This window comes from Homo sapiens, chromosome 9 (assembly GCF_000001405.40).
Source record: "Homo sapiens chromosome 9, GRCh38.p14 Primary Assembly".
NCBI lineage: Eukaryota > Metazoa > Chordata > Mammalia > Primates > Hominidae > Homo > Homo sapiens.
Window position 1 is genome coordinate 125145372 of NC_000009.12, and position 1149258 is coordinate 126294629.

The 1149258-nt window shown below is 43.5% G+C and overlaps 6 protein-coding genes, 12 long non-coding RNA genes and 9 pseudogenes across 106 annotated transcripts, besides 88 other annotated features; 12 read left to right on the plus strand and 15 right to left on the minus strand.

The window, feature by feature from the left end:
* PPP6C (protein phosphatase 6 catalytic subunit) lies at positions 1202 to 44432 on the minus strand. Of its 7 annotated transcripts, none has more exons than NM_001123355.2 (8): positions 44191 to 44432; positions 43548 to 43576; positions 25714 to 25809; positions 15470 to 15535; positions 12870 to 13011; positions 8535 to 8614; positions 8162 to 8371; positions 1202 to 4550 (listed from the first exon to the last, which is right to left on the minus strand). In NM_001123355.2, the coding sequence occupies exons 1-8, from the start codon at positions 44345 to 44347 to the stop codon at positions 4302 to 4304; spliced, it is 1029 nt and encodes a 342-aa protein (NP_001116827.1). In that variant the 5' UTR covers positions 44348 to 44432; the 3' UTR covers positions 1202 to 4301. The 7 variants fall into 7 exon arrangements, with proteins under 7 accessions (NP_001116827.1, XP_011517149.1, NP_002712.1 ...); XM_011518847.4 differs by lacking the exons at positions 43548 to 43576; positions 44191 to 44432 and adding exons at positions 26538 to 26630; positions 29416 to 29823; NM_002721.5 differs by lacking the exon at positions 43548 to 43576 and having other exon boundaries at positions 44273 to 44432.
* PRPS1P2 (phosphoribosyl pyrophosphate synthetase 1 pseudogene 2) lies at positions 5160 to 6416 on the plus strand (annotated as a pseudogene).
* NDUFB3P2 (NADH:ubiquinone oxidoreductase subunit B3 pseudogene 2) lies at positions 33109 to 33445 on the minus strand (annotated as a pseudogene).
* Positions 43754 to 44540: an enhancer, noted in NCBI's record as "H3K27ac hESC enhancer chr9:127951404-127952190 (GRCh37/hg19 assembly coordinates)". NCBI's record gives its function as "activates a minimal SCP1, AML or CMV promoter by ChIP-STARR-seq in primed H9 embryonic stem cells {active_cell/tissue: H9 hESC(primed)}" and the evidence as "EXISTENCE:reporter gene assay evidence [ECO:0000049][PMID:30033119]".
* Positions 44541 to 45327: an enhancer, noted in NCBI's record as "H3K27ac hESC enhancer chr9:127952191-127952977 (GRCh37/hg19 assembly coordinates)". NCBI's record gives its function as "activates a minimal SCP1, AML or CMV promoter by ChIP-STARR-seq in naive H9 embryonic stem cells {active_cell/tissue: H9 hESC(naive)}" and the evidence as "EXISTENCE:reporter gene assay evidence [ECO:0000049][PMID:30033119]".
* Positions 44630 to 44709: an enhancer, noted in NCBI's record as "active region_28999". NCBI's record gives its function as "activates an Ori minimal core promoter by ATAC-STARR-seq in GM12878 lymphoblastoid cells {active_cell/tissue: GM12878}" and the evidence as "EXISTENCE:reporter gene assay evidence [ECO:0000049][PMID:35858748]".
* RPSAP76 (ribosomal protein SA pseudogene 76) lies at positions 49226 to 50522 on the minus strand (annotated as a pseudogene).
* Positions 50523 to 54161: 3639 nt separating this feature from the next.
* Positions 54162 to 55025, minus strand: LOC105376271 (uncharacterized). Its single transcript, NR_135145.1, has 2 exons — positions 54855 to 55025; positions 54162 to 54284 (listed from the first exon to the last, which is right to left on the minus strand). It is a non-coding gene; the product is annotated as an uncharacterized LOC105376271 (long non-coding RNA).
* Positions 55049 to 55098: a silencer, noted in NCBI's record as "silent region_20275". NCBI's record gives its function as "represses an Ori minimal core promoter by ATAC-STARR-seq in GM12878 lymphoblastoid cells {active_cell/tissue: GM12878}" and the evidence as "EXISTENCE:reporter gene assay evidence [ECO:0000049][PMID:35858748]".
* On the plus strand, positions 55171 to 88790 carry RABEPK (Rab9 effector protein with kelch motifs). 9 transcript variants are annotated; one of them, XM_017014177.2, is made up of 9 exons: positions 55171 to 55229; positions 55409 to 55535; positions 57637 to 57695; positions 62193 to 62350; positions 67999 to 68151; positions 75168 to 75329; positions 82539 to 82688; positions 87225 to 87374; positions 88317 to 88790. In XM_017014177.2, exons 3-9 carry the CDS (start codon positions 57643 to 57645, stop codon positions 88607 to 88609), a joined length of 1119 nt encoding a protein of 372 aa, XP_016869666.1. In that variant the 5' UTR covers positions 55171 to 55229; positions 55409 to 55535; positions 57637 to 57642; the 3' UTR covers positions 88610 to 88790. The 9 variants fall into 9 exon arrangements, with proteins under 9 accessions (XP_016869666.1, NP_001167623.1, NP_005824.2 ...); NM_001174152.2 differs by having other exon boundaries at positions 55171 to 55206; NM_005833.4 differs by having other exon boundaries at positions 55171 to 55535.
* Positions 89482 to 95972, minus strand: HSPA5 (heat shock protein family A (Hsp70) member 5). The gene is made up of 8 exons (NM_005347.5): positions 95634 to 95972; positions 95305 to 95536; positions 94801 to 94938; positions 94050 to 94162; positions 93570 to 93960; positions 93219 to 93456; positions 92770 to 92937; positions 89482 to 91783 (listed from the first exon to the last, which is right to left on the minus strand). The coding sequence occupies exons 1-8, from the start codon at positions 95753 to 95755 to the stop codon at positions 91221 to 91223; spliced, it is 1965 nt and encodes a 654-aa protein (NP_005338.1). The 5' UTR covers positions 95756 to 95972; the 3' UTR covers positions 89482 to 91220.
* Positions 95381 to 95460: an enhancer, noted in NCBI's record as "active region_29000". NCBI's record gives its function as "activates an Ori minimal core promoter by ATAC-STARR-seq in GM12878 lymphoblastoid cells {active_cell/tissue: GM12878}" and the evidence as "EXISTENCE:reporter gene assay evidence [ECO:0000049][PMID:35858748]".
* Positions 95602 to 96106: an enhancer, noted in NCBI's record as "NANOG-H3K27ac-H3K4me1 hESC enhancer chr9:128003252-128003756 (GRCh37/hg19 assembly coordinates)". NCBI's record gives its function as "activates a minimal SCP1, AML or CMV promoter by ChIP-STARR-seq in naive H9 embryonic stem cells {active_cell/tissue: H9 hESC(naive)}" and the evidence as "EXISTENCE:reporter gene assay evidence [ECO:0000049][PMID:30033119]".
* Positions 95602 to 96611: a biological region, named in NCBI's record as "NANOG-H3K27ac-H3K4me1 hESC enhancers GRCh37_chr9:128003252-128003756 and GRCh37_chr9:128003757-128004261".
* Positions 95999 to 96293: an enhancer, noted in NCBI's record as "tiled region #7891; HepG2 Activating non-DNase unmatched - State 1:Tss, and K562 Activating DNase unmatched - State 1:Tss". NCBI's record gives its function as "activates a minimal TATA promoter and a strong SV40 promoter by Sharpr-MPRA in HepG2 and K562 cells {active_cell/tissue: HepG2 | K562}" and the evidence as "EXISTENCE:reporter gene assay evidence [ECO:0000049][PMID:27701403]".
* Positions 96107 to 96611: an enhancer, noted in NCBI's record as "NANOG-H3K27ac-H3K4me1 hESC enhancer chr9:128003757-128004261 (GRCh37/hg19 assembly coordinates)". NCBI's record gives its function as "activates a minimal SCP1, AML or CMV promoter by ChIP-STARR-seq in naive and primed H9 embryonic stem cells {active_cell/tissue: H9 hESC(naive and primed)}" and the evidence as "EXISTENCE:reporter gene assay evidence [ECO:0000049][PMID:30033119]".
* Positions 96261 to 96570: an enhancer, noted in NCBI's record as "active region_29001". NCBI's record gives its function as "activates an Ori minimal core promoter by ATAC-STARR-seq in GM12878 lymphoblastoid cells {active_cell/tissue: GM12878}" and the evidence as "EXISTENCE:reporter gene assay evidence [ECO:0000049][PMID:35858748]".
* HSPA5-DT (HSPA5 divergent transcript) lies at positions 96285 to 111700 on the plus strand. Its single transcript, NR_186826.1, has 3 exons — positions 96285 to 96692; positions 109207 to 109300; positions 111593 to 111700. It is a non-coding gene; the product is annotated as an HSPA5 divergent transcript (long non-coding RNA).
* Positions 101079 to 101373: an enhancer, noted in NCBI's record as "tiled region #12295; K562 Activating DNase matched - State 5:Enh". NCBI's record gives its function as "activates a minimal TATA promoter and a strong SV40 promoter by Sharpr-MPRA in K562 cells {active_cell/tissue: K562}" and the evidence as "EXISTENCE:reporter gene assay evidence [ECO:0000049][PMID:27701403]".
* Positions 112770 to 113028: a silencer, noted in NCBI's record as "fragment chr9:128020420-128020678 (GRCh37/hg19 assembly coordinates)". NCBI's record gives its function as "represses an EF-1alpha promoter that drives an FKBP-Casp9 reporter gene in an ReSE screen in HepG2 liver carcinoma cells {active_cell/tissue: HepG2}" and the evidence as "EXISTENCE:reporter gene assay evidence [ECO:0000049][PMID:32094911]".
* Positions 116352 to 116533: a silencer, noted in NCBI's record as "fragment chr9:128024002-128024183 (GRCh37/hg19 assembly coordinates)". NCBI's record gives its function as "represses an EF-1alpha promoter that drives an FKBP-Casp9 reporter gene in an ReSE screen in K562 erythroleukemia cells {active_cell/tissue: K562}" and the evidence as "EXISTENCE:reporter gene assay evidence [ECO:0000049][PMID:32094911]".
* Positions 116352 to 116601: a biological region, named in NCBI's record as "ReSE screen-validated silencer GRCh37_chr9:128024002-128024183".
* Positions 116455 to 221836, plus strand: GAPVD1 (GTPase activating protein and VPS9 domains 1). Of its 57 annotated transcripts, none has more exons than XM_047423182.1 (30): positions 116455 to 116588; positions 118180 to 118329; positions 123565 to 123613; positions 142391 to 142512; positions 153519 to 153735; positions 156612 to 157455; positions 159692 to 159778; positions 162042 to 162176; positions 162320 to 162509; positions 167081 to 167241; positions 176062 to 176191; positions 178427 to 178552; positions 181045 to 181218; positions 184707 to 184847; positions 186555 to 186689; positions 187139 to 187258; positions 189801 to 189881; positions 191647 to 191724; positions 191850 to 192220; positions 195806 to 195893; positions 196848 to 196928; positions 201448 to 201570; positions 204019 to 204148; positions 204924 to 205033; positions 205342 to 205501; positions 209283 to 209470; positions 210273 to 210486; positions 214049 to 214121; positions 215157 to 215354; positions 217235 to 221836. In XM_047423182.1, exons 5-30 carry the CDS (start codon positions 153551 to 153553, stop codon positions 217373 to 217375), a joined length of 4464 nt encoding a protein of 1487 aa, XP_047279138.1. In that variant the 5' UTR covers positions 116455 to 116588; positions 118180 to 118329; positions 123565 to 123613; positions 142391 to 142512; positions 153519 to 153550; the 3' UTR covers positions 217376 to 221836. The 57 variants fall into 57 exon arrangements, 55 of the variants coding, with proteins under 55 accessions (XP_047279138.1, XP_047279136.1, XP_047279149.1 ...); XM_047423180.1 differs by lacking the exon at positions 142391 to 142512 and adding an exon at positions 150087 to 150203; XM_047423193.1 differs by lacking the exon at positions 189801 to 189881.
* Positions 116472 to 116601: a silencer, noted in NCBI's record as "silent region_20276". NCBI's record gives its function as "represses an Ori minimal core promoter by ATAC-STARR-seq in GM12878 lymphoblastoid cells {active_cell/tissue: GM12878}" and the evidence as "EXISTENCE:reporter gene assay evidence [ECO:0000049][PMID:35858748]".
* Positions 118165 to 118730, minus strand: RPS10P17 (ribosomal protein S10 pseudogene 17; annotated as a pseudogene).
* Positions 122331 to 122831: an enhancer, noted in NCBI's record as "H3K27ac hESC enhancer chr9:128029981-128030481 (GRCh37/hg19 assembly coordinates)". NCBI's record gives its function as "activates a minimal SCP1, AML or CMV promoter by ChIP-STARR-seq in naive H9 embryonic stem cells {active_cell/tissue: H9 hESC(naive)}" and the evidence as "EXISTENCE:reporter gene assay evidence [ECO:0000049][PMID:30033119]".
* Positions 158549 to 158655, minus strand: RNU6-1020P (RNA, U6 small nuclear 1020, pseudogene; annotated as a pseudogene).
* Positions 207476 to 207649: a silencer, noted in NCBI's record as "fragment chr9:128115126-128115299 (GRCh37/hg19 assembly coordinates)". NCBI's record gives its function as "represses an EF-1alpha promoter that drives an FKBP-Casp9 reporter gene in an ReSE screen in phorbol 12-myristate 13-acetate-treated (for megakaryocytic differentiation) K562 erythroleukemia cells {active_cell/tissue: K562(+PMA)}" and the evidence as "EXISTENCE:reporter gene assay evidence [ECO:0000049][PMID:32094911]".
* Positions 216479 to 216773: an enhancer, noted in NCBI's record as "tiled region #13338; K562 Activating DNase matched - State 12:CtcfO". NCBI's record gives its function as "activates a minimal TATA promoter and a strong SV40 promoter by Sharpr-MPRA in K562 cells {active_cell/tissue: K562}" and the evidence as "EXISTENCE:reporter gene assay evidence [ECO:0000049][PMID:27701403]".
* Positions 225707 to 226207: an enhancer, noted in NCBI's record as "H3K4me1 hESC enhancer chr9:128133357-128133857 (GRCh37/hg19 assembly coordinates)". NCBI's record gives its function as "activates a minimal SCP1, AML or CMV promoter by ChIP-STARR-seq in primed H9 embryonic stem cells {active_cell/tissue: H9 hESC(primed)}" and the evidence as "EXISTENCE:reporter gene assay evidence [ECO:0000049][PMID:30033119]".
* Positions 244643 to 245382: an enhancer, noted in NCBI's record as "OCT4-NANOG hESC enhancer chr9:128152293-128153032 (GRCh37/hg19 assembly coordinates)". NCBI's record gives its function as "activates a minimal SCP1, AML or CMV promoter by ChIP-STARR-seq in naive H9 embryonic stem cells {active_cell/tissue: H9 hESC(naive)}" and the evidence as "EXISTENCE:reporter gene assay evidence [ECO:0000049][PMID:30033119]".
* Positions 262324 to 262918: an enhancer, noted in NCBI's record as "H3K27ac-H3K4me1 hESC enhancer chr9:128169974-128170568 (GRCh37/hg19 assembly coordinates)". NCBI's record gives its function as "activates a minimal SCP1, AML or CMV promoter by ChIP-STARR-seq in primed H9 embryonic stem cells {active_cell/tissue: H9 hESC(primed)}" and the evidence as "EXISTENCE:reporter gene assay evidence [ECO:0000049][PMID:30033119]".
* Positions 262324 to 263080: a biological region, named in NCBI's record as "H3K27ac-H3K4me1 hESC enhancer GRCh37_chr9:128169974-128170568".
* Positions 262771 to 263080: a silencer, noted in NCBI's record as "silent region_20277". NCBI's record gives its function as "represses an Ori minimal core promoter by ATAC-STARR-seq in GM12878 lymphoblastoid cells {active_cell/tissue: GM12878}" and the evidence as "EXISTENCE:reporter gene assay evidence [ECO:0000049][PMID:35858748]".
* Positions 264121 to 264170: an enhancer, noted in NCBI's record as "active region_29002". NCBI's record gives its function as "activates an Ori minimal core promoter by ATAC-STARR-seq in GM12878 lymphoblastoid cells {active_cell/tissue: GM12878}" and the evidence as "EXISTENCE:reporter gene assay evidence [ECO:0000049][PMID:35858748]".
* On the plus strand, positions 265090 to 267407 carry LOC101929014 (uncharacterized). Of its 2 annotated transcripts, XR_007061776.1 has the most exons (5): positions 265090 to 265212; positions 265590 to 265675; positions 266036 to 266145; positions 266695 to 266863; positions 267043 to 267407. It is a non-coding gene; the product is annotated as an uncharacterized LOC101929014 (long non-coding RNA). The 2 variants fall into 2 exon arrangements; XR_007061775.1 differs by lacking the exon at positions 266036 to 266145.
* Positions 267408 to 275962: 8555 nt separating this feature from the next.
* LOC112268055 (uncharacterized) lies at positions 275963 to 291476 on the plus strand. The gene is made up of 3 exons (XR_002956935.2): positions 275963 to 276385; positions 279503 to 280858; positions 291059 to 291476. It is a non-coding gene; the product is annotated as an uncharacterized LOC112268055 (long non-coding RNA).
* Positions 278468 to 278968: an enhancer, noted in NCBI's record as "H3K4me1 hESC enhancer chr9:128186118-128186618 (GRCh37/hg19 assembly coordinates)". NCBI's record gives its function as "activates a minimal SCP1, AML or CMV promoter by ChIP-STARR-seq in naive H9 embryonic stem cells {active_cell/tissue: H9 hESC(naive)}" and the evidence as "EXISTENCE:reporter gene assay evidence [ECO:0000049][PMID:30033119]".
* Positions 280418 to 280505, plus strand: RNU5B-5P (RNA, U5B small nuclear 5, pseudogene; annotated as a pseudogene).
* Positions 286567 to 287141: an enhancer, noted in NCBI's record as "H3K4me1 hESC enhancer chr9:128194217-128194791 (GRCh37/hg19 assembly coordinates)". NCBI's record gives its function as "activates a minimal SCP1, AML or CMV promoter by ChIP-STARR-seq in naive H9 embryonic stem cells {active_cell/tissue: H9 hESC(naive)}" and the evidence as "EXISTENCE:reporter gene assay evidence [ECO:0000049][PMID:30033119]".
* A 546-nt stretch (positions 291477 to 292022) lies between the features above and the next one.
* On the minus strand, positions 292023 to 561837 carry MAPKAP1 (MAPK associated protein 1). 6 transcript variants are annotated; one of them, NM_001006617.3, is made up of 12 exons: positions 561600 to 561837; positions 526945 to 527272; positions 524447 to 524536; positions 512280 to 512428; positions 440184 to 440356; positions 414262 to 414438; positions 397688 to 397797; positions 360939 to 361046; positions 339072 to 339212; positions 322601 to 322738; positions 299130 to 299227; positions 292023 to 293641 (listed from the first exon to the last, which is right to left on the minus strand). In NM_001006617.3, the coding sequence occupies exons 2-12, from the start codon at positions 527201 to 527203 to the stop codon at positions 293516 to 293518; spliced, it is 1569 nt and encodes a 522-aa protein (NP_001006618.1). In that variant the 5' UTR covers positions 527204 to 527272; positions 561600 to 561837; the 3' UTR covers positions 292023 to 293515. The 6 variants fall into 6 exon arrangements, with proteins under 6 accessions (NP_001006618.1, NP_001006621.1, NP_077022.1 ...); NM_001006620.2 differs by lacking the exon at positions 526945 to 527272; NM_024117.4 differs by lacking the exon at positions 360939 to 361046.
* Positions 299459 to 299960: an enhancer, noted in NCBI's record as "H3K4me1 hESC enhancer chr9:128207109-128207610 (GRCh37/hg19 assembly coordinates)". NCBI's record gives its function as "activates a minimal SCP1, AML or CMV promoter by ChIP-STARR-seq in naive H9 embryonic stem cells {active_cell/tissue: H9 hESC(naive)}" and the evidence as "EXISTENCE:reporter gene assay evidence [ECO:0000049][PMID:30033119]".
* Positions 299961 to 300460: an enhancer, noted in NCBI's record as "H3K4me1 hESC enhancer chr9:128207611-128208110 (GRCh37/hg19 assembly coordinates)". NCBI's record gives its function as "activates a minimal SCP1, AML or CMV promoter by ChIP-STARR-seq in naive H9 embryonic stem cells {active_cell/tissue: H9 hESC(naive)}" and the evidence as "EXISTENCE:reporter gene assay evidence [ECO:0000049][PMID:30033119]".
* Positions 300956 to 301485: an enhancer, noted in NCBI's record as "NANOG hESC enhancer chr9:128208606-128209135 (GRCh37/hg19 assembly coordinates)". NCBI's record gives its function as "activates a minimal SCP1, AML or CMV promoter by ChIP-STARR-seq in naive H9 embryonic stem cells {active_cell/tissue: H9 hESC(naive)}" and the evidence as "EXISTENCE:reporter gene assay evidence [ECO:0000049][PMID:30033119]".
* Positions 301588 to 301797: an enhancer, noted in NCBI's record as "active region_29003". NCBI's record gives its function as "activates an Ori minimal core promoter by ATAC-STARR-seq in GM12878 lymphoblastoid cells {active_cell/tissue: GM12878}" and the evidence as "EXISTENCE:reporter gene assay evidence [ECO:0000049][PMID:35858748]".
* Positions 301588 to 302222: a biological region, named in NCBI's record as "H3K4me1 hESC enhancer GRCh37_chr9:128209344-128209872".
* Positions 301694 to 302222: an enhancer, noted in NCBI's record as "H3K4me1 hESC enhancer chr9:128209344-128209872 (GRCh37/hg19 assembly coordinates)". NCBI's record gives its function as "activates a minimal SCP1, AML or CMV promoter by ChIP-STARR-seq in naive H9 embryonic stem cells {active_cell/tissue: H9 hESC(naive)}" and the evidence as "EXISTENCE:reporter gene assay evidence [ECO:0000049][PMID:30033119]".
* Positions 334925 to 335426: an enhancer, noted in NCBI's record as "H3K4me1 hESC enhancer chr9:128242575-128243076 (GRCh37/hg19 assembly coordinates)". NCBI's record gives its function as "activates a minimal SCP1, AML or CMV promoter by ChIP-STARR-seq in naive and primed H9 embryonic stem cells {active_cell/tissue: H9 hESC(naive and primed)}" and the evidence as "EXISTENCE:reporter gene assay evidence [ECO:0000049][PMID:30033119]".
* Positions 335427 to 335926: an enhancer, noted in NCBI's record as "H3K4me1 hESC enhancer chr9:128243077-128243576 (GRCh37/hg19 assembly coordinates)". NCBI's record gives its function as "activates a minimal SCP1, AML or CMV promoter by ChIP-STARR-seq in naive H9 embryonic stem cells {active_cell/tissue: H9 hESC(naive)}" and the evidence as "EXISTENCE:reporter gene assay evidence [ECO:0000049][PMID:30033119]".
* Positions 336082 to 336262: a silencer, noted in NCBI's record as "fragment chr9:128243732-128243912 (GRCh37/hg19 assembly coordinates)". NCBI's record gives its function as "represses an EF-1alpha promoter that drives an FKBP-Casp9 reporter gene in an ReSE screen in phorbol 12-myristate 13-acetate-treated (for megakaryocytic differentiation) K562 erythroleukemia cells {active_cell/tissue: K562(+PMA)}" and the evidence as "EXISTENCE:reporter gene assay evidence [ECO:0000049][PMID:32094911]".
* Positions 339050 to 339216: a silencer, noted in NCBI's record as "fragment chr9:128246700-128246866 (GRCh37/hg19 assembly coordinates)". NCBI's record gives its function as "represses an EF-1alpha promoter that drives an FKBP-Casp9 reporter gene in an ReSE screen in phorbol 12-myristate 13-acetate-treated (for megakaryocytic differentiation) K562 erythroleukemia cells {active_cell/tissue: K562(+PMA)}" and the evidence as "EXISTENCE:reporter gene assay evidence [ECO:0000049][PMID:32094911]".
* Positions 349641 to 350428: an enhancer, noted in NCBI's record as "H3K27ac-H3K4me1 hESC enhancer chr9:128257291-128258078 (GRCh37/hg19 assembly coordinates)". NCBI's record gives its function as "activates a minimal SCP1, AML or CMV promoter by ChIP-STARR-seq in primed H9 embryonic stem cells {active_cell/tissue: H9 hESC(primed)}" and the evidence as "EXISTENCE:reporter gene assay evidence [ECO:0000049][PMID:30033119]".
* Positions 359344 to 359403: an enhancer, noted in NCBI's record as "active region_29004". NCBI's record gives its function as "activates an Ori minimal core promoter by ATAC-STARR-seq in GM12878 lymphoblastoid cells {active_cell/tissue: GM12878}" and the evidence as "EXISTENCE:reporter gene assay evidence [ECO:0000049][PMID:35858748]".
* Positions 359444 to 359503: an enhancer, noted in NCBI's record as "active region_29005". NCBI's record gives its function as "activates an Ori minimal core promoter by ATAC-STARR-seq in GM12878 lymphoblastoid cells {active_cell/tissue: GM12878}" and the evidence as "EXISTENCE:reporter gene assay evidence [ECO:0000049][PMID:35858748]".
* Positions 360879 to 361173: a silencer, noted in NCBI's record as "tiled region #1305; K562 Repressive non-DNase unmatched - State 23:Low". NCBI's record gives its function as "represses a minimal TATA promoter and a strong SV40 promoter by Sharpr-MPRA in K562 cells {active_cell/tissue: K562}" and the evidence as "EXISTENCE:reporter gene assay evidence [ECO:0000049][PMID:27701403]".
* On the minus strand, positions 367531 to 367836 carry RN7SL30P (RNA, 7SL, cytoplasmic 30, pseudogene; annotated as a pseudogene).
* Positions 382427 to 382486: an enhancer, noted in NCBI's record as "active region_29006". NCBI's record gives its function as "activates an Ori minimal core promoter by ATAC-STARR-seq in GM12878 lymphoblastoid cells {active_cell/tissue: GM12878}" and the evidence as "EXISTENCE:reporter gene assay evidence [ECO:0000049][PMID:35858748]".
* Positions 382537 to 382586: an enhancer, noted in NCBI's record as "active region_29007". NCBI's record gives its function as "activates an Ori minimal core promoter by ATAC-STARR-seq in GM12878 lymphoblastoid cells {active_cell/tissue: GM12878}" and the evidence as "EXISTENCE:reporter gene assay evidence [ECO:0000049][PMID:35858748]".
* Positions 384860 to 385019: an enhancer, noted in NCBI's record as "active region_29008". NCBI's record gives its function as "activates an Ori minimal core promoter by ATAC-STARR-seq in GM12878 lymphoblastoid cells {active_cell/tissue: GM12878}" and the evidence as "EXISTENCE:reporter gene assay evidence [ECO:0000049][PMID:35858748]".
* Positions 392912 to 397067, plus strand: LOC124902270 (uncharacterized). The gene is made up of 2 exons (XR_007061774.1): positions 392912 to 392993; positions 395764 to 397067. It is a non-coding gene; the product is annotated as an uncharacterized LOC124902270 (long non-coding RNA).
* LOC105376272 (uncharacterized) lies at positions 418364 to 432242 on the plus strand. Of its 2 annotated transcripts, XR_007061777.1 has the most exons (4): positions 418364 to 422622; positions 423390 to 423478; positions 426210 to 426350; positions 427524 to 432242. It is a non-coding gene; the product is annotated as an uncharacterized LOC105376272 (long non-coding RNA). The 2 variants fall into 2 exon arrangements; XR_930349.4 differs by lacking the exon at positions 426210 to 426350 and having other exon boundaries at positions 427524 to 431966.
* Positions 441779 to 442278: an enhancer, noted in NCBI's record as "H3K4me1 hESC enhancer chr9:128349429-128349928 (GRCh37/hg19 assembly coordinates)". NCBI's record gives its function as "activates a minimal SCP1, AML or CMV promoter by ChIP-STARR-seq in primed H9 embryonic stem cells {active_cell/tissue: H9 hESC(primed)}" and the evidence as "EXISTENCE:reporter gene assay evidence [ECO:0000049][PMID:30033119]".
* HNRNPA1P15 (heterogeneous nuclear ribonucleoprotein A1 pseudogene 15) lies at positions 450222 to 451454 on the plus strand (annotated as a pseudogene).
* Positions 491253 to 491402: an enhancer, noted in NCBI's record as "active region_29009". NCBI's record gives its function as "activates an Ori minimal core promoter by ATAC-STARR-seq in GM12878 lymphoblastoid cells {active_cell/tissue: GM12878}" and the evidence as "EXISTENCE:reporter gene assay evidence [ECO:0000049][PMID:35858748]".
* Positions 500118 to 500711: an enhancer, noted in NCBI's record as "H3K27ac-H3K4me1 hESC enhancer chr9:128407768-128408361 (GRCh37/hg19 assembly coordinates)". NCBI's record gives its function as "activates a minimal SCP1, AML or CMV promoter by ChIP-STARR-seq in primed H9 embryonic stem cells {active_cell/tissue: H9 hESC(primed)}" and the evidence as "EXISTENCE:reporter gene assay evidence [ECO:0000049][PMID:30033119]".
* Positions 503894 to 505093: an enhancer, noted in NCBI's record as "P300/CBP strongly-dependent group 1 enhancer chr9:128411544-128412743 (GRCh37/hg19 assembly coordinates)". NCBI's record gives its function as "activates an origin of replication core promoter dependent on BRD2, BRD4, P300/CBP, MED14 and CDK7 cofactors, with strong dependence on P300/CBP, by STARR-seq in HCT116 cells {active_cell/tissue: HCT116}" and the evidence as "EXISTENCE:reporter gene assay evidence [ECO:0000049][PMID:35650434]".
* Positions 504729 to 504778: an enhancer, noted in NCBI's record as "active region_29010". NCBI's record gives its function as "activates an Ori minimal core promoter by ATAC-STARR-seq in GM12878 lymphoblastoid cells {active_cell/tissue: GM12878}" and the evidence as "EXISTENCE:reporter gene assay evidence [ECO:0000049][PMID:35858748]".
* Positions 504789 to 505058: an enhancer, noted in NCBI's record as "active region_29011". NCBI's record gives its function as "activates an Ori minimal core promoter by ATAC-STARR-seq in GM12878 lymphoblastoid cells {active_cell/tissue: GM12878}" and the evidence as "EXISTENCE:reporter gene assay evidence [ECO:0000049][PMID:35858748]".
* Positions 505119 to 505168: an enhancer, noted in NCBI's record as "active region_29012". NCBI's record gives its function as "activates an Ori minimal core promoter by ATAC-STARR-seq in GM12878 lymphoblastoid cells {active_cell/tissue: GM12878}" and the evidence as "EXISTENCE:reporter gene assay evidence [ECO:0000049][PMID:35858748]".
* Positions 505209 to 505418: an enhancer, noted in NCBI's record as "active region_29013". NCBI's record gives its function as "activates an Ori minimal core promoter by ATAC-STARR-seq in GM12878 lymphoblastoid cells {active_cell/tissue: GM12878}" and the evidence as "EXISTENCE:reporter gene assay evidence [ECO:0000049][PMID:35858748]".
* Positions 508551 to 509449: an enhancer, noted in NCBI's record as "OCT4-NANOG-H3K27ac hESC enhancer chr9:128416201-128417099 (GRCh37/hg19 assembly coordinates)". NCBI's record gives its function as "activates a minimal SCP1, AML or CMV promoter by ChIP-STARR-seq in naive and primed H9 embryonic stem cells {active_cell/tissue: H9 hESC(naive and primed)}" and the evidence as "EXISTENCE:reporter gene assay evidence [ECO:0000049][PMID:30033119]".
* Positions 529783 to 529926, minus strand: LOC124902358 (uncharacterized; annotated as a pseudogene).
* Positions 550733 to 551472: an enhancer, noted in NCBI's record as "H3K27ac-H3K4me1 hESC enhancer chr9:128458383-128459122 (GRCh37/hg19 assembly coordinates)". NCBI's record gives its function as "activates a minimal SCP1, AML or CMV promoter by ChIP-STARR-seq in primed H9 embryonic stem cells {active_cell/tissue: H9 hESC(primed)}" and the evidence as "EXISTENCE:reporter gene assay evidence [ECO:0000049][PMID:30033119]".
* Positions 561541 to 561770: a silencer, noted in NCBI's record as "silent region_20278". NCBI's record gives its function as "represses an Ori minimal core promoter by ATAC-STARR-seq in GM12878 lymphoblastoid cells {active_cell/tissue: GM12878}" and the evidence as "EXISTENCE:reporter gene assay evidence [ECO:0000049][PMID:35858748]".
* Positions 561759 to 562053: an enhancer, noted in NCBI's record as "tiled region #13831; HepG2 Activating DNase unmatched - State 1:Tss, and K562 Activating DNase unmatched - State 1:Tss". NCBI's record gives its function as "activates a minimal TATA promoter and a strong SV40 promoter by Sharpr-MPRA in HepG2 and K562 cells {active_cell/tissue: HepG2 | K562}" and the evidence as "EXISTENCE:reporter gene assay evidence [ECO:0000049][PMID:27701403]".
* Positions 561881 to 562050: a silencer, noted in NCBI's record as "silent region_20279". NCBI's record gives its function as "represses an Ori minimal core promoter by ATAC-STARR-seq in GM12878 lymphoblastoid cells {active_cell/tissue: GM12878}" and the evidence as "EXISTENCE:reporter gene assay evidence [ECO:0000049][PMID:35858748]".
* Positions 562051 to 562210: an enhancer, noted in NCBI's record as "active region_29014". NCBI's record gives its function as "activates an Ori minimal core promoter by ATAC-STARR-seq in GM12878 lymphoblastoid cells {active_cell/tissue: GM12878}" and the evidence as "EXISTENCE:reporter gene assay evidence [ECO:0000049][PMID:35858748]".
* Positions 598383 to 600558, minus strand: PBX3-DT (PBX3 divergent transcript). The gene is made up of 2 exons (NR_122032.1): positions 600045 to 600558; positions 598383 to 598566 (listed from the first exon to the last, which is right to left on the minus strand). It is a non-coding gene; the product is annotated as a PBX3 divergent transcript (long non-coding RNA).
* Positions 601097 to 601526: a silencer, noted in NCBI's record as "silent region_20280". NCBI's record gives its function as "represses an Ori minimal core promoter by ATAC-STARR-seq in GM12878 lymphoblastoid cells {active_cell/tissue: GM12878}" and the evidence as "EXISTENCE:reporter gene assay evidence [ECO:0000049][PMID:35858748]".
* Positions 601777 to 601826: a silencer, noted in NCBI's record as "silent region_20281". NCBI's record gives its function as "represses an Ori minimal core promoter by ATAC-STARR-seq in GM12878 lymphoblastoid cells {active_cell/tissue: GM12878}" and the evidence as "EXISTENCE:reporter gene assay evidence [ECO:0000049][PMID:35858748]".
* Positions 601837 to 602366: a silencer, noted in NCBI's record as "silent region_20282". NCBI's record gives its function as "represses an Ori minimal core promoter by ATAC-STARR-seq in GM12878 lymphoblastoid cells {active_cell/tissue: GM12878}" and the evidence as "EXISTENCE:reporter gene assay evidence [ECO:0000049][PMID:35858748]".
* PBX3 (PBX homeobox 3) lies at positions 602002 to 822006 on the plus strand. 12 transcript variants are annotated; one of them, NM_001411009.1, is made up of 10 exons: positions 602002 to 602282; positions 603179 to 603252; positions 770315 to 770556; positions 784284 to 784474; positions 790101 to 790236; positions 804007 to 804069; positions 815313 to 815478; positions 816731 to 816843; positions 817641 to 817730; positions 820460 to 822006. In NM_001411009.1, the coding sequence occupies exons 1-10, from the start codon at positions 602083 to 602085 to the stop codon at positions 820550 to 820552; spliced, it is 1368 nt and encodes a 455-aa protein (NP_001397938.1). In that variant the 5' UTR covers positions 602002 to 602082; the 3' UTR covers positions 820553 to 822006. The 12 variants fall into 12 exon arrangements, 10 of the variants coding, with proteins under 10 accessions (NP_001397938.1, NP_006186.1, NP_001317711.1 ...); XM_011518755.3 differs by lacking the exon at positions 602002 to 602282 and adding an exon at positions 602812 to 603057; NM_006195.6 differs by lacking the exon at positions 804007 to 804069.
* Positions 602637 to 602976: a silencer, noted in NCBI's record as "silent region_20283". NCBI's record gives its function as "represses an Ori minimal core promoter by ATAC-STARR-seq in GM12878 lymphoblastoid cells {active_cell/tissue: GM12878}" and the evidence as "EXISTENCE:reporter gene assay evidence [ECO:0000049][PMID:35858748]".
* Positions 609284 to 610722: an enhancer, noted in NCBI's record as "VISTA enhancer hs1030". NCBI's record gives its function as "enhancer in: hindbrain (rhombencephalon)[6/7] | midbrain (mesencephalon)[6/7]" and the evidence as "EXISTENCE:transgenic organism evidence [ECO:0001131][PMID:17130149]".
* Positions 613342 to 615003: an enhancer, noted in NCBI's record as "VISTA enhancer hs818". NCBI's record gives its function as "enhancer in: forebrain[6/6]" and the evidence as "EXISTENCE:transgenic organism evidence [ECO:0001131][PMID:17130149]".
* Positions 615225 to 617792: an enhancer, noted in NCBI's record as "VISTA enhancer hs1102". NCBI's record gives its function as "enhancer in: branchial arch[3/7]" and the evidence as "EXISTENCE:transgenic organism evidence [ECO:0001131][PMID:17130149]".
* Positions 632542 to 633042: an enhancer, noted in NCBI's record as "H3K4me1 hESC enhancer chr9:128540192-128540692 (GRCh37/hg19 assembly coordinates)". NCBI's record gives its function as "activates a minimal SCP1, AML or CMV promoter by ChIP-STARR-seq in naive H9 embryonic stem cells {active_cell/tissue: H9 hESC(naive)}" and the evidence as "EXISTENCE:reporter gene assay evidence [ECO:0000049][PMID:30033119]".
* Positions 633819 to 634506: an enhancer, noted in NCBI's record as "NANOG-H3K27ac hESC enhancer chr9:128541469-128542156 (GRCh37/hg19 assembly coordinates)". NCBI's record gives its function as "activates a minimal SCP1, AML or CMV promoter by ChIP-STARR-seq in naive H9 embryonic stem cells {active_cell/tissue: H9 hESC(naive)}" and the evidence as "EXISTENCE:reporter gene assay evidence [ECO:0000049][PMID:30033119]".
* Positions 675793 to 675842: an enhancer, noted in NCBI's record as "active region_29015". NCBI's record gives its function as "activates an Ori minimal core promoter by ATAC-STARR-seq in GM12878 lymphoblastoid cells {active_cell/tissue: GM12878}" and the evidence as "EXISTENCE:reporter gene assay evidence [ECO:0000049][PMID:35858748]".
* Positions 691980 to 708363, plus strand: LOC124902271 (uncharacterized). The gene is made up of 2 exons (XR_007061778.1): positions 691980 to 706078; positions 707682 to 708363. It is a non-coding gene; the product is annotated as an uncharacterized LOC124902271 (long non-coding RNA).
* Positions 694259 to 694553: a silencer, noted in NCBI's record as "tiled region #15662; HepG2 Repressive non-DNase unmatched - State 24:Quies". NCBI's record gives its function as "represses a minimal TATA promoter and a strong SV40 promoter by Sharpr-MPRA in HepG2 cells {active_cell/tissue: HepG2}" and the evidence as "EXISTENCE:reporter gene assay evidence [ECO:0000049][PMID:27701403]".
* Positions 732944 to 733537: an enhancer, noted in NCBI's record as "OCT4-NANOG hESC enhancer chr9:128640594-128641187 (GRCh37/hg19 assembly coordinates)". NCBI's record gives its function as "activates a minimal SCP1, AML or CMV promoter by ChIP-STARR-seq in naive and primed H9 embryonic stem cells {active_cell/tissue: H9 hESC(naive and primed)}" and the evidence as "EXISTENCE:reporter gene assay evidence [ECO:0000049][PMID:30033119]".
* Positions 737812 to 739447: an enhancer, noted in NCBI's record as "VISTA enhancer hs1017". NCBI's record gives its function as "enhancer in: forebrain[7/9]" and the evidence as "EXISTENCE:transgenic organism evidence [ECO:0001131][PMID:17130149]".
* Positions 744361 to 744580: a silencer, noted in NCBI's record as "silent region_20284". NCBI's record gives its function as "represses an Ori minimal core promoter by ATAC-STARR-seq in GM12878 lymphoblastoid cells {active_cell/tissue: GM12878}" and the evidence as "EXISTENCE:reporter gene assay evidence [ECO:0000049][PMID:35858748]".
* Positions 805767 to 806282: an enhancer, noted in NCBI's record as "OCT4-NANOG-H3K27ac hESC enhancer chr9:128713417-128713932 (GRCh37/hg19 assembly coordinates)". NCBI's record gives its function as "activates a minimal SCP1, AML or CMV promoter by ChIP-STARR-seq in naive and primed H9 embryonic stem cells {active_cell/tissue: H9 hESC(naive and primed)}" and the evidence as "EXISTENCE:reporter gene assay evidence [ECO:0000049][PMID:30033119]".
* Positions 842739 to 843545: an enhancer, noted in NCBI's record as "H3K4me1 hESC enhancer chr9:128750389-128751195 (GRCh37/hg19 assembly coordinates)". NCBI's record gives its function as "activates a minimal SCP1, AML or CMV promoter by ChIP-STARR-seq in primed H9 embryonic stem cells {active_cell/tissue: H9 hESC(primed)}" and the evidence as "EXISTENCE:reporter gene assay evidence [ECO:0000049][PMID:30033119]".
* Positions 843546 to 844351: an enhancer, noted in NCBI's record as "H3K4me1 hESC enhancer chr9:128751196-128752001 (GRCh37/hg19 assembly coordinates)". NCBI's record gives its function as "activates a minimal SCP1, AML or CMV promoter by ChIP-STARR-seq in naive H9 embryonic stem cells {active_cell/tissue: H9 hESC(naive)}" and the evidence as "EXISTENCE:reporter gene assay evidence [ECO:0000049][PMID:30033119]".
* Positions 853362 to 853862: an enhancer, noted in NCBI's record as "H3K4me1 hESC enhancer chr9:128761012-128761512 (GRCh37/hg19 assembly coordinates)". NCBI's record gives its function as "activates a minimal SCP1, AML or CMV promoter by ChIP-STARR-seq in naive H9 embryonic stem cells {active_cell/tissue: H9 hESC(naive)}" and the evidence as "EXISTENCE:reporter gene assay evidence [ECO:0000049][PMID:30033119]".
* Positions 853863 to 854363: an enhancer, noted in NCBI's record as "H3K4me1 hESC enhancer chr9:128761513-128762013 (GRCh37/hg19 assembly coordinates)". NCBI's record gives its function as "activates a minimal SCP1, AML or CMV promoter by ChIP-STARR-seq in naive H9 embryonic stem cells {active_cell/tissue: H9 hESC(naive)}" and the evidence as "EXISTENCE:reporter gene assay evidence [ECO:0000049][PMID:30033119]".
* Positions 878721 to 879220: an enhancer, noted in NCBI's record as "H3K4me1 hESC enhancer chr9:128786371-128786870 (GRCh37/hg19 assembly coordinates)". NCBI's record gives its function as "activates a minimal SCP1, AML or CMV promoter by ChIP-STARR-seq in primed H9 embryonic stem cells {active_cell/tissue: H9 hESC(primed)}" and the evidence as "EXISTENCE:reporter gene assay evidence [ECO:0000049][PMID:30033119]".
* Positions 884974 to 885578: an enhancer, noted in NCBI's record as "H3K27ac-H3K4me1 hESC enhancer chr9:128792624-128793228 (GRCh37/hg19 assembly coordinates)". NCBI's record gives its function as "activates a minimal SCP1, AML or CMV promoter by ChIP-STARR-seq in primed H9 embryonic stem cells {active_cell/tissue: H9 hESC(primed)}" and the evidence as "EXISTENCE:reporter gene assay evidence [ECO:0000049][PMID:30033119]".
* Positions 885579 to 886183: an enhancer, noted in NCBI's record as "H3K27ac-H3K4me1 hESC enhancer chr9:128793229-128793833 (GRCh37/hg19 assembly coordinates)". NCBI's record gives its function as "activates a minimal SCP1, AML or CMV promoter by ChIP-STARR-seq in primed H9 embryonic stem cells {active_cell/tissue: H9 hESC(primed)}" and the evidence as "EXISTENCE:reporter gene assay evidence [ECO:0000049][PMID:30033119]".
* On the minus strand, positions 906617 to 907615 carry LOC105376273 (uncharacterized). The gene is made up of 3 exons (XR_930355.1): positions 907164 to 907615; positions 906864 to 906978; positions 906617 to 906724 (listed from the first exon to the last, which is right to left on the minus strand). It is a non-coding gene; the product is annotated as an uncharacterized LOC105376273 (long non-coding RNA).
* Positions 913967 to 914468: an enhancer, noted in NCBI's record as "H3K4me1 hESC enhancer chr9:128821617-128822118 (GRCh37/hg19 assembly coordinates)". NCBI's record gives its function as "activates a minimal SCP1, AML or CMV promoter by ChIP-STARR-seq in naive H9 embryonic stem cells {active_cell/tissue: H9 hESC(naive)}" and the evidence as "EXISTENCE:reporter gene assay evidence [ECO:0000049][PMID:30033119]".
* Positions 914469 to 914968: an enhancer, noted in NCBI's record as "H3K4me1 hESC enhancer chr9:128822119-128822618 (GRCh37/hg19 assembly coordinates)". NCBI's record gives its function as "activates a minimal SCP1, AML or CMV promoter by ChIP-STARR-seq in naive H9 embryonic stem cells {active_cell/tissue: H9 hESC(naive)}" and the evidence as "EXISTENCE:reporter gene assay evidence [ECO:0000049][PMID:30033119]".
* Positions 923086 to 923586: an enhancer, noted in NCBI's record as "H3K4me1 hESC enhancer chr9:128830736-128831236 (GRCh37/hg19 assembly coordinates)". NCBI's record gives its function as "activates a minimal SCP1, AML or CMV promoter by ChIP-STARR-seq in naive H9 embryonic stem cells {active_cell/tissue: H9 hESC(naive)}" and the evidence as "EXISTENCE:reporter gene assay evidence [ECO:0000049][PMID:30033119]".
* Positions 929163 to 929663: an enhancer, noted in NCBI's record as "OCT4-NANOG-H3K27ac hESC enhancer chr9:128836813-128837313 (GRCh37/hg19 assembly coordinates)". NCBI's record gives its function as "activates a minimal SCP1, AML or CMV promoter by ChIP-STARR-seq in naive and primed H9 embryonic stem cells {active_cell/tissue: H9 hESC(naive and primed)}" and the evidence as "EXISTENCE:reporter gene assay evidence [ECO:0000049][PMID:30033119]".
* Positions 961796 to 963284: an enhancer, noted in NCBI's record as "VISTA enhancer hs987". NCBI's record gives its function as "enhancer in: forebrain[4/5]" and the evidence as "EXISTENCE:transgenic organism evidence [ECO:0001131][PMID:17130149]".
* LOC105376274 (uncharacterized) lies at positions 978026 to 1001013 on the minus strand. Its single transcript, XR_001746581.2, has 3 exons — positions 1000877 to 1001013; positions 981790 to 981995; positions 978026 to 979601 (listed from the first exon to the last, which is right to left on the minus strand). It is a non-coding gene; the product is annotated as an uncharacterized LOC105376274 (long non-coding RNA).
* Positions 1000769 to 1001743: an enhancer, noted in NCBI's record as "H3K4me1 hESC enhancer chr9:128908419-128909393 (GRCh37/hg19 assembly coordinates)". NCBI's record gives its function as "activates a minimal SCP1, AML or CMV promoter by ChIP-STARR-seq in naive H9 embryonic stem cells {active_cell/tissue: H9 hESC(naive)}" and the evidence as "EXISTENCE:reporter gene assay evidence [ECO:0000049][PMID:30033119]".
* Positions 1012024 to 1012782: an enhancer, noted in NCBI's record as "VISTA enhancer hs1015". NCBI's record gives its function as "enhancer in: midbrain (mesencephalon)[4/7]" and the evidence as "EXISTENCE:transgenic organism evidence [ECO:0001131][PMID:17130149]".
* Positions 1017099 to 1017600: an enhancer, noted in NCBI's record as "H3K4me1 hESC enhancer chr9:128924749-128925250 (GRCh37/hg19 assembly coordinates)". NCBI's record gives its function as "activates a minimal SCP1, AML or CMV promoter by ChIP-STARR-seq in naive and primed H9 embryonic stem cells {active_cell/tissue: H9 hESC(naive and primed)}" and the evidence as "EXISTENCE:reporter gene assay evidence [ECO:0000049][PMID:30033119]".
* On the minus strand, positions 1080718 to 1090480 carry LOC105376275 (uncharacterized). The gene is made up of 3 exons (XR_930357.1): positions 1090346 to 1090480; positions 1081394 to 1081568; positions 1080718 to 1080862 (listed from the first exon to the last, which is right to left on the minus strand). It is a non-coding gene; the product is annotated as an uncharacterized LOC105376275 (long non-coding RNA).
* Positions 1083710 to 1083789: a silencer, noted in NCBI's record as "silent region_20285". NCBI's record gives its function as "represses an Ori minimal core promoter by ATAC-STARR-seq in GM12878 lymphoblastoid cells {active_cell/tissue: GM12878}" and the evidence as "EXISTENCE:reporter gene assay evidence [ECO:0000049][PMID:35858748]".
* A 34272-nt stretch (positions 1090481 to 1124752) lies between the features above and the next one.
* LOC101929116 (uncharacterized) lies at positions 1124753 to 1130544 on the minus strand. Its single transcript, NR_121584.1, has 3 exons — positions 1130476 to 1130544; positions 1126872 to 1127029; positions 1124753 to 1126621 (listed from the first exon to the last, which is right to left on the minus strand). It is a non-coding gene; the product is annotated as an uncharacterized LOC101929116 (long non-coding RNA).
* Positions 1130545 to 1149258: the final 18714 nt, after the last annotated feature.

Sequence of the window (1149258 nt, forward strand, 5' to 3'; positions counted from 1 at the left end):
AACTACAATGAATTTGAACAAATGGCCTATGAGTATGAGCCCTTAATAAAAGGCAGCTTTGGACCAGATACTGGGTGCTTTGTGTGTGCTATTTTTAATAGTGAGATTAACCCTGCCTGATATTCTCTTATTTTAGACACAGAAACTTAAGATTCAGAAAATTCAATCTGTTCAGGGTCACACAACTACAATAACCAATATTGCTTAAAATAGAGCGCTAAAGAAATACTCTGGTGTGCCCTCTAGGGATTCAAGTTCCAGCTCTCTTGTGCAACGTTAGACAAGTCACCTATCCTCTCTAAGCCTATTTCCTCATCTAGGGGGAGAAAAGTTCTAGAGAAGGATGAACAAGATTTATTAATTTTTTTGAAGTTTGGGCTGGGCACAGTAGCTTATGCTTGTAATCCCAGTGCTTTGGAAGGCCGAGATAGGAGGATCTCTTCAGCCGGGAGTTCAAGACTAGCCCGGGCAACATAGGGAGACCCCATCTCTACCAAGAAAAAAAAAAAATAAAAGGTAATATAGTCATAGACCCATACAGCAAGGGCATCACAAAATAGAGAACATAACAATTTAGCACATATGCTGTATACAGGTTAGTTGCTATTACTGCATGACAGAGCTGGGGTTTTCACCCAGATCTGATCCCAAAGCCTGTGCTATTCCATAATGCCTCCATGCAGTCTTTTATAACCCACCATTTATATACAAAAGCACAGTGCTGCTGAGCATAGTGGGTGCCTAGGGATTGAGTGGAATATACTTATGTAGTATTTTTGTTGACAACACAAATCTATAAATGTCATGCATTTTTGAATTAAGAAAACATTTGAATGATCTAAGCCAGCATAAGCCTACTCTCATGAGGGCACAAATTCACCAATAAATTGATACGGAAATAGAAAACAGGAGGGGAATGCAGAACCAACCTTCCCCAAGCATCTAGTGTGTCTGGCATCATGCTAGGGGACTTTCCAAATGTTTCTTTTTGGTTTACTACCGTGTATTTCGTCAGCATCACTACACACTGTAAATATACAATTTAAAGAGTTGTGATGATCTCATGAAGCATAGTTCTGGGCACTGGATCGAGGTTGTAACAATAAACATTGCCTTTAAAGAGTTGGAACACTTAGCTCAGAGTCAAATGCAAAACAAAAAAAAAAAGGTTTCACTTTTGTTCACCAGTCAAGCAACCAAGTGGAGGAATAAGCATTTTTTAATTTCTTATATAAAATGCTAACTTCTTGTCAGGACATACTACAGACTATGCATTGAATTTTTTGACAAACTTCCTGTAATCTTTTTATTAATTTACACTGAGGGAATATAGCACCTTTCATCCGAAGAACTGAAGGTGCTTTACAAACATTAGCATTTAAAAAACAATTACATTTAAAAATCTGGATTCTTGATGTCAAATCTCTTCGACTCCAGATACACAATTTCCTGGAAGCTGATGGAAAGTGATTCTATTTCTGACAATGAAAGAGGCTCAGAAAGAGTCCTAATTTGCTTTCACAGTACAGGCATTTTCCAAAACCTGGTTCTGGGCTTACAAAGCACACACACACAAATCTTAATGCAATGAACAATATTTCAAACCTTATTTCCCAAAGCAAAACCTAGGGCTTAAGACGTCAAAATCTTCCAACAGTTCTAGACATCCAGACAGAATAGGAGCTGATGCAGATTGCATATGAGATGTACTGTTGATCCAGGTGTTTTAGGATCACACTCAAATGAATATAAAGTAGTGAAACTTTTTGGGGAAACACATTAACTTATAAAAAGCTAGCCAAGAGCATATCGGCCAAAGGAGGAAAGGGAGTAAATGGCAATTCAAAGTAGACAGTTCTCACTAGAGCCTAGGGCACTTTATTAGAAACCAAGTATATCATAGGCAAATAAAAATAGTTTTTACCCCCATTGATACAACATAAGGGATTTTACATTCAGCCTAGATATAGGGAGTAACAAATCCTCCTGCCCATAAATCTATGACTTGCAAGTATCTTCCACCACATGATAACTCTATATAGTACATATAGTACATAGCCCTTATTTATTGGAGGGATCCAAAATATTCCTTGTAGGCTCACAAAGTCCAATACATTAGCTCTCTCTTCCCTTTACACGTCTAATAGTAAAAACTATTTTTTCCATGCAAAAAGCCATTATTCAGTTGAAGAGAAATCAGGCAAAACAGAGATGGCAGATAAGGAATGGAGAGAATATTATTGGCACGTGCCCAACTAGTGACAAACAAATGCAGTACACAATGACTTAAAAATAAAAGTCACATTATAGGGATAACAAAAACAACTACATCAATCTAAGCTAAGGAGTGTCAAACAGGGAGGGCTGGGAGTTACCGGTTCTATTAGTACAACTTAAGTGGAAAGCAAGCACTTAAATACAATTTATGGTAACAGGAAAAAAAAAAATACTGCAGAGAGCTGTTCAAAGACCACACCAAGTTGTCTGCATCATTAATTTCCAGTGTTTCACAATTAGTAAAATACATAGCTACATATCCCTGTGAGATAAAAATACCTTTCCACCTGAATTACACTGGGATCAGGGCAGTAACACGAAGCTACTGACCCAACATTAGTTCAAGTGTGTGCAGCAAATGTCTTAGCCACCTCTTTCATATAGCTATATAATTAAAAACTATGTAAGGAGCTGGGTGGTTTGAGGGAAAAAAATTAAATCAAAACAGTATTGTGCTCAATTAATAAAAGAAAACCCTGATGAAAAATTATATGCCAAGAAGCTTAGACTATAAAGATTTTTATTGCATTTTTAGGTAACCTGGAAGTTCTTATCCTGAAGGGGAAAAGTGGGTTTTCAAAACTACCTGAACAGATGCTAAAGTGCTTTATTAATTGGCTGGCTTCACAAGTATTTCCTGGAATAACAAAAATTAATCATAGTAAAGGGATACCAACTATTTCACAAAATGTACATTCCAACATCATTTATGACTACAGTCATAAGAGATACTGGAATACTTGTCCTTATTAAGTGGACAGTTGCATATTCAGAACTGATCATCACAACCCTTTGGATATTCAAATTACTTACACAAAGCTGAAATATGGTATCACAGACCTTTGCAAAAAAGAAGAACTTGTTTCTTTTTCTACACTTTAAATAATCTGCTTCAGATTACAGTTCACAAATACAAGAGTCCTAACTTTTCAACCTTTCCAGTTGCAGTTTAAAAATGAACACTTTCTAAAAGTTAAGGTCAAGTGTTACAGCAAGAGAAGAATGATTCCTATTGAAAAGCACATAGATTTTAGTTAATAATACTCATGATAGATTGTAAACTGGATTGATCACATTCTACTCAACTGGTATCAAATTAACACATCAGCATTACAAGTATTAAATGTTTTTCTATTACTATAGAGGATATAAACCAAAACATTAATATGGCAGTTATGTTCTTTAGGCACAGTTTAGTGATTTTTTTCAAAAATAAATACTATTGAATTTCAATTGAAGTTTTAAACTCAATAACCAAAGGGTCAAGAACTCTGATTAGGAAAAAAGAAAAGATAACTTTACGCTAACAATGTAAGCTGTTTAAAATTTCTAACACTTAACCTATCTGAGTTTTATTTAAGATTACTTTATTAAAAAATACAAGGAATCTGAAAAAAGATCAATACAATTATCTTAAAGTACAAAGTCATAAGCTGTAGCAGTTTTTAACTAAAATTTAAAAACACAACAAGGAGGGCAGCCCTTTAGACCAATTTATTTTATATCCATTTAAAATATCATCCAACAAAGGACAATGAAGTTTACATCTGGGACAGGTATACATAACTTGAGGCATTTGGAGTCCATCGTGCCCACTGAATAACAACTTTGCTGCTGAAATTTCTTAAAACTTACCAAACTAAAACAAAAGGCTGAATGATACAAAAGGAGGAGTATTTAGGTGTAATCTGTCAATTGGCTTTTAAAAAAAGGAAACACATCCTGTTTCCCAGACCAGTAAATAAGCAAGAGCTACATGCAGCAGTGTGAGTATTAAGACATTTCTCAAGTCTTCTCAAATGAGTCCAGGGTGGGGATGGGATGGGGGAAAATTGATAGAAAAACTTTGCTATAGACACCACAACAAACAATAAATTTAGATAATTTAAAATTTAAAAAAAAAAAGGCAAGAGGCAGCATTTCAGCAGCAAAGTGCTCAATAAAAAGTATATTGTAGAGGGTAATACAAGAAAATTGGGGTAAGAAGAGGGCAGAAAAATGGGTCAGCAGGATGGGCGAAGGCCTCAAAGGAAATATGGCGTTGTCGTTCTGGGAGGAATAACACGTTCTGAATCTGGAACTGCCCGGAATAACTTTGGTTCTCTTGTATTTACATCTTTGAAGACCATGATCGAAGCAATATTTCCACAACGATAGCAGTAATTAGGAGCAGACCATACTGTCACCAGCTTCTCATCAAACATAAATTTATAGCCTTCGTGCACTAGTTGATGTGCTCTGCAGATGAGTTTTAAGTTGTTGATATGAACAAACTGCAATTTAGAAAGGCACTGTAAGTACTTAGCACTTAAAAAACAATCGGCCTACATAATCATTTAAATAAAATACCAAATCCTATTACTACTAAAGGCATCAAGATTATAGAACGCACTCTATAATTATCTCCAACAATTTAATAAGTTTAGGCAAACAGCAATTTTGGCCTGAGTCAAGTGCACAACTATGGAAACTGTACAGCTACATAAACAGTTAGAAATTTCTGGAAGAAAAAGCATTCAATAGGTACTATGAAACAAAATTTTGTGTTTTCTGATTTAATAATAAAGATATTGCTATCAGTATCTACCATTTACTGAAGGTTTAGTATATGTAGATGTTGCAATAATTCTGAAAGAGATTATTCTTTTGCAACTTAAGGAAACAAAAGCTCAGACTAGATAAATAACTTATCTAAATTAAGATACACTGATGCAGGATCAGAATCTAGTTTTTTGACTTCATTATGATGCTGGAGCACTTCCCAATATAAGGGGTGTGTGTGTGTGTGTGTGTGTGTTTTAATTGAAAACAGTTGAAAGTTCAAAGTGTGTGTGTGTGTTTTAACTGAAAACAGTTGAAAGTTCAAAGTACTGCCTATCTTGAAGATGGCGGAGTAGCATCGCAAAGAGATTAGTATTGAGTCTCTGGGCCGACTTTGGTTGCAGTCTCTGCAGCAGCAGTGATCACTTAGTGAAGAGTGCTTAGGGTAGTTGGCCAGGATCCTGAATATCAAAATCTTCAGCGGCAGCTCCCACCAGGGCTTATCTCAGAAAACTGCCGATCGCCTGGGCCTGGAGCTCGGCAAGGCAGTGATTGAGAAATTCAGCAACTAGGAGACCTGTGTGGAAATTGGCAAAAGTGTACGTGGAAAGGATGTCTACATCATTCAGAGTGGTTGTGGCAAAATCAATGACAATTTAATGGTGCCTTTGATCATGACTAATACCTGCAAGACTGCTTCAGCGAGCCAGCTTACTGCAGTCATCCCATGCTTCCCTTATGCCCAGCAGGATAATAAAGAGTCAGGTGACAATCTCAGCCAAGCTTGTTGCAAACATGCTATCTGTGGCAGGCGCAGATCATATTATCACCATGGACCTACATGCTTCTCAAATTCAGGGCTTTTTTGATAACCCAGTGGACTATCTGTATGCAGAGCCAGGTGTCCTGAAGTGGATAAGGGAGAATATCTCTGAGCAGAAGAACTGCACTATTGTTTCATCTGATGCTGGTGGAGCTAAGAGAGTGACCTCCATTGCAGACAGGCTGAATGTGGACTTTGCCTTGATTCACAAAGAAGGCCAATGAAGTCGACCGCATGGTGCTTGTGGGAGATGTGAAGGATCTGGTGGCCATCCTTGCGGATGACATGGTTGACACTTGTGGCACAATCTGCCATGCAGCTGACAAACTTCTCTCAGCTGGAGTCACCAAAGTTTATGCTATCTTGACTCACAGAATCTTCTCTGGTCCAGCTATTTCTCACATCAACAACGCATGCTTTAAAGCAGTAGTAGTCACCAATAACATACCCCAGGAGGACAAGATGAAGCACCATTCCAAAATACAGGTGATCAACATCTCTATGAGCCTTGCAGAAGCCATCAGGAAAATTCACAATGAAGAATCCGTTTCTTACCTATTCAGTCATGTCCCTTTATAATACAGTAACTTCTGAGGCTTTTTAAGAATAAAATCCACCCCACCCCTTGTTTTCCCTTGGTATTTGATGACGAATTCAGCAGAAGACCCAGCTTGCTCCAGTGTAGCTTTCTATATCCCACATCAGGTATATCTGAGCTTATCCGAAATGAAGAAAGAAGGATTGAGATTAACTGCTGGGACTTCCTATCTGCATTGTCTCATTCTGGCTTCCTTGATGATTCTGTGAGCCTTGCAGCTTTAACTATAGCTCAGCTGTTACAAGATTTCAGACTTTTGAGGATGTTGTGTGGGGGTGTTTGACTGTGACTGGAGAAGCTCAGACTACTCTGCATGTGAATGCTTCAGGGTTTTCTTTGTTGAGAACAACCAGCAGCAAAGCCAACCCATGTGTGAGCAGTTCTCCCCAAGGTCTATGCTAAATTATGGCAAGAGCCCTGGGCAACCCCAAACCTAGTCCCGGTGGCTGAGCACCCTGTAAGGCAGGAGTAGGCAGTTGGGCTTGAGCAGCCATGGGGTAGGGGGTGGGGGGTGGTTGAGGGGGGAGGCAGCACAGCGCAGCAAATGTTTCTTGGGAGGAAGAAGCCTGATCCATCATCATCTGCTTGACTATGTAGCTTGGATTCTCTTTTGTACCTACTCCTTTGATTTGGCTTTACCTTCATCCATCTTGATCCTTTCCTGGCCAAAGATCCTCTTGGGCCCAAATGAACACTGTACCGTAGTCTTCTGGAAAGCAAATGTGCTTCCTGCTATGTAATCGCTAACATTCACATTACATGATTTGCTGTAGCTTGATCTTCCTTAGCCTACTACCACTGTGGCAGTAGGTTTTAGGTGGTATCATAGTGCCTTTTGATTAATTTAAGTATTTAATTTTCATCTTCTTTCTTTGGATCTATTTGGCTTTTCAAATGAACAGAGATTTCTGTTAAAAAGAAAAAAAAGATTTGACGTAGGCTGGGCGCGGTGGCTCACGCCTGTAATCCCAGCACCTTGGGAGACCAAGGTGGGCAGATGACCTGAGGTCAGGAGTTCAAGACCAGCCTCACCAACATGGTGAAACCCCGTCTCTACTAAAAATACAAAATTAGCCAGGCGTGGTGGTGTACACCTGTAATCCCAGCTACTCGGGAGGCTGAGACAGGAGAATCGCTTGAATCCAGGAGGCAGAGGTTGCAGTGAGCCGAGATTGCACCATTGTACTCCAGCCTGGGCAACATGAGCGAAACTCTTGTCTCAAAAAAAAAAAGATTCATGTTATTGTCTCTTGTAGAGGAAACTAATAAAGTGTCTGTATCTGTGTGATTTGAGGTCTTTGAGAAAAAAAAAAAAAAGTATTGCCTATCTTGGTCTTGCCATTTTGTTACTTAACTACAGTACTTGAAAGGAAAGGGGCTGGCCGGGTGCGGTGGCTCACACCTATAATCCCAGCACTTTGGGAGGCTGAGGCGGGTGGATCACCTGAGGTCAGGAGTTCAAGACCAGCCTAGCCAACACGGTGAAATCCCATCTCTACTAAGAATACAAAAATTAGCCAGGCATGGTGGCGCACACCTGTGGTCCCAGCTACTCAGGAGGCTGAGGCAGGAGAATGGCTTGAACCTGGGAGGCAGAGGTTGTTGCAGTGAGCCAAGATCACGCCACTGCACTCCAGCCTAGGCGACAGAGCAAGACTCCATCTCAAAAACAAAAAAAAAAGGAAAGAACATTTACTTTATACATTATTACCAAATGGATGCTGGAGTAGGTGCTTTCACTGTGTCATCTTATTTAACCATTAAAGAAAGACATACGTTAATAACTAAACTAGAAATTTAATATCCACAGCCACCATATTTTGAGTAAGCTAGACTACAAGTTTGTTATCTAGGGCCACCATAGTTCTCTATGCAGCCCATTAGCAATCCACAAATTACATTTCCAAAAATGTTGGCTTTACCTCATTTGTGACCTTTGCTCCAAAAAGCCAACCTGCTCCTCGGGGACTGATAGCCCAGGTATCCACATCTTCAGGATCTGACCAAACCAGATCACAAAATGCTCCTTTATGAGGAATTTCCTGATTCCGTTCGATGGTTCGAATTTGATCCAGTGTTTTGATATCAGGAGATAAACCACCATGGACACACAAAATCTGCTCATCTATTAACTAGCAAAAAAGGATAACAAAGAGTTGAACATATAACCTCAGGCATATCTAAACTCATCAGTGAATACTAAAGATATCAATATAATTGAGATGACAACTAGATAAAAATATGCAATGTGTTATTGGCAGGAACGTACATGAGACTTTAAAAATAGAAACTTACAGCTGCTACTGTGAGCATGTCAAAAACTTTGGTACAGTATCTCCAGGCATTAGCATTTCCATATTTGGTTTGGCACTCATCTGTGAAAGAAACAGAAGGGTTTTAATTAATGAATCTGCTAATAAAAATAAACAATATATCCAATACTAGAGCAGCCTTCAGTACAACAGAAATTCAGCTTAAACTAGGATAGCAAGATATGACACATATTTAGTCCTGCTAGGACCTCCACATAGAGCCAAAAGAACGCTAGTGACTAACTACATACAGTTGTATGTCCCTTAACCATGGGGATACATTCTAAAAAATGCATTGTTAGGTGATTTCATCGTTGTGTGAACATCATCGGATGTCCTTACATAAACCTAGATGGTCTAGCCTACTACACACCTAGGCAATATGATATAGCCTATTGCTCATAGGCTATAAATTTGTGCAGCATGTAACTGTACTAAATATCATAAGGAAATAGTAACACAATGGTAAGTATTTGTGCAATAGGAATTTTTCAGCTCCGTTTTATCTATGGGACCACTGTCATATATACAGTCCATCATCGACTGAAATGTCATTATGTGGCACATGACTGTATTTCCTAAGGATGTAGTACTGCTCTTCATTCCTGGAATGGACCTAAGAAGCAGCTGAAATTATTAGCCAAAATGCTATCATTAGAAGAGTTAAATACTAATTTCACACAACCTGAAGCAAATGTTTTAACAGTTATGTTAATATTAGGCAATTCTGGTAAGCAGATAAATTTATTTAAGGAGACAATTCTAGCAGGATAAACAGATCAAACAAATTAGAGGATCCTTAGTTATAGGAGCATGAGCAATTCCTAACTCTTCTCAGGGCTAAGTTGTCTCTTCTGAGATTTTCTGCAAATCGTGCGACTAAACACTTGAGCTTCAGTGGATCAAAACTGAGGACAGATTGCCAATCAGGTTCTTACAAATTCTCAGTTGAACACTCTTTCTGCTGCCTACGTAGTTTTTTGTTTTTGAGACAAGGTCTCACTCTATTGCCCAAGTTGGAATACAGTGGCACAATCAGCAGTGGCGCGATCACAGCTCACTGCAACCTCAACCACTTGGGTTCAAGCGATCCCACCACCTCAGCCTTCTGAACAGCTGGAACTACAGGCAAGTGCCACCACACCTGGCTAATTTTATTTCTGGTAGAGATGGGGATCTCCCTATGTTGTCCAGGCTGGTCTTGAACTCCTGAGCTCAAGCAATCCTCCTACCTCAGCCTCCCACAGTGCTGAGAATACAGATGTGAGCCACTGTACCCTGACTGTCTACATAGTTAATAGGGTACACACTTCTTTTGTTAACACCATGGAAGCTCTGTACTTTGGCTTCTTCCATAATTTTAGAAAAAAAAAAACCTGACATATCACTATTGCCTTAAGTGAAGCTGAAAATGATATAGGAAAGAAGTCTGCAGGTTATGACCAATCCCCAAGATTTTCTCAATTATATATCTACGTGAAGCAAGATTGTTATGTAAACTTGCCATAAGAGAGCCCTAACAATGAGCTCAGGTTGCAGGCAGGGATCTTGAACTTGGCTCAATAGTAACTGCCCAGTATGTGTTTATCAGTGTGAACTGAAGTCCCAGTGTAAAGTCATATAGGGATATTTTATTCCTTGAAAATCAATATAAGTCCTATAATAACTAAAATTATCTTATTCAAAACATATGTCATATGGCTGGACGCAGTGCCTCATGCCTGTAATCCCAGCACTTTGGGAGGCCGAGGCGGGCGGATCACAAGGTCAGGAGATTGAGACCATCCTGGCTAACACGGTGAAACCCTGTCTCTACTAAAAAATACAAAAAAATTAGCCGGGCATGGTGGCGGGCGCCTGTAGTCCCAGCTACTTGGGAGGCGGAGGCAGGAGAATGGCGTGAACCCAGTAGGCAGAGCTTGCAGTGAGCGAAGATCGCACCACTGCACTCCAGCCTGGGTGACAGAGCGAGACTCCGTCTCAAAAAAAAAAAAAAAAAAAAGTCATATATTAGCCATATATAACAATATGTATTTTATATATTATACATGTAGCATTAGTTACATATATATAGTAGGTGTGTGTGTTTTTATAACATTAGTTTTAGTACTGTTTTCACTGAGCTAATATCATAGTATGTTATCCAAAATATTGATTATTTTGCAAAAGAATCCAAAAGTTGTATTTCAATTGGTGTTTATTTTGTGAATGAAAATAAAAAGTCACCTGTAGAAAGGAGATAAATATTACCTAACTTTACACGTATTAAAAAAATTATATAAAAACAATAAATTCTCAAAATTTCTCTAATTGATAATGGCAGACAAACTGAAGAGTAAGAGAGTTCAGATTATCTTTGCTTTGTTTCGTTTTGAGACAGCCTCACTGTCATCCAGGCTGGAGTGCAATGGTGCAATCTCGGCTCACTGCAACCTCCACCTCCCGGGTTCAAGGGATTCTCCTGCCTCAGCCTCCCGAATAGCTGGGACTACAGGCAAGTGCCACCATGCCCAGCTAATTTTTGTATTTTAAGTAGAGACGGGGTTTCACCATGTTGGCCAAGATGGTCTCGATCTCCTGACCTTGTGATCTGCCTGCCTCAGCCTCCCAAAGTACTGGGATTACAGGCATGAGCCACCACACCTGGCCCAGCCTATCTTTATAATGAAAGAAGATAATTCAAAATATAAAATTTAAATCTAAAGGGTTCTGCAATTAATGTTTCCAAATCTCTCAATATCTGTCTTAATTGTGCTCAAGGAAAATCCAAATTCATAATCTTGACAGTTCTATTTCCCTGAAGGGGCTTCCTAATAAGCTCGCTCTCTCTCTCTCTCTCTCTCTCTCTCTCTCTTTCAACCAAATAAAAGTTTTAAAGAATTAGCTAGTTTGCTTTTTTTCCTTTCTTGAGACAGAGTCTGGCTCAGTTGCCCAGGCTGGAGTGGAATGGAGCGATCTTGGCTCACTGCAACCTCCACCTCCTGGGTTCAATCAATTCTCCCTGCCTCAGTCTCCTGAGTAGCTGGGATTACAGGCCCCCACCACCATGCCCGGCTAAATTTTTTTTATTATTAAACTTTAAGTTCTAGGGTACATGTGCACAACGTGTCGGTCTTTTACATATGTATACATGTGTCATGTTGGTGTGCTGCACCCATTAACTCGTCATTTACATTAGGTATGTCTCCTAACGCTATCCCTCCCCCCTCCCCCTACCAGTGCCCGGCTAATTTTTGTATTTTTAGTAGAGACAGGGTTTAGTTGGCCAGGCTGGTCTCGAACTCCTGACCTCAGGTGATCCGCCCGCCTCGGCCTCCCAAAGTGCTGGGATTACAGGGGTGAGCCACTGCGCCTGGCCTATTTTGCTGTTTATGACTAAGTTCTGCTTCTGATCCCTGAGGTCCTAGCATTCTCTGGAGTGAGCATACAGAGATATATGTAAAAGGATGTATAACAGCAGCTTAAAAACAACTCTAAAGTCCAACGATAGAGGAAAAACTGATACATCAATTATGCTACATCCATATGGTATATGAAGCAGCCATGAAAATAACATTAATAAAGTGAAAAAATCAGGTATGTCCCCATTTTAGTGTGCACGTGTTTGTACATATATAAACACACATAAACACACACACACACATACAAAATGGATGAGAATGGACTCTCAAATTTGTGCAGAACATTCACCTTCAGCAGATTCTAGATTCCCACTCCAAAATATTTTGATTAATAAATCTGTGGTGAGGCCCAGCATTCTCCTTTTTTTTTTGGTTTTTTTTTTTTTGAGACGGAGTCTCCCTATGTCGCCAGGCTGGAGTGCTGTGGCATGATCTCGGCTCACCACAAACTCTGACTCCTTGGTTCAAGCAATTCTCCTGCCTCAGCCTCCCGAGTAACTGGGATTACATGCACACACCACCACGCTCAGCTCATTTTTGTATTTTTAGAAGAGAAGGGGTTTCACCATATTGGTCAGGATGGTCTCGATCTCCTGATCTTGTGATCCGCCTGCCTCAGCCTCCCAAAGTGCTGAGATTACAGGTGTGAGCCACCCCACCCGGCCGGCAATCTACATTTTTAATGAGAACCCAGGTGATTCCAGCTACACTTTGAGGCACAGATCTAGAAAGATGCACACCAAAAAGTTAACAGTGGTCTTCTCTCGAGCATAAGATTTTCAATTGTTTGGGAGGAGTGAAGGAGTGAGGATGTGGGGAAAATAATATACATAAAGCATGTGTATGACTTGTGTAGCTTTGTTTTCCAAAGAGGAAAGTAAAATAATATTCAGAATCAGAGAAATAGGAATTCTTACCATAAAATCCATAGACCTGTGTTATCTGTCTACTCTCATGATTTCCTCGCAAAAGTGTAATACGATCAGGCCATTTAGCCTTTAATGCAAGAAGGTAAGTGAAGGTCTCCAAACTATAGTAACCTCTGTCTACAAAATCACCCTGTGAAGTAAAAGTTTACAGTTACAAACAATACAATAGCCACAATATTCTTTTCAAATTATATCAAACTGTACAAACATATAGTTTATAACTACAATAAAGAGTTACATACTGAATTATTTGGAAATTTGATTTTAACAAAAAAATAAAATACACGTAAACAAATTTTTTCTATTAAATGTTTATACAAACAAGATTTTTGATTCCAGGGAAATCTACAAGAATCTGCTGTGCCATTCTCTCAAAAACTTTCCCTGAAAAAAAAAACCACCATTTTTTTTTCTTTTTTTTCTTTTTTTGAGACAGTATCACTCTGTCACCCAGGCTGGAGTGCAGTGGCACAATCTCGGTTCACTGCAACCTCCGCCTCCCGGGTTCAAGCGATTCTCTTGCCTCAGACTCCTGAGTAGCTGGGATTACAGGTACAAGCCGCCACCACACCCGGCTGATTTTTGTATTTTTTGTAGAGACGGGGGTTTCACCAGGTTGGTCAGGCTGGTCTCAAACTCCTGACCTTGTGATCCACCCACGTTGGCCTCCCAAAGTGCTGGGATTATAGATGTGAGCCACCACACCTGGCAAAACCACCATTTTTTCAATCCTCTATTACCTACATTAGTTGATTTGGTCATCTGCTAACCAGTATTTTTTAAGTTTTTTTTTTTTTTTTTTTTAGATGGAGTTTCACTCTTGTTGCCCAGGCTGGAGTGCAATGGCGTGATCTTGGCTCACTGCAACCTCCCCTTCCTGGATTCAAGTGATTCTCCCACCTCAGCTTCCTGAGTAGCTGGGATTACAGGCATGCACCACCAAGCCCGGCTAATTTTGTATTTTTTTTTTTTTTTTAGTAGAGACGGGGTTTCTCCATGTTGGTCAGGCTGGTCTCAAACTCCTGACCTCAGGTGATCCACCTGCCTCGGCCTCCCAAAGTGCTGGGATTACAGGCGTGAGCCACTGCGCCCGGCCAAGTAATTTAATTTTTAAAAATTCAATTTTTTTTTTTTTTTAGAGATGGGGTCTCACTATGTTGCCCAGGTTGGTCTAGAACTCCTGAGCTTAAACAATCATCCCACCTCAGCCTCCCAAGTAGCTGGGACTACAGGCATGTACCACCATGCCCAGGTAAAATAATTTTTTATTTTAAGAATCATTTTAACTGTATTGGAAGAGTTGCCTACTTGAAGAAAAAAATTTTTTGTAAAAGCAAATACCATAATTATAACAGCGTTCTAGGCTCAGTTTTGCATTTAACAACCATATATGATAATATACTATTTACACTTCCCATTAATGTCTGACTTGGGCCAATATTACACCAATAGGAAAACAGCTGAAAGAATAGGAAAGTGGCCGGCGTGGTGGCTCACCCCTGTAATCCCAGCACTTTGGGAGGCCAAGGCAGGGGCCGAGGTGGGCGGATCACGAGTTCAAGAGATCCAGACCATCCTGGCCAACATAGTGAAATCCTGTCTCTACTAAAAATACAAAAATTAGCTGGGCGTGGTGGCGCACGCCTGTAATACCAGCTACTCGGGAGGCTGAGGCAAGAGAATCACTTGAACCCAAGAGGCAGAGGTTGCAGTAAGCCAATCGCACCACTGCACTCCAGCCTGGCAACAGAGAGAGACTCCGTCTCAAAAAAAAAAAATAAGAAAGTGACCCAGAAACTTTCAGAAGGAAAGAAAATGAGAGAAGGATCCAGAAAAAGTTCAACAGTAACATTACATTCCAAAAGAAAAGCAAACATCTATAGCAAATGTGTATGTGTGTATATTAATCCATCCATAGATTAACGAGAGATAAAAATGAATGCTCGAAAAGTCTGAATAAATAATAGTCAATTGAAGATTTTTGCCTTAAACCAGGGGTTCTGGGTTATTTTTTATGCCCAACCATTACTGACAGCTACAACCCAACCCTATCTACAGTGGCTTACTAAGGCAATTAATTAGAGGACATAGTTAAATGTAGAAAAGTATACAATCACCTTGATATGGTTTGGCTGTGTCCCCACCCAAATCTCATCTTGAATTCCCACATGTTGTGGGAGGGACTCGATGGAAAGTAATTGAATCATGGGGGCAAGTCTTTCCTGTGCTGTTCTCATGACAATAAGTCTCATGAGATCTGATGGTTTTAAAAACAAGAGATCCCTGCACAGTCTCTCTCTCTTTGCCTGCCGCCATCCACATAAGATGTGACTTGGTCCTCCTTGCCTTCTGCATGATTGTGAGGCCTCTCCAGCCATGTGAAACTGTTAAGTCCATTAAACCTCTTTTGTAAATTGCCCAGTCTCAGGTATGTCTTTATCAGCGGCGTGAAAACGGACTAATACACATCTTTTAATATACTGAAATAGGGACTGTCACATGGTAAAGAATTATTATGCAATTTACATTTAATAAGTCAGATCCTTTCCATTTTAAACAAGCACTTGATATCACTGGTGTTTACATACCATAAATATGTAGTTTGTGTCAGGAACCTGACCTCCAGTTCTGAACAGTTCACAAAGGTCATAAAACTATAAAAGAAATGCAATACATGCTGATTACAAATTCCTGTTAAGAAGCAAAGCAACAAAACTGAGAGTGAAATGTGTAAAGAAGCAGCTAAGAGGACTCCAAATATTTACATTTTTAAGAAATAAAGTGTAAGCCAAACTGCCAAGCACACAGTTCTCAAGACTAAAAAAAGCACTAAATAAAGCTCAGTTACCATAAAGTCACTCCTAGATTATTATCATAGGATTCCCTTTCTCATTTTCTTTCATACATCTCCCCATCTATCTCTTGAGAATTCTGACATCCTTTATCAATTGTCTAATTTCTCAGTAAGCTAATCTAACAGCCCACCCAAATTCTGTATCTATTTTAATGAGACAAAAGATTACAGAAACAAGTGGATACCTCTTTTTCTTCCAAACTGAACTTACATGACACTCCAGTGTTATACAGAGATCTTCCCACATTCTACAGTTAGAGTTATATACCCTCAGGCTCCACAGCCATGGAGTGTCTCCTCAATGATCAGTTAAAAAAAAATTATATATTTCATCATATTTTTTGTTTTTTGTTTTAAGACAGGGTTTGGCTCTGTTACCCAGGCCGGAATGCAGTGGTGCAATCATAACTCACTGCAGCCACAAATTCCTGGGCTCAAGTAACCCTCCTACCTTGCCCTCCTCAGTAGCTAGGACCACAGTTACACACCACCATGCCCAGCAAATTTTTATAGAGACAGGGTCTCGCTTTTTTGCCCAAGCTGGTCTCAAACTACTGGCTTCAGGCAATCCTCCCACCTCAGTCTCCCAAAGTGCTGGGATTACAAGTGTGATCCATGACACCCAAGGATATTTCATCATATTTCTATTTACTGAAATTTGGTAACTGGCAAATTGTGCATTTGTCAAATTTCAGTCCACTAGATTATTACCCTAGCCCTAATTTCCAAAGAAAGCATTACAGTTTTTCTGGAAGAAAAACGATTTTGGATTAAGGGAATTGACTACAATACATTGGACCAATTACAACTAACAACTTCTAACACATTCATCTTTTACACTTGAAATAAAATTATCATTTAAACTTTTAACACTTAATAGGAATGTTAGTCAAAGTGAAGAAAACTGAAAGTGAGATGTTAACTACTGAAAGAAATAAAGTAACACCTTTTATAACAATGTTCCATAAGTCTAAAAAGTCAGACAAAAAAAAAAAAACAACTTTAGGAAGCTTAATATAAAATGTATCTGAAAATTAGCTAACAGGCCAAGCTGCTCACACCTGTAATCCTGGAACTTTGGGAGCTCACGCCTGTAATCCCAGCACTTTGGGAGTCCCAGGCAGGCAGATCACTTGAGGTCAGGAGTTCAAGACCAGCTTAGCCAATGTGGTGAAACCCCATCTCTACTAAAAATACAAAAATTATCCAGGGGTGGTGGCCTGCACCTGTAATCCCAGCTACCTGGGAGGCTGAGGCACAAGAATTGCTTGAGCCCAGGAGGTAGAGGTTGCAGTGAGCCAAGATCATGCCACTGCACTCCAGCCTGGGCAACAGAGCAAGATTCTGTCTCAAAAAAAAAAAAAAAAAAAAAAAAAAGTGTTATGGTCCGGGCACAGTGGCTCACACTTGTAATCCCAGCATTGTGGGAGGCTGAGGCAGGTGGATCATGAGGTCAGGAGATCAAGACCAGACTGGCCAACATGGTGAAACCCTGTCTCTACTAAAAATACAAAAATTAGCTGGGCATCATGGTGGGCACCTGTAATCAATCCCTGCTACTCGGGAGGCTGAGGCAGGAGAATCACCTGAACCTGAGAGGTGGAGGATGCAGTAAGCCAAGATCACGCCACTGCACTCTAGCCTGGGTGACAGAGCAAGACTCCGTCTCAAAAAAAAAAAAAAAAAGTGGGCCAAGCACAGAGGCTCACGCCTGTAATCCCAGCACTTTGGGAGGCCGAGGCGGGTGGATCACCTGAGGTCAGGAGTTCGAGACCAGCCTGGCCAACATGGCGAAACCCAGTCTCTACTAAAAATACAAAAATTAGCCAGGCGTGGCGGCGGGCACCTGTAGTCCCAGCTACCTCAGGAGGCTGAGGCAGGAGAATCACTTGAACCTGGGAGACGGAGGTTACAGTGAGCCAGGATGGTGCCACTGCATTCCAGCCTGGATGACACAGCAAGACTCTGTCTCAAAAAAAAAAAAGTGTTATGACAACATTTAAAACATCAAAAGAAACAGCCTTCATGACTAACATAAGTGAATATCTTAAATTAAGATCTAGCAACTCAAGGACCTTATGAGGCCATGAATAAAAATTATGACGAAAACCATGTAGCAAAATGCAAAAATCATTAGGGAAAAGAATGGAATACAAAACTATACCTATAACTACACAATTCTATTATGTAAAAAATTGAGTAGTTATATACACAAAGTCAGGAAGTGAACATTAAAAAGTTTTGTAAGTCAGTTTTTTAATAAAAATATGGTAGAAGAGTGAGTATCCTTAAACTTTTCTATTGATGTTTACAGATATGTTTTTTTGTTTTGTTTTGTTTTTTTGAGACAGTCTCACTCTGTTGCCCAGGCTGCAATGCAATGGTGCGATCTCGGCTCACTGCATCCTCCGCCTCCCAGGTTCAAGTGATTCTCCTGCCTCAGCCTCCCGAGTAGCTGGGATTACAGGCGCGTGCCAACAGCCCCAGCTAATTTATGTATTTTTAACAGAGACGGGGTTTCACCATGTTGGTCAGGCTGGTCCTGAACTCCTGACCTTGTGATCCGCCCGCCTCGGCCTCTCAAAGTGCTGGGATTACAGGCGTGAGCCACTACGCCTGGCCAGATATCTGTTCTTAAACAAAAGCTTTTAAAGTTTGTATTTACCAGACACACAGGTAGACGATTAAATATTCTGCGTCAGTGATACATAGGTTCCCATTTCCCGAGAACTTGGGCAATTCTTTTTTTTTTTTTTTTGAGACGGAGTTTCGTTCTTGTTGTCCAGGCTGGAGTGCAATGGCACGATCTCAGCTCACTGCAACCTCCACCTCCTGGGTTCAAGTGATTTTCCTGCCTCAGCCTCCCGAGTAGCTTATCTGCCACCGCACCCCCGCTGATTTTTGTATTTTTATTAAAGACGGGGTTTCACCATGTTGGCCAGGCAGATCCTGAACTCCTGACCTCAGGTGATCCACCCGCTTCGGTTTCCCAAATGCTAGGATTACAGGCATGAGCCACAGCACACGGCCCTATTTTCATCCTACATTACTAGACACCTACCTCATCGTCAAATAATATCTACCATCTACTCTATGTCTCTCCCTCACTCTCTTTTTTTTTTTTTTTTTTTTTTTTTTGAGACGGAGTCTCAGTCTGTTACCCAGCCTGGAGTCCAGTGGTGCAATCTCAGCTCACTGCTGCCTCTGGCTCCTGGGTTCAAGCAATCCTCCTGCCTCAGCCTCCCAAGTAGCTGGGACTACAGGCACGTGCCACTACACCTGCCTAATTTTTGTACTTTTTTGTACAGAAAGGGTTTCGCCACATTGGCCAGGTTGGTCTTAAACCCCTCACCTCAGGTAATCTGCCCGCCTCAGCCTCCCAAAGTGCTAGGATTACAGGCGTGAGCCACTGCACCCAGCTACTCTGTTTTTCATATTTCAGATACTCTGCTCCCATTTTAAACCAAAAACAATCTTAAGAAGTAGATTTTTTTCTTTAATTATCATTATTTTTGAGATGGAGGCTCACTATATTGCCCAGGTTGGTCTCAAACTTTTGGGATCAAGCAATCCTCCCACCTCAGCCTCCTGAGTAGCTGGAACTACATATATGTACCACTTTACCCAGCCTGGGAAGTGGATTTTTTTTTGAGACGGAGTCTCGCTCTGTCACCCAGACTGGAGTGCAGTGGCATGATCTCGGCTCACTGCAACCTCCACCTCCCAGGTTCACGTCATTCTCCTGCCTCAGCCTCCCGAGTAGCTGGGACTACAGTCATGTGCCACCATGCCCAGCTAATTTTTGTATTTTTAGTAGAGACGGGGTTTCACCACATTGGCCAGGATGGTCTTGATCTCTTGACCTCGTGATCCGCCCGCCTCGGCCTCCCACAGTGCTGGGATTACAGGCGTGAGCCACCGCGCCCGGCTGGGAAGTGGAATTTTTTTTTTTATCAGAGGCAAGGAAACATCCAGTCTGCCCAGTAGTTCTCAAACTTTTTGGTTTCAGGATTCATTTGTGATCTTAAAAACCAGAGGTCCTGAAAATCTTTTATGTAAGTTTTACAAATCAATATTTACCATATTAGAGATTAAAACTCAGAAGTTTTAAATATTTAAATGAATTTTTAAAAATTAATAACATAGGCCAGGCACGGTGACTCACACCTGTAATCCCAGCTACTTGGGAGGCTGAGGCAGAAGAATCGCTTGAACCCGGGAGGCAGAGGTTGCAGTGAGCTGAGATCACACCATTGCACTGCAGTCTGGGTGACAAGAGTGAAATTCCATCTCAAAAAAACAAATCAATAACATACCCATCAAAAAGTATCACAAACACATTTTAATGAAAAATTAACTTTTCCAAAACAAAAAAATTGTTTAGTGAGAGGAGAATTCACATTGTTTTACATTTTCACAAATCTCTTCAATGTCTGGCTAAATAGAACATGGCTAGTCTTAGAACTTGCCTCTGCACTCAGTCTGTTGGGAATATACTAAGTAAAGCAGATGAAGAAAATCCAGCTTCACAAAGATATGCAGTTACAAAAGGAAGGAGTATTTTAATAACATTTTCAGGTAACTGTGCATACTCTTTAAATACTGTACCAAAATTTGACAAGTGGCAGTTTATGACACTTAAAAGTTAATCGCAATATGAAATCTGAAACCATAACAGTAATCTTTTGCTTTTTTTTTTTTTTTTTTGGAGACAGGATCTCTCCCTGTTGTCCAGGCTGGAGTACAGTGGCACATTCTCAGCTCAGTGCAACCTCCACCTCCCAGGTTCAAGCAATTCTCATGCCTCAGCCACCTAAGTAGCCGAGATTACAGGCACGTACCTCCACACCTGGCTAATTTTTGTATTTTTAGTAGAGACAGGGTTTCACCATGTTGCTCAGGCTGGTCTCAAACTCCTGGGCTCAAGCGATCCGCTTGCCACGGCCTCCCAAAGTGCTGGGATTGCAGGTGTGAGTCACCAGGCCTGGCCTATAATAGTCATCTTTCATACCCTGTTACATTTGTTATCTTACACTTTGAGTAAATGGTAAACTAGTAATTTGAAAAATGAAAATGACATTGCATTTTATATCATCAAAAAACCATATTTGTTAATATCACTGCTCATTTCATCTCAGGAAAGTCTTTTAAGTGTCGGAAACTGTTAGCCCCATAGTGGTGGACTCAGATTTTCCAAAATTCCAATTTTTCATTAGTAAATTCAAATTTTGTCATCGGCAACAAATACTGTCAATTGTTCTCCTTGAAGTGACTGGCCCACTTCCTTCACTTTTGCAAATATAGTTGCCAAATACCCAAGTCTAAATAATCACAGTTTGTCAGTCATTCTCAAGTAAAAATAGTGTTCCATAAAAAAGCAGTTATTTTAACTCATGACTCAAAGAATTTCACAAGTATTTTTCTTTTTCTTTTTTTTTTTTTTTTTAGCAGAGTCTCACTCTGTCACCCAGGCTGGAGTGCAATGGTGAGATCTCAGCTTACTGCAACATCCGCCTCCCAGGTTCAAGTAATTTTCCCTGCCTTAGTCCCTGAGTAGCTGGGATTACAGGCACCCACCACCACACCTGGCAATTTTTTATATTTTTTAGTAAAGATGGGGTTTTGCCATGTTGGCCAGGCTGATCTTGAACTCCCGACCTCAGGTGATCTGGTGCTGGGATTACAGGTGTGAGCCACCGTGCCCAACCCACAACTACTTTTCCTTGAGTAAACTATCTTTCTTCAGCATGCAGTAGATATGCTTTATGCATACTTCCCATTTCATCACACAGACTTTTTTCTTTTTCTTTTTAGATGGGGTCTCACTCTGCTGCCCAGGCTGGAGTGCAGTGGCACAATAATAGCTGACTATAGCCTCAAACTCCTGGGCTCAAGCAATGCTTCCACCTTAGCCTCTTGAGGAGCTAGGACTTACAGACTCACACCACCAAGCCTGGCTAATTTTTTTCTTTTTAATATTTTTAGAGATGGGGGCCAGGTGCAGCGGCTCACACCTGTAGTCCCAGCACTCTGGGAGGCTGAGGCAGGTGGATCACAAGAGGCCAGGAGTTCGAGACCAGCCTGGCCAACAGGGCAAAATCCCATCCCTACTAAAAATACAAAAATCAGCCAGGCGTGGTGGTGCGTGCCTGTAGTCCCAGCTACTCGGGATGCTGAGGCACAAGAATCACTTGAACCCGGGAGGCAGAGGCTGCAATGAACTGAGATCACACCACTGCACTCCAGCTTGGGTGACAGAGCGAGACCCTGTCCAAAAAAAAAAAAAAAAAAAAGAAATAAAAAAAAGGCCGGGCATGGTGACTCACGCCTGTAATCCCAGCACTTTGGGAGGCCGAGACAGGAGACAGGAGGATCACATGAGGTCAGGGGTTCAAGACCAGCCTCAGCAACATGGAAAAACCCCATCTCAACTAAAAATACAAAAAGTTAGTCAGGCGTGGTGGCACATGCCTGTAATCTCAGCTACTCAGGAGGCTGAGGCAGGAGAATCGCTTGAACCTGGGAGGCAGAGGTTGCAGTGAGCCAGGATCGTGCCATTGCACTCCAGCCTGGATAACAAGAGAGAAACTCTGTCTCAAAAAAAAAAAATTTTTTTTTTTTAGAGATGGGGAGTCTCAGGCCGGACGCAGTGGCTCACGCCTGTAATCCCAGCACTCTGGGAGGCCAAGGCAGGTGGATCACCTGAGGTCAGGAGTTTGAGATGGGGGGGGGGGGGGGGGGTATCATTTGGTTGCCCAGGCTGGTCTTGAACCCATGGCTTCAAGCGATCCTCCCACCTCAGCCTCCCAAAGTGCTGGGATTATAGGCATGAGCCATCATGCCCAGCCAGACTTTTCAAATAATGGATATTCTAAAGGATTGAGAGTTAAGTGAAACTGGCATTTTATTTTACTGTGCAGGCATGTTGGTGAAGAACTCAATGATAATCAGTATATTCTAGTGTCATTCCCTTGGTTCATGCTAAGGCACGAGCAGTTTTACCCTCCATTGCCTCTGTACCACCTTAGAGACCCAAGGGTCCACAGGCCACACTTAACGAATTTGTGAGCTAGCTGAAATGGCTTCTTAAACAACTAATATATAGCCAAGCCAGGATTTAAACCAAGTTGTATCTGACACTGAAATCTATAACTCCTCACTATATTACACAGCTTCAATACTTCTCAGCACAACATGCTTGCTAACATGTTTATTCATACTCATAACCCAATCCTGCAATTCCAGAACAGGCCCCAGAGGAAGATAAGTCCCAAAGGATACATTTTACATTGTATTTAATCAGTCAATAGCTATTTAGAGGCTCAAATCCCATGTTTCTGATTAGCAATCTTCTGTTTTTCATTTTTTTGAGACGGAGTTTCGCTCTTGTTGCCCAGGCTGGAGTGCAATGGCGCGATCTCGGCTCACCACAACCTCCGTCTCCCAGGTTCAAGCAATTCTCCTGCCTCAGCCTCCTAAGGAGCTGGGATTACAGGCGCCTGTCACCACACCTGGCTAATTTTTGTATTTTTAGTAGAGACGGGGTTTCACCATATTTGCCAGGATGGTCTCGATCTCTTGCCCTCGTGATCCACCCACCTCAGCCTCCCAAAGTGCTGGGATTACAGGCATGAGCCACCACACCCGGCTTATTTTTTATTTTTTATTTTTTCGAGACAGAGTCTCACTCTATTGCCCAGGCTGGGGTGCAATGCATGATCTCGGTTCACTGCAACCTCTGCCTCCCGGGTTCTAGCGATTCTCCTGCCTCAGCCTCCCAAGTAGCTGGGATTACAGGCACGCACCACCACACCTGGCTAATTTTTGTATTTTTCGTAGAGACAGGGTTTCACCATGTTGGCTAGGCTGGTCTTGAACTCCTGACCTTCTGATCTGCCTGCCTCAGCCTCCCAAAGTGCTGGGATTACAGGCGTGAGCCACTGCACCTGGAACAATTGTTTTTTAAGGAACACATACAACATAAACAATTGTTCACGGTTTGGTGGTGGTCTTAAAATAACATGTACAAAAGAAACCCAAATTAGTTTCAAATCTCAATCTGCCCTGTAGTAGCTGTGTGTGAGTTTGGGCTATTTCTCTTCAATCTTTCAGTCTCCCTTTCATTGTCTACAAAATAATCCTATCTCACAGGACTTTGGGAAAAAACTGACACAGAATATGTGAAAAAGTACTTTGTTAACCTCAAAACACAAGATATATGTTAGCAAGAACTGCACATTTGACTGAAGGTATATATAATACAAAAGTTCAATTTTATGCTTCCAATTTTAGTAGTTCGAGGTTGGTCTCTAACTTTCTGACCTTTGATCATGGCTGTACTTCACATCTTAAAAAGTCTACAACTGGGGGAAACACTACACTGGGGGAAAACATGACTTGGTTTATTCCAGTTTTCAGGAATGTGTTAAGACACTGCTTATATTAATATCCTTTATGTTAGCAAAATACAAATGTTTACTTTGAGAGAGAAGTTACATAGAAACTTCTACACTACACTGGGGGAAAACATGACTTGGTTTATTCCAGTTTTCAGGAATGTCTTAAGACACTGCTTATATTAATATCCTTTATGTTAGCAAAATACAAATGTTTGAGAGAGAAGTTACATGGAAATTTTAGGAAATCAATTCCTAAAGTCTACTCTAAAGAACTGTAATTTTAACAATCAAAGATGACATAATGGGACCTCCATCTAGGAGGTGATGACATGCAAGTGTCAGATTTTTTTATAATCTAAAAAATCCAGAAAACACCTTGAAAAACCAAAAGAAAATCAGCCTGTAAGTAAGTAGCCAAAACAAGACTTTACTCATGGAGCAGCCCCTAATCAGAGTCAATTTACACACATTTCTGCTCATTTACACAGTCATATTTAAAGCAGGGAAATTGCACAGGTGACAGTAAGTCCTGTTGGCATCCTTTAAAGACTACATTGTTTGCAATGTATTATTAAGTCTTATGGCCCCAACTACACTGTATGCATATAGCACTCTATGAGTAATCTGTTCAGCTTTCATTTCCCAGTGAAAAAATTCTACAAATATACATGAGACTAAACACTGACAACAGAATCTAAATATGAGGTATGCCCCTCCTGTTACTGCTTTGAAATTCTTTTTTTTTTTTTTAGACAGAGTCTTGCTCTGTTGCCCAGGCTGGAGTGCAGTGGTGCGGTCTCGGCTCACTGCAACCTTCACCTCCCGGGTTCAAGAGATTCTCCTGCCTCAGCCTCCTGAGTAGCTGGGATTACAGGCACGCACCACCATGCCCAGCTAATTTTTTTGTATTTTCAGTAGAGACGGGGTTTCACCATGTTGGTCAGGCTGGTCTCAAACTCCTGACCTCACGATCCACCCGCCTCAGCCACCCAAAGTGCTGGGACTACAGGTGTGAGCCACCACGCCCGGCACTGCTTTGAAATTCTTACAAACACCCAGCAGATGAAAAATTGAGCTAAATATTTTCTAGCTCATTCATCAGTGATTTGCTGTGACATCATGGACCAACAATTTTATTTTTCTGTACCTTTGCTATTCTCATTCCCACTAAAGAAATGATAAATTTTCAACAATATATGACAGGAGAACAGAAATGAACTGAATGAAAAAAGTGCCTAACACCAAAACATCTCCTGTTAATCATAGTTATTATGAGCAGTATGTGTTTGTACTTTATATCTTCTACCTACCCCCAACCCCACCATTCCACAGAAAACTAATGCTGCATTATTCACTTCACAAATGTAATTATCAACAAATTCCATCACTAATTTGACCACTGCTTTTATTCACCAAAAATGTAAACCAGGAATCATTTGTGTCACAGAGACTGAGGCAACCTAGCTTACCACCAGTTGTGTTTGTTGATGTTGTTGTTGTTTTAATTTTGCAGCACATGTGAAAACACACATGGATCATGGACAGTACAAAACTTAAAAATCTGCTCATGAAATTTTACCTGTCCATGGATATCTCCACACACTGTTACTGGTGTTGATACTGGCTGAACATTTGACTCTTCTAAGAGGAGGTCACAAACGTAGTCACATAGCCGCTATAAAAAGAGAAAATAAAAGGTAAACATTTACTACAACATTAAAACTAAAGATAAAATACCAAAAAAGAAAAATACCAGGTCTAATACTTACAAAACCCAAGTATACTTTTTGATAGGAAAGTACCCTGTGATAATTCGGGGGTTGGATTTCTGTCAGCTGTCACACAGAATTCTTAATGCAATGCAAACTACCTACAGAGACACTAAGGTTCTAGGAGACAGACAGCTTTACAAGAACTGTAAAATGATGTTTTTCACCAAACACACACACACATATACACACACACACACACACATATATATATATATATATATATATATATATATATATATGAAGAAATAATTTTAACAGTAAAAGGTTTTTGGGTTTTTTTGTTTTTTTTTTTTTTAAACGGAGTCTCACTCTGTCTCCCAGGCTGAAATGCAGTGACACGATCTCGGCTCACTTCTACCTCCATCTCCCAGATTCAAGCAATTTTCCTGCCTCAGCCTCCCAAGTAGCTGGGGTTACAGGCATGTGCCACCACACCCGGCTAATTTTTGTATTTTTAGTAGACACAGGGTTTTACCATGTTGGCCAGGCTGGTCTTGAACTCCTGACCTCAGGTGATCCACCCACCTCAGCCTCCCAAAGTGCTGGGATTACAGGCGTCAGCCACCGTGCCCAGCCAGTAAAAGATTTTTATCTGGTAATTTAAAAAATAAATTGCAAACCACACACTTACCATTTGACCCAGCAACTGTAGTCTTGGCAATAAAAACATGTTCAAAATCTGTATATAAATACTCGCAGAAGCCTAATGCATCATAGCCCAAAACTAAAAACAAATCAGATATCCTTCAATGAGTGAATGGTTAAACACATTTTGGTACATCCACACCATGTAATACTACTCAGCAATAAAAAGAAACGAATACTGCCACACAACAACCTGGATTCATCTCAAGGCATTTATGTTGAGTGAAAAAAATGAAACAACAGAAAACTGTCCCAAAAGGTTATATACTGTATAATTCCATTTATATAACCTTCTTTTTTTCCCTTTTTTTTTGAGACAGAGTCTTGGTCTGTTGCCCAGGCTGGAGTCCAGTAGCACAATTTCAGTTCACTGCAAACTGCCTCCCAGTTCAAGTGATTCCCTTGCCTCAGTCTCACAAGTACCTGGGATTACAGGCACACACCATCATGCCCAGCTAATTTTTGTATTCTTAGTAGTTTCACCATGTTGGTCAGGCTGGTCTCAAACTCCCAACCTCAGGTGATCTGCCCGCTTCGGCCTCCCAAAGTGGTGGGATTACAGGCATTGAGCCACTGCACTCGGCCGTGTTTACACATTCTTGAAATGACAAAATTAAAGAAATGGAGAACGGATTAGTTGTTGTCAGGGGTCCAGCAGTTGCAGGAAGGAAGTGGGTGTGGCTATAAAAGGGCAACATGAGGAATTCTTGTGATGATGGACCTGTTCTGTATTTTGACTATAGAGTTGGATACATGAGCCCTTACCCAATAAAACTGCAAAGAACTGAATACACACAAACACACACACACACACACACACACACACACAAACACACACACACACACACAAACACAAGTAAAACTGAAGAAATCTGAACATCATGAGGTGATGATCTTGGGTTGTACCTAAAGATCATGAGTTGTATCAGTGTCAATGTTGGCTGATGTTGTATTGGTTGTGGCATTACACTATAGTTCTACAAAATGTTACCACTGGGGAAAACTGGGTTATTTTGAAATAAAAAGGCTAACTATAATTAATTATAAAATTCAAATCTAAAACTGAGGAGCCAGCTGGGCACGGCGGCTCTCGCCTGTAATCCCAGCATTTTGGGAGGCCAAAGTGGGTGGATCATTTGAGGTCAGGAGTTCAAGACCAGCCTGACCAACATGGCAAAACCCCCTATCTCTACTAAATATAAAAATTAGGCTGGGCATGGTGAATCACGCCTGTAATCCCAGAACTTTGGGAGGCTGAGGTGGGTGGATCACAAGGTCAGGAGTTCAGGACCAGCCTGGCCAACGTAGTGAAACCCCGTCTCTATTAAAAATACAAAAATTAGCTGGGCGTGGTGGCAGGTGCCTGTAATCCTCAGCTGAGGCTGAGGCAGGAGAATCACTTGAATCTGGGAGGCAAAGGTTGCAGTGAGCCGAGATTGCACCCATTGCACTCCAGCCTGGGCAGCAGAGAGACTCCCTCTCAAAAAAAAAAAAAAAAAAAAAAAAAGTAGCCAGGCGTGGGGTGCACAGCTGTAATCCCAGCTACTCGGGAGGATGAGGCAAGAGAATCGCTTGAACCCAGGAGACAGAGGTTGCCGAAAACCGAGGTCGCGCCACTGCACTCCAGCTTGGGAAACAGGGTGAGACTCTTTCTCAAAACAAACAAACAACAACAACAACAAAAAAGATGAGCCTTTTTTAATTTTATTTTTTTGAGACAGAATCTCGCTCTGTTGCCAGGCTGGAGTGCAGTGGCGCAATCTCAGCTCACTGCAATCTCTGCCTCCCAGGTTCAAGCCATTCTCCTGCCTCAGCCTCCCGAGTAGCTGGGATTACAGGCATGAGTCATCATACCCAGCTCATTTTTGGATTTTTAGTAGAGACAAGGTTTCACCATGTTGGCCAGGATGGTCTCGCTCTCCTGACCTCATGATCCACCCGCCTCGGCCTCCCAAAGTGCTGGGATTACAGGCGTGAGCCACCGCACCCAGCCAAGCCATTCTTTTTGTTAAAGGAACTCTAAATGTTTGCACTTCAAAAATATTTGTCCACTGAAAGTAATCAAACCAAAAAATGTCATAGAAAGCATATGATTCTCACACCAACGTTCTGGAAAAGGAAGTATACATCCCTGCTATATACAGGGAACTGGAGGTCTCAGGTGGAACCTTCCTTCCTACCTGAGACCAGTTTGTACTATTGCCAAAGGCTTATTGGATTTTACGATAGGTCTGCCAAGAAAGGAGAAATTAAACTAACAAGCATAATGAAATCACTTAAACATTAATTAAGGAATCTAAATGCTATAATCTCATTAATATATGAGAAACACTTTAACAGTTACAGCTACAACAATAGCTACACAGTAGCAAGAACAGAACTCAATGGGAGTGGGAGGGGGGAAAAAAGGGCTCCCAAAAGACAATGAGGGGAAATAGAGTTGTTAATTTCCTAAACATTATACAAAAAATCAGAAAACTTCAAAATAAAATGATTTGCCTTCATTCCTAGGGTAAGTTCCTGATCTTAAAATAGCACCTCAAAGGCAAGATCTTCTTTTTGGCCTGGAATCCTTCTGGCCTTGAGTCCCTGGGTAGCTAGCTCCTGTTTGTGTTGAATTTTCCACACCTATATGCTTCAACAAATCAATCCATGGTCCTGCCATATAGTACATCCATCACTCATTAAAAAAAATAACAAAAACAGGCCAGCCGTGGTGGCTCACACCTATAATTCCAGCACTTTAGGAGGCTCAGGCAGGTGGATCATTTGAGGTCAGGAGTTCGAGACCAGCCTAGCCAACATAGCAAAACCCTGTCTATACTAAAAAATACAAAAATAAGCTGGTCAGTAGAGGCACGTACCTGTAATCTCAGCTACTTGGGAGGTTGAGACAGGAGAATCGCTTGAGCCTTGGAGGCAGAGGTTGCAGTGTGCCGAGATCGCGCCACTGCACTCCAGTCTGGGCGACAGAGTGAGAACCTATCTAAAAAAAAGAAAAACAGGCCAGGTGTGTGGCTCACATCTGTAATCCCAGCACTTTGGGAGGCCGAGGCAGGTGGATCACCTGAGGTCAGGAGTTCAAGATCAGCCTGGCCAACATGGTGAAACCTCATCTCTACTAAAAATACAAATACTTAGCTGGGCGTGGTGGCAGGGCGCTGGTAATCCTGTACTTGGGAGGCTGAGGCAGGAGAATTGCTTGAACCCAGGAGCAGAGTTTGCAGTGAGCCAAGATCACGCCATTGCACTCCAGCCTGGGTGACAGAGTGAGACTCTGTTTCAAAAAAAAACAAAAACAAAAGCAAAAAATAGATGCTGGTGAGTGAAACAATGTTTCTGAACTTTGAGCCTTAAACTTTATACTGAAAGATGTTCTCGAAGGTTCCATCAGAATTATAAAATTCTGGTTTGCATTAGAAATTACCTACGCCGGCCGGGCGCGGTGGCTCACGCCTGTAATCCCAGCACTTTGGGAGGCCGAGGCGGGTGGATCACGAGGTCAGGAGATCGAGACCATCCTGGCTAACACAGTGAAACCCCGTCTCTACTAAAAAAAAATACAAAAAAATTAGCGGGGCATGGTGGCAGGCGCCTGTAGTCCCAGCTACTAGGGAGGCTGAGGCAGGAGAATGGCATGAACCCGGGAGGCGGAGCTTGCAGTGAGCAGAGATCGCACCACTGCACTCCAGCCTGGTCGACACAGCGAGACTCCGTCTCAAAAAAAAAAAAAAAAAAAGAAATTACCTACACCAAATTTCTCACTTGACTTAGATAATAAAAGATGTTACTTAATCTTAGCAACAGATCTAGAATCCAAGTTTCCTACCACTTTCCACTACATTATATTGAATATTTAGTTGTTCAATGCAACAAATATTTATGGAGTGCCTGGTATGTTACCAGGTATTGTTCTAGATACAAAGTAAATAGCAACAACCAAAACAGACTAAAAGCTCTGCTCTCAAGGGGCTTACATTCTAATAGAATGAGACAGACAATAAATAAGTAAAATATATAACAGTAATTTGTCACATAGTAATATCAAGGAAGTATAGAGCAAACAGACACACTAGAAGAGGGATGGGGTGCTGGGGTGGAGAGTAGGTGCTGTTATTTTAAACAGGGAGAGTATGGAAGCCTTACTGATAAAGTGAATTTTGAGCAAAACTCTAAAGGAGGTAAGGCTATGGGGACACAATACTACAGGCAGAGAAATAAAGACCAAAAGTCCTGATGTGAAGCATGCTTGTGTCTAAGAAACATCATCAAGGCTGGTGTGTTTAGAGTAAACTGAATGAGAAGAAAAACAGGAGAGCATCACAGAATTATTTAGGTCACTGGTGGTGAAAATAAGGACCTGGGCTTCTACTGAGTGTAACGGGAAGCCATTAGAAGTTCTAGAGCAGAAGACTGACATGATATTAAGTCAGCTGTTTTGAAAACAAACTGGCCAGGCGTGGTGGCTCACACCTATCATCCCAGCACTTTGGGAGGCCGAGGTGAGCGTATCACTTGAGCTCAGGAGTTCGAGACCTGCCTGGGCAACAATGGCAAAACCCAGTCTCTACAAAAAATACAAAAACTAGCTGGGCGTGGTGGCATGTGCCTGAAGTCCCAGATACTTGGAAGGCTGAGGTGCAAGGATCGCTTGAGCCCGGGAGGTCAAAGCTGCAGTGAGGTGAGACTGTGCCACTGCACTCCAGCCTGGGTCACAGAGCGAGACCCTTTCTCAAAATAACAAGAAAAGAGAAAATGGATTGATGGTGGTGGAGGGGTGGCTGGGCTGGGGTTGGAATTGGGACAAAGGAGTAAGCAGGGAGATCAGTTAAGTGTCTTCTATAATAATCTAGGTAAAAGTTAACTGGCTTGGACAGGGTAGTAGAAGTAGAAAATAGGGAAAATAGATTCCAGATGTTATCTGAATGTAGCATCTGCTAGATTTATGACCAGCTGGATACAGGGTGTTAAGAGAAAGTAAAGAATCAAGGATGACGCGGGATTTCTGGCTTAAACAATTAGAAGGCTGGAAATAATCATTACTGAGACAGTTACAACTCCAGGGAAAGTAGATTTTTTTATTGTGTTTTTTTACCCCTGTAAATAGACTATTTTTTAGAGCAGTTTTAGCTTCACAGCAAAATTGAGCAGAAAAGTACAGAGAATTCCCGGCCGGGCGCGGTGGCTCACGCCTGTAATCCCAGCACTTTGGGGGGTCGAGGCAGGCGGATCACGAGGTCAGGAGAGTGAGACCATCCTGGCTAACACAATGAAACCCCATCTCTACTAAAAATACAAAAAATTAGCCGGGCGTGGTGGCGGGCGCCTGTAGTCTCAGCTACTTGAAAGGCTGAGGCAGGAGAATGGCGTGAACCCGGGAGGCCGAACTTGCAGTGAGCAGAGATGGCGCCACTGCACTCCAGCCTGGGGTGACAGCAAGACTCTGTCTCAAAACAAACAAACAAAAAAAATCTTAAAGTACAGAGTTCCCCTGCTGGGCACAGTGGCTCGCGCCTGTAATCCCACCACTTAGGGAGGCAAAGACAGGAGGATCCCTTGAGCCCAGGAGTTCAAGACCGCCCTCAGCAATATAGAGAGACTTCGTTCTCCATATAAAGGGAAAAAAAGAAAAAGAAAAAAAGAAAAAAGTGCAGAGTTCCCATATACCCCCTGCCCCTCCCCACAGCCTCCCCGCATCAACATCTCACACTTGAGTGGTACGTTTGTTACAGATGATGAGCATACACTGACATATCATTATCATCCAAAGGCCATAGTTTGTTTAAATTAGGGTCACTCCTACTGCACATTCTATAAGTTTTGACAATTGTATAATGACATGTACCTACCATTATAGTATCATACAGAATAGTTTCACCTATTCAAATTCACCTCCCTCCAACCTCTGAAAACCACTGATCTTTTTACTGTCTCTATAGTTTTGCCTTTCCCAAAATGTCATATAGTTGGAATCATATATATGTAGCCTTTTCAGGTTGGTTTCTTTCATTTAGTAATATGTATTTAAGGTTCTTCCATGTCTTTTTATGGCTTGATAGCTCATTTCTTCTTAGCACTGCATAATATTTCATTGTCTGGGTGTATTACAGTTTGTTTATCCATCCACCTAGTGAAGGACATCTTGGTTCCTTCCAAGTTTTGGCAATTATGAATAAAGTGGCTATAAAAATCTATGTACAGGTTTTTGTATGGACATAAGTTTACAACTCATTTGGGTAAATATCAAGGAGCAGGACTGCTGGATTATATGAAGAGTTTGTTTAGTTTTATAAGAAACTGCCAAACCGTCTTCCAAAGTGGCTGTACCATTTTGCATTCCCACCAGCAATGAATGAGAGTTCCTGTTGCTCCACATCTTCATCAGCATTTGGTACTGTTGGTGTTCTGGATTTTGGCCATTCTAATAGGTATATAGTGGTTATCTCATGGTTGTTTCACTTTGCATTTCCCTAATGACACGGAAGGTAGAGCATCTTTTCATACGCTTATTTGTCATCACTGTATCTTCTTTGATGAGGTGTCTTTTGTCCATTTTTTTGGCATATCTGTATTTACTTTATTATATCTTACTAATATTCTTTAAGGGACAAACCAGGCAAGTAGGCTACAGTGAGGAAATCTTAGTTAAGAAACCACTATGATACTTCCAGGTATTATCTTCAGTGATGTTTATCTTTATTCTGGGACTCCAAGTAATATTCAGCTCCTACAGCTACCACAAATGCAGCAAATCCCCATTTGAATCTTTGTAATAATGCACCAACAAAGGAAACATTTCTGCAAAGCCACCCACGTATCACCAAGCTTCACTGAGGCCCAATAAATCCCTTAGCCCTCCTGCAGCCAGCTTCTTCTAGACAGTTTCTACTGGTGGTGAAAGTGTAATTTAGCACAACCATTCTGAAAAACTGGCATGATCTGACAGCAACTTTTGTCCATTTTTTAATCAGATTGTTCATTTTCTTATTGAGTTTTAAGAGTTATCTGCAGGCCAGGCATGGTGGCTCACGTCTGTAATCCCAGCACTTTGGGAGGCCGAGGAGGTCAGATCACCTGAGGTCAGGAGTTCGAGACCAGCATGACCAACGCAGAGAAACCCCATCTCTACTAAAAAATACAAAATTAGCCGGGTGTGGTGGCGCATGCCTATAATCCCAGCTACTCGAAAGGCAGAGGCAGGAGAATTGCTTGAATGCGGGAGGCAGAGGTTGCGGTGAGCTGAGATCGCGCCACTGCACTCCAGCCTAAGCAACAAGAGCGAAACTCCATCTCAAAAAAAAAAGAATTATCTGCATATTTTGGATAACAATACTTTATCAGACACGTCTTTCACAAATATTTTCTCCCAGTACATGGATCATCATCTCATTCTCTTGATAGGGTCTTTCACAAAGCAAAAGCTTTTAATTTTAATGAAGTCTGGCTTATCAACTATTTCTTTCAAGAGCAGATTGTTTTGATTTGTTTAGGTTTGGTTTGGAGGGTGGGGAACTATGAATATAATTTTTTATTTTTATTTATTAGACAGAGTTTTGTTCTAACTCCTCTCCATGGAGGCTGCCCCACACACCAGCCTCACCAGGTCTGGGTGGCTACCTAGGCATGCTCCCTCCTCTGAGGCTTTGTACTTTCTGTTCACTCAGTCAAGAATGCTTTTCCCTAGACATGGGCTTGGCTATCTCTCTTCATCCAGCTTTCCTTTTCTCTCTCTCTTTTTTTTTTTTTTTTTGGAAACAAAGTCTTGCTTTGTCGTTCAGGCTGGAGTGCAATGGCGTGATATTGGCTCACTGCAACCTCCACCTCCCAGATTCAAGCGATTCTCCTGCCTCAGCCTCCCAAGTATCTGGGATTACAGGCACCTGCCACCACACCCAGCTAATTTTTATATTTTTAGTAGAGATGGGGTTTCACCACGTTGGCCAGGCTGGTCTCGAGCTCCTGACCTCAGGTGATCCACCCGCCTCAGCCTCCCAAAGTGCTAGGATTACAAGTGTGAGCATCACACCCAGCCCGAATATAATTTTTTAAAACAACTATTGCAACATAATTCACCTACATAAAATGCATCCCTTTGAAGGGTAAGAGTCAATGGTTTTCATTATATTCACAGTGGTGGCAACCATCACCATAATCAATTTTAGGACACTTTCATCACCCCAAAAAGAAACCATATACACATTAGCAGTCACTCCCCTCATCCCCATACCAACACCCCACAGCCCTATGTATTACCTCATAAATAATAATAATCACAACCTTGACCACAACCACTCAATCCAGTTAGTCCTTGTGGATAGACGGCTGTCTTTCCAGTCAATTTCAAAATATCAGTGTTGCACAGCATCCTACTTCTATTAATAATCCATTAGACCTATGATACATATTTATTTTTATAATAATTAGCATCCAAAGTTTGCAACCTATTTGCATTAAAGAACAAATATGCCAGGAACTGATGAATGATTCTAAGTTTGGCCTGTAATTTTTTCTTTTTTTGAGATGGAGTTTCGCTCTTGTCACCCAGGCTGCAGTGCAATGGCGTGATCTTGGCTCACTACACCCTCCGCCTCCCAGGTTCAAGCGATTCTCCTGCCTCAGCCCCCCAGTAGCTGGGATTACGGCACACGCCACCATGCCTGGTTAATTTTTGTATTTTTAGTAGAGACAGGGTTTCGCCATGTTGGCCAGGCTGGTCTCAAACTCCTGACCTCAGGTGATACACCCACCTTAGCCTCCCAAAGTGCTGGGGTTACAGGCGTGAGCCACTGTGTCTGGCCGGTTCCCATATTTCAATGTGCCAGAATTTTCGCTGACATGTAACTGGTTCTCCTAGTCCATAAGGCCTCCTAAACTTGAAGTCATCCCTGGTTATCACCCCATACACTATGTGCTAGCCTGAAAATAACAGTGGACTATAAACTGAAGAACATCGCTGTGAAACTCTGTCAATCTGAAAGATTGAGTGTCTGGAGAACACGTGTAAACTACCTAGCAGCAGCCTTCAACCAGGGCCCAGGCACACTAACTAGAGTAAAATTACAGCTGCGTCCTACGACTGCCACCTCTGCTGACCCCAACTGAGGATTTAGAGAGCTATGTCTCTAAGCCAAAGCTATTGCCTCTCATCTCTAGTTTGGCAGTAGCTTACAAATCGCTATCACGCGCACACAAAAATAAGAAGTCTATGCAATCTCACTATAAACGCTACGTGACTCAATCAACTACACTCACAGCGGCCTCAAAGAGCCCTGCCTTGTCATCATAGTAAAGACACATGCTCCTCTCCTCCCAAACCCTTTACAGCTTTATCCCAAATTTAGGGTAAACTATACCCCTTTCTCCTCATCGTGCCCAAATATTTTTTCTTTCTTTTTTTGTGTTCTGTTTTCTATTTATTTATTTTTTATTATACTTAAGTTCTGGGACACATGTGCAGAACGTGCAGGTTTGTTACTTAGGTATCCACGTGCCATGGTGGTTTCCTGCACCCATCAACCCATCATCTACAATCGGTATTTCTCCTAATGATATCCCTCCCTTTACCCCGGACCCCCTGACAGGCCCCAGCATGTGATGTTCCCCTCCCCTCTGCCCATATGTTCTCATTGTTCAACTCCCGCTTACGAGTGAGAACATGCGGTGTTTCGTTTTCTGTTCCTGTGTTAGTTTGCTGAGAATGATGGTTTCCAGCTTCATCCATGTCCCTGCAAAGTATTCCATGGTGTATATGTGCCACATTTTCTTTAACCAGTCTATCATCGATGGGCATTTGAGCTAGTTCCAAGTCTTTGCTATTGTGAATAGTGCTGCAGTAAACATGCAAGTGCATGCATCTTTATAGTAGAATGATTTATAATCCTTTGGGTATATACCCAGTAATGGGATTGCTGGGCCAAATGGCATTTCTAGTTCTAGATCCTTGAGGAATCGCTACACTGTCTTCCACAACAGTTGAACTAATTTGCACTCCCACCAACAGTGTAAAAGTGTTCCTATTTCTCCAAATCGTCTCCAGCACCTGTTGTTTCCTAACTTTTTAATGATTGCCATTCTAACTGGCGTGAGATGGTATCTCATTGCGGTTTTGATTTGCATTTCTTTAATGACCAGTGCTCTTTTTCATATGTTTGGTGCCCAACTACTTTCTAATCCTTGAACAGGAAGGGGTTCATAGCCATCATTCTTAGCAGACCTCTATGTCTCTTCTCTACCTTTTCCTCAAGACATTTGTTCACAGTTCCATTCTATTCTCTGTTCTGTCTCCCAGTTCCCTCTTGCCCTCACAAACACTGGGTTCTAAACTTTTAAAATTACTTGTTTAGTTGATCTTGTTATCTAAAACATACTACTTCCTTTATCTACTTTTACATACTGGTATTTATAAAACACTCTTAGCTTTAAAAAAAAAGATCTCACTGCCAGGTGTGGTGGCTCACACCTGTAAAATGAGCATTTTGGGAGGCCAAGGCAAGAAGATGGCTGGAGGCCCAGAGCTCAAGACTAGCTTGGGCAACATAGCAAAACCTCATCTCAACTAGCTAGCTAAGTAACTAACTAAATAAATATCTAGCTAACATTATATTTCACACAGTCTTTATATAAAGTCTCTACTATAATACAGATCACTGGGAATGAGAAGTTAGAAATCTGGAATGACCATGATATTCACACGCTTATGATCCAGAAGGTAGTATCTGTATCCTCAGGCCAGATCAGAGTTTCTCAACCATGGCACTACTAATTATTCATTGCAGGGGACTGCTTGCTGTCTTGTGGATGTTTAGCAAAATCTCCGACATCTACGCCTACTAGATACCCATAGTAACTTCCCACCCCTCCCCTGACCCAGCTGTGACAACCAAAAATGTCTCCAGACACTGCCAAAAATTCTTTGGGGGGCAAAATTGCCCCCAGTTGAGAACGACTGGTCTAGATCTTTCTCCTGCGTTTAATACTATTAGAACAGTGTTTAGAGCACATTTGGCAATCAACAAGTAGTTGTTATCTAAGTAACATAAGTATCCAAGAGTAATTCTGGACACCTCTATCTCAATGTCTTAGCTTGGCAGCATCTCAAACTCAATATGGCCCAAACCAAACTTCCCGTATTCCTTAATCTAGTTATAGTACTAAGTAATCCTTGCCAGAAACTAAAAAATTATGCTAAACTCTCTTCATCATAACCTAGACCAAATCTGTTAACAGGTGCCACTATACCTTCTTCATTTCCTTTCCAACACAACAATCACTTATCATTGCCTTATCTCAGACTCTCATATCACCGGGCCTACTGCTTCTATGACATTTTTCCTGCATTCCAATCCATGGTCCACAATGCTGCCAGAATAAACATTTCAAAAGCCTACTGTCATTCTCCTTCTTAAAAACTCCTCAAGCGTATTCCTCCATTTATGGCAGTGTTTCCCAAACACCAAATACCATTTTCATTATTTTGTCATATTCCTACCACATACAACAGTGTATCCCTGTAATAATTTTCTTTGAATCTACTTTTATTTTTAGTTAGCTACATTTTAAACAGTATCACGAATCACAGTATGATTTTTCCCTAAAATATAAAAACATTTCATAGTGTTCATGCACCACCTAAAAAATAACAATCTAAGTTTAACAGCCTACTCTTCTATGATTTGGCATCTTTCTTTCCAGTACCACCTCCAGCCATACCAAACCACTTCAAGTTCCCCGAACCAGCCATGTTCTTGCAAATTACATTATACTATTGCACATGGTGTTTATTCTGTTTGCATGTTCTTTCCTTCTCATTTTGTCTACCTGAACTCTGCCCCTCGTAACTGCTCCTTTATGAAATCATCTCTGACTCTAAAGTTACATACTGCTTCTTCTGTTTGCCAACACCCTGGTCAGCCTCTATTACAGTCTTTGTTTACCTCCTTACCTCCCTTACTATATTGAAAGCCCCTCAAAGGCAGACACAAGTATCCAATTCTGCCCCTGGCACCCACAGGGAACAGTACTCAACACAAGGAACCATGTAAATAAGTGTTTGTTGGCTGGGCACAGTGGCTCACACCTATAATCTCAGCATTTTGGGAGGCCAAGGCAGGAGAATCACCTGAAGCATTTGGGACCAGCCTGGACAGCATAGCAAGACGCTATCCCTTAAAAAAATTTTTTTTTTGCCAGGCGCGGTGGCTAACGCCTATAATCCCTGCACTTTGGGAGGCCAAGGCGGGTGGATCACGAGGTCAGGAGATTGAGACCATCCTGGCAAACACAGTGAAACCCCATCTTTACCAAAAATACCAAAAAACTAGCCAGGCATGGTGGCATGCATCTGTAGTCCCAGCTACTTGGGAGGCTGAGGCAGGAGAATTGTTTGAACCCAGGAGGCAGAGGTTGCAGTGAGCCGAGATCGCGCCATTACACTCCAGCCTGGTGACAGAGTGAGACTCCATCTCAAAAATAAAAATAATAATTAATCAGCTGGGCACACTATTGCACACCTGTACTCCCAGCTACTTTTGAGGCTGAGGCAGAAGGATCAATTGAGCCCAGGAGTTTGAGGTTGCAGCAAGCTACAACTGCACCACTGCACTCCACCCTGGGCAGCAGACTGAGACCCTACCTCAAAGAAAAAAAAAAAAAGAAGAAGAAGAAACAAGTATTTGTCATAAAGCAGTAAACAGTTTGAGTCAATAAACCTTTACTGATTATCACATACAGGGCAGTGTTCTAAAATTGTGGAAAACACAAATAAGGAATGGCCAAACACAGTGGCTCACATCTGTAATCCCAACACTTTGGGAGGCCGAGGTGGGCGGATCACCTGAGGCCAGAAGTTCGAGACCAGCCTGGCCAACATGGTGAAACCCCATCTCTACCAAAAAATATATATATACAAAAATTAGCTGGGTGTGGTAGTGCGCACCTGTAATCCCAGCTGAGGCAGAACTGCTTGAACCCAGGAGGTGGAGACTGCAGTGAGCTGAGATGGTACCACTGTACTCCAGCCTGGGCAATAGAGTTAGATTCAGTCTCAAAAAAAAAAAAAAAAAAAAAACCTCAGGTAAACATGTCACCCTTAAGAACTGTCCAAGAGATTAGACAACCTCCAAGTTATAGAACCCCTGCTCCCCAAAAATATTAATACTTAAATATAAGTATTCAGTAAACCTGCCTTTATCATTAATTCTTCCATTTAGCCAGGTATGGAATCTGTATCTTTTATTAATCTCTCTGAAATCTTTCTTGTGGATAAAATCACATGAGCTCTTTATAAGAAAGGTTACACTGTGGTCCATTTACTTTCACATATGTCATTTTTTTTTTTTTTTGAGACAGGGTCTCGCTCTGTTGGCCAGGCTGGAGTGCAGTGGCATGATCTCGGCTCACTGCAACCTCCATCTCCCAGGCTCAAGCAATTCTCCTGCCTCAGCCTCCCGGCCCACATATGTCATTCTTATTCCTTCAAAACTGTTATGTATGCCAGGCATGGTGGCTCACGCCTGTAATCCCAGCACTTTGGGAGGCTGAGAAGGGTGGATCACCTGAGGTCAGGAGTTTGAGACCAGCCTGGCCAACATGGTGAAACCCCATCTCTACTAAAAATACAAAAATTAGCCAGGAGTGGTGGTGGGTGCCTGTAATCCCAGCTACTCAGGAGGCTGAGGCAGGAGAATCGCTTGAATCCGGGAGGCGGAGGTTGCAGTGAGCTGAGAACGTGCACCTGCACTCTAGCCTGGGCAACAGAGCAAGACTCCGTCTCAAAAAAACAAACTAACAGGCCAGGCTCACACCTATAATCCCAGCACTTTGGGAGGCCGAGGTGGGTGCATCATCTGAGGTGAGGAGTTCGAGACCAGCCTGAACAACATGGGGAAACCTGGTCTCTACTAAAAATACAAAATTAACTGGGCGTGGTGGCACATGCCTGTAATCACAGCTACTCAGGAAGGCTGAGGCAGGAGAATCGCTTGAACCCGGGAGGCAGAGGTTGCAGTGAGCCAAGCTCACGCCATTGCACTCCACCCTGAGCAACAAGAGCGAACAAACAAACAAAAACAGTTATGTAGATTTGATCCAGTACTAGTGATGTGACCATTTCCAACTTAGCGAAACAGAAATTGTGATTAAATCTGGAACATCGTATGCATTTAGTATTTTATCTTCTAATCAATTTAAAACACAAGTAAATTTCTGTCTTCTTTTCTACAGAACAAATCTTTTCCATCTTGCTCATTAAGTGGCCTCAATGATTACTTTTCTTAATAGAATGTTTTATTTTGCCTTTACAGCCTCAGAAAAAGTACTCCTGGCATACTTTCTTGGCCTAATTTTAGGTTGCACTTCATGCCAAGAAACAGAAAAAAATTAAATTTCTTTAAATACACCAGAGATGAGCAACACAACAAATTAATCTGATAAAAGCATTTCCAAGACAGAAAAAAAAGTCTCTACCTATAAAGAAAAATTCAGAATACTTTTGTCTTGGTTGCCCAAAACATATATTTTTAAGTTTATTAAGAAATGGATACAGGCCAAGTATAGTGGCTCATGCCTGTTATCCCAGCATTTTGGGAAGCCAAGGTGGGAGGATCGCTTGAGCCCAGGAGTTCAAGACTGGCCTGGGTAACATAGCAAGACCCTGTCTCTACCAAAAAAATAAATAAAAATTAGCTGGTCATGGGGGCATGTGCCTGTGGTCCCAGCTTCTCAGGAGGCTAAGGTGGGAGGACTGCCTGAGCCCAGGAGGTCGAGGCTGCAATGAGCCATGATTGTGCCACCACACTACAGCATGGGTGAGAGTGAGACCATGTCCCCGCTCCCCCACCAAAAAAAAGATTAAAAATTTTTTTAAGAAAAAAAAAGAAACAAATACAAGTCAAGTACAATGCAGCTATGTTTCAACAAGAAATAAAATGGTCTAAAAATTGTACTTCCTTAAGGTAAGAAGGAAATCTAATGTTTATCAAACTAAGAGGTACAAAGAAGTCCAACAGATTTTTCTTTCTTTTTTTTTTTTTTTTTTTTTTTGGTGAGACGGAGTCTCCCTCTGTCACCCAGGCTGGACTGCAGTGGCGCAATCTTGGCTCACTGCAACCTCCGCCTCCCTGGTTCAAGCGATTCTCCTGCCTCAGCCTCCCAAGTAGCTGGGATTCCAAGCACCTGCCACCACCTCCAGTTTATTTTTGTATTTTTAGTACAGACGGGGTTTCACCATGTTGGCCAGGCTGGTCTCGAGCTCCTGACCTCAAGTGATCCACCTGCCTCAGCCACCCAAAGTGCTGGGATTACAGGCGTGAGCCACTGCACCTGGCCAGATTATCTTTCAAATCATTTCAGTGCCCAATTTCCTTTTCTTTTTTTTTGAGACAGAGTCTTGCTCTGTCTCCCAGGCTGGAGTACAGTGGTGTGATCCCGGCTCACTGCAAGCAATTCTCCCGGGTTCAAGCCATTCTCCCTGCCTCAGCCTCCCAAGTAAGTAAACTGGGATTACAGGCACCTACCACCATGCTCGGCTAATTTCTGTGTTTTTAGTAGAGAGGGGGTTTCACCAAGTCGGTCAGTCTGGTCTCAAACTCCTGATCTCAAATGATCTGCCCACCTCAGCCTCCCCAAGTACTGAGATTACGCCACTGTGCCCTAGACACATTTTCATAAAAAGCAACATTTTATTCATCATAAACACAAAGTTCAAAAAAGCTTTATGCATGATAAATAAGAAGAAAAAATTCCATGTCAATTCACTGACATGCAATAGTCAACCTCACCTATGGGATTAATAATGCTACTAAGAGGTCTGGTTAGTTTTCCATGAATTGGGTCCCAATGCTAGTTGTATTCTTATTCCCTTAAAAAAACCACATAGCAGAAAGAAGCCACAAAAGGAATGTCTGAAGGACTCAGATGAGCACAAATGCTACATTACTACTAACGAAGGCTGTCCTTATTTGAAATTATTCTATTAAAAACGGGAAAATGCACAAGAATGACTCCCCTATCATATGCCACATAAAATTAACAGGTAAGTACAATTCAGTCACATTCACAACAGCACGTGTGGCCTCAAATATTATGCATACTTGTTGACTGATGTTAAGTATCAACTTACTGTACAAAGAAGAAATAAAACAAAACCCACAGTAATATATTTCCTTAAGAATACACTGAGTCGGGGCTGGGCACGGTGGCTTACGCCTGTAATCCCAGCACTTTGGGAGGCCGAGGCGGGCGGATCACGAGTTCAGGAGATCGAGACCATCCTGGCTAACACGGTGAAACCCCGTCTCTACTAAAAATACAAAAAATTAGCCAGGCGTGGTGGCGGGCACCTGTAGTCCCAGCTACTCGGGAGACTGAGGCAGGAGAATGGCGTGAACCCGGGAGGCGGAGGTTGCAGTGAGCCGAGATGGTGCCACCGCACTCCGGCCTGGGCGACAGAGCGAGACTCCGTCTCAAAAAAAAAGAATACACTGAGTCGGTTAAATACTAGCACGAGCTGATAAGCACTGCTAGAAACCTAAGCTCTGATTTCAGCAAATGCATAGAAACACTTTTCAAAGAAGCAGTATACCTAGGCCGGCGCGGTGGCTCACGCCTGTAATACCAGCACTTTGGTAGGCCGAAGCGGGCGGATCACTTGAGGTCAGGAGTTCAAGACCAGCCTGGCCAACATGGCGAAACCCCGTCTCTACTAAAAATACAAAACAGCCGGGCGTCGTGACGGGCGCCTGTAATTCCACCTAGTCGGGAGGCTGAGGCAGGAGAATCGCTTGAACCCGGGAAGTGGAGGTTGCAGTGAGCCAAGATCGCACCGCTGCACTCCAGCCTGGGTGACAGAGTGAGACTCTATCTCAGTTAAAAACAATAATAATAATAATAATAATAATAATTAAAAAGTTTTAAAAAAGAAAAGCAGTATACCAAAGTCATTCCTTTACCCATACATACATTTACTCTTACTTGGACTCAGGAGTAACAAGGAACTCACCTCCTTTAGAAAACGAAGAAAATGAAATACTGAGTTAAGAAGGGGTTAAGGAGAAAGTATTTGTATTTATTGAGAACCAACTACTTTATCCACTTCAGTAAGCTCAACAACATACTCAGAAACGGGATTCACCTCTGAATTAGCAAAACCGACGATCCTAAAAAGCAATTTGGAGGAGTGGCAATGAAGAGGGACGACCTGACGTTCGCTCCCGCCAGTACCAAACCACTCGGGCCCACCGCCTTCCCCTTCCTCAGAGACCTAAACACACTGAGGCCGCGTTCCGGTAGCCGGTGGCATCTCCTGTCAGACGCCGGCCACTCCGCGCTCCTGTCACCTCCGGTGGAGGCGACCCCATCCCGAGGGCACTGCCGCGGGGGCTCGGCTCCGACTGCGGGAGACCCAGGGATGGGGTGGGGAGCCGAGCCTTCTAAATAAAGCTGTTACAGCTGCGGGTCCTGGGGCAGCCCGAAGGCCAGAAGGGGCGACCCTGGGACAGAGGCCGCGACATCCCTCGGGATCCCCACTGAGGCAACCGGGACAGCATTCGACGACTCGGCTCGCGAGACCCTCGGCGTGACGCCGGGTAGGACCGGGTCGACTGGCAATGGGGGAGGCCCTCCACCGCGACTGGACTGGATACCCGGCGGGGGTCCTGGAGAAAGGAAGGGCCGGCCGGCGGGCGCCCCACAGCCGGAAGGGGCGAGCCCGCAAATAGGGCTCACCTTCAGGTCGTTCTCTGGCAGGTACTTGCACAGCCGCGCTATTTCCACATACTTGTCCAGGTCTAGCGGCGCCATTTTAAGAATAACAAGCCGCGGCAACAGCGGCGGCGGCGGCTGTAGCAGCGGCGGCGGCAGCGGCGGAGGCCGAAGCCGGAACTTTCCCTGCGTCACGTCCGGCCCGTGAGTGGCGCCTGCGCAGCGCCGTTAAAGCGCGACCCGTTTCTCCCCGCTACGTCGGTACGCCCGGCGCCCCCTCTGGCTGAACCCCGACTGCAGGCCCCAAGAGAGCCCGCTTCGGTCCACCCCGCGAAACCTGCTGGGACCCGTAGTCGTCTGCCGCGGGGGTGCTGGGATGTGTAGTTTTCTGTTGTGGACAGCCACCCCTCTCTTTTCCTCCCGTTCCTCCAGACTTTCACCTCCCGGCAGCCGGCGAGGCTTTTCCGAGGCAAAACAGCGGAGTAGGTGGTCCTAGCCACTCACTGGTTTGTTTTTCCAACCCTTTTAAGCACTCTCCAGAATATCTTCACTTAACAATTGGGTAAGCCTGGCCGTAGTAACCGTTTGCACCTTTCCAAGTCCCTGTGAAAACCTCGCCTAAGCCTGTGGCAGAGATGTCAGGCCCCAGTCTTCCAGCCTGAAAGGAAGGGAAACGAATATTATTAAAGCATTTCTGATGCTAAATGCGATACAAATGATATTTTTCCTTTTAATCTTCGTAACGATTGATAGGAAAGTGAGGCTAGGAAACTGCAGTTCACCCCAAATCTCACAGGGAACAAAATGGTGGGGTCAAGATTGAAAAATGGCTTAAGCTTAAGCATGCTTCCAGTGAGAATCCCACGAGGGCAGGGAGTTTTTTGCTGTAACTCCAGCACCGAGAACAGTACCTGGTACTAGCATACCTTCAGCGTTCGTTTATCCAACCACTCTTTGCTGAGCAACAAAGATGTGCCAGGTACAGCTCAAGGCGCTTGCAGTACTTCGTGAACAAAATAGACAAAGATCTCTATTCTATCTGTAGCTACAAAAAGTACCAAAATTAGCCTGGCGCGGTAGTGCGTGCTTGTGGTCCCAGCTACTCTGGAGGCTGAGGCAGGAGAACCGCTTGAGTTGGGAGGCGGAGGTTGCAGTGAGCTGAGATCGCGGCACTGCACTCCAGCTTGGGCGACAGAGCGAGATCCTCCTCAAAAATAAATTAGTAAAAGGAGCTGCTGTATGGGACTAGGGGTGGGGGTGCAATGCCTATAGCTAAGAGACCAGTTAAGAGACTGTTATGTAATCCAATAGTAGCAGGCGCTCAATAAATATTTGTTGCTCAAGAGACCCTGGAATTAATCCTCTTGCTCTCTAAAGTATATTTTGTGGACAATTGGCTAACCCTGAATGAGATATCTGGGTGAACTTCTTTGTATTATTCTTGTAACTCCTCTGAAAGTATGAAATTGTTTCAAAGTAAAATTAATTTTTAGAAGTTTGTTGCAGAATGAATGATGCCCACAAGCATTCATTTCTTCATTCATTAAACTAATAGTTACATAGTGCCTATTGGCCAGGCCGCGGTGGCTAATGCCTGTAATCTCAGCACTTTGGGAGGCCAAGGCAGGCAGATCACCTGACGTCAGGAGTTCAAGACCAGCCTGGCCAACATGCCGAAACCCCATCTCTACTAAAAATACAAAATACTGGGGAGGCTGAGGCAGGAGGATCACTTGAATTGCTTGAGGCAGAGGTTGCAGTGAGCTGAGATGGCGCCACTGTACTCCAGCCTGGGCCACAGAGTGAAACTCCATCTCAAAGAGAAAAGAAACCAGAGGTTACACAGTGCTTATGATGTGAATAAAACAGATATGATCCCTGCCCTAATCAGGCTTACAATCTGCTGGGAAGAGACAAACAGTATTTATTTATTTATTTACATTTACTGGTTTATTATTAATATAAAGGATATTACAAAGGATACAAATGAAGAGATGCATAGGGTGAGGTAATTAAAATTTTTGTTTTTGTTGAGGCCGGGTGCAGTGGCTCAAACTTGTAATCCCAGTAGTGAAGCCAAGGTGAGCAGATATCTTGAGGCTAGGAATTCAAGACCATCCTGGCCAACATGGTGAAACCTGATCTCTACTAAAAATACAAAAATTAGCTGGGCATTGTAGCACATGCCTGTAATCCCAGCTACTCCGGAGTCTGAGGCATGAAAATTGCTTTGAGGTGGGGGTTACAGGGAGCTGAGGTCGTGCCACTGCACTCCAGCCTGGCCAACAGAAAAAAAAAAAAAATTGTTGAGGTGAGGTCTTGCTGAGGCTGGTTTTAAATTCCTGGCCTCAAGCTATTCCGCTGCTTTGGCCTCCCAAAGTGCTGGGATTATACGTGTAAGCCACCATACCTGGCAGTGAGCAAATATTTAATTGCAAATTGTGATTAGTACTCAAAAGGGAAAATAGGAGGTACTATAAGCAAGAAAAATGGAGTAGACGAGGTCTACCTTTGGCTGGGCACAGTGGCTCACGCCTGTAATCCCAGCATTTTGGGAGACCGAGGCGGGCAGGTCTTTTTGAGGTCAGGAGTTCCTGACCAGCTGAGATCCCACCACTGCACTCTAGCCTGGGAGAGAAAGTGAGACCCTGTCTAAAAAAAAAAAAAAAACAAAAAACTACATTTTCTTACCTGTACTTGTGTCCTTTGGGGGAAAAAAAAGGGCCCAGCATGGTGGCACACGCCTGTAATCCCAGCACTTTGGGAGGCCGAGGCGGACGGATCATGAGGTCAGGAGTTTGAGACCAGCCTGGTCAATATAGTGAAACCCTGTCTCTACTAAAAATACAAAAAATTAGCCGGGTATGGTGGTGTGTGCCTGTAATCTCAGCTACTTGGGAGGCTGAGGCAGGAGAATTGCGTGAACCTGGGAGATGGAGGTTGCGGTTGCAGTGAGCTGAGATAGCGTCATTGCACTCCAGCCCGGGTGACAATGCAAGGCTCCGTCTTAAAAAAAAGAAAAAGAAAAAAAGAAAGAAAGAAAAAGAAAAACTTAGCCTGGTGTGGTGGCACGTGCCTGTGATCCCAGCTACTCAGGAGACTGAAGCAGGAGAATCACTTGAACCTGGGAGGCAGAGGTTGCAGTGAGCCGAGATCGCACCACTGCACTCCAGCCTGGACAACAGAGCGAGACTCCGTCTCAAAAAAAAGAGGCCTACTTTAGGTTGATAACACAGAGGAGGTAAAGTACAGGATGTAGCTTCTAGCACCATGTGGGCAGAGTTCAAATACAGGCTCTACCACTTATTGTGTGATTTTGGTTTGGAGAAGTTATTTATCCTTTCTGTACTCCAGTTTTCTCAGCTCCAATATGGAGATAATAATAATGCTTACCTCCTCTGGAGATTGTAAGAATACTACTTACCTCATAGGCTTGTACAAAGGTTTAACAGAGTTGGTATATGAAAATGGCTTAAAACAATGTCTGGGCCGGGCACAGTGGCTCATACTTGTGATTCCAACACTTTGAGAGGCCAAGGCAGGAGGATCACTTGAGCCAAGGAGTTCAAGACCAGACTGGGCAACATAGTGAGACCTCATCTCTACCAAAAAAAAAAAAAAATTAAAATTAGCCAGGTTTGGTGCTGGCACATACCTGTAGACCCAGCTACTCTAAAGACTGATGTGGGAGGATCACTTGAGCCCAGGAGGCCAAGGCTGCAGTGAGCTGTGATTGTGTCACTGTACTACATCAGGGTGACAGTGAGACTCTGTCTCAAAACAAAAAACAAAGACAAAAAAACATTGTCTAGCACAGAGTGAGTGCAATATGAGTGTTAACTCTGAGTATTAGGTGGGCAGGAAAGGCATTTCTGAAGGTGTAACATGTAAGACTTCAGAAAAAAAAATGTAGGAGGCTGGGCATGGTGGCTCACGCCTGTAATCACAGCACTTTGGGAGGCCCAGGCGGGCAGATCACTTGAGGTCAGGAGTTCAAGACAGGCCTGGTCAACATGGTGAAACCCCGTCTCTACTAAAAATACAAAAATTAGCCAGGCATGGTGGTGCATGCCTGTAATCCCACCTACTGGGAAGGCTGAGGCAGGAGAATCGCTTGAACCCGGGAGGCAGAGGTTGCATTGAGCCGACATTGCGCCACTGCACTCCAGACTGGGTGACAAAGCGAGACTCCATCAAAAAGAAAGAAAGAGAGAAAGAGAGAGAGGGAGGGGAGGGGAGGAAAAAAAGGCAGGACAGGTGCAATGACTCATGCCTGTAATCCCAGCACTTTGGGAGGCTGAGGTGGGCAGATTGCTTGGGCCCAGGAGTTCGAGACCAGCCTGGGAAACATGGCAAAACCCCATCTCTACAAAAAATATAAAAATTAGCCGGGCATGCTGGCATGTGCCTGTAGTCCCAGCTACTCAAGAGGCTGAGGCGGGAGGATTGCTTGAGCCCCAGAGGCGGAGGTTGCAGTGAGCCAAAGTTGTGCCACTGCACTCCAGCCTAGGCAACAGAGTGAGACCCTGTCTCAAAAAAAAAAAAGGAAAAAAAGGTAAAGGGATAATCTGCTCAGAATTTCTTGGAGAAAAAAATTCAAATGGAAGAAGATGCTGTTCTTGTTTAGATATTTTTCTTTTTTTTTTTTTTTAGAAACTGATGTTTATGGCCAGGCACGGTGGCCATAAACACACACACCTGTAATCCCAACACTTTGGGAGGCCAAGGCGGGCGGATGACGAGGTCAGGAGATCGAGACCAACCTGGCCAATGTGACGAAACACCGTCTATACTAAAAATACAAAAATTAGCCTGCCTGTAATCCCAGCTACTCAGGAGGCTGAGGCAGGAGAATTGCTTGAAACAGGGAGTCAGAGGTTTCAGTGAGCCGAGATTGCGCCACTGCCCTCCAGCCTGGCGAAAGAGCGAGACTGTCTCAAACAAAAAAAAAAAAAAAGAAACTGATGCCTATTTTCCATCAACCTTATTTCCAAGTTGCTTAAGAGTCCCTGCAAGAACAATTTAAAACCATTCAGTGGTCTGAACAGTGGGAGCTGCAGACCAGTCTTCCGTGGCAGGCTGAGTGCTCCAGTCTTCAGTAGGGAACTGCTGAATAGGCACAGAGGATACCTGCACCCTTCAGACCAGTCTGCAACCTCAGGCTGAGTAACAGTGAACTCAGGAGCTGGAGCAGTCCATTCACCCTGAAATTCCTCCTTTGTCACAGCCTTTTCAGTAGCAGCTTGCTCTTCTTTTTCAATCTCTTCAGGATCTCTGTAGAAGTAGAGATTAGGCAGGCCGGGCGCAGTATCTCACGCCTGTAATCCCAGCACTTTGGGAGGCCAAGGCGGGCAGATCATGAGGTCAGGAGATTGAGACCATCCTGGCTAACACGGTGAAACCCCGTCTCTACTAAAAATACAAAAAAATTAGCCGGGCATGGTGGCAGGCGCCTGTAGTCCCAGCTACCTGGGAGGCTGAGGCAGGAGAATGGTGTGGACCCAGGAGGCAGAGGTTGCAGTGAGCCGAGATTGCGCCACTGCACTCCAGCCTGGGCGACAGAGCGAGACTGCGTCTCAAATAAAAAAAAAAAAAGAAGTAGAGATCAGGCATGAGCTCCCACAGGTGTTCACAGGAAATGGTGCCACCTTTGTGCAGAACTTCCTGAGCCAGCATCCACCACATCAAACCCACTGAGTGAGCTCCCTTGTTGTTGCATGGGATGGCAATGTCCACATACTGCAGAGGAGAATCTGTATTACACAGAGCAATGGTAGGTAGGTTAACATAAGATGCCTCTGTTTGAGGCTGGTGGTCAGCCCTGGGGTCAGTAACCACAAAAAGCTGTGGCTCCCGGAAGGAGCCTGGATCTGGTTAGTGAAGGTTCCAGGAGTGAAGTGGCCAGCAACTGGAGTGGCTCTGGTGGCAGCAGCAAACTTCAGCACAACCCTCTGGCCAGTATTCCTAGGGGATATAACACTGGCATCAGCAGGGTTTTCAATGGCAACAATGGCATGAGCTGCCAGCAGAAGCTTCTCCCAGGTCCTCTTCAGATTTATGATGTAGATGCCATCACTTTTCCTTTTATAGATGTACTGTTCCATCTAGAAGTCAAGATTGGTGCCACTAAGTGGGTTCCTACTGCAAGGAACTTAAGGACATCCTCCTCCTTCATTTGCAGGACAGCAAGGGCTCTGGACATTGTGAAAGTTTCCCTTTAAGTTATGATGGGAATCCATAACAACCCCATATGGACCCCTCTGTGGGTAGCATAGAAAACTGGCTGTTTTTCTTTCTTTCTTTCTTTCTTTTTTTTTTTTTTTTTTTTGAGACAGGCTGTCGCCTTTTTTTTTTTTTCTGTCACCTAGGCTGGAGTGCAGTGGCACAATCTCGGCTCACTGCAACCTCTGCCTCCTAGGCTCAAGCAGTCCTCCCACCTCAGCCTTCCAAGTAGCTGGGATTACAGGCATGCATCTCCACACCTGGGTAATTTTTGTATTTTTAGTAGAGACGGGGTTTCACCATGTTGGTCAGTCTGGTCTCAAACTCCTGACCTCAGTTGATTGGCCCACCTCGGCCTCCCAAAGTGTTGGGATTACAGGCATGAGCCACTGCGCCCAGCCACAATTCACTCTTAATCTCTGAACCTCAGTAATTGGGAATAAATCCTATTCAAGATACCTTCTCAGAAGTGGGAAGGAAGACAAATAGGGAGATGGATGTGAATGTTCTTCATAAACTGTAAAGTGCTTAAAAGGAAGGTCTCACCGGCATTCATTACTTCCCTTGCTGATGCATCAGTAAAGAGGTCAGTGGTGTGCTGTTCCAGTGAAAATAGGTGGCAGTCCTCACATGACCACACTATCTGACAGGAGGAAGCTCCCTCCTGCAGACCCACCTCATTGAGTGAACATCATTCTTCACATCCACAGCAGAGAGAAAAGAAGAAAGCGTGCGTCAGAGTGTTGGGCAAGCTTTTAGGAGAGGTGTTAGACACTTCCAGTGGTTTGGTATGGAGATGGGGTAACAGAGCTTGATGACTGGAATGCATTCTTAGTCTTCCTTGCAAGAAATAAGAGATCTGGGTTCCTGGGTTCCTGGTTCTGCCATTTTATGTGGGGTAGTTATTTTAACTTCTCTGGGCCTTGATTTCCATTTTTAAAAATACATCTCTTGCCAGGCACAGTGGCTCACACCTGTAATCCCAGCACTTTTGGAGGCAGAGGTGGGTGAATCATTTGAGGTCAGGAATTCAAGACCAACCTGGCCAACATGGTGAAACCCTGTCTCTACGAAAAATACAAAAATTAGCCAGGCATGGTGGTGCGCACCTGTAGTCCCAGGTACTCAGGAGGCTGAGGCAAGAGAATTGCTTGAACCTGGGAGGCGGAGGTTGCAGTAACCTGAGATCATGACACTGCACTCCAGGCTGGGCGACAGAACAAGATTCCATCTCAAAATAAGTAAATAAATAAAAATAGAAATAGAAAATACATCTCAGGCAGCCTGGCGCAGTGGCTCACGCCTGTAATCCCAGAACTTTGGGAGACCGAGGTGGGTGGATCACGAGGTCAGGAGTTCAAGACCAGCCTGGCCAAGATGGTGAAACCCCGTCTCTACTAAAAATGCAAAAAAAAAATTAGCTGGGTGTGGTGGCGGGTACCTGTAATCCCAGCTACTTGGGAGGATGATGCAGAGAATTGCTTGAACCCGGGAGGCGGATGTTGCAGTGAGCCGAGATCATGCCACTGCACTCCCCCAGCTTGGGCGACAGAGCAAGACTGTCTCAAAAAAAAAAAAAGAAAATAGATCTCAGGCATTCCACATTCTCAAATGTGATTTCTAGTCTAAAAGCATAGGTTCAGCAGGCACGGTGGCTCATGCCTGTAATGCCAGCACTTTGGGTGGCCAAGGCAGGTGGATCATCTGAGGCTAGGAGTTCAAGACCAGCCTGGCCAACATGGTGAAATGCCGTCTCTACTAAAAGTACAAAAATTAACCATACGTGGTGGCCACGCCTATAATCCCAGCTACTTGGGAGGCTGAGGCAGGACAATTGCTTGAACCCAGGAGGCGGAGGTTGCAGTGAACTGAGGGCGCCACTGCATTCCATCCTGGGCGACAAATCGAGACTCCGTCTGTAAATAAATAAATAAATAGGTCCCGCAGTGAAAACTGGCTGCTATTTTGCCCACAAACCTCTTCCAATTTTTCTTGTTGATGTGCCACTCCAGCATGGCACCTTGAAACAGAGCTAGCCAGAAAACACCGGGGACATCAGAGCATTCTGCAGCTGTGAGCAGAAATGTACGTGGAGATGCACATGGACATATGGCAGAGCTAACCTGGACTTGGTTTTCTTTCCTGAAGGAGAGCAGAATGACTGAATATCCCTAAACTTCTCTTTGGCAGACAGTCAATGGGGATTTTTCCACTAAAGTGGGAACTCACAAAGACTCCATATGTTTGAAAGAGCCGCAGACCTTGAATTCCATTTTGTCAATAAATTTTGGTTATGGTTTCAAGTAGCTAAAATATTCCTTTCACCAACCTGGCCTTTCACCTGTATTAGCACATCCTCTGAACAGTTCTGTCTGCACAGCAGGTAATACTATCATCATTCTATAGATGAGGAACTAGGGTTCAGAGTGGGTAACTTGCCAAATGTCAGAGTTAGATGGTTAGTGCTGGACCCTGGATTTTTTTTTTTTGACAGAGTCTTGCTCTGTTGCCCCGGCTGGAGTGCAGTGGCACGATCTCGGCTCACTGCAACCTCCACCTCCTGGGTTCAAGTGATTCTTCTGCCTCAGCCTCCTGAGTAGCTGGGATTACAGGCAAACGCCTGGCTGATTTTTTTTTAGACAGAGTCTTGCTCTGTTGCCCAAGCTGGAGTGCAGTGGCATGATCTTGGCTCACCACAACCTCTGCCTCCCGATTCAAGCAATTCTCCTGCCTCAGCCTCCCGAGTAGCTGGGACTATAGGTGCGCATCACCGTGCCTGGCTAATTTTTGTATTTTTAGTAGAGATGGGGTTTCACTATGTTGGCCAGGCTGGTCTTGAACTCCTGACCTCGTGATCTGCCCTCCTTGGCCTCCCATAGTGCTGGGATTACAGGCATGAGCCACCACACCCAGCCTGGAGCTTGGATTTTAACCCAAGTATGTTTGATCTCTTCCCACTAAGCTACCATAGCTCTATACTCCAGGAGCTCCTGTTTCTAACCTGAGCTGTTTTCTCTATTTTCTAGGACACAGCGACAGTTTCAGAGACTGGAGTTCTTTGAAACAGACATAAGAGAGCAAGCCACCTCTCTATTTTCAGGAAAGACACAGAGAACCTATGGTTATGAACTAAAACAAAGATAATGTAGATTCTGAATATGTCTAGAGACATTGTTCATTTATAGTCAGGAATAGCTTTACCCTTGACAGAGAACTCTGTGCCAGCTGCTGGGTGCTGAGCACTTTTATTTACATTATGTCATGTATTCCCCACCACAACTACTACATACATCTCTCTTTTTTTTTTTTTTTTCTTGAGACGGAGTCTGGCTCTGTCACCCAGGCTGGAGTGCAGTGGCACTATCTCGGCTCACTGCAACCTCCGCCTCCCAGATTCAAGCAATTTTCCTGCCTCAGCCTCCTGAGTAGCAGGGATTACAGGCGCCCACCACCACGCCTAGCTAATTTTTGTGTTTTTAGTTGGGGGGGGGGGCGGGGGCGTTCACCATGTAGGCCAGGCTGGTCTCGAACTCCTGACCTCGTGATCCGCCCGCCTCGGCCTCCCAAAGTGCTGGACTTATAGGCGTGAGCCACCGCGCCCAGCCTATGATAGAAATCTTATTAGCTCCATGGTTACAAACAGACAACCCTGAGGCCTGGAGGAAAGTAACTTCAGAACAGATACTCTCCTGGCTGAACTTTATATTTATTGCACTCTTGGCAGTCGTCCCTAGTTGTCTTTTTCTTTGATCTCTCTCTAGTTAAGACTTGCTCCTGGAGGCAAAGCGTGGTGGTGTCTGGCTCAGCATAGCACCTGCCATAATTACAAATGGCAATTATGGAATGAATCAGCTGTTTAAAGCACCAAATCTTGAGCTGGCCCGAAGACTGCGCAGGAGGATTGCATGCTCAACTCTCCCCTTTAGAAACTGTTAACAATCGTTGTGGCCGGGCGCGGTGGCTCACGCCTGTAATCCCAGCACTTTGGGAGGCCGAGGCGGGTGGATCATGAGGTCAGGAGATCGAGACCATCCTGGCTAACAAGGTGAAACCCCGTCTCTACTAAAAATACAAAAAAAATTAGCCGGGCGCGGTGGCGGGCGCCTGTAGTCCCAGCTACTCGGGAGGCTGAGGCAGGAGAATGGCGTGAACCCGGGAAGCGGAGCTTGCAGTGAGCCGAGATTGCGCCACTGCAGTCCGCAGTCCCGCCTGGGCGACAGAGCGAGACTCCGTCTCAAAAAAAAAAAAAAAAAACAATCGTTGTAACTGGAAATGTAACTGTTATACCCTCCCCCCCTTTTATTTATTTATTTTTTTGAGAGGGAGTTTTTGCGCTGTTGCCCAAGCTGGAGTGTGGTGGCGCCCAGCCCTGTTAGCCCCTTACAGAGTAGATCAGCTGCCGCAGGCATCTGAGTTCCCCAAACGGACGCCCGAACCCGGCATTGCGCAAATCGTTTCCAAGTAGCCCCGGCTTATTTATCCCGTCCGGGAGGGAGGGACCCAGGGAAGGCCCACCCCACTTGGTTCCCGAGAAATGCAGAGCCTGGCGTCCACTCCCGGTCTGGGGGACCCCTCCACCGCCAGCCCAGGAAGTCAGCGCCGGGCCCTCGGGGCGGAGCAGGGAAGAGGGAGCGGTTGGCCCGGACGCTCTTCCGGGTCCTGGGAGGAGGGCCCGGACCTAAGCCCCGCCCCTCCGGGGTGGAGTCACGGCTCGCGACTGGCCTAAGTCGCCGCAGGTATTGCAGTCCGGGGCTGGAGGGTAGGGGCGAGGGTCCCCGGATACCGGGTCTATCACGGTCTCGGGCAGGGAGTCTGAATCTTTTAGGGGAGTGGGCCCAAGCCGGGTGCAAAGAACGGGGAAGGGCCTTCCCTGGCTCCGTCCCGGCCACTTTGACCGAATCAGCCTGTTCTTTCCCGACCCCGTCTCCTATCCCCTAGAACTGCCACGTGGGGATGAGATTTGCTGGGCTGGTAGCGGCGGCTGCTGCGGGAGGTCCCGCCCACGTGAAGCCAGCCTAACTGAGCTCTGGACTTTGGGGACAGCTGTCAGTGGCCTAGGCCGCAGGTGAGATTTATCCATTCATCTCTCAATCTATTTTCTTTCTTCATTCACTAGCCACTCCCCCACTTCTACTCCATGCCAGGTCCATTGGTAGGTTCTCGGAATGGATCTGACAGGCCCAGCCCTCTAGGAACTTAGTCTAGTGGAATTTAATCTAGAATCTAGTCTAGAAGCCTTAAATAGATAAACATTCCAAATGATTCCTGCAATGGTGATGGCTAATACCTTCAGAGCCCAGTGGGTGGAAGAAGGAAGTAACTTGGATGTGGGTGGAAGAGAAAAGGGCAAATCAGGGAAGGTTTCACCAGGGAAGGGACTTTTGAACTGGGCTTTGAAGGTTAACTAGGAGTTTGCAAATTTCCCAGAAGGGAAGCGACATTCCAAATAGGGGAAGCAGAACAGGCTGCAAAATTATGAAAAGGCCTGCCATATTACAAGAACAGCAAAAAAACCAATAATGCAAGAGATTGTGGAGGTGAGTTCACGGGAAAAAAGCTCAACAGCAGAAGGCCTTACTTTCTATGCTATGTTGAGGCCAAGATTTATCCCAGAGCTCAGTATTTCTCAGCTTCTTTAAATATTTTGTCCTTTGAGCGGAGAGCAGTGGCTCACACCTGTAATCCCAGCTTTTTAGGAGGCTGAGGTGGAAGAATTGCCTGAGGCTAGGAGTTCGAGACCAGCCTGGACAACAAAGCGAAACCTCCATTTCTATTTTTTTTTCTTTTTTTGAGGAGGAGTCTTGCTCTGTCGCCAGGCTGGAGTGCAAGTGGCGCAATTTCGGCTCACTGCAACCTCCGCCTCTTGGGTTCAAGCAATTCTCACGCCTCAGCCTCCTGAGTAGCTGGGACTACAGGCGTGGGCCACAACGCCCAGCTAATTTTTTTTGTATTTTTAGTAAAGACAGGGTTTCACCATGTTGGCCAGGATGGTATCGATCTGACCTCATGATCCGCCTGCCTCGGCCTCCCAAAGTGCTGGGATTACAGGCGTGAGCCACTGCTCCCAGCCCCGTTTCTATTTTTAATTAAAAAATAAATAAATGGCCGGGCTCAGTGGCTCACGCCTGTAATCCCAGCACTTTGGGAGGCCGAGGCGAGCCAAGTTCAAGACCAGCCTGGCGAACATAGTGAAACCCCATCCCTACGAAAAATACAAAAAAAATTAGCCAGGTGTGGTGGCACTTGCCTGTAGTCCCAGCTTACTCTGGAGGCTGAGGCAGGAGAATAGCTTGAACCCGGGAGGCAGAGGTTGCAGTGAGCTGAGATCCTGCCACTGCACTCCAGCCTGGGTGACAGAGTGAGACTCCATCTCAGAAAAAATAAAAATAAAAAATAAAGCCAGGCACGGTGGCTCATGCCTGTAATCCCAGCACTTTGGGAGGCTGAGGCGGGCAAATCACCTGAGGTCAGGAGTTAGTGACCAGCCTGGCCAGTGTGGTAAAACCCCGTCTCTACTAGAAAAGCTAGAAAAATGAGCTGGGCGTGGGTGGGCACCTGTAATCTCAGCTACTCAGGAGGCTGAGAAAGGAGAATCATTTAAACCTGGGAGGGGAAGGTTGCAGTGAGTGGAGATTGCACCACTGCACTCCAACCTGTGCAACAGAGTGAGACTCTATCTAAAAATAATAATAAAGATAAATACATAGGCCAGGCACGGTGGCTCACACCTGTAATCCCAGCACTTTGGGAGGCTGAGGCGGGTGGATCAGCTGAGGTCAGGAGTTCGAGACCAGCCTGACCAACATGGTGAAACTCCATCTCTACTAAAAATAGAAAAATTAGCTGGGCGTAGTGGCACATGCCTGTAATCCAAGCTACTCGGGAGGCTGAGGGAGGAGAATCGTTTGAACCTGGGAGGCAGAGGTTGCCATGAGCTGAGATCTTGCCATTGCACTCCAGCCTGGGCAACGAGAGCTAAACTCCATCTCAAATAAATAAATAAATAAATAAATAATAAAAATAAAGATGAAAAGTTGGTGATTCTTATTCAAATCAATCAGGCCTAGAAATTAGTACATTCAACAGGAAAGGTTTAAAAAGGAGGTTGAATTGATTAAGATGATAATCATAAGTGTCTAAAAAGTGCCTTTCTTTCTTATGCATAGGACACCATGAAGCAACTGCCAGTCTTGGAACCTGGAGACAAGCCCAGGAAAGCAACATGGTCTGTAAGGAAGGATCCAGACACAGAAAAGCATGAGTTTTTGTTTCATTTATAAGTAGTTTATTTACATATTTGATCATCAACAAAAAGGGGTAGAGATGAAACTGTCTGCAGTTTCTGGTAATTAGACTCAAACTGTCTGAGAAAGTCTTCAGAGGAAAGATAGGGGGGCAGTAATTATCACAGAGCAGATGTTAATTTTATTAAAATCCATTTACCAGAAAGAGTAAGGCACTGACCATCTGGCATCCTCAGCTCCAATGCTGTGTCTTCCCCCGAGCTCTGACTCATTTTTAAGATTTTTAGGAAATTAGATTTGGATTAAACTGGCTTCACTGTTTCTTGGCTGTTTGTTCAAACAACCCTTTATTCAACAACTAACATTGGCCTGATGGGGGCAGCTGCTCTGTGGGTGCTGGAGGTAGAATTGTAAATAGTCTCTGTGTACTGGGGACTACAGACTAAGCAGGTGATGGTGATAAAATGTGATCTGCTCTGAGTCAGGGCCCACAGAAGGTTGTAGAGAGGTGGCAGTTCTTCAACAGGACCTTGAAGGAGAGACTCCAGACTGGCTTCCATGCATCTGTCTTGCTCTGTACCCAGAATACAGCCAATCATGGCATTTCCTAGTTTAAAACCCTTTTGTGCCTCCCTGTTGGTGTTGGGATAAAAATCAGACTCCTGGGCTGGGCACGGTGGCTCATGCCTGTAATCCCAGCACTTTGGGAGGCCAAGGCGGGTGGATCTCCTGAGGTCAGGAGTTTGAGACCAGCCTGACCAATATGGTGAAACCCCATCTCTACTAAAAATACAAAAATTAGCTGGCATGGTGTTGTGCAACTGTAGTCCCAGCTACTAGGGAGGCTAAGACAGGAGAATTGCTTGAATCTGGGAGGCAGAGGTTGCAGTGAGCTGAGATCATGCCACTGTACTCCAGCATGGGCCACAGAGCAAGAATCCGTTTCAAAAAAAAAAAAAAAAAAAAAGGCCGGGCACGGTGGCTCATGCCTGTAATCCCAGCACTTTGGGAGGCCGAGGTGGGCGGATCACGAGGTCAGGAGATCGAGACCACTCTGGCTAACATGGTGAAACCCTGTCTCTACTAAAAATACAAAAAATTAGCCGGGCGTGGTGGCGGGCATCTGTAGTCCCAGCTACTCTGGAGGCTGAGGCACTCCAGCCTGGGCGACAGAGCGAGACTCCATCTCAAAAAAAAAGAAAAATCAGACTCCTGACCGGGCGCAATAGCTCATGCCTATAATCCTAGCACTTTGGGAGGCTGAGGTGGGTGGATCACTTGAAGCCAGGAGTTTGAGACCAGTCTGGCCAACATGGCAAAACCCCGTCTCTACTAAAAATACAAAAATTAACCGGGAGTGGTGGTGCATGCCTGTAATCCTGGCCACTCGGGAGGCTGAGGCAGGACAATTCTTGAACCTGGGAGGTGGAGGTTGCAGCAAGCCGAGATGGTGCCACTGCACTCCAGCCTGGGCGCAACAGAGGGAGACTCCGTCTCAAACAAACAAACAAACAAATTAGACTTCTTAAACTGGCCCAATGGTCCCTGCAAAATGTTTCTGCCTGTATTTCCAACCTCAAATCCCATGACTTGTTCCTTTGTTCTCTTTCTCTTCTTTATTGTGCCCTTTGCACTGTTCCACTCAGGAGCTGTTCATGCTGGTCTCTTTGCCTGGACTGCTCTTTCTGCCTGGAGTGCTCTTTCCCTCCACTTTTTGTCCCTCTCTTTTCCCAGCTTATTTTATTTTATTTTTGAGACAAGTTCTTCCTCTGTGGCTGGCCACCCAGGCTGGAATGCGGTGGTACAATTGTGGCTCATTATAGCCTCGACCTCCTGGCCTCAAGTAACCTTCCCATCTCCATCTCCCAAGTAACTGGGACTGTTGGTGTGTACTACCATGCCCAGCTAATTTTTTTTTTTAGAGACCCAGTCTCGCTATGTTGCCCAGGCTGGTCTCAAACTCCTGGGCTCAGGCGATCCTCCCACTCTAGCCTCCCAAAGTGCTGAGATTACAGGTGTGAGCCACCACACCTGGCCTACCCAGCTAATTTCTACTCATACTTCAGATCTCTCTCCAAATGGTGCTTCTTCAGGAAGCCTTCTCTGACCACCCTATCTCCCTGGCTCCTTACAGGGTGAGACCCTCCTAAGACATGCATGTCCTCATACTATATATTCTGTACTCCTTTCTACCACAATTGAAGTGAAACAGATAGTTGTGAAACTGTTGAATGTTTCTTTTCCCAACTAGTCTGTAAGGGCTATCAAGGCAGGGACTTTTTTTTGTTATATCCACCATCTCTGGATGGCTGTGTGCTTTTGGTAAATTACTTAACCTTTCTTAGCTTCAGTTCCTCCGTTGTAGAACTCAGATGATGGTAACAGCTGTTATCCTCAAAGCGTTTTTTTAGTTTTTGTTTGTCTTTGAAACGGAGTCTCACTCTGTTGGCAGGTTGGAGTGCAGTGGCACAATCTCGGCTCACTGCAACTTCCGCCTCCCGGGTTCAAGCGATCCTGCCTCAGCCTCCCAAGTAGCTGGGACTATAGGTGCATGCCACCACACCCAGGTAATTTTTGTATTTTTAGTAGAGACGGGGTTTCATCATGTTGCCCAGGATGGTCTCAATCTCTTGACCTCATGATCTGCCTGCCTCGGCCTCCCAATGTGCTGGGATTACAGGCGTGAGCCACTGCGCCCGGCCCTCAAAGGGGTTTTATGTAGATTAAGTGACATCAGAATAGAGCTCTGAATGGGAAACAAATTTGGCAACCACTGATGAATATATAGATGAGTGATAATTGAAGTTATCACTACAGATAACATTAATCAGGTAAGCAAATGTAAAGTGAGGAAAAGAGAATTGAGAATGACGGAGAGTCAGGAGGTGGCTGGTAGGAAAGGAGTCGGAGAAGGAAGCAGAAAGGACAACCAGAAAAGTGAGTGCAGAACCAAAGGAAGGGATGTGGGAAAGCCTGGCTGGGAGAAAGGCACAAGAAGCGAGGAGAGGTCAGGAGTCTCAAACACCAGAGAGGTCAAATAAGACAGGGCCTGAAAAACAGCTACAGAATTTTCTTTTCCAATCAGGAAGCTTCAAGTGTGTTTTCTCAGTCAGCATTCAGAATCACTGTGGAGAGTGGAATGGGCTGGGCGTGGTGGGCGCGTCCCTAGCACTTAGGGAGACCAGGGCAGAAGGATTGCTTGAGGCTGGGAGTTCAAGGCTGGCCAACATAGTGAAACCCCATCTCTACTAAAAATACAAAAATTAGCCAGGCATGGTGGTGCGCGCCTGTAGTCCCAGCTACTCGGGAGGCTGAGGCAGGAGAATCACTTGAAGCCTGGAAGTGGAGGTTATGGTGAGCCAAGATTGCACCACTGCACTCCAGCCTGGGCAACAGAGCGAGACTCCGTCTCAAAAAAAAAAAAGAGAGAGAGAGATAGTGGAATGACCGAATTCTGTATGTGATTTTTCAGAGTGCTAGCTTTGGCTTCCATCAGATTGAGCTTTGGGGGTAATCTGGAAAAGCTCTGAAATCAGTAAATTCTGGATAATTTTTTTGATGGAGAGGAATCACTGGCTAGTGGCAAGAGCCCCAGGGCTGTTGATTACCATGTGGTGGCACATAAAGCTCTCGCCACCATTTATTGAGTCCTTCCCTGCCCTGTTTTGACGTCTTGTCTCAGTCTTCACAATCATCTTTTGCAGTAAGAACTGTTGCTGTCCAGCCAGGCACGGTGGCTCACGCCTGTAATCCCAGCAATTTGGGAAGCCGAGGCGGGCGGATCACCTGAGGTCGGGAGTTCGAGACCAGCCTGACCAACATGGAGAAATCCCATCTCTACTAAAAATATAAAATTAGCCAGGTGTGGTGGCACATGCCTGTAATCCCAGCTGCTAGGGAGGCTGAGGCAGGAGAATCGCTTGAACCCGGGAGGCGGAGGTTGTAGTGAGCCGAGATCACGCCATTGCACTCCAGCCTGGGCAACAAGAGCAAAACTCCATCTTAAAAAAAAAAAAAAAAGAACCATTGCTGTCCTCATTTCACAAATGAGTAAACTAAAGTTCAGAAAGGTTAAGTGACTTCCAAAAGGTCACACATCTAGGAAGTACCTGAGCTCGAATTTGAACCAGATCTGTCTGAATTCATACACCATGCTCACAGCCACCATCCTGTGCCAAGACCCATCACTGAACATTTCTGGAGGTCAGTTTCCCTATCTACCAAATGGGGAAAAATAAGCCCAGTGCATTCCTACCAGATTACTGTGAGATGAAGACAGTGACAAAATTGAAAAGCCAAAGACTGTGTGCAAAGGGGAGGTACTATTATTAATCAGAGAAGTGCTGCTTTATTGGGTACAATTTAAAGTGTCTGCATAAGGCTCTTCATTCTGGTGAATATTTCATGAGGAATGGAAAGAGCACACTACTGCATTTATTCTCTGCTCAGGCCTCCTGAATACATCCTTCCTTTGGCAGGTACACCTTGACTGTCCCTGGAGACAGCCCCTGTGCTCGAGTTGGCCACAGCTGTTCATATTTACCCCCAGTTGGTAATGCCAAGAGAGGGAAGGTCTTCATTGTTGGGGGAGCAAATCCAAACAGAAGCTTCTCAGACGTGCACACCATGGATCTGGGTAAGATCAGCAGCTGCAGAGTACATGCCCTATGGCCAGAGAACAGGGCTGTGTGCTGCTAGCCATGAGCAGGGCATTCCTAAAAACACCAGCAGGGTTTTCCTATAAGAAAACATGGCCAGGACCAGGTGTGGTGGCTCACGCCTCTAATCCCAGCACTTTGGGAGGCCAAGGCAGGTGGATCACCTGAGGTTAGAGTTCGAGACCAGCCTGACCAATATGATGAAACCCTGTCTCTACTAAAAATACAAAAAAATTAGCCGGGTGTGGTAGTGGGCACCTGTAGTCCCAGCTACTCGGGAGGCTGAGACAGGAGAATTACTTTGAACTGGGGAGATGGAAGTTAAAGTAAGCCAGGATCATGCCACTGTACTCCGGCCTGGGTGACAGAGCAAGACTCTGTCTCAAAAAAAAAGAAAAAAGAAAAAGTCAGCATCACTGACAGATCCCTCAGGTTTCTTAGTAGGCCCCTGGCACACATTCATCTGACCAGTACCTCCTTGTTTAGCGGGAGAGAACCCTTATGGAGCCCTGGTTGTCCAGCCATTTATTCATCAAATATTTCTGTAGGATACATTGATGACTACCACCACTCATTCTATTCACATATCCAATATATCACTAAGCCCTACATATCTCTTTTCTTTGTTTTTTGTTTTTGTTTTTTTGAGATGGAGTTTCGCTCTTATTGCCCAGGCTGGAGTGCAATGGCGCGATCTTCACTCATTGCAACCTCTGCCTCCCAGGTTCAAGAGATTCTCCTGCCTCAGCCTCCCCAAGTACTTGGGATTACAGGCATGTGCCACCATGCCCAGCTAATTTTTTTTTTTTTTAGACGGAGTCCCACTCTGTTGCCAAGGCTGGAGTGCAGTGGCACGACCTCAGCTGACCGCAACCTGTGCCTTCCAGGTTCAAGCGATTCTCCTGCCTCAGCCTCCTGAGAAGCTGGGATTACAGGCGCCCACCACTACACCCAGCTAATCTTTTGTATTTTTAGTAGAGACTGAGTTTCACCATGTTGGCCAGGATGGTCTCGAACTCCAGACCTCATGATTCACCCTTCTTGGCCTCCCAAAGTGCTGGGATTACAGGTATGAGCCACCACGCCCAGCCTACATATCTCTTATCTTTATCCATGTCTGTCCATTTCCACTACTACTACTGTAGTCCAAGCCACTGTTATCTCTCAACTAGACTTACAAGAGCCTCCTCACCAGCCTCCCTGCTTCCAAGTTTACCCCCTATACAGTGCATTTTCTCTACCTAGCCAGCGAATATCATCTAAAATACAAATCTAACCATGTCACTCCCTATTTCAGACTTTTCTCAACCTCCCTTTTTTTTTTTTTTTTTTGAGACCAAGTCTTGCTCTGTTGCCCAGGCTGGAGTGCAGTGGTGCTGCAAACTCGGCTTACTGCAACCTCTGCCTCCTGGGTTCAAGCAATTCTCCTGCCTCAGCCTCCTAAATAGCTGGGATTACAGGTGTGCGCCACCATGCCCTGCTAATTTTTGTATTTTTAGTAGAGATGGGGTTTCACGATGTTGATCAGGCTGGTCTTCAAATCCTGACCTGGTGATCCTCCCGCCTCATCCTCCCAAAGTGCTGGGATTATGCATGTGAGTCACCACACCAGCCTTTTTTTTTTGAGGCAGCGTGTCGCTCTGTCACCCAGGCTGGAGTGCAGTGGCACAATCTTGGCTCACTGCAACCTCTGCCTACTGGGTTCAAGCGATTCTCCTGCCTCAGCCTCCTGAATAGCTGGGATTACAGGCGCGTGCCACCAGCCTGGCTAATTTTTGTATTTTTAGTAGAGATGGGGGTTTCACCATGTTGGCCAGGCTGGTCTCAAACTTCTGACCTCAAGTGATCTGCTTGCATCAGTCTCCCAAAGTGCTGGGATTACAGGCGTGAGCCACCGAGCCCGGCCCCAACCTCATTTCTTGGCTCTCTCCAACCCACATTTGCTGCACTGGATATCCTTCAGTTCCTTGAACACAGCTTGAGCTCTCTGGCCTCCATGCCTTTGCACACACAGATCCCTCTGCTAGGAATGTTTTTCCCTTTTCTTATCATCTGGCTTCTCTATATCTTTCAGATTTCAGATTAAATGTCACTTCTACCAGGAACCTTTCCTGTTACCTCTGGACTCGTTCAGGCACTACATGACTCTGTATGTCCGTAGTCTCATGTGCTCTTCCATCCTGTCTGCCTTCACAGCCCTATCACATGTGATTGTTTCTTGTCCGTCTGCCCCACAAGAACATAAGCTCCTCAGAAACAGATAGCATATTTTCCTCATCATTGTATCCCAGACACTACCACAGGGCTTAGTACAGAGTGGGTGCTCTATAAGTATTTAAATGAATGAATGAATGAACCTGCTAATAAGAAACAATTGGATCTGGGCGCAGTGGCTCACGCCTCTAATCCCAGCACTTTGGGAGGCTGAGGCGGGCGGATCGCTAGGTCAAGAGATCGAGACCATCCTGGCTAACACGGTGAAACCCTGTCTCTACTAAAAATACAAAAAATTAGCCAGGCGTGGTGGCGGGCACCTATAGTCCCAGCTACTCGGGGAGGCTGAGGCAGGAGAATGGCGTGAATCCGGGAGGCGGAGCTTGCAGTGAGTGGAGATCGTGCCACTGCACTCCAGCCTGGGTGACAGAGCAAGTCTCCGTCTCAAAAAAAAAAAAAAAAAAAAAGGAAATGATTATTAGCTGGGCGTGGTGACTCACGCCTGTAATCCCAGCACTTTGGGAGGCCGAGGCAGGCAAATCACAAGGTCAGGAGATCGAGACCATCCTGGCCAACATGGTGAAACCCTGTCTCTACTAAAAATACAAAAAAATTAGCTGGGCATGATGGCTTGTGCCCGTAGTCCCAGCTGAGGCAGGAGAATTGCTTGCATCTGGGAGGCAGAGGTTGCAGTGAGCCAAGATTATGCCACTGCACTCCAGTCTGGCAACAGAGCAAGACTCCGTCTCAAAAAAAAAAAAAAAAGAAAATAAAAGAAACGATTATTCTTTGCTCTACACAAGGGCAGAAGTTGAACAATGGTGACCCACTTACGTATTTTGTTAGGTCCATGTAACATTTCCCTATTGTTTTAATCTTAAGTTTTGTTTTTTTTTTTGAAATGGAGTCTCAAACTGTCACCCAGGCTGGAGTGCAGAGGCACGATCTTGGCTCACTGCAACCTCTGCCTCCTGGGTTAAAGTGATTCTCCTGGGCCGGGCATGGTGGCTCACCATGCTGTAATCCCAGCACTTTGGGAGGCCGAGGTGGGCGGATCACGAGGTCAGGAGATTGAGACCATCCTGGCTAACACGGTGAAAACCCATCTCTACTAAAAATAAAAAAAAAAATTAGCCAGGCGTGGTGGCGGGCGCCTGTAGTCCCAGCTACTCGGGAGGCTGAGGCAGGAGAATGGCATGAACCCGGGAGGCAGAGCTTGCAGTGAGCCGAGATCGCGCCACTGCACTCCAGCCTGGGTGATAGGGCGAGACGCCATCTCAAAAAAAAAAGAAAGTGATTCTCCTGCCTCATACTCCCAAGTAGCTGGAACTACAGGCACGTGCCACCATGCCCCGCTAATTTTTGTATTTTTAGTAGAGATGGGTTTTCACCATGTTGGCCAGGAGGGTCTTGAACTCCTAACCTCAAGTGATCCACCCACCTCGGCCTCCCCAAGTGCTGGGATTACATGCGTGAGCCACCACGCCCAGCATAATCTTAAATTGTTTACCAACCAATTATGCAGAAATCTACATATAAAAATTTAAATGGTTTGGCTTCTCTTGATAATGTTGGAAAATCTAATGTCAGTAGGCCTCCCTGTCTACATGGCAACAATTATTTGGAACTGAGCTGCCACCTATCAAGAGGGCTCTTATTCTCCAGTTTGCCACAGTTTTTGTTACTCCCACCTAGGCATTTGAATTTCTACTCCCTGCACTAAAAAAATCAAAGGTAGGCTGGACGAGGTGTAATCCCCCAGCACCTTGGGAGGCCAAGGCGGGTGGGTCACTTGAGGTCAGGAGTTTGAGGCCAGCCCGGCCAATATGGTGAAACCCCCATCTCTACTAAAAATACAAAAATTAGCCAGGCATAGTAGCTCACACTTTTAATCCCAGCTACTTGGGAGGCTGAGGCAGGAGAATTGCTTGAACCTGGGAGGCAGAGGTTGCAGTGAGCCGAGATCGCGCCAGTGCGCTCCAGCCTGGGCAACAGAGCAAGACTCCATCTCAAAAAAAAAAAAAATTCAAAGGTAAATTAAATCACTTCTAGCCCTCAATTACATTAAATTAGTTCAACTTACATCTTTATTGCAACCTATTAATAGCTTTGTGACCCTGGCTACACCATCTCAACCATCTGGACCTCAGTGCTCTATAAAGTAGGGATAATAACTTGCTTCAGATCTAACAAGATAATGCCTGTAAAGGTCTTGTGTAATTGGTTAACCAAGTAAAATAATTGTTAATAATAAAGGTTAGGGTTTTTTGTTTGTTTGTTTGTTTTTTGAGACGGAGTCTTACTGTGTCACCCAGGCTGGAGCGCAATCTCAGCTCACTGCAAGCTCCACCTCCCGGGTTAATGCCATTCTCCTGCCTCAGCCTCCCAAGCAGCTGGGACTACAGGCGCCTGCCATCGCGCCCAGCTAATTTTTTGTATTTTTAGTAGAGACAGGGTTTCACCATGTTAGCCAGGATGGTCTTGATCTCCTGACCTCATGATCCGCCCACCTCGGCCTCCCAAAGTGCTGGGATTACAGGCATGAGCCACAGCGCCTGACCAAGGTTAGGTATTACTATTCTGTGAACTTGTCTTAGCCAGCCATCATTTATTTGCAAGTAACAGAATCTCACTTAAACCAGAGGAAAAAGGGGGAATTTATTTAGTCAGATACAGGCGTGTTTCTTTCTTTCTTTCTTTTTTTTTTTTTTGAGACAGAGTGTTGCTGTGTTCCCAGACTGGAGTACAGTGGCACAATCTTGGCTTGCTGCAACCTCCGCTTGGTTTACCAAGTAAAATAACCCTGGGTTCAAGCGAGTCCCCTACCTCAGCCTCCCGAGTAGCTGGGACTACAGGCACGTGCCACTATGCTTGGCTAATTTTTTGTATTTTAGTAGAGATGAGGTTTCACCATGTTGGCCAGGATGGATTCGATCTCCTGACCTCGTGATCCGCCCACCTGGGCCTCCCAAAGTGCTCGGATTACAGGCGTGAGCCACTGCACCTGGCCAATACAGGCGTGTTTCAAAGAATTCAAGGACAGGAAGTAGAGCCCAGGATCATGAGAAAGTGGAAGCACTTGATCTGGTTGGCTCATTCTGGTTTCATTGGCTACCTTCAACCCAATCAGCTAAAGCTACAAAGTCAAAGCATAGTACAAACATGTCATCTGGGATCTATCCTTGTGGTTGACAAAGTGGGGACAGTTTCCATAGAACGGGGTCTATGGACTAGGCAGACAGCCCCCTAAGTATCTATTATAGAATTTTCTGGAGGTTGACAACATGCCCTTTAAGTGATTCAGTGGTTTTCATTTATGTTTATGGCCCTCTTCTCATGACCCTCCTCAAGTGTGCCAACCAATATAATAATTGGCAGCCCCAATCTAGGAACTGGGTGAAATGTTTTCCAGGAAAACACCAGTGGGACTTAGATACCTGCAAGGGCCTCTTGCCCCGGTATGAACATGCTAGCTTCATTCCCTCCTGCACACCTGACCGTATCTGGGTATTTGGAGGTGCCAACCAATCAGGAAATCGAAATTGTCTACAAGTCCTGAATCCTGGTAAGTAGCCAAAGGTTATTTTATTTACGTACATACAAATAAACTTTCATGCACACACACACACATATATATAAATCCAATTATAATTCCAGTACATTTGGATTATACTAATTACCATTTAACTTTGCTGACATAGAAAATAGGAATTTTAACTTGTAGCATAATCTGAAAACAACAGAATAAAAACAATTGTTGGTAACACATACAATTTTTAACTTGTTAAATGTCAAAGCTGGAAGGGACTTCAGAGAACAGCTATATCAAGTGGGCTACTCAGGTTTATCAAGGGCAAAGTGACTTTCCTAAAGTCACAAGAGGCCGGGCATGGTGGCCCATGCCTGTAATCCCAGTACTTTGGGAGGCTGAAGAAGGCAGATCACTTGAGGTCAGGAGTTTGAGATTGGCCTGGCCAGCATGGTAAAACCCCCATCTCTATTAAAAATAGAAAAATTAGCTGGGTGTAGTGGTGGGCGCCTATAATCCCAGCTACTCAAGAGGCTGAGGCAGGAGAATCGCTTGAACCCGGGAGGCGGAGATTGCAGTGAGCTGGGATCATGCCACTGCACTCCAGCCTGGGCGACAGAGTGAGACTCTGTCTCAAAAAAAAAAGAAAAAGAAAAAAAAATTTTTTTAAAAATAAAGTCACAAGAGAGTCAGTGACTGAGCCAGGCTTAGAACCCAAGTCACCTAGATTAGTAGTCCTCCAGTAAAGGCGATTGTGCCCCCGGGGGACATTTGGCCATATCTGGAAACATTTTGGGTTATCACAACTGGGGGTAGCGTGGGCTACTGGCTTCTAGGGGGTAGAGGCCAGATATGCTGTATATATATCCTGTCGTGCCTAAGACAGCCATCACAGGGAAGAATTGTCTGGTCTAAAATGTCAGTAGTGCCAAAGTTAAGAAACACTGACCTGGATCCTCCTAGTATGTTTCTTTTAGCCAAAAGTACAAAGTTCCTAACTTGTCTCACTGGCAAGACATTTTGTTTGTTCGTTTTGTTTGTTTGTTTTTGTTTTTCATATCTTGCTGTTTCCATCACTGGCAGTTTTATTATAGAGGAAGCAGTTTGGGAACGTCGCTACTGAGAGGAGGTTGCTAAACCACCTGTGGGGAAGTGGACTTGTCTTTTTGCCTTTTGTTTGTTTGTTTTTGTTTTTCTCTTTACAAATATTATTTATGTTCATTGTAAAATATTTGAAAAGTACAAATAAGTGGAAAAAGTCATCCACAATCCATTATTATATTAAGGCTATTACCAATTTTCTGTCTTTTTTTTTTTTTTTGTGACGGAGTTTCACTCTTGTTGCACAGGCTGGAGTGCAGTGGTGTGATCTCGGCTCACCACAACCTCTGCCTCCCGGGTTCAAGTGATTCTCCTGCCTCAGCCTCCCAAGTAGCTGGGATTACAGGCATGCGCCACCATGCCTGGCTAATTTTGTATTTTTAGCAGAGATGGGGTTTCTCCATGTTAGCCAGGCTGGTCTCAAATTCTTGATCTCAGGTGATCCGCCCACCTCAGCCTCCCAAAATGCTGGGATTACAGGCATCAGCCAATGTGACCGGCCCAGCTTTCTGTCTTTTTCCTGTCTTTTCTCTGTTTTTACAAGCCTGAGATCATACTATATTTACACATTCATAACTTTTTCCTTTTAATTTCATAATCCCAGGAGAAATAGGTGGGTTTTTTTTTTTTGGCTTTAGCAAAAATAATTGATTTGTTATTAATAACAATGCTTTGTTAATATAATATCATTTGTTTGTTTTTTTTGGGTTTTTTTATTGTTGGTAACTTTTTTTTTTTTCGAGGCAGGGTCTCACTCTGTTGCCCAGGCTGGGATGCAGTGGTATGATCACAGCTCACTGCAGCCTCGACCACCCAGGCTCAGGTGAACCTCCTACCTCAGCCTCCCAGGTAGCTGGGACTACAGGCGCTTGCCACCATGCCTAGCTAATTTTTTTGTATTTTTTGTAGAGACAGAGTTTTGCCATGTTGCCCAAGGTGGTCTCAAACTCCTGGGCTCAAGCAATTTTCCTGCCTCGGCCTCCTGAAGTGTTGGGATTACAGACATGAGCCACTGCACCTGGCCAACATCATTTTTAATGGCTGTATCATACTCCATTATATATAAAATACTCCATAATATCATAACTTCTCCATTTATGAACATTTAGTTCTTTTCAGGTTTTTACCATTATAATTAACAAAGCAGTGAACATCTTCATTCAGAAGTCATAGACTGTATTTCAAATTATTTTCTTAGGGTTCCTGCCAAGAAATAAAAAGGCTAGGTAAAATACTGTGAACCTTTTCAAGGTTTTGATACATACTACCAAATTGCTCTCCAGAAAGATTTTTCCGGTTTATCCTCTCTCCAACTGTGTTTAACAGTGTTTCTTTCATTACTGACCAGCACTGAATTTATCAGTTTTAAACATTGCTAATTTGATAGGCAAAAAAACTTGTACATAGTTTAAATATGCATTTTGGGCCGGTGCGGTGGCTCACACCTGTAATCCCAGCACTTTGGGAGGCTGAGGTGTACAGATCACCTGAGGTCAGGAGTTCCAGAGCAGCCTGGCCAACATGGTGAAACCCTGTCACTACTAAAAATACAAAAATTAGCCAGGCATGGTGGTGCATGCCTGTAGTCCCAGCTGCTGAGGAGGGCGAGGCAGGAGGATCGCTTGAACCCTGGAGGCAGAGGTTGCAATGTGCCGAGATCATGCCACAGCCTGAGCAATGAGTGAGACTCTCTCTCAAAAAAGCATTTTTTGACCTGGACATTTTTCACATGTCAGCCAACTCTTGCTCAGTTCCCTCTATCAACAATATATTTGGGGTGTTGCCCACCTACTACATTTGTTGAGTATTGCCCGATAAAAAAATTAAAATTAAAAAAAAAAACTATTGTACAATAGTTGGTCAGAGTTCAGGAACTAGGACCAAATTTTCTTATATGTCAAGTATTTAAATTCCTTCAGCACATTTAGACAGTATGTTATCTTTTAATTTGATTTATTTGTTTGGGTATTTATTTCCTGTCTTCCCTCCTCTTCCATGCCCTCCCTCTGTGGAACATAAGCGCTTTGAAGGGAAGAGTTTGTTTATTGTTGAATACTCAGGGTACAGAACACTGTCCGAAATAAAGTAGACACGGCCGGGCATGGTGGCTCATGCCTATAATCCCAACACTTTGGGAGGACGAGGAGGGCGGATCAAAAGGTCAGGAGTTCCAGACCAGCCTGGCCAACATACTGAAAGCCCGTCTCTACTAAAAATACAAAAGAAAAAATTAGCTGGGCTTGGTGGCAGGTGCCTGTGGTCCCAGCTACTTGGGAGGCTGAGGCAGGAGAATCGCTTGAACCTGGGAGGTGGAGGTTGCAGTGAGCCGAGATCGCGCCACTGCACTCCAGCCTGGGTGACAGAGTGAGACACCGTCTCAAAAAAAAAAAAAAAAGAAGAAAGTGATAGAGTAGACACTTGGCAGACCATTTGGCTAATTGTGAAGCCAATTTGCTTGGAGGACTAGCAGTATAATATGGTGCTTAAGGGCACAGATGAGGGTCTCTGTTTTGCTATGCACTAACTATGACCTTGGACTAGTGATTTAACCTCTCTCTGCCTCTGTTTTCTGTCACATTGGATAGTAATAGTTTCTACCTTGTTAATTTGTCAAGGATTTAAATAAACTCAGTATCTGGCACATAATTAATGCTCAGTAATTGTTGTGGTAGTTGATGTAGTTAAGGTTTGGCAAAGGGAAATCAGTTCTGGAACCCTGGCCTTTTGATTTTCAACAATGGTATCCATTGAAATAAAATAAAGTGAGAATTTGGAAAGCTGTCAAAGAGGGTGATTTTATTTTATTTATTTATTTATTTATTTTTATTTTTGAGACAGTGTCTCACTGTGTTGCCAAGGCTGGAGTGCAGTGGCGCAATCTCAGCTCACTGCATCCTCCACCTCTTGGGTTCAAATGATTCTCCAGCCTCAGCCTCTCGAGTAGCTGGGATTACAGGCACATGCCACCATGCCCAGCTAATTTTTATATTAAAGAGGGTGATTTTCTATCATATCCCTTTTCTCTCCTAGAAAATATAATTTGACATCATGCCCAAGAAATATGAAATATGTACTTAGTTGCATTTGTTACCAAGGCAAGTCCCTCAAATGCTCAGGACTCCTTTGTGATTCTTTGTGCTGGTGTTTGAGTTGGCAGGAATACAGCCCTAGGGTCTTCTGGGCCTGGAGGTGACATGTATACCTTTCTAGCTCCCTCTAAGATCCAAAAGCTCTCCAACATCTGTAACTATAGAGACAGCTACATTTTGCTTTGGATATAGGCTGAGACTTTTTCAGTCTCCAGGTCCCCATTTGAGTCCCACACATATTACAGATGTTTCCTGTAGCATTTTATATATTGGATGTAGACCTTTTACAAAAGACAGAATTTCTTGGTGTGTTATGGTAGAGCAAGTGTGGGACTCTGATAGAACTGAGTTCAGGCCCGGCGCGGTAGCTCACGCCTGTAATCTCAGCACTTTGGGAGGCCGAGGCGGGCAGATCAGGAGGTCAGGAGCTCGAGACCATCCTGGCTAACACGGTGAAACTCCGTCTCTACTAAAAAAAAAAAAAATACAAAAAATTAGCCGGGCATGGTGGCGGATGCCTGTAGTCCCAGCTGCTCGGGAGGCTGAAGCAGGAGAATGGCGTGAACCCGGGAGGCGGAGCTTGCAAAGTGAGCCGAGATCGCGCCACTGCACTCTGGGCTGGGAGCCACAGCGAGACTCCGTCTCAAAAAAAAAAAAAAAAAAAAAAAAAAAGAACTGAGTTCAAACTCCTGCTCTGCTACGCACATATGCTATAACCTGCAGGAAAGGATTTAAATGTGCAGAGCTTCAGTTTCCTCATCTAAAAGTAGAGATACTTCCGCTCACTTCCCAAGCTTGAGTGAAGACACCAGGGATGGCAGTGCCCAGGGCAATGATGCTGCCCATTGAGGGTGCTCAATTAATGCATCTGCTTCTATAAAACCCAGGTTCATCCTTAAAAGAAATAAGCTTCTATACATCTATCTAGGTGGTGAAATTTTATTCTCCAGTCAGAGGAGTGGGAATTAGAAAGATCTTGGTGTTACTGAAAGAGTTTAAATTCCAACTCAGCCATTTCTTAGGCATGTCACTTTATCTGTCTCTCTCTCTCTCTCTTTCTCTCTCTCTTTCTTTGCCTTATTCTGTAACCCAGGCTGGAGTTGCAGTGGTGTGATCTTGACTCACTGCAACCTCAACCGCTGCAGGCTCAGTATATCCTCCCACCTAAGCTTCTCAGGTAGCTGGGACTATAGGCATACGCCACCACACCCGACTAATTTTTTTTTGTATTTTTTTGTAGAGACAGGGTTTTGCCATGTTGCCCAGGCTGGTCTCAAACTCCTGGGCTCAAGCAATCCACCTGCCCCAGCCTGCTAAAGTGTTGGGATTACAGGCATGAGCCACCGAGCCTGGCTAGCCATGTCTCTTTTAAAAAGTTACTTAATCCATCCCTACTTCAATTCTCTTACCTGTAAAATGCGGAAATTAATATTTGTTTAGCATTTACTGTTTAGTAGGGACTGTTATTACTGCTACTGAAATGTAATAGTATTGTCTTTTTTTTTTTTTCATTTCTTTCTTTCTTTTTTTTTTTTTTCAAGATATGGTCTTACTCTTTTACCCAGGCTAGAGTGCAATGGCACGATCATAGTTCATTGCAGCCTCAAACTCCTGGGCTCAAGCAATCCTCCTGCCTTGGCTTCCCAAAGTGCTAGGGTTACAGGCCTTACAGCCACTGTGCTCAGCCTAATTTTTTTTAATTTTTAATTTATTTTATTTTATTATTATTATTTTTTAAGATGAAGTCTCGCTTTGTCAACCAGGCTGGAGTGCAGTGGCATGATCTCAGCTCACTGCATCCTCCGCCTCCTGGTTCAAGTGATTCTCCTGTCTCAGCCTCCTGAGTAGCTGGGATTATAGGTCCCCACCACGACACCTGGCTTTATTTATTTATTTATTTATTTTTAGTAGAGATGGGATTTCACCATGTTGGCCAGGCTGGTCTAGAACTCCTACCCTCAAGTGATCCACCCACCTTGGTCTCCCAAAGTGCTGGGATTACAAGCGTGAGCCACTGCACCCCTGGCTGATTTTTTGTAGAGACAGGATATTGCTTTGTTTCCCAGTCTGGTCACAAACTCCTGGGCTCAAGCAATCCTCCTACCTCGATTTCCCAAACTGCTGAGGTTACAGGTGTTAGCTGCTGCACATGGCCTGCCTACTTTCTTTTATTGGCCACATTTTCTGGGAAATCTGGCACACCTGGACTCTGGCATCTAGTGGGAATGAATGTTAGCAGATGTTAGGGGGAGCGATAGTGAGCAAAGTAGAAGAGGGTTCAGAGAGGATATTTGAAGGCCTCCAAAACAAATTGACCTCTTTTTTTTCTTCTTTTTTTTTAATATGGAGCCTTGCTCTGTCACCCAGGCTGGAGTGCAGTGGTGCAATCTCAGCTCACTGCAACCTTCACCTCCTGGGTTCAAGCGATTCTCCTGCCTCAACCTCCTGAGGAGCTGGGATTACAGGTCCCCACCACCATACCCGGCTAATTTTTCAGATTTTTAGTAGAGATGGGGTTTTACCCCATGTTGGCCAGGCTGGTTTCGAACTCCTGACCTCAAGTGATCCGCCCGCCTTGGCCTCCCAAAGTGCTGGGATTACAGGCATGAGCCACACTGCACCCAGCCTGACTCCATTCTTGTGCTTACAGCTTTTAAATCTTGGGGATTTTGGACTGTCTTGGCAAATCCTAAGTATCATCTTCATTCTTCCTTGATGTTTGTGAGTATGAGATCCCTGCCCAAAACTATGCTGGCCCCCCTGGGGATTGGAGTTTGGAAACTGACTTCACTCAGCCCCAGAGTCAAGGTCAGAAGCCCCTCTACCTGGATATTTTAAGTGCCTGCATTCTCTCTGGCCCAGAAACCAGGACGTGGACCACGCCAGAAGTGACCAGCCCCCCACCATCCCCAAGAACATTCCACACATCATCGGCAGCCATTGGAAACCAGCTATATGTCTTTGGGGGCGGAGAGAGAGGTGCCCAGCCCGTGCAGGACACGAAGCTGCATGTGTTTGACGCAAGTATGGACTGGTGGGCACCTTGGGGCTGGTCAGGGCCATCCCAGTTTACACATTACCTAATATAGGAAGCAGAAGTTAGAAAAGGAAAGCCTGACTAAGTGTCTCACTTCTAGACTTCTTTGTTATATCTCTTAGCTGATATCTTTTTCCCACAGCAAAATTGGCATTTAAAAAGGGATAGTGAGGCCTGGCATGGTGGCTCACACCTGTAATCCCAGAGCTTTGGAAGGCTGAGGCAGGTGGACCGCTTAAGGTCAGGAGTTCGAGAACAGCCTGGCCAACATACCTTTTCTCTACTAAAAACACAAAAATTATCCGGGCATGATGGTATGCACCTGTAATCCCAGTTACTCAGGAGGCTGAGGCAGGAGAATCGCTTAAACCCAGGAGGAGGAAGTTTCAGTGAGCCAAGATTGGGCCACTGCACTCAGCCTGGGCAACAGAGCAATACTCCATCTCAAATAAATAAATAAATAAATAAATAAATAAATAAATAAATAAAACTAAAAAGGTAGGCCGGGAACGGTGGCTCACGTCTGTGATCCCAGCACTTTGTGACGCCCAGGTGGGAGGATCACCTGAGGTCAGGAGTTTGAAACCAGCCTGGCCATCATGGCAAAACCCCATCTCTACTAAAAATACAAAAATTGGCCGGGTGCAGCGGTGGGTGCCTGTAATCCCAGCTACTCGGGAGGCTGAGGCAGGAGAATCACTTGAACCCGGGAGGCGGAGGTGGCAATGAACCAAGATCGTGCCATTGCACTCCAGCCTTGGCAACAGAGCGAGACTCTCTCAAAAACTAAATAAAAAAATAAAAAGGTATAATGATCAAGTTAAAAAGTTTAAACCATACAATTTATAAAGTAAAAAAGTAAAAGAAAGAATAAGAAAGACAAAAAACAAACAGAAGTAAAAGATTCCCCTTCAGCCTTTCCTTTCCCCGCCTCAGGTACATGCCTGGGTGATTTTTTTTCTTTTTCTTTTTTTTTTTTTGAGATGGAGTCTCGCTCTGTTGCCCAGGCTGGAGTGCAGTTGCCCGATCTCGGCTCACTGCAACCTCCGCCTCCCGGGTTCAAGCGATTCTCCTGCCTCGGCCTCCCAACTAGCTGGGATTACCAGCATGCACCAACATGTCCATCTAATTTTTTGCGTTTTTAGTAGAGACAGGGTTTCACCATGTTGGCCAGGCTGGTCTTGAAGCCTGACCTCAGGTAATCTGCCCACTTCAGCCTCCCAAAGTGCTGGGATTACAGGCTTGAGCCACTGCACCCGGCCAGATTTTTGTATTTTTATTGTAGAGATGCAGTTTTGCCATGTTGCCCAGGCTGGTCTCAAACTCATGAGCTCAAGCAATCTGCCTGCCTCTGCCTGCCCACCTCTGCCACCACACTCAGCCAAAATTTTTACCTTGCAAAGTAAAATTGGGAAAATTAAGAGATAGCACATTCCCAAGCCAGAGTATTTGGGAAAAAAAAAAAAAAAGACACATCACAGTGTGACTTTTCTCTTTCCAGAAAGAATGGGCTTTGTGATTCTTTTAAAGCAGTTTTAAAAGTTTAAATAATATTGGTTTTGAATATATAAAACTATAAGGAACAAGAAAAAAAACATATGTATGTGTATATGTGTGTGTGTGTGTACATGTGTATGTACTATCACCCCAAAATTAAATTACTGTTAACATCTCAGTGTATTATCAATCTTTTTTTTTTAAGAACAGAGATAATTCAAACCAGATGTGGTGGCTCACGCCTGTAATGCCAGGACTTTGGGAGGCTGAGGAGGGCAGATTACTTGAGGTCAGGAGTTCAAGAGCAGCCTGACCAACATAGTGAAACCTCGTTGCTACTAAAAATACAAAAAATTAACTGGGCGTGGTGACGCACACCTGTAATCCCAGCTACTTGGGAGGCTGAGGCATGAGAATCACTTGAACCCCGGAGGCGGAGGTTGCAATGAGCCGAGATCTTGCCACTGCACTCCAGCCTGGGTGAGGGAGCAAGACTCTGTATCAAAAAAAAAAAAAAAAAAAAAAAAGGACAGAGATAATTCTATATGTTACATTTGCATCCTATATTTTTCACTTAAGCATTGTTCCATGCAATCAGAAAGTCTTCACCAGCATTTTGAAATGATGATTATTATATAAATATTAGAGTCAGGGTCTCACTGCATTGCCAAGGCTGGTCTCAAACTCCTAGCCTCAAGTGATCCTTCAGCTTTGGTCCCTCAAAGTGCTGGGATTACAGGCATTGAGCCACACCACCCGGCCTTCACCATCATTTTTAATAAGTGCTTAGGCCAGGCGCGGTGGCTCACGCCTGTAATCCCAGCACTTTGGGAGGCAGAGGCGGGTGGATCATGAGGTCAGGAGTTCGAGACCAGCCTGGCCAAGATGGTGAAACCCTGTCTCTACTAAAAATACAAAAATCAGCCAGGAATGGTGGCGGGCGCCTATAATCCCAGCTACTCAGGAGGCTGAGGCAGCAGAATTGCTTGAACCCAGGAGGCAGAGGTGGGTGGATTACCTGAGGTCAGGTAATCCTGGGCAACATGGTGAAACCCTGTCTCTACTAAAAATACAAAAAATTAGCTGGACGTGGTGGCAGGTGCCTGCCTGCCACCCTCTGCTGCAATCCCAGCTACTAGGGAGGCTGAGGCAGGAGAATCCCTTGAACCTGGGAGGTGGAGGTAGCAGTGAGCTAAGATCACGCCACTGCACTCTAGCCTGGGTGACAGAGCAAGGCTCTGTCTCAAAAAAATAAATAAATTTTTTAAAAAGTGTGTAATATTTCCTCATGGCTATACTAATAATTAAACCTGCTCATGGACACTTAGGCTATTTCCAATTTTTGTCTATTATAAACAATACTGTAATGAACAAGCCAGGTATGCTGACTCATGCCTATAATCCCATCGGCTCAGGAGGCTGGAGGACCGCTTGGGCCCAGGAGTTTGAGGATGTAGTGAGCCATAATTGCACCACTGCACTCCAGCCTTTGCAGTAGAGCGAGACCCTGACTCTAAAAAAAAAAAAAAAAAAAAAATGCTATAAGGAACATATTTATGCAGAAACCATTTCAGGTAATTTTAAATTAAATTCCTTGGGACACTGGGGACTCCTTGAACAACCAGCAGGCATACCATAAACAGTAATTCAAAGACAAATTGTTTGGCAGACCTTTGTTTCAAAGAGTTTTTGCAGGCTGGGCGCAGTGGCTCATGCCCGTAATCCTTTGGGAGGCCACTTTGGGACACCAAAGCAGGTGGATCCCTTGAGGTCAGGAGTTCAAAACTAGCCTTGACAACATGATGAAACCCTGTTTCAACTGAAAATACAAAAAATTATCCAGGCATGGCGGCAGGTGCCTATAATCCCAGCTACTCGGGAGGCTGAGGCAGGAGAATCGCTTCTCCTGGAGGAGGCAGAGGTTGCAGTGAGCCAAGATCGCACCACTGCACTCCAGCCTGGGCAACAGAGCAACACTCTATCTCAAAAAACAAAAACAAAACAAAAAAAAAAAACAACAGAGTTTTTGCAGTACTCCTTTAAGACTTTTCTGGTATATAGAAATGATTAATTTTCCAGAATTCTATATATGTACAGCTTTGAAGATAAGAAGGGTTGCCTGTAGTAAAACGTAATAATCATCATATTCATAACTCTCATGTATTGGGTACTTTTTTTTCCTTCATGCTTTATGTATATTATCTCATTTAATTCATACCTCAGCTCTTAAAAGTAGGTATTGTCTTTTTTTTTTTTTTTTGAGATGAAGTCACGCTCTGTTGCCCAGGCTGGAGTGCAATGACACAATCTTGGCTCACTGCAACCTCCACCTCCCGGGTTCAAGCAATTCTCCTGCCTCAGCCTCCCGAGTAGCTTGGACTGCAGGCACATGCCACCACGCCTGGCTAATTTTTAAAATATTCTTAGTAGAGATGGGGTTTTACTGTGTTAGTCAGGATGGTCTCGATCTCCTGACCTCGTGATCCGCCCATCTTGGCCTCCCAAAGTGCTGGGATTACAGTCATAAGCCACTGCGCCCGGCCAGTATTGTCTGTATCCTTATTTTACAGCCATAGAAACTGCAGCTTAGAGAAGTAATTGGTGAAAGGCCACATAGTTATATAGTGAGATAACCTGGTTTCAGCTCCAAATCCCATATTCTAACCATTATCCTATACTGCCACATCAGGAGTCCCTGCTAACTTTTATTTAAGACTAGTCTGTTTTTTTCCCCAACCCCTTCAGCAAATCAATTAAGTCTAGCAGGATGCAGTGGTGTGTGCCTATAGTCCCAGCTACTTGGGAGGCTGAGGTGGGAGGACCACTTGAGCCTAGGAGTTCCAGTCCAGCCTGGACAACATAGCAAGACCCCATCTCTAAAAATAATAATAAGACTGGGTGTGGTGGCTGACACCTGCAATCCCAGCACTTTGGGAGGCTGAGGTGGGTGGATCACTTGAGCCCAGGAGTTCAAGACCAGCCTGGGCAACATGGTCAATCCCTATCTCTACTAAAAATACAAAAATTAGCCAGGCATGATGGTGTGCACCTATAATCCCAGCTATTTGAAAGGCTGAGGCAGGAGAATTGCTTGAACCTGCGAGGCAGAGGTTGCAGTGAGAGCCAAGATCGTGCCATTGCACTCCAGCCTAGGCAACAAGAGCACAACTCCATCTCAAAAAAAAAAAAATGGCTGGATGCAGTGGCTCATGCCTGTAATCCCAGCACTTTGGGAGGCCCAGGGGGGTGGATCTCTTATGGTCAGGAGTTTGAGACTAGCCTAGCCAACATGGCAAAACCTCAGCTTTACTACAAATATGAAAAAATTTAGGATGGGCGCAGTGGCTCATGCCTATAATCCCAACACTTTGGGAGGCTGAGACAGGTGGATCATTTTAGGTCAAGAGTTTGAGACCAGGTTGGCCAACATGGTGAAACCCCGTCTCTACTAAAAATACAAAAATTAAGGGCCAGGAGTGGTGGCTAACGCCTGTAATCCCAGCACTTTGGGAGGCCGAGGCGGGCAGATCACGAGGTCAGGAGATCGAGACCATCCTGGCTAACACGGTGAAACCCCGTATCTACTAAAAAACATACAAAAAATTAGCCGGGCTTGGTGGTAGGCACCTGTAATCCCAGCTACTTGGGAGGCTGAGGCAGTTGACTCACTTGAACCTGGGAGGCGGAGGTTGCAGTGAGCTGAGATTGCACCATTACACTCCAGCCTGGGTGACAGAGGAAGACTCTGTTTCAAAAAAAAAAAAGAAAAAGAAAAAGAAAAAAAAAAAATTTAGCTGGGCGTGGTGGTGCACACTTGTAATCCCAGCTACTCAGGAGGCTGAGGCAGGAGAATCGCTTGAACCTGGAAGGCAGAGGTTGCAGCAAGCCAAGATCGCACCACTGCACTCCAGCCTGGGTAAGAGAGTAAGACTTTGTCTCAAAAAAAAAAAAAAAAAATTAGCTGGGTGTGGTTTTGGGTGCCTGTAATCCCACCTACTCAGGAGGCTGAGGCAGGAGAATCACTTGAACCTGGGAGGTGGAGGTTGCAGTGGGCGAAGATCGCACTTGTGCATCCTAGCCTGAGCAACAGAGCAAAACTCTGTCCCCCGACCCCCTGCAAAAAAAAAAAAAAAGTTGAGTGCCACTGACATAGACAAGTAACTTGTCCAAATATTAGTCATTAAGGGATGAAATTGTTATTGAAACATTACTTATAAAATAAATAAATAACAAGGCTGGGCACAGTGGCTCACACCTATATCCTAGCACTTTGGGATGCCGAGGTGGGCAGATTGCCTGAGCTCAGGAGTTTGAGACCAGTCTGGGCAACATGGTGAAACCCCGTCTCTATGAAAATACAAAATATTAGATGGGGCCGGGCACGGTGGCTCACGTCTGTAATCCCAGCACTTTGGGAGGCCAAGGTGGGCGAATCACGAGGTCAAGAGATCAAGACCAGTCTGGCCAACATGGTGATACCGCGTCTCAATTAAAAATAGAAAAATTAGCTGGGGGTGGTGGCATGTGGCTGTAGTCCCAGCTACTCGGGAGGCTGAGGCAGGAGAATTGCTTGAACCGGGGAGGCGGAGGTTACAGTAAGCCGAGATTGTGCCACTGCACTCCAGCCTGGGCGACAGAGCGAGACTCTGTCTGCAAAAAATAATAATAATAAATAGAAGCCAGGCGTGGTGACTCACGCCTGTAATCCCAGCACTTTGGGAGGCCAAGGTGGGCAGATCACCTAAAGTCAGGAGTTCGAGACCAGCCTGACCAACATGGAGAAACCCTGTCTCTACTAAAAATACAAAAATTAGCTGCATGTGGTGTTGCATGCCTGTAATCCCAGCTACTCTGGAGGCTGAGGCAGGAGAATCGCTTGAACCTGGGAGGCAGAGGTTGCAGTAAGCTGAGATCATGCCATTGCACTCCAGCCTGGGCGACAAGACCGAAACTTTGTCTCAAATAATAATAATAATAATGATAATAATAATACATTAAATAAATGAATAACAAGAAGATGACTCTGAAGGGCTGTCACAGAAACAGACTCATTCATTTTGACTTTGTGGCAGTTTTAGTTTGAAGCTAAAGAGGAGATCGTTTTTATTTCATAGCGAGAAATGGCTTCCGGGTGCTGAGTAGAAGGGGCAGGCATGTTTGGTAGTGGGCTCTCCAGCCCTAGAAGCATGCACGCAGAGCCTCTGTAGGACTTTTTTTTTTCTTTTTTTTAAGACAGAGTCTTGCTCTGTCGCCCAGGCTGGAATGCAATGGCGCAATCTCGGCTCACTTCAACCTCCACCTCTCGGGTTCAAGCAATTCTCCTGCCTCAGCCTCCCAAGTAGCTGGGATTACTAGGCACCTGCCACCACACCTGGCTAATTTTTTTTTTTTTGTATTTTTAGTAGAGACAGTGTTTCACCATGTTGGCCAGGCTGGCCTCGAACTCCTGACCTCAGGTGATCCACCTGTCTCGGCCTCCCAAAGTGCTGGGATTACAACTGTGAGCCACCGCAGCAGCCTATAGGATGTAAAAGGAGGGATGCCTGGATTGGCTGGGGGAGTTGGAGTGAATGACCCCAGGGTTGCTTCCTGCATGGGACAGCTCCGCTTGCTAGGAGGTGCTACAGAGGCTTGGGCCTGTTTCTCGTGTTCTTTTTTAATAGTTTTGCCATTTGATGTTATTGAATTTACTTTTCTAGACACTCTGACCTGGTCACAGCCAGAGACACTTGGAAATCCTCCATCTCCCCGGCATGGTCATGTGATGGTGGCAGCAGGGACAAAGCTCTTCATCCACGGAGGCTTGGCGGGGGACAGATTCTATGATGACCTCCACTGCATTGATATAAGTAAGCAGGGCATGGGGGCTTGTCTGTTTAAAATTGTTATTTTTATTTATTTATTTATTTTTAGACAGGATCTCTGTCTGTCACTCAGGCTGGAGTGCGGTGGCATGATCTCAGTAGCCTCAGCCTCCAGGACTCAAGTAATCCTCCTACCTCATCCTCCGCAGTAGCTGGAGCTACAGGTGTGTGCCACCATGCTTGGCTAATATAAAATTTTATTTTGGTAGAGATGGGGTCTCACCATGTTGCCCAGGCTGATCTCAAACTTCTGTGCTCAAGTGATTTTTTAGTGTGCTTTGAAAGAATATGGCCTTGCTTGGCCAGGTGCAATGGCTCATGCCTGTAATCTTAGCACCTTGGGAGGCTGAGGCAGGCATATCACCTGAGATCAGGAGTTTGAGACCAGCCTGGCCAACATGGTGAAACCCCGTGTCTACTAAAAATACAAAAATTAGCCTATTGTCATGGCACATGTGCCTGTAATCCCAGCTACGTTGGTGCCTGAGTCAGGAGAATCGCTTGAACCCAGGAGGTGGAGGTTGTGGTGAGCTAAGATTACGCCACTGCACTCCAGCCTGGGCCACAGAGCAAGACTCCATCTCCAAAAAAAAGAAAAAAAAAAAAAAGCCGGGCTTGGTGACTCACACCTGTAATCCCAGCACTTTGGGAGGCTGAGGCTGGGGGATCATGAGGTAAGGAGGTCGAGACCAGCCTGGCCAACATAGTGAAACCCCATCTCTACTAAAAATAAAAAAAATTAGCCAAGTGTGGTGGCACTCGCCTCTAGTCCTAGCTACTTGGGAGGCTGAGGCAGGAGAATTGCTTGAACCCGGGAGGCAGAGGTTGCAGTGAGCCGAGACCACACCATTGCACTCCAGCCTGGGTGACAGAGTGAGACTCCATCTCAGAAAAAAGAGCTGGGCACAGTGGCTCATGCCTGTAATCCCAGCACTTTGGGAGGCCAAGGCAGGTGGATCATCTGAGGTCAGGAGTTCGAGACCAGCCTGGCCAACATGGTGAAACCCCATCTCTACTAAAAATATAAAAATTAGCCAGGCGTGGTGGTGCATGCCTGTAATCCCAGCTACTCGGGAGGCTGAGGCAGGAGAATTGCTTGAGCCCAGGAGGCAGAGGTTGCAGTGATCCAAGATCATGCCACTGCACTTCATCCTGGGCGACACAGCAAGACTCCGTCTCCAAAAAAAAAAGAAAAAAAGAAAAAAAAAATCAGCCAGGCTTGGTGACAGGCACCTGTAGTCCTGGCTACGTGGGAGGCTGAGGCAGGAGAATCGCTGGAACCTGGGAGGTGGAGGTTGCCGTGAGCTGATTGCACCCCTGCACTCCAGCCTAGACGACAGAGTGAGACTCCGTCTCAAAGAAAAGAAAAAAGAAAAAGAAAATATAGCCTTGCTCTTATGTGTAGGTAACTTGACCAGCTGGCAGAATCTTCATCAGATTCTGTTACCTCTGGACAGAATACTAATAATAAAAAATCATAGCACTAAATAATCTCCTGAGTGCTTACTATGGACCCAGCCATTTATTGTCTCTTAACCTTCCAACAGTGCTCTCCTTTCATTACAACCCATTATGCTTTGTGTTGGCCTACTGGATTTCTTTCTGGTGTTAGCCATTAACCCATGAAGGATCTGGATAATGTGGATGTAGATGACTAGAGTTTCATGCTTTTCATGTTAAATGGTTGAAAACAGTGGGAAGAGGAAGGTTAGAGAGAACATGAGAAATATCCTTTAAGTATCTGAAGGGCTGATATGCTGTGGAGAGACCCTGGACTCATTCTGGGCAATTCCTTCAAGCTGTGAGGTCCATTATGGTAGGGAACTTGTCTATTTTGTTCTCCAGTACATTTCTAGCACTTAGCACAGTGTCTGGCAGATAGTGGGTGACAGGTACTTTCTTTTTTTTGAGATAGTGTCTCACTTGGTTGCCCAGGCTGGAATGCACTGATGCGATCTTAGCTCATGGCAGCCTCTGCCTCTCAGGTCAAGTGATTCTCCTGCCTCAGCCTCCCGGGTAGCTGGGACAACAGGCACGTGCTACAACACCCAGATAATTTTTTTATTTTCTGTAGAGATGAGGTTTCACCATGTTGCCCAGGCTGGTCTCCAACTCCAGGACTCAAGGGATCCACCCGCCTTGGCCTCTCAAAGTGCTGGGATTATAGGCGTGAACCACTGCTCCCGGCTCATACCTGTTATTGAGTGGAGGGATGAAGAAATGAACATGTTCTGCATTGCTCCAGACTACAAGAACTGGAACAATGGGCAGAAGGCATGGGAAGTCCTGTGTAGTGTATCGGGCTGACTTCCCAAGCCCTGAATTATCTGGCTCCATGACAGCTGAGGCCAGGGGACACTGGCTTTGTATTCTTGCATTGGCTAGAATTTTGGCCACACCGGGTGATTCTCCCTTCTTACTCTGAGATGCTGGGCCCCTGCCTTGCATTGACAGATGGAAACTATTTTTTTTTTTTTTTGAGATGGAGTCTCGCTCTGTTGCCCAGGCTGGAGTGCAGTGGTGCAATCTTGGCTCACTGCAAGCTCTGCCTCCCGGGTTCATGCCATTCTCCTGCCTCAGCCTCCTGAGTAGTTGGGACTACAGGTGTCCACCACCACGCCCGGCTAATTTTTTGTATTTTTAGTAGAGACAGGGTTTCACCGTGTTAGCCAGGATGGTCTCAATCTCCTGACCTTGTGATCCGCCCACCTCGGCCTCCCAAAGTGCTGGGATTACAGGTGTGAGCCACTGCGCCCGGCCGACAGATGGAAACTATTTACACAAAACCATTCCTTGCGGGCAGTCAGATGGGGTCTTAATGCTTATTTTTAAAAAGAGCCTTTTTCTGGTGTTAGGAACTACTTGTTGACTATTTTTCCTGCCTACCCAAGTAGTTCTCTAAATCTAAAATCCAGTGATAGCTTGCCTTATTTAAATGCTTGTTTTGGCTGGGAGCAGTGGCTCACCCCTGTAATCCCAGCACTTTGGGAGGCCGAGGTGGACGGATCACCTGAGGTCAGGAGTTTGAGACTAGCCTGGCCAACATGGTGAAACCCTGTCTCTACTAAAAATGCAAAAATTAGCCGGGTGTGGCGGCACGTGCCAGCTACTCTGGAGGCTGAGGCAGGAGCATCGCTTGAATCCGGGAGGTGGAGGTTGCAGTGAGCTGAGATCGCGCCACTGCACTCCAGCCTGGGTAACAGAGTGAGACTCTGTCTCAAAAGAAAAAAAAATGCTTGTTTGAAAAGATGCAAGTTTCCCTGCAAAAATAGGTGGGAAGTAGGCGCTAAGGCAGCACATTATCGTGTAGAGATTTTGGAGACACAGGCTTTGGAGCCACACCTAAGTGCAGTCTTGCTGTGCCACTTACAAGCTATAGGGTCTCGGACAAGTCTCTTTCCTTCTCTATTCTTGTTTGCTCATTTGTAAGAAGAAAGGGGAGGCCAGGCACCAGGCCATGGCTCCCGCCTGTAATCCCAGCACTCTGGGAGGCCGAGGTGGGTGGATCACGAGGTCAGGAGTTCAAGACCAGCCTGGCCAAGATGGTGAAACACCGTCTCTACTAAAAATACAAAAAATTAGCCAGACCCGGTGGCAGGTGCCTGTAATCCCAGCTACTCGGGAGGCTGAGGCAGAGAATTGCTTGAACCTGGGAGTCAAGATCAAGCCACTGCACTCCAGGCTGGGCAACAGAGCGGAAAAAAAAAGAATAAGAAAGGGGATAGGCAGAAGTAATAGAAATTTCATAGGGCTGTTATGAAAATTAAGTGAGCAAAATTTGTTGTTTAGCCAGCACTTACAAAATCGCTAAGGAACTGTATTTTTTTTTTTTTTTTTTTTTTGAGACGGAGCTTCGCTCTTGTTGCCCAGGCTGGAGTGCAATGGTGTGATCTCAGCTCAGCGCAACCTCCGCCTCCCAGGTTCAAGCGATTCTCATGCCTCAGCCTCCTGAGTAGCTGGGATTACAGGCATGCACCACCATGCCTGGCTAATTTTGTATTTTTAGTAGAGACGGGGTTTCTCCATGTTGGTCAGGCTGGTCTCGAACTCCCGACCTCAGGTGATCCGCCCGCCTCGGCCTCCCAAAGTGCTGGGATTACAGGCGTGAGCCACCGTGCCCGGCCCAGGAACTGTATTTAAAGTACACACACACACACACACACACACACACAGAGACAGAGAGAGAGAGAGAGAGAAACTGAGCTAATTCGAGGCAGTTAATAGTGAATGGTTGAAGGTGACTGTTATTATAAAGGTTGTATCACATTTCTGTGTGATCCAAAGACTGCCTACATCAGAATCGCCTGAGATTCTGGGAATCACTGAGCCCCTCCCTGCCTTCCTCCCTGGACTACCCAATCATAATGTCAGAGTTCCCCAAATAATTCTTATGTGCACTAAACCTCTCAGAGCTCTTGGTGAATGACTTTCAGTGATTGGTGTGCAAACTACAGTAGATAGATAAGTTTGAAAGCACATCTTAGCCCATGCTGCGCCAAAGCTCTTTCTTTCTCTTGGCAGGTGACATGAAATGGCAGAAGCTAAATCCCACTGGGGCTGCTCCAGCAGGCTGTGCTGCCCACTCAGCTGTGGCCATGGGAAAACATGTGTACATCTTTGGTGGAATGACTCCTGCAGGAGCACTGGACACAATGTACCAGTATCACACAGGTGAGCAGGTGTCCATGGGGGATCTTTAAACAAATCTAAACATTCTTTGAAACGTGATGCGGTGGCTCACGCCTGTAATCCCAGCACTTTGGGAGGCCGAGGCAGGCAGATCACGAGGTCAGGAGATCGAGACCATCCTGACCAACATGGTGAAACCCCATCTCTACTAAAATACAAAAAATTAGCCAGGCGTGGTGGCGGGCGCCTGTAGTCCCAGCTACTCGGGAGGCTGAGGCAGGGGAATTGCTTGAACCCAGGAGGCAGAGAGGTTGCAGTGAGCTGAGATCACACCACTGCACTCCAGCCTGGTGACAGAGCGAGACTCTGTCTCAAAAAAAAAAAAAAAAGAAAGAAAGAAAAAAGTGATGCAGTGCTTCCAATTTGGTTCCTCTATATCTAAATCCAAAAGAATGAAAACTCTGTAGGGGATGACATCAGGAAAGCAGCAATGCTGCCATAAGGTTTTTTTCCTTTTACTCCTGTTTGTTAGGACTCGGCTGCTACAGTAAATCACTGAGCATTTCTAGAAATTTCATTACTTTTTAAATTTTATTCAGATTTTGGCTTTCACTATCTGGAAATTGTTTTTTTTTTTTTTTTTTTTTTTGTCTGAGATGGAGTCTCACTCTGTCGCCCAGGCTGTAGTGCGGTGACGTGATCTTGGCTCACTGCAAGTTCCACCTCCTGGGTTCACGCCATTCTCCTGCCTCAGCCTCCCGAGTAGCTGGGACTACAGGTGCCCGCCACCATGCCCAGCTAATTTTTTTTTTGTATTTTTGGTAGAGACGGGGTTTCACCGTGTTAGCCAGGATGGTCTCCATCTCCTGACCTCGTGATCCACCCGCTTCGGCCTCCCAAAGTGCTGGGATTACAGGCGTGAGCCACCGTGCCCGGCCTATCTGGAAATTTCTTAACATGAAGCCTTTTCCCTCCCCAACATAGAAGAGCAGCATTGGACCTTGCTTAAATTTGATACTCTTCTACCCCCTGGACGATTGGACCATTCCATGTGTATCATTCCATGGCCAGTGACGTGTGCTTCTGAGAAAGAAGATTCCAACTCTCTCACTCTGAACCATGAAGCTGAGAAAGAGGATTCAGCTGACAAAGTAATGAGCCACAGTGGTGACTCACATGAGGAAAGCCAGACTGCTACACTGCTCTGTTTGGTGTTTGGTGGGATGAATACAGAAGGGGAAATCTATGACGATTGTATTGTGACTGTAGTGGACTAATAAAACCCACATTTTTATTACCTGTCAGTTACTTTCAGAATAGTTAAGTAAAACATTAGCTGTTTTATACCTCCAAAATATCTTCTGCATTATATATCTGTTTTTCTCCTACTTTGGTAGGTGAAGAAACTAATGCAAATAATTCTTATGTGCACTAAACCTTGCTATATTGCCTCTCAGAGCTCTTGGGAATGACTTTCAGTGACTGGTTTGCAAACTGTGGTAGATAGATAAGTTTTGCCCAATGCAAAAACCTCCACTGCATTAACATAAAAGGCTTTGGGCCAGGCTTGGTGGCTCACGCCTGTAATCCCAACACTTTGGGAGGCTGAGGAGGTGGATCACCTGAGGTCGGGAGTTCAAAACCAGCCTTACTACCATGAAGAAACTCCGTCTCTACTAAAAACACAAAATTAGCCGGGTGTGCTGGCCCATGCCTGTAATCCCAGATACTCAGGAGGCTGAGACAGGAGAATCGCTTGAACCCGGGAGGCGGAGGTTGCGGTGAGCTGAGATCACACCATTGCACTCCAGCCTGGGTGACAAGAACGAAACTCTGTCTCAAAAAAAAAAAAAATATATATATATATACATATATACACACATATATATGTATACATATATAGTATATTTATATGTATACATATATATGTATACATATTTATATATACATGTATTTATATATGTATACATAAACACATATATATGTATACATATATATATATATAAAAGGTTTTGCCAACAATACAAACCTAGGTAGGTGTGATTTGTGTATTAAATGCTAATCACAAAGTTGCAATATGGTTAGGGTTAAAAAAGAAGTTGCAGAATTATAATTGGTAAACAACAAACTATAGACATCAGACACATAGTTGAAGTCTATCTTTTTAATATTCAGTAACAGCTCCTCAGAAAGAGTTACAGACTAGGTGGTCCACGGTAGTGAGAGCCTTTGAGGTAAGGGAAGACTAGCCCTAGTTGCTAACTACCATTTAACCCTATTGCCCCAGGGTACACAGCACTGTAGGTCATCTTTAATGGCTGTATTGGGCTTGGCCTGAGACCAGTATTCTGCTCAGGGTCTGCCCAAATGCTTTTCGGGCAGTGCAGCTGAGGCCTAGGTCTAATTAAGAGTTTGGTGTTGGGATCCAGTTCTACTAGCCCTAGAGAATTAACCTTTCAGCCAGTTGCCCATCTATAAAATACCTATCCTTGGGCAGTATTGGATTCTTTTTTTTTTTTTTGAGGTGGAGTCTCACTCTTGTCGCCAGGCTGGAGTGCCGGGCTGGAGTACAGTGGTGTGATCTCGGCTCACTGCAACCTCTGCCTCCCGGGTTCGAGTGATTCTCCTGCCTCAGCCTTCAGCTTGCACTACCACGCCCAGCTAATTTTTGTATTTTCAGTAGAGATGGAGTTTCACCATGTTGGCAAAGATGGTCTCTATCTCTTGACCTTGTGATCCACCCGCCTTGGCCTCCCAAAGTGCTAGGATTACAATATTGGATTTTATGTTAGCACCAGCCTGTCCTTTATTGATCATACCATTTACCTGGACTCTTTTCTTCAGGAACACAATCTAAGTAATCCTAAACCAGTTTTGACACAAACCATTGCCTTTAACAACCCATTCATAGTGAGGGGATTTAGTGTAGTTTCAATGTCACCATCCAAGATCCCACCCCAGTACCACTAATGAGAAATTTCAGGGATGGAGATTCTGACACAGCTAGGGTTCACAATATACCTTTACATCCTAAAGTTACAAATGAAATCCAAGTGTATAAAGTTAATACCAGTGATCACTCACTCCCCATCATTTCTCAGAGAATCCAAGCAGCTATAAAAGCATCATTAGTAATAATTTTAAAAAAAGCCACCAGAAAGGCAGTTTTAGAAAGATAAGGGGAAATAGGAAACCAAGTATGTTCAAGAAAACCCCACTCTTGGGCACTGTGAAATGCCCCTTGCCTGAGTAAAGATGTGGATTAACTTCTCTCCCCTTTTCTTAGATTAATGCAAAAGCCGAGCATGGTGGTAACAAGCCTGTGGTCTCAATTAGCTGGGAGACTGAGGTGGAAGGATCACTTGGGCCCAGGAGGGTTAAAAAAAAAAAAAAAAATCCCTGGAAGCATTAAATAGAAGTGTTTCCTTATCCCAACATACCAAATACTCCCTCCCCTCACCCCACACACGAGTATCTAGTCTTAAATTTCCTAAAATAAGTAATTGATCTAATTAGAAGCTTCTCACAAACATTAGACCAGTGTAAATAACAAACATTTATTGGTGTCACTTATGGTAGAAAAAACTTCCTACACCAGATGCACATGACCCAGTTGTTAAATAGAACATTTTGAAGGTGAACACACACCCTAACCCAGGTTTTTTACCCGCTTTTTAAGATGGCCAATTCTTCTTCTCCCCCCCACCCAAAGACATGTGAGCAACTGCTAATGAAAAGCAGTAAACAGCCGCTTAGGCTATAGCAGTTTCAACTCCACTCTGAGGTGAAGATTCCAATTACATTCGAGACTTAAGTTCTTTCAATTTTTTCCTAACAAAAGTTCCTGAGTCCAGTATTTACAATATTACAGCACTAGCAGATCAGTGTCTACAACTCATCTTTTTCTGCTGTATCCTCTTCACCAGTTGGGGGAGGGCCTGCACTTCCATAGAGTTTGCTGATAATTGGTTGAACAATTTCTTCCAGTTCCTTCTTCTTAGCTTTGAAGTCTTCAATGTCAGCATCTTGGTGGCTTTCCAGCCATTCAATCTTTTCTTCTACAGCTTTTTCCATGGTCTCCTTATCTTCAGAGGAAAGTTTACCTCCCAGCTTTTCTTTATCTCCAATCTGATTCTTTAGAGAATAGGCATAGCTTTCCAACTCATTTCTAGTATCAATGCGCTCCTTGAGCTTTTTGTCTTCCTCAGCAAACTTCTCAGCATCATTAACCATCCTTTCGATTTCTTCAGGTGTCAGGCGATTCTGGTCATTGGTGATTGTGATCTTATTTTTGTTCCCTGTACCCTTGTCTTCAGCTGTCACTCGAAGAATACCATTCACATCTATCTCAAAGGTGACTTCAATCTGTGGGACCCCACGAGGAGCAGGAGGAATTCCAGTCAGATCAAATGTACCCAGAAGATGATTGTCTTTTGTCAGGGGTCTTTCACCTAGAAGTTACATACAGAAAAACTTGTTAGTTGTTACTGACAAGCATTAGCACATCTAGATCCCCGCATTTCAGTCTGAAGCATAAAGTGACACTTTTGGTTTTATCGAGCTAAAAGTAATTTCATATTGGTCTACAAGGAGCAGCAACTAGTACTAACAATGAGTTAGGTTACTAACTCAACTGAATTTTATCTATTTTAAAGTACTGTGAACTCCTTTTTCTTGTACTCTAGGAGCCAGCTCAGATGCTATTATTAGTGAGAATGCTAATCATTGGCTGGGTACAGTGGCTCACACCTGTAATAATCCCAGTACTTTGGGAGGCCGAGGTCGGTGGATCACCTGAGGTTAGGGGTTCAAGACCAGCCTGGCCAACATGGCGAAACTCCGCCTCTACTAAAAATACAAAACTTAGCCGGGCGTGATGGTGGGCACCTGTAATCCCAGCTATTCGGGAGGCAGAGGTTGCAAGTCATGCCACTGCACCCCAGCCTAGGCGACAGAGCAAGACTCCATTAAAAAAAAAAAAAAAAGAATGCTAAATATCTAATATCAACATTATTCAAATTAAGACCTCCATCTGAAAACAGCAGTTACTTAGTTCCCTAGCCATTTCAATAGGACATATTAAGTCATGTTCTTTTAAAATATGCCATGATAGATAGATCTGGCGTGGTGGCTCACGCCTATAATCCCAGCACTTTGGGAGGTGGAGGCAGGCAGATGACCTGAGGTCAGGAGTTGGAGACCAGCCTGGGAAACATGGTGAAACCCCATCTCTACTAAAAATACAGAAATTAGCCAGGTGTGGTGGTCCACGCCTGTAATCCCAGCTACTCTGGAGGCTGAGGCAGGAGAATCACTTGAACCCGGGAGACAGAATTTGCAGTGAGCCGAGATCGTGCCACTGCAGTCCAGCCTGGGCAACAGAGCAAGACTTCATCTCAAAAAAAAAGCCATGATATTAACAAACTTAAGTAATTACCTTCATAGACCTTGATTGTAACAGTTGGTTGATTATCAGAAGCTGTAGAAAAGATCTGAGACTTCTTGGTAGGCACCACTGTGTTCCTTGGAATCAGTTTGGTCATGACACCTCCCACAGTTTCAATACCAAGTGTAAGGGGACATACATCAAGCAGTACCAGGTCACCTGTAAGGATAAGTTATTTAACTTTTAATTCAAGTTCTCCCTATGAGCTATGTAAAGTTTATCTCTCTAACATTTGGTTAGGTTCTAACACACACATTTTAAAGGCAGTGAATTAAACAGTTGCTAATGATCTTGAGACTACCCCAGTCTTGTCTTCACTTATACCCTTTACTAGCTGTGTGACCTTGTTGCTCATATTCTGGTATTTTCTAAAGCAATAGCTAATGAGTCTTCCATCAAGCTACTGAATCACTAAGAAAGATGCTGCGATGATGACCTACCTGTATCTTGATCACCAGAGAGCACACCAGCCTGGACAGCAGCACCATACGCTACAGCTTCATCTGGGTTTATGCCACGGGATGGTTCCTTGCCATTGAAGAACTCTTTAACCAGTTGCTGAATCTTTGGAATTCGAGTCGAGCCACCAACAAGAACAATTTCATCAATATCAGACTTCTTCAAATCAGAATCTTCCAACACTTTCTGGACGGGCTTCATAGTAGACCGGAACAGATCCTAGAAAAAAGACATGGTTACTGTGATGTCTGTTATCTAAGTATCTAGATGCAATGTCCTGAATTCAGAGTCTAAGGAGATCTCATTAGCAAAGCAGAAAACAAGGAACATACCATGTTGAGCTCTTCAAATTTGGCCCGAGTCAGGGTCTCAGAAAAGTCTTCTCCTTCATAGAAGGACTCAATTTCAATTCTTGCTTGATGCTGAGAAGACAGGGCCCGTTTGGCCTTTTCTACCTCGCGCCGGAGTTTCTGCACAGCTCTATTGTCTTTCCTGACATCTTTGCCCGTCTTCTTTTTGTACAGTTTGATGAAGTGTTCCATGACACGCTGGTCAAAGTCTTCTCCACCCAGATGAGTATCTCCATTAGTGGCCACAACTTCGAAGACACCATTGTCAATGGTGAGAAGAGACACATCGAAGGTTCCGCCACCCAGGTCAAACACCAGGATGTTCTTCTCCCCCTCCCTCTTATCCAGGCCATAAGCAATAGCAGCTGCCGTACTATTAGATTGAAAAAGGGAAAAGTTTTGTCAGTACTTCACATTTCCACTATTTGGCAAATATGCCGTATCCCTGAATTTCATACTTACGGCTCGTTGATGATCCTCATAACATTTAGGCCAGCAATAGTTCCAGCGTCTTTGGTTGCTTGGCGTTGGGCATCATTAAAATAGGCTGGTACAGTAACAACTGCATGGGTAACCTAAAAGGATAAAAGATAATTAAGTGTATTGTCACATAGTTTAACCCTTATTTAAATTACAGTCTGGCCAGGCGGTGGCTTCTGCCTATAATCCCAGCACTTTGGGAGGCTGAGGCAGGAGGATCACCTGAGGGCAGGATTTCAAGACCAGCCTGGGCAATGTGGAGAAACCCTGTCTCTACTGAAAATTAAAAAAAAAAAAAAAAATTAGCCAGGTGTGGTGGTGTGCCTGTAGTTCCAGTTACTTGGGAGGCTGAGGCAGGAGAGCTGCTTGAACCCGGGAGGCAGAGGTTGCAGTGAGCTGAGATCGTGCCACTGCAGTCCAGCCTGGGCAACAGAGCAAGACTCCATCTCAAAAAAAAAAAATTACAGTCAAACCATCACTTTAGTTTTTAAGCCAACTTATTGATGAATACAACATATAAAATTTTATGTCCCTGGAATTGTAAGCATTAAATAATACATGAAAAGTCTATTTTGTTTGGCTTATAGTAAGGGACTCAATAATTAAACCTGACAAGCATGAATACCATTCTGATTAAAATTTTTGAAACCCTTCACGAAGGCTTCTATACATAACAGCCAACCGAGAATACTAATGATCAAAAAATACTTAACATTGTTCTAGAAATATTTACCTTCTTTCCCAAATAAGCCTCAGCGGTTTCTTTCATTTTAGTGAGAACCATGGCAGAAATTTCTTCAGGAGCAAATGTCTTTGTTTGCCCACCTCCAATATCAACTTGAATGTATGGTTTAGTTTTCTTTTCAACCACCTATTTTAAAGAATTATTGTTTTCAGACACAGATACAATGACATCTCAAAGTTTAAAAGACCCACTACCATCCCCACAATTTGGTTTATTTTGGTCCCTTGGGGCTGCAAATTGACTAGAAATACTTCAGGGAGTATAGGTGTCTTACAAAGTTCAGTTTTAATCGGTCTTTTATTCCTAAACTATCGTAGACAGTACGACAGCAACTGTCTTAAGTTTTGTAACATACTAATAGTATTAAAGTTATTACATACATCATGTCTATAACCTTCAACTGTTGTCTCAACACTTTTCCAGAGACTTATAACTCTAAATACTCCCACCACCCACCCGTTCTCTAACTGGATGAGAAAAACCCGGTCGAACCTTGAACGGCAAGAACTTGATGTCCTGCTGCACAGACGGGTCATTCCACGTGCGGCCGATGAGCCGCTTGGCGTCAAAGACCGTGTTCTCGGGGTTGGAGGTGAGCTGGTTCTTGGCGGCATCGCCAATCAGACGTTCCCCTTCAGGAGTGAAGGCGACATAGGACGGCGTGATGCGGTTGCCCTGATCGTTGGCGATGATCTCCACGCGGCCGTTCTTGAACACGCCGACGCTGGCAGAAAAACCCGACAGAGGGACATCAGCACCGCACTTCTCACGCCAGGCCAGGCGGCCACGCCCCGTCCCCCTGCATCCGCAACCCCACTTACCAGGAGTAGGTGGTCCCCAGGTCGATGCCGACCACCGTGCCCACGTCCTCCTTCTTGTCCTCCTCCTCGGCCCGCGCCGCGCTGAGCAGCAGCAGCATCGCGGCCACCAGGGAGAGCTTCATCTTGCCAGCCAGTTGGGCAGCAGCAGGCAGTCCAGCCACAGGCCGTAGCACAGGAGCACAGCGCAATTTCCGACTTGCAGGCGGCAGGGGCCCGGGGTCACAAGGCGCCACGAACCAGGCGAAGGGCAGGTCTAGAAATACAGGCCGCGGCGCTTCCCTCTCACACTCGCGAAACACCCCAATAGGTCAATCTGTCTGTGCTGTCTTGGCCGGCGTCGACCTCACCGTCGCCTACTCGGCTTATATACCCTCCCCCAGCCCCGTCGTGGAGGCCGCCGATTGGTGAAGGCCCTGCTCGTTGGAGGCCGTTCATTGGCCCAGGCCACCAAGCTGGCCGCCGCCGATTCGAAGCGGCCCCCTCCGCAATAAACGTCACTGCTCCGCCCCCCCCAGCTGATTCATTGGCTGCTATTCGTTTCTAACGTTCACCAATGGTAGATAACATCCGCCCCATCCGCTGGTCCCATTGGTTCAGCAGCTGTCTATCTCTCCTGCGACTTCTGACCCCGAGGCATTTCCGCTGGTAACCGCACAAGTCCCGCCTTCACTCCCGGCCCTAGGGGGTCGGAGTAGGTCCAGCAGGAGTGACCCCCCGGGGCTGTGGGATCTGAAACTTTTTCTTCTCTACTGCTTGTTCTCCCTTCCTCCATCCCTCACCCCGAAGCGGGAAGCAGCTTTCTCTTCCCAGCTTCCATCCAGTCTCTGAGTAGACCAGTCGCAGCTTAGATGCTGGGATCGCCTCAGAACACATTTCTTTGCCCTTCACGGCCACTACCGGTATTGGGGTATGCGAGTCTCAGGGCCGTTCGTTGCTCACAGGTCGAGCTGGTCTGGACTCTGTTCGACCACGAATCATGACTCCTTCCTGCCAGTTATGTCCCCTCCGCACCCTTGCCCAGCCATTTTACCAGGCCTCTCCACATTGCGCTGCCCCACGGTAAGTCGCAGGACAAGCCCGGCCAAAGGAATTGCCTCCAGCTCTGAGTCCCCTCCCTACTGTGGCAACCCACTCCAGTGCCAGCCCTCCCACACTGGATGTCTAATTTTTCTAGCTTGCCACCCTTTACTTTCCCCTCCGCTGCCCATCCTTTCCCTCTGGGGCAAAGGTTATCATTTACGGGGCTTTCTCCATCCTTTATTGTTGATACTTTTCTACCTTCATTCCAGGAAAAGGTCTGATGTACACGCAGACAACACATTTGATAGGCGAAAATCGTCTTGATAATGCCTTATTCTTATATAACATCCTGTTGCAAAAAATAATAGAGACCACTATTTGCTGAAAGCCTACCGTGGATTAAGCATTGTTCAGTGTGCTTTTCATGTGTCATTTAGTCTTGACAGTTCAATACTCGGTAGGCATTTCCCGTTTTCCAGATGAGGACATTGAAACTGAAAAAGATTAAATAACTAAACAAGTCACAGAGCTGGTGAGTGATGGAGTTAGGATTGATAACCAGGTGGAGTTCACTCTATTGCCAATACTTTTTTTTTTTTCAAGACGGAGTATCACTCTGTCACGCCCAGGCTGGAGTTCAGTAGTGCAATCTCAGCTCACTGCAACCTCCGCTTCCGGGGTTCAAGCGATTCTCCTGCCTCAGCCTCCTGAGTAGCTGGGATTACAGGCACGCACCACCATGCCTGGCTAATTTTTTTTTTTTTTTTTTTGTGGAGATGAGGTTTCACCATTTTAGCCAGGCTGGTTTCGAACTCCCAACCTCAAGCGATCTGCCCACCTCGGCCTCCCAAAGTGCTGGGATTACAGGTGTGAGACACTGTGCCTGATCTCTTAACTTTAAAACAAAAAATTCATCTGTGGCCGGGCGTGGTGGCTCACGCCTGTAATCCCAACACTTTGGGAGGCCGAGGTGGGCGGATCACGGGGTCAGGAGATCAAGACCATCCGGGGTAACACGATGAAACCCCATCTCTATAAAAATCCAAAAATTAGCTGGGCGTGGTGGTGCATGCCTGTAGTCCCAGCTACTCGGGAGGCTGAGGCAGGAGAATCGCTTGAACCCGGGAGGTGGAGGTTGCAGTGAGCCGAGATCACGTCACTACACTCCAGCCTGGGCAGCAGAGCTAGACTCCATCTCAAAAAAAAAAAAAAAATTCATTTGTTTGAGGAATGTTTTTGGAGGACCTACTATGGAAAGGGCAAAGCTCTGATATGAAATATTTGAGATTCATGGGTATACTGTGTCCAGATACCACTAAAACATCCTAAACACACTTTATTAAGATGTTGAGCCTGTGACTCAGTACTCAAGAATTTTCTTTTTCCTTAGTGCTTCTCAAAGGTTAGACTGGTGACTCAAGAGTTGACTCTGTTCACTACAGAGGTTGCATCATGCATCTCTTTCAGCAGGGCTTGTAATCCTGCGGCAACATTGACCCTTCTTTGGCTTGCATCAGTCCAGCATTAAGATAGAAATCATCATTTGACCACATTACAGCTTCTTTCATTTCAATCAAATGTTTTTATAGTGCAGTCCATTTCCATTAAAAAAAAAAACTCTCCATTTCAGCCTTATCCTTGATTAACAGAGTAACGTTTTGTAACTCTCCTTTTTGTAAAATTTAGAAAAGCGATACATGGCTAACTTCCAAAGGGAATTGAATATATTGTGGTTTCATCTTTTTAAAACCAGACATTTTACATACATTTTCTAGTATATTCCAAAGCACAGTCACTTACGAATAGGAAAGTACATGGTCAAAACTAGCTTGCTGAACATTAAATGCCAAAAATAATATCCAGGTCAAGTTATCAATACTTAACTGTTAGACACTGTGCTAAAGACGTACGTGCATTATCTCTTTTTATCTTTAAGAAAGCAGTTTTTTGTAATCCCAGTATTTTGGGAGGCCGAGGTGGGCGGATCACGAGGTCAAGAGATCGAGACCATCCCGGCCAACATGGTGCCCAGTCTCTACTAAAAATACAAAAATCAGTTGGGTGTAGTGGCGCGCGCCTATAGTCCCAGCTACTGCTACTCAGAGGATGAGGCAGGAAAATCGCTTGAACCTGGGAGGCGGAGGTTCAGTGAGCTGAGATCGCACCACTGCACTCCAGCCTGGCCACAGAACGAGACTCTGTCTCAAAACAAAAACAAAAACAAAAACAAAAAGAAACAAACAAAAAAGCATTTTTTTCTTACCCCTATTTTAGAGTGAAGGAATCTGAAGCCCCAAGAGGTAAAGAAACTTGCCCAGGAGATTGCACACCTAAGATAATGAGCCAGTATTTGAGCCTTGGCAGTTTGATTTTTAACCTCTATAGGTTGTCATCTTGAGCTTCAGATTTATAAGACTTAATTTTGGGTTTCGGCATGGTGGCTCAGATGTGTAATCCCAGCACTTTGGGAGGCCAAGGTGGGTGAATCACTTGAGGTCAGGAGTTCGAGACCAGCCTGGCCAACAGGGCAAAACTCCATCTCTAATAAAAATACAAAATTTGCTGGGCATGGTAGCACACGCCTGTAATCCCAGCTACTCGAGAGGCTGAGGCATGAGAACCACTCGAACCTGGGAGGCGAAAGTCACAGTGAGCCAAGATCGCACCACTGCACTCCAGCCTGGGCAACAGGGTGAGACTGTCTAAAAAGAAAAAAAAAAAACCTTACATTTTGTTTTAGGATATAGAGTAGTCACATATTTTGGGTTTTAAATTTAAAGTTTATAATTTTCATAGATATGGGGTCTAGCTACATTAACCAGGTTGGTCTCAAACTCCTGGCCTCAAGCAATCCTCCCACTTCAGCCTTCCAAAGTGTGGGAATTACAGGAATGAGCCACCACATCCAGCTCCAGTTACACATTTTGTAAATATTTTGATAACAGATGATATGCAAATATAAATTTTTATCCAGAAATTTAAACCAGCCCATTTCACTTGTGCTCCTATGGGTAAGAAAATTGCTTTCCAGGCTGGGCCTGGTGGCTCACACCTGTAATCCCAGCACTATGGGAGGCCGAGGCAGGCGGATAACCTGAGGTCGGGAGTTCGAGACCAGCCTGGTCAAAATGGAAAACCCCGTCTCTACTAAAAATACAAAATTAGCCCAGCGTGGTGGCTCATGCCTGTAATCCCAGCTACTCGAGAGGCTGAGGCAGGAGAATCACTTGAACCCGGGAGGCGGAGGTTGAGGTGAGCTGAGATCATGCCATTGCACTGCAGCCTGGGCAACAAGAGCGAAACTCTCTCTCAAAAAAAAAAAAAATTGCTTTCCATTTCCTACCTGATCTCAGAAAGCTAATTAAGCAGAGGTAAGACTTATTAGGATTGGATGTCATTTAGCTCTTAAATCTTCTTTTGTGGCCATGCGCGGTGGCTCACGCCTGTAATCCCAGCACTTTGGGAGGCCCAGGCGGGTGGATCACGAGATCAGGAGATCGAGACCATCCTGGCTAACACGGTGAAACCCCGTCTCTACTAAAAATACAAAAAATTAGCCGGGCACGGTGGCGGGCGCATGTAGTCCCAGCTACTCAGGAGGCTGAGGCAGGAGAATGGTGTGAACCCAGGAGGTGGAGCTTGCAGTGAGCTGAGATTGCGCCACTGCACTCTAGCCTGGGCGACAGAGCGAAACTCTGCCTCAAAAATAAAAAGTAAAAAATAAATCTTCCTTTGTGAAAGAGGACTAATAATAAATGACAAGCATCCAGCAGGAAGAAAAAGGAAAGGACCTATGTAATTTACAAGTTTAATATTAACATTTAGATCCTGATAATTGAGAATTTTCCACATGTTTTGTTAGAGAGAACATTCAACTAGGTGATAAGGCACATAACTTTGACAAAAACCAATTTCTCAGAGCCACAGTTTTTTTTTTTTTTTTTTTTTTTTTTTTTGAGACAGAGTCTTGCTCTGTTGCCCAGGCTGGAGTGCAGTGGCATGATCTTGGCTTACTGCAGCCTCTGCCTCCCCGGTTCCAGCGATTATCCTGTCTCAGCCTCCTGGTAGCTGGGATTACAGGGGTACACCATCATGCCCAGCTAATTTTTGTATTTTTAGTAGAGATGGGGTTTTGCCATGTTGGCCAGGATGGTCTTGAACTCCTGACCTCAGGTGATCTGCCCGCCTCGGCCTCCCAAAGTGCTGGGATTATAGGCGTGAGCCACCACGCCCAGCCAAGCTCAGATTCTTAATCTATTGAATGTCAGGAATTTCTGTCCTGCCTGTCTTACTGGACTGCTTCAAGGATCAAATGAGATATTGTATGTGAAAGTAGTGTGAAGGTTGTAGAACAGTGGTAATGCCATTGCTAATCATAGAAATATAACGTGAGAAGAAATTTTAGAAGTAAGGCCAAGTGCAGCGGCTCATGCCCATAGTCCCACCACTTTGGGAGGGCGAGGTGGAAGGAAACTTGAGGCCAGGTGTTTGAGACCAGCCTCGGCAAAACAGAGAGATCGCCTCCTTCTGTGAAAATATTTAAAAATTAGCCAGTCATTGTGGTGCGTGCCTGTAGTTCCAGATACTCAGAAAGCTGAGGTGGGAGGATCACTTGAGCCCAGGAGTTTGAAGCAGCAATGAGCAATGATTGTGCCACTGCACTCCAGCCTGGACAACAAAGGAAAACACCTCTCAAAAAATAAAAAATAAATGGTACATCTAATTAATCCTATATTGGTCACATAGATGTCTTTTTTTTTCTTTCGAGACAGAGTCTTGCTCTGTTGCCCAGGCTGGAGGGCAGTGGTGCAATCTCGGCTCATTGCAACCTCCGCCTCCTGGGTTCAAACAATTCTCCTGTCTCAGCCTCCCGAGTAGCTGGGATTACAGGCACACAGCACCACACCCAGCTAATTTTTGGATTTTTAGTAGAGACAGGGGTTTCACCATGTTGGCCAGGCTGGTCTCAAACTCCTGACCTCGTGATCTGCCCGCCTTGGCCTCCCAAAGTGCTGGGATTACAGTTGTGAGCCATCTGCATCCAGCCCACATAGATGTCTTTATTAAGGTGCTAAGAATAATTTATTCACCCTTCATCAAACAACTCTCGAATAAAACAAAAGTGTCACCTTAACACCTGAGCCAGAAGCAATAGTAGGTATAAATCATGTATTTTATTTTTTTTGGTACTTCTGAAAGTACAATGTGCTATGCAATTAATTTCCTTCCTTGTCTTCAGTTTCTAAAAGTAAATTTATAATAGAGAACTTTCCCTTCTCCACACATACATAGAAATAGTGCATTTTCTATCACATTTTGTGCGTGTGTGCCGAAGGCATTTAGGAGGGCACACTGTGTTAGATAACGTAAAAGAGAGGCAAGACCATAGGATTTGGAAGCGCTAAAACTATTTGAGTTCCAGTTGTGTTACTTACTGGCTGTGTAACTTATGGCAAGTCAATCTCTCTGAGGCTCTGTTTATGAGTGTGTAAAATGGATATAATTCTGCCACTTAACAAGGCTGGTTTTTGTTTGTTTGAGACAGTGTCTCACTTTGTCACCCAGGCTGGAGTGCAATGGTGCCATTATGGCTCACTGCAGCCACAACCTCCCAGGCTCAAGCCATCCTCTGGCCTCAGCCCCCCGAGTAGCTGGGACTACAAGCACACACCACCACAGCCTACTAATTTTTGTATATTTTGTAGAGACAGGGTTTCACCATGTTGTCCAGGCTGGTCTTGAACTCCTGGGCTCAAGTGATCTGCTTGACTTGGCCTCCCAAAGTGCTGGGATTATGTGAGCCACTGTGCCTGGCCAAGACTGTTGTCATGATCAAGTAAGGTAATATACGGTATTAGAGATGTCCATGTAAACTTAAAAAGAAAAATAAGAACAACAGAAAAGAAATAAGGTAATATAAGTAAAAGTGAAGCTGGGTGTGATGGCACCCCCTGTAGTCCTAGCTACTCCAGAGGCTGAGGTAGGAGGATTGCTTGAGCCTAGGAGTTTGAGGCTACCCTGGGAGAAATAGGAAGACTGTCTCAAAAAGTGTTTAACTGGAAAGCACTTAATTTTATATAAAAAAATGCTACTTTTATTTTTTAAATTTCTTTCTTTTATCTTGAGACAGGGTCTCCTTCTATTGCCCAGGCTGGTCTTGAATTGCTGGCCTCAAGCAATCCTCCTGCCTCAGCCTCCCAAAGTGCTAGGATTACAGGCATGAGCTACCACACGCGGCCAAAATACTACTTTTAATTTTTCTTCCTTCTGTCTTATAGTTTCCTTTGAAGTAAAATAAGCTGCAAAATATGAAGAGCTGGCCGGGCGCGGTGGCTCACACCTGTAACCCCAGCACTTTGGGAGGCCAAGGCGGGCGGATCACGAGGTCAGGAGATCGAGACCATCCTGGATAACACGGTGAAACCCCGTCTCTACTAAAATACAAAAAATCAGCCGGGCGTGGTGGCGGACACCTGTAGTCCCAGCTACTCAGGAGGCTGAGGCAGGAGAATGGCGTGAACCTGGGAGGTGGAGCTTGCAGTGAGCCAAGATCATGCCACTGCACTCCAGCCTGGGTGACAGAGCGAGACTCCATCTCAAAAAAAAAAAAAAAAAAATGACGAGCTACCTGTATAGAATTTGATAATATTTGATATATCTTAAATTTAAATTGTTTTTCTTTTCTCATTTCTTTCCTTCCTCTTTTTTTTTTTTTTTTTTTTTAGAGATAGGGTTTTACTATGTTGTCCAGGCTGGTCTCCAACTCCTGGGCTCAAGCAATCTGCTTGCCACAGCCTCCCAAAGTGCTGGGATTGCAAGCATGAGCCATTGCACCTGGCCTTAAATTTAAAATTTTTAAAATAGTAAATGTATATACAAGGCATAAAATTCAAAGGGTCCAATAAGTCTCCCTGCCACTCAGTCCTCAGCCCTGTTCCCCTACACTGATAGAGGGAACCACTGTAACCACTTTCTTGTGGAGCCTTCTAGAAATGTTTTACTTTTTAATTGATTATTTTTTTCGAGACAGATCTCACTCTGTTGCCCAGGCTGGAAAGCAGTGGCTCAATCACAGTTCACTGCAGCCCCCATCTCCCAGACTCAAGCAATCCTCTGTCTCAGCCTTCTGGGTAGCTGGGCCTACAGGTGTCTGCCACCACACAGCACTAATATTTTTTTTTTTTTTTTGAGATGGAGTCTTGCTCTGTCGCCTAGGCTAGAGTGCAATGGCACAATCTTGGCTCACTGCAACCTCCGTCTCCCGGGTTCAAGCGATTCTCCTACCTCAGCCGGATCCCAACCTGTAGCTGGGATTACAGGTGCCTGCCATCGCATCCGGCTAATTTTTGTATTTTTAGTAGAGATGGGGTTTCACCATCTTGTCCAGGCTGATCTCGAACTCCTGACCTTGTGAACCACCCACCTCAGCCTCCCAAAGTGCTGGGATTACAGGCGTGAGCCACCATGCCCGGCAATTTATTTTTTGTAGTGACAGGGTATAGCTATGTTGCCCAAGCTGGTCTTGAACTCCTGGCCTTAAACAGTCCCCCTGCTTCACCCTCCCAAAGTGCTGGGATTATAGGCATAAGCTGCTGTGGCCAGCTTAGAAATGTTTTATTCACACACAATACGTGTGTGTGTGTGTGTTTTCCTGTTTTATTTATTTTATTTATTTATTTATTTTTATTTTTTGAGACAGAGTTTCACTTTTGTTGCCCAGGCTGGAGTGCAGTGGCTCTATCTCGGCTCACCACAACCTCTGCCTCCCGGGTTCAAGCGATTCTCCTGCCTCAGCCTCCTGAGTAGCTGGGACTACAGGCGCCCACCACCATGCCCAGCTAATTTTTGTATTTTTAGTAGAGAAGGGGTTTCACCATATTGGCCAGGCTGGTCTCGAACTTTTGACCTTGTGATCTGCCCACCTTGGCCTCCCGAAGTGCTGGGATTACAGGCATGAGCCACCACACCTGGCCTATCTATTTTATTTTTTGAGATGGAGTGCACTGGAATGATCACGGCTCACTGAAGCCTTGACCTCTTAGGCTCAAGTGATCCTCCTGCCTCAGCCTCCTGAGTAGCTGGGACCACAGGTGTGCACTACCATGGCCAGATAATTTTTAAATTTTATTTATTTAGAGACAACATCTCACTCTGTTGCTCAGGCTTGAGTGCAGTGGCCAGATCATGGCTTACTGCAGCCTCAATCTCCTGGGCCCAAATGATCCTCCCAAGTAGCTGGGACTACAGGCATGCGCCATCACCCCCAGCTAATTTTTTTTATTTTTTGTAGAGATAGGGTTTCACCGTGTTGTCCAGGCTGGTCTTGAACTCCTAGGCTGAAGCAGTTCGCATGCTTCGGCCTCCCAAAGTGCTGGGATTATAGGCATGAGGCTCTGTGCCTGGCCATAATTTTTTCATTTTTTGTAGAAATGCTTTACTATGTTGCCCAGGCTAATCACGAACTCCCAGGCTCAAGCAATCCTCCTGCCTCAGCCTTCTAATGTGCTGGGATTACAGGTGTGAACCACCCTACTCGGCCTAGAAATGTTTTATTCATACAAAAAATGTAGGCCAGGCGCCATGGCTCATGCCTGTAATCCCAGCACTTTGGGAGGCCAAGGTGGGCGGATCACCCGAGGTCAGGAGTTCCAGACCAGCCTGGCCAAGATGGTGAAACCCTGTCTCTACTAAAAATACAAAAATTAGCCAGACATGGTTGCATGCGCCTGTAATCCCAGCTACTCAGGAGGCTGAGACAGGAGAATTGTTTGAACCTCAGAGTCAGAGGTTGCAGTGAGTCAAGATCACACCACTGCACTCCAGTCTGGGCAACAGAGCAAGACTCTGTCTCAAAAAAAAAAAATTATATATGTATATCTACACACACACACACACACACACACACACGTGTGTGTGTGTGTGTCTGAGTATACCCATGTTTTAATTTTTTTTAATTAATTTTTTTTTGTGATGGAGTTTCACACTTGTCTCCCAGGCTGTAGTGCAGTAGCACAATCTTGGCTCATTGCAACCTCCACCTCCTGAGTTTGAGTGATTCTCCTGCCTCAGCCTCCCAAGTAGCTGGGATAACAAGCATGCACCACTACACACAGCTAATTTTGTATTTTTAGTAGAGATGGGGTTTCACCATGCTGGCCAGGCTGGTCTTGAACTTCTGACCTCAGGTGATCCACCTGCCTCGGCCTCCCAAAGTGCTGGGATTACAGGTGGGCCCACGCGCCCGGCCATATCCATGTTTTAAAACCAGTGATGGAGCACTGAAGCATAGTGCATATATGGTTCTGTGTCTTTATTCAATTAACTGCATTTCTTGGAGATTGTCACAAATCAGTACCTGTGGAGCTGCCTTTTTTTTTTTTTTTTGAGATGGAGTTTTGCTCTGTTGCCCAGGCTGGAGTGCAATGGTGTGATCTCGGCTCACTGCAACCTCTGCCTCCTGGGTTCAAGCAATTCTCCTGCCTCGGCCTCCTATGTAGCTGAGATTACAGGTATGCACCACCAAGCCCGACTAATTTTTGTATTTTTAGTAGAGATCGGTGGCGGGGGGGGGGGGGTCTCACTGTGTTGGCCAGGCTGGTCTTGAACTCCTGACCTCAAGCAATCCACCCGCGTAGGCCTTTCAAAGGGCTGAGATTACAGGTGTGCACCACTGCGTCCAGCTGGAGCTGCCTTTTGTTGATATGTAAAGAGTAGCTACCCTTTATGTATGATGTGCCGGATGTTTTATTTTTTAATTTTATTTTATTATATATATTTTTGAGACGGAATCTCGCTCTATTGCCCAGGCTGGAGTGCAGTGGTATGACCTCAGCTCAATGCAATCTCTGTCTCCTGGGTTCAAGTGATTCTCCTGCCTCAGCCTCCCGAGTAGCTGGTATTACAGACGCCCGCCACCACGCCCGGTTATTTTATTTTATTTTTTTTTTGTATTTTTAGTAGAGACGGGGTTGGTTTCACCATGTTGGCCAGGTTGGTTTTGAACTCCTGACCTCAAGTGATCTAGCCACCTCAGCCTCCCAAAGTGTTAGGATAACAGGCATGAGCCACCGTGCCTGGCCACGCTGGATGTTTTAATTTTTTTTTTTTTTTTTTTTTGAGATGGAGTCTTGCTCTGTCACCAGACTGGAGTGCAGTAGCATGACCTCGGCTCACTGCAACCTCTGTCTCCTGGGTTCAAACAATTTTTGTGCCTTAGCCAGCTGGGACTACAGGCACGTGCCACCACACCCAGCTAATTTTTGTATTTTTAGTAGAGATGGGTTTCACCGTGTTGGCCAGGATGGTCTCAATATCCTGACCTCGCGATCCACGCGCCTTGGCCTCCCAAAGTGCTGGGATTACAGGTGTGAGCCACTGGGCCCGGCCTTTTTTTTTTGAGACAGGATCAGAGCACAGTGGTGTAATCTCAGCTTACTGCAGCCTTCTCCTCCTGGGTTCAAGTGATCTCCTGCCTCAGCTTCCCAAGTAGTTTTCTTTTCTCAAAAAAAGAAAAAAAAAGATATTCTTTTTTTTGAGACAGAGTCTCACTCTGTCACCCAGGCTGGAGTGCAATGGCGCAATCTCAGCTCACTGCAACCCCCGCCTCCCAGGTTCAAGCGGTTCTCCTGCCTCAGCCTCCCGAATAGCTGGGACTACAGGTGTGTGCCACTACACCCGGCTAATTTTTTTGTATTTTTGTTAGAGATGAGATTTCACCATGTTGGTCAGGCTAGTCTCGAACTCCTGACCTCATGTGATCTGCCCACATTGGCCTCCCAAAGTGCTGGGATTACAGGACTTTGTAATCAGGACCATGCCCAGCCAAACTTTGTCTCACTATAGCTTTCTGATGTATTTATTTATTTACTTACTTATTTTTTAAATCTGTATACTCAGAGTGCTTTATGATGTCTTGATATCGTTTAGAACAAGTGCTTCCACATTGCTCTTCTTCTTCAGGAATGTTTCTGACTATTCTTGGCGTTTTGTATTTCCATGTAAGTTTTAGAATCAGTCTATCAAGTTCACAAACCAAACCTGTTACATATTGTTAAGTTAGAAAAAAAAAAAAAGCAGGGCCTGGCGCAGTGGCTCATGCCTGTAATCCCAGCACTTTGGGAGGCCGAGGCGGGCAGATCACGAGGTCAGGAGATCAAGACCACCCTGGCTAACACGGTGAAACCCCTATCTCTACTAAAAATACAAAGTATTAGCCAGGCATGGTGGCAGGCACCTGTAGTCCCAGCTATTCAGGAGGCTGAGGCAGAAGAGTCACTTGAACCCAGGAGGCGGAGGTTGGAGTGAGCCAAGATCTTGCCGTGAGCCAAGATCTTGTCACTGCACTCCAGCCTGGGCAACAGAACGAGACTCCGTCTCAAAAAAAAGAAAAAAATATTGTAGGCTGGGCAAGGTGTGTTCCCAGTGCTTTATGATGCCAAGGTGTGAGGATCACTTGGGGCCAGGAGTTTGAGAGCAGCCTGGGCAAATAGCGAGACGCCATCTCTACAAAAATATAAAAATAAAATAATAATAATAATAGAATTAACCAAGCACAGTGGTGCACACCAGTAGTCCCAGCTAGTAGACTGAGGCGGGAGTATCAGTTGAGCTCAGCAGTTTGAGGCTGCAATGAGCTACAATCACACCACTGCACTTCAGCCTGGGTGGAAGACGAAAACCCTGTCTCAAAAAAAAATAAATAAATAATAAATGGTATAGTACTATCATACTTTTGAGTAATCTGCTTTATTATTTTTTCCTTTTTTTTCTTTTTTTGAGACGGAGTTTCACTCTTGTTGCCCAGGCTGGAGTGCAATGGCATGATCTCAGCTCACCACAACCTCAGCCTCCTGGGTTCAAGCGATTCTCCTGCCTCAGCCTCCCAAGTAGCTGGAATTACAGGCATGCACCACCACATCCGGCTGATTTTTTTGTATTTTTAGTAGAGATGGAGTTTTGTCATCAGAAATAAAAAATTTCCATTTTGAAGTGAAAAATTAGGATACTTCAGTATGGCTGGGCGCAGTGGCTCATGCCTGTAATGCTGGCAATTTGGGAGGCCGAGGCAGGCAGATCACTTGAGGTCAGGAGTTCAATACCAGTGTGGCCAATATGGTGAAACCCTGTCTCTACTAAAACTACAAAAATTGGCCAGGCATGGTGGTGCGTGCCTGAAATCCCAGGTACTCGGGGGGCTGAGGCAGGAGAATCACTTTAACCTGGGAGGCAGAGGTTGCAGTGAGCCAAGATCACTCCATTGCACTCCAGCCTGGGCAACAGAGAGATACTCTGTCTAAACCAAAAATAAATAAATAAAAAAATAAAAAAGAAGGATACATCAGTACATCAGTATGATAAAATATTCAGGAACCATTAAAATTGCTGATTTTTGGATAGGAGGGGATGGAGGAAAAAATTGCTGATTTTTATGTTTTTCAAAAAGTAAATTATGTCCACTCCACTGCTTCACTTGAATAGCCTTAAAAAAAAAAAGTAAATTGTTAGTTTTTTCATCTACATCTTCTTTTTATTTAAACATCTGTTTATCTATTAGGACCTTATCAAGCTTGAAGATCTTTAAAAAGAAAAGTAAAAGTAATGCAAGAGAACAAAAAGATTGTCAGTGAAAGATATATAATTGCATTAAGGTAAGACTTTTTTTTTCCTTTCCTTTTTTTTTTTGAGACAGAGTCTCTCTCTTTCACCCAGGCTGGAGTGCAGTGGCACCATCTCAGCTCACTGAAATCTCCGTCTCCCAGGTTCAAGCGATTCTCCTGCCTCAGCCTCCTGAGTAGCTGGGATTACAGGTGCCCACCACCATGCCCGGCTAATTTTTGTATTTTTAGTAGAGACAGAGTTTCACCATGTTGGCCAGGCTGTTCTTGAACTCCTGACCTCAAGTGATCTGTCTGCCTTGGCCTCCCAAATTGCTGGGATTACAGGCGTGAGCCACTGTACCCGGCCAAGGTAAGATATTTCATATGTTATAATGAACGATGGGTTAAATTCAAATACAAGTAATATACCACTTTTTTTTTTTTTTTTGAGACGGAGTCTTGCTCTATCGACCAGGCTGGAGTTCAGTGGCGCGATCTCGGCTCATTGCAAACTCCGCCTCCCGGGTTCACGCCATTCTCTCGCCTCAGCCTCCCGAGTAGCTGGGACTACAGGCGCCCGCCACCGCGCCCAGCTGATTTTTTGTATTTTTAGTAGAGACGGGGTTTCACCGTGTTAGCCAGGATGGTCTTGATCTCCTGACCTCGTGATCCGCCCGCCTCGGCCTCCCAAAGTGCTGGGATTACAGGTGTGAGCCGCCGCGCCCGGCTGTAATATACCACTTTTATGTTGCATTAACATTACAGCTCCTGGGCCAGACATGGTGGTTCATACCTGTAATCCCAGCAGTGTGGAGTGTGAGCCATCAGTATTGCTGGAGCCCAGGAGTTCAAGACCAGCCTGGGCAACATAGCAACACCCTGTCTCTACAAAAAGTTAAAAAATTAGCCACGTGTATGGAGAGTGCCTCTAGTTCCAGCTACTTGGGAGCATGAGGCAGGAAGATCACTGGAGCCCAGGAGTTTGAGGTTGCAGTTAGCTATGATTGTGCCACTGCACTCCAGCCTGGGTGACACAGTGAGACCCTCTCTCTAAAAAACAACAAAGAATTACAGCTCCTATCAGTTTGGATGTCCCTGGTACTTGTAGAAAAATAAGGATTACAGTAGACTTCATTTGGCTGAAGTCTTTGAGTTGCAGGATTCATAAGCCTGTTCTATAGGAGCCACTTTCCTCATTTTCAGTTTTCTCAGGTTTTTTTTAAAATTTTTTTATTTAGAAATTTTTTTAGAGACTAAGTCTTGCTCTTTTGCCCAGGATGGAGTGCAGTGGTAAAATCATAGCTCACTGTAGCTTCAAGCTCCTGGGCTCAAGCAATTCTCCTGAGTCAGCATCTTGAATAGCTGGGATTACAGGTGAGAACCAGTGCACTCGGCCAGCTGATAATTTTAACTCCTTGCTAAATGTTGCAAAGCCATATGACTGTGAATACATTGCTAGGATCTTTGAAGAGTCTCCAGGCAAGTGAGGGGCCCTAAATCATAAGCTCCATCAGCTTCATGGATCTCAGTATTATTATTTCTGAGCCTGCCAGTGGGGGCCAGTGTAGGACCACCAATGACCCAGAACATGGACTGTGGCTATGACGGGAACAAATTAATTGCTCCAAAGTGAAAAGTATTTTTTTAAGGAATACTTTCTACCACCTGGGTCTTACTGGATTTTTTTGCTTGCAGGATTCCTAGAGCTCTAACCTGGGAAACACAGCAAAACCTCATCTCTACAAAAAATAAAAAAGTTAGCCAGGCATGGTGGTGCGTGCATATGATCCCAGGTACTCAGGAGGCTGAGGCAGGAGGATTGCTTGAGCCCTGCCCAGAAAGTAGAGGTTGCAGTGGGCTGTGATTACATCACTGCACTCTAGCCTGGGTGACAGAGAGAGACCCTGTCTCAGAATTAAAAAAAAAAAAAAAAAGCTGGGTGTGGTGGTTCCTGCCTGTAATCCCAGCACTTTAGGAGGACGAGGCAGGAAGATTACTTGAGTCCAGGAGTTTGAGACCAGCCTGGGCAACACAGTGAGATCTTGTCTGTATAAAAAATAAAAAAATTAGCCAGGCACAGTGAAGGGACTTCGCATGTGTGAAGTTCCAGGTACTCTGGAGGCTGAAGTGGGAGGATGGCTTGAGCCAGGGAGGTTGAGGCTGCAGTAAGCAGTGATGGTGTCACTGAGCTTTAGCCTGGGTGAAAGAGCGAGATCCTGTCTCAAAAAGTAAATAAACGATGAAAACTATTTTAGAGTTTTTTAATGGTAAAATTATGATTTCTATTCATGTTATTGCTGTATTTACTTACTGCCTAGTTTATAATTTGCTTGACTCTTCCAGATGTGGCCCTAATCTTTCCACAGTCAAGCGTGTACTACTATTTCACAGCATTTTCCTTTCCAAACTGTGTGCCAAATAAATCGGGGTCTCCAACCCCAGAGCCGTGAACTGGTACCCGTCTGTGGCTTGTTAGGAATGGAGCAGCACAGGATGAAGTGAGTGGTGGGTAAGTGAGCATTACCACCTGAGCTCTGCCTCCTGTCAGATCAGCAATGGCATTAGATTATCATAGGAGTGCGAACCCTATTGTGAACTGCGTATGCAAGGGGTCTAGGTTGTCCACTCCTTATGGGAATCTAATGCCTAATTATCTGAGGTGTAACAATTTCATCCCGAAACCATCCCCCCGACCTCCTCCACCCCCTACCACCATTTCCTGGAAAAACTGTCTTCCACAAAACCAGTCCCTGGTGCCAAAAAGGTTAGGGACTGCTGAAATAAAATCATGTCATAGGTGAAGTCCTTGTTTCTTCCCTTTTGTCTTCCTCTTTCTCTGTAATCTTTATTTCTTATGGCCTGTTTTTCTTTCTGGTATGGTTTGGTCTCACTTAACTCTCATATTTCTTTCTTAAGTGTAGATGTATTGTAACTTAAACAATGTTACTTTTTGGTCTTGATGGATGGCTCACACCTGTAATTCCAGCACTTTGGGAGGCTGAGGTGGGCAGATCACCTGAGGTTGGGAGTTCGAGACCAGCCTGACCAACATGGAGAAACCCCGTCTCTACTAAAAATACAAAATTTGCTGGCGCAGTAGCTCACACCTGTAATCCCAGCACTTTGGGAGGCCGAGGCGGGCAGATCACGAGGTCAGGAGTTCAAGACCAGCCTGGCCAACATAGTGAAACCCTGTCTGAACTAAAAATACAAAAATTAGCCAGGGATGGTGGCGTGCGCTTGTAGTCTCAGCTACTCTGGAGGTTGAGGCAGGAGAATCACTTGAACCTGGGAGGCGGAGGTTATGGTGAGCTGATATCGCGCCATGGCACTCCAGCCTGGGCAACAAGAGCGAAACTCCATAAAAAAAAAAAAAAAAATTAGCCGGGCATGGTGGCCCGAACTGTAATCCCAGCTGTTCGGGAGGCTGAGGCATGAGAATTGCTTGAACCTGGGAGGCGGAGGTTGTGGTAAGCCGAGATCGTGCCATTGTACTCCAGCCTGGGCAATAAGAGCGAAACTCTGTCTCAAAAAAGAAAAAGAAAAAGAAAAATTAGCCAGGCATGGTGGCGTGCACCTGTAATCCCAGCTGAGGATTAGGCATGAGAACTGCTTGATCCCAGGAGGTGGAGGTTGCAGTGAGTTGAGATCATTCCACTGCACTCCAGCCTGGGCAACAGAGTGAGACTCCATCTCAAACAAAACAAAACAAAACAAAACAAAAAACAAACAGGCGAGCCCAGCACAGCGGTGCAAGCCTGTGGTCCCAGGTACTCAGGAAGCTGAGGCATGAGGATCCCTTGAGCCCTCACGATAGCACCTGTGAATAGTTACTGCATTCTAGCCTGGGCAACATAGCAAGACCTATTTCTAAAATAAAAATGTAGACAAATTATTACATTCTAGGCAGTACGCCCAGTGGTGAATAAGATGGAGTCTGCGCCCTCAGGGACTATGTGTTGGTTTAAATTTTCACCTCAAGTTAACATTTGTGATTCAATATAAGTGATGAAGTTTGGGGGCCTTTGAGGGACCTGGGGATAAAGTGTTTTTTTGTCCAGAAATACTTGCCAGAGGCCCCTTAAATCACTTGGCCATAGCATCTGCTTTCTTGGCTTACTTCTAAGACTGGCTGTGTACACATAGAAGGAAAAAGAACATTAAAAAAAATGTTTTGCGATTCTAAGGCAGAGTAGTTTAATAGAGTATGGAGTTGGGAGGCTGAAGAACTAAACTCTACACAAGGTCCAGTATGAATTTTGTGACCATGAACAAGTAACTTCATATCCTTCTATGTCAGGGAAGACTGAGTTGTGTATGGAAAGAAAGGGGCTTTGGACAGAGTTTACTGTGTATTCATCCATTCATTTAAAAAACAAAAAACAAACATTACATTCTAGGCAGTATGCCAGGTTCTAGGGAGACAGTGATCTGCCCTCAGTGAGTACTACTTATTGATTTTGAGCAAATTTTCACCTCTTGAGTTTACTTTCCCATTTGTAAAAGGGATGAAAATAATACCTATTCCATATTTCCCAAGAATCACTGTTGTAGTGATCCATAGTTCTAGCAGGAGATTTGAATTCCTTGAGTGTGCTGACTGGAAAAAAAAAAGAAAATTGCTTGTTAGTTCAAGTTCTTCATTTGTAGGTGACAGAACAGGGCTCAGAAGATTAACTGACCATTCTAGTTCCTTTTTTACTTCTCACATGCAATGCAGCTTCCCTGAAGATTCTTTTGCAACTTTTGGGGCCTCTCCTTCCCTTCCTCCCTGGCCTGGGTGCTCCAGCCTACCCAGACGCAGTGTTCCAGAGCCCACTGTGAATGTGGTTTTGCTAAGGCTGAGTTCTTCCTTAGCAGTCCACGAATGCCATCTCTTGTCTTGAAATCCAGCCATCCAGTAACTCCTAACTGTCACCTCTTCCATAAGGTCATGAACCCTCAACTTGAAAAGGCCATTCTCTCTGAGAATCTCAGAATGCTTTGTACCTTGGCTTATTATGATGATCCTTAATCTGTGGCAGTTTCATCCTACCCTAGATTGTAAATTGTATCCTCTTGCTTATTTCTTTTCTTTTTTTTTTTTTCTTGAGACAGAGTCTCGCTCTGTCGCCCAGGCTGGAGTGCAGTGGCACGATCTCCACTCACTGCAAGCTCCGTCTCCCGGGTTCACGCCATTCTCCTGCCTCAGCCTCCCGTGTAGCTGGGACTACAGGCGCCTGCCACCATGCCCGGCTAATTTTTTGTATTTTTAGTAGAGACAGGTTTCTACCGTGTTAGCCAGGATGGTCTCGATCTCCTGACCTCATGATCCGCCCACCTCGGCCTCCCAAAGTGCTGGGATTACAGGCGTGAGCCACTGCGCCCGGCCTCCTCTTGCTTATTTCATGCCAGCGGTGCATTGAGTAATGTCTTGTAACAGAGCTGATTGAATTCCTGAATGAGTTGAATGGCAGCACGATAGCAATAACATCTGACCAGCCTACCATAGGTGGTTCTATTACTACCTATGTAGTCATAAAACAAGGCAATAAATATGAAGCAATTCTGTCAATGTTGTTGTTGCTGTTTTGTTTTGAGACAGGTTTCACTCTGCTGCCCAGGATGGAGTTCAGTGGCATGATCACAGCTCACTGCAGCCTTGACCTTTTTGGGCTTGGTGATCCTCCCACTTCAGCCTCCCTAGTAGCTGGGACTACAGGTGCAAGCCACCATGCCTCGCTGATTTTTGTATTTTTTGTAGAGTTGGGGTTTCACTATGTTGCTCAGGCTGGTCTTGAACTTCTGGGCTCAAGCAATCCTCCTGCCTTGGCCTCGCAAAGTGCTAGGATTATAGGCATATGCCACCATGCCCCTAAAGGTGACATCAAGAGAGGTGAGTAGATAGAAAGCAGTTTGGGAGTTGATTGACATTTGAAATAGCTGGGGAAATGATTATTACTTTTTTCCTTTTTTTGCCTGGAGACTCCCAGTATTGGAGGATATAATCATTGTTCTCAATTTTTTGAAGATCTGTCAAGTGGAAGACATTCTGTATTGCTCCAGGCAGCCTAACTACCAGCAATGGAAGGAAATAAAGGGAAACAGATTTCAGCTCAGCAGGAGGCAGAACTTTCTAACATTTAGAGCTGTCCAACAGTGGAGCAGGCTGCATTACTTGAGGGAGTGAGCTCCCTGAAATTTGAACTGTTGAACAGGAAGATGACCATCTGGCTGAATGTACAGGAGGGAATTCCTGCCTGGGCAACAGTTGCACTAGTGACCTTTAAGCAGGTATCTTCCAATTTTAAGGTTTCTAGACTGTTCAACTCAGCTAACTTGACCTCTGAATATATGAGTTATGGTGTTACAAAAATTATTAGACAGTTCATTTATTGACTTACCTAAAATAACTGCATGGTGAAGTTTATGATAAGCAAGATTTTAGAAACTGAGAAGTGGGAAGGCAGGTTTTACACTGAAAATCCAGATACCATCCAAACCAATTAATGGCACTTAGAACAAAAGGGAAGGGAGGGGCCGGCAGCGGTGGCTCACGCCTGTAATCCCAGCACTTTGGGAGGCCGAGGCGGGCGGATCACGAGGTCAGGAGATCGAGACCATCCTGGCTAACACGGTGAAACCTCGTCTCTACTAAAAATCAAAAAATTAGCCGGGCGTGGTGGCGGGCGCTTGTAGTTCCAGCTACTTGGGAGGCTGAGGCGGGAGAATGGCGTGAACCCGGGAGGCGGAGCTTGCAGTGAGCCGAGATTGAGCCACTGCACTCCAGCCTGGGCGACAGAGCCAGACTCCGTCTCGAAAAAAAAAAAAAAAGGGAAGGGAGGTTTGTAAGTAGTGTGTGCGTACGTGTGAGAGAGAAACAGAGAAGAGAGAGAGTCATTCATGCGAATAATGTGTCCTGGGCAACTGAGCGTTGTCACAGAAAGCATAAAACGCTCTACATTTTTGCTTTACACATACTTGCTCAGTCGGATTCTTCACGTCCAGCATTACTGCAGGCGGAAACCAGGGCCCAGGCCTGGTGAACAGCCTTCCGGAAGACGATTCCGGACCCGGACACCCACGACAGCCTCAGGGGGCAGCTGACCTAGGGCTGCCTAAGGCGGAAGTGGGAGCCCCTAGCCGCCCGGGCGGAACTACAGCTCCCAGAGGCCCCCGCGGCGCTGCGCACGCGCGCTGGCGTGGCGGCAGCGCCGCTGCAGGACGCAGGGAAGCCAACAGGCGAGTGGCGAAGGTGGCGGCAGCGGCGGCGGGGGCAGTCACCGGCTAGGGCGACGGCTCCGAGGCCGAGTGGCGGTCCGACAGAGTCCTCCGTGTCCTCCCCCGCATGACCCCCTTGGTGAGTACGCGTCCCGATTTAGTCCGCGGGCTGTGAGCGGCTCCCTGCCTCGCGGCCGGGTTGCTCCGGCCTAGGGCCGCAGCCTGTCTCTGACTGCCCGGCCGTCAGGTCCAACTGACCCCGGGGTCCTGGGCTCTTCCCGTCAGTGTCGGGCGAGGTGGGGGTCGGGGGACACTGGGTTAGACCCAGGGGAGAGATGTGGCGGCGCGCAGGAGCCAGGGCGGCCTGGGGCTGAGGAGAGGGAGAGACGCGTGGGGGATGGGATGGGAAGGGACAGGAGGACCGCGGGGCGGCCTCGGGTGGGGGCCAGAGACGAGAGGCCCGGCAGGTAGGGAACTGAGTATAGGAGGCGAGAACGAAATGGAATGTCTTCTGAGTGTCGCTGATAAAGATATCGTGCTGCAGGGAAGCTTGACAAGCTGGACACACGGGTCTGGGGGCAGCCCACCTAACACAGACACTCACTGTACTTGGCATCTTTCCACTTGCTGTCGGAGGTCTGAAAGTGAGGGAGCTGTTGGTTGTTTCCATCCCTTTTCTTTTAACTTCACCTTTTATTGACTGGCAAAATTGTAGTGAGTGCTGGCTAGGCAAACCACAGAAGTACACCCAGGGTTCTGTGTATAAATGTGCATAAAAACAGGGAGACATAGTGATAGGTTCAGATGAGAACTAGGTCAAAGGAGGAATCAGTGTTTTTATTTTTAAATTTATGACGAAAATCAGTTCTGAGCAGGACTTTGAACTAGAGAGGGGTTTTAAACTGGAGTTCATTGATGGATAGAATTAGAAGGGTCCTTTCACTAGAAGGAGGATAAAATGACATCATTATTTTTATTGACTGCTAACTGAAACTTATTATTTCCTTCAGTTACGAATGTGGACAACAAGCCAGAGTAGCATTAGCAGCGCCTATGACTTTGTGATCAATAAAAATTACGGATATTTTTGCATCATGTTTACAGTTGCAGATAGCTCAGAATATCATTTATGGTTAACACTTCTTTGAATTTCTGGTGTTACTAGACCCGCCGTTAGACATTGTTATTTAATGTGATAATAAGGCTGTACATATATTATGACCATATTAGTTTGTTGTTTTGCTAATATTTCCATATAATTGGTTTCCCTTGTAATCACATGTATTTAATTATGCACTTAAAAGAAATCTGAGAAAGGGACCATAGGCTTCACCAAACTGCCAATGAGGTCCGTGCACAAAAAGATTAAGAACTCCTGAAATAATTTGGGAGGCCGAGGCGGGCGGATCATTGAGGTCAAGAGATCGAGACCATCCTGGCCAACATGGTGAAACCCCATCTCTACTAAAAATACAAAAATTAGTTGGGTGTGGTGGCCCATGCCTGTAATCCCAGCTACTTGGGAGGCTGAGGCAAGAGAATCACTTGAGCCCGGGAGGTGGATATTGCAGTGAGCCAAGATCACGCCACTGCACTCCAGCCTGGCAACAGAGCGAGACTCCGTCTCAAAAAACAAAACAAAACAAAAAAACTCCTGAAATAGAAATAAGGTTTTTTGGATTTATAAGTCTACTTAGAAGAACTGTTGTTTTTTTTTTTTTGGTTGTAAGTTTATTCAATGCAAAAGAATCCTCTCCAATTTTACTGAGGTGGCTGACCACGTCCACGACCAAATCCGTCTCAACTGGAATTTGGCTGCTGACCCAGCCCCAGCCTCAGCTTTCTTGTCGGCACTAAGTGGCACAGCACTCCATCTGTAGGTATGTCTGTCAGCACTCCATCTGTAGGTATGTCTGTCAGCTTCCCCTCTTGTGAGTCTCGCAGGTCACTCACCCTCCAGACCTTTAGGCTGAGGCCTGCCGGTCTCTGGACAGCTATGGCGTAGGGTAGCAGGTACAGTCTCCGGGGGGCAGATGAAGGTAATCCCGGAGATACTGGATACCCTCATTGGTAAGGTACCAGTAGAAATGTCTCCAGGCAAACTGTTCCTTCATGTAGCCTTGAGACTTGAGAGACTGCATGGCCTTCATGACATGAAGGTTGGGCACGTTCTTGTCTGCCAGCTCTGGGTGCTTAGGCATGTGGACATCCTTCTTGGCCACCATGACTCCCTCCTTAAAAAGGAGTTCATAAATGGCAATCTGGTTCTTTAGAAGAACATTTGAATCATTGAAGGCAGACAGGATGACAGTGTAGACGAAAGAGAATTTCATAATCAGGGAGATAAAAAATTTGGATGGGATCAGGGTAGTCTTTTGTTTTGTTTTGTTTTGAGACGGAGTCTGGCTCTGTTGCCTAGGCTGGAGTGCAGTGGCATGATCTCCGCTCACTGCGACCTCAGCTTCCTGGGTTCAAGCGATTCTTGTGCCTCAGCTTCCTGAGTAGCTGGGACTACAGACACCAGCCACCACGCCTGGATAATTTTTATATTTTTAGTAGAGGCAAGGTTTCACCATGTTGGTCAGGCTGGTCTCAAAGTCCTGACCTCAGGTGATCTGCCTGCCTCGGACTCCCAAAGTGCTGGGATTACTGATGTGAGCCACCGCGTCCTGCCCAGAGTAGTCATTTTGAAAGAATAGACCATAGATATTTCATTCAGGGTAATGGGGAATGAACAAAATAATCGGAAGAAGAAAGAAAAGTGAATATGTTGGCCTTTAAATTTTTGTATTAAGGCACCTCCCCACTTCCAAGGGATTGCAGCTCTGTAAGCTCTAATGTAAGCCTGAGAAAAGAAATTTTACTGTTTGCTGGTTTTCTTTAAATCATGGAGGTGGATTTTTTTTTTTTTTTTCTGAGATGGAGTCTCAGGCTGTCGCCCAGGCTGGAGTGCAGTGGCGCGATCTCAGCTCACTGCAAGCTCTGCCTACCGGGTTCATGCCATTCTCCTGCCTCAGCCTCCCAGGTAGCTGGGACTACAGGTGCTGCCACCATGCCTGGCTAATTTTTGTATTTTTAGTAGAAACGGGGTTTCACCATGTTGGTCAGGCTGGCCTCGAACCTCCTGACCTTAAGTGATCTGCCCGCCTTGGCCCCCCAGAGTGCTAGGATTATTGGCGTGAGCCACCGCGCCTGGCCATCTTACATTTTTTAAAAGACAAAAAATTATTTCCCAGCACTATGTTGTGCTTTTGTGAGCATTTGGTTTCATATGGGGACTAATCATTCTTAGTACATGCTGCCATATAGGTTTGATTATTCATCATTTTGTATGAGGTAATAAAAGGGAAAGTCTGTAAGTGAAGTTCTTGTTTTGCTGAGGTTCTTTTACCTTTTACTGTGTGATCCTAGGTTGTTTTATTTCTCTTCATTCTTCTTCCTTCTTTCTTCTTCCTTCTTTTTTTTTGAAACAAGGTCTTGCTGCATTGCCCAGGCTGGACTTGAACTCCTGGACTTGAGTGATCCTCCTGCCTCAGCCTTACCAAGTAGCTAGGACTATAGGTCGGCACCACCACACCTGGCATTGTTTCTTTTTCTGTTCTTCTTTCTGAGAGGGAGTCTTACTTGTCTCCCAGGCTGGAGTGCAGTGGTGTAATCTTGGCTCACTGAAACCTCTGCCTCCCGGGTTCCAGCGATTCTCCTGCCTCAGTCTCCCTCCTGGGCTGGGACTACAGGCGGGTGCCACGATGGCTGGCTAATTTTTGTATTTTTTTGTAGAGACGGGGTTTCACCATATTGGCCAGGCTGGTCTTGAACTCCTGACCTCGTGATCTGCCCACCTCGGCCTCCCATAGTGCTGGGATTACAAGTGTGAGCCACCGCGCCCGGCCAAAAAAAAAATTTCATGTCTGACGATATCAAATGTTGGTGAAGATGTGGCAAAAATGGTAATTTTGAAACTACTGGCCAGGCGTGGTAGCTCATGCCTATAATTTTAGCACTTTTGGAGTTTGAGGGCCACTTGAGTCCTTGAACCCGGGAGTTCAAGACCAGCCTGGGCCTCAAAGTGAGACCCCTGTCTCTATTAAAAAAGAAAAAATTTATAAAAAAAAAAAAAAAAAGAAACTGCTACCGGTTACTGTTAGGAGGAGGAAAAAAAAACTGTTGGTTGAGTGTAAACTGGTATAGCTGCTTTTGAAGACAGTATTTGCAGCCCTTAGTAAAGTTGAAGATAGGCGTACTCTATAATTTCACGTCTATAAGGGATTATGAATGGGAGGTAGTGGCAAAGGGGATGATATCTATAATTTTTTTTTTTTTTTTGAGGTGGAGTTTTGCTCTTGTTGCCCAGGCTGGAGTGCAAATGCGCGATCTCGGCTCACTGCAATCTCCGTCTCCCGGGTTCCAGCATTTCTCCTGCCTCAGCTTCCCGAGCAGCTGGGATTATAGGCATGCACCACTATGCCCGGCTAATTTTTATTTTATTTTATTTTATTTTATTTTTTTTTTTTTAGACGGAGTCTCGCTCTGTCGCCCAGGCTGGAGTGCAGTGGCGTGATCTTGGCTCACTGCAAGCTCTGCCTCCCGAGTTCACGCCATTCTCCTGCCTCAGCCTCCCAAGTAGCTGGGACTACAGGCGCCCGCCACCATGCCCAGCTAATTTTTTGTATTTTCAGTAGAGACGGGGTTTCACCATGTTATCCAGGATGGTCTTGATCTCCTGACCTTGTGATCCACCTGCCTCGGCCTCCCAAAGTGCTGGGATTACAGGCGTGAGCCACCGCGCGCAGCCCGTTATCTATAATTTCTTTTGAGGATATCTATACTTTTTTTTTGAGACTAGACACTACTGTGACAACAGCTAATTCTGGGAGGCAGAATATACGTGCTAAATTATTATTTGTATCTTTCCCTATTTTCTGCTGTTCGTTTTGTTTTTTTCTTTTTGTTTGTTTTTTGAGACAGAGTCTTGCTCTGTGGTCCAGGCTGGAGTGCAGTGGCGCCATCTCAAGTCACTGCAACTTCCCCCTCCTGGGTTCAAGAGATTCTCCTGCCTCAGCCTCCTGAGTAACTGGTACTATGGGCACGTGCCACCACACCTGGCTAATTTTTTGTATTTTTAGTGGAGATGGGGTTTCACCATGTTGGCAAGCCTGGTCTTGAACTCCTGTGATCCGCCTGCCTCGGCCTCCCCAAAGGGCTGGGATTACAGGCATGAGCCACTGTACCCGGCAGGCTTTGTTTTTTTGTAATCCATAACTTCTAAATATTGTTTTTGCAACTCTTTGAAAAATTGTAAGCCTACAGAAGGGTTGTTCAGTAAACATTCATATACCCTTCACCTAGATTTGCTGTTAACATTTTGCCATGTTTACTTTACACATAGAAGATGCACATTTTACTTTGGGAATCCGAGACGGTCAGATTACTTGAGCCTAGGAATTTGAATTTTGAGGCAAGGTCTTGCTCTGTTGTCTAGGTTGGAGTTCAGTTGCGCTATCAGGGATCATTGCAGTCTCGACCTCCTGGGCTCAAGCTGTCCTCCCACTTCAGTCTCCTGAGTAGGTTGGGATGTGCTACCACACCCGGTTAATTAATTTTAGTTTTTTATTTTTTGAGATGGAGTTTCACTCTTGTTGCCCAGGCTGGAGTACAATGGCACAATCTCAGCTCATCGCAGTTTCTGCCTTCTGATTCTCCTGCCTCAGCCTCGCGAGTAGCTGGGATTACAGGCATGTGCCACCATGCCCAGCTAATTTTGTATTTTTAGTAGAGACGGGGTTTCACCATGTTGATCAGGCTGGTCTTGAACTCCTGACCTCAGGTGAACTGCCCGCTTCGGCCTCCCAAAGTGCTGGGATTACAGGGGTGAGCTACCATGCCTGACCAATTAAAAAAAGAATTTTTTTTTTATTGGGAAGACAGGATCTCCCTATGTTCCTCAGGCTGGTCTCAAACTCCTGGGCTCAAGCAATCCTCCCACCTTGACCTCCCAAAGCTTTGGGATTACAGGCGTGAGCCACTATGCCTAGCTGCTAGAATTTAAAATAAACTTTATTCGGCCAGGCACAGTGGCTCACACCTGTGATCCCTGCATTTTGGGAGACCGAGGCGGGTGGATCACCTGAGGTCAGGAGTTTGAGACCAGCCTGGCCGACATGATGAAATCCCATCTCTACTAAAAATACAAAAAATTAGCTGGGCGTGGTGGCTCGCGCCTGTAATCCCAGCTACTCAGGAGGCTGAGGCAGGAGAATCGCTTGAACCCAGGAGGCTGGGGTTGTAGTGAGCCGAGATCACGCCACTGCACTCCAGCTTGAGCAACAAGAACAAAACTCTGTCTCAAAAAAAAACAACAACAAACAAACAAACAACCCCCCCCCCCAAAAAAAAACCAAGAACTTTATTCTACTGGTGCTTTCTTAGCCACCGTCACAATGTTGTCACTTCTCACTTTACGCAGCTGGCTCCACTGAGGGTTTGTGAGCTGGTCTCCAGTGATGGCACATAGTTCTTATTACCTTACATGGTAACACTACCTGATCATGGCGTTCTGGAAATTGTGACAATATGTACTGATCTTTTGTTGGTGCAACTAACAATACAAAAGTTGCTGCTCTGTAAATGTATGCTTCAGTTTCATTAGTTTATTTGGAATAATTACCCCTAACATTGTTTTTTTTTTTTTTTTTTTTTCGAGACAAGGTCTTGGTCTGTCATGCAGGCTGGAGTGCAGTAACGCTATCACAGCTCACTGCAGCCTCCACCTCCCTGTCTCAAGAGATTCCCCTGCCTCAGCCTTCTGAGTAGCTGGGACCACAGGCACATGACACCATGCTTGGCTAACTTGTATTTTGTATTTTATTTTTGTTTGACCAGACGAGTTTTAAATACAAGTTTTGTAGTTTTTGTAGAGGTGCCCACACTGGTCTCAAACTCCTGAGTTCAAGTAGTTCATCTGCCTCGGCCTCCCAAAGTACTGGGATTACAGGCATGAACCACTGCGCCCAGCTACTTGTAATGTTTGTAGGTAGTTTAATAGCGAAAGTAGGTACATTCCAGTGATAAGACATTCAGTTTATTATTTTTTCCTTTTTCCTTTTTTTTTTCTTTAGGGGTAAGTGTACTGGAGAGAGTTGGTTATACATTCTAGGAATCTCAAAGGTAAAGTATGATTTAAAAATATTTTTTTAAAATAATTTTTTTAAGTTTGCCTACAGCTACAAATTTTTAAGTTTTATGTAAGTGGAATCCTTTTTTTTTGAGACATATTCTCACTCTGTCATCAGAGTGCAGTGGTGCCATCATAGCTCACTGAAGCCTCAAACTCCTGGCCTGAACAGGGCGATCCTCCTGCCTCAGCCTCCTGAGTAGCTGGGAATACAGGAGCATGCTACTTTGCCCAGCTGAGTCCTTCTTATTTGCTTTGGACAGACTAGTACTTGAAAAAATAATTTTCAAATGTTTAGTTGAGTGTTTTTTTTTCCTTCAACTTTTGGGAGGCTGTTTTTTTGTCATACATATTTCCTTCTCTGGAGTTAATTTTCTGTTAAGCAAGAAGGATTTCAGTTATGTATTTTTTACACTTGAACTACCTAAACTTGTGCTTGCATAGAATTATTTTCAACTTTAACTCCTTAAGTAATCGTTTTCAGGATATTTTAGTTTTTGTTCTTGTTTTTTTTTTGAGTTGGAGTCTCGTTCTGTCGCCCAGGCTGGAGTGCAGCCTCCCGAGTAGCTGGGATTACAGGTGCTACCATGCCCTGCTCATTTTTTATATTTTTAGTAGAGACAAGGTTTCACCATGTTGGCTAGGCTGGTCTTGAACTCGTGACCTCTGGTGATCCACCCGCTGTGCTGGGATTACAGGCATGAGCTACCATGCCTGGCTTTTTTTTTTTTTTTTTTTTTTTTGGAGGCAGAGTCTCACTCTGTTGCCCAGGCTGGAGTACAGTGGCATGATCTCTGCTTACTGCAACCTCTGCCTTCCAGGTTCAAGTGATTCTCCTGCCTCAGCCTCCCTGGTAGCTGGGATTACAGGTGGCTGCCACCATGTCCAGCTAATTTTTTTTATTTTTAGTAGAGACGGGGTTTTACCATGTTGGCCAGGCTGGTCTTGAACTCCTACTCTCAAGTGATCTGCCCGCCTTGGCCTCTGGAAGTGCTGGGATAGGTGCAAGCCACCATGCTTGGGCAGATGTTTTAATTTGTAAAGGAACTAGGACCAATAATTTTTTTTACTGTATACACATTTTAGAATAAGTTTTAGGCACCTAGCTGTTTGATTTCTGGTAACTAAGATTATAGTCAGTTAAACTTTACTGCTGGCCAGGCATGGTGGCTCATGCCTGTAATCCTAGCACTTTGGGAGGCCGAGGTGGGCGAATCACTTGAGGTCAGGAGTTTGAGTCCAGCCTGGCCAACATGGAGAAACCCCGTCTCTACTAAAAATACAAAAATTAGCTGGGTGTGGTGGCGCACACCTGTAGTCCCAGCTACTTGGGAGGCTGAGGCAGGAGAATTGCTTGAACCTGGGAGGCAGAGTTTGCAGTGAGCTGAGATTGTGCCCCTGCACTCCAGCCTGGGTGACAGAGCTAGAGTCTGTCTCAAAAAAACAAAAACAAAAGAATCTTTCCTTCTTTATGCTTACCTATATTTTCTAACTTTTCTGGATATGTTTCAATATGTATTATGATTTTGTAAAAAATTTCAGAAGGGTGGTTATTTTTTGTTTCAAAGCTGAAACCCAGTTTAAAACTCTAATACAGTGGTCAGAGGAAGTGGTGAATATCTTGATACTTCAGTTTCTAATATTTAATATATATATAAGTGAATGGTTGAGGCCGGGCGCAGTGGCTCACGCCTGTAATCCCAGCACTTTGGGAGGCTGAGGCGGGTGGATCACCTGAGGTCAGGAGTTTGAGACCAGCGTGACCAACATGGAGAAACCCCGTTTCTGGTAAAAGTACAAAATTAGCCAGGTGTAGTGGCACATGCCTGTAATCCCAGCTACTCAGGAGGCTGAGGCAGGAGAATCGCTTGAACCTGGGAGTGGGAGGCAGAGGTTGCGATGAGCCGAGATCGTGCCATTGCACTCCAGCCTGGGCAACAAGAGCGAAACTCCATCTCAAAAAATAAAAAAGAATGGTTGAGTGAAGGACTTAACAGACTACATAGGGGTTTCTATAAATTTTTTTTTTTGAGTTTGAAGATGAACCAGATACCTGATAAATGCTTGTGTCTGAAAGAAAAGTATAAAAGTATAATTTAATTCTAATACTCTTTGTGTGTGTGTGTGGCCAAAATTATGTTTTTGTATACCTTTTTTTGTAAGCCATTTAAAAAATACAGGCTTTAAACATACTCTTGGAAGTGTATAAACAGATACTGTGTCTGCTTGTTAATCTAAGATGTCTGTCCGAAAAGGTGCTTGCTTGGTCTTGCTCCCTTATAATGCCGGTACACCCACGCTGGAGACTAGTAGAAAGCATGTTGTCAGACGTGTTTAGTTCTTTTTTTTTTCCTTACCAACTTATGTGTTGTTATTTATTTTCTGTGAATCTTTGGAAGGATTAAACCCACGTGGTTTTTCTATCAGAAAAAAGACAAAACAAAATTAGTCAAGGCATATTAGTCTTTTTCCTTTTTCCTAGGATCAGAGTGTAGTAATATCCTGCCAATCTTAATTTTAACAAATACTTATATTTTTCGGACTTAGATTAACTTATTTTTTTATTTTTTATTTTTTGAGACAGACTCTTGCTCTCTTGCCCAGGCTGGAGTCCAGTGACCTGATCTTGGCTCACTGCAACCTCTGCCTCCCGGGTTCAAGCGATTCTCCTGCCTCAGCCTCCCGAGTAGCTGGGATTACAGGCACCCACCACCACACCTGGCTAATTTTTGTATTTTTAGTAGAGACGTTGTTTCACCGTGTTAGCCGTGCTAGTCTTGAACTCCTGACCTCAAGTGATCCACCTGCCTCGAGTGCTGGGCTTACCCACCGCACCTGGCCCTCCTTTCACTTTCTAATGCAGAATTCTAATCTATCCCTTTGTTTTACTTGTGTTATTTATATTTACTTACTTCCATTATCTTGGCTACTTTACAAAAATGCATTAGGTCTAAAAGTTATAACATTTAAGGCTGAATTGCCAAATGTTTAAAAATATAGATTTCTGTACCAGAAAAACTTTGGAAAAACTACATTAATTCTTTTTTTTTGAGATGGAGTTTCACTCTGTCTCCCAGGCTGAAGTGCAGTGGCATGATCTCGGCTCACTTCAACCTCTGCTGCCTGAGTTCAAGCGATTCTCCTGCCTCAGCCACCTGAGTAGCTGGGATTACAGGCGCCTGCCACCCTGCCTGGCTAATTTCTGTATTTTTAATAGAGAAGGGGTTTCACCATCTTGGCCAGGCTGGTCTTGAACTCCTGACCTCGTGATCCACCCGCCTCGGCCTCCCAAAGTGCTGGGATTACAGGCGTGAACCTCCGCGCCCAGCCAAAAATACATTAATTCTTTATGCAGAGATGATTTCATCTTTACTAACTCCTTTGGAACCCGAGGAATCTAACTTTGATTCCTCTAAAACAAAGTCCTTTTAATATCTAACTATTGCAGGTTGTGATAGGCCAACTTGGATTCTGACAAAGTAACTTCTTATTAAGGCCTCTCTATGAATAAGTTTCTGTTCCTTAGTTTGAAAACATTACCATGATAATAGTAATGGTAATAGCTGACATTTATTGGATTCGTTCTCTTTTTCTTAGGCATTATGCACATTATTTGAAATTATGAATTCCATAATTCTATAGAGACATCTTAATGATTGATTTCTTTTTGAAAACCTATTTTAACAAACTGGATAATATTGTTGACTAGGAGGTTTCTTTTGGGTAGAACCACAGTAATGATGGTAACGCTGTTTGGAGTTTGATAATGAATATGTATACTTTTTATGAAACACCACTCTGGTAAATGTGATGAAATGTACATGACAGCCCTCTGTTTACATTCTTTAATTTTGAGGGTGGACTCTTGGATCTTGAAACAGGCTTTACCAGTATTACAGCTCAGCAAAAATGCAGCTGAGGCTCAAAGTTCTCTTTCTGCTCCTTCATTCGGTTGTTTTGTGTACCCGCTGTATTTATGGAAGCAGCTTAGTTTATCCAGGGAACCAAAGCTTCCTCAAAGCATGGGGGTTGTGAAAACTTCCTCTAAGTTTACAGTGTTCTAAGGATTTCAGATTGTTCTTAGTTACTTGGTTTATCTTGATCTCCAGATTTATATATATCTTACTGAGTTGTCATTAGAGATTGTTAAATTAGATTTGGTGGTATTTAATTTCACACTCATACAATTAATGGAGGTTTATCTAATTGTGAAAGTTCCAGATAGGCACCCATTTCTAGATTGGTTGGATACTTCTATGTTATTTGCTTCCTCTGGGAAATAATGGGGTATAATTTTAATGCCATTGCAGTTCTGCTTATTAGTGTGCAGCTTGTTATTGTTGAACTATGTCTTATTTTGAAGTTTAGTACTATGCCCTTTTTGTGGCACTTAAAAATTTTCTCATTTTTACAGAATTTGTCTTGTCTTGAGTGTTTCAGTAATTGCACTAGTAGGTCTTCAGCAGGGAAGAGCTTGGTGCCAAATTTTTATTGTTTTTCTTTTCTTTTTTTTTTTTTTTAATTCTTCAGCTAAGACTGCAGAAGAGGTGATTTATTGTATGGATGTTATACTTGGCCACAAGGAAACACAGAAATAGTGCAGAATGTCACAGGTCCAGGGCAGAGGACCAACATGGGCAGTTTTTGTTATGAGCGAGGTGGGTCTCAGGTGATCGGTGATCAGAGGGCGATGAAGTTCTAGATCCATTGAGACAAGCTCTAGACAGTAGCATGCAGTCCCACAACTTGTACCAGCATCCCCAGCATCTGGCATTCCATGTTTCTGCTCCTGTGGCCTCCACGGTGCAACAAGCTAGTGGTTTTCTTGGACCTCTGCCTTATCTTTCTTCTTTTGCGTATTCACTTCTTCCTCCACTTGGCTGTCATGGCACAGAGGTTTCCAAGAAAATGGCGCTAAGGCTGAGAGCTCTTTTCTTTTTTTTAAAAAAAAATTACTAAAGTAATAAATATTCTTTGTTTTTTATTTTTATTTTTATTTATTTATTATTATTATTATCTTGAGATGGAGTAGTGCTCCGTCACTTGAGCTCAGGAGCCTGCACTTGGCCAGGCTGGAGTGCAGTGGCGCAATCTTGGCTCACTGCAACCTCTGCCTCCCCGGTTCAAGCGATTTTCCTGCCTCAGCCTCCCAAGTAGCTGTGATTACAGGCTAACGCCACCACGTCCAGCTAATTTTTGTATTTTTAGTAGAGACGGGGTTTCACCATGTTGGCGAGCCTGGTCTTGAACTCCTGACCTAAAGTGATCTGCCGGCCTCGGCCTCTCAAAGTGTTGGGATTACAGGTGTGAGCCACTATCCTGGGCCTGTTCTTTGTTTTTTTAAAAAAAACTAAAAACAATGGAAAAAAAATGAAGGGTTTTCTTTCTCACATATGCATGCACTTACCATTTGATTTGAATTATTTTCCCCCAAAATTATAGTTAACATTATATATAATAAGCGCTTTGTACTTTTTTTTTTTTTTTTTGAGTTGGAGTTTCACTCTTGTTGCCCAGGCTGGAGTGCAATGGTGCAATCTCGGCTCACTGCAACCTCTGCCTCCCGGGTTCAAGCGATTCTCCTGCCTCAGCCTCCCGAGTAGCTGGGATTACAGGCATGCACCACCACGCCTGGCTAATTTTGTATTTTTAGTAGAGACGGGTTTCTCTGTGTTGGTCAGGCTGGTCTTGAACCCCCAACCTAAGGTAATCCACCCACCTTGGCCTCCCAAAGTGCTGGGATTATAGGCGTGAGCCACTGTGCCTGGCCGCTTTATTCATTTTAATTCATTTAACTTTCAAAAGCCTGTGAACATACCCTATGAAGTAGGTTCTGGTGTATGTGTTTGCAGATGAAGAAACTGAGTCATAGAGAAGTAAAGTAACTAGCCAAAGATTGCACAGCTAGGGAGTGGCAAACCTGAGACTTGAGCCCAGGTACTCTTGCTCCAGCGTTTAACTCCTAGACTGCCTCCGGGATCTTAGGCATATTGTTCTGCAGTTTGCTCTTTTCGCTTAATGATGTCTGATGGACATCTTTCTTTTTTGTTGTTGTTGCTGTTTTTCGTTTTAATTTTTTTCAATTTTTAAATTAAAAAAAATTTTTCTTTGAGACATCTTGTCACCCAGGCTGGAGTGTAATAGTGTGATCTCGGCTCACTGCAACCTCTGCCTCCTGGCTTCAAGTGATTCTTCTGCCTCAGCCTCCCAAGTACCTTGGATTACAGGCGCCTGCCACCATGCCCGGATAATTTTTATATTTTTAGTAGAGACGGGGTTTCACTATGTTGGCCAGGCTGGTCTTGAACTCCTGACCTCAGGTGATCCACCCACCTGGGCCTCCCAAAATGCTGGGATTACAGGCGTAAGCCACCACACCCAACCTAAATTGTTTATTTTTTTGATGGACATCTTTCTACATGGTTTGAGTGTACCATTACTTATTTAACTTAATGCCTTTCAAACTTAATCTTGTTGCCAGGCATGGTGACTCAGGCCTATAGTCCCAGCACTTTGGGAGACCAAGGTGGGTGGATTGCTTGAGCCCAGGAGTTTGAGGCCAGCCTGGCCAACATGGCAAAACCCTGTTTCTGCAAAAAATACAAGAGTTAGTTGGGCATGGTGGCACATACGTGTAGTCCCAGCTGCTCGGTGGGAGGCTGAGGAGGTAGGACGATCACCTGAACCCGAGGAGGTTGAGGTTGCAGTAAGCTGTGATCTAGCCACTGCACTCTAGCCTGGGGGACAGAGCGAGACTCTTTCTCAAAAGAAAAAATAAAAAGACAATCTTGTTTAACATTGCCAATTTCATTAGTAATGATTTCAAGTTATATAAAAAGTCAAGGTTTTTGAATTGGAATAGTCATGGAACATTAGTATTTCCTAAGTAATGCATATTAGCTATTCATGTGTATTGATATTGTCTCAGTTGAGTTGTATAATAAAATCCGAGCTTAACCCACAAACCATTTATTACGAATGAGTTTAATTATTTTTGTAGTTATTCTGTCTTCTTTAGCTCTGGAAAATTAGTGTATTGAGGGTAAAATCAATAATCTGTTTGGATTTCGTTTACTTTTGACATCTTCCAGAATTCTGTTGTCGTCACAAGAAGTCTGTTGTGTTGATTTGAACTGTGAATACTATCTGACATTATATTACCTGTATTTTCAAAGTAATTTGCCTTTCAATTCCTTGTACTTGTGCCAGGCAGCGTTAGTTGGTAGTAAGCCCATTCTTTTTTCTACAATGTTTCACTCTTGCTTCAAATATACCAACTATTCTGTAGGCCAGAGTTCAAAACAAAACAAAACATACGAAAAACCAAATAATACTGACTAAAGATACTAAAATGTCACTTGTTTCAAATTTTTTCTCATTTAATATTTACTGCCTAATTTTGAAGAAATATCTTTCCAGTCTTTAATAAAAATGTTACACCTGTAATCCCAGCACTTTGGGATTACACAGGCGGATCACTTGAGCTCAGGAGTTTGAGACCAGCCTGAGCAACATGGTGAAACCCCATCTCTACAAAAAATACAAAAATTAGCTGAGCGTGATGGTGTACGCCTGTAGTCCCAGCTACTCAGTACGCTGAGGCAGGAGGATTGCTTGAGCCTGGGAGGCGGAGGTTGCAGTGAGCCGAGAGTGCACCATTGCACTCTAGCCTGGAGAACAGAGTGAGACCCTGTCTCAAAACACACAAAGAAATTTCAGATATGCTCATTGGAATGTGAGAAGATATTTTCAACTAAATTTAGTTGCAGGTTTTTTTGTTTTGTTTTGAGACAGGGCCTCGCTCTTGCCTGAGATGAAGAGCAGTGGGACCATCATAGCTCACAGCAGCCTCAAACTCATGGGCTCAAGCAGTGTTCTCATATCAGCCTCCTGAGAACCTAGGACTACAGGTGCATGCCACCACGCCTAGCTAATTTTCTAAATTTTTTTTTCGTAAATATGGAGTCTCCCTATGTTGTCCAGGCTGGTCTTTTGAATTCCTGGCCTCAGGCGATCCTCCCACTTTGGCCTCCCAAAGTGCTGTGATTATAGGTGTGAGCTACCATGCCCAGCCTTAATTACAGTTTTCTAATAATGTTTTCTAATAATTTTGGAACTAAGTAGCAGCTTGACTGATTCCTAATTGGAGCATTGCTCTTTATCAGTCAGTCATTTTTAAAATTAATTATAAATTCAAACATTCATTCAGCACCTGCTAAATGCCAGTCACTGTGCTAAGTAATGGGGATACCGGCATGACAATGTCCTTACTTCAGGGAACTTGGAGTTTTGTTGTAAAAACAACATTTTGTTGCAGACAATGTAAAGTGCTGTGGGAGAGATGAACCCAAATGAGGAAATATCTGAGTCAAGGGACTGTACTTGGTTTGAGCTACACCCTGATACCTAAGTGTGATTTAACTGGCCAATGAAAGGAGTGGACACAGGGCTCTAAAAACAGAATGTATAGAAGTGTAGTTTGTGAAAACTAGTAGAAATTGTCACTGGAAAGTCATGTATCCCTAATATATTGTGTATCCTTCAGTATCCCTAAGGTAATATGCCCTCCATCAAGATCAGACCTTGCCTGTCTTGTTCATCAGTGCTTAGCACATAGGAGGTATTTAATAATTAACATCTGTTGAATGAATGAGTGAAGGAAGTGTGTTAAGTAAAGCATACTATGCTTGTCTGTTTTTTTTTTTTTTTTGAGACAGGGTCTTGCTTTGTCTCCTAGGCTGGAGTACAGCTTACTGCAGCCTTGACCTCCCAGGCTCAAGCAGTCCTCCTACCTCAGCCTCCCAAGTACCTGGGACTTCAGGTGCATGCCACACCCAGCTAATTTTTAAATTTTTTTATAGAAACAGAGTCTCACTATGTTGCCCAGGCTGGTCTTGAACTACTGTACTCAAGTGATCCTCCTGCCTCAGCCTCCCGAAGTGTTGGGATTATAAGCGTGAGCCACTGTACCTGAACTTGTCAATTTTTTGGAACGAGAATGAACCCATTATTTTAGTATATTATTAATGCCTGACAATTTTTAGATCATGTAATTTCACAAAACATAAAATGAGCAAGAAACTGCTCCTGCACTGAAGGGAGTAAGTTCTGTAAGGAGAAGTAAATGTAAATAAATCGTCGTGATTCAACATGATATTTGTAAAAAATATTTGCAAGAGACACTCATCTATTGTATGGATTGGTTAAGTCCCTGAAAAGTGGTGGATAATTTAAAATGCTCACATTAGGCTGGGTGCGGTGGCTTATGGCTGTAATCCCAGCACTTTGGGAGGCCTAGTCCGGCGGATCACCTGAGGCCAGGAGTTGGAGACCAGTCTGGCCAACATGGTGAAACCCTGTCTCTACTAAAAATACAAAAATTAGCCGGACGTGGTAGTGGGTGCTGGTAATCCCAGGTACTCGGGAGGCTGAGGCAGGAGAATCACTTGAACCTGGGAGGCGGAGGTTGCAGTGAGCCAAGATCATGCCACTACCCTCCAGCCTGGGCGACAGAGCGAGACTCCATCTCAAAACAAATAAATAAGTAAAATGTTCACATTAGGCCAGGCAAGGTGGTTCATGCCTGTAATCCCAGCACTTTGGGAGGCCGAGGCAGAAAGATTGCTTGAGCTCAGGAGTTCGAGACCAGTCTGGGCAATGTGGTGAAACCTCATCTCTACACAAAATACAAACATTAGCTGGATGCGGTAGTACATGCTTGTAGTCCCAGCTGCTTGGGAGGCTGAAGTGGGAAGATTGCTTGAGCTTGGGACATCAAGGCTGCAGTGAGCCATTATCATGCCACAGTACTCCAGCCTGGGTGACAGAGCAAGATGCTGTCTGGAAAAAAAAAAACAACAAAACTCACATTAAAATTATTTGATTGATAAAATGCAAGGGATAACATTATAGCAGGTCATTTTAAAAATGGCAGTCATGGCTGGGCACAGTGACTCATGCCTGTAATCCTAGCACTTTGGGAGGCCCAGGAGGGCAGATCATCTGAGGTCAGGAGTTTGAGACCAGCCTGGCCAATATGGTGAAACCCCGTATCTACTGAAAATACAGAAATTAGCCAGGTGTGGTGGTGGGTGCCTGTAATCCCAGCTACTCAAGAGGCTGAAGCAGGGTAATCACTGGAACCTGGGAGGCAGAGGCTGCAGTGAGCCGAGATCACACCACTGCACTCGTCTGGGAGACAGAACAAGACTCCATCTTAAAAAAAAAAAAAAAAGACAGTCATGTACTCTTTTGCCCTATTACATTAATGTGAATATTACATAAATACTATGAGGAAGGCCGGCCGCAATGGCTCACGCCTGTAATCGCAGCACCTTGGGAAGCTGAGGCAGGTGGATCACTTGAGGTCAGGAGTTTGAGAACAGCCTGGCCAAATGGTGAAACCCTGTCTCTACAAAAATACAAAAAAATTATCTGGGTGTGGTGGCACACGCCTGTAATCCCAGCTACTATGGAGGCTGAGACAGGAGAATCACTTGAACCCAGGAGGCGGAGGTTGCAGTGAGCCGAGATCGTGCCATTGTACTCCAGCCTAGGCGACAGAGTGAGACTTCATCTCAAAAAAAAAAAAAAAAATTAAAAATCAAAAATAAAAAAAAAACACTGAGGAAAAGTATGTGCACAATAAAAAAAAATAGTTCTGCCAAAGTGTAGGCATCGGTATATAAAAATCTTTCCCATACATAATCTTCAGATAACATCATGGTTTTTCCCAAATGTGCTTACTATTTGAACTATTATTTATTCAGTGACTTTTTTTTTTTTTTGATACGGAGTCTTGGTGCGATGTTCAGGCTGGAGTACAATGGCGAGATCTTGGCTCCCTGCAACCTATGCTTCCTGAGTTCAAGCGATTCTTCTGCCTCAGCCTCCTGAGTAGTTGGGATTACAGGTACGCACCACCATGCCTGGCTCATTTTTGTATTTTTAGTAGAGATGGGGGTTTCACCATGTTGGCCAGGCTGGTCTTGAACTCCCGACGTCAGGTGATCCACTCAACCTCGGCCTCCCAAAGTGCTGGGATTACAGGCGTGAGCCGCTGCGCTGGCCAAAACATAGTTATTACAACTATTTCAGGAATGTTATATAGAATAAATGAGAAGAGCCGGGCACAGTGGCTCACGCCTGTAATCCCAGCACTTTGGGACTCCAAGGCGGGTGGCTCACCTGAGGTCAGGAGTTCAAGACCAGCCTGACCAACATGGAGAAACCCCGTCTCCACTAAAAATACAAAATCAGTCAGGCATGGTGGTGCATGCCTGTAATCCCAGCTACTTGGGAGGCTGAGGCAGGAGAATCGCTTGAACCCAGGAGGCGGAGGTTGTGGTGAGCCGAGATTGCGCCATTGCGCTCCAGCTTGGGCAACAAGAGCAAAAGTCCATCTCAAAAAAAAAAAAAAAAAAAAAAAAGAATAAATGAGACCATCCATGAAAAGCCCGTAGTTGGTGTCTAGCACCTGGCAGGCCTGAAATGTGTGGTAGTTATTACTGTTTTTATTTCCTAAGCACCCTTATTCTTTACTGCTGATCAGTTAAAACTCTTCAAGCTCAACTGTTACTACTACTTTTTTTTTTTTTTTTTTGAGTCAGAGTCTCACTGTGTTGTCCAGACTGGAGTGCAGTGGCGCAATCTTGGCTCACTGCAAACTCCGCCTCCTGGGTTCACGCCATTCTCCCACCTCAGCCTCTCGAGTGACTGGGATTACATGCGCCTGCCACCACGCCCAGCTAATTTTTTGTATTTTTAGTAGAGATGGGGTTTCACTGTGTTAGCCAGGATGGTGTCAATCTCCTGACCTTGTGATCCGCCTGTCTCGGCCTTCCAAAGTGCTGGGATTACAGGCGTGAGTCAACGTGCCCAGCCAACTGTTACTACTTCTAATAACCTAAAAAAAGATTTGCTATTAGGTGGAAGTCAATATAAAAAGTAGCTTTTCTTAAACTATTCTGGCTGGAAAATATATTTCCTTTGCTTCGATTGATCAGAAATTAGTGCAAATGTAATATAGCTATGGAAATTTTGTTTCATGAAGTTTCTGTGTTTCATTTGTGATCACAGTGAACTGAAAGAAAAAATATTTTTAGTGTGATAAACACCATAATGTGTTAACAGATGTTAATGGGTTCTGGAATGTCATATGGGAGCCGTTCCCTTTTCTAGGCCGTGGTGGTTAGAGATTGTGATAATTACAGTGTTCGAATACTGCTCTCAAGTTTGTATAATTTTTTTTACTGAAAAAAGTTGCTAACTCAGATACTTGAATTTAGAAGTATATTATTTGTTTAATTTAAAAGGTAGACTTAAATTTTTTTTATTTTTGTAGAGAACAGTCTTGCTATATTGTTCAGGCTGGTTATGAACTCCTGACCTCAAGCAGTCCTCCTGCCTCAGCCTCCCAAAGTGCTGGGATCACAGGTGGGAGCCACTGTGCCCAACCTAGAGTTTATTTTTTAGATCAATTTTAGCTTTACAGAAAAATTGAGATGATGGTACAGAGACAGCATCAAGATCAATTCTTCATATTATTAACATCTTATATTAGCATAGTACATTTGTTTCAATTATGACAGTTTGTTACAATATTGTGAACTAATATTGATACATTATCATTAAATAAGGTTCATACTTTGTTCCAATTTCCTCAGTTTTTACCTAGTGTCCTTTTTCTGTTCAGGATCCCATTCAGCATACTATATTACATTTAGATGTTATTGTGTAATTTTTAATTAGATTGTCTTGAATTAGATACATTAATGTATGTGTGTGGATGAAGCACACTATATTACTCATAATGCTCTTAAAGATAATTGGCTTTTTTTTTTTGATGGAGTCTCGCTCTGTCACCCAGGCTGGAATACAGTGGTGGGATCTGGGCTCACTGCAATCTCTGCCTCCTCGCTGGTTCAAGCGATTCTTCTGCCTCAGCCTCCCAAGTAGCTGGGATTACAATAGGCACCTGCCGCTACACCTGGCTAATTTTTAAAAAATTTTAATTTTAGTGGCTCATGCCTGTAATCCCAACACTTTGGAACGCCAAGGTGGGCGGATCACAAGATCAAGAGATTGAGACCATCCTGGCCAACGTGGTGAAACCCCGTCTCTACCAAAAATACAAAAATTAGCTGGGCATAGTGGCGTATGCCTGTAGTCCCAGCTACTCGGGAGGCTGAGGCAGGAGAATCACTTGAACCCAGGAGGCGGAGGTTGCAGTGAGCTGAGATCACGCCACTGCACTCCAGCCTGGCAACAGAGCGAGACTCCGTCTCAAAAAATAAAATAAATAAAAAGTTTTAATTTTTATTTTTAGTAAAAACGGGGTTTCACCATGTTGGTCAGGCTGGTCTTGAACTCCTGGCCTCAAGCAATCCACCTGCCTTGGCGTCCCAAAGTGGTGGGATTACAAGCATGAGCCACCACTCCTGGCCTGATAGTCGGCTTTTACTTTTACTTTTAGTTAAGTCTTTTACACATGTAGGTTTCATAATGTTAGCAGGTAGTCTGTTTTACCTCTTTAGTTACGACTTTGATATTTCCCACTTACTTTGATGAAAAGGTCATTTTGGTCAATTTTGTTATGTGATGGATATGGCGTCTTGTCTCATTGCCCCTAGGAAATGATAAAAAGTTACCCTACCTTTTAATTGATAAGAATAATGATATCCTACACTCTGCAGCAATTTATACTTTAGTTATCTTACAGTATACCATCTGAGATAGATAAGGGCATCATCCCAATTTTGAAGATGAGGAAATAAACTTTGGTGAAGTGCCTAGCCACAAGTCACGTTGCCAATAGGTGTCAGAGTTCAGTCTTAAATTCATCAGATCTTCTGATTCCAGTTTTAGTATTCTTTCGCCTATGTTAATTAAAATAGTCTTTGTAGAAATTAAGAAAGTAGGAAATGGTCTTTTTTTAATGACTTTCTAACAACATTATTTCTGAAATTATTGGGTTAATAAAGAGGTGATTCATTTGTTTACCTGAATTCTAGCTGTTACTTAAAGTTTATTTTTATTTTTATTTATTTATTTATTTATTTATTTATTTATTTATTTATTTATGTTTGAGAGGGAGTTTTGCTCTGTCGCCCAGGCTGGAGTGCAATGGCGTGATCTTGGCTCACCACAGCCTCCGCCTCCCAGGTTCAAGCAATTCTCCTGCCTCAGCCTTCTGAGTAGCTGGGATTACAGGCATGCACCACCACACCCAGCTAATTTTGTATTTTTAGTCGAGACTGGGTTTCACCATGTTGGTCAGGCTGGTCTCGAACTCCTGACCTCAGATGATCCATCCACCTCGGCCTCCCAAAGTGCTGGGATTACAGGTGTGAGCCACCGCACCCAGCTTATTATTTTTATTTTTTAGACAGGGTCGTGCTGTGTTGCCCAGGCTGAAGTGCAGTGTGGCGCAGTCTTGGCTCACTGCAGCCTTGACATCCCCGGCTCAAGTGATCCTCTGCCTTCAGCCTCTGGAATAGCTGACACCACAGGCGTACATCCCTCCACCTGGCTATTTATTATTATTATTATTTGTAGAGATGGGGTCTCCCTGTATTGACCAGGCTGGTCCCAAACTCCTGGGCTCAAGTGGTCCTCTCACCTTGGCCTCCTGAAGTGTTGGGATTATAGGTCTGAGACACCACACCTGGCCTTACTTTGAGTTTTGAATTGCTAGATACATATCATTAATTTGGGATACCATTAATTAGAAATTCTCAATAGCAAAAACTTGAAATGTGATTCTTATCCCATAAAAAGTTGGAAATATTTTTTTTCCTACCTTAGAGACCTTCTCTTTAGTCAGAGGAGTTCATTTAGATATAGTTGTTAACATTTGTAATATATGTATTTTCCTTGAAACTTTTTTTTTTCTTTTTTTGATATGGAGTCTCGCTCTGTCACCCAGGCTGGAGTGCAGTGGCATGATCTCAGCTCACTGCAGCCTCTGCCTCCCGGGTTCAAGTGATTCTCCTGCGTCAGGCTTCCCAAGTAGCCAGGACTACAGGTACGTGCCACCATGCCTGGCTAATTTTTTTGAATTTTTAGTAGAGATGGGGTTTTGCCATGTTGGCCAGGCTGGTCTTGAACTCCTGACCTCAAGTGATCCACCCGCCTTGGCCTCCCAAAGTGCTGGGATTACAGGCGTGAGTCACTGAGCCCCGCCAGAACTTTTTTTTTTTTTTTTTTTTTGAGATGGAGACTCACTCTTGACACCCAGGCCGAAGTGCAGTGGTGCGATCTCAGCTTGCTGGAACTTCCACCTCCCAGGTTCAAGCAGTTCTCCTGCCTTAACCTCCTGAGTAGCTGGTGGTGCACACCACCATGCCCAGCTAATTTTTTGTATTTTTAGTAGAGATGGGATTTCACCATGCTGGCCAGGGTGGTCTCGATCTCCTGACCTCATGATCCGCTCACCTCGGCTTCCCAAAGTGCTGGGATTACAGGCGTGAGCCACCGCGCCTGGCAACTTTTTTTTTTTTTAAAGAGACAGGGTCTCGTTATGTTGCCCAGGCTGTTCTCGAACTCCTGGCCTCAAGTGATCCTCCCTCCTCAGCCTCCCAAAGCACTGACTGACAGGCTTGAGACACCACACCTCTGGCCTCCTTCAGAATTTTAATGTGCAGTCATGGGTCCTTAATGAGAGGGATACATTCTGAGAAATGTGTCATTAGGCAGTGTCATTGTGTAAACATTATAGAGTGTGTTTACACAAACTTAGGTGGCATAGTCCCCTACTCTCCTAAGCTATATGGCATAGCCTATTTTCTTCTGGGCTACAAACCTGTATAGCATGTTACTGTACTGAATACTCTAGGCAATTATAACATAATAGTAAGTGTTTGTGTATCTAAACAAGAAAAATAGTACAGTAAGAATATTGTATAAAAGCTCCATTATAATCTCATGGGCCCACTGGAGTTTCACCATGGTTGACTGAAAGGTCTTTATGTGGCGCATGACTGTATTTTGTAATTCATAAATTTCACCTTATCGGACAGTGCCTCCTCTCTGTGCTTTGCGTTAGAGTAGATATGCTTGCTTATCAGGGGTTGGCAGAGTTTTTCTGTGAAGGGCTAGATAGCAGATATTTTGGACTTGTGGGCCACATGGACTGTGGAGGACTCTGGCAACTATTCAGCTCTGCCATTGTGGCATGAAACCAGCCATAGATAATATATAAACAAGTGAGTATGGCTTCATTCCAATACAACTTTTATTTATACAAACAGGCAGCAGGCTAAATATGACCTGAAAGTCATATTTTGCTGGCCCCTCCTCTATACCATTATGGAAAGATATAGAAATCCAGTGTGCTTCACTCTTGCCACTAAAATCTCCTTACTGTGCTCTCAGTGATAAGTGTTAAAACATGAGTTGAAAAACTTGAACTTCTCAAAATCTGATTAATATGCATGGGCATAATCTATTTCTTTTTTCTTTGTTTTTTTTTTTTTTTTTTTTTTGAGGTAGAGTCTTCCTCTGTTGTCCAAGCTGGAGTGTAGTGGCCCGATCTCGGGTTCAAGTGATTCTCCTGCCTTCTGGGTTCAAGTGGTTCTCTTGCCTCAGCCTCCCGAATAGCTGGGATTACAGGCATCCGCCACCACACCCGGCTAATTTTTCTATTTTTGGTTAGAGATGGTGTTTTGCCATGTTGGCCAGGCTGGTCTCAAACTCCTGACCTCAGGTGATCCACCTGCCTCGGCCTCCCAAAGTGCTGGGATTACAGGTGTGAGCCACTGCACCTGGCCCATCTGTTTCGTTTTTATAGAAAATATGGTAATGCTGTTGAACTTATTTTATTTTATTTATTTTTTGAGACAGGGTCTCATTCTGTTGGTCAGGCTGGAGTGCAGTGGCTCAGTCTTGGCTTACTGCAGCATTGACCTCCCTGCTCAAGTGATCCTCCTACTTCAGCCTCCTGAGTAGCTGAGACTACAGGCATGCGCGATCACACTCAGATAATTTTCGTGTTCTCTGTAGAGACAGGGTTTTGCCATGTTTCCCAGGCTGGTCTCAAAATCCTGGGCTCAAGTGATCCACCTGCTTTGGCCTGCCAAAGTGCCGGGTCCATAGATGTGAGCCACTTCACCTGGCCATATATATATTAATATACGTGTTTTGAGATGGACCTTGCTCTGTCACCCAGGCTGGAGTGCAGTGGCGCAATTATAGCTCACTGCAACGTCTGCCTCCTGGGCTCAATCAATCCTTCCACTTCAGCCTCCCAAGCAGCTGAGATAACAGCTGTGCGCCACCATGCCCAGCAAATTTTTTTATTGTTGTTGTTTTCTTTGTTTTTTATTTATTTTTTGATAGAGATGGAGTTTTGCCATGTTGCCTAGGCTGATCTTAAACTCTTGGGCTTAAGCAATCTGCCTGCCTTGGCTTCCCAAAGTGCTGGAATTACAGGCATGAACCACCACTCCTGGCCAGCTCTTGACCTTACAGGTTTTCAAAGTCTAGTTTTTTTTTTTTACTACAGAGAAACTAACTTAGAAACTGCTCGTGAATTTCAGGAAAAAATTATATTTGTTATTTTAGGTATGCCTAATGTTAATTTAAAAATTCTTTGATTTTACTTATGTTCTTATTCATAGAGCAACTGGTGACAATGCAAATATTAGCAAAGATAAAATATTGAGAGCTGCTTATGTTTGGCCATGGTTTGGGGGCTGGGGATACATAGGCCTAAGAGATGCCCTATGCCTTTGAGGACACGGAAAGACAGGATATAGACATTAAAGATGAAAGTACAAAAAATGGTTTCAAATTGGTGGTATCAAAAGTTTCACCGGGCTCGGTGGCTCACGCCTGTAATCCTAGCACTTTGGGAGGCTGAGGTGGGTGAATCACCTGAGGTCATGAGTTTGAGACCAGCCTGGCCAACGTGGCAAAACCCCGTCTCTACTAAAAATACAAAAATTAGCTGGACGTGGTCGGGGGTGCCTGTAATCCTAGCTACTCGGGAGGCTGAGGCAGGACAATCGCTTGAACCCAGGAGGCAGAAGTTGCAGTGAGCTGAGATTGTGCCATTGCACTCCAGTCTGGGCAACAAAAGTGAAACTCCATTTCAAAAAAAAAATCAGTGTGTCAGGAGTTCAGAGTTGAGATTTATTGCCATGTGCATACTGTATGGTTGGAAAGGAAGGTTTTATTGAGTCTGGTCTTGGAAATTGGAACATCTGCATGAGAGGGGGCCAGATATAAATATAGAAACATGACGATGAACTCAAAGTAAAAATGGGCCGGGCGCAGTGGCTCATGCCTGTAATCCTAGCATTTTGGGAGGCAAAGGCAGGTGGATCACTTGAGCTCAGGAGTTTGAGACCAGCTTCTACAACATGGCTAAACTTTGTCTCTACAAAAAATGCAAAAATTAGCTGGGCATGGTGGTGCATGCCTGTAGAGGGAGGATTGCTTGAGCTGGGGAGGCACAGAGCCATGATGGTGCCGCTGCACTCCAGCCAGCCTGGCGACAGAGCAAGACCTTGTCTCAAAAATAAAAAATAAAAGAAAAATGGGAAGGCCAGTTTGGCAGGAGCAGGAAAGTTTATGTAGGGAAATAGCATAAATTAGGATTGGAGGGGTGGATTGAAGCAAGATTGTGCTTTGAATATTAAACCAAGGAGTTTGGAAATTATCTCTGAGGGGTAAAGAATAACTGAAAATTGTGAGCAACTTTGTACCTTTATTCCTACTTTAAGTCACTTATTTATTTACTTATTTTATTTTATTTTATATCTTTTGAGATGGAGTCTTGCTCTGTCACCTAGGCTGGAGTGCATTGGTGTGATCACGGCTCACTGCAACCTCTGCCTCCCAGGTTCAAACAATTCTCCTGCCTCAGCCTCTTGAGTAGCTGGGATTACAGGTATGTGCCACCATGTCCAGCTAGTTTTTGTATTTTTAGTAGAGACGGGTTTCACCATGTTGACGAGGCTGGTCTCGAACTCCTGACCTCAAGTGATCCGCCTGTCTTGGCCTCCCAAAATGCTGGAATTACATGTGTGAGCCACCGTTTCTGGCCTACTTTAAGTCTTATATGAAACTTCCAGATGTTGTTTTTAATGTTTTTGGTGCAGTGTGTTTATTTTAGTTAATTTTTTTTTTTTTTTTTGAGACGGAGTCTCACTCTGTCGCCCAGGCTGGAGTGCAGTGGCGCGATCTCGGCTCACTGCAACCTCCTCTTCCTGGGTTCAAGCGATTCTCCTGCCTCAGCCTCCTGAGTAACTGGATTTATAGGCGCGCACCACCACACCTGGCTCATTTTTGTATTGTTAGTAGAGATGGGGTTTCACAATGCTGGTCAGGCTGGTCTCAAACTCCTGACTTCATGATCCACCCGCCTCAGCCTCCCAAAGTGCTGGGATTACAGGCTTGAGCCACTGCACCCGGCCTTGTTAATATTTAATGACAATTTATATTGTTCACATCTTCTTTTCCCATCCACCAAAGGACTACATCCTTGTTCTGTGTTATTTCTACCTTTTGTTTTGAAGCCTCTAATAAGAATATGTCATTGAAATACCTCCTTTTCATTTTTTTAAGAGACAGAGGTCTCACTATGTTCCCCAGGGTGGTCTTGAATTCTTGGGCTCACATGATCCTCCCGCCTCAACTTCCCAAAGTGCTGGGATTACAAGCGTGAGCCACCAGGCCCGGCCCATTCTTACATTCATTTAGCAAGTACATACTGAAGTCTTGTGATGTGCCAGGCTCTCTTATGGTCAGTGATGACTGCAAGGGAACCAATTAGGCAAAAATCTCTTTTCTTATGGAGTTCAGATTTTCTTACAGAGATGGTCAATACATGAGATAAATAAGTAAAATGTATAGTATGCTCAGTGCTAAGGAGAAAAAACAATGCAGGGAAAGTGTGTGGCATAGTAGAGGCTGAAATCTTACATAGGGTGGCCAAACTCACTGAAGAACATGATACTTTGGTAAAGACCTAAAGGAAGTAAGAGGTCTGGGATGGTGAGCAAGTGCAAAGGTACTAAGGTAGAAGTGTGTCTGGCACGTCTGACAATACGGCTGGAGCAGAATGAATGAGGGAGAGAGTAATAGAGTGACTATATGTTCTTGTTTATGTCTGTTGTCTTGAAATTATTGATACTGCCTACTTTTACTCCCAATAGAGTCCAGATATTGAGTGATGAATTATATGGTCTCCTGGTAATAGGAGGTGAGGTAGGAGAGGTAAGGTGGTGAGGAGCAGATAATGGAGAGCTGAGATGAACATTTGCAGGATTTTGAACACGGGAGCCCTATGATTTGACTCATGCTTTACAGGCTTACTCTGGCTGCTGTGTTCATAGTAGACTAGGAGCAAAGACTGAAGCATAGTTAGTTAGGAAACTATTGCAGTAATCCAGGTGAGATATGTGGTGCTTTGGGACAGGATGGTAGCAGTAAAAGTGTTGAGAAGTAGATAGATTCTGGATGTGTTTTGAAGATACACATCAGGATTTGATATGGATTGGGTATAGGATTTACGAGAAAGAAGGGAGTCAAGAATGATAGAGTTTTTGGCCTGAGCAGTTGGAAGGATGGAATTGCCATTGATTGAGATGGGAAAGGCCGTCTTTTTGTGGGGAGGGAAGCAGGTGTTTTTTAGGGGAAGATGAGGTCAGTTTTGGACATGTTTTAATTTTGAGATGCGTATTAGACAACCCAAGGGAGATGTTGACTAGGCAGTTGCATATATGGATTTGGCATTCAGGGGAAAGGGACAGACTGGAGATATTAATTTGGGAACTGTTATCACTTTGATGGTACTTAAAAATGATTGAGACTGAATGAGATTGCCTAGGAAGTGAGTTTAGTTAGAAAAGAAAAAGGTCTGAAGATTGAGCCTTGGGGTAATTTATCCAGTGTTTCAAAATCAGGGAGATAAGGGAACTAACAAAGGAGATAGACTGAGTGGAGAAGGACAGGAGCAAACCCATGAGAATGTGGGTGTCCTAGAAGTCAAAGAAAGTTTCTTAAAGAGGAGAGAGGTCAACCATCTCAAATGCTTCTGTTAGGTCAGGAAGAGGAGGAATGATATTTACCATGGATTTAGTAGCATGTTTATTGTTGAACACTAGTAGTTTTGAGTAGTGGAGCAAAACTGATGAGTGCGGGTTTAGGAGTGGATGAGAGGCAAGACACCTCTTTGAAAGAGTTTTGTTGTAAAGGGAAGGAGAAAAAATGGTATGGAAGCTGAGAGGGGAAAGTGAAGTAGAGAGATTTCTTTTTGTATAAGATGAAAAATGACAGCAAGTCTATATGTTGGTGAAAATGATCCAGTAGAGAGAAAAATATGAACGTGGGGAAAGGGTGGCTGGATTTCTTTAGCATTGCTTTTAAGTAAATATGAAGGGAGGAAGCCAGTGTTCAAGTGAGGATTGGCAATGACCAGTAGAAAAGCAGTTCATTCAAAGTAAAAGCAAGTAGAAAGAGCATAGATGTAGATAAGTCAATGTAAGTATGATACTGTGAGCTTGTGGAAAGTCTCTTTCTCATTGCTTCATTTTTCTCAATGAAGACAAAAGCGCGGAGCCGAATAAGGATAAGGGAAGAGGTGTTGGAAGTTTGAGAAGAGGAAATGATATGAATTAGCTGCCTTGGAGAGTGGGACAGTGGGGGATGGATTGGGAAAATACAGTGTGCATGTGTCACAACAGTAAGCGTCCATCTAGGGTTTGTGATAATGGGGTTAAAGTGATAATAGCCAGACATGGTGGCTCACACTTGTAATCCCAGCCAAAGCCAGGAATATCACTTGAGCCCAGGAGTTTGAGACCAGCCTAGGTAACACAATCAGACCCCATCTCTACAAAATAAAAATTTAGCTGGATGTGGTGGTGCATGCCTGTGGTCCCAGCCTCTGGATGCTGAGGTAGAAGGATTGCTTGAGCTGGGGAGGTCAAGGCTGCATTGAGCCGTGATCACATTACTACACTCCAGCCTGGGCAACAGCAAGACCCTGTCTCAAAGTAAAAAAAAAAAAAAAAAAGACTGGGCATAATGGCTTCATCCCAGAACTTTGGGAGGCCAAGGCAAGAGGCTCACTTGAGCCCAGGAGTTTGGGACCAGCCTAGGCAACATAGGGAGACCTCATCTCTCAAGAAAAATAGAAGAAGATAGCTGGGTGTGATGGCACACACCTGTAGTCCCAGCTACTCAGGAGGCTGAGGAGGGAGGATTGCTTGAGCCTGGGAGGTTGTGGCTACAGTGCTGTGATCATGCCACTGCACTCCAGTGTGGGCATCAGAGAAAGACCTTATCTAAGGGAAGAAAAAAAAGGATACTAGCGTTGTCATGTGTGTGTGTTTCCCCAGCTACATGTGTGGATGAGGCAGAACATTTGATTTAACTGGGATTGCGGTTTAGTCTAGTGAGGAGGGCAGGTTGAGGGTGCATTCAAGGAAGTGATTATAATGATTGGCCATGGGATTTACACTAGCTAGGTAAGGAGGGAAGCAAAAACAGGAAGCAGGTGAAGGTTAGTTAAAAAGGTGGTAAGATCAATGGCTTGAAAGTCTTGTTGTGGGGTCATATGATTGTTGGAGTTGTGTGGTGTTGGAGAAGTAAGAAAAGACTGTAGTATGTGCCTGCAAGAGAGGGAGGATGATAGGTGGTATGGTTTAATGAAATGAGATTCAAAGCTGGGGTTTTTAATGGTGGAGGGAGGAAGAGTGGTGTGAAAGTGGACCCATAGTGTGAAGGATATGGGAGAGAAAACAGCCTTACCTAAGAGGTCTATAGAGGAAGCCATGTTCCCATGGGAAAGCCAGATTTTAGTTAAGGCAGGAAGGTAAAGAGAACCTCTCCAGAAAAGGTTCAAGTTACAGATTTTCTGATAATTGAACTTGTGTTCCAGGAGCCACTGTGAAAAGGATTGAAGAGGTAAGGAGGAGCAGGAGGTGAGATAGGAAGAGGTGATGTACAAAGCTATCCAGGTGCCAGGCACGGTGACTCACACCTGTTATCCCAGCACTTTAGGAGGCTGAGGTGGGAGGATTGCTTGAGCCCAAGAGTTTGAGACCTGAGCAACATGGTGAGACTCTGTCTCCACAAAAAGCAAATTTTAAAAATTAGCTGGCTGTAGTGTCATATAACTACAGCTACTCGGGAGGCGGAGGTGAGAGGATTGCTTGAGTCTGGGAGATAGAGGCTGCAGTGAGCCATGATACCGCCACTGCACTCCGCTTGGATGACAGCAAGACCCTGTCTCAGCAAACAAAACAAAACCATAAGACAACAACAACAAAAGAAACACAAAGCTGTTTAGAGATTTGGTTTTGCAGGATAAAGGATGACCTGGAAGTTCTGACTTTATTATGATTGACATGAACAGAAATAAAGGGCAGACTAAACTAAGACTTGGTGGTCCAGGGTAGATTTTTTTTTTTTTAGACACTCTTGCCCTGTCACCCAGGCTGGAGTGCAGTGTTGTGATCTCAGCTCACTGCAACCTCTGCCTCTCGGGTTCAAGTGATTTTCTTGCCTCAGCCTCCTGAGTAGCTGGGATTACAGGTGTGCACCACCAAGCCCGGCTAATTTTTGTATTTTTACTAGAGGGATTTCACCATGTTGGCCAGGCAGGTCTTGAACTCCTGACCTCAAGTGATCTGCCTGCCTTGGCCTCCCAAAGTGCTAGGATTACAGGCGTGAACCACCACGCCCGGCTGGTCCAGGGTAGATTTTGATGGGGTTGGCAGTAAGGGCTGAGGGAATGGAGAGGAGAAGATCTTCTTGCCAAATACATGCAGGATTTTCTGGGGCTTCCATTTGGCTTCTGATACTGGAAGTATGGAGTATTAATTAAGGGGAGTCTTAATTGAGCACACAGGCTCTCCTGACTTCTGCAGATGTTTTAATATATTCTGGCACTATTGGGAAATCATTAATGGCTTTCAAAAGGAATTCTGGAGGGATTGGGAAGGATTATATTAACTGTTGCTTTGGAAATACCAATCTGACAGTGTAGGGTAGGTTGGAGAGAGAAGAAACTTGAAGTATAGGAACATGTTAGGAAATTTTTCCAGTTGTCATGGATTTATGATATGGAATTTGGTTATTTGCAGAACAATTCAAAAGGAAAGGACCAATGTGAGAGTAGAACTTGGTGACAGACCTTGCTGAGGAGAGGATGGTTCCTGAGTTTGGAGTCTAGGAACCTGTTTGTGCCATGACAGAAATAGAAAAGTCTGAAAGAGTTGCTGGTTTTAGAAGGGAGATTGCTATGCTCTAGGATATGTTTGAATCTTGGGTGATTGGACTCTTAGGTCTCCTTTCATCATACCTGTAGTGACTTGTAATTTCCTTGTTCTTAGCTTCACAGTTGACTAAGCTTTATGAGGACAGAGATTGTGTCTGTTTTGTTCTGTATTGTCAGTGCCTGGCACAGTGAATACATTTCAGAAATAATTGCTGAATTAAAGTAGAGAAATGGCTTTTTTTTTTTTTGAGATAGAGTTTTGCTTGTTGGCCAGGCTGGAGTGCATTGGTGTGATCTCAGTTGACTCTAACCTCTGCCACCCGGGTTCAAGCGATTCTTCTGCTTCAGCCTCCCGAGTAGCTGGGATGACAGGCAGCTGCCACCATGCCCAGCTAATTTTATATATATTATATATATATAATATAAAAATATATATATTATATATATAATATAAAAATATATATATTATATATTTATATTAAATATATATTTTTATATTTTATATAAATATATATTTTATGTTTTTATAAAATATATACATTTTTATATTATATATAATATAAAATAAAATATATAAAAATTTTTATATTTATATATGAAATATAAAAAAATATATATATAAAAATATATTTTATATATATATATATATATATATATATATATATATATATATATATATATATAAGTTTTTGTTTCTGTTTTTGTTTTTTTGAGATGGCGTCTCACTCTGTTGCCAGTCTGGAGTGCAGTGGTACAGTCTCAGCTCACTGCAACCTCCGCCTCCTGGCTTCAAGCGATTCTTCTGCCCTAGCCTCCCTAGTAGCTGGGACTACGGGTGTGCACCACCATGCCCAGCTAATTTTTGTGTTTTTAAGTGGAGATAGGGTTTCACCATGTTGGTGATCTCAATCTCTTGACCTCGTGATCCGCCCACCTCGGCCTCTGAAAGTGCTGGGATTACAGGCGTGAGCCACTGTGCCTGGCCAATTTTTATATTTTTAGTAGAGACAGGGTTTCACAGTGTTGGTCAGGCTGGTCTCGAACTCCTGATCTCAAGTGATCCACCCGCCTCCACCTCCCAAAGTGCTGGGATTACAGGCATGAGCCACTGCGCCCGGCCAAAATGGCTTTTTTTTTTTTTTTTTGAGACGGAATCTCGCTCTGTCGCCCAGGCTGGAGTGCAGCGCGTGATCTCGGCTCACTGCAACCTTCACCTCTTGGGTTTGAGCAATTCTTCTGCCTCAGCCTCCTGAGTAGCTGGGACTACAGGCGCGTGTCACCATGCCCGGCTAATTTTTGAATTTTTTAGTAGAGACGGGGTTTCACCATGTTGGTCAGGCTGGTCTCAAACTCCAGACGTTGTGATCCACCTGCCTCAGCCTCCCAAAATGCTGGGATTACAGGCGTGAGCCACCGTACCCAGCTAAAATGGTTTTTTTTTTTTTTTTTCAAACTTTCCTATGGTGCTGAGAGAAATGGCTTTTAATAAACTTTTCAATTCTGAAATTCTGTCTTGATATTCAGATGTTTTGCAGGTAGAGGAAATAAAGAATTTAAGCTCAGTCAAGAGATAAGGGCTGGAGACACTATGTTTTGTGTGGTATTTGGGTGTAAACTCAAATGAAGTAGATGTCATCAGAAGCCAAATAAAGTTCTATAAAAACCAATAGGTAACAGGAACTTTAAGGAGTAAATTTTTAACAGAACTAGAAATTAAAGTAGATGTTACTGACAAAATGTTTAGATTAGTTGATTGAGAGCAAGTGCTTCTTTCGAGTCAGACAGAACTGAGTTTGTTTGAATCTTGACTTAGCTACATACTAGATATGTCAATACTTTTCTCAACTGTCAAATGAGGATAATGAGAGTACACCTGTCACAGGGTTGTAAGAGTTCAATTAGGAAAAAGAATAGCAGAGTACTTGGCATAACTCCTAAATAAATGCTAGTTTGATATTAATATTATTATTGTTAGTTTGATGGTCATGTTATTGTTACTTTTCAGGAAACAAACTGATTTATTTCCTAATGTCTGTACTTTTCTGTTGTCTTCAGTATTGTAAAAATTTTCCTACTTTTAGTTATTCATGTCTAAATTTTATTTAAGCTATTCCTGGTGACCCTGAACTCCTCTGATATTATAGTGGTGTCTTAGAAAAGCAGAACAAATTGGTATACTTTTTAAATTATCAAACCCTTTTCCTCAATCTTTTTTTTTTTTTTTTTTTTTGGGACAGGGTCTGGCTCTGTCACCCAGGCTGGAGTGCAGTGACACGATCTCAGCTCACTGTAACCTCCGCCTCCCGGGTTCAAGCGATCCTCCCATCTGACCCTCCCAAGTAGCTGGCATTCAGGTATGCGCCACCACACCCGGCTAGTTTTTGTATTTTTAGTAGAGACGGGGTTTCACCATGTTGGCCAGACTGATCTTGAACTCCTGAGCTCAAGTGATCCGCCCACATTAGCCTCCCAAAGTGCTGGGATTACAGGTATGAGCCACCATGCCCAGCCTCATGTGTTAATTTTTTAACGTAAAGTTGTGTTTGAAGACTTTAATTTCTAAATTGCATGAATTGGCTCATATTTTGCTGTGTCATTGAAAACATTTTATGTTCTCTTTCTATCTTGAACAATATTTCAATTGTAATTAGGTTGTGAGCTCCTTGAGATTAGGCGATTTGGCTAGGCTCCAGCGAAACTCAGTCATATATTTGTTCAATTACATTGAATTAAGCAGCAAGAAAGGCACAGTTTGAGAATTTCTAAAGTATTTTACCCCATTTTTTAATTATGAAAAATTTCTAACATACAAAAACCATTGAAAGATAGCACAGCGATCATTATATACCTACCACCTCAGTTCAACAGTTTATATTTAGCTATATTTAAAAAAATTCTCTTAATGTTTTTGCTGAACCATGTACAAGTTGCAGACATCCTAACACTTTCTTTCTTTCTTCCTTTTTTTTTTTTTTTGAGAGAGAGTCTTGCTTTGTTGCCCAGGCTGGAGTGCAGTGGCACAATCTCGGCCCACTGCAACCTCCACCTCCCGGGTTCAAGCAATTCTCTGCCTCAGCCTCCCAAAGTGCTGGGATTACAGGTGTGAGCCACCACACCCGGCCACATATAGTTCTTAGGTTTTTTTTTTTTTTTGAGATGGAGTCTTACTCTGTCACCAGACTGGAGTGCAGTGGCGCGATCTCAGCTCACTGCAACCTCTGCCTCCTGGGTTCAAGCAATGCTCTTGCCTCAGTCTCCTGAGTAACTGGGATTACAGGCATGTGCCACCATGCCCGGCTAATTTTGTGTTTTTGGTAGAGACCAGGTTTCTCCATGATGGTCAGGCTGGTCTTGAACTCCTGATCTCAGGTGATCCCCTTGCCTTGGCCTCCCAAAGTGCTGGGATTACAGGTGTGAGCCACTGTGCCTGGCCTTTTTTTTTTTTTTCTCCTATTTTTTTGGAGACAGTCTCGTTCTGTTGCCCATGCTGGAGTGCAGTGGTGCGATTTCAGCTCACTGCAACCTCTGCCTCCTGGGTTCAAGTTTCTCCTGTCTCAGCCTCCTGAGTAGCTGGGATTGCAGCCACCTGCCACCACGCCTGGTGAATTTTTGTATTTTTAGTAGAGACAGGGTCTCACCATGTTGGCCAGGCTGGTCTCAAACTCCTGACCTCAAGTGAGCCACCTGCCTTGGCCTCCCAGAGTGCTAGGATTACAGGTGTGAGCCACCGTGCCCAACCCAAGAAATTTTTTGCTAACTTGATGACTGTCTGCTGCCCAGACACACAATATTATGTTTTGTTATCTGTGCCACAGGTATTTCTGTTGTTGATTTAACATTTGTGATCTGGCACAAATTCTAGATTCAAGGGCATAGCTTAAATAATAATGCTTTAAAATATGTGTGCTATTTGTATCAGTTTGTTTAGCTGCTAGATAAATAAGAGTAGTGAGATTTCATTTATTCCTTTGGCAAATATTTATTCAACTCCTGCTGTGAACTAGGCCGTCTCCTAGTCCCTGAAATTACAGCTGTGAATGAACAAAGCAAACAAGGCTTGGCCCTGCTGTCACTTACCTTCTAGTGGGGAAGCCTCACAATAAGCACGATTAACATGCAGGTAGATATCTGTAATATAATGCTAGATAGGGGCAGTGCTTTTTTAAAAGGCCAGAAGAGGGATTAGGAAGTTATATTTTCTATTTTAGAAGGAGTTGTCTGAGAAGGCCTTTCTAAATACACGTTTGAGTGGAGAGATCTGAATGGAATGAAGATACTGGATAACCTTCCAGACAGAGAGGTCAGCAAATGTGGACACTTTGAGAGAGGGACATGCTTGGCCTGTTCAAGGAACAGCAAGAAGGCAGATGTTCTGGAGCTGTGTGAACTAGGGTGGGATTGTAGGAGAGGAAATTGGAGAAGTAGCCAGGGGTAGATCATATAGGACCTTCAGATTTCATTCTATCATGAAATAAAGCCTGTGGATGGTTTCCAGTAGGGGAATGAAGTGATCTGACTTAAGTTTTGTTTTGTTTTGTTTTTTGAGATAGAGTCTCACTCTATTGCCCAGGCTGGAGTGCAGTGGCATGATCTCACCTCACTGCAACCTCCGCCTACCAGGTTCAAACAATTCTCCTGCCTCAGCCTCCCGAGTAGCTAGGACTACAGGTGTACACCACCACACCCAACTAATTTTTGTATTTTTAGTAGAAACGGGGTTTCATCATGTTAACCAGGCTGGTCTCGAACTCCTGACCTCAGGTGATCCACCTGCCTTGGCCTCCCAAAGTGCTGGGATTACATGCGTGAGCCACCGCGCCCGGCTGTGATCTGACTTTTTAATTCACTATGCTATGTAGAGAACAGACTCTAGAAGTACAAGAAAGGAAGCAGCGAGATCACTTAGGATGTGGTGATTATGCACCTCCTAGTGAGAATTGATGTGATTAGCAATGGAGGGGGGAATAAGTAGTCAGATTTTAAATATATTTTGAAGATAGAATCAACAGGATATTTTGATTGTGATTAGAAAGAGCACAGTCAAGGATAACTCTGGGGTTAACAAATAGACATTGTATTTGAGGATATACACAGGGTTTACAGCACCTGTCTCTAAGCGGTGGCCTTAGCAGTGAGCTTTTTTTTCTTTTTGCTTATCTGTATTTACCAATTTTTCTATGCTGAACCTGTAATACTTCTGTAATAAAAAGATAGAGATTATTTGAAAATTAGAGTTAAAAGTGGCATCAAATGTAACCTAATTTTTTTTTTTTTTTTTTTTTTTTTTGAGAACGATTCTTGCTCTGTTATCAGGCTGGGGTGCAGTGATGCAATCTCAGCTCACTGCAACCTCTGTCTCCCGGGTTCAAGGAATCCCCCTGCCTCAGCCTTCTGAGTAGCCGGGACTACAGGCGCGCCCCACCGCACCTGGCTAATTTTTTGTGTTTTAGTAGAGACAGGGGTTTCACCATGTTGGCCAGGGTGGTCTCGATCTCTTGATCTTGTAATCCGCCCGCCTTGGCCTCCCAAAGTGCTGGGATTATAGGCATGAGCCACCGCGCCTGCCCAAATGTAACTGAATTCTTAAAGTATTCTCCTGTCCCTTTTGATTTTAGAAAAGAACTTAAGTGACATACATAAACTTTAAATCTTTATCTTTTTACTCTTAGTGATCAGCCTTTGAGCCTTTCCCACATTGAAGATGGTGAAACTAGATATTCATACTCTGGCTCATCACCTCAAGCAGGAACGCTTATATGTAAACTCTGAGAAACAGCTCATTCAGAGGCTCAATGCAGATGTACTTAAGACAGCTGAAAAGTTGTATCGTACAGCATGGATTGCGAAGCAACAGAGAATCAATTTGGATCGGCTTATCATAACCAGGTAAAGAGATGATTTTCAGGTTTTAAGTTTTGTGAACCACTATGATTCTGTAAATAAATTAGTAACTATAAATAAATGAATCTGTTTCCAACAAAGTGCATTATTTAAGATAATTTACATCAATGTTAAGGTGAGTCTTTGCTTATAATACAGTTTATTTGGATTATTAAGTAACTTAGGCACTTTTATAGAAAATTGTAACTTAAGCATTGACATTTTATATCACACCAATTGGTTTTGTGTCTTTGTCTATATAAAATGTTATTGTTGGCTGGGCGTGGTGGCTCACACCTATAATCCCAGCACTTTGGGAGGCCAAGGCGGGTGGATCATGAGGGCAGGAGTTTAAGACCAGCCTGGCCAAGATGGTGAAACTCCGTCTCTACTAAAAATACAACAATTATCTGGGCATTGTGGTAGGCGCCTGTAATCCCAGCTACTCGGGAGGCTGAGGCAGAGAATTGCTTGAACCCGGGAGGTGGAGGTTGCAGTGGGCCGAGATTGTGCCACTGCACTCCAGCCTGGGCCATAGAGCGAGACTCTGTCTCCTCAAAAGAAAAAAAAAATGTTGTTGTAGAGAGTAAATTATCTGTTCTGCTTTTCTCCTAATATTATTTAATATATAGGTTTCCAGCTGGGTGTGGTGGCTGACACCTGTAATCCTAGCACTTTGGGAGGCCGAGGTGGGTGGATCACGAGGTCAGGAGTTCAAGACCAGCCAGGCCAAGATGATGAAACCCCATCTCTACTAAAAATACAAAAATTAGCGGGGCATGGTGGCATACGCCTGTAATCCCAGCTACTCGGGAGGCTGAGGCAGGAGAATGGCTTGAACCCGGGAGGTGGAGGTTGCAGTGAGCCAAAATCGCACCACTGCACTCTAGCCTGGGTGACAGAGTGAGACTCTGTCTCAAAAGAAAAAAAAAAAAAAAATATATATATATATATATATATATATATATATATATATATATATATATATATATATGTATTTCCATGTTTTGATATTGTATAGCTATTTTTCGGGTTTAGAAACCACATTTTATTGTCTTAATACCTACGAAGAACATTTATTTTATTTTTTTTTTTTTTTGAGTTGGAGTCTCGCTCTGTCCCCCAGGCTGGAGTGCAGTGGCACAATCTCAGCTCACTGCAACCTCTGCCTCCTGGGTTCAAGAGATTCTCCTGCCTCAGCCTCCTGAGTAGCTGGGATTACAGACTTGTGCCACCATGCCTGGCTAATTTTTGTATTTTTAGTAGAGACGGGGTTTCACCATGTTGGTCAGACTGGTCTTGAACTTCTGACCTCGCAGTCTGCCCCCTCGGCCTCCCAAAGTGCTGGGATTATAGGTATGAGCCACCCTGCCTGGCCAAGAACAGTTTTTAACTCTAAGAATATCAGTGCTGTTGAGAATATAAGCCAGATGCAAAAGAATACATACTGTATGATTCTATTTGTATGAAGTTCAAAAAGAGACAGGACTGATCTTTGATGACAGAAATCAGAATAATGGTTACTTTTTGGGCTTGAGAGGGTGGTATTGACTGGGAAAGGGCACGTGAAAGCGTTCTTGGGTTTTTAAAATGTTCCATGTCTTAATCTGAGTGGTGATTACTGGGTGCATGTATGTGTAAAAATTGTTCAAGCTGAACACTTGACATTTGTGCACTTTACTGTATTTTACCTCAATAAAAATGAGTTTAAAAAAAAAAAAGAACAGTGCTGTTGTGGGCATTGTGGTTTTTTCCCCACATCTTTTAGGCTTATTTTATTTGGATTTGTTTCCAGAAGCAAAAAGCCTAGTTAAAGGATGTGATTCTGCAGGTCATTACATACTGGCATGTTGCTGTTGAGAATGGTTGAGCAATATGCTGATATCGACTTCATTTTTATTATTTTTTAGTACTTGAGTATTTGTAAACTTTCTTATGTCCATAAATAAGCATAAGCAGTTTAACTGTAGCTGATTTTTTTTTTTTTCAGACAGGATCTGGCTGTGTCGCCCAGGCTGAAATGCAGTGGTATGATCTTGAGTCACTGCTGTCTCAAGCTCCTGAGCTCAAGCGATTTTCCCACCTCAGCCTCCTGAGTGCTGGGCCTACAGGCACACGCCACCACATCTAGCTAATTTTCATATTTTTTTGTAGAGATGGGGTTTCACCATATTTTCCAGGCTGGTCTTGAACTCCTGGGCTCAAGTGATCCTCCCACCTTGGCCTCCCAAAGTCTGGGATTACAGGTGTGAGCCACTGTGTCCTTCCTGTAGCTAATTTTAATTTAATCCATAAGAGGGCAGCTCTGGACAGTTTTTAGGATCTACAAACTGATAATTTTCTTTCTTTCTTTCTTTTTTTTTTTCCAGACAGAGTCTTGCTTTGTTGGCCAGGGTGGAGTGCGGTGGCATGATTGCAGCTCACTGCAACCTCTACCTTCTGGGTTCAAGTGATTCTCCTGCCTCAATTTTCCAAGTAGCTGGGATTATAGGTGCCTGCCACCATGCCTGGCTAATTTTTGTATTTTTAGAAGAAATGGGAGTTTCGCCGTGTTGGCCAGGCTGGTCTCGACCTCCTGGCCTCAAGTGATTTGCCCGCCTCGGCCTCACAAAGTGCTGGGATTACAGGTCTGAGCCACCGCACCCAGCCCCAATACTTTTCATTGATTCTGATTTGATAAGAGGAAATTGTCCTTTGTACTTTTTAGTTTTGTTGTCCTTTACTCATTGAGTTGCTGTTAGTTTAAAAAATTTTAGCAATTCAGAGTGACCTCATTGTTGGGACCATAATCAACTCACATATCCATGTTTGGATATAGTATATGTGTTATTATTATTAATACTATTATTTTGCTTGTTTGCTCTTTTTTTTTTTTTTTTTAGTGCTGAAGCTTCCCCTGCTGAATGTTGCCAACATGCCAAAATTTTGGAAGATACACAATTTGTTGATGGGTATAAGCAATTGGGATTTCAGGAGACTGCTTATGGAGAATTCTTGAGTCGATTGAGGGAAAATCCTCGTCTTATTGCCTCCTCTTTGGTTGCTGGAGAGAAACTTAATCAGGAGAACACACAAAGTGTTATTTACACAGTTTTTACCTCCCTGTATGGCAATTGCATCATGCAAGAAGATGAAAGCTACCTCCTTCAGGTTTTGCGATACTTGATTGAATTTGAACTTAAAGAAAGTGACAACCCTAGGCGACTTTTGAGGAGAGGAACTTGTGCCTTCAGCATCTTATTTAAACTTTTTTCTGAAGGACTGTTTTCTGCCAAACTTTTCCTCACAGCCACTTTACATGAGCCAATTATGCAACTGCTTGTTGAAGATGAAGATCACCTGGAAACAGATCCAAACAAGCTAATTGAGAGGTTCTCTCCATCTCAGCAGGAAAAACTCTTTGGAGAGAAGGGCTCAGATAGATTCAGGCAAAAAGTTCAAGAAATGGTGGAGTCCAATGAAGCAAAGCTAGTGGCTTTGGTGAACAAATTTATTGGTTATCTCAAACAGAACACATATTGTTTTCCACATAGTTTAAGGTGGATCGTGTCTCAGATGTACAAAACCCTCTCCTGTGTAGATAGGCTGGAAGTTGGGGAGGTCAGGGCAATGTGTACTGATCTCCTGTTGGCCTGCTTCATTTGTCCTGCAGTTGTCAATCCAGAACAATATGGAATAATTTCCGATGCTCCTATTAATGAAGTAGCACGATTTAATCTGATGCAGGTATGCTTTTGCTATTATTATTAACGTGGCATTTAGTTTAAAATTCAGTTGATTGGGCTGTGGGGGTGGGAACAAATAATACGATGACAGTATTTGTATATTCTTACAACTTTTTCTCAACCAGTCCTAAGTATTTGCATCTTATTAAATAAAAGCAGTAATACTGGGATTTAAAATTATTGCGGTCACAAAACATTTTGTCTTTGTCTGTTTTTTGAGACAGGGTCTCACTCTGTTGCCCAGGCTGGAGTGCAGTGGCGCAATCTCAGCTCACTGCAACCTCCGCCTCCCGGGTTCAAGCAATTCTCCTGCTTCAGCCTCCTGAGTAGCTGGGATTACAGGCGCACACCACCGCCCTGGCTAATTTTTGTATTTTTAGCCATGGGGTTAAAATTTAGGTCAGGCTGGTCTTAAACTCCTGACCTCAGATGATCCGCCCACCTCGGCTTCCCAAAGTGCTGGGATTACAGGCGTGAGCCACCACTCCTGGCCTTGGGTGATTGTTAAAAAATGATTAGCTCAAGCTGGGTGTGGTGGCTCTCACCTGTAATCCCAGCACTTTGGGAGGCCAAGGTGGGTAGATCGTTTGACATCAGGAATTTGAGACCAGCCTCAGCAACATAGTGAGACCCCCAACTGCCCCATATCTATTAAAAAAAAAAAAAATTGGCCGGGTGCGGTGGCTTACGCCTGTAATCCCAGCACTTTGGGAGGCCGAGGCGGGCGGATCACCTGATGTCCAGAGTTTGAGACCAACCTGACCAACATGGAGAAACCCCATCTCTACTAAAAATACAAAATTAGCCAGGTGTGGTGTCACATGCCTGTAATCCCAGTTACTTGGGAGGCTGAGGCAGGAGAATTGCTTGAACCCGGGAGACAGAGGTTGCGATGAGCTGAGATTGCACCGTTGCACTCCAGCCTGGGCAACAAGAGCGAAACTCCGTCTCAAAAAAAAAAAAAAAATCAGAAAAAATGATTAGCTGTTTTTAATGATCAGTTATATCACCTTGGGATGTTTAGCAATTCACTGTATAGAAATGCCTGAAATAAAATTTTTAACTTTTTTTAATGTTTATAAATTTAAAAAAATTATAATATGGAACACTTCACAAATTTGTGTGTCATCCTTGCACAGGTGCCATGCTAATCTTCTCTGTAGAGTTCCAATTTTAGTATATGTGCTTCTGAAGCGAGCACAAAATTTTTGACATGAAACAGTAGGTTTTTTTTTGTTTGTCTGTTTGTTTTGAGATAGTCTCACTCTGTCACCCAGGCTGGAGTACAGTGGTGCCATCTTAGCTCTCTGTAGCCTTTGAACTCCTGAGCTCAAGTGACCCTTCTGCCTCACCCTCCTGAGTAGCTGGGACTACAGGTGTGTACCAGCACACCTCGCTCATTTAAAAAATGTTTTTGTAGAGACAGGGTCTTGCTTTGTTGTCCAGGCTGGTCTTGAACTCCTGGCCTCAGGTAATCCTCCTATTTTGGCCTCTCAAAGTGCTGGGATCATAGGCGTAAGCTACTGTGCCTGGCCCATGAAACACTTAAATTTATTCTTATGGTAGATAATGTATTTGTAGTTTTTTTTGTTTGTTTTTTTTGTCATTCCAGTAGAGATCAAATTACATATTTTCAGAATCAGTAAAAAGGGGGCTTGTCCCAGATATTAAGAAGAGGATGTTGTAATAACTTTCATCATTAGCCTTTAAAAAGAGTGCAGTAACAAATTTTGCCAGTAAGGTACTTGTTCTATGAATTAGTATTTACTTTATCAAACCAGCTTATGTTAGGAATCATTTGCTTTTAAATCTAGGGAAAAAATTATACCTTGATTGCTTTGTGAACGCTATAAGGTAATGTTCTTAATATTAACTTAAGGCAATTTAATGAATGAGTCAGCTTTTACAAATTAATTTAAAAAGCTCTAAACAAATGAAAAGTACAATGTCAGAAACAAATGTATTGTGCTTTTTTTCCCTAATGTTGATATCTTATGTGTTAAAGAGAAATTAAAGCAAAAATTTATACTTTCTCTAACTCTTAATCTAAAAATAGTAAAAGCTGACATAAGGTACACATTTTTTGGGGGATACTATTTCATATGCCTGGTCAGGTGATATGAATAGTATTATGAAACAGATTTTTAGAACAGAATAGACGTGCTTGCTTTCATAGAGACGTATTTGTGAGTATCTGTCTGTAGCTTATGTCTCCCTACCACTGCTTTGGGTTGCAGGTAGGCCGCCTTTTGCAGCAGTTAGCAATGACTGGCTCTGAAGAGGGAGATCCCCGAACAAAGAGCAGCCTTGGAAAGTTTGACAAAGTAAGAATAAATATGATTTATAGAAAATTCTGAAGTATTAGTGAGCCTAACTGTTCTCTTTATTAAATCTTGTCCTTAGGTGATATCTAAATTAAATGTTCTTTTAATTAGCTACAGTATTGGATCAGCAGCATTTAAAGATGATTAATTCCCACAGATGTATTGAGGAGATGCCGTCGTAAGAGAATCAAAGAGCTGTTAAGATTATTTTATTTTAAAAAGTTTTTTTTTTTTTTTTTTTTGAGATGGAGTCTCGCTCCGTCGCCCAGGCGGAGTGCAGTGGCATGATCTTGGCTCACTGCAACCTCTGCCTCCGGGTTCAAGCAACTCTCTGCCTCAGCCTCCCCAGTAACTGGGATCACAGGTGCCTGCCACTACACCCGGCTAATTTTTGTATTTTTAGTAGAGACGGGGTTTCACCTTCTTGGCCAGGCTGGTCTTGAACTCATGGCCTCGTGATCCACCTGCCTCGGCCTCCCAAAGTGCTAGGATTACAGGCGTGAGCCACCGCGCCTGGCCAACTTTTAAATTTTCGAGTCAGTGTCTCACTCTGTTGCCCAGGCTGGAGTGCAGTGGTGTGATCATGGCTCAAACTCCTGGGCTCATGCAGTCCTTGCACCTTAGCCTCCCAAGTACCTGGGCTATAGGGGCACACCACCATGCCCGGCTAAGTGTTTTTATTGTTATAGAGACGAGGTCTTGTTATGTTGCCCAGACTGGTCTTGACTCCTGGCCTCAAGTGATCCTCCTGCCTCAGCATTCCAGCGTGCTAGGATTACAGATGTCAGCCACCATGCCTGGTCGATAATTGTTTAATTTTAAGTGTAGTTTATAAGTTAACATCTATGACATTGTTCAATTAATATAGTTAAATAAAATTTTAATCAGTCTTACTTTGATTAAGCTGTACATTCAACCAATGAAAATTCAAGGATATTTGAGTAAAATTTCCCTTCCACGTCTCATCTCTAGTCTTCATTCCCTGCCCCCACAAAACATTCTTTTTTTTTTTGAGACAGAGTTTCCTTCTTGTCACAGAGGTTCGCTGTTGTCACCCAGGCTGGAGTGCAGTGGCGTGATCTCGGCTCACTGTTAACTCTGCCTCCCAGGTTCAAGCAATTCTCCTGCCTCAGCCTCCGAGTAGCTGGGATTATAGGCGTGAGCCACCACGCCTGGCCCCCAAAAGATTCTTGATGTTATTAGGTTGTTTTTCCTTCTAGAGGTCCATATGTTTACAGGCAAATTCCTACGTACACTATATACTTCCAACCATCCCTTCCTTTCCCTTTCAGAAATAGTAGCACAATGTGTATACTGTTCTGTGTTGTGTTATGTTTGTCTCCAACATCTTATTGTTATTTTCTTTTTTTTTTGAGACAGGGTCTCACTTTGTCACCCAGTGATGCCATCTCAGCTCACTGCAGCCTCGACCTCCCTGGCGCAAGCAGTCCTCCCACCTCAGCTTCCCAAGTAGCTGGGACTGCAGGTGCGCGCCACCACACCTGGCTAATTTTGGTATTTTTCATAGAGACAAGGTTTTGCCCTGTTGCCCCAAGTGGTTTTGAACTTCCGAGCTCAAGCAGTCCACCCACCTTGGCCTCCCAAAGTGCTGGGATTGCAGGCATGCACTACCACACCCAGCTCCAAGATCTTAGACTATATCAGTACAAAAAGAGTTTAATTTTTTTAGGTTGGGTGCAGTGGCTCATGCTGGTAATCCTAGTGCTGAGCGCACTTTGGGAAGCTGAGGTGGACGGATCACTTGAACTCAGAAGTTTGAGACCAGTCTGGGCAACATGGTGAAACCCCATCTCTACAAAAAATACAAAAATTAGGTCAGGCGGGGTGGCTCACATTTGTATTTTTGGCACTTTGGGAGGCCGAGGCGGGTGGATCACCTGAGGTCAGGAGTTCAAGACCAGCCTGTCCAACATGGCAAAACCCCATCTCTACTAAATATACAAAAATTAGCCGGGCATGGTCGTGGCACCTATAATCCCAGCTACTCGGGAGGCTGAGGCAGGAGAATCACAGTGGGGGAGGAGGTGTGCAGAGGTTGCAGTGAGCTGAGATGGTGCTATTTCATTCCAGCCTGGGTAAAAGAGTGAAACTTTGTCTCAAAAAAAAAAAAAAAAATTCAACATCTTAAAAAAATATGATTTTTAAGATGTTTAAATTTTTTCATGCTTGTCCACCTTAATGAGAAATTTCGTTCCAGTATTTTAAAGGGAAATGTTTCACTGTTTTTTTCCTGTTTTAACAGAGCTGTGTTGCCGCTTTCCTTGATGTTGTGATTGGGGGCCGTGCAGTGGAGACCCCTCCATTGTCTTCCGTCAATCTTCTGGAAGGATTGAGCAGAACTGTGGTTTATATAACCTACAGTCAGCTTATTACTCTGGTAATGGCTTCATTGTTTAAGAGAATTTCTCGAAAGTCTTTTAGCTAAGCGTGAGCAAAAACATACATGAGTACATTGTGTGGGAAATACATATTGTATTTGAAAAAGTGATTTCATTAGCTAATGTTCTTTGCTTTTGCCAGGTGAATTTTATGAAGAGTGTGATGTCTGGAGATCAACTGAGAGAAGATAGAATGGCTCTTGACAATTTATTGGCAAACCTACCCCCGGCCAAGCCAGGAAAAAGTAGCAGTTTAGAAATGACTCCCTACAATACACCTCAGCTATCTCCAGCAACCACTCCAGCAAATAAAAAGAATCGATTACCTATAGGTAAAGAGAATTTCTCGTATTGGAGCTTTCTCTTAAATCTAATATTTCATTAGCCTTTGTTATTGCTGAGTGTTTTGGAACATATGTTTAAGTACTTGGGAAAGTCTTTCTCTTCATGTTTACTGATGGTATTTCAGTTTTTAGAAATCGTATCAGATTAGTTAAGGTTTATCAGTAGTCTTTAGCTTTGCCTACATACTTTTCATAATTAATTGAAGTCATGCTATCCACAGTATACTTTCTTTAAATTTTATTGTCTTTTCTTGAAAAAATTTTGGAAATGTTATAAGTAGTCATCTTTAAAACTATGTAGCCCTCAGCCTGGTGTGGTGGCACGTGCCTGTGGTCCCTGCTACTTGGGAGGCTGAGATGGGGAGATTGCTTGAGCCTGGGAGGTCGAGGCTGCAGTGAACCATGATTGTGCCACTGCACTTCAGCCTGGGTGACCCTGAGTGAGACCCTATCTCAAAAAAAAAAAAAATTATGTAGCCCCCTCCTTTCTACAAAGTTCTAAATAATATAATAAACAATATTATTTTAGAAGTTTCCATCAATAAAGTGGAAAATAATAGTATTTTCTATTATTTTCATTAACAATCAGTCTTTTATCAACTGAGCTAAGATATCTTAATATTACAAAATGAAGCAAAAGTTTCATTTTATTTTTTCAAGTTTGTTTATTTAAGAATTCTATTTAATTAAGCCTTATTTGCTTGGTTAACATTTGCTATCTATCTGTCTATAAAAAAATTAATTGAGCATATACCATGTTCCATACTGTGGGTAGGCACTTTATAAATGTTGTTTCATTTAATCCCCACAGAAGTCCTGTGAGAGTGGATGTGTCTTGCACATGAGGCACTGTGATAGACACTGGATACAAAGACCATTAGGACCTGCCCTTACTGTCAAGTTGGCTGTTGATAGTTTAGTTAGGGAGAGCAAGAAGAGACTAGTACCCTTCAGCATACTAAGCGTTCTGAGGAGATAAATATGAGGGTTATGGTGACACCTAACTTAGCCAAAATGGTAGTGGTATCAGGAGAAGATCTTGGAGCAGGTGAAGTCTGTTTGCACTTTGTGATGAATGGGAGTTAGACAAAGTAAACAAGATGAGGAAAAAGTGTTTAAGCCAGGGGAACAGGAGTATTTTAGTGCCTGCCTATTTATAACGAGGAACTCAGCAACACTTAGTGAACATAGTTCTTTTTAATTTATGCATTTTGAAGAGAGGGATTTTACTTTTAAACTTCTGTGAGCTAATTTTTTAAGAACTGCCAGTTTCTTAAAATTAATCTACCTTATATTTAACGTAATGTGGAATTGTATCAACAGGAGTGTGGCATCATACTCTTCAAGTCTTTGTCTTATTGTATCACCCCAAAATGTCAGTTTTCAAAATAAAAAATAGAAAAAGCGATTTTACACTTATTGGTGTTTTTTTTTGTTTGTTTGTTTTTTGTTTTTTTTTGAGATGGAGTCCCCCTCTTGTTGCCCAGGCTGGAGTGCAGTGGCACAATCTTGGCTCACTGCAACCTCTGCCTTCCAGGTTCAAGCGATTCTTCTGCCTCAGCCTCCCCAGTAGCTGGGATTATAGATGCCCACCACCACGCCCGGCTAATTTTTATATTTTTGGTAGAGACAGGGTTTTGCCATGTTGGCCAGGCTGGTCTTGAACTCCTGACCTCAGGTGATCCACCTGCCTCGGCCTCCCAAAGGGCTGGGATTACAGGTGTGAGCCACCGTGCCCGGGCACTTAATGGTTTTTTGTGGGCTATTTGCACTCTGTTCACATGATGAAGTAAATGATTTTTAGTAAATCAGAGATTTTTTCTCCATTGTTGACTGCTATACATTAGTTTTTTCATTTCCCGTTATCCAAAAGTGTCATTAAATATGAGTCTGATGGAAAGTGAATTTCAAATGTATGCCCAATATTATTTTGTATAGTCTTGTTACCTGGCTATTGCATTTATTTCGTATCTTAACAAATCTGTCCATTGTTCAGAGGGTTGATTTTCTTTCTATTTAATGCTTTTGCAACCCAGGACAACAGTTAGCAGCCATCACTGCCTGGGATTCCTCAGCTACCAATATTACCTCTCATATTACAGTAGTAACCCCGTTTGGTGGGTAATAGGCTGTTCTTCCTCTTCTTTTATAATTTTATTTAAGAAATAGTTTATAAAAGTATGCTCCATGTGCATGTTGCTTTTACTTTATGTAAATTGCTACATAAAATTTGATTGCTTGCATTTTTATAAATTATAGTTACAGAGTTTGTTATGATTCATAGATCTGTTTATGAACTTGAATTTAAATTTGCAATTCAGTAAAAGATAGGGTGAGCAAATAAAGGTATGAGTAGGCCTATTTTAGACTTGGAAATTGATGTGTGCTCTGAATTTTCAGATTAAAAGTGATTAATGAACATTAATCAGCATTGTAAAGAAAGGTGATTGTTTATATTTCTGCCTCTGTCTTCAAGTGGGTCAGCTTTCATACAATGTGAAGTTGACTTTTGCTGCTACTATAGTTGTTTTTGCTTTATGTCTGTATTTTTTATTATTTTGTACCAAAACATAATTTCTATTTAGTATTCTGGTTGTACTGAATTTTATTGTCTTCTGAAAGAAAATAGAAACTTTTTTTCTTGATTTTTTTTTTTTTTTTTTTGAGGCGGAGTCTAGCTCTTGTTGCCCAGGCTGGAGTGCAATGGCGTGATCTCGGCTCACCGCAACCTCTGCCTCCTGGGTTCAAGCCATTCTCCTGCCTCAGCCTCCCAAGTAGATGGGATCACAGGCGTGTGCCACCACGCCAGCTAATTTTGTATTTTTAGTAGAGATGGGTTTTCTCCATGTTGGTCAGGCTGGACTTGAACTCCCGGCCTCAGGAGATCCACCCACCTCAGCCTCCCAAAGTGCTGAGATTACAGGCGTGAGCCACCGCGCCCAGCCTTCTTCTTTTTTTTTTTTTTAGACGGAGTTTCGCTTTTATCGCGCAGGCTGGAGTGCAATACTGCGATCTCGGCTCACTGCAACCTCCGCCTCCCGGGTTCAAGTGATTCTCCTACCTCAGCCTCCCAAGTAGTTGGGATTACAGGTGCCTGCCACCATGCCCGGCTAATTTTTTGTATTTTTAGTAGAGACGGGGTTTCACCATGTTGGCCAGGCTGGTCTCAAACTCCCGACCTCAGGTGATCCACCTGCCTCAGCCTCCCAGAGTGCTAGGATTACAGGTGTGAGCCACTACACCCAGCAATTATTTTAGAAAAAAATATTTTTCATCTGCTTATACACAGGGGAAAGAAACAAAAATAATTGAAGCCTTTATTAATTTATACTGTTTCCAAAGCAGAAAGGACCTCTTCTCCAAACATAAATAAATTTTCTCTCTTTTATCTTTGAAAAGACATTAATGCATTTCAGGGGGGGAAGGTACATTTAAAAACTGATTCTGGGCTGGGCACGGTGGCTCATGCCTGTAATCCCAGCACTTGGGGAAGCCAAGGTGCGTGGATCACCTGAGATCAGGAGTTCAAGACCAGCCTGAGCAACATGGCAAAACCCCGTCTCTACTAAAAGTACAAAATTCACCAAGTGTGGTGGTGTCTGCCTGTAATCCCAGCTACTTGGGAGGCTGAGGCAGGAGAATTGCTTGAACCCAGGAGGCGGTGATCGCAATGAGCCGAGACTGCGCCATTGCACTGTAGCCTGGGCAACAAGAGTGAAACTCCGTCTCAAAAAAACCAACACTGATTCTGGTTTTGTTAACAGTTGCCTAACTTAAAGTATCCTATTTATGTGGCTATTAGGTTTTCATATAAAATTTTCTTTATTGTTTCTTTTTTTTTTTTTGAGATGGAGTCTCACTCTGATGCCCAGGCTGGAGTGCAGTGGTGCAAACTTGGCCCACTTCAGTCTCCGTCTGCCTGGTTCAAGTGATTCTCCTGTCTCAGCCCCCCGAGTAGCTGGGATTACAGGTGCATGTCACCATGCCTGGCTAATTTTTTGTATTTTAGTAGAGATGGGGTTTCACCGTGTTGCCCTGGCTGGTCTCGAACTCCTGAATTCAGGCAATCCACCTGCCTCAGCCTCCCAAAGTGCTAGGATTACAGGAGTAATCCCTCATATGAAATTTTCTAATGCTTGTAAGCTCAGTTATTGGTATGGGAGACCTGTAGCAGTTACATCAATTTATAGGAAAAATAGTGAAGGTATCTTAAAAAGATAAGAAATGAGGTAATGCTTTTCTTGTCACTCCAAGTCTTAAATTTATTGTGACATGTTTGCTGTTCTGCAGATGTGATCATCTGTGTGGCACTTCCTGTCAGATGCACTTGGATCATTGTTCTTGATTATCAGTTTTGAAGGAGAATCTTTATTAGTCAGTAGAGTAACTGGGAGGATCTGGTTTGTTTTGTTTTGTTTTGTTTTTTCTTATTTATATTTTTTACCACTCTTGTGCATGTGCAAATGTTCTGCACTAATAGAAAATATATTCATATTTAGCATACCATTTTCTTCATTTGTCTATTTCTCTAAATTATTTTATTTGAAATTTTTTATTAGCAACTCGGAGCAGAAGCCGCACCAATATGCTAATGGACCTACATATGGACCATGAAGGATCATCTCAAGAAACCATTCAGGAGGTGCAACCAGAAGAGGTGTTGGTCATTTCCTTAGGTACAGGTCCCCAGCTTACTCCAGGGATGATGTCAGAAAATGAGGTATGAATCAGTTGCTTCTATAAATCAATATTCATGTCTTAGTCCATACAGGCTGCTGTAACAAAACACCAGAGGTTGGGTGGCTTATAAACAACAGATATTTATTTCTCACATTTGTAGAGGCCAGGAAGTCTATAGTCAAGGCAGATTCAGTGTCTTGTAAGGATCTGTTTACTGGTTCATAGATGATGTATTCTTGCTGTGTCTTTGGGCTTATTTTTTTTTGAGATGGAGTGTCACTCTTGTTGCCCAGGCTGGAGTGCAATAGCACGATCTCAGCTCACTGCAACCTCCCAATCCCGGGTTCAAGCAATTCTCCTGCCTCAGCCTCCTGAGTAGCTGGGATTACAGGCATGCATCACCATGCCCAGCTAATTTTGTATTTTTAGTAGAGACAGGGTTTCTACATGTTGGTCAGGCTGGTCTCAAACTCCCCAACTGAGGTGATCCGCCTGCCTTTGCCTCCCAAAGTGCTGAGATTACAGGTGTGAGCCACCGCGCCTGGCTGGTTGGGCTATTTTATAAGGGCACTTATTCCATTTGTGAGGGCCCTGCCTTCATGACCTAATCACCTCTCCAAAGGCCCGATCTCCAAATACCATCACCTTGGGGGTTAGAATTTCAACATACAGATTTTGGGGGAGCACAAACATTCAGATCCTAGCAATGAATTTTTTTTTTTCTTTTTCTTTTTCTTTTTTTTTTTTTTGAGACAGAGTCTCACTCTGTCACCTAGGCTGGAGTGCAGTGGCACGATCTCAGCTCACTGCAAGCTCTGCCTCCCGGATTCACACTGTTCTCCTGCCTTAGCCTCCCAAGTAGCTGGGACTACAGGTGCCCGCCACCACGCTCGGCTAATTTTTTGTATTTTCAGTAGAGAAGGGGTTCCACCGTGTTAGCCAGGATGGTCTCGATCTCCTGACCTCGTGATCCACCTGCCTCGGCCTTCCAAAGTGTTGGGATTACAGGCGTGAGCCACCGTGCCCAGCCATTTTTTTCTTTTTTTTTGACATGGAGTGTCACTCTGTTGCACAGCTGGAGTGCAATGGTGCGATCTTTGCTCACCACAGCCTCTGCCTCCTGGGTTCAAGCAATTCTCCTGCCTCAGCCTCCTGAGTTGCTGGTCTTACAGGCATGTGCCACCACACCCGGCTAACTTTGTATTTTTAGTAGAGACGGGGTTTTGCCATGTTGGCCAGACTGGTCTCGAACTTCTGACCTCCAGTGATCCACCCACCTTGGCCTCCCAAAGTGCTGGGATTACAGGTGTGAATCACTGCACCCAGCCAATGAATTTAATGCTTAATTCTTTGTTATCTTCAGTGGTCCCACCATGACACACCATCACATGCTAAGCTCCCTGTGAACAGTTGTGAGGCCCTTCACATTAATACATCTGTGGCACTGAGGTTGGTGAATAGGTCCAAGCATAAGGAATTTTCCAGGCAGTAGCAGAAGAGAGATGAAGCCAGGAGATTGTGGTATGGAAATTAAAGAGACTTTTCCAGTGACTTGTAGGAAATGTTTTGTGTTCATTTTCTTTCTAGTGGTATACTAGTAGTATTCCTGCATTATAGAGCCAAAAATATGTTGAGATGTATTTTGAGATACATGTTGTATTCTTTGGCTGGTCAGGAAAAAATGGAAGAAATAATGGAAAACTAAGAAAATAAATTTTTTTAAGAAATGGAGTTTGAGGCTTGGGAATCATTTTTAATATATTTGTAACAAAAAGCTTGGCTTAAAGGTGAATGAAAAGAAGGTCAGGCCTGGTGGCTCACACCTATAATCCCAGCACTTTGGGAGGCCGAGGTGGGTGGATCCCCCGAGGTCAGGAGTTCGAGACCAGCCTGACCAACATAGTAAAACCCCATCTTTACTAAAAATAAAAATTAGCTGGGTGTGGTGGCGCATGCCTGTAATCCCAGCTACTTGGGAGGCTGAGACAGGAGAATCGCTTGAACCCGGGACGTGGAGGTTGCAGTGAGCTGAGATCGCCCCATTGCACTCCAGCCTGGGCAACAAGAGTGAAACTCTGTCTCAAAACAAAACAAAACAAAACAAAAAACAGAAAAAAGAAACAAAAAGACAAGAAGAAGAAATCTTGACTCCCTAAAGATAGGAGTCTCTTCTCATAGAATTGTGAAATTGTGACCTCCTGAAAAAGTAGCAGCTTCTTTTTTTTTTTTTTTTGAGACGGAGTCTCACTCTGTCACCCAGGCTGGAGTGCAGTGGTGCGATCTCGGCTCACTGCGAGGTCCACCTCCCGGGTTCACGCCATTCTCCTGTCTCAGCCTCCCTAGCAGCTGGGACTACAGGCGCCCGCCACCACGCCCGGCTATTTTTTTGTATTTTTAGTAGAGACAGGGTTTCACCATGTTAGCCAGGATAGTCTCGATCTCCTGACCTCGTGATCCGCCCACCTCGGCCTCCCAAAGTGCTGGGATTACAGGTGTGAGCCATCGTGCCCTGCCAGTAGCAGCTTCTTATATTCAACAGTGATTGCTTGTTATTCAAGAAAATGGGCTAGAAAGAAGAGGCCAGTTTTAGTGATTGATAAAGTGATGGTGGTTGGTAAAGCTGTGTTTGGGACTATGACATGATACCCCATAGGGAAGAAGACCAACAATCTTCGAAACTCCATCCTCCACACACACACACAAATAAGCTGGCAAAAACTGTCAGAATCAACTTATTTGGAACTCTGGAATCTAATAAAAAACTTTTAACAACAAAGGAATGCTTAATGAAGAAAAAGACTGCTGAATTTTGTTAAGAGAGCTCTGTGATCCTACCCTGTTACCATCTTCAACCCCCAGCCCAGTGGCTGCTTTGAAGACAGCTTATATTACTGTGCAGTGTGCTGGTACTTGAGGGAGGAATGTGGACCTTATTCTGAAAGCAGCATGGTTGTGTATTTTGATCTGTCTGGTAGGTCCTGAAAGATCGTCTCAAAGGCTTGGCTTTGTTTTGCCTGCCTCTGATCTTTCCCAGGGCCGAGGCAGCTACACAGGTGGCATTTGTCAAAAGTATTGAAAAGCAGATATATTAGTTGCTTCTGCTTGCATTAAGGGATAACAGTCAGGGCAATCCGCATACAGATCCAAATGCTTATGAAGGAAGAGGCTTGGGAAGGAGACACCAGGGGGCACAAAGGCTTTGAAAAGCTCCCACGTGTTCTGGGGAATCTACCAGGTTGTACACATACCCAGGGCTGGTCATGTGCTCAGGAAAGACCCTAGAAGATCCAAGCTCTCACTGCTGGGTAACCTTCAGGCTGAACCCAAGTAGGAAGTGAAGGCTAAGGTACAGTTGCAAACTGCCTGGCTAAGTGTTGAAGTTCCCCAAAACAGAGCCAATCTTCAAAGACTTGGAAATGTTTTGTTTTGTTATTCCAGGTGTTAAATCTGCCAAATCACGTGCTCACCACTAAGCTAACAGAACAGAAACTTCAGAGGCCACACATGACAGAAAATTTAGAGAGATCATTAAATAGTCACTACAACAAGCAGCAACAACCAACTAGGGGTTAAGGGTATATAATCTGATTTCCAGAATTGCCACTTTGTAACATTTATTTGTTTATTTTTTATTTTAATTTTTTTATTATACTATAAGTTCTGGGATACATGTGCAGAACGTGCAGGTTTGTTACATAGGTATACATGTGCCATAGATCTACATTAGATATTTCTCCTAATGATATCCCTCCCCTAACCCCCTACCCCTGCGACAGGCCCCAGTGTATGATGTTCCCCTCCCTGTGTCCATGTATTCTCATTGTTCAACTCCCACTTATGAGGGAGAACATGCGGTGTTTGGTTTTCTGTTCCTGCATTAGTTTGCTGAGAATGATGGTTTCCAGCTTCATCTGTATCCCTGCAAAGGACATGAACTAATCCTTTTTTATTGCTGCAAACCACTATGGCACATGTATCCCTGCAAAGGACATGAACTAATCCTTTTTTATGGCTGCATAGTATTCCATGGTGTATATGTGCCACGTTTTCATTATCCAGTCTATTGTTGATGGGCATTTGGGTTGGTTCCAAGTCTTTGCTATTGTGAATAGTGCTTCAATAAACGTATGTGTGCATGTGTCTTTATAGTAGAATGATTTATAATCCTTTGGGTATATACACCCAGTAATGGGATTGCTGGGTCAGATGGTATTTCTGGTTCTAGATCCTTGAGGAATTGCCACACTGTCTTCCATAACAGTTGAACTAATTTACACTCCCACCAACAGTGTGAAAGTGTTCCTGTTTCTCCACATTCTCTCCAGCATCTGTTGTTTCCTGACTTTTTAATGATCACTTTATAATATTTAAAATGTCTGCTTTTCAGCAAAACTTATGAGGCATATAAAGAAACAAAAATATGGCCCTTTCACAGGAAAAAAGTTAATAGAAAATGTCCTTGATGGGCCAGGCGCAGTGGTTCATGGCCGTAATCCCAGCACTTTGGGAGGCGAAGGTGGGCTGTTCATGAGGTCAGGAGTTCGAGACCAGCCTGACCAACATGGTGAAACCCCGTCTCGACTAAAAATACAAAAATTAGCCAGGCGTGGTGGTGTGCACCTGTAATATCAGCTACTCAGGAGGCTGAGGCAGGAGAATCGCTTGAACCTGGGAGGCGGAGGTTGCAGTGAGCCAAGATTGCGCCATTGCACTCTAGCCTGGGCAATACAGCGAGACTCTGTCTCAAAAAAAAAAAAAGAAAACGTCCTTGATGGCCGGGCGGTGGCTCACGCCTGTAATCCCAGCACTCTGGGAGGCTGAGGTGGGTGGATCACCTGAAGTTGGGAGTTTGAGACCAGCCTGAGCAACATGGAGAAACCCTGTCTCTACTAAAAATACAAAATTAGCCAGGCCTGGTGGCACATGCCTGTAATCCCAGTTACTCGGGAGGCTGAGGTAGGAGAATCGCTTGAACTTGGGATGTAGAGGTTATGGTGAGCTGAGATTGTGCTGTTGTACTCCAGCCAGGGCAACAAGAGCGAAACTCTGTCTCAAAAAAAAAAAAAAAAAGAAAAGAAAGAAAAGAAAGAAAATGGCCTTGATGAAGCACAGACATTGGACTTACTCAAGACTTTAAATCAATTTTTTTTTTAATATACTTAAAGAGCTATGGAAACCACGGACAAAGAACTAAAGAAAACCAAGAGAACAAGGTCTCACCAAATAGAAGATATCAATAAAGGGGTAGAAATTACAGAAGGAACCATATAGAAATTCTGGAGTTGAAAAGTATAATAACTGGAATGAAAAATACACTAGAGGGGTTCAACAGCAGATTTGTACAGGCAGAAAAATCAGTGAACTTGAAGATGGATCAATTGAGATTATCTAGTCTCAGGAGCAGAAAGATTACAAAAGACAAAGACATTATATGTTGATAAATAGTCATTAAGAAGATACACCCAGCACTTTGGGAGGCCGCTCTCACTGCAGCCTCCGCCTCCCCTGTTCAAGTGATTCTCCTGCCTCAGCTTCCCTAGTAGCTGGGACCACAGGCATATGCCACTATGCCCAGCTAATTTTTGTATTTTTAGTAGAGACAGGGTTTCACTTTATGTTGGCCAGGTTGCTCTCAAACTCCTGACCTCAGGTGATCTGCCCACCTCAGCCTCCCAAAGTGTTGGGATTAGAGGCGTGAGCCACTGTGGCCAGCTAAAGTTTTTTTAGCACTCAGATTCTGTGGTTTTAGTTTAATCCAGAGTTTGCAGATGCTCTGATTTAGAAGCATGAAATTAGATTTTCGTATTTTATACTCCAGTGTGTATTTTGTATTTTATACTCCAGTGTGACTGACTTTGTACAGTGGCTTTCTGTATGGCGTCTCAAAATTGCTTGCCTTTGGATATGATTTGGAAAAAATATCTTCATTGTGTTATATAATCCCTTTTCTGTTAATTCACGTGAATCTCCAGACCTTGAAATGATTTTTCTCCTGATGTTTTAGTTTCACATCACTCACTATGGTGAATAGTTTAAGTTATCTAATTTAAAATATTTATGTTGGCCAGTTATGGTGGCTCATGCCTGTAATCCCAGTATTTTGGGAGGCTGAGGTGAGAGGATTGCTTGAAACCAGAAGTTCAAGACCAGCCTGGGCAACATAGTAAGACCTTGTCTCTACAAAAATAAAAAAATTTCCAGGGATGGTGGCTCACACCTGTAATCCCAGCGCTTTGGGAGGCTGAGGCAGAAGGATCCTTGGGTCCAGGACTTCAAGACCAGCCTGGGCAACTTGGCGAGACCCTGTCTTAATAATAAATAGGCCAGGCGCAGTGGCTCACACCTGTAATCCCAGAACTTTGGGAGGCCGAAGCAGGCAGATCACTTGAGGTCAGGAGTTTGAGACCAGCCTGGCCAACATGGTGAAACCCCATCTTTACTAAAAATACAAAAATTAGCCGGGTGTGGTGGCACATGCCTGTAATCCCAGCTACTTGGGAGGCTGAGACAGGAGAATCGCTTGAAACTGGGAGGTGGAGGTGGCAGTGAGTCAAGATCATGCCATTGCACTCCAGCCTAGGTGAAAGATTGAGACTCTGTCTCAAAAATATAATAATAATAATAATAATACGAAGAACTAAAATGAAAAAAATTAGCTGGGCTTGGTGGTGTGTACCTGTAGTCCCAGCTACTCAGGAGGCTAAAACAGGAGGATTGCCTGTGCCTAGGGGTTCAAGGCTGTGGTGAGCCATCATTGCACCACTGCACTCCAGCCTGGGCGACAGAATGAGTTCCATCTTAAAAAAATTTTTTTTAATAAAAATTTTATGTGTATTTAATTTTTTTTTTTGAGATGGAATCTCCCTCTGTCACCCAGGCTGGAGTGCAGTGGTGCAATCACAGCTCACTGCAACCTCCACTTCCCAGGTTCAAGTGATTCTCCAGCCTCCTGAGCAGCTGGGATTACAGGTGTGTGCCACGACGCCTGGCCTATGTCTATTAATTTCAAGCAAATAGGGAAAAAAAAACTTTTTTTTTTTTTTTTTTGAGATGCAGTCTTGCTCTGTCACCCAGGCTGGAGTGCAGTGGTGCAATCTCAGCTCATTGCAACCTCCACCTCCCGGGTTCAAGCGATTCTCCTGTCTCAGCCTCCCAAGTAGCTGGAATTACAGGCGTACACCACCACACCTGGTTGATTTTGTATTTTTAGTAGAGATGGGATTTTGCCACGTTGCCCAGGTTGAACTCCTGACCTCAGGTGATCCACCGGCCTTGACCTCCCAGAGTGCTGGGGTTACAGGCATGAGCCGCCACCGCTCCCAGCCAAAAAACCTGTATTTAAAGGCATCATGTGTAAATGTATAAAACCATTTCAAAACCTTTAATTTACTCAGAGCCAAAACAGCAACCAAGAATTTTTTTTTTCTTTCTGTTTAAAAATCATTTATCTTTTAGCTGACAAAATTGTATCTATTTATGGTATACATGTTTTGATATACATTGTGGAATGGCTGAATCAAGCTAAATAACCTGTATCGCCTCACATATTTTTCATTTTTTGTGGTAAGTTTTTTTCTTTGTAAGTGAGGGTACTATTCTTCCTTCATATTTCAGCAACAGCCAAGGGAGCCAAGGCCTCTGAGTTCAAGTCCAAGGTGTACCTAAAACATGCTATGTGACTTTCAACAAAGCACTTAATTCTTCATTAAGGTGGAGATATACACACAAAGCTGAGTTGTGAGGCTTGTAGGGAGTAGTGAGATGTAGTTATGTTATTTGGAAGTCATCTGGCAAATGGAAAGCATATAAAAAGGCCATCAGTCTAAGCTGGAGATGTCTGTGAAGTCATACTTTAGTTTCTGGTGTGGACTTTTGTGGCCCTGTATGTATGTTGTGATCAAGTGGACGTTCAGACTAGATGGATTAAATCTTGATGCCTACAAAATAACATGATTACACGTTTTCTTCTAGTTGAATTTATTTACTTTTATTTACTTTAAATTTTATTTAAATTTTGCAAATTTAGTATGTTTAAAAATTTTATTTATTGATTTTTTATTTTTATTTTTTTGAGATGGAGTCTCACTGTATCGCCCAGGCTAGAGTGCAGTGGCGCGATCTCGGCTCACTGCAAGCTCCGCCTCCCAGGTTCACGCCATTCTTCTGCCTCAGCCTCCCGAGTAGCTGGGACTACAGGCACCCACCACCAAGCCCGGCTAATTTTTTTTGTAGTTTAGTAGAGATGGGGTTTCACCATGTTAGCCAGCATGGTCTCGATCTCCTGACCTCGTGATCTGCCTGCCCTGGCCTCCCAAAGTGCTGAGATTACAGGCGTGATCCTCTGCGCCCAGCCTTGTTGATTTACTTTCTTTAAATTTTGCAAATTTAATACGTGACATGACAACTGTTTTATGTGCATCTTTTTACTTAATTCTCAACAATTACATGGCATACATACTGTTACTGTCACCATTTTATAGATGAAGAAACTGAGGCTTAGAGAATTTCAATAACTTGCCTATCCAAGGTTACATAGTTGACACATGACAGAATTAGAAGGACCAGCGTGCTGACACCAAAGACTTCTGATTTGTATAATTCTCACCACTACTCATCTGGTAGTCTGGTTGCCTGTTCTATCTGTAACACTCGTAGGGTAATGGAAAGGCATGGCTTCAGCTGCTTTAATTTATATACTTTTATTCCACAGGTATTTAAAAGCTTGACAGACCTTCTAAATAGGTTTGTAGTTAAAAATTGATAATTTAAGATTAAGGAGTTAAATATGCATTTGCTGTGGTTTGTTTCCTTATCAGTAATCTTTCCATTGATAAACCAAAATTGACATTTTATTTTTTAGGTCCTAAACATGCAGCTTTCGGATGGAGGACAAGGAGATGTCCCTGTTGATGAAAACAAACTCCATGGTAAACCTGATAAAACCTTGCGCTTTTCCCTCTGCAGTGATAATCTGGAAGGAATATCTGAAGGTGAAGGGTTACTTCATTCAAGGAGTTGTGTGGTTCAATTAATAGTTTGTTTTGTGTTTTTTAAAGGAGCTTATAAATTATAATTATACCATCTGTGCTTCTCACTGAGGAGACTAATGAAGATTTCCTCTAATGAGCCTGAACAGTTGGCTGTAAAGATTGTTTCCTGAATAAAATTAAAATTGCAAGATGCCTTTGGTCATATAAAATGGAGAAGATATGTCTTTATTCAGACTTAAATAGAATAACAGCAAGTTCTGTTTCTGCAGTATTAATATATACCAAAGCTTATAGAGCTCCTTTAGAAGGATATCATGCATGTCGAAACGGGAAAAAATGGACTTACTAGTATTTCAATATGTTGCACATACTCTTAAATGTTCTGTATTCCTTTACTCACACTCACACATACCTTTATGAAGCAGAAGACAATGGAAATAGGTATTAAAAAGAAAATTCAAAGCCAAGATTGTGAAATGAGAATATGTCATTTTGCCTACTAGTACCAATTTTTTTTTTTTGAGACAGAGTCTCGTTCGTTGCCCAGGCTGGAGTGCAGTGTCGCAATCTCGGCTCACTGCAAGCTCCGCCTCCCGGGTTCACGCCATTCTCCTGCCTCAGCCTCCTGCATAGTTGGGACTACAGGCACCCGCCACCACGCCTGGCTAATTTTTTGTATTTTTAGTAGAGACGGGGTTTCACCGTGTTAGCCAGGATGGTCTCGATCTCCTGACCTCGTGATCCGCCCACCTCAGCCTCCCAAAGTGCTGGGATTACAGGCGTGAGCCACCGCGCCTGGCCCCGGGTTTTTTTTTATTTAAAGACAATAGTTCAAATTTACTGACATTTAAAAAGAAACCTAAAATATAATAACTTCATATTTTAATCTGACTTTTCCAAAAAAATGACATGTAATGTATGTTCATTCTACAAAACAGAGAAATAGAATCACCTATAATCTCAAAATTTTGTTGATAGCAGTTGACGTTTTAGATTATTCACAGCAAAATTAGGTTTATCCTGTTTTGTAACCTTTTGTAATTTAATAATATGGCATTAACATTTCCCTTTGTAATTTAACATTCTTAAATAACATGGTTTTTATGGCTGTTTTCCTTAACCTCACATGGCATATCATAATTTTTTTCAACTTTCTTCTGTGATTAAATCTATAGATTTCTTCCACTTTTTGGACATAATAACTTCTGGGCTGGGCGAAGTGGCTCATGCCTCTAATCCCAGCACTTTGGGATGCCGAGGTGGGTGGATTCACTGAGCTCAGGAGTTTGAGACCAGCCTGGGCAACACGGTGAAACCCCATCTCTACTAAAATACAACAAATTAGCTGGGTGTGGCAGCGTGTGCCTGTAGTCCCAGCTACTCGGGAGACTGAGGCAGGAGAATTGCTTGAACCAGGGAGGCGGAGGTTGCAGTGAGCCAAGATGGTGCCACTGCATTCCAGCTTGGACGATAGAGCGAGACTCTCTCTAAAAAAAAAAAAAAAAAAGAAGAAAAAGCTCTATAACAAGCAACTTTAGATTAATTATTATTATTATTTTTTGAGATGGAGTCTCACTTTTGTTGCCCAGGCTGGAGTGCAATGATGCGATCTCAGCTCACTGCAACCTTTGCCTCCCGGGTTCAAGCAATTCCCCTGCCTCAGCCTCCTAAGTAGCTGAGATTACAGGCATGTGCCATCAGGCCGGCTAATTTTTATATTTTTTGTTTTGTTTTGTTGTGTTGTGTTTTGTTTTGTTTTTTGAGATGGAGTCTCGCTCTGTCGCCCAGGCTGGAGTGCAGTGGCGCGATCTCGGCCCACTGCAAGCTCTGCCTCCCGGGTTCACGCCATTCTCCTGCCTCAGCCTCCTGAGTAGCTGGTACTACAGGTGCCCGCCACCACGCCTGGCTAAATTTTTATATTTTTAGTAGAGGCTGGGTTTCACCATGTTAGCCAGGATGGTCTCGATCTCCTGACCTCATGATCCACCCACCTCAGCCTCCCAAAGTACTGGGATTACAGGCATGAGGCATTGCACCCAGCAGATTAATTTGTTATTAGCACCTTAGGATAAATTCCTAGAAGCAGAATTTCTCAAAGGGCATGTGTTTTTTTAAGGTATAAAAAGTATTAAAAACACTTTAATCAGTTGTTAGTCTTTTATCAAGGCATGAAAAATTGTGTGGTGGCTCATGACTGTTTTAAAAAGATTGCTCACACTATAAACATTTCTCTAGGTCCTTCAAATCGCTCCAATTCAGTGTCCTCCCTAGACCTAGAAGGAGAGTCTGTGTCAGAACTTGGAGCAGGACCTTCTGGCAGTAATGGAGTTGAAGCTCTACAGCTGTTAGAACATGAGCAAGGTAAAGTGAAGTTGAACACAGTTGCCTAAGTAGCAAAGAATTTACCTGATTGCAAGATGAGCAGTGTGTTTTCATTAAGTTGGCTTGGTTCAGTAAGAGATTAAATCACCATTAAACTTAACATTTATTCATCATTCCTTCAGTTCTTCAAAATCTATTTAGTTGGTAAGTGGATTGTTTAGGCTTAATAAATTAATATAAATTACTTGAAATTCAGTAATATTTGATATTTTAATTATGTAATATTTTAGGGATACAATGTAAATACTCAAGGCTCAAGGAACTTAGAATAGGGAAAGAATAGTACACAATTGATTTAAAGTATCATGAAAGTATTTGGCAGTTCTGAGTGAGAGATACATATGGTTGAAAGTATAGGGAAAGCTGCTGGGCCCGGTGGCTCACACCTGTAATCCCAGCACTTTGGGTGGCTGAGGCGGGTGGATCACCTGAGGTCGGGAGTTCAAGACCAGCCTGACCAACATGGAGAAAGCCCGTCTCTACTGAAAATACAAAATTAGCCAGGGTGGTGGCACATGCCTGTAATCCCAGCTACTCGGGAGGCTGAGGCAGGAGAATCGCTTGAACCCAGGAGGCGGAGGTTGCGGTGAGCCAAGATCGTGGCATTGCACAACAGGCTGGGCAAAAAGAGTAAAACTCCGTCTCAAAAAAAAGAAAGTATAGGGAAAGTTTATTGGAAGAAAATATTAGCCTTGAGGGCTGGCTGGCATTGCCTTGGCAGAAGTTGGAGATAGGTCATTCTAGGTGAAGGACAAGCATAAGCAAGTCAAAGAGGTGGGAAGCCATAGTACTTTTTCAGGTATCAGTTAGGGAAATGGAGTGAGGTAAGGATTAAAAAGTAGGTGGATCCCTGTTGTGGAAAGAAGGATATCAGTATTTTAGTAGTAAGCTGGAAGCCACTGAAGGCTTTTGGTTCAGTGAAGATGAGGAAGTGAGGTGCCTTAGGAAGATTAAGTTGAAAGAGTTTTTTGGATTTGTTCATTTAAGATGATGCCCTTGGCCAGGTACAGTGGCTCGTGCCTGTAATCCCAGCACTTTGGGAGGCTGAGGCAGGTAGATCATTTGAGGTCAGGAATTTGAGACCAGTCTGGCCAACATAGTGAAACCCCATCTCTACTAAAAATACAAAAATTAGCCAGGTGAGGTGGTGAGCACCTGTAATCCCAGCTACTCAGAAGGCTGAGGCACGAGAATCGCTTGAACCTGGGAGGCAGGGGTTGCAGTGAGCTGAGATCGCACCACTGCACTCTAGCCTGGGCGACAGAGTGAGACTCTGATTGAAAAAAAAAAAGATGGGCCGGGTGCGGTGGCTCATACCTGTAATCCCTAGCACTTTGGGAGGCCAAGACAGGCGGATCATGAGGTCAGGAGATCAAGACCATCCTGGCTGACACGGTGAAACCCTGTCTCTACTAAAAATACAAAAAATTAGCTGGGCATGGTGGCAGGCGCTTGTAGTCCCAGCTACTCGGGAGGCTGAGGCAGGAGAATGGCCTGAACCCGGGAGGCAGAGCTTAGTGAGCAGAGATCACACCACTGCACTCCAGCCTGGGCGACAGAGCGAGACTCCATCTCAAAAAAAAAAAAAAAAAAAAGATGATGCCCTCAACTAGGTTTGACACAGTGATTTTAGCATGCATAAGAATTACCTGGTTAGCTTTTTAAAAATTCCATTTCCCAAGTCTTACTTCTAAAAAAGAAGTCAGTTTTTAGAAAGAAAAAGAGTATTGTCATTGGAGTGTGTGTGGCTTGAAAAAAGTAATGCTGTATTTTACTGGATTTGTTTATCAGTGTATTAATTAGGATTAAGTTTGTTGCAAGCAGCAGAGAAAACTCAAGTAATAAAGTAGTACCTCCTTATCCATGGTTTCACCTTCCATGGCTTCAGTTACCCATGGGCAAACTTGGTGCAAAAATATTAAATGGAAAATTTCAGAAATAATTCATAAGCTTTAAATTCTGTGCCATTCTGAATAATGTGATGAAATCTCACACAGTCTCACTCTATCACATCCAGGACATGAATCATTCCTTAGTTCAGTGTATCCACATATACACTACCTGCCTATTAGTCACTGCTTATCAGATGAAAACAGCATGGAATATATAGGATTTGGTACGATCCGAAGCTTCAGTTATCCACTGGAGGCCATTGCATAAGTGGAGGAGGAACTTTCATATGAGCTTATGAAAGAAGTTGAACAAATGTCACCTCTTTAGCAAACTTCCTGGGAGATTCTGAGATAGGTGGTTGGCATATGCAAAATGCTAGATTAAGAAGTGAATTGATAGGCCAGGCACAGTGGCTCACGCCTGTAATCCCAGCACTTTGGGAGGCCGAGGCGGGCGGATCACCTGAGATTGGGAGTTCGAGACCAGCCTGACCAACATGGAGATAAAATTCTTTAAAGTTGATTAAAAAGTCATAGCTGTGCTACTATTTTAAAAGTGCTTAATTTTGTTTTTGATAGCTACAACACAGGATAACCTTGATGATAAGCTAAGGAAGTTTGAAATTCGTGACATGATGGGATTAACAGATGATAGGGACATATCAGAAACAGTGAGTGAGACCTGGAGTACAGACGTCTTGGGAAGTGACTTTGACCCTAATATTGATGAAGATCGCTTGCAAGAAATTGCAGGTAACTGCCATTTAATGTCTCTGAAATATCACGGTTTAGTTATTCAAATCCACCAACCTTTCATGGGAGGGAGCACCAGTGCCCTGACAAACATTGTGTGTGTTAGCACCATCTGGGAAACTGTTATAACTGTATGGAACAAGGCATTTGGGTACTTTTTTCTTTACTTAAATATAACTAGTGTTTTTCCTTTCTACATTTAATCCCACCCCTTACCCATCCTCCTCCCAGCTGCCCAAAAAAAAAAAAGAAAGAAAGAAAAACCAGTGTTTTGAATTAGCTTCTGGTCAAGTGTTGTTTGCAGGGCATAGTATAAGTTCTTAGTCTGTCTCTAATTAGTATATTCTCTGTTTGAAGCCAAACACCTAACCTTAAGATGAAAATTCTTATAGATTATAGCCATAAAATCTTTCACAACAATATGATACTGCTGTTCTCTAAAAAAATGAATTCACTTCTGGAAGAGTTAATTCAGTTCCTAAGGGTAACCAGGTTTTTCTTTTTCTTCTTCTTACATTTTTATTTATTTTCAAATAGAGACAGGATTTCGCTTTGTTGCTCAGGCTGGTCTTGAACTAATGAGCTCAAGTGATCCTCCTGCCTTCTTTTTTTTTAATGTGAAGTTTATTCAGGTGCTATGTATATACACTAAAATTCGCTCCTTTTTGGATACTGTTTTATGAGTTCTGAAAGATATATAGTCTTGTAACCCTCATCTTCATTTTGTTTTTAAATCATGGAAAATTTATTGATATGTTTATTTTTCTTCAACTTTTATTTTAGGTTCAGGGGGTACATGTGCAGATTTGTTACATGGGAAATTGTTAGAGCAAATTGTATGTTGCTGGGGTTTGGTGTACAGATGATTTTGCCACCCAGGTAGTGAGCATAGTAACCAATAGGTTTTTTTTTGTTTTTGTTTTTTTAATTTAAGATAGAGTCTTACTCTGTCGCCCAGGCTGGAGTTGCAGTGGTGCGATCTCAGCTCACTGCAACCTCTGCCTCCCTGGTTTAAGTGATTCTCCTGCCTCAGCCTCCCGAGTAGCTGGGACTGCAGGTGCCCACCACCACACCCAGATAATTTTTGTATTTTTAGTAGAGACGGGGTTTCACCATATTGGCCAGGCTGGTCTCGAACTCCTGACCTCAAGTGATCCATCCGCCTCGGCCTCCCAAAGTGCTGGGATTACAGTCATGAGCCATTGCTCCCGGCCTAAATCATGGAACATTTTAAACAAATACAAGAGATGGTGGTATCATGAACCCAGTGTACCCATCACTCAGTTTCAGGAGTTAGACCCACATGGCCAGCTTTCTTTCATCTGTTCTCCTATCCACTACCCTCTTCTCTCCCCTCATTATGTTTAGGCAAGTTCCAGACATTATTTTATTTCTAATTATTTTATGATATAGCTTTAAAAGGTAACTTTTATTAGTAACTTTTTTTCTAATTTTTTTTCATGCCCTGAAGTAGAATTATTCTTTTATTAGGTTTAATCCAAAGTAGTGAAGCCTTTTGAACTTCAGTGTTTTTAACACAGACGTATAATAATGTTTAATACTTTCGATTTGTATTTTTAAGTAGTGCAAATAGATTTCTTTTTTTTTTTTTTTTTAAATTTATTTTTTTATTGATAATTCTTGGGTGTTTCTCACAGAGGGGGATTTGGCAGGGTCATGGGACAATAGTGGAGGGAAGGTCAGCAGATAAACAAGTGAACAAAGGTCTCTGGTTTTCCTAGGCAGAGGACCCTGCGGCCTTCCGCAGTGTTTGTGTCCCTGATTACTTGAGATTAGGGAGTGGTGATGACTCTTAAGGAGCATGCTGCCTTCAAGCATCTGTTTAACAAAGCACATCTTGCACTGCCCTTAATCCATTTAACCCTGAGTGGACACAGCACATGTTTCAGAGAGCACAGGGTTGGGGGTAAGGTCACAGATCAACAGGATCCCAAGGCAGAAGAATTTTTCTTAGTGCAGAACAAAATGAAAAGTCTCCCATGTCTACTTCTTTCTACACAGACAGGGCAACCATCCGATTTCTCAATCTTTTCCCCACCTTTCCCGCCTTTCTATTCCACAAAGCCGCCATTGTCATCCTGGCCCGTTCTCAATGAGCTGTTGGGCACACCTCCCAGACGGGGTGGTGGCCGGGCAGAGGGGCTCCTCACTTCCCAGTAGGGGCGGCCGGGCAGAGGCGCCCCTCACCTCCCGGACGAGGCGGCTGGCCGGGCAGGGGGCTGACCCCCCCCCCACCTCCCTCCCGGACGGGGCGGCTGGCCGGGCAGGGGGGCTCACCTCGGGAGGCCGAGGCTGGCGGATCACTCGCGGTTAGGGGCTGGAGACCGCCCGGCCAACACAGTGAAACCCCGTCTCCACCAAAACCAGTCAGGCGTGGCGGCGCGTGCCTGCAGTCGCAGGCACTCGGCAGGCTGAGGCAGGAGAATCAGGCAGGGAGGTTGCAGTGAGCCAAGATGGCAGCAGTACAGTCCAGCTTCGGCTCCGCATGAGAGGGAGACCGTGGGGAGAGGGAGAGGGAGAGGGAGAGGTGTAAATAGATTTCTTAATTGGTTTTACATTACTTTGTTCCAGATGCCAAAGTGGTATTGTTCTTGGCAGTTAGCTGTATTTGCGCAATAAGCTGTATTTGCAGTTGAGTGAGTGCTATGAAGATGTGTATTTTCCTGTGAATGTATCTTATTGCCCTGAATAGTGACTAATATGCTGGAAGAAAAAATATTTGGCCAGCATAACATTCTGTGGTTAAACTCTCAGTGTTTTTAATCTTTGTAGGGCTATAAATTTTAGAACGATATTAAGGACCCCTGTAAAATTTGCTGAGAAATCAAAGCTAAAGCTGTTGAAATTACTTGACTTAATGATGTGTGTTTTCTCTATGGAGAGTCAAAGGTGAACTGGAGGAAACTGGTGAAAAGGGTATTGTGCCATTGTGACCAAAGTAGGAACTTGTGTTTTTAGTGGTGTGCTTGATTGAAGTTATTCTTACTTTGGCCTCTTTCTTGTAGGTAGAGAGGAATTTGGTGGTTTTTTTTTTTTTTTTGAGACAAAGTCCCAAAATGACACGGCCATTTTTATTTTTGAGACAGGGTCTCACTCACATTGACCAGGTTGGAGGGCAATGGCATGACCTCGGCTCACTGCAGTCTCTGCACCCCCTGCAACCTCTGCCTCCCGGGTTCTTGTGCCTCAGCTTCCCAAGTAGCTGAGACTACCGGTGCACGCCACCATACCTGGCTAATTTTTGTATTTTCAGTAGAGACGGGGTTTCGCCATGTTGGCCAGGCTGGTGTTGAACTCCTGGCCTCAAGTGATCTGCCTGCCTCAGCCTCCCAAAGTGCTGGGATTACAGGTGTGAGCCACCGCGCCCAGCCAGGAGATTTTGTTAGCTAGTGTTTGGCTTTTCTCCACTATCACTGCACTTTCCTCCAGGATCTTTGTTAACCCTTTGCTTCCCACTGGTTATACAGGTGCTGCAGCAGAGAACATGTTAGGCAGTTTGCTGTGCCTCCCAGGTTCAGGGTCAGTGCTTCTTGACCCCTGCACTGGTTCTACCATATCAGAGACAACAAGTGAAGCTTGGAGTGTAGAGGTATTGCCAAGTGACTCAGGTTAGTATGCTGTCATTGTTTGCTTTTTCATTTATACAGAAGTTTTAATTAAATGCAAGGTATCCCAACTCTGTATTATGTATATTTTGTCAAATACACTTTTTTTTTTTTTTTAATGGAGATGGAGTCTTGCTCTTTTACCCAGGCTGGAGTGCTGTGGCGCGATCCCAACTTACTGCAACCTCTGCCTCCTGGGTTCAAGCAGTCTTCTCGCCTCAGCCTCCTGAGTAGCTGGGATTACAGACATGCCCCACCATGCCGGGTAATTTTTGTATTTTTAGAGAAACAGGGTTTCACCATGTTGGCCAGGCTGGTCTTGAACTACTGACCTCAGGTGATCTGCCCACCTTGGCCTCCCGAAGTGCTGGAATTACAGGCATGAGCCATCATGCCCAGCCAGTTATACATTTGACAAAGATGAGGTGATCACATTGCTAAGAATGTCAAATGGAAAATTAGTTTAGGGCATTTTCTGTCCATTAAGGGAAAATGCTCTGTTAGATAGCATAGACTGTGATGGCAGGTGCTTTCAGACTCTGTGTTGAGTTATTTTGAAAGCAATTTTCTGTGATTATCAGAGTCCGTGTGAATCATTGAATTTAGTATCTTCCACAAACTCATGACAGGATAAGAGTAGCAACACAGTTCAAACTGAGTGCTTGCTTGGTAAACACATTTAGATTTATCACAGGGGAGAACTTGACTCTCTAAAACATGCTTAATGTGTTTTTGAAATACGTTGAAATTGAGATTCTGTAATCCTGAGGATTTTTTTTTTGTGCAGGTTATTATAAATGTATATAAAGTGTTTTGTACTTTGTCTTTTCATATGCATTGCATTTTTTTCTGATTATGAAGACGCATCTTTGCTTTCAACTAAATGTCAACTACCAGAATGTAAATATAAGTAACTGTGTATCTGCATTACATTCTGTTGATTTACTTGGTTCAAGAATTATTAAGTGATCCTGATATGTGTTTTATAATTTTTTTTTTTTTTGAGATGGAGTCTCACTCTGTCACCCAGGCTGGAGTGCAGTGGTGCAATCACGGCTCAGTGCAATCTCTGCCTCCTGGGTTCAAGTGATTCTTTTGCCTCAGCCTCCCAAGTAGCTGGGATTACAGGCACCTGCCACCACGCCTAGCTAGTTTTTGTATTTTTAGTAGAGATGGGATTTCACCGTGTTGGGCATGCTGGTCTCGAACTCCTGACCTCAGGTGATCTGCCGGCCTCGACCTCCCAAAGTGCTGGGATTACAGGTGTGAGCTACCACGGCTGGCCTGTTTTATAATGTTAAAGCATTCAGATATGCTAGCCTTGTTTGAAGACCAGTTGGGGACAATAGGATTAGCTTACCAGCTGTTGAGTATTCATAGGAGTTACTTTTTAGGAAGTGGTTGATTTAATACCAGGCTATTCCATACTCTCTTGTCCAGTTCACATGTTAATCAATAGCATACTCTGTGACATTAGTGATCTAGAACCACGTTTTCATCTGTGCACAGTGAACTGGCTTATATTGGGATGAAAATCACAACTTTGACTTAACACTTAATCTAACTAGCATTAACTAGTCCAGACTTACACATGTATTTGCACTGATTTTATTCATGCCCTGGTAGCTTTGTTTATCTGGGTCACAAAAGCTGAAATTGTGGTGTGCTAAGAGAATCACAAATGTAACATACCTCTTATCTTCTATTTAGAGGCCCCAGACCTAAAGCAGGAGGAGCGTCTGCAAGAACTGGAGAGCTGTTCTGGACTGGGTAGCACATCTGATGATACGGATGTCAGGGAGGTCAGTTCCCGCCCCAGCACACCAGGCCTCAGTGTTGTGTCCGGTATGTCTGTCTTGTTTTAAGGAGTAGGGATTTGAAGGTGTTCACCCCCTACCCCCTCCTATTTATAAAGTTGATACAAAAAGATATGTTATATTTAAGAGCTGAGTAATTTCCAGAAAACAAACTTATTTCCATTGCACCTGAAATCTTTGAGAACTTAATGTGTGGCCTTATGGAGCCTGTTGAAGTAATTGGCAAACAGTCTCTCTACAACTGTTTCTGTTCTTAGTAGCCTGTCCTACTTTAGAATTGTACGATTCTGATTATGTTGTGTAAAGCAAGGTAAGTATATTTAAGCAGTAGTACCATAAAGGATATAATACTAAACTCACATGTATAGAACTGGGACACAAAATTCGAGAATGTTTCAGTTTCTCCAAATTTCATATACTTTTTGTGTGGATATTTTGTTCTTCTTCCTGTTTATTTTTTACTATTGTTTTTTAAAGGCATAAGTGCAACCTCTGAGGATATTCCCAATAAGATTGAAGACCTGAGATCTGAGTGCAGCTCTGATTTTGGGGGTAAAGATTCTGTCACTAGTCCAGACATGGATGAAATAACTCACGGTAAGAGGGGGAAATGAGGATGACTTAAAAAATGACCACATCCGTGGTTGAAACTGGCACTGTGACACATTGCTGGTGACAGCATCTGTTGGTATAGCACTTTGGGACATACTTTGTCAGTATCTATTTAAGGTCTTAAATGTTCACATTCTAAATTTAGTCAGGTTAGTTCCACTTCTAGGTGTCAGTCATAATGAAAAAATTCCATGTGTAGAGAAAGTCCTTAGCACGAAGATGTTCTTTATAATGTTTTGTATTGGCAGAAAACTAGAAATAACTTAAAAAATTGAAAAGTGGAATGGCTAAATAATTTTGATGTAACTGCTTATTGGAATTTATGTAGCTATTTTAAAATGCATTAAGGAATATGAAATGACTTAGAGAAAAAACTAGAACATACTACATGGAATTTATTTTGTAGAACTTTACACACAAAATAATAAAACTTCTGTTTTTTTTTTGAGACGGAGTCTTGTGCTGTCACCCAGGCTGGAGTGCTGTGGCACGATCTTGGCTCACTGCACTTCCGCCTCCTGGGTCTGCTGGGTTCAAGCCATTCTCCTGCCTCAGCCTCCCCAGTAGCTTGGATTACAGGCACCCACCACCACGCCCAGCTAATTTTTCTATTTTTAGTAGATACGGGGGTTTCATCACATTGGCCAGGCTGGTCTCGAACTCCTGACCTCGTGATCCACCTGCCTCGGCCTCCCAAAGTGCTGGGAGTACAGGTGTGAGCCACCGCACCCGGCCAGTAAAACATTTTTTAAAAACCTATGCAAGAAGTAAGTACTGGAAATACCAAAATGCTAGCAGTGGTTTTATATATTGGGTGTTAGGTTTTGAGGTACCTTTTGTCTTTTTTTTTTTTTTTTTTTTGAGACAGAGTTTTGCTCTTGTTGCCCAGGCTGGAGTGCAATGGCGCAATCTCGGCTCACCACAACCTCTGTCTCCCAGGTTCAAATGATTCTCCTGCCTCAGCCTCCCAAGTAGCTGGGATTACAGGCATGTGCCACCACGCCCAGCTAATTTTGTATTTTTAGTAGAGACAGGGTTTCTCCATGTTGGTCAGGCTGGTCTGGAACCCCCAACCTCAGGTGATCTGCCCGCCTCGGCCTCCCAAAGTGCTGGGATTACAGGCATGAGCCACCGCGCTCTGCGAGGTACTTTTTCTATTTTTACAATTTTTTTTTGTTCTAAACCAGGGTTTTTTAACCTTAACACCATTGACATTTTGGGCTGGGAAATTCTTTGTTGTGGGGGCCTGTCCTGTGCATTTTAGGAGGTTTAAGCAGCTCTGGCCCCTACCAGTAGTATATGCCCTTTACCCCCTGGGGTTGTGACAACGAAAAATGTCTCTAGACATTGCCAAATGCTCTCTTGGGGGACAAAATAGCCACCAATCAAGAACCACTGTTCTAAACCAGCAGTCTCAAAGCATGGTCTCCATGGACCACTGAGGTCCTAAGACCCTTTGAGGGAGGAGTGTAGATGAAGTCACAACTGTTTTCATAAAAATCAAAGTTAACTGTCCATTTTCACCGTGTCGACATTTGTACTTACGGTGCATAGGCAAAGTGGATAAAATTTGCTGGGGCCCTAGCAGGATGCAAGGGCACCACACTGTATTCTTCACTCACAGTTAAAAAAAAAAAAAAAAAAAAAAGTTTTACTTAGGAATGTCTTTGATGAAGGAATAAAAATTACTTAATCACATCTCAACCCTTGAGTATACACCTTTTTAATATTCTGTGTGAAGAAATAGGAAGCACCCATATTGCGTTTTCACCGCATTCTGAGATATGATGAGATGTCTCAAGAAGCACTTATGGATTATTTGAGTTGTTAGCTGAACTAGCCAATGTTTCTCCTTATTTTTATTTGGTTTTTCATGAAATATTATTTTTACTTGGAAGAATGACAGATAAACTGTATTTCTTATGAATACGTAATTGGGTATTTGGCAGACATCTCAAAAATTAACAAAGTGTGGCCAGGTGCGTTGGCTCACACCTGTGATCCCAGCACTTCGAGAGGCTGAGGCTGGAGGAGTCCTTGAGCCCAGGAGTTCGACATCATCCTGGGCAACATGGTGAGACCTCGTCTCTACAAAAATAAAAAAATAAAAAAATTAGCCAGGTGTGGTGGCGCATGCCTGTGGTCCCATCTTTAAAAAAAAAAAAATTAACAAAATGATCCTGTTTCTTAGAGAAGCAACTAATAGAGTGGAGTTTGTTGCCAGTGATGAAATTCAAACTTTTGGACAAAAATTAGAATTTTGGAAACGTGTGTCTACCTGCATGAGCTTGACAGCTTTCTGTTGTTTAAAGACTTTTCTGGTGAGATTGGTGGTGATATGAAAAATGTGAATTTAGCAGAGGACAAAAAGTTCATTGATTTGGTTTCAAATTCTACCTTGTAGCTATCCTTTAAAAAACTATACTTCTCAAGATGTGGTAGAGTATCAAAGAATAATATCCACAATTTTCTGAAAAGGCTACTAACATATTGTTCCTTTTCCAACTACATGTCCGTGTGAGGCCAGATTTTCTTTATATACTTCAGCCAAAACAACATTTTCAACACATTGAAGCAGAAGCAGACATGAGAATCCAGCTGTCTTCTAGTAAGCTGTACATTAAAAATACTTGCAAAAAATGTGTCATTCTCTTCATTTTTTATTTTGGAAAATAATAGTTATTTATTTATTTATTTTTAATGCTTTTTTGTGTTACCATTAAAATTTTTTCTTTTTTTTTTTAAAAATGGGGCTGGGCGCGGTGGCTCACGCCCATAATCCCAGCACTTTGGGAGGCCGAGGCAGGCGGATTACGAGGTCAGGAGATCGAGACCATCCTGGCCAACATGGTGAAACCCCATCTCTACTAAAAATACAAAAAATTAGCTGGGTGTGGTGGCGTGTGCCTGTAATGCCAGCTACTCGGGAGGCTGAGGCAGGAGAATCGCTTGAACCCAGGAGGTGGAGGTTGCAGTGAGCTGAGATCACACCACTGCACTCCACCCTGGTGACAGAGTGAGACTCTGTCTCAAAAAAGCAAAAAATGGACAGCCTCCCAAACCAGAGTAGGTTCAGAGAGACTCTTGTATTACCATTTAATGGGTATATTTAAATGAATTAATAAATATTTAAACTTCAGTTTTCTAATATAGAATATCAATAGATATAACCACCATAAACAAAAGCTATTAGGGTCAGTAATTTTTTAAGTTGTAAAGATATCTTGGCCAGGCATGGTAGCTCATGCCTGTAATCCCAGCACTTTGAGAGGCAGAGGCAGGAGGAGTGCTTGAGCCTAGGAGTTCAAGACCAGCCTGGGCAACATGGTGAGACCCTGTCTCTACAAAAAATAACATAAAAATTAGCTGGGTGTGGTGTGCTCACAGCTATTTGGGAGGCTAAGGCAGGAGGATCACTCGAGCCCAAGAGATTGAGGCTGCAGTGAGCTATGTTTGCACCACTGCACTCCAGCCAGGGTGACAGAGCAAGACTTTGTCTCCAAAAAAAAAAAAAAAAGCCTGAGACCAAAATTTGAGAACTGCTGTTTTAGTCCATCTTTTATAATGATCTAACTATAGAACAAAAGTAAAAATCAAAAGGCATAATAGTACTCTCATTCATTATCAAAAGATATAGCTTGAGACCAAAAAAAAAAAAAAACAAAAAACAAAAAATAGCTTCAGACTAAAAACATTTAGATTAATAATTTTTTTATGTTTGAAATTTCCATCCTCTGCATACTTATCTATTTTAAAGTTATTTGCTGAGAGCAGTGTTAGAACTTCAAGATTTACAGCCTTTTATTTGTACGCTGTCTGTACAGAGTATTGCCCCTATGTTTATAATTTATTTATTTTTTAATTTTTAGTTCTTGTAAATTTTTGTAGAGACCAGGTCTCACCATCTTGCCCAGACTGGTCTTGAACTCCTGGGCTCAAGCGGTCCTCCCTCCTTGGCCTCCCAAAGCACTGGGATTAAAGGCATGAGCCCCTACACCTGGCCTGCCCCCTATATTTTCAGGTGAGGGGAAGGCGAGGCTCAGGGAAGCTGTGACATTCTCAAAACATTGATGGTTTAGGTCTTCCGGCTTTGTTCTCTTTGCATGAACCATACTAGCATTTGGCCATTAGAAGTAACAGGCATGTAGATGCCAGACCACTTAAATGTAAAGAAAATCTGTGTATGAAGATACTCATAAAAACAGAAAATGAATTGGAAGTAATCATAATTTGATTTTTTTTTTCTGGTATGCCTCTCAAGTTCTAATGGATCAAAAAAGGAACCGTCAAAGAATACTTAAAACCCTTTAAACTGTGTTGAGACCGTCTGTCCTGCGTCCTGGCTTGGTCTCACAGTTTCCCTCCTGTTTTAGGTGCCCACCAGCTGACCTCTCCTCCTTCTCAGTCAGAGTCTCTGCTGGCCATGTTTGATCCACTGTCTTCACATGAAGGTAAACCAGTGAAATGAACTTTTTCACTTATGTCACAGACAGGAGGAGGAAACCAAATCCCCTTGTTAATGCCTTTGTTAGATATGTTGTGTCTCAGTTACAAAACTTTTTTTCCTGTGTTGCAGGGGCTTCTGCTGTGGTAAGGCCAAAGGTTCACTATGCTAGGCCATCGCATCCACCACCAGATCCCCCAATCCTGGAAGGAGCTGTGGGAGGAAATGAGGCCAGGTTGCCAAACTTTGGTTCCCATGTTTTAACTCCAGCTGAAATGGAGGCATTCAAGCAAAGGCATTCTTACCCTGAGAGACTAGTTCGAAGCAGGAGCTCTGATATAGTATCTTCTGTCCGGAGACCCATGAGTGACCCCAGCTGGAACCGGCGTCCAGGAAATGAAGAGCGAGAACTCCCTCCAGCTGCAGCCATTGGTGCTACTTCTTTGGTGGCTGCACCTCATTCATCATCTTCATCCCCGAGTAAGGACTCCTCAAGAGGAGAGGTATGGGACATAGGCCGTGAAAAAGAATTATGTTCTGCCTGCCTAGTTCTCTTGATATCTGAAATTAACATGGAATATATAAATCTAGGATTACAGATAGAGAGTAGTCATGATTAAAGATGATTTGTCAATCTATGGGCCCACAACCATAACCGCAGGAAACCTGTACAACTTTGGTTTTGTAGTGATACTATCTTGCATTTTTATGACACTTTTAGTTTCTCTAAGCAATTTTGTATCTGATTTTATTTAAACCTTACAATATCTTTCTGAGATGTTAGATGAGTTGTTTTTTGTTTTTTGAGATGGAGTCACACTCTGTTGCCCAGGCTAGAGTACAGTGGTGCAATCTTGGCTTACTGCTACCTCCGCCTCCCAGGTTCAAGCGATTCCTCTGCCTCAGCCTCCTGAGTAGGTGGGACTACAGGCATGCGCCACCACACCCGGCTAATTTTTTGCATTTTATTAGAGACGGGGTTTCACCATGTTGGCCAGGATGGTTTTGATCTCCTGACCTTGTGATCCGCCTGCCTTGGCCTCCCAGAGTTGCTGGGATTACAGGCATGAGCCACCGCACCTGGCCCCATGAGTATTTTTTATTTTAAACAATTTTAAAGTTACAAACAAGTTGGAAGTACAATAAAAGAACACTCCCTCCCCATTTGTGAGCAAGTTGCCAACCTGATGCTCCAGTACCCCTAAACACTTCAGTGTAAGTTTCCTACAAACAAGCAGATTCTCCTACACCTCATGGTACAGCCATCAGCTTCAGCAGATGAACATTGATACATTACTACCAGTTACTTATCACACCCCATTCATGTGTCCCAGTTGTCCCTGTAACATTTTTTATAGTAAAAAGGTTCTATTCAGAATCACAGACTGCTTTTAGTTGTCATGCCTTTTTAGTCTCCTTCAGTCTAGAACAGTTCCTCAGTTTTTTCTTGACTCATATGACCTGGACGCTCTTGAAATTTACAGGCCATTTGTTTTCTCGAATGTTCCTCAGGTTAGGTTGTTTGATGTTTTCTTGTGATTAGACTGAGGTTATTCATCTTTGGCAGGAATATCACTGAAATGACACTTTTTTTCATTGCACTTTGTCAGGTAGCACAGTTTTAATTTGTCCCATTTCTACAGTGTTCATTTGGATAATTTGAGGAAATGTTGTCTTCCAGGCTTTGCCACTGTAAAGTTACTCTTTTACCTTTATAATTAATAAGTATTTAGGGGGAGAGGGTACTTTAAAAATATGTAACTATCTGTTCTCCATCAAATTTTTAACTTACCTACTTATTATATCTGTGGTCTCATGGTTTTCTGTCTTTTAAAAAAATTTGTGTGTGTGTGTGTGTGTGTGTGTGTGTATATATATTTTTTGTTGTTGTTGTGGTTTGTTTGTTTGTTTTAGATAGGGTCTTGTTTTATCACCCATGCTGGAGTGCAGTGGTGCCAACACTGCTCATTGCAGCCTTAACCTCCCAGGCTCAGGCAATCCTCCCGCTTTGGCCTCCCAAGTAGTTGGGAGTATAGGCATGCACCACATGCCTGGCTAATTTTTTCGTTTGTTTGTTTTTGTAGAGATGGGGACTCACTGTGTTGCCCAGGTGCTTATCTTGAACTCTTGGGCTCAAACAGTCCTCCCACCCCAGCCTCCCAAGTGTTGGGATTACAGGCGTGAGCCACCCACAGTGCCTGGCCCAGTTTTCTGTCTTGGTTAGGGTTTGTCACTATTACTTATTTTGAAGCCCAGTTGTCCCTAATTGGGCCAATGAGAGCCCCTTCAGGCTGGCTCCTGAGTTCTTTTGATGCACTGCTACTATTCTTTGAGCATATCTTTACTTTCTGGCAAAAGATGTTATAGGCGGATACTGTACTTTGTCCTAGTTAGCTCTTTCTCGAAGTACCCTTATTTCTTTTAATGAAAAATGCTTTTTTGGAAATTGAGATCTGGATACAGTGTTTATTTGCTGTAGGAGTGTTGCTGCTCCCAGGACTACTCAGTGAATAGAGCTAGGGAGTGTGTGTGTTACACACACATTTACCTGTATATTTCATTTATCTACCTTTCTCCATAAATAAGACCATGAACTTACACTGACACATTCAATTCTAGTCCAAACACAACAGAGTTTGTTTCGTCTTTCTTCCTTTCCAAATTTGTAACTCATTTCTCCAACAGTGAGAAATCTACTTTCACTATTCTTCATGGGCATATTTATTCCATCAGTTCTCCTGTATGTATTCAATTTCTCATCCCCACTGTTAAGTTAACTCTTCCCTGGCACAGATGCCCTCATCTCTCTGCTAGGGTTCTGATAATTCTTTATCCCAGGTATGTAGATGAAAATGGAAATTAAGTGATTTGTCCATGGTCACATGATAGGCTATTAAAGGAATTACAGTCCCTGTCCTTTGGCCTGTTTTTTGTTTGTTTGTTTGTTTTTGAGATGGAGTCTCACTCTGTCGCCCAGGCTGGAGTGCAGTGGTGCGATCTCGGGTCACCGCAACCTCCACCTCCCGGGTTCAAGTGATTCTCCTGCCTCAGCCTCCCAAGTTGCTGGGATTATAGGCGAGCACCACCACGCCCGGCCAATTTTTGTATTTTTAGTAGAGATGAGGTTTCACCTTGTTGGCCGGGCTGTTCTTGAGCTCCTGACTTCAGGTGATCCACCCACCTCGGCCTTCCAAAGTGCTGGGATTACAGGCGTGAGCCACTGCATCCAGCTTCTTTGTCATGTGTTAATGATAACTTAATATAATTGGTGATCAAAACATGAACTTTAAAGTTGCTTAGGTCTAGGTTTGAGTCCTCAGCTGTGCCACATATAGGCTGTGTAACTTTGAGGAAGAGGGGGAGGTAACCTTTCTTTAGTCTCATATTTTTTATCGATAAAAAAGGCCGAATATAGGACCTATCTCTGAGGTTACTGTAAAGATTAAATGAGATTATACATATCCTTACTATGCTCAGCATTTGGCACATAGTACACATTTGGTTTTATTATTATTAATACTACTGCTACCATCTCTACTGCCCTTCTGGAGTTTATTTGTACTGCATTTACTTTTTTCATAAGTATTTATTGAGTGCCTAGTCTATACCAGGCTCTGTATTAAGGCTTCAGTTTATTAACAGTAATGAGATAGTGCCTGCCCTCAAGCAGATGACAGTGGTGCTGAAAAGGTAAACTACCGTGCTCCAAAAGTCACCTACGTGGCAATAAGAGTTGTGCCTTAAGGCAAACAAGACTGACTTTCTTATTTCACAAACTTACTTAAATCCTTTTTAGCCTGAGCAACATAGTAAGACCCTGTCCCTACAAAATAAAAATAAAAAATTAGCTGGGCATGGTGGTGTGTACACCTGTGGTCCTAGCTACTTGGGAGGCTGATACGGGGAGGATCGCTTGAGCCAGGGAAGTCGAGGCTGCAGTGAGCTGTGATTGTGCTACTGCACTCCAGCCTGGGCAACAGAATGAGATCCTATCTCAAAACAAAACAAAAACAAACAAAAAGAAATCCTTTTCTTAGTAATTTATCCTGCTATCCAACTCCAAATAAAGCCTCCAACTTTTTCTACAGACTGAAGAACGCAAAGATAGCGATGATGAGAAATCAGACAGGAACAGACCTTGGTGGAGAAAACGTTTTGTTTCAGCCATGCCTAAAGGTAATTTTATAAAATATTAGAACGCTGTATTAGCAATAAGAAGCAAAGCCCCAGAATCTCTTTCAGAGAGCCAATGTCTCAACTCCTCTGTAAGACTTGCTGGGCTTAAGTTTCTAGCTACTTTGAGGGTGTAGAAAGTGGTTCCACTCAGATGAATGCTAAGGCAGAGCTTTAGAAATGTTCTTGTTCTTTGCAGGAAGTGATAGTGGTTTCATAAATGGAAGTCATGCCTGTCACTATTGTTTAAATATCATATACCATTGAAGTTAAACATATAGAGGACTTCTGACATATATATTGCTATTAATTATTGCAGGAAAATGGGACGTTATTGGTAATTAAACATTGAAAACTCATCCTTTACATTCCTGGAATAAGTTGAAGCTTTTTATGTCTATGTTCATTGAGAATGTTTATACTGTAAATATCAGTGAGTGTTTATTTTGGAAGGTAGCTGTATAAAATTGTTTACTTTTTTGGTGAACAGCCTGGCATCATTTGAGTTGGCAAAAGCATCTCTTCCTGAAAGAAGAGAGCATCCAGGAGTAAAGCTAGAAACTTATTCCAAAGGCCTCTTCTCAGCACGGTGGCACTCAGGAACTCTGGGGAGAGCTGCTTTCACGCCATACTCAAGCGCTTGATGAGGAGGAGAGAATGAAGCTAGGAGTTTTGAATGTGTTTTTGAGCAGAGGTTAAGAGTCAGTGGTTTTGATTTTAGTCCCAATGGATTCCTGTTAAATTATTCTTCCTATGACAGATGACTCCGAAGCAGGTTCTGAAAGTTCCTTTAAAAACCTTCATTACTATTTTAAGGACAATTATCAGTCAACACTTGGAATTTCTTAGCTTTTAAACTTTTCAGCCTCCTTTCACTTAGAAATGTTGGCACACCAGTTAACTTCCGAGTAGTGCAGTATGTTATATGTCACACTACTGACTTTATTTAATTTCCAGCTCCTATACCATTTAGAAAGAAAGAAAAACAAGAAAAAGACAAAGATGATCTGGGGCCTGACAGATTCTCAACACTCACAGGTTTGTAGACCCATGGACTTCCTGGCTCCTTCATTCCCAGAGCACATATTTCATAACACTTTTTCTTGGGTGCCATAAGCGTTGCCTTTCTAGAAGAGTGTGTCTGTGTGTACAGTGGGGAGTATGTTCTTCATAGCTCTGTGGTTTCCAGTTGGTGGCCACAGTAAACCTGTGTGCTCTTCCTGCAGACTGCCACCACCATCATCATCCTCATTATCATAACTCCGTTTATGATGAGGCCCCTGATCCTGAGCCTCTAGGCATACCCTACAACTCAACATCTAGTGGGATGATGACACACAGTGCCTTTTAGGAAAGTGTGGTGACAGTTTTGGTGCTGTGCATGCTGTATCTTTGGATCATTGATTGAATAGTTTTCTCTAACATTGATCGTAGAATTCTACATTTATTTTCATCTACAGTTTGTTCTTGATTATTCAGGATCACAGTGAAATTCTGTTTTACCTAATCGTTTCCTTTTTTGTGATAAAGTGTTTGTTCAAACAGTATCATAAATGCCAACCATTATAATGAAAGTTTTAAAAACTTTACTAATTTTTTACAGCTTGAACCATTTTAACATTGCCATCTGACCCAAGGAAAATACAGCTGGGGGTTGGGTTTTTACCTGATTAAGCGTTTGTATTTCTGCAGCTGCTTTTTGGCACATTATGAATGAGCACCCTAAAAGGACAGTTTGAGAGTAGTGTTAATGACCCAGTCTTGGGTTTGATAGCTGTGTATTGTTTCCAGTGGCTATTATAGAGCATCTTGAGCAAGTTTGTTCAACCCACGGACCGCAGACCACAGGCAGCCCAAGACAGCAGGACAGCTTCGAATGCAGCCCAACACAAGTTCATAAACTTAAAACAGTATGAGATTTATGCAGGAACCCTTTTTTTTTTTTTTTAAGCTCATCAGCTATCATTAGTGTTAGTGTATTTTATGTGTGGCCCAAGACAATTCTTCTTCTTCCAGTGTGGCCCAGGGAAGCTAAAAGATTGAACACCCCTGGTCTAGAGGAAAGTTCATTTCTCACCTCTTTTTTTTGATTTTGAATTGTTTTCCTACTAAGTTAAAGTGAAAATTTTTTTCATTAAACAATTTTATTTAAAAATGGGATAGATAATAGGATAAGAACATCCTCATCAAAGAGTTCAGCATTACAGGTAGAATCCCATTTTAATGCCTATTATTCTAATGGTTGGTTCCATATATTTATATGTATTTCCATATCCTAGCATATAAGTCCTTGCTTTATTTGAAATGGTGATTTCCCCAGAATAAAGGGTTTTGAACAGCAGGAGATGTGCTTACAGGCCACAGTTCCCTGCTGAGAGCAGCTAAGCCTGTCCTATTCAATCAGTAAATACTTGTTGACCATGTGACTCATGCCAGGCACTGTGCTAAGTGTTGTGGGTATTAAGTCAAATCACACATGACTCTTCAGGACCTTCCAGTCTGATTGGGAAGAGCTGGAAAGACATTGTCCTTTTGGCAAAGTATTTCTGTATCCTTACGACATGTTCCTAATGTTAGAAGAACACTAGCGTTTACAAAGTGAATTACTCTTAATGACATCTCATGTTTTTAAAATGTTGAATCAACAATTCTGAAGAAGTTATAAATTATTATTATGGTTTGTTTGTTTGAAGGAGTTATATTTTACTTATCCTCTTTAGGCAATATATTTTTCTTGGTTCTTGATACTGGAACTAGAAGCTAAGTAGAGTAGAATAAGTCTTTTTCATAAAGTAATTTATTTTCTTTGGCTGTGATTCAAGCAGATTAGCTTCCTTACTGGTCCAGAAATTTCTACCCAGTCCTTATTAATGACTCATTGAAAGTTTTCATTAAACCAATTTAAAAATGTTATAGGAGGAAATTTCCTAGCAGTCTGTTCATAATTCTGTGACCCTAACTACTGTTCTTTTCCTGTTATCTCCTAATCTTTTTCCATATTTGTACGTGGCTTTTTCTTGACTGAATTAGATTATGCATGTGACTTTGTATTCTTCTTTTACCAAGTTATTTTATAAAACCTCCCCCAATTTTTAGACATAGTTGGGTTTTATATCATTTTTATTAGCTATAAAATAATCTGTCATGGTTTTACTGCAGTGTAAACGTTCTCTTACTAATGGCTATTTAAATTGTTCCCAATTTTTTATTATGAAAATATTACAGATTTATATAAATTGCATTTTTTGTTTAATTATTCTCTGGGGGTAAAATTTTTAAGAACAGTGTTAATAGAAATAAAGATTATAAGCAACATTGTGGCTCTCACTGTGTTTGGCCATAATGTATTGTATTGTCCCTTTTTCAGACCTCTCAACAGCACTGAAAAGTAATAACCAACTGAGTGAGGTGGAGCATGCCTATTATCCCAGCTCTTTTTGGGAGGCCAAAGTGAGAGGATTGCTGGAGGCCAAGAGTTTGGGGTTACATTAAGCTATGTGCCACTGCACTCCAGCCTGGGTGACAGAGCAAGACCTTGTTTCTATTAAAAAAAAAAAAAAAGGCAGTAGCCACAACGTACTTCCCCTTCAAAACAAGATTCTGTAATGATAAATGCTTTATCAGTTTACATTTGGAGACAGATCAGATTTTATTAAGAATCTCTTATGAATTCAAATACTGTTATAGCAAAAATACTAAATTACTTTGGGAATCCTGTCTATATACAATTGTCCTTCAGCATACTCAGGGAATTGGTTCCAGGACTCTTGCCCCCCCACTTCATACCCTAATCCGTGCATACTGGAGTCCTGCAGTTGGCCCTGTGGAAACTGTGTATGTGAAAAGTTGGCCTTCCCTATATGCTTGTTTCACAGCTCTGTGTGAAATGTAGTGTTTTCTTTTTCTTTTCTCTCTCTCTTTTTTTTTTTTTTCTTTTGAGACAGTATCTTGCCCTGCTGCCCAGGATGGAGTGCAGTGGCGCGATCTCAGCTCACTGCAATCTCTATCTCCTGGGTTCAAGTGATTCTTCTGCCTCAGCCTCCCGAGTAGCTGGGATTATAGGCATGCGCCACCATGTCCAGCTAATTTTTGTATTTTTAGTAGAGTTGGGGTTTCGCCATGTTGGCCAGGCTGGTCTCGAACTCCTGACCGTGGGTGATCTGCCCGCATCGGCCTCCAAAGTGCTAGGATTACAGGCGTGAGCCACCGTGCCCAGCCTAATACAGTATCTTCAATCTGCATTTGATTGCAAAAAACTGTGTATAAATGGACCTGTGCAGTTCAAACCCATGTTGTTCAAGGGTCAACTGCAGTTTACTACAATTTCACGGAGACATGAATACCATGTGTTTGTTTCATGAGAACAAAAGAAGAGCCGATGAGCATGCTACTTAAGCTGTCTATGTCTTGATTTCGTCTTCTGTAAAATGAGGATGATAACAACGTTTCTCTGTAAGGTTGTTTGATCAGTAGTTGAGATAATCTCTGTAAGGTACTTAGCACAGTTCCTGGCATGTGGTAAGTGCTCAATAAATGTTAGCTGCTATTAGCTGCTGGAAACACAACACACACACACAAAATACGTATATGTATATATACACATAAGTGTGTGTGTGTGTGTGTATATATATATATAAAATCTAGTGATTTCGATGTGTTTGTATAATTTTTAGAAAATGGGATTCTACCAGAATGTGAACATTTATGGTCACCTGCCTGGCCTAGGACTAACCCAGGAGTTTGTGTTTCACTATGGAACTTTGTCCTGTAGATCTATAGCAATCCCTTGCTTTAACAACCCAGTTGACTACTATTTTAGATTCCAGGATAATATTTTTGATGTGCTGATTTTGACAGAGTAATGGTCCTGTCAGTAAACAGTGCTGCATTTGTGATTGTGGTACGTTTTTTCTCTATGCATCTCAGGTACAATTCCAGCACTCCCCAAGAATGTCTAGATTCTCTAGGAGTGCCTCTGACATCATTGCATGCACAAAAGTGCTCTATTCCAGCAGCAGCACTGTCATGGTGAGATCTAGTGAGATAGAATATGAATATTGTTAGTTTTCAAATGCGTGGAGAGAGATTCATAAAGGAAGAATGGAAAAAGACATTTGTTATTATTTAAAGGGGTTTAAGTCTAAATTTGAATAGTTTTTTTTCCTCCTTCAGCATAGAGATGTCTGAATAAATGAAGTCTGCATGTAAAAATGCACTGTTGGAAGTTCTGTTAGCATGAATTGCTGATAACAGTGATTTGAGTGCAAACACTTTAGAAATCCGTCATCCATTCAGTCTGCCCTGAACTTTGACACTGTCATTCTGGTGATGATGAGAAGGTGGAGCTACTCTTCCCAATTTCCTGCTTTGGCAAGGCTCTCAGACCTAGAAATGGGATGAGTAGGCAGCTGCATGGTGCCTCTTAACATTGAGATATGTGCTCTTTTTAAGTCTTACCTCCTAATCTGCCTTTGGGATTATGCTACTGGTGTCATACTAACATCAGAGGTGGTACAAACCCAAGGGGCTAATTCTCTCACTCTCCTTTCCCTTGCAGATGATCCCAGCCCTAGACTCAGTGCACAAGCTCAGGTGGCTGAGGATATTCTGGACAAATACAGGAATGCCATTAAACGGACCAGCCCCAGTGATGGAGCAATGGCAAACTATGAAAGTACAGGTGATAATCATGACAGAGATTTGAGTAGTAAACTTTTATATCATAGTGATAAAGGTAATCTGAATTTAAGTGGCCTTTAAAAGAAAGAATAGCTAAGGGAGTCAGTTTACTACCTCAAAATTACAGACTGCCTAAACAAATGTTTAAATTGATGTCCTTCTCTGGATTCTCCCACTAGCCCTGGGTACCCCTGAATGTTCAAATGCCTTAGAGTTGTCCTCCTTTGCATCTGGGGTGACTGGCCCACAGAGAGTTGGGGCATATTTTAATGGGAGGAGGTTCTTTTTCAATGTCTACAGCTTTGTAATTTTATCCAGTTATGCACTCTCAATATAGCTGTGGGAGCAACTTGTCCCAAAAGGGACAAGTTATCCATTGTCACCTGGTACTTATTTTAAAGGATTCTGTTTTCCTCATAATAGAATACTGAATAGCTTTCAGAAAAATGAGATATAGTCCCCAAGATAAATGAAGAGAAAAAGTGTATAAAAGTATAAATAGGGGCTGAGCACGGTGGCTCACACCTGTAATCCCAGCACTTTGGGGGGCCGAGGTGGGCAGATCACTTGAGGCCAGGAGTTTGAGACCAGCCTGGCCAATGTGGCAAAACCCCATCTCTACCAAAGATACAAAAAATTAGCTGCAAGTGGTGGCAGATGCCTGTAATCCTCAGATGGTTGAGGCATAAGAATTGCTTGATCCCAGGAGGCGGAGGTTGCAGTGAGCTGAGATGACGCTTACTGCACTCCAGTCTGGGCAAAAGAGCAAGACCCTGTCTCAAAAAAAAAAAAACAAACATAAATAGTATACTGCATAAATATGTGTTTATGCTTATATGCACGTAGAGTATCTCCTGGAAGAATCTCCCAACAAACTGGTCACATGAGTTGGCTCTGAGGAAGACTCCTAGGAAGCCTCAGAGGGAGAGTGGGCAGAAAGGAGAACTTCCTGTATTTTTTTATTTTGAATAGTTTCCAAATAGCAGAAGAATTGAAAGAATAATACAATGAAGGTTCATCTACCCTCTATCTAGACTTATCAATTCTTGACATTTTGCCACGTTCCGCCATATATAGAGAGTGTGTGTGTGTGTATATATATATGTTTTGTTTTTGTTTTTGTTTTTTTGTGAGACAGTCTCACTATGTCACCCAGGCTGGAGTGCAGTGGCACAATCATGGTTTACTGCTGCAGCCTCAACCTTCCCAGGCTAAAGTGATCCTCCCATCTCAGCTTCCTGAGTAGCTGGGACCACAAGCACGTTCCACTGTGCCCAGCTAACTTTTGTATATTTTTGTAGAGATGGGGCTTCGCCATGTTGCCCAGGCTGGTCTCTCCCTATATTTTTTCCTGAAGCATTTGAAATTATTTCCGAAGAATAAGGATATTTTCATATATGAACACAATATATTTATTATATTTATATATTTTTTTGTAGAGGTGAGGTCTCACTATGTTGCCCAGGCTGGTCTTGAAATCCTGAGCTCAAGCGATCTTCCTGCCTCATGCCTGTCCAAACTTTTTATTCGTTTTGATTGTATACATGTATGTGTTGTATTATATGTTCTTTTGTGTGTGTGGTTTTTTTCGAGATGGAGTCTTACTTTGTTGCCCAGGTTGGAGTACAGTGGTGCAATCTTGGCTCACTGCAACCTCCACCTCCCGAGTTTAAGCAACTCTCCTGCCTCGACCTCCCGAGTAGCTGGACCACAGGTGTGTGCCACCATACGTGGCTGATTTTTGTATTTTTCATAGAGACAGGGTTTCACCATGTTTTTCAGGCTGGTCTTGAACTCCTGACCTCATGTGATCCACCCACCAAAGCCTCCCAAAGTGCTGGGATTACAGGTGTGAGGCACCGCACCCAGCCGTGTATTCTTGATTAAGACATAAAACCAACTTTGGAAACCACAGATCTGACTTTGTTGCATGTGTGATTTGGTCCCTTGACTCACTCTTGGGTGTAGCAGGAAGACCTCCAGTAGAGAGAATCAGGAGACCTTAACCCATAGTCAACCTTGGCCATTGGCCAACCAAGAAATTTAGAGCAAGCCATTTTCTGACTGGGCAGGAGTCCATGTCTATAAAATGAGGGTATAAAATGATTTTTGAAGCCTCTTTTAGTTCTCTGGTTCAGTGATTCTAAGATGTTAACTTTATTAAGTTAATGTGAACTTTCATTATTTTGCATTAGTTCATTGTTTTGCATTAGTATTGGGATAAGAAGTAAAACCACTCTCTTCTCAGCAACTAGTCTCTTGATACATAATTGTTGCTATTGATAATTCAGTTAAGTATTTGAAGTTTGTTTTTTCTTTCTTTTTTTTCCAGAGAACTCTTATTATTAGTCAATGGTAATTTATTCTTGAGTTGCTCTGAATACCTACTAGTGCCATAATATTCCAAATGAACCTGGGTATCCGTTTCTTGGGGGTGGGTTTTGTTTAGAGGTTATGGGTGATGGTGAAAGTGCACATGATTCTCCCCGTGACGAAGCACTGCAGAACATCTCGGCTGATGATCTCCCAGACTCTGCAAGCCAAGCAGCCCACCCGCAGGATTCAGCTTTCTCTTACAGGTATTTCTTTTATAGGATTTGGGACTTTAGGGTTTGGACTTTTCAGCACCATTGCAGTCACGTCAAGTCAAGTGATGTTTTGAGTCAATAAATGTATAAAGCAGGGAGAGAAAAATGAAATGCTGTTTACTAAGAAGACTTTGTTTCAGTTGTAGATGTTATGTATCAAAGGTGTTAATTCAAGGATTTAAAAAACTCGCTGGGCGTGGTGGCTCACGCCTGTAATCCCAGCACTTTAGGAGGCCAAGACAGGTGGATCGCTGGAGCCCAGGAGTTGGAGACCAGCTTGGGCAACATAGCAAAATCCCATCTCTATAAAAAAGAAAAAGGAAAAAAAAAAAAAGAAGAAAGGGTTTCTTGTCAGGTAGTGAGCTTATTTTGTGGCGTCATCAGCGTTTCTAAAGAGATGTGCCAGAAGGCATTCCAAATCTGGGTGTTGGGAGCTTCTGACTTCCGTGGTCCCTCCCACTCTGCCATAATATGCTTTTCCGATTCTTATAGCACCCGTCATGGAACTCAGTGTATGAAAAAAGGTCAGAAAGGATTTGTTGTTTGATTCTGGTGCTTTAAAGAATGGTCCTTGCCCCGAGCACACCTGGCTCCTTGGGTAATTAGAAAGCCTGTTCTTTTAAGTGGAGTGTCAGTTAAGAATCATCTTCTTTAAAATGTTTGAAACATTTGAGTCCTAAGGTAACATTAATTTATATAGTAAATATTTGTAAAATGTGACCATATCTGGATAAAGAAATTAATGTATTTTCTACTCATTTTTCAGAGATGCAAAAAAGAAACTGAGGCTTGCTCTTTGCTCTGCGGACTCTGTTGCCTTCCCAGTGCTGACCCATTCAACAAGGAATGGTTTACCAGACCACACAGACCCAGAAGGTAAATTGCTGCAGGATCGTTTAATTTTTCCTATGTTTATGGGTTGCACCATATGAAATTGCCAGTATTCAGCTGTTGAAGCTGTACAGCAATTCCATATGGTTCAACTTAATATGTTTACATTAGTATCACTTAAGGGCACTTTGATTACTGATGATTTATTAAAGTATTTTCTAATTGGGAGTGGCAATACAGCTTAGTTCTAATGATACGTGACAAAGCAGAATTGACGTCCCAAATGCTGAATTAGCTTATTTAAGCACATGGAAATTCTCAAGAATAACAGAATTCTTGTATCTTTTATTTAGACAATGAAATTGTATGCTTCTTAAAAGTTCAAATAGCTGAAGCAATTAATTTACAAGATAAGAATCTAATGGCTCAACTTCAAGAAACAATGCGCTGTGTGTGCCGTTTTGATAATAGGACTTGTAGGAAACTGCTGGCTTCGATTGCTGAGGACTACAGGTAATATACCCCACCTGTTCAGCTTTTAAACCTAGTTGTTAGCTGCAAGTGTTTTCTTTTTTATCCTTATTTCAGAAATGAATCTAGGCTTCCTACAAAGTGCTTGGCTGTATTTTCCTGGATGTAGATTTCTGTGTTAGTCTGTTCTCACGCTGCTGATAAAGATATACCCGAGACTAGCCAATTTACCAAAGAAGAGGTTTATTGGACTTACAGTTCCATGTGGCTGGGAGGCCTCACAATCATGGCGGAAGGTGAAAGGCACATCTCACATGGCAGCAGACAAGAGAAGAGAACTTGTTCAGGGAAACCCCCCTTTTTCAAAACCATCAGATCTTGTGAGACTTATTCACTATCACGAGAACAGCACAGGAAAGACCTGTCCCCATTGATTCAATTACCTCCCACTGGGTCCCTCCCACAACACATGGGAATTCAAGATGAGATTCGGGTGGGGACACAGCCAAACCATATCTTTCTGCCCCTTGCTTCTCCCAACTCATGTTCTCACATTTCAAAACCAATCATGCCTTCCCAACAGTTGCCCAAAGTCTTAACTCATTTTAGCATTAACTCAAAAGTCCACAGTCAAAAATTTCATCTGAGACAAGGCAAGTCCTTTCTGCCTATGAACCTGTAAAATCAAAATCAAGTTAGTTACTTCCTAGATACAATGGAGGTGCAGGCATTGGGTAAATACAGCCATTCCAAATGAGAAAAATTGGCAGAAACAAAGGGGCTACAGGCCCCATCCAAGTCTGAAATCCAGCAGGGCAGTCAAATCTTAAAGCTTCAAAATGAACTCCTTTGACTCCGTGGCTCACATCCAGGTCACGCTGATGCAAGAGGTGGGTTCCCATGGTCTTTCTTTTTTTTTTTTCCCCCGAGATGGAATTTCGCTCTTGTTGCCCAGGCTGGAGTGCAATGGTGCGATCTTGGCTCACTGCAACCTCTGCCTCCTGGGTTCAAGCAGTTCCCCTGCCTCAGCCTCCCAAGTAGCTGGGATTACAGGCATGCGCCACCACGCCTGGCTAATTTTGTATTTTTTAGTAGAGATGGGATGTCACCATATTAGCCAGGCTGGTCTTGAACTCCTGACCTCAAGTGATCCACCTAACTCAGCCTCCCAAAGTGCTGGGATTACAGGTGTCAGCCACCACACCCAGCCAGGGTTCCCATGGTCTTAGGCAGCTCCGCTCCTGTGGCTTTGCAGGGTATAGCCACTTTTCTGGCTGCTTTCATGGGCTGGTGTGGAGTTGCTGGCTTTTCTAGGTGCACGGTGCAAACTGTCAGTGGATCTGCCATTCTGAATTCTGGAAGACAGTGGCTCTCTTCTCACAGCTCTACTAGGCAGTGCCCCAGTAGGGACTCTTTGTGGGGGCTCCGATCCCACATTTCCTTTCCGCACTGCCCTTGCAGAGGTTCCCCATGAGGACCCTGCCCCTGCGGCAAACTTCTGCCTGGGCATCCAGGCGTTTCTATACATCTTTTGAAATCTAGGTGGAGGTTCCCAAACCCCATTCTTGACTTCTGTGCACCCACAGGCTCAACACCTCATGGAATCTGCCGAGGCTTGGGGCTTGCACTCTCTGAAGCCACAGCCTGAGCTCTGTGTTGGCCCCTTTCAGCCATGGCTAGAGCGGCCGGAGGGCAGGGCACCAAGTCCCTAGGCTGCACACAGCATGGGGACCCTGGGCCTGGCCCATGAAACCATTTTTCCTCCTAGGCCTCTGGGCCTGTGATGAGAGGGTCTGCCATGGAGACCTCTGACATGCCCTGGAGACATTTTCCCCATTGTCTTGGGAATTAATATTCAGCTCCTCATTACTTATGCAAATTTCTATAGCCAGCGTGAATTTCTTCTCAGAAAATGGGATTTTGTTTTCTATCGCATTGTCAGGCTGCAAAGTTTCTGAACGTTTATGCTCTGTTTCCCTTATAAAACTGTATGCTGGCCAGCATGGTAGCTCATGCCTGTAATCCTAGCACTTTGGGAGGCCAAGGCAGGTGGATCACCCGAGGTCAGGAGTTCAAGACCAGCCTGGCTGACATGGTGAAACTCTGTCTCTCCTAAAAATACAAAAAATTAGCTAGGTATGGTGGTGGGTTCCTGTAATCCTAGCTACTTGGGAGGCTGAGACAGGAGAATCGCTTGAACCTGGAAGCGGAGGTTACAGTGAGCTGAGATCACGCCACTGCACTCCAGGCTGGGCAACAAGAGTGAAACTCTGTCTCAAGAAAAAAAAAAAAATGAATACCTTTAATAGCACCCAAGTCACCTCTTGAATGCTTTGCTGCTTAGAAATTTCTTCTGCCAGATACTCTAAATCATCTTTCTCAAGTTCAAAGTTCCACAAATCTCTAGGGCAAGGGCAAAATGCCACCAGTGTCTTTGCTAAAACATAACAAGAGTCACCTTTGCACCAGTTCCCAACAAGTTCCTCATCTCCACCTCAGCCTGGACCTTATCGTTCATATCACTGTCAGCATTTTCGTCAAAGCCATTCAACAAATCTCTAGGAAGTTCCATACTTTCCCACATTTTCCTGTCTTCTTCTGAGCCCTCCAAACTGTTCCATCCTCTGCCTGTTACCCAGTTCCAAAGCTGCTTTCACATTTTCGGGTGTCTTTTTAGCAGTACCCCACTCTCGGTACCAATTTACTGTATTTGTCTGTTATTATGCTGCTGATAAAGACATACCTGAGACTGGGCAATTTAACAAAAGAAAGAGGTTTAATTGGACTTAACAGTTCCATGTGGCTGGGGAGGCCTCAAAATTATGGCGGAAAGTGAAAGGCACATTTCACATGGCAGCAGACAAGAGAAGAGAGCTTGTGCAGGGAAATTCCGTTTTTTAAAACAATCAGATCTCTTGAGACTTAGTATCACGAGAACAGCACAGGAAAGACATGCCTCCATGATTCAATTCCCTCCCACAACACATGGAAATTCAAGATGAGATGTGGGTGGGGAATACAGCCAAATCATATCAATTTCTAAGCAACATATTTGGATATTTACTCTGGAAATGTAGTTACAAATGAGCAGTTCCAAATAGAAGAGTGCAATTTACTTCAGCTTTGCACAAAAGCAGGTAAAGAGGTATGCCTATATTTTGAGGCTAGAACAACTAGAATATCATATTTCTTTTCTTAGTGGTGATAGGAAAGCCTACTTTCCTGGACCAGAGAAGCAGATGTAAGTAGCCTTAGGAATTGCTGTGCTTTTTCTGCTGCCAGTCCCCTGCTCATGATTATGGAGAAAAATGTAACTGAGATGCTTAGGTAGTGAGGAGGCTTCAAGGCTTAGGGAATGGGCACTCTAGTAAATGTGACATTTAGACTATAAGCAAGTAATTGGTGGGGGATGTTTGTGACCTAGTGACATATAACCTGTATTTGTTGTTATTGTTGGTCATCTGTAGCTGTCAATTTCCTATTAAGTATGAGGTCCTATAGCTCCAGTATAAAATACACCAAGTATGCAGAGGGGCTTAGTAACATTTAGTGAATTAGGTAACTAAGTCTTCAGCCCCATAGATCCTCCCAAACAAAATGCAAAATGGGTGTCTGTTCTGCAGCTGGCACCATGATCAGTCTCTACCATGTCTGCAGCCTGACATGCTACTTTGTATATGTGCTACTGAAGAGAGCACAGACATGCTACTTTGTAAAACCAGTCTGTGCAGTAATTTTTCTAAAGAAAAGTTAGGACCCTTATTCTTCAAAGAGAGTATGCACTGAATATATCTGATGTCATGCAAAGTATTTTTCCTTTTAGAAAAAGAGCCCCATATATTGCTTATCTCACTCGTTGTCGACAAGGACTACAGACCACACAGGCTCACCTGGAAAGGCTATTGCAAAGAGTTTTGCGGGACAAAGAAGTGGCCAATCGATACTTTACCACTGTCTGTGTGAGATTACTGCTTGAGAGCAAAGAAAAGAAGATCAGGGAATTCATTCAAGGTAACTCAATACCTTTAGTTTAAGCATCTCTTCACCTGTAATACTGTTGGGAAGATTTAGAAATACTGTTTTGTTTTGCTAGTTTGTTCAAGTATCTGCATGCCTTAAATACCCAATTATTTTATGGAATCTTAATAAATTAAACTTTGATGTCAAACCAATAAATTGCATTTTTCTCCTGGATTGAATATCTGTAGCTTACTTTTTAAATTGGGGACATTGGTAAATTTTTGGATCTATACAAATTTTCTCATTTTTTTTAAAAAGCCAAACATATTTTTTTTAGAAACTTTTGAGACGGAGTCTTGCTCTGTCGCCAGGCTGGAGTACAGTGGCGTGATCTCGGCTCACTGCAACCTCTGTCTCCCTGGTAGCTGCCTCAGCCTCCCAAGTAGCTGGGATTATAGGCACGTGCCACCACGCCCAGCTAATTTTCATATCTTTAGTAGAGATGGGGTTTCACCATGTTGGCCAGAATGGTCTCAATCTCCTGACCTCGTGATCCGCCCACCTCGGCTTCCCAAAGTGCTGGGATTACAGGCGTGAGCCACTGTGCCTGGCCTAGAAACATATTTTTATAACAAATTCCTTGCACTTAAACTTTCACATATTTCTTGCTTTTTCTCCTGATTTAATTATATGGCTACATATTGTCCTAAAATAAACTACACTGAAACACTTTTGGCTTTAAGATCATGGTGTCTGCATAGCTAGTGATTAAAATTATTTCTATGATTTCCTTTTTAAAATTATTTAGATAGTTTTTATTAAACTATTTAAAAATTATTATTTTGCTTTGGAGACTTTCAGAAACTCACCGCAGCTGACGATAAAACTGCTCAGGTAGAAGATTTTCTGCAGTTTCTTTATGGTGCAATGGCCCAGGATGTCATATGGCAAAACGCGAGTGAAGAACAGCTTCAAGATGCACAGCTGGCCATTGAGCGAAGCGTGATGAACCGGATTTTCAAGCTCGCCTTCTACCCTAATCAAGATGGGGACATACTTCGCGACCAGTAAGTACTTCTATGTTGAGTGCCTATGTGGAACTACATAGGGATCTACCAGGTAGCCCATATTTTAGGCAAGCTATACGTGTAACTTAGTGTCTGATTGTAAAAGGAAATTCATTGGTTACCATTTTTCACCTGTCAGAGTTACATGATCACAAAGAATAATACCCAGTTTTCAGGGATGTGGGCAGTCAAGCTGGAAGGAGTAGAAATTGGTATAGCCTCTTTGGAAAGCACTGCTGTTTACTCTGCCTTAACTAATCTTCCCTTCCTTCTCGTGATTAAGTCTTACTTATGCTTCAGGTCTTGACTTAAGTATCGTTTCCCTGATGAAGCCTGTCCTGACTAGGTTACATCCTGTTAGGGCTCTCTCAGGCCTCGGTGCCTTTCTTTAGTACTTGCCACAGTTGCCATTTGACATCTGTTTGAGTCATGGTTTCTGAACCCAGCCCTACTAACATTTGGGGCCAGATTGTTGATGATGTGGGAGGCTGTCCTGTGCATTATAGGATCTTTAGGAGCATCCCTGACCTCTACACACAAGATGCCAGTAATACCCCACCAGTTGTGACAACCACATGTCTTCAGACATTCCCAAATGTCCCTTGTGGGGGCAAAATTCTCCCCTGTTCTTTTTTTCTTTTTCTTTTCTTTTGAGACAGGGTCTTGCCATGTCACCCAGGCTGGAGTGCAGTGGCATGATCACAGCTCACTGAAGCCTCAACCTCCCAGGCTTATGTGACAAGTGATCCTCCTACCTTGGCCTCCTCCCAAATTGCTGGTACTATAGGTGCACACCATGACACCTGGCTGATTTTGTTTTTATTTATTTATTTAGACAGAGTGTCACTCTGCTGCCTAGGCTGGAGTGCAGTGGCGTGATCTCAGCTCACTGCAGCCTCTGCCTCCTGGGCTTAAGCGATTCTCCTGCCTCAGCCTCCCAAGCAGCTGAGACTACAGGCATGTGCCACCATGCCCTGCTAATTTTTTTTGTATTTTTAGTAGAGATGGGGTTTCACCATGTTGGCCAGGCTGGTGTCGAACTTCTGACCTCAGATGATCCGCTCGTCTTGGCCTCCCAAAGTGCTGAGATGACAGGCATGAGCTGTTGCGCTCAGCCTTGTTTATTTTTTGTAGAGACGAGGTCTTGCTGTGTTTCCGAGGTTGGTCTCAAACTGCTAGACACAAGCGATCCTTCTGCTTCAGCCTCCCAAAGTGCTGGGATAAGAGCTAGGATAACAGGGCATGAGCCACCATGCCTGGCCTCTCCCCTGTTCTTAATCACTGGTTTGTGTGATCCTTTGATGAATGTTCTCTCCACACTGCCTTATTCCCTCTGCGAGACCAGGAAATAATGCTTTTATTAACCATTCTAACAGCACCAGGCACAGTGGTTGGCTTCTAATATATGCTCATTATATATTTATTAAGAATGAACAGTTGGTCGGGCTTCATGGCTCACACTTGTAATCGCAGCACTTTGGGAGGCCAAGGCAGGTGGATCACCTGAGGTCAGGAGTTCGAGACCAGCCTGGCCAGCATGGTGAAAACCCATCTCTACTAAAAATACAAAAATTAGCTGGGTGTGGTGGCATGCGTGTATAGTCCCAGCTGCTCAGGAGGCTGAATAGGGAGGATCACTTGAACACAAGAGGCAGAGGTTGCAGTGAGCTGAGATCGCGCCACTGCACTCCAGCCTAGGCAACAGAGTGAGACTCTGTCTAAAAAAAATGAGAGAGAGAGAATGAACAGTTAAGTATTTGAATACCAGAAAATGCTTGGAATTGTATGGCTTGTGAGTTATATCTCAATAAAGCTGTTTAAAAATATTAATCCTGGCTGGGCGCAGTGGCGTATGCCTGTAATCCCATCACTTTGGGAGGCCGAGGCAGGTGGATCACCTGAGGTTCAGGAGTTGGTGACCAGCCTGGCCAACATGGTGAAACTGTGTCTGTACTAAAAATACAAAAATTAGCCAGGCATGATGGCTCACACCTGTCATGCCAGCTACTTGGGAGACTGAAGCAGGAGGATTGCTTGAACCCAGGAGGCAGAGGTTGCAGAGAGCCAAGATCACACCACTGCACTCCAACCTGGACAACAGAGCGAAGCTCTGTCTTTAAAAAAAAAAAACACACACACACACACACACAAAACAATTAATCTTGGGAAAAATTAACCTGGAATAGTAATAGCGATTATTTTTGGGTAAAGAGACTAGGGAAGATTTTGCAGTTTTATTTTTCCTCCTCTGTATTTTCTCCTTTTTTTGAGATAGTCTCACTCTGTCACCCAGGCTGGAGTGCAATGGCGCAATCTTGGCTCACTGCAACCTCCACCTCCCAAGTTCAAGTGGTTCTCCTGCCTCAGCCTCCTGAGTAGCTGGGATTACAGGCACATGGCACCATGCCCAGCTAATTTTTGTATTTTTAGTAGAGATGGGTTTTCACCATGTTGCTCAGGCTGGCCTCGAACTCCTGACCTCAAGTGATCCACCCACCTTGGCCTCCTGAAGTACTGGGTTTACAGGCATGAGCCACCCCGCCCGGCCTTCTGTATTTTCTTGAGCACTGCTTCATAACCCTGTTTCTGACCTCAACCATGTTAAAGTTGTTACCATGCTTCTTAACAGTGACAGTGGCTTACTGTGCCTGACTCCCAGGGGTCCGTGTAATAGGATCCTCGGGGTGTGGGTTATGTTTGTATGAAATATTTTTCATGGAGATTTTCAGATGTTGCATAGATATTTGAGAGAATTCACTTTCCTGTGAAGTGGGTTAGGATCCTTCCAATCTGCCTTCCTCATTTGTTTATGGTCTCACAGTGTTTGGCCCACCCCAGACTTCTGTGCTTAATATGCCAGATGGGGCCTGTTTTCTCTCCAGAGCACTAGTTTTTGCCTTTAGGCATAGGATAAGGAATGGGGACATTCAAACCATATAGACTACAAACAGCAACTTTGAAGGAGATTATTTTTCCCCACCCTCCGTGGCATTTCTGTGGGGTTTATAGAGGGTGGAAAGCCAAAAGAGGAATTGGAAGGAACACGAGCAGCCAGGAAGCTGGGTTCAGCCCCTGTTACTGACACCTGTGTAGCTTAGGCAAGCCTTTTCCCTTTTTAAGCCTACTTCTCTTCATCTACAAAGTGAAAGGTTGGGTGAATGGTGGAGGCCCTTCTCCATGTAATTAATATCTTTGGTTTCTGGCTTTTGATCCTTCTACTTCCTCTCACTTTTTCCCCCCCTCTCCTTTTCCTCTACCTTACAAAATAATGTGTCCAAGCAGCTCCTACCAAGGGCTCCTCTCCTTTCTTCCTTGCAGTGCTGTCTGGTCCAGAGAGGAAAGACTCCCTCCCCTCCCTGCATCCCCTTGGCTCACTCAGCATTTCTGAGCAGATTAGAAAGAATACTTATCTAAGAGGCTCAACTCTAACTGTAATCCATATCTAGCTGTAATCCATATCTAGTCAACATGTTTCACGTGTTTTGTAAAAATCAATGATGACTGTTTGTGTACCATATTTTCTGAAATGAATGTTTACATGTGTATTTTGGGGGGTTTTCAGGGTTCTTCATGAACATATCCAGAGATTGTCTAAAGTAGTGACTGCAAATCACAGAGCTCTTCAGATACCAGAGGTAATACAGGTTTATATAGCATGGGTAATGTTAACTAAATGCTGCGTGTTATTATACCATATAATGTTACCACGTGTTCAAGGAACTGAAATGTGATAAAATATAAAACATCATTTTCACTCTATGTAATTCAGTCTAACTGCGAAGTTCCTGAAGATGCTTTCAGGGATTAAAATTCCCTGGTATGAAATAGTAGAAAGCCAGTTGTGAGGAGCCCTTCCTTGATGCCACTTCTCAAGTCAGCCCTGCTCTCAGGGGCAGTACCTCTCCATCAGTGCTTTTATAGTCAGGTTTCTACAGAAATGTTTTGAAGAAGTGGGAGGCTGATAGCACTCCAAAGAGTGAGATATGCTGTCTCAGGAGAGGTCATTGAGTCTGCATGTGATCTCAGATTACCTTTTAGTCATTGATATTAGCATTTTTACCTGTCCTACATCTCTTAGAAAATAAGAAAACATGAAAATTTCAGGTATTTGAGCTTTCTGTTTGTTTTTGTTACAACCCCCACTAATGAGACATGAATTAGCATAAAATTTTAAATTATCTTTAGTTTTTTGAATCTGTTATTTCTGGAATTACTGCAACAATGGTACATATTTTTAAATTAACCTCTTTTATCACATGTGATAAATCTAGTTCCTGTGTAGAGCCAGTTTAAGCTAGTTTTAAGGAAAAGTCCTCTTTTAGTAGTTTGTACTTCTGGAATCAGCTACTAAATGTAGAGAAGTTCCATTCTAGCTATTTAAGAAAGAGAATGGTTTGAAATTTTGTGAATTCTAGCTTCTGTGCTGTTGAATGCCCTTTTTCTATTAATGGATATCTGGTTTGCTGTATTTTAAAATTCAGAGCAACTTATTTAAAAGTTCTAAAGTTACAATCTTTAGTGAAGGGGAAAGGGGCCTGCAATATGGTTTTACCAAAGAGAGGAAAAAGCAACCACATTATCCTCTGCCTCCTGACACGGAGGTTGCAGTAGTCACTGCGCAGGGTTGCCACTGGATTCAGAATCTGTATATTGTCTATGGTCTCACTTAGGTTTATCTTCGAGAAGCACCATGGCCATCTGCACAATCAGAAATCAGGACAATAAGTGCTTATAAAACCCCCCGGGACAAAGTGCAGTGCATCCTGAGAATGTGCTCTACGATTATGAACCTCCTGAGCCTGGCCAATGAGGACTCTGTCCCTGGAGCGGATGACTTTGTTCCTGTGTTGGTGTTTGTGTTGATAAAGGTGGGCCCCTTACTACTATCAGTTAAGGAGTTATGTGGCATTCTGAGCAGGTGGCACAGGGCTTCACACAACCATAGATATCTTGGCTCTTTTCCAAGTCACAAGCTCTGGGTTACTCAGAAAGAAAGTGCCTAATGTCAAGATTTGTTCTTTTGAGACAGAATCTCACTCTGTCACCCAGGCTGGAGTGCAGTAGTGTGATCTCAGCCCACTGCAACCTCCATCTCCTGGGTTCAAGCAATTCTCATGCCTCAGCCACCCAAATAGCTGGGATTACAGGCGTGCGTCACCATGCCCAGCGAATTTTTTTTCATTTTTGCTAGAGACAGGGTTTCGCCATGTTGGCCAAGCTGGTCTCGTGGTCTCCAGCTGGCCTCAAGTGATTCGCCCGCCTCAGCCTCCTGAAGTGTTGGGATCATAGACATGAGCCACCGCGCCCAGCCAAGATTTGTTCTTACCTTAGGATTTTCGAAAGAAAGGATGGGAGGACTAGATTCCTAGATGAACATTTTCAGCTAAAAAGCAGTGCCTAGGTTGGGCGCGGTGGCTCACGCTTGTAATCCCAGCACTTTGGGAGGCCGAGGAGGGTGGATCACGAGGTCAGGAATTCAAGACTAGCTTGGCCAAGATGGTGAAACCTCATCTCTACTAAAAATACAAAAATTACAGGCTCCTGTAATCGCAGCTACTTGGAAGGTTGAGGCAGGAGAATCACTTGAACCTGGGCAGCAGAGCTTGTAGTGAGCCGAGATCACACTGCTGCACTCCAGCCTGGGCAACAGAGTGAGACTCCATCTTAAAAAAAAAAAAAGCAGTGCCTGAAGTTCTTAGTTGGGGCTCAGTATATAATTATTGGATGAATGGATGAGGGCAGGTTCTTTATATTATACTTTTACCATCTTCTTTAATATGGAATTCCTTGCAGTACTTGTCATATAGGCTACCAAACTTACCAATCTCCTTCCTCTTTTAGCTTCTTATTTTGTAATTGTAGTATAAAAGTACTGACATCTCTAGTTCTTGTTGACTTTAAAATTAAAGTTTCATCATTTAAATGGTTTATTTTGAACATTTTGAGGGTGACCATGTAGTTTGGGTGCACACAGCCACTAAGTGATCGTATCACTTGTGTGTTGCAGTCAGCTCAGCCCAGCTGTTGCTGTCTAAAGTGTGTGTGACATATGTCTTACTATTTCTTAGTGTTGTGATATTTCTACAACCTGAACACTTAGCTTGGAGGGAGAAACCCATGGGGTTGGTCGTCACAGCTCCTCCTGTTGGCCATCGCTCTTCTGGCTTCCACATGTGATAAATCTAGTTCCTGTGTAGAGCCAGTTTAAGCTAGTTTTAAGGAAAAGGCCCTAGCTCTTCCTCTTAACCATTTAACAGCCTGTGCCCTTTCTCACCACATGAAAAAGGTAAAAAAAATTCAGGAGATGTCCTCTGTTACCTCTGGCAACAGAGGGCATGTCATCTTTTTTAGTTTTTTCTTTCTCAGCTTATTCTCCCTGGACTTACCAGATATAACTCAATTTGCCTACAGCATTTATTTTGTTATCTAACATTCTGAAATCCGGGGATGTTGAGTAAGACCACAGAGATTAGTTCAGCCTTCTTAGAAATCAGTGAGGTTAAGGACTTGCAAGGATAGAAACCTCTAGATAGATTAGCTGAGATTAGAACCTGGGTTGCCTTTCCAGCATATTATTGCTACTCATGGAAACTAGGGTTCACAGATTACTTCCAAAAAATAACTTTGGGGTTGTTTTCAAAAGGATTGGTATGTCTTTCATAGAAGAACATTCGAAGAACACTTAAATGATTTTGGCAGAGCTATGACATCTGAGTAATTGATTCTTTTTTATTTTTCACTTCTCTAGGCAAATCCACCCTGTTTGCTGTCTACTGTGCAGTATATCAGTAGCTTTTATGCTAGCTGTCTGTCTGGAGAGGAGTCCTATTGGTGGATGCAGTTCACAGCAGCAGTAGAATTCATTAAAACCATCGATGACCGAAAGTGACCAAGACCAAGGCCCACCAAGGCAGCAGACTGTTAATCAGACAAACAGATCTCTGAGAAGGTGCATCAGCTGCTTTGAAGGCTGAAGATTGTTTTGTATGATACTGCACAGCATCAGGCATTTTAAAGCAGATCTTTACTAAACAGGTTAATGAGCTAACAAGCAGGTTCTCTCGTCTTTGGGCTCTTTCCTTTCTGAGTTGCATATTCTATTTTCTTGTCCCCAAGTAGAGACTAGTACTACAAAAAGGGACCACATTTTTCAAGTATTTCTAAGTATAAAAAACAAAACAAAAATCTCTTAGGAAATGTCTAGACCTCCATTCTTGGATTCCCTTTCTTTCCTTTTATTTTAAAAAAGAACAGTACCCCTCTTTTAAGATGCTGTCTTACATTAATGAGCATCTAATGGAAAGAAGGTATGAGTTGCACTGAGGATTAGAATAGTGGTGCGTTAGTGGCATTATCTATAAATACACTCACCTAAATTGAAAGCTAAGAAGGAAATGTAAATATAATATATATTTATATTTGATGTAATATGGACATCTGCAGATTCTAATAAACAAGGACTATTGCTGATAGTAGGCTGTGACATACTGTCTTGTGAAATGGTTTCCTTGACAAAATTTAAGCTGAGCTTAAAAGCAAAAAACAAAAAGTACACAGAAATATTTATTAAAATGTAATACAGTTTATTGAACTTTCTAGGTATGGAGTTTGATGGACAGGGCTGCCTTTAATGAGTGTGAAGGTCACTAAGTCACTTAGACATCTCACCGTGGAAGTTTGTGAGCCTGCATTAGGAGATAGACTGATTACCATACATGACATAAAAAGGAACAGTGGATAGCTCATACTTTATGGTGGTTCTTCTCCTCCGAAATAATATACTGCAGAAATCCCAGACAGAGCTCCTTACAAACCTTTAATTGTAATATATTTTTGATGATTATTCACATTGAATGCACAGACCAAGAATTCAGTGAATGTCATTTTTTAAAAAACTAATTTGTATTGTCTGCTCTAGTGATACAAGTTTTACTAGTGATAAACTATTTTAATCAACCATACTATTCTTATGGAAAAAAATATCTATTTTGGCAGGTTTCTGTGCCTTTATTTCCCTCTTCTGAAAAAAAGTCTGTGTTTTCATAGTTTGGTTTGCATTGTATATCAATAATTAATCAGGAATGGGTTTTGGTGCCTGAAAAATTGGCCATGGAGGCACACCAAAGCTTCAAGCACAAGTCTTGTACATGGGCCATCACTGTCTGGTTTCACTTCGTGTGTTTCCTAAACACATTTAGCTGCTTTTTTAACAAACTCAGCCCCATACTTGAGTCCCTTGTTGTTGGGAGCATTTCCAGGCATCTTTTAAGGGAACTGTGACAAACAGCCTCGGGCAGATGAACACGGAGGCTCTCTGTTGTCTGTCTCTGAGATCTTTGTGTCTGGGAATGCCTAAAGATTTTATTTTTTTTTCTTTGTTTTTATTTTATTTTATTTTATTTTTTTGAGACAGAGTCTCACCCTGTTGCCCAGGCTGGAGTGCAATGGTGCGATCTTGGCTCACTGCAACCTCCACCTCCCAGTTCAAGTGATTCCCCTGCCTCAGCCTCGCGAGTAGCTAGGACTACAGGCGCATGTCACCAAGCCCGGCTAATTTTTGTATTTTTAGTAGAAACGGGGTTTCACCATGTTGGCCAGGATGATCCTCAATCTCCTGACCTCGTGATCCACCCGCCTTGGCCTCCCAAAGTGCGGGATTACAAGCGTGAACCACCCTGCCCAGCCAGAAACTAGATTTTCTTTATGCCTCCACCCCTTCTTATTCATTTACTTTACAATACCAAAATAACAAATTGCATAGGAGTGTGGGATGTGGTTTCTGCCTTCTAGAGAGAGATCAGAATTAAACTAGTACTATGAAATGTCCTTTTGAATGTTAGGTCAAGAAATCCATGTACAGAGTCGTGCACTTCATTGGCTGTAACTGTCAAACTTGCCTTGTATTAGAAGTTAAATCCCATCGTAAATACATCACGAGGCCAGCTGTGTGATTTCTGAGACCTAGATGAGAGTCCATTTACTTCAGCCTTTGATTCAGTAAATGTTAAGCAGCAGAAGACTTCGAATGGTTGAAATTCATTGTTACAGGATTTAACTCATAAACCAATGAGAGATTTTTTTTTTCTCTGCAATGGTTGCTAAGTCTATTCCATGTTAACACTGTGGAAATAAATATGAAGATGTGGACATTGCATCGGGGCTCTTTTCTGTGGAAGAGAAGGTGGTGGGATTGGGGTGAAGGGCTACACTGGAGGCAGGAGATAGGGCTGTGCTGTGTTGGAGCCGGGGCTGAGGGTAGACCCCCCAGAGATTTGACATCTGTGACACCTGTGAAATGGGTTCGGGTGCTCATGACTCCATAGCTGGCGGAGGAGCACAGCACAGCTGTTGCAGGGGCAGCTAAGGTTTCCTCTGAAAATCTGTCAGGAGCAAGGACTACTTTGGCATTAACCATCACTGTTTGATTTCTTGACAGGTATGTGAGATGGGGAGTGATTTGATTTTTTTTTTTTTTTTTAATAGAAAAGAGGAATAGTTGTTCCCCAAATGTTTCTTCCTCCACTGCCTTCCAGTACTTTCTTTACATGAAAGATTAGTGTAAAAGTACAAAATCAGCCCAGGAAACATTCAGCAGCCACTAGTTACTACATAGAATTTATAAAGTGGATGTTAAATGGAGAGAGAGTTGGCTCAGGTCCCCTGAAATCTTGTAGGATTAACTTCTCTGAGGAAAAGAAAAATCAGGTTTGCATTTTGTATTAATATTCTGCTTTTAGAAGTAATAGAAATACAAGTTGAAGATTGTCTTTACTTACAAAATTATATTTTAATTTTTTTTGAGACATAGTCTTGCTCTGTCACCCAGTCTGGAGTGCAGTGCTGTGATCTCGGCTCACTGTAACCACCATCTCCCAGTCTCTAGTGATTCTCATGGCTCAGCCTCCCTGGTTGCTCAGATTACAAGTGTATGCCACCACACCCAGCTAATTTTTGTATTTTTTGTAGAGACAGGGTTTCGCCATGTTGGCCAGGCTGGTCTCGAACTCCTGGCCTCAAGTGATCCGCCTACCTCGGCTTCCCAAAGTGCTGGGATTATAGGCGTGAGCCACCGTGCCCAACCACAAAATTATATGTATATATATTTAAACGTGTCAAACATTTTGCTTTCTTTCTCCATTTTAGGTAAAATCTCAGCCACAGTAATTGCTTTCTTCTGCTTTTTCTTTATAAAAACCTGCTTATGAAGGCCTTCTGATACAGATAGTTAAATCGCTGTAGTAGGAGGCTCAGGTTTTCTAAGGGATTGCAAATGTGCTGCATGGTTTTTCTATTCCTATGTCCTGGAAGCCTTTGTTTAAAGTGGGCTTTACAAATGTGTCCCTGAGGTGCGTGAGCAAGAGAACAATCTCAGCCCCAATACGGGGGCTGTGTTCTTGCCGTAAGAATCTGTAGCTGACTGGTGTGCTGAACCCGGGCACTCTTTTTCCTATTGTTTGCCATGGAAATTTCCACTTTGGACCGAGTAAGGTCAACTAGGTGTTTTAAAATTGTTTTTCTCCTATGTGATTGGGTGTGAAGAGGGAAAGTAGGAATACACTCAGAATTATTACTGGATTGCATAAAAGTGATAGAAGTGTAGTGGGGTTCACTTCCTCAATTGGTGCTTCCTAGATTTTTCTCTCCCATCTCTTCCTGCTTTGTTTCTTTAAAGAAAAGGCTGTTGTCTCTCTTTTTAAATATTTAAGTCTAGTGAGTTTATTTTGTACGCAATTGCTTTAATTTTAAGGGAAGTAAATCTGAAACTATCTTGAAGCCCAAAGGATTTTTAGTAAGTGGATTAACAGTGATGAGGTATTTGCGATTACTTTAAATGCCAAAATGCTTGAGAACTTTGCCAGGTTAAAAATTACTTAATATATTTTAGAATGTAGGTTAGAAAGTAGTAGGACAAGGAATAGCTTTATTACTCTTGAGAACACTTGGATAAATGAAAATATAGTTTGCTTCCGTGTTAAGTTGTGGTTGAGCTATGGAGTGACCCTGGAGCTGCCGCATCCCACAGGCCTGAGCTCAGCAAGGGTTCAATTCAAGAGAGATGACGTCTCCACTTGGATAATGGCAGACAGTGTGGGTAGCGGCCATGCACTAGGGGAATTCACCTCTGTCAAATTAATACTCTCCTGTCTACTGGATTCTTCTTGTGCTTCACCTGGATTAAAAAGCTGTACTGCCTCTTTTGAAACAGATAAAACCTTTCTATAAGTCTCAATTAATGAGCTTGCACAATCTTGTATATGTACAGGAAACCCCTCCTGTCTCCTAATGTGATTAGTACTGTAAAATATTCTATAAAACTGATTAAAAGGGGAGAGCAGTTTGATTCACAGGGTTTTATGTTTCTGTCATCTATTTTATATTCAGAAGCATTTCTGAAAACGTATTTGACTTCCGAATGTTCTGATGTTCTCCGTGAATTCACACACATCTTTTTTATCTGAACAATAAGGGTGTTTGCTAAGTATGGCACAAGAAGGAACTAGAATGACCTGGCAGTAACTAACACAATGGTGAACATCTAAGGGTTTTTTTTTTTTTTTTTTTGAGACAGGGCCTGGCTCTGTCGCCCAGGCTGGAGTGCAGAGGCAGGATCTAGGGTCACTGCAAACTCTGCCTCCTGTTCTCAAAGATCCTCCAGCCTCAGCCTTCCCAGTAGCTGGGACAACAGGCATACGCTACCACACCTGACTAATATTTGTATTGTTTGTAGAGGCAGGGTTTTGCCATGTTGCCCAGTCTCCTGAGCTCAAGCGATCTGCCCGCCTCAACCTCCCAAAGTGCTGGGATTACAGGCGTGAGCCACTGCACCCAGACCTTCATCTATGGATTTAACAGTTTCTGCCTAATGCCTATATTTGGTAGCTATTTATCATTTTTCATTTTGAAAGCAAAAGTGTTGCCATCTAATCACAATATTCATTTAGGCCTTTATTAATCTTTCCAGCCAAGGGAAGTTACTTTTGACAAGGAGTACTAACTCATTCTTCAGGCTTCCCTTGCTGGTGAGAAGGCGCTTTTCTTATATTGATTGCACTTCATTTAGAAGGAAATAGTTAAAAACTTGCTTACGGCCCATTTCCATTTGCTCTGTTCAGTATTTTTTTTTTTTTTTTTGAGGCAGAGTTTTGCTCTTGTTACCCAGGCTGGAGTGCAATGGCTCGATTTTGGCTCACTGCAACCTTCGCTTCCCAGGTTCAAGCAGTTCTGCCTCAGCCTCCTGAGTAGCTGGAATACAGGCATGCGCCACCACGCCCAGCTGATTTTGTATTTTTAGTAGAGACGGGGTTTCGCCATATTGGTCAGGCTGGTCTCGAACCCCTGACCTCAGGTGATCCACCTGCCTCGGCCTCCCAAAGTGCTGAGATTACAGGTGTAAGCCACCGCACCCGGCCCACTCTTCAATATTAAAACGAGTGGTATGACGCCTAGAACCAAAAATAGCATTCAGCTTTTCTTGCCAACTTGGAATTTACCTGTGTCGCTTGGACTGCTGTTACGCTTGTACCCACTCAACCCTTTCCGCAAGTACAGGGCTCCGTAGCTTTTCCTCACAGGATGCTGAGCTACTGACACTAGCTTCACGAGCCTGCCTGCCATACTGCTGCAAAATGGGTGGTGATCCTGTAGAGAGAAACCAGGGCTGAAGCTCCTCTTGGCCATAAATGTGTCCTCCACCTAAGGATTGAAGTATTCAGCGAAGAGCTTTTGCTTCACTTATTTCATTCCAGAAGAATCCTTTCCATCCACTTAGGGTAGTAAAATATAGCCCATAGATTTAAAAAAAAAAAAAAAAAAAAAAAAGACCCATGCCCAGAGAAAGTGTTTTAGCTCATGCCTGTAATCCCAGCACTTTGGGAAACGAAGGCGGGAGGATCACTTGAGCTCAGGAATTTGAGGCCAGCCTGGGAAACAATGAGACCTGGTCTGTACAAAAAAAAAAAAAAAAAAAATTTAAATAAGCCAGGCATGGTGGCACATCCCTGTAGTCCCAGCTACTTGGGAGGCTGAGGTGGGAGGATGGCTTGAGCCCAGGAGTTCCAGGCTGCAGATTGGGCCACTGCATTCCAGTCTGGGTTACAGGGCGAGATCTTGTCTCTAAAAAAAGAAAAAATATATATGACCAAAGAACCATATAGGCTATTGTGGAGATCCAGAACACCGTCCACATTTTATGCTAAAGCGGAAACAGCTCTCAGTTCCAAGTCCTTGGACCTGTTGTAAACAATGAATGTGAAAACCATGGTAATCTTATTTCTGTTAGCTGTTTAGGAATTCAGCGTATTGCTGGTCGAAATATATGCTGTGACCCACCCTGACCAACTAGATCATCTTTGGGGATGGGGCCCAGGATTTGGTGCTCTAGGGAGTTATACTATATAAACTGTTTCCCAAACTTCCCTGTTGAGAATCACCTGGTATTCTTGTTGGTATATAAGAGTCCATAGGGGAGGGAACCAGGAATCTTTGAACAAGTCCTCCCAGTGACTTTTATTTTCCAGAGAGTTTTTGTTTTTGAGACAGGGTGTCACCCTGTCACCCAGGCTGGAGTGCAGTGGCATGATCCTAGCTCACTGTGGTCTCAAACTCCTGGGCTCAAGTGATCTTCCTGCCTCAGCCTCCTGAGTAGCTGGGACCACAGGTGCATGCCACAACACCTGGCTAATTTCAAAAAAGTTTTTCAGAGATGGGGTCTTGCTTGCTATGTTGCCCTCTCTGGTCTTGAACTCCCAGGCTCAAGCGATCCTCCTGTCTCAGCTTCCCAAAGTACTGGGATTACAGGTGTGAACTGCCATGCCCAGCCTCTCCAAGAGAGTTTGAGAAGCACCAGGAGAGCTTGCACTTGATGAAGAATGAACCAGTGGCCCGCCTACCCTCATCGCCCACCTGGGGAGGTTCATAAAACCACAGACTCATGATCCCACCCCATACCCATTGAATCAATTTCTGGGGAAGATGCCAGGAATCTGCATTTCTAGCAAGCTCCCCATCTCACTGAAACTCATGAAAATGTATGATCCACTGTGAAAGTGGTTAACTCCTAAACACTTGGCTTCATAGCTCACAAGGGTAATAAGCATGAATGGGGAAGCCCCTTTAAAAGAATGAGAATTGTTAGCCTACAGCCAATCCAATGATTCCTTTAAGGATAGCTCTTTTTATATGCTTAGAATGAAGCATTTTCTTTACTCATAACTGCCTGTTATGTAACGCTGTTTCCTTAGCCTCAAATTGCTAAACATTTCCAGAGAATCATGGTGTTCAATGACATACCCAAATTTATGTATGAAAAATTCTTAGAGTCTAATCTTTCTGTGTTTAAGCTTTTAAAATGTTTTTTTGTTTGTTTGTTTGTTTTGTTTTTGGGTTTTTTGTTTGAGATGGAGTCTCACTCTGTCACCCAGGCTGGAGTGCAGTGGTGCGATTTCGGCTCACTGCACGCTCTGCCTCCTGGGTTCAAGTGATTCTCCCACCTCAGCCTCCCGAGTAGCTGGGATTACAGGCATGTGCTACCATGCCTGGCTAATTTTTGTATTTTTAGTAGAGACTGGGGTTTCACCATGTTGGCCAAGCTGGTCTCAAACTCCTGACCTCAAGTCATCTCCTGCCTTGGCCTCCCAAAGTGCTGGGATTACAGGCGTGAGCCACCGCGCCCAGCCAGTTGTTTCATTTTGATTGTTTTGTGACCATTCATAACTGGTGTCCCATGTAAAATAACTGCATTGGTTCCCACAGCCCTTGACCTCTGACTTCACTTTTGTTTCCCCAGTGCTGCCTCTGCTGAAAGTAAAAGAATTTCTCCTCTTCTACTTCTCCTCCCACATTTGATGTGTGGACTTCCATGCCTGGGTTCCCTCCCCTAGGTCCCTTTACATTTTGATCACTGGCGACCCTATTTTCCTTTTCGTGTGGCTGTGGCGGTGACAGCAGAGGCTGCATCTGCTGCTGCTGCTTTGGGGCAGCATGCTGTGAGGAGAAGAGTGCAATGGAAGGGGACAGATGACAGGAAGTGCTCAGGGCCATCCGATTGTCGCAGCGTCCTCAGGGATGCCCCTGCCACAAGCCCCTCCACAGCTAAGTGGGCCATACCAATGAGCCTGAACTAGTCCTTTCCCTCCCTGGGCCACTCCCGCCATTACTGAAAAGCCACAGGTTCCCAGCGGTGTTTGGTTATGTTGCTAGGCTCAGGAACTGGAAGATGGATCTAATCTGAGCTCTGTCTCTAACCAGACCTAAGGCAAGTGGCAACTCCTTTGAAGGCGTTTCCTGATTTGGGCTTTATTACCTCACGGATCCCCTGCAGTTTTACCATCTACATAAAATCTTGAACTATTTCTCCTGTACTGGCCTTTAATGGAGGGGGTGGTTAAAGTGCAGGGACACAGTGGAGGCTGCCAGGAGCACGGGGGTGTCCGGAACCCTTGATCAGGAAGGCTGCCCACTGAGCTGACTCAAGAGGGGACTTGATAGTCTTGCCACTGAACACAAGTTCAGGCCCCAAGCTGCTTTTTGTTTTTTGAGACGGAGTTTCGCTCTGTTGCCCAGGCTGGAGTGCTATGGCGCGATTTTGGCTCACTGCAACCTCCACTTCCCAGGTTCAAGCAATTCTCCTGCCTCAGACTCCCAAGTAGCTGGGATTACAGGCACATGCCACCATGCCCGTCTAATTTTTGTATTTTTAGTAGAGATGGGGGTTTCACCATGTTGGCCAGGCTGGTCTCGAACTCCTGACCTCAGGTGATCTGCCCGCCTTGGCCTCCCAAAGTGCTAGGATTACAGGCATGAGCCATTGTGCCTGGCCCAAGCTTCTTTTTAACCTGGTATATTGTGGGTGAGGAGACAGGCCAGGGAATCCTGGAAAGGTGCCTCCTCTGACACCGGTCAGCAGGGCAGTTGCCAGGGAGGGCCTGCGCTGGACTTGCCAGGAGCACAAGGACCACCTGTGCACAGGGCAGACACTCAGAGCCCTTTTTGGTGGTTGTTACTATTTATCTTTTTTTTTTTTTTTTTTAGACAGGGTCTTGCTCTATCACCCAGGCTGGAGTGCAGTGGTAAGATCATGGCTCACTGCAGCCTCGACCTCCCAGGCTCAAGTGATCCTCCCACCCCAGCCTCCTGAGTAGCTGGGACTACAGGTGCATGCCGCCACGCCTGGCTAATTTTTTTGTATTTTTTATAGGTGGGGTCTCGCTATATTGCCTAAGCTGGTCTTCAACTCCTGGGCTTAAGCTATCCTCCTGCCTCAGCCTCCAAAAGTGCTGAGATTACCGGTGTGAGCTACCGCGCCTGGACATTATTAATCTTTTATTGTTATAATAGCTTAATGGGAGAAGAAAAGATTGTGGTCTATGCATGTATGAAAATTAAGAAGATCATGTTGTAGATTGATTTGCAGGATTTTTTAAAGGCGCCCTGCCTTTTTTCCTCAGCGGGGTTCTTGAGCATCCATCGGTGATCGGTGGTCGCTTCTCGCAAATCTTCTGTTTCATTTATTTTGGTTGCTAAGTAGGGAGATCCACCTTTATCTGGGTGATTCAAAATCACGATTCTCCTGTGAGCTGCTCTAATCTTAGCCTTGCCAGCAGGTGAACTTACACCTAAAATAACACTAGCTTTTCTCCTACTCATTTTCTGTTCAAATCCTCCTTTGTAATAGGATGACAGGCTAGGAGTTCAAAGGTTCTCTACTGCTTCTGTGATCCTTGTTCTAGAGGTTTCCAGGACTGCGACGCACAGCGACCTGCAAAGGCAAGAGCAGCAGCACCCAGCCCTGCAGCTGTCACAGTTCTTGCCAGTCCCTGCTGGTTGGTATCTGCGTCTGACTGAGGCATTTGGCCAAGGGCGGCAAGTACTCAGTGGGGTGCAGCCCCTTGATGGCAGGGGTGATGCCACCATGGACAGCCAAGAGAACCCATTTTTTTATTTTATTCTAGATTCAGGAGGTACCTGTGCTTGTTTGTTACATGGGTATTACATGCATAATGATGGGGTTGGGTTCCTAGCCTACCCATCACCCAAATATTGGACACTGTACCCAGGAGGCAGTTTATCAACTAACAGGCTGGGTTGTGAGCTCAAGTCCCTTTCCACTGTGGTCATAAACAGTAACCACAGTGGAGTGATTCCTGACACATGATGCCTTTCTGGGTCCAGATACTTTCATCCCTATGTGCCCCACCCTACACGCCTCTTTGTCACTCATGCCTGCCGCTGCCCAGCCTTCTTCCCTGGCCCAGGCTCTGGATTGCCCAAACCTCCTGAGGGGCCCTTGGCAAATGTCTCTTTTGTGTTGTGCGTGTGTGTGTGGCAGGGTCTCACTTTGTCGCCCAGGCTGGAGTGCAGTGGCACAATCTCGGCTCACTGCAACCTCTGCCTCTTGGGTTCAAGCGATTCTCCTGCCTCAGCCTCCTGAGAAGCTGGGACTACAGGTACACGCCACCATGCCTGGCTAATTTTTGTGCTTTTGGTAGAGACAGTGTTTCACCATGTTGGCCAGGCTGGTCTCGAACTCCTGACCTCAAGTGATCTACCCGCCTTGGCTTCCCAAAGTGCTGGGATTACAGGTGTGAGCCACCGCGCCTGGCTGGGAAATGTCTCTTAAACCTGTCCCCCGCTGCCACAGCCAGTTTTTCCACCTCCACAATCACGACTGACTCCTAGTCTCCCTGCCTCCCTCTCACCCCTTCTCCTAGGTGCCCTTAGAATTCATCAAGTCTGGCCAGGCACGGTAGCTCACACCTGTAATCCCAGAAATTTGGGAAGCCGAGGTGGGTGGATCACCTGAGGTCAGGAATTCGAGACCAGCCTGACCAACATGGAGAAACCCCGTATCTACTAAAAATACAAAATTAGCTGGGCGTGTTGGTGAATGCCTATAATCCCAGCTACTCGAGAGGCTGAGGCAGGAGAATCACTTGAACCCGGGAGGCGTAGGTTGCAGTGAGCCAAGATCACGCCATTGCACTCCAGCCCGGGCAACAAGAGCAAAACTCCACCTCAAAAACAAACAAACAAAAAAATTCATCAAGTCTGAGCAGATTCCTCTTCTGCCTAAAATCTTCTCTTTTCTACCTGGGTTCTGTCCTGCCTTTTCAGCCACATGCCTCTGGTCCTTCTCCTTCCCCTCCAGCCAGCCCCACTCCAGCCACTGAGAACTATCACCTTTCCCAAAGTGCTGCCCTTTGCCGGCCTCTAAGCCTTTGCTGATGCCCAGATCTGACTGCCTCCCCCACAGTCCTTCCTCCTGCCTCAGATGGCCCTTCTGGAGGAAAACCCCAGGTGCCCCCTCCTGCCTCCCTCCTCAGTGAGGCCTCACCCCCATCCCTCCCTCTCCAGAGCAGTGTCTCCCTGGAGCCTGTGCTCCTAGGGGAGGGCATGCCTCCAAATGGCAGGTGTCCCTAATGTTTGCAGATGGGGATGGATGAGAGGCAGAAAGTAGCCCTTCAGGGCGGGGATTCCACCATCTTTTCCTTCCAAATTCAGGCCCTGCTGGGACAGGAACTATCCCTGTCGTGGTCCAGGGCCAGGTAGTTCTTCACGTCCTCTGGGAAGACAGAGTGCCCCAAAGCCCTTGATCTCCAGTGGGTAGAATTAGGTGGGGCAGAGGCTGTGCCACACCAGGTCACACCTCTCCTGTGTCTGCTCCCACCCCACCAAGCACAGGGCCGGGATGAGGATGCCTGGAGCCCAGCTCAGTGCCTGCCTGGGTTGCAGCCCTGATCACACCAAAGTGTCTTGTCTGTTTGCAGCCCTTTATCTGGCTAGCAGGGTTTAATTTTACTCTGGGAAGGTGGGATTTTTGTCCCTATTTACTTATTATTTTCGAATTTATTATCTTTAGGTGGCATCTACAAATCGGCGTCCTCTGAGGGCAACAGCGCCCCGTTCTGCTAGAAATCCCGAGATTTGCAGCCACTGCAGCACGCTGCCTCTGCGGCTTCTCCGCACCATCCCCGACCCCTTCCCCCGCGAGTCTGCCGTCGGCCAGTTTCCTCCCAGGCCCCGGCTTTGCTGTTCCTTGGGTGACATCTTGTGGCCAAGGACAGGTACAAACCATTGGCTGAAAAGGAGGAGCAAAGGCAGCCCTCAGCCCTCTCTGGAGGAGCCTTGGGGCGCCTTCGAGGATGCCCAGGAGGGCAGGGGGCTCCTGAACAGGGAATCGGCTCTCAGACCCCGAATGGGCTTGCACCAAGCCCTTCATGAGACAGCTGTGGCTGGAGCCCAGAATTCACCCAGGCCCCCCGAGGCAGACACACCAGGTTCCTCTCTGCCCACCCTGCGTTGTGGCAAATAATCATTATTCCCGATATAAAGCTTTTCTCTAGCAGCCCAACGACAAGGTTATTATTCCAATCTTACAGATGCAGCAACAGCCCTGAGCCACAGCCAGTGACCTGAGCCCAGCCCACAGGTGCCAACACTGTAAGATCTCACTGGACACAGTCCTGAGAACTGTGGGAGCCACCTGTCCCATTCTCTGGGAAGGTGCTCTGGGGAGGCGCCTGTGTTGTTAGTCATGGCCATGCCTCGAGTTCCAAAACCTTCTTCATGGCCTGGCATGGTGGCTCACGCCTGTAATCCCAGCACTTCGGGAGGCCAAGGCGGGCGGATCACTTGAGGTCAGGAGTTGAGATCAGCCTGGCCAACATGGTGAAACCCTGTCTCTACTAGAAACACAGAAGTTAGGCCGGGTGGTGGTTCACACCTGTAATTTCAGCACTTCGGGAGGCTGAGGCGGGCAGATCACCTGAGGTCAGGAGTTCAAGACCAGCCTGGCCAACATGGTGAAACCCCATCTCTACTAAAAATACAAAATTAGCTGGGCATGGTGGCGCGTGCCTGTAAACCCAGCTACTTGGGAGGCTGAGGCAAGAGAATCACTTGAACCCGGGGGGTGAAGGTTGCAGTGAGCCGAGATCTCGCCATTGCACTCCAGCCTCGGCAACAACAGTGAAACTCCATCTCCAGAAAAAAAAAAAAAAAAAAAAAGAAACACAAAAGTTAGCCTTGGTGTGGTGGCGTGCACCTATAATCTCAGCTACCTGGGGGGCTGAGGCAGGAGAATCGCTTGAACCTGGGGGGTGGAGGTTGCAGTGAGCCGAGATTGCACCACCACACTCCAGCCTGGGTGACAGCGAGACTCCGTGTGCAGGCCCGGGGCTGACGCTTCCCACATGACGTCACAGAGCCTTCACCTGGTAGTGGGCATTGTAAGGGCTGCACTTCACAGATGAGGAAGCCGAGGCTCAGACATGCAAAGGGGTTTATTCAAAGCCACATAGAAAATGCATGGCAGAGCCAGGATCCAAATCCAGGTCTAGAGGATGCCCAAATCTGTACTTTTAGCTACTGAGGGATCCTGTCTGCCCTCTGCAAAACCAGCCCCACAGCATTGTGAGGGCTCATGTGAACTGGGGAGCAAACTGTAGAGGATGGTGCCCACAGCAGGTCCTTATTATCCTGATCCTGGTGTTTACTTCCCATGTGCACTCGAGTCCGTCAAGGGCAGGGCCAGACACCCGGGCATCTGTAGTGCCAGCATGAAGCCTGGTGCCCAGCCGGCATCAGCAGATCAGATTGAATTTGAGCTGCCAGAGCAGGGAAGACCTGCTTTTCCACACGGGGCCCAGGGCCACTTCCCAGTGTCAAGGTCATGGTAAGGACAGACCGACAGTCTCCACCTCCTGATTCAGGAGGAGAAGGGGTGGGTGACCCACGCCTCCTCTTTGCAGCAGGCTGGCACCTGGGCTCGCAGGCAGGGCCCAGAGGGAGGAGGCCTGGCGCTGAGGATCCGCCGCAGGCCCGGGAGGAAGCAGCAGGGCAGGCGGAATATAAATGCGGCTGTGAAGGCAGAGGAACAGATGAGGGAAAGCCTCCAGGTGATTGGGTGGAGAGGCCCCGCCAGGGCGGATGCCTCCTCTCTGTGCACAGACTGAGCCCATGATGAAGATGAATGGAAACCCCTTTGCTGGAAAACATGTGGGTAATCAAGAAGGCTACCGGTGCCGAGGGGCCCTCCCACCTGCCCGGAGCAGGGGAATATTAGGATTTGGAATTTCAGCAGCAGCCACATAGTTAGCACGGAAACTAGGCAAAACTGATATGCAGCCACCATTACAGGATAAATGGTGCAGGGCGCCTGGTAGCTTGGCAGGAGTTAGTGGACTCCAACTGCAGCTGTGGGAATCAGGCAGCTGCTTTCACAAAAGAAAGGCAGCCCGGGTTGGTGAAGACCCAGGGCCCAGCTTCCCACCCCTCCGTAGGGTGGCGTTAGCCACCAGACTTTCCTGCTGGTGGTTGTGGGATTCTCTTCAAGGCTGGTTCAGGGAGGGGATGGGAGATTGTTCTGGGGGTTTCTTAGCATTTGCCAACAAAAACTGAGCTTGCAGCGTTCAGCTCCCACCTGGGAGGCAGGACTGATGAAGACACTGTGTCTCCATCTTTCCAGACCAACAAAATCCCAATTTTTCTCAATATGTCCACGGCAGAGCGATACGTGATTATTTGGTCGCATGCACGGTGGACCAGGAAGAGAGGTTTGCTGAGTCAATGAATACTGTCGACAAGTTTGCAGGGGGCATGTTTAACTCACTTCAGGTGCTCTGGAAGCATTCGCACGATGGCTAAGCTAATTACAAATCACGCCTATTTATTCATTAAACAGGGCTTGGGGGAAATTCAAAGAGGCAACACTGCCTTAACATCATTCAATTTGCAGTCTGTGATTAAACGGAACACAGCTGCAAGACTCCAGAAATGTTGCTAATTTCTGCCTTTTCCCTGGTTCGGACTGACTTGTTCTCTGGGGGCTACACCTGTCCTTAAGTGGGGTCTTGTCATCCTTCAGCCCCTCAGCGGCTCACTGGCTGCTTGTGATGCTGGGCAAGTGCCTTCACTAGCCTGTGTCTCAGTTTCCTCATCTGTAAAGCGGGCTCACGAGCTCCTGGCTGCCAGGATTCCTGCAAGGAATAAGGGACACGTTGGATGTTCAGTGTTCCTTCTGGAACCCTGCTAATAGCTGTGTGCTGAAGTGTCCTTCTATGTCTTCCTCCTTGGCCCTTGTACACACATAGGCTGTCACAAAGACAGAGGCCCCAGGGTTCCCCAGACAGCCCATGACAAGCAAAGGCTGTAGCTGCTGCTCCCTTAGGGCTCCAGCATGGAGCCTGGCAGGCAGAGGCTCCTTGCCCAGCGCTGGCTGGAACCGGCCTGCTGCCTCCATTCTAGGTTGGGTCTTGAATAATCCCACATCCAAGGTAACCCCTCAATCCTGAGCAAACTGAGATGGTTGGTCACCTTACCCAAGAGGGAAGGCTAGATTCTCAGGGTCCTGGACAGTCCCAGGCAAACCAGGACCATTGGTCACCCTGCTCTTGGTGCCCTTGAAACTCCTCTTATCGGAGTTCCTAAAAATAGAGCTAACTTTACCTTCAATCCCTGGAAACATCTGGGAGGCCCAAGGGTTATTCATTATCATCAATAAATTATAAGAGCCAAACAGCCAACGTTTGCTTAGCATTTTCCGATTCATGAAGTGCTTTCAGTGTGTGGGATGTTTCGGATCTTCCTTTCCACGTGCTGAGTACCCACTGCTGGTGTGGGACATGTGAGTTCAGCAGCTGTGGGAGGAGCAGAGGGATCTGTCCCTTGTCCCCTGTGAGGCCATGGAGCTGGCAGCTCCTTGGATTCTTCCATCCTCAGCTCAGTGCCTAGTTCCTGTCCCTTGATTCTGTCATTCTTGTTAGACATTCTCCCATGTCTAGAAAGGATCCCCAGCCAGGAAATAAAATATTAGCTTGAACCCTATGCCATGTCCCTTTTTATAGATCTCAAGCAGATGAATACGGGACATTTCACAGGGTTCCTCCTAATAGAGTACTGGTAATGTTCAGACCCAGGAGCAACATGAGGCACCTAGCTTCTCTGAGCTTCAGTTTCTCATCTGAAAGACGGGGATCTTAATTGTTTCTGCTTCCCCATGTTGCTGATGGAATTGAGTGATCCACGGAGGGATTTCAGCAGTGGTAGGCGCTCTCTCCATTGCAGCGTTTGCTTTGGGCTTTGCATCTATGTGTGTCCTTTGTGTTTCCGGGTTGACTGGTCAGCGGCTGATAAACATTTGTTGAATGAAGGAGTGGAAGTAAATGCATTTGTCTTCCTCCCATTGGTGTTTCCCAAATGACCTTGAACTCAGACGGGCTCTTCCTCTGCCCCACTTCCTTTGGAAGCCTCCCGGTAAAACACCCCGTTTCCCATGGCTCCCCATGGAGGGCCTGATGGGTTTGGAGACATGTTTCCATCCCCCCTATGGTTTCTAAAACATACAAATCATTCTGGCTGCACGTCTGTGTTTCATTACTAGGAATGCACATTTGAAAACAACAGAGGGTGAGGTTTAAAAGCAACATGCAATTTTTATTACATATATCTCCAAATCTGCCATTAGGCCCGTCCCCGTGGTGTTATTGACCTTGATTCTTTCTCATTTGCATCCTGCATTTTTCATCCTTTGGAATATGGTGTTTTGGGACTTCTCCATCATTAAGTGGATTTACAGCAATTTCCCTGTGTGTTTTCTCCAAGGGATTCTGTTATGAGATGCACATTAAATCTCCATTAATACCTCATTATCCGACTGATAAGATTACCATGATAATGAGGCAGAAATTCTAATTGTTTCACTTCTTATTGTGCCTTCCATTTAATCCTTTACTCTACCTGGAAGTTGGTCACGAGCTGGGGAGCACCAGGCAGAAAAAGACCTTCTGATTGGAGGACCGGAGGCTGGGACCACTGTGACCAATAGTGATTGGGGAAAGAAAGGAGGTGAAATGGTGTTTAAATGCATTTCCTAGGGAAAAAGTTTCAGGGTGGAAAGCCATCTGGAGTGGGCCTTGTTGAATTCAGAGAGTGCCTATGTTCCAGTTCAGTACACATTCACACATGTGCACACAGACACAACCACTCAAACACACGCACGCAAGACACACACACATGCACCCGGACTTCAAGCTTCAAGCTCAAGAGAGCCCAGATTCTTTTTTCTTTCTTTCTTTCTTTTTATTTTTTAGACAAGGTCTCACTCTGTTGCTCAGGCTGGAGTGCTGTGGCACGATCATGGCTCACTGCAGCCTTGACCTCCTGGAGTCAAGCAATCCTTCCACCTCAGCCTCCCAAGTAGCTGGGACCAAAGGCACATGCCACCATACCTGGCTAAGTTTTTTTGTTTTCTGTTTTTTTGTTTTGTAGAGAGGGGGTCTCACTATGTTGCACAGGCTGGTCTCAAACTCCTGGGCTCAAGCGATATGCCTGCCTCAGCCTCTCAAAGTGCTGGGGTTACAGGCATGAACCACTGTGCCCAGCCAAGAGAGCCCAGAATCTTGATGTCATGCTTTATTTTCCTACTGGCCTGGACCCCCTTCCAGAATGTTCCTAGCTCCAGAAGGCTGCATGAACCTCCCTTCCAGATGGATGAATTCACTGGACTGTCAGAGGGTGCTGAGCCAGCAGACCTTGGGGGTAGGGACCAGAGGGATGAAGACAGTGAGGGAAGAAGAGGCCTCTTCAAGGAGAGGCTTCGCCAGGCCCGTGTGTGAGGGGTGGTTCCCACCAGGATGTCTCTGGGTCCCCCAGGTGTGCTTGTCTGCTGCAGATCAGGTCCTTCCATCTGTTGGGGGTGGGGTGGTCCCTGGAGAACGGTCCTGGGAATGACAGGTTTCCAGGCTGTCAGGCTCAGAGTGCATGAGCTGTGCATGTGTCACCAGGAAATTCCCCAGAGCGGGGTGGCTTGAAATACCCGGGCTCCCCTCGGCCTTTATCCTGCCTCTTCCACCTGGAGAACAGCTCCCCAACTCCTGTGGGGTCCCTACCTTGAGGCAGAAGCAGTAGCTTGATCTCGGCTCACTGCAACCTCCCCCTCCCGGGTTCAGGCAATTCTCCTGCCTCAGCCTCCCAAGCAGCTGGGATTACAGGCACCTACCACCACGCCCTGCTAATTTTTATATTTTTAGTAGAGACGGGGTTTCACCATGTTGACCAGGCTGGTCTCGAACTCCTGACCTCAAGTGATCTGCCTGCCTTGGCCTCCCAAAGTGCTGGGATTACAGGTGTGAGCCACCGCGCCCAGCCATGAAGGAGCATTTTCAAAGCCTCTGCAGGGGTTTGGAAGTACCTAGAAGGATGGTGACTGTCACAGCAGAGGGTCTGTGGCTTGGAGAAACAGTGCATTCCGGGGCCCAGTCCCTCAGGCGTCTGGAGAGCAGGCCAGCTGGGGGGCAGGAAGCTGAGTCCACTTCCACAGACCGATGGCAGCACCTCTGCTGGCCCGGGAGGAGCTCCACGCTCCCTGGACAATGAAAATATCCTTATGCGAATGCAGTCTCTCCACAGTCATTCTAGGTTTATGGGCAGGAATGCTGGCATTCCAGTCACCAACAACATGCCACAAACTGGGTGGCTTAAAACAACAGAAAATTATTCTTTCACTGGCCGGGGTCGGTGCCTCATGCCTGTAATCCCAGCATTTTGGGAAGCTGAGGTGGGCAGATCACTTGAGGTCAGGAGTTTGAGACCAACCTGGCCACCATGGTGAAACCCCGTCTCTACTAAAGATACGAAAATTAGCCGTGCATGGTGGTGGGCACCTGTAGTCCCAGCTACTTGGAAGACTGAGGCAGGAGAATTGCTTGAACCTGGGAGGCAGAGGTTGCAGTGAGCTGAGATCGTGCCGCTGCACTCCAGCCTGGGCAACACAGGCTCCATCTCAAAAAAAAAAAATGAAAAAAAAAGAAACTTATTCTTTCATAGTTCTGGGGACTGGAGTCTGAAATCAGGGTGTCAACAGGGCCGTGCTCCCTCTGAGACGCTAGGTGGGTCTTTCATGGCCTCTTAGCCTCTGGTGGTGGCCATCAACGCTTCGCGTTCCTTGGCCTGCAGCTGCCTCACTTCAGTCTCTGTCTCTTGTCACAAGGCCGTCTTCTTCCTATGGGCCTCTCTTCTTCTTATAAAGACATCAGTCAAACTGGATTATGGCCCACCCTAAGGACCTCATTTTAACTTGATTACATCTGCAAAGACCCTATTTCCAGCTAAAGCCACATTCCCAGGTATTCACTGCATTATCATAGCGATGTTTTTATTTAATTTAATTAATGTATTTTATTTTATTTTATTTTATTTTATTTTATTTTATTTTATTTTGAGACAGTCTTGTTCTGTCGCTCAGGCTGGAGTGCAGTGGTGTGATCTCAGCTCACTGCAACCTCGGCCTCCTGGGTTCAAGTGATTCTCCTGCCTCAGCCTCCTGAGTAGCTGGGACTGCAGGCGCCCGCCACCATGCCCAGATAATTTTTGTAGTTTTAGTAGAGATGAGTTTTCACCATGTTGGTCAGGCTGGTCTTGAACTCCTGACCTCAGGTGATCCACTGGCCTTGGCCTCCCAAAGTGTTGGAATTACAGGCATGAGCCACCACACCTGGGCCTTACCTATTTTTATTTTATTTATTTATTTTTTTGAGACGGAGTCTCACTCTGTCACCCAGGCTGGAGTGCAGTGGTGCAATCTCTGCTCACTGCAAGCTCTGCCTCCCGGGTTCACGCCATTCTCCTGATTCTCCTGCCTCAGTCTCCTGAGTAGCTGGGACTACAGGTGCCCGCCACCATGCCCGGCTAATTTTTAAAATATTTTTAGTAGACACAGGGTTTCACCGTCTTAGCCAGGATGGTCTTGATCTCCTGACCTCATGATCTGCCCCCCTCAGCCTCCCAAAGTGCTGGGATTACAGGCGTGAGCCACTGTGCCTGGCTGTCCTTAACTATTTTTAAATTGGGTTGCTTGGTTTCTTTGTTGCTGAGTTATAGGAGTTCTTTATATATTCTGGATAGTACCCCGTATCAGATATATGATTTGGAAATGTCTTCCCCTATTCTGCAGGTTGTCTTTTTACTTTCTGGAAAATTTTCTTTTTTTTTTTTTTTTGAGACAGAGTCTCACTCTGTTGCACAGTGGTGCGATCTTGGCTCATTGCAGCCTCTGACTCCTGGGTTCAAGCGATTCTCGTGCCTCAGCCACAGGAGCAGCTGAGATTACAGGCATGCGCCACCATGCCTGGCTAATTTTAGTATTTTTAATAGAGACGAGGTTTCACCATATTGGCCAGGCTGGTCTCAAACTCCTGACCTCAAGTGATCCAGCCACCTCGGCCTCCCAAAGTGTTGGAATTACAGGCAGGAGCCACTGCACCTGGCCACCAATTTTTTTCTTTGTGCTTTTGGTATTGTAGCAAAGAAACCCAAGGTCACAAGGGTTTTCTTCTGTATTTTCTTCTAGAAGTTTTGTAGTTTTAGGTTTTACATTTATGTCCATGAGCTTCTTGGATCTGTTATTTGATGTCTTTCATTAATTTTGGAAAATTTATGGCGTTTTATAATTTTTTACTTTTATTAATATAGAGATGGGGTCTCGCTATGTTGACCAGGCTGGTCTCAATGTCCTGGCCTCAAGCGACCCTCACATCTCAGCCTCCTACAGTGCTAGGATTACAGGCATGAGCCACTGCTCCTGGCCTGGCGTTTTAAATTTAAATATTTCTTCCATCCATCTGATCCTTTTCTTCTTCTGGGATTCTAATTACATATATTTTTTAAGACTGTTTTATATTGTCTCCTAACTTTAGGATGCTCTGTTCTGTTTCTGTGTTTTTTTCCCTCCCCTATTTTTTTCTTCTTTTTTTTCCTTAGAGACAGGGTCTCACTCTGTCACCTAAGCTGGAATGCAGGGGCACAATCATAGCTCTCTGTGGTCTCAAACTCTTGGGCCCCAATGATCCTATGGCCTTGGCCTCCCAAGTAGCCAGGACTACAGACATGCACCACCATGCCCGGCTAATTTTTAAAAATTGTTTTGTATAGATACAGGGTCTCACGATGTTGCCCAGGCTGGTCTCAAGCTCCCGGCCTGTAGCAATCCTCCTACCTCAGCCTCCTAAAGTGCTGGGATTACAGGCATAAGCCACTGCTCGTGGCCTAGGTTCACTGATTACTTCCCCAGCTATGCTGAGTCTTTTGATGAGCCTGTCAACATCATTCTCTTTTACTGTGACTTTCATTTCTAGCATTTTATTTATTCTTTCCTATAGTTTCCATCTCTTTAATGAAATTCCCCAACTGTGGGTACATGCTACTCACCTTTTCTCCCATTGCCTTTAACATATTAATCATAATTATTAAAATTCCCTAAAAGTTCCAACATCTGGGTCATATCTCAGTCTGATTTTGTTGATTGCTTTATCCCTTGACGGTGTGTTGCTTTTCTTGCTTCTTTGTGTGTCTCGTATTTTTTTGATTGAAAGCTGGGATCTTGTATAGGATAGTAGAGACTGAGGTAAATAGCATTTACACCTGAAAATGGGCTTACTTCTTCTATTTTTTTTTTAAGCAGTGTTTTGCTCTGTTGCCCAGGCTGAAGTGCAGTGGTACAATCACAGCTCACTGCAGCCTTGAACTCCTGAGCTCAAGTAATCTGCTGCCTCAGCCTCCTGAGTAGCTGGAACTACAGGCATATTCCACGTGCCTGGCTAATTTATTTATATTTTGTAGAGACAGGGTCTTGCTATGTTGCCCAGGCTGGTCTTGAACTCCTGGCCTCAGGTGGTCCTTCTACCTCAGCCTCCCAAAACACAGCTGCATGGCATAGAGATGGGGCCATCACATGGTGAAACCCCATCTCTGCTGAAAATACAAAAATTAGCTGGGCATGGTGGCGGGCGGCTGTAATCCCAGCTACTTGGGTGGCTGAGGCAGGAGAATCGCTTGAACCTGGGAGGCGGAGGTTGCAGTAAGCTGAGATTGCGCCACTGTACTCCAGCCTGGGCGACAGAGCAGGACTGTCAAAAAAAAAAAAAACACCAAAAAACAACAGGTGTGAGCCCCTGTGCCTGGTTAATGCTGCTGCTTTTGCCAGGCCCTTCAGGTAGGGAGCTGGTCAGTCTAGCCAGGAGTTAAGCTGGCTTTGGGGTTTGGTGTTGCTCTGTTGCCCTCAGGGCCCCACAGTTCTCTAGCATCACTTTGCTTAACTAACAACATCGAGCATCTCCTCATGTGCTTATTTACCATACATGTATCTTCTTTGATGTAATGTATTAGTCAAATCTTTTTTTTTTTTTTCTTTTTTGAGACAGGATCTTGACCTCTTGGTCTCAAGTGATCCTCCAGCCTCCCAAAGTGCTGGGATGGCAGGTGTGAGCCACCACACCCAGCCTATTCAAATCTTTTGCCCATTTTTCTTTCTCAGATTGCTTGACATTCCTCTAATATCACTAAGTGTTTAGAGTGGGGCCTGACTTGCTAGAAGGTTTTTTCCCAATGTCCGATCCACTCTCAGTTTTTTTTTTTTTTTTTCTTTTTGAGATGGAGTCTCGCTCTGTCACCCAGGCTGGAGTACAGTGGCGTGATCTCGGCTCACTGCAACCTCTGCCTCCTGGGTTCAAGCAATTCTCCTGCCTCAGCCTCCTGAGTAGCTGGGATTACAGGCACGTGCCACCACGTCTGGCTAATGTTTTGTATTTTTAGTGGAGACGGGGTTTCACCATGTTGGCTAGGCTGGTCTCGAACTCCTGATCTCGGCCTCCCAAAGTGCTGGAATTACAAGAGTGAGCCACCGCACCCAGCCTACCCTCAGTTTTAGGTCTTCTCTTTGCATTTGCTCCCAAGAGAGCATCTCTCCCTGCATTCTTGCCTTTCCCCCAGCAGTAGACCCACAACTGTAACTTGTTATTAGTGATTTTAAGCCTTTTTTATGTTTTTTTTTTTTTTTTTTTTTTTTGCGGGGATGTTGGCGAGCTGGAATGGCATTCTCCATTATTCTGGGTCAGCTCCAGTTTTAGGCAGGAGCTGGGTCTCAGAGCTCCTTCTCCTCCCCCAGTAGCAGATGAGATCTAATAGTCTGAGCCCAGGATGTATTTCTGCCCTTCCCCTAAAATTAAGAGGGTTTTTCTGTTTGATTCCCTCACCTGCAGTGGGTCTTCCTCTGTGCCTTGAGGGCTTTTCCCACCTTGACCCCACTGCTTAAGTCTTTTGTCCCATAAAGGAGAGAATGGAAATAGAGACAGTGAGTGGAGCTTCGTGCTTTCTTGCAGGGACTGCAGGAGGCTTTCTCAGACCTCTTGCCCTGCCCCAACCTTTCTTATGAGCACCTGGTGATGTACCTAGAGAAGAACCTGAGAGTGGGTAAAAATTCTCCTTGTGTCTGCAGCTCCTGGAGATTCTATACTTCACAGTAGCTCGCACTCCACATTTAGCAAGTTGTTAAAATTTTTAGCTGCTGTTTGAGTCCATTTTCTGCTGCTATAACAGAATGCCATAGACTGGGTAATTTATAAAGAACAGAAATTTATTGGCACATGGTTCTGGAGGCTGGGAAATCCAAGATCAAAGGACCAGCATCTGGCAAGGGCCTTCTGGCTGTGTCATCCCATGGCAGAAGTGCAGAGAGGGCAAGAGAGAGCAAAAGGAGCCAAACTTATCCTTTCTTCTTTTATTATTATTATTTTTTGAGACGGAGTCTCGCTCTGTCACCCAGGCTGGAATGCAGTGGCCCAATCTCGGCTCACTGCAAGCTCCACCTCCCGGGTTCACGCCACTCTCCTGCCTCAGCCTCCTGAGTAGCTGGGACTACAGGTGCCCGCCACCACGCCCAGCTAATTTTTTGTATTTTTAGTAGAGACGGGGTTTCATTGTGTTAGCCAGGATGGAAACTTACCCTTTTATAAGAAACCCACTCCAGGCCAGGCATGGTGGCTCATGCCTGTAATCCCAGCACTTTTGGAGGCCAAGGTGGGTGGATCACCTGAGGTCAAGAGTTTAAGAACAGCCTGGCCAACATGGTGAAACCCCGTCTCTACTAAACCTACAAAAATTAGCCAGGCATGGTGTTAGACACCTGTAATCCCAGCTACTTGGGAGGCTGAGGCAGGAGAATTGTTTGAACCTGGGAGGCAGAGGTTGCTGTGAGCCGAGATCACGCCACTGCACTCCAGCCTGGGTGACAGATAAAGACTCTGTCTCAAAAAAAAAAAAAAAAAAAAAAAAAGAAACCCACTCCAGCAATAATGAACCCGCGCCTGTGATGAGGCAATGGGAGGTGGAGGCCACCTCAGGAGGGGGCACTAAAGGGTCTCAGGGCACTGAAGGGTCTCCAGGCACAGGGACAACGTCTGGCTCTTCACTCAGAACTGGATCTGGGAGCTGAGCACAGTAGCTCATGCCTGTAATCCCAGCACTTTGGGAGGCTGAGGTGGGTGGATCACCTGAGGTCAGGAGTTCGATGCCAGCCTGGCCAACATGGTGAAACCCCATCTCTACTAAAAATACAAAAATTACCCGGGCGTGGTAGCATGCACCTGTAGTCCCAGCTACTTGGGAGGCTGAGAGAGGAGAACTGCTTGAGCCCGGGAGGCGGAGGTTGTGGTGAGCCGAGATCGCACCACTGCACTCCAGCCTGGGCGAGAGAGCAAGACTCCCTTTCAAAACAAACAAACAAACAAACAAACACAAAACAAAACAAAACAAAAAAACAAAAACCTTGATCTGGGAATTCAAAGCCCTGAGCTCATCTCTTTTTCTCATTAGTTTTCCAGTGCACTTAGAGGCAACCAAGTGACCCCACAGTCCCTGTGCCCTTTATTTCCACCCACACATTTGATGCCAGTAGTGACTTGGTCACCCGAGCCCTCTGTGGGCCTTGGGTCCAGGGGTTATGTAACTGCTCCACTACTGTGTGCCATGGAGCCCCAGTGTAGTCCCCGGCAGCAGGATCTGAACACCTCTAAATCCACTGAGATTGGAGAACTGATGCTGAGTTCCCATCCTTAAGATTCTCTTCTCCTGGAAGCATCACCAGTACCAACCACTGTATCACTCGGGGTTCAATCAGGGAAGCAAAGCCACTGCGGGTATTATGGGATGCAGATTCATTATGGGGATGGCCTGACACGATTATGGGAGGAGCTGGAGGTGAAGGCCCAGAGGGGACACGGGGGGTCAGAGCTGACACCTCCCAGCGATCTGAGAAGCCAGGTGTGTCTGGCTGCCAGAAGGGATGTGGGGGACGCTCCTGGAGGGTCCCCTGGGAGCTATTGCCTCTGTGTAGCTGCTGCCTCTGTGAGTTCTTTGGGGAGCCTCTGGGGTGGGCCTGGGGCCACTGCTGGTCAGCAGGCCAGCAGTCAGGAAGACCAAGCGCAGGGTGGAGAACGGCGAGGACAAGCTGGAGCCCCCCAGGCCACTGGGTCTGCCTGTCACCATGGCTGCCTCCTGTGACCTTCAGAGAGCAAAGGTCACTGCTTCCCTTCCAATTTCAAAAGCTCCTATGCAGGAAGCACAGAGGGAGGCCTTCTGGGAAACTCGCCTCTCAGCCTCACCAGGTTGGCTTGGCCCCATTGACGTCTCCCTCCCGCCAATCTGCAGGCTGGGTCAGGATCCTCCCAGGCCTTCGCCCCTCCCAGCACCTCCTCCCCAGCTGACTAAGATGCTGGGGTGGGTCTATTCTATTCAACATGGGTGTGACCAGCCATTAGCACAAGCTTGGAACAGAGCAGCGCTCAATGTGTGTTTGGCAAATGGACGGGTGAATGGAGGACGGGATGATGCCTGCTTGGTGCCAGGCCCTGGGCTGGGCGCAACGAACACAGAAAAGTCAGGGAGGAGGTTTGCTGCTGCCAGAGTTGTGGCCTGTACTTATTCTCTGCAGGGCATTTGGCTAAAGGCTGGGGCCGCGGGAGGAAGGTGGAGATAAGCCGAGCCCCCAACAGCTGGGACATGCCTGGATGAATGTGTTCAGGGCCTCAGACAAACCCAGTGAGAGACCAGGCTGGAAGCGCAGGGCAGGTGAGGCCACTACTGGCCAGTGACTTGCGGAGGACTTCCTGCAGCAGGTGGCATGGGGAGGCTGGAACAGGTGGACCCCTGTGGTGGGGCAGGTGCATGCCAGACAGAGGGTGCTTCAATATATGTGTCCCTGCAAAATTTAGATGTTGGGGCTGGGCACAGTGGCTCACATCTGTAATCCTAGCACTTTGGGAGGCGGAGGTGGGTGGATCACCTGAGGTCAGGACTTTGAGACCAGCCTGGCCAACATGGTGAAACCACGTGTCTACTAAAAATACAAAAATTAGCCAAGTAGTAGTGGCATGCTACTACCAGAACAGAATGTGTAACCAAGAGATATAAGCAGAAACCTAGGTCCCAAGTCCACTCTGCTCCAGGCTCAGCCCCTCTGGTCCATTCTCCACAGGCGGCAGGGCCTGCCTGTAAATCCTCCATGGTCCCCCGTGGCCCTCGGGAGGTGGTCCAGCCTCCTCCACGTGACTGCCCCTCTCTCACCTCCTAGCCTTCCACGTGCTGCCCCTCTGTCCTCCCACCCTACCTGCTCCTCCTCAGAGCAGCCTTTCTTGACTCTCTGCCTTGGTCAGGGCCCCCCTGTGCTCCCCAACTTGCCACTCATGGCCCAGTGTCCTGGGACGGTCCCTGTGGCCTGGCTGGACTCTAGGTGGGGGTCTTACACTGTGCGTGCTGGGGGTCTGGAGAGGAGAGGAAAGTGCAGCCACGCAGAGCTGAGAAGGGAAAGGTTGGGGGTGCCTCTCAGGGCCAAACTCTCCTTCCAGATCATTCCTTTTTTCTCTTTTCTTTTTTTTGAGACAGAGTCTTGCTCTGTCACCCAGGCTGGAGTGCAGTGGCGCGATCTCAGCTCACTGCAACCTCTGCCTCCTGGGTTCAAGGGATTCTCCGGCCCCAGCCTTCCGAGTAGCTGGGATTACAGGCACGCGCCATCATGCTCAGCTAATTTTTTGTGTGTGTTTAGTAGAGCGGGGGTTTCGCCATGCTGGCCGTGCTGGTCTTGAACTCCTGACCTCAAGTGATCAGCCTGCCTCGGCCTCCCAAAGTGCTGGGATTACAGGCGTGAGCCACCGTGCCCAGCCCAGATCATTATTGATTTAGGGATTTCCTTGGCTCTGCCTGGGAACAGTTTTCGTGTGACAAACCCAGTTTAGAAATGGCCAGTGAGAATGGTGGCCATCAGCAGGTCCCCATCTTGTACCCATGGCAGGAGAGGAAAGAGAAGTCTCCATGCCCTGCCTTCCTAGATCCTGCTAGCGGGCCTGAGGCTGCACGTGTGGCCTTTCTTTCTTTCATTTTTTTTTTAGATGGGGTCTCCTACTGTTGCTCAAGCTGGAGTGCAGTGGCATGATCACAGGTCACTGTAGCCTCCACCTCCCAGGCTCAAGCAATCCTCCCACCCAAGTAGCTGGGACTACAGGTGCATGCCACCATGCGTGGCTAATATTTAAATTGTATTTTATTTTTCATCAAGTCAGTGCATTTTATTTTATTTTTTAAATTGTTCCTTTTCATTTTTTAATTTTTAATTTTTGGGGGTGTAGTGTAGGTGTATATATTAAATATTTCTGGGGCACACGAGATATTTTAACAGATGCATGCAATGAGTACTAATCACAGCAGGGTAAATGGGGTATCCATCCCCTCAGGCATTTATCCTTTGTGTTACAAACAATCCAATTATACTCCTTTAGTTATTTTAAAATGTCACTTAGGGTAGACGTGGTGGCTCATGCCTGTAATCCCAGCACTTTGGGAGGCCGAGGCAGGCAGATTACCTGAGGTCAGGAGCTCAAAACCAGCCTGGCCAACATGGTGAAACCCCAACTCTACTAAAAATACAAAAATTAGTCAGGCATGGGGTGCGCGCACCTGTAGTCCCAGCTACTTGGGAGGCTAAGGTGGGAGAATTTCTTGAACCCGGGTGGCAGAGGTTGCAGTGAGCCGAGATCAAGCCATTGCACTCCAGCCTGGAAGACAGAGCAAGACTCCGTCTCAAAAAGATAATAAATCGGCCAGGCGCTGTGGCTTATGCCTATAATCCCAGCACTTTGGAAGGCGGAGGTGGACGAGTCACCTGAGACCAGGAGTTCAAGACCAGCCTGGCCAACATGATGAAACCTAGTCTCTACTAAGCAAACAAACAAACAAACAAACAAAAATTAGCTGGGTGTGGTGGCACATGCCTGTATTCCCAGCTACTAGGGAGGCTGAGACAGGAGAATTACTTGAACCCGGAAGATGGAGGTTACAGTGAGCTGAGATCATGCCACTGTACTTCAGCCTCAGCGACACAGAGAGACTCTGTTTCAAAAAAAAAAAAAAATAGGCTGGGCGCAGTGGCTCACACCTGTAATCCCAGCACTTTGGGAGGCCAAGGCGGGTAGATCACCTGAGGTCGGGAGTTCGAGACCAGCCTGACCAACATGGAGAAACCCTGTCTCTACTAAAAATACAAAATTAGCCAGGCGTGGTTGGACATGCCTGTAATCCCAGCTACTGGGGAGGCTGACGCAGGAGAATTGCTTGAACCTGGGAGGCGGAGGTTGCAGTGAGCCAAGATCATGCCATTGCATTCCAGCCTGGTAAAAAAAGTGAAACTCCATCTAAAAAGAGAAAAAGATTACCCTCCCTCCAGCCTGGGTGATAGAGCAAGACTCCATCTCAAAAAAAAAAAAAAAAAAAAATTACCCTCCCTTTTGACCCAGCAATTCCACAACTAGAAATTTACCCCTAGAAATAATTTGGCAAATGCAAAAAAAAAAAAAAAATGTGCACAAGGATGTTCATATAGTGGTGAGGTTGGTGGTGTTTATGAGGGCAAACAATTGGAAGTTGCCAAGATGACCAACAATGGGATTAGAAGAGTAAAGGGTACACAGTCAGGGCTCTGGACATTCTTGAGTAAATGACTGAAATTGTGCTTCCACTTATTTTATTCTCATACATGTCATCCTCATGACCTTAGATGTGAGCCCTGTTATTATCTCCACTTTCCAGATGAAGGAACAAAGGCTCAGAGAAGGGCACAGACTACTGGTGGCAGGGCCAGAACTCATCCTCAGCTGGATCTGATACCAGGACCCGATAAACAAAGGAAGCCAGGAGTCTGAGTACGAATAAAGGAAATCAGGGAGAAGCCTCCAGCGAGTCATTCCTTTGCTTATTGCCTTTATGAAGCTCTCACCCCCAGGCATGCTCTGTGCTCACAATGGCAGCCATTGCTGCGAATCCTTTTTTTTTTTTTTTTTTTTTGAGAGAGTCTTACTCTGTCCCCCAGGCTGGAGTGCAGTGGTGCAATCTCAGCTCACCGCAACCTCCGCCTCCCAGGTTCAAGTGATTCTCCTGCCTCAGCCTCCCAAGTAGCTGGGATTACAGGCGCCCACAACCATGCTTGGCTAATTTTTGTATTCTTAGTAGAGATGGGGTTTCGCCATGTTGGCCAGGCTGGTCTCGAACCCCTGACCTCAGGTGATTCACTTGCCTCGGCCTCCCAAAGTGCTGGGATTACAGGCGTGAGTCACCGTGCCTGGCCCTCGAATACTCTTACTTTTCCTGAAAGGGAAGAGGGCAGCTGTCCCAGGCCCCAGGCCTCACTCTCATAAGCAGTAGGATATGGTGGTCATGAAGGCAGACTCTGGCGCCATGGTGCCTGGGCTCAAATCCCAGCTCTACCACTTACTAGTGGTGGATCTTGGACAAGTGACTTAACCTCTCTTGGCCTCAGTTTCCCCATTTGTAAAATGGGGATAATAACAATAATACCTACCTCATAGGGTTGTTGTGAAGGTTAAATAAATATTTGTAAAGAACATAGAGCCGTGCCCAGAACATAGTATGCCCTGTATCAGTATTTGTTTTTTAAAAAAAATACACACACACAGTGCACATGCATATATAATCATTATGAAAATATTTGAGAGGCAGGCAGAGTGGCTCATGCCTGTAATCCCACCACTTTGGGAGGCTGAGGTGGGTGGATCGCCTGAGGTCAGGAGTCCGAGACCAGCCTGATCAACATGGAGAAACCCCGTCTCTACTAAAAATACAAAATTAGCCGGGCGTGGTGGCACATGCCTGTAATCCCAGCTACTCAGGAGGCTGAGGCAGGAGAATCGCTTGAACCCAGGAGGCGGAGGTTGCGGTGAGCCGAGATCGTGCCGTTGCACTCCAGCCTGTGCAACAACAGCAAAACTCTGTCTCAAAAAAAAAAAAATAAATAAAAAGAAAATGTTTGAGAGTAATTTGAGCAGCATGTATCAAAATCTTTTTCTTTTTTTATTTTTATTTTTTGAGATAGGGCCTTGCTCTCTCACCCAGGCTGGAGTGCAGTGCCATGATCACAGCTCACTGCAGCCTTGACTTCCTGAGTTCAAGTGATTCTCCCACCTCAGCCTCCTGAATAGCTGGGACTATAGGTGTGTGCCACCATGCCTGGCTAATTAATTTTTTTTCTTTTTTTTTTTTTTTTGGTAGAGACAGGGTCTCCCTATGTTGCCCAGGCTGGTCTTAAACTCCTGGGCTCAAGCGATCCTCTCACCTTGGCATCCCAAAGTGTTGCGATTTCAGGTGTGAGCCACCACACCCAGACCAAAATCTTGAATATGCAGCACCGATCCAGCATCCCCATGTGTGGGATCTGACAGACACACTCGCAGAAATTCATAATGATAAATATTCAAGAATGTGGATTGCCATGTTATTTGTAAGGACAAAAATTGGAGACGACACAGAGGTTCATCAAAGGGGAGTGGCTAAATCAGCTATGGTCCATCCACAGGGTGAATACTACCCTGGAGTAAAAGAATGGGTTGTGTGTTTCAGGTTGAATCATCTGAAATTGCTCACATTTGACCACTTTTGACTTCTAAAATGGCAAGATGGCAATTTCAGATGAGTCAATCTAATACTATGCACTTGTATTAGAGTAGAGTGAGCTTTGGTAAGAAATAGACCCAGGCCGGGCATGATGGCTCACGCCTGTAATCCCAGCACTTTAGGAGGCAGAGGTGGGCCCATCACTTGAGGTCAGGAGTTCAAGACTAGCCTGGCCAACATGGTGAAACCCCATCTCCACTAAAAATACAAAAATTAGCCAGGTGTGGTGGCAGGCACCTGTAATCCCAGCTACTCAAGAGGCTGAGGCAGGAGAATCACTTGAACCCAGGAGGTGGAGGTTGCAGTGAGCTGAGATCATGCCACTGCATTCCAGCCTGGGCAGCACAGTGAGACTCCATCTCAAAACAAAAACAAAAACAAATAGACCCAAATATGTACTGGTTTTCCATGAGGTAATTCAGGGACCCAGGTTGAGGAAGCATCTGCATCTTCAACACAGGTTTTCCCAAGCCTGTTGTGTTTAACTCCATCCCAGCTGACGTCACATCTGAGCATGTGGCACAGTCCTTGGCCTATAGTGATTGCTTGATAAATGTGTATGTGGCAGCAGAAATACTCATCATGTCTCCTTCCTTTCCAACAGAATCCCAACTTAGCACCGGCTTAAGGGAAGACTGGGTGATACATTTGGATTAATCTAAGTCATTCGCAGTGGCTCCGTTCTCTTGCCAGTGATTGATTTCCACACAGAAACTGTCAGCGCCTCACAGTGTCCATCCAGTCTTACGTGCTGACACACGGTCCCAGCTTTCGTCTCTTTGCCTGGTGGCTTTCTCTAGCAACCAGAGCTGGCTCTGTGACTGTGTGTCCTGTAGGCCGGAAGTGCCAGAAACTTAAGGCCCACCCTCCAGTGTGGCTTTCAAAGACAGACAACACTGTCTACTTGACCCCTCAGGTGTGGTAACCCCGACATGAGTGTTCCATGCTGTCACGCAGAGCTCCCTAGTGGGATAATGCTCCAATTGTCCACAGGGGCAACTTACCTGGTAACTGGCTGTTTCTCCACCCAAATCTCATCTTGAATTTTAATCCCCATAATCCCTGTGTGTCAAGGCAGGGACTAGATGGAGGTAACTGGACCACGAGGGTGGTTTCCCCCATGCTGTTCTTGTGATAGTGAGTGAGTCTCATGAGAGCTGATGGTTTTATAAGCATCTGGCATTTCCCCTGCTCTCACTCACTCCATCCTGACACCCTGTGAAGAAGGGGCCTGGTTCTCCTTCGCCTTCCACCATGATTGTAAGTTTCCTGAGGCCTCCTCAGCAACATGGAACTGCAAGTCAATTAAACCTCTTTCCTTTATAAATTGCCCAGTCTTGGGCAGTTCTTTATAGCAGCATGAGAACAGACCAATACACTGGCAGATTGTATTTCTCTGTATGCTCTCGTCACAGTGGGCCACTGACTTTTCTCTACCCTTGAACTTGGGCAGACCTTCATACCTGGTGGCCAAAGTGATATTGCAAAATTTCTGAGGCTGGTCATAACAGGAAACATGGCTTCCACCTGGCATTCTCTCCCCCGTTCTCTCTCTCTCTCTCGATGCTTGTCCGTGGAACCCAGCCATTATGTTGAGGAGCGCATGCCACCAGGAGAGGCCACTTGTGAGGGTTTCAGCTGACAGCCCCACCTAGGCCCCTAATGGATGGCCAGCATGTGTGGGTGGCAGCCTTCAGATGATGCCAGTCCCTAGATTTTGAGTTTTGCAGCTGGAGCCCCAGACATTGTGGCACGGAGTCAATTCACCCTTGCTGTCTGCAGTCCTGAGCCATAGAAATCATGAGAAGCAACAAAGAATTATTGTTGTTTTAACCTACTAGGTTTTGGGGTCATTTGTTACACAGCAATAAATAACCAATACAACTATGCACCTTTTTTTTTTTTCTGAGACAAAGTCTCACTCTGTCATCCAGGCTGGAGTGCAATGGCACGATCTCAGCTCACTGCAACCTCCGCTTCCTGGGTTCAAGTGATTCTCCTGTCTCAGACTCCCGAGTAGCTGGGACTACAGACACGCACTACCACGCCCAGCTATTTTTTTTGTATTTTTAGTAAAGACAGGATTTCACCATGTTGGCCAGGCTAGTCTCAAACTTCCGACCTCAGGTGATCTACCTGCCTTGGCCTCCCAAAGTGCTGGGATTACAGGCGTGAGCCACCACGACAGGCGTGCCATGCACACTTTTTTTTTTTTTAACAGCCGAAACCAGTTCAGTCATTTATTTGACTGACAACTTTGAGAAGGACAACAAAATTAAACATTTTTAAATAAAATTCCTATAGAAAACTCAGTCATAGGGCAAATGCCATGCACCTTTTATTTGTTGCTTCTCCTTCCTTATTTGCCCACTCTCCTTCTCGTTTTTTCTAGGATCACCTCCCAAATCAACCATCTACACTCTGGTTCTTATCTCAGTGTCTGCTTCTGGGGGAATGCAGTCAAGGCACACATTATTTGGAAAAGATACACATAGAAAAAGGACAAAAAGATAATTACTGACTGCTTCTTTGGGAGTGAGTTCAAGAACCAGAAACTTTACTTTGTATTCAATACATGTCTGAATTATATACATTTTCAACAATTCTTCATTATACATTATACAGGGTCTGCTCTGTCTCCCAGGCTGGAGTGCAGTGGCATGATCATGGCTCACTGCAGCCTCAATCTCCCAGGCTCAAGTGATCCTCCCACCTCAGCCTCCCAAGTAGCTGGGACTACAGACATGTGTCACCATGCCCAGTTATTTTTTTATTTTGTAGAGACAGGTTCTTGCTATGTTGCTCAGGCTGGTCTCAAACTCCTGGCCTCAAGTGATCCTCCCACCTTGGCCTCCCAAAGTGCTGGGATAATCGGCATGAGTCACTGCACCCAGCCTATCATTACAATTCTTTTAATTTTGATTTTTGTTGGTACATAGTAGTGTATATACTTTCATTTTTAAAAATACAAAAAAGGCCGAGCGCAGTGGCTCACACCTGTAATCCCACTACTTTGGGAGGCCAAGGCAGGTGGATCACCTGAGGTCAGGAGTTTGAGACCAGTCTGACCAACATGTCGAAAACCCTGTGTCTGCTAAAAATACAAAAATTAGCTGGGTGTGGTGGCTCACACCCGCAATCCCAGCTACCCTGGGAGGCTGAGGCAAGAGAATCGCTTGAACCCGGGAGGCAGAGATTGCAGTGAGCCGAGTTTGTACCACTACACTCCAGCTTGGGTGACAGAGGGAGACTCTCTAAAAATAAATACATAAATAAATAAAATAAAAATACAAAAAATTTCCATGAAACCCCAAGTCATAAATTTTATGGTACACATAAAATGTGCCATTGTCAGCATTCTAAGTGTGCAGTTAGTTGGCTTTAGGGATATTCACATTGCTGTGTAACACCATCAACATCCACATCCATCACTTTCTTACCAAAAAAAAGGCTGAAACTCTGCACCCAAGAAATGCTCGCTCCCCAAACCCTCCTCTCGCAACCCCTGGCGGCCTCCATTCTACTTTCTGCCTCTATGAATTTGACATGAATTTGACTGATCTAGGGACCTCATGTAAGTGGAATCAAAACGACAGTATTTGTCCTTTTGTGTCTGGCTTATTTCTTGTAGTACAGTGGTTTCTTAGAGTGGTCCCAGGCTCACTCTTGTGGTCACTACCACCCACGGCCATGCTCCCTGGCACAAGACCTGCACCCACCCTGTGCAGGTGTGGCTGGTGGACGTGGCTGGGGAGCAGGGTGGGAAGCCATGGCAGGACCAGACCCTTCCTTCCGGACCAGCTGTCTGCGCTGCCCCTTCCCCGGTCCCGAGCAGAATTGCTGGGCGAGGGTTAATCAACATTCAGTCATGTTTCCAAGTTTAAATGGAGCATTTGTTTAATTATGTGTAAGTAGCAATACATTGTGGCCATTATCTAAATCACTATTTTATTTCCTGGATGTGGTTTCATAATGCAGGGTTTCTGCTGCAGCCTAGCATCATTAACAGAGAAGAGTTAATGAATATAAAAGCGTAAAGGCTAATTACACTTTAATTTACAATCACAGTCTCATTTTGGGACCGCATGAAATCTGTTTTGAAAACAATTAAAAAAAAAAACCCACTCTTGCCCTGGTAAGTGGAGGGACCCCGGCCAGGAGCGCAGCTCTGGCTTCCATGTGGTGGCTGAGCAGCGCTGGCTGGCACCGGTCCCCGCCCTGGCGCCATTACTGGGAGGCTGACGAGGCCAAGTTCAGCGCCCTGTGACTCTGCCTTTTGTTTCCAGTAATTTTCCTCCCGCCTTCAGTGACTGCTCGTGTGGCTGCCTTTGAGAATTGGGGAACCCCATCTGGACCACCTGTGGTGTGCCCATGTTGCTTTCATGTGGCCTCACCTAGAAGGAAGCCGGTTGAAATTACCTGGCTTTTTCAAAACCAGGTGGGGAGAAGGGAGTTGAGGTCAGGGACACTGACAGTTACAGGGTTTCTGCTGTGAGCCAGTACTATGCTGGGTACTCGTACATATATTATTTATTCCTTGAAATTGCCTATCAATGGCAATTAGTCTCCCAGAAATTTGAATTAGTCCCTCTGAAATGTTTAATGGAACCACAGAATCATTAACTTTCTTAGATATAATAATGGCATATGTGGATGGCTGTCTATTTTTAGGAGATGAAAGGAAGTTTGGGGGTGAAAGGCCCTGATATCCACCACTTACTTTCAAATGGCTCAGGGAGGGAAAAATAATAATAAATAATAATTATATAATAATTATTACATTATTATAATTATAATAATTAATATATTGATATAAAATATATTGGTTATAATTATGTAATTGTAATAATATCATTATTATATATTAGATATATGGCGAGACAGAGACAAAGAGAAAGAGATAAATGGTAAAACAAAATAAGTGGGCAAACTGAATCATATTGATTCTAGGTGGAGGCTATGTATACAGGTGTTCATTGTACTTCCAACTTCTCTATGTTTTGAAAATTTTTATAATAAAAATTAGGAAGAGAAACATTTGTCCCCACAGGCCACCACAACTTGCTTTGCCTTCTTTACTTGTTAAATAAACCTCTTTTCTCCCAACTGAGAAAAGGTCCATTTGCTCAAACCCAGCCTTTGTATGATTTTATGATTTTTTTTTTTTGAGACAAGAGTCTTGCTCTGACATCTAGGCTGGAGTGCAGTGGCATGATCTCAGCTCACTTCAACCTCTGCCTCCCTGGTTCAGGTGATTCTCCTGCCTCAGCCTCCCGAGTAGCTGGGACTACAGGCATGTCCCACCACGCCCAGCTAATTTTTGTGTTTTAGTAGAGACGGGGTTTCATCATGTTGGCCAGGCTGGTCTCGAACTCCTGACCTCAAGTGATCTGCTCGCCTCAGCCTCCCAAAGTGCTGGGATGACAGGTGTGAGCCACCGCGCCCGGCAAGAAACTTAAAAGTGTTTTGATAGAAGAAAATAACTATGATAGAACGACTGATAAAAGTGGGGTTGAAAATTGCATATGTAGCATGATCTTGACAACGTGAGAAAAATAGATATGCAATGACAAATCTGAAAACATCACACATTTCGTTACAATTCAAACAATCATGTGCATTTTAACACAGAGGGTCTGCCCAGCTCACAAATCCACGCATAGGCACCCAGGGCTTCTGCAGCCTTGTGGCTCCGCCCCCTGAAACACAGCTGATTGGATGAGAACAAGCTCTGGTACCCAAGCCGGGCCAATCAGAATGCCCTCCCCGGGAGGTAGAAATCCCAGACTCAGTCTGCACATCTGGGAACCGTCTGGGGCAGTCTCTGTCCCAGGATTGGGAAGCTGGGTGCGGGCGAACACGGAGGAGACCCCCACACACGGAAGCAGGAGACAGTGGGGGACCCCTGGGGGGACCAGCGAGCTTTTCCTGATGCTAGCTCCAGGCCACGGCCTGCCCTGGAATTTCAGGAGACCCCCCTGTAGTGTTTAAGTTCCCTGTTGATATGTTTTGTCTGGCTTGAGTAGGTTTCTGTCACAACCCAAACAGTCCTAACTAATAGAGTGAGCATGCCTTATTTTAATAGGGCGAAGGAAAAGAATAGGAACCACGAGCGACTGCTCACTGGGCCGCACACCCCATGCCGTGCTGCGCCCCGCCTGGCGAAAAGCCCTCAGATCATGTCCGGCTCTCCCGCTTTGCCCTGTGTGGCGAGGCCCGCCCAGCAACTGAGTTTCCTAGGCCTCCCAGAAAGGCCAGTGGGAGACACTGGGGGTCCTCAGCGGGGTGGGAGGACGGGGTAAGCCAGGATATTTCTCCCACTCTGGCTGCGCCATGAGCAGGTGGACAGTGGCTGCGTCTCCTCGGCAGCTCGGGCTCCCCTCCAGCGGGTCCTCCCAGCCTCCAGCGTGCTCCAGGTGGTCTTGCAAACCCCATCTCTTCCTTTTGTCTCCTTGTGCTCAGGGGGAGAGTGGCTTCCTGCTATGATAATTCCTGGGTCGCTGCCCATCCTCTCTGGCTTCTCGGCTCTTCTGGTTCCTGGGTAGTTAATGCCCTGAATCGCATTTCCCCTGTTTGCACACTGTCTTCCTGGTGGGACGCTGACTGATACACATAGATTATCTCATTTCATCCTCGAAACGCCCCTCTGAGGGCGGTATTAGGATCCTCACTTTGCACAGGAGGACACCAGCGCTCAGAGAAACGAAATAATGTGCCCCGAAGTCACTCAGCCTGTCCCAAAGCTCTGAATCCAAGCTCTTATCACTATATTTCACTATACTGCTATTTATTTATTTATTTATTTATTTATTTATTTATTTATTTATTTTTAAGGGACAGAATCTTGCTCTTTTGCTCAGGCTGGAGTGCAGTGGTGTGATCATAGCTCACTGCAGCCTTGAACTCCTGGGCTCAAATGATCCTCCCACCTCAGCCTCCTGAGTAGCTGGGATTGCAGGCACTCGCCACTATACCAGCTAATTTGTGAAATTTTTTGTAAAGACGGTCTTGCTATGTTGCTCAGGCTCAAACTCCTGGCCTCAAGCGATCCCCTTGCCTTAGCCTCCCAAGATGGTTGGATTATAGGCATGAGCCATTGGGGTCTGCCTGGACTGCTTTTTAGACTCACCTCTACAGTTAGAAGGAAAAATTATTTGAAAAACTTGCCAAAACATCCTGACCTCTAGGCTCTTTCTGCCCTCCCGAGCTGGGCTGATGCACGACTGATGAGAAGGCTCTCGGGGGCGTGGGTACTGAAGGCCTGGGAAGGGTTCTCAGCAAGCCCAGCCTCTCCCAAGCCCGGGACAGTGCAGGGACTGGCCTTTGAGTCCCACGCTTCTCCTTATTAGCAGTGAGACCTTGGGCATGTGGCCTCCCCTCTCTGAGCCCCCTCTCTCTCCTCTTTCATATGAGAGAAGTCACATCTGGATGGTGAGGTTCCCCAGGGTCTCCCAGCTCCCAACGGAGCCTGGGACAGAACAGGCCTTGGGCAGTGATACTTGAGTGGCCTACAGTCTTTTGCCAGAGTTCCCTGGCTCTGGGGCCACAGCTGCCTGTGCACAAGTGGAGGCGGGGAGGGAGGTGGATACTGCATGAGACTTAGTTACTGTGGGCCCTGCAAGGCCCATGGGCAGCTTCACCTGCTCTACTTGTTTACTTAGGAGGTTTTTTTTTTCTTCAAAAAGAAAAAGAAAAGAAAAAGTTCATCTATCATAGCCATGAAACGTTGGGCTTGAAGGGCTGGTTATATTTTTTTCTGACATCATGAAATAAAATGCATAACTACTAAAGTAAAAATGCTCCTGGGAGATCCTGGGAAACCGCCCCTCCCACCCAGTCATTAGCAGTATGGGCTTGGGAGCCATCTGGCTCCAAATAGTGACTCACTTTGTTAGCTGGGCAACACTGGGCAGGTGGCTTCCCCCCTGCAAGCCTCAGTTTTCTTATCTATAGAATGGGATCCTTGGCTGGGCTCAGTGGCGCACGCCTGTAATCCCAGCATTTTGGGGGAAGGAGGCAGAAGGATCACTAGAGGCCAGGGGTTGGAGACCAACCTGGGCAACATAGTGAGACATCCCCGTCTCTACAATAAAATAAATAAAATAAAATAAAATAAAATAAAATAAATAAAATAAAATAAAAGACAGTGAGATCATCATGACGCCTGTCTCAGGGGTTATTGCCAGGGTTCCTTCAGCTAATTCAGAGGCCCAGATAATGGGGCAGGAGGCCCTTGTGCCTGCAGTTATTGATATCATTTTGTTATTTTTTCATTACCATTACTAGCAGCATCAGTGGGCCCCGCAGGTGCTTAGGAGGGCCAGAGTCCAGGGGTTCCCAGGTTGGGGGTCAGGTTGGGCGCCGCCTGAGGGGGGGCTCCGTTCCCTCAGCTGCCACCACCACTATTGCTGAGGGCTGGAACTTCGCCCCACAGCCCCCAAGGAGATCCAGATTTATAAGCCTGCAGGCGGAGTGTTCACTGGGGCTGCTGACTCGGGCACTTTGCAGCACTGGCTTCGCTGTCACCAACGGTTTTGGGGATTGGGAGGTTCCTGACTTTCTGCTGACCTTCCTGTACCCCAGCCCCTCAGCTCCTCTGCTCAGGCCTGACTGCCCCCTCCCCCACTCCACGTGCATCCAAAGAAGATTTCCCCTTCTGGGCACCTGGGGAGTCTGCTGGAGCCTTCATTCTGGCATTGGAGGCAGCTGGGCACAGATCCCATGCGGGAGGACGCTGTGCACATTGCTTATCCTCTCTGAGCCTCAGTTGCCAGGGGGAGGATGGCGATGATGAGGATGGTGACCGTACCGTGGGCTCAGCTGTGCGCCAAGTCCTTTCTGATCCCCTTGATGGGTGCTGGTGGGTGGGGGTGGCATGTGGCCCTGGGGATGCAGCCAGGAGCCACTGGGCCTGCCAGTCTAGGGAGGGTGGGGCTGGTACAATAACCAACACCTGCTGAGCCCTCACCTTGGGCAAGGTGTGGTGCTGAGGGCCGACTGGCTGTGACTGCACCTCACCAGGCGCCTCTGGGGTGGGCACCATGATGGCCCCAAGTCAAAGCTCAAACGCTGGGAGGGGCCAAGCAGGGATTTTTTTTTTTTTTTTTTTTGACAAAGTCATGCTCTGTTACCCAGGCTGGAGTGCAGTGACGTGACCTTGGCTCACTGCAATCTCCGCTTCCCAGGTTCAAGTGATTCTCGTGCCTCAGCCTCCTGGCAGTAGCTGGGATTACAAGTGACTGCCACCACGTCCAGCTAATTTTTGTATTTTTAGTAGAGACGGGGTTTCGCCATGTTGGCCAGGCTGGTCTCAAACTCCTGACCTCAAGTGTTCCGTCCGCCTCAGCCTCCCACAGTGCTGGGATTACAGGATGAGCCATCACGCCCAGTCCCCCAACAGGGATCTGAACTTGCTGAGCTTGGCTGACTCAGGGCACGGGTACTTTCTCGCAGAGGTGCCACATGGGTACCTAGTCTCTGTGACATCTCTAGCTGCCTTGGTTTTTTCCACTGCACCCTGTTGCAGGGTTGGGTGAGGATTCCTGGGGGTGAAGTGTGCCACCAGCCCAGAGTCAGTGTCAGTTGCCCCTCGAGGGTTGTGGTCCAAACTGGAGGAGCCCTCTTGATACCTTCGAAAGTTTGGAATCTCCAGTGTTTGAGGATGGGACGCATCTGATGTTGTCCCTGGGGGCAGCGCCCTCCCACCCCTCTGCTAGCAGGAGGCCCTCTCATCTTGCCTCAGCCCCTTTCAAGGCTGATGGGATGAGCAGCTCCTTGCCCCTGTTGGCTTGAGTCCCCTAGAGCTGCAGTGCACAGTTATCCAAGTTGTGCACTGCACAGTCCTAGAGGCACCGTTCAGATCATAGACATGGCAGATTTTCCAAAGTTAGAACAATTTTCTTTCTTTTTTTCTTTTTTTTTTTTTTGAGATGGAGTCTTGCTCTCTGGCCCAGGCTGGAGTGCAGTGGCGCGATCTCGGCTCACTGCAAGCTCCACCTCCCAGGTTCAGGCCATTCTCCTGCCTCAGCCTCCCGAGTAGCTGGGACTACAGGTGCCTGCAAACACACCCGGCTAATTTTTTGTATTTTTAGCAGAGACGGGTTTCACCGTGTTAGCCAGGACAGTCTCGATCTCCTGACCTCATGATCTGCCCGCCTCGGCCTCCCAAAGTGCTGGGATTACAGGCGTGAGCCACCGCGCCTGGCCAACAATTTTCTTAAAGATGGGAGTAAAGTGGAAGCAAGGGTGCCTTTTCATAATTCTCACAGAGATGCCACATGGCTCAGAATCATTTCTACTTTGGGAAAATGACACCTCAAATCTGGGGAACTCCCACTCATCTTTCTAAGTCCTGCTTCCATGACCCCTGCCTGGGAAGCCTCTAGCCTCTATGTTGGAGTCACTGCCCACTTCCCTACCCAGGGTCCCTCAGTCCCTTCAAACCCCACGCCAGGCTGTGAGCTCCTGGGGTCAGTGACGGCTGCATCGAATTGGTAGGCCACCCACCCCTGGCCTTACCCTTTGCCCAAGGAGAGAGTTCATGGGCATCCCACGAGGTCCAGCCTTGGTGCTAACCAGGAGGCCCTATGAGACTTCCTAGGCAGCTGGAGCTGGGAGGGCCAGCCAAGCTCCACCTCCTCCCCACCATTTTATTTTATTATTGATTTATTTTTGAGACGGAATCTCACCCTGTTGCCCAGGCTGGAGTGCAGTGGCGTGATTTCAGCTCATTGCAACCTCCACCTCCTGGGTTCAAGCGATTCTCATGCCTCAGCCTCCCAAGTAGCTGGGATTTACAGGTGCATGCCGCAACGCCCAGCTAAATTTTTTTTTTTTTTTTGAGATGGAGTCTCGCTCTTGTTTCCCAGGCTGGAGTGTAATGGCGCAATCTCGGCTCACTGCAACCTCCGCCTCCCAGATTCAAGTGATTCTCGTGCCTCAGCCTCCCAAGTAGCTGGGATTATAGGTGTGTGCTACCACACCTGGCTAATTTTTGTACTTTTAGTAGAGATGAGATTTCACCATGTTGGTCAGGCTGGTCTCGAACTCCTGATCTCAAGTGATTCTCCAGTCTTGGCCTCCCAAAGTGCTGGGATTACAGGCATGAGCCACCACACCCAGCCAATGCCTGGCTAATTTTTATATTTTTAGTAGAGACGGGGTTTTGCCATGTGGCCCAGGCTGGCCTTGATCTCCTGGCCTCAAGTGATCCACCAGCCTTGGCATCCCAAAGTCCTAGGATTACAAGTGTGAGTCACTGCACTCGGCCCATCTACCCCCATTTTACAGATAGGAACGCCAAGGCTCAGAGCAGCGAAGGCCTTGCTCAGGGCCCCACAGAGAGTTAGGCACCTGGGCCTTCAGACCCCCCACTGAGGCTGGGCACACCTGCATCCCACCGCATGGTGAGAAGGCAGTCAAAGTTGGCAAAGAAGGTGGCGCTGCGGACAAAGAGGTGGAGTTCTCCAGGCCACCACTCCCCCATCCATGGCCTGGAAGTCATTTCCATCACAGCCAGGGTGCCACTCCTTAGAGACTGACGATTTGGTGGAGCAGAAGGGATCCAGGCTTAGGGTCTGGGGACCAGCGTGAAGACCCTGTCTGCGGCTGCCTGGACCCAAAGTGACCCCCGATCTTGCCTGCCTGGTCCCCCATTGCCAGCCCCCTGCCATCGGGTCCACTTCATCCTTCTGAGATTTATTCTCGGGCTGCAGAGCCTGGAAATAATTTGCTGACAGAGCCCCGTCCCGGCAGGTGCTTTAATTGGTTTTGTGGGAGCAGGCCTATTTAGAGGGAAACAAAAATTATGGTGCTGCTGCCCGTCTTTTCTCTGTAATGGGGGCTTCGGAGTGTTGGGGGTGGGGAGGAAAAGGTGGCTGTGTGGAAAGCAGAGACCCTGGTTTTTCTCTGGGGGCGCAGGTGCTGGGGCCTGGGTGTCCTGGGCCAGGGGCAGTGGAACCAGGCCACCCACTCTGGCCCTGGCTCAGCCTCAGCCTCAGGGCAGGGCAGCTTCTCATCCTCACAGTGCTGAGGGCAAGAGGAGGCCTGGGGACAAAGGGGCCAGGGCAGGGCCAGGGCAGGCAGGGCTCCAGTTCCCAGACTCCATCTTTCTGAAGGAGGCCCTCGCCCTTGCCGGGTGCGCACTTTCTAAAACACAAATCAGGTGGGTCACTCCTTAGCTCCAGCCCCTTCCATGGCTCCCCATTGTCCTCAGAATGAAGCCAGCTTCCTTAGCTTGGCACTCAGTGTCGCTCGAGGCCCAACTGACCTCTGGTGACCTCTCCAGCCACTTCGTCCTTCACTCCTATCTTCGCCCACCCCCTCCCAATGGTCTTTAGTCTTCCCTGGTGGGCTCCTGTGTGTCCCACTCTATGCTAACTCCACAATTGTCCATGATCAAGGAGAGCTTTGTTGCCTCATTATACAGATGAGGAAAAGAAGGCTCAGAAAGGTTAAGACACTTCCTGGAGGTCACACAGCAGGGCAGGGACTTGAACCCAGGTCTGGCTGGCATACAAGCCCACACTTAACTAGTAAGTTATAGGTGGAACTAGCCAAGCTCCCTCTAAGCCCCATGCTTTCCCTTGAAACGCCCCTCCCTACATTTTTCCGCTGGCAAACTCCTACTCATCCTTCAAAGCCCGCTTGATATCACTTCCTTGAGAATCCTTGCTTGACTGACTACTCCCACCTCTAATCTCTCCTCTGGGCTTCCCCAAGGCCCAGCCAAGTCTTTCAGCTCAGCTCTAATCTCTGGGTTTGTCATTTTCTGTGTCAGTGTCTGTCTCTTCCACTTCCTCCCTCACCCCGGACTGGGAAATCCAGCGGAATTGTTACTCATCCTACAGGGTGAAAGTTGCAGCCCTGGAAACTCTGCTAGGTCCAAGATCCTGGGACCCGGGCTCTCGTCTTACCTGCTGTATTGAGCAGCCTAGGCCATAGCTGCTCTGTGCGACTCCGAGCAAGGCCTTGTGCCTCGGCGGACTGAGTCTATAAAATGGGAGGGTCAGCCTAGAGGCATCTGACACTTGGGAACTCTGAGGGCCAGATGTGGGCTGGAACCTCACACCATGTGACCCATGTGAGTGTGACTCACATGATGTATGTGTGAGTGGGTAGCCACGCCCCATGTCAGGGTGGGTCACGTCACCATTGCTGATGCCCGGCCCAACCGGGGATCCAGGTGCTGGCCATGGACTGGGCTAGGAGGCCTGGGCAGAGCGGAGAAGTAATTACGCTGGAGTCAGGGCTGGAATCTCAGCTCTGCCACTCACCTGCTTCGTGTGAGCTCGGACAGGCCTGACCTCGCAGAGCCTCAGCTTCATCTGTAGAACCATGGGAACAATAATGCAGTCATGCGCCAGAGAAGGACGCTTCGGTCATCAAGGGACTGCATGTACGACAGTGGTCCCATAAGATCACAACGCCGTATTTCTCCTGTACCGGTTCTATGTGTAGATACACAAATACTTCCCACTGTGCCACGGTTGCCTACAGCATTCGGTCCAAAGACAGGCGGCACCTGAGTGTAGCCCAGGGGCAAGAGCCAGGTGTGTAGGGGCCGCACCATCTCGGCTGGCGTAAATCCACTCTATGCTCTTCGCAGCTGATGCATTTCTCAGAATGCATCCCTGTTGTTAAGGACACAGGACTGTCCTGCCACCCCACAGGGCTGATTTGCTGAGGGTCACAGGAGAGATTCTCACGGCTGGCCCAGAGCATGAGCTCCAGGGCCCTCACTGTTGTCATCTGCACAAGTGTTAAGTGCCACGTCCCCGCTGGGCCCGGTAGGCAGTGGTGGGCGGTGACTGAAGGATCCAGTCTAGACAGACAACCATGTTAATTCGCAGAGCTCAGGCCAGGACAGTGGGGCGGTGAGGGCCTTGGTTTCTGGGGTTTACGGTGGGGTTGGAGGCTGGGTCTCCAAGGGCCTCTTTCCCTGGTGTGTGATTTTTCAAAGAATCCAGGACAGAGTTAAACAGGCAGGTGCAGTCCCTGAGGACAGATGGCAGGATGTGGCTGGGGGGTTCAGAGGAGAGCTGGGGGCTGGGTGGAGTGAGAGGGGCAGAGCTCTCGGGATGAGTGGGTGGTGCTGGGAGACGAGCAGGGTCAGAGATCTGGAGAGGGGCGGAAAGAGGTTGCAGGCCTGGTTCAGCTGCCCCAATTCCACATAAAAACAGTCAGGGCTCGGTCCTCGGCCTCAGTTTCCCCCTCTGTAAACGTGGAAATGGTCCCTCCCTGTGGTGGCGCGGGGGACGGGGCCTCAGCTCCCCGGGCTCAGGAGATACCGCCTGGACCCGGGCAGCTTAAACACCCCTTCCCCTTCCACGAGGACCGAGTCCGAGGCCTGAGCCGGGCCGGGCTGTCTGCTGCAGGGCGGCGTCGAGACTTGGGGTGGGAGCCCCCGGAGGAGGAAGAGACGAACCGGGAGCCAGAGGGAGCCGGGTACACCGCGGGACTCACGGGGCGCCCCGGGGCCGGGAATCTAGCTACGGAATCCGGTCGGTAGGTGGCGCCGCGAGGCTGCAGTTGGGTTTCCGTCGCCCAGGCCGAGGGTGGTGCGGAGCCGGGACCCGCGGGGCTTCAGCGTCCCCCGTGGCCGTTCCCACCGCCGTCGGTCCGCGGAGATCCCAGGTGTTTTTAGGGCACCCAGGTTCACACCCCGTTGGGCCAAGACCGAGAGCGACGCGCGGGCACCGGACGGGGTGCGAACCCGGGGCGGACGGGCCCCCTGCCCCACCCCCTACTCCCGATCCCCGCAGCTGCCACCGCTGGGCCTCGGCTGCGAAGGCTCCAGAAACGGGTCCCCCGTACCCTCGGGCCTTCCCAGCCGCGCGGGCGTGCGAGGGAGCCGAGGTCCGGGAGGCCGCTAGGGCGGGGGCCCCGGCGTGGAAGGATCGCGCTCTGGGCTGTGTCCGTCGGCCGTGTGCGTGCGCGGAGGCCGTGGGCGCGGCCGGCAGGGGACCCTTCCTTTGTTCTCGCACTTCCTTCTCTGCGGGCCCTGGTCAGGGAGGACGCAAGGCCCAGGCTGCGAGCTGTGCCCGTGGGGACGCAAGCGACGGTGGGTAGGGACAGGCAGGCGCCCCTTCCTCCCGCTCAGCATCCAGCCTTCGGGCTCCCTGGCTGCTTTCCCGAGGGCAGCCTTGGCTGGGAAATGTCACCCTCCCCGGGGGAAGGAAGGGGAGCCGCGTGTGCGCGTCTTCCATGCGTCCTCCTGAGACCACGCCGCGCCCGGAGAAAGCCCTTTGATCCCCTCGCTATCTTTTCTTTTTCTTTTCTTTCTTCTTTTTTCTTTTTTTGAGACGGAGTCTCGCTCTGTTGCCCAGGCTGCAGTGCAGTGGCACGATTTCGGCTCACTGCAACCTCCGCCTCCCGGGTTCAAGCGATTGTCCTGCCTCAGCCTCCCGAGTAGCTGGGATTACAGGCGCCTGCCACCACGCCCAACTAATTTTGTATTTTTAGTAGAGACAGGGTTTCACCATGTTGGCCAGGCTGGTCTCAAACTCCTGGCCTCAGATGATCCGCCCACCTTGACCTCCCAAAGTGCTGGAATTACAGGCGTGAGCCACCGCGCCCGGACCCCCTCGCTATCGTGGATGCGGAACCTGCTCCAAGTCGCGCAGCTGGAAAGGGGCATCGGAGCCTCTGGGGGACGTCCCTGACTCGAGGCCGGGCCGATTTAGGGGGTGGAGGGTCGGATCGACTTCCCCCAAACCAGCCACCCCAGGGAGCCCCTGGAGGGGGCGAGCTGCCTGTGCCTGGAGGTGGGGACCATAGGTCCTTCCCAGCCCAAGGGCTCCCAGAATCCACACAGCAAGCGAGGCCCAGGGCTGGGAGGCGCCCTGGAGGGTGGGTTGGGAGAGGAGGTTCAGAGATGAGCGAGGCCCCACCCCGGCCAGGGAAGTCCCGTCCAGCAGAGCAGGTGGGACTTGTGGCTCATACCCGACGATGTGATCAGAGGAGGAGGGGGCAGGAAAGGTGGCCTTACAGGAGCCAGAGCTTGGGGGCCCAGACACACACCACACACACAGACAGACACACGCCACACACACACACCTCACACAGACACACCCACACACAGACACACCATACACCACACACACACCACACACATAAACATCACACACAGACACACACATACCACACACACCACACAGACACACACCACACATACACACACACCACACAGACACACGACACAGACACACACCACTCACACACCACACACACACACCACACACACAGACATATACACCAGACACACACCACACAGATACACACACCACACACACACACAACACACACACACCACACAGACAACCACACACACAGACTCATACACCATACGCACCACACATACACCACACACACACCACACACAAATACCAGACACACACACCACACACACACCACAGACACATACACCATACGCACACCACACACACACACCACACACACCACACACACACACCACACACACACACACCATACACACACACCACACACACCACACACAGACATATACACCATACACACACCAGACACAGACCACGCACATACCACACACACAGACACCACACACATGCACCACACGCACCACACCACACACACACACATACACACACACGAGCAGAGCAAGGGACAGCCATGTTGTGTGATCTGGGAGGGTGGCTCATCCTCTCTGAGTTGTTTATAAACCGGGCGGGACCCAGGCCTGCCAATCAAAGGCCTGATCTGAATGCTCTTATTGGTTCAGAGATGGACATGTGACCCTCTCTTGGCCAATCAGAGGCTTTCCTGCTGGAAGGGCTGCTGGAAGCCATCTTCGCACGGTTCTTCCCTTGGCTTTAGAGCCCCGAAGCGCTCTTTGACTTGAGCTGCTTTGCATTCTCTCTGTCCTGCCATCGAGAAAGTTCTGAGCGGCTCAGAAGTAATACTGACACTGTATGTAGCGCCCTTCCCACGCCAGCGGCCATTCCCCATGGGAGGGGCAGTGCTGGAGGTGCCCTGGGTGACCGGGACGAGCCGCCGCCCCTCTGCCGGCCTTAGTGCCCTTGTCTGTGAAATGGGGCGAGTAGTTCCTCTCTCAGGGCTGCTGCGAGGCTGAGTCACCGCGATGGCGGCCGGCAGAAGGGGCAGGAGGGGCTGTCGGTCCAGGGGCAGGGGCGACAGGGGCAGCGGTCAGTGGGCGCAGAAGGGGAGCCTCCCCTCCTTGACCCAGAAGGCCTGGGTCTGGGCGAGCGCGGGCACAGCGAGGGCCGGCAGGAGGGAGGGAGTGCCGTGGTGGAGGCACCAGGATCCCCATCCTTGCCTTGACACAGATCAACGGAGGGGGACTGCAGTTTCGCTGGTGGCCCCACAGCCCCCTGCCTCCAGCCAGGGGACAAAGAACAGGAGGGATCCAGAGGTGAGAGAGGAGGTGCACAGTAGCTGCAGGGCCGGACCCTGATGAAGGGAGATGCTGTCCCACACGGAGCCCCTGCCAGCCCCCAGATCACCAAGGCTGGAGCCCCCCAGTGACTCTGCTGGTCACGTCTGTGGGATCCCTGCTCACCCCTCTGTCCTCACCCCTTCCCTCTCCCCCTGGCCACCTGCAGCCTCCTCCTGCCTGCTCAGCCGTGGGTCTCTTTCCCTCTGATCCACTCACCATGGGACCGCCAGGCAGCTCCCAAATCCAAACATGACCATGAGCTGCCCCGGCTTGAAACCCAAGCATGACCCCCTGTCACAGGCTGGACCAAGTCCTGAGTTCCTAAACCACCTTCAGGGCTGCCTGCACCTGCACCTCCCGCTCCTGCTGTGCCCTGATCCCATGTGCTGGGTGAACTGGGTTCTTCCGAGCCCTCCAGCCCTGGATGCTAACCCCAGAGCTGCAAGGTGAGGGGCACCTACGCCGGCAGCCATTCCCCATGGGAGGGGCAGTGCTGGAGGTGCCCTGGGTGACCAGGACGGGCCGCCGCCCCTCTGCTGGCCTTAGTGCCCTTGTCTGTGAAATGGGGCGAGCAGTTCCTCTCTCAGAGCTGCTGCGAGGACTGAGTCTCTCTGAGCTCAGGATTTTCCTCTCTCTGAGCTCCAAAACCACGGGCAAATCACACCCTCTCACTCTCAGCTTCCTGATCTACAAGACAGGGATGGTGATAGAGTACTCAACTCCTAGGGCAGTTGTGGGGCATGTGAAGCATTCAGCCCAGGGTCTGGCACCCTGAAAGGGCCAAACCTGTGTGAGCCACAGTTTTATGGTTGATCATCAATGCCTGTCTAAGAAAGCCCCATTCAGCTTGAACCCAGCTCTCCAGGAAGAGCTCACTGACACCCTCCTCACACACCCCAATCGGCCGTCTTTATTCATCCCCAAAAGTGATGTACAAGGAATGAGTCTTTGGGGGTGTGTCCGTCATCACCCACTGGGGCTGCTTGTGTCTCCAGCTATCCCTCCGAGGAATTCTGCCCCAGACAGCAGAGAGATGGGGGGCAGGGGACACATGGCCATGAGGACAGAGAGCCCTGAGAGGGACTGGGGAATCGAGACATCGTTTTCAAATAATTGCAGCAATCAAGAGAGACTGTACATCCCATCCCAGACAAAGGGAGACCTGTGAGTCCTGAGTGAGGCAAAATTTGACTTGAAACAAGTAGCTTGGGCAGGGAGGTGAGCGCTCTGCCCACAGGGAGGAGGTGGATGATGAAAGAAAGCGCCGTGGCGAACTCGGTTCTTTGCAAGGGTGCATCTTTTTGTTGTCTAGGCTGTTGAAAAATGTGCTCTTTCCTCATCAGAAAATGAGAGAATGGAGCTGGGCGCAGTGGTTCACGCCTGTAATCCCTGCACTTTGGGAGGCCGAGGCAGGCAAATCACCTGAGGTCAGGAGTTCCAGACCGGCTGGGCAACATGGTGAAACCCTGTCTCTACTAAAAATATGAAAAAAAGTTAGCCAGGCGTCCGCGTGCCTGTAATTCCAGCTACTCAGGAGACTGAGGCAGGAGAATCGCTTGAACCTGGGAGGCAGAGGTTGCAGTGAGCCGAGATCACGCCACTGCACTCCAGCCTGGGCGATAAGAGTGAAACTCTGTCTCAAAATAAATAAATAAATAAATAAATAAATAATCTTAAAAAAAATAAAAAGAAAACTAGAGAATGATGACTTCTGTTTACCATGTGCCTGGTTTCCTGTCCTGTCTGTGATCCTGTTGCTGTTTGCTGTCAACTGTTCCTGCTTCAGTGATATTAGAAGGGTTCAAGGAGAATGTGGGTCCCCTCCTTGCCTGCTCTGGGCCTTCCCCTGTTTCTGGCCTGTTTCATCTCCACCCCCGTTGGATCTGAGCTCCTTGAGGGTGGCCCCTACACCCTGCAGTGCTGAGCATTGGGAGGTGTGAGGGTTGCTGAAGGCTGGGGGTTGGTGCTTTTCTTCATTCAGCAGTCATCATTTATTGAGCACCCACTGTTTGCCAGCTCCTTGGCTAAGCATTTCAAGCCCTGTTCCATGGGCTCAGTCTTCCAGGGGCTGGCCGCTAACTACGCATCGATTGATTTCCAGAAGGACAGAAGCACATAGCAGGGCCTGGTCTCCACTGGGGGTGCCAGGAGCTGGGACCTCAAGGCTGAATGGATGAGGGGCCACCCACGTGTGTGCTGGACCTGAACTGGGAAGGATGTGGCTTTTTTTTTTAAGATGGAGTCTCGCTCTGTCGTCCAGGCTGGAGTGCAGTGGTGCAATCTCGGCTTACTGCAACCTCCGCCTCCTGGGTTCAAGTGATTCTCCTGCCTCAGCCTCCTGAGTAGCTGGTACTACAGGCACGTGCAACCACGCCTGGCTAATTTTTTATATTTTTAGTAAAGATGGGGTTTCACCATACTAGCCAGGCTGGTCTTGAACTCCTGACCTCATGATCTGCCCACCTTGGCCTCCCAAAGTGCTTGGATTAAAGGCATGCGCCACCGCGCCCAGCTAGGATGTGGCTTTTCGAGAAGAGAACAGGAGGGCAAGCCACGGATCCAGGGCTCCAAAAGCAGGTATATGGTGGGGATTGATGCAGGCGTGGCTTGCAGAGGATGGGTGCACAGTGCCCTAGACCATGGGAAAGACTTTGGGTTTTGTCTTTTAATTATTATTATTATTGTTTTTAGAGATGGGGTCTCACTGTGTTGCCCAGGCTGGACTCGAACTCCTGGGCCCAGGTGATCCTCCTGCATCGGCCTCCCGAGTAGCTAGGACTACAGGCGTGTGCCGCTAAACCTGGCAGGACTTTGGGTTTTGTTCTAAGCCTGTGGGAACAGCCACTGGAGGGTTTTAAGCAAGATGGGGACAGAGAGGGAGCATCTATGGACCTGGGCTTCTAAAGGCTCCCCCAGCTGTTGAGGGGAGGGTGGCTGGGAGGTGTGGAGGGGCTGTTGCCCATGTGCAGGGGAGATGAGGTGCTGGGCCCAGGAAGGAGGTGGTGGATCGGGGGCTGACAGTACTTGCTGAGGGACTGGGTATGGGGTGTGATGGACAGGAGGCCTGAGGGCCCTCCCAGGTTTCTGGCTTATACAGCTGAGTGGATGAAGCCTCCATTTTTTGGATGAGGGGCAGGTTTGGGGTTCCAGCTTGGCGTGATGGGAGCCTGGTGAACCTTCGGCCCTAATCCATGCCAGGCTCTGGATCTCGGGGGCCCTGAGTGGCCTGTCCACCTCAGACATCATGCCATGTGGGCCTTGAGATGTTTTCTGATGGTGAAAGAATGTGGGTCCCTCGCAGGTGGCCCCGTGGCCATGGTTGGGCTGCTCTGCTGTGTCAGGAGGGCTTAGCTGCCTAGGGTGTCTCAGTCCCCACAGAGCTCTGGCTCCAAGCCTCTGTCACCCTGGAATACAGGCCCTGTCACTAGAGGGACAGGAAGGTGCTGGGGAAGATGGGAGGGCCAGAGTGCCTACGGTGGGCAGGAGGGTGTGGTTGTCAAGGTCCCAGGCTCCTTGGTGTCTTGGTCAGGAGACTTGACCTGGGTTTGAAGCCTACGATTCCCCCAAAGCGTGGGCCAGAGCGGGAGGCGGAGTGTGGTGGGGCAGGGAGCATTGTCTTTGGAATCAGAGAGACCTGGGTTCAAATTCTGGCTCTCCCATATAGTAGCTCTATGTTAGACACCTGGGCCTCTTTGAACCTCAGTCTCCTCATTTTTTTTTTTTTTTTTTTAAAGACAGAGTCTTGCTCTGTTGCCCAGGCTGGAGGGCAGGGGCGTGATCTCAGGTCACTGCAACCTCCATCTCCCGGGTTCAAGTGAGTCTCCTGCCTCAGCCTTCTGAGTAGCTGGGACTACAGGTTTGCACCACCACGCCTGGCAAATTTTTGTATTTTTAGTAGAGATGGGTTTTCACCATGTTGGCCAGGCTGGTCTCGAACTCCTGACCTCAAGGTGATCCATCTGCCTTGGCCTCCCAAAGTGCTGGGATTACAGGCATGAGCCACCGGCCACCTCATCTGTAATACAGGAGAAAAATAATCATCTCTACCTCCTCATAGGGCTGTTGAGAAGATTAAGATGAGGTAGCATGGGCCGGGTGCGGTGGCTCATACCTGTAATCCCAGAGAGGCTGAGGCGTGTGGGTTGCTGGAGCCCAGGAGTTGGAGACCATCCTTGCTAACATGGTGAAACTCTATCTTTACCAAAAATACAAAAATTAGCCTGTCTCAAAATAAATAAATAAAATAGATTGAAATTTAACAATAAAATAAATGTTTAAAAATGAGCTAGCATGTATGGAGTACATGGCACAGCACACAGTGAATGCTCACCACATTTTAACTGTTACGATGGTGATTATTGTAGATTCTGGATACCCCAGTAAACGCGCTACTCCAGACCTTTGCAAATGCTGTTCCCTCCACTTGGAATGTTCTGGGCCAGTGGTGTGCTCCTCCCCCTCCTTCAACGTCCGAGTCAGGGCCACCCCAGCACCCAGCCGACTTGATTCCTCTGCGTGTGCCAGCCTGCGCCCATGCACCCTCTTCACAGCAGTTACCCCTCCCAGGCTGGCCTCCGGGGCAGTGGGTCTGGCCGCTCTCTGTCTAGGGCCTCGCAGTAGGGCATGGGATAAGCACAGCTGAGGGGGTCTTAGCCTGTGCTGGGTGCAGTGTAAGGAAGGAGGCCTGGGAGGCCTGGGGTGGGCTAAGGTACCCGTGGTGGCGGGGGATAGAGGTTGGACCCACGTGGGAGAGGTGGCAGCCATCTGCCTAGGACATCTGCAAGCACACGTGCAGATGACAACTAACGCGAGACGCAGGGGTGTCGTCAGGGGCCAAGGCCCAGAGAGGCAGATGGCCCAGACTGAGGACATGGGCAGCCCAGCTAGACCCGCTGCCCTATTGGCCCCGGGCTTGGGTCGGTTCTAGGCCTTTCTCCTCAGCCCGAATGGGAGACCCAGTGGGCCTGGTGTTGGGTTTTCAGTGGAGAGGAGGGAGTTTATGGCCTTGGTGAGGGGGGGTGGCAGACAGGCAGGGGGTAGATGGCTTTCCCGGAATCCCAGATCTCTCTTTAATAATTTGTTTCAGAATTAATGTCCATTCACGCCATCTTTCTTGTTCCAGCTCATTGGAAGATTAAATAAAGCCCCATCCCCTCCCTGCCAGTGGAGGGAGACCAGCCCCGTTCTTGCCCGTGCTCTCTGGCTGGGCTGGCTGCCTGAAGCCAGTGCAGAAAATAAATCTCTCAGAGAAAACCACTTTGCTCACACGATTTCAATCCAACAGGGCATAGTGGCCCCAGTCACTTCTTGTTTTATTTAGCTGATAATCTTTTATTGTATCAGGAGACCCTCACGGAAGCACTGTGTCTTTCCAAGGCTGCAGCCTTCCCGAACGGCTGGGCTGCCCAGGCCAGGCCCCCTGAGCCAAGCCCCTTCTTCCTCCACTCCCAGGGTTCGGCCCTTGCTTCAGGCGGCACTGCCAGGTACCCAGAAAGGTGGGTTCTTCGTGCCAGGGTATCTGGGAAGGGCCTGGCAGTGGCTGTCCCTAGCTCCAGGGTGCACAGCCAGGGCCTCTGTGGGCTGGGACCCAACTCAGGGAGGCCCCTCAGCCAGTAAGGCCAACTGACATTCACTCATTCATTCACTCAATTCATTCATTCACTCATTCATTCACTCAACACATATTTATTGTACGCCTTCTCTGTGCCACATTTGGAATGCAGGGTGCTCAGACGGAGAGATGGACAAATGGAGAGACCGATGGGTCACAGCCTCTCGGGGTCGTTGCCTTTGTTTCCCTGCATCACCTGATTAAGACTTCTTGCTCCTGTGTCATTTTCTCTGGCATATTTTTTTTTTTTTGAGATGGAGTCTCGCCCTGTCATCCAGGCTGGAGTGCAGTGGCACAATCTTGGCTCACTGCAACCTCCATCTCTTGGGTTCAAGCACTTCTCCCGCTTCAGCCTCCCAAGTAGCTGGAATTACAGGCGCGCACCACCACACTTGGCTAGTTTTTGTATTTTTGGTAGAGATGGGTTTTGCCATGTTGGCCAGGCTGGTGTTGAACTCCTGACCTCAGGTGATCAACCCACCTTGGCCTCCCAAAGTGCTGAGATTACAGGCGTGAGCCACCACTCCCATCCAGCATATCCCTTTTTCCATTTGATTTTATTTAATTTGGATTATCAAGTACAGAAACCAAGTTATTAATTAATAATATTTAGAAATATTGAGGCTGGGCATGGTGGCTCATGCCTATAATCCCTGCACTTTGGGAGGCTGAGGCAGGAGGATCATTTGAGCCCAGGAGTTTGAGCCCAGCCTGGGCAACATAGGGAGACTTCATCTTTACAAAAAAATAGAATATTAGCCAGGTGTGGTGGTGTGCTCCTATGGTTCCAGCTACTCAGGAGGCTGAAGGGGGAGGATCATTTGAGCCCAGAAGTTTGAGGCTGCAGTGAGCTACGATTGCACCACTGCACTCCAGCCTGGGCAACAGAGTGAGACCCTGCCTCTGTTAAAAAAAAAAGAAAAGAAAAGAAAAGAAAAGAAATATTGGAAGCTGGTAGAGTCTAAAAATAAAAATAAAAAAACAGGTCAACAAGTCTTCCTATCAGAGGCACATGATTGGATAATGCTAATGAAAATCCCTCAGCCTTGGAGTCAGGAGAGAAAATTAGCATTAAAAGACTGGAGTGTGCCGGGCACAGTGGCTCACGCCTGTAATCCCAGCACTTTGGGAGGCTGAGGCGGGCGGATCACCTGAGGTCGGGAGTTCGAGACCAGCCTGACCAACATGGAGAAACCCCCTCTACTAAAAATACAAAATTAGCCAGGCGTGGTGGCGCATGCCTGGAATCCCAGCTACTTGGGAGGCTGAGGCAGGAGAATCGCTTGAACCCGGGAAGTAGAGGTTGCGATGAGCCGAGATTGTGCTGTTGCCCTCCAGCCTGGGCAACAAGAGCAAAACTCCATCTCAAAAACAAAACAAAACAAAACAAGAACACTGGATTATTACTTCATCCAATGTTTATGAGTTTTTATCCTATTTTCAGTGTGCCTCTTTATACTAGTATTAGTTCAATTTGTTAGGTATTAATGACTTTCCCACACAGAATTTCTTGAGTTTACAAATCATGTTTATATAACTTTCCTAGTTCAATCTGGGCCAGTAGAGTGTTTTGTAGTCTTAACTGGAGTTTAATAAATGCTATGTAAATAATGATTTTGTTCTGATTCCTTCAACACATTTCTAGTTTTTAACTTTAAAAAACCCTTTTTATTTTAAAGTAATTATAGACTTACAAGAATTTGCAAAAATAGTTTGGAGATTCCTGGATACCCTTTACCCAGCTTCATGCAGTATCTTGTGTGACTATAATACAATATCAAAACCAGGAAGTGGACATTAGTACAATACTGTTAAGCAGACAGACTAATTCCGATTTTACCAGGTTTTATACACTTTCATTTCTGTGTGAGTTTGTTTATGCAATTTAATACCATGTATGGGTTTGTGTGACTCAGACATACTTCTTTAAAAAAATTTTTGTTAAATTAAATTAATCTGAGACAGGGCCTCTCTCTGTTGCCCAGGCTGGAGTGCAGTGGTGTGATCTCAGCTCACTGCTACCTCAACCTCCCAGGCTCAAGCAATCCTCTCACTTCAGCCTCCTGAGTAGCTGGGACTACAGGCGTGCACCATCAGGCCCGGCTAATTAAAAAAAAAATTTTTTTTTGTAGAGATAGGGTCTTACTATGTTGCCCAGGCTGGTCTTGAACTACTGGGCTCAAGGGATCCTCCCACCTCAGCCTCCCAAAGAGCTGGGATTACAGGCATGAGCCACCGCATCCAGCCACTGAGACACATTTAATAATTACTTTATTTTTCCTAACTTTTGACTTTTTGAGATGTAACTTTCCTTGTGTAAGCTGCACAGATTCCGAGTGAGCAGCTCAGTGTCTTTTCACGAGTGGCCCCTCCGCAGATGGGCCGGCCGCTCTGAGGCGAGTGCCGTGGAGCAGCGCTGGCTGTTCTTGCACCTCGTGGAACAGTTTGTGCTCCCCTGAGTCTGGCTTCTTTTGGAGCAAGAAGTGAGGGAGGTCCCCCTGGAGCCTTTTGTCATGGGTACAATATGCTTATTTTATCACTGGCACTCATCATGGCGAGTGATTCTGTGTTTATCACTCTGATTCGACAAATGCTACACATTTTTTAAAAATGGGCCCTCTTGGCTGGCACGCAGTGGCTCACGCCTGTAATCCCAGCACTTTGGGAGGCCGAGGCAGGCAGATTACCTGAGGTCAGGAGTTTGAGACCAGCCTGGCCAACATGATGAAACCCGTCTCTACTAAAAATACAAAAATTAGCTGGACGTGGTGGCGTGCGCCTGTAATCCCAGCTACCCTAGAGGCTGAGGCAGGAGAATCGCTGGAACCCGGTAGGCGGAGACTGCAGTGAGCTGAGATTGCGCCACTGCACTCCAGCCTGGGCAATAGAGCGAGACTCCTTCTCTTAAAAAAAAAAAAAGGGTCCTGTTTGGGGCAGTATTTCAAGCACTGGGCAAGGGGCTGAACTGGACGGACCTAGTCCCTTCCCTAACTGAGCTCAGAGCCTGGCGGGGAACAGCAGGACAGGAAGGTGCTGGGCTTTGATGGGGCTGTTGAGTGTGGTGTGGCCAGGGAGGGTCAGTCCCAGAGAAAGAAAAGAGAAGAAAAAGTCACAGTCAAGAGCATGGCCAGGCAAAGGCTCGGAGGTGGGACTGTCAGGGTAGTGTGTGTAGGGAACAGGAATGGGTGAGACAGGCTGGACAGAGTGGCAAGGAAGAACCTGCAAGGGCTGTGGGCTGCTTTGAGGAGGTGGAGCTTTACCAGGAGCGGGTGGGGCAGTCAGGACAAAGCTTTGAGCAGGTGAGAGCAATGCTCTTAGAAAACACATAATCATGGTCTAGGCAAAGATTTTTAGAAATGACCCGAAAAACACAGGCAACAGAAGCAAAAAATAGGCAAATGACACTACATCAAACTAAAGAGCTTCCGCCCAGCAAAGGAAACCATCAATAGAGTGAAGAGGCCAGGAGTGATGGCTCACACCTATAATCTCAACGCTTTGGGAGGCCGAGGCAGGAGGATCACTTGGGCCCAGTAGTTCAAGACCAGCCTGGGCAACATAGCAAGGTCTCATCTCTAAACAAAAATAAAAAAAAAATTAGCCTGACATGGTGGTGCGCACCTGTGGTCCCAGCTACTTGGGAGGCTGAGGTGGGAGCATCAAAGAGATGTCTGCACTGCCATGTCCATTGCAGCACTATCCACAATAGCCAAGATATGGAAACAACGTAACTGTCCATTGACAGACGAATGAATGAAGAAAATGTGGTGTACAGACACCATGGAATACTATTCAGCCTTAACAAGGCAATTCTGTCATTTGCAGCAACTTGGATTAACCTGGAGGACATTAAGTGAAATAAACCAGGCACAGAAAGACAAATAATGCACGATCTCATTTACACATGGAGTGTAAACAAGTTGAACTCAAGGAAGCACAGAGCAGAATGGTGGTAGCCAGGGGCAGAGGGTAGGGGTGGCATGGCTGGGGAGATAGTGATCAAAGGACACAAAATGTCAGGAGGAATACTTCAATAGATCTCTTGTACAACATGGTGGTTACAGTTAATAACAACAGAGTGTATACCTGAAAGTTGCTAAGAGAGTAGATTTTAAATGTTCTCACCACAAAAAAATGGAAAGTCTGTGAGGTAATGCATGTTAAATAGCTCAATTTAGCCATTCTGCAATGTGCACATATATCAAAACATCATGCTGCACACCATAAATATATACAATTTTATTTTGTTATTTATTATTTTTTATTTTTTTTTTTTTTGAGATGGAGTCTCACTCTGTCGCCCAGGCTGGAATGCAGTGGTGCGATCTTGGCTCACTGCAACCTTCCCTCCCGGGTTCAAGCGATTCTCCTGCCTCAGCCTCCCTAGTAGCTGGGATTACAGGCATGCACCAACACGCCCAGCTAATTTTTGTATTTTTAGTAGAGATGGGGCTTCACCATATTGGTCAGGCTGGTCTTGAACTCTTGACCTCAGGTGATCCACCTACTTTGACTTCCCAAAGTGCTGGGATTACAGGCATGAGCCATCGTGCCTGGCCAATATATACAATTTTTACTTGCCAATTAAATTTTTGTTAAAAAGAAAGAAAACATGGAAACAAATCACCCCGTCCGTGTTCAGCCAAGATGAGCTCTGATTGGCTGCACCCCCTGGTCCTGGAGCCAATGAGGACGCAGAGTCCTTCTAGTGCAGGTGACATCATCCTGGGCATATTTTATGTGGCATTAGAAATCCAATAATGATCATTTCAAGAGATTCTGCAGAAGAAATGTCCCAAACACAATGCGGCTGCCTGATGGTCTGAAATCCGTGCATTTCTGTGGTAGAGTGAGTAGGAAGTGGGGGTGCTTCTCCCTCTTTGGCCGCAATTGTGTTTTGAGGAGTCCAATCATCATCGATTACTTATTTATGTGATTAATCTCCTTAGGAAAGAAGGCACTTGTCCCTATTTTACACAGGAGGAAGCAGAGAGCCCAGGGGATGACTCGACCCAGGCACACGGCTGATGGATTGATGAACGGCAGAGCTGGCCTCAGACCACAGGCAACTCTGGGTGTGTCCACCCACCTCTGCCAGATCCAATCGCACTGGCCCAGGAAGGGAGGCGAGGGGGTGGGGAGCATATGAGGATGAGGGTTCCCCCAGCACTGGGAGGCCCTTGAGCTCACTTGGCCCAGGTGGGGCAAAGTCACGCTGTGGCTGGGGTGCCCTGAGCCATGCTGGGCCAGAAGTCATCCCGTGCAGGTGGGAGGGATCCCTGGGCTCTGGGTCCTGGCTCTCTGTCCGTCTCTGTCATCAGCCTCACACGGGGCGCTACTCATCACACTCCTCGCTGGTGTGCAGGGCTGCTGCTCCGCATGATAATGGAACATGATGCCTCTTGCCAGGTTTATTTGGCTGGGAGTGGTGGTGGATGTCAGTCAATTTCTGGTGCCCCTTTGCCCAGATGTGAATGTGGTACCTGTACACCCTGGGAGAAGAGGGTGTTTGTTGTAAAGTGTACTGGGATGTGTTTTAATCAGGTATGGTAAGGTGGCAGACATGAAGAGGCCAATGCCATTGAAAGTGTGTTTACTGGCCGGGCATGGTGGCTCATGCCGGTAGTCCCAGCACTTTTGGAGGCTGAGGTGGGGGATCACTTGGGTTCAGGAGTTCGAGACCAGCCTGAGTAAAATAGAGAGACCCCCCCCCGTTTCTATATTAAAATAATAATAATAAAATAAAAATAAAAAAAGAAAGAGTGATTACTACTCACAGTTTCCTGGAGAAGAGGGTACAGCACGCCCTGCAGGGCCCCATGGAGAAGCTCCAGGGTCAGGGAGGAGGCAGCTGGAGCTTGGAGGGAACATGGCCCAGAGCCTTCATCATGGTTTCCAAGGGAAGAAAAAATGGACAAGGCAGAGTGGGCGAGTTCGAGCTCGTGTAGGATTGGATAGATTCTCGGCTAGTTTGAATAATTTGGCAGGCTCCGGGCTGTAGAAGTAGTGTCTGGTTGTCTGGTACCTGCCCCTGGCCCCCAGGCACTGAGATGAGAGTACCTAGAGTGACTTTGGGCAGGGGAAGTATGGGCTTGGCTGTGAGAATTGGATAAAGGAGGCTGGGGATGTACGCTTCGGGGTGGTGGGTTTGCATGTGAAAGTCATGCTCTTTGCTGTCTCTAGGAGTTAGCTAGCCCCGGAAGGGGCAGTTCCTTCAAGATTAACAAGGCCTCTAAAATGTCAAAGCATCATAAAATACAGAAAGCAAAACTCACGATTGACACAGCTGGCCCATGGGCACCTCGTCCAGGTGTCTTCAGGCTGGGGCCCCATCGACCTTTGCTCCCGACTCTGAGGCTCCATCATGCCTGGCAGCCTCTCAGGCTTCAGTGTCACTCTTGGGCACACGGGAATCACCAGGCTGCGGGGCACCACGGCATGGAGAAGAGAGAGCCTTGAGGTCCTCTGCTCATGAGCCACACAGCTGGGGGCTCCCACAAGCCTGTCTAGGGTGCTGTTGTCCTTTTCGCCCTGTCCCGGTCTAGAGGCAGAGCCCCCTTGTTAAAGACCCACAGGATCTCCTTGCTCCGTACCCTTGGTCTCTGGAATCTGCTCTAGGACCTGCCTGAGCTCCTGCTAAGGCATCCTCTCCCCAGAGCAGTGGGGGCTGCTGGCCTCAACCAGGGTCATTTGGTAATGGGTGGGACATTTTTGGTTGTCGCCTGGGGAGGGGTTGACAGGGTTGGGGAGCAGATCGGTTTTATAACCACGGGCACAGGCTAGGAAGGCCAAACATCCCTCAAGGCACGGAATAGTCACCCGACATGGAGAATTGTCCCATCCCAAGTTCCAGTAGCGCCCTTGTTTGAGAAATGCAAGCTCCCTGCACATGGGGCAGGGTTGGGACTTGTTAGGAAACACAGAGGGGCAAATATCGTGGTTACTTTGATCAAATCTCATCCTCCTGCCTCAGCTCCTTGCAGGAGAGAAAACTGAGGCCAGGAGTGCCCACGGGAAGTGCTGAGATCACACGGCCATGAAGTCACTGGGCAGGGACTTCAGTTCACACCTGTCTCCCTCTGGAGCCTCCAACTGTGACCGCCTCATCCAGAAAACCCTCGGAGTGACAGGGCCCTGTTGGGGGAGGTGGACCCAGGCCCCTTCCCGCAGGAAACTCCTTCCACAGCCTGTCCGAGGTTGTGACCCCAAATCGTCCCCTCTTGACCTGCAGTTGGGCCCCTGCTATGCTGCCTGGCGTCCACTGTGGCTGAATGAGTGCCGTGGGCTTATGGGGACCCTAAGAGAGTTAAGGAACAAATGGTTAGGGGTGGTTGGCAGGGGTGGATAGAGGGGAATCCGTCCTGGTTCTGGAGCCTGAGACCTGCTTGTAAGGGTCGGCCCTGATTTGCTGTGTGACCCAGGGTTGCTCCTGTGCCTCTCTGTGCTCCATTCCTCCTCCGCATACCCGCCTCACAGAGCGGTCAAGGGCCCCCTCGGGATTGCTACACACCGTGGGAAGGTCAGGGGACAGCATGGGTGGCATCTGACAGGGGGCCCTACTGCAGATGATTCATTGTGTGCCTGCTCTGAGCCAAGCCCTGGGGCCGGCACTGGTGACCCAGTGGTGGCCAGACAGGCAAAGCCCTTGTCCTCACAGGTTGCCCAGACCCCTTCTGGTGGGTGATGGTTACATACCCCCTGTGATGGGCGGGATTCTATCTCCCCCACAAATTCATCTGTTGAAGTCCTAACCCCCACTGCCTTAGCATGTGACTGTAATGAGAGACTGGGCCCTTATTCATTTATTTAATTATATTTTTTGAGACAGGATCTCGCTCTGTCGCCTGGGCTGGAGTGCAGTGGCGCCATCACGGCTCATGCAGCCTCAACTTCCCTGGGCTCAGGTGATCCTCCCACCTCAGCCTCCCAGGTGGCTGGGGCTACAGGCATGTGCCATTACATCCAGCTAATTTTTTTTTTTAATTTTTCGTAGAGACGGGGTCTCCCTATATTGCCCAGGCTGGTCTTGAACTCATGGGCTCAAGCGATCCTCCCACCTTGACCTCCCAAATTTCTGGGATTACAGGGGTGAGCCACCATGCCCGGCAAAGACAGGGCCTTTAAAGGGGTAATTAAATGAAAGTGACATCATTAGGGTGGGCCCTAATCCAATCTGACTGGTGTCCTTATAGGAGGAAGAAATTAGGACGCAGATACCCAGAGGGGAGACATGAGGACAGAGGGAAAAGCCGGCCATCCGCATGCCAGGCAGAGAGGCCTCGGGAGAAGCCGCCCCTGCTGGCACCTCCACCTCGGACTTCTAGCCTCCAGAATTGTGAGAACATCAGTTTATTTTGTTTACCCGCCCCCCCCCCGCCCCCACCAAATCTGTAGAACTTTGTTACAGCAGCCCTCGGGAACAAATACACCCCCAATATATGAACGTGCATTTGGAGTCGTGAGTGCAGCAGCCCCCTAGGAGCTGATACCACTGAAAATACGAGACACCCAATTAAATTTGAATTTCAGATAAACAATGAATAATTTTTTCGCATACACTGCATGGGACATACTTATTATACTAAAACAATCCATTGTTTATCTGAAATTCAAATTTAACTGGGCGTCCTGGATTTGCATTTGCTAGATCTGGCCACGTGGCCTGGCATCTAAGGCTGTGACTCCCATCCGACAGAGGTTCAAGGACAGAGACCAGCCTGGAAGCCGAGAAGGGGGTGAGAGCCTGAGGCTGCTTCCCAGGCCTGAGCTGCTCTCCCCAAACGGTTCCCATCTCCCGCACAAACATATTTATTGGGCCTGATGGCAAACAGATTATGCTTGTCCCAGGAAGGGCAGCTCCAAAGAGAAAACCTTGAAGTCCGGGAAATAATGATGAGGGAGTTAAATTAAAGTGCATAAAACCCTCCCGAGAGATAACGTCAGGGTGAGTTACAGGCCCGATAAGGGACTGGGGGCTTGCAGAGGGGGCTCAGAAAGGTCGCCCAGCGGCGCACAGAGGACCAGGAATCATAAATATGGGGCAAGACGCCCAGCCGGGGTCGCCGGGGTGAAAATATTGGGGTCATTCCAAAAACAATTATCCTGCTTGGTTTGCTCTTCAGGTCTTGTAAATCTTTCACCTTTTATAAAAGATTTCTGGAGAAGGAAGCACTCTGGAAGTCTTAACTGATTTTTGTGGCTGCTTCTTGGTGGTTCTGCTGAAGGAAAACAAAAAGACAGAGGAAAATGAAATTACCCAGCATTCTCAGAGGCACAGGGCTGGGCTGACTGGTTTTCTCTTATTCTTTGGAGAATTTGGGCTGCCTTGGGTTTTGAGTCCTCCCATTTACAGTCTTGACACCATTTAACAGTTCGTTTGTTCTGTTTTGAAGCCAGTTGCAGCAGGGCTTTCACTGCCCAGTGGGCCCTGTTCTATGGGGCCAACTTGGCAGCCATCTTGACTGGAGGCAGCCATCTTGGCAGAAGCGGTGCCCGTTCTGACTGAAGTGCAGCCGTCTTAACTGAGGGGCGTTCCTGGTGGCTAACAGGTACCCAGATGCTCGTTCTGACCGAAGTGCAGCCACCTTGACTGACGGGGTTCGTGGTGGCCGACATGTACCCAGGCTCGTGTGCCCAGGCAGAGCTCCTGAAGCTGGAGAATGGGTCTAGGCCACGCCTGGCCTCGTGCTCACGGCTCCAGCTGCATCCCCTGCCTTCCTATTGTCTGCCCAAGGGCACCCTTGGTCCAGTCCTGTCCTCTGTGGCTCTGTCTGTGTTCTGGGCTTCTCAGTTGCACCAGCAGAAGGCAGTCATTTGTCCCACAAATGTTTTTTAAGGCTGGGTGTGGTGGCATGTGCCTGTAATCCCAGCTATTCGGGAGTATGAGGCACAAGAATTGCTTGAACCTGGGAGATGGAGGTTGCAGTGAGCCAAGATCACGCCATTGCACTCCAGCCTGGGCAAGACAGGGAGACCCTGTCTCAAAAAAAAAAAAAAAAAAAGCGAAAAGAAAAGCTCATTGAGCACCTGCACACTTGCACATGCCGGCCACTGTGCTGGGTCCTAATGCCTCATCCTCAGCTGAGGGCGTCATCTTCTGGGTGGCTTTTTCCTAGGTTTCCCTGTCCCCCTCCGCACGTGCACAGCCACAAAACCGGCTCTCCTCAGAAATCTCTCTCCTATCGACTACCTCATTTATTTCTCACAACCCTGTAGAGGAGGGATTACTAGCGCATTTGACAGATGAGGAAACTGAGGCTCAGAGGGTGAAGTGACTGGCCTGGTGTCACACAGATAGGGGAGGAGGCAGAGCTGGGAGTTCAACACCGACCTGTACAGCTCTAGAACGGCGCTCTTGGTGTCCCGTGCCTTAGCTGTGTGCCCTGGCGGACTCACTGGGCACCCTGAGCCTTGCTCTCCTCATCTGCGCACGGGATACATGTTCTAGGCCTGCGTGGGGCGTGCGGGCGGGAGCCATGCGTGCGGGGCGTGCGGGCGGGAGCTGCAGGCGGGGGCTGAGGCTTGGAGTCTGGAAAGCATTCTAGGGGTGGAAGCCAGAGCTTCTCTGTGTGTGTGAGAAAGAGTATCCCCATTCAGCTTTCATGGTCTGGCACCTCCCACCACAATAGAATTATTCAAACTGAGTTAATTTGCTGAGTGGGACTTGGGGCTCCTTCAGGTTCAAGCCAGATTGAGGTGTGGGAGAGGGGTAGCAAGGGGGTGGCCAAGTGGCCTGAGAGTGTCCCATGGGAACACCCGCCCACCCATTCATTCATTCATGCATGCATGCATTCATTCAACAAACCTTATTTTGTGCCAGGCCTGCTCTGGGCGCTGGGGATACAGTGAGAGGGGAACAAGTCAGATTCGAGTCCTCCCCCACCAGAGCTCCTATCCCGGGGCAGGAGACAGACTGGAGCTAGGGAGGCCCGGGAGGAGGCCACTGCTATGTGGTCCAGGAGAGTGATGGTGGCACCCGGATGGAGGCAAGAGTGGCCCTGAGGATCCCATGGAAGTGTAAAGGGTGACTCAGCCTCAGCGAGGTGAAGGGACTTGCCCAGGGTCACACAGTTAACAGGCGGTGGCGCCAGTTTGTCTGACTGGAGACCGCGCTGTCAGCCGGCCACTGCCACGGCTCCCGAAACAGCATCGCCCATACCGAGTCCCGAGCTACCCCAGCTCTAGACATGCGTGCATGCACTTCGGTCACAAGTGTGCCTGGGGAAGTTGCGTGTCACCCCCTTCTTGGAACACAGTGCACAGTGGCCCGTTGAAGGCTCTGAGGGACCCCGCAGGAGCAAAAACTGCCATGTTCAGCGTGGAGTTCCCAGACCTCTGTGGCCATGGAACCTTTTGGACACTTTTTAACATACGTTCTAGTCATTGGATATTTGTTGAGTGTGTGCTACATGCCAGAGACTGATGAGCAGAGCTGGCTTGGTCCCTGTCATCTGGGAGCGATGGCCTGTGAGGCCCCTTCCCTGGGCCCCACCACAAGAGGGAGCCCCAGGGCAGGAAGGCTGCTTGTCCTCCCTGCAGCCCCTCCCGCCTCTGGGAGTCAGTGCTCAGAGGTGGGGCCGCGGCAGCTGGGTGGGGGTGGCCCTGGGAGGCCTAGTAGTCTTTGGTCTGGAGGCCATGGGCGTCCTCACCACCGGTGTGACAAGGAGACCAAGAAGGAGAGGTGACACCAACCCAGCCCTCAGTGAAAGGGTGTGTGGCTTGGCCCTTGGGCCTGGCTGGCTGGATCCTGTGCTGAGGGCTGGGCTCATAGGGGATTCCCTCTGGTGGCATCCCCCATCATGGGTTTCCACTCCTGCATCAAAGTGTCTTGACTAAGATGTTGACTTCATGGGATCAAAGCCACCCAGCTTGGCAGTCTCTTCCCCAGATGCTCTGGAAACCAGCCAAGACAGCCCAGGCAGGCTTCCTGGAGGAAGAGGTCCTGGAGTCAGGCCAGAGGGAACAGCCCAGCCCAGGCACCTGTGGGGAGGCTGCAGATAGTGATGGTGACAACCAAGGGCTTGGGGAGGGGCCAGAGAATCCACTTCCAATATTGGCCCCGCCTTGGCAGCTGTGCACCTTGGGAAAACAACATGACTGCTGCAGGCCTCGATGTCCTCATCTGTAAAATGGGATGATGACAGACCTGGAGGTGGCCCTTCAGGCCCTCACCCACGGTGGCCCAGGGGAAGATTCCGCTGCTGGCAGCATGGGCCTGGGAGAGGAGACAGGGCTGCTCACATTTGCCTTCCCCTCTGAAGAGTGGGGCTTGGGAAAATACTCCTTGACCTGAAAAAGCCTCAACTGGACGCTCCTGTGGGTCCGTCACAGATACGACTTTGCAAATCAGATGTGACAGGGAAATGTGTGCTGAGATGGTGGCCAGCTGCTGGGCTGCGGGGGAGGGGCTGCTGAGGGACCCACACGGCCTCCTCCGAGAACAGACGCCTCTGCCAGGCCATGTGGAGCGCAGGTGTGCGGGGCCGGCCGCTCTTGGATTAAAGTCACACACACACACACACACACACACACGCCAGGTGCATACACTTAAACTCACGTGCATGTACACACATGCAGAAACTCACAACACATACACTCACACATGGTTACATGCACACACTTGCACACACATGCTCACAGAGACACACACAGACACACCCACACGAGGACACACTGGGAGGAAGTGTTCGGGATTGGAGCCCAAGCCAGGTCCAGGTCCATGAATGCCCTTTCCTTCCTTCTCCCTTTAGGTCTTGCCGTAGTGAAATGATGCTAAGAACCCCTGCTTTTGGGGGATTTTGAAAAAATAATTTTAAAAAGTATTTGCACTGTGATTGGCACCTAGGAACAGCTGAAGAGGCCCGCCCACTCCGGCTGTCCCCTGCCCCTTTCCTTCACTCTAGGGTGGCTGCTGAGGTCCCTGACCATGGAAGGTGGGCACATGGGTGGCGAGCTGGCCTCCATGTCTGGGAGGTGCGGCGCTGTGGCTGTCCGCCAGGAGCTGGCTCTGTGATAGCCCAGGAATCTGTGTCAAGTCACGAAGGGCCCCTCACAGCCTCTGGGCAGGGACACACAAAAGTCCCTCCCCGCAAACCCAGAGACCTCCTTTCCCAAGGGGAGAAACCAGCAATGCGAGAGGAGTGCCGAGAACCCCTCTTTCTGTGGTGAGTGGGGGACTCACACGGTTCCCATGATGGGGACCCTTTGGCTGGGGTCTTCATGCAGGTTGACCTCTCGGCCCCTGTGGCCAGGGCACCCGAGCCCGGACTCACCCCATCACACCTCTCACTGAGAACGGGTTGCACTTGTGCCCCAACTCCTCCCCTTGGCGAATTCCTCTTGGGGTTCCTTGCCTCAGAATCTGTCCTCCCCAGGTGTCCTCCACTGTCACCCTCCAATGGGATGCATCAGGGCCGGGGCAGCTTTTCCCCAGGCATGTTCTCAGGCCCGGGCTACAGACAGGACACGGGGAGAACGTGTCCACCTCCACTCCCCAGCTGCCTGCTGCAGACATCTGGTCACCCGGGCACTAGAGGATGGGTCAAAGCCCTGGACTGTGAGTTCCCCAAGGAAGGCTCTGACTCGGGTCCTTTCTCTACCTTCAGGGCCCTCTTGAGGCCTGGTGCAGGGCTGGCGTCAGTGGACACGTGTTGAATGAGCACTGAATGCTTACGTTCGTCCTGGGTGGGAACCCACCTCCCACCAGGAAACTGCTCTCATCTTCTTAGTGGCCGCCTGCCCCACTGAGCCCGAATTAGGAGGGAATCCTCGGGCTTCCTCTGGGCAGGCTTCGGAAGGGTTCCCGCCTGGTCCCCGCGTTCCCCCAGCATCCTGCACGGATGCAGCTCACTCCACCAGTGCCTTCCCCTGCCGGGATGCAGACGCTCTTTATAAATCTCAATTAACAAGGCTGCTGCAGTCACAGACACTGGTTGGAGCCCAAACTGTGGCTCATCTCTGTTGATCAATGCATCCAACCCTGCCCTGAAAGTGATGAGAAGGCAGAGCCGTGCGTCTCACCAGATTCTTTGTCTCCACATTGTACATTCCCTGTTCTGGTTAACAACTGCAGACCACTGGCTGCCACTGGGCCGGGCCCTCCCTGTGTAGGATCTCAGTGCATCTTCCCAGCAGCCCTGTGAGGGAGGTTATTTCTGTCCCCATTTCACGGACAGGTCCTCAGAAAGATTGAGAGATTCACCCAAAGACCCTGGCCTGGGGACTCACGGTGCAGCTCAGCCCAGGCTGGTGGGGTGTGTGCCTCAGGCCTCAGCCTCCTGAGTCTAGGGGGACATGAATCCCCCAGCCTCACCTCCCCCAAAGGTAACTGTGAGCACCCATCCCTGCCATTTCAGGGCCTTCCCCTGGCTGTCCTTGGCCTAGTCCCAGGAGGAGGGGCTGGACAGACAGAAGGAACAGGAGGCTGCACCTCACGGGCCAAGCCTGGGGACTTACACACACCCCGTGGGGGTCCCTGCATCATCAGGTGATTGATAGCTCCTAGGAGCTGGGGTGGGGTGCAGATCAGTCAAAACAAAACAAAAATGATGGTTCACCAGCACTTCGGGAGGCTGAGACAGGAGGATCACTTGAGCCCAGGAGTTTGAGACCAGCCTGGGCAACATGGCAAGACCCTCGTCTCTACAAAAATAAAATAAAATAACAAAATTAGCCAGATGTGCTGGCATGCACCAGTAGTCCTAGCTACTTGGGGGGCTGAAGTTGGAAGATCACTTGAGCCTGGGAGGTCGAGGCTGTAGTGAGCCATGATCGCACTACTGCATTCCAGCCTGGGTGACAGAGTGAGACCCTGTCTCCAAAAAAACCCAAAAACAAACACAAAATGTGGTTCAGCTAGCGGAGGCTTCTCTCACCCAGATGCACAGATGGGGTGACATTCTAGCCATCATACGTATGTCAGTTTTGTAAGGGGCATGACAAACCTTGTCCTCGAACCCACTTAGACAGGTAACAGCACTGGCTTAGCTCCTGTAACTCAACGTTTATGCGCAGGCTCCATTCCAGCAGCCCAGTGGGGAACTTTACTTCCTCCTCTCAAGGAACCTGCCCCGCCAGAGTGGTGTCAGGTCTCTCAGGCGATGCCGAGGCTGGGGGGCCCTGGTCCCTGAGTCAGCTGCTGGCGGGTTGCTGTGGGAGCAGGACCTGGGCCTGCCCATGGCTCCTGTGGCCCGGGGCCCCCTCTGCTCCCAGTCCTGCCAGGACCCCTCCCTGCCTCTCTGCCAGCCCTAGCACTCACATGTCACCACTGCACTCACATGTCACCAGCGGCTCTCAGCAAGGCCAGCCAATTCACCCTGGAAGTTACCTCCTCTGTGGAGCCGATAACCTCTTTTCCTGTGAATTCACCCAGAACACCTGTGCATGAACTCTAACCTTGGTCCCATTTTGGGCAAGGAGACCGGCATGGATAAGCATGACAAAGTCACCTGCCAGCAAGTGGCAGCACTAGGATCTGAGCCCAGCCCGTGCAACTGCAGCGCCCCTGTCCCTGGCCCTTCAGCCATCTGGGCGTCTCCCAGCCTGGGCTCTGCAGCAGATCCTCGGGTCCCCCAGGGATGCCACCAATCATAGCCACGTTTCCCAGCAGGAAAACCAAGACATTTGACATCTCCCCAGGATTCCAGCGTTTGTCCTGAAGAGTAACTCTCAAGATGAGGTGGGCGTGGTGGTTTAGGGTAACCTTGCTTCTAGAACTTTCCCTCATAATTTACAGCCTCCCCCAGCCCTTTTCTGCAATGCACATCAGCTAAGCCCTTAAAATAGTCAAGGGCTTGAAGAACGCTAACAATTTAATGTATGTTAAAAGGGTATTAAATTCTAAACTAAAATTTACATGGAAATATGACATTAAAATATTTTTAGCTTTCAGGAAGCTGGGGGCTGGAATGCTGTAATACAGACAAATTTTATCATTTTAGAAAGAATTAGCCTCAGTTTTTCTTACATTCATGGAGTTAATGCATAAAGATGTGCCTCCTGCCTGGGGCTACTATGTGGAGGCAGGAAGGGGTAGGGAGGGGAGAGCCAGCAGTGGGGCCCTTAGAGGGAGGGCATAGGCCTTACGTGGGCCCCAGAGCTTCCCTGGAGGGCTGGGGCTGCCCCAAGGCCCGAGGTCCTGCGACCAGTATGTTTGGGGTGAGGGCCTGGGTTTCCCTAGTGCGTGCCAGGCCCATGCGCTTTATCTCATTTACTTCCCATGCAACTCCCTGGAGGTGGGATTCTCTCCCAGTTGCGCAGATGAGAAAATGGCTCAGAGAGGTTGAGTCATGGGTCTGCGGTCACACAGCACAGAGGTGGATGGATTTTCATTCCTTCTCCAGACCCTCAGCTCAGTCATCAGTCTCGGTGCTGTTTGAACATCCACTGCCCATCTCCTGGGAGTCTGGGGGGATCCGGCTCCCAAGATGGGGGCAGGTGGGGAGTGGCACAAAGCAGACAGTGAGAGGCTCTGGGGTGAGACTCTGGGCTCCTCTACCTGCCAGCTGCGAGCCCATGACCCAGAGGGTGACGAGCCCATCTGCAAAGCCCTCAAATGCCAGAGGTCAGGGGTCAGGGAGGCCGTGGGACTTGGTGGTCACAGCAGGGGGTGCTGATTGAGCGACTGCCCCAAGGAATCCCCAATGAGAGGAGCCTCTTACTATCTCCACTTTACAGATAGGGAAACTGAGGCTCAGAGCGATTAAAGACAGTCAGGCTAGCCAACACCAGTCAGGCTAGCCAAGGGGAGGGCCAGGATCCCTACCCCACGCTATGTGGCTTTAGGGCATCGCTGTGTCCTGGTGGCCTCTGGAGCCCCCAGACCTCCTGGGTGGTGGCTGCCAAGAGGCCCAGTGGGCAGCCCTTTCCAGCCCGGCTGCAGGCACCGATGCTGGGGCAGCAGAGGGGCTCAGGCAGGTGGCTCCAGCCCCAGGAGAAATCCAGCCAGGGCAGGGGGGCCGGCGTGGGCGGAAATGACCACTCACTGCCTGGTGGGCACCCCCTGGCCGCCACACCTCTGGGAGGTCACTCATTGGCAGTTAAAAATCTATTGTGACTTGTCAGAAAAATGAATAAATGGGCACATTATTTTTTCATTCCAGACCTCAGCATCTGTTTGTCTAATCAGGAAGGAGAGTGGGGAAGTCGGCCAGGGCTGCCACGCACGTTTTATGCAAGTTTTCCTCTGTCAGAGGAGTTTAAATGGGTAATGAACAGGCTGTGGTGATTTGAAATATAATCCCATTATGCTGACGAGATTACCGGGCTTCGAGACTTCACAAATCACTCTTATGGCTGTTATCGAGTACAGGGAACACCGCCCTGTTGGGATTTTGCATTTAGGCAGAGGTGTTTGGTGGGAACACAACGCGACGGGTTTAACTCTTTCCTTCTCCCTGGCTGCTTTCCAAATAGCAGGGGCCTCTGAAAGGGGCTTCTGTGGAGCCTTCAGAATCCAGGGTGTTTGGGCCCCAAGGGCCAAGACAGAGGCCCAGAGAGGCTGGGGGACGGCTGGGTGGGGTGGGAGGCCAGAGAGCAGGACCCTGGGCCAGCTCCACCACTTTCCAATGGCCTGGCCTCAGTTTCCTCATCTGTAAAATGGGAATTAGGTGGGCATGAGAATAATGGAGAAAACAGTTAATTCATAACTAACACGAGCTGCTCAATAGCAGGTGGGAGGCGGGTGCTGATGAAAGAATAGAAAGTCCTAACGAGCGGCCGCGCACGGTGGCTCACGCCTGTAATCCCAGCACTTTGGGAGGCCAAGGCGGGTGCATCACGAGATCAAGAGATCGAGACCAGCCTGGCCAACATGGTGAAACCCCGTCTCTACTAAAAATACAAAAATTAGCTGGGCGTGGTGGTGGGCGCCTGTAGTCCCAGCTACTCGGGAGGCTGAGGCAGGAGAATCACTTGAATCTGGGAGGCAGAGCTTGCAGTGAGCTGAGATTGTGCCACTGCACTCTAGCCTGGGCGACAGAGCGAGACTCCGTCTCACAAAAAAAAAAAAAAAAAAAAAAAGAAGTCCTAACATGCTCGTTTGTCATGTGGGGGGTGTCACTGAGGCCACACGCAGCAGCATTTTAGGGGCAGGCAGATGGGTGTTTTCATTTCAACAGTTATTTCATGTGCATCAGAACACACATGCAGCACACCAACCCCATGGCTTCATGGCTGTTCTTGCTTAGGATGGTTAAGGCACAGAATCACGTTAGCCTGCATCGTAAAGGGAAAATAATAAATCATAGATGAGGAGCCACCTCGGGACGGGGAGCCTGTGAACAGTGATGTTGGGGAGCATGGAGTCACCTCTTGGTGGCAGACATTACAACTGTTTCCCAAACATCTGTGCCCTTCAATGCCCGGGCGGTGATGCTGCCTGTCCTCTTGGAGTAGGTGGCACCATGCGGTGGGTTCTGGCCAATGGGATGTGCGTGGGAATGAGAGGTGCCTGTGTCTCTTTCCAGCCTTAGCATTTTGCCATTGCTGCCCCATTCTCTGGCCCTCCTGCCCCGGTCCCAGTCTTTGTGGAAGCCCCCAGAGGTCGTGGGGACCCACAGCTGGCTTCGTGTGGAGGGAGTGAGCTTATGCTCTGTGAAGCTGCAGCACAGCCTGGCAGGGCCTGGCCAGGAACTTCACCCCGCCCTCACCATGTCCCTCTGAAGGAGCTGGTACTGTCTCCCTTTAACAGAAGAAGAAACTGAGGCTCAGGGAAGTAGAGTAACTCACCCAAGGCCACTGGGAGACAGCGCTGGTGCCCCATCCTCCTGGCCTTGGCTTAATAACCCATCTTGTCACAGGCGTCTTGGAGCTCCAGGAGGGGAAGGGGCTTGTTCAAGTCGGAGGGTGTGCAGAGGTCCATGAAGAAGCTGGGAGGGGCCCCCTTCAGCAGGTGGGTAAGGGTCCTATGTGAGTGTCCCCAGCCCCCACCAGCCCACCCAGGCTACGCCTCATACCTCAGGCCTTTGCCCACTGCCCTATCCTGCCTCCCTGGCACCTTCCAAGTGCACGTGGGCCACCCGCATGCAGTTCACAGTGGTGTGGCCGGAGGGCCACTCACCCCCACCTCTTGGCCTGTCTTGATGGCCGGGTTTGATCTTCGCTCGCCTCTACCCCCGATGTTCTGCAGTCCCTGATCTGGGGAAGTGAGGGGCCCTAAGAAGCAGCTGGCAGGTATTCAGGAACATGTTGGGGTGGGGATCACCTCCCAGCCTCTTAATCCACGCAGAGAAGACAGAGAGACATCCCTGTGGTCCCCACACAGCTGAGGAACAACTGAGGCGTGGTGCACTTTGGTCCTGGGGGCCTGGATAGGAAGTGTCTGGAGGCAGCTGCCAGCTCAGGGCCAGGGCCAGGAATGCGCTGTGCAGAGGCTGGGGATGCAGGGCTACAGGCTGGGCCTGGGCCTCAGAGGTGGGGGCGAGTATGGCCCAAAGCAGGCAGGGCCTGGTAAGAATGACCAAACTGGCCAACAAGGGAAAGCTCTGAGTTGAGCAGCAGTGAGCGCTCCACTGCCAGAGGTATGCAGGCAGAGGCCGAAGACTCTGGGCTGGAAGTATCTCTGGGCTGGGCTAGACCAGCTCACAGCATTCTCAGCTCTTAGGACCTTCCCTCAGAAGCAGAGAGGCTCTGGCAAAGTTTGGCAAACAGAAACCACTGGAAGCAAGGCTGGGCTCCCACGATGCTGAGACATTTAGGACATGCTTCAGAAGGGTCTGTGGGGTCCTCTAATCCAGCACCTTCATTTTCAGCTTAGGAAAACGAGGGCCCAAGAGGCAGGAACCAGCTTGGAGCCACACGGCTGCCACCTGTGGAGGGCAGAGCCCAGTGGTTAAGAGCAGGGCTACCGTGTCCGCCAGTCATTCATGGTGAGTCTGGGGCCAGTGAAGTGGCCCTTCCGGTTCCTGACCCCTGCAATGGAGGTGGTGACGGGACCTGACGGAGGCTGCCTGTGCGGGTTTCGTTACTGCATGTTTACAGACGGCAGCGCACAGCGGGCCCTTGGAAGAGGAGGGTGGCTCCCAGGGGCCAGCAAGGCCAGGGCTCCCGGGACCCACTACCCAGGCCTGCCAGGCAGCCCACACCTTGCAAGTCCTCCACCGAGTTCAGAGGCCCAGTCGTGAATTATCATCAACACTGACTTTTCACATCGTCTTGGGCAGGGGCCACGCCAGGGCCAGGTCAGGAGACCTGGTGGAAAGCAGAAGTGGGGCCCATCAGTCACTTCCGTTATCTCGGGTGTGCCGAGCTCCTCCTGCCTTTGCCCAGCCCGTGCCGGGGAGACTGTGAGATGCCTGTGTCCTACAGCTCACGGTCCTGTCTTTAGAGATCTAGGTATAGGGTGGGGGAGAGGGGCTCAGGGAAAGCTGAATGCAGAGTCTTGATCCGTGCTGGGCCTGGGCGGTGGCTGCTGTGTTCCCTTTCCACTGTTCCTTCACCTGGACACATGTGTTTATGTAAACTGAGAGTGTTGCATTTCACAGTAAGAGAAGGGTGTTGATTTTGTGGCTGAAGGAGGTGATGACTTTGGTGTCACCCCTGAGTGAAGAGGGCCAGCCTGTCGTGCTTAGCACCAAAGAGGCCCCGGTGCATTTCAGAGATGTTGCTTCCTCGTCAACTGCTGGCAAATGCCACCACCCAGGAGGCTCATGGCAGAGTCATGGTTTTCGGCATCACATACTCCAGACTTCAGAAACTCAACACAATATGCAAAAGTGTGTATTTATATGACTTTTATTTTAATATCATTTTAATATCGAATATGTCACAAGATTTAATGACCAAATTAGTCATTTACATTTTTCAAAGTATCTAAATATAAAATTGCTAAAAATTCAAATACAGATAGCAAGCTACAAATATTTCTTTTGTTTTTGGGTGGGGGGTAGGAATGGAAGACATTAGAAAAGGACGCTCCTGTTGGCTGAACAAAGATCAGAATGAAAGAAGAATTCATCAGCATGACCCCTTGTGCAAAGAAATACACTCAGCTTTAAGATGCTGTTTTAGACACATCTCTTCCTGTACAACAATTTAAAAAATGTTTCTAATGCAGGTCCTCAGTGAAACACCGGTCCCCGGCCCTGGCTGGGGACAGTAAGGACATCACCGCAGGAGGGACACTGAAGAGGCTGTCGAGGACTGCAGAGGCATCTGGTGTGGCCAGAGGCGTGGTGTCAGGGGCATCTGATCCCTTGCCTGTTCCCACCCAGGGAGCCGGACGGCACGGACACAGGTCTCCCTCCGCTCACCCCTCTCCCTGAAACGTGAGAAACAGCAGCTTTCCGCCTGCTTGAAAAAGGAGGCAGGCGCTGTAAGGAGAAGAGGAATGGGGAATGTGGCCCCTTCCAAGGCAGCGAAGCAGAGAACATGCAGGTGGAACTGCCAGCTGAAACCTACACTTGCTACTTAAGAAACGGAAAGACCATGTCTGGCTGGGAGTGCAGCGTGCCTGAGGACCAGCCACCGCCCCTCCTCCTGGCACCCCACACTGTCCACGCAGCTCCTGGGCTCTGAGGTCAGAAGCTGGGGTGTGCTGAAGGGGAAAGTGACACGGCCTTGGACACACCACTAGGTCTCTGTTCCTAACTTTTAGTAAGACACTACCCTCGAAGCAAATGCACTCATTTAAACAAATGGCATAGTTAAAACTATTGACTAAGACCTAAACATTTCTTCTGAGAAATCGAACCATAGCTTTTCCAATCTGCCTGTTCAATATGGGAACAGATTTTAAAGAGAGTAACATAATCAATCCTCCGCCCCAAAGAATGGTCCATCATACCAACCATGATAAAGAGTACACCTGTTTATTAAAAGGAAAAACAGAAATGTACATTTTTGTTGTTTGCTTTAAGAAATTTGATCAAGTTGCAAGGAAATGTGTGGGCACGGCTCTGTACATCCTCGGGCAGGGTGGCAGGCATTGAAGGTGGCTGGGCGGCACGTGGCTCCTCTAGGGGGTGGTCTGACCCCCAAGCATCGCTTATCAAAGCCACTGCCAAGCAGACTTCCGTCCCATGGCAATGTCCCCAGCGCTCCCTCCTAGGGGGCCCCCGACACCTTCCCCGAGAGCCCACCTGCCCTGTGCCAGTGAGCCAGGGGCTGGCCTCCCCCCGAGGACTTCAGGACACCGGGTGGACTCTAGGGCACTTGGCCCTGGCAGGCAGGCTCTGAGCTACGGAACAGATTGAGGCTGGAGGCCAGTGTCACTGCTGCCCGGATTTCTTCTCCTTCTGGAAGCTGAAGCTCGTACGTCTGTTCAGTTTTCTTTGTTTTTGAGCAAAGTAGTCAGCCCGGGCAGTGCTAGCTCGCGATTCCAGGATGTAGTTAACCTAGAAACAAGAGCACACAGCCCGGTCACCTTGCCAGCCGCTCCCTACCCACCCAGGGCATCGGAGGGGGTGGCAGGGAAGGCCCTGACCTGGGCCGGGTGCCTCAGGGCCAGGTGCTGTCGTGTGGAAGGAGTCCAGTCATCACAGCAACCTGGCAGCGGCTGGGCCCAGAGCCGCTGCTCTACGATGGGAAAACAGAGGCTTGGAGAAGCCAAGTGGCCAGTCCAGGCTTCCCAGTCAGTGAGCGGCGAGCTCTTCAGGTTCCGGAGCCCATGCTCCCTCCTGGCGTGAGCCACTCCCGGAAGGCTGTGCCCTGGGCTGCCTGGCTATGCCTCCCACCTGCTGTGTGACCTGGACAAGCACATAACCTCTCTGAGCCTGCCTTTCCCTGTGTGAAGGCCGAGAACACAGGGATGAAAAGCAAACCAAGACAGGCTCTCCATCCAGCCTCCCACCAGCCAGGCGCAGAGCTTCCCACCACAGTGCTTCCTTCAGGGCTCATGAGTGCCCAGCCAGGCAGGGCTCACTTGACAAAAAGGAAAGAGGCTCAGAGAGGGAGGCCAAAGTGGCCTAGGCCACGTGGAAGTCAGGGTGAGAGCTGTGAGGGGGCTGAAAGAGCCCTGTGTGAAGGGCGGGGCTGCCTCCTGGGCTCCTCTCAGGCCTTCTGCACGCTGCTGCTTCCACGAAGCCCTGGGAGTCTGCCCGGAGTCGCATGTGCATCTTCCACTCTGTGTAGCAGCTGCACCGCCAGGCGCTTCCCCAGCGCTACAGCGCTGAGACTTGGTCCTGGCCCTGGGGAGCTTGCTGCCTGGTGAGTGGGTGTCCAGCAGCAGAACCAGCACTGCAGCAGGCAAAGAGGAGCATCAAGGAATGGGGCTGAGTATCAGGGAGGTGTGGAGGAGGGAAGGCTTCCAGAGGAAAAGAGTGAGCGGGCTTTTGAGGGATACACAGGAGTTTTTGAGTGCGCAACGGGGAGGAGAGACGCAGCATGCATCAAGGCACAGCAGGGGCACGCCACAAGGGAGTGTCCCTGGAACTGCGAGAGCTTGGCTGGCTTAGTGAAATGAGGTGGTGGGAGCCAGGGAGGGGTGCTACAGTGGGATGCACACGCCCCAGTGCTGAGGACAGCCTGTGCCTGGGCATGGGCGGCAGCAGCAGTGTGAAATCAGTGGTGGCAACTGGCACTGCTCGGAGTGCCTTTCAGCGCTCATGGAATCTTCACAATAATCTTGAGACAGATGCCACTGTCATCCCCATGCACAGGTGAGGAAGTCAAGGCCAATGACAATAATGTCATTTAGTCAAGGTCACAAAGCTAGAAGGTGTCAGGCGCTTGGCAAACACCCCTTCCTGCTCCGCAGCCTCTCACCTCCTCTGCTCCTCTGGCTGGGGCTTTTGGTGAACAGACGCTATTTCTCTTCACCTGCAAGTATCTAAAAGTTTTGACTAGAAGGCTGAATATTTCTGACAAGAGAGGCCAGCCACTGCCTCTGCTGATTCTACTCCGAGGGCCATGTGTCCTGTGCCAGAGGGAGAGGAGCTTCTGCTGACTCCGAGAAGGAACCAGAGGGCTCCCGGGGGAGGCAGCGCGAGATGGCAACGCCTCAGATGGCCGAGGCTTCAACACTGTCCCTCCCAACTTTCTGCTCTGCTGGTTGGAGCAGCAGGCGTTAAAGGCTGGTGCGTGAGTACAGAAGGCCTGACACGCTCTGCCCGCTGCCTCGCCAAGTTACCAGCTGAGAGCAATAAATCATGAGGACCGCAGGGCCAGGTTGATGATTTGGGACAATACAGTGTATGGAAATAAGAGGTTTTATCATTCTTAATACAAGAAATCTTTGGATTATATTGTTTGCACACTCAGCCAACCTAGTGTTTTCAGTGTATTTTTGGCACATATAACTTGACAAAAGCATTTTAAAATGATCCTTAACAAGCCAACTATTTCCCAAATTTATTATCTTCAGTGCTTTGTGATAATCACATAGATAATGTTAATGGAAGATTAATGTAATAATCAAAAGATAAAAACGCCCTTTGCTCTGCCATTAGCTGGTTAATATGCTGTGGCTTAAAACTGGCACAATTTTATGCACTATAGAGTGTTTCATTTTCAACGCATTTTACAGCTTAAGGCATAAAAATATAGGGAGTTTTCATGGTCAATAAAGCCACAGCCTCCATCACTCAATCACGAGAAGAACCTGATTTGAAGAGCCCGACAACTCCTCTGAGATTCATCTCAAAGCCTGTGGAATTAGGGACCACCCATGGCTTAGCTCAGTGACATCTTGATGGGAAGAGGGCGGCTCTGGAGCTTCTCGGGCCAGGTTCAAGTAGAGGCTCCACCCTTGTGTGCTCTGTGACCTTGGGCCTCCATCTCCTCTTCTATAAAATGGGGACAATGTCTACATTCTGGAGGGCGGTCAGGAAGATTAAACAAGATAATGGACATTAGATGTACTGCATGTAGCTGGTGTTCAATAAATGGGAGACGTTCCTATTTCTACAAGCGCAAAAAGCTCGATGGAGGCTTTGTTCATGATTGTTTATTTGACATCAGATTGTGGCTCTTATTTCCTCCCTTCAATTTCCATCTAAGCTCTCATTTTATGTAAAATTCCTGAATTCTAGAACAACAGCATGCATTACTAGAGTCTAAACTGACTCCTCAAGAGCTTCTGATGGCAACAACATTTCTCCCAAGCTCCCGGACACAGGGCTGGGCTTCCGTTGCTTGGTACTGGTGCAAAGCTCACAAAGACACACTCAGGACACTGCAGGAATGGTGGATAAAACTAAGTATTCCAATTGCTATAAAAATCAGAGATGGGGCCGGGCCTGGCGGCTCATGTCTTTAATCTCAGCACTTTGGGAGGCTGAGGTGGGCAGATCACTTGAGGCCAGGAGTTCGAGACCAGCCTGGCCAATGGTGAAACCCCGTTCTCTACTAAAAATAGAAAAAAATTAGCTGGGCTTGGTGGCGGGTGCCTGTAATCCCAGCTACTCGGGAAGCTGAGGCAGGAGAATCACTTGAACCCGGGAGGTGGAGGTTGCAGTGTGCAGAGATCACACGACTACACCCCAGCCTGTGCAACAGAGTGAGACTCTGTCTCAAAAAAAAAAAAAAAAAAAAAAAAAAATCAGAGGTGGGAGAAGTACTATCTCATCTTCCATCAGGCTCATGATCATTAGCTCTAAGTAAATCAGGCCTAGGGTATGCTACAACTCTTCTGGAGTCTTGTGCATGACACAATATTTCTGCAAATATTTTGATATGGAAACAGACACTTTAGGGAAGGTGACAGACCTCACGGATTTTGCAGAGAAGCATCTGCTTCGAGGGAGCATTTGGACCTGTAAAATGATTTCTCTGCACTTGATCTTCCACAGTCTCATACTGAAGTCATAAACCTGTGTTTCTGTCATCAATCTGCTGTTGTGAAAATTATTTTGATGTCAAACATGGGATTATAATTTTACTAGAATCCTTCTCAAGTCTTGAATATTTTAATGCTGGCTATAAAAAAAAAAAAAAAAAGTCCAGCCCCTATCGGGGTAATGGAATATTTCTCTGCCAGGTCCCTGAACACTCTGCACAAGGGGCCCGTGCTGTCTGTGATGCTCCAGTGGGTAACTCGAAGCTCGCTGGCTGCAAGCACTCCCAGGCAGGCCCGTGTCCCCACTCCTTGGTCCAAGGAGGGGCTCTGATCAGGCTGGTCTATGAACCCTCTCCCTTTCATCCAGCTAATCATGCTACTCTGTCTGCTCCAAACTGTCCTTCCAGCTGCTCTTTTAAATTGCTACCTACTCCTTTTGAAAATCTTTTGCAGCCATGGGGAATGTGTCTCAATATATTCCTGGATCGCAATTCTATTTCATTGAAATCTCCCACACAACTCTTAGGTCATGCATATCTGGGGAATTAAAACACAAGTCTGAAATCTGTCAAATCTGGGGGCAAGTTCTGGTTCTGCCAACTTACCAGAGTCATGATCCTGGCTCTGCTACTTTATTCCTGATCCTCACTTTTCATCTGGGAAATGGGAACAACTTTATCTCATGATCTCACAGAGCTGTGAAGATGCACTGTGATGGGACACGTGGAGCCTCTGGCCCAGGTCCTGCACTGTGCAGTCCCTCAGCATATCTTCGCTACTTCTGCTATTATGTGATGACTTCAACTCTTCAGAAGAGACTGAATGATAACTTACATAGGTTTACCATGTCTCATCTGATTTGTACTCTAGCAGCCCTGGTGGGGTGGGGTAGCATAGGTACTATGATCCCCACTTTACAGGTGGGGACACTGAGTCCCAGAAAGGTGATGTGACTAGCCAGGGTCACACAACTAGGGGTGGGGGAGCCCTCTCTGGTCCTCGCCCCTGCTCTGCCACAGCAGCTGCTTTTCCTATCTGATCAACCTATGGAAGATTTGGCTTGAAGAAAGGATTCTCTGCTTGGGAGAGGCTGAGACCCCTAGTCCAGGGCTACTCAGAGTGTGGTGCCCAGACCAGCGGCCAAAGCAGCATCTGGCGCTTCTTGGAAACGTATGATCTCAGGTCCTATCCCAGACCTCCCAAATCCGCAAGACCCCTGGAGGCTCCCATGCCAAGCAGAGCTCCTCTCAGCCACACTCCACTCTGCAAGGCCCTGCACGGCCTAGCCCCGCCAGCCCCGCCAGCTCCCCCAGCCCCCCCAGCCCCCCATCCCCCTGTGCCTGCCTTGCCTCAGCCCATTCCCAGGCTGCCTGTCTGTGGTGCTTCCTCTCTCTTTACCTGGTCAACATCTGTGCCTTTTCAGTCATCCTTCAGGGTTCAGCTCTCCCTGCCTCCATACCTCCACCCCAAGTCAGTTTACTGTGACACACCCACACCTTTGAGACTAACGATCTCTTTGTAATTTTGTGTTTTATGCCTGTTTCCTCTGGTAGAGGAAAAGCTCTCCAGGGGCAGGGACAGAGTCTGTCACCGTGGCATCCCAGGCCGTGGCCAGGCACACGGAAGGTGCTCAGTGAGTATACTGTTTAGGTATGGTGACATACAAGTCTAGCAGAAAGTTAGGTATGTTTAGAACAGGTTGCTAAAATCACCTTCAGCATAATTATCTTCAAAACAATAATAATTTCCTCAGAGTCTGCTCCAGGAGCTTCAAGGAGCTCCTGACAATGGTTGCAGGAAAATAAACAGTACATAAAAGGAATAAACAAATACAGGAAGAGCCAGGGTTATTGGGATTGGGAGGAAACTGAAAAGGGTCCTGCTTTGACTGAAGCAGGTGCAGAGCAGCTGAGCGGGGGCTGGTGTGGCCCTGGCACAGGCACTCACCCCTGGGTGGCTGGCAAGCTGCGACACTCCTCCTCTGCCAAACTGGGCCCGGGAACCTTCTATAGAGCTGCGGAGTGGGTGGGGCTGCGGCCATGCCGCAAACAGCCTGAAGAGAAGCTGGACCCACCTACCCTGTCTCTGGTTCAAGAAGGAATACTCACCTTGAGCACAATTTCATTGACGGTAGCAGCGTCCGATTCAAAGTAGAGGTGTTTATAGTCGTGATTGCTTAGATACGTGAGTTTAAATATTGCGTGACCTGCAGAGACAGAAAACTGTGTTGAGGGGTTCTGGTGAGTTAACTATGGCGGGGGCCTCCATATGTTCTCCCCTATCATTCCAATTCGAGCGAGAGCAAGTGGAGGCTGAGCAGCACCTAGTCTTCCCAGGAGTAGTTCGTTTTCTCATTACAGGCTGGGTATAAAATGGACAATGAAAAAATTTTAAAGACTCAACAGCCAGTTAGGTCCCATTCCACTCTGGAATGCATTCAGGGGAATGCCACGTTAGGAAGGCTTTACGGAACTGCTGCTATATGATAATTACATGCAAAAGGTGGCGTTTTTAAGGGAGAAGGCTAATTAACTCCACATTATTACTCTAAAAATAAACTAACTGTTTAAAGTCAGATAAATGAGCAACAGGAAGGAGAAGGGTCAAAAGCCACACTATTATGAGGCTGCTCCACAGCCTGGGCTCCTGCTGGGAGAGGACTCCTGCCTGGAGAGGGAGAATCCCAGTTTTAGACCCTGCTGGAAGCTGCTCCCAAAGGCCTCAGGTCATCTCAACCCTGGGAGGATGGGGGCGGGGGGGGCACCATGGAAAGTGGGCACCTCACAAAGCGACCGACTCCAGGGGGCAGAGCTTCTGAATATAAATCTGATCTAGGTCTCCATTCTCCATGCCCCGTCCTACCACCTTCAGGATGACACTTGTCATTTCTGGGACTGCTTCCTGGTCTAGCCTCATCTCACTCCGCTGCCCCGACAGGCCACAGGCTGCCAGAGTGCTGCACACTCCCACCTGCCACACCAGCCTCTACACAGGTTCTTCCCCAAGCCTGGGATGTCCTCTCTCACTGACCCGGATGGGAAAGATTTGCTGATCCTGGGTGGCTCAGCTCAGCTGGCGCCTTCTTGGGTGAGTCTTCATAACCACACTTCTAGGCGCACTTCTTGTGTGGGCCTACCACACGGTACCGTGGCCCTCCAAAGGAACCTGCTTGTCTTATCATACCTGCAGCCATGGCTACATTATCTGGGCCTGTCCTTTTATGTCCAGACAGGTCAATCGGATTCCCTCTTCTAAATGCAGACATAGATGCTAGGCTGTCTAAACTGGCACAAGGACTGAGAATAAGATGAGGGGCTTTGGGACTCCCAGGCTCAGGCCCATGGGGGCTGCCCCGGCCTATCGGCACTGTTATCCTTGGGTTCTAGGAGACTCCTGTGGCCTTCCAAGAAATTCTTCTTTCGCCTTAAGCTACTGAAGTTGGTTTCCATTACTGGCAAGCAAAGGAACAGTGCCCAAGAGAGACACGTAGTCAGTATTCAGTAAACCTTCCTAGACCAAGGAGCAGCAGGTGACATCTCTAATATACAGGTCTCCTGCAAAACGCCCAGAAATGACCTTCCCTAGTCTTTCGACAGACCTTAGTGTCTGTAAGATTAAAATTCAGCATATCCTTTCTATTAGTCCTTCTCATCCGTTGTCCTTTTAATTGAAGCAGCGGCTGGTCATAGTTATTAATTAATAATATATCACCCATATTACTGTAAGTTCACCTCTTTCCTGGAGAAATCTTCTTGGGGACTTTACAGTAGCTAATTTTTCAGATCTCCAAAAATAAACTGATATATGTTGTACATTTGTGGCCAGAAAAGTTGAGCCACTGGTATTTTATCCTGGAAACATCATTATGATGTACTAATTGTGACTATAAATCCTAAATTGAAAAAATTACCTAATAATTTCTGAAAAACCTCACTTTCAGACACTTGACAAATTTAGCCTGATTCTAAATCATGGTACTAAAATGTGAGAATTCCTGACTGGAAGCTAGTCACTCTGTTAACATATAAATTCTGTGTTTCTAATAAGGAGGTGGACCTTACACAGAGGCATCTGTGTGTGCGTCTGTATCTATTCACATTCACAGGATCTACCCCACAACATCAGAATCTTGTCGGTGACATCCCTGTGTGGAGGAACAATGCGGGCACCTTTGTTGGCCATGCTGTGAACAAGCACAGCCATCTACAAAGGACACAGGGCTGTGAAGGACAAAGAGACACCCCCTCCAGGAGGCATTCCTGCTGACAACTGGTCACGACACACAAAGACACCAGGGCCTGGGGCTAGAAAGAACCAGAAGGTCTTAGGGAGACCCACAGACCCGAAGCTTCGGGGTTCACTGACCACTTTGATAAGACAGCTTATGGACTGTCCACACCACCTGCTCCCGCTTGTCACTGACAAAACCAAACCAAACCTCAAAGCACTAAAGCATGTTTTGCCTGAACAATTGAGACACTGTTAAAAAGGTTTCCTGCACTTTAAGCAGAGCCCAATCTATACACAGCACATGTAATAAGTAGTCTGCAAGGCCTAAGAGCCCCAGAAAGGAAGCGTTGACACTGTCCCCTTGGGACTATGGTGCTTGTGAAGCATGTCAATTGTGGGCTGACAGAGGGGAGGCCTGTGGTTCATCTGCACAGTCACGTGAAAAAAACAAAAAAATCATACCAAGCCAAGTCTCCTGAAAGGCTGCATATTTGAACCAAGTAACCTCAAATCCCGTCCTCTGAATTTTGAATGTATTTGGTTGCATGTGGAGGCTGTGTGTGTCTCCTGCCTATCCCCAGGGCTCATTCCAGCACCCATCTGAGGAAGAGTGAAGCAGGTGAGGAGGAGGAAGAGTCCCAACATTCCCCCACTCTCCCTCAAGCCTCCGGTCTGTTTGTCCTTTCCAGTGAAAGCACTCACGCCATAGGAGAGGGGAACAGAGGGCAGAGAACGTTCTGTGGAGCACTTGTGTTTGGACTTGAACAATGACACAGCTGCAAAGTTAATCACTGGGCCGAGGCACGGTGGACAGCCACAGCAGACAGCCCCCTCTTGCTCTCTGCAAGGAGTGATGAGCGGAACCCTGGGGGGCAAGGGCAGGTTAAGATCAGCAGCCATGCTGGGCCATAGGACATGGGGCGGACTCACTCCGCGGGCGTTTCTGCCCCGAGTTCCCCTCGCTAGCAGCCCTGTTTCGCTGGGCGGCCAGAAGGGCAGTTTTCCTCAGTCTGGGCTCTGCCAGGAGCATGGGCTAGAGCAAAGGACAGAGAAATGAACACCGAGAGTCAAATATGATGAGCGTGAAGAAGGTAAACGCAGGGAGCTGCCGTGGAGACACCAAGGCAGAAGCACCTGGCCAGAGGTGGAGAAGAGCCACTAGGGACAGTTTCTTGGGAGGAGCTGACACCTCCGCAGTTTTGGAGGAGGGCAGGGAGTCAGCTGGGTAAAGGTGAGGGTGGAGAAGGGTGAAAAAGAGGAAGATGCCACAGGGCAAGGAAACGGCATGGGCAAACATACAGGGTCTCCATGGGAGCTCTGGGCAAACCAGGGTCATGTGTGGCAGGCAGGTGGGAGGGAGAGGGACACAAAGGGCTGAGAGTGCCTGGAGTCACCAGCTGATGGGGGTCACTAGAGGGGTTTAAGCAGGGCAAGTGAAAGAAATGGGCAAACTGTGTTTTAGGGTGTTCTCCCTGGTTCCCTGGAGCCTGGAGGCGAGGTAAGCAGTTCCCGTAGTCAGCCAGGTAGGAGTGAGTGCAGTTTTGAGCTAGACAGGTGCAGAAAGGATACTGAAAAGGAATGGAGGCGAGAACTACAGAGAAGGTAATGTTGGCAGGATGGGGAGACTCTTTCACAACAGAATAATAGCTAATAATCAGAATTCACACTTTCATAATTTCACCCAGACCAAGACCTATATATTAAAGTGTAACAATTCATTGACCTCTTGCTGGAAATGAATCTGTCAATAAACATGAGTAATTTATGCCACATAGTAAATTTCCACCATAGGTGTCTGGGAAGAAGGAACTGCCCACACTTCAATACTGACTGAACAAAAGAACACCTGTTATCAGATACCATCAGCCTCAGACACCTCACAGTTCATCTCAGGTAGAAGAGGAAGAGGGGGCCAATGACCTCCTCAGCTGCAGCCCACCAGGCATCTCCCTGGGGCGTTAGAGGGAATCAGAGGTAGGCAAGTTACCTTTGAAAATTCCAAGACCACCAGCGGTTTTCATAGGAACAGGGTTAAGTCACAGGAGCAAGCTGTCTTTGTAAAAAATAGCTGAGACACTAGTTGTAAAAAAATAGCTGAGATGCTGGGCGCAGTGGCTCAAGCCTGTAATCCCAGCACTTTGGGAGGCCAAGGTGGATGGATCACCCGAGGTTAGGAGTTTGAGACCAGCCTTGCCAACACTGTGAAACCCTGTCTCTACTAAAAATACAAAAATTAGCTGGGCATGGAGGCACACACCCGGAATCCCAGCTACTTGGGAGGCTGAGGCAGGAGAATTGCTTGAACCCAGGAGGCGGAGGTTGCAGTGAGCTGAGATTGTGCCACAGCACTCTGGCCTGGGTGACAGAGCGAGACTCTGTCTCAAAAAAAAAAAAAAAAAAAATCAGCTAAGAAAAAGTTATGTATTAGTATGACTTTAAAAAAATGTAAAGTTTAATATTCCAATTAGTTCAAATTATTTTGCATTAATTGTTAAATTCTGTTTAAATTAAGGTTTAACAAAAGCCTGAGACACAGAGGAAAAAAAGCATAATTCCTGAAGTTAGAATTAGGATGAAATCCTAGCTCTGCCATGTTTCAGCTGTGGGACCTTGGCAAGGCACTGTCCCTTCCAAGGTTTGCCTGGCTGTAAAGGAGGGGATAGCATCTGTCAGTGATCTCTTATATGTCACATACATCCCTGCATATAGCAGGGAGGTGGTCATTCATTTAACTATGATGGAACTGGTATTTGATGATAAAATGCTAATTGCTTTGAAGATTGCATTTTTAATTGGGCCTCCTTTGAGCAGATTTGCTTTTATAGTGCTATGTAAATAAAATGCAATATAAGAGGGTATAAATGTGGCATCTAAGCACTGGTCACATGCTCAGGGCAGATACTGAAACTGTACCTCCACTCGTGAGTACTGAAGTGAAAATCTGGATATGTAGAACTGTATTTACACTTATGTAAGTTTTTCAAAGTAAGACAGAGAAGATAGAATTTAATACCAAGCAGAAACTAATTAGTGGCACAAATGTCAGAAGTGGAGACGTCCAGCTTTTGTGCTTTAATTCATCTTCTGTATTATGGATTCTAACTAAAACAGGAGGCTGTGCTGAAAAAACAGGTTCTTCCTGCCAGTTCAGGGGGCGTGGCCATGTTGGAAAGGCTGCTGTGGTCATGAGATGGGATGGCTTAAACATACATGAACAGCACTCACAACCCTGCTAAAAGAGGTGCTCCCAGACTTCCACTGCAAATCAACTGAAAGAAGGGTCTTTTTTTGATTTTCAATTTTTGCTCTTTTTTTTTTGAGATGGAGTCTCACTCTGTCACCCAGGCTGGAGTGCAGTGGTGACATCTCGGCTCACTGCAACCTCTGCCTGCTGGGTTCAAGCGATTCTCCTGCCTCAGCCTCCTGAGTAGCTGGTATTACAGGTACCCCCCACCATGCCCGGCTATCATTTTTTTTACTTTCCATCTGCCTTAAGAAAAGTCTCAAGGGAGGGTCTCTTCTAACACAACCTGCCAGTACTGACTGTGGCTGGCCATGACTGGTCAGAGCTGGAGCTGCCAGAATGAGCCTGCAGCCCACCTTTGCCTAAACCCCCAGGTGTCACCACTTGCCAAAAATATAAAAATAAACCTGTTTCTTTTCCTTATTAAAAATACTAGAAATTTAGAAGACAGAGGAGAACCTCCACACCCCACCCCAAAATCCCAACACTAGCACAATGCCATTCACGGTCTCTTTCCTAACCATTCTCGCCTGTTTTCACAGTTGTAATCAGATTGTATACTAGAAGTTGAGCTTAGTTTTTTTAAGTTAACATTTTACCATACCCCTTTCCCTGTTGCAACAATTTCTATAACCACCGTTTTCAATGGCTGCATCTTATTCCAACCAGTAGACGTGAGCTATGGGTCATGTTGCTATCTCTGTTGGGCTTCTGGGTTACTTATAAAATTGCCAGTACTATAAATAAGGCTACAAAGAACAGCTTTGAGGCTTGGGATTCTTTCTCAATTCCTTTACATCAGGCATGGATACTTTTTGAAAACTCAGTTTCCAAGGTCTGATGTCTTCTGGGCCCTCTGGCCTGAGAGGGGAACATTCTCACTGGATTTCTTGGGGGAAACCGATGGGAACACACATTGTTTTAGGCAAAGCTGTATCTTTCTGTAGGTCCTAGTAGGAAATGCTGGACTGGGGTTCTTTGGTCTCTGGGCTGAAAACTCCCTCCTGGTTGGGTCTCCTCTCCACCGTAAGCAACAGTTCTGGGCTGCCTGCAGGGAGCTTCAGCTCAAGGTAATTCAACTGGCAAAAGGGAGTGCTCCTTCCCAAGCACTCCTGCGTGGGCAGCGGCCTGGGCAACCATAGTAATGACCTCTTTGACCTCTAGAGCCGGGGATGTGCCTGACCTACTTACATTTCTGCCTGGATTCTCAAACTCCCTCTCTCTCTCTCTTTGGCTCCTTCCTGTAAACATAATTAAATCTCTAATTATAAAAACTCCCATGGCAATGTGATTTCCCTCCTTCCTCTCATGTATCGAAAACATTCTTGCTAAGGTCACTATGCCCTCAATGTCGAGAGATCCAGTAGAGATTTCTCAGCTGTTTTCGACACTTCTTAAAGTCCTGGCTTCCCTGGAGGCACGGTCACCTGATTCTTGGGTCCACGTCTCCAGTCATCTGTTTCTCACATTTCCTTTGTGATCTTCTGGACCTCCACCTGTCCCTTAAGCAATGGTCTTCCTGAGTTCTATCCTTGATCAGCACCTCCTCTAACTACGTTTTTCCTGTGTCGGGTTTGCCCTTGGGTTTTAGTTACTACTCACATGTTGGTGATCCTGAAGCAGCTATGTGGCCTATACCTTTCTCCAGAGTTTCAGAGCTGAGCAGTGGGTATGGCTGCCACCTCCACATGGCCCCCAGTGCAGCATGTCCAGAACAGACATCAGCATCTCCCCTTAAATTGGCAGTTGTGGTGGCACAACTGGAGGCTTCACCACGCACCAAGTACTGGGCATTTGGTCTCCTAGTTTTCACGTTTATCTTCCGTCCCTCTCTATCCTGGGACCACAGCCCTCACCCAGGTCCTGATCATCTATTGCTTTTTCTCTGGTTTTCCTTCTTTTGATCATGTCTTCTGCAGATTCAAACATCTACTCACAGGAGTTTTTTTTTTTTTTTTTTTGAGGCAGAGTCTCGCTCTATCCCCCAGGGTGGAGCGCAGTGGCGCGATCTCAGCTCACTGCAACCTCCGCCTCCCAAGTTCAAGCCATTCTCCTGCCTCAGCCTCCAGAGTAGCTGGGATTACAGGCGCCTGCCACCACGCCAGGCTAATTTTTGTATTTTTAGTAGAGACGGGGTTTCGCCATGTTGGTCAGGCTGGTCTTGAACTCCTGACCTTGGGTGATCTGCCCGCCTTGGCCTCCTGAAGTGCTGGGATTACAGGCATGAGCCACCGCACCAGCCCGTTTTTTTGAGACAGAGTCTTCCTCTGTCACTCAGCTGGAGTGCAGTGCTGCGATCTGGGCTCACTGCAATCTCTGTCTCCTGAGTTTGAGTGATCCTCCCACCTCAGCCTCCCAAGTAGCTGGGATTACAGGCGTGCGCCACCACGCCGAGCTAATTTTTGAAATTTTTGTGGAGATGGGGTTTTGCCATGTTGGCTAGGCTAGTCTCGAACTCCTGGCCTCAAGTGATCTGCATACCTCGGCCTCTCAAAGTGCTGGGATGACAGGCGTGAGCCACTACGCCTGGCCAGGAGTCATTCTTTTAAAACATACCATCTGGACCCCCTACTTAAAACTCTGCAGTGCTTCTTTTCCTGTCATCCTCAGAATAAAGTCCAAGCTTCATAAGATGATTTTCAAGACCCCAGATCAGCAGTTCTCAAACTTTTTGGTCTCAGAAGCCCTTAATACTCTTAAACACTATTGAGGAGTCCAAAAAGCTTATGTGGATTATACCTATCAACATTTATTGTGTTAGAAATTCGGCCAGGTGTGGTGGCTCACGCCTGTAATCCCAGCACTTTGGGAGGCCAGGAGTTTGAGACCAGCCTGGCCAACATGGAGAAACCCTGTCTCTACTAAAAATACAAAAACTAGCCGGGTGTGGTGGTGTGTGCCTGAGGCTGGGCTGGGAGGCTGAGGCACGAGAATTTTGAACCTGGGAAGTGGAGGTTGCAGTAAGGCGGAATCATGTCACTGGCCACTGTACTCCAGCGTGGGTAACACAGCGGGACTCTGTCTCAAAAACAAACAAACAAACAAAAAAAGAAAATAAATGAAATTAAAACTGAGAAATTAAAAAATATATATTAACTCACTAAAATAATACACCCATTACAAATTAACATATTTTAAAATGGAAAAACCCTTATATCTCCCCAAAGTTAAATAAGAGTGGCATTATTTATTTATTTATTTATTTTTCTGAGACAGAGTCTCACTCTGTTGCCCAGGCTAGAGTGCAGTGGCATGATCTTGACTCACTGCAACCTCCACCTCCTGGGTTCAAGCAATTCTCCTGCCTCAGCCTTCTGAGTAGCTGGGCTACAGGGGTGCAACACCAGGCCTGGCTAATTTTTGTATTTTTAGTAGAGACAATAGAGATGGAGTTTCGCCATGCTGGCAAGGCTGGTCTCGTACTCCTGACCTCAGATGATCTATCTGCCTCGGCCTCTCAAAGTGTTGGGATTACAGGCGTGAGCCTCCGTACCAGCCTATTTTATGTTTTGAAATCTCTTTAACATTTGGTTGAACAGAAAACAGCTGGATTATCCAATCTGATTCTGCATTTGATCTGCTGTGATATAGTTTTGGTTAAAGTAAATGAAGAAAAGCCAGACTCCCGCAGATATGTTTTTGGAAAAGTGAGGCATATTTTAATGTTCTTCTTTGTAAATATTCCTCTTTGATACTACACTGAACTTGATAAATGGTATTTTCTTAAAGATTAGTTGCAATGTGGAATATAAACCTCATTAATAAACTTTTTTGTATTCTGTTACATTAAAATCTATTGGTCTGTTTTACATTTTGAATCTTTCCCCTTGCCTGCTTTTGTAACATCATGCAGTAGTCTGGAAAATATTGGTTCACTGAGTTATGCAGATTTTCCAAATGTTGACATATTTCATTTGACAATATCGAAAAAAAATCACTTTCATTAATATCACTACTGATATTGGAAAAGTCTTTAAGCGATGAGAAGCCAAGCTCAGTGATGGAAATTTCCCAAAACTCTAATTTTCACCTGAAAGTTTGAACTTCATCACTGGCAATAAATACTATCACTTGTTCTCCTTGAAGTGACAGACTCACTTCCTTCATTTTCAAGAAAAGGTCTGCCCAATATTCATTTGAATAACCATAGTTTGTCAGTTGTTCTTTCAAGTTATAATAAGGTTCCATGAAACAAACAACTGGTTCAGCTTGCAATTCAAATAATTAAACAAGTGCTATTCCTTGAGACAAGTACCCTACTTCTGAATGCAGCAGAAATGCTTCCATGTACTTCAGGAAATAAATTAAGAACAATGGCTTATGAGGGCCTTTTGACGCTTCAATTCATGTGTAAGTTGTTCTAGTAAAATACCACACTGCATTTCAATAACCAAGTATTGGTTGAGGTTTATTCTTCAGCTCTTAGAGAAGTAGATAAGAAACAAGTTCTGCATCCGGGAATTTCCTCCTTGGAGGGACTTAAAGTCTATGACAAGCTTGAGTTTGCAAGTACTCTATGGGAGGCTAAATTACTACAAATGAAACCTCATCTATCCAGAATCACTGGAGTGGAGAGCTAGGGTAACCTTTGTGCAAAAAGCCCTTTTCCATTTTAAGCATTAAAATTCTATATTATAGACCTTCCTTCTGCATTAGAGTATAAGGAAAAGAAAATACTGTTTTATCACTTTTTTCTGTATAAGTACTGAACATCATGATTCTCCCAGGGTTGCAAAAGGCTCTATGTTGTGCCACAAAATTGCTCCATACTACACTGTTTACTGAGTTTTTGGAATGCTCTTTAATAGTTTTTGTTTAGTTTTATTTTTGGTCAACTCTTGTTAGCTTTCACTTCCCACTGTCTTTATTATTTCAGTTCTGTCATTCTCTCTCCCTCTTTTAATATTCTGCATTTAATATCCTTTAGGAAGAGAAACCAGATAACCAAGCAAGGATGAAATTTGTTTAAAAAAAGAAGACTTCATACACTCTGAGTTGGGGCTAGGGTTATTCTTCCTTCAGGAAAGCACAGATGTTGGCTGGGTGCAGTGGCTCATGCCTGTAATCCCAGCACTTTGGGAGGCCAAGATGAGAGAACTGCTTGAGGCTAGGAGTTCAAGGCCAGCCTGGTCAACATAGTGAGACCCCCATCTCTATTTTAATAATAATTAAAAAAAAAACCCAAAAAACAAAAATAAAAAAAATGAGAAAACATAGACATTTAAGTGCCTTGGCTTTGTGTCAGTGGCAGAGGGAAGACTGTGGACCTCTGTTCCATTTACAGATAACTTTGGACAAGTTATGTAGCTTCTCTGAGCCCCAGTTAACTCATTGATAAAATGGGAATATTATCTGTCTCACAAGTTGTTAGGATTACATAACCCTAAAAAGTCGTCCAACAATGTTAGAATTATATAATAAGTGTAGACACAACCTCACAGAGTTGTTGCAAGAATTAAATAATGTGTAAAAAGGACTTGGAACACTATCTGATGGGGGATGTTCCCCTTGCTTCCTTTTTCACCTCTACTCTCAGACAAGCAAACTTTTCCTATAAAGGGCCAGATAGTAAATGCTTTAGGTTTTATGGACCAAGAGATAAAACTGAGGATACTTTGTAGATACACAAGAAGAGAGAAAAAAAATTTCACATTTTTTATTGACAAAATTCAAAATTTAATCATCAAATACATTTTTGGGTAATACAGATCTATTAATAAGAAGTGTAGTTTTTTTTTTTTCCTTTGGTTGAGGGAATAACATTTCACTTAAATGGGATCCAAAATTAGTGTTCTGTATCATCACATCAATTGCAAATGTTTATCTGTAAAATCCATTCTTGCCTGACAGGCCATACAAAAACAGGTAGTGGGCTGGATTTGGCCTGTGGGCCACAGTTTGCCAATTCCTGCTGGAAAAGGTCTCTCTTGCTCCTTCCCTTTTTCTTGGTTCATTCCATATCGTTGGTAACTGATATTTTGAGTGTTCTCAGTTCTCTGTGCAGATTTGGGTTTCCTTCTGGTATTTTTACCCTCCAGCCTTTCACTTCTCATAGTGTAAGGTTTAGTGGCGACAAATTATTTCATTTTTTTTGATTGCCTGAAATGTCATTATTTCACCTTCCTTTCTGAAGGATATTTTCACTGAATATAGGATTCTAAGTTGACAGACTTTTTTCTTTTAGCATTTTAGAGGCATCATTCCATTGTCTTCTGGATTGCATTATTTCTAATGAGAAGTCAGCAACTATTCTTATCTTGGTTTCTCTACGTAATATGTCTTCTTCGGCTGCTTTTAAGATTTTTCTCTTTATCGCTGGTTCTCAGCAGTTTGATTATAATGTGCCTTGGTGTGGTTTTCTTTATATTTATCATGCTTAGCTTTCATTTGGCTTCCAAGATTGCTGGTTTGATATTTGAAATCAAATCTGGAATAGTTTTTCCCCTCCATCACCAAGACTACAATTACATATATGTTAGAACACTTGCTATGACTCCAAAGGCTCTAATCTCTTCATCCATTTTTTCTCTGTGCCTTGAATAGTTTCTGTTGTTCTGTCATAGAGTTCACTGATTGTGGCAGATTCTGAAATGGCTCCCAATGATCCTACCTTCTGCTTTTCATGCCCTTGTGTAATGCCCTTGTCTTGTTTGTGGCCTGGACCTAGCGACTTGCTTCTAATGAATAATATAGCAGAAGCGTTGGGATGTCACTTCTGTGAATAAGTTATAGAAGACTGTAACTTATTCCTTGCTAGCACTCTCTCACTCTTGCTTACTTTGATGAAGCCAGCTCCATCATGTAAGCTTCTCTTTGGAGAACTGAGGGTGTTCCCAAGGAAGTAAACTCTGCCAGCAACGACTCAGTGAGCTTGGAAGACCTTGTCTGAATGAAACCCTGAGATGACTGCAGTCCCAGCTGATGTCTTGATTGCAGCCTTTTGAGAGACCCCAAGCCAGAGGACTCAGTTAAGCTGTGGGATACCTGACCCACCAAACTGTAAGACAGTAAATGTTACTGCTGTTTTAAGCCACTATGTTTTGGGGCAATTTGTTTTGTGGCAATAGATAAGTAATGCACTGATCTTTTTTCATCATCATACTAATCTGCTCCCATTTAGTGAATTTTTTTTTTTTTTTTGAGACAGAGTCTCACTCTGCTGTCCAGGCTGGAGTACAGTGGCGCGATCCTGGCTCACTGCAACCTCTGCCTCCTGGGTTCAAGCGATTCTCCTGCCTCAGCCTCATGAGTAGCTGGGATTACAGGCATAAGCCACCATGCCTGGCTAATTTTTGCATTTTTAGTAGAGACAGGCTTTCACCATGTTGGCCAGGCTGGTCTCGAACTCCTGACCTCAGGTGATCTACCCACCTCGGCCTCCCAAAGTACTGGGATTATAGGCATGAGCCACTGTGCCCGGCCCATTTAGTGAATTTTTTGATTCAGGTATTGTATTTCTCAGCTCTGGAATTTTCATTTGGTTCTTCTTAAGTTTTAATTTTTCTTCTTTTTGAGTTCTTCTTTTAAGTCCCTGAACATATTTATAATAGCTATTTTAAGGTACTTCTCTGTGAATTCTATCACCTCTGACTCTTCTGGTTCTATTTTATTGATTGATTGTTTCCTTGGTTATGAGACACATGTTCCTGCTTCTTTGCATGTCTAGTAATTTTTAAGCGAATGCTGGACACTATCAATATTACACTGTAGGTGTCTGCATTGTGCTGTCCTTTACAGAGTATTGGGCTTTGTTCTGGTAGAAGCTAATTTACTTGTGGATCAGTTTGATCCTTTCAAGATTCCTTTTAAGGTTTTTGCAAGGATTAGAGCAGTCTTTAGTCTATGGCTAATTTAGTCCTATTTCTAAGATATGGCCTTCCTGGAATCACTACTAAATGCCCTGGATGCTCCACTCTGGTTAGCCAGAACTCTAGTTTATAGCTCCCCAGTAGTTGCTTGCCCAGCCTTGTAAGGTCCCACTGCAGGCATGCATAGTTTAGTATACAGTGAAAGATTCAAGGGGCTCTTTCTAGAGCTCTTTCTCCCTTCCATACTCTATTCTGCAAATTTCCGTTGCTTTAGCCTCCTCCATCTCTTATCTCTGTCTTCCAGCTCAGTGAGACTGCCATACTTTCCTTGGGTTCTCTCTTCCTGCGAAAATCTGGAGAAAAGCTGAGGTGATCATCAGTCTCACCTCTTTTGTTACCTTTCTCTCAGGGATCACAGTCCTGAACTGCATATTTTCTAATGTCCAAAAGTGGTTTTTATATTTTGTTCAGTTTTCTCATCACTTACGATAGAAAGGCTAATCTGGTCGAAGTTACCATGTGTTGGAAGTTGCATATGGAGTCTTTTTTTTTTTTTTTTTAATTGATCATTCTTGGGTGTTTCTCGCAGAGTGGGATTTGGCAGGGTCATATGACAATAGTGGAGGGAAGGTCAGCAGATTAATAAGTGAACAAAGGTCTCTGGTTTTCCTAGGCAGAGGACCCTGCGGCCCTCTGCAGTGTTTGTGTCCCTGGGTACTTGAGATTAGGGAGTGGTGATGACTCTTAACGAGCATGCTGCCTTCAAGCATCTGTTTAACAAAGCACATCTTGCACCGCCCTTAATCCATTTAACCCTGAGTGGACACAGCACATGTTTCAGAGAGCACAGGGTTGGGGGCAAGGTCACAGATCAACAGGATCCCAAGGCAGAAGAATCTTTCTTAGTACAGAACAAAATGAAAAGTCTCCCATGTCTACTTCCTTCTACACAGACAGGGCAACCATCCGATTTCTCAATCTTTTCCCCACCCCTCCCCCCTTTCTATTCCACAAAACCGCCATCGTCATCCTGGCCTGTTCTCAATGAGCTGTTGGGTACACCTCCCAGATGGTGTGGTGGCTGGGCAGAGGGGCTCTTCACATCCCAGAAGGGGCGGCCGGGCAGAGGCGCCCCTCACCTCCCGGACGGGGCGGCTGGCCGGGTGGGGGGCTGACCCCCCCTACCTCCCTCCCGGACGGGGCCGCTGGCCGGGCGGGGCGGCTGGCCGGGCGGGGGGCTGACCCCCCCACCTCCCTCCCGGACGGGGTGGCTGCCGGGCGGAGACGCTCCTCACTTCCCAGACGGGGTGGCTGCCGGGCGGAGGGGCTCCTCACTTCTCAGACGGGGCGGCTGCCGGGCGGAGGGGCTCCTCACTTCTCAGACGGGGCGGTTGCCAGGCAGAGGGTCTCCTCACTTCTCAGAAGGGGCGGCCGGGCAGAGACGCTCTTCACCTCCCAGACGGGGTCGCGGCCGGGCAGAGGCGCTCCTCACATCCCAGACGGGGCGGCGGGGCAGAGGCGCTCCCCACATCTCAGACGATGGGCGGCGGGGCAGAGAGGCTCCTCACTTCCTAGATGTGATGGCGGCCGGGAAGAGGCGCTCCTCACTTCCTAGATCGGATGGCGGCCAGGCAGAGATGCTCCTCACTTTCCAGACTGGGCAGCCAGGCAGAGGGGCTCCTCACATCCCAGACGATGGGCGGCCAGGCAGAGACGCTCCTCACTTCCCAGACGGGGTGGCGGCCGGGCAGAGGCTGCAATCTCGGCACTTTGGGAGGCCAAGGCAGGCGGCTGGGAGGTGGAGGTTGTAGCGAGCCGAGATCACGCCACTGCACTCCAGCCTGGGCACCATTGAGCACTGAGTGAACGAGACTCCGTCTGCAATCCCGGCACCTCAGGAGGCCGAGGCTGGCGGATCACTCGCGGTTAGGAGCTGGAGACCAGCCCGGCCAACTCAGCGAAACCCCGTCTCCACGAAAAAAATACGAAAGCCAGTCAGGCGTGGCGGCACGCGCCTGCAATCGCAGGCACTCGGCAGGCTGAGGCAGGAGAATCAGGCAGGGAGGTTGCAGTGAGCCGAGATGGCAGCAGTACAGTCCAGCTTCGGCTCGGCATCAGAGGGAGACCGTGGAAAGAGAGGGAGAGGGAGACCGTGGAAAGAGAGGGAGAGGGAGACCGTGGGGAGAGGGAGAGGGAGAGGGACGCATATGGAGTCTTATAAGCAATACACACTTTGATTTTAATGAAACTATGGCTTACTTTTTCCATGTCTAAGAGAGTAACTTAAAATCTAAGCTCTCCATTTATTTATTATGAAAACACAATTTGGAGCTTGGCAGGAGGCAAGGGAAAACAGATTATCCCCCATCATTTATCCAGCTGAGAAATCTTTCACACAGAATTTTTCAGTAGGGAACAGCCCCTGCCCTTACCCTCTTCTCAATTAGGATCTCTTCTGATATTAAAATCAAGAAAGAATGAATTTGAGAAAATGGTAATCAAAATCTAGGAAAACGCAAATGTATAGAAATTTTTCATTTTACCTAGGCAATTGTTTTGTTACAATGGGTCCATAAAGCCCAAGTCAACAATTAAGTGAAAACTTAATAGCAAAAAGGAGGCTTCTCCCAGGAGAAAAAAAAAAAAGTTGATACCCTCAAAATGTTTTCTACTCTAACAAATATCAATATTCCAATCAACACAAATTTTCTTTCTTGTTTATTAATACGTCCGAGGGAAAAATGAAGAAAATTTACAGAAAATGTAAGAAAACTCACTATCTCAGCACCAGCCAATTTTCCTCGTAGACATTCTTACACGTTCTGTAAACATACACATAACGTCCCCTATGAGCAACTCTAGTGCCTGATGACGAATATGGGAGGTGTGCTCTTCTTACCAACTATCTGGGGGTCAGAGGAGAATCTTCTGACTCCGAAATTCAGAGTGTTGATCCTTCTAGGGCCCACTGTATCAAAACACCTTTTTTATAGGAACTACAGAGACAAGCACATTGGTACCATCTATCATACACTGAGGGTCAATAGCAATAGTTTAAGAGTAAGATGTTAGGTTTCCCTTGTCACTACAACTGTGAGAAGTTCTCCACTGTGCTCCCATACCCCTTTTTGAAGAGCCACACTTGCTCTTGGCTGATTCCAAATTCCAGAGGCACTTTTAAATCTCATTGTGCCTAGGCAGAATTAGAAAAAGTCATCAAGCACTGGTGATGACTGGACAGAAGCTGCTGGATTTCTGGAGGAAGCAGGGAGTGTAAATAAATAGGCATGCCTAAAGCACAAGTCAGATGTCAGCTCATGATGACCAGGTCAGTCAATGGGACACACGTTGGCCTGGCTGAGTTCTCAGGGACCTGGCCAATGCTATCCAACTCTGCCAAACTGTTCCCTGAAAGCACAGTGATTTGCCTGTTTAACAGCAGATTGTGGCTTGAGGTTACTGGAAACCAAACTGGGTCAGAGAACCTAAGAAGACAGTTCAACATTAGATGACGCAAGCTGGCCGTCTGCTTACGGTTTTTCTCCACCTTTATCCTGTGGTGCACTCCAAGTCTTTCCCTCCCACACGCTTGGAAAAATTGTGGTGGTCCCTCTGGTTGCCTAAACCCATCTCCCCGGCACTCCCTTGTTTTGGAAGGAGATGAGAAATAAATCAAAATGCACTAAGCAGCACTTCCACAGGCATTCGCCTCCTTCACTGAATGTGCACCTCATCAATCACACTATTGTCTGCTTGAAAGGCGAGCCTTGTAAATGTCATATCCACTCAGGCCCAAGGAGAGGTGCATCCAAATGCAGCAAGGAGTTTTAATTGGATAGTGTAATTAAACTAAAAAACCCCAGCAGACTTCCTTTGACAGGATAGATGAAGACCCCTTTTAATAGGGCTAGGAAACATATCTGTTAAAAGGATGAGGCACTGCCTGCTCCTGATTGTGCTCCAGAGTACTCTTATGAAAAGGCAATTCAATAACTGGGGCATTAATATGTGAGAGTCCGTTGTGTTCTGTAATCAGGCAGTACTTACTGTATTTGATCTGGAACTTATGAAATAAGCCCTTGTTAGAGAATAAAAACACAACATAACGTGTCCACCTAACGTCTGGAGTGCCTGGATCTCCCGGGAGTGGACAGAGCCTGAGGAAGGGCTGTTGCCTTCCTGGGCTGCAGCTCCAGTTATACTGGAGTATAACTGCAGGTGCCTCACCTACTGGGCCCTCAGTGCACCAGCAGGGCTGTAGATATCCACCTGTCTACCTTGGGGCTGTAGCTCTTTCATCCAAAGGTAACTAAAGTCATCCTCATTCCTCTTTCACACATTTCATGAGAGCATCTCAAGAATATGACAAAATTCCTGGGTATCTCCTCCCTTAGGAACTAGAATGCCTATCACATGAGAAAGAGAGAGAGCGCATGAGCAAGCAAGAGCGCACATGCGTGTGTTCTCTGCTAGAACTACCCATGTCAAATAGGGAGAAAGAAATCAGGTGGCGAGGATCCGACGGATAAGCTGGGGTGTGCCCAGGGTGATTTCAGTAACAAGCATGAATCCTTCAGCCACAGTCTCCCTGCTCTCCTTTGTTGGGGGTGGGCTGGGGGTGAGGAATGCACATACTGGCACATTCAGCCACACATATACATGTGAGGCCTGCAGCTCTACAAACAAGTAACAAAATCAGTGAGAACATATGAAGAAGTTTGTATCTTCACAAGGCTGTCTTACAAGTGGCCCATGACAATCCCCTGCAGCTGGAATGCCAGTTTAGGGAACCCAGCATCTGGGTGGATTAAGACAGCCTCTGAACTGGGGCTAAGGTGGGATGCAGAGGTGAGATTTCAGACCAGCCCATCTATAGCTTTCCAAAAACCAGCTTTGCTTTGTTTACATAAACCCTGAAGTCAGTTTCCCTGAGCCCTCAGGGTTTGTTTAATGACTGACTGCTTTTACTCTTCATAAAGCCTGTTTGGAGCTATTTGCAAACCTATGAACATTCTTAATACTGGTCTTTCACTATGGGTTAATGAACCCATTAAAAACATGTAAGTGAATTTGTATAATCTAGGAAAACTGGATACTGAATTAAACCATCAAATACCCTTAGTTTAACTGAAAACTACACACAAGCATTTCAGCCATCAATTTGGCTATCACTTCTAGCCAGTATGAATTCTGCTGGAAAAGCTATTTTTGTACAGATGTGGAATTCAATGGGAAAGACTGACTCGTGTACCAACATCAATCAAAATGTCGACTTCCCTGGCAGCTCTCAACAGTAAGGCAGGTTCAAAGGTCACAGGATAAAGAAAAAGCCAAGCTCTGGTTCAGCTCTAATATCTCCTCGGTAGAAGTCTTGCAAAAGTACCCCCTTCTGTATTAGCCTTGCTTTCATTAATCTTCTTGCCATCTTCTTTAACTAGTCATGCAGAACCGCTCGATAGCAAGACGTATAATGGGGAAGGCCCTGTGCCTATTACCGCGTTAACATTCTCTTAAGCCCCAGTGCAACAATGGAACGGGAAGGCAAAGGAAATCTGCGACTGCAGGGTGCAGTGCAGGCAATTCAATTACAGCCTGGACTTACCTATGTCCTTCTGACCTATAAAACACAAGAGGCCTTTGTGTCTAACTGGCTTGGCCATTAAGGTTGCTGAAGATCACAACAATGCTGATCTTTTCTATTTAAGCTAAATCAATGTGGACAAATCATTATTCAGTAGCTTTAATTTAATTAGTAAATTAAATACACTACTTTACAGATCTTGTCAAGTACTTATGAAAAGAAAGATTCACTTAAGTGGTAGGTCACCAATAAGCCCAGCTCATTTAACTCATAGCCTTAACTGAATCTCATTTCAAATATCCAGCAAGTTCTAGTCACTAGGGTTTACCAGTCTCCTGCAGTTGTGCTTAACTCTTAACCCCAAAGAGTTCCTATCTTGCATCCAAATGGTGTTCTGGACAAAAAGCAAAACAAAACAAGAAATCCCCTAACATAACCAGCATGAACAGAATCAGATTTCCTTTGAATTATACTATTGCAAGAGAATGTAATCAGGTTACCTCTATTATGTTGCTTCCTTAAGATTTTATATGATCTATGCTTAATTGAGATACAGCGCTCTTTTCAGCTATAAAGATGACAGCTACTTTATTAAGGTTTAAATCTGATTTCTTAATGATAGGCTGCTTCCTTTAAAGACTCTAAACCTGCACAACCTTCTTATGATGAAACCAGATCTGGCATGGCTGAGTCTGGTTCTGAAATACAGCCTGAGTGTCTCTGATGGGTACCAGCTTCACAGAAAGGTCCCTTGCTTTTGTTTCAGGGTAGGAATGTGAGGCCAGCACTTAAAAAGAGAGCCACAGCATTCAAAGCCTGTGTCTAGAACTGGACATGGTGGCGCATGCCTGTAGTCCCAGCTATTTGGTGGGTTGAGGTGGGAGGATCACTTGAGCCCAGGAGTTTGAGCCCAGCCTGGGCAACACAGTGAGACCCTGTCTCATATATTAAAAAAAAAAAAAAAAAAAAAAAAAAAAAGACCTGTATCTAGAGGTATATAAGGATGGAAAATTATTTCCCTAAGAAAATTTAAACATGGTAGTTTCTGATACGGAAACATTCTCCTCTTGTATGTGTTGAATACATCCTTGACCAGTTATAATAAATTAAAATCAATTCACCTTTTAGGGGCTTATGACGTCTTTCAAAATAGCAAAATCTGACAGAGGGAATCACTCATTTGAATAATAATGGCAGCATGTTTTTTTTCTCCTTAAATCTAGAAAGACAGGATTTAATTCTTAATTTCTCAAGGCTTGTGATACACAGATTCTCAAATAACTCTTTTAAGAATTCATATTTATATGTACAATTTTTTAGGCATGTATCTATTTAGCCATTAAGTTCAAGTCCTTAAACACTCACAGGGACAGAGCAATAAATCTTCCCTCTGAGACCCCAGCCTAAGAGGGAGAAGTCGAGGGGAATGGAAAGAGAGCCACAGAACTGTTGTTTACGAAGCACGGCTTCTGAGCCTGGGTCTCTCCGGTCCCGCAGTATGTGTAATTATGTATTTCCCTGCAGCCGCTCAAATGCTCAGTCTCTTTGCCAAGTCAGCTATTCACACACTTTTTGGATATGGCATCAATTAAACTTGAGTTCTATGCCTTATGACGACCAAATTAATGGTTTGACAGCGGCTTTCTCAATAAACACTGCAAACTGGCCACAGTCGAAGGTTTAAAAACCATTTCTTTTCTGTTCAAAATTCTGACAAACATGTCTCAACTAAGACTGGGGACAACTTCATTATCCTCCCTACACTTAATGTCTTTTTGTAAAGAAAGCTGTTTAATAACATGTCTGCTCTGTTTTCACAACTAAATTATTCCAGTTGGTCACACGTTCCGGTCTTCGGCAAGACACTTGTGCTACCAGAGATAAAAACATGAAAAAGGAAATATATTGCAGAAATCAAAAACCTTATCTACTTCTAGACTCTCTCTCTTTGCCATAATTCATTCAAGAAGGCCCCAAGAACAATTTTTGATGTAAACTCAGCTACAAACATACATCACTATGCTGATAAAAATCACAGGCTAAACTTATGAAATATAGTGACTTTCATTTCTTTAGTGATGTTAAAATAACTTTTTTCTAAGGTTCAACAGACACAAAAGATAAAAAGGGTTACCATTAATCCTTTAAATAATAAAGAAACAGAAGACGCCCCACAGATTAATTCTATGGTCTGAGGATGAACTTGCTAGATTGAGTCACTGAATTAATTTGATGAAGATACTGGAAATCATAAAACACATAACATCAAGCCGATTCATTTAATACATCTTTGGGCACTTTACAACATAAATTATGTGGAATAACTTTTGGATTCTAAATTCTGGCTTCAGTAAGTTCAGTTTTCAGTTAACAAACATTCAGTGAGGACAACTCTGCAGGCTCCGTGCTAGGGAGTGAGGACACGGAAGCCAGTTCTTGGGTCAGTTAGTTCACTATGGAGATGGAGGTGGGAGAGACGGGTGGGCCTCCAATGGATAAATACAGCACAAAGGGGTATTCCTAGAGGCATGTGCAAACTCCTGGGGGGCAAAGTGAACAGAGAGAGCCTGACACTGGAGCTGGGTCTTGAAAAATGAGCAGGCTGAGTACGGGGAGGTGGAAATGTTTGTAAGTTAGAGAGGGGGTCAGGTTCGAAAGGCATATTCCAGGCAGTGGGAACAGCACAGAATGCATCGTGTGCAAGTAGTTACAGTGACCACAGCCCAAATGTGAGATGGGAAACTATGGGCTATGAGGCTAGCGTGTCAGCTGCTTGCCAATGTCTGCAAAGGCTATGCTGGTCTGCATTTTATTCTGTAAGCCTATTTCAAATTTTTCTTCTGGCTGAGAGTGGTGGCTCACGTCTGTAATCCTAGTACTTTGGGGGACTGAGGCAGGAGGATAGCCTGAGGCCAGGAACTCAAGAACAGCCTGGGCAACATAGCAAGACTTTGTGTCTACAACTAAGTAGAGTTCCTTTGGTTCAAGGGGAGGCCTTATGCCCAACCTTCCCCCACCACCCACCCCGTACCCCTGAGGTCTCTCTGAGATGCTAGAGTTCTGAGGAACACGGTTTAAAAAGCACTGCCATAGGGGACAGGGACTTAGGCAGTGTTTTACTGGTGCAGTGAGCCTCTTTGTTAAGGAAAAAACCTGAATCCTGCATCTATTTCTTTCTCTAACCTTTCCACTCTAGCTTATCCCTTTATGCAACACAGAAGTGATTGCCTTTCATTTCTCAGAGACATGGAGAATTTATAAAATGTTACTGTTCAAAGCATCCTAAGTTCTTGGAGAGAAAGATGCTAGAACAATGACATCTTTATTGGCCGACAAGCTGAAGTGAGCGGGATTAGGAAGATGTTTATCCAAAGGCAGAGGGAATCCAGCAACCTTGAGGCAAGGCCCCCCAGCAGCAGGCACTTTTCTCACAGCCTTTTGCAGGGTCGGAGGCCTCGCTGGGATGACAGGAATGGCAGGAAGGGAGTGGGGTGGCCTTCCTCCTTCCCCTGGGTCCCCCTAAGTTCTCCCTTTTTGCCAAGCTGTAGGCGAATGAGCTGAACACATAGTCCAGCAGAGTTTGACAAAAAATTAAACACCCACCCATAAATGAAGCAATGTGGCATGTGCCCAGTCTATCAGCCCCCGTCAGCCCCTGTTTAGTCAGCGTTATCTCAAAAACTTGAATCGTATTACAAACACTCGCTGGCCTTTACATTTCTTATTGTTCCTTTTGAGTAAGTAATTCCTTATAACATCTGTTCTCAAATTTAGTGAATGTTGGACACGGGATTAATAAAAATTAGATGCTCAGTCTATACTCCCAAGTTACTGAATCACAATCTACTAGGGTGGGCCCTCGGTAACTGCATTTAACAGGCTTTGCAGATAATGCTTGTCTGTACCAGACTTTGAGAACCATTATCTTATAGCAGTCTCTAGGCAACTAACAAACTCTTATATAGTTTAAATTTTTTTCTTTCACAGAGGAATTTCAGTGTGATCTATGTGCCCTTTTTGCCCCTTGATAGGACTGGAGTCCTAAAAATGATTAAGTGATTAATCTAAATGCTACACCCAATTACTTAACTGCAAAAGTATAATATGCCAAAATACATAACTGGACTGTATCTACTTTGATAATTTAAGCGGAGGAATGCCAACCCAGCAGAGATCTCTTCTGTAGGACCAGGCAAGAGTTTAATCATGAGCTGGTAGGTCATGCAGCTGCCAATAATCTAGGGGGTGCTGACACTTCCGGCATGATGGATATATCTAAATCTAGGCGTTCGCCGCCTTGGGAAATCCCCAGCTTCCCTCCATCTCACAGGGAAGGAAGGCAGGTCCAGGTCTGACTGGTCAAGTCCCCCAAATGGGAAGGGGAAGGGAGCCCAAAGGGAAATGAGGGCTCTGGTGAGTGCAAATTCCCAGCAGAAATCTGGCCCTGTGCCCCCAGCTCCCGGGGCTGGGCTGCTGAGGTCAGGAGGTGGGCTGCGAAGTTCTCTGCAGCCATCAAGACCGAACAGGATGGGGCACATGTCAGGCTCTGGGCACCATAATACAATCCCGTTTGATTAAAAGAAATTTCTGGTAATGAATTAAAACAGACCCAAGGAAAAAAGGACACAGTGGCAATATATTCTCCTGGCACCCAGCACACAGAAGAGAAGAGAGGGGAAAGAGAGAAAGGAGACATAAATAAAAGGGACTACTCACTGGGGCTTTTCTCTTCAGCAAGGTCACAGGCACAGAGCAGGTCGGAATCGATTGAGATGGGTTTCTGCTTAATCCAAAACTTAGTGCTGGCTTTCTGATTCGTAACAGGGTCTATCTCTACTTTGTCTCCAGAGATACCTGTAAGCCAAGGTGAGGACACAAAAGAAAACACAAGAAGTAGAAGGTGTAAGTGATTTCAGGGAAATCATTTGACCTGTTTTATAAATCTGAAATTGCATGAACGTGAGCTCTTTCTTAGGGCTTTGGGGAATGCCACGGGCTTCCTGAGACAAACATAAGGACACTCCAAATGGCACACACAAGTTGCATAGTCTGGTTTCCTGGGTGGGTGAGTTGAGGGTGGGGGAACCCCCCCAAACTATATGAGAAGGTATTAAGAAACAAGCCTTCTTAGATATAACATGGATCCAACACAGAGAGGCTATTTACAGCCGTACATTATCTCTATATTGTAATGAAATAACCATCAGGTTTATTTAAAAAACAGTTTTGATTGGTGCTCTGAGTTGTTGTTCTCATTTAAGAAGATCTGGGGTGGACAGATAAATCTGTAACATCCCTATGTTTAAACAGCTAAGCTACCAATGAACAGCTTCTGATCTGAAACAACCTTATACACTAAAAAGAATAAAATAACTCTTCCTTTCTGTGACACTAAATAATTATCCAAGCTATATTTAAGGGAAGTCACGAGAGGATTAAACCTTACATAAAACCTTCCAAGTTCAAGTCTTGGAGCCTGGCTTCAGGCTGCAGAGGTCATTGCCCCCCTGCTGAGGGCGAGACTCGGCACTGGGTGTGAGTTTTACGCAACAGGAATCCAGAATGTTCAATACTGGCACTTCAGATTTTATTTTCAGAGCTTAAAAGACAACACGTTGTATAGTGACCGGGAATAAAGGTGTTTGCAGAACAAAGGTAATGCCAGGTATGGGAGGGGCCCTGGAATAAGTGTGGAAATGCACAGCAACCGCTTTCTCAGTACTGCAGAGGAGTACATGCTCAGCCCGCCACACACCACCTAGGCTAGATGTGCTCTTTTTCCTCTTTTGCTGAAAATTAAGGAATCTGTTCATGAAGTGAGACAAAAACCTTTAACATGCCTTCTATAGTGGGCCCCATATGGAACCTTAAAAGTAATTAATTTTTAGGCCATAGTTTAAAGGTCAGGGTCAAAGTGAAAAAAAGCAAAATGAAGATATAAGAAATAATTAAAATAACCAAATGTACAAAGTGAAACAGAAAAGACATAGTTAACATATTTCATCCTACGAATCACACTCAAATTTTTGAACAAAATGTGAGAAAACTTAGTAAGCCAAAAGCAGCAGCAGATAAAAGAAACAGTTCAATTAACCTCCCCCCAAAATAAAACACACACACACCCCAAACACAGTCTGACAGCAAATTTAAAATTAAAAAAACAAATACAAACAAAATCCTACTGATTAGGTCTGCTACACGCTCCATACATTTATATTTTATTTTATGAATAAATAAATCCCAAATACCAGCTAGACAAAGGCAGAAGAAGAATGTGTGCAGACAGACTACAGTCGAGGCTCCTCTGCTGCCTCCAGGGGAGACAATGCAGAGATGGCTGCTGTACCCTGGTCAGTACGTGTGGTCTTTGGTAAAGATGAACCATTGGTATTTTTTACTAATCGAACGCTGGAATTTGTCATTAGACCTATTTCAGGAACACCATATTTCAATTAGGCATAATGTCGTAAGTCCAGCTGACTCTGGACGTTCAGGTCTAGATGATTTCAGGAGGGTGAGAATGTATCAGGAGACCAATTTTATTACATTTCAGTTAAAATAGATTACGACTACCCAGTTACACTCTTGCCTCCAATTTGGTCATTAATTGTTAAAGATCTGGACATTTCTATAGTTCCCTGAAAGAAGTACTGAAGCCATGGTTGTCGGGTGTGTGTGTGTGCATGTGTGTGTTCCCCTTCTTCTTCTTATTTTGACATTTATAAAAGTCAAAATGAGCCGAGCAGAATAAACATGCATATCTCTTATGTGAAAATAAACCGTGCTCCACATTCTTTTCTCAGAAAGAATGGGGAAAAATATCATCACCAGAGACATGGTTTTAAAATTTTGTTCTATGCCCCTACAACTCTTGAAGCTGTAGTCAGTCAATACTGTTAATGTACCTTGTTAATTTGATAGGATTTGTCAGGTAACTCCACTGGAAAATTATATAAAACTGTTCCAGATGAAAAGATGATAGTGACATGAATTAAAGTGATAGAACAATAGTGGAATATAAACCAGAAATGACACCCAAAGTGGCTGTTGATTTATTGCCGTACTGAGTTTGGTTCTGGGCTCCCATGTATATTAGTGCTACAAATCTGGGTCCATTTAGCAGAGGGATGCTCATACATACATCACCAGCTCCTGCTCCAAGCCAAGGTCACTCCCCATTGCATCAATCTTTTCAACAGAGCCTACTTCACAAAGCAGGACTTTTGTAACCATCTCAGATGTAACAGACTCTCGTCCTCTTTCATCTTTCTTTTATCATGTAAAGTACACTTTAACTTCTATTATTTTTATCTGCAAATTGTTACCGTATAGTTCATCCATTACCAGCAGTATCTCTGCATCAATTGCCTAAGCTCTGCACAGCCACAGAACACTTTCCCAATGACGCCCTTTCCTGGGGTTATTGTGCAGTTACTGTTCACAGAGGGGCACCCCAAGACCGGGGCTTGGGGATGAAGATGTAGGAGATGAATGCAATAGGCTCAAGATGGGCAGACAGGTGGGATATCATTTAGACGGTGTGTTCCAAAAAAGTTGCATGTGAATCAGATTTTTTTTTTCTGAATCGAATCACATTTTCCCACTGACTTCTAGTTCCAGAGCTACTTTATCTTCATTTTAGATTGATCTGTAATTGGCAGGGGCTCCCAACACTTTAGTTTTAAGTTTCTCTGCCCTGTAGGCTTTCAGTCAAGTAGTTAATGATCTGTAAAACACTTGCCTGCCTAGAGGAGTCACTATTTAAAGAAACCTGTAGGGGAATCTTTCCTGATGGGAAAAATCCTTTTGTACATTAAATAATCTTACCCTCTTAACACTTGTGTGAGTCTCAGCTTCTTAAGGCAGCGCAGGCAGCACCGCAGCACCCTATCTGCTCCTGCCGCCATGTGTCAGCACTCGGCCTGAGGCAGTCCACGGGAGCAGCCCTCTTCCTGAGCACCCCCGGGAAGAGTGCACACCTACTGCAGAAAAGAGAAAGGAGGCCCAGAATCCAGCCTGGAGGCAAACAGAGGCCTCTCTGTCCTTGGCTTCGGAGCCCTCGGTAGTCTTCTTGGTTACAAGGAGGAGTTGGCTTGGTGGAGGAGAGATCAGTGAGGAAGCAGGTGCCACAGCCCAGGCCAGGGGCAGGGACAGTCGCGGCTGGGGTGCAGTGGGGATGAGCATATTAAAGACAAAAGAGTTAGGAGTAGGCAGATGGCTGCACACAGGGTGTGAGGGAGAAGGGAGTCAGAGAGGTTCCTGGGGCATCGCCGCAGTGATGAGGGGTGGGGGAAGAGGTTGTGGAAGCCAGGCTAGTGGGGTTGCAAGTGCGGAGGTTGAGTAGTACCCCACTTGTCACTGCCACTTCTCTATGCTAAGGGGAGTGAGTGGGTTGTGGGCAGAAGCAGCACTGTCTCCCTGTGAGCAGAGCACCAGGAGAAGAGGGCTGCTGCACACACGGTCCCTGTAGCTCAGACTCCTTAAGGCAAAGGCCTAGGCCAAGAGCAAAGGTGCAACCCTGGTAGGCTCACTGCCGTTTCTGCTTCGGCAGGCTCGGGCACCAGCGATCATTCAGTACAATTTTCTCCTTAGGCCCAACAGGCATGACGCCAGTTATAGACACCATTCACTGAGCACCTCCAGTATTAACATAACAGCTAACATTAACTGCCATCAACAATGTGCCAGCATGGTTAGAAATCCACTGTGTGCATGGACTCAGATCTCTTAATAACCTCATGAAGTTGGCTAGTATGTTCATCCTATTCTACTGACGAGGAAACAGAAACACAGTGAGGTCAAGTAACTTGCCTAAGATCACCCAGCTCAGAAGTGGCAAAGCTGCAATTTGAACTCAGGAAGTCTGGTTCCAGAATGTGTCCCCTCAGCCACTACACTATTCTGCAAGAACTGTGCTAAATGTTTCATATAACATATCCCAGGAGAGGGGAAGGTGCTTGCCTAGGTCAGGGAGCATCTAAGTGGAACAGCCACTGTTCAAACCCAGAGCTGCCTGGGTCTCAAGTCCCTGTTCTTTCTGCTGCTCTGCACAGCCTCAGCCGTGTCAGAAGATGTATTAATAATAAGGAGCTCTGCCCAAGCAGTCCTCCATCTCCTCTCTCAATTTTCACCAAGGAACAAATAAATGTTCACAAATGCCAATAAATGCACACATCTATTTTTTGTTCATACATGGCAAATTGGAGCATGAAATCCGATCAATATTCTTTCTGACCACCGAGCATAGTTTTGATTTCCTCGGCTAAAGTTTTTGCGTAAAGTCATTTAAGGAATGGCAGAGGCACTCCTTACAGTGTCACGTATGCACTGTTTTAAGTAATTCAAATTATAAATGTATTTCCAAGGAAATAAGAGAAACTGGCTTTTGTTACATTGACATTTCTCCAACTTAAGTGGCCAGTAATAGAGGAATAGTTGATCCAACAATGATGAAATACAAGATAACCACGAAAAGTTTTGACTAGAAAAATCCTTATAACACAATAGTAAGTGAAAAGGACAGGAAAACCATTTATAAAAAAAGATGTCAAAAGGACGTGCTCCAAAAACTGGTGCCAGTGGCCAACTCTGGTTAGTAGAATTATATCCTTTCCTTTTCTGTATTTTTTCCAAGATAAACATTTCACGAAAAATAAAAACAAACATCACTTTGAAAGCTGACACTTTTTGATTTCCACTTCAGAATTCAGTATCCTTTCTCGACTGTTAAAATGTGGGGAAGGATAAGTATGCTGAAGTCTTGATAATGGTGAAGTGATCCTCAGTGAAAGAATGCTTCCTTCTAGCAGTTCTTCAGCAGAACTTTTTTTTTTTTTTTTTTAGCAGAATTTCTTTAACAGAACTTCTAGCAGTTCTAGTGGTATGCCAGGGGTTGCGCTGCTGGGAAGGGCTCATGAGCTACACTACACCCAACCTGGTGCCCCTCTCAAAACTGGAGCCCGGCAGGCTTCTTTCCAGCTCAGGCAGGTGGGGAAGAAAAGAGCACGGGGGCTGGCCGGGAGCAGCCAGGGTCAGCCCCTTCTCTTGGAAACAAGGGAGGCAGTTTGTCTCCCTTACCAGCTCCCTCCCCTAACCACTTATCCACAGCCATCCGTCATGACCTTTTCATGCTCCCACTTCTGACAGCTTCCAGATACAGTGAGTCAAACTTCACTGGAAGCAAACTATCACACCAACTGTCAAAGGCAGAAAACATTGCCTGATTGCTGTCCTACATCAACGCCAGCATATAAATCCTTCCTTAACAAGACAGCTCAAAATAAACAAAAACGCAACTCTAATGTGTATACAGCTCTCTGGGGAAACTATTTGTGCAAGCCTTTAGAGTTATCACAAGGAGACCCTTGTCTGCTTTAGCTAACCAAGATTTCCATAAAAGGAAATTAGCACCGCGTAGCATCTTCTTCTAACACAGACTGAGCGCCCACTCTGGGTAGCCCCCACACTAGGTCCTTTTGTGTACAGAGGCTTATTGAGAGCTTAGAACACCTCTAATCAGGAAGGCACTATTAGCCTATCTTACATTTAAAGAGGGGGCTTAGGGGTAGGAAATCTGGAGTCAGAAAGTCCTCTGTTCAAATGTCAGCCTTCCTACTTCCTAACTACGTGACTTGGGAAAAACTTCTATAAAACGGAGATGATAATAATACACATAATAATAGATACCTCAAGTGCTTGTTGTGAGGATTAGGTGAAATAAGGCATGACAAGGGCTTGGAATTGTGCCTGATACATAGCTAGCGATGAATATTACTCCTTCTAATGATTATTATCAGAAGTCAGGCACTGGGTTAAGGATGTGACATAGACTCAGTGATGAGGGTCGAGTCTGGGGAGCTCAGGGAGCCACGAGAAGGAGGTGAATAAAGGACCTGCCTGGCTCTGGAATTGGAGGGCGAGAAGAATTCTCCCTGGGACCTTCTCTACATCCCAGTCTTGGGAGCACCAGGATCCAGTTTGGGAGACAATGCCTTCATCCCCACAAATCCCCCCAGTAACCTCCCACCACCAAGTGTCACTGGGCATATCTCCTCCTCACAACCTCCAAGAGTTCAATTCAAATCAGGAAGAATGTTCTCAGATCTGGAATGTGGAAACTTTTGTGCTAGGGAATCCTCATCCTACTGGGTCTCCAGGCCACAAATTTGGAGGCCCTGATTATGCTGGCACATCCCCACTGGTGTTATCCTGGGCAAAGTCACTGCTCCCTTGGTGAGCCTGATCATTCTCCTCTGTAAAATGTACTAGCCTATGGTGAATCAAATTAGTAAACTGGAGAGCTTGGGTTCAAGTCCAGGTCTAGCTGCCTGGTGAGTTCTGACTTGCCAGCTGTTTCCTATTGTCCCAGAGGAGACTGCTTGACTCTTGGGAGGTACAACCTCCCCTATGGTACTCTTAAAATACCCCCTTAAAAAAGCTAAAACACCACTTTGGCAAAAATTAAGGCATTTAACAATTCATGTCTTAGTGTATTTCCTGTTATCATTTGCTCAGATATCATAAGCTGTGGTTCATTCATCAATTTCCTACAGCTTTGAATCTAAGGCTACAAAAGTCCCACTGCTGTTAAATCCTGGAGCAGCTTTTTACACAATTCTACAATCCTCTTGTCTTCAGGTTACCGAGAGCCTATGAAAGCCTGGAAAAGCCCCCAAGGGAGTGCCACTGAACAACTCTTCGCCAGAGTGGATTTTGCTGAATATATACAGCCAATCGATAGCATCCACAGAGCAGTCAGGGAAGTCTTTGAAACTTGTCTGAATTTACACACAAGATCAGACACACAGGCTGTTTGGGCTTAATGAGACCTTAGAGATCACCTAGTCTGGGGTTTTCATTCTCCATATGAAAAAATTGAGGCTCAGGGCTGGGACATGACTTGTCTGATGTCACCCATTAATGACAGAGCTGTAACCATAATTCATATCCCCATACTACCAGGCCAGGGCTTAAACAGACCAGCTCACCTGCCATGCAGGAGTACTGCATATTCACACTGATCAAATGCATTACAATAAAAAAGCGCTGTCTCCAGCAATTTAAGGCACCCAAAATAGATGACAAAACCATATTTCAGGTCACAACTAAAATGAAACCCAGTAGAGCCTTACTTTCTTGAGATCAAGTGGAGTTCTAGGCCCCAGGATCACTGGTTTCATTCAAAGGACTAACCATTCTGAAACGGTTTGGGAACCACAGCTAAAAGCTGCCAATTCCAATATGTGGTCAGTAAGAGACTCAATGACAAGTCCGAGTGTACCTGACTAGACTGTTAGGCTTGGCACGCAAAACAAGGAGTGGCCTGGACACGAACGAACGCAGAGCAGCAGTCAGCACAGGACACAGCACCAGGGCAGAGCTTATGAAATCAGACCTGGGACTGTTTAATCCCAGAAAGACTTGTCTTTGAATGAGTGCTAAGTTCTCTCTGCAGAGAAGGCATTTACAAAGATTCTGCACTAGGACAGCTAGATCACCAAACTACTCTCTCAGTAAATGGATACCTCAGGTGAGCCTATGATGTCAGCTAGGAAGCAGCAGGCCCTAAGAGAATTTACAGTATCACTTGTAGAGTGGGGAAAACCTGATCTTCCCCATGTTCAGGCCCTGTTGGAGCTCAGGTGCCAAAGATGAGGAAGTGATTAAAGGAGCACAGAACTCTGGATGAACGCTCATGAATCCGACTCCCATTAATTCCATCATGCCAGTGCTTCTCAACTTCTTCCAATTCTCAATTCTTTCTCAGCCACCTGAGGAACCTGACACATTGTCATTAATAACCCTGGGTTACTCCATAGGAATTCTCAAAAGGGTGGCTCTGGGAGCAGGGAGCCAGAGGAAGCTAGGCCTTAAGAAAAAGCCCACAGTGTTTCCAATATTACCAGTTAGGTGATTTTTCCCTAAGCCAATCACTGCATTTAGTGCAAAAGTGGTAACGGAGTTTTCTGGAGGCAGTCTTGATAGCATGCATCCTCTGCCTCATCAGTTCATTAGTATAAGTCAATTCCAAAGTTTGGTTCAGGAAATGCTGTCACAATAGGGACTGAACAATCATTTAATATCAGAATTGCCAACTTCAAATTACTGAACGGACCCAGGGATTTGAGTTAAATGTGACGCACGCCTCCTCCTGATTGTGTCTTGGAATGGAGAGGGGCACCTCCTTAGTGTTCAACGGCAAAGTGAAATGGAAACATGGAAGATCAATCCACTTCCTAAGAACACGCATGTTCAGATTATGTGATTACTTGAACTGTACTCCACAGGTACCCCACTGGAAACTAACAAGGGAAAATGTTTTATTCATGTGGCCACCCAGAACCATGTTTAGCCTGAGAGTGTGCCTGAGGAGTGAGGCAGTCCAGGCCACCGCTGCTGCTTTCACTCACTATTGTGCTGTTACCGTGTTTCTTAAGTTTGCATGTTGTATACTTAAAAATAACACCATAATAAAGTCTTCCTTTGAGTGCCGGCCTGTGGTTATTGACTAGTGGGTTAAATAATAACTGCGGTAGGAAAGACAAGGCAGGGAAGACAAGAAATGGCAAATATGCTGCCTGTCATCATGCTCAGGCCCAGGGCAGACATTTCTAATCAATCACAGAGTTTCTTTATGTTGCCCTCAGACACAGCTGGAGATGCTGCCTCAGCATAATGCTCTGGGCAGCCGTTATAAACTTGACTGGAGCCAGCTGATGAGACGAAACCTTTTTGCCTTCTCTAGGACATGTGGTATTGTACTTGATATTTTCATAAAGAACTACCATAATCACAAGTCTTATGATTATACATACTGGACAGTTTTATGAAAAGATAATGGAAGTAACCATGGAACCTTTTGGTAGAAGTCATTTTCTATCATTTATCTATAAATCCTATACAGACTCTGTATATCTTATACAGAATTATTTTATTAGGTTATAGATGCGATGCTGATAGGATGGAATTCATGGTATCTTACGTGTTCAGTAACAGATCCCTTCGGTGACATGGGAACGGTCTACACTGATAAATGAGGCAAACAAACCAAGTGAGTACAAGTGGTGCAAATATCAAACCACTTCTCAGCGTGAGACTGCATCAGAAAAACCAGGTTGACCTGCCCAGTCAGTAAAAACAAGCTTGGACAAAGAGATAAGGGGTAAGAAAGTCCTTTCAATACTGTGAGTTTGTGTCCCCTAAACACCACAATCTAGGGGAGATATTGAGCCAGCAGGCCTGGGATGAGGCCAGGGACTGGGTGACTCTGATATATGTTCAGGGTCAGACCCACTGCCCCGAGGTGCTCTGCATATAAGAGGTGTTCACTGTGGGGATGTCTTGGCCCTGTCTGCCATGGTTCTTGCATTGGTTTCTGTGCTTTCCTTTGGCTGGTGCATTGTAATTTAGCTTCTGCCAGCCAGCCAACAAATACTTATTGATAATATACTGTGGGTTTCTTAGATTGTGGCTGCATTCTCCGCTTGACCCGTTCTGTTTCAATGTTCCCCTAACTTACTTCCCCCTACCAGCCCGTTTGGGTGGCACATATCTCAGTGTGCAACCTCCCTCAAGTGGTTAGGCACACAGGATCAGGTATATGGAAGACCAAGTTAATGGAAATAACCTCAACTTGGTAGAATCTCAAGTAAAGCTACACTTGAAGGACATCTGTACTTTTTAGGACTGACAGAGGGAAAGCAGACAAGATGAAATATTCCAAGAATGTTTTAGAGAAATACAGGAATGGTTTGGAATGATGACTTTGGTAAGATTCTGGGCTGGTAGAGCAGGAATGGCAAAGATATTTCAATTTAAGAATTACCTTCAATTGATGGGTAGGGGTTGCTTATAGGACTGTGTTGGAACAAATTCTGAGGTTAGGTCCGGGCCCAGAGGGAGGAAGCGCAGTGGCTGATAAACAACATCTAAAATAAAGAGGAGGAGGGTATCACAGTACGTGGACATTCATCTCCAGATACTAGGGGCGGGAGAAGAGCAGGAATATGCACAAGTTTAGGAACTGGCCAACTAGAAGTAATCACTTCCGTTGTGCAGTTGAGTTATTTTTTCTTTATATATATAAATTTAGAGACAGGGTCTTGCTTTGTTACTCAAGCTGGAGTACAATGGCACGATCCTAGCTCAATGCAGCTTTGAACTCCTGGGCTCAAGGGATCCTCCTGCCTCAGCCTCCTAAGTAGCTAGGACCACAGGTATGCGCCACCACACCCAGCTAAGGTTTTTAAATGTTTTGTAGAGACAGGGTTTTGTCATGTTGTCCAGACTGGTCTTGAATTCCTGGCTTCTAGCAATCCTCCCACCTTGGCCTCCCAAAGTGCTGGGATTACAGATCTGAGCCATCCTGCCCAGTCTGGGGGTGAATTATTAATGACACCTGTGGATTGGCACCTGTGGTATGACAGATTGGGTCTGGCGTATGGGACTGAGTTTCTGCCTCAATTCTGCTGGAAGTCTCCGTATATCTGATGACTGAGGTGTGGGAGAGTTGGTACTAACAGCTAGGTACCTCTCAACACAGTGGTTTACATAAACCACGTTCTTCCAAACTCCTCCAAGCCTCAGTTTTCCCAGTCATGAAGTGGGAACAACAATATCAATGTGCTGTGTAGATTAGATGAGGTTATCAGGGAGAAAGCTCTTGGTGTATTGTAAGTTGTCATAGTTCCACAGAGATTTAGCACAATGATTCGCATGTAAGGCAGAGCAGTTAGGCTCAGGACTCAACCTCAGACAGTCTTGGATTCTTATTCCGGCTTGATTACTTACTAGATTTTTCCTACACCCCAGTTTCATCATATAAAAAATGGTGATAAAATCAGTACTATCTAATAAGAGTGCTTCGATTTCAGGCGCCAGCGCATGCAAAGAGAACAATTAGCAAAGTGCTTGGCACACAGTAAGCACTTGATAATAACTGCTTTGTAAAAATTCTATTTCTCATTACTATTATTTTAAAAGACCAGAGCTGTGTCATATGTTTCATTAATGGGGTTTTTCGGTCATAGAAAAGTCTGGTGGAGGCCGGGCACGGTGGCTCACGCCTGTAATCCCAGCACTTTGGGAGGCCGAGGTGGGTGGGTCACCTGAGGTCAAGAGTTCGAGACCAGCCTGACCAACACGGGGAAACCCCGTCTCTACTAAAAACACAAAAATTAGTTGAGCGTGGTGGTGCATGCCTATAATCCCAGCTACTTGGGAGGCTGAGGCAGAAGAATTGCTTGAACCCGGGAGGCGGAGGTTGCAGTGAGCCGAGACTGTACCATTGCACTCCAGCCTGGGCAACAAGAGCGAAACTCCATCTCAAAAAAAAAAAAAAAAGTCTGGTGGAAAATCGACTTAAGTTTGGGTCTTGCAGGTCAAAATTTGAGTCTCTCATCCCCTGACTTTCTCAGAAACAACTGGAACAGAGGCCACTACCACCCCATCAGAAGACAAGCAACTGGGTGGCACTGCAGAGCCTGGGGATTCTGATCCTCAGCTGCAGCTCTTACTACCACTAATTCAGCATGGATGAGTGGTTTTCTGTGGAATCAGCAGGGATGCTGGGCAAATGCCACACACTTACTTTCCACTTAAAAGATGTTGCCACAGGGGCCAAGTGAAATCTCTGTTCTGATTGACACAGGATGGACAGGTGGAGGTGACCATCCATCAGTGTCAGGAAGGACCTGAAGCACCTGGCTAGTCAGGTGAAATAAAATAAATTATTTACTCGTCTCAAAATCCAGCTGCTCACTTGAATACTCATACAGGGTGTGCTGTTTGCCTCCCTACTCTTGGCAGTAGAACGTCTCAGGAAGAAAGAATTTCTGGATTGCTAGGTGTGGGTTTTTGTTGTTGTTAGAATGTGAGGGTGATATCTGCTTTGTAAGGAGGGAGAGAGGGTCTTCAATTACATACCTGTGTAATCTACGTGGGATGGGAAAATGGGTTTATTTATTCAGTGCATGATATAATACTCATGGGCAGTCTGTCTGATTGTCACAAAATTCCTTACGACTAATTAATGAAATTTCTGATTATAATGATAAAGACTGAACTTTGAGGACAGAAACAAATGTTCTGACATCATCTCTTTTAGAAGCCCCTCTGAAATGCGACTCTACACCAGAGGGTGCCATGTGTGTCACTGGAAGCATTCCAAGCATTCACAAGTGACGCCCCAGCCTCCAGTCGCCTCACTTCCAACAACCAGGGAGATACTTGCATGACTGTCATCATTCATGTCTACCTGACAAGTCTCCATTATGGCCACAAGTGGAACTTTGCCAGGAGAGCCACCCCCTGATCTAAGTGATCTGGTTTAATACTTTCAAGATGGTGGACCTGGAGAGAGGGCAATAGGCAAAATAAATAATAATGACAATGATAATAACACTACGATAAGCTACTGCTTAGAATATGCTTCTATGGGCCGGGCGCGGTGGCTCACGCCTGTAATCCCAGCACTTTGGGAGGCCAAGGCGGGTGGATCACAAGGTCAGGAGATCGAGACCATCCTGGCTAACATGGTGAAACCCCGTCTCTACTAAAAATACAAAAAATTAGCCGGGCGTGGTGGCAGGCGCCTGTAGTCCCAGCTACTCAGGAGGCAGAGGCAGGAGAATGGCGTGAACCCGGTAGGAGGAGGTTGCAGTGAGCCGAGCTTGCACCACTGCACTCCAGCCTGGGTGACAGAGCGAGACTCCGTTTCGGGGAAAAAAAAAAAAAAAAAAAAAAAAAAGAATATGCTTCTATGGGCCAGACACTTTCATAGAATGTTAAAAGGTAAACATTATTATCCCCATTTCATACATGGTGAAAACTAAGATTGAAAAGGGAAAAGACTTGTCCAGGTGACACTGCAGGTAAGTGGCAAGGCTGGGATTCAAACTCAGTGCTGACTGACTGCAGAGCTTGGGCTCCTCCCACAAAGCCTTTTGTGGACTTTTTCCTTTGAAATAATTTACATGTCAGGCTCTAATGAATTAAAGTTTGTCTTTTTTGCCTTTGGAAAAAAGTGGGGAAAGAAGCCCATGATCTTGGTTATCATTCCAAGGCAGCGCTTTTCACACTGGGGAATGAGCGGGGATGGATTTGCTGATGATGCTCACCTGGGCCCTTGCTTTGACCCTCTGTCTTGACCACAGTTGGGCTACTTATTGGGCTTCTTTTTTTCCTTTGAGACAGAGTCTAACACTGTCGCCCAGGCTGGAGTGTAATGGCGTCATGACAGCTCACTGCAGCCTTGACCTCCCAGACTCAAGCGATCCTCCCATCGCAGCCTCCTGAGTAGCTGGGACTACAGGCAGGCACCACCACACCTGGCTATTTTTGTATTTTCTGCAGAGATGGAGTCTCACCATGTCGCCCAGGCTGGTCCTGAACTCCTGAGCTCAAGTGATCTGCCCACCTTTGTCTCCCAAAGTGCTGGGATTACAGACGTGAGCCATGGCACCCAGCCTACTTATTGGGCTTCTTAAAAGTAGGCCCATTCAGAAAAAGCAGGCCCTTTGCTATTGGGCAAGTACTGCAGCTAAACACAAACTGGATGTTTGAGTGGCATTCTTACTTTCATAAACTGAAAGTGTGGCCAGGCGTGGTGGTTCACGCCTGTAATCCCAGCACTTTGGGAGGCCGAGGTGGGTGGATCACTTGAGGTCAGGAGTTTGAGACCAGCCTGGCCACATGGTGAAACCCCGTCTCTACTAAAAATACAAAAACATTAGCTGGGCATGGTGGTGGGCGCCTGTAATCCCAGCTACTCGGGAGGCTGAGGCAGGAGAATCACTTGAACCCAGGAGGCAGGGGCTGCAGTGAGCCGAGATCAAGTCATTGCACTCCAGCCTGGGCAACAAAAGCAAAACTCTGTCTAAAAAAAAAAAAAAAAAAAGAAGAAGAAGAAAGAAAGTGTACACACAGAAAAAGTGCACAAATCATGAGTATATATACCATGACTTTTCCACAAAGTCTACAGACCCATGTAATCAGCACCCAGATCAGAAAACAGACCCTTTCCAGCTTCCCAGAAGCCCTTCTCCAGCCACTACAACCATCTTACCTGGAATAACCAGTATCTTTACTTCTTACATAAGATTATTTCCTTGTATTTGTGAATGTCATATAATAGAATCATATAGTATGTACTCTTTTATTTATTTTTGAGAACTGGCTTCTTTTTGATCAGTCTTATTTCTGAAATACAGTAGGAAAAACATCCCCAGGAGGAACAACACTGAATGACTTTATGATTTAAGAATCAACACTAAATAAGCAATTTCACCACTTTAGATATTTAAGGTTTTTATGAGGAAGAAGAGCTACAGTTAAGTCCTCACTTATTGTCATTCATAGGTTCTTGGAAACTTCAACTTTAAGTGAAATGATGTACATAATTTTGTTCAATGTCGTTTTGTTATAATGTTGATAAGGGAAAAAATGAGTTTTGTTATATGTCATTTCACTTAAAGTTACAGTTTCCAAGAACCTTTGGATGACATTAGGTGAGGACTTAATGCAGAGGGGAAAAAAAGGTGGGGTCTGCTTTGGTTCGAAGTTACTGAGTGCTGTCTCATCTGATCAGCCTGCTAGAATCACCATCATCTTAGCAGCTAATGCTCACTAGGCACTTGCTAGAGGCCAGGTGCCTAAGTTCTCTGCATGTGCTGCGGCATTTCATCCTCACAGTTGAAAAATTATCTTTGTTTTTACAGATAAGGAAACTGGGGCTCTGCATCATTTGCCGGTGGTGATACAGCTAATAAACGAGCAGGGTTTGTACCTGGGCCTCCGACTCCTGAGTGAGCCCTCTGAGCACCACACTCTACTGCCTCCCAACTAACAGCTCTCACATAGGGAAGTTTACAACTGCAGGCCCCGTACTCAGTGCTTTACATGTGGGATTTCACTCATTCCCCATAGCAACCCTGCGTCATTGGTACTACTGATATTCCCATTCAAGCAGGATAGAATTGAGGCTCAGAAAGATTAAAACACTGGCTTAAGGTTACATGGCTGTCTATTGATAGAGCACAATTTAAACCATTTGTGATTCTCTTGCCCATCTCTTAATCACTAAGCTGTATTGTCAGCATATTGGAAGTTCCTGTCAGTCAAGTTGGAAAGGAACATGTGAGGAGATTTTTGAGGCCTCTTACGAGTTAGCCAGGTTCAAACTAATGCCAACATTAGAAAAGATTTTATTATGACAAGCATACAAAGCATTTGTGAGAAACATAAAATAAATGAACCCTAAGAGTTAAAAGGAGACGCAGGAAGAGGTGGTGTGGCAGAGACAGGGTGCAGCTCAGCTCCCTGACTGGGTGAGCCTGGCATCACTACCCATTCTTCCTCTCCCTCGGCCATCACATGGGAGACCCTTTGTTAGGGAGCAGGTGCACTTGAGTTGGTCAGACCAGGGTTTGCTCCTGGCACCACCACCTAACCACTGTGTGAGTTGGGCATGAGACTTGACTGCTCTGTACCTCATTTACCCCCTCTGTTAGATGGGGACAGTAAAAATACCCCACCTTTTAGGTAGTTAAGTAGTACATGTAAAGCACTTAACACAGTGACTAATACACAGCAGACACCTATAAAAGGCAGCCATGATGATGATGATGATGATGATAATGATGATGTATTAATAGTATGTTGCTTACTATGACACTTTTCCTACTCCGGTTTAAGTCAAAACAGAAATTTAGCACATAATTAGAACAAATTAATCCCAAATATGAGTTGAAAGTTCCAAATTATATGACGAAGATCCAAATATACCTTCTGAGACATTAAAAAGCTTCCTGAATAAAGGCCTGAATGAATAAGCAATGAGCTAGCTGAGTTAAGAACAGGCAGGTGGCACCGTCACAAAGCAGTTCTAAGGAGAGCAGGCAAGAGAATTACAGAATGAAAAGAATTATGGAACTTCACCGAAGTCAATCAGTTTGAAAAGAGTCTCAAGTTAGTTCTATTTCTAATCTTCTGCTTCATAAAAAAGAAGACAAGACAGAGCACTCAAGTGGGAAAAAGGATGTACTTCAAATTCCATTGTTTAAACATTTTCTCAGAAAACAAATTACTTTTAGTCATTCAGGTCACATAAAAGTTGTATGTTGTTTCTTTCCCCATTTCTACACCGACTGCTGACACGACAAGCTAGCTCATCACCTGCTCACACACTTACCTAGCTGTACGTCGGTTGTGAATCGCAGTCTGTGGATCATGCTGACTTTGAATGACTTGTAATGGTGGCTGCTAAGCATATCCTGTACTGTGGCTATGTCAATTTGCGAATCCTCCTCAAAAACCCCGTCTGCCCTTGAACCTGGGGAGGAAAAGGCAGTTTAACACATAAAGATACATGAGGCTTGGCAAATGGTGTCTGCTTAAAATGCTTTGGGATAAATTAAAATAATATGGGCTATTTAATTTGGAGAAGAAAAGGCTGAGCGATGACTTAATAATGCCATTCCAGTAAACAGAGAATGGTAACATATTAATCATTCAACAATTAATTCCACAAACACTATGGCAGGTCCTTGGCTGGGCAGCAGGGATGCAAGGATAAAAAAATTCCTGCTTGCTCTTGGCAGGAAGCTCAGTCCACAGGAGTGAGTCAAAAGCACAAGAGCTTGGGTGGTGTTAGCAGTGTCACGGGTCTTGTTTTTTTTCTAAATGTGATTTTCCTAATCACAAAAGTAATCCACATTCCTTGAAGAATCTCTGTCCTTTCCAAGATTCCCAAAACGTCTTCTTTACTGCCTCTCACCCTGCGCCCCACAGCCTCCATGTGGGATTTCACTCGTTCCCCATAGCAACCCTGAGCCATTGGTACTGATATTCCCATTCACGCAGGATAGAATTGAGGCTCAGAAAGATTAAGACACTTGCTTAAGGTTACATGGCTGTCTATTGATAGACATAGCTGTCTACTGACAGAGCCCCCACTGGCTCAGGGGGCACCTGCTAGTGCTTGAGTGTGACAGTCTCATCACTGGCCTCCTGGTCACCAGGCTCTTCCTCTGCAGTCCAGCCGCCACAGGCTTTCTGATCCATTTTTCTAAAGGTTGGATCATTCATTCATTCACCAAATGCTCAGAGAGCACCCTGTGCATGCTAAGTACTCTGATATGTGACACTGGAGACAGATAAGAAGCCTGGTGCTCAAAAATCTTCCCTGGCTCCACGGCCTCCTGAATGAAGAACACTTTTTTAGCCAGGCAATCGGGGCAGCCCATAATGTGCCTGAAACATACCAATATTCTTCTCACTTCTCACACATGCCTTCTCTCAGCCCTCTCAAACCCCTCAGACTGCACAGTGCTTCAGGCTTTTATAATTCTGGGCCTTTGCTCATGTGCTGCCCTTGGCCTAGAACAACCCTCTCATCCTCACCCAGACCTGTTGAAATCCCTCCACCCCTCCCTAGGCTAGCTCAAACTCTACCTCTCCTGTGAAATCTTTTCTGATGGTTCTTCTGGAAGTGAATTCCATAAAAGTTGGCTTATACTGGACCCTGGAGCCCGACAGCTGCGGCCGCAACTCCTAGCTCTGCCTCTAATTTGCTGTATGATCTTGGGCAAGTGACTTTATCTCTCTGAATTTCAGTTTTTGCCATTCACATCCAAATTTAGGTAAAGAATATGTATGCTTCATAAGAGCAGTGACTATTTTTCTTCTAGTGTCAGGGTGGATTATATTCAGCCGTGTGCTAGAATTGCTTAGTGGTTGCTCTGTCCTAATCTGGAAGCTTTGTGAAGGTCAGGAAAGTTTCTTACTCATTTTTATATCTTCTGCAAGCAGTAAAGGCAACTGGTATGCTCTCACTAAATTGTGCTAGATAAATAATAGCTAGTATACATGAGTGCTTACCATGTGCCAGGCTTGGTGTTAAGCATTTCACACGTTACTGCATTGAAGGTCTTATAATTTTCCATATTACAGATGAGAACTCTGAGGCTTTGGGAGGCTGTCACATGCCAAGGTTACACTAAGCAAAGTTAAACTATCTCTCAGTCCCTGGACTTTGAAATGTGGACTTCTGCAGATGCAGCTGTTGGTGCCATCACCAGTGCAGGGGGTAGAATGGGTTGGGAGGGGAGGAGCCTGTCTCGCAGGGGCTGACCACAGTAGGGTGCTCTAGGCCTCGTGTTGAGCACTCAGAGACAGTTCCACAGGGAAACCTAGGGAGAACTCTAGGGGGAATGGAAAACTCTAGATTTGGGTATAAAACTGGAAAATTTTGTAACAAACTGGTAGCCTGACAATGATATGCTTTTCCTTCCCACAGTTACTGCTTACGGGGCAAGTATTTTAAGTCAAAGTTGGTGTCTGATGCTTTCACAGTGAAATCATTTATTAGGAAATTTGTGTTCTATTTGCAAACACTACAGTAATTCCCAACCTGGACCATCCCAGCACCCACAATAGTACTTTCCTTCAGTAAGGACATGACCTCGCCCTTCACTGAGTGCCTCTGGCAGAATCCCATCTCAGAGCCTCTTGCACATGCTGTCCTCTCTGCCCAGGTCACCCTTCTCCCCATCTCATTCTCTCCCGGCCCCTCCCTGTTTTCCTACTGAAGAGCAGAGCACCAGTGACACTCCAGGGAAGCCTTCCCTGGCCGCAAGCCCCCGGCACTAGTTTGGCTCCTTCTGTCCCCGTATCCTGCATTTTTCTTCAGAACAGTTATCACAGGGAGTAATTGCCTGTCTCTGCCATTAGACTATAACCCCAAGAACACAGGGACTGCTTTCTCACCACTGCAACTCAGACACTGCCAGTGCTACCACTCAGAGGATAAAGCAGAGCTCAATAAACATGTACTGAACGAATACCAGGTGCCATGTCCACAGGAAGGTGAGGGTCAAAGAGACAGAGTGACTTAACCAACATTGCACCTCCAGGACACTGCAGAGCTTCACTCCACATCTGCAAGGGCCACTGGGTAGCCCCTTTCCTTTCTTTGCAGCACCTATGATTTTGGACAGAGATGCCATGATCCTGATTACCACTCTCTCCTGGGTAATACTGAGGCTGGTTAGGATTTGGAGTTTCAAATAATCATTCACTTTTTCCAGTCATTTTTACTGAAACATAACTGCCAAAACATGTTTTATTTCTATTTTAGAACTTCTTATACATGAGAATTGCAGAGAATTTTGGTAAAATATTAAAATCATTTAATGTTTTAAAAATCATTTCAAGTCATCTTTTCTGAGAAAATGCTATTATTAGATACAATTTAGCTCTGAGCTCAAGAACTTCTGTTTGCTTTACTAATTAGTGTTTTCTAAATATTGCAGGTATTTGATTTGGAAAGAGGTAACAGCTCATTATGCTAAAATGCCAATTACTAAAAAAAAAAAAAAAAAACCCACACTTAAGATTTTTACATTTTATGATGTTGGATTAAAACCAATTTAAAAATTACTATAACGTGACATATAATTTTTTACTGAGCAATTTCAATGCCAGCTGCTAATAAAGCATCTTAGCTATAAATGATAATTCAGATGCTTTTAGATAAAGTGGTGCATAAATATGGCTGGAAATTGATTTAGCTTCTTACAGAAGCTACTGAAGAATGACATATTTTGTTTAATACACCAGCTAATGTAGTCCTAAAAGCTCAAACAAGTGCCAGTTTTCACTCCTAAATTTGCTGTGGGAGATTAATGAAAACTTTATATTTTGCTGAAATGTTAATAATGGGCAGATGAGATGATAGGATTTTAGTAGAGGTCTTAAAGCTATGAAATAACCAGCAAGGCTTGTCAATATCCTTGTATTAATTTTGTACAAGACTTACATAGCTGGAGCTGGCTCAACACAGTAATGCTTCTTGCATTGACCTTCTACTCTCTGATAGCGTAAATTCATATCCCATTTGAGGATTTAAGTCCCCCCGATACCTGGGGGAGTTCTGAGCCTTGCCCCAACTGACAAGGGGCATGTCTGTGTTTATGATCAGAAGGATAACAGCACCTGAGGGAGTACAGAAGGAATAGTCCTGTACTCGCCTCCAATTCACGCTGCTCACTCCAAAGCAGGTTATCTGATGAATGGGATCAACTTCTGGTTTTGGAGTTCCAGTGTCATTTCTTTCTTTCTCTCTCTCTTTTGAGACAGAGTTTTGCTCTTGTTGCCCAGGCTGGAGTGCAATGGGGAGATCTTGGCTCACTGCAACCTCTACCTCCCAGGTTCAAGCAATTCTCCTGCCTCAGCCTCCCAGGTAGCTGACGCCTGGCTAATTTTTTGTATTTTTAGGAGAGATGGGATTTCGCCTTGTTGGCCAGGCTGGTCTCGAACTCCTGACCTCAGGTTATCCACCCGCCTCGGCCTCCCAAAGTGCTGGGATTACAGGCGTGAGCCACCGTGCCCAGCCTCCAGTGTCATTTCTCAAAGTAGGCTCAGGAGTACCACTTGTTGGAGGGGTCATGTCTATTGTATATGCAATGGTGCAACCACTTCTCTGCCCATGCTAGCAGTATGCTAGACGGTGGGGGACACTGGTGAGGATAAAGCAGGGTTCCTGATCTTCAGGAGCTTACAAATTAGCCAAAGGCCAGAAAATAGTACAAGGCAGAAAGAAGTGCCTAAAAATGGTGCCTGCAATAGACACTTTATCTAAAGACAAATACCTGAAGCAAAGCATTCATTATTCCAAAAGCATATTTTTTGGACCAGAAAAGTTCTATGACTTTGCATGTATACGTTTACTGTTTGTATCTTTCCAGAAAGGAGTGAACCCAACCACACATGAAAGATGAAAGATGCTTGATATTGTACCATCTGCATATTAAAATTACTCTACGACAACCTTCACATTAAAAAGTCCACTTCTGTTCAAGAGAAGACATTTTTAGCAACTCAAAGTGAAAAGCAGAGAGAACCAGAACATCTTAAAAATAAACATACTGAAAAAACAAAAACTACTCCCTGTTAATTTAACTGAAATATAACCCATTGGTATTTTGTTAAATTAGCAAATAAAAAGGTCACAAGCAATTAAATGAAACAAAAGCCACACTGTGTTCATCTACATTAATGCTGAACTGGGTCTCCTCGTGAATGACAAGATAAATTGTTATGGTGCCTTCAAAGACTTCACAATGTATTTTGTCAAAGTCGGGAGGGTTAATGTCTCTATAAGCCACGGATTACCATAATGTATTGTGTCAAAACGCTCAAGCTGCAATAACTCAAAGATGTATTGTGATAGATCAAATTTTGGGGTGGGGCCTAATAGTGACTTGAGCACCACAGCTCAAATGGACTGACAACAAGGCTCCAGAAGAATGACAATCACAATGTAGGAAGGTATGGAGGACAAGCAGAAAACCCAGGAGGAGAAGCAGCTTAAGTCTCGGGAATACAAAATCAGGAAAGGAGAACTGAGGAATGAGGCCTCACACCTGTCTTCAGTGAAGAATGGCAAGAAGAGGCCACGGCAGGCAAAGGGAAGCAGAGAGGAGTTGAGGAAGGAGGCAGGTGGAGTCTAGGGCCTGCAGCCAAGAAAGAAAGAGAAGGTGCTGGGAGGCAGCCTTGGGGATTAATAACATTAGAAAGAACATGGAATATAAGAGTACAGAGATAGAGATTCAAACTGTCACTCAAAGTGTCAAGACTGGGTCAAAACCTTGCCCAGGGTTCCACTGTTAGGAAAGGTGAAACCGGGACAGATCTGTTGGACTCTGGAGTCCACGTGCCTTCTCCTTTCCCTTCCCTCAAGTGGTTAAAGGCTGCTCCTGCCCTGCCTACCTCACCACACTCCTACAGCAACAGCACTGTAATAGACTGTTGAGTCGAATAACTGTAAATTCTAAATTAGTGGTTCTCAAAGTGCACACTGGGTCCTATGGTGGTGGTGGTGGTGGGGAATTCCCAAGTCCCCTTCAGGGTCCATAATTGCAATACTATTTTTATAACAACAGCAAGACATGACTTACTTTTTTCATGTCCATTCTCTTACAAGTGCACAAAGGAATAAAAAGCTTGGCTGGGCGCAGTAGCTCACACCTGTAATCCCACCATTTTGGGAGGCCGAGGTGGGTGGATCACCTGAGGTCAAGAGTTCGAGACCAGCCTGACCAACATGGTGAAACCCCGTTTCTACTAAAAATACAAAATCAGCTGGGTATGGTGGCATACGCCTGTAATCTTAGCTACTTGGGAGGCTGAGGCAGGAAAATCGCTTACACCCGGGAGGCAGAGGTTGCAGTGAACCAAGATTGCGCCACTGCACTCCAGCCTGGGCAACAAGAACGAAACTCTGTCTCAAAAAACAAAACAAAACAAAACAAACCAACAAAAAAACAACAACAAAATAGAAACTATCATTTGAGTTTTGGTATAGTAACAAAAATTAATACCCACAATTATCTGAAAAGGCTATTGAAATATTCTTCCCTTTTTCAACAACATATCTGTGTCAGGCCAAATTTTCTTCACATACTTTAACCAAAGCAATGTATTGCAGCGGACTGAATGCAGAGGCAGATATGAAAATCCAGGTGTCTTCTATAAGCCCAGACATTACAGAAACTTGCAATATAATAAAATAATGACACTCTTCTCATTAAAAATTTTAGGCCTGGCTAGGTGCAGTGGCTCACACCTGTAATCCCAGCACTTTGGGAGGCCAAGGTGGGCGGACCACTTGAGGTCAGGAATTTGAGACCACCCTGGCCAACATGGTGAAACCTCGTCTCTATAAAAATACAAAAAATTAGCTGAGGATGGCGGGGCATGCCTGTAATCTCAGCTACTCTGGAGGCTGAGGCAGGAGAATCGCTTGAAGCCAGTAGGCGGAGGCTGAAGTGAGAGCTGAGATTACACCACTGCACTCCAGCCTGGGCGACAGAGCAAGACTCCGTCTCAAAAAAAAAAAAAAAAAATTTAGGCCAGGTGCGGTGGCTTATGAATATAATTCCAGCACTTTGGGAGGCTGAGGTGGGTGGATTGCTTGAGTCTAGGAGTTTGAGACCACCCTGTGCAACACGGCAAAACTCTGACTCTACAAAAAATACAAAAATTAGCTGGGTTTGGTGGCTCATGCCTGTACTCCCAGCTACTGAGGATGAGGTGGGATGATCACTTGAGCCCAGGAGGTTGAGGCTACAGTGAGCTGTGATCACGCCACTGCACTCTAGCCTGGGTAACAGAGTGAGACCCTGTCTCAAAAAAATTTTTTTTAAAGAAATTATAGTTACTTTTCATAAAATTTGTCATTTGGGCCAGGCATGGTGGCTCACCCCTGTAATCCCGGCACTTCTGGAGGCCAAGGCAGGTGAATTACTTGAGTCCAGGAGTTTAAAACCAGCCTGGGCAACATGGCAAAACCCCATCTCTACAAAAAATACAAAAAAAAAGCAGCCAGGCTTAGTGGTGTGCTCCGATAGGCCCAGCTACTGGGGAAGCCGAGGTGGGAGGATCGCTTGAGCCTAGGAGGTGGAGGTTGCAGTGAGCTGTGATTGTACTACTGCATTCTAGCCTTGTGACAGAGACCCTATCTCAAAAAAAACCAAAAAAACAAAAAAAAACAAAAAAACATAAAACTGTCATTAACATTAATGAAATTACTGTTTTTCAATAAATATTTTAAAATTAATCAATTTTTAATAGATGTAACTCAATAAACAAAAGCTTGGCCAGGTGCAGTGCCTCACACCTGTAATACCAGCAGTTTGGGAAGCCAAAGCGGGAGCACTGTTTGAGGCCAGGAGTTGAAGAGCAGCCTGAGCAACATAGTGAGACTTTATCTCTACTGAAAGTTAAAAAAAAAAAAAAAAAAGTCAGCTGGGCATGGTGGTGCACACCTGTAGTCCCAGCTGCTCGGGAGGTAGAGATGAGAGGATCACTTGAGCCCAGGAGTTTGAGGCTACAGTGAGCTGATTTGCCACTGCACTCCATCCTGGGCGAGACCTGGCGACAGGGCAATACCTCGCCTCAAAATAACAAAACAAAACAAAAGCTCTTTGGGTCTTCAATAACTTTTAAGAGTATAAAGAGGTCCTAAAACCAAAAAGTTTGAGAACTGCTGACTTTATTGGTTATAATGCCATGTTTTCATTGCCCCTGATATCTATTTGGACAATAATAATGGGAAACGAAAGTGCAGTTATAGCTGTGTATATGTGTTATAATCTGACAACAAACACAGCTGCAAAGCCTGTACACACATAAAAGCAATAGGTTTACTTTCAGGTGATCAGACCAAGGCTAATTATAAATACTGTTTTATAGTTTTAAAAGTGTTTTCATAGATGTGATTTAATTGGAACTGAGGGAGACACTTAGAGTTATATGACTTTATTTCAAACAAATAGGACTAATCATTAAATCATAGCTCAGATGAACTCACCGTATATTACTGGAAGATTCCTTGTACTCATAGATACAAACTGCATGGGACTTTAACATTCATTTTATGGTTCAAGGAGTCTTACACCAAGTCTAAAAGGCCCCAATCTAGTTATAAATTAAAGCAACTTCAGTGTCTCTTCTCTAAAAAGATCTATGCCAACTCTAGAACTCAACTGGAAGATCAGTGGCCTCTGTTATATCCTCACCTTTGTCCATAGCACAATCCTGTTGACTGTTTCTTCTAGACTAGCAGTTACTTAGCTCCAGCCATATGCCAGGTGCTGTGCTAGTGCTTCCGGAATTTAGGGGGATGGCAGTGTTCCCAGATGATGAAAGGAGGACAGGCAATCCATGGAGGAATATAGGAAAAAACATAAAGTCCACAAAGCATGAGGACCTACACAGGGAACACCAAGTGTTTGCCTTTGGCACAGTGTGTGAAGCGGAATGGTGGAAAAGAAAATGGTGGGGGTGGGAGTAGTTCTTCAAAAGTGGAGCAGTATCTAGCTCAGCACCTGGCACACAATTAAGTAAAATAGTACAAGTGACTGACAATGAGAAGTACATAAACCCTTCTCTGCTCCACTCTATCTTGAAGTCTTATTGCTACTCCCCACGCAGAAGCCCTGCTTCAGCTAAACTGGACTCTGCTCAGGTTCTACCATTTGGTCAGAATGTCCTTTATGCTCTAAAATTTATATGCTTCAAGGTCTAGTCCAAATGGAACCTCCCCTGTCTCTCTCCTAAAGCATTATAGCCCTTTATTGAAGGTTCTTCTGGTAAGTATCTTACATGGTAAGTATTTGCACTCCCCTCCAGACAAGGAGCCTGAGGGCAGGAACATCCCATTCTACAAAGCACATGGTCACACAGTAGATGTTCAATAAATGCTGCTGATGGAACAAGTGAAGTGTGATGCAACACAGGTTAACCATTAACAGCACCTGAGGTTTGTACACCACCCCTTGTATTTACCTTGGCTAACAGCACCTAACATACCTTTCCTCGTTTTCCATTCAGACTCCCCAACAGACTAGGTTTGTCAAGGACAGGGGTTCTGCCTCAACAACTGTGACGGTGGCTAACACACACTAAGTGCTTAACGCATGCCAGCACGATGCTCAGCATTTTAAAGACGTCATCTCATTCCATTTTTCCCAATGCCTCTTTAAGTTGGATATTATCCTCTTTTTACAGGTGAGAAAAATGAGACTCAGAATGTCATTCTGCTACAGTAGTCATACAAACAGTACAAGCTGGAGCTAGGAACTGAACCCAGGTCTAATTCCAAAATTGCACCTTTAACCACCACACAACCTCTGTGAGTAAAAATGTTCCTCAGATGGGCTGGAAATGCATAACTCCATGGGCTGTAATGGTATCTAAGGAGAACACAGTCACGCCTGGCCATGCCAGAGCAAAGGAATCAGGGATAAAACCTAACTCTCCACTCCCTCGGTAAGACTTAAAGCTGGATGCATAAGTGAGTCACAGAGAAAACTCTTCCTTAGCGCTCTGCATCCATCACATTTTTTTTTCCAGAGGCCTTTTAAGTCCCCAAAGCCCCATAAGCCCAAAACTTCTCTTCTATTAAACACTTCCCTTTGGCTACTAGTTATTTTTGCTGGTCTCTAAAAAACAATCAATAGGTGATATACTAAAACACACACACACGTTCATGCCCCCCGCCTGCCCACCGCTCTGCAGTAATCTCTTTAAAGCCATCGGGATCACGCAGTAGGATATACCCTTCACTAGAATCTGCCATGCTACCACCGGGGTAGGGATCTTTGCTGTCAGTGCTTAATTGATTAAACTCTTGGAGCCAGAGCCAGCCAGGCTGGAGGACTTTCCACATGGAGATTTCAGACCCCCTTCAATAAATCAAGGTAATCTTGTTTTATGAGGTAGTCAGAAAGAAACAGTTTCAGGTTTGTAGAATTTCGAAAAAGAGCAGATCATGGAAGCGGGGCCTACGAGGCTCTGCATCTTAGACCCTTGCTATCCCTCAGTCTCATCTTTCAGCACACTCTCCCTCATTCCATTCCATTTATTCATTCCTAAACACCCCAAGCTCCTTCTCATCTCAAAGCCTTCAGATGAGCAGTCCCTTGGCCTGGAACATTCTTCTCTTACTCATTATTGGACTAACTCCTTTTTCTTCTTACTCAAGCCTCTCATTCTTCTCACCTGCTCTGGTCCCCTGCTATGCACTCTTTTCTACCCTTCACAGCACTGATCACAATTGTGTGCTCTATAACGTGGGGCTAAGTCTCAGCACAGTGGCTGGCCCAGAGGAGGGCTCAATCAATGTTTGGGGAATGCATGAACAAATATGTGCCCAAAGTGAATCCAATACCCTTTACAGGATGAAGCATGACCACTTAAGGGTCTGGACCAATGGTTCATTATGGGTTTGCTTGGAAGTTAGATTAGTGACAGAATTCTCATTATTTCCTCTTTCTCCAATATGTCTTTGTCCATGTTCAAAGCCCAGGAAAAGTAATGGGGTCTTCTCAGGAGCATGGCATTTTTGACAATTTACATGGCAAAATATCTAAGAACTGTAACATCTGATCAACACCAAGGTGTCCCTTTCCCTGACTCGAGAGTCAGAGGATGAGGGCATATCCGCTGGAAGAATCCCACCTCCCATTCAGAGTCACTGCAGAAATGTCACCTGATGCATTACCAAACCATTAGTCAGGACCTTCAGGGCGAATTCTGGGGCCAGGAGCCTATCAGAGGGATGCAAATCTCCATGCCCTCACTTAGAGCCCAGACAGGGTTTGTGGCTCATCAAACATGCTTCCTTACTGCTCTAATGTACCAGTGTATCGCTTAATGAAAGTTCTTAATTGTAATTCAATTAATTACATACACAGAGTCCCCAATTACATTTTCCAATAAGACATTGGCTGTGGTACAGGTCTAAATGCACTTAAACCAATTTTAATATATTAAGACCAATTTCCCTTGAATACTAATTACTACCTAATGATAAAACGGAAACGGGGGAACTTTTAGAGAAAGAAGAGAGTGAAAAATGCAAATCATGTGGAAGTTCTCAGCCCACACAGCACAATTCAGACACTCATTACTGAAAAGTAGCTGTGGACAAGGCACAAGTTTGCTTCAAGACAGGTCAGCACAGCTTTTTGCCCCAGGTGTCAGCTACCCTTGGTGCTGGCCAATGCCCAAAGGGGCCTGTGGGAAGTCTAAGGGGCTAGAGGGAAAGAAAACAGGAATCACAGGGAGGGAAAGGGTCACCACACACATGCTCAGACAAGCTATGGTGTCTGTGACAGTTGGTTGGCCTCTGAGTCTCAGGCAGACACACTCAGTAATGGTGAACGCTTGTATAGTGCACTGCAGTTCACTATGGGCTTTTACTGTACACAATCTCACTGACTTGTTTCAATGGTTTAAGCCTCACAACGCTTTACAGGGTAGGGAATACCATCACATTTTGCAGCAGGGGAAATGAGGCCCACAAAGAAGGAGGACTTGTACAAGGTTACACAGTGGTGCCAAATATCCTGCCTTTATAGTGCGAACCAGTCCACATTAACCAGAGAGGAAGACAAGGACTCACAGGTATGTGGCGAATAATGTTTCTGTTTCATTTAAATTCTAATAGCGTGCAGCAAACAGGGAGCTATTATGCAATATCGACTTGGATAAAAATCCTCACCCTACAGAAAATTCCTTACAGTGAACACCTCCCCGCTAAAGCCAGACAGGTTAACTGGCTTTCAGCAATAACAACCTAAAATATGTAAAACGAACATCACAAGTCATTTTCATTTGTAAATAAGAGTTTATTTGCATGATCACATTTTCTTGTGTATTTGAAGAGTGCTGTTGTGGTATAATAAAGGAGGTGCTTAAGTCACATGATAGAAATTGGGGAGATCAGTAATTTGTAACTGAAGGAGGCAGAGCCTCCAGAAGCAGCATGGAACCACCAGGGAGTCTCCAGAGCTGGCACAGAGCACACGCAGGAGGAAGAATCAGCCCGTTATAAATAAGCATCACAAAGAGGGTCGGAAGCACACCAGGATAAAGCTGACTTTCATCCTCTTTCTACAGCTGCTTCTTCCCTCTCTCCGTTTCTATTTTGTAGTGGTGGTGGTAGTCCAACAAAGAAACCCCTACACTTAAAGACGCTTATTCAAACCCAAGTTCTCCTTAAAAGCCATCTTGTACTTGGTCCAGTGAGAAGCCTGGAGATGTGAGGGGCTCAGGAGGCTCACTCTATCAGGGGGAAAGAGCCAGGCCTGGCCACAGACACCAGGATGCAGAGGGGACTCAGACTGGGTTCCTCTCCAGTGTGAGGGGTGGTCACAGTCTAGTGTGGGACTTGGCAAATCCATTCAGGGGAATCAGTGATCAGAGAGGAGTAAAGGTAGGAACTGTAACGAGCCCATGGAGGGGCAGCCAGGTAATCTGGGCAGCTCCTAGGAGTTGCCTCCTCTCCTGGGGCCTCAGGGGGAAAATTAAGAAGGTAAATGAGGGCTCTCAGACTAAGACCTCTGGATGTTCTTCCTTCCCATAGTCCACCCTCCTGCATGACTACCCACCTGGTGAGTTGAGGCCCTTCCTCAGTATAACCTTAAAATTAGGAAATGAGAATTTCATTAAGTGCTGAAATAATGGATGAACTTAAACATTCTGTGAATCTCCTTCAAAAGGAAAGATCAAAGGAAGCTGAATTAATGTTTACAGAGCAACTGAAGTCTCTCTCTACACCACCTTCTATTTAGGAAATACAATAATTAGATTCAGCTCTTTCACCAGACTTAATGAATAAAAGACAGTTTTCCAGGCCTCTCATTATTGTTCATGTGATATTAGCAAATCACTTCACCCCTCAGTTTCCTCTTCTATAAAACAAGGATGATGACTACATGGCCTAAAATGTTGTTATAATAAGAGCACTTATATCTCATTCAATTCTCACCAAATCCTTGTGAAATAGATTCATTCACCTCCATTTACACATGAAATCAGAGATGACATAATTTGTCCACTGTCACAGGCTGCAAGTGGTTCACCCAAGGTCTGCCTGATTCTAATGACTGTGCTTTAAGCACTGTGAATGACAGACTAGTCAGGGATAAAACAGAAAGATGGTGTCTGACACTTTGTTAGTATTCCATAAAGCCAGTTTAATTTCAGGCTTATATTGGCCCTGATGATGGGAAATTCCACTTTCTCTCTTAAAGCTGTGGAAAGAATAAGTTGGTTCAAGCGGCACCTTTCTTCTAAGGACCTGCATGGACTACCTCCACATGGTTGGTGGGAAAGGTCACTGGCAACATTTGGCAGACAAGGGAATTGAGGCTCAGTTTGGTGCCAGGATGTATATAGAAGCTTGGACAAGAATGGAAGTCTTGTAATGTTACATCCTCCCCATAATGTACTTGGGCTTCCTTCTGGTATGATTCCAGCTTCTAGCAGGCATTTGGCTGAAGGATGTAGTAGATTATCCGACAAGAATCCAAACTGGAAAGCTCAAGGACTTTGGCTTGTCATTTTCTTATTTAGGCCAAGATCCAAGCACAAATGTTAGCTCTCAGTACCTAGGCAGAAACTCTTGTCATATCTGCTTCATCTGTAAGCTTCTCTCTCATAGCATATAAAGACAATTGTAATAGCCATTCTTAGGACTGAAAATTCAGGTTGTTTTATCAACAATCTCAGGGTCGACTCTGGAATCAGACATCTGACTTAAAATTTTGGTCTTATCACTTACTGGCTGGATAACTTCGAGCAAGTCACAACCTCTCTTCACAATGAGAACAATATCTTGTAGGGTAGCCATGAAAATTGAAAGATAAAGCATTTGCAAAATGTCTAGCACAATGCCTTACAATAGTAGGCCCAAATACGTAATTTTTAAAAACACCCTTTTCTGCAGGACTAGGTATGATGGAAAGAAAAATAAATAAATAAAAAAGAAATAACAAAAAACATTCATTGACGTGGTTGATATAAAATATTATGCCACATTCCTCCTTGAAAGAAAAACTGAAAGGCTTCTATCCACCCTTATGGCAAACAGACTTCTCAAACAAATGGTTTTATTTATAAAGCGTATATCCATTCTGGGACACCAAAAAATATTTGCTGGGAGGTACGCTGCTTCTAAGTTCTCTGGTCCTAGGACACAGACTTACAGACCTGCCCCCTCCCCACTCTCCTTCCCTTTCCATTCTGGGTCACCCCCTTCTAGCCAACATACATCTCCTCGAGGGCTCTGCCAGGTCTATGACTCCAAACCTCGACACCTGTGCCCCATCTGCTCTACCAGCCACAGAATGCTGCTTTTCCATTATTTATTAATTACAGTTAACATTTATTGAGTACTTATTATGTGCTGTTCTACGAGCTGTATGATTATTAGAGCTTACTGAATCCTATCAATCTTATGAGGGCAGATAAACTACCCAAGAAAGGTTAAGTAAATGGCCCAAGGTCACACAGCTAGTAAGTGGCAAGGCCAGGATGTGAACTGAGACAGTTCATTGACAGCACATTCTCTTTAAGGACTGCGTAATACATGATCAGAATTTAGTCCACATCTACAATGGCTTTAAGGATAGGGAGGCTGTTCTAATCAAACATAGTAACAGAAATGAAAATAATTCTGCTTTTGGAATGTTTTTCTTTGCCTCAATCCACCTTCTTAATAGGCAGCTAGTGGAAAACAATGTAATTCTTAGTTGGAATTCCTACTTAAAAAATCCTTTTAAAAGCCTTTAAAATAATAAATTGTTTTCATAATTTACTTCCATTTTACAAAGACTAGTTATGATTCCATTGATTGTGATCTTTGTAAGTGCTGGTAGGGCTTCATTTATTAACACAGTGATTTTGACTCAGAGCGTCAAAAAGTGATGGGAAGTATCTTGCAAATCCTTTAAGATGAGGATGCTGAGGCTCAGAGAGATCACATAACTGAATTAAGACCATGTTCATGTTCGGAAGTAGAGTGGGAACTAGAGCCCAGATTTCAAGGCTTTATTCACCAACCCTCACAGCTTCTCTTTCCTAATATTAGAAAACTGGGCTTATCTTTTTTCAGAAAAACTAATTTGTGGCTGGGTTTAGTGGTTCACTCCGGTAATCCCAGTATTATGGGAGGCAGAAGCAAGCCTGGGCAACATAGCAAGACACCATCTCTACAAAAAGAAAATTAAAAAAAAACTAGCCAGGTGTGGTAGTGTGTGCCCGTAATCATGGCTACTTGGGAGGCTTAGGTGGGAGAACTGCTTGAGCCAGGGAGGTCAAGGCTGCAGTGAGCTGTGATCTCACCACTGCACTCCAGCCTGGGTGACAGAATGAGACTCTTTCAAAAACAAACAAAAAAATTAATTTGAAAGCACAATATACTGTGGAATACTGCATAGTAGTTAAAAAGAAATTGGTGAATTTATATGTGGAACAATATGAGTATTAATGTGGAAGAATCTCTATAATATACTGTTAAAATGATAAAAATGCAGAACACTAATGTTTGTTATCATTTGTGTTTTTATTTTTATTTTTTGAGATGGAGTCTCGCTCTGTGGCCCAGGCTGGAGTCTCACTCTGTCACCCAGGATGGAGTGCAGTGGCGTGATCTTGGCTCACTGCAAGCTCTGCCTCCCGGGTTCACGCCATTCTCCTGCCTCAGCCTCCCGAGTAGCTGGGACTACAGGTGCCTGCCACCATCCCTGGCTTTTTTTTTTTTTTTGTATTTTTAGTAGAGATGGGGTTTCACCGTGTTAGCCAGGATGGTCTCGATCTCCTGACCTCGTGATCCACCCACCTTGGCCTCCCAAAGTGCTGGGATTACAGGCATGAGCCATCACGCCGGCCCCCATTTGTGTTTTTAAAAAAGGGAGGAATACAAATGTGTGTGTATAGGTATGAGTGTGCTTGTGTGTACACACACCTATGATACATACATGCATATACAAAATGTGCTTGCATATACATAGATGATCCCTGGAAAGATATGGAAGAAACCAGGAACAATTATTGTCTCTGGAAGGGGAATTAGGGGATGGAAGAAGAGAGACTTCATTTTCACTACAGACACTTTAGTTACCTGAAATTTTTTTTACATGTATAAGTATTACATATCCAAGAAATTTACCAAGATTCTAATAAACACCACTTTATTTGTATAACAAGGAATCAACATTTTGAAACAGAATCCACTATAAAGTTCCTACCTATGAATTAGTTCCTCAAGTATGTTTAAGATGACAGACTTTAAAGAATGAAAAAAAATGACAGGGGCGGAGGGAGGGATTGTTCATTTCTACGGGGTAAAAATTCCGATAAGCAAGTCACATAGGAGTGTATTGGTGTAACTTTTCCTTTGGCTCACTATGGTATGGTACTAGATATGGTATGAAATTTCAAATGTCACAAGGATTGTTACACTAAGACATTGTCTCACTATACGATCTTTATCTATGTAGACTTGCCCTTATTTCTTGTTTGCTTTTCCTTCTTAGAAAGTCATGCATGCTCACCTTAGAAACTCTGGAACGAACAAATATAAACACGAAGGAAAATGAATTACCCAGAATCTTGTCAACCAGAGACAACCACTATTAACATTTTCTTTCCAGTTTTACTTTTTGTTTGTTTTTACATAGTTGGGATTCATCTATTTGTCTTGACATTTTTTCCCTTAACATTACATCACAGTTAAACCAAATGTGCACTGCTAGAATAAACCCAACTTCGTAATGTTATATTGTTCTTTCAACATAATGTTAGATTCACTTTATTAATATTTTGTTTAGGATTTTTGCATCTATATTTTTCAAACTGGCCTGAAAATTTTCTGTCTTGTATGGTCTTTACTGAGTTTGGTACCAAGATTATGATAGCCTCTTAAAACAAATTGGAGGTTATAACCTTTTTCTATTCTCTGCAACAGTGGATATAGGATTGGAGTTATTTTTTTCTTAAGTTTTTGGTAGAAACTAGCCAGTGAAGTCATGTGGGTTTGGATTTTCTTTGTAGGAAGGTTCCTAATTACTAATTAGCTTTTCAAAATAGTTATGAGAATATTCAGGTTTTCTATTTCTTCCTGTGTCAATTTTGTTGTCTTTTTCTATAAATTTGTTCATCTATAATTTTAATATTTTTGGTATAATTTTTTTCAAAATAATCTTGTATTTATTTACAAGACAGGATCTTAATGTTTAATGACAGGATCTACAGTGTACCTCCTTTTCATTCCTACTACTATCTGTGTTTCTCTTCCTTGTTTTTGTCCATTTCATTGGAAGTGTATCGATTTTGTTGGCCTTTTCAAAGAACCAACTCTTGATTCTGATGTTTCTGAATTTCTATTTCATTAATTTCTATTCTTCTCTTTATTGCTTCTTTTATTCGTTTCAGGTTTTTCTATTTTTCAATTTCTTGAGCTGAATGCTTAGCTCATTACTATTCAGCCTTTCTTCTTCTTTTTTTTTTTTCTGTTTGAGACAGAGTCTCACTCTGTTGCCCAGGCTGGAGTGTAGTGGCATGATCTCAGCTCACTGCAACCTCCACCTCCCAGGTTCAAGCGATCCCCCTGCCTCAGCCCCCCTAGCAGCTGGGATTACAGGCACTTACCACCATGCCTGGCTAATTTTTAAATTTTTAGTAGAGATGGGGTTTCACCATTTTGGCCAGGCTGGTCTCGAACTCCTGACCTCAGGTGATCCACCGGCTCGGCCTCCCAAAGTGCTGGGATTACAGGCGTGAGCCACCGTGCCCTGCTCAGCCTTTCTTCTTTTGTGATATTTGAATTAGAGGGCTGTAAAACTTCCTTCAAATACCATTTTAGTTATATCCTCAAATTTTAATGTCAAATTTTCATTATCTTTCAGTCAAAATACTTTCTAATTTCTATTATTATTTCTTTATTAAACCATGGGTTCAGAAACCTGTTTCTCAATTTCCAAACATATGCAGATCTTCTAGTTGTCTTGTTTTTTCCTAGCCTAATTTCACTGTGATCAGAGGATGTATCACATATGATTTCAATCTTTTGATATGTAAGATTTACTTTATTGCTTAGCATATGGTCAATATTGGTAAATGTTCATGTGTGATTGCAAGAAATACGTATCTGCAGTTGTAGGGTAAAATATTCTCTGTACCGCCTGTCCATGAGGTTAAGTTTAACTGTTGTTTTAAGTTTTCTCTATTATACATTTTTAAAAAATGTATTTGCTGTTTCAATTACTGAGAGTTAAAACCTCCCTCCATGATTGGAGACCTGTATATTTTTCTTAGTAATTCTTCAGTTTTGTATTATATATTTTGAGCATATAGGTTTAGAACTGTTAAATCTTCCAAGTAAACTGAACCTTTCATCATTATGAAGTAATGGTTTTTATATCTAAAAACGTATTCTGCCTCATGTTAATATGGCTACACCAGATTTCAGTTGCTATTTGCATAGAACATCTTTCTCCATCCTTTTACTTCAAACTTTCAGTACCCTTGTTTTAGGTATTTGAGAAAAACCCATCCTAACCATCTTACAGATGACAACAACTACTACTACTAAAGCCTTTAGTTCATTTACTGATATATCTGGGTTTAAATCTATTATCTTACTACATGTTTTCTATTTAACCTCCTTTTGGGCTTTCTACCCCTGGCAAACCCTGGACTTCTTTTGTCTCCTTTCCTCTAAAGGCTATCCACAACCCAGCTCAACCTTTAGGCTGCACTGCCAGACAGGCAGATAATGTCCGGGCAAAAGCGCTCGTAGGCGTTGATCTCTTTTGTTTCAACCTTTTCCCAGACATGGCCATTGATTCTTTTCTATCTTGTGCTCTTTGATGACTTTAGGATGACCATTTGTTTAATCAGCTTTTTAAGTTACCTTCAGTGGAAGAGTTGGTTCAAATTACTTAGTCTGCCTTTACTAGAAAGGTAAAACCCTGCATAATTTTCCAATATAGGGATATAAGTTATCTGACTACTCTTCCAATGTTAAATATTAGAAATAATGTTGTTAAAACACTGTACATAAATCTTTCTTGCATTTTAGATCCTTTTCTCTTTAAGATAATTTCTTTTTTCTTTCTTTCTTTTTTTTTTGAGACGGAATCTCACTCTGTCACCCAGGCTGGAGTGCAGTGGCACGATCTGAGCTCACTGCAACCTCTGCCTCTCAGGCCCAAGCGATTCTCGTGCCTCAGCCTCCCGAGTAGCTGGGATTATAGGCACCCGCCACCACGCTTGGCTTTTTTTTTTTTTTTTTTTTTTTTTTTTGTATTTTTGGTAGAGACGGGGGTTTGCCATGTTGGCCAGGCTGGTCTCGAACTCCTGACCTCAGGTAAACCACTCACCTCAGCCTCCCAAAGTGCTGGGATTACAGGCAAGAGCCACCCTGCCCAGCCTCCTTAAGATAATTTCCAAAAACAGATTTACTGGAGAAAACATTTTTAGGTCTTTCGATATTTACAGCTATATTATACTGTTATACTACAGACCCCAATGTTTGAGTATGCCTATTTCTCCATATTCTCTCCAGCAATGAGGACTCCCTTTGAAACACCTGGCTTATTTTATATGTGGCTCTAAAATGTTTGTATTTTACAATGTTGATAAGGATAAATATTTTCACAAATGTTTACTACTCATTTGATTTTTTGGACCATTTGGGAATCAGTGATTTTTATTTCTATGTGTATTCACAAAAGGTACTTATAACTGGTTGCAGACTGTGGGGACAGTAACCTTCTGCCTTTGAGAATTTGCTACCAAATGCCAAAAGCATATTTCACCTTCCTGGTGAATTTTGTGCATGCTCGGCGGAAGAGGCTGTCTGGGGCCCTAGTCAAAGAGTAGCATCCTAGGCCGGTGTGGTGGTTCACACCTGTAATCCCAGCACTTTGGGAGGCCAAGATGGATGGATCACTTGAGGCCAGGAGTTCAAGAGCAGTCTGGCCAACATAGCAAAACTCCACCTCTACTAAAAATAAAAAATAAAAATAAAAATAAAAATTAGCCAGGGGTGGTGGTGCATGCCTGTAATCCCAGTTACTTGGGAGGCTGACACATGAGAATTGCTTGAACCCAGAAAGTGTAGGTTGCAGTGAGCCTAGATCACACTACCGAACTCCAGCCTGGGTGACAGAGCAAGACTCTGTCTCAAAAAAACCCCAAAACCAAACCAAAACCAAAACCAAAAACATCCAAAGAGTAGCAGCCTGATCTTGTTTAGAGGGTCAGTGGCATGAGTAAAGATCTACCATTCATTCACTCATTCAATCTATATTTACTGAGATCCTGTAGCACATAGTCTACAGCAGATCTATATGAAGGGCAACTTGGTATGGGCCAGGGTCATCCTCACAGACCTGATAATCTAGCAGGGAAGAGAGATATTAAACAATCACTGAGAAAAGTATGTAATTCTAAATACAGGCTGGCTGCAGTGGCTCACATCTATAATCCCAACATTTTGGGAAGCCAAGGTAGAAGGATTGCTTGAGACCAAGAGTTTGAACCGCCGGGCGCGGTGGCTCACGCCTGTAATCCCAGCACTTTGGGAGGCTGAGGCGGGCGGATCACCACGTCAGGAGATAGAGACCATAGAAACGGTGAAACCCAGTCTCTACTAAAAATACAAAAAATTAGCCGGACATGGCAGCATGTGCCTATAGTCCCAGCTACTCGGGAGGCTGAGGCAGGAGAATCGCTTGAACCTGGGAGGTGGAGGTTGCAGTGAGCTGAGATTGCACCACTGCACTCCAGCCTGGGTGACAGAGCGAGACTCCGTCTCAAAAAAAAAAGAGTTTGAGACCAGCCTGGCCAATGCAGCAAGACTCCATCTCTAAAAAATAATAAATAAATGAATAGATAGAAACACACGCGACGGAGAAAAAGTAGTATGCGGTATGGCAGAATATAACGAGGGACTCAAACGAGAGGTGGATCAGGTTTAAGCAATGGGGGACAGGAAGATCCTGGTGGCCTTTCTGAAGACAGGACATTTAAACTGAGACAAAGAATGAGAAAGAGTTATTAACCAGAATGGGGGAAGGAGCATTCCAGGTGGAAGAAATAGCCTGTGTAAAAGCCTCGAAGCAGGAATGACTACAGACAGTCTGCTGCCGCAAGCGCAGTTTCACACATCACTTGCCCTTGTGTCAGTGGGAGTATGGAGGAGAGGATGGCAAAATGCACAATTTGGAAACTCTGAAGAGAGAATGAACAAAGTTAACAAGTTTTGAAGTTCTCAACATAGCATAAGGAATCACTACACTGCCTCCTGCTAGAATATGCAAATGGTTAAAATTTTCTAAAACCTGATGTCTGAATAGTGATACTGACAGGGCCAGCTGCTTTATATACAAAATAGCCTTTACTTCAGAAAAGGCCTCATGCTTCTAAGCTGTTTCCAGGGATGCTCCCAACTTAGGAAGACAGTTTAACAGGAAAATATTAATCACAGAGTGCTAAACAGGATGCAGCCTCTCTACCAAAAAGCACAAAATCAATCATTTCACTTTGGGATATACTTTGGCACGAAGACTGCAGTCTGCCTTGGAAAACAGTCACTTCAAATCTGCCTAGGGAAACCAGACCAGTGAGCGTTTCCAAACACATGACTTCTAAGCAAGTTTGCAACGGACAAAGCGGGCATGGAGCGAGGCGGCCAACGTACTGTTCTCGCGGACCAGGCAGAACTCCCATGCGCTCTGGCTCTCCAAAGTGCTGTCCAGGTCAACGGCGACATTGGGCTCGCTCTGCTTCTCCAGGCGGTACTGAGGGCCTGGAAGATCAAAGGGGCAGGAGGAGGGGAGGAAGTCTGAAACAGCGAATTTAACATTTAAAAAACACCACATACTGGTGAAAAGCTGATAAAGCCTTAGTAAAGTGTTAAAGTCTGTCTTGAGGGTCTAGCTATCCAGGATGGAAGTTTGGGGTTTCTTTTGCATAAGGCTTCACATTCTTCACTGTTCTATTATCAAGTCTGTTGCCACTCAGTTCTCCCCGAAACCAAGTAAGAGGTAAATGGCCTTTGAGTCAGAGTGACTACGCCACTTCTCAGATATGAGCAGGTCACCTACCCTCTCTGAACCTCCGTTTCCTAATATGTAATGTAGGAATAGTTATACCTTGAAAGATTGTTGTAAGGATCAGAGGTGATGTAGGAAAAATGCTTATTAGAAATGTACCTGCCTCACAGGAGGCAAAGGTATTTATTAATAATTATGTAACAATAAATTACAATCAGGAATAAGATATGTGTAGAACTCTAATATAATAACAGTCCAAAAAATTCAAAACAAATTGTAAACAGGTAAGCTTAAATAAATAAAGCTCAGATGACCTGGCATTCATATGTGGAAAAAGTTTTTAAATTAAAAAAATCTCAGATTTCTGAGTTACGATGATGAAAAGACAGTGGCTACCGATTCACATTTTTGTTGAAACATTTATGAAAACACGAGACACAGGTTCAGTAGTACTGGAAGCCAGGAATACTAGCTACCCTGCATCACATAGAGGGTTCTTCTGGCAGACCTTAATAAAACACTGCAGCATTTTATACATTTATTCATGTATTTCTTTGTCAACCCAAATGACAATCTTGTTCTTCTCAGATAACACATAACGGGTCCAATGATCAGATTCAAAAGACTGCTCCTGTGATCTGTTAATGGTTATTGAAAGGATTAGAGGCATAAGAAACTGTCTTATTATTTTGACTCTGAAAGGCGTGTTTGGTCAGACAGAAGGAGAGGTGAGAGAGCTGAGGGAAGCATCAGAGGCCGTGCAGGGCTCCCAGGCGGAACACGTATTTTTAGATATGTTCTTCAGCTGCTGTCAACTTGTGGATTAATCACATCTAGTGCTTCTCTATCATCAGCATGAGGCATTTCACTCATTTCCAGTCATTCTCCTTCCCATGTTCTATGTTCAGCTGTAGCACTGTAGAGATTCATTTCAGTTTCAGGGTATATTTGATCTTTTCTCTAACTGGTATTTCATTAGCACTTCTGCCTATTCTGAATTCTTACATACATTCAGTCCTTTTTACACTACTTAAATAAAGCTTTTAAACCTTTGTAAGTAAACAAATGCTTAAAACATATACAACTATTTAAGCATATGCTCAGAAGCCTACACAGTTCTTTTAAACTCTAATACACTATATTTATATCAAAAAGGTATTGTGTTTTAAAATTATTGGTAGTAAATTCATTTTTTTTTAAAATTCTAATTTCAAAAGTGTTAAATAAGGCCAGGCATGGTAGCCCCCTTAGCGATTCTCCCAAATCCCAGCACTTCGGGGGGACCAATTGAACCCAGGAGTTCGAGACCAGCCTGGGCCACACAGTAACAACAACAACAATAAAAATTTAAATTAGCCAGGCATGGTGGTGCGCACCTGTAGTCCCAGCTACTCGGGAGGCTGAGGCGGGGGGATTGCTTGAGCCCAGGAGCTGGAGGCTCCAGTGAGCTATGATCATGCCACTGTACTCCAGCCTGGGCAACAGAGAGAATCCCTGTGTCTCTTGGGAAAAAAAAAGTGTTAAGTAAATCAAAGTATGGAAGGAAATGCAGGTAATTCTTGTAGTCTCTACTACCTATCACCTGTCCATGCCAACAATTTTCAATTAATAGGTGCATCTGGTATTGATCAGTGGATGCTGGCACGTAATACTGGGTAGAAGGAATCTCAGAAAGCTGAACCTTAAGAAAACAGCTGTGGGCCCCTTTAGTCTAGCAGAGGAAAGGGAGTTACCCCTGAACCTGGAGGGCTGCTTTCTAAGATAATGGCCTATTAAACAATCTCTGACTGTTCCTATCTCCAAAATCTCCCAGCAACACAGTGTGCAGAAGCAACTGACATCCACTTCTATAAATTTACAGTGAAATCTGGGTATAAAGTTTAGCTGTAATAATTCATTTCCCAGGCTGAGTATGGTGGCTCACATCTGTTATCCCAGCGCTTTGGGGGAGCCAAGGCAGGAGGATCACTTGAGGCCAGGAGTTTGAGGCCAGCCTGGGAAACACAGTGAGCCTTCATCTCTACAAAAAAATTTTTTTAAATTAGCTGGGTGTGGTGGTGCATGCCTGTAGTCCCAGCTACTGGGGAGGCTGAGGTGGATCTCCTGAGCCCAGGGGTTTGAGGCTGCAATGAGCTATGACTGTGCCACTGCACTAGAACCTATCTCCAAAAAAATTTTTAAAAATAATAGCCCAAATTTAGGAACAACCTAGGTCTAATACGGGGACTGATTAAATAAAATATTATGAAATACCATAAAAATATTAAATGTGATGCTACAAAAATATTTAATTTTATAAAACATGTTTATAATATGCTACTTTATGAAAGCAGCAAATTACAGCACATTTTAAATTATAATTATAAAAATACAAATTATAATTTTTAAAATATAATAGCAGAGTGGAGTGACTATAGTTACCAACAATGTACTATATATTTCAAAACAAGCTAGAATAGTGGACATGAAATGTTCCCAGTGTATAGAAATGATAAATACCCCAGGTGGTACCCAAATACCCTGACTTGATCATTACACATTCTATGAATGTAACAAAATATCACGTGTACTCCACAGATATATATAAACATTATGTATGAATTTTAAAAAGGTAAATCTAAGCAAAAAATATGTAAAGGAATAGAGGAAAAAAGACTAGGAGGTTATTCCTAAAATGTGAATAGTAGTTATAATTGATAGTGGAATTAATAATTGTTTTTATTTTTGCTTTGTGTTTTTTTGTATTTTTCAAATTTGCTATAATAAATGAAGGCCACTTTTGTAATTTAAAAACACCAGATAAACTTAAAAGTTCTCCAATTTCTTACTATGACATCTTTTTGAGGCTACTATAATTAGCACACATTGTGGCATCTCCAATGGGTCATTCACATGCAGTAATTTAATCAAAAGCAGACACGATCTGTTTATGTAGACATATTTTCATGTGAAGCAACCGTGCACCCTGGCATGTGTACTCTGAGAGCAGTGCACAGACTGTCGGGCTTCTCAAGCTGTCAGGCTACCTGACAGCTGGATTATATATAAGCTACCACTTTCCTGATTACTGGGAACTAAGGCCTGGCTGCATCAGGAGGAATTTCAGGCCGGTCTCCTTTGCACATTTTTTCCTACCAGTCTTTGCAGCTGCCTGGGAAACGTGGATCAGGGAAAACAGGGGAGTCAGGGAGTACCAGGAAGGATCCCTTATCCCTGAAGACAACTCCCTGCCCCACTCTCAAAGCCATAAATGCCATCATCTGACATTCATTTTATTTCTTGGATCTTGCAGATATTTCTATTAAAATTAGTTTTCTGAAAGTAGCTTCTTGGACTTTGTCCTATGAAGCCTAGCATGTTGATGACTTTAATACATGCTTATTATGTGCCAAGCATGCTATATACCTTACCTTATTGAATCCTCACAGTAACCCCCAGAGGCAGATATATTAGCCCCAGTTTACAGATTGGGATGCTGGTGAAGTAACTTGCCCAAGATCACAAAGGTAAAAAGTAGGAAGGGGGAAAAATGAAACCCATGGGGGTCTTCTGGCTCTAAAGCTAGTCTGCCTTGAACCCTCCTTCCTCCTGCAAACTACAAATTACTGGCCAATTATAAAAAGGCCATAGTTTATACCATAAATAAAGGTTTCTGTAGATTTGTGGATTCATCTAGAATCTGAATCACTTAACTTCTATAAATTCAAAATGAAAATGATCTGAAACTATTTATTCCAACAAACCCACACATACCAAGTATTTCATGCTCTGGCTGCCTTCTGAGTCCATGGTAGTACCATTCCCTCTTACGAAGACATGACCAGACATGATCACCTTGTCTTTCTATCCATCCAGGAAGGCCCATCCATCTTTCCTTAGGAATACTGCTAATATTCTACGCTCAGTTTAGTCAGTAACTGAAAATCCGTGTGTTTTCTGCCCTGGGTACTCCCTGCTCATCCATCAAAGCTGAAGAACAACTTGGAAACCCACTTCTGAACTTAGCAAGGGACCAATGGGTAACAACCTGGGGGAAGGCAGGGTGGTTAAGCTGCATATGAAACTCGATATCTAAATCCAAATGGAAAACTGCTTTTTATAAATCTGCATTTCTCTCCATAATCCTCACCTGAATAGTGGATATTTCACAGAGAAAGATTATAGTATTTTACACATTTTCCCTCCAAAAAGGCCAGGATGATAATTTCAGGTCTTACTGTGTAATGAGAGGCAGGGTATATACGAGAGGCAATATAGCCAGGTGGTTAAGGGCATAAACTTGGGGCCCAATTGCCTTGGCCTAAGTCCTGGCCAAGCAATTTTGCTGTATGACTTTGGGCCAACTTAACCTCTCAGTTTTCTTCTTTATAAAACAGGGGATAATAATAGCACCTACCTCACAGGATTGTCTAAAGTTTCAACGAACTAATAGTTGTAAGGCAGTTGGAACAATGTCCAATGCATTAATAGTGTGATTTAAGTATCAGCTATCATCATCACCATCATCATCATCATCATCATCATCATCATCATCATCATCAGACTGTAATAATACTAAGTGATCCTAACAGCATGGACAATCTAACTACCACCATCACAGGCCCTACTATGTGACAAGTGCTGTGCTAGGTCTTTTATGTACAGATCATCTCATTCACTCTTTGGTCACCCTAAGATGTAAAGAGTTTATAAACCCACTTAAGAGAGGAGAAACTGTGATTTATAGAGGTTAAATAACTTGCTCAGTGTCCCTCAGGAACTAGTAGAAGTGAGAGAATTCATACCTAGGACTGCCCAGGCCTGCACTCTCTATATTGCATTATGAACCACAGCATCTCACTCACACAAAGTTCTTAATAAATGCCTGTTGACAGTGAAGATTATGATAACCCAGACCTATATCAAAGTACAGTCTCCATCAAATACTTGTTTAATTTTTAGGAGGCTGACATGGGAGGAAAATAAAAATAGCATCCAAAAGCCATTTCAAAAAGACAAACTGTGAGGTCAATTTCTATGAATATACTTTTTGCCAAAGAAATGATTATATAAAATATAAAGGGCTCTTTCACACTGAACAGGACAAGGTTCTCAAGGCAACATCCACACTTTGGAAAGAGGATTTAAAAAGTCACAGCTGCGCATGAAGCCGCATACCCTCCATTTCACAGCAGAGAGGAACACAAAAGGAAGATTCTGGGAAGCAGTTACTCTGCAGCGACGGGAAAACCTGCTTGGGCATTCCAATGATGTATTTATTGCAGTAATACCATGTCACCGAATGGCCTAGGAACAAAATATTGCTTTGGGCACTTTGGGAGGGTTCCAAGTTATAATACCCAGGCAGGATTTTTATGGGATTTTGTAAACCCGAGGCAAACATCTCAGCACATAAGTTTCAAAGAAAATCTGCAGAATCTGTTGGTTGGTGGCTACATGCTCAGAGCAGCTTCCTCGATCCCTTTAACCCCTAACTGAAACATAAAAGGTTTTAGCATGCAATTCTTTAACAGCTGCTAGCTAGCTGAAAGCTGAAATCCAATGGAAAGCAAGTGCCTGCCAAAGTCCGAAGAGAGGGAAGACACACTGTCGCCTCCATTGCTCTGTGTCTTCTTTCTAGAGACCCGTGGGAGAAACTTCTTTCAGATCCTGGTATCAGGAAAAGCTGTACTTCCCTGGAGCAAAGGGCTTGCTTTTGTATCTTTAGAAAGTTTAACATAAATCTTGTAACTAGCTCCTATCATGTCCCTTTCTCCTTTGCCCATCAGGAAGCTCAGCACTAAATGTTCGTGTGACTATGATGACCTGGACATGCATTTCTCTGCCAGCTCCTCCTCCTGGGGACTCGTAAACTTGTCGTTTAATCTTTATGTTTCTTTTCCTCTCACGTAGTTTATTGGTTCGTATGTATACATATTTTTTTTTTGTTTCTTTTGAGATGGAGTCTTGCTCTGTCGCCCAGGTTGGAGTGCAGTGGCGCAATCTCGGCTCACTGCAAGCTCCGCCTCCCGGGTTCACGCTATTCTCCTGCCTCAGCCTCCCAAGTAGCTGGGACTACAGGCGCCCGCCACCATGCCCGGCTAATTTTTTTGTATTTTTTAGTAGAGACGGGGTTTCACCATGTTAGCCAGGATGGTCTCGATCTCCTGACCTTGTGATCCACCTGTCTCGGCCTCCCAAAGTGCTAGGATTACAGGCGTGAGCCACTGTGCCCAGCCTCGTATGTATATTTTTTTAAGAGGTGGGGTCTCGCTATATTGCCCAGGCTGGAGTGCAGTGGCTGTTCACAGGTGCGATCCCATTACCGATCAGCACAGGCGTTTTGACCTGCACGTTTCCAACATGGGCCGGTTTACCCCTCCTTAGGCAACCTGGTGGTTACCCACTCCCGGGAGCTCACCATACTGATGCTGAACTTAGTGTGGACATCTGATCAGCATAGCGCTGATCTAGGCTGTAGCCCAGAAATCCTGGACTCAAGCAACCCTCCCATATCAGCCTCCTGAGGAGCTGGGACCACAGGTACACACCACTGCACTCAGTGGTTTGTGTATTTTAAAATCTATTATAATAATTCCAAATATTTTTGGGATCAAGGTAGGATATAAGTGAATTAACCTATCATCATCATTGCTGACCATAAGAACAAGTTTGAGAATCACCTGTGCAAGGAAAAATGACAGTCAAAAGCTGAACACTTTCATGGTTATGTCTTCATGTCAACTGTTTTCCATTCACCAATTTAAAGAGCTGCTTTAATCTGAAAGAGCTTCTGGTAGCCAGAAAAAAGCTAAGTGTGAGCAGTAAGAGGAAAGGCTAGACTTGAGCAGAACATCCCTGGTGTTTGTGCCATGAGAGGGAGTAACGCTGCCAGCTATGCATCCTTGGGAAGGAATTTAAACTCATCTGTAAAATAGGGATAACAGAGCTTCCCTCAGAAGGTTGCTGTGAGGATTAAATGAGACAATGCAGGACTTCCCTTAGCAAAGTGCTCGGTCAATGAGAGCTGCTATTATTGCAAATACAGACTGAAACAGAAACCACTGCAATAAGGTTTAGGTAGATCCCTAGCCTATGAGTCACAACAGGCTCACAGCCTTACCAGGGAGGGCACACCGGGGCAGGGAATGCTGGCATCAAAGCGAAAGTCTGTGCTCTTTCCCTCGTGTGTCCAAAGTAGGGGTGCAGGGTGCATATCTATTTAAACAAGCTTGCTTTTAAGCTGCAGACGGCATTTAAGATTAGAGACTTGCTCAGCAGCCAGGATTCCTACAGTTCCCTAGTCTCTCAGGTCCTACAAATATAGTCTAAAAATGACGAGTAAATGTCAGAACCCACAGAACAAACCACGGCAGCACAGATATCAAAGGACACGTGACGCTGGGTCTGAGCTCACATGTCCACCCCACACAGCCTTGGCTTCTTCCACAATGACCTTCCATGGTCCACGTGGGTTCCTCAGTGCCTCCTGGCTTCTGCACGTGCCATTCCCTCTTCCCTCTTCTTCACCTAGCTCTGAGTCCTGCTTCAAGACAACCTGGTTCAGATGTTTCCACCTCAGGGAAGGGGAGGGTGGAGCTACCTGTCCCCTTCTCTGTGCTCCCACACAGCGCCTTGTTCCTACCTTGGTAGGAACACTCATTGGGCTCTTCTATAATTTACCAGCTCAAGCTGCCTCGCTGCCTCCCCCAGCCTCGAGGCAGGGATGAGTAATCTCTGTGCTTGGTGCATTGTTGATGCTCAAAAAATATTCATTAGATGGATGTTTGGATGGTAGTGTAGCATCACATGTCCTTTGATATCTGTGCGATCATGGTTTGTTCTGTGGGTTCTGACATTTACTTGTCATTTTTAGTCAATATTTGTAGGACCTGAGAGACTGAGGAACTGTGAATCCTGGCTGCCGAGCAAGTCTCTAATCTTAAATGCTGCCTATAGCTTAAAAGCAAGCTTGTTCAAGGAGGAGCTGAGGCTGAGAAGCTTGGCCCAGATTGTTGGTCAAGATTTGGATTTTCTCTCATATGCAACAGGTGCTAACAGAGCAGGAAAGTGACACAATCAGCTTTATATTTTGGTGAGATTCTTCTGGTGGCACTGCTGACAATGGGCTGGAGACTTATGGCAGGAAGACCCATTCCAGGAGGATCGTGCCAAGCCTTGACTACTCTATGGCAGGGGCTGACTGAATCTGCGTTCCTCACTGAGCCAAAGCCACTACGCTGATGCCGTCCGTATCAGAGCTCGGACCCAACATCAGCTATGCTAAAATGTCTGCATTTAGTGTCAGCTCCATCGCTTATAACTCTTCCTCCAGAGGCAACTATAATCATTTTCTGCTTGATCTTAATATAAGCACTGAACTATATTCAAGTGACAACCGCTGTAGCTTATACCCCCTCTGAGGCTCAGATTGGATAGTTTGGAATTTAAATAATAAAAAAGGAACAAGCTGACATGACAATAAGGTCACACTTTAGCCTCTTCTGAGCCAATACACCATTTGCTCTCTGTGAAACAGCTGAATATAATCAAATTAAATACAATTCCTATTACAAAAGAAGAAAGACCAAGGCTGTTCCAATAAACCAATTCTCCTGCCTAGTTAAACTGCAAAACCTTCAGGAAAGGTTTTGAAAGCATGACCCATCAGTTCTAATTTTTAAAACTTATCCTTTCAGTCAACACTAGAAAAAGGCCCATTCCAACTTTTATCTTTGCTACAAAGTGCTGTTATCTTGGCTTGATGTCAGGAGCTCTATCTCTCTTTCTGCTGACAAGCAGAGACGAGAAAGATAAGATTGGAAACGAATCTCACTTCTCTGAGTAAATAAATAATCAATACTCATCTAAATGTAAATGAGAAGGTAGCCCCCTCTGATAACAGCACTCTTATCAGAGAGCCAATTTTCTTCAGACATTTGGCCTCAACCAAATCACCATCATTCAGCCCCAGCCTAATGGCAAAAAATCGTAACTAAATTGAACCGATCACCAGAGATCAACTAAGTTCGGCCCTGGCCACTTCAGGTTCAAATGTTTGGGAATGCAATTTTGCCCCCATTAACTTTCAATAGCAATGAAGAACAGACTGGTCAAGGGGCCAGTCGGTGCAATAAACAAAGCCCAGCAAGGGGGCCGGCCAGAAGATGAGGAGGAGTGGGCTTCAGTGTTTAAACAACAACAGTGCCATCATGGAAGCAAGCCCCAAAACTGTGAAGGGAAGGCCGCTTCTGTGGGCTGAGTAGATGGCACTCTTTCCTCTATCTAAGGCTTGGCTGAAACTGAGAAGACATTTAATTTGGCGAATGATGATGATGATTAAAGTTTATTAAAACAAATATAAAGAAAAAAGATATTAAAAAGCTACTGTAGCTAAAAATAACCTAAGGTTCAAATGATCAATTTCCTCCAACTAATTTGTCTCAGACTTACATCTGACCCAGCAGTGCCGCACTGACCTGATTTTACTGAAAGAAGACGCCGTCTACAAGACAAATCACTTTCAAACCACTGCACTGGGGTTTCCATTTCTTTGCTGCAAGACTCAATTCACTGCTGATGAGAGTATTGGGGAAATTATGACCATTATTGATAGGACAGCAAAACCACTTTCACACAGCAGTCTTCAAGTCGACAGAAAGCTTGCACTAGACCATTAATGAAGGTGTCAGCTAAAACCAGAAATTAAAGACAAAGACTGGAAGAGGCCTAATTTTTAGAGCATGTTAAGGACACCAGACACATAGAAGCGGCAGCCATTCATCCCCTTAAGAGTAACAGAGCCTAAATAAGGATAAGCAGAAGAAAGGGCTACTCTACTTATGATTAGGGAAAGAAAATGCTTTTTTTCTTGCCTGGCCTTGGAGTTCCAAGGCCACAGGCTCTCAATATTATCAGCTCACAATCTTCATCAGCCAAAGGAGGAGATGTTTGGTGTGAGACAGAACTACCCAATGTTTTACAATCTCTATTGCTGCTGTGAGCATCTAATCCTAGAAGGCAGATGTGTGGCAGTTGGAGTGTGGGTTCTGGAGTCAAAAAGACTTGGATTGAAATCCTGGCTCTTTTACAAGTTATGCGACTCTGGGCAAGTTAGTGGATCTAAACCTTCATGGAGTAATTCCACAGATTATGTGTAACACAATGCCTAGCACATAAGTACTTAATAAATGTCAGTTATATTGCTACACAAATTTGACAAAATCATCAACTTGCCCTTTTTGAAAACAAGTCAAATATTGCTTCATTCCTGGACTATAATAACAGCATCAGCAACTGACATGGAGGACTTTCCTGGCCCTTAACAACGTGCTTTCCATGCATTTGCTTTCCGCATCTTCATAAAACTCTATGCGGTAGGCCCTACAATAATCCCACTTTACAGAGGAGGAAAATAAACCATGGAGTGGTTAAGTCATGTACCCACGGTGAGGCCAGGACGAGAATGCAAGTTTTTCCAATTCCAAAGCCTGTGCTCTTCACCACTCTGCTCTGCTGTATCCCATAAAGAACAGTATAGGTTTTGATCTTTGGGTTAAAAAAAAAGAATTGTAAGGTTTAGATGATTTATCAGTTCAGAAAGGAGTAAAGATGCTGTGTGGGAGACCAGGCAGCAGGGAAGAGTAGGAAGTTGATCTTGAGGGGGTCAAAACTGAGAGTCCATCAACCCTCACAGCAGGCGTGTCACATGAACACCAGCTGCTTGCCCTGATTTTTCCAGGGTTGGGGTGGGGGTTCTTTTTCTAAGTTAAGTGATTTACAGACTTACTGCCTCAATCCACAGTTCTGAAAGTGTGATTTCTTTAGGGTTTAACTATACCCATTTCTAGTCTTGTTACAACTTTTTTATTGTGATAGAAAACATTTACTGGAAATATGTTACTGCTATTACCAGGTCATAAAATAAAAAGAAAAATAGTTTATGTATTGCCATCATTTCCAACCATCAATCAGAAAGTGCCAAGAGGAGGAAAGGAAAGGGCGTACCGCTGAATTTCCTTCTTTGTGTGGGAGAAACTGTAGGAGCATCATAATTCTTTAGAACAAATTTATTCTTGAATACCTAGCCTCACGAATGGGCTCTGGGGAGGAGCAGGGAGGCATCCTTTTGGCATATCCCCTCCTCTCTGCAGCCCTGCCTGAATCCCTGTCAGAATTAAGAGCTCTTTCATCCCACCTTCCTTGGGACCTTGCTTTTCTCAGTGCACCAAGCATGCTGAATTAGAAGTACTTTTGTCTATTTGTCATTCCCCCCACCTAGCCAGCATCAGGGCACTCTTTGAAGACGGGGTGGGAGGCTTTCAAAAAAACTCAACTCTGTCTTCCCAGGGCTTCAGCATAGCAAAAGGCTCTTTGTTGGTGCTTAATAATCGTTGTTAAATAGAATGCCTTCCACAAGGTGGCCTTGAAAATTGAACTCAACAATCTACTTCTTCTAGCTAATATTCCTATCCTAAGAAATATTAGCCCAAGTATACAATGATGTATGTTCAAAGATGTTCATTAAAGTACCGTTTTAATATAAAAAATTTCATACAACCTAAACATTTACCAGTAGGAAACTATTAAATAAATTATGGTATATCTATACACTGGGCTGTCATATGGTTGTTGTAAGAATAAGCTAAGTTGGTTGGGTGCAGTGGCTCACATTACATCTGTAATCCCATACTACATCTGTAATCCCACATTACATCTGTAATCCCATATTACATCTGTAATCCCACATTACATCTGTAATCCCACATTACATCTGTAATCCCAACACTTTGGGAGGTGCAAGTGGGAAGATGACTTGAGAGCGGGAGCTCGAGACCAGTGAAACCTCGTCGCTACAAAAAATTAAAAAAAAAAAAATTAGCTGGTTGTGATGGTGTGGAGCTGTAGTGTCAGCTACTTGGCAGGCTGAGGCAGGAGGACTGCTTAAACCCAGGAGTTCAAGGTTACTGTGAGCTATGATGGTGCCACTGCACTCCAGCCTGGGCAACAGAGCAAGACCATCTCTAAAACAAAATAAAGCTAAGTTAATAAGACATGGGAAGAATTCTATGATACATTATTAAATTTATAAGATATAGAATGTACAGAGTAGGCTACATGTTAGTAAAGTAAAACCCGAATAAAATAAAAGCACCAAAACATAGGTGCACTGATATGTGGATTTGTGAAACACACAGCACAATCTGGAGGGTCATGAACCAAACCATTCTCACAGCCGTTCTTTTACCTGTAGTAACCTGTGGGGTAGAGGAAGGTATACCAGCAAAGAAGATGGCTTTTGATTTTTACTTTATAGATTCCTATCACATTTGGGTTTTTGACAGTAGATCATTATAAGTATTACATTTATTTTAAAAATTCAATTTTAAAAAATGAGGTGGAAAAATCTCAGAGATTATTCCAGCTAGACCAGACTAGGGAAGACTGTGGCCCCTGGAACCTCCTTGAGTCTCCTCTCACACCATCTGGCTCCTCACACATCATGTAGGCTCAGTGGCTCTGGAGAGAGACCTAAACAGTTGAGGAGCCAGGAACTAAATTGGGATAGAGCCTGTTCAAGAGTTCCTGAGGTCCATAGTCAAGCTACAAGTAGACCACAGAAGCTTCCAGTGCTGCTTAAAGGGGTTGAGCAGGCAAAGGTGAAGAGGACTGACTGGAGCATCTGGGGCCAGACTACAAAGACTGTTTACAGCTGGGTGCGGTTGCTCGTGCCTGTAATCCCAGCACTTTGGGAGGTCAAGGTGGGGAGGATCGCTTGACGCCAGTTCAAGAACAGCCTGAGCAACACAGTAAGATCCCGTCTCTACAGAAAATAAAAATTAGCCTGGTATGGTAGCACACACTTGTCTTAGCTGCTTGGAAGGCTGAGGTGGGAGGATTGCTTGAGCCTAGGAGATCAAGGCTGTAGTGAGCTATGATCATGCCACTGCACTCCATCCTGGATGACAAAGCAAGACCTTGTCTAATATATATACATATATATGTCTTTTATATATATATATATATATAATTTAAAAAATTAATAACAAAAACTGTTTACAAAGGCAGGCCACAACTGCAGACCAAGGGTCAGATCCCATTCGCTCCTGTTATCACCATGGCCTGATAACTATGCCCGCCCCAGCCTCCTCATGGATTCTACCCAGAGCCACAGAAAACAAAGGTGTCCCATAATGTCTCTGGTCTTCCTCTAAGGCAGTTCTGAAGCCTCCATGCAGGCTTTGAGATAAGTGGTGGTCAGGAGTCCATCCCTACAGCCTGTGGGTAGAGAAAAGGTCTGGATTTGATCCCTGCCTAAGCTTAATAAAGTGTGTATCTAGGGAATGTTCTGCAAACTCTGCAGACCCCAGCACATTTGAGACAGTATGATGTAACGCTTATAAGCCAGACTCCTTGGGTGTGAAGTCCTAGCTCCACCACTCACATGTTATGTAATCCTGGGTAAGTTACTTAGCCTTTCTGTGCATTACTTTCCCATCTGTAAAATTTCCCATCTGTAAAAATGGGCATCTATATCTTAGAGTTGTTGCAAGGATTCATTGAGTTAATACAAGTAAAACGTGTAAGTAGAAAGGATGCCTGGCCCACAGTTTTCATAAAGTCTGTAGCTTTAGCTGCATTGTCCCTATGCCTGGGTTGCTGCTTCTGCTTTCTAAGCAGCACTCGGAAAGAGAAGGGTCTCTAGTTCTCTAGGAGAGGCTGAAACCTCCAGGTCAGCCTTACTGGCCTCATCTTCCTCCCCTCTAATGATATAGTAATCCAGAAATATCCTCCAAACCATGCCATTTCAACCATCTGTGTCTTTGCTCATACTAGTCCCTCAGTTTGGAACAATCTTCCCTCTACTTCACTTCTTTACTCTGTTTTTTCCCACTCAAGGAATCAAAACTCTGCTTAGATGCCTCTGTCTCTGGACTTCTTCGTGCAACCCACACTACAAAGACCTCTTGTACTACATATATGCAAGTTGAGAATGGAGAGCACATTTCAGCGTCCCTACATTCCTAGGACAGCCTCAGCATACAGGTATGTTTAGTGATTATCTGGTGATGAAACAAGCCCATCCTGCTTAGTTACCATCCTACCTCTTCCTCCAAAGTAGACTTGGAGCTCCACCTCCATCTGACTCCAAATGCCTCCACTGTTTGGAGATTCCCATTAGTGTCCCAACTCTGACTGGGTTTCCTAGGGATGGATGGAACTAGCATGGATCTAGCTGACTCACCTGGACATTGGCTGGAGAATGGAAGACCATCATTGACAGGGTCCAATCCCTCATCCCCATCAGTCTGGTTCTCTTACCCAGGTCCATCTTCAGTAGCCACCTATCCCAACACATATCCTACCAAAGTTATCTGAGCCACAACACACAGGCCTAAGTGGAGCCCACTCAACATCAGAACAAGAAGAGGTAACACATGTACAACCAAAAACTTCAAAACTTGCAGAAGGTTGGGAGCCACTGGACAGGAGCCTCATATATGCGGTTGTAGGCAGAGAGTGTGCTTGAAGGCGCAGACCCTTCACTACCATGAGGAGTGCTAATACTCTACATCCTGTCACTATGCAGCCAGCAGGAATGTACTTCTCTTTAGAGAAAGGAGGTCCCCTACTATTTGTAAAAAAGGAAATTTTTTTTTCTCCTTGAAATCCAGATATCACTTGTTAGAGAGGTTGGAAACCTTTACCTTTGTCCCTAAGAATCCAATTTTTCAATCCAATCTGTTTCTCTTAACTTGAGTCACTGTGACAATACCAAATTTTACATACAGTTATCTGTTGCTCTGTAAAGAAATACAGATGGTTTTGTGGAAATAAACAGTCATTTATTTTAAACAATTGTAAAATAGTTTATGGAAACCAGTGGGGTAATGCATTCAAATAAATGCCAAAACTGGTTGATGGGGATCCAGGGTGCTAAATCACACTGCAGAGGAATTTAGCTGTGGGGAACAGACAGTAAATCCAGAGTGACAGAATTTCCCGTGATGGCAAAGGTTTCTGACATCCAGTCCAGTACTCAAAACCCACAGCAGTTCAAACCCATTTTCCTTAACACAGCCTTGACAGCCAGTGAAATTAGTGAATTTAGTCACAAGCACCTAAGGACAAAAAACAGAAGAAACAAAAATGAGACTTCATTTATCTTCAACCTTCTCTGAGCTACATGAAAGTGGTGACTCCAACCTGAGTCAGTGGAGAGCAAGCTTAGAGCCAATTGTTTTCAGTCAGCAGACTCTGTTATGATATATTGGAATCTGAAGACTTTCATTCAAATCTGCTTATGTCAGAGGCTTCGGTAAACCACTTCCTCTCTGAACTTCAGTCTCTTCCTCTGTTAAATGCGGATAATACAGTAGTTGTATGTACTTGACAGGATTTTGAGCAGATTCAGTGAGGCACCAGGATTATTCTTTGGCTAGCTTGATGCCAGTGGCCCTGGTGGAAGGGGCTCTAGCCCAGGGTGGGACAAAAGGCTACAGGGCCTCTTTAGGGACTTCTACCAACTCTTCAGGGAAGCACCACTGCCAGTGAATGGTTGGACCAGCCTTTGCAGGAAGAAAGAGACTCTAAGCTCTTTTTTGCTTCTAATTTTACAGGACAATCAACTATAAACTTATCATCCTTCCATTCTCAAACCAGCTTTTTTTCCTTGTAACTGTGCTTCCAATGACGACACTACGATTCACCCAATGAATTAAATCAGTTGGTTCATCAAACTGTACTAAACTCCTACCATGTGCCATGTCATGAGCTAGTCACTGTAGATATGAAGATGAACAAGACTCTGCATCTGGCCTCTAAGGACTTGGCATAGTGAACACGGCACTCTCAAGTTTGGAATACTTCTTAGCCTTCCCCCTTGTTGATGACATTAAATCGGCTCCCAAGTTCTGCAGACTCTACCCACTTAATACATCTCCCTTGCATTCCTTCTCACTCAGGCCGCAGTAATGGTTTCCCAACCTTCTTCTGGCCTCCAGCCAACCACTCTTCACCCTATTGTTAGAGTGCTCTCCAGAGCCAAATTCTGGTAGATTCAAGGTATCACTTTCATACAATCCCTTCACAACTTCCTTGCAGGCTACTAGTTTAGATGCAAATTCCTTACCCCACTCTCAAGGCTTTCTATCCATCCTAATTTCTTGTCCATCTATGTCCTTTATGACCCAAACTAGACTCACTGTTCAGTGCATATATGTCCTGGTTTCCTACCTCCATGTCACTGCTGTGCCCTTCCCTTCACCCAGACTGACTCCGTCAGCTTGTCAAAATCACATCCCTCCTTTTTGATTATCCCCTAAGTCTTATCTTCTCTCCTTCTGACCCCATGATATCAGGCCCAACCAGAGTCCCAGACTGGCCTCCTTCCTTTCCCCACAATAGGGAAAGTTGCACCAGTTAACGTCTTCAAGGCAATAGGATTTCTACAATCCCCAGCCAACCAAAAACAGGGCTTCCTTTTTAAAAACTCTAGCCTTGGCCTTTACATCTCATTCAGTTAACTGTCCTTGCTCCTGGCCCAATCCTGCCCAGAACCCTGCCCTCAGGCCTGGTGCCATGCTAGGTTCCCAGTGTGTCTCTCTGAAAATCCTGCCCTGCCCTCTGATACTGCCTGCCCGCCTGGATTTCCTTGTGCATAAATCATACATTTAATTTATCTGAATTCAACCATACTTGCTAGGTAGAAAAGAGGAAAAAAAGAGGGAGACCTGACCAAGAGCACAATTTAAGCAGTTGGGAGAATTCCACTTGCCATGACTCTCAGTGATCCAATGAGCCCCAAGAGTGGGAATATGAGGCAGGAGTCCAGAAATCATCTTTGCAACTATGGAACCTTGTAAATGTGTGATAAGTGACTAACTGCATTAAATGGGTGGATGATAGTATCTCAGTCTTTCTAGACCAAGTTTGATTTTAGCATTTAAAAATATGTACTTTTAGCTGTTACGATGCTAGAGAAAAAAGCTGTGTGAATTTAATGAGAAAAATTACATTGCCTCTGATGGGCATTTTTAAAGAGATTTTTCTTTCCCACAGGTAATTTTGACAATGGGATTTTTACTCACCTGTTGCCTTTGTGATCTAACCCTGGATAAGCTGTGGCTCTTGGTACGGCCACCCCCAGGTGCTGAGCATCATCTGCTTCCCTGGTCCTTGCTGCCAGGACCTGCAGTTCCCCCGCTGTCCTTATGGCCCCCCACTGCTGACTGCCCATCTGCCCTGTTCCCTGCTGTGGGGGCCAGATCCTTCAGAGATTGGCTCCACCTGTCAACAGGGCTTCTCTCTGCCTGCCCCATCTTCCTTCTAATAACCATTGTGCCAACTGAGGTTTGTGTTTCAAGTCAGAACACAAGCCTTGGTGAGTACTTATTTATTTATTTATTTTTTATTTTTTTACGTAAGTAAAGAGGCCAGGCTTGAGGACTGCAACCTAGGAGCATAGATTTAGGTTGCCCTAAATACACTCCCAGCACTTTAATTACCACTACCCTGTCCAGCTTTATAACAGCCATTTAAGTTCTCACCTCAGTACCTTCTACTAGGTTGGTAGGACAGTGATGGTGGGGTCAAGCACTACCACCAATTCATAAGACCTTTGGAAATTACTTAAGTGCTCTAAGCACTGGTTCCTTATCTCTAAGTGGGGAATGATGATAATTTCTAACTCATGTGGTTATTATACAGATTAAATGAGATAACACATGTAAAGCACTTAGTTTGGCACATAAGTGCTCAATAAATAGCAACTATTTCTTAATACATTAATACAATTTTGCACATTTTGCCATGTTCAACTCTCAAGCTTCTTATCTTAAACAGGTAAGAAGCTGAATTATATATCCTGTTTTATTTTAAGCCAATTGTGACTTACAACCGAACATGTTGCTTCTCTTTGTGCTACAAACAAAACAAAAAGGTAAAAGCAATGGGAAAAATGGCAGAAGAGGAGACGTGGCTGTCAGCCATTTTCCTTTCTCAGAGTTTTCTTTCTTGTTAGATCTATTATCTGGGAGCTGGGCTGCCCTGCTGGCTTTCCATTTGCCTTGCTAATAACAGTAAATCCAGCAGCTTCCACTGCAGTTCCTGTCTCCTTCAGCTGACTCCCAGGCCAATCAGCATTTCCTCTCTGCTAATGTCAGATGTTCCCTGGGAAGTCCTGCTGAAAAGAAAATTTATGACTAAAGTTTCTCCAGCTTTTAACCCTTCTGCATATCCTGCTCCAGATGCAGGGTGCTCCAGAGGAAGGCTAGGTCATTCCTACACGTGCACTCCTATGTTCTTGCTGATGCTCTGCTGCTCTGACAAGGGGCCTCGGACCCCTGGAAAAGCCCAAATGAGCAGCTGCGCAGACAGATGCACACATTCTGGGCTGTACCTAATACATGGACTCAATTTGAGCTGGGTTCCTTAGCAGCTAGAGTCTCTTTTGAACTATAACTCAAAGCAGTCATATTCATACAAAAAGAGCATTAGATCACAAAATTGTGAGTCTGACTAGGTTTCATGACTGAAACTGAAAGGAGGGGACAGGACTAACATTTACTGAGTGATAAGATAATAACAGCAAAGACTTACTGGGTCCTTGGTGCTTTGCAAGGATCGCTGCTTAATTCTCACAATAATGCTATGAAGAAGACATTATTATTATTTTCATTCATAAATGAGGAAAACGAAGTTCAAACAGGTTAAGAAACTTATCAGAGAGCTAGAAAAAGTAACAGGAGGCCGGGCGCGGTGGCTCACGCCTGTAATCACAGCACTTTGGGAGGCTGAGGTGGGCAGATCACCTGAGGTCGGGGGTTCAAGACCAGCCTGACCAACATGAAGAAATTCCTTCTCTACTAAAAATACAAAATTAGCCGGGTGCGGTGGCGCATGCCTGTAATCCCAGCTACTTGGGAGGCTGAGGCAGGAGAATCACTTGAACCTGGGAGGCGGAGGTTGTGGTGAGCTGAGATTGCGCCATTGCACTCCAGCCTGGGCAACAAGAGCAAAACTCCATCTCAAACAAAACAAAAAAACAAAAACAAAAACAAACAAAAAAAAAAAAAGGAAAAGTAACAGGAGCAGGGGTGGAACCAGGTAGGTCTTCTAGAACCCAGGTCTTAACTAAGCTCCACAGTTAAGGCTATCAACCAGAAGACTATGATCTGGTTGGGACCTTATTTTATTGAAGAGGAGACTAAAGCAAGGAACTCAAAGACAGAGAATGACCAGTTTTAAGCCAATAGAGGAAGCATGATCTTCTGATCCGCAACAGCCACCTCCTGAAATAAATCCTCCAAGGCTCTCAGAAGAGGAGAATGCACTGACGTAGGCGTTCAGGAGACAATGGGGTGGTACTCCACAATCTCTTCAGTGGAACAGAGAACAATGGCTGGCTGCCGAGATTCAGGCTTGCTGGCAAAGGTGGCAGTGGTGCAGCAGCCACTGCCAGGCCCTTACAGACCTTATGTTCTTGGCACAGAAGGGTCTCATCACAGGGTTTACATTTTAAGTAAGTTCAAGCCTTTGGGGATGTCTGCATGCTGGCTCCATGGACTTTCCTATGACCTCTTCTGTACCTCTCCACAGAAGTTAGATGATGTACTTAACCAGATCAGCAAATCCAGTAAACTAATTTTTGTCCCAATTTAGAAAGAAGTAAGAATGTCAAAATGTACATGTGACAGCTGTTTGGGACTCTAATGTTATGGAAAAGCAGCTGTTTTCATTTATATTTGAGATATTAGTCATCCTTCCAATGGGACAGAGTATCCAGCTAATAGCTTATGCTTTAACCTACGGAAAATATGGGTCACAGAGACAAAGTGTTGGCAGAATCACAATACACTGACTATACTCATATAACATTTTGGTCTTAAAAAGTTTGAAAACGTTTATAAGAAACAACTATTTAATAATGATGTTCTCAGAGAAATCTGACATCCAACATGTTGAAATGAATGGTTTGCTTTTAGGAGAAAGGGCGTTTTCAAATAGACAAAGTCCACATAAGTAAGGAAAGAAAGATCCTTCTACACTCCAGAAGTTGAAAGTAAGATGTTTTCTTTTAACAAAATTTAAAAATTAACTTTAATCAAAGTAGCATATATATAGTTTTCTTTTTTCTTTTTTCTTTTTTTTTTTGAGAGTCTTGCTCTGTCACCCAAGCTGGAGTGCAGTGGTGCAATCTCAGCTCACTGCAACCTTTGCCTCCAGGGTTCAAGTGATTTCTGCCTTAGCCTCCCGAGTAGCTGGGACTACAGGCGTGTGCCACCACGCCCAGCTAATTTTTTGTATTTTTAATAGAGGTAGGGTTTCACTGTGTTAGCCAGGATAGTCTCGATCTCCTGACCTCGTGATCTGCCTGCCTCAGCCTCCCAAAATGCTGGGATTCATACATGTAGTGTTTTTTTTGTTTGTTTTTTTTGGGGGATGTAGTCTCACTCTGTCACCCAGGCTGGAGTACAGTGGCGCGATCTTGGCTCACTGCAAGCTCTGCCCGCCCCCAGGTTTAAGCAATTCTCTGCCTCAGCCTCTGGAGTAGCTGGGACTACAGGCGTGTGCCACCATGCCCAGCTAATTTTTTGTATTTTTAGTAGAGATGGAGTTTCACCATCTTGGCCAGGCTGGTCTTGAACTCCTGACCTCCTGATCCACCCACCTTGGCCTCCCAAAGTGCTGGGATTACAGGCGTGAGCCACCGCGCCCGGGCCTCATACATATAGTTTTAAGAGTAAATAATGCTGTTAAGTCCTATGATGAAAAAGAGTAATTCCCTGTCCCATTCTTGAGTCCCTCCTTATAGGCAATTTGTTTAAGTTTTTTTGTGTGTGTGATTTCTGGCACTCACCGTCCTACTTTTTATTAACATTCCCATTCAACTACTTAGATAAGTTATTATAAATATCAGACAATATCTATTAACTTACATTAGAGAGAATGAAGACTTAGGCTGTGCACTCTCTCTCTCTTTCACACACACCCACACGTCCTTTGGAAAGTGAGTTTGCTTTTCTTTTCTTTTTCTGCAATACAGTAGCTTCCTACAGTAACTTCCTCCTGCTGGGCACCCTTACGTGACTATCAATGTTTAAAATGTCTGCTTTTGGTATACTCCTCTGGCTCCCCAAGGACTCAGAAGAGATCCACATCATTACGGGAATCTGGGCGGCAACACTAATTTCAACGGATATGCATCGCCTTTCATTTTAAACACATTTACATTTTCATTTGATGATGTAATTCTCCAAGGGAGTTTAATCTCTGATAACCAAAGTACAGTGAATCCACTCCTAAACACAAAGTGGTGGCCTCAGGTGTGGGCTGGCTGAGAGACACGTGGCTACGAGCTGTGGACTGGTTTTCACTACATCTTAGTTCATTCCACAAATGTGCTAACCACCAACCCTGGGCCAGCTGCGGTGCTGGTAAACCATAAGGAACCTACCTCTCCAAAAGGAGCTTTCACTGTACTCAAGGAAAAGCGGGGGCTCTCATTCTCTTCTTTTGCAAGGTGCTTACCAGCAGCTGGCAAGATCAGTGTATTTGGAACTTACTGGGGACAGGGCCACAGTGCCTCTGCCACAAGCCTAAGTGGCTGAGGGATACTGATCTCTGGAGAGGATTAGTGTCCCTTCCCAGCTTCCATGGCTGGAACATGGCCTGTTTCCCTTGATGGCCACTGTTGATGGAGTCATTTACTGCTCATGAATTTACCCAGCCCTTTCTGCCCTGTCCACTTCTCCCTGCCTGCATCAAGGAGGGGTGCTGGTAGCCCAATTAGGAGATGCGTGGAAACGAGTGGAAAGAATGAAGTTATGCCTGAGCCTGGGAGCCAGAGAGACTCCCTCTAGGAGGGGAACTCCCAAACCTGAGGACTCAAGGAAGTCTTTTCAGTTAGAAAATGGAAGGACCGCCAGGCACAGTGGCTCACGCCTGTAATCCCAGCACTTTGGGAGGCCGAGGCAGGTGGATCACGAGGTCAGGAGTTCGAGACCAGCCTGGCCAAGATGGTGAAACCCCATCTCTACTAAAAATACAAAAATTAGCTGGGCGTGGTGGCACATGCCTGTGGCGCCAGCTACTTGGGAGGCTGAGGCAGGAGAATCGCCTGAACTCGGGAGGCGGAGGTTGCGGTGAGCTGAGATCATGCCATTGCACTCCAGCCTGGGTGATAAGAGTGAGACTCCGTCTCAAAAAAAAAAAAAAAAAAAAAAAAAAGGAAGGACTAGCAGGGCGCAGTGGCTCACGCCTGTGATCCCAGCACTTTGGGAGGCCAAGGCAGGTGGATCACTTGTGGTCAGGAGTTCGAGACCGGCCTGGCCAACATGGCGAAAACCCCTGTCTAAAAATACAACTAAAAATACAAAAATTAGCCGGGCGTGGTGGTGTGCACCTGTAATCCCAGCTACTCGGGAAGTTGAGGCAGGAGAATCCCTTGAACCTGGAAGGTGGAGGTTGCAGTGGGCCAAGGTTGCACCATTGCACTCCAGCCTGGGCAAAATGAGTGAAACTCTATCTCAGGAAAAAAAAAAAAAAAAAAAGAAAGAAAGAAAAAAGAAAAGAAAATGGAAGGACTAACAAAAGCCAGAGCAAGAATTCCTATCAAATGTGTTTTATTGCTTTGTTTATTAGCCATCTCCTCTATTAGAATGTTAGCTCTCTGAGTTCACCCAACTGTCACCCTTATATCCTTATTCACTACCTGAAATGTAGCCAAGACTCTACTGAAGGATAAGTTAGGTTTCAGACACACTGTACCTGAGAGATCTGCATGACCCTCAGGGATTCTTAGACTTCAGTTACACATTATCTTAATTCACACTGTTCTGCTATTAAAAGTAGTGTGCCAAAAAAAAAAAAGAAAAGAAAAAAAAAGGCGAAAAAAGAAAAGGAAAGCTTAAGTTTTGCTATGATTTGATATTTCTGTGATTATGTGGTGACAGTTTCCAGGAAGATTGAGGAGTTCCAATAGACCACCTTGTATCTTTTGCAGCACTTGGGCTTTAATCACATCTCACTGACTTTCTGTTTGAAAAATTGGTTCGATGACACAGTAGAATCTACACACCTAGCTGCCTGCCATACTGTGATTAGTAGCTAGGTAACCAGAGAGGTAGATGCTGATACGTCCTCTCCCCAGATCTGCCTTACGGTGCTAATCCAATGCCATTTTCCTGATTTTAAGTCTTCTTTGTCTCAGGACATTATTGTCATGTAAGGCAGAAAAAGAAATGCCCTTACTGACTAGCTATTTTTCTTCTTTTCTTTATAATGCACTTAAAGCTGTTGCAGATATGCGGCAGAAAGTGCCACTACTTATAATTTACTCAAAAAGAAAGAACTATGCAAAATTACTATTGGAGTTGTTTAAAATGCCTTTTACATTGCTTATGGGAGTAAAACAGCTCCAGTATCAGGCCTCTGTAAGCAGCAGAACAGGAGTTGGGTGGTTCAGGCCCTTGGTTTCCTGTGGTGGGGTAACTCTACTAAAGCAAGGGTTTTTTCATAGAAAGTAGCTAAAATCAGTCTTGGTAGAGAAGAATTTTCCTTACAGCTACTAATAGGATAAACACATCAAATGGCCTGACCGAAGAAAGAGGGACTTCTGCTTCCTCTGGTGCAGACTGAGACTCTTCATGGAGGCTGGAGAGATGTAATGGGCACATGCAACACTCTAATCCTGTCTGTAATTATAGAATCATTTTCATTTTCAAAATCACATGGATATTTAAGTATACTTCCTCTTTTAAATGTTTTCTGAGAAACAGCAACAGGGTCTGTGAGCTACTAAACTGTGAACACAAAGACTTTTAAAACTTACTTATAAATGTGTTTGTTACAGGCAATTACAGTTTGTTCACATTATTTCCAGAATCTTTGGCATAGGAAATTAAATTTGCAGACATAAGCTATCTGATAAATAAGGCTTGTGACCATTAATCCATCCCTATAGATATATGGTATGGTTCACTTATTAGTAAAAAAAATCATTTGAGTTGACTCTCTGGGTCTAGTTTTCTCCTTCTTCAAAATAAAGTGTGCTTCCAGCAGATTCTAATTCAAACACAATTCAAAGGCTCATTCTACCACAAGGTAAAAACTTTCTATAGACTTAATTCACTGGAAAACAAAAGGTGCAGGCAAAGGCCAAATCATATGGATAGAAAAGGAAGTAAACCAAAACCTAAAGAGAAAGCCAGGTTTTATGGCGTGCCTGGCATGATAGTGGCAATAGGGATGATGGCAGCTGATGTCCACTGAGCGCCTACTATGGACTAAGTGTTTTACATGCATTCAGTTAAGACAATAACCCTGCAAGATAGGTATTATTACCTCTATTTACAGAAAAGACAACTGAGGTCAGAAGGGGCTGATGACTTCCCTAACTTCACAGCTTGTAAAAGGGACAGGTGGCCTGGGGACTGGGGTTGGTTTGGTTCCAAAGCCCATGCTGTTTCCACTGAGTCTTGCTGCCACCCCCAGCTGAAGCAGGGACATTTGGTCTCTCTAGAGAGAAAGGCAACAGCTTCCACTGAGCCGTGGGCCCCGTAACCTTATCCAGTAGAAGGAAGCACCACAGTGTCTAGCAGTACAACCTTTGGCCATTTGGCTTTGAGTCCTTACTCCCCTACTAGCTGTGCGACCTCAGCAAGTCCTGCAACCTCTCTGAGCTTTAGTATTCTCACTTATAAAATGAACATGACAACTGATTCAAATAGTTGTTTTAAGGATTAAAGTGTAATGGAAAAAAGTATCTGGCAGATCACCTGGCCAAGTGTGAGTATTAGTAAGTGGTGATTATTATACCTGTAACTGTAAATGCAACTTAAAACCACAGATCAATGGGAGAAACTATGACCTCAAAGATGTTATTTAACAGACGAGCTAATAACAATAAAATAACCTAGTGCTTTTTATGCTACAAGAATACATGTTTGTACATTCAGAAATTCATATTAGTATCAACAGTATCTAAATGATGTATTTTTAATTTTTGTGAGTTTTCCCATTTTATTATGAGTATTTTTAAACCACAGAAAAGTTGAAAGAACTGAACACTGAGAACCCATATACCCATCACCTAGACCTATAGTCAACATTTTACAATACTTGCTTGATCACATATCTATCAATCCATTTTTTAAAATGTATTTCAAATCAAGGAGGAGACATTACTACATTCACTCTGAACTACTTCAGCATACATAGCATTAACTGAAGCTCAATATTTGTTTAAGATTTTCTTTTTACTTTTAGGTAAAATTTACATGCAATATACACACAAATTGTACAAATACAATTTGACAGTCTGACAAATGTACACACTTGGCAATTGCAGCTCCCGTCAATATATAGATTCCCAATCAATATACAGATGATTAGCTTTACTCCAGAAAGTTCCCTCATCCACATTACATTTTAAGTGAGGAAGCTGTGGTGTACGGAAAAAAAAACATTGGGCTCAAGAATCAAAGGGTCTGGGTTCAAATCTCACCTGTATTACTCATTAGAAATACATACAAGTGTGCACACACACACTCCATGTGCTCTCTTTCTCTATATATTTATATATCTCCTTGGTTTTCTACCACAAAAAAGAGATAATGCCCATCTCACAAGGTCTTTTGTAAAGGTTAAATACAAAAATACCTGGAATACAATAAGTATTCAGTAGATGTAATCAAAATGGAATCATTACCTTGGTACTTTCTACCTCTCTCCCACCTCTCTCCAATCTGAGGATATTGTCTTCAAAAAGAAAAGTAAGGACACACACACAAAAAGCAGTTGCAAAAGAGATGAGGGGGAAAAAGGCATCTCTCTGCATAGGCAGTAATCTCCCAATTTATCCACTCTGACTTCAGCTAATTAAACATCTGTCTCAACGGCCTCCTCAGCAAATTAGTCATCCCCACTTTGTGACATTGATTGTTGGTTGCAGCCTTTTCCCCACTTGCTACCATTCCCAGAAACTTCTAGGAGTTTACTCACCAGGCACATGGCAAGGAATGATGCAGGGTCCACATTAACCCCCTACAGTTGCCCTTGGTGCCACTGCTGTTCATAATGCTGCCAGGCGTGTCCTTAGATCTGCTGCCCCAAAATAAACCGGTTAAGGGGTAACAATGTTTTTGTCTATATTTGTGACTTCCAGATTATGATGCATTTTCTAAGTGCTATGTACATGTACCAGACTAAAGTATTTAATAAACATTTAACTAAAAATCTGTTTTTTAAACTAGTGTTGATGACAAAGCAATCAGGTAACAGAAGTTCTCAAATAGGAGGTGGATTAAAGTCTGGTAAATTATTAGACAGCTTTTTCTGAACATATAAACAAAAGCTTTGCCGGTGCTCAAAGGGCCAGCAGGCAAACAAGTGAAGCTGTGTGGCTTGGATGCGTGATCCATTTCTCTACATGATGGGGTGTGTGTGTATGTGTACGCATACACGCCTGCTTTGGCAGGAAGTGAGGTGGGGACGAGCTGTATTCTAAACTATAGAGCACATCTTAAAAATGGTATTCTGAAATTAGGCTTTTTCTCAATTCTTTTTCCCATTAAAATAGTCGTGACTGACCAAAGAACTATCTTTTAGAAAGATAAAATGGCTAATAAATACATTTAAAAATACTAAACGACACTAAAGACCCAGAAATGCAAATTAAAATGAGATACTGGCTGCTAACCATCAGTTTGGCAAAAATTAAAGGCTGATAACATTCAGTGCTGGTAAGGAGCTGGGGAAAAGGGCATTCTCACATACTCTTGGAATGTCAAAGAATGGGCATAAACTTTTTCTTTTTTTTTTTGAGACAGAGTCTTACTCTGTCACCCACGCTAGAGTACAGTGGCACGATCTTGGCTTACTGCAATCTCTGCTTCCCAGGTTCAAGCGATTCTCCCTGCCTCAGCCTCCTGAGTACCTGGGATTACAGGCACCTGTCACCTAATTTGGCTAATTTTTGTATTTTTAGTAGAGACGAGGTTTTGCCACGTTGGCCAGGCTGGTCTCAAACTCGACCTCAGGTGATCCGTCTGCCTTAGCCTCTCAAAGTGCTGGGATTACAGGTGTGAGCCACTACGCTCGGCCAGGCATAAACTTTTTGAAAGGCAATTTGTTTTCCTCAACATTTTAAATAAATATTTGACAAGCAATCCATATTTAAAATCTAGCACAAATATGCAATCTAGCACAAATATTCAAACAAGATTGTTCACTGCATGTTTTTGTAATACTGAAAATTTGGAAATAATCTAAACATCCTTCAATAGAGAGCTAAGTTGAACAAATTATTAGGAAGATAAAATGTGTGGTCACTCTAATATAGAATAATGCTTATGACACATTGAGTTAAAAAAGTAAATGCAATATCATATATGCTGTGTGACATAATTACCCTAAAAACCTTAACACATATGTATTTTTCATGAGTTCACTTAACAAGCATTTACTGAGTATACTATTTGACAGGTACCTTGACAGATGTTGAATATGTAAGTGATTTTAAAAATAACAAAAACAAAAAACAGGAATCCTGTCCACATGAAATGTATAACCTATATGTATATCTGTATGTGAACTGAAGAAAAAAAACCCAAAGGATTTACACCAAAGGAAGTTATAGGAAACCTTCATTTTTTACTTCACACATCTCTAAAATGTTTGCTTCTTCCCCAACAAGTATTTAATTTTATTTAAAAAATATCTTTAAATGCCACTACCTTCTTTTGATATTAACTCCAGGAGATCTGGCCACAGATCAAAGCTATTTCAATTCTCCCAAACTGTGCATTTAGCTCTAATGAAAGAAATCAGATGTTACCATAGTGTCCATCCCTCCATTTCCCGATGAGTAGCTTCTACTCTTCTGCACACCTTAATTCAGGGCTCCACTATCTGTTGGACAGATTTCTTGAGAGCCTCTGCATTGGTGTCTCTGCTTCATGTTCTTTGGCCTCTAATTCATTTGTACAATGCAGATGAGTGTTTTCTAAGAGAAATTCTGATTATATATTGCCCTTCTTTCAATAGATCCCCTCTGCCATCAGAATAAAGTTCATATTCAACACAGCTTACATACGGACATGACCTAGCCCCTGACGACCACAGCAGCCTGAACACTCTTTCCCATCCCTCTTTACCTGCCTAGTTTCTATTCATCTTCAGATTTCAGCTTGGGATGGTCTTCCCTGACTCCCCAGGATGGAACTAGGGCTCCCTGCTTCCCATGTGCACCCAGGCCCTATACTTACTTCCATGTATCCCTTGTATGGTATTATAATTGCCTGCTTATCCCAACTAAATAGAAAGCTGCTTGAGAGTAGGAACGATTTCTTGGTCTTTACAAAATTCTTAGTGCCTACACAGTGCCTGTTACAAAACAAGCTCCCAGAACATAAATGCACTTCTATTTTTAAGCTCACTTATCAGGCCTGGCCTGGTCGGATCTGGCCCTGCCTAGTTTCTGTAGCTTACCCTCTGCCCTCTTCCTGCTCCAATGATTTGGAACTTCTATGTTTTGTGACTACATCTCAAAACATGTTGTCTCTTCTACTTAGAATGTTCTTCTCATTTACCCATCTGACAAAGTTCTAATTAATCTTCAAGGAGCCATCAAATAAATCACCCCAGAGCATCTTTTCTCAGTCCCCTACCCAACCCAGTAGTTTCAAGTAGGACTCCCTTACCTGTGCTGCTTTAGTAGCTTATATACATCTGCTTGACAATTTACCACATTTTAATCCCTCTTTTTACGTGTACTCATTGGGTTTTCCACCTGATTTCCAGTGCAGCATGGCACAGAGCAGACAGCATGGCACAGAGCAGGCAGCATTTGATGACAGATGAACTAAACAGGGCATCTCAGAGCCACACAGAGCTTAAGAGCACAGATAGCCCTTTCCTCCAGTGCCTTGATTAATCCTCACTCAGCCTCTCCCATGTTAGAGTTGAGGAAAGCGAGGCTTAGAGAGGTTAAGTACATCATTACACTCATATACACTTTCCAGAATTTCTTAATTCTGAGATAGATTTTCATTTTTTAAAACATTTATAAAATCAGGATGCAGTTTACAATCAATATGTACACGTAATGTAGAATTATTTCCTGAGAAGCTATTATTAAATTGGCGGTGCTCTAGAATCAGACCCTAGTGAACCCAGGAGAAGGCTGTCTGACTTCTAAGTGTGTGTGTGTGTCTCCCATACCACCACACAGCCTCTTGGGGCATATGTCTTTTTTCTTCCTTTCAGTCTGCTTTTTCATTAATCGAATCCACACTTATGACTGCCCAGATGATATGAATGAATAGATTTTATAATGGAAAAGGAACTTCTGAAAGATTAGCGACTAGCAGGAAGAGTAAATGCTGGTCAAACATAGTTTTGGCAAATGATATATTTCAAGTTTTTCTGAGGTGGCAGTTGCGAGAGCTCATAACACCCTTCTAAAATAATTGGGTCTCTAAAGTGGTTCCAAAAGATTTTTGCTTGACATAAATTCTCTAAATTTCCAGGCTTTCTAGATAAAATAGTTGACTGCAATGCCACTATCTTCAACGTGCTGTACTCTATATTTGGGAAGATCCATCAGGAGCCTCAGAGCACTCCAGACAGGGAGAGGCTCAGGTGAGATGGAACAGTAAGATAAAGAGGCAGAGAAAGGAGGCAGGCAGGAATATTGAAGTCGGAGCTCCTTGCCCGGGGCACTTCTGAGTCACACATTTAAACACTTTAGCAGCCCTAATTTACTGTAGCATTTTCCCAATAGGTCACTGGATATAGAGTGTCAGGTCTCTGTTTCCTATTCATCCCCTATGCATGAGTGGCATCAGCATGATTACTTATTCTTCCATAAGGAGGAATAATTTTCTGCAGAATTTACTGCTTTTTGACAAAGATCACTTAAACAGTTCTATTTTCCATTTATTCATTCATTCATTCATTCAGTGTTTATTCTTTTAAGGATTATCTGCTACAGCATAAGGAAATCACAAATTTGTGTCCCTGGCTTACAAACTCTACTTTGATAGAAGAAAGAATACTGGATTTTCTGTACCAATTGCATGTGAAGTAGGACTCTCTGTTCAACCCTATAGCCAGAAGATTCTTTAGCTTACATTAGCCTTCAGAGGGCATTTCAGGCTAGAAGGGTGTTAAAAACCCTACTCCATCTAAAATATATATGGGTTTCCCTTTTCCACAGGGCAGCTTAGGACAGGTGTATGTTGCTTTAAGAAAGCTAGACATAAAACATTAAAACTGACACCAATACAGACAAATTGTGCAATTACAAAAAGAATTCCTGGCTTTATATCCAGAGTCACCACAGGGTTCCTTTAAATGCTGCACTTCCCTCGTGCATTTAGATCTCAGAATCAATGAACATTTCTGTTTACAGAATTTTAAATTTGTTCTCCCATTAGGGTTCTAATAAGCAACATGGTACAAATAAAAAGAGTATGGGCTTTGAGGTCAAAAAAGCCTGGGCTCCAATTTAGATTCACCATTTACTTACTAAGGAAACTTGGGTACATTTAACCTCTTAGAGCTGAGGAAAGTGAGGCTCAGAGAAGTACATCATTACATATACAGTTACCATAGGTCCTTAATTCTAAGATGCACCTCTTTTTTCCTTTAACATTTCTAAAGCCTCATCTTCAAACCAGGCATAATAAAATCTACTTTCCAGGGATGTTGTACAGATTAAATGAGGTAATATTTCTAGGTACACCAAGGCACTCCATTCATTAGCTCCCATGTCGTTGGAAGGGGTCCTCCTTTTGGAAAGACCAACTCCTCCCATGGCACACAAATCCCCTTTAAAATAACTCCCCCTCCCAATACAGAGTCTTGCTCTGTCACCCAGGCTGAAGTGCAGTAGTGTGATCATGCCTCACTGTAGCCTTGACCTCCTGGGTTTAACCAATCCTCCCACATCAGCCTCCCCAGTCACTGGGACTACACGCATGTGCCACCATGCCTGGCTAATTTTTTAAATTTTTTGTGGAGACAGGGTTTCACTATGTTGTCCAGTGTGGTCTCAAACTGCTGGGTTCAAGCAATCCTCCTGCCTTGGCCTCCCAAGTGTTGGAATTACAGGTGTGAGCTACTGTGCCTGACTAAAATACACTTAATAAATAATAAATTCATCTGTATACAACTTTCTCAGTCTATCTGGCATGAAAGTAAGGCCTACTGTGTGTGGTATTATGGAGACTGACCCTGCTGCAGCCAGTCTAGTACAGCAGGTCCACAGTGGGTCACAGGCTCTAAATTCCGCACCTCCCCATGGCCTTGAGTGCCCAGGGTCTCTTCCTGATCTGTATCCCTCTGTCATAAGGCAATCATCAACTCTGTATTTTTTTCTCCATTTCTTTCAAGTTCTTTTATTTCTTTGTGTTCATACTCTCTGTATGTCTCTTATCCTCTTTGGGCCTCAGTGTATTTCACAGTGGTTAAAAATTTGGATTTAATTCTATACAGAACTGAAAGTCATTGAAGAGTTCGGAGCAGATATGCTCTGACTCATATTTTAAAATCTCTCTTTGGTTGCTGTGTAAACAACAGACTGGAGAGAGGCCAAGAGCACAAGCAGAAAAACCAGCCAGGGTGCTATTTCAGCAGTCTAGGTGGAGAGTCATGGTGACTTGGACCCATCCAACAGAGACGAAGACAACTAAATGGATTCAGGATATATTCTAGAGGTAAAACTGATAAGACTTGCTAATGGATAAGATGTGGGGAGGCAGTGCAGGAAAAATTCAAGACTGACAGCTGGATATGTGGCTCAGGTGAATGGGTAGATGATGGTGCCACTTACTGTGCAGGGAACCTGCTTTATCTCCCTTAAAGGGTCAATTTTACTACAATTTTTTTTTTTGGTGGGGTGGGGGGTTAAGTAAATTAAACTGCAAAGTAATCTGAAATGTTCTTTTTACATTAAAATATGGTAAGCCACTGCTTTGACTGGCATTGTCCCTGCCCTACTCCTAAACTGTTCATAGCTTAAATGTGAAGGTCATTGTTTAAATGTCAATTTCTCCGAGAGGGGCTCCCCAAACACCCTATAGGATGCAGAGAGCTCCCCTGCATCCTATTATTCTCCCTCTCAGCCTCTTATGTATACTCTTGCTCTAGAAAAAGGTCATCCTTAGGTCTGACACAGGGGAGCACATAAGTGAATGTACGACATAGCTACAGATACGTTATGGATCGATATTTACATTTTACATGAAATTTTTAAGATACAACTTAAGAGTCCAACGATGCCATCATTGTCCCTCAGACCAGAACCCCCAAACCCTGTTGTACATGTTTACTCCCCCTCTGCTCCTAGTAGTACTTGGCGGAATAATGTTTGAGAAGCCCCGTACACTATCTCACTGGTGACATTCTAGGGGTCTTGTGAAAACAAAGTAAATTAGCAAGCAATAAGGTGCTCTGTAATTCTAAACAGATATAGAGTTAGGAGGGAGTCCACTTGACAAAGCTAACATTTTTCTTTCAAGTTCTACGTGAAATTTTATAAAAGTAGGAATGAATGTCACTAGGCTTATTAACAATATTTTAAGAACTTTTTAAAAGAATCTTCAGACTAATAAAAATTTGTCTTTCATATCAAAAGAATGGACAGGAATAAGAAAAAGTTAAGATGCTCCTGTTCAATCTTTCCACAGATAATACAGAAAATCACCTCTATTTCATAATGAGACTACTGAGACAAGTTATGTGGAAAACTATTCTGCTTAGCAAACCCCACTTTGATGCTCTCTCTTCTGTAGATCTAGAGGTATCTATATTTCTGTGTCAATGTTAAACATTGAAATTGATCTATTTCTCAGCAATGTGTCTGTCATGCCCAACATAATGCTTCAGAAGGCTAGGAAGGGCTGATGGTTAACCGCATTTTTAAATAACAACAAAGGTCACTGATTGTGAGGGTAAGCTTGACAGAGGGAGAACTTGAATTAAGGCCTTTATTCACTAAATAACAGCTTAGTATATTTTGCTGCCTAAATCAAGGGACCTGACAAGCCACTCTTTACTATGTCAAAAACACACCCACCTAACTGTTAACATGAGTAAAGAGGCTTCATCTAATTCTTCTAAAACTGGATTCTCCAATTACAATTTTCTTAAATAGTAGGGACTTCCTGCCAATGCAGGTACATTCCAAATGTCAAGTAGGTCAGTAAAAAAAAATGAAAGGCTGAAGAGAAACTTTAAAAGAGACATTTAAAAATAGGCATAAAAAATAGACCTTAGCAGAGAATTGACTGAAACATACTGTGAAAAGACTACTATAGTATATTCTTTTCATATGAATATTAATAGAAAAAAAACCCATGCAGTGTTCATAGTTTTGAGTTGATGAAATAATTACAAATAATGCAAATCAAAATTTTAGGTCAGTTACAAGTGTCTGTAAATGACAGTCTATCCTAAAAAGCAAAATGATTTTGAAACCCTAAGGGCTTCAATTGGCAAAGCTATTTACCTAAACAAAGAAGAGTTCCTTTGCTCAAGCAAATACCTACCACCTTCTGATTTTTCACAAATGAAAACTGGGGAAGGAGTGCCAGACTGAAGGACAAGAGAGCAAACATTAGGACTGCCATTAGGCCTACATTTTGATTTAATAATGAAATGTTTAAGTTCTAAATTTATTATTATTATCAGACAAACAGTTGTGTAGTCAGTCTGGAAAAAAGGTAAGAGAAGAGAAATGTCTGTGGGCAAGGAACAAGTTCACTGTCAGCCTATCAAAGGATTTCTGAAATCTTGTTGTAGCACAACTAACCTCTGTGATAACTACTGACTCTACATGGCATGTGTATTTTGATTTGAACTGGTATTTCCCCCCTTCTTCACTGACGTTCAGTAAGGGTAGCAAAGAGACAAGTGCTGTTCTGTACTCAATCAGGTAAAAGGGGTTTGACGACAGGGATGATCACTCTAATTCTGTTCCCAGACATGGGGCATGGTAGGCACATTTTTGCAAACACTAAGCTGGTCATTGTGACAGAGGCTCAGGAAGTGCAGGATGACTGCCTCTAACCTGGCATCTCTTTCCACCAAGTTCATGACTAAGTTCATGCGTCATAATGGGTAACTAACAGGTATTTCATAGCCAACTGTGAACACCAACAATTTTTTAAGTACTTTCTATGTGTTACTTTCTATGACAAGAGGATTTTCCTCTTTTCATTAATCACTCTCCAAAAAAAAGTCTAAAAAGTTCAAAAACACAAGATGTACCCTGCCTTTACCAACCTAACCTTAAACAAATATCTTTACCAAACTGGAGATCCTTCTGTTTTATGAGACCAGACTTATTAAAGCTACAGAAAGAGCTTCTTTTGTTAAAAAGCTTTTTGGATTAAGAAAACGGACAGTAATTTATGTAAATGTATCAATCTCAATTGGCTTCTCTTGTATGAAAAGGAATAAATAACGCAGATCACTGTTTTTCAGATAACGAGTCCTAACTCTTTGCCAAGGATATGGCAAAGACTCTGATGGAAAAGGCAGTAATGTGTACACAAAGGTGAACATAAATAAATGTGTGTATGATAAACGCTGGGAATGGACATAGAAAAACGGGTATGCAATTGGACAGAGACGACGGGAGACAGAAGGAAAGATACTTGCTCAGCTGTATCTAAGTAAGTTCATAGGAGTTTCATGGTCTGAAAAATCTGTGACAGTGGAATTTCTACTAAGAAGCTTAAAAAAGTTTCACCTTCTCCTTGGACACTTCAGAATAAGGCCTTCTTAGAATATAATGCATTATATCACAAATATACTTTTATATAAAATATTTGGGACCAAAACAAGAGTAAAGAACCAGGATCCGAAAGGGTGAATGCCTACTAAATATCTTTGATTATCTAAAGCTGTTTAAAAGCTATTAGATTGGCACCTGGAACCCCAAAATATCCACTTTTCACTGGGAAGGAGTGGCTGTGCCTCTTCAATCATCCCCTAAATGCAAAGAAGTTTGACCCCCACGCAATGGATAAAAGTCACCCAAAAAATGAACAAAAGAGGTGTTTGGAAAAACCAGAACACCATTCATCCCAGCTAACGACTTGTTCATTATGAGTGATGATGGATAAAGACTTCTCATGCTGAGATGAAATCAAGATTTATATGCATTGTTTCCTCTCCCAACTTGTGGGAAGATCATCATCATTTAATTCTATCTCTGCGGCCAGTGATGGGCATCCAGAGAGCTGGTTATCAAACGGCGCAGTCAGCTGGCAAAAGCCGAAACGTGCAGTTGGCACATCTGGACGGAGCCGCCACAGCCGAGGGTGAACAATGACTCCTGGCAAGCATCCAAATTGCTTGCAGACGCTAGCAGGTCTCATCTACAACCGCCCCTACCAGCATCTCTCTCTCTCTCTCTTTTTTATGAGAATCAGATTTTCATTGCTCCATTCAATTGCTCTCCTCTGCCATTTTTTACAGCTCTTATCGTTCCCCTGGAATATGGCCTTGAGACAGCTCATCCGTGTCCTTCACTGTGTTATCTCTTCTAACTTTTATTAAAACTTCAGCTTTCATCTGAAGATAGCTAATTAAATCTGGAACAGATTATATGCCTCCCCTTAAAAAGAGCACAAAACTATTTTCTTCAACCCCAGCAATGCTTTTTTTCCTTTCCAAAAGGTAAAATCAAAGGTGTTTAAGAAGTCTCTTTATTTACAGAGCTAAGATATTCAACACGTCATATATGAGTTGATTTATATTAAAGTTGTCTGTGATATGACAAATCTTTGAGCTATTTCTCAAGATGATTATTTCTCAATCCTGGTATATATCCTTTAAATATCACAGCTAATACTATAAGCATATTTTCTATATAAAGTTGGGTAATGAGGAGTTAAGTTATTAGTGCACATCAAGTGATTTGTCTTTTTATTCGTCTTTTTTTTTTAAAGGTTGCCCTCATTTGATAAGGATGAAGAGAAATTTTTCTTTTCTTCCCCATACCACAAATATTAGTAACTAAAAGTTCTCCCATGGGAAATTATGTGAAAACATGAAATTAATAGCAGTGATTCAAGTTTAGGACTGATTCGGTTTTCAAGACAGCTTTATATCAACTGATCATCAGCACAAGTAGCTCTGTCTGAGTCTACCACAAATTATTAATGAAGGAACTTCCACAATTGATATGAATACATTCTTCTCACATATGCCGCTGACCCAGTCCCTTTCTGAGGCCGAGGGGCAGTGTACAATCACCTTTTCTTGCATAGATCAGCTAACCAAACCTTCTAGCAATGACATCTGAAAGAATCTAGCCAGCCATCACACACACACACCCCCTATGCCCTTTTAATAAGGGTTAAGCTTCTACTACTGTGAGAATATGATTTAACTATCCCACCTGAAACTTTCTGGGATCCTTTTCTTCGCTTCACTGCCTTCAGTAAGATTTCCTTCATGGTAACCTTTGTGTTGTCCACCTGAATAAGGGAGAATCCATGAGCAGCATTTCTGTAGGAAAAGACAAATATTAAATCATCACCAACATTCATCCAGAGAGATGTTACTGCAATCTTCACTGTGTTTAAGCAAGTTTTTTTTGTTGTTGTTTGTTTTGTTTTGTTTTTGAAATGGAGTCTCGCTCTGTCACCCAGGCTGGAGTGCAGTGGTGCAATCTCGGCTCACTGCAAGATCCGCCTCCTGGGTTCACACCATTCTCCTGCCTCAGCCTCCCAAGTAGCTGGGACTACAGGCGCCCGCCACTACATCCGGCTAATTTTTTGTATTTTTTTTTTTTTTTAGTAGAGACAGGGTTTCACCATGTTAGCCAGGATGGTCTCGATCTATTGACCTCGTGATCTGCCCGCCTCGGCCTCCCAAAGTGCTGGGATTACAGGCATGAGCCACCGCGCCCGGCCGTGTTTAAGCAAGTTTTAAAGTAAGTGCATACTGAGGTGCCAATTATTTAAAAATAGGTTGAATAAATATACTTCAAATGGTGGGTGGCGGGGGGGCAGTGATAAACGATTCTAGCGTGAGCAGTTCCATGTGAGAGAGGTCACGCTTAGGGAAGGTTCTTCTAATTTGTCCAAGTTGAACCTAAGTGGTCTGTGTGGGTCAGCAGCACCATGGGTTCCTAGTGTTGGCTTCCAAACCAAATCTTGCAACAAGGATTGACAACTGATAAACTTGGCTTGTGTCAGTAGATGTCACTACAGGCAGATACTGCCATCATACTAAGCTCATGGAGCCCCAGACAAAAAAACGTCATGTGGGGCCGCAGGGCAGTAATACCCCAAAGTAATTGAGAAGGAGGAAAAGAAAATGCTCTAACTAGCTAGTAAATATATTTCTTTATTCATACACACACTTTTTTTTTTGAGATGTCTGTCACCCAGGCTAGAGTGCAGTGGCGCAATCTCGGCTCACTGCAACCTCTGCTGCCCAGGTTCAGGCGATTCTCCTGCCTCAGCCTCTCCAGGAGCTGAGATTACAGGCGCCTGCCACCGTGCCTGGCTAATTTTTGTAGTTTTAGTAGAGATGGGTTTCACCATCTTGGCCAGGCTGGTCTTGAACTCCTGACCTTGTGATCTGCCTGCCTCAGCTGCCCAAAGTGCTGGGATTACAGGCATAAGCCACCGCACCTGGCTGTATTTTTTTTTTTAAATACAGTCTATACACTTCAGTATGAATGATTTAATCTTAGTCCTAGAAAGTCAAAATATTAGCTGAAGCACAAGTAATTATAAGACAAAACACTTACACTCCTTGTAAGCTTCCAATTAATCAAACTGGGTGGGGGAAAGGCTTCATCTAGATTGGAAAAAAACCGCTAAGGAACAAGTACTCTAAAAACAGAAGCCCATCTCCTGTGTGAGGTATAACTTCACCAAGACTGTTAATTGCAATAGCAAGTATCACAAATACTACTCACTACACTTGGGCACTGGAACAAAACAGACCAATTCCAAGTAGCTCATGTAACAAACGGGACCCAAGTTTCCAACTATGGAACATGGGAATTGCCACAAGGAGTTTGGTCGCATTCCCATTTCTCCATAAGAATCTCTAAAGGGAATGTGGCCAAAAAACATGGCAGAACTTCATATTGACGAGAAATCTGAAAGAAAAGCCAAGCCCCAAGCTAAGTTCTGGAAAAGCTTCCCAATGGTAGGACAGGCTGGGAAGGGCCTTAAGCCTAGGTTGGACCCAACTAGGTGGCTGACTCTCCACAGGGGCTGGGGGCCGATCTCAAAACCAAGGACCTAATTTGCTTCCCTAATACAGAGACATCTCCACAACCCTCCTCTCCATACGGCTTGCTGTTTAATCCTTGACATTCCATTTGTTAAAAAGCAAAAGCCGATGCTGGTCTGGCCAGCACCATCATCCATTTTAACTTGGTCAAGTTCTTGCTATTGAACAGCAGGCCTGAGAACTGTCAAGCTAATTTTACTGAACACTCTGTTACTGAATCATGCCTGAGTCCCGGCCATTCTTTACCTCAGAAGCTGGACCGCATCCCAGAACAATCTTTAAAAGTTTATTTTACTGATCAAAGCAAAATAAGAAAAAGCTCTTTTTAAAAAACTATATTTAGGGAGCGATGCAGTAAGTGATACTTTGGCAAGAGTACTGAAACGTAAAGTGCCTTGTGCATTTATAAACTTGGGGGTATTTGCTCTGGCGCTAGGCCAGTGTGTGTTTGGAACAAATGCCAGTCAACCACGTTCAGATTTGCCTTCCCTTGCTTTCTCCTCAGAAGTCAGTATGCGCTCCATCTGTGACAATATGTTGGGCGATGGATGAGTAGGGCCTAAAAGAGAACACAAGTTCTCGGGTACTCACAAACTAGTACTGGCCTGGACCTCATGAACTGCCATCCACCTGGTTCTACAGGAACTACTGTAGATTTCAGTCTGCTTAGAAACTGCTTACGTTCCCTCCTAATCTGCTGCCGGCTGACAGCATTATTTCCAGCCAATACGTTTATCTTTTTCAGCAAAGGCAGACTAAAAGCTCAAAAGGAAGCCTTGTGTTTGGACTAATTTCCATAAATTAAAAGTGTCCTTTTAAAAGATTTTTGAGCAGAGGAAAATCCCCAGTCTGTATTTTTCTGTCATTTTACCAAAACGTACCTGGGTGACAAGGTTAAAGCAAGCAGAGGAAATCCCTGGCACTTATCATCCACAGGCATTACTGATAAATTGTGTGGTGGAGGAATAAAGGATTACCTTCTGTATTTTTTCATTACACTTTTCTTTTGTTACAGAATACATAAATCCATTGTGGCACAATGTAATATGTATCACCATGCTACACCTGCGGACGCTTCCGAGCGGCTGCCATGTCTGTGCAGTCAGGAATGATAAGTGAACCACCCGTGAATGTTAACGATAGTGATCATTCTGAGGTAACTTGGCTCTCCATCTTCCTTTACAGCCTCCGTGCTGAAGCCAGGGTAGCAAGGTTCATGAGAGGAAAATGAAAACAACAGCGAAGGGAAGGGGCACACACGGCCCTCGGAATGGACCTTCGTGAGTGTGCAGTATCTTACTCTGGGGCTCCATTTCCGTAAAAACGTGCACGTTAAAAGGAGAAAGAGGTTCTGCCCTGAGTGCTGCACATTCAGGCAGACCTAATAAGAGTTTCCTCAGGTCAGTCCCACGCTCCGCTCCTTTCCCTCCAGACGAATGCCAACTTTGGATCTTGTTCCACGTCTACAGCGCTTTGGGGGGAGATGGGCAGGGTTTTGTTTTTTGAGTAATACCCTCATATGTTTCCAAAACGTAAGAGCATAGAATGCAAGTGGTTCTCAGCCTCCGTCTAGGTGCAAGTGTTAAGTTATGCTCCCATTTAACAAGTGGAGATGGAGACTTGCCACCACAATTTTCAGCTTGACTTCCAAACATTCTGGGTTTTATGCCTCATTTCTTTATATCCAGGATTTTTTATGGGCTTTCTAAAAAGTCTACTGAAATACATCTTTTAAAGCCTTTACTTAATGTGGGATGCTGGGTTTGAAGCTGAGAAGACAATGGTCCTGGGGGGAGTGCTGGTAGTGGGCAGGAAAGGAAGGGTGCTCCTGGTCCTGGCCTGCCTTCCCTGTGGCACACGCTCCAGTCTCTGGGTTAGGAGCTGTGGCGGGGTGATCAGCCCTCGGATGAACAGGCAGGCTACACACAGACTCAAAGTCTCGGCTCAGAAACCGCTCCTCCTCCTGCTCGCCTCAGGGACAGACAACCTGTTTTCCCCCAGAGCAGGGCATTCTAGGGACACTGAGAAGCAGCAGCTGCCCTTCCCACGGCTCCTTGGGCTGTCCATGCTGGGTCTAGGGTGAAACTCCATGTCAGGGAGCGTAAGAAACACTGCCAGGAGTGCTTCAGTCAATTCAAAGTTAGGTCCTGTCAAGTCTCGTAACCACTGAACGATGTATGGGCATTTTAAAAAGAGACTCCTTGCTTGAGGAGTTCAGCTCCGTCCCAGCGCACAGCCACTCAGTTACCCCAAAAAAGTTTGTATGCCAGCACGAACCCAACGCAAGCAGGCTTTCTGTACTAAGCAGTAAGCGAGAGGCAATGGGAGCCACGGAGCCCACAGGGACACAGGTCTTCATCTGAAAAGCTTAGATTCTATCTTTAGGAACAGAGCTGGAACCAGAACTCAAGTTGGAAGGCAGCATACTGGAGAGGAAAGGGCATAGGCTGGGGGTTAAATACCCTTTGACCGAAATCTTGGTTCCGTGGCTAACGGAGATGTTGCTGTAACATGTGGGAACCTCAGCCGCATCCATGAAATGAGTAGGCTACTTCCCTATAGAATTGTCACAAGCATGAAACAGACAATGAATGCCAAGCACCTCACACTATGGCTGGCAAACAGTAAAGGGAGTCGACGTTAGTTCTCTTTTGTTCCCCTTGCCCTAAGTCATCATTCCAAGAGAAAAGGCCCCACTTCAGCCCCTCCTTCCCCTGCCTCCTAAGCAGAGACTGCTTATCGGGGGGTGGGAGTCTCAAAACTCACTGCCTGTCATTGGTAACACAGGGGCATTAAAATGTGTGATTTGTTGAGCTTGGTGGCCATATTCAGGGGCATTATCAGTGAGTAGCCTGTGGCCCAAGCACCAAAATTTCCCAAGAGCTCCAAGGGGAGCACTCTGGGTTGTTTTCAAAACTTTCCTTTTTGAAAGTGTTAACTATGAAGCAGGTATGTTCTGCCTCAACTTAATTCACTGGCTTTGCATGATGATAATGGAAATTAAAAAATCATGGTGGTGTAGAGAATTTCAACAACATTTATTAAGAACTTTTTGATTTGCACAATACAAGTTGTCCACTGTTTAACAATTATAACAGCAACTACTATTTATTGAACACTTTCTATGGGCTAGGTGCTGTTTTAAGCTTTTTAAAAAATATCTGTATTGACTCATTCAATCCTAAAATAGGTACAATTATTACACCCATTTTATAGAAACTGAGGCTGAAGGCATTAGGGAATTTACCTGAGATCACTCATCTATTAAAAATCCTGTTTTGGATTCAGAAATCAACAATGTGGTCCCTAACCCAAGCTGCACAGTCCAGTGGGAGAGAAAGATAAGAAGTCAACAAACAATTATAGTTCTGTGTGACAGTCACAAAGGTGGAGGCAAGTTCAGAGTGCTGCCAAAACAAACATAGGGCACGTAACCCAGCCACACAGAGGTGAGAGGGTCCGGGAAGCTTCCTAGTGGGGATGATGTCTCAAAACGCAAACATCATTTAGCTCTAAACCATGCTAGGAGAGACGGTGGCAGCACCAGAAGGCAGCAGAGCACAGTAAGCTCTAGAATAAAGTGACCTGGTTTGGAACCCCACCTCTGCTTTCACGGATAACAACATAATCACTTTAACTTCATTTCCTCATCTACAAAATGAGGATGATAATTATTCTTGGATTTTAAGATTGTTGTAAAGGCAAAATACTTCTAAAGTACTTACCATAATATCTGTCATATAATAAATGCTTATAGATGAGCCATTAGTTAAAAAAAGATAAATGCTTAATAAACAGTTAATATATAATAAGCATAAGCATTTTCTTCATATGTACAATGAAGTAATATATAATGATGAGACAATAATATTCAATATTTATTGAGCACTTACTTTGTTTAATCCTCCTAGAAAAGATAGGTGTTATTATGAGTTCCATTTTATAAAAGAGAAAATTGAGGTTTGGCAAGGTTGAGACATTTGTCTGGAGTTATATAATAAGTTAATACATCATATAACTAATAAGTCCTGAAGGAGCCAGGACTTGAACCCAGATCAGCTAGACTCCCAAGTCTGTGTTTGTTAATCCCTCCACAGCCGCAAAGGGAGTCTTAGGGACTCGGGGAAAGAAGAGACTTCCAGGGAGCACATCTTCCATACCGGAACCACTGACCCAATCTGTGGAAAAGGTTCAACTTCCACTGTAACAAATTCAGCTTGACTATGAATGTCCAGACTCTTAGACTAACCATATGACCTACAGGATTTTTAAGGAGACATTGGAGAATGTCATGGTTTCAAAAGCCACAGTCTCAGTTTGCAGAAGTGGGAAAAGGTTGCTACGAGCAGTTCTCGAGTCTCTGGTCCTGACCAGTTCCCAATAGTGATGAAGACACACTCTAGTTCCCAACCTGCTCTGGTCCAATTCCATGCATGTTCATTCTCCAGCATTTCAAGGTAGAAAATGAAAATATATGAGCAAGAGAAGGCCTTGTAATAACTGCAGCATGCCTGCTTTAAAATAAGTCCTCTGAGTATGACTTTATCCATAAAGAGTTTACACTAGTGTGAATGCCACATTTTGTTTCCCCTTAGACTGACCAAAAATTTTTTTTAAAGATCAAAGCGTACTGTGGGAGCATGCGATGTTTGACATTGGACAAAGTACTCTTTTTCAAAACAGACATTTTCCAAAAACATAACTCGCTAGACTAATGGGCAGTGAGAAGCCAAAATGACTGCCCTCCGCCTTCTCCTTGTGTATCTTTGCCAGAGTCCTTGGGACTTGCCAAATCCGGTCATGCCTGCTTAGCTTGCTCGACTGATTGTGCCAGAAAAGAAAATAAGACACAGATGTATTTGAGCTCTTTGAGATGCCAGTAAGAGAGACAGCTAATGGCTTCATTTCGACCCTCCCCTTCCAGCTGGGCACAGGTGGGGGATAATGAGGTCCCTCTCCCTAATCAAACTCAATTATTTACTACTCTATATAACTGCAAAGACATTCACATTCCGTTCAGAATATAAAACACACCGTGGGCTACTTCCAACCACTGCCACTGGGTATTTATAACAAACTCAAGTGGCTAACAGTTTGCCTTGGCAGGAGTTTAAGTGTGTAAAGTTTTGCAAACTGTTTCTGTTCAAATATGTCCTGCTGAAATGGGGTCCCAGGCGGGGTTCCATAACTGTCAGGTCAGTGAACTGCATAACATCTGAGAATGTATTCACCATGCAGTGCAGACAGGATCTGGAAATCAAACGCTTCGTTCTATCACAACCTTCTGAGAAGCATCACAGTTTTTTTCAACAGCAAGACTGACATTGTATTAATAAACATTCCAAGTCACTAGCCTGACATGTACATAGCAGCAGCTGACAGACTCCGACATAAGCTGAGGGGAGAACAGAGGAAATCAAAATGAGACATAGTAACTAAACATGGCCAAAGGGGGAAGCATCACCAAACCAATCACATGGGCTCAGAAATGGGAGCTCCCCGACTTTGAAGACACATATTAACTAAAGCAACAATCTGGCATAATTTTTAGATACAAAGTAAGTTGATGGTTATCTAAAATGTGTGCTTTTATGGTAGGAACAAAGCGAATCCTGGCACAATTTCAAGACATTCCAGTGAGCAAAACATACATATTTAGCTTGTCTGACCTTTAAATTCTTAGAAGTGTGTAATTAATGCTTTCCATCTTTATCACTTGCTCCAATATTTCTGTCACTTTAAACAGACACAAAGAAAAATCCTTTCTTTTCTCTAGACAGTAGCTGTTGCCAAAAAGGAAATCAAGTCAGATTTACAAATACAAAATTAAACAGGCTGCATATGTTACATTTCCATACACGAGGACAATCTGGACAATGAAAATGTTTGCTAATACAACAGAATGAAAAGAAACAACACACAGTTGGTCCTCTATGAATCAAGCAAACAATAAATAACCAGGATAATTTATACTCATTTTGTCAGGCCTGGTTACAAAGAACACAAGCATCTTCTTTTATTCCTTATTCTATTTTAGCTCTGCCTCTTACCAAACAGCATGGCCTTGAATTAGTAACTAACTACCTGTCTCTGAGCCTCAGCTTACATATTATAAAAGTGAATTGCGTATAAGAAACTTTACTGATGGGGTGTGGCCAATTTTAAAATATCATAAAAAAGAAATAAATGATAAAAAAAGAAATAAATGAGATAGCATCTATTGGAGGTATGAAACTGAATGAGTGTGTGAAAATATTCTCCCTGCCCTCCTCTTTTTTTCATTCTCTAGACCACAAGGCAATAGCATATAACAGAAGGAAAGGCTTCAAGCTAATGACACCCTTTAATAAAGGTCTGGTCACTTGGGGTATACTGTGGATTTATCATCAAGAAGGTAAACTAAAACTCCCCACTCTTCTGAAAAGCCCAGTAAAGAGCATGAATGAACCTAGGGCACGCCTCTTTAAAAAAGCAGCTCATCGTTCCCTTTCTGCAGAGCCAAGAGAAGCCAAGGTAGTCTCTGGGAGCCTGCCCAAGGCAGCCCAGCTTCTGGGCTAAGACCTTCCACTGTTACCTGACAGCTGTTACCCAAAGAGCTCTTGGTTAGAACTGTTCCTTCCTCATGTTCCTCTAATATATCAAATATTTAAAGGAAAATACATATATATATAGGAGACAGTTTAACTGCTCTGACTTCTAACCTAAGGAGATTCTGACCATTTTATTGGCCTTGACTTTTTTTTTTTTCCTTTAATGCCCTTCTTCCCCCACTCCAGAGTAGAATCCTGGCATGAAACTTTAATGTCAACACATATAAGGTAATAATACTACCACAGTTGTTTTTGTCATTGCCACTTTTGAACTCAATTCAGTCTCACAAATTCTGACTAAATTAGGTCTGTGTTGGGAATGGGAGAAGGAGACGAACAAGGCAGGTCCCTATCCTTGAGAGGCACTTAGCCCACTCAAGATCTCATTCTCCCTTGTCCTACTTTGTCTAAAGGAACAGTAGGCTTTGGCTTGGTCACTGCTGGCAAGAAACACTTCTTGAGATGCTGGGCACTATCTGAGCTCCAGCTCTTTATCTGGTTTTGGGGGTCAGCCAAAAACCTTCCCATTCCTCCCACTCCCTACTTCTCCTCTCTGACACTACTGATATCCAAACATCTTTACTGCTTAAGCTCAAAGTAGTCAGCAAGTTAGGGATTCCCATTTATAGATATATTTGCTCTGTCCAAAATCAATCAGGAACAATGGATAGCTTAGGAATCCACTTGAAGATTTGTTAAAAGAGGCAGTTTCCATTACCAGGCTCCTAATTTGCAAGTTGTTAGAATAATCCATTCTCCTTCCCTGAACAACAACTCTATCCAGGGGATTCCTGGGGCCCAGGGGTTCTAGAGGGAAAGCTAGATAGATCTAGTCCTGATTTAGTAAGAACATCAGAAGACATCCAATTTCACGTTCCCTCCACAGAATAATTTTCCAATGAGAAATTCATTAATTAGTTCCCCTTTAAAAAATGTAAATAATTATAAAATATAATTCACAACCTTTGCATGATGGAATGAAGACAAATTTAAAAATTTCTTTTATATGCAGAAACAGATCTATTTCCCAATTTTGCTATAATGGACACATATTAATTATATAATAAAAAATAACTCAAAGGAAGGTTAAACCCCATTCTCACCTTAGTGTAAATTATTCCCACTGAGAATCCCTGACAGAAATAACAATAGCAACTATGTAACACTTCCTACATGCCAGAGTCTCAGCTAATATTAATAATCACAGCAGCATTTCCTGAGGTTCAAGAGCCCCCAGGAATCAACAGATGAATTTACAGACTAAGTTTCAGAATTTAAAAACCTGTTTTCTAACGGTGATGTGAGCCTCTAGTTCCAGCTACTCAGGAGGACTGTCTGAACCCAAGAGTTCCAGTCCAGCCTGGGCAGCATAGTGAGACACTGTCTCTAAAAATTTTTTTAAATTAAAAACAATTTTGATTTTAGTCAATGAAAAGCATATAGAGATGTATTATCTATACATATCAATATATGTATGATATGGATGTGTAGCTATATATATCTATATGTGCTTTTCATTGAACTAAAAGCAAAATTATATGTGTCACCACATATTTTATATATGTCACTGTGTGTGTGTGGGGGGGTGTATGAGATAAAGATACAGATATAGGCCCCTCCTCACTCCTCATCTTCCATGTTCCCCATTTTCCACCCACCTGGGGAGCCCTGAGCCACTGCCTAGAGGAGAAATACCCAAGAGAGTCACCTGGCCTACATCAGACAAATGTGAACAAGAAATAAAATTATTAGGCTGGGCGCGGTGGCTCATGCCTGTAATCCCAGGGGAGGATTTGGGAGGTAGAGGCAGGCAGATCCCCTGAGGTCAGGACTTCGAGACCAGCCTGGCCAACATGGCGAAAACCCATCTCTACTAAAAACACAAAAATTGGCAGGGCATGGTGGCAGGTGCCTGTAATCACAGCTACTCGGGAGGCTGAGGCAGGAGCATCGCTTGAGTCTGGGAGGCGGAGGTTGCAGTGAGCCAAGATCACGCCATTACACTCCAGCCTGGGTGACAAGAGTGAAACTCTACCCAAAAAAATGGGAGGGGAGGGGAGGGCAAGACGGAAAGAAAGAAAGAAACTTATTGGGAAAATCCAGAAGTTGACCAACAAACCTACCCCATGCCCATTTGTCTATGTAGTCTACGGCTACTCACACACTACAATGGCAGTGCTGAGTTACAGAAACTCTATGGCCAATAGCCTAAATATTTACCATCTGGCCCTTTGCAGAAAAAGTTTGCTGAGCTAGAAGCGGTGGCTGAAGCCTATAATCCCAGCACTTTGGGAAGCTGAGGTCAGCAGATCACTTGAGTCCAGGAGTTTGAGACCAGCCTGGGCAACACAGCAACACTCTATCTCTACAAAAAATACAAAAAGTATTTGGGCATGGTGGTGCATGCCTGTAGTCCCAGCTACTTGGGAGGCTGAGGTGGGACGATTGCTCGAGCCTGGGAGGCAGAGGTTGCAGTGAGCCAAGATGATGTCACTGCACTCCAGCCTGGGTGACAGAGCAATACCCTATCTCAAAAAAAAAGTTTGCCAACCCTAGGATAACGTGGCGAGATTTGGGGGGTTATGTGTTCCAGCAGCTAGAGTTATTTAACATAACTAACAAACTTAGTAAAAGTCAAATGGCATTACTGCAAGCTGCATACAGAACTTGTTTGCTGAACAGAGAAAAATGGTGACAGAATTCAGTGGGCACAAAGATCTCTATGAACAGTCTTGCTGGTCTCTGAAAAATCTGTGCTGTTTGGTGCCAAGTCACACTATACACAAGTATCAGTCAGGCAGAGCCCACTTATGTATAGACCAAGCAACAGATAAAGTAGAGTGACCAATCTGGTTTACCTAGGATGGAGGAAGGGGTTGGAGGTGAGCATCAGGGAGTGCTCATAGATTCAGGACTTTCAGTTTTGAAACAGGGAGAGTCCTGGACAAACCATCACAAACTGATCATACTAACAGAAAGCGTGGTGGGCCAAACGTAAAGTAGAGTTTTCTAGGTTAGGAGCGGTGGCTCATGCCTGTAATCCTAACACTTTGGGAGGCCGAGGCAGGAGGACTGCTTGAGCTCAGGAGTTCAGGACCAGCCTGGGCAACACAGTGAGACCTTGTCTCTACTAAAAATAGAGTTAGTTGGGCATGGTGACACATGCCTGTAGTTCCAGCTACTTGGGAGGCTGAGGCAGGAGGGTCCTTTGAGCCCAGGAGTTTGGGGCTGCAGTGAGCCATGATCACATCACTGCACTCCAGACTAGGCCACACAGCAAGACACTTATCAAAAAAAAAAAAAAAAAAAAAAAGCATTTTCTAGTAAAGAACATTTAAAATTTATGTGTTTGTGTGGGGGGACACATTATAAATCAATTGGCCCACTAAAATAATGGACGAGTAGTTAAAAATACACTGTTTAAAAGGATGTTAATCGTGATGTCTCATATGAAAATCAAAAGACTCAAGTTGACAAGTAAAACATTTAACACCCAATTAAACCCAACATCAGCAATGTTTAATTTCAGCAAAACATCATCTGTTACATTAAAGTTGTTAATTTGTATTTTATTAACGTTATAATTTTATCTGTATTTAGTTTGTAATTTTGTTTAGGTTGTGTAAAAACACTGAATTTATAGCTAAACATTACAGAACTTTGTATTTGCATGTATCTAAGTAGCATTATTAAAAAACTCATTTGGATAAACATTGAGACTTTAGGAGAATTTATTTCCCTTTAAAAGAGTTCTGTACATAACTTACATTTAAGAAACTCCCTCATGACAATTCCATGAGATAGTTACTGTTACCCAAATTTTAAAGATGAAGAAACTGAGACTTAACAAAGGTAAGTAAAATTGTCTAAGGTCATGCATGTAGCAAGATACTATTGAAGCTGAAACATGAACCCAGGTTTGCCTAAATTCAAAGTCTGTGCTGCCGCACTTAGAGGGAAAGATGGTACTGGAGCCCCGGGAATAGCCGGTGTGAGGGCCTCTAAAGGTCAGAAGGCGACATGGGCTTCCTGGTATTTGAAAGGCAGGAACGGGTGTAAAAAAGGGGAAGAGGTCTTAGAAAGCAAGGTGGGACACACTGCTGGGTCAGGTGTCCTCCTGGCAGCCCACAGACACCTGAAGTTTCAGTCATTCCTTCTCCATGAAGCCCTGTGCTGGGTGCTCAGGATACAGAGAGACAATAAGACTGTGCCTTCCTAGTCTTCAAGAAGTTAATGGTCTTGCTACTAACTCAGAGGATGTGTGCTCATAAGAGGACTCATTTGAAAGTATGTAGATCCTCGATGTTTACCCACTGCCCATGTTCACTGAAAGTTATTCCAATTCAGCTTTTTCAGTCCAGCTGAGCAATGTCCACCTAAACACTACCCCTCCTCTGCTATAAAACAAAGTCGGAGAAGAAAAATGTAGAAGTGGCAGAGATCTACTCAGTAACCCATTCAAGAAATACGTGTGACAGATCTATCACAGTAATGGAGTGATGGTGAGTATTGTGGGCACAGATAATTCAGTTCTTGCTCTCCAAGGGTTGTTTATTAATAGTAACAATAACAGCAGCTAACACTAAGATGATGCGTACATATGCTAAACACTGTTCTAAGTGCTTCAGATCTATTAACTCATTTAATCCTCATAACTGATCTGTGAGGTAGGTATTATTATCTCCATTTCACTGAGCCACAGAAAAGTTAAATATTCATCCAGGACCACACACACTAGTAAGGGCAAGGCTAGGATCGGCATCCAAGCGATCTGGCTCACAGCCCACCATGCTGTCACCTACTGCACTATAGCAGTGGCTGAATGTCAGCCTTAAGACAGTGAGATTCACAGGTTAAACCAACACCAGATTCCCCAGCCTCAATCTTTCAGCAGAGGGTTGGAAAGGGCATGGACTTTAAAGTCAGGGATGGCGTCAAATCCAGGCCTAAGAACAATATTGCTCACCCTCAGGTTCCACGCCTCTAAATTGTTCATAAAAACTGGGCTATTTTGGGATTAAGTGAGATAGCATATGCATAGTTGGCCCTTAGTAAGTATTAGTTCACTCCCTATGTCAAACCTACTTGCCTCTTTCTGTTTCAGCTTAGTGTCTTCCCAGCCACTTCTTGTCCCTCCTCTACTGGGAGACAAATGGAAGGAGGAAAGGGGGGAAATGACGAGGAGGAGTAGTTACGGCTTTATTTATTTTGCTGGGATTTCCTTCTCTGAAACTTTAGACACATCCCTACAGACTCCTGAAGGTCTGCTCTGTTCTGCATCTGTAGGAGAAGCTTTACTAACTTAGAATATAGACCAGAAAGGCGAGTAAGAGGTTGCTGAACCAAGAAAATACACACAGGGCAAACGGTCAGTAATCTGTACTATTTCATCAGACGACTGAGAAAAAGAAAATTTATTGACACTTTTGTTCTTAATGCTCACATATAAAGATTTCACTTTACCTCGTGTTTTCAGAAACACTCCAGACACATCAAATAAACTCTCTTGAATTTTAAAATAGAAAAAGGATTGACTGGGCTATGTGTGTGTCTGGGAGTGGGAACACAGGGATGGGAGTAATTCAGGATCAAAAAACAGAGTATTAAGTTTAAAGCAGTTGTTACTCTCTGCCTTCCCCCTCCTTCCTATTCTCCAGAAGGCAGGGTTCATAGTGAAACACTGTGTAGTCTTAGATGCCCCTCCTGGAAAGGCATATGAATCCTAGCCCCACTCCACTCTACTGAAAACTCAGTGATTTAAAGCCTCTTGCTTTAAAAAAGGACTTCTGGTTCAAAAGACTGCTATGATCATGTGTTAACATTCATGTAGAAAAAGTTCTAGTCATATTAATAATCAATAAAAATGCAAGTAAAAACTATCGAAATGCCACTGTGTATATCTTTTAGAGTAGAAAAAAAAACTTCTAATACCTTGTAATGGTAAAACTATAAAAATGATTTTAGGAATTCTGTTGGTAACATTGTAAATTAGGACATCTTTCAGAGGGCTATTGTCAATAAAAAGTGAGTCTAAAGATGTTTTTACTCTGACCAATAATCCTACTTACAAGGCATGATCCTAAGGAAGTTGTTCAACAGAATAAAAGGTATATAGATAATGACCATCATCATCAAATTACTTATTAAAACCACACAAGGAAGCAATCTAAATATTCTGTGATCGGCTTCCACTACAACCCATACACTTTTCTTTTATACTGCTTATCACATTTTAATTATTTGACAACTGTCTCACTACTAGATAGTAAGCTCCATGAGGGTAGTGCTGTCTCTGCCTAGATCTCTGGCACATAAATACAGACTGTAGGAATTAAGAACAAATACTGAAACGTTTATAATTTATTATTTTTAGATGGAGTCTCACTTTGTCGCCCAGGCTGGAGTGCAATGGCGCGATCTCAGCTAACTGCTACCTCCGCCTCCCGGGTTCCAGCGATTCTCCTGCCTCAGACTCCCGAGTAGCTGGGATTACAGGTGCCCACCACTGCATCCGGTTAATTTTTGTATTTTTAGTAGAGACGGGGTTTCACCATGTTGGCCAAGCTGGTTTCGAACTCTTGACCCTCCTCGGCCTCCCAAATCCTGGCCTGCCTCGGTCTCCCAAAGTGCTGGGATTACAGGCGTGAGCCACTGCGCCTGACCTAATTTAATGTCAAGTAAAAATAACACAAAAATATGTGTGCTACAAGTGAAACTGAGTAACATATACACACGATTATTATACAAGATTAAAAATAGTTAAGATGGAGGCATCATTGGCCAACTTTTCAATTATTTTAAATATCCTTTAAAGTTATTTTAGTACCTCTGAAATGAAAAAGCAGGAAAAAATTTGCTGTTATTTACACCAAACTTGACCTTGTAGTAGGGATGAAACGGCCACCATGAAAGCCTGAGGGCCCACTCCCCAGCTTACCCCCAGGTACTCAGTTATTCTTTCTTTGCTCAAGGGTAGAAAGAGCCAAAATACTCATATATCATATGTAGCATAACCCTATTTTCTGTAACAATCTCAAACAAAGGCAGTATGTTGAGAGAGACAGGGAAATGTCTTCTAAAGCAATCCCTTTTGAGCAGTGAATTTGCTGGTTACTAACAGCAGGGGGTGCCAAAGGGATCGCTATTGTTCCCAGGAGACAGCCATGAGAAGGACTGCTGAGGCCTAGGTTGAAAAAAAGCTTAGGTTTGAGAGTAAAATCCAAATGCAGCAGGTTTTCCCTTAACAACTGGGACATGTGGATAAAACTCAGGAGCTCATAAACTTGAATGGATAAAAACTACATTTTAATTTTCACTAACTTCTAATATTTTGCATTTCCTTGATTTATAAGTGTAGGCAAACAATCACAGCAGAATCACAGTGCCAGTGACTCTGTCATGAACAGAAGTCATAGCTAACACTACAGCACATTACAGCTGTTGCAGATTTCTCAAATACCATTTATGCTCATCACCGCTTTGAAACAACAGGCTTCAGGAGTTACTGTTAGGTATACAGCTGGATATTGTTTAATCTACTAGTAAAGCCACACATATTACTATATCATGAATTTGTTCAATAATCTGATAACTTTAAATAACAGAATACTTTTATATTCCAGTGGATTTTATTTTATGCATTTACACACGCTTTTCTGAGAAAGGCACAAAAAAAAAGCTGAAGACATGTGCTCAGTCTCAAGGCAGGCAACTGACAGGGAAGGTCAAATTTGGTCTGAGAGAAAATTATTTTAAGTCACAAGAGAGAAGTGGCCACAGTGCACATTTTCAGTTAGTGTGTATTCCTCGCAGAGAAGGTGCAAACCTAGAAGTTTTGCTTCACAGGCTCCCAGTGCACCAGTGTTTCCAGAGGCCTGGCTCTGGACATGCCGTTCAGAGATCTGCTTCACACAATGTGCCACTGCAAAGCAGTCTGCGTAGCCTAGGTGCAGAGGCATGAAATACAATGCGAATGTCGTCCTCAGCATCTCTCTGGGAGTCATCGTTATTACCAGTGGACTCTCCAGATGCCAAATATCATTTATTTGATGAACAAAACCAAAATCAGATCCAAAATGCTAGAAGGTTGGGATGAGATACCGAGAGAAGTAATAGAGTCAGTACTCACATTCGAACAAAGAGTGACTCTTTGGATGTCAGACCAGGAGATGAGTACTTTTCAACCAGGGCCAAAGTACTGAAGCCAAACTTATGAATGGGCTCATTGGAATCCAGCGGGGGGAAATCGGTGTCCACCTCCCCATCATCCTCAGCAATATGCAGGCAGTAGGCACTGACATTGTCACTGAAAGGAAAACCAAAAAGGCGAGTGAATACCAAGGTAGGGAAGGGACAAGAAGACCAGAGGGTATGGTGCACAGCAAGCAAATTGAGGAGACTGCTTTTCTTTACCCCAAGCCTGGTGATACAGTAAAAAATCCCAAATCCTACTTCATTTGATAGAGAGAATACACATGGCAATGCAAAGGGGAGAAAAACAGTGTGAAATGAAGGTCTTTATACTACTCTATTCTTGCAACATTCACTGAGCCCTATTGCAGCTACGACAAAGAACCTAACCTCTTAGATCAAAGGTGAGATTTAGTATCAGCCCTAAAAGCAGCTTACAGCATAGTAGGGAGGAAAAGTAATAAGCATTACACTAGCTACAATACAAATGTAAAAAATATATATATAAAACAGATACAAACAAAACTGTAAAGGGGGGAAGATTATCTGGCCTCGGGGAAGGCAGGGGTCAGAGGCCTTTGATTTATGGTTAGGATTAAGAAAATATCTGGACAGGCATGGTGGCTCATGCCTGTAATCCCAGCACTTTGGGAGGCTGAGGCAGGCAGATCGCTTGATCCCAGGAGTTCAAGACTAGCTAGGCAACATGGCAAAACCCCATCTCTGCTAAAATACAAAAATTAGCCAGACATGGTGGTATGCGCCTGTAGTTCCAGCTACTCAGGAGGCTGAGGTGAGAGGATCACTTGAGCCCGTGAGGTCGAGGCTGCAGTGAGCTATGATGGTGTTACTTCACTCCAGCCTGGGCAACAGAGTTAAGACCCTGTCTCAAAAAAATAAAATTAAAATTAAAAAAGAAAATATTTGTGCTCTAGATCAGGAGAAATACTCAAGGTAACCAAGACAATCCATACAGTTCTCCCTTCTCTAAAGAGTATCTAAGTCAGTTGGTAGAATCTGACTTCAAACACCATGGATCCTTAGCAGAGTAAAAGCAAATGACTGGATTAGTCCTGACACAGATACCTGGTCCTCTTGACTACTTCTGCACACTTCCCACTCCCTAGAATGTCCAGACAGTACTCCCAGATTGCAGTCTTGCCCAGTTTAGAATCAACACATACCCTCTTTGGGGGAAGTAAAAAGTTGATCTGTTCAAAGAGGATGGGAAACTATACCAACATACAGACAGTGTAAGAGTGCAATCAATTCAATTGCTCCAAACCGCAAACCTGCGAGCTTCAGAATTATGCTAGCTTCAGAAGCAGGAACCCAATAGCTCACAAGGCAGTAGAATTCTAAATTCTGCAGCTTAAGTTTGGAGTTTTAATTACATGATTGATGCTTAAATTAATTAATTGCAAAGTGTATGCTAATTGTTTAATTGGTTGGTTGATCTATATAGATCATTTTTTGAATTAAATGAGTTGATTTACCAAGTTTATTGACTGGATGTGACAATGAATTATTTCACTGACTACCTGACTTGCAATTTTCCCAATTAATTCACAAATCTTTAGCTGCAACTCTGCTTATTGCAAGAGAGGGAGCCTACTTCAGGCGATCTATACTCAGTGAGTCTGTCATGACTAAGAGATATTTATTATAAAAAACAAGTAATAAGGACAAATTAAAATTAATGGAAACTGTAAATTTGCTAAATGGATTGATAACAAGAAAGTAATCTAGCTATGTTTGTCACTTTACATTTCAGGTATTTGTAATGCTGTTAAGATATTTAAAATTCATCTTTGAATGGCATGGGAAACTTTTGGATCTCTGCAGCCGGGTACTAACTTAAAAACAGAACAATTAGAGAGGCAAAAGAAAGCACTTTGGATGAGGAAAATGTCATGGTATACTGGCTAAGAGAGCTCTGTGGTCAGAACGAGTTCAAATTTCAGCTCCATGGCTCATGGCTATGTGATTTCAGAGAATAAGCTTCACCTCGAGTTTCAGTTTCCACTTCTATAAAAAGGGTATAATCGTCCCTCAGAGATTGTAAAGATTAGATCAGATAATATATGTAGTGTCTGGCATGTAACAGAAGTAAAAAATAAATGGGAAGGTAACTATAATAAGAAAGTCATATGGAAACTAACTTATAGTTGCACCAATCCTTAAACACAAATTGTGGATGCATATTAAGCAACAATGCATCTGAGCAGCATGTTCTATGTACACACAACTGTAATGGGAGTCAACATGTCCACTGTGTTCCAACCTTGGAACCTTGGGTCACTGAGCCCCCAGGGTTTTATGAACAGGGCAGACATGGATGGAACAAGCAACAGACAGCACAGATTATTTATTGCCATGTAAATCAACCTGAGGAATGTTTGATTCTCCAGCATCACAGAGGTTCAGGGGCAAATAATAAGCCTATTGATCAAAGCAGAAAAGTCCAACAATGATATCAGAAGAATTCTGCTTTGATTGTTAAGGGACATCCCCAAATCCTCTCAAAACAAATTCAATAAATATCACAGGCTAAGATTTGAGATGCAAAAGGTTCACTGCCAAGTGCTATTATTCTCCCCAGTTCTTAAATATGAAGTGTGAAATCATTCATTCAAAACACATTTGTAAAGTGCCCCCCTGGGCTGTGGCCTGTCCTGAGCATCAGGAACAGAGGAAGGAAAAGAAGACTGATTCCTGCCATATTATACAAGATGAATAGAAGCCTCTTCTGGGTCATCAGTAAAGTCTAGCAGTAAATAGTGCTCCAACTCCTCTGACCCCTTAATTGAAAATCTGAGGAGATAATGACTAAAATTCTATATTCTACACATGGACATACTGGTTCCTTTGGTGCTTTTATAAAGGAATCATTAGTAAAAGAAGCTACTGTGATATTTTGACTTCTAAAACTGCTTCAGGACTCCAAATTAGTACTAGTACAATACCAGCAGTATCATTAGCTACATTTATTGAGTACTATAAGCCAGACACTCTGCAAAGCGGCTTAGATATATAAGCTCACTGAAACTTCACATCAACTTTGTAAATGAATCATTTATATTTCTATTTTACAAATTAGATAACTGAGCCTCAATAGGATTAGGTAGCTTGCTCAAGATTAAACAGCATGTAAGTGACAGGGCTGAGATTCAAATCCAGGCAGCCAAGAGCTGTCCCTCTTGACCCCCACCCATTCCTCTGCCAAAGCCACAGTGTGTCAAGACTTCCTGAGGCACTTGAGAACCCAATCACCTATGGAAATATGACACACTTTGATGAGAAGAAGGAAACCATGACATATTACTTATAAAAAGTTAGATTTAGTTCAACCTCCTTGCTTTTACAGATGGGAAATGGAGGCAGAGAAAAGAGGGATAACATGCTCATGATCACCCAATTAAACAGAGGCAAAGCTGGTCTTGAAAACTCTGGTGTCCCCACTTCTTGTCCATTATTCTTTAAACAAATAAAAAACTGGTGGACTTTGAAATGGGGAGAGAAAAGAAAGGGGGCAGCTCTGGTCCCTGCCTCAGGAAACCCCCCGATACAGACATCTCAGAGTTTACAACACAATGGAAACAGGGGCACTTCCCATGACACAGCTTGGTGGAAAGAACAGGGATTTTGCAGACACAACTGGTTTTAATGCTAACTCAAATTCTTAGACCAAATCTCTTTGAGCTCCATTTTCTTATCGGAAAAACAGCTTTCCTTGATTTCTCTAGGAGAATAGCTTGGATCTCCGAAATTCAAGCAATTCTCCTTTGTGGTCTTACAAAATTTGGTCAATATTTCTGTATATCACTAATCATATTGCTTTTTCCTATTTCTGCATCTGTATTCTAAAGAGCAAGGATTCTTCTATTATCTCTCCATACTTACTAAAGAGTAAAATGACTGGCATTTAGAAGGTACTTAACAAACATTTGTTGAATAAATGAAGATATGAATGTGTAGACTCAATCACTCTATGAAGAAAGCAAAGGGTATTATTATTATTATTATTATTATTATTTTTGAGATGGAGTCTTGCTCTTGTCACCCAGGCTAGAGTGCAATGGCACGATCTCTGCTCACTGAAACCTCTGCCTCCCAGTTTCAAGCGATTCTCCTGCCTCAGCCTCCCAAGTGGGATTATAGGTGCCTGCCACCACACCTGGCTAATTTTTGTATTTTTAGTAGAGACAGGGTTTCGCCATGTTGGCCAGGCTGGTCTCGAACTCCTGACCTCGTGATCCACCCGCCTTGGCCTCCCAAAGTGCTGGGATTATAGGCGTGAGCCACCATGCCCAACCAGCAAAGGGTATTATTAGTGAGGTATGTGTTAATGAGAAGAGGGAAAGTAATAACCTTCTTTTTGTGTTCTTGCTTTTCACAGTGATATCTGTTAACCAAATAGGGCTTTCTAGGCAATGCACATGTGTCAAAGATTGTAATTCAAGACTAGAGGAGAAGGCAGCACAGGCAAAGGTGAGGATGAAAGGGGAATTTTTATAGTCCATCAAGATATGAATACTGGCATCTCACTTTTTATGGAGAAAAAACAGAAATGATGATACTATGTAAAAATTTTCAATTGTCACACATGAAAAGACTAGAAATAAATGTAATGTACCAAATGGGTTAAGTTTACACATACATTTAAGTCACGAGCCCTCTTTTCCTTCTAATTTTATACACTTTCCAAATATCCTGAGTACATATAACTTTTATTTTCCTTTCTTTATAAAAGATTTATTTTTGATGAGGGTAGCACATTTTTATTGTGCACAATTTAGAAATTTGAAGCAGTATGAAGAATGCAGGGAAATCTCTTAGCCCACCACACAGAGAATCACTTGTCCTGGAGACCCTGAGCATTGTCAGCCTCACTCACGTCCCCTTGTTCCTAAGTGGTCATTTTCTCTACCGAGTTCTGGAATTATGAAGGAAGTAACCATATCTACTGCATAAGGGTCTTGTAAGGATTGAATGATTGAATTTATTGCACAGTGCCTGCATGAAGAAAGATTCTCATGTTGCTAAGATTTCTTGCACCGCTCTTAAGCTTCTGATTACGCAGAAGCTGGATTAACTATCTCACAGTAGCAGGGCAGACAGTAGCATGGCAGACAGCATGAAGCAGAGACCTAAAAGTCCTGTTTCTGAGTCACCACCAGAGAAAGACGAATGATCAAAAGAACAATGAACAAGTACAGGATAACTGGATCCACAGGAAGAGACTTAATTTTAGAGTTGGTTTGGCATAAAAAGAGCAGTACCTTTCATGGGACCAGGAAGTCTCCATGAGAATTGGAAGTTTGAACAACGAATGGATGCAAAATAGAGCCTGCTGCCAAAAGAGAGGTGGGTGTGGGGGTGTACAGGGCAGAATATATATGATACATAAATCATATCTCCAAATCTTTAATGAGTACAACTTTCACTTATTCATGTTCCATCAGATAAGATTAAAATTTTCCATTAAAAAATTTATTTCATTGAATTGTTTAACCAATATTCATTTTATGTTCAAAGGCCAGTATAGCTTTCACAAAGCGACAGAAGCCTGTAGCCCATATATAGATAGCATTTAATCCATATGTGAGAATTCAGGAGCATTCCAGGAGGCATCCCAGATTTCTCCCAAATGTGATCTGGCATGTTCAATTTACATACTCATAAAAATTCACTCATCCTCGGAAAATGTAAAACACACTTAAGTATGATGACCAGATAGATGAATGCTTATTGTTTTTTTTTTACATGAAAAATAAAAGAGCACATGATTTTTAAATGTCCAGAACTCTCATTACTTGGGCTTTGGTGTTTATTTTGATGAAAGAATCAATATTAATAGTGTATTGGGCATTAGCAAGGGAAAAAAGGTCATGAGGATTGCAGCTCAGAAGCTGATATCTCTGAAATCAGAGAAAAGGCGTTTAAGGTGATCAAGATTTCCTTTTCTCCAAAACCCCTCAGGAAAGTGAGGTCCAAAAAAACCTCAGGAAGTTAGATAACTTCCTGATCCTCAGTTTCTCTCCTGCAAAAAAAAAAAAAAAAAAAAAAAAAGGTTATTATCTATAACTTACAGAGATGTTGTAAGGAATAAAATAATACACTTGAAGTGCTTAGCATGTGGTGTAACACATAGTAGGCCCTCCAGTGTGTATCTACCAACCCATTAACTAGCAGTGTGGTGACTAGCAATTGGGAAATGTTGATAATGGGTTTTCTTTCTGTCTAGGTCACGGAACAAAATGTATGCAATAATTCCACATCTGTCACTTAAATAAAATACATCAGCAGGTTGAGAAATCTAACTTGGTGATTTTTACTGAATAAAATTCTATATACAGTCAGAAGCTTATTTTAGCACACACCTGAAGAAGGGCCTCCTTGGCATGGCAAGGGTAGAGAATTTCAGTCCAGATCTTTAAATGTTCCTATGTTCTCTCACCCATTCCACAAATTATTCATTGAGTATTTGCTATGTGTTAAGCATTGTGTATGGACTGAGGAATACAAGCCCATAAAACAGACACAGTCCAGACTCAAAACTATCCTACTACAACTTATAAGACTTCTTGCTGGGTGTGGTGACTCACACCTATAATCCTAGCACTTTGGGAGGTCAAGGCAGGCAGACTGCTTGAGCCCAGGAGTTTGAGACTAGCCTGGGCAACATGGTGAAACCCCATCTCTATAAAAAATACAAAAATTAGCTGGGTGTGGTGGCACATGCTTGTAGTCCCAGCTACTTAGGAGGTGAAGTGCGAGGATAGCTTGAGCCTGGGAGGATGAGGCTGCCGTGAGCTGCGATTGCACCCCTGCAGCAGCATGGGCAACAGAGTGAGACACTGTCTTGAAAAAGAAAAAGAAAAAGAAAAAGAAAAAGAAAAAGAAAAAAGACTTCTTCATTCACTTGGATGTCTCTCAAGTAATCTCCGCCTTCATTACACCCAAAACTGAACTCCACTCACACTGAGAAACCTATTTCTATAGGATATCCCATTTCGACCTTGCCATCCACACAGTTCTTCAATGTCCACCCAGTCTTAGGCCTGTCTCTCTTTTCATTCATCCATGCTAGAAGTTTTAATTAATATTTACGTAGATGACTCCTAAATTCATATTTCCAGCTCATATCTCTCCCCTCTAAACTCCAGACAAGAAAATACAAGTGACTACTTGAACACTTTGTTTAGATCTAGCAAAGCCACCTCAAACTAACAGGCAGAAAACCAAACTCATGCCGCCCCTATCCCTCCTAGTCACACAGCAAGCCCCAACAAAACCTGCTGTTCCAATGCTAGCTATTTCAGTGAAGAGCACCACAGTGCATCACGGTGTGTGAGTCATGAAGCCTCTCCTCTGCCACACTCTCCATATTGAGTTCAGCCCAAGTCCTTGTGAATTCCATTTCTCAAATACTCCCAGAATCTGTCCACTTCTCTCAATCCCCACTGTGACCCCTGCCTACCTCTCGGTCTCATTCTGTCAAAGGCGTGTGAGTCAGAGCAACTCCATCTTAAATAGAGCTGGGTAAAATGAGGCTGAAACCTACTGGGCTGCATTCCCAGATGGTTAAGGCATTTGGATGAGACGGGAGGTCAACACAAAATACAGGTCATAAAGACATTGCTGATAAAAGGTTGCAGTAATGGAGCCAGCTAAAACCCACTGAAACCAAAATGGCAACAAGAGCGACCTCTGGTCATCCTCACTGCTACACTCCCACCAGCGCCATGACAGTTTACAAATGCCATGGCAATATCAGAAAGTTACCCTATATGGTCTAAAAAGGGGAGGCATGAATAATCCACTGTTGTTTAGCATATCATCAAGAAATAACTATAAAAATAGGCAACCAGCAGCTCCCGGGGCTGCTCTGTCTGTGGAGTAGCCATTCTTTTATTCCTTTTTTTCTTAATAAACTTGCTTTCACTTTGCACTGTGGACTTGCCCTGAATTCTTTCTTGCGTGAGATCCAAGAACCCTCTCTTGGAGTCTGGATCAGGACCCCTGTCCTGTAACATCTTCCTGGAGATCATGAAGGGACTATAGTGAGAAAACCCTGACTCAATGGCTACCTTTGGGTAAATGTTGGGGTCCTGTAACATCTTTCTGGCAATGACAGAAGTGACTATACTTCGGAAACCCCTGATCCAACAAAAGCTAACTTTGGGTAAGTGGTGGGGTCTGGTAACATCTTTCTCTCGAACCACAAAAGGGACAATACTGAGGAGACCCTCCGACGCAAAGGAAATAGACTGGAGCACTGATTGGACAACTTTGGGTAAGTAATGGGGTACCCGGGTAAAGAATGAGATTGGTAAAGAATGAGACTGGGGTAGAGGCCCAACTTAGGGGAGTCAGAGTCTCTCCTAAGACAGAGTGGGTTAGAGTCCCCTCTTAATAAAAGGCAAGGACGCCTGACTGACCTTGGGTTAGAGGCCCAACTTAGGAGGGTTAAAGTCCCTTCTAAGATTTAGGGGGTTAAAGGCCCCTCTCGGTAAAGTCCTTGGATAAGAATAGGTTTGGCACTATGGGATGTTAACTGTTATTCTCTTTGGATTAATCCGCCTTGCACTCTTTGCTGATGACTGTGGATGACAGGGTTAGGCATGTACTGGATCGTGGGATATGAGGAGTTTTTTCCTTCCTAAAAGGGGAAACTTGAGAGCTGATGGGACTGCTAGAAAAGGTCCGTTTGCAACCAACGAGCAGCCGCCTGAACTTTTCATTGTCGGCTGCATTGAGTGGGTCTTTTACCTGACCTTCCTAAGCTCTTCACCTTCCCCACCCTGCCACAGGCAATACTTTCCTTCTGTACTTTTCCTTTCCTTTCTTTTCTGTTACTCAGGGCAACCACCCTGCCCAGCCACCACATGTTGAAACTCTAAGTCAGAGGTTGGATTAAAGATGATGGGGCCCATCTGAGGGCAAATTTAAGCCTTGCCAGTTTGATATTGGGTGCTAAGCAAAGTGGCTAATGTCTATGTTTTATTACATGTATTTTGCTCTGGCCAGAATGAAAAAAAATAATTTTCCTTTATGATGCAGCTTGGCCCCCAGGGCAATGGTGCTGCAAGCTGGATCACTGGGGCCGCTCAGGGAAAGGGAATCCAGAAGCCTGGCATGCTGACAAAAGGGTAAGAATTTCTTTCCAGTCAGATTTCTGGCTTCTTCCTCTCTGTGCAAACGGGTCCATGAATGGTTTAAAAAAAAAATCAGCGTTTATCTCCTCTGTAAAGCTTTGATTAATGCGAAAAAGAATTCTAAGGCTAGTCTTAAGCTGGTGTATTTTGTGCTATGAATTAGTCGTTCTGTGTCGAGGGGTACTTCAGGGTAAAACACGGGCTTAGAACACCTGTAAGCCCACTTTTCCAGACAAGCCAGCAAGTTGGTCAGTAACAAACTTGAATACAGGTCCCTTAAACAAAAAAACTGGATGATGTCTCCACCTTGTTTTATGCCCTTGGGGGCTTGACCTTTTAACCACGTTTAATGCCTTCCAGGGAACAGGAATTTTAGGGTTCATGTCATAGTTAGCTCTAAAAATCATATTAAATAGTTAAAAGCCTTTGCAAGCTCAAAATGAACTACTCTAGACTCCTTCTGGGAAAGGAAATGGAGACTGCCCCATGCTATCTATCGCTCAGTAGCTAAGGTTTTTGCACTTTCACAGTGGCGGTCCGGGTTCAATTCCCCACCTAGGAAGTAAGTCGTTTCTGGTTTAATATCTGCGTGACCTTGTCTATTCTTTTCTCCTCCGCGGACTATCTTAAATTTTCCTTTCTCTGAATACCTGGGAGGTTACCTGTGGTAAAATTCAAAAGCCAGAAATATCAGCTGCTTGGCATAAGAAATTCTAAAAGGACGTTATTAGAGAGTGCTACAGTTAAAATCAGTTTAATTAAAAGTGGATATTCAAGCTCTAACAGCCTCCTTGGGAAAAACAGGAGGCACCAGAGACCCCTTTCCTGGCCCTGTTCTTCCAAGGACTCCACCCTAAAGCCAGTAATCCAACTAAGAAACTTAAAAACTGGCAAATGAAAAATCTTACAACTACTGTAGTAATCTTCTTCTGTCTTTCTGTGTAGCTACATATGTGTTGTGTGTAATGCTTATATAAAAGAGCTCTAATTGGCTTAAACAAAATTAAGCACTTAAATATTTTAAAAGTAAAATAAAAACTGTAATGCCTTTTGGTTCATGTAACTTTAGTAATCTTTGGGAAATGAAAACAGCTTTAAAAATGACTGATAAAAATGTTTAGTCTAAATTATGCAGGTCAGATATTAAGTTGGCTAAATGCTTTAAGGTCATGAACTGCTTCTTTAACTTTTAAAAATTGTTTAATTTACCTACCTTAAAGCCATTAAATGCTAGATAAGGCCTGGGGACATGTGGAACTAGCCATGCCCCCTAGCTATACAAAGAAGATTACAAAGAAAGACATTTTATATAAGAAAGGATCTTGTATGGTAAATTCTTGTCCTAAAGTAAAATAACTGGTTGTTTAAAAGGAGGGAGGTTTAGGGCAAGTTAGAAAGTCCAAGAGTCTCAAATGGTATGGGTAAGTCATGAAAAAATTTGTGAAAGGGAATTTATGCACGAAAAGTTGTCCAATTCAAAGGTTGTTAGATCTGCTAAACGCTTCATGAAATGCCACTATGGTTCTTACTGTATAACTTGCCTGCTTTACAGCTAGGTAAGGCCTGGGGACATGTGGAGTTAGACATGCCCCCAGCTATGCTGGAGAGTCAGACCTTATCTGCACTTCTGCCTGGTGTGTCCTAGTGTATCTAGGAGCAGTACACTGCTCCACACCTAGTGTAGAATTAAAATCTCAAACTTACCAAAGTTTTCACCAAAAATAAAAGTTGCTAAGAGTTAACATTATAATATGCAATTGAAACTACTGAAATAATTTTACATGCAATGTGTAAAGAAAGTAAAATTTGTTTTTGGTGAAAGATTGTAAGAAATCATGGGAATGTGAATTTTTTTCTGCCTAAAGTATTGAAGGATTGTTTTAAGTAAGAAAAAAAAATCTAAAGGTTTAAACAAGTTGTGAAAGGTTTATAAAAAGTAACTTTAAGAGATTCAGTGTGTGAACATATTGGCTAAAGTTAAAGGGGTACTATTCAATTTTTCCACAAATTAAATTTTAGAATAAAAGCACAACAGGTTTTTCTTAGCGCACTCATCTGCTCTTTCATAAAAAAAAAAAATGTAAAGGGTTATAAAGGTTTATAAGAATCTTAACTTACGGTTAAACATTAAAATTCAGTAAATATGTCTAAAAGATTTTATTAAAAATTGCATTTAACATTAATAGTACATTAATATGAAGGTGAAATCTGGCTTATTTGGTATAAAAATCATACATTATCAAATGTAAAATGGTGTTTTGCTTTCTTTGGACTATATGTGCATAAATGTGTTATTGGTATATGTTCCAAATTATGGGAAACTCCTATAATTCTAATATAACTTAGTGTATGTAATTAATCATTATAATTGTTATGTAAAATTTTGTGTGCCACAGAAGTAACCAAATTTCCTTATCAATTGTGGCTTTAATAGTGGCTGTCCTAAAACTTTTTATCATCTACAGACCATTGTTGTCTTGTTTTAATCCTCTTTAGAAGGTGGTTTATAATTAACTAGAGAACTCTAGCAGGTGTTCTTAAACGCAGGTTTCTAATAACTTTGGAAATTGTAAGATTAGAATAGAGGAAACAACTTTTAAAACTCTTATGAAGAGCTGGAATGTTCATGAATATCTAATAGAACATAAGTTAACTGAATTAACTGGACCAATAGCAAACTAACGTAATCTTTTTAACTTTGCTTAAATGCTGCTGATCCGGCCAGGTGCAGTGGCTCATGCCTGTAATCCTAGCACTTTGGGAGGCCGAGGCAGGTGGATCACCTGAGGTCAGGAGTTTGAGACGAGCATGGCCAACGCATGGTGAAACCCCATCTTTACTAAAAAAAAATACAAAAATTTGCCAGGTATGGTGGTACATGCCTGTAATCCCAGCTATTCGGGAGGCTGAGGAAGGAGAATCGCTTGAACCTGGGAGGCAGAGATTGCAGTGAGCCAAGATCGCGCCACTGCACTCCAGCCTGCTCGACGGGAGCGAGACTCTATCTCAAAATAAATAAATAAATAAATAGAATATCCTGCTGATCCTTTGTTTTTCAGAGTCAAGGAAACTTTTCATTTGAGCTATTTACAGCTTTTACCAATTAAGTAAAGTATACTCCTGTAAACAAAATTTGGAGCATATTTGTTTCTCTCTACCTGATTTCTCCAAAATTTGGAAACTATTTGTGAGCATTCTTAATTTATGGCAATATAGTTATTTGCATAAGTGCAATAAGAATCTGTTTTCTTTTATAACAGAACACAACTGAAGAAACTAGTTATTTTCCCAAGGCTTTAACTGGAATGGTGTGTACAAGGTTTCTGACCTGTGATAAGTAAAGAATGTCACTTTCTAACAGGTCCAGGAGCCCCAAGTTATCTTGGGACCCCAAGAGGAGAGGAATTTACTCAACTAATAGGTATTTGAGGGTACAAAACCATGGCTGAGCTTGGTTTTAAGAAATCTTAACTAAGATTCCTTCTATGGAACAGAGTTCCATCAAAGCCAATTTTAAAAGAGGCTATGTGAAAAATAATTATTCTTGCTGCACTTTATACAAATAATCAGGCCAAGTATAATAAAGCAAATCAGTCTTACCATGATTTGTCTTTAGTAAAAATGAAAAACTGGAGAATGAAATATTATGTTTCAAGAACTATGGTACACTTTCTACTAAATTCTAGCCTCATTAGTTGTTTTTAAGTTTGTTTCTGCAATTTAGGCTAACCCTGCTTATTCCTGTGAACCAAAGAGTGATCTCTGACTTGTGGTCAGAAGAAACAAGAGGGATGAGTAATGTAAAAATCTGGATCAGTATTCTAATTCTGGGCACATTACAATCAGCTAACAATCCCATATCGGCTTAGTTCCAACAGTTGCCCAGTTCATGTAAAGCCTTCTAATTTAGTTTACTTGGAATAACTTTACTTATTTTGCTTTACTCTTGTGGAATATACTGCTGTTATACTCTTTGTGTAGGAATACAGGACAAGCTTACTGAATGTTTTCTTAAATTAAACACTTATTAATCTTCCAGATATTGCCTTTTCTCAAAACTCAAGAGTTATGAATGGACCTTACCATACTGATGCTTTCTCACTGAGCTCCTGTCTACTCTGAATGCAAGAAACCCTCATAGTTAGGCAGGAATATCATAATCGCTATTCAGCCTGAAGAAGTTAAAGAAGATGGATCTTCATCCCTCTGCAACTCTTACGATTAAAGAGTTCTCTTATAAAAGGGGGGGGGGGGGGGACATGAGAGGTGTGTGAACCAGAGCAACTCCATCTTAAATAGGAGCTGGGTAAAATGAGGCTGAAACCTACCAGGCTGCACTCCCAGACAGTTAAGGCATTCTAAGTCACAGGATGAGATAGCAGGTCAGCACAAAATAAAGGTCATAACAACCTTACTGACAAAACAGGTTGCAGTAAAGGAGCCAGCCAAAACACACCCAAACCAAAATGGCAACAAGAGTGACCTCTGGTCATCCTCACTGCTACACTCCCACCAGTGCCATGACAGTTTACAAATGCCATGGCAACATCAGGAAGTAACCCTATATGGTCTAAAAAGGGGAGGCATTAATAATCCACCCCTTGTTTAGCATATCAGCAAGAAATAACCATAAAAATGGGCAACCAGCAGCCCCAAAGGGTTGGCTATGGAACAGCCATTCTTTCATTTCTTTACTTTCTTAACAAACTTGCTTTCATTTTGCACTGTGGGATCACCCTGAATTCTTTCTTGCATGAGATCCAAAAACCCTCTTGGGGTCTGGATCAAGACCCCTGTCCTGTAACAATCCCACTCTGTTCTCCCTGTTCTTTGTGCTCCAGTCACACTGACCTTCTTTTGTTCCCTGACCACAACATGCTTCCTCCAGCAATAAGGTGGCTGCCACACTGCTCCATCTGCTGGGACCCTCCCCTGCCCCAATGCCTCCTGTATCACTTTCTTGGGGAATTTCTCCCTGACTTCCAGGCAAAGCTCTCATAAACAGTGTTCCTTTCCTTCAGAGCACTTAATTCAGTTTTAAAGCAAACATTATTTAGTTTAACTATCTGAATTAATTATTTTAGTTATTTGCCCACTTCCTTCAATAGACTGTGGAATTCCTGAAAGCGAGACCATGCCTGGCTCTACTCACCACTGTATACCCAGCAAAATGCCTGGTATATAGCAAACACTCAATAAATATTTGTTGAATGCATGAATGAATAGAAATGATAAGTGAAATGAGCCAGTTACAAAGTGCTTTTACCCTTGATAATTTCTTCTTCCCCAACAAACTGTGCATTTTTTAGTGCAGTGATCACATTTCTCTTGTTCTCCATTTTATCCTGAATACTTAGGGTCTGAAACTCCAAAAACATTTATTAAATGAAGGAATGAAGGACTTAAGCTTCTGAGATTAAGCAGAATGCCAAGAGGAGAAGAATGAGAAAAGCATTTCTGACTACAGAAATAGCAAAAGCACTTATGGTATTGATGTTAAAAAGCTGCCAGTAAAAGAATGTGATGCCTTAGGATATATGGGAGCACAGCTGGGAGTCAGAATAGGAAGGGCCACTTCAGCTGTACTGTTTAGGTGAGTAGTTCTCATGATGACTCTAAGAAATATAAAGCAGAAGCAGCAACCCAGAAATGGGAGAAGACACAGGTGGGCATGCAGATGGTAAAAAAGGGGACTATCAAGAACATACTGAAGAGTTCAAATAACGAAGTTGTCTGGAAATACATAATGTCAGGTCAAACACTGCCAAATACTGTCCTAAGTCCACAGGGCATCAGAATATCATAGCATAGTAAAATTACTTGAGTCATCAAAAAAGGACTAAATTACACTACTACTGCTGAACTACTTACTAATATTGGTTGTGGTAGTAGCTGGCTGCGGTTACAGTAGTTAGGAGGAGCAGAAATGAACATTTATTGAGCACTTGCTATGTATTTTCTCATTTTATTTTCATTACTACCCTGTTAGATAGTTTCCACCCTCATTTTATACATGAGAAAATCATACTACATGGGGCTTAAGTAATTCATTTAAAATCATCCTGCTAGTAGGCGTTAACACCAGAATTAAAACCCAGCCTGTAGCTGTGAATCTCACACTTTCAGCCACTATGTTATATTCTGATTAAGAAAGTACAGAAAGATGTTAACACAATTTAGAGAGCTCCTATGAAGAATAACTCAAATGAAGTTTGGCCAGGCATGGTGGCTCAGGCCTATGATTCTAGTACTTTGGGAGACTGAGGCAGGATGATTGCTTTAAGCCAGGAATTCAAGACCACCCAAGGCAACAAAGCTCTTGCAAAAAATTTGTGCCACTACAAAAAATTTTAAAAATTAGCCAAGTGTAGGGACATGCACCTGTAGTTCTAGCTACTTGGGAGGCAAAGGTGGGAGGATTACTTGAGCCCAGGAGTTCAAGGCTGCAGTGAACTGTAATTGCACAACCGCACTCCAACCTGAGCAACAGAGTCTTAAAATAAATGAATAAAATGTGATGCTTGATGAGATAAGCCCTCAAATAGCTACAAAACCCACCAACTTTCCCTAAGCAGTCTAGATGGCTGAGGTCCTATCAAAATGATGCTAATCCAGAGTTATCTCCAATGCATGACTATACCATGTATTGTTACACACTGGACTGTCTAATGTATAGTGGCCATTAAAAATGGGCAAAAGATAAGAACAGCTCACCAAAGAAGACAAACGGTAACAAATAAGCATATGAAGATGCTCAACATGATGTAATTAGGGAATTACAAATTAAAACAACGACATACCACTACACACCTATTAAAACAGCTAAAATTGAAAATACTGATAAAAACCAAATGCTGGTGAGGATTTGGAGCAACAACTCTCATTCCTCACTGGTGGGAATGCCAAATGGTATGACCACTTTGGAAGACAGTTTGGCAGTGTCTTATATCATAGGCTTACCATACAATTTGTCAATCACACTCCTACATATTTGCCCAAATGAGCTGAAAACTTACATCCACATAAAAATCTGCACATGAATACTTACAGTGCCTTTATTCATAATTCCCAAAAATTAGAAGCAACCAAGATATCTTTCAATAGATGAATGAATAAATGAACTGTGGTAAATCCATGCAGTCCATTACTTAACAACAGTGAGAAATAAGTGTATCACACAAAGGATGCTTAAATGCATACTGCTAAGTGAAAAAAGCTAGTCTGAAAAGGCTACATATGGTATGATTCCAACTAGATGGCGTTCTGTAAAATGCAATACTACAGAGACAGAAAAAAGGCCAGTGGTTGCCAGCAGTGGTGGGTAGGGTTGAATAGATGGAGCACAGGACATTTTTAGGGCAGTGAAGCCATTCTGTATGATACAACCATTAGAGCTGCACAAGAGTGAACCCTAATGTATAACTGCTGGCTTTTGTTAATAATATTGGTTCATCAACTTTAACAAATGTACCACACTAATGCAAGATATTAGTAACAGGAGTAAAATGAGGGATTGGAAGGATATGTATGGGAACTCACTGTATTTTCTGTGCAAATTTTCTGTAAACCTAAAACTGCTCTAAAAAATAGTCGATTAAAATTTTTTTAAAAAAACGAAGCATAGCTCTCCCTCTCCCTCTCCCTCTCCCCACGGTCTCCCTCTCCCTCTCCCCACGGTCTCCCTCTCTTTCCACGGTCTCCCTCTGATGCCCAGCCGAAGCTGGACTGTACTGCTGCCATCTCAGCTCACTGCAACCTCCCTGCCTGATTCTCCTGCCTCAGCCTGCAGAGTGCCTGCGACTGCAGGCGCACGCCGCCACACCTGACTGGTTTTTGTATTTTTTTGGTGGAGACGGGGTTTCGCTGTGTTGGCCGGGCTGGTCTCCAGCTCCTAACCGCGAGTGATCCGCCAGCCTCGGCCTCCCGAGGTGCTGGGATTGCAGACGGAGTCTCGTTCACTCAGTGCTCAATGGTGCCCAGGCTGGAGTGCAGTGGCGTGATCTCGGCTCGTTACAACCTCCACCTCCCAGCCGCCTGCCTTGGCCTCCCAAAGTGCCGAGATTGCAGCCTCTGCCGGGCCGCCACCCCGTCTGGGAAGTGAGGAGCGTCTCTGCCTGGCCGCCCATCGTCTGGGATGTGAGGAGCCCCTCTGCCTGGCTGCCCAGTCTGGAAAGTGAGGAGCATCTCTGCCCGGCCGCCATCCCATCTAGGAAGTGAGGAGCGCCTCTTCCCGGCCGCCATCCCATCTAGGAAGTGAGGAGCGTCTCTGCCCGGCCGCCCATCGTCTGAGATGTGGGGAGCGCCTCTGCCCTGCCGCCCCGTCCGGGATGTGAGGAGCGTCTCTGCCCGGCTGCCCCGTCTGAGAAATGAGGAGACCCTCTGCCTGGCAACCGCCCCGTCTGAGAAGTGAGGAGCCCCTCCACCCAGCAGCCGTCCCGTCTGAGAAGTGAGGAGCCCCTCCGCCCGGCAGCCACCCCGTCTGGTAAGTGAGGAGCGTCTCCGCCCGGCAGCCACCCCGTCCGGGAGGGAGGTGGGGGGTCAGCCCCCCGCCTGGCCAGCCTCCCCGTCCGGGAGGGAGGTGGGGGGATCAGCCCCCCGCCCAGCCAGCCGCCCCGTCTGGGAGGTGAGGGGCACCTCTGCCAGGCCACCCCTACTGGGAAGTGAGGAGCCCCTCTGCCTGGCCGGCCGCCCCGTCCAGGAGGGAGGTGGGGGGGTCAGCCCCCCGCCCTGCCAGCCGCCCCGTCCGGGAGGGAGGTGGGGGGGGTCAGCCCCCCGCCCGGCCAGCCGCCCCGTCCAGGAGGGAGGTGGGGGTCCGGGAGGGAGGTGGGGGGGTCAGCCCCCCACCCGGCCGGCCGCCCCATCCGGGAGGTGAGGGGCGCCTCTGCCTGGCCGCCCCTACTGGGAAGTGAGGAGCCCCTCTGCCGGGCCAGCCGCCCCGTCCAGGAGGGAGGATGGGGGGTCAGCCCCCGGCCCGGCCAACCGCCCCGTCCGGGAGCTGAGGGGCGCCTCTGCCCGGCCGCCCCTACTGGGAGGTGAGGAGCCCCTCTGCCCGGCCACCACCCCGTCTGGGAGGTGTACCCAACAGCTCATTGAGAACAGGCCATGATGACAATGGCGGTTTTGTGGAATAGAAAGGGGGGAAAGGTGGGGAAAAGATTGAGAAATCGGATGGTTGCCGTGTCTGTGTAGAAAGAGGTAGACACGGGAGACTTTTCATTTTGTTCTGTACTAAGAAAAATTCTTCTGCCTTGGGATCCTGTTGATCTATGACCTTACCCCCAACCCGGTGCTCTCTGAAACATGTGCTGTGTCCACTCAGGGTTGAATGGATTAAGGGCGTGCAAGATGTGCTTTGTTAAACAGATGCTTGAAGGCAGCATGCTCGTTAGGAGTCATCACCACTCCCTAATCTCAAGTACCCAGGGACACAAACACTGCGGAAGGCCGCAGGGTCCTCTGCCTAGGAAAACCAGAGACCTTTGTTCACTTGTTTATCTGCTGACCTTCCCTCCACTATTGTCCTGTGACCCTGCCAAATCCCCCTCTGCGAGAAACACCCAAGAATGATCAATAAAAAATAAATAAATACGAAAAAAAAAGCATAAAAAAAGATAGTTCTTATGAAATGAAAATCACTTACATGAGTCAAAAAAGAAAAACCTCACAAAATTATTAACATATCTAAAACAGAAGGCAAAAGTAAAAGACTGAAGAAAGAGCAAAGAAGAGCAGGGGAAAAAAAGCTCAGATTGCTGATGAAGCAAAGAAACAGGCAAGACACAATCATAAACAGAACAAATAAGACCGGTTTATACTGAAGTAGAACTGATAATAAAGACACAAAACACATGAATCTTTATGTGAACTGAAATATATAAAGTGCATACTATTGAAATATTAGGAAAAGTTAACAGAAACACACAAGATGGAAATTTTAATGCATTTCTCTTAATCATCCATAGACCAAATAGTCAAAAACCCTAAGATAATAGAAATAAGTAATTAAGGACATTGACTTAATAAGTATATATTGAGGTCCATAACCGATAGAGAATAATTATTTCCAGAACCCATGGAATATTGACCAAAAAATTATAGCATAGTAAGCAGCCAAATATACATAAATCTCTTAGGCAAAAATTTCATAGTCCACATTTTCTGATCAAAATTCAATAAAGAATAACAAAGTCTAAATTTTAAAATTTGACCATTTAGAGATTGAAATTATTTCAGTTAGTTTCTCCCAAATGTTTTCCCCCAAATCAGTGCATCAAAATAAGCAGGAAATAAGCCTAAGTACCATATTCCAATCTTGCTCAAGAGTTAACAGACGTAAGTGTAAAGGAGGCCAAGAATTCCTGCCAAATTCTCCATTCCTTCATTGGGGCCAAAGTCTACTACCATAGACAGTTTACAAGGCACAGGAACAGGAGAACAATATTTTTTCTTTTTTGAGACAAAGTTTTGCTCTTGTTGCCCAGGCTGGAGTGCAATGGCGTGATCTCAGCTCACTGCAACCTCCGTCTCCCAGGTTCAAGTGATTCTCCTGCCTCGGACTCCCGAGTAGCTGGGATTATAGGTGCCTGCCACCACCCCCGGCTAATTTTTTGTATATTTTGTAGAGATGGGGTTTCACCATGTTGACCAGGCTGGTGTTGAACTTCTGACCTCAGGTGATCCACCCACCTCGGCCTCCCAGAGTGCTGGGATTACAGGTGTGAGCAACCGTGCCCGGCCCAAGAACAATATTCTTAAATGGTTTTCTTGACAACCAGGCTGCAACTGGTGGGCCACTCTTCATGTGCATCCAGCAATTCCCTCTCTGTGAATGAAAAGCTCTTTCACAGGGCCAACCCACTGGAAAAGACCAAATAAGGATCTATTCCAACACTAAGTACAAACACACTAGAAAGAAAATACCTCACATTACACTGCCCGACAGGAGGAGATCCCAGGGATTCACTTTATAGACTGTATTACACCAAACAAACCTGAGAAATCCAACGTCACTAAGAATTGTAAAAAATTTCAAAAGACCATGGTTTAGACTCAATATAATCATGTAATTCGAAATATGGAACAACTATTTAAAAATGTCATATAATTGTAGTCCAATATCAACACCAGGGAAATTGACATTGGTGCAATACTGTTAAGACTAGACTTTATTCATGAAAACAACAGGTGCTGGAGAGGATATGGAGAAATAGAAATGCTTTTACACTGTTGATGGGAGCGTAAACTAGTTCAACCATTGTGGAAGACAGTGTGGCGATTTCTCAAGGATCTAGAACTAGAAATACCATTTGACCCACCTATCCCATTACTGGGTATATACCCAAAGGATTATAAATCATGCTGCTATAAAGACACATGCACACATGTGTTTACTGTGGCACTATTCACAATAGCAAAGACTTGGAATCAACTCAAATGTCCATCAATGATAGACTGGATTAAGAAAATGTGGCACATATACACCATGGAATACTATGCAGCCGTAAAAAAGGATGAGTTCATGTCTTTTGTAGGGACATGGATAAAGCTGGAAACCATCATTCTGAGCAAACTATCACAAGGACAGAAATCCAAACACCGCAAGTTCTCACTTATAGGTGGGAACTGAACAATGAGAACACTTGGACACAGGGCGGGGAACATCACACACTGGGGCCTGTTGTGGGGTGGGGGGAGGGGGAGGGATGGCATTAAGTGAAATACCTATTGTAAATGACGAGTTAATGGGTGCAGCACACCAACATGGCACATGTATACATATGTAACAAACCTGCACGTTGTGCACATGTACCCTAGAACTTAAAAGTATAAAAAAAAAAAAGACTATAGACATTACTCACTTTTCACCAGTTTTTACATGTACTTGTGTGTGTGTGTGTTGTGTAGTTCTACACATTGGATTACATGTATATATCTGTGTAATCATCACCAAGATACAAAACTGTTCCATCATGACAGAGAAGCTCTTTTTTACCACCCGTTTATAGTTGGACTGCCTCCCTAACACTGTGCCTGTCCTCTGGCAACCATTCAATTGTTCTCCATCTGTATACTTTTGTCATTTTGAGGATGTTACATAAATGGAATTGGGTGATATGAAACTTTTAGAGATTGGTTTTTTTCACTACGTGAATCCACCCAAGTCACTGCATGTATGAAAACGGTTTGTTCCTCTTCTCTTGATAGTAGTATTACTTGGTATGAATGTACCACAATGTTTAATCATTTACCTGCTGAAGGACATTTAGGTTGTTTCCAGTTTTAAGTAGAAATAAGGCTGATATACACATTTGTATACAGGTTTTTATGTGAATGTAAGTTTTCACTGCTCTGGAATAAATGCCCAAGAGGGCAATTGCTGGGTTGTATGGTAAATTCACGTTTAGCTTTATAAGGAACTGCCAAAGTATTTTCCAGAATGACTATACCATTTTACATTATCAACAGAAATGATGTATGATACAGTTTCTCTACATCCTTGCCAGCAATTGGTGTCATCACTATTTTTTATTTCAGCTGTTCTAATAGCGTGTGGTTTTAATTGCATTTTCCTAATGGCTAATGTTGCTGAGCATCTTTTCATGTGCTCATCTGCCATCTGTATGCATATCCTCTTCAGTGATATGTCTGTTTATGCCTTTACCCATTTTCTGATCAACCGTCTAAACTTTCTACTGTTGGGTTCTCAGTTCTTTACCTATTCTATATGTCTTTAGTCAGATATGTGGTTTACAAATATTTCCTTTCAGTGTGTAGCTTGTCCTTTCATCCTCTTCACAGGGTCTTTTGCAGAGCAAATATTTTTAATTTTAATGAAGTCTAACTTGCTCTAGGTCCCAAAGATTTTCTCCTGTTTTTTTCTTACATTTTACATTTAACTTGTGATTTATTTTTAATTAATACAAGATACATGATTTAGGTTGATTTTTTCAGCTTATAGAATTTCAACTGGTCCAGGACCATTTGTTTAAAAAAAAAAAGTCTCTTCTTCCGCCATTTAATTTGCATGTGTTTTTAACATCAAACCCACTCCTATCTGTCTTCAGTTCTGGGAAATTCTTTGACATTATCTCTTCAAATATTGCTTCTCTGCTATTCCCTTCCTTCTCCACTTCACATGTGGGAGCCTTTGAATCTTTCCTTCATGTCTCTTCTCTTTCATTCTTTGTACCTCTTTATCTCTTTGTACTATATCCTAGGTTGAATTCCTCAGTATCAACTGTCCTTCAGCTCATTCTCTCTTGAATTGTGACCAGCCTAGAGTTTATCCCAAAGTATTTTTTACTTTAATAATTGTATTTTATATTTCCAGTACTGTACTTTTAATTGGTTCTTTTCTAAATTCAAATTTGCTTGCTTTTGTTTCATAATTTCCTAGAAGTGAAACATGAATGTTATTCCTTCCTTCATCTGTTTGGTGAGCTTAAACATATTTATTTGAAATTAATTTTCAGACTGCTTTACTATATTCTGTTCCCAAATTCATCTCCTGATTATTGTCTGTGTTTCTTGGTACTAGCTATCCTCGTGTGCTTTGGAATTTTAATTTGCTGAGCTCTTCTTGAATGAGAACCCTTGCTTGCTCTCTCCCTCCACTCACTGTCAGTGCTTTTACAGATATTGCCACCACCCTCCACCCTCATCCAAACAGAGGCCTCCAGACCAGAACCAGGTCTTACACTGATAGTTCAGGGTTCCTGTAATACTAGGGATAACATAAACCCAGCCATGCCACAGTCAGGTCCTGGTTGCACTGCTCTCTCTATTCCTTGGCACCCCAGAAACACAACTTTAAATGAGCCACAGACCCAAGCAGCCTTGTTCAGCTTCTTTTCATAGGTATGACAGTCTCACTCCAGCTTCTAGTTTCTGTCATTTCCTCTGGTCCCCGTCCAGGGATGCAGTTCCTTTGGTCCCATACCCTCATGTAGTATTTCCCACTCTTTTTGACACCATGACATATGGAGAAAATAACAATATTTGCACAGTACACAGCTAGATGGATGAGACTGTTCCCTCACCCAGGAATGATTGGCTGAGGGCTCTGATCATCACCCATGCCCTGACTAGCTGCCCTGAAGCCTGAGAAAAATCAGTATGTCATACACTGGTAAACCCATCCACAGCATGCTCTAAGGACAGTAATACCCTAAAATAATGGACTCCTAGCACACTCTGCCTGTTTCTGTAGTTGGTTCTATTTCTAGTCCACCAGGATGCTTATCTTGTTATTAAAGTACAAATATGTTAATAGCATTTCATTTACTATTATTATGTATTTGGAGCAGAATATAGAATTTAAAGCATGAACTTAAAGGTCTATCATAACCATGCTTTTCCCTCTGTTGGAATGCCCTCCTCTCAACCTCTCTACATGACTTTTTCCTACTGCTCCCTCAGGTATCAGTTTAGATGTCATTTAATCAAGGGAGATTTTCACGACTCCATTTTCACCCCCAAATGTGGGGTTAGATCTCCTTGTAAGCACCTGATTTTGCACGTAATTGTATTATATTGTTATTACCTATTTACCTTAAACAGAAAGGTCCCTGATGGCAGGAACTGCCTCTTTCATTTCTGTATTTCCAGATCTAGCACAGTGCCTGCAATAAGTACAAACTCAATAAATATTTTCATTTCACCTATAACAGAGTTCCATGGTGGAGAGGATAATGTAATAGTGAAGAGATGGAGCTCTGGAGTCAGAGATTGTTGGGTTTTAATACTAATACTACCACTTATTATGTGACATAAGAAAGCTACTTAGTCTCTCTAAGTTAGTTTCCTCATCTATAAGATGTACATCACAGTTCAATTCCTATCTCTGTTACTTACTAGTAACCCTGGGCAAGTTCCTCTCTTGATTTCAGTGCCTGCCCTAAGTAATGTTTTAAGAAATTACATCAAAGGCTGGGTGCAGTGGCTCACGCCTGTAATCCCAACACTTTGAGAGGCCGAGGCGGGTGGATCACGAGGTCAGGAGATCGAGACCATCCTGGTTAACACGGTGAAACCCCGTCTCTACTAAAAATACAAAAAATTAGCTGGGCGTGGTGGTAGGTGCCTGTAGTCCCAGCTACTCGGGAGGCTGAGGTAGGAGAATGGCGTGAACCCGGGAGGCGGAGCCTGCAGTGAGCCGAGATCGCGCCACTGCACTCCAGCCTGGGCGACAGAGCAAGACTCCGTCTCCAAAAAAAAAAAAAAGAATTACTTCAGACAACATCGATAAAGTCATTTGTTCTGTGACACCTTTTCCTGTTTCCTTGTTCCCACTTCATGCAGAAAAGGGAGGACCTCACAGCTCACCCTTGAGGTGTGCCGCTGACTGAACCATTTTCTAAGCCTAGGTGGCATCTTGGTGAAAGGCTTTCTCTGCCACCAGAGCTTTGTGTCCACAACTTACTCAGGCAAAGTGGAGGGCAATGTCAATAAGAATTTGAAAAAATCATTTTATGTGTCATACTAAATTTACCTAAAGAAATTTAATATACCTAAAGAAAAATAAAAACTAACTGCTGACTGGATCATACTAACTCTGAAAATGTGAAAGGGGAAGAGAACATCTCCATGAAAATCCTTCTTTTGAGATGGAGTCTTGCTCTGTCACCAGGCTGGAGTGCAGTGGCGCGATCTCGGTTCACTGCAACCTCTGCAGCGATTCTCCTGCCTCAGCCTCCTGAGTAGCTGGGATTACGGATGGCCACCACCATGCCCGGCTAATTTTTGTATTTTCAGTAGAGAAAGGGTTTCACCATGTTGGCCAGGCTGGTCTCAAACCCCTGACCTCAGGTGATCCGCCCACCTCAGCCTTCCAACGTGCTGGGATTACAGGTGTGAGCCCCCGCACCCAGCTGAGAGTCCATTTTTAAAATGAAGGCATCTACTACATTTTGCTGTGTTCTAAACCCTACTGCTGGAAAGAACATGTAAAACTAGAAGAGAATGCCTGTCAGAAACTCAAGTAGGGGAGAGGCAATGCAGCAAAGCACTTTAAAGTTCAAATTATAATGCCGAGGCATAGAGAGGCTACTCTCAAGCACTACATTTTAAATATAATTATTTAATGAAGAACAGAGCCTAGTGACTGAGAGAAAATTAGAACCATTAACTGATAAAGAAAACTAAAATTCGGACCAAAGGTTCTATAGAAGGCAGAAGGAAATAATGCAAAAACCTTGGCATCAAACAGACCTGGAATCAAATCCTGACTCTGCCATCTCTCACTGTGCAACCTTCAGCCAGTAACAGCTCTGAACCTGAGCTTCCACCACTGCAGAATGAGGATCATTACCCTCACCTCCCAGGGAGCTGGGAGGATCAAATGAGATTCCAGATACCAGCTACAAAGTGCCCAGCCCAGTGCCCAATGCATGATTGGTGCTCAACAAACATCAATCCCCTCCCGTTCCCTTCCAGGTTGCTTATTAGCAGGGATCATAAAAGGGTTTGGAAATTACTAAAAATCCATGTTCTCATGTCTGTAATTCACAAACTTCTAAGTCTATTTTGCAAGCTGATTCTCTGAGATGCACAGGCGCGAGACCTGGTGAGCACCCAGAGCTGGATCAGTGCAGAAGTGTGGTTCCAGGCCAATGCCTAGAAAGACTAACCAGCCTAGAAGACACCTTGGGTGGCCAAAAGACCACAAGAAACTAGAGCAGCCAAAAAGAGAATGGATTACTTGAGCTTCGGCTCCCGTCCTTCGCTTGTATACTGCCAGCAGATGAGCCCGATCAGGTCCTGCACCCTGGCGCTGGCCATTGTCACCACGGTCATTGGCAGCAGTCTGTCCTGGCTCGAGTGCAGAGGGAGGTAGACATCGATCTTCTTGGTTGCTGTTGTACCTACATGACCCTGTGGACAGAACAAACACGTGAGAGCAAAGCACACTGCCAGTTATACAGACCCCACTGCTCTCCAGGCCTGTGGGCAGCACAGCCATTTTTCATCCTTGCTCTACAGACCTACTGTGACCATGGAATGGTCCCAAAGTGGAAACACTGTCTAGTTTCAAGGATTTTTTTTCCTTAAATTTTCATTTTATAATAAACTAATGGATCGGGATCTGCCAGCAGGAAGGTAAATGGGCACTACAACTAAGAGGAAAATATGAGTGGTGAGTAGAGTTCATGTTTGGTGTTAGGAGGCTGGCTTTGCTACTAACTCAGTGTGTCCCTGGACCTTAGCACTGGGTGCCTCTCTGGCAACTGTCTCATTGTCCTTGAGACAATGAGATGAGCTGCCTGGGAAGCTGTCATACTCTCCCAGGAAGGATTTAGGCCCGCAGCACTGAAACAGGTGCTTGCCTTCTCAGAGACTGGGGGCTAGTTCCACTAGGCAGTACATCTGTTTCCTTCACTACCACACAGGTTCAAGGGCCCTTTGATCCTCCATTATTGCCCTAACCACCAACCCCACACTGCTGGATATATTCCCACTCCCTCCCACACACCTACCACTCCTCCCACCTGCGTCTTCCACTCTGCCCTCAAGAGCTGCTGCGCTAATCAGCAAACACCCATAAATCCTCAGCTGCTTTTTAAAACGATTTCCTCTACCTCTTGGACTTCACTGAACCTGCTGTTGAGGATACTGCCTCCTCTGCTGTCCTGTTAAAAGAGGACTGCTTTGTTGTTGTTTTTTTTTTTTATAACCCCTGCACCCTCAAGGCATGCAAGAGTAGGTATCCTAGTCCCTGCTAACACTTCCAATCTAGTACTTTCTCTTTTGTGAAAAAAATCCTTGTTCTCTTGAGACCCAGGCCATCCGATGACACCATCCTCTCTCCCTCCTTTTGTGTTTCTGTTATCCGCCAACCTTCTGGCCATTCCCCTCCCTCACAGAAGGCTTGCACACTGGCTCAGTCTTCCTTCCCACCCATGCAATATGTTCACCACACAGAGTATATAGAAAAGTGTCACAGAAAACGAGTTCAAATCGGAATGCTTGATTGTCCCTCACTCCCTCCTATCCCAAGTCACAACAACAACCCCTCTTATTTTAATAATATGTGCTGCCACCACTAAGCCAGCTGCTCATCTCAACAGTCTTGATGCTTCTTCCTCCCTCACACTGCCTATCTACTCCATTAGGAAGTTCTAATGTCTCTACTTCAAAAATACATTTCAATGGGGAACGTACAGTCTTTTCAACAAATGATGCTGGGACAAGTGGATAGCCACATGCAAAAGAATGAATTTGGAGTCCTGCCTCATACCACATAAATATATCAATTCAAAATAAATCAAAGATCTAGATGTAAGAGGCAAAACTATAAAATTCTTAAAAGGAAACAGGTGTAAATCTTCATGACTTTGGATTAGGCAACGATTTCTTTAATATGACACCAAAAGCATAAATAACAAAATAAATAAATTGAACTTCATTAAAATTAAAAACTTTTGTGCCTAGGCCAGGCGCAGTGGCTCATGCCTGTAATCCCAGTACTTTGAGAGGCCAAGGCAGGGAGATCACTTGAGGTCAGGAGTTTGAGACCAACCTGGCCAACATGGTGAAATCCCCTCTCTAATAAAAATACAAAAATCAGCTGGGCGTGATGGCAGGCGCCTGTATTGCCAGCTACTGGGGAGGCTGAGGCAGGAGAACTGCTTGAACCCAGAAGGCAGATGTTGCAATGAGCCAACATCATGCCACTGCACTCCAGCCTGGGCAACAGAGGGAGACTCTGCTCAAAACAAAAACAAACAAACAAACAAACAAACTTTTGTGCCTAAAGGATACTATCAAGATAGTAAAAAGACAATCAAAAGAACGGGAGAAAATATTCACAAATCATATATCTCATAAGGCTCTACTATCTAGAATACGTTAAGAAGTCTTATAATTCAATAAGAAGACAAAATTTTTTAATGGGCAAAGATTTGAACAGACATTTCTCCAAAGAAGATACACAAATGACCAATAAACACATGAAAACTGTTTCATATCATTAACCATAATGTAAATTACTTCTTACTCACTAGGGTGGCTATAATTTAAAAAAGGCAAAAACTCCAAACAACAACCCAAAAAACCCCAAAAATAGCAAGGATTTGTGAGGATATGGAGAAACTGAAATCCTCAGACACTGCCAGTGGGAATGTAAAATGATACAGTCATTGTGAAAATGTTCGGCAGTTTCTCAAAAATGAAACACAGAATTACCATATGACCAAGCGATTCCATTCCTAGGTATATACTCTAGAGAACTAAAAACATATGCTCACATTGAAACTTGGACAAATGTTCATAGCAGTATTATTTATAATAGCCAAGGAATGAAAAACACCCAAATGTCCACTAACTAATGAATGGATAAACAAAATCCATACAATAGAATATTATTCAGCCATGAGAAAGAATGAAGTACTGATACACACAGCATGGGTGTACCATGAAAACATCATGCTAAGAGAAGGAAACCAGACATGAAAGGCCACTACTGTATGAACCCATTTATATGAACTGTTCAGAACAGGCAAATCCATAGAGACAGAAAGTAGATTAGCGGTTGGCAGAAGATGACGGGGTGGGAAATTGGGAGGTATGAGGTTTCTTTTGGGGGTGATCGTAATGTTCTGAAATTGGCAGTAACAGTTCATAACATTGTTAATATATTAAATACCACAGAACCGTACACTTTAAAATGGTTAAAATGGTAAATTTTATGTAATGTTTTATCTTAAGAAAAAAAGTGAAAAATATGTATTTCAAAACCATCTCACTTCTATCTCCACTGCCACCAAAATTACCATCAGGTCTCACCTGAACTATTGTAACAGTTCCCAAATTATTCTACAGTACTCTTGTTTCATCTGATTTGTTCTCTACACACAAGTTAGATCTGTTTTTTAAACTCACATTTGATCATACCATATCCTGTTTAAATTCCTTCGATGAGTGGCTCCCAAACACCGTGAACAAAATCCAAACTCCCTGCAACATCCAACAAAGCACCACATGATCTGGCCCTGTCTACCTCTTTAACATCATCCACTGCCACTCCTCCACCTGCTCATCAGACTTCGGCTATACCGGCCTTCTGGAAGTACCCTCAATATACCAGCACGTGTGCCTGTGTGTACCTTGCTTGCATTTCTCACGTCCCAGGGCTTAGCAGGTGCTGTTCACTGTATCTAGAGAGGCTCTTTTTCATGGCTTTGCATGCGTGACTCCTCATCCTCTAATGTGTGCCCTTGGGAGGTTACTTAATCTCTCTATGCTTCTGTTTCCTCATATGTAAAATGAGGAGAATGGTAGGACCTACCTATCATAAGACCCTTATGAGAATTATTATTACTTATTATTAATTATTATTATACAGGGCTCAGCTGTCACTGTTAACACTCCTTTTGCAGTTATTCTCTCACACATGTCCTGTTCATCTCCTTCAGAGCGCTTAACAATTGAGATGATTTATTTATGTACATCTTTAGTGTATGCTTTCTCCACGAAGTTTCCTCTGAACTTCCTTGAGAGCAATGTTAACGTCTGCTTTGTTTACTGTTCCATACATAATGCCTGGCCCTGTACCTGGCACACAGAAGACCCTGAGGAAAAAATCTGTTGAACTACAGAATGAATTTATGAATGACTCCAGTGCCTGCCAGGACACGTAGTAGGAACTGAGTAAATGTTAGTTTTCTCCATCCCTCTTGCCCTTCCTCTATGGATCCATTTCCTGGTCATAGGTGAAAGTGGAGGGACTTGAGCAATCATGCGGTTCCATCTTTAACTCTATAATTCTATCATTCTGAGGTGAAAAAGGTCAGTACAGGGAAAGGAAATTATAAAGTCAGTTTAAAAAACATTTTTAGAGTAATTCCACTTTGCACACAACCCAGCATCCATCATTAGATTGACTGATTTTATTCCCTCAGCCTCATCTGTATGTTACAAAGCAACTACCAAAAAAATAATTCTCCTACATAATGCATGCACCCACACTCGCTGTCCCTCTCTTGCACGTGTGCACTCTCTGTCTCGTATGCAAACACACGTGGGCAAGCACACATTCCCTTGTGTGGTTTTCAGCTCTGAAATAATAATTTCAATGGCTAACAAAGACTTCACTAAATAACAAGTGTTTTGGCCTTGTCGGGCAGGCAAAGGGTTACAATGCAAACAGTGGGAATCTTTCTGGAGTCGGTTGATAGCCCTCATATTACCCTCCTTTTCAGACCCAGATCAGTTGCTTGTCATTGCTCTCTCTTTTTATTTCTGTTTATTCCTCTTCCTCTGGAAGCACTAGAACTAAGGAGCTATAGGATTCACAGTCTCTCAAGATATGAAGATTCAACGAGATGACAAATGTGAATGTCCTTCATAAACTGTAAGATGCTTTAGAGATGCAGAGCAGTATGCCAGAAAGGGCGTCTGTGTTGAAATTCGACCCATTTCTATTACTCAAGCTTACTACAAGGTCACATGAGGCCAAGAACGGGTACTGCAGGAACACTAATAATACTGACTATTGTAACAAGAGCTAGCATTTAGGCCAGGTGCGGTGGCTCACACCTGCAATCTCAGCACTTTGGGAGGAAAAGGTGGGTGGATCACCTTGGGTCAGGAGTTCGAGACCAGCCTGGCCAACATGGTGAAACCCCATCTCCACTAAAACTACAAAAATCAGCCGGGTGTGGTGGTGGGAACCTTTAATGCCAGCTACTGAGGAGGCTGAGGGAGGAGAATTGCTTGCAACTGGGAGGCAGAAGTTGCAATGAGCTGAGATGGCGCCACTGCACTCCAGCCCGGGCAACAAGAGTCAAACTCCGTCTCAAGAAAAAAAAAGGGGGGCGGGGCATAGGGCTAGCACTTACTGAGAGCTGTTAAGTAAACTCTGCTAAATGTTTGCCTAATTATATCATTTAATTCATACAATAACTCTAAGAAATAGGGTTCTATCATAACTTTTTTTTTTTTAAACAGTCTCGCTCTGCTGCCCAAACTGGAGTGCAGTGGCACAATCTCAGCTCAATGCAACCTCCACCTCCCAGGTTCAAGCAATTCTTGGGCCTCAGCCACCCAAATAGCTGAGATTGCAGGCATGTGCCACCACACCCAGCTACTTTCTGTGTTTTTAGTAGAGACAAGATTTTGCCATGTTGGCCAGGCTGGTCTCGAACTCCTGACCTCAAGTGATCCGCCCACCTCGGCCTCCCAAAATGCTGGGATTACAAGCGTGAGTGACTGCGACCTGGCGTAACCTTTATATTATAGCTGAGAAAACCAAGGCTTACAAGGCTACAGTCATCTGCTCAACACCCAATAACCAAGGTGGAAGAGCCAAGACTCAAACCTCATGTCAGCCTGACTCCAAAGGCCCTACTGTAAACACCAACGCCTTCTTTCCCTGGACTTACTCTAAATGTAATCAATTCCTACTCTTCAAGGCTTGAAAATCGTCTCCCTCTTCTTTTCCCTACAAACCTGAGGAAAGCTTTGCCTGAGGAGCTGCTCGAGGAGAGCAGTTAGGAGATGGAGACTCCAGGAAACCCTGCCACTGTCAGTTGACTGAAGGGCAGTCACCACTGTTTAGGAAATGAGGACAGATAGTTATATGGTACTCATATGAGTAACACAGAGTATACTCCTCTATTTACTCTAAAGAGTACAGTACTCTTTACTACCCTCTATTTCATAGTAAAATAGAAAGTGGGGCAAAAACTATCGGAATGAATATGATAGATACTTATTAAATGAATGAAGCACTTTATCTTTTTAATCTTCTAATTCCATCTTGAGGAAATGATGATGGGAAAAGTGCCTTGCACACTGAAATTACATATTTTTTAATAAGGAGACTGTCTTCTGAAAAAGCTCAAGGTGGTGGCAGTTAGCTCTATCCTAATAGTCCCTAAGTTGCAATATTTAGAAGGAATCATCTAAAACATAAAACAATCCATCAACATAATAGAAAGTAATTAACTTATTTAAAAAAACGGTGACCGAAGGATTAAAAGTATTCATTACACATCAAGGCAAGCAATATTCCATAGATGTCTAAATATGAAAAAGCAACTAGCAATAAACAAAGATCATATCATACAGTTTCACTGCATGGCAATTTACGTGTTCCACCATACAGGACTGGGGAAATGGAGGCATATTTAGAGCACAGGGAAGCGGGCAACACAGAGAAAGTGTTGCCACAGGGAAACTGGCTTAGCTTTATGTTCTCATTCTCTCATGCATTCAACAAACACCAGCTGAAACATGATGCTGGGCTCCGAAGACAAAGTCCACTGACATACAATGCAGACCAGACCCTCATCAAACTGTTTTGCTGAAGGTCTCACTGTACAATGTCACGAAAGTTTTAAGAAGGGGAAAGTCCAGTCTGTCAAGAGAGCCCAGAAGCAACCCAGGCTAAAGGGGGCTAGTGAAGGCCTCTTAGATATAAAAATGTACCCTTCCATGCAACAGAACCTTAACCAAGAAAAAGATGCTTATTGTATTTACCTACTATACCAATACACCAAAAGGTGAGCAGGAGTTCCCTCTGAGACACGGGATTATCAGTGATTTTAATTTTCTGGTTTATAGTTTTCTGTATTTTCTATAATAGACATGTATTACTTTTATAATTAGAAACAAAATTGTAAATATTATAAACTAAAAAGGAGATAAAAAGAATAAGAGTACCATTCAGGGCTTAAAAGTTTTAGGTGAGGGAAAGAGAGGATCGATTTCAAAAATGTAGCCTGTGTTAAGGGATCAAGTAGGCATCATTAAGAACATACTATGTGCTGGCCAGGCGCAGTGGCTCATGCCTGTAATCCCAGCGCTTTGGGAGGCCGAGGCGGGCAGATCACGAGGTCAGGAGATCGAGACCATCTTGGCTAACACGGTGAAACCCCGTCCTACTAAAAATACAAAAAATTAGCCGGGCGTGGTGGTAGGCACCTGTAGTCCCAGCTACTCAGGAGGCTGAGGCAGGAGAATGGCGTGAACCCTGGAGGCGGAGCTTGCAGTGAGCCGAGATAGCACCACTGCAGTCCAGCCTGGGCGAAAGAGCGAGACTCCGTCTCAAAAAAAAAAAAAAAAAAAGGAACATACTATGTGCTGTGACAGGCTGTTGGAAAAAGTAAGTTGAAATATAACTCAAAAAAAAAAAAAGAAAAAAAAGAAAATATAACTCAGGGCTGGGCATGGTGGCTCACACCTACAATCCCAGCACTTTGGGAGGCCGAGGCGGGCAGATCACCTGAGGTCAGGAGTCCAGACCAGCCTGGCCAACATGGTAAAATACAAAAATACTAAATATACTAAAAATACAAAAATTAGCTAGGCATGGTGGCATGTGCCTATAGTCCCAGCTACCCCAGAGGCTGAGGCACAGGAATCGCCTGAACCCAGAAGGAAGATGTTGCAGTGAGCCAAGATCATGCCACTGCACTCCAACCTGGGTGACAGAGTGAGACTGTCTCAAAAAAAGAAAAAAATATATATAACTCAGATACCTTACTATGGCAGGTTAAGTAATTTTTATCAAAGAAAAAGAAAAGGGCAAGGCACAGTGGCTCAGGCCTGTAATCCTAGCACTTTGGGAGGCTGAGACGGATGGATTGCCTCAGCTCAGGAGTTTGAGACCAGCCTGGGCAACACAGTGAAACCCCGTCTCTACTGAAATACAAAAAATTAGCCAGGTGTGGTGGCGTGCGCCTGTAGTCCCAGCTACTTGAGAGGCTCAGGCAGGAGAATTGCTTGAACCCGGGAGGCAGAGGTTGCAGTGAGTAGAGATCATGCCACTGCACTTCTGCCTGGGACAGAGCGAGACTCTGTCTCAAAAAGAAAAAGAAAAAAAAAGGTAATAAATTCACAATCAGCTGACAATTTGAAGTTGAACAACATTCTCCAGAGCAGCTCCTAAATCAGGAAATGCCCCCAAGGCAGGTTTGAGAACAAACAGAAAAGTACTTCCTATAGCAAAACTTTCTTGGCACAAATGCAACTCATGAGGACCAACTAGACTCAACTTCATATCCCACAGCCTCTCCCTGACCTGATGGCTTTGCAAATGCAGTCAGAATCTGAAATTTAACATATCCAACACCAATTTTCTTCTTCACTGGCATGTCTGTCATTCTATACTCTATCTCAACTAAGGCTTTCACCATCTACTCTGTCACGCAAGCTAGGAATCCTAATTCCTCTTTCTGTCTCACACTCTACCATCCAAATGCCTCTGAAATGCCTCCCAAATCTCTCTCCTTCCCATGCTTATTGCCAACGCCCCAGTTTAGGCTTCGTCAGCTTTGTCATCTGTCAGCGAGACCACTGCAGCAATCTCCAACTATTTCTTTATTTTTAAAAATCCTTCCCCTCCAAATCTTTCTTTCCTTATTGCCACCAATGTGATTTTTCTCAAATCACAGACCATGCCAGTCATGTGGAAACACAGGATGGCCTAGTGGTAGCATTCCAACTCCTTAGGTGGCAGTTAATGCCCTTTGCAATCTGGTCCCTCATATCATTACTGATGTACACTGAACAGTAATTAAGAGCACAGACTCGGGGTCAGCTAGGCCCAGGTCGGAATCCTGGCTTTACCACTTCCTTAGCTGCTAGACCTTAGACTTTGGGAAAGTAACCTCACCTCTCAGAACTTGTATTTACTCACTTGGAAAGCAAATAAGATGTATCTAAAATGCCTGCCACAAAGTCACTGATCAAGAAACATAGCTCTTCTTCTGTCCTTCAATTCAAATATCACCTCTTCCAAGAAGGTAGAAGACGAAATAAATTCCCTCTTCTCTCCTCCCCTAACAATTTGATTTGCACAGACTTACAGTTTCACTTTTTTCTGTAACTACCCTCACCACCTCCTTCCCCACACTCTCTCATTCAGCTGTGAATTACATAAAGGGAAAAATAGCCTCATCCATTTTGTATTCTCTTAGAGCCTAGAACACAGCAGGGGTTTCATGCTAGCTGGCTAAATCAAAAGGACTCCTCAGACTCTCTTTCAGAATGGACCCACCGGACCTACCAATTCTCTATCCCAGGTAGAGCAGCTATACCTTTTCTACTTCCCAGCCCCTGTTCTTCAGGAACACTCTTTCCTCTCTGAAATATCCCCAGCACCTAACAAAGGGCCCGACATAGTTACTTACACATACTGATGGAATAAATGATTAATATTCTTTTAACACATGATTTAAACACTTGCATTATATTATAGCATATGGTGGTACCACCTATTCTCCCATTTTTAGAAATGGAAGCTGTTTACAATATTCCATTATTATAAATAATCTCATAAACATTTTCCTATATAAATGTGAAAATATTTCTAGAAGTAGATTACTAAGTCAAAGACTATGAATGTTTTGTAACTTGTGATATATACTGGAAAAGCTCAGTCTTTTAAAAAGTGTCTCTAGGCCAATTATGAAATATCAATACTATGAACCAAAGGTTACCCAATTAATAATTAGCTCATAAAATGGGTAAACTTAAAAATCTAAAATAACTTCTAATACACAGAATGTGAACAGATATAGAATTGAAATGTATGTATTTGAACATGCTGATGAATTAAAACATTATCTAGAGCAGCTTTTCTCAGCTGATCCTATTAATTAAAATAATATACATTAGCTGCTTATCATAAAATTAATTTCAAAATCATATACCTGATAGTTTCCAAAGTAGGAGAAGCAATAAGAATACAGATGGGATTCAGTTCAAAATAATCTTGAATTAAGAAATATCATGCTATGTTTGTCAGCTTACTCCTTTCTGCCTGTGGACACGCCAAGGAAGCATCGTTAAAGTCTCTCTTCTCCCTGCCGTCCTAAGTCAGAGTCTCCTAAAGAGCCGGAACAGCTAAGGAATCTCTTCATTGGAGGGTTGAGCTTTGAAACAACCAATGAGAGCAAGAGGAGCCATTGTGAGCAATGGGGAACGCTCCCAGACTGTGTGGTAATGAAAGATTCCAACACCAAGCGTTCCGGGGGTTTTGGGTTTGTCACCTATGCCACTGTGGAGGAGGTGGATGCAGCCATGAATGCAAGGCCACACAAGGTGGATCGGAGTTGTGGAACCAAAGAGAGCTGTCTCAAGAGAAGATTCTCAAAGACCAGGTGCCCACTTAACTGTGAAAAAGATATTTGTTGGTGGCATTAAAGAAGACACTGAAGAACATCACCTGCGAGATTATTTTGAACAGCGTGGAAAAACTGAAGTGATTGAAATCACGACTGACCGAGGCAGTGGCAAGAAAAGGGGACTTGCCTTTGTAACCTTTGATGGCCACGACTCCGTGGATAAGACTGTCATTCAAAAACACCATACTGTGAATGGCCACAATTGTGAAGTTAGGAAAGCTCTGTCAAAGCAAGAGATGGCTAATACTTCATCCAGCGAAAGAGGTCGAAGTGGTTCTGGAAACTTTGGTGGTGGTCGTGAAGGTGACTTCGGTAGGAATGACAACTTTGGTCATGGAGGAAACTTCAGTGGTTGTGGTGCCTTTGGTGGCAACCATGGTGGTGGTGGATATGGTGGCAGTAGGGATGGCTATAATGGATTTGGTACTGATGGAAGCAATTTTGGAGGGTGGTGGAAGCTACAATGATTCTGGCAATTACAACAATCAGTCTTCAAATTTTGAACCCATGATGAAAGGAAACTTTGGAGGCAGAAGCTCTGGCAGCTATGGTGGTGGAAGCCAGTACTTTCCCAAACCACAAAACCGAGGTGGCTATGGCAGTTCCAGTAGCAGCAGTAGCTACAGCAGTGGCAGAAGATTTTAATTACTGCCAGCAAACAAAGCTTAACAGGAGAGGAGAGCCAGAGAAGTGACAGCGAAGCTACAGGTTACAACAGATTTGTGAACTCAGCCAAGCACAGTGGTGGCAAGGCCTAGCTGCTACAAAGAAGACATGTTTTAGACAAATACTCATGTGTATGGGCAAAAAACTCGAGGACTGTATTTGTGACTAATTGTATAACAGGTTGTTTTAGTTTTTCTTCTGTGGAAAATGTAAAGCATTCCAACAAAGGATTTTAATGTAGATTTCTTTTTTGTACCCATGCTGTTGATTGCTAAATGTAACAGTCTGATCATGACGCTGAATAAATGTGTCTTAAAAAAAAAAAAAAAAAAGGCCAGGCGCGGTGGCTTATGCCTGTAATCCCAGCACTTTGGAGGCCAAGGCGGGCAGATCACGAGGTCAGGAGATCGAGACCATCCTGGCTAACAAAGTGAAACCCTGTCTCTACTAAAACAAATACAAAAAATTAGCCGGGCGTGGTGGTGGGCGCCTGTAGTCCCAGCTACTTGGGAGGCTGAGGCAGGAGAATGGCGTGAACCCAGGAGGTGGAGCTTGCAATGAGCCGAGATCGTGCCACTGCACTCCAGCCTGGACGACAGAGCGAGACTCCGTCTCAAAAAAAAAAAAAAAAAAAAAAAAAAAAGCTTGGCCTGGTGGCACATGTCTGTAGTCCCAGCTACTCAGGAGGCTGAGGTGGGAGGTTCACTTGAGCCTGGGAGGTTGAGGCTGCAGTGAGCTATGATTGAGCCCCCTGCCCTTTGGCCTGGGCAACAGAGCAAGACCCTGTCTCTAAAAGAAAAGAAAAAAAGAAATATCCATATCAAGTGAGTTAGCTGAATTAAGTCTTACAGACTAAAGGCTTGGCTAGCATTGCTATTTAATATCAAGGTTTCCCAGTAATAAATTGAGTATCAGATCTAAACTGCTGCTAAGTGTTCAGTTTCTCTCCCAAGGAAAAGAAACAGAGAAAGGATAGACAGCTTAGCTTCTGCAATTAAAGAGACAAAAAGCAGGCAACATTATTCCATTAGTAACAACTGCACAAGCAGATCATTACGTGTAATTTTAATGCAGAAATAAATATATCAGTGTATCCAGACGATGTAATGATGCAAATTGATAAAAGAGTTATTTGCAGCCTTCAAAAGAGCCATTCTCTGAAAAGAATGGCTACAGTTCTATTCCATCAGTACCTTTATCCCAACTTCCTCAAGAAGGACCAAAGGATGCTATATTCTACCAATGGTCTTGTCTTTAATAACATAGTAGGCAGACTTGGTACAGGGGTCTCAAATGAGCACTACTCTAATGATAATTAATGGACTTCATTTGATCAGAAGTAATAATCTCAAACAAAATCTGGCCTAAATTGGTCTAATTCAGGTTTTACGGGCTATGGGAAGTAAAGAGGGTCGACATGAGAAAAAAAAAAAACAAAACCCAAACACCAGAATTGTAACATTTTGATCTTAATAAAATTCTGGCTTTATGGACTCACAAAAAGAACTTTTTTTTTACATTCAAAATGGTAATACTGAATTTATAAATGGATTTTGTGTAAAATTCTATGACAAATCCATTCAGAGATAGGGGCTTGGCTTTGTAGTGCTATCTTAATCTTCAATAAATCTGGAATGCTTAAAGGCTATTAAATTAACATTTCCCTGATCTGGTACCTGTAGTCAAATTAATTTGTCAAAAACATTTCTACAGTTTGTCACTGGACACTGTATTTTCTGACAAGTTAAGCTTAAAATAAAATTGACAAAATCTCATTAATTTCCTCTGAATCACCAACCTTGGTTCCATTAAGCTTTTATTATTAAGAACGTCAACTGCCACTCTTTCTTTAACAAGGTCAAGTTCTGATCTGGGTACCTCCAGGATCCTTGCTATAACTAATAGAAACTAGGGAGGCAGTACAGTGTGATTAAGAGCACAAGTCGGGGCATCAGATAGATCTGAGTTCAATTATAAGCAATGCCACTTACTATGTGTGCCTGGACAATTTATTTAAGCTCTGTGAGTCACTATTTTCTCACATACAAAATGTGGATAATAAAAGTACCTCCTTAAATAATTGTTGAGACGATTCAATAAGACTGTACGGGCCGGCGCAGTAGCTCACACCTGTAATCCCAGTACTTTGGGAGGCTGAGGCAGCTGGATCACCTGAGGTCAGGAGTTTGAGACCAGCCTGGTCAACATGGCAAAACCCCGTCTCTACTAAAAATACAAAAAATAGCCAGGCGTGGTGGCAGGCACCTGTACTCCCAGATACTCGAGAGGCTGAGGCAGGAGAATCACTTGAACCCAGGAGGCGGAGGTTACAGTGAGCCAGCACTGCACTCTAGCCTGGGTGACAAGAATGAAACTCCGTCTCAAAAAAAAAAAAAAAAGACTTCATGTAAAGCACTTATTACTGTGCCTAGTCCCACAGTAAATGCTCAAGAAATACTGGTTATTATGATGTTTTTTCCTACTTTTTATCTACTTTTATATCAATAGACTTAAAAAAAAATATTGCTGTTCATAGACTTTTGAAACTACAAGAAATCTGAAGGGTCATCCCCTTTGAAATATCAACAAATGATTGTCTTACAACCTCTCTTGAACACCTTCACTGATGATGTCCCTGTCACCATGTGAAGTAGCCCCTTTTCTTCAGTCTTTGGCAAACAGTTTTGCCAGCTAAAATGTGTTTATGTCCACTGAGGTGCAATCTCTCTGCAAGTTTTACTCATTAGTCTTAGTGCTAACCCTCATGAAATTTGAACAAATCTACCTCTACCTCCATAGACACCCTTTCATATACCTAGTATCTCAAACAAAAAACTTGGTTACTAAACACCATGGAATAAGCCAGGCTATAATCCTTTCAAGAGTACAACACAGCACAGAAAATGGCATTTTGTAACTTTTCCTTCTGTAACATCTATGATAAATGTAAGTCCCTTTTTTTTTTTTTTTTTGAGATGGAGTCTTGCTCTGTTGCCCAGGCTGGAGTGCAATGTTGTGATGTCAGCTCACTGCAACCTCTACCTCCCAGGTTGAAGCGATTCTCCTGCCTCAGCCTCCCGAGTAGCTGGGATTATAGGCACTTGCCACCACGCCCGGCTATTTTTTGTATTTTTAGTAGAGACAGGGGTTTGCCATGTTGGCCAGGCTGTTCTTGAACTCCTCACCTCAGGTGACGTGGCTGCTTGAACTCCTGACCTCAGGTGATCCGGCTGCCTTGGCCTCCCAAGTGCTGGGATTACAGGCGTGAGCCACCGCGCCTGTCCGCAAATGTAAATCTTTAGTCCTGGACTCAAAACAAGAAAGGAGGTTGCTGCTCTCAGAAATGGTTTTCTCTACTTAAAACAAACCCTCTATATTTTGATGCTCTGACATTTTTGGGAAAGAAAATGCCTAGCAACTATTGGTTTAAACAATCTGTTATCAAATGAAGTTTGATTAATAGCCTCAAATAATTCTTTTATTTCAAGATATCAACTGAAAAACTAGCAATCATTCATGTTCAAATGTAGGTAAGACATTTCATAAAACATGGGGGGAAGTATGAAGGAAAAAAAAAAAAAAGGCCAGTCCACTCCGTATCAGAAACAATCATTTTCTCAAAGACCTAAATTCAGAAAGCAATTCTTGATACTGGCAGTTTTCACCAACATAAGTTACATTTGCTAGACTTCTGTTTGCTGAGTCAACTGAACTGATCTGGACTCTGGCCCTGCCAGCCTTGAGCTGTGCAGCCTTGGGTAAGCCCATAATCTCTCTTAAAGTCAGTTTCCTCTCCCATAAAATAGAGATAAGACCATCTACTTCAAAAGATTATCAGGAAGTATAAAGTGACAACAAAGCATGTTAAAATCCTCTGTGAACTGCAAACTATCATACAAATGTCAATTATTCCTTATTATTGTAATTTAAGCTGTTACTCAGACCAGGCAGATTTTTGGACAAAATGTTCCTTCAAGCAAACATGAAATTGAGAAGTAGGGACAACAGGGAAAGGTCTCTATCTTAATTATTTTGAGAGAAGAACCACATTCTCTTCTCATCCAGCCTTGGGACAGTTACAGCATGTATCAGAATGTGCTCTCACACAGGTATAATCTAGCCATCTTCAAGCATGTAAAATGTCCACTTCGAATTTTCAAAGCCATGATGGGATTCTGTAGATCATTAATGTTACACAGTGCTTTGCATTTAACTATACAAACAATAGCTTCCATAATGATGATATTATCAGGGAAAGGTAATCTGCATGAACTAAGCCCCATCACAGAGCATAAGTTTAGGGACCTCTTCATTATTAAATCATTTATATAATAAAATCAATATGCTTTAAAAGTAAAAATTGGTTTTTTTTAAACCATAAAGAAGAGTTACATGTTTTAAACTCTATCAATTATCATAATATAATGAGTCTTGAAGATTTAATATCAACTCTTAAAATTAAAACTCAATGGAGAATGTATATTTGACTCCATTACTAGATGATGTATCTCTAAAAAAGGTTATAGTACAGCCATTATCACCTTCCTAAATTATATGGAAATTTTGGTATAACCCTCCAACTACCCCGAGGACAATTTAATTTCAAAGATAGCGAAGTATTTTGAGAATGTAAAATTGCATAAATATTGAAGGAAATAATCCAGGCGCATATGTCATATTCATTTCTTGCAGGGTTTCAGTCAATTAAACATTATAAAAATTTTAAACGTCACTATTCACATTAAAATTGTTTCCTTAATTTTAAATAGTGTAAAAAATCCACAAATTTCTATACAGTGGTAGGTTCGTAACTAAGTGTTTTATCACTTTAAGATTCAATGTTCCTTAATGATATAACTCAAAAATTTCACTGTATCATTATTTAGAAAGTCATAAAAATCTCTTAAAATTAATCTTTCATGCACATCCAGCTTATCCAAAGTTAGAATTTAATTAGATGGCCTTGGCATAAATGCGCTTACTACTTTATTTGCTCAATCAGTGTACGTCTCTTCAGTAATTATAATTAATTCAAGTCCCTGACGCACCTCCTAGCAAACAATGTAAAAACATCACACAATAGGTTCACATTTCTTCAATTACAACATTCACTTTCATCCTCAAAATGCACACGTGAAATAACTGGGATAGTTGTTACTCTATGTAACACATAAAGGCCAACACAAAGAACCTACACCTCTGGTGACAGAGAAGGATGCTCCTCCTCAGCAGAAAATATATTATGGTTGTTTACATTGTGATACAACTGCAAAGAGCCAATTGAGAAAGTCTGCATTTAACACAGTTTGCAAATGCATGTTGAAATATAAATAGCAGCTCACGCCTGTAATCCCAGCACTCTGGGAAGCTGGGGTGGGAGGATCACTTGGGCCCAGGAGTCGAGACCAGCCAAGGCAATATAAAGAGACCCCATCTCTACAACAAATTTAAAAATTAGACAGGTGTGACGGTGTGAGCCTGTGATCTCAGCTATTCGGGAAGCTGATGTGGGAGGATCACTGGAGTCTGGGAGGTTGAGGCTACAATGAGCCGTGATCACACCACTGCGCTCCAGCCTGGGCAGCAGAGGGAGACCTTGTCTCAAAAAGAAAAGAAAGAAATATAAACATCAGCAAATGAAAGAAGAGATAAATTACTAATTATCTAGAACAGCGCTTCCTGTTGGAAAGAATCACTTGTAACTATCAACAAAATTTACAACTGAGAAGCAGCCCAAAAAGTCTGATTATCGGGCCTTCATCCGCGTCTTCCAGACAGCATCACCAAGAAAGCAGTAAGTGGCAGAAAACTTTTATTTCTAAAACTGAGGGGACAGCAAGATCCACAGGATAATACAAACTGTCAGACAAATTATTCAATTAGGTAGTCAGCAAAGCAACACAAAGTAAAAGTAGCCAGCTACAAAGCTGACAGTCTCGATGGGAGACGGGGCCAGGCACAGAAAGTGCATTCGTCTGTACACAGCCCTTGCACACCCACCACAAGCTCTCTCTGCAACTGGCAGGTCACTGCTGCTGTCATTTATTGGGCACCTATCAGGGTCCAAGCACTTTTCATACATTATCTCATTTAATATGCCCAACAGTCCTGTGAGGATCGCTCATTCCCTCTTAGAGCTGTTCGTTAAGTAGGCTGTTCCAAAACCCTCAGCTGGTGCAGCCTGGGCAACAGGGCAAGACCCTGTCTCAAACAAAACCAAACCAGGTAGAACCCTCTGATTCCGTTTTCTCTCCTTCTTTTAAAAGATGGGGTCTCACTCTTTTGTCCAGGCTGGAGTACAGAGGTGTAAACATGGCTCACTGCATACTTGACCTCCTAAACTCAGGCAATCCTCACATCTCAACCTCCCAAGAAGCTGGGACTACAGGAACACCACCACACTTGCGTCTTTCTTTCTTTCTTTCTTTCTTTTTTTTTTATAGAGACAGAGTCTCAATTATGTTGCCCAGGCTAGTCTCAAACTCCTGGGCTCAAACGAGCCTCCCACTTTGGCACTCCAACATGTTAGGATTACAGGTGTGAGCCACCGCACCCAGCCTCTGTCTGATTCAGTTTCAAGAAGCAGTGGTCAAGCACCAACTTCCAGGCCACAGACAATCTGTACTCGGATTATGAGGCTCATCAGTAATCGTGAGGTGTATCTGTTACTAAATCTGGCTACCCAGGTGGCAGTACCCAATTGTGCTCTAATAATGACAAAAGAGGAAAATAACAATGTGGTCCTTGGAGAGATGGGCGAGCAAGCACATGACATCAACATGGCATCGAGCTCCAACACAAGCAAAGGGTGTGAGGAGACAAAGGTCCATCTCAGGTTGCAATTATCTGCAGAAATGGGCAGCACAAGACCTGTTCACTTGCAGAAACTGACAAGTCACTCATGTATCAAAGTCTCCGGGGTTTCTGCTCAGCCCCCTGGCAGTATTTTCCTTGTGTTCATCTTGAGTCTTAGTCAGTCCAACCTCCTCTGAGGTCCTAACTAAACCAGACACAGGGAGAGTCAAGATTTTATCTTATTAAAATAGATATGGCTAATTTGTCTTTTCAAATTCATTTTAAATTAAATTGGATTTCCTCGGAAGGCTGCTAGGTCAGTTCCCCTGCTGCGAACACAGGACAAAGGTTAATTGCAAGCCCTTCACCAGCTCTTCTGCTCTCTTGGGCAGACTCTGATAACCTGCCCCGAGAGGTGGGCAAGGCTTTGGTTTATTGGGCAATAATGTTGCCATTACAGCCATTTACCATTATGCCAAGAAACATTTTATTTTTTTTAACTAAATAACAAGGTATGATTACAACAACAAGAAAGAAATATAATGCTGTTACCAACTGATGGTTAATTCTAAAATGCAACACTCAAAGAATAAGACTTAACCTATTTGCTTCCCTAAAAGGCTCTGATAGATGCAAAAGTACACACTCTCCTGGACCAAACTGCCTTCTGGTTCCAATGTAAAATTCCATTAACATTTTCACTTAATTTATCTCATTTAGACTGTCTACATTCATGAAAATTTAACCCAGTAATTCCCTGTTATACAAAGCATAACAAAGTATGAATATTTAAATACAATGTAAATAAAACACTTTATCAATTATATTTTTGTATTCTAAATTAGTGACTTCACTTAGCATGTCTGCCTTGCACAGCACCACACTATTTTTCAATTAAAGGTCCAGATGTTTCAAAGGCTCCAGTAGGCAACGGCAGTTATGAGAAATGCTTTATCTGCATTGTAATCATCACCACCACATCAGCTCCAGGCTGCATTAACATACTCATGTTTTATTCCAGCTCCCCTTCTACCAGAGCAGGTAATTATACAACACAGCAGAGAAACACAATCCTAAGAGCTGCACAATTTCCTTACAAGCATTCACCTGAGCAACACATTTTCATACATGATTTCAAATTCTTCTAGAAAACATTTCATTACATAGTTAAACTTGCTTTAGCAGGAACACTGATAATTTCAATAATATGTTGTTAATAAAGAATGAATAACAGCACAGATGTACCAAATTTATCTCCCAATAGTATTGAAAGTGCAAGAGGGACTGTACGTACTCGTGCTTGTGTGTACTGAAAATCAACAAGAAGTCTGTGTGTGTAAAAAAACACTACCAGTTGTTACAATCTAAGCCATCTCTTCTCAATTTTAATGCCAATGTCATCTCTTGAACAAGTCAATTAGACATTTATTCTTACTATAAAGAAATGACAACTCACCTGAGCTGAGGCTGAGCAAGTACACCAATTATCCCCGTTCCTATTCGATAGTAAAATAACACCACAGCAAAACAAAATGCAATGCTGACAGTGGGAACAAAAATACTATTGCATTTATTATTTAGTTAATTAAATGACTCCTTTATTTACAAACAGAAAATAACCTATGGTATAAAAGATACTGCTATGCATAGTAAACATAGTATAATTTAACGAGAAAATATAGTTCCTCATCATTAAGAGAAACTGTAGCAAAATTCACTTTAATTATAACTTTTCATTATGCTACAAACATTTTTTATTTTGAAATATTCCAAGAAGAGAAGTCCTAATAAAGATGCTATTCAAAAGATAAATGCCTTTATAAATATTAAAACTTCAGACAGGTCAAATCCTGGCAGGTTACACTTCAGTATCTGAAAGCAGACAGCTTCCATTCCTTCCTGAAGGAACCTTAGGTGGAACATTTTTAATACATCACTGTGTCACTTTTTAATGTGCCCCAATCTATTAACCACATGGCAAACTAACAGGGATTTTTAAAATATGGGTTTTATGGCTTTGTGCTGGTGATTAATTAAATAAATAGCCACCGTTTCACAAATCATCCCTCTAGTCTAAAACAGACACTTTGCATTCACTGGTATTACTGCCATCTGAAGCTCACAGAAGGGCAGGAGTGGTACCGCACGGCCGCATCTCTGCACTTCGGAACCCATTGTCACAGGCTCCACGGCTGGCATCCCACCCTGCCACCCAGAGGCAGAGGTGTCAACTTTGCAGGTGCTGCAGTCAGCTGGAATTTGGCTCCAGCTGCTCAGAAAAGATGTTCTCCTTAATTATTCTCCCTCACCCTAAAGGAAACAATGGAACAACAAAGGAATAAAGTGCAACCTCCAGCTGCAATAAGAGGTTTCACCAACACAGTTCATGGAGTGAATAAGAAAGTTGGTTGATTTAGGAATAAGTAGGGAGCTACATTAAACAGGCTTTCCTGAGAACTCAAAACATGTTTTGTCATCTTGAATTCAGGTATTAAGCAATTATTTTCAAATCCTATTATTTAAAATACTCCATTCAAAGACTGAGGAGATCACTCTCTTTGAAATTGATAGGAATTCAATCTGTTTTAGCAGCTAGCATATTTTATAAGACGATAATTCCTCTGAAAGCAAATTAAACTTAGAAATAATTTTTAGTGCCAGAAAAAAAAATCAAATGGGAATATTTCAAGAACCCAATTTCCTTCAGGAAATACATTAAGTGGTCTCCTAATCTTTTAAACTTCATTATGTTTAGAGGAAGGCAGGGAGGGAAGAAGGGCATAGGGAGGCGGGGGGAAGAAAGAAGGAAAAGAAAAGGGTTAAAGAAAAAGGAAAAGAGTATATGGGAAAAATTCAGCAGGGATAACATACCAAAATATGCTCTAAATTATTCTGCAGAAAGGGCTGTCCTCATATCCCTTCTTTAAGATTTCTATGAATGGGAAGAAGAAATGGGGTATAGTAGAAAAGACCTAGACCCTTAAGCAAGATTGACTCTGACAGGTATTGTGCCTTTCTCTAAGTCATGTGATCCCATTTACCCTCAGTTTCCTCCCCTATAAAGGATTTTAGCCCCTATCTTCAATATTATAGGGAAACTGAGATACTGTCCTCGCACATTCCCTGAATAGAGCAGATGCTCAAATATTATGGCCATGAGAAACTGCACCAGACAATGAAAACTGGGTTGAAGGCAGAGTCTAGGTTCTTTGTTTTCATTCTCTACATGCCTTTCTGAAAGAGCCAAGGTGATTGTAGCCAACACTGCAGATGCTGTGCTCTTGATGCGAAAAGGAGAGACAAAAGCACAAAAGGTTCATCAACACAGGACAGCCACATTATGTTCACCCTACTGAAGAAAACCCGAATCTTCTACAATCGAGAAGAAACAGTGTAGTTTCTCTGACTTTCATGGAGCTAGGGGCATGGAGCTAGGGGAGGGTATGTCTGAGACGGCTCATGGGTAGAAAGTGGAAAGCAAATAAATGCGCTTTGGATTGGAGAGACCTAGGTCTGAATTCCAGCTTCACTACTTACTAGTTGTGTAACCTCAGGCAAGTCTGTTCATCTTTCTAAGCCTCAGTTTCCCCATGCCAAAACTGGAATAATATTACATACTTTAAAGGGAAGCTTGAAAGAATGAATGAAATGGCATAGTAGATACTCTGGCATACAGCAAACACTCCAATAGTTTCTATTACATTAAACTGAATCATATGAAACTGCTGATAATCACTTATGACCTACAAAAATTGCAATTTCATAGGGTTTCAACAAATATTATAGCGACTGAAACAATAAATATCATGGGCTGGAGAAATAACTGAGAATTCTCAAAAATAAAATGAACTACACTCCTATCAAAGGAAGACAAGCAAGATATAAAGGGTGTTTTTCAAAGACTGGCTCTTCATTCCAACACTACAGCAGCTAATATTTATCAAACACTATAGGTCAGATATCACCCCATACATTTGACATCCATATTAGCTTATGTAATCTCAAACAACTCTGAGTTAGATTCAACAATTATTTCTATTTTAGAGTTGAAATGGAAGCTTGCAGAAATGAAGCAACATGCCCAAAGTTACACAGCTAGTGAAGCGAGGATGCTAACTGGGGATGTCTAACTCCAGAGTCTGAGTTCTTACTCATCACTTAAAATTGCCTTCCCCACTGCAAAGTCGCTTACTTTGCTTTTATTTTTTATTTATTTATTATATATTTTTTGAGACAGTGTCTTGCTCTGTCACCAGGCTGGAGTGCAGTGGCACGATCTCGGCTCACTGCAACCTCCGCCTCCCGGGTTCAAGCGATTCTCCTGCCTCAGCCTCCCAAGTAGCTGGGACTACAGGCATGTGCCACCACACCCAGCTAATTTTTGTATTTTTAGTAGAGACGGGGTTTCACCATGTTGGCCAGGATGGGCTTGATCTCTTGACCTTGTGATCTGCCTGCCTTGGCCTCCCAAAGTGACTTTGCTTTTAATAAGACTGTATGGGGGCAAAGAGCAAACAAGTTACAAATCAACTTGTGGGCTTCCGAAGGATGGCCATGTCAATGGGCAGACAGGCACCAGCAGGGAGGGTATGTCACGCCAGCGCCTGTAGTGACTGGGAGGATGATGCATCCAACAGTCCCACTGCAACCATGGCACTCTAGGGTTCTACTTACCCCATGTCATAGTGTTATTAGAAAAAGAAAAAAAGAATAGTAGCAGACATGCTTCGAAGTTTCCAGAAAAGTCCTGAAGTTTTAATCAAATAGCTGCTGTGTTCCCATTATGTTACAGTCAAGCCTTTTCACAATGTGACAAAGGAAGCAAAGCTTTTTATTTATTTGTTAGTCTGATCATTTATTTATTTATGTTCACATCTCTTGCTTCCTGAATCCTTTGATGTAAACAGTGAACAAGCCATCATAGCAAGGGAAATGGCACTGACAGTGGATGCTCTGAATCCACTCCCTTTAAAAAGAGAATTCAAGTCAAGAAAACCCCCAAATGCCAGGCTTTCAAAGCCAAAATTCTAAAAGCCATCACATTTGCATTTAGGGCTTCTTGGGGCCGCCGCTGTGGCACCAAAATCCACCAAAGATAAAGAAGATATTTGTACTAAGTTGGGAAAGTGGAGACATCAGCATTTCCGCCTTCAGACCATTATTCCTGCTCTCCAGACAGCACCTGATAAAGCATCTGGAGTGTTTTGTCTTCTGCGCAGCCACTGCTTTTCCGACGCCTGCGCTCAGGGGTTTCCCTGGGGTTTCCTTTCCAACAATTGCACAGAGACTCTGAGAGGAGCCCAAACCGGCTGCCTTAACCTTCCAGTAAACCGCTATTTCCACAGAGGATTAAATCAAACGTTTCAAATAAGCCAATTTCCTTTACTAAAAAACCAAAATGACAATATTAGTACCAAGAGAAATATACAAAGATGATGAATAAGACATACTTCTCCTGTCTTTGGGCATGCAAAAAAATAGAGAGCAAAAGGTTAGATGGAGGTGGGTTACACAATTCCCTCTTATTTCCAATACTGCCCTACAGTGGAGCCTAACTAAGAAGATACACAAGAATTAGACTGAGTCATATCAAGAGGGAGAGAAAAAAACCTAAATGCTTATACTACCTGAAACATGCTGATGTTTCATGTTATATATTTTTAAATTCCTGTTAATTGTAAATTTGTCTATTAAAAATGCAACTGTGTCATTTTTTAATTAGGTACTTCCAGAATTCTGGGGATGCAAAATGGTTACTTGCTGAACTGATGGGAATGAAAATTCCTATCTTTGAGGTCTCTATAGAAGGGAACAAGTTTCCTTCCCCTAAAGTACCCAAAGCAGCTCCCTTGAACCACAGCAAGTGGGAACTTCCTTTGACCCAAAGGGGTAGGGATATATATGCTCAACTAAATGAACAGGACATATACAAAAAAGAGCTGGAACAGAAAAAATCCTTAAGAAATCCCACTCTCGGAATGCTAAGGGAAGCAGACAGCCTCTGGCTTTGTTTCACCTGCCAAGCTTCTTTATTTATTTGTTTGTTTGTTTGTTTTTAAGAAAGAGTATGTTGTTTATTTGTCTTTAAGAAAGAGTCTCACTATGTTGCCCAGGTTGGTCTTGAACTCCCGAGCTCAAGTGATCCCCTTGCCTCTGCCTCCTGAATAGCTAACTCAGGCACTTGTCACCGGGCCTGGCCTGCCAAGCTTCATCCTGTTTTCCTCATTTTCTGACCCTGAGTGCCTTTCTCGTTTTTCTCTTTTTGGTAGTTTTGGTAGTTTCTCCCAAACCCACATTCAATTTTACACTACTCCATGTACAATGTGAGATGTTTCACATTTAACACTCTATTAACAGCATCTTGAACATTTCTGGAAAGAGAATAACTAAAATTAAAAATGGCTACCATTTACTCTGTGCCTGGCACTGGGCTGAGTGTGCCACATAAATTCTCTCTTTTGATCTTCAAAACAGCCCCCACTTACCCTATTTTACAGATAAACTGCTAAGAGGTGAAAGAAATTGTTAAAGGTCACACAGCCAGTAAGATAACTCAGATGGAAACCCGCCTCTGACTGACTCAAAAGACCACAATCTTAACTTGACAACAATTCTTCCCAAAACCAATATATTTGAAAAGCTTTTTTGGAGGGAAAGTTCTTATTTGAAAAAACATCTTCTTACATTTTGAATCAACATTTGCATGAAATAAAGAGCCATGATATGTGTAAACACAAACTCTTTCTCTTCATTCTGTAATATATATTCCTCTCCCACAGCATTTAATACAACACACTAAAAACTATTTTACTATAGGACTTGTATTTCAACCATATGGCAAAGTATGTATCCTGACCAACCCTCAAACAGAAAACAGTTAAACATATTTATGAAATATAAAAAGAGCTATTTTATCTGACTCAATACACTGGTTGGCAACTTTTTAAGGCAATCACAAAAGCACAAAGACTAAGTGAAAAGAGAATCTAGAATGAAAAACAGAACATAATTTTGCCTTAATGATGGTACTTGCCAAACAAGGTGACATGAAGTGTCAGTTTTCTTGGTCAGCAGGCTATAGGGAACAGTCTATCTATAACCTATAATAAGACCGTGATACCCTCCTCACAACCCACCACCACCAAAGACCTACATGTGAGAGTAAATTAGAATTAAGGTTTCCCGACTGACCTCCAGCAAGGTAAAACTGCCTGTCTTCCCCCAAAATTATTTTCTTCCTCAGACTTTATAAACATAAACGAACCTTCATATGAAATTTCTATCCCAAATTCGTATTATTTGATGGACCAGAAAGATTTTAAGCCAAGAATTTAAAGTGGTCCTGAGGTGGTAGTGCCCCCAGGTTCTAGGTAGAAGCAAACGCAGATCCTATTGGGAAAAACCTAAATGACTCAAATAATTCCAACAGAAAAATTTGCAAGAAATAATTTGTTCTATCTCCAAATCACAAAACATAGAAGGCATCATGAAATAGGCCCAGAAAGACTGGAGTTAACAGTATGATCAGAAGCAAAATATAAAATAAATGTGTAAGCAAAAATGTGGAGTAAGTGCAAGAGACTATAAAAGATTATCCAAGGTGTGATATATTATGGTTGAGTAGGAGAATGTCGCTAGGAGTGAATGTCAACTTTTAAAGATTAAATAAAGCATAAATAAAGCAAATATGACAAAATGTTAACAATTACTGAATACAGGTGCTACACATAAGGGTGCTCACTGAACTTTTACTAATAAAATTACTACACTTTTCGTAATAGTTTTTTAAATTACCAAGCAGATTTTTACAAGATCAAAATCAGACTTCTAGAAATTAAAAATACAACAACTAAAATTGGAAATGCAACATATGGGTTCCACAGCTGAGGAGAGAATCTGTTAGGAAGATATGAGTTGAAGAAATTACCTAGAATGCAACCCAAAGAGACACAGAGATAGGAAATAAGAAAGAGAAATTAAGAGATGAGAAGGATAAAATAACACATTCTGATAGGTGTAGCTAGAGTTTCAGAAGAAGAGAAAAGAATAACTGGTTCGGAGGCAATGTCTGAAAAGACAGTGGCTGAGAATTTTCCAGAATGATGAAAGACACTAATATGCAGATTCAGAAAGCCCAATGAATGCAAAAGAAGAAAAATAGGAAAGAAGATCTGTATCTTAAAACATCAAAATGAAATTGCATCTATACCAGACAAATATCAACCAAATGGAGCAGGTGTAACTATTTGAAAGGGAGGAAAACTTCACTAGAGTTAATCACAAATGACAAATGGTTCAATTCACCAGGAAAAAATAGCAATTCTGAAATTGTGTGAACATAAAAGCATAACATCACAATATACAAAGAAAAAATAGTCACAATTAACAAGAAAAAATGGACAGTCTATCAACAGCAGGAAATTCAAGCGTATTTCTGTCTAACTGATGGCTTGGACAAAAATATCTGTAAAGAAAATTTTAACAGATTTACAGATTGAGTATCCCCTATTCAAAATTATTGGGACCAGGAGTGTTTCATATTTAAGATTCTGAAATATTTACACTATACTTATTGGTTGAGTAACCCTAATCCAAAAATCCAAAATGTAATATGCTCCAATGAGCATTTCCTTTGATCATGCTCCAAAGGAAATGCTTGTTTCTAAATATTTTCTGATTTCTGTTATTTTTTGATACATGAGTTACTTATAAGCGCTCAAAAAGTTTTAGATTTTGGAGCATTTTAAACTTCAGATTTTCAGAGTAAGAATGCTCAACCTGTAACAGTCTTGACCTAATGACAATATTTAGAATATTGCAACCAACAGCAGCTAAAATCACATTCTTTCCAAGTTCACATATAATATTTATAAAAGGTGACCTATATTAATGGGCATACAGCCATGCTCAACGAATTTCAAATAACTGGTAGTGTCACAGCTTCTGTACAAATTCTTTTAGTTTTTTTTTAAATTTAAAATTTTTATGTTAGCTCTTTAATGGGGGGCGGCATGTGGAGTAAGATTGGAAATTAAACTTATCTACTAACAATCAGTTGTTGTAGAACCACAATAAACTGAGTTCCTAAACGCACTGTCTATTTCCTGATTCCCTATTCTTTCTGAAGCCATCTGTCCTGCAGTGTTTTTGAACAGGCCAGCATTCATGTACAAATCTTTATGTGAATGAACTTATGTTTTTAATTCTGTTGGGTAAATAGAGGCTCTATCAATTAAGAGATCCTGATTCCCAAAGGGAGAACACTTCCACTGGGAGACACAGCAGAAGTACCACTAAATGTTAAAACTATGGCTGCAGCCCAGGTTCCTCATGCCAAGGGACATCAGGCAAGAAGGAAAGTCACCATCCTCACAGGAGTGACTGACACTCATCAAAAGAACATGAGGCTGTTACACAATGGAGGCAGGAAGAAACACATCTAGCCAGTAAATCCATTGGGGTATCTTATTACTTTTACCCAATTTTAGTGGTTAATGGACAAATGAAGCAGCTACATCCTGAGAAAGGTAAACAGAGGCTTGGGCCCTCAGACATAAGGATCTGGGTCATCATACCATTTAAGACCTAGACCAGCCAAGATGCTAACTAACCAAGGTTGACAGGACTAGAATAAATACTTGAAGAGACAGATGAGTGTTAGTCATGACCTCAAGACCAGTGGTAGAAACAGGACTGTAGATCATTATACTAACCCTCTTTGTATAAATTTCCCCAAAGAAACGAAGTCCAACGCAGACCTGAAGGTGTGCTCCCAGAACTTAACATGAAGCCAGTAAACCCAAGCAGCACCAAGGGTGGACTGTACCACCCAGATTCCCTCTTTTCAGGAATAAAGCGCATATTTCCCAACTGCTGGAAGGAATGCTGGCTGATGGCTATCAGCTGTTAGTCCTTTCCTGCAATTGTGCTGGCTGACAGAGTCACCTTGCCAAGACTGCACCTCCTTCTCACGACACTCAGAATCCAATGATAGGTTAGATGCAAGAATGTAAGAGGCCTGACCCCCTTACCCTAACTTGGGACAACTGTGAAGGTCCATCCAGCTGCAGAGTACTCCATGGTGTCAGGTGAGGCCTTGTTACGACTGCATCACAGTCCCAACTCCTCCCTCTACCCAATTCTGTTTTCCTCCCTTTTCCACACAGATGCTAATCCAGAAAACACTCCCTAATACATTTCCTGCATGTTAATCTCCATTTCAGAGACTGCTTCCCAGGAGAACCCAACCTGTGACAACAATAGTTTACTTTTATTAGCAGGTTCCGCCAAACATTCAAAGAACAGATAATGCTAGAATTACCCATACTATTTAACCTTACTGAAAAAGAGCAATTTCTTTTTTTTTTTTTTAAGACGGAGTCTCGCTCTGTCACCCAAGCTGGAGTGCAGTGGCGCGATCTCAGCTCACTGCAAGCTCCGCCTCCCAGGTTCACGCCATTCTCCTGCCTCATCCTCCCCAGTAGCTGGGACTACAGGCGCCCGCCACCACGCTCGGCTAATTTTTTGTATTTTTTAATAGAGACGGGGTTTCACCATGTTAGCCAGGATGGTCTTGATCTCCTGACCTCGTGATCCACCCGCCTCGGCCTCCCAAAGTGCTGGGATTACAGGCGTGAGCCACCAGGCCCGGCCAAAAAAGAGCAATTTCTAAATCACTTTATAAGGTTAGAAAAACCTCCATATCCAAACCTGAGAGTGTAAGAGAATAATCTTACAGGCCAGGTTTACTTGTGAACAAAGATCCTAAATAAATATTAGCAAACCAACCCAGCAAGATATAAAAACTAGAATATTTGATGACCAAAGCTGAGTTTATTGTATCAAATACTAGGTTGGTTTAACATAAGATGATAAATCAATATAATAATCATATTAAAGCTAGGCGTGATGGCTCATACTTGTAATCCCAGCACTTTGGGAGCCCAAGGTGGGCAGATCACCTGAGGTCAGGAGTTCGAGACCAGCCTGGCCAACATGGTGAAACCCTGTCTCCACTAAAAACACAAAACTTAGCCGGGTGTGGTAGCAGGCGCCTGTAATCCCAGCTACTTGGGAGGCTAGGGCAGGGAGAATCACTTGAACCCTGGAAGTGGAGGTTGCAGTGAGCCAAGATCGCGCCATTGCACTCCAGCTTTGAGCAACAGAGTGAGACTCCGTCTCAAAATATAATAATAATAATAATCATATTAAGAGATTAAGGAGAAAAATCATATGGTAGTATAGGTAAATTCAGTATATTCAACATTCAGTACAGTTGAATGTACATGATTTAAAAAGTAATAATTATTGTAGCTAACTAGGAACAGAAAGGACTTTTATTAACCCAACATAGAACATCTGCTAAAATAGGAAATATCCTAAATGGTGAAATATTGGAAACATTTCCTTTGATATCAGAAGCAAGACAATTTCTTTTCAACATGGTATTGTGAAGCAATAAAAAGAATTTTTTAAATTTTCAGCTCTGTAAAGCAAGAAAAATAAAGTATAAGGATTAGAAATAAAACTATCATTATTTGCAAATGACCAACTACACAGAAAACCAAAAAAGGTATAAGTTAATGGAAGTTATAGGAGTTTATTAAGGTTACTGACATTAAATCAATGTCAAAGAAATCAACTACATTTCTATATACCAGCAACAAACCGGAAGACACTATAATTTAAATAAAATCTTGAAAGTAGAATTTAAAAATATATTTAATAATAGGTATATGTGAATCAATCTAACAACAATGACAAACTATATATATATATGACTTCCATGGAGAAAATGATAAAATTTTACTAAAGATATTATAGGTCACTTAAATGATATATCATGTTCAAAATGGTAAAGATGCCAATTCTCCCAAATTGATCTACAAATTTAATCCAACTCTAATCAAAATCTCAGGAATTTTTTTTAACTTGACAAGTGATTTTAAAAATGTATATATGGAAGGGGCTGGGCATGGTGGTTCACACCTGTAATCCCAGCACTTTGGAAGGCCGAGGTGGGTGGATCACCTGAGGTCAGGAGTTCAAGACCAGCCTGGCCAACATGGCAAAACCCCACCTCTACTAAAAATACAAAAAAAAAAAAAAAAAAAAATCAGCCATTGTGTAGCAGGGCAATAGGTTAAGAATATACAAGACACTCACAAATAACAAAAAGGAGGTTGAGGCCTGGCACAGTGGTTCATGTCTGTAATCCCAGCACTCTGGGAGGCCAAGGTGAGTGGATAACTTGAGGTCAGGAGTTCAAGATCAGCCTGGCCAACATGGCGAAACCCCATCTCTACTAAAAATACAAAAATTAGCCAGGTGTAGTGGTGCATGCCTGTAATCCCAGCTACTCAGGAGGCTGAGGCACGAGAATCACTTGATGTTGCAGAGGCGGATGTTGCAGTGAGCCAAGATCACGCTGCTGCACTCCAGCCTGGGCAACAGAGTGGGACTCCGTCTCAGAAAAAAAAAAAAAAGAAAAGAAAAGAGAAAAGGAGGTTGAAGGAGCATGATTTATCAGTTACCAGAAATTGCTTTACATTTAAAGTAATTAAAATAGTGTGATATTAGCACAGGAAAAACCAAATAAACAATTGAAACAGAAAAGTCCAGGAAGAGCAGCACAAACATAGGGAAATTTGATATATGACCAAGCGAGCATGACAAACCAATGGGGAAAGGTGGGACTCAATAAATAATGCCACAACAACTGATTAACCACACAGAAAAAAACAGAAATCAGACCTCTACCTCACTACCACACATGCAAAAAATCAGTTCCAGATGGATTAATTATTTAACTATAAAAACTTTAAATACAATTTGGGAAAATAACTTTATAATCTTGAGGGTAAAGATTTCTTAGAACACAAAAAGCAATAATGAAGCAAAAGACTGATAATTCAATACATTAAAAACAAGAATTTCTGTTCATTAAAAAGCACCAAAAAGAGAATGAAGACAAGTCACAAACCAGGAGAATCTACAACAGTTGCTACCCAATACATAAAAATGGTTAGTATCCAAACATACATTCAAATTTCTTCTTCAAATCAGGAAGAAATTGATTAAAATAGAAAAAAGATTAGAACAAGTAGTTCACACAGAAGAGGAAACATGAATAACCAATAAACACACAAAAAGATGTTCAATTTCAATTATATTCTGAGAAATGCAAATGAAAATCATAATGAGATACAATTTCACACCCATAAGACTAGAAAAAACTAAGTCTGATGTGGGAGCACAACACTGACGCACTGCTGGAGGGGCACACATGGGAATAACCACTTTGTAAGACAGTTTGGCATTATCTATAAGCTGAAGCTGCACATAGATCCCATGACCCTGTAAGTCCATCTGCATGTATTCCCTAACAAAGTTTTCAAACCATGGTCCTGAGGGCTAGGAAATCAATTTAGCCAATTTCAACCAATCTTTTCTTTTAAAATTAAATAAAATAGAATTGATTAGAATAAAAAATAGCATGCATTTGTACTTAGTAAAGGTTAAGTATTTTTCTATGAAAATAGTTTCCATATATCATTTATCTATATGTGCACTTAATATGCATGTTATGTGTTTCTATTTGTGTGTGTGTGAAGTGACAGATATTTTAATTAAATTAATGTAATCATTCCACAATGTATGCATAGATCAAAACTTTCATGTTATACCCCAAAATGTATTTCTTATTACATATGATTCATGGCCAAAATGTTTGTAGATCGGGCACAATGGCACATGCCTGTAATCTCAGAACTTGAGAGGATGAGACAGAAGGATCGCTTAAGCCTTGGAATCTGAGACCAGCGGAGGCAACAAAAGGAGATCCTGTTGCTACAAAATTTTTTTTTAATTAGCCAGGCGTGGTGGCAAGTGCCTAGCGTCCTAGCTACTACTGAGACTGAGTTGGAAAGATTGCTTGAGCCTGGGAGACCTAAGCCACAGTGAGCCATGATCATGCCACTGCACTCCAGCCTGGGCAACAGAGACCCTATCTCAAAATAAAATAAATCTTTTTAAAAGTCTGTAAGTCTCTGCCAAGGGGTAATTCTTACACATTTAAAATACTTATAAACAGCATTATTTGTAATAGCAATAACTGGAAGCAACTGAAATGTCCATCAACAGTGGAATGGCTAAACTGCAGAGTACCCATACAATGAAAATGAATTAACTACAGCTACAGACATCAATATGGGTGAATCTATGGGACGTAATGTTAAGAGGAAAAAGTTACAGAAGAACACTTAAAGTACAATTTTATTTACATAAAGTTAAAAAAATATTGTTCAGAGATACAAATATACAGGATAAAGCTATAAGGAAAAGCAAGGGAATTAAAGACACATCTGTGAGTGGTCAGGGAGCAAGGAGGACACGGAGGGGACTTCAAAAATAAAAGTAATATTCTTCCTCCCAAAACGGGTGATAGGTACATGAGTGACTATTATACAACTGTTTATACCTTGGAGATACTTTAAAAATCTTCTATGTCTACTCAGTATTTAATTTTTTCTAATTTAAAACAAAAATATTTACAAATGAACCCATTTCTCTAATTCACTCATGAGAAGCTTCATAACTTTTCCAGCATATGTGAGAGGAAAAGCACCCAATTACTCCCAAGCAACCAACAACTTCCTTTAAGAACTTAGGGAGGATCGCCTGAGGTCAGGAGTTCGAGACCAGCGTGGCCTACATAGTGAAACCCCATCTCTAATAAAAACACAAAAATTAGCTGGGTGTGGTGGCACGCACCTGTAGTCCCAGCTACTAGAGAGGCTGAGGCAGGACAATCGCTTGAACCTGGAAGGGTGAGGTTGCAGTGAGCTGAGATTGCGCCACTGCACTCCAGCCTGGGTGACAGAGTGAGGCTCCGTCTCAAAAAAAAAAAAAAAAAAAAAAAAAAAAAAGGCAATAGGCTGAATGTTAAAGACAACCCATTACCCATTATGGGACTACAATGAATCAAGGAAAAGAAAGCAGGAAAATAAAATCTCAAACTCCTACTAAGCTTAATTCAAGTTCTAACTTCAGTTGCTAATTCAAATGTTGGTCTATATTTAGTAAAATGCAAGATTATTACTAAAACACAAATATATAATCTGATGGTGTATTGTAAAGCACTAATTATTTTTCAGAATGGAAGAAAAAAGAATACCAAGTGATTTCAAAGACAGAAAAGACCTATAGTCACTCAAATTTGTTTGATATGTGCAGTGGCGTGTATACACCTCAAATATGTTTTTCAATTATGATAAAACAACAACAAACAAACAGCTATTTAATATAGATTCTCATAAGCAATGCAGTAAAGGGTCACTTAGAAGAATTCAAAGACATTTTCATCCACCCCCGCACCTTTATTCTTACTTATGAAAATTTGTCTTAGGCTGGGCATGGTGGCTCATGCCTGGAATATCAGCACTTCAGGAGGCCAAGGCAAGAGAATGCCTTGAGCCCAGAAGTTTGAGATCAGCCTGGACAACATGATAAAACCCTATCTCTACAAAAATTTTTTTAAATTAGCTGGATGTGGTGGTGCATGCCTTCTGTCCCAGGTAGTCAGGAGGCTGAGGTGGGAAGATTGTTTGAGCCCAGAAGGTCAAGGCTATAGTGAGCCTTGGTCATGCCACTGCACCCCATCCTGGGCAACAGAGTAAGACCCTATCTCAAAAACACAAAAACAAAAAACTGTCTTACTATCTTCTGCTTAGTATAAACATGGGCTAGTCACATTTTAGAGATATTTACATCTTGCAATTTAAAGAGGGAGTTAACATTCCCCTAATGCCAACTTTTAGCTTAATGACAAGTACTATGGTGGTGGCAGCGATAACATAAACAACAGCAATAACATCGGAAAAGAGAAAGTCACAGGTATACAAAATGGAAATCAAAGAGGTTTACAAAAATCTGCATTTTGGAGAATAGCTTGAACCCGGGAGGCGGAGGTTACAGTGAGCTAAGATCATGCCACTTCACTCCGGCCTGGGCGAAAGAGCAAGACTCCATTTAAAAAAAAAAAAAACTGCGTTTTATTCTGTATATTATTGCAAATTAACAATATTCTTATATGTGTGAAAATCCTAAAAGAACAAATGAAAAACTACTACATAGAATTTGGTAACATAAAGGAATACAAAATTAACAGAGAGAAATCAGGAACCTTCATATATACGAACATAGCAGAAAATAAGACCTTATTTACAACTGCAACTACAAATACCTAGGAAGAAAATGTAAAACTATGCAAGACATTTGAAAAAAAATTTCTCCACATTGATTAATTCAAAATCCAGAAGCTATAGAGGCAAAAAATGTATATTTCGCTACAATAAAAAAAAAATTAGTGCATAGTCAAACAAAAAAACTCCATGAACAAAGTCAAGATACATAATAAACTAGGCTAATCTCAATATATTTTTAAAAAAATCTTAGAAAATAAGAAAAAGTTCAAGAATCCAACACATCTGAGCAGTTAACAATACCCCTGTCAAGATTCTTAAATAAAAAGAAGCCCAATCTTACTAATAAGAGAAACGTAATTTAAAATTATACAGATTTGGGCCGGGTGCAACGGCTCACGCCTGTAATCCCAACACTTTGGGAGACCAAGGTGGGCAGATCACCTGAGGTCAGGAGTTGGAGACCAGCCTGGCCAACATGGTGAAACCTCGCCTCTACTAAAAATGCAAAAATTATCTGGGTGTGGTGGGGCACACCTGTAATCCCAGCTACTCTGAAGGCTGAGGCAGGAGAATCACTTGAACCCAGGAGGTGGAGGTTAAGTGAGCTGAGATCGCACCACTGCACTCCAGCCTGGATGACAGAGCGAAAAAAAAAATTATACAGATTCATTTTTTATTGATTAGACTGGCAAAAATCCAAACATCTGACAACTTCTGTGGCAAGGCTATGGAGAAACAGGCAGTGTCTTACATTGCTGGTAGGAGTGTAATTGGAGCAATCCCGAAGGAGACAATTTGGCAATACTTACAAAAATTACAAATGCATATTCCCTTTGACCCAGCAATTCTGCTTGAAATTTATCCTACACATATAATCGCACATGCACAAAATGCCATATGTACAAGATTATTCACCACAGCGTTGTTTGTAATAGTAAAAGATTAGAAACAAGTCAAGTCTTCACCGACAGAGAATTAGTTACATAAATTACAGTATTTCCAAACAATGGAATACTATGCAGCTATATGAAGGGATGAGAAATTCTCTGGCACTAACAGAGACAGATTTCCAATCACATTGTTACATGAAAAAAGCAAGCTCGAGAAAAGTGTTAACAATATGCTACATGTTGTGTAAAAGGGGAGAAAAATAAGTATATTTTCATATGGACACTAGAAGATATACAACCTAGTAAAGTGGGTATGGGTAGGGACGACATGAATGGTGGACAGGAGGGAGTGAGACATGTTTACCTTTTACATTTTTGAACCATACAAATGTATCACCTATTTAACACATGAAATTAAATAATAAGATAAGAATAACAACAGTGCCATCAGGCCAGATGCGGTGGCTGATGCCTTTAATCCCAGTACTTTGGGAGGCTGAGGTGGGCAGACTGGTTGAGCGCAGGAGTTTGGGACCAGCCTGGGCAATATGGTAAGGCCCCGTCTCTACCAAAAATGCAAAAATTAGCCAGGTGTGGTGGCATGTGCCTGTAGTCCCAGCTACTCCAGAGACTAGGGCAGGAGGATCACTTGAGCCTGTGAGGTTGAGGCTGCAGTGAGCCGTGATCATGCCACTGCACTCCAGCCTGGGAGCCAAAGCAAGACACTTTCTCAAAAAAAAAACAAAAACAAAAACAAACCACAAAAGTGCTATCATTTATTGAGTGCTTACTTCATGGTGGACATGTACTATCTCATTTAATTCTCATCAACACAATCAAGTTAGTAATATTATTACTAACCCTAGCCTAAAAGTGAGAAAACAGGTACAGAGAATTTTCCATATCTGTAAACCAGCAATACTACCTATCTCAGAAGTTCATATGAGGATTAAATGAGATAATGTATATAAAATACTTAGCACAATGCCAAACACACAGTAAATGCTTAATTAATGCTTTACTATTCCAAGCTCTTTTCAAGGATGTTTCAATCAACTGAACCAAAAATAACAATAAAGTCAGATAAGAAGTTAACAAAGATGCTTTAATTCAAATGTGTATGTTTAGATTAACAGCCTCTACCTAACTGAAGGCTGCTTTAGATATGCAATATCCTCACTATACAAATTCCATGGTCATTAAAACAACTTCTTATACCCCATAACTATACATGGGTTCTTAAGGCTACTATTTAATAATTTGAACATATTTGATGCAAAAGGGTATCAACTGAAAAGTTTAGAAGTGCAACCATTGTTTATTTTTAAAAGAAGGAGAGTAAGAAGTGGAACCAACAGATGAACAGATAAGGAAAATGTGGTATACATACACAATGGAATACTATTGTCATATAAAAGAATGGAAGCCTGTCATCATCACTGGCAACATGGATGAGTCTGGAGGACATTATGTTGAGAGAGAGAAGTCAGGCACTGAAAGATAAATACCACATGTTCTCACTCATATGTGGGAGCTTAAAAAAACTGGGGCTCATGGAAGTGGAGAGTAGAATTGTGGGTATTGGAGGCTGGGAGAAGTATGGGGAGATGGGGAGAGGCTGGTTCATGAGTACAAAATTATAGCTAGATAGGAGGAATGAGCTCTGGTGTTCTGCAGCACTGTAGGGTAAGTGGTTAATTATAATTTATTGCATAAATGTCAACATTGTTACATTGTTGCATATTTTCAAAAAGATAAAAAAAGGATTATGAATGTTCAGGACACAGAAATGATGTTTGTGATATTTGAATTTCTCTGATTTGATCATTATGCATTGCATACACATATCAAAATATCACTATGTACCCCCATAAATATGTACAATTATTATTCTTTTATTTTATATTTTATTTTATTTTTTCCTGAGACAGAGTCTCACTCTGTTGCCCAGGCTGGAGTGCAGTGGCGTGATCTCGGCTCACTGCAACCTCTGCCCCCCGGATTCAAGCAATTCTCCTGCCTCAGCCTCCTGAGTAGCTAGGATTGCAGGCGGGCACCACCATGCCTGGCTAATTTTTGTATTTTTAGTAGAGAAAGGGTTTCACCACGTTGGCCAGGCTGGTCTCAATCTCCTAACCTCGTGATCTGCCCATCTTGGCCTCCCAAAGTGCTGGGATTACAGGCATGAGCCACTACACCTGGCCCAATATGTACAATTATTACATGTCAACTAAAAATTAAAAAGCAAGGGAGAGGCTCTCCCCTCTCCCCTCTCCCCTCTCCCCTCTCCGTCTCCCCAGTCTCCCTCTCATGCGGAGCCGAAGCTGGACTGTACTGCTGCCATCTCGGCTCACTGCAACCTCCCTGCCTGATTCTCCTGCCTCAGTCTGCCGAATGCCTGCGATTGCAGGCACGCGCCGCCACACCTGATTGGTTTTGGTGGAGACGGGGTTTCGCTGTGTTGGCCGGGCCGGTCTCCAGCCCCTAACCGCGAGTGATCCGCCAACCTCGGCCTCCCGAGGTGCCGGGATTGCAGACGGAGTCTCGTTCACTCAGTGCTCAATGGTGCCCAGGCTGGAGTGCAGTGGCATGATCTCGGCTCACGACAACCTACACCTCCCAGCCGCCTGCCTTGGCCTCCCAAAGTGCCGAGATTGCAGCCTCTGCCCGGCCGCCACCCCATCTGGGAAGTGAGGAGTGTCTCTGCCTGGCCGCCCATCGTCTGGGATGTGAGGAGCCCCTCTGCCTGGCTGCCCAGTCTGGAAAGTGAGGAGCGTCTCCGCCCGGCCACCATCCCATCTAGGAAGTGAGGAGCGCCTCTTCCCAGCCGCCATCACATCTAGGAAGTGAGGAGCGTCTCTGCCCGGCCGCCCATCGTCTGAGATGTGGGGAGCGCCTCTGCCCCGCCGCCCCATCTGGGATGTGAGGAGCGCCTCTGCCCGGCCGAGACCCCGTCTGGGAGGTGAGGAGCGTCTCTGCCCGGCCGCCCCGTCTGAGAAGTGAGGAGACCCTCTGCCTGGCAACCACCCCGTCTGAGAAGTGAGGAGCCCCTCCGCCCGGCAGCTGCCCCGTCTGAGAAGTGAGGAGCCTCTCTGCCCAGCAGCCACCCCATCTGGGAAGTGAGGAGCGTCTCTGCCCAGCAGCCACCCCGTCCGGGAGGGAGGTGGGGGGGGGGTCAGCCCCCCGCCCGGCCAGCCGCCCCATCCGGGAGGGAGGTGGGGGGTCAGCCCCCCCGCCCGGCCAGCCGTGCCGTCCGGGAGGGAGGTGGGGGGGTCAGCCCCCCGCCCGGCCAGCCGCCCCGTCCGGGAGGTGAGGGGCGCCTCTGCCCGGCCGCCCCTACTGGGAAGTGAGGAGCCCCTCAGCCCGGCCAGCCACCCCGTCCGGGAGGGAGATGGGGGGGTCAGCCCCCCCACCCGGCCAGCCGCCCCGTCCGGGAGGGAGGTGGGGGGGTCAGCCCCCCGCCTGGCCAGCCGCCCCGTCTGGGAGGGAGGTGGGGGGGTCAGCCCTCCCCCTGGCCAGCCGCCCCGTCTGGGAGGTGAGGGGCGCCTCTGCCCGGCCGCCCCTACTGGGAAGTGAGGAGCCCCTCTGCCCGGCCAGCCGCCCCATCCGGGAGGGAGGTGGGGGCGTCAGCCCCCCGCCCGGCCAGCCGCCCTGTCTGGGAGGGAGGTGGGGGGGTCAGCCCTCCGCCCGGCCAGCCGCCCCGTCTGGGAGGTGAGGGGCGCCTCTGCCCGGCCGCCCCTACTGGGAAGTGAGGAGCCCCTCTGCCCGGCCAGCCGCCCCGTCCGGGAAGGAGGTGGGGGGGTCGGCCCCCCGCCCGGCCAGCCGCCCCATCCGGGAGGGAGGTGGGGGGGTCGGCCCCCATCCCGGCCAGCCGCCCCGTCCGGGAGGGAGGTGGGGGGGGTCAGCCCCCACGCCCGGCCAGCCGCCCCGTCCGGGAGGTAAGGGGCGCCTCTGCCCGGCCGCCCCTACTGGGAAGTGAGGAGCCCCTCTGCCCAGCCAGCCGCCCTGTCCGGGAGGGAGGTGGGGGGTTCAGCCCCCCGCCCGGCCAGCCGCCCCGTCCGGGAGGGAGGTGGGGGGGGGGGTCAGCCCCCCTGCCCGGCCAGCCGCCCCGTCCGGGAGGTGAGGGGCGCCTCTGCCCGGCCGCCCCTACTGGGAAGTGAGGAGCCCCTCTGCCCGGCCACCACCCCGTCTGGGAGGTGTGCCCAATAGCTCATTGAGAACGGGCCAGGATGACAATGGCGGCTTTGTGGAATAGAAAGGCGGGAAAGGTGGGGAAAAGATTGAGAGATCGGATGGTTGCCGTGTCTGTGTGGAAGGAAGTAGACATGGGAGACTTTTCATTTTGTTCTGCACTAAGAAAAATTCCTCTGCCTTGGGATCCTGTTGATCTGTGACCTTACCCCCAACCCTGTGCTCTCTGAAACATGTGCTGTGTCCACTCAGAGTTAAATGGATTAAGGGCGGTGCAAGATGTGCTTTGTTAAACAGATGCTTGAAGGCAGCATGCTCGTTAAGAGTCATCACCACTCCCTAATCTCAAGTACCCAGGGACACAAACGCTGCGGAAGGCCGCAGGGTCCTCTGCCTAGGAAAACCAGAGACCTTTGTTCACTTGTTTATCTGCTGACCTTCCCTCCACTATTGTCCCATGACCCTGCCAAATCCCCCTCTGTGAGAAACACCCAAGAATTATCAATAAAAAAAAAATAAATAAATAAAAAAAAAAAAAAAAAAAAAAAAACAAGGGAGAGAATTTACATTCCAAAATGTAAAATTTTGATTCCAAAATACTGTCATTTCTAATTCACTCAGTTGCTGGTGGACAACAGAACATTCCACGCCATGAAACTACACAATTATTGAGGGAAAAACAAAAAACAAAAAAACAAAACAAAACAAACCAACCCTGCAGAGCAGCAGCTGGCTTTTTATAAGCTTAACAAAAGCCATGTTCAATAAAACTGAGGTAGGACTGCTGGGTGTGGCAGCTCACGCCTGTAATCCCAGCATTTTGGGAGGACAAGGCAGGCGGATCACTTGAGGTCAGGATTTCGAGACTAGCCTGGCCAACATGGTGAAACCCCATCTCTACTAAAAATACAAAAATTAGCCTGGCGTGGTGGTGTGTGCCTGTAATGCCAGTTACTTGGGAGACTGAGGCACAAGAATCACTTGAACCTGGGAGACAGAGGTTGCAGTGAGCCGAGATTGCACCACTGTATTCCAGCCTGTGTGACAGAGTGAGACTCCATCTCAAAAACAAACAAACAAACAATAAAAAAACAAAAAACTGAGGTCAGACTGAATTCACAGCAAAAGCTTACAAAACGTTTTATTTTTAGTTTCAAGTTTTAATCCTTCTTCTGTCTGAAAAATAGGCTACATTTGGATTGTCCAATTATATGGCAAGAAAGCACATAAGAAAAAACTACTGAAGTCATACTTAAGGTGTAGTATGAAGCAAAATATAAAAAGTCCATATCATTAAGGACTGAACGTCTACATTTTATTTTTAAGAAAATGCTTTGTACAACCTGTAGTCACTGTTAAGTGTAAGAGGAACTATTCTATCTATTCTATAGAATTGTAAGGGAACTAGGTAAGGAAAACTGCTCTACCAGGCTTCTGAGCTTTAGTCATAAAATAGGTCTTTTTACACTTTCAGAAATACTGGAAAGAACACTTCTCTTTTTACCTGGCATGGCCTCACCTGTTCCAGGCTCTCTCAAAAGTGCCTGCTCAGCAACTGCTTCTGTGTGTTCAGCATGTTGGGGTCAGGGCCCTGGCTAGCCTTCTGGAAACAGGTCTGGGGGCTCTAGCTCCCTCTGACCCCATTACTGGCACAGAAGGGTATGAGACAGCAATTCTAGTAAGCTTGTCTCCTATGCAGATCCAATCTCTTGTTGGGTGAGTCATGCCAATGTTTAGACCTACACTGTCCAACAGCCACTAGCCACATTTGGCTATTTAAATTTAAATTAAATAAGATTAAAAACACAATTCCATCACCACACTGGCCACATTTCAAGTACTCAACAGCCACATGTGGCCAGTAACTACCACACTGATCAGCGCAGACACAGAGGATTTCCGTCATCATAGAAAGTTCTACTGGAGAGTGCTGGTCCAGACTCAGTGGAGAAGGAATTAAGGAAGCCTGATTAGGGCTGCACATCCTAACCAGATTTACCAATAATAAAGTAGATACATTTAATTCCATTTTTCTGATTTATTCATCTAACTCTCAAGGTTCCAAAGTCAGATCAGAGAGGTGTGATTAATATTCATGTCCAAAATACTTAACAATAATTACTAACATATATAGAAGATTTATGATGTGTCAGCCACTATGCAAGAGGCTTATGTATCTAATTTAATTATCAGTACAATCTTATAAAAGAAGATACTATCATCATATCCTTTTCACAGATGAGAAAACTAAGGTTTAGAGAAAAGTGATTTTCTTATCACTTATTTTTTTCACCACACAGCTAGTAAGTGGTGGAGTCAGGATTCAATTTAAAAAATCAAACAAGCCAACAAAACTGTAGGTGCAATTCATATGTAACAATGAGTAGGACTCATCCCACTGAAGCCTTCTGTGAAATTGTCATCAATATAAAATCACAGAAAATTAGAACAGAAACTACTGCAATGTTTCATGACTACCTGTAATCCATGACGCCTTCTGATAACTTAAAAAATTTCACACTACCCCAAAGATGATACACACCCTCCCCACTGCCATTCAAATGCCTCTATCTTGGGCACATTTCCAATAGCCAGTTTTTTAAGGCTTTAAAGTTTTTATGTAAAAATTAATTTTTCATTTCCCAATGTTAAAATATTTTTTAAAAATACATTCATTGCCCCCTTAAACACACATATAGTGAACCATATAAAGTGAAGACCCTCTCTAATCTTTCCAGTTTTAGAGATGGGAATAGTGAAGGCAGAGAGAGTGGGATGGGAACACCTGGCCTGCACTGAGAAAGGGAACCACTGGAACCGGAACACATTAGGAAGGCCCTGCCAGCACACTTCACCTAACTCTTTTTTATTTTTTTTAAGAGACAGTATCTCACTATGTTGCCTCAACCTCTCGAGTAGCTGGGACTACAGGTGTGTGCCACTGTGCCCAGCTTTTCATCTGACTCTTGAATGGCATAATTCCTTAAACCCCACCCCATCTCACCCTCCAAAAAGTTACGATTTTATCCTACTTTACGGTAGATCTTGTGGGATATGTGGGAACGAAGCTCTGAAAGCATTCAGGTAAGAATTCCCACTGTTTTCATAGGCTGTTGGAGCCAGAAGAGACCTCAGAGAACTAATTCACTTCCTAATTTTAGAAATGAGGAGACAGAAGCTTGGTTAGTTACATACAAACTGAAGCATCCTGCCTTGTACCATTTTATAATTCTCTACGACAAAGGCGGCCACTTCATTTAATTGTGCAAAGTGACTACTGAATGTTAGGGTCTGTGGAGTTGCTGGTGTTAGAAAGATAAACTGGACATTGCCCTGTCCACACACAGCTTACATTCTATGAGAGCAAAGGACATATAAATATATAACTACAATGGAGTGTCATAAGGACTGCTTGTGGTAGTGAACTTGTAGGAGGCAGAGGAGGCCATGTGTGAGCTGAATCTTAAAGGATAAACAGCAATTCACTATAGAGGAAGACATTTCAGGCAGAAGAACACCACACACAACCCACAAGATATGACAGAAAATGGAATGGGCAAGATGGAATGGGCAAGAAGACAGGGCAGGTGACAAGGTGGGAAAAGGGGCACTTTAAATAAAATGCTTCACTATGCAGATCATCAAGAGCCACATAAAGGATACACTCTAAATGTCACTTTTACACCTGTGAAAAGTGTTCTCATTATAAGTCACTTAAGACAAGAAAATGTCTCTTCAGCAAATGGCATTGGGAAAATGAATTGTATGGATTCTTTTGTATGGATATCCACATACAAAAGAACGAAGGTGAATCCTTACACCACAGACAAAAATTGACTCAAAATGGATTAAAGGCTTAATGTAAGACCTGAAACTATAAAACCTCTAGAAGAAATCAAGGGAGAAAACTTCATGACGTTGGATGTAACAATGATTTCTTGGAATATGACACCAAAAGCATGGGTAATCAAAGCAAAAACAGACAAATGGGACTATATCAAACTCAAAAACTTCTGTGCAGCAAAGAAAACAACAGAGTAAAAAGGCAACCTATGCAACAGGACAAAATATTTGCAAACCATACATCTAATCAGGGGTCATGTATCTAACCAGAATATATAATGAACTCTACAACTCAACAACAACAACAACAACAAGAACAACAACAACAAAAACAATTTAAAATGGGCAAAGGACTTGCATAGATGTAAAAATGGACAACAAGCATATGAGAAGATGCTCAACATCACTAATATTAGAGAAACACGAATTGAAACCACAACGAGGTACCATACTTACACCTGTTAGGATGGTCACTGTCAAAACACACACACACACACACACACACACACACACACACACCAGAAAATAAAAAGTGTTGCAAAGGATGTGGAAAAAGTGGAAGCCTGTGCACTGTTGGTAGAAATGTAAAATAATGCAACCACGATGGAAAGCAATGTGAGGTTCCTCAAAAAATTACAAATTGCATATAATTTCAGTAATCCCACTTCTGGGTATACACGCAAAAGAACTGAAAACAGATATTTGTACTGAAAAGAGATATTTGTACTTCCATGTTCAGCACACCATTATTCACAATAGCCAAGAAGTGAAAACCTAAATGTCCATAAAAAGATGAATGGATAAAGAGAATGTGGTGTGTATATACAATGGAACATTATTCAGCTTTTGAAAAGAAGGAAATCCTGTCCTATGCTACAACATGGATGAACCTTGAGGACATGATGCTAAGTGAAATAAGCCAGTCAGAAAAAGACAAATACTGCATGATTCCAGTATTACTACCATATATCTTATGAGGGATCTAAAGCATTCAAACTTTTGGAAACAAAGTAAAAAAGTAGCTGCCAGGGCTGGGGGCAAGAGGAAAAGGGAAGTTGTTCAATGGACATAAAGTTTCAGTTTTGCAAGACTGAAGTTTGAGAGGTCTGTTGACAGCAACGTACATATAGTTACTACCATATTGAACACTTAACATTGGTTAAGATGGTAAATTTTATGTGTTTTTTTGACAATTTTAACTGAAAAATAAAAAAGAAAAGAAGACACGGAAATGCAGGCATGGTTCACTCCCAAACACCTATACTAGTCGAAGCAGACAAGGCCATGTATAACACAAAATGTCACTTTTAGATGTCCTTGGAGTATAATAAATGTGGCTTTTGTAAACACACAATTTATAAACATATTTAAATGACATGAATATCAAAATTAGTTTGTATGCTTCAGCTCACAAACTATGTGGGGAAGTAGGATGGAAGTGCACTGAGAGGCAGGGGACACTGAGCCTAGGGTCAACTAAGGCCTTAGAACCCCTACAAAGTAGAAACATAACAGTCAAGGCCAGGAATCAGTGACACCTAACTCTAGTAATCTCTGAGACAGTCAAGGGTCCAGGAACTCTCGCTCGGTCACCCAGGCTGGAGTGCAGTGGCATAATCACAGCTCACCGCAGCCTCGACTTCCCCGGCTCAACCGATCCTCCTGCCTCAGCCTCCCAAGTAGCTGAGACAACAGGCGCGTGCCACCACACCTGGCTAATTTCTTTTTTTTTTCTTTTTGCAGACACAGGGCCTCCCTATGTTGCCCAGGCTGGTCTTGAAATCCTGGGCTCAAGTGATTCCCCAGTCTCAGCCGCCCAAACTTCTGGGATTACAGGCATCAGCCACCATGCCCAGCCTCCAATAACTCGATTCTACAATAACTGGCTAGATTCCTACTCAGCACAAGTCCATACCAGGTGCTTTGTAAAACACTATCTCTGGCCTTCACATATTGTATGGTTTATTATTTTACAGATGAGGAAATCTTTGGCCCAAAGCAGTGCAGCAGCCCTGGTATGTCAATGCAAGTCTAGGGAGTTAGGACACAAACAGCCAACACTGAACCCTTAATCATGGAAAGATGATTAACACCTCTGCTATGGTTTGGATGTTTGTCCTCTTCAAACCTTATGTTGAAATCTGATCCCAAATGTTGGAAATGGGGCCTAATGGGAGGTGTTTGGATCATGGAGGCAGATCCCTCATGAATAAATTAATACCTTCCCTGAGAAGTGAGTTCTTACTCTATTAGTTCCAGAGACAGCTGCTTATTAAAAAGAGGTTGGGTTGATCACTTGAGCCCAGGAGTTTGAGACCAGCCTGGGCAACAAACAAAGGGAGACGCCATCTCTACAAAAAATAATTTTTAAAAATTAGCTGGGCATGGTGGCATGCACCTGTGGTCCCAGCTACCTGAGAGGCTGAGGCAGAAGGACTGCTTGAGCCCAAGAGTCTGAAGCTGCAGCAAGCTGTCATCACACCACTGCACTCCAGCCTAGGTGATACAGTGAGATCCTGTCTCAAAAAAAAAAAAAAAGCCTGATACCTCCCCGTGTCCTTCTTCCTCTCTCACCATGTGATCTCTGCATTCCCCAGCTCCCCATCTGCCTTCCTTAATGAGTAAAAGCAGCCTGAGGCCCTCACCAGGTGCAGATGCCCAATCTCGAACTTTCCAGCCATCAGAATTGTGAACCATAAAAACCTTTTTGTTTTATAAACTACTCAGTCTCCAGCATTTTGTTATAGCAACATAAAATGAATGAAGACAACTGCCTTTGCTCTGTCCAGCCTGGCAGAGCCATGCAGAGCATCTTCTACCCAAGAACCCTTCTACTATTTTCAGGCAATGTTCACATCTTCTCTGGATGGATTCTGTAAAGCCCAACTCATATGCCCCACCCGGTTCCTAGTCTCTACCACCTCCTTGTGGCACTTGTCTGAATAGACACTTATAGTTGTAAATGTCTGTTGTACAGAACTTACTATACCTCACCACACTAAATTCCCTACTTTTGCTAACCACAGCCATGGTGATTTATTCAGACGTAAGGATGTCAGTTTCCTGCTCCAAATACAACTAGCAGGAGCAAATCAAAACTCTTCTTGATCAAGCCTCGTCTCTCACCTCCTCTGCTCTCAGCCTCCACATTCCAGTCATACCCTACTACTTTCATTGCCCAGAATTTACCAGCATCTCTCACCTCAGATGTTTACACCAGCACTTCACCTACCTAGAAGCCTCCTGCCTAACCTCCTCCCATCCTTCAAGGCTTGGCTTAGGGGTCATCTAAGGAGTCTTCCCTGATATTCTCCCATGCGAAGCCCAGGCCAGGTGTCCTTCCTCTAAGAAACTCACCATACTAGGCCAGGCGTGGTGGCTCATGTCTGTAATCCCAGCACTTTGCAAGGCCGAGGCGGGCAGATCCCTTGAGGTAAGGAGTTCAAGACCAGCCTGGCCAACATGGTGAAACTCCATCTCTACTAAAAATACAAAAAAATTAGCCAGGCATGGTGGCACATGCCTGTAGTCCCAGCTACCTGGGAGGCTGAGGCAGAAGAATCACTTGAACCCAGGAGGAAGAGCCTGCAGTGAGCTGAGATCACGCCACTGCACTCCAGCCTGGGTGACAGAGCAAGACTCCGTCTCAAAGAAAAAAAAAAAAGAAGAAACTCACCATACTAAACTTTTCCTCTCATAGCATTTATTATGCTATATTATAATTGTCTGACTTCCCTACAAGATTACACATACCATTAAATTAGGGACTATCTCATTCACTATTGTATCCTCAGCATTAGTCAAGTCCCTGGCACATACAGGCACTCAAGAAATATTTGAGAAATGAATGCATGAGTTTTCCTTCTAACTACCTGGCTCTGCTGAATCATACTGAGGTTACAATTAACCATGACCCTAAACCTTTTCTTTCATGTGCTACTTGGTTAAACCTCATCTTCCTCTTCCCCTTTTCCACTGCCACCCCCATACACAAATGACTGCATCTTATGACTTAAGTGCAAGTATCATTTTGGTGTGTCAAGACCACTTTAGTCCCTGACTTTGTCACTGCACATGCCTGCTATTCTTCCCAGCCTTCTGCCTTCCACAAGTGTCATCAGCCTATCATCAATGTTCTCATTCAGGTCCCTGACAGCAATGAACACACAAGAGACCTACAGCTTGCCACGAAAGATAGCTCTCCAGTTTGACATAAATCCATTAATCACCACTCTGTGCCTCGTCTCTCAGCCAGGTGCAAAGTCCACCTGACCACAATGTGACTGGAGAATATCTCCAGCTTGCGTGCAAGAATACTATGCAAAAATTGATGCTTTACTGAAATTCAGAACAAAGAATTTTAACCACAGCCCTCTATCTAGCTAACAACCCTATCCAAGAAAGAAATGGGCTTGTTCTGCCCTGCTTGGTTCTGAGGAAACCCATGGTGGCTCCTAGCAATCACTACTTCCCTTTTTTGAATTTACAAGCCCTTTAGCTCTGCTAAGTGAGCTGTTGTAAATGCAAGACCGCTCAATCCCAAAGCTGAAAAGAGAAGTCTATGAAGTGTGAGTTGCTGAAGGAGACTTCATGAAAGAAGTGAGATTTAAGGAAGATTTCAATGCACAGCGCCAACAGAGCTTGGTAGAGGACACAGGGAGAGTAGCCAAATCTAAGTGTGAGTAACAGGGACAGCAAGGCTGATTGTGGATAACAAAGACAGCAAGTCAGAAAGCCTGGCCCAAGTATCACCTGGGACAAACAGGGACTAATAAAAAGCAAGTTCTTCCTGCTGGGCTGCCTCCTTGAGCCAAAAGGTCAACCACAGCTGGGCTTCTGCCTGAATTCTTATTTTAAATATAATAGAACACATATTAGATTAAGCTGAGACAGAAAGTAATCCTTACATAAAAGACAGTTGTCAGAATGGCCAATCTAGTTTCTCCTAAGCACTTTCTGATGACGAATCCACCACCAGGATTATGTGTAATGGGCAATTTTGATGCAAAGTACTATTTTGCAACATTGTCCCATTTCTCTTCCAGAAAAATGCAGAGGTAATTATGTACTCATAGTCAGTGTAGCAAATCAGTTAAATTAAACCTGTATTTCATCTAATTCATATAGAATATGAATAACATAACTAACTTTTCTAATTTCATACTCTAGTACTCTCAAGTAAATAAAAGGGGAAAAAAAGTAAAGTTTCTCCCCTACAAATAGAATCTGTCACTTCCTAGGATGTGCACTTTTCAGCTCATGCATCCTAAATGCATGTGGAGATATTATATGCACTTTCTATTTAGCAATTTAATTATATCTTTGCATTCAAAGAGTGGCAATGGTTTGCAGTAATAATCAGGTGAAAGCATTCTGACATTAATATGCTGGAATCCGATGTGTTAATTTGATGCAACTTTGCCTTGACAATATGTGATTAATTTGTTCTCAGGCTAGCCTTGCTCCCAGCTCTGACAGTTTAAAATGCTGGGTTTCTTTATCCATATCGCTATTTGACACGCCTTAGCCCACTGCTTTGCTAAGACCACTGTTAATTTGTAATGAACTTGCTTTTCAGGGGGGCTCCTTCATTTTTAATTCTGTCAGTGTCACCTCCTTGAGGAAAATTACAAGTTTCCGTAGGTGTGATTACTGCCAAGTGCTGCTGATAAGAGGTTTGAGAAAACAAGGCTTTATAAAGAAGTCTGTATTTAATCTGCTGAAACAGATTTATTGCCTCCAGACAGATAAATATAATACAAAGTTCTCTTATTTAAAAGTCATCCCTAAGTTCTCCCTTACCACAACCTCCTCCTAAACAAAAACACAGTTGCATTTCTAGGACTCAATAATGAGTCACTCAGGGAAAAGAGGTGAACGTGTAATAAATTTAGCAATAACAGCAATTCTTGTCATCAAATTAGACTTGTGGGGGAGTCTCATAAAACACATGAATACATTTTTCACAAGGTTTGGGGGAGGAAAAAATCCCACTGAAACAATTATAGTTTCACTTCCCTTCCAACTAGCAAAAATTTTACACAGCTTAACGAACCCATTTTCTGTGGGCAAACTGAGTACTGGTGAAGTTAGGTATGGATTAAATTTCTCCTTGGCATATGATCCAGACAATGCTTGATAAAGGGTTAGAGGGGAGATGGAAAGTCAAAGTCTCAAAACATAATGCTTAATATAAAACAGTAGAATAACAGTAGGCAGCCTTTAAACTACTTTCACGAGCATCTTCTATTTAACCTTCAAAGTAACTGCATCAAGTAGGTGAGACTGTCCCCATTTTTTTCAGGTGAAGACTCTCAAAGAGTTCATGTGAAGGAATGACAACAAGGAAAGAACAGAAGCTGGGACAGTAATCCACACTTTTGATGGCTAGTCTTCTGCTTTTCTCCATCTCAATCTACTGGAAGGAAATGTCATCTCCTCTCCAGTTAGTCAACAAATAGAGCTAACCAGTCTCATGATGGACTCATTCTCTTGGGCACTAATCTTTACTCTTTTTCCACTTATTCGATGGCACGCTATTCTCCAGCAATGTCAGCCTTCCTACTGTGAAGCCTACTGTTCCCTTAAGGCCAGGTAGTCCTCAAGTCCTGCTAATCCTACCCTCTGATTTACCAGATGCTCTTAAACGTCTACACCAACAGTCAGAACTTAGAACAGACCCATTCACCTCAAACATCGTTTGTGGCACAAGCCCCTTTTCAGAAGATTAGAAACATTTCCCAATACTACAAATTAAATTAAAGCTCCTAGATATGAACTATCAGTGAGTTCTCTCCATTTCCCAAACCATCTTTTTCTTTCTTAGCTCCCCAGCTGCTGCTCAATTAAAAAGTCAAGAAAAAAGCCTTCCACCCTATGTTCAGGCTGATCTGGCACCTTTGCCAACAGAGATCACTGCTCTACTATTTGCTAAAATGCGCCCTACCTTTTGCCACAAGACCGTTCATGAAGCAGCCCTGTCTGAGAAAGAGACTAGTGAACTGAAATATCTGCCCAAAGGAATGTAATCTAAACACTATTTGCATTCTACACAAACAAGAAAAACTCAACACAAAAGCAGGTAAAAAAGCAGAATGCAAAACTACACCTACACTATAAATCATGCTAAATGATGTAAAGATGATTTTGCATCTATGGCTTGAAGAGAGATACAATCATGAAATTCTGATTTTTAAGGTAAGTCTTTATACAGAAATTTCTTAATGCTTCTTTATTGTCATTTGCATACCTACCAGTCTACAAGTTACTTCAAAGCAGGCGTAGCAGTTTATTCATGTCTGTATCCATGGGACCCAGAAAGTAGGGGGTTGATAAGTTTTCACTAAATTAAACTAAATAGAAATTGTTAACAGACATGTTAACTCATATATGGCTCAACTAGAGCAGCTCAGTTCAACCTGGGACATGTATGAACTCCTGGTATCAGCTGCGGCTGGTGTAATGGGAACAGCTGCTGCTTTGAAGTGCCTTCTCCTAAAGGACACACGGCTCCAGGGCAGAGACCACATTCCCTATTCCCAAGTCTTCCTCCACCACTGATTTGTGTCAGAGTGAACCCTGGGGAACTGCTGCTGAACAACAGAAAAAAGGAGGCTGGTTCTAAGATGAGCACAACTGTGGACCAAGCCAAAGGCAGAAAACACCTAATAGCAGGTGTCATTGCCTAGAACAGATGAAAGTTATCCTGAAAGGGACATATTAATATACAGAAGAGAAAAAAAATAAAACTGAAAGCAAAAAATGAAACCAAACACTTTAAAAACACTAGGAAGTACTGGTTTGAAAATACATAGGAAAAAAAGCTAACGCATATATATCAAGATACAATAGAGACAAATTAGATAATTCAAAATTCCTCCATACCTAACAACTCTGTAACTGTGGCTTTTGCCAGATAACTGCATATTCTCTAACATGTGAACTGAGAAAGTCAATCTAATAGTGCCAGAACAATCACCATCCTTGAGGAGAAAATTCTAAACCAAATAATGAACACAGGGCAGGTGCATCCAGTGTATCTACTACCAGACCATTCACAACTAAAACAGCATGAATTAACTGAGAAAATGAATCAACAAACATGCCTTGGTCATCTGTTATGTGCCAATGACTATAGCAGCATTTGCTTACATATGATCTGCCAGGTGATCTGCACCACTCCTACCAGCAAGGCTGGAGGGAGAGGACAAAGGGTCCAAGAGAAGCTAACTTCTTACTCATGGTCACACAGAGAATAAGTGGCAAAGCTAGGACTCAACCCTGTCTTACCCTAATCCACCACACTCACACCTTAGCCCAAAAATCTCGTGTCTAGCTAAGAAGACATACATACATGCAGATGATCTGATTAGAAATGCCACAAGTCAATATCTAATTAAATTTATTGCAAACTGGCCAGGCACGGTGGCTCACGCTTGTAATCCCAGCATTTTGGGAGGCCGAGGTGGGTGGATCACTTGAGGCCAGAAGTTTGAGACCAGCCTGGCCAACATGGTGAAACCCTGTCTCTACTAAAAATACAAAAGTTAGCCGGATGTGGTGGCGCACACCTGTAATCCCAGCTACTTGGGAGGCTGAGGCAAGAGAATCACTTGAACCCAGGAGGCCAAGGATGCAGTGAGCTGAGATCACACCACTGCACTCCAGCCTGAGTGACAGAGCAAGACTCTGTCTCAAAAAAATAAATGAATAAAAATAAAAATAAAAAAAGTATAATGTAAATGATGCACAAGCGCAGAAGGAATGAGCAGATAAAAGGTGGTTCAAGTATCAAAGTGCTAAAGAGAATGGGTTTTGCCCTGTTTTCTAAAAAAAAAAATGAGGAAATGGGCCAGATGTATGAAAAAATTAGAAATCACTTGTGGTCATAGAACTGTCAGGTAATACAACAGTTGAGGTGAGGCCACGCTGGGACTCAGGATAACAGAAGATTTGGAATCAGACTGACCCAGATTTAAGTACTGTGTAAACTTGCTTAATGGCTTGCTTTTATTCATTCATTTCACAAATAATTATTTTTCACCTACAGGCCAGTTCCTCTGTGGGGTTTTCTCCTCTCTGTTTCTTAGTTTCCTCATTTAGAAAACAAGAATAAAAAAATCTCTGGCCTATTACAAGGATTAAATGAGAAACGATGTATTAAAGTAGCATACCCACAATAGGAAGGTAGGTAGGTAATGGGTACTTATTTTTTGTTCTGAGACGGAATCTCGCTGTTTCCTATGCTGGAGTGCAGTGGCGCAGTCTCAGTTCACTGCAGCCTATGCCTCCCAGGTTCAAACGATTCTACTGCCTCAGCCTCCCAAGTAGCTGGGATTACAGGCATGCACCACCACACCTGGCTAATTTTTGTGTTTTTGGTAGAGACGGGTTTCACCATGTTGGCCAGGCTGGTCTCGATCTCCTGACCTCAGGTGATCTACCAGTCTTGGCCTCTTGAAGTGCTGGGATTACAGGTCTGAGCCCCCACGCCCAGCTGGTAATGGGTACTTAATGGTTGAACTGAACTCAACAATAAGAATTAAAATTGGAAAGTGTCTGAGGGAAAGGGCTCTGATTGTCAAGTGGAGGAGTTTAGTTTTGCTACCTTGGAAGGGCAGTGGGAGTATTTAATCTGGCCACCAATGAACAGGACAAACCAAAAGAGAGGGGACATGAAGCAGAGAGACCAGCCTGGAAGGTGCTCCTGTAATATAAATGGGCTGTGATTTGGTCCTGAAACAAGAGTGTGACTGGTGAATCTGAGAAGTGTCAAATCTGACAGACACTGAGAAGGAATCACTGGCTGACCTTAGGGACACACACTGTGGGGAGAGAGTGGTGAAATAGAAGAAAAGTACTCCAGTCAATTCTGGCTTAAGTCTCACTTTGGAAACAATCCTTCTTTGAAAATAATCCCCTGGATATTACTGATTTCACAGAAAGACCCATTGTTTTGCACACAAAATACACTTTAATATTTTTCTGCTTTTTCTACAAGCAACATCCTTTCTCCCAGCCAAGTCTAAACACTATTCTGTACAAATTACCTCGATCTGCCCAAGATTAAACTGCAATTTGCTTACTCTCACTCATGTCCCTCAATCATTCGGGCCTGAGGAAACAGGGCCTGCACCCTTTAAGACTGCAGCACATAAAGCATTCTGTCATCAGGAGAATAGTGCACTCTGTCCCTAAGCACATCATTGTCTCTCAAATGGCTACAGCTGCAAATATTCACTTGCAAAAGGATTTTATGAAAACCTCAGGGCAAAAGGAACGATCACCACCTTTGGGGCCAACCCCTTCGGGAAAACATGGAGCCACTTAAAAATCTGGCTGAGAATTAACCTCACAATAACAAGTGGAAGACCTTTGGGAGCCCTTCAAATATAGAGATTTAAGAACTCTATCTGAACACTTTGGGAGGCTGAGACGGGCGGACCACCTGAAGCCAGGAGTTCGAGACCAGCCTGGCCAATATGGTGAAACCTCGTCTCTACCAAAACTACAAAAAAATTCACAGGGTGTGGTGGTGCATGCCTGTAGTCCCAGCTACTGGGGAGCATGAGGCAGGAGAACTGCTTGAACCCAGGAGGCGGAGGCTGCAGGGAGCCGAGAATGCACCACTGCACTCCAGCCTGGGCAACACAGAGAGACTCCATCTCAAAAAAACAAGACAAAACAAAACAAACAAAAAACCACTATCTGGAGCTGTGCCTAGGTTCAAATTGCAGACTCCCCACTTCTTAGCTGTATGACCTAAGGCAAGCTGTTTAACTTCCCCATACCTCAGTCTCCTTCACCTCTCACTGCGGGGGTTATCATCTCTCCTCACAAGGCTGTTTTGAGAATTAATCAATGCATGCAAAGCACTCAGAATTGTGCCTGGCACATAGCTAATTCTCAATATATGCTTGTTGTCATTATTATATTCGTTATCATTAAAATTGTTTAAATTCTCCCTCCGTCCCACCTAATACCTACTGAACACTATGCTGGGCACTATGTACACAGGGAAGTGGGGGAGAGAGGCACGGGAAGAGACAAATTTGTACTCTAAAGAGACGATTGTTGTGGAAGTACAGAGGAGGAGGCCACTCTCAGATGAGGCAAGGAAATGTTACAGAAGAGGTGACGTCTGAGTTGGCTCTTAAGAGAACACCTAGGAATTTTCCAGGAGAAAGAAGTTTACATGGCAGCAGATACAGTATCTGGTTTCTAATACAAAAGACCTGAATCAGAATTTATAGGTTTCTAGGAAGGACAGACAGCTGCATGGAAGGTTATGATGAGGAGGGCAGTGAGAGGCTTATTTCTCCTTCTGGGGAGATATACTTGAACACAGACAGGCGCATGGGGGCAGAATCCTCAAGGCAGGCAGTGAAAAACTCAGTCAAAGATTCCAGCCAGGTTCTCCTCACCCTTCAAAGCTGGACATAGTACTCGCTAACTTCTCCTACTAAGACCTCAGTATAGGCATGACTCCTTTGTACTTCCAAATCATCCTGTCCTTAGATCATCACGTTCTGTTTATCCCTTTTTTTTTGAGACGGAGTCTCGCTCTGTCACCCAGGCTGGAGTGCAGTGGCACGATCTCTGCTCACTGCAAGCTCTGCCTCCTGAGTTCATGCCATTCTCCTGCCTCAGCCTCCCCAGTAGCTGGGACTACAGGTGCCCGCCACCACGCCCGGCTAATTTTTTCTATTTTTAGTAGAGACAGGGTTTCATCGTGTTAGCCAGGATGGTCTCGATCTTCTGACCTCGTGATCCGCCCGCCTCGGCCTCCCAAAGTGCTGGGATTACAGGCGTGAGCCACCATGCCCGGCCACATTCTGTTTATCTCAGACTCTGAACTGGCTCCTTGAGGGACAGGGATTACCCTTGCATCAATGCACCCCCGAGACCACTTACTCTGCCAGGAGCAAGACAAACATTAAATAAATGTTTGATGAATGAAAAATCTACCTTGCCTACAGTATTCTCATAAAGCAAACCTGAACACTTAAGTCTCCAAATATTCCTCAATGTCTCATAATGACCATAATACTATGTAATTCTAATGATGGCTATGACCTCATCCATTCTCACTCTTTTTACTGACTAGTTAATTTAGCCTCAGAAAGGTAAGATGATGCAGTCAAAGTCTTCTAAGTCAAAGACACTTAGAAAGCAAGTGACATGGTAAGTAACAGAACCCTGGTCTCTGAGTTGAGTACTCTTCTAGAACCAAGCTGGAAAAAGCTGAAGCTATTATTTTCTTATGCAACATGTTGGGAAATTTAGAGACTCTAATATTCTACTAACATATACAGTATTTGACAAGCAAATAAAATGTGTGGAAATATTTCTTTTAATACATGTGGTTCTTCTGAAATAGTATAAACTCCAAAAGTAAGATAATCTGGATTCAAAGCTGGCCCTACCGTATAGCAGGGTGTGATCTTAGGCAAGTTGTTTAATCTCTATCAGACCCAGTATCTCAACATAGAAATAATAATCCACACATCATATTTCTGTGTATATTAGATGCTGTGTAGATTAGATGCATGCTGCCTGGCTCATAGCAAGCATTTGGTCAACAGTAAACACTATTATTATCTTCATCTGTTAATCTTGAGGACAGAGTTCTCATTTCCCCTCCTTCCCTTAGTGCCTATACTCTACACATAATAGCCATTCAAAATTTTCTGAATCTATGATTAATAAAAATATCAAACAAGTAGTCAATGGCTTTTCTTAATCAAGAAAAGATAATTACTATATAGTTTAAGATGTCAAGTATGAGTACTGTATGGTTTTTACATTTTTTTTCAGCACTCACAGATTCTGACAGATGTCTGGTTTTTAATAATGACATTTCATTGTTTTAAAAAGCAGAATCAACTTTATCTAAAAACAGCCCATCAGTTTTTCTCTAAACAGAACTGGGTGAGTTTCTTATAACTTCCCACATGAACATCTTCTGTTTCATTATTATTGTGACAATTAAAGGAGCAATACATTCATGTTAGGGAGAAAAAAAAGTTACTGGAATAAAAATTGCTAAATATGCAGGTGCAGCAGCTCACACCTGTAATCCCAGGACTTTGGGAGGCCACGGCAGGAGGTTCACTTGAGGCCAGGAGTTCAAGACCAGCCTAGGGAAATAGTGAGGCTCTTGTCTCTATAAAAATAGGCCAGGCGTGGTGGCTCATACCTGTAATCCCAGCACTTTGGGAGACCGAGGCAGGCAGCTCACTTGAGGTCAGGAGATCAAGACCAGCCTCACCAACATGGTGAAACCCCATCTCTACTAAAAATACAAAAATTAGCCAGGCATGGTGGCGCATGCCTGTAATCCAAGCTACTCGGGAGGCTGAGAGAAGATAATTACTTGAACCTGGGTGGCAGAGGTTGCAGTGAGCCAAGATCATGCCACTGCACTCCAACATGGGCAACAGAGCTAGACTCTGTCTCAAATTAATTAGTTAATTTAAAAAATTAGGCCGGTGTGGTGGCATGCACCTATGGTCCAAGCTACTTGGGAGGCTGAGGTGAGAGAATCACTTGAGCCCAGGAAGTCAAGGCTGTAGTAAGCCAAGATCACATCCCTGCACTCCAGCCTGGGCAACAGAGTAAGACTGTCTCAAGAAAAAAAAAAGGAAAGAAGGAAGAAAAAGAAAAAAAAAATTAAATTGCTAACTAAAGTCAGAAGTAATCTCTTTACATTTTGTGTACATCCTTTCATACTTTTTTCTATGTGAATATAATTATTTTCAGACAGGAATAATATAGGGTGGACACAGGAGAATAAAAATTCCAGGCAGCAGTTTCACATGACTAAAGGCTATGGGCTGGTAAGATCCTGAAAAACAGAGTATGGACAAAGCTGACTAAGACCAACTAGACCCAATATGGAGCTGGATTTGACCTAGGTTTCAACTAGGACCACATTATATGCTCATTAACATACTAAATCACACACCCACCAGCACCAGGCAGTTCTGAGAACACCCATATTTGGTGTAAAAATAGGTGGTAACACAGTTCTGAGAAATCTTCACCTTTTGTCAGGAATAATCTACCCCTCAGTTAAAGAAACCCATAAAGGTAGCAACCCCAAATCCCCTTGCACATGCAGGAGTATGCCTACGCTGCATTTTCTTTAATGTGTGCTTTTCCCTTTGCAATAAATCTCCACATTTTCACTATTTTCTGATTCATCCTTGAATTCATTCTCACGATGGTATCAAGAGCCTGGACACAGGTTGGGGTGGAGGTCCCACCAGCATTTGGGGACCTCCTCCAGCCTACTGGTATCAATTTTAACAAAAATATAATATATATGCCTTTTTTTTTTCTTGTGATGGAGTCTCGATCTGTCACCCAGGCTGGAGTGCAGCAGTGCAATCTCAGCTCACTGCAACCTCCTCCTCCCAGGTTCAAGCGATTCTCCTGCCTCAGCCTCCCGAGTAGCTAGGATTACAGGCACCTGCCACCACGTCTGGCTAATTTTTGTATTTTTAGTAGAGACGGGGTTTCACCAAGTTGCCCAGGCTGGTCTTGAACTCCTGACCTCAGGTGATCTGCCAGCCTTGGCCTCCCAAAGTGCTGGGATTACTGACATGAGCCACCACGCCCAGCGTTTTTTTTTTGGGGGGAGGGAGTCTCACTCTGTCACCCAGGCTGGAGTGCAATGGTGCATTCTTGGCTTACTGCAAACTCTGCCTCCTGGGTTCAAGCAATTCTCTTGCCTCAGCCTCCCGAGTAACTGAGACTACAGGCACCCACCACCACATCCAGCTGATTTTTGTATTTTTGGTAGAGATGGGGTTTCACCATGTTGGCCAGGCTGGTCTCAAACTCCTGACCTCAGGTGATCCGCCTGCCTCAGCCTCCTAAAATGCTGGGATGACAGGTGTGAGCCACTGCGCCTGGCCTATACATGCTATTTTTTAATCTTTTTATTCACCATATTATACAAATCCTTCTATATCAAGAAGTGACATAGATGTCATTGTTTCAATCATTATGTAATATTCATTAGGTGGATACTATGCCATAATTTATTTAACTAATCCTCTATTATTGGGCATTGAGGTTGCTTCCAGTGTTTCAGTAATACACAATGAAAATACATTTGTATATACGTTTCTGATTAATTCCTAAGAATACATTTTTAGATGTGTTTTTTCCAAGTCTAAGGACATATATATAATTAGGCTTTTGATATATATCACCAAATTACCCTCCAGAAAACTTCGCCAATTTTTGGTCTTGCCAACATGGGAAATGCTTCCAGTTTAATCTCTCTCCAATGTGAAAGGCAAACAATTCTATACTATTGTTGTTTCATTTTTGCTTCATCTTAAAATTTCTGGGAAAATATAAGCAGAAATAAGCATGTTTTTGCAAGACAATCAACTGGATAGGTAGCCAGGAAATATCAAGTCTTAAATTTAAGAACAAGCCTTAACTCAATTAGAGCTCCAATTAAAAAGTGGAATATTCAGGAAGCATTCAGCCTTCCCCAAAAGAGGTTAAGAGGGGAATGGAGAGATCAGAAAGCAATGGATCTCCACTGGGATGTCCTTAGAAGGATAGGTTTCAGGAGAAAAATAGACATTTTACTAATCACCTCATAACCTCCTAAGGCAGGTGTCTAATGTATGAACTACCAGGATGGTCCAAGACAACCTACGTTAGCCCATTTAAGTTATTTTCATTAAAGATGGGGTGCATAATAAGGGTTCAAAATTACAAACTGTAGGCAACTCATCTATCGTAGTAGTAAGAGTCCTTGAAAAAAAAACATGAAACAGAAAATTTCACATTAGCACAATTTTAACCCAAAATGGCAAAATTAATTTTTGCAACACAATTGTCCCTTTGCAATCACTGCTAATGTTAAGAGACCAGATAAAGAATTATTAGCACCATTAATGTAATATCGAAGTCACACCTATACATCCTTTTCCATAGAAAATGGTTCTTAATTTTCAAGTTGTTCTGCTTTATTAAAGCTCATTACCATTTCTCTTTTAATAAGTGCTCTTTAAAGTCATTACCTGCAGTGAAGTTAAAGGCAGAGCTATTAAAAGGTTACTTTAATGTGAATAATAGCCTCCCAATATACTCAAGTTAATTACTATTGGAAACTGGTTCTATTTTAATTTAATGCTGAACGCTTAATGAAGGATCTGCCGGGGTAGCAAAACTGACAAAAATTATTCATGGTCAACAGACCTATTCTTGCTGTCTCATTTAAAGAGATAATATCCATTTCTAGTTCTACATAACTGCATTTAAAGATCAAAATTACATATTAACATTTTTCTCTGTATATCTAATTGAATATGAAAAATGTGTTTTTTTAATATATTCAAGAGCATGTTAGACATAGCGCAATCATCAGTCATAATGTGGCAGCCCCTCAAACATGTAGGAGGTGGAAAGGAATCTCAAAACCACTACAAGGAGAGTTTTGAAGACAAACAAATTCATTCTGGGTCCTTTGTGTCTGCGCATAAAAAGTAACCGTCACCAAAAGAAAAAGGGGAGGGGAAAGGCTGAAAGGAGATGAGCTGAAAGGGACACTAGAGCCAAGGGGGACCTGAAGAGCAGGCCTCTGCCCAGGCAGAGAGAAATACAAGCCCCCTAGCTTTGCAGAAGAGCTACAGAGGCAAACCCCAACCCCAGCCTCCTCACAAAAGGATGTGACTGGAGTCCTTCCACTGTGGCCAGCCTCAAGTAAAACACATGCACACTTTCCCCCAACACCTGAGAAACGAAGCTCAGTGAGAACGCAGATGACAATGGAGTTTTAAAGACAACTCAGGTTCAATGACAAACATAGATTTTTCTTTCTCAAGCTAATTTTACTTAAAAAGATACCAAATTGGCCAGGTACGGTGGCTCACGCCTATGATCCCAGCACTTTGGGAGGCCAAGGCGGGCAGATCACCTGAGCTCAGGAGTTCAAGACCAGCCTGGCCAACATGGTGAAACCCCGTCTCTACTAAAAATGCAAAAATTAGCCAGGCGTGGTGGCAGGTGCCTGTAGTCCCAGCTACTTGGGAGGCTGAGGCAGAAGAATCACTTGAAACTGGGAGGTGGAGGTTGCAGTGAGCCAAGATCGCACCACTGCACTCCGGCCTGCGTGATGGAGCAAGACTCTGTCTCAAAAAAAAAAAAAAAAAAAAAAGTACCAAGTTTCCTTGACATCCATATAGAATAAATGCATTATAATCAACTCATGTGAGACAATGTCAACTACCCTCTGCCTACTTGGCCACTTGTTTATCCCTGTCAGTGTGCTGACTCTGGAATGCAAACACCTGGAAGGCAGAGTTCCGATCATGTAAAATTATTCCCCATAGGTGCCACTAAATAAAATTTTTAAAAATTTTTTGAGATAATTGTGATAAAACAAAGCTGCCCTTAACATTAATTCAGTAATGATATCTTGAGAAGTATTAAAATGCTAACCAAAAATGGGCTCCTCAAATATTACATCAACTGTACACAAAGGTATTCCCCATATTTTAAATTACATACTTCATGAATATTAAAGAAATGCTTTTCCTGTGTCAATCTGAGAACCACCTCAAAGCCTTTGGGTGGTGAAAAGACTAGAGATCTTAGTATTATAAATGCCTGGGATAGAATAAATTTAAAACTAATACAGAGGTAGAGGTAGGAGGATCACTTGAGCCCAGGAGACCAGCCTGGACAACAGAGCAACACCCTGTCTCTTCAAAACAAAACAAAACAAAACAAAACAAAAAACTAATACAATGCCATCAGGAGGCCATGAGTCTCACAAATTTAGCTTCAAAGCCTAGCCATCATTTATCCCTTCCGTGAAGTTTCAGTTTCCTTCTCTGTACAACAGTAAGGAATGTTATGAGGACTGAACAAATTGCTACATATCAAGTCCATTAGAGGACTTGGTACAAAATAAGACTCAATAAAATGGAGCTATGGTAATAATGATAAAACCTTCCTTAAAAGGGGGCTTAAATCTCATAGGCTAGATTTTATGAATTTTGTTTCTAAACTAAAACAATAACATCATTTAAAAAGACTTGTTTTAAAGCTAGAAACCTAATAAAATAGAAAGAGGAAAAAAAGGTCATCATGGTTGAAAAAAGAACCCAGCAAGTTATTGTTTTGATACCATAATTAGGAAGAGAAAATGAAAGTCAGCAAAACCACAGTTTTAGAAAAGTGGTTATTAGATTTTCTTCTTTCCACAGTGGAAAAAGTCCTTCCTGTTGAAGAAGGCAGTGAAATTTTATCACAGCTATTGCTATTCATAAATCTTATATCTATTTTAATTCAATCTGGCCCTAGCCTCAGAGTCGCTGCACCACAATTTGATTACTATAACCATACTTTTTAACTGCTGTCAGGAAAGACAGCGCCTTATACAAACATCTGCCGGAACACATGCCTGCGTTCTCCAGCACCAGCCTTAAATCACGCTCTGGTGATGAATCTTTATCTGACACTAATACTTTTTAACTTCATACGGACAATTAAAATGAATTGTAGCTAAATGCACATATAACAAATCAATTTAATCTTTGGTTGCATAGCAGCATATTTTGCAAATTTCCTAAACTTACATGTATTTTGTAAAATTTCTTACATGTATCTTTGTCTAGGTGTTAAACTTCAGTTTAACAGAAAGTAAAGTGGAAATACTAATAAAACACAGCTCTTATGATACTGCCATGTAGTTGCAAGCCTCAAAGAATAATGACATTTGAAATTTATCACTGCCATTTTTAAAAACTTCCACATTTCTATGTGGAGAGTACCATTCTGGGCTTCATTATAAGAGTGACCAAAGCTGAATTCCCTGGCCTGTAGGAATACAACTGAAATTCGGACAACCACACCAAGGATAAGAAACTGGCTCAGATCCGAGCCGTAGACAGTATTCATCTACTATTCATCTATAGTGCCCATCACATTTGCTCTCTGGTTTGTTGTTCGTGGTTCTGTTCCTCTGCTCGGTCAGGTGCACCTAATGTCATGGACCACTGTCACAGTCCTCAGCACTGGGCACGATCATTCATGTAAAGTATAGTTTCTCCACTTGATGGCCATATGGCCGCTCTTGTCTTTTAAGTTCCCCAAGGGCAGTCAGCCCCATTTTATTTATCAGTGCACGGTGCAGAGCTGGTATGCAATAAATGTTTGAAATGAGCCAGTACAGTGTGGGTGCCTAGTAAATGATGTATTCGATGGATAGAGATGTGTGAACGAATCCACTCTGCACACCAGAAAAATCAATGGAAATAAACAAACATTTGTGAGGCACACACCAGTTACTACGTGTGAAAGCATTCCCCTTCCCCAGTCCCAATATCTTTTTTTTTTTTTTTTTTACATGTAAGGAAGTTAAGGCTAACAAGATGCAGTAACTTGCCCAATCCATATAACTGATAAAAAGATCTGAAGCAGTCCGTCAGGTTTCAAGTCCACTGCTAAAGGAAAAACTTTTGTTTTTAAATTTTAAAAAATTTCAAATGTTAACTGTTTTTGTTTTCGCCATAACAACGACTGCAAGAGTCTAGGAAAAAGAGCTGTGGTACTGGAATAGGAGAAAAAGGAGCTGAATACCAGCTCTGCCACACACTAGTGGGGAATCCTTGAGCACCTCACTTTCTCTCTCTCAGCCTGTTCCCTCACCTGGAGCTAATACTCCCTAGATCACTGTTCTGTTAGGATAATTAAGAGGAAAGTTCCAATGTATACACAAAAGATTAACTCTTCAAAAGTTGTAGTTTTCCCATCTGTACCCCCCTACATCTCACTGATGTCAATCACCTCCCTAATCACAAAACTCTGGAATCTTAAAGCCAAAAAGAATCCAAGAGGTCATCTAAGCCACATTCCTGATTCTAAACACGCAGAAATCAAGGCTCATAGATGAGAGATTACTTGTCCTACATCAGAGAGAAGGAACTGCATGGCCAGGACTAACACTCAAGTCTTCTGATTCCCTGTCAGTGTTCCTTCTAACACATGGCCTAGTAGTCCTGGAAATCAAGTTTCCATTTTGTATGAACCCCATTAATGAAAATAAAAATCTCAGCTGGGCACAGTGGTTCATACCTGTAATCCCAGCACTTTGGGAGGCCGAGGCAGGCGGATTACCTGGTCAGGAGTTGGAGACCAGCCTGACCAACATGGTGAAACCCCGCCTCTAGAAAGAATACAAAAATTAGCTGGGCGTGGTGGCACGCACCTGTAATCCCAGCTACTTGGGAGGCTGAGGTAGGAGAATCGCTTAAACCCGGGAGGCGGAGGTTGCAGTGAGCCAAGATCACACCACTGCACTCCAGCCTAGGCGACAGAGACTCTGACTCAAAAAAAAAAAGAAAAGAAAATAAGAAAATAAGAATCTCTGAGAATTAGAACACTTGGATTCTATGCCCAGCTAGGTGGAGCCTAGGCTGTCATTTGATTTCTCTGGATAGAGGTCTTCAAGATAGTAAAATCATGGCCTCATTCTTCGAGGGAGAAGACAATCTCTCTACTGCAAACCATGCAGAGCAAAGTACCCCAGGATGAGAAGGCTGAATGTAAAATGACACCATCCCTAGTCCCCTCCATACCTACAAGGATTGTCTCCTGGGCTAGACCTCAGTGCTCGATATTCATTCCAACCAGATTCCCTCTTCTAACCTGGTAATTAGTCAGGTAGTGAGAAGGTAGTACAACAACAGTAATCTCATTGTAACAAAAATACGTCCATGTTGTTTACCTCTTAGTCCCCTAACCTCCAACAATTACAATCAACACGTCTTAAATGACACCTGGCATCTGCCTCATTTAAAATTACTCTCTCGAAAATAAAAGAATAAAATTACCCTATCGTTTTCTCCTCTGAATGGCCTGGTGAGTCAGGCTGGGCATCTGAGTGCACATCCCTGTCATCTGAGAGGAAGTGACTGATGGGAGAGGAAGTGTCTGGAAGGTGACTAACGTCTGAAGGCAATTCCTTGGCCAGTTTCAAGGCTGGCTGACAAGCGAGAACAAAAAAGAGGCTTTTTGCTCCACTCTCACCTCAAAAAGCACTGCCTCAGATTCCCCAAACACAAACCAGACAATAGGATATACCCCACCTCCCAAAAAGATGTACAGTGTCTTCAAGGACATGGTAACAGTCTATGATCTGTAGTCAGCAGGTCCAAAACAGCTGCCAATGGGTGACAGAAACTCCGTCTCAAAAAAAAAAAAAAAAAAAGAAAAGAAGAAAATAAGAATCTTTGAGAATTAGAACACCTGGATTCTATGCCCAGCTAGGTGACCCTGGGCTGTCATTTGATTTCTCTGGAGAGATATCTTCAAGATAGTAAAATTATGGCCTCGTTCTTTGAGGGAGAAGCCCTCTTTCAGTGCTTCCTAACTCAGGGATGGTTTCATTATCCATCCAGCTCCACAAGCCGGACACGGACCAGGAAATCATCCTTCAAACCCCCTTCTAACCCTGTTCTCTGCATACATCATCAAATCCTACCACTTTTGCCTACTACTAAATATCTCTCGAATTCATTCACTCCATCTTCATTCTAACAAGCAAGCCCAAGTTACCACTCTCTCACCCAGAGCACTGCAAAAAATGTCTTGATTAGTTTCTCTATCCTCACAAACCCTTCTCAGGGATATACTCGGCAGCACAGCCCCAGGGGTCTTTTCAAAACAAATTTGATTACCTCACCTCCCCATTTAAATCCTTGTTCAAGGCTTCCCCGTGCCATGAGGTTAAAGAGAACACCTCTACCAATCATACCCGGTCTTCCCCCAGAGCTTCACTTTTCACCACGATCTACTTCACCCTAGGGCTCCAGTCACACAACTTTCTTTTGGTTCCTCAAAATTGCCAAATTCCCCTTGCCTCAGACCTTCTGTTCCTTTCTCCTCCCCCTTTTCTTAGCTAGTTCTTACTCACCCTTTAGCTCTCAGATCAAAAGATTTTAACCCAAGCCTGACAAACATGTTCTTTCCATGGCAAGAGTCTGCCTTCCTTTGAAAAGCCTTAAGCCAATGGTGAATTCTACCTCATGGAATTTTTAGAAGATGGCTCCACAACAAAGGAAGCCACCACAGACTGGCAAGGTTCACAGCTAACTGCAGAAATGAGGCCTAGACAGAGAGCTCAGGGTGGAAGAAGTTAGTTTTAAGAACTCAGCATAGAGGATTTAACTTCTATGAGAAGTAGAATGCCGAAAACATTTTGTTGTGATTCCTATTTAACTCATTACGAACTGACCATCAAGACAAAAATCCCAATGTCCTCCCTTGGGATTTTCAGTATAACATGAAGCAACAGCAACAGGAGAGAATTAATATAATGGTAAGGGGGAAATAATCTCACAAAGAGATGTCTTTAATGAATTTGATCCTTCTTTTTCAGACACCATCTTGCTCTGTCACCTAGGCTGGAGTGCAGTGGTGCAATCACAGCTCACTGCAGCCTCAACCTCCTGGGCTCAAGTGATCCTTCCGCCTCAGCCTCCCAACATGCTGGGGTTACAGGCATGAGCCACTGTGCCCGGCGATCCTTCTATACTATATACCAGAATATGTAAATGGTAGTGAATATCTAAACTCCATCTTCTTTTAGAAATAGAATAGACTAACAAAAACTGATCTATGAAAGGAAGACTAGCAAAATACAGTCACAGAGATAAGTAGCCAGGAGAATAACTGCTAAAATCATGTTGAGACTTTTCTTTTAAAAAGTATGTAGGTTGGACGCAGTGGCTCACACCTGTAATCCCAGCACTTTGGGAGGCCGAGGCGGGCAGATCACCTGAGGTCAGGAGTTTGAGACGAGCCTGGCCAACATGGTGAAACCCCATCTCTATTAAAAATTCAAAAATTAGCCAGGTGTGTTGGCAGGCGCCTGTAATCCCAGCTACTCGGGAGGCTGAGGCGGGAGAAATCACTTGAACCTGGGAAGCAGGGGCTGCAGTGAGCTGAGATGGTGCGACTGCACTCCAGCCTGGGCAAAAGAGAGAGACTCTGTCTCAAAAAAACAAAACAAAACAAAAGTATGTAAATGAAGCCACTGAACAACTGAGACGAACAGCTCCTAATTCAAAATATAGTCACTCTAGATTTATCTCATACTGGGCACTAAGCAAGCAAAGCCCTGGAGAACTCTTACTGAAAGGAGCAGTGGTGGACTTTCCGTATTATGCAGCCAACTTCTTTCTTCATTCATGGTTACCCCCGCACCCCCACCAGTTGAGTAGGGGTTGGGGGTAAAGGAGAAGGAAGTAAGGCCAGAAGACCCTTAGGCTGAAGGCCACTGCCTCAGCTCAGGCAGCATTAAGTAAAAGCTGCTTTCTAGAAACACAGCCAACACTAAAAAGCCCAGGCTACATTTTTTTTTCTTTGGGAAAGAGATCCAGAAGCAAACGTAGTTTAACATATTAGAAGGGACCATTCCCACAAGAATAGCATATTTTCCAAGTTCAGATGAGGTGCCTTTTCCACTAAGGGCAATTTTTCTTTTTACGTGATTTCAATTCGCTGACCTTTTCTGAGTTTGCAACATTTCTCGGTGGCTTCATGCTTTTCTGCAAAGTTTTAAGTGACTTTCTTTGAAGAGAGCTATTTAATGCCAATGATTGTAGAAAACATTTGTTCATAATTATCCGACATAGACTGGAACAATGCTGAAACAAGAGCAGCATGCAAAAATGTATTTAAGGACTATCATCCCAAAATGCTGCTAAAAGCTATTAACCAGTATGTGTTAATTGCCACAGCATTCATATTAATTTTCACTTCAGGCTCGACATTGTGGAATATTTCCCCTGATACATTTTAAACAAAGTTTAATTTAAGGAACTGCTTCTATCAACACTTATGAAAATTAACAGCCAAGCAATTAGCACTCATGAATTATCCCTTCCCCCATGCTCTCTGCAGCTTCCCTATTAAAACAGTTTCTAATAGAGAAATGGTTACTTTCTAACAAGTTAACACCATCAAAGTCACAGTTGTCTATATGAACCAGAACTGGTTTGCTCTTTCAAGCACTTGTCAAGTCAAACATTCCCCTTATATTTAGAAAATAGTATTTAGCTAAGCCCAAAAAGTAGGATATTTAACATTTTAGAAACTGCCAAGCGATCACCAATATTGAACCATTTTCTCACCAAAAGTTTAAAAAAAATAGCCAATCCCCCACCCACCCAAAGGAAGTAATTACTTGTCTCAATCTTCCTAGTGAAGGACCAAAACCCCACTGGACTCCCTGAACTTCAACATGCAGACCGTTTTCACCCTCTCTGCTGTACTTCTTCTTTACGACACTATTCTAAAATCCTGGCTTTTAAAAACACATTCCCTCTCACTCAATCCTGTCAACCACATAATGAAGTACGTGGGAAAGACATCGTCACTGCCCCATCGTCAGTGCCCTGTGTCATCCCTTTACAAAGAGAAAGCAGCAGAAGTGGGATATTTGTTGAGTGTTTCCTATGTGCTACACGTCCTGCTAAACACATCCTGCTCATTTCATCCTCCTGAGGAAGATACACTGTCATCATTTCTTTCACAGATCAGGACTGGAACTTGTAGAGAAGAAACATTTTTTCCTTCTACCCTTATAAATGCTTGGCTGAGGCCCCTGTAACAAGAAACAGAGTAACAAAAGACAAGCACACAAATTTATTTAACCGAAATTTTACATGACATAGAGCCTTCATAAGAAAACGAAGACCCAAGAAACTGTCGGTTAAATCTGAGGGTTTTTATATTAAGTTTGACGAAAAGTGGAAAGTCATGTGGAAAATATGATAGGAAAAAGGTAGGAAGTCAGTGTGGTAAACTGTGGGGAAATTTTGCAAACCCTGTTCTTTAAGATTCATCTTAGGAGATGAGGATGCTCCTTTCCTCCAGGCAGAGGGAGAACATGTCTCACATGAGGGCCTTGTGACCTGCTTAGGGGAGAAGGGCAGGGGAAGATCAGAGTTCTTCCTGCCATTTCTCAAGTTCCTTCAGCTTATGATATTCAATATTCCAAGGTGCCACATTTTGGGGTAGTGTGTCCTGAACCCCAAGCTTCATGAGGTTAAGTAGCTAGACTGAAGTCACACCGTAAGTGGAGCCATGGGGATTCGAATGGAGGCTTTACTACAGAATAGGTTGCTTTATTAAACGACACTGCCTCTCACTGTGCTAGATGCTTCATCCTAGCATTATCCTATTTGATGGTCTCATGAGGCTTGTGAGGAACTCACACCCATCTCCTTTCAGAGGTGAAAAAACTGACTGAGATGACACAACTTGCTAATCAGTCCCTTTTTTTTTATTACTAACTGTATTGACAGGAAATGGGTACTTGAACTTCTGATGGTCTATTAAGGATAATATCTGCAAATGCAATTTGACCAGAATAGTGATAATGTACTAGCAAAAGAGTCTCAAGAAAGTGATATGGCATAAAATGGATAGGGTTAGATTTCCTTCTTAAAACATAACCTAATCTGAAACGGGTGGAGAAACAGGGCAGAAAATCCACATATTTTGAGGCACGTAAATTAGTGCTGAATGTCTACTTGCCTCTCAGCAAAGCCCACTCCCCGATCACCTCAAAGCAACCTCTTGTCACAACCAACAGTTCCCACATCCAGTGAAATCAGAAGGACTGGCACAAGAAGTTTTCCAATTGTCTCAACCTCTAGAATAGAGGTTTTGTGTTGTTAACGAGGCTATTCAGAGGTTCCGTTCTCAACAATGCTTAAGAATTCAGGCAGATGGCTGAGGCTGGTTTTGCGGATCTGACCAAAGCATGCCCTAAAACTGCTTGGCCATCAACCTTGAACTTTTTTCAAATGATCAGTAAACAGTTATTGATAATCCAGACCCAGACTCTAAAACAGATCACAGAGAGCATCACCAATTTGCTAAAGAAATAATATCAAAATGATAAACCTGACCCCAAAAATTGTCAAAATTACACCAAGGCACATGCCTAAGTACAGCCTTTCCCTCTCAATTTCATGCCTTAAAAAATTATTAGCCAACCACTGTTTTAAAAAGCTTTTTATAAAATTATTAACCAGCTACAGGAACCAAAAATTACTTGGAAATATTCACTTTAATTTAGCACAACAGCTAAGAGATGCTCACCCTCAGAATCATAAAAACCAACAATCCAGTTGGCATGAACTGTTAAGAACACTATATGTGCCTGCTTGACTAAAATGTAACAGTAAAGCCATAGCAAAAGCAAAATCCTTTCTTCAGATCTAACACTAGTTTAATCTTAAGGAGGATTTCACAGCAGTTAGTCTCTTGAGGCAATACATAATTAAGTAGTTTTTTAGCATATTTAATTAGACCCCAAACTCTTCCCCATCCCCTTCTCTCCCCAATTATGTACTATTTGCCCAAGAGACCTAAGCAACTCAGTTAATTATGTAAATAAGGCAAGAGTTATTCCCAAGAAAAGCATTGTGAATATTTGGAGGGGGAAAAAAACTGTACATATTTTAGAGGCTTTAACAAATCTTTGTAAAAAAAAGAAAAAACTGGAGTATCAAAATACATAGAAAACCCTTACATTTGAGGCTAAAAGCATGGTGTTCCAATGACAAGACAGTGAATCATTAAAACAAGACACTCATTTCATTTCTTAAATATGAGCCGAAAAAAAATAAAATAATTTTAAGTTACAACAGTAACAAAAATTTAGTGCTGAACGTCAGATGATTTATGGGAGGAATCAATCTGGAAATTATTAAGAGTCAACTCTCACGGAAAAGGCTTTATTATCAAGGGGTTGACATGATCTTAACTCTAGAGGCAGCCATGGTGCTGTTATAACTACTACAATCCCATTATTATGCAATCACAAAATGCTAATTTGATCATTTTGAGGTGTTATTTGAATAGTCATTTTAATTTCTAGGTTACAAAAAGGCTTGACTCAAGTATAATTCTCTATTAATCATTGAGATGTCATTGTATATCATATTGACGCATTTCACAAAGATAAAGAAAGACTAATTTAATATGTACAGTACAATATCCTTCAAATATTAGCCATTTTCATTACATATCTGCCAAATGCATCAATATTAAATAACAGATGAGAACAAGGGTTTAATTGTATTTTAGCAATTGTAATATGTAAGATAATAATACAATAGCATCACATAAGATAGACTTATCAATATCTAAATCTTTCTTAATCAATGCATAATGGTGACTGCTCTGCACTCACATCCTTCGTGGATTACAAATAGACTTGCTATGACAAAAGCATTGAGAGCCTTCAGTGTAAACACACATCTAGCGAGAATAATTCCTTTGTGACTAAGGAGATGGTTTACTTTTTATTTTCCCGCTGGTACTTCAGAAGTTAGATATATACACACCAAGCAGAGTTCACAACCTTGTGACAAATCTGAACCTAAGTAATTAACAATAAAGTCTATGGTATAAAGAGAATTATAGAGTATTTTAAAAGATCTGTGCTATTTTTTGATATAAACACATTATCACACATCAACTATTCCAGAAATTACATCCTCAAACAATGAGATGGTATCAGGCAATGGAAGCAAATAAATTCCAACTGCTTACCCTAATCCCAAGAATAACTTCTCACATGTCTAAATGAATCATTGTAGTATTTTTTTTTAAATCCTATGTAGTCCAACTCGCCATTTTCCAGAGGCTGACATTCCTGTCCCCTGGGGGAACTTCCTTCTCCATGCTACATTCCACAAAACAGGAGAAAGCAGCAAGGGCAGACGAAAGAGAAGCTTTACATCAATACAGTCTATAACTTACTAAAAGTGCTGTCAGAAGTTCTTTGGAGGAAACTTCCAGAGCATATTAGGACCTTTATATTACTTATGCATTTTGTTTCTAGTTTTTGCTCTTATCCCTCAGAAACATCAATAACCTCATGTGCCAGTGGCCATACATGCTTACTGAAACCTACGGAAACCTGCTGAATTGTAGGAAGTAAAAGTCTTTCGAAGAGAAAACACCTCTGCTCAAAGAGGACAAGTGACAGAACCAGCTCATGAAAAAAAAAAATCAAGCATAAGCAAAAAGCTGTATGTTTATTAACTGCAATGGCGCTGAAGTAAGACAAATTATACACAATACCTCCAGGCAAAGAGCTATCACTCAGCACCCCACACCACTGCCAGACAGCAAACATCATGGCAATAAATACAAAAATCAACCGCTACTGTCTTCTGAACAAGGCCCTGCTCAGGTCAGCACAGAGACACAAGAAGGCAGGGGGTTGGGGAAGGGGTGCTGCATATGAAACTAGGATCCACCTGAAATAGTGGCCATGTTTCTAAAAGGAAAACAAACACACTTTAATTTCATAACAGCAAACTTAGCACAAACAGGCAAAAAACAAAGTTAGCCTCCATAGCAAGTGTCAAGATCCCCCTACAGTGAAATACTGAAATGCAAGCAATAGCCTAGAATTCTGAAATAAAGCTCAGATCTCAACAATTTCTACAGTTATAATAATCAAACAATTTCTACAGTTATAATAATCAGCCAAGACAATGCAAATTGCCTCCCAGAACCACTTTCAAGGCTTTCCCAATACAATTAGACCTTGATTAATCACAATCTAACTAATCCAACTTCTCAAGTATACTTAGGAGATAAAACGGATTAAAAATATACACATATATATTTCTCTCTCCCTTCCTCCCCCTCCCCTTTCTCTCATATATATATAAACATATGTATATACATATATATACACACACATATATATATGTGTGTTGGGGAGGATTAAAACACAACAGTCCTGAGATATCTATACACAGAGAAAGAGAGAATGAAAGAGCACAGGACTGTTTTTGTTTTAATCCTCCCAAATATATTACTGTGGAAACAATACTGAACCCAAATTCATACCTTTACATCAAGTCTTAGAAAATGTAAGTGACATTCTATAACTGTCAACTGATATTCTACAAAGCATTTCTGAAACCCTAAATCTAATAATAATACCAACAACAACTCCACTCAATTACAGTTTTACTTAAAGGGACAAAGTCTCATTTTTACTTACCTTGCCATCAAATTTGGAATACTCGTTAAAAGGGTTATTCAGCTGCAGAGGGCACTGTTCTAGGCGTACAGATAATATCGACTGCTTCCCAGAAATTGGAGGCTTCTCTTTGAGAGATTTTTTTTCAAACAGTGACTTTAACTCCTGGGCTGTGATACAAGAGGAAGAAAAACATCTTTGTGATTACACAGAGACAACTTGTCCACCTTCCCTAAAAAGTCTTCCTTAGAACCTTAAGGAAGGAGCATCCAGAGACATGTTCAGGTCGGATACATGCAGAAAGCCCCACAATATACCGTGCACTGAAAAGGCAGAGCACGGAAGAACGTGCAGGCCAGGATAGTCAATTTGGAAAGAGAAGGGGTTAAGGGAGGGGGAAGAATCAGACAAAGTAACAAAGGAGCCATTTTATAGGAAGAGCACTCACAGCCAGGAGACCCGAGCTTTGGCCCGGCTTTGCTACTAACGGCAAGCTATGTGACAGTAGACACTTCTCTAAACCTTTCTGGGCTTGTCAAACTAGAAAATCTCAAAGATCCCTCCTGCCTGTAATATTATGTGATTTTGGAATTCTAGTTCTTCAAGGTCAAGATCTGCATATTAATTCTCTAACACTCTCCAGTTGCACCTTGTACAAACTCTTGATGCCAAAGATGAAGAGGAGAAAAAGAGAAAGGATATTTATAATAACAGTAGCTAACATTTATTGCTGCTCGGCCTTTTGGCTAAGATCAAGTGTAGTAACAGTAGCTAACATTTATTTAGCAAGTCAATATATCTCATTTAATCCTCATAACAAGCCTATGAGGTAGATACTAGCGTTATCTCAGATTTGTCAATGTGGAAACAAGCTTAGAATATTTTGATTAGCCCTGGACCACACAGCTAATAAGTAACAGAACTAGAATTTGCACCTGACCAAGGCTCTTATACATTAGGGCACTAATGAACAAGGTAGACACTGAATAAATTTTGTTGCATGAATGAATGAATGATTGAAATAATTCAGATTAAAATTATTAAATCTGAATCTTCAGTTCTTATTCATTAGTGAACCAAGACAAGTTCCGTAACTTTTCAAAGATCATTTAATTCTCTAAATCAATTGGAATATCAATCAAGGTGGCGGTAGCTAGATGATAAGCGGCTATGAAGAAATGTCCACACTTAAAGTTTTTAAATAAATCAATCTGAGACTTTAAAATCCGCAATAGACGTGTTCAACCCCATTCCACTTTAGCATAGTCAAATTAAACCAAGAGAGAGAACAGAGCTCCGAAAGAGTCACTTAGAACTTTCAAAAAAAAATGTAACTGCAGCTGGGCACCGTGGCTCAAACCTGTAATCCTAGCACTTTGGAAAGGCAAGGTGGGAGGATCACTGGAGCACAGGAGTTCGACATAATCAACATATTAAACACAGATTTGAAGAGGAATTAGACTATAATTCAATTAAAGTAATATTTTAAATATGGGAAGTACTTTTCTACCTGTAATCTATTACCACTTTCATGCTTACAATTGGGAAAGAAATGATCCTTTATTAAGCATCTATTATGAGCCAGGATCAATACTAGGTATTTTCCTCACCTGGCACAGTCACAGTCTTCACAGATCCTAAGAGAGATGTTACTACTAGCTCCATGAAGAAACTGAGGAATCCCAAACATAAGTAATGTATAGACTTCACACAGCTGTTACCAATAGGGTTAGGTGCAATGTGATGCTATGATTAACCCTTTCATTCTCAGACATTCACACTCAGACCTCTCTCCTCAACCTAACACCTCCTCCCCTCTTCCTCCTTTGTCGAGGCTTGGAGAATAGAAACAACCAAAGAGAACTTTTGCATGCTCTCATCTGCTCTTCTATCTGCCTGTCCTCCTACTAGCGAGGATGAACTCCCTCTGCCCTTACCTTAGGCCAGCCCTTCCCTTGTGCACTAGATCCCATCCCTCTTGCCAACTCATGAACAGCTCTCCAGCAATTCTCTTCTCTCTCTTCCATTGTCAATTTTTCTCTTACTGAATTAGTCACATCAGCACACAGTACTGAAACACTGCTCATTAAAAAAAAAAAAAATCCTCTCTCTATCCCATACTCCCTCCCTTCTGGTTACTACCATATTTTTCTGCTTCTTAAAATGTCTGTCTATATTCTTCCTGTCCAGTCCCTCTACTTCCATTCAATCAAATCCACTCCAAGTAGGCATATTCAGGCCACACTACTCCACCAAAGCAGCTTTTATCGAGGTCACCAATGATCCCTTTGTTGCTAAATCTGTTGGTGAATTTTTAATCCTCATCTTACAAGATGTCTTGGCAGCATTTGACACGGTTCCTCACTCCCTCCTGTTTTAACATTTTTTTCACTTGGTCCCCAGGACTCCACTCTATCTGGCTTTTATACTGTCTCTCAGGCTACTTCTTTCAGTCCCTCTGCTGATTCATCTCATTTCTCCCTTGAATCACTGGCATTTCCCAAGGCACAGCACTTGGACCTCTTCTCAATCTACATTCACGCCACTGGTGATCTCATCCAGTCGTATGCTTTTAAATACCATCTATAAGGGGCAAAACTAAATTGTGGTGACATAAATCAGAACAATGCTTGCCTCTGGGGAGTGAAATGACTAAAAAGGGGCACGAGGGAACTTTTTTGGGGTGACAGAATTGCTCTATACTTGTCTGGGATGCTAGTTATATAAATGTATATGTCTGTCAAAAGTCACTGAGCTGTACATTTAATATCTGTACATTTCACCGAATGTAAAGCATACCTCAAAAAAAGTAAATAAATAAAAAGGGAAACCCCAAGTAAATATCTTCTACATGCTAGTACCTCTCAATGGTTATTTCTAACCCTAAACACTCCCTGAAATTATAGACATCCAACTTTCTACTGGACACTTTCACTTGGATGTCCACCAGGCACCTCAAGTGTTACCTATCCATAACCAAACTCTTGATCTTTCCCCAAAGCTCCCACTCCCACAGTCTCCTCAGTTAATGGCAATTCAGTTCTATTAGGCCAAAAACCTGGGAGTCATCCTGACTTCTCACATCCTACCCATCAACCGACACTTCAAAAGCTATTCAGAACCGTGGCAACCGCTAGCAACGCTGTGTTATCATCACCTTAAAACCCGCTTTACTGTTTCTGCCCTTGCCTCCTCACCCCAACCCTTGTTTCTTCCTGACACAGCCGCCAATATGAGTCTTTTGAAATACAAGTTACAAACTTCAGAATGAGGAGAAAAATTGATAAACCTGACCACATGAAAAGAAAACACTTCTGTATGGGAAAAAAGTAAAAAGACAAATGATAAATTAGGAAAGAATAAAGGTCAATATTCCTAATATGTAAATATTCTAAAAGTAAAGAAGACACTGAACAACACACATAGAAAAATAAGACAAAAATATGAAATGTTCACAGAAAAAGAAATGTAAACAGCTCTTAAATGGAAAGATTCTCAACCACATTCATAAGAGATATGCAAATTAAAACTACATTTCATCAGATTGGCAAAAATCTAAAGATTTGAGGCTCTGAGGACATAGACACTCTGTATGTTACCAGTGGGAGCATGAAACAGCGAAAGTCCTATGAAACGGAATTCGGAAGATCAAGGAAAATCACATCTTCATTTACCCTCTGACCCAACAATACCACTTAGATACACTGGTAAAACAAAACTTAAAAAAAAATGCATACAACTATTCTCTGCGGTGCCATTTGCAAAAGCAAAGCCTGAAAACAAACAAACATCCCTCACCGGGGCATGGGTTGGCACTGGTACATGCGTATCACAGAGTATTATGCAGCTGTAAAATGGAATGAAGCTTATCTCTATATATTGCTCCAGAAAAATCCTCGGAATATATTACTAAATAAAAAAAGTATTGTACAAAACAGTATGTATAGTATGCTATCTTTAATCTAAAAAGGGGATATAAATATAAATATGCTTATATATAGTTTTAAATGGACAAAAAACCTTTTTAAAAATGACTATAAAAGAGTGAAGGGAACAGAAAGTGAAGCTAGATTTCTCTGACTTTATCTTGCTTTATGTTTCTGACTTTGAAGCCATGTCAATGTTTTAAATAATTATAAAAGAAAATTAAAAGCATAACCTCTAAAAACAAAGGCAAAATGAAATACATGAACCTAAGTATAATAATGACTTGGCAGATTAACTACAAAGAGGGGAATTATTTTAAATAACTTTGTTACCCAGCAAATGACCCAATTTCTTCAACAAATAAATTATAAGAAAAAAGTGAAAGAGAAGCTATAGATTAAAAAATGAGACATTAACCAAAGTAGTAGATGGATCTTAGATCCAAACATGAACAAAACAATAGAGAAAAAAGAAAAATTTGAGATGATTAGGGAAATATGAACGATAATCGGATATTTAATAATATTAAATAATTATTTCTTGGCCAGGCACTGTGGCTCACCGACTGTAATTCTAGCACTTCGGGAGGCCAAGATGGGCAGATCACTTGAGCCCAGGAGTTCAAGACCAGCCTGGCCAACATGGCAAAATCCCATCTCTACAAAAAATGCAAAAATTAGCCAGGAATGGTGACATGTGCCTGTAGTCCCAGCTGCTTGGGAGGCTGAGGAGGAAGAATCACTTGAGCCCAGGAAGTTGAGGTTGTAGTGAGCCATGTTCATGCCACTGCATTCTAGCCCCGGTGAGAGTGCAAGACCCTGTTTCAAAACAAAAATTTTTTTCCTGACTGGGCACGGTGGCTCACGCCTGTAATCCCAGCACTTTGGGAGGCCGAGGTGGGTGGATCACGAGGTCAGAAAATCGAGACCATCCTGGCTAAGAGGGTGAAACCCTGTCTCTACTTAAAATACACAAAATTAGCTGGGTGTGGTGGCGGGCACCCGTAGTCCCAGCTACTCGGGAGGCTGAGGCAGGTGAATGGCGTGAACCCAGGAGGCGGAGCTTGCAGTGAGCCAAGATCGTGCCACTGCACTCCAGCCTGGGCGACAGAGCAAGACTCCGTCTTAAAAAAAATAAAAATAAAAATAAAATTTTTCTTTATAAAGAAATTATTTTAAATGTTTTTCAATGTAATTATTAAACATTTCTTTATAATAATTAACATAAATAATTTTAAATGATATAGAGAATATTAAAATAATATTAATTTTTTGAAGAGTAGTAGTGCCACAGTTTCCTTATATGTTAAAAATACAAAGTATTTAGGTATGAAATCATATAGTAGCTGGGATTTGCTTAAAAATAATCTGGGAGGGCTGGTAGTAAAATGTATAAATCAAACAGGACCAGCCATGTACTGTTCATTGTTGAAGCTGGCAGATGAGTGAAGGGAGTTCATTAAACCATTCTCTCTACTTCTGTGTATGTCTGAAATTTTCTACAATAAAAAGTTTTTTTTTAAGGAAATTTAAACTGGGGGAAAAGAAGTCACATATCACATCACTACTCTGATCAAATCACCTCAGAGAAAAAATACAATTCCTTACCAGACCCTCCATAACTAGGAACCCCACTACTGACTTCTCTGATCCCACTCTTCCCGTGCTTACTGTGCTCTAACCAACAGGCATCCTGCCTTGTTATTCTATTTTTTGAATACACCAGGCACGTTTCTGCCTCAGAATCTTTGCACTTGCTATTTCCTCCTCTTAGAACACTCATCTCCCGATATATGCATGACTCACTCCTCCACTTCCTTTAGATCTCTACTCAAACAGTACCTTCCTAATGAGCCCTTCCTTGGCCACCCTACACAAAATAGCAAAATTCTCTGCCTAGCATTCCTTATCCCCCTTACCTGGCTATATTCTTCTCCATGCCATTTACCCATTCTGGCACATTATGTTTACTGTTTATCTACCCCCAATCGAATATAAGCCCCATGAAGACAAGGACTTTGTCTTGTTCACTATTTGTTGAAGGAATAATTTATTATTTTTTAATAATAAATATTTGTTGAATGAATAAGTCTGGACCAGAGAAGTAGAAAAAGTTGCTGGGGTAGGGTATAGGAAGGGAGGACAGAGAGAGCAGATGCGCAGAAAGAAGCCAAGACAAGATGGGGGAAGTCATGAGAGCCCTTCCTTCTGGTTTCAAGCCATTCATCAGGCAGACTATACTTCTTGAGAGCCCTCCTTCAAGCTGCTTTTTGTTATTTGCAACTAAAAAGTCCTGACGAATATAAACAGTTGGACTTCACCAACAAACACAAAACTAAAAAAATAAATAGCCTGGAAATTTAATTATCATCAGCTTTATGAAAAAGCACACACTATAGCATTCAGAAGATGAGAATGTGTATCAGAACTTATGCATGGAACATACTAGAACTATAAGAATTTAGGGAGCAGCGGGATACAAAACAAATATATTAAAATAACAGATTTCGGCCAGGTGCGGTGGCTCACACCTGTAATCCCAGCACTCTGGGAGGCCGAGGAGGGTGGATTACCTGATGTCAGGAGTTCGAGACCAGCCTGGCCAACATGGTAAAACCCCGTCTCTACCAAAAATACAAAAATTAGCCGGGCATGGTGGCGGGCACCTGTAATCCCAGCTACTTGGAGGACTGAGGCAGGAGAATCACTTGAACCTTGGAGGCAAAGGTTGCAGTGAGCCGAGATCATGCTACTGCACTCCAGCCTGGGCAATAAGAGTAAAACTCCGTCTCAAAAAAAATAAAAAAAAATAAAAATAAAATAACAGATTTATTTACAAAAGACCAATAACAAAGGTATGAGGAAGAATGTCCTATTTATCATGGTAGGCTGGGTGTGGTGGCTCATGCCTGTAATCCCAGCACTTTAGGAGGCCGAGGCGAGAAGATCACTTGAGGTCAGGAGTTTGAGACCAGCCTGGCCAACATGGTGAAACCCCGTCTCTACTAAAAATACAAAAATTAGCCAGGCGTGGTGGCAGATGCCTGTAATCCCAGCTACTTGGGAGGCTGAGGCAGGAGAATCATTTGAATCTGGGAGGCGGAGGTTGCAGTGAGCAGAGATCGTGCCACTGCACTCCAGCCTGGGCAACAGAGCAAGACTCACTCTCAAAAAAAAAAAAAAAAGGAAAAGAAAAAGAACGGAACAAGAGAACACCAAAGACTCCTCAATACCCAAAGCTTCAGAAGCAGCTCCTTTCTGCCAATGATATGGGAGGGAGCAGAGCAGAGTAGAAAGACTATAAAGTCTTTGGGGTCAAACTGTCCAGGAGGTGAATTCTGGCTTCACCACTTACTACTTACAAGTAACTTGGGAAAGTTATTTGGCCTCTGAGCACCAGTTTTCTCACCTGTAAAAGAGACATACTAACAGCTAATTTACTGGCTTTGAATGAAGATGAAATAGGCCAGGCACAGTGGCTCACACCTGTAATCCCAACACTTTGGGAGGCCGAGGCGGGCGGATCACATGAGGCCAGGAGTTCAAGATCAGCCTGGCCAACATGACAAAACCCTGCCTCTACTAAAAATGTTTTTTAAAAAATTAGCCAAGCATGGTGGCACACGCCTGTAATCCTAGCCACTAGGGAGGCTGAGGCACAAGAATTGTGTGAACCCCAGAGGCGGATGTCACAGTGAGCCAAAACTGTGCCACTGCACTCCATCCAGCCTGGGTGACAAAAGGAGACTCTGTCTCAAAAACAAACAAACAAAAAAGAAATAAATAAACTTAGTGGCTAACATACTATATACCCTGAGCTGATTACTCATCAGAATCACCCAGGGACCTTTTGAAAACCATAACTTACCCTTAAGAAAGTTCTTTGTAATTCTCCCCACCCTTGAGAATGTACTTTGTGAGAACCACCCCCTGACCCCAAAACATTGCTCTTAACTCCACCACCTATCTCAAAACCTATAAGAACTAATGATAATCCCACCACCCTTTGCTGACTCTTTTCGGACTCAGCCCGCCTGCACCCAGATGAAATAAACAGCCTTGTTGCTCAAAAAAAACAAAAAACAAAAAACAAAAAAAAAACATAACTTTGTGGGCCCCAACCCCCATCTACTAAATCAAGAATTCCACAGGTGAGGCCTAGAAATGTATAGGGAATGTTATTATAACATGCACTTTTGGATGCAGTTCTGATTTTTATACCTCCATTGTATTTGGGAATCATTACTTAAGAAACCAATAATAGAAGTTACACAAAACTTCAGGTACATGTAAATAATTGATATAAATAAGCTACATTGTTGTTTTGCATTATTATTTAACTTCATGCATAAGAAGCCTTATTTGCCTATTAGACTTCGAACTTCTTGAGGAGAGGATTCATGTAGTCCTCCTAGAGCTCAGCACAGAATTATTAGGCACACAGGAGTTATGAAAGAAATACTTGTTAAATGATTCAATGAGTAAGGGTAATAACTAATTATGTACAGAATAAAATACCAATACCATTTTAAAATAATAAAATTAAAGATATTTGGATCTTAATATGACATTATTCCTAACAAAGCACCCTTCTGATGACACCATGTTCTTATCTATCCATGCAGTTTTAGTTACAAGAATATTACAAGGATCTTACTCTAAGGTATTTCATTTATCATGTGGTCTCATGGCACATGGATCAGTAAGTTCATAAAGAACTGAGGTATGGACTAGATGGTCTCCACAAACCCTCTATCTCCTCTATGAAAAGGCTGCCCTTATGCTGTGTCTTAAAGGATAAACTGGATGTTGACAGAATAATTGTGGAAGAAGAATACTTCCAGGGTGGTCATCCTGTTTAGAATGATGATTCTTCTAGTGGGGAATGAAATAAAACAAAGATAAGAAAAACAAATGAAAGGATTTTAGCAAAGCATAAATAATAGAAAAAGAATGAGGGAATGAAGTTGGGTATGGTGTCATGTGCCTGTAGTCCTAGCTCCTCAGGAGGTTGACACACTTGAATCCAGAGTTTGAGGCCAGCCTGGGCAACACAGTGAGACCCCCAATTCTTAAAAGCAGAGAATGAATAAATAATTACCCATCCAAAACTCTCAATAAAGATCAAAAAGATTTAGATGTGGCATTTCTTGCTGAGAGAGTACGTTTGTGGGAGATGTATAAAAAAAGGATGGCTGCTCAGTTTGCCAGGTAGATGTTTAGTGGACTGCTGATTCCACTTTTCTAGCATGCTTCAATACACCCAGAGTGCCAAGCTATGGTTTAATGATAGGACCCAGCCTAAGGGAGAATCCAAAGACATTCTTTTGTGCATTGATAAGTTTCACTCTAACCATCAGGAATGACTACCAGGCAGGCTGCTGGTCTGGCCAGAATCAGGGAATAACAGTTCAAGCATGAACATACACATTGAAGAGCTTCTCCAGAAGTAAGACCACAGGCTCAATTATCAAAATCCGTGAGACACAGAAAAGAGAGAGAAGGAAACTGAAGGAGAGAAGTATAAGAAGTACATGTCTACAATGGACAGTATGGTTACAAATGAAAGCAAAAGGTGACATAACTATTTCTCCAGCATATTCTGTGAAACAATGAACAAAAATTAAAGTAGATTAGACTTTAAAAAATAAGTGGGGGAGCAAATAAAATCCTCTATTTATTAGATGTATCAAAATTTAAGCTGAAGAACTTACTTCTCACATTGTAAAAGGGACTGATGCACCTATATTTGATGTACTCTATTCACCGTATTTTTGGGTTTGAGACACAGTCTCGCTCTGTTGCCCAGACTGAAGTGCACTGGCGCGATTTTAGCTCCCTGCAACCTCTGCCTCCCAGGTTCAAGCAATTCTCATGCCTCCGCCTCCTGAGTAGCTAGAATTACAGGCGCACACCACCATGCCCAGCTAATTTATATTTTTAGTTGAGACAGGGTTTCGCCATGTTGGCCAGGCTGGTCTTAAAACTCCTGACCTCAAGTGATCTGCCTGCCTCCTGGCTAATTTTTTGTATTTTTAGTAGAAATGGGGTTTCACTATGTTGGCCAGGCTGGCCTCAAACTCCTGGCCTCAACTGATCTGCCACCTTGGCCTCCAAAAGTGTTGGGATTACAGGTGTGAGCCACAGTGCCTGGCCTCACTGTGCGTTTTATTTATAATTTTTTAAGCTATGGAAGTGAAGAACGCAAATAAAGGGTGGCTGGAGAGACAGAGGAGCTTAAATAAACTTGCTCTGTATTCACTGATCAAGAAGAGATTAATAAGAACTGCTTTAAGATATATAAAAAATTTGAAAAAAGTGAATAAGATAAGTGATATAAAGTATTTTCAGTTTGTATTAAATACAACAAAGAGAAACATTAACTTGATCAACAGAAGGGGCTAGCCTCGTGAGATTTTGAAAGTATTCAGAGTAAAACTAGAGAGAAATTCAAGAACTACTGCATTCAAGCAAGTCAGAATGAGATATAAGTAAGAAAAACAAGTAATTGGGACTTCTGGTTCTACACAGTCATCACTTAGTAGCAGTCATGAAGAAAATCATACCTGCTAAGGATACTTGAGTTTATAACCATAGTATGAGAAATCAAGAAGCACTTTACAGAGTGATTTAGCGCAGAGAGACTGGCCTTTATATGCAGGCAGAGCTGGACACAAAACATCTCATTATCACACTTCCCTCCATGTTGGGTAACTTTGGCAAGTTCATCAAATCCCTGAGCCTTTGTCTTATCTGTAAACAATAGCAACGATACCTACACCTTGCAAGATCACTGCAATAGAGGTAATGCATGTAAAGTACCTAGTAGAGCACGAGGTAGAGGCTGCTATTAGTATAATAAACCTTAATATTATTAGACTTATAATTATTGTGTAACAATGGAGCCAATCCACAAATATTTATTAGGCATCTATTACATGCCGATATGATATTGGGAGGTGCTGGGAGGATACAGAAGACAGACTGCAGATATTTCTTTTAAAGGAGAAGAAAAAGAGAAAGTCTAGGAAACATGATATAACCACTATAAAATATTTTAATAGCATTTTATTTCTGAAATTGTTTTTCTCCCCAAGTCTTTTCTTCTTGCTGAGACTGAAGCTTTGAAAGTATATAATATGGCCAGCCTTTATACACATACTATATGAAAATATACAGCAAATGCTAATAATACCAGCAACATAATGGTTTTTACACTAAGGGAAAAGAATTTGCATATATGCAAAAAAGACTGTTACTAGGCCCACTAATGGGGCAAGGAAAAGTCTAGGTTGGAACTGCCAAGAGAAATCTGTAACCTGGAAACTCATCCAAAATATCACAGGGGCTGGGCGCAGTGGCTCACGCCTATAATCCCAGCACTTTGGGAAGCCAAGGCAGGTGGATCACTTGAGGCCAGGAGTTCGAGAACAGCCTGGCATGGTGAAACTCCATCTCTACTAAAAATACAAAACTTAGCCAGGCATGGTGGTGTGCACCTGTAGTCCCAACTACTTGGGAGGCTGAGGCAGGAGAATTGCTTGAACCAGGGAGGCGGAGGCTGCAGTGAGCCGAGATGGCACCACTGCACTCCAGCCTGGGTGACACAGCAAGACTCCGTCTCAAAAAAAAAAAAAAAAATCGGCTGGGCACAGTGGCTCATGCCTGTAATCCCAGCACCTCAGGAGGCCACGGTGGGTGGATTACTGGAGGTCAGGAGTTCAAGACCAGCCTGGCCAACATGGTGAAATCCCATCTCTACTAAAAATACAAAATTAGCCAGGTGTGGTGGCATGCGCCTGTAATCCCAGCTACTGAGGACGTTGAGGCAGGAGAATCGCTTGAACCGGGGAGGCAGAGGCTGCAGTGAGCCAAGACCGTGCCATTGCACTCCGGCCTGGGCAAAAAGAGTGAAACACTATCTCAAAAAAAATAATAATAATAAAAATCAAATCATAGGGTACTCCTTGGCCTATATTTTTTTAAAAAATCAGAAAAAAATACTGACATGACAGCTTGTAAAAAATGTCCCCTGCACACATCAATCCCTGTGACCCAGAGTGAAGGGTGGCCAAAAAGCCAAGAACTAAAGAGCATATAGCTTCAGAGGGTCAAGGCACACAAGAGAAAGAGCTCAAAGCTCAAAACACTAGAGGTATCTAAGTCCAGAGGATTTAAAAGGATGAATTAAAAATAAAAGTTCTTATATAATAAACTAAATATATAAATCTCAAATTAAGAATTAAAATCATTTCCATTTACCTGATTGCTTAGAATTTCTTTCTTTCCACTGAATATTTTTGCATTTGATCTGGTTTTGTCTCTCTTTTCGGAGTCGTTCTAATCTTTGAGCTTGAAAAGAAATATTATAACTGTAAGTTTGTCAATGAAAGTTTACCATAAACAAAGACATAATTAACTACCTTTACATGAATAAAGATGTTTTATATTGCATATGTAGAGAAAAAGTCATAAAATTTTAAAGGTGGCACCCCTGAAAAGCAAATACCAACAAAAACATGAAAATATTCTTGATTTATAATTGAAATTAGAGGATATAAAACACTAATAGAGATCATAAAGATAGTATTAACATGGAAGAGAATAATAAAATGTGAAAACTTCTGTGATTAATATGACATTTCATTATATAAATCATTAATAACGGTCTTAAAGGAATTTTAATGCACAAATGAACTGAAGTGAATATTACATTACAGGAATAAAATTACTGTTATGAATTACTCTACCCATTTCAAAAATTAAAGATAAATGAACTCAGACTAGACTATTAAAGTTTTAAATATAAAATCCTTTATCTAAAAATCATGAAAATTATAAAATGTCAAAGCTATATAAATTAGCATAGCTTTTCTTCAGTGGGCTGAAACAGTTTATAGGTAGTAAAATAAATGATTTGTATCTTTGTAACATTAGTCAAATCTTAAAAAGAACAATTTTTCTTTTACAAAATTTTAAGATATGCTGCATGGATTAAAAAGTAAATTCTTTGGTCACTAAGACAACCTACAATCTCAATTAATTATTAGCATCTAAGTGCTACCTAAAGAAATTCCAACAAGAGTCACCTAAAATTATGCATTTGTGATTATATTGCCACTGGCTGATCAACCTTCAAAAATCAGTGAACTGATCCTTTAGAGAAATACCACCCAGCATGCACTTAACAACTGCCGCATACAGAGACCACAATAAAAAAGAAAGTCACAATTGATGCCATCTCTTGAAATCAGTTTTCTCTTGCTAATCTTCAGCTTCCTATCCCAGCATTTTGCTAATAGAAAATAAATACATCTCTTTTTCCGCCTCTTTCAAGATAGGAAATTATACACTTCTGCCTTAGCATTGTGGTAGGGAAACACTGAAAATAATCTTACCAGAAATTTAAACTATGCTGGGAAGAGCATTCTGACAATGTCACTATATCTAACCAACACTGAAGAAAACTACATTCAATTGCAATTAATAAATGTGAAGGGTACAGCCAAAGTAATATAATCATAAAGCTCTCAATTTAGCAGCATTCTCCCACTGAAATACATTCAACCTGTCATATAAGATATCATCTCAATAACCTGCAAGGAAGTCAGTTTCAACTAGAGAACTGAAAATCAATGGTTCTAAATTATATTCAAACCTTCACTCAAATCCTATTTTGACAAAAGTTCCTTTAGATACTGGGAAATGCTATTAATTATTTTCATCATGAGAGCAAATTATTCTTATGTCACAGATACTGAATTCTGAACCAAAACTTGAATGTGCCTTTCACAGTAAATTGTATCCAGCTCTACCTCCAATATTCCTTTATGTGTGTTTTACATTTGGACCATGAAAATAAATATGTAAGTATTTTCAGTGTTCTACTATATCTCCTTGCCATTACCTTTCCTGGGAGTTAGCAGGTTACTGCTAATTTGAAGATTATATTTTCTGATTATCTAAAAAAAATTACCTCCTAGAATACCTGTCATATTAGAACTACAATATGTATTCTAAATAATTTGTCTAAGTAAAAAAAAAAGTCCTTGGTTCATCACATTCCCCTTGAAACAAGGCCACCAAAAAAATATAAGTGGGAAAATGGGCAATAAGCTTTTAAAGCTAATGACTAAATACGTGTATACCAAAGTTGAGTGTTTTCAAGCCAGAAAAATCAAAAGGTGATCAATTTAAGAAAATAAAGGCGAAGTATCAAAAACAGGGGCCCCTTTTCTAATCTCACACCCTATGTATAGAATCCTACTAAAACCAGCCCTAACAAATACTCAGGTGTCTCCTCCCATTTCCCCACTCCCCCACAATTCCTCCAGGGGCAAGAAGTGCCTGCTCTCTTTGGGTGGTCACCTCTCTGTATTAAATGCTCTTTATTATGTCAACCTGAAATCTGTCTCCGGGTAGTCTACCTACTGGGACTAATGTTGCTGTGTGAAGACACTCAAAGCCAGTCCACTTGCCTTTCTACACAATGACTTGTTAGAAATGTCCAACATGTCTCTCCTAACCAACTTTTTCACTATCCCCCTTCTGTCTACTTCTAATAATATTCTAGAGGCCCTCTCCATTCGCAGTCGCAGAGATGGAGATGTTGCTCAGACTCACTCTTAGTCTGACATATGCATGTTCCTATTAATACCCGGAAACATCCCCCATTAAGCCTATTCCAATATTATGCATTATTCCATAAGACTGTTTACTGATTTAAAGCTCAGAAGACATGACTAGAACACAATGTTTACCTGTGTTTGAGCGTCTTCTAATACCAAAGTCCCAACTTGAGGTAATATCGACTGACTGGGCATATACATAGCCCTGAGTCTCACCATTGCTTCCCTGAATTTCTGACCCACTGTCTCCAGGCATTGAAGGAGGATGAATCTTCTCTAGGTCAACATCATGATCAATGAGAACCATCTCACACATTCCCGTGTCATCACTGGTCACATGTGACTGTCGAATATGAGCTAGAATGATAGTTGGATTGTCCAAGAAGGCCATCCTTTCTGTGGGCCAATTTCCTTAAAAGGCTATTTTCTCCTCTTCATATTGTTTCACGAGCTCACCTACCTAGAAACATGATGTACACAGCAAATATTTAAGAATAAGGCAGAAAATGACTGAATCATTTTTCAGACACATTCAGTGTAGTAAAATGCCACCTTGAAAATCAACATTTATCCCTGTTCTGTGGAGCTTAAAAGGATTTAGTCTAAGCTGAAAGGAAATCCTTATAAGCACTAGGGGCTGCAGCTCTAGTCAATGAGATCTCTATAGAATCAGAAAGGAAGGCTTGCACTCTTGCAAAACAAATCACAGCAACTCCTTACAAGTCAGGCCACTCGAAGCACATAACTACTGTTAAAACAATATATTTTCCTTTCTTTCTCCCTTCACTATCATGCAATCTTCTCATTACTTTATAAGGTCATGGGGGAACAAGTTGTATTTTCCTCAAATGATGTGCTAAAGTACAAAACTCTATTTCATCAGTTTACATTTCCCCTCCTGTCATATGATTGTGAAGTGTTTAAAAGGGCACAGACAATGCTTTCAGAGTTACTAGGGGTTTTATAAAAATGATGTACCACCAAATTAATGTTGCTCAATGAATATATTTTCCTGTCAAGATAGTATTGTGTTTTTGTTGTTGTTGTTGTTGTGTTTTTTCTGAGACAGGGTATCGCGCTTGTTGCCCAGGCTGGAGTGCAGTGGCGTGATCTTGGCTCACTGCAACCTCCACCTCCCAGGTTCAAGATTCTCCGGCCTCAGCCTCCCGCGTAGCTGGGATTACAGGGATGCGCCACCATGCCCAGCTAATTTTGTATTTTTAGTAGAAATGGGGTTTCTCCATGTTGGTCAGGCTGGTCTCAAACTCCCGACCTCAGTTGATCCGCCCGCCTTGGCCTCCCAAAGTGCTGTGATTACAGGCGTGAGCCACCATGCCTGGCCTGTGTTTTTAAAATAAAATTTATAATCAAAATTACCTACTATACAATCAACTTCTTATTTTAGAAACTTAATTATAAAAACTGCTTCCTCAGTCCTGTTAAAACTGTAATGAGGCCGGGCACAGTGATTCACACCTGTACTCTCAACCCTTTGGGGGGCCGAGGCAGGAGGACTGCTTGAGTCCAGGAGTTCAAGACCAACATGGGCAACACAATCAAAACTCTATCTCTACAAAAATATATATATATAATAATTATTATTTTTTAATTAGCTGAGCATGGTGGGACATGCCTGTAGTCATAGCTACTCATGAGGCTGAAGTGGGGGGATCACTTGAGCCCCAGCATTCAAGGCTGCAGTGAGCTATGATTGCACCATTGCACTCCAGCCTGGGTGACATAGTGAGACCCTGTCTTCTAAAAACAAAACAAAACAAAACATACAAAAAACACTGTAATAATATTTGTTCTAGTAACAAGATAGCACCCTCTCAGTTAAGTGAAAATACTCAACAAAGAAAATATTGCAGGACAACGGTTAGGTACTAGGCCCTAGAGACAGAAAGGGTTCAAACCCTGGCCCTATTACTCGTTAGCTATAAGATCTCAGTCAAAATACTTTACCTTTTTGAGCCTCCCTTTTTTTTTTCCTTCATTTATAAAATGGAAGCTTCAGGAGATAATGCAGGTAAAATGCTCAAAAAAATACATGGCATGTAATTAAATAAATGTTAGCTATTAATAATAATGATAAAAAATCAATAATTTCAATGATCAATTCTTGCTTAAAGTAGTCCTAAAATATGTCAATATCCCATCTGTCTTAGTAAGTTCGTGGCACATAAAATAAGTCTGTGCTTCCTTTGTGATAGAGGACACTGCAAGTCATCTGAGTGACTTCCCTGCCCCTGCAAAATTGTTGAGAAGTACAAGGAATATGAAAGCTGGATTGACTATGTTTCCAGGAACAGTCCTAGAAGATACTTACTTTCAGAAGGACTTATAACACCAGATTTTCTTGTAATCTGTTTCTTCTAGAAATGGAACATAGAGAGGAAATCTAGCTAATAAATCCTTACAGTTAACTAAGGTTTTAAAAATTGTTGTCTGGAAACACATCATTCTGCTGATGTGTCTTAAAGTGGGTCTTAAAATAAAGATACTGAGATTAAAAAGAAATTTAACTGAGGAGCATCTCTAATCAAGCAAATTACATTAATCTTCACTTTTTTCCTCTTAATATATTCCTTGAGTACTTATTTTACTCTGAGGCTAATGGGAAATGCAAAGGTGAGTAAGGTATCCCTGAATCAAAAAGTTAATACCCTAATACAGACCGAGTACATCTCCTAATACCATGGGATTCCTTTAAGCATCAAATTTCTGAGATATCTGGTCCCTGAAGTATTAGTGTCAATCTACCATTTTAAGGATATTGATCAGAAAAAAATATGAAATTAACAATGAGCATTTAAATTTCACTTGTAAAAATACAAACTTCTCTATAACCATAAAAAATGTATACACCACACATTTATTTATAAATGAGAGTATTTGTGGAAGCATAGTATCACAGATCAGAGCTGCAAACATCCTTCTACAGCAATCACAATAAGCCATCTTCCTGGCATGAAAGGAAGGCAGCTAGTCACCAGTAGAGAGGCAGGTGCTTTCAAATTCATACTGAATAGTTCTCCCTTGCAAAAACAAGGGCTTTAATGAGAAGTCACACATTTAATACACTTGATCTTAGCCAAAAGGCCGAGAAGTGATCAGATATTTAATAGGTGTTCTAGCACCAAAAAGTCAAATGGCAAAAGGCAAAGTGACAAAAGTATACTGAAGTGCCCTCAATAAAATCTATTCTAGGGAAATAGATCACTTCTGAAGATAAGAGGAATGGGCAAACACTTCTGAAGGCACATACCAACTTCCCAGCTTTATCCTCCCAGAACAAATGCCTCAACAGCAGCAGATATCTTCTCTATTAGGACACTATGACTTCATACATTAAGGAATCTGTATGATTCATTCAAAAAATATTTATTCCCTACCAGCTCTGATATGGAACTCCCACAGGACTGCCCCAGAAAACATATTATTGTGTATGTCACTTTTTACCTCCAATTACATGTACTTAAAGACTTAGACTATAAGTTCCACAAGGACAGGGTTCATAACACCATATTCCTTCTGGCAACAAAGGCTGTTATACATGGCAGGAGTTCAATAAATGTTGCTGTCTAACTTCCAAGGACTATTCAATTTTGTTGTAGAGATAAGTCATATATGAATGTGCCAGGTGTAAGTGTGTGATTATAAATAAAGGATTGTCTTTTTTTCGTAATACAAGAGCATCTCTTCAACGTGCCCTTCAAAATTGTCCCCTTGGAACACTATTCAACTTATTCTAACAAGACTACTTTTCAAAACCCAAAAGAATATTTTAAAAAATCTCCCAAAGAGCAGCAAATTATCATTTGAAGCTATGTTTGATTTCCAAGACAAGGACATACATATCACGGATAAAAACAAATTGTACTCTCTGATCAGTTGTGCACAGATCAAAAAGATTTTTAAAAATCTAACTCTGGCAAGGGTTCAGAGAAATGGGCACTCTCATGCACAATATGAAGGAATGAAAACTGGGACTTTTTAGACGGTAATTTGGTAATATTTACCAAAATATAAAACATGAATACTATCTGGGCAATCCTACTTCTAGGATTTGTTCTAAGGAGATAATTGTGTAAAATATTTATCTCAGAGTAATTTGTAATACTGGAAATCTAAAAGGAACCTACAATAGTACACATATGCCATGACACATACAAACAACACAATACTAAGTAGCGATTAACAATACATGGTAGAGGGTGAACAAAATGTGGTATATAACGATGGAATATTGTTCAGCCTTCAAACACAGGAAATTCTGACACATTACAACATTGATGAGCCCTGAGAACATTACGCTAAGTGAAATAAGCCAGTCGCAAAAGGACAAGTACCGTATGATTCCATTTATGAGGTACCTAAAGCAGTCAAACTGACAGAAAGTCTAACAGCAGTTGCTAGGAGCTGGAGGAAGGTAGTAATGGGGAAAAAGTATTTAACGGGTACATTTCAGTTTGGGAAGATGGAAAAGTTATGGAAATGGACAGTGGTGACGGTTGCACCATAATATGAATGTATGTAATGCCAATGAACTACACATTTAAAAATGGTTAAAATGGTAAATTTTACTTATCATTTATACCATGTATATTTTACCACAATTTAAAATTTTTAAGTTTTTTTAAAAAGTCTAGGAAACACCAGATTCAACCAAGTTAAAGAGGTTTTCTTCTTGCTGTTTCATCACAGGACTTCCCAAAGCTTTTAAATTATGTACTTTGTGTATTATGACTCTCCAAGAGGGAGGAATCTAGTAACAATATATCCCAAACTTATTCCATCCATAAATATTGTTTTCTGTAGGAATACTAAACATATCAATGTATAACAGCGTTTCACAGAACAAGGTTTAGAAATGCTATTCTACACTTTCACAAATGCTGTCTCTTCAGGCCTTGAATGCCTTCCCTGGATGTTACCAACTCTTGATTCTCTGACACAGCCAGACGTCTTTTGGCCGGGTGCAGTGGCTCACACCTGTAATCTCAGCACTTTGGGAGGCCGAGGCGGGCGGATCACTTGTGGTCAGGAGTTTGAGACCGACCTGGTCAACATGTGAAACCCCATCTCTACTAAAAATACAAAAATTAGCTGGGCGAGGAGGCTAAGGTGGAAGAATTGCTTGAACCTGGGAGGCAGAGGTGAGCCAAGATGGTGCCACTGCCCTCCAGCCTCAGCAACGGAGCAAGACTCCATCTGAAAAAAATAATAAGGCCCGGTACAGTCACTTATGCCTGTAATCCCAGCACTTTGGGGGGCCAAGGCAGGTGGATCACCTGAGGTCAGGAGTTCGAGACTAGCCTCGCCAACATGCTGAAACCCCGTCTCTACTAAAAATATAAAAAGTAGGGGGGCGTGGTGGTGCGTACCTATAGTGTCAGCTACTCGGGAGGCTGAGGCATGAAAATCTCTTGAACCTGGCAGGTGGAGGTTGCAGTGAGCCGAAATTGCCACTGCACTCCAGCTTGGGCGAGAGAGCAAGATTCTGTCTCAAAAATAATAATAATAATAAAATAAGATAGACCTTTTTACATACCTTTAGGCCACAGATAAATAATATCACCTTGCCTAAGCTTTCCCACTTTTCACAGCTTCTTTCTCACACTTTTTAACACCACGTTCTTTAAAGCATAAAGATTTGTTTTACTAAAAATGGAAGCAATAGGGATATCCATGCACAGTAGAAGGAAAGAAAGAGATGTCCCAAAATAACACAATTTTTTTTTTCTTTTTGAGACAAGGTCTCACTCCCATCGCCCAGGCTGAAGTGCAGAGGCATGATCACGGCTCACTGCAGCTTCAACTTCCCAGACTCAGGTGATTCTCCCACCTCAGCCTCCCAAGTAGCTTGGACTATAGGCTCACACCACCATGCCTGGCTACTTTTTGTATTTTTTGTAGAGATGGGGTTTTACCACATTGCCCAGGCTGGTCTTGAACTCCTAGGCTCAAGCTATCTACCAGCCTTGGCCTCCTAAAGTGTTGGGATTACAGGCGTGAACCACTATGCCAGGCCAACACAGGCATTTTTATTTTATTTTATTTTTATTTATTTTTTTTTGAGACAGAGTCTCGCTCTGTCACCCAGGCTGGAGTGCAGTGGCTATCTCTGCTCACTGCAAGCTCCGCCTCCCGGGTTCACGCCACTCTCCTGCCTCAGCCTCCTGAGTAGCTAAGACTACAGGCGCCCGCCACCACGCCTGGCTAATTTTTTGTATTTTTAGTAGAGACAGGGTTTCCCCATGTTAGCCAGGATGGCCTCGATCTCCTGACCTCGTGATCCGCCCGCCTTGGCATTCCAAAGTGCTGGGATTACAGGCGTGAGCCACCGCGCCCGGCCCAGGCATTTTTAATATACTAGGTGGGTCTCCTTTTACACTTCAAATGAATAAATATTCAACAAATATTTACTAAGTTTCTACTAAGTGCTAAGAGTGGTTTCAGATGCACTTTGGATACTGTTCCCAGATTACACACCCATCTGTATTCATTAATGATCATGAAACCTGCCTGTGGTAACTAGGAACATGTTCTAAACATGGGAATAATTTTTACTAGGTTTTGATGGGCATCACGTCTTAATATAATTTTGGATAATTTTACATACACTCATTTCCAAACTTTATTTATAATGGCTTATGAAAAAAACTGAGACAATGAAAGGTTAAGAAACTTGCCCAAAGCCAGACAGCTAATACATAGAAATAAAAAATCAAATTCAAGAGCTTGGGATCTTACTCCCTACACCACAGAGCCTCTCAAAACAAAGAGGGACAAAGTTACAATAGTCATAATAAACACAATTTTTTTTTTTTTTTGAGATGGAGTCTCGCACTGTCGTCCAGGCTGGAGTGCAGCAGTGCGATCCTGGCTAACTGCAACTTCTGACTCCCTGGTTCAAGCAATTCTCCTGCCTCAGCCTCCTGAGTGGCTGGGATTATAAGTGTGCACCACCACGCCCCACTAAGTTTTGTATTTTTAGTAGAGACAGGGTTTCACTATGTTGGCCAGGCTGGTCTCGAACTCCTAACCTCAGGTGATCCCCCCACCTCGGCCTCCCAAAGTGCTGGAATTACAGGCGTGAGCCACCGTGCCCAGCTGAACACGACTTTTTAAAAGCCTATTGTACTCATTTGTATCTAAGGCCTGAGAGAAATTTCCCCCATGGGTCTCTGTGAAAGACATAAGAGAGCAAATGTGTTATGCAGTAGAGTAAACCCTTAGCTCCCCTCCACTAACAACAGTGCTTGTACAACAGCAAGAAACAATCAGTGCATGTAATGGTTGTTCAAAAAAATAAAAGTCACAAAATTTCACAGAACAAAGGAACTTCAGTGATTATCTCGTTGTTGACCTGAAATCACAGAGGAAGGGTTTACTTTAAATATCTAGTTACGTCTAAGGAATATTTTTTAAAATCCCTAGTGACTCATGTACCTTTACTTCAAGTCTATACCTGAAATACTCTATTTCTTCAAATAACTCACTACAAGCAAACAAGCCCACCCTATACTTCTTCAGTCTCTAAGGACCTGAGATAGGCAACAATACGACTTACAATGCTCACGTCTATCCAATGGTTAGAAGGAAATTCCCCTTCCTGGACTTTCTCAAAACACTACCCGCTCACTTCCCTCTGATCTCTCACCTGCAATCTGTGAAAACTTGTCAGAATAGGCAACAGCCCGAGGCTTCACAAAGGTCTGCAAACTCCCAATCAAAAATTACTGCTGCCCCATCAATGTGCCATATAAATGCTGGCATGTTAATTGTGTATTTATAAGACTGTTAATGGTTAGTTAATTTACCTCCCACACTATTATTGTACTTGAAATGATTTAATGTCTGCTGAGGGAGTTAACAACATGTAACAGCAGATGCGAGATTTTTTTTTTTTTTTTTTAACCTTTCCACACTGTACCCCGACTTCACACTATTAGCATCAGGCAAGTTAAAGCTAATTCCTGTACAGGAGTCCTTAAACGTGTCATAGGAACACTCACATTTATTTTCCACAACAAGGAATGATTACAAGTGAGGGGAGAAAAAAAGGCTTTTTATTATATACAACGTCTTGCCTTTATAAAAACCAACAGACCCTCTTTTTTTATTTTTTAACTAAGATTTCAACATCCTTTGATCTAGTTAAAGCTCAGAATTCATACCTCCTGGAATTCGAAAATAATTGAAGTGACCATTAAAATAAAACACTTTATTGCTTTTAAATCTCTTTCTCTAACTCCAATTTAACTCTAAATTAAATCTTCATTTATTTTTTGGACTAGCAAAAATTGAGCTTTTTTCCCCCTCAGGGAATTAAAATCTTCTCCATGTGAATATGCCCAATTTCATTAAGCAGTAAATTGTGAGACCATATATCTGGAGAGTTTGTTTCTTCTTTTTACATTTTTATTTCCATATTTTGACTAAAAGTGCTTACTAGACTAAAATAACAGAAATGATTTATCTTATTTTGAATGAGATTCATTCACAAAATCATCTCAGCACTAAATGAAAAATTGTATAAATACTGGCCTGCCCCCTCCAGAAGTTTACTTACAAACTTCAGCAGAGGAGCTGTGTCATATACATAGGGAACAATAACATAAAGCAAGATAAACCCACCACCAAATGAGATATTAAGACAACATGTTTTCCAAGAGACAGGAACATCACAGAAGACTTCAGGAAGGAAGGCAGAAGTATTTAAGGATAGCTATGCTTTCATTAGGCAGAAACACAAGTGAAACAGTAACAGTTGACATTTACTGAGCTCTTACCATGAGATGTACTAATCACTTTTCATGTAACAACATATTTAATCCTTACAGCCACTTCAGGAGGTAGGCATTAATACTATCCTCATTTTATAGATCTAAAAACAAACAAAACTAAGGCTTAAAGGAGTTAAGTATCTTGCCCAAGGAGACAAGGTAGATTTTTTAAGACCACAATTTTTGAAGCTCCTCCCATCAAGAGGTGGAGTCTATTTCCTCATCCTTGAATCTGGACTCACACTGCGATTTGCTTTGACCAACAGAATATAGGGGAAGGAATGTTGTGGAAATTCTGAACCTTGGCCTCAAGAGCGCTTGCAGCTTCTGCCCTGGCCTCTTCTGGACCACTTCTGAATTATGGGAAAAAGTCAGGGGTAAAAGACTATGGGGAGAAAGAAGCTCAGCCATCTCTGTCATTCCAGCTGTCCTGCTGAGGCCCCATGAGTGATTAAGTCATCAGGGACAAGCCTCCCACTAACCTACCAGGAGGCACAGTCTCTTCTTCTATCAAATGTCTCCCTCAGACAAAGGAACCCTGATCCCTGGTTTTCTTGTCTTATGCCACTAACCTCGAAATGCCTCAGAATCTTACATCTGCCAAGATCCAGTTAAAAAAGAACCTGGTAGAGTGATTCTCACACTTCTCCACGGACACACCTGAAGGGCATGGGACAGTGACCATAAATCAAGGTATGAGACAACCTAGGGGAGCCACCTACAGTAACACACCATAAGAAATTTATTTTTAGAATTCATTCATATTTTGTATTCTATTTTATACTACACTGCACCTATGTATGTTTGTTTACAGAGATAGCGTCTCGCTCTGTCACCCAGGCTGGAGTGCAGTTGTGTGATCACAGCTCACTGCGGCCTTGACTTCCCGGGCTCAAGTGATCCTCCCACCCCAGCCTGGGACTGCAGGCAAGCACCACCACACCCAGCTAATTTTTAAATTTTTTTGTAGAGACAAGAGTCTTGTCATCTTCCCCAGGCTAGTCTCAAACTCCTGGGCTCAAGCGATACTCCCACTTTGGCATCCCAAAGAGTTGGGATCACAGGCATGAGCCACTGTGCCCCTCCCCTATGTTTGTTTTAACAGGAAAAAAAAATGTTTATCTTCAAATACATCACTAAAATTGATACTTCAGGAAAATGTACCATGGTTACTTTGTAGCTTCCACTACACCCTGGCACATCCTAGGACTCTCTTAACCTCAGTTTGAATGGCAAGGATCTAGTGGAAAAACATAGACTTTGGTATCAGAAATGTCATTTTGTACAGATAAAATGGCACTTTATCAATGGACAACTCAAAACTCTAAATTTTACTCAAAAGATGTTTCCTATAAGGTTGAAGAACTGTTAAGTATAAACCACACTAAACTATAAAGTTCTAAGCACAAGTTAGAATAAAATACTGTTATTCAGCTATTATAAAACAATCTGTATTTTCAAAGTGTTTTGAAATAATGTTTATGTGCTAGCAATAGCTGTGAAACTTCAAACAACCTAACCACCCACCACCCCCAAAACTTCAAACCTGCCAACATTTCCAGCTGTTACAAGAAATCTGCCAGTTCGGTATAATGTGGCCCCTAAATTATTTTTCCAATGGGTGTTGTCTCTCTGACATAATAGATTTGACTGACACTTGTGAAAATAAACAATTTTACGTTTTACTTTAAGATCTTGGGTCAAAATGTTTACTAGTTTTACCTAAACTGAAGAATATAAATAATGCCAAAAGAACTAGACTGTTTCTCAATGTGAAATTACCGGTTTAGGAGCTTAAGCTGTAACTAGCACTCAATTGTCTACCAAATATTCATTCATTGGTTTCATTCATTTGACAAATATTTATAAGGCACTTACTACATGCTGGGCACCAAAGATACACTGCTGAGCAAAAATAAAGACTTTTGGCCACTGCCTTCATGGATCTTCTGAGGGTGGACCCAGTAGATAGAATTTTAAATTCTTTTTTTTTTTTTTTTGAGACGGAGTTTTGCTCTTGTTGCCCAGGCTGGAATGCAATGGTGCGATCTCAGCTCACAACCTCCGCCTCCCAGGTTCAAGCGATTCTCCTGCCTCAGCCTCCCTAGTAGCTGAGATTATAGGTGCCCGCCACCACGCCCAGCTAATTTTTTTGTATTTTTAGTAGAGATGGAGTTTCACTATGTTGGGCAGGCTGGTCTCAAACTCCTGACCTCAGGCGATCCACCCACCTCAGCCTCCCAAAGTGCTGGGGTTACAGGCATGAGCCACTGCGCCTGGCTTAAATTCTTGCCCCTTTCTGTTGTCCCCTACCCTTGAGTGTGGGTGGAATCTGACTTGCTTCTTTCTGGCCAATAAAACATGGCAAAGGTGATGGGACAGTCATTTCCTTGATTACTTTCCATTATATAAGACTCCATCTTAGCCACCTGAAGAGAGCAATTCTAAGCCAGAGAGATCTTCTTGCCGGCCTTGAAGAAGCAAACAGCTATGTTATGGAACTACACATGGCAAGGACCTGAGAGCAGCCTCTAGGAGCTGAAAATGGTCCTGGCCAACCACTAGCAAGAGAAGGAGGATCTTAGTCATATCACCGCAAGGAAATGAATTCCACTACCCAACCTGAGAGAGATTGGAAGATCTTTCCCTAGTGAGCCTCCAGATGAGCTATATAGCCAGCTGACACCTTAATTTCATCCCTTTAAGAGCATGAACACAAAACTCAGCTGAAGCCATGACTCCTGACTCACCGTGAAATCATAAATTCATATCGTTTTAAGCAGATAAGTTTGTGGTAATTTGTCATGCAGCAAAAGAAAATGAATTCAGCATAGTGAAGGAAAATAAGCCTATAACCCTTCACATATAACACATAAGGCTCTCTAAAATGCAATTTCACTACCTCTTCCCTCCCCATCTTGCAACTTCCAGGACTGCACTGAATATGTGCTGGCCTTTGGTAATGATACTCCTTTATTTCAGGTGTACCCTTCTCCAATACAAATCTTATTCTTGTAAGTCCAACAGAAGTATCTCATCCTTGGTAAACCCTTCTATATCACCCAGAGTCCAACCTATTTTAATAGCATTTTATTTCTACCATCATTACAGTGAGTCATATGAATATTATTTTTAAGGAACCAACAATTTTAAATTTACCCAATTCTAGATTCATAAATATGGTTACTTCATTAAGGTATAAATCTCTCCCCAAATCATTTGTGAAGTTGTTACAGATTCCATCAACGATAATGTAATGGTTCAAATGGAAGCCGGTTTTTCTTCCTGGGAGACATTTAAGCAATCAATATCTGGAGATAGTTCCAGCTGTTACAACTAGAGATGGCTGCTATTAGTAGCCAGTGGGTAGATGCCAGTGACGCTAGTAAACATGGTACAATGCACAAGGCAGCATCCACAACAAAAAATTATACCTCCCCAAATATCAATATGAATAATGCCAAGCTTGAAAAACCCCACAATAATGTGAGGTTTGAAGCCACTAAATTTGTGGTAATTTTCAACTCCCTCGAAACTGTTTTGTTTATACTGAAACTAAACTATAGAACTTTGCTACTAAAATCTATGCTTAAACCTTCTAAGGGCTAAAAAAGTTCAAGTCTGTTTTCTGAAGTTTTAGTCTACCCTAAGGAGCGCCAAAGCCCAAACAACTACAATAAAGACAAGTTGCATTCCGTAAGACTTAGCCCTTGGTCTGAGAAGCCTTTTCACCCTTCTTCCCCTGACTACCTCCTAACATATTATTCAAAATCCAGCTCAACGGTAGCCTTAACCTCCTGGGCTCAGGCGATCCTCCCAACTTGGCCTCTCAGGTAGCTGGGACTACAAGCATGCACTACCACACCCGGCTAATTTTTTGCAGAGACAAGGTCTCACCATGCTGCCCAGACTGGTCTTGAATTCCTGGATTCCAGCGATCCTCCCCATCGGCCTCCCAGGGCGTTGGGATTACAGACCTGAGCCACCGCACCCGGCTTGCTCCCTCCATGTGCCCATTTCACTGCACTTAGTTCCTAGTTCTACCAAATAATTAACCCAGCACACTGCCTGTTAGTAAGGTGCTAAGTGTTTGTTGATTTTACTCATTCAACAAATATTTACTGAATGCCTACTATGTGCCAGGCACTGTTCTAGATGCAGAAAACACAGCAGAGAAGGCAAAGTCCTGCCCTCATGGCAGGACAAAGAAGTAAATTATATAGTGAGTTAGAAGTGCCATGAAGAAAAATAGCACAGAGAAAGAAATGGATAATGCTCGGTGGAGCCGTGAGTTGCAACAGTAAATGAAATAGTCAAGGAATGCCTCACTTAAGTGACATCTGACTTAACACCTGAAGGAGGTGAGAGAACAAGCCATGTAGACACTCCAGGGAATAGGTCTGCCAAGCAGAGGGGAACATGCCTCACACTGCTCAAGGAGCAGCAAGGAGTCCGCCAAGGAGCAAGTAGTAGATAATAAGATCTGAAAGACTGGGGTGAGTCTGTAGGGCCTTACAGGCCATCCCAAGGCCTTTAGCTTTTACTCCAAGTGAAATGAGGGGTCACTGGAGGATTGTGAATGATCTGTCTCACATTTAAAAGAATCTCCCTGGTTGCCATGTTAAGGAATGAATGAATTAAAGAACAAATAAAAGATCGCAAACAAATCACATTGGCATTTCTTTTTAAATAATAATCTGTTTACATGTTGGTTTTCTCTTCTAAACTTCTAAACTCTCAAGACACTGACTATCTTACCCATCACTATGCTGCCAGTTTCTAGTATATGTGGATGGCATTCAATAAGAGCTCATTGTGGAATGAATAGACAACAGGTGCATCTTTCTTGTTCCCAAGGGGCTGTCCGGTGAGTTTACCAAAAAGGACCCCCATCCATGCTGCTGGTTTAATAGATAGGTCTCCCATTACAATCTAAGATTTATTTTCCTTCTATCAGCTCCTCAGCGTTTGAAGTTTGCTCAAACAAGTGGAAGAATTCAACAGAGTAATGTTTCCACTTACCTGGTCTTCAGGGTAACCACATATCAATTAAGAAAAGCGGCCAGTGCAGTGGCTCATGCCTGTAATCCCAGCACTTTGGGAAGCTGAGGTGGGCAGAACACAAGGTCAGGAGATCGAGACCATCCTGGCTAACACGGTGAAACCCCGTCTCTACTAAAAATACAAAAATAAAATTAGCCAGGTGTGGTGGTGGTGGGCGCCTGTACTCCCAGGCTGAGGCGGGAGAACGGCATGAACCCGGGAGGCGGAGCTTGCAGTGGACCGAGATAGAGCCACTGCACTCCAGCCCGGGCAAAAGAATGAGACTCTGTCTCAAAAAAAAAAAAAAGAAAAGAAAAAGAAAAAGAAAAAAGAATAAAAAAAAGAAAGAAAGAAAAGCAACACACTTTACCACAAAGATCACTCAGGAAACCTAAATTCCAGGGACCTAACTACACGGCCTTGGACAAGTGACTTCTTTAAACCTCATCTGTTCTTATGTCTGTTAAATAGCATGGCTGAACTATATGAAGGGACTTTCAGCTCTTAAATTCCATTCCAGTCACTTGTGTGGAGGAGGAAAAGGAGGATGTGACTGGGAGAGGTTTATCCTGGAGCCCATCTAAAAGGTTTTGGGTGTTTTCGCTTCACATTGTTTTCCCTCGACCAGAATTTCATTGCATGTTTGACCTCTACCACACCTGTGCCATAATTCAAACTCAGAGGTACGAGGAATCTCTTTTTTGACGAAGAATTGTAATAGTATCAAGATGTTGCCGGTACACTCTCTACAAAGGTAAACCATGTTGACTGATTTGAACAGGCATTACTGCCGTTTTTGTGTTTTGTTTTGGTTTTTTTTTTTTGAGAGACACAGTCTTGATCTGTTGCCCAGGCTGAGGTGCAGGAGCATGATCTCAGCTCACTGCAACCTCTGCCTCCCACGTTCAAGTGATTCTCCTGCCTCAGCCTCCCAAGTAGCTGGGACTACAGGTGCCACCACCACGCCCGGCTAATTTTTCTATGTTTAGTAGAGCCAGGGTTTCACCATGTTGGCAAGGCTGGTCTCGAACTCCTGACCTCAGGTGATCTGCCCGCCTCGGCCTCCCAAAGTGCTGGGATTACAGGCCTGAGCCACCATGCCCATCTTTTTTTTTTTTTTTTTTAATGCTAGTATATAAACTGGTTCCAATAACTACAAGAGTTAAAGGTGATAAACAATACAGTTATCTTCAGAGTGTTATCATAAAAGAAACTAATATTAACAGAAAATGAAAATGGCACAGATTATAAAAAGGCACAGTGTTTTGCCACATCTAGAGTTCCACGTTGCTGTCACAGGCTATGGATTAGTGACATCTGCTATGGATTAGTTAACAGTTGTCACTGTTAAAGAGACTAGCTATGGGATGACTTTAGGAGAGTCAGTGCTTCCGACTGTTTCCTCTACAGTGAAATAGCCATAATATGTGTCCTATTATCCACTTCACAGTGATGCTGCTATAAAACAAAATAGAGGCTGGGCACAGTAGCTCATGCCTATAAATCCCAGCATTTTGAGAGGCAGAGACAGAAGAATCACTTAAGGCGGGGAGTTTGAGACCAGCCTGGGCAACAGAGCAAGACCCCACCTATACAAAAAAAAAAAAAATGTAAAAATTAACCAGGCATGGGGGCACATGCCTGTAGTTCTATCTACACAGGAGGCTGAGATGGGAGAATCACTTGAGCCCAGGAGTTCAAGGTTACAGTGAGCATGATTGAGCCACTGTACTTCAGCCTGGGCAACAGAGTGAGACCCTCTCTCTTAAATTTTTTAAAAAGGATATTTACAGAAAGCTAAAAAGCACGACATAAATCTAAGATGTAATATTACTGACTTTTCCTATTCTAGCTATATCTTTTTGGAAGGAAAATAAATAAGCTGTCAACTATCAAACTCATTAATTCAACTCCTGATGAACAAAAGACAGCAACAACATAATCTAAACCAGCAGATAATCCTCAAACTACTTTTATGTGACTTTGAATGGTGCTTTGTATTTTCACTTGAATAGAGCTTTCATAATCTCAATAAATGATAATGGCTATTATTGTTACTATTAACAAAACTGTGTTAACTTTGCTAGGTATTTTCTCAGAACCTTCTAGACTATCTCATTTTTTTTCTTCTTTTTTTGAGACGGAGTTTTGCTCTTGTCATCCAGGCTAGATTGCAATGGTGCAGTCTCAGCTCACTGCAACCTCCACCTCCCAGGTTCAAGCGATTCTCCTACCTCAGCCTCCTAAGTAACTGGGATTACAGCCACCCACCACCACACCCTGCTAATTTTGTATTTTTAGTAGAGACCGGGTTTCACCATGTTGGCCAAGCTGGTCTTGAACCCCTGAACTCAGGTGATCTGCCGGCCTCGGCCTCCCAAAGTACGGGGGTTACAGGCATGAACCACCATGCCCAGCTAGACTATCTCATTTTTTAAATCACCACAGTGTACCAAACATGAGGATAATGCAACAGAACTGGCTTCATTCTGCTTATAATACTATAATTAGGGTGAGAATGTTCCACAACATACAATTTAAATCGAATAATCAATTCTCAGCCCAGACATGGTGGCTCATGCCTGTAATCCCAACACTTTGGGAGGCAGAGATGGGCGGATTGCTTGAGCACAGGAGTTCAAGACTAGCCTAGGCAACATGGCAAAACCCCATCTCTACAAAAAAATACAAAAATTAGCTGGCCGTAAGACCCTCATCTCTTAAAAACAAAATAAAGGCACTTTTGCCATTCACAAAGCTATGAGGTAGATTCTATTATTCTTCATGTTCTATAAATCAGTAAACTTCGGCACAAACTTGCCCAAGGCCACGCAACTAGTAAGAGGTGGAGTCAGGATAGCCTGGCTCCAGAATCCTGCTCCCAATCACTACAATATGCTGTCTCACATTTCCAGCTTAAGCTCACTTCATCTTAATCTTCTTACTCCACTCCTTACACACAAGTCTAGGTATGGGTATACAGAGACTTATCAGTTCATTCAATAAGCATGACTACATACTACACGCTGAGGGTTAGGCGTATAAAGTGCTAAGTCATAGTCCCTATTCCCAAGAGGCTTACAGTCAAGCAAGGGGTTAAAGACAAGTATACAAATGGCCACAATAAAGAACAGGCCAGCCGGGCGCGGTGGCTCACGCCTGTAATCCCAGCACTTTGGGAGGCCGAGGTGGGCGGATCACGAAGTCAGGAGATAGAGAACATCCTGGCTAACACGGTGAAACCCCACCTCTACTAAAAATACAAAAAATTAGCCGGGCGTGGTGGCGGGCGCCTGTAGTCCCAGCTACTCAGGAGGCTGAGGCAGAAGAATGGCGTGAACCCGGGAGGCAGAGCTTGCAGTGAGCCGAGATCGCCACTGCACTCCAGCCTGGGCGACAGAGTGAGACTCCATCTCGGAAAAAAAAAAAAAAAAAAAAAAAAAACAGGCCAGGCACAGTGGCTCACGCCTATAATCCCTGCACTTTGGGAGGCTTAAGGAGGCAGGTCACCTGAGGTCAGGAGTTCAAGACCAGCCTGGCCAACATGATGAAACCTCATCTCTACAAAAAATTAGCTGGGCGTGGTGGTGGGTGCCTGTAATCCCAGCTACTCAGGAGGCTGAGGCGTGAGAATCACTTGAACCCGGGAGGTGGAGGTTGCAGTGAGCCATGATCGCACCACTGCACTCCAGCCTGGGCGACAGAGTGAGACTCCATCTCAAAAAAAAAAAAAAAGAAGAAGAAGAATGAGAGCAACGCTAGAGGAGTCTATAACAATGTACTACGGGCCAGGCGCGGTGGCTCACGCCTGTAATCCCAGAACTTTGAGAGGCCGAGGTGGGCGGGTCACCTGAGGTCAAGAGTTCATGACCAGCCTGGCCAACATGGTGAAACCCCATCTCTACTAAAAAAATACAAAATTAGTTGGGCATTGTTGTAGGCGCCCGTAATCCCAACTACTCAGGAGGCTGAGGCAGGAGAATTGCTTGAACCCAGGAGGCGGAGGCTACAGTGAGCCTAGATTGCGCCATTGCACTCCAGCCTGGGCTACAAGAGCAAAAGTCCATCTCAAAGAAACAATGTACTATGGAGACACAAAGAAAAAATATCTAAATGAGACTGGCTACTCAGACAAGGCTTCACAGAAGAGACTAAGATCACAATAATGGAAGAAGTCATTTCCAACTTAGCCACCTTAATAGTTAAAAAAAAGAGAGAGAGCTGGCAATTAAACCATCTATAATCCTGGCTCCCTGATCAGAAACTTCAGAAGTTTCAGAAATGCTTAAAACAAAAACATCAGGCCATGTGTGAGTTATTGCAGAAGCAAAGAAAAGATAACTACCCTTTGCAGTGGAGGAAGCCAAGGGAATGGCAGAAGTTGAGAGAGGGTGCATAGGAGAGGCTGAAAGCAAACAATCTTCGGACTGCCTGGCTTCAAACCTGGACCTGGCATTCGTGGTGGGACCTTGAGAAAGTAACAACTTCTGTGTCTATTTCCTCATCTGTAAATGGAAGTAAGTTCAGTGCCTACCTCATAGGATTGTTGTGAGGACTGAATGAATTAATACATGTTATGTGCTTCAGTGCCTGACCCATGGTAAGCACCATTACAACTCTTTACTATTATTATTGCTATTATTCCCTGGTCTAAGATGAATCTTCAAAGATGAGAAATTGGAAGGTTCAAAGAGGGGGTAAAAGGCAACATTCGAGGTAGAAGACACAGCATCGGACAAGGCACTGAAGCAAGAAACAGCAGAACAACATGTATTTAGTAACTAAAATTACACAGAGTTCAAAGTTGCTGACTAGCATTACAGAGAGACTTCCTCAAAACAGAAGACTAGTTATAAAGCTGTGAAGATAGCCCAGAGATGATGAAATCTGAAGGCAGTGAAAGATGGTTGCACGAATTCAAGAAACAGTCACAAAATATTTAAGAGATAAAAACTGGTAGAGGCCGGGCGCAGTGGCTCACGCCTGTAATCCCAGCACTGTGGGAGGCCGAGGTGGGTGGATCGCGAGGTCAGGAGAATGAGACCATCCTGGCTAACACGGTGAAACCCCGTCTCTACTAAAAATAGAAAAAATTAGCCGGGCGTGGTGGCGGGCGCCTGTAGTCCCAGCTACTTGGGAGGCTGAGGCAGGAGAATGGCGTGAACCTGGGAGGCAGAGCTTCCAGTGAGCCGAGATCGCGCCACTGCACTCCAGCCTGGGTGACAGAGCAAGACTCCGTCTCAAAAACAAAACAAAACAAAACAAAACAAAACTGGTAGAACTCGGTGACTGAGTGAATGTGAAGGATTAAGAAGGGGGAAGTTTATGGCTTGCATGATAGTGCCAACAAATAAAACCATAAACTCAAAAGCAGAAACAGATTATCAGGTAGTGGGGAGATGAGGAGTTATGTTTCAGACACAATGAGCGGGCTTCAGATGTCTATGGATTACCCAAATAGAGATCCATCAAAACACAAACCTGAGAGCCCAGGAGAAAGGTCTGAGCAAACTTGGGAGACATCAACATGTAAGTGACAGGTAAATCCATAGATGTGAATTTTGCCCAGGGAGAATATGTAAGAAGAACAGTAACCTAGGGATAAAACCAAGGAACAGCAATAGTTAAAGGGTAGCCTGAAGGAAAAACAAAAAACAGAAGCTGGAAAAAAAAAAAGTCAATCTTTGGCTAGATCCTGAAGTTAGCTATCCATGCTGTGTAAACTCATGAATTTATAAGCTATTACTTTCTTCACTTTCCCCTCACCTCGCATTTCCTAGTAAGAAGTTCACTGCTGGACTGTAAAGTCCTTGAGAGGAAAGGGCATTTGACTTCCTATCACTAATGCCCAATATATATGCCTGGTACCCACATGCTTGTAGAATGAACCTGGCTGAACAGAGAAAAATGGATCATTTCCCACCTATTTAAACAAAAGTCTTGTGGAATTCCTAGAGCCTAGGGCTGCTTCCAGCCCAGAGCAGAGAAATACAGAACCTGAGGAGAATAGAAGCAGAAAGGAGGCTGACCTTATGCATTGTTGGAGGAAATGTAAAATAATGCAGCTGCTTTGAAAAACAGCCTGGCAGTTTCTCAAAATGTTAAACAGAGCGTTACCATATGACCCAGCAACTCCACTCCTAGGAATATACCCAAGAGAACTAAAAACATATGTTCACACGAAAATTTGTATACAAATGTTCACAGTAGTATTCATAATAACCAAAAGGTAGAAATAACCCAAATGTCCATCAACTGATGAACAGATAAACAAAATGTGGTACAGACATACAATGGAATATTATTTGGCAATAAAAAGGAATGAAGTACTGATCCATGCTACAACACAGATGAACCTTGAAAATTATTACATTATATCAAAGGCCACAAACTGTCAATTCTTTGTATATGAAAGGTTTGGAACAGGCAAATCCATAGAGACAGAAAGTAGATTAATGGTTGCCAGCAGCAGGAGGAGGAAAAGTGGAGTGACTATTAATGAATATGAGATTTCTTTCTGAGGTGACAAAAATGTTCTGGAATTAGTTAATAGTGACAGTTATACAACTTTGTGAATATCCTAAGAGTCATTAAATTGTACATTTTAGAGGCGTGAATTTTATGGTATGCGAATTATATCTCAATTTTTAAAAAAGAAAGGGGATAGAAACACAGGAAGGCTAGAATCCATGCTACATCCTAGATTTTTTCTAATTCAGGTGATTCCAAAACAAGGATACCAACAAAGTACCTAATAAGCAGAATTGGCAACAGTAACCATAAAAATTTTTAAACAATCTGTAATATAAGTTGATTACATCAAATAGACATCAAATTCCTCATGCAAAAATGGCAGTTTCCAAGTCTTCTCTTCTGGGGAAAAAGAGAACTGTCATATACCTTCGTGACCTGTGTAAAGGTAACTAACCTACATTTCTAGTTGAAGGAGGTTAATCCTAGTACCAGAAATCCCATCAGAACTTCTGGCTTTGCTGAAGCAAACCCTCACACACTGGAGCAGTTTCTCCTACCAGAGCACGACACAACATTCTAATCCACACCAGGGGATCCGCATGAGAAGCCCCTTATAATATTTTTATATTAAGAAAACAGGCCGGGCACAGTGGCTTACTCCTGTAATCCCAGCACTTTGGGAGGCCGAGGCAGGCGGATCACCTGATGTCAGGAGTTTGAGACCAGCCTGGCCAACATGGTGAAACCCCGTCTCTACTAAAAATACAAAAAACTAGCCAAGCGTGGTGGCACGCACCTGTAATCCCAGCTACTCGGGCAGCTGAGGCAGGAGAATCGCTTGAACCCAAGAGGCAGAGGTTGCAGTGAGCCAAGATCATGCCATTGCACTCCAGCTCAAGTAACAAGAGCGAAATTCCGCCTCAAAAAAAAAAAAATATATATATATATATACACACACACACACATACATGTATATATACACACACATATACACATATATACACACATATATACACATACACACACATATATACACATATACACACACATATATACATATACACACACATATATACATACACACACATATATACACGTATACACACACACATACACATATATACACACATATATACACATATACACACACATATACACGTATACATACACACACATATACACGTATATATACACGTATATATACACGTATATATACACATATATACACGTATATACACATATATACACGTATATATACACATATATACACGTATATACACATATATACACGTATATATATACACACATATATATACACACACATATACACACACACACATATATATACACACATACACACACACACACACACACACACACATATATATATAGTTGGCCGGGCATAGGGGCTCACACCTGTAAACCCAGCACTTTGGGAGGCAGAGGAGGAAGTTCCCTTGAGCCCAGGAGTTCAAGTGCAGCCTGGGCACTATAGCAAGACCCCTTCTCTGTTATTTGTATTAAAATTTTTTTTTAATTTTTAAAAATTTTTTAGGTTGGGCACGGTGGCTCATGCTTGTAATCCCAGCACTTTGGGAGGCCGAGGCAGGTAGATCACCTGAGGTCAGGAGTTCGAGACCAGCCTGGCCAACATGGTGAAACTCCATCTTTACTAAACTACAAAAATTAGCCAGGTGTGGTGGTGCACACCCGTAATCTCAGCTACTTGGGAGGCTGAGGCAGGAGAACTGCTTGAACTCAGGAGGCAGAGGTTTCAGTAAGCCAAGATGGTGCCATCGCACTCCAGCCTGGGAAACAGAGCAAGACTCCATTTCCAAAAAAAAAAAAGTTTTAAGAAAATTACGGCTATAAAACAAATGCAGTTCTTCATAACTGTAGGGAAAAAGGACTTAAGCACACATGCATTTACTACAATTTGAATGCCAATACCAATACGATCAAAAGAAGCTAAACTACTACCTCAGTGGGAATGGTGCTCTTAACATTGTTCTGAAACTCCTAATTTCCTTAACTAAAAAAAGGCAGAAAAGTATGCATAATGCAAATTACAAACACTACAGAGAAAATGTATGGAAATCGTTTTCCCCGCCCCCTCTCCCAAAAGAATGTTAGACACACTTTATAGAAACCGTGCTTACTCCAAATAGCTCACCAAGTGAAGGTTACTGTGAAATACTTCAAATTCCATAAGCCCCTCAGTACTGCAAAGACTGTGGGAAGGGAATGTTCCAAGCACAGACTAATGGACAGAAGGTACAAATGAAATAAGCCCTGATGCATGACTATCTAAGGAAGTCTAAACTGAAGACTCAATATATTTGTTCTGAAGTTATTAACCAAGCTTCAGTTTCTTAAATACATTCAAAACATTTAGCATATTCTTATAAGTCCCAAGTATAAATGACAGAGGTCTGTCATTGAAGATAATTAAAATAATTTATTTTGCCTAGTTTAGGATAGATAAATCTCTGTCATAGTTCAGACTTAAGTTTTTGTATTTTGAATTTTTTATACCAACAATGTGAATTCTTATTGTGTTTGTTGACTGTGTTAACAATAATACAAGTTATACCAACTTGGAATTTTTATTTTAATTTTGGGGATGTGTCCGTATTTTAACTCAGCAACTTTAATCCAGTGATCAAAGCTTCATTCGCTTGTAAACTGTTTCTCAGGTAAACTGAATTGCCCCATACCAGCATCTTAAGCAAATAAATAAGTACAAAACAGGCAGAGATTATAAATTAGAGCAGACAAATCTGTATCTCACCCCACGCCGGTAAAGAGCATTCTATCAATATAGTGAAATGCTAATCTCCTAATTAACAACCTAATTAGGTAATTATGGCTTTGCAGAGGGATGCCGAAATGAAATATGACAACATGGTCACCTCTTTATATGGCACCTGTGGGCCTTTTCAGCTGTCATTGCAAAGAGTGCAATATCAATTTGAACAGATGACAAAGTGCTGTCATTTTTCATTCTGATAATATACAGAATGCTTTGGACAGAAGTAGTTTACAAAAGAAACATCTTGCCTGATATTTTCCTAATTTAAATATGCTCAAATACTTCGGTAAATTTTTTGCATTGTACATAAGAGAATCAGTATGCACATTTTTATATTGTACATAAGAGAATCAGTATGCGCATTTGAAAAAAACAAACCTAACTGGCCATCATGCTTAACTGTACAAGCTGAAACTATTTCTTTTCTTTCTTTTTTTTTTTGAGACGGAGTTTCACCATTGTTGCCCAGCCTGGAATGCAATGGCGCAATCTTGGCTCACTGCAACCTCCACCTCCCGGGTTCAATTGCTTCTCCTGCCTCAGCCACCCGAGTAGCTGGGATTATAGGCATGTGCCATCACACCCGGCTAATTTTGTATTTTTAGTAGAGACGGGGTTTCTACATGTTGGTCAGGCTGGTCTTGAACTCCCAACCTCAGGTGATCCACCTGCCTCAGCCTCCCAAAGTGTTGGGATTACTGTGCCCAGCCTGAAACTATTTCAATTATAAAGTATATGATAATTAGAAAAGAGTAAAAGGCAACAATTCATCATATTTTAACACTCATATTTTTACTAACTACTGCTATCAGAAAAACTGAAATCCAAACAAACGTGATCTTCAATCTTCTTCTCACAAAATAAAATAAGTGAGACAGACATTCACATTTGTTAAAATAAATTAAAACAGACCAGGCCTGGCCAGATGCAGTGGTTCATGCTTACAATCCCAACAATTTGGGAGGCCGTGGTAGTGCATGCCTGTAGTCCCAGCTGCTGGGGAGGAAGAGGTGGGAGGATCGCTTGAGTCCAGGAAGTTGAGGCTGCAGTGAGCCGTGATCGTGCCACTGCACTCCAGCCTGGTCAATAGAGCAAGAACCCTGTCTCGAAAAAAAAACAAAAAAAAAACAAAAAACAAACAAACAAAAAAACAAATAAAACAACAACAACAACAAAACAAAAAAATCAGACCTGGTCTGAAAAATTCAAGCAGACAAAACTAGTTAGGCCTTATAAATGACCTTAACCTTGTTTGATTTGCAAACATAGGCAAAACTTGAGATATGTCTTATAAATGCATATATGAAAAAAAAAACAAAAAACCTTAAGCTTATCTAGTCAGAAGCAGCCAACAAACTTATGTAACTGAGGACTTTCCAATGGTAGTGATCAACTGTATAACTAATCAATCAAATCTTTTGTTTTACTTCCACAGTCTTCCTACAAAAGCTTCCCCCGCTTACTTTCCCTCAATGGAGCCCCAGAATCACTTCTGATTTGAAGCTGCCCAATTCATGAATCGCTGTTTGTGCAAATAAACTCTAAAATCTTATGCCTCAGTTTACCTTAACACACATAATTTTCCATACCAAAAAATCACTTCCCAAATACGTAAGCATTCAACTCACTATCTCTATCTACCAAAGGCCAACCTCAACTCCACAGAGATAGGAGTGGACTCCCTCTGAAAGTAAAGACGGAGCTGTCACAGGCCTACTCGTTGTCCCTGTGGCCACTGAAGAGGTGATGGTAGCACCGGGATAATGATACCACCAATACGAATACAACTCTTCTTCCAGAATACTGTCTTAAATAGGACTTTTGGGGGAAAAGAAGGCTTTCCTGGGAATAGTAACATCATTTATGTCAGGACATATGAAACCATGTTCTAAGTGCAAAATAAAAGAGGTGAAAACTAACTTGAAAATACAATCCATTTACAACTTCACAATCACCTGCATTAGTGAAAACTATTGGTTAAAATGATGGTCACTGACTCTACTCATATTTGTTAATATCAATTTTAAACTATGATTTATTTTTAAATAATTTGTTTATCAAAGAACATTTCTAAAACTGAGAAAAATATCAAGTCTTATAATCTCACCACCTATTTCTTTTCTTTGCATACATGTTTGACATAATTGGGACCATACTTTATAGAGTGTCATATCCTTTTTTCACTTATTATATGGTTAGCATATTAGTATGTCACTAAAATTCTTCTGAAACATCTAAGATGACTGTATATTATTTCCATTCTATGAATTTTCCATGATTTCTCTAATTTTTATTGAACATTAAGGTTCTAATTTTTGCTAAATACTGCTGCAGTGAACATCTTTGAACACGAATATCTTTCGACATCTCTGATTTCTTTAATAAAGATTCCTAGAAATGGAATTACAAGCTCAAAAGGCATGCATAACTTTTTTTAAAAGCTTGTTAATAAATACTGCCAAAGTGCTTTCCAGAAAAGTTTTACTCATTTACATTCCCACTATCAATATGAGTAACCATCTTACCATCTTACCACCAATCTTTATTATCAATGAGTATTAGTATTTTCATCAAATCCTTAAGCTTCATATCATAACACTATACCTATAATCAAACACTCTCACAATATAATCAATAATAACTTTCTGTAAACATTAAGTTTAAATGAAGGCAAAGGGCCATAATTAATGACAGTCCCAAGACAGGGCCAGTCCCAATATCCAAATCCAGAGCAGCATGGAAAAGTGACCCCCAACTCCAAAAAAAAAGTAATAGTGCTTTTCAGTACTCTGAGTCAAAACAAAGGTCAAGTCCTAGTTTTGCTACTCACGCATGCGCGTTCTCGCTCTCTCTATACGTATATACAAAAAGTATATATATATACACACACATATGTGTATATATATGTGTGTGTATATATATATTCCATCTCAAAATATATAAATATATAATTTATAAATATATATAATACATAATATATATAAATATATATATATATATATATATATATATATATATATATATATATATATAAAATATATATATTTTTTGAGATGGAGTTTCACTCTTGTCACCCAGGCTGGAGTGCAATGGCGCAATCTTGGCTCATGGCAACCTCCGACTCCCGGGTTCAAGCAATTCTCCTGCCTCAGCCTCCCGAGTAACTGGGACTATAGGCGTGTGTGTGCCACCACGCCTGGCAAATTTTTGTATTTTTAGTAGAGACAGGGTTTCGCCATGTTGGCCAGGCTGGTCTCGAACTCCTGACCTCAGGTGATCCACCTGCCTCAGCCTCCCAGAGTGTTGGGATTACAGGCATGAGCCACCGCACCCGGCCCGGTAGCTCTATATTTTTATTAATAATTACATTACTTCTCTAAGCTTCAGTTTCGGCATTTGTAAAATGGGGACGGGGATAACATAATATCCCTTTTCTAACAAAGAGCAGTTACAGGCACAAAAAAGATAATATAAACACTTGGAAGTGTTTCTTGTTACTCAGCAGATCAATTCACATAATAGCTTAAAAACAGCATCCTAAAGTCCTTCTCTCAATACAGTATGTAGGTGCACTAATTTACAAAACACAACAGAAATTAACAAATTTCATGATCCAGACATGAAAATGAGTCTCACTCTTTTATGACCACTCCATCAAATCATTGCTTATTACATCATATTAACATCCTGAATGTCTTATGCCCTGAATGCCATTAGAGGTTGGCATCCCTTATCTAAAATGCTTGGGACCAGAAGTGTTTCAGACTCTGGATTTTCTTTGAATTTTGGAATATTTTCATATATATCATGCAGTATCCTGGGGATAAGACACAAGTCTAAACACGCAATTCACTTATATTTCATATACACTTTACACACATAGCCTGAAGGTAATTTTATACTAACTTTTTTTTTCTTTTTTGAGGCAGGGTCTCCCTCTGTCATCCAGGCTGGAGTGCAGGAGCACAATCATGGCTCACTGCAGCCTTGACACCCCGGGCTCAAACGATCCTCCTGCCTCGGCCTCCCAAGTAGCTGGGACTACAGGCACACACCACCACACCAAGCTAATTGTTTTGATTTTTAGTAGAGACAAGGTCTTGCTGTGTTGCCCAGGCTAGTCTCTAACTCCTGAACTCAAGCAATCCTCCCACCTTGGCCTCCCAGGATTGCTGGTTATGAGCCACCTCACCCAGCCAGTATTTTTAATAATTTTATGCATGAAATAAAGTTTTAACTGCAACCTGTCACATGAGGTCAGGCATAGAATTTTCCAATTGTGGCATCATGTCAGTTCGAAAAGTTTTGAATTTTGAAGGATTTTTGATTTTGATTTTTTTTTTTTTTTGAGACAGTCTTGCTCTGTTGCCCAGGCTGGAGTACAGTGGTGTGATCATGGCTCACAGCAGCCTCAGCCCCCTGGGCTCAAGCAATCCTCCTACCTCAGCCTGGAACTACAGATGTGCGCCACCATGCCTGGCTAATATTTTTGTAGAGACAGGGTTTCATTATTTTGCCCAGGCTGCTCTTGAACTCCCAAGCTCAAGCAATCCACTCATCTTGGCCTCCCAAAGTGCTGGGATTAAAGGTGTGAGCCAGCAAATCTGGCCCAGATTTTGAATATTTTGAGTAGGGATGCTCAGCCTGGACCTGCATCTCTCCAGAAGCACTACAGTACTTACAAGGTACTTACATATATTGTTTCATTTAGTCCTCACTAAGGACTATGTGAGATTGGCATTACTGTCCCCATTTTGCAGACTGTCCAGCTTACAGACTGACAAAGCCAATAATCAAATCCAAGCGGGTCTGCCCAAAGCCCCATGTCACACTGCTTAAAATTCAAGTCTGCACTTCAGTTCTTCGTTAGTCTCCTTTATGTCAGTAACTAAGGTTCAGATTAAATACTCGCTTTATTTTCAAAAGAAAACCATTCCTTCAAACAATTTTCTACCAATTTCTCTGCTGAAATGGTACTTATTTATAACACAGTACCTTAAAATGAGTCCATAAGGAACTGGAAAATGTTATTTTTTTTGAAGTTTTACACATTCAGTACACTTTGCATCAATAATAAAAGTATATTCATAAAAGTATACTCACGTATAGGATATTAAGAATCTAACACTGCTTATATTTAGGCATAAATGTGACATAATATTCCACTTATTTCACAAGCAATTACTATAACTTAATTCCAATAGTTATTCTAATACCTTCTTGTTCTTTCTAGAGTTTCGGGTTTGTTTTTTAAGTGGTTTCTCCCATTTTTCTCACTTTCAATTACATAAAACTGTATTCTACTTTCAGTCCAAATTTTGTGTTGCCTATATTAAATCCATTTCCCCAATATATCTAGACTGCTGCCAACTAGAGTTAATAAATTTTGAATGACTGCTCAGGATTTATTCCCTTTATTTTTATATTCTGTTATTTCCTTATACAATAGAGTATGAATGAAAACAAGTATCTACAAGACCAGTATTTCTTCAATTTTCACCTTGTGAAAGCTGGGTATTAAAATAAAAATAAATTAAACTCTTGGGCTGGGAACTCCCTGACCATATTTCTCTCACTGTGCTGGGTGTCTCTACGCCCCCTTTCAATCTTGAGTACATATAGTCAATAGGCACTGCATGCACTGGGGGAGCACCTGGCCCATCAAGGGCCTTTCCCAGAGGAAGTAATGAATAAAGAACAGATGAAGAGCTGAGTAGTGGTTCCTGACCTGCCAGCAAGAGAGGAGGGGCAGCATTTTAGATTTGAGTCATCTCCACTGGAGTCTGCCAGTAATCAGTTGTGTGACTTTAAGCATATCAATTAGAAACAGAAAGCTTGGCATCCCGAAAAGAAAACCATTCCTTCAATTTTCTACCAATTTCTCTGCTGAAATGGTACTTATTTGTAACACAGTACCTTAAAATGAGTCCGCAGGGAACTGGAAAATGTTATTTTTTTGAAGTTTTACACATTCAGTATACTTTGCATCAGTAATAAAAGTATATTAGTAAAAGTATACTCAAGTATAGGATATTACGAATTGAATTTCAGCAAGACTTGAATTTTACTCCTCATTATTTATCCAAAAAGGAAAAAAGATCCGAGGATTTGTAAGTGACGTGACCAAACTCCAAAGGCTGTTAGCGGTATCCGCATATTCAGGATGCAAATCACTCTCTAGTCAACTGCACTTGCTACTAAACTGTGATTCACTGGCTGTTAGTGGTATCCGCATATTCAGGATGCAACACCCTCTCTAGTCAACTGCTCTTTCCACTAAACTGTGATTCACTGGGTGCCGATTTCTTCATCTCAAGAGGTGATGATTACCCCCTTTGTAATACTACCTATCTCATAGGACTATGAAGACTAAAGAAAATAAGGTATACAAGAGCATTTAACAAATTTACCATACCACTTCATACTATTGTGGAGAGGGCCAAGAGACAAGAAATCTGGTAGCATTTAAAGTGCTAAGAGCACAAAATAGAAGTGTTATAAGGTCATCTCACCAGCCAGATCTATACTTTAGCTTGATTATACAATAAAAGCATTGACCTTGCCACTCTCCAAAACTATCAGCGCAAGCTACAATGCCCCCTCACACTGGCAATTTACCATGAGATTTCTAATCAATAATCAAAACATTGTATTGTATACTTCCTGCTCTGAACAACAGGTACCAAAATTTCAGCAGCCAGGTAGGTTGGAGTTCACAATCAGGCAGCCTAGAATTACACTCAGCCCACAAATATGTTTTGATCAACATAATTTTTAATGGCAAATTTTTAAACTAAATACATTAAAATCCACGACATGCAGTGGCTCACACCTGTAATCCCAACAATTTGGGAGGCCATGGCAGGAGTATCATTTGAAGGCAGGAGTTCAAGACCAGCCTAGGCAACATAGATAGACACCATCTCTACAAAATTTTTTTAAAAATTAGGCCGGGCGCAGTGGCTCACGCCTGTAGTCCCAGCACTTTGGGAGGCCAAGGCAGGTGGATCACCTGAGGTCGGGAGTTCGAGACCAGCCTGACCAACATGCAGAAACCCCGCCTCTACTAAAAATACAAAATTAGCCAGGCGTGGTGGCGCATACCTGTAATCCCAGCTACTCAGGAGGCTGAGGCAGGAGAATTGCTTGAACCCAGGAGGTGGAGGTTGCAGTGAGTCAAGATCGCGCCATTGCACTCCAGCCTGGGCAACAAGAGCGAAACTCCTTCCCACAAAAAAAATAAAAGCAACAACTAGCTAGTACATGGCCGGATGCAATGGCTCACCCCTGTAATCCCAGCACTTTGAGAGCCTGAAGCAGGCGGATCACTTGAGGTCAAGAGTTCAAGACCAGCCTGGCCAACACGGCAAAACCCTGTCTCTACTAAAAATACAAAAATTAGCTGGGCGTGGTGATGGGCACCTGTAGTCCCAGCTACTCAGGAGGCTGAGGCAAGAGAATCGCTTGAACCCGGGAGGCGGACATTGCAGTGAGCCAAGGTCATGCCACTGCACTCCAGCCTGGGCAACAAGAGCGAGACTTTGTCTCAAAAAAAGAAAAAAAAAAAAAACTAGCTACACATAGTGGCATGCGCCTGTAGTCCTAGCTATTGGGGAGGCAGAGGTGGGAGGATCACTTGAGCCCAGAATTCAAGGCTGTAGTGAGCTATTACCACGAAACTGCACTCTAGCCTGATAGGACGATACCCTGTCTCTAAAAGTTAAATAAATAAATAAGAATAAATTAAAATCCAGATTTCCAGCATCTTTTCCAAAAAGTGTCAAAAGATCCAAGGACACTGGGCCCACTTCCTCACATGGCAACAAGCAAGTGGAGCTGAGCAGCAACTGCTCCCTTTAGTTTGGGCCCGTGCTCTCCAGTTCATCAAGGCCCAGCCTACTCATCCTAGTACATAACAGGCATCGGACTTGGAGACCACTGAGGAAGATGCTCAAACAGAACAATAATAATAATTTAATGAAGATTTGTTTACTCTTTTTTGGCCAGTTTTTTGTGGCTCTATCACACATTAGCTCTGTGACTCTTAAGTAACATATTTAACCACTAAGCCTCTTAAATTTAACACAAGCTGAAATATGCTGACTTCTGAGTCAAAAAACTTCACAAAAACTTCGAACTCACAGAAACAAGTCAGGGCACCTCCCATAGGGAAAAAACGTAATGTGGCCACGAATGGTGGCTCACGCCTGTAATCCCAGCACTTTGAGAGCCCGAGGCAGGCAGATCACTTGAGGTCAGGAGTTTGAGACCAGCCTGGCCAACACAGCAAAACCCCGTTTCTACTAAAAACACAAAAATTGGCCAGGCGTGGTGGCACCTGCCTATAGTCCCAGCTACTTGGGAGGCTGAGGCAAGAGAATCTCTTGAACCCAGGAGGCAGAGGTTGCAGTCAGCCAAGATCATGCCACTGCACTCCACCCTGGGTGATAGAGCAAGACTGTCTCAAAAAAAAAAAAAAAAACAAGTAACGTGACAGAAGTCCTTGTCATATAATAATTTGACATCTACAACTGCGTCCGTAACAGTAAGGCCTATACATCAGAATAACAGATTGCCAGCAAATTATCTTAGGCTGAATCATATAAATCCACTCAACTGCAAAAGTTTCTGAAGTCTTCAGGTATAAGTCAATAAGCAAAACAAGCTCCCCCACCAAAAAAGAAAAACATTTAAAGTAACAGATAAGGCTATGAGCTCCTTTAGTGCAAAGGCCACTTCCATTCCTCGTGATCCCTCCTGTCTCACAATGACTGGCACACTGAAGCTACAGCTCAAGGGCAAGTTTCTCTCTGAAGCCTTTCCAGAGGGTCCGCATCCACATCACAAAGAACAAGCAACATGGTGTAGTAATGAAGAGTGCCGATCTCAGTGTTCAGCAGATAATCCCCTCTATCTTACAGCTCTACCAGCAGCATAAACTCAAGGAAGTTATTCAAGGTCTCTGTGCCCCAGTTTCCTCATCTGTAAAATCAGGATGCTAATAACACCTTCTCACACGAGAAAAAAATGAGATAAAGCATTTAACATCACACCAGCAGAGTAAGTACTCATTACCTACCATCATCAGTGTTTCCTTCTCAGTGTTCTATGGTACCTCCTGGGGACTTCTACCTTAGAACCCACAGTACTTTATTATGGTTCACCTGCACACACACAGACATCTCCTCTACTAGAATGTCAATAACCTCAGGATAGGGACCCAATTTTACTTCTTTTTGTATCCCCAAGGTCTAACATTTTGCTTGGCACTGCTGAAATGAATCGTAGATCCTCGAAGTATTTATTAACTGGAAAAGTTATTAGCAGAAACTGGAATTTACCTCCCTTGCCTGGTACTCAAGCCCTCACTGACTCTGACCCCTACCGCCCCTCCAACTTTACGTCCTTGTACCCTGCTAAAAGAAGCAATGACTTGCATGACTCAGGCTGTAAACTCACTCACCAGTCTAAAACCATGCCTCAAGCATTATACCTTTGTATCTTATAGCTATTTATTTCGGGGGACTTTACCACGTACCAGGCCCTTTATCCCCATTAGTTCAATAAATATTCACAACACTCCATGTGGTCAATATTATTCCCTAACCCAACCCCTAGTTGAAGAAAGTGATGCTTGGAGTTATGTGTCGAAGGTCACATATCCTGTAAGAACAGGGACCAGGAATTGAATCCAGAGTCCATGCCTATTTTCTATAGACTGTCTTCTCTGCTCATATTCAAAGCTGAGCTAACTAACCTACCTGCCATCTCCTTGCCTTGGAAGAGCACAGTCTTTACATTTAAAAGATTTCTGTACCATTCATTTTAACATTCATATGTTTTGTCCTATATAACTTTTGGTTTCAATATGTACTTGCATAAAAAGAGGGAGATGATGTGAGAAAAAGGCAAGACATGTAATGGAAAAAGCACAGATTTAGGCATCAGACAGACCTGGGTTTGAATCCTGGCTCTGTCTCCTACCAGCTGTGTAATTTATTATGGGTCTTCCTAATCTGTAAATTGAGGTTAAAATGATTAAACAATAGAAACCCCTATATAATACCCAAATACTCAAAGTTTAGTTTACCTCAAATTATGAAGCATTACCTGGCCACATCCCATCCCTCAAAGGTGAATAACCCATTCCCCTCCCGCACCTACCACTGTCACAAGAACTCTCACACAATGTACTTATCACGGTGTTAGAATTATTCATTTCCCTTATCTCTCTTTCACTAAATTGAGCTCCCTGGCAGCAAAGACTGAATCTTATATTTATCTCTAATTGCCTAGCATGGTACCTGGCATATATATACATATCCATATTCAGTAAACATTTGCTAAGTTAAATAATTGTAGATAAAAATGAGCGCTTATAGAATTCTAGAGGAAAAATCATTTCCAGGTGGGGTTGTCCTGAATTGGTTGGGTGAGGCCAACTCAGCTGAGCCGTGGGAAGCGTCTCAATAGACTGAAAGAGAAAAGGGGAAACCTAGGCAAGGTAGGGAGAATGTTCTACAAAAATCAATGGAATAGGAAAGAACAAAAATGATTAGAGATCCTACTTATTCAGAGTAATGGATCAGGATGGGGTAATTAAAGAAGGAGACCTTTTCAAGCATAACTGGAAAGGTAACCAGGAGCCAGATTAGGAGATGTAAGGGGGTGTAAGTGCAGTCTGGGACACACAGTAGTTGAAGGTAGGCATGAGCACACAGATGAATGGGAAAGGGCTACCAGCATGCCCCAAATCCCGCAGGTGTGTAAACTGAAAAACATGAAAACAATTATTGCTTCATCAAGAACTCTTTCCGTGTTTACTAGGTACCTTGTGTGGGCTCATAAAATATAAGGAATAAAACCCATATCTAGGCTTCTGCTCAAGTGGGTTTTAACATTACGGATCCACCTCTCCTGCTTGTCAGAGAATGAGAACGCTGCTTTTTTTAAACCAATGGGTCTCCATTTGACTCTTCACACCTGGGAAAGTTTTGAACTTTGCCGATTTGGGTTTATAACAACATGGTGCTTTGTACAGTGCCAGGTACTGTGGTGGGCTTCCAAAGTGACTTTCATTCATTCAAAAGGAAGTTTTAACCAATTTCTGAGTCAATTTGGGGGTCTCTGGTTAAAGTCATAATCTTGTTTACGCTACAATCTCTTTTTCCCAGCCTTAAACAAATCTAAATGACTCCTTGCCACTCCCATAAACAAAGAATGAATCAAAGTTCCAGCAGCACTGTAGCTAGAAAAAAGTCTGTAAGGCTGTTAACCTCTTTAAGGGGGAGGGGGAGAAGGGACGCAAGGAAACAAGGACCACACAGTCAATGCTTGAAAACCTTGATTTTCACATTATGAAGACCAGGGCACCTAGATATTGCCAAGTGCAGGCCCAGAAACTGCCGGAGTCAACTACACCCCCCACCCCCACACTACCAGGTCAGCTGGCTTCTTTTCCCCTAAACCACACACCCGCCTCAGACTCCTGACAGCCTCCAGTTCTGGAAATGGCCAGGAAACGAACGCGCCCGGGCCACCTGAACAAGGGCCCGGCAGGCGGCCCGCCGGGCAGCGCTGAAACTGGAGGGGTGAGAGGGCCGCCAGGTGGGCAAGCTGGTGGGCTGACGGACGGGCGGGGAGCTGGCGGCTGGGGCAACCTTTACCTGAAGCTGCTTCCACACTACGGGCCGGGTCGGCCCCGGGACACGTTCCTGAGGGGAGGGCCCGGCTCCCCCACGCCTCCCGGCCCCTGCCCCGAGCTCTGCACTCTCGGGATCCACGGGGACCGGCGCTCCTCCCGGCCCGCTCAGCTGCCGCTTCCCGGGTTAGCCCTCATGCCCCTGCTGCTCGCCGCCGCCGGCCGGCCGAGCAGCAGCCCTATTACCCCGAGCCGCACACGACCCGGAACCACACCCCGGCGTTCCGGAAGTCCCCGACCGGGAAGGAGCCTCTGGCTGGGGACGTAGTGCGCAAGCCCCAGAGCTGAAAGCAAGGAGCGGTAGCTTCCCGCGGGGCGGGGCCGGGAGGGAGGCCGGGCGCATGCGCGCCGCTTCTCCAGTGCAGGGAAAGGCCTGGGTCGGAGACTGAGTTCTGGCAAGATGCGCCAGTGCCTGGACTTGCCTTGAGCAGGAATCAGTGTTAGGCTTCTCCATCGAATCTTCTTTCTCCCCATTTCCACGGAGAAAAGCCCTTAGTTCGTCCAGAAATGAGTGATGAGGCAGCTCAGCCTCTCTGAGAAAGACCTGGGTTCAAATGCCAGCTCTTATAACTTGCTGTGTGTCCTAGGATGTGACACTTCTCTCTGAGCCTCGGGTTTTCCCATCCAGGGCAATAGTTTCAACTTTAGAGTATATTGCTGTGGGAATCGAATGGGATGATGCTTGAAAAACACCCAGCATAGTGCCTGACACATAGTAAACATGCAGTCAATGTTAGTTATTTCTCTTATTATAATATCTGTAATATGGAGGTGACAATAATCTTCCTCAAGCCCTGCTGGGAGGTTTCCAGGAGATGTAGGAGGACTGGCACAGGGCAGAAGTTCAGTGTGTCTCATGCTGCTCCCTTCCTCTCTCACGGAGGAAATCAGTAGAGAAAGCCACGATGAAGGGGGAAAAAGGATTCAGGGAGTGCAGTGAGAGTGGTTCTCCCACCTGAAAGATGCTTGGGGAAGTCTCTCAAAAACGCACCTTAGCAAAAGAAAAAACTCAAGGTTGAATTTCAGCCCTGAGGGACCCCTGCCCAATTTTAAACTTATTAATAAATATGCCATGGGGCCAGGCACGGTGGCTCACACCTGTAATCCCAGCACTTTGGGAGGCCGAGGAGGGCAGATCACTTGAGATCAGGAGTTCGAGACCAGCCTGGCCAACATGGTGAAACCCTGTCTCTACTAAAAATACAAAAATTAGTCTGGCGTGGTGGTGTGCACCTGTAGTCCCAGCTACTCAGGAGACTGAGGCAGGAGAATGGCTTGAACCCGGGAGGCAGAGGTTGCAGTGACCCAAGATCAGGCCACTGCACTCCAGCCTGGGTGACAGAGACTCTGTCTCAAAACAAAAAAACAAAAAACACGGTGGGTCTACCCATGTATTTCAAATATGGTCATCCATCACTTAATGATGAGGACACAAGAAATGCATCGTTAGCTGATTTTGTGGTTGTGTAAACATCATAGACTGTACTTACACAATGTCAGAGCCTACTACACACCTAGGCTGTTTGGTATTAGCCTATTGCTTCTAGGCTGCACACCTGTACAGCATGTTACTGTACCATATACTGTAGGCAATTCTAACACAATGGTATTTGTGTATCTAAACATCTCTAAATGCAGAAAAGGTACAATTAAAAGACCATGTTATAATCTTAGGGGACCACCATCATATGCACTCTGTCATTGACCAAAACATCCTCATTCCACGCATGACCATATGTGATTGATCTCTTACTACATCCCATTACTTTATGTAATTGGTATCTTACCACATATCTATACTGGGGGAATAGTGCACCTCAGCACCCAGACACACTCTTGCACACACACCACCACAGTTCCATCAGGGACCTGTCAGAGGCACTCTAACAAAGCAGCAGGTGTGAACAAGTTTGGATATTTGATTTTCTGAGGTCACCAGGTTATCTGTTCCTTCCTAAATCTTACTCTCCATTTTCCTCTCTCTCTCTCTCGAGTTCCAATCTGAAGCACAGCTGCCTGACTGTCTCCTAGACACATAAAACTCGACCTATCTAAAACTGCTAAGCAGTTATAGATTCTAAAGAGTAAATATTTCCTAGCACTTTGAGAGACCAAGGCAGGAAGATCATCTGAGCCCAGGAGTTCAAGACCAGCCTAGGCAACATGGTGAGACCCCATCACTACCTTAAAAAATTTATCTCTATATAGGCCGGGCACGGTGGCTCATGCCTGTAATCCCAGCACTTTGGGAGGCCAAGGGGTGCGGATCACAAGGTCAGAAGATCAAGACCATCCTGTCTTAACATGGTGAAACCCTGTCTCTACTAAAAAAAAAAAAAAAAAAATACGAAAAATTAGCCAGGCATGTGGCACACACCTGTAGTCCCAGCTACTTGAGAGGCTGAGGCAGGAGAATCGCTTGAACCTGGGAGGTGAAGGTTGCAGTGAGCACACCACTGCAGCCCAGCCTGGACAACAGAGTGAGAGTCTGTCTCAAAAAAATAAAAAATAAAAAAATATATATATACACACACATATACACATATATTTTTTTTAGCCAGGTGTGGTGGTGAATGCCTGTAGTCCTAGCTGCTTGGGAGGCTGAGATGGGATGATTGCTTGAGCCCTGGGAGGTCAAGGCTGCAGTGAGACGTGATCATGCCACTGCACTCCAGCCTGGATGAAAGAGCAATGCCCTGTCTTGAAAAAAAAATTAGAAAAATAAAAAGTGAATACTCACTCTGCCACTTACAAGTTTTGTGACTTCATCTCTCCAAGTTGCTTCTCTAAATATTCTTATCTTTACCTGGAAAATGGGAATGACAGAAGTCCTACATAACCTCATTAGTTTGTTGCAAGGATAGAATGACCTAATACATGTAGCTTACATATAACAGAGCCTGGCATGTGACTATTATTTACTAATGCCTACCAGTATGAGTATACCTCAGTCAGTAAGCAATACTTATTGAGTGCCTATTGAGATTCAGTGGTGAAAAAGCCAGACGGGGACCCTACCCTTAAGAAGCCTTGTAGTCAAGTTCGACTATGGGTTTGAAATACTGTAGTTACTGTGGTAAGTTGGCATGCAGTGATATATGGTAGGATTTCAAGGACAGTATTGAGGGCCCAGTTGAGAATGGAGACTAAATGTATGGTGATACTAATATGATGGCTAGTGTGATTATTCTATAGCTAGTTGGAGCAGTCACGATACACACACCCAAAGAATGAGAAGTTGGATTGATCCAAGGAAGGATTTTGCCAGACAGGTGTGATGGGGTCATATCAGCTTTTAAGAGTGCTTAAAACAATGAGCCATAGAAAGTATGCTGGATAGGGAAGCAAGAGAATTCCAGAAAAACAGGTATCACTGGCCTAAAGGTCTCAAATAGATGTAATGGAAGTCACTGATGAAGGAAAGCAGAAGGATGGAGGTTATTGTCACAGATGGATGTTTCAACAAATAACCTCAGAGGAGGAGCCATGTGAGAGGGGGTCCCAGCTAAAGTGGAATGGGGGGAAAATCACTGAAGATGAGATAGTCAAGGAACTGAGATCCTTGTGAACGTCCATCCCAAGATGGTGGACAGACATGGGGTGAAAAGGAAACCAGACGTGCTCCCCATGGCATCTGCAACTGAGGAACAGCACTGGGGAGGTAGATGAGGAGGAGAGAGGAGAAACTAATTGGATGGCATGAGCCTCCAAGAAGCAGGAGTTGTATTGGTGGAAGTGTCATTAAAGCATACATTGACCTGTCTCCTGACCTGGGGTGTACAGTGGTAGGACCATGAGAGCTAACACACATACAAATTTTTTTTTTTTTTTTGAGATGAAGTCTCGCTCTGTCGCCAGGCTAGAGTGCAGTGGCACGATCTCAGCTCACTGTAACCTCCGCCTCCCAGGTTCAAGCCATTCTCCTGTCCCAGCCTCCCGAATAGCTGGGACTACAGGTGCCCGCCACCATACCCGGCAAATTTTTCTATTTTTAGTAGAGACGGGGTTTCACCATGTTGGCCAGGTTGGTCTCGATCTCTTGACCTTGTGGTCTGCCTGCCTCTGCCTCCCAAAGTGCAAGGATTACAGGCGTGAGCCACCACACCCGGCCACAAAAATAACATTTTTACAGCACACTGATGGTGCTGGGCCAGGGGCTGGCTAGGGGACTCCCATAGACATCAGGGCAGCGGGACAGGTACCTGGGCATACCTATGACAATCAGGCTTCACAGCCTTCATCTCCAGCTTGGAAAGGAAGCCATGTTAGGGGGTGGAGGTTCTTTTTCTTCTGGTTCCCGGGACTAGAGAGGGTCAGTGGGCAGAAGTTCAAAAACACCTACTACCGGGCCGGGCGTGGTGGCTCCTGCCTCTAATCCCAACGCTTTGGGAGGCCAAGGCGGGCGGATCATGAGGTCAGGAGATTGAGACCATCCTGGCTAACACGGTTAAACTCCGTCTCTACTAAAAATACAAAAAATTAGCCAGACGAGGTGGCAGGCACCTATAGTCCCAGCTACTGGGGAGGCTGAGGCAGGAGAATGGTGTGAACCTGGGAGGCGGAGCTTGCAGTGAGCCGAGATCATGCCACTGCACTCCAACCTGGGCGACAGAGCGAGACTCTGTCTCAAAAAAATCAAAATAAAACAAAACAAAAACAAAAACAAAAAAAACACCTACTACCTGTGTGGCCTTCAACAAGTTACTTGCCTTTCTTGTGTCTGTTTTCTCATCTAGGTTGTTGTGAGAATTCCATGAGGTACTGCAGAGAGAGTAACTAGAACAGTGCCTGGTATACAGGAGGTGTTGCATAAATGCCAGCTCTTCTGGCCCGGCACGCCAAGATGGGCAGTAAGGATCAGGTCCCTTCACACATTCAGTTTCCTCACAGCCCCTCAAGCCTCAATTGTTGTTTGCCTTTCCACTCAGCAAACTCCAATTCATTTTGGGGGGCAGCCTAAAACAACAACCATGTATTATTTCTCAGGATTCTGTGGGTTGATAGGTGTTTCTCCTGCCAATCTATCCTGGGCTTGCTCATGCAATTGCCGTCAGATGGAAGCTAGAATGCCTGGAAGGACTAAAATGGCCTCACTCATGGCAGCAGATGTTGGCCAGACTATCTTGATTTTTCTCCTTGTGGCCTGTCTGGTGGCTATCTTGGCTTTCTGTATAACATAATGACAGAATTCTAACAGAGTACGCTCTAATGTGCAAGTGATTTTTAAAACTACAGTTCTTGGCTGGACATGGTGGCTCACGCCTGTAATCTCAGCACTTTGGGAGGACAAGGCGGGTGGATCACGAGATCAGGAGATTGAGACCATCCTGGCCAACATGGTGAAACCCCATCTCTACTAAAAATACAAAAATTAGCCAGGCATGGTGGCGGGTGCCTGTAGTCCCAGCTACTCGGGAGGCTGAGGCAGAAGAATCGCTTGAACCAGGGAGTCGGAGGTTGTAGTAAGCTGAGATCATGCCACTGCACTCTAGCCTGGCAACAGAGCGAGACTCCGTCTGAAAAAAAAAAAACAAAAATTAGTCAGCCGTGGTGGCGGCTAATTCCTGTAATCCCAGCTACTCAGGAGGATAAGGCAGGAGAATCACTTGAACCCGGGAAGTGGAGGTTGCAGTGAGCCAAGATCCAGCCACTGCAGTCCAGCCTGGGTGACAGAGACTCCGTCTCAAAAAAAAAAAAAAAAAAAATATATATATATATATATATATATATACACACACACACACACACATATATACACGTATATATATATACACATATATATGTGTATATATATGTGTATATATATATAAAATTGTGGAGATATATACATATATGTATACCATATTACCCATTTCTAAGTATATCCTATTCATTGTTGAAGGCTCAATTTACATATTACTTCCCCAGAAAGCTTTCCTAGATCACCTTTTCTCCCTAACAGGACACATGAAGAACTTTATTCTCTGTGCTGACCGTTTATCACATTTCTGTTGTTCTTTTAATACATATCCTGTCTCCCCAACGGGCCATGAGGAATGGGATGTTTATTTCTGTTTATATACTAAAAGCTAAAAACACCATAAGCACTTGGTAATGTGTGTTAAATGAAAAGGTGCTCAAAATATGCACATGAAATGAGGCAATCTTATTTTTAAGATTATAAGACAGCACTTTGGGAGGCCGAGGCAGGCGGTCATGAGGTGAAGAGATCAATAGCATCCTGGCCAACATGGTGAAACCCCGTCTCTACTAAAAATAACAAAAATTAGGCCGGGCGCGGTGGCTCACGCCTGTAATCCCAGCACTTTGGTAGGCGAAGGCGGGCGGATCATGAGGTCAGGAGATCAAGACCATCCTGGCTAACACGCTGAAACCCCGTCTCTACTAAAAATACAAAAAATTAGCCAGGCGTGGTGGCAGGTGCCTGTAGTCCCAGCTACTCGGGAGGCTGAGGCAAGAGAATGGCGTGAACCCGGGAGGCGGAGTTTGCAGTGAGCCGAGATTGCGCCACTGCACTCCAGCCTGGGCGACAGAGCAAGAGTCCGTCTCAAAAAACAAACAAACAAACAAACAAACAAAAAAATTAGCTGGGCATGGTGGCGCGAGTCTGTAGTCCCAGCTACTTAGGAGGCTGAGGCAGGATAATTGCTTGAACCTGGGAGGCGGAGGTTGCAGTAAGCCAAGATTGCGCCACTGCACTCCAGCCTGGTGACAGAGTGAGACTCTGTCTCAAAAAAAAAAAAAAAAAAAAAAAAAAAAATTATAAGAGATTATAAGATTTTAAGATTACATAAGATTTGAGGAAATCTTATTTTATATAAGCATTATTTTCACATGGAAAAATACCTCTTTGCCAAATGTATGCCAACAAGCCAAGAGTACATGTGATAGGATGAAAGTAACACTTTGAAACCCTGCCAAAGCTTTGGGGAAACGGAGGCATCTTCTAGCTTTTCTGCAAATGTGTGATCTCAATATTTTATATGTGTGAATATGTTTCCCTGATATTCTTCCCAATTTTGGTCTTTTATTTAAATATGGTTTTTCCTCTCATAGAGAAAACATGGGTGTTTCCTCTCATAGGGAAAACATGGGTGTTCCTGTCCTATAAAGAATTAATTCTACGAAAAGAGTAAATTGCGTCAAAAATCCATTCAAACTATTTTAAAGAAGCGCCCTGGAAGTGTACAATTTCAGAGAGAAATATAGTGGGTTTTTTTAAATTTAAGTAATATTTCAATGTGAAGATTTTTGTTTTGTTTTGTTTTGTTTTGAAATGGAGTCTCCCTCAGTCGCCCAGGCTGGAGTGCAGTGGTGCAATCTCGGCTCACAGCAACCTCTGCCTTCAGGGCTCAAGTGATCCTCCCAAGTAGCTAGGACCACAGGCGCACGCCACTACACCCAGCTAATTCTTGTATTTTTAGTAAAGATGGGTTTTCACCATGTTGGCCAAACTCGTTTGGAACTCCTGAGCTCAAGGAATCCCTCCATCTCAGCCTCCCAAAGTGCTGGGATTAGAGGCGTGGACCAGGCACCCAGGCTCAATGTGAAGAATTTTTTTTTTTTTTTTTTTTTTTTGAGATGGAGTCTCGCTCTGTCGCCCAGGCTGGGGTGCAGTGGCACAATCTCGGCTCACTGCAAGCTCTGCCTCCCAGATTCACGCCATTCTCCTGCCTCAGCCTCCTAAGTAGCTGGGTCTACAGGTGCCCGCCAGCACGCCTGGCTAATTTTTTTTTATTTTTTTTTATTTTTAGTAGAGACGGGGTTTCAGCGTGTTAGCCAGGGTGGTCTCGATCTCCCAACCTCGTGATCCACCCGCCTTGGCCTCCCAAAGTGCTGGGATTACAGGGTCAGCCTCCGCGCCCGGCGGTGAAGAATTTTTTTAAAGCAAATGTATTGCTTATAGTAAGGTGAGTTTGGTGAATAGAAGGGAAGCACAAAATTAACCCATCAGAAAACACACTTTGAAGATACTATTTAAATACAAATCGGTCCTGGGGACTGGGCAGAGATTCACTGAGCTTTGTTCTATTGAGTTTTCATGCTGAGTATTATTTCTGGTGAGTATCCCCTTTTTAGATACTTGGGGTGAAAATGGAACAGCTGGCTGGTATTATGAAAAATGGAACATCTTTCCGGCTACATTTATATTTGTAGTCCCTTTCCAAAATCCAGGTCCTGTAACCAGCTTCTAATAGTACCTTTTCTTGCTTTAAAGGTTAGCTAGTACTGTGAGTGCCAGCCCCTAAATTAATTGATGTTAACAGTACTTAGAACGTAAAAAACAGACTCGTATGTTTTGTCGAATGCAACTTCCAAGAATGTATAATTAACAGTGTCTCCATTAATATACAGTATGTTCAACAGTGAGACACCACTATCATAAATAAAGGTAGACATGGATAAATTTATAATTAAAAATGCATTAGAAATTACAAGCATAATTTATTTACTAATGTGCACTGGAATAAATTTTATGTGTAATATTTTAAAACTGGGCATTAATAAATAATAGTGAACATAAAATGTTTTTGTAGCTAAAATATTTCAATAAATATTAGTAACTTAAATGTGCAGCAGTTATAATTGCTCTGAAGTAAAGTTTATAGAATGCAATCCCAATGTAGAACACTGTTTCTTGGGTGTATTCAAAATATCAGAAATGCATAGCTGTCCTTCTTCAAAGCTGACAAATCAGGTATTCAACGTAGTGCCTACAATGATTGAAGAATAAAAGCACAGGACACCCAAATAGTGAATAACTAATCATTATTTGAGATAACCAAGACCCTTCCGAGAAAGTGTATTTACAGACTCGTGGATTCAAATCTTACCTACCTGCTTGGCCTACACTAATTTGGAGCAATTTCTCCCACCTGAAAACTCCTATGGGTCTTTTTGAACCTTTCACTTAAAAATTGGTTTTACCTGCTGGGCATAGTGGCTCACACCTGTAATCTCAGAACTTTGGGAGGCCAAGGAGGGCAGATCACTTGAGGTCAGGAGTTCGAAGTCAGCCTAGCCAACATGGTGAAACCCCGTCTCTACTAAAAATACAAAAATTAGCCAGGCATGGAGATGCACGCCTGTGGTCCCAGCTGCTCAGGAGGCTGAGGCAGGAGAATTGCTTGAACCTGAGAGGCGGAAGTTGCAGTAAACCAAGATCAGGCCACTGAACTCCAGCCTGGGTGACAGAGGGATACTCCATCTCAAAAAAAAAAAAGCCGGGCGCGGTGGCTCATGCCTGTAATCTCAGCACTTTGGGAGGCTGAGGCAGGTGGATCACAAGGTCAGGAGATCGAGACCATCCTGGCTAACACAGTGAAACCCCATCTCTACTAAAAATACAAAAAATTAGCCAGGCGTGGTGGCGGGCGCCTGTAGTCCCAGCTACTCCAGAGGCTGAGGCAGGAGAATGGCGTGAACCCGGGAGGCAGAGCTTGCAGTGAGCTGGGCGACAGAGTGAGACTCCATCTCAAAAAATAAAAAAATAAAAAATTTACCTTACCTTGACTGTGCTTTTGTTCTATCAGGGGCAAACAACTCCAAGATGCCAAGCACTATTCTAAGTGCTCATATATTTTATTGACGCCATGCTCTTGACCACTTCACTCTATTAGCTCCACTATTTAAAATATTCTATTTATTGAACTTTCTGAGCGTTCACATCATGTGTCCTTAGTGAGCTATAAGTCCTACAACACACAGGAATACCGTATTTGTTCATTTGATGTGCCTGAAAAGGGAGCTTGTGTCTACATGTAAGGTAGGTTTTCCCAGGTAAGACTGTAGCTGATTAACAGTAATGAATGGCGTCCATTATTGGTTGAGCCTTACTTTGGGCCAGGCCTGGCCTAATGGCTTTGTACCCCTAGTCTTATTTAATCCTCATAACAATCCAATAGATAGATGTTATTATTATCCCTATTTAACAAATGAGGAAACTGAGCATCAGAAAGGTGAAGTCACTTGCTCAAGATCATACAACTAGTAACTGGCTGACTTGGAAGCCCCAAGCGCCACACTTCCCACAATGATAATGAGCAGCCCTTGTTGTGAAAATAACCATGTCCTTTCACTACATCATGTTGCCTTCCAGCATCTCACGATCCTTTCTGCTGGGATTTTCCCCCCATTGATATCTAATCTAAGTCCCTCCTGCTCCCATTTAAGATAATTCCCTCATGTCCTGTCCTTAGTAGACAAGAACTGATGTTTAAAACACATGAGCAATATCCCTTTAGATATTTGAAGATGGCTATTAAATTCTCCTTAACCTTCTTTTCTCCATGATACGTTATTAGTAACCCCAATTCCTTTTGCCTTTTCTCACAGGGACTTTTTTTTTTTTTTTTTTTTGAGATGGAGTTTCGCTGTTGTTGCCCAGGCTGGAGTGCAATGGTGAGATCTCAGCTCACCACAACCTCCGCCTCCCGGGTTCAAGCGATTCTCCTGCCTCAGCCTCCCAAGTAGCTGGAATTACAGGCACACATCACCACGCTGGCTAATTTTGTTTTAGTAGAGACGGGGTTTCACCATGTTGGCCATGGCTGGTCTCGAACTCCTGACCTCAGGTGATCTGCCTGCCTCAGGCCTCCCAAAGTGCTGGGATTACAGGCATGAGCACCGTACCAGGCCCCACAGGGACTCTTTCTAAAGCATTCCACCCTCTGAGCCATGCTCCTAGAAAGAGGTTTCAGGTTTTCCAAATCTCAATTTATTATCATCACCTTCAAAGAGTATTTATTAAGCACCCATATAGGCATGTGAACTGTGCTAGAATTTATACAAGCCAGGAAAGCAGATGTTGCCCTGGATCTAAGAGGATATTTGAGGCCAGGCGCAATGGCTCATGCCTGTAATCCCAGCACTTTGGGACGCCAAGGTGGTCAGATTACCTGAGGTCAGGAGTTTGAGACCAGCTGGACCAACATGGTGAAACCCCGTCTCTACTAAAAATACAAAATTAGCCAGGCGTGGTGGTGCATGCCTGTAATCCCAGCTATTTGGGAGGCTGAGGCAGGAGAATCACTTGAACCAGGGAGGCAGAAGTTGCAGTGAGCCAAGATTGCGCCATTGCACTCCAGCCTAGGCAATAGAGTGAGACTCCGTCTAAAAAAAAAAAGAAGAAAGAAAGAATACTGCCTCTGAAATGAGTTTAAGCGAAACTAGTACCTAGAACAATTAATAAATACTAGCTCAGAAGTAATATACAACTAAACTAAACAAACAAAAAAAACAAGTAGTCTGAAGGCTGAAGACACAGTCTTGGCCTGCTTAGAGCTTTTCTGCTTTTCTTGAAAAATTGGAAAGATTAGCGACATTGTGTCTGCAGCCCCCTTGTCAACAATCAGGCTACCTGGTTGTTGTGATGACTGGTGGATGTAATGAAGGCCAGGTGGCAGCCGCTACACATCATGACACTTGGGCTGTGGCTTTTGTCATACCTGGCCTGCAGCACTCATTTGCTTGACCTGACAGGCCTTACAGGTACTTGAGTTTGAGCCCCTGGTCTGGCTTTAGGAAACAGCCTAAGAATGAATTTCTGCCTTTGCATAGCAGAGGTATTGGTGGGGAGAGGGTATAGTTAAGGAGAAAGTCTCAAAACCCTCTTCACCTGGGAGAACCTGTTATTCTCCTCAAACCCAAGTACAATTTCCTGCATAATCTGGAGATTATGCTAGAGAAAGAGGCTCTAGAAAATAAAGAGTGGCCGGGTGCGGTGGGTCACACCTGTAATCCCAGCACTTTGGGAGGCCGAGGTGGGCGGATCACGAGGTCAGGAGATTGAGACCATCCAGGCTAATACAGTGAAACCCCATCTCTACTAAAAATACAAAACACTGGCTGGGCGTCGTGACACGCCTCTGTAGGCCCAGCTACTAGGGAGGTTGAGGCAGCAGAATTGCTTGAACCCAGGAGGCAGAGGTTGCAGTGAGCCGAGATCACACCACTGCACTCCAGCCTGGGCGACAGAGCAAGACTCCATCTCAAAATAAATAAATAAATAAATAAATAAATAAATAAATAAAATTAATAAAGAGGAGTGGAGCTGCAAATTGTTCATCTTTGTATTTCCCAGTTATTTGACAAAATCTCGGCACAAAGTGTTGCTTTGAATGAAAGAAGCTAATTCTGGCTTCAGCTCATTTGTGACTTCGGTGGTCAGAGTCACACCTCTTCTCTGTGTCTCGGTTTTCCCATTTATGGAGTGGAATGGTTTTCCCATTTATAGACTCTACCTGGGCAGAATCATATGATGCCATTTTTTGAGTGACAAAATGTTGTATGTATGTATGGTACAAAAGATGTAAATCTGCCTCTCAAAGATGTCTGTAGATTTTGGCCGGGCGCCATGGCTCACGCCTGTAATCCCAACAATTTGGGAGGCGGATCACCTGAGGTCAGGAGTTCGACACCAACCTGGCCAATATGGTGAAACTTGCTCTTTACTAAAATGTAAAGAACTTAGCTGGGTGTGGTGGTGGGTGCCTATAATCCCAGCTACTCAGGAGGCTGAGGTAAGAGAATCACTTGAACCCCAGAAGCAGAGGTTGCAGTGAGCAGCGATCCTGCCACTGCACTCCAGCCTGGACAACAGAGGGAGACACTATCTTAAAAAAAAAAAAAAAAGAAAGAAAGAAAGAAAGGAAAGAAAAAAGTCTAGATTTTAACATTCTTTCTTCAAGAAGTACATAAGTTTTTTTTTTTTTTTTGGTTTTTTTTGAGACAGAGTCTCGCCATTGCCCAGGCTAGAGTGCAGTGGTGCGATCTCGGCTCACTGTAACCTCCGCCTCCTCGTTCAAGCGATTCTCCTGCCTCAGCCTCCCAAGTAGCCGGAACCACAGGCAGGCACATGCCGCCACAACCAGCTACTTTTTGTATTTTTGGTAGAGATGGGTTTTCGCCGTGTTGGCCAAGCTGGTCTCAAACTCTTGACCTCAAGTGATCTGCCAGCATCAGCTTCCCAAAGTGCTGGGATTATAGGTTTGAGCCACCTCGCCAGGACCATAAGTTGCATTTGTTGTTGTTGTTGAGACAGGGTCTCACTCTGTCACCCAGGCTGGAATGCAATGGCGCAATCTCCGCTCACTGCGACCTCCGCCTCCCGGGTTCAAGCGATTCTCATGCCTCAGCCTTCCGCGTAGCTGGGATTACAGGCATGAGCCCCCCCACCCAGCTAATTTTTGTATTTTTAGTAGAGACGGGGTTTCACCATGTTGGCCAGGCTGGTCTCAAACTCCTGACCTCAAGTGAGCTGGCTGCCTTGGCCTCCCAAAGTTCTGGAATTACAGGCGTGAGCCACCATGGCTGCCTGGCCGCATAAGTTTTTGAAGTACAAATTTTTCCTTCAGATTCCACAATAGCGATTTTTAATTAATAACTTTTCATTTTGAATTAAAAATGTAGTATTTAGACATTTTCCGTTTTCCTGAATGTGTAATCCTAAAAAAATAAATTCACTCACCATGAGTGTACACCTATTGCCAAGATCCTGTGTTTTTTTTAATACCATTCTCCAGTAAAAACAAAACAAAACAAACAAACAAACAAAGCACCAGGCGCAGTGGCTCACATCTGTAATCCTAACACTTTGGGAAGCCAGCCGAGGTGGGAAGATCACTTGAGTCCAGGAGTTCTAGACCTGCCTGGGCAACATAGTGAGACCATGTCTCTACAGAATAATTTTAAAATTAGCTGGGTATAGTGGTGCACACCTGTTGTCCCAGCTACTTAGGAGCCTGAGGTAGGAGAATCGCTTAGGCCTGAAAGATTGAGGTTGCAGTGAGCTGTGATGGCACCACTGCACTCCAGCCCGGGCAACAGAGCAAGATTCTGTCTCAAAAAATAACTACAAACAAACAACATAAATATAAAGCTGAAGTCCTCCTTGAGTGTTCCTGTATACCTGCAGTTCCTCCCTGGGGTTAATCTCTGGAGTTGTTTGTGAATGTCCGCAGGCAAGCCTGGCTAATTTTTTTGTAGAGATGGGGGTCTTACTATGTTGCCCAAGCTGGTCTCCAATTCCTGGACTCAAGTGATCCTCTTGCCTCAGCCTCCTAAAGTTTTGGGTTTACAGGCATGAGCCAAAGTGCCTGGCTATGAAATATTTTTTGAAAAATATTTCAGGCTGGGTGTGGTGGCTCATGCCTGTAATCCCAGCACTTTGGGAGGCTGAGGCGGGAAGATTGCTTCAGGCCAGGAGTTCGAGACCATCCTAGCCAACATGGTGAAACCCCATCTCTAATAAAAATACAATAATTAGCCAGGTGTGGTGGCAGGCGTCTGTACTCTCAGCTGCTCAGGAGGCTGAGGCATGAGAATCGCTTGAACCCGGGAGGTAGAGGTTGCAGTGAGTCAAGATCATGCCACTGCATTCCAGTCTGGGTGACAGAGTGAGACTCTGTCTTGAGAAAAAAAAAATAATGAAATTGGCCAGGCATGATGGCTCAAGCCTGTAATCCCAGCGCTTTGGGAGGCCGAGGCGGGCAGATCACGAGGTCAGAAGTTTGACATCAGCCTGGCCAGCATGGTAAAACCCCATCTCTACTAAAAACACAAAAAATTAGCTGGGCCTGGTGGCACGCGCCTGTAGTCCCAGCTACTCAGGAGGCTGAGGCAGGAGACTTGCTTGAACCCAGGAAGCAGTGAGAATTGTTTGAACTCCAGCCTGGGTGACAGAGCAAGACTCTGTCTCAAAAATAATAATAATAATAATGAAATTTTAAAATATAATAAAAAATAAAAAATATTTCAAAGAGAACATAATCAATATTGTTTGTATAATCAGAAAAATAGATAAGAAAATAAACAAATATTTAAAATGAAAATCCATTGCTCCCTATCAGTCACAGAAACATTAATTGTAACAAATGTACCCCCCACTGACCAAGACCCCAGACTTTGAGCCCTGAGCTCCCCTTCCCAGGGCCAGCAGTATAGCCTGTTCCCTTCTTTTGGTTGGGTCTCAGCTGGTCATGGCTTTGCTCCTTCCTCTTCATCCGTTGCCCTAAAGACGTCTCTCAGGATGCTCTTCATGGGTGATGTGAAGGACAAGATATGGAAGCTTCATTCAGGACCCGATAAAAATTTACAATTAGCTACCCCAATTTTTTTTGAGACGGTCAAGCCTCACCCATCCCCATTTTATTATATTTTATTTTTATTTATTTATTTATTTTTGAGACAGGGTCTCGCTCTGTCATCCAGGCTAGAGCACAGTGGTGTGATCTGGGCTTACTGCAACTTCCACTTCCTGGGTTCAAGCGATTCTCTGCCTCAGCCTCCCAAGTAGCTGGAACTACAGGCACGAGCCACCACGCCCGGCTAATTTTTGTGGTTTTAGTAGAGACGGGGTTTCACCATGTTGGCCAGGCTAGTCTCAAACTCCTGATCTCAGGTGATCCACCCTCCTCGGCCTCCCAAAGTTCTGGGATTACAGGCGTGAACCACTGTGCCCAGCCGCTACCCCAATTTTTAAAATATTTACCTTCCCCTACTTTCCTGTCCCAAGGGGTTGTCAAGCATTTCTGACCCGGAATGGTGATGATAATGTTGGCCATTGTTTATTTATTCAACAACTCGGTTTTTTTTTGTTTTTTTTTTTTTTTTTTTTTTTTTTTGAGACGGAGTCTCGCTCTGTCGCCCAGGCTGGAGTGCAGTGGCAAGATCTCTGCTCACTGCAAGCTCTGCCTCCCGGGTTCACGCCATTCTCCTGCCTCAGCCTCCTGAGTAGCTGGGCCTACAGGCACCCACCACCACGCCCGGCTAATTTTTTTTTTGTATTTTTAGTAGAGACGGGATTTCACCATGTTCACCAGGTTGGTCTCGATCTCCTGACCTCGTGATCCACCCACCTCAGCCCCACAAAGTACTGGGATTACAGGCGTGAGCCACCGCGCCCGGCTTCTCAACAACTCGATTTATTGAGCACCTGCCCAGGCACTGTGTCAAGATGCTAGGGATAGAATCAGTGAACAAAACAGACAAAAGATTCTCCCTTCAAGGAGTTTAAATTCTAATGGAAGGAGAATGACAATATTGAAAATATTTATAAGTAATCCCTCAGATCGCATAAGAGTGATATTTAGCTATGGAGAAAATAAAGCAGAGAAGAGGGACAAGAAGTGCTGGGTTGAGATTCAATTTTAAGTAGATGGGATGATGGGGGTGGCTCACTGACTGGTAGTGTTTGAGCAGAAATGTAGTTATTTGAAGAATTATAAGACCTTAGTGAAGTACTTTGTAAGTATGATGTCTTTAAAACTACCCTACCAGCATAGGCAACATAGGGAGATAGTCTTTATACACACACACACACACAACCTAGCTGGGCATGGTGGCACGCGCGTGTGGTCCTAGCTACTTGAGAGACTAAGGTAGGAGGATTGCTTGGGCCTGGGAGGTCGGGGTTGCAACCATGATTACACCACTGTACTCCAGCCTGGGTGACAGAGCAAGACCCTGTCTCAGAAATAAATAAATAAACAAAAATTAAATAATTTTAAAATCGCCCTAAGACATAAATATTCTAATTTTATGGTAGTCCCATTTCACAGATGAGAAAACTGAACTTTGCAGTAGAGCAGCAATCTGCCCAAATTCGCAAATGGGAAGGGCCCAGCTGGGTTTGAACCCTTTGAGGGTGGGATCTTAACCACAACTCTGTTCTATAATAGTTTAACCTATTTTCCAATCTCTGATGTGCTGTCGGTTTGGATCCTGTGGCCCCACTCTTTTAGGCACTTGAGGCAGACTGGTCTTTTCCTGCTATAGGCTCTTCTCCGTGTTTTCCTCCTGCCTTCTGACAAGCTCCTTCGAATGACAGCTTCCCATGTTGGACTTACTCTTGTGGCTTCCCCCCTGCCCTCCAAAGTCACACATAAAAAATCCTGCCGTGGACTGATCCTCATAATAGCCTGTTCTTCTCCTTCTCCCTGGTGGGGATGAGAGTGGGAGAACCAGACAATTCAGCTGTGACAACCCAGGAACAATTCCGTTTAATTTTTTGACCCGCATTGGGAAAAAGCCAGTTGATTCTCTTAACGGGCAAGGTCATTGAAAACTAAAAAAGCCCTAACTCGTTTAATGTTCATTTTTCCATGTTATCAATTCTGGGTAAAACAATAGTCATGCTGTCCATTGCAAATTACCTTTCAGGAGCCAGAAGTCCGCATGGAAGGAGCATGCTGCTTAGAGGACAAAGGAAACAATGCCTGCAGAGGACATTCTGGAAGGGAGAGGGAAATAAAGAATTAGAACTTCACGGCCAGGCGTGGTGGCTCACACCTGTAATCCCAGCACTTTGGGAAGCCAAGGTGAGCAGATCACTTGAGGTCGCGAGTTTGAGACCAGCCTGGCAAACATGGTGAAACCCTGTCTCTACTAAAAATACCAAAATAAGCTGGGCGTGGTGGCAGGCCCCTGTAATCCCAGCCACTCAGAAGACTGAGGCACGAGAATCACTTGAACCCAGGCGGCAGTGGTTGCAGTGAGCAGAGATCGCACCATTGGACTCCAGCCTGGGCGACGGAGTGAGACTCTCTCAAACAACAACAACAGACCCTTCACAACCACCAAGGAAAAGGTGTGGTTTGGATTTGCTGCATACAATGTGCCATAAAATCAGAAAAGAACTTTACTACCCGACTTAGAATTTCTCCCTTATGTTTATGGAACACATGTTTTGCACACGCCACCTCTTTTAATGCTAACACTAAGAAACAGTTACTGTCATGGCACCCACTTCAGAGATGAAGAACTGAGGCTTAGGGAAGTGAAGGGTATTTTTAGGCCAGTCACAGTGGCTCACGCCTGTAATACCAGCACTTTGGGAGGCCAAGGCAGGTGGATCACCTGAAGTCAAGAGTTCGAGACCAGCCTGACAGACATAGCAAAACCCTGTCTCTACTAAAAATACAAAATTAGCCGGGCATGGTGGTGCACACCTGTAATCCCAGCTACTCAGGAGGCTGAGGCAGGAGAATCACTTCAACCTGGGAGGAGGAAGTTGCGGTGAGCTGAAATCATGCCATTGCACTCCAGCCTGGGTGATAGAACAAGACTCCATCTCAAAAAAAAAAAAAAAAAAAGAGAAGTTAAGGATATTATTGAAGATCACTTGCAGAGTGGACATGTAAACTCAGGTCTGACCAAAGCTCTGACTTTTAATCAAGATGCCCTGTCTGTCCCATAAGAAGACCTTGAAAACACACTGGTGAGTAAGAAGGTTAAACAGCAAAAAGTTGTGCTAATCACTGCATATATTAAACATTCCCTGGAAATACCAACTTTCCTGAGTGGAAATATTCACCTTGCCCCTCCCACTTTTAGGGTATTTTAAAAAATACTCAGAGATCACCTGAGGTCAGGAATTTGAGACCAGCCTGGCCAACATGGTGAAACCCTGTCTCTCTACTAAAAATACAAAAATTAGCCAGGCATGGTGGTGCATGCCTGTAATCCCAGCTACTTGGGAGGCTGAGGCAGGAGAATCACTTGAATACCCAGGAGGCGGAGGTTGCAGTGGGCCGAGATTGTGCCACTGCTCTCCAGCGTAGGCAACAGAGTGAGACCCTGTCTCAAAAAAAAAAAAAAGTCTGGGCATGGTGGCTCACGCCTGTAATCCCAGCACTTTGGGAGGCCGAGACAGGTGGATCATTTGAGGTCAGGGGTTTGAGAACAGCTTGACCTACATAGTGAAACCCCTTCTCTACTAAAATACAAAAATTAGCCAGGCATGGTGGTGGGCACCTGTAATCCCAGCTACTCAGGAGGCTGAGGCAGAAGAATCTCTTGAACCCAGGAGGCGGAGGTTGCACTGAGCCAAGATCGTGCTACTGCACTCCAGCCTGGGCGACAGAGCAAGATTCCCTCAAAAAAAAAAAAGAATACTCAGAGAGTAGGATGCTTTCTAAGTAGAAAAGGTTGATGTTCAACCACAAAACATTTAGACATTATCAACAAGTTTTCCTATGCTATATTTTATTATGTTTTAATTTTTCTCATTTGATGTAGATTATTATTTTATTTCTACATTGAATTTTTCTTTTTCTCTGAGTAATGGTGTACAGAGATTAAAGGTAAAATAATACTACAAAACTTGTAACACAAAGCTCTTATGTTTTATTTTCTATTACTTTCTTCTCTCTGATTCTGGTCCTTAGAGGATATAATTTGCCTGCTAAGCTGTGAGGTTTTTATTAAATGCCCAGTTTAGTCTTTTTCTATTTGTGTATGTGTATATTGTTGCTTTGCTTTTTGCAAAAATGATGATAATTCATTCTACAATATTTCTTTAAGATGAACAATACTGCCAGAGAACCACGAAAATACATCTCTTTTTTTATGATTAATATTCAAGCCTGCATCTTCCTTTTTTATAATTAAAATTTTATTTTTTTATCAAAGTCATACATAAGATTTGTTGAATAAGCCAAATAGTTCTAGCTGAAAGTCTGGTGCTTGCTACATCAAAGCAGATCTGTCCTCAATAAATGAGGGAAAATCGCAACCATTTTGCACTGACGTGAAGTTCCCCACGGTGCAAGATTTCTCGGCAGCATCTGCTGCCTCCCCTCTTGGATACAAAGCGGGCAGAGTCAACTTTATAAATCCTGTTACAAAAATGGGCATCTTTCCCCAAAGTGTGCATAAGAATGCACGCTTTCTTAGAACATCTGAATTGAGTGATGAAATACCAAATGAAGCAAATGAAGCACATTTTTTATTTCTTGCAATTTGAATAGGGTATGAGAATGCATTTCCTTTTTTAGCTGGGTCCTAAGACAGGGCCGAATATCTATGGAAATGCTCACACATCCCGCAATGTGAGTTGACATGAAAGACTTTGTTTTCTCCTGAACAGAAAACCCCCAAAGCCTTTCGTTGCATGATTGAAGGTGCCAGGCCTCTTCAGTCACTGGATAATATGTAGTGTTTTTCATTGTGAGGGCTGTATGGAGTACACATGTGCACTTCACAGTACGAAATCACCGCAGCTACCCAGGAGGATGCTCCTAATGTGGATGCGTTTGAACCGACAGTGGCACCATTTTCAGTGATTGGGCTATTGTTCTAACAAAAATGCTAAAGGTCTTTAAGGTGATTTTTGTTCCTCTGATTTCATGTCCTGAATATTCATTTTTAGTTTTCATTATCTAAGTATACAAGATATGGTATAGGATCTGAACCTTTTTTAAATTAATTGCGTTGTAAATCAAACATATTTCCGTAGAATGCACTTACTCATCATTAGCATGCGAGAGTTTCCAGTAAAATATCTTCAGTATTATTTTTATTATTAACATATTTACACTGTCACTCCAGCCCTGCGCCCTTTGTGAATCTGTTTTAAAAATAAATATGACCTGATACCAGAGTGATTGGTGCAATAAAAATGCGTGATGTGAAATTAATCAAATACGGTTGGGTTCAATTTATAAGGGACACATTAAGAAAAATTATTTCTTATTCGGGTATGCCACTCTAGTGAATCAAACAGAGCTGTGTATATTTCAGCAAGATACATGAAAAATCCATTCATTCAACAAACATTTATTATGCATTTACTGTGTGCATCACGGGGGATAAAATCAAGCTGAGCAAACCAGAAATTCACACATGCAACAACAAAAGAGTATAAGCAACTGCATAATTGTGAGATATACGTTAAATAGCCAAGGATTCCAGAAACAAAAGCTCAGGTAGCAGCAGTGTGGTGCACTGGTTAATGGTACGGATCTGTGGATTTATTTCAGTTTTTTTCAGGAAGTGGCCATTAATTTTTGTGTGAAAAAACAAGAGCAGAGAGGCATAATTCATTGTGAAGATAGGCTTTATATTCTGTATATGCTAAGGAAATAAACTTCTAATGCAATAAAATAAAGAGAATGGGAGGAAAAAAACGGCTTGGACTTTAAAGTCAGACAGACAGGGGTTCAAATCCCAGCTCTGCTACTCTCTGGCTGGGTGACCTTGGGCAAGTTCTTCATTTTGCTGATCTTTTTAAAAATAATCTATAATATAGAGCCGATAATATCTTCCTCATAGGACTGTCATGAGGATTAAATGAGATAATGTCCCTAGTAAGCATCCATTAGGTGTGTTGTCATCCTGCAACTGGGGACAAAGCACTGTCTTGGGAGCCACTATTGTCAAAGTTGGTGGCGAGTTTGAATGACTGGAGACACATTCCACATGGAGGAGACAGCACGGCCAAAGGCAGGAAGGTAGTTCTGGAAACTGAATATCCATTCCCCTCTAGGAAAGGGCTCTGCTTTCTTCCTCCTAGAACTAGTTGGGTAGAGACAAGCCAAGTACTTGGCCTATGAGCAGATGCAAGGGCTCAATGATGACATCTCCACCCTTCAGGGGGCATTCTAATGATAAAGAATTTCTAGACAGGCCAGGCACGATGGCTCACGCCTGTAATCCCAGCACTTTGGGAGCCCAAAGCGGGAGGATTGCCTGAGGTCAGGAGTTCAAGATCAGCCTGGCCAACATGGTGAAACCCTGTCTCTACTAAAAATACAAAAAAATTAACTGGGCATGGTGGTGTGAGCCTGTAATCCCAGCTACTCGGGAGGCTGAGGCAGAAGAATCACTTGAACCCGGGAGGCAGAGGTTGTAGTGAGCAGAGATTGCGCCATTGCACTCCAGCCTGGGTGGCAGAGCAAGACTTCGCCTAAAAAAAAAAAAAGATTTTCTAGACAGATTAGCAGGAAAAATCCATGGAGAACACTTGCAATCCCCAAGCCTCAGCAATGGAACTCGGAACTGGACACTGTGAGCATCTCAAGGGCTGGGTTTCCTGTTTTAATTGATACTGTGCCTTATTGCCTAGTGTAGGGTCTTGTCCCATGCAAGCAATCAATAACCACTTGGTGAACAAAAGAATAAACTCTGTGTCATGTAAAAAGTGAATAATTGTGCACTTATTAGCTATGCAACCTCATACTCTGTGCCTCCATTTTCTCAACTGTAGCATAGGATAAAAATACCCATCAACTTCAGGGGCTGTTACCAAGATCAAATGCATTAATATTTGTGAGGGGTTAAGAACAGTGCCTGGAGTAAGGGCAGTTCTACATCAGTGTTTACTGAAGAAAAGATACATACTGATATTAATGGACTGCTGTGAGGATTAAATGAGAAAATGATTGAAGAGAAGTATTTGTGGAGCAAAGGGGAGAAGGAAGAAACTGCCATCCCGAGTCATGAAACCCTACCCCAAGTAGGCTCAGAAGGACCTAGCCCCAGAATCCACAGGACCTGCTGAATCTAAGATGTGTCTTCTCCTTGAGCTCAGCATGCAGTGGGCCTCGGGGAGCCCTGGACCTGCCTGTTCTTCTGCCGTCACTTCCCCTCTCCAACCGTTCTAGTACCAGATGATGCCTTTTGCCCAGGACTCTGACAAGGGCCCTACACTCTGCTATCTGTGGACTACTCCAGGGCCCTGTGCAGCTGTAACCTATCCTTGTACTCATGGCCAACAGCTGAAGTCTCATTTCCACTAAGATAGAATATTTTTCCATTCCTCTCTTACCCCCTTTCTCTTCCTTCTTTGAAAATGCAGCCAGGTGCCATGGCATACCTGTAATCCCAGCACTTTGGGAGGCCGACCCAGATAGATCTCTTGAGCCCAGGAGTTTGTGACCAGCCTGGGCAACATGGTGAAATCCTGTCTCTACTAAAAATACAAATGTCAGCTGGGTGTGTGGGCATGTGCCTGTAGTCCCAGGTACTCTGTAGGCTGAGGTGGGAGACCACTGAAACTTGAGAGGTGGAGGCTGCAGTGAACCATGATTGCACCACTGCATTCCAGCCTGGACAACAGAGTGAGATCCTGTTGAAAGAAAAAAAAGAAAGAGAGCAAGAGAGAGAGAAAGGAAAAAAAAAGGAAAGAGAGAGAGAGAAAGAAAGGAAAGAGAGAGAGAGAGAAAAGGAAGGAAGGAAAGAGAGAGAAAGAAAGGAAGAAAGAAAGAAAGAGAAAGGAAGGAAGGGAAGGCGGGTGGGAAGGAGAAAGAAAGAAAGAAAGAAAGAAAGAAAGAAAGAAAGAAATAAAGAAGGAAAATGTTTCCTCTTCTTATGAATCACTGCTTCCCAGAAATCCTATTGCTCCCACTTACCAGAGAGGACCCCTTGGCTATCAATGCAAGATGGGTTGGACTGGGGCTCACATGCCCATTGGACATTATTTTTCAGCCAGCTGCCATCCCTCCTTGAGACCAGCCTCCAGACTAGTCAGCCCACTGAGCCTCAGCTCTGCCCACTCTTTCATTCATTCATCTATTCATTAATTTATTCACATATTCATTTAACCAATGGTAGCCCAGTTCCGAGCACATAGGGCTGGAAGCATCAACATTCACAGAATGTTCCTGTAATCAGAGCTCACAGCCTGGCTGGGAAGAGACAACTGACAACATAGGCTACTTAAGCACAAAAATTTAAATGTATACAAGGTAGGAGAGACAAGGGAGAGAGTCACTATTCTCTGGGAGATTCAGCGAAGGGTTTCCAGAAACAGCTGCCTCTGAGATGGATTTTGAAGCAGGAATAGGATAAGACCAGGATCATTTAAGACAGAGGGATGAGAAGGCACAGAGGGACAAACAGTGAGGAGTGAGGCTTTCTTATAAGGTGGGAGAGAAGGCTGGTGTGATGGGCAGAGGCCAGATGGTGGAGGGAATTGAACACAGGGCCAAAAAGCTTAAATGTCATTATCTTGGTAGAGGATAGGAATGTGGCAGGCTCCATGTTGTGCCATCTGGACCTGCTTCAGTGAAGGACTCATTGTCCTGGGTGTATATTGCACTGTCTGGAGGCAGTGTTCAGCTCCCAAGCCTCTTTAGAGATTGCCTTAGCATCAGAGAGCCACCTTGTCCAAGGTCATGCTCTTCCCTGTCTGGGCAGCCCATGTCCTCTCACCGACGGACGCAAGAGTTTAAAGGCCCAGACAGCGGGTGCAGTGGCTCACACCTGTAATCCCAGCACTTTGGGAGGCCGAGCTGGGCAGATTTCTTGAGGCCAGGAGTTCGAGACCAGCCTGGCCAACACAGTGAAACCCTGTCTCTACCAAAAAATACAAAATTTACCCTGGTGTGATAGTGTGCACCTATAGTTCCAGCTGCTCAGGAGGCTGAGGCAGGAGAATTGCTTGAACCCCGGAGGCAGAGGTTGCAGTGAGCCAAGATCATGTCACTGCACTACAGCCTGGGTGACAGAGTGAGACCCTGTCTTAAAGAAACAATAAAATAAAATAAAAATAAAGGCCCAGCCGTCTTGGCTTAACTCAGGACAACTTGGAAAGGTCATTATAGTTCTAAAGCTCCACATGGGGTTGGCTGAGGCTGTCACTGGGTCTGCATTGAAGCTCAGTCTCCCCCTCCTGCTTCCTTTTCCTCTCTCTCATAGGTATTGCTGCCAAGGGCAGCATCACCCAGGCCATAGACCCCATCCCCTCTACTTCCCCAGGGATTCACTCATGGGGGACTTTTATCCCCCTCCATCTCTCCTGCTACAGACTCCTTCCTGTGAGCCATTTAAACATTCTTAGCTCTCTCTCAGATCCCCCAAAAGTACCTAACTCCACATTGCCTTCCAGCTCCTCCCTCTTTCTCTCCTCTGCTTTCTAGCCAAATTCCTCTAAAGGGCTGCCTACGCCTGTCTGTGGTCCTCCCTACCATTCATTCCTTTGTCGGTGCCATCAAGCTTCTGCCACACCCCTGGGGTTCTCACTGGGCCTCCAATCTCACCACATCATTAAATCCAGTGGACAGGCAGGGAGTGGTGGTTCACACCTGTAATCCCAGCACTTTGGGAGGCCAAGGTGGGCGGATCACCTGAGGTTAGGAGTTCAAGACTAGCCTGGCCAACATGATGAAAACCCATCTCTAGGAAAATACAAAAATTAGCCAGGTGTGGTGGCAGGCACCTGTAATCCCAGCTGCTCGGGAGGCTGAGGCATGAGAATCACTGAACCCGGGAGGCAGAGGTTGCAGTGAGCCGAGATCGTGCCATTGCACTCCAGGCTGGGTGACAGAGCGAGACTCCATCTCAAAATAAATAATAAATAAATAAATCCAGTGGACACCTTAGACCATAACTCAGTTCAACTCTTGATCTCTCTTTTTTCTGTAAAACACTCTTGGTTTCCATGCTATTGTGCTTTCCTAGTCCTTGTCTTTCTGCCAACCTAAAGACTCCTCTTTGCTTCCTTTTTTCTTTATCTGTCCCTTAATTATTAGTGCTTTGTCATGGACTCTCATTTTTCTCAGCTCTCACACTCTCCCTGTGTGATCTCATTCACTGTCATGACTGCTAATACCACCAAGACGTTAATAACGCCTATGTCTTTTTCTTTCTAGTTCAGATCTCTCTTGAACTTAGATCTCCCCTGGTCATGATGCAGGCTCCCCAGCCTCGACATGTGCACAAGAAATGTGCCACCCTCTCCTCAAACCTTCAGCTCCCTCCTCCGTGCCTCTGCCTCACTCCTCCCAGTTCTTGCCACCCAGACTGCCCAAGACCTCCCTGAGTGCCCACCTGGCTGCATCCTCCAGCTTAACTCTTCCCTCTCTCCTATTTCAGGCAATATCTGACTCAAAATTAAGTAATCTGCCAGGAACCAGGTTGTGGTGGCCAAGTCAAGAGTGTTGGGTACTTGAATGACTCCCAGGCATCATGGGAAGCAGAAATTGGAAAGCCTTCAGAACTGGGAGCTGTCCAGCTGTCTGCCCATCCCCCACCACCACACTCCTACTCCCCTCCAGGCATGGAAGTTTCTTCTTTCTGTAAGTGTTCTGTTTACAAGTGGCTTTCTCTGCTTCTTCCTGGGCAGTTGGCTAAACATGACTATCCCAGAGGTCTGGGATTATACATCCTTAACTCAAGCAGTCAGTAAACAAATCAGTGTGTTTCAGGTGCAAGGGCGAGTCTCCGAAAGATGGATTGGGTTAGTCCTGGTGAAGTGCCCATTCCTGGTCCAGTGAGCTAAGGCTCGGAGGGTTAGGCCATGGGGTAGGAAATGTAGCTATGGGGACTTATGGGGGAGGTGTGAAGATCAAGAGGAAGTAGGGTCTTGGGCTGGGGAACTATTTAAGATGTGATTTTTCCAGCCTTGAATATTCACAGAGAACAAAACTCCCAAAGGTTATAAAATTAAAGTTTATACAAATATCAAATATTTTGCCTACCTACCTATGTCATGGTTTTGTGAAGCATCATTTACTTATTTATTTCACCTTCTCTCTTTTTTCTACCTTGTTATGGTAATTAGTGGTAACACAGTAGGAAGAACGTTATAAGGAAAATATCTCATAAGCCTGTTCCTAAAAAATAAAATTTTAAAATTTTATTTTATATGTACTTGAATTGATACTTTTCTCTGTAACACAAAGTTATTAATTATAATAATGAATTAAAAGGCCTTTTGAGTCAATTTTCTTTCTGCATTTATATCTGTCCTAGAAATTCAGGGAGGAAGAGATAATCAAAAGTGTTATCCAGTTGCTCTGACAGAAGGAAGTTTATAACCTGTGCATAAGTTCTTAGGAAATAATATCACCAGGAATCTTTGATGGCCCCCTTATGGGTAAAAAAAAATAATTTTAGAAAATTTATTTTCAGATCAACATATTGTAGCATAATTCTTAAAGAAACTTTTACTTTAAATCACTTTTATTGTAAGCCTAGAAAAGAAACAGGACCAGGAGATGAACCTAGTGTTGACAAGAAGCTGGTGAGATGAAAAGAAATATACTGTGGGACCACTTGTTTTTAAGAAATGAAACTCTGGATTTATGTACCAGCTTAAAAAAAATCTCTCTAGGCACACTGTTCAGCAGCTATTTGGTCTTCTCTGAAGTTTTTAGTATGTTTCAAATAAAAGCAGATTTCTTTGTTTCAAGATAGTGATTTCTGATACCTTAGTTATTCATTTATTTAACAAATATTTTCTAGGCATCAATTATAGTAAGTGTTGTTCAGGATATAAAGTTGAATGTCAACAGACCTTTTCTTCAAGGAGCACAGTACATCGGATACATCCATGGAAGCTCCATTAAAAGGTATACATTTACACGTGTGCTCTGCTGGTGGGAATGAAAAATGGTATAGCCACTATGGAAAACAGTGTGGTAGGCAGGTCCTCAAAAAATTAAAAATAGGGCTGGGCGTGGTGGCTCACGCCTGTAATCTCAATACTTTGGAAGGCTGAGGTGGAGGATTGCTTAAGACCAGGAGTTCGAGACCAGCCTGGGCAACATTGTGAGACCTCATCTATACAAAAATAAAAAACAATTAGCTGGGCATGATGGCTTGTACCTGTAGTCCCAGCTAGTCAGGAGGCTGAGGCAGGAGGATTGCTTGATCCCAGCAGATCAAGGGTGAAGTGAGCCATGATTGCAACACTGCACTCCAGCCTGGGTGACAGAGCAAAACCCTGTCTCTCTTTTTTTTTTTTTTTTTTTTTTTTGTGAGACAGAGTTTCACTCTTGTTGCCTAGGTTGGAGTGCAATGGCATGATCTCTGCTCATTGCAACCTCCACCTCCCGGGTTCAAGAGATTCTCCTGCCTCAGCCTTCTGAGTAGCTGAGATTACAGGCGCCCACCACCATGCCCGATTGATTTTTTGTATTTTTAGTAGAGATGGGGTTTCACCATGTTGGCCAGACTGGTCTTGACCTCTTGACCTCAAGTGATCCACCCGCTTGGCCTCCCAAAATGCTGGGATTACAGGCATAAGCCACCACGCCTGGCCAAGACCCTGTCTCTTAAAAAATAAATAAATAAAAAATAAAGTTACCATATGACCCAGCAATTCTACTTCTGGGTATATACCCAAAAGAATTGAAAATAAAAACTCAAACACTCGAACATTCATGTTTGTATTAGTTTGTTCTCTCATTGCTATAAAGAAATACCTGAGACTGTGTAATTTATAAAGAAAGGAGGTTTAATTGGCTCACAGTTCTGCAGGATGTACAGGAAGCATGGCAGCGTCTGCTTCTGGGGAGGCCTCAGAGAGCTATTACCCATGGTGGAGGGCAAAGTGGGAGCAAGACCAAGAGAGAGACGGGGGAGGTGCCACATACTTTTAAAGAACCAGATCTTATGAGAACTCTATTACAAGAACAGCACCAAAGGAATGGTGCCAAACCATTCCTGAAGGACCCATCCCATGATCCAATCCCCTCCCACCAGGTCTCTCTTCCAACATTGAGGATTACAATTCAACATGAGATTTGGGTGGGGACACAGATCCAAACCATATCAATGTTCATAGCAGCATTATTCACAATAGCCAAAAGGTGGAAGCAACCCAAGTGTCCATCGACAGATGAATGGATCAACAAAATGTGCTATACACATTCAACGGAAAATTTTTTTTTTTTTGAGACAGGTTCTCGCTCTGTCACCAGGTTTGAGTGCAGTGGCGCCATCTCGGCTAAACTGCAACCTCCTTTTCCTGGGTTCAAGTGATTCTCTTGCTTCACCCTCCTGAGTAGCTGGGACTACAGATGCACGTCACTACGCTCAGCCATTTTTTTTGTATTTTTAGTAGAGATGGAGTTTCACTGTGTTGGCCAGGATGGTCTTGATCTCTCTCTCTCTTTCTCTCTCTCTCTCTCTTTTTTTTTTTAGACGGAGTTTCACTCTTGTGGCACAGGTTGGAGTGAAATGGCACGATCTCAGCTCACGGCAACCTCCGCCTCCTGGCTTCAAGTGATTCTCCAGCCTCAGCCCCCACAGTAGCTGGGATTACAGGCATGCGCCACCACACCCGGCAGATTTTTTGTATTTTTGGTAGAGATGGGGTTTCTCCATGGTAGTCAGGCTGGTCTCGATCTCCTGACCTCAGGTGATCTATCTGCCTCGGCCTCTCAAAGTGCTGGAATTACAGGCATGAGCCACCTCGCCTGGCCAATAGAATATCATTCAGTCTCAAAAAGGAAATAAATTCTGACACATGCTACTATATGGATGAAAGTTGAAGTGAAATAAGCTAATCACGAAAGGACAAATACTTCGTGATTTCACTTCTAAGAGTTATCTACAGTAGTGAAATTCATAGAGACAGAAAGTAGAATGGAGGTTGCCAGGGGCTGTGGGGAAGAGGGATTGGAGAGTTAGTGTTTAATGGGTACAGGTTTTCAGCTTGGAATGATGAAAAAGCTTTGGAGAAAGATAGTGGTGATGGTTGCACAACAATGTGAATGTTCCTAATGGCACTGAACTATACCTCACAATATTTAAAATGGTAAATTTTATGTTATGTATATTTTACCACAATTTAAAAAAAGATACACATTTATAAGGAACCAAGTGGTGTTGCGGACTTAAAAAGGGAATACTTAGTTCCTTAGGGGGCTAAGAAAGGCTTTCTCAAGGAGACACTTGAGCAGGGAGAGAACTTGTATGGTGGAAAGGGTCAGAAGTACTGATCTCAGTTCCACTCTGTCACTTAGTAGCAGACCTTGTACATGTAACCTTGGACAAGTGACATAACTCCTCAAGAGGCAGTGTAGAATGGGTGTTTGTCACAAGGATGCTGAACCAGATGACATTTTTAGTTTTTTTGAGACGGAGTCTTGCTCTGTCACCCAGGCTGGAGTGCAATGGCGCGATCTCGGCTCACTGCAACCTCCGCGTCTCCTAGGTTCAAGTGATTCTCCTGCCTCAGCCTCCTGAGTAGCTGGGATTACAGGCACATGCCACCACGCCTGGCTAATTTTTGTATTTTTAATAGAGACGGGGTTTCACCATGTTGGCCAGGGTGGTCTCGAACTCCTGACCTCAGGTGATCCACCCACCTTGACCTCCCAAAATGCTGGGATTACAGGCGTGAGCCACTGTGCCCAGCCTCAGATGACTTTTTTGTTTTTGTTTTCACTTTTTTTTTTTTTGAGACAAGGTCTCACTCTGTTGCCCAGGCTGGAGTGCAGTGGCGTGATCTCGGCTCACTGCAACCTCCTGGGTTCAGGCGATTCTCCCACCTCTGTCTCCTGAGTATCTGGGGCTGCAGGCATGCACCATCATGCCTGGCTAATTTTTGTATTTTTTGGCAGAGATGGAGTTTCATCATTTTGGCCAAGCTGGTCTTCAACTTCTGATCTCAAGTGATCTGCCCCCCTCAGACTCCCAAAGTGCTGGGATTACAGGTGTGAGCCACCGTACCTGGCCAGATGAGGTAGATGAAGTTTTTGAATCACAGTTCATTTACCAGCCATGTGACCTTGGTCAAATTAAAAAGTGGACACCTTTTTTCTTTCTTCCTCATATCTATAGGCTGTACAAAAAGTAGACGTCTTTAAGTCTTCCTTTCTTCAACTATAGATGGGGAGGTTAAAGCCCATCTCATAGGGTTGTTGTGAAGGTGTCATTAGATGTTATATGAGAAACCACTAGCACAGTGCCTGCCACAAACTAAGCACTCAGTGTCAGCAGCTTTTATTTCCACAACTGTAGCTGTACAATAGGGTTAACATTACTTGTCTTCAAAGTTTTTTTTTTTTTCTGAGATGAAATTTCACTCTTGTTGCCCAGGCTGGAGTGTAATGGCACGATCTCGGCTCACTGCAACCTCCGCCTCCCGGGTTCAAGTGATTCTCCTGCCTCAGCCTCGCAAGTAGCTGGGATTACAGGCATGTGCCACCACGGCTGGCTAAGTTTGTATTTTTAGTAGAGATGGGGTTTCACCAGGTTGGCCAGGCTGGTCTCAAACTCCTGACCTCAGGTGATCCACCCACCTTGGCCTCCCAAAGCGCTGGGATTACAGGTGTGAACCACCGCGCCCGGCCGGGTGTTTATTATTTTAAGCCAAGAAGTTTTGGGATAATTTGTTTCACAGCAATAGGTGATGAATATAGAGGAGAATCGGAGTTTGAAGCACTGGCAGGCCAGATGAGTGAGGTCTGGTTGTTAGGAGAGGTGTTGGAATTCTCAAAATGAAGCAAGAGGTGGAATTACAGGTGCAGGGCTGGCTGTGGGGTGAACTAACTAGATTGTAGAGGGTGAAAGGGTAGGAAGAGAAGAGAAAAGAAAAGGAAGAGAAAAGGAATAGGAAGATGAGGGAAGCAGATAAAGAGAAAGGAAAAGGAAGAGAAGGAGAAAGAAGAAAGGGGAAGAGAGAAAAGAAGAGGAGGAAGAGGAGGGCAGAGAACTGAGGATGAATCTTGGGATGTGGAGGACCGGGAAGCAAATGTTAGAGATTTACCTTTTACAATGGACTCTCATATTCATTGTAATGATAGTTTTTACTATACCTCAGTGTGTTAAGTCTTTTTTTTTTTCAGATGGAGTCTCGCTCTGTTGCCAGGCTGGAGTGCAGTGGCGCGATCTCGGCTCGCTGCAACCTCTACGTCACGGGTTCAAGCGATTCTCCTGCCTCAGCCTCCGAAGTAGCTGGGACTACAGGCGTGTGCCACCACACCCAGCTATTTTTTGTACATTTTTAGTAGAGACGGGGTTTTACCATGTTGGCCAGGATGGTCTCCATCTCTTGACCTCGTGATCCGCCCGCCTCAGTCTTCCAAAGTGCTGGGATTACAGGCATGAACCACTATGCCTGGCTGGTAGGTTATTACTATTATTACTGTCATTGACAGATGAGAAAGCTGAGAGGCTAAATAACCTGACCGAGGCCAAGTAGCCATTTAGTGGTGGAGCTAGGATTCAGATCCAAGTTTGCCTGATCCCAGATGCAGAGCTCTTAACTACAGGGCTACAGTGCCTACAACTGTACTCTTTCTATGTTAGACCCTGGCTTCCTTATTAATTAGGATTAAGTTTGGCTGCCTGTACTGGAAATAAGTATATGGCAGTGGATTTAATAAGACAGAAGTTTATTCCTTCTTCTGTAAGAGCCGTGTGGAAGAAGCAATCAAGGGTTGGTGTTATCCCTTAGATGGTGGCTTCATGGTGCCACCCGTGCCCCAGGTTCTTAAGTTTCTGCTTCACTATCCTAGTGCCTGACCTCCACTCTCAAGATCATTTCATGGGCCAAGATGACTCCTGGAGCTCCAGACATCAACTACAGGCTGGGAAAAGGAGGTGGGGAAAAGGCAAAAGGAATTTGTCTCAATTAAATTAGGTTCCTTTAAGTAGGCCTCTTAGAAATGACAGTCAATTAATCCCAGTTAAAGGCATGGTGCCCAACTAGACTGCTTTCACTTCAGATGCCAGCCACAAGTTCTGAGGTCCCCTGGCCACCTGTACTTCTAACCAACTGGCTGAAAATGTGGGTGTTCCTGTGACCCCTTTAGGTTCTATAATTTGCTAGAATGACACAGAACTTAGGAAAGCACTATACTCAGCATTATAGTTTAATTATAAGGGATATAAACCAGGGCCAGTCAAGTAGAGAGGTCAAGGGCAAGAGCTGGGAGGGTCCTGAATGCAGAGCTTCCATGCTTTTCCCCATGGTGTCAGGGTGTATCACCCTCCTGGCACATCAATGTATTCACCAACCAGGAAGCTTTTCTGGGCTTGGGTGTCCAGAGTTTTTATCGGAGTTTCATTATATAGACATGATTGATTGAATCATTGGCCTTATGACTGAACTCAATCTCCAGCTCCCTCAAAGCCCCAACACTCTAATCACATGGTTGGTCTTTCTGGTGACCAGCCACCATCCTGAGTCATCACTTTAGCATAAAATTAGATGTGATCTAAGGGCCTCATGAATAATAAAAACACTCTTATAGCTTGGGAGATTTCAAGGGTTTTAGATGTTACCTCCCAGGAATCCAATACAAAGACGAGAGGAATTTTTTTTTTTATCATACATCATCTCCCCCACTCTAGGAGCTCCTACTATGTGTCGGGCATTGTGCTAGGCTATTCCATCCATCCATCCATCAGTCCATCCATCCATCCATCCATCCATCCATCCATCCATCCACACATACATCTGTCATATAAGTGTTTATAGTGCTATATCAGCTTTTCTGCAAGATACAGAAAACCCAGCCAATAGGATTTTAAAACAGGAGATGAATTTACTCACAAAACTAGAAATCCAAGGGAAAGCAGTTGCTTCTTTGGCTCAGATGTTGGACCATGTCTGCAGACACCTAGGCTCTCCTTATCTTTCTACCCCACTTACCATGTTTATTTTTGTTTTGAATGAATGTTTTATTTTATTTACTTATTTTTTTTTTTTTTGAGACAGAGTCTCGCTCTGTCACCCAGGCTGGAGTGCAGTGGCTCAGTCTCGGCTCACTGCAAGCTCCACCTCCCAGGTCGACGTCATTCTCCTGCCTCAGCCTCCCGAGTAGCTGGGACTACAGCCGGCTGCCACCATGCCTGGCTAATTTTTTTGTATTTTTAGTAGAGACGGGGTTTCACCGTGTTAGCCAGGATGGTCTCGATCTCCTGACCTCGTGATTCACCCGCCTCAGCCTCCCAAAGTGCTGGGATTACAGGCGTGAGCCACCGCTCCTGGCCCTGAATGTTTTTTTTTAAAGTATTTACAGATAAAAATTAGAAGGTGGTGGGGCCGGATGCGGTGGCTCATGCCTGTAATCCCAGCACTTTGGGAGGCCGAGGTGGGTGGATCATGAGGTCAGGAGATCGAGACCATCCTGGCTAACACGGTGAAACCCTACCTCTACTGAAAATACAAAAAATTAGCCAGGCGTGGTGGTGGGTGCCTGTAGTCCCAGCTACTCCGGAGGCTGAGGCAGGAGAATGGCGTGGATCCAGGAGGTGGAGCTTGCAGTGAGCCGAGATTGCGCCACTGCACTCCAGCCTGGGCGACAGAGCGAGACTCCGTCTCAAAAAAAAAAAAAAAAGAAAAAAAAATTTAGAAGGTGGTACAGAGAGTTCCCTAATATCCCATACACTATTTCCTCTATTATTAACATCTCACATTAATATGGTACTTTTTGAAATTAATGAACCAATGTGAAATGTTATCACTAACTGAAGTGTATACTTTATTCAAATTTCCATAGTTTTTTTTTTTTTTCTTGAGACGGAGTCTCGCTCTGTTGCCCAGGCTGGAGTGCAGCGGCGCCATCTGGGCTCACTGCAAGCTCTGCCTTCTGGGTTCACGCCATTCTCCTGCCTCAGCCTCCCGAGTAGCTGGGACTACAGGCGCCAGCCACCACGCCCGGCTAATTTTTTTAAAAAATTTTTTTAGTAGAGACGGGGTTTCACTGTATTAGCCAGGATGGTCTCGATCTCCTGACCTCATGATCCGCCTGTCTCGGCCTCCCAAAGTGCTGAGATTACAGGCGTGAGCCACCGCGCCTGGCCAAATTTCCATAGTTTTTACCTAATATCCCTTTTCTGTTCCAGGATCCCATCCAGAATGCTAGATTACATCCAGTCCTCATTTCTCCTTAGGCTCTTCTTGGTTGTGACAGTTTTTCAACTTTTCTTACTCTTTATGACCTTGACAGTTACAAGGAGTACAAAGACCAGAGAAATTACTGGCCAGGTATTTTGTAGAATGTCCTTCAATTAGTATTTGTGTAATATTTTTCTAATTATTGGTCTGGGATTACAAGCTTTGGGAGGAAGACCACAGATATAAACCACCAAACCATGTTGATTTTGTCTTCATATTTTCATTTCACTATCACAGGTGGCTGCTATGAGCACTCCAGATTCAGGACTACTTTCAAAGATGGAAAGAGCCAGGAAAATGAAGGAGAGAAGAGCCATGTCTGTCCCCTTTTTTTTCTTTTTCTGAGACAGGGTCTCGTTCTTTGCCCAGGCTGGAGTGCAGTGGCCAAATTGCTGGGATTACAGGCATGAGCCAGCACGCCTGGCCTATCTGTCCCTTTTTTAAAAAATTAGCAAGGTCACCCCTCCTCCTGACAGGCTCAGAAGGCAGGGGACAGGATGCTCATACTTGTTTTAGACCTTGATTGGGACTGAGCACATTGTCTTCAGAATAAAATCAGGCTTCTATTGGTGTAGAAGGAAGTAAGCCAATGGATGGCAGGCCAACAACTGGTCATGTCGGCCCCAACTGTCTATTCTGTATGAAACTGCACCGTACTGGGTGCTATGAAGGGACATAAGAGAGGGAGCATTCTACCAAATTTTTCTAGAAATTATACATTCTGATAAATATTCTCTTTTAAAGGCATCACTTTAGAAGGATGGACTGTTATCCCACTAAATCTTTGGTAACTCAATCAAATCCATCCTTAGAAGATAAACGTTGGTCATATGTCACATGTGCTATCAACTGTAAAGACCAATTCTAAAGAGTCATTCCTGTCTGGGTGCAGTGGCTCATGCCTGTAATCCCAGTACTTCGAGATGCTGAGGTGGGATGATCCCTTGAGGCCAGGAGTTTGAACGCAGCCTGAGCACCATAGCGAGACCTCATCCATACAAAAAAAATACAAAAAATTAGCTGGGTGTAGTGGTGTGCACCTGCAGTCTCAGCTACTCAGGAGCCCTGAGGCAGGAGGATTGCCCAGGAATTCAAAGTTACAGTGAGCTATGATCGCGCCACTGTACTCCAGCCTGGGTGACAGAGCAAGTCCCACTCTCTAGAGAAACAAATCAATGAACAAACAAATAAACAAATAGATAGTCATTCCTAAAGCAATGGAGCAATGATACATTTTGAAAAGAAGCATTTAGTCAGTTTCCCCAAAGTGACAAGTTGGAGAGTGTTACCTTTTCTTAGATGTCTATGATTTAAAAAAAAATCAAATCTGTCATATTATAGTCACATCTTACGACACCTTGCCCTTGACATTTTTATGACCTAGATGAGGAAACTAACAGAGGTGGATGGAGAACAAACAGTGCAAGACTATCTAGTATGGTAGTAGGTTATGTATTACAGGCAACATATACTGAGGGAGTTTATTTATTTATTTATTTATTTATTTATTTATTTATGAGACAGAGTCTCACTCTGTTGCCCAGGCTGGAGTGTAATGAGGCGATCTCACTGCAATCTTCTGAGGGAGTTTAGAGGAGACAAAGATCAGAGAAGACAGGCATCACAGAAAAGCTTCGGAGAGGTGGGACCCAATGTGGCTTTGAAGAATGGTCTGACTGTCCTTAATTTCCCTCCTCCCCTGCCTTGAGACCTGGATTCCTCTAATATAGCTGTTTATTCTCTCTTTATTAAGCACCTAGTTACTTATTTTCATTAATTTTTCAGTTTATCTGTTAAGGTCTTGTGATTTTTACTTCATAATCTTAAATAACTTTTAAAAAAATTTTAGGAGAAATGGTAGCACTACTTTGCTCAAGCTAGAGTGCAGTGGCTATTCACAAGTGTGATCATAGCATACTGCAGCCTCAAACTACTGCACTCAAGTGATTCTCCTGTTTCTGCCTCTAAAGTAGCTGGAACTACAGTTGCATGTCACCAGCCTGGCTAAATTACTTTTTTGCACAGTGTTTTATACGGTAGTCTTTGCAGCCACATAGATCAATATTTGAATTCAAGCTCTAGTACTTACTGGCTTTGTGGTCTTGTGGAAATTTCTTACTCTCTCTCATTCTATTTCTTATTTAATAACAATCCCAAGCAGGCTGTTGTGAGACTGTAATAAGATGAAGCAAGGGAACACAGAGGATAGTGTACCCCCAAAGAAAGTGCTCAATAATGGCATCTGCTGTGATAGTCACCCTATTGATGACAGAGGCAATGGTGATGTTAATATAAACTCATGGAAAGGGATGGCCATGAAGGAACATCTGCTTGGTTTTCACCACTTTGTCACTGTTAACTTTACATGAATGTCTGCTCACCAAAAGTCAATTTCATTTCCCTTGACATTTTAATAATCACTACCTTAGAAACAGCAAAGACAGACTCGGGTACTCAGGGAACTTCTGTTCTGTCATCTGTGAAGGCATCAACCTTGTGACTCAGATTCTTGAGCAGAGATCACGCAACATTCTACATGAGACACTGGCACGAGCACCAAGAGATCCTGGAACATCTGCAATTAGTTGACAGTTATATTGAGGCTTGGAAACCAGTCTAAAAAAGTTATGCTTTAAATCAACGGCAGTTGTCAATGAGCCTGTGAAGGAATCCTTGCTAGGGTCCTCAGGCTTCTACTGCAACTCATACTGATAACAACAAAAAGAGAAGCCTCCCAAGCAGAAGGTCAGTCTAATTCAATCACTTAAGGCAGAATTATGGTATCAAGTTTCCACATCACTGAATGACCATGGGTGTAGAGGAGTGTACCATAAAATAACTGTGGGTGTTAGACATTTAACAAGTTGTTTTATTCCTAATTGCTGGCATTTGCCTAACTGTTTTCTTAATTCTAATTTATGTTTTTATGTTCCAGTGTGTTTACACAGCCCATAGTTCCCAATTGCCTTTATTTGCTTAAGTGTTTCTTTATTTACTTTTTTTTTTTTTTTTTGAAAAGAAGTCTCACTCTGTCGCCCAGGCTGGAGGGGAGTGGCACAATCTCAGTTCACCGCAACCTCCACCTCCTGGGTACAAGTGATTCTCCTGCCTCAGCCTCCTGAGTAGCTGGGATTACAGGCGCCTGCCACCAAGCCCAGCTAATTTTTTGTATTTTTAGTAGAGATGGGGTTTCACCATGTTGGCCAGGCTGGTCTCAACTCCTGACCTTGTGATCCACCTGCCTCGGCCTCCCAAAGTTCTGAGATTACAGGCATGAGCCACCGGCCTATTTACATTTTTATATATGTTGCTTTGCTTACATAACTCATTGTTCGGAGTGGGCTAGAAATAACCATAAATCCCCATTGCTAATTAGCCTCATCCTCATGACTGATTAGTCAAGATTATGAGTCTAGAAGGAGGGCAGAGAGGAGTCCTAATAGTGAGTCACAGGATTATTGAATTTTACAGCTGGAAGGAATCTTAGAATTTAAGGCATCTTTCAGTTAGAATTCTGTGGTTTTGCATCCTCAGCGTTGGAGAATTATGAAAGGTTGACCGCTTGCTCCTGCGCCTTTTGGCAAAAATGCTTAAGAATTTGGTGACAGCTTTAAAAAACAAATTAAGAATAAAGAAAAAACCCAATCAATGACGATTATAAGTAACCCATAATGGGGGCTTCAAAGAAGAATTGGAAACTTGACATATCAATGGGGTATAGAAGAGCAGAGAATATTAATGAACATGAAGGGGGTTCTTCTTTGGAGGTAAGTAAGCAGAGTGGATTTTTTGGAACTCCCTCCTCAGCAGCTGTGCAGTTTGTAAGGATTTTAGCTTGCCTAACTGTAAGCTTAGCTATTAGCTTTGCAGTGGGGAGTATTTAAAAGTACACACAACATATGAAGGAAAGAACCTGGAACCGAGTAGCCTGCTTCATTCCAAGAATCCATCTGGCATTTAAAGAACTGCTTGTCCTACATTAAACCCTGCAGAGTAAGAGCCATTTTTCATATCCTCATACCCCTATTTTTGGTTTCAGGTAAGACAGCTTACTGAGTTTGGAGAAGGAACAAAGAGACTTTTCCGAACCACCGAACCAAAGGACTCATCTAGGGTGAGCTCAATGAATCTAAAATCGGGAACACACATTGCAGCCCCTGTTTGGGAAATCAGCTTAAGAGCAATCTCAAGTCTCCACAAGAGGCGGAGGTCCATATTCCAAAATAATGTGAGCCTTCAGTTATTTGTAGGTAGAATTCAATGGAAGAAGGGGTGTTATAGATACGAAAAATCGTGGCTGGCGTTACCAACATTAAATGACTCGTGGTGATGGGGTAAGTTGACAAGTGAAATCCAGTCTCTTCCTAAACAAACGTATCTTTGTAATGAAGAGCTCGTTTTTGCAGCTTCAGTACATCTGGAGGCATCGAATAGCAAACGCTGCCAAAGGAGTAGTCCCTGGATTATCAGGAGTTGCAGAGTGTGTAAAGTGTTGTAAACCTTGAAATTAGTCCTGGACTGAAGGCACTTTCCCTCCTCCCAGACTCGCTTCTCTCTGACACATTTCCCCTTTCAATGGAAAGTCTATGGCAGTCAGGTCCACTCAGCTCAGACTTCAAGTATGTGAGACCACAGGTTCCCACCTTAACTGGTCACCCATTGAGGGACAGCACAAGACCCCGGTGCTGGCGCCAACGCTGAGCTGCGCCCTCTCGGTTACCATGGCGACCGCAGGCGGGGCGAGGCCCCCACTCGCCGCTTCCCCGCCTCTGCCCAGAACCTTTCGAACGCTCCAATTGGGACGACCCTTTCTTGCCTCTGTCCCGCCCCATTCGGCTCTAAGCGCTTTGCGATTGGCCCGGGACGAGCGGCCTGGTACCCAGAGGGCACCACCTCCTGACAGGAAGAGCGGGAAAGTGCACCAGGAGCTGTCCGAGGCGTGAAGCTCACGGGCGCGGCGGGGGAGCACACGGTTGGCTTTGCAGCGAGTTGCCCACTGTCCCATACACAACCCCCCGCTCCCATGACTGCCAAAAGCATGGAGCAGGAGTCGGGGTGCGGGCACACCGTTTGTGGGCCGGCCCGGTCTATCCCGGGGGGCTAGGACGCGACGAGGTTGGAGCGAGGATCCGGCGGCACACTCCGGAGCGCGGAGTATCAGAGGCCAGAGGGAACGGGCCGGGCCCCGGGGGCGGTGCCGGCGGCGGCGGCGGGAGGCGCAGAGCCCAATGAGCGCGCGCACCGCCCCGGGGGCGGGGTCTGAGGAGCGCTCCCCCGCCCTTGCCAGCCCCCGTCCCTCCCCCCGGCGCGGGGCCGCAGTGAGTGAGTGGCACTGGCAGCCTGTCAATCCCTCGGCCCAGCGGCCTTCCAGCCCGGTCCGCGGCGGCTGCTGGCTGGGTGCGCGGCTCCGGCGGCGGCGGCGGCGACTTCTCCCGCCCTATCCATCGGCTGTCCGCCCGGCGCGCGGCCCGCCGGGGCCCTCCTCCGGGCTCAGCGCCCCCGCCGCCTCTGCCCGCCCGCTCCCAAACTTTCCTCCTCCGCCCCCCCTCGCTCCCCGCGGCCCGCCCGCAGGCCTCCTCCTCCGCCGCCGCCCGCCGCCGCCGCCGCTGCCTCCCCCGGGGCCGCCGGGGCTCGGATCCCGCCTGGCCGAGGCGGCGGCGGCGGCCGAGGAGGGCAGTGCGCAGGCTGGCGCGGGGGGCGGCGGGCGTCCCGGCAACTCGGCGGGCGCTGAGGAGCAAGTTGCGCGGGGCCGCCCGGCGGGGCGCGCGGCGGCGAGGAGGCGGCGCGGCGGCCGCGTGAGGGCAGCGGGCGCCGCCGCCTCCGCCTCCGCCACCGCCGCGGAGCCCGGCGCTTCCGCCCGCCGCTTCTCCTCAGCCTCGGCGGCGGCGGAAGCCGGAGCCGGGCGCCCGTCCTCATCGCCTCAGCCGCGGGCCCTGCCGGCCGGGCCGCCCCCTCCCCGCGCGGGCGGGGAGCGCGCGGCCGCCTCCCCCTCCCCCTCCCCCTCTTTCTTCTCCTCCCTCGTCGCCGCCGCCGCCGCCGCCGCCTCAGCCTTCGCCTCAGCCGCCGCCCGCTCCCGCCCGCGCGCGGCGGGATGGACGATCAATCCAGGATGCTGCAGACTCTGGCCGGGGTGAACCTGGCTGGCCACTCGGTGCAGGGGGGCATGGCCCTGCCGCCTCCCCCGCACGGCCACGAAGGGGCGGACGGCGACGGCAGGAAGCAGGACATCGGCGACATCCTCCACCAGATCATGACCATCACCGACCAGAGCTTGGACGAGGCGCAAGCAAAGTTGGTGTCGTCTCATTAAGCATCTTTTGTGTGTGTGCGGGAGCCGGGCCCGCGGCCGAGTCGAGGCCCGGGGTGGCGCCCGGGGCTAGGGCCGCAGCCCCCGGCGGGGAACTTTCTCCGAAAGCCGGCCGCCCGCCCCGGCCTCGGGGGGACTTGCCCGCGCCCCCCGAAGCGGGCGGGAGTCGGCAAAGTTGCTCTGGGGGGCTCGGGACGGACTCGGTGCGGCGCGGATTCCGTGGCGTCCTTTCCCCCGTCCTGCCCCTCGCAGCCCGGCCCCCTCCCAGGGATTTAAACCTCCCGCCCCGACCCCGTGCGGGCCGCGCCGCCGGGAAGTGTAACTTTCTCCTCCGGCGGGGAGTCCCGGCGCCGGCTCCCGCGGCCGCGGGACGACCTCGCGATGCGGGCGGCCACCCGGGCCCGGCGCGGGGCGATGGGCGGTTCCCTGGCGGGTCCGGGTGCGGACGGCCAAGTTCTCGGAGAGGGAGGGCCGCCTTGCAAACTTTGCCGAGCTGTCACCCTCCCGCTGGCCGCAGTCGGCCGGCCTCCTCTGCACAGGAGCGGACGCGGGAGCCCCTCCGCACCCGTCCCCTCCCCCGGGTCGCCTTCGCCTGCCCCCGGGGCGAGGCTCCCCGCGCGGGTTCGCGTCGCGTCTGCAGTGGCCGAGGCTGCTGCCTGCCGGGCAGATGGGTCCGCCTTGTTCCGGCTGCAGCTTTCGCCGCCGGGGCTTGCTGGCTGTCGGGAACTAGTCAACTGGAGTTTTTGTTGACTTCCCACGGTTCAAAAGGGCCTTCCAGAATGGGGGGCTGGAATTAAATCTTGGGTCTAACTTAAAGGAAGGCGCCATATTATTCCATAGGTGATGCTAATACCTTTGTGTTTCGTTATTTGTTTTTTAGGAAACATGCCCTGAACTGTCACAGAATGAAACCAGCGCTCTTCAGCGTCCTGTGTGAGATCAAAGAGAAAACAGGTAAGACGCTGCGCCCCGCAGTGGGCCTGGAGACCCCCGAGGTGGGGGTCGGAGCTACTCCTTCGACTCTCCAGTTGAGAGCTGCTGCTTTTGGGCACCGCCATCTTTGATCATTCTCTCCTTCCCACGTCCTGATCTTGAGAAAAAACTGCAATAAATCTGGAGTCAATTTCTCAGTTCTGCTCCTGGTGTAAAATGAAGTGTAGGTGCGGACCGGGCTGGATCGCCGTCCCTCGGCGGCCGCCCCTGGCTGCAGGCGGGGAGGGGGCCCGGAGCGCCAGCCGCCCTCTTCCCTCTCCTTTCGCCTTGTTTGTGTGTCAGTTTTTAAAAGGAGCAACGGGAGACTGGATGCCAGGACCGAGTCCCCGGGAGAAGCATCGCCCGAACTTTGTTTTACTTAGACAGTCTTAAGCTTCAGCTGCACGGATAGAAGAATAGATGCAATTGAACAGACCCCAGTAGCATGCTTGAATTAGTGTTTTAGGTGGGAAGGCTACTTTAGAGAATCGAGGAAGGGTAATGATGTGTAGACACATACGATGTATTACATCTGTTAATACTTGTATTATTTTGTATTCTGAAGTCATTACACTTGTAACTGTGCTTAATATATAAAGTATAAAAAGGTCTACAGATGCAGGTTAAACAATTTTGAAGTGTCCAAGTCAGGGAATATATAAGAAGATAGGTTTTGCAGAAGTGCTGGAATGAAAACTACAGGTACATATTTGGCAAATTTTTGGCAATTCGTTTCAGTTTAACTTTCTTGTCAGACTTTATTAATTGAAGGTCTTTCAGTCTTGACGTGAGGTAACTGCTCAAACTGAAGCAGAGATTTGGATGTTTTAGTTTGTATTTGGCATTATCTTCCCTGTATGTGGCAAACAAGTACATTAAACAAGCTCTACTGTTTATTTTTTTCCTGTTCTTTTCTTTCTTTTTTTTTTTTTTTTTGGTGTGTGTTGGATGTATGGTATTTTAAAGTTGCCATTTTGAAAGTTGAGGCAAAGGAGAAAAAGTTGAAGTCCAGGATATAGCACTATCCAAGGGAGGCTATTTAGAAGGTTACATGTGATTGTGTTTAAATTGAGTGTACAAATAGCACAGTGCAAATAATTGTTAGGTTGATAGGCGAGTCAGCCTTCTTTGAAACAGGTTTTTCGCTTTGCAATACTATTCTGATCCTAAAAGTAATCAAGAAAAGATGATGAGTTATTGCTGTCTATTAAATATATATGCTAAACCATAATAAGCAGCAAATAATAAGGGAGGCCAAAGAGTACTTTTCCTGGTTTTCATTCACATATTATGGCTGGTTTCTTAATGCTCAGTGATCCTTTCTTGAATTACTAACTTTTATTTTGTGTTGATTTTTAGCTACCTTTAGAAAGCGTTTTGATTTAAAGCAGTAGATAATTTTTATCTGACTGTAAAATAAGACATCTAGCATTCAGTCTTGAAGATTCTTAGTTTAGAAGCTTAAAAGTATGCAATTCTCAGTAAATTCTGATGCTTAGTGTCCAAGGGTTTTCCTGCTATCAGGGCTCCACTTCAGTTTCTGCTGACAGCCAAGCACTGGGGTATTGACTATGTTGTGAATATTAAGATTGATTCGACTTTATACAGCCTTATATTACTAGGGAGAGGGGATGGATACTTATCGCTTCTCATCCCCTTCTCATTATTTGTATTTATTTATTTATTTTTGCCTTTTTAAAGTTTTGGCCTAGCTAGCTTGAGAACTAAACCCAGCAAACTGCTTTTCATGTTGAGACATTTAGCAGCAGGCAGAATTCAATTAGGAAGCATAAGTCCTTTAGTTGCTTATTTGCACAGGACTTAGTTACACCATTCTGAAAGGAAAGTATAGTCAACCACATGTCAAAGGTGAGTTACGAAAAAGAAACAAATCTTTTCAAAGTCTGGGATTACTGGCAGAGAGAGCTTTGGTAGGGCTATTGCTATTTAAAAACCAAGAGGCAGCTGACAAAAGAAATTTTTGTGTTTTAAAATTGTTTCTGGGGCTTTCAGTGATAACTTGTAAATTAGATTCTCTTTTTGTGCTTTGGCCAGTGGATCCACATTTGCACGTTATCTCTTTTGTAAAAAGCCAACAGCCGACAAAGAGTAAAGGCGGCTGTCTGGGTAGAGGCATCTTCCTGCTAGCCTCTCTAAGCTCGAGAGGGATGGGATTTAAGTACTGAGTGATTGATGGGGGTGAAGCTCTTTCTCTTCTTTCCATTCTCCCCTACTACCCATAGCTTCACCTCACTCTCCAAAACTAGTCTTAGAATGAGACAGGGACTCAGAATCCTCAATTCGAAATAAAACAGCTGTGTAGACATTAGTGTTACCAAAGCAAAGAAAGCGGGGCTGCAAATTCCAAGCCCCCCCACTCCTGCTTCCATAGTCGGTCATGCTTTAGAAACATGAACTTATAAAAGAAACATTGTAGAATATATGTATATTGCATAAATATTTTTTAAAAATCATTTTATTTAATCTAATAATACCTAAAAATTAATTCTTTGTAATTTAGAGAAAGTTTACCTAGTCATTTATGAATAGAAACCAGAAACATTATGTTGATGACTCTATTCTGCTTAATGAAGGGGGTTGAGGGTGAACTGTCATTTCAGTGGATAATGTCATTTCAGTTGTGCTTTTCTTCTAAAACAAAACAAAATCATTTTAAAAAAAATCTGTTTATTTGTAGCTCTGCCAGTGGATTTTGAGGTTTCTGATCAGGCAGTGAACACTGCCAGTTCTTATGCACATGGGGGATTTAGTTTAGAAAACATCTGTTTCCCCCTCTACCATATATGAAAAGGTATTTTTCCCTTCTGACAGATAAATGGGTAATCTACTACAATTATATTATTTTCTTGTTGAGAGGTAAGGAAAGTATACTTCTACTATAAGATGCTGCTTTTTCTTGAGAATATATTCTTTCGTAAAATTGATCATACCATTATTTTTGGGCAGAAATGTCTCTCATTGTTGAATTGTGATATTTGTGCATTTTGAGAGCACCCAAAAAGTTGTAGGCTTTAAAATAAAAATAGTTGTTTATTTTAAACCAAGTAACCAGTGAGATTATTGTTGATATGTTAAGATTTTTCTCCTGATTTTTAAAGCCATATTTTATCATCTGTCTCTTATTAAATATCCCTGATGCCACAAGGTCTGCTCACCTGCATACCTCTTTTGGTGTATGCCCCCACCTCTTTTTGGTCATCTTAATCTTAATTGTTGAAGTGCTTTCCTTTGTGAAATATTTCATCCTGAAAAATCTTGTCTTCTTTCCAAAGCCCTTAATTGTGCGAGTTTAAGTGAAGGAAATAGTTCTTTTTCAAGAAAAAAATATTTATTTTTTAAATGAAATCCCACATTTTAGTAGATAATATGAATCACATTATTGTGAAAAATGTTATGCATGAAAAAAAATAAACACAACCTTTTCCTTTTCAAATAATAGGTTAAAATACTCCATGTTGATGGCTGCCAACCAAACTCTGATTTATTGCCACCACAAACCCTAAATAGCGTTCATTTACTAGTAATGTCTAATGGCATACATGATGGTTTGCCAGATTTGTAGCCTTTGTGAGGCTTATAAGTAGGACTGACTTGGGAAGATCATAAAACTTAATGAACTTCTCTACTGCAGGAGGTGTCCGCAGGGGAAGAGAAAGGCCTGCTTGGTTGGTTGGGCTGGTTGAAGTATTTTTTATGTTTAAGGAGAAGAAAATGACTAGTAAAAATGCCTTACTTTTAAAGGAACCCTCCCTAGAAAGAGTCATAAGAATTTTAGATATTAAAACTAGATCAAGAGTATAGTTTACAAGTGAGGTTTTATGTGCATTTAGTATATGATGTGAGATTAAACCTTTTATCTTTATTGCTAGAAGTGTGACTAGCTTTCAAAGAGACAAGGCAGTACTGTCATTCGACACCTCTCTATTTAATTGTGAACCCACAGGTTTAGAGACTCTTTGGAGTCTTTTTTTGGTGTGCTTCTCTTTTTAAGGTTTCAATATAAAAATCTGTTACATTTTTCTTTGTACAGTGCTGTGTGATTCTTTTAATTCTACATATGTAAAAATCAATTTTTTCAAGTGAAAATTTAGCAAGAAAGGTGAAAATTGTTATATATTAGTCTAAATGTTATTATATATTTTGCATATGCTTTTAAGTTGCTCTTGCACTATTTCCAATATAATTATCATCTTTTGTTTCAAGTTTTAAAAACAAATGCACTGTTCCATACATGATTCCTTTTTGTGTTTTCATGAAACACATTTTGTTTTAATGAACTTATTTTCAAGATTTTAACAACTTTTTATTGTGGACACCTTTGAAACATAACATGCAGAGAGCAGAGACTCTTGAACCTCCCATGAACTCAGTGCCCATCTTCAGCAATTAGCAATACTTGGCCAGTCGTGTTTTCTCTGTAATTCCCACCATTCCAAAATTATTTTGAAGCAAATTTTAATGGTTCTTTAATGTTTTAAGTTTCATATCAATTTTAAGCATTAGGTCTGCTTATATTGGAAATATTAAGTGATTAAACAGGAAAAATACAAAGTCAGAGTATCTTGGAAATGTTATAAATTATATTGCTTTATCAATATATTTTTCTTAACTTAATATTTTACCTTTTTTTTTTTCTATTTTTATAGATTTGGTATCTTACTGGAGCTTTTGTAGGAGGTTTTCAGAGAAGTTGTAAAAGAAAGGGATTTTTCTACTTCTTTATTCTTCCATTTCCATCCTAACAAAATAGCACATATAATACATTTGTAGAAAACCTGGAGAAAAATCTCATTGCCAAGCTGGTTTAGAACCTCATGATCTAAAGTATCATGTGGATATTATCTTTAAAATATAGAGACATTTTCCAATCCTGTTCTTTATTTTTTTCTTCCCAATAAAAATGTATTGAACTCTCTTGTCAATACTAACTTGATCTGTGCAAGTAATTCTTTTGTTCCTTAGTTTTAATGACCCTCATTTTATTACAGATTTGAATAGTTTTGGTATTTTATTTGGGACTTTACTATGTTATTTTATTAATTTACATAATTTTATTCTGAATTAGAAGTCTTTTAATACACTAGCAAAGGAGGCCCCGACTTGCCCCAAAGAGCACACTGGTTGATCGGCTTTCATAAAATGTACTTGTCTACATTTTTCATACTATGATGCTTTTCCTTTTAATTAATTTTGCCTGTATATTTCCATCTCAATTTATAAATTTTGTAAAAGGTTACTTCTGAGGCAAATTTAAATTAACGTATTAGTTGGATTATTTATATTTTGATACTTTATAGTGGCATGGTATAGGATGAAGTTACATTATATGAAGTGGGACTATAAGAATTGAAACTGCATTTCGTGAACCACACCCTAAGTCAGTCATCACTTTATTTTGTACTCTACCCTGAGGTATCTATTTAGAATAAATGCTTAACACATCAGCACTAACACATCAAGTTATATAAGGTTTTAGATTATCTTTTCCCTATTCGTGTTTGTGAACATCTTTAGATATTTATTAGTTCAATATTGACATTATGAGAATAATGTTTTGTTTTCTCAGCAGTCTTGTGTTTTAGCCATTTATCAGTGTGATCAGCATGATTTAGGTATTAACTGACTAACAAAGCTTACACATTACCACCACCTCCCCCTCAAGCCCGTGTTGACCTTTTCAAGCATTTGCTCTACTTCAGTAGGCCATTTGAGTCTTCAAGTATGAAGAGAGTAAATAATTTATATCACTATGTAGTATAAATTGGTAAAAGTTTTTCAGAACTAGCTATCTGATTTTTTACAAAGTTATTGAAGTTAATCAGACAAATTGCTATCACATCTAGTTGACAGTGCTATATTTAGCAAATAATAAGTAATTCTTGAATGAGCTACTGAAAAAATAAACCACCTTTTTATGCCTTCAAACTCAGAACATATTAAAAAATAAATTTCATTAATCTTCAACACTTGATTCTAATTATCCCTTTTGTAGGCAGAATTGCAACAAGAATTTCTTCTGTATTATTTTTTCATAGATATATTCCATAGTATAATATGTTTGTAGGTTTTAATGGTAACTAGTTTACTTTGGCACTAAATTTGAGTGTATATCTAGCAAAAAAATTGGTGTGATAGAATGTATCAAACTGAATTGGCGTAACTTTTTTTGTATAACTGTCTACGTAATAGTAACAGGTTAGTATGAAAGCAATTAAAAATATTTATGGATAAAAATAATTGTTAAAAGTTTTCTACTTCTTTCAACTTAAGTGCTTTAAAAATGTTAAGCTGTTTAGACAATAACTCTTTTTTAGTGATCATATTAATGAGGACTTGGTATACAATGTAATCCTTTTAATGCTGATGAGTCCTCACAATGTTTAAACCATTATTTGTGAGACTCAACATGTTATGGCAAAATGATTTTTTGTTTGTTTTGTTTTCTTTTATGTGATACATCAGTTTTCAAAGCATATTTCTTAGGCTTCAGAGTCCAGCAGGTGGCTTTTTACATTAAAAAATTCATAAATTTTAAAATCCCATAAAATTTTATTTCAAATTCAAATTAACTAATTGAGAATGTCAACATTTTCACTGTCTCTATATTAACATTTATAATAGAACAAATGGTTGCATATAGAAATTATCTGCAACAGTCTAAATTAAGATTCTAAACAGGCATTACAGATGCTGGTAACTTTGGCAATTATCATTTTGTTTGGTGAACAGTAGTAAAACAGTGTGCGGTAAAAGTGTTTAGAGAGAGAGGATAAATAAATTGAACAGTTTTGCAATGCAAAGTGGTTTGTGGTGTTTTTGAGGATTTCTTGGCTCTCTCTTAACTGCTATTGTGAGCCTGGAGCAGATTTCCCCATTGCTAATGCCCTAGAAGTATTAATTCACTTTGATATGCTAATTAGAGGGCATTATGCAAGAAATGAGATTAAGTGGCAGCATGAAGCCATTTGCCTGTCAGTAAATTGAGAGCTTTAGCATCAGGAGGAGCTTTGTTTTTTTTTTTTTTTTTTTTTTGAGTTTCTCTTGGTTTTGCATATAAATAAAATTGATTGAAAGGTCTAGAGAAGCTTCCAGAACATTGGTGGATTCTTTTTTCCCCCTCCTATGATTATTTAAATGAAATGTTACAGGATTTTTCTGAATATTAATTGACCTAATTGGAGATACTGAATATAAAGTTTTTATTGTAATGTTTCTGTATAAAAATATACTAAAATTTTTGTGTCACCTAGTCTTTTTTTTCCTAAAACATAATTTCATTAACATGGCTAATGAACTGTTTATCACTTATCTCTTCTCAGAAGTGTAAACTTCTGTGTATGGGCTTGTGCACCAATGTCACTAAATTGAACTTCACAAGGATATTTTCTTCACTAGGGAAGGAAGGAAGAAGTTGAATTGGGCTTCAGAAAACTATATTAAATGAGTATTAACATTCTGACTTGAATCCATAAAAGCTGTAACAATTATAATTCATGGTTAAACTGCCCTTTATACAACCTGTGGAATTTATATTTCAGCATATATCTTATAGGTAAGATTACTGATGACATTTTGTGTGGAAGATGGAATTTCATACTGGATTCAGATTTTGTTGACTTTTGTGGCCTAAGCTAGGCCTCTGAATTTTTCTCTATAAAGCTATTTTGTGATATTTCTTATATTCTGGGGAGAAATACATGAATGAATACTAGGATTGCTGTGGGGAAAGGGAGGAAGACAGACCTTCTGTGCCTACAAGAAGGTTAAGGTTTACTCAAACATGGAACTTCTATCTATAAACCATGCATAGAGGATGGAATTGCAAAATCCTGGCCTAACTGTATTTGCTGGGTATGGTTAGAAGGAAGAGGGTTTGGGTAAGGCATTCCTACTGGGGTTTAGTTCAAGTGTCTGAATTCCACCACTGTAGCTGTGACTCTGGACCCAGTAAACCATATCTTCTCTTCAGAGCCATGTGGATTATTTAGTCACCACAGCTGCCATGCATGCATACTACCAAGGCAGGCATCTCTTCGGTGTGCATGTGTGATGCCTGTTAATGGTAATGTGAGTTACGAATGTGCACAGAAAGGAGGATGAGTTTCTCCTGAGACAAAAGTCCTGATTACATTTCGCTGTGAAGACGACTTTTAGTGTACCTACCACATTAGCTGCTTTTCTAAATGAAACACTTGGTTACTTTAAATTCTCACTCCCTTCTCTGATTCCCTGAACTAGTTAAATCAGTGAATCCTCATTAGTCTCTGATTACTTGCAAAATTTCATTTAAAACATATGAAGTTATTTTTGATTGAAAAGGGAACAAAAAGCTTTTGAAATTGCATGTTATTATTTAAACAAAGGTTTCTACAGGCTTTCAGATGTACTAAGCCCTGCAAATAATTTATAGAGGAATTATTGGGAAGGACTTATGAAATTCTTGAATGGCATTTGATGGGGAGGAAATCATTGCATTAAAAAATATATATATTTGAAATGGCAAGCTTAAATGTGCATCTTACCTTTACTATCCAAGTGTCCTTAAATGAGGAAGAATTGACTTAGGTGGTCTTACAAGTTTCATTTTTCTTTCTTTTCTCCTCCCACCATTGTTTTTTTTTAAAAAAAAAACTACAGGTGAAGGTTGTTGGAATTCATAGTCAGATATATCATTTTCAACTTGGAATAGGAACTAGAGCAGGAAATTGATTTTATATTTATTATGAAAGCAAGAACTCTGCCACCAACTGACAGCCATCCATGTTTTAGTTTTGTGATAATTGTTCACAGACATTACTCTGTAGTTGGTCCAGATTATTTATAATGTTGATTGGGACTGTTGGTCCATTAAAAGATATGTGTGTAATTAATATCTTTAATTAAACCTAGTAATATTGGCATATTTTATTTTTCTTTTACACTGGATCTTGGGTCTAGGATTAACTGTCAGTACTGGTAAGAACAAGTTATAATAGATTGTGCAGTGATTTCTGTGGCTTCATGGATGTATTTATTACCATTTTTGAACAAATTACACTAACATGAAAAGTTGTATTTGAAATGATTGTGTGCTAGATAAGGTGATACATTACAGGAATGGTTGGGTTTATGGAGCTTTATGCAGAGGTTTTCTCAGAAATTATAGCACAGGGCTGTCACTATAAAACCCAGTGATACAGTTGGTAATAACATACAGTGAAGATATTTTTAGATTTTCACTTGTTATTCAAATAAGTGAGAAACCTCCAGTTTTTCTCATCATATTTCTTTGTTAGAATCAGTAGAGAAAAAAATGAAGGAAAATTCTTTTAACTGTGTATGAGGTGTGGGTGTTTGACTTGTCTGAATTTCCTCGTGTTCACCACTTGTTACAGCAGTGATGTGATACTGAGGATGTCCTTAGGAACTTACTGACTTCTTGGTTCTTGACCTTTTGACTGTGATCAAGTAGAGATACTGAATGCCTGAAAATGAAATGATGGACTCTATAAACATAAATTCTGTTCTGTCAATGTATTGCATGAACTAATTTTGATTTGCCTAAATTTATGGCATTTTGTATTCAATAAAGGAAATATTTCTTACTTTCAGTGTAATCAGTATAATGTTATAGTTCTAACATCAAACCAGTTTCCTTTTTTTTTTGACTGATTATCATTGTGGCTGCTTTTTAATTACTGTGATTATTATGTTACTTTTAAATTTCTAATATTTTGCAGAATATTGACATGCCATCTAATAGTGTTTTCTAAAGACTGAACTTTAATCAGTATGAGTGCTTTAACTTGAAAATTAGGAGTTCAAAGTTTTCGTTTAGATGACTGATGTTCAGTGAGTGAATAATTTCAGAAATATAAACATTTTCCAATATAAAAAAGTAGCTGTCAACCATTGTAATGTGAAAAAAAGATAAGATGTTCCCATAAAGTTTTCCCTTTCAGTTTTAAATGTTAGAATTGATGGCCAAGCTGTAGAATTTCTAAACCTCTTCTTCCTTAAGCGATTATAATTTGCTGAACTTTAATGCAGCATGCTGAAAAAATAAGCCTCTCCCCTCCAGAAGATTCCATTCATTTAATAATGATAATAAAAATTACTGCCATTTATTGAGCAATGTCTGTGTGCAGCAATGTCTGCGTGCTGGGTGCTTTACATGCATTTCTTTAAAAAAAATTCATGCTTTAAATCTAAAGTAATATATACTTATTGGGAAAAATAATATAATGCTGATGACATATTATTTCTTAAACTTGTAGCAATGCTCCAAGGTAGGTATTTTAATTCTCAATTTGCATATGAGGAAGGTGACACTGAGAGGTTAAGTAATTTGTCCCTGATCCCATAGTGAGTGACACCCCAGGCTGTCTTTGCTTCAGAGGTGGCAGCAGAACTACTCAACTTAGGCAGAGAAAGTAGTGGAAATGGTTGATTCAAAGATGGCAAAACCTGAGCTTAAAAAAATGTGGTCAGGTCCAGAGTGACACTGAGTGGCAGCAGAGCTGTGGTCAGCACTAGTGTAAATATTTGTAGACAACCATGTTTTACAGACTTCAGTTTAATGGCAAAAATCTGCCCTAAATGCCTCAGTAAATATATGCTGGAGAACAGAAGCCTATTCACTGAAGAAACAATTGACTTTAGCTTTTCTGTTGTTAAAGTGGCCCCTAGTGATAGTGCTGCAGTGACTAGATAGAGCAGAGGAGAATGGCTTCCTCCTGGCTGGTGGGCTGGCAGTTTCACTGGCACTGCCAAATGTACTTCCTATTTGTTGTGCAAGGGAATTGGAACAGTGAGGCATTTATCATATCATCCCCTACTCCTCATGCAAGCAAAAAAGGAGAAGTTGTCAATGAAAGAAAAAGAACTGTAATCGCACATTTACATATGCTTCTAATTGTTGATTTGGGGATTTTCTATGAATATAGCTTCACAAAACAGATGCTGTTTAAGAAAAGGGGGAACATAATTTTGTGGGCAATGAATTAAGTGTTTTTGTGGCCCTCTCATCCGTAGCTAGGAGCAGTTTGTGGACCGCGTCTGTGAACGCGGCTCATAATTGTTTTTCACACATAAGTTATGCAAATGAGCTTTTATGGCAACTGGCATAACAATTAGCATCCTCCAGCAATATTTTAGCAGGTTAATTGCAAAATTTCTAAATTGTACATCTGACTTGTTAATTAGGCATGACAGAGGTGGTAAAATAGTTATCTTCAGGCAGTGGCAGCCAGGAGCTGCTTGAAATGCAAAGAGCAACGATTGATTGGATTTGAGGGTTACAATTGTGGGAGCACTGCTGTTGTCAAGTGCCGCTGAGCAGCTCTGCTCCATCAGTTGCCTCAGAGCAAGAACTCGGTAGTTGCTGCGAGGATCCTGCCATTTACAAATCTGCTTTATTTAACTCTGCAACTCTTCCATTCCAACCTATCTGAGCAGTTTATTTCACGCGGTTTGTTCTGCGTTGGGATCATTAAAACGAGATGGCAACACAAATTATTTTGTGCTCGAATTTCAGGACGCTGAAAGTTTACTTTCTATTTTAAAGTTCATCTCAACATTTTTCTCTTAAAATAGAAAAAAAGTCATAAATTCCCTATTTTAATTAAATTGTAAATTTCAGTTCTCAAGACTTCATATGTGATTATTTGCTTTTTAATGATTTAACTCTTTTAAACAGTGCATCTTTTTGTGCTTCATAGGTTCATTGCAGGAAAATACTGTTTGTGTATTTTAGTCTTAGGTTTTTTTTTTGAGACATAGGAGAAGAAAAGAATCTGATGTAAGGGTTTCATACAGTGGACAAATTCATTTTGCTTGTAGAATTTATAAAATAATATTAGCATGGCATATTGTGATGATATTGTATACCACTATTAGAATTCTATCTACAGTATGTTTTAAAAATTATTTTTTCAAAATTGTATTTAAATTTCTGTGGTCTATTTCATAGTTTTACTTGGATAGTAACAATAATTTGGTAAACATAAACATTAGTGAACACAGCATGATGGCACATTGTGCATCTGATTGTGCCAAAATGAACCATACCTTTTGTGTTTAAATTAGGCTAATTACATTTTTCTGTGCATATAAGTACCTACAAGTACACTGAATATGAAGTTAAGCATGTGTGAAATTTGATGTCACCTTTGAATTCACATATATTTTCTTGATTAAGCCACGTTGTGTGTAATGTTGAAATGTCATATTTTCATTTAAAAAGTAAATGTTCTACATGTGCAGCTGTACCAATATTTTACATTTTCTTATGACATGTGTATATGGAGGAAGTGCCATTTATGATATGTTGTCATCAATAATTTTGTCACTGAGAATAAAAGGCTTTAAACTCATCCACCCACTGGAACGTTTTATCATATTTATTTTAAGAGATATGAAATTAGTGAACAATTGAGCTTTTTATATTTAGGAGATGCAAATGTAACTGGATATTTACCATTAATGAAGTGCAACATAAATATCTCAGTGCCAATAAATTATACATAGCAACAGTGTATTCTATAGACATCTAATAAATAGTTTCTTTTTTCTTTTTTTTTTTGCTAGATCCTTTAGCTACATTCTTTATTATGGTCTAATTTACAGCCAATGGTGATATTTAATATTGGTTAACTTTTTAGAGTGATCTATTGCATTTGAAAATATTGTATTTTGAGTAAGAGTAAAACATTGTTCCATATCATTACATTTACTGATTAAATGCTCACTGATTTTTATCCATCACTATTCCACAATTCAAGCAAGAGTTTACTACAGTAATGCTTCAGTGGATAATATTTGGAATAGAGTAACCATTTTAATGAGGTTCATCGAGAGAGCTTCAGCAGGGAGCATTTCAGGTGTATTATGGCTTTTGTCTTGTCATGATGCATGTCTCCGTAACATTAGAGAAAAAGCTACAGGGCCCCACTCATCTCAGTTAATAATAATAATAATTTTAAAAAGTCAAAACAATAACACAAAACCCCTACCTTTCTAATAAAGTGTGAATAGAAAGATACTAAGAACAGGCAGCACTATGTGTTTTTAGGAAACTTGCTAAGTAAATACCATTTCTGTAGGTTAAATTTCCATCACATTTTTAACTGTCCCAGTATTGATCACCCTATAGAGGAATGAGACTGAAGTCTGGTAGTTATTAGTATAAAGAGGGTCAGCTGCAGAGACTGGTACCGAGTAGAGGCTCTCATGGTAATGATGCTGCTATTTATAGATCCCCATTTCATTAGTTGCAGAGTTTCAAGGAAGAGATTTTCTCTAGGGGAAATGGATACTTGAAGTTCATTTTCTTCCTCATATTAAGGCAAAAATGTGAACAACCTTCAGTATAGGACATATGATTACAGTATTTTTGCAGGGGCAGTTTATATTCTAAATATATTTGCAATAGTGAATGTTGTAAATTTAAAACAATGTAGAGATTCAGAAATGTTAGTTGCTATTCTGGCTGAGTGCTACTTTACGTACATTGTTTTATTACCCTTCTTGTCATTTTTTTTCTTGTAAAAATTACTAAATTTTCAGGAACTGCAAAGCTGAGTACAATCATGACTGTATTCCCTTTCTTTAGAGTGCTGTAAGGCCTTTAAGAGAGTTAACTGATTGCAAGAAGTGTAGTTCCCCAAAAAATATAGTCCACCCACTATGTGTATCTGTATATATTTGTAATATAGGTAATTGTGCTTTCCTTCTCAAATTCTTTACCTTTGAGTTATTTTTTTCCCTTTAAGAGAATATTTACTTAGTTAGTATTCACTTAATTAGAACTGACTGTTTAATGTTTTCTGGGAGGGTATTTATGGTATTTTCTTTGCTATATTTGCATTCCAGAAATTAAGTCCCCCTGCCATTATTCGGTGAGCCTTTCATACATTAGAATGATGAATTGAAAGCAGAAATGGGAAAAAGACTGCAATGCAATGAAAATTTAATCAGCGTCTTCTGCTGCTTTAATAAGGCAAATAATTCTTATTGGCCGCTGTGTTAAGGTTTCTAATATTTAATTCATAACAAACCTTGCATTATTCTGCAGTAGCATCGACAGATCCACTTTGCTGCCTGCCAACAGGCAACCATAAAAACTTAAAAGCAGATGTAAATGTCTAAAACAAGGAGAATGATTCGATCTAAAGCGGTCAAAAAAATCAACAATATTGTGAAAGAGTTTGATGGATCTCTATATTTAGTGATGCAAAAATGATATTAATTAAACTCACTTGAGCAGATTTTTTTTTTGGACTTAGAGGTAACCTTTTACAAAGCATAGCCTTTAGTGCCTAGTCAAAGACTTGGAAAGAAAGCAAATGTCAATACAATGTTGGTAATAAGCCTCTTTAAACTGGACACAAACTGTGCCATTTATATTGGAAGTATCTGGTTTATATTCCTGTGTATATGCAGTCTCTCAGCAAATACAGTGCTGAAATTGAGCCAATGGCATAAAATATTTTATCTTCAATTAGCCCAGTTTGAGAAAAGCAATAGCTTTTGCAGTCTAATTTTTCTTTGAAATGCCCTTTGTGGGGGAAAAAAATTGTCACAGGATTACAAGGCATATATGTTTTTATTTCATAACCTGAATTTAATGATTTTGTAATAATAGCATTAATCTTTCTAGATTACCATCTTTTTGTGTGAGGTTGTGTTGGGCATTAAGTTTGAACCTGCAGAAATGAACAAAAAGATATTGTTACCGATTACATGTAAACAGCCTGAATCATTCAAAGGGATGTGGAGAAGAGTATTTCTATAGTGTGAAGCCAGAGAAAATGGCAACCTGCCAAAGCTAGGTGCAAGCTCTTGTTACATGGAAGGGTTGGGCCTGTTCTCATTTCTTCTTGAAATGGCTTAATTGGTGTCAGCACCCCAGGGATAAAGGCCTCTAACACTGAAATCCACACGATTCACCCTGTCTCTGCTCAGTGTAGGGAAACTGGTAACAACTGGTGGTGAATGAGGAGCGAACGGTGCTGTAACAATACTCGATGATGTTTGGGATGACAGAAATTAATACGCACTTGCTTGAAGAAAGCAATGATTAATGGCAGTGAGCACGGGAACGCTGTCCCTCCTTTTACTCCACTTTGATGGGGATTGAAAAGCAAAAGGCTGTTTTCATTCTCTGTGGAAAGCAGAGGTCACACAGAGTACATTATAGCAATTTTTCCTCTCTGGTTTTTTTATTTCATAAATATTATGATAAGCATAGATTAGATAGATTTTTTTGTGGAAGCTTAAAAGGATATTTTATGTCATTTAAACGTTGTTTATGCATAAAGAAATCACACATTCTTTTCTTCACTTGTTAGATCATTTCCCTTCATGTCAGAATAATTAGTGTAATTAGAAATTTTAAAAGCCTGCAAACATGAAATTGTATTAATGCTGCTTACTATTTTACAACTGGAATCAAAAGAGCTTAGTTTTCTAAAGACTGCAAGGACAGGGCGGGGATAAGAGTGTTGCAGGGGCTTTCACCTTTTTCCTGCCCCTCCCCCTGGTTTTTCTCAGTGAATGTTTGATGTAAATATATTTTGCAAGGTACTTGCACTTGTCAGCAGCTTTCTTAGCCATTTGATAAAGATTCTTTATCCTACAAGAAAGCCTGAAATAACAGAACTGTACTTTGGATAATGAATTCTTCATCTGTGGAGAACTTTAAAACAAAGTACAGTGTTGGCATTTTTTTCTTTTGAGTGAGAAGGCTGATATATCTTTTGGATCCGACAGGAAGACATAAATTAATAGAGTTCTGGAGTTCAGTTTCTCATTAATAATCCATTTTGTCATGGTTCTTGGCATTGTCAGCCTAGTAGCTGGTTCATATTTTGCTAACGGATAAAAGCAGATTATGTCTTAAGGCACAAAGCAAGAATAAAGAGTTTATCGCCTTTTGGGGGAACTACATGCTATAAGAAAAATATTGTTTTGCAAAAAGTTTCAATTTTTAGTTAGCAATACACTACATTTTCTAAGGTAAAGCTGTTATTTTAAGATCCGAAATGGTTCTTGGAACCTTAGGATATTAGAGTTTTAGATCATTGCTTAGAGTTGCCTTTGCTGATTGCAAAGGTTTGCTTTTCAGGGACAGTTATAGTAGATTTAAGCTTGTTTTTATATTTTATTTTTAGAACTCTATGTATTGGGATATAATTATAGTTCAAAGAGAAATGCAGAAAAATCACTATTCCTCTTCTTTGCACTGGTTTGTCTAGATATTCTGTTACCTCTGCCTAGTTTTGTAGACATGGGGTTCTTGACGGCTACTGTGAAGGCTGCAGAGTCTAGCCATCTAAGAAATCCAATCAATAAAATTAAAATAAAAGCCTTATTTTTAATTTTATAAACTTTGAATTACCTTATTTAATGGAGGCTCCAGAAGCAGATTATATACAGATACTGACCCTGGTAACAGGTTCTTGTAAATGGCATCGTTTAAAGTTGCTTATATTTGTATTTTAAAGAAATTGGTTTTTTTTTTTTTTGAGAGGGTGTCTCACTTTGTTGCCCAGGCTGGAGTGCAGTGGTACAGTCATGGCTCACTGCAACCTCTGCCTCCCGGCTCAAGTGATCCTCGCACCTCAGCCTCCCGAATAGTCAAGACTACAGGCGCGCGCCACTGTGCCCTGCTAATTTTTGTATTTTTTTGTACAGACTGTTGTTCACCATGTTGTCCAGGCTGGTCTTAAACTCCTGAGCTCAAGTGATCTGCCCACCTTGGCCTCCCAGAGTGCTGGGATTACAGGCGTGAGGCACAGCGCCCGACCAAGAAATTAGTTTTTATAAAAATTGAAACAATACACCCTCCTGATATCTGATAATAGGGTTACTGGCCACTTGAGACCCCACATTTAAAGGGCAGAAGACTAGTTGAAGGGATATGAGCACAAATACTACCTGTTTTTTTTCTTCTTTACTTAAAAATATTTGTTTTTAGTGTATTATTTATATTGCAAGTCTTTTACAGACACATTCTTAGAAGTAGACAACTGAAAATATATTTCATCTTTAAAACTTGGGTCTTGTACTACCATTCCCAATTATCACTATTTTTTGTTGTTCATTTTTAAAGCTCCAAAGTAACTCATGCGGGGTGTGCAGTCATAAATCTAGACTTGATTATTGAGGTAACAAGCTATGGGAAAAAAGAAGAGTTTGTGTGGGTATAAGATGAAGTAAGGAGTATTATGATTGAATGGAGAGAATAATGGGAGATTTTATTTTTCTACTTAAAAGGGCTTGTTCTTATTATAATTTATAAATTTGATATTTTCTGAGTCATTAAAGTTCATCATTGGATAAAATTGGCCTAAGTTAATACTGATAGTGGCATCTTACAAAAATTCATTTAGGAATGGGAGGACTAGTTTTATTTTAGTTTTCATTCTCAAAGGGACTGTAGGTTCTTAGAGGGCAGGGACTATCTGTCATCTATTTTTTTTAGCACACAGAATCTGCTCAGTAACATTTTTAAATAAATGCATGCCTTCTCCATGTATTATTAGATATATATCTGCTGAGTACATTAAATCTGATACTATATTCTTCTAATTCTTTACATATAAATTTATTTTAATTACAGTAACTATATACATACAGTATAAGAAAACTGCCATAGCTACCTACCTGGATCCTAAGTAATTTATATGTAAATTATTTGTAAAGTAATTTATATGTATTACTGCTCCATTGCTATCATTAATGATAATATTTTAAAAATAGAAAAATCTGTGGTGAAAACTCCTGGTAACATGCTTAAAGTTGAATATTCACTTTTAAAGTTTTAACTTTAAAACTATGATAATAAGCACTCTGTTTTCTAGTGAGGAAATATTTGTGTGTTTCCAAATTGTAGGGTTGAATTAGGATGATTTAAGACTTGTTTCTCTATAGAGTTGGGAAGGACATTTGTTTTAGTACATTATAATGAAATCTTAAAGAGTAGATTTTGACAAGAGACATTTTGCTGACACAGAATATTTTGTTCATTTTGACTCTCAAATAAGTTCTTCTGTCTTAATGATTGATTTATATTCATTTTAGACTGTACAGTTTCCTAGCTGAGTTTTCTATCTATAAGGTACAGAAATCACTGTTTAAGTTAATGATAAATTAAATAATTATCTTTAAAGGTGACAGATGGGTCACGTCCAAAGATTAACCTAAGAGTAGTTAAGTAAAAAAATACTATGATTATGAGTTATTGAAATGAATGCTAATTTTAAATTTAGCATGATTGGGAACAGAATACAGTAAGGTATCATTTATTTAATTGCTATAGTTTTTTGTTCTTTTAGACTTACTTGACTTCTCTGTGTTACAGTCATTGTTGAACTGTTTACTTCCTATTTTGAATCAACCACTGATGTGTTGCTGTCGCTCATCAGGTGGAAAGACCTGGAAAATTATATTTTATATTCACTTGCTTTTTAACTGTAACCCTTAACAGCATTTTGAAACAGTTAAAAAACAAAACCCCAATTATTTATAATGGAAAGCCATTGGAAGTAATTTTGTCATGGATTCTCTTAGTTGCAGGTGACCGGTGAATTTGGCGAATGCTAAGTGGTGAGTTAGGCTGATATGTATGTCTAAATCTCATCATTAAACCAATGGCATTAAACCAACTGCCAAGTATTTTGCTTCATGAAAACCATTAAGACATGGAAAGCTCATAACTATTTGGCTGGTGAATAGTTTATTCTGATTTTGTCCTTATTCTTAAAAAGTCATGTAATTCAAAAATCTGCCCTTTCTTCCATGTAATAGTTAATATCTGTTCATACCACCATTCACAGGTATCTATGCTTGTGGTACTCCAGAAAGCTGTAGTGCAGGAAATCTGTTTTTAGTGTAGTTTCCTATGTGAAAGTGATAAAAGCAGTGGACCCACTGCTCACTTTCTAGAAAAGTGCACATACTCATACAAGTTTAAATACAGTTTCAGGGAGTTTATAGACACCTTGAATATCATTCATGGATCCCTCATGGATACCATGGACCTTGGGTTAACAATAGCTTTGTAGAGGTAGACTTTTTAAAAAACTACATTTTATCCAAATTTGTAACTGCAATCCACTTTCTTCTGAGAAGCCTAGTGGATCTGCTTTCTACCCAGTGGTTCTACAAACACTCAGACCACCAGTCGTTTCTGAGTGTAGTGAATCTTTGAGTGTATTGAGGGGAAAGAATCAGAAAAATGGAATAGAACAATTACATGAAAGGCAGGAGCAGGCTAGCAATGAGACTCAGGTGCTAGTAGGACTAGAGAAAAAGGCTGGCGGCCGGTGGGACGGGGAGAGGGGAGTTTAGAAGAGGGAAATCTGAAATTAGAGACATGGGTTGTTGAAGGAACTTATTTGGTAATTAGCATATATTACCTTGCAAGAATGATACAAAAAAAAAATTACTGGTTTATGACCTAGATGATATAAGGTCCTTGGGGGTGGTGGGGGGCAAGTTTGTCTTTTTGGTAACTGTTTTGTTATTTCATGTTGCTTTATAGGGATTTAATTTCTGCTATGTGATAGAATTCTTTTAAGATACATGCCATCCTTGTGTATATAAAATAAGTAGATGATTTATTGGGTTAGAATCTGTATTTAATTTGTTAAACTTTCCTATGTAAAGACTTTTGAAGAGAATATCTGTGTCATTTATTCTCAAACTTTTTGATCTTAGGACTCCTTTATACTCCTAAAATAAGTTTTGTTTATGCGGGTTTAATCTCTATTTATTGTATGAACAATCGAAACAAATTCTTAAAACGTTAAGTTAATTTAAAAATTAAAATCATAAATCGATTATGTTAGCATAAATAACATTATTACAATTATCAGCTTGTTATATGTTATCCTAAACAGCATTTTCTGAAACAAAACTAAGCAAAACTAAATGATAAGAAGAATAGTATTGTTTTACACTTTTGCAAATCTTTTAAATGTCAGACTTAATGGAAGACAACTGGATTCTCATATCTGCCTTTGCATTCAGTCTGTCATCATATGGTTGATGTATATGAAGAAATATCTGGCCTCATACAGATACCTAATTGGAAAAGGAAAGAGTATTACCACCAAACTTATCAGGACAGTTTTTTTAAGTGCTGGGAAGATTTCATACTCACAGTGGAGGACACAGTGTTTCAAAATTCTAATTTTTGCTTGAAAGCATGAATTTTATTATTAGCGCCAAAACTGTTTATTGTTTTACTTGAAGTATAGGTTTACTTGGTTTCTTTTTGAAAAAAGGTCTGCCAAAATAAGCTGAAATAACCATAATTTGTTAATTTTTTTTTAAGCAGCTAGTTCAGCTTGCAACTCACAGTTATGCAAGTGCTTTCCTCACACTTGGCATGCAGCCTAAGTGCTTTGTGGAGAATTTGTATTTTGTCACAGAATATTAAAAAGACACAGTGAAGGTGTGATTGAGTTAATAATTTTTACTGTTTCATCAAGGACATTGTGAAGTGAAACTGGCCTTTAAAAAAAAATTTAAGTGCCTAGTGGTAAAGAATACATTGTTAGTATAGTGTGGTGCCGCTGTCTTGCTTTGTGCAATGGCGCCAGCAGTTTTATCCACCTTTGCTTTGTGCACCATCAGTATAAATGTCAACACAGTGAAAAAGACCAATATCTTATTACTGTGAAAATAATTTTAAGTTTGTGGACTCCTGAAAGGGTCTCAGGGACCACCAGGGGTCCACGGACACCATTTCAGAACTACAAGTCTGTGTAAAGTGAAATGCTTATGTAATATAATTTGCTCTGAGAGCATTATTTTATTTTCATCTGTAATATCTATACAGAAAGATTACCTTACCTGGAAAGAAACAGGTTTTTAGTATGCTGATCCTAAAGGCAACAGAATATATCGTGAAGCCATTAGCGTGATCCTCTTAGCGTATTTGTTAAGTGCCTACACAAGTATGGTATTCTGCTGAATATTCTTCAGTGTGGAAACAGCTTTTGCCCTTAGAAGGCAGACCCTGTAGTCAGTCTTGACTGCACACATAAAGGGAAAAAAAGGATAGATCAACAGATCACATTTTGTTGGATCATAGTTTTCCATACAGAACTAGTGTAAGCTTCCTGGGGTTCCTGGGTAAGTCCTAGAGTGATTATTTACAAAATAAGGAAGTAGGACGAGGAGATTTCTAAGGCTTTATTCAGTTTAATATTCTGATTCTTTGACTTTTTTTTAAACTGAGTGAATTGTTTATTAATTAGCTCTTAACCACTTATTAATTTATTTAAGCTCAACTGGTTATGTATAATTTGTATTTGTTGCTATCACATTGGTTAAGCATTAATGTTATTTTGCAGTATTGAAAAACGGAATGTATAGAAGAGGAAATGGAAGGGAATTGTAAATGAAGAAGGCTTCTACAAGCAAGTGAATTTTAAGTGGCAAGGAAGAAGAAATTTGGATGGTGGGGGGGATGTACATTGCAGTGTATTTAACATATTTCTGAATTCAGAGTCTTTATAGCCTATGCTATAATAGCAGAGAAGGAAAATTTGAGTTCAGAAATAACAGTAAAGCCTGTAAGTTAAAGAATCTACCAGTAATATTCTCTGATAGTGACATGTGTAATATGAACTGTTGAAAAAAATCTCCAGAGTAAAAAGTGGTTCAGCACATAAATACATAATGTTGATTCTGAGGTTCCTTTAGCTCCATTAATTTTGACCAGAAAGCTATAATAGTTTTTGAAGGGGAATATAGTACTTAGGCATTAAAATATATTTATTTTTGCTCCTCAATGAAAAAAATCTTGTATTACCTTGAGATCTTTTGATCTTCCTTCTCATACTTTAGAAGGAAGGAATACTATTCAGTAAGGAAAAAATGACCCCCAAACTCAGGTTCTTACTCAGCCCAGCACAGTGTCAAAGTCCGTTAAAAATTTAAAAAGCTAGTGGAAGGGACTGGATGAATCCTGGGAAGGTGCTATTTAGATTCTTAAAAAGGAGAGAGGGCTCCTGGGATGCAGTTTGTGTTCAGGCAAATCAGACTTGGAAGCTGGGAAGCTGCTATTGTGGCAATATTTAAGAAAAAAAGACTTCAGAGATTATGTATTTTGGAAATATTTGACAACATTAGCAACATCAACTACTGACAAAAAAAGAACCACCTCTTTGGCAAATCTTTCACAGTTGTGCCAAGAAAAGCAGCTTCATTGGAACATTTTCATAAACTATCATCAGTTATGCAGCAGCAGCTTCACAAATCAGAAATGATATCTTCAGGCGCTGCTGTCAAGTGTTATTCAAATAATACCAGCCTCACATTTGAATAACAGCAGACATTTTGAATTAATTAATCAGATGAGATAGTCTAGGCCTTTTCTCATTAGTCTCTGGGTCAGGCTTGGGAAGATATATGTGTTGGTGATGATATACTTGTCTTTAATCATGATTTATGAAGATTTAGGATTGTGTGTGATTTGTCAAAGGTTCTGGGAAAAGGCTGGTGCATATTTCATTACTTAATCTGAGATTGATTTTATGATGCTAAGAGATATCACACTATTGTTCAAATGTGTGGGAAGTACAGGTAGACACAACATCCCAGGCTTTTTACTGGCTTATCTTTGCAACTGTCAAACAATGCTGTAAACTTTAACTGCTTGTAGTTAACAATTCCTGTTTTAATTATAGGCAGATTTTTTATTCTGTCCAAAGGGAGAAGTTTCAATGGTTATTTAGCTAAAATGCATAGCAGACATTATAACTATGACCTGGTATGAATCATGGACAAAGTTGGTAAATTTCATGGGTTGGTCATGGTGAAAATATAAAATTTCATGGCTTGTCAAAGATTAATATAAAATTCCCATTAAAATGGTGCAAATAATAGAGGAACAAGAAGTAAGGTTACTCTCCTTGCATGATACCTTCCCTCTCAGGACTAATTTTAGCAAAATTGAGATGTAAAATCATATCTTTTTTCAGTTATTTAAGCAACATTAATGATCTATTAAATGAAATAATTTGTCTGAAAATATCTAGTATAATGCCTGGTTGATAGTAGGTACTGAATATTTGCTATTGATAATTTTATTTTCTCATTTCCTACCTACTTTTCTTCCTTTCCTTTAATGTTTAAGGCTGTGTTAGCATTGTTTAGCCTTTACATTCTTCAGAATTTGAATTTTTAATCCTGTTGGGTCTTAATTTCTTGGGATGTGTTTTATTTTGAGGAGAGTAGTGCAAGGGTGAGAGGTTATCATTTTAGCGTGCTGGGTAACCAGGGGGACCCCAGTGTGACCTGAGTTCTTGTTGTGTCTGCTGGTATAATTTATGTTATGGCAGGCAGTGGGGTGGGAGGTAGGTAGGTGGTAGATATATGAAAAGTAGAATATTAACCTCTTAGTACATTTGAAGCATGTACTGCCTAATTCAAAGTGAATCTTTCTGTATCATGTGCCTCCTGAGGGCAGTTACGTGTCTGGGATAAGTAGAGCGTTTTTCATTCTACTCTCAAGCACACTAAAATGCTTATTATGTGAAGTATTAAGGAATAATAAGGTGATTTTCAACCTTGTTATACAAAACAAAAATTTGCTTTTCTTTCCAATCTTGGATGATTGACAGGTATTGCTTTATTGAGGTGATCGGGCTATTAATAATTACTAGTTCTTTTTCACTTTTATGTTTTGGGAACTGGGTTAGTACTCCTAAAGTAGCTTGGCACATCTTAACATAATTACAGGCAGACAATTCTAATTGATGTTCACTTTGGGGAAGATAGTTTATAAATAACAAGATGTGTTGATATTTGGAGAGATACAGTAAGAGTAGTCTGGGAGGCAGCTTGATGCAGAATAATACTGATTTTGGAAATTAATAGATGAGTCCTACTTCTGAACTGCTGCTTAATTGATTTGTAACTTTGACAAGTCACCTAATTTTTCCTGAGCTTTAGTTTTCTTTTCCTAAAGTAAGGCCACTAATTCGTAGCTTTCAGGATTGTGAGAATTAGAGGTGAATGTATGTACAGGACCTAATGTGATACGTGGTATGTAATAGATGCTTAATAAATTGCAGCTATTGCTGTTATCTTATCTATTCATTTATCTCTTCGAGAAACATACTGGGGCATGTGTTTGCAGGCCCAAGCCTATAATCTCAGCACTTTGAGAGCCAAGATGAGAGGATTGCTTCAGCCCAGGAGTTTGAGACCAGTCTGGGCAACATGGGGTGACACCATCTCTACCTATTCTCCCCAGAAAAAAGAGTGATATATGTGGATAAATACAAGCTGAGTCATTTATAAATACAAGCTGGACCATTAAGTAAGTAGAGGCAGGTGATGAGACAGGCAGGGATGACATCATTGAGGCTTCAGTTCTGTGCGAGGGTAGTATGGTCTTTGTTCTATACTTTGGCTAGCTACTGGTGGGTTCAAACAAGGGATTGATCTGATCAGATTTTTTATATAGTTCACTTTGGAAACTTAGAAGGAATATATTACTTATGAGACTTTCGTAGATCAGTGACGATATGTATTTGTAATGGGGTAATAGTGGGGTTAAAAAAGAGGAAACAATGGTTTTAAACTGAAAAATGAGAAGGAAGGATTAGGCGATTGGTTGGAGAATTTTTGTGTCCCTTCGTTCACTTGGCTGACTCCTATGTATCTTTCAGATCCTAGCCTGGATGTCCTTTCAGAAAGCCTTTTGACCACCTCTGAGTCTGCTGATAACCTACCTAAGTCTGAAAACCTATCTTATGTGCTCCAGTAGTATCCTGTGTTCCCCCTTGTTACTGTGCTCATGACACTGTATTTAATTACATATTTAATTTTCTGTTGCCTCCAGGAAATTGTGAACTCAGGGCAGAGATACTGTGTTTTGTTTACTGTTTTGTCCTCTGGCACATAGTAGGAAGCACTCAATATCTGTTTTTTAAAATGAATTGAATGTAGTATGTGAGGAAGAAGGAGAAAACAAGGGCGTCTGTTTCTAGCATAGGTGACCCCAGGTGAGTGGTCGTTTTCCACCTGAGAGAGAGAGTAGAGTAGAACTGCGGGGTCGTAGCATATGTTCGTTATCAACTTTGCTAGATAATGTTGAATTATTTTCCAAAATGTGTGTGCCAGTTTATATTCAATACAGCAGTGTATATTTGTTCTATTTGCTTGAGGACATTAGTTTTTTTCATATTTAGGTAAAATTTGCATAACCTAAAATTAACTATTTTAAAGTATATAATCAGTGACATTTAGTACATTCACATTGTTGTACAACCACCACTTCTTTCTAGTTCCAAAACATTTTCATCCCCTCTAAAGAAACCCCATACCTATTAGTCTGTTCTGGCACTGCTATAAATAAATAACTGAGACTGGGTAATTTATAAAGAAGAGATGTTTAATTGGCACACAGTTCCACAGGCTGTACAGGAAGCATGGCTGGGGAGGCCTCAGGAAACTTAGAATCATGGCAGAAGGTGAAGGGGAAGCCAGCGTGTCTTACGTGGCCGGAGCAGGAGGAAGAGTGTGGGGAGCTGCTACACACTTTTAACAACCAGATCTTGTGAAAACTCTATCATGAGAACAGCACTAGGGGGATGGTGCTAACCCATTAGAAATCCCATCCATCACCCAGTCACCTCCTGCCAGGCCCCACCTCCAACTTTGGGGATTACAGTTTGACATAAGATTTGGTTGAGGACACAGATCCAAACCATGTCACCTATTAAGCAGTCATTCTCTATTTCTCCTTTCTCCCAGCCCCTGGCAACCACCAATCTGCTTTCTATCTCTACGGATTTACCTAGTCTGGATATTTTATATAAATGGGATCATACAGTATTTGGTTCTTTGTGACTGGCATCTTTCACTTAATGTTTTTAAGGTTCTTCCATGTTGTGGCATATATCAGTACTTCATTTTTTTTAATGGCTGAGTAATATTTCATTGTATGGATATACTACAATTTGTTTATCCATTCATCAGCTAATGGGCAGTTGGGTTTTTTTTTTTACTTTTTGGCTATTGTGAATAGTGCTGTTCAGAATGTTTGTGTACAGGTATTTATTTGATTACCTGTTTTCAATTCTTTTGGTGTACAGCTAGGAGTAGAACTGCTAGATCATGTGTTTAACTTTTTAAGCAAATGCCAAACAATTTTCCATAGTAGGTCTATCATTTTACATCCCCACAGCCATGTACAGGGTTCCAGTTTCTTTTTTTTTTTTTTAAGACAGAGTCTCGCTCTGTCACCCAGACTGGAGTATAGTGGCGCAACCTTACTGCAACCTCTGCTTCCTAGGTTCAAGCGATTCTCCTGCCTCAGCCTCCCAAGTAGCTGGGATTACAGGCATGTGCCACTACACCCAGCTAATTTTTGTATTTTTAATAGAGATGGGGTTTCACCATGTTGGCCAGGCTGGTCTCAAACTCCTGACTTCAGGTGATCCACCCACCTCAGCCTCCCAAAGTGGTGGGATTACAGGCATGAGCCACTGTGCCTGGCCCACAGAGTTCCAATTTCTTATCAACACTTATTATTTTCCATTTTTATTATCACCAGTAGTGAGTGTGAATTGATATCTCACTGTGGTTTTACTTTTCTTTTCTCTAAAGAATGAATAACGATAATCTTTTTGTGTGCTCGTTGGTCATTTGTCCTTGGAAAAATATCTGTTCAAATCTTTTGCCCATTTTTAAAAACTTTTATGGTTTTAGGTCTTATATTTAGGTGGTTAATCCATTTGAGTTAATTTTTGAATATGGTGTGAGGTAGTGGTCCAAATTCATTCTTTTGGATGTAGATATTCAGTTGTCCTAGTACCATTTGTTGAAGATACTATTCTTTCCCTCATTGAATGTTTTTGCACCTTTGTCAAAAATAAATCGATTATAGATATATGTGTTTATTTCTGGATTCGTAGTTCTATTTCATTGATCCATATGTCTATCCTTATTCCATTAGTACACTGTTTTGATTACTGTAGCTTTGCAGTCAGTTTTGAAATCAGAAAGTGATGATGTATTAACTTTGTTCTTTTTCAAGATTGTTTTGGATAGTTGAGGCCCCTTGCAATTCCATATGATTTTGAGGACTGGCTTTTCTATTTCTGCAAAAAATTGTGATAGGAGTTGCATTGAATTTGTACATTGTTTTGGGTGGTATTGCCATCTTAACAATATTAAGTCTTCCAATCCATGAACATTGGATGTCTTTACATGTATTTAAGTCTTTAATTTCTTTCAGCAATGTCTAATAGTTTTCATTGTACCAATCTTTCACCTCCCTGGTTAAATTTATTTGTTTATTGACTCTAGCAGGTTTTTTGGTGTGGATTCTTTGAAATTTTCTATACATAGGGTTGTGACAACTACAGATAAAGACAGTTTTACTTATTCCTTTCCAATTTGGATGCCTTTTATTTCTTCTTCTTTCCTCAATGATCTGACTAGAACTTCCAATACAATGTTGAGTGGCTGTGGTAGAAACAGGCATTCTTGTCTTATTCTTAATATTAGTGGGAAAGCTTTAAGTCTTTCACCATTGAGTATATTGTTACCTGTGGGTTTTCCATAAAAGCTATTTACCATGTTGAGGAAGTTCACTTTTATTTCTAGTTTTCTGAGTGTTTTTATCATGAAAAGGTGTTGGATTTTGTCAAATAGTTTTTTTTTTCATCCTTGATTGGTTTTGTGTGTTGAACCACTCTTGCATTTTTGGACTAAATTCCATTTGGTCATAATGTGAAATCCTTTAAAAATGTTGTTGGATTTGGTTAGATAGGAGTTTGTTGAGGATTTTTGTGTCTATACTTGTAAAATATATTGGTCTATAGTTTTCTTGTGGTAATTTTATCTGGCTTCAGTCTCACAATAGTACTTCTTTTCTTTTTTTAAATGGGCTTTTGCTCTGTTGCCTAGGCTGGAAGGCAGTGATGCAGTCTTGGCTCACTGCAAACTCTGCCCCCCGGGCTCAAGTGGTTCTCCCACCTCAGCTTCCCCTCCTGAGTATCTGGGACTTTAGGCACATGCCACCATGCCTGGCTAATTTTTTTTGTATTTTTTGTAGAGACGGGGTTTTGCCATGTTCCCCAGGCTGGTCTTGAACTCCTGCACTCAAGCAGTCTACCTGTCTCAGCTTCTCAAAGTTCTGGGATTACAGGTGTGAGCCACTGTGCCTGGTCTGCATGATATTAATATTACTTTCATCATGGAATCAGATAGAAGTATTGTGGCTTATTTTTGTTTGTTTTTGAGATTAGTTCCAGTGATCTGCCTGCTTCTGCCTCCCAAAGTGCTGGAATTACAGGCATGAGCCACTGCGCCTGGCTGACACATGATTTTTCTTTTCTTTTCTTTTTTTTTTTTGAGACGGAGTCTCTGTCACCAGGCTGGAGTGCAGTGGTGCGCTCTTGGCTCACTGCAACCTGCAACCTCTGCCTCCCAGGTTCAAGCGATTCTTGTGCCTCAGCCTCCTGAGTAGCTGGGACTACAGATATGTGCCACCATGCCTAGCTAATTTTTTTGTACTTTTAGTAGAGATGGGATTTTGCCACGTTGCCCAGGCTGGTTTGAACTCCTGAGCTCAGGTAATCTGCCTGGCCCAGCCACCCAACGTGCTAGGATTACAAGTGTGAGCCGCTGCTCCCAGCCTCTTCTTTTTAAGAGTTTGAGGAGTGCTGGTTTAATTCTTCTTCTTCTTCTTTTTTTTTTTGAAATGGAGTCTCACCCTGTCACCCAGGCTGGAGTGCAGTGGCGTGATCTGGGCTCACTGCAACCTCCACCCCCTGGGTTCAAGCAATTCTCCTGCCTCAGCCTCCCAAGTAGCTGGGACTACAGGTGCAAGCTGCCGTGCCTGGCTAATTTTTTTTTTTTTTGTATTTTAGTAGAGACGGGGTTTTACCATGTTGCCCAGGCTGGTCGCAAACTCCTGAGCTCAGGCAATCTGCCCGCCTCGGCCTCCCAAAGTGCTGGGATTACAGGCGTGAGCCACCACGCCCAGCCTAATTATTCTTTAAATACTTAGTAGAATTCATCAGAAAAGCCATTTGGTCCTGGGCTTTTTTGGAAGATTTTTTGATTACTTTACTCTCTTTCTTTGTTATAGATCTGTTCAGATTTCTGTTTCTTCTGGAATCTCTTAAGGTAATTTGTGTGTTTCAAGGAATTTGCTCATTTCTTCCAAGTTATCTAATTTGTTGGTATATAATTATTTGTATAATTCTCTCATAATCCATTTTATTTCTGTAAGGTTGGTGGGAACGTCTCCACTTTCATTTCTGATTTTTGTTTTCAAATCTTCTCTTTTTTTTTTTTTTTGAGATGGAGTGTCACTTCGTTGCCCAGGCTGGAGTGCAGTGGTGTGATCTTGGTTCACTGCAACCTCCTCCTCCCAGGTTAAAGCGATTCTCCTGCCTCAGCCTCCCAAGTAGCTGGGACTACAGGTTTGTACCACCACACCTGGCTAATTTTTGTATTTTTTAGTAGAGATGGGGTATCACCATGTTGGCCATGCTGGTCTCAAACTCCAGACCTCAGGTAATCCACTTACCTTGGCCTCCCCAAGTGCTTGGATTACAGGTGTGAGCCACCGTGCCTGGCCCTCTTTTTTTTTTTTGAGACGGAGTCTCACTCTGTCGTTCAGGCTGGAGTGCAGTGGCATGATCTTGGCTCACTGCAACCTCCGTCTCCTGGGTTCAAGCAATTCTCTGCCTCAGCCTCCCGAATAGCTGGGATTACAGGCGCCTGCCACCATACCTGATTAATTTTTTGTATTTTTAGTAGAGACAGAGTTTCACCATCTTGACCAGACTGGTCTTGAACTCCTGACCTCGTGATCCACCCACCTCAGCCTCCCAAAATGCTGGGATTACAGGCGTGAGCCACTGCGCCCGGCCTTTTTTTTCCTTCGTGTAGCTAAAGTTTATCAATTTTGTTGATCTTTTCTTTTTTTTTTTTTTCATATTTTCTATTTCTTTAATAAATTGTCCTAAAGTTTTAACACCTGTGCTAGAAAGGCATGCTCCTTGTGTAGACACAGCCCGTGTCTCCCCCTGCTCTTTGCCCGGTACTGGGCATGCTAGGCTTTGCTGTTTGGAGTACTAGCCTCACCCTGTTTGTATGGCCATAAATTAATTATTACTTTTCTTTGAATTGTCAAGGCTTTATTGGATCTACCTACAGATTTACCAACTTTGCTCACCATTGCTTCTTTAAAAAATGGTTCTTTTTGTAGCAAAAGATATACATCACAAAAATGCCATTTTAACCATTTTAAGTGTATAATTCACATTAATTACATTCACGATGTTGTGCAACCATCACTGATATCTACTTCCAAAACTGGAACTCTTGTGCACTGCAAACTTTTTCACCATCCCAAACAGATAATCTGAACCCATTAAGCAATAACCTCCCATCCCCCACCCCTAGCCCTTGGTAACCTCTAATCTGCTTTGTCTCTATAAATTTGCCTAGTTTAGATCTGGAATCCTACAATATTTGTCCTTTTGTGTCTGGCTTATTCTACTCAGCATAATGTTTTCAAGGTTCATCTCTGTTGTCATGTGTGTCAGAACTTTGTTCCTTTTTTTTTTTTTTTTAATTTTTATTTTTTTTATTGATCATTCTTGGGTGTTTCTCGCAGAGGGGGATTTGGCAGGGTCATAGGACAATAGTGGAGGGAAGGTTGGCAGATAAACAAGTGAACAAAGGTCTCTGGTTTTCCTAGGCAGAGGACCCTGCGGCCTTCCGCAGTGTTTGTGTCCCTGGGTACTTGAGATTAGGGAGTGGTGATGATTCTTAACGAGCATGCTGCCTTTCAAGCATCTGTTTAACAAAGCACATCTTGCACCGCCCTTAATCCATTTAACCCTGAGTGGACACAGCACATGTTTCAGAGAGCACAGGGTTGGGGGTAAGGTCACAGATCAACAGGATCCCAAGGCAGAAGAATTTATCTTAGTACAGAACAAAATGAAAAGTCTCCCATGTCTACTTCTTTCTACACAGACACAGCAACCATCCGATTTCTCAATCTTTTCCCCACCTTTTCCCCCTTTCTATTCCACAAAACCGCCATTGTCATCCCGGCCCGTTCTCAATGAGCTGTTGGGTACACCTCCCAGACGAGGTGGTGGCTGGGCAGAGGGGCTCCTCACTTCCTAGTAGGGGTGGCCGGGCAGAGGCGCCCCTCACCTCCCGGACGGGGCGGCTGGCCGGGCGGGGGGCTGACCCCCCCACCTCCCTCCCGGACGGGGCGTCTGGCCGGGCGGGGGGCTGACCCCCCACCTCCCTCCCGGACGGGGCGGCTGGCCGGGCAGAGGGGCTCCTCACTTCCCAGTAGGGGCAGCCGGGCAGAGGCGCCCCTCACCTCCCGGACGGGGCGGCTGGCCGGGCAGGGGGCTGACCCCCCCACCTCCCTCCCGGACGGGGCGGCTGGCTGGGCAGAGGGGCTCCTCACTTCCCAGTAGGGGCGGCCGGGCAGAGGCGCCCCTCACCTCCCGGACGGGGCGGCTGGCCGGGCGAGGTGCTGATCCCCCCACCTCCCTCCCGGACGGGTCGGCTGGCCGGGCGGGGGGCTGAGCCCCCCACCTCCCTCCCGGATGGGGTGGCTGGCCCGGCAGAGGGGCTCCTCACTTCCCAGTAGGGGCGGCTGGGCAGAGGCGCCCCTCACCTCCCGGACGGGGCGGCTGGCTGGGCGGGGAGCTGACCCCACCTCCCTCCCAGACGGGGCGGCTGGCCGGGCGGGGGGCTGACCCCCCCCCCACCTCCCTCCCAGACGGGGCGGCTGGCCGGGCGGGGGGCTGACCCCCCCCACCTCCCTCCCGGACGGGGCGTCTGGCCGGGTGGGGGGCTAACTCCCCCACCTCCCTCCTGGACGGGGTGGCTGGCGAGGCAGAGGGGCTCCTCACTTCCCAGTAGGGGAGGCTGGGCAGAGGCGCCCCTCACCTCCCGGACGGGGCGGCTGGCCGGGCGGGGGGCTGACCCCCCCACCTCCCTCCCGGATGGGGCGGCTGGCCGGGCGGGGGGCTGACCACCCCCACCTCCCTCCCGGACGGGGGGCTGACCCCCCCCACCTCCCTCCCGGACAGGGCGGCTGGCCGGGCGGGGGGCTGACCCCCCCACCTCCCTCCCGGACGGGGCGGCTGCCGGGCGGAGACGCTCCTCACTTCCCAGACGGGGTGGCTGCCGGGCAGAGGGACTCCTCACTTCTCAGACGGGGCGGATGCTGGGCGGAGGGTCTCCTCACTTCTCAGAGGGGGCAGCTGGGCAGAGACGCTCCTCACCTCCCAGACGGGGTTGCGGCCGGGCAGAGGCGCTCCTCACTTCCTAGATGGGATGGCGGCCGGGCAGAGACGCTCCTCACTTTCCAGACTGGGCAGCCAGGCAGAGGGGCTCCTCACGTCCCAGACGATGGGCAGCCAGGCAGAGACGCTCCTCACTTCCCAGACGGGGTGGTGGCTGGGCAGAGGCTGCAATCTCGGCACTTTTGGAGGCCAAGGCAGGCGGCTGGGAGATGGAGGTTGTAGCGAGCTGAGATCACACCACTGCACTCCAGCCTGGGCACCATTGAGCACTGAGTGAACCAGACTCCGTCTGTAATCCCGGCACCTCGGGAGGCCAAGGCTGGCGGATCACTCGCTGTTAGGAGCTGGAGACCAGCCCGGCCAACACAGCGAAACCCCGTCTCCACCAAAAAAGTACGAAAACCAGTCAGGCGTGGTGGCGCGCGCCTGCAATCGCAGGCACTCGGCCGGCTGAGGCAGGAGAATCAGGCAGGGAGGTTGCAGTGAGCTGAGATGGCAGCAGTACAGTCCAGCTTCGGCTAGGCATCAGAGGGAGACCATGGAAAGAGAGGGAGAGGGTGACCGAGAGGGAGAGGGGAGAGGGGAGAGGGGAGAGGCGAGAGGGGAGAGGGGAGAGGCGAGAGGCGAGAGGGAGAGGCAGAGGCAGAGGCAGAACCTGATCTTTTCAAAGAAACAAATTTTGGTCTTATTGATTCTTTCTATTGTTTTTCTGTTCTGTGTTTTGTTGTTTCCACTCCAACTTTTATTATTTACTTTCTTCTGCTAGATTTGGGCTTAATGTTTTCTTCTTTTTCTAGTTCTTTAAGGTATAAAGTTAGGTTATTGATTTGAGATCTTTTTTTTTTCTTAACGTAGGCATTTATGGCTATAAATTTACTTCTGAGCATTGCTTTTGCTATATAAGTTTTGGTATGTTGTATTTTCCTAAGTATGTCCTATACCTTTTTGTTCCTCATTCCCTCCATTACCTTCTTTTGTGTTTGCGTTTTTAATTGTATATCATTTGATCCCCTTCTAATTTCCTTTTGTGTATAATTTTTGGATATTTTCTTGGTGATTATTATGGGGATTACAATTAATATCCTAAGTTTATAACAATCTGGTGTATTAGTTCATTTTCATGCTCCTGCTAAAGACATACCCAAGAGTGAGCAATTTACAAAATAAAGAGGTTTAATGGACTTACTGTTCCACATGGCTGGGGAGGCCTCATAATCATGGTGGAAGGTGAAGGGGACGTCTCACATGGCAGCAAATAAGAGCTTGTGCAGGGAAACTCCTCTTTTTCAAACCATCAGATCTTGTGAGACTTGTTAACTATCATGAGACCAGCATGGGGAATGACCTGCCCCCCATGATTCAATTACGTCCCACCCCTCCCCTCCCACAACATGTGGGAATTCAAGATGAGATTTGGGTAGGGACACAGCCAAACCATATCATCTGGTTTTGCCCACCTAGTTTCAATAGCACATAAAAACTCTACTCCTTTACAACTCCATTTTTCTCTTTTATATTATTGTTACAAATTACATTTTTATACGTGTGTGCTCATTAAAATAGCCATAATTGTTTTATGCATTTGCCTTTTATTTATATAGGAAACAATAAGGAGCTACATACCAAACATATGTTAATATTGGCTTTTATATTTACCTATGTGGTTATCTTCACTGGAGTTCTTTATTTCTTCATAGTTTCGACTTACTGTTTAGTGTCCTTTTATTTCAGCCCGAAGGACCCTTTTTAGCATTTCTTGTAGCGTAGGTAGGTCTACTAACAGTGAAATTTCTTGGCTTTGGGGTGACTTTTAATGCTTTACTTTTTTCATTTTTGACGGACAATTTTACCAGATAGAGAATTCTTAGTAGGCAGGTTTTTTTTTCTTTCAGCACTTTAAATATGTTGTCCCATTGCTTTTTCACCTTCATAGTTTCTGATAAGAATTTCCCTGTTAATCCTTTTGAAGATTCCTTCTATGTAATGAGCTTGCTTCTCTTGCTGTTTTCAAGATTCTGTTTCTTTCAACAGTTTGATTATAATGTGTCTCAATGTGAATCTCTGTGTGTATCTTTCTTAGAGCTTATTGAACCTTTTGGATGTATAATTTAATGTCTTTTATCAAATTTTGGAAGCTTTCAAAGCCAATATTTTGTCAAATATTATTTCCGTCCCTTTCTGTCTCTCCTTTCTTTTTGGGACTCCCATTATTATATGTTGGTGTGCATGATGTCCCAACATGTGTGATGGTATGCGTGATGTCTCGTTATTATACATTGAGATGCATGATATTCTCTTAGGCTCTTTTCATTTTCCTTCTATTCTTTTTCTTTTTTTGAGGGGAGTTTTACTCATGTTGCCCAGGCTGGACTGCAGTGGCACGATCTCAGCTCACTGCAACCTCTGCCTCCTGGGTTCAAGTGATTCTCCTGCCTCCGCCTCCTGAGTAGCTGGGACTACAGGTGTACGCCACCATGCTTGGCTAATTTTTGTATTTTTAGTAGAGATGGGGTTTCACCACGTTGGCCAGGCTGGTTTCGAACTCCTGACCTCAAGTAATATGCCTGCCTCAGCCCCCAAAGTTCTGGGATTACAGGCATCAGCCACCACGTGGGCCTGATCCCTTTTTGCAGTTTTAATCTCTTTGCTAATACTCTGTTTTTGTTAAAACATCATTCTCCTGGTTTCTTTTAACTCCTTGTTCATGGTTTCCTTTAGCTCTTCAAGCATATTCACAACTTATTTTGGGCCGGGAGCAGCAGCTTCATGCCTGTAATCCCAGCACTTTGAGAGGCTGAGGCGGGCAGATCACCTGAAGTCAGGAGTTCGAGACCAGGCTGGCCAACATGATAAAACCCCTTCTCTAATAAAAATACAAGAAAATTAGCTGGGCATGGTGGCGCACGCCTATAATCCCAGCTACTCTGGACGCTGAGGTGGGAGGATCACTTGAACCCAGGAGGCAGAGGTTGCAGTGAGCCGAGGTCATGCCACCGCACTGCAGCCTGAGTGACAGATGGAGACTTTGTTTCAAAAGAAAAAAACAAACAAAAACCCTTACTTTGTCTAGCAAGTCCAATATCTGTGCTTCCTCAGGGAGTTTCTGTTAATGTCTTCTGTGGATGGGCCATAGTTTTTGTTTCTTGATGGGTTTCATGGTTTTATTTTATTTTATTTTTTGAGACGAAGTCTCTCTTTCTCCCAGGCTGGAGTACAGTGGTGCGATCTTGGCTCACTGCAACCTCTGCCTCCCTGGTTCAAGTGATTCTTGTGCTTCAGCCTCCCGAGTAGCTGGGATTACAGGCGTATGGCACCAACTCTGGCTAATTTTTGTATTTTTAGTACAGACGGGGTTTCGCCATGTTGGCCAGGCTGGTCTTGAACTCCTGACCTCAGGTGATCCGTCTGCCTCAGCCTCTTAAAGTGCTGGGATTAGAGCTGTGAGCCACCGCACCCAGCCAGGTTTTGTGATTTTGTTGTTGTTGTGGTTAAGAATTGGATATTTTAATGTGGTGGTAACTCTGGAAATCAGATTCTTCTCATTCCTCAGAGTTTATTTTTGTTGCTTGCAGTGGACTATGGCTGTTTGTGTTTGGACTTGCAAAAATTATTTTTGTAAAGTTGATGTTTGTCATGTGTGGTTTCTGAAGTCTCTGTTCCATTAGCTTGTGTTCAGCTAGTATTTTGATAGGGATTTCCTTGAATGCCAAGAGCCTAAATAAATAATTAAAATAAAGGAGGAAAAACAAAAAGAAGAAAGGAAAAAAGGGAAAGAAAAAACCCCTTTCTCAGCCTTTGTGGATTGTCTCTGTTTGGGGACATTCCTTCATCACTTGGTAAGGTCATTTACGACTGTGCCTTAGTTTTTACTTTCTGTTTGTATTGAGCCTAGAGGTCAGCCACAGTATTCTTGGGTCTTTGCTGAGCATGTGTCCTGCCCTGAGCATACCCATGACTTTCTGAATTTCATAGTATATATGATGCTTTTAAATGTCCTAATTTCTCTAAGAAACATTCTCCCTTCGCTAGCCTTTTCTTTTAGGCTTTTGTTACTTTACTGTTTGCCTCACCTAAAGTCTTTTGCCCCAGGTGGCTGCACATCTTTTCTTTTACTTATAATGTTTTGGAAGAATATCCCCTGTTTTTCTGCCCTGAGTGAGATCTGAATTAGGTGAAACAGACAAGCGCCTTGTGTCAGTTCTTGGGATGGTTAATATTAGTTGTCAACTTGATTGGGTTGAAGGATGCCTAGATAGCTGGTAGAGTATTGTTTCTGGGTGTGTCTGTGAGGGTGTTGCCAGAGGAGGTTAACATTTGAGTCAGTGGCCTGGGAGAGGAAGATTTACCCTCAGCGTGGGTGGGCACCATTCAATCAGCTGCCAGTGCAGCTAGAACAAAGCAGGAAGAAGGTGGGGTAACCTGGCTTGCTAAATCTTCTGGCTTTCATCTTTCTCCCATGCTGGATGCTTCCTGTCCTTGGACATCAGACTCCAGGTTCTTCGGCCTTTGGACTCTTGGACTTACATCAGTGGTTTCCCAGGGGCTTCTGGGCCTTTGGTCACAGACTGAAGGCTGCACTGTCGTCTTCCCTACTTTTGAGGCTTTTTGACTTGGACTAAGCCACTACTGGCTTCCTTCCTCCTCAGCTTGCAGACGGCCTATTGTGAGACTTCACCTCGTGATCATGTGAGTCAATTCTCCCTAATAAATTCTCTTTCATTTATACATATATCCTGTTAGTTCTGTCCCTCTGGAGAACACTGACTAATACAATTTTTAAGGCTGGCCCCAGAAACAAACATAGTTCTTGAGAATAAGATCTCTTCTGCTTTCTTCAGAACCAGGGACCAGTATCCCACAGTGGAAATTCAGGCGGCTGACTTTGAGCCTGCCACTAAACCAGGTTGGGAGATGATACAAGGGAAAGTAAAAATGTCACAAGACTCTCATTTTAAAGGTGACTGTTTAAAGTCGCTTTTTTTTTTTTTAAGTTCAGTGTTTACATGGTTGCTGTAAACCTTTGACTATTTTCTAGCATACTGAAAAATTTGATTCTGATCGTTTTCTCTTGATTTTTTGATGTTACTGTGGAAGAACTGGCCCTTGGTCTACCTACTCCATTTCCTGCTGATATCACTCCCAAAAGGGGGAAATTAGTTTGAATATGTTGAGTTTGAGGTACTATGAGAAGGCCCAGTGAATATATCTCACAGGTAATTAGGTATAAGAGCTTGAATCTTTCTTTCTAAGAGAGGAGATTTGAGCTACACATATGAACTGAGATGTCACCTGCTTATCATGGAAAATGCAAGGGTGTTTAAGATCATCAGGGAGAGTTCCAGGGCATACCACCATAGATGAGTTCACAGTAGAGGCAGAAAACCAATGGGCACAAAGTACAAGGAAAACCAGGAGCCTGTGGTACAGTGAAAGGTGTTCTTATCATAAGTTATTTTAGTAGAATGGTGACATTTGAATGAAAAGAAAAAGGGAATTAGATAGCGATTAGGAGGTGATATAAGGTGAAAGACTTCTTTTTACTCTTTTATATGGACAGGAGATTTGAGCATTAGGTTTGGAGTTGTGGGAGGACCTGTGGAGAGAATAGAGTAGAACAGGGATGAATGATGGAGCAGAGTCTTAGAGGAGAACAGAGGAATAGAGTTAAGAGCACAAATAGAGTTGGCTTTCAGTAGATGTCGGGACATTTCGATTTTTAAGACTGGAGATAAAGTGAGAGATAGGTAAGTATGTAGAGATTTTTTTTTTTTTTTGAGATGGAGTTTCGCTCTGTCACCCAGACTGGAGTGCGATGGCCCAATCTCAGCTCACTGCAACCTCTGCCTCCTGGGTTCAAGTGATTCTCTCACCTCAGCCTCCTGAGTAGCTGAGATTACAGGTGCACACCACCACACCCAGCTAATTTTTGTATTTTTAGTAGAGTCGGGGTTTCACCATGTTGGCCAGGCTGGTCTCGAACTCCTGACCTCAGGTCATCTGCCCACCTCGGCCTCGCAAAGTGCTGGGATTACAGGCATGAGCCACTGTGTCTAGCCTATTTTTAGTTTTTATTTATTTTTTATTTTTTCGAGACAGGGTCTTGCTCTGTCACCCAGGCTGGAGTGCAGTAGCATGATCATGGCTCACTGCAGCCTCAACCTCCTTAGCTCAAGTGATCCTCCCAACTCAACCTCTTCAGTAGCTTGGACTGCAGGTGTACACCACCACACCTGGCTAATTTATTTATTTACTTGTAGAAATGGGGTCTCGCTGTGTTGCCTAGGCTGATGTAGAGAAGTTTATAAGTGGGAATTGGAAAGCTGAGGGAAAGTGTACTGCATGGATTAACTTTTTTTTTTTGATGAGCAGGAAAGATAATCTCTTCAGTAAGTTGGGCTGTGATGAAGTAGAGTTTGAAGGGAGTGATGAAGTCCTGGAATAGTTACTCCAGATAATGAAAGAGTGAGCTGGCCAAGGATAAGAAAAGTATTGTCAGATTGAAGACTCAGCTGAGGTTGGAGACTGAAATTGAAATGGCACTATCATGACCACTTGTCATTTCTCTAGCAGGTTAACATCGACTACAACTTGAGTATATGCTTGGGGCTTGCTTGGCAAATGAGAGAAAAGGATAGGGTGAAATGGATTATAGGGGTCTGTTGCAAGAATAGTTAAGATGTTCAACCATATAATCCATTTTGCATAGATGGGAAAGGTAAAGGAGTGGCTGATAGATGAGAAAATGGAGGGATTTTAGGATTGTTTGGTTTAATTAAATTGAGGAATAAATAGGTGGAGTGCAAGAAAGGGAAGGTGACTGGCGGAGTAAAAGACTGTTATCATAGGATGAGACATTTGAATTTTATTTCAGAAATGAAGCACTTCTAGGTGATGGATGATAAAGTTCAGGATGTGGCCCTGGGAGCTTGTGTGTCAAAGTGAAATGGAGCTAAAGGTCATTGGTGATTTATTTATTTTTTAAGGAGGTCAGAGAACTGTAAGGCTAGGTTGTTGGTTGAATATCTTATATGCTCCCTGAAGCCAGACTCATGGAATTACTTGGGATAGAGAAGGAGACTGAATCTTGTGCCAACATTTTAAATGAATGTGACAATTATTAATATTAGTTAATAACCAACAGTGGATGCTACCTTGCCAAGTTAATTTTTCTTAGATAATTAGTTGTTTAATGTGGAGATCATGCTATGGTCAGTTTATTTAGAAAAGCAGAATATTAAGTTAGGAAAATGAAACCCATATAAGCACTGTTCATACCATAAATTTATTATGTGAATATTTACTAAATTCTTATTCTGGGACTTGAAGTTGCTTGCAGCCAAGGGGAAGAGACAAATTTCTAAACAGATAATTGATATAGTGTGCTCAATGTTACAGTAAAGCAGTGGTGTCGTGGGAAGGACATATCCCAAAACCCATTGGGATGGGCAAGAAAATATCAGAACTTCTACTTACATTTATCTATTCATTGTCTGTACTTTCGTTATAATTTGTTAATACAAAAGATTTCAGACAATATAAAAGCATAGATAAAATACAAAAACACTAATGTTCCTGGCATTTAAGAAATAAAATATTACAGATGTAACTGAAAGCTTGCTGTGGGCCGGGCATGGTGGCTTACGTCTGTAATCCTAGCACTTTGGGAGGCCGAGCTGGGCAGATTGCCTGAGCTCAGGAGTTCAAGACCAGCCTGGGTAACACAGTGAAACCCCGTCTCTACTAAAAAACACAAAAAATTAGCTGGTTGCGGCAGCATGCGCTTGTACTCCCAGCTACTTGGGAGGCTGTGGCAGGAGAATGGCTTGAACCTGGGAGGTGGAAGTTACAGTGAGCCCAGATTGCGCCACTGCACCCCAGCCTGGGCGACAGAGCGAGACTCCATCTCAAAAAAAAAAAAGGAAAGCTTGCTGTGTAGCCTTCCCTAATCCCATTTCCCTTCCTTTTTCTCTTTCCTCCCCACACTGAATTTATTATTCACCATTCTTATTAGTGTTTACTAATATTGCATGTTTTTGAACCTTTAAGATTGTTTCATACTGTTGTTATCTTTCTATGATTTGCTTTCACTCAACACTTATTTTAAGATTTTCAACATTGACACATTTAGTTCAAGTTAATTCATTTTTCCTGCTGTATCGTATTCTATTGTGATTATTCTGTAATTTCCTTCTTAATTCTTGTGATGATAGATATTGAAATTGCTCCAATTTTTCCTATTATAAAATTTCAGTTGTCAATTGCTGCATAAGGAATAGCCCTAAAATTTAGTGACTGAAAACAGCAAACATTTATCATCTCATGGTTTCTGTGGGTTAGATAGCTAGACATAGTTTAGCAGGGTGCCACTGTGTTTAGTTTCTCACAAGATTTCAGTCAGGTGACAGTGGGCTGCAGTTATCTTGAGAGTCACTTGGGGGAGGGTTTGCCTCTCTGCTCACTCACATGACTATTGACAGTACTCAGTCCTCACTGACTGATGGCCAGAGACATCAGTTCTTCCCTACTTGGGCCCCCCATTTTAGGGCAGCTTACAGCATGGCAGCTGGCTTCCCTCAGAGTGAGTGAGTGAGTGAGACAGGGAACCCAATTTGGAAGTCACAGTGTTTTTGTAACCTAATCTTGGAATCCCATTACTTCTGCCATATTCTGTTTGGTAGGGTGAAGTCATTAAGATCAGTCCATGCTCAAGGGGAGGCTACTACATAGGGTGTGAATAGTAGGCAGTGGGACCATTGGAGCCTTCTTAGAGGCTGCCTACCACTCTGGGTGAAAGGGTATACATCATCCATTTTATTATTTAATAGATATTATGAAATATTCCTATTGTGGCTATTCTAATGTATACTTTCCTAAAAAGTAAGAATTTAAGCTTTACTAGTGTTTAAAATAGGAATCAATATTGGTGGTTTGTGTGTTAGAAGCTTACTTAGAGCATTCAGGATTGAGAAGAAATAGTGGGAGTTCCAGGTTTGTTTTGATAGATTACCACTTTCTGTTCCTGGTTGGGAGTATTTGTATTTTGTAGATGTAACTAAACTGATGCTCATCAAATGGACAAGTTATCTGAAGACATCTGCAAAGAAATACGTGGATTAAAATAAGAGGAATAATGTAAGTGTATAATAAGAAAGTGGGAGAAATGATACTTCTACTCTTGATATAAGCTCTTAGTCAACTGTGTATGAGGGAAAGATAATTTTGATCTCTAATATCTGACAGAAAGCCATCCAAAGCATTAAAATTGCAGAGACTATTTCTTTCTTTCTTTCTTTTTTTTTTTTTTGAGACAGTCTTGCTCTGTCACCCAGGCTGGAGTGTGGTAGCGCGATCTCAGCTCACTGCAACCTCTACCTCCCGGGTTCAAGTGATTCTCGTGCTTCAGCCTCCCTAGCAGCTGGGACTACAGGCATGCACCACCACGCCTGGCTAATTTTTTGTATTTTTAGTAGAGATGGGGTTTCGCCATGTTGTCCAGGCTGGTCTTGAACTCCCGAGCTCAGGCAATCTGCTCGCCTCAGCCTCTCAAAGTGCTGGGATTACAGGTATGAGCCACCGTGCCTGGCCAACTATTTCTTTATAATTTAATTTAATTTTTTTAAAACAGAGTCCTGTTCTGTCACCCAGGCTGGAGTGCAGTGGCACAATAATAGGTTATTGCAGCCTCAAATTCCTGAATTCCAGTGATTCTTTTGCTTCAGCCTCCCCAGTGGCTGGGACTGCAGTTGTGCACCATCATGCCTGGCTAATTTTTATTTTTTGTAGAGATGGGGTCTTACTATGTTGCCCGGACTGGTCTTGAACTTCTGGCCTGGAGTGATCCTCTCAAAGTGTTGGGATTATAGGTGTGAGCCACCGTTCCCTGCTGAATTCAATTGTAGTCTTTATAATTATTACCACCATTGTTAACAATGAACCTTACCCTAATATTTTTTTTTTTTTTTTGAGACAGAGTCTTGCTCTGTTGCCCAGGCTGGAATATAGTGGTGCAACCTTGGCTCACTGCAACTTCTGCCTCCTGGGTTCAAGCAGTTCTCCCTGCCTCAGCCTCCCGAGTAGCTGGGATTACAGGTGCCTGCCACTACGCCTGGCTAATTTTTGTATTTTTTAGTAGAGACGGGGATTTGCCATTTTGGCCAGGCTAGTCTTGAACTCCTGACTTCAGGTGATCCACCCGCCTTGGCCTCCCAAAGTGCTGGGATTACAGGCATGAGACACCATGCCTGGCCACCCTAATTGTATATTAATAGTGCCTTAAGATGTTAGCTAATAATTGTAGTACACATACATTTTTATCTGTCTGTCTGTCTGTCTGTCTATCTATCTATCTATCTATCTATCTATCTATCTATCTATCTATCTCTGTCAATCATCTGTCATCTATCTATCTGTCTAGCTAGGATTTGTATCCCCACTTGAATCTTGTGTCAAATTGTGATCCCCAATGTTGGAGGAGGGGCTTGGTGGCAGGTGATTGCATCATGGGGGGAGATTTCCCTCTTGCTGTTCTTATGGTAGTGAGTGAGTTCTCACGAGATCTGGTTATTTAAAAGTATGTAGCACCTCCCCCTGCCCTCTCTTCCTCCTGTGCTCTCTCTTCCTCCTGTTCTGGTCATGTAAGATGTGCCTGCTTCCCCTTTGCCTTCTGCCATGATTTAAGTTTCCTAGGCCGGGCGCGGTGGCTCACGCCTGTAATCCCAGCACTTTGGGAGGCCAAGGCGGGAGGATCACAAGGTCAGGAGTTCGAGACTATCCTGGCTAACACGGTGAAACCCCGTCTCTACTGAAAATAGAAAAAAATTAGCCGGGCGTGGTGGCAGGCGCCTGTAGTCCCAGCTACTCGGGAGGCTGAGGTAGGAGAATGGCGTGAACCCGGGAGGCAGAGGTTGCAGACTCCGTCTCAAAAAAAAAAAAAAGTTTCCTTAAGCCTCTCCAGCCGTGCTTCCCATACAGCCTGTGGAACTGTGAGTCAGTTAAACCTCTTTGTTTTTATAAATTATCCAGTCTTAGGTAGTTCCTTATAGCAGTGAGAGAATGGATTAATACTACACACACACACGCACGCACGCACGCACGCACGCACGCACGCATATAAATAAATAAATATTGGAGAGTACATGATCAAATCTGTAGACTCTTATACTAGAATCCTAGATGTAGGAAAAGAATACTGTGGGAGTAAAGAGGAGGGAGCAACTAACTGCCTAAAGGAAGTCAGGAAAGGCTGCACAGAGGAGGTAGATTTTGAGCTGGGTCACAAAGGACAGAAAAAAGACCTTTTTGGTAGAGGAAACAGCATTTTCAAAGGAACAGATCCTTCAGGGTATGGCTCTTTGAAGATTGGTAATAACTTTTGTAGGTGCTTAGTGTCAGAAATATTAGGGGAGGTGAAGGAAAATGAGAATGGAGATGTAGGAGGTAGCCAGAAGGTAGGCTCTGTAGAGCTAGTGGAGATCAATTAAATAGGAAATTGACATGATCCACTAGAACTAAGGAGTCCCTTAGTTCCCTGATTGGAAACTGGCTAGTTTGGCCCATAGTGGTATCCTTTAGGTCAAGACTTCCAGAGCCAGCCTTAGCTTATAGCTCCCAGTGATAGGGAGCAGTGGTTTCCCATTGAGAATTTCAGGGCATTGTTTTAGTTTTTCATAAACAAAAAATTGGATGTGGATAAATTTTATTATTATTTAAATAGCTTTATTGAGGTATACTTAATTTTTTTTTTTTTTTGAGTTGGAGTCTCACTCTGTTGCCCAAGCTGGAGTGCAGTGGCACAATCTCTGCTCACTGCAACCTCCGCCTCCTGGGTTCAAGCAATTCTCCTGCCTCAGCCTCCCGAGTAGCTGGGACTACAGGCGTGTGCCACCACGCCCGGCTAATTTTTGTATTTTTTAGTAGAGACCAGGTTTCACCATATTGGACAGGCTGGTCTTGAACTCCTGACCTTGTGATCCACCTGCTTTGGCCTCCAAAAGTGCTGGGATTATAAGCGTGAGCCACCGCGCCCGGCCGAGGTATACTTAATTTATGATAAATTGTGCTTATTTAAAATGTACAATTTGATAAGTTTTAAAAAAATATATTGGCCAGGTACGGTGGCTCATGCCTGTAATCCCAGCACTTTGGGAGGCCGAGGTGGGCGGATCATGAGGTCAGGAGATCGAGACCATCCTGGCTAACACGGTGGAACCCTGTCTCTACTAAAAATACAAAAAATTAGCCAGGCGTGGTGGTGGGCGCCTGTAGTCCCAGCTACTCGGGATGCTGAGGCGGGAGAATGGCGTGAACCTGGGAGGCAGAGCTTGCAGTGAGGCAAGATTGCGCCACCGCACTCCAGCCTGGGTGACAGAGTGAGACTCCATTTGGGGGGGAAAAAAAAAATATATATATATATATATATATATATTTACTATTAAGTGGAAGTGGATCATCATAAAGGCTTTTTTCCTTTTTTTTTGGTTGACATGGAGTCTGACTCTGTCTGCCAGGTTGGAGTGCAGTGGCACGATCTCAGCTCACTGCATCCTTCGCCTCCTGGGTTCAAGCAATTCTCCTGCATCAGCCTCCCTAGTAGCTGGGATTACAGGTGCTGGCCACCACACGCAGCTAATTTTCATACTTTTAGTAGAGACGGGGTTTCACCATTTTGGCCAGACTGGTCTTGAATTCCTGACCTCAGGTAATCCGCCTGCCTCGTCCTCCCAAAGTGCTGGGATTACAGGCACGAGCCACTGTGCCCTGTCAAAGTTGATAAGTTTTGACATAGGTAAATACCATCATTGCAGTTGGGATAATGAACATATCCATCAGGCCTAAAGTTTCTTTGTACCCTTTGGGTAAATTTTAAAAATGTAATACGTTATATTAAATATATATAAAATAAAGCTATTATTGTAGGGAATTTAGTGAGCGATTGTATTTTAAAAACCTTTCCATTATGAAGATTTAAAAACATACAGAGAGAGTAATGTTATAAACTTCTGTGTACCCAATCACGCAACTTAAATTTGTGTGATAACATTTTTAATCTTATAATGTTTACAATTTTTGTTTTCTTACAAATATGATGTTTTCTTACAAAAGCCTGATAAACTGAATTCTTAATTTTACAAATGAGGAAATTAAAATGTGGATAAATTGAATCGCTTGAAAAAATGTTTAAGTTATGGAAATGCGGGAGTTGATGAGGAGGAAAAAACATATTTTCTGCTTCTGTGTTTACTGGACCCTTGCTACTCAAAAGTGTTCTCTGTGGACTGGCAGCATGGCCATCACCTGGGAGCTTATTAAAACTGAAGATACTCACACCCCACCTCAGAACTACTGAATCAGAAATTGTATTTTAACAAGATTCCCAGGTAATCATATACACATTACAGTTTGAGAAGCTCAGTGTTAAGGCAAATTGCCTCTTTGGGCAACAATGAAATTTTATAATTAAAAATCTTTCTTGAAGTGAGGTTGGTGAATGGGAAAAAAATTGGAAACCTGACTTTAGTTACTGCTCAGTTTCTATTATTGAATGATGCCCTATATGGTACCATGAGAAGTTAATTGGTTAGCTTTCCTATGTCACCATTTTCAATTTATTAAAAAAAAAAGATTCTGAGAACAAAATAACAAAACAATACCCTAAACAATTATAATTACTCATGTATGCCTTTTGTCAGGATTATGTTTGGTCTATGAAGGGAAAGTAGGAGACTCATGGCTGTTTTTTTTTTTTTTTAACAGTCCCATAAGTTAATAAAACAAATAAAAACTCAGAGTCCTCCTCCCACCCACCCACCTCAATTCCAAAGATAACAAGGTTGGGCAACCAGAGGCAGAATTAAGCACTGTTCAGTGTGTACACCAAGAGAAGACTTCATGTTGTGTTCAATCTAGCTGGCTAGGCAACCCTTCCATTAGCCTGTTCCTAATGTTTGCACTGAATGAGCCATTACGTTTTGAAAGCAACTCAAACTGAATTCAGTATTGATGCATTCACTTACCAACTTTTCTGCCTCCGGCAGACCAGCCTTTTACTAATGGTGGTGTACAAATAGCCACTGGCTTCATCCTCACTCTCAATGAAGCCTTGTAATACTACTTCTGTTGCCATATCCCTTACATGTACAGGCTCCATTATAATTCTGTTCTTTGCGTCCATGCTCCAGAAGCATTTTCTAGATGATTGTTATTCATTAATGGAAACCCTTTTGGTAGGGTCCCAGGTAAAAACCTGTGCAGGATTGAAGTGTATTCTGAGGTGCATTGTCTTATAGTAAGATATTAGCATCTTAACAAAGAGGAAGTATCCGTGCTGTTCTTCTGATTTGTAATGTTTTCACATATAGCACCTAGCTGGTATATCTTTTTACCTTTCCAGGGAAATTATTTGGTGGCTGAGAAAACATTTGATTCAGAATTTAGGAAAAGAGGTTCTACCAATTCTTTTTACTGATATTATATTCTTTGTGATGAAAGCATATGCTCTAGAGTTAACCATTAAATAACTTTAATGGTTCCAGTTTTACTAAGTCTTTGGGTTCTCAGGGTCTGGTATGTACTCAGTTCAACAATCATATACAACATGTAAACTGTAATGATTCCAATGATGCCTTATTGCATCTAAAGAAACCCATAAATCAGATTCCACTATTAATATATATTAGCAGAGGGCTTTACCCAGAGGCACTGTTTTGTTTCCTTGGTATTGACACTGTAAGACCATGGGCCATTAACACCAATACAATTTCTATTTTAATGCTAATGGAAATGGAAGATTTAAAAATAAAATTTTAAAAATTTAAAATAAACCTTTAATACACGAGGTCCCACAGCAATTAGAAAATGATTTCTTTAAGTGGTGTCCTTTTTAAGAGTTGCATTGGAACTTATGATATGAAAGATATAAAAACATGGTAGTTGTACATATATTGAGAAGTTGCTCAAAATTTATATTGTCACTATTTTGAGCCATTTTTGGTGTAAGAGACTAAGAGTCCTCTTGCATATTTTGGAGTGTATTTAGTTCATTTGAGTCTTGACTCTTAGGTGTAAAGTCTAGCTTATCCTTTTGCAGTATTCTGCATGTCTATTTTCTTTATTTGCGGTTATACAATTAGTAATGTGCAGTGAAAATATGGTTAGTGTGGGAATAGCTCAGATTAAAATTAGAAACTGGACTTGGCATGTATTCAGTTCACTGCCCAGGGTTAAAGTCCAGCGCCACAGAAAGTGGATCTTCACCTTTCTCTCCTGGTGTTTTAGCTTTACTGATGATTTGAAACCATAGCAGTTAATATGCTTTAGCCTTTGCTTTTACAGATGAGAAATGGATCTTATACTTATATCACCAGGTTTCAAAACTATTTACACTAAGTGGGATGGTTTACTACCTCAGGGGTAGTGCATTAAGCCTATTGCTCTTGAGAATCCATTTTCTCCACCAATTGATGGGACAGATATGACAAGCCTTTAAAGTTGAGTGGAAATTTTCTGTGGGGCGGGCTGTTGTATTAAATTGTTCCTTACCACTATCATGGATGTTGTAAAGACTTGTGAGTGGGTAGCCTATGGCGAGGAAAAGAGATATATTGTCTGCAGTAGGGAGGCTGTAAGGTCTAATATATAGGGAATAATTCTCTTCCTATCTGCTATTTCCCTCTCCTTCTTTAAATCATAGGTTGAGCCCATCCACTCCAAGGAGATTTTCTTGATTAAACATCACTGAAAAGCATTAGTCAAGTTTCTTAATTGTATGTAATGCTGTGGGAGGTCTTTTTAAAAGCAGTTGTATAGAGTCACTTTATATAATATATAAAAATATATAATACACCGTAAGGACTATAGTTAATGAGAGTGTCATATTAACTGTAGTCCTTATGGACGTACACACACACACATATTTCCTAATTTGCACCAATGCCCTCTTATATTTAGATTTATCATATTTAAAAATTTAGATTTAGAATGTTAATGTTGGTTGTTGTTTGCAAGGCCTGAGATTACCTAATTCGTATGGTAACCACCCCCCAATAATTCTTGGTTGAAACACCCAGTTGCCATTATGCTAATGAACGTTTATTTGTCTTATTTTTATTCATTTTAAAAAATCAACAGAATTATAATACTATAGTGACTAAGAAGAATGTTATGAGACATTAATATGTTATATCAAAAGCAGAAATATATTTTAAAAAATGTTTTGAAATGAAATAATCCATAACATAAAGAGCCTAGATTCTATTTTTAGGACATATTTAGAATGAAAAGTATTTGAAATAAGGAAGAAGTTTTCAGTAAAATTTAAATTACTAATCAGTAATGAAGTTTCCTTTATCTGCTGGAATTAGTTACATGCTCTAAATCATACTGTATTCTGGCTCAATTTTTCACTCATTGAACTTACTTTACTTTTCAGAATGTCCTCATTTAAACTTTTTTTTAACAACTCATGGATTTGGTCTCTGAGTTACTTTACCTCTACTCAAGGTGAGTTATTTAATTCTCAGAAAATCAAATCAACACACTTAACCATGTTTGTGAAGATCAGAAGTTCTTTTCATATAAGATAAATTTTATTGTGTGTGTTTAAGGTATACAGTGTGATGTTATGAGATACATATAGTACACAGTAAAATGGTTACTGTAGTGAAACAAATTAACATGTACATCATTTCATATAGTTACCCATTTTCTCCCCTGTGGCAAGAGCAGCTATAATGATTTATTTTGCAAAAATTCTGAATACAGTACACTATTATTAACTATAGTCCTTATATTGTACATTAGGTATTTAGACTTGTTCATTCTACATATCTGGGGTCAGGAAATCTTAAGGAAAATTTAATATGCTTTCTCCTCCAAGTATGTAAGAGACCAGAAGCAAAACATTAACAGTAACAATAGCAAGAAAGTTTGTGAAATCAAAAATAATCCTTGAGAATGCACATCCAGGCATGAAGCAGTTTTTATTTATCATAGACTGTGAGAGAAATAGCAACCGGTTTCATTTTTGTTGGTCCTGCTGCTGTTTCACAGATTTCAATGTGGCTTTTTACAATGCATTTCTGGGGAACAAAGTTCAGTATACTCTAAATGCAAACATACGTTTCTGTATATAAAGCAAGTATTTTAATACATTATTATTACTTGAGCTAATAACAAATAGTCATCTGTCAATGAGCTAAAAAGGTACAAAGTTCACAGTAATTCTCAGATAGCTTAGTAATTACCCAGACAGCTTGTTGTTAGAAAAGCTGTTCAAATCTAGGATTATGAAATATACTGATGGCTATTTTACTCTCATGGAGTTTCAAAAGATTGTTGGTACATTTGTCTATAATTACACACAAGTTCTCAGTCATTATTAATGAAATTTATATTCTAAGCCACAATTGTTACTACTTATACATTTTACTGGCTTTTTCTTGCATCTCCCACCCACCAGCCCCTTGATGTTGATTGTTAAACCCCTACTAAGGATCCTTTTCTTCTCTTCCTCTTATCCCCACCTCCCATTTCTTAAAAAAAGAAAATAATTTTTAGAATAGTATGGTGATTGTTTACATTTGTTTTTCAACAAATGATTACTGAATAAAGGCATTTATTTGAGTTCTGGAAACTTCTAGAGGGAAGAAGTGGGTGATAGAGGTAATTAACTCTACAAAAAATAGAACCTTTAATGTATTTTCTTAATTTTCTAATTATTGTTTCATTATATCATGCCCTTATGTCTTCCTGGTAACACATATATATGAACTTACCATAGCAGCTGTGGTAGGTAATGGACTCTTAAAAGTTATGTTTGGATATAACTAAGCAAATGTATATTTGTTCCCTTCTAATGAAATTACTTTTAACTGCCATCTTACAAAACAAACAAAAAACAGTCCCCAGTTTGTTTAACTACATTATTTAATATACATTGTTAAATAATATATACATATATAAGACTTTAATATTAATTTTAAAAAATAGCTATTAGAATGAATTTTACTCTTAAGGTTTTATTTGCATTCTTAAAAATATGTAATTGGGTATATATACATTTAGCTTTTAAATTTCCTGATGTTTTTGGGGTTGTCTGTTGTTTAGTAATCATAAAACTTTATTACATCTCCATTCTGATATTAAATCACCATTCATCCTGAAGTTAAATGTTTCAGTTATTTTTTTGTTCTTTTCACATTAAGGGAATGTGTTTTATGTTGTGATGCAGTATGGAGATGACCAGAAGTAACAATAATTAAAGAAGCAGGCCGGTTCAGTGGTTCAGGCTTGTAATCCTAGCACTTTGGGGGCCAAGGTGGGCGGATCATGTGAGTCTAGGAGTTTGAGACCAGCCTGGGCAACATGGCGAAACTCCGTCTCTACAAAATGTTATCTGGGTGTGGTGGCGTGCACGCTGTAGTCCCAGCTACTCCGGAGGCTGAGGTGGGACGATTTCTTGAGCCCAGGGGGTCAAGGCTGTAGTGAGCCATGGTTGTGCCACTGCACTCCGGCCTGGGTAACAGAGCAAGACCCTGTCTCAAAACAAACAGACAAAACAAACCTCTTATTTTAGGAAGGGTTTGTTGACTACTTAAGTGTGAACATTTTTTCTTCTCTAAAATATTGCATTATAGTACAATATAAATATAAAATAAGCATTATAGTGTAGACAACATTTTCTTTTCCTGGGCATGGATGTAATTACATGAAGACATGTAGAGCAGATTCAGCATTAGCAGATAATTCTCTATTTTGAAAGGCATATAAGATCCAGTTTAAAGAATAAGATAAAAATGTCATGAGCTAGAATTTAGTGGTAATTTTCTATGTGTTTATAATATCTTTGATCCACAGAACTGAGTTTTCACATCCTTCTAAATCAGGGAAACTGTACTCTTTAAATTCAATTCTGTCTAATTTTTGGCACTTTATTTTCCAGGATATATATATATTCAGTGTATTTTTCTTGATTTCCTCTTGGGAGGTGAAGCCTCACAAATCAAGGGACTGCATTGTTTCAGCAATGCTTATTATTGTAATTATTAATTCAATTATTTTTATGACAGTAATAATAATTGTAGTAATAAATGCTACAAGATATTTGATGTTAAAGCAGTTATAATAAATAGACCATCAGATCTTAACAATTTGATGTTTGGTTTTTGCTTCAACTATGGACTCAGTGGTGCTTACTGATCTGATAGAGAGATGTTCCACTTCAAAGAAACATCACAGATGTCTACTGAAAAGATAAGTAAGGGTGTGATGTCAACAAAAGAGGTTGTATATATCAATAATGAGCAAAAGCCAAATTAAGCCAGTCACAGATTCCTGTCTCAAATTGCTCATGGAATGAAATAGGGTATAAATAATTATTTAGAGTACCTCAGTGGTATATATTCTACTAAGAAACTCTTGGGAGTTCTTACACTGTAATGTTGGTTCAGAAAACAGTACTTTATTAATCTTATAACCCTAAATTCTATGCTTAGCAGTAAATTATTGTGCCAATAAAGAGTTTTTCTATTATTATACCTATTTAGTACCTTACTACATGGAAAACTCTGCTATTCCTCAACATAAACGAGCATTATCCCAACACCTCAGTGAAACAAACTGGTTGGAATGGCTGCTGCTAGTGGAGAGAATTTCTCTATCCAGGAGAAGTTTTTTTTTTATAGCTTCATGGGATATTTACTAACTAAACATTTTAATGTATAAGTTGTATTCTTTCTTTTACTTAAAGGTTTTAGGAGGAACACTAATCTGAGCGCTTGGAATTAATTTTTTTTTTTTTTTTTTTTGAGACAGAGTTTCCTTCTTGTGGCCCGAGCTGGAGTGCAATGGCATGACCTCGGCTCACTGAAACCTCTACCTCCAGGTTCAAGCGATTCTCCTACCTCAGTGTCTCCAGTAACTGGGATTACAGGCGCCTGCCACCATGCCTGGCTAATTTTTGTATTTTTAGTAGAGACGGGATTTCACCATGTTGGCCAGGCTGATCTCGAACTCCTGACGTCAGGTGATCCTCCCTCCTTGGCCCCCCAGTGTTGGGATTACAGGCATGAGCCACCGTGCTTGGCCTGGAATTAATTTTTATTTGAAGTTATTCTGTATCTCCAGTGTTGGCATATGCTAGACATTCAATGAATATTTGTTGATTTAACTCTGTAGCTCCTTCTATTATGAACTAAATAAGATGCATTTGTATATATTAACATTAGATTAATATGAACAATGAAATACCTTGCATATCCTTTTGATTTTGAAGTACTTCTCTGTTTTCATCCTGCCAAATTTTCTGCCGGGCTTCAGGCTGCCGAATTAGGCTGCCTTGTCTTCAGCAAAATTCCATTGGTGTATCTGTCTATATAAGACACAGCACTGTTTATTCTGGCAGATAAACGTGTCATTCTTATATTTTTCTTGCCTACAACTCTGGCTCCTTTTATTTTATGGAGCTTTGGGAATGACTGAGTAAAATTATTTCCTTCAAAAATTAGCATATGATTTCCAAGTATTTTGATATATTTGTTACCATAAATTTTTCCATTATTAACCAAAGACCATAAAATTACAAACACCTTTTCACATAAGAAAATGCTGTTCCTGATAAAGATTTTTTGCAGAAATTTCTCTCCCTTCTCTCATAATAAAATTAGTGATGTATGTTATCGTGTGATATGTTTTTTCACATTCCATCTTTTTGTATTTGAAACTGGTAAATTCTCCAGCATTTCCCGTCATAGCTTGCATGTGTTCTTCACCTAGTTTTGTAAAAAGGTTTTTTCCTCTTAAATGTTTATATGAACATGTATACACATACACACACACACACACACACACACACACACACACATATTCTTAACTTTCTGAATCATTTATAAGTTGCAGACTTGGTATGGTTAAAACTAAAAACTCCAGTGTATATTTCATTTTTTTGAGGTTAAGAAAATTTATTTTCGGCTAGGTGTGGTGGCTCATGCTTGTAATCCCAGCACTTTGGGAGGCTGAGGCAGGAGGATCACTTGAGCCTGGGTGAGTCCTGATTGTGCCACTGCACCCAGCCTAGGTAACAAAAATGAAATCCTATCTCAACAACAACAATAACAGCAAAACTTATTTTTATTCCTAATTTTATAATAATTTTGCATTTCAACTTTTATTTTAGATTCAGAGGGTACACGTGCAGGTTTGTGACACAGGTATATTGCGTGATGCTGAGGTTTGGGGTTGATCTTGTCACCCAGGTAGTGAACACAGTACCCACTAGGTAGTTTTTCAGCCCCTGTCCCCACCCACCCCTCTCTAGTAGTCCCTAGTGTCTGTTGTTCCCATCTTTATGTTCATGTGTATATAATGTTTAGCTTCTACTTGTGAGAACATTAGTGCATTTTTTTTTTTTTTTTTTTTTTTTTAAAGACAGGGTCTCATTCCGTTGCCCAGTGTGGAGTTCAGTAGCATGGTCATGGCTCACTGCAGCCTCCACCTCCCCAGGCTCAGGTAATTCTCCCACCTCAGCCTCCCAAGTAGCTGAGACTACAAGCACACACCACCAGGCCTAGCTAATTTTCGTATTTTTTGTAGAGACAGGGTTTCACTATGTTGTCCAGGCTGGTCTCAAACTCCTGGGTTCAAGCCATCCGCCTGCTCAGGCCTCCCAAAGTGTTGGGATTATAGGCATTAGCAATTGTGCCTGGCCAATACATTTTTTTTTTGTTTGTTTTTTTGAGACAGAGTCTCTCTCCGTTGCCCAGGCTGGGGTGCAGTGGTGCGATCTCGGCTCAGTGCAACCTCCGCCTCCCGGGTTCAAGCAATTCTCCTGCTTCAGCCTCCCGAGTAGCTGGGATTACAGGTGCATGCCACCACACCCGGGTAATTTTTGTACTTTTAGTAGAGACAAGGTTTCCCCATATCGGTCAAACTGGTCTCGAACTCCTGACCTCAGGTGATCTGCCCGCCTCGGCCTCCCAAAGTGCTGGGATTACAGGCGTGAGCCACCGTGCCTGGCTGCATATTTTTTAGAAGATACAATGATACTCTGTTTTATAACCATAACACAATTATTAAAATCAGGAATTTATTATCTATAGACCTTATTTCAGTGATTTTTCCCACTAATGTCTTTTTTTTTTTTTTTTTTTTGAGTCAGAGTCTCGCTGTGTCGCCCAGGCTGGAGTGCAGTGGTGCGATCTCCCCTCACTGCAAACTGCCTCAGGTGATCCTCCCTCCCACCTCAGCTTCCTGAGTAGTTAGGATTATAGGCACGGGCCACCATGCCTGGCTAATTTTTGTATTTTTAGTAGAGACGGGGTTTCATCATGTTGGCCAGGCTGGTCTTGAACTCCTGACCTCAAGTGATCCACCCGCCTCAGCCTCCCAAAGTGCTGGGATTACAGGCATGAGCCACTGTGCCCGGCCCCCACTGATGTCTTTTATAAGAAAAGTAAAAGTAAAAAAAAAAATTATTTTCCAGGATTCAAAGTATGAACATGAACTACATTTAGTTTTTATGCCACTTTTGTCTCCTTTAACTTGGAACAATTCCTTAACCTCTTTGTCATGACCTTGGCATAAAAAAATGGGCCATTTATTTTTTAGAATATGCTTTCAATCCAGGATTTTCTGATGTTTTCTTATAATTAAATTGAAGTTATACTGTTTTGGCAGGAATATCACAAGAATGATGCTTTGTCCTCAGTCATTAGATCAAGAGGCATATGATGTCACTTTGTCATATTACTAGTCATACTAACTTTGATGACTACTCTCGTTTATTTTTTACACGTTTATTGAAGTGTAATAGACATACAATAAACTGTACTCATCTACCTCTAATTTTTAATATAACTGATGAGTAAAGTTAATGACCTTAGAGTGTAGTCTTATGAACTCTCTGTTTGAATTACCAGAACCTTATGAAATGTCAGGGCCATGTGCTAGCCTGGTTTGCTAGCAAAGTCAGTGTAGACTCTACATGTCGTAAAAGGTGAATAACTGGTGTAAAAGAAGAGCAGGCTTTCTGACTTTGGGGTCTTTATCTAGTCTGAGTGTTGAGCATCTTTGTTGTGATTTTATAGCTTCTTCATCTCTTGCTACATTTGCTGTCATGAGTTTTCATGTCAGTAGCCTACTCTCAGATCAGTCTTGGGGATAACAAAAGTTACTAGAAATGGTGAAGACTAAATAGGTTATAGACTATATGTAGGTAATCAGTGGTAGGGTTTATAAATATAGAGTTTATTCAGTGTTAGATAGCTAAGAGTTATAAAGATTCTTAGGTCTATGCATTTCTTGGGAAAATTCATAAAGGAATTTCAAAGTTGGAAGAAATCTTAAGTGTCACAATCCAGAGCTTTTCAAGGTATATGAGCTATTGAGCCTCTTAGCTCTCTGGGCGGCTGGGCTCATCCTGGGATGGCTAAGCCCTTGTGCTGGTCACCTGTGGCTGCAAGCATTCTTGTCTGTTTATCGTAGTGTGCTGTACAAAACCATTTTCTAGGGACACCGTGACATGAAGGGATTATAAGGAGACTGTCTTTGTCCAGCAACCCATTTCATGTTAAAATCTCCTTCTGTCCCATCTCTGCTAAATGATGATTTAGTGTAGCCATTTATTCAACAAATATTTGATACAAATTATGTGCCAGGCACTGTGCTAGACTTAAGGAAAAGCGCAATAAAGAAGACAGGTGGGCGTGGTGGCTCATGCCTGTAATACCAGCACTTTGAGAGGCCGAGGCAGGTGGATCACCTGAGATCAGGAGTTCAAGACCAGCCTGGAGCCTAGCCAACATGGTGAAACCCCATCTTTACTAAAAATGCAAAAAATTAGCTGGGCGGGGTGGCGGGTACCTGTAATCCCAGCTACTCGGGCGGCTGAGGCAGGAGAATTGCTTGAACCTGGGAGACGGAGGTTGCTGTGAGCTGAGATCATGCCACTGCACTCCAGCCTGGGTGACAAGAGCAAGGCTCTGTCTTAAAAAAAAAAAAAAAAAAAGAAGAAGAAGAAGAGGAAGAAGACAGATAAGCTTCTCATTGAGCTTTTATATTTTGTTGGGGGAACATAGACAAAATCCAAGTATATCAACAGACTGATGAAAGAGATACTAAGTGAGGCCACTTTAGATAGGTTGTTAAAAGAAAATATTTTTTTGAGGCGGTATCATTTCACTGAGACTGGTGGATGAGAAGGAGCAGGCTTAAAAAAAAAAACTGGGAGAAGAGCATTCCAGGAAGAGGGACTGCCAAGTGCACAGGCCTGGCTGTGGTAAGGATTTGTTGGACTTGAGGAACAGAGTGGATGCCTTTGGGATTAGAGTGTAGTGTGTGAGGGGAAGAATAGTATGAGATGAGGTTGGGCAGATGAATAGGAGCCATGTGATGCAGGGGGTTCTGGGCAGAGTGAGGAATTTGGATTTTGTTCCATGCAGTGGGAAGCGTGTGAAGGGTTTTTAACAGGGGAGGCACATAGGCTCATTTTTTAAAAAGATGATTTTGACTTTTGAATGAATGGATTTTAGGAGGCCAAAAAATGAAAACAATGTGCCACTTGGAGGCTATGGTAGTCCCAGTGAGAGATGATGGTGGCCTAGACTAGACTGATAGCAGTAAAGACGGAGATAAATGGATGGATTAATGAGATGTTTAGTAATAGAACTTGGAGATGGAACTTGGAAATATGGTTGCTTGGAAGGAAGGAGTCAAGAATGAATCTTGGAGAATTCTGGCATGAACACTTGGTTAAATGATGGTGCCTTTCCCTAAAATAGAAAGTACAGTGGGAATAATAGGTTTTGGGGTGGGAGAGGGAGAAATGATGAATTCCATTTTGAGCATGTTAAGTTTGGATTGCCTGTGGTTCATTAGTTTATTCAAGAAATATTTATTAAGGTTCTGTGGTATGCCAGGCACTATTCTATACCCATAGGAATGAAGGAAACAGATAAAATTTCTTATCCTAATAGAGCTTAGCTTGCAATGGGAGAAATGTAATAAGCCAAATAAGTTTTTATTTCTATATATCTATGTATCTATGTATCCATCTCTATATCTGTGTAAATGTATGATAACTGCTTGGAGAAAAACAAGGAAGTGTCAGAGAGGTGGTGTTGAAATTTTAAAATGTTTAATAGGTGACTAGAGACCAGCCTTACTTGAGAAGATGACTTTTGATCTCATATCTGAAGAAAGTGAAATAGGCATGCATATATCCAGGGAAAGGGCACTTCAGGCAGAAGGAAGAGCAAATGTAAAGGTTCTGTGGTAGGAGCATGCTTGTGAAGTTAGAGGAACAGTGAAGAGACTAGGTGGCTGGAGCAGAGGGAGGGAGGGAGAGTAGGAGGAAATGGGTATTGTCTTAGTCTGTTTGTGCTACTGTAAAAAAATATCTGAGACCGGGTAATTTATAAAGAGTAAATTTCTTTTTCACAGTTCTGGAGGATGGGAGGTTCACGATCAAGATGCTGCCAGGTTCGGTGTCTGGTCAGGGCCAGGCTTCTGCTTCCAGGATGGCACCTTGCATGCTGTCTGTTCACATGGTGGAAGGGCAAAAAGGGGGCCTAGCTTGCTTTCTGCAGGCCTCTTATAAGAGCACTCAACCATTTGTGATGGCAGAGCCTGTGTGGCCTCATCACCTTCCAAAGCCTGTTAATACTGTTGCTTTGTGGATTAGGTTTCAGTATGAATTCTGGAGAGGGCACATGTGTTCAAATCATGGCAGTCATATGGGGGGAAATTGCAGATCATATTAAGCTCAGTGTCTCATAAGTTATTGTGAGCAGTTTGACTTTTATTTAGAATGAGATGAGCATTCATGTAGCATTGAAGTAAAGATGTCAGGTTGATAGTTGGACACAGAGATTTGGAGTGCAGAAGAGATTGCTGTGCAGGAAATAATTCCCAAATCTAAGACCACCCATGGACATGGATGAGATCACTCACAGAAAGTTTTGAATAATTTGAGAGGAGAAGATATAAGACAGACTCCTAGGGGACACCATAAACCTTTAAGTTATTAGAAATGGATTGCTAGTTTAATCAGTGGGGTAAACACATTTTAAGAAAGAAATATTAGCTGGGCACAGTGGCCCATGCCTGTAATCCCAGTACTTTGGGAGGCTGAGGCGATGAGATCACTTGAGGCCAGGAGTTTGAGACCAGCCTGGCCAACATGGCACAACCCCATCTCTAGTAAAAAGTACATAAATTAGTTGGGTGTGGTGGCATGTGCCTGTAGTCCTAGCTACTTGAAAGGCTGAGGCAGGAGAATCACTTGAACCTGGGAGGCAGAGGTTGCAGTGAGCTAAGTGAGCTGAGATTGCACCACTGCATTCCACCCTGGGTGACAGTAAAACTCTGACTCAAAAAAGAAAAAAAAAAAGAAAATATTAACAGAAGGAGTGGTACAACGTAGAATAGGCGGCTATAGAAACTGATGTAGTTAGCTTTCCTAACAGGGAGGAAGCAAGTGTTGAGCATGAGCACTCTGGTAGAGGTTGGGACACTTGGTAAGGGCTCTGAATTCAGATTGTGATTTGATTCTCAACCCTTAATACTTACAAGTGGCATAACCTGCGTAAGATTCCTAACCCCTCTAACTTGTCTAAATTCACATTTCTAATCTAAAAGGCTAGTATGTAACCTACCTCATAGGGCTGTTGAGTAAATTTATGTATCAGTACCTGGTTAGCCCTTAATAGATACTCTAGATTATTATTGTTAGAAACATGTTTTTTTTTTATTGTAGGTACATGATAGTTCATCAAACTTCTCTTATTAAATATCCTTCAAGACCAGTGCTGTACTTGCCAGTCTAGTTTTTATTACTTTGGTTTCCCATGCACCTTGACACCAGGAAAGGAATAAAGTTTCCTGGGCAGGATATATCAGTGTTTATGTTATCAAAAAGAGACATCTCTTTATAAATCAATACATTTTAACTCTAGTGTATACATCAGTTTTTAATTAATTGAGTTATTAAGTCTGTGAAATTTTGCTAATCTCTGGGTGAATGAATTAAGTCCACTTTTCATGTAGATAGATAGATAAACAGATAGATTGGATTATCTAGATTGATAGATAGATAAAGTCCAGATAGGGATAAAGTCTACTTTCTAGACCTTCAAGACAAACTAGGAGATTCTGGATGGTGGTAAAAATCACTACATACATACAATTGTTAAAAATTAAAAAGTTTTCCTAAGGAGTGGTCTATGTGGGGAAACAATTTTTTTGTTGGTTTATGATTATATCATTTTTCTAGTATAAAATAGGACGTATAGTGTGAAAAATGTGGGACTGACAGCATCTAAAAAATTATTACTTGACAGAATCCAAACTGATACCCTTATTTTTCTTTCCGGTACTTTAAAGTTAGAGTTGATTCTCATTATTTATAGCAATTATGTTTCATAAAGTCTCTGTAAGGCTGAGTGCAGTGGCCCACCCCTGTAATCCCAACACGTTGGAAGGCTGAGGTGTGAGGATCACTTGAGCCCAGGAATTTGAGACCACCCTGGGGACTCTGTCTCTACAAAAAATTTAAAAAATTAGCCAGGTGTGGTGGCATGCGTTGGTGGTCTTAGCGAGGCAATAGGCTGAGATGGGAGAATCACTTGAGCCTGGGAGGTCAGGGCTTCAGTGAGTTATGATCATGCTACTGCACTCCAGCCTGAGCTATAGAGTGAGACCCAATCTCAAAATAAAATAAAAAATACAGTCACTGTAAACACTAATTCAGTGTTTACAATGGGGTATTGTTTCTAGAAGAAATACAGGGTTAGGTTCCTGTGAGTCTCTGGTCACAATTTTTGTCAACCAATCATACATGACCTTGTTTTGTGTGTTTCTGTTTAAACACATCTTATTTAATATATATTGTTGATTCATTAACATTGAACTCTCAGCCAACAGCACTGTAACTCATGTCTTAACGAAGTTTATCTAACACATATTTTCTTTGTGGCACATCACAGCCTTCTTGTCCTTAGGAACACCAGACAGCACTTACCGCTGTTCTTGAGTGCCATTTTAAACAGGGACACCAGACAGCACTTACCGCTGTTCTTGAGTGCCATTTTAAACAGGGAAATCACCAACAAAAAGCACAAAATTACAAAAAACCTGGTACTAAATAGACTGCAAGAAGGATACCTGTTAACCATATAAGAGCTGAAACAAGAAAGCTGAGCGTCATTTTGTTCAACTTCAGCTGGGAATGTGGGTGTTGGGCAAATCAAATTTTTCACTGTTCCTTGCATATGCGTGACTGCAGATGACTGCAAAAGTGCCCTGAGGGTTGATTTTGGGGTTACAAATAAATTTTAGTGAGTAGGCAAATTTGTAAATATAGAGTGACTTTATTTTATTCTTGGGAAAAAATCTTTTTTCTTTTTTGGGGAGATGTGATAAGATGAACATTTGATTAGTTATTGTAACATTATTTTCCATCTCAATGCTGATTTTTTTTTTTTTTTGCCAAATAATCCTAAGGCTCCAGGTATTACCTTTGTAATCATTTGGTTATTTTTATAACTCAAATGCAGTTGTACTTCTGAGGATAGTCTAAGTTCTTTAAAAGTGTAAAGACAATTACCATCTCAATTAAACAGAAAACACGGAAGAAAGCAAATAAACTGTAAAACTTAGAAGGCAAAATGGAATATCTGTGACCTCAGGGTGGGCGAAAGATTTCTTAAACAATATAAAAATCACAATCATAAAGGAAATATTCAGCTATATTAAAATTAAGAATTTCTGATCATCAATGTAAACCATAAGGAAGAAATGAAAGTACAAGCCATGACTGGAAGAAGACACTGCAATATAGATCACTGGTCAGGATGTTTAAAGAATTCCTATAAATTATTATGAAAAAGGCAACCTGGTAGAAAAATGAACAAAAAACTTGAATGGGAAAGAAAAGAAAATTGAATGGTTATTTTACCAAACATGAAGTCTAAATAATACAGTAAGTTCTGTTGTAATGCTTGTTTTGAAAATGTGAGGATTGTTCCAACATGATTGGTATATTAGGGAATAGTTTGGGCACAATGTGAATTTCATGTGATTTTGTCCTTAAGAAACACTAGATGAATGCAGAAAACTGCACTTGGCTGAACTGAGCCACATAGGAATATACAAAGTGCACACATCTCAAACATCTATTAGCTACCTGAAGTAGTTGATAATGTTCTACTAAGTCACCCCTCCCTACTCTTTTATAAAAATTTCTGTTTTCTCAGTGTTTGTTTCTCAAAGCAAGCACTCTGTTCTAACTTATTATGACTCATGTTAGGTTAATATTTTATAATTCTCAAGGGGCTTACAATTTAAAGATAATTTTCTTCAAAAGAATGTATTTTATGTTGTAATATTAACCTTCTGGAGCAGGAATGAGTGTGTGTGTGTGTGTGTGTGTGTGTGTGTGTATGGTGGAGCAATGGGTGAGAAGCTTTTTATTGTACCTAGAAAACCATACATGTAAGCTTCTGTTCCCTATAAGGTCTGTCTTTTTACAGAATTTCATTCTGACTCTCCATGATTTCCACTTCTAAATGTCTTCTTGTGTTGAGTGGAACTTTTTGGCCAGTTTTCAGTGATTTCAGAGTCTAGTGGACTTGTGGACATTTTTATCTGGGTAGTTACCCAGCATCTTTTGATTATTTGTCCTATATTGAGGAAAATCTTACCATTGATTCTATATCCCTTGCTAGAAGACAATTTCTTTGTATTCTTTGCAGCCAGAGCTCAGGCATATGACACAGAGCCAGCCAATCAGATGCAGTCACCTGAGTTTGGAAGAAAGAAGTGTGAAGAAGGTGGTGCTGTGTGGAATCTGTCCTGATGAAGGTGGAAGAACTGGCAGAGAGATAGGCTTTTGGGGGTGGCAAATGGTAGAAATCTTAACTATAGCATTCTCTGCTCCCAAGATGCGAGGTGTGGTATCTGTGCCCAGTGGTAGTCTTCCATGAGGATTTGGTTATTATTCCAGGTTACATAGACCTCAGGCACTCCTGGGGATCCTGTAAGCTCCCTAATATCTTTTATAAACTTCTCTTCTGCTAAAAGTAGCTAGCATAGCTCCCATCTCTTCATGGTTCCTTAGCCTCTTTCTTTAAATCCATATTTAGAAGGCAAACATGAGATACAAATCTCAGTTGGCTGATGAAGGAAGGCCTGTCCAATAGCTTCTCCGTTAGCCTGTAAAATATGTATGTTTTATGAATTATTGTTAGCATATGGAAAATCAGTGTCGTAGCTTGGGCAGCTGTAACAATATACCATAGACTGGGTGGCTTAAATAATAAACGTTTGTTTCTCATAGTTCTGAAGGCAGGGAAGTGCAGGATCAGGCTGTGATATGGTTTGGCTCTGTGTCCCTACCCAAATCTCACCTTGAATTGTAATAATCTCCATGTGTCAAGGGCAGGACCAGGTGGAGATAATTGAATCATGGGGGTGGTTCCCCCATCCTGTTCTCATGATAGTGAATGGGTTCTCATGAGATCCGATGGTTTTATAAGGAGTTTCCCCCTTTGCTTGGCTGTCATTCTCTGTCTTGCTTCCCTGTGAAGAGGTTCCTTCTGCCATAATTGTAAGTCTCCTGAGGCCTCCCCAGCCATGTGGAACTGTGAGTCAATTAAACCTCTTTTCTTTATAAATTACCCAGTCTCGGGTATTTCTTCATAGCAGCATGAGAATGGACTAATACAGGCTGCCTACAGATTTAGTGTATGGTGAGTGTTCATTTTCTCATTTGCAGATGTCTACCTTCCTGCTGTATCCTTACATGGTGGAGAGAGAGATAATCTTTCTCATGTCTCTTTTTTTAGACATTTAGATGAATTTCATCATGGGGGCTCTGTCCTCATGACCTATTTATCTCCTGCTGTGGTCTGAATGTTTGTGTCCCCTGCAAATTCATATGTTGAAACCTCGTCACCATTGTGGTAGTATTAAGGGGTGGGATCTTTGGGTGGTGATTAGGTTATGAGGGCTTCACCCTCATGAATTATATTAATACCCTTGTAAAATAGGCCCAAGGGAACTTATTTGTCCTTTCTGCCTTGTGAACACGCAGCAAGAAGGCACCATTTATGAAGTAGATTGAGCTTTCACCAGATACTTAATCCACAGGTGCCTTGATCTTGGGCTTCCTAGCTTCCAGAACTGTGAACGATAAATTTGCGTTGTCCACAAACTACCCAGTCTAACTTATTTTAACAGCCTAAACATACCAAGACACCTCCCAAAGGCCCTGCCTCTAAATATCATATTGGGAATTAGTGCTTCAATATATGAATGGGTTGGGGGGCACAAATATTTCCTCCATAGCAATTAGTGAATAATAAAACCAGCAGCCATGTACTCATACTCAGCTTTACCAAATATATGCATTTAACCATATTTTCTTCAGATTTTTAACAGTCGTTAGATATTATGGATGTAGTCTGCTTATTTGGATATTTTAATTGACTGGATTTGCTTTGTTTCTTTTCCATTTACAGACTTAAGAGTTTAACATTCTGTTACTTTAATTGATATCAGCATGCGTTTTTACTAAGACTCAAAATCTCTTTATTGATCAATACAGGGACCTGAGCGTTTTCAGTTCCCCTTCCTGCTCCTGTTTTACGCTTTTGCGTGGGTTACGAATACAGTCGTGTCACTTAATGGCAGGGTTACATTTTGAGAAACTCATCATCAGGCAATTTTGTCATTGTGAGAACATCATACAGTGTTCTTACACAAGCTTAAATGATATAGCCTTCTGTACACCTAGGCTATATGGGATAGCTCATTATTGTTCCTAGGCTACAAGTCCATACAGCATGTTATGTGCTGAATACTATAGGTAATTTTAACACAGTGGTATTTGTGTATCTAAACATAGAAAAGGTAGAGTAACAATATGGTGTAAGAGATAAAACATGGTATAGCTGTATAGGGCACTTACCATGAATGGAGCTTGTAGGACTGAAAATTGCTCAGTGAGTGAGTGGTGAGTGAATGTTTAGGCCTAGGACATTAGTGCATACTACCGCACACTTTATATATGATGTACACTTAGGCTATACTAAATTTATAAAAATATTTTTATTTCTTCAATAAGTTACCCTTAGCTTACTATAACCTTTTTACTATATAAACTTTAATTTTTAACTTTTTGACTTTTGTAATAACACTTAGCTTAAAACACATTGTACAGCTTTACAGAAATATTTTTTCTTTACACCACAGAGCATTCAGATTTTTTTTTATATCCGTATTCTATAACCTTTTTATTAATTTTTTTTACTTTTTAATTTTTTTTTGTTAAAAACCAAGCCAAACACACATTGGCATAGGCCAATGTGTAAGTAGGGTCATGATCATCAAAATATCAGTAGGTGATAGGAATTTTTTAGCTCCTTTATAATCTTATGAAACCATCATTGTATATGTGGTCCATGGTTGACCAAAACATCATTATGCAGTGTATAACAGTAAATGCAAACCCCAACTGTAGTCATTTAAACGCATCAAGATATCTTTTATGTCATATAACAAGACACCCAGAGGATTACAATTTGATTCAGTAACTCATTAATGTTGGAACCATTGTGTTTGCAATCCTTCTGGCCAATGAGAGCCCTTCAGGCTGTCATCTGTGTCTTTTTGACATGTCACCATTATTCTTCAAGCAGTTCCTTATATTCTGGTATGATAAGATGTTCCCAGCTTATCTTGTCTTTGCCTTGTCCTAGCCCTGGAATCAACCGTTTCTTTAAGTATACTTGGTTCCTTTTAGTGGATAATGACATTGAGAAAACAAGATTTGAGTGTAAGTTATGCTCATTGCTATTAGGTATCACTGCTTCTGAATCTACTCAATGAAAAGATCTAGAGAAATACATACATAAACACGTATGTCGGCCGGGCACGGTGGCTCATACCTGTAATCCCAAAACTTTGGGAGGCCAAAATGGGCAGATAACCTGAGGTCAGGAGTTCAAGACCAGCCTGGCCAACATGGTGAAACCCTGTATCTATTAAAAATAAAAAATTAGTTGGGCATGGTGCGCCCCTGTAGTCCCAGGTTTTCAGGAGGCTGAGGCAGGAGAATCACTTAAACTCGGGAGGTGGAGGTTGCAGTGAGCTTAGAGATCACGCTATTGCACTCCAGCCTGGGCGACAGAGTGAGACTCCATCTCAAAAAAAAAAAAAAAAAGTATCCTAGGATCAAAGCTAGCAGGTTGCATGTTCCCTTCAAAGATGGGTACTTTCATATTTGACCTAGTGTTCTCGCAGTTATTATATTTTTCTATACTTTGAAAAGTTACTACCCTTGTTAACTCTAACTTTGTATAGATTTTAACTTGTTTGTTCCATCTCTTTTTTTTTGGAATGGTACAATGCCAGTAAAACTGTAGAATGAGACAGAATGGATCCAAATTGTTCCAAACTGTACTGTTCTATTTAAGATGAGTGCCGTAAGTGCTGTGAGCTACATATATACATTTAGATCCCAGGATTTTTAGTTCTATAGAGTCATTCTAGAGGATGTGAATAGTGAAAATGTTTCCCATTAACAGATAGATGCAATTCTAACTATCTGAAAATAACCTAGAAAAAGACCTGCTATCTGGAACAGAAATGGAGAGACTACTTTTGACTGCCCAATGAATAACATTCATGATTATTGACCAGTACTGGATCAATTTAGCCTCAAAGACCATTGATCATGCTGTATTCTTAGAGCTGTATTGGCCTTTTACTTCTCCACAGAGGCACAGATTATAGTCAGTTTGGCATTCGTTTTTAATTTTATGAAGAGTGTTTTAAATTAAAACCTATCAGATCACTCTCCCTCCTTTGAGACATTAATGTGGTCCTTATATAATTAAGCCATCCACCATTCAAGCCGATTAACAACTTCCAGAATAGGAATTTGAGGTTGAAAACACTATTCCCAATTGCCATTCTTCAGCCTGAAGGATTAGGGAATTACAGCCTCTCATTTCTAACTCATCTTTTATCAGAATTCTGAAAGATAAAATCTTCCTTATTTCTCAGTTCCATTTCTTTTTCCTTACTTGTATGCTTAGGAAGATAATTTTTCCTCACAACCTGAAGAATTATGTCTATTTTTTTGAAAGACTGAAAGAAATCAGACTAAGTAGTCAGATTTTCTGTCCTTCAGGGTAACTTTCTGGGTCAATCCATTTTGAAAAGAATATTTTTCAACTAGTTAGCAGGTAATTTTAAATTATAAAAGTACTCTCCTTGCACAGTTGAAAAAAATGTTGTAACCTCTTGCTGTTCTTCTCCTTCCTATAGTCCCACTCATCAGAGAAGACCACATTTCATCTTTCTCTTTTTTGTTTTCTTGCTAGTTACCCACCATAAATTTAAATAACTGAAATTGTTGACTGTATATCATTTTTCCATGGTAAGGAATTTGGCTTATTTATATAATCTCCCACATAATTTCCTTCTCTTCCTCTCTGGTTTTGTTGTTGTATTATTTTTTGTTCTGCTGTAGGTTCCTCGTATAACATAAGCAATGTGTTCTCTAGCTTTGATTCCATCAATATCAGACTGTATTACTTTACTTTTATATGAAACAGGAGGAAATTAGTACTCCCTTCTTTAACTGTTGTACTTTTGATATTACCTCTTAATTATTTTTGGAGAATGGTTGTCTGACTTCTCCTTTGGGCAAATGTTCTTTGCAGTGACTGGGTGTGTGTGTGTGTGTGTGTGTGTGGAAAATGTGAGGAGGGACCAAATTTCTCAGGTGTTACTCAGACCTTCTTTTAATTTACTGCCCCATTTCCTGTTGCTGTTCTCTGTCCAAGGTTGGAGCCTCTGTCAGTCTTTGCTGGGAAAACCGGCTCCTACCTCCTTCTCATTGTAGATTTGGGCCTCCTTCACTGTGATGCACTTGTCATTGTGGTGTCTCATTTGTTATCTGTGTTACAGAAATTTATCAAAATCTGGTCTTCTTCAGCCCCACCCCCTACTCTTTCTCTCTGCCTCCCTCCGTCTCTCTCTCTCTCTTTTTGTTTTTTGAGACCGTGTCTTACTATGTCACCTAGACTGCGGTTTAGGGGTGCGATCATGGCTCACTGCAGCCCCGACTGCCCGGGCTCAGGTGATTCTCCCACCTCAGCCTCAGGCGAGGACCACCACGCCTGGCTAATTTTGGTTTTTGTTTTTTGTTTTTTGTAGAGACTGGGTTTTGCCATGTTGCCCAGGCTGGTCTTGAACTCCTGAGCTCAAGTGATCTGTGTGCCTTGGCCTCCCAGAGTGCTGGGAACACAGGTGTGAGCCCCTGCACCCGGCTCTTCCCCCTTCTCAATGGTATACCCTTTACAGTCCTATCAGAGGGAAACTGGAAAGGAAGAATGGAAATTAAACATACATACTCAGTCTGCTCTCTTGAGCCAGAAGATCCAGAGCGATGCTTGCTTTTTAGTTGTCTTCAATTGTTATTGAATATTTCTATGGTGCTTTTACATTGTTCGGAGTGATTTTATCTGCTTAATCTTCATAACAACCTTTGATTTAGGTGGAATGTATATTACTCTTGTTTTACAAATTAGGAAAGTGAGGATTAGAGCGGCTAAGTAAGGGATTTACGGATGGTCACTTGCCTGAGTAAGTTGCAGAACTGGGATAGAGATTAGTGCTCGAATCTTCCAACTCAGGGTTCAGTTCTCTTTATATTATACTCTTTTGACTGGGGAAAGGGTTGTGTCTGTCCTCAAGTTTTAGTCTGTCTCTCTTTTTTGTGTGTGTTTGTGTGTGTGTATATACACAGAACATTTCAACACTGAAATTGCTTGGCAGTTTCATGGTCTTTGTGCCATACCTTCTTTAACATAGAATCCCAGTTTAATCTTTTTATCCTTTACCAGTTCTCTTCTTTTCTTGTAATGTCTCATCATTTAGATTATCAGATGATTGGTCCTTTTTGACTATTTTTGGAGACACCAGAGTTCTTATATGGTTTCATTTTTTTCTGCAGTTAATGTATCTGTGCATGCGTAGCTGATCTTCACCTTGTTAAAAGGTGAAACAATTTTTTTAATCAACATTTTTTGCTTCTTAGTCTTTCCAAAATCAGTCATGAAACTAGAGTGAAGAATTATTCTGTGTTGATAACCTCAATAGAGTAAAGAATTGGTCTGTGTTAGCACTGGTCTGTAAAGGCTACCTATAAGTAGTTTGGTTTTATCAGTGTGACTAGTTTCTTTAAAGTAGATTAGAGATGAAGTTTAGATACAACACATATTGAATCACACAGATTTGTTGTTTACTTCCAATACTTATTTATTAGGTAAAAATAAACCTATAAGAGATCTTCTTCAAGAGTATTTGCATCCCACATTCCAACACTATTCAAAGCCTTATTTTCCTAGAGATCTTGGAGGTGGACTAGAGGTACTTGTGACTTATGTGATGATGTATTTTTTTGCTTATAGATTAATCCACTGGGGTTTGTGCGATAGATACATGTCCCCTATTCTGAAAGAAACACACACACACATTAATTTCATTGAGTCTTTCTTTACATTCATATTTGCTGAGTTGCACAACTCCAGGTTGCATCATTTATAATACACTTTGATAACGGTGCATTCTAGAATTGTGCACAATGGCTACCCCACTAAACTAATCTAACTAAAGAACTCATAGAATGTAATTTAATGAAATAATTTTAAGTTTGGGAATTTTCATTCAGCTTTGATTCTAACTCACTGTAAAGTCTTACATCTTATTTTTTTTGTCCTACAAATCGAAAAAATACCATCTGCTCTAGTACCCACTTACCTCACAGAAAAGATTTGTTAGATTTTTAAAAAATTGCGGTGGAATTCCTTGGAGATAAATTCTTGTGAGTATAGCGTGCACCAGCTGTAGATGATGGACCATTCACAAAGTATATTATAAATGGTGTAGTATTGGCTGGATGCGGTGGCTCACGCCTGTAATCCCAGCACTTTGGGAGGCCGAGGCGGACGGATCACGAGGTCAGGAGATCGAGACCAGACTGGCCAACATGGTGACATCCTGTCTCTACTGAAAATGCAAAATTAGCTAGCATAGTGGCTCACACCTGTAGTCCTAGCAACCTGGGAGGCTGAGGCAGAAGAATAGCTAGAACCCGGGAGGCGGAGGTTGCAGTGAGCTGAGATGGTGCCACTGCACTCCAGCCTGGGTGACAGAGCAAGCCTTTCGTCTCAAAAAAACCAAAAAAAAAACAAAAACCAAAACCAGATATAGTATTACCAGAGAGTTCCTGCTCATAAGTATAAAAACATTTCTTACTTAAGTTATGAAGTTTGAAAATGAGCCTTACATACATAACCATACTTTTTTTTTTTTTAATTTGAGACGGAGTCTCACTCACTCTGTCACCCAGGATGGAGTGCAGTGGCATGATCTCAGCTCACTACAGCCTCTGCCTCCTGGGTTCAATTGATTCTCCTGTCTCAGCCTCCTGAGTAGCTGGGATTGTGGGTCTGTGCCACCACGCCCGGCTAATTTTTATTTTAATTTTTTTTGTATTTTTAGTAGAGACAGAGTTTCTCCATGTTGACCAGCTGGTCTCAAACTCCTGACCCCAAGTGATCTGCCTGCCTTGGCCTCCCAAAGTGCTGGGATTACAGGCATGAGCCACCACACCTGGCATGATGAGATTATTTTTTTAAAGATATATAGAAACAGGGTCTTGCTGTGTTGCCCAGGCTGGTCTTGAACTCCTGGGCTCAAAAACCTGCCCGCCTCAGCTTCCCAAAGTGTTAGGATTACAGGCGTGAGCCACTGCACTCAGCCTTGATGAGAATTATTTTTATTATTTTGAAGATGATGATGATGATGATTATTATTATTATTTGAGACGAAGTCTTTCTCTGTTGCCCAGGCTGGAGTGCAGTGGTGTGATCTCGGCTGACTGCAGCCTCCGTCTCCCAGGTTCAAGGAATTCACCTGCCTCAACCTCCCGAGTAGCTGGGACTAGAGGTATGCACCACCAAATCTGGCTAATTTTTGTGTTTTTAGTAGAGATGGGGTCTCACCATGTTGGCCAGGCTAGTCTCGAACTCCTGGCTTCAAGTGATCCACCCACCTCGGCCTCCCAAAGTGCTGGGATTACAGGTATGGGCCACTGTGCCTGGCCTGATAATTATTTTTAATCTCATACTTTCTAATGTATAATTCCAAATCTAAAACTATTTTTTTACTTTTTAATTTTCCAAAGGAACATTAATTTTTATTTTTAAATTTTCAAGGCCAGGCGGGGTGGCTCACACCTGTAATCCCAGCACTTTGGGAGGCCTAGGTGGGCGGATCACCTGAGGTGGGTAGTGAGACCAGCCTGACCAACATGGAGAAACCCTGACTCTACTAAAAATACAAAATTAGCTGGGTGTGGTGGTTCATGCCTGTAATCCCAGCTACTCGGAAGGTTGAGGCAGGAGATCACTTGAACCCGGGAGGCGGAGGTTGTGGTGAGTCAAGATCATGCCATTGCACTCCAGCCTGGGCAACAAGAGTGAAACTCCATCTCAAAAAAAAGAAAAAAAAATTCAATTCTAGCTATAATAGATCAGCTGAACTATATGGAAATGGGAAACGTGCAAATACTACTGATATCTTCCCTGCTTGTAAGAAGAGGGTTTAGATATAGATATGGGCAAAGCTTCATTTATGAATAGATTTATATATCTTCAGTGTACATATATATCCAGTGTTTTATATATATATAAAACTGGTGTTTTATGTATATATACACAATGTAACCCTGTACTCTTCACTTTTAAGTTTATTTTAGTTAGAATCTTTTAATACGAAAACTTAGAATATGAAATAGCAAAATACTACAAAAGTTGAAAACAACTCTGAGCTTTTTTGTGAATATTATCTTTTTTTCTGCCACATTTAATTAGTTATCTTTTTTGTATTTCCCATGTAAATTTTATTTCACATTCTTGGAGGATTAATATGGAATTTGTATAGATTTTGGAAAAGAAATTTTAAAAAACCCCAAAGAAATCTATTCCTATTCATTGTTTCTTTCACCTGGATCTCCTAGTACCTATAAATGGGTGCATGAAAACGTTTGCACTGCACTGAATTGAAGTTTTTACTGTGGGATTGAAAGAAGCACTGTGAAAAAGATGAAGAAACAATTGACCACACTGGATCTGTAGCCCAAGCTATTAGTTTAGTCTTAGTGTAGTCTACTCTGAATTTTGACTTACTGGATATTTAAGGTCTCTGGTTATTCCTAACAGACTGGTTGGCTTTGCTTCACCCAAATAGATTGTGGTGTGAAACAAGACACTTGATACCGAGATTAAGGAATGTCTCATGACAGTGCTTGTTTCTATTCAGCACTCCCCTCCACTTTAAAATTAACTGTTTAGGGCTTAAATGAAATGGGTTTTAAAAGCAAGACAAAACTTTGTTCTCGCTCCCTCACTAATAAACCTGTAGCATCTCACAGTAGAAAAAAGTATAGTGGGACTTACTGGCACCATGGTGCACAGCATTGAAGAATTTCATATTGTGACAACACATCAAAATAAATTGCTGTCAACAGACCAAAACACCAAGTGCTGTGATTCTGTCTGACGTGTGAAGATTCAGACAGGCTGTCTTGACAAGTTGTGGTGGAGCACCTGCATTTGACAGAAGACAGTGATATAAATCTGATTTGCCTGATACGAAGCACCTAGATATAGTTAATGCTGGTGACAGTAAGTCTGCATAAAATTTCCAAGCTGCAAGTCTGACTTTATTTTGCCTCTATTAAGTAGTAGTATTTTTTTGGTCACATTTTGATTCTCACTTATTTTCTATTTGTATTTGTAGTGTGGCCTTGAAATATAATTATGAGTTGTAAACTCTGAAAAATGTGACAAATTAATGTTTTGTTCAGTCTTTTTAAAAGTAGTATTGCAAAAGGCAATACTACTACAGTTGCTCAAAGCAAAAGAAAAGCAATGAAATTTTATTTTATACTAATCATAAATGTAATCATAGTTTAGGTTGTATTAATTTTGTAACTTATAGCCAAAATATTGAAAATAGTGGGTTAAAAGTCATGAGTTCCTATAAATCTCTCAAGCTGCGTTTGCCTTTAAAGCCTCCTGAAGAGGTAAAATCACTGAATTAGGTGGTTAATTTTTTCTTTTCGTTACCAATAAATGATAACTTTTTATAGTACCAGTATATATTACAGCTCATTTAAGAATGTGTAAAACATATCATAGCTCTGGAGTTTAATTATAGAACTTTATACGAGCTTCTCTGTTTCAGTTCTTCATACAACCACAGATACTAGAGACTTCATTCTGACAGTGGTAAGCTAATAAGAAACGCATAGAGGTATAAATTTCAATTACATTTTTCTAATTGTATCTTAAGATTTAAGAGATACTAACAATGGACTTTAGTTGAAAGAAAGAATCTTTTTTAAAGGAAAGGATTAATATAGGGGATTAATTTTTAAAAATGGAAATGAAGACAAGATCATATTAATTGTGTTATTTTTTACTTTTCTGTAGTAACTAACTTGTTGGTAGTATTTCATGGTAAGATTTGTTATTGTCTAAATAAAGAAATCTATTTGGTTTTCCCAGATCTCAAAGATGCTACTATTTCTTACCGAATTTATTGCTTAACTCATTTGAAGATTAGTTTCATTTTATCACCAATTGTTGCTCTGGTGGTTCCCCTGTGAAACACAGTGAAATAATTCAAGGATTCTCAAATTTGAGAAATTTTGAAATTAGCTCTGTCCACTATATAGTTTTAAAAAGTACAAATTATTTGTTTCAAGTTACTATTCATTCTTGACTGTATTGTTGTTTTACCCCTTAAAGGCTGCTAATGAGAAATAGAGCCTCATTATGATTTTAAGGATGAGAGAGGAAGGCTTTTAATTAATGATATGTAAATGGTCTTGAATTGATTATGTTAGAATATCAAGAGAGATGGGTAGAAGCTGTGGTGTAATATATTTTAATTAAGAATTAATTAAAAATGATGGCAATTTCATAAAGCCTCACAGAAAATAGTGGAATTTACTTTCTGTCAGGAGTAAATTAGCCTGTGATTAAATAAAGGGCCTGCATTAATAGTGGAGTTATTTTTAAACTGTGCTATGAAGAATTATGTAATTTTTCCTAAATAAGTAAAATTAAAATTTAATATTTAAAGGTGGGTAGTAAATGGTGGCAGAGAGCTAACTTATTTTTATGACTCAAATATATTGTTTCTTCTTTATAAAATTTTGTGTAAATATTTTTAACCTCAGCATATACAGCATATAGCTTTAAAAGAATGGACTTTGTCTGTTCTATTGCCCATTTGGCATTGGGGATAAGGAATGCTCTTACACGTAGCCATGGCAGTGGTTTTCCTCTTGTACACAAGATCTGGGAAAGATCTTTACTGATGACTGAAAATTATTTTTAAAGGAGGTACTCTTCTTTTTTTCCCTGTTCTCCAGAGTTTAAAAACGTTTCTTCCTTAGATGTGGTTTTTCATTGTAAATAATACTCTTTCTTTAGAAACTCTAAAATGTGTATATTTCTTTACGTTGAAACCTGAAATTTCCCTGAGCATACCGTTTATTCAGACTCAGACTACACTATTTTTATAAACATTTTTTTCCACTAGTTTAGAGAAATGTTTTAAAAGGAAACTTGTCTTTGAGTTCAACTTGGATTGTAATTTGAATGTAGAAGAAAGGCTGCATAATCCAATCAAAGCATATATTTCATTAATGTTTTTTGTACATTAATACAGGGTATCTCAGTATAGTAGCTTATTATATTGAGTTATTATTTAAAACCCCACATAATACATTATGATACCCTCAACCTTAATTCAGTACTTCATACTTGTGAAACACCCCATAATGAGTAGTTGAATTTTGGGATTTTATGGATCATCCATATCAATAGTTATATAACTTGTGGGGTTTTTTAGTTTTTTTGTTTTGTTTGCTAAGTAGCTAAAAAAAAAAAAAAGATGTGAGTTTTACTTTGTCAGAACCTCCCACCATTCATTAATTCTCCTAACTCACCTATGTTTGCCTATTTAGCAAGTATGCCTCTTGTATGTGTAAGTTTGTGGTATGGTCATATTTGATGACGCTTCTGTGGTTCTTGAAACTCCAAAATACAGTTGTGGGAAAAGTGGAGAAACGAACATTCTCTGGTTCCCTCTGCAAATGCTGACCATTGCTGTTGATTATTGACATTTTCAAATTTACTTCAGTCACTGTAATATATAAAAATAAGCATCACAAATAAAAGTTGTCATGACCCTGTGAGGAAATTGTTGTTGATGTGCTATTTAACTTTTATTTACCTGTACATGCTGCTCAGAAAATGGTTTTTATGTACCAGTGTGTGTTATGCTGTTCATTGAAGTATTACCATAGCAACAGTAATATCTCTTGCTTTCATCTTAATGCTGATTTCAAGATACAAAGATAGTTTTTAAAAGACTGAATTTAACATATATAATGTTAATATGGTCCTTTTTAAGGAGGATAAATTACTTTTTTTTTTGGTAATAGTGTTAAATAAAGTTTTAAAGGCTAAATAGTCTGTTAGTGCCTCAATGAAATTTCTGTGTTAGCTACTTTGGATCAGTCTCCTTTTTTAAAAAAAGAAAGAAAGAAAGATTAAAAAAGAATTCTGTATGTTTTTATCTTGGGGTTTAGAAGACAGAAAAGAATGGTTAAGAGAAGGAAGTACAGATCCAATGGGAAACAGTTAAAAGATTTGGAACGTGTTTTGACTAGAGAAAAGTAGGCTAGGCTGGGCGCGGTGGCTCATGTCTGTAATCCCAGCACTTTGGGAGGCTGAGGTGGGTGAATGACTTGAGGTCAGGAGTTCGAGACCAGCTTGGCCAACATGGTGAAACCCCATCTCTACCAAAAATGCAAAAATTAGCCAGGCATGGTGGCCCGCACCTGTAGTCCCAGCCACTCAGGAGGCTGAGGCAGGAGAATTGCTTGAACCTGGGAGTCAGAGGTCGCAGTGAGCTGAGATCGTGCCACTGCACTCCAGCCTGGGTGACAGAGCAAGACTTTGTCTCAAAAAAAAAAAAAAAATGTAGGCTAAAGGGTTAAAGGATTTTTATGAGCTTGATGCCAGGTGTTTGACCTCTGTATACAACTACTATTATTATTTTTAGCTTTATCAATAAAGGATGAAACATAAGGAAGTGTCCTGAAAGTGAAAGTAAGAAAGATTGTGGTTTGATTTGTAGAGGGGCTACGTAACCACTAGAGTGAAAAATGACTGGTCCGTTTGTGAGTCTCTGTACCTGTTGATCTGTCTTGGGTGTGTGCTAGATATGCCTGGAATGAAGAATCTTAACCAGAAGCATGCTCAAGGGCCTGTCCACAGTTCCGTTATTCCATGATGCCTTATTGATCCAGTATTTCAAAGGAAAGTATACCTTTCTTTATTATGAGAATGCATATTTAATTAATTTGTTGTGCACAGGACACTTAGGCTTCTCATTGCTGTTTTCCAGGTGTCTCAAAGGACAAGATAACTCTAGTCTCCAAGGTATATTGTAAGTCTAGTCCTAGGCCTTCCTAGTTTATAAGGAAGTTAACAGGGTCTAGAAAGATACAGTCTTTCAGACTAACAGGTTCTTATTGATTGTATTAGAATTTAAATTAGAATCTATATGATGAATTACATTTGATGAATCAGTTGGCTTTTTTTTTTTTTTAAATACTCATTGCTTACTAGACAGTGGGGGACAACAAAGTCTCCAGAAATGGCTGATCTCAGCATTGCTATCTGTAGCCGCAGCTGTTGTTATGTAACAATAACGATAGCTACCATTGACTGAACGTTGACTGTTTGCCATGCGTTGTGAAAAGTGCTTTACATGCATTAGTTCATTTAATCCTTGTATCAACTCTATGATTTAGGCCACTGATTCTCGGACTTTTTGTTTTCAGGATCTCTTTCCATACCACATTTAAAATTAAAAATAATTGAGAATTGCCAGGCATAGTGGCTCACGCCTGAAATCTCAGCACTTTGGGAGGCTGAGGCAGTGGATCACTTGAGCTCAGGAGTTCGAGACCAGCCTGGATAACATGGCGAAACCTTATCTCTACAAGAAATACAATAATTGGCTGGGCGTGGTGGCATGCACCTATTTTCCTAGCTATTCAGGAGGCTGAGGTGGGAGGATAGCTTGAACCTGGGAGGTGGAGGTTGCAGTGAGCTGAGATTGTGCTACTGCACTCCAGACTGGGCAACAAAGTGAGACTCTGTCCCCCGCAAAAAAAAACAATTATTGAGAACCTAGCAAGCTTTGGCTTATGTGGGTTATATTTATTAGTATTTACTGTATTAGAAATTTAAAAATTTTATTAGTTTATTTTAAAATAACAATAACACGTTAGCATAAGTATCATTTTAAAATAAAAAACAACTTATATTTCCAAAATAAAAAATTAGATGATTGATATTGTTTTACTTTTTTTTTTTTTTAACAAATTCTTTAATGTCTGGCTTCAACAGCTGTTTTCTCATATTTCCTTCTGCATTCTGTTGTGATGCCATGCTTCACGTAGCCTGTTGTCAACTTCATTGTATACTCATGAACAAATTAGAGTTAAAACAGAAAATGTGACATCTTAATGAATTATGAAAACAGTTTTGACCTTGCAGAGCCCTGAGGGTACCTCAGTGACCCCACGGGTACCTGGGCCACAGTTTGAAAACCACTGATTTAGAAAGTATCCTCATTTCATCAGTAAGCATCACTGTGTACTTCTGCTATCCTGTATTGCTAACAAGTGTCCATTTTTCTTTTTTACTCTCAATTTTGGCATTTAGAGGATCAATTCATGATTGTGATATCGCCAAGTTTAATGTAGTAGCTTTGTTTAGTTTAGGAATCTTATTTGGGAACTTGCCTAGAATGTCCTGGAAGGAAGTCTGTTTAATTTTGCATTGGGAGATACTTTATAAATGTTAGCTGTGGGTGGCAGTTTTCAACCAGTTAAATTCTACCATTATCTTTGAGAAAGGCAATAACGTTAATATTTAACTAGTTCCAGAAGTTAGGATAGAACATTTAATTCCAGGAGAAAACAGCTAAAATTGCCTGTAGTGAATAGAGATTCTCGCCTAGTAAATTCCTTTATTTACCACAATCTTACCAGGTTCTTTTGAGGCATGATTTTTACCTGTTTTAACATTTTTCATGGCTCAATTATTTTACATATAGGATTCTTTGAAAAAGAAGTGCTTCCTAACTTTAAATTCAAATAATTTATTTACTATTCTCATATCTTGATTATTTGTCACAAATGATATAGTAATAACCTTCCTTTCTCTTCAAAATGTTTTTATGTGAAGTTCAAACAGAATTGAAAATCAGATAATATAAGTCTTGTCGACTCTAGCTTGTCTGGAATATTCACAAATTAATGAAGGGTCATTGGTGATTATGGGATTTTTTCCTTTGAAAATATATCTAATGAATACATAAGATATATTTCATAAACATAATATGGTAATGTCACTACTAAGTATTTAGACAGTTCAGCTTATTGGGTGATGACACACACTTTTTTTCTTTGAAAATATATGCATAAGATATATTAAATATTTGAAAAATATAATAAAGGTAATGTCAGTACTAAGTATTTAGATGGTTCAACTTATTGTGTGATGACTTTATTCAGAAGAGTGGATTGCTCTGACCCTTAATTATGGACATATTTTTTAATTGACACATAATATTTTCTATATTTATGGTGTACATGTGATATTTTGTTGCATGCATAGAATGTGTAATGATCAAGTCAGAGTATTTAAGGTATCCATCACCTTAAGTATTTATTATTTCTCTGTGTTTGGTAACATTTCAAGTTCTTTCTTCTAGCTACTTTGAAATATACCACACATTCTTGCTAACTGTAGTCACTCTACCCTGCTATCAAACATTAGAAATTATACTTTTAATCTAACTGTATGTTTGTACCCATTAACCAATCCCTCTTTATCCACACCTCCCACCCACACCCCTCCCAGTCTGTGGTGTCTGTCACTCTATTCTCTACCTCTGTGTGATCAACTTTTTTGGCTCCCACATATAAATGAGAACGTGAAATTGGGACATAACTTTTAACCCAATAAAATTATGCAGTATATCAATGAATGTATTTGAATGAATTATTAGTGGTAATTCTGAAGTAAAGACCCATGTAGGGTATATGGACTTTTTGCATTTTGATTTTTGCTTATGAAATATTTCAAACACATAGCCTTTTATTTCTTCCTGTTAAGTTTAATAAATGTTAACATTTTGCCATCTCTGCTTTAGACATTTATTTTTAAAAAATATCCATTTACATATGTTTGAAGTTTCCCCATCCGTTCAGCTCACTAACTTCCCCACCCCAAATTAGTACCTATTTATCTTATGGTTGGTACATATTCTTCTCATGTGAAAAATGCTTTTACTACACATACGTGTATTTACAAATAATGTTAGTATTTTTAGTATTGACAAATATAATGTGTATATATACACATATGTAATACCTATGTGTCGTATATACACACTGTACATCTTTTTGTAGCTTGATTTTTTGCTCACCAGTTTTCAACATGTACTGCATTGATTTTGATATCCGTGAATTGATTTTATTAGTTTTACCTGCTTTGTAGTATTCTACCGTGCAGATGAACTTCACATTCATTTCACTACTGATGGATGCTTACATTTCATCTGAAATTTTGGTATTATAAACATGCTTGTACACATATTTTTGTCCATATGCAAGAATTCCTCTGAGGTATATAACTAGGAATAGAGTTGTTGGGTTTATAGAGTATGTGTATATCCAACTTTATCTGATGTTGCCAAATTGCTTTCCAAAGTGGTTGTACCAATTTATATTGCTACCAGTAATAAGACTGATACAGAGGTTTGTTCTGGAACTACGCATTTTGGAAGGATCAGAAACTAAATTCATCTAGGACCTTAGTCTTCTGTGTCCTTATTTGCTGGATACAGATATTAGTAGTCCTTAGGTTTGGACTTTTGCTGGATATAATGATGTGTATTTTGTATTTTTAGGAGTACTAGTTTGCTGTCCAGAGGATTTACTTTGAATTATTAGTAAACCAACAAGATAAACACAGAAGTCATTCAGTTAAATACATTTTCATCACATTTTCATTGGGTAATAATTTTGCTTTTGACCTATCAGATCTGAGATATATATACTCAGAGATACTGAGATATATGTACTGCCTAGACAAATTTTCCATAGTTTACAGCAACAAATGGTTTATATAGAAATGCTATATTAAAGTATATTTTTATTTGTTAAACATAATTTATTAGGAATAGAACAAAAACCAAGTCACAATAATGATTTATCAAAACAGAGCCCTATAAGAAGGGAGATGGGAATGAATACAGCTCTTCTGCTATCTTGAAACATTCTGTATTCTAAGCCAATTAGAACTGGTAATACAATTTTACCAGTTGGTCATTTAAGAAAATGCAAGATTAGAAAAACATTTGATGATCCATCTGGAAAAAATAAGATTGGTCAGTTTTTTAAACTACTTTCTACCCTCAATTAGCATATCATGTCATATCAGACCAAACATAGTAACTTTGAGCTATAGTTAAACAATTTACTTATGATAGGAAGTTATTGACCACAAGGTCTTCTCACAGATTAAAAGTTTGGTAATATGTTTAGAATGTTCAGTTTATTCAATTTGTTAGAAAATCAAAAGGAACGTTGAGTCTAAACGTCGTTTGACAGATTTGTTTGCCTTTATTCCTATTAAAAGTATTTCAAAACCTTTGATTTGATTCTGAACATCAGTAATGTAAGTCGCCTTCTTTGTTCTAGGATAAACAGAACACATGCTTCTGCAGCTCCCTTGATCAATGAGAAAATGCCTTATATCAAAACCACATGGCGAGAATGTAGCTGTAGGTGATCCCCTGAGAGGTTTTTTGATTGGAGCTGGGAGTCTGGTATTGAAAGAAGAGGGAGACAGACAGGTTGTTTGAAAAAACTCCCATCAGACCAAATGCTTGTGTTGGAGCCATGCTACAACATTTTTCATGTAGAAAGTGCAACTTTATCAATTTTAAATGTTAAAGACGATTCGTTGCATGATTGTAATAACATATTTTCACTTTGGAATTTCTGTATACATCTCTCTGTATTTCATTAGCTAGTGGCCCAGAAATTCATTTATTCACATGCTGCTTGTCAGTCTTCCATTTCTAGAATTTTATTCTCAAACTACATCATTACAAGATTCATTATTTAATTTTTAAAGTCAAATGCAACCGAGGTACATTTTCTTTAGCTAATATACACTTGTCACGTTTCTGGACAGCAAGAGAAAATAAGCTTGCTGATTTGGTTTATAATTATATGTATCATATTTATGATGATATTCTTAAGAATTCTAATATTAGGTGAGTAATCTCAACATTTAATTTGCTAGTCAGGGGTTGCTTTAAACTTTTGTACATACGTAAGTTTTGGTGCAATTTAGTTAAAAAACTCATTATAGGAGATGAGTATGTGCTTCATTTTTAATATTTCCTCCATTCACTTTGAAGTTTCCTTTGAAAGCCAAACTATTAGGCTTGTTATGTCAGCTCTTTCCTTAAATTAAAAAAAATGAGCAACAAAGCAGTAATATTTTAGTGTTTTTCTGAAAGAAGAGAAGCAAAATAATTGTTTTAAGAAGATTCTAATTGAAGAGTTAGAGTGCCATGGTCTTTTCAAGACTGGTTTGGTCCTGGTGCTGCTCCGTGGCAGTGGAGCTCTAGATGCCTGGCCAAGCATCCCTTACCGACATCTGGAACCAGTTGCAATACATCACTGTCAAAACTGCTTTCTATACGTATCTGCATTTACACATTAGTTACCCACGCAGCACTCATCAAAAAAGCTGAACAATCTTGACATGGTGTCCCTTGTGGAACTGCAAAGGTGAACTGAAGTTGGGAGGCAGTGTCTCGCGTCACTGTCTGCTGAGCTCTTACAACAGGAAGCTTGATTAAAAGTGAAAGGAAAAATTTATCAGTTGTCTCAGCACTGTAGAGTTCAGTATAATTTTTTATTTACAAAAGCGTTATTTTTTGCTATCTAAAGCATACGTAATATGAGCATTCAACTGATTTTGTTTAGAAATAAGAATATTTTTATTTTTTAGTTGAAAAATATTGCCTTGCATGTTTCTTAGATTTGCTATTAGTTATATAATCTATTTTATTGTTCATGTTAAGGAAAATGTAAATTTAACAATAGAACTATGAAGAATTATAGATACAATATTGATAGCACTGTGTCAGTTAAATTTAACTGAAGTATAGCATAAAATTTCAAACAAACAAACTTCTTTAATGTTACATTGGTGATAGTAATGTTTGTGTTTATTAATTTTCAAAAAGCTGAGTAATAGAAAAGTACTTATTTATAGGTGTTTTATATTTGTGTATCATATGTGTTTTTGAAAATGAAATAAGAGTTTTGAACCCCCCAAATTGGCTACTTACATAAAGAACTATACAGAAGCCTTTGCTATCATATCCTCTATAATAGTAATAATAATAATAACATTAATACTAATGATGACAGTGGTTAACATTTACTGGGCTCTTTATGTACTAGACACATTTTGTCTATTATCTCATTCAAACTTAATAAATGGAGGTAATATTTTTCCCATTTTATAGAAGGAGAACCATGTTTAAAGAAGCTAAGTAACTTGTCCACATTCACAGTAAGTGTAGAGCTGCGATTCAAACTCTAGCTGTTTGATTCTAAGTCATTGTGGTTTTTTTGTTGTTGTTGTTCATTGGTGTGTATGTCTTACTTTTTATTATAAAATTTCCCCCAAATTCACAAAAGTAGAGGGTACAATGAACTCCTGTATAACCACCAGTCAGCTTTAACCACTAATATGTTATACTTGTTTTGTATCTCCGTGCAGATTCACATTCCTTCCTCCTGCCCCCCACCTGTCCTTTTTCATATACCATTGACTTGCTGAAAAAATCAGAATGTTTTTCCTGTAGAATGCCCCAATTCTAGATTTGGCTGATATTTCCTTGTGGCAGTATTTAATTTACGCTTCTATTTGCTGAATTTCTTCTAGACTAGAATTAGATCTAAAAGCTTGATTAGATTCATCATGCATCACATCAGCCATAACGTTTAGTCATCTTACTTTTTGCAATGCTAAGACTGATTGATCAGTGGATTAGGTAGTGCCAGCCTGATTTCTTCATTGTAAAGTTCCCCTTCTTTCACCTAATGGTTTTACCATCTATGGATGACCCAGTGCCTGGATTACTGAATTTCTTAGGCCTTGAAAATGGTCCACTTGTTATTCTTTCTGTATTTATTAGCCAGAATGTTTTTTTTTTTTTGAGATGGAGTCTCGCTCTGTTGCCCAGGCTGAGTGGTGCGATCTCGATTAGCCAGAGTGTTTTAAAAGAGCTTTATCCATTCACTAGGGCTATTTGGTTACCCAGAAATACAATTCATACTGGAAAGGCAGTATAAAATATTTAATTCTTTCCCTTTAATTATCAATTTCCAGAGTAATGAGGTAGTGCCTTAGTATCCTCCAGTGGTGTATAACTTTTGATTTTTTTTAGTAGTTATTATGAAGTGTTGGCTTTTTGTATATGTAGTGTGTTTTAATCAGTTTCAGACATTATACTTTTTGATGCTGAAATTGTACCACATTTGTCCAGTGGGAACCCCTTCAAGTTGGCTCCTGTGTCCTTCTGATAAGACTCCATTTTTAGCTTTTTTAGCTTCTTACTTTCTGGCCCACCAAAACGTGCCAGGCTCATCTTGTACATTTCCTCCACCAGATGTAGAATCTGCCATTTCTCCAAAGAGCCATGGTTCTTTTTATTGAGGAGTGATATACAAAGGCCAAAATTTGAGCCTTAAGGGTACTTATTGCTACTGGGTTGTTTGCTTTCAGGAAAAGAGAGGAGATAAGTGAGCTCACATTGATAATTCTAACTCAAATGTAAGATTACAGGGTTTCACTTAAGTTCTTAGATTTTATATTTATATATCTTTTATGACAAAAAATTTATTCTTAACAAAATTAAGATAATTACTTGATTTATTCTATATATTGTTATAAATATATACTGGTTTTCTTTTCTTTCTTTTTTTTTTTGAGACGGAGTCTCGCTCTGTTGCCCAGGCTGGAGTGCAGTGGCGCGATCTCGGCTGACTGCAAGCTCTGCCTCCCGGGTTCATGCCATTCTCCTGCCTCAGCCTCCCGAGTAGCTGGGACTACAGGCGCCCGCCACCACGCCTGTCTAATTTTTTGAACTTTTAGTAGAGATGGGGTTTCACCATTTTAGCCAGGATGGTCTCGATCTCCTTACCTCGTGATCCACCCGCCTCGGCCTCCCAAAGTGCTGGGATTACAGGCGTGAGCCCCTGCGCCCAGCCTAATGGTTTTCAGATAACAATTGACTACTGACTGAAGTTAAAACTTTCTGTGCAGTTTTTTGGGAGAGGGTCCTCAAATTATATTTCACTGAAGAGATAGACAGTTATGTCATTTAATTAGTTTTTCTATTCTTAGGATTGTTTTCCCTCATGACTTAGAGCCTGAATGGCAAGTGACTGTCCTCAGATTCACTTGCTTAGATTCTCAGATATGATAGTATTGATCTTTTTCCCTTTGCAGGTATTTATTTGTTGGTGAGTTCTGGGTTTCATGGCTTTTAGGACCCTTTTGTATTTCTCTTTACCACCACTGCTTCATATAGCTGCTGATCACAGGTCTTGCTGCTGTTGGGTGTTTTTGGCCACACCTATCTATAATTCCAGGGTTTAGGAGGGATTCCTTGTCACCTGCTTTTGTAGGAAATGTCATCTGTGGTTTATTATTTCCTGATGGCTCTGTCTGGTTTTGTGAGGGAGTTTGGTGAGACTTAAAAGTACCTACATTGTTATGTCATTTCGGGAAGTTCCAGCATCTGTGTAATCTTAACCGCTGTAGCATGCAACTTGGTTTAAGGAAAATTTCTTTGAGCTTTATTCTTGGGTGCTAATTATTGAAGTACAATTAGGAAGGGGAGCAAATAGGGAGAAGAAATTTGTGTTTACTGAGTTCCTGCAATATGCTAAGAATGTACTGGTAATGAAAAAAATTGGCCAGGCGTGGTGACTCATGCCTGTAATCCCAGCACTTTGGGAGGACGAGAGAGGTAGATTGCCTCAGCTCAGGAGTTTGAGACCAGCCTGGGCAACATGAGAAACCCATCTCTACTAAAAATAGAAAAATTAGCTGGGCGTGGTGGTGCACACCTGTAGTCCCAGCTACTTGGGAGGCTGAGGCAGGAGGATCACCTGAGCCTGGGATGTGGAGGTTGCAGTGAGCCTTGATTGCACCATGCCACTGCACTCCAGCCTGGGCCACAGAGGGAGACGCTGTCTCAAAAAAAAAAAAATTGTTTTATTGCTGAATCCTTATAATACCACCGTAAATTTTATATCCTAATTTTATAGATTAGAAAACTTGAAGATTAGTAAAACTTGAGGATTAACCTAATGTTGTATGGCTAATAAGTGACAGAGGTGGATTCAAACTGAAATGTATTCAAATTCTGTGTTTTTCCCTATTTAGACTAAATTTACTTTCTAGGAACTTTTTGTAATATGATTTCGTTCAAAGGAGGCTTGCAGAGTACTTGAAGCTAAAAAGTTTTAGGTGGTCTAAAACTTTTGGCTATTTTGAATAATGCTGCTATGAATATTTGTGTATAAGTTTTTGTGTAGACATATATTTTCATTTTTCTTTGGTATATACCTTGGAATGGGATTGCTAGGTCATAGATAACTATGTTTAACTTTTGAGGAACTGCCAGCCTGTTTTCCAAAGTGGCTGTACCATTTTGTATTTCTACCTGCACTCCAAGAGGGTTCCAATTTCAGTTTAACTTTAAACAGTATCATTAATTGGATAAACACTGCTTGCTTTCTCTGAGCCAGAGATTTTTCTAGATGTTGGGAATACAGCAATGACTATGGCTGACAAATATGCTGCCCTGAAAGACCATACAATTAAGTGCAGGGAGACAGATAATAAATAAGTCAATAAATAGAATAATTTCGAAGCATGATAAACATTATGAAGTATTGACTGAAGTAGGGGGAGACTTTAGAAAAAGTAGTTTGGGAAGGTTTCTGTAAGAGAAGGAAAAATATGAGCTGAGACAGAGAAGTATAGCTGAGGAGGGAACAGGGAAGAAAAACTCTAAAGATGTCACCTTTCAACAAGTTTTTAAGGTGATACATTGATGTGATAGTGGCTAAAACTAAGAATGGATCAATTATTTTTACTTGTTTTTTTTATTTTTATTTTTTTGAGACCGAGTCTCACTCTGTCCAGGCTGGAGTGCAATGGCTTGATCTCGGCTCACTGCAACCTCCACCTCCCAGGCTCAAGGGATTCTCCTGCCTCAGCCTCCCGAGCAGCTGGGATTACAGGCACCACCACTGCGACCGGCTAATTTTTGTATTTTTAGTAGAGACGGGGGTTGCGCCAAGTTGACTAAGCCGGTCTTGAACTCCTGACCTCAGGTGATCCGCCCACCTCTGCCTCCCAAAGTGCTGGGATTACAGGCATGAGCCACCTCACCCGACCAATTATTTTTACTTGTTTGTGAAATATTTAAATCTCAGCTGGGCATGGTGGCTCATGCCTGTAATCGCAGCACTTTGGGAGGCTGAGGTGGGTGGATCACCTGAGGTCAGGAGTTTGAGACCAGCCTGCCCAACATGGCGAAACCCCGTCTCTACCAAAAATACAAAAAATGAGCCAAGTGTGGTGGCAGGCGCCTGTAATCCCAGCTATTCAGGAGGCTGAGGCAGGAGAATCGCTTGAATCTGGGAGGCAGAAGTTGCAGTGAGCCAAGTTCATGCCACTGCACTCCAGCCTCGGTGACGAGCAAAACTCTGTCTCAAAAAAAAAAAAAAAAAAAAAAAAAAAAAAAAAAAAGGGCAAAAGATATGAAAAGACAAGTAACAGAAAAGACAATACAGATAACTCTTAAATGTTGGAAAAAGTCCATCCTCACTCAAAATAGGATAAAAAATAACAATTACTACTTATTGAGTGTTTACTATGTGCCAGGCACAGTTCTAGGCATCTCATATGTATTATATTAACTTGTTTTATTTTCACAAGAATGTTTGAAATTGCAGTATTAATATCCTTGTTTGATGTAGGAGGAAGAGGAGACACAGAGGTTAAGTGACCTGCCCAGGGATGCACAGCTCCAAGTGAGTGGCAGAGCTGGGAGATGGCCCTAGAGTCTATACTCTTAACCGTTATATTCTACTGACTTGCAAGAGTCAAAACAAAAACAAAGAGACCACCTACAGAATGGGAGAAAGTATTTGCAAGCTATTTAATTGACAAGGGATTAATAACTAAAATATGTAAGGAACTCAAACAACTCTATAGCAGAAAAAAAAAATCTGATTTTAAAATGGGCAAAAGATCTAAATAGACATTTCTCAAAAGAAGACATATGAATGGTCAACAGGTGTATGAAAATGCCCAGCATCACTAATTGTCAGAGAAATGCAAATCAAACCCACAATATAATAGCATCTCATCCCAGTTAAAACAGCTTTTATCAAAAAGACAAAACATAACATGCTGGCAAGGATGTAGAGACAGGGGAACGTTCATACACTGTAGTTAGTGCATTCACTATGGAAAACAGTATGGAGCTTCCTCAAAAAACTGAAAATAGAACTATGATATGATCTGGTAATCACCCTGCTGGGCATATATCCAAAAAAAAGGAAATCAGTATATCAAGACAATCTGCACTCCCTTGTTTATTGCAGCACTATTCAAATAGCAAGATATAGAATCAGCCTTAGTGTCTATCAGTGGATGAATGGATAAAGAAAATGTGATACATATATTAATACATAGTGGAATGTTATTTAGCCATGAAAAAGAAAGAATGGAATCTTGTCATTTGTAACAACATGGATGGAACGAGAGGACATTATGTTAAGTGAATTAAGTGAGGCACAGAAACACAAATATCCCATGTTCTCACTGATAAGTGGAAGCTAAAAAAAATTGATCTTGGCTGGGCGCGGTGGCTCACGCCTGTAATCCAAGCACTTTGGGAGGCCGAGGCAGGTGGATCATGAGGTCAAGAGATCGAGACCATCCTGGCCAACATGGTGAAATCCCATCTCTACTAAAAATACAAAAAATTAGCCGGGCGTGGTAGCGGGTGCCTGTAGTCCCAGCTACTTGGGAGCCTGAGGCAGGAGAATGGCATGAACCCGGGAAGCGGAGCTTGCAGTGAGCCGAGATTGCATCACTGCACTCCAGCCTGGGCGACAGAGCGAGACTCTGTCTCAAAAAAAAAAATTGATCTTGTGGAGTTAGAGTAGAATGATGGTTGCCACAGGGTGGGAAGCGTAGGTAGTCAGGGAAGGGGTGCTAAAAGGGGTTGGTTAATGGGTACAAAAATATGGTTAGAAGGAATAAGATCTAGTGTTTGGTAGCTCAGTAGGGTGACCTATAGTTAACAGTAATTTATTGTATATTTCAAAGTAGCTATAAGAGTGACATTGGAATGTTCCCAACATAAACTGATGATAAATGTTTAAGATGATGGATATTCTAGTCACCCTGATTTGATTATTACACATTTTATGCTTGTATTGAAATATCCTACCATAAATATGTAAAACTACTATGTATCCATAACATTTTTTTAAGAGTCAAAACAAGTAAAACTTCCCTGAGCTACTATTTTTTATCTGTCAGATTAGCAAAGATCAAAAAGTATGATAACAGTGTGATAGAGAACTAGTATAGAGACTCTTAGAAATTGCTAGTGGGAACATAAATTGGTACAACCTTTCTTTGAGGGCAGTTTGGAAGTATCTATCAAAATTTAAATATCACCATGCTTTGTCCTAGCAATTGCAATTCTTGGCATTTAGCCTTCATACATATTTGCATGTAAGAAATATATGTGTTCAGAGATACTTGTAGTATTGATTAGAATAGTAAAAGCTTGGAAACCACCTAAATGTTTAACAGTAGAGGGCTGGTTAAATTATGTTACTCCTATTCAGTCTAGTACTATGCAGCCTGTCAAAGAGAATGATGAAGCTCTGTATGCACTAATACAGAACCAGTTTACAAGCTATGTTGTTAAGTCAGAAAGCTAAGTACATGATGGTACATATATGTATTATATACATGTATATCTGATATAGGAAAAATAATAGAAATGTATACTTATTTTGTGTGTGTATATATATTACACAAATATGTATACATGTGTATAAATATATATAATTTATTTTATATATATAAAATATTTCCAGAAGAATACACAAGAAACATGATGCTATTTGCCTCTGGAGGAAAACTAGGTGTTTGGGGTCAAGAATAGGAAAGAGACTTAAAAATGTACTTTTTGCATTTTGAACTATGTAACCCTATATTTAAAATGTTAAAATGAAAATATACTTTAAGAGGAATCTAAATGATAATACTTAAGGTTAATAAAGAGCCACTTTGAATTGTTCTGCAGTTTATTTTCCTAAACAGCAAAGGTCTCAAGACTTTTTTTTTTCTCCCTGGGTTCATGCCATTCTTCCGCCTCAGCCACCCGAGCAGCTGGGACTACAGGCACCTGCCACCATGCCCGGCTAATTTTTTGTATTTTTAGTAGAGACAGGGTTTCACCGTGTTAGCCAGGATGGTCTCAATCTCCTGACCTTGTGATCCGCCCACTTCGGCCTTCCAAAGTGTTGGGATTACAGGCGTGAGCCACCACGCCCGGCCTAGACTTTCTATAGTCTTTGTTTTGTTGGTCTTTTTTCAAAAGATAGCAACCAAAGAGTGCATTCTAGGTTTGTACTACCCTGTTGAAATGGTAGATAGAAACATTTTAATAGCAAAGCCAATGCCATGTATTTGATACCATATGGAAAAAAAAGGTTGTACCATCTTTTCTTTCTTTTGTTTTTGAGACAGGGTTTTGTTCTATCATCCAGACTGAAATGCAGTGGCATGATCACAGCTCACTGCAGCCTGCTGGGCTCAAGGGATTCTCCTGCCTCAGACCCCTGTGTAGCTAGGACTGCAGGTGTGCGCCACAATGCCTGGCTAATTGTTAAAATTTTTGGTAGAGACAGGGTCTTACTGTGTTGGCCGGGGCCTAATGTTGGCCTAGCTCAAGCGATCCTCCAGTGTAGGTCTCCCAAAGTGCTAAGATAACAGTGATGAGCCGCTGCACCTGGCGTCTTCTAAGTCTACTTTGGACAATGGGCCCTTGCTCTCACAATTTTCAAGAGACCTCTATAATTTGTATGAGTGATTGCTACATCACACTACAAACTGCTTTCCATTTGTAATTACTCAGCTTTTAGCTCCTTGGTATCCACAAGAACGTTAGGTGTATTTTGGTAGACAAGAAGATTTGGACTGTAAATGGGAAATGATAGGAAGATATACTTTGCAGGATATGAAAAATCTGTCAAATCACATTCTTAAGATATAACCAGTTTACCTACATAAATGTAATTGTTGATTGCTAGTTGTGCAACTTACTGTTATTTGTTATTTACAAGATTAAATTGGTTTCTGCTAATGTCAAGTGACAAAAATATAGATAGATAACACTAGCTCTTTGTACCAAAGTACGAAACATTAGAGAGAACAAAGGCCAGGAGTCGTGGCTGGTACTAACTAGGTCTAGGTTAGAAATGTATGGCACTAATCTGGGAAGGTTTTATAAAATGAAAATAATAAAGTAGAATTTTGAAGGCTGAAAGGAGTGGATTTTTGGAAGGATTTGTTAGATTTTCCAGGAAAGTGATAGAAGTTTTTGCCAAGGTAGAGGAAAAAGTGAAGGCAGCAAGTTAGGATGGGGATTTTTGGTAGAGCTTAACACACGGAGGGGAATGGTTCAGAATATGGGATTTGGAGTCATTCAGACCTGGATTTGGGCTTCAGTTTCACTATTTCCCAGTTAGGTTGCCTTGAGGAAGTAACTGAAAATAATCTTTCTGTGTTTTACTTCTAAAATTTCTAAAATGGAGATAATTATAGTGGTTACCTCATAGAGTAGCTGTGAGAATTAAATGAAATTGTACATGAAAACATATAGTCAAGCGCTTTACCCACAGAAGATACTCAATAGATATGTTACTACTATTAACAATAATTTTTGAGGTGAACCAGTTAAATCTCATTCATTGTTGTAGATTTGAGGAATCAAGAGGCAACATGGTGATGAATAAAGAGGACTATACTCAGATTCAGAAGATCTCTCACTTGTTCAGATCTATAGATTGAGTAAATGAATGTCTTTTTCACAGCAATTCAATTAGAATGAGGTTCCAAAGAAAGAGGAAGGAAACAGAAATAACCCTATAACAGAAATATTTCCAATCTTTGTAAGCTCCTGTTGTGCCGGATGAACTGATGTAACTTCTTCACAATAAAAGTTAGCAAGATTTAATGTAGGTAGAAGGAGAGGGAAAAGCCAAAGATTTATGGGGAGTTTAAAAGCCTGGAAACGAGAGTCTTTTGGTTCTCTTGTCTCTGTTAGGAAAGTTAGGGAAGATGTTTTGGATATGTATAGTTTTGGATTACTGGATCACATCCAAGTATATATATTGTATGGACAAGAAGACATGAAAGGCCGAGGAAAGCAAAAGAGAAAAGGGATACTGTTGGGATATGATTCTTAAACATTCCAAGACTGTCTTTTCAGTGACCTCCCTGTTTATGGAATTGAGATAATTTACTCCTGACATCTGATATATGTATACTCTATTTTGAAGTATTTTGCTCTCTTAAATTCTTAGTATAAAGCAAAAGCTTTCAGAAACCTGTACAGTGTTCTATTATCTGTCAGTCTTGTGGTACTCATTTCTGGGCTTTGAGGAGCACTATGGACAGTGGGCCATTCAGATGCCTCTTTGTAAATATGGGTATCAGCAGAGAGATTTTTAAAAATGTTTTTCATGTTCACAGACCTGTCTTCTTTTTTTTAAATATCTTAAATAGTAAATAGTGAAGATTAATAATTGTGACTTGTCTAGCATTATGGTGATATTTAAACTGTTTTCCAGAAGATTTTTCTGTAGATGGAAACAACTTTGGAATAAAGGAGGAATTTTTTTCAGGATGGAGTTTTTTATTTTTCATTTTTTAGCACACTGGAAATGTGTCCATTGTGTTTTAGATGCCACTTACAATGAATTTATTTAATAGTGTTCTTCTGGTCAGATGTAAATAATGCTGTCCTGCGTATGCTGGCCTTTTAGCAATTGTTTCTTATGGGCAGTGTGTCACAAAAGGTGTAGTAACATATTTTTTTCTGGCCTTTTCTGCTTGGCTTTTATATTATTACTTATATATGCTTCTAGAAGTTTATTAGTGACTTTTAACACACCTTCCATCCCTTAGCTATAGCTAACCCTCTGAGTGAATTTTTCTCTCTTTCCTTTAAAGAACTGGCCATTTTTCTTTCTTAACTCCTCGATCTCCTTGGTACATTGACTGTAATTTTATAACACTAGTATTCTATATCTTTCTATATCAAGAAAATTTTTACTTGAAAACTGTTAGTTTTAAAATATGCTATATGTCTTTTGGGAAGTCATATATATGAGTAGGGTGAAGGGCAAAGACTGGAAATGTTTATGTTACAGAGTTATTTCTTCTTTCTTCTTCTTTCCTTTGAACCTCATTCTAACTGAATTGCTCAGAAAAGGGCATTGTAAAGAGAGTCCAGGGTAAGGGTTTGAACCCAGAATATTCCTCCTTTGTGAAATTATTTGCTTGTTTGATTTTAAGTCGTTCAGTTTGTTACTTTTAAGTCTCCATAGAGTCTTACAGCTGTTTGATTTCTATTAGTTCAATTATTATATTACCTAGCATCTAACTATATTGTTCTTTAGAAATTCTTAAATTATTATGTACTAACACTAGGGCTAACCATGCGCTAGGGACTATGAATAGCCTCTTTGCATGGAATTTATTATGGTTTGTTTGATTATTCCTATTTTTCACATGAAGAAATTAAGGCCCAGAGAGGTTTAATAAATTGTCTAAGTCACCTAGTTATTAAGTAGTAGAGCTTGGACTTGTTACCAAGTTTTATCTAAATCCTAAAAAGCCTTAGATCTTAAACTATTTGAATAATTGGGTAAATACAGATAATTAAATTTATTCTTACTGTTGAAAATTCAAATAATTTGTGGCAGTGTTTTTAAAATCAGACTTAGCTAATGCTTGGTTCTGTGGGTGTAGGAGAAATGTTGTAGATGATTCTTTTGTTTGTGTTAATCTAGCACACCCTAGGTACTATGTTTTTTGTCTTGAACTTGTGATGTGGTAGGCACCAGAGAAATGCATGGCTAGATTTTTATGTACGTAACTGTTGCAACAGGACATTTATAACCATTCTACTTTTCTTCCTTTTTGCTATTTCATCCCTGGAGTGTTGTCTTACCCCAGTTTATTCAGTGACAGAGAAGACAGGAAAAGAGTGAAGTCTCTGGAGTATAGCTCTGCTGGTGTATGACTTGTTTTGGTCTTGAGCTTGCTTGCAATGCCTCTAGTACATAGACCCAGCTTTTGTTCAGAATGCTGTTGAATGGGCAGTGCTTACTTTACTGTAGCCAGAATTGATTATCTTGGTTAAAGAATCAAGGGAGATTAAGTTGATCTCTTAACTGTTCTGGATGTTGGAGTTAATTTCAGAAACATGTAGTAAACTGCAGTATTGGTTTAGAGTGGAACACTTTAGTTAGGATGTGTAGAGATAGTTTGACCTCAGTGCTTGTGCTTTTCAGTGAAGCTTTTATTGTACTGTTAACAAAAATCTAGATGAAAAATTTGAGTAAAAGACTATATTTTATCTGAAATATGAGATGATTTTATGAGACATTTATAATTCAGAAAGCATGGATTATATTGTCTCTCAACCTCTAATTTTGAAAACTTTCATTTATATCTGTGTATTTTGATCAAGTGTCAATTTGTCTTCTGCCTTCCGATGATGAAGTAACTGACCTCCTTAAGATGGGGTTAGAAATATAAGTCATTTCTTAAAGCAAAAAGTTGCTGTAGCGAGTTTTCCTTGTGCTAGCTCTTCTCTTTCAGGCCATCTTACTGAAACTAAACATCAGTTCACTTGACAACTTTACTCAATTCTAGGCAACAGTGGCTATGCTCTGGCCTGCAGAGACAGTGAATCCATTCTGGCTCTGACACTCAATTTTATTGTAAAACACATTCATGTTGACATCATATCAGTTTTCTGAACTATTACATGCATAAAAGAATTCACCCCTTTCCATTCAGTCTTTTTCAGCCTTCCGGTTAGGAGAAATCTGCACACCCAGTGTTTTCATTTTGCATTTAATGTGGTCTAGTCCAGAAAATAGCAGCTTCAGTTAAAAAAATGTTTTTCTTGAGGCACCTTTCAGAGTGTGTTAGCTTAATGGCATTCATTAGTAGGAGAGGACTAAGGAGAAATGCACAAGGCAGTTTTTAGGAGAGAACAGTTGAAGTTTAGGGTAAAACAAGTCAGTATTGACCCAAGATTATGGGGTTTAGTTGCTCGAGTTCTTTTGCATGCAACTGCTGTTTGAAGGATTCCTTGCTGGGCCTCATCCATGCCCAATTTTGTGGGCTTTGCCTCCTACTTGATCTTTTTGGTTGTGTTGTTTTTGTGAAGTCCTTTGATTGCTGATTTTTTTGTTTACTTGTTTTACTTACATTGGAATTTGCTAGTTTTGCATTTGGAGTTTGTTTCAAATATAATTCAAATCTTCATCTTTAGTTTATGGGGGAAATGTTTTTTCTTTACAAAATTAAGCTCTTTTATTTTTATGTCAGTTCTAGCTTTGTACTGAGTTTTGCTGAGGCTATCCTTGGTTTTCACGATAAAGAAATTTCACCTTTTCACTTTTTACAGGGCTTGATTGACTTACTTGGTTTCCTGATCCTAAATATTAAGATGTTTTATTTTCCTTCTTCTCTGTGAATACAGGTCTCCCTAAAATATCCACAAACCTATTTGGGGAATTTAATAAGGTTTTCCTTGTTATTTGGTTCTACTGTTCTGAGACTGCCCATTGGGAATTTCATTTACCCATAAGAGACTGACATTCTTACATGGAGTGATTGCAAATTTTGTTTTTAAACTAATATCATAAATATCTTCAATTGATTTTACTTAAATGTGAGTATAATTTACATAAAATTTAAAAAGGGATGGTTCTCAACCCTACGGATGTAGATGTTAACTAATTCTTATTTATATAATTTGGGGCCTGGTATGGTCATATGGGGTATACGGAGAATTTTTAAAAAGGCTTTTTCCTATTGTCTGTATTTCCTAAATATTATGGGCAGAATAAGGTTGTATTAGAGAGAGAAAATTGCAAACATACCCTCACTTTCCACCGGCTGGATGCACATTATCTTTATCTTTATTTATTAATAAAAGACGGAATGCCTTGGAAAACAAAAGGTTTTAATGGCCGGTGCTTGGTATCCTTGACAACAGTCCCGAAAGAATATTACATTAGGGCACCAGAGAACTTTTAAAAATAAGTAATGGAATTCCGTCTCTGTTATGCTTTTAGTAGTCATTTCGGCCATGGTGCAGCGAGGTCATAAGCTGAGCTCAGTGAAGGGAGCCAGAACATGAAATGATGCTGAGAGAACGTCTGGGAGATGAGAGGTACAGAATTACAAGCGAAAGTGCAGGCCTGCTGAGGCAATTACAGCTTAATGGGGTCATTTGGAAGGCAATTGCCAGGGGTTAATGTAGTATGGAGAGATGAGGTGAGATTGAAGTGAAATTTGGGGCTGGAAATGTGTTAAGATGAAAGATCAGAGAGCAGCAAAATCTGCAGTGGTGAAGGTTTATAAAATGCAAAGATTTGAGAAAATGTAAAAAATAGTGCCCAGATGTTTAAAAAAATTATAAAATGAAAGTGACATAAATTCTAGAAAATGCAATTTCTACATAAAAATATCTTTTTCTAAAATAGGTTTTCTGTTAGGAAAAAGTAAAGAATCTGTTTTTAAGGAAGTTTTCTATTATAATTTAGATTTTTATTTAATTTTTTTGCCTGCATATTTTAGGTCACATTGAACTTGAAGAGAGTTAACGCTGGCAACAAGCTCCATAAGTGACTGTTTAACAGAATGCCACCTTTTTTTTTTTTTTTTAAACTTTAGGATTTAAAAACAAAAAAAATCAAGAAAAAGTCCTAGGTATATATATTTTGATATATTTATAATGGATTCATCACATTATCTTTTCAGGCATTAAAATATACTATATAAAATGTCAAAATATTACCATAATGTAAGCTAGCATTCTTTGAGTGGGTATTTTGGTTCTGAAAAGTATGCTTAAATATTACAGGTGTTTAAATTAAAAATGTCAAACCATGAAGGCATAATGGAAGTAATCATTTTTACATAGTTTTAAGCAGTACAGGGTTGAAAAAGCTTTGCATGCCAGACTATTGTGAATGAGTGGAGTTCATAAGAATTCAAAGGACAAAAGAGATCATTATGCTTTGTTACCTCAGCTAGTTCATTACCTTAATTGCTGAGTGTAATCCAGTCTTGGAAGAAAACTCTGGGGCTTTAAGAAGATCAACACCAGCACCTTATGGCACAGAAAATGGAAACCCTTTCCTGTACCATTGCTACTCCAGGAACACTAAACCTTGATCAAAGGCTGAACTTTTCTTAAGGTCGGCCATGTGAACATCCCCTGGAGCTGTACCATTCGCTGAACCATAATGAAGTTTAGTAGGTTCAGCACCATTTCTCTCTGACTGTGACCGTCCTGGATCACTGGCTAGCAATAGCATATTATCAGCCTTTCAGATAGGTGAGGTTTAAACATAATTATGGTTAGTAGTATAATATGCTTTTTTAAAAATACTGCTTTCATATTATGGAAACTGAACAAACTACTGTCACTATTTAACTACGTTAGTCAGGAAGCATTAATTTTTTTCCTTCCTTTTGAAGGGATTGCTATGTCTCCGTACCTAAATCTTTCGGAAAACCTTGGAAATTCCCTAACCGGTATACTTTTCCCGAAAAGTCCTTTACTATGCAGTGTGGATGCAACTGTGAAATGGTTGACTCATCTGAAGCATTTTTATGTATATATTTTTCTCACCTGTGCAGCAATTTAGCTTGGCTTTGAAGATAGTTTTCTTTTTAGGATGCATACAGTTGCATACATTACGCTTTGAAAAAATTACGCTAAAACAAAAAATATGACCTTTAAAAGCATGGTTGAGTTGCATTCATTTTATAACCATCAAAGCAACTCTGTACTGTTGTAAGGTAGAAAAATCAATGATGCAATCTTTTTCCTTTTGCCTCGTGCAATCCGTAATTGAAATGGAAAATCAAATGAACGGCTAACAGATAATTGTTTTATCAATATTCCCTGCCTGCCCTACAAGGGTCAGCATAGAATGATCATGAGCCAGGGATATGATGAGGACAAAATGTGAAATTGAACAGCAAGGAGGCAATAAATCAGCCTTGACAAGAAAGAGTGACCAGCATGTAGCTGTTGTAGGCAGCTTTGGGGACAGTTTTTGTCTCAGGTGTCTGCCCTGATTTAAAAATGTGAGTTTATAATATTTGAAGCTTTGCCACCACTAAGCTTGGCTATTTTGGGGTTATATATGCTACTAAAGAAAATCTGAGTAGTAATCTGACTGTAATTTATCTTAAAAGACAAATGTTGAAATAAATAAATTTCCACAAATTCAGATATTCTATATGGTATGATTAAGAAAGTAAATGTATAAAAATATTTTATTGTATTGTTGCATTTATGCAATAGGCCTTGACTCTAAAGTGAAAATGATTCACTGAATTAGTTTTTAAAAAATATATTCTGTAAAGTTTGTAAAAAATAAAGTGAATATTAGTTTCTCTTGCCTAAATTATGAGATTTATGTGGGTTGAAGATGTCATTTGAGGAAGGAGGATCCAAACAAAAATTAAGACTCATCTACTCATGTTTTAATTTTCTTTATTTTCCTATTAGCTAGAAATTATTATATAAATGACAGAAAAACACAGTTATAAATGCTCAGTAGTAGTACCATGTAATGTGTAGGATTGTGGGATAAGTGTTATTGTTCATGTCCACATTAAAATGAAATAACTTCAGACATTGCCAAAATATGGTTGCTGGGAGTTAAGTTTATTCACATAAGACATAAAATTATGTTGGTGAATGTATAGGGAAATTTTCAGGTCATTTTAGAAAAATATTTTGAGAGCTTAAAAAGATTTATTTTCAAATAATTTACCTAATTAGGAATTCATACTGAGGAAATAGAGACATTTGTAAAGATAAACACATGAAGATGGTTACCACTGCAATATTCTCCCCACCTCCTTCTCTCTTAAATTTTTATTAGGGTGAATTTTGAGTCACATCACAGAAGACAGAATATTACAGCACCAAACAGCAAACACAGCCAACTTATGGCCAATCCTGCCCCATTGTCACCTCCATCAGCTTTCTCCTTCTACATTTTAAAAAGTAAATCCAAGACATATTATTTCACCTGTAAATATTTCATCATGTACCCCTAAGAAATCTTTAAAAAACCATAAAATTTCACTGTATCATTATTACACCAAAATATGAACCATAATTCCTTGATATCATATATCCAAATTGTTTGTTTGAACAGAATGCAGGTAAGGTCTACTCATTGCAGTTGGTTGATATATCTTTTACGTCTTTTTAAATTTAAAGCTTCTTTTCCATTTTTTTTTTAACCCTTTGTACTTTTTTGTTGAAAAAATTGGGTTGCTTGTCCTGTAAGTTCCCAGTCTGTATTTTGCTGATTGCATCCCCATGGTATAGTTTAACATGTTCTTCTGTTCTTTGTATTTCCTACAAGTTGAGAGTTGGATCTGTAGGCTTAGTAAAATTCAGGTTTAATTATTTATTTTCCTGGAAGAATTGCTTCATAGGTTGTGTTATATTCTTATATTAGGTGGCTCATATTGTCTGCTTTTCTCTTTATTGGTAATGTTGGCGGCTATTGGTGATCAATGCTTACATCTATTAGTTTATTTGGGGTAGCAAAATAGAAATATTCTATTATTTCTTTTCAATTTATTTCTTATACTAATTTGTGAAGAGAAAATTTCCTATATCTACTACTTAGTTACTGAGGGGTCTAGTTTGCAGCATTATTCCTAAAAGGACAAATTGGAAACAGTTGAAATGTCCAACAATAGGTGAATTGATTAAATTATGTTATAGCTGTGTGATAGAATTCTACATAATTATTTTGAATCATGTTTTAGAAGAATACCCAATGATATGGAAAAAGTCCAATGTATTAAATTTATAAAGCAGCAATAAATAGTAAAATAGTAGTAGTAAATAGTAAAATAGTGGTATGCTCATAATTGTTTTCCCAAGTACTTTTAAATAGGACAAAAATACTGAAAGAATAAAGACCAAATATTTATATTATATAATGGTTACCTTTCAGTAGTGGCATTAGGATTTTTAACATTTTTTTCTTTATCCTTTTCTTTATTTTCCTTATGCTTTGCTGTAGTTTCCAACTTTTTTTTTTTTTTTAACTGTGTTTCAAATGAGCAAAATATGGTCTAGGGACTGAATCTTCTATAGTAGGCTATCTTGTCCCATCTTTCAACCTGTAAATTTAACCTGTAGAATGGTTGTAATTGTAGAGGCACAAATAGATCACTGCAATCTAAATTAAGTGCTATCTCCCCTAATAGCTTTTTGTGATAGGTGTGTTTCTTATTATCTTTGTACACCCAGATGCCTCATACAGGGTCTGGCACAGAGCAACATTAGTAAATATGGTGAATTGAGTAAGTGCTAGGGTAGGCTGACCTAGAGTCATTGCTAGGTCTAATGCGTTGATGGTTCACATCCAGCTCATTGGTGCTCCTTTATCCTGCGTGACTTACTTTGTGTGAAATATTTCCATCTCTGCTTTAGAGAACAGATCTCTCTGGAGAACCAGTTTAGAGAACAAATCTCTAGTTTGGCATCTGTAGGGCAGAACATTTCAAATATCCACACTATCTCATGAACAATGATCAGTTCTCTGGATTAGTACATCTCTCACCTAAAATCACCTCAAGGTATAGTCTCTTGATTCCAGCAGTCTTCCACATTTTAGTTTTTAATCTTGTTCTACATTATTTTTATTTTTAGTTATTTAGGGGTAAAAACATTGTGGTTTATTTTGAAAGTTGATCACATCTAGTTTCATGCATGTCATTATTTTGCCTTCCCAGGAGTACAATAGTTGTGTCTTATACTACTTCCTTTTTTCTCCCTCAATATCTAGTACTGTGGTAGATGCATAGTAAGTATTGTTGAATTAATTAGATTGGTGCTATTGCATTATTGCTATAAAGGTAACATTGTTATGGTCAGTAGCATTTAGAATAGAAGACAAATAGTCTTACTACATTGTCCTCATTGACTTGCTATCAAGTTAAAATTTAGTGTGGGATCAGAAATTAAGTTTATTGAAATTCTAATTCGTTCAAAAAGGTTTACTGAGTGCCTAATATTTTCTGGGTATTGTTCTAGACGGTAGAGATACAGTATTGAATAAAAGAAAAACAAATACCTGCCCTTATGGAACTTACATTCTTGTGGATCTGTTCATACATAACTTGCTACCATGTACATTCTGTGATAGTGCATAATAATTTTCAGGGAGTCATCAGCAACAGGCTAGATAAGCTTGATCTAGAGTCAAGTATCTATTAGCTTTTATATGGTTTTGTGCAATAGCTTGGTAAAGAACAGAAACACTTATTGAACACTTATAATGTGCCAGGTACTCTATTAAGAATTTTGATATACCTTTTCTTATTTAACTCTCACAGTACTTTTAGGAAGTTGGTAGAATTTCTGTTTTCTTTAGTGAAAAAAATGGAAGCTCCAAGATGTTAATCAGCTTGCTCCGGATCACATGGCTAATAAGTGAGTGGCAGAACCTTATTCAAACACAAGTCCTTCTGATTCCAAAGGGCTTTTTCTATAAGCATTGTTGTAAGAGAATGTTCCATAAATTCTCAGTTGTTGAATTTTTCAGAATGATTTATTTGCAGATATAACAGATAGGCTGTGATGTCCTCATGTGTGCTTTATTTATTGTGCTATCCTTTATGTAGCAGCATATCCATAAGGAATGAAAGGATATCAGGGTGCACATGGTGGATTTAAAAAAAAAAAAGGAAGGATAATGTAGGAGTCAGTTTGTTAGGCAGAAGAAGGTCATGTTAATGTTCCAAAGTGACTTGAAGTGCTATGTCACAGTATTTAACATGCACATTTTAAAATGGTACACATAATGAACCAAGAGTAGATGTTATTCTAGTTTATCATTACCATGTTTCATTGATTCTAAGATGTTCATTCTTCCCTCCTCATTTTAGCATTTCTGAAATCAAGATGCCTCTTATAATCAATATCATGTCATAGTTTAATTGACATAAGTTTTTCCTTCTTTACAGTAGCACATAAAATCATGATGAGTCTTAGATTTGATGAAATATAATTATTTATATTTTGGCAACACCCTAAATATCAATATACATTTTATTTCCTGAAGGCTGCATAGAAGTTATTTCAATCATCAGATTATTAATTTGTGTTTTCAGTGCTTTAGATGCATTAGATAAATGCTTATACTTAACAATTACCATGCAGCTTTAACGTTTTTACTTAATCAACAGTGTAACTGTTTGGGTGTTTTCAGAACATCTGTTAATATGCCAGCAAACCATAGGTATATTGGATTATTAATATATTTTGAAGAATTACGTATTATGTACTTTGTGCAGTAATGTATCATGGTTCCAAAGAAACCATCAGGCTTTTCAAGTCATTAACTCACTTTTTAAAAAGTCCTTAAATATATATTTAGATGAACCACTTAACTGTGATTTTGACGTCTTAGTCTATTTCTTTTGATAATTAATGCTACAGGAGGCAACCTAGTAGATTAATATTAAATTGTAGCGTTAAATTTTACTAACAGAAATAGAGTGAAAATGCCTTGTTCTTTTAATTTTTGTTCTTATACCATCTATTTCCACGAGAGTCTGCAGAATTTTCTGAATGATGGGAGGTTTGGCACGATTTGGAACATATGTGTCTTTGATTTTCACATGTTGTTCTAACTGATGTCAAAAGGAGTTTTTGCATTGGCAGCCTGAAGCCAGTCCATGGCATTTAGTATCTAGGTACACTGGAAGTTCAGATTTAAAGTTGAGCAAAATGCTGACTTGTGCTTTTTTGACATGCTTTGCCTTTTGAAAACATAGTAATTATGATGTTATATATATTAATTTTCAGTGTTTCCTACATATTATTTAAATATCCAAACCACAGAAAACATTATTTTTAAGTAGTAGTCTTTAAGTAAGGTAGGATGCAATTGGTATAAGTATGAATTTACATTAAGAAATTAGAAATTTTAAAGATTTAGTAAGAATAAAGTCAGTATTGTACTGAAAAATTATAATTTGTAAAGCTTCTCCCCTTGTTTTATGCAGAAGTCTAAATAAGCACATGAATTAAGTTTGTAAGCCTTATAAAAACTAAAGATAAAACTGTTTGAGAAAATCAACATTTTAAATCATGCTAAATCTCTTCCTATTTTTACTCATCCTCTTGCAGAGCATTGACAAAAATATGAAATTGATTTGGTTGAAGGGTGTTAAAGAGCCGACAGCCAAATGTCACAAACAATGAATGGCTGCAGTGTTGAAAAAATCAATAGGAAGGTTAAGCTGGTCTTGTGAAAGACTTGGCAGACTGCTCTGTTCCAGGAAGATATCTGTCTTCTGGCCTTGGTTGCATGATCAAAAGGAAAACTTGATAGGTTTAATGAAGGAAGATACTGTAAAACTGACAGTAGAAATATAGACACTGTGGTAAACCATAGTGCACATCAGTGAGTGGAGCTATTAGATATATTTTTCAGCCTGAAAAAATACTTATGGGTAGAGATGTCAAAAATATTAACATTCTTTTACTTTTTCATCAGTTCCTCTATCAGCTAATAAATTTGCCTTAAGTAAACAAAGGTTTGCATCTTAAAGTGCGAGACACAATAATTGCTGTGTTAATTAGTAAAAGAATTTCCCAAATCTGTTGATTATGTTTAAAATCTAAATCAACATTATATCTTTGCCATTCGCAGATTGTGTCCAAGGTATTAAGAAAGATCGACAGCCTAGGTAAAAAAGACAGCCATTGACTTATCAATGAAAATAGAAAGTCCGTCATTGAAAACCAAGGTGGGATTTATGATTCATTAGTACACCCCACAGGCCATTAGGAGATATTTTATAGAAGCATCTTTTTTAACACGTTTGTTGATAAACACTATGTTGGCCTAAAAAATACTTCACTGTGATTGTTTTGATCAGAGCTATATATTATGAAGCCTGACATTTTAACACATATCAAATAAGATTAAGATCATTTATAGATATGTTTCTTTGCAGTTTACTGTAGTTTGTTGTTTATCAGCTGTATACTAAGTAATGTTTTGTCTGCATTATTTTTTCACCTGAATTTCTTAAGAACTTTTATTATACTATGAAATCAATTATTTCTTGGGTGCTCACTGTGTATTAGTCATTGGGGTGCTGATACATGCTCCTTAATTAAAAGCATTTGTTTAGAAGTTTAGAGAATTCAAAAAATTTTTGCTGCTTTTTTTTTTTTTTTTTTTACAAAGAGGCAGCTCCATTTTATTTTATTAGCCTCCCTTAGATGTGGCAGTCTTTTTGTGTATGTCTCTGAGTGGATTTAAGAAAAAGGCACCATTAGTTTAAAATTCCCAAATGTGGTATTCAGTTTGGAGAAGATGATAACCTGTTTAAAAACAAATAAATAAAAAGAGCAGAAAAAAAGGGAAAGATGTCTGGCAGATTTTCTGCAAGTGGACGCTGTAATAAAAATGCCCCCTACTTTGTCAGGATGGTATTTGGAGGGCTGCTGCCATATGTTACTTTCCTTTTTAGCTGGGATTATGCCATCATTATTGCTGATAAAAGCTGTTTACTGCCTTGGCAAAGGAATGATGCTTGGAGCAGTTTTGGAAACCGCCATTCAGTTTACAAAAAAGTTCATTTAGTGCCAGATGCTAGAATCCTAGGTCTTTGTTATCTTTTCCCATTATTAGATCCAGCCATTGTCTTATTTCTTTTTTTCCCTTTATAGTAAAATGTTGCTTCTTACTACCTGTTTTAATTCAAGCCGTTAATGTGGGAGGTTATCTAAATTATTACATTCTTCATGTTAACTGATCAGTACTAAAGCTGGGCAATTTGGCTTTCGGAACAATTGACCAGATTTGGAATAAGCACTGTAGTGTGCAATGAGGTTCCAGTTTCTAAACAGCCTGAATGTGTACTCTCTTTAGTACCATTGCACATCAAGGAGAGCTTGGTTCTGTGTTTGAATAAACTGTTGGCCAATAGGCAATCTCTGGAAACATTGAAGGTGGAATTGTTTTGGGTCAAGTTATAACATTGTTTTTATTCTGTTATGAAACATTTCCCAGGAAATGTTAAATTCATAGTTGTTATAACTTTTTCTGAGAATATTACCTTTCCAGTTATTTTTCTGAGACATTTCTTCTGCTTTTAAACACAACAGTTAGTAGTGACTGCATGATTGGATTGCACTGCCCTAGGAACTTGTAAATGCAAATAGTAATAGACTTTTTTGTTGTTAATTAGCATACAATACTAAGTAGGCCTTTGATGCATACTTAATACTCCAGCTTTGTATAAGGCAAGTAGATTGTTTTATTTTTAGTGTTTTGTCAACATTTTATTAAAATCCATTTCTCTCTCAGTGTCTAAAAACATTCTTTTTCTCAACTTGCAGGACTGTCCAGTGGAGTCAGTATCTGTATAAAATGTGATGTGTTGGCCCACCCAGAGATTATACTGTTGGCCATGTTAGTATTATGCTTCAACCATCTTTTTCCACACCTCAGAATTTAAATTGTACTCCTTACCTGAATTAAGAATTACTTTAAGTGCAAAACTAACTCTTAAAAATAATGCTGACAAATTAAGGTCTCACTGATTTACCTCAAAATATAGCCATGATTTCCTCAAGTATTGTATACTTTTACTCTGATGCTTTTTCTAGGAACGGTTGCCAAGAGGACAGAGTCCAAAAATTAGTGTAAAAAACACATTTTTTTACTGGACTTCTCTGAGACTTGATTTTCTCTTTATAAAAAATGTAGATAATACCTGTTTGTAAGGGTGTTATGAAAAGAGCCTGGGAGATCATTTTTACAAAAAGAAGAATATCAGTCATCTGTTAGAATACTGTAGAATACATCAAAATGTAGCTGACCCGGGATGCCACAAATGGCCCCCTAACAATTGAGACTTTTGGATGACTTTAGGTGGGAAAAGAAAGGAAAATCCATCTTCGAATGTATCCAAGTGCAAAGTTTAATGATACGAAATTTCAATGTCAGATTGAAGTTGAAAATTTAGAATCACCTGGGTGAAAGGGTTAAGTTTCCTTATTAAAGATTGCAACTATTTGAGTTTATGTGTACCTGCTGTTTTTCAGAAATAATTTTTGATGGTTATGAGTGAATACTTATTAGTTTCTTGAATTAACATGAACACAATTTAAAAATAATTCTTAAAATAAAACCCAAGTAAAAAGTTTTTAAGCTGAAGCTATATTTTAGGGAGTAAATACTTTAGCTATGCCCAATATGAGTTAATAAATGGACACTGACATGAAAAATATGCATTTATTTAAACAAGAAACATTAATTGGCTGCTGTATACACACACACACACACATACATATATACAAACACGCAAATACACATACACATGCACAACATGGCACTGTAATCGGAATCTCTGGAGAGCACCAAGCTTTGCACCAATATAGACCTGCTATTTTAATTAACTAATTAATTTTTGTTTTGTTTTTGTTTTTGTTTTGAGACAGGGTCTCACGCTGTTGCCCAGGCTGGAGTGCAGTGGTGTCATCTTGGCTCACTGCACCCCCAACCTCCTAGGCTCAAGTGATCCTCCCACCTCAGCCTCCCTAGTAGCTGGGGCTACAGGTGAACCTCACCATGTCCAGCTGATTTTTGTGTTTTTTTTTGTAGAGACAGGGTTTTGCTATGTTTCCCAGGCTGGTCTTGAACTCCTGAGCTCAAGCGATCTTCCTGCCTCTGCCTCTCGAATTGCTGGGATTACAAGGTGTGTGCCATCATGCGCAGCCCTAATTTATTTTTAATATTAAAAAATTTAATCTATTGGACACCCCCTGCTTCCCAAATAATTGCCCTTCAAATTGTATTTGCAGAATTGTTAGTGAAAAGGCCATTAATTGTACAAATTAACATTTCTTCTCTAGTTATCTAAATACACCTTTGTAATTTTTAGTGAATGAATGTGTTTCATTCATCTTACTCAGATAGCTTTAGCTAATTCAGTTGTCTCAGATTTTCCAAGAGACTAAAATGTCATTGCTTTCTTTCCCCATTTTCATAGTCATATTCATTTGTACTTAAGACTTATAAGCATTGCAATCATTGTCATTTAGGACAATTGAAAGGGAACTTGGGTTGAAAGAGTTTGTGTTTTGGTTATCAAGTTGCCATGGGTTCCAAACTCCCAGTTTTGCTATTTATTACAGTTATGGCTTTAAACTAGTTACTGGACTTTTCTGAGATTTGGTTTTCTCATTATAAAAAATGTAGATAATATCTGTTTGTAAGGGTGTTATGAAAAGAGCTTGGGAAAAAGTGAGTACTCTGTAAATAGTAGATATTTTTATCATCAGTAAGCAAGATTGTATCAGCATGAGATGACTAAGTCAAATTAAGTCAGTTTAGTTTTATCTTTCTGGCTTATCTGCATGGAGTGCTCTTGACATGAATTCTGTCTTTCAATGGTTGATTCACTTCAGCCATACTGCATTATTTGCAGATCAGGAAAAGTTAGAGATCTCATCTGCAAGAACTTAAAACAAAACTAAGCAGAATGGAATCAACTTCAGTTTCATTTTAGTTGAGAATCAGTCCAAGAATGAATAACTGTAATATATTTAATTTTATAGATTGAGTTTAGGATATTTTTATTAACTTTTTTTTACAGTGACCTAGTTTTTCAGTTTCCTTATACCAAATAATTTAAAAATTATTTGTAAGTTATTTATAAATCTAGTAACATATTTACAGAATTTATACAGTACTTTAATATATTCCTATAAACTTCTTCTAATATGTAGTATTAGTGCTTCCTATTGGTATATGTTTTATTCTAATTGATCTTGACTTACTTTCTTCAAGGTAAAGATTTTTTTCTTTTTAAAAAAATTCCTTCAAATGATAAATATCCCTTCATCAAATTTTAGATGTCATGTTGACAGTATATCAAAACTATGCTTTTGCTAGGGCACATTATTACTTTTGGTTAAGTGTGTGGGTTTTGTTGTGATTTTGCTTTCATTCTAATTCTATAGGGAGAATGTGACTTTTTCCCCTGTTTGGATAGATGCATCTAGAACCAAATGAGGGCAATAAAGTCTAATAGAAAGCTTTACAGATGAAAGTTTTGTTTCTGTTTGTGCAATACCTTGTTCCCCCTTCACGTATCCTGGGAAATCATACTGATCAATAGTTCCCATTTCAGTACAACTGCAGCAAGCATTACAACTGTATAAAATTTACAACATTGTCTGCTGTAAATTTTAATTGGAAAAACCTTATAGCTTTGCACTCTATCTTTGGAGGTTTAAATCTATATGATTTTTTTAAATAAAAAAATTTACAACATAATATCATGTCATACAATTTTTATGGACATATAATATAAATAGGCCCAAACCATAGCCTTATTGGAAAAAAATAACTATAAAAATATATTTTAATGCTTAGTGCATTAAACATTTTTGCTATAGAAACAATGGACTTGGTAAAGTAATTTAATGAATGTCATAAATACGAACAATCTCAGATGAGAGATATTAACAAATAAATATATTAATAAAAGATATATTATCTGGTTTCTCTGTGTCCCAAGTGGGGCCTCTTTTTGAATCAATGTAAAATACTCTGTATAGAGCTAGTGTTCTGAACTGGAAGAGTATGAGAAAAATGTTGCTTTCTGCGCTGCTTTATTTCTGTCACAGGTCAGGCTTAAAATGCTGTGTGATACAGTTATTGACTCTAATCTGGGCATAAACACAAGTCCTCAAGCACCAGCCCAATTAATAATTTGCATAATTAACACGCATATTAAATAGGGACTGGCCTTGCATCTGTATTTGCAGTGATCGGGGTAATGAGGGCTAACGGAGCGGCGCCTCGGGCCTGGGTTAGCAGACGTGTGGCAGTAGTAATTTTTGCTTGGATTGACAACTGCTAGACAAGCAGTCCCAGCATAAAACTAAACCCCGTTTGGCAGTATTAATCGTTGACAAACTGCTCTTAAAGCTGTAACATTGTTTCTGTCAGTTGTTTGGTTTGATGTCACTGTTAGACATAATAAATCAATAGTGTCAGAATTTGGGAATGTTTGTAGCTAGCAATGTTTATTATTTCATATGACTGTCATGTACAAATAGTGGTTATCATGGTTGCCTCTAAATTATCAAAGACAGAATATTGCTTTGAATATACTTCTGTAATTCTTGTTTCAATGAATTCTTTGCCATCTGGAAATGCTTTTGGTTGGTATGCCTGCCCAATTCTATTGTAATATTCATTGTAATATTGGTGCCATATGTCCTGTTCCATGATTTTTAAAGGAATATACAGTTTAATTTCTTGAAAGTTCATTTAGCTATAAATGAAGAAGATATACCTAGCTTATTCAGCTTTATCTTCATTCAGAAATTGATATTAAATATGTGTGATAGAGTGCAAGCATACTGTGTTTCTTCACAATAGGATTTGAATTTCAGGGGATTTAAACTATATATAGGAAGGAAATATATCGTTGGCACTTATTGTTTATAGAGAAAGTACAGGCTGAGTATCCCTTATACAAAGTGCTTGGGACCAGAAGTATTTTTGGAGTTTGAATTTCTTCAGATATTGGAATATTTGTGTTACTGGTTCAGAATCCCTAATCTAAAAATCTGAAACCCAAAATGCTCCAGTGAGCATTTTGTTTGAGGGTCATGTCAATACACAAGAAGTTTTGGATTTTGGAGCATTTCGAATTTCAGATTTTTGGATTAGGGATTCTCAACTTGTATTCAGGATGCAGATAAGTCCCTTCTCTCCCCATTCTTCCCTTCTACTCTCTCATTTCTCCAAAAGCTTTAGGTAACCATTTACATATAATCCCTCTCTCCCATCTGACCCCCAGTACTACATATTTTAAGACTTTTCTTCATTTAGACTTCAAAAACATTTCTTTAAAACTTACCTCAAGAAGTGATATTATCTTTATTGTTATTCCATTAAAAGCCACTCCTATTTACAGTATTTTTGGTGGAACAGAATTTTACATGTGAAATTACTAGCTATACATGAAAATGTTTATTATATAGCTATAACATGTTCATGATAAACTGTAGTAAAATAATAAAGCCTATTTTCAATTACTTAGGAAGAATTTTGGATCTTTCTGCATAGCATTTTGATGTTTCAAGTAAAAGTGTATGTAAACACATTATATGTGAATCAGGGGATTTTATGACCTGCCAAAATCTTTTCTTTAGCAAACAAGTAGGCACTTTTAAATTATGAGCATAAGAAGTGCATTAGTTTTAAAAAGATGTAGTCAATTGGAGTAAGGCTGCCCTTAGCTTGTCATAAGAATATTTTCACCTAAAAGAGGCCATGCATAAATTCAGAAAATTATTAGAGTCCATAGGTAGAAAAACATGAAATTATGAGCATTAACAGCATTAAGGCTGGGTGTGGTGGCTCACTCCTATAATCCCAGCACTTTGGGAGGCCAAAGCGGGAGGATCACATGAGCCTAGGAGTTCAAGACCAGCCTGGGCAATATAGGGAGACCCCATCACTAGAAAAAAATTAAAAAATTATCTGAGCGTAGTGTTGCATGCTTGTAGTCCTAGCTACTTGGGAGGCTGAAGAGCATTTAGTAAGGCATTTGATGAAAAGCAAGTGTGGTCTGCTCATTATACCTCTCGTTTGTATATTGTTATGCTATAATTTTAAAGCTTATTTCCCATTTATTGTATATCTGTACATGTGCATATCGTATACATATGATAGCATAATGCTAAATGGCAGCCATATGTAAAAGGTAACAAGGGGATTTTCAGGATATAAATGAAATGTCGTAAGTAATATGACTGTTTCTTAAAAATCAATACACTGGAATCAGTGAATTTAAATGAATGGGGTTCCATTCAAAAGTGGTATTTCCAGAAAGTAAATGCATATTTCACTTTTGGGGACCCTACTTTTGAAAGACTTTGGTCCATTTTTTTTTTTTTTTTTTTCAAGATGAAGTTTCACTCTTGTTGCCCAGGCTGGAGTGCAATGGCACGATCTCGGCTCACTGCAACCTCCGCCTCCTGGGTTCAAGCTATTCTCCTGCCTCAGCCTCCCGAGTAGCTGAGATTACAGGCACCTGCCACCATGCCCGGCTAATTTTTGTATTTTTAGTAGAGACAGGGTTTCACCACGTTAGCCAGGCTGGTCTTGAACTCCGGATGTCAGGCAATCCACCATCCTTTGCCTTGCAAAGTGCTAGGATTACAGGCATGAGCCACCGCGCCTGGCCAACTTTGGCCCATTCTTTTAATTATCTTTAATAGTGGTAAATATAAAATGAATAGCTAGAGATAGTAGTAAGTTAAATGAGGTTGCGTGACTACAGCTTCTGCCCATAGACAAGTCTAAGGCCTGTGCATGTTTACAGGGAGAGGTCAGGTGGCCCACAGAGGGTGATGGAGATTTCTAGAGTAGGAGAAACGATAGTATAGGCCAGGATCAGGGAGGTGATGAGATAAGAGAAAATAGTTAGATTGCTTTTCATCTTTCAGGTCTCAGCTTAAATGTCACCTCTTTGAAAGGACTTTTTTAATTGATTTTGCTAAAGTCGGTCTTCCCTGTTATTTTTGGGCTCTGTCCTTCATAGCATTTATCATAACTTGTTTATTATTGTTTTTTGTCAAGGCCCATGAAAGTAGGGACCTTATCCCTTCTTTTGCCATTGATATGCTTCAGAGGGAAGGCAATGAAGAACATTGCTACTGCAAGGCCTCCAATGGGTGGGACTGCAAACTTGAGGAAGGGACTTCATATTTCTTTAACATGGACTTTATGCTTATGTTTGGTGCTTTTTGTTCTCTTGTCTTCTTAGAATAGCCTTATCAGGCAGTTATTAATGTTTCCATTTTATAGATGAGAAAACTGAGGCTCAGAGAAGTGACGTGACACAGCCAGTAAGCAGCTGAGCTGACATTTGAATTTGGAGCTTTGTAATTTCAAAACCCACAGGATACCACATGATCCATGCTCTGTGGAATTTGTTGGTGTGGTCAGTGTAAAAGGTGATCAATAGATATGTAATGGAATTCCTAGACAGTATTGGGTATTTGGTTACAATTGTATGACATGCATTTATAGCAGATCTGGTCTTCAAGGTTTTGCTAATTTCTCTATCGGTGTTTCCTAATATAAGCATAAAGACAATGAAAATGTGTGTTATCAGTAAAGATAGGGTTGGTGAGCTCTTCTTATATAGGGTTGGCCTATTGCCTCTCCGGTGCTCAAATGGAAGTAGCTATGTACTGTCCTTGAGGGAACTGAAAAAACACTCACTCAAATAATTTTCTGTTGGGCTTAAATCTCCTATGGGACCCCAGCTGAGAAAGGCTGAGTTAGTTTATGCCACTGTAACAAACAACCTCCAAATCTTTATGGCATTAAAACAGCAGTTTATTTCTCATACCATATTCATTGTGGATCTGTATGTGGCTCCGCTCATTGTAGTCACACAGGAATCCAGGCTAATGAATTAGCCACCATCTCTCAAACATTGCCAGTTGTCCTCCCATAAGTAAAGCAACTTCTGGATGTTTTATCTGGTCAGCATTTAAAGGATATGGCTTACAAGTAACAAATGTTCATAATTCTTGCTCACAAGTCTTTCTCTCAAAGTCATGTGGCCAACCCCAAGGGGACAGGTAGTATATATGAACTTAGCATGTGCCCAGAGGGAGAGGAGAGTTGGATATCAGTAAATGGTATGAATGACAATCACAATTAGCACAGTAGAAAACTAAAGAACTCTAGGTAGCCAGTGAAGGGTAGTGCTGCAGTGATTGTATTTGGATAGTTGTAAAATCTAATGGCCAACCAAATATGTGTTAGTGTAATGGGGAAATTGGGTAAGAAATTCCAGTGAATAAAGATTATTGTTCACATATTCTGGTGAGCACATTTAAAGATGTTCACCATTGGCCAGGTGCGGTGGCTCATGCTTATAATCCCAGCACTTTGAGAGGCTGAGGCAGGCAGATCACCTGAGGTTAGGAGTTCAAGACCAGCCTGGCCAACATGGTGAAACCCTGTCTCTACTAAAAATGCAAAAATTAGGCATGTTGGCAGGCACCTGTAGTCGTAGCTACTTGGGAGGCTGAGGCAGGAGAATCACGTGAACCCAGGAGGCAGAGGTTGCAGTGAGCTGAGATCGTGCAACTGTGCTCCAGCCTGGGTGACAGAATAAGACTCTGTCAAAAAAAAAAAAAAAAAAAAAGATATTCAACATTATTAGTCATCAGGAAAATGCAAATTAAAAGTTCAACAAGTTACCACTTTACACTTACTAGGATGATTATAATGAAAAAGGCAGGCCAGGCATGGTGGCTCATCATGCCTATAATCCCAGCACTTTGGGAGGCAGAGGCAGGAGGATCACTTGAACCCAGAAGTCTGAGCCCAGCCTGGGCAACATGGTGAAACCTGGTCTCTACTCCCCTCCCTCCCACAAAAAAAATTAATCCAGTGTAATGGCACATGTCTGTGGTCCTAGCTACCCGGGAGGTTGAGGTGGGAGAATCACTTGACCCCAGGAGGTTGAGGCTGCAAGCAGTGAGCCGTGATTGAGCCACTGTACTCCAGCCTGGGTGATAAAGTGAGACCCTGTCTCCAAATAATAATAATAATAATAATAATGATAAAAGAGCAGATAATAACAAGTGTTGGTGAAGATGTGTAGAATTTGAAATCCTCCTACACAGCTGGTGGGAAAGGAAAATGGAAAATAGTCTGTCAGTTCTTCCAAAGGCTAACTGTATAATTACCATATGACCCAGCAATTTTATGCCTAGGTATATACCCAAGAGAAATGAAAATATATCTGCAGAAAAAAAATCACAGATGTTCATAGCAGCATTACTCATAATAGCCAAGAAATAAAACAACCCAAACTGATTAATGGATAAACAAATTATGGTATATCCATACAATGGAATATTATTCAGCCATAGCAAGGAATGAAGTATTGATACATGCTACAACATGTATGAACCTTGCCAACATTTTGTCAAGTGAGAGAAACCATTTATCAAGGACCACATATTGTAAGATTACATTTATATGAAATGTCCTGAAAAGGCAAATCTAATAGAGAAAGAAAGTAGATTAGTGGTTGCCAGGGACTGAAGCAAGGGACATAGGGTGATGAGGAGTGACTAATGGGGAATTTTGAGAGAGGGTGATGAAAATGTTGGAAAATGATTGTGATTGTTGCACAACTCTGTGAATATACTGAAAACTATTGAATTGTATACTTTAGGTATATTGTATAATAAGTGAATTGTATCTCAACAAAGTTTTTATAAAAAATAGCCTGGGGGAATATAAGGAGACATATCATTTCATTGATACTAAAATGCACTTTAAATAAACATTTTCACATTTCTGAAATCAGGATGCCTTTTACAGACAATGGTGTCTTAACAGTTGCTGCCAGCCAGTTGGTAGTCTTGTTGTGGTTGCATTGCCTGTGTATACAAGAACTTGGTGTTTTTCCTGGTGGCGTTACTAGGTATATGTAGCCTCTTGATGTTTCAGTCAACAAACCATTTGATGACTGTTGCCTGGTTGTGCTTGAAAACCTTCTTGTGACATATGGTAAGAGCAACCAGCATCAAAATTTCTTACATATGGTAAGAACACCAGCATCAAAATTTATGGAATGAGTATCAGTGGCTTGGAAGAAAATTAATAGTGGAGTACTTTTTTTTGTTTGTTTGAGACGGAGTTTCACTGTGTTGCCAGGCTGGAGTGCAGTGGCACAATCTCGGCTCACTACAATCTCCACCTCCTAGGTTCAAGCAATTCTCCTGCCTCAGCCTCCTAAGTAGCTAGGATTGCAGGAGTGTGCCACCACACCCAGCTAATTTTTGTATTTTTAGTAGAGACGGGGTTTCACCATGTTGGCCAGGATGATCTCGATCTCCTGACCTCGTGATCAGCCCGCCTTGGACTCCCAAAGTGCTGGGATTACAGGTGTGAGCCACTGCCCCTGGCCAGTGGTGGAGTACTTTTTAAGAAATGCTGTATCACCAACATTCTTGATTACACAAAGGATGATATTGTATGGAAACATGGACATTGAGAACTCTGAGTCAATAAATGTTTCAGAAGAGTCAGATTTGAATGTGAATTACTTTTAGGACTGTATTAAATTTATTTTGTATGTATTTTTCTTTTCATGTGTGTACAAGAGTGATGTATGATTTTTATTTTATTTTATTTTGAGACATGGCCTCACTCTGTCGCCCAGGCTGGAGTGCAGTGGCGTGATCTTGGCTCACTGCTGCAACCTCTGCCTCCTGGGCTTTAGTGATCCTCCCACCTCAGCCTCCTGAGTAGCTGGGACTACAGGCACATGCCACTACACCTAGCTAATTTTTGTATTTTTTGTAGAGATGAGGTCTTGCTTTGTTGGCCAGGCTGGTCTTGAACTCCTGGGTTCCAGTGATCTGCTTGCTTCTGCCTCCCAAAGTGCTGGAATTACAGGCATGAGCCACTGTGCCTGGCTGACACATGACATGATTTTTTTTTTTTTTTGAGACGGAGTCTCTGTCACCAAGCTGGAGTGCAGTGGTGTGATCTCAGATCACTGTAACCTCTGCCTCCCAGGTTCAAGCGATTCTCCTGCTTCAGCCTCCTGAGTAGCTGGGACTACAGGTGCTTGCCACCACACTCAGCTATTTCTTTGTTTTTTGTATTTTTAGTAGAGATGGGGTTTCACCATGTTGGCCAGGATTGTCTCGATCTCTTGACCTTGTGATCTGCCCACCTTGGCCTCCCAAAGTGCTGGGATTACAGGCGTGAGCCACCATGTCTGGCCCTGACATATGATTTTTAAAATTGGTGTTTAAAAAGTCTAAAAGGCCTTTTCAGTAAGTATAGTAGATACTTTCTAAGAGTTAAGAAACATTGTACCCTAGTGTAATTGACAGAGTTTAGATTCTATGAAATGCTATAGTAACAGGTTAATACATTGTGGGAAGATTAGATGAAGTGATGAAGAAACACCTAAGAAACCAGCATTTCTTATCACTGGTTACTAGATGTTTCTTCATCACTCTTTTTTTCTATCTCACACAATTTTCCCTGTTCTTAATACTTAGCTTTGCCCCGTGTTTTTATTTCCTTCTCTTTTTACTAATCATACCTGAGCAATTTTTTTTCTAATTATGTAATTCCCCAGTTAAGAACCTTTTAGTTCCAAAGTGGGTGTTATTCTTGAAATTTGAGAAGCCCCTGTCTCCTTAGAGAAGCCCCTGTCTCCTTAGAGAAGCAGGCAACGATGGGGAGAATGGCTTATAAGCCAGTAGAGGGTGTTCCAAAGTGTGTTCCATGGAACAATTGAAGGATAATGAGGAAGGAGAATAAACTGTCCAGGGTCAGAGTGAACTTGAGAAATGCTAGACTAAACAGAATATTGCAGAACTTCTCAGAGCATTTAAAATGATGATATACTTTGGGATTCCCCATGAGAGTAATATAATAGGCAGCATTTCTTAAAATTTTGTGACTTGGAACCATTAAAAGAAAATCTGATTAGTATCCTGAGGGACCAGCATCAAGATAACACACTCTTTTTGAGAAGAATTTTGGGAGTCAATTATTAGAGTGTACTGCCTGGCTGTCCAGCATCTCCTAGATCAGCACTCCCCAACGTTTTTGGCACTAGGGAGTGGTTTCATGGAAGACAATTTTTCCATGAATGGGGGTGGGGGAGGATGGTTTCAGGATGATTCAAGTGCATTACATTTATTGTGCACTTTATTTCTATTATTATTACATTGTAATATATAATGAAATAATTACACAACTTACCATAATGTAGAATCAGTGGGAGCCCTGACTTTGTTTTCCTTCAACTAGACGGTCCTATCTGGGGATGATGGGAAACAGGGACAGATTATCAGGCATTAGATTCTTGTAAGGAGCGTGCAACTTGGATCCCTTGCATGCACAGATCACAATAGGGTTCATGGTCCTGTGAGAATCTAATGCCTCTGCTGATCTGACAGGAAGCGGAACTCAGGTGGTAATGCGATGGGGAGTGGCTATAAATACAGATAAAGCTTTGCTTGCTTGCCCGTCGCTCACCTCTTGCCATAGGGCCTGGTTTCCAACAGGCCGTGAACCAGCACCGGTCCGTGACTTGGGGATTGGGGACTGCTGTCCTAGATTATAGAAGACACAGATAGGAAAGGCATGAGGTGTTGTCTGGTATAAACATCTTGTTTAGAAATGGGAAAATTGAGTCTCAGAGAAATAGGCGACTTGTCTGTGCTCATATAGCTCATTTTGTCTTTTATTTTTATCAGTTGTGCATGCATAACATAAAGACTAACATTTATTGTGCCTGGCGCTGTTCGGATTACTTCCTATGTATTCATCCACATGACAAGCTGGGTAACTTGTGGCCATGCCACATCAGTATTTAAATCTACACTTTCTAGAAAGCTCTGGAATCTTCATGGAGAGAACTCCTTTGGATTGGTTGATTTCATAATTGTGAGGAAAAATGATTTTCTATATGGCCAGAGGGCTCAAGGAAACTTCAGTACTTTTTTCTACGAAGAGGTCTTATTTCTTGTTTCCTGGAGAATAAGTCAGGAGCAATTACATGTGAGTATGTTCTTATATTAGGCCTAAATCATGTGTCTTTGTGAAAAGAAATTCAGTAATCTGAGAGAAAATAATTGTGTTTCTTAGGGAATTTCTGTAGTATCTTTTTGACTATATTTGTTCTAAATTATAGATTGTGGCCTTATCTGCAGTGCTTCATTAGATAGATGAAAATATAAGTTTCTTTCCATAATAATTTCTGTTTAGTATGATTTATAAAATTATTATTACTATGTTTTAACAGTAATCTGGATGTTTCTGGTCTCTCTAAATGAGCATGGACTCCATTCCTATAGCCCCAATGGGAATTTCAGTAATAAGGAAGAACAGATCTGATTGTTTTTGCATAACATTTCCCTTTTCAAAAGACCCCAAAGCTCCTTATAAATGGAAGGATGGTGTCACCTGTCTGGAGCACTAAACTCATTTAAGTCAAACCTATTATAAAAAAGCTAAGGATTAGAAGAGACAAAGATTATGTAGTTTTACCTGTAGAAGAATATGAAATTGTCATTAGCCTATAGCCTGTTTTCATAAGTGGTTGATGTGAGAAGACCTCTGAGAATCATGTAATTAAGTTAGGCTGGGTAATGTGTCAGGACAAAGTGTGTTATATGTAGCTTACCTGCTTGCGTGCCTTCCCTGTTTTTCCCCCAATTTTTTTCCCCCCACAAAAGAAAATAGCTTTTTTTTTTTTTGGATTATAAAAGAGTCTTTGCTAGCTGTTAAAATATTTAAAAAACATTGAAAAGTGTTTGAAAAAAGCAACGGTCACATAAATCCCATTGCTCAGAGATTACCACTCTTCTAAATAGTGCTAAACACATATATATTAATTTTCAAAAGTGAGTTAACTATGCTGTTGTGTAGCTGGCATCTTTCACTGAATAGTATATTGTGGATATCTTTCCATGTTAGCAAGTCATTCTATGTCATCATCTTTACTTGGCTGCATAATATTCCATGTTGCCTTTTTTGTCAGTTTTGTCACATACTGTGTATTTGCTTGAATCACAATTAAATATCTGTATAGTTATTTTATACTTTTATGGGGGGTTAGTTTAAAATATGGCATTATTCTAACTAGAAGTGAAATCATTAATTATTTACTGGTGCTTATTGTGTGTTAATCTCATTCTTTGCACTTAACTATCTGCTGCCCTTGTGGGGTTTACATTCTAGTGGAAAGAGAGGTAACATTATAGAACAGGTTAAAAAAGATGAACAAAGACATCTCTCTGCCTAGATTGTAAGAGGGAAACAAAGAAACAATCATCATGGCTATTTTATTAGAGGAATGAGAAAGGACCAGAGGCCTCTGTATGTGTCCGGGGAGGTTTACAGATTCATGGTTTTTCAGCTTCTATATCTCGTTTCTAGCTAACAGGGCTATCCTTTGTTCTAAAATGGCAGATGTTATTTGTAACTTTGTTTTAAAATAGCATAATATTTCTGCTTAAAAAATTTCAAAAATGTCAACAATGATTTTTCTTGAAAGTGTTAATATTCCTTCTTGACAGTATCCAAAGCTATACTTTGGTGATTTCCATGGTACCTCAATACTGAATTTGATTACTCTTTGATTAGGCAACTAAATTTTTTGTCTTACTTGCTTTTTTCACCCCTAAGTCATCCATAAAGACGTGATTTTCATGGTTGTGTTAGGTAAACATAAGTTGTACTACATATGTGTAATTACAAAGCAATTGTAATGGCAAATCTAGGGTCTTGTGACATCTGTTAGTAGGGATCTTCTTATCATATCCCTCAGTGATCATTTGACAAAAATAATACCATGAAGGGATTTCAAAGGAAGCTTGAGAAGTGTAGTTTAACAAGCACACAAATGATGCATTTCACCCTACATTGATGTCGTTAGGACCATTCACCATAGATGTGTCCCCGGTCCTCCCTGAAGTATTAAAAAAAAAAAATCAATTATTTGAATAAAAGAATAGAAGCCATGGGTAATACATTTTTAGATGTTTGAATTTTTAAATGTTGCTGGAGGAATAACTATTCAAGTGTAAAACCATGACTCTAAAAAACAAAATTGTTGGGTGTGGTGGCCCACACCTGTAATCCCAGCACTTTGGGAGGCCAAGGCGGGTGGATCATGAGGTCAGGAGTTCGAGACCAGCCTGGCCAACATAGTGAAACCCCATCTGTACTAAAAATACAAAAATTAGCTGGGCATGGAGGTGCGCACCTGTAATGCCAGCTACTCAGGAGGCTGAGGCAGGAGAATCACTTGAATGCGGGAGGTGGAGGTTGCAGTGAGCCGAGATGGCACCACTGCACTCCAATCTGGGCAACAAGAGCAAGACTCCATCTCAAAAAAAAAAAAAAAAACCACAAAAACAAACAAAACAAAATTTAGTAGATTATAATATTGCACCCAAATCAATTATGACAATGATGATTGTCTTTCTGTCTCTCTCTCTCTCTATATATATATACACACACATATATACACACATATACACACACATATATATACACATATATATATACACATACATATATATATACACACACACACATACATATATTTGTTTTGTTTTGCTTTTGTTTTGTTTTTTTGTTTTGAGACAAGGTCTTGTTTTGTTTCCCAGGCTGGAGTGCAGTGACACAGTCATGATTCACTGCAACCCTGACCTCCTGGTCTCAAGCTAGCCTCCCACCTCAGCCTTCCCAGTAGCTGGGACCACAGGTGTATGCCTCCACGCCTGGTAATTTTCATATTTTTTGTAGAGACAGGGTCTCACAATGTTGTCCAGGCTGGTCTCAAACTCCTTAACTCAAGTGATCTGGTCAACTCGGCCTTCCAAAGTGCTGGGATTACAGGTCTGAGCCACTACACCCAGACTGCAGTTTTTTTTTTTTACATGCTTCCTGTGTTCTAGGCACTGTGCCAAGCACTTTGTATGAATTTATTCATGTAGTTTTCATAAGAACCCTATGAGTAGGTACTGTTATACCCATTTTATAAAGAAAACGAAAACCAGAGATGTTACATTGATTTTATTTACATTTGAAAATAGATTGTAGTTCAGTTTCTAGCCATATGGGTAGATTGAATGTGCAGAAAAACCTCACCTGGCATAGAACACTTAAACATGCTGGCTGTACAGTAAAGAACTTCATTTCCAAAGCATGGCTGAGCCAGCGTAGTGAAGTAAGACATAATGTGGGCCAGAAGAAAGGACAGAGAGTGATTCCACAGATATGAGAGCTGGCATTTATTCCAGGGGCGTGGAGTAGGGGGTGTCTGTCAGTGCTGACCTAGAATGTAGGTTTTGAAGGCATATGTGCAGCTTAAGAAACAAAATCAGAGCTCTTCACATAAAGCCAGAACCTCTAAAAGGAGAGTACTCTCACAGAGTGAACTTGCCCATGGCCCCAGGTGAGACAGACCTTAGCGATACCCTACATTCAGTTGATTTGGTAATGGAAATCGTATTTTCCTTATGGCCCAAGAAGGTTCATGATGAAAATTCAGTTTGAAGTGAATTGTTAGTACTCCTAGGCATCTGTAAAATGCCTGTCTTTTCTGGAGGAAAGCACTTAAAACACAGGTGTCTAAAAATTCACACAGATGAATTTTTGAGGGCCACAGGCTCACAATTAAACAATGAAGAAGCAGAAAAAAAGAAAATGCCTGAGTTAAAAAAGCCACCATGACTATGAGATAGCAGCAACATCAAACTGCAGGATCAGGCTGAGAAAGTCTGAAGATATTTGTATCATCAGGTACAGCAAATAAGGTAAGCATATTTTTTAAAAATTCAAGATTGAAAGTATGTTGAACCAAACAGGACACCATTAAAAGTAATAAGACAGATGTAAAAAGCAAAGAAAATTCTTAGAAATGGCTTAAGATGAGAATTAGCGGACAATGGATATGAAGAAATTACCTAGCATACAGTACAACAAAGAGATAGAAATATGAAAAAGATGTTAAGAGGATAGAGTAAGAAAGCCCAACAAACATTTAATTTATGGTTCCAGAAATAAAGAATTAAAAAATTGGAGAAGAAGCAATATTCAAGTAGATATTTAGCTGAGAATATGTCAGAATTGATGAAATATACTGGTATTCAAATAGGTAGCTCGGTGAATTCTAACTGGGATGAATGGGAAGATAACATCACCAAGGAGTATTATAATGAAACTGCAGAACCCAAAAGATTAAAGAAAAAACATTCTCTAAATCAGAGAAAAGAGCAACAATGAATAAACAGACAGCTAACTTCTCAGCAGGAGCAATATGAGCTAGAATCAATGAAATAATTTCAAAGTGCTAAGAGAAATTAGCTAGAATTATCAACCTAGAATTGTCTTTCCATGGAAAATACCTGGAGCATGGGCAAAATAAAGGTATCTTCAGACTCATAATTGAAAGCTTTCACTACCAATAGAATTCCACTAAAATAATTTCTAAAGGATATATTTTAAGAAAAAAACAAAAACCCTCAGAAGGAATGTCTGAGTAGCAACAATAATGAGAAAGGAAAATAGGAAATTTGTGGATGAGTATTGACCATGTAAAAATTTTTGGTAAAATTTGTGGATAAGGGTAAACCATGTGTATTAGTCCCTTTTCACGCTGCTGATAAAGACATACCTGAGACTGAGTAATTTATAAAGAAAAAGAGGTTCAGTGGACTCACAGTTCCACGTGTCTGGAGAGGCTTCACAATCATGGCGAAAGGCACATCTTTTTTTTTTTTTTTTTCTGAGACGGTCTCAGTCTGTTGCCCAGGCTGCACTATCTCAGCTCACTGAGACAGTAGCACTATCTCAGCTCACTGAGACAGTAGCACGATCTCAGCTCCCTGCAACCTCTGTCTCATGGGTTCAAGGGATTCTCCTGCCTCAGCCTTCCAAGTAGCTGGGATTGCAGGTGTGCGCCATCATGCCTGGCTAATTTTTGTGTTTTTAGTAGAGATGGGGTTTCACCATGTTGGCCAGGCTGGTCTCAAACTCCTGACCTCAAGTGATCCACCCGCCTTGGCCTCCCAAAGTGCTGGGATTACAGGTGTGAGCCACCACGCCCAGCTGAAAGACTCATCTTACATGGTGGCAGACGAGAGAATTTGTGGAAGGAAACACCCCCTTATAAAACCATCATATCAGGCTGGGTGATCTGACAGAGCTAGACACTGTCAAACAAACAAACAAACAAACAAAAAAACCCCATCACATCTCATGAGACTTATTTACTATCATGAGAGCAGCTCAGGAAACACCCACTCCCGTGATTCAGTTACATCCCACTGGGTCTGTCCCACAAATTGTGGGAGCTACAATTCAAGATGAGGTTTGGGTGGGGACACAGCCAAACCCTATCACCATGTAAAATAATATCTAATTTGTAGAGATTAAAGAACAAGATAACTTAAATCTTGGATGTAAGTTAAGAGAGTGGTGGTCAGAGTTAAATCATTTTAAGGTTCATTTATTGTCTGGACAAGAATAAAATTTTGATTATCAGGAAATACAAGTAAAACCACAGGGAGACATTGTTTATATACCAAATTGTCAAAAATTACAAAGTCTTATAATACCAAGTTTTGCTGAGGGTGTGGAGCAACAGAAACTTTTGTTCACTGGTGGGTATATAAATTGAATAATTTCAGCTTGGAACATTACCTAGCAAAATTGAAGGCATGTATACGTACATACCCTACCAATCTAGCAATTCCACTTCTAGATATAAAGTCTTGAAAAACTCACATGTATACCAGAGACGTGTAAAAAGTTGTTTAAATCATTATTGTAAACAATGGCTAAAAACTAGAAAAAATAGGCCGGATGCAGTGGCTCACGCCTGTAATCCCAGCACTTTGGGAGGCCGAGGTGGGCAGATCATGAGGTCAGGAGTTTGAGACCAGCCTGGCCAACATAGTGAAACCCCATCTCTACTAAAAATACAAAAATTAGCCAGGTGTGGTGGTGGGTGCTTGTAGTCCCAGCTATAGGCTGAGGCAGAAGAATCACTTGAACCCGGGAGGTGGAGCTGAAATTGCGCCACTGCACTCCAGTCTGGGTGACAGTGCAAGACTCCGTCTCAAAAAAAAAAAAAAAATCTAAAAAAACCCAGGTGTTCATGAATAATAAAATGGACAACAATAATGAATAGGTCAACAATGGAATATGACACAGCAATGAGTAGGAATGAACTCTTCCACATTCAAGAACATAATAGCACATGTAGAATGTTGAATGAAAGAGCAAGGTATAACAGAAAACATTATATAATTCCATTTATATAAAATTCAAACAAAGTAAGAATGAAGCTATAGTGTTAGGGCTGCATAGATGGTAATGTTATTAAAAGGACTGAAATATCTTACTGATAAATCTTTGTATTGATTATAGGTTACAATGATAATATTTCCAATATATTGGGTTAATTAAATATATTACAATTAGTTTTACTTTAAAAAAGCTTTAAAATGTGACTGCTAGAGAATTTAAAATTACATATGGGGTTCTCATTACATTTCTATGGGACAGAGCTCTAGAGGCAAAAATAGAATTGATATTGAGATAGGGCACAAAGGTGCTTCTAGGAAGGTGACAAAGTTGTATTTCTAGACCTAGGTAGTGGTTACATGGATGATGCTCTGTGGTCTTTTTCTATGTATGTGTGTAAAAATGCATCTTTCTGTGTATATATCTTATAATTTAAAAACTTGCTTTGAAATACTGATATTGAAGAAGTTTATGGGGTAACCATTAAAAAAATTAGATTGAATAGATTGTATAGCTTCCAGACTAGTAAAGTAAGAAAAATGAAATGGTAGGGGCAGAAAAAATTAGAGTAACTGATTCAATCCAAAAGAAGGCAAGAAAGGAGAAGAATAGAAGAAACAAAAGCAGGGCAAATAGAAAGTATAAAATGATTTGGGAGAAATAAATCTACATATATCTTACCACAGCACATGTTAAAGGATTTTAAAAGATTGCAAGAGAAAAAGTAAAGATTGTCAGAGGGTACTAAACAAACAAATAGGTACCAAACAAATAACAACATAAACCTGACAACACACTTATTTACAAGAGACATCCCTTATATGAAAGGGTACAGAAAAGTTGATGGTAAGATGATGGGGAAAGGTATACCAACCACTAGCAGAAGGAAAGGAATAGCTATGTGATATCAGATAAAGTAAACTTGAAAGTGAAGGCAAAAAGCATTTCTAGGTTGGGCATAGTGGTTCATGCCTGTCCAGCTGGGAATTCCAGACCAGCCTGGGCAACATAGCGAGACCCCCATCTCACAAAAAAATTTTAAAAATAGCCAGATGTGGTGGCACACACCTGTACTCCTAGCTACTCTGGAGGCTGAGGCAGGAGGATCGCTTGAGCCCAGGAATTTGAGGTTGCAGTGACCTATGATCATGCCACTGCACTCCAGCCTAGGTGAAAGAGTGAGATCTCGTCTCAAAAAAAGAAATAAAAATATAATAATAAACATTTCTAGAGATAAAGAGGGACACTATATCTTGATAAATGGTCCAATTAGACAGGAGAAGTGTAACAATACTAGATACGTAGGCTTAAAAACAGCTTCAAACTATAAAGCAAAAATTGACAGAATTTCGGCTGGGCGCGGTGGCTCACGTCTGTAATCCCAGCACTTTGGGAGACCGAGGCGGGTGGATCATGAGGTCAGGAGTTCAAGACCAGCCTGTCCAACACTGTGAAACCCCGTCTCTACTAAAAAAAATACAAAAATTAGCCAGGCGTGGTGGCAGGCACCTGTAATCCCAGCTACTCAGCAGGCTGAGGCAGGAGAAGGCGGAGGTTGCAGTGAGCCAAGATTGCGCCACTGCACTCCAGCCTGGGCGACAGAGCGAGACTCTGTCTCAAAAAAACAAAACAAAACAAAACAAAACAAAAATTGACAGAATTTCAAGGAGAAATAGATTCCTAATTGTGGGGAGATTTATCATATCCCTGTTGGCAACTGATAGAATAATCAGACAAAAATCTGTAAATATACGGAAAAATTTAATAATACAATTAACAAACTTGACTCAGTGGACATGTGGAGAATATATCACCAGCAACTATAGAATATGCATTTTTTCCTCAAGAATATGTAGGAACACTGAAAAAAACTTAACTATGAGTCAAACTTTAACAAATTGGAAAGAATCAGCATGACACATACCATATTCTCTTATGACAAAACAAGTGGTTATAAATGAACAAATGTAACTAAAAAATAAGTAATTCCTACAACATTTGGAAGTTTAAAATGTTTTCTAAATCATTCTCAAGTCAAAGAAATTGTGGAGAAATTGTCAAATTCTTTAACTGATTAAAAATGATAAAAGTATAGTTTACACCAACACTTAGGAAATATGACTAAAGCTTTATATTATTTTTAGCTTCAAATGTTTACATTATAAAGATTTTTAAAGTCTTCAAGTTAATTAGCTAAAATCCAATAGAACCTAAAAGAACAGCTAGATAAACCCAAAGGAAAATAGAAAAAAGGGAATAATAAAAACTTGAAGATGAGTTAAAGAAAAAGAAAACAAAGATACAATGGAAAGCATCAACAAAGCAAAAGTTTGTGCTTTGAAAATTTATGAAATTGACAAACCTCTGGTAAAGATTTATCAAATGCAAACAAAAAAGAAGGAAAGAAGGAAAAGATGCAGAGAAGAAGCACAAATAAATACCACTGGATCTGAAAGAAGATAAAGCATGTACAGCAGAAATTAAAAAGAAGGAATATCCTGAACACTTTGTCAATACATTTGACATCTTAGGTGAAATGAAATATTGGTAGAAATACAGAAATGAGTAAATCCTGTCTCAAGAAGATACAGAAAATGTTCGTAATCTTATAATCTTTGAATAAAACCAGTAGTTTAAAATATTGCCATAAAGAGAACATCAGGACCAGAGGATTTTTCTATGGAATTCTAAACATTCAATGAATTGATAATTTCAATTTTACACAAATTATATACCGTTGTAAACAAAAGTGTACTCTAAAACTAATTATATAACATTAATATAACCGTGATATTGAAATAGGTAACAATACAAGAAAGGAAAATGACAGGCTAGTCTTATTCACGATATAGATGGAAAAACTCAAAACAAAATGTTGCCAAAGTGAGTCCAGCAATGCATAGACATATAATATGGTTCAGCTTATGTCATTAATGTAATCTTGGGCTATCATTGGAAACATTAGTAAAGATAGAAGACTTGAACAATACTATCAATCAGCTTGACCTAATTGACAATTTAACTCTACCCAATAAGAGCAGAATATGCATTCTTTTGAAGTGCACGTGGATTATTCACTAAGATAGAATACATTAAATGAATCTGTATTAACTTAAAATTCTAAGTGTTGGCAAGAATGAGGAGCAACAGAAACTCTCATGTATTGCCAGTGGGAATATAAATTGGTACAACTATTGGAAAATAATTTGGCAAAAGCTATCAAAGTCAAAGATTGGCATACCCTATAAACTTGGAGCTCTTCTCTTAGGTAGATACCCTAGAGAAAAGTTTGCACATGTCTTTCTATAAATGTATTTGAATGTCCATAGCAGCTTTGTTTAACATAGCAAAAAAGGGCAAAACCCTGCCCAAAAGTCCATTAATTGTTCAATGAATACATAAAATGTTTTACTTTCATTCAGTTGAATACTGCACAGTCATGAAGTAATAATATGGATGGATGCTGATTTCAAAAAGCAAACACCAGGAAACTTCTGCTTCTGGCTATGACTAAAACTCCGTATCTATCTCCCTGGCCCATGCACTAGAGTTTCTTTGGGGATACATGGAACTCCTAGTGTACACACATTTTCATTTATAATAGATACTGCTAAATTGCCCTTTAGAAAAAGTAACTTACCAATTCGCATTATTCTGATTCTTCTCATTTCTTTATACATGTTTTGTTTTGTAATTGAAATAACTTTACAATTTTTTGAGCTTTTCTCATTAGTACTATAATGTAAGCACTTTCCATGTTAGCAATTTTTATGAATAATTTTATTGACTATACTGTTTGAGTGACTGTATTTTGACCTCCTTAATCATTTCCATCTTCTGGGACATTTCAGTTGTCTTTTGGTTTTCATTATTATAAATAATATAATGAACAACTTTGCAAAAAAGTATGTCTTTTGAAGGCTCATTAAGGCTAACTAGGTAGGGAAGGGAAGGACGTTCTACTTTAAGAGAACGAGTGCAGAGATTTGAAAAAATTGGCATTTGGGTGGCACTCAGTAAATGATTATTCTGATAACCTACCAACTAGAATTCTTGGTTCTAGTTCTTGGTTCAATCTTCCTGACCTTCTGCCGCCACCTCGCTTTTCTAATATAACTTCCTACGATACTGCTTATATCATGCTACTCAAACATTTAATTATTCCCCCCCACCTGTAGGATGAAGTTCAAACTCTCTAGTCTGGAATTTTTTGCTATTTATAAATTGGCTTTTTATTCTTTTGTTCATTCAACCACCATTTATTGTGTACTAACTATATGCCAGATGCTGGTGATAGTTACAAATTAGAAACAAGAAGATGCATGCTTATAGGATTTTGAAGAAAAGCATCTAAGAAGACCTCAACCCAGTTTCAAGATTCAGAGAAGGCATAGCTTCTCACACTCCCTTATGTCCTTTTGTCCTTGTCAGACTGGTCTACTTTCTTTCCTTAAGGACAATTCATTTCTGCCTTACAGTTCAATAATAATACAAAAAAATTCCTCATATCATTTTCTGTAGTATGCTTTAAATGTATATCATGTTTTATGGCTCCCCTTTAACTAATATGCTGTGTGCTTCCTTTAGGATGCCTTCCTCCTCTAAATCATAAAACTTATTTTTTGTATCACTCATTTGGCTTTTACTTATTTCCCACTTATACTGTTTAATGACAGTTATTTAAGAATGGAATTAAAGAATATAACAATATTATTTTCTAGTTTGTATTACAAATAGTTTTAATAATTGGCCCCTGAACAACACAGGTTTGAATTGTGTGGGTCCACTTATACTCTGATTTCCTTCCACCTCTGCCACTCTTGAGACAGCAGGACCAACCCCTTTCCTCTTCCTCCTCCTCCCCTTCAGCCTACTCAATGCGGAGATGAGGATGAAGACCTTTGTGATGATCTACTTCCACTAAATGAACAGTAAATATATTTTCTCTTCCTTGATATTTTCTTAATAACATTTTATTTTCTGTAACTTTATTGGGAGAACTCAGTATATAATATATATAACATCCAAAATAGGTGTTAATCGACTGTTTCTGTTATCAGTAAGGCTTCCAGTCAACAGTAGGCTATTAGAAGTAAAGTTTTTGGGGAGTCAAAGTTATATTCAGATTTTCAACTGTGTAGGGGCTGGTGCCTCTAACCCCTGCGTTAAGGGTCAGCTGTATTTAAATCTTGTGTTGTTATCTTACTTTTTATATGTGTATGTCTTTCTTTCTTTCTTTTTTTTTTTTTTTTTTGAGACGAAGGCTGGAGTGCAGTGGAGTGATCTCAGCTGACTGCAACCTCTACCTCCCAGGTTCAAGCAGTTCTCCTGCCTCAGCCTCCCAGGTAGCTGGCATGCCACCACACCCAGCTAATTTTTGTCTTTTTAGTAGAGACGGGGTTTCACCATATTGGCCAGGCTGGTCTCGAACTCCTGACCTTGTGATCTGCCTGCCTTGGCCTCCCAAAGTGTTGGGATTACAGGCGTGAGCCACCGTGCCGGGCACATGTATGTCTTTCTAGTGAGATTATAAACAGCTTGAGGACAGGAACAGTGTCATGCACAATTTCTCTCTCCCCTAGAGGCACACACAGATCCTTTGGGATTGGCATATAGAAGGTTTTAAATAAACATTTGTTGAATGAATGCACATTGACTTCATAAACCAAAAAATCAGAATACCGTAATAATAAAACCTTCCCTACTTAACCATGAAAGAGTCTTTTCTCATCATAAAATAAGCCTTCTCCGATTTCCATCCTGTACCCCACTTGTTTTAGACAAATCTATTTGGGTTTGCAATTTCAGCTAGATATGGCTTTCTAGTACTTCTAGGACTTGTGGCATTATAAATCATTGTAGTATCTTCTGTCACACCAGATGGCATTAGCTCTTTGTTGTGTATATCAAAGAGCTACGTAAGTGTGTAAAAACAGAGAAATTAAGAGATATGCTTAACCCATAAAATCTCTCCTTTTCTCAGTTTTCTCTTTACTAATATATTCTATTTTTTATACCGCTATATAATCTTTTTTTATCCCCCTTTTCCCAAGTTATCAATATAGTCTTTTATTCTCATCTTACTTCCACTTTACGTATCATGCTCCATAACATTTTCAGAATCTGAACCTGTCTTCAGTTCCACATTACAGTCCTACTTCTGGCCCTTGTTACTTTAGATTTGGGCATCTGTATCATCGTTAATATCATCATCAACAACATCAACAATTACTGAGTACCTATCACGTGCTGGGCACTGGGGCAGTTTGTTGTCTTACCAGATTCATCCTCAATTTGATGAGATATGAGAATTACTCTTAATCTTTTGCCTTCTTCCCAACCCCACCAGTCCTTTGGTTATTAAATTGTTTTGCTTAGAGTTCACCATCATATACCGACTGCACCTGACTAGTTAGCAGCTTTATATTCCATTCAGTGTTGTTGGTGTTTCTTGGTAGTGGAATGAGAAAAAAACACAAGGGAAAGTGCACAACCATAGTACTCTTTACTGATTTTGCCACCATTATGGTAAATTGTGATTTGTGGAAATGGAATCTCTTTTATCAAAGGTTGACTATCAGTTCCTTTTTCTGGAGAGAAGTCATTAGTTAACGCAGCTCAAGGATTTGTCTGAGAAGAGCTGCACATCAGTTAGAATGCTAATTCACTCAACTGGCAGCAAGCACAGTGAAATGACAGCTTGGAGGGGGGTAAGAGGAGTGTCTGAAAATGGCAGCAGATTGGTATTTCGAAAGGGGAGGGAAATTTCATAATGATGAATAAGAAAGATGACATTTGGTGCTCACATTTAACTTGCATTGGATGTCCATATAAGGGTCAGTATGCATAACCTCTCCTGATTAGGCCTCCGGCTGCCCAGCAGCTGACTGGGTGTATACCCTTCAGACTGTAACCAAAAGAAAGGCCTAGATAATTAGGCCAAGTTGAACTGCAGGAGGTAGCCAGCCTCTCTGCTGCCTTTTGTATATTCATGACCCAGCTTGATTGATGGAAGGACAGTGTTTGGTGACACTGTCATTTGCAAGTTGAAAGGTAGACTACAGGCTGGAGCCAAGATCAGATGTGCTTTAAAGAGTACTACAATAAACTCATTTGGATGCTGATGATGTTCACATATGCATTTCTTTGTTTCTTACTGTTTCTCAGGGACATCTGTTAATTTGTAGGAATTAGCTTGGTTTTCAGTTAAAACCTCACACTAAGTTACAGGATAGTTTTGTTTAAAAAGTTGTACAAAGTCGTTAGTGATATAAGAGGTGATGTGGGTCTCAGATGTTGTTATGTGATATTTTCACCTTCTTATGTAGGAACTTGAAGTATTTTTTTGTGTATATCTTTTAAGTGACAACATCACTAAAAGTGAGTGATTTTTTTTTTCCCATGGAAGGAGTTAAATGAAATTATTTGTGTATTTTACATATTTCAGAAATCTTAAGCACTGCTGTCAAAACTTTTCCAGTGAATGTTGCTTTTACAAAGACATGCTATTCTTTTTTTTTTTTTTTTTTGAGATGGAGTCTCACTCTGTCGCCCAGGCTGGAGTGCAGTGGTGCAATCTTAGCTCACTGCAACCTCTGCCTCCTGGGTTCAAGTGATTCTCCTGCCTCAGCCTCCTGAGTAGCTGGGACTACAGGTGCACTCCACCACGCCCGGCTAATTTTTGTATTTTGTAGTAGAGATGGGATTTCACCATATTGGCCAACCTGATCTCGATCGAACTCCTGACCTCGTGATCAGCGCACCTCGGCCTCCCAAAGTTCTGGGATTACAGGCGTGAGCCACCGTGCCCGGCCAAAGACATGCTATTCTTTATTAGAAGGTATATGAACACATAAGTTTGCTTTTAATATGATAGCCCATAGGAAAGGTCTTTTTTCATTCCAAAATCTTTTCTGTTTACTGAAAAAGTTGATTAATTTCAAACTTGTGGCAAGTGGGTTGAAAGTACTAAAAGAAGTTAGAATCATAAAACAGAAATATAGGGCTGACTTCAGGACAATCTTTAAATTGTAGAACCTAAGTTATCACAAATTATTAGAAGAATAAATGCCATATTTTGTTGATTAAAAGGACATTAAGAAAGGGAAGGGAAGATTGAGGATTATTGATGTACCAGTTTCACCAATATTAAGCTATTACTTCAATAGATCCTTTGAGGAACACCACATAGATGTGAACACTAGTTATTTTTATTTTTAATACCTTTTATTATTTAATACCTTTTATTATTTCCAAATATGCTTTTGGAAGATAGAGTTTTTCTGGTATAGCTAAATGATTATCAGTCTGAAAATGGTTTGAATACTTTCTCTGGGAAAGTCCTTAGATGTTTTATATGTTACCTAACTTCTGTTAGTTACCAGACTTCAGGTAATATACATAAAAGCTCTTTGTAAGCTATAAAGAACTATAAAAATGTAAATAGTAATAATAGTAGCTGTTGTTGACATTGTTGTCATTATTATTCTTATTATTGAGACAGAGTCTCACTCTGTTGCCCAGGCGGGAGTACAGTGGTGCAATCTCGGCTCACTGCACCCTCCGCCTCCCGGGTTCAAGCAGTTCTCCTGCCTCAGCCTCTTGAGTAGCTGGGATTACAGGTGTGCACCACCACGCCCAACTAATTTTTGTATTTTCAGTAGAGACAGGGTTTCACCATGTTGGCCAGGCTGGTCTTGAACTCCTGACCTCGTGATCCGCCTGCCTCGGCCTCCCAAAGTGTTGGGATTACAGGCGTGAGCCACTGTTCTCAACCGTCATTATTATTAACTAATTTCAGGTCGCTATAACAGACATAGCAGTGCAACAGACAAAGTACTCCTCTCATTACACTTAAGCAAAATGGCAAAGGGAGGCTTGATCAGCACTTCCAGTTATTTTCAATATTAATTATCTGACTTTTCTCTTCATCACCTGGTGCTGCAAATAGCAGTGTCTCCAGCTGACAGTAATGTTCTTGTAAAGAAAGTTCTGGAGGGTGTTGGAAACACTCTGATTACTACAGAAATCATGCTTTTTCTAAATTAATTTCAGTCTTAACTGACATTAAAGATAGGCATCTGAAATCTAGTATTCTAAGTCTGTATATTCAAAAAATCTTTTGCTGTAATTTGTGGTAATCATTTAAAAATCAAACGGTTATCTTTTAGAAAAAATTTTAATATATCCAAAATGTTAATGAAAATGTCATTTTTCTCACTTAAATCGTGTCATGATTTTCAAATGCTGGATTTTCTTTTAGAGTTTCCTTACTAAAAATTAAAAGCAAGGTGTACATTTTTTGTGCAATAAAGTAGAAATAAAAAACTGTCTTATTGAATAGAACTAGTTTTTTAAAAACAGAGTTATGCTTTCTTGAACTGCATTTAGGTGTATTGTGCATTTTACTGCTATAGAGCAATGTTCTCAATGTGTTAGTTAATGTTTTTCTCATTAAGTCTTTTCAAAACTTAAGGGTTTCACTTTGACAGGAAATTCTGGATCTTTCCCAGTGATAAAATAAACTTGACACTTGTTCCATGAAGGCATCTCTTCCTTGCTTATCAGCTCTTCAATTTATGGCTGTGCTTTGAAATTTGTGCCTGTGACTCTCATCTTTGTATTTACTCCAATTAACACATAAACCCTAATTAGCCAGATCAAGGGACTTGGGAGTCCATAAATGGAAAGTGACATGGCAGAGCTTGGCAGCTGGCATCAAGGCAAGGTGACAAAAATAGGGAAGTATCAATTAGATGACATTGATTGTAAAGCTGTGTGTTGGGATGGTAGATTTTAACAGCTCTCTGTGTCACTGGCTGCTGACTCTAGGATAGGAGTATAGGAATTAGTTGGTAAATTGACAGCTAAGTTAAAGTACTGAACTTCTGGCAGAATTTAAAAACAATAATAACTCATCACCAATTTAATTCAATTTTACATCATTATCACTGGCAATATAATTATACATTTCTACCAGAATCAATTTTTGTGAATCTCCCTGTTGATTTAGTTTCCAAATTTTTATTTTTTTACTATTTTATTATTATTATTTTTAATTATTAAAAATAGAGACAGGGTCTTGCTCTGTGTCCAAGGCTAGGGTGTAGCAGTAGGACAATAGTAGCTCCTGCATCTTGGAACTCCAGGCCTCAAGTGATGCTCCTGTCTTGGCCTCCCAAAGCCAAATTTTAAAATTATTACTTAGATGTATAGAAATCCTTGAGTCTAGACTTACAAATCCTTAAGAGCCTTAATAATTTCCTGCTCTAATGTTTTTTTGGGGAGGAGTAGTCCAATTGGGTGGATTTGGGAGGATCCATTATCATTAAGTATTTACTAAGGGCTGGGTGCAGTGGTTTATGCCTATAGTCTCTGCAATCCCAGCACTTAGGGAGGCTGAGACAGGAGGATCATTTGAGGCCAGGAGTTCGAGACCAGGCTGGGCAACATAATGAGACTTCATCTCTGCAAAATAAATAAATAAATAATAAAATAAAAATAAAAATAAAAAAATAGCCAGGTGTGGTGGCACATGCTTGTAATCCTAGCTACTATGGAGGATGAGGTGGGAGGGTTGCTTGAACCCAGGAGCTTGAGGCTGCAGTGAGCTGTGATCACTGCATTGCAGCATGGGGGACAGGGAGACCCTGTCTCACAATTTTTTTTTTTTACTAAATTCCAGACTACAGTTTTTGGATTACAGATGTAATTCAGCAATGAAAAAGTTTAGAACTTTGTAAACATTATTTCAGTTTTAGAAATCTAATGTTACAGAGAAAGACTTGTGTCTCAAATGAAGAGTTTTATCAGGCTTTGTGTATCTCTCATTACTTGAGACGGCAGTAGACGTTAAATATATAAAAGCTGAGCTGCTTCTCTGGTTTTGTAGTTTCAGCTGCCTGGTATTTAACATTGGTTCTATTTTTTAAGTGGGTGGTTGGGTATTTGTAAAGAAGGCGCTATAGGTTATTGGAAACACGCTCTCTTATCACTACAGAAATCATGCATACTTCAACAGATTTAGAATTGAATTTAGAACCAAAGAATGAAGGAGTTTATTCTTTCCTCTTAAGACTTGGTTGAAATTGTGTTGTAAATACATGTTGTCAATTGGATATTAGATGGTAGAAGTTATATATTGAGTTTCTTCATTTTGGATAGCCAATGGCTCTGTAAGCCTAGTTGGTATTTTGCCTGCATGTAGATATGGTCTGTAGTTATTCAAGCAGTGTATTTTAAACTTAGGTTTTAAACTGAAATTATTTTAGTCGCTATATACCCCCCGTTTCAAATACTGCAGAAAATGGGGAAAAGAACTCTGAAATGATGTATTTGAAAAGTTGTTGTTTTAGAGAAGTATTTGCAACATTAGAAATCTGACAGAAGGTCCATTTACATAAATGTTTAACTGAAGACACACAAACATGTAACAAAATGAAAATGTTTCATACATTAATTTGCTGCAGAAGGAACTAACATAACAATTAGAATAACATTCTGCCTACTTAGATTTAAATTTCCTAGGGCAGCGATAATACATAGTGTTGATGTAGTTTAAGTCTTTTAATATATACAATCATTTATTCTGTTGTTAAAATGAATTCTAGTGTTTTAAAACATTCAAACACGGTAAACTTAGATAACTAGAAAAAGGTGTTAGGCTTACAATTTTTAGAGATTTGTAAGTTCTCTCATCAGCTCAGAGTCTATCAGAAATACTTAAACAGTTTCTTTTCTAGCTTGGCAAAGAAATGATGTCTGTATTTTGTGATTGTGAAAATACCAGATACTGTCATGAAAACAGTGAACCTAAGTAATACAAAAGTAATCTATACGAGGCTATTTTGTTTTCTTGCCATTTTCAATCATTCTTGTCAGTGGTACTTTTTTTCATGGCCAAGTTGGTAACCTTCTTTATAAGGAACACCCTAGCAACAACTAAATATGTGCTATGACTTTTTTACACCAAGGACAGAAATTGTGAATTAAAATCAAATGGTTTCCATCCTAGTTGCGTAGCCAATCTCTTGACTTTTTTTTTTTTTCTGGGCACGCTGATCCCAGTTGCATGGTCATATGTTGTAAACCACATGGAACTATTTCAAACTGTGATGGGGAAAGTAGCAACTGCAAACATTCCTCCTTGAAGCAAGTGGTTGTCCTAAACTGAGCACTGTAGAATAAAAATGGAAACATAAAAATAGCAGTTGGAAAGATAAAACAGCATTTATAGTACTAATAAAACCATGTGGCTTCCACAGGAAAACATGCTTTGTAACCTAATGCTTACCTGAAAGGACTGTCGAGTTTCTGAGAGTTATAGCTGTTTTTGTAAGAGAAGCACAGAGATTTGCTTGAGGGCTGAGTGATAGATTCGCCTGCCTGAAGCATCCCAGTGTGTTTATACATGGCTTGTATGGCAGCTTTCATAAGACATTTACCCCATGATTTGCGATGAGCTTATGTGTGAATAATTAATGGCAATTAATCCTTAATTACAGTAATTAGGCAAGTCACAGGAAATTAAGCTGCAGCTGGAGAAGACCATGCCTGGAAAGAGAGGATTGGGGGCTGTGTGAATGTGCCATTTACTGACAGCATTACTAGGATGCGCAGTATTCAGCAGCTTTGGCATTTCTATTGGCAGCCTTGGGTAGGACAAGAGTGCTCTGCATTAGAAGCAATCTATAGTTGTCTACAAGAGTTTTAAGTTCAAGTGCCAAAATGTTGTGTTGCATATGGTGATTATCTAAGTTTATTGGTTGCCATAACTCAAATGAGTATAATTGTTTTTGGCTTGATAACAGTGACATTAGAAACAGGAGCTTTTATGCATTCATAGGTTCTGTTGGCATGAGCCATGATGCAACTTTTAGAAACAATTCATCCAGGTTTGCAATTATGAAGCAGATAATGTGATTGTCTAGAAACTGAGAGAATTTCAATCAAGAACAACAAAACCTATACTCTCTTGGTTGAGGAGTTAATTACTTTATTACTAGTTGCCTTTCCCAGTTAAGCAATGGGTAGTACACATTATACAGGAAATATTCATTGACTACATTCTCCAAATGTAGGAAAGACTGAGACTGTAAAAATTTTAAATCATTCACACTAAATGCCAACAAACACTAGTGTTGAAGAATCTAAAAAGAGTGTTTTATAAACAAGCAAAGCAACCACTCCATAGAGAGCAGCACTTCCCTGTAAGTACCTTGTAAGAGATGTTTATCCTTTATTTGGGGATGCATAACTTCTTTCATCATCTATGGGGAATTAAAAACATCATATGGCTATTGTATACCTAGATAAAAGCATGTAGAGAGAAGTATCATTATGACTTTCAATGTATTTTCATAATTAATTACAAATTTGAGCATGAGAAATATCTTCATTTGCCCATTGAATGATAATGTTTATCATTCATTTTTCTCTTTGAACTTCAGGGCACAACAAGAAGTTGGGCACACAAATTCAGCTTAGGTCAACTGTTAAAGTAACCCAGATTATGAATCTGTTACAGTCATACAGCTATTATAATAAGTAGGGTGCTCCTTGATACCAGCACAACTCTTGGGAAAAGGATGCATTTGTCAGATAAAGTAGATAAAAATACATACATAGTATTGTTTTTATAAAGGTCTGTCATATAGTTGGAGATATTTGTAATGACTTCACCTTTTGTCCTAGAAAGGAAATTTAGTTTTTCTTTCCTTTATGGTTTGTGATCATAAATATTTAGGGCAATAGGCTATTTAGGTTATTAAATGCTAAATATGCAAAGCCTCTTTTTTCAAGAATATCTTTTCTTGTAAGACCAAATTGGTAGAGAGTGAAGTTATATGTACATATATAGATTATTCCCGTCTGTACTTCTGGTTCACTTTAAAGAGGAAGTAAGTCACAATATCCTAATAATGGTCTTGATTTTATAAATGATTTTTCCCCTTGAAATAAGCAACACATTCATTTTAATATGTAGAATCAGTTTGCTAGCAGGGCGACAGTTTAAAAAGGCTTCCAACTGTGACACAAGTGCAACCATATTGCTTCCTATTACTCGCGAAGGTAGTTGTTTAGAAGAGAGAATGTTCTCCCTGGAAATGTTTAAAGTGCTGTAATTTTATTTAGGATAATGAGGATTTATAACCATTTTGCCATATGAAAACCTGCCTTTAGACAGAGTGAAATAGGCTGTTTTGGTTATTGAACGTTCTTAACTGTAGGGGATGTGTGTGTGTGTGTGTGTGTTAGTTTTACAGCAATAAGTGTTTACATTGGGGATTGTGCTGGTTTATTCTATATGTTGGCCTGTGTTAAATATTAAAATATTAAATGATACCATTTAGGTTTGGCCCATGTAAATGTTTACATTTCTTTGTACATGGGATTTCTCTGTATTGAAATGTAACTAAACAGAAAGTCTTTGTTCTTGTTTATAAAAATAATGTTAATAGTGACTGCTAGGTATCCCTGGGGCCCTGAGTCTTTGCAACTTTGCTCATGTAAGTTGTACTGGAGGAAGTTATTTTGAGTGATGGGTAGATAGTGCATGGGGAAACAGTTGTGATTAAAAAGTGTATAGCAGGATCTATGTTTTTAATATTAAGTGTGACATTAATGTAGTGTATATTATCATTAAAAACTATTCTAGAAAATGTAAATTTGACTTATTTTGTTAATGCTATATTCTATAGCACTGTCTCAAAACCCACTGTGGAATAGTTTATATAGGCCTCTGCCTCTGATATGGGAGGGGGAAGAAAGGAACACAACAGTTAAGAGATTTTTATCAGGTTTTTATCTCCTCACTGAAAATCTTAGTTCTCAAAACATTTCTAATTTCCCTCATTTGAAGGTTCAAACAGTTTCAAATTACTGCCCATGGATTGTTCTTGACATCCCGAATGGTAAATTTGAGCTGTGGAAATGCTGGAATGTGTTTTTGTGCTTTTCCTGAACAAGGGAATTCAACGGGTAAATTACAGTCATTTACTGGGAGTGTAATTTACTGAGAGCCTTTAGGCAAATGCAGGAGAAAGGACAGCAGCAGAACGGAAAAAACCAGCATAAAAACTGTTTTGTGTATTTTTTCCCTTTTCTCATTAAGTATTTATTCACATAAGAGTTTTATGAATTAATGGATGGTCCTACAATTAAGACAGATAACCTTTATTCATTTTTACCACTGATAGATCAAGTATTGAGATAGTGACTGCTGTGTGAAAATTACAACTTGAACAACATTTCTGAAAAATTTTTTTATTTTGCATTTAAATCCATGTTTGCCTTATTGAAGATTTTAAAGAGACATTACTCTGTCTTCAGAATGATTATAGACTTCACTAATTTAGATTTTCACTATACAGCAGTTCATATAATAAAAGTTTTTAATTTTTTTGGTGGACAAATTAGTAAAAAGGCTTTTCATACTTTGGTCTTGGAAAAATACTATTCTACTTTTGTCACATATCATGGAAGAATCTCATTTTAAGAAGAAGACAACCCAGACCATTTTGGTTGTATGCACAGCTTTCAACCAACACAAGATAAATAACCCAGCCATTTTATTAAATTGTTGAAGAGAAATTTTATGAAATTGTCAACTAATTCTTTATAATATAAATATATAAACATTTGTGGCAATTCTTATAAACAGTTCTGACCAATTCCTTTCATGAAAAGCAGTGTGCTCTGTAGTAATTGCTAAGCAAACAGAAAGCTGTGTTGCAAAGTGGTTTTGTATAGCATATTGTAATTTGACACTTAAGTTGTGCCCTGCATTACCCTGTGTCATAATTGATGGCTAAAGAAAAGCACACGCTATGCTAATCATTTGTTAGAATAGCTTGTTAAATTGTGGTTGCCAATTTAAAATAAACTATGGAATGCTGACTGTATTTTAAGGTTTTGTAGCCTACAGTTTTAAACAGACATTTTGAAGCTGTTTTTTAACTTTATGTTGCGTATGCACAATTCTGCCTTTGCACACAAGGTCAGCATGTTTGCCAGTTTAACAACATATTATCAAGAACAGAATCAGTGAGCTGCAGGTTTCACATCAGTATCTCAAGGGACTTTTCTGTGTATTTTTGTTTTTTGTGTATTGATCCTAAATTTGGTATCTTTTTAAAAACAGTAAAATTGATATACATGAGATTTTAAGTTCTTAAAAGTAAAAAGTTCCAGAATTAGAAAGCTAATTTAGTTGTTATTAGAAAGTAAGGGTAAATTTATCTCATGTTTATCAAGCATAGTGTCTGGACATAAAGCAGCATTTGTTAATATAGAAGTTATTAACTACAAAATGCCAATAAGAATTTTACTGCAGTAAAATGAGATTCAGGAGATAGATTACTGTGCATAATCAGCTTGTGAATTCTCATTTCTTAAGTGCAAATGTGTGATGAATCAGTTATATCATGTAAAGAGAGAGGAATCCAAACTTGGTGTGAATGTTGACTTACATGATAAGTGTAATAGATAGACTTCTACTACTAGTAAAAGAACTGAAGCATGGTGAGGAATATGTGCATTTAGACGTAAAAGAAATGTTACCTCTGTGGAGAAAAATGATTTAATGTGGGTTATTCATTTTTAAGAGATTAAAAATGACTTGAATATAATACCTTTAATTTGTAATAATGGTCTGACGGGCTGCTTCCTGTCTAAAGTAAACCTTTTGATCGGCATGTCCATTTTGATCTCTTCTGTCGTGTAGTGTACTGAATTATTTTCAGTTATTGTACCTATATTTAATTAAGCCAGTAAAGACATGCAGATGGATTTAGCTCTCAATCATTTAGTAGACAAATACGTGTAAGGTTATTCTGTAGCATACAATTGACCCTTTGTATGGAGGAATTCCTTGAGAACATTCAGGATTAAGTCACTCTGCTGTAGGAGAGGAGAGGCGGCATACATGCTTTACCAGAAACAGATGCTCTCACTTGATGGCATTTTTTTGGGAGGGATACGATTTGATATTTCTTTTTTTTTTTTTGGCCGTTTGTTTTCTAATGTATTTCCTCTCCTAGATTGGGTACAAACTTAGTAAAGTTTTGGACTTGATTACTTACTCATTATAAAAACAGCATTAATGAAACTGGTAATTAATTTGTTCATAAATTTATAATGCCCTGTTTCAGTCTAAATGAATTCTAGTAACTGTTTATATTTGAGATATAAATTCTTAATTTTTAAAATAATTTTTATGGCAGGCCAATATAGTAGTCTGGACTGGAAAGTGTAAGCAGGATTGGGTGCTAATTTAGGTCAGGCTGCATTCAGATTTGGGAAGTCACCTTTTCAGCTCCTTTGGAAAAGAGGACACATCCAATATGGAATATTCTGGATGATTATGAGTATGAAGTGAAAATGTTTTTCCAAAAATGTACATTTTTGGGTGTAAAATATGCTTTGGGAATTTACTCTTTTGACTTTTAGGTATTCTCACCCACAGCAGGTTATGAAAGGGAAAAGTCAGTGACCACGTATTACAATAAAATGGCCTTAACGTAATTTGGAAGTGGATAACAGCCCTATACACCAGACACCTTATTGCAAGGCTCTTAGCATCCCCAGGAACGTAGGCCTTAATTTCAGTTAAGTGTGGGTTCGCCCACATCCCCGTGGTTTCTTGGAATAACTCACTGACCCGTGGAGAGCTGTCTCCTGGTCCGGGCCTTTCCCTCTCTGGCTGTGGGCTGTTGAAGGGCGTCTGCACACGTGGGGAGCAGGGGCGCTTGCACACGCACGGGCCGAGCCACGGCTCGCTTGGCAGTGCACACACGCAGCGGCCTCGCCCCTTTCCTCCGGTCCCGAGTTCTGCATAAAGATGTGTTAGAAATCTCGTTCCTAAAGGATCTAGAACGATAAATAATGGATGTATGGGAGCTCGGTTTAAGCTCGAATTTTCTTTCCTCAGTAGTTTTTGTTCTCAGTCACCTTGATGAAACAATCTTGAAGCCGCTCCGCTCTCAGTGGCATTTGCAATGAGTCCCTGACAGGCTGATTTTCCACCCCTGTTGTGATGCTGCTTTCTCTAGTTAATATTCCTGTGTAAGTGTCGCACAAAAGTAAACCCAAAGAGCCCGCACATGACACGGAGGCTGCTCCATTTACATTAATTATGCAGTCAGGGCGGTGAGAATTCGCTGTCAGCCAGCAGGGCGGGGGCGCGCCGCGGCGGGGAGCGGGGCCGGGCCGCGGGGCCTCCCGGCGCGAACGCGGGAGGGGGAGCCGGATCGCCGTCCGCCGCTCCGCGGCTCCGCGCTGCGAGAACAATGGGCGCGCCCGACGCCCGCCCGCGCTCGCGCTGCCCGGCGCGCCCCGAAAGCCGCGGGGCAGAGCGCCCTGAGCGGTCCCCCGCGCCGGCGGCCCCGGCTGCGCCCCGCTGTAGCAGCTGACCTTAGCCGGCTGCGGCCGAGAGAACGCGCGTTGCCCGCCGACCTTGTGCCCTGGGGTCAGCACCCACTGCAAGTCAGAACCTCTCCGTGGTCCCAAAGTTAGTGCTTTTCCAATCCAAACCAGAAACTTGATTTGAGGCCTGGCGATGGTAGAGGATGCATTTTCTTGATTTCAAACATCTGGGCTGCTGCCGACTCCGGTTTCTCAGAGGAGGACTGCATAACCACCATGTGAACATTTTCAACAGATAGGAAAAAATTCCCAACCAGCTTCAAAACAATGGTGGTTGAGAAAAAAATAACTAAGCCTTCACCATAAGTATGAAACATCATCTGGGAGGTTTTCCCACGGTAATTGGCTCTGAAGTATCCTAACTTAATGGTTGTGTTTTTCAACGGGAGACTGAATTCCAAAGGGAATTCCACAGGGAATTTAAATGTACAAACATTTTTTGAGTACCTACTATGTCCTAGGTGATGGGAAATTATTACCTCATTATTACTGGTTGGAAAACATTCCAGAAAACCAAAATTATTGCTCTTTCCAGGATTTAAATACGGACACCATAGAAAGATTGCTGTTGTCACCACTGCCTTCCCCCATCCCACCCCCAGTGACTTGGCTCTAGTCAAGAAATATTGGGGATGGTGGGGAGGATAAATGTGCTTTCTCTATTCTTTTTATACTTTTAAAGAATATCAGCAAAGATTATTGTGCAGTATTTCTACAATGTAGTGTATGCATCTAATTGTGTGGGAGTAGAATTGTATGTTTGCAAGGAATGACTAGCCAAATATCAGAGCCAGCAGAACAACAGAGCACTGAGATTTGAAAAGATTAAAAAAAGAAGCCTTGCCCCTTTTTAGATTAACAAAACAGTTCCATGGTAATATTTTGTGCTTTTCTTTAAAATAAAGGATTGTGTGCACAGCATTTAATGAGTAAATCCTGTCAAATTTGGCCAGGAGCAATCACACTGAAAATTTTTCCAAAAGGAACTAGGCCATCCTTTCAAGGCCATGTGTAGTTGCCAACCATGATAACATTTAGCTCTGTCCTAGCCAAAGTCATAATTTCTGAAGAAACCAGTCTAGTACCTTTATCTTTTTCTTTCTTTCTATGTATGAAATAGATAACATGTATTACTTTAAAAATGTTTACTCTTTTCTGACGTTTGTACTATGCACTGGTTCCAAAAATGAACTATTTTCAAAAACAAATGACATTTGCTTCCTTGGCCTATAAGGAAAACATTGATCTTTCCCATATAATACATATTTTAGAAGTCACTTTTAAGTACTTACAATTTATTATTATAGATAACCGTTTATTTTCTCAAGTGAAATATATAAAGATGCAACTATCTAAAATGAATGCCAAATCATTAGAAGTTGATATCTGACCATTTGTGACTTAGAAAATGGCAGTTCCGTGAGGTTCAGTCAAATGGACAGTATTGGTAACAGGAAAATGAAATGAAAAAGCAGAGAGGAAAGTACTTAGGTACTTACAGCCATTGTGTAAAAATGTATGGATGTACAAAAGATTGCAATGTGATGTTACACAAATAGAATAAAATGTTTATAGAGTTAATTTTTTCTCCTACTACGTTGCTTGAACTCACAATGAAAGAAAAATTCAAAAGTTTGTTTTCTTTTAAGCCTTAGGAAAAACATCTCTATTCTTTAAAAATGACAAAGTTAAAAACATATACCAAATTTAGCCATTTAACCATGAGCCCTTGGAATTTTAACCATGTGTATCTATGTATCATTATCTGTACATATCCTAAGTATGTAGTCCCAGAATTTTGTATTTTGACTCTGTTTCTATTCTATTTAAGAGTTAAGGGACTACTATTATGTGCATTTCATCTTTAATTTTACCCGTATGTAAAGGGAGCTTCCGAAATTAGGCCTACCTGTTCAATCAGCATTTTATTTTATTTTATTAATTTTTTTGAGACGGAGTCTCACTCTGTCCCCAAGGCTGGATGCATTGGCGTGATCTCGGCTCACTGCAACCTCTGTCTCCCAGATTCAAGCAATTCTCCTGCCCCGGCCTCCCGAGTAGCTGGGATTACAGGCACTTACCACCATGCCCGGCTAATTTTTGTATTTTTTTTAGTAGAGATGAGGTTTCACTATGTTGGTCAGGCTGATCTCCAACTCCTGACTTCAAGTGATTTGCCCACCAAGGCCTCCCAAAGTGCTGGGATTAGAGGCATGAGCCACCACTCCTGGCCTCAATCAGCATTTTAATTGGAACTGTATTTACAACTATGGCTCAACTTTTTTTCTACCCATTCAGAACAGTTTGTATCGTAATATCATTTACATAATGGTTTGCTTTTGATGCTATCATCTGTGAGATTTTTATCTCTGAGATAAATTTCCAAAATAAGTTAATTTTTAAAATCAGAAAGCAGAAGTGATAAATTATGAATATATTTATTTTAAAAATATTTAAATAAGATACCCACCAAAAAAATCATATTCTTACATGGTATCATTAGCTTTGACATCACTGTATGGTGCCAGATTATAGTGATATGAAGCTTATGATACTATTTCACATTTTTATGCACTAAATAAAACCTGCCCTGTGTTTTATTACAAAGTAGGTGGCCTGAAGGAAAAATATATGTATTCTTTCCTTTTGGTATAAAATATGCATTTGGGCTTCTCATTTCATCCCCAATCTGTGTTATTCCTTAAAAATGCAGAACTGCCTGAAGTCCTCTTTAATATTTAATTCAACAACTTTTTAATCTGTCATTATGCTGTGATGAAGTAAGCATCAAGTGTCGCTGAAAGAGATTAAATTATACTTGGAAATAGGAATTGAAATGATTTAGGTTTGGAGGCTGAATATTTGCTTTGCACAAGTAATAATAATAGTAGCTTGGGTGAAGAAGGGCTTTGGTTTGGCTTTAATGTCTTTGCCTCGCTGTGCTCCCCTGTGGCTCCCCCTGATTTACGCTAGCATTACAGAGCTTTATTTTATTTAAATGGAGGTAGAAAGTGGAAATTACTACACTACAATACATTAATTACTCCATACTATTTCTTTGTACTGATTTCCCTTTTTTCTGTAAACATCATAAACAATGGTGCAACCTACCCAATGGATAGCAGCTGTAAGCAATCCTGTAGTTCTTGTTAACAAGCTTATTTTAGAGAGGAAAAGCAGTAATAATTAATATCAGTCTATACCAATAGTGAGAAGCAAAGAACATTTATGCTTTCCCTTTCATAGGGAATGATGTCCTACATAAGAATAAGTTGTGACAGTATATGTTAATATTTTAACTGTTGCATTTTACTTCTTGCTTTTAAAATCGAGACTTTAATCTGTGGACTCTTTTGCACTTAGAGACAAAGGTATAAACTTTCAGACTTCTTAGGGGTTCTTGAGTTGCTCAACAGGTGATGAATAAAGGCTAAACTCTTTGGAGTACTACTGGGCTGTGCATATCTTCAGATCTTCTGTCATCTGGAAATCTATCCAGTGGCTTCTGGCTGCCCAGGCTACACGAGGCCAAAGCAATCAGTGTTTAGTGGAGAAAACTAATTGAGAAATTATTTGATCAAATACACAGAAGAGCCCCATGTGATTGTTTGAAAGAATGCTGTATTTCATTTTTATTGTAATGCATGTGCATTGGTGGCTTATATGTATACTCTGGCTCTGTCTGTAATGAATGTCTTCAAAACATACCTTCATTTGTCATGATTTGGCATGTTGATGGTCCTTTTCAGAATAAGCCTGAAAATAGATGAAAATCTTGATGTGCAGCACACCTGTTAGAACATTCACGCTTAGGAATCCAGTGTATCTGTATTTCAGATGTGCACTTCCCTAGCATTATGGCTTATCATAGAACAATAATAAAGAGAAAGGGCCTCCTCCTTACTTTTTCAAAACATTCTAAGTGAGATACAAACTTACTGCAGTAGGTTCAGAGTGATCTATTAACTCCTCAGATTAAAAAAAAAAAGTAAAGCTGGCAAAATGTTTTTAAGCTCACAGTTTTTGTTACCTGTTTCTATTATATATCACCATGGCTACATATAGTTGCACAAAGCATAAAACACTTGAAAAAGTACAAAAGGCATTTTGTAAATAGTATATTTTTTACAGAAACTATTTTTTGTTGGCAGCTTGAATTAATTTTATACCCTGCATGATTGGATATCCTGAATATTCACTTATTTACTTTGTCAGTGAATACCCAAGCCATAGAAGGTGGGACAACTGTGTGAGCAGCATTCATTAAATACTCACTTCCATTAAATATTTGAAAATAAAGTTCTGTTGTTTTCGACAGTAAATTACTTTGTTGTAGTTTATAAATATATACTTAGAGAACTGAGTCCATAGATTTATGATTTAATGTTTTGATCTAGGATAACCTTTTAAAATAAATCCATTTTTTAACAGTTGGTCTCTGTTTGCCCACATAATGTTATTCCTATTAAGATATGCATTTGTTAACATGTGCCTGTTTTTTTTGCTCTAGCACAAGACTAGTTGCTTTTCTGAAACCTAGTGTGCTTGTAGGGTAAAGTAAATGCATGTCTTTGTAGAAGAATAAATAAAAAGAGCAACCTGAGTCAATAAGTGGGTTCAATTCATGCCTACAGCCATGGCGGACAGCTCATTTTGTAGATGTGGGTGTTTTGTTTACATTTATAATGCAGCTTTATTTAATGCTGACAGATATAGCTTGTGGCAAATGATAGTCAGAATGTATGAGCAGTCATAATGCTTCTGTCTTCTTATAGTGTGCTGCTGAAAATAAGCAGTTCACCTCTGTTTTTATTGAGGAAAGGATATGAGACAGCTATAGCTTCGTGAGGCTATTTATTGAGTTGTTTTACTAGCTGTGAACATGCCGCTTTATAGCAGTTGTGAAAATGGACTTTGCTAGTGTGTGGGAAAGGAAATAACATTGCAGTATACAAGGGTAGTAAAAAATCTCTATAAATAATTTTTCAGACTGAGGAATATTCTCATTTAAACAGGCAGAATGGGTCGTGATTTTGGGTAGGTGTCAGTCTCCTCAAAAAAGTCACTGGGTTGGGATTCATCATATAATTCAGAGAAAATTTTGATTCTCTAAGATTTAATTGTGTTAGAACTTAAGAAGTTTGTGTTTATACATCCACCTAGATTTGGCACAGCATTGTGACCTTTGGGGCTTACAGATTTGTGTTAACTGGCTTAAGGATATAAATGATAAAATGTGCAGTAGCCTGCATGTATGTGTGATAAGACATACCTGTAAGCTAATTAATACTATGTTATTTAAGAATGTACACATGATAGAGAAACCTATTTTCACATACTGTTTATGTATACAGTTTACAGAATTCAGATGTGTAAGTAGCACACAATTGATATACAAATTTTGAAGTATTGGTGTTTTGACCCTAAGGATTTATTATTCCAAATAACCCAAAGGAAGTGACAAACTACCACAGAATTTAAACTTGCATTTTCTTTCACCCCTTGGAAATTATAGGTACTCAGTACACCTGGAGCTTTTAGCGCTACAACGAACTTTTGGTTTTTATACTAGTTTCCTTTTTCATCCACTAAATCTGTCCAGGTCTACTAAAGCTTTTTGATGTAAGTTATTTATTGGCTACCATAATTGTGATAGATATAATACTTTTTATTCTTAAACATAAAAAGAAGAGCATTAGAGCTGTACTTATTTGAAATTTTATTACTTTTCTATTTTATTCAAATGTTCATCATACAGCAGTAAGAAGGTACGCAAATAATATTTTCATGCATACAAAATAATTTAGAAAGCAGTGTGAATCTCAGCAGGTGTTTCTTCCATGTCTGTGTTCAAATTTCTAGGGAACACTGAATATTAAATTGAAATAACCTTCCCTTGATATTATGCAGTTAAAGTTCAGTTTAATTCTCAGATAAGGTTTTCCTGGACACATATCATTTTCCTCTCATGTAAATAAAAATCACACTACTTAGATTTTAATACTTGCTACTTTACAAAGTAAATCAAACTGCTGCAAAATACTCACTTATTCCCTTTCTTAGTGCTTTTATTAAGGCATTTCTGTTACCACTAAATATATGGATTATAGAGATGCTGTAAAAATGTTCTTATTTCCTTCTCCACTGGCTGATGAAATGGGTTAATCTCTCAATAGAGCTATTTCCTTAATTCACCACCTGTTTTCAAATCCCTAGTAACCGACAAGGTAAGCAGAGAGATTCCTCTGTGTGTGCCTTATGTACCTATTTCACAGAGAGAAACCTAGAATAAAAAAAACTAAGACAAAAATCTTCCTTGAATTTTTTTAAGGGAAAGTTCTTGCACATTTCAAAAAAACTGCCATATTTAAATTATCCTTCAGCAGCCCAATTATGTTGCCTACCAGGCATCCTTACAGTGGAAATTTCCAACTCAAAGGGCATACCTCTACATAAAGTATATTTATTGCCTTTTTAAAAATGCCCATTTTCTTTCCCGCATATTGTGATAATGTGATAGGGTTGTAACTAATGCAATTTTTATATTTTTGATTTAGAAACAAAGGAACTGATTTGATACTCGTAAAACTAAATGTGTGCTTGGCTGTTATGGTTAGGATGTCTCAACTGTATATAAGTAATCATTTATTGTTTAAATACAGAAGAGGCTGTAACAAAATGCTGTCAAGAGCCATCACACTCATTAACCTGCAAGCTAATTAGCCTCCTCCTGCCTGATTGCTGACAAGTTCTTCAATCTGAACCCATTGCTGTTGTGTCAGCAGAGAAGCAGAGTGAGGTAGAGGAGGTCTCCATTAGATGTTTGTGAACAAAGTCTCTGCATTAAAGGTTTGTTTTTTACACTCTAACAAATGTTAGAACATTCATATCCCCAGCTATAATTAAATTGGCAACTCTTAATTACTGTAATTAGTATATTAACTGTTTCCTTTCCTGTTCATCTATAATTGATTTCAAGAAATTACATGTAATTTAATGTGATTTTAAAAATTTAATCATTGTTTAAAAGGTTTCAATAGTTAAATATATATCTAAATGCTATTGACTTTTGGAAATAATATGCATAGTAAAATCACTTAAATACAGTGTCTTGTCAAAGCCATTTCATGTGGGCTTTATATTCATTTGTGGTTTTTTTTTTTTTTTTTTTTTCCTGTGCAAACATGACATTCATTCGCATTAGAATTTTTTTCCTGTTAGGCTAACATTTCTTAACTAGGTTGCAGATTAGCATTGGAATGATAGGACATTTTGCAAATGTATCTTAAAATATGAATTCATTAATTTGTGGAAGACTAATTCATTTAGAATAGCTTCTTGAGGGCAAAAAACATTCGTAAGACAGTTTGCTTGTTATGCCATCCAATCAAACTGAAGAACTTATTAAGAGTACCAGAAAGAATAGAGTACATTTTGGATTGGCAAATGATCTGAGTGTGAAGTGATGAAGCCTTTTCTGGATTCTCAAAATTATCACTATTATCTCATTCTGGCCAATGTTAATTACAATTTTTCTTTAAAATATTTGCATCATTCTCAACAAATTAGTTAGAAGACTAAACCATTCTAAAATGTCACACACACCAGCAAAATGTATTCACATGTCTAAAAAACCACATACTAAAATTTATTGTACTTCTAGTTTATATAGGGAAAACTGCTATTTGAGGGCATCTGATTTAAAAGTATTGGATTGCAGTAAGAAACAGCATTAAAGTTTATGGGAGCTTTCCATAGAAGTGCATGTTTGCTCTGTATTAGACATGGCCAGAATTATCATTCTCATAGCGTCCTGTAACTACATGAATATATATTTACCACTAGCCGACTTAACTAAGCCCTAATTAAGGACTGAGTGTTTTAATAAAATTTAAAGTATACTTATTTCACTTAGTCATTCTTAAAATAATTAAGATACTAATGCGACTTACTTTAATTGAAGAATTACCCAATATACTACAAAATACATCCTTCTTTAACGGATATGGCCATTTAAATATAGTAATCTACACATAAGAATTCTAACTTGAGCCTCAAGTCAACAGTAAATAATTATGATGGAATTGATAAATAATGAGGTCCCTGCTTGCCCTTTAGTTCTTTGGACCTGTGGTCTCTTAGCTAGAAAAAACAGATTTGAGCTCATGAAGCAGTGGTTTTGCATTTTTAGAATAAAATTTATCAGTTGGAAGCTACTATTCTCACCAGTAAGGTTGCCATTTCTCAACCTCTCCCGACCTCTACCTCTCTTCCCTAGCACAGCCTGATTCTGATAAAAGAGCAAACTTTTCCCAGAAATTTTCACAGTCTCCTTTGGATTGTGATGCACCCTATGTTTTAGGGAATTTAGTATAATAATGATTCCCATTTGCTTTAGATAGTAAATGAAATACATTTTTTGTGTTCAGCCTGGGCAGTGTAGCAGGACCCCATCTTCTGAAAAAAAAAAATAAAAAAAAGGGCCTTTTGAATTTTAGGGCCCATTTCAGAATCATTAGGCCTCTTATTATAGTTTGTGGTTATAATGTCAGAGATTCCTGACTAAATTCTGAACTGGTTCAGGAACGTATGGAACATCTAGCTCAGCCCTCTCATTTGATAGATGAGGGAAATTAAACTCAGGGGAGGCATGACTTGCCCAAGGCCATACAACCAAATAACAGAGCAGATATGAAGTGAAGATACAGAATGCTGAACCTCTAGTCTAGTCCTCTGTTTTATAAATTCGAGTTGTAGCAGATTGATTTAGTACATTCTTTTGGATATTCATGATTGTTTTTATTACAGTTATTTCACATTGAATGTTAAAGTTGTTTAAACATATGAGTACAATTTTTTAAATGAGTACAAATTTATTGTTTAAAGTAGATGGCTAAATTCATGTAAAACATTAAATCTTTTGGAAGAACACACAAGTAATGAAATAGAAATGGTTGAATTTGGAACTGATGGGTATGAAAACAAAAACAAAAACAACTCTCAGAAACCCATTTTGACATCAGGAGGTGTTTTTCTCCAATAAGTCGTTTGGTAAAAGAAACATCTGTGGTGTTGAAAGGAATGCTGCTGCTGTGCTTCTAAGGAAGCTAAATTGTTTTCCAAAAAACTTATGAGATGATAGTCTTTTATGTCATATGCTAGTTTGTTTTCTCCCTTATTGTGTACTTCACATTCTTTAGATGATATATATATTTATAAATATACATATGTATATATATTTATATATAAATATACATATGTATATATATTTATATATAAATATACATATGTATATATATTTATATATAAATATACATATATGTATATATTTTTATATAAATATATACATATATGTATATATTTTTATATAAATATATACATATATGTATATATTTTTATATAAATATACAAATATATGTATGTATATATATGTATGTCTATATATATGTGTGTATATATATATATAGAGAGAGAGAGAGAGAGAGAGAGAGAGAGAGAGCTCACCCACAGGCAGGGGAGGTTATTGTCAGAGGGTAGGTACATGAAGAGAGGGGAGTAGAGCACAAATCAAACAGCTTCAAAATGCAGTTGATAGTCTTACAGCATTTTGGTCAGCTGGTGAAGATTTCAGTACCTCAGTTGGCAGAACATCATATAGACTCTCCTTCACTCTGCGGTTTCTGCAAAGTTAGGATTAGAGCAAGGAGACTTCATTTTAAAAAGAAAAGATAATTTGTCCAAACACTTCATGTGAAAATAAATTATTTGAATTTTGGTACATCTTAAGTGACAAAGGTAATATTTCCTATTAAATTTATATGTGCTTGTCTAGAAGTAATTGAGAATTGGAGGCATTATTTTTTGTAAAACTGTGTTGATATTGGTTTAGCAACTCTGTATATGTAACGAATAAAGAAAAGAGCCCCCCAAAAGTATTTCATTTATAAACCAGAGTAATTCTGAATGTTTATAGTAATGGGAGATAACCCAAGGCAAATTTAATTTTAGATTGGGCTTTTGCTTAATGTATTATTCATAGTATTGTATCATCAGTTAAGCATATCTCTGACAATAAACTTAAAACTTAACTTTAATAGTAATATCCACCCTAATTTGGGTGAGTCAAATAGTGACCCGACATGATTTATTTTGCCTCTTTATTGTAGATAATTTTTTAATAATGATAGGATGGAGTTATTTGGTATGCCTTTCTCATTCTTAAACACCCCTCCCCCCACATCCCGCCCTTTTTTTTTTTTTTTTAACACTTTACCATTTTTGCTGCATGACCTGGTTTTGCATTTTTCTGATTCTCTGTTCATCTAATTAGTATGTTCTAAAAAGACCTGGACCACTTATTGTACAGAGATGTAGCCTGTGGGTATTTAATAAGGAGCTTTCAGTGCTACATTTGCATCTTTTGCTTGGGGTCTGAATAGTGAATTACCTTTAAGATCATTAGAAGCACTGCTGTATTGTTAAAATCAGGCCGCAATATTCTAATGACAGTTTAAAACTTCAGGCTTCCTATATAACCCAGGTGACCCCAGCATAATTGTATGTAGTGCAGATGACCCTAGGATAAACTGCTGACGTTCAGCTCATTCACAGTGTAGCCTCTACAGGCAGGTGGCTTTACACCTAAACAAACCACAAAGAGATGTAGCGAAAGCAAATGAGTTTTGTCCTAGTTGCGTACACTCATGGTATTATTTATATCATAATACTAATTCCCCAAATATAACTTGATACCTTTTAAACAGAGACACATCCACTAAGCAATGTGCTGAATGTGGAATTTATTTTATCAGATAACTGACCATTGTTTTCAGTGTAATACCTGGAAACCAAAAGCTTAAATGTGGGGGTCTTCTTCTTTCAGGTTCATCCCATAGGCCAAAGTATAGGGAGATACTTTGTTGTTCAATGATTAAATTATAATTTATTCTCTAACAAAATATAAGAAAACTGTTAGTATTGTAGATGCCAAGTGAGAATCCTCAAATCATTTCTAAAAAATGGCTTCAAATACCTTTTAGAAGCTTATTTAGTTTTTAAAGGTTATTTGACACTATCCCAGAATTATAGAATTTGAAAACTGAAAGAAAATTTAATTTAGCACCCTTTTTGTAAGTTACTATTTCAATTAGTTTTCTTATCTCAAGTTGATGTGATATCTACCCGCTTCCGTCAGTAATGCCAGGGAGCTCAAAGGTGGCTGGTAACAAAAGTGGTTTAAGTAAAGATAATGATAAATTTCATGTTTTAAAATAAATGCTTTTCACTTATAGGCCATTTATAGATTATTATCTAGCATTCAACTGTGTATCTGAGTTTCTTGGCTATATGAAAAACTGAATGAGTATAGGTATTTTTATACAATAATCTTAGTAGATAATATATTAGTTGATTGAAAATATATAGCAGTTCTACTTCAAAATTGTATTTCTGAAATAACTTTCTTAATGAAGCCTGAAGTTACTAAGACTTTGTTATGATCAATAGTTTCTGCTGAACGGCTATATATGTATAGGTTTTAGTATAGTACTGTGCATATAGTGGGTACTCAGTAAAGGTTTGTTGACTGAGAGCATAAATAAAAGGAGATTGAGCTGAAAAGAATGTAAAGGAAGATAATTTGGCTTGAAACATAGTGTGTGTCCTGTAGTTAATTGAACCAACTAACCAGTTACATGTTTTCTAGAGGGTCTTACTTCCAGTAACAGTTTCAAAGAATGTTACCAAACAACAACAACAAACAACAACAGCAACAACAAAAACCAGGTAGTAATCAATTTGAATCCACCTGGTGGACTGTTTATAATGTGTTTATTTTAGTTGTCTCATCCTTCTACATTCTTTTCTTGTCAGTTTACTACTCAGAGTTCTCCAGATCAAGTGTGAAAAGTAGCTACCTGATCTGACAGGACCTTGCCTAGACCGTGACGCACAATGTTGTCTTTTCTTTGCCTTTCTTTAATTGTGTCACCTTCTTTGTTAGAGAAACCCAAATCTTCTGTTTCTTGAAGAAGCTGCTTTTTTTAAAAATGTATCTTTTAGATACCTATTGTGGAAATAAAACAACTTGTGGTTTTTTTTTTAAGAGAAATGATGGTTTCTTATATGGAGAGAGGCTAGTAGCGAGGCAAATATTTATGCAAAGATGTTTGCTCCAAGAACCTAAACTGAAAATAAAATTAGACTGAATTTTTAGTTAAAGCTGCACCTGGATTGCATGCATATTTGAAAACATTATATAAGGTTTAACAAATGTATGATTAGAGCATTGACCAGTGTTATTCTGTTAAGTAGTTTTGCAGGATTTTCTCTTGCAAGAAGAATTTGTTGTACTCGCATTATTGTTTCCTTTGGGATCGTAGACAATGACTCTGTAGTGTGATTCATTAATATTGGTTGTCTTCAGCAGAGAGTATCCAGATTTGACCTGCCAAGTATTAAATTTTTAATGTATTACTAGTTCTTTCACAGAGTAAGGCTTGTCTTTGTTCTTTGTATTTTTGTACCAGTATAGCTTGAATCAGATACAGATTTAATTTGTAGTATCACTAAATATGCCTCATTTAAAACACGCACAATACACATATAAAAATGTTTATTGATGAAAATATTTCAATATGAATAGCTACCTTTTTAAATATTTGAAAGTATGCACTTCCAAATTTATTTTGAAAAGTGCCAGGGGGTGCTGTGTGCTATGTGCAATAAGTTAATTATTATGCTATTAACATTGATGATGGTGAATGTATATTAGTTAATGTGTTAACGACGTGTTAATTACTGTACATGTTGTGAAGACCCTTCAGGCTTGTTCTATGATGCAGCATGTCAACTTGAACTAGACCAAGTAATCTGCAAAGCAGACTGTAACTCTTAAAAATAACACTTGTAAACATAAATTATAAATTAAATTATGCTTTTTATTATTCTTTTTCTTTCTGGTAGAATGAATAAGTAATTCTTCTGCTATCTGCACCTGTTAGAACCCAATACTGTCAGACTCTGTTTTCCCCAAGAGGATTGAAAGAGATTTGTTATGCAATAACTTCCGCTTTGTTTACGCTCTGGCATTTAGTGTATATTTTATATAGATTCATTTGTTTTGCAGCCTGAAAGATCTTTCTTTTTTTGTTTACCAGCTTGATTTGAAATGAAAGACACTCACACTTAGTCTTTGTGTAAGCAGGTGAAAAGTGGCCTTGTTTGATTAGGACTACTAGTTGATACTAAACTAATCTGTATATACACATGTGATTCAGTTATAGCTCTTCAAGTTTAGTTGGCCAAATAGTTGAAATCTCAAGGGACCAGACATAAAAACAAAAAACTCAATGACAGTTTCAAATCATTTACAACAGAGGCCAGAATTTGTTGCTGTTTGTGAGAACATGGCATTATATATTTGTTGTCCTTTTCATCAGTATATCTTGATGCCTTGAAAATGTCAAATATTTGAATTTTATTACTTTAACTTTTGAATTAGTGGTTGCCCATTTCTTTCTAATTGTCAGTATTTTTGAAAAATACACCTGATGATAATCCTCAAGAGACTAATTTGGAGAAATACAAAATTATAGAATTCGATGTTATTCATACAATGGTATTTCTTATTTTTATGTCTTCAAAATCTTTGTTTCATATTAAACAAAAGAAGTAAGTTAACAAATGAGAGTTCCCAAATTTACTGAGGGTCTTGTGAGGATGTTTTTTAAATGACCCAAAACCAACTCTTGAAAATACAAAAATAAAATAGAAATGAGTGTTTCTGTAAGGCATTTACTCTGTCTTTTAGATTCTTCTAACATAATATGTATAAGAGGTGGTAAAGAGTTAGTTCAGACTGTAAAGCCAGACTGTCCTGCATCCAGTTCTAGCTTTTTCACCTTCCAGCTGTGTGACTATGAGCAATGGATCTAACTGTGGTGTGCCTCAGTTTCATGATAATTAAAATGGGCTTAATAATAGTACCTGCCTTACTTAGGGGTGATTAGTTAATACAGGTAAAGTACTTTGAGTAGTGCCTAGCACACAGAAAGCTCTCAAAAAATGTGAGGTCTTATTATTAACCTGCCTTTGATATTATACTAAAAATTATTTGGAAGCATTTAATTTTCACAAACTCTTTGATTTCCCTAGGACCCATTTTGAATGTGAGTTTTTGGTTTCCAGTCATTATAGTCTCGTACTTCATCATAGAAAAACACCTTATTTTTAATGATGGTTTTATTACTCCAGTGTTGTTTACATCCACCTGGAGTCATCCCAGATTTTTCCATTCGTCTAACCTTGCTTGATTTCCTATAGCACAGCTCTTGTTGAAGATTTATATTGGTGTGGAAGGATATTCTGACCAGGATTTTGGTTTCTCTTGCAAATATTTGTGTATCTCTTGTTTACAGCCCCAGTGTCCTCTTGTAAAACCCATGCAAAATGGGATTCTAATAAATCTTGTGCTCAGCATTACACATTGTTTGTTTTAGCTGCCTTCCACTTCATGCTTCCTCCTTTAAGAGCGAGCCATTATGAAAGGTTAGATTCACAGTTAGCAGGCTTTAGCTCTCCCTTTTGAATCAGTGAGGTTGCCGTTTTATTGCTCTCCGACTTCCACTTCAGTGATGAGAGTAAACTAGCATCAGATTAAAGGTCAGCAAATCCCATCAAAGAGAGGAATATTAGGGGCAGAGATAGTTGGAGAGGCAGCACACCACTGGGTATTGACAGGGTGATTCCAGGGTATCAGTCAGCAGAATTATAGCTGCCCAGAGAGTCAGTACAGCTTTAATGAGCCTGTGTGAAGAGGAAGAGGGTGGATTTATGTAGTTCCTCATAATTTTCTGTAGAGACTGTTATTGCAGACATTCTGTGGAGTGTTCTGGTCTTTCATTTAATTCAAAGGTCCTGGAGCTTATCCATCCTCTAAATTCCTTTTTGTTAGCTCAAATCAAAGTTGACATTTCCATGGTTTACCACTAAAACACCCAGTTCAAAATCAGGTCTCTTTAGGTAATTTTGAAATCTGTATATTGTTAATATAAATCTATAATCATATTTATCTTAATGCATGCATATTTCCTCTTCAGAGAAGTGGGTTGAATAATGAGCATTTCTTTTCATAACTAAGCAACAAGGGAAGATGTAAATTTACACATTGCCCTCTAAGTAACTGGGAAAAAAACTGATTATGTTATGGTGATTTTCAGCAATCTTAATGTTCATCCTCCTTAAATTGACTTTCCTAATTAATTGTTTATCTGCCCATTTGTGTGTACCCCATCTCACCCTTTATGCCGCCAATATCCATCCTCCTAACTGGAAAACTATTCTTTTAATCCCTGGAGGGAAAATGTTTTTAATTGTTCTAATGAGGAATACTGCATTTAATTGCTGTTATTTTCAGTTCCACCTTGATTTTGATGTCTTTATAGTGAATTTGACTCACATTCATTTCTTATCAAAGGGAGATTAAATCTATGTAGTTTTGAGATCTGGACTATGCTTTGAGAAGTCAGATGTTTGTGAAAAATGTCTTTGGATTTTTTTTTCTTTTTTCTTTTGATTTCTTTGCTGTAGATTAGTTTCCTAAAGGGTTAATGAAAGATATATTGACTTTTTTAGTTATGCTTTTATTTATTCATCACCATGAAAATTTATCAGTACACTTGTGAAAATTTATCAATTATCAATTGTGGAAAATTGTGAATACACTTGCACTAGAATGTTTCATTTTATTACCTAGTTAAACCAGCCACTTTTTGTAATTTGTACTTAAGAATATGCTGTTTTGATTATATTTCTAAGTAAATAAATTTTTCCATTATTAACATAGAAGTCTTGTTTGTGTTATTTGCTGCTGGGAAGATGCTCTGAAGCTTCTGCCATTGTCCTTTGCATGTCATGTGGGTGGTTATGCTTTTTAGACACTTACATGGTTTTTAATGGAAGAGAGTGATGGATATACTACCATGAGAAGCACTAATATCCTTTTTGAAGTTCACCATTGACTGAAACATCTATAGTACTTACAGCAAAGTATAAACTTAAGAGAGATGCATACAGACGAATGTTACATAGGAATATAGAAGCCATTTTTAGTCATTAATTAGATGCTGTATTTATATTAAAGAGTCAGCACACTTTAAAATCATGTGGAAAGTCTAGTAAAGTTCATGTTTCCTATAATCATGCCATGCTTCACAAAGCCTTTTCAATAAAACTGAGTCTGTGTCCTTTATAATAATACAGATAAAACTTTATGCTGTGCTGTTACATTGGAATGTACTGAGAATGCCAATGACCCTCATGCCGTATTTACTAGCATGCTATTTTGAGCAGTGCCTGTGCATCAGGGTAATTTGGCATTGCAAAAACAATAAAATGGACATTCCTTCCTGCAAGAGGAAAAAGAAAACCAGTGGGTATCTGCTATTCATAATGAAGTCAAGTGACTGTAATTTATATATTCACTTTTGAACATTTTAGAGAAAAGGGAAAGAAGATGGCTACAGGAAAGGAAATGAATACAAAGATAAGCATGAGATTAATTATCTGATAGGGGCAGGGTTCTTGCTCCCATGAGGGACATATGAATGACATTTACTGATCACCTTAAACTACAAAGTAAGTATATATGGTATTTTAATTCAAGTGGGGTCTAGTATTTTCATTTGAGAAAAATTATGAATAAAAATTTCTCCCCATTGGTTGTTTCTGACCAAAAATTTTGTATTATGTGTGTATGGTACTATAGATATATATCATCATATCTGTATGGTTTTTAAAATACCATTCATTTCAGCTGTGGATTATTTGAATAAAGTTTTCTGAAATACTAATTGAGAGGATGCATAGCTTTGGTGAAAATTTAACCAATTTTAACCAGAACACTGTGTAGCCAGTTACAACATCTTAATGAGTACATTTGCAGGAAGAAGAGTCCTTATTTCAGAACAAATCAACAGCACCATTTACTTTCTATGTGTTTTTCTACACATGGCTATTCTTTACATTTCTGTGCTTATTTGAAATGTGTGACCAGAGACCACTAATAATGAGCAACTATCATGAGTGTTTCATCATCAGCACACATCAAAATGGCATTCTATTTCTGGAAGTGATAAGAGAGTAAAAGTAACACAAAAGAGCAAAAGAAGGAACCAGAAACTTAGGTCATAATAATTGAGATGGCTAAAAGCAATAAAACTATATACCATTAAAATATGTTGCAAAATAATGTCAACACAACGTATGGTAAATAAATTTTGATATATAAAAATGCCAGAATTTTTAAAAAGATCAGATTTGACCATTTAATGAATATTATGAGAAATTAGATAAACATTTTGATTGTAGGACAGACATGTTTCAGATTATACTTCAAGATTATAATGTTCCATTTTCACCAATGATATGAAGTAACTACTTATTTGACTTTAGAAAATGTAGTATTTTAATTAAAAAAAGACTTTAATTCATATGATTTAAAGTGAATACCACTGTTATTTTTTAAAGTGACAATTGTATGTCAGGAACTATTTTAGGCATTTTATGTCTTTGAACTTCATAGTGATTCTTGAGTTCGTGGTATCCCTATTTACAGACAATGAACCAGGGGACCTTCTACAGTCACATGGTTAATAAGTGATAGTTAGAATTTGAGTCTAGGCTACTCTGACTCCAAAGCCATGTTCTCCAGTATTGTAATTTATTTGTGTTATAGTTGCAAAGTGAATTTAAAATCCAGTATTATAACTTATTTCTCTAGGTATCTGAGGTGTAGTGGAATTAATCCTGGACTTAAAGAGAGACCCGTGTTTAAATCATTATTTTCCCATTTACTCACCATGTGATCTTGGGCTCTAAAGTCACTTAACCTGTTTGAAATTTGGTTTTCTCATCTACAAATGAGGCCAATGACATCCACCCTGTAAGGTTATTTTAAAAATCAAATGAGAGAGATCATGTGAAAGATACAGTTGCTGCTTGGCATGTAGTATGTATGCTCAATGTGTTTGAATTTGAACATAGAGGATTTTTAGGCTAAGTAATAGAATGATTCCAAGTACTAACAGTGTCAGATTATCATATTAACAAATGTAAGGTAAGAAAGTTAAAGCCACCTATGTGAGAAACACAAAGACAGAAAACATTTGCTTTTTGGCAGAAACATCTTGTATTGTGAACTGGGTCTGGGAGGAACTTATTGAAGTCTGGAAGATCGGTCTTCCAGAAAATAGAGCAGTGAGGGAAGCAGCTGTGTGGAGAGGCACACACGATGCCCTCAGTGTTAGAGGGAGCAGGCGCACAGTGTAGTGTTATCCCATTCACAGCATGGCAGTGATCTTAACTGACAAGACAGGAAATGGAAGTGCTATGGCGATCTCATTCTTCAGGGAGAAAAGGCAAGGGAGCAGAATGTGGGAATGGGGGAACACAAGGATTGCATGGTTTGTGTAAACAAATGCTGAAGAGTCCTGGAGATGCACTCTTAATAATATGAGTATTAATAATAGAAGAGGAGTCATTGGTTTCTATGGAAGTCCAGATGTAGACTTCTAGCATTTTCTGGTGAGATCCCAGGCATGTGGTAAAATTTAAAGAATATCATCAGCACCATTAGATCATTAGGTCACTGATAAACACATAGAGTAGCTGGGGTCACAAAGACCCATAGGGATTAAAGCCAGGGTTTTAATTCTTTCCCCCGACTTAGATTCTGAAGCTCATTGCTTTCCCTTTAAATAGTGCTGTTTTTTTTCTTTTCAAATTTAGTTGTCATATTTACCAGTCCTAAAAATTTCTTCAATAGAGCGTTTTGTTTGAACATCTATCCCTTTGGATAAAAAGAAAATGGCCGTTTCCTTTTTTCCCACTACTTGTAATAATTTCCTTTAGGAGCAGAGCACAGGTAACCCTTTGTGCTAATATGTGTGAGAAACATGGCCCGTTTTTTCCTTCATCCTTTTTTCACTGTCTCATGCAAGCATAGCATACTTCATATCTTGCCCTAGCCCTGTTCTCTTCTTGTGTAGCTGACAGTGCTTATATATCAAGCGCTCCAACAAGATGCAGCTCCATTTAACAAAAAAGTGCCTTAAAAATGTAACTCTTCTTTCCGCATTTTTATTGCACAGTCCATCTGCTCCTTCATCTTGGCTGCTCTTCACTTCACAGTGACAAGGCTCACTCCTTTTTCTTGTCTCTTGAGGCAGGATCTAATTGGCAAGTGGAAAGTCTTCAAAATTTGCCTTTGCCAGCCAACAGTACTTTCAGATTTTTCTGTAAACAGTTGGCTAAAATAGGTTTGAAGAGCAAAGAGAAAATATAATGAAACTGAAGGATTTTTAAGAAGTCTTTTCCCACAGAATGAACACACCTTCCTGTGGTAGCAAGGAATGTAATAAATGTTTTCAAATAAATGAACTACTGGGTAAATACAGTAAGTATAATCAATACTTTTTTGATGGCTCCAAGCAGCAAATGTTTAGCTTGAATCATTATTTCAGGCTTGGCTCTTCTGCGTAAAGTATTCTACTATTTCTGGTAAAATAAATCATGTGAACTTGTGATATTGCTGGGGTTGGCAGTGTAGCAGGGAGAAGAAGTGATCCATAAGTGTTCTCTATGTTGCCATTTGCATTGCTAGGAACGTGAAGAAACGTCAGAGTCATAGCCTAGGGAATTACACTGTCATAGAAAAACACTGGTGATTCAAGAAATGCCTTTAAATGGTTTTCCTCTTCTCATTTAAAGTACATCTGTGGGACTGCAAGAAAATAACTCGGTCCTGCCCAGGAGTCTAGTACCTGTACAGACCAAGATACTAATAATGTCATTATAGCATCTAGCTGCTTTCCATCGAACCCCTAATAAAGGTCATTAGCTGCCTGCCTTCTTGAGTGAGAAGGTTTTGCAGCAAGTGCTTGGAGAAAAGTTATCAGTGCTGTATGTTAGAAATAGGCATTCTGCCAACAGCTTTATAATGAAGGTGAAATGTAATAAAGCGATGGATTGACAGTTTATGTGTTGAAAGTGAAGGAAATGGAGGTGTGGAGAAGCATTATGGGGAATCTTTCTAGTCATATCTTCAATTTAACCATCAGGGGAAATGCTTCAAAATCTTAGATTTATGAATTTCTAGTAAGCAGTTTCACAGCATGTAAACAAATCTCAGTGGGCTGTTTTAGGAAGGTAGATTTGGGCAGTGAAGTAATCATTTTTATTCCTCTGATTTTCCAAATAGAAATGGACATATATGATAAAAATGTCAGCCACCCTCTCCACGTCAGGGCCCTAACAGGATTACATGTCAGTTCTTAATGTCTCGCTCTGTTTTTCTTTGCCATGAATGGCTGCATTATTGCTCACAGGAACTTCACTGTAATATATGGTAAGAGACAAGTAGCTCTTTATGGCCAGTGATTATTCGGTTTGAATGAAACCTGTGATTTATGTCCATTTAACTGAAAAGCCTTGTAAATTCCCAGTGCTGCATTTTTCCTCAATAGAGAATGAGTCAAGCGAAAGTGACAACTAGGTTGGCGTGGAAATGTGCAGTGCATTGCCGTGTTATATTTAATATACCTGACATGAAAAACGTGCACACACCACACAGTCACCTTAAATAGGAGTGAAAGTGACATTAGCTTGTAATATGACTGCCATATTCAGTGGATTAGACACTAACATTGGCTTAAAAGGAGATTTGGAGCTGGAGTGGGATGGGCTTTGGGGCCATGAGTTGTGATGGGCAACTAGATCACCTGCCATTTCCTCATAATCTTTTAAAAATTGGTTATTTTACAGTTGTTTTCTATTGATGTCTACAAAATAACATGACTATTTCTTTCATTACAAGCTTCATCTTTAGACCTAAGGAGGAGAGTGTGAAATTCAGGTGCAAATATTCCAGATCTTTCTCTGGAAGTGTTGATATCATTCTGTTGGCCTTTTTTTCATTTTCAGTCAGTCCTTACTTAAGGGTCTGCCTTTCCTGGACTTGGCTTCTTAGCCCACTCTCTAGTCCACCCACTGTTTAACTGAGAACCTTACCCTCCCAACCCCAAATACTTTAGTTTAGACAGTGATGCCTTGAGGGTTTTTCAGTGTCTTTCACCACTGTTTCCAAATTATATCCCAGTTTTCACAACCAAAAGTAATTGTTTCAAATGAGATCTCATGACCATGGGGCTTGTGACCTTCATTTCATTTCCAGATGTCCTGCCTCCTATTTTGACTGCATCTTACTTAAGGATTTCAGATAGAAAATTATTTTACCTTTTTTATGTTTGGGGAGAAAAGTAGCAACACGTCTGTCTTAATCTTTCTTCTTCATCTATAGTTTGGGTTACACTTCTCAAACTGTGGCTGACTTGATTTTTAAATGAAGAAAGCACAGAAAATAAAGTAGGTATTTTTACTAATTAGCTTTGTGACTTCTGACCACTATCCTGCATGTTACTTTAAAATAACAGACACAAAAGAAAAGCTATGAAAAATTATAAGAATAACAGAAAACATTAATATTAAAATTGTCGCTTATTTCAAAGCAGTCAAGAATTCAGGGCCTGCTGAAAATATCTCATCTGGCCTTGTTTTACATGGCACTCTGCTAAAACATTTTTCTCTGAGCTAAGACTGTGGTGTGGTAGTTGAATGAATCAAAAAACAAGTCCATCAGAAAACAAAATTACAGCGACGTCGTAGGCCTAAGCTTATGAATAATTTGGGGCCTAAATTTATGGTATGCTCATTAGGAGAAAAAAAAATCAAACAACTCAAGTTTCCATAATAGCTTTTTGTTTCTCAGCAGGTCTGAATAATGTACTCTTTACTAAGTAAAAGTGATGTGATGACAACTTTTATCATTATTATGGATATTATCTATCTTCCCTGATTATGGAAATATTGTAGGGCTAGATCTTAGTTACGTCTAATTCAGGACCACGTGTAGAACATATTTGAAATAGCTATGGTCTGAAGCCATACTCTTCAGTGCTGGATGAACAGAGGTTAGTCATGGTCCAGTGGGCTTGGTCCTTGAAATGAGGGAGCCACAAAGCTTAGTTAGTGCACTGTGTTGTTTGCACCTCATTCACTCAGGTCAAGCCTTCATTGTGTTACAGTGTTCTTCTGTTAGAAAGGCTCCTACTGTACAATCTAGCCAATGCAGATTTCTAATCTGCTTATTTATAATTCAAAAGCTTGCCTATATATTAATGAACCCTTAATGAGCTGTTGAAAATGCCTGAATTACAGTCAGATTATTAAACTCAAACAGCCCCGTAATCATACCATTTGAGTGGGCTTTAGGTACTTTTCACATCTGCAGCTTAGAATTGTGAAGGGTATGCGTTTATTCGGAGAAAGCTTTGTAATAATTTTGACCCGTAATTTATTTATTGCCCTCCAAATGCAGTCGTCTATGCAGATGCTCTCTCCCATTATCTGTGGGGCAGGTGCACAGCATGTTGAAAGACAGCTAATTAGGATTTGCTGAAAGATATGCAAAAACTGTAGGCTTATAACAAAGCCAAGTTCATTGTTAAACAATGTTTTACTGTGTTTGTATGATTTGTCTAAATCTTAGGGATACGGAAATGAATGTTGTGATTATAAGTAGATTGCAAATAGGGTTTATTTTTTAAACTTTATAATGTTGTGATGACCAAAGAACCTAGATGTAAACCTTTATAAACCTCTGTATGTTTCATTATACATACATTTTGGATTAAAAACAAGTACAATCAAATTTTAAATGATTGTTTTACCATGTTTCAATTTGAAGATATCAAGATATTTTGATAACCACACAGTCTGATTCATTCTGGCCCTTGCAAATTTAGACCCATTAAAATGTTTATAGGTGCCCAGAGGAGTAGGTATTATGACTAAAAGCCAGTGTAACTCTAGAAAGTTAGTAAACTAAGTAATAGTGAGTGGCTAGGTAGGTAGGATGAGGAATAAAATGGTAACTAAATGTTTTTAAGTAAGAAAATAAATAGAAATATTCAAATTGAAAGTAATTTTGGAAACCAGGTATTAGTATTTAAAGATCCCATAATCATTACTTTGCTTAATAAAGAAAAGAAACCGATTCACTTTTCAGACTAGTTATGAAAATTCCTTTATTATTGATAGTCTTCTTCTTGTTGCCTATTTGCAAAGTACTTTAGTACTTTTCATCTAAAGAACTATGAGTTTTCCGTCAGGAAATGATTTTTCTGATGAAATTTGATGCACATAATTTATAAAGTAAATACAAAGGATTGCATTAAAACATATTTTCCTGTTCTTGAGGCAAGCACTTAGTGTTGATTTACTGATAATTTTAGAAATAAGATATTTTTTCATTATAAGAGTAAAACGTTATAGTAATTGATACTGTATACTTATAATTGTTTTTATTTGTGTCCACGGCTTTTGAGCTTATGGATTGCTTCTTATTGGTACAATAATGATGGTTTATATACGTATTTATATACATATGTATAAAAGTATCATAGATGGCTAATTAGTTTTGTGCCTTTTGCATTTGTTCCTAATGAATTTCCTTCTGTCTCTCTTATGGTGTACTTCCTTGTATGTTTGTCATTGAGCTTCTTCTCTTGTTTGCCGTACATGTGCAGGGAAGTGTAATCATTTTGGGTATGGAAGTTAATCTGCTATTAAAGTACTTCACCACATGTCCATAGGGAAAAGATTAATGTGTTTAACTACAAGGGGAAAACTAGAAACCCGGAGGAAACTTGAAGGTAGATTAAAAAAACACATTTCAGGAGAGGCACCAGTGTCTATGTAAATACAAAAATCAACAAACACACAAAACTGTGGGCAAAAATTCAGTTGAAAATGGAGAAACTTGAGAAGTCCTCAAACAAGAATAAAAAATTAAACAATTCAAAGTGCAGCATAAGAGATTGCTCAGTAAGCTCTCATTGCATGCCAAATGCACAAAAAACTTGCTATGTGAACTACAAGCATGTACAGGTCGTGAGATTTTTAACATTTAACACAGTGAATTAAAAGAGAGGAAAATTAAAGATTTAAATTAAAAATGCAAACTTAACCAATACATGGCAGTTCTAGAACAATATTAGGCAGTCCCTTTTAGTTATAGAAGAAACAGCAAATACGTTTGCCTATTTTTAATTATCAGCAGTGTGTTGGTACGCATTTTATGAGTTATCTTTTTGCTCTCCTAAATGAATATATTGTCTTAGTATATTATAGTTTTCAAACCTTATTTGCCTCTGAATAGACAACAGATAAAATTTTAAATTATGGTGAGTTAGTTTTATTATCCAGTTGAAATTATTCTGAAGTATAATTTTAAATGAAAGTGACAGCTTTAAAGTGTTTTGGGGAAGAAATTAAAGTTTTGCATTTGTGTTAAGGCAACCAAGAGCTCTGTCATGCCATGGATGTAATTCAGGGCATCTAGGAATGAAATCTGTTCTTAAAAGAATTGACGGTAGCTTTAGGTTAGCATATAAAATCAGAGTTGGTGATCAGTTGAGTACTTGGCAGCTTATAGATGTTATGTCATGTAAGTTACACTAGACACAAAGTGTGTACCACTGTGGATAAACAACAACAGGCACAGACTCAAAAGAGAATCCAAATACAAACAAGCAAGGTGCCAACTTCCTTTTCCCCTCTTCCCCAAGAAGCCTTGTAACTAGTGTAGGGAACCTGCTTTGAAGCAGATTTACAGAGGTTAATTGGGCTGGGATGTTTTAGATTATGTTACACATTAATGAAAATGCTGATTTTGAGCTGTCATGACTCCAATGCTTTTTATACCATGATAATTATTTTAAAACTTTGTCTTCTGTGTTGTTGAAAACATTTTGGCAGAAAGCCTGTGTGACCTGATTAAACCTATGAATTGTCAGCTATGATCTATAGTACTCAGAAGAGGTTGCTGACTGGGCATCACTTAGGAAGTTCTTGATTTAAAAGCAAAATTAGATTGAGACTACTGTGCCCAGCACTGTATTGCCATGTCAATGGCACATTTTTAATACTGTATTTAGTATCCTCGTTTTATAGTTTGCTGGCAATTGCTTAACAATATTCATTTAATAATATATATATATTTAAGTATAGCCAGTTACCTCATAATGTGTGTATTCCTCTTCTGAAATCACACGATGGAAAAGCTCATCTAATGTTGTTTATTTTTCAATTTTTGATTACAGCTTGTGAATTAACTATTTTATGGGAATTTTAATTCTGTTTCTCCAACTGTACAGAGAGAGACAGAATAACCACCTTTGGATGAGTTGTTTTATATCCCTGTAATTATTTTCTTTCTTTCTTAAAACATTCAATTTTTTACCCTCTTCCCATTTTATGCTTAAATTATCTAAATCTGGGAAGCTTGAATGATTAAAATATTCCAGGAAGCCAGGGTTACCTTTTTCTAAGGATCTAGTCTGTGGTAAATTGAGGCGGTGGGGGGGTATTTAAAATTCTAGGGTGCATGTAAACACTATCTTAAAAATAATTTTCATACTTATTCAAACTTACCGATCAAATGTGAACAATGAAGTTCTCAGCATGAATTGTAGTACACTGATGTTGTTTGATCATTTTCTCGAATAAACAAAATACTCACACTATTTGTCCTCTGTTTCTCGCTTCTTCTCTCTCTGTCTCTCTCTCTCTTTCCTTGAAGGTCTCAGCATCAGAGGAGCCCAGGAGGAGGACCCTCCCGATCCCCAGCTAATGAGACTGGACAATATGCTTTTGGCAGAAGGGGTTTCAGGTCCTGAGAAAGGTGGGGGATCGGCGGCAGCAGCTGCAGCCGCGGCAGCCTCTGGAGGTTCTTCAGATAACTCTATTGAACACTCAGATTACAGAGCCAAATTGACCCAGATCAGACAAATCTATCACACAGAACTGGAGAAATATGAACAGGTCAGCAGCCGCCACTCTCATAGTCCTACACAAACCCTCTGTTGCTCTTCTATTAGACCATGCTAACCAATTCTGAGGGCTGTGAGGGGTAGGTGTTAACACAAATTACAAAATAAATAAGGTCAGTGCAAAAATCCAAGTGAATTGTTGGATTCATGAAAGGAAGACCCTTTGAGATTTTGGAGGAGGAGCGCTACCTATTTTATCCCATCTACTTGTTTTAGTTTTATTCATTCCGCACATTCACGTGCCCTTATTACCACACCTGCAGTCATTCTTCCCTCTCACCTCACCACTTGGTGCTCTTCAAAGCTCTGTATAATTAACATTTATGCACTAGCCTTGTTCATAAGCTTTAATCACTTTTGAAGGGAAGCATTGCACAGTGAGCTTTTCCCTCCTATGCTGTGAGCTCCAGAATCCTCCTGGGAATTAATTCTTATGGATTGTGCCAGACTATAGGGAACTTCACCAAGTAAGCAGGTTCCGGCCTGTTTCTCTGAGTATGAGACCTCCCAAGATAATTATGGGTACCCCAGGACAGGGAATGCTAGGCAAGGCATTATGTGCTAAATTCCTTATTAGAAAGAGAATATGGGTTAAAAATCTGGTTCTCAGCAATTATATTAACCATACTGAATCTCAGATAACTTTAAGTTGCATCTTTATGTAACACCAAGAAAAAATTAATACTGCTAGTTTAACTATAAAATATTACTGATTATAAAATGCTTTCACATTTCAGAGATGTTAAAATGTGGAGAAAAACAAGAGAGTCTTAGATTTAATGTAATAAAGTAAAATATTGGTGGGTCTTTTTACATATATTTTAGTTGTTAGTTTAATGCTGAAAAGCTGCCAAGTTTGAGGAATTCTCATTTGATAAGATTTGTCATTTGGAAGGTAATTTTAAAAACGTATTATGAAACATTTTATAATACATGTACACAAAAATAATGAGAATAGTATTAGATTGAACCCTATGAAATTGCTAAGTTTTGAGGCCAAAAACAGTTGAATATGGTAATTTCATAGAGTTCAACCCCAAATAAGGAATCAGAATCAGCTAGATACTTTTTACCCAGATAAACAGTTATCAACATTTTGCCACTCTTATTTTGTGTACCCAGCCCCAATTTGGTAAGAGTATTTTAAAGCAAGTCTTAGACATCCTATAATTTCACCCATGAGTATTTCACTATGTAGGCAAGTACTTTTTAAAGTCCACACACTTTAGTGTGAAATGGGAGTCCTGGTGAGTTTTGTGTGTGTTTGTGTGTATTTTAAAGACTCTTTTAAAGAGGAGTTTTAAGTTCACAGACCAATTTGAGAGGAAAGAAGAGAGATATCACATATACCTCCTGTCCCCACACATGCATAGTCTCTCCCATTATCAGCATCCCCCACCAGAGGGGTTCATTTGTTAAAATTGATTAACCTACATTGACACATCATTATCACCCAAAATCCATAGTTTACATTAGGGTTCACTCTTGGTATTGTGCACTCTATGGATTTGGATAAATTTATGATGGCATGTACCCATCATTATAGGGTCATGCAGAGTATTTTCACTGCCCTAAAGATCCTCTGTGCTATTCATCCCTCTCTTCTTTTATTCTTTCCTTCCCACTGATCCCTGGCAACCCCTGATCAGTTTTAATACTGATTTTTTCCCCTCTACATTCCCTGTATAGTTTCAATTATATATATCGTTGTTTTTTCACATTGCCTTTTCTAATATTCTGGATACAATGGTATTAAGCAAATGCTGAATCCTATCCCAGAGGTGAGTGTGTTTTGAGGAAGAGTAGAAAAATTTGTATAGCTTTAAGTTAAAAAGTAGTGTAAATTAATATTATAAGGTGTTTTCTATTTTTGGAATAGGATTTTCTGAGATCTAAAATTGTATGTCTAGTCTCATTTGTAAGAATAACTTCTTGTGGAAAATGTACAAATAAGAATTTTGGAAAAATTATCGTGTGTATGTATGTAAAAATCCCACTTTCTGATTTGACATATGAATAATTGAGAGTAAACAAAATAAGTCATGGTTGAAAAGGTTGCCCCTGAGCATAAACAGTAGAAAATGACTCTTATTTGTAGTATAATCCTAATTGTATAACTTTATGCTAAAATAACTATAACTACTTACTAGATAAACACTACCAGTCACCTTGCATGGAAAGAGATATAATATTAGAGGCCAAATGGCCTGAGTTTTTTGGCTGAGGAATTAAGGTGATTCCTTACTACCTCTTGCCATGTGTCTTTACACCTGCCTCCTTACTTTCTCCATACACTCTGGTGGAAGTTGTGTGAAGCTGGTGTCAGTCAATGACAAGGTCCTGAGTCTCACTGTTTTAGAAATATCCTACAAAATTTTCCATGAGATTTTATGTAACTTTAGCCCCAGCTTATACCAGCATCAAATCACCAGGGTTTTTTTTTATTGTTTTGTTTTGTTTTTGGCTTTTAAAATATACATGTATATGCATGTTCTTCATACATTTATCTCTTTTTGTTTGTTTGTTTTTTTAAATTGAAGATCAAATTGGGAAGCACTGAGTTTAAAAATATATTCATGAATTATTTGTGGATATAATCAGTAGCCTAATAACGATCTAAATATATAGTTCCTTTTTCATTTTAATACTTTCAGATGGAAAAATATAGATATATAAAATCTGTACAGTAGGGACAAATGAATAGATGGGGTATGAAGACTAGTTGGCAGATTCAGCAGAATTTTAATTTACACATTTTCTCCTGTAGGTTTGGAATTGTTTTAGAAGTGATGTAGCAGCACTTAATTCTTTTAAGTTGTCTTTGGGGCTGGCTTTTATAGCTCTTGTGACTGTAGTTCTCCAAAGTTATTAGGATCGGTGCATTTTGACCCAAAACAGTCAACTTTTCCTTTCAGTTCTTTAGGGTACAAGGGCTTTATCTGGATGGTCCTTTCAGAGACATGCTTTGGCGTTACAAGAAGGACTAGGCAGAGCTAAGAAGGGATAGGATTTCTGAAATAGATAGTATTGTAATTTCCATTTTATAGAGGAGAAAATGAGACTCAGAGAGGGTAAGTGATTTGTCCAATGTCGCACATCTAGTTAGTGTCAGAATCAGACGTTGAAATCAGTTTCTGAAAATGTCTTCCTTTTTCATTGAATTGTGCTGGTACCCATGTAGAACTGGAAAATAATTCAGGTACGTTCTGGTTTTCTCTGATTTTCCCATGTTGGATTGCATTTGAAATGGGAATAGAGCAGATGGAAAAACAACTTTTTAACTTTTTTTTTTTTTTAAGACAGAATCTCACTCTGTCACGCAGGCTGGAGTGCAGTGGTGCAATCTCGGCTCACTGCGACCTCCGCTTCCCAGGTTCAAGCAATTCTCCTGGGATTACAGGCGTCTGCCATCATGCCCGTCTAATTTTTTTTTTTTTTTTTTTTTTTGTATTTTTGGTAGAGACGGGGTTTCACTATCTTGGCCAGGCTGGTCTTGAACTCCTGACCTCATGATCCACCTGCCTTGGCCTCCCAAAGGGCCGGGATTACAGGTGTGAGCCACCGCGCCTGGCCAAAAACAACTATTTTACACTTTCCAGAAATTATATTTTTCCTCCTAAAAGTGAACATGGGTACTCTGAGTGACAGAAAGCTTAATAGTAAATAGGAAGAACATATATGTTAAGGCAAAGGCTTCAACAGAAAATTGTGTTGAGTCTTTTAGAAATAAACTACATTAGAATCTTAGAGTTATTCACTCTACTGTGTTTCACAATGAAGCTGTAATGAAAGTGTATCTGAAGACTGTTTAGATTTAGATTGCCATAAAACTAACAAACATCACCACTGCAGTAAATTAAAGTACCTTATAAGCACAGCCACATTTACAAAGCTAAGCAGACAGACTAGAGCTACAGTTTGAGCAAAATTAAATCCAAGCTGCAAGGCTCAGTTTTATGTGTATGTTTTAGAGATGGTATTGTCTTTAAAATCCTGTCTTTTTTCCCTCCAGAAAATTGTTCTTTTATCATATGTCTCTATTACATAGGCTCAGATTTAATGATTCTTGATGATAACCATCTAAAAATTCACTTATAAACACTTTTGAAATATTAGGCATGGGATGTATATTAGGGTAAGGTTCTTGAATATTACTGCCACCCAAAAGGAAACAAAACTATTTTATTTTCTTCTTGTTGATTCTGACACCCAGCAGGAATATGATAATTTTCCAAAACTTGCGGCAAACTGTCTTATAGTACTTCGTCTTGGGTACATTGCCTCGCTTTTTAGCTAAGAGACAAATCTAGTTGCTTCTCTGTCTTATTGTTGATTAGCTACAACTTTTGAAAAATGCCTTTACTGTACCTTGCAAATACTTTCTTATGGTTAAAGGACCACTGTTAGAATAGGTGAGTTCCTAGAACTTAAGCCAAGGTTCCTGGGAAGCCTTATTTTTAAGAAGTAAAGGCCTCCTATTGAGCTGGTCTTTCTTGGTTCCTCCACCACCCTACCAAAAGGAAATGGACACATTGGCTTTTGCAAATGAAATTTGACTTCAACATTTGTTCTCAGTTAAAAAGGAAAAGATATATAATGCTCTGTGCAGCTCTCCCACTTTGCTTGTGCCAGAAGAAATGCGTGTACACAGGCAATTCACTCATAATTTACAGCTGCTATAATAGAGATGACATATTGAAAGCTATCTACTATAATTATATTGAAATACATTTTTTGCTGAAGGCAAAAGTGTTGTAAGGGTCCCAACCCTTCCCAAGCATCTGGGAACCTGCTTTCTGAGTTCGCAGATGTCATTTGAACTCACCCCAAATCAGGCAAAGCACTGGAACCAAGGAATACACTGAATGTGCTCAGGACCAATCAGGTAGCGTTTGGCTACCAGAGGACTTACAGATTGCAGGGGGAATGGAGAATGGGTGAAAATTTAAACTACTGTAAAAGCATATCCTTGTGCTTTTTGAGGTCTCTACATTATGTGCTTAGGTTTGCTGGCAAAATAGCTTTTGCTTGTAAAGGATTTTATTTTTATCAGATTAAAAAATGCTGATGTTTTCACATTAGAGATTGTGCAGCCTGTAAACTCCTAATTCCATTTTGCTATTTCTTCTTAATGGTTAAGCAGGACAGACAAAAGGATACTACCTGATTTCATGTTTCAAAGCAAGGATTTGTCATTCATTGTTCCAAGGGAAGAGTTTTATTTCTTGTTGGCTTTCATGCCTGGACTTTTCCTTGCCTGGAAGGAGGGTTTGGTTTGTTCCCTTTTTTTCCTTCGAGTTACTAGTTTATTGGCTCTATGTACCAATTGTATTTATGACCACAAGCTCGATTAATAAAATTATTTGTTTTATTTAATACATTTGAATACTCTTTTTTTTTCAACTTCTTTGGAAGCAGTTTTTGTACTTATTCAGGCAATGAGAAGGCAGAACTATATTAGATAAAGTGTGGACTTGCTTGCAGAGTAATGACATAAAAATAGTATGAATTTCATAAAATTACCATTTTCATTGTCATCAGTAATAACTGTCATTTACTGAGTATTAATTATGCTGCAGACTCTGTGCAAAGAACTTAACATACATTATATAATATAATCCTTATAAAACCCTCATGAGATAGGTCCCTAAACCATGTAATTAGGTAAGAAGTGTTGAGGTACAACAGCTATTTCATCTTTGTGGTTGTTCCTTAGGCATATTGGTCTCATTCTAGTTGGCTTAGAATCTTTAAATGCAGACTTTTATCCCAAAACAAGAAAAATTTGTTGATTTAATAAGCATTCAGTAAATACAAAATCTACCGTATTCGACTAGAGTTACTTGTGAGGCTGGCGAGACATTTGGAAAATAGTTGCAGTACAAATTTGAGGGGCATCTACTTTTTAAAAGATATTTATTCTTTCTTGTCAAAAGTGGGCTTTAGAATATTATGATCTGTTTACAGTTAGCTTTTCTTGATGGTTACAAAAGACCAATTCAGTTTTTAGATCTGATCACTGATCATTATAAAACTTCCCCCAAAATCAGTGCTTGCCCACTGTCTACTTTGCAGTTTTACTTCCACAATATAAACTTAAAGGCAAAAACGAGGTTGAATCTTGAATCCACAATGAAAAAAGCCCCACCACAAAATAAAGAAAACACCGAAAACTTTAATTTTCTGTGTAAACCAAATATGTACAGATATTGAGGAGACAGTTTTGCCAGCCAAAAATATCATTAAAAAGTTATTGAGAATCCAAATATTTTAAATCCTCAATTATTACTTGGTTTGGATTTTTAAGGAGAAAGGAAAAAATGGGAAAGACAAAGACTCATAATAAAAATTGATTGAAAATGGTTTTAACAGATGAAATCTTCCATGCCTTATGTTAACTGTTATTGCAGTGTGTGTTTTAAACACATAAACAAAAATGCATCCTAGGTAGTTTTCAACAGCTGGATTAAAAGAAAAAGGCTTCTGCCAGTACTTCTAATCAGAAAATTCAAGGCATACTTTTATTTCCCAAATATTGCAATTAACCACAGTATATCTGTATTTATATTATGGACATTAACCAGAAAGCTTGTAACTGACAGTTTCACTTGGAAAACACAAGGCAAGGAAAAATTTCTCCAAATGTCTATTTTAATATATCTTATAGACATGAAGTAAGATATGATAAATGTTTGAAGTGAGCATTCTATATTATAAATAGCATCAATGTTAATATGTGGTTGGGTGGCCCTTCCAAACAACTGCAATCATTTGATCATTCTTACTGTGTTTATATGTTTAAAAAATGTATGCCTTTTAAGGAGCTAGGTGATGAGACAGTACTGTGCTCTGCTCTGAACCTGGTACAGATGATGCTGAAATGAGGCTGTAATTTACTTTCACTGGGATAAAGGAAAAAAATCACTTTGCTTTAAGTGTATGCATCTTTCTTAAGGGTGTACCCAGATTTTAATTATCTAAATGTAAATAGTTAACGAATTTTACTTAGAGTAATGAGCTAAAGTGCACACTACATAAATGAGTTGTTCTAATTAATCATGTATGAACTACTGGTTTAAAGAAAAGCTATGTGAATTCTGTGAATGTTGGGCTATTGCCAAATTGCTCATCAGCATTTGCATTCATAGATGGCTTCACTTAATAAGTTGTGAGACATTCAGCAAATGTTTTAGCAAATTATGAGTTTTTAGATGCAGACACTTTTTTGCTTTTAACCCTTTTTTCTTATATAAGTCTTTGGCTGCTCTTTAGAATCCATAGACAAACACTCATTCTGGAGAGGTTAAAACCCAGCTAGACAAAAACTAAGACAGCTAATATCTCAGGTGTCATTCACATAGAAGTCTTGAATTATTTGTTAAGATATATGCCGTGTCATAGATGTATGTTACCATAATGAGTGAGCTAGGTTTGTTGGAATTAACAGTGTTACGTGGCATTAGAAACGCTTCCATACTCTGGTACAGCAGTTTTCAAACTTTTCAGTCTTAGGACTTAGACTCTTAACAATTATTGGAGACTTCGTAAAAGCGTTTGGGTTGGTGGCTTACGTCTATAAATATTTATTATAATAGAAATTAAAACTAGAAAAATTTAAAGTATTTACTAATTATTTTATTTATTTTTTGAGACAGGGTCTTGCTGTGTCACCCAGGCTGGAGTACAGTGGGGCGAACATGGCTCACTGAAGCCTCGACCTCCTGGGCTCAAGTGATTCTCCTACCTCAGCCTCCTGAGTAGCTGGGACCACAGGTGTGCATCATTGTGCCCAGCTAATTTTTAATAATTTCCTGTAGAGATGGGGTCTCACTGTTGCCCAGGCTGGTCTTGTACTCCTGGGCTCAAACATTCCTCCTGCCTCGGCCTCTTGAAGGGCTGGGATTACAGGTGTGAACCACTGCACCCAGCCTATTTTGTTTTATTTTAGAGACAAATTCTCACTCTGTCGCTCAGGCTAGAGTGTAGTGATATGATCATAGCTGACTTCAGCCTTGATCTTCTGGGCTCAAGTGATCCTCCTGCCCCAACCCCCCTAGTAGCTGGGACCACAGGTGTGTGCTACCATGCCCGGCTTAATTTTTAAATTTGTTTATTATAGAGATGAGATCTTGCTGTGTTGCCCAGGCTGGTCTTGAACTCCTGGGCTCAAGCAGTACTCCCACTTCGCCCCCACAAAGTACTAGAATTATAGGCATGAGCCACCATGGCCAGCCCTAATTAATTTAAAAATAACAACAAGCTATTATATGTTAACCTAAATAACTTTTTTTAAAAACAAAAAACCTTAAAATTTAGTGAGAAGAATGGCCTTACTTTTTCATTTTTGCAAACTCACTATGGGCTTGACAGAAGTCAGCTTGAGTCTCATATCTGCTTCTACAGTCAACTGTTGTCATATGGTTGAAATATATGAAAAGCATTTGACCTCACACAGATATGTCATTGCAAAAGAGAAGACGTTAATAGCCTTTTCAGATAATTGTGAATACTATTTTTTGATATTACACCAAAACTTGACAAGTTATAGTTTTGTAAAGGTATGTTGCAATGAGAAGCCTGAAACCGTGTCAGTTAACTTTTTGTACTCTGTTTATTTAAGATCACTGGTCTGGTTTTCACTTTGAATGGCTCTTGTACCTATGTGTGCTTTTGTAACATCATGCGTTGATAATTTGGAAAGTACAGGTTTACTGAATTATGCATATCTTCCAAATTTTGACACATTTCATTATATAATATCAAAATATCGTATTTATGGATATCAACTCTGAACTCATCAGAAAGTCTACTGGGAAACTGTTAAGCTTACAATGGTGGATGCAAGTTTTTCAAAATTCTGATTTTCACTTGAAAACTCAAATTTTTTAATTGGCATAATTCTGTCAGCTGTTTTCCTTGGCATGGAAGGCTTACTTGTTTCATTTCTGAGAGAACATCTGCCAAATACCCAACTCCATATAATCATAATTTATCATATTTGTTTTCAAGTAAAAATGATGTTCCATGAAGAAAGTGACTTCTGCTCATTACTTAACCATAAAAGTGCTCTTTCTCAAGACAGTCCTCCTTCAATGTGCAAATACAAGTGCTTTTTTGTGTGCTTCCCATTTGACACACGCAATATTAAAGACATACTCAAAGGTTGATATGTAATAAGATGAATAATTGATATTGCTTCATCAAGGACATTCCTAAGTCAAATGGGCTTTTATTGTGTTTGTGTGAATGTATGGTGGTGAAAAATTTTAAAATATATCAAAGATTACCTAGCATAGCGTTTCCCGAAGAGTTTTTCCTAGCATATTGGTCCACAAGATGCCGTAGAGCTGTGCTGTTGAATATGGCAGCCACTAGCCACTTGTATCTAATGAGCACTTGAAGTCTGACTAGTCTGAACTGAGATGTGCTGTCAATGTAAAATACACACTAGATTTCAAAGAGTACAAAAAAGGAATGAAATACCTCATTAACAGTTTTTTTGTCTTTCTTTGTTTCTTTCTTTCTTAATTTTCTTTCTTTTCTTTCTCTCACTCTGTCACCCAGGCTGGATGCAGTGGCACAATCTCAGCTCACTGCAGCCTCTGCCTCCTGGGCTCAAGTGATCCTCCTACCTCAGCCTCCCAAGTAGCTGGGACCACAGGCGTGCCACCATGTCCAGCTAATTTTTTATATTTTTGGTAGAGACGGAGTTTCACCATGTTGCCCAGGCCAGGATATTTTTTATATATTGGGTTAAGTGAAATATATTGTTGATTAATTTCACCTAATTCTTTGTATTTTATTTTTTAATATGGCTACTGAGAATTTAAAAATTTAATATGTGGCTCACAATGTATTTCTATTGGACAGGATTACTCTAGAGAGAAATTTTGTGGCCAAATTTATTTGGGAAAAAGTTGGATATGCTATTTCTCCTTGAAGATTTATTACAAATATTAGGATAGGAATACTGAAGAGTCTTACCCACAAAAAGTTTTTAAGATTTTGGTTAACCCAGCAATTCCCAAACATATCATATTGTTGGACTATTAGTTAACATTCTATGGAACTAGCTGTAGAACTATAGAATTTGTTAATCCCAGTTTTGGAATAGTTCTACTTCAATTATCTTTGTTTTACTGATGAGAAAACTGAAGGGTAGAGTTGGTCACATTACATAACTTGGAAATTATATAAACATCTCCTTAGGGAAAGTTCAAGAAAAAGATATATACGTATATTTATTGGTAGGGTGACCACTTGTTTTTAATTTGGCATAAAATCATTTAAATTGATAATATAGGCCAGGTATGGTGGCTCACGCCTGTAATCCCAGCACTTTGGGAGGCCAAGGTGGGCGGATCACTTGAGGTCAGGAGTTCGAGACCAGCCTGGCCAACATGGTAAAACCTTGTCTCTACTAAAAATACAAAAATTAGCTGGGCGCAGTGGCATATGCCTGTAATCCCAGCTACTTGGAAGGCTGAGGCACGGGAATCACTCAAACTCAGAAGGCGGAGGTTGCAGTGAACCAAGATCATGCCACTGCACTCCAGACTGGGCAGCAGAATGAAACTGTCTCAAAATAATAGGCCAGGTGCTATTTATTACAGGCTCATGCCTATAATCCCAGCACTTTGGGAGGCTGAGGCAGGTAGATCACTTGAGGTCAGGAGTTCGAGACCAGCCTGACCAACATGGTGAAACCCCATCTCTACTAAAAATACAAAAAAAATTACCCGGGCATGGTGGCACACGCCTGTAATCCCAGCTACTTGGGAGGCTGAGGCAGGAGAATCGCTTGAACTTGGGAGGCGGAGATTGCAGTGAGCCAAGATCGTGCCATTGCACCACAGCCTGGGTAACAAGAGCTAAACTCCGTCTCAAAAAAAATAGTAATAAGATAAAATAAATTGATAATATAGTGGGGAAGATCTTAAATTTATTTTTTTAAATCTTGGTTTCTGCCTTCAACTTCTGGTTTTAGTCTACAACATTGCTTAATGTTTTACTGTGTCATATCCTGGGACAATGATTATTAACCTTTTAAAATTATAGACTGAGATTCTGAAAAGAAAACAAAAGCTTCACAGATTCTCTCATCAGAATTATTAATATGCACACAACTTGTGTAGGATTTCAGGAGGTCATTGACCTTCTAAACCTATCCATTGACTGCAGATTAAGAATTCTTCTCTTATGATTCAGGGATAATGAATTTATGGCTATTAACCAACATAACTCTCACTCTTGAATTGTAGTATTAAAAAGCCCACCAATCTGTAGATGTTTATTAGGTATGTATATTGCATAATTCTACACTGAAGAATCCCGTAAGTATAATATAGTGTCACCACTCACAAGGAATTTAATATTTCCTATGGCTTAAAACATATTTTTGAAAAAACTTTACATGATAAGACTCATTTTACCTTACCTTAGAAATATTTATGGAAAGCTCTATAAAATTTTAGAGTAAGTGAAATACACAGGGTTCAGGAAAGGTTAGTCCTCTAATGAGCAGTTAGAAAAACCATCATGTGCTATATGTGAGCAATGTTTGGGATATCTCTAGGGAAGTGGACATTATTATAACTTCCAAACATGTCTTGCATTGATCAGTGATTTTTCTGTCTTCTCACTCCATCAGGGACACCCGTGCAGTAAGATGCAGAATTTCCCATCCTGCATTTTTAAGAAAAATGCCAGAAGAGACTCTTTTTCTTCAGGAGTATAAACTGATGCTTTATTTACCAGGCAGTACTGGATTTCAGTGTAGGCCCAGTTATACAGATTTATAAATCAAAGAGAATATAGATGAAGTTGGATGCAGTGGCACACACCTGTAATCCTAGCAGCTCAGGAGGCTGAGGTGGGAGGATCTCTTTAGGCCAAGAGTTTGAGACAAGTCTGGGCAACATAGCAAGACCCTGACTCTAAAAAAGATTTAAAAATTAGCTGGGGGCCAGGCGCAGTGGCTCATGCCTGTAATCCTAGCACTTCGGGAGGCTGAGGCAGGTGGATTGTCTGAACTCAGGAGTTTGAGATCAGCCTGGGCAACATGGTGAAACCCCATCTCTACTAAAATACAAAAGAAATTAGCCGGGCGTGGCGGTGTGTACCTGTAGTCCCAGCTACTCGGGAGGCTGAGGCAGGAGAATTGCTTAAACTCAGGAGGCGGAGGCTGCAGTGAGCCGAGATCACACCACTGCACTCCAACACTCCATCCTGGGCGACAGAGCAAGACTCTGTCTCTACAAAAAAAAATAATAATAATAAAAAATACATAAAAAATTAGCTGGGTATGGTGGCACATGCCTGTCGTCACAGCTACTTGGGAAGCTGAGATGGGAGGATTGCTTGAGCCCAGGGGCTTGAGGCTGCAATGAACTATGATCATACCACTGCACTCTAGCCTGGGTGACACAGTGAGACTCTGAATATTAGGGGAAACAAATGTGTGTGTGTGTGTGTGTGTGTGTGTGTGTTTTTGTGTATGTACTGAAAGAGACAATGTCTGAGGATTTTTTTTTTTTTTTTGAGACAGAATCTTGGAATCTCGCTTTGTTGCCCAGGCTGGAGTGCAGTGGCGCGATCTCGGCTCACTGCAAGCTCCATCGCCTGGGTTCACGCCATTCTCCTGCCTCAGCCTCCCGAGTAGCTGGGACTACAGGCACCCGCCACCACGGTGGGCTAATTTTTTGTATTTTTAGTAGAGATGGGGTTTCACTGTGTTAGCCAGGATGGTCTCGATCTCCTGCCCTCGTGATCCACCCGCCTCAGCCTCCCAATGTGCTGGGATTACAGGCGTGAGCCACCGCGCCCGGCCTGAGGATTGTTAACTAAAAAGTTTGAGACCCAGATCTGATCCTTATTTTCTGTTGGACATCCCTTGAAGAGTTGAGCTGCTTTACAGAGATGGCTTATATCCACTAAAGGCCTGCACTACAGCTAAATTATAATAGGTCATTGGAATGCTTGGCACGCAAGGCCCTTTATGTGCTAATTCAAACCTGAATCCTTTTGCTTCTTTACATATTATCTGTATTCCTATTTGCCATTCTCTGAACTTGCAACATACTGTTATTTCTAGTACCTGGAATTCCTCCTGACTTCCATCTTTATCCACCTTTCAAAGATGCTACCTATTGTTTAAAGCTCAATCCGTGAAGCCTACAGATGAAAATATTCCTTCCTTGGAACTTAATATCTTCCTGTTAGTCTTTGCACTGAATTAGTTTTTTATACATTTTTTCTCACCAAAGGCCAGGCCTGCATCTTGCTCATTTCTGTGTTCCTTATAGCACTGGCAAGAGTTTGAACTTTGTAGTTGTTCAGTAAGCATTTGTTGATTAAATGTAAAACTCCAGAGAAAATAGGTGGTACTTAGTATTAACAATTAACATATATTTTTACTTGTATATGGGAATTGATAGGGAGCATCCTCGAATGGGAAAACATCATTTTGGAACTGGACAGGGGTGGGTGGGAAGAGTAGTTGAATGCTGTCTCCTTGCACGTCTGACCATGCACGGTTTCAGAATTCTTGCTGCCTTAACTACTATTACTACCATTTTACAAGTGTCTTAGTTTTCATTTTACCCTACACACTGTATAATGCTATTGGTGAATGCAAATGAGGTGTAAATTCAGATGAGTGAATGTCTTCGTGTGATAGTAGATAGTTTCCAAAGGAGTGATTTTTTTTTCCCATTACAGGCATGTAATGAATTTACTACACATGTGATGAACCTTCTCCGAGAACAGAGTAGAACACGTCCCATTTCTCCAAAAGAGATTGAAAGAATGGTGGGCATCATCCATCGAAAATTTAGTTCCATTCAGATGCAGCTCAAACAAAGCACTTGTGAAGCAGTTATGATTTTAAGATCAAGGTTCCTTGATGCCAGGTATGTGAAGCCATAAATCTATTGCATGGCTTTCCCCCGTCTGTCACTCCTTGTGTATTATTTTCTGTAAAACTGACCAGTTGGTCTTAGATTCTTTTGGCCATATGAGTCTTTTGTACAATGGACAGGTAATTCAACTCATGGTTCCTGTGCTGTCAAGCTTTCCTGTCTGGGAATGGTAATGTGGGTTAGCTGCCAGTTTAGTGACTCAGGAAATGAATAGGATTAGTGTCTCTGCTAATGACTTTAGGAATATGTAGCCTTTCCATTCTGATGCTAAAAGGTATTTTTAAGGATAGTTTTCTGCATATAACTGTTTTAACAAGGGGTATTTTGTAAGAATTTCTTAATGTTACACGGGTTGTGCATAATATGGGAAAATACTTGGAGATACTGATACTCCTAAGAAGGAAGTGGCATTTCAGTTAATAGCAGTTACCACAAAACTCCAGAATCTGTATTTCCAAATCAAGAAAGAAAGCCTACCATTTTTCCTGTAAGGATGAAAATTTCCCTTTATCTGAAGCTTTCCCCAAGTTTCACAGGAGTTAGGTAATATATTGTATATGGTAATAAATTGTCTACAGTGACCTACTGAGTGACAGAACAGAAGAATTGTCAACGTCATAGTGTACGCTGCCCCTGTAGGGATGCCTCTCGGGGCATTGCTAAAGCTTATGATGAATCTGCAGCTTTGGAAAGAAGTTTCTATTTTGTTTTTCTTTCTTCTCCCATGGAATCTGACAGAGGTGATAATTATCATCCAAATCTCACAGTATTAAAGGAAATAACTAAGATAGCTTCTCAACTGGAAAACAAAGTGTGTGGAGCATTTTCAGTGTTTTTCATTTTAGCTCTTTATTTTCATCTCAGTTCCTGCCCATCCTTTTGTACATGGGCTAGCACAGTACCTACTAGTCTCCCTGTCTCCAGTCCTACTGCCCTCCAGCCCATCCTCCATATCCCTTGTCTGTTTCTATAACATCACCGTGCTACCATGATTGCTTTGCTTGAAAACCACAGTAGCTTTCCAATGCTCGATACATGCATACTTCACATATACACTCCTTAACCTGACATTTAAGGCCTGTTCCTGTCTGCATTACTTCTTTGTTGTTGTGAAGATTTTATTATTCTTTTTTCTATTTTAAAAATGCCAAGCTCACTATGGAAAGTTTGGAAAATATATGGAATAAAAGGATGAAGGATAAAAGTTAACCTCATTTTTATTACCTAAAGAAAAAATCACTATAAATGTTTTACAATATTCTCTCTCTTTTTGTTTGTTTGGGGGCTTTTTAAAAGAAATATTTCTGTGATGGGTCAATATGCATAATTTGGTCTGCTTTTTAAAAAATTTACCATGAATACATGAACATTTTCATGTAGTATAAGCTCTAATTATTAATAGCATTTTAACAATTGAAGTTACCAAATGGATATAAAATAAATAATGTCCTTAGCATTCCCTTATGCATTCCCTATGCACTCCACCCAGGCTGGAGTGCAGTAAATGATGCTATCATGGCTCACTGCAGCCTCGACATCCCATGCTCGAGTGATCTTCCTGCTTCTGCCTCCCGAGTAGCTGGGAGGCATTTGCCACCATGCTCGGATAATTTTTGTATTTTTTGTAGAGATGGTGTTTCACCATGTTGCCCAGCCTGGTCTTGAACTCCTGAACTCAAGCTATCCTGCCTCCCAAAGTGCTGGGATTATAGGCAGGAGCCACCATGCCCAGCCAACTATTAATTTTCATATAATTTCTTCCTTTCTTCCTTCCTTCCACAAATATTTATTGGTACTGAGGATATATTGGTAAACAAGACAGATTAATATACTTGCCCCAATTGAGCTTATATTCTACTTGAGGAAACAGACAGTAAACAGGTGAACAAATATACCATAACATTCTATTTAATAATGTAATTAAATGTAATAGGGTGATAAGTGGTATGCAGAAAAATAAAGCAAGTCAAGGGGAGAGAAAATGGAGAGGGTACTATTTTAGATAGATTTTTATTTAAACTAACATTTTAATGAAAATCTTCATTGATTGAACCTTTTTGGTCTTTAGGATTATTTCCTAAGGATCAATTCTTAGAAATGGAATTATTAGATCTGAGTTTGAACATTTTCAGTGTTCTTATTTATATATCACTAAATTGTTCTTTCCTGTGTTTCTTCCAAAATGAAATGCTTCATGGAATTATGTTTCTACTGCTTAGAATTCCTTCTTTTCCTAAGTCTAACCACTTACTTCCCTGGCTCCCACAACAAACTGTCTCTCTAAGCTGGTTACCAGTAATGAGTCATCATCTGTGAGGGTATCTGGAATGGAGCCCGGAATGGAACCAGTGCTTGTACTTGTTGGATCTAGTGAGATCTTGCTCATCGTTCCGGATCTGGTCTAAATGCTCGCTTTTCAGAAAATCCACCTTAATCACCCTGCTGGACTAGCCCTTCCTTCCCTTGAACACTTATACTATGTTTACGCAACTATTCAGACTGAAAGTCATGTAGGCTCCTTTTTCTTGTAGTTTTTCATGAACATTTCTTCTCTCCCTTAGTAAGCCACAGTGTCATTGAAAGCAACAGCCAAGACTTACACATTTGCATTCCCCACAATTCTAGCAAATGACTTACATGTTAGAGGCTACCAAAAATAATTTATTGACTGGCCAGATGAATGAATAATTCCACTTAATACTTTGTAACAGCTCAAATCAGGGTTAGAGAGGTAGCATCAGACGACAAAAAACATTTTAAAATTATTTGTCTAATTTGAGCATTTTAATAAAAAGCATTATGTAACAAAGATAGTAAAACATGTCTGATAGAAAGAAATATTTTCTAACATAATTGCTATCCTTATTTCTGCTGATACTTTCCCATTCTTGTCAACATGCATGCTTATTTTTTAAATAACTGCATTCATAATGTATACACCTAAATGATTTATTTTTCTTCCATGAAGAGAAAGTGTATTAACAGCCTAAAGTGAGCAGGGCCAGAATGAGAGAGTGGCAGAGCTTGGAGCAGAGTCTCTTCTCCCATAGAGATTGCTGTTAGTAATGTTGTGATGCTGATGGAACACAGGCCTGGACTGATGTGCCACTGCACACTGGCCTGAGGCATAGCCATTTAGAGTGTGGTGAACCCTGGGGGAGTGAAACTGAGGGGAAATGCTTAATGGGCATTTTCTACAGGATGCTTTCTAAAAAATAAATAACGTATAAGACCAAGTTCTCTCCTGTGCCTTCAAGTGAATGCAAATACTGAGCTTTGGTTCCATCTATTCTTGTAGTGCCTCCCAGCAAGCCCTCTGCACTGAGAAGGCAAGGGGCTCTGCTCTAGGCAAACATGCTCAGTCAGATATATGATTCCCTTGCTCACTCTGACTTCCCATGCTCATGTTTGCTTCATAATTGGACAAGACGAAGCATGCACCAATGCAAAACATTTAAGAATAAATTTGTGTAGGTCCGTCTCCTCTTCCAGTAGAAGTGCTGTAGTTTGGACACAGCCAGAATGTCCGGTGAGCTATTCCGTTTGTTCTCTGAGGTGTTTTGAAGTTTGTTAAAAACCACCCCTGGGCAAAAGTGATGTGAGCCAAACTTCTCTTTGCTTTTCTAGATATATTTCTTTTTGATCCTCCTTTCATACGTCGCTATTTCCCAAAGAAATGCACTTGTGTCATCTATTCCCATCTACCCTGGGCCTTGCTCCTGGGCACCAGGAGCTTGCTTACATATAGTGGAATTGAGTGGAGTGGCTGAAGCAGGGATACAGGGAGGGACAAGGAGGGTTGGAGCAGGCAGGTGCATATCTAAGGGGGCAGCTATCACTCAGCTTTAACCTAGAGCTGCCTTCTGAGAACATGGGCCCAGTACTGTTGGTATCCCAATTTTTCATAAGAAGTCAGAAACCTAGATTTTTATGAGCAGGTAATTACTGTGTGGTCTCAATAAATAATGTCTATGGGCCAGATAATGTCCATAAATTTGACATTTTCAGTATCTAGTCTAGACATTACCCATGCACCTACTCATCAGAGTGTACCTCTTCAATGTGCTCTCACCTCGGGACCTTGTCTTTCTTTTCAAGCAACACATGACTCCTGCAAAAATGCTAACTGTTCTTCTTTTTGGTGCATTTGTCTTCGTTCCGTTCCTTCCCTGTCTTCCCTTACCACCTCCCCATCCAGTTCATCATCAAATCCTGTTGATTTTAATCCCCAAATACATCTTGAATCTCATCTTCATCCTCTAGAAAACAATAGTTTAACCCTCCTAAAAATTATTGAAATTAAGACATTTCAGGACTAAAACCTGAGTTGTTTTGATCAGACCTAGATTTCTTGCTCCCTTGACTCTCCCTTAATGTTGAAATGTAGATCACATACTTAACCTGCCATATGAATGACACCATTTTGACTAGAAGAATCTCATAGAGTGCATACCTATACAACAGCCTACTGACTCTGTGTTTTCTGACTGTGGGATATCACAATTGAGAAGAATTAAGATTATTTGGAAGAAAGTATTAAGAAAATTATCTGGGGAAGGTATTTTCTAATTACTGGAGTACTTAATTGAAAGTGAATTCTGACAAATGATAATTTTCAGGCTGGAATTCTTTAAAATCTTAATAACAAAACCCAAATATAAATGACATTTTTGCTACTTGAAATATGTTGTTAATAAATGCTTGATCTTTTGAAAGTCTGTTACCCCCTTCCCAACAAAAACAAAAGATAACTTTTTGTTCTCTCCTCTTTGCTTAGTGAAGGAAATCATACCTCAGTCCAGGAAGTTGCTTAAGCAGAAAAACCTAGAAATCCTTCCCAATGCATTTTTTTTTTCCTAAACTTCCTTCTCTATCTCCCTCACTCACTCCTCCCATTCAATACATCATCAGGTCCTATTGCTTTTACCTTTCAAGTAGATCTTGAGTCTTGTTTTCATTGCTCTCACCTTGTGCCAAGTTACTATCATCTTCATTTTGACCAGTGCAATCATCTCCTAAAATGGGCTTTGCAGTTCCTTTCATGCGCTCCTCCACCTATTCTCAGCAGTCAGAATGATCTTTTAAAAACATAAAACTTAAAACCTTTAATAGTTTCCTATTGCACTCAGCATAAAATCCAAAACTTCTTGTAGCTCCACTGAGCTTCTGTAATCTGCCCCCTGCCCATCCTTCCAGACTCATCTCACACATTCCCTGTCTTTTACGGTGCCCCAACCTGCTCTAACCCTTTAGACAAGATATTTCTGTTTCAGAACTCTTCCTCTGCCCAGTCCTCTTCCCTGTAAGCTCTCTGATAGACCTTGTTTGTTCTCACTGGATCTTCATTGAATATCTAAAATATTAGGTCTTCAAAGAATGAAGCACAATAGTCTGCTTCATAGTCTGGTATTTTTCTCAGTGATCCTACATCTTAAAATGAGTTGGATAATGCCTTGGAGGATGTCTAGAACATAACGTATAATATCACAGAAATAAATTAGACCTTAAGGATGTTTAAAAAGAGAAATCTACTTTTTTGGTATCATCCTAATTAACCCATCCCTCTTAGGTTAATGCTGATTGTAACTGCAATTATTTTCTTTCACTCTTGTCATAGACGGAAAAGGCGTAACTTCAGTAAACAGGCCACAGAAATCTTGAATGAATATTTTTACTCACACCTCAGCAACCCCTACCCCAGTGAAGAAGCCAAAGAGGAGCTGGCCAAGAAATGCAGCATCACAGTGTCACAGGTGAGAAAGGACCCATGGGTCTGTCTTGTTCCCTGTGGAGACAGGAACCTCATTCCTTCCTCAGGGCATTATTATCAAATTTCATATCCAAATGTTCTATCATCAAAAAAGATATAAGGAAAATGTAGATATTTCCACAGTTTTAGGCAAGATTTTAAACCTTAGATAATTTTGAAAAACTGTAAGTGGCGAAGAATCAAGACCACCACCACCCCCATTCCCCAGTGTAAATCTTCTCTAGAGAGGACATAAACATGCCATGGGGAGAGACGCAGTTTACACTTAAGTGACTCTCCAGTAAATGGCATGTATTCCTGGTTTCCCTGATTTAGATGACTGACCTAAGCTTCTACCAGCAAGAAACCAATTTATTTGTTGCCAAAAGGAAATTTAATATAACTCTTTGGTGAAAGCTTTGAGGAATTCACCAGGCCCTTTCTTGGTAACATACTACAATGTTTGAATCCCAAGGATTTCTTTGCTTCCTTATTATCCATTAAACACAAGAATTAAATTCATGCTTTCAGGGTTTCTGATTTTGGGGTTTTTAAAAAAATGTTTATTTATAATAATTTCTGACCCTGAAGTTAGTTGTCATCTTCTAACAAAAATACATTTAGTTTTAGTCAGATAGACTGGTATTTGGACTGAGGATTGGAAACAAATAAATTAACAAACAAGTGTACCTCTTTAGAACATAAATATATCGTATTAGCATTACCTCTAAAATACAATTTTGTATAAATGTTCATATTATTGTTAATAGATTGACATTTGAAGAGCATTTCTTTATAGCATGCAAAAGCAGTAGTTTACCAACCAGTTTTTGTAGTGAAACTTAAGGAAAAACTGACGCTTGTCAAAAATTTCAGTGTTCACTAGGGGTCACATGAAACCACTTTTAAAAGTAGTTTCTAAATAAATACTTGTACTGTAGATAAAGTTCAAGATACTAAAGATCCCTTTCAAGTTCCAATGAGGGTCTCATATCAGTGTATGAAGTCATTGTTATTTGAGGGAATAGGGCCTGGGTGTAAGATGATTTCCAGCTCCTCTTTTGGCATTATTTTCTGTAGAAACTCAAGAGCAAACTTTGATTCATAACTAAGGTTTCATTCAAGGTTTATTGTCATTTCTCTTATGAAATGGTATATCTTGATTTCTTTTTACGCAGTTAGAAATGGAATATAATTGATTTGGATTACCAGCTTACATAGACATATATTATATAAAACATTACTAACTGGGTTACTCACTTCCATATGAAATATGGAGGAATAATATGATATGCCGGGTTAGCCAGAGAAGACAAAATTAAAAGAAGAATCGTTTCAAGTAGGATTTTATGACGAATGCCTTTTCCCTGAACATTAGTGAAAGGATTAGGTTCATGCCGAACACCGGATGATGATGCCACGCCTGGTTTTCCTGTTCTCACAACCACTCTCTGACTTAGAATTTGAATGTTTGTGGATGAGTTTAAGCATTTTCTTGCTGCCACTCTTTTTTAAAAAACAATTCTATAGTATATGCACCATTAGAGAATAAAACAGATTAATATCATCTATTTCAAAAACAATAGAATCTGGAGTTTTCATTAGCTGTAGTACTTCACACTTTGTGTGTAGTGTAGAGTGTGCTCAATACACACTTGTGGAATAAGTGATAAAAAGGTTTCCTTCTGGCTGTTCTGAACTAGGGAGTTTTAACTTCTAAAATAGGCTAGGAACCCACTTACCAGTGTGTTTTTTTTAAAAAAAACAGTTAATTATTAAATTTATTTCACTTGTTTTCTATGGAAAAATAGCTTTATTATGTTTTGAATTTTTTTTTTAGCAATTGCTGAGAAAAAGGTACAGAGGTAGAAATAATATAGATATAGCTCTGTTACCCTGTCTAAAAAGCAAACTTTCTGACCTTGTTTCTTCCAGGTCAGCCTTTCAAACACAGAATTTCAGAAATAAGTTATGCTTATAAATTAATGGCCTTTTGTTTAAGTTTTTAAAAAGTGAAAGCAAAGAATTTCTGTTCTAGGCCTGACAGGTCAACTGCTTTTGCTTTTTCTTTTTTAAAGACAGGGTCTCGCTCTGTCACACAGGCTGGAGTGCAGGGATATGTTATCACAGCTCACTGTAACTTTGAACTCCTGGGCTCAAGCAATCCTCCTGCCTCAGCCTCCTGAGTAGCTAGGACTACAGGCACGCCACCACACCCAGCTGATTTTTAAATTTTTTGTACAGACAGGGATTCACCCTGTTGTCCAAGCTGGTCTCGAACTCCTGGCCTCAAGTGATCCTCCAGCCTCAGCCTCCCAAAGTGCTGGGATTACAGGCATGAACCACTACACTTGGCTAACTACTTTCAAAAGAGAAAAAATATTGTTTAAAATGTAAATCATACTGAAATACAATTAAATTTAGAATCTAGAAATTGTTCATAGAGAAAACCAACTTTAAAAATATTGAAGCCCCCTGAAAACAGGCAACTGGAATAACACTATTTTTACTAGATTTAGAATATATGAAACTCTGATCTATTATTTACTGCAACTGCTTATAATAATAATAGGGAAACTTCAGAAGAAGTGTAAGGCAATATCTTTAGTGCTGTGAGGGCAGGCTAGAATTCCTTAAACAGGACATAAAATGTGTAAGGAACAAAAGAGAAGACTGATAGATTCAGTGGTAGAACTTTTGTTTATCAAAGTACTTAATAAAGACTGAAAACATCAACATGATACAACTATTCAGTAAAGATGGGATCAGATATAATTATCAATAGATATTAAATCTAGAGGAAAATTTAGATGAAGAACATGGTCTTAAAGTGTCTCTCCATAGACCATTTAAAGTTACAAGAGATTTAAAAAAAAAGTAATAGTAGAGTGGAGAAATGGGACAAAAACTTGACCAAGTGATTGGAATCAACATCACCAAGGAGGAGCAGACGGACATTGGGTGTAGTATTTCATCCAAGAACATAACCTGAGTCTAATCACAAGACAACACCAGCCAAATCCCAAATGAGGAATGTTCTATTGAAGACAAAAGCGGGGAAGGAGCATTGTTCTTTAAAAACGTCCAAGAAAGGCCAGGGAAATGTTCTAGATTAAAAGAAGCTAAAGAGATAGGACAAGTAATTGCAATACTTTACCCTAGACTGGATTCTGTACTGTGGGGAAAACCATACCATAAAAGATATTATTGGGTTAAATTTACTGAAATAAATTGTAATTGATAATTGTACTATGGTTATGTGAGAGAATCTCTTTAGACTTAGGAAATATACACTGACTGACTTAGGGGTAAAGGACCATGATGAGTATAACTTAGCCTCAGATGTTCAGAAAAAAAAAATGTGTGTTTGCATGTATATGTGTGTGTGTGTGTATATAAACACACATACACACACACACACAGCATGAGTGCCCACAAAGATAAAACAAATGGGGAAAAATAATAATAGGGGAAGGGCATATACAAATATTCTTTATGCTATTTTTATTGTTGCAGCTTTTTTCACATTTGAAATTATTTTCAAATAAAATATTTTCTAAACTGTAGAAACAGTCCACGCACTGCAAGAAGATATTTACAAGTGTATAAGCAACAGAGGATTAAAATCCAAAATATATAAGGAACTCCTATAAATTAATAAGAAAAGACAAAGAACCGATTTCAAAAATAGGCAAAAGAGTCAAACAAGGATTTCATGGAAGAAAAAATAGAAATGGTCAATTGTATGAAAAGATCCCCATTCTTATTAGGAATCAGGAAAATATGATTAAAAATTGCAGTATTTTTATATTTCAAACTTATATTTCCTAGATTGGCACATTCTGCTACCAAGAATGTGTAGCAGTAGGAGCCCTTATAATATTGGTGGTAGGGATGTAAATTGATATAGCCACTTTGGAAAACTTCTGACATTATTTTATAAATTTGAACATGCATATACCATTCAACCCACAATTTCTAGAAGACCTCTTGTCTGTATTTCAGGAAACACTGGTAAGAACATTCATAGTAACATTGTTTGAAATGGCAAAAAATTTGAAACAAACCATTTGTCCACGGACTGGAGAAATGGATAAATATGCTGTGTTATAATCCCACAATGGAGCACTATTCAGCAATGGAAAAAGAATGATCTACAAGTATCAATTCATGTTGAGTGAAAAATGCAAATTGGAGAATACACGTAACATAACATTTTTAGGAAGTTTAAAACCAAGCAAGCTAAACAGCATATTGTCAGGGGAGACATATATGTGGTTAAACATAAAGGAAAGAAAGGCAATGATAAAATTAAAAAAGGGCCGGGTGTGGTGGCTCACGCCTGTAATCCCAGCACTTTGGGAGGCCAGGAGTTTGAGACCAGCCTGACCAACATGGAGAAACCCCGTCTCTACTAAAAATACAAAAAGTAGCCGAGTGTGATGGTGCATGCATGTAATCCCACCTATTCGGGAGGCTGAGGCAGGAGAATTGCTTGAATCCAGGAGGTGGAAGTTGTGGGGTGAGCCAAGATCGTGCCATTGCACTCCAGCCTGGGCAACAAGAGCAAAACTCCGTCTCAAAAAAAAAAAAGAAGAAAAAGAATCCAATGAGATGGGATCAAGAAGGAACAATCAAGGAGTTTCAGTATTACTAACAGTCTTTCTTAATTTTAGTGGCAGGTTTACAGAGATTAATTTAATTATTATGCATTACAAACCTGCATATATAAGGCAAGGAAGTCTCATGTCAGTTATTAAATCTAAGTAACAGAATTTAAAAAGACTGTTTCCATTCGTTTAATAAACATTTATTGAATAATGCTGATTATGTGCCAAATACTGTGCTAGGGATGAAAGAGACATCAGTGAACTTAACCAGACAGACCCATGTCCTACCTGATAGAAATGTGTACACATACTCACCAAAAGATATGTATAGGAATATCCTTAGTAACAGTATTTGTAATAGCCAAAACTAGAAACAATGCAAACGTCCATCAAGAGGAAAATAGGTAAACCAGTATGGTATATTTATGTATATTTGGAATGTTATTTAACAATGAGAATGAATGAACTATAACTATATGTAACTACATAATGCTAAGTAAAAGAAGTGCTTGATTTCATTTATAAAAAATGGAAAAACTTGATTTCATTTATAAAAAATAGAAAAACAAGAGAAATTAACCTTGGGGGTTAGAAATCAGATTAATAGTTATTTTTGGGGGAATGGTGATTGGAAGGAGGAAGAACTATTTCTTGATCTAAGTGTTAGTTCCATGGGTATGTTCACTTTATGAAAATTCATTAAACTCTATACCTATGATGTGTGGCCCTTTTTTGTATATTTTTATTTTATTTGACTAAAAAGTTTACTTTCATAACAAAAACAAGCCTGCCTTCATGGAACTTACATTTTTGTGGGAGTATACATATAAGTAAACAAGACAGTCAGTTACAAAGTGATAGTTGCTCTTGACAAATGAAGGAGGGAAGTGGTTAGAGGATGCAATTTTTAATAGGGTGGTAAAGAAAGCCCCTCCTGAGGAAGTATCTTTTGGTTAGTTTGAAGGAGATGAAGGACAAGTCATGTGGATAATCAGTGAGGAACATTCTAGCAGAGGGAACAGCAAGTACGGAGGCCCTGAGGTAGAAGTGCCCTGAGCAAGGGAGCAAGTAGTAGGAGATGAAGTTAAAGATGCTGGGGACCAAATAAATGGTTCATGGGCCTTCTAGGCCATGGTGATGACTTGGGCTTTCACTGTGAGATGGGGAACTGAGGAGTGACATGGATCTGACTTAAGTTTTATAGGATCACCATGGCAGCTGTACTGACATTAGACCCTGGGAGGCAAGGGAAAGCAGAGCTATCAGTTGGGGTACACTTGAGTGTTCACTTAATTGAGTATTTGTGATAGAAATGATGAGATGTGACTGGGTTCTGGATAAATTGTGAAGGTACAGGGTTTCCTGATAGGTTGGATGTAGAATGTGTGAGAAAGAGATTTGCTAAACCAGAATTTGAAATTTCTGATTTCTTGACTTGCTTTGATTAAGTAAGCAAAAGGGAGTTCCTCTTTTACCTAACACCCTGAAAATTGACAAAAGAAGAAACTATTTCACATGTCATATGCATTGAGAATCATACTTAAATTGTCACATACTCTTAATTAGTAGAGCAGATATTAATTTACTTTTTGGAATAGAGCTAATTTACATTGATTATTCAAGTTACTAAGCTGTAAAAAACTTCATCGTTCTCCTAATTCCAATTTTGAATTTGAGTAACTGGCTGTATTTTCTCTGCTAGGTGTTTTTAGAATGAAAAATGTTAACTTATTCTTCATTTCTACTGTAGTTGAAATGTACTGTAAAGAAAGGATTGATTTAAAAACAAAAATGAGAACCAGAAATGGTATTTATTCACTCAACCAACATATTTTAGAGCTCTTAAAGAGGCAAATAAGACCTGCTTTTATAATAGTCTAATATAAATAACATCACAATCTAACCCATACAGATGAGGAAACTGAAGTTCAGAGAAGTTAAGTGATTTGACAAGGGTCACAAGCCTTAGTGAGTAGGGGACTTGGGGATTTTTACACAGATATTCTTAATAAAAGGGGAGAAACTGAAGTCTTACTTTTTTTCTTGCAAGAGGCAGTGTGATTCATTCATCCCCAGGGCCCAGGCTGCAGAGTGCTGGTTTGTGAGGCACGGACCTTGGATAATATCACTAGGGCTGCATCATTTTCCCGCTAAGCTACTTTAGAGACTCTGGGCTAGTTAGTAGTCTGAGGTCTCTTTACTCATTAAACTACTTATTCCAAAGCAGTGAATATTCAGTAAGCTAATTAAAATTTGTAAGTAAGATTTCCTTATTAAAAAAACTATTAAAATAAGAAGAAGCCCGTTAAAATAATAATTAGAGCAGGAAAAAAGAAGATGACTATCAAATTACAGTACTTTTTTTCAGCTATACATAAAGGCCTTTTCAGTTGCTTTGGCAGTAGACAGAAGGCAGAAGTAGATTCCTACTGCAAGTATGCAGTTGGTAAACCAGAAACAAGTTGAAGGAAAAGGCAGCTATTTTGTTAAAACGGTTCTTTCACATGTCTTAAAAGAAGGCTACAGACCCTCTGTTCTAAAAGCTCTGATTGTGTATCCCAGTGGAGGTGGGACATCATTAAACAGTGCGCAGAGAATAAAAGAGCAGGTTGTAAAAAATGGGAGCTTTGAGGATGCTATAGCATGAAGTACAGATGAGGCATATCTGCAAGATTTAAAGAAAACAGGGAAGCTTCTGATTTTTTTGTTGCTGTTGTTCTCTACAAACAATCAGTACCATGATTGGTGTGGTGCTTAAAGCTTGCTCCAGTGATGTCAGGTATTATATTTATTTTAGAATTGACTATTTTGAGGAAATCTCTAACACTCAGTTGATACGATACCCAAACAAGGATAAAGAGACAATTTTCAGGCTGGGCACAGTGGCTCACACCTGTAATCCCAGTGCTTTGGGAGGCTGAGGCGGGTGGATCGCCTGAGCTCAGGAGTTCAAGACCACCTGGGCAACCTCGTCTCTACTAAAATACAAAAAATTAGCCGGGCGTGGTGGCACACGCCTGTAGTCCCAGCTACTCGGGAGGCTGAGGGATGAGAATCACTTGAGCCTAGAGGTGGAGGTTGCAGTGAGCCAAGATCATGCCATTGCACTCCAGCTTGGGCTGCAGAGTGAGACTGTCTCAAAAAAAAAAAAAAAAAAAAAAAAAAAAAAAAAAAAAAAAAAAAAAAGAAAGGAGAGAGAATTTGCAGCTTAGATTTAGGGTTTTTGAGTTTCCCTATACCTGGAAGAAGTCATAATCAGAACTGTGGTTCCTCCATTTTTGTCCCCTTTGCCTTCTTTTACCTATTCCTTCTCTTCTTCTTTCCAATTGAGTATTCTTATCAGTTTTTCTCATGCTAGTCTCAGCACTGTGTCTAACCTTTCCGCTGCCTTGCTTCCATGAGGCGTTTGAGGCTAATAGGCCAATATATAAGCCAGGGTCCCAGCAGAAAACAGATGTCACACTCAAACTGGAATAATTGGAGGACACTTTATAAGTGAGGTAAAATGACTTGCTCAAGGTCACTAAGCAAGTGACTATTTACAATAGTGTGGGCAGAGTGTAGGGAAACCACAAAGGATAATACTAGTGATTGGTTCTGTTACCCACTTGGCCTGAAGAGATGAGGGAAGGGTCAGTAGATCTCAAGACAGAGGAGGTGTGTGGAGAAGGCCAGTGACTGAGACCTGAAAAAAGGCAGCCTTATAGTGCAGGAGTCAGGGGAACAAATACTGTGACCTCACTCTTCTCCCTTCCCATCTGCCGCCAGTGCCTACTATTGGCCAGAAGCCTGAGGGCACCCAGGGCAGCCTCCTGGGGCCCATGACAGGGTAGAGAGTGGATAGGGAGGAGTGAACAGAAGATAGACAATGTAGTCCAAAGGGTGAAGATACCTGGTCAGAACAGGCGCCTTGCTCAAGCCTCCTGGCTTCCCACTTCTGTTGATTCTGTGATGTTTGCATCCAGAAACCTTCTCCAGAGATGCTCTTGGGCTTTCCTTGTTTCTTCTCTTTTGATTTCTCTCCCAATTCTTCTGTCAGCTATGTGGAGAACACATTTTTCTAAAATAAGTGTGGGTTTTGAGAGTAGAAACTACAGTTTAAATAAGTTAATTTGATCTAGCCAAAGGTACTTACCAGGATTTTTGGCTATTTTCTTAATTTGCTCAATAGGTACTTAGTGCCTACTATATGTCAGGCACTATGCCTGGAACTGTGGCAAAGAAAGGTCAGTAAGATAGGGTTCTTCTCCCCAAGAAATACTGAATTTGTTGGGGGAAACAGACAGATGTGTTACTGACAGAATATAAAAGTTACCTGAAGAAGCACACAGGCACAAATGGATGCCATGTGTGGAATATAGTACAAAGAGGGGTTTACTTTCTATTGAGAGGATCAGGAAAGACCTTCTAGAGAAGATGATGTGTAGAACCTGGAGAAGGATGAATAAGACTTTGGGAGAAAGGATATTCTAAGCAGAGGAAACTCAGAAGCAAAAAACAGATATGTTAGGAGAACAGTTTAATAAGTCTGGAGCCTGTGTTATTATGTGGGGGGTGGGGGATTTTATTATAAGACTTAAGGCTACAGACTGTGAAGACTCAGACAAGCCTGAACTAAAACCCCAACTCCTCCCCAGTTTATTAGCTCAGTGACCTTGGGCAAGTCATTTTACCTCACTGTGCCTCCTTTTCTCAAGTGTGTAGTTGGGATAAAAATAGCATGTACTGGCTGGGCATGGTGGCTCACACCTGTAATCCCAGCACTTTGGGAAGCTGAGGCGGGCGGATTGCTTGAGGTCAGGAGTTCAATACCAGTCTGGCCAACATGGTGAAACCCTCTCTCTACTAAAAATACAAAAAATTAGCTGGGCATGGTGGCGCATGCCGGTGGTTCTAGCTACTCAGGAGGCTGAGGCAGGAGAATTGCTTGAATCCAGGAGGCGGAGTTTGCAGTGAGCCGAGATTATGCCAGTGCACTCCAGCCTGGGCAGAAGAGTGAGGCTCTGTCTCAAAAAGAAAAAAAAAAAAATAGCATGTACTTCCTAGGGTTGTGGGAGTTTCAGTAAGATAAAGCACGTGTAAAGCACCTAGCAGAGTGCCTATCACAGAGTAAGTGAAGATATAATAGTAATTATTGTTACGCAGTTTCTCCTGCTTGGAATTGTTTATCCCTGCCCCCTGCCAAACACATAGAGATGTCTTATTAATTTCTACTCCTTCAAAGCTCACTTCAAATGTCAGCTCTTCAAGAAGGCTTTCCTTGATACCTCTAGTTCCTATCCTCCATTGTATATTCTCATAACTTCTTTTCCCCATGATTGTAACTGAACAATGATTTGTTAAATGCTGTTCCCCTGATAGATGGTAAACTCGATTTTGGCCAGAACTGCTATCTTATTCACCCTTATATTCTCAAGGCCTAGCACAGTGTGTCCAGCACATAGACATTTACTGAAGATGATGATATTATTAACTGATACAGGAAACACATAAGGAAAAGCTGTTTTGATGGAGGGGACATTAAAGCTTGGCAGCAGTTATGCTAGGTTCACATTGCCTTCAGATCTGTTGGGAAATGTTCAGTTTGGAAATATAACTCAGAAGAAAGGTCAAGGTTAAAGATACAGCTTGGAGGTCATTCACTTAAGTTCCTAGTTGAGGCCCTGGGAATGGATGAAGTTGCCCAGGGAACCTGCAGATAATAAGAAAATAAGGCTGGGGGAAACGACATTTCCCTGATTCCATTGCCAATTCTAAGGTAATAGTTAAGAGGCTGAGAATTTAAGCAGGGCTTTAGACCCCTTTACTTTTCAGGGGTAAAAAGGTATGAATTGGTGTCTAGACCTGCTAAGGGATGCTTCCTCTTTCCCTTTGCTTTGGGTTAGGACTTAAACTGCTTAGGGCTACATCTTAGCAGTGAGTGCATCAGAAATAGACCCTAATGGAAGATCTGCTATTCTGCCTTAGAATACCTTATTCCTTGACATTGGATTGCTGCTATTCATAGGTGCTTGGAGAAATCAAATACAAAATTTTTTTTTGGAGAAAGATAGCAGCATCCTAGGCTTCAAGTTGTTTCTATAAACAAAACAAAACAAAAACAAACAAAAAACTGGGCACACAATCACAGAAAGAAACAGATATACAAGACAAAATGACAATGTTTCTGGTACAGAAACCAGCAGAAACAACAGACAATAGAAACAGACTCACAACAGTATAGGAAATAAAGGAATCTGATATGGACTATAAAATAACTATGCTTAATATCTATAATGGGGGAAAGACAAACTGGACAATTCTGTCAGGGAATTGGAAACCATAAAAAAAGGGTCAAATAAAAATGTTAGAATCAAAATTAAGAACCCAGTGGATTGGGTTAAAAGCAGATTAGACATTGCTGAAAGGAAAATCAGTGGACTGGAAGAAGAGTCCCAAGAAAATAATGATATTGAAGAATACAGAGACAATAGGATAGAAAAATTGGGAGACAGAGAATAGGAGACATAGAGGATACAGTAAGAAAGTCTAATATAAATGTGATTGAGCCCCAGAAGCAAATGTGAGAATGGGTCAGAAGCAGTATTTTAAATGTAATGGCTGAAAACTTTCCAAAACCCATAGCAAATTCCAAGCCCTAGACTCATGAAGAACACCAGTCCCCAAACAGAATAAATAAATAGGAATCCACACTAAACATGGTTGAAACAAAAGCAGCTAGAGGGAAAAGTAAGTCTGCCTCCAATAAAACAACAATTCAATGACCACTGATTTCTTAACTGAAACAATAAAGACATAATACAATGGAGTGATATCTTTAAAGTGATGAATCAAATTAAATGTCCGCCTAGAATTCTGTACCTGCCAAAAATGTCCTTTGATAGTGGAGGTGAAATAAAGACATTTTCAGTCAAAAATTGAAATAATTTTTCTCATTTTCTCTCTAAAGGAAATACAAAAAATGTGTTTTCAGACAGAAATAAAAAGATTACAGATACAGGGGAGGAGATACAGGAAGGAGTAGAAAAGCAAAGAAAAGGATAAATATGTATGTAAATCTAAGTGAATAATACTGTTTAAAATAAAGATAATGTCTTATTTTGCTTATAGTATGTATAGAATTAAAATACACAACAATAATGCCTTATAAGTTATGAGAGGAGAGTAAGTGTTCTAAGACTCTTACGTTTTCCGGGAAAGATGGCAAAAGTACCAATTAGTGAAAAAGTACCAATTAATGTTAGAATTGAATAGTTGAGAAAGTATAAATCTCTAGGGTAGTTACTTAAAGAAAAGTAAAGCATATATAGCTTTCAAACTAATAAAGAGAGACAGAGACATAGAATAATTTTTTTTAAAATAAGCAGTCTAAAAGATGGCAAGGAAAAAAGAGAAAATGCATAGTAAGTGGGACAAATAGGAAGTAAATAGGAAGTACTTAGTAAGATGATAGGTTTATACCTAAATATGTCAGTAATCACATTAAAGTAAATGAATTTAATACTCTAAGTAATAGAGTCAGGATTTACAAATGAAACTTAGTTATGTGTTCTCTAAGAGACATATGTAAAATATAAGGACATAGAAAGTATAACAGTATGAAAAAATTTAAACAATAGCCAAAAGAAAGTTTGTGTTGATCTAATAATATCAGATTAAGAGCACTTCAAGGAAGCTCAAAAAACATAAAGCAAAACTTACACAATTTCAAAGAAAAATAGACAAATTCAAAATCATTATAAGAGATTTTCACACTTTTCTGTAACTGAACAAGCAGACACATACATATAAGTCAGTAAGGACATAGAACAGTGCTTCTTAAACTGTAGCATACATAAATAAGAATGATCTGGAGAGCTGTTAGAATATAGATTTCTGGGCCCCATTCCCAGAGGTTCTGATTCAAAGTGTCTGCAGTGGGGCTGGCAATTTACAGCTCCCAGATTAATGCTGATGCTGATGGTTCTGGAACTACACTTTGGAGTAGCACAGATATAGAAGATTTTAACACCACAATTAGCAGACTTGACCTAATGGACATACATAGAACACTACATCCAACAACTGCAGAATACACATTCTAATTTTAAGCACTTATAGAACAATTTGAAAGTTGACTATATTCTGGGACATAAAGTACTTCTCAGTAAATAAATTTTAAACAGTTTAAAACAGAGTATGTTTTCTGACTACAGTGGAATCAAACTAGAAATGACAAACAGATAACTAGAAAGTAACAGATAACCAAATAAAATTCCATATGTTTAGAAATTAAGCAATATAACCCTTGGGTTAATGAAGAAATCACAATAGAAATTAGAAAATAACTGAATGACAGTGAAACGATAACATACCAAAACTCATGGGATACAGCTAAAGCCATGTTTAGAAAGAAATTTATAGCTTTATATATAATATATACATGAATGTGTATGTGGTATGTGTATGTATGTATATACTGTACATATCTGTATATATGTGCAGGTATATACGTGTGTGTGTGTGTGTATATATATATATATACATGCACACAGTAAGTCCATTTCTAAGAATTTAATCTACAAACACATTATCTATGTACAATGTTTCTTGCTCCAGTCTTTATAATAGCAAAAGACTGAAAATTCAATTCAATCTCTGCCTCCTGGGCTCAAGTGATCCTCCCAACTCAGCCTCCCAAGTAGCTAGGACTACAGACATGAGCCACCATGCCTGGCTAATTTTTGTATTTTTTGTAGAGATGGGGTTTCACCACATTGCCCTGGCTGGTCTTAAACTCCTAAGCTCAAGCAATCTTCCTGCCTCTCAAAGTGCTGGAATTACAGGCATGAGCCACCGCACCCATCCAGTGCTGTCCTTTCCTATCATGTATTTTGATAAACTGGTACTTTAACTTCAGATGACTGTACGTTCTGTGTAGGAAGGCAGAGAAGTCACTCAGACTCTGCTCCAGCACTATTTATTAACAGTGTGACCTTGAGCAAATTATTTAATGAGTCCATTTTTTATCTATAAAATGAGAATAATGATAATTTGCTCAGGGGATTCAGGGGTTAATGAAATCATGTATGAAGAGTGCCTAGTACAGGGCCTGGCATCTCAGGAATGTTCATTAAATGCCAGTTGTCATCCATTCAACCTACATTTTCTTGCCGGGCATACAGAGTCTTGTAAAGGATCCAAAAGAAAGAGGGAGCAAAGGTTCTGACATCCAGCCAACTAGCGTGGTAAGTATTCACAGGCTCCCTGAAGGTATGAGCCAGGGAGGGGCATGAGGGTGTGTCTGTTCTTAGTCTCTGATGGACCTATACTGTGTATATATATATATAGTATTCTTTACTCCAAAAATGCATGAGATTCATTTTTGATGAGAATTAATTATATATGTTGAAAGCTTACTATGCTTTTTGAGGATAGGTATACCCACTTTAACAATTAAATGAAAGTTTTCTGGATTTTTGAAAAGAAAAGAAGACTGCAGTGGGTATGTGGTAAGGAGTAGTGGTTGAATAAATAAGCGTTTCCCTTAAACAAGAGGCGTGACTATAGGATTTCTTTTCATAGGACACTGAATGCATGTTGATGTTCTTATTTACAGGGATTAGATTTACGTGAAACTTGTCAGGACAAAAAGTCTGGCCCATCATTATTTGGAGTGCTCTGTGCATTCATTCTGGGATGCGGCTGTGTTGCCTGGGAGATGGCTCCACCTTTCAGTGTAGCTGATGGGAGGCATTTCCACAGTTGTGATGTCAGTGTTTCAAAATCTGTCAAAGAGGCTCTCCATAGAGCCTAGGAAGGAAAACTATTGAGTTGTATACCTACCACATTTTTTTTTCTAATGAGAAAAATAATTTTAAAGAAAAAAAAACTCTTAACTGTAAATGTTGTCTGTGGTAATTTAGAGGCACCCCTCAGCACGTGTTTTAGGGAGCTGAACAGTGTCATCCATTTTCTATGTACTGTGGCCGCAAGGCTGACGTTTTATACACTTTTGCAGATGAACCTCTTTGTGAATGTCATGAGCAGTTATCAGTCTATCATGCAGAGTAGAAAGGGCAAAGCTGAACTGTAAGGGCGTCAGCACATTATGGCAATAAAATTTTTCACAGCCTCAGATAAAAAAATACTGTACTTGACAAGTGAATCTGTTTTAAATTATTTCAAATGCTATGGAAACTGAATTTCTATTTGTTCGGTTCTCCCATTAAAAGTGGGATGTTTTCCAAAAGTTGGTTTTCAAGTCAGTTGTTATAAATTTGCAACTTCTTTTTTTTTTTTTTGAGACTGAGTCTTGCTCTGTTGCCCAGGCTGGAGGTGCAGTGGCCTGATTTTGGCTCACTGCAACCTCCACCTCCCAGGTTCTCCCACAGTTCTCCTGCCTCAGCCTCCTGAGTAGCTGGGACTACAGGTATGCACCACCATGCCTGGCTAATTTTTGTATTTTTAGTAGAGACGGGGTTTCACCATGTTGGCCAGGCTGGTCTCAAACTCCTGACCTCAGGTGATCCACCCACTTCTGCTTCCCAAAGTGTTGGGATTACAGGTGTGAGCCACTGCGCCTGGCCAAATTTGCAACTTATTTTCTTAGAAGAGAAAAAAAATTGTGTGGATTCTTGGGCTAGCCCACATTTTAACCATGAAGGAGCTGAAATATTTTGCATTGAAAAGGTAGAATATAGGTTTGTAGACCTCACCACTTAATACAATGAAAAAGAAATGAAATTGAGTAAAGAATAATTTTCGAAACTTGTTTTAAGTATTAAGAGAAAACAAGTTTTATCAGGTAAGACATAATGAAACGGGCTTTGTAACCTTAGGCAAGTTACATAAACTTTCTGACCTCAGTTTTTGCTTCAGTAGAATTGGGTTTTTGTAACAGTTAAATGAGATAATACATGCAAAGTTCCTAGTACAGAGCTGACTCATAATGAGCCCTTTGCAAATGGCTACTGTTTAAATACAGGCACAAGTGGCATTGGAATTCAAGTTTCCTGCAAATTCTAGGTCCAGTGCATTGTCCTGCTTAGTTGGGGCAGGGATGAGAAGGGATAGAGGTAGTGCCGTCAGGTACTTGTGCAGAACAATAGCCCAGCAGGAGTGTGGCAGACAGGCGCTCTTGGTCTTCTGTGGTAGGAATTTTATTCTGGTCAGGTATGCAGGAGTTCACCTCCTTTTCCCTTCTTGCTGCTGCCTGTTCCCTCTTGCCAGTGTCTCACCAGCACTGGGAGCAGGGATCAGCTTGCCCAGAACTTGAAGCTCCTGGGAAAAGGGGTCCTGACCTTAGGCACTGTAGGAAGCAAGCATGGTGTGTATGCCATTGGCCTTCAGAGGGTTTTGTTGTTGCTGATTTGTTTTAAGAAAAGGGGAAACTAACATTTACTGAGTGCCTGGTACATCCCTGGCACAGTCCTATATATTTAACATGCCATCTCATTTAATGTTCACAACAGCCCCATGAGAAGGAGATATCATTATCCCACCTTGTAGACCAGGAAAGGAGAACCTTAGATGGCATGACTTGTGTAAGGTAACATAGGCAGGAAATTGCAGAGCCAAGATTTACACACAGGTCCGTTTGGCTCTCAAACCCATTTATCCAGCTGTCCTCTGAGTTCTTAGAGGAATGCACACAGTGTGTGTATCCAGCGTGCCCAGCCTTTCTGTCCTTATAGAAACTGTATCAAACCCATACCTTCTGGAGGGAGAAGACTGGTGTGAAATTTAGAATTTATTAACACCATTAACTTTAAAAAATTGAACAGTATCTGGCTTCCATCCCTCACTTCAAATTGAATCACATAATGGGGATGAAAACATTGATTAGGGAGAAACTGTTTGTTAGAGGTAAAATTGTTTACCATGTAAATATGCTGCCATGTTCCATTATACATGACTTAGCATTTCAACATTTCATAATCTGTTACATTTAATTAGGCACAGTACATAAAGTATGCATCACAAGTAAACATGGGGAAACACAATGGAAAATTTTTCTAAGATTTGTGCTTCATAAATTTTCAGTTTGTTAATTTCAATAATGATGTTTTAGTGTCAGCTGCTTCTTTCCAAACAAGTGCAGATCCTCTCCCTGACGCAGTTTATGCACAGAAGCAACACCAAGGATGAACTACAAAGTTCTGCACTTCTGCCTCTTGGAGGCGGCCTTTAAGTAATAATTTTTCTCTTTTATTTAATGTTGTTATTAACACGGTCAATAAATGTAGTGACAAAGTTTGAAACATAAGATACAATTAAAGCTAATTAATAAATTGGCTTTCAGTGACTGTAGAGACATTATAGATGGTTTAGCTTTTTATTTTGAACATGGAGTTTTTCTTAAATGCAAAGCTGCTTGGGAAATTTCAGTGGCTTGAGATTTATAAAGTGTTTGATTTTAATTATTTTAAGAATTCTCAAACCTATCAACCATGCCCTTCAGATAAGAGTACAGGAATGGGATTGGTCACTCGTATAGCTCTGGGTCCCAGCACAAGGCCTGGCACTTAAACTCATAAAGATTGTTAAGTGACTCTCCAGTGCTTTTTCTGTTGTTTTTAATTTATTCATTAAAATGTATATTTTTCTAATTTAAAAAATCCTAATGCTTGCTGATCTGAAAACAATTTGGATGATACCTGAAAACACAAGAAACACAAAAACAGAAATTACTTCTAAACCCCACTGTACATGATAGTCACATGTTAGTACATTTTTCCTGTGCTTGTGTATATACCTACATCTATGTATGTCAGTGTTTGAGTATTTTTACCAAAATAAAAAAAAAAAGACTCATGGTGTATGAAAAGAAAAAAATGCCCTTTCTTCCTTTTTTATAGTCTATAATGAATATTTTCCCCTTGATTTGTCAGTGAATATTTCCCCTCAACATGATCTTTAATAAATGATCATATTCCATTATACAAAGATGTGCTATAAATTTAATCTCTCTCTCTCTCTTTCTATTAATAAGTAGGACTAAGGGGCCAGGCATGGTGGGGCAGTAGGACTGAGGGGCCAGCACTTTGGGAGATAGGTGGATCACTTCAGCTCAGGAGTTCAAGAATACCCTGGGCAATATAGCAAAACCCTGTTTCTACAAAATACATAAAAATTAGCCGGCCGTAGTGATGGGCACCTGTAGTCGCAGCTACTCAGGAGGCTGAGGTGGGAGGATCTCTTGAGCCTGGGAGGTTGAGGCTGTGGTGAGCCGTGATTGTGCCACTGCACTTCAGCCTGCGCAACAGAGCGAGACCCTGTCTCAAAAAAAAAAAAAGTAGGACTGTGGTGGATATCTTTGTACATTTATCTGTAAATATTTTCTCAAGATAAGTTTTAGTAATCTGGGCAAAGGGTATGCTAATGTTTGCTGGCTTACTCTCCAGAAAGGTTATGCTAAATAATAAGTAAACTGTATCTACCTCCCTTAGGTTTATTTCTTTAATCTGAACTTAAAAGATTCTATAGCTGACAGATTTGTTGTCTGTGTAGCTACAAAAGGTCACTGTGACACATGGAAGTTGTTACCCGAATGAGTCCTGTTTTTAGCCCAAAAAAAGTCTTTACGCATACCCAGTATGAGGGGTTCCCATGCTGTGCTCACATAGAGAAGTTAAAATGTAACCAGAGTTAGCCTGAACACTTAAGGCAGCACTCTGCAAACTTGGGGGGACGCATACTGTACAGAGGAGCTGAAGGTTTTCCAAAGAGGACTCAGGTATGCACGGTTTCATGGTTTTCACTGGCCAGCTTTCCTTACGTATATGTGTACGCCTTCCTAAATCCACCTGCCCCAGAAAGTGGCTGTGATGGAAGCATTGTGTTGGTTTTCTTTTCCCTTCCTGCCCTTTTCTTACTTTATGAAAGAAAGGGATACTCCCACCTGGTTCATTGCCCCGAAGTATGAGACCCTCTTGGGTGCCCAACAAGAGACATTATGAAATATTGGTGATAACCAAACCTCCTTTAATCAGCACTGTACAACCACCCCACTCCCAATTAAGAAATGCATGTATGATGAAACCTACATTTGATGGTCAAAATAAGTATATTTTTATTTATCAAAATAAGTATTTGTATTGCTTTGATTAGTTTTAAACTAACTATAATGATGGTTTAGTCCAGAAGGAAATATTAAATATGTAGAGCCTTATAATTACAGGAAATAAAAACAATTTTAAATTTTCAATTTCCATATATTCCTTTTGTAGAGCATAAAAGTATATTGCATTAGGCTAATATGGGAGAGAAATGAACTAGAAATACACTTTCAAGAACAAAAAGAAGAGCATAAAATTTTAGACTTGAAGAGCAAGTTTATGTTTTTTTGTTTGTTTGTTTTGAGACAGAGTCTCACTCTGTTGACAGGCTGGAGTGCAGTGGCGCAATCTTGGCTCACTGCAGTCTCTGCCTCCCGGGTTCAAGCGATTCCCCTGCCCCAGCCTCCTGAGTAGCTGGGACTACAGGCGTGCACCACCACGCCCGGCTAATTTTTTGTATTTTAGTAGTAGAGACAAGGTTTCACCATATTGGCCAGGATGGTCTCAATCTCCTGACCTCGTGATCCGCCCGCCTCGGCCTCCCAAAGTGCTGGGATTACAGGGGTGAGCCACCATGCCTGGCCTATGTATTTTTTAAATGGATAATGGGTATCAAACTGCTGTGCTATTTATATTTGGTTGGATACATTTTAAAGAATAGTGTTACAGTTTTATTTTAAGATGTCAACATTTATGACATACTGGAATAACACTGTTTACAACTATGTAGACTTATGAAAAATTGTAGATGCCAACTTAGAAAATGTACAAGGAAGGAAAAATGTGTGAGAGGGTCCATGATTTTTTAAAATTAATTTAGGGGGAATTTTGCACAGCAAAAATGTGCAGACCAATGACCCTGGACAGGCACATGGATGGGAGGGCAGCCTCACTGGAACCCTTTCTGAACTCCACTGCTATAGATCTCAGGCTCCGTTTCAGCTCTGTCCCCTGCACTCAGCAGCAACACCTGGGGAGAACCTGCGAGCCCCCCTTCAGGCTTTCCCTTGCCCAGAGCTTCTCCCGCTTCCTCTTCCTCAGCCAGAACCCACCAGCCCTTCAGGTGCCTTGCTCCTGCTCCTCCCCAGGTACCAATGCCTTCCCCATCTCACTGCCCGCTCCTTCCCCAACAGAAATGTTCTCTCAGATGCTACCTTTCCTCTCCTTTTTCTGTAGAATAGGTTTCTCTTCCCTCTGTCACTATAAAAAGGGGGTTTAGAGGTTAAGAAGGGAAAAGGGAATTAAGTTACAGAAGAGATCAAAAGTTTCTGGGATCTCGGAGTGGTCCAGGGAGAGGGAGGCAGGCTTGCATTTTTGGCTTATTTGTGGCCACACAAGCTATTGGAGTTTTCTGCTTCTGAATTGTGGAGTTTCAATAAAAGCACTATGGAATTGAATTGGATTGAAACGGAGGTCCCGTTCAAGTTTGACCTTGCCTCAGAAGCCTCCTCTGATTTCTCAGACCTGCTGGGATATCTCTTCCTCCAAATCCTGTTGCTTTTAGAGTCTCCGCTCTACGGTTCAGCATGAGATCATCACCATCTTGCAAGTTTTGCTAATTATTTTGAGTGGATAGCATTGCTTTTATAACCAGATTGTAAAGTCCAGGCAGGCAGGGGCCATGTGTTTATTTTTTCATTTCCCCACAGCACCTGGTACAGTATTGACTATAGCAGATGCTCGGTAAGCATTTCGCAGTTGGTTATTTAAAAAAGAAAAGCTGACGGGGCGTCCTGGGGCTGAATTCTAGATCCATCCCACTTTGCATCCCACTTTGGGCAACTTGTCTGTGGCCTGGATCTCTCGTTTCTTCCTTGATAAAACATGAGTGATAGTAATAGCTAATAGTTACCAGGTAAATGGTATGTGCCAAAGCCATTAATGCACCCAACAGTTCTGTGAGGAAGATACTACTATTTATATTGTTATTCTCATTTTATAGGAAAGGAAACACTAAAATAACTAAAACAATCTGTCCAAAGTCACTCAGCTTAGTAAATAGCAGAGCGTGAATTTGAAACCGGATTCTGAGTCCAAAGCACGTAACCATTATGTGATACTTCCCACATCTGACTCAACTCCCTCCAAGTCAGAGATTCTAAGGAGATAATGAGTAAAAGCTTTTTGAAGAAGGTAAAAAAGCTAGGTAAAAGGTGAATCTAGTTATTGTATTATGTGGAAAGCATTTTTACTTTTAAAAGCAATTGTCAATCTATAGCTGAATTGCGTGGGGGAAATACACGGTTGTAGTGTATGCGAGAGACCAGATCCCTTTCAGGCTGCTCCTTGGCCTTGCAGAAAAGTTCCAGAAAATCAGCGGACTGCATAATGTGCACTACTCATTCCCCTAATCACCAGAGGCTTGGTCTGGTGGCTGATAACAATGAACATCAGTAGAAGAGGGAGAGTACTTGTGCTTTTATTCTCATTTTTAATTGATCTTAAAATTCTTCCATGGCCCTTTGCCTTGGGCACAATCCAGAGTCATGAATCCTTGATATGCGGCTCAACAGAGAGGCACAGGACAGCGTAGTCCCTTTCCCTTCACCAGTTTCCTGCCTGCCTTTCTATTCTGGGACCACTGTACAGACCATTCCAGTTCAGAGATGGAGCAAGCTCTGCTCGCCTTCATGCACTGCGCATGCAGCCTGGCCCCACTGTGAGCTCTGTGCAGGAGGGGCCCCATGACCTGCAGCCTTTGAGGCTTCCTACTGGGTGAGCTTAGGGCTTCTTTTGCAACTAATTATATCCATCTGTTTTTAAAAGGTGAAAAAAAAATCCTGAATTTAGGTGTCGATTGATACATTAATTACCCCATCTCAGTTGCAGCAGTGTGGTCTTAATAGCTGATTGCTGCAATACCCAAATCTGTAATATCAGAATGTGATGTGCATATTTTAATTTGAGAAATAGTTTAACATTTTTAGATATTCATTTAGATGTGGTTATGCAGGTTAAACATAACGAATGATCACTGCTTCTTTCATTGCTTCCAATTAAACCTTGCTTGTTAGTTTAACCTCTAGGTAATCCCATCAAACAATTGATGTCAAGGAAACAGTGCCCACAGTAGCTTCGGATGAGTGGCCATTAATTTTAATTGCCTTGATATTAAAGATTAAGAAGTATTGGGACTAGCAGAATAAAAACGATCTGATGTCAAGCAAATCCACTTGCTAAAGCTTCCCCAGGCTGCTGGTGATATTAAAATTTTACTGTGAGAATTAAATAAACCTTTATTAGTGATGACTGTTGTTTGATTGGTCCAGGGGTATGCATAAACAGAGGATTCTTACATATCTAGAGATGAGACCTTCGATGGTACAGAGATTCCTCAATTATGAAACTGTTAATAAAGCTGTAATCTGATTTTCCAGGCTAGGTTTCATTAATGTATTATAGCTTCTCTGATTGTCAAGGTAATATTAACTACAAAGTACTGAATCCAACAGAGAATTGTTTGGAAGAAGAGAATTCTAAGATGGGCCTTTGTTGCTAAATTCAGAGTTGGGGAATTTTCATTAATTATGCTTAAGAAATACCAAATTCCCTCTCAACCAAGACTATCCTCCTTTGCACTATAGATATGTTCAATATTTAACTCTTTCTAAGGCCTGACAGTCTTAGTCAGAAACGCTAGAGTGATAATTATGTATTAAAAGAGCTTTTTGCAAGCCAACTCTAGGTCTGTCTCCTGAGCTGAGAGCATGCATTGGGAAACATGAGGTAAGGTCAAAGAGAACATGCTTTAAGAAGCGTAATCAGAACCCATACCTTTATAGTCCTTTTCCAATCTTGATTTAGAACTTTTCTGTTTTTAGAATCACATAATTCTGGTATGGATTCTAATGGTCACTGAGGATTTGTCCTGGTGCAGAAATTCCTCCCAAATATCTGTCTCCATCCTGCTCAAGGCCTGGGCACCACACCTGCATCGTCTCTGGCTTGTCCCTCTCCACTGACCCCAGAGCTAGTCAGTGGCCAGATTCTGTCTGTTCCTCCTCCATAATATGTGCCCTCTCCACTCCTACTGCTCTGCCTGGCTCAGGCCCTCATGGCTTCCTCGCTTATATACTCTCCTAACTTCCTCCTGTTGCCACATCCTATGCAGTTATAATGCACACCTGCTGTGAGCATATGGGGCTCAAGGAAGGGAAGGCCAAGAAGGCTAATAGTAGGATGGAGAGGTCCCTTGGGGCTGAGCCTGAAGGCCTAATGTTGTGATAGTCTAGATGTTGGAAGTAGGACCAATATGTGGAAGGGAAAGGGAACCAGATTGTAGTTCAGAATAAAGAGAACTATATACCCATTAGGACTATCCAACAATGGAGGCGGGGATATTGTGAGGTAGTGAGTACCACATCTCTGGAGATGGAGAGATCAGGACCACAAAGAAAATATAGAGGAGGTGGCACAGGCTTAGAGGACACCCGACTTCCTCTTAGACCCATTGAATTGGAAGTTGTGGCAGAACATTTATATGGAAATCTCTTTAAAAATGAGAACTCACTATAAATCTGGGAGTCATCCACACAGAGAGGATATTTGAAATTTTGAATATGGATAAGGTTGCTCTAGGTGCAAGAGAGAAGAAGGCCAAGAGCTGAGTCCTGGAGAAAACTCACTGTCTTCCTCTCTCTCTCTCTGTCTGTCTCTCTCATGTATCAGGGAAGAGCAGATGTTGGAGGAGAAGGAGTATAATGTCACATACACCATGTAAGAGCCTGCTCTAGGCAAGAGGGGTGGTAATTACAAGTATCAGACACTGCTGAGAGGTCAGACTAGTCAGAGAGACAAGGCCATTGGATTTGGGACTGGTGTCATGCCAGTATAACCACTCCCATCTACCACCTAGCCCTTGAAATTGTTCACATTAAAATGAGAAAATGTCTGCAAGGTGCTCTGCATAATGGTCATTCACCAAATGATAGTTATTAGAGCTACTGTATTTGATATGAAGAAAAGAAGGGATACATACAGTCTTCTAGGGGGAAAAAATGATGGTAGAACAGAAACAGCTAGGAAGTGCTGATCTGTAGCACATTTACTTCCTGATGGGCTTTGGCTTGTTTCTGTCTGACGAACCTATGCTCATGGTTGCTGCATGGGTCCTCGGCAAGTATGCCTGCATGTGTATATGTGCACATGTGTGCACTCCATAATCCCCAGGATGGACAGCATATGGGCAGCAGCAAGGCCAATGTTGTCTTCCTCACATGGCTCCCTTGCCAGGGCTCTCTGCTCCTTCCAGAAGGATGAGTGCCATAGGTTGAAGAATGGGAATTCTATTTCCAAACCAATTAAAGACTTGGCAGAGATGGTCAAAAAGGGTGCCCACAGTGTAAATTGGGTTGGAAGGCTTCAAACTACATACTACTCCTTACGTCTCTTCAGGGCCCCTATGAATAGCTGTTAAGTATAATACCTTCAGGGTAGAACAGTGACCCCACCCAGCCTGATATCACAGCAATATGCCCCTTTGACAGGATTATTAAGAAATTATTGAAAAGTATTTTTAAACTGTTGCTTTAATAAAAGAGAGGTCAGATCCTTTTATATAGTGTGTGGGTATACTTTCTTATAAATTGCCATGTGGCTTTTAGCTTCTTTATATAGCTCAATTACAGGTGCCTGAATACATTGTAACTCTGAGCCATGATTCTGGGGCTGAGCTCTGCTCTCCTTGACGTGTGATGAAATCTGCCTATTGCCAAGATCCTTTGTAGAAATCTCTCTTCCATTTGCACCGGCTGACATCATAAGAAGTTTGCAAAAGAAAGAAATATATTCCACCTGATGACATTAGAGTTGCTCCTCTGTGTTTACATTTGACCTGGTTGGAATTACTTGAGTTTTCAAGTTGTGACCTTCCCACATGTTAACTGGCAGAGCTTGAGCAGCCATCTTGGCAGACATGCAGTATTTTCTGAGGCAAAAGACAAAGGGTTTTTTCATCCATTATTAATTGATGTTACTCTTTTCAGCAGACCAAACATGATTCTACTATACAGCTGCCAAAATTGTTCTAGACCCAAAAAAGAAGAATAAGTCGTTCATGTTCAAGTATTTCTTATTATTTACCTAACTTAGCAAATATTTCCTTCAGCTTTTCAGCCTGATTTTGGGGGCCTGACTATTTATATACTAATCGGTATATAGCAGTTGGATATCTTTTATGAGCAGCGCTCCCTGCCGTTTTGGTATTACTGTGGCCAACTCTAAGAAAGCAGCGTTATTCCAAAAGAATGTGAGAGTTTTGCCAAAAGAGAAAATAACCCCCAAAACCATTATGCATGATCCATAGGATGTGAGGTTGCAGGCTAGGAATTGTGTGTCTCCCAAGGTATTGCCTTGGTGTCCAGCAGGTATTATTGGAATTTGATTACTTCTTCCTCTCTTCCCCTTCACCTCCATGTCCCTGCAATTTGTAGGTATCCAATTGGTTTGGCAACAAACGAATCAGGTACAAGAAGAACATTGGCAAGTTTCAGGAAGAAGCCAACCTCTATGCTGCAAAGACGGCCGTGACAGCTGCACACGCAGTAGCAGCAGCTGTGCAGAACAACCAGACCAATTCGCCCACCACACCAAATTCCGGTGCGTACTGGGGGCTCGCTCCCCAACTGGCCCAGGCAGCCTTATGCCACAATGCCCTGTCCCACAGGCCAGGAAACAAGAGCCATACTGAGGACAGAGTGGACTTAAAAAGGAAGATTTATGTTCAAATGCAGGCTTGTTCTTGAGATGGGTGAATGAGTGGAAGGTCAGAGCCTGTAAACCCACTCTTCACAGTGAATGCCACTCACTAGTAGATTATGGAAGTTTTACAATTAGTAGTGGCTTTCAGTTCAGTAATTAGGCAGAGTGCTATCGCTCATGACTATTTTAGCTATTTCTTTCCAGATACCACTTTAGGGTCAGTAGTGGTCTGTGGAGAGTGAAATAGCAGAAGTGGGAAATGCAGCAGTTGCTGTGTGTGAGGAAGCTGGAATGCTGGAGGGAAGTGCAGCAGTGCTTTCTGCCCAGCACCGCTGTCCTTTCTCTGCCTTTCAGCAGCACTGTCTGAGCGGGGCTGACGGCATGCTCAGCAGGTGGCTAGCTGTGAGGGTTATGGTGCTTAATACATGCATGCAAGATTCTTGGATCCTCGTCCGGTACATTTTGGCTGCATTTTATGTGACGTTTGTGAGGGGGTTAGAAATACTTTAAAATTTCAGGGAACTTGAATAACAATGAAAGATGTGCAGCTAGTCCAAACAGATGGACTTCAGTAGCAATTCCAGGGGCGTTTCTGAGAAGGTCTCTTAGCTATATCTTTAGAAGTTCAGAAAGTAGGGGGGTTTTTGTTTGTTTTGTCTTGTCTCCTCACCCCCCAGTTCTTTTTAATGGCACATAAAAACAGATGAAAGGAGAGGGAGGTATATGCATAGCGAAGAAAGAGCTCCTGGAAAAGTCTCTTCTCTGGGTGGCTGTCCACTGTGACAGCCATGTTGACAAGCTCGTGTAATGACTAAATCCTGGAGATGAGTGGAAACAAGGGGAAGGGTCCAGGCCAGCTGCTGGGTGTTTTGGTTTATTTTTTCTTTTTAATTTATTTTGATTTGTCTCTTTGTTTTTGCTTTTGTTTTTTAAGTTTGGGCTTCCCCACTGATGGGACTTCTCCTAGATGTGGAGTGACTCACAGGACCCAACTCTCTGGAGTTACTCTCCATCCTCTTAGATCTGGAAATGCTTTATGTTGTGCACAGCCTTTCCCTTCTGTACTTTTTCTCATCTCCCTGCCTCTAGGTCTTTGAGGATTATGTGTGTAGCTCTCTGTTATTCAGCTACTTAACTCTTTCCTTTCCAGGTTCTTCTGGTTCTTTTAACCTCCCAAATTCTGGGGACATGTTCATGAACATGCAGAGTCTGAATGGGGATTCTTACCAAGGGTCCCAAGTCGGAGCCAATGTGCAATCACAGGTAGGAGAAATGCCCCAGTGGGGCCTTTCTAGCAGGGTAGGGTTTGGGCTCAAAACTCCTTCCTCTGACCCCATGGAAGTGGTCTACACATCCATGCAGAACCTGTGCTGGGTGCTTCCAACCAGGACCCATCTGCCCCACCATTTAATTTAATGAGAAGTCAAGTGAACAGTGACTTGTGATGATTCAAACCTGATAAACTTTGTGAATGCATTCGGCTCTGGCTTGAGCTCATGGAGAGGGGTTGGGTGCATCTTACTTTTGTCACAAAATAGAACAGAAAAATTGAGTGTGCCAGTGTGTATATGGTTTAAGAACATGTTGCTGTTTCATTTCTCAAGTCAGAGTACAAAAACCTGAGTTCTTAAATTATAACTCTATAATTTCTACTCTTTTCTTGTCCTCTTATTTGAGAACAGAACTATTCATATAGTTTTTATACATCTAGATGTATGTGTATGAGACATAGAGAAAGTGAGAGAAAGAGAGTTGAGATAATTCCATATACACAATTCTAAGTAGGCTTTCACCCACAGCCACATCCATTTGGTTGCTGTAGATGGAAAGTTGCATTGCCATGAAGATGTTATTGTTTGGCTGGCATGAAAAACAAAGATTTGTGAGTTTAAATATGCAAAGAATGGTTGAAATTCTGCCAGTCACATTTGATTGATAAATTTGTCTTTCATTGAAGATGTTAAACCCTTGTGGCACACATAATTCAAATTATTTCCTTTTGTAAGTGATGACGTTTTAATAGATTTGGGATGATGAATTTTGTTTTGTCTCACTTCTAGGTGGATACCCTCCGTCATGTTATCAATCAGACGGGAGGCTACAGTGATGGCCTTGGAGGAAATTCACTGTACAGTCCACATAATTTAAATGTGAGTACTCTGGGGAGTCAGCTGTAGGAGAACAGTGTCAGGTAAACAGTGACTAATAAAGAAATTAATAGCCATTTGACCTGGCTTCTCATCTTCTTGGCAGGTAGGGAAGGCAGCGTCTTTGCTGCACTTTTATTTTAAGAACCTAAATGCTTGATGCCGTCTAGATACCCTTAGAAGTCCTCATAGATGCCCAGAAATGGCTGGTGTCCTGTCATCAGCAGGGACTTAAGCATCAGCCCATTAAGACGCCATTTCCTACCATCAGTGCTGTGCTCCAGGGAGACGGTAGAAAACAGGTCATTTATCTTAGAACCAGGCAGCGGGAAAAATTCCCAAACAGAACTCAGGTGAAGGTGGTAAGTTTGGAGAATCCCAGGCAGACCAGCAAACCAAGCTAAACAAATAATTGTGTTATTAAAAGCATCTTGCTGTATTGTCAATGTGGGATGCACAACATATTTGACAATTTTAATTATGGAGGAAATAATTTTAACTTTTGTAACTACTTCACTACAACTTTACCTTTCCCTCCACTGACATGGATGGAAAATGGCAAAACACACAGCTCTGGAAAAGGGGGAAGGGGGCAGGGGAGCAGGTCATCGTGGTGGTGCTGCGGGGTGTGGTGGATGGAGTCTGGGGTTCTAGACTTAGGAAGGAAATTAACTGCCCAGCTCACGGTAGTAGACTCAGGAAGAAAATGGGCAAAATTCTTCCTTTTTAGGGCCTTGGCTTGCTACGAGAGTAAATATTAATGATTTAAAAAGTGATTGAGGATGTTCAATTGTAAAGGGAAAAAAGGACCATTAAATACTCAAATCTTTTACATTTGAAATGTCAAATCTTTCTTTTTGGGCTTATAAATAACTCATAATAACCCACAACAAACCATATAAAAAGCCTTTTAGTTGCATTTCTCCTTTTTCATTTAAGTGTTTTGAAATGCTTCAGAGAATGTGCGATATCCTTATCAACATGATAAAATATGAAACTGTGATTGCCTGCAGCATTTTACAGACATGAATTCCATCTTCACTGATGAGGCTTGATAAGGCGCTGTTGTATAATACAGTGCATAATCTCAAACCACCAGAGTAAGGATTAATTTATTTTGAAAAAAAAGAATGCTTGCTGACAACCTCTCCTCCAGCTGCCATGCTGGGTAAAAATATTGTACATTTGTTGTTTATAAATTTGGATAAAAGAGGAATGATGTTTACTTCAGATGGAATATCTTTAGACTTGTATCTGTGTGAGAGTTTTTCTTTTCCTAAGTAGATTTTCATACCTGAGGGGGGAAACAGCTTACCTTTTAGAGAAGAGGATTTCTGAGAGTCCACCGAACACACATGGGCATGTCATTAGCCAACCTGGCAAAACAGAGGCTTTAAAACAATACCACCATAGCTTTTTTTTTTTTTTAAATACTGTTTCCTTTTGTTTTTCCTAACCTGAATTTGATATGCCTCAAGCCTGGAAAATCCTCTTCCCTTAGGGTCTGGTCATCTCTGTGGGGTTCTTAGGTCATAGAGGTAGAAAAGGTGCTTTGCATGCCAACTCTGCAGTGAATTAGAAGACAGGGAGTTCTCCAGGAACTGTGATCACAGAAGAAGAAACAATGGCTGCCACATGCTCATCTAGGAGCTGTATCTAGGCTGGGCAGGGAATCTAGACAAGAGTTCTCAGCAGCCTGGCAGCCCAGGCCTGAAAGAGGGCATTTTGGATGGACTTGCAGAGGAAGTTGCAAATAGATGTGAGGGAGGCAGGAGGCACCTTATGACCCACCCTGACATTGGTGTAGGAGGTCCGGGTCTGGGGGCAGCATGGCGGCAGAGGGTGGTTGGTGCTGCAGGCACGGGGAGCCTGCTCACCCTCACCTCCTCTCCAGAAAGGCCTGCCCCATCACTTCCACTCAGTGTTCCCCAACTCACGAGGCTGGCACCTCCCTCTTCCTGACTGACATAAAAATATGTAGCGACAAGCTGTCTGCCACAGCAGAAATCTGATCAGACATTGATTTCAGCAATTGCCACTATAGGCCAAGACATAAGGCAAATTTGTTTCTGAGTACGGTTATTGCTGCTGCAGGTCTGAGGCAGGAAGGGCCAGCAGCATGTGGAAGGTGGGAGCAACATCCCAAATAGGAGCCTCAGCCACAGATAATTGGAATACAGATTTTAACAGTGTGTGCTGCTCTGCGGCTCATGCATTTTCATTCTGGAAGATCCTATTTGGAGGGAAATTCTGGCCTTCACTTTCCAAGGGTTACAGTAGCTGGCTGTCAGGCGTGTATGGAAAAAGGGTGGGCAACTGCTTCTCTATGGAAATGATGATTAAGCCGGGGTGAAGTTTAGACTTCATGGAGCCCTGGGTTTCGCTGAGGCATTGCATTGAGCTTCTCCACTGCTCCCTTCTGAAGAGATTTCTTTTTGAGTCACTTTAGTTTTACCAGCAGATCAAAGGCCGAGCTCGATGCCAGCATGGGCCTCGCTGAAGCCCTTCTTCGGCGTGTTGATTTATTGCCAAGACTTTACTTGATGGGATGGATTTGTTTTACATGCATTTAATCCCACTTTAACACATGCTGCCAACTCCTGCCACAGTGGGTTTAGAAAATACATTTTGCTAATGCATCTCTGCTCTCATGTTGTCATCCGGGTGTTTTAAATTGGGGAGTAGAATTAATATGTAGACGTGCACCCGTTGAACTGTGTTTCTCCTTTCAGGCTAATGGAGGCTGGCAGGACGCAACAACTCCATCTTCTGTGACTTCTCCTACAGAAGGCCCAGGAAGTGTGCACTCGGATACCTCTAACTAATCTCTGGCCACACTTTTCCCTGAGCTACATGCCTTGATAAGTGCATTCAGAGCAATAGGAGGAAAAGGAAAGCGTTTTTGTAGCCCACCATCTACAGCTTTACTGTAAAACCTTGTCTTATTCGAGAACTTGGTAAATCTGTTTTTTAAGGAATCATAATCATTTGTATTTATACTTAAAAACACACAATGTTAAAAAAAATAAAGCACTTTATCCAATTAGGCCAAGATTTAACATTGTTGACAGTCCTGTAGCTATTTTATCATAATTTATTATCAATATTTTACATTAATGGTTTCACAGTTGCCAATTACTTGGCCTTAAGGGTAAAAAGTACAATATACACTAAACCTCAACCGTTAAAGCAGATGCAAAAATTCACCTCACCTAAATTGAACTTCTTGCATATTTCCATTACTGACTTGGATTGTCTTTCTTTCATATCACTAATGGAGTTGGAATAAAGAGCTGTTTGCCTATCCCTGTTAATGATGGTTGTGTTTAAGAATCTTCCTCGTCACGTTTGTGTTCAGATCTCTTATGTTATAATTAGATCAGAGACTGGTAGCATCGTTTCTCTCTCTGAAAGCACCAGTGCCCAGAGTCTGCTCGGTAATAAAATTATGGATCCAGATTGTTCTGAGAGACGAAGATACTTGCTGCTGATAGAGGTGAAAACGAGATTGATCCGTCTGGGGTTTTACGGTGTGCACTGGGTGCTGCACAGACTTGTCAAGGTTTGCTACGTCCTCTGGGCATCTGCAAAAGGCCCTGCTCTCTGGAGTGTTGTATATAGTGTAGCAAAAGAGTATTTATACATCCCACCAATCAAAACACAGCTTTATTACCTCATGCGAACTCATACAAACCAATAGAATTTCAACATGTTCTGTAGCTTAGAGTGCTCACTTACTACCTCTGAACAATACTCACGCTGTAGTTTGTCTCTTTCTTATCTTTTTGCATCTTGTAATTAACTCTTTGTTTCCCTTCATAAAATGTAATGTACATTGTAATCTTTTAAAAGAAAAATCAGGGTTGCACTTGCAACTTTTAAAAAACCGAGTGTGGAAACATTGGGTCTTAATTCAACACAGGATCGGTAAAACTGTTGTAAATACTGAGAAACATTTTGAATGTTCTTCATCTTATTACTAATCCATGCAAAAAAAAAAAAAAAAGCAGCGACTAATTGTGATGCATTCAGATTTCAGTATTCAGTACTGTATATTTCACCCTGTGTAATGGGGCCCCCTCTCCTTTCTCTCTTTTTGTATTGTATGCGATTCTGAAACTGATTGAGTCATGAAAATAATTTGTGGCGGTGATTCTAATGTATTAAAAACGTTTCGTGTTCCTTTCTAACTGGATTACACCCTGGATTGAAAAAGTCTTCCTCGTGGTAGTTATATGTAGTTTCAAACATGAATAAACTTTTTGCTTTCATGATTAAATTTTGATGCAGTTTCTTACTTCACTATTTGAGCCAGCCAAGTGCAGGCAGAGGAGAAAGTGCACCCAGCACCAGGCCTGGGAGTGTAACTGCCTCCTGTCAGAGACCACTCTGAGATGACGGTGAGGCTGGGAGGGAAGGAACAGCTGCTGTTGAGTGTGCAGGCACCGTGCCACCTACTGAACCATTGTTAGGAGTCCTCACTTGATCCTGATGTGCTCAGTAACACCGCAAGGAAAACTCCCCATTTTCATAGATTAGGAAACTGAAGCTCAGAAAACTTAAGTGAATGCCAAAAGGTCACAGACCTAGGACAGCAAGAGGTCACACCTTGAACCCAGGTCTTTCTGCCCTCAGCTCACACTCTCCTGACCTAGTGATGCCTTTGGCACTTGTTAGATGGATTTTTTTTTTTTTTTTTTCTTGAGATGCAGTCTCACTCACTGCAGCGTAAAACTCCTGGGCTCAAGCGGTCTTCCTGCCTCAGCTTCCTGAGTGGCTAGGACTACAGGTGTACACCACCATGCCTGGCTAATTTTTCTTTTTTGTAGAGACGTGGCTTGCTATGTTGCCTAGGCTGGTCTGAAACTCCTGGCCTCAGGCAATCCTCCGACCTTGGCCTCCTGGAGCTCTGGGATTACAGGTGTGAGCCACTGGACCTGATTGAAAAGATTTTTTTTTAAGTTCACTTATTTTTCTTTTTTAGAGATGGATTCTGACTGTGTTGTCCAGGCTGGTCTTGAACTTCTGGGCTCGAGCAATTCTCCTGCCTTGGCTTCCCAAAGTGTTGGGATTACCGGTGTGAGCCACTGCGTCTGGCATACATTTGCTTCTTCACCTTTAACTTCTTTACAGTTAAAGACTAACAAAAGTTTGGAAAGAATGGACCTCAGATGCCGTTGAAAAAACAATCCCTGCAATATTCAACATACCTTTTTAAACTCTAAATTTGTAATCTTCTAAGACCAATTAAAAATCTTTTAACTGGATTTAACATGTTTTCTTCAAATTGTTAGAAATTCCATATGTTTACATATACATCTGTCGCTAATATCTAAATCTTTATAATAAAAGAGGTCAATGGCAGGTAATTGGCCTGTTTACTATATCTCAAGGAAACTGACCCACAGGAAATCAGATTAATGTTAATTAGTTGCAGCAAATTGTCTATGATAGATATAACTGTTTGACTCTTTCAGTTGGTAAAGCCAGGCAAAACAAGGTCTAGGGCCACCATTCCCATTAATCTCCAGGCAGTTACACTGTGAGGGTAAACTTTATAAAATAGATTGCCCTCCAAAGCTGTCCTCCCTCACTTGGTGCTCAGCCTGCCTGTAGGAATTGCTCCCATGGCTAAATAGTTATTTGCATGATTCAATTAGCTTGTGGGTCAGCCTTTCTCATCTTTGTAAATAAAACAATATATGCTATGTGGTTTTGCAAAAATATACTGTGGGAACATAATACATATGCACACCCAGATTCATCTTTAACATTCCAAAGCAGACACTTCCTCAGAACCGCCTTGAGTCTCACCTTGGACCAGTGTGTGGAGAGAAGCACACGCCAGTGCTTGTAGGAGATTCACACGTTGACTAGCAACCCCTGAGGGAATTGTGGGTGTCTCTGTTATCCTAGGGAGGCCGAAATGAAAATAGCAATGCTCTTCCTACGTGCTGTGTTAGGAAGCATGTGCACGTTTTCTCTCTTCACTCCTCACCACCTCTCTGGGAGGGTAGAAGCATCCTCACTTCATAGGTGAGGAAACTGGGCCATCACACAGGCTCTCTGGCCCAGCCTCTGGTGTCCCCTGGGGTTTGTAAAGCTCTCCAGACATTGAGACTGTGCAGGCATGTCTCACTCCAAATTGGGTGAAATCAGTCATTGATTTTAATAGATTTTCACCAGGTACCTTTTCTGCATCAAGCAGTGGGTTAGAGGCTAGACTCAGAGATGAGTAAAACCAGACCCCACCCCCTGACCTAGCCCTTCTTGCTCAAGAAGCCAACACTTACTGAGAGCATCGGAAAGCCTGGTGGGCTTCTGAGCCCTGGGACTGGAGAAGTGGGGGTCCAAAAACCCATTACAAGATCAGAGAATAACAACAGGAAACTTCCAGAAATACCCAGTCACAGGCGAAGGGGCCTGTTCACATACCGCTCAATGCACAAGAACCCATGTCCTTACTTGAGAGTCCATGTGTGTTCACAAGCATGTGGAGCCCAAGGGCCTGTGCAGCTGTCCATGTGGGGATGGGTGTCAGGCTTCTGTTTGGGGTGCACGGGTGGTGTGGGAGTCTCTTAAATCTATTGGACCAGGTGGCCTTGCAAACCAAGTTAGGGCTGTTCTGTAGCCCCCAAACCAAACAATGTCCGTGTGCCATTCCCTGGCCAGAAGTGGGGGTGGGAGGTGGCAGTATTCCAGAGAAGTGAAGAAGTAACGTTGGGCTGAGTCTCCCAGGTGGGGTGAAATGAGTGCTGGTGCCAGAAGAAAGGGTCCTCCCCTGTGGGCCAGCCCCCCACCAAGCACCTCCCACACAGTATCTCATTTAATGCCGGTGGAGTCCCACGAGGGGTGCTATTATCTCATTTTCCCATGGGAATCTGGGGCTCAAAGAAGCGACACCACCTGTCCAGAGCTGGGGTTTGCCCTGTGAAGTCCCCATGTGCCACATTCAGCAGCCACTAGTATCAGACAGGCTCTGGTGAACTTGGGCCATCAGGCCTCCAGTATGAGGTCCCGTCTTGGGGGGAGGTGACCAGGGAAATCGTCCCTGCTTGTGGCTTTCCTGCCCATGCCTCAGTTGCCTGGGCCACCTGAGTATGGGTGTCTGGTGGGGGTGGTGTGTGTGTATGTATGTGTGTGTGTGTGTGTGTGTGTGTGTGTGTGTGTGTGTGTGTGGCATGTGTCACAGACTGTGTGTATGTGTGGGGGGGTGCTATCTGTGTCCACGGATCATGGGATTGGAGGTGAGAAACAGGAAGACCCCCTTTTCTCCGGCTGTGCTGGGCTGGGCCTGGCACTAATGGGGGCAAACAGAGCACCTCCCTGGGAGGGCAGCTGTCACAGTGAAGGTTCTGGAGCCAGCAGCATGGATTTGAATCCTGGCTCTGCCTCCTACCAGCTGAAGTTCTGAGTGCAGGCCTGGGCACGTTCTCCACGTGTACTTTATCATGGGTAGAATTCTGCCTGGGCTTCAGTGTGTATCCACGTCCCCATGGGTGTCTTCCCAAGTCCCAGGCTCTGCCCCGCTCAGCTCTGGCCCCAGTCTCCTTAGCTCTCCTGGCCAGACAACCAGCTCTGGGTTTGAACAGATCTCACCCCCAGGTTCTGGAACCCAAAAGATGTGTTTTTATTTTTTTTATTTTTTTATTTTTTATTTTTTTTGAGACAGAGTCTTGCTCTTGTCTAGGCTGGAGTGCAGTGGTGCAATCTCAACTCATTGCAACCTCCACCTCCCAGGTTCAAGTGATTCTCCTCCCTCAGCCTCCTGAGTAGCTGAGACTACAGGCTCCTGCCACCACACCTGGCTAATTTTTTGTATTTTTAGTAGAGACAGGGTTTCACCATGTTGGCCAGGCTGGTCTCGAACTCCTGACCTCAGGCAATCCACCCTCCTAGGCCTCCCAAAGTGCTGAGATTATAGGCGTGAGCCACCACAGCCGGCCCAGATGTGGATTTGAATCCTAGCTTTGCCTCCTACCAGCTGTGTACTCTTGGGCAAGAGACTTAAAGAAGGAGCCTGTCCCCTCATTCCCTGTTCTTGGAACGTCCTTCTGCACCATCTCCCCTGATGAATGCCTGTCCTTCAAGGCCAAGGCCAATCCCAGATCACTGTGCCCTCCAGCAGAGCCCAGACCTGCCATTCCCCTTGTGCAGCACTTTTTATCCCTACTGGACATCCCAGCAGAGGCCCTACAGAGTTGGGAAAGGGAGGAGCTGGGAGGGAGGGAGCAGGGGGCATGGGGAAGGGTACACGAGAGAAGCTACAGAGGCAGGAGGCAGGAGATGCTTGCTCTTTAGCTGGTCCCAGACTCCCTCTTGAAATGCTCACAGCGGCCTCCCATGGAAGGTGCAATTATCATCTCCATTTCACAGACAGGGAGACTGAAGCCACTTGGCCAAATACACACAGAGCCAGAATGTCAGTCTGAAGCCTAAACTCACACTCTTTTTTTTTCTTTTGAGATGGAGTTTCGCTTTTGTTTCCTAGGCTGGAGTACAATGGCGTGATCTCAGCTCACTGCAACCTCCACCTCTTGGGTTCTAGTGATTCTCCTGCCTCAGCCTCCTGAGTAGTTGGGATTACAGGCACGTGCCACCACATCGGGCTAGTTTTTTTTTTTTTTTTTTTTTTTTGGTAGAGGCGGGGTTTCACCATGTTGGTCAGGCTGGTCTTGAACTCCTGACCTCAGGTGATCCACCTGCCTTGGCCTCCCAAAGTGCTGGGATTACAGGCGTGAACCACTGCGCGTGGCCAACTCACATTCTTATTCCTTTGTGCCTTGCTATCTTGTCAGTGTCTCTTTCTCATCATGCTGGGTCTGCAGGTTCACTATGAGCCTTAGGCAGGGCAGAGCGGAGAAGGGGAAGAATGCCGGTCTCCTCCCAACACCCCATCAGAGCCATTGGCACCTTTCCCCAGCAGCTGAGGATCCCAGAGACACCCTCAGGAAAGCTGCTGTGTCCACAGATGCTTCTGGCCAACAGTAGACCTGCAACTGGTCCCTGCTGAGCCCGGCAACCCAGCCCGTGGACAACTAGCACAACCACTCCCAGCCTGATGACTTGGCTGTGGCAGACTCAGCCATGTGCAGGTGGCCTGCTTCCGTCTGGGCGCCACCAAATGTACTGCCAGGAGCCACACCTCACGGCCAAGTGGGTACAGCCCCTTCACAGAGACAAAGAATGGATGCCCGGGGGCAGTGTGACCTCACAGCTAGGAAGCACTGTGGCTTAACGCTGATGAATATGGGCTCTTGAGTGAAACTACCCAGGGTTGAATCCAGGCCCTGCCTCCTGTCAGCTGTGTGTCCTTGGGCAAGTCACGTAACCTCCCTGTTCCTCAGTCTCCTCCTCTGTCAAGCACCTGCCTCCTGGCATCGCAGGGTAGATCACGCAAGTTGGTCCAGATAAAGCCCTTCGAGGCTGGCTGCTCTTATTCTCTATCTACAACCTGCCCTGTGGGGGTGATTTGCACTGGGATTCCAGCTTGCACAGATGCCACATGGCCCTTGCAAGTCTCAGGTCACCCACTGTGGATAAAACCCAGGTCTTCTGACACCCTGGTGGATGCATCTTCCTCCAAGCATGAAGAACCTGAGCACAGAGTCAGGCCGAGTCCTGCCACTCACCTGCTGTGTGATCTTGGCCATGGGATTTCTTCTCTCTGCAGCCTCAGTTTTCTCATCTGTAAAATGAGAACTTTGTTCTCACCTAACTTGTAGGGCTGTTGTAAAGATTGAGTGAGCTGCCGCACGCACTGGTGCCTGGCCGGGGATGGGGTGCATTTTCTCGTTGTTATTGCTACACTGTGCCCCGGGTCAGAAGGGGATGCCTGTCTCCAGCCCCTCCGGCTGGAATGATTACTTCTGGTCAGCCACAGGGTTACCAGGGCATGTCAATGGCCGAGTGAGGGTCCTGGGGATGGTGCAGCCTCCTCAGCCCACCTACTCCAGCCTGCCACCCCCAACCTTCAAGGCTGGCCTGAGGCCGAGGCCTCACCTCTCACCGCCATCTCAGGAGATAATAAAAGACTGATTCTTTTTTCCTGGTAAAATTTCAGCAGAAAGTGTATGCATCATTAAATATGGAAATCCAGAATTTTATTAGCAATCTGCTAGATCTGAACTGACGCCAATTAAACAAAAAAGATATCATTTATAAAAAGGCAGAGTTCAACTTGTATTAAATATGAAATGCAATTTTCTCCTGGTTTTGATTTATTACTGGTGGTCCATTGTTCAAAGAAGCATGTTATATTTCAATAGAGAAATATTGTTTATTCATTAATATTTTAAAACTGGCTTATTGCTGTGCATGGCTCTCACTGAATGAAACTTATGATTTAAAACATGAATTAATAAACACATTTGAAAGTGTTAGACGAGATCACAACCTCTCATTTTTCATTTTCCTGGGAGCATATTAAATTTTTATAATTCTGCATCTACAGTTTTTTCTTTTAAATAAAGATGCAGATTCCGAATTACTCTGCTAATTTCAGGTAACCAGGAGCGAAAAGCAATATCATAGGGACTGGTGTCAGAATCACAGAATCCCCAAGAAGATGCTCAGGTTTATTTTTGTAATATTCATAAATCAAAATAAATGAGCTTTGTGCAGGAGGCAGCGTTCATGCGCGTGAGGTGCCGGCTGGAGTAGGTCTCTGCATCGGGGCTGTCTATGTGTGCAGGTGGGTAGGGTGCATTGACGCTCACATGCACATGTGTGTGTGCTCCTGAGTGCTCCACAGAAACACACACGCATCACCCCAGCTGCTTGAGAGTGTGCAATCTGAATGCGTCTCAGTTTTTTGGTTCAATGGTCAAGCATTATTTATTGAGCACCTACTATGTGTCAAGCCATGCTGGTTACTGAGGATGAGCAGGTGACAGCAGGATCTCCTTGCCCTTCTCCCACACAGCTGCTGGAGCCACCTCTCCTTCAGGACCTTGGGGGCTCTTGAGTTTCCCACAGTCCCTTGAAACACCTTAAACAATGCCTTCTTTCTGGTGAGCAATTGGGAAATATTTCTTGCTGAGCGAATAGACTGGAAGCGTAGGGAAGAGAGAGATCTTTACAGGCTGGAGGTAAAGAAGAGCTTCTGCAAACATGAGTTGAATTAGACCAGGACAAAGGCACAGCCGGAGCTGGGCATGGTGCCTCACATCTGTAATCCCAGCATTTTGAGAGGGCGAGGTGGGAGATCTTTTGAGCCCAAGAGTTTGAGACGAGCCTGAGCATCATGGTAAAACCCCATATTTACAAAAAATACAAAAAGTAACCAGACATGGTGGTGCACGCCTGTAGTCCCAGCTACTCAGGAGGCTGAAGTGGGAGGATCACCTGAGCCTGGGAGGTCAAGACTGAGGTGAGCCAAAACAGTTGGAAGAAATGGAGTCAGGAGAGAGGGGTGTGTCCTGAGGACAGGGAGGAACTTCCATCTGTGGAGTACCCTTCGCACCGACAGCTCACACCCTGCGCAGCCCCTGCTGATCCCAACTTACTGCTGCCTTCCAAACTCCCTATGAGACATGTGCTGTCATGAACCCATTTTACAGTGGAGGCAGCAGAGGCTTGAGAGGGTAAAGATTCGCACACAAGGTCTCAGAGTCAGTAAGTAGCTTGCCTTTGGGTCTAGGTCTGGGGTCCATGCTGTCTCTAAATAGGCCAGGCCCAGAAAGACAGTGTGCAAAATAGGCCAGTGGGGTTGTGTTGTCCCAAGTTATGTGGGGAGGCAGGGGTTTGCAGGAGTCTTGGGGAAGGGGACTTGGACATGGCCTGGGGACAGTAGAGGCCCAGGAAAGTCACCAGCGCCCCCAGGAATAGTGCTGCCCTGCTCCCCCCGTCACACACACACATGCAAGCGTTTCTCTAGAGTGGAATTGCTGGCCTTGTGTAGGCACCCCTCTTCAGCCTTACTAAGGGACACCAAATTGTTTTCCAAAGTGGTTGTACCAGTTTACACTTCTGCAGGGGAACGGCATGGCCTGGGTGGGGGACACTGGAGGAGGTATTTTCAATTTTCTTCCCACCTGGTGGTTAGATAATGATATATCAATGTGATTGTAATTTGAATTTGTATGATTATTAAAGAGGTTGAGCATCTTTTCACATGTTTATTCATTATTTGCATTTTCTCTTCTTTTAAGTGCATGTTGGAGCCATTTACCCATTTTTTCTTACATCTTTTGTCTTTTTCTTATCGATTTGTAAAAATTTATTTATTTATTTGTTTGTTTGTTTGAGACAGAGTCTCGATCTGTGTCGCCCAGGCTGGAGTGCAGTGGTGTGATCTCGGCTCACTGCAACCTCCGCCTCCCGGGTTCAAGTGATTCTCATGCCTCAGCCTCCTGAGTAGCTGGGATTACAGGCATACACCACCACGCCCAGCTAATTTTTGTATTTTTAGTAGAGACGGGTTTTTGCCATGTTGGCCAGGCTGGTCTCAAACTCCTGGTTTCAAGTGATCTGCCTGCCTTGGCCTCCCAAAGCACTGGGATTACAGGTGTTGAGCCACCGTTCCCAGCCAATGTCTAGGATGTTTTAATGAACAGTTCAGTACTTAATTTTAAAGAAAGCAATTTTGGCTGGCTGTGGTGGCTCATGCCTGTAATCCCAGCACTTTGGGAGGCCGAGGCTGGTGGATTGCCTGAGGTCAGGGGTTCGAGACCAGCTTGGTCAACATGGTGAAACCCTGGCTCTACTAAAAATGCAAAAATTAGCCAGGTATGGTAGCACATGCCTGTAATCCCATCTATTCGGGAGGCTGAGGCAGGAGAATCACTTGAACCCTGGAGGAAGAGGTTGCAGTGAGCTGAGATCACGCTGCCGCACTCCAGCCTGGGCAACAGAGCAAGATGCCATCTCAAAAATAAAATAAAATAAAATAAAATAAACAATTTTTAAGTTCCTTTATAGTTACTCCTTTTTGCATATGGTTTGAGGTAGGGGTCTGATTGTCCCACACAATTTATTGGAAAGTTCATCTTTGCCCCACTGGTCTGCAGTAGCATCTCCATCATGCGTCAAGTGTCTCCATGTGTTGATCTGCTCCTGGGCTGTCCTGGCTGTTGAACTGTGTGTCTATCTCTGAGCCAGTGTGGTAACACTGGCTTCACTCTCAGAGTTTTATAATTAGTCTTGATACCTGATACAGCAAGCTCTCTCACTTTGTTCTTTAAGAATACATTGGCCATTCTTAGCCCTTTGCGTTTCTGTAGAAATTTTAGAATTAGCTTGTCAAGTTTCATTTTTAAAAATCGTTGGAATTTTAATTGAGATCACATTGAATAAATAGATGAAGGGAGGGGAATTGACATCTTCAAAATATTGAGTCTTTTAATCCATGAACAAGACATCTATCTTCATTTATTTAGATCTTTTAAAATGTCTTACAATAAAATTTTATAATTTTCTCCATCAAAATCCTCAGGCTCCTTACACCCTGGTACCAGGCCCCTCCATAATAAAACTCCAAATTTCTCTTTGTCTAAACTTTCTCTGTTTGGGCCATGTCCAGGGGTCTGGCCTTTCTCAACATGAAGTCCCATCCAAAGTGTGGCACCACTCTCTGAGAAGCAAGATCCTCTCTCTTGGACTATGAAGTCAGACAACTCTCCCCTTCTGCTTCCCCACTCCCTGTCTCCTTCTTCCCTCCCTTCCTTTCTTTTTCCCTCCCTTCTTCTCCTTCCTCCCTCTCCTTCCCTCCTTTCTGTCTCTCCTTTCTTCCTCCCTCCCTCCCTTCTTTCCTCTCTCTCCTTTATTCCTCCCTTCCTTCCTCCCTCTCTCCCTCCCTCCCTTCCTTCTGTTCTTTTTTGTTATTAATTAATAAACTTGATTTTTTAAAGCAGTACTGAGTGGAAAGTGCAGAGTTCCTACACACCCCTGTCCCCCCTAACACACAACCTCCACAACATCCCCCACAACAGAGGTACTTCTGTTACAATCAATGAAACTATGTCGACATGTCAGTATCATCCAAAATCTGGAGATTACATTAGGGTTTGCTTTGGTGGTGTACATTCTATGAATTTTGACAAATGTACAATGACATGTATCCACCATCGTAGTATCATACAGAATGGTTCCAATGCCCTAAAAATCCTCTGCACGCTGCCTTTTATCTTTCCCTCCCCCTAACCCCTGTCAACCACTGATCCTTTTATTGTCTCCTTAGCTTTGCCTTTTCTAGCATGTTATATAGTTGGAATCAGATAGTATGCAGCCTTTTCAGACTGGCTTATTTCACTTAGCAAAATGCATGTAAGTTCCCTCCATGTCTTTTCATGGCTTGCTGGCACATTCCTTTTTATTGCTGAGTAACATTCCATTGTCTGGATGTGTCACAGTTTATTTACTCACCTACTGAAAGACATCTTAGTGCCTTCCAAGTTTTGGCAATTATAAATAAAGCTACTGTACACATTTGTGTGAGGTTTTTTTGTGGACCTAAGTTTTTAGTTCATGTGGGAAAATACAGAAGAGTATAACTGCTGGATTGTATGGTAAGAATATGTTTAGTTTTTTTAAAAACTGCCAAACTATCTTCCAAAGTCACTGTAGCATTTTGCATTCCCTCCAACAATGAATATGAGTTCCTGTTGCTCCACATCCTCTCCAGCATCTGGCATTGTCAGTGTTTGAGATTCTGGCCATTCTAGCAGGTGTGTTGTGGTATTGCATTGTTGTTTTAATTTTCAGTTATCTAGTGACGTATGATGTTCTTTTCATTTGCTTATTTGCCATCTGTACATCTTCTTTGGTAAAGCGTCCAACTCTTTTGCCATTTATTTTATTTTTTTTTAAGACAGAGTCTCTCTCTGTCATCCAGGCTGGAGTGCAGTGGCCCAATCTTGGCTTACTGCAACCTCTGCCTCCCAGACTCAAGCCATCCTCCCACCTCAGCCTCCTGAGTAGCTTGGGACTACAAGTGTGCACCACCACGCCTGGCTAATTTCTGTATTTTTTTGTAGAGACAATGTTTCACCATTTTTCCCAGGCTTGTCTCAAACTCCTGAGTTCAAGGGATCCACCTGCCTCAGCCTCCCAAAGTGCTGGAATTACAGGAAGTGAGCCACCATGACCAGCCTTGCCCATTTTTAAATTGGGTTGTTTGTTTTCTTCTTGATGAATTTTAATTCTTTGTATATTCTGGATAACAGTCTTTTATCAGATGTGTCTTTTGCAAATATTTTTTCTGAGTCTATGGCTTGTCTTCTCATTCTCTTGACATTGTCTTTTGGAGACCAGAAGTTTTAAATTTTAATAAAGTCCAGCTTATGAATTCTCTATTTCATGGATTGTGCCTTTGGGGTTGAATCTAAAAATTCATCACCATACTCAAGGTCATTTACGTTTTCTCTTATTTTTTTCTAAGAGTTTAATAAGTTTTGCACTGTATACTTTATAGAGTCTATAATTGATTTTGAGTTAATTTTTGAAAAGGGGGTAAGCTTTGTGCCTACATCATATTTTTGTATATGGATGACCAGTTATTCCAGCACTATTTTTGAAAAGACTATCTTTGTTTCATAACCTTTGCTCTTCTGTCAGCTTACGATACTTATGTGGGTCTGTTTCTGGTTTCTCTATTCTGTTCCACTGATCTATTTTTCTATTCTTTCACCAATACCATACTATCTTAATTACCTTAGCTTTGCAGTAAGTCTTGAAGTTGGGTAGTGTCAGTCTGACTTTGTTCTTCTCCTTCAACATGAACCAACTATTCTGGGTCTTTTACCTCTCCATATAAATTTTAGAATCATTTTGTCTATGTCTACAAAATAACTTGCTGGGATTTTGACTGGGTTGTGTTGAATATATAAATCAAGTTGAGAAGAATTGACATCTAGACAATATTGACTCTTCCTATCCATGAACATGAACTATCTCTCCATGTATTTTACTCTACTTTGTTATCTTTTGTCAGAGTTTTGCAGTTTTCCTTATATAGCTCTTGTACACATTTTGTTATATTTATACCTAAGTAGTTTTGAGTGCTAATGTAAATGGTAATGTGTTTTTTATTTTAAATTCCACTTGTTCATTGCCAATATATAGGGAAACAGTTGGCTTTTATTTATTTATTTATTTTTAAAATATTCTTATTTATTTATTTATTTATTATTATACTTTAAGTTTTAGGGTACATGTGCACAACGTGCAGGTTTGTTACATATGTATACATGTGCCATGTTGGTGTGCTGCACCCATTAACTCGTCATTTAACATTAGGTATATCTCCTAATGCTATCCCTCCCCACTACCCCCACCCCACAACAGGCCCCAGTGTATGAGGTTCCCCTTCCTGTGTTCATGTGTTCTCATTAACAGTTGGCTTTTAAATATTAATCTTGTATACTGCAGCCTTGCTGCAATCACTTGTTAGTTCCTTTAGTTTTTTTAATTCACTCAGTTTTTCTACCTAGATAATTATGTTATCTGCAATGACAGTTTTATTTCTTCCTTCCCAATCTCAATATGTTTTATTTCCTTTTCTTGTCTTATTGCATTAGCTAGAATTGCCAGTACAATATTGAAAAGCAGTGGTGAGAGAAGATATCTTTCTTTTGTTTCTGATCTTAGTGGGCGAGCTTCTAGTTCTCATCACTAAGTATGATGATGATGTTAGTTGTAGGTTTTTTGTAGATATTCTGTATCAAACTGATGAAGCTCCCCTCAATTCCTGTTTACTGAGAGGTGTTCTGTTTTGTTTTGCCTTAATAGTGAATGGGTGTTGGACTTTGTTAGGTGCTTTTTCTGCACCTACTGATGTGATCACATGATTTTTCTTTAGTCTGTTGATGTAATAGATTACATTAATTGATTTCCAAATGTTGAACAAACCTTGCATACCTGGGAAAATTCCCACTTGGTGGTAGTGCATAATTCTTTTTATACATTGTTGATTCCAATTTGCTAGTATTTTTTGAAGATGTCTGCATTTACATTCATGAGAAATATTTTCTGTAGTTATCTTTTCTTGTAATGACTTTGGTTTTGATATTAGGATAATACTGGCCTCATAGGATAAGTTAGAATATAGTCACTGTACTTCTATCTTCTGGAAAAGATTGTAGAGAGTTGGTATAATTTCCTTCTTAAATGTTTGGTAACATTTTCCATCTGCTTTCTGTTTTGGAAGGTTATTAATTGTTGATTCAATTTCTTTAATAGATATAGACCTATTCCGATGTCTATTTCTTCTTGTGTGAATTTTGGCAGATTTCATTTTTCAGGAAATTGGCCCATTTCATCTAGGTTACATTTGTGTGCATAGACTTGTTCATAATATTTCTCTATTCTTTTAGTGTCCATGGGATCTGTAGTGATGTTTCCTTTCTCACTGTCATGAGGATAGCATGGGGGAACTTCCCCCTTAATTTAATTACCTCCCACCACGTCCCTCCTATGACATGTGGGGATTGTGGGAACTACAGTTCAAGATGAGATTTGGTTGAGGACACAGCCAAACCATATCAAGCGGTCCTTGTTAAGAAGAAAAAAAATGGGCCGGGCATGGTGGCTCACGCCTGTAATCCCAGCACTTTGGGAGGTCGAGGCCAGTGGATCATGAGGTCAGGTGTTCAAGAACAGCCTAGCCAACATGGTGAAACCCCGTCTCTACTAAAAATACAAAAATTATCCAGGCATGGTGGCAGGTGCCTGTAATCCCAGCTACTCGGGAGGCAGAGGCAGGAGAATTGCTTGAACCCAGGAAGTGGAGGTTGCAGTGAGCTGAGATCATGCCACTGCACTCCAGCCTAGGTGACAAAGGAAGACTCCATCTAAGAAGAAAGAAAAAAAAAGGAAGAAGAAAAGAATGATCTGGTGTATTTTAAAATGGGTTGTTTCCCCCTCCCTCACTGGAAGCATGAGGGGATTCTTCTCCAATATTTACTGTGAGAATCTTGTACAGCTCTAGAGGAAAAACTCACAAAAATGTGTGTGCCTCTCATGATTGGGTCCCCTGGAGTTTTCAACTCTCAGACTTGTCCATCTTGACCTCCTAGTAAGTTATTTCTTACATTTAAGGTTTTCCTACCCTGGTGCTGGTTCTTGCGGATGTTTCTGCTCATGGTTTTCTGCTCCAGTAAGTTGTGATTCTCTGAATCTGCCCTGTCTGTCTCTTTAATTTTGGGACAGCTGTTTGTTTTGTGACCTTACTTCTCTGGCAAATCTAAGAAGAGTTGTTGATTTTTCAGTGTGTTCAGCATTTTACCTGTTGTAAGGATAGAGTGTCAACTTCTACACTTCTTACATGCTGGACCAGAAACTTGAAGTCCCTCCTATCTTTCTTACCTCCCATTACACATACACAATTATATATATGACACACACACACACACATACATATATATGTCACTATTTTATACAGTTTTCAACCTTCCTTTTTTTTTTAAGAAATACATCCTGAATGTCCCTTTTTTTTTTTTTTTTTTGAGATGGAGTCTTGCTCTATTTCCCAGGCTGGAGTGCAGTGACGCGATCTTGGCTCACTGCAACCTCCACCTCCCTGGTTCAAGCAATTCCCCTGCCTCAGCCTCCCGAGTAGCTGGGATTACAGGCACACACTACCACGCCTGGCTAATTTTTTTGTATTTTTAGTAGAGATGGGGTTTCACCATGTTGGCCAGACTGGTCTTGAACTCCTGACCTTAGGCAATGTGCCCACCTCGGCCTCCCAAAGTGCTGGGATTACAGGCACGAGCCATCACTCCCGGCTGTCTTTTCACATTTCTACCCAGGTACTTACTGCAGTCTTTGGTATTGACTTTATGGTGCTCTGTGGTAGACATGTGTCCTCATGTCACTATTCTCCCACTGGTGGACACTTATGTTGACAGCTTATCGCTCTGGCCCACAGTGCTTCATAAATATCTTGAACATCAATCACTGAGGACACATCTGAACATTTCTAGAGGACAAATTTGTAAAAATGGAGTTGCTCAGTCAAGGGGGTGATGGGGTTTGGCTGCATCCCCACCCAAATCTCATCTTGAATTGTATTCCCCATAATCCCCATTTGTCAAGGGAGGGACCCAGTGGGAGGTGATTGAATCACGGGGGCAGTTTCCCTCATGCTGTTTTCATGATAGTGAGTGAGTGCTCACGAGACCTGATGGTTTTACAAGTGTTTGACGATTCCTCCTTCACACACACTCTCTTCCGCCGCCTTGTGAAGAAGGTGCTTACTTCCCTTTCACCATCTGCCATGATTGTAAGTTTCCTGAGGGCTCCTTAGTCATGTGGAACTGTGAGTCAATTAAACCTCTTCCCTTATAAATTACCCAGTCTTGGGCAGTTCTTTATAGCAATATGAAAATGGACTAATACAGAGGGTGTATGCATTAAAATTTTTGAAAAACCCAAATCTCCCCTAAAAGGCTGTTCCAGTCTGTATTGTGTGTTTTTCCACACCCTGGCTGTTCAGCATGGCAGAGTATGGGTGGAGGCAAAGCTGTTAGAGCTGTGAGCCCCACACTGTCCTCGTGGGCTCAGTTCAGAGCACTTCTACATCACTGGAGCACATTTTGCCCAAATTATCAAACATCAATTGCTGGGTCTTTCTTGGCCTCAACCTGAGTGGGATGAGAATATCTCTCTTGATGCTGATTTGCAGGAAGATTCTGGGAAATTTTCTATGATGATAATAAGAAGAGGAATAGCAGCCACTAGTGACCCATGATGATTTCTTGTGACCAGGTCCTAGGCTAAGCCCTTGTTGAATATCATCTTCTTCAGATTTAGTTGCCCTATTTTACAAATGGGAAAACCGTGCTCAGAGAAGGGAGCTTCTTGCCTAAGTGCCCAGAGCCAGGATCAGTCCTGCTGTGCTGACTCCACGCTTGTGAGCTTGACCACACACTATCACATCTCTGAGCCTCAGTTATGGCAGGGGCCAAGGATGCCGAACCTGCCCTCCTCCCACGGGGATGAGGACCAAGGGAGCCAGGGTCTTTGGAACTCTAAGATGTGTGTGACTGTATCCAGGGTCAGTGTCATGGACTGGTCTGAGGCAAGTGTTCAAGCTCAGCCTGGAGTTTCCCGGCTTCACCTACACAATGCCTAGAGTGGGTGGTCCAGGGCTCAGAAAACACTGGCTGTGTAAAGGGGCAATTCTATTGCAAGCTTGTGGGGCCCATCCCAGGAAGCCAGGCTGCCCCTCACATCACTGCAGTCTGAGACAGGTGTGTCAAGCCGGGTGACGGTGGTGGTGAATGAATGGGAGGGGCTTGGCCTCTGGAGTCCAGCCTCCACTGCAGTAATCTGGGCATGTGTCCTCTCTCGGAGCCTCAGCTTCCCTCTCTGTAAAATGGGTTCATCCCTCCTAGGGCTGAGTGAGGACTGAACAAGGTCTTGCTTACACATCATGAAACTCACCCTCTTATATACGGTAGGTGCTTATTAATGAGCACTACTGAGTCAGGGTGTCTGGGGCACCCAAGCCAGGAACCTCCTTTGGGGAAGCACCACCAGGAGCTGTTTAACCCACGTTTATTGTCCAAATGAACAGATGAGCCAACTGCTATTCGGGAGGCCACAGGCTGCCCCTGAGCCCCCAGTCCCCACCATGCTTAGCAGGCTTCTCCCCTCCCACTGCATCTGTCTGGTCCCCTGGCGTCTGCTCAACTCCAAACAGTTGCTTAATTTGTGCATTATAAAAAAATGAGAGTTTCAAAGCACTCGGCGATGTATAACAATAAATAAGGACTCCCACAATATTGCCTCCTTAACCCTGGCGGCCACAGAAGCAGCACAGATGTCTGGCACCCTGACAATACCTGGCCCCTGCCACTGTGGGGAATGAGTCTCAGAAGGTCATCATTAGGCCTGTGAGCACACTATGTTACGTGTCACATGCATGTCCCTGTGTGCACTGTGGACTTCTGTGTGTTTCTGAGCAGTGTCATGTGGGCCTGTGACACAATGTTGTGCAGGTGTGAATGCAAGGGGGTGGCCCACTGTGTGAGACATGTCTTGTCTGCGTGTGGTCATGTTACGTGGTGTGTGTGTCTTTTACTATTCTAAATTAAATGGAGTCTGGGCTGGGCGCGGTGGCTCACGCTTGTAATCCCAGCACTTTGGGAGGCTGAGGCAGGCGGATTGTCTGAGCTCAGGAGTTCGAGACCAGCCTGGGCAACATGGTGAAACCCTGTCTCAAAAAATTAGCCAGACATGGTGGCGGGCACCTGTAATCCCAGCTACTTGGGAGGCTGAGGCAGGAGAATCAATTGAACCAGGGAGGCGGAAGTTGCAGTGAGTTGAGATCGCGCCACTGCACTCCCGCCTGGGTGACAGAGCGAAACTCCAACCCAAAAAAAAAAAAAAAAAGGAATCTGGGCCTGGTCCCTGGACATCCACTTCCCAGGGATTCAGGGCCTCCCTCCTTCCCTCCAGAGTCCCAGGTGGGTGTGATGCTCCAGGCACAGGTCTCCTTGGTTCTCTGGCCTGCTGCTGTGTGGCATGACACTGTCCCCAAGCCTGCACCCTGTCATCAGGTCAGGCTGTTCTACCACGGGTCCTGGACATGCCTCCCACTGGGAAGCCCCTCCACTGGCTCCAGAGCCTACTACAGGGCCCTCTCTGCAGCGCTCAAGGCAGAGACTCAAGGTTCCATCACCACAGATGTCCAGGAACCTGGGAGCAGCTCCTGCTTCCCCAGAGCACTTCCCTCCCTCAGGCTCCAGCTAGTCTTGAGCTGAGCTCCAAACTCTCTCTCCTCCCCAGAGGAAGTTCCTGCTTCATCCCTTGTTTGGCCTGATGCTCCAACAAAGAGTAGGGAGGAGGTGGGGCTCAGGGTAGCTCTGGAAATGCCAAGAAGGTATTGACTTCCCCAGGGAGGTGAGACAAGGCCCCTGCAGTCTGGGCTTAGAATCAAAACTTCTGGTTGTCATGAAGAGGGAACAATTCACCTTTTTTGGTGTACTGAGTTGGGTACTTTCAAGCAGGTTACCTTATCACCATCATCATCACCACCATCACCACATTGCTACCACCACCACCAACATCACCACCATCATCACCACCACTACCACTCATACCACTGCCACCACCACCATCACCACCACCACCATCACCATCATCACCACTACCACCATCACTATCATCATTATCCTCACTACTATTATCATCATCATTATCCTCACTACCACCATCACTATCACCACCACCATCACCATCACCATCACCACCACCATCACCGTCATCACCATCACTATCATTATTCTCACTACTATCATCATCATCACCATCCTCACTAGCTTCACTATCATCTTAATCATCATCACCATCATTATAATTATCACTGTAACCACAATCACCACCACAACCATCACCATCACCATCACCATCCTTACCCTCGTTATCTTTATAGCCATCAGCAGCAGTAGAATCGCTATCAGCATCATCACCATCTCCACCATCATCATCACTGATTTTTTTCAGGCCCCTGGTTCACTGTCGGTCTCTCATTGTGGCTCCCCCATCACAATGTAATAAATACTCCAGTGCCCATGTGAACTCCCGTTCAAACCGGATCCTTAGCAGTCTCAGTTCTCCAGGTGTTGTCCATCTCTGCACTCACCCCTGAAACTTCTCCACTACTGAGACCTCCACACCTCCCTCCTCTGCCTGGCCCCTGACCCCCATCCTCCTCTGCCAGTGAGGGTTGAGGTTGAGGAGAGCGAGGAGCGTCTACTTAACAGCTACATTTCTACCCAAAGCCTGTTCCAGGCAACCTAGGCCTTTTCTATCATGCGTCTCCAGATTTTTTTAGCCTCTGTTCACTGGTCAATTCCGAGGCCGCTTGCACACTTTTAGGCATTTGCTACAGCGGCGCCCTGCTTCCAGGTACCCAGGCCTGTGTTGGTTTTCTATTGCTGCCGAAAGACATTCTGCCTCCCACAGCTTCCCTGCTCCGTCTTCCACCGGCAGGTCCCCGAGCCTGGATGGCTCCTGCCGTCTGTGTTCTCCATGCCTAGCTGCTGGGAGCCCAGGAGGCTGCACCCGCCTCTGGTGTGAGGCCACAGTCTGAGCCCTTAGCATGGTATCTGGAGCCAGAGATGTCCCCGGGCTCCTCTGCTGCCCAGCTGTGTGACCTCAGGCCAGACGTGTGCCCCTCTGAGCCTCAGCTTCCTTATCTGTGAAATGGGAACAATGATGTCACCCACACCTGAGGTGCAGGCGTGAGTGAGCAGAGTCCCATCACCCTGTTGAGTGGTGAGTGGCAGGTGAAACTCACTCCCCAGGGACCCCTGCCATGGGCCTTCCTTCTGCCCAGGTAGGAGGGCGGCCCTGGAACTAAGCCCTCACTCTGGTCAGGGAAGCTGGCTGGTGGGGTTCCCGTGGATCGGGCCGGGAGGAGGATTCTGGGTCTGGCTCTGTCCTGCAGGTGGCTCCCCGCAGGGCATCATGCTACCTGTGGCCCTCTCCTGCCTCGGTGGGAGCAGGGCAGGAAGATCGCCTTCCCCCTGAGGGCCTTGGGAGCCATCGAATGTGTAGGCAGGAGAGTGCCATGGTCAGGTGGGCTCGGACTGTCATAAGTTGGATGGGCCAGAGTGGGTCAGACTTGAGACTGAGTGACTTTCTTGGTCCCGGACAGAAAGGGTGAGGTATAAGTTAGGCGGTGGCTACAGGGAGGGAGGAATGGGATGGTGGTGATATAGGGGTTTGGGTCTCGGCCTTGGCTGCACACTGGAACCTTCTGGCAATTTTTTTTTTTTGAGACAGAGTTTCACTTTTATCACCCAGGCTGGAGTGAAGTGGCGCCATCTCGGCTCACTGCAACATCTGCCTCCTGGGTTTAAGCGATTCTCCTGCCTCAGCCACCCAAGTAGCTGGGATTACAGGCGTGCACCACGGTGCCCGGCTGATTTTTGGATTTTTAGTAGAGATGGGGTTTCACCATGTTGGTCAGGCTGGTCTCAAATTCCTGACCTCAGGGGATCCACCCACCTCAGCCTCTCAAAATGCTAGGATTACAGGCGTGAGCCACGGTGCCCAGCCCCTTCTGGCAATTCTGATTCAGTTGGTTGGGGGGCAGCCTGGGCATTGGCAGGTTTGAAATCTCCCCTGGGGGATTCTGACACAGCTTGAGGTGGCCTAGGGCACAAGCTAGAGTCATGAGACCCTTTGGGTCTGTGCAGGACCCCAGTGGAGTCAGACTCAGGCCTGGGGGTCCAGCAGTGTTGCTCCCTGCCCCCTGCCCAGGCTGGGGTGGCTTCCAGAACAGGGAGGCAGATGGAAGGTTTGAAGGGGACAGCAGTAAGGCTGAGAGGCAGGTACAGGGATGAGATGGAGAAGTGGCAGTGTGGGGCTCTGCAAACAGTGTGGGCTCTGTGGCTGCTGCCGTGGGCAAGGGCAGGCTGCTCTAGGCTTTTCAGTGGTGTGAGAGGCTACAGCTGCGTTGAAGCCTGAACCAGGCTCAAGGGCAGGGCTGTCTGCTACTGACTGCCTCTGCCCAAATCTCCTGGGGCAGCTTTGCAGGGCTCTGTGTCGGGGGGAAGGAGTGGACATCCCCTATTTGAGTGGGGCTGACACCTCTACCCAGGGCAGGTCCTGCAGCTGATCCCCCCACAGTCTTGCATGCTGCAGACAAAGAGAATTTGCTGGGAGACAATGTCAAGTGTACAGAATGTTGGGGCTGAGGACCATCTCTCTGTGCTGGAACTCAGGCTGGAGGAGAGGCTGGGCCTTCGACGGTGGGAGTTTTCACCCTGAGCCCACAGACTTTCTCGACTTCAGATTTACAAATTGAAAATCATTAATAATTCTAACCAGGCGGTGATAAATCTGAGATCTCTCTCGATGAACCCAGACAGCATTTCATAAATCAAAAAGATTACTTAGGAATTTTAAAAAATCTGACGTCAAAATGTCATGGTTACTAATGGTTTCGGTAGATCTCGTGCGGTGATATATCATTTATCTACGCTACATCTCAGATGTGACACAGGGGGCAGAAATGGGATGTCTTTTAATATCGTGAATACATTTCAGCCCATAATAAAGGTATTAACAACTTCTTGGTGCGATTTCTTCCAGAGCTGGGGGTCTGATTTAATGCCATTTTGACAGTGGCTCCGCCTCGTCACTCCCCAAACTTCCCGAGGCCCTGTGTGGCCCTGGAAAATTCTGGAGAGGCTGAGATAGGGCTGCAGACCCCCATTCCCATGGGGGATAGGCTGGGTTGCTCAAATACAGCTCCTGCCCATAGGCGGAGACCCTAAGACACCCCTCACACTCCCCGAAAACAGGTCAGAAATCACCTAATTATAAGTAGCAGTGATCATAACTCCTATTAATTAAGCACTTACCATGTGCAGGCTATGTAACGCCTGATGTGCATTCGTTCACAGATTCCTCCCTGCTTCTCATTTCTTTACAGGCCCAAAGTCCGGGGTGCCCTGCCCACCCCCACCTCTCTGTCCTGGTCTCCCTAGCCAGCCTCTCCAGGCACATGGGTCCTCTTCCTGCTCCTTGAACCCCTGCTGGGGCACGTCTGGCCTCAGGGCCTTTGCACGGGCTTGCCCTCTGTCTGGAACACTCTTCCCCAGGTAGCCATGTGGCTCCCTCCCCCACTGCTTCAAGTCTTTGCAGGAGTCTCACCTCTCAGAGGAGGCCTGCCCGGGCACCTTGTTCAATCCTGTAGCTGCCCCGGCGTCCTGCTCTCCTGTCCCTCCTGTCCCCGCATGGCTTGTCTGACACCTCCTATGTTCATGTGGGGTCTCTCTCTCCTCTGCTAGAAGGTCTGCTCAGGGAGGGCTGGGAGCCTTGTCTGTTCTGCTCGTTGCTGTGTTGAAAGCTTCTCAAACTACCCATGGCAGGCACTTAGTCAATGAACAGTTGAACAGTTGAAAGTCCATCTTACAGAGAGGAAACTGAGGCTCAGAATGGGGCAGTCACCGGTCCAAAGCCACACAGTGGGAGAGAAGCAGAGCAAGGCTTCCCCTCAGGACTGCATCCCCTGAAAGGTGGCCCCCTCGCTGCACCATGGGGTGCCAAGTCCGGGAGGGGGTGCTCAGGGACCGCCCAGGACTGTGCAGATCCGGGCTGAGGGCAGGGAGGGCCCCTGTTCAGTGACCGTTCCGTGCCCCATCCTGATGGGTGTTCACCAGCCCAGGGGCACCCTAGAGGGCAGAGGGGTGACCTCACCTGCTCAGAGTCACCAGGCTGTGATTCCAGGTCAGGAGGGACAGACAGAAGGGCCCTGCAGTCAGCCCTGTGCTGTCTGGGGCCTGGAGCAGAGTCCTATCTGCCTGCACCTCCCGGGGTGGCCCAGCGCAGGGTGTGTGGCAGCCCCTGGAGCCCCCAAACCCAGTTTCCATCCTGGCTCTGCCACCTTCTGCTGTGTGGCCTCGGGTGGGGCCTGTTTGTCTTGCCCTGTACTTTCTCCCCTGAGGAGCGGGGGTGGGATTCCTCTCCGCCCCTCAGGATTGGGAGGGGAGGCAATGAGATGAAGCAGTCAGAGCCCCCCGCATCAGTGAGTGCTCAAAACATAGTCCTTGCTCATGTTTTCTCCAACTCCCTTGCTGTGCAGCAGAACAGCCTAAGCCTGGGCCCAGAGAGGGACAGCGGCTCTCCCGTGGATGCCCAGCACATCCTGGGAGCATCCTTGGGGGCCCCAGTGGTGCAGTCTCTCTCCAGATGCCCCACCCCACCCACTGAGTTGGAAGTGACCCTCAGCCCCTTGCACATGGGTTTGGAGACCCTGCAGCTCTCTCTGCCTTGGCTGCCAACAACTCTCAGTCACCACAGGAAAAACCTTGGTGGGCTGATACTCAGAGGGGTCCCTGGGAGCTGGCACGGCCTGGTCAGGAGGCTAGAGGCTGGAGCAGGGATGTCCGGGGGCCCCTGGGAAGCAGGTGGGAGTGGAAAGTCAAGGGCCACGTTGCAATCCATAGGTGCCAGGCTGCCCCGCTGGGTCATGCACCACCGTTGTCAGCCGAGGCCTCCTGAAATGCCCTCCACCGGCAACACCCATGCGGGCCTAGCCCTCAGTCCCCCCACAGCTGCCAGTGGGATCTCTAGGAAATGCTGGCCTAACCTTCACTCCCTGGCTCCAAAGCTTTCCATGGCTGCTCGTGCCTGTGGGACAAAGGCAGGACTCCTTAGCTGCCTGCCCCTCAGGGTTCGTTTCCTACCGCCTGGCCTACCCTCCATGTGGCCTTCCAGAGCTCCAACCCCAACGCTCCAGGCAACATAACCCACCCTGTGGCTGCCCTCTCTGCAACCACCCTGACCCATCCCCGCTTCAGTTGATCACCCTCTGGGATCCTGGGACTAGGGATGGTCGCGGAGCAGGGCGGGCACCCTGGTAGACATGCCACATGGCAGGATCAGCTGGGGGAACTCTTCTGGGGGCTGGCGACACAGCAGGGAATGAAGCTGACCTTCTCGACAGAGCCCGCCACCCTCTGTCCCCGAGCCTTTCCTTGCACCTCCTTTCGTGGTTGTTTGTTTGGGGTCTTGCCCCACCACCTCCCACTAACTTACAGGCACCGAGAGGGCGGCAGCCTGGGGTGGTCCCACCACTTGTTCCTGGTGTCTCCCAGACCTGGTGCTAAGTAGGTGCTCAGCCCTTGGGCCAGAGGGCCTGGGCCTTCATCCTGTGCTTCGCTGTTCTCAAACTCCACATCCGAAATAAACCTCTTCTCACCTCCTCCCTCTTGATCCACCCTGGATCAAGCCAGGATTGTCGCAAAAGCTTCCCAAGTTCGTCTACCCAGGTGGCCTTCACCCATTCACCATTCTGCACCCAGCTGCCAGGGGGCTCCTCTCCAAGGCCCGAGCCAGGTCCCGCCCCTCCGTCACACCCTGCAATGCCCTCTGCGTCTCTGGTCCCTCTCTGACCTCCCTGTCCCCTCTGAGACCACACTGGCCACCTCATCTTTGTGCTTGCAGATCCCTCTGCCCAGAGCTGCCCCCAGGCTCTCACACTCCCACACGACTCCCTGTTAAACATCCCCACCCCTGCAGCTCCCTCCCCCATCTCCACGGCATCACCATCTGGCACGCGCCACATTTTTATCTGTTTTGTTTAAAGTCTGTCTCTGCCACGAGAATGTCAGCTTTGTTGACCACTGTGTCCCCAGCGCCTGGAGGAGTTCCTGGCACACAGCGGGGACACCATAAAGATTTGCTTTTTTTTTTTTTTTTTTTGAGATGTTGTCTCACTCTGTCATCTAGGCTGGAGTGCAATGGCCTGATCTTGGCTCACTGAAACCTCTGCCCTTCAGGTTCCAGTGTTTCTTATGCCTCAGCCTCCTGAGTAGCTGGGCTACAGGTGCCCACCGCCATGCCCAGGTAAGTTATTTTTCGTTGTTGTTGGTGGTGGTGTTTTTTTTTTTTTTTTTTTTTTTTTTTTTTTTTAGTAGAGACGAAGTTTCACCATGTTGGTCAGGCTGGTGTCAAACTCCTGACCTCAGGTGATCCGCCCACCTTGGCTTCTCAAAGTGCTGGGATTATAGGCGTAAGCCACCACACCCAGCCAGATTTGTCTATTGAATGAAGTTGTTGAATACCTAAATGAAGGAATGAATGATGAATGATTCTGAAAAAGCAGGGAGACAAAGTCTTCATGATTTCTTTCCTCTGCATCCACCACCCCAAGTTCAGGGCCCAGGTGAGTATGAGACCCTTGGTAGTCCCCGTTTTCCCTTTTAGCCCCTGACTGATCCCAGCACCCATCAGCTCCGGGATAAAGGAGCGGGGGCAGATCTGGATTTGAGTCCTGGCTCTGTCTCTTTCAAAGCAGTCACTCAACCCTTAGGAGCCTCAGTTTCTTGGTCTGTAAAATGTGGATTATGATACCTTCACCAACATTTATTGAGCATTCTCTATGAGCCAGGCCCCGGGCCTTCTTTCCAGGTTTGTTAAAAGGATAATGTGAGGTCAGGGCAGGGGCTCAGTGAAGAGAAATGAATGGGGGTCAGGATGCTTAAGAATGACAGGGTGCAGCCTCCCCCGGGGCATCTCACTTCTCTGGGCCCCATGCGGAGTGTGCAGCTTAATGAAGCCTTGCAGGTAAGGGAGAAACTTCACCAGCCCGCCTGCCTCCAGGAGGAGCAGCAGAAGCCCGGTCTTTGGTGTTCTAGGTGGTGCTGCTGCCTCAAAGCCACATGCTTGGAGGGGTGACTCTGTGCCAAGGTCACAAAGGAGATAGACGCAGAGAGCCCCCATCCCCTTCCTTCTCCCCCCGCCCATCCCACTGCCCGCTCGCCCACCCCGCAGCACCAGCCTGGGCCTCAGCAGTGGATGAGCCTGTCATACTAGGGACTTTTATCTCACACAATTGCTTCTGCCTCTTGATAGAGCTTCTCCTCACAAATCAAATCGACCCCAGGCAGGGAGAGTGAAAATCAATGCCTGGTGGAAAGTTCCCCACAGAAAACAGATTAGTTATTCTGGAAACTTCCTTAACCACAACAGGCTCTGGCATTCCCCCGGGCACAGGTCCGTTTGCCCAGGGCTCCAGGTGGTTGCCAGGAGGGCAGAGAGGAACAGAGGCCGGCCCAGCAGGGACCCAACCCCGGCCAGGGCTCTCCCAGGCTGGGGGACAGAGCGGGAGAAGGGGGAGGCTTGGAGTCACAGACCTGGGTTCAAGTCCAGGTCCACCACTTCCTTCTGGCTGCCCCTGGGCAAGTCACATCATCCTTCTGAGCCCTGGTTTCCACTTTCGGAAAATGGGGCTCTCAGGAGTGTTCACCCTGCAGGACTGTTGTGGGATGGTAGGTCACGTGTGCACAACACCCAGTGGACGACAGGCTGCCAATGGAGGAGGCAGAGTGCACTTCCCAGGGTTCTCGTCTGGGCAGAGGGCTGCATCCCCTGGCTCTCTCTGTGGATAATGGTTCTTACAGCCGTTTCCATGGACTGAGTCCTCCCTTGGTGCCTGGGGATTACTTTGTGTCGTGAGACTTAATCTGCCCAGCAGCCCACTGGATGGTTATTTATTTTATTTTTATTTTTATTTTTTTGAGATGGAGTCTTGCTCTGTCTGGAGTGCAATGGTGCGATCTCAGCTCACTGCAATCTCCACCTCCTGGGTTCAAGCGATTCTCCTGCCTCAGACTCCCGAGTAGGTGGGATTACAGGCGTGTGCCACCATGCCCGGCTAATTTTTGTATTTTTAGTAGAGACCGGGCTTCACCATGTTGTCCAGACTGGTCTCGAACTTCTGACCTCAAATGATCCACCTGCCTCAGCCTCCCAAAGTGTTAGAATTATAGGCGTGAGCCACCACGCCCAGCCCGGATGGTTATTTTTAATATTCCCGATTTACAGATGAGGAGACTGTGGCTCTGGGCAGTGGAGAAACTCATCCTGGGTCACATAACTGGGAACCACTAATCCCAAGGGGTCTGAGAGCCACTCTGGGACTCTTCCCGATGCCCTGGGCCTCCCTGGGCATGCATCTTCCTACAGGATCCCAGCTTGCTCCCGTCATGGCCGCTGGGCCCTGCCTGGCGACTCTAACCCTCCCCGAAGTGACATCGATATAAATATTGTTAATGGCCCGAACATAATGTTAAGTCAGGTTTTACTGGACTCCCTCGTCCAGCCCGTGGATTTATGGCGATAGGATTTGAGGTAAATGTTTATTGGCCCAAGTGAGAGCCAGGACTTCCTCTCTCCCAACCGCCGGCTCCCCAGGGCTGCCCAAGGGCTCTTGGTCCACCTGCTGAGAGCACATCGGGATAAATCTCCCCGAATGAAATATTTATTAATTTTGTTAACTAGTGTTGATCTCATAAATTACACCGACTTTTTCATGAAACGGTTATTAACATCCATGGCGCTGTGTTAATGGCTTATTGACCAAATATGGGATAATTAGGCCTGGGGAGCGTGGCCTGGCTGATCTGCAAGAGGCCAATTTGGCCAGGATTATGCCAATGACCTATTTTATGTTGCAGCCAGCGACATGGGAGATTCTGGAGCCTGGGCTTTGGAAAGCTGGGATCTTCAGGGGGGCTCCTGACCTGGAGCACTCTGACCCCTGCCCTTGGCCTGGCCCAGCAGCCTTCCCTGGGGTGGCTAGTGCTGCTCCCCAGCAAGGGAAGGGGGAAGTGGGACCCCCCACTCCAAGGCATGCCCTGGCCTCCATCCTGCTCTTAGCTCTGGGAGCTGGTGTTGCCAGGGGCAGAGGAGGGAACAGGCCCAGAGGGGTTGTCCCCTCAAAGATGGCACAGTCCATGCTTGTCCGGCCACATCCCCCGTCTGTCCCATCTGCTCCTGCTGGCGCTGGAGAAGGAAGGAGTCTTCCTACCTTGAGAATAGGGAAATTCTCTCCAGAGAGAAGAGCCCCGCTGGCCCAGGAATGGGGGGCCGGCGGAAGAAGCTACCCCAGGACACTGTCCATGTGTGTGCCTGGCTGTGCTCCTGGGCAGGCCTGTGCCACACATTCAGGCACACACATGTGGCCTGGATGCCTGCATTTGGCCACATGCGCAAGACAGGGTCTCTGTTTGTGGCTGAGGGTTTGTACCTGGGCCTGCAGGGTGCGGGGTGGTGCTCCTGCCCAGATGTGAGTGGCCCGGCCTCTCCACGCTGTGTCTCAGGACTTGGCTTTCTAGGGGGCCTCAGGTTTCAGGAAGCTGGGCAGGAGATGCCACCCTGCTGGTGTGCGGAGAGGGTTTCCCGGAGTCAACAGCGAGTACTGCTCCCTCCACTGCCATGGCTCCTTTCCCTGGTGCCCCGAGGTGGGACCCAGTGAGAACAAGGGGAAGGCATCTCTGGGTGAGAGCTGCTCAGATCCAATTCCACCCAGGCCGTTCTATAGCACGGACGCTTCTCCAGGGACAGGGCGTCCGCTCCTTTTCAGGCAGGGCATTCACTGTTAAACCTTAGAAACACACTTAGGGAATTGTGGCCACAGGGACCATGCTTGAGATGCCCCCAGGAGCCCTCAGGAAACCATCCCTGTTTCCCTGGGGGATCCAGTCACCCAGGTGTGTTCCATGGGACTCAATCCCTGGTCTGAGCTGTTTGGACCAGGGCTGGGCATCTCATCCCACCTAGGCCAACCTGCTGGTCTCTTGGGCACTTGGACCAGGGCCCAGAGGCCAGGCAGTCCCTGCTGGTGGGTGTACTGAGGCTGCCATCCGTGGGTGGCCACGGAGAAGCAGAGGGAAGTCTGGAGACAAGGAGAGAGAAAACTCATGGGAGACAGCAGCAGAGGGGCCCTTGAGGCCCTGAGTCGGGGAGAAAGGGTGCCGGGGGAGGGGGAGGTGCCAGGGGTGAGGGGGTGCCTGGGGAGAGGGGGCCGCTGCCTCCATCCATCCTGGCCTGGCCAGGCCAGGCTGGCTGTACCTCAGAGCTGCAGGGGCCCTGGCATTTTCTGGGAACAGGCTGGGTATGTGGCCCCAAAGAGGCTTTCTCTAAGATGGTGGAGAGGAGCCTGTCTCTACCCTGCCTGGAGCCATGGAGACAGTTCTGGGTGCCCCGGGGGCTCTTGTCTGGAAGATGGAGGCTCCCAGTGCTGGAGGATGCAGGAAGATGCTGTGTGCTGAGAACCAATCAGCCTGCTGTTGGCCAGCAAAGCACCCTCACCCCACCTTGGAGGTAGCCTGGACAGTGGCCCCTTTCCCCTGGGGCACCCTTTTCTCTGCCAGGGATTTGTGGAATCCGACCCCAGCCCCACATACAACCCATGTGTTCATCCTCCAGCTCCTTGTTTCTCTCGGTTAACAAAATCTTCAAACACGGCTGTTTGTAACTAGGAGGACTGACTATGGGTTGGGGGCCCAGCCTCTCGGCAGGATGACAGCAAGGACAGCCTGGGTCCTGAGTAGGAGCCTGGGTGGAGCCTCCAGCATCCGCTTCAGGTCTTTGCCACGGTGGGACCTTTCTAGAACTCCAGGTCTCGGTTTAACTCTCCCTCCGAGAAGCCCTGGGCTCCCTCCTGTCGTGGGAGGAATCCTGGCCCCTTCACTGCTGCCTGCCCCATCGCTCCATAGATTTCCTTTCCTGGGGCTAGTCTGATCAAGTCCAGTTATTTTTATTTCGTCCTTTGTGAGCTGCTTCCCACCCTGGGCTGCAAGTTCCTTGAGGCAGGACCCCATGGGTCTTGGGAGAGTTCTGCCCTAGGGCCTGGCAGTGACCTTGCTGGATGAATGAGTCAAGGGGTGAATGAATGAGTGAACGGGCAGATTGTCCGGTGGATCCTCTTGAATGCACTTCTACTGTAGGTGTTGACTGCAAATTCCCCTCCCTTTTTTTTGAGACAGAGTCTCGCTCTGTCACCCAGACTGGAGTGCAATGGCGCGAGCGATCTCAGCTCACTGCAACCTCCACCTCCTGGTTTCAAGCGATTTTCCTGCTTCAGCCTCTTGAGTAACTGGGATTACAGGCATGTGCCACCATGCCCAGCTAATTTTTTTTTGTATTTTTAGTAGAGACGGGGTGTCACCATGTTGGCCAGGCTGGTCTTGAACTCCTGACCTCAGGCGATCCACCCACCACGGCCTCCCAAAGTGCTGGGATTACAGGCATGAGCCACCGAGCCCAGCCTCTTTTTACTTTTTTTGAGACAGGGTCGTGTTCTGTCACCCAGGCTGGAGTGCAGTGGAACGATCATGGCTCACTGCAGCCTTGACCTCCTGGGCTCAAGCAATCCTCCCACCTCAGCCCCCTGAGTGCCTGGGACCACAGGCACGCACCACCACACCCAGCTAATTGTTTGTAGAGTTGGGGTCTCCCTGTGTTGCCCAGGCTGGTCTCAGACTCCTGGGCTCAAGTGATCCGCCTGCTTCAGCCTCCTAAAGTCCTGGAGTTGCAGGCGTGAGCCACTGTGCCTGACCATGAATCCCTTCTGCCTACCCCTGCCCGAGCCCAGCAGCTCCCCACTTCTAAGCGGCACCTTCCCCCTTCTTGCTCTCTGCACTGCCTGCCCCCGTTACAGCCGCCAGCCCGTACCTCCTTTCTACTGCTCTTTCTGGGATGTGGGACGCTGAGGTTAAAACCTGAACCCCTCTGCGACCCCCCTCGCAGCTGGCTCAGCCCTCCTCTGGGTCCCTCTGGCACCCTCCAGCCTTCAGGAATGGGTTCCAATGTCACCTTACTAGGGCTCATGTGCTTTTCTCTTCTTTCCTCTCATGCCACTTCCCCCATTCGCAATGACTGGCTATTGGGTGTCACTGCTGGGTTTTGTCTCCCTCGCTGGCCTGCAAGGTCCTGGGAGCCCGGGCTGTGATGTTTGCCCTTCACGCCCCCATGCCAGGCCCTCATGGAACACGTGCTGAATGACAGAGTGAAGTTGTCTGAAGTCACCAAACCTCTAAGTGGTGTGCCAGCATCTGCACCCAGGCCCCTCTCTGCTCAGAGTCATTGTTGCTGCCACTAGCTCGGGCTCAGCTGCCTTCCCTGCCATGTGTCGTGTAGTTGTTTTCAGCACATAAGCTGTCAACGAGCGTTCTTTGGAGATACTTGAACTGGAGTGGCCCAGGGGCTTTTCGCCTTTCCGTAAGCCTGCTCTGCCAGGGAGGCGCTGCCCCAAAGGTGGCCTGGCCACCGTCCAGAATGGAGGCCCCCGGTGCTGGCCTGCCCAGCAGCACCTGCGGCTCAGTCCCTCCAGGATCGGAAGGAATCACACCTGCCACCTCTACCTGCTGGCCCAGTGCCACCTCCCTCTCCTCCCAGACTCTGCCCAAGAGGCTCTTGAGGCAAATCTGAGCCCTGTGCCCGGTGGCAGACCTTGAGCTTACCCAGGGCTGGCTGGCCTGCCCCTCTGGAATCTGCCCTTCCCCAGGTTATGGACCCATTTTCCTCGGCTCTGGCAAGGACAAGCTCTGGGAGGTGGACGAGAGCTAGGGCTTCAGGTTTCTCTCCTGGCTCTTCCTCTTAGCCCCTCGCCTGCTGGGCCTCAGCTTCCTCCTCTGTAAAATAGTCACAGTATCCTCATCCCCAGGAGACTTAGGGGGATGAAGTGAAATAATCCACACAGAGCTCAGGGTAGGGCCAGCACATCGTAGGTGCCTGGTGGCTGCCAGCTCTGAATTAGCCCAAATAACAAAAACAAAAAACACAGCCCATGCACCAGGTCTAGACTGGGGACTTGGGTGGTGGGGACCCCAGTGGTTCCTAAGAGTAGGACTAACTCCCTTGTATGTTGAAATGGGTTTCAGTTTCCACTGGAAGGAAACTGTGCCCAGCTCACCAGTGTTGCTCTGAGCAGCAAGGAGGTGTCCCCACTTGCTGGGCCTGTTTGTGACTGAATGCATGGTTATAGGTAGCACTTTCACTCTTTAAAATGCTTCAGATTGAGGCTGGGCAAGGTGGCTCACACCTGTGATCCCAGCACTTTGGGAAGCTGAGGTGGGGGGCTCACTTGAGCTCAGGAGTTCAAGACCAGCCTAGGCAACATGGTGAAACCCCATCTCTACAAAAAATTTAAAAAAATTAGCTGGGCATAGTGGCATGCATCTGTGGTCCCAGCTATGAGGTGGGAGGATTGCTTGAGCCTGGGAGGTTGAGGCAGAAAAGGGATTAAAGGAAATAATCTGTGTAGCTTCAGGATGGGCCAGCACTCAGCGGACTTTGAAGTGAGCTATGATCATGCCACTGTACTCCTGCCGGGGTGACAGAGTGAGACACTGTCAAAAAAAAAAAGAATGTTTCAGATTGGATGATAAATATGCTTTCCTCAGCTCTAAGCTTCAAGAGTCTATTTGGCATCATAGAGAATTTTATGTTCTTTGGTGCTTTTCTCTATTTTCCAATTTTTCTAATAGGAGCACTGCTTTTAGGATCTGGGCAAAACCATGCATGTGATAGAAACAAACCTTTTCCTCCTCCCAGTCTGCTGGGTGGTCCTGCTGGCCATAGCATGAGGCCTGGAACTCCGGAGGCTGCCTAAATCTGCCCCCCTGCTGGTGGCTGGACTCTGTGGGCCCTCTGGGGCTTGGATTTCGGCTGCCAACACCTCTGAACATGCACACACCTCACCCCACCCGGCCCCTTCATCTCCAGCCTTGGCTTCGTGTCCCGGACTCTGGCTCTGGAGGCCACTGTGTCTCTTTGGGTGACATTTAACGAGCCTGGAGAGGAGGCCGTGCCCCGCCTTTGCCTTCGGCAGAGACGGGAATGAGAATTTTAATGAGGGTTTATTTTTAATAAAGGTTAATAAAGTTTAATTAAATTAAATTAATAAAGTCCAATATTTGCCCAGCCATGCGTCAGGCCTGGGTGTGCTGGGAGGCGTTGGGGATTAAGCTCTGGGTTTGTGCTCCCGGGTGGGGGAGGAAGGTGAGGGGGGAAGGGCACTGGGGCTGGGGCTGGCGGCAGCAAGGGGTATGGGGGGAGACAGGCTGGCTCCTGGGGACATGGGGACTCCCAACCCTGACCGGTCTTGGGGTGCTGGGGAGAGAGGAAAGGCGCAGGTCTGAGATGCTGCCCCCACGGGGCCCAGGCTCCTCCCAAGCCCCGAATGTCCCCCTTCAAAGCACCTAAATCTGGCACTCAAGACCTTCAAAGTCCACTAAGCGCTGGCAGGTCCTGAGATCTGCATAGATTATTTCCTTTAATCCCTCTTCTGGCTCCACAGCCTGGAGAGGTGAGCAATACTGTACCCATTTTATAGAGGCAGAAACTGAGGCCTGTGGGGGTGAAGGACCTCCCATTATCTCTGGCAAGCACTGGGATTGGGCACAAGCAGTGCTGATTCTTCCTGTCTTTGTTTCCTGGCCTACAAGGTCCTTGCCTGGCCCTGCTCTCTTTCCTCCCAGTGTGTCCTGGGCCCCCCCAACATTTCCAGGAGAGGGCTCTGGCTTTATGTGGGTATTTCATCCAATCCTCTCAACATCCCAGGGAGGAAGGTCTATTATAATATTATCACTCCCGGTGGGGTACATTGGCTCACAACTGTAATCTGAGCACTTTGGGAGGCCGAGGCGGGTGGATCATTTGAGGTCAGGAGTTCAAGACCAGCCTGGCCAACATGGTGAAACCCCATCTCTACTAAAAATACAAAAATTAGCTGGGCCTGGTGGTGGGTGCCTGTAATCCCAGTTACTCAGGAGGCTGAGGCAGGAGAATCACTTGAACCCGGCAGGCAGAGGTTGCAGAGAGCTGAGATCCTGCCATTGCACTCTAGCCTGGGTAACAGAACAAGACTCTGTCTCAAAAAAAAAAAAAAAAAAATCACTCCCATTTTGGAGATGAGGAAATTGAGGCTCAGAGAGGTGAAGTCACGCTTCCAAGGCCCAGAGCTGGGGGTGGGGAGCATTTGAGAAGGATGTGATGTCCTCCAAGGTCTTCATCCTTCCAGGGCTCCTGAGGGGATTCAGTGATATAAATGCCCATGGCAGGGACCCCTGCACCAGGACTTGGGCTCTGCCATTTGCTTGCTGTTTCACCCGGGGCCCGGCTGTCACCTCTCCGTGATGTCGTCTGTGAAATGGGCATCATGGCCTCATGGGTTGGTCAAGGGTGGAGCATGAAGCTGCAGGTGCCTGGCTTGGGGCAGACAAGCTCAGCTCCAAATGTGGACATTCAACAGAACCATCAAAGAACAAGAATCCTGCGGCTAGAATCAAATGGCCTCACAAATGGCAGAGAACAGGGGAGGGACAGCTAGAGAGTCCCAGAGCTTCCTAGGAGCCGGGAGGAATCATGGGGAACTTCCTGGAGGCAGTAACGCATGGTCTGTGTAAGCTTTGACTTGTGGGATGGGGTGGCGGTGGAGAGAAGCATGTGCCAGGAGGAGAGTCCTGTAGGGACGAAGATCGGAGGCAGGAAATGATGTATTTGGCAGGAGCAGGGTTGATAGCCAGAAGCACAGTGGGTACGGCTGGAGGGAAGTGACCAAGTCACGGGGCTATGCCTGCCCTGGAGGGGAGGGGAACTGCCGGAGGCTTTTGAGGAAGGGAGTGATGTGGACTCAGGTTGTGCCAGGCGGGAAGCTGAAGGATTATGGGAATCGAGGTAAAGGTTTGGTCAAGAACAAGATGGACTAGGAAACACAGCCGTCCCTGGGGTCTGAGCAGAGGTGGCCCCAGTGCCTTGGAATGCGTGCTTCCAGAAAGAGGTCTTTCTCATCCCCGGGGGTTGAGGATCACGGGGAAGCCCCGAGTGGCCAGGGTAACCTGGGGAGGAGAGAGAACGGTGTTGGCTTACCCAGCCTGAACATGCCACGCGCACAGGGCCATGTGCATTACATGGGCTCTCTCCTTGCATGCTCACAAAAGTCCTTGGAGGGAGGGACTATTAATATCTCCATTTCATAGATGAGGAAACTGAGGGCCAGGGTAGTACAGTGGCTTGCTCAAGATGATCCCTCCCTCCAACCCTCTGCATCCAACTCTGGCACAGGGAGGAAATCAGCACTCTGGAGAGGCTCTGCCCGGGCTTCTCTGCCTAGCACCCACTCCAGGAGGGCAAAGGGCACAGGCTCCAGGACCAGCTGGCGCCCGGCCCCAGCAGCAGACATCCCACGAGGTGCCTCTGGTGCCAGCTCCGGCGGGCAGCCCTGCCTGGCAGACTGTGTGAAAGATGTCGAAGTGTTATTAACAAAGGCATTGATTTTCCTATCTCTGCTTTATGCATTTTATTAGCCAAACACTTTACCGTGTAACCATTCAGCGCCACACTGGCTGGCGATGAATCTGAAACGCCAGGGCACGTAAAATGGAATTGGCCACATTGCTTATGCGCCCACAACAAAAATCACAGGCAAAAGTGTCATAAAATGAATAGCACCCGGCAATGGCCATAAAACAAATATTACCCAGGGGACTGGGGAATTTCCTGGGCTGTGAAGTAGCTGCGTGAGGGGTCGTAGCGCTGGAATGATGGCAATTTCCATTTCTGTGGCTTTGGCCGGGGCTGAGGCCTCCTCCTGCCCGGTACTGGCCTTGGCCCCAACCACGCCAGGCTGTGCTGGCCATCACTAGCTGAGTCCTTTCACATTCGGGCTGTGGGAGGCGTGAATGGGGTGATTAGAAGCAAGACCCCAGAGTCAGAGAGACTGGATTCACGTCCACCTGCTCGGGCCGCGTGACCCTTCTCAAACTGCTGTCTCTCTCTGTGCCTGCCTTCCCGTGAGGATTGGAGCAGGCCCTGTCCTGGCCTCATTGAGCTATAATCGCCTATAAACGGTAGCAGGCTTGTCATGCTCGTGATTGTTAGAGAAGAAAGGCCTCCCACATGACTTTCTGAGTGCTCAGCCCACTGGTTCAGAGGCAGTGGGAAGACTGAGATGACCTCCTCTCCTGTAGAACCAATGGCCCGAGCCTGGTCAGCAGGGCCCTCCATCCCCTGAGTCCCACTCGGCTCCCTTAAATCCTCACTAATGACCGTGCTTAATGAACAGCAACGCTTCAGGGGAAGGAGAAAATGTCCTGAACCTATATATGGATTCCCCCATCTCCCCGGCTCTAAATCGTGTGACAACTGCTGGTGGTGGGGGTGGTGTGTATGGAGGAAGGGTGGCTGGAGTGGAGCCTGGGTGCTCTCAGCGGGGCCTCCCAGGGGTGAGGATACAGGGCTTCTCTTTTGATTGCTGGGCTGGACATTGAGCAGGGGAGATGTCCTCCCAGCCGTCCTAGCACCCTGGACCTCAGAGCACCTGCCCCATGGGGAGGAGGCCAGGGGAGGGGGTAGTAGGCAAGAGGGCCTGCCTGGCACATAGTAGGTGCTCAGTGAAAGTGTGGCGGTGACTAGAGGGTGCATTGGTCCGATGAGCTCCTCCTGTGGCTCCACCCTGCTCTGTGGGAGGCATCATTTCTTTGACGTGATCAGCCGGCAATGTATAGAGGCCCCTTTCACAGGCGAGGTGCAGGGTCAGCGAGAAGGGACTAGCTGAAGGCCACACCGCTAGCCCACACCCTCCCCTCCTGCAAGCGGCTCTGAGACTCCAGTGGGCATCGACGGGCCCAAATGAATGTTCTGGGTGCCCCCTCCAGAGTTGGCCGCCGGTCCAGGGATTCAGGAGTCTTCATTTGATCATTGCTCCAGGAGATTCTGACCCCAAGGTCTCAGGTAGGAGGTTAAAAAGACGCGATCCTAGGGGCTCCCAGGGCAATAGTTCTATGACCCCCGACTTTTCAGGAGGTGCAGGGGCGGGGCAAGTTGCCTTGACAGTGTTGCTCTTCCTGCACGGGGTCTGTTGGGTCCCTCACCCTCCTTTGAGACTTGATGACATCCCGGGGAGTTGAGGTCCCCTAAGCCTGGAGTAGGAGGAGGAGAGGGCTTATGAGCTCTAGGTTTGAACCTGGAGGAGGCCTGATTTCACAGCCCAGCTGTGTGACCTCATAAAGTTACTTGGCCTCTCTGGGCCTCAGTTGCTTTGTCTGCAAAATGGGGAGAATAATACCCCCTTCAAAGGCCTGTTTCAGCCAAGGACTGAGAACCCGGGGCTCTTGACGCACCTACGACTTCCCTCCCTAGGGTGAGGCCCAGGCCTCTCAGATAACTCTGGGAGGATGGCAGAAAGTGTCTGAACCAGCCTTGAATCCAGGTCTCACTGATTCCCTGTTCTCAAGCCCAAGTGCCTCCAACTTGGGACCCAGAAATGGACAAAGCAGGCCTGGGCCCTGTCCTCCTGGGGCTCCCAGTCTGGTTGGGGAGGTGGACTTTGTTGTCAAACAGACCGTCTCAAAACAGAGGTTAGCAGTGATGGGAAAGCCCAGGAGGCTGTGGGAGCCCAGGAGGGCCCCCCGGCCAGATCTCAGAAGTGGGGAGTGGTCAAGGAAGCCTTCCTGGAGGAAGAGTCATTGAAGGTAAGACTTGAAGGGTGGGATGGAGTTAACCAGGCAACAAAGTAAAGAGGAGGGTTAAGGCTGAGGGCACAGCAGTGTGAAGGCCTGAAGGGAAGAGTTTGAGGGATTCTGTTGCCTGAGTTGGAGTATGGTGGGGGCAGGGGAGGGGTCACTGTAGGCGAGGCAGGAGTGTTTTTTTTTTTTAAATGTAGTTTTTAATTTTATTTTATTTTTGTAAAGATGGGGTCTCATTTTGTTGCCCAGGCTGGTCTTGAACTCCTGGGCTCAAGCGATCCTCCTACCTTAGCCTCTCAAAGTGTTGGGATTACAGGTGTGAGCCACTACGCCCAGCCAAAACTCAAGAGCTTTTGATTGCACTTTTTTTTCTTATCCTGTGATTAATTTTTTTTTCTTAAAAATGGTTTCAACTTTCTGAGTGTACCCTTCCCTTGGTATCCCTGAGCCCAGGCTGAATGCACAGACACACTTTGTCGACTGGGAGAAGAAAACAGCTTGTTTATTACACTGTAACTACCACCGAATTACCTGATTGTTTATATTTTTCTTGCTACGTAATTGTGTTTGGCCTTAGCATGTAAATTGGGCTATAATTACTGTATAATTTATAGTTTTTATATCTTATAACAAGTTAGTGTCTAAATCACACACCCCCATGTAAATACTTTAAAATTATTCGGTAATTACTTATTTACATTATAATTAATAATAAGTAATTAGCATACATTTACAAAGGATTTACATACTTATTTCTGAATATCAGTTCTTGGCAGTGCTAGTGAAATCTTTTGCTGATATAAAATGGAGGCCAGGGTAGAAAAACCTTCCCCAGGCTGGGAAAAGGGATGTCGCTTTGGGGTCTCCTGGCTTCTCAGAGGTGGGTCGAGGAGAATGTCCCCAGGGTAGGGGAACCTAAAAATGTGCTTCAGGCCTCATGAGGGGCTTTCTGGAGAAGAATGAGAACATCTCTTCCTTGAGAATAAAAACAGGTTTGCCTGCAGCATGAAGAAGTCAAGGCAGACGTGCGGAAGTACTTTCTGATGTTCTCGTGAGGAAGGTGCCAGAAATGGGCTAAAACTTGGGAAATCCCCCTGCTGCCAGGCTGTCTTGACCCTGACCTCATTCCAAAATAATGATGCCGATGACGGCGATGACAGCATTGTCATTTCAAAACTACTTGCCATGTGTCTTCGTGGCACAGGGCATGAGCTTGACAAGTACAGTCTCATTTAATCCCCACAGCAAGATGTTTTAACTTCCGTTTAGTACGTGGAAAAACGCAGGCTCAAACAATTCATTAATGTGCCCGGACCTCTACAGCCTTGGAGCCCATGGCGGGGACAGACAGGCCAAGTGGACCAAAAGCAGTGATGGCGAGGGGCCACTCCTGCGTCCACCCTTCAGCTCCCTGACCCAGGTATTCTACCTGTTGGGGACACTGCACAAATCACGGCTATTGGTTGAAGGTATACACTGCATCCCGAAGGATAGCAGGCCTTTCCTCCACCCTCAGTGGTGGTCCATGCAAGATGGCACCCCAGCTAGTTCCACCTGTCCCATCCCAAGGGGGAGCTCATCCAATCCCGTTGCAATATCAGAGGATGGTGCTACACCGAGTGCTTCCTGTTGGTCCCTGTTGCCGGCAGATCTGATCTTCAGTAGTGGCAGTGGCTAGATCAGTCTTGGTCATGGGGGGTGGGGGGTGGGGGGCTCTGCTTTGATTCCTTCCACTGTGTTTGTTTGTTTGTTTATTTATTTGTTTATTTATTTTTTTTGCCAGAGTCTCTCTCTGTTCCCCAAGCTGGAGTGATCTCGGCTCACTGCAACCTCCACCTTCTGGGTTCAAGTGATTCTCATGTCTCAGCTTCCCGGGTAGCTGGGATTACAAGTGTGTGCCACCATGCCCGGCTAATTTTTGTATTTTTAGTAGAGATGGAGTTTCACCATGTTGGCCAGGCTGGTCAAGTGAAGCCAGGGACTTCACTTGGCCTTTGCTGGTTTCCTAGAGTTTACTCCTCAGATCAAGGCGCCCAGGTGAATGTTCTTCCACCTGTGTAATCTGCCCATTCCAATGATACATTTGAGAACTCATAAAAAGACCCGAGTGGCCTGAGAGCCCAGGGGACACACTCTGAAATGATCGGGGCTGGGATTCCACCTAGGATTCATTCTCCATGTGCCCCTACTTTGTTTTGTATTTTATTTTATTTATTTTTATTTTTATTTTTTTTGAGGTGGAGTCTCACCCTGTCACCCAGGTTGAAGTGCAGTGGTGTGATCTCGGCTCACTGCAACCTCCACCTCCCTGGTTCGAGTGACTCTCCCGCCTCAGCCTCCTGAGTAGTGCGCCACCACTCCCGGCTAATATTTTTGTATTTTTAGTAGAGACGGGGTTTCACCATGTTGGTCAGGCTGGTCTTGAACTCCTGACCTCGTGACCTGCCCGCCTCAGCCTCCCAAAGTGCTGGGATTACAGGCATGAGCCACTGCGCCCGGGCATGTGCCCCTACTTTAACAGGGAGGCCATGAAGGCTGTTTGGATTCCTGGGTGCCAACGTCAACGTGGTTCCCACATCCAAAAGCTCTGAGGATTTCCATTTGCCCTCGTTGCTTTACAGTTACCTGGGCAAAGGGCTGTAAGTTCCTTTGGGGGAAGGACTGGGGAATCAATGCGGTAAACAATCTCTGTGGTGTTGCAGCCTCCTTCCTCCTGGGGACCAGCCTCTCCTTCAGGTTCTGGGTCTGGAAACTGGGCAAAGGATTCTGATTTCCCACGGGAGTAGCTGGCCTCAGCCTTCTGCTCCTCCATTCCTGTTCTTTCTTCATTCTATAGAGGAAGTGACACCGTATCGGTGTCATCTACCCTGACCCTGGAAACATCTGGACCTACTGGGTGCCATGCTGACCTGGCTGCCCACTAGGGGATTATGTCCACCTGCTTCTGACAGCCAAGCACTGCCACAGTGCTCTGGTATTTAAGAATCTATACTTTTCACCAGGGATCCCAGTTCTGCAACAGCACCTCCCATCAACAGCCCTGGGCTACAACAACAGCCACCACTGATCTCAACCATGTTGGTGCCTCCCTCATCAGCTCATTCCTGTCACTTCAATAAATGGTGCATCTGGAGCCTTCTAAGGACCACAGTCAGGGGTGGGCTTGGATCAGGTGTGGGAGGGCCACTCCAGCACACCTCCTCCTCCGAGCCTCTGATCCCCTCCGCCAGCCAGTCATGACAGCTCTGGCATCTTCGTTTAATGAGACCCATTGCTTTGTCCAAGCATCCAAGAGCCCTCCCAGCAGCTCTTGGGGCTCTTGCCGAGTGGCAAATCCTGGGTTGTCGGGGAGTCTCAGTAGTGACAGGCTCTTGCTTATCCAGTTGTCCATCCCACCCTCTATGAACCAGCAGCATTAGAATCTGTCCCTCCCATGCATCTTGGCCAGGACGTGCAGCTCTTTGGTGGGTGTTCCTCCCTTCCCTTAGCAGGCCTACACTTGCTAAGTTGGGACACACTTTAATTTGATCCTAGTTATAGCTCTGGTGGCCAGGAGGGCAGATCTTGAGCAGGGCCAGCAAGTCTTAGGACATCTCCTGCCCCGGTTGTGGCCCACTTCTCTGAACCCACATAGTTCAGGAGAACCTGGAGTTCAAGGTTCTCAGGTGCATCTACCCCAGTGGCTCCAGCACATGTTGCTGAGTCCCACTCCTTCCCTGTCAAGGCCCCACTTTTGGTGTAGGATAATTACCAGGACTGATGGTTTGACCTTCTCTGAAATTCTGCTGCTCTTCTGATTAGGTCCTGAGCCTTGTCCCCAGCTCTGTCTCCCTCCAGCTCTAGGGCATGAGCATCTCTTTAAACCCTGCCTAGAAGCCCCTGCAGCTTTCGCGTTCACTTGGAATTGGTGATTGATCACTTTGAGGTCGTCATTTTCTCTCCTTAGGGCGTCCATGGCATTCAGCAGCTGCCACCAGTCCTACAATCCTTCTAGTTGCTATTCTCCCGAACTTCACGAACACTGGAGTTATTGCTCAAGCCAGCATATCCACGCTTCCCTGGACTCTGTCCTGGCTCACTCTGGGTGGGAGATAATGAAAGCTACACACTAAAGTGTGCTAGGGACCATGGATTCTCTACCTACCAACAGTGATGGAGTCCTCACCAGGCTGCCAGTGAGTGATGGGACACAAGAATCCGTCTTTAAAGTTGACCACTAGCACTGCCCCCAAAACTCCTCCACCACCTGAGCTTCTCCACTGTGCTGCCACCTTAGGGTTGGATTCCACAGATGCAGAGGTTGAGAGAGATTCAGGGTCACATGGTAATATAGTTTGGCTCTGGGTCCCCACACAAGTCTCATGTTGAATTGTAATATCCAGTGTTGGGGGAGGGACTTGGTAGGAGGTGATTAGATCATGGGGGTAGATTTTCTTCTTGTTGAGATAGTGAGTGAGTTCTCATGAAATCTGGTCTTTTGAAAGTGTGTGGCACTTCCCCCTTCTCTCTCTCTCCTGCTCTGCCATGGTAAGCCATGCTTGCTTCCCCTTTCCCTTCCACTGTGATTGTAAGTTTCCTGAGGCTTCCCAGCCATGTTCCTGTATACCCTGTGGAACTGTGAGTCAATTAAACCTCTTTTCTTTATAAATTATCCCATCTCAGGCAGTTCTTTTTAGTAACGTGAGAAGGGACTAATATGTATGATTTATTGAGGAAGAGCTATCAGGAGAGAGGGAGGGAGGAAAGCAGGATAGGCAGGTGAAGGGGCTGAGCAGGAATGGTCTTGGCTGGAGCCTGGCCTCAGCCTGGCCCCATGGTGGGTTCTGGAGTATGAGCTGCACCACGAGAGTTGTCTCTTCTTGAGGCAGGGGGGCCTGGGCTTTTGAGCTCCTATGTCCATCAGCCACTCCTGGGGTGAGAGCAACTTGGCTGAGGACAATTGCCCAGAGGAAGGAGCAGTGTTCCCTGCAGCTGGAGAATAAGTACACAGCCCATGGAAGGGGGCCTGGGCAGGGCACCAGCAGCAGCCACTCCACACTTTCACCCTTTTGGGAGCCAGAGCCAGGAGCCTTTCCTCCTTTTTTTCATTGTCTCCCTCAACTAAAAAACAGACAGTCTGGGCCCTAAAACCCTATGTGTGTGAATATGGTTCTTAGGTAATGAGTGTGTGGACTATGGAAAGGGAGGATCTAGCCTCAGACTCCAGCTCACACTGGGGCATACAAAGGCCTTGTGGGAGAGCTAGTTTGAGCACAGCTTGTGGCTATGCTAGAAGCTCCTCTGGTTCCAGCCAACATGACATGGTGTCAGGCTTTGGGGGACAGTGGATGAGCCTAGGAGTGAGAAGGGAGAGCTTCCATCTGGGTGCTTGCTTGGCCTAAGCCTGGCACTTGAAGCAGCAAGGGCCAGCATGGTTACCAAGCTGTGCAGGTCCAGTCTTCAACAGTGGCACCGTGTGGCCGAGAGAAGCACTAGCACCTGGCATTGTCAGGTTGGTCTCCCTTTCCTGAGATGGAGATATTCCATAGGGTTGTTAGATAATTGGGGGTGGCAATGGGGGATGAGGGGTGAGGAGAGAAAATTCTTCAAGAGGAAGATACTGAATACTAATAGGGCCTGTGGAAACTCAAATTAGTAATATGAAGAACAAAAAAGAGGTTTGACCGAATTTGCATTTTATTAAAACTAAGAAATTAACATTGGTATGATACTGCATTAGTTCATTCTCACACTGCTGTAAAGAAGCACCGAAGACTGGGTAATTTATAAAGGAAAGAGGTTTAGTTGACTCACAGTTCCACATGGCTCAGGAAACTAACAATCATGGCTGAAGGCGAAGAGAAAGCAAGGACCTTCTTCACATGGTGGCAGGAGAGAGAAGTACAAACAGGGGAAATGCCAGAGGCTTATAAAACCATCAGATCTCGTGAGAACTCACTCACTATCATGAGAATAGCATGGAGGAAGCTGATCCAATCACCTCCCACCAGGTCTCTCCCTCCACACGTGGGGATTATGGGGATTACAATTCAAAATGAGATTTGGGCAAAGACACAGAGCCAAACCATATCAAATGCTATTAACCAAACTACAGACTTTATTTGGATTTTTCCAGTTTTTCCATGGATGCCCTTTTTTGTTCCAGGATCCAGTCCAGGATACCACATTGCATTTAGTCATCGTGTCTCCTTAGCCATCTAAAATTGGTGACAGTCTCTCGGTCTTTCTTTATCTTTCATGATCTTGACACTTTTGAAGAGTAGTTCACCCTTTATTTTTATGTCAGTTCCAATTCTAGTCCTGTAAGCAAGCATATGATACCACCATTTCTGTGAATAAATTCAGATTTATAGATGCAAACACACCTCCACATATCTATGTCTTTTGAGTGTATTTGTGTGTGTGGGTGTATGTAAATATTTGGACATGAGAATGTTCACTGTGCATATTTGTTATAATTTTTATATTTTTAGATTCCTGCTTCATTGGCAGTCGCAGATTCTGAAGCAAGTTCTTATTCTGGAAGGGGCAGGCGAGGGGTTCTGGAATGGGCTGGGGTTGGTACATCACAGGAAGGATGATGCCTGGGGCTGTGCTCGTTTAGGCATGGGCTGCACTGGTGTTCCCCCAGGATGGCAGGTGATATGGTTTGGATCTGTGTTCCCACTCAAATCTCATGTCGAATTGTAATCTCCAGTGTTGCGGGAGGGGCTTGGTGGGAGATGATTGGGTCAAGGGGGCGGAATTCCCCCTTGCTGTTCTTGTGATAGTGAGTGATTCTCATGAGATTTGGTTGTGTCAAGGTGTGTGGCACTCCCCCCGCTTTACTCTCTCTTCCACCTTCTCTGGCCACGTAAGCAATGCTTGCTTCACCTTCCGCCAGATGGTAAGTTTCCTGAGGCCTCCCCAGCCATGCTTCGTGTACAGCCTGCAGAACTGTGAGCCAACTAAACCTCTTTTCTTTATAAATTACCCAGTCTCAGGTGGTTCTTTACAGCAATTCAAGAACAAAATAATACAGCAGGTGAGGCCTCATTGCCAAGGGTGGACAGAGGAGAGAGCCTGCCCCCTGACTCTCTGGCCAAGTTTCTCACACCCTCAGCCAGAAATTGGTCTGATGCGTTCATCCATCAAGAGGGGCAGGCCATTCGAGGAAACACAGCTGTGGATGTGTGCGGGCACTGTCATGCTTATCAGCAAGCGTCAATGTCCACCCGTGTGAAAAGGGACTCTCACTCTCACGGGCTGGGTGACTTTGGGCAAATGACTTCTCCTTTCTGTGCCTGGGTTTCTCAGTTTATAAATGCAGAGTGGCAGGGTATTCTGGGCTCATCAAATACAAATGTGATCTCCCACATTTCCCAGCCTCCCCGGCAGTTAGGCTGGGGCCATGTGGCGAGTTTTGGCCAATGGGCTGGGAGCACAGTGTGGCACTTGTCACTTTTGGGCTGAGGCAGTTCAGACCCATGGGGTTTTCTTCATCACTTTCCTTTCCCACCTTAGTGACCCCAGAAGCACCTGTTCTACAGGGCCTGACCACAACATAGAGAAAGGCCAGCACCCCACAGGGGGCTTTGTGTGAGTGTGAAATATACTCTTACCATGAAAAGCCACTGACACTTGAGGTTGGTTTGTTGTTGCAGCAAAGCCCATCGGATCCTAAGTAATGGTGATCATGCTCACTCCCGGTGAGTGGTGACGGGCACCAGGACCTCAGGAGTTGATGCGTCTGTGGGGATGCCTGTGGAGGCTGCTTCCTGGGCTTCCTGAGGATTCGGAGCTGGGGCAAGAGATAGCTGGTGGGTGCATTTTGTGAAAATGCTCAAGAAATTATTCTTATCATTCCTTAAGGAGACAAAATTTCTAGTAAGTTTAACTTCCAGACCCTCTTGGTAAAGGTTTTACCTCCCATGTAAGGGTGACTTTAGCAAAAATTAACAATTTATTGTATCAATGATGTGTTCCCGGTGGCTGAGGGCTGCTGAGATGTGGCAAATGGAGCCTGAGAGGGCCAAGTTCCCAGGGGAGGGGAGGGCAGCAAGGGGAGAGGCCTGTAGGATCAGGCTGATAATGGTTGCTCACCCCCACCCCAATCCTGACCATGAGGGCAGGGGAGGAGTCTGTTTGCAGAGTGTGGGGCCTGGAGCCACATGAAGTTTCTGTTGGGGGTCTAGACTTGGATGATGCAGGCATCATCATCATCGTCAGCTCATGTACAGAACCATCCATGTGCCAAGTCCCAAGCCGATAACTTTCTGAGCCTTAACTTAGTTCTCCCAGCATCCCAGTTGTCAGGCTCCCATGTTCCCAGTCTTAAGAACAAGGAATCCCAGGCTCTGAGACAGGAAGGGGTATGGCTGAGGAGGCAGAGCTGGAGTTGACTGCAGAGACTCCTGCTTTTGTTCACCACGTGCTGCTCTGCTGCTCCCCAGAAGGTGCCAAGCTCCGGATGGGGCCCTTACTACCTGTCAAATCAGCACCGCCTCCCCTTCCCTGGACAGCCCCCTTGAAGGGCGATGGAAAAAATCCAGGGAAGGCTGAGTGGAAGAAGCGAACTTCAGAAAAACATCAATAGGGCAATACCATTTGTGTGTGTGTGTGTGTGTGTGTGTGTGTGTGTGTGTGTGTGTGTTGTTGTTGTTTCTTTGTGTTCTTGTTTTGTTTTGTTTTATTTTTTGGAGATGGGGTCTTGCTGCATTGCCCAGGCATTGCGGCCTCGAACTTCTGGGCTCGACTGTTCCTCCTGCCTTAGCCTCCTGAGTAGCTGGGACTACAGGTGCGTGCCACCACGCCCACTAATTTTTAAATTTTTTGTAAAGATGGAGTCTTGCTATATTGTCCAGGCTGATCTTGAACTGGGCTCAAGCCATCCCTCTGCCTCAGCCTTTGAAAGTGCTGGGATTACAGGTGTGAGCCACCACTCCTGGACGAAGACCATTTTTTAAAAGAAATGAAACCAAAAGCATCTATATGTTTCCATAGATCCATATGTATATGAAGGCATAGAGAAAAATCTGGAAGGATACACAGCTGACGGGTAACAGTTAGCTCCAGAGAGGGACAGAGTAGAGGGTGGAGGTGGCTGGGGACACTATCTGTGATGCTTAGGTTTTTTTTTGTTTTGTTTTTGTTTTGACAATGACAATGCATTCATATATCACCTGTGTAATTAAGAATTCATTTACAAATTTTAAAAGGGCAATAACAAACAAATAAGCCAGCTGTTGTAGGAGAGCTGCAGCTTTGGGCTGCTTTTCTGCCATGTTCACCTGCCCCTCGCTGAGTTCACTGCTTGGTCTCCAGCACCTGACACTTAGTAGGAACTCAGTAAATGTGTATGGAATGAATGAAGAGGTGAATGAATGGGTGGATGAGTGCATCTCAGTAAATGTGTATGGAGGGAATGAAGAGGTGAATGGGTGGATGAGTACATCTCAGTAAATGTGTATGGAGTGAATGAAGAGGTGAATGAATGGGTGGATGAGTGCATCTCAGTAAATGTGTATGGAGTGAATGAAGAGGTGAATGAATGGGTGGATGAGTGCATCTCAGTAAATGTGTATGGAGGGAATGAAGAGGTGAATGAATGGGTGGATGAGTGCATCTCAGTAAATGTGTATGGAGGGAATGAAGGGATGAGTGAATGGGTGGATGAGTACATCTCAGTAAATGTGTATGGAGTGAATGAAGAGGTGAATGAATGGGTGGATGAGTGCATCTCAGTAAATGTGTATGGAGGGAATGAAGGGGTGAATGAATGGGTGGATGAGTACATCTCAGTAAATGTGTATGGAGTGAATGAAGAGGTGAATGAATGGGTGGATGAGTGCATCTCAGTAAATGTGTATGGAGGGAATGAAGGGATGAGTGAATGGGTGGATGAGTACATCTCAGTAAATGTGTATGGAGTGAATGAAGAGGTGAATGAATGGGTGGATGAGTGCATCTCAGTAAATGTGTATGGAGGGAATGAAGAGGTGAATGAATGGGTGGATGAGTGCATCTCAGTAAATGTGTATGGAGGGAATGAAGGGATGAGTGAATGGGTGGATGAGTACATCTCAGTAAATGTGTATGGAGTGAATGAAGAGGTGAATGAATGGGTGGATGAGTGCATCTCAGTAAATGTGTATGGAGGGAATGAAGGGGTGAATGAATGGGTGGATGAGTACATCTCAGTAAATGTGTATGGAGTGAATGAAGAGGTGAATGAATGGGTGGATGAGTGCATCTCAGTAAATGTGTATGGAGGGAATGAAGGGGTGAATGAATGGGTGGATGAGTGCATCTCAGTAAATGTGTATGGAGGGAATGAAGGGATGAGTGAATGGGTGGATGAGTACATCTCAGTAAATGTGTATGGAGGGAATGAAGAGGTGAGTGAATGGGTGGATGAGTACAGCTCAGTAAATGTGTATGGAGGGAATGAAGGGATGAGTGAATGGGTGGATGAGTACAGCTCAGTAAATGTGTATGGAGGGAATGAAGGGATGAGTGAATGGGTGGATGAGTACATCTCAGTAAATGTGTATGGAGTGAATGAAGCGGTGAATGAATGGGTGGATGAGTACATGAACATGTCAGATGTGATCCAAGTAGCACAGATGTGGGTGGAAGGATCACCTCCCTCTTTCCAGCCATGATGTCTCCATTGATGCAGTCTAAGACACCACTTGCTTACTGGTGGCTGCGTCTTGCTTGAGTGCAGGTAGGATGGTTTCCATTGAATTAAAATCCACCTCCTCCCAGTCCCATGCTCCTTAGGGGACGCAAGCAGCCGTCTTTCCTCCCTGTTCACGCCTCTCTTGTTATGCTCAGTTTCCTGCTGACTTTGTGTCCAGGCTTCTCATCACCGGAAAATCTCATTTGTCTGTCCCCACAGGCTCTTTAGGGAGGCAAGTAACCTCTTTAGGGAGGGGGCGTGAGTGGGGAGTGGATGGTGAGGAGAGAGTGCGGCCTCCAAAAATGGGAGGTCAAGGTGGATTCTGTGGCCTCTTTGAAGAGGCCCTGTCTGGCTCTACGTCCAGCTGCTGTGGTCCCGGAGGGAGTGGCCAGGGGCTGCGGCCTGATGTGGCGCACGCAGATGTCTCACCCGGCCCCATCTCTGGCAGAACTGCAGGCTCAGTGATGCCTCAAACCCATCCCCAGCCCCTCCCCCACCACCTGGACCTTGCCGCCCCTGCCCCCACCTGGCCGTCCCCCGAGCCAGGGAGCTGGGGAGAGGAAACCACACACCGAGGCCCTATCTGATACTCATAAGTTTGCTCAAGCTTATGTAAATCACACAAAAACTGACAAGTTTTCCTATTAAAAGATAATTGTAATCAGGGTGCCGGACGTGCGGTGTGGGGCTGATTGGAGATAGACGGACAGTACGAAAAGATGGATCGTTTTAATTTGCACCAATTATATTGAAGTTCATGGGATCATCTTCTTCAATCTTCATGAATACTTTATTTTCTGGCTGCTACAGAGCTATTAAAAAGAATGATTGAGGCACACGGCAGGCCGGGTATATTTTATGAAATATCACCTTTAAAGAATTTGAGTACGCCATTTTCATAATGAGTTTTCTAGTACCTAATCCTCTTCTCTATTACTACATTTAAGAAGTGGATTGATCTGGGAAGTGCCCAAGGTGCAGGTAATGATACATTTTGCCAGGCGCAGGCGGTGATAATGGATCACGTTTTGGCGAGGAGGATAATGGATGGGTGCCCAGCGGAGGTGCGTGCAGGAGTGGGCGGTGTCCGTCCAGCCCCGATGGGGGCCTGTGCTGAGTCAGGTTCCTGTCCTTGCTTGGTGACTCTCCGGACTCCAGCTCCAGGCTGGCGAGGAAGGCGTGGAGGCCAGAAAAGGAGAGGACGAGGCGGGGGACCGGGGACGTGGGAGCTGAGATGGGGAAGGGCTCAGGGGTCTTGGGCCAGTGGGGAGGGGTCTGTAGGCTCAGCTGTAGGGAGAGGCTGGAGTTGCCTGGTGTGGGGTAAACGCCCCTGATAGCAGTAGCTTAAGCATGCCCTTAGAATGCCCCTGTAAGGCAGACACACCTGAAGGTGGGTTCTGAGCTAGGGAATCCGGGAGTGGCCAACCCGGAGGTTCATTCCTTGTCTATAGGAACATCTGAGACCCCCGCCCATCCTGTGGAAAAGAGGATTGAGGCTGTGAATGTTGCCACGTGGAGGTTGTTAAGTGGATGACACTAATTGAAAACGACGTATAAACTGCACGCTCTCTGCCGTGGTTGTGGTTCTCCTGTCCGGCCTGCCGCACCTAGACTCTCCACCTTGTATGTAAGCCCCTGGTAACCCCAAGGCTGGTTTGCTGGCTCTAGGTGTCTTCTTCAGCCTCTAGAACCTGGTGCCCACCCTACTGAGGTTGACACAGGGTCAGCACAACACCTGGTTTGCCCTGAGCCAGGATCAGATGGGTTTTGGGGGAAGGGTACAGGATGGGGGAGTCTCTGAGCCCATGAGGAAATTGATGAACAGCAGCAGGACAGGACCTGCAACAGCCCCGGCCAAGGGCCTGGCCACAGCAGTCCCACTCCTGACTCCAGCTCCCTCTCTGGGCCTGTCTCCCAGGCACAGTGGTCTTTGGGGCTGGAGGAGACGGCAGATGAGGAAGGGGTTGCGGGTGGGTGAACTCATTTCAGAGTCAGCTGGGCCAGGGGGCCAAGGGGTCCCTGCCAGGATGGAGTGCTGGGGTCATCTGGTGTGTGGTCATGATGACAGCAGGGTCAAGGGCTAAGGTGTGACATGACAAGCCTGGCCAGGGGAGCCCAACCCCAGGGTCATGGCCCTGTCTCCTTGCCTCAGGTGCTGCCTGGGGGCGTCGCCCTGGCCCTGCTAGGCCTGGCCCTGGGAGTCACAGCCCTAGTGGCTTCCTGAGATCCTTGGCCTTGGCCCTGGGCAGGGCAGGGCAGCCTGCGGGGAGAGGCAGAGAGAGGCGCCCCCGCGCCACCCCAGGCTAGGTCTCAGCTCCGCCACTTGGCCAGGCTTTCCTCCCAAGGCTTCAGCGGCAGCAGCCGTCATAATTAACCCTGCTAATTAATCAGGGCAGGACGGATTAATTGAGATCACAGGAGACCAGGAGAGCAGGTGCGGCTTCGGGGCTGACGGGATAACGAGCTCTCTGGAAGCCCAGGGGGCCTGGCCCTGCCCAGGGGAGCCCTGGGCTCGCTCTGCAGTGAACTGCACCAGGCAGTGGCCCCAGGGACCCCACCCTACTGGGGTGTCCCGGGCCCGCTATGGCAGGCTGGCAGGCAGAGTCTCCCTCGTCCCCGCCGCCAGGCCCCAGCCTGGTGGAACCACGAGTTCCATCTGTGGCCCATGAGAAAGGAAGCCCCAGGCTGCCAGGGGCCACTGCACAGAGTGGCAGGTAGGGTCAGGCACTGGAGCTCTTTCCCTACACCCGAGAGCAGGTCGCCTGCTGCCGCAGAGGGCCTGGGAAGGCACCTGTATCAGGGGCTAAGATGCCCTGAGAGAGGCCCTTCCTAAACCACAGAAGGGCTCAGCGGGATTCCTGCCGGCGAGTGCTGTGGCCACTTTCTGATTCCTAAACTCTCTAGCAGCTTCCACGATGAGGAGAATTTGGAAGATGCCTGACAGAGGCAGGGGCCCCAGTGAGGAGGCTTTGGCTGCAGCCCAGGCAGGCGGGTGGCTTGGACTTGGGCAGTGGCAGTGGAGGTGGAGAGGCGCCTCTTGGGTGGGAAACTGGAACTTTTGGACGGACTAGATACGGTGGATGAGGGGCAGAGGTCAGGGTGATTGCTGCATTTCCAGGAGGTTCTGCTCCTGGGATGGGGAGCGTGGAGTGGGTTAGAAAGGCAAGAAGATGAGTTTTGGTTCTGGATCACAATCTCAACTGCCTTTTAGACTCTGTCACTGCTGTCTTGTCCCAGCTCCCCCTCTTCCTGTTTCCCAACTTGTCGGGCTCTGGGACACTGCAGTCCACCCATGCCCTGGTCCTGGCTGGCTGGTGCTGCCTCCAGAGAACTGCTCCTCTCAATCTGTTCTAAGCTTCCCTTGCCAAGAAGCCTTCCCTGCTCCAAGGGAGCATGGGCCTACCTCTTCTGAGATCCCACCAGACCTTTGTGCCTTTGCTCATAAATGCCCTTCCCTCCCTGAAACCAGGTGAGCTCCTACGCAACCGTGAACACCCAGGGCTAATCTCATCTCTTCCTCTTCATTTGTCTGGGTTCCAGTAGCTTCTTCCTTGGAGCCTCCATTACACTTTGTATGACTCTGGCAACCACATGTCTGTCACCTTAAAGTTACTTTTGGAATAAGCTTGGTAATCGAAATTGCCAACTTATCGTATTGCTTAATCTTTATATAGGTATCATAAACTGTATATTCTTTTTTTTTTTTTTTTGAGACGGCCTCACTCTGTCACCCAGTCTGGAGTGCAGTAGCTTGATCTCAGTTCCCTGCAACCTCCACCTCCCAGGTTCAAGCAATCCTCCCACCTCAGCCTCCCTAATAGCTGGGATTACAGGTGCACGCCGCCATGCCTGGCTAATTTTTATATTTTCTTGTAGAGATGGGGGTCTGTCTATGTTGCTCAGGCTGGTCTTGAACTCCTGAGCTCAAGTAATCCACTCACCTCAGCCTCCCAAAGTGCTGGGATTACAGGCGTGAGCCACCGCACCCGGCCCATTTATCCCTTTAAAGCAGGGTTTTTCAACCGCATTACTATTGACGATCGGAGCCGGGTGGCTCTTTGTTGTGGAGGGGTCCTGGCATTGTAGGATGTCTAACAGCATCCTGCTCTCTACTCACTAGATGCCACTAGCACCCCCGAGTTGTGTCAAACAAAATGTCTCCAGGCATTACCAAGTGTCCCCTGGGGGGCAAAATTATCCCCTGTTGAAAACTTGATAAGATACGAGAAAAGCAAGTGGGACATGAGCACCCCAAAACCTGACAGGCCCGATGCTGCTTTGGGGTGTGGATTTTGAGAATATGAACCTTCAGTGCTTCCTAAATACAGAGGTTCTCAGCTGTTGTTATGTGCACATGGCCCTAAAAGCACATACACACACCGAGAGGAGACTCAGCGACGCTATCCAAGTGAGCCCCACACTGGGCCAAGTCCCCTCTGCAGTAGCATGGATGAAAACGACATGTAGGCCAGGCACGGTGGCTCACACCTATAATCCCAGCACTTTGGGAGACGGAGGAAGGCGGATCACCTGAGGTCAGGAGTTCGAGACCAGCCTGGCCAACACGGTGAAACCCCATCTTTACTAAAAACATAAAAATTAGCTGGGTGTGGTGGTGGGCACCTGTAGTCCCAGCTACTTGGGAGGCTGAGGCAGGAGAATCGCTTGAACCTAGGAGGCAGAGGTTGCGGTGAGCCGAGATCGCACCACTGCACTCCAGCCTGGGTGACAGAGCGAGACTCTGTCTCAACAACAACAAAAAACAATGTAGATGTTTACTCAGGGGAATGCTGCAGCCGTAAGCGTGAACGACCGGCTCCGCGCACATGGGACACACCATGGATGAGCCTCACAACAGAAGAGAAAGTGGCCGCCCCAACCATTGTGCCCTGGCTGGCTTCATTATGGAGGGTTCTATGATGGTAGAAGTCGGGTGACTGCTGTGTCTGGGGATGGTGACTGAAAGAGGGTTCCGGGGTCCAGCGGGTGGTGGTAAACTTCTTGGTCTGGATGCTGGCTTCAGGGATGTGTTCATTTTGTTAGAATTCTTTGGGCTGAACACTTAAGGTTGACATTTTTTTCTGTATATGTGTTATGCTTCAATAAAAAGTATGCTTAAAAAATAATACTAATAATACTGGCCCAGTGCGGTGACTCACGCTTATAATCCCAGCATTTTGGGAGGCTGAGGTGGGAGGATTGCTTGAGCCTAGGAGTTCAAGAGCAGCCTGGGCAACACGGGGGAGACCCCATCTCTACAAAAAATACAAAAATTAGCTGGGTATGGTGGCATGTGCCTGTGGTCCCAGATACTAGGGAGGCTGAGGAAGGAGGATGGCTTGAGCCTTGGAGGTTGAAGCTGCAGTGAGCCGTGATCATGCCGCTGTACTCCAGCCTGGGTGACAGAAGGAGATCCTGTCTCAAAAAAAAAAAAAAAAAAAAAATCACCTTAAAAACGAACATCTTTTGTGCAAAAGTTAAACTATCACATTATAAATGAGAGAGTTTGGCTAGCTGAAAACGAACAAATATGTGAATTCCTAAATTTTACTTCCCTTTTATACACAGTTTCTGATGCTCTACTTCCAGCATTTTTCTTCTCATCCTTTAACTTTGTTTTTTTGCTTTCATGATTGATGCCTGATGCCTGACTCCAGCTGTGGAGGGGCTGATGGACCGCTTTTACAGCCTGGGATCTTCATCTGCATCTCAAATGTGTGATCATATGTTTCTTACCCCTAGGTTGGCAAGCTTATTAAAAATATTAGCATTTATATGCTAAAAAAATTATGAAGTCAACATGAAAAGACTCATGAACTTACAAAGGTTTAGAACAGTTTTTTGCATGTTGTCCTCGTGAAATGCAGGGAGGACTGCAAGGGACACCGTTGGAACAAGCTGGTGCCACTAGCTGATGCATAAACGCTGGAATTATCAGTTGGGTAAAAAGCAAGATTATTTTTTGGGATGACAGATGAAGGGACGGTTTGAAATGTAAATTAGATAAATTGAATGATGTACATCATTCAAATCGTGGGTCTTATTTACAGGGGGCTGGATCGTTTCATTTCTTTCTTTTTTTTATTTCATCTTTTTTTTTTTTTTTTGAGACAGAGTCTTGCTCTGTCACTCAGGCTGGAGTACAGTGGCACCATCTTGGCTCACTGCAACCTCTGCCTCCCAGGTTCAAGCAATTCTCCTGCCTCAGCCTCCTGAGTAGCTGGGATTACAGGCGCCTGTCACCACACCAGGCTAATTTTTGTATTTCTTTTTTTAGTAGAGATGGAGTTTCACCATGTTGGCCAGGCTGCTCTCCAGCTCTCAAGTGATCCACCTGCCTCGGCCTCCTGAAGTGCTGGGATTGCAGGCGTGAGCCACCGCGCCCTGCAGGGGACTGGATCACTTCTATCGGCCCCAAACATGGGACAACTCTCATGCTGTAAGCAAAACCCGCCCTGGGGCCTTTGACCTCCTCCTGTTGTGACCACTTCTCTGCTCCCCAGAGAGTTGTCCTCCCTTCCTGCTGCCTCCACTCCAGTTCTACCCTCTCCACTCAGGCTGTCCTTGCTCTCCCCTGAAGCGGGGTCATTCTTGGCTCAGTCCGCAAGTCCTGCGAGGGTTACCTTCAGAATATATCCAGAATCCATGTACACCTCACAGCCGCCACCCTCGCGTCTGTGTGGACGACTGCAATGGCCTGGCAGCTGGACCTTGCTTCCACACGCCCCCAGCCCACGGTCTAGTCCGCACTCAGCAGCAGGCATCTTTTCTTTTTTTCTCTTCTCTTTTCTCCTTCCTTCCCTTTCTTTTTCTTTTCTTTTCTTTCTTGACGGAGTCTCACTCTGTCATCCAGGCTGGAGTGCAGTGGTGTGATCTTGGCTTACTGCAACTTCTGCCTCCCGGGTTCAAGCGATTCTCCTGCCTCAGCCTCCCAAGTAGCTGGAATTACAGGCATGTGCCACCACGCATGGCTAATTTTTGGGTTTTTTTTTTAGTAGACACAATGTTTCACCATGTCGGCCAGGCTGGTCTCAAACTCCTGACCTCAGGTGATCCGCCTTCCTCAGCCTCCCAAAGGGTTGGGATTACAGGTGTGAGCCACCGCGTCTGGCCATCATCAAGGTTCTTTCTAAGTGTTCATCAGATAAGGCAGGCACTTTTCAGCTCCAACCTCCTGATCCCAACAAGATCCAAATCCCGGCCATACCCCACTAGCCTCTCATGACTGGGCCTGTGGGTCTCTCCCACCCATCTTCTTCCTCCAGCAGGCTCAGGGCCTTTGCACCTGCAGATACACCCTTCCCTCTCTGATCCCTTCCCGTGCTCAGTAGCATCTCCTTAGAACCGTCCCTGAACACTGGTCCTGGAGGTTCCTCCCAGCACCCTTAATCTCCTTTTCCCACTGCTATGATTATTTGCTTTCTTTCTCTTGGAAGCCCCAAGTCCATCATCACATCATATTTTATATGTGTTTGGATCTCTCTCGCTAGAATACACACCTCCAAGGCAGAAGGCTTTGCCAGTCTTGTCCTGGAACAGAGCCTGGGTGTAGGAGGTCCTGCCCGCCCTACTCTGGAGGCAGACAGAGCTGGCTTTGGGTCCCGATCTGCCACTCACAGACTGTGCTCCTGGGCATGTGACCTCACTTCTCTCAGCCTCAATTCCTCATCTGCAAAATGGGTTAATAATAAGACCTACCAGGGGAGATGAGGCGAGATGTACTCATGATGGAGAGATCCTGAGACAGGGAAGAAACTCACCAACACTGCGAGTGGCCATGGAATAAATGAGTGGGCCGAGAATGATCCGTGGGTTGGCAGCTGATGGATCTGAGGGAGGGAAAGGGATTGAGACAAACTCAATTGAGTGCTGGTTGTGATATGCAGCATCTCTGGGGATCCTCACGACAATGCATGAGGTAGACACCATCTTACAGGTAAGGAAACAGCTCAGAGAAGTGAAGGAACTTGTCTTAGGCCACACAGCTGGGGAGAGCTAGAGATGAGCCCCCAGCCTGGGGCTTCAGTGGTGGTTGGGCAGCTGGGCCCAGGGATGCTAATTACGGCCATGGGTTTAGTGTAGACTTGTGGGTCACAACCTCTTCTCTGCTCACATCAGCCACCTGGTTCTGAGGATATGATTGTCATGGGCTGGTGACGTGGAATAGGAAGAGGGGAGGCAGTTTGAAAAAGTCAACCCTGGCCGCCATGGTGTATCATGCCTGTAATCCCAGCACTTTGAGAAGCTGAGGCAGGTGGATCACCTGAAGTCAGGAGTTCAAGACCAGTCTGGCCAAATGGCAAAACCCCATCTCTACTAAAAATACAAAAATTAGCTGGGTGTGTTGGCAGGCACCTGTAATCCCAGCTACTCGGGAGGCTGAGGCAGGAGAATTGCTGGAATCCAGGAGGCGGAGGTTGTAGTGAGCTGAGATCACACTATTGCACTCCAGACTGGGAGACAGAGTGAGATTCCATCTAAAAAAAAAAAAAAAAAAAAAGTCAACCCTCACCCTACCCAGATTTGGATACATCCTCAGTTGAGGTACTGCAGATCTAGGGGCAGTCTCTAGTGGGAGGCCACAGGGCTCTACCTCATTCAACAATTGCATCAGTGATTTGAATGAGAACATAGAAGCTATGTCAAGAACCTCTGTGTGTCTGTGTAGGAACAGGTTTCAGGAACTTGTTGGAGGGGAGAAAGTAGAATTGATTAGCTCTAAGTCAAATCTAAATAAAAAATACTGAGCATATTGGGTGATGGGCTGGGTGGACTCAGATAAAATTAAACAGTGAGAAACACAGAACCCTGCACCCAGGTCCCTGAACCCAACTGCACACCTGAGAGACAGGTGGGCAAACCCTGTAGTGCCCAAGTGCCCAGGCAGATGCCCCTCGATCTGAGCAAAGTCTTTACCCTCCTCTCCCCTTGTGAGCAGGATGAGGGTGGTGAAATTCAATGAGAAGAGAGTCAAGGGGATGAGTACTCAGACTATTGAACAACTTCCCAAACAGGTTGACTTTTGGAATACATATTTCCATGAAGGCAGGTCTCTCTTGGAATGCCACAGGGCTCTAGGATAGACCACCATGTTGTAAAAAACAAGCTTTCGGATAAACTTTTCCTGGACAGGCTGGTTGAGTTGCGAGTTTGCGTAGACAGGAGAGGGGACGCTGAGACATACTCCTGCAAGGACGAGGGTGGCTCAAGGTGTGCTTGTTAGTACTCCCTGGCCTGAAGCAGGGCTGGGGTCTCTCCTTGGTGAAGTTGATGGCTGTGGTTTCCTAGGCGGGTCTACCTTAAAAGCCCTCAATGTCCCTGCCTGCCTTGGTTACAACTGCAGGTGCCTGGCCCATCACAGGAGCTCAATGGGTGAATGGAAAGTGATCCGTAAACTTGGGGGCCCTCCATCTCGGGGTGTGGTGTATGTGCCTGCATGCATCCATGTGTGTATGCATGTGTGCGTGCATGCATTTTTATATGTGTGTGTGCGCATGCATGTGTATGTGTGCATGCATGGATGTGTGTGCATGCATTTGTGTATGCGTGTGTGTGCATTCGTGTGTGTGTGCACGCCTGTGTGCGTGCATGCATGTGTATATGCGCATGTGCATGCATGCGTGTATGCATGCATGTAAGCATGTGTGCATGCATTTGTGTGTATGTGTGTGCACGCCTGTGTGTGCATGCGTGCATGTGTGCATGCATGTGTGTATGCGTGTGTGCATGCATGTATGTGTGTATGCGTGTGTGCATGCATCCATGTATGTGTGTGTGCGCGCATCCATGTGTGTGTGCAAGCCTTGTGCATGCATGTGTGTGTGCATGCATGTGTGTGCGTGCATGCATGTGTGTATGCATGTGTGCGTGCATTCATGTGTGTGTGAGTGTGTGCATATGTGCATGCATCCGTGTATGTGTGTGTGTGTGCGTGCAGGTGTGCAGTCTCCTTTTCCTGTTGCCTTTCTTCCCCAAGGCTGGGCTGGTGCCCGGAGGGTGGGGTCAGGCCTGGCAGTTCCACCCCGTGCCGGTGGTGACAACACAGATCCTCCCGTCTCCACCAGCATTTACTTTAATTGCCCGAAAATTGACGATAGATGCAAGGAAAATAATGAGGCCTAATTATGTTAATTAAACGGCTAATTCATTAATTAACGCACTCACATCCTTGGCTTGGAGAGCCCCTTCATGGTGGCCGGTGGGTTGGTTCGGTTCCAGCTGGGGAGGAGGGGCCCTGCCTGGGGGCCAGGGGTTGGGTTGCCCTCCTGGGCGGGGGCCACAGAAGCTGGGCTGCCAGGGGTGCCTCAGCTGCTCCTCCTTGGATACTCCCCGTTCTGAGCCCCTGGGGGCTGCTCCCTTACAGTCTGCAGTTTACAAGAGTCTGGGAAGGGGCTGGTGGGCAGAGCTGGGCCTGGGTCTGTTTTCCCCAGGAGCCTCCTGGTGACTTCTTGGTGGCCTCCCATCCCGGAGGAGGTGGTGTGGATGGGGAGAGCCCCACGGAGAGACAGTGGGCGGGTCCGTCCAATGGGGACAGCTCAGGTGGCTGCAAGACCCACAGACGGAAGGACATGTTGCCCAGGAGAGTGGGACGAGCCTGTGGCTGGGACGGTCCAGGAGCCCCTTCTGTCCTTGAGGGACCACCTGGTATCTAGACCCCTGTGGATAAGAGCAGGGTAGCAGAGGCCTGGAAGCTGTTGGCAGCTTGGCCCCTGATTTGCTGTGACCACAGAAGGGTTGACCATGGCTCACAGGACACAGACTAGCTCCTCACCATGCCTTCCCCACGGCCTGCGTGGTGGGCTGTGCCCGTGAGCAGCCCCAACTCCTGTTCTCTGCCTCCCTTTGCTCCTCTTCCTCAACCTTAAGATCTCAGCCTCCAGTCTGTCTTTGAGTCAGAAACCCTAATAGGCCCTCCCAGAACCCTGTTTTTTTGTGCGTTCACAGTCCTTGGCACCGTTTGCAATGGTAGGATTACGCGTAATCCATTCTGTTTCTCTCTCCCCAACAACCTCCTGGGCCCTGCAGAGTCCACAGAGGATCTAACTCCTTGCTGAACCCCTAGGACCTAGCTCGGAGCCTGGCATGCAGTAGGCACTCACGAGCTGTTTGGAGAAGAAATCACCCGTGAATGTCAGAGTCTGTGGCATGAGGGGCTTTGTCACCAAACCCTGCTCCCGCTACCTACCAACACCGTCACAGCCAGTACCATATCCTTCTTCTTCTTCTTCTTATTTTTTAGAACGAGTCTCGCTCTGTTGCCCAGTCTGGAGGGCAGTGGCGCGATCTCGGCTCACTGCAAGCTGCGCCTCCTGGGTTCATGCCATTCTCCTGCCTCAGCCTCCCGAGTAACTGGGACTACAGGTGCCCATCACCACACCTGGATAATTTTTTGTATTTTTAGCAGAGATGGGGTTTCACTGTGTTAGCCAGGATGGTCTCGATTTCCTGACCTCATGATCCACCCACCTCGGCCTCCCAAAGTGCTGGGATTACAGGCGTGAGCCACCACGCCCGGCCAGCCGGTACCATATTATTAAAACCATTTATCTCTGGGTCCTTGCTCAGGACCTGTGAAGTAGGGCTGAACTTCATAGTCACACACTCAGATGAATAACGATGTCACTTGAGGCCATGTGGAGAAGAGGTTATGGGTGGGGTCTCGGCGTTGAACACTGACTTCACCACTTCCAGGCTGTGTGACCTTATGTGAGTGTCTTAACCTCTCTGGGCCTCAGTGAGTGCTCCTTTCTTGCAGGTGTTGTGGGCTTCAAGTCAGACACTGTGCAGAGTGCATGGACTGGGCCTGGCAGACGCAGTGCCCAATCATTTAGCTTCTCTACTTTCTTCATTTTCCCTACTACTTTCATTTTGAACAAGACCTTATTCTTCCTGATGCCAAAAATATAATCCAGGTAAAGCTGGTCAAATTCAGGATTTCTCCGTCTGGTGGAAATGTTCATCATAGGAATAGGTTTGCTTGTCCCCCGTCCTCTTCTTGGGGCGGGTGCTAAGCTTCTTATCAAAAGCTTCCATATGTGGAACCAAGCAGACAAGGTTGATTAAAACACTGCAATCAGAAAACCTGACTGTGTGCACCAGGGCGGACTAGAAACCGCTCCTCCTGGTGTGCGTCAGGGTAGGGACTCAGATCACGCCGGACTTTATGTGTTTTTGATGCTGGTGTCATGGGTTTTTGGCTTCATTTTGATTTTTAAAAATATTGCTGAGTTTTGGATGGGACGTGGTGTCTCACCCCTGTAATCCCAGCACTTTGGGCCAAGGCGGGTGGATCACCCAAGGTCAGGAGTTCGAGATCAGTCTGGCCAACATGGTGAAACCCCGTCTCTACTAAAAATACAAAAATTAGCTAGGCGTGCTGCTCGCCTGTAATCCCAGCTACTCGGGAGGCTGAGGCAGGAGAATCTCTTGAACCCGGGCAGCAGAGGTTGCAGTGAGCCGAGATCACACCATTGCACTCCAGCCTGGGCAACAGAGCAAGACTCCATCTCAAAAAAAAAAAAAAAAAATTGCTGAGTTTTTGACACCCCTTAAATTTTGTCTCACTCTAATCCTCGCCTCCAAGGTCCTTCCTCAGCTGCTTCCCTCTTCCTCCCCTCCCCTACTCCCTTCCTCACCTACCTCCCCCAATGTCCTTGTGACCTCCTCTGATCTCCAGTTCTCACAAGAGGCTGCTAGGAGTGGGCATCCCGGTGGGACCCAGGAGGCGCCAAATTTCTCTTCTTTGGGACCCCAAACCCATCTTTTGAGGTCTTGGGTCACTTTTCTCCACTTCACCCAGGAATCTTCTTGGAGAAGAGTGGGTAGGGGAAGCAGCGTGTGGAGGACAACCAACCCCTCTCCTCTTTCCTCCAGGTTGCTCTTGCCTGCTGTCTGCCTCCACTGGGGGCACGAGTGGGGTCAGGGGATAGATGGGTGGGGAGCAAGCTGGAGAGGTGTTTTGCCTTCTCTCTTTTGCCTTCCAATCACCCCTGCTGAGTTCTTGCACCGAGGTTTGACACCAAAGCTAGGACTGTGGCATCTTACTTCTTTGGTTTCTCCATGGATGATTCCTAAAGCCAAGTAGGGCCCTCCTGGCTGGGTGCCTTGATGAGGGACAGCCAGCAGGAAACAGGCAGCATGGGCTCCAGCCCCTTCCCCCACAGCATCCCACTTCCCCTGGCACCTGGGGCCTGGCTGGAAACTCCTTCAGCTGCCCTGGAGGTGGCTTGAGGACAGAGCCTTCCCTCCAGCCAGTCGTGGCTGGGGAGACCACTCCCCAAGGTCCTTGAGGTCAGCCAACCACACATACAGGGCCTCCAAATTGCAGCCACCCAGGATCAGAGGGCGAAGGTCTTGCAGGGAGGGGAGAGGAGGGGAGCTCCGGCAGGTGCCAGGTGGAATTCAGCACCGTTTTCCAGGAGAGGGAATCGATTGCTTTATTGCTGAGACTTAATTTGAAGAAAGTGAAACTAAAGCTTCATAAGAAATATGATTATTATAAAATACTTAAGCCTCTGCCTGGGGGTCCTGAGCCCTGCTTGTCTCAGCCCTGTCTGGGATAGCAGGAACCACAATCTCACTCTCTAATTGGAATGGATTTCAAAAGTGCAATAAAAGCAACCACCTAGATGTAGGAACCTGTCGCTTGGAGCTGTCTCTGGGCAGACTTGATGAATGTGGGAATTGTACAGAGCTCTCATCTCCCGATCTCTGCCCCCCAGGCCTTCCTCCCCTCCAAGAGTTGATAGTAATAACAATGATAATAATCACAATAAAAGCAGCTGAACATTTAGTGAGCACTCACCCTACACTGAGCTCAGCCTTTGTAGGCACTGTGACCCCACGAGGAAATGTATTAGTCAGCTATGACCACAGACTGCTGCATAACAGGCAACCCCGAAAAGCAGCTGCTTAAAATAGTGATCATTTATTTCCCAGGTTGCCTGGGAGTTAGCTGATCTTTTTTTTTTTTTTTTTTTTTTTTGAGACAGAGTCTCACTCTGTCATCCAGGCTGGAGTGCAGTGACATGATCTCGGCTCACTGCAACCTCCACCTCCCAAGTTCAAGTGATTCTCCTGCCTTAGCCTCCTGAGTAGCTGAGGTTATAGGCACATGCCACCATGCCCGGCTAATTTTTGTAATTTTTTTTTTTTTGAGAAAGAGTTTTGCTCTTGTCACCCAGGCTGCAGTGCAATGGTGTGATCTCGCCTCACTGCAACCTCTGTCTCCCCGGTTCAAGCAATTCTCTTGCCTCAGCCTCCTGAGTAGCTGGGATTACAGGTGCCCACCACCATGCCCTCCTAATTTTTTTTTTTTTTTTGTATTTTTAGTAGAGACGAGATTTCACCACGTTGGCCAGGCTGGTCTCGAACTCCGACCTCAAGTGATCTGCTTGCCTCGGCCTCCCAAAGTGCTGGGATCACAGGCGTGAGCCACTGTGCCCGGCCAAGTTAGCTGTTCTTGTCTGGGCCCAGCTGGGGCAGTTAGGCTCTGATCCACGGGTTCCATCCTCTTCCTGGGACCAGCACCAGCAGGGGCACATTCTTCTCAGGTAGATGGCGGAGGCACCAGAGAGCACATGGAAACACCCGAGGCCTCTTGAGACCTAAGCCCCAAAGTGGTTCTCCTCTGTTCTTCCTCATTCTGTTGCCAAAGCAAGTCAGACCCTAAGTTTAAAGTGAAATGTGGAAACAATTCCTTGCCTAATCTTTAGCGAGAGACATGGCAAAGTCACATGCAATGAGTGCGGCTACCAGGAGAGGTGAAGAACTGGGCCCACGAATGCAATCTACCACAGGTAGGTTACCACTATTATACCCATTTTACAGATGAGGAAAATGAGGCTCTGGGAGGGAAAGCTTCTCATGCAGGGTCACAGGGCCACGGTGGAGCTGGGATTCAGAGCTAGGCCTTTGTGCTTCCTGAGTCTGTGGTCCTAGTGACCCCTTTTCCATCTGTGCTTGAGCCCACCCTGACCAGGGGAGTTTGTCAGAAACCAGCCCATTTGGGAGCCAGACACATGGCCTGGTCCTACCAGCAGCTGAGGCTCCGAGTGCCCCTGATATCCTGCCCCACCCCACCCAATTCTTTTTTTTTTTTTTTTTGAGATGGAGTCTTGCTTTGTCACCGAAGCTGGAGTGCAGTGGCTCGATCTTGGCTCACTGCAAACTCTGCCTCCCGGGTTCAAGTGATTCTTTTGCCTCAGCCTCCCGAATAGTTGGGATTACAGGCATCTGCCACCACGCCAGCTAATTTTTGTATTTTTAGTAGAGACGGGGTTTCACCATGTTAGCCAGGCTGGTCTCGAACTCCTGACCTCAGGTGATCCACCCGCCTTGGCCTCCCAAACTGCTGGGATTACAGGCGTGAGCCATTGTGTCCGGCCCCAATTCTCATTAGACCAGGAATGGACACTCCCTTGTTCAGTTTTCACTCTGCCCTCTGAGGGGAGGCCTGGTGTCCCCAACTGGTAAAGGGTGGGGCAGGATGCAAATCAAGCCCCTCAGAACTTCCCCGGTACCACGACCCCACATGTAGAACGGAAGCCTTGCTCCTAGCTCAGCCCTGCACAGGGCTGTCAACCTGAGACTCTTAATAACCTCCTCCCAACTTTCCAGCCTGCTGTGGGACCATGGCGCCTGCCTGATGGCAGAATGGTCTGCTGCCTGGGTTTCCTGCCTCCCAGCCTCCTTTGGGGGCACATCTGGGGCATATGTTACCCTCGGTGTCCTGGTCCCTCCCCTGGGGTCCCCAGGAACCTGGCCAGTAGAATCTGTGCCCAGAAACACGCAGCTGTGCGATGCTCAGGGACTCACAGACTCTCCCCACCTGACTCCTTTTAAAGCTTTTTATTCTCGATTACCCAAGTAATACGTGTTCATTGCAGGAAAATTAGAAAATACAGAAAAGCATAAAGGAAAAAAAAATCAAGTGTAACCAGTTTAGAGGCGTCTGCACTCATTAGGGGTATAAACATGAAATGATTTTATTTTTCCCAATAACTGCCACACTCTGCTCTCTCTAAACCACCCTCTCTCCCTTCCTGCTGGGTGGTGAGTCCATAAATGACATCTCAGTCCGATTCCATAATTTTCCACTTTGGGTTATTAATACTGGCTCATTCTGGCATCGAAGACTCAGTCCCATGTATTTTAAAACTCCAACCCCACATTCTATTCAAAGTTTGTCCTCCTGTCCCTTCGACCCCCGCAACACTTTTGCCTTGGGGGGCAGGCTGGTCCACAGTCTAGCAGCCTGGGGGGGGAGATGCCCCCTTTCTCCCCACTCCTTCCTGGAAGTGTCTGGCTCTGGCACTGGGGAGACAGGGCTGGTGCAGCCTCTTTGGGGCTTTTGGCTGCTGATGCAACTTGCAACTTGTCCCTGGGTGGACGGCCGTTCCACAGGGTCTCCCGGGTGAGCCAGGGACTCCCGCTGGCCTCCCTCTCAGGCCTTGCTGGCCCCTCATGATTCAGCCACACCTTGTGGTTGGCTCCCAGCTGCAGCTTCCTGCTGAGTCCTTTTGTGTAGTCCCTCTTCCCCAGGCTGCGGTAGCCCCCTCAATCCCGTGGCCCTAAAACTGCTCTGCCTTGGTGGTCCTCAGCTATTGGGCCTGGGGGCACCTGCTGCAGCTAGGCGCAGAGCTTAGGCCTGGGCACTTGGAGGTAGTCCTCGTACCCACCCCCTGGGCAAGCCCTACCCTCTCAGCCGTAAGCCCTTTTCCTGGACTCCATGCGTGCAGGGGAAGCCAGGCTGGTGGTCAGGCACTTGGCCAGGAAAACTGGTCTCCCCTTCTTGCAGGCACCTGGGCTGGAGGGGAGATGCCCTTGGACTTGGGGAGGAAGTAGCCAAACTCTCCATCTCCAAGTGGAGGAGACGGAAGGGAAGGACTGTGCCTCCCTCTCGCGCTTCTGTTACCTGTGTCTAAAGAAGGGGCTGCAGGCACGCTGAAGTGCGCTCCTGGCAGCAGGCGGTTCTGGGGTCTCTGATGCCTCCATCTCCCAAGGAGTCTCTTCTGGTGCCCTGGCCCAAGTCCTTTCACTTGGCAGAGTCCATCTAGGGGGTGACCACCCAGCAGTGAGTGGTGGTCCTCCTCTGTCTCCAGAAACCTTCTTCCCATCCCTGGGGGAATCCTTGGCAGTCCAGTTTATCCCATGTGCTGCTTTCCCCACCCTCCAGGCGGATTGGATCAGAGATGAATATCAGACCCCAAACGGGCCTGGGACAAGAGGTCTCTTCAGGGGCCAGGACCAAAGCTGGAGACCTTGGGAGTAGGGCCTTTGCGTCTCCCTGAGAGCTGGACCTCAGAAAGAGGAGGGGGAAGAGGGAAAGAGCCAGTTCTGAAGGCTGTCTAGCTTGCAGCTCTTGTCTCTCCGGGGTGCCTTGATATCCCCATGTCCCGGGGGAAAAATCCTCCTTGTGCCAGGTCAGTTAGAGAGGGTCTGTTGTTTGAAACAAGAGTTCTAACCAGTACCCAAATGCACGTGAAAGTCTATGCACCATGTTTTATTACATATGATTAAAATGGGATCATAGTTCCAACATTTCCCTAATGGTTTATTGATGTTAATAAGGATCCTGTGAAAAAATGGTTCTATACTCAAGTAAGTTTGGAAAACATTGGTTGACTGAAATAAGTCAGATTTCGTTACCGCAGGACTTCTCAGAGCCTTTAACACGTCAGTGTGCATTTGTGAGTATGCGTGTTGTATTATTCCGTTCTCATGCTGCTAATAAAGACATACCCAACACTGGGTAATTTATAAAGGAAAGAGGTTTAATGGACTCAAAGTTCCTCATGGCTGGGGAGGCCTCAAAATTGTGGCAGAAGACGAAGGAAGAGCAAAGGGACGTCTTACATGGCGGCAGACAAGAGGGCATGGGCAGGGGAACTCCCTTTTATAAAACCATCAGATCTCGTGAGAGTATTCACTATCATGAGAATGGCATGGGAAAGATCCACCCCATGATTCAGTTACCTCCCACTGGGTCCCTCCCTCAACACGTGGGAATTATGGGAGCTATAGTTTGAGATTTGGGTGGGGACACAGCCAAACCATATCACATGTAGTTTCCCATACTTATTTGATCACATAGACTCTCTGAGAACAATGTTCTGCAGATAATAGCCTAGGGAATGCTAGATAATTGTATTAGAACATGATATGTTTGCCATTTTCCTCATCATCTCTACTAATAATTACTGAATACTTGAATTATCTCCATTCCTCCAGATGAGTAAACTGAGGCCCAGATAAGTTAAAAATTTGCTGATGTCACACAGAGAGGCGAGGAAGAATGGCCTGAGCCCCCTTTGAACCCCTAGATGGTGTTACTGGTTTCTCTACTTAAACTTGGACATCATTTTTTTTTTTTTTTTTTTTTGAGACAGAGTCTCGCTTTGTTGCCCAGGCTGGAGTGCAGTGGCATGATCTCGGCTCACTGCAACCTCCTCCCCGCCGGGTTCAGGCAATTCTCCTGCCTCAGCCTCCTGAGTAGCTGGAACTACAGGCACCTACAATCATGCCTGGCTATTTTTTGTGTTTTTGTAGAGACGGGGTTTCACCGTGTTGACTAGGCTGGTCTCGAACTCCTGACCTCAGGTGATCTGCCTGCCTTGGCCTCCCAAAGTGCTGGGATTACAGGTGTGAGCCACCGTGCCAGGCCAACCTTGGACATCTTTTCCCATCTGCCAATAAGTCTTCACAAGTGGCGTATGGCAGTCCCTCTAATGCCTGTGCCCGACTTCCTGGCCTGATCCTCCTTGATGGCTCTTTTCTTGGGTTTAACTCCGCAGGTTGCATTTCCTGCAGAGCCATTAGCTGCCTGCCACTACTGCCACCTTTGTCTTAGAGAAGCCTGCATCCCAGTTGCCAGGCCCTTGGGAGGACTCGGCCTTTCTGGGAAATGCCTGACTTGAAGGGTTGAGGCTCCCTGGGGATGGGTGTTCACCATGGTTCCTCATCCAGCCCCTTCCTGCATCTCCCCAAGAGCCTGCAGGGGCAGGCACGGAGGACCAGTCACACCCACAGGCCACCCTGGGCTTGCTCACCCTGGCCTTGCCACAGCAGATTGGATCAGAGGCAGGCACGTGACACAGTCCTGGTTTGGAGTTGGGGTTCAGAACACCCTCCAGGCAGATCCCGAGGGTGCTGAGTTGGCACATGGGCACAGAGGAGCAGAAACACCCAGGGTGCAGAGGGCAGAGAGGGGAGGAGAGAGAGACAGCGACGGAGACTGAGAGAGGCGGGGAGAGACAGGACGTGGCTTCCGGGGCTCCCCACAGCTCTCAGACCCAGTTCCAGTCCCTTACCAGGCCTGGCTGCGCTTCCCATCTTTAGGTTCTAGAAGATTCCCCTTTATGCTTCCAGTGAATTCCTTACTTCCCCTGACTTTCGTGTGTATATGCTTCTCTTAATTGCAGTCCAGGGGTCTGCTCAGGTTCTGTCTTGCAGGATTATGTCAGCTTCTCCACCACCCCTTGCTCCCTTGAAATTCCAAAGGACTGGGGGTTCCTCGGTGACAGCATGGGTGTCACTGCAGAGGGCTGGGGTGGGACAAAACCTTGGTCCTGTGCCAATGTGATGGGTGGGAGTCTCACTGCGGCCTCAGCCTCAGGCCCTACTGACCACGGTTTGGGAACAACCCCACCCTGGAGGGCCCTCGGGGATTTGCAGGCCTGGGGAGATGGTGAACCCTCCAGGTCTCCCATCAGAGGCACAGCTCCCACCTTGCCTTGGGCTCAGTTCTGCACCTCCCAGGTGAAGCAGCCAACACCCTGGCAGGAAGCTGATGGCAGGTGAAGAGGTTTTTGGCTTTGTGGGGTTTTTTTTGAAATAGGATCTTGCTCTGTTGCCTAGGCTGGAGTGCAGTGGTGTGATCACAGCTTGCTGCAGCCTTGACCTCCTGGAGGAGGTCAAGTGATCCTCCCGCCTCAGCCCCCCAAGTAGCGGAGACTACAGGTGCATGCCACCACACCCAGCTAATTGCTTTATTTTTTGTAGAGATTGAGGTATCACTATATTATCAGGCTGATCTTGAACTCCTAGGCTCAAGTGATCCTCCCACCTCGGCCTCCCAAAGTGCTGGGATTACAGGCACGAGCACCACACCTAGCAGTTGAAGAGGTTTTAATGAGGCTTTACTTAGAAAGGCATGGGCAGGCTCAGAGGAGACCAATGTGGATGGTCTGAGATCCCAACCGTGGGAAGTGACATTCCTCTCTAGGCTGAGGGACATGGGAAAAGAGCAGAGGGCTGTCCCTTAGCAGTAGCTGAAGGGAAGGGTTTTCCTGGTGGGTCTTGTGTCTCTTGCAGAGGAATGAGGCACTGCCAACCCAGAGCCCAGCAGGAATAGAGCTGGGGGAATAAATGCCCCAATCCTTGTCCCCAGTGCCTGTCCGCATCTCCTGCCAGTGCTTCCCATAGGCTGAACTGACAGCCAGAGGGCAAGACAGCTGGATGCCATCCATGAAGGCCCATAGAGCAGGGCAGAAAAGAGAGTGGCTCTTGAGGGGTGATGGAGGGCAGCCAGCTTAGGAGGCTCAGAGCCACCAATGCCAAGGGGGTCTCCTTAGGGAGCGGTTCCCTGCTAGCCTCAGGCTCAGATTTCCTGCCACTCCAACACCCTCCTTCCTTCCTGCACGCATAGAGCATCCTAAGATGGCAAGATAAAGCTGCTTGTGGGTGAGACAGAGATCAGCCTCTTGGTCTACTGTTGGATCATCTTCCTTTTTCTCTTTGGGTAGCCTTACTGATGCACTAGTCCAAACACCACTGCTAACTCCTTTAGGCACATACCAACACACGCCTGGTATCGTCTGGGGTGAACTGAGGTCCTGACAAAAAATATATGTGAAGCATCGGAGCTATGACTGGGATTCAGCAGCTGCTCCATAAGCGGTAGATCCTATGATTACTATTTATCCATGAAGAGCAAGAAGAAGAATCTATCACACTAAGAGCTCAGCATCCCGGGCCAGGGAAATACTGTTCTGCAAAGAAGTGAAAATCTTGCTGGACCATGGAGCATTAGATTGTGCTGTCCAGATAGGTTCATGGTTTTATACCCAGCTTGGGAAGTACAGGTCTTTAGGGTGGACTCTGAGAGGCCAGATTTGCACAATGACTCTCCAACCTCAAAGATATTAGGTTGGCGCGGCTGGGCACGGTGGCTCACGCCTGTAATCCCAGCACTTTGGGAGGCCGAGGTGGGTGGATCACCTGAGGTCAGGAGTTCGAGACCAGCCTGGCCAACATGGTGAAACCTCATCTCTACTAAAAATACAAAAATTAGCAAGGTGTGGTGGTGGGTGTCTGTAATCCCAGCTACTTGGGAGGCTGAGGCAGAAGAATCGCTTGAACCCGGGAGGCGGAGGTTGCGGTGAGCCAAGATGGTGCCACTGCACTCTAGCCTGGGTGACAGAGTGAGACTGTCTCAAAAAACAAAACAAAACAAAAAGATATTAGGTTGGTGCAAAAGTAAAGGCTGTTTTTGCAATTTTAACAGCAAAAACCGAAATTACTTTTGCACCAACCTAATCAAATGACTTAGGGGCTGATGGCCGGGCCTGGCATGCACCTACTATGTGCCAAGCACTGTGCTAAGGGGTTGTCAGGTGGGATCCCCTGCCTCCTCATCACAGCACTTTGAAGGAGGTACCACTATGATCCTATTTGACAGATGAGGGAACTGAGGCTCTGAGGGCTGGTGTGACCTGCCCACGGTCACCTGGCTGGTAAGTCCTACACTGAGTATCTCTCAGTTGTTTCCCAGAGATTGCCCATACCTCCTCACCCTGTCACCCTCTTGTCCCCACCTCCACTGCTAAACGGGCACGATGACAAATTCTTGTTGAATCAAAGAATAAATGAATAGATGGCCAGGTGCGGGCTCATGCCTGTAATCTCAGCACTTTGGGAGGCTGAGGAGGGCGGATCACCTGAGGTCAGGAGTTTGAAACCAGCCTGGCCAACATGGTGAAATCCCATCTCTACCAAAAATAAAAAAAATTAGCCAGGCGTGGTGGCGTGCACCTGTAACCCCAGCTACTCAGGAGGCTGAGGCGGGAGAATTGCTTGAACCCAGGAGGTCGAGGCTGCAGTGAGCTGAGATCACACCACTGCACTCCAGCCTAGGCGACAGAGCGAGATTCCATCTTAAAAAAAAAAAAAGAAAAGTGAATAAATGAATGAAAGCAAGGATTACACTCCTAATCCTGTAAACATTTATTTCAGGGCCGCTTCTGAATTCTGGAAATCTAACAAACCAGCCATCCATATCCCCATTTTCCAGGTGGGGAAACCAAGCCCAAGGTCCCCAGAGAGGCTGGAGTCCCTCCAGATGACTGAGTTGGGGACTCAGAGTGCAACTCTGGCCGCTGCCATGGCAGTGACTTTTGAGCCACAGTGAGGAAGGAGCCTGCTTGCTGGGCAGTTGTTGTTTTCTCTTTTTTTTCCTTCCTCTCCTCTGGTCCCCATCCCGAAGGTAAAAAGTTCATGCAGGCGGCCATCCGTCGCAGGCTGTCAGGCAGCCATGTAATCTCTCTGTGGTTTTATTACTTAAAAACGGCGCAGCGTCCGGGCTGGGGAATTTTCCAAGGTGTTTGAGGCTGCCACGGGCCCCATTTATATTGTGCCTGAGTTTCCTTCCCAGTCTCCTTGAGAAAGTGACCAGCAGGCCCCGCTGTGAAGGCCGTATCAGTCATTTGCCAATAGGAGCCGGGCCGTGAATTATCAGGGGATGGCTCGGCGGGGAACTCGGGCCAGGGGGCGCGGGGTGACAGTAAACATGTCCCCGGAATGTGTCCCCCATCACTCACGGGCAGATAGCAGATCTAGGCACACACGTGGCCCCTATCTCTAAATCTTGGCCTGACCTGTGAGAGAGATGGAGGTGACTTTCAAGGGAGTCGGTCTGCAGGGAACTTGGACAGAAGTTTATGGCAGGCTGCGTTTCCCTGCCCAGCAGGGAAGGCTCCTGGTGCCGAGAGGCCAGCTGGAAAACACTGACCTTCTGGTTAATGAATTTATTCATCCTTTTAGACTTTTACTCAACAAAAAATTATGATTCAGCCTCAGATATGAGAAGAGGATGTACATTTTGAGTTTCTTGGGAGATGCCAAATGAAAGTCTTTATTTTAGGGAGGAAAAGGGGCTCTGAAGTCAGGCTCCTGTTGTCCCCTCTCTGTGTTCCCTGGTCATCTTGTCCCAGCTCAAGGCCCCTGTGGGTCCACCCTCTCGCTCTGTCTGGGGCTGAGAGACTCACTGAGGGTTTGTGTCCAGGAGACAGGGCAGCTGCCCTGGTCTGGGGGAAGTTTCTGTCCCAAGATAGCTGCCTGGGGTTAGCCTCTGCACTGGGGACATATCCACCGAGGTCAACAAATCCTTACAATAAGCCCATGCCGTACTCCATCTGTAAAATGATCACTCCATTTTCCAGATGGGGAGAGAAGTGTGGCAGGTTAAGAATTGCCTCAGATCACTCAGTGCGTCCATGCTAGAACTCAGACTCGAACCCAGGTCGGTCAGCCCCGAAGCCCCGTGGGAGGAGGGTTCTGGCTGCTGTCTGCAGTCTTGGTGGCTCTGAGGATCCTGAGAGCTTCTTGTTGACAAGTGTCCTGTCCTAATGCTGCTGACATCTGAGCATGGTGTCTCCACCTACTCCAGCCCATGGAAAGCAGGGGAAGCTAGCACAGGCCGGAGACTGGAGACACAAAGGGGGCCTTAAAAATTAGGAAGAGGGGTGGGGTGCAGCAGCTCACACCTGTAATCCCAGCTCTTCGGGGGGCTGAAGGATCACTTAAGCCCAGGAGTTCAAGACCAGCCTGGGCAATATAGTGAGACCCCGTCTCTATGAAACATAAAAAAAATTAGCCAGGCATGGTGGCATGTGCCTGTGGTCCCAGCTAATCAGGAAGCTGAGGTGGGAGGACCATTTGGGCCCAGGAGGTTGAGGCTTCAGTGAGCTGTGATTGTACTACTGCACTCCAGCCTGGGTGACAGAGCGAGACCCCATATCTCCAAACAAAACAAAACAAAAAACAAAAAAGGCCAGGAGCGGTGGCTCACCCCTGTAATCCCAGCACTCTGGGAGGCCAAGGCTGGAGGATCACTTGAGCTCAGGAGTTTGAGACCAGCCTGGCCAATGCGGTGAGACCCTGTCTCTACCAAATAATAATAATAATAATAATAAATGTGAAAAGCATAGGAAGAGGGGCAGAGAAAGGAGAAATAAGGTGTATAGGGCAGGGGGTGGGGGCCAGCGGCTGAGAGTCAGAGAGACAGAAGAAGGCAGAAAGGTGAGGCAAAGCTTCGGGAGATACGAGAAGGCTGAGCTTGAGACGCAGCAGGAGATAAGAGCCCTTACCAGTCTCATCCCCTGGCTTTGTGCTTTCAGGCCCTTTCCTGCCTTCTCTGTCTCTGTGTTTCTTTGCCTCTGGCTCCTTTGACTTCTGACCTTCCGTGGCTCCCAACCTTGCAGTTGCATAGCCTCAAACAAAGGACCTTACCTCCCCGGCCTCAGCCTCCTTGCCTGTCAAGTGGAGATAACAGTGCTGCTTTCCGTGAGGACTCTGCAAAGAAGGTGACCAACTGTTCTGGTTTATCTGGGATTGTCCTGATTTTAGCATGGACAGTCCCCTAACCTGGCAAATTCCTCAGTCCCTGACAAACAGGGCAGGTTGGTCTCTCCGGGAGCCAGTGGCTTGTGGTTCCCAGCCCTTGGCGCACAGTGGCTCTGAGGGGGCCTGTCTGGTCTGCCTCCCTCCTTACTTCTCTTTGGCCTTCTGGGTTCTGTTGCCCTCTCTTTTGTTGTTTCCGTCTTGTCTGCTGTGAATCTTGCTCTCTGCTCCTCGGATTGTCCCTTGCCTCCTAGCCTCTGTCTCTAACTCCTTCTCCCCATGTCTCTTGAGGATTCTCCCCTCCTCTCCCTCTGTCTCTCTCCCTCTGCCCCATCTCAGCCCGCTCCCTACCCTGAACACCCTGTTTCTCCTTTCTCTGTTCTGCTTCCTAATTATCAGGGACACCTTTTTGTCCCCAGTCTGTGTCTTGGGGCTGAGTTTCCTCCCCTTAGCATGGGCTGGATTGAGGGATGGAGGGGGAATGGCCAGTGGAGACACCCACGATCCCTTCACCGCGACCCCGAGATCCTGACCTGGGGGCCTGAGACCAGGCCAGGGTCTTACGGGCAGGTTCAAGGCCAGCCAGAGGGACAGGACCAGGAAGGCCCAGCCTCAGCTCCCCGGGCTGGGGCAGCTCACCTGGCCAGGAAAGCGATTGGCACAACCTCCCCGGTGGCAGCCTTTAATGGCCTGTGTGTGTTCAGACAAGGACTGACTCTTTCAAAGATAATTTATTGGCTGATACCTCATTGCACATGGTAATAGCTTGTGCTTAAATAATAATAAGCTTGATTGCCATGCAGTCGTTACACTTTTTTTCCCATTCAGTTTAACTGACCATTTTGTGTGTGGTTTGGAAGAAGAGGGGAGAGAGAGCCCCGTCATTATCCTGGGCCCGAAATGCGAGTTAATTTCTAATGAAGGTATAATTTTATTCCAATGATTTTACATTTAATTAACTAAAGCTACAAGTAATTTGAAATTATATGGTGATGGGGCCTCACGTTGGGGATCACAGAGGGCAGAGTAGGGGAGCTGAGGGTAGGGGTGCCCAGTGAGGAAAGGTGGGTGAAGGGAAGGGGATCCAGGCCCCATGATGGGCACCCAAGGCCCAGTACCTCTTCAATCTTCACCTTGACCCTTTGTGGTAGGAAGTACTATTGTTCCCATTTACAGACGGGGAAAGGAAGGCTCAGAGAAAGGAAGGAGTAGACCCTAGCTTTTGTCCTGTTCTTTCTCCCCCTCCCCTCCCTGTTCTGGAAAGAGCACTCGCCACCTATCCTACTCCCTGCCTTCACCATCGTATGGGGCTGCCATGTTGTTCCATGGTCCTGACCATAGTATCATTGGGTTGGGCCAATGACTCCCTTCTCTGGGATTTTTGAACTTGGGCACGAGTCAGGCAGAGACCTTTTCATGCCTGAAGGATAAGATTTACTTTTCTCTCTTATCTAATTTAACTTATGTTCAGTTCCGTAAGGGGCATAAATCAGAAGTGAACAGCTGGATGGAATTTTACATATGTTCACATGCATGTCACTGTCACTCAGATTGAGCACCGAGCAGGTGTCCTTTTTCCTCTTCCCAGGCAATACCTCCCCAAATAACGGTGTGTGGTGTCTATCACCATAGGTCAGGTTCGCTTTTTTTAGACTTTGTGTAAGAATCAAAGAGCACATATTCTTTGATGTCTGGCTTCCTTCATTCAACGACCTTACTTACTTGCACTTACCTTATGCTTGCAAAGTTATCCAAATTGTTGGATATCATAGTATCTTGTTCCTTTTCATTGCTATGCCGAATTCTAATGTACAAATCTGTCATAATTTACTTATTCCTTCTCTTGTCAATAGGCATGTGTGTTGTCTCCAGTTCGGGTCCGTTATGAACGTTTGTTATGAATATTCCAGGGTCTATCTTTTGGTGGGTATAAATACTTTTTCCTCTTGGGTATATATGCCAGGAGTGGAATTTCTTGGTTCTCTCTCTCTCTAGTAATGTTACCAAATGGTTTTCCAAACTGGCTGTACTGATCTGTATTGCTCTCAGCAAATGAGGAGAGTTCTGGCTTCTTCATATTTTTGTAACACTTGGTATTACCAGGTCTTTAAATTTTAGCCATCTGAGTGGGGAGAGTATTTCACATTCAGGTTGTACTTTGAATTTTCCTGATGATGAATGATGTTAATGATGTTGAAGAAATTTTCTAGGCTTAGTTATTTGGATAGACTTTTTTTTTGTGAAGTGCCTTACAATGGTCTGAATGTTTATGAGATCCCCAAAACTCATATGTTGAAATCTAACCCCCTATGTGGTGGTATCTTTGGGAGATAATTAGGTCATGAGGGCTCTGTTCTTATGAAGGGGATTAGTGCTCTTATAAAAAGGCCCAAAGGAGCTTGTTCACTCCTTCCACCATATGAGGATGCAGAAGGGAGGCACCATCCCTCTATGAAGCAGAGCAAGCCGTCACCAGACACTGAGTCTGCTGGCATCCTGATCTTGGACTTCCCAGCCTCCAGAACCATAAGCAATACATTTCTGTTGTGTATAAGTTACCCAGTCTGAAGTATTTTGTTGTAACACCCTGAATGGACTAAGACATGCCTGTTCAAGTCTTTTGACAATTTTTAAAAAATTGAATTGTCCAGTTTTTTCTTATTAATTTCTAGAAGTTTAAAAAATGTATTCTGAGGCTTGCTTTCTCTCCCTCTTAATGGTACCTTTTGATGACTAGAAGCTCTTAATTTTAATGAAGTCTAAAGGAAAAGGTACAAGCTCAGGGAGCAGAGTGCTGCAATAATTAACAATGCCTGCTGTGGGCACATGTGGGAGAATTATTGTCATGCGTGCCACCAGTCTGACATCCCTCAGCCTGGAGCTCTCTCATCAGCTGTCTTCCACCCAGTAGTGCTCTATTTTTTTTTTTTTTAATTAAGAGCTTTGTTGATGTATAATTCACATACCATGCAATTCACCCATGTAAAATTCAGTAGTTTTGAGTATATTCAAAGAGTTGGGTAATCAACATGATAATGCATTTTAGAACATTTTCATAAGCCCCCAAACAGATCTTGTGCCCATTAACAGTCATTCCCCATTTCCCTCTAACTCCCTCAGCCCCTGACAACCATGAATCTACTCTCTGTCTCTGAATTGAATTGCCTATTGTGAATGTTTCATAAAAATGGAATCATGCAATATGTGGCCTTCTCTGTCTGGGTCCTTTCACTCAGCACAATGTTTTCAAGGTTCATCCATGTTGTAGCATCTATCAGTACTTTGTTTCTTTTTATTGTCATATACTATTCAATTATATGGATATACCACATTTTGTTGATCACTCATCATTTGATGGACATTTGGATTTCCCACTTTTATGAATAATACTGCTATGCCTATTCATTGTCAAAGATTAACTGACTATAAATGTGAGAGTTTATTTCTGGACTCTCAATTGTATTTCACAGATCTGCATGTCTACCTTTATGCCAGTACCATGCTGTGTTGGTTACTGCAGCTTTGTAATAAGTTTTGAAAGCAGAAAGTGTGAGCCTTCCAACTTGGTTCTTTCCAAGATTGTTCTGGCTATTCCTGCTGTCTTGCATTTCCATATGAATTTTAGGATCAATTTGCCTATTTTAGCAAAATTTTTAAAAAGGCAGCTGGGATTTTGATAGAAGTTGCACTGAATATGTAGATCAATTTGAAGAGTATTGCTGTCTAAAACCATATTAAGTCTTCCAATCCATGAACATAGGCTATCTTTCCATTTAGGTCTTCTTTAATTTCTTTCAACAATGTTTTATAGTTTTTAGAGTATAAGTTTTTGTACTTCTTTTGTTAAATTTGTCTTAAGTATTTTATTCTTTATGATACTATTGTAAATGGAATTGTTTCCTTAATTTCAGTTTTGGCTTGTTCATTGGTACTATATAGAAACATAATTGATTTTTGAATATTGATTTTGTGTCCTGAAATCTACCTTATTTATTAGCTCCAATGAGTGTGTGTGTGTGTGTGTGTATTTCTTAGGATTTTCTATACACAAGATCATTTCATCTGCAAATAGAGATAGTTTTACTTCTTCCTTTCCAGTCTAGAAGTCTTTTATTTCTTTTTCTTCCTAATTAATTGCCCCCTGCCTAGGACTTCTAATCCAATGTTGAATGGAAGTGGGAAGAGAAAAAAAAACCCACAAAAAACAAAGAAAAAAAGTGAAAATAACAAACAGTGGGAATAGCAGACATTCTTATCTTGTCCTGATGTTAGAAGGAAAGTAGTCAGTCTTTCACCCTTAAGTATGATGTTAGCTGTGGGTTTTTATAGATGCCTTTATCAGGTTGAGGAAGTTACCTTCCATTCCTAGTTTAGTTTAGTGGTTTTTATCAAGAAGGGGTGTTGAATTTTGTCAGACATGTTTTCTGTGTCTCTTGAGATGATCATGTGATTTTTGTTCTTTATTCTATTGATATGGCATATTACATTAATTGGTTTTTGGGTGTTAAACCACCCCAGCATTACTGGGATAAGTCTCTCTTGGTCATGGTGTATAATCCTTTTTATATATTGCTGAATTCAGTTTTCTAGCATTTTGTTGAGGATTTTTGCCTCTATACTCACAAGAGTAATTAGTCTATAGTTTTCTTTCATTGTGATTTCTTTATCTGGTTTTGGCGATGTGCCTGTTTTTATGTGTTTTATAATGTGTTCCTGAAGTGTGTACAAGAATTGAGTGCTTCCTCTCAGAGAGATAAAGCTATTACAAAATCCTTAATTCTGCCATAACACTTTGACCCAATTCTCAACAACAAATTTCCAGGATTCCAAGCATTCTTTAATTCTGTCCTTTCCCTTCACAATCAGTCAGCGCATGGTTGACTGGCTTACATCCAGTGAACATCTAACTGAGGCTAAAGTGTTACACCTTTCGGCATGACCAATGATTTCCATCTTTGCCCATTTGTTTCTTAGAGGAACGATCAATTTTGTTACTAACATTGGACCTTTCATCGTTTTTCCATTTTCTCCTTGTCCTTATTAAACAATAAAGGAGATGTGCAATAAAGTATCAAAATCATTGCCTGACACTCAGGCACAAAGATGTCCATGTTGTCAGAAGCAAGTTGTGGGTTCTCAGGCGGCACCCCAAGCACGGTCCCAAGGGTTTGCTCATCAGTGGGGGCTCTGAGGCCCCCACCTGGCTGCTGAAAGGCAGTTAGGGTGTCTGTGTGTGACACACAAACGTGCGGGTTCTATGAATTCTGCCTCTCCTCTGATGCTCCTCTCCAATGCTCCCTTTGTTTCTTATCTCTCCCTTTCCCAAATAGATGTGACCTCACTTTCTTCTGAACCTGCCTGTCACTTTTTACACTTCTTATGGTCCCAAGGGTATGATTATTTCTGTTCTTGCTTCATCTTGCCTTCTCTAGACTGAGAAGTCCCCATGGGCAGGAACTGAACTTTCCTCTGTTTTATGTCCCTTCAGTGTGGTCCAGCCCTCCAGCCTCCTGGACCTTCCATTTCCTATCACAGACAAAGAAAATGATTTGGGCCCACAGACTTGTCCTTGGAGAGTCAGCAACCTCCCCTCCCTGGGACCTCTGGAATCAGTGGTGGGGATGGGGTCGGGGCTAGGTCTGGCCATGCCCTGCCAGGTGGATTCTCTGTCTCCACCCATCTTACCAGCTGATGCCCTGGCCTCGCCTCCACCCTGCTCTACCTACCCCATGGACACCCTGCTGTATGAAGCTCCATGGACACAAGTCCACTGTGGGTTTCAGGCACTGCTTCAAGGTCTGGGGCTAGCAGAGTGTGAACTACTGTGCAATATACATAGAAGCAACCTGAAGTTAGAGGACATTTCACCACCCTTAATCTCTATTCCCCAGAACATTTCCCCCTTCTCAGAACTTTTCACATTCAGGACCTAGGTTACCACCATTTTGCTTGAGCCCACCTCCCTTATACAGCCCGCATCTCCCTGCCCCTAAGGGATGGGAGAACACTCCAGGATTCCTGTTCTTTATGATTCAGACCTACTGTGGCTCTCCATGCCAGACCACAGTAGGTCTCTGTTTATCTAACTGATAAAACCCCTCCACAAGCAAAGGTGCCATTTGTGTTAAAGACAATTTGGCAACCGTTGCTATGTCTTTCTCTAGTAGCATCTTTATACTTTCTATTACATCTGTATTCCATGCAGGCCTCAAAGAGTGGCTTTCAAATAAAAATAGCTGTTGTTTCCTGAGGTCTTACTGTTCTGGGTACTGTTGTGAGGACTTGACCTGCGGTCTGTCATTTAATCCCTCACAACAGCCCTGTGAGGTGGTGTATCAGTTAGCCTTGGCTGTGTAGAAACCACCCCAGAACTTAGTGGCTTAAAACAAAACCATCTGTGGCCAGGCACGGTGGCTCACACCTGTAATCCCAGCACTTTGGGAGGCCGAGGCGGGTGGATCTTGAGGTCAGGAGATCAAGACCATCCTAGCTAACACAGTGAAACCCCGTCTCTACTAAAAATACAAAAAATTAGCCGGGCGTGGTGGTGGGCACCTGTAGTCCCAGCTACTTGGGAGGCTGAGGCAGGAGAATGGCATGAACCTGGGAGGCGGAGCTTGCAGTGAGTCAAGATCGTACCACTGCACTCCAGCCTGGGCAACAGAGCGAGACTCTGTCTCAAAACAAACAAACAAAAAAACAAAAAACAGTCATTTATTTAGCTCATCTTTCTGTTCTGTGGGTTGACAATTTGGGCTGGGCTCAGCTAGGTGGTTCTTCTGGTCTTGGCTGGGCTCATTTTTCTATCTGTGATCAGCTAGAGGATCAGCTGATGGTAGCCAACCATTTCCCCAATGGGAGAGGAGTTTTTTTAACCCCCTTCTACTCAACCCATTGGTGAGGGAGGAACTCCCCACTAGTGTCATAGAATGGCTGAGAACACAACACCTGCCACAGGACAGATGAGAATGGCAGCTGTGTATTTGTCACATAGACTAACAGACTGGGGGAGGAGGACACCACATGTTACACAGGGCCACCCAGGGCTGCACTTGGGAAGAGTGTGAACAACCAGGGGCTGTGAGAGACAGGTTTTGGGGTATCAAAAAGTTGGGGTGCCCTCATTCCCGCAGGAGGGTGTGATTGGCTGTGTGGGGATCAGCAGGAGCTGTGCCTGCTCCATTTGATAGGGAAGGTGGTTAAGCTGGACCTTATCCACAGGAGCTGAGAGGGGTGGAAAACTTGGGGTCAGGCTCTCCAGATTTCACCAGATGTCAGGGTGGCACATAGTGCTGAATCTTATTTTTAGGCCTGACACCACAGGGAGGCTGGCCCTGCAGCCAGGGTGGCTGATAAAGAGGGTCAGAGGGCTAGGTTGCAGATGAGGACCCAGAACTAGGCTTTCCTGCATTCATTCAACAAACACTTATTGAGGATCTAAAATGTGCTGCCCCAACCTAGGTTCTAAGCAGGAGGGGGCGGCAGCTAGATGATGAATGATAGACAATGAACAAGTGAATTTCATGGTCCCTTAGGTGTGGTAGGGATTCCTGTTCCATGATGGCTACCAACCTCTCTCCCCTGGGCCCCCTCCCCTCCTCTTCTTCTTCCTCCTATCTCCCTCTTCCTTCCCCTTCTTCCTGCCCCTCTTCCCTATCGCCCCTCCTCCTCCCCTCTCCTGGGGAGACTTCCTCTGCCTTCCAGGAAGTCCATCTCCTGGGTGCCCACTGAGGTTGCCCACTTAACCCTGCAAGGGTCACTCCTGCCCTGGGGGCTCCCGGCTCTCATGGTTGTAGGTGGGCCCCGTGGTGATGGTGATAGAGTATCTGTGATGACGGAGTATCTGTGGTGAGTATCTGTGGTGATGGAGATAATCTGTGCCATGTGCCCGAGGGCTTCTCAGGGGGCTTTCAAGGCCTTGGAAGAGCCCTGCCCCTCCCTCAAGGGCATTCTGAGGGCATGGGGTGAGGGCCAGAGCAGCAGCACCCCCGTAGCTCACCTGATGCTAGAGTACAGCAGGCGGGCTGGGACACCTGCCTCATTCTGCACTCCATGCACGTGGAGTGTATACCTAAGCACACTGGTGCAGGGGTCTCAGGCCTCTGAATCAGAGTGTGTGTCTGTGTTTGTGTGCACGAGTGTCTGTGCCTATGACAGAATGCAAGTGTGCATCTGTGGCTGCATGGATACAGACCTGTTTGTCCACAGTCTTGTACATGGATGTTTGCTCATGCGCAAATGTGTCAGCACCCAGGCATCAGAAAGCACACATGTAATAGCTGAGCTTTTAGGATACTCAAGGTCAGACTCTCCTGGTAACAGGGAGTGACTGAGATTGCTGGTTACACTGTGGAGAAAAGCCGGACCTTGGAGGATGCTGGACCCCTTCTGTGTGGGTGTGGGTGTGTGTGCATGCATGAGTGTGCATGCGTGAGTGTGCATGCTTGCACTTTTGTGGCGTAAAGGAGGTTTTGAAATTCTACAGTCCCTGCCCTCTTCCCCACCCCTCACCTGTGGCAGCATCAGTCAGCTAGTGTCTCCCAGCAAGATTTCTGCACTGAGGAAGTGGGTGGGACACCCCCTCACGCCCAATACCCCTCCGCACCCATAGGGGACTTCAACGCCTCAGGGGTGACTCCCAGGACAGGGGTCCTCTTCCTCCTCCCCTCCCACCAAGCCTGCTCTGGGGTGAAGTGTGGTGGGGGTTGTGTGAATATTGTGGGGTGCACAGGACCCATCCAGCAGGATGGGGTGGCCGCTGTGGGGCCCAAGAAAAGGCCAGAGGATGTTGTCTGTGGAGCAGTGTCCAGACTGGCATCAGGGCAGGGGACCCCCCCATTTCTTAGGTTTCCAGGTGGGTGAGTTGAACAGGAGGGAGGCGGTTGGTATAGACGGGGTGGGCAAGGAGGATTATGTGGGAGAACAGCAAACACTGCCTTTGAGGGGTGCTGTGCACTGGGCCCTGTGCAGGGTGGGGCTGGGGTCTCCCGCCTGTTCCTCCCAGTGGCCTCCATTTCACTGATGAGGCAAGGAAGGCCCCTGAGGTTCACATGGCTGGTGAGTCAGGGAGCCACTTCCCAACCCAGACCTGGAATTGCCAGGCCATGGATCCAGGGGCTTGACCACTCCCTCCCTGCCGAGGGGACGGGGCTTGACTCATGCTCAGACGAGAAGGTCTTGGGGCCTGGGAGGCCGGGGAGGGGGCGTGGGACCTCCTGAGTGGGCAGAGGGGTGTTCAGTCTTAGAGATGCAGAGCTGCAGAGGCACAGAGGGGAGGGCAGCTGCCTTGTCCTGGTGACCACAGCCAACCAGGGACTTCCTCACTGGGGCCAGTAGGACAGACCCGGGTGGACAGGCTTCCAAGCCTATTGGAGACACCCTCCAGGATTCTCAGAAGTGCCTGGGGTGTCCCTGGGGGTTGCTGAGATTCTGCATCATGCAGGCAGGCCTGGGGACCAGCAAGAAGCTTGCATTGTGGCTGTTAATTCCTGCTATTGTTGCCTCATGTACGCACCCAAACATGGGGCGCTGGGGCATTTGGGGTTCCTCACTAAAGCGGGAGAGCCCTGCTCAAACCACAGAGTGGTGCTCATAGTCAGCGAACGGGCTCTTTGGAGCGTGGCTCGGGCCCTGGCAGCTCTGGGTTCAAATCCCAGCTCTGCAGTCTCCACCTTGGCCACCCGTCTGGGCCTCTGTTTCCACATCTGTAAAATGCGGCTGGCTGTGTTACTCTATAGGGCTGTTTCAAGGACTCAGTGAGATAATAGGCTCAAAGCATTTATTAACACAGTGCTGGCCCAGCAAGGCAGGACAAGCTGCAGGGCCTCTGTGGAGGGGAATCTACCTCCCCGACACCAGCCTCTAGGGCAGGGGTGTCACACTGTAATTATCTGTTGGGGCACAGACCACCCATGACACTTCCGGTGATTTTATGAATCTGGGAGATGAGTTCCTTAAGGAAGAAACTTGTCCCCCTCCTGTCCTGGGCCCAGGGAGGGACTGGTCGCCAGGACCAGCTGTGTGCTGTAGTGGCCACGAGCAATGCTTTATGGGGCTTGTAAAAGCCGCTGACCCTGCTCCCTGGACTTAACGAGGTGAGCAGGGCCCTGGCAGTTTGCAATAACCTTCAGCTCCAGCTGAGCCTGGCTGAGCCCGGTGACCTGAGAGGGGACAGGGATGGGTCTCATCTCTGCTTGAGACCCTGGCAGTCTCAGCTGAGGGGTCTGGAGGAGGGAGGAAGGAGGCTGACTTCCTACATCCCAGAGTGCAGGGGGCGCTGGACACCAGCCCCAGGACATCTGTGACCAGGGAGCAGAATCAGACAGACCAGGGCCTACAGGGTCTTGGACGAGCTGCTTCCTGCCTGCTCCCAGCCTCGCTTTCCTCCCCTGTCTGTGAGGCAGGGGTCATGATCCACACCTGGTAGGTTGTCCCGAGGTTGGAGAGGGAGAATGTCCTCAAAGAGCCCAGTACGAGTGCCTTAGTGGGGTGGCGATGGGTCAGGACCCCCAGGGCAGAGACAGAACCTGGGCTCAGCTGTGGCAGCCTCTGCTCCATCACTCAGCCTAAGTTTGTTGTGGGTTTGGGTCTCTGCTTCCCAAGAGGGAGCGGTCCCAGGATCCCCCAGCGAGGGTACAAGGCGGGCTTGGAGGCCAGGCCTTCTTTCTCCCTTGAATTGGTCCCCAGAACTGGTGGCCTGGAAAGTCTGCTCTCTGCTGTTGATGCAGCTCGTTTTGTTTTCATGAAGTAGGGCTGTGCATACTGCTTGGGTCGTAAAAGATGGCGAGGGACATTAGGGGGCAGTTGCCCTCTCGGAAGGGCGGGGATGGTGGCCAGTGGCCCACCATGGTCCAGATCCAGGCCCGGGGACACACGTGGCCATTCTTAGACAATGGCCCCACTGCCTAGGTGGAGGCGTCCCCTGGGACGGGGGTGGGGGGGACCACACACTCTGGGGACTGCGTGTCTTGGATTTGAGTCACCAGCAGGGGTCCTCTCTGCCAGGCTGGCTGGTCAGGGCGGGGCGCAGTCATTCCTTCATCCACTCAGCCACGCTCGTCTGTCTGTCCGTCCGTCCAGGGACCTGTTTCCTCCCTCAGCAAACATCCCTTAGGCGCTTCCTTGGGGTCAGCACTCTACAGTTCATGTTTTTTCCAATCCTTAGTACAACCTGATTCCCCTTTTCCACAGAGGAGGAGACTGACGTTCAGAGGAGTCAAGCCCCCGCCCCGGCCTCGCCATGAGTTCCGAAGGGGAACTCCAGTCCTTCCGCCCCCAGCCTTCACCGCTCCTTTGTCCTGGGTGCCCCCTCAAGGCTCGGGCTGGAACTAGGGAAGTGGGGAGGGTGGTGTTGGAGGCAGAATCACCGGGGACTCTGGAAGCCCCAGAGACCTGTGCTGTCTGTCCTTACAACCGGCAACTTGCCTCAGTTTCCCTGCTGAGCATCCAGGACTCCATGGGCGTCAGAGACCTAAGTCAAAAGTTGGTCTGAGAGGTCCCGGCTAGGGACCTGCACCCTCTCCCCTCCCGTACCCCTCAGCTCCCACCACCAGATCCAGTTCTGAACAGCCATGTGATGGCTCTTAACTTTCTCCCGCTCTCCAGCCCTCTCCCCTCCCCTCCCCTGCCTTCTGTGGACCCCTGGAGACCTTCACAGCGTGGCTGGCTGCACCCTCGGGATCCACAGAAGGGGTGTGGAGATGGAGGACGGCGGGGCTCCAAGCTGCTGCATCCTCCCAGTCACGTGTGATCCTGGGGGGACACTTTCCCCTGTCCTCAGTTTTCTCATCTGTAAAACGGGCCTCACAGAGGCACAAGAGTGTCCCCCTTCAGGAAGCATGCGGGCCTGGGTTGGGGGACAAACACATGGCAGACCTCTCCCTCTGACTCCTTCTCCCCGTCCCTGTGGTGTCAGCCATAGGTTCCCCTCAGCTTCCTCTCAGCCTTTTTAATCAAAGTCTCAACAGTCATCAGACCAATGTGCTGCTGTAAAAGATCCCATTTTGGCCAGGTGCGGTGGCTCAAGCTTGTAGTTCCAGCACTTTGGGAAGCCAAGGCAGGAGGATCGCTTGAGTCCAGGAGTTTGAGACCAACCTGGGCAACGTAGTGAGACCCCCCCCATCTCTATAAAAAAATTTAAAAAAAATTAGCCGGGTATGGTGGTGCATGCCTGTGGTCTCAGCTACTTGGGAGGCTGAGGCAGGTGGATTGCCTGAGCCTGGGAGATAGAGGCTGCAGTGAGCTGTGATCACACCACTACACTCAGCCTGGGCGACAGAGTGATACCCTGTCTAAAAACAAACAAACAAAAAAACCACTTTGGGGGAACGTGAATGGGGGCTGGCCTTCTGCTCTTTCTGCTCCTCCCAGCTCTGACTCTGGGGCACGGTCCTTCATCTGCACAGGGTTTGTAGGAGGATCTGGGGAGACACCACAGAAAAGCCCCCAGCTCCCAGCCCAGGGGAGTTCCCCTCCTGTGATCCTGGCCCAGGCTCTGGCCCCCAGACGGCTCCCAGTGGGGGTGGCACCTGCCGTTCTTGAGGCAGGGGTGTCTCCCGCTCCCATTTTACACCGGAGCTTGTTTGCCAGGCACTGTTCAGCAGCCACATTTGGCCTCCAGTGGGGTCTATGTAGGCATCTGGGTGGTCCTGAGCCTCCTTCTGAGGGTGTCCTTTTCCTGGGGGGCAGGATCCAGGGGGATGTCTGTGTGCACTTGAGGGCACGACAATGGGGGCAGCTGTCTCAGGCCCCTCTCCATGTGGCTTGAACTTATCCTGCCATTTCCTGGGCAGGGCCCCCGTACTCCAGGCAGTCACCCCCACCCATCTGATTTCCCTTGGACGGGACGTGGACCACCTGGGACACATCTCGCAGGGCTGAACACCTACCATAGGGCAGCAGAGCACAGGGTTCGAGCCCAGGCTCTGGTGCCAGGGCTTGTGTTTCCTAGCTGTGTGACCTCGCACGAGTTGTTTAACGCCTCGGTGCCTCAGTTTCCTCCTCTATAAAATGGAGATAGTAATAGTAATAGTGGGGCTTAGTATGGATTAGATTTTCTAACCCTTATTAACACAAGCAAAGTACTTGGGACAGTGCCTGGCACCATTAAGGTGCCATACGCGTAAGGTGCCTCTTACGCACCTGGGATTCGCTTCTCACTGATGAGGTCCCTGTTGTCCCCACCTAACGGATGAGGAGACGGAGCTCTCTATGCCTGGTTCTGGAGATCTCTGTTCGCCGACTCAATCCTGGCTTCCTAGCCAGAGATTAAATGGTTCCTTGAGAGAAGGTGTCTCTTACCTGGTGGGAGGCACTCCAGGCAGGGCTGGGGCAGGTTGAGGGTCCCTTCTGGCCATCCCTTGAGGACCAGGTGAGCCCTGGCCTCACTAGAGAACTGGCTGGACCAGAACTCCAATTAAAGGTAATTCCCTTTTTTCCTACCTTGAAATTCCTATTGATTTCCTCCCTAAATAGAAATTCCCATTGATTCCTTGTCTGTTCAGATTAGTGTCCTCAGCTGCAGCCTTCGGTGCATAATATCTTCCCCCTTCTTCCCAGGCCCCAATACCTCTTCCCAAGGTGACCCTGCCACCACCTGCTTGGCTGGGCCCTGTAGCTTCCCCAGCTGGGGTGGGAGACAGTGGGCTGGGAGTTGGGCCTGGGTGGGTCCTGGATTCCCTCTGCCTGCCCATCACCCCACTTCATTTTTGCCCCAGGTGGAGATGAGGCCGGGAAATGAAGATAAAGATGTCACTGTACTTGGACTTGGGTCCACCTCATTGGTCCTGCCTCTGCCTCTGCCTAGGAACCATTAGCTCATTGCTCAGGTGGGGAATTGAGGCCCACAGAGCCATCGCTGGCAGGAAACAGATTTCGCATGTGAGCAGAGGCGAGGTCCAGCTGGGCAGTCCCTGAAGGAGGGCCCCCACCTGCCCGGGCTCCCCTGCTCACATTTGATCACAAAAGCTGATTGTTAACCTTTCAGAATTTTGTGAGCTGGTTGATGTCATGTTGGTTGCTTAAAAATCAGTCATGGTGGGAGTATTCACACCACGTGAATTGGCAAATGCTGCACATCAGGGCCTCTCTCCCCTCCCCGTTTCAGTGTTAAAGAGAGCTAGTTGTTAAGCATTTACCTGCACACCACTAGCTCAGATTTGCCTCTCCTATTCTGTTGCCCACCTCTCATTCCAGGAGTCCCGGATGGCTCCAGTTTTCTGCACCCAGTGACCTTTCGCACACCTCCTTGCTTTTGCCCATGCTGTTCCCTCTGCCTGGGGTGTCCTCAGCATCTTTTCTTTCCGGTGAAATCCTCCAGGACCCATCTCAATTTCCTTCTCCTTCTCTTCCCTCCTTATCCCCTGGGCAGGGCATGGGAGTTCAACAATCCAGAAGGCAGACCTGTCTAGGTCCCTATCCTTAGAGACCTTACAGCCGGGGGACATGCCTCAGAGCCAGCTGTGTCACTCCAGCAGATGGGTGACCTGTGGCAAGTCATCGGACTCCTGGAGACTTCAGTTACTTTTCCGGACAGTGGGTCTGGAAAATGCCTGGCAACACCTGCCCTTGGGGAGCAGGACCAAGCCCAGTGTTTGGCTGGGACCAGCTTGCTGAATGCCCTTGACATCCCCATGAGGAGGCATTAATACTGTCCTCATTTTGCCTCTGAAGCAGATGAGGCACAGAGAGGCAAAGGAACATATCAAAGATCACACAGCTTCTCAGTGGAAGAGCTGGAATTTGAGTCTGCCCCTGTACCCACCATGCCCCTTGGCAGTGATGGCAGTGACGAAGCCCTCTCTGGGATCAGGCAGATACCTCGATTCTCCCTGGGCCAGTCTGGATTAGAACTGCCCAGGTCTCAGGCTGCCTCTCCCCCAGGCTGCGGTCTCCTCCAGGTAGAGATCTGGGTCTGACTCTCCTGTGTCCCCAGTGTCCAGCCCAGGGCCAGGCACTAAGGTAGCAGGAGGATGAATGAATTTGAGAGGCAAGGTCTGATAGAGCAGCAGGCACACAGACCTCCCTGACCACACAGGGTCAGCGGTGGAGGAACGACAGAGGAAATGTCAGTCGGCTCCATGCCCAGCCCACCTCTTAATCTAGGATGGGCAGACTCTGCACACGCAGCAGCTGCCACTTATCTCAGTTTCCCTGCCTGGCCTCCTTCCACTGGGATTAGAACCTGGAACTGACTCTGGCTTAGATTGGTTGGGGGTAAAAGGAAAGAAAAAAAGAGAATGGAAATAAAGACATTTTTGAGTGCCTGCTATGTTTGATGTTTGACAACTGTTATTGTGATGAACATCCCACAGAGTAAGGGCTCCTGAACCCACAAGGTCAACTTGGACCTTCAGACCTAGGAACTGACATGCCCAAGACCATATGGAAAGTCATCTCCTGGGCTGGGGTATGGCATCATGCAACGTCATGCAATGCTGGAGGCAATAGCTCTGGGATCAAAACCCACTCTGCTGCTTCCTAGATATCCGCTGTGTGACTTGGGTAAGTGACTGCACTTCTCTGAGCCCGTGTCCTCAACTGTAAAAACAGACGTGATCCTAGCAAATGCCTCTCCCGGCTGTGGCAAGAATCCAATGAGATTCCGCTTGTAAACAAACCTCCCAGCACTGCCACCTTGCATGCAATAAGAGCTCAATACGGAATAGCTGTTGTTTTTCCCTCTTTTCCTGGTGCTCCCCAGATCCTGACCTGCTCCCACTAACCACCGAGTCCTGGCTACCAGTGGACTGACCTCCTGGAAGCCTGGAACTTCAGGACTTACCCCTTGACTGGGCCAACCTTGGACTCAAATTCTCTCCACCTTGGGCTGACCTCTGCCTAGACCCACTGTGACCCTGGAAGTTCTGAACTGGACTTTGTTAGAATTGTCCCCTGTCCCTCCCATTGTTTCATGGATAGCTCAGGATTCCAGGACCTCCGCCCCTGTGGGACTTTGGAACAATTGCTAAGCCTCAGTTTTCCCATCTGTTAAATGGGAATGATAGTACCTACCTGGCTTACACCCCAGGCCTGGGGAAGGTGGACGAGGGTGGGGCAGGATGCTCAGCAGAGGGATTGCCACAGCAACTGGGGACCCCAGGAGCAGGTCCTTGGGGCAAGGTGTCTTAATAACTCTATTAATACAGAGCTAACATTTATGGAGCACCGGGGATTTCCCACTGCTGGTTTTATACCCTCTAGCAACCCTGTGAGACCCACAGACACCATCACTAAAGTGGGGGCGGGGGGCTCAGAGACTGGGCAGGCTCTCCCTTCTTGCACCGCTAAGCTAAACCTCCCCCAAAGCTGTTGCCTCTGTCTTCGCTGGAAACCTCTATCCCAATTCTCTATCTGGCGTGCAGACATTTTTGCGACGTGTAAAACCTGATTATTTCCTGATTAGTCACTCACCACAGCTAATTCACTCTTCCCATTGATTCCAGCTCCTTCTGAAAGGCCCTCCCCCCTCCCTCTAAAGCAGCCACCTGGTGCCGACGGAGGTGGACACAGGCCCCTCTGGAGGTGCCTGCGGGAATCTGGCGGTGCTGGGCGCTGAGGGTGAGTTTGAGATTCAATCAGATGTCCAGTCATAGCATGGTGGGCCGTGTGGGTGGTAAAGGCAATGGCACAGCGGGGCCTGGCACGTGGGGCATCATCGTTTGACTTGTTCTTGGCGTGTAGTTGACCCATCTGGCAGAGCCTAAGGAAACGTCCCCAAGGAGTCTATTCTTTAATAAATAGCGATTGGGCATGGGTGCCAGGCCTTGCCCAGTGCACTACTCTAAGGAAAGGCTGGCCTGGAGGGGAGGATTGCTTGAAGCCAGGAGTTTGAGACCAGCCTAGGCAACATAAGTGAAACCTTGTCCCTACAAAACAACAACAACAAAAAACCCCACAAAAAACTAGCAGGTCGTGGTAGTGTGCACCTGGAATCATAGCAGTGGGGGAGGTTGAGGCAGGAGGATTGTTTGAGCCCAGGAAGTCAAGGCTGCCATGAGCTATGATCGTACCACTGTACTTCAGCCTGGGCAACAGAGCAAGACTCTGACTCAAAAACAAACAAAGCCAGAAAAGCCTGAAGATTTGTGCCTATGTCTGTGTGCAGAAGTAATGTTCATTTGCTCATCTGTGGAGCACCTACTGTGTGCCAGGCGCTGCTCCTATTGAAGGGTTAATGCAGTGGACCAAATAGATCTCTGCGCTCTTGGGTTTCCCTTCCTCCCGGTGGGGGAGATAGACACACACCTTAACAAGGTCCATTCCAGTTGTGAAAAATGCTGTGAAGACAATTATCTAAGGTCGTCCGTGAGTGACTGGGCAGTCAGGGATGGCTTCCTTGAGGAGGTGTGCTTTGAGCTGAGGACTCAGCCAGCTCTGTGGAGAGTTTCGGGCAAGCATTCCAGGAGGAAGAAACAGCTAGTGCAAAGGCCCTGAGGCAGAAAGGAGCCTGGCTGAGTTCAAGGAACAGAAAGGCCAGTGTTGCATGGTGGGAGCCCTGTTCACAGGAACAAAGCAGGAATGCAGGCGCTAAGGTTGGCATTCTGGAGTCAGGCTTTAAGGGGCTTCTGAGGTCTTGGAAGAGGCCCGGGGTCCAGCAAGGCCCCATCGGCCCTCTGATGAGTTGTCTTGTTATCTTCCTAAACCTCTTGTCTGCCTTCTCCTCCTTTTCCTCTTGCTGGTGTCCAGGCCAGGACCCAATCTGGGGTCATAGACCTCAGCCAGCTTAGAGAACCGAGACCTCTCTCCCTCAGCCAGGGCCACCCCCTCCTGGCACATAACACCATCGCTGTGATAGGCTGAAAATGAGGCTTTTGGAGCAAAGAGCCCGTGTTTACAGAACAGCAGCAAGGTATCTGCCTGCAAACAAAGTGGCTTGTTACACTCAGGCCCCAGTAAAAAATCTTCTAAGTGCCTAATTAACAGTTGAGGTAGATATAAAAACATAATGAGAAAAACAATCTGCTTGCAAAAAAAAAAAAAAAAAAAAAAAAAGAAGAAGAATTAAAAAGGAAAAAAAAAAAGTGGGGGGAAAATTGGCAGGGCCTGACCAGCTGCTAATCTGGGCGCATGTCCGTCTGTGCAGGTTCAAGTGGCCGGGAGGGCCAGCCGAATGGCCTCCTCGCAGGCCGATATTGCACCTCTGTACGTCTGAGCAATTTTAAACTTGGCAGGAAGAGAGCTGCGCGGAAATTTGCGTAAGCCTTGATAAATATTTTATGCAAATTAAAATTGAATTCTTTGCTTAGTTTAAGCAATTTCCCTGTAAGGAGTGTGTTGAGGAGAGAGATTACAACATTTGCCGGTTTGTTTATAATTTAATTTTTTTTTTTATGTTGCGGCTGGCAGTGGGGGAGATGGTAACACCTGTGAGTGTTTATAACGTCCCATCTCCTTCACAGCTGCTCCTATTCAAAACACCTCGCCGGCGTAATAATTTCATAAAATTTCATGATTTACCATCTGCTCGCGCCGGTTTGGGCTTCAGCAATAGGCTCGTATGTGGCGCCCGGCCCAGAAAGGTACAATAACTGTATATTTTAACTTAATGGTTTTTTGGGGGGCATGCAAATTTCAGTGAGCAGATTGCACCGAGGCCCGGGCTTGGAGCGGCCTCCCTGGGCCCGGCGGCCCTTTCCCCAGAAGCCCCTGAGCACCCCCCGGCTCGGTGAAGGTTGCCCGTGTCAAAATCGAGATATCAAACACCAAGTGTAAAAAGACAAGGTAGGAGGTACAAGAGGATTATTTTCCTTTTAGCATTTGATGTCTGTGCATTTGGGTAATTAAAATGATTACTACAACAATTAAAGCAAGTAATTAGAAACTAATTACACCAGCATTTTTTGTGATTACAGGAGCAGATGAAAATAGTGTTCAAAATTAAATTCATTGCATATTCATGGGAATGAAATTAAATACTGCTGGGTGGATGAGATAATCGGAGGAGAGAAGAGAGGAATGGCATTCTGGGGATTCGGAGAACAGACTGTTGCTAATGCTCCAAACAGACATTTGGTTAAATCAGTGATAATCTTTTAATGGCTTTAAAAGGAGCTAATATTTGGAAAGCAGTCAAAATTGCTGAGAGTTTGTGTTTTTCACTCTCTCTGTGATAATACATACCAGCTGTAGCACAATAGAAAACATTTAATCATTATCCACTCAAATGGAGGCGCAGGAGCCAGCATCTCCCCGCCTCTCCTGGTGTCTCATGCACGACAATAAATTAAATTAAAGAATCTTAGCGAGCTCTTTTTTCCCTCTCTCTCTCTCCCTCTCTCTCCCCTCTCTCCCCGCTATTGACTACCTTCGAGCCACTGCCTTGCCACGACCATTTAATGAGATTCCTTAGATTAAATAGATTTTCTGTTTAACTCCACACTGGTGAGATAGCATGTCAGGGACTGAATGGCTATTAACATTTAAATATTTCACAGAACAAAAAAAAAATCGGAATATGAATTTTTCATTGTTGCGGCGCTCAATGGAGTCGCTCCCTCCCGCCCTTTCTCTGGTTCTCTCTCTCTCTCTCTTTCTCTGCTAGACCTAATGAAACTAAAGTAATTAGAAAGATACAAGAGGAGCACTTTCACTAGAGTGCAATTAAATTGAGCGCAGAGCCGTTATTTATATAGGCTGGTCACTGCGTAGCCGCTGCTATTTTCTCAGCCTGCTTGAGTCATAGATTATTACAAGAGATTAATAATGTAAATTTCACTGACTCTGCTGCTCTCCCAGCCTCGGCCTTCAGAAATTGATGGGCGCACCATCCATCACCTCCTCCCATCCCGGCCTGTCCCTCCGCAGGCTCTCCGGCCCCCTGCGCCCCGCCTCGCTCCCGGTGCTGTGCTGTCTCTCTGTCCCTTTTTGACTTGGCCTCTCACTCCGTGTTTTTGTCCGGATTTCTCTGTGTCTTTCCTCTTGTATTTATTTCCGAGCTCCTACCACACCAGCCCTGCTAGGTTCCTGTTTGGTTCTTTGGGAGTGGGACCCTCACTGCCGCCTCCCAGCTCCCAGTCTGGCTGTCTCGAAAGGGGTCCATTAGCTTTGTAGAAGCCCATCTGGTGGGCGATGGGTTAAAGGCAAAATTGCCCCCCTGAGTTCACCATCCCTTTCCCGGGCACACGCCATGGACAACCCTCTGTCCCTCCTACCCAGCCCTCTGTACATCCCTCCAGCACCTCATCCTCTCATCTCTTCTCTCTGCATTCCTTGGCCCATCTCTGTTCCTCGTGGCCCTCCCAGCCTCCACATGCAGGAGGAAGAGCTGAGATTAGGGGCCCGGCTTGGTAGCCTTCCAGCTATGTGACCTTGGCTTGCTATTTCACTGAGCCTTCATGTCCTCACCTGTTAAATAGGGATAATAAGGCCGGTATTACAGAATTTGCTGGGCACAATTAGATTGGATAATCTGTGCGGAGGGCCAGGCATGTAGCAAGGATGGAGTAACAGTGGATCCTGTTCTTTCTTGCTTCTTCCGTCTGTATCCACTGATTCTCCTCCCAGCCCTTTTCTCGGCTTTGAAGTGTCCCCTCATCTGGCTGCCTGAGGGTCAGTGGAGGCCAGTGCTTGGAGCGGGTAGGGGTGAGGTCAGGAGAGGAGAGGAGAGGACCCCGAAGGCGAAGTCCTGGTCTGCTCCACTCCACCTTCCCTTTTATCCGGACCCCCACTCTGCTCCTGCTGCAGGTCTGCTCAGGGTTGGCGGGGGGCGTCTAGGATGAAGCGTGCATGGGGAGCAGCCACCGCCTGCCCAGCAGAGGGAGTGACCTCACCTGCCTGGCTGGGGAATTACATCACGATGTGCCCAAGCGTAGGATTTGGCAGAGCCAAGAGGGCTTGCTTTCAAAACAATTAGCGCCAACATCTGCCCAAGCACCCATGCTGTTTTTGTATAATTAAAACAAGCCTCCACAATCCCACTGGACACTCTTTAAAAACGGCTCATTTTTGGCATTATTTACAATGTGGGGGGGATGGCAGGTGGGAGGTGCCTACTGCTGTCCCCAGGGAGAGGCCTGGAGTCTCCCCATTCTTGGCTGGGCCACTCCGGCAGTTACTGTCTTCCTGACGGATGAGTGAGCTCCGGATCCCAAGGCCCCAGGGAGAAGCTGCAGGGTTAGGGGGACCTGTGTGGGACCACAGACACATCACCACCTTTCATTTATTTATTTATTTATTTATTTATTTATTTATTTTGTTGAGATGGAGTCTCACTCTGTCGCCTGGGTTGGAGTGCAGTGGCGTGATCTCAGCTCACTGCAACCTCCACCTCCTGGGTTCAATCAATTATCCTGCCTCAGCCTCCCGAGTAGCTAGGATTACAGGCACCCACCACCATGCCTGGCTAATTTTTTGTATTTTAGTAGAGACGAGGTTTCACTATGTTGGCCAGGCTTGTCTCGAACCCCTGACCTCGTGATCCACCCGCCTTGGCCTCCCAAAGTGCTGGGATTACAGGCGTGAGCCACTGCGCCCGGCCACATCATCACCTTTCTTGATCTTCCATGGGTCTTGCTGGTTATAGGGTACTAGGGCTGAGCCAGGGAGGTGGGAGGGTGGTGGAAGGGAGTGGGGAGTCCCACGTGCCTCTTTTTTGGGGAGTACTTGAATCCCAGTGGCTGGAATTATTTATCAAAACTCAGCCAGTCACTGCTACAGAGGTGGTGGCAATTCTCAAAACAAAAAAAACCACTAAAACCAATGATTAATAGCAAATCACTGCATTCAACCTTTTCAACTTAGAGAAAGCTTGGGATTGAGCACAGGGAGGATTAGCTGGAGAAAGGCAAGTAGGCATCAAATTCCAGCCTCCCTCCCAGATGCACACATAGGTACCCACATCCACGCATACCCCGGGGCAGACAGCCGTGTTCTTTGTTAGACGCATGTGCCCAAAGCGCATGAGAAGATAAACATATGAAGGCCATCCTGTGTGACACACCACGCATGTATGTGTACCATGCTTGTGTACATGCATGCACACACACTCATATCTGTGCACATGCTTAAACGTGTAACCAAGCATGGTGCAAGCACATTGGAGGCACACATATGCACAAGTGTTAACACATACACACACAGGCAGACACAGGTGGAATTGTGGGCACACTGGCTGGGGATGCATTTTGTCCACCCTCCCACCGCTCACTTTCTTTTCTAGACAATCTCAGCTCTGTGGCTGAGGTCACCCTTGGGCCTTTCATATCAGTGGGAGTGGGGGAAGTGGCTGCTTGGTGACCCCTGATCCTTGGCTGGGTTGGGCTGTTCTCCAGCCAGGAGGGTCAGTGGAGGGCCCTGAGACTGGTCCAAGGGTGGGACCAGAGGACTCTCAGAGCAACATGGTCTGATGACTCCCTGGGGAGGCAGCCACCAGAGGGGGATGGAAAGGACCCTAAAAAGCCAGGAAAGAGCCAGGGTATAATCTCCATATCCCCGGGGAGCCCCCCAGGGGTTATTTCATGTCCGTAATGAGGGTCTTCAGCAAGATTCGATAACATGTGGCCCTGTGTCCTTGGGATTTGTGAGGTGCTTTCTCATCTACCCTCCTCCAGGGGCAGCTCCGACCTCCAGGATGTTCCTGGCAAAAGAGGGAGCAGAGCAGCGTGTGCCTAGGCAGCCTGGGGGAGGGGGAGACTTGCTGTGGAATCCCAGCCCTGTGTGGCCTTGGACTGTTGCTAACCCTCTGTTCCCAGCTTCCTCCTCTGAGAGTGGCAGCCACTGGGGCATCACCCCCAAGGACTTATTCTGAGGATTCCATCAGATCACACAGGGAAAGTGCCTGGCACAGTCCCTGGCACAGAGCGAGCCCAGTGCATGGTGGCTTCTGAGACAATAATAAAAATGATGATCTACTAGATCATTTGACATTCACGACAACCACAGGAGGTGCTATTGTTAATCCCTCTTCACAAAGTGGGGGACAGGAGCTGAGGGAGGGAGTGCTGCCCTTTGGGTATCTGTCAAGCTCACCCTCTCTTTGAAATTTGTCTCCTTGACTCCAAGGGCAGTTCCTGAAACGATGGTGTCACCATCGGCAACCGGAGCCTGCTGGAATTGTGAACAACTGGATGAATGAATGAATTGGAAAATATAAGAACAAATGATTGGATAAAGAAGTCAATGAAAGAATGAATTTGAGCCACAGGGTCTCATGCAGGCCACATGGTCGTTCAGGCTCTGCTGTGTGCCAGGCACTAGCACTACGCGGCACACAACGGACCCAGTCCCTGCCCTCGGGGCTCTCGCCTGCAGACCTGGGAGGCAGAATTCATGCAGGTGTTCAGTAGCTAGTGAGTCATGGTTGTGCTAAGAGCACAAAAGAGGGGAGGCTGTGTGCTGTAAGAGGCTGAACGGGCCTCACCTGGCCCATGGGTGCTGGTCAGGGAAGGGGTTCTTGAAAGTCTTCTGGGGTGAACTCCGGATATGAGAGAGAGTTTGTGGCATGACCAGTCATTGAGTAAATGACCCAGATGACATGGGGGCCCAGGACATCAGCTTTTTCCACCCCAGAGGTTGCCAACGTGCCAAGGCCACAGAATAAAGCAGGGTAAAATCAGAAAGCCTTGGGGAGGCAAAGGCTTGGACCCTGGGAGGTGCTGCGTCAGACCGAAGCCTCTGCTGCTGACTCAGCACTTGGTTCCCATTTTACAGATGAGAAAACAGAGGCCCAAGGGTACCACAGTAGTCTGGATAATTGTTCAGCAAATCTTTCTTCCCACTCCCACCCCAGGTGAAGTGTATTTTCCACTGATACTGAGTTTGGCAATGGAACTTGTTTTGGCCAGTGGAATGCTAGTAACATGGGTAGTGGCCCTCGATCTGCCTGTGTGGTTTCTCTTGGCTCTTGATCTTCTGTCATTTCTGTGGGCAACTGCTCTGGGTAGACATGATCCTGGTGTGAGAAGAGACCTGTGAAGCAGCCCTGACCCTGACCCTCAGCCTGAAGTACAGCCCCTTAGCCCTGCCCTGCCTACAGCAGCCAAACCACAGCCAACCTGCAGACCCATGGGTGGGACAATAAATGTTTATTGCTGTTAAGTTACTGAGTTTCAAAGTGTTGTTACGCAGCATTACTGTGGCTGTAGCTGACGGATACAGCTGCACAACCAGGTGTGCTATTAATCCCAGGAGAGCTGGGATTTAAAGTGAGGTGATTCTGACCAAAGCCTGCAAACTTAATCCTTATGCTCTGTAGTCTGTCAAATAAGAATATGTGGGTGGAGTTTTGGGCATGGAGAAAGGCCCTTTATCAACATGTGATGTGTACTATTATTCACACTCATCCTGTCATTATAGTCATCTCTAAAGAGCAAAGGAAAACCAGAACGTCCAGGGGGTGCTAGAAATGCAGTGGTCAGAACTGGGAAGAGGTGTCCTTGGCATGGGGGCGGGGGCGCTGCTTCCATCTGGAATCTGCAGCTGGGATACACCAGGTGTAACAGCAGGGCCAGAGTGACCTGTCTGTGGCTGAGCTGCCGTGAGCTTGTGCCACCCCTGTCAGCATCCCTGCTGGGCCTGGAAGCAACAGAGAAGCACAAGTTCTGGAGTCAGACAGATCTTGGTTCAAGTCTCAGCCTTCCACCTGCTGGCTGTTTGTCTAGACCGGTGCCTTCTCTCTAAGCCTCAGTCTTCTCATCTGTAAACTGGGGGTGACAGTCAAAGCTGCCTTATAAAGTTATTTGTTGTAGGATCAGATGTGATTGTTGGTTGGGTGTGGTGGCTGACGCCTGTAATCCCAGCACTTTGGGAGGCCGAGGTGGGTGGATCAGTTGAGGGCAGGAGTTCAAGACCAGCCTGGCCAACAGGGTGAAACCCCGTCTCTACTAAAAATACAAAAATTAGCCTGGCGTTGTGGTGTGCACCTGTAGTTCCAGCTATTTGGGAGGCTGAGGCACGGGAATGGCTTGAACCTGGGAAGCGGAGGTTGCAGTGAGCTGAGATCGAGTCACTGCACTCCAGCCTGGGCAACAGAGCAAGACTCTGTCTCAAAAAAAAAAAAAAATTGTGATTGCTACTGGGGAGTGTTAGTGACCAATGAAACATATACACACACATATACCCATGAACAGAGTCTCCAGGGCCAGGGCCTGTGTGAAATTCCTCCAGAGTGCTCTGGGAGAGCTGGGAGGGGGAGGACCGGGGACCATGAGTGGTGCAAAGTGGAGCTGGGGAGACTGGCTCTTCTGTGGCTGTTGTAGTGACCCCCATGGTAGTCCTTGGGATGATGGTCTGCTCCAGGTACCGGGGAGCTGGCCCATGCTGCTGAGTTTGGCCCAGCAGACAGGCTGAGTGGTCCTCACAGGCACACTGGTCATCCTGCTCCCGAAGCAGCCCACATGGCCCAGGCTGCCTGACCAGACAGGGTCACTTGAAGCTCCTGGTCCGCCTGATGCCAGGGGCCCCTGCTTACCTGGGACTCTCATGCCAACACACCAGCCCAGCCCTTGCAGGCACCCTCAAGTTTCCTGATGGATTTGTTTTTTCTTATTTGAGAAACGAAAAGGGCGCTGTGGCCCCTGGCCTTCTTTGAGCACACCAAACCCCCTTCTTGGGCTCTTTCTTCAACTTTCAGGTCTTAGCTTTGAGACATTTCCCTCGGAAGTCCTCCCAGATCCCCCAGCCTATTACACCCGCCTTAGCTCCCTGTCTTTCCTGCTGTTCTCTCCCGCACCCCGCCCATGCCTCTTTGCCCCATTGCCAATAGCCACTTTTCTTACTATAGTGGGAATGACTTACACTCGGCCTACAGCTGGGACTAAAACCAAGGGAGGAAGAGAACACTTCTTGGGGACGTGCCACTGCCAGCCACGACACATATATACCTCGTGAATCCTCATCAAATGTTGCCTGTTAGCATGATTACTCCCATTGAGCAGATGAGGAAACTGAGGCTTAGAGAGGGGAACCCAGGTCCACCTGACTCTGAAATCTGGTCCTTAACCCCTCTGCTTCTGGGACCTCGGCACACTGTGCCCTGAGGCAGGACTTACCCCTCCCTTAATTGTAATTCAACTACTTGTGATATTTTGGTACCAATTAATATTGATTTTACAATTGGTTTACGGAGATGTTGTTTTATTACTAATATATTTAATGTGCAAATCAATAAGAACACTTGCTTGGCCCTCTCCCTGGAAGGTAATAAAATCAAATATCTCAGGGGCAAAATGCTATCCGATCCGTGAATGGCAAAGCAGATGCTTAATGTAATAGTTAAAGACTCAGTCGGGTGCTTGGCAAAGCCAACCGGCCTCCCCCAGCCTTGCTTTCAAGGCTGCCAGTGAGGAGGCTCCCTGGGTTCCTGCTCTGCAGGGGATGTGCATGGAGGCTCCCACCCACCTTTGATGGAGGGGCTGAGGCTGGGGGACCAGACAGTCTCACTTGAGGGGCCACGTTGCCCGTTGGGAGAAGCCCATCCTCTTCCCTGCTTCTCTCTCCTCCCTTCCTCCTTTCCCTCCCCCTCCCTCCTTTCCCTCCTCCTCCCTCCCTCCTTCCCCCCTCCCTCCCTCCCTCCTTTCCTTCCTCTTCCATTCTATCATCCCTCTTTGTGTATTCATTTTTACTTCTTTATCCAATCATTTGTTCTTATATTTTCCAATTCATTCATTCATCCAGTTGTTTGTTCACTAGTTCATTCATTCAATAGTTTGTTCTTTTGCTCATTCATTCATTCAATCATGCAATTGCTCATCCATTCAGTCGTTTGCTCAATCACTTGGCCACTTGTTCATTTATTTATCCATTCATTCATTTCCTTAGTCTTTAGTTTGTCGATTTGTTCATTCGTCGTTTGTTTATTCATTCAATCATCCAGCGGATTTGAACTAAGCACTCACTCTGTGTCAGGTTGGGTGCTGGGGACCAGGTGCATGGTCCCTGCCTGCCTCCTGGAGTCCTGGTCAGATGGGAGAGCTGCTTCTCTTTGCTGCCTTGAGTGGCTTGTCCCACCCCCGTTCTGTCTGTCCTCTGTCCAGTGGCGAAGATTTGAGCCGAGGATGCACTGTTGTACCCTTGTCCCTTGGGGTTTCCCTGTACTGGGTACTTCTGGAGCTCCCCTCTTCCCCGCGGTGGGTACCTGGGGCTGAGGCATCCAGGTGTCAGCTTGGGGCTGGGGGTAGCTCTGCAGGGATCACTGCCAGCCAGGGGGCACCATCTGGGTCCAACTAGTGGCTTTTCAGGCACTGCCAGTGGGGGGCCCCCCGAGACCCCCCAGCCTCCACATGCTGCTGCCTCTGCTTGTGCCCCACACGGGGATGGCTTCCACGCCTCCAACTCTGGGATCCACCCCACCCCAGTGCTGGAACAGGAGCATGGCAAGCCCTCAGCGTGAAGCAAAGTCTGAGTCTGGTGTTGGTCCAGGCACATCACTTGTAATGCCCACAGCACTTCTCAAGGGAGGGAGGCATTACTGTCCCCACCTGACAGCCAAGGAAACAGAGGCGCAGAGGAGTGAAGCTTCTTCCTCAAGGTCGTGCAGCTTGTGGATATCATAAGTGGGACTTGAATCTGGCTCTGTCTGACCCCGAAGCCTGCACTTTCCCCATCATTGAGGCAGGGGGTAGTTGGGAGCATGGACCCTGGAGCCAGATGGCTTGGGTTCTAATCCTCACTCCCTGCTGACCAGCTGTGAGACCTCGGGCCAGTTACCTGACCATTCTGAGCCATGGTATCCTTGTCTGTAGGGGGATCCAATCCTGGAGCTTGGGCTGGGAAAGAGCCGGGCATGCAGCGGGTGATCCTGAGGAATGGGGAGGCTGGGGAGGACCTGGACCAGCTGCTTGCAATGAACGAGTCCTTTCTGAGACTCCAGTGGGTAGGAGGCCACCGCAGGTCTAGACAGCGAGGCATTTGGGGGTGGGGGTGGGAGTCAGGAGAAGTCTGCGTGCAGCACTCCAGGACAGGAAGGGTCACAACTCCCATCTCTCTTGGGATCCCTCAAAGACTGAGCTCTGCTGGGGGCTGGGGGCTTCAGCCTGGGAGTGGGCATGGAGGCGGGGGAGCTGGAGCCAGGCTCCCTGTTGTGACTTATGGGGGAGCTGGTAATGAAGCTGGCTGGCAGTAAATAATCAGACATGAAAATCTTACCATTTAATTAACCAAAAATAAATGACCAAGGGCCCTGGGAAGAAGGGAGTCCTGGCCACCCTGGAGTCAGCTGCTGCTGTGGGCTCGGAGTGGAACCACTCACTTGTACATCACCCATTCATTCCCATTGGCACAACCCTTGTAGTTCCAATGGGGTGTTGTCATCCCTATTTCACAGAGGGGGAAGCTGAGGCCCAGAGAGGGCAAAGTAACAGCCCAGAGTCCCACAGGATTCAGTAGGTGACCTGGGACCCAATCCTGTGGCCCCTGAATCCAGGGCTGCAGCCCACAATCCTCCTTCCCACCCAGACTGAGACCTTCTTTCTGTCCATCCCCCAAGTCCTCCTATTGCCCTCCTCCTCCAGGAAGGCCTCCTGGGATGCTGCAGCCCCAGTAGCCCCTCTGAGTGAGCCTGGTCTTGGGCAGTCAGTTCAGAACTGAGTCACAAGCACAGTTCCACCTCCTGTACCTCTCCTCACTCCGCTTGGGGGATGGTGGTGGTGGTGGTGGGGTGAATCTTTCCATTTTAAAGAAGGTATCGACTGGCATATGCTGAACTAATGTTCCCATCTCCACTGACTCCTCCTCTGGGAATGATAGATTCACAGGTCAAAGAGCCGATGGACCCCAGGGACAAACAGGACAGTGTCACTCCTGTTTGCTCAGGAGCTCTATGGAGGAGCCAGCTTCTCCCTTTCTTTTCCTTGTTTTTCAGGAGACAATTACTGACGTTTAATCACAGCTCCTTGGCATTCTGTAAAACGGGTACATGCCAGCCAATTAAACAGAGCAAGGAGAGGGGAGCAGGGGCGGAGGGGAGGGAGAGCCAGGGTATGTGGCCAGTGGTGTGTTTTGTCATTGTGGCCCCTCCCCTCTCCTCCCTTCCCCTCCCCTCCCTCCCTCTTTTCTTTCTTTCCTTTCTTTCCCTTCCTTCCTTCCTTCTTGCCTTCCTTCCTTCCTTTCTTTCTCTTTTTTCTTTCTTTTTCTTTTCTTTCTCTCTCTCTCTTTTCTTTCTTCTTTTTTTCTCTCTTTCTTTTTTTCTTTTCTTTTTGAGATGGAGTCTCCCTCTCTCGCCCAGCCTGGAGTGCCGTGGCGCGATCTTGGCTCACTGCAACCTCCACCTCCTGGGTTCAAGCAATTCTCCTGCCCCAGCCTCCTGAGTAGCTGGGATTCCAGGTGCGCACCACCAAGCCCAGCTAATTTTTGTATTTTTTGGTAGAGACAGGGTTTCACCATGTTGGCCAGGCTGGTCACAAACTCCTAACCTCAAGTGATCCTCCCACCTTGGCCTCCCAAAGTGCTGGGATTACAGGTGGGAGCCACCATGCCTGGCCTCTTTTTTTGTTTTTCTTTGAAACTTTTTCTGATGTCTCATTCTGTATTTAAAAGAGCCAATGTTGTAGAGCCCTTGGCGTGTGCCAGAGACTGTGCTAAGTGCTGTGGTGATGATCTCATTTGGTTTTCACAATAGCCCTGTGGAGTGAGTATTCTTATTCTCTTCATTTTCAAGCTAAGGCCCAGAGAGGGTCAGCGACTGCCCCAAGGACACACAGCTAGTGAGAGGCCACGCTGAAGCTGAAGCCATGTCTGTCTGAACCCAAACCCACACTGTTTGCCTGTTCTCTTCGCTGCCTCCCTGTTCATGAGCCAGCAGGGCAGGATCAGGGCAGCCATGGAAACCTCAGTCTTAGGCCGCAGGAAGCGGACAGCACCTGCAGGTCGAAGAAGAATGGCTGGGGCCCGCGGGACAGAAGAGGGACTGTTGTGGAGGAGTGGGTGTGGACTCACTGCTGGAGCTGGAGCAGGGCCCAGTGCGGGGGTGTCCACTGTGTTCCAGCTTTGGGGGCAGCGGTAGGGTGGCTGGGCACACATACTGGGAGGCAGACAGACCTGGTTCTGCCATTTGCCATCTTTGTGGCCTTGGACAAGTCGCCTCCCTCCCCGAAGGACAACAGCGGGCCCTGCCTCTTGGGTGTGGAGGGGAACGCATCGTGAAGGTTTGTGCTCACAAATGTGCCAGGTGCACGCTCAGGGTCCCCAAAATGTGAGCTGAGATTCAGAGATAATATATTCAAAATGCCTAGAACAGTACCTGGTACGTATTGGTTACTTAGTAAATGTAGGGATTATTTCTGTTTTGTAAAACACTTATTTATTGGTGTGCATATATTATACATACTGAAGAAAATCTGGAAGAGAAAATGTGAAAATAGCCACAGTGATTTTTCTTTCAGGGCTCCAGGGTTGCTGGCGATGTTTTTCTTCTTTGTGATTTCCTGCATTTTCCACCTCTTTAGTGGTAAGAAGATACCATTTTTTGCAACTGGAAGGCAAAGCCTTTAAAAAGAAAACCGAAAACAACAGAAGCTGCTGTGGCCAGGCCTGCCGGCTCCCCTCCGCCCCCAGCTGTCAGCGCCCATGCAATGCTTCATTTCCTGGGGGAAGGGGGTCCCAGAGAGGCGGAGCTGTCCAGGACCCCTAGGTCTCAAACCTTGGGGTTTGGGAGTTCCATCTGAAGTGTCTTATCCCTGGGATCCCTGAGGGATGTCCAGGGCTGGGCTATGACCCTGGGATCTGCCCAACGCCTCCTTAGAGCTGGAGCTGGGCACACCTCCAGGGAAGCCAGGGCTCCAGTGCCCCCAAACCTCAAAGATGCCCCATTTTCTTCCTTGCCACCCCGGCATGGCCCTGCCCCTCCCTGCCGATTGGCATATGGGATGGGGATGTGGAGACAATGGAAGCTGAGTGTAACCACTGTTTACAGAAAAAAATGGTACAAGATTTATTTATTGGAAGGTGACTGAGGAATATGAATTCTACACTCCATTTAAAATGCTTTTTATTTCTCTCAGCCTTGGGGCTCAGAGTACATCTAATTTCACCCACAGCTATAATTCTCTTCCAAACAGTTCCTGCTTCTCCTCTGGGTCCCCAGGAACTGAGTTAGTTTATGTCTGCCACTGATGAGGCTCAGGCAGGGGCAGTGAGGACCGCTCTGTGCCAGCGCGCTCTGGAAGCCCTCCTGCCCATGCCACCCCCTGTGTGGACGTTCAGGCTGGGGGCTGGTGGGGTGCCCATGGCGCCAGGCCTGGGGGCCTTGAGACGACCTAGACTCGGGCCGGCGAGCGGCCCATATCTCACGCTGGACGTGTTGATTGTTACAACCTCAGAGCTAACAATTAGTTTGTTAGTATATTTATCCCGTGAACATTGGAGCCTGTGATTACAAATCCAATATCTGGATTGTGGCAGCATTTGGAGATAAATCTGTGCTCCAGGCCTGGTAGTGTCAGCGGTGGGGGTGGGGGTACCCTGAGTGGGAGGGGCAGCCATCTCAGTGGCCTTGCCTGCCTGTTCCTTTCCCTGGCCTGTCTGTCTGCTGGCCTGCTTGTCTGTCTATATGCATCCATCCGCCTGTCTGACTTCTTGCTAGTCTGCCCACCTGGTACCTGTTCTTCCTCCATAGCAGACTTTGGAGCTGCAGAAATTGGAAGACCCTGAATCCTCAAGTCGCTCATGGTCTACTTAGAGAGACAGATGACTCTAATTCTAGGAGGTCGCTGCTGCGACAGAGGGATGGATGGAGAGAACGCTGTGGGATCTCCCAGGAGGGCAGGGCCAACCTTGCCCAAAAGGTTAAGAAAGGACGTTCCAGGGGTCCTGACCAATAGCCACCTGCTCTTTTTTCTTTGGCTTTTAAGCATCCTTCCGCAGGGCCCTCCCTTGGCACCCACCCTGTCTCCCCACCATTTAGGTCTTAACCCACCTACATGGGCCCTTGACGCCCCTTCTGACACCCAGCACAACCAGTTGCCCCCTTGAGGCAAAATCCAATGCTATTATGGGCACACATCCTCCCCATCCCTCAGGCCTGGCAGGCACAGTCAGACTCCCTTCTCCTGTTGATTTTCTCTTTTTGCACCTTCCCTGATGCTGTGGTCTCCAGATTGTGTCTTCTCAGCTCCTTGATTGTGGGAGGGTTCCATGCTCCCTGATCGTGTCTTCCCAGCTCCTTCCAGCTACCTCTTCCTCTGCTGGCTTCTCACCTGCGGCTGTTCCCCGGGCCCAGTTCTGCAACACCGCCCTCCTCACTCCTCCCTCTTCCCTCCTCCTCCGTTCTCCATCCTAGCAAGTCATACTTCCCGTGCCTCCTCTGTCATCCTAGCGATTCCTATATCCCATGTCTCTGCTTCCAGCCCAGAGCTCTTCAGGATCCTGGGTTTTTGGGGCTCTTCTCCCCACTATGCCCCTGAACTTAGGGGCCAGCCAGCCCCCCAACACTGGCTTACCAAGCTGGAATCTGGGAGGGGTCAGTCCTCATTGACGAGTCCTCCTTCACCCCCAGCCAGGATGTCACTGGGCCCGTGCAGCTCTCCTCTCAGAGACACTTGGCACGTCGGCTCTCTCCACTCCTTTGGTCACTGCCTGGGCCAGGCCACCGGCTTCTCTCATGGCTTGTCTGTGCCACCTCCCAGCTGGCCCCTCAGCCTCAAGTGCATCCCCTATAACTCTCCTGCTGCATCTCAGCAATCCTGAACCTTGGAGTGGGGCGGGGGTTGGTGCAGGCAAAACCTGTGAAATGGGAATGGTAATTCTTGCGCGTTAGGGAGGTATGCTAGCAGGGCTTAGTGAGAGCTCAATGCTATTAGGGCTGACCTATATTTAGCACTTGCTCTGGGTCTAGCTCCATGCCAGGCAACTTACCTGATGGACTTGCTTGATTTTCACCACAGCTTGGTGGAGCAGGTTATGTCACTATCTCCAATTTCACACATGTGGGAACTAACACTCAGAGTCAAACGACATGCCCAAGGTCACAGGACTGGAAGGGGTTGAGCTAAGATAGAAATGTGGGTCTGTTTGGCTCCAGGGCCCCACCCTTAACTACTGTCTGTGCTGCCCCAGGAGACGCCCCTTCCAGGGCTGGCCCAGAACCTGGCCCTTAGCAGTGGCTCAGGGCCTGTGACCACTTTTCCTCTGAGGTCCAAGGCCATCTGTGGGCTTGGCAGAGTTTCCTGGGTTTGTGAGAAAGAACTTCAGGGCCTGGACCAGTGCTCAAACTCTCACCCACCATAAAATTCATCCCTTTAGCTGGGCCCGGTAGCTCACGCCTGTAATCCCAGCACTTTGGTAGGCCCAGAAGGGTGGATCACCTGAGGTCAGGAGTTCGGGACCAGCCTCGCCAACATGGCAAAACCCCATCTCTACTAAAAATACAAAAAATTATCTGGGCGTGGTGTCAGGCACCTGTAATCCCAGCTACTCGGGAGGCTGAGGCAGGAGAATTGCTTGAACCTGGGAGGCGGAGGTTGCAGTGAGCCGAGATCACGCCATTGGACTCCAGCCTGGGTGACAGAGCAAGACTTTGTCTCAAAAAAAAAAAAAAAAAAAAAGTCATTCCTTTAAAGTGTGCAATTCGTTGGTATCTTCACAATTCTTAGTATCGTCACAAGGTTGTGCACCCATCACCACTATCTAATTCTAGACATTTCCATTACCCTAAAAAGGAACCTCCCATATCCATGAAGCAGTTTCTCCCCATTTCCCCTCCTTCAGCCTCTGGCAACCACTGGTAGCCCCTGGTAATCTCTTTTCTGTTTCTGTGGATTTGTCTTTTCTGGACATTTCGTGTCAATGGAATCCTCCAACGTGGTCTGTTGTGTCTGGCTTCTTTCACTTAGCACAGTGCTCTCGAGGCAAATCTGTGCTGCAGCAGGCACCGGTGCCTCAGTCTTTTTATTGCCCAGTAATAACCCACGGCACAGGTACACCACTGTTTGTTTATCCATTCACTGGTCCATGGACTTTGGGGTTGTTTTCATTTGTTGGCTGCTGCGACCAACTCTGCTAGGAACATTCTATCTATACTTGTACTGTGTACAAATACACCAGTGTTTCCAATCCTCTAGACACACTAGGAATGGAGTTGCTGGGTAGCATGGTAACTCTGTTTCAACTTCTCAGGAACTGTTTTCCAATGGACTCCCCTTGGCCATGGTGTACTGGTGGGGGAGGACCCAAGGATCCCGCTGATTCATGAGCAGCCTCGTGTGCTGGGACCCTTGTTAGGGCTCTCTGAGCCCACGACTCTTCTCACCATTTACCCCCAAGAACATGGTGATGATGACCTGTGCCCCACTCTGGTCAGAGGCTTCCCATTTGTGATCTTACCCAATCCCCAGAGGAATTCAATGTGGAACGACTTGGTCACCCCGTTTTATAACGGAGAATACAGAGGCTCCATGAGATATGGCAACTTGCCAGTGAGAAGCAGAGTTGAGTCTTGAACCCAGCTATATCTGATTCCAAATCCTTGCATTTCATCCCCAAACTATTTTGCCTTTTACTCGGCCCAGTAAAACTTGTGGAGAAAAGAAGCTCTGAAGAGGTGGGGGCTTGGTGAAGGCAGGGGCCCCCCGCCCCAGTACTCTGTATGGCTCTTGACCCTTTTGTTTCACTGGCTACTGGGGCTGCCCTCTGGTGGGTGGGGAATGGGCATAATTCTGGGCTCAGATCCCTCTTGTGGGCCCAGACATGCCAACTCAGAGAGCTGGGGCCTTTTCTCTGTTTTATAAGTGGGAAAACTGAGGACCAGAGGGAGAAGGGCCAGGGCCACCCCAGTGGTAGAGCTAGGATTCGAATCCAGCTCCGTTTGCATCCAAATCGTTCCAGGTGTGTGTGTGTGTGTGTGTGTGTGTGTGTGTGTGTGTGTGTGTGTTGGCAGCAGTTGGCATGGCAGAGGGACATGCTGTGTGCCCAATTGCTGAAGGTGGATTTAAGGCAAGCTCTCCAAAGGGGGTGCAGTGCAGCACGGTGAATCCACTAATATCTGGGTGATATTGTCACCATCCAGAGAATGAGGAGTAGCTATGGACAAATGGACAATAAGAGTAGCTATGGCCAAAACTAGGACATGCCCACTTTAGAGGTTGCATGAAGCAGTGTCCCTGGGGAATGGCTCTGTGGAACCTCCCAGGACAGACACCCACTGGAGACAATGGGGTAGTTACATCCTAATGACTCCTCCCTGGAGTAAGGAGTCATTCTGACAGAGAGGGTGGCCTGTAAGAGGACACTTAGGGTTTGTCCCTAAGTGACACCAGACAAGAGGAGGAGTCTAGGACCTGTCTTTCAGAGGGATCCAAAAGCTGTGGTCCAGGAAACCCAAAATTGTTCCTTTGTAACTTCCACTGGGGACTGCAGAAGGGTCAGCAGCAAAATCTGAAAGTGAGCAGAGCCACGGGGGCAGTGGGAATCGGAGACTTGGGGCCACTTTCATGTGCGTCCGTGTGAAGAGACCACCAAACAGGCTTTGTGTGAGCAATAAAGCTTTTAATCACCTGGGTGCAGGCGGGCTGAGTCCGAAAAGAGTCAGCGAAGGGAGATAGGGGTGGGGCCGTTTTATAGGATTTGGGTAGGTAAAGGAAAAAGGGGGGTTGTTCTCTGGCGGGCAGGAGTGGGGGTCACAAGGTACTCAGTGGGGGAGCTTTTGAGCCAGGATGAGCCAGGAGAAGGAATTTCACAAGACAATGTCATCAGTTAATGCAGGAACAGGCCATTTTCACTTCTTTTGTGGTGGAATGCCATCAGTTAAGGCAGGAACCAGCCATCTGGATGTGTACGTGCAGGTCACAGGGGATATGATGGCTTAGCTTGGGCTCAGAGGCCTGACATTCCTGTCTTCTTATATTAATAAGAAAAATAAAGTGAAAAAGTGGTAAAGTGTTCAGACGGCGAAAATTTTTGGGGATGGTATGGAGAGATAATGGGCGATGTTTCTCAGGGCTGCTTCGAGTGGGATTAGGGGCGGCGTGGGAACCTAGAGTGGGAGAGATTAAGCTGAAGGAAGATTTTGTGGTAAGGGGTGATATTGTGGGGTTGTTAGAAGAAATATTTGTCATTTAGAATTATTGGTGATGGCCTGGATACAGTTTTGTATGAATTGAAAAACTAAATGGAATAAGAGAAGGAGAAAAATAGGTATTAAAGGACTAAGAATTGGGAGGACCTAGGACATCTAATTAGAGAATGCCTAAGGAGGTTCAGCATAGCCTTGCCAGCAAAGATTATTTATTTACTCTTAGAGTTAAGAGTGGCAGTTTGGGGTTAGCACCAGGAGATATCAGCTGTGATGGCTTGGAGAAACAGTGTAAACTGGCAGTGTAAACAAGAGCAGGGCATGTATGAGTAGTTGAGAATGGTGAATAGGAGTATGACTAGACAGAAGACAGTAGGGATGACAAGTTTTTTGGGGCACAGTCCAAGTTGGTCTGGTGTCTGGAATGAGACTGGGGCCTAATAAAAAGGAGCATCTATATGGGAGCTCAAATGGGCTGTACCTTGTAGCATTCTGAGGACAGGCCTGAATTCTGAGAAGGGAAAGTGGTAAAAGTATTGTCCATTCCTTTTTAAGTTGGTGGCTGAGCTTGGTGAAGTGTGTTTTTAAAAGACCTTCAGTCTGTTCTACTTTTCCTGAAGACTGAGGACTGTAAGGGATATAAAGGTTTCACTGAATACCAAGAGCCTGAAAAACTGCTTGGCTGATTTGACTAATAAAGGCTGGTTTGTTATCAGACTGTATAGAGGTGGGAAGGCTAAACTGAGGAATTATGTCTGACAGAAGGGAAGAAATGACTGCGGTGGCCTTCTCAGACCCTGTAGGAAAGGCCTCTACCTATCCAGTGAAAGTGTCTACTTAGACTAAGAGGTATTTTAGTTTTTGTGACTTGGGGCATGTTGAGTAAAGCTAATTTGCCAGTCCTGGGCGGGGGCAAATCCCCGAGCTTGATGTGTAGGGAAGGGAGGGGGCCTGAATAATCCCTGGGAAGTAGTAGAATAGCAGATGCAACACTGAGAAGTTATTTTCTTGAGGATAGATTTCTACGACGGAAAGGAAATGAGAGGTCCTAAGAGGCGGGCTAGTGGCTTGTACTATAGCATAGCCTGCCTTTGCTGGTGTGTGGCGATTAGGCCTGGTGGAACTGCCATCAAAAAATCAAGTGTGATCAGGGTAAGAAACACGGAAGAAGGAAATGTGGGGCAAGGGGGTGAAAGTCAGGTGGATCAGAGAGATGCAGTCATGAGGGTCAGGTGTGGTATCAGGAATAATGTGGGAGGCCGGATTGAAGTCCGGGCCGGGAACAGTGGTAACTGTGGGAGACTCAACAAAGAGTGAGTCCAGCTGAAGGAGCCGGGGAGCAGAAAGTATATGTGTCAGGTGTGAGGAAGAAAATAGATTTTGGAAATTATGAGAGCTGTAGAGAGTGAGTTGAGCATAGTTTGTGATTTTAAGGGCCTCTAAAAGTATTTGAGTGGCAGCAGCCACTGCACGGAGACATAATGGCCAGCTTAAAACAGTAAGGTCAAGTTTTTTGGACAAAAAGGCTACAGGACACGATCCCGGTCCTTGTGTAAGAATTCCGACTGCACAGCCCTGCACTTTGGCTGTGTGTAATGAAAAGGGTTGGGATGGCTCAGGGAGAGCTAGGGTGGGGACAGTCTCTAAAGCTGTCTTCAAGGAATGGAAAAAGGAGTGGGGAAAGGATTTAGGATCTATGGGGTCAGCTAGGTTTCCTTTTGTGAGTTTATATAATGGTTTTGTTAGGATGGCAAAACCAGCTATCCAAAGGCGAAAGTATCTAACCATGCCTAGGAAGGAAGGGAGTTGTTGTTTTGTAGAAGGGGTTGGGGTTTGAGAGATTAGTTGGACACTATCGGCAGGGAGAGCACGTGTGTTTTTATAAGAATTATGCCGAGATAGGTAACAGATGAGGATGAAATTTGGGCTTGACTGAAGTAAAGGGGGCTGTCTGTGAAGCCTTGCGGCAGTACAGCCCAGGTAATTTGCTGAGCCTAATGGGTGTCAGTGTCAGTCCAAGTGAAAGCAAAGAGAGGCTGGGATGAAGGGTGCAAAGGAATAGTAAAGAAAGCATGTTTGAGATCCAGAACAGAATAATGGATTGTGGAGGGAGGTATTGAGGATAGGAGAGTATATGGGTTTGGCACCATGGGGTGGATGGGCAAAACAATTTGGTTGATAAGGCATAGATCCTGAACTAACTTGTAAGCCTTGTCTGGTTTTAGGACAGGTAAAATGGGGGAATTGTAAGGAGAGTTTGTAGACTTTAAAAGGCCATGCTGTAGCAGGCAAGTGATAACAGGCTTTAATCCTTTCAAAGCATGCTGTGGGATGGGATATTGGCATTGAGCGGGGTAAGGGTGATTAGGTTTTAATGAGATGGTAAGGGGTGCATGACCGGTCACCAAGGAGGGAGTAGAGGTATCTTAAACTTGTGGGTTAAGGTGGGGGGATACAAGAGGAGGATGCAAAGGGGGCTTTGGATTGGGAAGAAGGGCGGCAATGAGATGTAGCTGTAATCCAGAAATAGTCAGGGAAGCAGATAATTTAGTTAAAGTGTCTTGGCCTAATAAGGGAACTCGCCAGGTGGGGCTAACTAAAAGGAGTGCTTAAAAGAGTACTGTCTAAGTTGGCACCAGAGTTGGGGAGTTTTAAGAGGTTTAGAAGCCTGGCTGTCAATACCCACAACATTTATGGAGGCAAGGGTAGCAGGCCCTTGAAAAGAAGCTAATGTGGAGTGGGTAGGCTTTGTATTGATTAAGAAGGGGACGGACTTACCCTCCACTGTGAGAGTTACCTGAAGCTCGGCGTCTGTGGTGGTCTACAGGGCTTCCGAGGCGATCGAGCAACGTCAGTCTTCAGCTGCTAAGCCGAGAAGATCTGGGAAGGAGTCAGTCAGAGAGCCTTGGGCCAGAGTTCCAGGGGCTCTGGGAGTGGCTGCCAGGTGAGTTGAACAGTCCGATTTCCAGTGGGGTCCCCCACAGATGGGACACGGCTTAGGAGGAATCCCGGGCTGCGGGCATTCCTTGGCCTGGTGGCCAGATTTCTGGCACTTGTAGCAAGCGCCTGGGGGAGGCAGTTCTGGAGGAATGCCTGGCCACTGCGGTTTAGGCGTTTGGAAGTTCTTGTGTGCTGGAGATGTGGCTGGGGTTTGTCTCACAGTGGAGGCAAGGAATTGCAACTCAGAAATATGTTGCTAGTTGGCTGCCTATACTCTATTATTGTACACCTTGAAGGTGAGGTTAATTAAGTCCTGTTGTGGGGTTTGAGGGCCGGAATTTAATTTTTGGAGTTTTATTTAATGTTGGGAGCAGATTGGGTAATAAAATGTATATTGAGAATAAGACGGCCTTTTGACCTTTTAGGGTCTAGGGCTGTAAAACGTCTCAGGGTTGCTGCCAAACGAGTCAGGAACTGGGCTGGATTTTTATATTTGATGAGAAAGAGCCTAAACGCTATCTGATCTGGAATAAAGAAAAAGGAGCATTGACCTTGACTATGACTTTAGCTCCAGCCACCTTTTTAAGAGTAAATTGCTGGGCAGGTGGGGGAGGGCTAGTCATGGAACGAAACTGTAAGCTGGACCAGGTGTGAGGAGGGGAGGTGATAAAAGGATTATAGGGTGGAGGAGCAGAGGCTGAGGAAGAATTGGGACCTAGCTCGGCCTGGTGAGGAGGGGAGAGGTCAGATAGGTCTGTAGAAAATGAAGATTAGAAAGACTCAGTGATGCTTGGGGTTGGGACTGAGGGGACAGGTGGGAGGGAAAGAAGGAAGATTTGGGACGAGTTGCATTGGGAACAGAGGCTAGGGAGTGACTGATGTGTAAAAGAATGCCTGGATGTCAGGCACCTCAGACCATTTGCCCATTTTACGACAAGAATTATTTAAATCTTGTAGGATGGAAAAAATGGAAATGCCGTTTTCTGGCTATTTGGAACTACTGTCGAGTTTGTATTGGGGTCAAGCGGCATTGCAGAAGAAAATAAGGCATTTAGGTTTTAGGTCAGGTGTGAGTTGAAGAGGTTTTAAGTTCTTGAGAACACAGGCTAAGGGAGAAGAAGGAGGAATGGAGGGTGGAAATTTGCCCATAGTGAAGGAAGCAAGCCCAGAGAAAAGAGAGAGTAGAGACACGGAGGGAAGGGGTTCGGGGGTTCTTACCCTCCAGAAAAATGGGAAAGGGGTTGGGGTGTGGAAATAAGGGGTCAGGGCACAGAGATAAGAGGTGGGGCATGGAAATAAGGGATCAGGGCAAAGAGATAAGAGGTCGGGGCATGGAAATAAGGGATCAGGGTGCAGAGTTAAGAGGTTGGGGCATGGAAATAAGGGATTGGGGCACAGAGATAAGAGGTCAGGGTGTGGAAATAAGGGATTGGGGGTTCCTGACCCCTAGAAAAGTGGGACTTGCCGCTAAGGTTAAAGGAGAAGAGGTTGAGGGGTTCTTGCCCCTCCCCCAGAAAAGCAGAGAAGGGGTAGAGACAAGGAGAGAAGGGGTTGGGGTACTTGCCCTTCCCCCAGAAAAGCAGGACTTGCCACTAAGGGTGAAGGACCAAGGCAGGCGTCCCTGCATGGTCTGACACCTCTGAAACGTGGGTGAATAATCAGAGAGGCATCCCTGCAATGATTAAACACCAAGGGAAGGCTGCCTTCCCAGTCCGTGACCGGCGCCGGAGTTTTGGGTCCATGGATAAAACGTGTCTCCTTTGTCTCTACCAGAAAATGAAAGGAATTGAAATTAAGAGAAGGCAGAGATTGAAGTGTGGCGCCAAGATTGAAAGGAGAAAGAGGTTGAGGGATAGTGAGGGAGGTTGGAGAAGAGAGTAAAAAGAGGCCGCTTACTGGATTTGAAATTGGTGAGATGTTTCTTGGGCTGGTCGGTCTGAGGACCTGAGGTCGTAGGTGGGTCTTTCTCAACAGAGCAAAGAGCAGGAGGACAGGGGATTGATCTCCCACAAGAGGTCCCCCGATCCGAGTCACGGTACCAAATTTCATGCGTGTCCGTGTGAAGAGACCACCAAACAGGCTTTGTGTGAGCAATAAAGATATTAATCACCTGGGTGCAGGCGGGCTGAGTCCGAAAAGAGAGTCAGCGAAGGGAGATAGGGGTGGGGCCGTTTTATAGGATTTGGGTAGGTAAAGGAAAAAGGGGGTTTTCTGGCGGGCAGGAGTGGGGGGTCACAAGGTACTCAGTGGGGGAGCTTTTGAGCCAGGATGAGCCAGGAGAAGAAATTTCACAAGACAATGTCATCAGTTAAGGCAGGAACAGGCCATTTTCACTTCTTTTGTGGTGGAATGTCATCAGTTAAGGCAGGAACCGGCCATCTGGATGTGTATGTGCAGGTCACAGGGGATATGATGGCTTAGCTTGGGCTCAGAGGTCTGACAGCCACCATGCTCCCCTTTGCAGCCAGGCTGTTGTGGATGTCACTTTGAGGGAGAGCAGGCCTGCAGGAAGATTCCATGGGAAGAACTGCCTCACATCCTTTGTGGATGAAGGCCATGTAGCTGAATGGTTCAGAGCTGGTGCACTGGACTTACCCTGCCTGGGCCTAAGCCACTCTGAACCTGTGTATCCTCTTCTGGAAAATGGAGATCATGATAGTCCCCACCTCAAAGCGTTATTGTGAGGACTTGGAGAGGCATCTTGTATGCCAAGGACCCCACAAAGTAAGTGCCTGATTCCTGGGAGTTAAAATAGTGAATATATAGGAATCAGAGGAAAGGGAATGGCTGGCAGGGAGCTGGGGCTGCCTACATATCTGAGATGAGCAGAGGACTCTGTTTTGGCTCTGGCCATGGCTGGTTTGTGAGCTCAGGCAGGGAGTGAGTAACTCAAAAGCAGGAGTGAAGTGATGCTGGGTCCCCAGTGCTGCCTCCCCAGGTTGGTGCCAGCCTCTGATGGGCTTGCATGCTGGGAAAATGATGCTACCACCACCACCACCGCATGCTTCTATGGCCTTTGCTATGTGCCAAGCCCTGTTCTAAGCTCTTGTAATCATCCACTCATTTAATCCTTACAATACCCCCTGAGATAGGTTAGGTTTTATTCCATTTTACAACTGAGAATACTGGGGCCATGAGTGAGAGATTAATAACTTGTACAAAGACACATAGCTATGAAGTGGAAGAACTGGGATTTGAATAAGAGCTGTCTGTCTCCTGAATCTGTGCCATTAATGATCACTAGATTTTACTGCTTCTACCTGGCTGTGCTGTCTGGAACTGGGACAATGGGTGACTGGATCCACTGTGGGTTCTGGGGAAGGCTGTCAGGGATGCGGGGGTCTCTCAGCTAACTTGGCCCAGGAAGAATCCCCATCTTTTTCCTCGTCAGTCATCTTTGACAAAGAATTGACTGTCCATTTACTTGAAGTTCTTTTCTGTTGATCTTTGGGATTCTTGGAGGCAAGACCCTTGTTTGGTTCTTTCTATGCCTTTTTCCTAGCATAGTCTTGGGCTTACAGTAGATGCTAAATCAACAGTAATTTGTTGCTATTGTTTTGTTATTGGCACAAGTCTGGACTCTTATTATTTACTACCCTCTTTGAGGTTAGAATTTGACCTGCCTCCATGAAGACTTAAAAACATGGCTCTGGAAAATCTCAACCTATATTGAAATGTGTTGTAACCCACAAATGAATCACTGGGCCCCAAGTTTTTGGGAGGATTTCTGAGCTCAGGCACTGCAAGCTGGAGATTCCTGCAGAATCTTCCCCACTCTGAGTTAAAAGTACTATTACTGGGTAGAGATCTTGGAAATGAGCTTAAATTTGTCCCTTGCAGATGCCAAGGTGGGGACAACCCTGGTGTTCCACAGGAACGATAATGATAATGATCACTGCCATTTCTGGGCACTTACCACTTTCCACAGCAGCTCCAGCTAAAGAGGCGGAGTTGGCAAGGCTTCTCCTGGCAGCCTGACCAGCATGAGCCTGTTCCAGGCTGTGGGGAGCCAGATCTCAAGACCTTCAGCCTCAGATCCAAGGAGGTTTGAGATGGCCAAGCCCTGTGGAAGGGCAATGGAGGTTTATGTTGGGCTCCATGGGGGCTGTGGCGGGGGAGAGCTCCTGCCAAAAGAGACAGGTGGGAGAATCTCAGTGGCCGAAGAAACAACTTTGAATGTGAACCTTCTCCCAGTTAGGAGGCAGAGCAATGAAGAGGCTAGGACAAGAGCTTTGGGATTATTAAAATATACATTCACTCATTCAATGGATATTCATTAAGAGTTCCTTCTTTGCTGGCTATAGGCAATAGGGGTGATGGCCACAGAAATTACCAAGACAGAATCACTGGTGCTTAGTCTTGACATGTGTGCAAACCCTGCGCCTCCACCTCGAGCTCTGTAAAGGGCAGGCCAATAACCTCTCTAATCTAAGGATTTTCATCTGCAGAGTGGAGATAGCAATAGCACCTACCTCACTGGGTTGTTGGAGAATTAACTGTGATAATGCATGTGAAAGGCTTAGCCCAGACTCTGGCCCACAGCCTGTGCCTAGTAAATATAGGCCAAAGACTTCCTCTTTGGACCATTTCCCAGTGTACTGGAGATGCCAGCCTGGGAGTAGAGTTCTGGGGATGGCCAACCCCAGAGACAGGGAGTATGAAGGTGTCCCTGGGCAAACGAGTAGCGGGGCTGACTCAGGACCCCCAGCCATATTCCTTTACAAAAGGATTTCTTCAGATGCAGAATTTCCCACTCAACCAATAACTCTGAACCTTCTGGGGTTGCAGTCTCTTGATAAGTGTCCCGCCGGACGTCCTGGTTAGAATGTGGAAGGGGCGAGTGTGCAGTGTGGGAACTGCAGTGAGGGAAAGGAGGAAAGCCCCATGCAGTACCATGGACAGAGGCTTGCTGCTGTCCGTTGTCCTGATCACCTTCGGGGCAGCCTCTCAGCTTGGAGGAGGTCAGAGGGGTGTGTGGCTTCTCAGGGACTAGAGGGAACGTCTGAAACTGTGTGTGTGTGTGTGTGTGTGTGTGTGTGTGTGTGTGTGTCTGTCTGTCTGTCTGTCTGTGTGTGTCTGTGTGTCTGTGTGTGTCTGTGTTAGGGGACTCACATCAGACAGTGATTGACCACAATACTGCGATCTAGTCTGGCTTCTCCCTCAATCTTGCAGGTGCTGAGGATCCCTAAGCCAGGCAGGGTTAGTGAATGGCTTGGGGAAAAGTGACATGATGGGTTGACTGCCTCAGCCTTCAAAAATCCCTCTCTACGCTAACAGAACCTGGGAACAGCCAATTCCCACCCTTATAAGAAATGGGGAGAAAAGAATCACAGTAGATGACCTTTTCCAAGATCCAGATTCTTTCACTTGATCCTTACAATGACCTGTGAGGTAGAGACTTGCTCTTCCAGTTCTGTGCATAAGGAAACAGGCACAGAGAGATTAAGTAGCTTGCCCAGTTAGTGAGTGGCAGAACTGGGGTTGAAACTCAGCAGTATGACTCTAGTCTCCTCTCTTAGCCTCACAGGACAGCCCCTCTCAGAGCCAGACTGAAAGGACAGCATGCTGAGGGTTCATCAGCAAGAAGTTCCTGGTAGGCTCATGGCCAGGAGTGTACAATGCCTTGCAGGATGTGATGGACACCGCTCTACTCTTCCTCTAGAGGGGGAGCCAAAGAGATATAAGGCTCTGTCTGTTTTGTTTTTTTGTTTTTTTTGTTTCTGTTTTTTTTCTTCTTCTTCTTCTAAGCCTTGTCTTGGAGCAAATGAGAATTGGCCTGGTGGGACAATTGGCCTGGTGGGGGCTTTCCTTATCTGTCTGGGGGAATGATGATCTGTCTGCTGCTTCTGTGTCTGGGGTGTCATGGACAGGCAACATGGATGTTTTAAGCATCAGACTGTGGCTTCTTTATTTCCTGCCTTCTTCTTTCTGGCCACTTGGGTCCTGGGCTGGGCTCCCTGTTTTGGCTCAAGTTCCTGCTGATGTGTGAGCAGGTGCCCAGGCCAGCCTGGCCTCCTGTGGCTGAGACTCCTTCATTGGGGCTGACAGGTTCTCTGCAGGGTCTGGAGCTTTGTATTGTGTCCCCCTGGTCTGTTGCATGTCTGGAGGGCACTGGATGCTCCAGCCAGGATCTCTTCAAGATTATCCCCAGAAGACACTGGGACCCACCCTGGATCACTTCACACATGGGCTCTGGTCTGATCTGGTTTCATCTTAGCCAATCCTGTGCTAGGCCTCCACCCCCGACTTCCTGTCAGGAGGTCCTGGAATCCAGGAAGCTGAGGCCACACAAACAGGATGCCCCTCCCTCCCCTTTCCCGTGGCCACCTCTTGCAATGGGGCACAAGTGTTGGTCTTCCCACCTCTTCCTCTAGTGGTTAAACTCAATTTTTAGAAAACCCGAAGGGTTTCGTGATCCATGAAGGGGCTGTAGGATACACCTGGTAGGATGTGTGTGTCTGTCTTGGTGACCGAGGGATGTGTTATATGTGATTATTCTCACATGTGTGAGATGTGTCTCTGTATGGGGCTAAATCTATATGTTCTCTGTATGTGATCCTCTTTCTCTCTCTGCGTGCGTGTGTGTGTGTGTGTGAGAGAGAGAGAGAGGGAGAGAATGAGAGTGAGAGAGCTGAATTCTAGGGTGAGACTGTGTGTCATGTCAAGGAATGAGTCTTGCTCTCCCTCCCTCCCCATCTCTCTCCATTGCAATTTTCATCTTTATGTGCACAAACCTACTACGCATTTCTCTGAAAACTTGGAGTGTGACGTATTGGGTGTGATTGTGTGTCCTCTGACCAGATAAGATTCATCTATGTCCATGAGTCTTGGCAAGTTTGCATGCGTGCCTGTGGGCATACCTGTCATTTCAGTGCCTGTCTCTTTGACTCATGGTACCACGAGGCGTGGATATGCCAGTGTCTGTGGGGGCATGATACAGACATCGTGCCAGAAACCAGCTCCTTTCACCCAACCAAGTTCCCAGCTTTCCCCCGAATGGCAAAGTTGTTTCTTTGAAATGCTTCCAGCACCTGGCTTAATAGACCTTCCTGTGAGCATATTCCCAGTTCCGCACTGCTCCCCAGTGACTGGGGACCTTTTGTCAAGCACATATGAAATTAAGTGAAATAAAAATCATATTAAAAATTATTACCATCTAACAGCCATTAGTCTGCACACTGCTGTCAGCCTGTGATGGATTCCTCACTTACTTCAATGAATGTTCTAACGACAGTGATAAAATCACTCAGAAAAAATAGAATAAACTGTTAACCCTCTCCCCATCGACACTTGTTTTTCTTTAAGAAAAATACAATAAGGGACCTTGGTGGAGGGGGTTGAGACACATGTGACTCCTTAGACTGAGAGATGGGCTGAGTACAGAGTCCTGGGCTTCATCCTGTGAGTCTTGGGAGGGGATTTTGCTCCAGACTAGACATGAGCTCCAGTTTCTGAGCTCTGTGCTGAGATTTGGATTTTTGAGCTAGACTCTGAGCTGTTCCCTAGTCTGGTCAAGTAGGGACTAGTTCTTGTATTTTAGACTTACAGATTTATTAAACATCAACATCTGATAGACAACCCCAGGGGAACAATAATGTATATCTGAGCTGCAGCAGTGAACGAGGGCTGGGAAGAGTGGTCAGATTAGAAAGATGCTTAAAAGGTGGACTTGACAGGACTAGCTAATGGGCTTTATTTGCAGTAGAGAGTGAGGTAGCCCAGACGTTTATTGCTGAAGCTACTAGAAGTTGGAGGACACTATTCACTGAGATAGGGTGAGATAGTCCTACTTCAGGGAGAAGGAGGAGCCCAGTGTTGAGCTATTTGAGTTTGGAGAGACGTGGACGTCCAGGAGGCTGTGAGAAAGGCTGTTGGGCTCTTGAGCTGAAGCCCCAGAAAGGGTTTGGGCTGGAGAGAGATTTGGGCATCCTTGGCACCCAGACAGGGGGAAAAGCCAGGGAGTGGATGAGACTATCCAGGGAGGGTGTGGAGAGAGAAGAGTTGCAAAGACAGCACCTGGAGGACAACTGATCATTGAGAAAGTCCCAGAAGGAGGCAGAGAAGGGGCAGCTGGGGAGCAGGGAAGAGGACAGGGAGGTGTCATGCCATGGGATTCACAGAGGGAGGGTGTTTCAAGAAGTGGAGAGTGATCAGCAAAGTGAAATGCTGGAAAAAAATCAGATAGAACTGAAAAGTATTAGTGGCCATGTGGATGTCCTTGGTGTCTGGATTCAGAGGCATGAGAGAAGGGAGAGGGAAGTCAGATGCAGGTATGCACTCACCTTGCAGACCCCCTTCACCAAGACAGGGTCCCTGACACAGCGATTGCTCTGGGTAGGATAGCTGAGACTCAGTTTATCCAAACACGAGGGGCTGGGCCTATGTACCTTGCAGGGTCTCATCCCTGTGATCTGGGACCCAGGCTAATTTTGCTTCTCTCTGCTGGGCCCTACTTTGGTCTAGAAGGACAGGACGTGGAGGCTTCCTGGGATTACTTGGTGACCCTCAGAAGTGAAAGCAGTGAGGGAGGGGCTCCTAACCTAGTCCTCAGGACCTCAACATTTCAGAGGTTCTGCTGGTTCCTCTGGAGAGTGAGCTCCGGGACCCTTGGGACACAGGGCTTTGAGGAAGCTAGCAGTGCATGAGAGATGATGCTATGAAGTAGGGGGAGGGATCTCTCTCCTCCTGGATGAACTGTGGCCTTTCCTGTCACCCATGAGCCATAGTCCTCAAGCACAGCAGGCTGAGAGGATGGAGTCAGAGAGCCATTGGGAAGACTCTCCCTCCATCTCTCTTTGTATCTGGAGCTAAATGGCCTTTCAATTGAGTATCTCAGTGTGCTTCTATTTCATTCTCCTGTCTGCACTTGGGTTCTCCCTGCTCCCCCATGCCTGCGGACACACAGGGTCACCTTATGGACTCTGTGTTTTCCTGTCATCAGGACAAGCCTAGACTGATTTGTGCCCTTTGGTCCTGGGCACAAATTCCACATTCTTAAGCCTGAGAACATAAGTGGCCCAGGCTGAGTCAGATGTACATTTTTGGTCCAATCAGCAATGGATAGAGTCACACTGGAATAATAATATTGATGACAAGAACATGTGAAAGTTATGATGATGGTAATGATAACAGCCAACATTTACTAAGCTCTTAGAATGCACTATTTTAAGTGCTTTGCATGTTTAATTCCTCATCGTCATACAATGCTTGTATGATACAGGCACTACCCTTATCAGACTCACTCTATAGATGAGGCACAGAGAATTGAAGTAACATGCCCATGGTCACACAGCCAGTGTGTGGCTGAGCTGACTTAAAACCCAGTAGTTTGGTCCTAACATGCCTGTGCCTGACCACTGCACAATGCCGTCTCTTGAATGTGGCTACCACACCCATCTGTCTTAGTTTGTTTTCTGCTGCTATAAAAGAATACAACAGACTGGGAAATTTATAAAGAAAACAGATTTATTTGGCTCATGTTTCTAGAGGCCAGGAAGTCCAAGTTTGAGAGGCTGCATCTGGTGAGGGCTTTCTTGCTGTGTCATAACATGGCAGGAGGCATCACATAGTGAGAAAGTGCTTATGTGAGAGACAGAGAGAGATAGAGGGGGCTGAACTCCCATCATAACTAACCCACTCCCACAATAATGGCATTAATCCACTCATGAGGGCAGAGCCCCCATGGCCTAATCACGTCTTAAAGGCCCCACCTCTAATACTGTTACAATGGCAATTAAATTTCAACATGAGTTTTGGAGGGAACATTCAAAGCATAGAACCATCCCTAGAAGGAAAACTCTTAGACTATGAGCTGGGCAGACACTTCTAGAGTTGTTGCTATGTTCAGGGTCATAGAGAGTCTGATGCAAAGACCAAAGAGGCCTGGGTGGATGCCAGAAGCAGTCAGCCTCAGGCCTTGGCCAGAGGGGTTGGGAATATGACAAGCTGGGCAGGTGCTAGCCTAAGATCCCAGCAGGAGACCAGCGTGGCCAACTGGGGTGTCAATGAGCGTCAAGCCTGGAGGCTTCAAGTTGAAGCTCATGGTACACCCAGGAATGGGGCATGAGTTTCATGGAGCAGCCATGCATTCCTAACATTACCCCAGGCATGAAGGACTCTGGATCTGCCACTGGCCTGGGCTGTCACTGGCTTAGGCCTGTGTAGGGTGGAGCCCCAGGGGCATCTGTGAGAGCCTGGAACCAGCAGGGACTGAGACAAACAGGCAGCCCTGCTCCTGATCCATGCCACACCCTCCTGGGTATAGCCCCATTGTCCGTATCTCATCCCAAGTTACTGACATATCCCAGTTTGTGTGTCTTCACAAGTGTCTCCTCCATTCTTTGGGTGTCCAAGACCAAAGTGTATCTCTTGGCATATCCTGCTCATCCATGGGGAGGCTGGACACTCATGATGGGCTTTGGAGTCAGAAAGGCCTAGACTCAAATTCTGATTCTATCAAAATCAGCTAGGGAAACTTGGGCCAATTTCTTCTGAGCTCCTGCTTGCTCACGTATAAAGGGGGGAGTTGATACCCACTCTTCCACGAGAACACGAGCTCAGATAATGCCTGCCAAGTGCCTGCCACAGGGTAGATGCTCAGTAGGCGTCGTTAGTATTACTGGAATTAATCCTTTTGTCTAAAGCTTGAGTCATGCTCTCCCATTTTCAGAAACAGACCTCTTGGAGATTTCTCTGCTCTGTTTGGCTGGTAGCTTGTCCAAGGGCTGAAGTCTTCTGTGAGATGATGATCACGAGGCTATGGGAGGAGAAACTGGGGTCCCTTCTAGATGGGGGGGTCACTGGAGAAACAGGCCTGGTGGTCCACAGATGTGCGGCAGCCCATCCCTCCATGCTCTGTGAGGACCTGCTTCCCCAGCAGCCCTGCACCCAGACAGCCTCCTGGCCTGTGTACTGCTGTGCTACCCCTCCAATGCATATGTGTCCAGCACCCTGTGCCATCCCCTAGTGAAAAGTGGCTTGCAAGCCCGGGTCCCAGCAAAGTCCAGGACCTTTCTCCATGTTAGGCATCTGACCATGACCCACAGGGCCAGGAAGCCCTCAGCATTCATTGCCTAGGGTTGCCATGACAACTTACTACAAAGTTGGTGGCTTCAGACAGCAGAGAGTTGTCCTCTCACAGTTCTGGGGTCTACAAGTCTGAAATCAAGGTGTCAATGGGGCCACACTCCCTGAGAGACTGTGGATAGACCTTGGCCTCTTAGCTTCTTCTGGTGCTGGCTGTCAACCCTTGGAGTTCCTTGGCCTGCACTCTGCCTCTGTCATCACCTGGCCTTCTCCCTGTTTGTTTCTCTTTCTTTTGTTTATGATGACATAAACAAATTGGATGAAGGGCCCATGCTATTTCAGTGTGGCCTCATCTTAACTTGATTACCTCTGCAAAGACCGTATTTCCAAATAAAGTCACCTTCACAAGTACTGGATTTTAACACTTCAACAGGTCTTTTTGTTTCGTTTTGAGACAGTCTCACTCTGTCGCCCAGGCTGGGCTATAGTGCAATGGCATGATCTCGGCTCACTGCAACTTCTGCCTCCTGGGATCAAGCAATTCTTGTGCCTCAGCCTCCCAAGTAGCTGGTATTACAAGTGTGCATCATCATGCTTGGCTTATTTTTTCTATTTATCAGTAGAGATGGGGTTTCACTGTGTTGGCCAGGCTGGTCTCAAACTCCTGGCCCCAAGTGATCCACCTGCCTCAGCCTCCCAAAGTGCTGGGATTACAAGTGTGAGCCACTGCACCCAGCCCAACATGTCTTTTTGGGATACACAATTCAACACACAGCACCTTATAAGAGGGTCCCTGAGGCCCTGAGCATGCCCTGCTGGAGATGGAGGGAGGGACTTGGGAAGTACAGTACAAAGAAGCACTTTGGGAAGCAGGGGCTGGGTCCACATAGAGCCTGGGTTAGGAATGCCAGGGAGTAACCACCACCCCAAGAACCATCTCAGCACTGGGGCCTGCATCGCATCTCAGGAGTGCTGATCAGAACCATCAGCCCCAGGGCTGGGATGCAGCTGCCCCTGCTGGCTCAGAAAAGTCACCACAGAGGTGCGATGGCCTCACCAAAGACCTTGGCCCAAGTATTTCTGGTGTGTCTCTTGGGGTGATTTTTGGGTACAGTCACTCAAAGGTTGTTCCTAGGACTGGGGCCTTTTGGGTGGTAACTCACTCATTCATTCCTCAGATATTTACTAGAGATCCACCATGTGTCAGGAATTGCAACTGGCATAGAGGATGGCCTCATGGAGTAAGTCGTTAATTAAACAATCAGTCCTGGTAAATGCAATAACCACTATTTAAAAAAAAATGTCCAGGCAAGGTGCAGTGGTGCACGTCTGTAATCCCAGCACTTTGGGGGGCCAAGGTGGGAGGATTGCTTGAGCCCAGGAGTGCGAGACCAGCCTGGCCAGCAGAGAGAGAGTTTATCTCTACAAATAATAAGAAAATTAGCCAAGCATAGTGGTGTGCACCTGGGGTCCCAGCTAGCTACTCAGGAGGCTGAGGTGGGAGGATTGCTTGAGCCTGGGGGGTGGAGGATGCAGTGAGCCGTGATTGTGCCACTGCACTCCAGCCTGGGTGACAGAGTGAGACCCTGTTTCAAACAAAACAAAACAAGGAGCTTAAGTGTACGTAGTATCATAGGGAGGCTGGATTTTGATTGCAGGATCAGGGAATTTAGCAGGGATCTGAGAGATTAAGAGAGAACCAGGCTAATGGGCAAGGGAGGATTGGGCTGAGTATTCTGGGTTGGGGGGGACCAAGTGTGCTGAAGCCTGGAGGTGGGAGGGATCAGAGTTCATTTGAGGAAGAGAGGCTGTGTCTATTAATGGGGATCATCAGGCATCAGGCTGGGTGAGATGGGTCTGAGGGAGCCCTGAGGGTGTGGCCAGGGACCAGTCAGCAGGTCCCCCAGGTGATGGGGACTCTGGCTAGCTTTGGGCCAGTACCACTATCCAAGGAGGGAGGAAGCGCTGAGGCAGGGACTCAGCCCAGTTCCCTTCCTTTCCCTTCAGCAATGCCCACTGAGCCCCTCCTGGGGATCTGAGCTTCTGGCCTTACCAGGGAAGGAAAGGGTGCCTTTCCCAGTAGGAGGCTGCAGGGCTGGGCGGGGAAACTGAGGCAGAGACCTGGGATGTCAGTGGGACAGACACAGCAGGGAAGGGAAGGGTTCAGGACGTCCCCTTCCACCGATCAAAGTACCTCTGACCCTCGGGGTCCCCAGATCCACCTTCTACCCTATCCAGGGTTGGGTCAGAGCCTTGGCGGGGCTGAACTTGTAAAGTCCCTGAAGCTGACAGGGACCCTGGATCAGGGATGCACAGGGAGATTGAGAGGTGGGACTGCTGACCTGCTCTGGGAGTCTGAGCCATCACTGGGTCCCACAGGGGCTGGTGATCTCAATGCAGTAAAGGTGCTGAGGACTTGGGCCAGAGACCAGAATTAAGCTGGTGGGAAAATGCAGGCTGAAGGAGCCTGTGAGAGTGGGCAGAAGAATTGGAGGGACATGTTTGTGTTTGTGTGTGTGTGTGCGTGCGTGTGTGTGTGTGTGTGTGTCTGTGTAGCAAGAAGATTTGGGGCAGGGGTTTAATGATCACCTGAGCTCTGGGAGGCCCTGGACTCTGCTGGCTCTCAGGGCTGGGGGGATGCCCCTTCTCCCCGGGGAGAAGAGTGTGGCTTTTCACCACTAGTCCTGGAGGTAAGAAGGCGACTGAAGAAGGGAACAGTGGAGTCAGATGGTCTTCATTCTCCGCCACAGTGGAGTGCAGTAGCGTCACATCTGGATCCCACCTGGGTTCCTTAGCTTAGCAGCTGTGTATCCTGGGGCAAGTTCTCGGCCCTTTCTGACAGGTTTTCTCCTCTGGAAAGTGGGAAGAGTGCCATTTTGTTCCCAGGAGTTGCCATGCCTGGAACAGAGCCTGGAGGCTTCAGTAAATGGTGGGTGAGTGTGCAGGGGGTTTGGGCACTCCCGGGCATGTCTGAAGCATCAGGGTCTGTGTCAGTAGTCTCAAAGGCAAGGAGGACATTGTGAAGGGTGCAGGGTGAAGGGCAAGAATATGTCTGTCACCTCCTGGACCCATGGACTCACATCTGAGCCGTGGAGAGGTAGTGTCTGGGCAGGAGCTGAGGACAACTTTCATGGGGATGCTGGTGACTGGGGGCAGTGGCGGAGCTGCTGGGGGCCTAGAGAGAGCTGCCTTCTCCCCGGGCTGCACCCACCCAGCGACTTCAGCTCATTGAGGGCTGCAGACAACTCAGGAGTCCTTTGGTGCAAGGAGGGCTGGCAGCCTTGTTGGTATCGGAGGCAAGGGACACAGACTTCAAAAGGGGGGGACAGGAGAATGTTGCGGGTGGTCTCCATTCTAGGGGAATCCCAGAGCTACCAGGAGGAGGTCCTATGCTGGTGTGCTTTTGTGGGGGTGGAGGGAGCATGCCAGGAAAATGCGGGTCACGTCTGTGGAAACGACCCACAGGTGCCCACCACTGTGGAGGTCTGGGGGTCACAGGGTACAGGTATGCAGGTTAGGTGGAACCATGCCCTCCTGGTCACCAGTGCCCGAAGAAAAGATGCCAGGATGATGCCTGTGGCACATGTCCACAGAGCAGTGCTGGGGCTGGGTGAGGGGAGTGTGGCCCCTTGGACACAAAATATAAAGAGTTCCTTGCCATCAGCGTGTTGCAAGTACACGGTCAGCACCTGAGGGTGCCTCACACCCCTCACTTAGTCCCAACACTGACACATTTGCCTTGCCTGTCACTTGGGGACACTGAGTCTTGGACTGAACCTGTATGCAGAATCCACTGAGCTTATGTTTCCCAGCCAAGGGAGGAAGGGACACCATCATCCCTTCCTTTGTAGGTAAAAATGCCCTTCGTCCATTTCTCCATGATTAAGCAAAAATGGGAAATTTATCAGCTGGATTTCAGGAAAAGTCCAGGGGTAGATTTAGCTACAGGCACGGCTGTATCTAGGGGACTCAGATGATGTTTTTTTAAAAAATCATTTTATTTTTATTTAAAAAATGTTTTTTAGAGACAGGGTCTTGTTCTGTCACCAGGCTGGAGTGCAGTGGTGCAGTCATGGTTCACTGAAGCCTCGAATTCCTAGGTTCAAGCCATCCTCCTGCCTCAACCTCCGAATAGCCAGGGCCACAGGTGTGCACCACCACTCCTGGCTCATTTTGTTTTTTATAGAGATGGGGTCTTGCTATGTTACCCAAGCTGGTCTCAAACTCCCGGCCTCAAGTGATCCTCCTGCCTCGGCCTCCCAAAGTGCCAGTATTATAGGTATGAGCCACCGCACCCCACCAGATGATACTGGCTTTTGGACTGAAATCATAGAGCACAGTGGTTAAGCACTATGGGCCATGAAGCCGGACTACCAGGTTTCAAATCCTGGCTCTGGGCCCCACTGGCTGCAGAGGGAGAGTGAGGCTCTTTTTGTTTTGTTTTGCTTTGTTTTGTTTTGTTTTGTTTTAAGATGGAGTCTCACTCTGTCACCCAAGCTGGAGTGCAGTGGTGTAATCTTGGCTTACTGCAGCCTCCGCCTCCTGGGCTCAAGCGATTCTCGTGCCTCAGCCTCCCCAGTAGCTGGGACTACAGGCACGTGCCACCACACCCAGCTACTTTTTTGTATTTTAGTAGAGATGGGGTTTCTCCATGTTGCCCAGGATGGTCTTGAACTCCTGAGCTCAGGCGATCCGCCTGCCTCGGCCTCCCAAAGTGCTGGAATTACAGGAGTGAGCCACTGCGCCCAGCAGGGAGTGTGAGGTTATTGACCTGCAGATGCTTCAATTCATTCCTGTGTAAAATGGGGACAATGATACTACCCAGCTGTGGGGAGCTGTGAGGAGTCCTTGTGATGACGCCCGCCAGGCACGGCTCCCCTTGGCCCTCTGAGGATCCACTGAGTATAGGCGACCACTCCCTGGCCCCATTCTTGTGAGAACAGAAGCTTCCTTCTCATTGGCTCCAAGCCTAGGGGTGGGGCCTATCCTGTACGTCCAACTCAGACTTTGTTCTCATTGGCTCCAAGCACAAGGGGTGGGGCCTATGGTCAGATAATGTCACACGTACCCCCAGGCAGACCTGAGAGCACCTCAGCTTAGCACTGGCAAACTCGGCACTCAGGCGTCGCCTTCAGGATTTTTGATCATCCATGTACTCCTCACATGATTATTAGCACACATGACAAATGGACCTTATTTTTTTACAAATATTTATTTTAAAAGGAAAATTTACCTTCCGTGGGAGACACTATGATTGTGAAAGATTCCAGTTGTGGCTGCAGCACCCGCTGTGTGACGTTGGGGTCAGTACCAACCACTCTGAGCCTCAGTTTCCTTCTTTTTTCAGCAAGAATAATAATGATCTGACCCCACAGGGTTTCCAAAGATTAGGTGAAATTAAAATACGCAAAGCTCAGAACAACACCAGACCTGTTGTAAGTGCTGTACACGTCTTAGCTATGTTGTCATCATTATTGTTAGTAAGGGAGAAACCAGTGTTATTGCTGTAGGTGGAGGCAACTATAAAAATAAATACAATGAAAATGCACTGAGGTTAATAAATTCCATGTCTGCATCCTGCAGAGGGCTCCAAGCCCAGGACCTACAATCTTTGTTAACAAGGGTGATTTGGGAGGCCAAGGCAGGAGGATCACTTTAGGCCAGGAGTTCAAGACCAGCCCTTACAACACAGTGAAACTCCGTCTCTGCAAAAAATAAAATAAAAAAATTAGCTGGGCATGGTGGCGTGCACCTGTATTCCCAGCTACCTGGGAGGCTGAGGTGGGAAGATCACTTGAGCCTGGGAGTTCAAGGCTGCAGTGAGCTATGATTGTGCCACTGTACTCCTGACGAGATGACAGAGCTAGACCCTGTCTCAAAAAAAAGGGTGATTTGGGATGTTGATGAGGTGTTGGACAAGCCAGCACCAGAGACTGTCTTCTTTCTTCTTCACTTGAGCAGGTCTGCAGACAGTTAAGAGGAATACAACTTCCCCAGTAGTAACGCAATGGCATGTAGGCACCAGCAGCAGCCCGTGGCCTGCCCTCTGGGAGCAGCGGTCAAGGGTTGCAAGGAGGACAGGAAGACACTCTGACCTGTGTTAAGAGCTATTTGCCAACTATGTGACCCCAACAGGTTTCTCCACCTCTCTGAGACACAAGTTCCTCCTCTGAAAATGATGTCAACCAGGTGGCCCTGCTAAGGCTGCTGTGAGATGACAGCAGGGAGTCAAGGGCTTAACATAGTCCTGGGCATGCTCCAGGCTCTTGTGGCCTCCATAGTCAGTCAGGGAGGCTTTTAGGCCACATCTGGGGACAGGACTGCCGGAAAGCCGGGAAAGCTGGGAGGCAGTGGCCAAAGGTGATGTTTAAGGTGGGCTTTGCAGACACCAGTGTGGTTGGGCTTTTCTCCACGAGCCGCTCTGGGTTCACCCATGATTTTTCTGTTTTCAAAGGCTGAGAAATCCGGTGGAGGGGGCCAGGATGCCCCTGAACCTGGTCATGGGAGCCGTGGTGGCCTCTGCACACTGCTGTCATCCAGGGGCCAAGCGGGATCCAGAGGAAGCTGCCTAACAGGCAGCTGCAGTGGCAGAGGTGGCCTGTGTGCCACCACGCTCACTGAGCAGAGCAGTGAGATGTGACCGGGAGGAATGGGGGCCTGCCTGGGCCTCCCCACACGTGCCCATTGCCAATTTGCTGATGACCCCGCGCCAGGCTCTTCACCTCAATGCTCCAGAGTCCGCAAAGTGGGGTGAGGGGTGGGGGCCAGCACTATTACCTATGGACCTCAGAAGGTTCTAGAAGAAGCAGCTCAGGGCATGAGGGGGACCTGAGGTTCCAGGGTTGGTCTGCTGGGATTCGCGGTGTGACTTTGGGCAGGTCTCTCCGTGCCACTCTGGGTATCAGTTCACACCTCGGTTCCTGGGGCTTGGTCTGGGTGATCCCCACAACTTCAGCCTTTGACGGCTGGGATTCTGCGGGCTGCAGAGAGAGACCAGCTAATGTGGCAGAGGAAGACTGGGTTGGGGAGAATGCCTGTCTGTGAGGCGCCCCTAAGAAACTCCCTGCCATTTCAAGAGGGCCGTGGGGTGGGTAGGGAAGTGGGGACACAGAGGCTAAACAACTGGGCTTTGGAATCATTTGCACCTGGTGTGACTCCTGGCCCCATGTGTGCCCCCGTGTGACCCTGGACAAGTGCCTCCTCCTCCCAGAGCTCCAGTCTTCTCATCTGTAAAATGGGGGTGATGGTGGCATGTAGGACGCTGACACCTGACAGCATTGGGGATAAATTGCTGAGCACAGCATCAGGCTCACAGAGGGCTTAGTAAATTACAGGCAATACAAAGACTACTGCTGTGGATTCTTACTGTGTTTTGTGGTTGGTCTTCCTGCTTTGTGCAGATTCAGAACCAGGGGTGTGACAACATCCTACAAGGGTGGGAGGCCAGGGCAGGCCAGGGCTATGGGAGCAGAAGGGTTAAGTCTCCATGGAAACAGGCATGCATTATTTACGTGGCCTAATGAATAAAACATTTATGTGGTAGGCTAATAAATTCCCTCACACAAAGCAAAGTAAGCTATGATTTAAATATCGGCCTCCGCTGGCAGGCTGAGTTATGGAGCCTGCTCAGGGGAGACCCTCTTGGCTTTCTTTATACCTCCATCGGCTGGATGGAGTGGGAGGGCGAGAGAGGAGAGGAGGGAAGAAAGCGGGGAGGTGGAGACCCTTCCTAGTAAGCGGCTTTCTGGGCCCTCCTGACCTGAGGCCTGAGCCCCTTGTTGCCCCTGCTGTGACTCTGTCTCTCCCAGCCCAAAGCTGCTGCACCCCTAGGGGCCTTTTCCTAGAGCTGGAGCTGCAGAGGGAGGATTGGGTGACAGGTGGGACTGGCCCTTGGAGAGCAGAGATGGCCCAAGGTGGGGCACAGCCTTCTAGGATCTCCTGGGGGTGGCAACTTCTCTTAGGGAGACAGGCCACACCTCTGGGGCTTAAGGGGCTTAGACATGAGCACTGGGCAGTGGGAACATCCGTCAGGTTTGGGAGCTTGTCAGGTCCACTCTGGAGTAGTCTGGGATCAAACAGAGGGACAGCTGGGACTCGCCGTGGGGAGCTGAGATGGGGCGTCGGAGGAGGATGTGGGTGCAGAGCCTGGGAGAAGGTAAATCAGGTGTCTGGTGAAAATGAAGCAGCCCCACTTTGGCCTCACCCGCCTTTGTCATTGTCATCTCCCTGGCTTTATCTCATCACTTCTTCCCTTTTTGTTTCTGCCTGTCTGTCTCGCTGTCTTTTGTCTCTCCTTCATTTGCTCTGGTTCCCCCCTTCTTTCTCTGTATCTCTGTCTCCTCTGCCTCTCTCTCTGACTTTCTTCTTTTCTCTCCCTCTGTTTCTGTCTCTCTCTGTGTATCTCTTTTTCTCTGTGTCTCTTTCTTTGTGTCTTTGTTTCTTTATCTCTGTCTGCTTCTCTGTCTCTCTCTCTGTCTCTACACCTTTGTCTTGGTCGGGGTCTCTCTCTGTCTGCCTCTGTCTCTCTCAGAGGATTCTGACATGGCAGGAGGAGGGGTCCCACATTCCTGGACCAGGGTGTGAGGCCTCCACTGGGCCCTGGAAAAAGGGTGGTTGTGCAGGAGGAGGGGGCTGCCTCGGGGCCTAAAGGGTTGAGCATTTGTCTGAGAGGCACTGAGTGTTGCAATGGTGCTGGGGAAGTGGTTCAGGCATCATCCGTACCAAAACCAGGTGGGTAGCACTGGGTGCCCCTTAGCCAGAGGCCTTCTCTGTTCTGGTCCCCGGGAAAGCCTGAAAAGGGAGATGTAAACTTTGAACACGTTCCTCATGCTGGATCAGGTCCTCCTGGCAACCACCCCAGGAAACTGTCCAAGGCAGCTGTCCTGCCCCAGAGGCCATTAAATCACATGCTGGGCATAGTTCCTCCCTCAACACCCACTGGGGCTTCAGCTTCCCACTGCCATGAGGGCCTGGGGCTATAGCCCTTTGGGGACTGCCTCCTAGGGCAGCCGGCACCCGGCTGCATGGCTGGTGATGCGGCTGCCTCACTGTTCTGGTTATCTATGGCTATGTAACCAGTTACCCTAAACCAAAACGGCACAAAACAACACCATTGTATTATGTTCATGATTCTGTGGGTCAGGAGCTCAGGCAGGGCCCAGTGGACGTAGTCCCTCTCTGGTCCATTGTATCTGGGACCTCAGCTGGAGATGGCTGGAATGGCCTGACTAGGACCACCTGTCTGGGGTTGTGGGTCTTCTCTGTGTGGCATCAACAAGGGCTGGAGTGTCTGAGGTGGTTGCTTCACTCACATGTCTGGTGCCTGAATAGGCTGGGCAGACATCTCTGTGTCTCTGTTTGCAGCCTCTCCAGGGGGCTAGCTTGGGCTTCCTCAGAACATGGCGAACTCAGGGTATAGAGTTAGATTACCTGAATGATTCTGACTCCCCTGGAGCAAGGATTTCGTTAGGAATTGCTGGTCTTCTTAAAGCCTAGGTCTGGGACTGGCCAGGCATCACATCTGCCATATTCTTTTTTATTTATTTTATTTTATTTTATTATTTTATTTTATTTTGAGACAGAGTCTCGCTCTGTCGCCCAGGCTGGAGTGCAGTGGTGCGATCTCGCCTCACTGCAAGCTCCGCCTCCTGTGTTCATGCCATTCTCCTGCCTCAGCCTCCTGAGTAGCTGGGACTACAGGTGCCCGCCACCACGCCTGGCTAATTTTTTGTATTTTTAGTAGAGACGGGATTTCACCGTGTTAGCCAGGATGGTCTTGATTTCCTGACCTCGTGATCCACCCACCTCAACCTCCCAAAGTGCTGGGATTACAGGCGTGAGCCACCGCGCCCGGACACATCTGCCTTATTCTATTGGCCAAAGCTGTTTCAGACCAACCGAGATTCCAAGGGGGTGGAAGAATCGACCCCCACCTCTTGATGGGAGAATGGCATACATACATGTTCAGTGAGGGAGGACTCAGTGACAGCATTGGAGGCAAGGAACCACATCCAGCCAATGGTGTGGTACAAGGGAAAGCCTCTACCCTTCTTCCAGGCAGGGGTAAGGCATAAACTTGCAGGCCAGACACTTCAGGGCTCATGTTCCAGTCTGATTCTCACTAGCTATGTGGCCTCAGCAAATGATTCCACTACCAGTGCTCTGTTCTAACCTCTGTGAAATGGGGATCACAAGAGTGTCAGCCCCAGAGTATGTGGAGGGCTATGTGAGCTGGTGAGTATAATACCCCAAGCTATCTCCAATATTAGCTATTCTTCTTCTCTGGCTTTCTCCACCCCTAGAGGCCAACCAAGTCCTGTAATGACACACATGGTCTCTCTTGGGTCCTCTTACCCTTCCAAGTCCTGGTGTGTTGCATTCTCCTGCCTCTCTCAACTCCCAGGACTGTGCAATAACATCATCTGTGAAGCTTTTGAAGCATCAGGGATGTGGTTGCCACCATGTGGGAGGGGGCAGGCCATCCTCTCTGTCCTCACTGTAGATCCCAGGGCAGTGCCACCTTCTGGAACCTGCCATAGCACAGGATGCTGTGCCCTGGAGCAGTGCTTCATCCTGGAGGCAGTGGCCAGGCAGGCAGTGGAGGAGGCGTGATACAGATTCCTCCTGTGCACAGGGAGGCGAGGAGGCTGAAATTCCAGGAGAAATGCCTCCCACACAGTGGGGGCACCCCTGCGTGCTCACCTTTGAGGCAGGCAAGCCTAGTGGTCAGGTCTGTGGATGTTGGAACCAGCCTGCCCAGGTTCTGCTCCTGGCTCTGCCACTTCCTGGCTTTGCAGCCTTAGACAAATTTTTTCACCATTCTGCACCTCACTTCCTCTTCTGCAAGATGAGGTGTTAAGGATACCTACCTCTGGGGGCTACTGTGAGAATTAAATTAGTTAATGTTTGTAAAGTGCTAATAGAGTGCCTGATACACACTACACATGTGTTCTTTGTTAGCACTCTGGTGTGTATTTATGGTGTTGGCTGGGATCCTACAATGACAGGTGGGTGCTCAGTGACATTCTAACTGGGAATTTGTATTAACAGGGCCACATCTGTCCTTAGATTGATGGTATCTGAGATGTTTGGGGCCTCTTTTTTCTTTTTTGAGACAGAGTCTTGCTCTGTTGCCCAGGCTGGAGTGCAGTGGTGTGATCATGGCTTACTGCAACCTCCTCCTCCCAGGCTCAACCTAAATGTGTGACCATTGGTGACATAATCACAAAAAGAGCAACTATCCCAAGTGACTTTAAAATATAGGAATCTGGCTTTACATTACCAGTGGGGTATACATGAAAGGTAAAAGGAACTGTAAAAACAACCCTAAGCTAATTTCCATAATCACATTGTTGGTGAAGTGTTGGTCCTGTCATTCTAAGACTGTGGTGTGCACAGAGTGAAATAAAATAAGTGAGTAATTGTGTTAGTCTCATTGAGGACTAGGATCTTTTTTTGCATGTAAAAAAGGATATGCAGATATAAGTTCTATAAAGTTAAATAAAAACTCTGAATTTGAGTTGGAAGTAGTATAAATTCATAATGTATTTTACCTAAAAATGTTTAAAGAGAAGACACATTGCCTATCTCTGCCTACTGAAAAGCAGTAAAAACAGTGAAAAATCCAGTAGCACTGAGCACTCCCAGTACTCGGATTATGGTTTCTAAATACATTTTTTCCCCTAGAAACCAGGATTCCTTGGAGAAATGACTGATTTGAGATCTAAGGTAGGAAATGTACAAGGTAAGCCTGGAATGTCTTGTCTTTCTAGAAAGCAAAGATATATCAAAGACTTCCAAGATTGTAGATACAAAGACCCGGAAGCAAACTTGAAAAAGGGTCCATGGCTAATGATTGGAACACAAGGATAATAGCTGCAATGGATTAAAGCACATCAAATATGTTTAAATCCATGAGTTTACAATGATACTAAACTAAACCAAACCAAACCAATCCTCATAGGTCATCTTTGGAGGACGTTCGAGAGCCATTGGATTATTTTGAAAACAGGTAAATACAGAGAAAAAATAAGGTGCTCATGCTGCCATTAACATATGAACTTTACTTCAGGTTACCAATTAATTGATGATGGGAAATTTCTCTTTATAGATGTTATCCAGCTAATAAATGAGGAGGGAGATACAAATTAGAATATAACTATTTTGCAATCTCTAATGAAATAAAGAATCTAGGCAATGAGCTTCAAACATCCCTGAAAGAAAATAAAGGCGACTGGGCATGGTGGTTCATGCTTGTAATCCTAGCACTTTGGAAGGCCAAGACAGGAGGATCGCTTGATGCCAGGAGTTTGAGACCAGCCTGGGCACATAGTTTGAGACTAGCTGGGCATGGTGGTGTGTGCCTGTAGCCCCACCTACTCAGGAGGCTGAGGTGGGAGGATCACCTGAGCCTGGGAGGTCAAGGCTGTGGTGAGCCATGATCATGCCACCGCACTGCATCCTGGGTGACAGAGTGAGATCCTGTCTCAAAAAAATAAAAGACAAGAAAAGATAACCAGACATTATCTCTTGATGAAAGTGTGCAACAGCACTTATGGAGTAGTGCTGAAAAAATAATAACATAAAATCTGACCAAGACCCTAGATCAACTACCAACTTATAGGAAATATAGTGGATGGAGAAACATCCTAAAAAATATCGTGGGGATGCAATTGGCAGAGTCCAGACTAGTAGATATTCTACAGGACAAATGATCTGGTTTCTTCAATAAAACATTCAAAGAAAACAGAAGAGTGGAACAGAATATATAAAAGAGATCATACTTTTAATTGCATACGTCAATTGCAACTTTGCAGATGGACTTTATTTGGATTTTACTTTTTTGTTTTTGTTTTTGAGACAGGGTCTGGCTTTGCTATCCAGGATGGAGTGCAGTGGTACAATCACAGCTCACTGCAGCCTCGACCTCCTAGGCTCAAGCAATCCTCCCATTTCAGCCTCCCAAGTAGCTGGGACTACAGATGCACGCCACCACACCAAAATAATTTTTGTACAAATTATACAAAATAATACAAAATTATACAAAATACAAAATAAATTTTGTCTTTTTTATAGAGATGGGGTTTTACCATGTTGCCCAGGCTAGTCTTGAATTTCTGAGCTCAGACAATCCATCCGCCTTGGCCTCCCAAAGTGTCAGGATTACAGGCATGAGCCACTGTGGCTGGACTATTTGGATTTTAATTTAAAAAAACTGTAAGAAAAAATTACAGGACAATTTGGTGAATATAAACTTTAACTGGATTTTATGACAAGAAAGAATTATTATTAATTTTTTAGGTGTGATAATGGCATTTTGAGACTTTTAAAGAATTTTGTAGAGATACACCTGAAATAACAAATGAGTTGATGGGAAGTCTGATATTTGATTCAAAATTATCTAGGAATCAGGAGCGGAAGTTATAGTTAGAAATAAGATTGCTTGTGAATTGGGAATTGTTGAGGCTGGGTGATGGGTAGATGGGGCTGATTAAATTGCATTCTCTATTTTTGTATAATTTTGAACAGTAAAATTTTCTCTGATAAAAATAGAAATTTTAAGTTTTAAATAATGAACTAGAGTTAAAGTATAAAAAAAATTAAAAAACAGAACAAGTCAGTAACTCCTGCTTCCTGATATCACAACTTGACAGGGAATATTTGGGATGCGTAGGCTGCCCCCTCTGCCTTCCAATTTTCTAATGAAAGGACTTTATACATTTCCAAGGATCTTGATATTTATTTATTTATTTATTTATTTATTTATTTATTTATTTATTGACAGAGTCTTGCTCTGTCGCCTAGGCTGGAGTGCAGTGGCGTGATCTTGGCTCACTGCAATCTCTGCCTCCCAGATTCAAGTGATTCTCCTGCCTCACCCTCCCGAGTAGCTGGGATTACAGGTGCATGCCAACACACCTGGCTAATTTGTGTATTTTTAGTAGAGATGGGGTTTCGCCACGTTGGCCAGACTCCTGACCTCAAATGATCCACCTGCCTCAGCCTCCCAAAGTGCAGGGATTACAGGTGTGAGCCACCCGCCCGGCCATTCATTGTTTTCTTTACTGACCACCCACCTGTTCCAGGGTTCCACGTCTGTGTCCTGGGTTCCATGTCTTGGTCCAATGCCTCGTTTCCAGGCATCCTTGACTTTCTTCTCCTGGACCCCAGTACTCTCTTCAAAGTGGGTTTCCACTTTGAAACCCCTTCCACCTGCTCTCTCCTCTGGGGTCTCTCTCCCAGTACGGGCCATCTTACCTCCAGCTGTCTCTTTCTTAGTAGCTTTAGCTCCTAGACTGTTTTGACCTTGAAAGGTTTATTGGTTGGTCTTTGTGGAGTCCTGAAGGTTCCAGAATGCTCTGCATTCCTGTCATTGTCTGAGGTGGCACTCAGACTCATGCTGTCTCTGGACTCCCTGAGGGAGGAGCCTAGCAAACAGCCTCCCTCCCGTGTCCCTGCCCTTTCTCAGCCTGCTGTGACACTTCATCCAGGAAAGCTTCTCCGCCCATGTCAGCAAATTGTTTGACACAGGGCAAGGTGCTCTGAGGATCAGCAAGAGTGAGGCTGGGCCAAGAAGCCCCCAAACTCCAGCCCCTGTCTCCATGGCCCAGAGACTCATTCTGTGAGAGTTTCTCTGCAAAGATGGCTGCCAACAATTCCTCCCATCTCTGCATGCACATGCCTTCCTCCCTTCAACAGGTGGGGTCTTTTTCCCCGTATCCTTGAATCTGGGCTGCCTGACTTGATTTGACCAATGGAATGTGGCAGGAGGGATGTCTTGAGATTACTGAGCTCAGACCTGAAGGGACCTTGTAGCTTCCGCATCAGCTCAGAGAAAAACAAATTGACGTGTAAATCAGTCCAAGTCACCCTGCAGGAGGAGCGGCCACGTGGAGATAGAGGCCAGGAGAGTGAAAACTGAGGCTCCAGCCAACATCATAGGTAAAGGGACCCAGTTGTCCCAGGCAGCATACAGATATTTGAACCGTGCCAGCTGCGTCTGTGTGAGAGAGGCCAGCCTGGGCCCCTTAGGCCCCTGTCAAGCCACCCTAGTCAATACCACGTGGAACAGGGATGACCCATCCCCATGACCTACAGAATCATAAGAAATAGGATTGTTTTAAGCCACTAAGTTTTGGGGTTTTTGTGATGCAGCAATAGATTGTTGAGAGACATAGACTTTCTGCTATGTCTCTAGACTTCTCAGGGGTTAGGTTGTCCTAATGAGTTGAGGTCAGAGGTCATTTGGCCAGCCCCTGGGCCCTGGGGGACACAGAGAGAAACCAGGGTTTTCAGGAGACTGTGTAGCTAAGAAGGACATGAGCTGTGGTGACAGTCACACCCAGCTTCCTGGATCTGCCACTTACCAGCTGTGTGACCTAGGGCCTCACTGAGTTTCTTTCCACCTCGGAAAGTGGAGATAATAATTCTGTCTATCTTCTAGAGCTTCATTCTCCCACAATACTTTTTACAATGACGGAACTGTTCTATATCTGTGCTGTCAAATATAGCAGACACTGGCCACATGAGGCTATTGAGCGCTTGAAACGTGGTGGGTGGGAACTGAGAGGCTCTGTACGTGTAAAGGGAACACATGTATGAAAAAAAGTTAAATACCTGGTCAATACCTTTTTTTTTTTTTGAGATGGAGTCTCACTCTGTCACCCAGGCTGGAGTGCAGTGGCATGATCTTGGCTCACTGCAAAATCCGCCTCCCGGGTTCACGCCATTCTCCTGCCTCAGCCTCCCGAGTAGCTGGGACTACAGGTGCCTGCCACCATGCCTGGCTAATTTTTTGTATTTTTTAGTAGAGATGGGGTTTCACTGTGTTAGCCAGGATGGTCTCGATCTCCTGGCCTCGTGATCCACGCGCCTTGGCCTCCCAAAGTGCTGGGATTACAGGCGTGAGCCATCGCGCCCGGCCAATACCTGGTCAATACTTTTAATATTGAGTCCATATTGAAATGATATTTTTGTTTTATTGGGCTACATACAATATATTATTAAAAGCAATTTTACCTATTTTTACATTTTAAAAGCTATATATGTGGCCCACATTATATTTCTATTGGACAACATTGCTACAGTCTCGAAAAGATTAAATAATGAGTGTAAAGTGCCTAGCACAGCACCTGGCACACGAAAAGCCCTTGGTGAAGAGTGGCTGTTACTTTCGTAAATATTGTCCTGGGTAGGTGGTGGCCAGAGCTCAGATTTAGCAGGGTGGTGTCTGGGTTCCTGCTAGATGGGACAGAGGAAAGGAAATAACATTCCCTGAAGCCCTAACTATGTGTGGGTGACCATGAAGGGCTTTACTCAGGTTGGGCCACCAAGTCTTCACAATGGCCCATGGAGGAGCTATTTCTCTCCTCATTGGAAAGATGGGGAAACTGAGGCTCACAAAAGGGACATGACTTGCCCAAGCTCGTATAGCTGGTTTTGTAATGGAACAAGAGTTCTTGACTCTGGGGAAAGTGGTTCTGGCACAGTAGCTCTGTTTCCTCTGGAGGTCAAGTCCAGGCCCAGGACACCTCTCCACATCCTCCTCTTCCTTTTCCTCTTACCCTCCCCCTACCCAACTGCTCCATCTCCTCTCTGAAATCCATGGCCTCAGCCTGTCTCCTCTCTCCTTCCCCCGCTTCCAGCTGAGACTTCCAAAGGAACAAATTTATTTCTTTAAGTGTAAATGGACTCTCCCACAAAGATGCTGCTATGTCATTTCATACATTCTTTTTTAACTTCATCAAACAAAGTACAGTTCTCTGGCGCTAATGTCAATCTCCACAGCTCATTGGGTTTTTAAAAATAGTGGAGACACAGATTTCATCTCCCAGCCTCAGTGAGGAAGGCAGCACTCTAGCCAGCGAGAGGAACCCTTCGCTTCTCACCCCAGAAAGAGCCATAAAACACGCTCAGTGCCGGAGCACGCGCCCATTTGACAAAGACAATTTGATTTGTCTGTGGCTTCTAAAATATTCATCCCACTTTGATGGACTATCGTTTTATAAATATAGATTATCATTAACCGACACCAGCGGTGCGCTGCTGGTCGACCCAGCGCCACGCCACTGGTTCGGGATGAAGACGTCTAATAAAAAAAATCATTATCTCTGTCTGCGAACCTTGATCTGTATCGTCTGCCTCATTTGCAGTGCAAGGGTCAGTAACTCATGCTAACTGCATCTGTTTGTGCATTTCACGGCCTGGCCACCCCTGCTGGGGAGATTGGCAGAATGCTTCTCGAGTTCAGACCTGGGGTAAGAAATGGGGTGATTGAGGGAGGGGGAGAAAAGAAGGCTGAAGGGCTCTGCTGGGAACCCATTGAAAGGACTGGAAGAATGTATTTCCAGAGAGGCAGTGGAGTGCCGTGGGCATGGATGCACGTTTTGTTGTGTGTGTCAGACCCCGCTCCACTACTCACTGGCTATGAGACCTTAGGTAGGTGAGTTAAACTCTCTGTATCTCAGTTTTCTCATCTTTTATATGGGAATCATAATCATACCTATCTCCTACAAGACTGTGCCCATGAAGTGTTTAGCCCATGACCTGACAGTGAAGCACACAGTAAACATTAGTTGCAATGATGACGATGATGATGGTGATGGTGATGATGGTGATGGTGATGATGGTGATGATGGTGATGATGATGGTGATGATTGTGGTTTGCTTTAACCTTGAGCCGTTTAACAAACCGCTTGACTTCCGTGAACCTCCAGTTCTTCATGGGTAGAACATTCTCAATAATATCTACCTCCAATGGCTTTAAAGATCCAATGAGCTAATGCATTCGAAGAGCTTAGCACAATGAATGGTACACTCTAAGTGTCTGTGAGGGCCATTTTGTTTCATCTCGGTGGAAGCCAGACAGAGAAAGCAGTGAAGGAACTGTCCTGGAGAGCTATGGCCCCAGTGTCCTTACTCCTTGAGGACTCAGAGTGCAGAGCCGGTCGGTGACCCTGGGGACAAGGTGGCTCAGGGTGTCATGTTGAGATGAACTCAGCTCTGTTCTATAAGGGTCTGTTATTCCTCCATGTTACCCCCTCCTCCTAGCATCCTGGGTCTTAGTGGGACCTGAAAAAGACATGGAGGTGGGGCAGGTGGGTTTATTAGACACAGCCCCACATTCCCCAGTGTGCTATGCTGCCAGGGAATGAAACCCAACGTAGAATAAAAGACTTGCCTTGTGTTGGAGACAGAACCTTGTCTGCAGCATTTCCTCTGCTGTTTGAAAGAAATACATAACCAGATATTGGGGGAAAGGCAATTCCAGAGGAATCTACAATAGAAGGTGGCCTGAGGGAGAAGGAATATAACAGGGCAAGTGTGGAGTTGAGGGCAGACAGCAAACCTTTCTTCATCCTGAACAGGAGTGGAATGAGAGAGGGTGAAGTAAACTCTTGGACTCAAGCTCCAGCCATGGCCCTAGGTGAGGCGGGTGGCCTAGAACCTCCTGGAGGGGCATGGCATCGAGTCCTTTGCTGCTCCTGGAAGCAGGCAGGCATGCCATGTGTCGAGGCTTCATCCTGCTGGGGAGACAGCCTGGGGGCACTCGGCCCCAAAGTTTATTTAAGTGAAAAAACCCATCCGGAGACAAGAAGGAGTGTTACACTACTGTCAAGTTTTAGACGTCGCCATCAAGCAAAAAAAATTACATCCCGTCCTGACGAGCGACTAATCAAGGCATGGCAAACGGTCCTGCAATAAATTACTCCGGCGCGAAATAAACCACACAAACAGACCGATGATAATAAATGTAAATTATTTCTCTGAAGAAATTTTCTTGGTATATGAGTAATACGAACCATCAGGAAGGCGTCTTCCTTAACATTAATTACAGAAAATGACAAGTGAGCTGATGACTGGGAAGGCTCATTATCTGAGAACATATTCACAACTTTGCAATTTGCGCGAGATGTACTCCGGCTAAATTAATCTCCCTTCTTTGCATGAGCCTCTTCTAATTTTCATGTTATTAACAGGTTTGCAGTATCAGTCAGTGCTTGTCACTCTAATCAGGTTTCAGCATGTTCGCAAAAGCGAAGCGTCATTTATAAGGATAAGCCCTCATAATGGTGCTTGCTTTCATGTGGAGAATTCTACAAGGCTGCTTTTAATAAGGTACTTTAATCATCTCCTTTGCTCAACTTTTGGCCCCACTGTTCCTTTATGAAGAGTCATTAAAAGACTTTGAAGTTCATCAAGGAGGAAAAATTCATGACATTGTTCGGATGAGGTTGGGGATGGTTCCAAGGGGGAAGCCTGGAGGGAGTCCGGGTGAGAGGGCCCTGTTGGCTTGGGGCCTAACCATGGGTGAGGAGGGGCAACCTGTACCCATCGTCTCCACCATACAACACCCTGTAGGTTAATATGCCGGGGTCACTGCTGAACAAAGACCTCACTGGAGAGCAGTCCAATTGGCAGAGCATGTTCTAGGGTCAATGATAGACGATCCTTAGAGAAGGGGCCAGCCAGGTCAGCACTCAGGACAGCTCCCAGCACGCCACTATCACTGTGGAGTCTCGGAATCTTTTTGCGGGTTTTGGATCTATTCTGATGATCTGCGCTTGCTTTGGAAATCTCTCTGTCTCTCCCCCACCCCGCCCCGCCGCCCCTCTCTGTGTGTGTGTTCCCTCTCTCTGTTGCATGTCTCAAAGGGCTAGGCAGGGCTCATCCTAGAATCAAGGCTCAAGTCGATCCCCTTTGCCCCAATTCCCTCAACACTCTAGAGTTGGATATGTCCCTACAGGTTTCCATCAAAAGAGATGCACAATGTTAGTTTGCCTCCAACGATCCTCGGTGGCCTCTGACAAACATTCTGAATTCACTGTTGTCACAGAGAATCATTCTTGCTGCAGGTGGCTCTTCTATTACTGGGCAGAGTACTAGGCAGGGAGGCAAGGATCATCCTGTCACTTGGACAAGTCTCACCTCTCTTCTAGCGCTATCTGTATAACTTTGTAAGGTTGCTTCCAGCTTGGAGCTTTGTGATGGTGCTTCTGATATTTACGGAAGCCCCATCCTCCCTCCACCTACTGAATGGTGGAGAAGGGGGCCTTGTGTCCCAAGGTGACATCATTATCATCAGAGCTTACAAGGGAATAGGCTTCCTGTTCCTATGAGTGTTTTTCCTCCCTATAGGCATAGGCTGGTTATGGGGTGGCCTAGGCTCTGTCTTGGCTGGGCTAAGGTCAGAGCACTTCTGTGGATGAACCTTCTGCCCAAATTGCAGTGGCCACTCTTCTCTGGGACCTGCTCCTGAGCATATTGATGCGACTTGGTCCCGTCCCTGGCCATAGCTGATTTGACTGTATCTTAGCAAGTTGGAGTCTCCCTTTGAAATTTTGGAATTGGACTAAGGGAAGGTCAGATCATGTTGGGGGATACCTGGATCTATGACATGGACACTCAAAGGCATGAGTGGGGCATCCATCTTCTCCCATGGGACCTGGAGAAGCAGACAGGCTGCTGTGCAGGGTGGGAGGAGGAAGAACAGAGACACAAGGCAGAGAAAGCCTCGTCCCTGATTCCAGTTTCTTCTAGAAATCCTTGCATTCTATGTGTATCCCTAGATCTTAAAAATATATTTATTTTTCCCACTAAAGTTTACTTGGATGAGTTTCTGTTACTCTCAACCAAAAAGGCCTAACCACACAGCTTCCTTGCACATGGGTTGCAATAGTCTGAGCAGGTCCTCACATCTAGCACCAAGCAGGGTGGAGCTGGTGGCCTGTTTAGGGGGGCCTGGGACATCTCTGGGGCTGATGGCTATCCAAGCCCTCAGGCTAGAGTTGAGGAGAAAGACCTCACTGAGTCTGAGAGGTTGACCCTCACTGTGCAGGGGCTTGTCCTGGAAGAATATGAAATGCAGCTGATGAAGCTGGCTCTAGGGTCCAGGGAGTGGGAGGAAGGACCCTGCAGCAGCTGATGGGTTTAGTTTAGTGCCAGAAAACTAATCTTCAGAAACTTGGTTCTTTCCAGACTTCCTGCAACCTGTGTTTATTTCTTAGTCATTGTGTCTCTAAATCTCTTTAGAGACACCAGCCTGGCTCAGTTCTGTTGCGGTGACTAAGGGAGAGGTGAAACCTCACAGGACCAGGGCATTGAAGGAGAGACAGTGCCCACCATGGTGGTAATGGACCTAGAGAAGGGACTATGAGAACACAGCCAGGCCATTTGATCCAGCACCCCTCCCAGCTAGGAGAGTCCTGCTGGTTCATCCCCATCTATGCCTGGGAGGGCTCTGTGCTTTAATGAATTCCCCTTACCCAACTTACTCAACAGATCCAAGGCCATTACGGTTCATTTAAACAGCAGAATGAGGTGTCTGGGTTCAACTTAGTAAGTAATGATAGGTCTCCTCCAAGGTTGAATGGCAAAACTGCATTTCACTGTAATTCGTCCATCTGTACTCTCTTCAGAGTGGCAACTGTACTTTCATATCTGGTGACTATGGTGGAGAAAGGAACCCCAGGAACACAGCTTGAGCCCATGCTGCAGATGGAGCCAGGGCAGCTCCTTCTGCAGAATGGGCTCACGAGGAGTAGAGCAGAGAGTCTTTCCTGTTTATCTGCCCAGACCCTTGGCAGTTGGGCTTGCCAAGTACTCCCCTGGGGATCTTCCTCTCTGAACTCTGAACCCTGGCCTGAATAGGACAGGGGTCCCCAGAAGGGGGTCTAGAGAAAGAACCAGGAGCAGTGTGGGATTTGGGGATAGAGGAGCGGCAGGCCTGAACCCCAGGGTGGGCTGAGACATTGCCCCTCTTCACCTGACACTCCAGACCTGATTAGGACTTACCCAGGCCCTGAGCACTAAACAGGTTGGAGGGAGGGTGTGTTGCATACAGGATGCAAAACAAAAGCAATGCTAACCCGTAAGATGAGTGTTGGAAGTCCACGCAACTCAGATTTTTCCCATAATGGCTGATTTATTTAGTTGTATTAATAATTCTTTCATTTTTTCCCTCTTCATCTTAAAGGCTCTTTGCTTGGGTGGACCTCCAAGCTTGGGCTCACTCTGCCCATGCTGAGGCCTGCCTGGAGCATGGGATCCCATGTGGATCTGTGGGCCTGAGTGTGACTGTGTCCACAGACTTGGGCCTCTGTGTGGACAGAAAACCAGCTGGGGGTGGCCAGAGCTCTCCTGGGATAAAACACACACACTCTTTCTCCTGGGCCCAAGGGGAGGGCCTGGGCAGGGTAGCAACAAAAGCACAGCCAGGCAGCTTAGGCGGTGATATGGTTTGGTCTGTGTCCCCACCCAAATCTTATCTTGAATTGTACTCCCATAATGCCCATGGTTGTGGGAGAGACCCAGTGGGAGATAATTGAATCATGGGGGCGGATCCCCCCATACTGTTCTCATGGTAGTGAATAAGTCTCATGAGATCTGATGGTTTTATAAGGGGTTTCTGCTTTTGCTTCTTCCTCATTCTCTCTTGTCTGCCACCACCTAAGACATGCCTTTCACCTTCCGCCATGATTGTGAGGCCTCCCCAGCCACGTGGAACTGTGAGTTCATTAAGCCTCTTTTTGCTTGTGAATTACCCAATCTCAGGTATATCTTTATCAGTGGTGTGGAAACAGACTAATACAGGTTGCCAAGGCAGACAGACATCCAACAGCATGATCTCACCCAAATGATGAGTAGGCAGCAGCTCACGGGGGCAGAACTTTCTCCAGACCCCCTTCTGGGGACCCCTGTCATATTCAGGCCAGGGTTCAGAGTTCAGAAGAGGAAGATCCTCAGGGGAGGACTTGGCAAGCCCAGTTTCGAAGGGTCTGGGCAGACAAACAGGGAGGACTCTCTGCTCTACTCCTCAACCCCCAGGGTCCTTGCTCACCTCTCTCGCCCCAGATCAGATGGTCACAAGGAGAGATGAGACGTAAAAGCTGTTGTCCCAGGGATTCAAGATAGCGATGGAGGTGGCCACCAGGCTGGACTGGGCACTTCTGATTCTTTCTCTATCAGTGTTGCTGTCACCGAAAGCACCTTCAAGGCCTTGGGCAGCATCATCCTAGAGCTGAGACTCGTAGGACCACAGCATCTCAGAGGCCTCTGGCATCATCTCATTCATTCCCACTGTGCAGATGGGGTCACTGAGGCCTGGCAGAGGCAGGAACTTGCTCTGGGCCAGGCGGTGAGTTAAAGGCATTCTCATCGGTGTACCTGGATCTCTGGCCTTCCTGTTCTGAGGGCTTTTCCTTCCCTTTGCCTTAGTCTCCTAATGGAGCAAATACCTCCCTTTTGAGGCTGTATTTATTTGAGTTTTGCAAATAGGCGTCACTTGGAAGCAGACGTGGGGATCAAGCTGGGTGTGGCAGCTCCACCTCCTGGTATCCACACCCCTGTGCACCTTCTCCGGCATGTTGCCAGCCTGTGTGACCGATAGAACACAGCAGAAATGACACACGGTCACTTCCCAGATTAAGTTATAAACACCGCGGCTTCCATCTCTGTTGCTTTCTCTCACCACTCGCTCTGGGGGAAGCTAGTTGCCATGGTATGAGGACTCTAGGGCAGCTTCCTGGGAGTCCCATGGGTGAGGAGCTGGGGCCACCTACCTGAGTGGACCTAGGTGCAGCCCCAGCCAAGCTTTCAGCTGACTGCAACCCCAGCCAAGATTCCCTGCACCAGGACCACCCAGCTCAGCCACTGCCAGATTCCCGATCCTCAGCAACTGCGAGATAGCAAATGTTTGTTGTTTTCAGTTTTGGAGTCTTTTGTTACATGGCAGTAGATAACTAACATGCTGGTGTCTTTTTGGTTTTGTTTTTGTTTTGATAAAATGAGGCTGGAGGGTTAGGTCAATCTCAGGTTCCCCAGAGCGGTAAGATTTTGGGGGAAGTGTACCAAGGCCAAATTATTTAGAAAAGCCACAGGTGGAAGCTGAGGGTTTCCCCTTCTCTGTTTGAGAAGTGGATGTGGGATCAGGTTCTTGAGCCCGTCCCAGGCTAGGCCAGGATGCACAGCGATGACAAGTTCTCACCCTCTGTTTGCAATGTCGGTAGGGAATTGAATCGATTCTATTCAGAATGGAGGAGATATTGCCTGGATGGTGAAGGAAGGCAATAAGTGATCATCTCGTTCCCTCCAGGTGCTGCGTAGCCATGACCCTAAGAGCTGGCTACTCATGGTGCCATTGTTTAGATGGGAATACTGAGACCCATGAGCTTGACTGCTGCCCCATAGACACTAGGGATGCCCTCCAGGGGAATGTATGGAGCTGGGTTTGGAAAGATGACTCCATCAGGGTAGAGGATGAACTAGAAGGAAGTGTCGGGAGACAGGGGCTCCTGGGGCTCATGGGAAAAGCCCAGAGGCCTGAGCTGAGTCAGGAGCTCTGTGGGATGGAGAGAGAAGGGGTGAGAAAGGTGGCAGCAGGCAGAGTGATGGTTGGTCTGGACATGGGGCTGGGGAAAGGGTGGCCTCCAGGGTGACACTCACAGTTTTCTGATGTGGGAGTTGGGGGACGATGGTGATGCTTTGCACCAAGCTGGCAGGCCCTAAATAGGAGCTCTCTTGGGAACTGGGGGTAAAAAATTCTCTTGGGGAACAAATTGAATTTCAGGTGCTCATGGATCATCCAGGTGGAGATGTCTGGGTGATATGACAATTACGGTCCTGGATAGGGCGCAGAGGAGAAATCTGGACTCAGTCCTCAACTTGTTGATGTTGAAAAGAGAGAATTCATGGGCTTGTGCCATCAGGAGAGCTGTGGTACAGGCCTTGAGAAGCCCAAGTTTGAAGAGCTGGGCAGAAATGGAGATGGAGATGAGGCAGCCAGGGAGAAGCGAGAAGAACGAGGAGCACATGGCATGGAGGAGGCAAGGCGAGGAGGAAGCTTCAAGACGGACCTGCGGCTCTCACTGCCAGATGCTGGGGAGAAACTCAGCAACGGTGGGTGGTGGGGGTGCCTGCTGGGTGGGCGTGCTCAGCCCACCCTCAGGGGTCACCTCCCCAACCCAGGACACCAGAGCACTGCCGCACACAGCCCTCTTGGAGTGGGGCAGAAGTTGCGAAGAAGGTCCTAACAACCAGAGCTGGCTGGCAGTGGAATGAGCCATCCGAAGTGGTGATGAGTGCCCTGTGGCTGGGAGCATGCAAGAAGTTGGCTAGGCAATAATCGAGTTGGGTGTGGTGAGTCGGAAATGGATTAGACTCCCACCAACATCCCTTCTGGCTCTGAGCTCTGGAGTGAGAAAAGGGAGGCCACGAGCGAGTTCCCAAAGAGTGGAACCCCTCGGACCTCTGCTACTGAGCTCCCAGGGGTCCTGGGCAGGGCAGCTTTAGGAGAAAAGGAGAAGGTCATGCCCCTCTGCCCCCACCCCCAACGTTGAGGCTTCAGCTGCCTCTCAGGCCCTCCCCTCTTCCCCTGCCCCTTCTTTTCTTCCTTCTGTGTTCTTTGGAATCACGGCCCCAGCACAGGTTGTGGGCAACGTGGGAAAAAAGGAATAAGGAAAAGCAAATGGGAGCTCTGGTCAGTTCTTGCTCAAGTGGGAGTCCCACAGTCCAGGATGTGCATGGGCACGGGAGTGAGAGGCTCCCCGATGGGGCAGTAGAAAAGGCCACAGAGGGGCCGCCGTTGGCCTTGGCACAGCCTCTAGCCATCTCCTACCCGGCTGGGGCCAAGCATTAGCTCTCCTAATACAGGTGGGCTTGCACTGGGGGGGTTCCGTGCAAGACCCAAAGCCTCCCTCTCCCCCGGGCTTCCTGAGGGTGGGGATTTCGTCTCTGGCAGGGCGGGGTGAGGCACCCTTGCCCTGGGAGCCCTGACAGCCACCTTCCTCCTTCGTCACAGAGAAGCTCACCTGTAATAATGTCAGTGCACTCTTCAGGCTGACAGAAATCCCACCGATAATTGGGAAGAATGGAAAATGAAAACATTAAAATTTGCCATGTCATCCGTTCACTTTTCCTGATTGTCTGATACCCACCGTCCACTGACAGATGCTGTATTATTAACACTTGATTAAAAATCACTTCAGGTTTGAACCAGCCAGTTGAGAAGGGAGCGTCTTGACAAGACTTGTGGTTTGTGATTGACAATTAGTAATATTCGGTGTGTCACAACATAGATAGTGTGACTTATTGGTGCTGGTGTAATGCAACACATTTCATCTGAGCTCCTCAAATTGGTACATAGGAGTAAGAAAGAAAGGATGGAGTCCTCATTCAGCCGACTTTGATTACCAACAAAGGAGAGATTGTACGTACCTGTCTCGGCATGGCCAACCTGGACTTCTATCAATCAGCCAGACGGCTGCGATCCCCTCTCCTCTTTGGGAACAGGAACCTCAGCAGAGCGGGATCTCATTATGCAACCCTCAACTTCTCCATCAGCAGCCAAATCTTTTCTGTCTGGAAATATGAAAGCTCCTCGCTCTGCGTTGCCTCCAAATTACCAGCCTGCTCCTCTTAAAACAAAAGGCTTCTCATTTTTTTAAAAATAAAATGATCATATCTTGATTGACGTGCTACATCCTTTTTCTTCAGTTATTTTTCTAACTTGGTGTCAGCGGGAGTTGGATTTGGGGGCCAATTTTTTTTTTTTTTTTTTGTCTCAGTTCTAATTCAATTCCTTTTAAGTGCTTTTAAGAGCAGTGCAATTCGAGGTCTTTCCTTTTTTGGGTCTGACCTGGATATCATTTTTGGTTTCCTTCTTGCCTAAGATTATCCAGGCAGAGAATGGTTGTTTGCATTAGTGAAAGGTGATGGATTTAATGCGATTAATCTCTGCAAACTTTGAGAGAAACAGCCTTAGGTGGGATTTAAGTGCTTTGCAAAGCTGTGTACTTTGTAATAGAGAAGTGAACGGTAGCGTGGGGATCACGCTATCTCACCACCCTGTGTGAATTGGCTTTTGAGAACTCTAAACAACTTTCTCTTCATGAGTTTATTTGTCATTCTTTTTTTTTGAGACTGGGTTTCACTCTGTTGTCCACGCTGAAGTGCAGTAGTGCAGTCATAGCTCATTGCAGTCTTGAACCCCTGGGCTCAAGCAATCCTCTTGCCTCAGCCTCCTGAGTAGCTGGAACTACAGATGCGTGCCACCACACCCAGCAAATTTTCTTTATTTTTGTAGATACAGGGGTCTCATTATGTTGCATAGGGTGGTCTCGAACTTCTGGCTTCAAGTGATCCTCCCACCTCAGCCTCCCAAAATGCTGGGATTACAGGTGTGAGCCACTGTGCCCAGCCATTATCTGTCCTTTGAATCTGTGGTCCCATCCTGTCGCCTAGACCCCCCCAAAACTCATGAGAATGAGGACCATGTCCATTTTGTTCCCTGCTATACCTACAGTGACAGAACACTCTCTGGCAAGTAGTAGGCTCTTAAATATTTGTGGAATGAATGAATGGATGAATGAATGCATGGCTAATGGGGGTTGTGAGCAGGCTAGAGGTCAGACGCTGAGGACTGGCTCCCACAGAAGGTTCTGTTGAGGGTCAAGGAGTCAGCTCTTGGGGTTTAAGGGGCTCACAGTTCTTTCCTCACCCTTGCTGCCCCCACCTGAGGGGCTTGGGCCCTCCAGCTCTGGTTTCCCGACCACCAAGGTGAGTGTCTGAGGCCAGGCGTTATGAGGGCAAGAGAAGCAGCTTTTCTGCTTTCATGGGACACCGCTGGCCAATCCAGCCTTTGCTTGCTCCAGGCTAAATCTACTTGTTCATTCATTTGACAAACCTCGAATGCCTAAGAGTACGGAGTTCCTAAGAGCAGCGTGAGGCGGCTCGCAGTGCTGGGCTAGGCTTTGTCACTCCCATTCTCTCTCGGGCCTCTTGGCCCTCCACCACGGACACAGCCTTGTTCTCTTTGGCTGGGGTCTCAGGACACTCTTCTAGGGACTCCAGGGACTCACCCCCAGCTCCGTCCGCTGTTAGTCACCAGTCAGTGTACCCCAACCGAGCCCTCAGGTCCATCCCAACCCTACCCCCCGGAACATTTTGGTTACCCCACTCCCCAAAGGAGAATCAAATCAGGGTACCTCCTACAGCCTGAAAGGGTTTTCCCTTTAGAAAGGCTTCAGGCTTAAGACTCTGCATTAGGGTTATAGAGTGATCTGTCTGCCAGCTGCTCCGGGCCCTCCTGGGGAGCAGGGGACATGTCAGAGCCATGTCTGTATTCTCAGCCGCCAGAAGCAGGAGGGGCAGGGGCTAGGCACTGGCTCTTGGGACTGCCAGGGGCAGGCTGGCACTTCATCATTCTTTAGTTGGGCACCCTTGGACAAGTGACTAGACCTCTCTGAGGCTCAGTTTTCTCATGTGCGAAATGGAGAGAACGCTGGAATCCACTGCAGAAGTTCAAAGGCAGGGCTGTTAGTGTACCGCGGGGCCCCTTGGCAGCCTGGGGAAGCCTGTGGGCCCCTTCCCAGAGCACTGGTTTTTAAATGTGTAAGGTAATACACACAAGATTATAAAGAAAACCAATTTATTAAAATATAGCTATCAAAGTATAAAAATTTGCGATAGGCCCACACAGATCCTTCTTTATTAACACATTACATGGCAAGATTTGGTGTCAAGTCAAATAGCTGCCATGATTTCAAGTTGGTACCAAGCATAAGGCATGTTCTAAGAAACCCGTGGCAACTGTAAGGTGATGTGGGAACACCCGTGCTTTCTACCAGTGACAGTCACGGATGTTGCCGATGCCACATTCCCAATGGAAGAAGATGCTAAATTTCATTTAGATCAAGTCAACATCCCCGTTTAGGTTTAGGAGCCCTGTTCCGAGGGATGCACCCGGGGCTGGAAATGGGATCCAGGGAGAGGTAGCACCGGGGGCAGAGGTGAGGAGGGGCAGGAAGAGGGATGGCCACCGGCTAGGGCTGGCCTGACGTGAGACTGTGTGGGGCTTGAGCCCAGGGTTCTGAGTGCAAGTTCTCCATTGGACTGTGGCACTGGTCTCTAGCAAAAGACAGGCAGTATAGACGCATAACAGTTACCACCCACAGTAACGGTGGCTGGCAACAGCACAGACTTACTGAGCACCCACTGTGGGCCATGGCTCAGGCTATCACATCTCATTTGCTGTCTCAGTTAATACAGCAGCCCTGCAAGATCACCGTGACCGTGATGCTCAGCTTTCAGGTGAGGACGCTAGAACTCAGAGGGGTCACACCACCTGCCTGAAGCCATACGGCCAGGGGGCGGAGAAGGTCAGTATCAAACCTAGGTGGGGCTAATTCCAAAGACCATGATCTTAACTGCTGGGTGATGTTTAAAATGTTTATTTTGGCTGGGCGTGGTGGCTCATGCCTGTAATCCCAGCAGTTTGGGAGGCCGAGATGGGCAGGTCACTTGAGGTGAGGAGTTCGAGACCAGCCTGGCCAACAGGGTGAAACCCCGTCTCTATTAAAAATACAAAAATTAGCCAGGCATGGTGACATGCACCTGTAATCCCAGCTACTTGGGAGGCTGAGGCATGAGAAGCACTTGAACCCGGCAAGTGGAGGTTGCAGTGAGCTGAGATCATATCACTGCACTCCAGCCTGGGTGACAGAGTGAGACTCTGTCATAAATAAAAAATAAATAAACAAACAAAATGCTTGTTTTATAATTTAGTAGGTTTCAAAAGCAACTCATTATTTTTATCTTTGAAAAAATCATGTATGAAGTTGAGCAGGTCTCATGCTCTGGTGTACTAAGGTTGTGCCTTCTTGGGGAGTTACCTGTTCAGGTACCTGGCCTCGGTGCAGGATCTTTGGCAAACCTACTGGAACTTGATGTGGTTCTCATCAATTTGTGCTGACTCTTTAAATAGTACAAATCTTTACTGCTTTCTGAACAGTGAATATGTGTTTGGCATCTTCATTTAGAAATTCCTTCCCATTTGCCAAACATACAAAAATACCCCAGTGATGAATGCTTGAATGCTTGGGTTATTTGCTTTTTTTTTTTTTTTTTTTTCACTAATATTTATTAGCGGTAGGATTCATTCCAAAATAGACCAATGTCCACATCATCAGATGGCAAAGGAGCCTCCTTTTGGAATAATCATTCTCAAGCCTGGCTAATCACCAGACCCAGTGAGGCAGTTACAAAAAACACAGGCTCCGGGCTGCCCATTGGAGATGTTGATTCCTCAGTACATTGGGGCCTGGGCCTCTGCATTTTGGCGGGGGGCTGGGGGGGTCTTCCTTTGTTGCCAAGGCTGGAGTGCAGTGGTGCAGTCATAGCTCACTGCAGCCTCAAACTCCTGGGCTCAAGTGATCCTCGAGCCTCAGCCTCCCAAAATGCTGGGATTACTGGCATGAGCCACCATGCCCAGCCGGGCCTCTGCATTTTTATAGAGTCCCTCTGCTTGTACTGAAGACACACCAGTTTGGGGAGCAGCTTTGGGGGACCTCTGCTTTAGGACACTATTTGTCTGAACAATATAGAAAGTCCTGGGTTCATCATGAAGCATCTGAATAGCTACCAGACCTCTGAGCAAGCTTTCAAGTTACAAATTCTGGCTCTGCTACTTACAAGTTGAATGTCCTTGGACAAGTAACTTCATCTCCCTGAACCTCAGTTTCCTCATGTGTAAAATGATAGACCATGTCTAACTCACAGGATGTGATGAAGAGAAATGAGGACCTGTGGGTAACGCAGTAGACACAGTGTCTGTGGTAAGAACCAAGTAAACGTTAGCTGCTATTGTTCCTACTACTGCTTCTAAAACTGCCCTTTGCCATGGTAAATATTCAGGTAGAGCATTTGCTCAAAGGAACCTGGGACTTGGGTACCGGTAATGATCACATCTTTCATAAGGAATGTTGCCATGTGGTCACCAAACTCTCAGAACACAAGGGGCTTAGGTGAAAATGTATGGGTCCTAATTCTGGAGCAGGTGGGACGAGGTTAAGGTGACAGAACTAGCCGGGACCCCGGTATTGCCACTACAATGCCCTGGGTGGCATGCTGAACCCTGAGGTGTCCAGGCTGGCAAGGCATTGCTACTCCAGGGACCCACTTGGTGGGTAGGGACAGTGACTGGGACACTGCAGAGGGGAGCAACGTGGCAGGATAGAAGAAACACACATGTAAATTCCAGGTCTGCCATTTACGAGCTGTGTGATCCCAGCCAGTCCTTTGGCCTCTCTGGTTAATCGTACATACCCTTCAGGGATTTAAAAATTAAAGATATGATGTAAAGGCTTGGCCAAGGGCCAGACACATCCTGGGCAATTGGTGATGATTGCTTTGATTAATACAGCAGCAGAATCTTGGGAGTCCATTACAGTTGAAGGGAGACCTCTGCCAGGGGCTGGGAGTGCCAGGCAGGGGGCTAGACGAGGAGAAGGGAGAACAGGAGGGTGCCAAGGCTTTTGACAAAGGCTTGAGACACAGGGCAGATGCCATCCCAGCCGAGGTAAGGCTTCCCCAGGCCTATCAGACAACAGCCTTGGAACCCCATCCAATACCACCATGACAAAAAGTATTCTCAGTCAATGTGATCTGGAACCAAACATCCAAAGGAAGAAACTCAAATGTGTACAAACAAATAGTCATTTAGTAAAGAGGCCAGAGACAAGACCTATTTACCCTAATCAACGCGTTCCTGTGTTCTTAGCCATACTCCGCCAGAAACTGTAATGAAAAAAGAGATGCCATTCCCAGAAGCAATGGAAAAATACTTAGGAATAAACTTAATCAGAAATGCGTGTGACCCATATAAAGACAACTACAAAATTTTATTGGTGAAATGAAAGGAGACCAGAATAAATGGAGAGGCATACTGCCTTTCTGCATGGGAAGACCGAGTATTGTAAAAACGTCAAACCACCTCCATGTTAATTTGCAGATTTAATGCAATACCAAACAACCCCGCAAAAGGAACTTGATAAAATGATTCCAAAATTCATCTGGAAGTAACATTGATCAGAGCATCAAAGAATATTCTGGAAAAGGAGAGCACTGATATATAACCTTACTGAATATTAAAAGATATCATTAAGAGCAATAGTTGGAACAGGGAAAATATTGATGAAAAAAGAGAAATAGATTTTAATGGATTTGAATAGAATGCTAGAAATAGATGCAATCACATGTAAAAATAAAATATGATAAACCACCACAAAATAAGTGGGTGATGAGTTATTTAGCAAATGCTGTTGGAAAACTGATTAGCAATTTGAAAAAATAGTTTGTAATTTAGAAACACCTTAGACTTCAAATCAAAACAACTCCAGTTGCATAAAAAATAAAGTTCAGATAAGAACCAAATACTGGAAAAGCTAGCTGAGAATGAATTTGGGTTTTTATTAGATCTTGAAATACTAGTTTTAAAGGGACAATAAAATGAGTGATATAGAATATAAAATATACTTATACAATCATGTGATGACTAAGTAAAATATTTGCCTGGGGTCAAGAACCATGAGGGTAACAAAATACTCAATGAGATTTTTTTTTTGTTTTAATAATATTTGGTCAGTAAATAAAAATTAAGGGTAAAACACCTGCAAATTATTTTTTGAATGATTAAATATTATAAAAATTTAAATACGTATTAACACCTAATCCGTTTACCCACTATTACTCTTCTATTTTTAAAGAGTTAGAAAAACATTTAAGTCAATCTAATCTCCCAGGTATAATCTCTTACGAGGAGCTGTTGATAAGGGTTCTCATGAATTCTTTAACTTCTAAGAATTCCTGCTTTACTTCACTTTGATTTTCATCACGCCACGGTTAAGTACTTTGTCAACTCACCTTAAATATTTTTTATCTTTATTTGTTTGAGACAGGGTGTGGCTCTGTCACCCAGGCTGGAGTGCATTGGCACAATCATAGTTCACTGCGACCTCCGCCTCCTGGGCTCAAGCAATCCTCTCACCTCAGCCTCCTGAGTAGCTGGAACTACAGGTGCACACCACTACGCCAGGCTAATTTTATTATTATTATTATTATTATTATTATTATTATTATTATTATTATTTTGTAGAGATGGGGTTTTGCCATGTTGCCCAGGCTGGTCTTGAACTCCTGAGCTCAAGAGATCCACCTGTCTTGGTATCCCAAAGTGCTGGGATTACAGGTGTGAGCCACTACGCCTGGCCAATATTATTGTTTATGGTGGTAAAACTTTCAGCAAAGTGCACAATCTTAAGTGTGCAGCCCAACAAGCACCCTTCTCACCCATAAAAAAGCACAGCATCTGCAACATCCAGAAGTTTCCCTCTGGCCAGTGCCCCAGCACTCCTTTCCAGGATTCCATATGAAGTAGGTTAGTTTTGCCCATTCTTGAACTTTCTATAAGTGCAGTCATATAGCCTGCACTCTTTTGTAGCTGGCTTCTTTCACACTTCATTCTGTCTGTGAGCTCCAGCCATATTGCTGTGTGTACTGGTAATTCACTTTTTCACGGCCGTGTGCTCTTGCATTGCGTGAAGATAGTACATTTTATTTATCCATTCTACTGTTGATGGGTATGGGAATCATTTCCAGATTTTGGCCATTATGAATAAGGTTGCAGTGAACATTCTTGTACATGTCTTTTTGTGGATGTGCAACTCATTTCTCCTACATGAATCCTTAGGGGTGCAGTCGATGGGTCACAAGGTAGATACATGTGTAGCTTTAGTAGATACTGGCAGGCAGTTCTTCAATGGGGTTGTACCATTTCCCATCCCACTAGCCGTATATGAAAGTTTCAGTTGTTCCACATCCTCGTCAACACTTAATATTGTTGGTCTTTTAATTTTAGCCTCTCTGGTGTCACTTTACACTTTAATACCTTTTGCCAAAGCCCTTTCAGAGCCTCCAGCAAAGTTTCAGAGAGTTTATTGCCTATTGAGCCATGCTACAGTTTGGAGGAGGGACCCGAGGGAAAGTTTAAACCAAATTCCAGGGGTGCCAAGAATCAATTCTCAGGAAGCCAAAGTTAGCATGAAATCCACAGGGCCAGAAGTAGGGAAGACACCTGGAAACCCACTCATGTAATAAGGACAACCTGAAGCCTGTGCTGGGCAGGACAGTCACGGATGCTGCTATGTCCTGGTCCCTCTGCAGCCTGAAAGTGGGAGAGCTGGGTTAAAGGCACAGGTGGGGAGGGACACCTCTTTCTGCTGTAAGCACAGACACACAGAACAGGTCCACGCCTGCCACAAGGCTATTGGTCCTTTCCCCAGTCCATGTGTAGGACTCTTTAAGCATAAGCCAAAAGCCTCCATCACTCTGGTTTCTGGGGTCTGCTGTGGCCCCAGGCTGGTAAGTAGGGCACAGGGCTAGGTGAAGTGGAGATGGGGCTGAAGCCCTCTCCAGGAGGCTACAGGGCAGTCCTTTTGGGGACAGCCAAAGATCCAATGTATGGAGGCTAGAGGGACAGAAAACAGAGGTTAAGGAGATGTGGTCTGGAAGGTGTGCCTGATGGCTCCAGCACAGGCAGCAGGCAGTGGCTGACACACGAGCACCAAGGTTTATGGGCCCCTTGTCCCTGACAGAAGGTCCTTGGCCAGCAGCTGGGAGTTGGGGAATATAACAGACCCACGCCCACAAAGAGAGGGGATTGGCAGGAGCTGGACAGGGGTCAGAGCCCCTGAGCAGCAGGCAATTAGGATATGAAGCAGCATAACCAGTGAGTAGGTGAAGGCAGGGGCTCAGTCCTGTGGGAGGAACCCACACAGCATAAGAGAGGAGACGTCTGTGGCTTGGAGGCTGCAAGGACCCCACATGCATCCAGGCAAAATCACTCTCCAGACGTGGGCAAAAAGGAATCATCGTGGCAGCTGAGGCTGTTGGTGGGCTCCCCTCCCCAGTCATGCAGGTTCATCCATCCATTAAACACATATTTATTGAACACCTACTATGCACCAGGCTCCATTCTAAGTGCTAGAGATTCAATGGTGAAGAAATCAGACCCGGATTGCTGCCCTTGTGGAGCTGACCTTTCAGGCGAAAGAGACAAGCAATAAATGGATAAAAGAAATGGATACATGCAGATGAGTGCACTAAAGAAAAAATGAGCGATAAAGGGGACAGTTTTGTTTAGATTAGTGGGGAAGGGCTCTGGTGAGAGTGTGAGCAGAATTGGAAAGACAAAGGAGAAAAGCATGCAGGCATCTGCAGGAATGAACATTTCTGGAAGAAGAAACAGTGAGTGCAAAGTCCTGAGGTGGCGGTGTGGTGGCTTGCTCGAGAACAGTGAGGAGGGCTGGGGCTTGGAGCAAAGCGAGCTGAGCTGGGGAGGTTTTAGATAAGGTTAAAGGGGCAGAGGCCTCAGTGGGACCCCCCCCCCCCCCCGCCCCAGGAGGACTGCTGAAGGCCTGGATGACAATGAACTTAGAGTCTGGTCCAAAGGGGCTTTGTGGTGACCACCTCCCGTCACCTCTTTATCCAATCATACGATGTATATTTACTGATGTTTGGCACAGAGAGAGGTGTTGGGGGCATGGCAGAGAAGATGAGCTTACAGTCTGGGTGGCTCCCAGCTGCTCCCACTGCATCTGCAGGAGAATCAGAGGGCCCCCCTGATTCTGAAGTTGTCCCCTCTGTCTAAACAGTGGCAAAATAACATCATATATTTTCTGTGTGCACACATCCTCCTGAGTGTCTGGCACTAAACTAGGAACAGAGGCTGCAGCAGTGAATGAAACAGGTTTGGCCTCTACCCTCACGGGGAGACATTTGGCAAATAAATGATGAAATGAAGGTGTAATTGTAACTGTGAGTGCAAAGGAAGAAACAGGCTCCAAGGGAGAATGATGGGGGAGACTCCTTTTGGATTAGGACAGCAGAGAAAGCATCCCCGACTTGTGACTCATATCCAGGGGACAGTTGGGGTGAGAACATTTAGCAGAGAAGGAATGGTTTGTGCAAAGGCCCTGTGGCAAGACCTTTGTTTTGACCTGGGGCAAACAGAGTCTGGGTAAGGCCAGCTGAAGTCTTGGAGACCAAGAAGTTCAGATTTTTCCCAAGTGGATGGCAGTCATTGAGGGCTGTTGAGTAGGACAGTGATGTGTTCTTTGCGTGTTAAAAAGCTCTGTTTCCAAAGGCTGGGAAAGGGAAAAATTGTAACTTTTAGTAAGGAACCCTGGCAGACATCACCCTAATCAACTGGTCAAAGTTAATTCTGCCATCATCAGTGACGTGGTGTGGCTCTCGTATAGCCGTGCTGTGGAGTGGTGGGAAGAGCACTTCCACTCGGTGGTTCCTCCCTTGACCCATTTATGCCTAGTGTTCCATTATTGGAACGCTAAGCATGTGGGAGTTATTTACATCCTACTGCTCAAGGTCATCGCCAAGGTCTGATTGCAAAAATTCAAAAAATTGCAACCTCAGGCATAAATGAGTTAAACCCATAACCCAGTTTAACCATGAGAAACCCAGCTGACAAGCCTGCCCAGTGCTCTTCAAAACTGTCAAGGTCACAGCCCGGAGACTAAGCAGACGCCACTGGTGTCCTGAATTGGATCCAACACAGACCAAGAACAAGAATGGAAATATGAATGGAATCTAAATAAAATCTGGAGTTCAGCTGCTAGCGGCAAACCAATGTTGGTTTCTCAGTTTTACAAATATACGGTGGTAATGTAAGGTGCTGGCGATAGGGGAGGGGTATATGGGAACTCTCTGTCGTTCTCGCAACTCTTCTGTACACTTAAAATTATTTCCAAATTAAATTTTTAAAAATGAAAGCTCAATATGTTTACTTAGAGGAAAATGGGTGGCAGGACTGAAGAGATGGGAGTGGCAGCAGGAATATTTGGGCAGATGCCAGAGGGAACCGGACGGGACTGAGCAGCACTTTGTGATGAAAAGGGTGTGCGGTGAGGGAGGGGTGAGGGAGGGGAGTGTCCGGATGACCTGGATCTCTGGCTTGGTCATTGGAGATGGAGGAAGACCCGAGAGGAACAGATTTAGGGAGAGCCTTTGCCTGTATCTGCACGTGGCACCCCTGCATTTGATGACCTGGGCATGGGGCAGGGTTTTTCCAGGATCATGCCTCTTTGGGGAGAACACAGCCCCTGCCTTCTCAGACTCAGGAACTCTTCCATCCCCCAACAACCCCCCTCCCAGGGCTGATACAGAGCTCTGAGCCGGTGATGGGGTCTCTGAGGGCAGTCCCACCCCAGCCTTTCCATCCATCAGAACTGGAGCCTGGAAGTAAGTGAATTAGGGCCGGGCAGGTCAGGCTGGCTCCAGATCCTCAATCAGGTTTGCTGGGGAGGTCCCCAGGGGTCAGCCCAGCTCCCAGCTTCTGGAGAAAGGCTGCCAGAGGCCTTGGCTGGTGAGTTTCCTGGAATACTGCTGTCTGGGCAGGGGCAGGGAAGAGGGTGGCAGTGGGGTGCGAGTCACAGGCTCTGAGGGAGGGGGGCTGCTGCTGCCCAGAACTAGGGACTTCTTCCAGGACCCTCGGGGGCCCACATGCACAGGATCCCAGTGCCTGAAGCTCTGCCCACTCCTCTTCCCTGGCCTGCCTTGCTTGCTCTTTGACCTTGAATCTGGCTCTTTGTAGAAGACACTCTTTCTGTATCCCTGGGTCCCTATACCTAAGGCTGGCTCCTTCCTCTGCTTGTCAAGGGCTCTGTGTCTCTGGACAATTTTCTGCTGTGTCAGGGCTGCAGTTTATAATTTTTCCCTGAAAGAGTCAGACTTGGACTTTGTGTTAAGGAGAGAGAGAGAGAGAGAGAGAGAGAGAGAGAGAGAGAGAGAGAGAAAGTAGGAAAATCAAGGTCAAGTAAGAGACACAGTAAGAGACAGGCAGAGAGACAGAAAAAAAGAGAGAGAACCCCACATATAGAGCATAAGAGATGGGGAGGGAAGACAGAGTCAGAGAAAGATGCAAACACACAGAGTGCCAGGAAGGAGAAGCAGTGATGCCTGCAGGAGGTGTTGGGAAGCTCCGTTCCCCATTTCATTTGGGCAACCCAGTCCTGACCCCTGGTCATCACTGGGCCTGCCTGCCCTCTCCCTGGACACTGTGCTTGGGTCTAAAACCTGTCCCCCTACTCCCAACTCACCATTCAGCTGCTGGCTCTGAGCCAGCTTCAGCTGGGGGGTCCTTCACCCTCTATGAGCACGCGGCTCCACCCACCCTGAGCTCAGCAACACGGGCAAAGCCCCTCAGTTTCTCTGGGGCTCATTCATTTATTCATTCATTTTTGTGCCAAGCACAGTGCTGGGCAGTGGGGCATCAGCAGGGAATAGGGCAGAGGGGGTCTCTGCCTCCGTGGTGCTTACCATCTCTCAGGGGCCCCTGGGGTCTGGAGTGATAGAAGTGGAGGCAGCATCTCTTTGGACAGTGGCTCCCAGGAGATGTCTTGGCCACGGGGTGCCCTCTGGTCCAGGGGCCTGGGGCAGTGGAGAGAGGCCCTTATTACAATCTTATCCTTTCCAAAATCACAGTGACTTTCCAGTTTTTTTCTGATGCTGAAGCTGTGCCTTCCCTGATAAAGGAAGAAGGAGAGAGGGACCGTCAGCAGGAGGACTTGTGGCCTCTTACCTCTGACCTGTGTCTGGGGTGGGCCCCTTGTTATGGGGCATTTGATGATCTTCAGCATCCAGGTCTTACTGGACATCCAACATCCAGCACCTACCAGGTCAAAGCTCAAAACTCCAAAATGCTCACATTCTTCTCCCCACCCCCCGCCACCCCTTGGACCTGGTTTTTGCAGGGACTGGAGCTGTCCCAGGGTCTAAGGGCACATTTGACTAATGGAAGAAGAAAGAGAAGCCACAATGCAGATGTGTGGTCCTCTGACGAAGCCCTCCTGCCTCCAAAAGCTCCCCTGGTGGGGAGGAGGGCCACACACCTGAGCCTTGATCTTCTTCCCAGTGATCGTGGACATTACACCCCAGTGCAGCATGGCCGGTTAAGTACAAGTGCCCATGAGTTCACAAAGAAGGGCTGTGCCACGCAGAGGTGAGGCAGATACACCCCACCCACACAAGGAAGCCGTGAGACCTGCAGGAGGGATGGGAGCCAGCAGGAGAAGGAGGAGTGAGGCAAGAAGGGATGGAGAGAAACTTCCAGGCAGGGTTCTGGAGAAAGTGCTTGGCAGCTCTGGGCACTGAAAGAAGAGGGAGTGGTGGGGAAAGGGGTGGGAGTGGGAGTTGGTGGCTGATATGTTTTGGCTCTGTGTCCCCACCCAAATCTCATCTAGAATTATAATCCCCACACGTTGAGGGAGGGACCTGGTGAGAGGTGATTGGATCGTGAGCGCAGTTTCCCCCATGCCGTTCTCATGATAATGAGTGAGTTCTCAGGAGATCTAATGGTTTAAAAGTGTTTGGCAGTCCCCTTCTCACTCTCTTGCTGCTATGTAAGACGTGCCTTGCTTCCCCTTCTGCCATGATTGTAAGTTTCCTGAGGCCTCCCTCCCATACAGAACTATGAGTCAATTAAACCCTCCTTTCTTTATAAATTACCCAGTCTCAGGTAGTGTCTTTATAGCAGTGTGAAAACAGACTAATACAGTGGCAGAGCCAGGTTCTGAGGGCGAGGCAGGGTGTCTTTGGGTACACACTTTAGAAAGATCATTCAGCTGGTGAGTGAGAGGATTGGACAAGTCAAGATTAAAGGTAAGGAAATGGGTTTCCCTATCTGTAAAATGGGATAATAATACCTGCATTACCGAGGGGCCAGACAGAGGGGGAAACTCTGTAGAACATCTGGTGTGGTGATTCCTAAATAAAGGGTGGACAAGAGCAGGTGCTCCAGGCCGGAGTGGGGCCCTCAGAGACGCAGGTGCAGGCAGAAGGCTCCCAGCCTGCGTACCACTGTCTCATGCACCTGGAGCCCTGTGAGCTCATGCTCGTTGATTGAGCAAGTGAATAACAGCCATCTGCTGGTCACCATTCCGTCTTTTCAGTGGCTTGGCAAGGCCAGGTGAGAGACACAGGCATAATATACCTCCCTCATGGCATTGTTAGCCATTTTGAGTGAGACCAGTTCATAAAGCAAATATGCGCATGTACGTCCTCAACCATGGTAGCCGCTGTGTTTTAGGACAAGGATGAAATGGCTGCTAGGGGGCCGTGGAGGTGGCGACGAGACCTCCAGTCCTCTTCCTGGCACCTAGAACCTCTGCGTCCCAGTCATTAGAAAGGCTGTAGATCCCACCTACAACCCCCACACCCCCTACCAAGCCTCCCTTGCTGCATCTCCAAGTCCTCACCCTGGTCCAATCATTCCACGTCTCATGTGGTCCCTGCAGCATAAAGAGTCACAGCTGCAAGGGGCATGCTCTTTCCACCCTGGTCCCCTGCCCAGTTCTCTACCCCACAGCCAGAGGGAGCTTTTCCAAAGTAAACAAAGCCCATTACTGGGGGATACTCTCCCCTCAGGGCTGCAATTGCTCCCCATGGCGAAATAGAATGAAATGCCCCCGCCCTGGCAACACCACCTCCTGCCCTGCTCCCAGCCACTCTACTCCGTCTGACTCAGGGCCTCTGCACTTTCTGTTCATGCTGCTGGGAAAGTTCTGTCCCCATTGCCTTTAGTGGCTGGCTCATCAGTATCATTCCGCTAAAATGACATTTTCCCTCCAACAAAGACCTGCCCTGACCAACTCATTTGAAGTGACGACTGCTTATTGTTTTCCCAGATTTATTTTCTTAATAACTTCTGAAATTGAATGACATTTTCTTATTCATGTATTTACTGCTTCATAGGTGTCAAAATCCAGTGTGTGCTCCATGAGCAGAGGGGACTTGTCTCCCCAGCAGCAGGGAAATGTCCAGCCTGTGGTGCACATCCAATATGGAATATAGAATACAGTATATAATGAGTAAATGGACGGTGAGGGAGGGAATGGTGGCAGTGGTGGTGGTGGCAGGAGAGGGAAGGACGGAGGGGTAGGATGAAGCTGAGGAGGAGGAGAAGGTGGTGAGGACCCCAGTGAGGATGCTCTGTGCCCCTCAGAGGTCCTCATCTGTGCCTTGCTGGTCCCCTAACTTATTAATATCTCAAGGGTTGCACACTGCTCTCAGGGCCAACTCCGAGCATCGTCCAGTCCACAGAACATCCCCAGAGCCCCAGCCACAAAGTCACAAAGCCTAGCCCTCCTCCCTGTTCAATATTCAGCTTAAACTTTACACACCCTGTTTAAACATTTCAGCACCTTCTCATCCATTCTGGGCCTCACCAAAAATAAAAATATTTTGGTAGTGCAAATAAAAGCAAATATTTGATACCACTTGGCATTTTTCAGTGCATTAATTAGCAATTTGCTGGATAAATATTGCTCTGTAAACCAACAATCATTTCCCAATAATTAAAAGCCAAGTCAGATGTTATCGGAAGAGTCCCCAGTGTGTGCACGCACTCTGGGAATGCGATCCTCTCGGTTATGGCCGGAGAGGAAGGGGCCAGAAGTGGATGTGGGTGGTCCCGGCTGGTCATTCCAGCTTTGACTTTGGAGGGAGGGAGCTGGAAGAGGAAATGGGCTAGAGGGTGATGGACACCCATCCATTCTATGGGGGCCTGGGTCTCTCAATGACCCACAGATCACTGTGGCAAATATGACACTATTGGCCAAAGTTTTGTAATTGGAACGGGAGTCAGTCTACAGCAGTGGTTATGTGCATAAACTCGGGAATCCAACAGATGCAGGGGAGAGAGTCCCAGACAAGCCACTCACTGTCTGTGTGATCTTGGATAAGTCAGGTCCTTCATCTGTGAAATGGGTACAATAAAATCTCCTACTTCACAGGACTGTTCTAAAGATGAAAGGGTGGATTGCATGCGCTTAGCGCATGGTGCACGCCCAGCAAATACTGGTTGTTTGTTGTTGCTGCTGCTGTTTTCCTTCTCTGTGATGTGCCCTGGGTCTCATCTCTCCCTAACTTTAAGCTCTTACCCATTACTGCTACCAAGGGAAGGGGTGGATTAAATCTTTGCCAATCATCTCTTTGCTTAGCCTCTCTCCAAAATATCTTCCTGGTCTGTGAAGCAAAATCCTCTTGAGTGAGTGTGTACTCTCCAGCTGATGCCAGCTTGGCTCAGCGGGGAAGGAGGGCCGGGGCGGGGGAACCCAGCAGATGGGGTTCTGTAGGGCCAGGGGCTGCAAGACGGAGGCTCTCTCTCCCCTAAGCTGAGTGGTCTCAAACCTGGGGAGACCATGGTGTCTGGGGAAGATGGGAAGCCAAGCCTGTGGCTCAGGAAGCTTGACGGCCTGAGGGAGCTGAAAGAGGCATGGACGGGCCAGGCTATGGAAAACAATGGTGAATTGAGCGTTTTTGTTTAAGTGCTTCCTCCCTCCTCCTGTTAAAGTAGAGGAGGAGCGAGGACCCTTGCCACTGGGAACACAGGTGAGGATGATACTGATGCATTAGAAGCTGGAGGAAGCTGCCTGGGGGAAGGCTGGGCCTTGGTGGGACACATTGTGTGAGAGGGAGGGGCCATCAGTGGGGAGTAATTAGAGCTTCCACTGATTTCACAGCTACCACGTGCCAGGTCCCATGCTGAGAAGGTGGCACGCATCGTCTCAGAGTGAACCCTCCTCTCAGCACTGTGACCAGGTGCTGTCACTGACCAGGTTTTGCGCAAGAGGAAGCTGAGGCCCAGGAGGCCATCCCTGAGTAACTACGCACAGTTACTCAGCTGATAAGTGGCAGAGATGGGACTTGAAGCCACGGCCGTTTAACTCCTGGACCATGTTAATTGCCAGGCTAGGTGGCTTCCCTAGGCATGAGGGATCCCCTCAGAACTGCATAACCTGCCGCAGCACAGGGAGGCAGATGAGGTGGGCTGCAGGGCAGGAAGTGGGAGCCATTTCTGGAAGCACCTCATACAGTGAGACAAGGTGCCAGCCTGCGGCTTGCATTGGAGCTGGCTCAGTAGAGGGAGGTGCAACCTCAGCAGGGTCCTGGCATGGCCATGCCTGAGACAGAGGCAGGGCCACACTCCAGACACTTGACATTGCCCCAGCTTCAGAAGCCAGGTTCACTCGTGAAGCGCTGATGTTCCCATGGCATGGGCGCCTTAGCATCTCACCTTCTTACTTCCCTTAGACATTGAAACTCACAAAGAGCAAGAACTCCAATGTTTTCCTCCTCTCCTACTCCCATCATCTGGGCCTGGAAGATTGGAACAGGGCTCCCATCTCAACCCTCAGGGATGGACAAATATAGAATAAGAGAAGGGAGGAAAGCCATGGGCCCTGTGAAAAGACTCAGCAGTTCTCATAAAGGAATCAACACAAATGTTTCCCTTGAGACAAACTTCCTACCAGAATCAACAGAAATCTTTAGAAAAATCTCCAATTTGTGTGCCCATTAAGATTCGAGGGGGTATTTATTGTATACCTGAAAAAGGCATCCTCTGAGATTGAAAAAGATGATTTTCAGCTGAAAAGTGCAACTGTTACATTTCAGAAGGCAATGGAAGCAGGAAATAACAGATTGAAGACGCAGAAAAATGGAGTGGAGTCCTTTAAAAGATGGGTACCAAGAAACCCCCCATAATTCATAAGAAAAGAATAAAAGATGAATGTGCTTAGTGAAAAGATAACCTCGAGGAAAGATCCAAGAAATAAAATAGCCAAAGGAATCATTAAATCAAATTGCTCTTTGAACATTAGCTGAAGTTAATGAAGAGACCTATGGCCAGGTGAAACTGAATTTCAAGGATTAAGGGAGAAAATCCTGTAAGTATTCAGACAGGAAAAAAAAACTGTTGGCAATGGTATTCATTATAGAATAATTTGGCTATGTGTGCAGAGGGCCAAAATAACAATGGCTAAAACAATAGAAAAATATTTCTGTGTCATGTAATAGTCAAAAGCATGTGATTCAAAGTTTGCTCTGCTCCATGAAGTTTCCCAGGGCTCTGGGAAAATACTGAGAGCATAGACTCCTTCTAGCTTGTTGCTATGCCAGTCTTAGATGTTAGATTTGTTTGCAAAGATATTTGTTATAAGCAGCAAAATGGAGTAATAATAAAAGAAGAGCACATCCCTTTCCCCTTTCAAATCCCCACCCAGAGTTGCCACATATCACCATCCACATCCCATTGGTCAGAACTTAGTCACATGACCACCCCTAGCTGCAAGGGAGGCTGGGAAACATTTTTATTCTGAGAAGCTATGTGCCAAGCTCAAAATTAAGGTTCTGTTATTTTAGAGAGAAGAAGAGAATGCTTACTGGAAAACTCTTACCCAATGCACTAAAACTTGAAATGAAAGATGAAATGAGAAAAAAGCAAAAACAAAAAAAGTCAACAATTCTCTACCACTAGAAATTTCTTAAATTATCTATAAACTTGTACTTGGGTCAAAGAGGAAATATAAATAGAAACTGCAGGAAATCTAGAAGATAAAGATAGAAAACTACATATCAGAACCTATGAGAAATAAAGTAATGCTCAGAGGAAAAGCCTTAAATGTTATCAATAAACAACAAAGATGAAAACAAGAAAATTAAACATCTGATCTGAGAAGTTAGACAAAGAACAACAAAACAGGACAGAAGCAAGAAATTGATAAAGATAATAGAAGAAATTATGAGTTAATAAGCAGAAAAATAGAACTAATGACATGAGGAAAACAATAAAATAGATAAACTGCAAGATAACCTAATAAAGAAAATGGACAAGGAAGCCCAAATACACAAAATAGGAAATTATAAAAGAAAAATAACCACAGAAAGAGAAGAAAGTGAAGAATCATGAAACTGCTTTGCTTGACTTTATGCAAATACATTAAAAAAACATAAAATAATTTGACATTTTTTTTTCAAAGTGTGAATGACCAAACCTGATTTCAAAAGGAGGAAAAATCTACTCATTTCCATATGGAAATTGTTCAAGTAGCTGAAGAGCTCTCTCCCCAAAAATACCAGGCCCAGATTATCTCACAGGGAAATTCTACCAAGCCTCTAATAAGCAGATAATTACAATATTATTTAAACTATCAGAGCTTTAAAAAGGGGGGAAATATTTTTACTTATTTCAATAAAGCAAATGGAACATTGACACCCAAATGCAAGAAAGATTGCACAAAAAAGAGAAACCACAGTCACTTATGAAAAACAATGCAAATAATCCTAAATAAAGCTGAGGTAAACTAGATCTACAGCACATTAAAAGAAAAATACATTATGACCAAATGATGTTTATTTCGTGAATGTACAAATTATGTAATATTAGGGAACATATAATACAATTTATTATAGTAATAGATGTAGGGAGAAAACTTACATTAACATCTTCATAGACACCAAAAAGCCATTGACAAAATTCTGACGTTCATTTTTGATATAAACATTTAATAAAATAGGGATGGGTGGATTTTTCCCTAATAAGATGGAGCACATCTGTCTCTGGACAAAAGTCAGTATCATGTTTAATGAGAAGGCACCAGAAGTATCCCTGCTAAAGTTTCCTCACTGAAATCAGGAGCAAGACAAGAATATCTGCTATGACACTGTTGTTAAACATTGAGCTGAAGGTACTTGCCAAAAGAAAGAAATTAAAGTGATAAAAAATTAGAAATGGAACTCAAACAACATTATTTGCAGGCAATATGGTCATATATACAGAAAACACAAGAGAATCACATTTAAAACTACTATAAACAGCAGGAGAATTCAACAAGATAGTAGTGGGCAAATTGATATGTGAATGCGAACAGTTCTTGTGTACAAAAGCAAGCAGTTAGAAGGTAGAGCGGAATAAAATACCTCATTTATCATAGCAGAAAAAATTCAGAAATAAATTTATCAGAAAATTTGCATAACTTGTAAGAAAAAATTTAGAACACTTCTGAAACTTCTAAAGAAGGTTTGAACAAATGGGAATACATTCAGTGTTCTGGGGTAGGAAGACGTGCTGTCATGAAGGGTAATTTCTCCCCAAGTTAATTGATAAATTTAATGTAATTCCAATGAAAGTGTCTATATGCTTTTTTTTAAAGAAAAACTAGACAAATTGATTCTAAAATCTACATGAAATACATAAAAATAAGAGTAACCAGAAATTACAAAAAAAAATTGCCATGAGAGATACTAACCCTATAGTCATTCAAGTCTAATAGGTACCAGATAAGAGACAGGCCAGTAGATGAGAAAACAAAGCCAAGATTTAGAGCCATATATGTGCAGAACTTTAGTATAAGTTAAAAGTGCCACCTTAAGTAGAAATGTGTGGCAGAGAAATGTTCGATATTATAATGATTAAACCAGTATAACTATTTAATTTGTACCAGAGTATAAACCAGAGCAATAGTGGGGGGCATCATCAAACTTCTCACAGTATTTCACTTCTGCAATAGATAGCCAATATATAAAAACATGAGTGATCCAATTAATATTATCTATAAGCTTATTTTTGGTAACTATATATTTGAGGTTTTTGCCTCAACAAGAAATGTACATTGCTTTCAGATGTCCATGAAATATTTTTAAAATTGATTGTTAACTAAGCCAGAAAGAAGACACACAATACTTCCACCAAATGAAGAAATTATACAGGCCACATTTTCCTGACCTCAGTGCAATGAAACTAGAAATTAATTACAAAGAGCGTAAGACAAACATCTTTGTGAAAATGAAAAATCACTCTGCTAAACAATTATTTTGTGAGACAGGAAACCACACGGCAGTTGCAGAATATTTAGAAAAAAGACAATGACAAAATGACACATTAACACGCAGGGGATGCAGCTATTCCTGTACTCATAGGATAATTCACAGCTTTAATTGCTTTTATTATTAAGTGAGCAAGAATGAAAATAAATGAGCTAAGTATCTAATGCAAGAAATTAAAAAAAAAAAGAGCAAAATCGAAAACAGAAGAAAGAAATTAATGAAGATAATAGCTACTTTAGTCCATGTGTATGGGTTCAAGTTGACAAGGGGTGGACTTGTGATGGTTAATACAGAATGTCAACTTGATTGGATTGAAGGATACAAACCATTGATCCTGGGTGTGTCTGTGAGGGTGTTGTCAAAGGAGATTAACATTTGAGTCAGGGGGCTGGGAAAGGCAGACCCACCCTTAATCTGGGTGGGTCTAATCAGCTGCCAGAGTGGCTAGAATCTAAGCAGGCAGAAAAATGTGAAAAGAGAGACTGGCCTAGCCTCCCAAACTACGTCTTTCTCCCGTGCTGGATGCTTCCTGCCCTCAAACATAGGACTCCAAGTTTTTCAGTTTTGGAACTCCGACTGGCTCCCCTTGCTCCTCAGCCTGCAGACAGCCTATTGTGGGACCTTGTGATAGTGTAAGTTAATACTTAATAAACTCATATATATATATATATTCCATTAGTTCTATCCCTCTAGAGAATCTTGACTAATACAGTCCATCTTGTGCTGCTGTAACAGAATACCTGAGACCTGGGTAATTTATAAAGGACAGAGATTTATTTCTTACAGTTCTAGAGGCTGGCAAGTCTAAGGCTGGTGAGGGCATTCTTGCTGGTCATCCCATGGCAGAAGGTGGAAGGGCAAGAAAGCACATGAGAGAAAGAGAAGGGAAGGAAACCAAACTCATCCTTTTATCAGGAACCCTCTCCGGTGATAACTAAACTGCTGTCATGACAATGGCATTAGCTAATCACCTCTCAAAGGTCCCACCTTCTCCTCACTGGGGATTAAGTGGGGGTCACATTCAAACCATTGCAATATCTGAAATTAATGATACGGAAAATTTTAAAAGCAGATGTGATTTAAAACCCAAATGCTACTTCTGTAGAATCATCTATAAAAGAAAACAGTTTTCTGGTAAGATGAATCAAGAAGAATATAAAAAAGAAGGTAGTATCATAAATGAGAAAGCAGTTGAGACCATAGATGAAGAGGTTATTTTCAAATTATTAAAGAATATTACATGAATAAATTTGAAAATCTCAAAATGAAGAATTTCCTAGGAAAATATAAAGTTATAAAACAGAAAATGTAAATATACAAATAATAACTAAGATAGAAGTTTAGAATATGGATAAAAAATCACTTGGCCCAATGCATCTTTCAGAGCCAAGCAAAAAGATATTTTCTGAACCATTTAATTTGTACCAGAGTATAAAAGAGACAGAAAGCCTCCCTATTTTTTTATGGGTGTGTATGAGTTCCTTAGATATTCTGGATAGTAATCAGTGTATGAATTCCATGAAAATCTCTGTTGGGGTTTTGAGGGGAATTATATTGAACTTATTTAGGGAGAATTGTATGATGTTGAGCTTCTCCAGTTATGAAATGATACATCTTTTTATTTATGTAGGGTGTTTTGAGTCTTTCAACAATCTTTGTAACTTTCCCTATAATTTTTAAAAATGTATTTTAGAGATAGGGTCTTGCTCTGTCATCCAGGCTGGAGTGCAGTGGTGTGATTACAGCTCATCACAGCCTTGAACTTCTGGACTCAAGGGATTCTCCCACCTCAGCCTCCTATAACTGGGACTAGGGACATGTGCCACCATGCCTGGTTCCTATATAATTCAAACACAGCTCTTGTTAGATTTATTCTTAGGTACCTTATAGGTTTTGTTTCAATAATGTTTTTTAAATTAAAAATTTGGTGGCCAGTAGATACATGAAAAGATGTTCAATATCGCTAATCATTAGAGAAATTGAAACCACAATGAGACAACACTTCACACCCATTAGGATAGCTACTATCAAAAGGACAGAAAGTAGCAAGCACTGACAAGGATGTGGGGAACATTGAACCCTTGTGCCCCGTTGGTGGGAATGTAAAATGGTGTAGCCACTATGGAAAACAGTATGGTGGATACTCAAAAAAGTAACAGAATTATCATATAATCCAGCAAACCCACTTCTGAGTTCATATGCAAAAGAACTGAAAACAGGATCTTGAAGAGTTATTTGCCTACCTATGTTCATAGTAGCACTACATGAAATTGCCAAGAGGGGTAAGCCACTTAAATGTTTGACAGATGAATGAATAAACAGAATGTGGCGTGTACATACAGTGGAATATCAGTCAGTCTTAAAAAGGAAGAAAATTCGGACAAACGCCACAACATAAATGAACCTTGAGGACATTACGCTAAGTAAAACAAGTCATTCACGCAAAGACAAATACTGTATGATTCTACTTAAATGAAGTATCAAAAGTCAAATTTGCAAAGACAGAAAGTAGAATGGTGGTTCCCAGAGGTTGGGAGAAGGGGGAAATGGGGAACATGTTTAATGAGTATAGAGTTTCAGTTTTGCAAGATGAAAAAGTTCTGGCGATCTATTGCACAGTAATGTGAATGTACTTAAGATAGTGAACTGTACATTTAAAAAGGGCTCAGGTGGTTCATTTTATATGTTTTTGCCACAATTAAAAAATTAATGATAGAAAAAATGTGAACTGTTTTTACTGGAACATAAAATTAAATATAGTTAAGTTCACTTTAGTATATTGGTCTTATATCAAGCAAACTTGCTCAAGCTCTTCTGTATAGTCTAATGGTTTGTGTGATGATTTTGTTGGATTTTTTATGTAGACAAGCATACCATCTGCACATAATAAAATTTGTGTTTTTTTCAATTTTTATATTTTTATATTTCAATTTTTATATTTTATATTTCTTTTTCTTGTCTTATCGTGTGGTCCACAACTTCTACTACACTGTTAAATAAAGTAGTTATAAAGGATATCTTTGTCTTACTTCTGATTTTAAAGAGAATGCTTCTAACAATTTTGCCATCAAATAGAATGCTTGCTATAAGTTTTTCATAGATTCTCTATATCTTCTCTATTCCTTTTTTGTTAAGAGTATTCCCTGCCATGGATGAATGTTGAACTTTATCACATGCTTTTCTAGATATATTGAAATAGCTTTATGTTTTTTCTTTGCTAATTTGTTAATGAAGTGAATTCCATAATTTCTTTACATTCAGTTATCTTTGTATTCCTTGCATAAATCCAACTTCACATTTTTTAATAATACTGGAGTTTGTTTATTAATATTTCATCCATGATTTTTGCTTTTATGTTTATGAGATAAGTTCTATTTTCCTTTATCTTACTGTCTTTGTCTGATTTTTGAATGAAGGTATTACCAGACTCCTAGAAAAAGTTGGGAAACACGACCTCTTCTTCTATTCTTTGAGATAATTTAAGACTTATATAATGATTAGTTTTATGTGTTAACTTGACTGGGCCATGGGTGCCAAGATATTTGGTCAAACATTATTCTGGGTGGGTTTGTGGGAGTGTTTTGGATGAGATTAACATTTGAATTACTAGACTGAGTGAAGCAGATTGCCCTCCCTAATGTGGGTGGCCCTCATCCAACCAGCTGAATGGCCAAATAGAACAAAAAGGCTGACTCTCCCACAAATAAGAGGGCACACTCCCTGCCCGAACTGCCTGGAGATGGGACATCAATTTTTTCCTGCCTTTGGTCTCTGATGGAAACATTGATTCTTCCTGGGTCTTAAGTTGCTGGCATTCAGACTGAAACTACACTAGCAGTTCTCCTGTGTCTCCTCCAGCTTGGTGACTTCAGATCTTGGGACTTGTCAGCCTCCATAATTTCATGAGCCAATTATTTATAACAAATCTCTCAATCTGTGTCTCCATCTCTGGCATGCTCTCTCTCCCTCTCTCTCTTTCTCTCTCTCTCTCCCTTCCCCCTCTCTCTGTGTGTGTATGAGACAGAGAGAGAGAGAGAGAATATATACACACACATTCTATTGGTTCAGTTTATCTGGAGAACCCTGAGTGGTGCAACTGGGATTATCTGTTAATTAAATATTTGGTCAAAGTTGACTCCGGGCCTGGTGGGGTTTCTTTTGCATGGTAGATAGGTTAGATTTTACATTAATGATTCAATTTTTTGGTGATTACAGGTTTTTTCTGAGTTTTTAGTTCTTCCTGAGACAGTTTTGATACATCACATTTTCCAAGCAAACTGGCCATTTTCAATTTTATTGGCATAAAGTTGTTCAAAATGTTCTTTTGTGATTTTAAAAATTACTTTTTGCTGTATTTCTTTCATTTGTCAGTTCCTAATATCATTCATTTGTGCTTTCTCTTTTTCTTAACTAACCTTTGGTTTTGCTGATTTTATTATTGTTTGGTTTTAAGTTTAATTATTTTCTGCTCTTATATTTATCGTTTTCTTCATTTTTCTTTCGTTGGGTTACTCTGTTGTTCTTTTTCTAATTTCTTGAGTTGGGTGCATAGCTTATTATTTTTTAATCTCTTTTCTTGTCGAATGTAAATGCCCTCCGAGTACTACTTTAGCTGCATCCCATACATTTTGATATGTACTATTTGTATTATCCATAATTATTCTTTCTTTGACCCATAAATTATTTACAACTATGCTGTAACATAGGGTTTAACAGCTTATCTTTTATTAATTCTAATTTTATTGTATTATGGTCAGAAGAAATGATCTGTGTGCTAACAGTTCTTGGAAATTTGTTGAGATTTGCTTTCTGACCTTGTATCCATCAGTTTTTGCAAACATTTCGTATGTACTCGAAATATAGAATGGGTTTTCTATAATTGTTGCAGGATTCTATGTTTGTTCATTATATCAAGTGTATTGTCTTATTTAAATCTTCTATACTCTTGCCAAATTTTTGTTTCCTTGATCTATAAATTATTGATTAATTTTATTTAAAATTTTCCACTATGGTAATGGATTTGTCAATTTTAAAAATAATCTAGTACATTTTTGTTTCATATATTTTGTGAGACTGGCGTTAGGTGCGTACATAGTAATATAACACAACTGCTATATATTATAAGTGAGATGTTCCTTTTATCATTGTCATTTATGATGTGTCTCTAATGATAATTTTGCCTTAGAGTCTGTTTTTTCCCTCAACTTTTATTTGGCTAGTATTTTCTTTGTATAACTTTTCTTTTTTACTTTCTATATTTTTGTCCTCAAATAACTGGATTTTTATTTTTAAAATTCAGTCTGAACATCTGATTTTAAATGCATAAAGTTTAGTCCATTTATATTTATTGTAAGCTGATATGCCTATATTTAGTCTATTACACTACTTTGCACTTTCTTGTTTACCATAGTTTTCATGTGCTTCATTTCTTTTCTTCTTTTGAAGTAGTTGAATTTATACTCCCTTTCATTCCTCTGCGTTTCATTTCTAGTCTTATAGTGCTTACCTTTAAGATTTTTTTGACTAAACCTTTAATTTTAGAATAATTTCAGATTTACAGAAAAATTATGACAGAATAGAGGTTCTCAGAAACCCCACACTGTTTTCTCTATTTTTCTCATCTTAGGTTAGTATAATTTACTTGTCACAATTAATGAGCCAATATTGATCCATTGTTATTTTTACCTAAAATACATTTTTATTCATATGTCCTTAAAATTTATGTAATTTTTTTCTGTTCCAGGATCCCACTCAGGATACCATTTATGTTTCCTTAGGCGCCTCTTTACTGTGATAGTTTCTCATTTTTTTTTTCATTTTTGATGGCAGTTTTGAGGGGTAAAGGTCAATTGTTTTGTAGAATATCCCTCAGTTGGGTTTTTTCATGATTAAACTGAAGTTATGGATTTTGAAGGGGAAACCACAGAGGTAATATGTCATTTTTGCATCACGTCATATCCAGGGTAAATACTATCAACATGACAACTCTGTTGATGTTGATCATCTGTATGAAGGAATTTTGTCATCTTGCTCCCTGTGAAGTTACTCCTTTCCCCCCTTTTTCATACTCTGCTTTTTGGAAGGAAGTTTCTACATGCACGCCACATTTAAGGCATGGGGAGTCACACTTCACCTCCTTGAGGGCAGATTATTTACACAAATTATTTGGAATTCTTCTGCATGGGAGATTTATCTCTTTTCTCTCATTTGTTTATTTAATTTAATTTAATTTTTAATTTTTGTGGGTACATAGTAGGTCTATATAGTTATGGGTTATAGCAGACATTTTAATACAGGCATGCAATGCGAAATAGTCACACCAGGGTAGATAAAGTATCTATCACCCCAAGCATCCCAATTTGTTTATTAATTCAATTATTTATTCGTATCAGAATGGGCTTATGAATATCTTAAACTTTGGGTTATAATCCACTACTCCTTTATTTATTTTGTTGCTTAAATTGTTTCAACTTTCTGGCACTACAAGATGCTCAGATTCATTTTATATATTTCTACCCCTACTACTAGAATCCGTCATTTCTCTGAGAAGCCTCTTTTATTGGAGAACTGCATGTATTAAAAACTTACATTAAAAATTGTAACATTAATACTTGACTTAACAAATATTAATGTTAACCAATAATAACGACCCTCCTCCTTTAAAACTATAAACATGTACAATTCAGAATACCCTTTTTTGGCTTACATGGTATTCTTACATGGTGTTTTAGTCCTATCTTATTTTTATACCTCCAAAATCCATCATTATTATTGACCTATACAGCCCAAATCTTATTTTAACATTTCTTTCTTCTCCATCGCTCTTGTATCTCCCTCTTTCCTTCTGTGTTCAATTTCATTCTACTTGAAATAAACCCTGTAGTAGTTCTTTCAGGAGCAGTCTGAGAATTACATTTGTTTCTCCCTTATCATTGAGCGATAGTTTAGCTAGATGAGATTCTAAGTTGACAGTCATTCTTCTCTTATCACTTTGAAAATATCATTCCATTGTCTTCTGGCTTTTCTTGTTGCCAGAAGTCTGCTGTCAGTCCAATTTCCATTCTCTATTGATCTTTCTTTTCTCGCTTATTATTTTTAAAGTTCTTTGCTTTGTTTGGTTGTCCTACAATTTCATTATGGAGCATCAAGATATGAATTTATTTTTAGTTATTCTTTTCAGGATGCACTGGGCTTCTTAAGTTGTGAATATTTTTAAAACGTATTATTATTTTAAATTGTGATAAAAATACACATAATGTAAAATTCACCCTCTTAACCATTTCTAAGTGTACAGCTCAGGGGCATTAAGTACATTCACACTGTTGTATAATCATCCCTACCACTGAAGAACTCTTTTCCAGAACTCTTTTCATCTTACAAAACTGAAACTCTGTACCTATTAAACAAAAACTCCCGATTCCCTTTCCCGACACCCCTGAAAATCACTATTTATTTTCTGTCTTTATGAATTGAACTACTTTTGATGCCTCATATAAGTGGAATCATACAGTAATTATCTTTTTTTTGTGTGACTGGCTTATTTTACTTACTGTAATGTCCCAAGATTCACCCATGTTGTTCCATGTGTCATCATTTCCTTCCTATTTAAGGCTTTGAAAAGCTTTTCTTTTTAAAGCTGAACAATATTCCATTCTATATAAATGCCGCATTTTGTTTATTCATTCATTCGGTGATGCACATTTGGTTTGCTTCCACCTCTTGACCGTTGTGAATAATGCTGCTATGAAGATGGGTGTGCAGACCAGGCGCGGTGGCTCACGCCTGTAATCCCAGCACTTTGGGAGGCGGAGACGGGCGGATCACTTGAGCCCAGGAGTTCAACACCAGCCTGAGCAAAATGGCAAAACCCTGTATCTATCAAAAATACAAAATTTAGCCAGGCGTGGTGGCGCACGCCTGTAATCCCAGCTACTTGGGATGCTGAGGCAGGAGGATTGCTTAATCCTGGGAGGTGGAGGTTGCAGTAGCCAAGGTTGCACCACCAGACTCCAGCCTGGACGACAGAGCGAGACCCTATCTCAAATTAAAAAAAAAAAAAGAGTATGCAAATATCTCTTGGAGATCCTGTTTTCAGTTCTTTTGGACATGTACTCAAAAGTGAGATTACTGAATCATATGGTAGTTCTATGAATTTTCTGAAGAACAGCATACTGTTTTCCATAGCAGCTAAACCTCCACATCCTTGTCAGTGTTTGTTAATTAATTAATTTTTTTTTTTTTTTGAGACAGAGTCTCACTCTGTCGCCCAGGCTGGAGTGAAGTCATGTGATCCCCAGCTCACTGCAACCTCTGTCTCCCAGGTTCAAGCGATTCTCCTGCCTCAGCCTCCCAAGTAGCTGGGACTACAGGTGCCCGCCACCATGCCCGGCTAATTTCTGTATTTTTTTTTTTTTTTTTTTTTTTTTGTAGAGACAGGGGTTTCACCATGTTGATTAGGCTGGTCTTGAACTCCTGGCCTGAAGTGATCCACCCCTCTAGGCCACCCAAAGTGCTGGGATTACAGGCATGAGCCACTGCGCCCCGCCAGTTTCTGTATTTTGATAGTAGCCATCATAATGGGTGTGAAGCAGCATCTCATTGTGGTTTTGATTTGCATTTCCCTAACCATGAGTGAATTGTGTGTTTATTGGTGAATTATGACTATTTTAAATCAATCTGGATCATTCTTATTTTCTCCTTGAATGTTGTTTCTCTGATTCTCTGTATTTTCTCTCTTCTCTTCCTATATCAAAAGATAGGTTTTTTCCCAAGTCTACCCCTCACTGAGAACACAAGCCACAGGGATGTCAAGTCTAGCTTTTCATCTAACTCACACTCAAAGCCTTGTCTCCTGTGCCTATGTGGGTATAAATATCCTCTCTCTCCTTTCCCTGGACAGCTGCAGTGACAGGTCATGTGCTTATCTCTTTGGTTTTCAGTTCCTACTTTATTTCTTGGTCCTGGAAATTTTCTCTACTTTTCTGTAGGCTCAAGTATTTGTTATACTGTATTGGGCATTTCTAGGCGTTTGTGGCAGGAAGATTTGGGGGATATCTCATCCACACTATTTTCAGAACTAGAAGCCTTTCCAACTCATTTACAAAACTAAATAAACCTGACAAAAGATAGCACAAAAAAAAGAAGGCTGCAGGCTAATCTCATTTATGAATATAGATGCAAATATCTTAAATAAAATATTAGCAAATTGAATCTAGCAATATACTAAATGGATATTCCACAATGACCAGGTAGGGTGTATTATTGGAAGGCAAGGACAGTTCTATTTTAGGAACTCTATTAATATAATTCATCATATTAATAGGCCAAGAGGGAAAAACCAGGGCTGATAAAAAGGCACTTGTTAACACTCAGCATCCATTTTGCAGGAAAACCTCGCTTGGCAAAATAGAAATAGCAGGATTCTTCTTTAGCCTGATAAGAAAGGCTTACAGAAACATCCCGTCCTCGAAGAAGAAGGCAGCACCTCTTGAGAGCCTCTGCATTGAGGGTCTCCTCCACGCCTGCCTGGCCCGTCTCCTCTGTCCCGAGTTGAGAGCAAATCCATGTGTTCCTACTTCTCTGGCTCAGTTGGAGCCAAACATTCCACTTAGCCCGAGGAGCCACAGATGGATATTTTGCTTTCCAAACACACACTTTGGACCCAGACGGCCTAGTGTGGCTGTGTTATGTTGGACAAGCGGCCACCACTTGCTGAGCTTCTCTGAACCCCAATTTTCTCATTTGTGAAATGAGGCTAAGATTCTGTATTCCCTGGGGCCATGAAAGTGAAGTCCCCGGCACACAGTAAAGGCTCAGAGAATGTTAATCACTTAGCACTTCCCTCCTTCCCCATCTCTGCTTCTGTCTCTTCTCATCTTGCATGGGTTTCCCTTCCTTTTTCATGCCTCCATGACCCCAGGCCTGGCCAGCTCAGTCTCCTTACCGAAGTAAGCCCAGTCGGTGGGGAAATTTGGGGACTCCAGAGCCCTGAGTTAGCATTCAAAGACATTAAGGTAGCTGCATGGGGCCTGACTGGGGGCTGGCCTGGGAGGCTCTCCCCAGGGCTTCCTGCCCCCAAGAGAGCCTGGTCAGTGAGTCCTGGAGGCCAGGAGGTCCATCTGGGCACCTGGTCTCATTGTGGGAGGTTTCTGTGCTTTGGTGGAATAAGGGCGGTTCCTGGTGGGCAGACCCAAGTTTAAGAACAGGCTGTGCGGCCGGGCACGGTGGCTCACGCCTGTAGTCCCAGCACTTTGGGAGGACGAGGCGGGTGGATCAAGAGGTCAGGAAATCGAGATCATCCTGGCCAACATGGTGAGACCCCATCTCTACTAAAAATACAAAAATTAGCTGGGTGTGGCGGCGCCTGCCTGTACTCCCTCTACTCAGGAGGCTAAGGCAGGAGAATTGCTGGAACCAGGGAGTTGGAGGTTGCAGTGAGCCAAGATCGTGCCCTGCACTCCAGCCTGGTGACAGAGCAAGATTCCGTCAAAAAAAAAAAAAACAAAAAAAAAACAATATGCTGTGCTCCTCTAGGTGTGCCAGCCTCTTGCCAACTTCTTACAGGTTTCCTCCCTCTGGGTTAAAGTCTGGGATCACAGTCCCACAGCTTCTCAGACTAAGACCAAAGCCAGACCCTGGACTCCAGCCTCAGCCTCAGGTCCCTGTACCTCACCATCTCTTCCATGGGTCCCCGAAGTTCCGGCATTCTGCTTTCTTCACCATCCCCAAATTTAGCTCCTACCTCCACCACCTCCATGCTTCCACCTGCGCTCTGCCACTTCTCTCCTCGCACTCGGTATCCCGTGACTCATGAGAGTGGGCATTTGGCCCTTTCCCTGCTGGGACACCACCAAGATCCCCTGGCTCAGTCGGTGTACTAAACACTAACCACACCTTTTGTTTCAAAATAGCTTGGGGACTTGCCGCCACTAGAGGGAGAGGGACTGCCCTTCCCCGGGGAGAGATTAGAGAATCCTTAGAGACAGCAAACAACCGGCCCCAGAGTGAGCCCCTTTCAAATGCAGACCAGCCAATCCAGAGCCATCTACCCACCCACCTCCTTTGTGGGGCTCTGACACTCCGGAGGCACTATCCACCTGCCCTAATCACTCCGGGGCCCGCTTCCCGACCCTGGGGACAGCGCCTACCCCCAGAGCCTGCTGATGTTACTCACGCTAGTCAGTGCTGAGCCTGCTCACCCTCTCTTTCCTGTGGAAACCACCACAAGGGCTCTTAAACACATTTTCCCTGCCCTCCCCTCAACTCTGCTTCCAAACTGACAGGTGCTTCCTGGTATGACACGTCCATGGCATTGGCGTGGCTTCTCTCTAGGGATCTATGAGTATAACAAACCATCTTTTCAAGGTAATCACGTTCTGATCTGTTAGCCTCACCATCCCTGAATAGCAATAAAACCGATTACATTTGCAAACAGACAGGATAGGCTCAGTTATGCTGAGGTTACAAACCGGTCTTGGTGGCTTAACACACAAAGCTTACTGTTGGTCTAGGTGACTCTCCAGGACAAAGTCCTCCACACAGTGACTCAGTGATCCAGGCTGGAGGAGGCTCCACATTCCTGTAGTGGCAGCTTTGGGAACACACCTCCCTGGTTGCCTTGGAGAGTATGAAAGTACTGGAGGATTTAGGACCAGCACTTCACTGCTTTGGCCCCAAAATGACACATACCACCAATGCTCACACCTCATTGGGAAGAACAAGTCTCCTCACCTCAACCAACAGCAAGTTGACTGGGAGGCGTGACTCCCCAGAGTGCTCAGAAGGAGAAGAAAATGGGAGAGGGAGATGGGTGCACACTCAATATCTCTGTCTCACTCTCTCTTCTCTGCTACTGGGTCAGGGAAAGGAACTCTTCCCCAGCGTAGGATGTTGCCCTCTTGGGCTCACCAGGAGGTTGCACTGGCTGGGAGGCGGTCTGTCCTCTACTGGCATCGACATAGTGGGGGCTGGCTGCAGCAGGAAATCTGCATTTGCCCAAGGAAACCCTCATTTTGTCATCTCCCCCGGACAAAGCAGACTAGCTCTAGGGTGTCTCCTCTAGAGCTTTGAAAAAATTAAAAAATTAAAAGACAGGGAGAGGGAGACAAACAAACAATTCTGATCCCAACCGGGCAGAGACACAAATAGCGCCTTTTAATTATATAATCTGCTTTTGATGAATTTATTTCTGACAGTTTTATAGGTTGACGAGAGAGTGCATTTTAGATGCAAAAAAAACCCATTATTCATTCCAGGCTCTTTGAGCATAAAAATTGTCAAATGATTTTAATACAGTTTTAAGTTTTATGTTTATTGTCAAGGGGGAAAAAAAGTCCACAGCAATTACCGAGTCACATGCCCCTTCAATCTTTATGTTTCTGACAGCAAGAACAATAAAATATGTTTTTGCCCAAACCTTTTACCGCTCAGATTGACGTGGCTTCAGCGACAGCTGCTTTTCTTCCATGTGAGAACCGTTTATGAGAAAGCTAACTTAGAACCACTCCTTGGTGGGGGGTGGCAGGGGGAGTCCTGGCTGCTCTGCAGAACAGATGTTCCCTGGCAGAAATGTCCAGACCCTGAGGCCTGGGACCAGAGAGGAAAGTGGGGTGAAACCAGGTGGGACAAATCTGTGTTTTTACACCATCTTCGGGCACCTTGTTGGTTTGCAGGGGACCCAGGAGAGCACACTTTTCCTGGTGAGAACCACCGGCCAAGGATAATCCTCCAATCAGAGCATGACCAAGAAGACAGTGCACCAGTCATGGTCCTGCCAAGCACTGGACCTGTTGTCTTGGTTTGAGCTGCTTCACAGGCAGAACCTGAGAGGATATCAGAGCAAGTCGTATATCTGAGAAGTGATCCCAGGAAACACCAGCAGAGAGTGGGGAAGGGAGACAGGGAAGAGAAAGAGTGGATAGAAGATGAGTTGTCAGACAAGCTGCCATCATGGGCAACTGGAGTAGAATCTGCTGGGGAGCTTCAGGAGACGCAGGGCATGCCTCGGAGTTAACCCAGCTGCCGGACAGGACAACTTGGCTGTTTACCGGTTGATGTCTCACCGTACGTCATTGTCCATGTCTGCTTCTAGGGGCATGAACTCTCTAGACCTCTGCTTGCCCTGAGCTTGTGCCGCACCTACCAGCCAATAGCACAGGGAAAACACAACCTGCCACTCAGGTAACCCGCAGCCTTGAAAGGATCTCCCATCCTGCTGGTGGCCCAGATGTGGCCGTCCCTTCGTTCTCCAGCGCCTGTGCCCATGGGCTACTTCTCTGCTTTGTGCCCCATGCCAGACTGATTGCAGAATTCAGCATCTCCGTGGGGACTCCCAAGTAGAAGGACCAGTGAATAATGTTTGCTGAGTATTTTTAGAGACAATAGAGAAGCTCTTCCTCCCTTGTTCCTCTGCCCAGGGATTCTTTGCTGTCCCCTGCCTCTCCCAGTGGCCAGCCTGGTGGGCTTGTCTCCTTCCATCCCACCCCACCACAAACTTCTTAGCCCTCTAGGATGTAGAGCAGTTCAGCTCTACTTAGTCTCTGTCTCTAGCCTTGCTATTTCCGTACTTACCATGTGCTCAGAGAAGACTGGGGCCCTCTGGTCAGCAGGGCCCAGCCTCTTGGAAAGCAACTTAGCAACTGCCCTTTAGAATGTCACCACCAGTAAGTGGATTGTCAAGGTGGTTCTATTCAACATGGATGATTCTAGGGAGATGGCAGGGCTGTGCTTTGCCAGATAGCTGGGCCCCCAAGGCCATGGAAGTATTAGTCAATAATCTCCTTTCCTGGCTGGGCGCTGTGGCCCACCCGGGTGCGGTGGCTCATGCCTGTAATCCCAGCACTCTGGGAGGCTGAGGCAGGTGGATCACCTGAGGTCAGGAGTTCAAGACCAGCCCGGCCAACATGGTGAAACCCTGTCTCTACTAAAAAATACAAAAATTAGCCGGGTGTGGTGGCAGACACCTGTAATCCCAGCTACTTGAGAGGCTGAGGCAGGAGAATCACTTGAACCAGGGAGGCGGAGGTTGCAGTGAGCCGAGATTGCGCCACTGCACTCCAGCCTGGGCGACAAGAGCGAAACTCTGTCTCAAAAAAATTAAAAAGAATCTCCTTCCCTACCATGTTGGGGTACTGGGAGGCGAGGGGTACTCTGCCCAGGGGTGCTGTGGCCAGGGCTTGGTCTGAGGCAAGTCAGCAGGGCCCAGCCTCTCCAGAGGGCATTTAAACCTTCAGGGTTGAAGGGTTTGGTGACCTGAGATCCATAGCCCAAGAGTGTCTCCGGTGGACATAGGCTTACATTCAAGCTCCACAGGCCTGCAGTCTGGATGGAGATAGAAATGGAGCTGGTCCAGGGTAGTGTCCTGCCCTCTTGGGAACTCAGCTGGGAAAGCCTGTCGAGAGGGGGCAGTGCCAGGAGGAGTGAGGTATGGAGGCTGCAGGGAGAGCCCCAGACATTCCAAGAGCCCTCCCTGAGGGTCCAGGGAGGGGCCTCTTGCAGACATACATCTGGGCAGGTCTGGATAGGTAGTGACTCCACAATGAGCAGGAACAAGTTTCCTCAAGGGCCTTTGCCTGAACTGTCTCCTCTGCCTGGAAAACTCTTCATACAGCCCGCTCAACGAATCCCTTCATGTCTTTTACGACTGCATAAAAGACACTTCTTCAGGGAAGCCTTCCTGGATTTCTCAGCCTTGCTCAGGCCCCAGTGCCACACACTGCTATGGGCCCCTGTGCGCCCAAATTACAATTATTGTTAAATATTATATTCTTTTAAAGTGTAATGTATGCACTACACTTTAAAAGAATACAATATTTAACAATAATTGTAATTTGTTCATTATAAAAATGTTTCTCTTTTCCTCTAGGCTGAACTCTATGGGGTCAAGGTCACGGTCTGTTTTGCTCCCAGCTCTATCTAAAACACTGCATGGTGCCCAGCAGACAGTAGATCTCATTACATTGTGAATGGATAATGGGTGGATGGAGGGAGGGGTGGAGGGATGAAACAGGCTTCCCTTCTGTGACACTTCAGTAAGCCTATTTCCTTTTCCTCCTTCATTCCCAGTCTCCCTTGCAAGCAGATGTAGTCATGTGGCTGAGTCTGACCCATGTGACTGAATGCTGCTGGAAGTGAAGTACTCCTAGGGCTGATCTGTGTGGCCCCTTCTACAGAGAACTCTGAGGCCCCAGGGAAGAGCAGAGCCACGGATGGAGGGTGCCTGGGCCGCTGAATGACTGTGTGGAACAGAGCTCAGCCCTCCCCACTCCAGTGGACTTTACCCCTTTTCCCAAGTGGGAAATAAACCTCTATTGTGTTAAGCTACTGAGGTTTGGCAGTTATTTGTTACAGAGGCGGGTATAACTTGTCCCAGCTAATACGTCCCTTGGGATGGATGCCCTAGGAGGAACCAGGTCTGATCATTTCTCTGCTTTCAGCGTCTCTGTCTTGTTGCCACCCTTGATCAGAATGGGCTGGGTGGGTTTCCAGGAAAGAGGAAGAGGTCATTTTCTAACATTTGTTCCTCGTGCCCACCCTCTCCTGGGGAGGTGGGAGTGACTTGAGGACCTGGAGTTTCTATCTGGAGTGGTAGAGACAGTGGATGGGAGTTGGACTCTGAAATCAGTTGTGTGTTCAAATCCCGGTTGTGTCCGTGACCTCTGGACAGTCGCTTGTCATTTCCGATAATGATGCCTGCACCATGGAGTTATGTAAACACTCAAAGAGCTCGAATGTGAAGCACTTGGCGGAGTGCCTGGCACCCATAGAAGGGAGCGATCATGATAATTACGATTTTCCTCAGGTCTCAGCGTCTCAGTTGCAGGAAGCTCTGCATTGCAAGCCTTTTGTCTCATTCCATTTTCGAGCCAGATGGCCCCATTTTTCTCCCAGTTTCCGCGGTTCTTGAGCTGCCCCAGTGCCTATTACACAAACCCCAATGCATCTCTGAAGTTAGCAGCTAATTATGTTCCAGGAAGTTATAGATCTGGAGTTTTTCATGTGCCAGAGGCAATTGCCTGCTCGGGCTCTCATTTTGCAGAGCAGCCTTCCAAGGACTGATTGGGAGCCCCTTCCCCTGGCCCCAGGGGCCTTGTGGGACCAACCTCTCTGCACCTCGGGGAGTCAGGGTGCCCCTTCCCTGCCTCCCAGACTTTACTAGCTCTGGGCCTCCCTCACAGCTCCTTACAGGCTGTGAGGAACGTTCGGGCTGTCTGTTCTGGGCTGGGAGGTAGAGGGAGTGTCAGAGAGCCCTTGAGAAATGTCCCTCCCTCCTGGGGAGGCACAATTGGTCCTTCATTATTGTGAGTAATAGTTTTTGCTGCTGAGCAACTGAGTGACTTGCGTCTGTTTATCGTGTAAGGGTTTGCCCTGACCCCCTGCCCCACAGCCTCCCTGAGCTGCCTCTCCACCTGGGGCTCTCATTTCTGCCTCTCCCCTGCAGCCAGACAAATACCCCTGGCTCCCAGGGCTCCACTCCCCACACTGGGCTGCCCTCCGGGGACCCAGTTTCTCCTTCCTTAGGCAGCATTCCCTTGGAACTAAAGTAAGAGAAGTGAAGTGCTCACAGTGCAAAATGTAACAAGGTGCTTACACTCTGGTGCCAATTGCACACTTGTGCACACTTGCACACCCTTGAGAGTGAGTGCCTCCTTAGGTTAGGTGCCTCACTGGCTTCTCCCTAGTCTGGACCCCACCCTAGTGACCCCCTGCCCAACTCTGTGGGAGGTGAACTCCCCTGCACACTGCTTGGCAAAGATTTCCTACCAACTGCAGCTGAGCTAAAGAAAGGAACCAGGGCTGCCCTGCTCACTGTCATCTTCCCATCCTTAGCACATAGCACACAGTGGGTGCTCAAAAAACGCTGCTTCCCAACCACCATAATGAGATGTAGCAAGAGATGACTTGGCAAAGCACTGAGTGACATTCTGAGCATGCAGTAAGTGCTCTGTCTATGGAAGGGCCATCTGAATCGACCATCTTCCATTCATGATTTCACGAGGGTAGCATTAGATTGAGTCTGTGATGCTGGTTCATGGGACGAGGATCAGGGTGTTTAAGTGGAATCCCAATTCTTAAAGTGTGACACACCCTGCAAGAGACCTCTCATTTCTAATGCATACCAGAACCTGTGCTGGGCAGCCCTACGTTTTCACCCCATTTGATTTCATTGATTTTATTGACAGTTGTTCCTGCAGCATAGTAATCCATGCTTGTTTTGGCCTTGAATCTTGTTTGGTCTATGTCTGAACAGTTCTGGAAAGTCCCAGCAAAATCTTGCATAACACTGCCAGGCACAGTACTAAGCACCTCCACATATGTTAGATCATTTGATGTCTGATCTCAGGCTGTATTAATAGAGATATGGAGTCTAGAACAAAGGAGGTGATAGTCTCCATCATTTCCGAACTAGTGAAAATTTATCCAAAGTGTTGCTTCCTTAGGGAGTTTCCTCTCCTCAGGGAGTCTCACTTTAAGAAATAACTTGACATTTCTGAGTGAGCTGAGAGCCACCCAGATGCAAAGGTAATCAGGATTACAGATGAAGGCTATGAGAACTTTGCACATGGATGAGAAGGGTTGTTGCCTTCAATGACATGATTTAACTTATTTGATGAAGGGTTAAACTTAATGGTGGGAGTTAGCTTCCTAGTCCTGGCTTGGCCCAGGTGGGCAGTCTCCGGTGAGAGCCATCCAGCCATGGAGTAGGCTGCTGGCTGCATAGTGAGATCCCTTCCACCAGAATTAAGCAAATCAAAATGGGATATTCAAGCTGCAGAAACAACTGTATGGAAGGGATAAGCTCCTAAACTCTTTCAGATTTGCATCTGGGAGCCTCTCTGAGCCACAACAATTTCAGTTATCCACCCATACATGTATCCGTTCACCCATCCACTCATCTACTCACCCCCCCATCCAACCACTCATCTATCCTTCCACCCACCCATACATACATACAATTCATCCATCCAAGTTACCCATCCATTTAACAATTCATCTATCCATCCGTCCGTCCATCCATCCATCCATCCATCCATCCAGTTCATCCATCCATCCGACAATTATCCGTCCATCCACCCATCTATCCATGCATCCATCCATACATTCATCCAATCATTTATCCATCTATCCATCCACCCATCCATCCACCCAATTCATCCACCCAACAATTCATCCATCCATCCATCCACCCACCCATCCACCCAACAATTCATCCATCCATCCATCTATCCATTCACCCAATAGCCATTGGGCCTCTGCCTTGTGCGAGGCACCCTGTCAAGCCCTGGAGGAGCAGTGGGGAGAACTACATACAGCCACGGTCCCTGCCCTCATCAATCTTCCATTCTAAGGGAAGAAAAACAACAAAGGCTGATGAGCCCCCCAACAGGAAAAGGACCAACTTCTAGGGAGAATTTACATCTGGATTATTTTGTGGCCTGAGGTTTAGCTTGTCACTTCAGTGATTTGCCAGTCCTTGGTGGGTCATCTGGGTCACTGAGAAAAATGTGAAACAGGATAAATTGCAATCAGTCCCCAGCCCCTGACTAGAAGATGGGCATGCCAAGGTTCCCCTTCAGAACCCTAACATCTTACACAGTGCTTGGTTCAGAGGAGGAATTCAGGAAAGGTTAGATGACTAGGGAGGTGGAAGGATGGATGGATGAAGGAGGGATGTATGGAAAGACAGACAGATGAACAACATGACTGAGGCTAGAAGGCTTGCCATGACTGTAGTGAACTGGAAACTGGTGTTCAGAGCCCACCTCCATCCCTAGCCAGCCAGAGGGCACCTCTCAGGTGCTGCATGGTCTATGGGTCCCAGAGCCTTGGCCACCCTTTCCTGTCTGGTGCCCACTAGGCATGACCCATACCGGGCCTGTAAGGCAACCAGAGCTCAGACGGAGCAGCATCCACTGCACTGCCAACTGCCTCCCTGAGCTGGGTCTCCAATTTCCACTAACGATGTCTGTCTGCCCCTTTCTAATGGCAAGATCGATCTCCTCAATGGAGAAGTTGAAATCAATAGAGCAGTTGATTAGTTCTGCGTTCTCCCTGCCATCTGTTACTAGTAAGACAGTGTCACGGAAAGGGCACAGGCCTGGTGTCGGGCAGGCTGGGGTGAATTCTGCCTCGCCCCCAGCACTCTTGCAGCAAATCACATCCCATCTCTGGGCCTCAGCTTCCCTGCCTCGGAAATGGGGATAATACTGCTGAGTTTGCTTTGATAATTTGTGAATGCCTGGCACAGGGATTGGAAGAACAAGGAGGGTAGGTACAGCAAGGGCTCGTGGGTCCTGGCAGAGGCATGTCTGTGTGTCTGTGTGTTTTGACAATGAACTTCCAGTCTCCTGGGAAGACAGCGAAAGGACCCATGACGTTTGGCCCCATGGTGGTGGCAGTGCACCTAGGAAGAGCCTCAGACTCAGGTTCAGAGGTTTTGTGAGACTGCTCAGCAGGAAGGTGAGCCTGAAAGGGAATGGACCTCTTCTGCACACATGCCAGGCCCCCCAGCTGCTCGAGGAAATGGGATTGGGGGCTTTGGGGCCCCAAAGGTATCCCTGCACAGCCCTGAGCCCTGGGGCGCAAATGCCCCCAGGCTGGAGGAGTGAGGTGCCATCATCCTCAGGTTCAGCAGCAGCGAGGAGGGTCCTGGGAAAACCTGCCCCCTCCTGGAAACTTTTTTATTTTATTTTATTTTATTTCATTTTGAGGTAGAGTTTTGCTCTTGTCACCCAGGCTGGAGTGCAGTGGCACGATCTCAGCTCACCACAACCTCCGCCTCCTGGGTTCAAGCAATTCTCCTGCCTCAGCCTCCTGAGTACCTGGAGCTATAGGCGTGCACCACCATATCTGGCTAATTTTTTGTATTTTTAGTAGAGACAGGGGTTCCCCATGTTGGCCAGATTGGTCTTGAACTCCTGACCTCAGGTGATCTGCCCGCCTTGGCCTCCCAAACTGCTGGGGTTATAGGCGTGAGCCACTGCGCCTGGCCCCCTCCTGGGAATTTTATAAAAGACTTCCTTATTTATTGTAAAGTAAATGTATTATGTTCTCCTGGTTATAAAGCCAGTAAGGACCTAACAAATACAAAGAAGAACAAGAAGAAAATAAAAAACATCCTTAATTCTATCACCTAGAGATACCCACCCTTACATATATCCTTCTTTTCTTTCCTTTTTTTGTGAATAATATTAAATATTGCTGCTATGGTTTCCTTCCCGTCCGTGGCTGACTGCACACGCCTCACTCAGCCAGGCCTCGGTGGCCCATGCAGTGGGAACCCTTTTGCTAATGACAAAGTGAAGGATCAGAGAGGTGAAGTGCTTTGCCAAGGTCACTCAACTTGAGAGTGACAAATGATTTATGCGCTCAGCTAACTTGAGTGACGGCAAGATGGGCAGGGCCGGTGTGCTGCTGAGGTTTCCATTCAGGTGATGGAGGTGGACCTATCTGCCCGGCCCCAGTGCTCCTCACCTCTCCCTCTACCTCTGAGGTACCCCACCCGGCTTTCTTAGGGATGTGTGCAAAGTGGGGACTTGTATGTGTCGTCCCCTTGATGCTCTCCTGTGAGCCCTGCCCGTACCACCCTCAAACAACAGGGTTGATTTTAAGGCCCCAGGGCAGCCCATCGGGTGAATGGGTCTCAGATCTTCAACTGTGGGCCCCGGGCATATGGAGACACAGGGGTTCATTTTGGGGTCCCTATGGGCAGTGGCCACCTTGCCACCGGCCCTCTAAGGTTGGCTGAAACTCTGTGACATCATGACAGGCTCATTCTTCCCAGTGCGGGGCCCACACAGGGTGTCAGAGCCCCTCACAGCCCTAGGGCCCATCTGCCAAATAAGGAAAGAGGCTCAGGGAGACGCCATCGCTTGCTCAAGGTCACAGGGCCGTGGAGGTAAGAGTCACCCTGGTCTTTCTGAGTCATGCACCTGTGTCCCTGACCTTCCATTGGCTTCTAGAGTGAGGGCTTCCATTCACCCTCAGCTGTCAGTGGCCCACGATCCAGGGATGTCCTGCAGGGAGTGGGCCGTGCCAGGCACGATGCCATAAGAACAGGGACAGTTGGCAGATGGTGGGGGCGAAGGTGGTTCTGGGGCCTCACTGTGCTGTGTGGCTGATGGAGGTGGGGTCACAGCAATGAGAAAAATCAAAGACAGTGATTGACAGATATAGCATCTACTTTCTCCTGCACACGTCTGGGCTGAAAGCTTCTTGACGTGGTCCTCCTCTGACAGCAGCTGTGATTCTGATCTCACCGATTCACACTTGCACACACTCACACACTCATCCAATAGTCATTACGTCCCTGCCATGTGCAAGACACTGTGTCAAGCCCTGGAGGAGCAGTGGGGAGAACTACATACAGCTACCGCCCCTGCCCTCATCAATCTTCCAATCTAAGGGAAGAAAAATAACAAAGGCTGATGAGCCTCCCGACAGGGAAAGGACCAACCTCACCCTCACATACACATACTCACACCTAAGCGCTTGTGTGCAGACACTCACAACACCCTCACACATGCACGCACACTCGTGTGAACATGTGCATACTCTTCTCCACTGACACTGGCTCACACCCATGCACACACGTGTGCACCCATACACTCACACGTGCACACACGTCTTCCCTAGGCACGCGGCCATTGCCCACATTTGGTTTCTGGTGGGCGTTTTCTGTCTACCTTTCTGTCCCTCTCCTCCCACTTTCTGTCTCTGTGGCTCACGATGCCTCATCTTTCTACTTTTCTTTATTTCCCACTCTTTCGTTCCCTTTCACCCTCTCTTCTGTTTCTTTCTCCCTCTTTGCATTTGCATGTCTCTTTTTCTTTATGTCTTTCTCTCTTCACGCTACATCTCTTTCTTCCTTCCCTGCCTCCCACTCTGCCTGAGATCGCTCTGTCTCCTTGACCCCAGTGCTGGCCCCCTGGTGTCCCCTGGGCTTGGAGAGGCAGCCAGGGCCAGGTGGGGCCAGGCCGGCTGGCGCCCCCACCACCACCCCCTCCCAGCACATGGAAAGGTGGCTCTTTCCGCTCTGCCTGGCGTGGGTGCGGTGATTTCATCTGCCTTTGGATATGAAGCTCAAATTGCACATCAAAAAGGATAATGCATCTTTAAGCTGTTACAACGACTTCTCAATTTTTCATTTCCTGTCAGGGTGGGAGCTGCAGGAGGCAGGGGCGGCCGCGGAGCCTGTCTCCTGCCAGTGAAGTGTCTGCCTGGATTTGAGCAGTAGGAAACCCAGGGGTGATAAATCGCTATTTCTAAGTAAATTTCATGCATTTGCCCTTTGGTTAAAGTCTCCCCTCTCAGCACTTTCCCCGTGCACACAGCCCGACTAATAACGCGCCGTGCAAGCTCTCTCCGCTGTGACAACTGATTGCACTTTGAAGTAATAATGGCTGATTTAATAATTGGTATAATTTTTCACTAGTACCTGAATGTCATCGACGCACAAAATAAGCTACCTGGACCCATGGCTGCAGCACTTTCCCTTCTTGGGGAAATCAATAATGCATTAAACCCCCAACCCAGGACCCCAAGAGGCCAGACCCTAGTGGAGGCTGTTATAGGGGGAGGTTTGGGGTCTCTCCATGGAGGCTTAATGGCAGGAAAGCTAGACAGAGGCTTTCAGATAGGCTAGGTCCCTAAGCCCAGCCAGGCTGCAGGAGAAGAGACCGAGAGCCGTGAATCTCCCCCAGACCCAGCTCACCCTCTAGGTTCCACCTTGGCAGCTTCTGTCTCCACCCGTGAAAGTCCCCTGAAACCCCCACTGGGGACTGCAGAGACGAAACCACCTCTCCGCCAGCATCAGCCGCCATGCACACAAACCACGTGTGCATGTGTCTGTGTTTCCGTGTGGGAATTGAGTTCAACTTCATCATTATTTAGAGAGGCCCTGTTATGAGCCAGGATCTGTGCTGGTGACAGAGTGGTGAGCAAGACAGACATAGTCGCTGCCCCCAAAGAGACTGTGACCTCTTAGAGAGTGTGAGCATGCGTGTATGCGCTGACGTGCGCGCGCGTGCGCGCGCACACACACACACACACACACGTGCGTCTAGCTGTCTCTGTCCATACAGTATGTGTTGTGTGTCTGTATTTATAAACGTGTGTGTCTGTCTAGGTCTGTGTGTTCAGGTGATGTGTGAGGGTGTCTGTGTGAAGATCAGGGTGTGAGTGGCCGCTCACTCTGCCTGGCTGGGCCTTGAGAACATGTCCCTTCCTAGACCTAAGGCCAGGCTACTTCTCCAAGTTGAATTGGGCAGGGGGCAGCAGGGAAGAGACCCTGGCACTGCCAAGGTCCAGTCCACCCACGCCTCCTCATGGCTCCCTGAGCTCTCCCTATTGTACCCTCCTGCCTGGCTTCTGCCCAAGCCACCTGCCTGGACAGAATACCCCTCCATGCAAAGCACACAAACTCTGCAGTCACATCTGGATCCTGTCCTCCGAAAAGTCAGACACACATAGCTCTGAGGCCATTTCCTCATCTGAAAAGAGGGCACAAGAATCCCTGACTCCCGGTTCTGTGTAGCATCATGGATGCAGCCTTCTTAACCCATGCCTGGACATAGACAGTCCTCCACAAACATTAGCTCCTCACTCTCCATCCTGTTCACAGTCACCTCCTGTGAGTTCCCTGAGGACAGGCCATGGCACGTAGCAGGCACACAGTGAATATCTGTTAAACAGATGTGTGGGCTGGTTTGTCAACCATTAACATAGACTTGGAAAAACCAAAGAGCTTCGGTCATGCCTGCCTTTGAGGTGATGGGGCTGGGGCAACCTCTCACCCACTGTGCAGTTTGTCAGAGTTTTGCAGGAGCGGGGGGGTCCTTGTCCCAGCAGAGCTGGAGCCCAGACAGGCCTGGATGTCCCATCTCCCCCAGCTCTCTCCCCTCCCACCCGCCGCTGTCTGGCTGTGAACCGGGAAATCGATTTCAACTTCATCTCATCTCAAGATCAAACGTCTTAAGTGAGATTATTCACGTTCCTCCATTGTTTCTAACTCATTTCCTATTTTCCAGTTGAAAAACCCTGCCAGAAGCATTCTGTGGCAGAGATTAAAACAATTTCAGAAGCAGGCACCCAATCCTTCTCTTTGGATGGTAAGCAAATTGGATGTCTGTGAGAAGCCGGCAAATTTTATTATGAACACATAGTTTGCTACTTAACTATCCTTAAGACCCCGGGTGCTGTGAGGCCCCAGCAGGAGGGCTCCAGAGGGGGCAAGATGAAAGGTAGGGAGGGAGTGGGGGTGCAGCAGACCCCCAACCGGGCCCCCAGCCCTTTCCTGCAAAGTGTGAACATCGGATCGCCATCCACAGCTCGGTTTCCTGGGGAAAAGGGAGGGAACCCACATGTTCTGGTACTCACCAGGCCCAGGCACCACGCTAGGCACTTCAAATGCCTGATTGCTCCGAATCGCCACAAAACTCTCGGGGAGCTGGAATTGCTTTGACCGTGTTGTAGATGAGGAAACAGACTCAGAGAAGAGAAGACATTGCCCAAGCTCTCCCAGCAAGCGGTTAGCGAGTGGGAATTAGAGTCCAGCTCATGTTCTTAACCATCACTGTGGGAGATTATTGCAAAAATGGCTGTAATTCTCACCTCTCCTTGCATCCCCAGAGTGGAGAGTCTAGTTCCCTATCCCTGGATCCTGGGTTGGCTTTGGGCAGTAGAACGTGGGGGAAGAGCCGTGTGCTAGGTGCAAGCTTAGGCCTCAAAAAAGTCTTGCACACATTTGTGCTCTCTCTCTCTCATTATTCTGCCCAGTTGCTGTGTGGACAAGCTCAGGCCAGCCTGCAGTGGGCAAGAGACCACTGGCGCAGAGCTCAGTTGTCTTAGCTGGGGACATCCTGTCACCCAATCCTCAGACATGTGAGAGAGCCCAGTCAGGAGAGCAGAGCTGTGGAGCCAACCCTCAACTGAACATAAATGCATGAATGACCCCAGCTGAGACCAGAAGAACCACCCAGCTGGTCAATAGAAATGCGAACAAAGATAAAGTCTTATTGTTTTAAGTGACTATAAATGACCATAAAGTCATACAACAGCTGATACAACCACCGACGAGTCCGAGGACCTGGGATCAGACTCCCAGATTTTCTCCCTCGGTCCCCCAGGCCCACATTGCATATTTACTTTGTGCCTGCTCTGCGGTAACTGATATGGGGGGTGGGGGGTGGATCTGGTTGCTGTTCCCACTGCTTGGTGCATGTGACAAAGATACAGGCTTGCCGCCCTCAGGCCCTGGCACTTCCCCTGACTGCTTCATCCTGCTACTGTCCTTAAACTTGTCAGCCTTTTCCATTAGACTCCTTAATGCCAACAAAATGATAGGGTCATTTAATGATCACCTACTATGTGCTGTGTTTTGTACCCAGCATTTCCTTCCTTCCTTCCTTCCTTCCTTCCCTCTCTCCCTCCCCTTCCCTCTTTCTTTCTTTCTTTTTCTTTCTTTCTTTTTCTCTCTTTCTTCTTTCTTTTTCATTCTTTCTTTTTCTTTCTTTTCTTTCTCTTTCTTCTTTTTCTTTCTCTTTCTTCTTTCTCTTTCTTCTTTCTTTCTTCTCTTTGTTTCTTCTCTTTCTTTCTTTTCTTTCTTCTCTCTCTTTCTTTCTTTCTTCTCTTTCTTTCTCTTTCTTCTTTCTTTCTTTCTTTTTCTTTCTTTTTTTTCTTGAGAGTCTTGTTCTGTCACCCAGTCTGGAGTGCAGTGGTGTGATCTTGGCTCACTGCAGCCTTGACCTCCTGGGCTCAAGTGGTCCTCCCAGGCTCAAGTGGTCCTCCCACCTCAGCCTCCCGAGATGTTGGGACTACAGGTGCCTGACACCTTGCCCAGCTAATTTTTGTATTTCTTTTCTTTTCTTTTCTTTTTTTTTTTTTTATAGAGACGGCGATTTGCCATGTTGTCCAGGCTAATTTGGAACTCTTGGGCTCAAGCGATTTGCCCACCTCGGCCTCCCAAAGTGCTGGGATTACAGGCGCGAGTCACCGCGGCCAGCCTGTGCGCAGCATTTTCTTTGCACATCTCACTGCATCCCCATCACAGTCTTATTACTTCCCATTTTATAGATCAAGGTGCTGAGGCTCAGTAATGTGTCCCCTAAACAGTATGTGGTGGAGGTGGGATGGAATCCAGGCCTGTACTTTTGTCTGCCTGACCTCTTATAGGCTGAAAACCTCCTTCTAAGTCCTGGGGTCTTCTCTGAATCCGGGTCATAGAAGCTCCAGTCCTGCATCTTTTCGAGGCAGCATTTCTCAGATCCTGAGCCTCCATGTGTCAGGGGCATGGTCTAGAGCCCCCAGTCTGACCAGGGGGGCACTTCCCAATCTTCAGGGGGTCCCAACCTTGAAAGCAACCAGGAATGCTGGATTCTGATCCTACCACACCCTTGGGAAAAATCTCTCTCTCTTTTTTTTTTTTGTGACGGAGTCTTGCTCTTGTCACCCAGGCTGGAGTGCAGTGGTGCAATCTCGGCTCACTGCAACCTCCACCTCCCAGGTACAAGTTATTTTTGTACCTCAGCCTCCCCGGTAGCTGGGATTACAGGCACGTGCTGCCACGCCCGGCTAATTTTTTGTATTTTTAGTAGAGATGGAATTTCACCATGCTGGTCTTGAACTCCTGAGCTCAGGTGATCTGCCCACCTCGGCCTCCCAAAATGCTGGGATTACAGGTGTGACCCACCGCACCCAGCCAGGAAAATCTCTTCACCTCTCTGGGCCTCACCTTCCAAGTCCACCCAATGGGCTGAGAACTGCTACCTCAGGGCCTCCATCTGGGGAGAGGTGGGTGAGAGGATGGCGTGGGCTTTCCAGGTTTGGACTGTCTGACTGAGGTGGGAGAGATGTGGTTCCTGGGGAGGAGGAGGTCTGGGCTGAGGAGGAGCCTGGGGTGGGTGGAGTCCGCAAGGTCTGGAAGGGCGGGGGAGCCAGAATGTTGACCAGGCACCATTTCTAAGCCAGGGCCTAGGCCCAGACAGGGGCTGTTATCATCCCCGTCACACAGATGTGAGGTGTCATGAAGTAACCACCTCTTTCAGCTGCTTCTCCCCTTTTCCTCCTCACAGAACCATCCCAGGTCTCAGACTGGCCCCAGAGCCCGGGTGTCCCCGCCTGTGGTGGCCCCAGCTTCTGAGCCAGCTGTGTCATAGGGTCCTTCCCAGTCTCGCCCACCACCAGCTGCTTTGGGCCACAGGGAGCACGTGCCTGGGGCTCTGTGTGACCCCTGGCTCTGTTTCCCTCCCAGAGGGGGCTGCTAGGCTCTATCTGTGTGAAGGTCATGCTATGCAGGCTTTGGCTGGTAAGCTCCTGGCTGGAGCGACCCCCCGCCCTGGCTTCAGCCCTCCCTGCCAGGTAAGAGGAACCGGCCCCAGTGATTAGAAGCTGGCGGGGAGCATGGGAGAGGCTCCACTGAAGGGAGGCACAGTGGTCAAGGGCACAGGTTCTGCAGCTGGGGGGTCATCCTGGCTGTACGCTGCAGCTGTGTGACCTCAAGCTCATGACTCCACCTCTGAGCCTCAGCCTCCTCAGCTGTGGAGGGTGCTGGGGAGACCCTCGCCTCCCATGGTTGTTAGCATGAACTGAGGCGATGCATGTGGGTGCTGAGCACGAAGCCTGGTGCATGGTCAACCCTCAGCGAATGCATCTAGCTACCCTCCTCCCTTTCCAGAAGCTGCAGCGCCAAGGGTGGAGTGCTGGGGCCAGGACGGGGAGGGCCAGGGCCAAGGAGATGGGCTCTAGGGACAAGACAGATAGGAGCTGAAGGGGCCCTCAGGCGCGGGGACCCTGAACCCCCCAGGGTGACAGGAGACCAGCGTGGCCCTCACCAGCCAGCATCAGGTTCGTCATTTTCTTCTCCTGTCCTCTCAAGACTGGAGGTTCCCCCAGGCAGAGCCTGGTCTGCTCTGTCTCAGTGCCCCAGCACCCAAAGGAAAATCAATGACTTGCTCAGTCTTGGGTGTTGGCAATGAATGGTGTCACTGTCCTATCTTGGTTGAGGGGGAATCCATTCATCAGCTTGGAGGGTACCACACCCTGGCGCTGAGTGTGTGTGGCTTTAGCTGAGGGGATCAGGGACGCTCTGCAGGGAATTCAGAGCTGGCGTCTGCGTTGGGCAGGGACCCAGCTCTTTTTCCAAGTGGGATGAATTTGAGATCACAATAATAACAACTCCTATCTATTGAGACCTTACTCTGTGCCAGGCACCATAAGTGGAGCCTTGCCCTCATGCCTCCTTCTAGAAACTTCCATATGATTTCCATTTTCAGACAAAGACACCGAGGCTCAGGGAAGGTGAGCAACTCACTTAAGGTCACCAAAGGCAGAGCTGGGACTTGCCCAAGATCAGTCTGGCTCCAGTACTGCGGATATTCCTTCTTTTCAGTGCAGCCCCCTCTCCAAGCTGTTGAATGGAGTCCCCCCCAACCGAGATAGGAGACTGATGCCACTCACTGCCACCACCCAAGACTGAGAAAATCATTTATTTTCCCTGTCTATAAAACGTTTCACAAAGTAACAAAAAGTGTAATGTGCAAGATCTTCAGAATGACCTTTAGAAGAAGTGACCACACCTTAGTGGTTCTTACCCTTGGCTGCCCATGGGCGTCACGTGGGAGTGTTAAAAAGCTCTGAAGCCCCGGCCTCACCCCCAACCAGTGACGTCAGACTCCCTGGGGTGTGTGGCCCAGCATGGTGTGTTTCAAAGCTCTTGAGTGGTCCCTGTGGGCAGCTGGGGCCGGAAACTGAAGCCCAATGTGTCTAAGCTGCATGCGTCTTTTTTTTTTTTTTTTTTTTTTTTGAGACAGAGTCTCACTCTATTGTCCAGACTGGAGTGCAGTGGCACAATCCGGCTCACTGCAACCTCCGCCTCCTGGGTTCAAGCAATTCTCTTGCCTCAGCCTCCTGAGTAGCTGGGACTACAGGCGCCCGCCACCACGCCTGGCTAATTTTTGTATTTTTAGTAGAGATGGGGTTTTACCATGTTGGCCAGACTGGGTTCGAACTCCTGACCTCAGATGATCTGCCTGCCTCAGCCTCCCAAAGTGCTGGGATTGCAGGCGTGAGCCACCGCGCCTGGCCTGTATGTGTCTTTCTTGCGTACCCTGATGGCTTCAATTCTCAGGTTAGCTTAAAGCCATTCTCATCCCAATTTAATTGAAGACCCTTGGTGAGTCCCTTAAACCCTCATGTGGAATCAAAATGTTGTGCTGTGGGGAGATGGCCTGAGGTTCTAGAACTCCCTGGCACTAGACCGTCCTTCAACAGGGCTTTTCCAAGCCCGTTTGCCCCCGGGCCCCTTTATCCCAGCTTTCTTTTGCCATCATTGTAACAGTCATCAACACAGCCCAGCCTGCTAATGAGTAGCCCCATCTGGGCACAGTCAGAGGAGAAAGGGTCTCTGCCCTCCAGGGACCAACGCCTGTCTGGGGAGGCAGCAATCCAGACTCGGATGAAGCCCTGGACCCCTCCTGAACCCCACGGCTGCCGGGGAGGTGGGGTGACTTCATCTCCACACTCTGGATCTTCCCGGGCGGTTCCCTTAGCAACAGGGCCTTGCTTTGACAGCCGCCTTCGCAGACAGTCTGCTTTCCGGGAGGCTCTTTCCACCAACCCCATCCTCTCTTCCAGTGGAAATTTTTGCAGGGGCTTCAAGCAGAGGCTCAAAGCAGGCCCTTCCTGACCTGTGGGGCGTCAGGCTGCCCCTGGACCCTACAGCCTTCCTGGACTGTTCACCAACGTCCCATACACAGGGCCTGCTCGTTCCTCCGGCTTCCCACTTCCTCCTGTTCCTGCAGGTCCTAATGAATTCAGTCTTGCTCTTCTACCCGCCCCCCACCGCTGCCTCCTTGCTTTTTCTACCTCCCGACTTTCTCTTCCCCCGACACACCTGTGCCCCACCTGCCTCTCACCCGCACATGAGCAGTTAAAGCGTCTGCGCTGACATTTAATGTTCTTAATATAGGCCTTGGTGACAGAGGGAAGCGGGCACAGAGTCCCCTGCTGGGCAGGGGGCTTTTCATCCCCTCTGCATGGGCATGGAGACCTTCCCTCCCCCAGTCAGAGGACAGGATGGCTTCAGTGGGGCCCACAGCTGCAGGCATTGCTGGCGACCATGTACTGAGCCCTGTGCAGGGAGCCTCTGGCCCCACAATAACAACTAATAGTATTCCCATTTCACAGGCTAGAGAATGCAGCTTCAGAGAGGTTAGCTAGCTTACTTAAGACCATCAGTTAATAATTGGGGACATCGGTAGTGACAAATATGAAATATTTTTGTCTCTGAGCACCCACCCAGTGGAAAAGCTGGACACCCCATGCCCCCGAGAGGGTCCTCATCAAAACTTGCAAAGGAGGGAGTTTAAGCTCAGCATCCACCTATAACCACAGTGCAGTGTGCTGGGGGAGCCCGGCCCAGGGCACCCAGTTGCCATGTGGTTTGCAAACAGCCAGCTGCTGCCGCCAGCTCTAACCCTGCCTCCGGTGCCCTCTCTTTATTGTCCTTCTGTTGGCTGCTGTCACTGATGTGGTGGGAAGAGGACTCCTCTATCAGCCCCCTAAAACATGGCCTGTGGGCAGCGGTGATGAGTTTGGGGTGAGTTTTCTGGCTGATGAGTTAGAGAACAATGGAACGATTCGTCCTTGGTTCACTCCTCGAAGAACCTCTTTCCACCAACCCATAAACTTAGGGCAGAGGCCAAGCAACTCGGTGTGGAAGGCAAGTGGTCTTGCTTCTTATTCCAGAGCCATAATCTCATTGCTCTGGCTTGAATGAAAATCCCAGGTCACCATCGTTCATCACCATTATTTCTCCCCAAAGGTCCATGGAATGCCATTTCAAATATCTGCTCTGGGCTTGGAGAGACCTGGGAGTCCATAGTGCAGAGGGGAAGCTTGACACCTGGGAGGTGGTGACTCCCTTGAGCGCAAGTCTAGGGGAGAGGGACACTGGGGAGGGATTCTGAGGGACACTGAGATGGGCTGGAAGAGGCCAGAAGAGGAGGCTCGGTGGCAGGGAAGGTGGAGAAAGTCCAAGGACGTGGAGTCAGGAAGGCAGAGGATGTCTCACTGGAGAGGGCTGGGAACTGGGTCAGGAGCTGCCATGTTGGGAAGGTGAGGGCTACGAAGCAGTGACCGCATTTAGTGACAGGTACATCATTGTTGATCTTGTTGGACGTTGTTTCAGTAAAGAATTGGAAAAAGAAGCCAGATTTAAGCAGGTCAAGGAATCCATGGGAGAAAAGAGAACAGAGCAGACAATTCTTTGGGGAATCCTGACTGTGAGGTCCCATACAGACATACAGAGAGGCTGAAGGTGAGGAATTGGTTTTGTTTGCTTGTTTTCGGGGTAGAGAGAGACTCGAGCATGTTTAGATGTTGATGAGAAGTCTCCAGCAGAGAGGGAAGGGATGGCTGGTTGGCCTTGGTCCCCAGAGGTGGAGGCAGCCAGCAGCTGGAATACTGGTACTGATGCAGGATTCATTCTATAGAAGTCCCAGTCTCCTCCACCAACCAAGAGGGAATGAAGTGATGGGGAGTGCTGATGGAGATGAGCCTGCACGTTCAATGGGGAGGGAGCGCTATGGCATCATCCTCTAACAGACAGGGAGAGGATGGTGAGCGGGGGAGGTTTGAGGAGAGCAGGGAAGGTTGGCAAGAATGGAGGCCAGGACAGAGAGCTGACCAGGGGAAGAACTGCTAGGCAACGATGGGAACCGTTAGAGGCTGGGGAACCATGAAGTTATCACGGCATCAACTGTTTAGCCAATCCTTTGTGATGTTCTATATTCCGACTTTTTGTATTAGTCAAATAAATTTGGGAAATATGTTGTATTTCCCATATAACATATTGGTATAATATGTTATACTAATAACAAGATTAGTTAAGCCAACTATGTTGCATCAATATGATGAAATGTTGGATTTCTCAGAGACTTTGATATGCTCATGTATGTTGTAACCTGCAGAATTGGCAGGTCCAATTTTATTTTTGACCACAGTATTTTTTCCTCACAAACCATCTCATGGTCTAGTGTTCTATTCAGTGGTGTGCTCGAGCTGGCTCATAAGAGCAAAGGTATGCATCTGTTTTTAATTTCTTGTCCAGTGACATCGGTGTGGCTTGACATCAGCCATGGTAGCAGTGTTTAGACCACAGAAATGGGCAAGTGCTACAAATCAGGGTTATTTCTCCTGGACAGCTGGTTGTTAAACACTTACCATTGCACTTCAGATATCTTGCACTGGTCAATGCAAAAGGAAAGAAACACAATAAGTGGTAAAACTATAAAAAAGAAAGGCTCAAAATTATTTTTCACATATTTTATGATTATTTACCTAGAAAATTCAAAAGATCAACTAGGGACTATTACAATTAATCAGAGAATTCAGTAAGATGCTGACTTAAAAGATTTATTCAAAAATCGATGCCTTTCCTATGTACTAGCATTAATCACCTAGAATATATGATGGAAAAAAGATGACATTCACCGTAACAACAAAAATAGAAAATATCCAGCAACAAACTTAGCAATAAATGTGTGAAGCTCAACTTAACATAAAAGTAGGAATTGACTATATGGAAACACCTGCTGTGTTCATGGGAAAGAAGATGAAAATTTGTCAATTCCATTAAGATTAATCCATACATTTAATTCCATTCCAATTAAATCCCAAATGTATTTTCTTACTTGCAATGTTAGCTCACTGGGAATTATAAATAGTCAAGAATGCCTAAGAACATCTTGATAAATGCAATTGATTGGGGCAAAAGCAAATTTTTTTTTTTTTTTTTTTTTTTTTTTTTTTTTTTGAGACAGAGTATTGCTCTGTTGCCCAGGCTGGAGTGCAGTGGTGTGATTTCGGCTCACTGCAACATTTGCCTCCTGGATTCAAGCAATTCTCCTGCCTCAGCCTCTTGAGTAGTTGGGAATACAGGCATGTGCCACCATGCCCAGCTAAATTTTTTTTTTTTTTGGTATTTTTTAAATAAAGACAGGGTTTTGCCATGTTGGCCAGGATGGTCTCAAACTCCTGAGCTCAAGTGATCTGCCTGCCTGGGCCTCTCAAAGTGCTGGGATTACAGGCATAAGCTACCACACCCGGCAGAGGCAAAAGCAACTTCTAAGGTCAGATATTAAAATGCAAGAAGCAAGAGGGTGATGCGGTGTTGTCACTGCTCCATTGCCCACGGTGGAATCTTGGTTTCTAGAACAGTACCTGGTCCACAGAACTACTCGATACATATTCATTGAATGAGCAAGTTACTGAGTGAATGAATGAAAAAAAATGCATCACGAGGATATTATAGTTCAATACACTTTGAATTGGTAAAATTAAACACATGATATAAAAAACATGAGTATACATAACTAATATATGATAAACGTGGCATTTCAAATCAGTAGGAAAAAACATGAGTTACTTAAAAAATAGTGTTGGGGTAATTGGCTAACCATTTAAAAAATAATAAAGTCGGGCAGGGCGCAGTGGCTCATGCCTGTAATCCCAGCACTTTGGGAGGTGGAGGCAGGCAGATCACCCAATGTCAGGAGTTTGAAACCAGCCTGGCCAACGTGGTGAAACCCCTTCTCTACCAAAAATACAAAAATTAGCTGGGCAAGGTGGCGGGCACCTGTTATCCCAGCTACTGGGGAGGCTGAGGCATGAGAATCACTTGAACCCCAGAGGCGGAGGTTGCAGTGAGCTGAAATCGCATCCCTGCACTCCAGCCTGGGTGACAGAGCAAGACTCCATCTCAAAAGGAAAAAAAAAAAGTCACACCATCGGACATATGCTAATAACAGGATTGGTTAAGCAAATTATGTTGCATCAATATGATGGAATGCTGTGGACCCACAAAAATCATGTTATGAATGATATTTATTGGCATGGGTCATGAAATTGCTCAGTGGAAAAGGGAACAGGAAACAAAATTGACAATGTAGTTCAAAAGACAAATGAAGGAGTCAGAGCTTGGATTCACATTTCGGCTCCATGATTGCTAGTAAGCTGTGTGACCTAAAGCAAGTTACTTAGGCTTTCTGTGCCTCAATTTCCTCATGGCCAAAACAGCAATAATAAAAGCACTTATTCATTCTTGAGAAGGATGAATATGAGAAAATGCATGCAAAGTACTTGGCATTGTATCCGGCACATAGTAGGTGCTCTGTAAATGTTCGCTGTTATCACAGCATTTACTGAGCACCTCCAGTGCCCCTGAGGGTACAGAGATGTGTGGGACACAATCCTTGGAGGTGCTTACAGGCTGGGAGGGAATGAGGAGATGAAGCCTTCTGTGAGCAGTTGATACCTACCTTATGCGTTAGGTTCTCCAGCAGGGGAAGCACATGCGTTCTGGGGACAGAGGAGGAACCTGGCCTCACCAGCAGGTAAGAGAAGGTTTGCCCTGTCTCCTTAGTCTTGAAGAACCATCAGAAAATGAGAAAGAGGAGTGTTCCAGGCTGCAGGAACAGCTTGGGCAAGTGAGAAGCGAGCCAGCTGCATGGGTGTATTGATGATGTTGAGGTAGGGGTGAGAGGTGAGGACGGAGAGAAAGGGGAGAGCAAAGGATTGTGGGTACCCAGTTAGTCATCTGTGGTCTACTAGCATGGCAGGCAGAGGGCTGCAGTGTCGGATGGGCAGTTTATAATCACTGCCCTGGCTGCTGGGTAGAGAGTGGATTGAATGGAGGAAGCTGGAGTCAGGGAGACAGCGAGGAGGCCAGTGTGGACACCCGGTGGAAGTGACAACACAGGGAGGTGACACAGGAAGGAATGAAATGCCTGAAGCCAGTGTTAAGGAGCCAGCTCCAAGGACCAGGGGCAGATGGGATGCTGTAGATGGGATGGAAAGAGCCCAGGGCAACACACGGGACTCAGCCCCAAGCCCCGGGGAGGATGGTGGAGAACAGGAAGAACAGGCTTACGGGAAGGTGGGACATGTTGATTCTGGACAGTTGATGAGAAGTGCATCTGGCCTCCAGAGATGGCCCAGAGCAAGCAGAGAGACCCTTGGCTCTGAGCCACCACAACACCCTGTGTGCCAGAGAGGCACTCCCAGGACACCAGCCTCGTGTGGAAAGAAGGGCCAGGAGGTCTTCCTGGGAGCACTGTGGGACAGGCATGGCATGGAGGCCAGCGGAGATGCCCAGGAGTGACTGTCAGAGCCACAACAGGAGGAACCAGAGGGCTTCTTGACATGGCAGCATCCCAGGAAGGAGAGGATGGGAGGAAGTGAGTTGGGGACAGAGTCAAACAGTCAAACAGAGACACAGGAGACAAGAAGAAGGGCTCCACGGATTGGCAACAAGGGTACCAATGGGCAGTTAACATGACCACATTCAGTGGAGGTGGGAGCTGGGATGGCACATGGTAGGGTGGGGGCAGCCAGCTCACAGGGGCCCAGAAGCCAAATATGTTTATGTATTTATTATTTATTATTTTTAGAGACAGAATCTTGCTCTGTGGACCAGGCTGGAGTACAGAAGCATGATCATGGCTCACTGTAAACTCCATCTCCTGGATTCAAATGATCCTCCCTTCTCAACCCCCCAAGGAACAGGGACCACAGGTGTGCACCACCTCCCCTGGCTACTTTTTTTTTTTCTTTTTTTTGAGACGGAGTTCTGCTCTTGTTGCCCAGGCTGGAGTGCAATGGTGCGATCTTGGCTCACTGCAACCTTCCCCTCCCGGGTTCAAGCAATTATCCTGCCTTAGCCTCCCAAGTAGCTAGGATTACAGGCATATGCCAGCACCCCCGGCTAATTTTGTATTTTTAGTAGAGATGGGGTTTCACCATGTTGGTCAGGCTGGTCTCGAACCCTTGACCTCAGGTGATCTGCCCACCTTGGCCTCCCAAAGTGCTGGGATTACAGGCATGAGCCACTACACCCAGCCTCTTTTTTCTTTTTTTTTTTTTTTAAATTGAGACAGGGTCTCAATCTGTCTGTCACTCACTCTGTCATCTAGGCTAGAGTGCAGTGGCATGATCTCAGCTCAGTGCAGCCTCCACCTCCTGGGTTGAAGCAATCCTTCTGCTTCAGCCTCCTGAGTAGCTAGGACTACAGGCACAGGCCACCATGCCTGGCTAATTTTTTAAAATTTTTTCTGGAGATGGGGTTTTGCCATGTTGCCCAGGCTGGTGTTGAACTCCTCAGCTCAAGAGGTCTGCCTGCTTCGGCCTCCCAAAGTGCTGGGATTACAGAAGTGAGCCACTGCACCTGGCCTTATCTGGCTAATTTCTTTTTTTTTCTTTTTGGTAGAGACAGGGTCTCCCTATGTAGCCCAAGCTGGTCTCTAACTCCTGGGCTCAAGCGATCCTCATGCCTCAGCTTCCCAAAGCACTGGGATAACAGGCGTGAGCCGGCGCACCCGGCCCGATTGATTTAAATAAATATTTTATTTTGGAATAATTTTAGATTTACAGAAAAATGTAAGGTAGTACAGAGAGTTCCCATATACCCCATATCCAGTTTCCCCTATTATTAGCATCTTACATTGATAGAGTATGTTCGTTGCAATTAACAAACCAATATTGATCTGTAATTGTTAATGGAGTGCATACTTTATTCAGATTTCCTCAGTTTTTCCCTAAATAAATGTCTCTTTTCATTTATTTATACATGAGTCAGACAGATCTGGGTTGTCTGTTTCTGTTTCTGTTTCTGAGTCCCACCCACGAGACCACACTGCGTTCAGTCCTCATGTCTTCTTACGTTCCTTTTGACTGGGACAGTTTCTCAGACTTCCCTTCTTCTTTTGGTTTTTTTGACAGTTTTGAGGATTATCAGTCAGGTATTCTGTGGCATGTCCCCCTATTGGAATTTGTCTGATGTTTTGCTTTGCTCATGATTAGACTGGAGGTATGGATTTTGGGGAGGACCGCAGAGCTAAGCCGCCATTTCGTCCCATCATCTCATGGCCACATGCTGTCCCTGTCAGTACGACTTACCACTGCTGATGTTGACCTTGATTACTGGACTGTGGTGTGTGTCAGCCTTCTCCTGGAAAGTTACTCTTTCCCCCATTTCCACACGGTGCATTTCTTTTCTTCTTTTATTTTTTTTGAGTTGGAATCTGGCTGTGTCGCCAGGCTGGAGTGCAGTGGCGCAATCTCGGCTCACTGCAACTTCCACCTCCCGGGTTCAAGCGATTCTCCTGCCTCAGCCTCCCGAGTAGTTGGGACTACAGGCGCGTGCCACCATGCCCAGCTAATTTTTGTATTTTTACTAAAGACAGGGTTTCACCATATTGGCCAGGATGGTCTTGATCTCTTGACCTCGTGATCCGCCCGCCTCGGCCTCCCAAAGTGCTGGGATTACAGGCGTGAGCCACCGTGCCCGGCCCACAGTATTCTTTGGAAGAAGTCACTGCACAGCCCACACCTAAAGGGTGGGAGTTTTGCTTTTCCTCCTTGTGGGCAGAACATCTCCAGAAATTATTTGGAATTCTTCTCTATGGAAAATTTGTCTCTTTTCATTTATTTATACATGAGTCAGACAGATCTGCACTGAAATCCCAACTCCACCATTTTCTGGCACTGTGAGCTTAGGCAAGTCGCTTAATTTCTCTGTTTCCATGTATTCATTAATTCAATCATTGATTGTATCAGAATGGGCTTGTGGGTTTTGTTTTATATTTTGGGCTATAATCCCCAGCTCCTTCATTTATTTTGCTCCTCAGATTGCTCCAGCTTTGGCCACTGGGAGCACCCCTCATGGATCCGAGAGCCAGTTCTGAATGGGCACTTGTGAAACTGGACCCCAAGTCAATGTGTTTTTCATGCCTTGGTTCTAGGGTCTTGATGGGAAAGGTTAGGGAAGGATTTCATGGCTGCTGGGTGAGGACCATTGGGCAGCAGATAGAGGCTGCTGGGATGAGAACAAAGTGAAACTGTTGGGAAAATCCACAGAACTGCAGCCCTGGATCTGCTATCCTTGGAGGTGACTCTGCATGCGGACAGCAGGTCTCACAGGCAGACACCAAGCCAGAGACTTGGCCAACAGGACCTGAAGTGGGGCCTGGGGGTGCCCAGCACACTGTAGGCTGAATGCCCCAACTGGAGTGGTGCGGTTGACCCGTTATTAGGGACATGAAGGCTCTTGACCTTGGCCTTGGGCTGGTGTGGCTGGCCCCTCGGGGCAGGAGTACCAGGGGCTGTGTCATACAGGCCAGCAAAGGCAGGGAGCGGCTAGAATAGGGAGCGAGAAGAGCTTTCCTGCAGAGGCCATGCCCTGGGCAAAAGCTTAGAGAAGGGGAGGAGCTAGGCTTGGCTGCCCACCGCCCTTGCTGTGCCTTCAGGCCTCCTCCCTGGCTGCTCACTCCTTTTGTCTGTGTAAGTGTTATTTCTGCAAATGTAATAAACCCCTGTGCCTTCCAAGCACAAACTTGCTTCTCAGAACCATGCAGCTAAAATGACTGCTTAATGGAGCTAATGAGATGCCTGTTTGTTCTGACCCAGAGGACAGGAGGAACCCCCAGGAGCAGGCACCAAGGCACTGATTAGGGGCAGGGCCCAGCCAGCCCCACAGCTGTTAACTCCTGGGGTGCCTGAGTGGGGCACCTGTCTCCCCTCCATCTTGCCATGGGGCCAGCGTGCCAGAGAGAAAGGACAGCTTCGGCAGGGTCCCCTGGCTTCCCTGTCACCTTCAGGCCTTGCCAGTCTCAATGGGGACTTCAAGGGGAGAGCCCTGGGCTGAGGTCAGGAGATCTGAGTGACCTCCTGTCACACGCTCCACCAACTCATGGTTAGTGAATCAACTGTGTCAGGCACAGCCCCTGGTACTCCTGCCTTTGGGGGTCAGTCACGCCAGCCCAAGGCTGAGGTCAAGAGCCTTCATGCCCCCAGTAATGGATCTCTGTGCTGCTCCAGGTGGGGCATTCATCCTACAGAGCGCTGGGCACTTCCAGGCCCCACTTCAGGTCCTGTTGGCCAAGTCTCTGGCTTGGAGCCTGCCTATGAGACCCGCTGCTAGTGTGCGAGGTTACCTTCGAGGATAGCGGTGCTATCCTCCATCCATGGTGCTTTCTATTCCTCCAAATGCAGCCCAGAAGACCCAGGGCTGCAATTCTGTGGATTTCCCAACAGTTTCACTTTGTTCTCATCCCAGCAGCCTCTATCTGCTGCCCAGTGGTCCTCACCCAGGAGTCTTAAAATCCTTCCCTGCCCTTCCCTTCACTTCTTTAAAGGTTGTACTGGCCTTTAAAGAAGTGTCATTACATTGCAGAGAGGCTGCTGGAGCCACTCAGCCTGGGCTCAAATCCTGGCTCCAAGACTTAGACACATTGTGACCTTGGACACGTTGCTAACTGCTCTGTGCCTCAGTTTCCTCATCCTCAAGTGGGGATGATGATATAGTAGCTCCTTCCTCATAGGGTGTTTTCGTGAGAAGTACAGGAATTAATACCTGTATAATACCTAGAATAGTGCTGGGAGTGTCTAAGTACTGTGCAAGTGTTCTGTAACTGTCATAAATTTATTTGCATAACTGTTCCACTAAAATAATTTACTGAGCGCTTAACCACATGCCAGGCACTAAGCCTAGCATTGTACCTGCTGTATCTTACTGAATCCTCACATGAACTCCAGGATGGACATGCTACTGTACCCATTTTATGGAGGAGTACACCGGCCCAGGTTTACACAGTGCTTCTGGCCTCACCCACCCTGTTCTCTTCTCCTCTTCATCCAAATTTCTTTCTGTCCAGGTACATAGAGCTCCATGTTTCTCCAGGCCCCACGTTCCTCTCGATAGTCACTTTATTGATTGAGTTATACATTTATTTATCATCTTAAGCCTTCATTTTAAAATATATTTTCACATTTATAGAAAAATTGCAAGAATAGTACAGAGAATACCTATATACTTTTTATTCCGATTTACCAAGTCTTACTTTACCTCACTGGTTTTATCATTGTGATCTCTATCTCTTGCTCTCTCTCGGCATATATCCATATATATGAACGTACATCTATGTGTACATACGTATATATGTATGTGTGTGTGCATGTGTATATAAGTACACACATATGTCTATATATACACACACATACATGCATATATATGCATATATATTTTTTCTCCTAAATACTTTGAGAGTTATTTGCAAATAACATGATGTCCCTTTGTCTACAAATATTCAGGGTGTATTTCCTAAGACAAGGACTTTCTCTGAGGTAAAGTGTATTTATCAAGAGCATGAACTGTAGGATTATAATACTCTTATTTATTCCATAGTTCTTATTCAAATTTATCCCAATAATGGGAGGGGGAATTACATTCCTATAATGCCATTTACAGCTATTTTATTTACTTAAATTTTAAGTAAAAATTAAAATGGAGATATTAACCATTTCTAAATGTACAACTCAGTGGTTTTTAGTGTATTTACAATGTTATATAGTCATCACCTCTCTCTCATTCCAGAACATTTTCATCACCCCAAAAAGAAACCCATTGTTAATTAGTCCATTCTCATGCTGCTAATAAAGAAATACCTGAGACTGGGTAATTTATAAAGAAAAAGAGGTTTAATGGACTCACAGTTCCACATGGCTGGGAGGCCTTACAATCATGGCAGAAGGTGAAGGAGAAACAAAGGCACGTCTTACATGGTGACAGGCAAAGAGGGCCTGTCCAGGGGAGCTTCCCTTTATAAAACCGTCAGACCTTGTAAAACTTATCCACTGTCATGAGAACAGCACAGGAAAGACCCACCCCCATGATTCAATTACCTCCCATTGGGTCCATCCCATGACACTAGGAATTATGGGAGCTACAATTCAAGATGAGATTTGGGTGGGGACACAGCCAAACCATATCACCCAGTATCCATTAAGCAATCACTCCCCATTCTTCCCTCCTCCCAGATTCTGGCAACTAATAATCTATTTTCTGCCTCTGTGGATTTGCCTATTGTGGACAGTTCATATAAATGGAATCTCATAACATGTGGCCTTTTGGTCCTGGGTTCTTCCATTTACCACAATGTGTTCCAGATTCACCCACGTTGTAGTATGGATCAGAACTTCATTCCTCTTTATGGCTGAATAACATTCTATTTTATGGGCATACCACAATTTGTTTATCCATTCATCAGTTGATGGGCATTTGGATTGTTTCCACTTTTGACTATTGTGAATATTGCAGCTATGAGCATGTGCCCTATACAAGCTTGTGTGTAAACATGTTTTTAGTTCTCTTTGTTACACATCTAAGAATGGAACTGCTGGGTCATATGGTAACTCTATATTTAATATTTTGAGAAAATTTCAAATTGTTTTCCACAGGAGCTGCCCCTTTCTACATTCTTACTGGCAATGTATTAAGTTCCAATTACTCCACATTCTCACCAACACTAGTTATTTTCCTGTATTATTCCTATGTTATTTTCCTTATTTCCAAGTAATGACAACACTTGTTATGAAAAATTATAGTAGCCATCCTAGTGAATGGGAGGTGGTATCTCACTGTGGTTTTGATTTCCATTTCCCTAATGGCTAAAGATGTTAATAATATTTTCCTGTGCCTGTTGGCCATTTGCATTTGTATATCTTCTTTGGAGAAAAATCTATTTCAGTCCTTTGCCCATCTTAAAATTGGATTGTTTATCTTTTTGTTGTTGAGTTATGAGAGTTCTTTATATATTCTGGGTACAAGATCCTTTTTCAGATGTATGGTTTGCGTGTACTTTCTCCCATTCTGTAAGCTTTTATCTACTTTCTTGATAATATTTTTTGATGCATGGAAGTTTTTTATTTTGATGAAGTACAAATAATATGTTTTTTCTTTTGTTTCTTTATGCTTTTGGTGTAATATTTAAGAAACCATTACCTGATCCACAAAGTCATGAGGGTTTACACCTACATTTTCTTCCAAGAGTTTTATAGTTTTAGCTCTTACATTAAGGTCTTTAATTCATTTTGAATTAATTTTTGTATATGGTGTGAGAGAGGAATCCAGTTTCATTCTTTTGCATATGGATAGCCAGTTGTCCCCATACCATTTATTGAAGGGGCTTTTCTCTCCCCCATTGAATGGCCTTAGTATTCCTGTTGAAAAATCATTTGATCATAAATGTATGGATTTATTTCTGGATTCAATTCTAGTGCATTGATCTCTATGTTTGTCCTTATGCCAGCACAACACTGATTTTGATTCATGTAGCTTTGTCATAAGTTTTGAAATAGGAAAGTGTGAGTACTCCAACTTTGCTTTTCCTTTTAAAGGTTGTTTTGACTATCCTTGTAATTCCATGTGAATTTTAGAACCCACTTGTCCACTTCTGAAAAAAATAAGGTAGCTGGGATTTTGTTAGAGATTGCATTGAAATTGTAGATCATTTTTGAGAGCATTGTCATCTTAACAATATTAAGTCTTCTGATCCATAAATGTGAGATCTTTCCATTTATTAAGATTGTCTTCAGTTTTTCAGCTGTGTTTTGTAGTTTTCAGTGTACAAGTCCTTCACTTTCTTGATTTAATTTATTCCTAAGTATTTTATTATTTTTGATGCTACTACAAATACAATTGTTTTGTTAATTTCATTTTTTTCGCATTATTCATTACTAGTGCATAGAAATACAATAAGTTTGTATATATTTATCATGTATCCTGCACCTTTGCAGAATTTGCTTATAGTTCTAAGTTTTGGTTAAGTTTTTTTGTTTTTTTAAGTTTTTTGGTTAAGTTCTAAGTTTTGGTTTAAGTTTTTTGGTTTGTTTGAGAATTATTTAGGGTGTTTTACATATAAGAACCTGCCATTTACAAATAGGATAGTTTTACTTCTTCCTTCTAATCTGGATGCCTTTTACTTCTCTTTCTTGACTAATTGCCCTGGCTAGAACCTCCACTACAATGCTGAATAGAAGTAGTGAGAGTGGACATCCTTTCTTGTTCCTGATCTTAGAGAGAGCAGTTTCAGTTTTTCTCCATTAAGCATGCTGTTAGTTGTGTGATTTTCATAAATGCTGTTTATCAGGTTGAGAAATTTTTCTTCTGTTCCTAGGTTGTTGAGTGCTTTTATCATGCAAGGGTGTTGGATTTCACTAAATTTTTTTTTAATCTATTGAGATGATCATATAGGGTCTTTCATTCTTGCTAATGTGGTGTATTATGTTGATTAATTTTTGCATGTTGAACCACCCTTGCATTACAGGGATAAACCTCACTTGGTGTTATGATGTACAATCCTTGTAATATGCTGCTGGATTCAATTTGCTAATATTTTATTAAGGATTTTTATATCTATATTCATAAAGGATATTGGTCTGTGGTTTTCTTGTGTTGTCTTTGTCTAGCTTTAGGATCAGGGTAATAGTGATCTCATGTGATAAGCTATAAAGTGTTTGCTTCTTTTCTGTTTTTTGGAAAAGTTTGAGAAATATTGGTGTTAATTCCTCTTTAAACATTTGGTAGAATTCATTAGGGAAGCCATCATCTGGTCCTGGACTTTGTTAGAAGTCTTCTGGTTACTGATTTAATCTCTTTTATTCTCATAGGTTTGCTTAGGTTTCTAGTTCATATTCAGTTAATTTTGATAGTTTCTGTGTTTTTAGGTATTTGTCTGTTTCATCTAGATTATCCAATTTGTTGGCATACAGCTGTTCATAGTATTCTCTTATAATCCTTTTTATTTCTACAAGGTCAGTAATGATATCCCACTTCATTCCTGGTTTTAATAACTGGAGTCTTCTCTCTTTTTTTCTTGACTAATCTAGCTAAGAATTTGCCAATTTTGTTGATCTGTTCAAAGGACTAACTTCTGATTTTCTCTATTGTTTTTCTATTCTCTATTTTATTTACCTCTGCTGTAATATTTTTCTCATTCTGCTTGCTTTGGCTTAATTTGCTCTTCTTTTTCTTTTCTTAAAGCATAAGCTTATTTTATTAATTTCATGTCTTTCTTCTTTTTAAATGTAGGTGTTTGCAGCTATAAATGTACCTCTGAGTATTACTTTTACTGCATCCCCTAAACTTTGGTATGTTGTATGTTTATTCTCATTTATTTCAAAGTGTTTTCTGATTTTGCTTGTGATTACTTCTTTGGCCCCTTGTTTATTTAGGACTATGTAGTTTAATTTCTACATATTTGTGAATTTTCCAAATTTCATTCTATTATTGGTTAGTAATTTCATTCCATGTGGTTAAAGAAGATACTTTGTATGATTTATATATTTTAAATATATTAAAACTTGTTTTGTGGCCTAACATGGTTTATCCTGGAGAATGTTCCATGGGTACTTGATAAGAATGTGTATTCTGCTATTGTTGGATGGAGTGTTCCATGGATGTCTGTTAAACCTAGTTGGCTTATAATGTTGTTCAGGTCCCCTATTTGCTTGCTGAACTTCTGTCTAGTTGTTGCATACATTATTGGCAGTGAAATATTGAAGTTTCCAGCTGCCACTAGTGAACTATCTATTTTCTCCCTTCAGTTCTGAAGCAGATACTGATTTGCTTTATGTATTTTGGGGCTCTGTTGTTAGATGCATATATGTTTATAATTGCAATACCTTTTTGATGGATTGGACCTTTTATCATTGTATAACGTCCTTCTTTGTGTTGTAAGAATTTTTGTCTCAAAGTCTATTTTGTCTCATATTAGTATAGTCACTCCAGCTCTGGTTACTTTTTGTATAGAATATCTTTTTGCATCCTTCTACTTTCAATATATTTGTATCTTTTAATCTAAAGTGAATCTCCTATACATGACACATAATTGGGTCATTTTTTTCAGCCATTGTGCTGTTCAATTGGAGGGTTTAATCCATTTACATTTCATGTAATTACTGATAAGGAATCACTTGCTTCTGTCATTTTGTGCCATTACAGCTTTATTTTATGTTGGATAGAGATGTTCTAAAGTACCATTTTAATTCCCTTGTCATTTCTTTTAATGTATATTTTTGAATTATTTTCTAAGTGTTCGTCCTGGGCGTTATAATTGACATGGTAATTTATAACAATCTGGCTTGGATTAATATCAACTTTCTCTCAATATTATGTAAAAACTTTGCTCCAATATAGCTTCATCTCCTTGCTTTATGTTGTAGTTGTCATGAATTATATCTTTCTTCAATGTTTGCCCATCAACAAAGATTTATAATGGCCATAACAAATCATTTATAATTATTATTTAATGCATTTGTCTTCTAAATCTTATAGAAAAATGAAGTTACAGAGAAAAAAACAATGGTACTGGCTTTTATATTTACCTATGTAAATCTATGTCTTTACCAGTTTTCTTAATTTCTTTGTATAGCTTTGGGTTACTGTCTAGTGTCCTTTCATTTCAGCTTAAAGGACTCCTGTTAATATTTCTTGTAGGGTAGGTCTACCAGCAATGAACTCTCTCAGCTTTTTTGTTTGTTTGTTCGTTTGTTTGTTTGTTTTAAATCTTGGGATGTCTTGATTTCTCCTTCATTTTTGCAGTATAATTTTGCTGAATACAGAATTTTTGATTAAGAGTTTTTTTCTCTCAGAACTTTAAATATTGCATCCTATTTCTTTCTAACCTCCATGGTTTCCGATGAGAAACTGGCTATTAATATTATTGAGGGTCCCTTGTATGTGACTAGTCACTTCTCTCTTGCCGCTTTCAGGATTCTCTCTCTGTCTTTGGCTTGAACAGTTCGTTTGGACAGTCTGTGTGGATCTCTTTAAGTTTATCTACTTGGATATTTTGATTTTCTTAAATGTGTAAATTCATGTTTTTCATCAAATTTGGGAAGTGTATTACCATTATTTCTTCAAAGGTCCTTTATTCCCCTTTCTCTCTCCTCTTCTAGGATTCCTATTATGCATATGTTGATATGTCTGATGGTGTCCCACAGATCTCTTGGGTTCTGTTCATTTATCTTCATTATTTTTTCTTTCAGTTCCTCAGACTGAATAACTTCAATGGACCTATCTTCAAATTTGATGATTCTTCCTTCTGCCTGTTCGAAAATGGTATGATCCCTCTATTTAATTTTTTATTACAGTTATTGTACTTTTTAACTCCAGAATTTCTGTTTGGTGCCTTTTTTAAATTCCTGTCTTTTTATTGGTATTTTCAGTTTGGAGAGACATTATTTGCCTGGTTTCCTTTAGCTCTTTGGTGATATCTAAAATAGCTTGTTCAAAGCCTGGATCTAGAAAGTCCAAGTCTGAGCTTCTGCAAGGGCAGTTTAGTTTCTCTTAATTGCTTTTCTCCCTATGTGTGAGCCATATGCTCTTGTTTCTTTGCACCCCCTTTCCTTTGCTTTCTGTGCACTGGATGCCCAGCCTTCTTTCCATTGTTCAGCTACATGTCTTCTCTCTTCAGAACCTTTGTCCATGCTGATCCTTTTTCCTGGAATGACTGCACGTACCCGCCCCCCTCCCAACCCCTTTACTAGTATCTTTTACCTCCTAAAGCCTCACGTTAAAATATTATCTACTTGTAAGTATGAATATTAGCTAGAAAACTGTGGTCTGCAGTAAACAAAACTGTCTTTATCTTTCTATATCTCTGAATCATTTTTGAGCTGTCACTCCATGGGCTATGGAAGGAAAGGGAGAATTACATGTTTCTATGGTTTCTACCCCTACCTTTGCCCATTTCTGGATCATGCATGGAGTGTGGCAAACCTCATGTTGCCCCATAGGACTGTCTCCTCTGGACTCACTCTGTCCCCTCACCATCAGTGAGGACTAGCCCCTTCCACTCTGGCCCCTAAAACTTCTGTTCCTCTCTTGTCTCTCCTGATAGCTGGAAATCTCTTCTTTGTATCAAAGAACTGATTCTTTCTTCATATTTCTGGCCGAGACTCTCTGTCTATGCCTCATATCTATGCCTGGAAATGAATGTATAGGGTTAGGCTATTGGTGAATAAAGTAAGGCCATTGCCCCTCCAGGTGAACAAAATTGACATGGGGTTCCTGAATGCTCTCAGGAAAGCAGGACCAAGGATAGTCCTTTGCCTCTCCCCTTGGAGTTTCGAGTTCTTAAACTATGTCTGATGGACTGGGGTGGACTGAGGGAGACCAGATAGCAGGAAAGGCCTAGAGGGTCTGAGGGAGACTTGTCCTGGGAATAGGGTCAGGGAGCCTGTCTGGTTGGCCTGGACTCAGCCCCAGGACTGGGCAGCTAGAGGAGAGAGGTTCTAGTCAGGGACCTTTGCTGTCAGGATCTTCTAATATGATTATCTCAATGCTGTTTGATATGAGAGAGAATGAGGGAGTGAATGAATAAACGGAAGGAACACTGGGGACCAGGCCACCTTGGGGAGCTGCAGCAATGGCTGGAGAGTGACCTTCCAGAGGCATCATGGATATCCGTGGTGATGGGGGCAGCATATGGTCTTCACAGGTGAGGTGAGAGTAACCAGGATTGGGGAAAGGACATATGGGATACGGGGCTGGGTGAGGAGTGATGTGGGGACCTTGTAGGAACAGGACCCCTGGGACCTGGCAGTTGGGAGCTTAGAGTCATTATTCACGGACAATCATGGAAACTTTACTTTGTTTCATGGTCTCTGGCTGGTGGGGGTCGAGGACCTTTAGATTCCATCTAAAAAAACAGAGAATAAGGGAGAAAGAGAAACAGAGAGAGAGCAAGGACATAAGAACACAGGGTGAGGCTAAGGAGGAGATGTGGTGGGAAGAATAGAGATGGACGAAGACAAAGGGAGAAGGAAAGAGGGATGAGGAGAGAGAGAAAGAGGGAAAAGCAGTTAGCAGTGGATACAAGTTGGAAGTGAAAGGCATCTGGCAACCTTGCATTGCCTATGAAATGATATTAACATTTTATTATTGTAAGGTGAGCTTTTTAAAACGGAATTTTAAATGTTACCCTGCTGTTCTGGAACACAAAAACCTTTAATTTTATGCAAATGAACAGTGAGGAGCTGAGCGCTTAATGTAAACGAACACTTTCTTTGTAGGAGAGGTTGGAAGAGAGAAAAAAAATTCCCCAGGATTCTTTAATTGCTGTCTGAAATTATGTAAATCCCAGCACCAGGCAGAACACAATTACCCCGCGGCCCTCCCTGCCAGCGCCGCTAATGTCTAACAAAATATCGGTGGGTGACATTTAGACGAGGTAATGCAAATGAGAATTAATTTTTTTCCAAGACAAAGGGCAGCTGAAAGATCACCTCATTCATATACAGGAGCAGAGAAAGCTTGCGAATGCTGGGGGTGGGGTGGGGTGGATGGGGAGCCCAGGGTGCCAGTCTCCCTCTTGGACCTGGGTCCCTCAAATTCTGGCCTCAGGGAGCCTTAGGTCACTAACCCTCTGACTGCAGCTCCCAAACAGTTCTTCATGGAAATTGGGTTAACAAATGTAAATAGCCATTAAAAAATACCCCATGACCCATTCTCAGTTCCATGCTCATGGCAGGCCCACAGGGTGCTAACATAAACTTCTTATCTGAAGGAGGAAACTGAGGCTTGGGGGATCTGGTGACCCAGCCAAAGGCACACAGTTAACTCCAGTGGCAAGAACTGCATCAATTAGAGAAGGAAGGACGTTGGTTTTGTGTTTCTCTCCCTCATTCTTCCTTCCTTCCTTCCTTCCTTTCCTACCTTTCGTCCTTCTTTCCTTCCTTCATCTTTCCACTTATGGAAATGTTTTTCATTTTTAAAAATGTTTTTAGTGCAGAGGGCTTGAAGAGAGAAAACCAGGGCCAAGCACTCACTTCCACCCCAAATTCTTTTCTCAGCATGAAATAAGTTCCACATATGTAACTCAGCCTGGTCAGCTCCCACTTATCCTTCAAGTCTCAGCATAAAGTCTTCAGTTGCCTCCTTGAGGAAGCCTTCCTTGACCCATTCCCCATCCAAGCACCCAAAACTTTGACTTCTAAGCACTTACCAAAAACTGCAGTTACAAGGCCAAGTCTCTTCCCTATGAGACGGTAGGTAAGTTCTGCAAGGGCAGGGGCAGTGTCCCTTGTGGTTGTCACTATAGCCCTGGTGTCTAGAACACTGCCTGGTGCTGCCTTTGCTCAGAACATATTCAATGACTTTATAAATAAATTAATGATCTAAAAGGAGACTGTGTATTGGTCAAGGTGAGCACAGTGGTTTATGCATATAAAAATGTGAGGCAGAGACCAGGTGCAGTAGCTTACGCGTGTAATCCCAGCACTTTGGGAGGCTGAGGCAGGCCGATCACCTGAGGTCAGGAGTTCGAGAACAGCCTGGCCAACATGGTGAAACCCCATCTCTACTAAAAATACAAAAAAATTAGCCAGGTGTCATGGCACATGCCTGTAATCCCAGCTACTCAAGAGGCTGAGGCAGGAGAATCGCTTGAACCTGAGAGGCGGAGGTAGCAGCAAGTGGAGACTGCACAACTGCACTCCAGCCTGGGTGACAGAGTGAGTCTCCAGCTAAAAAACAATAAGTAAATAAATAAATAAATGAAGCAGGAAGTAGTAATGATTCTCTTAACAATCACTGCTGGAATTCTAGAAATATATTTAACAGTTGGAGGGGTGGGAGGAAATGTTTGGGAGGGCAGAGGTCAGGGATCTTTCGGGTTAAGAGAGCTGTCTCTCATTAGTCTCAATGCCAGCACAACTCATATCTTCAATTCCGCAGATGACCGTAACTTAGTTTAGTCAATCCTGATTATTTTTATGCGCCTCTACTGCCAGTTTTTAATCTTGAGATAAAACCTCTAATCACTATGAAAGATGCTTTGGGCTTGACCCAAACTGAAGGTATCCAAATCTATCATTAAAAAGAAAACAAGCCAAGTGCAGTGGCTCACCCCTCTAATCCCAGCAGTTTGGGAGGCCGAGGCAAGAGGATTGCTTGAGCCCAGGAGTTCAAGACCAGCCTGGGCAACATAGTGAAACCCGATCTCTACAAAAAATAAATTTAGAAAAAATTAGCTGGGTGTGGTGGCACACACCTGTAGTCCCAGCTACTTGGGAGGCTGAGGTGGGAGGACTGCTTGAGCCCAGGAGATCAAGGTGGCAGTGAGCCACGATCATGCCACTGTACTCCATCCTGGGCAACAGAGCAAGACCCTATCTCAGAAATAAAACAAGACAAAACGCATTCTCTATGTGTTTGTTATTATTACTTTAAAAATACATCATCTGTATCTACAGCTTTTAAAGAATGATCTGATATTTGTTCATCTGTTTTTCTTCTTTAAAAATAATCTAAAATCTATGTAGATCAACAACCATAGGAGAAATTGAGAAATTTTTCTAGCTTTCCACCAAAAAGCTTGAGGTCCAGACAGTTTTAAAGTGAATTCATCCAAAACCGCTAAGACCAGATCTTATCAATACTTTTAAATTCCTCTGGAACATAGAGAAATAAGAACTTCCTTTTCCTTTTTTTTCTTTTTTTTTTTGAAAGCAGTACCAACATACTTCTTCTCAAGGTCCAGGAGGAAAAAAAATTGCTCCAGATATGTCAAACAGAGGTAATTTAATATGGGAATTGGTCACCCTTGTGATAGGAATGCCGAGAAGCTAGATGGGACAGTGAGGTGACCCAGACATTGGCAATAGCAAGAAGCTGCCACCACAGGAAAGAGAAAGAGAAGATATGTTGCTAGGGATCAAAGGCAGAGGTCACCAGGAGGCAGCTGGAGCCAGGGAAGATGCGCAGCTGATGATGGAGAGGCTCCTGAAGGGGAGGGAGAGAGAAGCGCCACCCAGGCCTTTTCCTTCTTGCAGCTCTCTGGTCCCTGCCAGTGCCTCCCATTGGGTTTACCTAGCTGGGATCCAGCTGACAAAGGAAGTTGGGAAATGCCACCTCTATGGGTCAGCTCCCCAGTCCCCATTCAGAACAGAGCAGAGAAAGGTGGATGATTGGATGAAAGAGCAAATAGGCAAAACATTGAACCTGCCAAGACAGAGGCTGAGATAGACCTCTGAAACAAAGCCACCCAGTGATCACCAAAGTCAGGCTGATGGGGCAGTCTTAATGAATGATCGGGTGGATGACACTGGAGCTCTCTGGTCAACCTTAACGCCCCAAGAACAGAAAAACAGATCTTTCGGCACCACTGGTGGAAGCACACAAACACCACCTCTGAAGAATTTGTACAAAAATACTGAACCTGAATTTGATCAAGCCTCTAAAACCAATCATGAGTTTACAGAAGGGACATTGAAACACGTTAAAAGCCTTCACAGGAGATCGGGATGTGGTGGCTCACACCTGTAATCCCAGCACTTTGGGAGGCCAATCCGGGCAGATGACCTGAGGTCAGGAGTTCGAGACCAGCCTGGCCAAAATGGTGAAACCCTGTCTCTACTAAAAATACAAAAATTAGCCAGGTGTGGTGGTGCATGTCTGTAATCCCAGCTACTTGGAAGGCTGGAGCAGGAGAATTGCTTGAACCTGTGAGGTAGAAGTTGCAGTGAGCTGAGATCCCACCACTGAACTCCAGCCTGGGTAACAGAACAAGACTCCATCTCACACACACACAAACACACACAAAAAATAAAATAAATTAAAAAAAAAAAGACTTCAGAAGACACATCAACAAAATCTAGAAAATGAGCAACTCTACACGGCAATTGACTGGTTTCTTCAACAAATACATTATAAAAACCAAAAAGTGGGGCAACTTGAAGACCAAAGGACACTTAGGGGACCTGTCAACCAAATGCAATGCATGAACCTTGATTTTTGTTTTGTTCTTGAGTCAAAATAAATCAACTGTGAAAAAAGCATTTATGAGGCAATCAAGGAAACCCGAACACTAATTGGATATTTGACGATATCAAGAAATTATTGGGGTTTTTTTTTTAGGTGTGATGGTGATGGTGTAGCAATGTTTTGTTTCATTTTTGTTCCAAAGGAGTCCTTTGCTTTTAGAAAGACACATGGAAAATTTTCAGATAAAATGATTTGATGGCTGAGATTTGCTTCACAATAATTCGTTGGGGGCTTGGAAGATGGAGGGATATAGAGAAACTGGACATGAATTGATAATTGTCAAAATTAAGTGATAAGTATATGGAAGTGTCTTTTACTATGCTTTACTTTTGTGTTTTTTTATTTTATTTTATTTATTTTATTTTTTGAGATGGAGTCTTGCTCTGTCACCCAGGCTGGAGTGCAGTGGCACAGTCTCAGCTCACTGCAACCTCCACCTCCTGGGTCCAAGGGATTCTCCTGCTTCAGCCCCCTGAGTAGCTGGGATTACAGGGGCACGTCATCAGGCCCAGCTAATTTTCTGTATTTTTAGTAGAGACACGGTTTTACCATGCTGGCCAAGCTGGTCTTGAACTCCTGACCTCAGGTGATAACCCTGCCTCGGCCTCCCAAAGTGCTGTTTTACAGGTGTGAGCCACTGCATCCAGGCAACTTTTGTGTATATTTAAAGTTTTATGTAATACAAAGTTTTAAATATTTGTAAAAGAAAATAACAGTCCAAACTAACTTATCAATTTTTATCCAAAAATTGTACTATATATATACACATTTATATATACATACATTTATGTTATGTATATATGTAATTATGTAAGTAAAGAAAATGAGAAGTGCAAGTATTTAAAAAGAGGCCAAATTAGAATTATTTGCAGAGGATATGCTTTTGACTTAGAAACTCCCACTTTAAAACACCTCAAAACTATTAGAAACAGTGAGTTAATATTGTTGCTAGTTACAAAATTAACATATGAAAACAAATAGGTTTCCTATATACAAAATAACCAAATAGAAAATGTAATTGAAGATATCTCTATAAAAATAACAAATAAAATATAACAACTCAAAATAAATTGTAAAAGAAAGATGTGGAATCTACACAAAGAAAATGGTATAACTTTTGAGGTTATATGTACCTCATAAGAAAAATTGGGCTGGGCGTGGTGGCTCATACCTGTAATCCCAGCACTTTGGGAGGCCCAGGTGGGCAGATCACAAGGTCAGGAGATCAAGACCATCCTGGCTAACACGGTGAAACCCCGTTTCTATTAAAAATACAAAAAATTAGCCAGGCATAGTGGTGGGCGCCTGTAGTCCCAGCTACTTGGGAGGCTGAGGCAGGAGAATGACGTGAACCTGAGAGGTGGAGTTTGCAGTGAGCTGAGATTGTGCCACTGCACTCCAGACTGGGTGACAGAGCAAGACTCCTCCTCAAAAAAAAAGAAAAAGAAAAAGAAAAATTGACTAAATGGAAATCCATTCCTTGCTCTAGGTAGGAAGCTTAATATTATAAAAATATCAATTCTCCATTAAGTAATCTATACATTAAATGAAATCCTAGTAAAAATCCTAGCAGGTTTTTTTGAACTTGATAAACAAATTCGGAACTTCAATTGGAAGAATACACATGTGAAAACCAGGAAAATACAGAAACGTGAAGAATCATGAAGAGAGATTTCTGCTTATAGTACCATGGTAACCTGAGAACGCCTCTTGGTATAATACACCTCAAAGTTCTGCGTAAAATTTTAAAATGTGCTTTTAAGTCTATGTCTGAGCAGACAAGAAACAGATCTCCAAGACTGTGAAAGGTACGATTCCAGAAAAGAAGACTAGTTGCTCAAAGCATCCTCTGATCCCATGCAAGGAGGGAAATCGGATAAAGAACTCCCATAAATCTGTTACCTTGAAAGATAAATTCCTCAGGAAATGGGTGCATTAGCAAAGAAACACCACCAACAACACCACCTCCCATGAGGGGATACTTGATGTCTTGACCGTGTTCTGATGAGTGAAAAAAACAAAAAAATTTCCCTAGAGAACCCCAAACCTTAAACAGATCATCTCACAGATTATTAGAATTCATACTGTGTAGCCCACACACCACCCCACTAACAACAACAACAAAAAGCTAGAGATTAGCTTGAAATATTCCTGTTATATCAGTGTCTCCAGGCACCTAGTAGAAACCAGTGAAAAAATTTCTGAAGGAACGCATCTTAAACCAAAGTCTCAAAGAATGCCGCTAGATAAATAGCAAATAAATGATTGTGAGTTTACTATAAAAACTCCCAAAACACACAAGTGAACAAAGCACCATGCGTGGGCGGTAGCAGAAACGAAAGACTACAGAATCAGACCTGCAAAGACAGTTGATGTTGGCACTGTTAAGTACATAATATAAAATAGTTTTGTCTGGCCTGGCATGGTGGCTCACAGCTGTAATCCCAGCACTTTGGGAGACCAAGGCGGGTGGATCACTTGAGGTCAGGAGTTCAAGACTGGCCTGGCCAACATGGTGAAACCCTGTCTCTACTAAAAATACCAAAAAAAAAAAAAAAAAAATTAGCCAGGCATGATGGGATGTGCCTGTAGTCCTAGCTACTTGGGAGGCTGAGGTGGGAGAATCTTTTGAGCCCAGGAGCCGAGATCACGCCACTGCACTCCACCCTGGGTGTATGGATTAAATGTGGATCAGACATGGTCCAAGTAAAGAATAATGAATGAGCTGAGAGATAGAGCTGAACAAATGACCAATGATGAAGCACAGAGAGAAAGAAAATGGGAAACATGAAATAAAAGCTATGGCATATCAAGGATAAAGACATTAAGTCTACAAACACATTTTTTCCAAAGTAGCAGTAGGATATAATCAAGAGAATGGGGAGTGGGGGAGATAATATTAGAAGAGATATTATGCCAGGCGCGGTGGCTCACGCCTGTAATTCCAGCACTTTGGGAGGCCAAGGCGGGTGGATCACAAGGTCAGGAGATCGAGACCATCCTGGCTAACACGGTGAAACCCCGTCTCCACTAAAAATACAAAAAATTCTCCGGGCGTGGTGGCGGGCGCCTGTAGTCCCAGCTACTCCAGAGGCTGAGGCAGGAGAATGGCGCGAGCCCAGGAGGTGGAGCTTGCAGTGAGCTGAGATTGCACCACTGCACTCCAGCCTGGGCGACAGAGCAACACTCCGTCTCAAAAAAAAAAAAAGAGATATTATCAATTTTCAGAATTGATGAAAGACACAAATATTCAGATTGAGGAAGTCCAGTAAATCTTGAGCATAACAAGTAAGGAATCCATACCTAGACATTTTGCAATAAACCCGAAGAACGGCAAAGACAAAGTGACAATCTAAAAAGCAGCCAAAGGCCGGGTGCAGAGGCTCACACCTGTAATCCTGGCACTTTCGGAGGCCAAGACAGGAGGATTGCTTAAGGTCAGGAGTTTGAGATCAACCTGGGCAACATATCGAGACTTCATATCTACAAAAAATTTTAAAAGATCAGCTGGTCATGGTGGTTCACGCCTGTAATTCTAGCCTCTTGGGAGACTGAACCAGGAGAGTAGCTTGAGCCCATGAGTTTAAGGATGCAGTGAGCTAGGATCATGTCAAGCTGCACCGCAGCCAGAGGGTGACATAGCAAGACCCTGCCTCTTTTTTTTTTTTTTTTGAAATAGAGTCTCGCTCTGTCACCCAGGCTGGAGTGCTGTGGCACAATCTCGGCTCACTGCAACCTCTGCCTCCTGGGTTCAAGTGATTCTCCTGTGTCGGCCTCATGAGTAGCTGGAATTACAGGTACCTGCCACCATGTCCAGCTAATTTTTGTATTTTTAGTAGAGATGGGGTTTCCCCATGTTGGCCAGGCTGGTCTTGAACTCCTGACCTCAGGTGATCTGCCCACCTCAGCCTCCCAAAGTGTTGGGATTACAGGCATGAGCCACCATGCCTGGCCGACCCTATCTCAAAAAAAAAAAAAAAGGCAGCCACACAGAAAAATGCCGATTACCTACATAACAATGACAGACAGGTGACTTTTCATAAGCAATGATGAAACCCAGAACACAATAGAATCTTTTTCAAAATGTGTAGTCAATGAAACTATCACTCAAGAACAATCATAAAATAAAGTCATGTTCAAGCAAATAAAAACCCAGAGAATTAATATTAACAGACTCTCACTAAAACATCTTCTAAAAAGTGTCCTGCAAAGGAAAATGACCCTAACAGGAAAGTTTGAGTTATAGATAGAAATGATGAGCCAAGAAAATGGTGACTATATTAGCATATCCAAATAAATATTTATTATATAAAATGGTAAAAATCATAATACCAAACTTGGGGGGTTACAAATGAATAGAAGAAAATACTGGATGCAATGGTTAATTTTAGCTGTCGGTTTACTGGATTGAGGGGTGCCTGGCTGGCTGGTGAAATGTGGTTTCTGAGTCTGTCTATGAATGTGTTTGCAGGGAAGATTGGCATGTGAGTGAGGGGACTGAGAGAGGAACACTCGCCCTCAATGTCGGTAGGCATCATCTAATTACTGGGCAAAGGGGTTGGGACCAACAGGCAGGCAGAAGGGAGGGGGATTCTCTCTCCCTCTGCTCTCTCTCTCCCTTCCATAGCAGGCCACCTTTTCTCCTCCTGCCTTTGGACATCAGACTTCGGTTTCTTTAGCTTTTGGGCTCTTGCACCAGTGACCTCCTGGGGCTCTTGGGCCTTTGGTGTCTGCCTGGAGGCCTCACCGTGGGCTTCCCTGATTCTGAGGCTTCTGAACTTGGATTGAGCCAAGCTACCTACTTCTCTGGTTCTCCAGCTTGCAGAGACTATGGGACTTCCCCATCTCTGTGATTGTGTGAGCCAAGTCCGCTAATAAACCCACCTTGTATTATATCCCGTTGGTTCTGCCTCTCTGGAGAACCCTGACTAATACATTGGGTAGTAATAACACATAAGTCAAGCAGGGTTATCTGAGTTAGTGTTTTAAGGTCCTTGTATTGTTTGAGAGAAGGGTAAATATATTGATTAATTTCAGAATTTATTAAACAAAACATGCCTATTAATTTTTATCTTTATATACAAATAATTTGGTGCTTGTTTTAAGCCATTAAGTTTCGGCTTGTTTGTTACTCACCAATAGTTAATGAATACATTTGCCCTACTTGCTATTAAAAATGCATTTTAAAGCTACAATATTAAAGCAGTCAGGTACTTGTACGTGAATAAACACACAAAATAATGAGACAGACTAGAGTCTAAAAATAGACACAAATAGTTAAAAAAAAAAAAAAAAGGCCAGGTGCAGTGGCTCATGCCTGTAATCCTAGCACTTTGGGAGCCTGAGGCAGGTGGATCACTTGAGGTCAGGAGTTCAAGACCAGCCTGGCCAACATGGTGAAACCCCATCTCTACTAAAAATACAAAATAAGCCAGGTGTGGTGGCATATGCCTGTAGTCCCAGCTACTTGGGAGGCTGAGACAGGAGAATTGCTTGAACCCAGGAGGCAGAGGTTGCAGTGAGCCAAGATCACACCACTGCACTCCAGCCTGAGCGAGACTCTATCTCAAAGAAAAAGAAAAGGATTCAACAAACGATGTTAAGACAATTAGCTAGCCATTTGGAGAAAAAAAAAATACTGAAACTGTTTAATTTCCAGCACTGTTGGGTGGTGAATTTTTTTGTTTTGTACAACATGTGTAGTTATTACCTCTGTATGTATAAGTCCAGTAGGAACAAAACTCTCAAGGGTTTTACTTTTACCATGTACATTCATCATGAATGAAAACTGTAAGACGAAAACCGTAACATGCTAAGTTTAAGCAGAACTGTGCAGTAGTGACAATAAGTGCATATGGAATGTCGTGTGCTCCTCCACGAGTCATACAGCCTCCTTCGCAGTTAAGTTAGAGCTGTATTATGTTTGCGTCCTGGGGAAAATGCTGCTAGCCACTTACCCAAGACCTAGCCTCCTTGTTTCCCCCAGTGGAAGGTTGATATTGAGGGAGATGCAATATGCCCTGCTAGAGGAATAACGAACAGAAGTACAATAAAATGTGAGGTAATCAGAAAACAAAAAAAGGTCTGCAGAAGGAGAAGCAATTGAGAAAAATGAACTAATTAAAGGTATTCGTGAAAGAACAAAAAAAGAGTGTGGAAGGACATAACAAAGCTATTACCTCTCAGTTGTTGAAGCACAATGATTTTGGTGTTCATCTTCATACGATTCTGCATTTTCTCGGTTTCTTGGAGCATAAATTGTATTTTTATTAGAAAAAGTAAATGCTCAGGATGTTTTGAATTGTAATCAATTTATTCAAAGTAGCATACTGTTTCATATGCTTTTACAACCCAGGTCTCCTCATCATGCACTGTCGTCTCCTTTGCCAACATTTTTCATTGGGGTCTTGATTTTTCCGTTATTGATACAGATCCCTTATTGATATAGATTGATTGATTGATAATAAGGATAGTAACACTTTCTGATTCTTTTCTTAGTTTGTCACTTGCCTTTTAATTCTGACAATGGGATTTTTAACTTATAGAATTAAGTTATTTGAATCAAATGGAATTTATCAGTGTGTTCCTTGATACTTATTCCTCAGCTGATGTGCCTGGAAAGTCCTCACTTTGATGGAGTTAAATATGCCCTTTATTAGAATACACATTCTTCTAGTTTTCTGACTTTACTTTTCATTCTATAAATCCTATGGACATTATATTCATATTCGGTGTGGATAAAAATTTAACTTGAGGTTGTTTTTTAATCAAAACATTTTAGCCACTTTCTCTACCCTCATTAGCCAAATAATTGCTCCTTCCCACCCTTCTTCCTCATAGTGATTGAGATGTTTTCTGTTGGCAGATATTGCTGGTTGCCTAGAATAATTAACCCTTCTTACCAACAGAATCTTAATTTTGTTTGGGGAAGGAATGTGCACACCTATTTTTTAAAAAGTATTTTTCCAACTGGGTGAGGTGGTTCATGCCCTATAAGCCCAGCACTTCGGGAGGCTGAGGCAGGAGGATAGCTTGAAGTAGGAGTTCAAGACCGCTGTCTCTACAGAAAATTTAAAAATTAGCTGAGCATGGTAGCAGGTGCCTGTGGTCCCAGCTACTCTGGAGGCTGAGGTGGGAGGATCTCTTGAGCCCAGGAGTAAAGGGTACAGTTATCTATGATCACACCACTGCAATCCAGCCTGAGCAATAGAGAGAGACCCTATCTACTAAAAAAAAAAAAAAAAAAAAAAAAAAAAATTCCCAGCTTCCCTTACAGTTGGGGTGGTAGTTGACTCAATTCTGGGCAATGAGATATAAGTGCATATCTGCTGAGGACTTACGGGAGATAGTTCTACTTCTAGATATAGATACCATTCCTTCTTCCTTTCTCCCTCCCTTCCCCTCTCCCTTCCTCACTCCCTCCCTTCCCTCCTTCTTCATATGTCTATAATGTGGATGGGATGTCTCAAGATGGAGCAGCCATTTTTGCAGCTCCAGATGGAAGGCACTCACCAAGCATGGTGGAAGAGAAATGAAGAAGCTCTAATCCCAGAGTAGCTGTATCATCTTGAACTGCCCGCCCTTGGCTAGCTTGTTTCACGAGAGAAATGACACCAACAGCCAGGTTTCTGTTACATGTAACCAAATGCAACTTACATGTTAATGGAAATTACGCGTTAATGAAACATCTTATTTGTGAGTCCTCGCAACCAAAGTCTGTTTCCAGGCTATTTATCATGTTCCATTGAGTTGTCTGTGAAATACAGTAAAAGTGATATTCTTTTTAAATTACTACATTACTGTGCAATATGTTTTATTATTGGATGGGTCTAGTGTCCCCTCATTACCTCTCTTTTTTCAATAGCTCAACACTTTATTCCTCCTGATGAACTTCAGAATACTTTATCAGATTGGTCCAACCCATTTTATCTTTGAATGGAACTGTATTAAACCTATTAACTAATTTGGGAAGCATAAATATCTTCACAATATTTCATCTTCTTATTCTTGAGCACGGAATACATTTTCATTTTTTTCAGTCCTGTATATCTCTGTAAAAGGTTTGGAGCATTCTTCACATAAAATGTCTGTGCTTTTTTTAAACGATTACTGCTAAATATTTTATGTTTTTATTGCAATTGTAAATAGAATCTATTTCCTGTTATATCTTATAACTGGTTATTGCCAGGAGATAAAAAACTATTGATTTTCAAGTATTTATCTTGTATTCGACTACTCATTAGCCTAAGAGTTCTTCAGTTAATACTTTTATGTTTTCTAGGTATATAATTGTATCATCTCTAAGTGATAATGGTTTCATCTTTTCCCTTCAAATACTTAGACCTCTTATCTATGCTTATGTATTTTAATGCATTGAGCAAAACAGTGTTGAATAAAAATAGAAGTAGTCATGCTTGTTTTGTTCTTGATTTTCAAGAGAATGCCTCTATTGTATCCCCATAATTCTATTGTTCTCTTAATATAAGTATGCTTTATGATGTTAATGAATATTCTCCTCTTCCTGGTTTTTAAACAGGTTTGTAAAATTAGCAATGAGTGTTAAATTTTATTCTTGTCTTTTTCGCATTCATTGAGGTTATCACTTGTTTTTGTTATTGGTCCTTCTGATATGATGCATTATGTTATTGGGTTTCTTACTTGTAAGAAATCCTTAAAATCCTGTGACAAATTATACTTCGACATAAAAGGTGATTTTCTGAATGCCATCATAGATTTTAATTTACTAATTAAAATTTTTTTTCACATTTTAATTTACAAATTAGGTTTATCTATAACTTTCTTTCCTTTAAAAAATTTTTGTGCTATCTCTGTTCAGCGTCGGCTTCAGATTCTATTAGCTACGTACAATGAAATAGTTAAGGTAGATTAAATTAGATAGAATTATGCAACCAAATCTTTACTCCTTTGCAGTAGAATTTGATGTCCACATCCTTGTCATGTCTTCATGGTGTGCAGAGTGTATGTTCTGCCCCTTGACATTGGGCTCAGCTATGTGACTTGCTTTGGACAATGAAACATGAGTGGATGTTTTAAGAGCAGAAGCTTAAAATGTGCTTGAGCAGTGTGATTGCTTTCTTGCAATTCTGCCATCGCTGTGAGAAGAACATACCCCAGCTAGTTTACTGGTCCAAAAGATGAGATAAACATGAAGTATACGTGGATCTTACCTTCAGCTTGGACACAAGTCCAGCCAAGCCAAGATGAGATAAGCCAATACTAAAATGACCTACAGGTGTGTGAGCAAGGATAAATGATTGTTATTTTAAATCATGTAGTTTGGAGGTGATTTGTTATGTAGTAGTATTGTGGCAATAGCTGACTGATGCACTAGATAACTTTGCACCTTTTTCCTGTGTTCTGGAACAATTTATTATACCCATGGGAATTATTATTTTTTGCTCACAAGATTAAAAGAACTCACCAATAAATCCAGCTTTTAAATGTCTGCCTTGCTTTGGTGAGGGGTTTGAATTTGTTCGATTTTATTCTTTGTTTTTCTTTCAAATCTTTTAAAAATGAAATAAGACATTACAGATAGTTGAATATCCTGAATTTTTCCATGGCCCTATCCCTCTTCCTCTCTCCCCAGAGATAACCATGATCTGGACCCCAAGTATATTATTTCCTCCAAGTTAGAAAACTTTTACTACATAAGATACATATACATAAAAATATATAGTGTTGTTTTACCTGTTTTAAAATTTTACATAAATGGTATCTTGCTAAAGATATCGTCCTATAATATAATGTCCTATTTGATGGGCTTCTATTGTTTCTCCCTTTTTTCTGCAATTACAGCAATGTTCCAATAAACACCTTTGGCCCAGCACGGTGGCTCACACCTGTAATCCCAGCACTTTTGGGAGACCAATGCAGGAGGATCTCTTGAGCCCAGGAGTTCGAGACCAGCCTAGGCAACATAGGGAAACCCCATCTCTACAAATACTCAGGGGGCTAAAGTGGGAAGAGCCTGGGAGGTCAAGGCTGCAGTGAGCCGAGATCACTGTGCTATACTCCTGCCTGGGCAACAGAGCAAGACTCTGTCCCAAAACAAACAAACAAACAAAAAACACCACACACACACACAAAACCAAAACCAAAACAAAACAAAAAGCCACCCTTTTACATGTTCCTTTAGAAATCGTATCTGAATTTCTTTGGGCAGTGACTTTCAAAAATTTTAAAACTTCAACTAATAATCACAAGTTATTTTATAACACAATGCAAGGCACATATGTGTATTATTAAAGCAAAAGTTTTATAAAATAATGTTTATCCTTATAAGTGATGCAATCTGATAATTTCCATTCTGTTCTATTTATTTTAATACTGGTTTCTACTCTCCAAATCGAGTTCATGACTTTTTAACGGATCATGACACCAGTTTGCCAAACAATACTCTAAGGCACATGCCTCAAAGTAGAACTGCTTAGTTGGATGTGAGCATCTTCAGGTTTATTAGCTATTCTAGTTGCTCTCCAAGGTGATTATAACTATTTTATTCTTACCAGCCGTGTACAAGAGTTTCCATTTCTCAACACTCCCATCTATGCTTGGTACTGTTAGATTTCTCAATTTTGTCAATCTGATGGATATTTGAAATGGTTTCTCGTTGTTTTAATTTGTATTTTCTAGTACTAATGACATTAAACATCTTTCCACAAGTTCATTTGCCACTTGGGTTTCCTCATCTCTGAATAATTTGTTATTCATATACTTTGTCCATTTTTTATTAGGTGAATTGCCTTTTCTTCTTACTTTGTAGGATATTCTAAATCTAATTTATTGCTATATACTGAGACAAATATCTTCTCTGAATATGTGTGCCAGATATTTTTACTCTCTAGATAAACAGAAGGTCTCAAGCTTAATATAATTAAGATTATCAATTGTTTCACTTATACTTTGTGCTTTTTGGTCTTATTTAGGAAGATTTTCCTACTCTGTGTTTGTCAAGTAACTTGCCTAAATTTTTTTCCAACTGTTTTAATGTTTTGCTTTTCACATTTATATCTTTAATTCATCCATAAACAGCATATTATAATTGTTTATGGTATAAGATAAGGATATATATTTTTCATGTGGATAACCAGTTGTTCTAATCCATTCTTTCCTTGATGGTTTGCAATCCTGACTCTGTAATATACCATACTTTTTTAAATGCAGGAGATTGATTTCTGGGGTCTTCATTTTATATCATTTGTCTATTTTGTAGCTTATGCTACATTGCCTTATTAACTTTTACTTTTATACTCTTAATGGTTGGTTCAATCTTTCTTTAGGGGGTAGGTTTTTATAACTTTAAAATTTTTTTTCATTATTATTAGTCCATTTAGTTTTTTTTTAAACTTAAACGTTGAGTCAATTTGGTAATTTATATTGTCCCAGAGAAGTATCTTTTATTGAAATTTTAACATATAAGTACAGAGATTCCCATAACAATCCCTTATAATGTAATTTTTTAAAATCACTTCTTTAGCTATTGTTTTATCTAATTTCTCAATTGTATCTTGATATATTAATATTCTGTCTGATATTTTTTGATTTGTCAGAGGTTTGCCTGTTTTTGTTTTTACAAAGAGCTTTCTGTTGTGACATAGCTGGATTTTTGGTTTCTCTAGAGGACTCAGTTAACCTTTAGTTTTACTAACTGTGTTCAGAGAAAGAGACTTAGAAATTTTAGCTTTTTAAATGTGTGGGCTGCTGATAAGATTTGGCTCTGTGTCCCCACCCAAATCTCATCTTGAATTGTAATCCCCCCATGTCTAGGGAGGGACCTGGTGGGAGGTGATTGGATCATGAAGGCGGTTTCTCCCATGCTGTTCTCATGACAGTGAGTGAGTTTTCCTGAGAGCTGATGGTTTTAAGTGTGGCACTTCCTCATTCGTTCACACTCTCTCCTGCCGCCTTGTGAAGAAGGTACTTGCTTCTCCTTTGCCTTCTGCCATGTTTGTAAGTTTCCTGAGGCTTCCTAGCCATGTGGAACTGTGAGCCAATTAGACGTTTTTTCTTCATAAATTACCAGTCTCAGGTAGTGTCTTTACAGCAGTGTGAGAATGGACTAATACAGCTGCTATATAAACAATTTTTATAAATTTTCTAAGAATATTTAAAATACAGGTTTTTTATTATTAAGGTACAAATTAAGTGTTTCTGTTAATTTGGTCATATTTTTTAAATGACTAAAGATTAATTCTACATTTTACGGGTTGTCTACTTGGTATATGGAGGAATCAAATAGTGCTCCTAAAAGTCTCCCCCAGCAATTATTTCTGTTCATTCCTTATGTTCCCAATTTTGCTTTATATAGAGATATATGGTATTAGTAATTGCATAAAAGTTAATATCTGTTTGTATTCATTATGGATGATCACTTTGATCAATATAAGATGAAGTAATATTACTACTTTTGCTTTCGTTTCCCTTGCATTTGCTTGAAAAATTTTGCTCATCATTTTTTTATCTGTTATGTTTTTCTTGGTGTTTTCTTCTAAGTAGCAAATGATAGATTTTTTTCAATTTGAAGATTAAAATGTTAAGAGAGATCAAATCTTCCTAAATTAATATATACATTTAGTAAGATCACAATAAATAGGCCAACAGAATTTTTTAAATAGACAAGCCAATTATAAAGCTTATCTGGAAAACCAAATATACACAAGAATAGCCAGCAACATTCTGGAAAAAAAAAGAGCAATGAGGAAGAAATAGCTCTACCATATATTATGACAAATCACTGAAGTTCAGTAATTAAAATGTTGTGATTGTGATATAAGAGTAGAAAGACTGGCCAGTTGATCAAATGGAGCACAGAAATGTATCCAGTAAGAAATGAGAATGTAATGTATGATAAAGGTAGTATTTCTTTCTCTTTTTTTCTTTTTTTCCTTTCAATTTTATTTTAAGTTCTAGGTACATGTCCAGGATGTGCAGCTTTGTTATATGGGTAAATGTGTGCATGGTGGTTTGCTGCACAAATCAACTCATCACCCTGCATCCATTAACTAGCCTTCCTGATGCTCTCCCCGTGCCACACACACCTCCAACAGGCCCCAGTGTGTGATGTTCTTCACCATGTGTCCATGTGTTCTCATTATTCAGCTCCCACTTATAAGTGAGAACATTCAGTGTTTGGTTTTCTCTTCCTGCATTAGTTTGCTGAGGATAATGGCTTCCAGCTCCAGCTATGTCCCTGCAAATGACATGATCTCATTCCTTTTTAAGGCTTTTTAATGGAATACCATAGTATTCCAGGGTGTATATGTACCACATTCTCTTTATCCAGTCTAACATTGATGGGTATTTGGGTTGATTCCACATCTTTGCTATTGTGAATAGTGCTGCAATGAACATATGTGTGCATGTATCTTTATAATAGAATGATTTATATTCCTTTGGGTATATATCCAGTAATGGGATTGCTGAGTCAAATGGTATTTATACTTCTAGATCTTTGAGGAATAACTACGCTGTTTTTCACAATGTTTGAACTAATTTACACTCCCACCAGTAGTGTAAGAGCATTCCTTTTTCTCCACAACCTCGCCAGCATCTGTTGTTTCTTGACTTTTTAATAATCACCATTCTGACTGGTATGAGATGGTATCTCATGGTGGTTTTGATTTGCATTTCTATAATGATCAGTAATACTGAGCGTTTTTTCATGTTTGTTGGCTACATGAATGTCTTCTTTTGAGAAGTGTCTGTTCATGTCCTTTACCCACTTCTTAATGGGGTTGTTTGTTTTTTTCTTGTAGTATTTCTTATCAAAGGGAAAACATGGAGTATTTAATAAATGGTATTGGCATAACAGGAAACCATCTGGAAAAAAAGCCATCAGATCCCTACCTCACGCCTTACATCAAAGCCATTCCACACAGCTGAAACATTTAAATATAAAGTTTAAAAACATAAAAAGTACTATAACAATAGAGATTTAAAAATAACAATCTTGTCATAAGAGAGGGCTTTTGAAATAAGACACAAGACCCAGAAGCCATAAAAGAGATGAATTCAAATGAGAAAAAAAGTTTAATGTGCAAGAATAAAATAGAGTGACAAGACAAATAACACACTAGGGAAGGTGTTTGCAACAAACAGATTGATAAATGACTGATTTCTTTAATACAAAGAATGCCTACAATAGGTTTAAAAATAAATAAAAAACAATGACCCACTAGAAGAGCTAAGGGCTTGAAGAGACAGCTTTCTAAGAACACAAACTCAAATGGCTCTTAAGCAAATGAAAAGATGCTCAGCCTAGCTCAAAATAGCAGAAATGAAAACCTATGGCAAAATACCCCTTCTCATTGATTATTCCATCAAACATCAAAACCTTGTTAACACACAGTGTTGACACAGGTGTGAAAAATATATCAATGCATAAAACATTTGTTGGAGAAAATTGGGCAAAATCTTTCAACATTAAAAGTGCACAAGCCCTTTGATCTAGCAATTTCACTGTTAGGGATTTATTCTACAGACATATTAGCCAAATCTCATCTGAATTTTACCCAACAGTGGTGGATTGAGCACTTGCCATGTGCCAGGCATGGTAGCAGACAAGAAGGATACCCAGAGAAATGAAGCAAAGTTACTGTACAATCTTACAATGTGAGCTGCAATGGAATTTAGAGATTTCATTCCAGAGATGAAAACAGTGAGGTTCAGAGAGGGGAGTGTCTTTTCCAAGAAGTGACTGAGCAGGAACTGGAACTAAGGCCAAACATTTCCACACGAGTTGCCCTCAACCCTGAGAAAATAGAAAATATTCCCTGAAAGATCTGGGGACGCAGTCTAAAGTGGCTTATTACAAGCAAAGAAATATTTATTATTTGTTTCTAAAAGGTCATGCAAATTTTGCATTTTATTTCATCTATCTCTTTATTTAAATACACACATATAAATTGTTTAATATGAAGTAATGTTTTAAAAATTATTTTATTACTTACCAATTAATGGTAAATACTACAACACTTTCCATCCCCCCCCCCCCCATCTTTAGGTACAGTAGCTATATGAGGAAAAAGCTCCTCCTTCTTCTCAAACCCCAAAATATCCCCAAAGGGAGAAACATCCAGCTAAGCCAAGCTGCTTCTTGAATCTATGGCTTAGAAGATACTGCTCTGGGCTGGGCACAGTGGCTCACACTTGTAATCTCAGCATTTTGGGAGGCCAAGGCTGGCAGATCACGTGAGGTCAGGAGTTCAAGACCAGCCTGGCCAACATAGTGAAACCTCATCTCTTCCAAAAATACAAAAATTAGCCAAGCATGGTAGCAGGCACCTGTAATCCCAGCTACTCAGGAGGCTGAGACAGGAGAATTGCTTGAACCTGGGAGTCAGAAGTTACAGTGAGCTGAGATTGTGCCATTGCACTCCAGTCTGGGTGACAAGAAGGAAACTCCATCTCAAAAAAAAAAAAAAAAAAAAAAAAAAAAAAGAAAAGACACTGTTCTGAAGCTGCTGTTTTGAACTTCTTAATCATTTGACCTTTGCATCTGTGTTTTGTAAGTGAAGTCTGATAGGATAATGGAGCTAGGAGTCTGACACCTGGGCTCACACACAGTCTCGCCTTCTGGCTTCTCAGGGACAGGTTCTTGGCTGCCTACTCCCCAACCTTGCTTGGCACACCAGCAAGAGTCGGGGACAGGTGCACACCTGGGGTGGGTCAAGGTAGTGTCTGTCCCCACTCTGGCTGACAGTACCACAGCACATTCAGCAGGTGAATCAGCAGGGGTCTTTCACCCACCCCTGAGGCAAATACTCAGTCCATCTGGCAAAGAAGCTGCAATCCCTTGGGGGTTGCCTGACTGCTGTGGGTTGTGGCTGTGGGCCGTGGGAGGGAGAGATTGACTTTCCTGTCCTGGCTGGGTCCAGCACCAGACATTGCCACATATTTATCAACTCCCACAGATCCCTGCCGTGGCAGCTCACAGAAGTTCACTGAGGTGGAGCAGGAATGGGAATAGGTGGTGGCAGGGCGAGGCTGGAAGGGAGAGGGCAACTGGACTGGGGGAGCTTGGAATAGAGTGATGCAGGGAAGGCAAGGCACTGAATGTTGGTGTTTGGTCACTGTCTGCTGGACTGAGACCTTCTGGGTAAAGCCCTCAGGCCAGGGTGGAAATGTAGAGGGCATGATAGGGAGATTGCAAAAATGCCCCCAGTTCCTCCCAGCTCCCTGCTATGTGGCTCTGCAGCTCCCCTCACCAGGAGGTGCTACATTCCCCTGCCTTTTGCATTCAGGCTGCCTGTGACTTGTTTTGGCCAATAGAACGCAGCAAGAACCGTGGTTCCTCAGTTGTGCGGAGTCAGGGCCTTGGGCTCAAGAGCGCCCCTGCTGGATGGAGCCAAGGTGACTGTGATGCATACACTAATGTGCTAACTTGACTGGGCCACTGGGTGCCCAGACATTTGGTCAAATGTTAGTCTGGGTGTGTGGATTGTTCTGGGTGAGAGTGACATTTGAATGTGTAGACGGAAGGAGACTGATAGCTTCCCTTGTGAGAGTGGGCCACATCCAATCAGGTGAAAACCTGAGTTAAAGAAAAGGGTGGACCCTTCCTCGAGGAAGGGGGAATGTTTCCTGCCTGACTGCTGGAGCTGGAATGTCACTTTTTTCCTGCCTTCAGACATGGATGGAGACATCGGCAAGTCCTGGGTCTGGTGCCTGCTAGCTTTCAGACTGCAACTTACACCACCAGCCATCCTGGGCCTCCAGCTTGCTGACAGTAGATATTGGGACTTCTTAGCCTCCATAGTTGTGTGAGCCAATTTCTTAAAATAAACCTCCTTTTAGACACACACCCACACACAGACACACACACACATGCGCGCACACACACACACACACACACATCCTGTTGGTTCTGTTTCTCTGGAGAACCCCGCCTAATACAGTGACCTCCATGGGACTTTGCTAACATGGCAGCCCTGCTTGGCCTTCCTTCCTCTTGTCCCCACACCTGTGTCCTCAGGAAGCCATCCTAATGCAGCCCTTCATGGGACTCCCCATTCCACCTTCTCACCCTAGGCCTTGTTCACACTCACACACATGACCCCCGACTCCACTCCCAGGCACCCTAACCCAGATCAGGAGTGCCTCCCCTTGGTCCCTACCCCCACAGCACACACAGACCCTACCCCTGCCACTCACTGTCACGCTCCTGCCTCCCCTCAGCCTGGGGTTCAGTCAGTCACCAGAGAGGAAAGGCCAAGGCTGCCGAGAGGCGCCCTGCCCACACCCCAGCCTGGCCAGCGGGCAGGAAGGGGCCAGCCACTCTCTCAGACCTCCTGGCCCAGTGGCTGAGGGCTTGGCAGGGGACTTTCAACCCACTGGCTGCCCCAGGTAGGCACTGCAGCACCCAATGTGTGTGTGTGTGTGTGTGTCTGTGTGTGGGATGTGGGTGTGAGTGTGTTGTGTATGTGTGATGGGGTGTGTCTGTGTGGTGTGAGTGTGTCTGTGTGTGTTTGTGTCTGTGTGTGTGAGTGTGTGTGTCTGTGGTGTGTGTGTCAGTGTGTGTGGTGTGTGTCTGTGGTGTATGTGTGTGTCTGTGTGCATCTATGTATGTATCTGTGTGTGGGGTGTGTGTGGTATATGTGGTTGTGTGTGATGTGTGTGTGGTGTGTATCTGTGTATGTCTGTGGTATGTGTCTGTGCATCTATGTATGTGTCTGTGTGTGGTATATGTGGTATGTGTGTGGTGTGTGTGTCTGTGTATATGGTGTGTGTCTGTGTATGTGTGTGTGGTATGTGTCTGTGTGTGTGTCTGTGTGTGCATCTATGTATGTGTCTGTGGTGTGTGTGCATGGTGTGTCTGTGTGTGTAGTGTGTGTCTGTGTCTGTGTGTGTGGCGTGTGTCAGTGTGTCTGTGTCTGTGTGTGTGTTTTGTGTGTGTGTGTCTGTGTATGTGTGTGTGTGTGGTGTCTGTGTTGGTGTGTGTGGTGTGTGTCTGTGTGTGTGGTATGTGTGTCTGTGTGGTGCGTGTCTGTGTCTTTGTGTGTAATGTGTGTGTCTGTGTGTGTGGTGTGTGTATTTGTGTGTGGTGTGTGTGTCTGTGTGTTGTGTGTGTTTATGGTGTGTGTGGTGTGTGTGTCTGTGTGTTGTGTGTGTGTGTATGGTGTGCAGTGTGTGTGTGTCTGTGTGGTGTGTGTGTGTCTGTGTGTGTGTGTGTGTGGTGTGTATGTGTGTGTGTTGAGGGGCAACCGCTGCCCTCCCCAGCCCCAAACCGTCCTCATTCCCTCCAGCCGGGTGGTGGATGCTGCAGGAGCCGGCTGCCGGCTGCCCTCATTAATATTTATGACAGGGAGAGGAAGTTGCATAAATCTTCCCTGATACTTAATTAAACCAAACTTCTTTTGATTTCCCCTTTTTTCTGCCTCATCGAGTGTGGCCAGCATGCCTATTAGATGTTCATCCTCCCCAAGTGGCCTGGGGCTGGACAGGATCCTCCAAGGGCCTCCACACACGCTGGTCACTCCAGCTACCAGCTGGGAGCTTGGGGAAGCCAGGTGACCCCCACCTGCCGTCGGCAGACTCTCTGTGTGTGGCTTTGGGGAGAGGCTCCCTGCAGCCTCTGGGGAGTAGAGGAGACCTGGGAAGACACTGGCTGCATCCCCTCAACAGATGCCCCCTCCAGACCTGAAAGATGGAGGCTTTGAAGAGTAGCAAAGCGAAGCTGTGACCTCCCATCCTCCCTGCTTCTCAGACAGGGAAGACCTGTGAGTCCCCAAGCCTCAGGAGTGGCTGAGTCCCACAGAGAAGCTGGCTTTGGCTGTGTCCCCCTCAATCCCCTCTCCATTTCCCACCCTGGCACCCTGGCCCGGGGACTCCACTGCGAACCCAGCCAGCGCTGGGCGTCTCCCTGAACAGCAAGAGCTGGTTAGCACCCGGCTGACACATCTTTGATATGGAATCATATCCAGGAAGCAGCTTGACCCCGAAGGCCCCTCTTAGCGTGGGATTGACACCGAGCATTGACTTTGCTTCAGGCTTATCCACAAATCTCAGCCAATTTTATTAAAGAGCTGCGTGTGGTGTGGAACATGCCAGAGAGACAACTTTATTTATAGATCTTGATCGGCAGAGAGGAGCCCACGCTTGATTCTGTTGGCGCCCCGGCCTGCCTCGCTCCACCTCAGGGGGGAGGGGGTGATTGGCAGGTGCGGCTCCTCACCAGCCTCCCTCCCAGCCCAGCTGCTCGCAGAGACGCAGACACATGTGTGGACGGACACGCGGGCCTTAACCTGGACAGACATATCCACGTTCACCAGATGCAGAATCCCACACTGTGATGGATTGAATTGTGTCCCCTCAAAATCCATATTTTGAGGCTCTAACTCCCACTGTGACTGTATTTAGAGATTGGGCCTTTAGGGAGGTAATTAAGGTTAAATGAAGTCATAGGGGTGGGGCCCTGATCTGAAAGGAGTGTTGCCCCTATAAAAAGAGGAAGAGGCGCCCAATCTCTCGCTCTCCCTCTCCTCTTTTCCCATTCCCCTTCCTTCTCTTGCTCTCCCTGCCTGTGCCCAGAGAAAAGGCCTTGTGAGGACGCAGTGAGAAGGTGGCCATCTGTAAGACAGGTAGAGAGCCCTCACCAAAAACTGAATTTGCTGGCACCTTGATCATGAACTCTAGCCTCCAAAACTGTGAGGAAAATAAGTATCTGTTGTTTGCCCACCCAGCCTGTGGTATTTTGTTATAACAGCCCAAGCTGACTAATGCACATGTAGACACACTCATGCACAAGCGTACAGACGTGTGGAGTCATCACTACAGACACCCACAGCCGTGCACCAGTTCACACGCACACTGAGACACAGACACACAAGGACATAGAGTGACCTTGCTAGACCAAGGCAGCACCTTCCCTGATTTGCCTCTATCCTGGAGAAGGTGTCCGGAGGTGAGTTGGGGACTTAGTGAGGGAGGGAGAGAGGGGCAAGTGCATGTAGACAGAAGCCTGAACTCTAAGAACATAAACCTGTAGATATGCAATACTACAGTTTTGTAAATATGAATACTCTGCAGTCCCCATAGACAACATGCATAGAGTTCCACAATTAATAATAATAATAATAATAGTGAATAATGCCTGCAATGCTGGCCTAACCTAAATAAATACAGCTGGCATTGACTGATGTTTACTAGGAGCCAGGCACTCTGTCAAGCATTCACATGCTATCTCATGTTTACCTTCGCAACTCTGAAAAGCACGGCACTCTAAACAGAACTGAGAGATATGAGGTAGTGTGCCCAGGATGACATAGCTGAAGAGAGGCTGGGCAGGCATCAAGCCAGGTCTCCTGGCTGGACCTGAGCCCCACCCTTAACCACTTGCCAGCCGTGTCCATGGCATGGGGCATGCACAGTGATGCCAGTACCCTGGGGGGCTCGCCATGTGCCAAGCACCTGTGCTGTAAGCGCCAGAAAGCCTGCAGAGATGCTCTCTTTTCTTAACCTGCAGTCTCATTGACCGGGTTATAGCTGACCCTGCACAAGCTGGGATCTAGACCAGCTAACAGCTAGGAAGGGAAGGGCGAAGAAAAGCCCGCCAGCCATGCCGCCACCAAAGCCGGCTAATGGGAGAGGTCTTTGGGGCACCTCATCATTAATTTCAGGCCGCCATGTGTCCATTAACATGGACTAAATCTAGACATGAGCAGGTGACCTGTCTAGGGGGTTGTCAGACAAGGTTTCTCTCTGGCTGTGGTAAGGTCAGACTGAAAATGTTTTGGCTCCAGAAGCTTCTCTCTATGGGGACAAAGGGTTCTGACGGGACACGTGGATTCCTGCCAAGTATATGTGTTCAAAGAAGATGGACTTTAACTGAAATTCCTCTGGCTCCTTGTGTTAAGCCCTATGCATAAGACTCAATGAATCACTCGCAACCACTGAGCCTGAGAAGCTCTGGGTAATGGGGGGACCTGGTGGGACTCAGAGATGTCCCCCAGACATTGTCTCCTGGAGGGGCTGTGCAGGACCAGGGCCACAGCTCGTAGGGAGGTTGGAGGGAGTGATGCTGGGCAGAGTAGGACAGGGACTGGGGAAAGTGGCCTCTGAGCTCCAAGTTACGTGGATTTGGGGAGCCTCAACTCCTCATTTTTACCCAAGAGTTGGTAATGTTGAGCCCAGGGGCTGCTGAAAGGATTAAGGAAGATGACTGTGTGTGAGTGCCCTGGCCATTGCCTGGTACATTCCTGTTTCTTCCTCCCAAAAGAGAGGAAGTCTTCCCCCTGCCCCATGCCCAGGAGGCATGGAAGGACCCAACTTCCTTCTTTATGGCCCTGAAGCCCCAAGAGCTCCTGCAGGCAGCTGGGCAAGGAGGAGTAAGAAGATACTCATGGGATCCTCAGGTCAGGGCAGAAACTGGGCTCAGACCCTGGGCATGAGGAGGGGCAAGGCTGCTGGGGCAGTATCAGGGATGGGCCTGAGGCAGGTTTGGGGGTGACAGGGTTCACCTACCCCACGCTAATGGCAGCAGGGTGGCCAGCAAAGATGGAGTTTCCAATATGGCTGAGAAGGTGTGATTAAGGGCACGAGTGGAGTGACTGCTCAGTGGACTGGTGGTTTTATTTTGGGGTGATAAAATGTTCGGAAGCTAGATAAAGGCAATAGCTGCACAACATTGTAAATGTACTAAATGCCATTGGATTATACTTTTGAATAGTTGATTTTATGTTATGTGAATTTCACCTCAATTTAAGAAAAAGAGAGCAGGAGAGCATGGGCATTTAGCTCTCTGCACCTGCCCTTGAATCCCAGCTCTGTCACCTGTTGGCTGGGTGTCTTCATCTGTGAGATGGGCTAATATTAGTACTTACCTAGCACATTATTGTGGATAAAATGATGGAATAGATTTGAGAGCACCTAGAACATAATAGGAACGATGCCAGTTTGTAAAATGCACTAAAAGTCTTTCTAGATATGCTCTACACTCTCCTACCATTCCAACTCCAACACACACACACATACAAAAAGAAAGGCAGGCATCACCAAGCAGTTGGGACCAGGGCTCTGATTCAAAGACCCGCCAGCCCATGGGAAAGATTTCCAGTAGCCAAGGCAAGGATAAAACCCTGAGCCGAACGAAGAGGACAGACAAGAAAAAGATGGCAGGGGATTTACTTCACTGGTCTGTTCTTCTGAGCCCCACTTCAATGACGGAGAAGGAAGCAACTCCCTGCTCTACAGAGACATTTTAGGGCAGCAGATTTGAGTCCCCCTCACCACTCCCCACTCCCTAAATCATTCTCTCATCCCAGAATTTAAGCCTCCTTGAACTATAGTTCCCAGAAGAGAAGTGCTGCTGGGTTCCACCCACCTGGGATTGAGAGGATCCAGAGGAAACTGGACCAGACAGAACGGCAGAGGAGGAGAGGAGTTGCATTCTGCAGATAGTAATTGTCCATTAATTATTTCCTGCATGGAAATAGGTACAGCATTCACAGAAATCAAGAATGCATTGTCCTCATGACCTGGTTGCTCAACAAAGAGGTTCCTCTTCAAGTCACAAAATCCACGAAAATCATAAAATTAAGAAAGAAACCATCAGAACGATGCCTGGAGTTAGTTCACAGGCACCTCCTTGAGGAAGGAGGTAACAGCACTGGGTTATCAAGAGATTCTGCATTGTGAAATGTGAAAACTAGAGGAAACACAGATTTTTAGGGAAATTTTGCCATAGGAAGCAAAAGTGAATTAAAAAGCATTTGCTTTGTTCTCTCAGTAAGAGTCAGGAAAACACGAACATTATGAAAACAGAAGATAATAAGGCCAAAGATTGAGTTGAAAAGGAATGTAGCAATGAGGTCAGCAGAAATGAAAATAGAATAGCATCAGGTCTAGAAATATTGTGAAACAAGAGAAAAACTAAATTACAGTTAAAACCAGAATTAGAAACATTAATAAAAAAAAATCAACCCTGTAATAAACTGAATCTGTGTTGTGAAGGAAAACTTGAAAAGCTCTTCTGAAAGTCAAGGAAGGAAAACCAGTTTTTCTAAAAAGTGATTGATATAAATGACAGAGTGACAGAGAAGAGACTCAATTAATTGATAACCAATAGTTAACTAATAGATATTGTTGAATTAATTGATATTGTTGAATAAGAGAGAAGAAAACCAGAAGTAATAAAGATACTATAGAAGAAAATTTTCAAAAATGAAGAAATTAGTAAACCCATGGATTAAAATATTCAAATTAGTTATTAGAAATACACACATAGACATGTTCTGTTTGATGTTTTTATTATAAGAATAAGACCTTATAGAAATATAGGCAGACAAAAAACAAGTTGCCTCTGATGAGCCAAAATTAGATTTGCTCAGACTTGTCCAACACACACTAAACACAAGATAGCAATGAAGCAAAATCTGTAGAGTTATGAGGGAAAGATCTTGTGTCATAAGAATTTTGTGCTTGTCTTGTCTAGCATGAGAGCAGCTGATTTGCTTTCATAGATGAGAAAAAGCCTGTAAAGTCTATACTCCCAGCCTCACCCTGCAAAAATACTGAAGAAATTTTCCAGCCCATGTCTTCTGAAACTTTTTCATGTGATGGCACAACAATAAGGTGATAGAAGCGTTCCACACACAGATTTCAAAAAGCCTATTCTTGCTGATATCTATAGCAATGAGATTTGAGCTTTGGGGAGTGTATTAGTTTGTTCTCACATTGCTATTAAGAACTACCTGTGACTGGGTAATTTATAAAGAAAAGAGATTTAATTGGCTCACCGTTCCACAGGCTGTACAGGAAGCATGACTGGAGAGGCCTCAGGAAACTTGCAATCATGGTGGAAGTTGAAGAAGCAAGCACATCTTCACACGGCCAGCAGGACAGAGAGCAAAGGGGGAATTGTTACACATTTTAAATAGCCAGATCTCGTGAGAACTTCCTCACTATCATGAGAATACCAAAGGGGAAATCTGCTTTCATGATCCGATCACCTCCCACCAGGTCCTTTCCCCAACACTGGAGATTACAATTCAACATGAGATTTGGGTGGGGACACAGAGCCAAACCATATCAGGGAGATCATTGTGGATGCAAGAGTAGAAGGGAGTGAGAGGAGAACAGGACTGGCAGCACAGAGCAGTTAGGAGGATCTCCCAACAAAACAGGAGAGCATCTGTGAGGTGAGAGGAAAGCCAGAAGGGTGAGGAAGGTGAAGAAAGTGAAGAATGTGTTTCCAAGAGAATGAGCAACGGTGCCCAATGCTGCTGAGAGTTCAGGGAATGTGAGGATGAAAAAGTGATCCCCCAGAATTAGCAACATGGAGGTCACTGGTAGCTTGGATATGAATGGCTTCCAAGGAATGATGGGTTTAAAAAAGAATGAAAGGAAGAAAAATGGAGAAAATGGGCATAGATAACACTTGCAGGATTTTGCTGCCAAAGGGCGTTGAGAAATAGGGCAGTAGCTGATGAGGGAGATGTAATCAAAAGCGGCTGTTTGTCCTATGAACATGGGACATGTACTGGCATGTTCACAGGACAAGAGGAATGATCTATTGGGAGGAAAATTTGGTGATGTAGGAGAGGGGAGAGAACTTCTGGGCAATGCCCTTGAGTAGGCAAGAAGGGAAGAATCTATCCAGTGCTCAAGTGGAGGGTTGACTTTGTTGATTTGGTTTACGGGCATGGGAAAGAAGCCAGAGGATGTATGGGTGCACATGCTGGTGGGTGGATGGAAGTGGTGGTGGATCTGAGAGAGAGAGAGAGGATGGTGGAGGAGGTGTTAAAGGAATGAGGAAAGAGGAAGTTTTGAAAGAGTCTAGGAGGTGGGAGAGAGAATGGACTAGGGAAGTAGATTACAATGGCTGGGCCACATCAAGGCCCATTGAGTTTCCTGGTGTTATTTTAAAGCAAGAGCAGTGATGGTGGTTGTGTGTTTTTCTTCAGTCACATTCAGCTGATTGGCAGCTGAGAAGGAATTGGATTGCACTCGGATTGTGGTCTTGCCAAATGTATATGACAAAGTGAGAGAGGGATGAGGGAGGCGAGAAAGAAGACTAGGAGAGATCTTAATGTGTGGCTGTGAATTTGAAGCTGGGTCAGAAGGTGATATAGTTTGGATATTTTACTCACCCAAATCTCATGCTGAATTGCAATCCCCAATGCTGAAGGTGAGGCCTGGTGGGAGGTGTTTGGAACATGGGGGCAGATCCCTCATGGTTTGGTGCTGTCTTCATCACAGTGAGTAAATTCTTGTGAGATCTGGTCATTTAAAACTGTGTGCCACCCCCACCCCAACTCTCTCTCTCTTGCTCTTCTTCTTGCGGTATCTTGTGCCTGCTCCCCCTTTGCCTTCCTCTATGATTGGAAGTTTCCTGATGCCTCCCCAGAAGCAGGTGCTGCTATGCTTCCTGTACAGCCTGCAGAACAATGAGCCAAATAAGCATATTTTCTTATAAATTACCCAGTCTCAGGTATTTCTTTATAGCAATGCAAGAACAGCCTAACACAGGAGGAAAGAAGGTAAGGACAGTGAGAAGATGTCATCAATGATTGTAGGTCTCTAGGGGGTCAAAGGATAGCTAGGGATGAGGCACTAGAAGGAATGAGTTGGAAGCACAGAAGGTGGTGTTCAGGGAGGAGGGTGAATAAGATGGAAAGGATGGAGGGACTACTGGTAATAACAAAGTCTAGAGGATGACCATGGGAGGGAGGGGCCCAGATAGGATGGAGATCATGGAGGAAAGGAACTTGGGCACTGAGAGCCCGGGATGTCATAAGGATCATCTCCAGGCATATTGAAATCATCAGAATAAAACAGTAGTAGTGTTGAAGAGAGAAATAACAAGCCAGGAGCTAAAATCAATAACCAAGGAGTGACATGGGCATCAGTGAATTGATTACAGGAAGGATGAGGGGCAGAGGATAGATTTGTGGGATGACTTTGGGTGAAAAGTAGGGGTTTTCAGGGATGAGAAAGCAAGGGAGATTGTAACCCCATTTTTTGTACCTTCCTGTAGGTACACCCATTGCAATGCAACTTTGCAGAAATCCCTTTCAAGAGATCAAGTCTATTTCCCACCCCTTGAATCTGGACAGACTTTTGACTTACTTTGGCTAATACGATGCAGCAAAAGCAATCCTGTGCCAGTTGATCAAGAGGCCCAGCAGCTCCCACTGCCTTGGACCCCTGTCCTGCTGTCATATAAACAAATATGGGCTAGCCTGCTACAGGCTGAGAGACCATGTGAAGCAGAACCAAGTTGTTCCAGTTGAAGCCATCCAGATCATCCTATAGCCAGCTGACCCCAAAACATGTGACAGACCCCAGCCCAGATCAGCAGATCTGCCTATCCAATCTGCAGCTGACCTGAGACACATGAGTGAGCCCAGCTAAGACTACAAGAACCATCCAGCTGATCTGAAAATTCATTAATCAAATCAATGCTTATTGTTGTTAGCTGTATTGCTTTTCTATTGCTTTGTAACAAATTACCACAAATTTAGTGGCTTAAAACAACACCCATTTATTAGCTCACAGTTCTGTAAGTTAGAAATCTGGATGGGTTCAGTGGGGTTAGAGTCTCCTTAGAGTCTCACAACCAGTATTTAGCTTCACTGCTGAGCCATGTAGTGTACTATATTAATATTTCCTTTCTTATGCAACTTGGAGTTGATAGCTGCTGGCTTTTTTTATTCACTTATTTTTATTGATACATAATATTTGCAATTTATGGGGTACATGTGATATTTTGATTCCGGCACACAAGGTGTAATAATCAAGTCAGGGTGTTTAGAATATCCATCACCTTGAACATGTATTATTTCCTTGTGTTGGGAGCATTTCAAATCTAGCTATTTTGACATATATGGCTGTTAACTATAGTCATTCCACTGTGCTATTGAATACTAGAACATATTCCTTCTCTCTAACTGCAGGTTTGTACCCATTAATAAACCTTTCTTCATCCTTCCACCCCCACTTTCCCAGCCTCTGGCAACTAATATATACATAATATCTATCTATTCCCTTGCTGGGTAGGGGAGGGACAGTTGCTGTGTGGGTTAGAAAAATAGGCCAGGGAGCGGGTGGGAGATCTCACAGCTCTTTCTACAAACTCTCGTCTAAATCCAACATCTAAATCCAACACATAAACACCCTATTATTTCTCTCATAAAAGCAAAACAAAACCAAATCCAAAAAGCCTCACTCCTACTCCACCTCCCGCCTTCTGATCTCATGTCTCCCTTCCATTTGTAGCAAAACTTTTTGGAAGACCTTTCTTCTGTCCAATATGGCAGCCCCTAGCTACATGTGGCTCTCGAGCACTTGCAGTGTAGCCAGCAAAATCGAGGTGCATTGTAAGGGTAAAATATACACCACATTTCAAAGACATCATATGAAAAACAATGCAAACTATCTCATTAATAATTTTATATCAATTACATATGGAAATGATAATTTTTATATACATTAGGTTAAATAAAATATATTAATAAAATTAATCTCACCTGTTCCTTTTAATTTTTAAAACGTGGCTACTATTAATTTAAAAATGACGTAGGTAGCTGTATATACTGGACACGGCTGGTCTAAACCCTTGCTCCAATTCCTCTACTCTTGTCCTCTCTTGAACTCATTCTTCACTTCCCCTCCCTTGAAACGGTCCCTCAGGTTCACTGACAACTTCCATGTTGCCAAGTCTGAATTCCCAGACCTCATCTTACTTGACCTCTAAGAGGATACACACCAACTGGTCATTCTCCTTTTGGAGACACATTCTCTACTTGAACTCCAGGACATGACACTCTCCTGGTTTCCCTCGTACCTCTCTTGACTGCTGCTCCCTGAACCCTTTGCTGGGTCCTCCTCCTCTCCCTGAACTTTAAATGTTGCCATGCCCCAGTCCCTGGTTTCTCTCTCTTTTCTTTTCTTTTCTTTTCTTTTGTCTTTTCTTTTCTTTTCTTTTCTTTATTTATCTTCTTTCTCTCTCCTTCCTTCCTTCCTTCCTTCCTTCCTTCCTTCCTTCCTTCCTTCCCTCCTTCCTTCCTTCCTTCCTTCCTTCCTTCCCTCTTTCTTTATTTCTTTCTTTTTTCTTTCTTCCTTCCTTTCTCTTTCAGACAAGGTCTCGCTTTGTTGCCCCTGCTGGAGTGCTGTGGTGCGAACATGGCTCACTGCAGCCTCCACCTCCTGGGCTCAAGTGATCCTCCCACCTCAGCCCCCCAAGTAGCTGGGACCACAGGTGTGTGCCACTGCATCTGGCTAATTTTTGTAGAGATGCGGTCTCCCTATGTTGTTCAGGCTGATCTCAAATTCCCAGCTCAAACAATCTTCCCACCTCAGCCTCCCCAAGTGCTGGGATCACAGGTGTGAGCCACTGCACCTGCCCCATGGCTTTCTTTTCTGTCCACACTCTTTCCCTTGGTAATCTCATTCACTCAGGCTTTAAATACTATTTCTTCATAATAGGACCCACTGCTACTTCCCTGACCTCATCTCCCACCGGCCTTCCCCTCACTCACTTGGCGCCAGCCACATTTTCTTCCTTACTGTCCCTCAAACACGCCAGACACATTCCAGTCTCAGGGCCTTTGCACTTGCTGTCCCCTCTGATGCAACAGTCTGTACTCAGCTTTCTGAATGGCTCACTCCCTTTCTTCCTCCACGTCTTGACTCATCTGTCACCTTCCATGGAGTCCTTCCCTGGCCTCTCTAAAATTGCACTCCTCCAATGTAATATTTCCTGTCTTTTTCCCTCCCTCATTTTTCTCCAGGGTTCTCACCACTGTCTAACATCCTATATGTTTCACTTATTCATTTGTCTCTCCAACTAGAATGTAAGCTCCATGAAAGCAGAAATCTGGAGCACAGCAGATGTCCTACAATTGTTGAATGAGTGACCAAACAAATCCTCCTCCTTCGACCCCATGCCTCAACCTCATATTTCTTGGTAGGTGATGCTCCAAGCTCCTACCTCTTCCTGGGGTGCTGTGCTGTGGAGTTCATTGCCAGCATCCCCTCTGCTGGCTCACAATGCTCATCTTCATCAGTTGCTCTAATTAATTATCCTCACTCCACTTCTCCCAAATTCCTGTCTCTCATCTCCTCTCACATTCACTTTGCCTTGTGGGTTTATGCATTTTTATCCCTTTTATTTTAGTGCGGTTTCAGGGGGAAGCAGAAATAAAAACATTTTTTCAACTTACCCTATTTAGCCAGAAGTCCCAATGTAGTATTTTGGGAACACCTTTTTACACATCATTGTATAGTGTGAGCGTGTGTGTGTGTGTGTGTGTGTGTGTTCATTGTAATTAGCTGCAAGGATTCTGCTTTGTAGATAGATCACAACTTATTACACTAATTCCCAGCCCTGGCCTGTTAGAGTTGTTTCTAATTTTTTGCTATGATAAAATAGTGTGATTCGCATTGTTATATTTTCTCCTATCTTCGTGATTATTTAAATGCTAAGGAGTGGAATTTTGGAGGCCAAAAGGCATGCATATTTTTAAGCCTTCTGATACATATTGCTGGATTATTCTTCAAAAAAAATTCCAATTTACACTCCTCCCAGCAATGATTGTTTGGAAGAGCCTGTTTCTGCATGCATATACCAGCAGTGGGGATTATCATTATTCTAAATCTTTAACAATGTGATAGCCGAAAATTTATGTCTCACTGTTATTATAATTCGTATTTTCCTTAATTACTAGTGAGATTGTCTTTTCATATTTATTTGCCTTTTCTATTTCTTCATATATTTATGACATATTATAAAAGATAAAAGCAGGTTAGAAAACATTATGTATAATATAATCCAAAGTTTGTAAAAAGAAGTTTATCTATGCATAGAAAAATAAGACTGGCAGGAAATAAGACAACATGGACTGTGGTTTTGTCTGGGCGGTGAGATAATGAATGAGTTTTCTTTTTCATTTTCAAGCTTACGTATTTTCCAAATTTTATCCAAGAACCATCCATTATTTTGTAACTAAAAATGTGATTTTAAAAGTAACTATTATTATAATCATATTAAAATAGCCCAAAGTTTCCAGAACAGAGTCGGGCAGCAAAGCAGCCCACAGGTTCTTGAAAAAGCACCGTCCAGCCAAACCCCCAGGGACATTCAAGATTGGCTTCCTTACAACTGCAGAAAACCCATATGCGATGTATTCTGTCTCTAGAAGGGCAAAGGTGGGCCACTGGGGGTGGGGCAGCAGGCCTGGGATGTGGCCAGTGGGTACCAGGCGCTCACAGGCATCAGTGGGTAATTACATCTCCTTTTAACACATGCAAATTGTATCAGTATTATTTATATATTCAAAGCCACGGATGAATAATATATGCATTTATGCAGAGGTAATTGCCTTAGCCAGGTTCTTCCTGGGACTTTTATTGTCTCCCCAGATACTGAATATTCAACTCCTCTCTCCCGACTGGAGCTCGGGGTGCAGTGTGCTGTGTGCAGCCCCAGCCTCCTCCAGGGAAGGGGAGAAGGCTGAGCAGGGAAGGAGGCCTCAATTTGAGGTGTATGGGTAATGAGGCTGAGGGTCAGGGCTCTGGACTTGCAACCCCAGCTGCTTCCTCCCTGGCTCACCCCTGGTTCAGGGATGACACCCAGCTTCCTTCTTTGGTGCAAACTCTAGTACTGCAAGAGTCTGTTAAACCTGGGTGTTCGCCTGCATCCATGCAACCAGCACCACCAAAAAGGCCACCACCTCCTTTGCCCTATTGACAGCCTTGCTTAAGAATCTCTCACCTTAACCCGTGCATTTTTACAAACTGCTGCAGCCAGATCAGTTTAGGCTGTGACCGTGGCGGGCAGTTCTGGTCTCTGTGGGGGCATCCCGGGTAGACACCCTCCCATCTCATGCAGCCTCCTCTATTTGGTGCAGTGTGGCCCAGCCCTGGCCATGCCCCGTGGGAGTGCAAGAGGAAGCAAGGAAGCAGGAAGCATTGTTCTAGATGTCTTCAATGAAGACGCAGGAAACAAAGTTAGATTGCAGTGAGTGAAGGGTGCAGTGGAGAGCCAGACTCACTGTCAAGGGAGTAGATCTCTAAGCCTAGCCTTGCTTTTTGGTGCTTTCTGTGCACCTCTTGTCTGAAAAGGTGTCACTTTGGGGGAAATGAGCTCAGGGGCAGCACCTGCAACCCCCACCGCCCTCCCCAGGGTGAGGCCATGAGCCCACGAAGAGATCCCATATAGACTATTTTAAGAAAGTTGGCAGAGTAAGGAAATTGAGAGCTTTGATGAAATGAGAAATTTGCTCCCAGGGAAATTTTAAGAGATGGGACAGCATAAGGTTTCATGGCAGGATGTGCCAGGGAAGGGGAGGCGGCTGGGGACCCCAGAAGAGGAGGGCTCTCGGTGGAGGGGGTTTCTGGGGAGATGAGATGAAATGGGGGTGTGGGCACAGGCAGAGGCAGCGCCCTTCAGGAGCAGAGACCCCCATTCTCCTGAGGCCGAGGGGAAGCAGGGCAGAGGCTGTGAGTCCAAGAGACGTGCAAGTTTGGCAGAGGCAGGCAGGAGCTCTGATCTGTGCCTTCTGTTCTGTCCATTAACTGTGAGATGAAATTCCAGAGAGCAAGTGGAGGGGTGGGGAGAGGGGATCCTTGGGGACATAGGAAAAGTTTGGAATAACTGCTGAGAGGGTGGAGGAGGGGTCCGACATCCTCTCTGGCCCCCAGTCTTACCAGGCTTTCACTCTGCTACCACACCAAAGTGCCCTCGGTCAAGGTCTCCAGTGACCTCCTGACCTCCTTGTTGCCCAATCCACTCATATCTGTCCTCTAGCCAGCACTTGACATGGTCATTCGCACCTTCCTCCTGAAAACACTGCCTCTGCTTGGCTTCCAAGATGCTCTCAGTTGTGCTCCCACCTCTCTGACCATCCTCCCTGGCCTCCTTTGCTGGTTCCTCCTCTTCTCATCCTAAAACCCCGACGTGCTCAGGGCTCAGGCCTCAGACACCTCCAGCTGCACACACTCCTCAGGTGGCCCCTTCCTGTGTTATGTCTTCCAATCCCGTCACATGGCTGAGTCCCTGAGTTTAGCCTCCAGCCCTGGCCTCCCCCTGCCTCCAAGCCTGCACACACAGGGGCCCGGTCCACAATTCCCTGTGACTGTGCACTGAGCACCATATACCTGACATGGCCACAGCCACGCTCCTGATTGTCCTCCCTAAACCCTCCTCCATGGCAACCCCATTGTCCCAGCTGCTCAGGCCAAAACCTGGGAGATATTCTTGACACCTCCCCTTCTCCCTCAACTCACCTCCAACCCATAAGGAAACTCATCAGCAATTCCCTTGACATTCATCCCCAACCAGACCACAAAAGTGGTCAAAAGGCCACCTCCACCACTGCCACCCTAGTGCAAGCCTGTGTCAGTCACAGTCAACCTGGATGGCCAGGGCAGCCTCCTACCTATCTCTCTGCCTCCATCCAGCAATTTATGCATGAGTCCCAGGCACCTCTCACAACACAGGGCTGACACTGCTGCTTCTTCACTCCAAGCCCTCCTCCAGGGGGCCCACCTCACTTCAAAGGCCAGCCACAACCCCAAAGCCCTCCACAATCTGCTCCCCTCCCTGCCCCCCTTCTCCGACCTCCTCTCCCGCAACCCCCTCCCTGCTCTCGGTGTCCAGCCACACTGGCTGTCGCTGCTTGGGGCTGGCCTGGGGCCCTGCCTTGGGCTGTGGGTGGCAGCTGTTCCAGTTCAATCAGCTTAAAAATCATTTGAGGTGATGTGGAAACCCACCTGCCGACTCCACATCAGGAGACGCCCAGATACGGCCAACTGCACAGCCAGGTCACGCCCCCACAGGGTCAGCATCTGCTCCGTGATGCACGGGGCATGGGGACAGAGTGGCCACTGGGGACGCTGCAGATGGCCAAGGGGTTGTCATTAACCAAAGAGCAGCAGGATCCAGGCCCTGGCTTGGGGTAAATAATGGGAGGGGAGGGAGGAGGTTGACTCATTGGAGAGGGTATATTTTTTAAATTTTTGCCATAAAAATTGCAAACATTCAAAGGTAGAGCTGATAATATCATGAGCCCTCTGCAGCCTTCACGAGTTTCAATCATGATCAACTCATAACCAATTTTGTTTCATCCATTTTACCATTTGCTCTCCCTCAATTATTTTGAAGCAAATCCCAGAGATAATAACATTTCAACCCAGGCAATGACTCTTGTTTCTTTACCTCTAGGACTAGATTGCACTGTCACAATAAGCGTGGGGTTCTGGGCTCTTGGATACCCCAGCCTTCTCTCTGGGCCGGTTTCTATTAAAGGACAATGTCCTAGGTGAAATAGTGATTTTTCAGGAAATGATATTAGCAGGAAGGATAGTTGAAGGTGGCCACTCAGGGACTTTCAGAGTGCCAAGCCTGGAGCTTGGGCCAAACTGGCAGGGTAGGGCACCAAAGCCAGGGACAGGGGAGCCAGGTAGCCTCCTGAAACCCTTTATAAAGTGACTTATGGAAAAATTTGGATCCCAGTTGAAGTCTCAAGAGACCTTCAGCAGTAATTGACAAGCCAATTCTAAAATTTATGTGGAAAAGCAAAGGACCTACGATAGATAACATCATTAATCTTTAAAAAGAAGATTCACTCTACCTGATTTTCAACCTTACTCAAAAGGTACAGTAATCAAGACAGTGAGGTCCAGCACAAGGGCAGAAAAATGGATCAACAAACTCAAATAGAGTCCAGAAACAGACTCACAGATAGAGAATCCATTGATTTTTCTTTTTTTTTTAACAAAGGCAGCAAGGCTATTCAATATGAAAAGGAAAGGCTTTTCAACAATTAGTGCTGGCACAACTGAATAAATGAATGTGAAAAAAAACTCAACCCCTACCTCACACCACACAAAAATTAATTCAAGATGAAGCATAAAAGCTAAATCTATAAAGCTTCTACAAGCAATTATAGGAGAAATACATTCCTAGGCAAAGATTAATTTGAGAGGACAGAAGAAAGCATGAACTGAGAGAAAAAGTTGATAAACTGGACTTTATTAAAGTTAAAAACTGCTTATCAAAATATACTGATAATTAACAGGCAAGCTACAGATTTGGAGAAAATATTCACAATACACATATCTAGCACAGAACTTGTCTTTTTTTTTTTTTTTTAAGACAGAGGTCTCACTCTGTCTCACAGGCTGCAGTGCAATGGCACAATCATAGCTCACTGCAGCCTCAAACTCCTAGGCTCAAATGAGCCTCCTTCCTCAGCCTCCTGAGTAGCTGAGACTACAGGTGCACACCACCACACCTGGCTTTGTCTTTTTAATATAAAAATATATCCTACAAATCAATAACAAAAAGGTGAACAATCCCTCCAAAAATGAGCAAAATATACACTTCACAAAAGGAAATATACAAATGGTCAATAATTACCTGAAAAGGTAATCAGTAATATTAGTCATAAGGGAAGTGAAAATTAAAACTACAATAAGACAGCACTACACTCAATAGAATGGTTAAAATTTAAAAGCCTGACAATTCCAAGTGTTGACATGGATGTGGAGCAACTAGAAAACTAACTTAGCCAGTGAGAGTCTAAATATAACCTTTTGGAAAATCGTTTGAAAGTTGCTTTCAGAACCAAATATAAGCTTATCATGTGAGCTAGAAATTTCACTCCTAAGTATTTACTCAGAGGCAAAAAGACCCCCATACAAATATTCACAGAAGCTATTATTATTCATGATAGCCAAACACTGAAACAACCCCGCATGCTTATCAGCAGGCAAGAATGGATCTGTGACAGTCATACAGTGGAGTATTATTCAGCAATAACATGAACAGACTGCGGATAAAAACAGTACATGTCTGTATGATTTAATTGATATGAAGTTCAAGAACAAGCAAAACTAATGTACGGCAAAGGCTCTCAGAGCAGTGGTTGCCTTTGGGAGTATGAGAGGGAGCTTCCTGCCTTCAAGGGCGCAAGAAGAAAGCTAATGGGGTAGGGAAAACTCTGTATCCTGATTGGGGTGTTGATTTCACGGATGTGTACATTGATCAATATTCAAGCCTTGTATAGGTAAGATCTGTACATTTCACTATATGGACATTTTACTTCCTCCCCAACCCCCTTTAAAAAGCTGAGGAACTTTCAGGGGATTCACTCCAACCTTTAGTTTTAGAGAGGTCCCTGAGAGCCACAGAAGGCAAGGAGTCTGCCTAGGGTCACGCGGCAAGTTGGGGCAGGCATAGCCCCTTCCCCTCCCAACTCTCCCAATCTGTCCACTGAACTGCACCCACCTGAGATTCCATTCTCCTTACTTTCTGAGGTTCCCGACCGGGGAAAGAGGAGGGAAGGAAGACAGAAGGAAGTGATGGAGCAAAAGATGGACCCCCAATCAGGGTTGGCCACAGAGCTAGGGAGAGGCCTCTGCACCCGGACCTTCTTCCTGGTATTAGGAGATTCCAGTGCCGCCGCAGGGCCCAGAAGGGGTGTAGGAGGCGTGGCCGCAGCCCCACCCTAGACCCCAGGGCCGGGCAGGAAGATGCGTCTGCGCGTGCGGGCAGGTGTAGGGGGCGAGGAGGTGGGGAGCGGTAGGAAGGGGAAGCAGCGAGGGGAGAGGCTGCCGAGCCGAGCCTCCGCGGACCCGCTCGCCCCTAAATCACGCAGCCGCATGAATAATAAATAAGGACCGCTCGGATCCTTAACAGTAGTCGCATGTCTTATTAAACTAATATTTCACAAACTTTTATTCTCCCTGTGGTTGGAGGTCGGGAGCGAAGCCCCCCGCCCCCTACCCCGCTGGCTCTGCACAGCCTGGGGCGGACCCTGGATGGGAGGAGCTCAGCGCGCCCGGCAGGGCCCTGGAGGGGGACACCTCTCGCCCCCGTCTCCCCTGTGGGTTCCTTCTTTCAACTCACGTGGCCCTGGTTCCTCCCCTGTGCCAGGCCCTGCCCAGAGGATACAGATGGGTCCACCCCGCTCCCTCTCAAGGAGCCCCCTGGGCCCGGGACGGGGAGACAGACCCTTAAACCAACCGTGTCCGTGAGAGGGCCCAGGGCTGGAACACAGTGCGGCGCAGGGGGCTTGCTGGTGGGGAGCGGAGGGGCGCAGGGGAGGTCTCGCCCGGGAACCCTAAGCAGAGCACCCAGGGGTTAGCGTGGAAACTCTGTCCTGTGGAAGGCGCCGCAGCGCAGGGCCTGGCAGCCTCGCGACACAGACCTGATGTGAACCTTGCCTCCACCACCAGCCGTGTGGCCTTGGGAGGACAAGGGACAAGACCCTGAGAGGAGCATGCTATGTAAGAAGCCAGGAGGGGCACTGGAGACCCAGAGGGTTCACCTCGGAGTCAGAAGGGTGGGGGGCTTTGGGAAGGCCAGGGCCCAGAGTAGGGGCGGTCCAACTGGGTCCATGCTCTTCTCCTTAGCAAAAGATGTGTTTTCCTTGAAGATCTGGGCTCCAATCCTGGCCCCGTCCCTCATCTGTGAAAGCAGTCACAGAATCCACCTTGCAGGGCTGGTGAGGGAACAGTGTGAGATGGAAGCCCGTGTGGGTGCCAGTGGGTATCCATTCCCATTGCTTCCCCAAAAACCACAGCCTTCTGCTGTGCCCCCACTCCCCAGAGGCTCTGATGGGCTGCACCTGGTCCGGGAGGTCTCCTCCTCCTGCCCTTCTGTGCCTTCCTTAGCTCCATGCTGCATCCTCCTTGCCTTCCCCAGGGACCTACACTCGCCAGGTGCCAGGCTGTGTGCTGGCACCGGAGCTCTGGGCTGGGTGCAGACAGTGATCTCTGCCCTGAGGAGCTCCCAGTCTTCCCAGTCTGATGGAAGAAGCAGCCACGAAGGCCCAGCATCACCATGCAGGGGTGAAGCAATGCTGGGCAGGCACACTGGCTCTTCCAGGCACCCCATTCTCTCTGGTGGTTCTGACCCCCAGGCCTGCCTGCCCACCCTGACTCTATCTCTGGCCAGACCACACTTCTGAGCATCAGTCATGTTCAGGGGCCTCCCGAACACAATATCTCCCAGGCTCCTCCAACTCCACACAGTCACCACTGAATTGCCCATCTGCCTCTTGGCCTTGACCCTCAGCCAAGCTGCCTTCACCCCTTAGGAGTGGCAGCACCACTCCTCCATTAATGGGGTCCCAAACCAGCGATCAGATCTGGTTTCTCCTTCCCCCACCCCAAACCCATGCAGTCAACTCAAATTCAGCTAGGCCTGCCTGCAAACTGGCTTCAAACCTTTCCTCTCCTCTCCACCTTCCCCACTGTGCTATGCTGGCCTTCCCTCCATCCCCCCAGGCTGGTTCCCCAGACCCTTCGCAGGTCTTCCTGCCTCCACACTCCCCCAATCCCATCCATCTAACACCCACCATCAGGGTAATCCTCCAGCTGCTCAAGCATAACCTCAGAAGGCTTCTGTGGGTCTCCACTACTCACAAAATAAACCCAGGCTCGTTAACCTGGTGTTCAACGCTTTTCTGCCAACAGCTAGTATCCACTCCTTATTCCGCACATAATTCCCTCCACCTCCTTCCCCACCCTCACACATACACTGGCTCAGCCACCCATCCTCTACTGTGTCCTTGGAGACCCATAAGGTGGGAAAACAACAACGGCAAAAACGAGTTAACTGCCCTGCTCAGTAATAATAGTATTGTATGAGTTTCACTAGCTCAGTTAAGACTCCAGAATGAGGCCAGGTGCAGTGGTTCATGCCTGTAATCCCGACATTTTGGGAGGCCAAGGTGGGAGGATCACTTGAGCCCAGTAGTTTGAGATGAGCCTGGACAATATAGCGAGACTTCTTGTCTACAAAAAAAAAATGAAAAATTAGCCAAGCATGGTGGTGCATGCCCGTAGTCCCAGCTACTTGGAAGGCTGAAATGGGAGGATTGCTTAAGCTCAGAAGGTTGAGGCTGCAGTGAGCCCAGATTGTATCACTGCACTCCAGCCTGGGTGACAGAGCAAGACCTTGTCTAAAAAAAATCTAGAATGGACTATAAAGGGATGTTCTAAGAGCATCTAAAAAGAAGAAGTGGTAAATCCAGGAGAGCAATGGGGTTGCTAGGAAAAGGCCACATCAGGCTCATGCCTGTAATCCCAGAACTTTGGGAGGCCGAGGTGGGAGGATGACTTGAGGTCAGGAGTTCGAGACCGGCCTGGCCAACATGGCAAAACCCCGTCTCTGCTAAAAATACAAAAATTAGCCGGGCGTGGTGGCAGTTGCCTGTAATCCCAGCTATTGGGGAGACTGAGACAGGAAAATCACTTGAACCCGGGAGGTGGATGTTGCAGTGAGCCAAGATCATGCCACTGCACTCTAGCCTGGGCAACAGAGCAAGACTCTGTCTCAAAAAAAACAAAAAAACAAAAAAACAAAAAAACAAGAAAAGAAAAGACCACATCAGATTGGTCCATGTCCTTGTCCACAGGGTGACCAGCCCAACAGGTCAGAGAAGTGAGGCTGTAAGATGGGATCTAGGGTCCTGTGAAGTGCATGGTGAGATCCCCAGGACATGCTCAGGCAAGATGGGGAAATGTGGGATGGACAAAGACACAAGCAAATAACCCCACGACTACAGCCAATGTCCACGGGTGGGTGGGGGTGGGATCTCCACGGAGTGCCCCAGGCTCCATCCTGTTCAGCTGTATTTCACTTCCTTGTGCACGAAGGTAGAGGTGGCACCTTCGCAGGTCCCACAGAGTGTGAGCAAGAGAGCTCCGCTGGGTCCAGAGCCCAGGCAAGGAGAGAGGAGCCCGGTCGTGTCAAGGCAATGTGTCCAGGACCCATAGGGGCTCTCATATTTGAGTCCTAGACACGGAAAGGAGAGAGTCTCAGGCTACCCAGGGTGTGTGGGAAAAGGGGCCATGGTGGGGGGAGAGGGAGGGGCCACTAAAGGGGCTTTTCCTCTGCTGCTAAGCACTTTCCTTGCAGGCTCTGTGACACAGGACGAAAGTGGGGCTCCCGCAGGTTGCAGCACCTGTGCATGGTCACCTGGTCGATGAGCAGCAGGGCCAGAGCACCAACCCAGGATGTGCCGCTGTTCTAGGCTGCCTCCCATCTGGGCAGCAGCCTCCACAGCCTACAGACTAGCAGGGTTCATGGTTTTTTTCTACCTGGAACAGATCACAGAGTTGGAAGGGAGAGGAGTCACCCCCTCAGCCCTGGGGCAGCCCCCAGCACTCTCCAAGAACCCCGGGGCTCTGGGCAGCAGAGTTTGAGCACTGGGTCTAGGGTGAAGTGAACAGCCCAGGTGGCTGGTTTTGCCTCTGTGAGAGCAGCCCAGGAGAGCAGCCAGCCGAGGAGCTGCCTGAAGCTGGAGGGGCCAGGCTGGCTGACCAAGGAGAAGCATCGGGAGCAGCCGAGAGGGGCTGCACCTGATGCTGGGGGCAGGAGGGGGCTGCGAAGAGCTCCCTGTTGCTGACTGCCCACCTCTGCAGGGCTGATTGGAGGGGGGAGTAGAGGGAGCTGGGGGGTAGCACATAAAGGCTGATTCTGAGGAAGGACCTTCTCGGAGTTAGAGTTCTGCAAGGATGAGTGAGTTTCCCATCCCTGGAGATGGCCAACTGGGTGAACCCTGCGGGGAGAAATTACAGAGGGAATCCAGGCATTGCTGGACACACTGGGCCTTCGAGGGTCCTTGCAACCTGGAAATTCTGTGATGCTGTTGCATAAGCTGTTCCCACCATCTGGAATATGCCGTTTCCTCGAATTCCACCTCCACACTCAAGTCAAACCTTTCCTCTTGCAGGGTGTCTCCCCAAAGCCACCCGTCGTCCCTCATCTCATTTTCTCTGGCTCATGCGTTGTAAACTAGACACCCTATGGAACAGAAGAGAGTCAAATCAAATGCAATTGCAGGAAATTGACTAGAACCAGGGAAAACAATAGCACACACTTGTATAGCACCCACTAGTACCAGGCACTGATCCCCAAGTACACAGACATGGACCTGTTTAACCCTCACAACCATGATTGGCATAGGTATCGTGTTGGCGCCATGTTCCAGATGAGGGCAGCTGGAGACCAGGAGGAGAAGTGACCTGCCTAAGGCAATGCAGCCAGGGCCAGGGGAAGAGCTGGGATTTGAACCCAGGCAGTCTGGCTCCGGAGTCCATACTCTGAATCACTGCCTCGAGGCTGTCAGGACGATAACATGAGCCAATGCTATGAGAACACAGAGCAGAGCCGGCACTTAGTAGGCACTCGGCACTCCCGAGGCCCGTCTCCCTTTGTCTCTGCCCCTGAGTGTGCCCACCACTGTCCCTGCCCTGCCCAGCTCTGCCGCTCCCTGCTGCTCATCCTCTCTGGCTTTGTCTAGCTCTCCCTGCCCCTGTGTGTCACTCTATGTCTGCCTCCCTGTTCTTCTCCCTCCCCTGCCCTGTCTTTTGCTCTGTGTCCTTGTCTGTCCTTCTGTCCTCTCTGTGTCTTCCTGTCCCTTTCCCACCAGCCCCCACCGCGTGGACCCCGCTGACTCGTGCTTCTGCTTTCCCCGTATCCCTGGCGCCTCTCATCATCAACGCGTCCTTTGTCTTTACAAGCCGGCCTGGTCTCTCTCCATCTCTCCCTCCATTTACGAGCCTGTGTGTTAGTGGACAGGGCAGCCGATGGAGGCCACTCACTAGTGACCCATCTCTGTGATCACCTCATTATTTATCACCAGGGACGCCAGTGTTTCCATAAATTACCCCGACCTGGAGCTGCCCGCGCTGGAATCAATAGTCGCCTCTCACCTAATACCCAATTATTAATAATCACGGGGTGAAGGGTGGCCAGACATGGCCAGACATGGCACTCCAGGTTCTTGCCTGGCAGGGGGAGGGGCGGGCTGGGAGGGTGCTGGACCCCATGCTGCAAGATGCCAGCACAGGGCAAGAGGCAGGGCCTGGAGAAGGACAGGGTCCCCACATTCTCTCTAGGACTGGGCGATAAAATCTGAGCCATGGTTCCACCCTGAGGGCAGAGGGAGACACAGAGCCCCATCTTTAGGGTCCTCTAGTCTGAGGACAGGAGACCTGGCCAAGCAGTGAAGTCTGCCCTTTTAGGACCCACCGGGGCCCCTAGCCATAAGGGTGCACCTTCCCCAGAGAGGAGAGCTTCATCCTGCGGGCAGACGAAAGACTACCAGAGGCAGGTGCTAGAGTGGGGCTTTGGTTCCACCACGGCACGGGGGTCAAGAGGTGATTTTCCAGCCCTGCCCCCCGGCCCTGCAACACACACTTGGAGCCCTGCAGGTACATCTGGGTAAAGATCTGAACCTGCAGGAGCTGGTGCTTGGTGGGGTGGAGGCATGGCAGGAAGGACAGGAGGAGGAGCAGGACACCTTAAGGGGATCTACACCTGCTGGAGCCCGAGGCTGGGGGCTGGGGAGCGAATCAGAACAGCTGTCCATACACATGATGGTGGGAGAGGCAAGGCCAGCGGAGGGAGGCCAAGCCCTCAGTGTATCCTGATACCCAGATATACACACGCGCTCAACCACTGACTCTCCCTTCACTGCACCAGAGGTTCAATGGACGGACACACACACACACAGAAACACACCTCACATGCACAAACCAGCGGCATGAAAACACTTTTGCACCGAAGGCATTCTTACAAAGCAGACAGTTACATACACACACACATGGACACCTGCATAGAGTCACTGATAAACACAGATGCGTGAGGGCACCCACACACACCCACACGCAGAAATACAAGTGCATGTTTAGGCCTATGCACACATACACCCCAGATATCCCCCACACACACAAACACACAGGCACCTACACACGCTGACACAATGCACACTTGCAGCCCATCCTGCGCGCACACCCTTTTGTGCACACAGTGTGCACATGCAGCGACGCGGCCTCTAAGGGCATCTTGCGGAGTGAGGCTGAGGCTTCGTTCAACTCCTCCAGAGCCCAGTCGGTTCCAACACTGCCACCATGTGGCCTCAGGTGCACAGTGCACAGGCCATGAGGCTGGAACACCCGGCCGGTGGGGAGGAGGTCTGGCCCCAAATCTTGGGTCCCTCCATCTAGTTGAGCCGGACTGCCATTTGGCCACTTCCCAGTGAAACCGAACACAGTCCTGGAGAACTGGGTCAGACTGTGTGACAGCTGGAGCCTGCTACTGTGTGCCATTGCTGTCCATCCAGCAGGGCTGGCACCATGGCCTGTCTTTGCAACCCATGGCTGGTGACACGTGGTAGGCAGGCGGCCCCCATGTTAGTGTAGACTTGGTGCGAAGTTGTTTAAACTCTCCCAGAGAGACTGGGGTTTAATCCTGACCTGCAATGTAATCATTAGTTCACCCATCACAGTATCGAGGCTGTAATCTGTGTCGGTGTATGATGCTAGGTTGAAATTATGGTGAGCAACAGACAGTTGCCTCTCCTAAATGTCAGGGGGCCCAACACTGAAGAGATAACACAACAAATATTTATCAGGTTACACCATAGAAAACTGACATTGGTGTAGGTCTAAAATGGTCAACCACTGGCAGAGTATTCACGCAAGATCCTTTGATTCACCCTAATGATGGCAAGTGTCATACGGTTACAGAACAGGGCAGTGGGGCTTAACCTGGGGTTGGAATGGCAGGGAAGGCTTCCTTGAGAGGAACTTGACTCTAAGCTGAACTTGAAAGGGTGAGTAGTGATGAAGTTGCTCACAGGGTGGGAAGAGCTGTGCAAAGGCCCTGAGGCAGGAGAGAACTAGCATATTGTGGAAACTGAGAGAAAGCCAGTGTGCTTAGAACCCAGCACCAAAGGTGAGGGGCGTGAGTAAAGCCAGAAGGATTGGAGAACCAGGAGCTCCAGGCAGGATCCAAAGTTTAGGGCTTGGGATTATTTAGTACTTGGGACTTTTTTCCTCCCAACAGCACCAGGGAGAGGCTCGCTGAAGAAGAGTGTAAGCATGGGAATGTCATACTCAGCTTGGTGATTTCAAAAGCCCACTCTGGCTGCAGAGTGGAGAAGGACTGAGTGATGGGGTGGGGAGTACAAGCTGTTACCCACATCCAGGTGAGAGATGGCAGTGGGGAGAAGTGCACAGAGCCAAGATCTTGGTCCAGCTGCTCTCTGAGTCCAGGTTTTGTCCTCTGTAAAGTGGGCTGTAATTTCTACCTTGCAATGAGGATGAAGTAAGAAAATGAATATAAAGCACTTGGTAGGTGCCTGGCACATAAGGAGTACTCAGCAAATGGCAGCTGTGATTCCTCATCTTATCATCTTATTATTAGAAAGCACAGAGGACCTGTCCCCCTGCCCTCGCTGTGGGCTTCCAGTGGTCTGTGCCACTCGGGGCCAAGCTCACAGATGGCGCCCAGAGCTCGTGGAGGCACAGATGTTCTCGCTTTTGTTCTCAGAGGCCCTGGAGCCCTCAGGTGCCCCCATGCTCCTCAATTTACACTCAAGGTCTCCCCAGGCATAAGCACTCTTAGGGAATTGGTGCCTGGGAGGACCTTGCCAAGGTTTTCTCTCCTCCTAGATACTGCAAGGAGCTGAGGCAGACACCCAGCCACACAGGCCTGCCAAGGACGTTCATGATCTTGTAGAGATGGGGAAACTGAGGCTCGGGACAGTACATCACACACTGAGTAGCAGTGCTGGGATTTGAGACCACCCTGACTCCCAAAACTGTGCTTTTTAATTTTTTGATCCGAGGTTCAGAAACTTGAGTTAATCACACATCTCAGTTCCCGGCAGACTATTCATGCAGGATCCGTCTCCTGACTTGTTATTACTAAAAAATCGATACATGTCAATCATTCCCAGAGCCTTATTTTGTACCCGGCTCAGTGACAGGGCCCGCGCGGGTGCATCCACAGGTGGTTCAGCGGCAGGTCCTATCCTTGGGGAGCATGTGAGCTGGTGACAGTCAACTCTGGGCAAAGAACTTCCACTCTCCTGGCCGGAAGTGCTGATTTAAGGAATTTATCCAAGAAAAACAAGGACGAGGGTCTATAAAGGTGTTTGCATCAGACTAATAATAAAGATTTCATGCCCTTCAGTGAGGAATAAATGCATTATGATATATCAGTCCAGTGGAACATTATGTATCTATTAAAACTGGTGGCAAGAGCGTTCCTTTATTGATGTGGAAAGATGGCTACACTTTGTTATTCAGATTTTTAAAAAAATAGGTCATATAACAGTATTCATAGAGATTTCCATTTTGAAAAACATAGATAATACATGCATATATTTTCTTTATTCTAAGATGCACATTTTTTAACATTTGAACATTTCTAAAATCAGGATGTGCATTGCAATTAATGGATATGTTTAATGCATAGTTCTTTTCTCCAAAAGAGCCGTGTAATTAAATCAGTGATGCATCCCCCAGTCAGTGTTGTCCCAGAATCAAGAAAAACATATATATACGTACACACATAGGACAAATTCCAGAAAGACAGCAACCAAAATGCTAAAAGTCATTAAATCTAGGTGATTTCCACTTTCTTCATCAACCTTCTGTACTGTCTGGGTTTTATAAACTGAACACGAATTATTTTTATAATTAGAAAAAAATCCCCCATTTCCATATTGAAAAACAAAACAAAGTCTCAGGTCAAAAAAAGTCCAAGCTTCTCATACACAGCAGGCCAGAATACTCGCTAAACAGAGCCCCAGAAGCAGGGGACGGGAACCAAGGGGACTTGGCAGCCTGGTTGTAAAGGAGCTGGGCTTCCTAACACAGGAGGGATCTGGGTAGATGGGGAACAGGTTTAGACCCTGCAAGCCGAGGAGACAGTCTAAAAGGAGGCCTGGGGATCCAGAGCATTCCCTTAGGGTCTGGAGGGAAATAGTGTGACCGAGGCCAGGCAGATGGCAGTGGTGGTAGTTAGAATAACAACCCTAGCTGACATTTATTGAGTGCTTACTCTGTGCTGGGTACTGCTCTAAGCATTTCATACGCATTTCCTTATCGTAACAGACTGCCTTGTATCCCCGCAAGATGCATATGTTGATGTCCTAACCCCCAGTGTCTTAGAGTGTGATCGCATCTGGAGATAAGGTCTTTAAAGAGGTGATAAGGTTGAAATGAAATCACTAGGGTGGACCCTAATCCAGTATAAGTGGAGACTTTATAAGAAGAGGAGATTAGGACACACACATCAACAGACAGAAGAACAGGCAAAAGCACAAGGAGGAGAAGACGGCCATCCACAAGCCAGGAAGAGAGACCTCAGAAGGAACCAACCCCTGCTGGCACCTTGACCTCAGCCTTCTAGCCTTCAGAAGAGTGAGAAAATACATTTCTGTTGTTTAAGACCCCCAATCTGTTGCTCTTCGTGATGACAGCCCTAGCAAACTAATATACTTCCTTACCCCACAACAACCCCGTGGGGGTGGTTGTTTCAGTTATCTCTTGCTGCGTAACAAGCTGCCCCAACACTTTGTAGCTCAAGATATCAATAATAATTTGCTTTGCTCTGGAGCTTGGCAAGGTCAGCTTATCTACACTCTGCATTGCTGGGCAGACGACATTCAGGATGGCTCATGCATGTGACTCACATGACAAGCTGGTGCTGTGAGCCAGACACTTATTGTGGCCTCTCCATGTGGCTGCTCGGCCTCCTCACAGCATGGCCACTGGAATCCAACAGTGGGCATCCCAAGAGAACCCGATGAAGTACGTGGCATTCTTAAGACCGAACCTTGGGAGTCTTGTAGTGTCACTGGTGCTACATCTATCAAGGCAGTGACAAAAGTCCTCCCAAGTTCAGGGCAAGGGACCACTGTCTCCACTATCCCCTGGGAAGAGTGGCAATGCTCTTGTAAGAAGACCTTGTGGGATGGGATATATATTGTAGCTGACATCTTTGGAAAATGCACTCCATCATGATAGGTACTGTAATTATCCCCATGTTACAGGTGAGGAAATGCAGGTGGAGAGAGAATTTAAGGGACAGGCTAAGATCATGCAGCTTGTAAGTGGTGGCATTGGGTGGGTTGGTGCTGGATCATGAAAGGCCTTGAATGCCAAATCCAAGGTTGAGGTTTAAAGTCGGTGCACAATAGAGAGCCAGTGAGCTTTTGGAAGCAGAGAATGAAATCATTAGGTCTGTGTTCAAGGAAAATCGTTCTGGCTGCAGGATAGAAAAAGGAAGAAGGATAATCTGGAGGCAAGAGGAGGCCGGGGCCACAGTGCTAGGGAGGGGATGTGGACCAATCCAGGGCAGTGCTTGGGGGCTGGAGGGAAGGGCCCCGCTGCTGCTTCTAGGCAGGAGGGCCTCTGGGTGATGAGTAGCACCGACCCCACTCCTCTGCGGACCAGCTGAGGTCCCCGCTCCCTTGGCTTCCCAAGATCCACCGTCTCATAAGATACCTGTGGGCCCTCCTTCTTCAGGGAGTCTGGCGAGGGCCCTGCTGGGTTTGATCTCACTGCACAAAGCCAGCACATAACAGGTCCTTAGTGTTTGCCGAATGAGCAAATGGTGAGTGAATGAATTAATGAGTGGGAGACAGGCCGTAAAAGAAAACTGATAAACTAAGGGAGAAAAAAAGCCAAATATACCTTAACCATGCAACTTCACGGAATCACAGATCTGGGGGGACTAACTGGGTGGTGACTAGAAGCATGGCCAGAATGTGGGGGGGTGGGTGGGTGGAGGCAGGAGTTTAAGAGGCCTCTTGAAGCTGTCCCAGGAGAAAGACCAGAGCCGGGATGGGGCTGAGCCCTGATTGGATATAAGGGTGTTCATCGCGGATGTTCCACCAATGAGGCAATCAGCTCTTCCGCCGCGTCCGCAAAGGCGAGATTTCGCGCGTGTTTGAATCCCTGCTCTGCGACCCATTCACAGAGATGTCTCGAGCGCAAGCCTTCTCTGCAGTTTTCTCAGCTGCACCGTGGAGGTGAGAGCGGCACAGCCCTCCCCTGGTAGCAATGCGGACCTGGGAGGCACTGGGTGAAAAGCACCAGCTTCGGTCGGGCTGGAATTGGGGGCTACTGGGGACTCCTGGCCAGGGCCATGGCCCCGCAGTGGCGTGTGCTGGAGTAATGGTCCTCTCACTTTTCTTCCCCGCCACCGGACTGGGAGCTCCTGACGGGTAGAGACTGTGTCCCAGGGCTCATCCCAGGGCTGGCAGGAGGAGGACTTGGCAAGGTCTAGGGTGTTAGCTTCAAGAACGGGTGCACTTCCCTAGGGGGCTGTTCACAAAGGGACGCAGAGCATGGAGGGGCAGCCAGGCCTCCACTATCTCATGCAGCCTGCCCCATCGGCAGACCCTGTCTGGATGCCAGCCGGGAAGCCCGGGGCCACAGAAACGCCGCAGCAGAGCCAGCCAGGCCCATGGGAAACGGGTCAAAGGCAAATGAGGGACTTCCAGCGGCTAGGAACCAGAGAGAGAGGAGGCAGGGAGGGGACACCTGGGTGGACAGAACACCTACAACATGCCAGGAGGAAGTCATGTTCTCCTCCCCATTTTACAGATGGGAAAATTGTGAGCTTTGTCCTGTATTACTCCACGGAGACTTCGAGGAGGGGAAGGAGGGAGACGTGGATAAGGCGCAGGGTGGGCCGTCCCCGGCAGCAGCATCTTGGGATCAGAGAACGGCCAGCTGTGGTCTCCAGGTCCTTGCACCCCAGGTTCTGTGCCTCAAGCACCCTGGCTTGGGCTTCCCCTGGGTTGGGCCTCTAAGTTTCCTCTGAGGGGCATTCCTTCTGGGTTCACCATTCAGATCAACCTAGGCTGACAGAAAGCCAAGAAAGAGTAGATTTCTCTCTTCTGCGCTTGAGGGGCAGAGACAGTGGGGGTCACTGGTACCCTGGAGGATGGGGCCAGTTCAGAGATCCTTGTGAATGAACACCAGTGAGACAGGATCACAGGACAGGCTGGTGGCTCCCATGTTCCTGCCTTCTCTCGGGGCCAGATTCACCTTCAGATTCCAGGGCCCACACCCCTGTGTCCCAGCATGACCTGGAAGGAATTCCAAATAGTCCCAAGGGTTCCCGGACCTAAACCTGGGGCTACGGGCTGGGCTTTGGGCTCAAGCTGAACTCACCCCCCGTCTTCTGCCTCATGTCATCTTCACCCAACTAGGATCCCTGCTGGTCACCGCTCAGCCCCTTGCCTGCCCTGGTCAGGGCAGGAAGCTCGTCTGGTGCCAGCAATAGGCACCAGAATTGGCCACACTGCCCTAAGGCCATCAGCAGCCCCGCAGGACCCCAGCCTTGCCCATGCCCTCTCCAGCTGGCTCAGCTCAAGGCCAAGCTCTCATAGCCCTTTGGACACTGATTCAAACAGCTCCCCGTCCTGCAGCCTGGCCTACAGCCAGGCCAGGTCCTGCAACGTTCCCCCCCCAACCCCCTCAAACCAGCGTGTTCAGAGCCCCCGTGCCCCGCCTTCCCCCAAAGCCTGCCTCCCCTGATTTCTGTTGGATTTGACATTCGCCCTGTGGCTCAGACGCCCAGGACCCCCCACAGCCCTGCCTGGGGACCCAGCCCGGGTTCCAGCTGGCTGGCGAGCCCAGCCAAGCATCACCGCTCCCGCGACATCCCTGAGTGACAGGAAACAACTCGCTCCTTCCAAGAGGCGAAGCTCTGACAAACACTCACTAGGAAATAATAAAGTGGCAAAATAATTCTGCATCGGACACACTTACCAGAGCAGAAAGCGTCTGCGGAGGAGACAACATCTTGTACCATCTATCTTCCTTAAATCCTCACGCTGTGACAAAGTGGAGGGCGAAATCATGATGAATGATCGGACACATTTAGCCAGTACCTGTGCTCTGTAACGAGCGTGGCCCGGGAAAGGGGCCCTAATGAAGATCTGTGCCCCCGCCCCAAACCGGGCCTCGTCGGAAACAAGTCTTTATTACGAAATTGGCGCCTAGTTTTCATACCACGCAGGATGGAGGCGCAAGGTGTGACATGAATTAACGCCGGCACCTGCAGGGTCAGCCCAGCCCTCGCTGGCGGTACAGAGACAAACGGGTTCGGCTCCCGCCACCACCCTGCGTCTGGTTGACAAGGCGCCAGTCGCCTTCGGATTGTGCGGGAACACGCCTCGGTTTTGTTCCTACCCGGCCCGCCATCATTTATTCTGCTGCCTCATTTGAATATGATGAATACTGTAGTCCTTTATTTGTTCACAACAACCAAATAATTGTAGATCCGTGGGCTTCGGGGCAATTAATCACATTTTTCCCTCCACCAATCCACTATAAACATGACATTGAACAATAAAGTACATTAACCTCTGCTTTGCACAAAACTTTGCTTATTTAAACACCGCAAGGTTATTTGTTTTCCTTCTTGCCAGGCCCCTGCCATGAAGAAGAGGTAGTGCGGAGAGAAGGCCCACCCCATACTGGGCAACCACACCAGCCCAGCCCAGCCCCCAGCTCAGCCAGGCCCGGGGCCTAGTGTTAGGAGCGAGCAGGTGTGGCTGCAGGCCCTGGAGTGGGCATCCCGGCAGGACCTGAGTCTGTGTATACGTGTGTGTAAGCATGTGTGCACATTTGTGTGTGTATGCACAGCTGTCACTATGCGCATACTTGTGTGAATGTGTCTGTATTGCACATGTGTTCCTGTGCATATATATGTTTATATATGTCTGGTCTCAGAATAGAGGTTCTGAGGAAAAAGTCTAAGTGTGTGTGTGTGTGTGTGTGTGTACTTATAAGCGTTCTTGTTTGCACATGTGTGGCCATTTTAAAATACGGCTGCAAATTATTTCACATCCTTCCCATCAAGAGGTGGGATCTATGTCCTCCCCTCCTTGAATCGGGGTAGACTTGTGACTGCTTTGACCAAATCTCAGTGAGGTCAAAAAAGGCCACGCAGCCTTCGCTTTGTTCGTGGGAACACTTACTCTTGGAGTCCTGAGTTGCCATTTAAGAATCCCAGCTACTCCGAGGCTACCACGCAAAAGAGGCCACATGGAGAGGCCCTGAGATCTCAAGGAGAGAGACAGAGAGAGAAAGAGATGCCGGATGAGTACCCAGCCATTCAAGACATCCCAGCCCAAGCACCAGACATGTGAGTGAAGACACCTCCAGCCATTCCATTCTTCCCCATGGAGGATCCAGATGTGTTGCAGCAGGGACAGGCCATTCCCACTGCATCCTGCCTGAATTCTCGCCTCACAGAATCCATGAGCATAGTAGAAGGGTGTTGCTTCGTGGCACCAAGACTGGGGTGGCTTGCTATGTAGCAATAGATAATAGGGCTGAAAATCTGTGCAATGTGTGCATGTGCATGCATTTGGGGGTGCGTACATGAGCAAGTGATGTATGTGAGCAGTACATATATGTGCACCATGCATCCAAGTCTTCACTCGGCACCTTACTGAACACCTTCTGGGCCAGTCTTTTTCTAGGCATGTGGGATACATCAGTGACCAACGCAAAGGCCATGTCCTCATGGAACTTGACTTCCAACAGATGGAGATAGACAATAAATAATAAACTAAAGAAGAAGTTAAATTAGATGGCAAGTTATAAGGTGAATACTACTATGGAAAAAGGGAAAGCCAGAGCTGGGTGTGGGGATCAAGAGAGCTGGAGACTGGGGGTGGGTCACATTTTTCTACAGGGTGGTAAGGGCAGGCCTCTTTGAAAAGACGGCATTGGAAAAATCCTCGAAGGGCATGAAAGAGTTTGTGTATAGGTTTAATTATGCCCCTGAAAATCTCCCCAAAATGTTGAATTTCTAACCTTCAGAGTTTCAGAATGTGACAAATATTATTTGGAAATACGGTTGTTGCAGATACAGTTAGCTGAGATAAGACCACACTGGAATAGGGTGGGGGCTTAATCTAATATAACTGGTGTCCTTGTGAAGAGAAGAGACACAGAGACAGAGACACATGGGGAAAAGACCATGTGAAGACAAAGGCAGAGATGGGAGTGATTCATCTAGGAGCCAAGGAACACCAAGGGCTGCCAGCAAACACCACAAGTTGGAGCCAGGCATGGTGGCTCACACCTGTAATCCTAACAGTTTGGGAGGCTGAAGCAGGAGGATCGCTGGAGCCTAGGAACTGGAGACCAGCCTGGGCAACATGGTGAGACCCTGTCACTACAAAAAATTAAAAAATTAACTGGGCACAGTGGCATGCGCCTGTGATCCCAGCTACTTGGGAGGCTGAGGTGGGAGGATCGCTTGAACCCAGGTGATCAAGGCTGCAGTGAGGCAAGATTGCACCACTGCACTCCAACCTGGGCAACAGAGCACGACCCGGTCTCAAAACAAGAAACAAAGGAGGAGGAGTTGGAGGGGGAAAGGAGGATCATCCCCATAGATATATTCCAAGGAAAGATGGCCTGGCAGACACCTTGATCTTGGACTTCTAGCATCCAGAGCTGTGAGACAGTAAATTCCTGTTGTTTTAAGCCATCCAGTTTGCAGTACTTTGTTACACAGCCCTAGCAGACTAATACAGTGATGGAGATCTGGGAGAGGAGCAGTCTGGGCAGGAGGATCAGCCAGTGTGAGGGCCCTGCAATGGGCAGAGCAGCAGGTTCAAGGATCAACAAAGAAGTGGGTGGGCAGGGAGAGAAGAGGAGGAGACGGGTGAGCCAGGTGACAGGGGCTGATTCACACAGCCTTGAGCCATTGTAGGGACATGGCTTTCACTGTGGGTGAAACAGAGCTTTGCAAGGTTCCGAGCATCATCTTTTCTAACCAGGATTGAAAAGGCTCTCTCAGTGCTTTGAGAATAGACTCTGGGGTTGAGGGCAGATTAGGGAGAACAATTAGGAGCCTGGTGCGATAATCCAATGATCCATGTGGTGGCTTGGACCAGGTGGTGGTGGTGGAGGTGGTGAGAGGTGGTTTATTATGGATATATTTTAGGGGTCCAGGCAACAGGACTCCCAGATGCATTGGAATGTGGGGTGTGAGAGAGAAATCAAGGAGGACTCCAAGATCCCTGGCTTGAGAAACGGGAAGGAGAGAGTCATGATCAGCCAAAATGGAGAAGGCTATGGAAGGATCAGGTTTGGGATTGGGATAGACCAGGAAATGTGAGTATATATCATCATATGCATTTATGTGTATGTGAGAGTGCATAAGTGTGTATGTATGTGTGTGTCTGCATGTATCTTTGGACGCATTATGCACTCAGATAGGTCTAGGTGCTTTTGTATGTGTCTACTGATGGATATTTTTATCTTTAAGAAGAATTTAGGCCAGGCACAGTGGTTCACGCCTGTAATCTCAGCACTTTGGGAGGCTGAGGAGGGCGGATGACTTGAGGTCAGGAGTTCGAGACCAGCCTGGCCAACATAGTGAAACCCATCCCTACTAAAAATACAAAAATTAGCTGGGCATGGTGGCAGGCACTTCTAATCCCAGCTACTCCGGATGCTGAGGCAGGAGAATACTTGAACTTGGGAGGCGGAGTTTGCAGTGAGCCAAGACTGCGCCACTGCACTCCAGCCTGGGCTACAAAGCCAGACTCCTTCTAAAAAAAAAAAAAAAAAAAGAAAGAAAAAGGAGAATCTAAATGAGTACCTGCAATGTGTTTGCATATGTTTGTGCATTTATGTGACTTTTTGTAGTGCGTGTGCCTGAGGAGTGTATGTGTATATCCGTGGAGGGGTGTGTGTGTGTGCGTGTGTGCATGTGTGCATGTGTGTGTGAAGTGCTCCAGAGAGACAGTGCAGGGAGGCCAGTCTCCTGTCAATGGACTTGTCTTGGGTGGACAGGATGGAGGTGGGGTTTACATAGGCAGGGCTGTACTCAAAAACCTCTTTGAAGCCAGACCCCAGGGCAGGGAGAGTCTGTTCATCCAGGTTCTCATTGAGAAGGAGGTGGTGAAAGAGAGGTAGGCCTCCCACGGATGGGCACAGAGCTCCAGCCGCACCAGGTGGTACCCACATGCCAACAAGGGGGGAATTGGTCAAGTGGATTGGGAGTCTCCACAGGATGGAATGTAGGTTTGCCTTCAAAATATGGCATCTTTAAGAAATAGTTGGTTGGGTGTGGTGACTCATGCCTGTAATCCCAGTGCTTTGGGAGATCAAGGCAGGAGGATCACTTGAGGCCAGGAATTTGAGAACAGCCTGGGCAATATTGTGAGACCCCCATCACTACAAAAAGAAAGAAAGAAAGAAAATTACCTAGGCATGGTGGCACATACCTGCAGTCCTAGCTATTTGGGAGGCTGAGGAAGGAAGATCTCTAGAGCTCAGGGGTTTGAGGCTGCAGTGAACCGTGATCACACCACTGCACTCCAGCCTGGGTGACAGAGCAAGACCCTGTCAAAAAAAGGAAGAAAGAAAGAAAGAAAGAAAGAAAGAAAGAAAGAAAGAAAGAAAGAAAGAAAGAAAGAAAGAAAGAAAGAAAGAAAGAAAGAGAGAGAGAGAAAGAAAGGAAGGAAGGAAGAAAAGAAAGGAAGAAAAAGAAAAGAAAGAAAGAAAGAAAAAGAGAAAGAGAAAGAAAGAAAGAAAGGAAGGAAGGAAGGAAGGAAGGAAAGAAAAGAAAGGAAGAAAAAGAAAAGAGAGAAAGAAGGAAAGAAAGAAAAGAAAGAGAAAGAGAAAGAAAGAAGGAAAGAAAGAAAAGAAAGAGAAAAAGAAAGGAAGAAAAAGAAAGAAAAAAGAAAGAAAGAAAAAGAAAGAGTTAATTATTTGGGAAAAAATGTCCCAAAAGAATAGTAAACTTTGATAAGAGCTAATGAAGTTCTTCACAAAGAGAAGCCATCTAATGAATACTCCCTCAACTCATAGCTGCCAAACATCTTGGCTATAGGATCTGTACCCTTACTTTACTCTCTTTGCTTCCCACCAGGCTGAACGGAGGAGCTTCCCCTACCCATCTCTGAGGTACCCCCTCTCTCTCAGTGGAAACTCATTCCACCTATCAATCACTGTGGCCCTCACTGCAGCTGCCAGGTTGGGCATGGTATCATTGCTAGAGTAGATTAATAAAGCCTCAGGTACATGGTATGTGGCCATTCACCTCATGAACACATTCTTTTCTATTCCAATCAAAAAGAGGATCTGAAACAGACTGCAATAGTTATTTGCAGTTTTGTAGTTTTGCCCAGAGGCTATATTAACTCTTCCATCCCCTGTCATAAAATTGTCCAAGGAGATACAGACTGCCTCCAGATTGCAAAGAACATCACATTGATCCATTACATCAATGATATCATGCTGATACAGACAAGCAAAAAGTGCTAGCTCTTTGGAGGTCTTGGGAAGACACAGGCACACCAGAAGGTGTGCATGTATTTATAATTAGTGTAAACGGTATTGTATAACTTTGCCATTCTCTTACTAATTGTTTTTCAATTGGCACTATGTTTTTAAGATCTATTCATGTTGCTATGTGTACATATATGATCCTTTGCTTCATAATAGTGGGGGCCAAACCAGGTGGCTACTGTCTGTCCTCCTCCCACAAATCTGCAACAGAAATCCTTGTAGATTTCCCAGTGTACAGCTGTGTTAGAATTTCCTTGAATCCTAGGGTACCTATGTGCTTAATTTGCATAAGTAATGTGGAATCACTCTCCAAAAAGGCCTTACCAATTTACACTCTCATCAGCCATGTGTGAGGAATCCTATCTTCCTTATTTCTACCATTAATTGGTATTACACAGCTTTCTAGTTTTTGCCAGTCTAAGGTGTAAAGTGATATCTCGTTTTAATTTGCATTTCTCTAACTACTAATGAGTTTGAGCATCACTTCATGTGCTTATTAGCTTTGGGGGTTTCCTTTTCTGTAAATTGCCTGTCATATCATTTGCCCATTATTCTATTGGAGTTGATGTCCTCTTGTTGTTGCTTTGCAGAGCTCCTTGTATACTCTAGGTGTTAATCCCTTGTCAATTTTAGACTTAAAAAAATCTTAATCCTATCATCTGACGCTTAATTGGTTTACGTTCTTTTTTTGTTAAACACAGTTTCTTAATTTCGATGTAATCAAATTCAGCAAATTTGTGCATTGTGGCTTGTGCTTTTAAAGTTTTGTTAAACAAGCCTCCTTCCCTTTCCTAAGCCCAAAGATATCCTTCCACATTTGTGTCTATTAACTCTATGCTTTTTAAGTTTCACATTTAAATCTTTAGTGTACCTAGAGCCCCCGCCCCCCCCCCACCACCCCGCCGCACATGAGGCAAAACAGGAGTCCAGTTATAGTTTTCTTGGTAAACTGCGCCAGTTTTTCCTACTTTATGTGCAAAACAATCCATCCTTTACCCATCGATTTGCTGCAACATCTCCTTTATCCCTGTTAAGTTTCTATTGGTAGGTCTTTGGGTTCTCCATTTTTGTTTCAATGATATAATTTGTCTATTCATAGTAATTGAAAATTGTGGTATAATTAAAAACACCAAAGTTTTAGATTACTATGGCTTTATAGTCGTTCTCAATATTTGGTGGGGAAAGTCATCCCCCCTTCATTCTTCTTTTTTTAAGTTGACTTAGTTCTTCATGGAACTTCCATTACTCCACATAATTTTTACAGTAGATTTACCAATTTTCTTAAATACATACACACAACTGTAATTATTATTGGGATGGCAGTGAATTTATGAATTAATCTGATTAGAGTTGACTTAATTATGATATTAAATCATCCTATCCAAGAGATGTCAATTACACAAGCCTTAAAGCTCAGTTCATGGAGATTTAATATGATCTTGGTTTAATTCTCAAATACTTGGTAATTTTCGTTGCTCTTTTTTTGTTGTTGTTGTTGTTGTTTTTTTTTTTTTTTTTTTTTTTTGAGACGGAGTCTCACTCTTTCGCCCAAGCTGGACTGCAGTGGCGCTATCCCGGCTCACTGCAAGCTCCGCCTCTTGGGTTCATGCCATTCTCCTGCCTCAGCCTCCCGAGTAGCTGGGATTACAGGCACCCACCACCACGCCCGGCTAATTTTTTGTATTTTTAGTAGAGACGGGGTTTCACCATGTTAGCCAGGATGGTCTCGATCTCCTGACCTCGTGATCCGCCTGCCTCGGCCTCCCAAAGTGCTGGGATTACAGGCGTGAGCCACCGCGCCCGGCCAATTTTCGTTGCTCTTAAGATGATATTTTATTTTTATTACATTTACTTACATTTAAAATTTCTTTTATTATGATTTCTTACAATTCCATACTATATTTGTCATCTTTTTTCTACTGAATTTTTAAATTATATTTTCTAGTTGGTTATTGCTGATGTAGAAATCCTATTGATTTCTGTAGGTTAATCTTGTACCTGGGCAACCTTAGCTGGATTCTTTTATTCATTCTAATAATTGGTCTGTAAGTTCTTTTGGTACCCATCTAGATGGGTTACGTATCTACAAATAATGACAGTTTTATGTTTTTTCTTCCAGACTCCACAATCTTCCTTTCTTCCTTCCTTATAGTATTTATTGGAATCTGTAATACTATATTAAACCACTCCGGTTATGAGATACTGAGGTCTTAAAGCTATATGTCTGAAGTTTCTCTGTTATGTGTATTATTTACTTGGGGATGTATAAACTTTATTAAATTAATTTATTTCTACTCCAAGTTTTATAAGTTTTTGTAATCCTAAAAGGTATTCAACTTTATCAAATGCTTTTTCTGCATTGACATTATCATATATTATTTTTCTCCTATTAATATATTGAATTAAATGAAAACATTTTCTGATGTTGAACTATCCTTGCATTCCTTGAATATGATGTATTATTTTTAATACACTGCTGGATTCTATTAGCAAACATTTTGTTTAGAATTTTTGCACCTATGTTTATAATAGGGCTACAGTTTTCTTTATTTGCATCATCACCATCTGGCTGTGGAATCAGGATTGTATTAGCTCCACAAAATTAGCTGGCAGACTTCTCTATTTTTCTATTTTCTGGAAAAAAAAAAAACTGGAATAAAATAGAAAATAAATATTCCTTAGAAGTTTAGTAGAATTTGTATGTAGAACCATCTGGGTCTAAGTTTTGGCAGAGAAGAGATATTGGTAAAAAGGGGAGATATTTGACTACCATTTCAATATTTTTAATATTTATTTGTTGGTTCAAGTTGATTCATATGTCTGTTCAAGTCCAATTCCCCTTGCACAAATTTTGGCATTTTATATTTTCCTACACATTTTTAATTTATTTTTTAATTTTTTTATCCTATACAGTTTTTATATAGATTCTTAAACTTGTTAGCATCTAGCTCTTCCTAACAGTCTTTTATTATTATTAATTTCGATCTCTTTTAATTAGATTTTTCCAAGAACAAACTTTTGGTTTTGTTCATTTTCTCCACTTTTTTCCTTCATTATGTCATTGATTAGTGGGTTTATTGTTTCTTTACTTATTTGGGGGGATTTGCGCTGTTTTATTCTTTTTATTTTTTAATTTCTTGATAAATAAATCTGTTTATTTGATGCGATAAATTTCTCACTAACTGTTGTTCTTGGCTATGCCCATAGTTTTGACAAGTACTGTTTCCATTCTCATTTACTTCTAAAATACTTCTTCAGTACATTTAGTACTATATTATACGTGGTAAATTCAGAGGCTTTGTAGCTTGTCTGCCTGGGTTTGAATCCCTGCTGTATCACTCACTAGCTGTTTAACCATGGACAAGTTACTAACCTCTCTGTGCCTTACTTTTTTCATTTAAAAACAGTCAATTTAAATGAGTATTAGCTCATGTAATGACCAATACAGAACGTGCCTGCATAGAGCAAGTGCTATATAATTGTTAGCTATTAAAGGTTCCAAACATATGGAACATTTTAGCTCTCCTTTAATCATTAATTTCTAGTGAGATATTACTCTTAGATGGGGGAAGCTTCCCGGCTTCTTCTGAGACAGCGAGGGGAGAAACTGAGGGAACATGTGAGGTTGGAGAACTTGATTTATAAGAGGCACCAATCTTTAGCACCGTGGTGTGCTCCCCTGAAGGCTTTACTGCAAGGTGTGAGTGTGGAGAAGCCAGGCTGCTTTCAGGGGGGAAGACTGCAAGGTGAATGAAAAGGAAGGACAAACAGGCAAGAATGTCAAGGTCAAGGACTCTGGCAAGAAGAGGCTCAAGGGATGTTTCATGAAAGGCAGACCAGATTAAATGTGGGAATTGAGGAAGAAGCAGAATCGGGGAGAACCCCAGTGTGTCTACAACCAGGTGGACCGAAGTGCTGGTTCCTGAGATGGGGAAACCCGAGAAGGGACAATCTGGGAGAGGGAGAGCAGAACTGGGATTCAATTTTGGACACATGATACTTGGGATCAGTGTGGCCAGGCCCTGGAACATGGCAGCAGGGCAGGAGAGGAAGGGATGAGAGAGAAAAAAAGGCAGGCACGTCAAGGTAAGTCATTTTGGAGAGTTTGAGTGTTACTGAGTGCAGAATGAGCACTGGGAGTTGGGCATGGCTGATTCTGTGTTTTGGGAATACCACTGACTCCAGCATGGAGAATGGGTTGTAGGAAGAGAGAGGAGAGGAAAGACACAAGTTGGTAGGGATCTGGCCCCACCAGACGCTTGGTATTCCCCAGGGCTGGCTTCATGGGCGTGAAACTTGTGCAGTCACACAGAGGCCCACGCTCCAAAGAAACCTTTGCTTGGTTGAATGCTCTGCATTTGTTATCTTGAAATCCTTAATAATTTTTTCTTTGCACTTGCGTTTTGTAAGTCAAGACCAATGGGACCAAAAAACATGAGCACATGCAGGGGAGGTGTGCCCAGTCTGTGTGCCTGCCACAGTTCCTTGCTGCCCAGTGGCATACAGCGTGTGTGCTGCCCCATGAGCACAAAATGATGGTGGGCCCACAATGCGTGGGAGTCCAGTGAAAATCAAAGCCGGAACAAGGCAGATATGTTATATCGATGACCCAGGCCACGCTCTCTGTCTCAACCAGAAGCTGCTTTGAATGCAGAAAGAGGGCAATGGTGTTCTCGGAAATGCGAACAAGCAAGGAAATGTATCATAGGCTTTCTTAAGCATGTAACCTCCCTGTAGCCAACCACTTAGGCTGAAATGACAACAGAAGGTAAGGGAAGGATAGGACAGCCTATATTGTTCTTTTTCCTTTCAGTACTTTCTTACTCAGCAGTAAGCTGAAGATAGACAATGTTGGTAGAATGTGTGCATATCAGGAAGCGAAAAAAAAAATTAAGTTACTTTTGTGCATCATTCCCGCTGTTCTGGTAAGAATGAAATTTGTATGTATGAGCACAGTGGCTCACGTGTGTAATCCCAGAGCTTTGGGAGGCCAAGGTGGGTGGATCACCTGAGCTCAGGGGTTCAAGACCAGCCTGGCCAACATGATGAAACCCCATCTAAATTAGCCAGGCGTGGTGGCGGACACCTGTAATCCCAGCACTTTGGGAGGCTGAGGCAGGTGGATTACCTGAGCTCAGGAGTTGGAGACCAGCCTGGCCAACATGGTGAAACCCCGTCTCTACTGAAAATACAAAAATTAGCCAGGCATGGTGTCGTGCGCCTGTAGTCCCAGCTACTTGGGATGCTGAGGCAGGAGAATCGCTTGAACCCGGTAGGCAGAGGTTGCAGTGAGCCATGATTATGCCATTGCACTCCAGCCTGGGCAACAGAGTGAGACCTTGTCTCAAAAAAGAGAGAAATCTATATGTAAGTCTGAGCCACAAATGACAAATTGTATAATTTTGATGTTTTGCATGCTAGTTAAATGTTCTTATATTTGCATTTAAAACTCTCATTGCACAGTATAAAGATGAATAGAGAAATGGATGCTAATAACTTATGTTTTTAAAGGTGTTTTTACTTAGAATGACATTAAATTGTTTATTAAAAAGTATCACTGGTCGCGGTGGCTCACGCTTGTAATCCCAGCACTTTGGGAGGCCAAGGAGGGCGGATCACCTGAGGTCAGGAGTTCGAGACCAGCCTGACCAACATGGAGAAACCCCGTCTCTACTAAAAATACAAAATTAGCCAGGTGTAGTGGCACATGCCTGTAATCCCAGCTACTTGGGAGGCCGAGGCAGGAGAATCGCTTGAACCCAGGAGGCAGAGGTTGCGGTGAGCTGAGATCACACCATTGTACTCCAGCCTTGGCAACAAGGGCGAAACTCCATCTCAAAACAAAAACAAAAACAAAAAAATATCATGACAAGCCCAGAGAGAAAGAGACCATGGGGGAAAGGAAAAGGGTTTATATTTCAGCACATTTTATACCTTTTTTCCAACGTTTCCCTTGCTTTATGAACAAGGGGCCCTGCATTTTTTATTTCCCACTGGGCTCTGCAAATTACTAGCCAGATCTAGTATCATCTCCTGAAGGCCTCACTCAGCCTTCTCAGTCTTTACTGTTTATTCACAAGCCAGACTTAAGTTACAGAGTGCTGTCTTCTTCCTGCCTTTCTCACAGACATCATTCCTCACTGAGGAGACAAGGTCCTCCTATTGAGTGGATGTGTGTGTAACGTACGAATCATGCTCACTTTGTAGCTTGATGTTTTCAAATGGTATATTATGAACACATCCCCCTTACTAATAACCATTCTTAAACACATTTTAATAGCTAAGTATTGTTCTAACATTCTAACATTAGACCACAATTCAGTGACCCCCTGTTTTCAGCTTTTCAAAGTTATTAGCGATAATAAATGTTCATGAATACTCAGCACACAACAACAAAAATGTTCCTCTTACAAATCAACAAATATTGGTTGGATAAATGAAATCATAAATTCACAATAATTTTCTTAAATTCTTACAGGTATACTGTCAGGGTCAAAAAGTATGTAATTTGAACAATTTTAATATTCTCCCAAAATGCAGTACTAGTTTGAATCAGCAGTCAACAACGGATCTCACTGTTGTGAATTTTTACCAAATTCTTTAAAAAATAATCTCTTTTAATTTAACAGGCAGAATTCCCTATTATTAGTTTAATAATCATTTCTTTGATTTCTAGAGAGTCTGAACTTTGCTGGCCATTTGTATTTTGACCTCTGTGAATTATGAAGGTATTGTTTGCCTATTTGATATTGAGTATTTGTCTTTTCCTTACTGATTAGTAAGAGTTCTTTATATGTTGATACCAATTCTGCATGTCACATATATTGACAATAGGTTTTCTTACTTTGTGACTTGTTTTATAGTTTCATTTGTTCTATTAATGCTCTTTAAGGATTTTATTTTATTTTATTTATTTTTTGAGACAAAGTCTCACTCTGTCACCCAGCTAGAGTGCAGTGGCACGATCTCGGCTCACTGCAACCTCCCCATCCCGGGTTCAAGTGATTCTCCTGCCTCAGCCTCCTGAGTAGCTGGGATTACAGGCATGGGCCACCACGCCTGGCTAATTTTTGTACTTTTAGTAGAGAAGGGGTTTCACCACATTGGCCAGATTGGTCTCGAACTCCTGACCTCAGGTAATCCACCCGCCTCAGCCTCCCAAAGTGCTGGGGTTACAGGCGTGAGCCACCATGCCTGGCCTAGGATTTTATTTTTAAGAAGTCAAGTTTCTCCATCTTTTTCTTTGGAGATACTTAATACCTTCTCATACAGGCTCAAAAAGCCCTACCTCCACAAAGCCCCCGGCTCTACCCCTAAGAAAAGAAATATATTATCCAATATTCTTATGATTTTCTACCATTAAAAGGCGAGTTAAAGCCCTTTTTACATTATTGATATCACATTCTTTTGTAAATTTAAAGTCTGATGGACATGTTTCTTAAGTTTTGTCCTGTCATTTGGCTTCCGATGTCTATGTGCCTACACACTCACACACACACCATCTTTCCCTATGTGGTCTGCTTGCTCTTTGTATTCCTTTTATGCACAGGAATGTGGTTTATGTAATGCTCTTGGTTCTCTCTTTCTGGAGATTATATTGGTTCCCTGCTATGAGCAATACTGACATCAGCTCATGAACTCTTCCCCTATCTCTCCTTCCCTCCCTACCCAGTTTTAGTCACCGCTCTTAGGTTGGAGCTACTCTCTGTACTCTCTGTACCCTTGAGTACAGTTAAGTTTCCTTCTTGATTTGGAGGCTTCAAATGACATCCTTTTACTTCCAGCTAGTGCCTCCGAGGCAATTAGTCCCTACACTTTGTGTCCCATGTGTGTTGGCTGTGCTATTTCTACACTGCCAGCGCACACTGCATTCACACACTGTCTCTGAGCCCTTCCATTTGCCATCCGGATCCGCACTCTCTACCCTTCTCTGTTCTCACCTGTGTGGATTTCATGAACAAGTTCCTGTGTCCACCACCTCCCATGTCCTCCACCTCCACCTCAGCCGAGGAGGAGCCCAAAGGACATTGAAGGAAAGGAGAAGAGTGAATTCAGTGAATTCAGGTTAGTGATTCCCAGGCTTCCTGTCTAATCCTCCTAGGTTGGCAGTGTTTCTCCACCTAATTTTTATTATTTTTATTTTTATTATTTATTTATAATATTTATTATTATTTTTTGATACAGGGTCTCACTCTCTTGCCCAGGCTGGGTGCAGTGGCATGATCACCACTCACTGCAGCCTCAACTTCCCAGGCTCAAACGATCCTCCTGCCTCAGCCTCCCAAGTAGCTGGGACCAATAGGTGCATGCCATCATGCTCAGCTAATTCTTATTTTTTTTGTAAAGATGAGGTTTTGCCGTGTTGCCCAGGCAGGTCTCAAATTCCTGTATGCAAGTGATCTTCTTGCCTTTGCCTCCTAAAGTGCTGAGATTTCAGGCATGAGCCACCGCACCCAGCCCAGTTGACTTTAGATCCAAAAATCACTTCTCTCATCCCTTGGGACCTAGTGGTAGGCCCGGGGTTAGTGCACCATTCCTTACAGTCACTGTTTCCTATCTTTGTCAGTCATCCCTTTGTAAATAGACCTTCTTTTTGCCAATATACCTTCTGCTTCCTACTGGGACCCAGAATTAGATACATATAGTTTTATCACTGTATTAGTCCATTTTCATGCTGCTAATAAAGACATACCTGAGACTGGGTAATTTATACAGGAAAGAAGTTTAATGGACTCACAGTTTATATTTTATATTTTCTAGTAGTCACATACAAAAGTAAAAGCAAACATGCAAAATTAATTTTAATAATATATTTTATTTAATCTAGTATGCTCAACATGGTATCATTTCAACATGTAATGTATTAGTCTGTTTTCATGCTGCTGATAAAGACATACTTGAGACTGGGAAGAAAAAGAGGTGTAATGGACTCACAGTTCCACATGGCTGGGGAGGCCTCACAATCATAGCAGAAGGCAAGGAGGAGCAAGTCACATCTTACATGGATGGCAGAAGGCAAAGAGAATGTGTGTGCAGGGAAACTCCCCCTTATAAAACCATCAGATCTCATGAGACTTATTCACTATCACAAGAACAGCACAGGAAAGACCTGCCCCATGATTCAATTACCTCCCTTTCCCACAACACGTGGGAATTGTGGTAGCTACAATTCAAGATAAGATTTGAGTGGGAACACAGCCAAACTGTATCAATCACCTTTATCCTTATCTTTTCACTTTAGGTTTTCAGTTAAATATATTCAATGCTGACCACAAAACTTATAAATCCAATGATTTGTTAATTGTCTAAACATCTTTCTCTACTATTCTCCTTAGGAGAGTCTCATGAAAATAATATTCTCTGGGTTCTTTCATGTTCATAACTGGTTGGTAGCCTTCATATTTGCAGGACAGTTTGCCCAGATACAAAATCTTTGGCCTATTTTCTTTCCTTAAATATCTTTGAAATGTTGCTCTATTATTAAAACATAAAATGTTACTGTCTAGAATCTTGATTCCATTCTGATTTTCTTTTCCTTAGAAATAACTTGGAGTTTTTTACCTGCATGCCTAAAGGATTTTCATTTTGTCTTTAAGGAACAATAACATCACCAAGCAAAGTCTCAGTGTTGACCAGTCTAGGCTAATTTTCTTAGGACAGAATGTGCCCTTTCACTGCAGAGATTAAACCTTCTTATATTTCAGGAAATACTTTTTAAAATTCAGTTTTAAAATATGTATTCTGTTCTGTTGTTTAGGCTTTATTCTCTAGAGCCTTGAATTGTATGTATGTTGAATCTCCTTTGCCTAACTTCTGTATCTATCACTTTCTCTCAAATCCTTATTATCTCTTTATTTCTGTTTGATCTTCCTCACTTTTCTATTTTCTCTATTTTCCTTTTTGAAACACAATCTGGCTCTATTGCCCAGGCTGGAGCGCAGTAGCACCATCCTGGCTCACTGCAACCTCCCCACCTCAGCCTCCCTAGTAGCTGAAATACAGGCATGTGCTACCATGCTTGGCTAATTCTTGTATTTTTATTAGAATACAAAAATGTTTCACCATGTTGCCCAGACTGGTCTCGAACTCATGAGCTCAAGCAATTCACCCACCTCAGCCTCCCAGATTACTGAGAGGCATGAACCACCACACCTAGACTATATTCTCTATTTTTATTACTGTTCTTTTGGAGATGTTTACTTACCCTTGTGTTTCTTCTAATTTAATCTTCATTTCTGAAAAAATATTGTTTTCTCTCTGTTTTCCAATTGGATCTGATTTTTAGAAATCCTCCTGTTGTCAGGCCATCTCATTTCTGTGCTCTTCTCTTTCTGCTGTGTACTGTTCTTTCAAAGCTTCTTTTATTTTCACAATTGTTTTCAGCTCATTTAGCTTTGTGTCCACATACATTCTTGTCATCTATCACAATAGTATTTAGTTTATTTTTATTTCCTTTTCTTTCTTGTAAAAACTTTTGCTTGGAGTTAGATTGTATTTTGTTGTTGTTTCTTGAATTTAAAAAGTTGTTTTTCCTGGATTCTTAGAAGAAAGCTTCTATAGAAGGGGCAGAGATGGGCCAGATGGCTTTCTTTACCTTTTCTTTTATTATTATGAAACACTCAAATGGTGGTCTCTCCATGTAACTGCTTTTTAGCTTCTCAGAATTAAGCCTGGGTCAAAAAGGCATACAGCCTCTAGCCCTGGGTTTCCCGGAGCGCTATGGGACTTACTCTTCAAGGTAATGCTCTAAGCTTTAAATTTTCATTGTCCAATATTGTAGCCACTAGTCACATGTAGCACTTAATATGTGTCAAATCTGAATTGAGTTATATAAAATACCATATTTCAAAGACAGTATGGAAAAAAGCAAAATAGCTCATTAATACTTCTTTTGTTGATTCTTGATATGGTTTGGCTGTGTCCCCACCCAAATCTCATCTTGAATTCCCACATGTTTTGGGAGGGACCCAATGGGAGATAATTGAACCATGGGGGCATGTCTTTCCCATGCTGTTCTCATGATAGTGAATAAGTTTCATGAGATCTGATGGTTTTATGAGGGGGAGTTCCCCTGCACAAGCTCTCTTTTTGCCGGCTGCCATCCATGTAAGACCTGACTTGCTCCTCCTTGCCTTCTGCCATGATTGTGAGGCCTCCCCAGCCACACGGAACTGTGAGCCCATTAAACCTCTTTTTCTTCCCAGTCTCAAGTATGTCTTTATCAGCAGCATGAAAACAGACTAATACATGTTGAAATGATACCATGTTGAGCATACTAGATTAAATAAAATGTATTATTAAAATTAATTTTGCATGTTTGCTTTTACTTTTTAATGTGACTACTAAAAAATATAAAATTATGGCTTGCATGTGCGGCTCACATTGTATTTCTTTTTGACAGCACTGCTTTAGACTTTACATTTTTAAATTTGCTATTACAATATGGCAAAATATGCTCTCAACGACTTCCTTCCTACTATCTGAACCTTTTCTCTCACTTACCCCTAGGCTTCCTTCCCTGTTGGATTTGTTTTCTAGATGTTTTCTTTCAATATTAAACTTCTGGAATGAGTCTTGTGGATAAGGATTAAATCCTTCAGGATTTAGACCTCTCATAGAATTCATCCTTCAGCATCACGTTTTTTGAACTTACCCCTAACTGGCATTTTGGGGAGCCACATCCCAGTGTTGACAGTGATTCTCAGATCTGCTTGCCCAGAGCCTGCTCTGGATGGAGTATGTAATTTTTTTAGGGATTTTTGGGGTTCTGTGGTTCAGAGTGCCCCTCAGCAGTCTGTCTTCACTTCAACAGTCTATCTTCACTTCTGGTGCTCTGATTCACAGCTGCTACCCTGTCCAGTACTTTCTGGTACTCCCAGGAGTTTGGCCATATCTGCTCCAACACTGGGGTTTACAGAGAATCATCATCTAGTTTTATTAAAGAGATTGCCTGTGGACTTTTTTTACCTTTTGCTGTTCTGTTGATTTTCAGGAAAAGTTTTGGTTTAATTAAAAACTATACTGCTGCCACAATCTCAGTATGACTAGAATTTCTTCACTTGCTATATTTAATTTTGTAAACTATGTGGAATTAATTTTGATGAATAATGTGAACTGGAAATCTAATTTTATTTCTTCATTTTTTAAAGCAATTCTACTTTTTCTTATTAGGAAACTTGCATGTACATATTGAAGAAAGCATACAATATAGACAAGCAAAAGGAAACAAAATAAAATTTTATTATAATCTTCCCACACAGAGAGAATCATTTTAACAGTTTAATCTATATGCTTCTAGGAGATTCAGTATCATTATTTATGAAACAGGGGAAATACCACATTTTATTGAATCTAATATGCAATCAATTGTAAGAATTACCTTTTGTTACCATCAAGAGAAAAAAACACAGCTAATTAAACTAGGCACACTAGCAACCAATTTTAGGTATCTTGATACATGCAAATCTGTTAATCTTCAAATCAAATAGAAGTTATAATAATGACCTTACAGGACTGTTATAGAGATCAAATGATATAATGTATATAAAGTACAATAAATGATAACTATTATCATTCCATCATTTGAATATACTGAAATTTATTTATCCAACCTCCTATTGTTGAACATCTAGGTTATTTCCAACTATTAGCTACTATAAACATTAATAATTTATAAATAAATAAATGCAAATGATCACCAAACAAAGTGTTAAATCTTAACACTAATTGGGAAATGCAACTCAAAACAGTGATGAAGTACCAATTGCTCTTTTTGAATTAACAGGATTCCTTCAAGTCAAAGAAAAATTGAGAAAACCTCAATGCCTAACAATGGAATGTAACTAAATAAATTGTGATGCAATGGTATTCTCAGCCATTTAAAAAAAGATGATATACAAAGGTGAACAGTTTATAATGTTAAAAGCTACAACTCTTAATGAAAACATAGCTATGCATATCTGTGTACTAACTAATAGGAGATAAAAGAAGAAACAAATAGAAACACATTAGTAGTGGGAGATTTAAATTCAATTCTCTAAGTTCATGACATGCACATAAAAAAAATAATAAAAAAGACCTAAAAACATAGCTAATGAGATAAGTCTCATATAATCACATTGACTAATAAAAAAAAAAAATGGACAATAGGCTGGGTGTGGTGGCTCACACCTGTAATCCCAGCACTTTGGGAGGCCGAGGCAGGTAGATCACAAGGTCAGGAGTTCGAGACCAGCCTGACCAACATGGTGAAACCCCATCTCTACTAAAAATATAAAAATTAGCTGGGCATGGTGGCACGTGCCTGTAATCCCAGCTACTCAGGAGGCTGAGGCAAGAGAATCGCTTGAACCTGGGAGGCAGAGGTTGCAGTAAGCCGGGATCACACCACTGCACTCCAGCCAGGGTGACAGAGCGAGACTCTATCTCAAAAAAAAAATACTGACTATACATTCCTTTCTAGTGCTTCTATTGATTCTCAAAATTGATCATATATTACTTCAAAAAGAAAACAAAGGTAGGAATAATGAGACAATAGTCTTTGATCACAGTAAGACTAAAAATTAAGTCTAATACCCAAACACACAAAAAAATTCTATCTGTAAAATTTAGAACTCTCAAACAATTCTTGGGTCAAGAAGAAATTAAACCCCAAACTGGAAAGTGTTTAGAAAATAATAATAGTGAATGTCCTGAATATTAAATCTATGAGGAAAATTCATAGCCTGTGAGCACTCAGAGGAAAATTCATAGCCTTCGATATCACATTTATGATTAAGAAAGAATCAGCTAAAATGCTCTAAGTATTTAACCTAGGAAATTAGGGGGAAAAAAACTAAAGAAAACCAAAAGGAAGGAATCATAAAGAGAAAAGCAGACACCAGTAAGTTAGAAAAGAGAAAAAAGATAGCTCCACTAAATCCAAGTGCTAATACTTTGGGGGTAAAAAGAATATATCAGTGGTTTGGTAACCTAATCCAAAAATAGGAAAGTAAAAACACACAAAATAATAATGACAATTGGAAAATAAACACAAATAAAGAGATAATTATAAGCATTGTAAGAGATACTTTGCTCAACTTTATGTAAATAAATTTGAAAACTAGAAGAAATGAATACTTTTATTAGGTAGAAATAATTTATCAAAACTGACTCCAGAAGAGAAAGAAATAATATATAGACAAATGACCATAGAGGAAATATAAAACAGTGGAGATTTATCCATCTTCTCAAAAAATAACCCTGTCCAGACAGTTCTACAGAGGAATTATATCAATTATTTAAGAAACAGGTAATTCCAATGGTACTTAAATTGTTCCAGTGCCTATTTGAAAGAAGATATTTAAACTGTTTTTGTGAAACAAAACTGTTTGACCCCCAAAACCCAACAAAGAGATGCAAACATACAGCCCACATGCAAAAATAGACTTGTGAAGATTAATACAAAAGTCCAAATTAAAATAGTAAAGGAAATACAGCAGTACTTCAAAACAAAATAAAACTAATATACTAAGACCGAGTGAAGTTTAATACAGTAATACAAGAAAGGTTCAATATTTTAAGATCAATTAAAATCAATATTTTTAAATCTATTATCTATTCCATGATAAGGAAAGTATAGTAACATGTTAATGGTAGAATGCAGGTAGTAGGTATATGTTTGTTCACTGTAAGATTCCTTCAACTTTGGTATACATTTGAAAAATTTCATAATAAAATGTTGGGAAATATCTATTAATATAATTCATCATATTAATAGGTCTGAGGAGATGGCTCATAGAATCATCTCCTAAACACTGAAAAGGCATTTGAAAAAATTCAATATATATTCTTAATTTTTAAGACGTTCAATAAAATAGAAAGAAATAGTTATTTCTTTAGCATATAAAATAGATTCATCTCAACCCATAAGCCTTTAGTTGATACTTTTATTAGGAAAAAAATAATTTATGCTTAATGCTTAATGGGAAAAGCACTACAAGCATTCCCATTAAAGTCAAGATAGAACAAAAATGTCCAATATTACTCTATTGGACTATTATTTAGCATTGTTCTGGAATAAATAACCAATGTAATTAAAGAAAGACATTAGAGGTATGAAAATAAGAAAGTGGGATATTAAATTATCTTTATTTGAAGATGATGTGATTGTATAGCTGGAAAACCCAAGAGACTGAACTAAAAAACTGTTATAAACAATAAGATTGTTCAATAATGTGGATGGCAACAAAATTAAAAGGAGAATCAAGAGTATGTATGTATTATTAATACCCATGTGCACACATTCAGTATTTTATCATAATGAGATATTCAGTAATTTTATCATAATGAGACAAAATATTCAGAATTTTATCATAATGAGATACTCATAATGAAAAATGTGTAATAGATAAATGAATAAAGCCTTGAGATACTACTGAGGGTCACACATCATGACTTTAACAATGGAAAGTTATTTTATGTTCTTGAGTAGGAAGATTCAGTATAAAGATGGCAGCTCTTTTTAAATTAATTTAAAATGTATCAGCATCTCATCAAAATGCCAACTGTATAGTTTGATGAAACCAGCCAATTCTAAAGTTCAGCTAAATATGAACAAACCAAAATAAGAAACTAATTCTTAAATGCCAAGAAATCAGGGGAAAATAGTGCACCAGATAATAAAACACATTGTAATAAGTAGAACAGTGGAGTAAAGGCGCAGTACTTGCATACACAGATATCAATGCTAGTTTAATGTATGATAGAGGTGGCATTTCAAATCAGGGCAGGGGAGTTGAATATTGATCATTCAACAATAGATCTTGAGATAACCAAGCAGTCATCTGGGGGGAAGAAGTTGAATCCCTACTTTGTATTTTACATGAAAATAAATTCCAGGCTGGGCATGGTGGCTCACATCTGTAATTTCAGTGCTTTAGGAGGCTGAGGTGGGAGGATCCCTTGAGGCCAGGAGTTCGAGACCAGCCTGTGCAAATGGAGAGCCCCCCTCATCTCTGCAAAAAATAAGACAATTAGCAGGGCATGATGTTGTGCACCTATAGTCCCAGCTACTCAGGGGGCTGAAGTGGTAGGAGTTTGAGGTTACGGTGAGCTATGATTGTGCCACTGCACTGCAGCCTGGGCAACAGAGCGAGACCCTGTCTCTCTAAAACAAACAAACACCCCAAAACCATCAAAATAAATTTTGGTGGCTCAGATATTTAAACATGGAAAATGAAACCATAAGCTACAGGAGACTGTACTTATAATCTTGGAATGGCAAAGGCCTTTCTAATATGACAAAAAAAAAAAAAAACCCAGAAGCCATAGGAAGATTTATAAATTCAACTACATTTTTTAACATTTGTAAAGCAAAAACCATAAGAAGTTAAATCCCAAGAAACTGCAAACTGGATGGGATTATTTGCAACTCATAAAACAAATGAAGCATTCCTGAAAATTGAAAAGAATAAGAGCAACCCCAAGAGGGGGGAAATGTACAAAGGCTCCAATGCATACATTTCTCAAAGGGTGTGATATGGCCCCCAAGAGAGCAAAAATTGCTTCTTGAGGGACAAAGTATCTCAGTCATTGCAATGGTCTGTGGCCCTCCAAAGCTGTTGTCTTAATCCACTTATTTTTCCAGATGAGTTTTAGAATAAAATCCCATGTGTTGCTTGGAGTTTCAAAAACTCTTAGATTAATTGGGGGAGAATTAACATCTGCACAGAAAATCTGCAGTCAACTGTTCTCATTCCGGAACATTTCTTGCTGATTCTCAGATATTTGTCATTCATTCAAGCTTCCTTTTATATAAAGTTTTATGGCCCTTCCCACATAGGTCTGCACATATGTTTTAGTTGTTTAATAATTTGAGTTGGTTTTTTGAGTTATATTTTATCCCAATATTACTTTATACATTTTTATTCCTGCCATATTTTACAAACTGCTACTTTACCAAATCATATTAGTTTTTGACTTTTTACCCCTCCATTTTATTTAATTTTCAAAATGAAAATATCATTATTGTTTTCTGGATATATAAGTACTACCCATTCATTATTTTAAAATGCGAAGTACTTAGAAGAGTAGAAAGTGAAAGCCCCTCAGTAAGTCTACCCCTGGGGTAACCACGATTTCTTATTAGCTGTAAATAATTTTTAGTTAATTATCTGGGATTTCCCAGATAGAAAAAGCATCTCATCTTTAATTAACGTATGACAAGGTAATGTTTGGAGCATTAAATCAGTGCATTTTCTTTAAAAAGTAATTTTAATTATGAAATATGTTGAATATACAAAAAAAGTTTAGAAAATGATGATAGATACCCATTTCAGTGTTATCAGTTTAACATTTCGCCATACCTAACCCTCCTGCATTCTTTTCTCACTCTCCCTCCCCAAAGAATACCACTCTCCTGGAGTTGGTGGATGTCATTCCCATGTGTTTACAGCATAAGTGTATATCCACGGCAATGTATACAAGTTGTTTGCACGTTTTTAAATTTATGTGAACAGTGGCATACTCTTCATATCTTTTTAAAATCTGATTTTTATATTTACTCATGTTGATACATATAGATTTAGTGCATTCCTTGTATCTGCTTGCTAGCATTTTATTGCGTGAATATTTTTCCATTTCCTTTTTAAGGTAGTGTAGTATTGTTTCTCTTTTTAAACTATTTCAAGTAGTACATGAGAAACATTTTTATTCATGTCTCTTAGGCACATGGGAAAATTTGTCGAGGGGAGATACGTGTAAGTGGAATTGCTAAGTCACAAGTTAGGTGCACCTTCGTATTGATTAGTCCAATACTACCAAAATATCTCCAGTGTTGCACCAGTTTACCCTCCCACCAGCAAGAGTTCTTGTTCCCTTGAATCTTCTCCATCACTAGGTATCATCAGCTTTTAAGTTTTGCTGATTGATAGATGTGAAATGCATCTCCTTGTTGCTCTAATTTCATTATCCTGATTACGAGTGAGTTTGCAGAATTTTTCACTTGTTTATTTACTATTTGGATTTTCTCCTAGCATTCTGTTTAGAGCCTTTGCTCATTTTCCCATTTTTCTTCTTATTAATTTGTAAAAGTTCATTCTATATTGTGGAGACTAATATTTTGTTGCAAATAGTTTCTCCCAGATGGTGGTTTGTCTTTCACTTTATGATATGTTTATTGTATATAAATATTTTATTTTTAGGTACTAAAATGTATCAGGTTGCTTTTATGATTTAGTGCTTTTTCTATCTTGCTTAGCAAATCCTTCCCATCTCCATGTTCTAAACACGTGTTCCTATATTATAAAAGTTTCAAAATTTTGCAACTTAACAATTAGTCTTTAATCTACCTGGAATTTATTTTTTATATGAAATAAGGGGGGAATTTAATTTTATCTTTTCTATATGAATAAATCACCCCAGCATTGTTTTCTCCCTTTGTTTAATTTTAGAAAATGTCAAACATACACCAAAGTATAAAGAAAGAATAGGATCATAAACTTCATGCGCTCATCACCCAACTTCAATAAGGATCAAATCACAGCCAATCTTATTTCATCTCTACCTCCAAATACTCCTTCTCTTGAATTATTTTGAAGGGAATCCAGATATTGTACAACTTCATCTGTAAATATTTGAACATGAACCTTTAAAACTTTAGATCTCTCTTAACCACCATAACATTATTAAATCAAAAAACAACGCCTTTATATCAATAAAGAAATTTCTACAAATTATATCATTTTCTTTTTGCAGTTTGTTTTAATCAAAAGCCAAATAAAGTCCATCCACTGCACTTGGTTGGATGTTTCCTAAATTTATTTTAATCTGTAAGTATCTCCTTTCTCATTTTTCCTCTTGAAAATTCTTTATTAAAGAAACTAGACTGCTTGTTCTGTACAGAGTCCCACATTCTAGATCTGCCTGATTGGATCCTGTGGTATCCTTTAACGTGTTCATCTGCCCTTGTGTTGCCTGTAAGCTGAAAGTCAGTCAGTCAGCCTAGAGACTTGATCACATTCAGGTTTGATGTCTGGTAGGAGCACTTCCAACAGGATTTTGGGTACTTCCATCAGTAAAGGATATAATATCTAACATCACATTTTTGGGATGTTAGCAACCATAGGAGATTATTGTCTAGATCCATCGCTTCCTTAGGGCTTTTTCAAAAGGTGATGTTCTAATTCCACCACTCCTTGATCATTTATCATAGCATCACTTATTAAATATTCTATCCTTTTCTCACCATTTGTGCAAATCCCTTAGACACATAGGTCGGTTTCCAGACTCTTTTCTGTTCTTTTGACCTGTTTGTGTGTCTTCGCACTAATGCCACATAATTTAAATTACTCCATTTTCTTAGCTGGCAGGAGAACCTATCACTGAACTCATAGGCTGATACACACACTTATCAAAAAAATAGCTCTTCTTGTCTCTCTGTGATTGCAGACATATTTTGAAATCAGCTTATCAAGTTCCAGGGAAAAGTCTCTTTTTGTTTTGGAATGGTACTGCATCAAATCTATATATTAATTTAGATAAAATTTTCATATTTATGATATTGAGTCTTCACAGCCGTTAACATGACTTATCTATGGATTTATATCCTTCAAAGAAGTCTTTTATATCTTTCAAAGAAGTTGCATAATGTTCTCTTTAAAGTTCTTGCATATCTTTTAGATCTTATGAGTAGAATCTTTTTAAAAATTACATTTTTAAATAATTTGTTGCTGGTATGGAGGAAGGCAATCAATTTTTGTATATGGAATTTGTATTTATTGGGCTTGCCAAACTCTGTTATTCTGATAGTTTGTTGGTAGATTTCCTGAAAACTTATTTCAAATGTGAGCAAGGATATTTTTACCTGGGAATAATGACACTTCTATCCTTTCCAATCCGTATATTTTTCTTATCTTATTAATTGTATTTGTCCAGTACAATATTGAATACAAGTGGTCATAGCAATCAGTTTTACTTGTTTTGTTTTTTTTCTTCTTCTTCTTTATTTTCAGAGACAGTCTCATTATGTTGCCCAGGCTGGTCTCAAACTCCTGCGTACAAGCAATCCTCCCACCTTGGCTTCCCAAAGTGTTGGGACTACAGGCGTGAGCCACCACACCCATTTTTGTTTATTTTTGCATTTAATAGGAATGCTTTTTGCTATTCACGAGTAGATAGCATGTATAGTGTAACTTTTATATACATACCTGATATGGTTTGGATCTCTGTCCCCACCCAAATCTTACCTTGAATTGTAATAATCTCCAGCTGTCAAGGACAGGACCAGGTGGTGATAATTGAATCATGGGGGCAGTTTCCCCCATACTGTTCTCGTGAGGGTGAGTGCGTTCTGGCGAGATCTGATGGTTTTATAAGGGGCTTCCTCCGTTGTTCCGCACCTATTTCTGTCTCCTGCCATCCTGTGAAGAGATGCCTTCTGCCGTGATTGTAAGTTTCCTGAGGCACCCCCGCCGCCCCACCACCACAATCATGGGGAACTGTGAGTCAATTAAACCTCTTTTCTTTATAAATTACCTAATCTCTCAGGCAGTTCTTTATAGCAGTGTGAGAACAGACTAATACAATACCCCTTATGAAACCAGGCATGTTCCTCTCTCTTCCCCAGATAACATTTCATAAACGAGCATTCAGTTTCGTCACATGCTCTCTCCCACAATTGTTGAGCTGATAACATGGTTTTTTTTTTTTTTTCATATATTACTGGGCTAACTACGTACGTACTTTTTAAGATTAAACTTTCATTCCTCAAATAATCTCTACTTGGTTATAATGTTTTCTTCCATTTTTCATGTATTACTCGATTTGTTTCACTAATATTTTATTAAGGATCTTTGCCTCTGTGGTCATAAGTAACTGTGTTATACCGGGCAGTCCTAGTAGTCTCCTTGTCTGTTTTGGTATTAAGGTTGCATCAGCTTCATAAAATGTGCTAAGGCGCTTTTCTTCTCTCTCTATTCACTAGAACATATTGTACAGAATAAAGATTTTCTAGTCCTTGAAGCTTTGATATATCTCACTTATAAAATCATCTGTACCTAGTAATTTTATTTTGTCTTGTTTTTGTGGTCATAGTTTAAAATACTGATACAATTTTATTAACGGTTGTAGATCTATTCAGGCAACCCCTTCTTCTTGGGTCAGTTTTATAAATTCCATTTATCTTAGAACATTGTTCAAGCTTTTAATTTATTGTTATAAAATTCTTCATAGCACCCTCCTTTGACTTATTATATCTGAAGTTTTGTTCCCCTTTTTTATTTTTAATATTGTTTATTTGTGCTTTTTTTCTTGATAAATCATGCTAGAAGTTTATATATTTTATTAATCTTTGCAAAGAATCAATTTAGGGTCTTGTTTCTCTTCTCTACCGTTAATTTGTTTCATATTTAATTGATTTCTATGATTTTCTTTGTTCTCATTTTTATCATTGTCCTTGGAGTTTACTTGGTCTCTATTTTTCTGGAATTGGATGCTTAACTCATTGTTCTTCCATCTGTTTAAAGTACTTTCTTCTTTCAGTATTGCTACTCATATTTTTTTTAAAAACATGGTACTTTTATTTTTGTTTCATTTCCTAAATTAATGGGGCATTTTGGCAATCTACTTATAATTGATTTCTAATTTTATTACACTGTTATCAGACTATATGATCTGCATGACATTGCAATTTTCAAAAACTAGTCTGGTCTAGTACTAGGTTGACTTTTATAACTATTCCATAGATACTTGCAAAGACTGATTATTCTCAAAATTTTGAATATAAGGTTTTAAACAACTTTATTCTTTCAACCTTGTTAACTGTGTTGTTCAAATCTTCTCATCCTTACTAGTTTTACTTTTCATCTCTTTGACATATTAATAAGAGAGAGCACATTAAATATCTCCACGATTGTGGATTTGTCTTTTTCTTGTAATTCCAGAAATATTTTGCTTTATATATTTTGAATTTGTTGTTAGATGCATACAAGTTTAGGATTCTTACATGTTTCTGGTTGTTTCTTATCATTTTGTAACATTACTCCTTGTTTCTATTTTTTTATCTCAAAATCTATTTTGCCAGATCTTAATATAGCTTTTAAATTTGTTTTTGGATTAAATTTCTCTAACATAACACTTTCTAGTTTTTAAAAAAATATCCAATCATCACTGGGCATGGAGGCTCACACCTGTAATATCAGCACTTTGCAAGGCTGAGGTGGGAGAATCACTTGAGGCCAGGACTTAGAGATCAGCCTGGGCAACATAGCAAGACCCCGGTCTCTACAAAAAGTTTAAAAAAAAATTAGCTGGGTGTGGTAGTGTGTGACTGTAGTCCTGGCTACTTGGGAGGCAGAGGTGGGAGAATCACTTGAGCCCAGGAGTTCAAGGCTGCAGTGAGCAATGCTCATGCCATTGCACTCCAGCCTGGACAACAGAGCAAGACCCTGTCTTTAAAATAGGAAAAAAAGAAATCCAATCTTTCTGACACATCATCCTTCACTATACACCTGTTCACTTCCCCACCCCCAATCTGAGTATCTTTGTCTTTTAACTGGCAAAGTTATTCCATTTACACTTATTTTGAGTACTAACATACATTTCCTTGATCTTATTTTGAGAGCTTTCTGTTTGCCATCCTTTTTCTTTACTTCCTCTCCCCCACCCCTACCTCACCCCCTCATTTCCTGCTTTCTATTTGATCAGTCAAATTTCTTTATTTCCTCTCCTCCTTTCTTCTCCTAATTATTTGGAAAGCTTTATTTAACATCTCTTATATTTCTCTGCTTTCAGATGGTATGCTTAAATTTTTATAATGCATGCTTGAATGACCAAAGTCTGAGTTAATCAGTATTCATGCCCTTGTCCCAACCCATTCAGGGATCTGATAACCACTCCCTTCCACATTGTCCATGTTATCCTTGTCTAGAAATTTAATTCCACACTGTTTTAAAACTTATCCAAATTAATGCCCTGTGTAATATCTAGTCTTCTCACCCAACAGCTACTGAACTTTAGTTTGTACTCCTACAGCTCTGACTTTTGAAAACTTCCCTCCTTGTTTCTATCATCTGGGTGTTTTTATGTGTGTGTGTGTGTGTGTGTGTGTGTGTGTGTGTGTGTGTGTGTGTGTTTATGTGTAAGGGAATAAATAGAACCCGTACTTTGAAAGCATTATGGAATATTTGATCCAGGATTTCTAGGAGGATTCTAGGTGACAGAAAAAGGGGTACCACGTCATCTCAGTTTGCTATTTGCTATATTGAATGGCATGGCAAGATTTTCTAGGCATTCATATAGATGAGCTTAGAGAAGGAAATTTTTTTAAACATACATTCTACTGTATATACTTTCCTGCATCTTTCTTTTTTCCATCGGTAATAAGCATCTTTTCTTGTCAATATCTATATATCAATCTGATTCATTTTAATGATTACAGTGTATTGCATAGTACGGATTTAAAATAGTTTATTGAATCACATTCTGTTTGATGGACACTTAGATTATTTCCAAGTTTTGCTATTATAGAGAATGCTGCAGCAGACAGCATGTACAAGCTGCCTTAGGAATGTTTGACAATGTTTCTTGCTCTAAGGTAGCAAAGACATGGAATTGTGTTACACAGTGTACAGTTTTTCATCTCAGTCCTGCCCAAATGCCCTTGAAAGTGGGAATGCCATTTTGAGTACATTTTATACAAACTTTATATTGCTCTTATAATGTATGAATGTATTACCCCCATCTTGCCAACACTTATTATATTCAAACTTAAAAAAATTGCTAAGGTAATGAGTGAAGAATAGTATCTCTTTATTTTACTTTGCAGCAAGTTCCCTGATTATTAGTAAAATGAAGCATCTTTTAAAATAGGATTAGTGACCATTATTAATTTCCTTTTCTGTGGATTGCCTATCCACATCCTTTGTCCATTTTCTATTAGATTGCTGGATTTTTTTTCTCACTGATTTGTAAGAGTCCTTTCATCTTGATCCTAGTCCTTTGTCTCTTAAATAGGTTGTCAATATTTTTGGCACACTTGTCATTTTTCAAAATCTTTTGTAGTGTCATTTATCATGCAGAATTATGACTTATAGTGTAGTCAAATTTATTAAACTTTGCGTTTATGGCTTTTGGTTTCTGTGCCTTATCTAAGAAGCTGCCTGTGCCCCAAGTTGATATTAAAGTCTCCTACATCTCCTACATTTCTTCTAATACAATTGTTTTACATTTTGCTCTTAGGATTTTAATTTATTGAACTTTTTCTTATGGATAGTGTGAGGTAGGATCTAATTTTATTTTTTCCAAATAGTATACAATTTTTCCAATATCATTTATTGAACACTACATAGTTTACTCAAGCATTTGGCATTGTATCTTATTTAAATTCATAAATCAGTGAACACGGTATATCTGAACTCTACTCAGTTCTGTTCATTTAATTGCCTTCTCCAGCACCAATATCACACCCTTTTAATTCCTATTATTTTATAAAATTATGACTCTTATAGAACAAAAATAGATTCTTTTAAATATTCCTCTGGTCAATTCATGTACATTTGTTCTTCCATATTAATTTTAGAACCAGCTTGTAAAATTCCATGAAAAATCATATCGAGTTGCAATTGATATCTCATTGATTTTAAAGGCTATTTTGAAAGAATTTATTTTATTTTCCAAATGCTTTAAGCTTTTTATTTGCTTACACTTCTGTTATGAATTTTTTGTTTTATTGCATGCAAGAAAATACAGCCTTCTCCCAGCAATAAATGCTAATTGAGAACCTACTCAATTGTATAGCCACTGTACTGGACTCTGAGGACCGAGTTGTGATGAGACAGATATGTTCTCTGCTCTCTTGTGGCTTAAACTTCCTATCTTTTGAAAGTTATTAACATTTCCTTTGTGGGTTAGAAAAATGATTACTTTTTTTTAAAATGCTAACTGGAACGTGTTAAGATTATATATTCTATATTTGTAGATTGCCGATTTTGAAATGTATCTAGTAAATAACCTTATTAATGAAATTATTCATATCTCTCATATTTTTATTTCTTTTTGCCTACTTGATTTGACAAAGACTAAGCAATGCAATAATATTAAGGTACCCTATTAAGATTGTGACTTTGCCAAATTCATCTTGTTATTTCTCATAGCTTTTGCTTGTATATTGCTTTTTAAAAATTACCATTTGTTAGATTTTTTTAATAAAGAAAATGTTAAAGAATATCCCATAATCTCACCATCAACATAATCTTTGCTAACCCCTATTGTGTGTGCACATGCATGCACACACACAGGGCTAGGAAATACAAATGGTACAGAAACACTGAAAACAAAAACTCAAGTCTTCTGTGTCACTATCCCTCTTTCCACTGCTAACCATTGGCAGGATTTATCTGCAGTAACCTTCCTTCCCTCCAGTGCTGTCCCATAGAAGCTGCCGTTTCTGGAACTTCAGTGATGAACTGGACGTGGGCTCTATCTAATGACACAGCCTCCATCATGACTTGGAGCTGGTGTTCTCAAAACCCTACCCCAGTCCTGTTGCCGATGCCTCCTGCTCTGAAACTGCTTAAGGCTAAGAAGCCTTCCTTCTAGAGCAGTGCTTCTCGCGTGTCCATGTGCACACAGATCCCGAGGGATGTTGATAAAAAGCAGATTCTAATTCAGTGGGCTGGTGTAAGACCTAAGATTCCGCGTCTTTTTTAAGACAGAGTCTTACTCTGTCGGCCAGGCTGGAGTGCAATAACGTGATCTCGGCTTACTGCAACCTCTGCCTCCTGGGTTCAATGATTCTCATGACTCAGCCTCCCAAGTAGCTGGGATTACAGGCGCTTGCCATCGCGCCCAGCTAATTTTTGTATTTTTAGTAGAGACAGGGTTTCACCATGTTGGCCAGGCTGGTCTTGAACTCCTGACCTAGGGCAATCCACCCACTTCGGCCTCCTAAAGTGCTGGGATTACAGGCGTGAGCCACCGTGCCCGGCAGATTCTGCATTTCTAACAAGGTAACGAGAGTGATGTTTGTGGGCCAACCTTTGAGGAGCAAGGACCTGTCCTTAAACTTGGCTGTACTTCGGAATCTCTTGAGGAGTTTTATAAAATATGAATGTCTGGGTAACAACCTCCACCCCCCCCAACCCCCACCCAAGAAATTCTGATTTGGTATGGGTTGCAGCCTACACATAGAGCAGGTGAAAAGCTCCCAGGTAATTCTAATATGCAGCAAAATCTGAGAACCACTGTTCTACAGATGCTGTCTCCCTCATCTCCACACTTGCTTTTGCTGCAAATTTACTCTCAGCAGGTGCTTGAACTGACGCAGTGTGTGCGGCTTTGGTAGCCTCTCCCCTGGGGTCCTAGAGAGGACCAAGATCTCTGCCATGTGCTTCTCAGAGCAGGCTTTCTTTGCCTTGGAAAATTCAGTTCCAGGCCTTGAGGATTCTTCTCACTTTGTCTTATTCTGCAATCATGGGGCATGTCCCTGAAGTTTCATCCTCCCTCAGGGTTCCCCTTCTACCAGGAAGGCACTGTTTTTGTCTTGTGGTATCTCCCAGAGTGAGAGATAACAAAATCAGAACGTTCTGGCTATGCTGAAAGCATCCATTGAGCAAATATATCTTTCCCCATCTTTACTTCCTAAATCAGATCACCTTCCCAGGAGATCTTCTCCATCATCCAGCATTGAACTGAGGCCTGCCTCCATCTGCCATTGTCCTACCTGACCCCCCTTTATTCAGTTTTATCTTTGCAGTGCCTTTCCTTAGAAAAAGTGGTCCTCAAAGTGGGTCCCTAGGCAGTAACCTCAGCATCGTCTGGGAATTAGTTAGAAATTCAAAATTCTCAAGCTGCACCCCAGACCTACTGAAGCAGAAACTCTGTGGGCAGGACCCAGCAATTAGTGTTTTACCAAGCCCCCCAGATGATTCTGATGCCTACTCAAGCACCCCTGCCTGAGAGCATCGGATGCTGATTAATTTGACCTGGGGTGGTGGTCAAGCATTACTAGGTTGAAAATATTCCCCAGGTGAATCTTACGTGCAGCCAGGGCAATGAACCACTGCTTCAGAGGGTCCTAATTCCTTACGTTAATAGGCCATTTCTCAGGGACCAAGTAATACCTTGATCTCCAGCTACAGTGGTTCTAGCACCTTGAAACTCACCTAGTTAGTGATGCTTCTAGTATTTTATACTGATCTTCCTCCTCTTCTTAAATTTGTCTGGATTTTCTGTAACTCCTTGGATTAGATGCCCCAGTATCTAAGGGGAGGGTCGTCATTTGCTCCAATGGTATGTGCTCACTCGCTCTTTCTCTCCCTTTCTCTCTCTTTCTTCTCTTTTTCTCTCTTTCTTCTCCCGTTCTCTCTTTCCTCTTTCTCTCTCTCTCTCTCTCTCTCTGTGTGTGTGTGTGTGTGTGTGTGTGTGTGTGTGTGTGTGTGTGTCTGTAAGAGGTTTCCTGGATATGGTTCCCTTGGGGAGAATCATTCTAGTCTCCTCTCTCAGACCTTGCTTCTCTTCCTTAGTGAATTTCTGTGGCCTCAATTACCGTTTCTGGTCTAGTAACAACTGAGACATGGCCCCTTCTGAAATGCTGTGCCTACATTTATTTCCTTTTCCTGTAAGTCTATTCTGCCTTCAAGATCACATTTGCCATTTCATATCCATCCAGTCTGTTCCCAAGATCTCAATGTTTCTCTTCAGAAAATCTGTCTCTTCCTCCACCTTAGTGGAGCTGTTTTTAATCTGTTTCCTTTCTCCTACTGCGTCTGTTTTGATCATCTGAGGCATACTTTGCTCCAGACACCCTGATTTCCTGGACAACTTAATTCTCAGAGACAGAGTCCTTCAAGTACGAGCTTCCTTAGCTCTTTTTGTAATTTTTGGGGTTTGCGACGTTACTGAGTTGTCCCTCTGTGAACCTGAGATGACAACACATCTCTTTATAACAGGTTCTCTGTTCCTTCTTTACATTCATAAAATATGCTATCTTGACAGTGAAGCCTGGAGTTGAGTCTCTAAATCCAAGGCCATGATTATTCCAGAGGCAACTGTAGACCATATGGTGGGGTGTGTGAACCCTAAGAGCCTGTGGGGAAGCCACATTAATTCCCAGCTCTCCTTAGCCCTGTACCACAAGGCAACATAGAAAGACATGGGGTTTTTGGCAGCCTCCCTCCGCTGTCTACCTCAGCTTCACACTAGCAATACAATGGTGCAGGCTCACACTAGGTATTGTAGGGCATGGAACGTGGGTGCAGTATAAATTGTACTGAAAGATCATAAAAGCGATAGGTAATCATTCCTCCTCTTAATGTATCAAAAGTCTGTGTGGCAGGATATCAAAGAGATATCTGCACTCTCATGTTTATTGCACCACTATTCACAATAGTCAAGATTTAGAAGCAATCTAAGTGTCCATCAACAGACACCTGGACAAAGAACGTATGGTACATATATGAAACGGAGTACTATTCAGCCATGAAAAAGAATGAGATCCTGTCATTTGTAACAACATGGATGGAACTAGAGGACGTAATGAAGTGTTAAGTGAAATAAGCCAGGCCCCTACTCGGGAGGCTGAGGCAGGAGAATGGCGTGAACCAGGGCAGCGGAGCTTGCAGTGAGCTGAGATCGTGGCCATTGCACTCCAGCCTGGGCGACAAGAGTGAGACTCCATTTCAAAAAAAAAAAAGGAATAAACCAGGCACAGAAAGACAAACTTCACATGTTCTCACTTATTTGTGGGAGCTAAAAATTCAAACAATTGAACTCACGGAGATAGAGAGTAGAAGGAGGGTTACCAGAGGCTGGGAAGGGTAGTGTAGGGGAGAGGAGGGATAGTTAATATTTACAAAAATATAGACAACAGGATGATGACAGTCAATCCAAATTTATTATACATCTTAAAATAATTAAAGGAGTATAATTGGATTGTTTGTAACACTAAAGTAAGGACAAATTCTTGAGATGATGGCTACCCCATTTACCCTAATGGGATTATTAAGCATTATATGCCTGTATTAAAGTACCTCATGTACCCCATAAATATATATACCTACTATGTACTCATAAAAATTAAAAATTAAAGAAAAAGGTCTATGTGGTAGGTTGAATAATGATGTTTCTGTCCAAAGATGTTTATGGCTGAGTCTCTGGAGCCTGTGGCTATGGTAAAGGGATATTGAAGATGTGATGATATTAAAGATCTTGAGATGGAAAGATTATGCTAGATGACCCCAGTGGGTCCTAAATGTAATCACCAGGGTCCTTCTAAGAGGAGGCAGGAGGCTCAGAGTGAAGTCAAGTTGATATAACAACAGAACAGAGAGGGATGAGAAGATGCTACACTGTTGGCTTTGAAGGAGGAGGAAAGGATCATCAGCAAAGGAAGACAGAGGGCTTCTAGATGCTGGAAAAGGCATGGAAATTGATTCTCTCCTAGAGCCTCTGGAGGGAGCGTGACTATGCACCTTGATTTTGACCCAGTGAAACCCTTTTGGACTTCTGACCTCCAGAACAGCAAGATAAGAAGGTTGTGTTGTCTTAAGCCACTAAGTGTGGCAATTTGTTACAACAGCAGTCAGACACTAAAAGAGTCTATATATGGGTAAACTTTCTTTTCCCTATAATCAAAGCATATCTACAATGCCTGTCCACAGGGGCCCTAAGGCCTAATGGCATCTTCAGAGAACCTGGTGGCCCATGCTGAGGCAGGCACGGTTTTGCCCAGGGTGAGCTGCAGCCGCTCTTAGCCTAAGGCCTCAGGAACCAACTCAACCCACTTTTGCTAAGGCCTATGCCTGTATAAAAATAGCAGCTTGCCTGTAAAAATATAAAATAAAATAAAATAAAAATCTGATGGCCTGGTCCCCTCAAAAGCCTCAGTCCTTGAGTATTAATTTGCTCCCCACGTTCCACTGCTTGTTCACTAGGCACTAGGCCCAATGTGTCAGCTAGGAACACTATCCTGAATGTGCAGACTTAGCCACCCTAACTGGGGCCGCCTTCCCCGAAGGATCCAGCCTGCCCCTATACATTTATGGCTTATGGGGGCTGACCAGAATGGGTGCTTCCCATAGACAGCTGGCTCCTGAGAATGGAAGAGGAAGCAGCTGAGCTACCCAGACCCAGCTCCTGCCCTCAAGCTTCCCTACCAAGCACATCACCTCCCACTTCCAAAGGCAGAACCCAGGGAGCAGACAGAGAGGCCAGGGGTGCTACCCAGAGGGACCTCTCTCCTCCTGGAAGGAAACACCAGAAGTGAGGAGAAGAGTTTCTCCCAGCACACTCATTGAACACTGTGCACCAATCAAGCCCAAAGCTCTACAGAATCTATCTCATTGAGTCCCCACAATGATCCTATGGAGATCAAGTCTATTCACATTACCATTGAGTTCTACACTTAAACCCAGAGAAGTGAAGCAATTTGCAACAACTACTAAAATAATTTTGTGCTTCCAACCAACTAATTCAGCAAGCATCTCTGTTCTGCCATGTTCTTAAGTTGATCCCAATGGCCCTTCCTCCAGAAACAAGAGCAAGGCTATGTTGAGTGCCAGTGAGCACTGGTGGGTAGGAAGGTTAGTTCTTCTTCCTCTGTTTCTCATTTGCCATGGAGCCCCCATTGATCCGCACCTGGTCTTCAACATCATCACCCATGTGAAGCTTTGCAAGGCACAGGGGGCCCAGATATCTCCCACAGGTCAATCTTGGGTAATTCTGGAAAGTCAGCCCCAAACGTTGCAACTGGAAACAAAATTTTGTTTTAGAAAAATAAATCTGACATTGTAACTCCCCTACTGAGAACCCCTCTATGGCACCACATTGCTCTTAGGGAAAGTTGCAACTGTTTAAAATGGCCCATGAGGTTCTGCCACATCTGGCACCTGTTCACCTTGCTAGTCTCCACCTCCTAATTTCTTTTTTTAATTGAATTTTAAAATGTTTATCAAAGTACATGTATATGGTTTAGAGTCAAATAGCAGCATGAACTTACAACAAAAACAATAGTCTCCACTATGTCTTCAGTTTCCTCTCCCACAAGACAGCCACTTTACATGCGTTCACTGATATCTTCTGCTATTTACCTTTGTACTTCAAAACACTGGTTTATACTGCTAGTTTCACATTTTTAAAGAAAAATCTGTTGGCTTTCTAGTAAAAAAGAAGAGTATTTAGTTATCTTACACCACACCACACATATCCCCCTCTTCCCATCCTTCCAACATAGTTACATCACAATTTTTGTTGAGTACTCAATATTTATATAAGAACTATATAAATATTGACCATAGCTGAGCCATGTAGTGTACTATTAATATATGCTTTTCTTGTATGATTTTTGTTTTTTTCCAGAGTTAATAATTGCTTCGTTTTTATCATTTGCTAGTTTTCACCCCAGTTTTTGCCTTTGCCTTTCTGTGGGATCTCATTTCCTGGATCCCATGCTTTTCTCTTTCTTGATTTTCTCCCTCATTTAGCTGTAGGCGTATGTCTTCCAGTAGCATCTTGAGAAGGAACACATAAGAACTAACTTTACTTTTTATCTTGCGTATCTGAAAATGTGTTTATTCTACTCTTAGGGACAGTTAAATTATAGCTACATGAGCTTCAGTATTCTTGGTTGGAAATAGTTTTGTCTTATAATTTTTAAGTCTTTGTGTCATGTAGCTTCCAGGGTTGTTATTGGGAAGGTACACTGTTCTGGTTCCCAATTCTGTGTATGTAACTTTTTCCTTTCAGGAAATTTCCAGGATCTTCTCTTTATACTTGGTGTTCTGAAATTTCACAACAATATGCCTAAGTGTGAGTCTTTTTTCATTGGGCTAGAGTGTTTCCTTCCTTCCATCCTTCCTTCCTGCCTTCCTGCCTGCCTGCCTGCCTGCCTTCCTGCCTGCCTTCCTGCCTTTCTTTTTTCCTTTGAGACAGAATCTCACTCTGTCACCCAGGCTGGAGTGCAGTGGCATGATCACGGCTCAATGCAGCCTCAGCCTCCCGGGCTTAGGCAAATCCTTCTGCCGCAGCCTCCCGAGTAGCTGGGACCACTGGCACATGCCACCATGCCCAGCTACTTTTTAAATTATTTGTAGAGATGAGGTCTCCCTATGTTGCCCAGGCTGGTCCTAAACTCCCGGGCTCAAGCGATCCTCTCGCCCCAGCATCCCAGTGTTAGGATTATAGGCAGGAGCCACTGTGTCTGGCCTGGAATGTTACCTTTCAATCCTGAAATTCAAGTCCTTCAATTCTGGGAAATTTTCTTGTATTTTTTTTGATAATGTTCTCCTTTTTGCTTTCCCTTCTCTTTTTCTAGAACACTTATTAGCATCATGCTAGAACTCCTGAATTGATTTATTTCTTCTCTCTTTCTTGGTCTCTGATAGTTGGCTGTTGGACCTCCTGGATTGATTCTTTAATTTTCTCATACTTCATACCCTACTTAACAACAAATTTTCTTAGCTGGGCAACATGGTGAGACCCTGTCTCTATAAAAAATACAGAAAAATTAGCCAGGCATGGTGGCACATGCCTGTGACCCCAGGTACTTGAGAGGCTGAAGTGGGAGGCTCACTGGAGCCCAGGAGGTCCAGGCTACAGTGAGCCATGATTGCACCACTACACTCCAGCCTGGGTAACAGAGCAAGACCCTGTCTCAAAAAAAAAAAAAAAAAGGAAAAAAAATCTGTTTTTATTCTAATTTCTGAGTTATCTGAACTTTATCTTCCAACCCTTTTGTGTTATCTCAACATTCCCTTAAGAAATATATACGTAACATTTAAATCTTATTTTATGACTGCAGTGCCTTCTCGTATCTTTCAGGGGATGTTATTTATGGGTGTTTATTTAAATGTATTGTCTCTTTTTCCTCCTAGTTGCCTTTTTCTATTTTCCTGAATCTTTGGTCTCTGGCTTTCATTATAGAGTTTTCCACAAATATCTGGTGACTCTTGACTGCCTGTCATTCATGTTTAAAAGTGTGGTGTAAGAAGCTGACCGGGGCTGGGCGCAGTGGCTCACGCCTGTAATCTCAACACTTTGGGAGGCCAAGGCGGGTGGATCACCTGAGGTCAGGAGTTCAAGACCAGCCTGGCCAACATGGCAAAACCCTGTCTCTAGTAAAAACTAAAAATATAAAAATTACCTGGGCATGGTGGCCCTTGCCTGTAGTCCCAGCTACGGGGGAGGCTGAGGCAGAAGAATCACTTGAACCCAGGCCAAGATCACACCACTGCACTCCAGCCTCGGCAGTAGAGAGAGACTTCGTTTCAAAAAAACAAAAAACAAAAACAAACAAAAAAAAGCAAGCTCTATGCACCTGGGTGGGGCCCAAGGGTGACCAGGCCGAGACTGGAGATTTCATTAGAGGGTTTCAAATCTCAAATCGTGGTCCCTGTAGACCTTGTCCCCATGCCAAGTGGTTTCCCCAGAAAAGAATTCTCTAGTCTCCTGACCTGGAGAGGGAGGGAGACATGGGAACAGCTTGAAGCCCAACTGCCCACATCCCGTAAACAGCGTGGGAAGACAAGGTGGGAATCCCACCCTTTAATTCTTTAATTTGTTTTCCTCCCAGTTTTAGTCTGGGTCTCACTCTTTCCTTTGCGAATGCCCCAAATCCTGAGTCGCCTCCAGTCAGCTTCTCAAAGAGTCGACTTCTTCTGCTGTGCTGGGAGGTATAGTTGGTCGCCTGGCTAAATGAGGCTTCAACCTGTCCGCTCCTGTCGCTCCCTCTCTCTGACCTGTGGTCCTAGCTACTCAAGAGGCTGAGGCAGAAGGATTTGCCTGAGCCCAGAAGGTTGAGGCTGCAGTGAGCCATGATCATGCCACTGCACTCCAGCCTGGGTGACAGAGTGAGAGTCTGTTTCAGATAAAGAAGTGCCAGGCTCCCATGTTTGAGCCTTTCCCAGGTTCCCAGGTCCCAGGGGCTGGTTGCTTTGCTCCTGGCAGGCTCCCCTTCCTGCAGGCTGAGATGTCGGCTTTCTCTGCTTTGCAAGTCCCTTACCCTCATCCATCTGCCCTCCGGCTTCCAAATCTTGTTAAAATCTCCTGTCTGCTTTTGTCTCCTCTCCTCTTCTCTTTATTCTGTGGGTTTATACATTTTAAAATTCCACTAAAGTCCATTTTGGTGAGGTTTCAGGAGTGAATAGGAAAAACACATCTTCAACCAGCCATCTTATCTCACATTCCTGACATTTCTCCATGGTTTTCTTTGTGTGAGCAGCATCAGCTTCCTCTCCAGTTCTCAAGCATGCCAGCGTCGTCCTGCCTCTGTGCCTTTGTGTGTGCTGCCTCCCCTCCTGGAACATGCTCCCCTCCTTTCACCTGCTTGTCACCTGGCTCACAGTGACTTACCAGACATGTGTCAGCTTAAAAATCGCCCCTCAGAGAGGCTCCCCCAATCCCGGGCCTCCTGCCTACCTAAAGCAGTTCTAGTGACTAACTTATCACACACCAGCGCTGCTGCTCCTGAATCTTCTGTGGCCCATTCTTTCCCTCTCAGACTCAGGCGGTTTTCAGAAAGAGATAGAGAAGCCAGGAGGGCTTCCTTCCCGGAGCCCAGAGCGCCCTGCGGGAAGCCCCTCGGGCCTGGGCCTAGTTTCACTCACCCTCTGCACCGATGCCTGGCTGCTGCCCTGAGTAGCTGAGCCCGTCCCTGGGATCCCTTCCAACTGCTGGCCAAGAGCGAGAGGTCAGCTGAAACAAGGCCTTCTCTTTGTTCTCCCAGCCTCCCCAGGCATCCTGGATCTTTTCATTGCACTCTCTTTTTCTCTGTTCCTGTCACTCTCTGTGTGTCTCTCTCTATCTCTGTTTCAGTGTCTCTCTCCCTGGCTCTGTTTTCTCCTCTCCTCCTTCTCCCCACCTGCCTTCTCTTCTCCCATTCTCTCTCTTCTTTTCTGTCCACCCACCTCATTTCCCCTTTGTCTGTCTCCATGTTCCTCCCACGCCCTCCCTGGCTCTGGCTCTGAGGATCCCTCTCTCTCTCTCCCTGGCACCCATGCACTCAGAAGGCACCTCCGCCTCCTTCCACTGCCTCTCTTCAGGTGCATGGCTGCCAGGGCCTTCCTGCAGTGAGGCCCAGGTGTAGTGTGGCCCGGTGGCCGGCCGGACCGCCTGCTGTCTCACACCCTTGTAAGGTTACTATTTATCTAGTGCAACCGAAGTTGGCGCACACATCTGGGGCCTGGTACTTAGTGCAATTATTTATGATTTCCACCAAGATTTAAAAGCTCATCGCCGGCCTTGTAATGCAGTAACTGATTGCGCTGCTAATGTAATTAAGAAAAGATTATGATGTCCACGTGGCGTACCAGATGGTGGCATTCATAGTAATCGGCGTGCACAACTGGCAGACAACTGCACAAGGGCAGCCGAGCGGAGGCAGCTGGAGACCAGCATCTTCCTCCAGTCACTCAGGAAGGAGAGGAGGCTGCTGGGAGTGCTGGACAGGGAAGGGTGGGGAGGGGAAGGGGAGGAGGAGAACCCAAAAGGAGAGGAGGGGTCCAGCTCCCCTGATCTGTGGCTCCGAAGTGGGTTCTGTTATTGCACACACACACATGCACTGATAAAGTTTTGCTCATACACATACACTCAAGGGCACATGCAGACACACACACATACACAGATGTCCATGAATAAGGGACTCTTGCCTTCGTGTATTCAAAAACTTAGACTGTCTCGTTGTGCTAAGCCTTGAAAATATATCAGTAAATAAAACAGTGATTCCCTTCCTTGTGGAGCTCAACAGATTAGAGAAGGAAAACCCATTGATCAAATAACCACAAGAATACATGAAAAGTTGAATTGCATTTAATGTTACAGAGAGAGGTGGGTTGTGTTATGATGGCTTCGTGGGGCGTTTGACTGGGTCGGGGAGTTCAGGGAAAGCTTCTCTGAGGAAATAACAACTGAGGTGTGATCTGAAGAATGAATAAGAGCTAACAGGTGATAAGAGAAAGGAAAGGTGTTTCAGCAGAGGGAGGATGTGCAAAGGCCCTGGGGTTAGGGCGGAGAGCACAGCTAATACACGAGTCTAAGAAAAATCCAAGGCAAACTTGAAGAAGAAAAACAAAACTGTATGCCAAGACTTTTAATAAAGCTATGGTAATGAAGGCAGTGTGGTATTGGTGCAAGGGTGGACAAACTGACCAATGAAACAGAGGAGAAAGTCTGGAAACAGACCTACACATACATGATTCCTGTATGTAGGACAAAGACAGCACCATCGTCCAATGGGAAAGGAGTGATCTTTTCAGTAAATGGTGCTGGGTCCGTTGGAGATCCATAACAAAATAAGTGTGTCTTGACCCCTATCTCACATCATACACAAAAATCTATTCCAGAATTTTGCAGAACTAAATGTGAATGGTAAAACAATAAAGCTTTTTTTTTTTTTTGAGATGGAGTCTCGCTCTTTTGCCCAGGCTGGAATGCAGCAGCACAATCTCAGCTCACTACAACCTCTGCCTCCTGGATTCAAGCAATTCTCCTGCCTCAGACTCCCGAGTAACTGGGATTGCAGGCGCGTACCACCATATCCAGCTAATTTTTTATATTTTTAATAGAGATGGGGTTTCACCATGTTGATGAGGCTGGTTTCAAACTCCTGACCTCAAGTTATCCACGTACCTCAGTCTCCCAAAGTGCTGGGATTACAGGCATGAGCCACCGTGCCTGGCCCAGCCAACAATAAAGCTTTTAGAGGAAAACATAGGAGAACAGCTCTATGACCTTGGAGTAAGCAAACATGTCCTAAACAAGTCACAAAAAGGCTATGTAAGAAAAAAATTATAAATTGAACATATTAAAATTTAAAAATTCTATTCCTAAAATATACCAGCAAGAGAGTGAAAAGCTAATGGAAACAGTGGGAGAAGATGTTTACAACTCATTTAATGAAGAACTTAGATTCATAAGATATATAAAATTTGCTACAACTCAATAACAAAAAGACAAACCACATTTTTTTAATGGGGGAAAAAACTTTAACAGGCACCTCACCAAAGAAGATATTCAAAAGGCCAATACACATATGATAAGGTGCTTGACTTCATTAGTCATAAGAGAAATGCAAACCAACTAAAATTACAAGATACCACTGCTACCCACCATGATAGTTAAAAAGATAAAATATCAAATATTAAAGAGGACATGCAGAACAAGAACTCCCATGCACTGTAGGTGGGTACTTTGGCAAATTCATTAACTGCTAAAGCTGAATATATGCACACCTGTGGCCCAGCAATTCCACTCCTTGGTATACACCACACTAAATATTTATCATGGACATGTACTAAAGTGTCCATAGTTGTACTATCTATAATAGTCAAAAACTCAAAACTACCTAAATGCCCATAAATAATAGAATGAATAAATTTATCAAAATAGATAAATTGTGGTATATTCACACATTTAAATATTATACAAAAATGCAAATAAGCAAATTACAAAAGGGTCTGATATCGTAGAACCTTGGAGAGACTTGGCCTCAAAGACGCCATGTGTAAGGGAAAGTGGAAGTGGCACATGGGGCTTAAAACAAGGGGGTTGACTGAAGGCTGGTGGATAATGCTATCTACTCCTAGACCTCCTAACCCTACTCCTACACACAGAACACCCAGAACTCTAGTGTCTAGCCACAAGGCAAGAGGTCAGAGGGTTCCTCATTGGAGAAAGCCCCAGCAAAAAAGACTACCTCATTCTAGCCCTACCTCATTTGGGGTCTTTGGCTCAACTACTCATGTATGCAAGGCTCCCAGTCAGCTTTTCATTGCCTGCCTCTTAAATATAAACAGATAACCAAGATAAAATAGAGAAATCAAGTGTATAAACAGAAAACGTGAACCCAGAGGAAATCAAGATAACATGCAAAGTAGAAGAGTATTTCAAAAGAATCAAATTAGTGTGCTCAGAAAAAGATGAAAAACTTGTAACTAGACGGTACTATACTGTCTATGAGAAAGGAACTATCAATAAGAAAGGACTCTGAGAAATTAAAAATTGAAATGCTGAAGTGAACAATTCAATAGAATTAAAAGATAAATTTAAGGGATTTTCCCAGGAGGTAAGATAAAGATAAAGGAGGCAGAAAACACAAGAAGAAAATAAGAAACAAAATATTTATTTAAGGGTTTCAATAGTTGACTAATGGTAGATCCAGAAAAATTAATTTTAAAAGGGGGCGTGGAGGAAGAATTAACAAAGATATAATACAAGAAATTTTCTCACAGCTGAAGAATACAAGTCTACAGAATAGACAGAACCACTGAATGCTCAACAAAGATAAATGCAAAGTAATCAACATATAGATACACTGCCATGAAATGTCAGAACACTAAAAATAGGCAATATAAAAAGCTTCAAGAAAGAAAAATATGTCATACATAAAGGATTAAGTACCAAAATGCCATCACATTTTTCAATAGTAGCATTGGATGCAATATTTTCAATATCATCAAAATTCTGAGAGAAATCATTTTCAACTGAATTTATATGCCCAGCCAAACTGTTGATCAATGTGAGATTAAAAGAAATAGTCTCACAAAGTTTACCTCCAGTGCACTCTTTTTAAAGGAAATTATTTGAGAATGTGCTCCAGCAAAATGAGGGAGTAAACCAAGGAAAAGGATACATGGTATCCAAGAAACAATGGGCCAACCCAGAAAAACAGCAAAGAGAAATCTCAGAAGAGAAGCAATGCACAGAGCCAAGGAGGAGCCAGACCACATTGGAGATGGAGTCTCTGGAAAGGGAGAGTATAATAAAATATGGAATTGGATGGGAAGGCTGGAAACCAATGAAAATGTGATAATGGTAAATAGCACAAGGGGAAAAGGGCAGGTAGAAATTCCAGGTTGGGGTTGGGGGTGCGGAATGATATTAAAAAAATAAAATACAATCATAATACACTACTTGGCTCTCCAAAGGAACAGTATTTAAATAGTGTTTTTGGCGTGGAGGGGTATAAGCTAAAACCTCACCTATCACAGCAGGAATACAATGACTAATGAAAGATACATAATAAATCAAGAAACAGAAATTGAAGCATATTATTGCAAGTGATCAGACATACTGTAACTAGGAGCTGTAAAGGAGCTGAAATTCTGGGATGAGAACTAGGGATTCGGGGTGGATGTGGGCAGAGATCTATTTTTTTAACCAACGTATGTAATACACTGATGTCTTTTTTAAATGGCCTTTAACTCTGGTAGCAGGGTAGAACTCTGATTACAGGTGGTTAAGAATGGATTCAGGGAAACTGGTTAGGAGAGTATTGCAGCAGTACCGGCAGGAAACAAAGGTTTATTGGACTACATTTGTGGTTGGTGGAGATGGGGACAAGACGATGGAAAAAATGCCATTAGGAGATCAAATTGACAGGCCTAGCTGGTGGGTTGGGTGAAGGGATAGTGAGAAAGCTGGGGATCCAGGGAGGATGCCTAGTTTCCTGCTTGTGCATGTGGGTGGACAGTGAGGCCCCTCAATGAGAATCCTAGTCAAGAATCAAGTTGTTAGGAGGAAGTAGTGGGCTCAGATGGAGACAGGTAGAGTTTAAGGTGCTTGGGAGGCATGGAGGACAAGACACTAGGCAGGAGGTTATAAACACAGCTCTGAGCTCCCATCACATATCCAGGGCTAGGCAACAAGCCTGTTAATGCAGGTGAGCTCTCCTAGGGAGGGACTGAGGACACCAGAGAGAAGTAGTTGATGGTGTAAGGGTGACACTGGTCTCACATCAGATATATCCAGCACAGAGACCCGGACTGGTACAGATCTCAACATAGTCACACAGTCACAGCATCCTTACAGGCACACTTATAACTCAGACCCCCCAAGGATTAGCCATTACTTTAATTTTTTTTTTTCAAGACAGGGTCTCACTCTGTCACCCAGGTTGGAGTGCAGTGGTGCGATCACAATTCACTGCAGGCTCTACCTCCCCGGCCCAATCCATCCATCCACCTCAGCCTCCTCAGTAGCTGGGACTACAGGTGCATGCTACCACACCCAGCTAGTTATTTTTTATTTTAACTTTTTGTAGACACGTGTTCTCACTATGTTACCCAGGCTGGTCTCAAATTCCTGGGCTCAAGTGATTCACCCACCATGGCTCCCCAAAGCACTAAGATTACAGTCATGAGCCACTGTGCCTGGCCTAATATTAAAATAAGATAGTTCAAGAGCACTCATCCTCATGCTGTGGAAGACCTCCTCCAATATTTCTATTCTTGGTTTGCAGGAAGACTCTCCTGAGTCAGATCACACTGCAGCTACACTCAGCACAAGCCCCAGCCCCTAACTGTGGCCCCGACTTCCAACTTTGGCTGATTGTACCCACATACCCACCCCATTTATTTTCCCCAAATGGCACCAGCAAAGGTTGTTGTGTGTAGCAGACTTCTATTAAAAATTTGGGACAGTTACAGTATACAACGGAAGCAAATTAAAACTCAGTATCAGGCATCATCATTTCTAGAAATGTATCAGCTGTACCGCACCATAGGGAATTCTGTACTGGCCATGACTTTGCATGGAATCCCTCCCTTGCTCCCTGTTAGGGTCCTCTTCATTCCCTCTGGCCTTTCCTCCCATCTCCCTTTGTCTTGTCTCTGCATCCTCCATCCCCTGCCTCCCAGGCTGACCCCAGAAATTATGCGAGAAATTCAGCTCTCTCTTTGTTCTCCCTCACCTTGCAGACCTTGCCAGGCCACTTACAACACCCAAGGGGGCCAACAATTTATTTCACAAAACAAAGAGCTATCTCTCATGAGATGAATGATGTCTGTCTCCTAGAATGGTAAACTGGCTGCCTTCTGGCCATTCTTTATTTTTATTTTATTATTTTATTTTTTCAGAGGCAGCGTCTCACTCTGTTACCCAGGCTGGAGTGCAGTGGCATGACCATAGCTCACTGCAGCCTCTAACTCCTGGGCTCAAGCGATCCTCCCACCTCAGCCTCCCAAGTAGCTGGGACTACAGGCGTGTGCCACCACACCTGTCTAATTTTGTATTTTTTGTAGAGATAGGGGTCTTGCTATGTTGCCCAAACTACTGATCTCAAACTACTGGGCTCAAGTAATCCCCCCAGGCCTCGGCCTCCCAAAGTGCTGGGATTATAGGCATGAGCCACCACACCCAGCCTGGCCATTCTCTGAAAAGCACCCCTCACATACACTCATGTGCAGGCATGTACATTTACTTTTACATTTGCTTATGTGCACACATGTTCATAATTGCATATACACACTCATGTGCACACGTTCACACTTATACACACTTGGACATGCAGATGGGCTAAAGGCTTTTCACAGTGAGCATCTAGGGGTAGATGGAAATCACCCACTCAGGTTAACCCCACCCCTAGTGCGAGTGTGTGCATGCACGTGTCTGTGCGTACACTGGCTCTCTGCTGCTTTACGCACTGAGCTGTCTTAAGGGAGTCTGCTTCTGAACCCGTGCCTGTCACCTGGGGAAAGGTCTCTCCTCTGCCCAGCAGCTAGAACCGAGCTGGTGAGCCTGAGTTGGCTGGGACTGTGCTGGGGTCTAAAACATGGCTCTGTCACAATGTCACAGAGGCGGCCTCACCCCGGGCAAACAAGCCAGGAATGGGGGGCTGTGGCAGGAATAATGGCCCCCACCAAAGACGTCCATGTCCTAATCCCCAGAACCTGGGAATATGCCAGTACCCATGTGCACAAGGGGCTTTGCAGACATGATTCAGCTGAGGATCTTAAAATGAGCTGAGCAGGCCCAATGTAACCACAGGAGTCATGAGGGAAAGGGAGGCAGGAGTGTCAGAGAAGACAACAGGACAATGGGGGAAGAGGTCAGAGGGCTGGAACACGGGCTTTGAAGATGGAGGAAGAGGCCCCAAGCCAAGGAATACAGCAGCCCCTAAAAGCTGGAAAAGGCCTGGGAAGGCTTCCTGGAGCCTCTGGAAGGAACACAGCCCTGGCTTCCCCTTAATCTTAGCCCTGTAAAGCTCCTTTTAGACTTCTCCAGAACTGCGAGGGACTATATTTGTATTGTTTCAGCCACTAAGTCTGCCGCCATTTGTTTTGGGTTGTTTGTTTGCTTGCTTGCTTGCTTGTTTTGAGACAGAATCTCACTCTGTCGCCCAGGCTGAAGTGCAGTGGCACGATCTCGGCTCACAGCAACATCCACCTCCCGGATTCAAGCCATCCTCCCATGTCAGCCTCCCGAGTAGCTGGGATTACAGGCACGTGCCACCAGGCCCAGCTAATTTTTGTACTTTTAGTAGAGACAGGTTTCACCATTTGGCCAGGCTGGTCTCGAACTCCTGACCTCAGGTTATCCACCCGCCTTGGCCTCCCAAATGCCAGGATTACCAGGTGTGAGTCATCATACCCAGCCTGCTGCCATTTGTTACTGCAACATTAAGAAACTAGCGCAGGTGCCCCGAGGTGCTGCCAGCTCTTGGAGGCCAGAGATCAGGATAGGGTGAGGTCCTGGGAGGTGTTGCCTCCAGCGGGACTCAAGTTCGGGCCTCTCTGGGTCACTGCCCTGCAGCTATGTGGGGAGCTCGCAAAGACTAAGGAGAAAGGTTCTGCCCAGGTTGCCAGAGAGCAGGGGCTTTCCGGGACTGCGTGGTGTCTCCGGGAGTAGGAGGCTCTGGAGAAGGAGTTAGGCCTGATCATGAAGCAGCCCCTCTCCAGAGGCCACTCCTGCAGGAAGAGAAGCTGGAGGCCAGGGACCCGCTTTCAGGAACAGCAGCCATGAGCCCCTGGGTCTGTGGCTGAGGAAGGGGCAAACCCTGCCATCTTACCGTCTGCCTTTGGAAGGGATTCCAGGTTCTTTAGCTGATGATAGCCAAGCCCCCAGCCTCAGAGGAGAGCCAGTCAATCCCAGCTTGTGTTAATTGCCAGACCGGGCAACTCAGATTCAGGTCTGTGCCAGCCATCTCTGGACCCCACGCCAGAGCAACTGTCCAGCAAGCACCAATGAGCCTGTGTAGGGGGCAGCAAGGGACAGGAAGCCCAGACCCATCTGGGATTGCTACAGAAAAGGGGATCCTCTGGGGCCCATGAATCATCCAGCCATGTTCCTGGACCTCCTGAATGGAAAATTCCAGGGCATCTTCAACCTTAGTTCCTCACACGCTTGGATGAGATCCTAAGTGTCGCTCTTGACTTTGTGCTCATAATTCCAGCAGAACCCATGGTTCTCCTGGGCTGTGGCAGTCCAGTATAATCCCAAGAAATGACCTTGGACGAATGTCTTGAGTTCTGTAGTCCTCAGTCTCTTTCTCTGTGAAATGGATCATGTAATAGTTATCAACCTCACAGTGCTGTTGTAAGGATTAGGTGAAATAATGAGTATTAACTTCCTGGAATAAAGCACAAGAAAAGACTTCTTTTTAAAAAATCTTTTAAAGTGCAGGGACCAAATTTCTGGATCACATTCTGGCCCATCACCATCTGATGCCCACCAAGCACTGGCTATCCTAAGAAAGCGAGTACTCTGGGCCATCCAGAATTTTCTGGGTTTTGCAAATTTTCCAACTCCACTTCCCTGTTGATAAAAGTTCTCAAAAATGGGTGGAGAATCCTAGAAATCCCATCTAAGGATTTATCTATGAATGCTAAAGGACAAGAGAGCAAGAGTGGTGTTTATTATGGTGAAAATGGAAAATTCCATGGCCAATAGCAAAGGTATCATTAAATATATAAAATGGGTTTGCTGACTAAAATGTTATGCATTGATATAAAGGTATTTATACATTTTCTGAAAATTATGACAATTTATCTGTATGGAAATAGAAATATGTTCATGATATATTAAAAAACTCATTATTTAAAACTATTGTTAAATAATTATGTATGTAACATATAATACACACATTTTGATGTATATATGTGTGTTTATGTCAGATACACACAAATATCTTAGATTTATGCACACGTATACATATACACATATACATATAATTTATATTTTAAAACATGTATACGTGTATATCTGTGTGTGTGTGTGTATGAATCTATATACACAGAAAATGGAAAAACAATCTGGAATTAAATAGACCAAAAAGTTAGTGATTGAAATGGTTATTACTGATTAGTGGAATTTCAGATGCCTTTTATTTTCTTCTTTATAGCTTTATGCATTGTCTGAAAAACATGCAATATGTATATACTAGTCTTTTTCACAATGTTAAAACATTTTACACACACAGTATTGACGATGTCATAAAATATCATGAAACTACCAATCAACTTAAGACATATGTTACTTTTCTTGAGAGGAAAATTAGTTTAAGTTATTTTTTAAAATATGTGTTCCATGTCTTTGCTATTGCCAACAGCACTGCAATGAACATATGCATGCATGTGTTTTTTTAATAGAATGATTTATACTTCTTTGGGTATATACCCAATAATGGGATTGCTGAGTGAAATGGTATTTGTGTCTTTAGGTCTTTGAGAAATTGCCACACTGTCTTCCACAATGGTTGAACTAATTTACACTCCCACCAACGGTGTATAATCACTAGTCACAATAGCAAAGACATGGAATCAACATAAATGCCTACCAATAATAGACTGGATAAAGAAAATGTGGTACATATACATCATGGAATACTATGCAGCCATAAAAAAGAATAAGATACTGTCCTTTGCAGGGACATGGATGGAGACAGAGGCCATTATCCTTAGCAAACTAACACAGGAACAGAAAACCAAATACTGCATCTTCTCACTTATAAGTGGGAGCTAAATGATGAGAACACATGGACACATAGGGGGGAAATTAAACAAAATGGGGCTTTTCAGACGATGGAGGATGGAAAGAGGGAGAGGATCAGGAAAAATAACTAATGGGTACTAGGCTTAATAACTGGGTGATGAAATAGTCTGTACACCAAACCCCCATGACACAAGTTTACCTGTGTAATAAACCTGCACTTGTACCCCTGAACTTAAAATAAAAGGTTTACAGAAAAGTTTTCTATTATTATTCAAATAATAAGAAATATATAAAAATAAAGTCTCTAGTTCACCTCAATTTTATTGAATTATGAAATTTTATTGAAAAACTTTAAAATGTAATATGAAAAACTGGAAAATAGATACCATATTTTTGGAGGGAAAGGCTTAATATAAAATGTCAATTCTCCCAACAGTAATGTATAAATGTAATGAATTATATTATAGTACCATTATAACTCATTATAATGAGTTACATTATAATACCATCTGATTATAGAACCATTTTTAATTGGATGAAATGATAATAAAGTTCATGTAAAAGAATAATGTCTAAGAATGGCCAAAAAAAATTTAAAGGGAAATATCTTGCCTTGCCTTATAGATATTAAAATATACTATAAAGCCACTAGAATCCAACAACATGGTATTGGCATAGAATTAGTGGATTCACAGAAAGCTTTGGAACAGAATAAAGAACCCAGAAATATGTCCTAGTATGAAAATTTAATACATAATAAATACTTTACCTCATTAAGAAAAAAATTAATAAATAATGCTAGCAAAAAGCAGCTGTTTGATTGTAAGAAAATGAAGTTGGATCCTTCAAACCAACACAAATTTAAACTCCAATGGGTTAATAAGACTTAAATATAAAAACAAAACATAAAACCTTAGAAAAAAATTTAGGTGAATACATGTATAATGCAGTGTGTAGGGGGCACTTTTACCTGTGACAAGAAACCTAGAATCTATAAAGAAATAATCGTTTTTGACTACATAAAATTTAATCTCATCCAGTTAATTTTTATTTCAGATATTGTATTTTTTGGTTCTAGAATTCCCATTTGCTCATTTGTATAGTCTATTTCCAACTGAAGTTTTCTGTTTAATCATTCATTGCTAGTATATTTTTCTTCATGTCCTTGAGCATAGTTATAACAGCTACTTTTAAATTCTTGTCTCTTAATTCTAACATCTAGGTCACATTAAGGTTATTCTCCATTGATTGCCTTTTCTATTAATATGGCTCACATTTTGCCGTTTCTTCATATATCTAGTAGTTTTGGATTGTATCCTGGACACTGTCAATGATAAGTTGTAGAGACTCTGGATTTTATTATGTTCTTCTGAGTGTCGGCTTTTTATTTTAGCAGGCAGTTAACTTGGCTGAACTCAAACTTCAAAGTCTCCCCTCTGGTAGACAGCAGCTGAAATCTCTGTTCAGCTATTTTAGCCACAGTTAGGATTCCAGGAGCCTCCCAGATGAATTCACAGTTCAGAAAACAGCCTGAAGTTTGGGTGGAGAATTCGGAACATATCCTCCATGGAGTTCTCCTTCCCGGAATTTCCTCCTTTACTTTTCAATTTCTGTGGAAGTCCCAGATTCTGCCCTGTGATTCCTTAACAAGTAAGAATGCAGATTTCTATCCAACTTTTAACTGACTTATGTGGTGCTATGTGGGCCCCGCAGGGCAGTGACCCAGGGAGGCCTGAATTTGATGGCAGCCAAGCCTCCGGCCTCAGAGGGGAGCCAGTCATATAAAATATAAAAATAAGAAACACTGTCATTCCCTTCTTAGAAATGTCAGATGTTATAAGTTCTGCCTGGTTTGGGTCACTTTTAGTGCCCCCACCTAGCCTTTTGTCCAGAATTTATAATTGCTATCTGTGGGAGAGATTGTCTTTTACAAGGTACTCTGTCATTATTGGAAGTACAACTCTCTGACTACATACAACTTAAACTTTTTTAGGCCGGGCACGGTGGCTCATGCCTGTAATCCCAGCCCTTTGGGAGACTGAGGCAGGCGGATCACCTGAGGTCAGGAGTTCAAGACCAGCCTGGCCAACATGGTGGAACCCCATCTCTACTAAAAATACAAAAATTAGCTGGGTGTGGTGGGTGCCTGTAATCCCAGCTACTCAGGAGACTGGGCTCAGCAGGAGAATTGTTTGAACCCAGAGGCGGAGGTTGCAGTGAGCCAACATCGCACCACAGCACTGCAGCCTGGGCACCAGAGTGAGACTCTGTCTCAAAAAAGTAAAAAATAAATAAATTTTAAACATTTTTAGATGGCTAAATGTTCCCATAAACAAAGCTAAAAGACAAGCACTGAATTTGGGGAAAACATATTCGCAACGCCTACGACGGAGAAAGAGTTAATTTTTAGCTCTTACAAATTGTTAAGCAAAAGACAAAGCATCCAATAGAAAAATATTCCCAGGATATGAATAGGCTCAGAGAAGAGTAAACCCAAATGGCCAATAAACATATGGCTCAACCTCCTAGTACTCAGGGAAATGCAAATTAAAGTAACAATGAGGTAGCACTTCTCACCCATCATACTGGCAACAATTCAAAAGAATGTTAACACCTACTACTGATGAGAGTGATAGGAAAAGTATATTTTCATACACTGCTGGTTCAAATGAGAACTGATACTGCCTTTTTGGAAAGCAATATGGAACAAATCTATTTTAAAGATCTAAGTATACATAGGCTTCAACCCAACAATCCCACTCATAAGAAATTTGTCCCAGAAATAAACAAAAGCACTCAGATGTAGGAATATATAAAGGTGTTAATGTCACAATATTTGTAGTGGCCAAAGAGCCAGAAAGAATCTGTCAATAGAAAAGGGTTTAAATAATTATACGGTCATGCCATGGAACAAGAAGCAACCATTAAAAAAAATAGATTCAGCCGGGTGCGGTGGCTCATGCCTGTAATCCCAGCACTTCGGGATGCTAAGGTGGGCAGATCACCTGAGGTCAGGAGTTCGAGACCAGCCTGGCTAACATGGTGAAACCCCATTTCTGTTAAAAATACAAAAAATCAGCTGGACATGGTGGTGTGCGCCTGTAATCCCAGCTACTCAGGAGGCTGAGGCAGAAGAATCGCTTGAACCTGGGAGGTGGAGGCTGCAGTGAGCCGAGATCACGCCATTGCACTCCAGCTTGGGCAACAAGAGTGAAACTTTGTCTCAAAAAAAAAGAGAAAGAATAGATTCACTTGGATGGGTTTCCACAATGCATTGTTAGTTGAAAAATTCAAGAAATATATGTAATGTGATCCATTTGGTCAAATAAAGATCAGCAAGCCCTATATGTATACGATGCACAGGCACATGGAAGATATGGGATACACGCCAGGTTATTAACTTTGGTTTGGGGAATATCAGGGAAAGACCAGGGAGATGGAAAAGAGGGTCAGACAAAACAAAAGTGTTTTAAAAGTTTCCGTGAAAACAGCAATGTATGTGATATATTTGTGGACAAACGTGTGTATGAAAGCAGAGAAACAGAAAGGTGTTTGAGGACTGGGCACAGTGGTTCATGCCTGTAATCCCAGCACTTTGGGAGGCCGAGGAGGGTGGATCACCTGAGGTCAGGAGTTCAAGACCAGCCTGGCCAACATGGTGAAACCCTGTCTCTACTAAAAATACAAAAATTAGCCGGGCGTGGTGGCAGGTGCCTGTAATCCCAGCTACTCAGGAGGCTGAGGCAGGGAGAATTGCTTGAACCCAGGAGGTGGAGGTTGCAGTGAGCTGAGATCGTGCCACTGCACTGCAGCCTGGGTGACACAGCAAGACTCCATCTCAAAAAAAACAAAAAAAAGAAAAAGAAAAAAGAAAGGTGTTTGAGCAGGATCAAAATGTCCATGGTGAGGTTTAGGGAATTATTAATTTGTTCTTTATACAATTTTATATACTTCTTTCTTAAAACCTTTTTATTTATGGTAGAGATGAGGCCTTGCTATGTTGCCCAGGTTGGTCTCCAACTCCTGGCCTCAAGTGATCCTCCCACCTTGGCCTCCCAAAAATGGGGAGAGTTTGAAGTTTGAGTTCAGCCAAGTTAACTGCCTGCAAAAATAAAAAGTCGACACTCAGAAGAACATAATAAAATCCAGAGTCTTTACAACTTATCACCTAGGCTGGAATGCAGTGGCATAAACATAGCTCACTGCAGCCTCAAACTCCTGGGTTCAAAGGATCCTGTCTCAGCCTCCCAAATAGCTAGGAATACAGGCAAACATCACCATGCCTGGCTAATTTTTTGTAGAGATGGGGTCTTGCTATGTTGCCCAAGCTGTTCTCAAACTCCTGGCCTCAAATGACACTCTCACCTTGGCCTCCCAATGTGCTGAGATTACAGGTATGAGCCACTGCACCTGGCCTTTAAACACTATTTTTTAAAAAATCTTTTAAGTATGTGTTAACTACATAAATAGAAAAAGTAAAGGTATTTTTATCATGAAGAAAGATTTTTTTTAACTCCAGAAGTATATAGAGTCAAAAGTGAAAACTAAAAGACCAACCCAATTTCCATTCTCCAGAGCTAATCACTTTTAACATTTTGATGAAGGCATGTCCAGATTATATAGATTACATATACATAATACATATATATGCATACCACATACATACACACACACACACACTATATATATATATGTATATATATATATATATATATCCTATTTTTCTTTTTTAATAAAAAGGTCAGAAAAATAATAAAGGGGGTGGGAGGAAACTTTGGGAGGTGATGAATATGTTGATGGCCTTGATGATGATGATTTCACACATATATACTTATCCCTAAACGCATCAAGTTGTATAGATTAAATATGTACAGCTTTTTATATGTCAATCATGTCTCAATAAAGCAATTTTTTTAAAAAAGAAAAAGAGTCAAAAGAAGAAGAAAAGATGAAAGTGTAGCCTTCTGGGAGTTTCAGAACCCGGGTTACAGAGTCTAACCTGCCCCTCCTCCACTGCGTCTCCTCCTACCTCTGTATTCCTGACACAGATGCCTGGGGCACTGTCACAGGAGGTCCTGGGCCCGGGACCTCTATCCTCGTGCATTCTTCTTAAGGAACTGTCTGCTGTAAGCACCAAGTGTCCCTAAAAAAGGCGCCATCTCAGCAGCTGGAATGGTGCAGCACTGGCACAAGCACCCCCAGCTCAGCCAGACGAGGGGACCCCGTCGTCCCTGTGGCTTGAATACTTCCCCATACACCATGGATGGTGCTAGGACTTAATTATGTTCTCCACAAATTCATATGTCGAAATTCTAATTCCCAATAGGACAGTATTTGGAGATGGGGCCTTTGGGAGACAATTAAAGTGATACCAGATATTACTGGATCAGTGCTGAACTTCTTGGGTTGACCGTGGTACTGTGGTTATGTAGGAGAGTGTCCTTGCTCTTAGAAGATACTCTGAAGTATTTTGAAATGAAATGTTGTGATGTCTGCAAATAACTCCCAAATGAGGCTGGGTAGGGGAGAAAACCAATGTTACAAGATTTTAATAGGTTGGTGAAGCTAGGGGATAGTAACTATTCTTTTCTTTCCATTTTTTGGTGAAGTTGAACTTTTTCAAAATAAAAGCTGTGGGAAAGCTGGGTCCATGTCTGGTCACTGGCCAGCTCCCCACTGCTGCTGTGTTGATCCTCCCCTTTCTCCCTCCTGATCCTTCTTCCCCACCCACCAGTCTATTCTCGCAGAGCTACCCAAGAGACTGTCTTAAGACTTGCCATTCCCATCATGACTAATTCTTTCTTTCTTTTTTCTTTTTCTTTTTTTTTTTTTTGGATACAGAGTCTCACTCTGTTGCCCAGGCTGAGTGCAGTGGCATGATCTCGGCTCACTGCAACCTCCACCTCCAGGGTTCAAGCGATTCTCCTGCCTCAGCCTCCCGAGTAGCTGGGATTACAGGTGCGTGTCACCACACCTGGCTAATTTTTGTAGTTTTAGTAGAGATGGGGTTTTACCATGTCAGTGAGGCTTGTCTCGAACTTCTGACCTCTGGTGATCCGCCTGCCTCAGCCTCCCAAAGTGCTGGGATTACAGGTGTAAGCCACCACGCCTGGCCCTCCTAAGGCTTTCTTGACTCCTAAAACAAAATCCAAATTCCCTACTGAGGTCTCTAAGTCCTTCCACGGTCTGGCCCCACTGGCCTGCCATCCTCACCACACTCATTGTACCCCAGCCTCAGGGCCTTTGCACAGGCTGTTCCCTATGTCTGAACCCTCTGCCCCCAGATTTTCATGTGGCTTTCTTTTTCTCATTATTTGCACATCTGCTCAATGCCACCTCCATTGAGAAGCCCTCCCTGACTACTTTTACTTAAATAGCTTCCCCATTCCCACCCAGTCGAACTCTCTCTGTCAACCCAACTTAATTTTCTTCTCAGCACTTGTTTTGTTTCTGTCTCCCCTGCCGGAATGTAACATGCTCCCAAAGTGGAGGCTTTGTCTAGTCAATGATGTTTTCTTAGCACCGAGAACAAAGCCCAGCACATAGTAGGTACACAATTAATACATCTTAAATGAAGATGTAGATAGTCACTGATACAGACACATATAAATGAATGTGCTTACACAAACACACACTGTCACACAGGAAGACACACAACTGCTCAGTGAAGTACACATAGAGAAATAATCACAGACACATCTGTGAACAGCACACAATTATGTAGCTCATATAAACACATAAACACACATTCATACAAGACATCCGGATGGACTCATGCACTAACACATGTTAATCTTTACCTATACATCTACTAATCCACACACATACGAACATTGACGTGCACAGTCACGTATACCCAGACAAAAAAACATGCTCACGCAGCCACACGTGTATGAAGAGTCAGGAGCACAGTCATGAACGGACACCTACACACACACACTCACCCTTGCCTGGCCTGGGACTGATGCCCTTGCTAAGCCTGGCTTGGGTGGGCACCACTGGGCCACTCTGCAACCCTTGGCTGGGAGGACCTCAAACCTCCTGGCAGCACTCCCCTCCCAGGATAGGCGATCTGAGAAGGGGTGGGGGCTGCTAGGCACCTCTAGAATTATGACTGCTCTGAGGCTGCCTTTAGGAGCAGCAATGTCACCGAGGCCATTAGCTGCCTGGGCAGGGCCGTAAAACACGCCTGGCTCAGCACCCTCTCCTCCAGCCACGTCTGTGTCTGTGGTCACCCTGCCTACAGGGCAGTGCCGAATGCCAGAGACAGTGGCCTCTCATGGCCAGGTGCTAATGAGACGAGGTCAGCAGGAAAAAGCTCCCCAGTGACCCCAGGTGGCTAATCACCTGGCCGGTTGGCTGATGACCCTATGGGGTCAGGGCAGGCAGCAGGCAGTGGTTCTCAGTGAGGCAAGGCAAACCGGTCTACGCTCTGCCCAGAGCCAGCTGGAGCCAGCAGGGGCTGGGGCTAGAGAGGGCTATGGCCACCAGGGGAGGGCCTGAGATGACACCTGGCCACCCAGGTGGGCTCTGTCAGTGCCTGGAGCTCCCAAGGCACACTCAAGGCCAGATGCCAGGCAGCAAGCCAACCCTAGAGCCCAGCAGCTGGCATAGCCCAAGCTGCTCCAGGCCCCCTGCCTGATGTGCCGAGGATGCCAGTCTGAGCTCCTGAAGTCTTCTGGGAGCTGGATGTGCCTGTTGCCCCAGCACCCATGCGGGAGACCCTGAGGAACCCTCTGTGGCCATCCTCCCCAGCCCCTGCTCACGGGGAGCCTTTGGGTGACGCCCCCTGCTGGGCGCAGGAGTGGAGGGACAGCTTCCAGAGGGGTCCCTACCATACGTCTAAAAGCCTAGAAGCTGAAGAGAATGCAGTTTGTTCAGGAACTCAGTGACATAGCTGTGAAGAGGGACCAGCGTGATGGAGGGCGGCGGTGGGAGGGGACATGGTGCGTTCAGGGCTTGAGAGAAACCTAGGCTGGCTGGAAGGGGGTGGGGGAGCTAAAGAACAGGTGATGCCCAAACCATGCAGCCCCAAGACAACAATTTGGGGCTTTAGCCTGAGAACACTGGGAGCCACAGATGGGTAAAGGAGTGATGTGATCTGATTTGACACGATGTCCCTGGCCGTCTCCTGCAGCACGTGGCCATTATTCCAATACAGAAGTGCCAAGGTGGACTGGGACAGGAAAAGGGGAGGAGACATCTTACATTGTGTCAGGGACTGTGCACCAGCAACCCATGTTTTGCCAAAAGAATGCTACTTGCAACCGGTGTTAAACCAAGAAGCTGGGTTCCATTCATTCATTCATTCACACATGCATGTGTTCTTGTATCTACCATCATATAGGCCTCACGGAGATAAGAAATAAACCCGATCCTGCCATCCAGGGGTGTACTGTCCAGTAGAGGAGGAGGAAAGGGAAGGGGCAGGAGCTGGAACCAGCATTTATGGAGCGCCTGCTGTATGCCTCACAATCACCCACTGAGGGAGGTACTTCCCAGCCCATTTTATAGACAAGGAAACTGAGACTCGGGGTGAAGCCACCGGTCCACATTCTCACAAAGGGCTCCAGCCCCGGGGGCAGAAAGGTTTCAGAGTGACAGAGAGCAGCCTGAGCTCCTCCAAGGGTAATTTCAATCCTTGTCTTCAGGCCCAGCAAGGTTCTGAAGTTCCCAGAAAGGAT

Excerpts from the sequence above, each read along its gene's own strand:
- MAPKAP1 (NM_001006617.3), bottom strand. The coding sequence starts at position 527,203 with ATGGCCTTCTTGGACAATCCAACTATCATTCTAGCTCATATTCGACAG. Across the intron at positions 361,047-397,687 it reads AGGATCCCAGAAAGTTTCAG|GCCCTCAGTACCGCCTGGAG; the intron begins GTGGGATAGTTA and ends TTGATCTTCCAG. Across the intron at positions 293,642-299,129 it reads TCAATGAAATTGTGCTCAAG|GTTAACTACATCCTGGAATC; the intron begins GTGAGTATTCCT and ends TCTTGTTTCTAG.
- PBX3 (NM_001411009.1), top strand. The coding sequence starts at position 602,083 with ATGGACGATCAATCCAGGATGCTGCAGACTCTGGCCGGGGTGAACCTG. Across the intron at positions 784,475-790,100 it reads TCAAGGTTCCTTGATGCCAG|ACGGAAAAGGCGTAACTTCA; the intron begins GTATGTGAAGCC and ends CTCTTGTCATAG. Across the intron at positions 804,070-815,312 it reads ACATCCAGCCAACTAGCGTG|GTATCCAATTGGTTTGGCAA; the intron begins GTAAGTATTCAC and ends TGCAATTTGTAG.
- GAPVD1 (XM_047423183.1), top strand. The coding sequence starts at position 153,551 with ATGGTGAAACTAGATATTCATACTCTGGCTCATCACCTCAAGCAGGAA. Across the intron at positions 159,779-162,041 it reads GCCTTGGAAAGTTTGACAAA|AGCTGTGTTGCCGCTTTCCT; the intron begins GTAAGAATAAAT and ends CTGTTTTAACAG. Across the intron at positions 195,894-196,847 it reads TGTTTCAGCCATGCCTAAAG|CTCCTATACCATTTAGAAAG; the intron begins GTAATTTTATAA and ends TTTAATTTCCAG.
- RABEPK (XM_005251640.6), top strand. Across the intron at positions 75,330-82,538 it reads GCTGCATGTGTTTGACGCAA|ACACTCTGACCTGGTCACAG; the intron begins GTATGGACTGGT and ends TTACTTTTCTAG. Across the intron at positions 87,375-88,316 it reads AATGTACCAGTATCACACAG|AAGAGCAGCATTGGACCTTG; the intron begins GTGAGCAGGTGT and ends TCCCCAACATAG.
- PPP6C (NM_001123355.2), bottom strand. The coding sequence starts at position 44,347 with ATGGCGCCGCTAGACCTGGACAAGTATGTGGAAATAGCGCGGCTGTGC. Across the intron at positions 25,810-43,547 it reads TTCTTCGTTTTCTAAAGGAG|CGGCTATGTGACTACGTTTG; the intron begins GTGAGTTCCTTG and ends CTCTTTTTATAG. Across the intron at positions 15,536-25,713 it reads GTGGAGATATCCATGGACAG|TTTTATGACCTTTGTGAACT; the intron begins GTAAAATTTCAT and ends TTTCTTTTATAG.
- HSPA5 (NM_005347.5), bottom strand. The coding sequence starts at position 95,755 with ATGAAGCTCTCCCTGGTGGCCGCGATGCTGCTGCTGCTCAGCGCGGCG. Across the intron at positions 95,537-95,633 it reads CTGGGGACCACCTACTCCTG|CGTCGGCGTGTTCAAGAACG; the intron begins GTAAGTGGGGTT and ends TTTTTCTGCCAG. Across the intron at positions 93,457-93,569 it reads AATTTGAAGAGCTCAACATG|GATCTGTTCCGGTCTACTAT; the intron begins GTATGTTCCTTG and ends TCTTTTTTCTAG.